Source organism: Schistocerca cancellata, chromosome 2 (genome assembly GCF_023864275.1).
Source record: "Schistocerca cancellata isolate TAMUIC-IGC-003103 chromosome 2, iqSchCanc2.1, whole genome shotgun sequence".
Taxonomy (NCBI): domain Eukaryota; kingdom Metazoa; phylum Arthropoda; class Insecta; order Orthoptera; family Acrididae; genus Schistocerca; species Schistocerca cancellata.
Genome location: NC_064627.1, coordinates 644,143,558 through 645,296,990, shown reverse-complemented (window position 1 = coordinate 645,296,990; position 1,153,433 = coordinate 644,143,558). Strand labels below are relative to the sequence as shown.

Sequence of the window (1,153,433 nt, the reverse complement as noted above, 5' to 3'; positions counted from 1 at the left end):
CGTCGTGTCCCTGGAGTAAGCTGTCCCTAATGTCTTCCATTTTTACGTAATTACTAGCTACGGCAGCTGCGTCATCAGTTTCATAAGTACGTCTTGTGGCTGCCAGTGGTGTGAGTCATCGCCTATTGTCTCTTTGTTGGCGCGCGTCGTTATTGGGATTTGGAGACCTAACTTCTACAAATTCATCGTGACGAGAGTGCTCTGCTCTGTTTAAATCTCGCCAGTTCTGATGCAATTCAGGTCTGTCGTTACGATCATATCGTCTGTCGTCATGTCGGTAGTTTCCATAGTTTCTTTCTTGTCGGTCACATGGTGGAGAATTTCTCCTTGAATCGTAACTACGCGCTGGACCGTTGCGTCTAAAGTTATTCTGTCTCCCTTGATAATAGTTATTTTGGTTCCCATATTGTCTGTTTCTCTGATTGTCTCTGTGATAGTCATTACCGCGGAAAGGTGATCTTTCCCTGTAACTATTACTCTGCCAGTGGTTATCATATGGGTGGTGTCTGTTTTGGTCACGATTTACGTTGTAAGAATAGGTTTGTCGTGGCCATTTATTGTTTCTGTCGTCACGGAATTGAGACGGATGTGACCTGTAGTGATTGTTTTCCTGTTTTCGCATTCCGCGACTGTCTGTGTCAATTTCCAGTTCTTGTAACAGTCCCTGAAAAGCTTCAATGTCATCTTTGCAACGTCCTGCTAAAATAATATGTCTCAAATGTTCAGGCAGTTTGATTAAGCAAATGCGGATGAGTTCTGAGGGGCTGTATGGGTTTGACAGGTATTGATTCTTGTGCAACATGTCTTCAAAATATTTGACAAGACTGGAAAATTCAGATTGTTCAAAGTGTTTCATCATCATGATGCTATGTTTTACGCGGTCTTGTGTGGCTTGAGACCAATATGCTGAGAGGAAGGCATGATAAAAATCTCCTTCACTGTGACAATCGTGAATGACCGATCGCATTCTTACAGCTGGTTCATTCTCCAAATAGCCACACATAAATTCTAATCTGTGTTCTAATGACCAGTTGGGAGGAAAACAATGAGAGAATTGATGGAGCCATGCTTGTGGATGAATGTCGTTGCCAGAATTCTTAAATGTTTTGAATTTACGTGTAGTAATGAACAGCTTATAATCAAAATCATCGTGTCGGCGAGTAGCATATCGGTCATTGTTACGTCGTGTCGGCGGTTCCATCTCAAAATTCGGTGCACCTTGCCAGTTCCTTTCATAATTACCGAAATGCTCTGTGTTATTATTTTGTGGCTTTTCCGTATTTATATGTCCCTCTTCCCTTATTGGGGCGCGAGTGTCCTCTGAAATACGTAATTCTTGTATTACCTGTGTCAGCTGATCTTGTACTTCCCGCATTTCTCTTTTGTATTGCGTATTAATTTGATTCTGATTTTGTTTGAATTTTCTTATTTGTTCATACTCTTCTGTGTCCGTGAAGGCTACGGGTCTTGTGTCATTCAGATCATCATCTACCTTTGTAGATAAGTTAGTGACCTGATCCGAAAGTTCAGCTACTTTCTCCGATAGTGAACACATTTCCTCAGTGTGTTTTTCTGAACCAAGTTTCAGAGTGTCCATTTGTGTTGCAATCGAATCTACTGTGTTCTTTAAGTTGTCCTGAGTTTTTGCCAGTTGCGTAACCGAATCGGTAGATGCAACTGAGTCAATTTTAGCCCACAAGGTCTCATGATTTTCATGAACAATGGTTTGCAGCTCTTTTATGGCTGCTTCGTGATTCTGTAATGCATTTTCATGCCGCGAAAAAATAGGCTGAAAATGCTCACAAATTTGTGTTTTTACGTCATTACAGACTTTTTGACATTTCGATTCAATGTTATGTAATTCAGTAGTTAAATCTTCACGTGTTTGTTCAAGTGTGGTGTCTAACTTCCGAAGATTTTGTTCCATTGTGTCTAACTTTTGCTGTGTTTGTCTCTGGTGTTGTTCCATTGTGTCTAACTTTTGAAGATTTTGTTCCACTGTGTCTAATTTTTTAAGATTTTGTTCCATTGTGTCTAACTTTTGAAGATTTTGTTCCACTGTGTCTAATTTTTTAAGATTTTGTTCCATTGTGTCTAACTTTTGAAGATTTTGTCCCATCTGTCTCTGATTTTGTTCCATTTGTTGCATTAATTGCAATAATAATGTATTAGTGTCTGGAATCTGTTTCTCTATGCTTTTTAGCAGTGCATTTTGACCGGCAACATTCACATTTTGACAAGCAGAAAATGTGTCTTGACTCATTTGAGAAAAAGGTGAGGACCCAAAACCTGAATCTACAGTATTTGCAAAATTGTGTCCTATCATTTCGGATTCCTGAGGCGAGCTGTTGCCGACCGATCGATCGATAATGCTTCCCTGTTCACTACCTGTTTGACTGTCTACGCCATTGTTTGACGCCCGCTCCATTTCCCTATGCACAGTTACCAAATTACTACTTTGAACATTAGTTAACTCATTACACAGTGGCGCTAACACATTGCTTTCGTCTTCACTGTCGTTTCTTAGTTTACTTTGGAGCCGAGTGTTACGTTTTTCACACGCCATTATTGAGACAATATTTCACACGATAACACACGAAAACACAATTTGAAGAGCAAAAATAAGAGAACACATTAACATAGCACTGAAAATAATATGTAGTTAATTACAAGCGCAGCTGCGAAATACTTGTTGCAAATCTACATGCATGCCACAACTGTTTTACATTACAACAATGAAAGACTGCAACTACAAAGGAGATTCTCTCTACAATTACGCGCTAGCAATAAACAAAAGCTACACTAAATACACAAACTACAAGAAAAAATCAGAAGATTCCAGTGAGGTATCCTGGCAGGGTCGCCATATGAAACGTCCCCTTAGAACAATTGTACAAGACTGTGCTTAACCTGGCACACAATAATTTTTAGCGCAACGCAATCTGACTTTCAATAACCCCTACAAAACAATGGCCCTGACTAACTTTAACCTATACCTTTTACAAATCACTTACCTCACAAAAATCTTCGCTGCTCGAACTACTGCAATACAGCGAGTGCCACTACTGCCAGCTAAATAAAAGATTCAAACTACTGGAGGCACTAACTACTGATAGGGATAGTTAGCAAATGAAAGATATTATTAGAGAACAAACAATGTATTTACCTTAATATTCATAATTGACATCCAGTCTTACAGATTATCAAAACTCGGCCATCTCTCTCCCCACGTCCACCACTGCTGGCGGCTCACCTCCAACTGCCCAGCGCTACGCGCTGTTCGCATCCAGCTATAGCAGTTCATGACAACAATGGCAGACAACAATGCAAACTAGCCACATACTGCACACAGCACAGCCAGTGATTTTCATATAGAGCGCTACGTGGCATTACCCATATAAAAATCTAAACAGCCTACTTACAGATGCTACGACGGTAGTAATTGTTTAAATGAACATTTGTTGATTTGTGCTACGGCAAATGTACCTATACATACGTTTTTCTTCGCAGTATTCTTTTCAAAAACAATGCCTGCCTGATAGTGACGTAAAGTAAGTGGAAAAGACTGACATCATACGATGACAAATAAACACACAGTCAGTAGTACGTAGCCAAATAATATTGAACTATACAGTGCCACCGTTAAGAATGAGATGTCTAAAACTAAAGACCACTATAGTATTTGAAGAAACTTCATTACTTTAGAGAACTACTGGTAAAATCAATTCGTCTGAGGAGAGAAAATCCGAAGACGATAAAAAAGAAACAGAAGAGATTTAAAATATCGCAAGATAACCTGGGTAATGCCCGCCTCTGGTCGCTGAGTGGTCAACGCGACTGTTACCTCACAGCCCGGGTTGGATTCCCGTCTGGGTCGGATATGTTCTCCACTAAGGGACTGGGTGTCGTGCTGTCCTTATCATCATCATTTCATCTCCATCGACACATAAGTCGCCGAAGTGGCGTCAACTCGAAAGACTTGCACCAGGGGAACGGTCTACCCGACGGGAGGCCCTAGCCAAAAAGCATTTCCAAACCTGAGCAATTGTTTGTAAGCGAAAAGAATCACAGTTCATTGTTGCCTAGCTATATATGTGAAATTGGAGGAATAGCTTCTTGCCTGGATTCATATAGTATATTAATGGTTGCACCACTTGGAAAATACGCACGGGAAATATCACAGCCCCAGTGAAAGGAGATTATGGCAGTGTTTCTGGCAGAACGACGAACGAGTAAATCCTCTATAAGCCAAAATGCTCAAAGGCTACACGTAAGCTAAAAGCTTCATTGGCAGATATGAAAGAGAAAAACTGACTTTTCTCAAATAAACTAGGAAGTCAGTGAGGTGAGCAATTTAAGAATGCTTCGAAACGCTGAATAAAACTCACAAGTAAACAAAAGTTTACTATAATTGTTTTGCAGTGAACTGCAAACATGGAAATACACATTATAACAGGTAAAGCAAATCTGTGCTCAATCCCGAAAGACCACTAGATACTAAGAAACCGCTGTGTCATTCTATGCCAACTACGTCATTGGACCGTATGGAGGAGTCTGTGGGACCATGTGGTCAGCACATCGCTCTATTAGCGGTTATCAGCTGTCCGAACCTCATTTAACTAGCGTCTCAGTTGAAGTCACGATGCTGAAGGTATCCTGTTCGAGCCCTTCTATCGAGTGAAAACAATATTGTCAGTATCAGAAACTGAACCAATGTCTTCCAACGGCACTCACATAAATGCTTCAACATAATGTTTCGATGCAAAACAAGCACTATTTCTAAAAATAAAGTGGACGTAGCGTCTTAAACACTACTGGCCATTAAAATTGCTACACCAAGAAGAAATGCAGATGATAAACGGGTATTCATTGGACAAATATATTGTACTAGAACTGACAGGTGATTACATTTTCACACAATTTGGGTGCATAGATCCTGAGAAATCAGTACCCAGAACAACCATCTCTGGCCATAATAACGGCCTTGATACGCCTGGGCATTGAGTCAAACAGAGCTTGGATGGCGTGTACAGGTACTGCTGCCCATGCAGCTTCAACGCAATACTACAGTTCATCAAGAGTAGTGACTGGTGTATTGTGACGAGCCAGTTGCTCGGCCACCATTGACCAGACGTTTTCAGTTGGAGAGAGATCTGGAGAATATGCTGGCCAGGCAGCAGTCGAACATTTTCTGTATCCAGAAAGGTCCGTACAGGACCTGCAACATGCGGTCGTGCATTATCCTGATGAAATGTAGGGTTTCGCAGAGATCGAATGAAGGTTAGATCCACGGATCGTAACACATCTGAAATGTAACGTCCACTGTTCAAAGTGCCGTCAATGCGAACAAGAGGTGACCGAGACGTGTAACCAATGGCACCCCATACCATTACGCCAGGTCATACGCCAGTATGGTGATGACGGATATACACTTCCAACGTGCGTTCGCCGCGATGTCGCCAAACACGTACGCGACCATCTAGATGCTGTAAACAGAACCTGGATTCATCCGAAAAAATGACGTTTTGCCATTCGTGCACCCATGTTCGTCGTTGAATACACCATCGCAGGCGCTCCTGTCTGTGATGCAGCGTCAGGGGTAACCGCAGCCATGGTCTCCGAGCTGATGTCCAAGCTGCTCCAAACGTCGTCGAACTGTTCATGCAGATGATTGTTGTCTTGCAAACGTCCCCAACTGTTGACTCAGGGATTGAGACGTGGCTGCACGATCCGTTACAGCCATGCGGATAAGATGCCTGTCACCTCGACTGCTATTGATACGAGGCCGTTGCGACCCAGCACGGGGTTCCGTATTACCCTCCTGAACCGACCAATTCCATATTCTGCTAACAGTCATTGGATCTCGACGAACGCTAGCAGCAATGTCGCGATACGATAAACCGCAATAGCGATAGGCTACAATCCGACCTGTATCACAGTCGGAAACGTGATGCTACGCATTTCTCCTCCTTACACGAGGCATCACAACAACGTTTCACCAGGCAACGCCGGTCAACTGCTATTTGTGTATGAGAAATCGGTTGGAAACCTTCCCCTTGTCAGCACGTTGTAGGTCTGGTCACCGGCGCCAAGCTAATCATTTGTATATCACAGCATCTTCTTCCCGTCGGTCTGTAGCACGTCATCTTCGTGGTGAAGCAATTTTAAGGGCCAGTAGTGTACTTTCATTCGTAGGGGGTCGAGTGTGATGGTTTAGCGGTGGCCACTGTTGGCATCTCTGTATCCCTTTCACCCTCATTTCTGTGTCCATGTTCTCCTTCCGCCTCTCTGCCTGTGTGTCCATCTCTCTCTTTGTCCCTTGTTCTTTCTCCACATTATCATGTTCCCCCAAATAGGAGTTTGCTGGCTCTTGCCCCCACACTATATCTTTACGCTCAGTACGTAATACGTACACCAAGTTACATTGAAATTAGTCCAGGGATTTAAGAGGAAATTTAAATCCGCTGCTTTTCCCTCATAGCCATAAGTAACATATATACTGTAAGACAAAAGAAGAAGAAAAATGCACAACGAAGGAATTACCCAAATTGGATGGAAATTAGTATATGTGATGTACATATACAAACAAAAGAACGACTACAATTTCCGAGAAAAATGGATGATTTATTCAAGTGAGTGAGATCCACATAACGAAATTGTCAATAATGCGTTGGACAACCTCTGACCCTTATTCAAGTAGTTATTCGGCTTGGAATTGATTAGTAGTGTTGTTTGGTGTTCTCCTGACGGATATGCCAAATTATATCCAACTGACGCGTTAGATCGTCAAAATTCCGAGCTGGTTGGAGGGCACTGCCCATAATGGCTCTGAGCTCTATGGCACTTAACTTCTGAGGTCATCAGTCCCCTAGACTTAGAACTACTTATACCTAACCACCTTAGGACATCACACACATCCATGCCCGGAGCAGGATTCGAACGTGCGACCGTAGCAGCAACGTGGTTCCAGACTGAAGCGCCTAGAACCGCACGGCCACCACGGCCGTATAATGCTCTAAACGTTCTCGCTTGGGAAGAGGAACGGCGACCTTTCAGGCTAAAGCAGGATTTGCAAAGCACAAAGACAAGCAGTAGAAACTCTCACCGTGTACGAACAAGCATTATATTGCTGAAATGTAAGCTCACAATGGCACAAGAGAGGGCGTAGAATGTTGTCGACGTAACACTGTGCAAGGGTGCCACGGGCGACAACCAAAGGTGTCCTGCCATGAAAAGAAGTGGCACCTCGGACCATTACTCGTGGTTGTGGGCGTTATGGTGGGCGACAGCCGGGTTGTTATGCCAGTGCTGTCCAGGACATCTCCAGACAAGTCGTCGGCCTGGAGTATCATTTACTGGAGTAGAATTGTATTAAGTAACAAGTAACGCATCGAACTGAGCGCTGGTGACTAGCCAAGACGTGTCTGGAGACGCTCCAGACACTGTTTGGATACCATTCTGACTGTGGCCCGCCATACGGCTCGTCATCCAGGAGTGATGATCAGGGGGCTATTTCTTTTCATAGCAGGACACCTTTAGTTCATGGAAAGTCATCCTGGGTTTATATTACAGCAAGATAATGTCCTGCCGCACATGGTGACAGCTTCTGTTGTTCTTCTGTGTGCTTTCCAAACCCTACTTTGGCGAGCCACGTCGCCAGGTCTCTCCCCAATTAAAAACGTTTGGAGCATAATGGTCAGTGCCCTCCAACCAGCTACGGATTTTGATTATCTGACTATCCAATTGGACAGATTTTGGCATGATATCTCCCAGTAGAGCATCCAACAACTCTGTCAATCAATGCCAAGCCGAATAACTACGTCCATAAGGGCCAGGTGTGAGCCAACGCGTGTTGGCTTGCTGAGTTTGTGAAGTTCTTTCTCTTGAATAAATGACCCAATTTTTCGAAAACTGTAATCATTTGTTTGTCTGTACATGTTCACAACATATACCGATTTCCGTACCATTCGAATAGTTCCTTCTGGTCGCGTCGTAGTTTTTTTTCCGTCGAGTGGATAAAGGAAAACGGCATCTTCGTACTGGGACTACGAGCAGAGTGACTGAGGAAGAAGAAATTGACGAGGAGACGTTTAGACACATATCGTTGGAGACTGGGAACCTAGGACTGTGAACAAATAAACAAAGTCAAGCTGCGAAAAACAGTGAAATTATGTAATGATACATCGAGCCATGAACTGCTCTCTGTCAGTAAGAATCGTCTCATACTTGCATATGGTAAAATTGTAAGGATATGACTCAGATATGTGTCCTCAAACGCATGTCGAAGGGTTACAGAAAGAAGATACTACGCTCGAATGACGAACCTGACCAGCTTTGCAGTCGATCAAAAATCTGATGATAGTTATTCCTCGTGCTGGAAGGAGAGTCATCCACAGACTTTGAAGTAATATCCATCGTGTCCCAAATGAGTGCAATAGAACCGTCGCTGACCGTGTTCCACATTAATGAGTTAGCAGATAATGTATATATCGGTGAGATAACCTCTTCTATAACAGCTTCAGTAAATGTATTAGATCTCGACCAAGTCTCTTAATATTGGTTTGTACAAAGTTCTGCACTACGAAAAACGTAGAGCGTAGTATTCTTGACTACAAAATTAATAACAAGAGTTAGTCACATTATGCAAACATTTGAGAGTAAAAACATGCACAAATATAATGTGGAACGATACCAGTGCTTCAGTTGAAGGTAAAGTCTGAAGAAGGCAACGATGCATTGGTAGAATCTTGGGGATCTGCTGTTTTTCTGTAAATGATAAGACAAATGAAGTACCTGTATGGCCCAATATGTGAATATTTCTGCAGAGTAAAGAGTAATACCAGGCCAGACTAATAGGGGAAGGTTGCTGCGTCGAAACCCATGATTGACAGGCGAAATAGTGAAACAGAAGTGTTGGAAAATGTTAGTTGGTAAACATTCGAGGAGACCACACTGATAAAATTAGGGAAATAGTAGCTTGCAAAGAGACAAACAAACAGCACTTCATAGTGATTCGTCATCTTCTTCTTTCTCTGCCTTCCACAGAATAGGTCAATAGACTTGTCCTGACTCAGTTCCATCTTTTAACAGGCCATCCTACGCCTCTCGTTCCTCTGGGCTTGTACTGCAAGGCCATCTTCGGAATCCTTGTCTCTTCTTTTCATTCCAGATATTCCTACCATTTCTGTTTACGTTCTTTTCAAAATATAATTCAGGCGTCAATTGCACAGATAATTTTATTTTGCAATTGATGACTGAATTTTATTTTGAAATGTATACTAGAGTTACTGAAAAAATAACCAGTATAAATAAAATAATTGCTTATGTCCTTCTAAGCAGCGAACCATGGTTACTGGTAGACGATTACCACTTACACGTTTTGAATCTGCGTATTTTAAAATTTCACGAAAAATATCTTCAAGTGAAAAAGAAAATAACGTATTGGAAGTACATTCACTTTTGTGAAGGCTTGCATAGTAACCAGTTTTCCGTACCTAAGCGGGTACTGTGGCCAGTGCCATAACAAAAGAATGACATTTTTATTTTTCTGATTTAGGCACATTTTCTATGCGTCTTCACATTTTAATATCTGAAGCAATACCATGCGGCTACAGCAAAGCGTTTTCCATCAGATTTTTGTAGTAGACTAAATATAATATGTTACAGACTATTTTTTTAAAAATTTAACTTAATTAACTCAAGATTGTCACAATAGAACGGCGGATGAGAGCTTTGTACATAAAAAGAATTTAGAAGTCAGTTTTATCTTTTGTGTTACACGTGCTTTTAGAAAGTGGTTAACTCTTATTGGGGTGAACACCTTGGCTACTTTTTCCGACAGGTAGTGTGGCAACTTTTCCCGATCGGAAACTTTGGTAGCATTAGTGAACCACAGAAGAAAGTATCAAACTGAAATACATAACAAGGGATTACGTTTGTACACCGAAAGATCTTGTTTTAACATTGGCATTGTAAGATATTAATACTGTCCATACAACTGTGGTAACTAGAGGTACTATAAATGGCTTGCCTCACATCAGACGACTCGAAAACAAGACTTCACTAAAAAATAACGGAATAACCTTCCTGTCAATCACGCTGGCAACAACGGCGATGTGTGTGTGAGCACTTCTCAGCAGGCAGCGGCACTGTTCAGAGGAAAAACTGTGCAAACACCACTTTTCCTGTGCAGACCACTTTATCACGATTCCCCTACTGATCTTATTATTACTTAATAACCTACACAAAGTAGTATGCTATTTTAATTAATAGCAGTAGTTGTAATAAGAGATACAATCACAAATGTTTACTAAATGTTCTCTTCATCTACATCTACATCTACTTCTACATCTACATGGCTACTCTGCAAATCACATTCAAGTGCCTGGCAATGGGTTCATCGAACCACCTTCACAATTCTCTATTATTCCAATCTCGTATAGCGCGCGGGAAGAATTAACATCTATATCTTTCCGTACGAGCACTAATATCCCTTATTTTGTTGTGGTGATACTTCCTCCCTATGTAGGTCGGTGTCAACAAAATATTTTCGCATTCGGAGGAGAAAGTTGGTGATTGGAATTTCGTGAGAAGATTCCGTCGCAACGAAAAACGCCTTTCTGTTAATGATGTCCAACCCAAATCTTGTATCATTTCTGTGACACTCTCTCCCATATTTCGCGATAATACAAAACGTGCTGCCTTTCTTTGAACTTTTTCGATGTACTCCGTCAGTCCTATATGGTAAGGATCCCACACCGCGCAGCAGTATTCTAAAAGAGGATGGACAAGCGTAGTGTAGGCAGTCCTTAGTAGATCTGTTACATTTTCTAAGTCTCCTGGCAATAAAACGCAGAATTTGGTTAGCCTTCCTCACAACATTTTCTATTTGTTCCTTTAAATTTATTTTGTTCGTAACTGTATTTCCTAGATATTTATTTGAATTTACGTCCTTTAGATATGACTGACTTATGGTGTAACTGAAGTTTAACGGATTCCTTTTAGCACTCATGTGGATAACCTATCACTTTTCGTTATTTAGGGTCAACAGCCACTTTTCGCAGCATTCAGATATCTTCTCTAAATCGTTTTACAGTTTGTTTTGATCTTCTGATGACTTTATTAGTCGATAAACGACAGCATCATCTGCAAACAACGGAAGACGGCTGCTCAGATTGTCTCCAAAATCGTTTATATGGATAAGGAAAGCAAAGGGTCTATAACACTACCTTGGGGAACACCAGAAATCAATTCTGTTTTACTCGATGACTTTCCGTCAATTACTACGAACTGTGACCTCTCTGATAGGAAATTCCAAATCCAGTCACATAACAGACAATATTCCATAAGCAAACGATTTCACTATGAGCCGCTTGTGTGGTACCGTGTCGAAAGCCATCCGGAAATCCAGAAATACGGAAGCGATCTGAAATCCCTTGTCAGTAGCACGCAACACTTCATGTGAATAAAGAGCAAGTAGCGTTTCATGGGAACGATGTTTTCTAAACCCATGTCGACTGTGTGTCAATACACCGTTTTCTTCGAGGTAATTCATAATGTTCGAACACAATATACTCGTATGCTCCAGAATCCTGCTGCATATCGACGTTAACGATATGGGCCTCTATTTTAGTGGATTACTTCTACTACCTTTCTTGAATATTGATGTGACCTGTGCAACTTCCCAGTCTTTGGGTAAGGATCTTTCGTCGAGCGAACGGTTGTATATGATTGTTAAGTATGGAGCTAATGCATCAGCATACTCCGAAAGGAACCTAATTGGTATACAGTCTGGACCAGAAGATTTGCTTTCATTAAGTGATTTAAGTTTCTCTGCGACTCCGAGGATATTTACTTCTTCGTTACTCATTTTGGCAGCTGTTATGAGTGTCATTTTTCTTTTGCTGGTCGCATTGTGTTACAACAGCTTTACCAGCTGATCGGTGTTAGTTGCGCACGCTCGTTGAGTTGTCAACACTGGAAGATAGGCAATAAAATTCTCTCCCTTTCGCTTCTAGTGAACTTTCAGTTCCCGTCGTGCATACCATACTGCCCATAATGTGAGCAACAAACTTTACTTGGCTCACGGCTAAAATCACCAACCTATTTAAAATCAAGCACATCGCCATCTGTATATGTGCACATCGCTATCCCATGACTTTTACCACCTCAGTGTAAATTAAAACGTCATCCATGATGCGGCAGTTTTCACGATCTCAGTGCTTATGACGTCATACATGATGAGCTACGTGTCGGACAATAATATAATTTTGCAGGTACGTTCAGCGGCATGTGTGGATACCGTCTGCGAAATATGTTGGTAATGTAACAATAATGTACCTATAATAATTTTTTTCTTTATGTATTTAGATAAATGTTTCTTTCTGAATTTATGTGAAATAATGTAAATATTATTTTAAATTTTTTCTTTTCGTGTCATGTTAAAGAAACTGTACACAACTTTTGAAATGAATGTCATTACTTATGTTAGATTTTAAGCAATTTGATAATCAAAGGAAAATGTATTTAATGTTAAAACTATTGTAAAATGTGTAAATTGTAATTTAAACACTTGGTCCATACGTAGGTAATGCATTAGAATATGTGTAGTAGAAAACCTGTGGTGAATACCCTACCTGTAGGGGTGCGGGAAAAGGTGGATGCAGGCGAGCGCGGGAAAACGCACACTGGCGCGGTTCGGCACAACGGGCTCAGTGAGACAGTCGGAGTTGGGCATCGGTCAGAGGAACATGTACTGTACCGAGGAGGCTATCTAGGAAAAGTGGATTCCATTGAGCCTCGGATGGGCCGATTCCGACGACTACTTGGCATGGCTATTTCCTCAGGCACAAAATTGGAAAGATTACGACGCTAAGAAGAAGGAAAGTGCCGATACTGTTAGAGCTTTAGCCGTGCTTGTATGCGTGCCGTGCTGCCCGCTATCTCGCTGCCGCCACCCACCGCACCGACTTGCACAGGTCAAACATTTATTTCATCTTTAGAAGTGTATCTGTGTGGACCAGTGTTGAAACTGTTTTGACTGTTCAATAATAACGTGACTTTTACCAGAATTGCCTTAGCCATCACTTATCCTTATCATTGACCTAGACAGGGTCCTTACCACATATTGTGCAACCCGAGTATCCCGAACTGAAAGTTTACAGTTAGTACTAAATTGTCTGCAGACCAATTTATGCTATAAAGACGTTCAAGGTTAGGAGTGCAAATATAAATGTTAGTAAAGAACAACAGTGTGGTTAAATTGAAAGATAAATTTTGAATTGGGCTAGCAATGTTATTTAGTTCATTTGAGACTGAAAGAATGTTAGTCAATTACTCCAGAAGCGTGACAAAAGAATAGCAATCCATAGGTTGATAATTTTGAGTGTAAATGTACCTTCAGGAATTACTAGTTTCAGTATAACAACCATAACAGTTTCAGGGCCCCCCCCCTTTTTCTTGCCTATTCTTGCACATTTTGAAGCGTACTGATCAGAATTGAACAGTAAAATTAATTTCTATATTAAACCTAAGTGTATTAGTGTTTTTTCCAATTTTAATAGTGACATTGTATGTGTGTGTTCAAAATTGCTGATTCTAGGGTAATCTATGCCCGATTTCAGTCTGATCAATATACGAAGTGCAGCTTGTAGTAATCATTGCTGTGTGGTGTTGTGTAATTTTAGCTCGTACGAATTAATACAAAAGAAGAAAACCTTAGTTCAGTAGATTCTTTCTGGTTCCAAATTTTGCTATAAAACGCAACATTACTACGTGTTGTTATGCTTGTACATGCACATACTTGTACAGGGAAAAACTCACTCAATGCCTAATTAGGCTGGCGACCGTATTATTAATCATTGGTAGTATCTACTGTGTGTACTTCTTGTCCATGCGAACGCGTAATTATACTTTACATTTGCTTGACGCATCACTGTAGTTACGGACTGAATATGAGTCCGAATTGCTTCCATTAGGTACACGCGGTCAACTTATGTACTAAATCCTTGTTTACAAGGTGAAGCCCGTGAACTTATTACAGTACAGGCTTTATTGAGCTAACGCACGTCCGGCAGGGCGGTAGTGTTACACGTGGCTTCCCGGTGACAGGACATCCAGTTGTTGTCGGTTATAAACTAAAGACCGAACAGTGGATGTTCAGTGGCACGAATAGCAATAAAGTTCAGTAAATTAAACTGCAGTGTGAGTCAAGTAAAATAGTGTGGTGTGATTGGCATTCAATATGGACAGGAACGGGGACAGGATAGATGTGCCAAGCGAAATGGAGAATGCGGCTAGCAGTAGCAGGAGTCTACTCGGCCAGATAACAGATGGCGTTAGCGAAAGACAATTGGCGTACATACGATACCATGAACACGTCAACGAACAGATTGAAATGTCGCGATCGCCTCGAACACAGCAAGGGACAAAACAGGAAGTAGAGGGTGATTTTGTAGATGATAGTGGGTACGTGAACGAATCCACTGACATATTTGATTCACCACAAATAAAGAAAGAACCGAAAGAAACTTATGAAGTAGGACCGGAACGCACGGATTCCGTAGAACAAAACAGTGTAAAAATTTTAAGCATGAATGACTTATTTGAACAATTAACCAAACAAATTGTAGGACAGAATGAGCAACTTCAAAAACAAGTCGGCAATCAGGTTAATCAGCTCAAAACACACGTTGATGAGCAGCTCAAAACACAGAATGAACAACTTCAAAAACAAGTCGGTAATCAGGTTAATCAGCTTAAAACACACGTTGACGAGCAGCTCAAAACCCAAAGTGATCAGATTAAAGCACAGGTTGAAGGACAGGGAATTAAAATTAGTAAACAAATAGAACAAGTAGAACAAAAAATGGGTAATTTAAGTTCTGTGGTAAATACTCGGAAATTTGAAATTGATACTATTAACAAAAATATGGATACTATGCAGGAGGAAATTGGTAACATTAATAGTAGATTCGATGTTGAAATTCTCAACATCCAAGAGAAAGTAGAACCTCTGGTTGTAACTAAGGTAGACGAAAAAGTTTTCGGTCTTAAAACTGAAATCGTAAACGAATGTCAATACGGAATATCTCAGTTGAAAAAGGTAGTTGTAGACACTGAAAAAGAATTAGGTGAAAAAGTAACCGGATGTGTTCAAAATTGTACGAAAATTCAAGGCAAAATTTTCGATCTAGAGAGCAAAATTAAAGATAGGCCTGGTGTGGTCTGTAATGGCGCACCAATTACGAAGCTGTTAGAAGGCGAGGAACGCTTTGATCCAGCCAAGAAACATAACGGGTGGCATCCGTTAGATTTTATCAAAAATTGCGAGAGAGTATTTCCTGAGCACTTGTCTGATCAGGAAAAGATAAATGTAGTAATTAGCGCCTTAACAGGTGACGCTAAGCGCTGGGGAATAAATTTAGATACCGAACGAATGACGTTCGAAGAATTCAGGCAAAGATTTACAGAAGAATATTGGTCTGAACAAAAGCAGGACCATTTATGGCGCGAGTTTATCATGGCCAAACTGCATGATAACAGGGGCAGGAATTCTTTGAAAGATTTCTGCGAATATTGGTACCGAAAATTGACACATTTAAAAGGCCGAAGATCAGATTCAGAAATTATCTGGGAACTGTATAAAAAGCTCCCAGAAGATTCCAAGAGGTATGTAGGAAGCAACCATCGTAGCTTCCAAGCCTTTCTGGAAAGGGTCGAAGACGAAGACCATTGGCGCGCAAGTCGTGCCAATTATCAAAATTTTGGTAACCATAATAACCGACACAATGACGAAAAAAATGACGGCGATGGATTTCGCGTCAATATGATACAGAGAGGAAGAGGCAGAGGAAGAGGCAGAGGAAATTATCAAGGTCGCGGTAGAGGGTATGCCGCGCAAAATAATAACGACGCGGGAAACTAATTTCCGCGAACGTTGCGGGCCAAACGGAAGCGGACAATACATACCGGCCCCGAATTAAGAAAAGATACCGGTCCGACCGTAATGTAATGAGACAGGCTAGAAACAGGCGCGAAGCGACGCAATGTGTAGTGGCGAGACAAGCGTCAGGTGCGAGCCAGCATGAGTCATATAGGCCGCACAGAATACTCCAGATTAACGGGCGAGTGGAGCATCAGAGGGCAACGGCCCAGCCTAGCGGAACATCTGTTCAGAGAGAAGCCGCTAGCAATACGGCAGCAGTAGGTACGAACGTAGCTGTAAGAGATAATGAAAATTTTACGAGTGATAATTCCGTGGCAAAGGAAACAATAGATGAGACTGTGAGTACACAGAGAGGTGCGGTTAGCAGTGTTTGCAATGAGGAAAAGGGCGATAATGAATTAGCAGAAGTTACTGATTGGCGTGTGCAGATCGACGACCTGTACAAGGGCCTAAAGATGATAGAGTGGGAGGATGTTAAGAAGGAATATGAGGCGAAGAAATTAGTTAATAGAAAGGGAAATGATAGGGGCGTCAATATAGTAAAGTGGCCCAAATTTGAAGAAGGGAGAATAAATAGCGCCGCGAAAAGTACGCGTGCTGCCGATAAGGGGAAGGTTAATGATAGGAAGGATTTGGAGGATGAAATCCCCAGCATTGACGAAAAAATAACTTCTGCTTACAATCCGCCAATAGTGCAAGCTGCTACCGAGAGGCACCGTGGAGAAGGGGCAGATGATTACCTGAAAGTAATTAAAGTCCACGAGGATTACACCGAATATGAAGTCACAGTAGAGGTAAATAAAGCTGATGTTGAGGCCGTTTCACCAAAAGAGGAGATCGAATTAAAATCTAAGCCTGACGATAATACCGAGGAGGAACTTAGTGCCTGTCTCAGAAAAGCCTTTATGTTAGAACTTGATAGCGATCCAGAACGGTCGGATTCCGACGATAGTTCAGATGATGAAATATACGTAAATACAGACAAAATTGAATATACTAGCTTTCCCTGTTGTGCAAAAGTAGCGTACTTAAATGAATCTGATGTGGAGGAAGAAAGTAGTGATGACTCTAGTGAAGATGAATTTTTCGGGGTAAAAGAAAGTGAATATACTTTTACCGAAAGAGGGTATGAAAAAATCAGTGAAATCAAAGGGGATGTAGTTAAGTACGATATTGTACCTAACAATGACGAAGTGTCAAAACAGAATCCAGATGTTGTGACTGAACAAAGAAAGAAAGAGCCGCCTGACGACTCAGTGTTTATTTTGCGAAGAGTTCAAGTGAGCAAAGACTTTGAACTCCAGAGGCCTAAGAAGCCACCAGACTTGAGTGACTGTTTTATGAACCATAAAAGACTGCCTTGTTAATAAAGAGACGAGCAGGGGCAGGATATTGTATTTGTATATATTATTATTATTATGCATGACTTTATTATTACTGTAACTCAGTTTTATTTGAAAGTGAATTATTGTTTTGTCGAATTAGAGCCTGGGGCAGATTCATATCGGATTTTGAGAATGTCATGAACACTTTACATCATAAGACTACAGGGTTCCCACCAGAAGAAATTTTGTTAGGTAAAAGTAGTAGAAGTTTAATTGAAGAAAAATTAGAGTTTCCACCTTGTACAAGTTTGGGATTGAATCAAAAGAAAGAATCGGTTATAAAAAGGGCAAAGCAAAAAGCCGAATCTAGATCTAGAAGACACGATAAGAATCTAAAAGTTTCAAAATTTAAAATTGGAGATCATGTTCTTCTGAAAACCCACGAAAAATCTAGTGAACTAAACCATGAAATTTCAAAATTTAAATATATCTATAATGTACCATATATAATACAGAACATTCCACACGAAAATGCTTACTACCTAATCTACCCAAAATCCAAAAGACCTTTAGGTGTAAGAAATATAGTGGATTTGAAACTGTATGTTCCCAGAAACGAGTAATTGTGCTGTATCTTATGCTGAACACAAATTGTTTCAAATGTAACTATTCTTTGTAAATGTCAATATACCATTGAAAGTTTACTAATGTAGTTATGTGAGTTTCAGATTACCAATGGTACTGTAAATATAAAAATGTATGGAGGAAAGGACTGAAAGGAAAGGGTAAATGCTTTCAGACAGATAACAGGTGGAACTGTCAAAAATGAAAATGGGCAGTGTATGAACCAGAATAGGAAGGACTGCCAAATACCAATGAGGGCAGATAAATAGTCGATGGAAAATAGTAAATGTAATCCAGAGGATGTGACAATATGAAGTGAAATGGACTGCCCAAATTCACATAATAGGCAGCAAATATGTGTAGTTAATTTTATGAAAATTTTGTGTGTGTGTTTTGTTTAGTAAATTTAGGAAATGGACTGCTATTCAAAGCAAGCAGCGACAAATTATCCTATAGTGTATACGAAATATGCATTTGTTTTTGTAGTTAAATATTTGCATTCCAGAATTTTAAATTATTTCTTTAAGAAATTTGGGAAAAATTGATTAAATTGCTATTTTAGTAATGTTTAAATGGGAAGTTGGACTGTGCAAAAGGCACTTAAGTAAATAACAAGATATTGGTCTTAATATATTAAAATAGTGTGAACCTATATACAGTGAGTGGAAGGAAATATGTAGTGTAAATCTTCTTGAACTTTTACGTAAAGATTCAGAACCAGTGTATCATTGTTAAATTTAGTGTTCCCATAAAATTTGGACTTAAGAAAATTTTCTGGAAACAGGGGCATGTGTAACAATAATGTACCTATAATAATTTTTTTCTTTATGTATTTAGATAAATGTTTCTTTCTGAATTTATGTGAAATAATGTAAATATTATTTTAAATTTTTTCTTTTCGTGTCATGTTAAAGAAACTGTACACAACTTTTGAAATGAATGTCATTACTTATGTTAGATTTTAAGCAATTTGATAATCAAAGGAAAATGTATTTAATGTTAAAACTATTGTAAAATGTGTAAATTGAAATTTAAACACTTGGTCCATACGTAGGTAATGCATTAGAATATGTGTAGTAGAAAACCTGTGGTGAATACCCTACCTATAGGGGTGCGGGAAAAGGTGGATGCAGGCGAGCGCGGGAAAACGCACACTGGCGCGGTTCGGCACAACGGGCTCAGTGAGACAGTCGGAGTTGGGCATCGGTCAGAGGAACATGTACTGTACCGAGGAGGCTATCTAGGAAAAGTGGATTCCATTGAGCCTCGGATGGGCCGATTCCGACGACTACTTGGCATGGCTATTTCCTCAGGCACAAAATTGGAAAGATTACGACGCTAAGAAGAAGGAAAGTGCCGATACTGTTAGAGCTTTAGCCGTGCTTGTATGCGTGCCGTGCTGCCCGCTATCTCGCTGCCGCCACCCACCGCACCGACTTGCACAGGTCAAACATTTATTTCATCTTTAGAAGTGTATCTGTGTGGACCAGTGTTGAAACTGTTTTGACTGTTCAATAATAACGTGACTTTTACCAGAATTGCCTTAGCCATCACTTATCCTTATCATTGACCTAGACAGGGTCCTTACCACATATTGTGCAACCCGAGTATCCTGAACTGAAAGTTTACAGTTAGTACTAAATTGTCTGCAGACCAATTTATGCTATAAAGACGTTCAAGGTTAGGAGTGCAAATATAAATGTTAGTAAAGAACAACAGTGTGGTTAAATTGAAAGATAAATTTTGAATTGGGCTAGCAATGTTATTTAGTTCATTTGAGACTGAAAGAATGTTAGTCAATTACTCCAGAAGCGTGACAAAAGAATAGCAATCCATAGGTTGATAATTTTGAGTGTAAATGTACCTTCAGGAATTACTAGTTTCAGTATAACAACCATAACAGTTTCAGGGGCCCCCCCCTTTTTCTTGCCTATTCTTGCACATTTTGAAGCGTACTGATCAGAATTGAACAGTAAAATTAATTTCTATATTAAACCTAAGTGTATTAGTGTTTTTTCCAATTTTAATAGTGACATTGTATGTGTGTGTTCAAAATTGCTGATTCTAGGGTAATCTATGCCCGATTTCAGTCTGATCAATATACGAAGTGCAGCTTGTAGTAATCATTGCTGTGTGGTGTTGTGTAATTTTAGCTCGTACGAATTAATACAAAAGAAGAAAACCTTAGTTCAGTAGATTCTTTCTGGTTCTAAATTTTGCTATAAAACGCAACATTACTACGTGTTGTTATGCTTGTACATGCACATACTTGTACAGGGAAAAACTCACTCAATGCCTAATTAGGCTGGCGACCGTATTATTAATCATTGGTAGTATCTACTGTGTGTACTTCTTGTCCATGCGAACGCGTAATTATACTTTACATTTGCTTGACGCATCACTGTAGTTACTGACTGAATATAAGTCCGAATTGCTTCCATTAGGTACACGCGGTCAACTTATGTACTAAATCCTTGTTTACAAGGTGAAGCCCGTGAACTTATTACAGTACAGGCTTTATTGAGCTAACGCACGTCCGGCAGGGCGGTAGTGTTACAGTAATACAGTTATTAACAAAGACGTAATTAATTAAAACGTCATACACGGTACCGCATTTCTTCACACATCTCAGTATTTGACGTTATATCTCATGAACTATATGGCGTAAAACGACATAATTTTTCTGGAATATTCAAAGCTACATGTAAGCACTGTCAGCGAAATGTGTCACGATTATAGCTACTAGTGAAGACGTAATGAAACTTCGTGCTTCAAGCGGCAGTTTTGCTGCTTGACCGACGAAAATGTAGTAAGCGATAAACTTTTTTTCTTTTTGTGGGTATTATCAATGAGAAAAAGTTTCTTAAAGGTTTGAAATTATGTGTAAAATTTGTTGCAAGTCTCTAAGCACTCTCCTTCTCAAATACTGGGTGACGAAAGTACGGATATTCGCGCGTCGTGGGCTACACTGCTTTCTCACCCCACCACCATTCCTTTGATAGGTGGGTGGTCATTAACCACACAGCGATTCTTTCCGGATTATAAGTGATATGTGCTCCAAGTTTGGTGGAAATCGGTCTATTGGTTTAGGAGGAGGTGCGGAACATTCTTGCATACATACATACAAATCGGTCCACTGGTTTAGGAGGAGATGTGGAACATACATACATATACATGCGTGCATAAATACGTACTTCCATTCTTTTTTTATTGTGAATAGGTCAGCCGCGTGGGATTAGCCGAGCGGCCTAAGGCGCTGCAGTCATGGACTGTGCGGCTGGTCCCGGCGGAGGTTCGAGTCCTCCCTCGGGCATGGGTGTGTTGTTTGTCCTTAGGATAATTTACGTTAAGTAGTGTGTAAGCTTAGGGACTGCTGACCTTCGCAGTTAAGTCCCATAAGATTTCACACACATTTGAAATTTTTTTTTGAATAGGCTATCTGAGGACCACGTGGCAATTTCAGTTCTTCGTTCTTTGTTCTTTTCTTTTCTTCCAGTATACTGTCATCTGTTCACCATGATTGTTCTTTCGGTCTTCAAACCATTTTGAATCAGTCTTTTTAGTTACTCCGCCTTCTAATCCTTCCATTTTCAATACTTTGTCCCTAAATGCTTCTCTGCTGTTTCTATCTTCTGTTTTTATATTGTTTCTTTCGAAATCCTTTTTTACTTCGTTGACTCAGCTTGTTCTGGACTTCTTACCCCACAAATATTTGAAAATCTTATTAGTTAATCTAGTGTCTTGCATTAGCAATAAATGTCCAAAAAACATGAATCTTCTATTTCATGTTAAGTTTGAAATATTTTCTATAATTTGGCATATTTCAGCATTACTTAGTAATTTCCAGCTTTCTGCTGGTCCTAAGATTTTCCTTATAATACGCCTTTCTTGTAATTTATCTAAATTATAGTTTAATGCCCGGCATTCTCTTACATCTAGGCATTCTGCTTTCGCTACTGTGCTGTAATACCTTATTTTTCATTTCTGGACAGGCACTTTTTATTGTAGAGCTCCTTGGTGATACCATATGCTCTCCCCATTTTATTTAACCTTTCCTCTATTGCAGATTTTTCCAAAGTATTTTCTTTGATTATCTCCCCTAGATATTTAAATTTTCTTACCCTCTCTATTTGGCCACTATCTGTTTTCAGGAATTTTGGAGCATACTTGACGTTTGTTACAAATTTTGTTTTTTCTGAAGAAATTCTTAAGCCAGTTCTGCTGGCTATTTCTTCCAGGAGTTTTATTTGTGTTATAGCAGCTGCCACATTTCGGAAAGCATAGCAAAATCACCTGCAAATGCAAGACAGTTGATTTCAATCTTTTTGCTTCCTCTTCCTAACCTTACAGGCGAGATGCTGAGTTCAATAAGTGTTTCGTTCCAAATTCTCATTGTTTTCTCTAACACACTATTAAGAAGAATTGGGGATAGGCCGTCACTTTGTCATGCAACAGTTTTTATTTTGAAATGCTGTGAAATTTCTCCCATGAATTGTACTTTACAGACTCTACCCGTAAGTGTTTCTCGGATTAGGTTTGCCAGTTTAGGCTTCACGCCAAATTCTCGAATTATTTTATGTATAGTTTCTCTGTCAACAGAATGAAAAGCCTTTTTGAAATCCACAAATTTAACTACAATGTCCTTTCAATTAAGTAATCTGTGGAGAATTACTAACTTGAGATTAAATATTTGTTCTGAGCATGAGCTTCCTCTCCTACAACCACCTTGATTTTCACCTAAATGACTGCCTAGTGTTATCTCTATTCTGTTTAACAAAATCTTGAAAAATACTTCATACGCTACTGAAAGTAAAGAGCCTTCTTTTTTTGTTTTTTTTTTAGTGGATGTATCAAGGCAACTTTCCATTCCTCTGGGATTTTTTCCATTTTCCAAATTTCTTCAAAGAGTAAATTTGGCTCCTTTGCTGTATTTGGGAAGGACCACTTCAAATGTTCAGCTGAAATCGAATCATCTCTACAAGCTTTACTGTTTTTGATAGTTTGACTTACTTCTTCAATTTCTTCTCTAGTTGGTGGTAAATCTTTCAAATTTTCATTAGCATGTGATAATTCCAGTTTATGACTTGATTCAGGACTGCTCAGAAGCTGAATGAAAATATCTTGCTATCATTTCACAATTTTCAGTATTGCTTAGTGTCAGGTGATAGCTTTGACACAGACTGATTAGCTCATATCATTTGCGGTGGTTCTTCTATGAGATGGGTAGTCTCCCACTACATTTCTACATTTATTTTCTCTGCCTATATGAGTATGAACTCGCATAATCGTAATATGATGTTCATCTTGGGAATTTTAGATATTTCACTTTCTAACAGATCCCGAAATACCTCTGTTTTTGGATTTTTCCTGTTTTATTCATTTATTGGTGCATGGTAATGAATAATTGTGTATATGTTGTTTTTGCATTTAACTGATGGGAAAGATATTCTCTACGAGGTGGATTTAAATTCTGTTACATTTCCTACTATACTTTCATGGACATAGAAAGCTGTACCCAATAATGCCAGCTGGTTCATAATTTTTATTGCAGGTTTGCCTTTGAGGGCTCTGTAGTTACTATTTTTTCATCTGGGAACCTTCTTTCTTGAACTTCTAAAATTAGAATTTTGTTTTTCTTTAAAAATATTTGCAGTTCTTTTTGTTTACCAGTCTTGGTCAGAGAATTTACACTTAAAGTACCTAGGAAGAATTTCATTTTGAATTTTATTTTAGAAGGATTCCAAGGTTGTTCCGATTCAACCTTCTGATTGTCCCTGTTGAGACTCCCCAGAACCCTTGGTGCCAATGCACTGAGTGAGGCAATGGTGGATTCCTCTCTCGAGTTACAACATGGGGTAGTGCATTCATTTTGTGGACTTTCCACACTGCAATTGAAATTGTGTTACATACAAAGTAAGGAATTGAATTCCAAGATAAGATCGGATTCCTAATTCGAAATTAGATTTTTTTTTTTTAGTGGTTCGCTTCACTAGACTCTTCTCTTCTCTCCGCCTTGGCAATTAAATTAAACTGTCTCTTCTGCCTTCGATAGCGTTGGCCGGATTTCACCTGTAACCCTAGGCAGGGCCCCTCACAGGGTGCAACCATCTGGAGCCAAGTAGACCCAGGTTTTCTAACGAGGTTGTTACTCCTCTCTTTTCTCCTTCCCCGATACGTGCTAGATGGGGCCCCCGAATGAGACCGATAATAGCGGAGTTGTTCATCAATTTTAAAATTGTTACGGATATACATACAAATGCCCCAAGAAATGTCCACCACCGTCTGCAAATAGGCTTAGGTCCTCAACTATTTATGAATAAATAAGTCGTACATTCTGCTTGGCTGATATTTTTTTGAATTGCCGCAATTGAAGTCAGTCACTAAGTACTGCTGCGTTCATGAATAAAATGAAAACGAAATCAACTTCACAATTATGTAACGTCAATAGTGCTTAAGAAACGTAAAGAAAGTTTATTAAACTTTTTAGTTGTATTTGGTCCACAGTGAAGAGCTGTATTTCATTTCGAAGATGAATTTGTTAGTTTCTTTGCTGGGAAAATCGATTGTCGTTAGATGAATAATATTCGGAAGAGAATTTTTTATGTGTTATTCAGATAAGGTACTCTTTGTAGAAACTACAACGTTATTAAAGAAGTATTGAAAGGGAATGTAACGAATAGGTCAGAGTAAGGAAGTGAAATGATCAGCGCAACAGAATTAGAACGTGTGTATGAAATGAGAAACACCCTAACGTTTGCCTGTTGTTGGTGCGGGCTTAGCAGACCATCGACGTCACAAGGGGAAAAACAGAGAAAGTGGAAGTAATTATCATTGATAGCTTTGGCGGTCTGATTCTGCAGTGATTTTAGTAATACACTGAAAATCTAAACAAGAATCTGAATAAGGCTTATCTCAATTTTAAATCAGAACATTCAGAAATAGAATATGTAAACTACGGATAATATAATGTACGCAAATTGAATGTGTTAGAAATGACTGTAAAAACCATAGCACATTTGTGTATTAGATCACATCTTCCTGATTCTTCAGATTATTTTACAAATATTTCTGACCATTGAGGTACTAACGCGCTGGGCTGCATTGTCCGAAAGGCGACAGATGTGTGTGAGCGCGCGCGCGCGTGTGTGTGTGTGTGAGAGAGAGAGAGAGAGAGAGAGAGAGAGTGTGTGTGTGTGTGTGAGAGAGAGAGAGAGAGAGAGAGAGAGAGAGAGAGTGTGTGTGTGTGTGTGCGTGTGTGTGTGAGAGAGAGAGACAGAGAGAGAGAGAGAGAGAGCGAGCTAGAGAAAGAGAGACAAAAGCACTGATACGTAGAAGGAGAGAGGATACGTAAGCGATCTCTGGCTATGAGAGTGACCCTTCAGCCGTCAGTTCGCGTTTTTGTTCCGCGACCGAGAAACTGGAGGACAAAGTCAAAGAGAATTTTCCGAGAGTCCAAGTTGATCTGTAGGGGCAGCGGTTTCCACGAAGTGACCAGATGCAATTCCGGAGGGACGCGAAGCCACCGAAAGTAAGGAGTCTCGGAGCGTGGGCCGTATTCACTGGAACGAAGTGCTGGAACTGCTGCACGAGAGGTCTCAGCACAGAGGACGACGGCGCTATACAAAATGAGAGCACGTTTGGTGCTTTCGAGTAAGACTTAGTTTTGCAAAGGGAACAATGCATGTCACGTTTCCAAGAAGATTCCCAATAATAGTAAACAACAGAAAGGCAACTGACCTGGGCCTTCAAGGCATAAAGTACTAATTTAAAAAAGCCATGATGTGAAATAGTGTTATGAATCCAAATAGATCGCATTATTGCTCAACTTTAACTTCGCACTCGGAGCTGCATGTCTTACTTAGTTTATTACATGTTCCATAGATAATCTGAATGATTTTTTTATCTAAATGATAGAGGAGTCCTTTTACAGGGTATATATACTTGACCAATTTCATTTAATGGCTCAGTTCTGACCATTTACAACTTCTTAAATGGCACGTTGGTCTACATTTAGCGTCAGTGAAAGTATTACTTTTTACTCTACTCAGGCAACTTCACTTAAAACCAATTTTTCCGGGCTACCAGTTTTTAAATAAAATTTCGTGGCAGAGGAGTTGTCCAGAAGAAATGATGTTACATTAGATTTAAAACTTTATACAGCCCGTTAGAGATTTTTCGTTGTTGGGCAAAGGATTAAAACTTGTTTTGATGCGTATTGAACTGCTTACCGAGCCACTTACTGCTTTAATAAACAGTAATGAAGGTCACTTTTTCTTCTAGTTTTACAGATATTCATCTCAAAACGTGATTGTTTATTTATGACAAATTTCATTAGCGAATGTATACATATCGTGAGGGTGCAATTAAACTGCCTGTTTCTTTCAAAAGGTACCGATAAGTGTAGCTGAACAACAAATATTATTCTCACTGCTCGGCTTTCTGGAATCAACACATTCTTTTTGACTGATGAGTAGCCCCGTAAAATTACTTGATAAGGCATTACTGATTGGAAATATGCAAAGTATGTTAGGTGTCTGATCCATCTGCTTCCAAAACTAGCAACTACATGAAAAGCACACTGCATAATTATACGATGTCACGAAGAGCATACAACAGTGAGCACCCAGTGCTAAGCTTGTTGTTTCATATGTAAATATAGGACTTCTGGAAGTAATTACCTGAATCGTTACCTGCTCTTTCCGACACACACTACGGATACATTCACGTTTCTCGTACAGCCACGCTGCAGGCACAGTCTTATTGCCTGACTGTGAAGTAGAATCCTAGTAATTATCCTTCGGTTTCCAGTTACTGAAAACGAACAAAAACGATGTTTGTTATTACTCGATGTGTAAATCTTTGCTGTCTCTTGCCGGTGCAATTTATCCATTACCATCGGTCTGCTTTTTTTCGTGTTTAATTTTAGTTTATTAGAGTCCGAAAATCAGTCCTCGCCGTTAACCTTAATCCTCATTTGTGGCCAGGACTAGAGAGTGCCCTAACCTCTTCCTTTGTGGTATCGAGGAATGAGGCGCTACTACCGGCTGTAGTTCGACGACTACTTAAGTTGGTCGCCTGTGGCGTTTCACCCTCGCTTCGATGATGTATACGTCAGGCATGTTACTTCATCGGAAATAACTGCCAGTGGAATTTACGATTCAATGTATTCATTTAGGGGACTATGTGATATGTGAAAATTAGGAACATACGAGTGCATGAATCCAGATGTTTTCCTGGCATTTTGGGTCTCAGATTAGATTCTAGCTTCTTGATGGTCAAAAATACCAGTTTCATATTATGGTGGGTGAACGTGTGGGTTATGGAACATATTAGCGAGCTGCAGTTAATCCATTGTAAATTCTTTTGCAAAAGTTGTTCCTGTTCTGGCACCTATCGCCGTTAATAGAATTACATTTTTCGTTTTAGTTGAGTGTAAACGATACGACTTTTTCTTGCCGCAATATTAGTGTTTTTTTTTTGTCCCCAATGCAGCACGCAAAACGCGTTTGTACAGTATACGATTAACAGTATCTGGACACCTACAGAGACGAGCAAATAAAAGTGTCCCAGAAACATGTCCAGGAGGAGTAATCGTCTGCACGATCGATTGTCTGAAGCCGTTTCCGACTAAGCGCTGCATGACACACTTTGCTGGCACTGTGACACCATTAAACTTATCAGTAGAGGCCAGATTGTATGCATTTGCATGTTGCATATGCATTTGCATATTTGGATCATTTTCACCGGTTATTGCATATTTTAATCAAAAACTATTTATTTAATTTATTTATTTATTTATTGTTCCGTGAAACCAAATTGAGGAGAAGTCTCCATGGTCATGGAAAGAGTCAATACATGAAATTACAACACGACAGTAGAAACAGATAAAATGAAATACAAGAAACATATTCAGGCGACAAGTCGTAAGTTTAAATAAAGAAAATCAACAATGTAACACTGGAATTTGCTTAATTTTTCAGCTCTTCCAGAAGCTCCTCGGCAGAATGGAAGGAATGAGCCATGAGGAAACTCTTCAGTTTAGACTTAAAAGTATTTGGGGTACCGCTAAGATTTTTGAGTTCTTGTGGTAGCTTATTGAAAATGGATCCAGCAGAATACTGCACTCCTTTCTGCACAAGAGACAAGGAAGTGCATTCCAAATGCAGATTTGATTTCTGCCTAGTATTAACTGAGTGAAAGCTGCTAAATCTTGGGAATAAGCTAATATTGCTAACAACAAACGACATTAAAGAAAATATGTACTGTGAGGGCAATGTCAGAATTCCCAGACTATCGAATAGGGGTCGACAAGAGGTTCTCGAGCTTACACCACATATAGCTCGAACAGCCCGTTTTTGAGCCAAAAATACACTTTTTGAATCAGAAGAATTACCCCAAAAAATAATACCATACGACATAAGCGTATGAAAATATGCCAAGTAGACTACTTTTCGCGTTCAACTGTCACTTATTTCAGATACTGTTCTAATGTTAAATAAAGCAACGTTTAGTTTCTGAACAAGATCCTGAACATGGGCTTTCCACAACAGCTTACTATCTATCCGAACTCCTAGGAACTTGAACTGTTCCGTCACGCTTATAATATGCCCATTCTGTCTGATCAAAATATCGGTTCTTGTTGAATTGTGGGTTAGAAACTGTAAAAACTGAGTCTTACTGTGATTTAGCATCAAATTATTTTCAGCATCAGTCGTCGCCGTTGACCTTAAGCCTCATTTGTGGTCAGAACGAAAGAGTTCCCAGACTTCTTCCTTGGTGGTACCGAGGAAGGAGGCGCTACTAACGGCTGTCGTTCGAAGTCTGCTTAAAGTTGGTCGCCTGTGGCGACTAGATGCATATTTTCGCTCTACTTTTGCAATATTTTAAAAATTGAGACGGGCAGTCCCTAGCTCGATCTACTCGTAGTTTTGATGTCTCACAGATCGACCGCGATCAGGAACTGCGTGCAGTCGCTAACCGAGAGGTCACTGTCTAGCAGAGTCATTACGGGAGAGGAACAGCAACAGGCAGACAGTCAATGCTCCCGCGCCCGCGACGCCGGTTAATCCCCTCCGCTGTCATGCCGTATGCGTCGGCAACAATTAAATTAAGCTACGAAAGCCAGGCTTTTAGTCGAACGTCCATTGTTTCAGTTTAGCTTTCTGTTTACTTGTACACAGTTGAACGTGTTTACGACGTATAGTGTAACGTGTTGTGCGGCAAGACCCCTCCCGCCCCCCACCCCCCGAAAAAAGAAACGTATTTTCGTGGATAGCTAACCATCGTGGAACATTTACGTATGACGGAAGTGGTTTATATTGTCGAGTTTGCGAGAAAAACGTTTCGTGCAAAGAAGTTTCAAATAGACCAGCGTGTCAAGCATGTCAAGACAAGTCTTCACATCGCAGGAATGCAGAAGAAAGGACTACGACAACAATTTCTGACAACAGCAAGTTGCAGCAGCAGGAATTTGTTCCAACTTAACCAAAAAGGTCGGTTTAACATGGATCTATGTGATGCAGTCCTTGCAAGTAATATTTCCCTTCACAAACTTACAAACTCTAACTTGAAAAGTTACCTGCGCAAATATTGCTTAAATCAAAATATACCAGATGAATCAACATTGCGTAAGAATTACATACCGACAATTTACGTAAATGTTCTGGAAGAAATACGCAGTGAACTCAAGGACAGCATTATTTGGATTTCAGTTGACGAAACTACAGACTTAATCATGGTGTTGCGCTTCTTCTTCTTACGTCCGTGCTTGCTATGAAAATAGGACGAAAAATTCCGACTCATGCAAGACACCTTTTCAGATTTGTTTTACCCAGACACGTTTCAGCACGTTTTGCGCTATCTTCTGTGGGTTACTTTTTATTTTCTTACTGCAAAATTGTTCTTACATATTAACATTTAGCGAAACTTTTGGTACATAATATCTACAATTGTGAATGAATAATTGTTGTAAAATTTTATACATCATTTGTTCATAGTTCTCAGTGGAGATATGTATTAACGCCCTGATGCATTGTGTGTTGTTTATAATATTATGTCTAAAGTTCTAGTTACATGTGGATGTTGGAATTACATTTCGTGCTGGCATGCTCTCGGATTTCCGCTCATGTGGCAGCGTTGAAATTTCACACCACCTCGACGAGTGTCTTTCGGATAATTCCCACGGCAAAAAAAAAAAAAAAAAAAAAAAAAAAAAAAAAAAAAAAAAAAAAAATTGCACAGCCAAAATATGAAAGTATATGACAATTGTCGAAATGTTGTAGGATTTCAACGTCACCATACGGATGAAAAACCGACAGTTTTTCACCTGTAGCATATGCCACACAAGTCTCCGTTCACACATTCTAATGTATGATCAGTAGAACATTAAGCCCACTGTTATCAAGAAATTGGTTCACATGGAAATGAGCCTTTGTAGGTTACAAACAGAAAACGACAGCTGGCGTAAGGAAGGGAGAGACTGTGTAGCCAGCAAAGGTTGCGGCACCACTGTCAGTCCGAGATGTTCGTTAATCTCAGCTGTTGTATGTGCAGCATAAGATATTGAAGTATAATGATGCAACTTCATTTCTCTTGCGGCAGCTCTGGTCCCACTATACGTAACTTTTACCAGCTGTGCCAGAACGAACAATGTTATTTCATAATAGACGATAGCGGTTGAACAAAGTCTACAAAAAATCTCCCTCCTGTACCCTCCGCCACCCCCCAAACCCTAGAGAAAAATGTTAATTTAGTTTGTTCTATGATTGGGCAGATCTCGGCTTCTTTCGAAGCGAAGATAGTAGTGGCCTCCTCACCATTGGCTGCACTCTGCTCTCACAACTGAAAAGAAACAATTAGTTTTCATCCCATGTGATGACGCCATGAAAGCATTGTAGGTGACTGCATAGAAACTTACATTACACACACTTCACATACTTACACCTTTTATATCGTCTCCCTTGTCAAGAGCCAGGAAATCCATGAAGCACATTTTGTGGTATATACTGTTCGCATGACTATCGTTAATAAAGATGCTTTAGCTGTACCTCTAATATTGCGTGACCTATGCGACTGGCCAATGAAACTTTGTCACCAAGAAGAATATAAAATATAAGGGGCGATCAAGATGTTACTGTCGGAGGGCGCTGCTGTAGCGTACATGCAATACAGCGCGACTCAGATGCGGGTACATAAGCACCGGCGAGAACGCAAGGGTTTAGTGTCACATTCGTGTCTTTCCGTAGTGCGTTCGTTAAAAGCAGAAGCGTGATCTAGGTTGACGTTATTACCAAATTCATCGAAGCAGATCCGAGGTGCTGTTACTCTTTTCTTTGTTGCCAAAGGACAAACACCGGTAGACATCCCTCGGGTAATGAAGAATGTGTCTGGGGCAGCATGTCTCTCCAAAATACACCGTTGCGGAACGGTGCACCGAGTTTCGCGCTGTTCGTTGGGGCCTCATGACAACGCGCGTCCCCGTGTCGCAAATGCTGTAACGCAGAAGTTATGTGGGAGACATTCGAGCACCCACCCTATAGTCCTGATCTCTTCTTGTGCGATTATCACGCCTTCGGTACCTTAAAAAATGGCCTTGAAGGGTTGACGGTGATCTGCAGCAGGCAGTTAAGGACTCCTTCACGCAGCAGGACACGGCGCTTTTCCAAACGGGTATCTTAAACCTGTAGCGTCGGTGGGATGAATGCCTCAACGTTCACGGGGATTTCGCCTGATTGGCGTACCGATCCTCGATCTGCGGCCTTCGAACGGAAACAGTCTCATAGCCTGTCTAGCAAGTGGATCACTTTGGAGACTATTCCGAAAGCGTTGTAAGTGTGGTTTTGAAGAAAATGCCCTCATCAGTTGCACTATCCGTCTTTTTATTTAATTTAAATAATAAGGAAAGTACAAGTGGTGCTGACACTTTCTTCATAAAGTTTCACTTGTGTGTAGGAGAAAGAAAACATGATCAAATTTTTATGTGGTAAAGGTTTTACAGGCTACGAATTTTAGCAAACAGCTGATTTATGAAGAGAGAAAGTCATGTTATCACCAGATACAGTTGGGATGGAAGAACCAAGAGTGTAATTGATTATATTCTAGTAGATAGAGAATGGGGAGAGAAAGTAACAAATGTGAAGGTAATTCCAAGTGTGAGTGCAGATGGAGACCATAGATTACAGGTGGGACAGTGGAAAATGAATCAGTGTCTGAAAAATAGAAAACAGAAGAATGTGATGAGTATACGGGATGGGAAACTGAAGGAGAGTGAAGGTGCTGAGAAGTACAGAGAATTAATCAGACAAAAATTTCCAAAAGAAGTTTTGTGCGATGTAGAAAAAGAATGGAATTTATTCAAAGACACTTTAGTCGAAGTAGCACAAAAATATGTGGTACAACATCTGGAATGGAAAAAGTAAGGCAGACAAGTAGGTGGTATGATACCACAATCCAGGCAGTTAGAAGAAAACATCGAGCATGGAGAAAGTGGTCGAAAACTAAAAATTAGACCAGGGGAAAAGAAGACGTGCAAAGAAATAGTGGAAAAAGCAAAGAAAAAGGCATGGGAAGAGTTTACAAAAAAACTTGAAGATATGAAGAGCAATAAGAAAATGTTCTATAAAATGATGAAAAATAAAAGGAAGGCTTCTGAAGTATCAATAAAGATGGAAACAGAGGATGGTACTGTGATTGAAAATCCACGGAATATAAAAGATCTCTGAAAAAAACATTTTAAGAAACTGTTAAACGCTGAGAAGCAGGTACACGAGTAAACAACAAATAATGGAGAAATTGAAAGAAGTTGGGAAGAAGAATGAGGACAAATTACACGGGAAGAAATGGAAATAGCTGTGAAGAAGATGAATGGGGGAAAAGCCCCAGGACCTGATGAAGTATCATTGGACATGATAAGAGCAGCAGATCCAGTGGGAATGCAGTGGCTGTATAGAGTACTATCAAGTGTGTGAAGAAATAGTACAATATCTGATGATTGGAGAAGAGGAGACATTGTTACCATCTTCAAAAAAGGCATTAAAAGACTTTGTAAAAACTACAGAGGAATAACACTTAGAGTCATACAGCCAAGATTTTTGAAAGGATTTTGCTAAGTCGAATAAGTGAAAAGCTAGAAAAGGAGTTGAGTGAAGAACAGCATGGGTTTAGGAAAGGAAGAAGCACAATCGACCTGATATTTTCTATCCGTCAACTGATGGAAAAAAGTTGGGAGTATAACAAAAGGGTGATAATGGTTTTTATAAATATAAAAAAGCATATGATTCAGTTAACAGGGAAATACTCTGGGAAGAAATGAAGAAAATAGATATGGAAGGTGGATAGATTTACGTAATAAAGACGATGTACAAAGGACACAGTTGTAGACTTAGAACATCTTTGGGGAACTCCGAACACTTAGAAATAAGACAAGGACTTAAACAAGGAAGTAGTCTATCTCCTGCACTTTTTAATGTTGTGATGGAGAGAATGAATAGGGCAGTTAAAGATATAGTAAGAGAAAAAGACAAAAAGATGATTTTTGGAGATGATATGGTAATATGGGGTGATAAAGAGGTAGATGTAGAGTTACAACTTGATGTGAAGAAGGAAATAATGAAAAGATATGGATTAAAAATAAATAAAGATAAGAGTGAAGTAATGGTATTTGGAAGATACAAAGGGATAAACGGAAATATTACTTTGAATGGAGAACCCCTCAAAGTGGTAGACAGTTTCACTTATTTAGGGAGTGAAATATCTAGTGGAAGAATAACTAACGAAAACCCATTAGCGCCGTGCGTTGCCATATGGCTACATTTGTATCACTTTTTCAAAATCGTTGATTCCAAGACATCAACAAAGCTAGAGTGTTGGCAGCACTGGATTCCGTTCCGCAAGACTGTAAAGATCACTACAATGCAACAGTTTTAACAATACATTTAAATTCTGCGGTGTAAGCAGTGTTAGAAGTCGTCGTTTGCTGAATGACGAAGAAAAATTGAGTATAAGTTCAAGTAAGTATGTTCACACAGTAACTTACGATATATAATTTGGTTTTTTAGAATGGTTGTGCTTTAAATACTCAGATATATATTCCTTGGAGGTTACTGCTTGCTGTGAAATAAATTACGTACATTTAGGCCGTTTGAACGTCAGTGTTGCCATATGGCAACGCTAGGCGCTTGTTCTCAGTAAAAGGGTGAATTGTCTCTTTTTTGTTTTAGAAGAGGTTTCTCGCTTGCTGAGGCGCTGGAGATTCTTTATAATGCCAAGAAAGATCGGGAATATTTTGAGACAGCAATAGAGAAGAATGATGGATTAATGTATGTGCGGTGACTGGACACTTCAGTTGTCACAATGATCTCTTCTTCATGTGGTGCACAAGAAGTTGGCCAAGTCATGAGATTCTCGCAACTAAGAAAGGGAAACATAATGATTACCAGACCAAAACTGGTAGCCAAATATAATACATATATGGGAGGTACTGATCAGATGGACCAGAATCTAGCATGCTATCGCATTGCAATAAGAAGCAAGAAATGGTACTGGTGTCTCTTTACATGGATGTTAGATGTCGCCATACAAAACAGTTGGATTTTGTATAATAAAGCAAGAAAACAAACTATTTCTCAGCTTGATTTCAAGAGAGAAATAGCAACAGTGTACACGCTAAGACACCAAGCTTTACCAAAAGGAGCCGGGAGACCATCTGCATCAAGGGCATGTTCCGATTGCCGCATATCAGATACAATTAGGTTTGATAAGCCTGACCACCTCGTCCAGCACACAGAAGGAAAGAAGAAGAAGAAAAGGTGTGCACACAAGGACTGTAAATCTATTGTGAGAACAATGTGTTCAAAGTGTAATGTGGGATTGTGTATTGACTGTTTTAATCCATCTGATGTAAAATAATGCTGAGTTCAAGGTTTGATTTTTGATTATTAATTGTACTGTGTTATAATGTATCAGTTGTATGATGAAGACTGAATAATAAATAAAAAAACAAATAAAAAAAAGAGGTTCAAATGGCTCTGAGCACTACGGGACTCAACTTCTGAGGTCATTAGTCCCCTAGAACTCAGAACTAGTTAAACCTAACTAACCTAGGGACATCACACACATCCATACCCGAGGCAGGATTCGAACCTGCGACCGTAGCGGTCTCGCGGTTCCAGACTGCAGCGCCTAGAACCGCACGGCCACTTCGGCCGGCAATAAATTTGCACAAAACTTGTATATGTAATAAGAAATTTCAATAACCTACTTATTTTAGTTGAAGTTGTAATCCATATAAATTTAGGTAGTGAAAGCGCCTAGCGTTGCCATGTGGCAACATCAAATATCTCGCTAATGGTGGGAATGAATTTCGTCGAAACAACTCTGTTGTGTAATATATGCCTTTTACAGACATAATAATGCAAATTTTTTAAAAAATAATGAAAAAATAAATTCCGGCGCTAATGGGTTTAAGAAGGTTACAGAAGGGAGGCAATTTCTACCAAACAATAAAACACCTAATTTGGAATAAAGAAGTTTCAGAAAAAGCAAAAACCCTAATGTATAAGAGTTATTACTTCCCTATTGTCACCTATGGAGGAGAAACATGGACAAGGACAGAAAGGCACTGGAGTAGACTGCAAGCAGGGGAAATGAAATTTCTCAGAGCAGTTAAGGGAAAAACAAGAACGTAGATATCAGAAAGGACCTTAAACAAGACCGTATGAGCGAAGAAATTGAGAAAAAAAAAACGATGGTACGGGCATGTTAAGAGGATGTGCGGGCAGAGACTGCCCAAAATTATGGAAGAACTAAAGATGGATGGAAAAAGACCTAGAGGGCGCCCAAAAACACGGTGGACAACGGGAGTGAGAATAACTGTGGAAAGGAGAGGTGTGACCTGGCAGCAAGTGGAGGAAGAAACGTGGTGGGAGGACCGAGCCAAATGGAGAGGACTCGTCAGCATCCATACCCAGCAGTAGCTGGAGCGGGATCCGGATATAGAGAGACGTCGTCTCTGGCAGCAACTATGGCTGTAACCTGGTTGGAACTGAGGTGAACCGAGCTTCGATGATAGATGTGGGTATATCAGTGTATGTTGTTACAGCTCTGTACCACAATCAACAATCTCAGGGGCTAGCGAGTTGTAACGTGCCAGTCACTTTATAAGCCACCGCGAGCAGTTTTTAATGACAGAGAAGGAGAGAGCGTTCATCAGTAGAGCGATCTGTAGCTGCTGTGTATCAGTTTTATCGTACTACTAAAAATGCCGGAGAAATTAGCTCGAGATAGAAATGAACATCCCGGAATGCAGGCTTGGGGATGAGAGCAAAGAGGACATTACCGTTATCAACAGAGAGTACAACGAGTGATTGGAAAATATAAATTGTTTTCGTAAACAAGTCAATCAGCATATACCGTAGTTATTTCCACTGATGTGTAGATATTTTCAATGCAGTAGAGATGGAAACTTAAATGGCTGTAAGAGATCCAACGAAATTCAATTACTGTGTAATGAGCCACGAGGGATCACGGGTCCCTTAAGCAAAAGTAATCGTGAAATGATCCTGAACGAACTGCTATTATCGAGCCAAAATTGGATTTCATGCAGGCAAGGGTGAAAAACGGCCAAATCAGTTGCAATAGTGCAATATTTATTGAAAATCCCTTGAACTAGATTTCGACGTATTTAAAAACGCCTTCTTCAGAAGGATCAATGATTCAGACGTTCATGTGATTCTGTGGAGATACGTTAAATATATAGCCATAAGGCACGAATGAAGATCAAATTCGCCTCCTTAATTTGTGGTTTTATTATTAGGAGGTGAGTTTCATACTCTTTTGTGCCTTATGGCTATATATTTAACGTACTTCCCCAAAATCATGTAACCAATGTAATCACTGATCCTTCTGAAGAAGGCGTTTTTAAAGACGTCGAAACTCAGTTGAAAGAGGTTTTAAATAAACCTTGTACTATCGCAACTGATTTCGCTGTTTCTTCACCAACTCCTTCAATTCGCATCCTTGTACAAGATTTCAAAACTGAATCTTTCTTGTGTTATGGTTGAGGTTCTACTAAAACTTCATCATGAAACTTTAGTAATTAATGTAACAATTCACTGCTGAGCCTGCAAGTAGAATCGAATGCAGTGTTTCCGATGCTAAACGGGACGCTGCCGCTTACCTTAGGCTACCCTCGCTAGAGATACAGCGGAGCAATTTAGGTGTACCGCCACGCATGTTCACAGTACGTTGTAAACCAATAAGAATTCGGGTCGCGTTGTAGTACAATAAAGGAACAGTATTGTGTACTCGCAACAGCACAGTGGAGTTCAACGCAGAACAACGAATGCATGCGCTTGCGCTGCTCTGTAGAAATATAGCCAATTCTGTTCCTGTAACGCACCACATCTGGCGAAATGGTACGTGGCAACAGCTATCTCGTAATTCCTGTCGACTCTGAACGAGGTGGGATCAGCCCCTCTGCAGACCTGTTAGCATTCTCGTGAAGCTCCTGCACGCGCTACAGCAGTTATCGGTGAAACGAACCACCATTCCCTGTACGTGATCTGCTTTACTTATCGTCACTGCTAAAAGAGGTCGCGTACTTCGGTTCAAAGCTTCACACAAAGCTTTCCACGAAATTTTCGAGTACATTTACGTGTTTCCAGTCACCCAACTTTATTACTTATTGTTGTAATTTTAATTTTGTAGCCTAGTCCCTCTGCAGTAATTGTTTTAGGCTACAAAATTAAGAAAATGAGCTTGATGTGGAAAAGGCTGTGATACGATATGTACCACAGACCAACAGGTACAAAAGCGCATCTTAGTGGACACTGCACTGGTAAGTGCAGACTACCAGCTTGTGGGTCAGCTTTGGCACCAAGGAAACTAGTTACACGCTATAGTAATTTTAGAAGTATTCTCGTCTAATACAGGTGAGTTAATACGGAGATACATTATCTTGTTCTTGTCGTCTTCCGCATGAAGACTGTTTGGAATCATCCCTTCACTTTAGTCTCTTGTGTGTTACGCCTTTCGACATTGCATAACTACAACCACCTGAACCTGGTTGTTGCAATCAATTCTCAGGCGCCCACTACAATTGTTAAACCTCTTACTTACCTCCATTAACAAAGTAACTGTTCAGTGTCTGGTAACTCGCGTAATGCCGAGCTACACGTTGGAAACAAAGTATGAAAATCGCGGGACTTTTGGCTCCACTATGGGCACCAAAATGCGCTGTAAGTCGCTTAATATCAGACCCACGCTGCACGTAGAACGTGGCAAATGGGAATTTTTAGAGTGGACGTACGGAAAATTAAAGTGGATTCTTGCTTGCTGGGCACCACGCTCGATCACAATTAAGAAACCAAATACCTACATTGGACGTGGACCAAGTATCGTTATTACTGAGAGATGAACACAGGTAGTGATGTTAAAACCGTTTATTAAAACAACAAAAAATACAGTATCTTACAGCACATTGACCGGGCAGACGTAATATAAATGGGATCTCTCAAGAGCTGTCTTGTCAGCTAGAGTTCATCGGAGTCTTGAATGAGTCATCAATAGTGCATGGATGGTTGCCGGGGGGCGTCGATCAGCGACGATATGTGTCCATCTCTGTGAGCAGGCAGTGCGCGGTCGGTGGTTGACAGTCGTCGGTGGCTGAATGGCCCGTTCGCTTTGTGCTGGCTGAGAGGATTAGCGCCGCGGTCCTCTATCGAAGGCTGCACTGCAGGAGGTTCACCATTCCGGTAGTTGCGCTATGAGGGATCGGCTTTCCGAAGTTTTGTATGCGACCGGATTACAGAGGCGACGCTCAAGCAGGATTTGCACCAAATGATGGTCATGGGAATGACTCGTTGGCAAAAAACTCAAGGCTCAGATCAGTTATCAGAACCAGACTGCAAAGACAACATATGTGAGGGAAGGTAATCTACTGCCAGGAAAGAAAACAAACTCTAATTCTTGTGAGAATAAACGCCAGACTGAAATGAGATCCAACGAAGACTGGGATGGGAATCAGAATATATGGAGTAAACTCACGTCATCATTGGATTGGACATGGAGCATGGGCAAGTGCAGAGCAAATACTGACTACAAAGTCTTGAGCTGAAGTCCCGACACGAAGTGCCTCGAATGAATCCTCAAGAAGTCCCATTCATCAGTACTGAAATGGAAGGAGTCCCTCCACAATCTGGCTCTCTGGATTTTGATGCAGGTCTCCCTTCTCCTACCCTTTCAAACCGCTAAAATTTTGCCACGAGACGATTGCTTCTGCGCCTTTTCCGCTTCTCGAGCACTCATTCAAGAATGCTAACTTTCAGCTGAAGTCTGCCGAATATTCCTAAAATATTTCATTTGCAGTCATTGTTTTGTGTTTCTTACACACGCTTATTGTGGCTGGAACCTGGTGTTTCGCAGTACAGAGCGGATCAGGTTGTGGAAAGGGGCCAAGATCAATTATCGTTAGTTATACCAAAATACATAGCTTTATTCCTCGAAACAAATGCACAGTTTTCTCTTTAAAGCAACGAAGATCAATTCACAGCTGAGGGCCCAAGTAACTTCTCCAAATAAGTTTAAATAATTCCTTCTAAAATACCACGATTTAGAGAAACGGATGAAAGCCTTACTTATGTAAAATTGCGATATCTTCTCGGCTGAAGGCCGAAGTAATATTTCAGATCAGCTAAGGAAATTCTTTAAAAGCCAAGCATTCACAAATTTCGGCTAATGGCCATATTAAGGAAAATTGAGATTAATTCTTGGGCTGAAATCCCAACAAATTTTTTGTAACATAATAAAAGAGAGGCTTTAAGGATAAATTTTTACACAGTACAACAGACAAACATCTTAAGAAAACCTAGTATCTTGTCGGCTGACTGCCTAAATAGTTACTCAAAAATAATTGAAGACAACCTTAAGATAAAGATTTACAGAACACGGCTGAAGGCAGTTTCAAGAATTCAAGATAATTAAAGAGAAGGCTTACAGACAAGGATTTACATATTAAAGCCACAGATTCTGAAACAAACGCGGCTGAAAGCCTAAATACAGAGCAACAAGAATTCTAAATAAAGCACGGCTGAAGGCCTAATCTTAAAATAGTTGACATGAAGTTTGGCTGAAGGCCATATACTACACATATAACAGACAATATTAATACATGGCTGAAGGTTTGGCACAGTACGTGCGACCAAATTAAATGACAATTACAAACAACCAACAGTGGTGCTCAGAAATGTTCCAAGCGTCGGCCTGGGGAGGAAACTCTAACAACAGTTTAGGTGAGACAGGCAGCCAAGCGTAACACTAAACAGTCGGGTGGCAACACGACCTAGGTACGGCTGAAGAACCAACCAACAGCCTAATCAATTCCATCAATTCCACCCGACACACTTTCTGCTCCATTTCAACCGACCGACTGACCAGTACGGAGACAGCTTTCATGTGCTCAGTGGAAATCACAGAAGCTACACACGGTTCCACGTCAACGCACTTGCCCAAGAACTCGAACAATCATAAAAGCAATCACTGAGGGACAAGGACGAATGAATTCGACACACAAAGAGTTTCCACAAGCTGTCGGCGACCAAATACACGTCGTCTGATGAGACAACCGATCGAACGACCAACCCCGGTCGTTCCCACTGTAGATACATGTGTCGACAACGGTCGGGCGAGTTTAGGCTATCTGAAGCTGACTGCAGCTCCAACCCGACTCAACTCGATGTCCGTTCGGAATTCGGAAACACGGCGACCCGGGCACACTGGCTCTTGCGCATTGGCCACGACATCTCTGTACAAGGAAGGAACCGACCCACGTCCGGGCGGTAGTATCGAATGGTTCAAATGGCTCTGAGCACTATGGGACTCAACTTCTGCGCTCATTAGTCCCCTAGAACTTAGAACTAGTTAAACCTAACTAACCTAAGGACATCACACACATCCATGCCCGAGGCAGGATTCCAACCTGCGACCGTAGCGGTCTCGCGCTTACAGACTCTAGCGCCTAGAACCGACGGCCACTTCGGCCTGCCGGCAGTATCGTAAAGAGAAGATGACAAACAGTAAAGGGCATGAACACGAGCCGCGCACGGCTCAGTGGCTTACGGAGTACAGACTCCGATGTAACTGTAGAAGTAGAGAAAGTAAGCTATCTATTTTTAATTACTATTAAAAACAGTCTTGATCACGATTTATTTAACAAGGTGACCGGTTTCGACCACTACTGTGGTCATCTTCAGACCATTGAGTAGGAACCCCTTTCTGTTGGAGAATCAACAGAAAGGGGTTCCTACTCAATGGTCTGAAGATGACCACAGTAGTGGTCGACACCGGTCACCTTGTTAAATAAATCGTGATCAAGACTGTTTCTAATAGTAATTATTTACAAGACATTGATCACTGCTGTTCCCGTAATGCATTCAAAAGTAATACTATCTATTTTTGTTGATGCGATCTCCAGAGTCATGCAGATCTTCATAGTAGTCAACACTGTGCAAGCCGCTATGCCTCTACATAACTGTTCGAACCTATATCTGGTTGAAAAAGTATACTGTAATTAACTTTAATCTCCCCTATATTTACCGCCTCCCTCCTCACGAACAATCCCACTCACACTCCCCTCCCTAAGCAAATTGATAGCTGGACCGCACCTACGGTCATCACAGATTTCGTCCAAACTCGCGGTGTATCTAAGGTTTGGCCACAAATGAAAGTAACACAAGTGGCAACTCTAGATAGTCAAGCTTTCACAAAAAAATAGCATTTCTGGCGCTGGTCGGACGAGGCATAAGAAATTTACGTTAGCGTAGTTTCCAAAGAGCGGCTAGAGCAGCGGAAACTATACGGAACGGTAAGTCAGTGGCTGTAATATCGACCCCTTTAATGGGAACTTCTTTCTGTTTTTACGCTGCTTACATTGCAGATCATCCGAGATTATGCTCAGTTGAATTGTATTTGGTTTGATGAAATCCAATGTGCTACAGAAGAAATTTCTTTTGGAGAGGACACGCATATCCACAACTGTACGACGAGATTTTTGAAGACGCAAAATGGCTGGTATCGTGCAGCATTAAAGTGCAACCCTACGATTTATAAACTGGTCGTCATCTAAAGAGTTTGATTAAAAAGCCTAAAAACTCTTAACACGTCAAGAGAGAGAAAAAGAAATCGCCTCCCGAAACGACTGCGTCAAAATTCATTCCATTGTACATTTACAAGCTGTCCTCGCCAGTATCTGGCGAAATGACGCGTTACGCGTGGTCTGCTGCTAAATTTTGCGCTGAGAGGATAACTCTCGCTTGCTGTGACGCAAACCAATGTTATCCTCTGGGAGGATTTTTAATTTTGACCGTGCGTGTGTCTATTGGATGAAAGGATCGGGCAGTAATTCTGAATATATTGTAATTAATAAAAAAACTAAACAGGCTTTAACTTTGGGGTTCCATGAAGGTAGAAAAGTTCATACGAATGAAATAATAATCTGTCGCTAGCTCAATTGGGCATATTAATTCGAAATATTATGTTTAAGAAAATTGAATATTAGTTGTTGAAACGACTTTCATTAAGATTCCCTTTGAATAGCCCACTGGATACATACGATTACAGAGCAATTGAAGTTGTGGGTAGCAGTAGTTACCATTAATGCACAAACCAGTAATCATAGAAAGCAAAATTGTACCCACCTCATAATAATAACAGTTACAATCACGATCATTTCGTGAGTCAGTATTCAAATGTTACTGCAGGAAGCACGGAACTAAAATTGGACATGGAAAGGCTTCTGACTTAACTGATATATAAATACCACAAATGAAGTTAAGTAATACTACAATTTCACTGTTTATACTCCCATTCATAGAATGAATCAGATTTCTTTAGTAGCATTAATATTCTAATATGAGAAGAATATGGTGGGGACCCATAAACTGATACAGTATCACAAGTTAAATTCTGTGACTATTTCAGTAGTAAGATTCAGTTCAACTAAATTTAATTTTTAGCCTCACTTGGAATAGTTTATGTTTCCATCCTCCGAAGCAAATAACCCAACACTGAACTCGATTGACCTGAAAAAATCGTTCATGTAGCAATCAAGGCTAAATTATATTTCAAATAAAAGTAACTTACGTGCCCCTTTCATCACCTGTGAAGCACGTATTTTAGACCGTAATATCTGTCTGGCACTGAATTTATGCACATTTAATACACAGAAATAAAGTACTAGTTTGTTTGAAACAGGATACTCGGTTTCCTGAACACTTAGGAGGGGATCCTGCATAGTTTCATGATTAGGATAAAAGTTATATTGCTAAACATTGGTCTATAGCACTTTGATTATTATTGAAAACACTCACACAATTTAACTGGTCCATGCTTTAATACATATCTGTATGTATGAGGTTGGTAGAGCAGTGGCGAAGTAGTGGTGACAAGCTACGTGGCTCAAAAAATGGTTCAAATGGCTCTGCGCACTATGGGACTTAACATCTATGGTCATCAGCCCCCTAGAACTTACAACTACTTAAACCTAAGTAACCTAAGGACAGTACACAACACCCAGTCATCACGAGGCAGAGAAAATCCCTGACCCCGCCGGTAATCGAACCCGGGAATCCGGGCGCGGGAAGCAAGAACGCTACCGCATGACCATGATCTGCGGACAGCTCCATACCGGCTAACTGTACTCACGGCTCTTGATGTTTGAATGCTCTTTACAGTTTCTTCTTGGAGACGGATTTTTAATGGTTCAAATGGCTCTGAGCACTATGGGACTCAACATCTTAGGCCATAAGTCCCCTAGAACTTAGAACTACTTAAACCTAACTAACCTAAGGACATCACGCACACCCATGCCCGAGGCAGGATTCGAACCTGCGACCGTAGCAGTCCCGCGGTTCCGGACTGCAGCGCCAGAACCGCTAGACCACCGCGGCCGGCGGATTTTTAATGCGTTAGAGCCATTCCTTATTGCCGAGAGTATCATGCAAGAGCCAAATCCACATGCGAGGCCAAATTCCTTGGAAAACTGCTTCCAAATTCCTCCCTTGGCACCCTTGATGTGTACCGTGGAACGGCTAGCCACTGGCTGCATACCGTTCCCATCAAGAAATCGCCCAGTTCGACCGCCAAAACCACCTTTTACATCGCACCTACCCACTTCAGTTGCGGAGGGACTTCCCTGCATCTTTTATGTTATACAATACATGTGTCCTAAGCATGAACCAGCTCCCAATATACAATGTTTTCTTTGCAAACATACATATATTATAAAATTTCATTATTTTAAACATTATTTAGTTTTTTCCATACATACATTACAAACTTTAAATTTTCTGTCACAAATCAACGACTTTCAGTAACAAAGAACAAACACTTCATAATCACAGATACACAGTTCATAGCATAAAACTACTTCTAATCGATATAGGTGGTACAAGAGAGAACCTGTTATGAATGTAAACCACATCTGTTTTTGTACATAAAATTTAAAATAACAATGTAATTGTAAAACCGCGGCGTTTATAACGTGGTCAAGATACCAAGAAAATTACTGTTTCCCCTGTTTTTAATATGAACATTACCACAGCGCGTCTAAATCATCAACTATAAAATAATAGAAGTACGTAACTGTATGTATAAAGTTCCAATGTGGGCTTTACATTCTCTTCCTCGAAATGTACGTACAATCCCAGATTTTTGTCTGCATTTCCTTTTCACGCCTTTTACGAAAATCTTAATAAATGTAATATGTTGAGCATTATTTCGATTGATTTGCAGCATAAGTAACTTAAAAAATGAAAATTAAAAAAAATTTAAAAAAACATTCCCGCAGAGAGACTATATTCCTTCCATCCCACGTTCATCCAATTACAGTTCTTTATTCTCTCCGCTGCGCCGGTCGCTGACTGGATATTGAGTTACTGCCTCGCCCAACCTATGCTAAAATGCTGTCTTTTCTAAACGCGTGGTCAACCCAGCATGTACCATAAATATGGACGAAATCGGCGATGATGAGCAGGCACGGTCCCCTTGTGAATATTTCTCGATGTCCCAGGATGGGTTGAACGCATCAGTCCGATCTTTTAGTAAAGTTGTGCCATGACGCTGTTTGTCCACCAGTCGATTCAGGTACGTAACTAATTTTGTTTCCTTCCAGATACGTGTCTGCAGTCCTGGTATACATTACAATTTCGGCTCCACATTGGTTCGGCACACGCTACAGAAACCAAAACAAAATGGGGCAGCCCATCTATACATCATCAAGAAGAGCAGACATGTGTCTGCCAAGAACAAAAACTTAATTACGTAACTTTTTCGATGTGATGTTATGAAAACTTTATGACTACTCCTCACAGTTTTTTCAACACCGCTTATGACCGGCGTTTCTCTGAAGCCATTGCTATGCCCAGTGAAGGTGTGGAACAATTACAGGAGCTGTTGAATGTAACGAAGATCCTGACACACTTTGGATTGAGAGTAGACCGAAGGAAATTGGTAGTAACGACGAGTAGCACAAATAACATTAGCAATAAACATAACGTCAAAATCGGGGACCACATTGTACTCGAAGTAAAGGAATTTTGCTACCTTGGAAGCAAAACGACGTAAGAAACAAGGATGGCATAAACAAACAGACTATCAGAGGCAAGGAGGTCATTCCTAGCAAATCTCCTGGTATCAAATACTGATCTTAATTTGTGAACAAAGTTTGTGGTATGGTACCTTTAGAACACAGCATTGTATGGAAGTTGGACAGGCCGGAAAGCAGTAGTATCTAAGGGATTGGGATGTGGCGCTCTAGAATGAGACTGAAAATTTGGAAGACTGATAAGAAATAAGTAGGTTCTCTGCGGAATCGGCGAGAGAGGAACGTGCGGAAAGACTGACGAGAAAAAAGAAGACAGAGTGATAGGAAATTTTCTGGTCGACCGCACTTCGAAATTCGCTCTGCGCTAGTCAGCGCCACGTTTGTCGCAACCACCGATGCAGGGACAGCATTTCAATTCTTGGAACATGCAGCTGATCTGGTACGTGCAAACACATGACTAAGGAACTGCCTTCTACGATAGTTCGCTCACGCACGGTTCGAAATATTTTCGGCGTGGCTGTTTTTCATTCCTTCGGATTAGACATTCAGAACAATAAGCATGCCATTTACACGAAATTTTCCACACGGTCTTAGGTGTCTTGCCACTGTTCGCGCGGCCCCCCCCCTCCGCCCCCCTCCCCTCATTGGAGATTCGAGCCCTCGCCCTGGCATGGGTGTGTGTCGTCCTTAGCGTAAGTTAGATAAAGTTAGATAAAATTGTGTGTAAGCCTAGGGACCGATGACCTTAGCAATTTGGTTGCATAGGAACTTACCACCGTGTAGATATACGCAAAATTTTCCCAAGGCGGTAGTCAACAACTGTGTCCCAAATACGAACATCTGTTTGACGGTACTTTAGGGTGTGCCAATGATTTTCAGGCTCACTTGTATATTGTTCTTGTACTTGCTATTCAGTGTTCTCATGTACTTGCTGACAGGGCTTATGGAATTTGTAACCATCATTCACAACATGAAACCTGATTAGATTATTCAGAATTTGTGTATTTGTCTGAACAGGGAATTTGTACAGCAGCTGCTACCAGAAAGATATGTATTCATTCTTTTGTTAATGTTATCAGTACTTAGAATAAAAGATAATTGTTTGTATTTGTGTTAATAGTGCATTGTGTTCCGTGTCCAACCAACTGGTATCACAAATGTGCATAAGACCAGATGTAAGAGGTAATAGGGCGAACTGCAGATAGTACAAACAGTGGGAGAAGAGAGAGAGAGAGACTGAGAATGTAAGGTGCAAGACGAAGAGGTTGCACAGTGCAAGAAATCGTGGCGTGCCACATCAAACGAGAAACTCGGTCCGAACAGGCTTCGAAGGGCCCAACGGAACTGACCAATCCTAATGTCTTTGTCAGCTAATAGCTGCCACTGGATGCGGATATGGAGGGGCATGTGCTCAGCACACTGCTCTTCCCGCCGTTGACAGTTTACGAGACCGAAGTCGCTACTCCTGGGTCGAGTAGCTCCTCAGTTTTTTCTCAAACGGGCTGAGTGCACTCTATTTGTCAACAGCGCTCGGCAGACAGGACGGTCACCCATCCAAGTGCTAGCCAAGCCCGACAGCGCTTAACTTAGGTGATCTGACGGGAAGCGGTCTTATGCTGCTGCAGGACCATTGGCCAGTCAGAAGGTTGATGAGCCAAATAAAAAGACATCGTAACACTTGGACTGATGTTAGACGTTAACACATTTTTCTTTTTCAGAACTGGTTTTCTTGCTTCTGGCCAACCCGAATTTTATATCTTCTGTACTTCGCATATCGCCGTTTACCTTGCTGCTAAGGTAGTAAACCTTTTCTACGTGTTTATTGGCTAGTTTCGTATTTAAATTTCCGCCGCATCGCCTGACTTGACTACATGAAATATAAAATAAATAGGTCGAATTAGTTAATAATGACACATAAAAGTTTTATATTTTTATCGATATTTACGCTGGTATGCATTTTATGCACTCAATTTGAGCCACTAATCATCGCTAAGTGCCCTTTCGACCAGAAAATTCAGCATACATCCACGTTTATGTGTAAATGATTAGTATATTATTAAAATTACCGATGTTTCCCTGGAAGCTCTTTCGCAGTAGCGTGACTGTGAGTTCCTGCGTGGTCTGAGTCTTGAAAGTATCGCGAGCAATCAGGGAGACGTACTTTGGCCGCGCCGCGCCTCGTCACTTTCTCCTGCTGCCGGCGGTGTATTTGCCGCGGCTCGGGTGGTCCGCCCACGGTGTGTCCACAGGCCGGTTCCGGCCCCGGCGTCGCGTGTCCTGCGGCAAACAGGCGAGTAGCGTAGCGAGGCGCGCCGCCCTGCCAGCCGTGCTGATGGATACCGCGGGCCACGGGCCGCGCGCGTGGCAGCCCCGCTGCCGGTCACGTGGAGCGGCTGCGCGCGGCGGGCGGGGGCGCTCGCCAGAGCAGTGACACTCACCACCTCGTTGCTGGGGCACACAGTTTTAATCCATAAAAAGTTTCACATTTTGGTTTTGATTGTGTTGTAAAGTCAATGCTGCTGCACTCAATACATCAAATACCATTGTTGCTTTTTATTCTAGCAACAAAACAACAATAATTAATAATAAGAGGACCTGCTAATGACCGCTTCCGATCATATCTGAAAAAGACAGTACAAAGGGTAGGAGTATCACAGTCTTCAAATAAAGATAAATTTTTGTGAATAATTCGTGAAATACTAGCCGAGTACCCGCCATTGCCCAGGTATGCATTTATTCCAATTATATTAGCCCATCTCCTCCTTCCACATCTCTCTGTTCATCTTCACCGCCATTTCCTCAGTCGATCTCCTTATTCCGCGTCTCTGACCACCTCCTCCACCCCAACTATCCGCCCATCTCATCCTACCCTCCTGCCCATATGCTACTCCCCCCTTCTTTTTGTTCATCTGCTCCTCCCCACTCCCTCTGTCCACCCTCTGTCCATGTTGACCCTGTATCTCCTTTTCCCCCCTCTAAGTTCATCTTCTCCTACTCCTCCACTCGTCCTCAGCACATCTCTTCTTCCTCTCACAGTCCATCTCCTCCTCCCAGCCTTACTGTCATCCCCCCCCCCCCTCTCAGACCACCTCCTTCTCTTTTCTCTCTCTCCCCGTTTATCTGTTCATTTTCCTTCACCATCTCTCTGTCCAACTCCTCCTCCCACATATCTGTTTCCATCTCCTCCTACCACCACTCTAGTTTACATCTCTCCCCCCCTCCCCAGTCTCTCTTCACATTATTACCCCCACCCCAGTAGGAGGCTGCTGATTCTCTTCCCCACAGAATTTCTTTCCAGTTGCTAAGTGACATGTATACCAAGTTATATTCAAAACGAACCAGCGATTTAGGTGGACTTCTTTATTTGTGGCTTTGCCTGCGTGTGCACATGTAACATATATAGTTCATATAAGTTTAACATATATTTGTACACATCACAAAACCATGGTATGAACCTCTGACAATGGTGTGCCTACACCTCAGGCTCTCTATCAAAGTCATTAATGCACAGTATAGAACGTTTACAATCGCGACGCTAAAATGTTTTTTCTCAATGCACGTGTTCGATGAAGTTGATTCAAGCAATACTTCTCCTAACGTATCGACTATTGAAACCTTTCTCCTAAACACGTGGATGCTAGTAGGTATGAGATGGGTCGTACTCTGTTGTCATCTTCTCCTTTAAGTAGTCCATCATGCTGCACATATAATCCCATTCCTACCATGAATACTGCACTCTAGTCCCGCCGTGTTGAAAGTATTCTCTGGTCGTTGTGGCCGAGCGGTTCTAGGTGCCTCAGTCTGGCACCGTGCTGCTGCTACGGTCGCAGGTTCGAATCCTGCCTCGCGCATGGATGTGTGTAACGTCCTGATGTTAGTTTCAGTAGATCTAAGTCTAGGGGACTGATGACCTCAGATGTTAAATCCCACAGTGCTTAGAGCCATAGGAGTATTCTTGTGGCACTTAACTGAGGCATGGCCAGTTGAGGACGTTCCAGTGGCTGTGACTGCGGTGGCGTCAGTAGCAGATCACGTCTACGAAGAAAATCTTGTGATTTGTTTATTGTTATGGTATAAACTAGATTACCGGGAATTGGACACGTTTAAAGTGAAACGATAAATTATTTGCAACTCGCGGGATTCGGGGTATAAAAACTCGCTAGCCTGCACTACTTCCCTTCAAAATTCCAGCCGCTATGATGTTACGTTGAAGAAAAATACCCTTAGGCCTCCATGAGTAAAGTGTCCTGAGGAGCGAGATAACGCATGAAACTCGATCAAAGTTATCTCATCTCTCTCTTTTGGAAGGCGTTCAAAAAGAACGAGTTAAAATGTTCTCGAGCCACTAAAAGTATCACCTCAGGATCTTCATCGGGTACATGAGACCTCAAAATCCACAGTCTCTTAGTCGTTCTCTAAGCATTTTTATTCGTAAGCCAAATGAAATCAATATGTAGTGAGTAGACACTCACGTCACAAAACAGACCCCACAAATTCGTTTATTTTCTGTTGTTGTTGTTGTGGTCTTCAGTCCTGAGAATGGTTTGATACAGCTCTCCATGCTACTCTATCCTGTGCAAACTTCTACATCTCTCAGTACTTACTGCAACCTACATCCTTCTTAATCTGCTTAGTGTATTCATCTCTTGGTCTCCCTCTACGGTTTTTACCCTCCACGCTGCACTCCAATGCTAAATTTGCAATCCCTTGATGCCTCAGAACATGTCCTACCAACCGGTCCCTTCTTCTTGTTAAGTTGTGCCACAAAATCCTCTTCTCTCCAATTCTATTCAATACCTCCTCATTAGTTATGTGATCTACCCATCTAATCTTCAGCATTCTTCTGTAGCACCACATTTCGAAAGCTTCTATTCTCTTCTTGTCCAAACTATTTATCGTCCATGTTTCACATCCATACATAGCTACACTCCATACAAATACTTTCAGAAACGACTTCCTGACACTTAAATCAATACTCGATGTTAACAAATTTCTCTTCTTCAGAAACGCTTTCCTTGCCATTGCCAGTCTACATTTTATATCCTCTCTACTCCGACCATCATCAGTTATTTTGCTCTCTAAATAGCAAAACTCCTTGACTACTTTAAGTGTCTCATTTCCTAATCTAACTCCCGCAGCATCACCCGACCTAATTCGACTACATTCCATTATCCTCGTTTCAATTTTGTTAATGTTCATCTTATATCCTCCTTTCAAGACACTGTCCATTCCGTTCAACTGCTCTTCCAAGTCCTTTGTTGTCTCTGACAGAATTACAACGTCATCGGCGAACCTCAAAGTTTTTATTTCTTCTCCATGGATTTTAATACCTACTCCGAATTTTTCTTTTGTTTCCTTTACTGCTTGCTTAATATACAGATTGAATAACATCGGGGAGAGGCTGCAACCCTGTCTCACATCCTTTCCATCCACTGCTTCCCGTTCATGCCCCTCGACTCTTATAACTGCTATCTGGTTCCTGTACAAATTGTAAATAGCCTTTCGTTCCCTTTATTTTACCCCTGCCACCTTTAGAATTTGAAAGAGAATATTCCAGACAATATTGTCAAAAGCTTTCTCTAAGTCTACAAATGCTAGAAACGTAGGTTTGCCTTTACTTAATATTTCTTCTAAGGAGAGTCGTAGGGTCAGTATTGCTTCACGTGTTCCAATATTTCTACGGAATACAAACTGATATTCCCCGAGGTCGGCTTCTACCAGTTTTTCCATTTGCCTGTAAAGAATTCGCGTTAGTATTTTTCAGCTGTGACTTATTAAACTGATAGTTTGGTAATTTTCACATCTGTCAACGCCTGCTTTCTTTGGGATTGGAAATATTATATTCTTCTTGAAGTCTGAGGGTATTTCGCCTGTTTCATACATCTTGCTCACCAGATGGTAGGCGAGTTTTGTCAGGACTGGCTCTCCCAAAGCCGTCAGTAGTTCTAATGGAATGTTTTCTACTCCCGGGGCCTTGTTTCGACTCAGGATTTCAGTGCTCTGTCAAACTCTTCACGCAGTATCGCATCTCCCATTTCATCTTCATCTACATCCTCTTTCATTTACATAATATTGTCCTCAAGTACATCGCCCTTGTATAGACCCTCTATATACTCTTTCCACCATTCTGCTTTCCCTTCTTTGCTTAGAACTGATTTACCATCTGAGCTCTTGATATTCATACAAGTGGTACTCTTTTCTCCAAAGGTCTCTTTAATTTTCCTGCAGGCAGTATCTATCTTATCCCTCGTGAGATAAGCCTCTACATCTTTACATTTGTCCTCTAGCCATCCCTGCTTAGCCATTTTGCACTTCCTGTCGATCTCATTTTTGAGATGTTTGTATTCCTTTTGGCTGCTTCATTTATTGCATTTTTATATTTTCTCCTTTCATCAATTAAATTCAATATTTCTTCTGTTACCCAAGATTTCTACTAGCCCTCGTCTTTTTACCTACTTGATCCTCTGCTGCCTAGTAAAGGATAAAAATAAAAAGTGCTGAAAGAAACAAAGTAGTCTAGTTAAATTTCTAATATAGAACACGGACCAGTAAATTTGTTTATCCTAGCCAAGTAAATTCACTTTACTTTGTATTCTTAAAGAGAAGATTGCGGCTCTTAATTCTGTAATAGGAGTATTTCTCTAACAGAAGTTAACTTCCGCAATACACCTGTCATCGCCTTAAATAACTGAAACATGTAAGTTTTGTAACGTAACTGACAGTAACCTGCAACACATCTTTCTGAAGAGAGAGTGGCATTCGAACGTGTATTTTATCTCGCCGCTTATGCACGTTGCCCAGTAGTCAACTTTTCTGACTGCTAGAAATAAACGGTCAATAACTTTAAAGCAAATCAAAATTGCATGAATTTATGTAACACAAAAACTAAATCTCATGCAACGATATTGATCTGAAATTGGTCCTGGCAATAAAACAAAAGCCCGCATCTCGTGGTCGTGCGGTAGCGTTCTCGCTTCCCACGCCCGGGTTCCCGGGTTCGATTCCCGGCGGGGTCAGGAATTTTCTCTGCCTCGTGATGGCTGGGTGTTGTGTGCTGTCCTTAGGTTAGTTAGGTTTAAGTAGTTCTAAGTTCTAGGGGACTGATGACCATAGATGTTAAGTCCCATAGTGCTCAGAGCCATTTGAACCAATAAAACAAAACTTGATAAATTTGAAAATAATGGTCCCTGTGCCCAACGAATGCTATCCTTGAGTACTTTGAATTGTATAGCTAGCATACAGCTATTGTGCAAAGCTGTTGCTCAGCAAACATTTTAATTAAATCGAATACGAGTGAGACAATAACTTCTTGAGCAAAATAGTTAATCAAAAACGATATGGATCTGGGAACTCGTGCCGGCCGGAGTGGCCGAGCGGTTCTAGGCGCTCCAGTCTGGAAGCGCGCGACCGCTACGGTCGTAGGTTCGAATCCTGCCTCGGGCATGGATGTGTGTGATGTCGTTAGGTTAAGTTAGGTTAAGTAGTTCTGAGTTCTAGGGGACTGATGACCACAGAAGTTAAGTCCCATGGTGCTCAGAGCATTTGAACCATTTTTTGGGAACTGGAATTGACTTTTGATAAACAACAGTATGGCTACAACTTAAAAACTTCTTTTTTGGCTGTTTGAAAATTAATACTGCTCACAATTTACACACAATAAACTGATTATACATTAACAATTAGCTTTACGAAATCATTGGATGTGAGTGCTATACATTGTCTCAATCATCATGCGCATTGCATTGGTAACAAAACAACTTTCTATACCTTAATTATTTCCAGTGTGCTATCTTGGAAATAAAAATAATTACTGCCCTTAGCGGGTAAGTATATATCCAGCACACATCAGATACAACACTTCTTTACAGTTGACAGTCCTCCATACATCTCTATCTAAAGTTACTCTAACGCATTACCCCTAAAACCTTGAACCAGCGATAGCTGTTGAGCAGCGATGCAACTACACAATGGATACTACATTTTACCATTTGTGGTTCAATATAAAATTTTCTTACAAAATTTTACCCTGTGTGTATACCTTTCATAGTTAACAGCTCCACCTACTGGTTTTTAGGTGTAGTATGCATCTAATGGCGTCATATGTTGGTTATTTAATGTACTAGGCCGTGATAGTTAAAATTCCGTGCTACTGAGATGAGCAGACGATTTTATATAAAACTTTAAATCACGATTTTAATGAAGTAACTCATGTATGTTACATCAAGCTACGCTCAAGTTACCTGCAAAAACTGCATGAAAATTCTTCTAATAGTTTTGGGGATTAGCATATAAAAACAGATAGACACGGCGGTTTTACACTTTTGTTGTTAGTGTAGATGGGCCAGTCTTCAAATAAATAGGAATTTTTCAGGACATTAAAAACCCAGGGCATAGTCTCTTATGAACTCATCCATTAACATAAATAATGCAACACAATTAAAGGATCACTTTTTGGAACGCCGTATTTGTCTCCCATTACAACGCAGAAATTTGAAATTTGGCTAAAAGGTACGTACAGCTTTTCTCTGTTACAGTGTAAAAGCATGGCGGCCTGGGATGTCATCTCGGGGCTCTGCGGCGCTTTAAACAGCAAGGCGTTGACCCAAGCGAAAATAAAAGGCCAGGGTTGAGAAGCACATGTGTCGAGTATGATGGGCTAACGATATCACACTGGCTCCAGATCTCATCACAATTCTCCCCACTGCCACTGTGGTCGTGTCACACGTTGCCAAGGTCGTCACACTCCCTCTTATCCACATTGCATGCTTTCTTTTAACACGTCTGCGATGGACTGCTGTGAATTTAATACACTTGTGAATATTACTTGTTTCGTATCAGTAAATTAGACCGAAGGGCAAAGACTAGGGAAACGCAAGGCAAAGGATGTGACGTTAGTAGCGAGTAGTCGCGCAGCCTGCCCTCGGTACTGTAGTAACACGTCGAGGCGTGGACTCTACGATTTGTCAGAATGGTTCTGGAGAGCTAATGACTGGGCTCACATCAGGCCTGATGTCAGCAAAAATTCCACTAACAGTCAGTAAAATGGTTGTTCGTTAAAGCACAATAGGTTTCGCGGCCTAAAACTCAATCATTAGGCGCAACCTACACGGTAAAAAGCCAAGTACAGCGTCATCACATTTCGTGATGTAATGGTACTTGAATTACGCAAGCACTACGGCACCTCACCTGAACCTCTCGATACCGGTAATATTCAACTGTGTTTCTGCAAAGTAGTTGACATATTTCTGAGACAACATTCAGATTTGATTTCATTTGTGATACATCGATATGTTTATATTGCAATGATGTTATTCTTATGTGTATTCTGTCTTTTGTCGCTATGATCTTTGACGTACTTGTAACTCTGAGTTTTGGGCGCGTAAGCGATTGTTAGTTAGTAGTTGGGTTGTTAGAGAGTCGGACCTTGAGAAAGTCAAGTGTTGGACGTCATGTTGGAAAGACGCATAACGTAGTCAGCTTATAAAATGTGAACTTTAACAGTGACTGTGAGAGAGATGTTTTCAAGTACGTTTAGTATTGTGAAGTGATGTTTTGTGTTTACGTGATATTGCAAGAAAAGCAATTAAAAGGAAGTTAACTTAATTTCGGAGTGCTGATTATTTTTTTACATCACCATTGTCCAGCAAAAGTGTAATCTCCATGAATGGTTTGAGAAGCGCATCTACAAAACTTTTGAATATAGCAGAATAAAACCTAGGCCTCTTTGCATCCGAGCTTGGAATCATAACCACCTAGATTTTCAAGGATTAAGCCATGATTTTACGACGAGATCAGCGAGGGAAACGCGAAAAGATGAGTGCCTGGTTTATTCATTATTACATGAAATGACTTTATTAACTGTGCTCTAACGACACCTGCCACATAATATGACTGTTGTTGCCCGAAAATGCAGTATTTAGCAGCGTGAGCAACACCACAATCGTTATTAAAATTTTGACCTTTGTTGTAGAAGGGTTGTTAGAGTGGATATTAAAATTAATAAAGGAATGTCTAAAATATGCTCATAAAGTTAAAAGATCGTAGGCATACCCATCGCTCCTAGTCCAACTTTGCTATTCAGTGAATATTGTCAATAATATGGCGAGCGAAAGGTAAGGAAGACGTGCTCCAGTCTTTAAAATTTACCTACATCTAAGAATAAAAAAGAAAAATATTTTATAGTGAGCAGACGCTAAAAGTTTTTAAAAAGGAGCCAGATTGGCAATAAGAAATACACACTGCACTATGCAAATTACTATGTGGATGTATCAGGTGGCATTAACAGCACACGCACCGCGGAGAAGGGCACAGCATCACAAGCTTTTCAGAAAAAATATAAGCACAATTCATAAAAAAGAGAAAGCAGAAATGTTCAGATATAAAAACGAAAATGTACAGTTCACATTGAATAACCAATTAGAATCACAGCACCTTAGCTTGCTGCCTAATTTTATTTATATGATTAGGTACTACAACATAATAAATTTCTTATTGTTCTCGCTTGTAAAGGTAGCGACCCTGCGCTCCCCGTCGTGAGTATATGACGTCATACTGTGCACACGGATAGCTTCCGTTCCGCCACCCAGCACGTCTCTCTTTGTCTTTCGCGCGGGCCGCTTTTACTTTATCAAAACTAGACATAGTTGTCTCACTCGCTTTTACTTTGCCTAGCACCGAGCTACCCTGCCGTCACCCCTGATACATCCTACATAGTGGTTTGCATAGTACCGCGACTAATCATGTTAGCAGTGACAATTTTTTATCGCAAGCCACCGATCACTATAAATATCTTTCTTTCTTCTTTTTAGAAGCAGGCAATTTGATAACATTCATTGAATAGCAAATTTGACTAGGAGCGATGGGTATGCCTATGGTCTTTTAACATTGTCAGCACATTTTAGACATTCCTTTATTAATCTTAATATGGACGAAAGTGGTGACACTGTATTGTGTTCGAATCCTGCCTCGGGCATGGGTGTGTGTGATGTCCTTAGGTTAGTTAGGTTTAAGTAGTTCTAAGTTCTAGGGGACTTATGACCTAAGATGTTGAGTCCCATAGTGCTCAGAGCCATTTTTTTTTGTACTGTGTTTTTACCATGTAGGTTGCACCTGACAATGCGGCTTTAGGCCGTGAAATGGTTGTGTTTTAATAAACAACAATTTTACCAGCTGTTAGCAGGATCCATCCTACCAACACGCCTTTCAACAGCTCAGATTCCCAGAATATAAGATAGTTTGTCACAGCAGTCCGTCGGTCGCATCTTGTATCATTTCGTCGAACACTTGTGGTCCGTCCTGTGCGGCGATTTATGAGTGTGGAAGCCTTCTTCCTGCGTTATTCAACGTACATGACCAGACACTTTGACCTTGAAAACATGAACAACGACTTCAGATATGCAGTGACTCGTGAGTCTTGCACAGATTATCGACCTGTGTTCAAAGTCGATTAACTAACGATGTGCCCCAATGTTCAGTACACACCTGCTTGTAGCAGACTGCCCTTATGTCGTGACTACATTAGTGTCGTTCACAACATATGGCCGCATCATTCACTGCTCATCTTCAAACGAGACAATCCTTCCCGCGACTTTTGCCGCCTCAGTTTATTCGCGCAAGCTCTACCTTAAGCAGCTTATACTGCTCTGTCCCTCTTTTCCTGACGATTTTTGTTTCCTTATTTACCGCACAGGTAAAAGTGTACTACTGACAGCTCCAGTAAAAGGAATGAATCAATCATTCTTCCCCAGGTCTGTTCGTAAACGGAATGGGAAGAAACTTTGAATTATCACCCAGTTTACAGTCATTCTGAAGAGTACACGGTGTTTAAGCCCTGATTTCAATATACCATATTTATTGATCAACACCTACTACAAACATGGAATGAATTGCAAAATACTCACAAAATCTTCAAGTTTTAGCTGTGCAGTTACAAATACTCTATGCGTCAACCAGCAACAGCACGAACAACATGCAGACGATACCTAAAATCGTCCTAACTTTTACACAATTTACCGGCTTTTAAAATTTATGGCGGCTGTTATTCTGCTCTTCACTTCTTCTATGACAAAAGGTTAAGGGGAGCTGACACACTTTCCTTCACATATCCCCACAAGAAAAAATCGCATGAGGTCATGTATGGCGATCTTGGAGGCCAAGAATGCAAGGCGGTGTCTCGGGGTCTGGTGAGTCCTATCCATTGTTGAGGTGGGGTGTACGTTTGTAGGGGCCGTACATGTTTTCCACGAAAAACCGCACGAAAAACGTTCACTTTAGGTGAGTCTCTTTGGTGCTCTATAATGTCATGGGGGTTTGAAGTCCCCATTTCCGCACATTACATGGATTCACTTTACCGCTAAGATGAAAATTAACCGTGGTAAAAATGTATCGTCTTCCATGCCCTCTACTCAAATAAACCTGTTCCTCTTATCACCAACCCGAAGAGCTTGCACTAATCGTAAACTGTATGATTTGTAGACCAAACGATACCTTAACGCGTGCCACACAGTTGTATGTAGCATGCCAGGTCTCTCCTTGTGCGGCGAGGAGACATTCGTGGACTCCGCAGAAATGTTAGTCGAATACTTTCCATCAAGTGCTAGGTCGAGCTGGACTCTTTACCTTTGCACAAGCATCCTGTTTCTTCGAATCGGCGATACGAACGACTAATGTTTTTGGGCGCAGGCGGATCAATGCCAAAACGCCGACTAAAAACTCGGTGGACCGCAATCATTGACTTAGTCTTTGTAAACTGCAGCACGTAAAATGACTTATGCGGAGTGGACGCAACATACTTCGACTGACTGCAGACTGACATCTAACGGCGACTTTCTGAAACTCTACGCCCATTCAAATACCCACACATTTCGTTGCCGGCAAGTCCCACGTTTCATAATTATCACCGTCCAAAATCATGCCATTCTTTTTGAGGCGCCCTGTATATCTCGTGGCCTGCGCCATTATTCTTCGTTCATTTATAATGACTGTACGAGGTTTCGCCTCGGCCCGCTCCGCTATGAAAAAGCTTCGGTTGCAATGTTGTCGGTGAGTGGGCCTAGAGGAGGAGCGGCTGAGGGGTGGTGGGTGGGGGGGAGGGAGGGCACTGGAGCAGCTGGCCGCGTCAGGCAGGCAGCTGCACACCAGAACGACTTTACGATCCTAGTCTTAATTAGAGAGCCCCAACATTTCGAGCCGCCACCGTCACCCTGCGCCTCTCCTATAAGGAGCGCCTGGCAGCTGTATTTGAGAGAGCAGACAGGGAGCTTTGCGACGTAATTGCTGCCAACAAACAGCGTAACGGTACCAACTATGGCGGATTGTGTTCATTGAGTATGCGAATAGGTTACTTCACAGTAACGTCTATTAGGCCGCAAAACCCTTCTGGCAATCTTAATAAAAATGCTAGAAACATGCATCTTTTTTAGTTGACTGAGGCACTTACTTCACACGTATTTGGAAATCCGTCGAAGCGTGATACAGAAAAGTGTGCGGTTCCAAGGTGCTACTCCAGGCGGGTGTAAAATGAATGTGCGGAACGGAGAATAATAAACGCTAAAATGAAGATTTGGCGCTGTCTGCCTACCCCCTGAAGCAGCTCTTAGGATCTCTTAATTCTATAAATTACATTCTAAACATAAATGAATAATGAAGACAACTAATCCTACTAAATGATAAACGTGGTTCCAGCTTTCATATTTATTGGAGATTAAAAAAAATCTTTATATTACAAAGTTTACATTTACTGAGTAAAATTACTAATCATTTGCCCAACTCTGCCCCTTATTATGACTGTGCGATCTATTATCAATAACGCGAAATGACTGACATCATCTAAGTACCAAACACTAGATGACACGGTGGTGTGGAACCTCAGTGGAAATAAACTAACATGATCACAGCTGTTTAGCTTTTATAGTCCTAATAAGCGGAAGCAAATTGCGATATCACTGTAATTACTAATCGTATGCCCGACTGTGCCCCTTATTATGACTGCATGATCTATTATCAATAACGCAACATCATCTACGTACCAAACACTAGAAGACACTATTTTCAGAGGTGATCTACGGTGGTGTGGAACCTCAGTGGAAATAAACTAACGTGATCACAGCTGTTTACATTTTATAGCCCTAATAATGATATTGCGTGAAGAGTTTGACAGACCATTGAAAGACCTGAGTCGAAACAAGGCCCCGGGAGTAGACAACATTCCATTAGAACTACTGACAGCCTTGGGAGAGCCAGTCCTGACAAAACTCTACCATCTGGTGAGCAACATGTATGAGACAGGCGAAATACCATCAGACTTCAAGAAGAATGTAATAACTCCAATCCCAAAGAACGCAGGTGAGGACAGATGTGAAAATTACCGAACTATCAGTTTAATAAGTCACGGCTGCAAAATACTATCGCGAATTCTTTACAGACGAATGGAAAAAACTAATAGAAGCCGACCTCGGGGAAGATCAGTTTCGATTCCGTAGAAATATCGGAACACGTGAGGCCGTACTGACCCTACGACTTATTTTAGAAGCTAGATTAAGGAAAGGCACCCTACATTTCTAGCATTTCTAGACTTAGAGAAAGGTGGCAGGGGCAAAATACAGGGACCGAAAGGTTATTTACAATTTGTACAGAAACCAGACGGCAGTCGAGGGACATGAAAGGGAAGCAGTGGTTGGGAAGGGAGTGAGGCTGGGTTGTAGCCTCTCCCCGCTGTTATTCAATATGTATATTGAGCAAGCAGTAAAGGAAACAAAAGAAAAATTCGGAGTAGCTATTAAAATCCATGGAGAAGAAATAAAAACTTTGAGGTTCGCCGATGACAGTGTAATTCTGTCAGAGACAGCAAAGGACTTGGAAGAACAGTTGAATGGAATGCATAGTGTCTTGAAAGGAAGATGTAAGATGAACATCAACAAAAGCAAAACGAGGATAATGGAATGTAGTCGAATTAAGTCGGGTGATTCTGAGGGAATTAGATTAGGAAATGAGACACTTAAAATAGTAAAGGAGTTTTGCTATTTGGGGAGCAAAATAACTAATGATAGTAAAAGTAGAGAGGAAATAAAAGGTAGACTGGCAATGGCAAGGAAAACGTTTCTGAAGAAGAGAGATTTGTTAACATCGAGTATAGATTTTAAGTGCCAGGAAGTCGTTTTTTGAAAGTATTTGTATGGAGTGTAGCCATGTATGGACGTGAAACATGGACGATAAATAGTTTAGACAAGAAGAGAATAGAAGTTTCGAAATGTGGTGCTACAGAAGAATGCTGAAGATTAGATGGGTAGATTGCATAACTAATGAGGAGGTACTGAATAGGATTGGGGAGGAGTTTGTGGCACAACGTGACTGGAAGAAGGGATCGGTTGGTAGAACATGTTCTGATGCATCAAGGGATCACCAATTTAGTATTGGAGAGCAGCGTGGAGGCTAAAAATATTAGGGGGAGACCAAGAGATGAATGCACTAAGCAGATTAAGAAGGATGTAGGTTGCAGTAGGTACTGGGAGATGAAGAAGCTTGCACAGGATAGAGTTGCATGGAGAGCTGCATCAAACCAGTCTCAGGACTGAAGATCACAACAACAACAACAACAGCCCTAATAAGCAATTTGCGGTATCACCGTACGTACTGCGTCCAGTGAGTCGAAGTGATGGCTCTCCTACTCGTCTGCTACGATGTAAGATCTCCAACACAAATAAACTCTTTCAAACACTAGGACGGCAGAAGGCGGTCCTCTGACTATTATACTGTAATACTGTCTTCTCCTCTCTGCGTTCTTCAGACGAGAAACGCGAACTCACAACCACAAGGATGGAGTTCAGACAACAATTCAGTGTAAGTATAGGCAGAGGAAGTGCTCTCATTTACTTATCGCTGCGTACTCAACGACGACTTCCAACCCGGAGGTGAAGTCCAGAATCGTATTGGTTGTGGTTGTAGATCATGGCAAAGTATGCGGATGAGTGCTTGTAAGGTGCGAAATTATAGCAACCTTACACGGTGCAGCACTGATGTCTGTACGTACTCTCAGATAGGACTGAAACGTTTAGGCCTTAACCCGTGTGATGGTTATTTGAAAAAAAGGTGGATCTGGACGACACGTCTCTTTGAAATCAATGTGTTCCATCCATCCATCAATCGCAGAACTTGTTGTGCGAAAACTAGGAACAGCTCTGTTGCGTACATTAAAGTTCGTAAATGATGGCGTTGACACCATCGTAATTAATTGTCAGTATCTCTAATATCAGTCTGACAAACCGTTTCCCTAATCTAGAATTCTCTTGCAGTTTTCGGTCATGCATCTGCACGAAGGTGGCCCTTCATCAACACTTTGCTTACCGTTCCGAAAGTTTGTTTGCCTTTCGTAGATACATTTTCTTCTAACGACTTCTCTGCGTATTACAACCGCCTCCTTCATCGTTTTTTGTCACTTGTGACGCAACTTCATGTTTGTACACCCTTCGATAGAGCTCATGGTAGGTATAAAACATTGTTAGAAACTGTACAAAATGTTTTCTCCGAACAATATTTTGAGCAGTTAGTACAGAAGCCCACTCGAAGTGTAAATGGCTCCGGAAACATTATTGACCTCTTAGCAACAAGTAACCCAGTGTAAATGGGGTGTATGACGAATACAGGGATTAGACACCAAAAGATCGTTATAACGAGACTGACCACCGAAACATCCAAATTCACCAAAAGTAAACACAAAAATATCAATTTAAAAGAGCAGATAAAAATCTGCTTGACGCCTTCCTAAGAGACAATCTCCAATCCTTCCCAACTATGTAAGTGTAGACTAGATGTGGCTTGAATTCAAATAAATAGTAACTCAGGCAGTACGCAAAACAGGTCACAACATTGTTGCAGAAGAAACTGAAAAAAGCATACCAAACGCAAGACGCTTTTAGTAGTTTCTGTAGCGAAACTCTGTCCCGAAATCTGACAGAGAACACAAAGACATTCTGGTCGTGGGTAAAGTACACCAGCGGCTACATACAGTCACGCCATGCCACTGAAGGGGAGCTGTTAAACACAGTTTTCCGAAGTTCCGTCATCAAAGAATAAGAAATAAAGATTCCAGATTCGAATAAAGAACAACTGTCAACGTGATTAACTTAGAAGCAAATATACTTGGTATTCCGAAACAGCTTAAAGCACTTAACAAAGGCAAGTCTTCTGATCTAGATAGGAATTATCTTACTTTCAATTGCTGATGCAATAGCCCCCTACTTAGCAGTCATACACACTGAAGAGCCAAAGAAACTGGTACACCTGCCTAAAGTCGTGTAGCGCCCCTGCGAGCTTGCAGAAGTGCTGCAACACGATCAGGCGTTGACTTGACTAATATCTGAAGTAGTGATGGAGGGAATTGACACCCTGAATCCTGCAGGGCTGTCCATAAATCCGTAGGAGTACGAAGGGTTGGAGATCTCTTCTGAACAGCGCATTGCAAGGCATCCCAGATAATGTTCATGTCTGGGGAGTTTGGTGGTCAGCGGAAGAGTTTAAATTCAGAAGAGATTTCTTGGAGCCACTCTCTAGCAATTCGGGTCGTGTGGGGTGTCGAATTGTCCTACTGGAATTTTCCAAGTCCGTCGGAATGCATAATGGACATGAATAGATGTAGGTGATCAGACAGGATGCTTACTTACGTGTCACTTGAAAGAGTCGTATCTAGACTTATCGGGGGTCCCATATCACTTCAACTGCAGACGCCCCACACCATTAAAGAGCCTCCATCAGCTTGAACAGTCCTCTGCTGACATGCAAGGTCCATGGATTCATGAGTTTGTTCCATACCCATCCGCTCAATACAATTTGAAACGAGGCTCTTCTGACCAGGCAACATGTTTCCAGTCACCAACGGTCTAATGTCAGTGTTGACGGGACAAGACGAGGCGTAAAGCTTTGTGCCGTGCAATCATCAACGGTACAAGAGTGGGCCTTTGGCTCCGAAAGCCCATATCGATGATGTTTCGTTCAATGGTACGCACGCTGACACTTGTTGATGAGACAGAATTGAAATCTGCAGCAATTTGCGGAAGGGTTGCACTTCTGGCACGTTGAACGATTCTCTTCAGTCGTCATTCATCTACATCTACATCTACATGGCTACTCTGCAAATCACATTTAAGTGCCTGGCAGAGGGTTCATCGAACCACCTTCACAATTCTCTATTATTCCAATCTCGTATAACGCACGGAAAGAATGAACACCTATATCCTTCCGTACAAGCTCGGATTTACCTTATTTTATCGTGGTGATCGTTCCCCCCTATGTAGGTCGGTATCAACAAAATATTTTCGCATTCAGAGGAGAAAGCTGGTGATTGGAATTTCGTGAGAAGATTCCGTCGCAACGGAAAACGCCTTTCTTTTAATAATTACCAGCCCAAATCCTGTATCATTTCTGTGACACTCTCTCCCATATTGCGCCATAATACAAAACGTGCCGCCTTTCTTTGAACTTTTTCGATGTACTCCGTCAGTCCCACCTGATAAGGATCCCACACCGCGTAGCAGTATTCTAAAAGAGGACGGACAAGCGTAGTGTAGGCTGTCTCCTTAGTAGCTCTGTTACATTTTCGAAGTGTCCTGCCAATAAATCGCAGCCTTTGGTTAGCCTTCCCCACATTTTCTATGTGTTCTTTCCAATTTAAGTTGTTCGTAATTGTAATACCTAGGTATTTGCTTGAATTTATCACTTTTAGATTAGGCTGATTTATCGTGTAACCGAAGTTTAACGAGTTCCTTTTAGTACTCATGTGCATGACCTCACACTTTTCGTTATTTAGGGTCAACTGCTACGTTTCGCACCATTCAGGTATTTTTTCTAAATCGTTTTGCTGTTTCTTTTGATCTTCTGATGACTTTATTAGTCGATAAACGACAGCGTCATCTGCAAACAACCGAAGAAGGCTGCTGAGATTGTCTCCCAAATCATTTATATAGAAAAGGAACAGCAAAGGGCCTATAACATTACCTTGGGGAAGGCCTGAAATCACTTCTGTTTTACTCGATAACTTTCTGTCAATTACTGCGAACTATGACCTCTCTGACAGGAAATCGGAAATCCAGTTACATAACTGAGACGATATTCCATAAGCACGCAATTTTACCACGAGTCGCTTGTGTGGTACAGTGTCAAAAGCCTTCTGAAAATCCAGGTATATGGAATCGATCTGAAAACCCTTGTCAATAGCACTCAGCGCTTCATGTGAATAAAGAGTTAGTTGTGTTTCACAGGAACGATGTTTTCTAAACACATGTTGACTGTGTGTCAATGGACCGTTTCCTTTGAGGTAATTCATAATGTTCGAACACAATATATGTTCTAAAATCCTGCTGCATGTCGACATTAACGATATGGGCCTGTAATTTAGTGGATTACTCCTACTACCTTTCTTGAATATTGTGTAAGTAGGCTGTTTATATTTTCTTATCGGCAACGTTACGTAGCGCTCTGTACGAAAATCACTGGCTGTGCTGTGTGCAGTCTGTGGCTAGTTTGCATTGTTGTCTGCCATTGTAGTGTTGGGCAGCGGCAGTTGGATGTGAACAGCGCGTAGCGTTGCGCAGTTGGAGGTGAGCCGCCAGCAGTGGTGGATGTGGGGAGAGAGATGGCGGAGTTTGGAAATTTGTCATGAACTGCTATATATATTATGACTATTAAGGTAAATACATTGTTTGTTCTCTATTAAAATCTTTCATTTGCTAACTATGCCTATCAGTAGTTAGTGCCTTCCGTAGTTTGAATCTTTTATTTAGCTGGCAGTAGTGGTGCTAGCTGTATTGCAGTAGTTCGAGTAACGAAGATTTTTGGTGAGGTAAGTGATTTGTGAAAGGTACAGGTTAATGTTATTCAGGGCCATTCCTTTGTAGGGATTTCTGAAAGTCAGATTGCGTTGCGCTAAAAAAATATTGTGTGTCAGTTTAAGCACAGTCGTATATAATTTTTCTAAGGGGACATTTCATATGTCGACCCTTAGCCGAGGATACCTCACTGGAATCTTCTGATTTTTTTCTTGTAGTTTGTGTAATTAGTGTAGCTTTTGTTTATTGCCAGCGCGTAATTATAGAGAGAATTTCCATTGTAGTTGTAGTTTTTCATTGTTGTACAGTAAAACAGTTGTGGCATGCATGTAGATTTGCACCAAGTATTTCGCAGCTGCAATTAACTAGATATTATTTTCAGTGCTACGTTAATGTGTTCTCTTATTTTTGCTCTTCAAATTGTGTTTTTCTGTGTTATCGTGTGAAATATTGTCACAATAATGGCGTGTGAAAAACGTAACACTAGGCTCCAAAGTAAACTGAGAAATAATAGTGACGACGAGCGTAGCTTATCAGCACCACTGTGTAGTGAATTAACAGACATTCCAAGTAGTAATTTGGTAATTGTGCATAGGGAAATGGAGCGGGCGTCAAATAATGGTGTAGACAATGAAACAGGTAGTGAACAGGGAAGCATTATCGATCGATCGGTCGGCAACAGCTCGCTTCAGGAACCCGAAATGACAGGACACAATATTGCAAATACTGTAGACTTAGGTTTTGGGTCCTTACCGTTTTCTCAAATAAGTCAAGACACATTTTCTGCTTGTCAAAATGTGAATGTTGCCGGTGCAAATTCACTGCAGAAAAGCACTGAGGAACATGTTTCAGACACCAGTGCACTGTTATTACAGTTAATGCAACAAATGGGACAAAGGCTTCAAAAGTAAAACACAATGGAACAAAATCTTCAAAAATTAGACAAATTGGAACAAAATCAGAGACAAACACAGCAACAGTTAGACACAATGGAACAAAATCTTCAAAAGTTAGACACAATGGAACAAAATCTTCAAAAGTTAGACACAATGGAACAAAATCTTCAAAAGTTAGACACAATGGAACAAAAGCTTCAAAAGTTAGACTCAGTGGAACATAAGCTTGAACAAACACGTGAAGATTTAACTACTGAGTTACGTAACATTGAATCGAAATGTCAGAAAGTCTGTAACGATGTAAAAACACAAATTTGTGAGCATTTTCAACCTATTTTTTCGCGGCATGAAAATGCATTACAGAATCACGAAGCAGCCATAAAAGAACTCCAAACTATTGTTCATGAAAATCACGACACTTTGCAAGCTAAAATTGACTCAGTTGCATCTGCCGATTCGGTTACGCAACTTGCAAAAACTCAAGAAAACTTAAAGGACACAGTAGATACGATTTCAACACAAATGGACACTCTGAAACTTGGTTCAGAAAAACACACTGAGGAAATAAGTACACTATCGGAGAAAGTAGCCGAACTTTCGGATCAGTTCACTAACTTATCTGGAAAGGTAGATGATGATCTGAATGACACAAGACCTGTAGCCATCACTGACACAGAAGAGTGCGATCAAATTAGGAAATTCAAACAAAATCAGAATCAAATTAATACGCAACACCAAAGAGAAATCCGGGGAGTACAAGATCAGCTGACACAGGTAATACAAGAATTACGTATTTGAGAGGACACTCGCGCTCCAATACGGGAAGAGGGACATAGAAATACGGAACAGCCACAAAATAATAACACAGGGAATTTCGGAAGTTATGAAAGAAATTGGCAATGTGCACCGAATTTTGAGATGGAACCGCCGATACGACGTAACAATGACCGACATGCGACTCGCCGACATGATGATTTTGACTATAAGCTGTTCATTACTACACGTAAATTCAAAACGTTTAAGAATTCTGGCAACGACATTCATCCACAAGCGTGGCTCCATCAATTCTCTCATTGTTTTCCTTCCAACTGGTCATTGGAGCACAGGTTAGAATTTACACTCCTGGAAATGGAAAAAAGAACACATTGACACCGGTGTGTCAGACCCACCATACTTGCTCCGGACACTGCGAGAGGGCTGTACAAGCAATGATCACACGCACGGAACAGCGGACACACCAGGAACCGCGGTGTTGGCCGTCGAATGGCGCTAGCTGCGCAGCATTTGTGCACCGCCGCCGTCAGTGTCAGCCAGTTTGCCGTGGCATACGGAGCTCCATCGCAGTCTTTAACACTGGTAGCATGCCGCGACAGCGTGGACGTGAACCGTATGTGCAGTTGACGGACTTTGAGCGAGGGCGTATAGTGGGCATGCGGGAGGCCGGGTGGACGTACCGCCGAATTGCTCAACACGTGGGGCGTGAGGTCTCCACAGTACATCGATGTTGTCGCCAGTGGTCGGCGGAAGGTGCACGTGCCCGTCGACCTGGGACCGGACCGCAGCGATGCACGGATGCACGCCAAGACCGTAGGATCCTACGCAGTGCCGTAGGGGACCGCACCGCCACTTCCCAGCAAATTAGGGACACTGTTGCTCCTGGGGTATCGGCGAGGACCATTCGCAACCGTCTCCATGAAGCTGGGCTATGGTCCCGCACACCGTTAGGCCGTCTTCCGCTCACGCCCCAACATCGTGCAGCCCTCCTCCAGTGGTGTCGCGACAGGCGTGAATGGAGGGACGAATGGAGACGTGTCGTCTTCAGCGATGAGAGTCGCTTCTGCCTTGGTGCCAGTGATGGTCGTATGCGTGTTTGGCGCCGTGCAGGTGAGCGCCACAATCAGGACTGCATACGACCGAGGCACACAGGGCCAACACCCGGCTTCATGGTGTGGGGAGCGATCTCCTACACTGGCCGTACACCACTGGTGATCATGGAGGGGACACTGAATAGTGCACGGTACATCCAAACCGTCATTGAACCCATTGTTCTACCATTCCAAGACCGGCAAGGGAACTTGCTGTTCCAACAGGACAATGCACGTCCGCATGTATCCCGTGCCACCCAACGTGCTCTAGAAGGTGTAAGTCAACTACCCTGGCCAGCAAGATCTCCGGATCTGTCCCCCATTGAGCATGTTTGGGACTGGATGAAGCGTCGTCTCATGAGGTCTGCACGTCCAGCACGAACGCTGGTCCAACTGAGGCGCCAGATGGAAATGGCATGGCAAGCCATTCCACAGGACTACATCCAGCATCTCTACGATCGTCTCCATGGGAGAATAGCAGCCTGCATTGCTGCGAAAGGTGGATATACACTGTACTAGTGCCTACATTGTGCATGCTCTGTTGCCTGTGTCTATGTGCCTGTGGTTCTGTCAGTGTGATCATGTGATGTATCTGACCCCAGGAATGTGTCAATTAAGTTTCCCCTTCTTGGGACAATGAATTCATGGTGTTCTTATTTCAATTTCCAGGAGTGTATGTGTGGCTACTTGGAGAATGAACCAGCTGTAAGAATGCGATCGGCATATTGGTCTCAAGCTACACAAGACCGAGTAAAACATAGCATCATAATGATGAAACATTTCGAACAATCTGAATTTTCCAGTCTTGTGAAATATTTTGAAGACATGTTGCACAAGAATCAGTACCTGTCAAACCCATACGGCCCCTCAGAGCTCATCCGCATTTGCTTAATCAAATTGCCTGAACATTTACGACATATTATTTTGGCAGGACGTTGCAAAGACGACATTGAAGCTTTTCAGGGACTCTTACAAGAATTAGAAATTGACACTGACAATCGCGGAACGCGAAAACAGGAAGACAACAATTACAGGTCACATCCGTCGCAATTCCACGATGAAAGAAATAATAACTGGACGTGACAAGGCTATTCTCACAACGCAAACAGACACCACCTGTATGACAACCATTGGCAGAGTAGTAATAATTACAGGGAAAGATCACCTCTCCGCGGTAATGACTATCACAGAGACAATCAGAGAAACAGACAATATGGGAACCAAAATAATTATCATCAAGGGAGACAGAATAACTTTAGACGCAACGGTCCAGCGTGCAGTTACGATTCAGGGAGAAATTCTCCACCACGTGACCGACAAGAAAGAAACTATGGAATCTACCGACATGACGACAGACGATATGATCGTAATGACAGACCTGAACTACATCAGAACTGGCAGGATTCTAACAGAGCTGGGCCCTTTCGGCAAGGCGAATTTGTAGAAGTTAGGCCTCCTAATCCCAGCAACGACACGCGCCAGCAAAGAAACAGACAATGACTCACACCGCAGGCAGGCACTTGCGCCCGCTGGCTCAGGGAAAAATAACATTGACGCTAACCTTGAGCAAAATTCCAGTATTCTTTACTGACGTATACCACATGATAATTGCATTAAAATTGAGACTCTGCGTACTAGGAAGAGTAAAGGTTTACACCACATTTCACATGTAAAACCGTTTATTGAGAGATAATCTGCTTTTTAACTTAGTCTTTGCCATAAAACGTTTCACTTCACATTACTAGTACGCTTTAGAAATTGTTACCACGCAACAATGTTTGAAGTTAAATATCCAGTCAAGAACATAGGTAACTTAGACAAGTAATTGTGAATGCATTGTTATTGCGAACAGACGACACAGTGTTGTTATTTATACATTCTTCCTTGTTAGTTGCACGATTACGTAACGACTATAAGGCTCACATACTTAGAACATATACTGGTATGGCTAATGAGATTCTAATGCAACATTTTGGTTTACTTGAAAATACATTCTGGATTTAAAGTACTTTCTGTGAGATACCAGATGACACAGTGGTTAGTTTATGTGACAGCTACACGATTTTATCACGACGCTACTAATGAGTGACAATTTACAATGTTGCTTTTGCAGTGTTTCTGTTTTATATCTGCACAGTTTTTCTAAATTATTCTGGAAAGTAAAACATGTTTTAGTAGTAACTTTTGTGGTATAGCTACAAGGAGACAGCGTTTTCCATAGCACAACAATATGTTACAGCACAGTACGTTCATCATCACAACAATAAGTGTAATAACTAAGATATCTATACGCAAAGCATTTCACTTTTGTTTATCATGAGGTAAGTACATTGACTTCCGCAGAACTTTGCTTTCGGAGGACAATAACTACGACACTTCCACAGAGATTTTCTTACAGCAAGACACACATTTAATGGTACAGGACACGTATTTGAGTGATTAATTTTGTACTTAAATCATTTATTTTTAAAGATATTTGAAGTACAATGATACAAAGGTTTTCCGTAATACATTTCATTCCATTGTTGTAATCTGTAATACCTGAGGGTATAATTACATTAATCCTCAGGGGGGTACACACCTACTTTGTGTACCATGTGTTTGCCAAGCACAAGGATCCCTAGCTAGTATGGTATTTGCTTATACAACTTTACACATCGGTACCATATTCCTCTAACACATAAATTACATAGCTATCTGATCATTGAACTGAGAGATAAACATTTTTTTTACTACATCAGTGACAGATGTTTACGCAATTATGCAGTTGGATAACTTCATACTTATGAAATTGTATTTTGTCTCTACTTAGTGAACTGTTCATATTTTTTCAGAACCATTGTGATACTATGAGAGCTTTGGATGATGTATTTGGTATGAGATCATGATTTTTAAAGTACGTTGGAGGTAGATGACACTGTTGAAATGAGCAGAGGTTTTTTATTTAGGTTTTGACATTATTGCAGAAAGCTACGACATTTTTGAGGTGTTATGATGTTATTATTACGACGACGATGTTTATTATGCTGCTGAGGTATGTTTATGAACAATAAGCTGATGCTATTTGAGGAATTTGATTGTGCTATGTATTTATTATGATGAAATATTGAAGTGTCGTCGCAAGATTGACATGTCGACGAATATATATATGTGTAATAAGGTAAGGAATAATGAGTAGTGGTTAGGGACTCTGGTTTGTGAAAAAGGTTGTTGGAAACCAAGAATCGTACTTTAAGAGTTATGAAATGTATGTAAATGTGTGAATGTATTACAATGCCTACGAAAATTTTTGGACACTGTTATATCAATAGGATTTTGTTTCTACAGCTTTGTAACGCAAGTTCTTCACCTGTGAAATATTTTTATATGAGACTGTCACTGTATTGCAAACTGGTGTCGTAAATATTTCGGTAAGAAAGCCAAGTGACCTTGACGTAATACGTCTTGAGCGGCCAGCTGTGCATCGCCTGGAAAAAAGCCATTAGTGCCTCTCTGAGGCACAGGTAGAAAAGAAAAAAAAAGGGAGGCCATTATCCTCGCTATTGACATTCCTTTGTAGAAAGCACCGCAAATACGACATGCTCATTACTTGGAAAGATACTTACATCTGCACACCTGATAATGACAAGTGTCTTTCTCGAGAATTGAGAGAATTTTTACTGCCTTATGAAATGCCATATGGCTCATGAATGATGTTTCATGCCGTCCTTTGTACATATTTTCTCATTTTCTTTAATATCTAGTTTCTAGCTGCACTGCAGCATTGGCTAAAATAAAAATTTTATGAATGTACTAATATAGATATTTTATGCCTACAGATCCAGTAAACAATAACTTTAAAAAAAACCAAGGAGCACAAAAAGACATTTCCCTTCACAGGACTTGCATACATAATTTTCTTTTCAACTACTTGGTAATATTTTTCGTAGAATAAGTTGTGGTGCACCACTTTAATTACATAGACATTAAGATGTGAATATACATTTCCCTTGTCTGCACTGTTGTCTTTAGTGTATTTTTTTTTTTTTTGCTTGAGCTATGTGATGTTTAGATATAAGTTGCTGGTGCTGTTTGCCAGGCATAGTGCTACTAAATTTCACTTTGTATTACTCTGTTAAGCTAGTTTTAATACTGATTTATTTTTCTTGTTGCTGCACTTTGGCTCATATTAGTTGTAATGTTGCATTTTCTCTGTTAATTTAGATTTACTGCTGCTGCCAAATTGCATTTTTTTGTCATTGCTGTTTGCGTTAATTGTTTTGTGCTGCTGCATTGCTTAGCCCCTTAGTTTAGCATCTGAGCTCAGTAGATTTAAGTCAGCTTAAGAGGGGTAGACTATAAGAGAATGAGTTGCGATTAATTGGAAGAAATGCATTGAGAAATTATACAAAAAAAGTACAGAAAGCAGGTATAGGAAGGATTTTCTTGGAAATAAATGATGAGGTAAGATAATGAAAAATAAATAATGACGTAAGAAAAATGTGAATATATAAATACAGAAAGCATGCTTGGATAGAATTTTTTGGTGGAAACAAATGTTGAAATAAGACGAAAAATCTATGGAATGAAGTTTTGGGTTGGACTGCAGTACCAAATGTTACAGTGAAAACAAACTCTGCCCTTTCCTCTTGTGTTATTCTGCTATGTGTTTGTGTACTCTTGTATATTTGTGTTTTTCCTGTCTTTATGTGTTTAACTGATATGAGTTACGTTGTGGAATTTTTGTAATAATATGTTATTTTCTTTGTAAAGATGTTAGACATTATTAATTCTGTTCTGTTTTAATGTTCATGTGTACAGTTGATGTTTCAAAAGTTATTCTGATCTTTTATGTATGTACTGATGTCATAATTCCTGTAACACTGCTGTATATGTTATTTCGATTCTTTTGTAAAGCTTGTACTACAAATGTTATCTGTATTGTTATGTTCTTTAATGATGTATTTTGTACCTTTGTAATTGTATTCTCATGTTATAAAATCGTAATTGACACCGGTTCATCATATTAGTAACTTGTAAGTTACATTTCACTGCACACATTTCTGTTGGTCATAGTATACGGACAATATGTGAGAAGTAGGGACAGTTAGTGTTTGCACGTGTGTTAATAATTCAGCAAGGGACTGGATAACAGCATTGCTGGTTCTAAGGACAATTCCAAAATTTTTGTGAGTGCACAAGTGGTGGTTTATGGACTTGCTATATTCTCCGCAAGACTCTTCGATGGTGATTGTGCACCTGCACAGTCGCAACAGATGGCTGCTGGCCATCTCTACAAGGACTACAGTGGGTCTGCATCTTTGATGACCCACCAGTACCATTATTTCTACAAGGACTGCAGTGGGTCTGCACCTCTGGTGGCCCACCAATACCGTAATCTCTGCCAGGACTACAGTGGGTCTGCTCTGTGATGACCTAGTTACTATTATTCTTCAAAACGTCGAATGACTCTGCTGTGGGTTTGCTCTGTTGTAGCCCATTACCTGTCAGCATGTCAAGAGCCAGCATTGTCTTTCTGTTGGAAGGACAACACTACTTCTTCAAGACTGCATGGAAATCCACTACTTCTGTGTGCATTTTCTTTTACTGCTCCGACTTTGGGAAAAACACTGCAATTTTACTGTGATGACCAATCTGGACTGTCTTTATGGACTGTGAGAAAATTTTAGCTTTTGACCAACATTTTATCAATAAGTGTGTGCATTGGATATCTTTGTTATTGTAATTATGAAAAATTTTATCAAATTATTATTGGCCACTGCCCAAAACAATTTGTAAAATTTTTTGTGGGGAGCATGGGGGCTATGTAAGTAGGCTGTTTATGTTTTCTTATTGGCAACGTTACGTAGCGCTCTGTACGAAAATCACTGGCTGTGCTGTGTGCAGTCTGTGGCTAGTTTGCATTGTTGTCTGCCATTGTAGTGTTGGGCAGCGGCAGCTGGTGTGAACAGCGCGTAGCGTTGCGCAGTTGGAGGTGAGCCGCCAGCAGTGGTGGATGTGGGGAGAGAGATGGCGGAGTTTGGAAATTTGTCATGTACTGCTATATATATTATGACTATTAAGGTAAATACATTGTTTGTTCTCTATTAAAATCTTTCATTTGCTAACTATGCCTATCAGTAGTTAGTGCCTTCCGTAGTTTGAATCTTTTATGTAGCTGGCAGTAGTGGCGCTAGCTGTATTGCAGTAGTTCGAGTAACGAAGATTTTTGGTGAGGTAAGTGATTTGTGAAAGGTACAGGTTAATGTTATTCAGGGCCATTCCTTTGTAGGGATTTCTGAAAGTCAGATTGCGTTGCGCTAAAAAAATATTGTGTGTCAGTTTAAGCACAGTCGTATATAATTTTTCTAAGGGGACGTTTCAATTGGTGTGACTTGTGCTATTATCCAGTCTTTGGGTACGGATCTTTCTTCTAGCGAACGGTTGTACATGATTGTTAGGTATGGAGCTAATACATCAGCAAACTCCGAAAGGAGTTCTTGTAGGATCTTTTTCCGGCCACAGCGATGTCGGAGATTTGATGTTTTATCGGATTCCTGATATTTAAGATACACTCGTTTTTTGGTCGTACGGGAAAATCCCCACTTCATCGCTACCTAGGATACGCTGTGTCCCATCGCTCGCTTGTCGACTATAATACAACGTTCAATCTCACATAAATCTTAATCACCTGCCGTTGAATCAGCAGTAACCGTTCTAACAACTACGCCAGACGCTTTTTGTCTTAATAGCCGTTGCCGACCGCGGCGTCGTATTCTGTGTATTTACATATCTGTGTATTTGAATACGCGTGCCTATGCCAGTTTCCTCGGCGCTTTGGTGTACAGCAGCTCACTCGATGAAAGATGCATACCAGAAGACTGCAAAGTTCTACAGATCACACCAATATTCAGAAAAGGAAATACGAGTAATCCGCTGAATTGCAGATCCATACCACTGACATAGATCTGCAGAAGGATTTTACAACACATGTTTTGTTCGATTATTATGTATTACGTCGAAGAGTAACGGTCTATGGACACATTGTGAGCACGGAATCAGAAAATATCGATCTTGCAAACACAATTAGTTGTTTATTTCTACGAAGTAATGAGTGCTATCGACAGAGCACATCAGATTGATTCCACATTTCTAGATTCCCAGAAGGTTTTTGACATTATTCCTCATAGGAAACTTCCAATCAAGAAGCGTGCCTATTGCTGCACGACTAGGTGCATGATTTCCTTTCAGAAATGTCAAAGTACAGAGCAATCCAATGAAAAAGATCATGTAAAAATTGATAATCGGCGTTCTCCAAGTAAGTGTTGTGGACGCACGGCTGTACGCAAATTTATATAAACGGTTTAAATGACACTCTGAGCAGCCCTCTTAGATAGTCTGCAGTTGAAGCTGTCATTTACCGTCTACTAAAATCATCAGAGGATGAAAACTAATTGCAAAATGTGTTACACAAAATATCTCTAAGCAAAGGTTTGACGTCATCTACATGAGTACGAAATGGAATCCGTGAAGTGTCGGTTACACGATAAGTCACACAAATTTAATGACTGTCTATGCAAATATATATCTAGAAATTACTATTACGAAATTAAACTGGAGCGATGTCTCAGATAATGTTGTGGGAAAGGCAAACTATGGACTGTGTTTTGTCATCAGAACACTTAGAAGATACACCCAGATCGACTTAAGAGACTTCCTACACTACGCTTGTTCGTCCTCTGGTAGAGTACTGGTCTGTGGCATGGGATCTTTACCAGGTAGGTTTTACGGAGGATATGAAAAGGTTGAAAGAAGGTCAGATCGTTTTGTATTATTGCGAAATAGAGGAGATAGTTTCGTGGACGTGATAAGCGAGTTGGTGTGGCAATCATTAAATCAAAGGCATTTTTTGTTGCGGCGAGATCTCCTCACTAAATTTCAATCATCAGCTTTCTCCTCTCAATGATAAAATGTTTTGCTGTCACCAATATACATAAAGAGATATGATAACTGTGATAAAATAAGGAAAATTAGAGCTCTCACAGGATGATTTGAGAATCGATTTTCCCAGGCGCTATTGCAGTGTGGAACGGTACAGAAATAGTCTGAAGATGGTTCGAAGAACACTCTGCCAGGCACTGAAGTGTGAATTCCAGACTATTGATGTAGTTGTCGATGTGACACTTTGGATTATTCACAACGGTAGGCATGCTTCAGTGTGGTGGTTTCGACGCTACGCTGCAGTTTTCGATATGTCACTCCGTGTGTTTGTGTAGAAGTGCATGTGTCACACTCATTGTCGTTAGATGTCAGTTTTCTAAGCCTACTTGTGGTTCTGCTAATGTCCTTAATGACTCTCGTTGATTATGTCAAATGGCTCTGGACGTGGTCGATCCCGTTCTATGTCGTTGTAGTCGACGGGTTCAAATGGTTCAAATGGCTCTGAGCACTATGGGACTCAACATCTTAGGTCATAAGTCCGCTAGAACTTAGAACTACTTAAACCTAAGTAACCTAAGGACATCACACACACCCATGCCCGAGGCAGGATTCGAACCTGCGACCGTAGCAGTCCCGCGGTTCCGGACTGCAGCGCCAGAACCGCTAGATCACCGCGGCCGGCTCGTAGTCGATGGGTTTTAGGTACCTATCTAATGACTTCATCAAAGCGTAGTTACAAAGTAATCTTGCTCCCTTGCGTAAGTTTCATAACTAATATTTAATATTTACATACCTAGTTTTGGAACTAATACGTTCATAACATCTATGTTTTACCGCTTTCAGCTGGTTTAAAACAGGGTTCAGAATATTGGCTGAGATGCATATCTTCTTTAAGAAAGCAACCACAAAAACCGTACTCTGTGATTTCAGCTTAATTTTTCACGATGTTAAGGTTAACGGTTCTCTTGTGAATATGAAGGATGACTGCAGTAAACTGCAGAAACACCACATGTAATTCAATAAGTTGTAGGTCGGACGCGTTCTGAAAATCGGAATAAATTTCTGTAACTTTATGATAACGAAACTGTGCTGTTCTGACTTTGTATTTACACAGTTTCAGATTTGCAGAAAAATCAGTAGTGGGGTAGAAAATTGAATTCATTAGACTATTCGTAAGTTGCCGTAAGAATTCACTATTCTTCAAGTAGTCTACTAGTAGTTTCTAATAAATTAATTTTAGTTTTATTTAAAAAATTATTTAAGTTCAACCATTATTGAGTTATTTCACGGTATACTTTAAATTTGTAAACTTCGTCAAGCGTAATTTTCATTTTTTGGAATGATTATTTGAACGAATCTTGATACGTTTTTATTTTAAGTGACATACCGTACTGTTTATAGAGTGTTCACTCATAAGGTTAACAATTGACCTGAATGTGAAACAACTGAGGTAAGTCTAGATAAAAAGTGATGTCATAATTTTACTTTGATTTCTGAACGATCTTTTGCTTTTGTCCGGAGTACCAAATGTGTACAAGTGTAAACAGACGCACCAGAATACTGTTGATCACTTTCGTAAATTTTACTGCACGATCCGGTTACGATAACTTGCATCTAGCACCCAATTTACGGAAAACCTATCCAGTATTTATTTTTAATTTCACTCTTAATACGGAAAGCAGCGGTGGTATACTCTGCAGCTGCTGTGCTAATATTAAATCAAGAAATCGTAAGAGAGCGTTGAGCCCTGAAATAGGATGAAGTTCATCACATTTACGATCGGCGTTGGGAGACGGAATTAAATTGTGCGATAAGCATCGGGCGCGAAGCGGCGCAGAAACACTCGGAGGCACGTTGCTCAGCACGTTATCCAAGATGCTGCCATTACAGCCTGGGAAGGGCGGATACAGAGAAACAGAGGATAAGATGCTAACTGTAGACTTAACGTGCACTGAAAAGTGGCGAAATCACATGGCACAGGGTCACCACATTGAAGTTTGTTGTACGTGCCCTGAGACTAGATTGCACGCCTAAATAGGGGATTTGAGTGCTGTCTTACTTTCATTTCATTACATACTGAGGCGACAAAACTCATGGGATGCCTCCTAATACCGTGTCGGACCTCCTTTTGCCCGGCGCAGCGCAGCAGCTCGACGTGGCATAGACTCAACAAGTTTTTGCATGTCACCTGCAGAAATATTGAGCCATCTACCTCTATAGAACCCATAACTGCGGAGGTGTTGCCTGTTCAGGATTATGTCAAGGAACTGACTTGTCGATTATGTCCTACAAATGTAAGATGGGATTCATGTCGGGTGAGCTGGTGGGCCAAATACACTCCTGGAAATGGAAAAAAGAACACATTGACACCGGTGTGTCAGACCCACCATACTTGCTCCGGACACTGCGAGAGGGCTGTACAAGCAATGATCACACGCACGGCACAACGGACACACCAGGAACCGCGGTGTTGGCCGTCGAATGGCGCTAGCTGCGCAGCATTTGCGCACCGCCGCCGTCAGTGTCAGCCAGTTTGCCGTGGCATACGGAGCTCCATCGCAGTCTTTAACACTGGTAGCATGCCGCGACAGCGTGGACGTGAACCGTATGTGCAGTTGACGGACTTTGAGCGAGGGCGTATAGTGGGCATGCGGGAGGCCGGGTGGACGTACCGCCGAATTGCTCAACACGTGGGGCGTGAGGTCTCCACAGTACATCGATGTTGTCGCCAGTGGTCGGCGGAAGGTGCACGTGCCCGTCGACCTGGGACCGGACCGCAGCGACGCACGGATGCACGCCAAGACCGTAGGATCCTACGCAGTGCCGTAAGGGACCGCACCGCCACTTCCCAGCAAATTAGGGACACTGTTGCTCCTGGGGTATCGGCGAGGACCATTCGCAACCGTCTCCATGAAGCTGGGCTACGGTCCCGCACACCGTTAGGCCGTCTTCCGCTCACGCCCCAACATCGTGCAGCCCGCCTCCAGTGGTGTCGCGACAGGCGTGAATGGAGGGACGAATGGAGACGTGTCGTCTTCAGCGATGAGAGTCGCTTCTGCCTTGGTGCCAATGATGGTCGTATGCGTGTTTGGCGCCGTGCAGGTGAGCGCCACAATCAGGACTGCATACGACCGAGGCACACAGGGCCAACACCCGGCATCATGGTGTGGGGAGCGATCTCCTACACTGGCCGTACACCACTGGTGATCGTCGAGGGGACACTGAATAGTGCACGGTACATCCAAACCGTCATCGAACCCATCGTTCTACCATTCCTAGACCGGCAAGGGAACTTGCTGTTCCAACAGGACAATGCACGTCCGCATGTATCCCGTGCCACCCAACGTGCTCTAGAAGGTGTAAGTCAACTACCCTGGCCAGCAAGATCTCCGGATCTGTCCCCCATTGAGCATGTTTGGGACTGGATGAAGCGTCGTTTCACGCGGTCTGCACGTCCAGCACGAACGCTGGTCCAACTGAGTCGCCAGGTGGAAATGGCATGGCAAGCCGTTCCACAGGACTACATCCAGCATCTCTACGATCGTCTCCATGGGAGAATAGCAGCCTGCATTGCTGCGAAAGGTGGATATACACTGTACTAGTGCCGACATTGTGCATGCTCTGTTGCCTGTGTCTATGTGCCTGTGGTTCTGTCAGTGTGATCATGTGATGTATCTGACCCCAGGAATGTGTCAATAAAGTTTCCCCTTCCTGGGACAATGAATTCACGGTGTTCTTATTTCAATTTCCAGGAGTGTAATTCGCTTGAATCGTCCAGAATATTCTTGAAGCCAACTGCGAAGAACTGTGGCGCATTGTCATCCAAAAAAATTACATCGTTGTTTGGGAACATGAAGTCCATGAATGGCTGTAAATGGTCTTCTCCAAGTAGCCGAACTTAACCATTTCCAGTAAATGATCGGTTCAGTTGGACCAGAGGACACAGTCCATTTCATGGAATCACAGCCCGCATGGACGCTTCTCTCGAGGCCACGTTTTCTAGTCGTCTAGGGTCCAAACGATGTGGTAACGAGCCCAGGAGAGGCGCTGTAGGCGTTGTCGTGCTGTTAGCAAAGGCGTTCGCGTCGATCGTCTGGTGCCACAGCCCATTAACGCCAAATTTCGCCACACACTCCTAACGGATACGTTCGTTGTACATCCCATACTGATTTCTACGGTTATTCCGCCCATTGTTGCTTGTCTGTTAGCACTGACAACTCTACTCAAACGCCGCTGCCCTCGATCGTTAAGTGAAGCCCGTCGATCACTGCGTTGTCCGTGCTGAGAGGTAAAGCCTGAAATTTGGTGTTCTCCAGACACTCTTGACACTATGGATCGCGGAATATTGAATTTCCTAACGATTTCCGAAATTGAATTTCCCATGGTACAACACCTATGTGCGTCCATTGTGCCAAATGTGACCTTGGCATGCAATAACTGTTACCCTCTGGGATCAATTTTGACATATTCGACCGTGAGTTAACCTAATGGAGAGAGGGCATTTAACATGAATTTCGTGACTATGACAATTAATAGAAAACTGAAAGAATTTACCTCAGGAAATAATGAAAGTAGTGAAAGTTTTTCGTGAATGAAATAATAAACGGTCGCCAGCCTAATTAGGCATAATAATTTTAAACATTAATCTGAAAGAATTTAAATATAATTTAGCAAAAGGTGGTTTCATCCTTGCTCTCTTGGTAGAGTGCAATGAACACATACAAATACCAGACGAACTGACCAGTGGTAGGCATTAGTCATCATTTGCATAAATTGGCAATCAGAGGAAGATAATTAGCACTTTACTCCTATTGATCATAATCACCACCTCGACCATTAACCAATTCAGCACCAAAAGGTTATCAAAGACCTCAGGACACGAAACGAAGTATGACAAGAGTCCTGGTTTAACTAACACACACACCACAAATGCATGTATATAACACTGTACAAACACTATTTTACCCTCTCTCGTTTATGGAAGTACTTCAGATTTCTTTAGCAAAACAGTGTTTAGTTTAACTTTCTCATAATAGAAAAGAATATAGTGGGGATCCATAAACTGTCACTTCCTTTATAAGCAGACTATGCACACATTTCATAAACAATTTGCATCACACTAATACTGATTTCTAACACCAATTGAAATGATTTATCTTTCAATGCTTTACAGCAATTTACACTAAGAATATTCTTAATTAACTTCAGAAATAAGTTCAAGGTAAAGTTAAGTTTCAAGTAGGTTCAAAATTGTGTGGGTCTTTCATTACTTGCGAAGCAAGTGATTTTAACAACATTTACATGCGTTAACACTGAAACTTAGGCACTTTCCAATAGAAACAAGGTAGTGGTTCTTCATAAACAGGATACTTGGTCTTTAACACGTTTAGGATAGGACCCTGCTTGGCTTCATGAACAGGACAGTTTCAAAGTTCAAACACGAATTTCTATCATTGAAATTACTATCGAAAAACTAAAACTAAGAAAACTCCTACCGAACTGATCATGAAAGCCCAACGGCACCGACCGGCCGCCGTGTCGTCCTCAGTACATAGGCGTCAATGGATGCGGAAATGGAGGGGCATGTGGTCAGCACACCGGTCTCCGGCCTGATGTCAGTTTCCGAGACCGGAGCCGCTACTTCTCAATCAAGTAGCCCCTCAATTTGCCTCTCAAGGGATGAGTGCACCCCGCTTGCCAACAGCGCTCGGCAGACCGGGTGGTTACCCATCCAAGTACTAGCCCAGCCCGACAGCGCTTAACTTCGGTGATCTGATGGGAAACGGTGTTACCACTGCGGCAACACCGTTGGCCATTATTGACAAACACTCACATCAATATACTGGTCCATACTGTGATACATATCTGAACTCCTGTAGTTGGTGGAGCAGTCGCGCAACACTGGTGGCAAGCACTTGGCGGCTAAGTGGTCCCAAGCTCTTGAAGTTGAATACTCTTTACGAATTCTTCTTGCCGACGTCTTTCCTTCATTTCAGAGTCATTCTATGATAACAGGAGCACCATACGACAGCCAAAACTCCGTCCGAGGCAATTTCAACATCAATTGACTTTCAAGTGCCTTACTTGGCACCCGCGTTGTCAACAGTACAACGTCTAGCCACTGACTGCGAGCTGTGCTCTCTCTCTTGCCACCCAGATTGACCACCAATACCACCTTTTCCGGCGCGCCAAGCCACTTCCGTAGCGGAAGGTGTTCCTTACACCTTTTCCTTCCTTGTAACGCAACTTCCCTAAGTATGAACCAGTTTTCTACATACAATTTCTCTTTTATAAACAGGTATATTTTATAAATTTCAATAATTTAAACACACTGTTAATTTTTTTCATTACATATATTGCACATATCAACTTTCCTTTCACAACCCAATGAACTTAATCAGTAATGAACAACCACTTCACAGTCGCATACATAGAATTACACAGTATAAACTACTTGAAATCGATATTGGTGTTACAATGGGTGTGCTTCAACTACCATTACGCGTTCAAAGTCTGTTAACCCGTCGTGCGGCCGTAATCTCACCAGGAACCTTTTCACATGGATCACCTACAAATGGCAACTCCGCCAAGGCACTGTTCTTTTATACCTTGTGTATGCGATACTACTGTACATGTGCACATCGCTGTTCCACCACTTCTTCACCTCAGTGTATTGGCGAACAGAACTTTCTAAGATTACCTTTCTTTGAATTTATATACGCCAAATTTATTTTTCATATATACCGTACAGAAATGAAATGAAATGCTCGTGTGTCGTTGATGGCCAGGTGTCCCCATCTCCGCGCGACCGCTACGATCGCAGGTTCGAACCCTGCCTCGGGCATGTATGTCTGTGATGTCCTTAGGTTAGTTAGGTTTAATTAGTTCTAAGTTCTAGGGGACTGATGATCTCAGCAGTTAAGTCCCCTAGTGCTCAGAGCCATCTGAACCTTTTTTTTGTTCCCATCGGGAGAAGTTCGGCCGCCGAGTTGCAAATCTTTTCAGTTGACGCCACATTGAGTGACTTGCATGTCACATGATGATGAAATGATGATGAGGACGAAACAAAACCCAGTCCTCGAGCGGAGAAAATTGCCAACCCACCCGGGAATCGAACCCGGGTCCGCCGCATGGCCGTCAAACGCCATGACTACTCAGCTAAGCAGGCTAGATTTTAGCCCATAAACCACAGGCTTGTCCCCATAAAAAATGTGGAATAGTCATTAATAAATTATTTAATTACTCAACGGATAACACATATGCCGATCTGGGTTATAAGGAATGGTGAAAGGGGCTTCATAAGCATGGGAGATTTTCTATCGCTCGTTAATACAGGTAAACGGCTTCTCCTAGCATTTGTACTACATATCACATCATAACAAACAGTGGTTTCAAGTTGCTTAGATCGAGTATATGATGAGGAAAGAAGTGACCCGACTTACTTAGCGTCTAAACTGGCTTCATTAATTTGAACTGTTTTATTATTTCAAAGCAAAGTCAAAAGGTGTATGCTACGAGCTTCCGCTGTTGAATTCCAACAGTCAGGCTTAAATACATTTAACCTTACGAACTACTGGTTGGTGGCGAGTAAGAGATGATCATGCGTTCTTTTTCTCAAAAACCCAACGGCAGACGCCCACTAAGTTATTGATCCTTACCACGCACCACATGCTGGGACACAAAAGCTGATGGCGAGATCTGATATGCTTCATCTGCAATCTCCGTACTGAGCATAGAAATGAAAATATAAATTCATACGAATTTTCTAAAACTCCAAAACATCGACTTATGAAGCGATCACCACGTGGCTCGATCATGGGCAAAAATTAGAGTATCGTTCACGAGGAAAATTATTTTAAAAAATTCAGACACCCGGTAATTTACCTATCATTTTATAATCGTTCTACAGTAGTAGGAGGCAGCGTAAGGACCACGTATTTGGGTGGAGGCCACAATACCAAAGCTGTTGATCACAAATAAGATTAGTTAAAATTACGAAAATTCACGCGGAAATTGTATATCGTCATACTTGTCATAAAACACTTTATAATTTTATAATTACTCTGCAGTAGTAGGTGGCAGTGTAACGATCACGACGTTGGCTGGTGGCCACAGCAGCAATAATGTGGATCACAAAGAAAACTACTTAAATTACGATGTTTCACACACATCTATGCACGAAATATACTATAACCTGTTCACTTGTTGAACATCTAACATGACCCCTAACAAAGTCTAGAAAGGAGTTTGAAACTGGAAAAGGCTAATACAGGCAAGGAACTTTGTTTGAAAAATAAAAAAATCGCTTACCAGAGACCACCACACCTTACCTGTCCAGATACCAGGAACTGAATATCCCCAAGCGGCTTTCCTAACGTCCCGGCCCAGGTTTTGGACACGGGAAAACCGGTACCAAATGACCGCTATGGATTCGAAAATGGTGGTTCGATCACACCACCAGGTGATCCTCTTTGGTCCCAGCAATGCCTGCCCAGAAGTTACAGTTGGCAAATACTGCATCAAAACATACCTGACTACCAAACACTCTGACTGTGCTGGAGCGCCTTCGTCTCTCTTCTGATTATTTTCTTATTCATACAGAATTGATGAAAGATAGAACACCAATAAATAAATAAATAGAAACAGGCGCTCATTACTCTTCCAGTGGCTCTTTGTCGGACTGTCAGAGCACCGAATCGCAAAACAGACACACAGCATGCCTCATAAGGCTAAAGTTACTCATAGCATGAATGAGAGACTTTCAGCGTAACTCTTTCAACATGATCTACTTAGTTCCAATGTTTTTCCCTCTCAAGAGATATGTAATATGTATTCCTGCTAGTAATAAGTGACTTTCCTTGAAAATCGCAATATACACTCCTGGAAATGGAAAAAAGAACACATTGACACCGGTGTGTCAGACCCACCATACTTGCTCCGGACACTGCGAGAGGGCTGTACAAGCAATGATCACACGCACGGCACAGCGGACACACCAGGAACCGCGGTGTTGGCCGTCGAATGGCGCTAGCTGCGCAGCATTTGTGCACCGCCGCCGTCAGTGTCAGCCAGTTTGCCGTGGCATACGGAGCTCCATCGCAGTCTTTAACACTGGTAGCATGCCGCGACAGCGTGGACGTGAACCGTATGTGCAGTTGACGGACTTTGATCGAGGGCGTATAGTGGGCATGCGGGAGGCCGGGTGGACGTACCGCCGAATTGCTCAACACGTGGGGCGTGAGGTCTCCACAGTACATCGATGTTGTCGCCAGTGGTCGGCGGAAGGTGCACGTGCCCGTCGACCTGGGACCGGACCGCAGCGACGCACGGATGCACGCCAAGACCGTAGGATCCTACGGAGTGCCGTAGGGGACCGCACCGCCACTTCCCAGCAAATTAGGGACACTGTTGCTCCTGGGGTATCGGCGAGGACCATTCGCAACCGTCTCCATGAAGCTGGGCTACGGTCCCGCACACCGTTAGGCCGTCTTCCGCTCACGCCCCAACATCGTGCAGCCCGCCTCCAGTGGTGTCGCGACAGGCGTGAATGGAGGGACGAATGGAGACGTGTCGTCTTCAGCGATGAGAGTCGCTTCTGGCTTGGTGCCAATGATGGTCGTATGCGTGTTTGGCGCCGTGCAGGTGAGCGCCACAATCAGGCCTGCATACGACCGAGGCACACAGGGCCAACACCCGGCATCATGGTGTGGGGAGCGATCTCCTACACTGGCCGTACACCACTGGTGATCGTCGAGGGGACACTGAATAGTGCACGGTACATCCAAACCGTCATCGAACCCATCGTTCTACCATTCCTAGACCGGCAAGGGAACTTGCTGTTCCAACAGGACAATGCACGTCCGCATGTATCCCGTGCCACCCAACGTGCTGTAGAAGGTGTAAGTCAACTACCCTGGCCAGCAAGATCTCCGGATCTGTCCCCCATTGAGCATGTTTGGGACTGGATGAAGCGTCGTCTCACGCGGTCTGCACGTCCAGCACGAACGCTGGTCCAACTGAGGCGCCAGGTGGAAATGGCATGGCAAGCCGTTCCACAGGACTACATCCAGCATCTCTACGATCGTCTCCATGGCAGAATAGCAGCCTGCATTGCTGCGAAAGGTGGATATACACTGTACTAGTGCCGACATTGTGCATGCTCTGTTGCCTGTGTCTATGTGCCTGTGGTTCTGTCAGTGTGATCATGTGATGTATCTGACCCCAGGAATGTGTCAATAAAGTTTCCCCTTCCTGGGACAATGAATTCACGGTGTTCTTATTTCAATTTCCAGGAGTGTATATATAAGTGGTTCTTCCCTTAAGACTTGAAGAGAAAAAGCAAAGCAAAGGAATACCGGCATAATTTGCCAGACGGTGCAAATCTCACATTGGTAATGCTTTCACCGACGGCAACGCAAATGATAAAGGGTCCTCTCGTGATGAACGCGTACGACGAGACTAGCTCATTAGATACAATGAAGAGCATCACCACTTCGTAGGTAGAACGTAATTAATCCCGTTATTTACGTAAGAGAGAAATAAATTGTGCTGTAAGTAAGATTTGGGGGAGAGCGATTTCAAGGGGTTATTTGCATGTGTTTTGGATGGGTATCTTGTGTGTTTGTTTCCAGTTATAGTTAGCACAAATTTTAGAGTGTGGAGATCATCAGACCTCATTAAAATTGTAATTGCTTGTGGTAGTATAACATGTAATTACATGCAAAGTATGAGGTAAGTTTCTGATAATGTAGTACATCGATTAATTTATGTTGTAACTTATCCTCGAAGGTTTCTGAATAACTATGAGTGAAAAACAACGGGGAAAACTTCGTAATATGTTTGAGAGAATAATTCTAGGGATAAGTGTTTTATTAGCAAATAGGATATTGATGAATTTAGAAAGCAATTTCTGCTGAGGTGAAAGGAAATTTAAATGGACGGAGTGCGCACAGGGTAGCATTAGTTTTAAAAGTTTCTGATTAAACACGGTAAAATTACAGAAAAATGATAAAATATTAGTTGATTTGTGGTGTCAAACAATTATCGTAGCATGGAAGACACGTTTGCTAGTGGGAATGTGTTTCAACTGTCGAGCTAAATCAAATGTGTTTTGTCTATGCGGTACATCAGTTTTTGCTTGCTATTCTGTGTGTGAGTGTATCGATTCCAGTGCGGAGGGCGTGATCTATGTGAATTTGGAAGTTATGAGGTTACTGATAACTCCATCAAAGTCGTATTACATCTATCGTCCTTCACCATTGACGGTGACAGCGGACAGACGCATCTTTTGGCGCAATTCTTGGCCAAGGGGTCTTGAATTTCTGCAGAGGCGGCTGGACAGCGAAAAACCTAAAATTCGAAGCCAGAACACCGATCGTGTGCTGTTTCTGTGAAATTGAAGTGCTGCGATGTTGTCAAAGCACAAAAGCACTGTTGGATGAGCGCAGATGCACTAAAAGAACAGAAAGAATTAACTCAAGCGTTTTTTTAAAATTTAGACGCGTATTTTGGCATTTAATTAATATGCTATAATTTCATAATTTGTATTACATTTAGAAAATTTAAGCTTATAATATGAAATATCCTGGAAGGTACATGCTGTTTCACCCACCACCACAAAAGTAATTATTGTTCTGACATACTAGGAGGGCACTCTATTTATTACTTTATGTATGTGTTTATTATGTTACCCAAGTCAAAGTTGGTGCTACTTAATGTGTCGAGTTAGCAAACTAACGTGCTACATTAAGTAGACGTGTGTAACATTACGCGTATGTAGGCGAACTAATTGTGGCCTAGAATTCCTGTGAGGTAAGACGAATTATTGTACCGCTGAACGCTAGCGGGCTCGGGTCTCAGTTTCGCCTTTTGGCGACGTGGTGAGTATGATCGAGTTCAGGTACAAAGACTAGCAGCTTGGGGATTTGGATGGCAGTTGCTCGCGCAGCAGATGTTCCGACAAATGGCGGAGCGTAAGACAATCTTAAAAATGGCTAATTTACAGCTCTTAGAGATTCTACAATAACTTACAGCAAAGTATTAATGCAGATCTAAATACACTGACGATCATATAAATGAGGCATATCCATGACATAACAATGTTTCAACATCTTTAAAATTACAGAAGTTAATATTTCACAGTGAATAAACTTTTACACAATGAACATCTGAATTAACAACTTTTAATCGTTTCATGAGATTTCAGCAAACGGTTCTTGTATGCTGCATTGCACTATAGCAATGATTACTGGGAACTACATATCTGTATCTATTTTTCTATTGATTTACATCTTTTGTATCCTCTATTTAATGCAAATGTTTGTCTGAACATCGTATTCTTCACATTTACACAGATAATGAATACAGTATGAGTACTCACCTATTTTGTTACTTGTGTAATTATTTAATCAATAGTTTACTATTAGGCAGTAACTTTATTTAAAAGTTGATTGCAAGTGCTATTAAAGAACTGTGCTTGTTTAAAAGTGGTCAGTCGCATATATTAGCGGACACTACAATTGAGAAGAGAACCGAAAGACCCTTCTGTCAAGTGGGCATAAATATCTGTTTAAACAATATTTAACGGGAATCTGTTCTCATTTATCGCGAGCATACTTGTGCAAGAATGCTGGCTTATTTACTTATGAACCAACTGTTACTTATAGTTATTGTAAATGATCTGATTGTATCCTAAAGATTGTGACATTTCTTTATTTAAATATTGTTGCAGTATATTAGTTTGGTCCGGGAAGTGATCAACATGAATCAAATCATGTCTGCAGAGCTTAAGAATAATGTATTTTTGGTGAGGATGGCCGTCGGCCAATGGAAAAGTAGGTAGTAGCGGAACACTGCGGAAGCCACATTGGGATTTTTCAAGTGAAGAGCTAAAGGAAGAGAGTACTTGAAGAAGGCAGACCTGCCTGAGGCAACGTGCGTGATTCGGTCGTGTAGCTGTCTGATTCTGGGTGATGAACGGTCGCTACCATACCTTAAGTTCTGAAGGGATTTATGTTTCGAGAGGTCTGAATGTGCTCCAGAACAGGACTTATTCCGCTTTTGTTAAGGAACTGGAGATAGAGAATGTGGTGTCACCGCCAGACACCACACTTGCTAGGTGGTAGCCTTTAAATCGGCCGCGGTCCGTTAGTATTCGTCGGAACCGCGTGTCGCCACTATCAGTGATTGCAGACCGAGCGCCGCCACACGGCAGGTCTAGAGACACTTCCTAGCACTCGCCCCAGTTGTACAGCCGACTTTGCTAGCGATGGTTCACTGACAAATTACGCTCTCATTTACCGAGACGATAGTTAGTATAGCCTTCAGCTACATCACTTGCTACGACCTAGCAAGGCGCCATTACCAGTCACTATTGATGCTGTAAAACATGTACCGTCAAGAGCGATGTTCACCAATTATGGATTAAAGTTAAGTATTCCAGCAGCTATGTACGTTTTTTGCTAGTATAAATTCCTTGCCCTGTTCCAGACCTCACGCCAGCCTGCGTGAGCTTAAACGCGTGCCTTTCGGCTCCCTCATAGTGGGTTGGCTGTCTTGCCAATCCACAACAAGTGGCGACGAGGCCACACCGCATTCGTAACTATACTGCCCTGATTTCCTTGTGTAATGGCTTCGCCACAATCTCCAGATGTACTGTCCGAATTTTATCGCTTACAGAATCAGCAGATGCAGGCCTTACAGGATGCCCTTGGACAGCTCGTCCAGGGTCAACGTGCAATGCAAAACGATGCGGCAGCCGCCGCTCCACCGCTCACGCAGCCACAAACCGCAGTTGCACCACCTTTTCGTCCTTTTCATGTGGCACTGGAAAGCTGGACGGAGTGGTCACGCCAATTTGGATTCCATCTCGCCGCCTACAGAATTCAAGGTAATGAGTGGCAGCCTTATCTCCTTTCGTCCATCGGCGTCCACACGAACCGTGTGATAGTCAAATTATTTCCCCGACGCGATGTAGCAACACTGTCCTACGAAGAACTTTTGTCTGCATTAGATGCATATTTCAAAGAATCAGTCAATGTAGTCGCGAAAAGGTATAGCTTCTTTCATACAAAATGTACGGCGGTCAGACTAACAGGGAGTGGGTTGCAACCTTGCAAGGCCTTACTAGGGATTGTGCTTTTAAGTGTCAACGTGGATTCCCTTATTCAGATACTATGGTACGTGATGCAATTGCACAGAACGTTTCTGATGTTCGTATACGGGAACAGATTTTGATACTAGTCAATCCCTCCCTTCAACAAGTGATGGACATATTGGATCGGCAGGACACACTTGACTTTGCTCAGGAATCATTTAAAACTTCGCCAACCGTGTGTCATGTTAACCGGCCCACCGGGCGAGCTGCACGGAACAGTAAACAGTCCTCGCGCCCGGCCGCGCCAAAGTCGCCTGGCTCTCAGCCACGTGTCCCGCGCCGGCATGCAAATGCAGTGAAATCATGCCTGCGGTGTGCTACTAGACATTCACGTGAGAATTGCCCATCACGCCAAGCTATTTGCTTTTTCTGTAATAAAAAAGGCCATGTTCAGAGTGTTTGCCATAAAAAGCTCAGATCGGGCATTAACAACCATTCCAGGCCCTTTGCTTCGCGCCAGAATCGAACCAAGGATCCTCAGGCTCACGACACTTCGCCCATGGAAATTCATGTAGTTCATGCCACTCCGCCCAGTGCTACTCTCTCTAACAGTGACTGTGTTCGTCCCACAAATAGTGTGCGTCTACATCGCCGGAAATCCCGTCAAGTCGCAAGTGATTCTGTACCTGTGTCAGTTTACGTTGCACGAGACGGTCGCTCTTGTCGTCAACAGGACAATAAACTTTTTGTAGATTTGGACATTAACGGCAAAGTGTCAGCTCGATACCGGAGCTGCAGTTTCACTAATGAATCACGACACATACAAACAGCTGGGCACATCTCTGTTGCATGCCGCAAATGTTAAGTTAAGTAGTTATTCAGGACAAGCGATCCCTGTGTTAGGACAGTGCAGCCTTCTTGCAACATACAAGGAGTAATTGAACGTGTGCAGGCTTCTCTCTGGGCATAACCTTAGTAATTTTGCAAAAACCTTCCGGAAAATTGAGACTTTGTGTGGACTTCAAGGCAACAGTGAATCCCCAACTAGTGACTGCAACTTTTCCTTTACACCGCCTGGAAGATCTTTTTGACAAACTGTGCCCGGGTAAATATTTTTCGAAGTTGGACCTAGCAGATGCATACTTGCAGATACTGGTGGACGAAGAATCCCAGCGCGTTTTGGTGGTTAACACGCATCTTGGTTTGTACTGATTCAAACGACTGCCATTCGGGTGTGCATCCGCCCCTGCATTGTTTCAGCAATGTCTACAAACTGTTTGTGCGTCGGCCCCTACTGCAGCAAACTATCTGGACGATATTGTGATCTCCGCAAAGGCGGAAGAAGAACATTTGGCCAATCTCGGAACATTATTTCAGGTCTTGCGACAAAATGGTCTTCGCTTGCGGAAGGACAAATGTGTGTTTTTTGCTCGTGACTTACCCTATCTGGGACATGTACTCAATGCCCAAGGCATACATCCCAATCCAGAGCACCTCCGTGCCATACAAGAATTGCCTTCGCCGCAGAATTTGAAGCAGCTACAGAGTGTGGTGGGACAAATCAATTGCTATCATAAATATGTGCCACATGCCTCTTCCATTTCAGCTCCGCTTCATCGCTTACGCCGTAAAGGTGTTCCATTCGTCTGGACGACGGAATGCGAACGCGCCTTTCACCAGTTGAAATCGGCGTTGCTTTCCAATACTTGCCTTACGCCATTCGATCCCCGGAAGCCCCTTTGTTGATGGTGGATGCATCGGATTTCGGTATCGGTGCTGTGCTTGCGCACAAAGATGATTCGCACGATCGCCCTATTGCCTTTGCGTCCAAATTGCTCTCGTCTGCACAAAGAAATTATTCACAGATCGAGAAAGAAGCATTGACTCTCGTATTTGGTGTTACAAAGTTTCATGATTTCTTGTATGGTCGTCACTTTACCATCATCACAGACCACAAACCCTTGACATCACTTTTTCATCCGACCAAGCCTGTACCTCCACGTACAGCGCAGAAATTCATTCGCTGGTCTATTTTCCTCTCGCAGTACCGCTACGATATCTTGCATCGGTCCACTGCTAAGCACGGAAACGCCGATGCGTTGTCCCGTTTGCCTGTTGCTGAGGATAGAGCATTCGATTCCTCCGAACTTGCTTGCATGTTCATTGATTCGGAAACCGATGACGTAGTCGAATCGTTTCCAATTGATTTTCGTCGTGTAACTACAGCCACAGCTGCAGACCCTGTCCTTGCAACCGTTCTGCGTTTTGTTGCTACGCAATGGCCCTTGTAAAAGTCACGGATCGGGGATCCGTTGGTTCGCCAATTTTTTGCTCACAAGGAGAGACTTTTTGTACGACGTGGTGTTTTGCTGTTGCGTTCTGATAATGATCCCACGTTCGTTGCAGTCCTCTGTCTTACAGCTTCTCCACCAAGGACATTGGAGTATAGTGAGAACGAAACAACTTGCTCGTCAGCACTGTACTTGGTTCGGAATCCATGCCGCGATTACGAATATGTGCTCTTCTTGTATGGTGTGTGCCAAACAACAATCAGCACCACCGCGGAAGTTCTTTGCATGGCCAAAAGCCACTTCCCCTTGGCAACGCTTACACATCGATTTTGCTGGTCCCTTCTGGAATGCTCGATGGTTGGTTGTGGTAGATTCATTCAGTAATTTTCCTTTTGTTGTACGGATGTCTTCCATGATGTCTTCTGCCACCATCCAAGCGTTATCCGCTATCTTTTGAATTGAAGGTCTTCCACAGACTATTGTTTCCGACAGTGGCCCACAATTCATGTCCGCAGAATTTCCGTCATTCTGCAAGGCCAATGGTATTCAACATATGACGTCCGCGCCGTTTTCAGTCAAACTGTGCCGCTGAACGATTGGTCCGGACTTTCAAGTCACAGATGTTGAAGTTGAAAGAGTGTCACTCGCGGGAGGACGCGTTATTGCTCTTTTTGTCCTCGTATCGCTCTCAGCCCCGAAATGGTCGCTCGTCGGCTGAGTTGCTCCACGGTCGCCCTCATCGAACCTTGATGTCTTTGCTACATCCGCCGCATCAGGTTCCTGTGCAGCGGCAGACACCTGCTTTTGCTCCAGGCAACATTGTCTACTACCGCAACTATCGAGGTTCGCGGCGTTGGCTCGAAGGGCGCATTCTTCGCTGCCTCGGCCGCGTGATGTATCTGGTTTTGGGGGCCTCTGGTGAGGTGCGTTGGCATCTCAATCAGCTGCGCCTCTGTCGTCGCACGGGATCTGCCGCTCCCCGTCTGCTTTCAGCGACGGTGCCGTCCGGTCAGCGCCCTGGGGACCCATCTACTGGCTCGCCTCAGCCCCAGGTGTTATCGACGATGCCTTCCATTTTGCCCCATGGCGACGCGCCGCTTGTTCTCCCGCCGGCGACGCCCGCAGTGGACGCGTCGCTTATACCGCCGGTGACCTCCCTGGGTCACGCGCCACCGATCGCTTCCCGTGACCAGTTGTCCTCTGCCATGGAACTCTTGCCTGCTCTGGACCATATGTCGTCTTCGCCTGTCGGGTGCCCCGGCCCGATGGAGGTCGACTCTTCGGCCCCTCCTGTCTCTCTACGGGCGCATACAACGCATGTTGGCGTGCACCCTGGAGCTGGTTTTCTGGCGTTTCCTAGCTCCCCTCGGTCCGAATGGCAGGGTGCGAGTGGCACAGCCTCGCCTGTTGTTAGGCTCCCCACCTCGTCGCATACGTCAACATGGGGTCCTCCCCACGGCGGGCGGAAGCCTTATGCCACAACCGTCCGCCGATTTGCGGGGGAGGAATGTGGTGTCACCGCCAGACACCACACTTGCTAGGTGGTAACTTTTAAATCGGCCGCGGTCCGTTAGTATACGACGGACCCGCGTGTCGCAACTATCAGTGATTGCAGACCGAGCGCCGCCACACGGCAGGTCTAGAGACACTTCCTAACACTCGCCCCAGTTGTACAGCCGACTTTGCTAGCGATGGTTCACTGATAAATTACACTCTCATTTGCCGAGACGATAGTTAGCATAGCCTTCAGCTACGTCATTTGCTACGACCTAGCAAGGCGCCATTACCAGTTACTATTGATGCTGTAAAACATGTAACGTCAAGAGCGATGTTCACCAATTATGGATTAAAGTTAAGTATTCCAGCAGCTATGTACGTTTTTTGCTGGTATAAATTCCTTGCCCTGTTCCAGACCTCACGCCAGCCTGCGTGAGCTTAAACGCGTGCCTTTCGGCTTCCTCATAGTGGGTTGGCTGTCTTGCCAATCCACAACAGAGAAAGTATGAGATAATGTTCTGTGTATGACATGTTTCAGTTTGTGAGTTGTCATGTTGCACTATGAACTACACTACTGGCCACTAAAATTGCTACAGCACGCAGATAACGTGCTACAGTCACGAAATTTAACCGACAGGAAGAAGATGCTGTGATATGCAAATGATTAGCTTTTCAGGGCATTCACACAAGGTTGGCGCTGGTGGCGACACCTACAACGTGCTGACATGAGGAAAGTTTCCAACCGATTTCTCATACACAGCAGTTGACCGGCGTTGCCTGGTGAAACGTTGTTGTGATGCCTCTTGTAAGGAGGAGAAATGCGTAGCATTACGTTTCCGATTTTGATAAAGGTCAGATTGTAGCCTATCGCTATTGCGGTTTATCGTATCGCGACATTGCTGCTCGCGTTGGTCGAGATCCAATGACTGTTTGCAGAATATGGAATCAGTGGGTTCAGGAGGGTAATACGGAACGCCGTGCTGGATCCCAACGGCCTCGTATCACTAGTAGTCGAGATGAGAGCCATCTTATCCGCATGGCTGTAACGGATCGTGCAGCCACGTCTCGATCCCGGAGTCAACAGATGGGGACGTTTGCAAGGCAACAACCATCTGCACGAACAGTTCGACGACGTTTGCAGCAGCATGGCTCGGAGGCCATGGCTGCGGTTACCCTTGACGCTGCATCACAGACAGGAGCGCCAGCGGTGCTGTACTCAACGACAAACCTGGGTGTACGAATGGCAAAACGTCATTTTTCGGATGAATCCAGGTTCTGTTTACAGCATCATGATGGTCGCATCCGTGCTTGGCGACATCGCGGTGAACGCACATTGGAAGCGTGTATTCGTCATCGCCATACTGGCGTATCAGTCGGCGTGATGGTCTGGGGTGCCATTGGTTACACGCCCCGGTCACTTCTTGTTCGCATTGACGGCACTTTAAACAGTGGAAGTTAGATTTCAGATTTGTTACGACCCGTGGCTCTGCTCTTCATTCGATCCCAGAGAAACCCTACATTTCAGCATGATAATGCACGACCGCATGTTGCTGGTCCTGTACGGGCCTTTCTGGATAGAGAAAATGTTCGACTGCTGCCCTGGCCAGCACATTCTCCAGATCTCTCACCAATTGAAAACGTCTGGTCAATGGTGGCCGAGCAACTGGCTCGTCACAATACGCCAGTCACTACTCTTGATGAACTGCGGTTCGTGTTGAAGCTGCTTGGGCAGCTGTACCTGTACACACCATCCAAGCGCTGTTTGACTCAATGCTCAGGCGTATCAAGGCCGTTATTACGGCCAGAGGTTGTAGTTCTGGGTACTGATTTCTCAGGATATATGCACCCATATTGCCTGATAATGTAATCACACGTCAGTTCTAGTATAATATATTTGTCCAATGAATACCCGTTTATCATCTGCATTTCTTCTTGGTGTAGCAATTTTAATTGCCAGTAGTGTATTTTGAACTGATGAATATTTCATGTTGGTGATCACGAAATGGACTTAGTTTTTGCGCCTCTGAGGACTTTTTAGTTTGGGGAACTTGCTACCATTCTCGTAACGCTCTCAGCGTAACTTTACTGCATTTGATAAGGATATTTTCTGTCCGTATTGTAACTGAATGTGGTAGGACCGCTTCCCATTTATTTGAGATGTTCTTTCTTGAATAAACATTATTCATCCTAAGTCTCTGTCGTCTTCATCAATTACAGACGTTAGAGTAGAACCCTTTTTATGAAATTATTCGTTGATATTTTACTTTATACTTCTGTATATTTTATTAATTCGCACTTCTAGCCAATGCAGCTCTACTGTATGATTAAATGATGATGGCGTCCTCTTGGGTAAAATATTCCGGAGGTTAAATAGTTCCCCATTCGGATCGCCGGGCGGGGACTACTCAGGAGGACGTCGTTATCAGGAGAAAGAAAACTGGCGTTCTACGGATCGGAGTGTGGAATGTCAGATCCCTTAATCGGGCAGGTAGGTTAGAAAATTTAAAAAGGGAAATGGATAGGTTAAAGTTAGATATAGTGGGAATTAGTGAAGTTCGGTGGCAGGAGGAACAAGACTTTTGGTCAGGTGACTACAGGGTTATAAATACAAAATCAAATAGGGGTAATGCAGGAGTAGGTTTAATAATGAATAAAAAAATAGGAGTGCGGGTTAGCTACTACAAACAGCATAGTGAACGCATTATTGTGGCCAAGATAGACACAAAACCCATGCCTACTACAGTAGTACAAGTTTATATGCCAACTACCTCTGCAGATGTTGAAGAAATAGATGAAATGTATGACAAGATAAAAGAAATTATTCAGGTAGTGAAGGGAGACGAAAATTTAATAGTCATGGGTGACTGGAATTCGTCAGTAGGAAAAGGGAGAGAAGGAAACATAGTAGGGGAATATGGATTGGGGGGAAGGAATGAAAGAGGAAGCCGCCTTGTAGAATTTTGCACAGAGCATAACTTAATCATAGCCAACACTTGGTTCAAGAATCATAAAAGAAGGTTGTATACCTGGAAGAATCCTGGAGATACTAAATGCTATCAGATAGATTATATAATGGTAAGACAGAGATTTAGGAACCAGGTTTTAAATTGTAAGACATTTCCTGGGGCAGATGTGGATTCTGACCACAATCTATTGGTTATGAACTTCAGACTGAAACTGAAGAAACTGCAAAAAGGTGGGAATTTAAGGAGATGGGACCTGGATAAACTGAAAGAACCAGAGGTTGTAGAGAGTTTCAGGGAGAGCATAAGGGAACAATTGACAGGAATGGGGGAAAGAAATACAGTAGAAGAAGAATGGGTAGCTCTGAGGGATGAAGTAGTGAAGGCAGCAGAGGATCAAGTAGGTATAAAGACGAGGGCTAATAGAAACCCTTGGGTAACAGAAGAAATATTGAATTTAATTGATGAAAGGAGAAAATATAAAAATGCAGTAAATGAAGCAGGCAAAAAGGAATACAAACGTCTCAAAAATGATATCGACAGGAAGTGCAAAATGGCTAAGCAGGGATGGCTAGAGGACAAATGTAAGGATGTAGAGGCTTGTCTCACTAGGGGTAAGATAGATACTGCCTACAGGAAAATTAAAGAGACCTTTGGAGATAAGAGAACCACTTGTATGAATATCAAGAGCTCAGATGGCAACCCAGTTCTAAGCAAAGAAGGGAAGGCAGAAAGGTGGAAGGAGTATATAGAGGGTTTATACAAGGGCGATGTACTTGAGGACAATATTATGGAAATGGAAGAGGATGTAGATGAAGACGAAATGGGAGATAAGATACTGCGTGAAGAGTTTGACAGAGCACTGAAAGACCTGAGTCGAAACAAGGCCCCGGGAGTAGACAACATTCCATTTGAACTACTGATGGCCTCGGGAGAGCCAGTCATGACAAAACTCTACCATCTGGTGAGCACGATGTATGAGACAGGCGAAATACCCTCAGACTTCAAGAAGAATATAATAATTCCAATCCCAAAGAAAGCAGGTGTTGACAGATGTGAAAATTACCGAACTATCAGTTTAATAAGTCACAGCCGCAAAATACTAACGCGAATCCTTTACAGACGAATGGAAAAACTGGTAGAAGCCGACCTCGGGGAAGATCAGTTTGGATTCCGTAGAAATGTTGGAACACGTGAGGCAATACTGACCTTACGACTTATCTTAGAAGAAAGATTAAGAAAAGGCAAACCTACGTTTCTAGCATTTGTAGACTTAGAGAAAGCTTTTGACAATGTTAACTGGAATACTCTCTTTCAAATTCTGAAGGTGGCAGGGGTAAAATACAGGGAGCGAAAGGCTATTTACAGTTTGTACAGAAACCAGATGGCAGTTATAAGAGTCGAGGGGCATGAAAGGGAAGCAGTGGTTGGGAAAGGAGTAAGACAGGGTTGTAGCCTCTCCCCGATGTTATTCAGTCTGTATATTGTGCAAGCAGTAAAGGAAACAAAAGAAAAATTCGGAGTAGGTAATAAAATTCATGGAGAAGAAGTAAAAACTTTGAGGTTCGCCGATGACATTGTAATTCTGTCAGAGACAGCAAAAGACTTGGAAGAGCAGTTGAACGGAATGGACAGTGTCTTGAAAGGAGGATATAAGATGAACATCAACAAAAGCAAAACGAGGATAATGGAATGTAGTCAAATTAAGTCGGGTGATGCTGAGGGAATTAGATTAGGAAATGAGACACTTAAAGTAGTAAAGGAGTTTTGCTATTTAGGGAGTAAAATAACCGATGATGGTCGAAGTAGAGAGGATATAAAATGTAGACTGGCAATGGCAAGGAAAGCGTTTCTCAAGAAGAGGAATTTGTTAACATCGAGTATAGATTTAAGTGTCAGGAAGTCGTTTCTGAAAGTATTTGTATGGAGTGTAGCCATGTATGGAAGTGAAACATGGACGATAACTAGTTTGGACAAGAAGAGAATAGAAGCTTTCGAAATGTGGTGCTACAGAAGAATGCTGAAGATAAGGTGGGTAGATCACGTAACTAATGAGGAGGTATTGAATAGGATTGGGGAGAAGAGAAGTTTGTGGCACAACTTGACTAGAAGAAGGGATCGGTTGGTAGGACATGTTTTGAGGCATCAAGGGATCACAAATTTAGCATTGGAGGGCAGTGTGGAGGGTAAAAATCGTAGAGGGAGACCAAGAGATGAATACACTAAGCAGATTCAGAAGGATGTAGGTTGCAGTAGATACTGGGAGATGAAGAAGCTTGCACAGGATAGAGTAGCATGGAGAGCTGCATCAAACCAGTCTCAGGACTGAAGACCTCAACAAAACAAGCCAATGCGTAGCCTCTTTCACGGCAGGATCACATTTTAAGGTTATTATTATTATTTACATCGAATTAGCTGGGGGGCATGAGACAGATGTGCACTGCACCACTCTATGAAACATCGAGCTATTCTTTTTAAACAGAGCCGGGCATAGCCCACGTACCAAAGGTACAAGCGACATCAGGCAAAGTCGCAACTGGTGTGCTTGTATGGGATGTTGTTTAAAACAGCAACTACTCAGAAGTTCTAACCGTTAGGTACTATGGCAACCCGTTGCTTTAGGTAGCCTGGGAGGGTGGGCAGGAGAGAAGAGAAGAGGAGTCAAGGGACACAAGGGGGAAGGGAGGTTACATCTACCAATCATCGCTGAAGGAAGGATAAGGGAAAGAACAGCCAATGGGGGATTTGAAGTAATCGTGGAGAAACCCCTGCTGGACGGTATTGGGTACAGGGGTGGGGGGGGGGGGTGACAGAGAGGAGAGGAGGAAGGTGACACATGGGGAGGATGGGTGGCGGACCACGGTAAAGAGGATGTAAGAAGTAAAGACCAATCAGGAACAATCATTTTGCGTAGCACCTTCCTTCCCTCCTGAGCATTTGAGAGTGGGTTATGAATAAAAACCCTAAACTAATCATCAAGTAATAAAAAGAGCTATTTTGCAACCTTAGCTGTTTTATGTATTGAAATAGTATCACAAGTTGGTGACCCCTCGGCACCCCAGCATGCCCGAAATGTATACGCAAATGTATCTTATGTTCTTCGCGGGTGCTAAAACAGAACTGTAGTAAAGAAACAGTAGGATTCAATAGACCGGTGTCTTATCTCAAAACAACGTGAACAATAACATATCGACATACTGTACAAGTATTATTGTTACCTATAAACACAATTCAGAATTTCTGAAAGATTTCGCACGAAATTCAGACACATGGACGGAGTAACTGTTTGTGGTCTTGCATGGTGGGCGTTTCTTCTGAATGGATAAAGACGAGAATTGCGTAGCTTTTATCCGCCAGTAGACTTCAGCCGACTAATACCAACGATGATTAAGATGAAGATGATAATGATGACATTTCCGTCGTTGATGATAGCCGTACTAAACGAGTTACCGAATTCTACTGCAGGCATACAGATAAACAGCAGTCGGAAACATCTAAATGTCTTCCACAAGTGAATGCAGAGAGACCTGGAGGGGAGATCTGACGACCAGACAGGAGAGCTCTTAGTAGCCGTGTCTCCTGCCTCCCTTTCGCAGAGAGATTCTCATTCGCGGCGTTATTTCATCTTCAGAGCCTGCACATGACGGGCAATCTCCTGTCCAGGAGTTGGAAAGTTTTCTGCTTTTATTTCAGCTGACGGATGCCATTCCTCTTGCCATACCGCCAGTTTCCGCTTCTTTGAAAGTATACACTACGTAGCTGTGAACGGCAGAAGCTCTGCTCGGTGAGAAATCGCCTTTAAAATGGGTACCGGAAACCATCTCAGAAGCCTCATTTATTTTGGGCAGTGTCATAGAACAACGATCATTTGGACGGAAAGAGAAGTCCTTAGGGATATGATGTCCCCTCGACAGCAGGAGAGACAATACCAAAACCAACCTATCACTGGAGTAGTAATAACAATGTCCGAAGGGTTAGTGAGAATGCAAAAAAAGTATTTCGTGTGTAAATACAGTGCAGTTTTGTAATCTTTACAATGTATAAAAACCTTTCACAAAAACATCTTGTTTTAAATGTGAAAAGGGAATAATTTACACTGTGATTTTAGTATTCCCGTGTAAGAGCCATCTAGAGGCTCTAACACAGTGTGTATGGTTTATCTTTGTTACACTGCCACCTAGTTACACCACATACTTCGTCTAAGGTGGATCATCAATGTATGGAACACGTCACACAAACGTACACAGTTGTGCAAATGTGCATTTTACTGTATACTGTTATTTTTAAGGCTTGACAATCATCTGTGAGAACTGCGTATACGAACATGACCATGTGCACAAGGTGCTTTTTAATTGTAGACGTTATGTTTCTGGGGAACCTTTGTATCATGTTCTACGTTCTGTCTACCGTTATGACTGACAACTTGGCTTGAGGTTCTAACTCATTATGAACGCCTTTTGCAATAAAAATTTTTTGAAGGTACGTAATTGTACAGTTTCCATTTCCATTTTCTATAATGTCAAACAACAAATTTTTTCTCAGTAATTAGGTCGTGTATCATGATAGGAGATATACAGGGTGAGCACAAAGTCTTAACCTGATTATAAAAATTTATGACAGAATAAACGTTTGACATAATGTGTTATATTTGATGCCATTAGTAGTAATTTTGAATACCACTTACCTTACTAAACCTCAACGTGTGCTCCCTTGGTAGCTCGGAGAATGTCGAGGCGGTATTCCATTTTTCGCCAGGTGTTTCGTAACATGTGTTCTGTCACAGTAACCATAGCAGCTTGTATTCTAGCCCTCAGTTCGTCGACATCAGCAACTGGTGTGACGAAGACTCTGTCCTTGATATAGCCCCAGAAAAATAAAGTCAAGGGGCGTAATGTCTGGAGAGAGGTATGGCCAGGGTTTTGGACCATTCTTCCCAATCCGCTGATCCGGACATTACTCCCCTCTCCATTTGACTTTTTTTCTGGGGCTATATCAAGGACAGAGTCTTCGTCACACCAGTTGCTGATGTCGACGAACTGAAGGCTAGGATACAAACTGCTGTGGGTACTGTGACAGAACACATGTTACGAAACACCTGGCGGTAACTGGAATACCACCTCGACATTCTCCGAGCTACTAAGGGAGCACAAGTTGCGGTTTAGTAACGTAAGTGGTCTTCAAAAAACTGGTAACACTAACCTACGTAATGGCATCAAATGTAAATTATTATGTCAAACGGTTATTCTGCAATAAATTGTTATAATCAGGGCAAGACTTTGGGCTCACCCTGAATTACATGCACATCCATTAAGATACATATCAGAAGGCGACAATTACATCCGTCGAAACCGGTAGTGAAAAGTAGAGAATAATCTGTGCCATCTTGTCCAGATAAAGTTTTCTACCGTTTGATAAGGATTAGAGAGATTCTCTGAAGAGTCGATGAGGGGAAAAACATGTGGAAAACATTGACAAGAAGAAGGGAAAGGGTGATATATGTCTTACGACATCAAGGAATTGCGTCAGTGGCAGTAAAGGTAGCTGTAGAGGGTCGAAACTGTAGTGGAAGACGAAGACTGGAATTCATCAAACCAGCAATTCATAATGTAGGGTGTTACAGTACTATCCTGAGAAGAAGAGATCGGCACAAGAGAGAAATTCGTGGTAGGACGAATCAAACCACAAAGAAACTGAAGGAAAAAAAAACTGCACAGGAGTATCAGATCCAATAGCAGTGAAAACAGGAGTAAAGCACATGGTTGCCTGCGCTCGCCGATACTATTTAACATAGTACTGAATCTTGTATATAAAAAAAGCAATGGATAAAGTGAGAGGAATAAAGTAGAGCAATGGAACACACATAGAAAACCTAGATGTTGCAGATGACCTCTGCCTTCTATCCCACAGCATTAACGACGTGAAAGAGAAACTAGAAGATCTGACATTTGAAGGCGAAGAAAGTGAGTCTGAATATTAGTGCCCAAAAAATTAGAGATGCGAGAAAACGATAACAACCCCGCAGAGCTGAAGCTGGGAAACCAGGTAATAGAAAGGGTGGGTACATATTGCTACCTTCGAAGCATGATTACACCTTATGGGGGTGCAACAGAGGACGTTAACATCAGTATCAAAAAAGGTAGAGGCGCTTTTACAACTCTCCGCTCTATCTGGAGATCAAAGGAAATAACATTGAGGACCAAGTCAAGAATACTTGAAAGTAATGTAAAATCTGTGTTTCTGTATGGATGTGAAACATGGAAAGTGACGAAGCAGGTAAACCATAAGCTGCAGACCTTCAACAGCAGATGTCTGAGCAACATCCTGCTTTATGGCAGCCAAACGTCACCTCTAACGAAACAATCTGGGAAGGAACCAACCAGGAGCCAACTGCGCTGCAAATAAGAAGCAGGAAATGGCGATGGTTAGTACGTACACTTCGGAGACGAAATGACCGTATCGCGAAGGAAGCGCTTTATTGGATCCCGCAGGGAGGACGGAAACGAGGCAGGCCCAGAATGACGTGGAGACGATCAGTTGAAGCGGAAGGTCAACAGCAAGCAGTGGGATTGTAAGAAGTGAAGATACTACCAGAAGGCAGAATAAGATGGCGACCTGTTGTTGCAGCCCTATAACACATAAGAAGTTAAAAGAATTAATAAATAATAATAATCAGTTTGGTAGCTTTCAGTTAAGGTGTCCTTGGTATGACACGTTCCATTTAGGATAGTTTCCTCTGGCTTCTAATAGGCAAGCGTTCACGCTTCCTGTAATACTTGAAAATGTGATATTAGCAGTTCGCCTAGACATGCGATTCACGGGCGATTGCACCCTGCAGTGTTAAGTTCGGATATGCTCTTGTTTCTGGACAGTCCCTACCTAAGACGATTGATTGGATCTCGACTCACGGTCCGTTTACCTGCCCTGTATCCTAACACGTGCTCACAGAATGAGCTCGATTATCTAGTCTTTCAAAAGCTAAGCTTTATTCTTATCGTATCCCTCCGTGTTGGTATTTATCACGCCCCGGTGCCCAGAATTTCATCTCTCGTATAGGTTTCTGCTTCAGGGTATTTCCTAGATTCATAACAGAATTAGTAAGCGTATTTCCAGAATGACATTTTCACTCTGCAGCGGAGTGTGCGCTGATATGAAACTCCCAGGCAGATTAAAACTGTGTGCCGGACCGAGACTCGAACTCGGGATCTTTGCCTTTCGTGGGCAAGTGCTCTACCATCTGAGCTACCCAAGCACAACTCACGCCCCCTCCTCACAGCTTTACTTCTGACATTCTCGAAACATCCGTCAGGCTGCGGCTAAGCCATGTCTCCGCAATATCCTTTCTTTAAGAGTGCTAGTCCTGCAAGGTTCGTAGGACAGCTTGTGGGAAGTTTGGACGGTACGAGACGAGTTACTGGAAGAAGTAAAGCTGTCAGGAGGGGGCGTGAGTTGTGCTTGGGTAGCTCAGATGGTAGAGCCCTTGCCCGCGAAAAGCGAAGTTCCGGAGTTCGAGTCTCGCTCCGGCACACAGTTTTAATCCGCCAGGAAGTTTCATATCAGCGCACACTCCGCTGCAGAGTGAAAATGTCATTCTGGAAATACGCTTACTAATTCTGTTATGAATCTAGGAAAGACCCTGAAGCAGAAACCTCTACGAGAGATGAAATTCTGGGCACCGGGGCCTGATAAATACCAACACGGAGGGATACGATAAGAATAAAGCTTAGCTTTTGAAAGACTAGATAATCGATCTTTCTGATATAATGCGATGCCAGCGCTCTGTTGCACTTCTCTGCGTGTCAGCTACCAGGAACTGTTTCTGCCTGCCAGCTCCTGTTGCTTCGTAACAGCACCTGTTTCTTCTGGCAGACTGCTGTCGTAGCATTTCTCGTACTCCCTGAGCTACGAAGCGGCCGTTGTGTGCAGCGCCGATGGCCACATGTGTTATGTCTGTGCAGCGGTATTTATTCAGCCTCGCGTATTACTTCCATACAACGGAGGCCGCAGAATAACGCAGTACTTTTCGTCACTGTTCCCCGAAGTTATAAAGTTTTATTTGTCCATGGAGATTCTTAGCATCGCGTTCACATTAAGGTTTTCCAAATAGCTTGAATCGGTTTCAAGCACAGTTTTATCTTCTGCTGCCCTGGAAGCTACTTCCTTGTACTGCAACCCACAACGAACAAACCTATACATGCACAGAATCAAATGTTTAAGAAAAAAATTTAAATATTCTCTGATCATATTAAACTACTTTTATACATATTTTAGAGTTACAGAAGTACATCAGTTCAAGATGTTTCGTTTAAAAGTTTCCAGAATGTTATCGATTCGTATAAATGTATTGGTCGTCCACTTCCAAGAAGCAATAACCATTGGATACGGCGGCGGCACATTGTGCTACAATTGCAGCTGTTTACATTGTTAAGTTGCTGTGTTTTAACAGAGGGGAAGAAATATCAGTGGACGAGCAGGAGGAACAGAAGTTAGGACACAATGGCTACATACAGAGAAGTGGCGTTCAAACTTCTGTCCCGTCAGGTTTGCTTGCTTGAAAGGAATACGGTTATAGATCCATGCGCCGATGTCCTCTTAGGTAGTGTAGTATACAAACCTCCCCTTCCACTATTATTTCAATTTTTGGCAGCAGTAGGACGTGTATATAGTGATCCTCAGAGAAATCATGTTTCGCTGCTAAATCAACCTGACCGAGTTGCCTAATATGTGAAAAGTGTCTCTCTACCTCCCGAATACTAAAATTCCTCAAATTCAAGTGGAAAAAATGTTGCTTTGACATGGTGATACTAAAGACTATTTTGTGTTGGTTATTGACTTTTAGTACATAATACACTTCCTAACAGCACCTCGATCGAAGCATGTTGTTATTAATCAGTTGCTATGGACAGAGGTCATTCTTGGCAACCGGAATAAAATTATAATTGGATCCTTTTACAGACCTCCCAATTCACATCATACAATTGCTGAAAGGTTCAAAGAAAACTCGAGCTTGATTTCAAACACGTACCCAACTCATACGATTATAGCTGGTGATGACTTTAATTTACCTTCGATATGTTGGCGGAAATATATGTTTAATTCGGGAGGTACGCATAAAATCTCATCCGAAATTGTGCTAAACGCATTCTCTGAAAATTATTTCGAGTAGTTAGTCCATGAGCCCACGCGAATAGTAAGCGGTTGTGAAAATACACTTGACCTATTAGCAATAAATAATCCGGAGTTAATAATAGGCATCAAAACCGATACAGGAATTAGTGAACACAGGGTGGTCGTTGCGGGACAGCATATTGTAATCCCCAAATCTTCCAAAAATAAGCGAAAAATAAACCTATTCAAAAAAGCAGATAAATGTTCACTTGACGCCTTCCTGAGAGACAATCTCCACTCATTTCAAATCAGTAATATATGTGTAGACCAGATGCGGTTTAAATTCAAAGAAATAGTATCGGCAGCAATTAGGAGATTTATACTAAATAAATTAACAAACGACGTAGGTGATCCTCCTTGGTACACAAAACTGTTTAGAACACTGTTGCAGAAACAACGAAACAAACATGCTAAATTTAAACAGACGCAAAATACCCAAGATTGGCGATCTTTTACAGAAGCTCGAAATTTAGCACGGACTTCATGTCTAGAAACCTGGCAGAAAATCCAAAGAGATTCTGGTCATATATGAAGTATCTTAGCGGCAAGAAACAATCAATGCCTTCTCTCCGCGATAGCAATCGAGATACTGTCGAAAACACTGCTGCCAAAGCAGAGTTACTAAACACAGCCTTCCGAAATGCCTTCACAAAAGAAGACGAAGTAAGTATTCCAGACTTCGAATAGAGAACAGCTGCCAACATGAGTAACGTAGAAGTAAATATCCTCGTAGTAGTGAAGCAACTTAAATCACTTAATAAAAGTAAGTCTTCTGGTCCAGACTGTATACCAATTAGGTTCCTTTCGGAGTATGCTGATGCATTAGCTCCGTACTTAACAATCATATACAAAACAATCATATACAACCGTTCGCTGGACGAAGGATCCTACCCAGAGACTGGAAAGTTGCACAGTTCACACCAAAATTCAAGAAACGTAGTAGGAGTTATCCACTAAATTACAGGCCCATATCGTTAACGTGGATATTCAGCAGGATTCTGGAACATATATTGTGTTCGAACATTATGAATTATCTCGAAGAAAACCGTCTATTGACACACAGTCGCCGCGCGGGATTAGCCGAGCGGTCTCACGCGCTGCAGTCATGGACTGTGCTGCTGGTCCCGGCGGATGTTCGAGTCCTCACTCGGGCATGGGTGTGTGTGTCTGTCCTCAGGATAATTTAGGTTAAGTAGTGTGTAAGCATAGGGATTGATGACCTTAGCAGTTAAGTCTCAAAAGATTTCACACACATTTGATCATTTGACACACAGTCAACATGCGTTTAGAAAACATCGTTTCTGTGAAACACAACTAGCACTTTATTCACAGGAAGTGTTGAGTGCTATTGACGAAGGATTTCAGATCGATTCCATATTTCTGGATTTACGGAAGGCTTTTGACACTGTACCACACAAGCGGCTTGGAGTGAAACTACGTGCTAATGGAATATCGTCTCAGTTATGTGACTGGATTTGTGATTTCCTGTCAGAGAGGTCACCCTTCGTAGTAACTGACGGAAAGACATAGAGTAAAAGAGAAGTGATTTCTGGCGTTCCCCAAGGTAGTGTTATAGGCCCTTTGCTGCTCCTTATTTATATAAACCATTTGGGAGACAATCTGAGCATCCGTCTTCGGTTGTTTGCAGATGAAACTGTCGTTTATCGACTAATAAAGTCATCACGAATTGCAAAACGATTTAGAAAAATATCTGAATCGTGCGAAAATTGGCAGTTAACCCTAAATAAGTATGAGATCATCCACATGAGTGCTAAAAGGAATTCGTTAAACTTCGGTTACACGATAAATCAGCCTAATCGAAAAGCCGTAAATTTAACTAAATACCTAGGTATTTCAATTGCGAACAACTTAAATTGGAAGGAACACAGAGGAAATGTTGTGTGGAAGGCTAACCAGAGACTGGGTTTTATTGGCATAACACTTCGAAAATGTAACAGATTTACTAAGGAGATTGCCTATACTACGCTTGTCCGTTCTCTTTTAGAATAATGCTGCGCGATGTGGGATCCTTACCAGATAGGACTGACGGAGTACATCGAAGAAGTTTAAAGAAGGGCAGCACTATTCGTATTATTGCGAAATATGGAAGAGAGTCACAGAAATGATACAGGATTTGGGCTGGACATCATTAAAGGAAAGACGTTTTTCGTTGCGACGGAATCTGTGGTGTCACCGCTAGACACCACACTTGCTAGGTGGTAGCCTTTAAATCGGCCGCGGTCCGCTAGTATACGACGGACCCGCGTGTCGCCACTGTCAGTGATTGCAGACCGAGCGCTGCCACACGGCAGGTCTAGAGAGACTTTCTAGCACTCGCCCCAGTTGTACAGCCGACTTTGATAGAGATGGTTCACTGACAAATTACGCTCTCATTTGCCGAGACGATAGTTAGCATAGCCTTCAGCTACGTCATTTGCTACGACCTAGCAAGGCGCCTTTATCATTTGCTATTTATCTTGTGATGCATGTACCGTCAGACCGATGTTCACCAATTATGAATTAAAGTTAAGTATTCCAGCAGGAACGTACCTTATTGGCCACATTAATTACATTGTCCTGTTCCAGACCTCACGCCAGCCTGCGTGAGCTTAAACGCGTGCCCTTCGTCCTCCCGTCCTAGTGGATTGGCTGTCTTGCCAGTCCACAACAGAATCTTGTCACAAAATTCCGATCACCAACTTTCTTCTCCGAATGCGAAAATATTTTGTTGACACTGACATACACAGGGAGAAACGAACGATAAAGTAAGGGATATCAGAGCTCGTACGGAAAGATATAGGTGTTGGTTCTTTCCGGGTGCTATATGAGATTGGAATAATAGAAAATTGTGAAAGTGGTTCGATGAACTCTCTATCAGGCACTTAAATGTGATTTGCAGAGTATCCATGTAGATGTAAATGTAGATGAAATGGTGAACAGACATTGAATAATGTCTGTTCACTATTTGTCCATTGAGTCTCTTCTGACTGTCTGCTCGACTACTCATTGGCTGTTGATTCTCTGACGTCTCGGCTGCTACTGCTTGGCAGTTTCGTTCCTGGTTTTCCTCAATCTGTCCTTCAGGACGCTTTCAGGACGCAATTAAACGGTCAGCGGACATGAGCAGAGAGCGAGCAGGCAAATAGATCAGATGGTCAATGATCGAAGAGTGAACAATGAAATCAATGAACAGTCAGTTATTGAGTTAGCAGTCGGACATGACGTGTGAGACAGTGAGTTTGCCTTTGGAAGCATGCCGTCCTACAGTCGACTCAGCCTTAAGACGTTGAGTCTTATCCCCGCACTGATTCCAGTGTCAATCGTCATTTTGTGATACATGTGTTATTCACTTAGTATTTGGTTATGAATAGATACCATTTGCAGCCATAACCTACGCTCGAATCTTTAGACATCCGACTGCGCTTTTTGCTATGACCTCAGCCTGCAAATATTATGCTAAGGGCCTCCTCCGCGAGGTAATCACCTCAGGTAGTGGTGGGTAGGAGCGCAAGCAGGAAAACACCTCCGGCAGCCCCAAGGTCGCGGTGCACCTGAGGGATTAAGCCAGCCAGCACAAACAACGAGAGGTGATCGATATCTCGTGTCAACATCGGATCCGCTGCACCAGCCATCATCCGAAATTCACTCCGTCGAGTGGTGAGAGGAGACTATCGTTTCTCCCTCTACTTGCCCAATTACTGAATGACGTGTAAGTCCATTCATGTCGTCCTGAGATTTATTTTTGTACTGATGTGATAATAATAAACGTTTCCATGTTTCAATCCTCTAATCAATTTATTATCACTGCAGTCTAATTATAAATTTCTACATCTTGGTGACTAGTATGGGGTGACCTCATTCTTATATCCTTGAGTCAGTTTTCATTTACTACATTTCTGGTGCTCAGCTTGGGGTGACCTTACTTGTGATTTGTAAATTATTTTGAACTGATTAAACTTTTGCCTCCAATATGACTTAATTTGAGGATGAAATATTTCAGAATATATGTTCAGGGTGTAGCACTGTATGACAATAAGTCAGCGACTGTAGGAAAACGGGAACAGAAGAGAATAGAAGCATTTGAGATGTGGTGCTATAGAAGAATTTTGAAAATTAGGTGAACTGATAAGGTAAGGAATGAGGAGGTTTTCCGCAGAATCGTCAAATAAAGGAATATATGGAAAACATTGACAAGAAGAAGAGACAGGATACACGGCATCTGTAACTTGCATAGTACTAGAGGGTGCTGCAGAGGGTAAAAGCAGTAGAGGAAGACAGAGGCTGGGATACATTCAGCAAATCATTGAGGACGTAGATTGCAAGCGCTACTCCGTCAGAAAAATATTGGTACAGCAGAGGAATTCGTGGACGCTTGATCAAACCAGTCAAAGGACTGAGACTGATTTGCATATTAATTTCCATGAGTACATTTTGAGTTCATTACATTTTGGAGCCATAAATGAGGCCTTTTGATTTCATTACATATATATTATCTATCTGAAATATTGCAGTCTAGGACTTCTTCTCTTCCCTTTAATCACTTCTTCCATTATATTAACTAGAAAACTACAGTGTTGTTAGAAATGGTTAATTAATAGATCCCTTAATTCAGTACTGTTGAAAACCTAGATCCCTATCTTTCAGTACTGTGAAAGCAGTTATCTTTATTCGCCTATTGAGCTTTCCTGTCCACGAAATCTTTTCAACGCTCCCTCAGCCCTACGTTTTAAATGCTTCTACGACCCATACAATGCCGTGGTCCAGATAAAGTCTGAATAAATCTGTTTTTCGTCTCTTACAATAAGGTTCCTCCATGTCAGCAACACCTTTTTCTGTCTGAGGTTATTTTACGTTCTAAATAGTTAAAGATATTTAATTGTCTGAGTGGTATATTATCAACTGTAAAGTGTGCTGGTGATATGTTAGAATTTGCATTCTATAATTTCTGTCTTCTTCGTTTTAATTTTCATGGTATACTTTTCTTTCTAACTAATGTTTTCCTCAGTTTATCTGTATATTCCTCAACCGTTTCGGCTTTCACTCCATTAATTTTCATCTCTTCCATATCCTCTTTACATTCCTCGACATCTTTCTCAGTATACAGGTTGAACAATTCTAGTAACAATTTACACCTGTGACATACTCTTTTTCATATTCAAGCTGCTTGTTTTGTCCCCTGATGTAATCCTTGAAACTGGGCTGAGGTATATGGTACAATTAATAATTCTGATTGTGATGGGTGTCAGGCTGAAATCTTATTTGAGCATTTTTGCTGAAATGAAATTTGTAGTTCCAGATGTGGACAGTACATGTGAGAACTATGATTTGAACGGGCATTATAACTTCAAACATCAGATTTTAAAACAAGGAAACATAAGGAAATGCCAACCATCATTTTACATCTCAAAAACAACAAAACGCCAGGAGAAGATAGCGTACTCGCAGAAATGCTCTAGAGCGGCGGTAAATTGATTAACAGACCACAAGCCATTATAGCCAATATATGGGAAAATGACATCAGACCAGCAGATTGGAGAAATGCTTGGATTTATTTGCTGCACAAAAAAGTATAAGTAAGATCCAAACTATTACCTGGGTATTTCACTTCTATTAACTGCCTACCGGAATGGAGCCACATACAGAACATTTGATGGATGAATACCAGCTACCGGGCTACCGACCGGGTCGATCGTGTGCAGAACGGATTTCGAACCTCAAGATTGTACTGAAACATCGAAAGTCAAACCGCACAGTCGCCACTTTCGTAGGCTGCCAAAAAGCTGAAACTCTATCGACCGCATCACCCTGTATAATATACTTCATGAATACGGCGTGGATGACCAAACAACTATGTTAATCGAACAGGCCTTGACAAACACATCCTGTAAAGTAAAATTTGTGGGCGAAATCTTCAAACCTCTTCAAATGAGAAGTGGAGCAAGACAGTGTGATGGACTGCCCTTACTCCTGTTCAGCCTGGTACCCATAAGATCTTCAAAACCTGGGAACAAGAAATACCAGAACAAGTATGCGAACAAAACATGAACGAGGCAACATGAAGTGCCTTGTTTTTGTTGACGATTTAGCAATAATTATCCGGACTCCCGAGGAAGCGAGCCACGCCACCGAAAGGCTTCATGAGACCGCCGTAAGGCCAGACACCAAATCTCTGACGGAAAAAGAAAATACATTGACTCCAAGGTCTCGAACCTCGCGTCACTTGCAACAATATGTGACAACATCACGCAAGTTAAACAGTTCAACTATCTAGGTGAAAATAGCACTAGCAATGAAAGAGTAGCTAAGAAAATACGGCTAGAAATATTACCTAAAGCCTACCTAATTACTTGGAATATGTACAAAAAGAAATCGCTGTTCCTCATATCAAAAGTCCGTTACGACCGCACAGTCGTTCTTACAGAAGCATTCTACGCTATGGAGACGTTATTATTTACTTCCAACGGCAAAGACACTGAGAAAAAATAAAGCCTGATATTGAGAAAAATATTTGGACCCAAAATTCTTGGTGGTATGCGTAAAAGAGGAATTGTATTCGCTGACTTGAGTGGTTCACCTCATTTAACTGGAAAGATATGTGAAATTCTACTGTCGTATAGCACGAACGGACGTCTCTCGCTTGACCGATAAAATCTTCCAAATCACCAACGGAACCCGGTAATCCAAAGTCGTTTTTCGGTAAACACCCAAAGTGAGCCTGCAGAAAACGGTATTGACCCACTGGTGACTACACCGGCTATATATAGGCAGAAAATCGATAAACATAACTGAGCCGTGGCGTTTTGCTGGCGCGCCAGCGTATTTGCAAGTACCTCGCCTTCGCGCACTTATCTTTGCTGGTGGCGCGTACAGAGTTTTGGCTGCCTTATCTTTGCCGGAGAAGTTAACTGGAGGCTCTCGCCAAGGCCGGGAACAGTTGACGTTCGATGTTACTTGAGGCCGGAGTGCGCTTGTAGTGGAGCGGGAACCGACCGCGTTCATGGGGCAGCTTGGCGGAGAGCCTTTCCTGTCGCCTGTGAGGAGACCTGTTGCTGCCTTGGGTTGCCTGCTGCTAGTTCCGGACACGGCTGTCTACGTCCGTCCTCTGCCTTATTGCCGCCTGCCGTAACCGACACAAGCCATATCAGACATCCAGTGAAAAGTTAAGTGAGATTGTACTTAGGGCATGTGTGTGAAGGTGTTTAGGGTTTGTTACCTCACTTCTGGTAACTGTAAGCGCATGGGTGTTACCATGGAAGTAAAGGTGTGCCTATGAAGAGTTCATGGTGTTTAAGGCAGGTGTTAAATATTAATATAATGCACGAGCGTGCCTCTTCCAGCTCGTGGGAAATTGTTGTTTGATGTAATACGTAATCAGCTGCAAGGCCGTAATCTTTTTATCAAATATACTGCATTCGGCTGTTCGGTAGCCTTATCGCAGCGAGCCCCAGTAGAACTTGTAATGAAATTTCCAAAATTGTGGTTGTTACGGTTTTCACTGAACAGTGGGCATAAGAGCTTACGTAATTTAATTGTGACTAAGATTGGAGTGCCCGCTGGCCTTGCTACTAATTGTAAGTTTTTTTTAATATCTTAATAGCAGGCAATTCCCCGTAAGGTTATTGATAAGATTTGCTCTGTTGGTTTTACCTCGCCTGTGTAGTTCATTCGTAGTGGGGCAAAGACAGTGTGCCGTGTTATTAGTGAATAACTTAACCTGTTATTTAATTTCTTTTGGAGGTCGTTACATTGTCCCTGCGGATCTGTTCTGTGCGCTAGTTAAATTTACAGTTGGCTACTGGTGTTTTGGAGTAAGCGCTACCTTTCCACCTATGGGTACCGAGGCTGTGAAATCCTGGGTAGCGGGAGGTGACTCCGGCTCGAAGCTCTAGAAGTGGGTCTTGTACGAACTGCCGCCTTGCGCCTTGGCTTCTCCAAGTTAGGTTTTCGTTCTGCCTTCGAGCGACCTGGCGTCACTCCTCGCTAATTAATTCTGGCGCTAATTACATTTACTTGGGTATTTATTAAACCTTGTCTCAAGAGCAAGATACGACTAATTGTGTCACTGGGCCGTGGAGCCGAAGTTTGATTGGGTGCATTTCTGGCAGGTTGTTATTGTGTGTCTTAATTTAAGCCGTAAGGCGCGTAATTGTCAGTAGGTTTTAACATATTCTTATATATGAGATAGACTTTGTTTCATAAAAGGACATTGGTAGCAGATTCACTTAATTCTTGTGATTTGCTATTCCTATTACCTGAAGTAATCAGGATCAATATATTGTTGTTCTAAAGGAATTTGTTGATATGATTGTTAAATAAAACGAGTGATAACAAAAGAGGTCCAGTCCTTTCTATTGTTTCCCTATTCCCTAGTAGGACACAGTTGCAATAACACCATTCCCAAGAATCCCAACATGAAGGACTTTGAAACCTAAAAACGCATGGACCCAAGAATTAATACAGGCCCAAAGTGAAAGGATGAGGAATTTTTGGAAAGATAAGAACAAGGAAGTCCTGTAGTGGTTCCATGAGCTCCTCGGAGGACGAAACGGAATTATTTAGTCAGACCTTCCCGAGGTCCAAGAAACTTTTACAAATTTGTACCTCAGGGAGGTTTGACTGGACTGACGCAGCACAATCGGTGTTTAGGATGCTATGGGCACCCTTGTGAGCTGGGTTCGCGGTTTAATCTTACTTACGTATCGGTCGAAGCGTGTGCGAAGTGCTGCCGTCACGGCTGCCTGTGCGTAAGTGGTCGCCTTATGGCGGATGATTGGCAACAATTGATAGCTGAAAGCTTCGGTCCGTTTGGCTGAAGGTCCTTATTCGTCGGCTGAGCCTAAGTCGGCAAAGCCTCTTCGCTATTCCCGTAAGAATGGAGTGGAATGATATGGAATTATTCACGGAATCAAATCAGGAATACTCTGGAATGGGAATCAGAACAGCAACGAATAGACTAATATCACGATAGCATCGGATAAGCTCGATGTATAGAGAGCGAAGTATTGGCTAGATGAAGTCCATGCCACAGGTACCTTTTATGCTTCCAGTGTGCGTAACTTCACCATCTCTTCATTGACGGGCGGTACGTCAGTGCCAGCCAATAGACGGTCCCTCCCGGACAGCTCTCCTCACTTCTCGTCCGAATGTGCCAACTTTCTGCTGGACTTTCTCGAAAGCCCCTAATCTTGTCGTCTCTTGGTGCCTCCTGTCCTGGAAACATTGTAACGGTGTGGCATTTTCTAAAGGGCTCTCCTTTGGAGGCAGGCTGACGACTCTCGACATGTCTCTAAAAAGCTCACGTACTTGAAGGGTCTTGAATGGGTGCGGAGTGGTCAAAGAACTGCAGAAAAGTAGTGCATACCTCATGTCTCTGACGCTGTCACAGGTTCACCGAAAGGACGTATTTTCCTAGCACAGACAGCCTTGAGCCCTTCAGAGCTCCTCCGTTCAAGAACCTGAATGGTCAGTGACTACCTATTGAGCCATGCTAAGCTGGTGACGCCTTCCTTGTGTCAAGGAAAGGTCTCTCCAATGAGCAACAGTAAGCTGTCGGCGCATCTACTCTGTCCATCACTCGCTTTTTGGTATGCTTTCCTCACAGTCACACAATGACCATCATTCCTTCGCCTTCACTATAATACTATTCGTTTATCTCTGGAGGCTAGACCAATAATAATAGACAAATCCTTAATTAACGAAATACAGTTTCACTTTATAGAAGGCTTTTGGTGCTTCTACGATTGCAGTAAGTAATGGATTTGTTGTGTCCACCATAAACTGTCTATAATCTGTCGGAACACTAACATGTCTTCTGTTGCGTCTCTGTACTGTCGAAACGTGGTTCTGTTTTATTGTTTATGCAATCATGTGTATGATTCTTGCCAACGTTACGGATGTCTGGGACAAGAGACCCGGGGTATCATGTTTATAACATTTTAGAATTTTGGCTACATTTGTTACTGAGATTACGAGACACTTTTTGAAATCTTCTGGAATTCCGCTGGTTAAATAGATTTCGTTGATCGGTCTAGAAATATGGTCGTGTGTTTCATTATTCAATATCTGTATAATTTTTCCGGTTACTACGTCACGTAACGGTGTTTTACTCGCTTTCAAAGGAGATTGGAACTAATCCTGAATTTTTTGTTGAATTTTTTCAATATTTCTTCGAACAGTGTTTATAGTTTCAGATCCGAGCGATCGTAACTGTGTTTTGGTCAGGATCGTTAAAAATTCTGATGTACTTTCTTGCAGAAAGACTGTGTGACTTCCGTTGGCATTATTTCTGCCGTGAACAGTTTTTCAATGAACCTCGAAATAGCACACTAAAGATGTACAACTAGTTCGTTTACATTCTTACCCCATCTCTTCCACCTGCCGGCTTGTTAGATAACTCTAATTTGGAAAGATGTGTATTATCTACCTCTGAGTATTTTTCAAGACTTACCTTAAACCTACTATGTTTTAATTCTAGTTCTTTTCGCAATATTTCGTTTTTTCTGTTGTATGTAGGTGTGTAACCTCTTTTTCGGGAGGAAGACGGTTCAATCCCACGTCCGGCCATCATGATTTAGGTTTTCCGTGATTTCCCTAAATCACTCCACGCAAATGCCGGGATGGTTCTTCTGAAAGGGCACGGCCGTCCTCCTTCCCCATCCTTCCCTAATCCGATGAGACCGATGACCACGCTGTCTGGTCTCCTCCCCCAAACAACCAACCAACCAACCTAATCTCTTTTTATTCACAGAAATTTTATTTCTGGATTTTTGTTTTCCTTAGTGTTTTATTGTACTTTTCCATCCCTCTCTCCCATGAAGACATGCTGAAACAGCCATCTTTTTATACACTTGTTCATTTTTCCTTATCTAGTCGCGTTTTTTATCTTGATATGGTGGCATTGTACTGTGTAATTGGAAATCTATTCAATTATATATCTAAACCTTTACTATTGTGGTAACTTGATCTTTTCCCAATAAATGTATCGCTTTTGTCTCATTTCTAGTTTTGTTAACACAGTTTGCATCGATGATTCAAGTAGACGAGTGTAGGTTGTAAGTAATCTTCCTTTCTTTTTGTATACAGGTATCCCACATAATGTAATAAAATGAAAATAATTTTAAAAAAATGTATTGACGTTACAGAATCACATAATTGGCCTTGCTGCAGCTTGCGACGATTTTGGAATCCCAGAAAATTAAGAAAATTTGCTGGAGACCACTACAAGGTAGGGATTGTAATATATGCAGAAACAGAGGCTAATGAAATTTTGAATGTTCACTGTTCTCTATTCTTATTAATATTTTAAGCCACTGTACAAATCTGAAAGCAATATGTACAAAAACAAATCACATTTCTGTTACAATCTGCCGTGGACACCCAGTAACAGCTAAATTTTGAATGAATTCATCGTCAGCATTCAAATACGTTCCCATGACAAAAAGTGTTATGTGTGTAACGAGCCTCGCAAAAAAAAAAAAAAAAAAAGTTCAAATGTGTGTGAATTCCTAAGAGTCCAAACTGCTTAGGTCATCGTTCCGTAGACTTACACATTACTTAAACTAACTTATGACAAGAACAACACACACACCCATGCCCGAGGGAGGACTCAAACCTCCGGCGAGAGGGGCCGCGCAGTCTGTGGCATGACGCCTCAAACCGCGCGGCCCTCGCAAACAAAAGATGCTGTATTGCCGAAGCAGAAATATTCTGGAAAGGGATACCTTTTAATCATTATGTAACTTTTTATAATTTATGAAGCTTTGAGACCATTGTCCTCATAAAGCAATCGCGATACAAGTTCATGATCGATTTATGTAAAAAACAAACACATCGGTATAACTATCTAGTTTAAATAATATTTCATTTATAAATAATAAACGAAGTGTAAACTTGAGGAGAAGTTTAGATGTGATTTGCTTGTGCTCGATTTCGTTTGACTTATTTAGAATGCGTCTCTGGAATGATAAACTAGCTCGGTGTCTGTAAAACATAATTGAAGACGAGCGTAGCTATAGATTTTGCGTGTTTCTATAGCAGCAGAATGAACTACTTCGTTGCTAGAGCCTGCTGGTGGAGATCTTCAGTAGGTGGTTTCAACAGCTGAAACTCGACGTAGGTTTCTGTGCCATGGCTCATTCCAAACCCCTGAATCTTACAGAACATATGAAAACGAACTCTGTTATCGAGACTTCTTGCTGAGAATTGTCGACCAAAACATGTTTTGAGATTTGAAATTTCTCGCTCACTGGGAGCCCAGATGCTGCAGTTACCGTTCACCCCATGCAAGCTCTCTCACTTCGAATGCGTGCAATTATGGGGAGAGTTTTGCAAGAAGTGAAAACCCAAGTGTGGTATCACATATCGATACCACTCCATGGGCGTCTTTAAGCTAGCAATGAAAATGCAGGTTTCCGCCCAATGCCGCTAGCGGTCTTGCGGGTTCTGGCGGACCCAGTGATGCATGTCCACTGAACCACACCTCCAGCAGTTCTGTAATTCGAGTGTCCTCTGTCGCTGCCATATACGAGGTGCATTCAAGTTCTAAGGCCTCCGATTTTTTTTCTAATTAACTACTCACCCGAAATAGGTGAAACTGGCGTTACTTGTCGACGTAATCGCCCTGCAGACGTACACATTTTTCACAACGTTGACGCCATGATTACATAGCATCGGCGAAGGCTTCTTTAGGAGTCTGTTTTGACCACTGGAAAATCGCTGAGGCAATAGCAGCACGGCTGGTGAATGTGCGGCCATGGAGAGTGTCTTTCATTGTTGGAAAAAGCCAAAAGTCACTAGGAGCCAGGTCAGGTGAGTAGGGAGCATGAGGAATCACTTCAAAGTTGTTATCACGAAGAAACTGTTGCGTAACGTTAGCTCGATGTGCGGATGCGTTGTCTTGGTGAAACAGCACACGCGCAGCCCTTCCCGGACGTTTTTGTTGTAGTGCAGGAAGAAATTTGTTCTTCAAAACATTTTCGTAGGATGCACCTGTTACCGTAGTGCCCTTTGGAACGCAATGGGTAAGGATTACGCCCTCGCAGTCCCAGAACATGGACACCATCATTTTTTCAGCACTGGCGGTTACCCGAAATTTTTTTGGTGGCAGTGAATCTGTGTGCTTCCATTGAGCTGACTGGCGCTTTGTTTCTGGATTGAAAAATAGCCTCCACGTCTCATCCATTGTCACAACCGACGAAAAGAAAGTCCCATTGATGCTGTCGTTGCACGTCAACATTGCTTGGCAACATGCCACACGGGCAGCCGTGTGGTCGTCCGTCAGCATTCGTGGCACCCACCTGGATGACACTTTTCGCATTTTCAGGTCGTCATACAGGATTGTGTGCACAGAACCCACAGAAATGCCAACTCTGGAGGCGATCTGTTCAACAGTCATTTGGCGATCCCCCAAAACAATTCTCTCCACTTTCTCGATCATGTCATCAGACTGGCTTGTGCGAGCCCGAAGTTGTTTCGGTTTGTTGTCACACGATGTTCTGCCTTCATTAAACTGTCGCACCCACGAATGCACTTTCGGCACATCCATAACTCCATCACCACATGTCTCCTTCAACTGTCGATGAATTTCAATTGGTTTCACACCACGCAAATTCAGAAAACGAATGATTGCACGCAGTTCAAGTAAGGAAAACGTCGCCATTTTAAGTATTTAAAACAGTTCTCATTCTCGCCGCTGGCGGTAAAATTCCATCTGCCGTACGGTGCTGCCATCTCTGGGACGTATTGACAATGAACGCGGCCTCAGTTTAAAACAATGCGCATGTTTCTATCTCTTTCCAGTCCGGAGAAAAAAAATCGGAGGCCTTAGAACTTGAATGCACCTCGTAGGATGGCTCGCGGCAGCCGCTCGGCCACGCTCGCGCTCTGATCCACATCAGTGCGAGACGCTACGCAGACGCTACGTAGTCGCGGCACCAACTTCGTCATTGTTATTATTGAACTTTGTTTCTTGATATGTAATTTGTAAATGCCTTCATGCGCTTGTAGAAATACACAGCAAATGTAACACAGCAACAGTAGTAAGACGAATTTCCTTTCTGGCTAACGCAACCCATCAGCATATAAAAAAAATCTTTGATTAGGTCAGATAAAAGAATCTTTGATTAGGTAGGTCATTTACATATTTACTGCATAAAAATGTAGGATTTGTCACATACGGTACCACATGTGGTGTACAGAATGTAATAATAACTATCTTCGATAAGGATTGAAGCCGATAAGGATAGAAGCTGAAGTAAGGAATTAAAATTTGTGCTAACAGCGGGGTTGGATCGTGTGTTTGCTGTTAGTAGCTAGACGTTCTAATCCCTACACACTGTAGTACTGTCGTTCAGCGAACTGCACGGTCTACACTAGTCGAATGTCCTCCCTAACACAAACTTCACATCACGCCATCAGCTCATTTTCCCCTTCTAAACTAGTCAGTTTTGCCAAGGCTCTATGCTATTCCAGTATCAGAGTGCCTCAGTAACACTGATGATTTAAAAAGGGGAAATGGGTGAAGGCGTGAACTGACGTTTGTGTTCGCAACGGCAGTGGAATACGGTAGTCCATGCAGGTGCGTGACATACGATGCCTCGCTGCTGTAGTGGTTAGCACAGCCACCTTAGCATGAGAAAACAAACCTACAAGTTCCAGACTTGATATAAATTTAAACTTTTCACTTCAGCTTCTGTCCTTATAGAAAATGAAATTTTGTCACTTCACATTGTGAGCGGCGGGGTGCTATAATGTCATTCTGCGTAATGGGTTAATCTTAGATGTACCCTTTACCCTGTGGCTTCTGCAAGATGCCATTTCCACCCCCACAGTACTACAGAAGTCATACAGACGCTCCCAACGTTCTAAAGAGAAATGCCTGAAAAACTTTCAGCAATAAATATCGTCTGGAGTCGTCCGCTGTAAGGAAATGACACAAAAATTCACAAAATTTCTTACGTAACTATGGGATACTTGGGTACCGGACTAGTACTAGTTAGTGTAAGAAAAACATGAAACTAACGAAAAGTATTATTTATGTGGAAAAATTCTGAGAAATCACAATGGCACTTTCAGTTATTTCCTGGTTCTTTTCGGAATGTGAAGTTACCTCTTAAGGATAGGATTTGCTGTGTTACTTGTTCATTAATCATTCCTGCTCCTGTCAGCTGTCCTACGACGACAGTTGCTGCACCACTCTGTAGCCCAGCTCTCCTTACCTGTACACTGCACAACAACTGGCGATGATCTACACTATGTGGTCAAAAGTATCCGGACACACCTAAAAACATTAGTTTTTCATAATAGGTGCACTGTGCTGCCACCTATTGCCAGGTACTCCGTATCAGCGACCTCAGTAGTCATTAGACATCGTGGGAGAGCATAATGGGGCGCTTGGAGGGACTCGCGGACTTCGAAGGTGGTCGGGTAATTGGGTGTCACCTGTGTCATACGTCTGTACGCGACATTTCCACACTTCTAAACATCCTTACGTCCACTGTTCCCGATGTGATAGTGAAGTGGAAACGTGAAGGGACACGCACTGCACAAAAGAGTACGGGCCGACCGCGTCTGCTGACTGACAGAGACCGCTGACAGTTGAAGAGGGTCGTATGGTGTAATAGGCAGACAATTATCCAGTCCATGACACCGGAATTCCAAGCTGCATCAGGATCCACTGCAAATACTATGACAGTTTTGTGGGAGGTGAGAAAATTTGGATTTCATGGTCGAGAGGCTGCTCGTAAGCCACATATCACGCCGGTAAATGGCAAACGACGCCTCGCCTGGTGTAAGGAGAGTAAACATTGAACGATTGAACAGAGGGGAAGCGTTGAGTGGAGTGACGAATCACGGTACACAATGTGGCGATCCAATGGCAGGGTGTGGATATGACGAGTGCGCGGTGAACGCCATCTGCCAGCGTGTGTAGTGCCATCAGTAAAATTCGGAGGCGGTGGTGTTATGGTGTGGTTGTGTTTTTAATGGAGGGGGCTTGCACCCCTTGTTGTTTTGCAGGGAACTATCAAAGCACAGGCCTACACTGATGTTTTAAGCACCTTCTTGCTTCCCACTGCTGACGAGCACCTTTCAGCACGATCAAACACCTGTTCATAATGCACGGCCTGTGGCGGAGTGATTACATGACAATAACATCCATGTAATTGACTGGCCTGCACAGAGTCCCGACCTGAATCCTTTAGAACACTTTTGGGATGTTTTGAAGCGCCGACTTTGTGCCAGGCCTCACCGACCGACATCGATACCTCTCCTCAGTTCAGCACTCTGTGAAGAGTGGGCTGCCATTCCGCACGAAACCTTCTGATTGAACGTATGTTAGGTTAGGTTAGGTTAGGGTCATCAAGGCTAAGAGTGGGCGAAAACCAGATTGAATTCCAGCTTTACAGATGGAGGACGCCACGAGCTACTAAGTCATTTTCAGCCAGGTGCCCGGATACTTTTGATAACATTGTATATTGAACCTATGTATGGCGGTCTTCAAGTTTGCCTTTTCCTGCTCTGTCGTCTTTTTGGTTGGTTTTTGCTGTTCTTGCTTATCGACTGTTATTCTTGCCTGCGCCTTTTCTGTTCTAAGTGTCGCTGTTGCTGCTTTTGCAGCCATTTTGCTATCTCCGTGCTGTTTTTGGTTCTCGCTGTTTGTTCATTGCTTAAATGTTTTGTTATTTTGCGCTTTACTTAGTTACAATAGCTACTGCGCTGCAATCGTCTGCTGTGCTGCCTGCAGTTGATTTAGCTCATTTTATTCAGTTTCGGCGTCAACAAATGGTGTATCTGCTTCAAGCGACGAATCGCTTCGTGACGGCGCAGGGGACTTCCGACAAGACGCCTGGTCCAACGGCAGTGCCACAGCCCCCACTGCCTGCGTACGTGCCGACACTTAGCGAATATGACGAGGCAAAGGGAAACTGAACAGATTACCTCGCACACTTCAATGGGTCCATCAGAGTGCATCACGTTCCAGGCAATGACAACCGTTCTTATATCTTGGCCATGGCGGGAGTGACTACAGACTTTGCACGAAGTTATTTCCCACGTCCCGCCCTGGACTAGGGTCAGTCGAGGAACTATTGCAGCAGGCGTTTACAAAGAATTGTGAGGACAGGATACAAGTGGTGGCTGCCCGTTGTAAGTTCTTTATGTTGCGTAAGCAACAAAGACACACATACCACCAGTGGATGACTGAACTGCAAGGTCTTACTAGACAGTGCAGATTCAAATGTGACTGTGCAAAGATTACAGTGATACAATGGTTCGTGATGCCAACACGCACGGGGTAGCTGATTCTTGAATTCGGGAACAGATTCTGAAATAGCCGGACCTTTCCTTGTAGGAGGTTTTGCAGATTTCAGACGGTCAAGATCCTTGCGAAAGTGCAGCAGACAGTTTTTAGGTGGTGCCTGTTTGTTCTGTAACTATCCGCGACAAACAGGTCTCGCCCGCGGCTCGCAAACAGCGGCCTCGCCGGCCACAGACAAAGCGCTAGCGTGAACACTTGTTGCGTCGGGCTCAAGGTGTGAAGTTATGCCCACGTTGTAATGTGGCACATGTACGCCGATCTTGCCCTCGCTTTAAGCGACTTTTTTTGCGTCAAAAGGGGCTTGTGCACTCTGCGTGCTTACAGAAGCTTGAGGTGTGCTCTCTGCTACTCTTCACGCAGGTCGAAGTCACAAACAGTGCTTAGTGTGTGTTCAAAGCCCCATAGTGTCGTTAGTACAAAACAATTGTGTAATAGCTTTTCAGAAGAGGCTCGCAGCTCTCTTGCAGTGCTAGATGAAGACAACTACCTTTCTGTATCTCTTACTATTGCTGGCCAACAAATCCATTTGCAACTTGACACTGGAGCTTCAATAATTTTGCTCAACTGTAGCACTTACGAATAGCCTGGCAAACCTAAGCTGTGCACATCGCGCCATACTCTAACAGCGTATAATCGGCAAGATATTCCCGTTTTAGGCAGATGAAGCTGTCAGGAACTTTCCGAAATCTGACGAAGACAGTGACGTTCACAGTGCTTTCCTCCCGAGATAGTGCCATTGTTTTTGGTCTAGGCACTTCCGATTAGTCTGAGTTATTTACATTCTGTTTCTTTCTTTGATCCTCAGGACAGTGTTGATAAGTTATTTGCAGAATTTCGGTATTTTTGGGGATTTAGGCGAAGCCAGTTATTTTGTTACCCATTTCAAAATCTACATCTACATCTACATCCATACTCCGCAAGCCATCTGACGGTGTGTGGCGGAGGGTATCTTGAGTACCTCTATCGGTTCTCCCTTCTATTCTAGTTTCGTATTGTTCGTGGAAAGAAAGATTGTCGGTATGCCTCTGTGTGGGCTCTAATCTCTCTGATTCTATCCTCATGGTCTCTTCGCGAGATATACGTAGGAGGGAGCAATATACTTCTTGACTCCTCGGTGAAGGTATGTTCTCGAAACTTTGACAAAAGCCCGTACCGAGCTACTGAGCGTCTCTCCTGCAGAGTCTTCCGCTGGAGTTTATCTATCATCTCCGTAACGCTTTCGCGATTACTAAATGATCCTGTAACGAAACGCGCTGTTCTCCGTTGGATCTTCTCTACCTCTTCTATCAACCCTATATGGTACGGATCCCACACTGGTGAGTAGTATTCAAGCAGTGGGCGAACAAGTGTACTGTAACCTACTTCCTTTGTTTTCGGATTGCATTTCCTTAGGATTCTTCCAATGAACCTCAGTCCGGCAACTGCTTTACCGACGATCAACTTTATATGATCAATCTATTTTAAATCACTCCTAATACCTACTCCCAGATAATTTATGGAATTAACTGCTTCCAGTTGCTGACCTGCTGTATTGTAGCTAAATGATAAAGGATCTTGGTTTCTATGTATTCGCGGCACTTTATACTTGTCTAAATTGAGATTCAATTGCCATTCCGTGCACCATGCGTATGAAGGACAATACACAGGCACGTTTTGTTAGAGGTCATCTTGTCTCTCAGGCTCTTCGAGGTGGCTCAGGAACTTACTGCTTTGCAAGACAGTGGGGTCTTAGGGCCCATTACTACCAGTCAGCTGGTGTCTGCTCTTGTTGTTCTAAATAAACTTCCAGCAGATCCTGGTTGTGTGCCAATTTTATGAAAACTGTGAATCCTCAAACAATCGTTGACAGTTATCCCTTGCTGCGTCCAGAAGAACTGATGGACAAATTGGTTGCCGGTTGTTACATTTACAAAATCGATTTACGACACTTACTTGCAAATGCTTCTGGATAAGCAGTGTCACCAAGTCTTTGCCTTTACCACTCATCAGGGTTTAGATTGAAATTTGGCCGTGTTTCTGCACCTGTCATATTTCAGTGCGTTCTGCAGCAGCTGACTGCAACAGTTCCTTCTTGCTCGAATTATTTAGATTACATAGTAGTCTTTTGTCGCACTCCTGAAGGACACGTTACCAATCTTCACACTCTGTTTCAAGAGTTGTCTGCAGCTGATCTCAAGTGTAACAGAGACTTATGTATGTCTTTTCATACTGATAACTTGAGTGCATAAGACATGTCATTAATAGTCAGGGTATTCACCCACTGTAATCACATCCACTTGGTATCCGTGACCTTCCACCCCGACATAATGTGCAGGAATTGCAATCTGTGATAGGGAAGCTTACGTATTATGTGCGACGTATTCCTAATGCTGCTCGAATCGCTTCTCCCTTGCGTAGCTTGTGCAGGAAGAATATTCCTTTTGTTTGGTCGTAAGAGTCTGCTTTCTAGAAGTTGACAGATGCTTCGCTTAGTGATCGATGCCTTGTTCATTCTGATCCAGCCAAACCTGTGGTCTTGCCTCTAGACGCTTCCTATTACGGCATCGGAGCGGTTTTGTTGCTTAAATTTGGTGCTGTTTGCATTTGTTTCGAAGTTGTTCAAAAAATATCAGTGTAATTATTCGCACATTGAAAAAGAGCTCTCACCATTGTCTGTGGTGTCAATAAGTTACACCAGTATCTTCTATTCAGAATTTTTTTTGTAAGTGACTACAAAACCTCTATAGGCCTTGTTTAGCCATTCTCAGTCAGTCCCAAATCGTACAGCGTGGAATTTGCAACGGTGGGCTCTTGTTTAGTCAAATTACTGATATGAAGTTGTGTGTCAACCCACTTCTAACAAGGGGAGGTCACGGCGTTGGTATGGAGGATTCCTTTAAACTTTGTGCATTGTTAGTATGCGATTAAAACAACATAATGTAGCAAGGTGCGCCACTCTGGAAATTCCGAGAAATCGCAAGACAAGTTTTACGCATCTATTATGTACTCAATGTATCTATGCGAGCTAGTAGATGTTAAGAGTTCATGGTGCCCAAGTAGTTAGCGTTCGAACGATGAACGTGTGTGAAACAACGGTTCGATTCTCACTCAAACTTAATTTTTGATCTATTTTTTATCACTGGTTGTATCATTTAATTAATATGACACATGAGAGCTAAGTTACTTTTAAAAAACGGAGTGTATTTGCATGAACTTTTAGTGCATTACGTGTCCTGTGACTATTTACAATTTTTAATTAAATTTAATTAATACACCAAACATATTTATAACTATAGACAAGTAAATGAAAAAAACCCATAGAGTTTTCCTGAAAATGTATGCCTGTCGTGATTTGCGAAATTTCTTATACATGCAATCTGGTAAGATACCCGGAACTACTTTGCACCTCGACGCTTCGAGTTGCAGACCGCATTTGGCAATTACCTGCGTAGCTTTGGGACGTTGCTAATCTACGTCTACATCTACATCTACATCTATGTGATTACTCCACTATTCACAATAAAGAACCTGGCAGAGGGTTCAATGAACCATCCTCAAGCTGTCTCCCTACCGCTCCACTCTCGAACCGAACGCGGGAAGAAAGAGCACTTAAATTTTTCTGTGCGAGCCCTGATTTCTCTTATTTTATCGTGATGATCATTTCTCTCTATGTAGGTGCACACACCTACACCAACAGAGTGTTTTCGCAATTGGAGGAGAAAACTGGTGATTGAAATTTCACAAGATCCCGTCGCAACGACAAAGGCCATTGTTTTTATGATTACCACTCAACTTCAAGTATCATGTCTGTGGCACTATCTCCCCTATTTCGCGATAATACAAAACAAGCTGTCCTTCTTTGAACTTTTTCGATGTCATCCGTCAGTCCCACCTGATACGGATCCCACACCGCACAGCAATATTCCAGAATAGGACGGACAAGCGAGGTGTAAGCACTCTCTTTAGTAGACCTGTTGCACCTTCTATGTGTTCTGCTATTGAACCGTAGTCTTTGGTTTGCTCTACACACAACATAATCTATGTGATCGTTCCAACTTAGGTTATTTGTAATTGTAATCCCTTAGTATTTAGTTGAATTTACATCCTTGAGATTTGTGTGGCTTATCGCGTAATCGAAATTTAGCGGGTTTCTTTTAGTATTCATGTGAATAACTTCACACTTTTCTTTGTTCAGGGTCAACTGACACTTTTTGCACCATAAGATATCTTATCTAAATAATTTTGCAATTCGTTTTGGTCATTTGATGACTGCACAAGACTGTAAATGACATTATCATCTGAAAACAATCTAAGAAGTTTACTCAGATTGTCTCCTATGTCGTTAATATAGATCAGGAACAACAGAGGGCTTATAACACTTCCTTGGGGAACGCTGCATATTACTTCTGTTTCACTCGATGACTTTCCGTCTATTGCTACAAACGAAAGAAATCACGAGTCCAGTCGTACAGCTGAGGCAATATTCCATAGACACGCTGTTTGGTTAGAAGACGCTTGTGAGAATCTGTGTCGGAAGCCTTCTGGAAATCTAAAAACATTGCACCAATTTGACATCGCCTGTCGATAGCACTCATTACTTCAGAAATATAAAGAGCTAGCTATGTTTCACAAGAACTATATTACAATAGTGAAGGTTTGAGCGGGAGTCTTTTTCCAAAGTTGTTTCACATAGGAAGATTGCACTGTAGTTCCTTCTCTAGATTGTCGCACAAATGACAAAATGGTAGATATCGAAATAGACGACAGAGGGATAGAGAAACAATTAAAATCGCTCAAAAGAGGAAAGGCCTCTGGACCTGATGGGATACCAGTTCAATTTTACACAGAGTACGCGAAGGAACTTGCCCCCCTTCTTGCAGCGGTGTACCGTAGGTCTCTAGAAGAGCGTAGCGTTCCAAAAGATTGGAAAAGGGCACAGGTCATCCCCGTTTTCAAGAAGGGACGTCGAACAGATGTGCAGAACTATAGACCTATATCTCTAACGTCGATCAGTTGTAGAATTTTGGAACACGTATTGTGTTCGAGTATAATGACTTTTCTGGAGACGAGAAATCTACTCTGTAGGAATCAGCATGGGTTTCGAAAAAGACGGTCATGTGAAACCCAGCTCGCGCTATTCGTCCACGAGACTCAGAGGGTCATAGACACGGGTTCACAGGTAGATGCCGTGTTTCTTGACTTCCGCAAGGCGTTCGATACAGTTCCCCACAGTCGTTTAATGAACAATGTAAGAGCATATGGACTATCAGACCAATTGTGTGATTGGATTGAAGAGTTACTAGATAACAGGACGCCGCATGTTATTCTCAATGGAGAGAAGTCTTCCGAAGTAAGAGTGATTTCAGGTGTGCCGCAGGGGAGTGTCATAGGACCGTTGCTATTCACAATATACATAAATGACCTGGTGGATGACATCGGAAATTCACTGAGGCTTTTTGCAGATGATGCTGTGGTGTATCGAGAGGTTGTAACAATGGAAAATTGTACTGAAATGCAGGAGGATCTGCAGCGAATTGACGCATGGTGCAGGGAATGGCAATTGAATCTCAATGTAGACAAGTGTAATGTGCTGCGAATACACAGAAAGATAGATCCTTTATCATTTAGCTACAAAATAGCAGGTCAGCAACTGGAAGCAGTTAATACCATAAATTATCTGGGAGTACGCATTAGGAGTGATTTAAAATGGAATGATCATATAATGTTGATTGTCGGTAAAGCAGATGCCAGACTGAGATTCATTGGAAGAATCCTAAGGAAATGCAATCCGAAAACAAAGGAAGTAGGTTACAGTACGTTTGTTCGCCCACTGCTTGAATACTGCTCAGCAGTGTGGGATCCGTACCAGATAGGGTTGATACAAGACATAGAGAAGATCCAACGGAGAGCAGCGCGCTTCGTTACAGGATCATTTAGTAATCGCGAAAGCGTTACGGAGATGATAGATAAACTCCAGTGGAAGACTCTGCAGGAGAGACGCTCAGTAGCTCGGTACGGGCTTTTGTCAAAGTTTCGAGAACATACCTTCACCGAAGAGTCAAGCAGTATATTGCTCCCTCCTACGTATATCTCGCGAAGAGACCATGAGTGTAAAATCAGAGAGATTAGAGCCCACACAGAGGCATACCGACAATCCTTCTTTCCACGAACAATACGAGACTGGAATAGAAGGGAGAACCGATAGAGGTACTGAAGGTACCCTCCGCCACACACCGTCAGGTGGCTTGCGGAGTATGGATGTAGATGTAGATGTAGATCGCCTCGTAATACGTTAGTCTTACGATGCTCGAACGCTAATTACTTGACCACCATGAACTCTAACATCTACTACATCTACATCTACATTCATACTCTGCAGGCCACCTGAAGGTGTGTGGCGGAGGGTACCTTGAGTACCTCTATCGGTTCTGGGCTCAAATTGCTCTGAGCAGCTAAGGTCATCAGTCCCCTAGAACTTAGAACTACTTAAACCTAACTAACCTAAGGACATCACACACATCCATGCCAGAGGCAGGATTCGAACCTGCGACCGTAGCGGTCACGCGGTTCCAGACTGAAGCGCCTAGAACCGCACGGCCACACCGGCCGGTCCTATCGGTTCTCCCTTCTATTCCAACCTCGTATTGTTCGTGGAAAGAAGGATTGTCGGTATGCCTCTGTATGGGCTCTAATCTCTAATGTCATCCTCATGGTCTCTTCGCGAGATATACGTAGGAGGGAGCAATATACTGCTTGAATCCTCGGTGAAGGTATGTTCTCGAAACTTCAACAAAAGCCCGTACCGAGCTACTGAGCGTCTCTCCTGCAGAGTCTTCCACTTGAGTTTGTCAATCATCTCCGTAACGCTTTCGCGATTACTAAATTATCCTGTAACGAAACGCGCTGTTCTCCGTTGGATCTTCTCTACCTCTTCTATCAACCCTATCTGGTACGGAACCCAAACTGGTGAGCAGTATTCAAGCAGTGGGCGAACAAGTGTACTGTAACCTACTTCCTTTGTTTTCGGATTGCATTTCCTTAGGATTCTTCCAATGAGTCACAGTCTGGCATCTGTTTTACCGACGATCAACTTTATATGATCATTCTATTTTAAATCACTCCTAATGCCTACTCCCAGATAATGTATGGAATTAATTGTTTCCAGTTGCTGATCTGCTATATTGTAGCTAAATGATAAGGGACATTTCTTTCTATGTATTCGCAGCACATTACACTTGTCTACATTGAGATTCAATTGTCATACCCTGCACCATGCGTCAATTCGTTGCAGATCCTCCTGCATTTCAATACAATTTTCCATTGTTACAACCTCACGATATACTACAGCGTCATCCGCAAAAAGCCTCAGTGAACTTCCGATGTTATCCACAAGGTCATTTACATATATATTGTGAATAGCAACGGTCCTAAGACACTCCCCTGCGGCACACCTGAAATCACTCTTACTTCGGAAGACTTCTCTCCATTTGTAAGTAGGCTGTTTATGAAAATCACTGGCTGTGCTGTGTGCAGTCTGTGGCTAGTTTGCATTGTTGTCTGCCATTGTAGTGTTTGGCAGCGGCAGCTGGATGTGAACAGCGCGTAGCGTTGCGCAGTTGGAGGTGAGCCGCCAGCAGTGGTGGATGTGGGGAGAGAGATGGCGGAGTTTCGAAATTTGTTATACTGGATATTATGAACATTTGCTAACTTTCCGTATCAGTAGTTAGTGGCTTCCGTAGTTTAAATCTTTTATTTAGCTGGCAGTAGTGGCGCTCGCTGTACTACAGTAGTTCGAGTAATGAAGATTTTTGTGAGGTAAGTGATTTGTGAAAGGTATAGGTTAATGTTAGTCAGGGCCATTCTTTTGTAGGGATTTTTGAAAGTCAGATTGCGTTGCGCTAAAAATATTGTGTGTCAGTTTAAGCACAGTCTTGTATAATTTTTTCTAAGGGGATGTTTCACATTGAGAATGACATGCTGCGTCCTGTTATCTAGTAACTCTTCAATGCAATCACACAATTGCTCTGATAGTCCATATGTTCTTACTTTGTTCATTAAACGACTGTGGGGAACTGTATCGAACGCCTCGCAGAAGTCAAGAAACACGGCATCTACCTGTGAACCCGTGTCTATGGCCCTCTCAGTCTCGTGGACGGATAGCGCGAGCTGGGTTTCACACGACCGTCTTTTTCGAAACCCATGCTGATTCCTACAGAGTAGATTTCTAGTCTCCAGAAAAGTCATTATACTCGAACATAATACGTGTTCCAAAATTCTACAACTGATTGCCGTTAGAGATATAGGTCTTTTGTTATGCACATCTGTTCGACGTCCCTTCTTGAAAACGGGGATGACCTGTGCCCTTTTCCAGTCCTTTGGAACGCTACGCTCTTCTAGAGATCTATGGTAGACCGCTGCACGAAGAGGGGCAAGTTCCTTCTCGTACTCTGTGTAAAATGGAACTGGTATCCCAACAGGTCCTGCGGCCGTTCCTCTTTTGAGCGATTTTAATTGTTTCTCTATCTCTCTGTCCTCTATTTCGATATCTACCATTTTGTCATCTGTGCGACAATCTAGAGAAGGAACTACACTGCAGTCTTCCTTTGTGAAAGAGTTTAGGGAAAAAAAAGTTTAGTATTTCGGCCTTTAGTCTGTTATCCTCTGTTTCAGTACCATTTTGGTCACAGAATGTCTGGACATTTAGCTTTGATCCACCTACCGCTCTGACATAAGACCAAAATGTCTTAGGATTTTGTGCCAAGTCAGTACATAGAACTTTACTTTCGAATTCATTGAAAGCCCCGCGCATAGCCCTCCTCACATTCTTACCTACTCTTAGATACATCAGGTATATAATAGATGAGTAAAACTTCCCTTGTGGTTTCCTCGGAATTGCCAGAGTAATACATCTTACTACTTGCACATTACGTTGTTTTAATGGCCTACAGAAAGTGTATGAAGTTTGAAGTAAATCCTTGATCCCAACGTCATTGCCTCCCTATGTAAGTATTCCAGTGCAGATGGTCTTTCTCGCCTCTCTGTTGGCCCAGATTCAACAGTCAACAAATTCTTTGCTTCTTGTTGCAACAATCATGCACAAGACACAGATGCTTTGCACAGCTTTCTGCTTAATCACTGGAAAATTGCCGAGGTGAATTCTGATTTGCAGATTCTGTAGCACTATATCTGCACTGGTTGGCCAAGCGCAGCCACACATATTCTTAAGTCTGTGGTTCGGCGATATTTTCCCCGTTTCGAAGTCCTTACCCAAGGTGTTGTTTCGCTACGCAACGATAGTGACCAGTCACATCTTGTTGTTCCCAGGACTGGCCAACTTTACGTGCTTCGTTTGTTACGCCGACGTCAATGGGGCATCATCAGCACCAAGCAGTTGGCGGCATGTCATTGCACTTGGCACGGTCTGGATGCACAAACTTAACAGTTGACTTCTCTGTGCCAAGTCCGTTCTTAACATCTGTCAGCCCCAGCTCAGCAGTTCTACAAATGCCCCAGACCTCAAATACTTTCTTCGCGAGCTCCCACACTCAAGTACTTTGGCAACATATGAACGTGGATTTACGGGTCCTTACTGGAATATACCTTGGCTCATCGTCGTTGACGCTTGCAGCAAAATTCCATTCATCGTTCCTATGCACTCGACTATGGACTGTTCCACAATTCAGGCTCTGTGGTCGATCTTATGCCTCGAGGGATTGCCTGAAGCGATTATGGCTGACAATAGGTCACAACTTGTTGCTAACGAGTCTGAACAGTTTTGCACCACCTCTGGCATCACCAGTTTAACGAATGCACCGCCCCACCCGGAATGCAACAGTGAAGTTGAGAGGTCTTTGTACGAACATTTAAGCAGCATATAGACAAACCTTATGCCTTCCACACGTGGGTCCAAGCTCTGTTGCTCTTCTTGTCTTCCTGCCGCTCCTAGCCACACTGTGGACGGCACAGTTATTACCTGGGTGGCATGGGTGACGCCACCGCACCTCGTTCCAGTTTCTGCATCCACCATGATGGGTGGCACCCGCACTGTCCAGAAAGGCTAAGTATCGTACTAATGATTCGGTATTTTAGAGATTGTCCGGCGGATGGCTGTGCTGGAAGCGGGGCACGTTGTTCATTTCCTTGAAATTCTGTGTTTCTTCTGCAGCGATGGAGAGGATTGCTAAGATGCCACCAGAATCAAATTCGTCCTTGTGAATTGCTTGATCCTGCCAAGGCTTTGTGCTTCCAGATTCCGTGTCCGCCTGAATGCAGTTGTCCTCACTGCATCTGACATCCACAGGCACTGTCGATTCCGGACCTGAGCCTGACAGACGTCGATACCCTTTCATAGCTGTCGCCATCTCGACAGCTACTGTCATCAGGGGATGGTCACTTCTTCCCAGTGTATGTTCCATGTGCGCCCTCTGTCTGGTTTTTTGGTTGGTATTCCCAGGCTGGTTTAGGGCATATGCCAGGGCATGGCTGGGAGCTCACCATCAGCCTTAGTTTCAGCTCCCATCTCCTTATTGCCACTTGCATCCAGTCCTCCTCACCGTCGTCGTTCGCTCATCTACACTACATAACGATGGTGAGGACGTATAGTGGGGAGGGATGTGGTATCTCGTACTGTTGCCTCTACATGGGTGTCATTAAGTTGGCAACAGAACAGCAGGTTTCCGTCCCTCACTGACTGTGCTCGCGTGGGATCTGGTGGACCCAGTGATGCTTGGCCGTTGGACCACACCTTCAGCAGCTCTGTACTTTGAGCGACATCTGCCACTGAAATATAGAATGTGTTCTAGTGTAATCACAAATGCCGGAAGGAAGAATAAGAATGCAAGACCAGAGAAGGCGCTGAAACGACGTCGGCCAATGGTGCGCTGATTAGGACGGCGCCACGACAGGAGTGACATCTGTAAGAAGTGAATATAAGTGCCTCTCCTGCCATCCTCGGCCGGACGTTGGTGGAAAGTATTCATAGAGGATTAACACGACGTAGCAGAGAGTGCTACAAGAACAGTTAGTAGTGATCCACAGACTGTGACAGACTCGCCTGAATATTGCATTTACCACAGGACTTTGAATTATATTGCCTGTCGCCCATCGCTTGCGACACTAGTTCTAAATCAAAAGTTAGGTATTGTCAGCCTCTCTCTCTCTCTCCGTATGAACGGGCCTTGGAAGGCCCAACAGTACTGACCGTACCGACCGGCTGTCGTGTCATCCTCCGCCCACAGGCGTCACTGGATGCGGATATGGAGGGGCATGTGGTCAGCACACCTCTCTCCCACCAGTGTGTCAGTTTCCGAGAGCGGAGCTGCTACTTCTCAATCAAGTGACTCCTCAGTTTGCCCGCGAGGGCTGAGTGCACCCCGCGTGCCAACAGCGCTCGGCAGACCGGATAGTCACCCATTCACGTGCTAGCCCAGTGCGACACCGCTTAACTACGGTGATCTGATGGGAACCAGCGTTACCACTGCGGCATGACTTTGACATTGTCAGTGTGCTTCATAGAAATAAAACTACTAATGTTATTCGCTTCAATTGTTGCATAGCATTACGAGAACACAGCATCCCTTAGGCACCCTATACGAGACGAGTGGGCTAGACCAAACAGAATGGCTGGCAGCAGTGGTTCTATTCACTCGCACTCAGAGACACATCACTACGTGACGCCACATAGATGCTACAGTCGTGGCTCCTAATTCATCATTGTTGGTATTGTACGAGTTTGGACTCTATTTCTTGCTGCTCTGTTTGTAATGTGTTTTAATACGTTTGCAGAAATACAAGAAAATCTTCTGTTTGCTGCTACAATGATGCTTCGTTTTTGCTCCTGAACAGCTTTCCTATGGTGGCAGTTGCTGCAACACTCTTCTTATCATCGTATACAGCATCACGAGAAACACAAAGCAATTAAGAAACAGGAATATAAATCATTTTCAGAAACTGTAATACGTACATTACCTTACGCCTTATTTCATAGTCATTTACTAAATACACTCCTGGAAATTGAAATAAGAACACCGTGAATTCATTGTCCCAGGAAGGGGAAACTTTATTGACACATTCCTGGGGTCAGATACATCACATGATCACACTTACAGAACCACAGGCACATAGACACAGGCAACAGAGCATGCACAATGTCGGCACTAGTATAGTGTATATCCACCTTTCGCAGCAATGCAGGCTGCTATTCTCCCATGGAGACGATCGTAGAGATGCTGGATGTAGTCCTGTGGAACGGCTTGCCATGCCATTTCCACCTGGCGCCTCAGTTGGACCAGCGTTCGTGCTGGACGTGCAGACCGCGTGAGACGACGCTTCATCCAGTCCCAAACATGCTCAATGGGGGACAGATCCGGAGATCTTGCTGGCCAGGGTAGTTGACTTACACCTTCTAGAGCACGTTGGGTGGCACGGGATACATGCGGACGTGCATTGTCCTGTTGGAACAGCAAGTTCCCTTGCCGGTCTAGGAATGGTAGAACGATGGGTTCGATGACGGTTTGGATGTACCGTGCAGTATTCAGTGTCCCCTCGACGATCACCAGTGGTGTACGGCCAGTGTAGGAGATCGCTCCCCACACCATGATGCCGGGTGTTGGCCCTGTGTGCCTCGGTCGTATGCAGTCCTGATTGTGGCGCTCACCTGCACGGCGCCAAACACGCATACGACCATCATTGGCACCAAGGCAGAAGCGACTCTCATCGCTGAAGACGACACGTCTCCATTCGTCCCTCCATTCACGCCTGTCGCGACACCACTGGAGGCGGGCTGCACGATGTTGGGGCGTGAGCGGAAGACGGCCTAACGGTGTGCGGGACCGTAGCCCAGCTTCATGGAGACGGTTGCGAATGGTCCTCGCCAATACCCCAGGAGCAACAGTGTCCCTAATTTGCTGGGAAGTGGCGGTGCGGTCCCCTACGGCACTGCGTAGGGTCCTACGGTCTTGTTGTGCATCCGTGCCTCGCTGCGGTCCGGTCCCAGGTCGACGGGCACGTGCACCTTCCGCCGACCACTGGCGACAACATCGATGTACTGTGGAGACTTCACGCCCCACGTGTTGAGCAATTCGGCGGTACGTCCACCCGGCCTCCCGCATGCCCACTATACGCCCTCGCTCAAAGTCCGTCAACTGCACATACGGTTCACGTCCACGCTGTCGCGGCATGCTACCAGTGTTAAAGACTGCGATGGAGCTCCGTATGCCACGGCAAACTGGCTGACATTGACGGCGGCGGTGCACAAATGCTGCGCAGCTAGCGCCATTCGACGGCCAACACCGCGGTTCCTGGTGTGTCCGCTGTGCCGTGCGTGTGATCATTGCTTGTACAGCCCTCTCGCAGTGTCCGGAGCAAGTATGGTGGGTCTGACACACCGGTGTCAATGTGTTCTTTTTTCCATTTCCAGGAGTGTATTTCCTTCGTATAATTCCTTCAAGTTAATTTCTTTTGTTGTCTTTCTATCTTGTATATTCTTTCCACCTTTCATCCTTCCCTTCCTTACTTGGTACTGGATTTCCGTTTTAACTCTTGATATTCATACAATTGTATTTATTCCTCCAGCGGTTTGTTAAGTTTTCCTATTGGCGGCATCTGTGTTTGCAATAGCTTTGCATTTGTTCTCTAACCATTCTTCGACAACTTGTATTGTCCGCCATTCACATCTATATTCCCTCTTGCCTGTTTAATTTTCTGCATATTCATATTTTTTCTTTTTGTGGGTAAAATTAAATGTCCAGTGTTTAATGCAAGGGTGTCTGCTGGACCTTGTCTATTTGACTATTTGACTCTCTGCTATCTTCACTGTTTTCATCTCTCAAAGCTGTTCATTTTTCTGTAGTATCACTTTCTTCTGTTTCAGATAATAGTTACTTAATGCTCCCGCCTGCAGATCTTTCAAATTACCCAGATCCTATTTCTTTAATTTCATATAGCTTCTGCTATGTGAAGATCTTGGGTTCAGTTCCCAGTATTTTCAGGCACTTTTTCCTGGTAGGAGGGCTGGAATGGGGTTCATTCGATCTCTTGATGCCAAATGAGTAGCTACTTGAATGATAAGTAGCGAGTCAAAGGTCTGGGACTCCAAAAGAGCAGTGTGCCAGCGCCACGCACCCCTATACAGCAGCCTAAATATGCCCTTGGTATAGTATCACGAGACGGCTGCACGGTTCATAATGGTACATCAAGACGAGTACACGGAGCGGTTATCTTCTTAATTCCCTAACTTTCTGCAGTTTCTCAGTTTTAATTAACAGATCATTGAAAGTTAACCCGGCATGGGATGCCACAATTAAAGTTATCCTGACATGGGGCGTAACAATGAAAGTTAACCCATTGTGCAGACTGCATAAAATGATTGAGAATGTACTAAAATTTACTAACAACATTTATTTTTTAAAAGAAAAAAAAAGACATAAATTATAGTTATTGATTGAATACTGTAAGCAACTAACACTTGGGTTAAGAGAACAATGGACAAGGATCCTGGATGGCAGAAGTGAGTCAAGTACTCTGGCCCTAAAAAAGTGGATAACACAGTCTGAATTGATCTGACACTGAGCAGACTTTGAGTGATCAAATCTACTGACGATTACATAGATTACGCTGAGAGCAAGTGGCGATTGAGATCTGTACGCCCTGAAAAGGCCGGAGCAGCAATAAGTTACCCTCTTTGCTTCATGCAGTGATGTAACTTGCAGCTGGCGAGAAATGCGCGGCAGTGGCGAAACGTGGCACCTGTGCATCGACTGCAGCCACGAAAGAAATGCAAAAATCTCGCGGTATAGCGATCAGGCACGCGGATCGCAATTTACTCTCTACCAGAGCTCTGAAGTCACGGAGATTTCAGTGTGTGACACATCCATTCGCTGGTCGTACTCGTACCAAGGACCAATTTGGCTCACCTATACGACAGAGCGCACAAGGATACCAAACGTCAATACTGGTAAACCAAAAACGAATAAGTGTGCCCTCGGCATACGAGTAGTCTGAGACGTTTGAAGTTGACACTGTCGGTAGAGTAAGAACTTCACCACTGGCTCTCCAGTCTAACTACTTGCAAGTGAAGTAAGTCTCAGGACAGGTCCCAAGTACCAACCACACATGCCAGTGCTCCAACCCGAAGATGCTTCCAGACGGAAGTCCAGAACCCGAGTGCCTCGCACCTCTCCCAATAAAAACATTCCGTTTTCCCGCAATGTGCACGAACGACACTGCCTTCACTCCATCTTGAGCCAATCACAGGTATTTAGAGGCGCTAAATCTCCGCTCCTACACGACAGCACAAACTCATGTCGAACGAGCGCAAGAATTAAGAAACCTGCGTCTCTAGGAAAAAAAAACTGCCAATTACAGGCTTTTTTAAGTTTTCGCGGAGGGAGAAGATGTTTTTCTCCGAAATCTAGTCGCTTCCCGGCGCAGCAGGCGAACAGATACAGTCTTAAAGACATGCCTTGGACCATGTTAGTCCTAGGTCTCTAATCCTTTGTCAGATGCCGGAGTTTCTCACACAACCGAGGCGGCCGATGGAAGCGGGTCACAGGCCTATTGGCAGTATCGGCGAACACAAAAACTTGTAAATTTTTATGACATGTGGCTCCGCACACAATGCCTGCCTTAAGACTCCACTGTGTATAAAAGCGTCCCTTCAGTCCGTTGTCCCCAGCCCAGCATTCGGCTGGCACCAATGCAGGTTTAGCGGCATCGTCGTGGTGGAGACTAGGGGCTGCTGTGTCTGCCCTGTACGGCTGTGGGCCTGTCCGGCAAGATTTACTGAGGGGTGGGCTCACCGCCAATTGCTTTCAACTTCTAACTTGCTGTTCCTACAAATTAAGAACCATAAAAATACCTCATACTTTTAGCGTCCTACCAGGCTCCATCAACGTCTGATCAGGCCATTAACTTTCTAGAGTCTCGCTGAAGGTGCGTAAGGTTGTAACTAAATCTTTAATAATTTTCCATATACGAAAAATAGGTGAGAGGGTAACTTGTACTCTCCCATCATCTCTAAAAAATTGCGGTGGGTGTCCCCATCTACCCTTGAAATATGGACCTAAAAATATGGTTCTCAAATCTCTGTCTTATCTTTACATAATCTAGCTGAAACCATCCAGTTCTAGAGATCTCTTCCAGGTATAAAAGCTTCTCTCACGAATCTTTAAACAAGTGTCTGCTTTGACTACATTGTGATCCGTACAAAATTTTACCAGTCACCATCTCCCATCAGACCTTTCCCCCCGTCCAAGCTTACCTGCTGTTTCTCCTTCTTTTTCTTCCTACTATCGAATTGCAGTTCGACGTCGCAATTGAATTTTCGCTTCTGTCAGCTGTCTTATTAATGCATTTTATTTCGTCAGAGATTCTTTCAGTCTCTCCATGTTCTGCGAAGCAAATAGGCACATGAATCTGTACCACTGCGGTGGGAGTTGGCTTTGTATCTATCTTGGCGATGATGTGAGTGGTATGCACCTGAAACCATTTTCGATAGAAGACTAGGACGGAAACTGCGTGTGGTGGGCATTTGGAGGCGGGTGCCTCACAATGAGCAATTTCCTGCAGCAGCACATGTATGTCTTCTCTGGAGTACAACACATAAACTGGAGGTAGTCGCCTGGAGATGTGCATTGTTTACTGTCGCATCGAGGTTTTGCCTCTTGTCAAATGATGGAAGGCATGGAGTGCATCGGTCGCCCGTTCGTGCCTGAAGTACTGTGAATAAAAGTGGGTGTGCTAGATGCTGGATGTGGTTCTGTGATGCTTAGGGCACGTCTTCCATACAATAACTTGAGCCCACATATTCAGTTTACCGTAAGCACGAACCAGGATGTTTATTTCAAGACTCTTGATGATTAGTCTTTGTCCTATATATTCACCATAATTATGCTGCGGACACTGCCATCGTCTAAGATGACAACAGCAATGAACAAAAGACAGAGGAATTAAGTTACATAATATGTAATCTGGAATGAAAATTTAGTCTTCAGAGGAGTGTAAGCTCATTTTAAAGCTAAAAACTTGGAAATTAAAAAAGTAAAATTGAGTGGCGGATCGAGATTCCAAAGTGAAACGTTTGTCTTTAGCGCATAATGCACTGAGAAATGGAGGCGCGGCTCTTGACTCTCAGTCACAGCTTTAACCCTTCCAGTACTTTTCCTACTTTTCCTCTAATCCCGCATGATATGCTCAAGAACTTCTGTCAAAGTATGGAAGGTACGAGTGATATACAGGTGGGATAAAAGCTGTAAGGCTGGTTCGTCAGTCATGCATGGATACTAAATACGAGGACGTGCCTACGAAATTGTTATGTGAACACTCTTGAAGCTTTGAAATAAAACAAATGTTATGGACGTCCTATATCTTCATACTTGATGTCTACATATTTGCAGCTATTGCTAGAGGGCTTCGAGTTGTAGCGTGTAACATGGCGTTGTGTGGCGTAACTATGTCGGTGCATGAGAAACACCCTATTGTAATCGAGTTTAGAATTCGAGGAGTTCGTCCACACATCGAGCACCCTCACCTTCTCATGACAATGCAAGATCAATGTCTTAGGTTTAGTGTCATCGATGATCCTCCATCCGGTCCCGACTTAGCCACATCCGACTTTAATATTTTTCCAAAACTCAAAGAAGACGTTCGTGGACTTCGCTTTGGTAGTGATGAAGAGGCACAAGGAGACGTTAGGTTGTGGCTCTGTTAAAAAGCGAAATGTTCAACAGTGACGGAATCAACAAACTGGTGTCTCATTGGGAATTCGTTGCCAGGGTGACTATATTGAGAAATATATACGCTAGGAGATCAAAAGTATTCGGACACCTACAAAAACATAACGTTTTACATATCAGGTGCATTGAGCTGCCACCTACCGCCAGGTACTCCATATCAGAAGTAATCCGCTGAATTACACGCCCGTATCACTAATGTCGGTTTGCAGTAGGGTTTTGGAACATATTCTGTACTCAAACATTATGAAGTACCTCGAAGAAAACGATTTTCTGACACATAGTCAGTAAGGATTTGAAAAATATCGTTCTTGCGGAACACAGCTTCTTTATACTAATGAAGTAATGAGTGCTAGCGTCAGGGGATATCAGATTTACTCCAAATTTTTAGATTTTCAGAAGGCTTTCGACACCGTTCCTCACAAGCGTCTTCTAACCAGACTGTGTGCCTACGGAATATGGCCTCCGTTGTGCGACTGGATTTATGATTTCCTGTCAGAAAGGTCACAGTTCGTAGTAATAGACGGAAATTCATCGAGTAAAACAGAAGTAATATCCGGCGTTTCCCAAGAAAGTGTTACAGGCCCTGTATTGTTCCTGATCTATATTAACGCCACACGAGACAATCTGATTAGCCTTCTTAGAGTATTTGCAGATAATGCTGTCATTTACCGTCTAGTAAATGAATTGCAAAAGGATTTAGATAAGATATCTGTGTGGGCCAAAAGTGGCAATTGCCCCTGAATAAAAAAAAGTGTGAAGTTATTCACATGAATACTAAAAGAAATACGCTAAATTTCGGTTATGCGGTAAGTCACACAAATCTGAAGGCTGTAAATTCAACTAAATACTTAGGGATTACAACTACATATGACCTACACTGGAACGATCACATAGGTAATGCTGTGGGTGGAGCAAACCAAAGATTGCGATCCATTTGCAGAACACATAGAAGATTCAACAGGTCTACTAAAGAGACTGCTTACACCACGCTTGTCCGCCCTATTCTGGAGTATTACTTCGCATCAGGTGGGACTGACGGATGATACTGAAAAAGTTCAAGGAAGAGCGGCTAGTTTTGTATTATCGTGTATAGTACGACTGACATGATACGTGAATTGGAGTGGCAATCATTAAAACAAAGACGTTTTTCGTTGAAACGGGAACTTCTCATGAAATTTCAATCAGCAGTTTTCTCCTCCGATTGCGAAAACAATCTGTTGGCACCCACCTGCATAAGGAGAAATGATAATCGTGATAAAATAAGAGAAATCAAGGCTCGCACAGAGAAATTAAGTGCTCGTTTTTCCTGCACGGCGTTCTAGAGTGGAACGGTAGACTGACAGCTTGCAGGTGGTTCATTGAACCCTCTGCCAAGCATTGATTGTAAACAGCAGAGTGATCATGTAGATGTAGATGTAGATCAGCGACCTCATTAGTCATTAGACATCGTGAGAGAGCAGAAAGAACGCTCCGCGGAACTCACGGATCGAACATGGTCAGGTGATTGGGTGTCACTTGTGTCATGCGTCTGTACGCGAGATTTCCACACTCCTAAACATCCCTAGGTCCACAGTTTCCGATGTGATAGGGAAGTGGAAACGTGAAGGGACACGCACTGCACAAAAGAGTACGGGCCGACCTCGTCTGCTGACTGACAGCGACCGCTGACAGTTGAAGAGGGTCGTATTGTGTAATAGGCAGACAATTATCCAGCCCATGACACAGGAATTCCACACTGCATAAGGATCCACTGTAAATACTATAACAGTTATGTGGGAGGTGAGAAAACTTGGATTTCATGGTTGAGCGGCTGCTCATAAGCCACACATCACGCCGGTAAATGCCAAACGACGCCTCGCTTGGTGTAAGGAGCGTAAACAAAAGACGATTGAACAGTGGAAAAAACGTTGTGTGGAGTGACGAATCACGGTTCACAATGTGGCGATCCGATGGCAGGGTGTGGGTATGGCGACAGCCCAGTGAACGCCCCCTGCCAGCGTGTGTAGTGCCAACAGTAAAATTCGGAGGCGCTGGTGTTACGATGTGGTCGTCTTTTTCATTTATGGGACTTGCACCCCTTGTTGTTTTGTGGGGTACTACCACAGCACATGCCTACATTAATGTTTTAAGCACCTTCTTGCTTCCCACTGTTGAAGAGCAATTCGAGGATGGCGATTAGATCTTTCAGCACGATCAAACACTTCATAATGCTCGGCCTATGGCGGAGTTGTTACACGACAGTAACATGTAATGGACTGGCCTGCACAGAGTCCTGACCTGAAACATAAAGAACACTTTTGGGATGTTTTGGGACGCCTTCTTCGTGCCAGGCCTGACCGACCGAATCGATGCCTCTCCTCAATGCAGCACTCCATGAAGAATGGGCTGCCATTTCCAATGAATCCTTCCTGCACCTGTTAGAACGTATGCCTGCAAGAGTGGAAGCTGTCATCAAGGCTAAGGGTGGGCCAACATCATACTGAATTCCAGCATTACCTATAGAGGGCGCCACAAACTTGTAAGTCATTTTCAGCCAGCTGTCCAGATACTTCTGATCGCATAATGTATGTATACATGAAGATTGAAGCTGTCGACTGATGAAACATTCCTTTTTATTAATATGCCTTAGGAGTTTTCAGAAAAGTTTCGCTGACATTAGTTTTCAGCATGCCCTCGTAGGTTGCATTGTAGAGTATTTGCCCGCAATAAGCTAAAGGTTTGGGTTCGAGTCTCATTTCGCCATAGAGTTTTAATCTGACAGGATGTTGCAATTCAGTGCACATTCCACTGCAGAATGAGAGCTGATTCTTGACATGCAACTTTATGTAACTGCCTTGCATTGCTACAATGTGGATTGTCAATACTACCTCTGCAGTTATCAACAGCGTCTTGGAAGCGCTTTTTCTTTTTTTTGCATCATCACTCTTGTCTGGTATGAGGCGTTTCATAATGAATTCCACTTCTGTCTCAACTTCTCCAATGGTTCACCCAACGTCCGCAATCATATGTTTGACGTGCCCTACAGTTTTTAGCATCTACAGCTCACTGTGGTACAATGGAAGTTATTCTCTGATTTATGAACAAATGTATCTTTCTGTGCCTTCCTTCTATTAGTGCTCTCCATACGTCGCTCTCCTCGCCTACTCTGCGGAGAACCGTCCCACTTCTTATCTCATCGATGCACCGAATTTTCAGCTTCCTTCCAGCGCACCACACTTCGATAGCTTAGAGTCTCTTGTTTTTACCGTTTTTCCCACAGTATAAGATTCATTTTCGAGCAATACTGAGGTCGAAGCTTACTATTTTAGAAATTAAATTAAGGCCTATATTTAATACTAGCAGACTTCTGTTGGGTATGAATGTTTTCTTTGCCAGTGGTAATTTTCTCTTTATGTCTATCTTTTACTTCCAAGTTAGCAAAATTCCTTGAATTTATATGCTCCGTGATCACAAAGTTTGATGTTAAGTGTATGCCCAATCTCATTTCTGCTACTCTCCAATCCTGATTAGGCAGTTCGTGGCAACCAACAGGTAGTGCAGTTCTTAACTTCACTGAAGATAGCAGCGTCATTAGCAAATCTTATCACTGATAGACATTCATCACGAATTTTAATCTCACACGTGAACCTTTCTTTTACTGCGTCATTATATCTTCGATGTACTGTTCAAAGACCACACTCGTGTCTTACGCTCTTTTTGATCCGAGCACTTCGTTCTTGGTCTTCCCTGCTTGGTCTTCCATTTCGTACATCCCCGTTCTTGCATAACTGTGCTGCTGTACGTTTTACATTACTTCTGAATGGAGGTCAATTATCGAACAGAATCCGCGCGACAGCTATGGAGGCAAGACTGCGCTCCAGGGAGACCACACGTGTGAGTCTCGCGGCTGCTCCGGGGTCGGGCTCAATCTGCGGCAGCACGGCGGCCACTCGGCCGTCCAATCTGTGGCCGTTGTCTGCTTTACGGCGGCGGCTGAGGGCAGCCTAATTACGGACGAGTGCGCCTGACAGGCGACGCTGCAGCCGCCACAGCACACGGCCCTCCGCACCCCAACCCGCACAGCCCTGCTGCAAAGGTCGCCGCTGCACTCCAGCGCCGTGACTTCTGGCAGTTCCGAGGCACACGTGGCATCGAGGTCAGGCACTTATGTAGGCACCGCATGGTAATCGCTCCGCACAGAAAACTAGTCATAGCCCGGAGACTTCACACTAGTAGTGTATAACACAACGCCTTCCATTGCTAACTGGCTCACTTCGGCGAGAAAATGAGCCTATAAATATCCTTAGGTATGCAATAGCCACCTGAGGCCAGTAATTGATGATTAGATCCCGCAGAGATACCAAACTGCTACGATATTCTCGAGGTGACAGTCTGGTTCATCTTGATGGTAACTGGAATGAGTTGGTCCAAGTCATGGTATGGAAAAAATCTCCAAAACATCACCTGACCACTTCCACCCCCTGCTACACCCACCACACACTGTAGGTAAACGCCTCATAGTGCTGTTGGTGCATTAGACATCCTGCAGCACTTGAAGAAAGGCACATTTTGATATATCAGGTCACACTATATGCTTCTGGTCAGTTACTCTCCAGTTTCATTGTTCTTTGTCCTGCTGAAGACACATGTGTTGCTGTGAGGAATGGCCTGTTCCATAAATGTCCAACACATGCAGCTCCTTTCCCAGTGTCCTCTCAGAAACTGTTTGAGATGCAACTTGCAGTGCACCTGGTACACAGTATATATATATATATATATATGTGTGTGTGTAAAGTAGACTTAATGTGTGTACATGCCTATATCCAGCATCTCCTCCCAAACCACTCGATTGATGTCAACCAAATTTGGCAAACTGTTGGGTTTGTAACCTCCTAGTTTCAACAGGAGTGAAGATATGGGCAAATGGGCAAAAACCTGTGTTTTCTAGCCCCTGGTGCATAGGCTGCCCTGAATAACTGGCATGTTGCGTGGGAATAGTAGCAGGCTGCCAAACCAACCTTCTTTGCAGGGCAGCATGCATGTCAGGGGCAAGAACGAATTTTCTGGTCTCAGACACGTAAGCTGCCCTCGATGAGAGGCATAGTTTTTTGGTATAGTATCACCCTCCTTTATTGACCTGCTTTGCATGGCAAACAAAGTCATTGATGTTTAGTGTGTGCCACATGACACTTTGTTATAGAAGTAATATGGGCCTGCTTTACTGAAGTGTATTGCAGGGGCTACATGTGCCGATGAGCATAGCTTAGAGGGAGAGAGGGGATGTACAGAGTGACAGGAGGAGGCAATGGACAGAGAGAGTAGGTGAATAGGCATAGGGCAGGTGGAAAATGGAAAGGGGTAGTTGGCAGTTGGAAAAAGAAGAGGTGGAGGTAGAGTTTGATAGAGGGAGAAGGATAATGTCAGAGGGAGGACGAATAAGATATGGTCAGATAGAGGGAGTGGAGCAAACAGACAATGAGCTGGGAGGTTGGAGGTGAACAGACAGAGATAATGGGGAGAAGGAGACAAATAGAACTGGCAGTATAAGGTGGACAGAATCAGGAAGGAGATCTGGAAACAGGGGGAGGACAAAATGTTTTCAGTATGTGTGTCGAACAAATCTAGAGACAAAGCCTCATGGAAAAGGGCAAGTCTTCAATAAAGCGTGCACTTGCATCTCCTGTGATGTTTCGCTAACGCAATCTATATCTCTCTATTTCTGGTTCTTTATAAGGGTGACTGCTATGTAGAAAATACTGTGCGAAATATTCTCTTATTTGGTTCCAGCTTCTTGCTAATAACACACAGAAATGCTTTCCCAAAGCAGTAATTTGACTCTGTTAAACGACGCACGTTCAATGCATACTGTGTCTTTTCTGTTACATTCCTGTGCCCCTGTTAACTGCGATTACATTAAATAATTCTTCAAATATCTAGTAGAGCTACAAAACTACGTAGGAGAGAATGTTTATGCAAGTCGCCGTTGAAGTACAAAATAGTGAGCGTTTCCTTAAAAAACAGTGAAGAGTCCCCTCAGCAACTGACAATGCACAGATTCTGATTAACTGAACTGCTCCACAATATTTCCATATATCACTGCAGACGGTTCCACTGCCACAAATTCGAAGTTTCACTGTTGAATCTGATATTTGATATACTTCTTAGTTATTCCTAGTCAACATGTTTCAGAACACATTTGAGCACTAAATCAGTTAATGGTAGGCATCCATAGATGTTATGATTTGTTGCAAGCTTAGGGTATGTCTAATGTTCTTAGATCAATTGGCTTGCATATAACTAGTTTCAAATTCTGATTTGAATCACTAACTGAATTATTTTACAGACTTGATCCCCAGCTATTACTTATAAAGAAATTAATTATTACTTTTTAAAATGCCACTAATGTGACTAAAGCAATTTTTTCACTGTAATAACTTATGAGTCATTTTACAAAGATCAGTACACTCAGCAGTATGATCTGAAGTTTTTAATAGTTGCAATATTAATATTTTCTTGCTAATAGCTGTTAAATGTTGAGCACTGTGGGATTTAACATCTGAGGTCATCAGTCCCATAGAACCTAACTAACCTAAGGATAGCACAAACGTCTATGCCCGAGGCAGGATTCGAATCTGCGACCGTAGCAGCAGCGCGGTTCCGGACTGAAGCACCTAGAGCCGCTCGGCCACAACGGCCGGCGTTAAATGTTGATTACATATTCATAATAACTTCTTAAATAAACATACTCCTTTTAAAATCACTGATTGTTAGACTTTTGCCGTATTAGTCAGTTTCTAGCAAACTGAAAAAATATATTTCTTTCCTTGCCGTTTTAGATGTTCTACCCTACTCAAAAGATATGCTCGACAAAAATTAACGAAGGTATACTTTTTGTTTGTACTCAAGCACTTATAGGTGTTACATAAATAATTACATGTGAAAGACTTTTTCATGACTGATATATGGTTGATATATAATTTATAATTTATAACCTTTCTGAACATTTTGTTATTAATAGAGAACATACTACTTTAGAGAACGATCCTCAACTGTTCTCTCCATCGCAATAGTTTGGCGCCCTTCCTTCAGTGACCTGAACTGCCAATCGGTGCATCAGTAGAACATCACTGGATCACCTTGCCAGGAACTTGCTCGTTCGACGTGAAACCGACAAAGAGAAAAATACATTTTAGTGTACACATTACATACAATGTCCGTTAATTATTAGTTAATGCTTTTTACTTGCCTGAGTTCGCTCTAGAGGAAGATATGGAGAGTGATGCTTCTTAAAATCTGGAATACCACAACCCGTATTGACAGACAGCTGAAATGTCCAGTTAGCATCGATTGTCTTCGATAAGATTTGCTCCTGGTCCTCTGTAAGTTAGCAACTATTTACTGCCACTGTTCATAAACCGTGTTATTTTGCTGCGAGTAGAACACCGTTCCTTGCAGACATGTTGTACAGTCTGCCTTGAAACACCAACAAAATAGGCATCTCCATTTGTGGTGTGGTCCAGGTCTCACCCAAGCACGATTAGTGTTTTCAGCCATTCTCACATGTCTGTACGTTGACCCACCTCACTGCGTTGATTCCGCACAGAGGCTAGCACATACACATCACTTTGCTCGAGGGTCATATGACCACTTGCTGCTGCTTCTACACTTTGCACAGCAATTCAAAGCGGCGAGTGTGGTCGTTATAGAGACAGAATAATATTATGTTCTTACCCACCAGGTTAGCCGTACACTTTAAAGTTCTCATTGAAGCACGGGGTGGTGCGTCGGTTCCATTTCGAATCTGCCCAGTAAATCAACGACGACGGCCAGTGCGCCGGTCAGCCTGGATGTAGCTTTTGGACGGTTTTCCACATACCACTAGGTGAATATCAGATTGATGCCCACGTTCCACCTCGGATACACGCTACAGAAACCTGCAGAAAACTTTCTCAGACACGCACTTAGATTTTCCTCTGGACACTGAGAGACTGGATGTACTGAGTAGTGGGGCGGGGGGGGGGGGGGTGAGGATGAAAAGGAGATGTTTAATCTCCTTAAACCCATGATCAGTGACACACCCGCTCTCCAGTAGCGTGCACGTACGAAGGCTGGTGACGGGGCATTATGCAGCAGCAAGGGCCAATCTGTCACATGACACACCACTAAACCTCATCGTTCTTCTCGTTCTTCCGTGCCTATGTTTAGCAGGCGCTTCTGGTTGAGCGTAGAAATATCAGCGTCAAATTTATATTAGCTCATTATGGATGGCATAAACCAGACACGTCTACTATTAAGTTAACAACCTAAAGTCACAGTGTTGCAGGCTTTTAAATTTTTGTAGGGCGAGTCAGAAGCAGAAATCATTGGTCCAACGTGACGCTTACCACAATGTTGCCGGTGTCGGGGTGAGCTCAGACTGGAGTGTATGGTGTGTGTGGCATGGGACAGGGACAAACAGAACACTGGCGATGCTGCTACGTACTGCCCGTCACTGTCGAGCGGGACACAACAGCCGTCATGAACTCGTCTTCTGCACAACAACTAAACAGCTGCTGTTGAATAACTGTACCTGTAGAACCTGAAATTGACTTAGATTGAAATTTGGAATACTAACGAACTTACTGCGTTAATACTCGTATATTTCTATATGAACAACACTCCCGTGTATTAACGTTCAAATTTAAGTCTAAGTTGTTTCACACTATGAAATTTTTACATGCCAGGCAAATTGTTTTGTTTCAAAGTGAGCAGTGGAGAATCAGGGATAGGAGAACAATTATAAATGTATGAGAATTATTGTTTGGCTTTCCTCATAAGTTAGGGTCATCACTGGGAGTTCAATATTCACTAGATCTTCCTGTTTTTCATCATCCATGTCACAGTTGCATCTGGCGCTTTCGTCTTGATGTCTGTAATTTGCGTGTGTCTTCATTTATGTCTGGCAGTCTTCACAGTCACCATTGTTACTAGTACATCCTGTAAGAGGCCGTCTGTTCTCGTTCACTTTCATAGACAAATCCTTTTGCTCCTCTTAATTGTTTCCAATATTTAGGTTTTTTGTTGTTGAACGAAACAAGCTGTTTATTTAGATGAAAATTATTTTCAATTGCGAATATAGGCAACCATCAGCTGTATATGGAATGATGACAGTGAAAATGTGTTCCGGACTGTGACTGGAACACGGATTTCCCGCTTATTACGAACGGTCGCTTACAATTAGACTATCCGCGCACAGCCAGACCCAAATTTCCATATGTCATCGACCATGTGTCTACAACCGGCACTCGTACATCCAGTACGTATATTCACAGACAGGGGAGACATTTTTAACTGAAAGTCTCTTGCCCAGAGTCAGCAGATAAATATCGGGGGTTCAAATGGCTCTGAGCACTATGGGACTTAACATCTGAGGTCATCAGTGCCCTAGAACTTAAAATTACTTAAACCTAACTAACCTAAGGACATCACACACTTCCATGCACGAGGCAGGATTCGAACCTGCGACCGTAGCAGTCGCACGGTTCCGGACTGAAGCGCCTAGAACCGCTCGGCCACCGCCGCCGGCTAATACCGAGTGGTTATAATTGAACTTTCCCTGATTTACACGTTATAACATGCAAACTAATTACTGCACGAGAACCATACTTGGTAACATTAATGTCCAGAGTATGAGGTGCATGATTTCCACGCGTCACAGCGCCACCGTTCAGTTCCAAATATGGCCACCAGGTGCCATGATCAGTCATCATGATTCAGAGTCTCACACTCCTGACCAGTCGCAGTGCACTAGTAGACGCGTTAACATAAGCTTGGACGAAAGTATCAGGGCATTATTGGTGAAACTATGTTTTGAGGGTTGCTAGTCCCCCATCGGGCGCCTCCCCGGGTGGCGGATTGGGGAATGCTCTCCAGATATGGGGGGTACCGGGGAAATAAAATACCCGGGGTGGACCAAAACTAGCACGGGTAGGGAAGACTGGTTAAGCCATGGTGAAGGCAAATCCCTAGGTGTAGAGTACCCCAAAATCAAGACTCCTGGTCCTCCAGGTTGGGGGTTGTGCCACCCCACTCATGTAAAACAATGGCCGGTCAGGAGACTCAAGGTATGCCTCGGAAACAAGACAGAATTTACTGGAACAGAAATTGGCAAAGTTACAAGGATTTCTCTTTTGGTTCGTGGAATGTCAGAAGTCTATACCGCCCAGGAAGCGCACAAATACTAATAAACGAACTAGGAAAATACAAGGTACAACTGGTAGCGCTCCAAGAAATAAGATGGCAGGGAACGGGATCAATGAAAATAGGAGACGGGACAATAATGTATGGAGACTGCGGTTAGCGCCATGAATTTGGAACGGGCTTTTACATTCATAAAACAGCAATTGACACAATAAAGGAATTCAAATCAATTAATAACCGAATATCACACATTACAATTCAGGCTCAGTGGTTTGATATTACATTTATAAATGTTCATGCACCCACAGAAGATAAGGAAGATGACGTGAAAGAAGAATTTTATAGTCAACTGGAACAGACATATAATTCAATAAGTAGACATAATGTAACAATAGTGTTAGGAGACTTTAATGCCAAAGTAGGAAAAGAAGAAATCTACAAACCAACCATTGGGAATTACAGCTTACATGATGAAAGTTCAGAGAAAGGTGTGCGACTCATAAACTTTGCAATGGCAAATGGTCTCACATTAAGCAGCACAAAATTCCAACACAAACGCATTCATTTAGGGACATGGATATCACCAGATGGAAAAGTAGTGAACCAGATTGACCATGTCGCCATCCAAAGACGATTTCAAAACAGTATTAAAGACGTTAGAACTTTTAGGGGAGCAGATTGTGAGACAGATCATATGTTAATCATAGCTCAAATGAAAATAAAGCTAAAAAAGAAACAAAGTACAAATAGGGTTGAAATTAAAAGATACGATGTAGAAAATCTGGCAGAAGAAAAAATAAAAGAAAACTTTAGGAAAGAAATGAAAATTAACCTATCGGAATCTAGACTGACACATAGTGACTAGCAAGACGTGGAAAGTAGATGGAGACACCTCAGAAACAGTATTCAAGATGTAGCTTCCAAAACTATAGGTAAAAGAAAACGAACTAACAAAATCTGGTTTAATATAAAGTGCCAAGAAAGAGTACTGGAGAGGCAAAATGCGAGGAAGGCATGGCTACAAGACATGGACAATATTACACTAAAGGAGAGATACTATAAAATCCGCAAGGAAACACAACGAACTCTAAGACAAGAGAAGAGAAAACACTACAACAACATGGTAAGAGAAGCGGAGGATGATTTTAAGCATCACAGAGCAAGGCAGATGTACCAGAATATACAAAAGTCCTTGGGAAAATTCACTAAAAGGGAACAGTTTATAAAGGACCATAATGGGAAAATACTTACAAACAAGAATGACATACAAGAAACATGGAAGACATACTTTACACTGCTGCTCAACTGCAATGATCCACAATATTACTTTACATTTGAAGAACCAGATACAGTTGATATACAAGTCACCACACCATCAGTAAATGAAATAAGACAATCAATAAAGAAATTAAAGAACAACAAGGCCTGTGGGGAAGACCAGGTATATGCTGAGCTTTTAAAAAATGGAGGACCACAATTGGAAATAGAACTACATTCCTTAATTGAAACAATTTGGGAGACAGAAAACATACCGGCCGATTGGAAAACTGCAATTATATGCCCCATCTTTAAGAAGGATGATCCCCTTGTCTGTGATAACTACAGAGGAATTGCCCTACTCGATCTCACGTATAAAATTTTGTCGGTGTGTATACTACACAGACTGATTCCCATAACCGAAGAACTGATTGGGGACTACCAATGTGGTTTCCGCACTAACAGATCCACTTTGGATCACTTATTCACATTGAGACAAATAACTGAGAAGGCGTGGGAATTTAATGTAGATATCCATATTCTATTTATAGACTTCAAGAAGGCCTATGATAGCATACACCGACAGACACTCTTAAACACCATGAAAGAATTTGAAATACCATTAAAATTAATCAAATTAATTAAAATGTGTTTGGAAGAAACCATATGCAAAGTTAAGACACCTGCAGGAAAGACTGAAAATTTTAAGGTGTACACTGGACTGAGACAAGGGGATGCCATCTCACCTATTCTATTCAATATTATCTTAGAGAAGATTGATAGAGAATTCACCAAAACTAATCCACAAGGGATCCAACTGCAGGGACAGAACATTACTAGACTTGCTTATGCAGATGATGTAGCCTTAATAAGCACTTCAAAAGCTGAATTAATCAGGATGATGCAAAATTATTACAAAATAGCTGAGAAAGCTGGACTTCATTGAATGAAGAAAAGACAGAATATCTAGTCATAAGTAAAAAACTCCAAAAGAATACACCACTGACCGTAAATGGTCTCACTTTCAAGGCAGTTGACCACTTCAAGTACTTAGGGAGTCTTTTTAGCAGAGACAATAGAGCAGAAATAGAAATAGACGCCCGTCTAGCAGCAGCTAATAGAACTTCTTACAGCTGTATCAAAATTTTAAGGATGAGATCACTTAGTACTGAATTCAAAATCCGTTTTTATCAGTCAACTATTGTACCAGTAGCATTATATGGATGTGAAGCTATTACATTCAGGAAAAAAGATGAAGAAAAACTGTTGATATTTGAAAGAAAAATACTAAGAAAAATATTTGGACCAATCTTCGATGAAAATGTCATGGAGTGGAGGATAAGGAAAAATGAAGAACTACGGGAGCTGTACAAACATAGTACCATTGTGGAAATGTTAAAGGAGAGAAGACTGAACTGGGCTGGTCATGTAGCAAGGATGCCGGAGAACAGTCTACCCAAAATAGCATCCACTAAGAAATTAGAAGGAAAGAGAAGAAGAGGAAGACCTCGAATTAGGTGGATGGAGAATATCCGGGAAGATGCAGCTAGGATGGGCATCAACTCTGATTGGACAACAATTTCCCTGGATAGAAATAATTGGAAGAGGCTCGTAGAGCAGGTGTATGGTCGATAAGGCCTTAGCCACGTGTAAAGTAAAGTAAAGTAATGTTTTGAGAACAACAATAATGCTGCAGTTGCACTTCGAGAATATCGGCTGCCGAAAGGATTGCGGAAGCGTCCTCCTTCTCCACCTGCTGTGCGGAATACGATGAAGTAGTTCTAATCAACTGGAGAACCGGGCATCGCTCCGGCAAGAGGCCGAAGACCGGTTCCACCACAGGTGGTTGATGAAATCGCTGTAGCTACGGCAGACAACGCTGCGCGCAATTCCCGATCGCCAGGCAGTACGCGTGCTGTTTGACAACAGTTGAGAATGCCGTGGTCCACTGTATGGAAGATGCTTCGAATCATTCTCATTTGGTACCGTACAAGATCCATATCGTACAGCAGTTGGCACCACAGTACGCACAACAGCGTGTTGACTTCGCTCTCCACTTTCTCGCAGGGACAGAAGTTGTCGAGGGCAGGTCCTGCACCATCCTATGGACAGACGAAGCTTATTTTTCTCTGACGGGTGAGATGAACACACAACTGCCGAGTGTGGGAATCTTCACCTACAGCCACTGCGAATGAAATTTCTCTGTACGGTGAACGAGTCACCGTGTGGTGTGCTTTCACGGCTACGTTAATCATTGACCAATTTTTTTTAACAGGTGAGCGCTCAAGGACCAAAGACGTGCAGTTTGACTGGCCAACGTAACGGCGGTATGCTTCGCCAACAGTCATACCCGTCCTGCTGGAGAGAGACGCATTGAACTCAGCAGTTTTCATGCAAGATGGGGCCCCAACCCATATCGCTCGTGAAGTTCCACTGCTTCTCCGAAACACATTTGGAACCGATCGGACTGAAACTTCCTGGCAGATTAAAACAGTGTGCCGGACCGAGACTCTAACTCGTTCGCGGGAGAGCTTCTGTAACGTTTGGAAGGTAGGAGGCGAGGTAATGGCGGAAGTAAAGATGTGATAGGAAATGGAAATGCCGTGTGGCTAGGGCCTCCCGTCGGGTAAGCTGTGATGACGGGACGTGAGTCGTGCTTGGGTAGCTCAATTGGGAGAGCACTTGCCCTCGAAAGGCAAAGGTCCCGAGTTCGAGTCTCGGTCCGGCACACAGTTTTAATCCGACAGGAAGTTTCATATTAGCGCACACTCCGCTGCAGAATGAAAAATCTCACTCTGGAAACATCCCCCAGCTTGTGGCTAAGCCATGTCTCCGCAATATCCTTTCTTTCAGGAGTGCTAGTTCTGCAAGGTTCGCAGGAGAGCTTCTGTAAAGTTTGGAAGGTAGGAGACGAGGTACTGGCAGAAGTAAAGCTGTGAGTACCGGGCGTGAGTCGTGCTTCGGTAGCTCAGATGGTAGAGCACTTGCCCGCGAAAGGCAAAGGTCCCGAGTTCGAGTCTCGGTCGGGCACACAGTTTTAATCTGCCAGGAAGTTTCATATCAGCGCACACTCCGCTGCAGAGTGAAAATCTCATTCTGGAAACATCCCCCAGGCTGTGGCTAAGCCATGTCTCCGCAATATCCTTTCTTTCAGGAATGCTAGTTCTGCAAGGTTCGCAGGAGAGCTTCTGTAAAGTTTGGAAGGTAGGAGACGAGGTACTGGCAGAAGTAAAGCTGTGAGTACCGGGCGTGAGTCGTGCTTGGGTAGCTCAGTTGGTAGAGCACTTGCCCCGCGAAAGGCAAAGGTCCCGAGTTCGAGTCTCGGTCCGGCACACAGTTTTAATCTGCCAGGAAGTTGCATATCAGCGCACACTCCACTGCAGAGTGAAAATGTCATTCTGGAACGATCGGATTAACAGCCTCTCGTTTCCAAATGCTGGCCGGCACAATCACATGATCTCTCCCTGTGATTTCTGGTTGTGGCTCTATCAGAAGGACAGTGTTTACCAGGGGAACATTCACACAAGTGCTGATATGAAGGGCATCATATCAAGAGAGTTAGCCAGCACACCTACGGACATGCTTCGTTCTGCTGAGCAGAATGCAATCCTGCGCTTTCAGACTCTTCTGGATACTGATGGGCGCCATATGAGCCCCTTTTGTAACAGTAACGGTACTGGTGGTATGTAATGGTATGATGTACTGTAGCAGCACATTAAAAGTGTTTCAATTAAATTGACTAACCACTGTTTATCTTATCCATGCCCTTGACACTAATGCTACCAAGTTCTGTCCTCGTACGGTATTTGGGTTCCGTGTTATAAATTGTTAAATATGGAAAGTTTAATTATAAACACCCAGAGCGACGGTACGATATTGCAGTACTGTGTTGTTCAGAAGTACCATGCCGACACTGGGCAATTGTGACGTGTCGTGTCATGTTTGCATAGTGTATTGCGTTCTGGTTTCAATTATCTTTAAGTCTGCTTCAATTAAAAATGAAAGTTAAAGTTATCATCGTTAATCATTGCACTGAAAACTGATATTACTTCCAGAAAACAGCACCAATACTCAAACATAATTATGACGCCAATAACACTCTGATGCTATATCAATATCTTTAACTATTTATGAGCAAAAGCCCAAAAGCTTAGAGCAATTTGCTTCAACACACATCAGAAGAATAAATTTCAGTAGAGCATGAATTAATAAATTTCTCAGAGATACTGCTCAGAAAGGAATTCATTTATAGGTAGAAGTATGTTACACTTTTGCTGATACATTGCAACCAGCATGTATTTTTCATTAACATTCCGTGATCGGTGTGATGCCGAATATGGTAAGCTGAATGTACTCGGCAGCATATGCACAGCACGACCACTGTTTTTACAAAAAACGAAGAAATTCTGTTACTTTACATTCATCATTAATCTTGGATAAAGACTGAATCAACTTTTTCATAAGCAAGTAGGATTTAAGAGCTGTCACTGACAAAATCAGTTAGGCCAATAGCAAATGCGGCTAACAATGGAGGAGTGAAGCTACCTAAAGCTGACTTAAATATGTCAGGTGAGGGCACTACATTACAAACAACAGAATTATCTATGATTAACAAATATAATACTGTATTCTGAAAGCGCTTAAGTGAATAATTAATATAATTATTGTAACAAGATCTGTATCTTAGTAAGAGCTGTTACAATCACCTCCATCTAAGCAATCGATATTCTTAAGACAGTTAGTCACAGATTTAACAGGTAGCCAAAATGGTATCTCTCAAACTATAAGAACTATGTCAAGATAACAGACATATGACAAAGTGCTAATGAACGATGACAGTGCATACAGAGAAGTCAGCATGCTTGAAGCTCGTAGGGATATTACTGTCTCAACAATGTTGTACCAGTTATTGTACCGTGTGTTAGTTTCTCATTTCTGTCTGCATAGTTATTAAAACAGCACTGATCGCTTTTCTCATTTCCTATAGTAAAGCAATATTTAAGACCAATGAAAATTTTACGAATTAAAATTTCTATTTCCATTAAAAAAATTATTGTTTTAAGAGCCAAAAATTTTAGCAATGTGCTTTGGCTAGCCGACACTTTGGTTTTTCATTCGAATGAAAAACAGCTGTTGCAGCTCAGATCAAACAAATACCGAAAGACACCGGTTATTCGGAACTAAAATACCGGTATCGGTTTTAACCGGTCGGTTCTTCCCGTCCCTACCTGAAGAACTTTATACAGGGTGAGTCACCTAACATTACCGCTGGATATACTTCGTAAACCACATCAAATACTGACGAATCGATTCGACAGACCGAACGTGAGGAGAGGGGCTAGTGTAATTGGTTAATAAAAACCATAAAACAATGCACGGAAGTATGTTTTTTAACACAAACCTACGTTTTTTTAAATGGAACCCCGATAGTTTTGTTAGCACATCTGAACATATAAACAAATACGTAATCAGTGCCGTTTGTTGCATTGTAAAATGTTGATTACATCCGGAGATATTGTAACCTAAAGTTAACGCTTGAGTACCACTCCTCCGCTGTTCGATCGTGTGTATCGGAGAGCACCGAATTACGTAGGGATCCAAAGGGAACGGTGATGGACCTTAGGTGCAGAAGAGACTGGAACAGCACATTACGTCCACATGCTAACACCTTTTTATTGGTCTTTTTCACTGACGCCCATATACATTACCATGAGGGGTGAGGTACAGGTACACACGTGGTTTCCGTTTTCAATTACGGAGTGGAATAGTGTGTGTCCCGACATGTCAGGCCAATAGATGTTCAATGTGGTGGCCATAATTTGCTGCACACAATTGCAATCTCTGGCGTAATGGCCGGCCGCGGTGGTCTCGCGGTTCTAGGCGCTCAGTCCGGAACCGCGCGACTGCTACGGTCGCAGGTTCGAATCCTGCCTCGGGCATGGAAGTGTGTGATGTCCTTCGGTTAGTTAGGTTTAAGTAGTTCTAAGTTCTAGGGGACTGATGACCATAGATGTTAAGTCCCATAGTGCTCAGAGCCATTTGAACCAACCACCGGCTCTCGCAATGTCCCGTGTACTCATGTGTGGGTTCATGGCAACAGCAGCGAACACACCAACTGCACCCGCTTCTCCTGTGACGGGCCTGTTACGGACCCGTTTGCGTGCTACGACCATACCTGTTGCATACAGTTGGCGGTACATGTTTTGCAATGTGCGGCACGTTGGATGCTCTCTGTCCAGGTGCCGTTCTGCATACACCATGCAGGCTTCAGCTGCATTTCGTCGACACTCGCCATAGATGAGTATCATCTCCGCCTTTTCAGAGTTCGAATACACCATGGTCACAGTTCCTACAACACTACACTATCACAGACGTCTGGTAACACGGTGTACTACAGTTGGTCTGCGTGCGGAGACGAATGCAGAATAACAACAGCAGCAAGCGCTACATGCGGACACTGCGACAGCTAGACCAAATCACAACAGCGCACTACAGCCACACTCGTAAACACGGTCGTCATCGTAAACATGTCCCTGCAGATGCTGCTCGCCGACCGTGGCCCGTGTTTGTTACAACAGGCAACTGAACGTCGGAGATTTCAAGCGTCAACTTTAGGTTACAATAACTCATGATGTAATTAACATTTTACAGTGCAACAAACGGCACTGATTACGTATTTGTTTATATATTCAGATGTGCTAGCAAAACTAACGTGGTTCCATTTAAAAAAACGTAGGTTTGTGTTAAAAAACATACTTCCGTGCATTTTTGTATGGTTTGTATTAAACAATTACACTAGCCCCTCTCCTCACGTTCGGTCTGTGGAATCGGTTCGTCAGTTTTTGATGTGGTTTACGAAATATATCCAGCGGTAACGTTAGGTGACTCACCCTGTATATTGTAAGCGCTTCGTTCCAGAAGAAAAATGTGCGCATGTTTGACCCCACAGCATTTTGAACGAAATCGTCACATTTTCCTAAAACACACATTTGAGGTTTTCTTGTTTTTCCTGCTGTTGATAGCTTACACCGTATCGAATCTTTCTTTACATTCACACATTACACTTCTCACAGAAACACCAGTAAACTCAGATGTCATTGCTGCAAGTCCATTTACCGGTGAAGACGGTGTATTTCCGATAACGTCCCAGAAACATTGACAACTATCAGGTTTTAACCACTTTCTAACGATGTTTTTCTTCTATGTTTCACAAAAGAGCGCGACGCAGTTTCAACCGTTTTCACCGTACACAGGAGAAACATGAACGAGTGGGAAGCAAATTATCAGTCAGGCCGTTGGGGCCGCAAATTCAAGCGGCTTTCTAGAGTTGGTGTCGCCAAACGTATTCTTCGTTTGGTTTCCTAAAACCGAACAAGAGAGCGATGCAAAAGTTGGTCGTGGGGCGGTAGCAAGGATCGAACCCGATCCAAAGGCTGTGCAGTCTCGTGCGCTTTCATCTACGCTGGCAGAACAACTGACAGTAATTGTATCTGGCAGGCCGCTTGAATTTGTGTGCGAAATGGTTTGGTTTTCGAAACTGAATGCCAATTAAATGGGAAACCACACATCGTATAGAATTCTTTTATTAACAATTATTTCTCACCACAATCTGCCCTGCAACATACTTATAGTCTTCTCAGACTGTTTCTGAGTACCCTGTACAAGTTGGGAAAAGACGAAATAGGTGTGATTCTTGTGACGATATGGGCAGCAAATGGGTGAGGCTATTGAAATAAGTGACATTGACAAAGTACAATCGGTTATGGCACGGCGTCTGATATCGAACACCTCGGACACGACGAAGTTGAACGGCTGTCTGTGTGCTACCGTCGTATCCAACTATGGAATGTGGTTGAATGACGGATGAACCATGAATAGGCGACGGGCATCGAAGCTTCGTCACAGCATGTGGAGTTTAAAACCCGTTCTGTCTGTAAAGTAGGATCTGTAGCAGATCTGACGACAGAATGCTAGGTTGGTGCTGGAAAAAGTAATTCGAAGCACAATGTTCAACGCACATCGTTGAACATTTGGGCCGGCCGGAGTGGCCGAGCGGTTAAAGGCGCTACAGTCTGGAACAGCACGACGGCTACGGTCGCAGGTTCGAATCCTGCCTAGGGCATGGATGTGTGTGATGTCCTTAGGTTAGTTAGGTTTAAGTAGTTCTAAGTTCCAGGGGACTTATGACTACAGCAGTTGAGTCCCATAGTGCTCAGAGCCATTTGAACCATTTTGAACATTGGGCACCGAAGGAGATAATGTGCTCCCACGTTATTCCAACGACATTATGCGCATGTGAGCATACAGATTGAACCATTGATCAATATAAATGTATCACCTGGTGAGACGAACCGTGTTTATTGTTACACGAAGTCGATGGTCGTGTTCGGATACGCCCACATCCAGGTGAACGGCTACTCGAAACATGCACCGAGCCACGGAAGCAGGCCGGTTGGGCAGTATTCTGCTACGGAGGACATGGTAGTAATGGAGTGTACTGTGACAGCTGAGAACTACGTGATCACTGTTTGAGGACTATCTGTATTCCTTCATGCTGATGTCTTCCCCGACGTCGATGGCTTCTTCCTGCTGGATAGCTGTTAGTGTCACAAGGCCAGAATCGTGTTACAGTAGTGTGAGGAGCATGGTAGTGACCTCACGATGATGTCAGGGGCACTAAATTTTCCTGTTCTGAACCTGATGAAACTCTAGTCTGAAACGTAAACACAGATGTGATGTCTATTTCAGATATTTCAATCTGCCGTACCCACAACGCATCGTAAAAGACGTTTAGTATTAGCTACAAGTATAATTAAAGAGTAGCTTTACTCTCAGGGGAGTGTCCATGCTTGAAACCGTCTTTGTGAGATATTATTTTGTGGAGTTTACAGGTATCTCCTCTTTCCCCCCCCCCCCCTTTTTTTTTTTTTTTTTTTTTTCGCTCGCAGGTTCGAACCCTGCCTAGGGCACGGATGTGTGTGGTGTCCTTGGGTTAGTTAGGTTTAAGTAGTTTTAAGTTCTAGTGGACTGATGACCTCAGATGTTAAGTCCCATAGTGTTCAGAGCCATTTGAATTTTTTTTTTTTAAATATTGTCAGCCGGAGGTATGCCACCTTTATAAATGTTCGTATAATAATTTATAAGGTCACGGTCTGTTCTACATACATAAAATATTCACATTACCGCTTTCGGCAAACAGCTGACATTTTCAGATGTGTAATGGTAAAAAGACGATGTGACGATATGATGTACATTTACTGAGATAATTTGGATGAGATCATGGTGTTTAGAGCACCTAACGGTTCCTGTTATATTTCTGTACTGAAGTTTGTAGTGGATTTTGTTAGAATTTATGTTGGTAGTTGTTTGTCGAAACTAATAATATGATTATTTTATATATATTTAGGCGATCCTTCACTTAATAAATTATTTTGTAATGTCCTGTAGCCTAATTTTCTTGAATGGATAGTCCTTCAATATTCACTGCTTTACTGTGTCACTTGATGGTCCCATATGACAACAGAGATTTTAAGTACGGCAATAAGCGGTAACTGTTTCGTCGTTAGGTTCACCCAGCGGTAACCAATGGAATTTTGCGGCCACTAGATTTTCATTCCATGTAATTTAGTTTGTCATCAGGGTGAAAATGGCTATTACGTACGAAGTTTATTTCGTGTGTTATAATTAACATTGATGAAGGAGTGGCCGATGTGTCTGAATTTGTAGCTGAAGCTAAGGAATACCTGAACGGAGCACCTGCTCGTCAACTTCAGGCGGAGATTGCCGCAATATACCAATCCGACATTGACTGTCGTGATGAGACTTCAGTGTGGAATGCCAGACAATGGTTTCCAGCTCCAGCATCTAACAATTCACACTGTCGATGACGAGAGTAGGATATAGCAATTTCAACTTCAATAGATGACGATGAAGTCACAATAACCAACACAGCAATGTGTCCCTTGATATACTCTGTTTCCACTAAACAAAGATCTTTGCATTCTGAGAGAAGGACGTTGCGCACAGGAGACGGAGGGTCTGTTGCCGGAAACCGGCTTAAGTTGTCCTGCAGCAACGCTCCTTATCTCATTATGGACTAAACGAATTTGGCTAACATAGGCGGAACTCCTTCAGATTGTTTCAAAGCACTCAGCTGCTCTGGGGCAGCGATGGTCTTTGAGTCTGTAAGTCTCGTCGTTAATTACGTTCAGAGGTCGTCCAGCCAGTAAATTAAATTACCCTTTCAGCCATTAACAATACAACATTAGAAAAGAAAGCAAAAGAAAATTTTGCTTATTGTGCTTATATTGTGTATTAGGAAGAAAACGTGACAAAATATGTATGTCCAATCGCTGTTGGTCCATGACGGACGGGGGACATAGGCTGGTTGAGTGACTGTCAATGTCAATAAAATTCACCACCAGCCGTGTAACTTAAGACGTTATTTTATTTTATTTTGAAGGCTACCAGTTTCAGTATTTGATTATACGATCTTCAGGTCCATGCATAATAATAGAGTATACACGTAGTGTATATCAGTGTGCACAAAATAATCTTACAGAAAGTGACTGGTTACAATACTATCGCTTAAAGCTTAAAAATTAAAGTAGTGGCGTGAAACCAAATCTCTGTGTACATCCAGCACAATAGATTAAAACATGTGTACAAATTTTTAGTGACATTAAATCACATCTTTGTGTACATCCAGAACAAAAGACTAAAACATGTGAACATATTTGTTAGTCATAAAACTATTTAACACTACAGATCTACAAGAGAATGTGCAAAAACATTAAAAAGATCAGAACTAGACAGTACACAATCAGGAGCTCCGTTCAGATAAAGCTTATCTTTCTAATATAAAATCCTATAAACGTCTTATAGATGAGGAAACCCCTAGTATATATGGGAACCTATTTTCATTCAAAGTAAAATATCACTCTTTAATCTAAGAAGTACAATAGTATGCATATTTACGACTTATATTCTATCACACCTGGTGATACAATTACTTTTCACTACATCAAAAAAAAAAAAAAAAGAAAAAAAAATCAGCATACAAAGAGCACTCTAAGATTATTCACAAATGTCTTGTGGGCCTAAGTTGTACAGCAAATCGAAATAAAAGGATACAATTTAGTATCCTTTATATCACTTCATAGGTCGGCATGACCACAGTGAAACACCAAAACGGATCTTAAATCCTGCTTAACCGAGGGAAGTCCAAGTTCTCAGCAGAGTATGTCACACTATTTCCCTGGGAGTGTAAGGCAATTCCCTGACGACCTATCTATAGATGACCACCCATCTAAAAATTAAGACACAGCAAGTTATGTCGTGGTAGGCGATGTGGGTATGGAAAAAAGATAAAAGGTAAGTAGGTCTGCAAAGATCATCATATCATCGAAGTTCAAGCCCTCAAAGTGAGTAACATCATCAAACTCCATGTCTAGTAAGAACATTATAACTGTCCCCCAAGCTGAATGGCGAAGTAAGGACAATGCTGACACGCTGATAAACTATCCATGTCATAATCATACTCAAAAGATGCAGTCGTACCGAATTCCCACAAGTGAACTGGGGAATGTATCAGATTGGGTCTAGAAATGACACTGGTTACAAGGCGATTGCTGGCAATACATAACACCAATTCCCACCATAAGGAAGCCACAAAACACTTTATTGTCCTAAGTACAAAAGTCGCGTATAAGATAACAAGAGACCGAAAACACGGTCATTAATTAAAACATGCTGCCTACCAAGAGAGTAGACTGCAATGAAGCGGGATATAAAGAGTTGGAAAAATATGAAATCTACGAGCTCACATGAAGGTGAGGTATTGTATGCCTCAGCCAAACAAATCAGTGCGTTACAGTAAGGCTGAAAAAGTACATTCATACTAAGATTCTTAGGCAATGAAATTATAGGTGAAGAAAATTTATATTGTCAAAAACAATGCTAGACATATCATGGCTTAAATTAGTATAGAGGTGTATAAATAGTGCTGAACCAAAGTAACTCCTATCAGCCAAAGAAATATCCCCAAGGTAAATTATTGAAATAGGTCCCAGAAATGACGCATGACAAGACACTGACGTGCCATATGTCGACTGCCGTTGAATTCTGCTGTAAGTTGTCTTTTTGATACTGTAACAACTAATTAATATCACCAGTTGTGATAGAATCTAGGCTTCAAATGTGCATACTATTGTACTTCATAGACTACAGTGTGATATTTTACTTTAAATGAAGATAGGTTTACATATATACTAGGGGTTTCGTCATCTATAAGAATTTTATAGGCTTTTATATTAAAATGGAAAAAGATAAGCTTTATTTCAACGGAGCTCCTGATTTTATTCTGTCTAGTTCCGGTCTCTTTAATGTTTATGCACATTCTCTTGTAGATGGGTGGTGTTCAATACTTTTATGACTAACAAATATGTGCACAGGTTTTAGTCTTTTGTGATGGATGTACACAAAGATTTGACTTAACGCCACTAAAAAATATGTAGACATGTTTTAGTCTATTGTGATGGATGTACACAGAGATTTGGTTTCACGCCACTACTTTAATTTTCAAGCTTTAAGCGATATTATGATTACCAGTCACTTTCTGTAAGCTAGCTTTGTACAACCTTGTCTACACTACACGTATACTCTTTTATAGTGCAGGGACCTAAATGTGGGATAGTGAAATGCTGAAATTAGTAGCCTTCAAAATAAAATAAAATAACATCTTACGTTACATGGCTGTTGGAGAATTTTGTTGACACTGACAGATATGTATGTGACTTAGGGATGTACAGAGTGCAAAATTTAACACAAAGATCTTCCAATTTTGTCACCAGCAATGACCCTAAAGCGAGTTGGCATCGAGTCGAACTAAACTTAGATATTGGTACGGATACGTCATTCCATGCTGCTTCAATGCTATGACCGAGTGGTTGGGAGAGTGTGGGATTTGTCAGTCTGACGGCACCCCATTGCTGACTGTTAAAACAGTCGAATACCCTCAGTATCAAGGTAAGTCGGTACAGTGTTGTCAACATGCTATCTTCCATAATCTTTACGAAAGATACGTCACGGAGAGCTCGAAGACAGGGTAGATCCACCGACCTTAACACGCAAGAAATGTAAATGCTGCTGTCTAGACTACTGGCTACGCGACTCAGAGGTGATTCTGTTGGGTGCCAATGACACCTCATTCCCTCACGCCTGGTGATGGTCCCGTGTAACGGTGACGAACCCAATCTGGCAATTTTCTTTCATCTAGGAGACTCCACACTCGAATAAGTTCATCGCGATGCTGTACGTAGATCCGCGACTCGTCCGGAAAGACGACTTTGTGCCAGATCTGTGTGAAAATCAATATATCTGTTCTAACAATACCACCACTTGCAAAGTAGGTTAGAAATCAGATTAATAACGTTGCTCACGCAGCATATGTTTGCTTTATCGGGCAACAACAAAGTTTTTGACTGTGGGTTGTATCGTCAGAATGGAAATAATGATGTCACTGTAAAAAAGTCATTAATTTTGCCACTTATCTTTAATGGATTCCCACGTAGATTTCGTCGAATTTGTTACGGCTCATCTTGTTGATTGTAGGGTAATTCCACTTTGACTGCTGGAAGGTCCAGATCTGTATTTTAGCAATATTTGAAGACCTAACAAATGCTTTTTTCAGGAAATTCTTAATGATCAAACAGTCCCAGATCAGAAGAATGGTATGGCAGAAATAATTTTTGACCTGGTGTTCACGATCCACATTTTTATTAAACTTCTTGTAAGTTCACATATACTTCTTCTTAATTGTCACATCATCAAGAAAACAGTTTTATATCAATCTTCATATATTTAATTTCCACTTTAACCAAACACAAGACTTGACTGTTCTTTTACAAAGCGAAATAACAACTTAACTTCTGAAAATTGAAACAAAGACTGCTCTGTGCTCATTCGCGTCAAAACGGTTACAAGTAAGTCAAAGATTATGACAGTCTCACAGAAATGAATACACACAAGAACCATATCACTGTAATATATCGATACATCGGACTACCTACACATTAATAAAACCAAATGTGAATATTGTCACAAAAATATGTCTGTTACTTCGCAGAAAAGTAGTACGGTATTACTGGTATCGAGAGCTGGGCTTGGAGTGCTGGAATGGTCACACAAATAAAGAACCATTACACCGTCCTCTCCTGTGATGGTCCCGCACAGTCTTTGAGTAATTTGATGGCTTTGAATATACCGTTGTTGAACCATTCACTTTTCGGAGAAAAGTGTGACACCCTCAAAGTCATCACACTAGCAAGTCATCTGACGTCACTGTAGGACTATGTGATAACAAAATCATACCAAATGAAAAACGTACCACACTAAAGGTTGCCCAAACAATCGCATCAGTAAAGTGTACCCCCGTCTGACGGCAAAGCAGGTGGGTGCTCCCGTATTCAAACACTCATAAAGGTGTCGAATAGTATCCTACGACAGACTGGCGAAATCATCTTGCAATTTTTGTAACAATTCTGCAACGGTGTTTGTAGGTCTTCGAGAACGAATAAGTTCCTGCTTCGTCATGTCTCATACGTGTACAACTGACGAGAGATCTGGTCATCTTGCTGGACAGGGAGGTTATTGTACACCACGAAGAGCGTCGCAGCAGTCCTATGTGAGCGGTCGTTATCCTTATGAAAAAGCACATCACCTTCCTGTCGCAGAAATGACAGCAGCATTGTGACGGGCACTGCATACTTAACCCTGCAGAAACACCAGATGTGAGCGCGAGTTGTAGTTGATGGCCACCACACTATGAAACCTGGGATGGGACCTGTGTGTCGTGGGTAATGCAGTCAGGGACAGACCCGTTCATCAGGCCTACGCAATATTCGTGTGCATTCATCATTCGTAAACAGACAGACCCTATTTTCACTGCTGTTGTGGAGCTTTGGTGTGAGTGGTAGCCTGACCAGAGGAGCACCTGAGTTTAGTCCTGCTGCAAGCAGACAGTTCACGAAGGTCCCTGGAGACACGGTTTTAACCCCTGAATGCTATTAGATCGGCCTCCACTGCTCGCACAATACATCGATCTTGACTGCGTCTTTCCTTACATACAGAATGTAGGTGGAATCATTCCTACCGACTTCATATGGGTGCACTGATATTGCATATCCAAGCATGTTTAACACTTCATGCCAATTCAACTTGTATGTCTTGATATCTCGATAGCGTTGCAAATTTAATGGCCAGCAGTCTATAAGCGCGGACATTAGAATCCTATTCCTAATAACCACTGGATGTGGTATGATCTACATGAATACTACGAATAAATTCACAGCGACCACCTGTAATTTATTTCTTCGTATCTCAGTCCGACAGGTATATTATAGATTTTAAACCTCGATTGGGTGGCTAAAATTACAAAACCGCCGTCGTTATTCGGTGGCCGGTATCACTTGAATGTGTACCGCAGACCAAATGATGAGTTTTAAAACAGTCCCGCGCAATAATGGGCTTTGTGGTGACGCGTCGGCAGCCGCTCCCGTGTGCCAGCTGGTAGAATGGTGACGGGCCCTTGCGTTGACCTATATTGACTGTGATGACTGATGATAACAGTTCAGGCTCGCATTTGGTGCAGTGTTAGGGACAGGCGCTCTAGTCGAGGCACAGGTCATCCTAGCGTCCATTTCGACTACATCACTGTGTAAGTTTTCACCTTCTCTCTCGCCCTACATTTCTAGGATCTTATCACCCGCATATTTAATTAAAGCAGCCAGAATATACCTGACTGGCCTTTTACAGATAGACAGTGCAAACTTTGACACTGTACTAGTACCTCCCGTGCCCCGTTTCGACTTAAATACAGTTTGAGTCTCATATTAAATCATATCATCAATAGTACGAAATCATTCTGCGTTCCATAATTCAGAAAGAGCGAAGTGTGTAAATAATTAATCCTTATAGTCAATTAGAAAAAATTGTTTGAGTTTCTTTTTTTACTTATTCCTCATCTATGACGACAGTGTTCTGTGTCACTTGGGAACTGTTGAAGGTACATTAACATATTTTTTTAAAAATATTTTATCATTGTATTCTTGTTTTTCTGACATGTTTCACATCCTGGAGGATTTCTTCACTATGAATCTGTTAGAACGAAAAGTCCATATTATCTAATGTAATCTAATCTTAGTGAATGTTTATCTGAAATCTCAAACAGTTCAGTCTGTATTTTTATAGAGGTCAGTTACTGTTCACCTTGATATTTCTATTCCCGCATACATCATACTGAAGCAAGGAAAAGTACGTCTGTTGTTTTCAATAAGTCTTTCGTGTTGAGTATTACGTTCTTGGCATTCTATAGAAGTCGAAGTTAAAGCCAAGAAAAAGTAAGTTCGCAGTCATCTCAGCACTTACTTCAGGATTGGCGCCTACATGAAATATTCATGGCAACGGAAAATTTAAACCCAGTGGAATTTTAAGTAGCTTTACAACTGTAACTTTCGAGAATTCTCAGAGGATCGGGTCGTTTTGGTCTCAGCGGTACACCAGTTGTTATTCTCGTTGTACATAAGGCGCTTAGCACACACTGACATTTCGAAAGAGAACAATGTACATTTTTTAACTGAAGAGGTCAACCACTCAAGCGTAAGTGACCACTTTATGTAGGATCTCATATTTGATTTGACAGCAGTCTCTCTATTTTACAGTTATGCCGCTCTGTGTTAAATGATTCGTGAGATCACACCTGCTACCGCAATATCGTTAATAATTTCTAAACAGTGAAAGACAATAAGTAAATGAACAGTAAACTAAATAAAGAAAATAGTAAAAGTGGTATCCAGAGATTTTAGTAGACTGTATAGAATTTTCAAAAGGAAGTGTCCTATTGTAAGCCTCCAAATTTTTTTATAGCTAAACTGAATACACGAAAATATATGCCATTTCTATACGAAATTTTGATCGAAGAATAATTAAGATGCTGAAGGAGCAATGGAATGATCTAAGCAAACATTTGCAAAGCTAAAGTGCGGATCTCATCAGAGTAAAAGAAATACAAGTGATTTCCTGCATAGTTATGCACTCTGTTATCATGAAGCTTAGGCTTTAAGCCAATGGGTGTATACATTTAGGAAACAAGTGAAACGCCGAACGAATGGAGAAACGCTACTATCTTTAATGAAGCTAGAGATAAAAATTTTCAGACCGTAGTGCAATAGTCTACTGTGTACGTTTTTTAAAATTGTGCAGGGTAATGTTTAATGCATGTTTAAATAGTCACTGTTTTGAAACAATGGATTTACATATTGAGGTAAATTGAGCATATTGACACAGTTGCACCGAACATACATGTAACGTGATAATGCAAAGAAACACTCGCAATAATTTTTTTTCACCAAGACAGGATGGAAGCAATGAAGAAGGTTATTCTTATGTTTTCCGAAGAGAAACTGGAACCACAAAACCTTTTTTGAATGAAAGTCATGGATGCCGTACCAAGGGACAAAGCTGCTAAAGACACTCAAGGAAACAAAATACAGTGGAGAAATATTAGTAAGATCAGAATCAGCAAGGAAAACTCTCTGATAAGGCTGTTCAAATTTAGCGGAGTTTAGGAAGCACAGCATTGGTCGCCCAACAATAGCTCTTCTGCAGCCTTTGCATCAAGACGTGTTTTTTTTTTTTTTTCAAATAAGTCATCAGTCTTATGAAAGGCCCGCCACGAATTCCTCTCCTGTGCCTACATCTTCATCTCAGAGTAGCACTTGCAACCTACGTTCTCAATTATTTGATGGATGTATTCCAATATCAGTGTTCGTCTGCAGTTTTTACCCCTACAGCTCCCTCTAGTATCATAGAAACCATTCGGTGATGTCTTCACAGATGTCTTACCATCCTGTCCTTCCCTCTTGTCCATGTATTTCTTTCCTTGCCGATTCTCCGGAGAACATCCTCATTCCTGACCTTATAAGTCCACCTACTTTCCAAAATTCTTCTGGGCACCACATCTCAAATACATCGATTCTCTTCTTTTCCTGGTTTCCCACAGTCCATGTTTCACTACCATCCAATGCTGCGCTTCAAACTACATCTTCAGAAATTTCTTCCTCAAATTAAGTTCTATGTTTGGTACCAGGAGACTTCTCTTGATCATGACTGCCCTATTTTTCTGTGCTAGTCTGCTTTTTATGTCTTCCTTGCTCCGTCCTTCATGTGTTATTTTTCTGCCTAGGTAGGAGAAGTCCTTAACGTCATTTTTCTCGTGATCACCAGTCCTGATATTAAGTTTCCCGCTGTTCTCATTTCTGTTACTTCTTATTACCTTAGTCTTACTTCGTTTTAATCTCAGACCATATTCTGTACTCATTAGACTGTTAGTTACATTTAGCAGATCCTGTAATTCTTCTTCACTTTCACTGAGGGCAACAATGACGTCAGCGACTCTTAACATTGGTATCCTTTCAACATGAAATTTAATTCTACTCTTGAAACCTCCTTTCATTTCCGCCATGAACAGATGGAACAATAAAGGCGAAAGACTACATCCCTGTTTACATCCTTTGAAATCCGAGCAATTCTCACATGGTCTACCACTCCTATTTTTCCACCTTGGCTATTGTGCCTGTTGTGTTTCACCCGTCTTTACCTATAGCTTATCCCTGCTTTTCTCAGAATTTCGAACACCTTGCACCATTTGCCACTGACGAACACTTTTTCCAGGTCGACAAATCCAATGGACATGCCTTGATTTATCTTTAATCTTGCTTTCAGCAGCAACTGAATCATCAAACTGTCTCTCGTGAGGCAGCTGGTACGTTGCCAGACACTTCTATACACCAACGTGAATAGTCGCATTGTTGCCAGTTACCTGAATGATTTTAGAAATTCTGGCGGAATGTTACCTACCCCTTCTGCCTCATTCAATCTTAAGTCTTCCAAAGCTCTATTAAATTCTGACTCTAAAGCTGGATCTCCTATCCCTTCTATATCGATTCCTTTGTCGTGTTCTATAATGTCATCAGAGGAGTCTTTCCCTCATAGGGGCCTTCAATGTACTCTTTACATCTATCCTTTCTCTCCTCTGCGTTTGACAGTGCAATTCCCATTGGACTCTTGATGTTGCCACCCTTGCTTTTAATTTCAACGAAGGTTATTTTGACTTATATATATATGCTAAGTCAGACGTTTCTACCATCATTTCTTTTCCGATTTCTTCACATTTGTCCTGCTGTCATTTCGCCGTAGGTTCCCTGCACTTCTTATTTATTTCATTCCTAATTCCTGTATTTCCCTGAACATTTTTCTACTTTCTTCTTGCATCGATCAGCTGAAATACTTCCTTTGTTACCCATGGTTTTTTCGCAGTTACCTTTATTATACCTATGATTTTCTTGCCAACCTCTGTGATTGCACGTTTGGACTTGTTCATTCTAGTCCAACTGAAATGAATACTGAGCTATTCCTTATTACTGTATCTATAACACCACAGAACTTCAAACGTATTCCTTCATTGCTTAGCGCTTTCGTATACCACTTCATTGCTGATTCTTCCTGATTTGTCACTTAAACTTCAAGCTACTCTTTCCTACTAAATTGTAATCCAAATCTATACCTGCTCCTGGGTACATCTTGCAATCCAATAAAGGATTTCGGAATCTCTACCTGATCATGATGTAGTCTAACTGATATCTTCCCGTGTCTCCTGGCCGCTTGCAAATATACCTCTTCCCTTTGTGATTGTTGAACAGAGTATTCACTGTTACCATCTGTAATTTATTGCAGAAAGTTAGTCTTCCTTCCCTCCCATTCCTAGTACCAAGCCCGTATTCTCCCCTCCCCTCACCTTCCCCTACGACCCCATTGCAATCCCCCTTCACTATTAGATTTTCGTCTGCCTTTACGTATGAAATAAAATTTTGGATGTGGAAATATCTTAAGGAAATAAATTACTATATCCATCCAATTTGTCAGAGTTCTATAGCGATATATTCCATTCTGAGACAGCAATTACCGTGGATGTAAGAACAAGGAGAGAAGAAACAAGAGGACGTTCTCAGTGAAGGCGACAAGGACGGCTGAAAACTGCACAACTGAGCGGTTCAGCATCACAGGTGTTGCCCCAGGAAAGACATTCTTTAAGAGATACCAGAGAAGGATGTGATTACGATTCTATATTAAGGCACAGACTGTGAGAGGGTTATAGAAAGTGACAATGAATAATCTCTCGTATGAGTTAGAATCATATCAATGTATTTTCATTTTGGTATTTTTACTTTATTGTCTATTTACCAAGTTTTTTAGCTAATTGCATTAATTTTGCATTATTAGGCACATAGGCTTGTTTTATAACGAAAATGTATTATACAGTGGGTATCGCTTGTGTTGTACAAAAAAGTATTCATAAACAAGCACAGCAAAGAAAATGTTTTTCCATATTCGAGTAGGAGATTTTTACATTGTGCAGCGGGAAGAAACGGCGGTGTGAATGAGTATTTTAATAAATCTTTGATCATTATTACTTCTCAAAGTTTCGTATCCTGATTTAATGGCCACGAGGAATGGCTGCGCGGTTAGAGGGGCCATGTCACGAATCGCGCGCCCTCCCGCCGGAGGTTCGAGTCCTCCCTCGGGCATGGGTATGCGTGTTGTCCTCAGCGTAATTTAGTTTTAAGTAGTGTGTAAGTATAGGGACCGATCAGCACAGCAGTCTGGCCCCTTAGGAATTCACACACATTTGAACAGTTAATGAACTTGATCTGCCTTGTAGGTAAACCATGGGTAATGAGGATGTGGATCAGTCTGATAGCCCAACACCTATCAACACAAGAACATGAAGTATTACAATTACATCGAAACCAATCTGGAGAACTGCAAGCAGTCTCGGAATCACAGCAGCATTACTACTTACCTTTCGAGAAGTAAAGGCACATAAGGAACTAAAGTAGTCTTTTCTTGATTCCTGTGTGACATTGTATTGATTTACATATCCGTTGAAAGCATACTTCACAAGATTATTCGTGCTGAAATTAAACACAGAGATTGAATATAACAGGAGGTTCCAAGGTTAGCAAGGATTTCATAAATGAAGAGGGAAATAAAATAAATCGTAGACATCAAATGAATCCCTGGTTATTAAGACTCAATGCAAAAGCGATAAAAAATCAAACTTAACACTGGTCCTGGAATGGACCAAGTGATATACAGGTCCACAATACATGAGAAACTGAACAAAGAAAAACTTTAGAAACTCTGGGAAGTCCTGAAAAAATTTAAATTAGCAGAAATGTGCAATACTCAGTACGCCAACTGTATGGATGAGCGAGTGAAGACTCGATACTCTACCCTGTCATGGACCACGGTCTACGTCTCTAAACATCAGAAATTATAAGTCTGAACACAAGTGATGGCACATTTTAAGACATGAAACGTTTGTAAACAGGATATTAAACCAAGTTGCAAAATGAATGCCGCAACCTCATATTATTCTCTTAGTTTACAACTTGAGCACAGCCATCAGAAATTATACTCGTCCATAAGCAAGGTGCGCCACGAGTTGTCCGTAGCACGTGGAAGCGGCTTGACGAGGCGAGAGGCAGCCAAGAAAAGAACAGAGCAGAATGCTTTGTCCGCGCAAAACGGGACTCACAGTCACGCGACACGGCTGTGATAGGTCGTTACACGCCGTCTCTGAAGTATTGCCAAGCAGATAGGCCTTCACCCGACTAGTCAAACACAATCTCCGCAAGAGACTTGCGTAAGAATGAATCAGCTTAACTGACAGTTTAATGAACGACTTTCACAATAAACATGAAAAGGGAAATTTGTTACCACTGGACACAATCTAATTCGACTTACGGCGAAGTACCACAGGCTTTCAGTGCGAAAAGCAAAAACCTAGCATTGCTCATCGAGTGATGCAGAAGTTAGAAGTTATTAAGATACTAAGGGAGATAGCAAAACAAATGTACGGCTGAAGGACGAGAGTGGCAGACGTTGTTATCAATGTGATCAAAATTAAATGTGCTGGTCGGTTTCACATCCAAAGCCTGATAGTTAAAATGACGAGTAATTGAAAATTGTAAATCAGCACGAAATATCGTCAGAGGCATAACGGCCTCGCGACCGTGAAAAACTGGAACATTTCAGCTGCGCTAATTTTGATTCACCATTGGCAGTCGGACTCTTTTATTAAAATAACGATATGCAGGTTCTAAGCAATTACTACAACTAGTAGTTATCTCGGTGAGGTGGTTGCAATGTCAGCTAAACAGATACCACCCAAACGTTCATACAACACGACTCACCCACATTTTAGCTTGGGTCGTGACTATAACCTATGGTAATAAATAATGAGACATGAGTCGACCCTTGAACGAAAATAGGGAATTATCCTTACAATGATACACACCTCTTAGCAGATCAAGACGAGGAGAAGAAACAGGTAACCAAGGAAGTAATAAAAGGAGAATATTAGACAAATGATAGGGACTACTTCACAAAGACATGGTAATTTCGACTTATTTTTCTAAATTTTAAAACAGTATGGATTCATTTTTTACACGTTACACTCTTTTCTTTATTATCAGTGCAACAGTACACAATCAGCTCATTATATTTAGAAAAAAAATTGTCGCACAGAAAAAATACGCGCACTACCATCCATTAAAATTGCTACATCAAGAACAAATGCAGATGATAAACGGGTATTCATTGGACAAATATATTATAGTAGAACAGACATGTGATTACATTTTCACGCAATCTGGGTGCATCTGTCCTGAGAAATCAGTACCCAGAACAACCACCTTTGGCCGTAATAACGGCCTTGATAAGCCTGGGCATTGAGTCAAACAGAGCTTGGATGGCGTGTACAGGTACAGCTGCCCATGCAGCTTCAACACGATACCACAGTTCATCAAGAATAGTGGCTGACGTATTGCGACGAGCCAGTTGCTCGGCCACCATTGACCAGACGTTTTCAATTGGCGAGAGATCTGGAGAATGTGCTGGTCAAGGCAGCAGTCGAACATTTTATGTATCCAGAAAGACCCGCACACGATCTGAAACATGCGGTCGTGCATTATCCTGCTGAAATGTAGGGTTTCACAGGGATCGAATGAAGGGTAGAGCCACTGGTCATAACACATCTTAAATCTAACGTCCACTGTTCAAAGTGCCGTCAGTGCGAACAAGAGGTGACCGAGACGTGTAACCAATAGCACCCTATACCACCACGCCGGGTGATATGCCAGTATGGCGACGACGAATACACGCTTCCAATGTGCGTTCACAGCGATGTCGCCAAACACGGATGGGACCGTCAGGATGCTGTAAACAGAACCTGGATTCTTCCGAAAAAAAGACGTTTTGCCATTCGTGCACCCAGGTTCGTCGTTGAGTACACCATCGCAGGCGCTCGTGTCTGTGATGCATGCAGCGTCAAGGGTAACCGCAGCCATGGTCTCCGAGCTGATAGTCCATGCTGCTGCAAACGTCGTCGAACTGTTCGTACAGATGGTTGTTCACTTGCAAACGTCCCCATCTGTTGACTCAGGGATCGAGACGTAGTTGCACGATCTGTTACAGCCAAGCGGATAAGATGCATGTCATCTTGACTGCTAGTGATACGAGGCCGTTGGGATCCAGCACTCCGTTCCGTATTACCCTCCTGAACCCACCGACTCAATATTCTGATAACAGTCATTGGATCTTGATCAACGCGAGCAGCAATGTCGCGATACGGGAACCCGCAATCGCGATAGGCTATAATCCGACCTTTATCAAAGTCGGAAAGCCGTGCGGTTCTAGGCGCTTCAGTCTGGAACCGCCTGACCGATACGGTCGCAGGTTCGAATCCTGCCTCGGGAATGGATGTGTGTGATGTCCTTAGGTTCGTTAGGTTTAAGTAGTTCTAAGTTCTAGGGGACTGATGACCACAGATGTGAAGTCCCATAGTGCTCAGAGCCATTTGAACCATTTTGAACCATCAAAGTCGGAAACGTGATAGTAGCCATTTATCCTCCTTACATGTGGCATCACAACAACGTCTCACCAGGCAACGCCGGTCAGCTGCTGTTTGTGTATGAGAAATCAGTTGGAAACGTTCCTCATGTCAGCACGTTGTAGGTGTCACCACCGGCGCCAACCTTGTGTGAATGCTCTGAAAAGCAAATCATTTGCATATCATAGCATCTTCTTTCTGTCGGTTAAATTCCGCGTCTGTAGCACGTCAGCTTCGTGGTGTAGCGATTTTAATGGCCAGTAGTGTAAAATGTTGTTTTATCTGGACATGTAGACACGAGAACTGGAGGATTTTAAATGGGACAATAAGATTCTTTGCTGGATTGGAAGGGTAATAAAAGACTGAAATGACGAATTAATATAGTAGTATAGATGTGTGTGGATGAAGAGTGTAGCACATGGAAGCACATTGTGATGTTGGAAATTGAATCACAAAATACGTGACTGACCTGGCGATTCCAGTGTTCCGAAGCATTGGTATTTGGGACAGCAGACGACCCAATACTGAACTGATTTTGAGATGTATTAAGTGCTGTACACGGCACTGGATAAATTATACATGTAAATTTCAGACATGTGTGGTGACGTTACAACACACTTATTCAGGGGCGCCGACTTATGGAAAATATTTAGGGGTCCCATACTGAGGTGTTTCCCCGGGCAATTTTCTAAATTTTAGATAAAAAATAGTTAGTTTTAAAGTTTTTAAGCATTTGAGAGTCAGCATTAGGACCCCGAAAACTGGACTCTCGATAACGCGACACTCCGGGAAACTCGACAAGTCTGACACATTTTTTTTACTTTGAAAAACAGCAACAATATACAAACACGCACCGTATTTTCGTATAAAGCTATTTTAATTTTCAGTAATAATCATGCTTATAGACTAATACAGAGCAGTGAATATATAGCTCAGAAAAGACTGAAATTATAGTTGAATAAACCCTGAACTGTCATTAAAAGAATAAAATATAAAAAATTGCTGTCGCACAGTAACATCACTTTGATTAAGCTTCCTTCGAATAACGCTCAGGGTTCATTTAAAAAAATCTCAAATTAATGCTTTAATACAGTTAATAAGGTTAATAAGTACACCTAATACCTTCAGTCAAAAAGTATGTAAATAGTGGGTTTTAATTGGGTCTTACACCCTAAAAATATTTAAGTACATGAAAGTAACTAATATAGTACAATAGTAACTAAACTACTACTAATATTTCGAAACTGAAAACTTAACATTATGTACGTATTTAATTCTCTGTTTCATAAAGATTTTTAATATTGCTCTAAATGCCATTATTAGGGACCGAGTGTGTTTAGAAAGGTGCAAATGTTGACTGTCTGACTGGATTGCTGAATATGGTTGATGATTGCTCGGATATCCAATGCATCCAAAACATCTCGGTGGGCATGAAGAACAGCCAAGTTGTTCAATCGCTTCTGTCCCATTGTTCAAAGTAGATATGGCTTCAGACGTCTAAGGGCGCTAAATGACCGTTCTGCTGTTGCTGTCGTGATAGTAACTACTTGGACAAGCTTAATGCACTTCAATACTTCACATAACATTTCTCCAACTGCAGGCTCTTGTGTAATGTACATTCTTACATCAAGAATGTTTTTTTTTAAGATCGGTTGTTTTTTATTAGCGATATCAGCGATCATATTCAAGTGTACGTGCAGTCTCTCAATGTCTAGGTCATTTTTGAAAGACTCAGTTGATTTTTCCAAATTTGTTTCACCTCTGTTTACTAATAGCAAGCACTCTTGTTCAACTGCAATGACCTGTCTGAGTCCAGTTGAAGCAAACCGCTCAGTAATGCAAGATTTCACCCTTTCACAAACTTCAATGTTAATAGCTTTGTAGTGATCCTTTGAGATTTTGAAAGTATGCGGTGAGCTGGCTTCGTTGTTTTCATACTTCTTTGGTATACTTCGATTCCGAGGAAGCGAAGAATCATTAACTTATGATGGTTGTTCTTTTAAACGCAATACCCAAAAGTGTTCAAAACTAACACGCCTCCCATTCAATATATAAATCAAGCCCTCACATATTTTTTCCAGATCAGCAACACTTAGATGAGGTCACTGAATTTTCTTATTGACAGCCTCTGATGGGTTCACTGAATGGCAATAAAGACTTAAAAAGATATAAGTTTTGAATTGTAGCATTGACTCAGGGTAGCCTGCACATTTGTAACCTGACCCTGTTTTGTCCTCTGCAGAAAATGTTTCAAAAACGTCTAGAAATCCCTCAAAGTTTTTCAGTATTCTGAGGATACTAGAAACTCGCATAGTCCATCGAGTTGGGCAAAGGGGTCGTAGACCAGCTTGATCGTTGGGGCTCTCACAGCGTTTGCTTGTGAAAAGTTCCGTCCTTTTGTAGGATTCCCTTACGGTGTTTATTAAATCCTTGGCTAAAGCCATAATATCCCTCATAGATATAAGATGGTGGAGAGTGTCTACTAGTGCCAAGTCTAAACTGTGAACAGTACAGTGCACACAACCTGCTTTTTGTTGTACATCCAAAACTAACTTTTTTTTAGTCCTTTGAACTTACCTCTCATATTCGGGGCACCATCATAGCACTGTCCTCTTAAGTTATCCATTGACAAGACGAGCAAAAAGTCTTTTAAAATACTAAACAGAGTTCGTGATTCAGTGTTGGGGGTCTCGTATAACCCAATAAAGTCATCATTGATGATTAAGGAATCGTTGACAGTATGAATACAAACTGACACTTGTTCGTGAATCGAAGAATCACTTGTGTCATCAACCATAATAGAAAAATGTTCAGTCTTCTTGATTGAAGCAATACTTTTCTCAACACAGACTTTCCTAGTAGATCAATGATCTCGTTTTGAACACTGTGGGACATCCACTTATTTCCTGAATGTCCTAACCAATCTTTAAACTCAGGTATGTCATTCTTTCGGAGTTCCAACAACTGAAAAAAATTTGAGTTTACACTTTCATGCCCTCTAATTGCTAGTCCTTGTTGGCATTGAAATAGCACATTAGTAAAATTTGTCTCAAGAGCTAAATGGCCTTTCCTCGTATCACTATCTAACTGATCATTCGATTGGGAGGCCACACTTCGGTTTGTGATAGAATTTAGCTTCAGAACACCTCCTTTATGCGTAAACATATTTTCATGAAGAAAGAATTTTTCTAAAGCTTTTTTCCAGTTAGAAAACCCTACGGAAGTACATGCATCTTCTTTCTTTGAAGAAAATTGTAGCAGACTATTAGCATCTGCCTCTTTGCAGGTTTTGCAAAAAACTTTTTCGGTACATGCTTCATATTCTAGCCGTGTACATTTGATCAATCAAGACTTCCGAAATGATCTTCCCTGACCAGATTGTGAACGGTTCTCGTCTGAAGACGACGAAGCAATTGACGACACATTAATTGTTGGAGGTCAACTTCCAAGCGCGCCTTTTTGGTAACAAATTTATCCATTGCAAACTTAATTCACAACACACTAAGAGACTAAAGTAAACAAATAAAATATAGTCATATAAAATAGTCCACTAGACACTCAAGCTGGAACGCTTACCACGTCTGCAACATGCACTGAACGAAACTATCCACACTGAATGACTGCGACAGTAGGGTAGGCTTTATATAGCTGTGGCGTCTTAATGTCTCGAAGCGGCAAGGCGACGCGATTGCAGGGTTCCACTTCTTTTGATGTCGCCGCGGCCGCAGCGGTGACCCGCCGGCGCCAGACTTTACCCGAAGGTTCGTGCACTGGGACATATTCAAAGTGTGCCCGCAGCACCGTAACACTATCATGATTCACACCACTCATTTACAGTTAACCTGCTTACTACCATAATAATTATTTGTTTTAACTCATTACTGAATGTATTTTAAAAGGTAACTATCGTCAAACAAGGAAAATAAAAAAAATCCAACATAATTTTGTAATTTTACAAAGCATAGTATAACTAATAATTTTTGAAGGGCTCGGGCCACCTTAGGCCCCATGGAGTAGGCGCCTGTGCAGTTATTATACGGAATATAAAATGTGAAGTAGACACGTTGCAATGGCAGAAACTTTTTATTGGGCAGTTCATAAATAGCCTGAGTGATAGCGTAAAGCAGGATCTTTCAAAACAACGACTGTTTTGTCTTCGAGGTAAGTATTTGTGGAACTAGGAATGACGCTTATCACTGAAACAACCAGTTTTCAGTTATACCGTTTTCTTCACCTCCAGCGTAACATCACTGTTAAAACCACACAAAACAACCGATTTGTGAAATAACCGCCTTTGGTTTTTTTCTGCTTTTATTTCCAGTAACAAACGTAGATATCTAACAAAAGACTGAAAATTCAATGAGTCCTTCAGACTTTTGCGTTGTACGTTTCAGCATATGTGGAATGAAACAATGAAGTAAAATAAGTAAATAAAAAGACTTTGTCTGCCCACCATTTGCTGCTTTTCTCGAAAATCGATGAAGGGTTACTACAAGAAATCACAAGTATTCTCGTATTGAATGTGTTTTTCGAAACTCTGCTCAAAGTCAATGTTGTAATTGGGGCTCATACCTCCATTTGAGATGTTCGAATAGTCAATTCTAAAGGGTGAAAACTGAGTACATTTTCATGTTAAGTTGTCCGAGGGCAAGGGCTACAGGCAGATAAAGACATTGTGTGGCCACAGACAACAAATCAGCTACTTTCTTTTTTTCTTATAACTATGATTGAATTGTTAAGTTTTTATTTATGCCTGATGCTTTTATTTCCTTTGCCTTTTATGATTTCACAGAAATGACAGACAAACAATAAGCTTCCGTGTAAAACTGATAGCGTTCTCTTTCTTTATTTCGAATAAAAACAGTTTTTTCAGTGAAATATATTATTCATTTTTAACAGGAATTTCAATACAACTGTTTTTTCACCGACAAAGCTAAAAACTCTCTCTCAAAAATTCAGTTGGGCACTTTAGATAGCAGACAAAATAGAACTTTTGCCAAGAATAATTAAATGACAATAATTAAATTCTGGAAAATTTGTGGTAAGGTTCTATGGGACCAAACTGCTGAGGTCGTCGGTCCCTACGCTTACACACTACTTAATCTATCTGAAACTAAATTACGCCGAGGACAACGCACACTCCCATGCCCGAGGGAGGATTCGAACCTAACCCGACGTTTCAAAACAATAGAAATTTGACGAATAAGGATTTCTGGGCTTAAAAAATTTTTGATTAAAAACCCAAAATTGTAGCAACGCTATTATGATTAATTAACGTACCAGTTTTTTACCTGGTTGTTTGTAAACAATTAAAAAAACTTTTATAACTGAAACCAAACAAATACCGAAAAGCACCGATTATTCGGAACTAAAAGATCAGTATCAGTTCCAACCGGTCCCTTTTTCCCATCCCTAATGTGGAGATGTGAGAGGGAGCGTGCGCAAGAGTTGGTTCCTCTCGCGCGCTGTAAACAAGAGTGACGAGTTCTTGTGGGTCCGAGATATACTGTAGCAGCAAAGCGCCACGGTATGTCTGCTGTTAATTACGACGTCCAAAGATGACTTGAAGGAAGAGTATTGCCGAGTAGTAGCAATCGGTTGGCTACTGCAACTACGAAAACCGCTAAGAGCGGGAAGTGAGCCATCGTAATGTGGAAGGATAGAACAATGTTGCCGCCGAGCTACTACTTCGCGTCTGTAGTAGAAAAACTGTAAACTATACCAATACAGACGATTACTGTTTATCTTCAGTCCTGTGGACTGTTTTGATGCCGATCTCCACGCTTGTCTATCCTGTGTAACCTTATTTATCTCTATATCACTACCACAACCTCCATCCGTTTCAACATGCTTACTGTTTTGATGTCTTGGTGTCCCTCTAAATTTTAACCTTCTACATTATCAAATTGACAAGTCCTTGATGCTTCAGGATATGTCTTATCAACCGATGCCTTGCTCTCGCAAAGTTTGGCCACAATTTTTTTTTTCTTTTGTCCAGTTGGATTCAGTACCTCCCCATTAATGATTCGTTCTATCCATCTAATTTTCAACATTCTTCTGTATAACTCAGTTCAGTAGCTTCGATTGTCTTCTTGTCTAAAATGCTTATCGTTCAAGTTCCACTTTCGTGCAAGACTAAACTCCTCACAAAATCCTTCCGAAAATACTTCCTGAGACTAAAATTTATATTCAGCGTTAAAGAATTCCACTTTTCATAAACGCTTCTCCTGCTATAGCTATTCTCCATTCTACACCCTCTCTATTTCGATTATTGTCAGTTATTTTGATGCCCAAACACTGAAATACATTAACTACTTCTAGTGATTCAGTTTATGTTATAGCCTCAGCATCATCTGATTTCATTGGATTGCATTCCATAACCCTCGATTGACTTTTGTCCACAGTTCTTTTATAACCCTTTTGAAGACACCGCCCATCCCATTCAGCTCCTCTTCCAAGACCTTTGGCGTCTCTGATAGAATTACGTCATTGGCAAACCTTAAAATGTTTATTTTATCTCCCTGAACTTCAGTTCAATTTTCATGTTTCTCCTTGGCTTTCTTTATTCCTTGCTAAATGTGCCTTTACAATAACCGCGGGGGAGGGGCCACAACATTGTCAGTCTTCTGAACTAGTGTTTCCCTTTCATGCCCTTCGAATTTTGTAATCTTGTACCTGCTGCCTGGTTTCTGTAGAAGTTGTAGATAACGTTTCTCTCCCTGTATTTTACCCCTGCTACGTTCAGAATTTCGAAGAGTGTATTGTAGTCAACATTGTCACAAACTTTCTCTAAGTCTACGTATTTATAAATGTAATTTTGACTTTCTTCAGCCTGTCTTCTAAGATAAGTCGTAGAGTCACTATGACCTCTCGTATTCTTGCATCACTCCGGAAGACAAACTGATCTTCCCCGAGATCGACTTCTACTATTTTTTCCATTAATCTGTATATTTTGCAACGTTGACTTATTGTACTGATGGTTCGGCAACATTCGTACTTGACTTGCATCTGCATTCTTTAGAATAGTAATTATTACACCGTCGTAAAGTTTAATGGTATTTTCCGTGTCTGATAGGTCTTGTATATAGTGTGAAATAGTTCTGTCATGGCTGACTCTCCCAAGAATCTCATTAATTCAGAGGGAATTCTTCTACTCCGGGAGACTTGTTTCAGCTTAGTTCTTTCAAGGTTTGTCAAATTCTTTTCGTAGTGTTATTTTTACCAAGTTATCTTCATGAACTTCCTCTCATTAGCTATAATACTGCCTCCGAGTTCATTTCCCATCTATAGCCCACAGATATACATTATGTGATCAAAAGTATCCGGACACCTGGCTGAGAATGAGTTACAAGTTCGTGGCGCCGTCTATCGGTAATGTTGGAATTCAATATGTTGGCCCTCCCTTAGCTTTGATGACAGCTTCCACTCTCGCGGGCATACGTTCAGTCAGGTGCCGGAAGGTTTCTTGGGGAATGGCAGCACATCCTTCACGGAGTGCTGCACTGAGGAGAGGTATCGATGTCAGTCGGTGAGGCTCGGCACGAAGTCGGTGTTTCAAAACATTCGAAAGGTTTTCTACAGGATTCAGGTCAGGACTCTGTGCAGGCCAGTCCATTACAGGCATGTTATTGTCGTGTAACTACTCCGCTATAGGCCGTGCATTATGAACAGGTGCTCGACCGTGTTGAAAGCTGCAGTCGCCTTCCCCGAATTGATCGTCAACAGTGGGAAGCAAGAAGGTACTTAAAACATCAATGTAGGGCTGTGCTGTGATAATACCACGCAAAACAAGGGGTGCAAGCCCCCTCCATGAAAAACACGACCACACCAAAACGCCACCGCCTCCGAATTTTACTGTTGCCACTATACATACTGGCAGATGACGTTCACTGGGCATTCGCCATACCCACACCCTGCCATCGTATCACCACATTGTGTACCATGATTCGCCACTCCAGACAACGCTTTTCCACTGTTTTATCGTCCAATACTTACACTCCTTACACCAAGCGAGGAGTTGTTTGGCAATTAGCGGCGTGATGTGTGGCTTATGAGCAGCCACTCGACTATGAAATCCAAGTTTTCTCACCTCCCACCTAACTGTCATAGTAAGTGCAGTGGATCCGGATGCAGTCTGGAATTCCTGTGTGATGGTCTGGATAGATGTCTGCCTATTACACGTTACGACACTTCAACAGTCGGCGGTCTCTGTTTGTCAACAGACGAGGTCGGCCTGCGCCCCTTTGTGCTGCACGTGTCCCTTCACGTTCCCACTTCACTATCAGATCGGAAACAGTGGACCAAGGGACGTTTGGGAGTGTGGAAATCTCGCGTACAGACGTATGACACAAGTGACACCCAGTCACCTGACCACGTTCGAAGTTCGTGAGTTCCTCGTAGTGCCCCATTCTGCTCTCTCACGATGTCTAATGACTACTGATGACGCTAATATGGAGTACCTGGCAGCAGGTGGCAGCACAATGCACCTAATATGTAAAACGTATGTTTTGGGTATGTCCGAATACTTTTGATCACATAGTGTTTGTTTCCTCTACATTCGATATTCCCCTCTCTGCCAAGTACTGGCTTCGCATATGAGTTCCCAATATATGAGCTCCTACTGTACAGCTACTTCTCATTTCTCCAACGGTCTTTTTAATTTTCCTATATGCGGCGTCTATTTCTCCTATAGTCATGCAACAGACGTTTAGCAATGTGAAACGATTGCCAGTGTTTTGCATAAAATGGACTGACAATCAAATTTTTGATATGAAATGTAATTGTAGATAGTGGTGATCATTTTCCTAAGACGTTAATACGTGTAATCGGATCCATGTCCTATTATCTCGTATACCTAGCGTTATGCAATGAACTTTAATGCTGACAATTTACTGGATTTATTAACGTGGCCTAAAAGTAAAATTTAAATTTTTTAAAGTTTAAACAGTTTAATAGTTAAGATAATTTCAAAATAATTAACTCGTTACGTCAAATGGGAATAACAAAATAATATTCACAGTTTTGAAGCTAATTTTTGCAAGTACTATTGAAAAAAATATAAACTGGCAAATACTACTGATTTCATTCCTATTTAATTATACTGTGTAATTTTTGTGCATCCTGTCCTTATCTGGGTAGAAGCCTCGGTGGCCACATTCCACCATCGTAGTAGTGTTTCGTTGCTTGTTTGAAGGCGCTAATATTTCAAAGACGGAATGTCAAGAACAACTTTTGGAAATTTATAAGGATTTGTCCATTGGGACCTCCGGCACTAAGAATTACAGTGAGGTCGCGCAGCTTCATTATTATCGCATTGCTAACAGCAGCTAGTGATATGTTTATCATTCTATTAATCATCATATTAAGTAGGCCAAATTCAGGATCCTGAAACGTATAGCTATGGTGTTTTAATCATTGACAAAGGTCTTCTTAGGCACTTGTGGTTTTTATTGTTGTTCTGAAGAAGGTGTAGTTATCTACGCCGAAACGTGGGTTAACACTTAACACTAGGTGCTTTTATTGCAATCAAGGCGGGTTTTTAGTTTTTTAATATGTTAACCAACGGTTGCTGAAGCGGTGCGATGTTGAAGGTTCTTAAATCCTGAAATCTAACTAAAATCGATGTTAAGATCCCTTTCTTTGCTTGCGGGTGAGTAGTGACTGACATCAAGGGAAATATAAATGATTGTTTCGTGAAACCAAGTGTGATCGTCACTAACTGATTCAAAACTAAATTCTCCGCTTTAAAATAGACGACCTACTCTTTTCTGATATTTTTAGTATTCCACTGCAATGTGAAAATTAGCCGACAATATTTAACAGCGAACCAAGCGAAGTTGTACTATACTTACAGTTCCTATAATGAAGGTTTTGCTTAACAACTGTCTAAGCTTAGCTATATTTACTATTCCTTTGATTAAGATTTTTTTAAAACACTACCATAAATTACCATTCTCGTTGTCAAGTTACCACACCATTCGTTGAAAAATTTCAGAATTGATTTCTTATGAATGTAACAGGTATGCTTTTATCACGTTCAGATTAATTAAGCCGAAGGATGAAGTGGGAGTTACAGATTCAAAGACGGAAACATTAAGTAGGACTGTAATCGAATGGAGGTTGAAGTGATTCTCTGAGAAAACACACGGAGAGCTTCAGAATATCAAAAGATCTCGAAACGTAGCAACCAAATATGTTCCTTGAATTTGTACCCATGCGAGTATTTAGAAGGCAGAGATCCTCGACAAAAAAAAATCAAGATTCATGTTTGTGATATCATGGGGATCAATTAATACTACAAGGACGAGACTGCTATCTGTCACAAGTGACTATGACGTGAAATAACAGAAATCGAACGGTTGTGCTTTTCGCAGTTAAATCTACTCGTGCCTACCACAAGTAAGAAAGAGTGTTTTGTTCTTCAACAGCGAGTAGATTACTTAACAGCAGATACAAATAAAGAATTTAGCAAAATCTCGTTCAATAATATTCAACATCTCAGAAAGCGATTGGAACAAGAACGTCTAGAAATGACATTGGATTCATATGTCTTACACATGTCTAACATGTTTGTGCTTGCTCTTCTTAGTTGGTGCATGAAATTTATTTAAATTACTTCGTATTGGGTTCAGTAAAGAAAGTAGTGACTTTGCAACACTTCACTGCAAATAACGACGAAATCCTGAAAATTACGTAATGCATGACGCAGAATACCAACGTGCTCGCTCTCACGCGAAGAGACCTCTAATTTATCAGGCTTAAGAGGGATCTCCGAGTTCTTTTGAAGCGGGAGGACCTCAGAGATCTTTACAGCCACTCGAAGAAGTTGCCTCGCCTCCCAGTCTTCCACTCTCCGCGTTTCCCTCCGGGCGTTGTTTCGCACGGTGGGTATCGACCTGGCACCTGGTCTGAACTCCACAGTGAGGCTCAAGACCGTGATAAAAAGGAACTGGAGAGCGAGAACACCGGAAATCACAAACACTGTCTCCTAAGCAGGAGCCTAACACGTCGAAACGAAACGCGCTCAGCTTAGATATCACAATGGACCGCCTGCTATCAGCAAACGCCCGGCAGTATTGCTATACTGGATCAACCACATAACAGTTGCACCGCAGATATTGCGGAAATGGGAAGTGCTATTGAGATGCGGTTTCCACAGAAAGGATTAGTAGGCAGAGGCTCGTATTATTAGACAATAACCAGATTGTAATAATTCTTAGAAAGTGTATTTTTCTGCAAACATACACTTCTTAAATGGAACAATAGCCATTGACATTAACCAACTAAAAGTAGGTTAAATCAGCATGGCAGTAGGTTTTTTTTGCAGGATTCTAGCGCGAGTCGTTTACGATATATCTTGTTTTCAAAATTTCCCACACAGGCATATATACAACCTGTGGTAGCACACACTAGAGAACAACATACGTGCATACGCTTGTTATGTGAATTTTGACCACTAACGAGGCAACAGCCCATCAAAGGTTCAAAATGACCATCGGCAGCGGCGGTACACTCTTCCAGTCTCGTATGGAACGACTGCCGCATACATGCCAGTATTTCAACGGAGATATCCGAGCAAGCTGTAGGAATACGTCGTTCCTTGTACACAGCATCTTTTAGTTTTCCCTGCAAAAAAATAGTCTACAAGTGTCAAATCCGGGAAATGGGCTGGCCAAGGTACAGATCCGCTGCGTCCTGTCCAATGATTTGGAAACAATTCGTAAGGACGTGCTATAGTACTTCGTGCACTATGGGCTCGACAGCACTCATGTTGGTACCACAGGTTCTTCGTAGGCTGTAGAGGAATGCCTTCTGGCATCCGTGTTAGGAGGTTACAGTGCTTGTTCGCGTTCAGTGTTCCGTCTATGAAACATGGAACTAGGAACTGATCGTTCACTATCCCACACCACACGTTTACACTCCATGCACGCTGACGTTACACCTGACAAAGTCAATGGAGATTGTCAGCAGGCCAATAGTGCATGTTTCGGCGGATTACCTGGTCATGATTGGTAAATGTGGCTTCAGCACTAAACGAAATACAGGACGCATCTTAATACCCCGTCTTAATGCTCATGTACAGAAGCTGAGACGATTCTCATAATAATTTTCAATCAGCTCTTGATGCAGGGAGATGTGATTGGCATGGAACCTATGTCGACGGAGAATGCGCGACTCATGCCACTCCTGGTACCATTGCGCGTGCTTACGTGTCGATCAACTGCAGCAGAAGCAGCAACAAGAGCATTATTTACCCCTCTTCTGTCGTCACGTGTTTCCCTTGTATTGCGTTATGTGGTGTTACACTAATAAAATGGTTCAAATGGCTCTGAGCACTATGGGACTTAAACAGCTGAGGTCATCAGTCCCCTATAACTTAGAACTACTTAAACCCAACCAACCCAAGGACATCACACACATCCATGCCCGAGGCAGGATTCGAACCTGCGACCGTAGCAGTCGCGCAGTTCCAGACTGAAGCGCCTAGAACCGCTCGGCCACTCCGGCCGGCGTTACACTAACAGTTTCACGTAAGTGGCTGAAGAGGATGTTAAATAACTGCCGAGATGGTTGACGTCTTTTGGGAAAGGTTGCCACATATACCATACAAGAACGAACTGCAGTCCTCCTCCACTTCCTATACTCTCCACGCACGCACTGTGAGCATGATGGCCTTTTCTGCATTGGTGAATCCCACCGTCACCTCACGACCCACTGCTTGTACTGTTACTCACTAACTGAATGGAAAGTTGCAATGCACTCAAGGAACACAGAAGCACATTGAAAACAAACATAACAACATCATATCTAGCAACTACGCAGGTTGTATGTCACAAAAAATGTGTTAGGAAACTTTTCAAGTATGATGTTTCGTAAACGTCTCTCTTTATAACACTGCAAAAAACGTGACTGATGCTTTAATTCACCCTAATTTTCGTTTGTAAATGGCAATGTACTTTATTCCATTTAAAATTGTAGGTTTTCAGAAGAAATACACTCTCTGAGTTTATTACAATATGTTAATTGGCTACCAATACAATTCAGTGACTACCAATCCATTCTGCGAAAACCACACATGGATAGCAACTTGACTTATACAGTTCTTTGCTTCTTTACTTGTTGTTGTGTAGTCTTCAGTTCAAGACTGGTATGACGCAGCGCTCCACGCAGTTTGATCCTATGCCAGCCTCTTCATCTCCAACTAGGTCCTATAACCTACATCCGTTTGAACCAGCTTATTTTATTAATCCTGAGAGTACCTCTACAATTTTTACTCCAACAGTTCCTTCAATACGAACCTTTCGATTCATTCATGCTTCAGTATATATCCTATCAACCGAGGCCTATTTTAGCCCGATTGGGCTATAAATTTCTTTTTTCCCAAATTCGATTTAGCACCTTCTCATTAGTTGTACAGCCCATCACCATAGTCAGCATTCTTCTGTATTACCACAGTCCAAAACCTTCTGTACTCTTCGTGTATGAACTCCTAGTCGTCCACGTTTCACTACCGTGCAGGGAAACATTTCAGACAAACACATACAGAAAATACTCCCTAACAGTTAAATTTATGACAGATATTATAAAATTCTAGTCATTCTAGTCGTCATATAACCAGTCTGTCAGTTACATTTTCTCTACTTTGTCTTTCATGAGTTACTTTGCTGCCCCAATAGCACACCTCATATGCAACTTTAACTGTCTCATTTGTTATTCCTATACCTACAGCATCACGTAATTTAATTCGAATCTATTTCATTACCGTTGTTTTAATTTTATTGGTATTCATCTTATAATCTCTTTACAATACATTGTCCATGGCGTTCATTTGCTCTTTCAAGTTCTTCACCATATCTGACAGAACTGCAATATCATCGGCAAACATTAAAATTTTTGCTTTCCACCCTGAACCAGTTCCCTTTCCCAATTTTTGCTTGGTTTCCATTATTGCTGTATAGATTAAATAACATCGGAAATAAGATACAAACGTGTCTCACTCCATTCTTAACCACTTCTTTGTGGTCCTGTGTTCTTCGTCTCTTATAAGTGTAGTCTGATTTCTGTACACTTTATACATAACCTGTATTTAATTTTCCCTACTGTCAAAATTTAAAAGAGTGTAGTGGAGCTAATACTGTCAAAAAGCCGGCCGGTGTGGTCGAGCGGTTCTAGGCGCTACAGTCTGGAACCGCGCGACCGCTACGGTCGCAGGTTCGAATCCTGCCTCGGGCATGGATGAGTGTGATGTCCTTAGGTTAGTGACCTCCGTGTTAAGTCCCATAGTGCTCATAGCCATTTGAACTATGTCAAAACCTTTCCTCAAGTTTGAAGATCGTATAATCACAGTTTTACCTCTATTTAACCTACCTCCTAAGATAAGTAATAGGGTCAGTACTGTCCCGCGTGTTCCTACATTTCTCAGAAATCCAAACTGATCGTCACCGAGGTGAACTACCAGTTTTCACAGTCGTCTATAGATCATTCCTATATTTGGTAAATACTGGCACCTACCAACAGATGACACCTTTCATAGCGGAGTTGCTACATTCTTCTTGAAATCAGAGGATACTTCTCCCGTCTCGCAAGGATATCATTAATTCTGAGCGAATGTTGTCTACCACAGGGGCCTTGTTTCAAATTAGGTCTTTGACTACTCTGCCAAATTCATCTCGCAGTATCATATCATGTCACTCTGCAGTGGAGTGTGCGTTGATTTGAAAATTCCTGCCAGATTAAAACTGTGTGCCGGCAGGGGACTCGTGCCAGGAAAGTTTGCGTTTCGCTGAAAAGTGTTCTGAAAACCGAGCTGTCCAAGCACGACTCACGTCCCGCCCTTGCAATTCTTCTTCCTCCAGTTCCTCGTCCCCGACATTCGAAACTAGATTAAGAGTTGGTCAGTCTTGAATCGTGGTTGAATAGCTCAGTTTGTAGAGCACTTTTCTGCAAACTCAGAGCTCCCTGGCTCAGCACACAGTTTTATTATGCAGAAAATTTCCATGTTCACATAGTTCACAACTGTCATGGTGCCTTCGACTCATACCACAAATTCCATGGATGCCGAAATGAATGTCGGCCACAATACTGTCTGTGGCTCTGTCCGATTTTCGAGTAGCCGTTTGCATGGATGACTACGTGTCCGTACATGACCATGCGTGTTTCATTCGACCAGGCGACACGTTTCCACTGATACAACGACCAAACTCGGTGATGCCGTGTCCACTACAATAGTATTAGACAATGTTGTTGAGTGAACATGGAAACACCTAGTGGTGGTCTGCTGCACATGTCCACGACCTATTATGTGCGTTGAAAGGTGCGCTCCGAAACATTCAAGCCTGCAAAACCTTTGGCCTGTGCTGTAAGATCTTCCATAGTGCCTATTCAGCTTTACAGAGCGAGAAAGTTTCCGACGTCCATACTGTGTGATGATGTGTGGACGCTTAACACCACTTTCGACAAATGTTCACGACTGTAGCTGGCGAAGAACCGACCAATTCCGCCTTTTCCGAGATTCTTGTTCCGATGCGCCGAAAAGTAATAATCAGTCCTTCCTCAGAGACGCTGATACTAGTTTTTTTTTTTGGTCATCAGTCTACTGACAGGTTTGATGCGGCCCGCCACGAATTCCTTTCCTGTGCTAACCTCTTCATCTCAGAGTAGCACTTGCAACCTACGTCCTCAATTATTTGCTTGACGTATTCCAATCTCTGTCTTCCTCTACAGTTTTTGCCCTCTACAGCTCCCTCTAGTACCATGGAAGTCATTTCCTCATGTCTTAGCAGATGACCTATCATCCTGTCCCTTCTCCTTATCAGTGTTTTCCACATATTCTTTTCCTCTCCGATTCTGCGTAGAACCTCCTCATTCCTTACCTTATCAGTCCACCTAATTTTCAACATTCGTTTATAGTACCACATCTCAAATGCTTCTATTCTCTTCTGTTCCGGTTTTCCCACAGTCCATGTTTCACTACCATACAATGCTGTACTCCAGACGTACATTCTCAGAAATTTCTTCCTCAAATTAAGGCCGGTATTTGATATTAGTAGACTTCTCTTGGCCAGAAACGCCTTTTTTGCCATAGCGAGTCTGCTTTTGATGTCCTTCTTGCACCGCCCGTCATTGGTTATTTTACTGCCTAGGTAGCAGAATTCCTTAACCTCATTGACTTCGTGACCATCAATCCTGATGTTAAGTTTCTCGCTGTTCTAATTTCTACTACTTCTCATTACCTTCGTCTTTCTCCGATTTACTCTCAAACCATACTGTGTACACATTAGACTGTTCATTCCGTTCAGCAGATCATTTAATTCTTCTTCACTTTCACTCAGGATAGCAATGTCATCAGCGAATCGTATCATTGATATCCTTTCACTTTGTATTTTAATTCCACTCCTGAACCTTTCTAGCCGGCCGCGGTGGTCTACCGGTTCTAGGCGCTCAGTCCGGAACAGCGCGACTGCTACGATCGCAGGTTCAAATCCTGCCTCGGGCGTGGATGTGTGTGATGTCCTTAGGTTAGTTAGGTTTAAGTAGTTTTAAGTTCTAGGGGACTGATGACCACAGATGTTAAGTCCCATAGTGCTCAGAGCCATTTGGCCATTTGAACCTTTCTTTTATTTCCATCACTGCTTCCTCGATGTACAGGTTGAAGAGTAGGGGCGAAAGGCTACAGCCTTGTCTTACACCGTTCTTAATACGAGCACTTCGTTCTTGATAGTCCACTCTTATAATTCCCTCTTGGTTGTTGTATATATTGTATATGACCCGTCTCTCCCTGTAGCTTACCCCTACTTTTTTCAGAAACTCGAACAGCTTGCACCATTCTGTATTGTCGAACGCTTTTCCCAGGTCGACAAATCCTATGAATGTGTCTTCATTTTTCTGTAGCCTTGCATCCATTATTAGACGTAACGTCAGAATTGCCTCTCTCGTCCCTTTACTTTTCCTAAAGCCAAACTGATCGTCACCTAGCGCATTCTAAATTTTCTTTTCCGTTCTTCTGTATATTATTCTTGTAAGCAGCTTCGTTGCATGAGCTGTTAAGCTGATTGTGCGATAATTCTCGCACTTGTCAGCTCTTGCCGTTTTCGGAATTGTGTGGATGATGCTTTTCCGAAAGTCAGATGGTATACCGCCAGACTCATATATTCTACACACCAACGTGAATAGCCGTTTTGTTGCCACTTCCCCCAATGATTTCAGAAATTCTGATGGAATGTTATCTATCCCTTCTACCTTATTTGACCGTAAATCTTCCAAAGCTCTTTTAAATTCCGATTCTAATACTGTATCTATAGCGTTAGAGAACTTCAAACGTATCTCGTCATTCCTTAGTACTTCCGTATCCCACTTCTTTGCGTATTGATTCTTCCTGGCTAATGTCTTGAACTTCAGCCTACCTTTCATCACTACTATATTGTGATCTGAGCCTATATTTGCTCCTGGGTACGCCTTACAATCCAGTATCTGATTTCGGAATTTCTGTCTGACCATGATGTAATCTAATTGAAATCTTCCCGTATCTCCCGGCCTTTTCCAAGTATACCTCCTCCTCTTGTGATTCTAGAACAGGGTGTTCGCTATTACTAGCTGAAACTTGTTACAGAACTCAATTAGTCTTTCTCCTCTTTCATTCCTTGTCCCAAGTCCATATTCTCCTCTAACCTTTTCTTCTACTCCTTCCCCTACAACTGCATTCCAGTCGCCCATGACTATTAGATTTTCGTCCCCCTTGAAACGTCCCCTTAGGAACAATTATACACGACTGTGCTGATAAACCTCTTACACTATTTGCTTTTCAAACAGCTGAGCAAAACTGAACGTACTCAAACATTCACTAAAGTGACACACAATATTTTTAGCGCAACGCAATCTGACTATCAAAGATCCCTGCAAAAGAATGGCCCTGAGTAACATTAAACTACACCTTTCAGAAATCACTTACCTCACAAAAATCTTCATTACTCGAACTACTGCAATACAGCGAGCACCACTACTGCCAGCTAAATAAAAGATTCAAACTACGGAAGGCACTAACTACTGATAGGGATAGTTAGCAAATGAAAGATATTAATAGAGAACAAACAATGTATTTACCTTAATAGTCATAATATATATAGCAGTTCATGACAAATTTCAAAACTCCGCCATCTCTCTCCCCACATCCACCACTGCTGGCGGCTCACCTCCAACTGCCCAACGCTACGCGCTGTTCACATCCAGCTGCCGCTGCCCAACACTACAATGGCAGACAACAATGCAAACTAGCCACAGACTGCACACAGCACAGCCAGTGATTTTCATACAGAGTACTACGTGGCATTACCAATATAAATATCTAAACAGCCTACTTACATAGCCCCCATGCTCCCCACAAAAAATTTTACAAAATATTTTTGGGCAGTGGCCAATAATGATTTGATACAATTTTTCATAATTGTAATTACAATAACAAAGAAATCAAATGCACACACTTATTGATACAATGTTGGTCAAAAGCTAAAATTTTCTCACAGTCCATAAAGATAGTCCTGATCATTCATCATAATAGTAATTACAGTTTTTTTTCACAAAGTTTCATTAGTAAAAGAAATTGCACACAGAAGTAGTGGATTTCCACGCAGTCTTGAAGAAGTAGTGTTGTCCTTCCAATGGAAAGACAGTGCTGACTCTTGACATGCTGACAGGTAATGGGCCACAACAGAGCAAACCCACAGCAGAGTCATTCGAACTTTTGAAGAATATTAGTAGGTAGGTCATCACAGAGCAGACCCACTGTAGTCCTGGTAGAGATTGTGGTATTGGTGGGCCACCAGAGGTGCAGACCCCCTGCAGTCCTTGTAGAGATAATGGTATTGGTGGGTCATCAAAGGTGTAGACCCACTGTAGTCCTTGTAGAGATGATGGTCACCAGCCATCTGCTGCGACTGTGCAGGTGCACAATCACCATCGAAGAGTCTTGCAGAGAAGATAGCAAGTCCATAAACCACCACTTGTGCACGCACAAAGTTTTTCGAATTGTCCTTAGAAGTCTTGCAGACAATATAGCAAGTCCATAAACCACCACTTGTGCACGCACAAAGTTTTTCTAATTGTCCTTAGAAGTCTTGCAGACAATATAACAATATAGCAATAAGATAAGCAAGGGGACGTTTCACCCTATTACCCTTTCAATATCCTCATACACTTTCTCTATCTGTTCATCTTCAGCTTGCGACGTCGGCATGTATACCTGAACTATCGTTGTCGGTGTTGGTCTGCTGTCGATTCTGATTAGAACAAGTAACACACCCTCTGCCCTTCCTTCCTATTCATAACGAATCCTACGCCTGTTATACCATTTTCTGCTGCTGTTGATATTATCCGATACTCATCTGACCAGAAATCCTTATCTTCCTTCCACTTCACTTCACTGACCCCTACTATATCTATATTGAGCCTTTGCGTTTCCCTTTTCAGATTTTCTAATTTCCCTACGACGTTCAAGCTTCTGACATTCCACGCCCCGACTCGTAGAACGTTATCCTTCCGTTGATTATTCAATCTCTTTCTCATGGTAACTTCCCTTTGGCAGTCCCCTCCCGGAGATCCGAATGGGAGACTATTCCGGAATCTTTCGCCAATGGAGAGATCATCAAGACAATTCTTCAAATACAGGCCACATGTCCTGTGGATATACGTTACGTGTCTTTAATGCAGTGGTTTACATTGCCTTCTGCATCCGCATGTCGTTGATCATTGCTGATTCTTCCGCCTTTAGGGGCAATTTCCCACCCCTAGCACAAGAGAGTGCCCTGAACCTCTATCCGCTCCTCCGCCCTCTTTGACAAGGCCGTTGGAAGAATGAGGCTGACTTCTTATGCCGGAAGTCTTCGGCCGCCAATGCTGATTATTTATCAAAATTTACGCAGTGGCGGGGATCGAACTCGGGACCGAAGACGTTGTGATTATGAAACCAAGACGCTACCCCTATACCCCTGGTACTAGTAGATTTCCCAAGTTGCGAGCAGACCTCTGTGGCTGAGCGGTTCTAGGCGCTTCAGTCCGGAAGGATGAGCGGCTGCTACGGTCGCAGATTCGAATACTGTCTGGGGCATGGTCCTTACGTTAGTTAGGTTTAAGTTGTTCTAAGTCTAGGGGACTGTTGACCTGCAGGCCGTGGTGGCCGAGCGGTTCTAGTCGCTTCAGTCTGGAAACACGGGACTGTTGCGGTCGCAGGTTCGAATCCCGTCTCGTGCATGGATGTGTGTGATATCCGTAGGTTAGTTACGTTTAAGTAGTTCTAAGTCTAGGGGACTGATGACCTCAGATGTTAAGTCCCATAGTGCTTAGAGCCATTTCAACCACTTTTTTGGCCGATGCGCCGTGACCAGTTTTCGTCGAAAGCGCTGGGCGTGTTCATTCATTTGTTCGAAAGGGGAGACCGACAATTGTTTTCCACCTTTCTGCCCGTCAGCGATGACATAATCGAAGGGCACGCCCTACAATATTTCTCAAATGATTTTACAGAAACTATTCGGCGAAAAAAATTCATTTTAGCTTGAGTTATAGTTTTATATGTCAGGCTCATGATGATGTGCGCATCATTTCGTTAATTGGCATAGTTTTGGTGATATTTGTGTGGAAGTAAGAAATTGCACGAAAAATAGACGTCACTATGATTTTTGAATTTGGTGCATATTACGTAATATGTTGTTGCATATTAAATTCAGCTAATGTATTGAAGTTTGCTTTAAACTTGGGTGGAGGTATCTATCTGCCACCAGTCTCGAGAAAATTGATTTGACATAGCATACTCATTTGTAATCGCACCGGGTCAGCAATCCAGCCAGAGTGAAGTATCCACAACATTCCTCGTATTTCATAAACGGTTTGAAATATCGAAAAGACATTTTGGCATATATCGCCATATCGTTAGTATGCAAAAGTTCATTATCTACAATGTTATGCCACTAACTACAGACTTCTGATGAAAGAATGTAATTTTTAAAGGCCACCAATAGCACGTGAAACGAGAAATGCTAAGGGTTTTGGAACATAATTGAAGAAATTACACGTTTTATTGTACCGAGGATGTGTTTCTTCGCAAGCTGCTGTCCTTACTTTTCCTCAGTTCCTCGCTTAATAAACTTAATAAACCACTGTTTTAGGCATTCTCTCTCAATTGTGTCTGCGCAATATCTTAATGAGGTGAGACTGTAAACTCTGCTGCGTTTTGACAAAAAAAGCAAATTTTAACATGGTAGACAGAGAAATGTGTGATTTTCACTCACAATTCGCCACTCATGACGCTTCTCTGAAAGTTACGAATGCTTAACAAGCCAGGCGAAAATAAATTGCAGAAATTTTCCGCCGAATTCGTTTTACATGCTAACGAAAGCTGAGGTGACAGTAGATCTTTTTCAGTAGTCACCATGCAAGTGTGGGCGTTGACGGACCCTACTTAATATTTACAAAAAATGTGAGCGTAAGCTTCAGTCTGGAACGGCACTTCCCCTGCAGCGATTCTCATTTCCCCTACAGCGGTTCTGAGCGATCCCCAACACTGACGGTCTTCCCACGCTTCCCCAAACGACCACGCGTCTAACGGCGACGTCGTTTTGCCCGCAGTATACTCTGTACAAGAAACACCACCGAAATCACAAGGCCTTACAACTCTCTGGCAATAGGCGAGTGACGTCATCAACTTCAGGTATACATGCAGTGGTACCCACTGGTAGCAGCACTACCCAGATCTCTGAAGAAATGCTATGTGGAGCCATGCAAACTACTGTTTCGGAGCTGTAGTGTTAGTGAGTTGAATTCCCTTGTTAAATTGTTTGCTTCTTTGCTCTTTGAAGTGTACACTGGCCGTAGCAGTACATAAGTGATTATCACCATGGTAAATAAGTGTTGTGTTCCTGGTTGTGACGGTAATTACGACGAGAAGAAGAAGGTAGACATTTTTCGTTTTTCCAACCAATGAGAATACGCGAAGGAAACGGTTATATGCGATCAAAAGAGAGAACTTCGTTCCTAGAAAGCATTCTGTGGTGAGTACCTTTCATTTTAAGGCGTACTTATCGACGAAAGTATATGGCAGTTGAAGTGTTAGTATCAGTACAAGATTCAGCGACATGCTTGCAGTACATAATTATTCAATTCGTAGGTCTGCCATTTGCACTTCTAGGAAGATGATATATTATGGAAAACACAAGCAGTAGACTGGAAAACTGGGGCTCCGTTAACCGCACCACTAGGCAAGCCACAATTCCGACAAAACGGAGCACCAAACAGTTTTCGTAACTGTCCTTTGTATATTTCGAAAATGATGCCAAAAAGCAGAGAATCTCCTTCTGAAAAACAGTATAAAAGGGAAGCTACTGCACTGAGAGCATCCATATGGGACAGTATTAAATCTCTAAAATAATATAATAAGAAGTTTCCCTTCAATTCATTTCAAGAACTGATAAAGAAGCTTGACTCTGTTACTTGTAGTGAAAATTGGTTAAAAGCAGTGAAAGTTTCATATATACTGTTTTTTATGTAGACACTGAAAGAACGCCGCATCATATTTTGAACATAATTATTAATAAGAAACCCAGTGTAAGCATTTATGTTAAGGGTTGTGGAAGCACTTCCAAGAAATATCAAAAAATTGTAAGTAATATCCATTATTATTTAAAAAGGGAGATGGATAGGTGAAAGTTAGATATAGTGGGAATTAATGAAGTTCGGTGGTAGGAGGAACAAGACTTCTGGTCACAGGGTTATAAATACAAAATCAAATAGTGGTAATGCAGGAGTAGGTATAATAATGAATAGAAAGTAGGATTGAGGGTAAGCTACTACAAACAGCATAGTGAACGCATTATTGTGGCCAAGATGGACACGAAGCCCACGCCTACCACAGTAGTATAAGTTTATATGCCAACTAGCCCCGCAGATGACGAAGAGATTGATGAAATGTATGATGAGATAAAAGAAATTATTCGGATAATGAAGGGAGACGAAAATTTAATAGTCAAGGGTGACTGGAATTCGACAGTAGGAACAGGAAGAGAAGGAAACGTAGTAGGTAAATATGGATTGGGGGTAATAAATGAAAGAGGAAGCCGCCTGGTAGAATTTTGCACAAAGCATAACTTAATCATAGCTAACACTTGGTTCAATAATCATAAAATAAAAGTTGTATTCATGGAAGAGGCCTGGAGATACTCGAAGGTTTCAGATAGATTATATAACGGTAAGTAAGAGATTTAGGAACCAAGTTTTAAATTTTAGGACATTTCCAGGGGTAGGTGTGGACTCTGACCACAATCTATTGGTTATGAACCGTAGATTAAAACTGAACAAACTGCAAAAAGGTGGGAATTTAAGGAGATGGGATGTGGATAAACTGGCAGAACCAAAGGTTGTAGAGTTTCAGGGAGAACATTAGAGAAGGATTGAGAGGAATGGGGGAAAGAAATACAGTAGAAGAAGAATAGGTAGCTTTGAGGATCAAGTAGGTAAAAAGACGAGGGCTGGTAGAAATCCTTGGGTTACAGAAGATATATTGAATTTCATTGATGAAAGGCGAAAATATAAAAATGCAGTAAATGAATCAGGGAAAAAGGAATACAAACTTTTCAAAAATGAGATCGACAGGAAGTGCAAAATGGCTAAGCAGGGATGGCTAGAGGACAAATGTAAGGAAGTAGATGCATATCTCACTAGGGGTAAGATAGATATTACGTATAGGAAAATTAAAGAGACTTTTGGAGAAAAGAGTACCACTTGTATGAATATCATGAGCTCAGATGGAAACCCAGTTCTCAGCAAAGAAGAGAAAGCAGAAAGGTGGAAGGAGTATATAGAGGGTCATGTACTTGAGGACAACATTATAGAAATGGTAGAGGATGTAGATGAAGTTGAAATGGGAGATATCATACTGCATGAAGAGTTTGACAGAGCACTGACAGACCTAAGGCGAAACAAGGTCCCGGGAGTAGAAAACATTCCATTAGAACTACTGATGCCTTGGAAGAGCCAGCTCTTACAAAACTCTACCATCTGGTGAGCAAGATGTATGAGACAAGCGAAATATCCTCAGACTTCAAGAAGAATATAATAATTCCAATCCCAAAGAAAGCAGGTGTTGACAGATGTGAAAACTACCGAGCTATCAGTTTAATAAGCCACAGCTGCAAAATACTAACACGAATTCTTTACAGACGAATGAAAAAACTGGTAGAAGCCAACCGCGGGGAAGATCACGTGAGGCAATACTGACCCTACGGCTTATCTTAGATCGAGGAAAGGCAAACCTACGTTCTAGCATTTGTAGACTTAGAGAAAGCTTTTGACAATGTTGACTGGAAAACTCTCTTTCAAATTCTGAAGGTGGCAGGGGTAAAATGCAGGGAGCGAAGGGCTATTTATAATTTGTACAGAAACCAGATGGCAGTTATAAGAGTCGAGGGGCATGAATGGGAAGCTGTGGTTGGAAAGAGAGTGAGACAGGGTTGTAGCCTCTCGCCGATGTTATTCAATCTGTATATTGAGCAAGCAGTAAAGGAAACAAAAGAAAATTTGAAGTAGGAATTAAAATCCATGGAGAAGAAATAAAAACTTTGAGGTTCGCCGATGGCATTGTAATTCTGTCAGGGACAGCAAAGTAGCTTGGAGAGCAGCTGAACGGAATGGACCGTGTCTTGAAAGGATGATATAAGATGAACGTTAAGAAAAGCAAAACGAGGATAATGGAATGTAGTCGAATTAAATCGGGTGACGCTGAGGGTTTTATATTAGGAAATGAGACGCTTAAAGTAGTAAATGAGTTTTGCTATTTGGGGAGCAAAATAACTGATGATGATGGTCGAAGTACAGCAGTTATAAAATGTAGACTGGCAATGGCAAGGAAAGCGTTTCTGAAGAAGAGAAATCTGTTAACATCGAGTATTGATTTAAGTGTTAGAAAGTCGTTTCTGAAAGTATTTGTATGGAGTGTAGCCATGTATGGAAGTGAAACATGGACGATAAATAGTTTGGACAAGAAGAGAATAGAAGCTTTCGAAATGTGGTGCTACAGAAGAATGCTGAAAATTAGATGGGTAGATCACATAACTAACGAGGGGGTATTGAATAGAAGTAGGGAGAAGAGAAATTTGACGCACACCTTGACTAGAAGAAAGGATCAGTTGGCAGGACATATTCTGAGGTATCAAGAGATCACCAGTTTAGTATTGGAGGGCAGCGTGGAGGGTAAAAATCGTGGAGGGAGACCAAGAGATGAATACACTAAGCTGATTCAGAAGGATGTGGGTTGCAGTAAGTACTAGGAGATAAAGAAGCTTGCACAGGATAGAGTAGCATGGTGAGCTGCATCAAATCAGTCTCTGGACTGAAAACCACAACAACAACAACATCCATTATCTGGACTATATTAAAATATTTGTTGAAAGTTTAGTGTGCAAATAGGAAGAAAATCATCTTCAAGACATCACTGTTGAGTTCTTAGATAACTTAGAATTTGAGGGGAAAAGTAAACTCGCTATCGAATTCTTAATGAGCCAGTTTCAGTTAAGCTTTTCGCCTCCTGGGTGACATAGTTTTCCTCTCCATGTTTTAGTATTTGCTTCTGTGTTGTTTTTTTATTTCAAGCCATGCTTACAGATTCATATGGAGCACTGGGAATATTATTCTGCCACATCCTAACACTATTAGAAACATCTGTGTAGATATTAATTTTGATCGTAACAGTCCAAACTTTCTAGTTTACGTTAGTGAGAAAGGATTAAACCTGAATCATCGAGACTATTTTGTGACACTGATGTTAGATGAAATACACATTAAGTCAGCCATGGACTACAAAAGAGAAAATTTAGTTTGTATGGCACATGATACCACTACTCTTGCAACAACTGCTCATGTGTTTACGGTGCAAGGTGTAATTTCATCATTTTAAGCTGCTGTCCACATCTTGCCAGTAAATAAAATGACTGCTGAGCAGGTGTTCAATGTAATTAAAAACGAACTGTTTAGGTGTGAAGACTTAGGTTTAAAGGTTATTTGTATTTGTTCTGACAATAATTCAATTAATCTGAAACGCCTATAATAATTTTGCAAATCCACCAGAACTTATAATGGCTTACTCGCACCCTTCAGATCATTCCAAATCCTTGTTTTATGTCATAGACACAGTAAACATTTATAAATGCATCAAAAATAACTGGGTGAATTTGAAAGATGATCTTCTGACGTTTTGCTTTCCCAGGTTTGAAAACACATCTATGAGTATTCAAGCTTTGTTTTCTACAATTAGATGCATAGATGACATTGAAACGAACAAATTATTGAAATTTGGGTATGATTTAAGTGTGAAAGTTCTGTGGTCATCTTCATTAGAAAAATAAAATGTAAAGCTTGTTTGTCAAATTTTCAAAGACAACATCAAGCCTAGTTCACTGGAGTTGGGGCCTACGAATAACATTAAAATTATGAAGAAACTGCTGAATTTATTGAAATAATAAGCACATGGTGGAAATTGTGAATGTTAGTCCCCTTTGAAAGACCTTAGCCTTAGAGAGAAAATGCAAAAGCCTCTAACAAGCCACAAGGATGATGAGAGGTGGAAATTTCTTGAAAATTTTCTAAATTGGTTAGACAACTGGAGCTTCATGAATTTGTCAAGTGGTAAGGTCAAGTGGTAAGGAAACACATTCAGCACTCAAGCATAGAACTGAGAGCGTATTGTCTGTCAGAACTTAAAATGTCATACTCACTGCCTGGAAAATTTCAGATTGATGCCTTTGAAGCCAGGTTTGGGTTGTATCAATGGTTATTTGGATCCCAGTACCATGTGTCAATGAGGCAAATATTTGAGACAGAGAAAAAGCTGGGATTATCAACTTTGTTAGAGCTTTATTTAAAAGGTGACTCAGCTAAGAAAATTGTAATTAGATCTCAACAAAGCTGTGATCAGTCTGAATGTCTTGTTGTTGCCTGTGATCTCAGCATCAAGTATTTGTAAATTAAGTGTTTGTCAGTGTGATTTGGAACTTATTGGTCCACAATAAAGAAGTTAAAGTGTGGTAACTGTCTTAACAGTACATAAGCAGCTGGCATGTGGTGCTGAGCACAAGCTAATTAAAGATCTTTATAGAGGTTGCTTGTAATATCCACAGAAAATGCCATTGCTGGTAGTAATGTATTCTTTTTGTTTCATGCGAAAACTATTATCAGATGAACTTTGCGATTCCTTTTTCATGCTTCCAAACCAACAGCAAACAGCATGTAAATTAATTCTTAACTGTGGCATGGCCAGTGATGACTTTCCAGTAAAAGTCTGTGACAAACATTCAGCAGAGGAATTGTGTAAATCTGTTGTTTAGACAGATGTTAATATTTTGCTTAATAACTATTGCAAAATGGAAAATGAAAAGGTGCATAGGTCACTAAACAAAAGGAAACTGAAAACTGTGGTGGAAGGACAAATTTTAAAGAAAGAAACTAAAAAGAAATGCACATAATTTATTAGTAGTTGACCACTTTTGTTAACATCACTAACCAAGTTTTTGGTACTAACTACAGTACATGTAATCTCTCCCTATGCATTTTTATTTCTTCAGCTCTGATGTTACAAAACTTTCACCATTTTCAATATGGACAGAATATACTTTGTGACTAGTATGTTACTGTAATGAGTATTACTTAGTGGAGTATAGGATGGTGAGTGAGTTGTCAGGTGTTAAGGGGAAGGACTGATAAGTGCATCCAGTAGTAACTGTTAGTCATATTCCTCCAATTACATATTCTCAATGTGTTTTAAAAATATCGCTGGCACTTGTAATTCCCATACCTGTTACTCATGCCTCTGATGTAAGATATTACCATGTTAGATACTATGCAAATGTGAAATACTTAGTGTAGGTTCAGGATGGTGTGAGTGTGCAGTTATGTGGTAAGAGAAGGGGGGGAATAAGTGTCATTAGTCATAATTGCTTCCTTTGTTCCTCCTATCATTTTTAATGTGTTATGTAAATATTTATTTTCTGATATCCAACAGGCCATTTAAGAGTTTTCTAATTTCAATTGTTCTTTGAGTGCTGCTTTCCTTAAGAATAAGGGGTGTAGTATTGCTAACACTTTTTACCCAATTCCTTTGGCTCTTATCCTTGATGTGAGGTGATGTGGTTTTAGATAGTATGCAGATGTCAAATAGTGTGGGTGTGCGATGGTGTGAGTGAGTTGTTAGATGGTAAGAGGAATGGGAGATACGTGCTACTAGTCATAACTGCTTGTCTTGCTCCCTCTATTGTTTTCATTATGGAATATTTAGTTTCTGATGTCCACCAGGTTGTTTACCAGATGTCTATTTTTTATTATTTTTATCTGAGTTTTGCTTTCTGGATAAATGAGGTGTGTGCTTTTGCTGACACTTGTTATTCCCATACCTTTGACTCTTGTCCCTGATGTGAAGTGTTACAGTTTTAGTTACTTAGTTTCATTTTACAAGCATCATTTTGCATGGTAAACGATAATGATTGGGAATGAGTCATTTGAAATTCACATTGCAAATTAATTTGTACATATGGCTACATGCTGAAGATTTTTAAGAGTGTTTTACCAGGCAAATAAATGTGAAATGAGCTGCTCCACACTCGTGACCTGAGATGTTATCTGCTTTTCTATGAAATATCGTGCTGGTTGTATGCACCACTTTTCATTTTGTAATTTGAACTAGCAAATTCCTGGATTCCTAATGTTTAAATATGTACTTTTTCTTAGTTATGGTGCCTTTCGTGTGCTGCATTGTGTGTTTTCCGAATATGTAACTTACTGTGTGTACTCATCCTAATATTTAGATAGGTCTTTTTCTGCTGTATAGCATAACTTATTAATAAAAAAATTAAGCTGTTTCATCCCTCCTACAATCTGCTTGTAGTTTTCTACTGAAAGCAGCAAGCTCTTGTTTCACATTCAAGGTGCAATGATAGCAACTTTACTGTCTCTAAGATGGCTCTCATTCATGTTGCTTATTATCTACACAGCGTTCTTTGCACATTGCCATTTTGTAGGGTTTGGTGATAAGTATTTGCATGTCTATGTGCTATGTTGATCCTGCTTTGAAAGATAATTGTGGTTGGACAAGGGTGTCATGTTTGTATTTCATTTACGTGTCATGAATCTGGATTGTCTTGTTTTTCGTCCTCTATTTGTGTGAAAGTTATTTTTGTATAGAAATATATTAGTGGGATGTGATCTCCCATTTGAAAATTTAAATTTATTATCTTTCCTACAAATTGTGCTGTGCCCATTAGCACACTAATTAAGAACCACACTGTTAATATTTAAGATGTTTTGTAGAAGAAACTTTGCTATCTAAAAATTGAAATGTGAAATAATTTGAGTAATTAGTACCATCTATCCTTACATTAATTATTAAGAGGCTGTGGCATCAGTCATTATGTCGGTGAAACTAACATAGCAAATGGACACAAGGTTACATGCATGAGGACAGCTACTTTGTAGCTCTGTGCAATGTTTCCATAATTGTAATGTAGAATGAATGCTTTCATTGTTACAGTAATACTGGACTGTTTCATGCAATTCATAGATACTTCTGTATGTTTTGGTTGCTCTCATAGGTTTAGTGAGAGTTATCAGTAATCTTTTTTCCACATTTATTGTTTAAAATTTGCTTCAAACCATATATTTTAAATATGTTACGGATGTTTATTATTATTTGTTGAACATCGTTTAGGTGTGTAAGCTGTATATTCTACAATTCTGTTTGTGTCAATGTTACGAGAATAAAACTGTGTCAGCGTGAATAAAAAGTTTGGTACAATTGAAGGAGTCGCTGGAAGAAAATACTAGCCATCAATTAAGGATTAAAGTGATACCTTTATCTGTTGGGAGGTAGTAGTTTCATGTGTATCATCAGAATGAACTGTCTACTCTGTTTATGTCCTTGTCTTTAAAATTAACGAAACATTTAACATACAATAACTCAAAATATGCTATCGTTAATTAGCACTTTCTTCCTCTCTCTGCTTCAGTGTTGTATGTTTTTTACACCTGGCATTCCTTAGAAAGAAAGTACTTTAAGTCTCAGTAATGTCATTTATTACAGCTCGACAGCTATTAGTGCCTGGAATTACCAAAGGTGCGTTAAGCGCAAAAAACATTTCATTATTCTATATCTGACACAGCTGAAAACAGTAAATACTTCCGCTTTTTTCCCAGAGATGACAAATCAACTCTCAGTAATGTCATTTATAGGCAAGTTAGATAGTCTTAGCGTCTTTTACTGTCTTATATTTATCCGTTTCTTAAACCGTGTCAGCGCAACGATTTGGCGAAAGGCAGGGTTGACCCTAAGTGCCTCGACTGGATTGCGTGACGTCATAGTTCAATTGTGAGGCCTTGTCGTTTAGGTGGCGTTGGTACAAGGCGGCACGTGGACAATTTACAAGCTTAGCCGTTTTGGAAATGCTTCCAACCTTGTCCCGAAAGCCACTGATCGTGACCATTTGGACGTCAGCTAGGTCACTCTGTTTACGCATTATGACTACGACTGCACTGTTTTCCGCTACCTGCCCCCCCCCCCCCCCCCAATCCCTCTTGACACGCCTTATATACTCTCCAATGATAGTGTTCACAACCACCGTCTGTGAGTGGCTATTGCAGGCTGACATCTAACAAAGGCTGTGACTACATTAATGTGTCTGGACCGTGTGTTATGTACATTATCTTTAGTACTGCACTATTAGAGGTGAAAGTTACAGAAAATACTGATCTGTATAGAATTTTCAATGTACAGACTGTATCATATGTCCTTCCATAGACCGACAGAAAGCAAGTACAAAAAAGGTAACGCGGCTGGGCTTTAGCACTTTTGCTTCCACAGCCGTCGCCGTAGAGGTCGAAGACGTTTAGCTAATTACGCAGCATCACCTTCATTAATCATCTCGCAAGCGTTTCCTCGTCGACAAGAGATAATTAATCTTTCAGAGGCCTGTTTCTCTTCTGAATTCATTACACCTGAAAATCTGAAGAACTCTTTGAATGGGAATTTTCTAAGCTACCTGTCTCAAGGGTGAATTACGTTACGTTTCGATGCTTCCAGTGAAACTCAGTCTTGTATCCGCCTTCCTACAGTTGTTCTGTATGATCGTTCTACACCGTATCGTTCCAGAGCATAAACCTACATGCTTTAGCTTTAGGATTTTTCCAATAATTTGTAGCCAACCTTATAGTCGAAAATGTATGGTATTTCCACCTACTTTAGTACAAAATTTTACATCTGCTTACGACGGGGATCAACTGCCACTCCAGGCCCGAAAATTTTATATTCTGTAGATTTCCCAGTGATTCGATACAGTTTCGGGGCGTTTAGACTTCACTGCTTACAACAGAAAAATTAAAGGAAAATTACTGTAACAAACAGTATTTTCTCAAAAAACGTAGCATTGCTCTGCATATAAAATTTAAATGCTCCCTGCGTCGTATAGGCATGTAAATTAAAGATTCAGAAAAGCGATATATCAGAATTATAATGTGTTAGTCATTTTGGCATTTTCGACTTGAACAGAGTGCTGTCTCTTCGGTAAGGGTTTAGCGAAATGAGACAAAGAAGAAAATTGCACACTCCTTCGCAGAATACAATCATCAAAGCCCTTGAAAGCTACTATGTACAGGCATAATGTTAACAACATAGAACGTGTCATTTTAAGGCTATGATACAACAGCAGACGAACCTATAACTAATGGCAGAGTATTGGTTTGATAGACCGAGAGAGAAAGAATTTAAGCTGTCATTGATTGCAGCACATACGCGTTGGTAAAGCTTTGACTCAGTTACTGCTGTTCCTAGGACCATAACAAATTGCACAATCTCGAACACTCAAGTCATCTGAAACTTGATGAGATCACACTGAATCTGTGTATTAATGACTGGCATGAAAAAGACTGAGGGTACGGTCTCGCAGCGGTATGAATTAATAAAATCCTCTCACGCATCCAATGGGGCCAGATGGTTAAAATCCCATGAACTTTCGATCGAGCTCTCCTCGGCCATTATTAAGTGGTAAATGACTGCCGTGCCGCCGTGGCATCGCCATTATAAAGCCTGCACTGGTCGCTGTGACGTCACTGGGGCTCTCTTCCTCGCCAAATATGGTAATGCTTTCGACCCGCGTCCATCCCATCCGCTACAACTCGCGATGGCTGGGACCCAGTTTTTGCTGCGCTGAAAAATGCCGTCCTATATGGTGAACGTTCTCACATATTTTTATTCCTAGAACTTCGTTTATAAAGGTATTTCAAGATCAATCCGTTCTCATAATGACAGTGTTTTGTCGAGGAGAATTCGGTGTGGATTTCCTGAAGGGTTTCCTGTCATGGATGACTTTTCAGAATAGCATAGGCGTGAGCACCTCTCGTTTTCCGTTCGACGTTGCTCCATAGTTCGTACTGTTTGGCTGACTCATTAGCAGGATATGCTGACTGCACACCAGCATATCGAAGTATCTGTGATATTACAAGTGCGACTGAACAAGCTATCCGCAATATTTCTAGTGAGAGTGCAGATGAAATTCGTCGTGAAACGCGGCGGAGTATTTAAAAATCGAAACCACTGCCGTTTAACTTGACTAGGACTGAACGCAACAGACTTCACTCGCAACCACCTACTCCATCATCGTGGTTTGGCAAAGCATCCATATTTTTGAATAAAGCTGATTATGACGCTTAAGTTCAGTGGATTTTCGAGCAGGATACCTACTGGCAACTGCCATGGGACACGACGTCAGGAACAATGAGGAAGACACCAGAGCTCCTAAAACAGTCATCATTGGAACGGACCGTTATTAAGAATCTCCTCACTCAGGAGTTGAGATCACCTACGCTTTATAAGCTACCAATGATTCACGAGACGGATTCTCCTCTTCGGCCCATTGTGAACACCATTGGGTCACCAACTAATAGACTAGCAAAACAAATGGGTAGCCTCCTTACACCACACGTGGGTCTCTGTGTGCATCACATCAAGAACACCGACAACTTTATCAGCTGAATCAAATATCAGCTGAATCAGTTTTAATGTGATCTCCCTATTTACACATGTTGCTGTCAAAGAGTGTAAAGAGCTCTTCTCCCATTTGTTTGATAGTATAGTTGTGGGATTCCTTAAGCACACGTTAACATCGTCGTGTTTCCTACATGGTGACCAGTAGTTAGACCACTTGGACTGAGTGGTGATGGTAAGTCGATCCATAAACAACCTTTTTATGGAGAAATTTGAAGACACCAGTATGGACACGATTCCACCTAACCTAACTCACTTTTACCATTACGTTGACTTTACTCTATCATCGGGCCACATTGACATGAAAAACTGGAAGAATTTTTAGAATAACTGAACAGCATTCACGACCATATTAGGTTTACAGTGAGAGCTGAGATAGATGGTGCACTGACTTTCCTTCACATCCTCGTTCCCTAGGAAATAAATGGGCACCTCAGACATCGTGTCTACTGGAAACCTATCTCTACCGATTGGTATTGGCACGCTTTCAGGAGCGACCACACGGCACAAAAACGTGGCGATCTGAATTCCCTCGTCCATCGTACTAAAATCAGACGCTCAAAATCTGTCACTAGAACTAAGTCATCTCCGAAAAGTCTTCCATAAAAACATGCCTACAATCACCATCAGGTACCAGAGGCTATTTCTGGTGAGACGAGCAGAAGTAACACCACTGAGGAAGACAGAAAGAAGTTTGAGTTTCTTCCTTTCCTTGGCACAGTGTCGGAAAACATTAGCCAGATGTGAAGAGCAGTTTTCAGGCCGTCAGGCAAAAATGCGACAGCTCATGATGCCTGCGAAGGACGATTTAGGACCTACAACTTCTGGAGGGTGCAAGGTACCATGACAGTGTTACTACTGTTATGTCGGCCAAACAGAATTGTACAGCTACACCAGACCGAATATGAGAAGTGCTTACACCTGCATTACCGTGAAATGTTAGAGGTGGCCGAACACACTTTAGAAATTCTGTTCGATTAAACATTCTGAGATAGCGTTACGAAGGAAGCTCTAGAAATAAAAATATCTGAAAGCACCCATCAATAAGGACGGCGGTTTTCAGCTCAACACAACCTGGCGCACGGCCATCGCGAGACTGAAGAGGGTGTGACGGATGCGGGTCGAAAAAATTACCTATTTGGTGAGGAAAAGAACGCCTGTGACGTCTAGGCAGCTGCGTGGCAATATAACGGCGAGATCATGGCGACACAGCAGTCGTTTACCATTTGACAATGGCCAAGGAGAGCTCGGTCGAAAGCTTGCGCGATTTTGACCACCTGACCCTGCGGGAAGCCTGAGAAGATTTTAATAATGAAAAAGACTTTTTAGTACCCCGAATTATAATAAGCTTCTATCAGCTAAGTAGTTAAACATTACTTTTGCATCAGGTAAAATACTTAGAAATTTCCAGGGAGTTTATTGCTTTATCTCAGCTGCGCTGCATTACAAGAGTTTGATTTGTCCTTTCTTCTGTTCTGAGTGAGTATGTTTCTTGCAATTAGGGGTTTCATACAAAATTTGGTGATGTGTGGAACAGAGATATAAAAGAAAACATTCGGTGCTTTGAAATAGCTCGTATGGGTACCTTTCTACGTTATACATGTTCAGAAATGTTCTAATGATTTATGCGAATAGTGGAGTCGAATTTTCTGTTTTAAAATTGATGATGTTGTTACCAGTTTTTGTCAATCACCCCAACCAAAATTATTCCAAACACCAACATCTATTTTACGCACACATAGAAGTGGACTTATTCTAGGCATGGGTCATCAGTTGAACAGTACTACATGCAAGAGGTAGACCAAAGTCATTGCATGAGCTCTTATGAAATTCAAGTGCAACCATAGCAGCATGTCTAATTGAGCACATAGTTTCTTATTATTACACTTGGAGCAATCGCACTACAAGTTTCAAGCGCACATCTATGACAGGCTTTGTTTATTGCAGCAAAAGCTCCAATATCCTCTTCAGTCAATACGCTAATCTTATGTTTATCTTTTCGAAGTGACGTTAGTCATTGTGCTGATATAAATTGAACATAATTTTGAATATCACATGTGAGTTGCAATAGAAGAGAAGGCAGCAAATAAATAATTTAATTGTAATTACAGCTGAACATTTCTTTATAACGGTAGCAAAACTTTTTTGAGTAAGTCTATAGTTGAAAGTATAACAAGTGTCCTTGTCCGAGGCTGTTAATCATGACTAGTTACCTACCACGGTGGATTTCACTTTCAGTGTTTCAATGAAATATTGACACAAATATTTTGTAATGGTCGATCATTAGTAATTAAAACCTCACATGTCCAGTGAACACACTCAGTTCAGACCGTTAATGTTATTAACATTTCTAAAACTCGATTCTTCACGCGTTTAGGGACATCTCAGATGCTTTCTTAATTGGAGTATAAAAATTGTGAGTTCCGATACATTGCGTTATGAATTAAAGTTGGTTCATGTCAGATTTTAGTCTCTTTTTAACTATTTGTAGCCACGTGGTATGCTTGGAAACCATATAACCTAGGCCTTGGTAAGCAAATCGTCTAAATTTAGTTTGAGATCTTTTTAGAAAGTCGTGATATGAACCGCACATTCAACAATTTAAAGACGTACATTCTCTTCTGATGAACTGAACAGCCTGATATCGATATTATGTTACTTTTCTGAGCATTGAATATTTTGTTATTGAGGTATTAATGTGTATATTTGGAGTTATGGATATATCTTGTTCACGTAATGACTTACGCGCCTATTCTTACGCTGGTTTCCCCTACTACCTTCATTTACGCAAGAACGTCTATTGAAGATTATACACGTCTTTTTTTTTTGTTCCTTAGTTCTACGCAGAAATTGGACGAGACGAAGTGTTCAGTCTATATTGCATTCTATTACTATCATATGGCTAATGAACCCTGACTGCATTATCAACACAGAATTCTATTTGATGCTTACCGCACGACGTATTAGTTGGTAAATAGGCACAATGATCGACATGAAGTGCTATGGCTGCTGTAGAACTGGTGGCAGGCGCTCATGTGACCCTCCACCACTGACTTATGTCATCGCAGTGAAGTGGCCGTGACCATACTGTGAATGAAGGTGCACAGTTTGTTGAGGCCACGGAGTGGACTGTCCAACGCGTCCACAAAGAATGGTGAACCTCTTTATTGTTCATTTGTCTATTTGTCGTATGGCTTTTGTGGTAGCAGTACATAGAGAAACATAAATACAATAAAGCGATAACAAACAAGAATGCAAATGTGCAACACATATGAGACAATAAAAAGGAGATAATAAATGCCACATAACAAATACACAAGTAAGATATGTGGCATGTGAGACTAGTTGTTGGCTACATATATGTGTTAAGATCTTGTATCCTTTTCACAGCATGAGGTGTGGCTTCTATGGAGTCCTCAGCTCATCCACCGTATTTCCTCATAGGGCCCAGTTTTATGATACGGAGCATAGTCTGTTCAGGAGCTTTACAGTGACAACTTGGTCTGTCCACAAGTCCCCATTTATAAAGCATAGCCTCATATCTTGTCTGGCCACTCCGAATACAATTTAGTTTAGCCCATTCCTTTTCTTACGATGCTGAATAGGGATTATAATTCCATAGATAATGTTGTGGGTAGAGCAAACCAAATACAGCGATTCATTGGTAGAACACTTAGAAGGGGCAACGAGTCTAGTAAAGAGACTGCTTACACCACGCTTGTTCGCCCTGTTCTGGAATATTGCTGTGCGGTGTGGCATCTGCATCAGATGGGACTGACGGACGATATCGAAAAATTCAACGAAGGGCGACTTGTTTTCTACTATAGAGAAATAAGGGAGATAGTGCCACGGGCATGATACGTGAACTGGAGTGAAAATCATTAAAACAAAGGCGTTTATCCTTGCTACGGGATCTTCTCACGAAATTTCAATCACCAGTTTCCTCCACCGATTGCGAAAATAATCTGTTGGCACACACCTACATAGGGAGAAATGATCATCACGATAAAACAAAAGAAATATGGGCTCGCACAGAAAAATTTTAGTGCTCGTTTTTCCCGCGCTCATTTCGGGATTGGAATGATAGAGAGATAGCTTGAAGGTGGTTGCTTGAACCCTCTGCTAGGCGCTTTATTATGATTAGCAAAGTAATCGCGTGGATGTAGATGTAGATGAATGCTTGCTAGGATTTTGAGGGATCAGTTATGAGATTATGATTACTGCGTTCTCTCTGTCCTTTTTCCACATATATGTTAGGTTAAAGATGTTCTGTCATCTTACACAACTACCTTGGATTCCGTGATTTCAAAGTGCGTATTTGGTATATTTATTTCTACGAGTCATATTTTTTCACATTCTTTAACATTTTTATAGTAAGAACAGAGGTGGAGGTGAGAGTTTCGCATTGTCTATGGCAGTCTGTGTCAAACCCGAAGGGTATGGTGGCTGTCAGAAAATATAGGACGACGTCAACCAATTTCTGAACGAATCGTGCGTTAGAAACTGCGTTCAGTGGACGTTTACAATGGGGTTTTCCAACGGCCGTTACTAGCAGCGGTACATGAATGTGCTCATCAACAGAAGGCCAAAAATACAGTGACTAGGCAGAAGCTGACTGGAGGCATTCAGTGTAATCTGACGAGTCGTGATATTGCCTATTTGCAAATGACGCAAGGGGTAGACTTCACAATTAGCCAATGGGACGTTTACCCTGCAGTATGTGAAGGGTGTAATTCAGAACGCAGGTGGCTATTTGGTGTGTTGTGAGTGTTCATTGTAGCCCCATTCATTCTCTTTATCATAAACATGAATTATGATGTAATCCTTTCATGGCCGTCATTATTGAAGGTAAAATCTTTTGGCTTGTTAGGGCGAATCATATTTACTCTGACTGTTGTGTCACTACCTAGTTTTGGTGGAACTGGGTATAATTTGTGAGGACCAGGAGCGTAGCACTGCGTCAAGCTACCACTAGGCAGTGAACGTAAAGTTACGTATGATCATAGCTACAGGCACACAAAAGGATTGCGAGACGGGCTAGTGGCACTCAACGGAAAATTGCACTGTACAGCTGTGATACCTGGAGCGGGCAGGACAGTTTGAACAAACCAGAACAAGACTCTTGTTATGAGCCATGTGAATGTGTGCGGGGATTTAGTGTTACAAGCGTGCTCTGGAGCCATATAAACAGCAGAGAATTTTGAGGCAGAGGCATTCTGAGTCTAGTAGTACCACTATGACGCCAGGTCCACGCCAGGCGATGAGATGACTGGGTATTGCCAGCTGCAGCCAAGGGCTCGAGATCGCGTCGGGCCAGCAACCACCAGCACCGTGTCCTTGTGGGACACGTGCCACAGCGCCGCTGACCTTCTGTCCGCGCCTACTGCCATCCTACTTCTGCCAGGTGGCACGACAGTCTTCCTTCGCCTTCGTAGTGGACGCTATTGGGCTTAGGCCGCCAAGCGCGGACGTCCGCCACCCAGAAAGCCGTCGCAGCACAACATGGAGCGCCACTGACGTCAAGACCATAGTCCTCTGTTAGGCCATCTGCCGTAGCCCTGCGTAAGTCAGCCGGCCCTAGTGACTGAGCGGTTCTAGGCGCTACAGTCTGGAGCCGCGCGACCGCTACGATCAGAAGTTAAGTTCCATAGTGCTCAGAGCCATTTAAACCAGCCTGCCTAAGTCAGCAACGCGGGACGCTGACGCTGTTCCTTCTGTCCAGTTCAGGAGATGCTGGCTGCGAGCCTTCGCCATCCTGGGTCGCTGGAGTGGGGCGTCTTTGCCTCACATTACTAAAGTCATAATGTGTATCCGAAGCAAATAAATGCTGTTTTTCTGTCAGCAGTGTAACTACTGGGCCCAATAGACCCGCCACCACCACCACTCAACCTACTGAGTGCCCCCGGGACTCATCAGACTGATCGACCTTTCGATCCTTCTGCTGGGATCTTCATGGTTAACTAGACACCACAGTATCCTCAAGATGATTGCAGCAGAGAGGTTGAAATGTCGATCATACAGAAGAAATATGAAGCACCCTAGCAAACTAGAAGATTTTTCCTTCATGAAGCAGTATGATTATTTCAGTATTCTCCGTGACCAAGTGATTTCTTCTTCATTAACACGATGAGTATGGTATGGACGCTCCTTTCGTCCAAGACTGAAACAGGTGTACTGTACACATACTGTCTTCGTATGATGATGTTTACACACCCTACCCCACATCCAGTGACCTGTTAAATCGTCCGATATGAATCCCTTAAAAATGTGTGGTATTATTTAGAATAGTGGGTGAAGTGTAGCCATCAACAGAAGCTACGTAGTATGGTAGCTCTACTGAATCGTAAGTGAGCGGCTTCAGCTGGATACTGTGTACCTGAAGCAACATATGGACTCTTTTCCTCGTTGAACTGAAGCCATTACTAAGGCTTGACGTAGTGTTACACTGTGTAAATTAAATAATTTTGGTGAAGATAAATATTGAAACTCGTCTTTAGTCGGGTGCTTTTATATAACCCCTGCTTCAGGAGCTGTAACGTCGTCAAGTTTAAGGCAAACCCAAAAGAAAGTTTCCAGTATATTTCCTGGTCATTTTATACAACTGTGGAGAGATTTCAATCTAAAATATATAGATTAGATGTTTCTACTTATTACAGCATGTGTCAAACGAAGGAAATCGTGTGAAATTATTCTGTTATCCAAGAATTACTTTTAGCAGTTAATCAGACAGCCAACTCGTGAGGGTAATATGTTAGATATGATTACAAACAGGTGCTAACTCATTAAATCAGCATGAGACAGAGATTTGGTGATCTTTAGAAAAACATAGAATCACTAACAACTGATGTTAATAGAAATGTAAAGAAAGTGGGATCATATCTCAGCTTAATACGTACGACAAGAAACGTTGGTCTCAGATTATCTGAGCAGTCAATACCGAACATTTATTTCTGAAACTGAAAATCTTAAATGTAAGTGGACACAGTGGTGGTAAAAGTTTCGAGGGACTGAAAGGAACCGCATGGTTCGACAGCCAGGTTAAAAGCTGGTCCGCAAGCAAAAAGAGGTCCGTTGCAAGTTTAAATGTAATTAAAGACTCGTCGATTAAAAGAAACCGAACGAAACCGCAATAAACCTTAGTAGAGTTATGTGTGAAGCGTTCAAAGAATTCCGTCTACTGATATAAAATAGTAAGAAGTTGCTATCTTACGTTAAGTAAACGGGTCAAAGTCATCTGTCCAGACACTTTATGCCCATTATGGTAGGGAAACGGAGGAAACAGAGAGAATGTTGGATACTAAATTCCTTTTTCTAGAAGTTTTTCACTACAGAAGAGAGTAATTTACATTCTCCTTTTAAATGTTAGCACGAACGTCAGACCTGAAATAATTGACCGCAGGATAGAAAATCAACTGAAACCGTTCAACAGAGGATAGACTAGTGGACCTATTCTGACATCTATACAATTCTGCACAGAGTATGCCAAAGACATTGCAGCTCTTCTAGCAACAGTATATTGTAAATCGCTGGAGGAACTAAGCGTTCGCAGTGATTGGAGTAACGCATAAGTCATACCAGTTTTCCACATGGGTCGCCAAACAGGCGCAAATAAGCATGCTTATGTTGCTAACGTTAGAGTGTTGTAGAATGTATGCACTTGTATGCTGACATTGCTAGACCCGTGGTCTACGGGTAACGTCTTTGATTAGTAATCAAAATGTCATTGGTCCCCGGTTCGAAATCTGGCACTGCTTAAACTTTGATTAATAATCAGAACTGGCAGCCGAAGGCTTCCGGCATAAGATGCCACCCTCATTCTGAAAACAGCCTTGTCAAGGAGGACGGAGGAGCGGACACAGTTCAAGGCACTCTCTTGTCCTTGGGGTGAGAAACTGCCACTAAAGGCGGAAGAATAAACAATGATAAACGGCGTGAGGATGCAGAAGGCAATGGAAACCACTGAATTAAAGAAACGTAACATACATCCGCAGGGCATGTGGCCTGCAACAGTGAAACTGCCATGATGATCTCTCCATAGGCAAAAGATTCCGGAATAGTCCCCAATTCGGATCTCCAGGTGAGGACTGCCAAGGGGGAGGTGACTAAGAGGAAAAGACTAAATAACAAACGAAAGGATAACGTTCTACAAGTCGGGGCGTGGGATGACAGAGGCTTGAACATGATGGGGAAGCTAGAAAATCTGAGAAGGGAAATAAAAAGGCTCAATCTGGATATGGTAAGGTTCAGTGAAGTGAAATGGAAAGAAGACAAAGATTTCCAGTCAGGCGAGTGTACGGCAACATCAACAACAGTAGAAAACGGAGTAACGGGAGTAGGATTCGTTATGAATAGGAAGGTAGGGCGGAGAGTGTGTTCTGGCGAATAGTTCAGTGATAGGGTTGTTCTTATCAGAGTCGACAGCAAACAAACACCGACAACGATAGTTCAGCAATAAATGCCGACGTCGCATGCTGAACATGAAGAGATACAGAAAGAAGATACTGAAAGGGTGGTACAGTGCGTAAAGGGAGATGAAAATCTAATAGCCATGGGGAACTGGAATGCTGTTGTAGAGGAAGGAGCAGAAGAACTGTTTGCAGCTGAATATGGACTTGTGACAAGGAATGAGAGAGGAGAGAGAATAATTGAGTTCTGTAATAAATTTCAGCTAGTAATAGCGAATAATCTGTTGAAGAACCACAAGAGGAGAATGTATACATGGGAAAATGCCGGGTGATATGAAAAGATTTCAGTTAGATTACATACAGATCACACACAGATCCCGAAATCAAGTACCTGATTGTAAGACGTGCCGAGGAGTAGATACAGACTCAGATCACAATCTAGTAGTGATGAAGAGTAGCATGAAGTTAAAGAGCTTAGTCAGGAAGAATCAATAAGCAGAGTAGTGGCATACAGGAGTACTAAAGAAATGATGAGATACGCTTGAAGTTCTCTACGGCTATAGATACAGCAATAAGGAACAGTTCAGTAGGCAGTATAGTTGAAGAGGAATGGACATATCTGAAAAGGAGAAAAGTGTTCAGAGAAATTCAGGAGCACAGAAATACAAATCACTGAGGAATGAAATAAATAGGAGAGTGCAGGGAAGCTAGGATGAACTGGCTGTATGAAAATAGTGAAGAAATCGAAAAAGAAATGACTATCTGAAGGACTGACTCAGCATTTAGGAAAGTCAAAATAACCTTCGGTGAAATTAAAAGCAAGGGCAGTAACATTAAGAGTGCCACCAGAATTCCACTCTTAACACTCTTAAACGCAGAGGAGAGAGCGGATAGGTGGAGAGAGTACACTGAATGCCTCTATGAGGGGGAAGATTTCTCTGATGTGATAGAAGAAGAAACAGTAGTCGATTTAGAAGAGATAGGGGATCCAGTATTAGAATCAGAATTTAAGAGAGCTTTTAAGGACTTAAGATCAAATAAGGCAGATTGTATAGATAATATTCCATCAGAGTTTCTAAAATCATTGGGGAGATGGCAACAAAACGACTATTCACGTTGGTGTATAGAATGTGTGAGACTGGTGACACACCATCTCACATTGGGAAAAATATCATCCACACAATTCTGAAGAATGCAAGAGCTGACAAATGCGAGAATGATCGCATAATCAGCTTAACAGCTCATCCATCCACGTTGCTGTCAAGAATAATATACAAAAAATGGAAAAGAAAATTGAGGTTCTGTTAGACGATGACCATTTTAGAAAATATGAGACGGGTAATACAAAATATGTACAAGAGCAATGACAGAATAATAAGAGTGGACGATCAAGGACGATGTGCTCGAATTAAAAAGTGTGTAAAAAAAAGGATGCTGTCTTTCGCCCCTACTGCTCGACATGTACATCGAAGAAGCAATGATGGAAATAACAGAAAGATTCAAGACCGGAATTAAAATTCAAGGTGAAAGGATGTCAATGATACAATTCGCCGATGATATTGATGTCCTGACTGAAAATGAAGGAGAACTGCATGCCCTGCTGAATGGAATGAACAATGTGATGAGTGCAGAATATGGGTTGAGAGTAAACTGAAGAAAGGCGAAAATAATGAGAAGCAGCAGCAATAAGAACAGCTAGAAACTTAAAGTCAGGAATGATGGTCACGAAGTAGATGAAGTTAAGGAATTCTACTACCTAGGCAGCAAAATAACCAAAGACGGATAGAGCAAGGAGGACATCAAAAGAAGACTAACACTGGCAAAAAAGGCAGTCCTGGTCAAGAGAAGTATACTAGTATCAAACATAGGCTTTAATTTGAGGAAAAATTTCTGAGAATGTACGTTTGGAGCGCAGAAATCTATGGTAGTGAAACACAGACTGAGGGAAAACCGGAGCAGAAGAGATTCGAAGCATTTGAGACGTGGTGCTACAGACCAATGTTGGAAATTGGGTGGTCTGATAAGGTAAGGGACGAGGAGGTTTTGCGCAGAATCGGAGAGGATAGGAATATGTGGTAAACATTGACAATTAGAAGGGATAGTATGATAAAACATCTGTTAAGACATCGGGGAATGACTTCCATGGTACTAAAGGAAGATGTAGAGGGCAAAAACTATAGAGGAAGAGAGGGTTAGGAATAAATCTAGCAACTAATGGAGGACTTAGGTTGCAAGTGCTACTCTGAGATGAAGAGGTTGGCAGAGGAGAGGAATTCGTGGAGGGCCACACCAAACCATCGGACTGATAACTCAAAGAAAGAAAAACGGAAAGATAGAAGATGTTCCACTCGCTCATGCGATCTGTAATTTGAATCTGTTATATAACTCTCATGAGTATCTTGTGTATTTTTGGAACCTGAACTGAACCAAGCAACTGTTTCATGTACGGCCAGAGCTGAAGCTATCCTTATTAAACATTACATAGGATTATGCATTAAGTTTCTTCTTTTTTTTATCTGTGCTGTGGGTCTTTTAAAGAATTTTGTTGTTTGCTTTGTGATGATTTAATCATTTCAAAATTTGTCATACCTTGTTGATTTATGTTGTCATGGTGAATTTAAATTGCTACTTAAATTAAATACTTTTGAAATCTATGAGTTTTTCTTTTAAACTGCAGTGGTTGTTATTCCAACACCTGTATTAAAAGCTCCATGTAATTGTCTTTCGAAACTGTAAGCAAACGACTCTGATTCTGACTGGTGGATTGTCTTTCAAATGGAGATTTTCTTAAATGTTTCTGGTGTTAAAATATCATTCAAAAGAATATTGTTGTCTTATTCGTTGTTAACAATCTCTGGGAAAGTTCTTAATTGTTTGCCAGATTTCAAGAATCACATTCGTTTAAAACTGACAATAAAAAAATAGTAATAATAAGTGTATGGAATGTTGGAGTCTTGTATGTCGGGTACTTTACCACTTCCAGATCCAGTCTCCCTACCATCTCATCTCTTACACTGGATTCTCTGTGTCTTCCAAATCGTCTTCCATTTCTTCTTCTATAACGTCATCATACATTCCTTCTCCCTTAAATGTACTCTCTCCACCAACTCACTATGGATAACAAGATAGCGTGTTGCAGCTAAGTAATGCTGTGGTTCCAGGTAGGCCGTGTAATGCTACGGACAGGTGAGTGCTACACGGGCGGCCTAGCTAGTAGGCGGCTGTCAGCAGCAGTCACCTGGCCTGCTCTGCACAGCGCACCATAGCAGGCCACGGCGCTGCCTCCTACCGCCTCAAACCCCGACCGGCCTCGCAACAGCCTACCTGCTCAGCGTCGACAGCTAGCAGTTTAACAGAACTTGCACGTCTCCTTTCTTAGTTCAAAAAATGGTTCAAATGGCTCTGAGCACTATGGGACTTAACATCTGTGGTCATCAGTCCCCGAGAACTTAGAACTGCTTAAACCTAACTAACCTAAGGACATCACACGCAACCATGCCCGAGGCACGATTCGAACCTGCGGCCGTAGCGGTCACGCGGTTCCAGACTGAAGCGCCTGGAACCGCACGGCCACACCGGCCGGGCCTTTCTTAGTTTTACGTCCTTTGTTGTCTGGGCGTGTTGGCTACCGAGTGATACATGTCCAAAATTCCACTTTCTCAAGAGAGTGTATTTAATGTTTTCAGATCACTGTAGATTCATAATTAAATATTTCACGAGTAAACTCAGGCACAGAAAAAACGCGCAACTGTAAACTTTCCGTCGCAATACATAAATCAAATGCTAAAATTTTTCACTACGTCAAAATTAAGACTTTCAGAATTATGATCTTGAAAAAAATGATCTGAGAAGGGGAATGAACTTAAATAAAAGTTGAAAAGTTGCTCAAAAAACGTAACTGTTATTTCTTGCCAAGAGGTACAAAGAAAAAAAGAAAGCTGAGATACTCTAAATGAAAATTCAGATAATGCCATTATTTTGATGTTGTCATGGTTTCTTCAAATTGTTCACGACTGTTTTAAACGCTGTCACGAGAACATTTTATATCCAGAAAGAAAGTATGCTGTGCAAGGGAGTATAAAGTTCACGCCACATTCTTTTTCTTACCTGCTGTGACAACAGTTGTATCGGGTAAGGTGTTTAAAGTTGATTCCGAGTAACGGCCATTGACAGGCTCCCATCCGTGGTTCCCGAAGCAAGTTGTCTCTCAGAATCAAGTTACTGAAACTCAATTTTTTCGTCTAGGGTGTAACTTTGTATATATGCACTTTATCTTACTTGCTATGACGCCTTTTCAACCAATTACTTTCATCTGAAGCAATTTTAATTGTCAGAAAATGTGATTCCTGGAATTCATAAGACACAAACTTATTAGTTACTAGGCGGTTCTAGCAGACCTGACTACCGTGGGCAACTGGACGAAACCCACTTGATGGTCAAGGCACTCAGCAGTTTCGTTCAGTGTAATAGTATTGAGCGCTCACTCTGACCAAATTGTTGAATTACGACCGACGTCACTTATCGAATACAAAGATCTGCCTGTCTAGTGATGGTAGTTGGTGTCAGTATCTCTTTCAATTTTCATATCTTACCTCAGTTGCTAGCCAACACGCCCATTTGTTTCTCCCATCTTAAGCGTGCTGCAGTTTAAAAGAGTGTTCACCATACGCATTTCGCTTTTATTTGCCAAGTATTATCAGTGGTGTTTCGGTAAATCCAATATATGTAATAAGTTTCTGAATTTTGATACTTACTACTGAAAACAGTTTTCGCTTGTGTACATAGTCAACGCTTTAATTAAGGTGTTTGTTATCCCTTTCCACATGATTTCCCGTTGTAAGCAGTGGTTGTAATCGACAAAATCTAGTTAACACTTCCATGCTTCGTGATTTTACGGCTCATCAGAGTCAGCTTTGTCCTTGCTGCATTTGTGTTGTTGCACAACATTCTGCTAAAACTTTAAACAAGTAGTCTTCGTAGAAATGTTACTGTAGTTTCACGTGTACTGCATTCAGCACTGTGTTTTTGAGTGTTTGGGTACCGTCAACAGCAATACAGTATTCTAACTACACTTGCATATTCAGCTGTACATGTGTGGCTATATATACAGGGTGATCAAAAAGTCAGTATAAATTTCAAAACTTAATAAACAACGGAATAATGTAGATAGAGAGGTAGAAATTGACATACATGTTTGGAATGACATGGGGTTTTATTAGAACCACCCCATATTGCTAGACGCGTGAAAGATCTCTTGCGCACGTCGTCTGGTGATGATCGTGTGCTCAGCCGCCACTTTCGTCATGCTTGGCGTCCCAGGTCCCCAGACCTCAGTCCGTGCGATTATTGGCTTTGGGGTTACCTGAAATAGCAAGTGTATCGTGATCGACCGACATCTCTAGGGATGCTGAAAGACAACATCCGACGCCAATGCCTCACCATAGCTCCGGACATGCTTTACAGTGGTGTTAACAACATTATTCCTCGACTACTCCTATTGTTGAGGAATGATGGTGGGTATATTGAGCATTTCCTGTAAAGAACATCATCTTTGCTTTGTCTTACTTTGTTAAGCTAATTATTGCTATTCTGATCAGATGAAGCGCCATCTGTCGGACATTTTTTTAACCTTTTTTTTTTGGTTCTAATAAAACCCCATATCATTCCAAGCATGTGTGTCAATATGTACCTCTCTATCTACATTATTCCGTTATTCATTCAGTTTTCAAATTTATACTGACTTTTAGATATTCTGACACTTCTCAAATTTTAAAGTACACACACACACACACACACACACACACATATATATATATATATATATATATATATATATATATATATATATATATGTGTGTGTGTGTGTGTGTGTGTGTGCTTTAAAATTTGAGAAGTGTCAGAATATCTAAAAGTCAGTATATATATATATATATATATGTGTGTGTGTGTGTGTGCTTTAAAATTTGTGTCAGAATTTTAGAAGACATGTAAGGTGGTAAGAGAAGTAGGAGAAAGAGTGTTTGGATGAGTTGGGAGAAGTAGTTGTTTTCTTGTAGGTTGGAAAAGTGTTTCATGTTGCTTATTCTTATTAATGACACATCGTAACACGTGTATCTGCCTTATATTTTATTTCTAATTAAATGATAGTTTCAGTCAGAGACCATTTTCCAGCACAAGTTTTTGTTGATAGCATGTATATCAGAAAATATCAAAACATAATATTTATAAATGATATTTTTATGCAAAGATAGATGTATTTAACACACTATGGGCAAGTACAGTTGTGTTTCTAACGAAAAATTGGTCCTAAAATTATGGTCACCTTTCTGTCGCGTCCTGATATGGTGCAAGAAACCATAGGAGTAACGAACGTTGCTATTTAGAACAGGCAGGAGTAATTTTGTAGGATACTGTAGTGCATGTGTTCTTAAGAAGAACGATACAATGTTCCTTCGGACATGCATGCATTGCACTCTTTTTCTTAACAATACGGGCACTGCTGTATCGCGGATATCCGCCGATCCAGGCAATGACTTTCAATTGCAAGGTCCTTTCCTGTACGGGAATCGTATAATGTATATACGAGAACAAGTTATGACGCGGTATCGACGGCACATGAAATTTTGGGTCTGGCTGTGAGTCGTGCGCGGATAGGCAAAGCGGTTAAGGCGACCGCAGGCAGGCATATACCGGGAAATCCGGATTCGAGTCCTGGTCTGGCACAAATTTTCGTTGTCGTCATTACTTTCTACAACTGATGATTGTTCCTGTAGAAGATTAATGTGTCTAGGAATTGTTACCTCTTACTTGTCGTCCAGAACAGATGTATGTTACAGTTAATGTAGCGAAGCGAATAATAGCGCTTTTTATTGTCTGCATGGATAGTGTCTGAGTTTTCTGATGTATGAGGAAGAATGGTGTAGATTTGGTGTGAGAACAGAGTAACCTAACTAGCACTGAGACTGAATCGATGTAATTTTTGTTTTCTAGTACCAAAGTGGAGTATTCCAATCCTAACATTTTTCATTATTTCTCGTAGAGAATCATCAAGGGAAAGGCTGTAGGTAAAGTGCATTACATTTCCACCTTAGGAGCTCGTCTTGCTAAGCCACAAGTGTAAGTGACTTTTTCAATAAATTGCATTTTTAAAGCAAATTTTGTGTTACTACTGTAATTAAAATGCTCACGAATTAATAAAAGGAATGAAAAAAAAATCACAAATTGAGTTAGAATGATGTAATGTATTGGTTAAATCCTCAGTTCAGAACTGAGTGGTAACAACCTACCTGATACTACAGCTAACTACAACGTTAAGACGTTCTAACAGCGATAGTAGTTCTACTAAGCTTAAGGGGGGTAGGACGTGAAACGGGCCGATTTGGAGTAGGAGAGGCACCACAGGACATTTTAATTTACACTGTCTATACTTTTACAAATAAATTCATAAAACGTTGTTAGAATGACCAGGAAGGATTCAGGATTCACACTCATAGCAGAGGAAGTTCAAAAACATAACAAAACAATTTTTTTACGTGAGAAATTTCATCATTTTTTCACTTGGTTTTGGCTGCATTCGTTGCTGTAGGTACACTTTTCTTCGTAAGTAAGAGAGATTCTTCGAAGAAATTTTGCACAGCAGACAAACCATACTTACAGGTGTATGAAACTCCAGAATTTCCCAAATATGTTAAAAACTGTGGTAAAAATTGAGATAATTAACTATAAAATTCGAATTTTCTCTAAACACGAAGTTTAAAACGTAACAGCCCGTTCATTTTTCCATAAATCAAATAAATTCTAGAGTTTCATACACCTGTAAGTATGGTTTGTAAGCTGTGCAAAATTCATCGAAGAATCTCTCTTACTTATGAAGAAAAGTGTACCTATAGAAACAAATGCAGCCAACAGTAGGTGAAAAAAATCATGAAATTTCACATTTAAAAAATATTAATTTTTCGTGTTTTTGAACTTCCACTGCTATGAGTGTGAATCCTGAATCCTTCCTTGTCATGCTGACAAAGTTTTATAAATTTACTTGTAAAAGTATAGACAGTGCAAATTAAAATGTCCTGCGGTGCCTCTACTTCTCGAAGTCGGCCCGTTTGACGTACTAACCCCCTTAATAGAAATTTTCAGTGGTAGTACTATCTCTAAATTCAGCCACAAGCGTTGTATTAAGATTATGATAGGTCTCTGCAAATGTGTTTACATAACCGGGAAGTAGAAGTTTAGAATTGCCGCTTGAACCTTGTGAAACAATAATATTACGAGCAGTAGACCTAATGTTGTTGAGAGGCGACTCATTATATCCATTGCACGCAGTCCAGTAAATATCTGGTTTGTAATGAACATATATTTCACTTTTTACGATGTCCATCGAGAAAAACCACAAGACAAATAAATAATTATCAGCACAGAGATTGCCTGAGTTTATAACTGTTAATATTCATGGTAACTTTGGTTTTTTGTTATAGCTTAACGCTGTTTATTGTAGGAAGCCCCCAAAGCCTCGCCGTGGCGGCATTTTGAGATGTCTCTGTGTAGAAGGTAGATAAAACCCGACAATGGTGGGATCGGTACTTGAATTGCCGTCCCGCGGATTCGACTCCAGATCAGTTAACAGAGTTCTTGAAACTGGAGATTCGTTTGTTTGCTCTTCTGTGCGTTATCAAGGAGTCTGCGAAAACTAAAATTTGTTAAGCAGTGACTACGACAACGCTACTCTTCTCCTTTTTGTCTGAAAATACCTAAACTTGCATATGCTAGATACGTTGGCATCAAAGCAGCTGATTTCTTAAACAACATTCATGTCTGTACTAGTCAATAAACTGCACAGTGTGTGGCGGAGAGTATATCGTATTCAAGAATCATCCTCCTCCACTTTATCCTCTTACAAAGCGGATGGTGAGCCAAACGAAATAAAGAGTGTTCCAAAAAGCTTTGTCCGATTTCACAAGGCTACATCGTCTGTATTCATAAAGATAGATACTTGAGGTGAATTTCAAGTTTTACGTTAGCAGTACAAGGTTTGTACCCTTAAAATATCCACTTTTTCTTTACAAGGGTGTATCTTTTACATACCGGTGTGAGCGCTTTTACGGACCGAGAGCTCAGAAGACGCGCCAGTATTGTGCAATGAAGGGAAAGCTGAAAGGTGCAATAAATATAAAAATAAATAAATAAATAAACTAGGTATTTCATATATCGTGAGGTGGTAGTATGGAACCAAACAATATCTCCGTTAATCATGGACACTAGAATGCATACCTTAAGAGATATCGTCACTGGCTCGTCTTCCCTACTGTCTGCCACGTCTACTGCTCTGTTACTTACGACCTACAGAATCCAGTACACAAATGAGAACGCATTATTCTGTTAATGTGAAACACCAAAACTAACGTAGTCTGCTTGCTGTTACGTACAACCTGCACTTGTGAGCCATCGCTGAAGGAGATGCTCAGTACGGTGTCCATTCATAGTAAGACATGCTTCTGCCCGACGTCTTAGGGATTCACGCACTCTCTGAAAAACTCCAGAGTGCTCTGGCAGGCACTGATGACGCGTTCCAGCGATGTCTGTCTATATCTGGCGGGGCTTGAATACACGAAAGGTTTCTACTGTCCCCGCTATCGAAACACGACAGAGTTGTTTGATAGGAACAGAAGATGCCTTGGTCAAATCAACCTGTTTATTGGTATCTGAAGTCCTGTTAGTCTGTGGAGACACCACGTCGTGGAAAGTCGCTGACAACTGATCTTTCTACACAGTGGACTATCTTTGGTGTTGACTGCATACGAGAAGTTCGCAAGCTCTATGCTTTCGGATCGAGCAGACATACGTTCTTGTTCTGTGACGTTTGAGCAATAAAATATTATTCCGCACTGTGTCGTATTGTATTGCATCCACGCCATAGCCCACTGAACGGACCTACATTGGTGAACCGTGACGACCGCGAATTACGGCTAATACACACCGAACCGGATACAGCCTTTCTGTAGACATTGTGCGTCGCAATCCGCGAATTACTCAAATGAGTGCAGTGCCGGAGCGTACAATGCTTCGCAACCGACTCTCCAACAAAGTGTATCCTTTAAAAGTGGCAGTGACACTTGCCAAGAAGTAAGTCGACAATTGCCGATAATGCCGAACAGTGGCGCCCTACAACTGACTACTACGACGCCACACCTGTTTCGCAAACGGTCCATATCAAACTACTAGTATCCAACAGATCGTACCCTTGATCACCCGACGTGTGCAATGAGTTTTCCGTGGCGCACGAACTAATTTTCGATCCGGTGTGGACGCAGCCGCCAACGCAGACGCACAGTCTGCCCCGGAATATCAACCACGCCGCGTGCGAAAACGGGATATTCGCCTACGTCACCGCTAATACTTTTCCGTGGAAACCGGCGCGGCAATCTGTGGAGGTCACCTTCAACCGATTTAGTGTTCACCCCGATCGCCCGCCGTTTCGTTTTGATCAGCCCTCCATATGGTTCGCCACAGTGGGCAGCATCCTCGTCATTCATTACGTCACCAGCGATGCTGCAAAAACGACCAAGAACGAAGTGGCCAGGTTGAAAAAGGTATGAGACTAGGATGTAGCCTTACTCCTCAAATGTGCAGTCCGCACATGGAAAAAGCAGTGGCGGAAATAAAAGAACTTGCAAGAGTGGGATTGAAATTACGATTGAATGGTTTTCAATGATAAGACTTTCTGATGAGATTGCTGTCCTCAGTGATAGTGAAGAATAATTATAAGACTTGTTGAATGGAATGAAAATGTGTACAGAATGAATTAAGTACAGAGTACAAAACGAGAGTAAACCGTAGAAAGCCGAAGTTAATGAAGAGTGGCAAAAATGAGTTTCCCGATAAACTTAACATAAAGGTTGGGAATACGAAGCACACGAAATTAAGGAATTCTGCTCCCTTTGAAACCAAATTATGTGTGACGGACGAAGCAGAGAGGGATTAAAAAGCAGTTTAGCTCCAGCAAGGAGGTTATTCCTGGCCAAGAGAAGTCTCTTAGTCTGAAACTTAGGATTTAATTTAAGGAGGAGGTTTCTGGGAATGTACCTTTGGAGCAAGGCAGTGTATGGTAGTGAATCATGAACGGTGAGGAGCTGGAAAAGAAGGGATACGAAGAGATTGACATGTAATGCTGTAGGAAGATGTTAAATGGAAAATACCAACCGCAATTTGTGAAGTGGATGCCAAGATAACTCTATAACAGAACGTTCCCTTTCAATGCACAGCTATTATGCAGATGAGTGACAACATTACTAGTTGTGTCGAACAATTTTAAGAAATTGCTGTAAGGTCACTCTAGTACTTTAACCACCATGGGTATGCAAAACAACCAGTCAGGATACGTAAAACTTGGTCCACAGGCTCCCGCTTATAATAGTCCAGCTGCTGCCTGAAGTCGTCAGGTTCGTATTGGAACTTACTGACCACACGTACACAGTAATGGCTATCTGCATTCCCTCGGTACAGGTTCCTGTGTTATTCCTACTGTTTCACCTGTGTTTACTGGTATTAAATTCACTTTCCTTGGTTGCGTACTTGGCCTTGTTTGAGGAGCCAAAAATTTGTCGCTGTTATTTATTCGTCTTGTAATTACTTTAGTCATTCCCCAAATCCAGGATGAATCATCTGAAACTTGCACCGCAGATATTGTGGAAATAGAAAGTGTTATAGATGTGCGGTTTTCACGGAATGCATTGGTAGTCATGGGCTCGTACTTTTAGCCAATAAACAGATTGTAATAATATTTATAAAGTGTATTTTTTGTGCAAACACACACTGTTTTTAAGTAGAACAATGCCTATTGACGTTAACAGACTAAAAGTAGGGTAAATTAGAATGCCGGTGGTATCTGTTGCAGGATTCTAGTTTACATGATATGGTATTTTGAGAAGTTTCTACACTGACACTTGTTTGTAATATTCAACCAGCGTAGTTGCTATGTACGACGTTGTTAAGTTTGCTTACAGTGTGCTTGTGTGTTCCTTGAGTGCGTTGTGACTTGCTAGTCAGTTAGTACGTGAGAGTCCTAGCAATAGTGTGGATGGTGGGATTTACCAGAGCGGAATCAAAAAATGGTTCAAATGGCTCTGAGCACTATGGGACTTAACTGCTGAGGTCATGGGTCCCCTAGAACCTAGAATTACTTAAACCTAACTAACCTAAGGACATCACACACATCCATGCCCGAGGCGCCTAGTACCGCCCGGCCACCATGGCCGGCAGAACGGAAACAGCCGACATGCTCATCGTTATGGAGAGTGTAGGAAAAATGCAGTTCTTTCTTTTTCGGTGTATGCGACAAGATATCTCAATAGACGTTAACCATCTCGGCAACTATTTATCAACCTATTCGGCCAGTTACGTGAAGCAGTAGTGTAATAGAAGAGGGGGAAATTAATGTTCTTGCTGCTGTTGCAGTTGATCCGCAAAATAGCTCCCACGCAGTCACACGAGGAAGTGGCATGAGTCCTGAAAGTGTCCTATGCATTCTCCGTCGACATAGGTTTTATTCCTACCGCATATGTACATCAAGAGCTGAATGGATTATGATAATCATGTTAACTTCTGTTCAGACGTATCGTGTATCCAGTTTACTTATTAAGACACAATTACCAGTCATCGCTAGGTAAACCACCGGAAAATGCGCGATTCATCCTTATTATCTTCATCAGGTAGAACATCAAGGTCTAGGGAGAGTAAACATGTGGTGCGGGATAATGAACTATTATCTCATAGGCTCGTTTTTGCACAAAAGTACTGCGCCCTCCTAACAGACCATTTTTCACGTACGCTAGAACACGTTCCTCCGTAGACTAGGAGGAACATGTGGTACTAACATGATGGCTGTCCAGTCCACAGCGCACGAAATATTACAGCGTGCCTTCACGAATTGTTTCCAAATTGTTGAATCGGATGCAGAGGACCTGTATCTCGGCCGGTTCTTTTCTCAGATTTGACACCTGTAGACTCTTTTCTGGCGGAAAAACTGAAACACGCTGTCTACCACATACCACTACATCCGATGATATGCTGAAACGCTAGTACGTGTGCAGCAGTCGTTTCACATCAGACTGGAAGCGTGTACTGCTCCTGCCTTGCTATTTCCGCAATATTTGCTGTTATAAATGTTATCTGGTGTTCATTACGCAGTTATTAATGAACAAATTACCTACCCTACTGAATTTCCAATACTGATGACCCTGTAAAAACGATGAAGAACAATGAGAACGTTTCAAGAAGTACATTGTCGCAAAACAACGGCCTCGGCGACTCAACCATCTGAAACTGTAATAAAGAAGGTGCAGAACTTGCGTCTAAGCTCAGGATCATCTGCAAAAACACCTGGCACGTTACTGTAATGCCTCGAGTCCTTTATGCATGGAGTCCTCATGTGACAGAGTGGTGTAAGCATTGTGTGATGTAGCTGCCACTGCCTCCTTTTATGGATCTGAGCTGCCAGTACTTCTTGTCGAAACAGTAATCCAGTAATTGTGTTTACATACCGATCTTGGCAAATAAATTTCTTTTCAAAAGAAGACTACAATACGAAATTATAGATTTCTCTGTGCACTGACTGATCATCTCAAGTAACTTCAAAAACAGTTAAATCTCCGAAATACGGAGCAGCAGATGACAACATACAAAATTTGGGTAGGTGTGCTCGAGGCTGAAATGTTAAACTTCCTGATTTCTGGCCAACAGTACCACATCTCTAGTGGACGCAGCCTGGACGTATACGAAAATGTCAGTAGCGCAGACTGTCTAAATTAAGTGTTAGGTTTAATACAGTGCTTCCACATCTAGAATTAAAAGTGAAAGAAGAAACAAAAGAAACTTTGCCACAGTAATGGTTGTCGACACTAAAGGCAGCCCTTGTACAGCATTACACATTGCCACCAGAGCTGCGAATACAAAAACTTTTTGCAGTTGACATCAGGGCTGACAAGTCTCCATCACAAGTCCTCAAATTCTTACGTGCATTAATAGGCCCTCAACGTCTGTCTGAGCAATCTTTACGCGTGTTGTGGCTTTGTAAGCTTCCTGGCAACGTCCGCACCGACAGAGCAGCGCAATCAAACAACTGCAAATCTTACCTCGAAGTCAGGAACCCAGCAACATGCATTGTTAAGTAAGCTTGTATCACTATACCTGGAACGATCATGTGTACTTCCTACTATCACTATGCATTTACTGAACCCACCACGGAGTAGTTGGCAGCAGAAGTGACAAAACTGAAAGTGCAAAATTCTACATACGAGCAGCAGCTATGAAGTTGCAACTGGAGGAAACGACAGGATGGCGCTTCATGGGACTCGAGACACAGAAATAGCATCATAGATATTAGTGAAGACTCGTGATGGGGCGCATAGAGATACGTGTCGGCAGTTCCGCACATACCGTACTAAGTCATTCACCTACTCAAACTTAATAGACGGGCGTTAACGTTGCTGATGTCCGTCAGCTACAACACAAGCACCTGGACTAGCATATGTGCAAAGACGTGCAAACCCATGCTATCTGAAGTCAACCAGACACACCGGCTTACAGGACCATACATCAGGTGAAGAGCTTGTGATTGAGTTGGGTTTAGAAATCATTGTCTATGAAAAATGAGCCAGTGAGACACTGACAACAGCAATGCAACATGTGCTTACTGATAGCCAACAGCTCCATAATCCCATCTGCATTCCAGCTTCCTACCAACATGGAGCCGGCCGGAGTGGCCATGCGGTTCTAGGCGCTGTAGTCTGGAACCGAGCGACCGCTACGGTCGCAGGTTCGAATCCTTCCTCGGGCATGTATGTGTGTGATGTCCTTAGGTTAGTTAGGTTTAAGTAGTTCTAAGTTCTAGGCGACTGATGACCTCAGAAGTTAAGTCGCATAGTGCTCAGAGCCATTGGAACCATTTGAACCAACATGGATGTTTGTGATGGCAAACATGATTGGTCCTATAATAGGTGCTGGCGTTTTTCCCGACTCGGTCACCCGCCGGTAGGCGATAGTACCCACAGAAAACAAATTCCCTACTGTGTCTTTCACGTTGTCTCGAGTGAAATGCGTTGTACCCATGGCTTCCCCCACAAAGATATCAGGTACCTCTACCGCGTCATATTTACTGTGATATTGCATTTCGACTTCGTACTCACATCAATGTGTAATGCACACGTGTGTGTCACGCAAGAAGTACTTTGTGAGATGTAAGGTTTCGTATACTACAGGAAATATCACAGTACTTTGTAAAAATGAACTATTTTTTCGTAACCTACTCCAGGAATTTCCAGCACTAACCAACGCCGCCAGTGTCACCGTCATGCTCACTCACACTACTCAACATCATACCCACATGACCCGATGTCAGCCTGTAACCACTCGTCCGCATCGACTGCTGGGTCCAGAGAAGCTCCTCCTGGCACAAACAAAGTTTGACTGACTTCTGACACCAAGTATTGTGATGAGGTCTGATAGTCCTCAGGCTTCCCCATTCCACAACGTCCAGAAAAAAAATAATTCGTGGATGTTATATGAAAGATTATAGGTAGCTTAATAACCCCTAAATCCAGGCACCGACTCCGTACTCAACATGGCTGATTTTAACGGTACCATTATCAGTGGCTGTTGATATACTTTCCGGGATGTGAGGTCGTGGTCCAAGAGCTTTTCTGCTCCTTACGTTTCGTCCAGGACTGCGCTGGACTTCCTCAGAGGCGCTGCTCCGCTGAGACTCGGCGGAGGACTCAGACTGAGGAAGTCCAGCGCAGTTCTGGACGAAACATAAGGAGCAGAAAAGTTCTTGGACCACGACCTCACATCCCGGCGGCAAGACTCAGCGGAGCAGCGCCTCTGAGGAGCTGCAGCGCAGTCCTGGACGAAACGTAAGGAGCAGAAAAGTTCTTGGACCACGACCTCACATCCCGGAAAGTATATCAACAGCCATGTCACCCGGTCATGAAAGCCTTCATTCTACAACCATTATCAGTGCCAAATATTCAGTGCTACAGATCGTGCCGAGGTATTCTGCCATGTTCCTGTATGACATAAAAAACACCAATATTCAGTTAAATTTCATGCCACACATCCTTAGAAACGTCACCAAAACTTGGCAACGGTTTATGCGCGAGCTGCTACATCAATCTCTGTTCGTATTCTGTTATTTCGACGACATTCTACTATTCTCTATTTCATTAAATCATGACGAAAACCTGCGTCAGTTTTTCAGCCACATACAAGAGTATGGCGTAATAATTAAGATCACAAAGTGTGCACTGGGAAAGCACGAAGTTAAATTCCTGGGATATTTGGTAGACCTGTCACCATCGCCAGAGCGGGCTGAAGCAGTGTAACAGGTGGCTCTTCCCACAACCTGCGATGGCCTCCACAGATTCCTAAGTATATTGAATTTTTATCGAAGCTAATTGCCTAACCTAACTGGAGCCCAGGAACCACTACTCATAGGTAAACATACTAAAGTAAATCGTTAAATACTGCAGACTCAACAGACCGAAGCACCTTTATGACCTGTAGAAACATCTGTTACAGAAAAAGCTGCTGGGACACTCAAATTAGAGCGCACATATGGGACGCAGCAGTGGGTGCAGCCCTTCAACAAAAAGCTCATGGCAAGCGGCAGCCGTTAGCGTTCTTTAGTAAAATATTGATTCGACAACAAAAATCGGGTGCCATTAACCGTGTTTTGATCGCTATCTACTTAGCTATCAAATATTTATCCCATCTGTCTAAGGGAGACACAGTACAGTCTTTATCGACCAGAAGCTGTTAGCAGCTATTCTCAGTGAGATACAGACCTCAGCTCAGAGCGTCAGTGCAGGCAGGTCGAGCACATCACCCAGTTCACAACTTATATGCACCACATGGCATGAAAAAAGAACTTATAAGTGAGTTGCGTCTTTCGGAACTATACCAGTTTAAACTTCATCGATTGGACAAACGTGGGACCTAAGCACCAGAAATATCCTCTCTTACACTGTCTTATACTGGAGCAGTGAACAGTGTTGCTGCTCTGATGTGTGTCAGTTCCTAATGTACTTGTCGGAATTTGGTGTGATATAACAAAGAGAAAGTAGTGGCCACACATACAAAAACAATATTGACATGCGGTTTTCAGTGCACAGCATAACCTAGCCCATCTAAAAAGGAGAGCCGTAGCCATGTTAGTCTGCGAAAAAGTCGAGTAGCCTTCAGTACAAGAAGATCGTGCACGCCTGATATGTCACTGTAACAAAATCACCAGGCATGTCTTCGTATCGATCGCTCATTTGCCAACGCCACCAGCAAGAGTTTCGTATGTACATGAAAACATGTGGGCTCGCTACCGTAGTCTTCGGGAAACGTTGGTTTCGCACGACCATCTATCGTTTTACCAGGAGGCTACTAGTCGCCAGAATCCTTGAAATACCTGACGAGTCAGTTGCAAGAGTGGTTGAGCACTCATGGTTATCCAGGTTCGACGTTCCTCAAAACATAGCTACGGACCACGGGAGCCGACTTGAAAGCCAAGTTTCCCCACGAATTTTAGCACTGTTTGGCTGCGACCATATGTGCACTATCCCACCAGCAAGGGGAGCGGTTGTGCTGCACGCACCACACGTTCATAACTGCACCCGTCATCGGATAAAGCCCTGCCCCTGGTCCTGCTCAGATTCGGACTGACAGTGAAGGAAGATGTACAAGTTGTCCCATACAATTAGTGTACGGCGAGCAGCTGCGGGTTCCAGGAGAGTTAATCACGTCAGCTTCTTTACACCCGGCTTTGCCTGAGCTATGACCACAATTCGCGCAACTACTCAGCCCCAGATTGAGGAACATCTAGCCCGCCAACCAATTCAGACGAGGGGACCGGAGTTGTTTGTGAGCAGAAGTTGTTTGTGCACAAAGACCAGCAGGAAACTTTCGACATGTGGTTCAGAGTGAGGTGGTGCGCCCGCTGCTATTTTCGCTGTTCTCTGCACCCTACAGGATAACCTCGAAAGGAAACCACAATTTTAACACTGACAAGAATGGCAAATGGGAGAAAGTGGCTCCACCCCTCATATACGCAAGAGGGTGCATGAGCCGTGTTACGGCTCGCGTTGGTGTCGTTGGTTGATGGGCATTATGTAATAGGGATAGTGACGCCTCGTTTTCTTCTTGTGTTTACTTGCGCCACTAAGTTTGCTAGTGTTGTCTGTCCACAAGTGGCAGCAGCAGCGGTTATCAATATCTAGTACGGTGGTGCTATCTTTGGAATGACGTCAAGTGTTTTCTGGCTCGTAGTGTGTTAGGGAGTTCCACTGGGACGGAGTAGCAGTGAGGTCCGGCAGCACGGAGACGTGCCGGGACCGCTGTAGTTGCGAGGCCACAGCCTCGTTGTGCACCGGACCCAGGATGTTAGAGTTGAGTGAACATTAACCCAGTAGTGAAACCACCACTATTTTCAGACCACGTCGTTTGTTCGTGCGTTGCTGCTCGCAGGTTGGCTGAGACGAAGAACAACAAGTGGAGTGTTTGGAGATGGCGAAATTAATAAGCCATCCTCCACTTCTTATTATTAATCATTGAATTCCTTGTTTTATTATAGGTGAAGTTTAACCAGCGGTATTTTTCTGCCTGCTGGCCGCTAACGCACCAATTACCTGCCCTGGAGGATAGCCTACTTTCGCGGCAGTGTATCTTTCCTCTCCTTGCCACTGCTGTCCGGTAAGGCGTGTAGTCCGACAGCCTGCTTCATTTTGGTTCGAATATTTTGATTCTTTTGGACTACTTTGGTCTTAGTGATTCCTTCTGCTTCTGGATGTTCTAATCACCGGATTCAGAAGACGCAGTGCTGTTGGCCGGTTCTGCCTTGCCTTGGTTATTCCATCGTTGTATTGGTTATCAGACGTTAGGTAGCTTTTGCAAGAGTGTTGGTCTGCATTTAAACTGTCACTAGTTTGAGTTGACATCCGGTTAAGTGAATACAACTCTTGGATGCCTGTCTCATCGCTTACGAAGTTGAGCGACTTTCCCAGGTCGATCCTTGGAGCACTGTCTGAGGCCCACTTCTCTCGCGATTTAGTGAGATTTTTTTTTAATGTTTTAAATTGGAATTACTACTGTCTGGGACTTCAGTTGACAAAGAGTTTGAATTTATTGGTAAAAAGGCCTTCAGCTATTAGTGTAGCTTGTCTTAAGAAATTTTAACTAGACAAAATGTAATGACACTGAAATTTGATGTTTGAAGTTTCAAATGGCCTTGAGCACTATGGGACTTAACTTCTAAGGTCATCAGGCCCCTAGAACTTAGAACTACTTAAACCTAACTAACCTAAGGACATCACACACACCCATGCCCGAGGCAGGATTCGAACCTGCGACCGTAGTGGTCGCGCGGTTCCAGACTGTAGCGCCTAGAACCGCTCGGCCACTCTGGCCGGCGATGTTTGAAGTTTAACTGCCTCTCAAAACTTGCTATCCCGGTCTTCAGCCATCCTACTGTTTTTTGAGTTATTACTATTGGGGCATTCAGAAGACAAATAATTAGAATTTCAGGTCAATAAAAACTTCAGCAGTGAGTGCAACTTACGTAAGTTTTTTTAATTAGACATTGTGTCTTAACAGACAAATTGAATAATTGTTCCTTATTGTCAGCTTTATTTGCAATTGTTTCCAAATAAAGTGTATGTGATTTGAAAAAAAAAATTGAGCAACCAATGGTAACTGATTATGGCCACGTCCACACCGAATCCTGCCTTTCTCTAAGTGCCAGGTGTCAGTGGTAGCAGAGCTATGTTACGATTGTAATATTGCCATTACAGTTACCATTGGTTCGAATTGTAGCTCTGTCAGTGTTACACGATATTTGTCTTTGCTATTATGCTGTTTCAGGTGACCAATTCTAACGGCGGTCAGGCAGTGCCCCGGGATGGTCTGTTGGGGTATGACCACCTCATTTATGAGCTGGCGATAAGGCGACAGCCTATTGAGGGTACTGTCCCGGACTTAGCAGTCAGTTTGCGTGCTACCATTCTTCAGCCGATTGGCGTCACGCCGGATATTGTGGGTGAGACAGAGGCAGCCATTGAGTTTTTGTTTATGGCTGTGGTTATCTTGAGGACAACATTGGCTTTTTGGAGGGCACTCAACCTAGTGGCAGTCTGTTTGACAAGGTGCAGGCACAATTAATAGATTTAACCAACCGGATAGCGGATTTGAGGACATTAAAGTTAGAGGATTGCTATAAGGAATCAGCTGCTGAATTGGGGTCCTTGATTAATGAATTGCAGTTGATGATTACATGTTTAGAGCTTGATGGGAAGAGGACTGGGGAGCAGGACTTGCTGTCTTCAGGGTGGCGCACGAGCCATTCCGGGAATAATGCACTTACGTCTCGCAAGAGGTTAGATGCAGCGGTTGGTAAATCGCCTAATCCTCTGGTGCGTCTCTTTTGGGACATCACAGAGTTAGTTATAGACCAACTCGAGCAAATTCAGAGGTTATTATGGCTGATGCCTTTGGCGTGTCGCATCAAGTAGTTTTGTCGCTGTTGTATCCATTAGGTAGAGGCTAATTGAGGACCGTTGTATCCAGAGCCATTGCTGAGCGGTTTTCCTTGCAGTGGTCGAGGGAGCTTGTAATTAAAGAATGATTGACCATGGGAGTTTGCAAGAAGGCTCGAGTGTCGCTATATTTGTCAGATGCAGCAAGATATGAAGGAGTTACATCAATATGTGGACAGAGTCAAATTCGGCCTGCTTGGCCTTGTAAGTCGACTTGCTAGAACGTGAGGGGGGTGGGGGATACGAGTGGCGGATAAGTCGCACTTTGTTCTTCCTGGTCGTCTCTTCACCTGGAAAGAACTTCGTGCGGCCGTTGTAGCGATATCTGCGTTACCGCTCGCAGAAGGTCCGTGCCGTGAAGTTAAGGTTGAGCTCGCGGGTGTTATCAAGGAGAACTCCGGATTATCAACATCGGCTGATTCTGCTTAAAGAGATTCGTGGCGTTGTATCAGGTGCGGTCAGACAGGTCATATAGTTCGTTCCTGCGTCGTGCCGCGCTCTTCCAAAGTCAATAAATGACGTCGGGCTGGGCAACAACCTCCCGAGGTCGCTGCTCCATCATCACCTCCTCTGCCTTATATTTGTTCTCGAGTAGGTGGCGAACCTATTTGTGCCCTTTTGGATTCTGGTAGTTCCTTTCGCTGTTGAGCTTGGAATGGTTTCTAGGATTTGCTCACCTTAGAGAATTAGGTCAGTCCCTTCTTTGGTGCAGAGATGTCGGGTTGCCAATGGTCAGGTGTTGCCTCTGCATGGTTGGGTCCGAGGGATTATCTCGCTTGGTGATTTCTCCTGGCCCTTGTCTTTGGCCTTGGTTAAGAAGCTGCCGGTCGATTTGATTTTGGGATGTGATTTTATCAGTAAAACTAGTTTTGTCTTAGATTATTCAGGGTACACCTTCTTCTTTAAGTACGTTTCTGCTCAGAAGTTTGGGTTCTGTGAATGTGCTGAGCATAAGGTGCATCGAAATGCCGTCATGCTGGCTGTTGATGCTAAGGTTAATGAGTGTCATCTCACCCATCTGTCTTCACAGCAGGTCTCTGAACTAGGGAATTTGTTGCAGAGGTTCTCCGAGCTTCTCTGTGGTAGACTGGGGGTTACTAATGTTCTTGACTACCATATTCGTCTGTCTGACCATATTCCAGTCAGGCAGTCGCCATATCGTCTCTCAACGCTTAAGATGAAGATACTAACAGGAAAGATGTCTAAAATGCTCGAGCAAGGAGGTATTCGGCCTTCTACATCTGTTAATGCTTCCCCCACATTCCTTGTTCCCAAGGATCAGGGGCGGGATTTTCGACCTCTTGTTGACTACTGGCACCTGCATACCAAGGTTGCCCTCGAATCAGTTCCTTCACCTGATCTTCATAACTCTTTTACTCGGTTTGTCGGCGCTAATTGGTTTACTGTGGTCGATCTGAATCAAACCTGTTATAAGATTCCCTTAGCTGAAGAATGTAAACACGTTGCAGCATTTTGTACTTGTTGGAATCTGCTTGAGTTTAACAGGGTTCCCTTTGGTTTGGCTACTGACGCAACCGTTCTTACTCGTTTGCTGGATAATATTCTTGGAGAATTGAAATTAGTCTGTGTTCATAATTACTTGAACGACTTGGTGATTTATAGTCGTTCGTTTCAGGAGCTTTTGGAACATATCCAGCAAGTTTTTGCTAGGTTGCAGGGGGCCGGTTTAACTGTTAAACCCAGTAAGGTGACATTAGTCAGGTAGTAGGTATCCTTCTTAGGTCACCTAGTATCAGGCGAGAGCATTCGCATTGGCCAGGAGCGGACTAAGGCATTGAGAGCTTTCCCGCCGCCCGCTGATAAACGAGGTATTGCGAGGTTCATAGGCATGGTGAATTATTTTAGGCGTTTTGTTTCTAATTTCGCTCAGTTGGCGGCTACTTTAAATGAATTGCATCGGAAAGGAGTGCGTTTTGGATGAGGACCTGCCCAAGAGGCCGCGTTTGAGCACATTAAGGCAGGTATAGCTAACCCTCTGGTTCTCGGAGTGCCTGATTTTAATAAAAAAAATTATTGTACAAACCGACGCATCTAATGCGGGAATTTCGGGCGTCCTCTTACATGAGTTCGAGGGTTAAAGGCAGCCATTAGCGTACGCGTCTCGTCAGTTAACCAGTGCCCAACTTAAATATTGCATTTCCGAATGTGAGGCTGGAGAAGTATCGCTTTTATCTCGAGCATAGAGTATTTCTGCTAAAAACCGACAATCAAGCATTAAACTGGGTGCTAGCCAGGCCGCGTAAAACTGGCCGTGTCGCCAGGTGGGCAGTATGCATTTCAGCTTTTCAATTCGAGGCTAAACACATTAAGGGCACTGAGAATGCGCTCGCGGACGTCCTCAGCCATATTTTCACTGAACGTTCATCTAGTGAGCGCTCCCAAGAAACGGAGGAAGGCACTCTTAGTTGTGTCGTGTTAGGCGGTATTCCTCATTTGTTTAGTGACGTTGCCGACCATCAGGATCAGGACCCCACTTGGGGACCGGTTAAGGAACGGCTGTCGGTGAAGGAACTTTTGCATGAATACGTCATCAAGAAAGAATTTTGTGTAAAAGGGCGGGAAGTGCCAAGGAGTTGAAGATCTGTGTACCAGCCACCCTGGTACGCCCTGTTTTCCATATTTTCAAAACTCGTTGGTTGGCGGGCATTCAGGGATCTATAAGACCTTGCAAAAAATTAAGAAGCATTTGACTTGGCCATCTATGGACCGAGACGTTAGAGAGACGGTTTCTCAGTGTCGGTTGTGTCGTGTGGCCAAGCCTAAGAACGCTCTTCAACAGGATTTCATGAGTTCTGAGCGCGAGTCTTGCCCCATGGACATACTCTATATCGATGATGTGGGGCCCTTACATCGCACCAAAACAGACCATCAGTACGTATTGGTTGTTATTGACGCGTTTCCGAGGTTTACCTGGCTTCTTCCGAGTCGTGACGTGATTGCTGCTACTTCTATTACGCATTTAACTAACGTATTTAGTGCTTTTGGACGCCCTGAGGAAATATTTAGTGATAATGCGCCGGCCCGTCTTTCGGCTCCCTTCAGGGCACTCTATTTTCAAGGCGGTGTGAAGCATGTGACTACCACTCCGTATTACCCGCAGGGCTCTTTCGCGGAGAGGGTTAATCGTAATCTCAAATCTCCACTAATTATCATCCATCAGAAGACGCCCAGTAAGTTGGATTCTAGTCTCCCTTGGATTAGTTTTGCCTTCAATTCCGCCAGCCATGAGGCTTTGAAGGCTACGCCGCTTTTCCTTGATCTTTCCTTATCCTGTTAATTCTCCCTTTCGAACTTATTGGAAATTCAAGATCTAATCCCTGCGGATGTTACCCCTGAGATCGTCAAAGAAAACTGGAATCGTGCCAGACGCAATATTCTCAGGGCCCACAACAAAAAAGCTGACCGTTGCAACCGCAATCGACGAGTCTTTAGGGGTACACCAGGAGACCAGGTGTACGTCAGTAATTTTCACGGGAGGGGGGTGCATGTTGGAAACCTTGGTAAGTTCACTCCCCGTTTACTGGGTCCCTGTTCCATTATGCTTATTTTAGGCCCAGTTAATCTTCTGGTTAAGGACAATCGCACCGGTAAGCAATACCGGGTCCATCTTAATCAAAGTGAGTTTGGTTAGGCCACTTGTTGGGTTACCCCGACGTTCATGTTTCAAGGGGCGGAGGAGGAGGATGAGCCGCGTTGCGGCTCACGTTGGTGCCGTTGGTAGGTTGGCATCGTGTAATAGGGATGGTGGCGTCTCTTTTTCTTCTTGTGTTTATTGGCGCCATTACGTTTGCTAGCGTTGTCTGTCCGCGAGTGGCAACAGCAGTGGTTATCGATATCTAGTACAGTGGTACTATCTTTGGAAGGACGTCAATTGTTTTCCGAGTCGGAGTGAGTCGAGAAGTTCGGTTGGGAGCTGCAGTGAGGTTCGGCCGCGCGATTATATACCGGGACAGCTGGGAGCACGCAGGCACTGCCGGATGAAGGGGCTGTAGTTGCGAGGGCTACAGTCTCTTTGTACACCGGATTCAGGACGTTTGAGTTGAGTGAACATTAACACAGTAGTGAAACCTCCACTATTTAGGGACCACGCCGTTTGTTTGCGCGTTGCTGCTCGCATGGTCACTGACACAAAGTGCAACGAGTGGAGTGTTTGGAGATGGCGAAATTAATTAGCCGTCCTCCACTTCTTATTATTAATCATTGAATTCCTTGTGTTATTATTGGTGAAGATCAAGCAACGGTATTTTTCATGCCTAGTGGCCGCTAATGCCCCAGTTACCTGCCCTGGAGGTTAGCTTATTTTCACGGCAGTGTACCTTCCCTCGCCTTGCCGCTGTTGTCTAGTAAGGCGTGTAGTTCGACAGCCTCCTTGATTGTGATTCGGATATTTTGTTTCTTTGGGACTACTTTGGTTGTATTGATTCCTTCTTCTCATGGATGTTCTAATCACCAGATTCAGAAGACGTAATGCTGTCCACCGGTTCCGCCTTGCCTTGGTTATTCCATCGTTGTATTGGTTATCAGGCGTTAGGTAGCTTTTACAAGAGTGTTGGTAGGCGTTTAAACTGTCACTAGTTAGAGTTGCCAATACAACTCCTAGCTGCCTGTCTCATCATTTGCGAAGTTAAGCGACTTTCCCACTGTCTGAGTCCCACTTTTCTCTTGATTTGGTCAGATTGTGATGACTGTTATTTTTATAAAAAATATATTTTAATTTTGAATTACGACGGTTTGGACCTTCATCCGACAGAGTTTGAATTTTTTGTTAAGAAATTTTAAGTGGTTCAAAATGGCTCTGAGCACTATGAGACTCAACTGCAGAGGTCATTAGTCCCCTAGAACTTAGAACTAGTTAAACCTAACTAACCTAAGGACATCACAAACATCCATGCCCGAGGCAGGATTCGAACCTGCGACCGTAGCGGTCTTGCGGTTCCAGACCGCAGCGCCTTTAACCGCACGGCCACTTCGGCCGGCAATTTTAAGTGGACAAAATATCTTAACACAGAAATGTTGATGTGTGAAGTTTAATAGCCTCGCAAAAGTTTGCTATCCCAGCCTTCAGCTGTCCTACCGGTTTTTGAGTTTTTACTATTGGAGCCTTCAGTTGACAAATAATTTGAATTTCTTGTCAATAAGGCCTTCAGCCGTTATAGCTCCAGTGCTATATTACGAAAAGACTTAAAAAACAGTATTTATAAAGAAGAGACATTTAAAACTTGAATGATACAGATTTTTTTTTATAATGTACCCGTAAAATAATAATTTCTCTGTGTAAGTTTTGAGTCCAAAGAAATGTAACAAAATGATCTAAAGAGACGACAAGATACGCTCTTTTGTTAATTTTTAGTCGTCTTCACTTCTTCTCTTGTCTTGGTTGTGTGTAGACGGACATCTTGCGAGTGCTGGAAAATGTAAGCATATTTGTATGAGTTAAGCATATAATATATCCATTTAATATTATTGTGCACTTTTAATTTGTAAGAGGTGATCCCGATTTCATGTCCGCCTTCCTTGAATTAACCTGCATTCAAGTAATTTACAGTTCAACAATCGCAGCGGTCGATGCAGCCAACGGCGCCATTACGTGGCGATATTAACTTATGAAAAATTAGCGGAAGCGAAAAACTCGCCCGCTATTAACATAATATTAATTTTTCTCCACAGCCGCCCGACGTTGCAGAAAATACGTAGCTTTAAGATTCTTATTTTCAGTACCATAGCCGAGAGCCAGAGCCAGGACTCCGACTACAATACAATGGTTAACGGCGGTAAGAAAAAAAAATACTCTCGCGCGTGTGTGGGCCGCAATTGTAATTAATAACTAAAGATCTTTTGCTTTAAAGTGAACTGACTAGCCGAGGAAATTAATATGAAAAGTTTATTCCAATATTCAACTTGTATGCTCATGTTTTAAGAGTCAGCGAGTCTAACATTCATTAACGTAACAAATAATTTAAGATTAATATTGTTAAAAAGGAGAACTTCACAAAAGCATTTAACCGTAAATCAAAATTGAATGAAATATCATTTTATTAAGGCCCACCACGTAAGTCGGTAACAATCAAAATAATAATAATAATAACAATAATAATATATTAAATTACGACGGCCGACGGACGCGAGACCGTGATCGCAATTGGTCTTAAGAATTTTTAATTAGATATTGTCTCTTAATAGTGAAATTCTGGTGACTGTTTTTTTTAAAAAAATTTTTAGTATCTCTTGGAGAAGTTTAACTGGTTCTTAAGAATTTGCTATCCAGGCATTGTTTTTTGAGTTATCACTATAGGGGCCTTCAGCTCAAAAATAATTTTAATTTCTTGTCAATAAAGGCTTCCGCCTTGAGTGAAACTTGCTTAAGTTTTTTTTTTAATTAGACATTGTGTCCTAACAGACAAATTGAATAATTGTTCCTTAGTGTCAACTTTATTCGCAGTTGTTTCCCAATAAAGTGCACGTGATCAAAAAAAAAAACATGATCAACCAATGGTAACTGATTACGGCACCGTCTACACCGAATCCTGCCTTTCTCTAAGAGCCAGGTGTCAGTGCACTCTTCACCCAGCCCGCAACATCGCACACCAAAACGTTGTCTTTCAGATAATTTCGCTCTGCATCCGGCCGTGCTGAGTGCGCCGAAGAGACACCGGAAGAACAGGAGCTTCCAATACCTTCGTTGGCCGTCTCCATGAGACTTGGAAGGTGCAAGTTACCTCATGTAACAGGTTCACCAGGTTTAAAGATAAAAAAAGGGGCGCTAGCGCGTCATCACGGATCAACTTTGATGGTATCGACCACTAGTGAGCCAGCTTATTATTGACTATGAGGATCAGACTTTGCTTCAGTCTGCTTGTGTTACATCGTTTGTTTAACTCTCTCTGTAGGTGTACCTGCTACAACTACGAATAAATGATATCTAATGTCAACTACAAAATTATTTATTTGGGAATTGCCAGGCCTACGGAATTTCCCATAATGTGTTCATGACTTAGGCTCCCTCTACAGTTTTTATCCCCAACACTTCCCTCCATTACCACAACCTAACAATTTTTTGATGCCTCAGGATGTGACCTACCATGTTTACCTTATTTTAATCAAGTTGTCCCACAAATTTCTTTTTTCCGCAACTGGATTCATTACCTCTTCATTAAGTATTCGATCTACCTGTCGACGTTCTGGTGTAATACCGTACTCCAAAAGCTTCTCCTCTCCTCCTGTCTGACTGCTTATCATCCTATAATTCGCGTTTTACTTTCATACGAGGCTGCATGGCATACAATCTCCTTCACAAAAAATTATAATTCGATGTTAAAGAATTTATATTATTCACAAATATTTTCTAGCAATTGCCAATCTGAATTTTACATAGTCTTTACTTCAGTCAGCTTCAGCCCTTTTGCTGTCGAGATAGAAAAATTCATCTCCTGTTTTAGTGTCGTATTTCCTTATTTAATTCTATCAGAATCTCCTAATTCAATTCGACTGCATTCCGTTATCTTTGTTTTCCTTTTGTTAATATTCGTGTCTTTTCGAGACACCATACATTCCATTCAACTGCTCTTCCAAGTCCTTGGCCGTCTCTGATAGACTTACAATGTCATCAGAAAACCTTCTCTGAACTTTCTAACCCCTTTCCAAATCTGTCCTCCGTTGCGTTTACTGTTCAATTACTGCTTCCTCTCCTTACCTTTTGACTCTTACAAACGTAGTCTGTTTTCTTTACAAGATGTGTTCCAATCAGTGTATCTCAAAAGTGATTTTTTTATCTAAGAATGCTGTAATTGTAGATTTGACTTTGTTCTTCTTATTTTATGAGTTAAGTCACAGTTCTTTGAAAGGCAACGGAGATTCTCTATGGGCGGCTTGCTGTGTGTTTTCCCATTCTTCTGTAAATAATTCGTCTCAGTATCTTGCACCCATGATTTATTTCTTGATTACGGATATTGCGCCTGTCTCACGTATCTTACACGATAGGTGGAATAGTTTTGTCATTATGAACCTTCCAAAGATCACAATAAATCTGAGGAAATATCGTGCATTCTAGGGGCGATGTTTCGGTTCAGGACTTTTAGTTCTCTGTCAAATTCTTCCCGTATTGTAAAATTTTCCACTTCATTTTCATCTTCTATAATGCTATCATGAAATACATTTACATTCTGTATATTCCTTCCAACTTTCAGCCTTCTTTGTTTGGTATTGGCGTGCCATCGGAGCCCGTGATATTCCGTCAGCTCCTTAACTTTCCTTCAAATGTCTACTTTTGTCATCGGCTGCATCTGTTTTTCTCATAGTCATCCATGCTTCTATAGTCTTATATTTCTCCTCTAGACGTTTCTACTTAGCCATTCCCCTTTTACTGCCAAGTTTACTTTTTAGATTTTATTCTTTTTTGTCTGCCTTATTTGCTGCATTTTTATGTCTTCTCTGTCGATAGCAAAATTTAATAACTCGTGATTTGCCAAGAACTTTTACTAGGCCTTGACTTTTTGTCTCTTTGCATCTCTATTTCATCACTCACAGCTGCCCATTCGTTTTCCATTGTATTACGTTCCCCTGTTTCAGTTAATCGTTGCCTCCTGCTTCCTATGAAGCTCTAAGCGACTTCAGTTCCTTTAGTTTATTGAGGTCCCACCTCCTTAATATCCTATCTTTTTACAGTTTCTTCAGTTATAGCCTGCTTTCATGTCCCTTAAACCAATGCTCTATGTAAGATTACACCACTCAGCGTTTCCTTTCATTCCTTTCGTCCGCCCATGTTCTCCTACTTTTATTTCTTTTCTTCTCTTCCCTACGATCGAATTCCAATCTCCCATCACAATAAAATTTTCGCGTCGCTTAAGTATCTCAGTCTTTATTCACTTTTGCCTGCTTTATTTGCTGCATTTGTATATTTCCTGTGTCGTCAATAAAATTCAGTGTCTCGTGAGTTATCCAAAGTCCTCGTTACACATTGCTTCATTGTCTTCTTCATTTGCCGAGCTAGTCGGCATATCAACTTGTGCTACTGTGGTCGGTGTTGGCTTCGTGCATATCTTAGCTACTATAAATGATTAACTGTGCTGTTATAGCAGCTTACTAGTATATATATTTTCTTATTCGTTGTGTGACGTAATTTTGCATTACCCAAATTTGACTTTGTATTTACAATCCTGTGTACCCGGATTTCCCTGTATATTATCTAACTTCAATCTATTAATCTCCCTTTAAAGTTCCGTGACGTACCTATGCAATTACACTATGAAAGGTGGCTACACTGAGCCACAGCGCCAAAGATCGCGCCAGAGAGTATTGTTCCGCCGCCTCCACTGGCAGTGATTATTGAAAAGTAGCGGCAGGCAGTTCTCGCCGAGAAGTTGTGGTGGACACTGCTTGTCGTGAAGTCAGAGTGAGATGTGGTAGTGGAGAGTGTTGTTCCATGTTTTATGCAGTGGTTTGATGGGAGAGATAGCAGATGTTGTTCTAATGGAGATATTGTAATGGTCAGAGTGCATTTCGTCAATATATGTGGAGGTAATAAACTCTATTTTTCTTTTATTCTTTCAGTGTCCTGAATAGTGTGTCATGACAGGTTCAGTCAACAAAGCATCTGGCGTGTGTTCTTGTATTAGAGTGTAATTCTGATTTTCTTGCGCAATTATAGTATTTCTAATTTTCTTTTATCACGTCAGTATAATTGGTATTTAAAAATTCTTGTCTTGTTGAAGAAGAACCGTGCCAGATGTGCGTTGAGTCATACTACCACATACAGAACAGCTACACTTGTGTTTGTTGTTTCGTAGGTTTTATAGTTGCTGGGGACTTAATTAATTAATTGTGCTAACAGAAATTTCCTTACATTCTTTGTTGTCATTCTAAGCAGTCAGATTGCGTACTAAAACTAGTCAGGGCCAGCCGTTTACGAGACTTGGGTAATCGGACTTACAGCTACTAAAAATATTTGCATTTTTTTTATTTAACTAAGCCCCCATGCACGTGGCGACCGCTGCCTCGGATCGTCCCTTGGAATCTTCTGATTGTAAAAATAGTAGACAGTAGTATTGTTGTAGTAATTTGTAGTTTAGTAATTGTAGTCTATTTTGCATGTGTAGGTTTGGTAATTGGCATTCTTCTAATGGTATTTTTCAAAATTTAAATTTGTTGTCTTGTCTACGTGTTTGACAATTTAGTGCAATTATTTCAATTGTTCGATTGATCGTGTTTGAGGGAGACATTTCATGTAAATGGTATTGTTGGAGATAAAGAGTCATTGTGTGTAATTTTCGTACAGTGACGAGTTTTGTATATTTTGTAAATGATTACGCGATCGATGAAGAAGGCAAAAATGATGAATAGTGAGAATAACGAAATTGTTGACATGGCGAATTCGCCAACAGAGGAAAACAGTATCATGAATAATGAAGTGGAAAACAATTTAATAAGTCGGGAAAATAGTCCGGAAACAGTTCAAAATTTTACACAATCGAAAAATTCTCAGAATACGAGATTAACGACAGAAGAAATGGAGCAGTTAATGAGTGCAATATTAAATTTGGGATCACGGATAGAAGCAATGACAACACGGTTAAGCTCAAAAATAGGAACAATTGAAACCAAGATGAAAGCAATGACAACACGGTTAGGCTCACAAATAGGAACAAGTAAAACCGATATTGAAACAATGGATACACAGTTAGGCTCACGAACAGGGACATGTTTCAAAAACATAAAAGATGAATCAAAGAAAGAAAGTACAGAAGAAGTACAACCGATTCTGAATGCTCACAATAATAGTTTAATTTCAATAGAAATTAGACAAGAGGAACAGGACAGAGAACAGGAAGAAAGAGATCGCGTGATAGTATAAAAATTTTCAGAATTGAATTTACAACGTGCGCACGATAAGGAAGAAATAATTGAAAGAATCGAGGAATCCGTACCAAATGACAGAATAAATAACTTAACGCAACAGTGTGAACAGTTAACTACTAAATGTGACAGTACCGAAACCCGAGTCGCGACACTTACGGAAGACGTAAATACAAGTCTTAGTTTAAATGGGGACAGAGATTCGGATGATAAAGCGCCATTACCATTTGCAGAAACCGAAGAGCACCAGAACATAAATAAGCATGTTGAAAATCAGGGAAAATTTAATGAACGCGTTAAAAAGGAATTTGAGGCATTAGGAAAGCAAGTCAAACAAATTGAAAGCAAAATCGTAGGAAAGGACGGTAGAAGAAATTTGGAATCACCGATAGCAGCGGGTTTTGAAGAAAGTAATTTATTTCATTTACGAGATGCAATAAGAGAGCGCCAGGCGCGCGAACTTGACAATAATCGACATTCGTACTGGGACAGACGCGGTAGGTCTTTGTCGCCACTGGGAGAAAACTTTGACTATAAACACTTTTTAACTGTTCGGAAATTTAAGATCTTTCGTAATTCTAACAATGACATACATCCATGTTCATGGTTAGATCAATTCACGTACGTAGTTCCGCCAAATTTGCCACTAAGTCACAAACTGAAATTTATGTGCAGCTATTGAAGTCCTCAGGGGATTCACTACTCTTAAGTGAATATGTGCCGTAGCGAGCATAGGGCCCCAAGCTGTAGTGGTGCTATTTCTCTTTTAGTTTTCTGTACCGCTGCCTACTCTTTCACTATTCTTTGCATCTGTCAAAACAACTCTTCGACTATCAATCTATCTAGACAGTAGTAAACAATAACCGGATATGACTATTTTACCTAAAAGTGATTTCGTAAATTACCGTTTGGACTTTACCTTCAGCAGCATTCATTCGTAGCTTAAACGAAATTTTACCTGTTTATCTTCGTGACAATATTGCTTCACATGTTGACAACATTCTTATTGCTAAACATTCTTGGAGTGAGCATAACAAAATTTTGGATTCATTGTTACGTATCTTCGCAAGAGTTGGCATTACTGTGAACTTGGAGAAATCTGAATTTGGTCGTTCTCAGGTGAAATTTCTCGATCACATTATTTCTACAGAAGGTATTCTTCCTGATCCAGAGAAATTAGACGCTATTCGTAATTATGTTGTTCCTACCACAAAACGTGATGTTCACAGTTTCCTTGGTGTCTGTAATTTTCTTAAACGCTTTGTTAGATTGGACAATTTGGCCACACCTCGTTTTTGCGATCTATCTGGAAAGTTCTTTTTAAACGAAAATCGCTCGACAACTCTATTTGGTTAGTTTGTATTCCTGATGAGTGGGTTAATAAGCTGATTTGGTATACGCATTTCAGTTATGCACACTTTGGGCCCAGAAAATGCTTCCATAAATTACAGGAAAATTGCTACTTCAGTAATATGGAAAAACGTATTCGATCTGTTCTGGCCAAATGCAAATTATGTCAAAAGGCTAAGCCGCCAACAATTTCTCACAGAGCACCGTTGTTTCCTGTCATCCCAGCGAAATTAAAGGACATGGCTGCAGTTGTTTTGTTCGGTCCAGTGGTTCGTTCTACTAATGGTTTTGCGTACATTTTCGTAGCAGTGGAGTTGACATCAAAATATGTGTGTTTTACACCGTTATGCAAAGCAACAGCTCGTTCAGTATCTAACGCTTTCATCTAACATTTTCTTAAAGAAGTGGGTCATGTTGATAAGGTTATATCAGATAATGGATCACAGTTTCGTTCTAAAATTTGGCTTCGTACTCTACGGCGTCGTAAAATTAAACCAATTTTCATTTCACTTTTTCACCCCCAATCTAACGCTTCAGAGAGATGGATGAAGGAAATCAATAAATTGTGTCGTCTTTATTGTCATCAGAATCACAGAACGTGGGATCAGTATCTTCATATTTTTCAAAACATTCTGAATGAACTCCCTAATGATTCAACTTCTTTACCGCCTATACTGATATTAAAAAACAAAGCACCGAAAAATCGCATATCTGAAATCGTTCCTTTTCCGCCTTCACGGAAACTGCGGCATTCTGAAGTTGTGAACCTGGCTTTGCAAAATATTGCATCTGCTGCTGCTAGAAGAGAGAAATCAGCTAAACATCCTGGTCGTTTAAAAATCTTGTCAGTTGGTCAAAAAGTGTTAATTAAGTCTCATCGATTGTCTCACAAAGGAAAAGGCTTGTGTCGCAAATTTTTTCTGCTTTATAACGGTCCATATAGAATTCGCAAAATTATTCATGATAACACTGTTGAAGTAGAAACTCTTAAATGTCGACGCTCTAAGGGAATACATGATATATCAAACGTTAAAATTTTTGTGGAATGACATACTTGTGAGAAACTAACAGCTAGATGTAAACATGCGGAGAGTACAAACGATACCGCGCTGTGTTTTGGCGGCGGCATATACTCAAAGCAACAGTCAATTCTGCGCGCCGCACAGGGCAGTCGTTGACCGCAAACAATTGCTTTCTACGTCACGCGCCTACAGCTGATCGAGCGCTCGGTGCGAATGCACTGACAGCCGTAAATAAATACACAGTCTTTCTCCGAATAAAATCAGTATAAAGCTATAGTGACTTGATGAATTCTGTTATTAACATTCAGTATTTTTCAGGATACGGTTCTATAAAATATTTTAGAACTTCAGGTAAATTCTGTGCGTGTCCGACGTTAAGACGACTTGCTATCGAGAAATTTTCAGGAAGAATGTAATTTCCAAGAAGAAACTAATAAACTAAAAAAAAGGTAACTGTTAAATGAGTTCATTTTCAGGTAACATATTTCCACTTAGGTACGTACTTTAGACGTATTTTGCTGCTCGCGATTACGTGATTCATACTTTGTGCTAAATTTCATGTTCTATGAATTTACTTGTGAAGCGACGTGCTTGCGTACATTAACTGATTTTGACAATGATTATTTATGAACTGAGTTGTAACTTGTGTATATTATGCATCGCTTGGCTGCACTGCTTTTTCACTGATGTCATATTTTTAATTATGTGCCTGCTGTGCCTATTTATTTAAATTATAATTGTCACCGGATTAATTGTGCTGATGTGGTTAGGTATGTAAGTTATACTTTGTGATTTATCTGCTTGCGCCTTCATGTTTACTTATTAAGATTACATATGAACATTTATTTGCTTACACTGATACGATGGTAATGACCTGTTTAGTAAGTAAGATATATGTTTACTGCTATGCGTATGGATTGCATATTTACACATTTCTGCTTGTTGTCATAACTATACTTTAATTTGGTATATAGAAATGCTGATATACTGTGTATGAACATAGAGTTTAGGTCACACTATTGTATTAATTACAGATTGTTCGCTTGGCAGAGCCTTGTTGTAAGAATTGTGCTGCATCCACTTGTTGACATTCTGTTCACTACTGGTATATTTACTCGCTATTGCTTGCTTTGCTTACGCTCAGTGCCTTATATTTTTAAGATAAGAAAATGAACTGCTATAATTCGACGAACGACTTTAGTACAAGAAACATCACAGAAGTCACATGAGCTGGAGGTTTTATGGAAGCTGTATAAATTTATGCTAATAGGAAGGAAGCTAACGATATGACATACCAAAACTAGGTTATTACACTGCAGTTATTACACTGCATTTTTCGTGAGCAACTGAAATAGGAAGTGACACTTGACACAAGAAATACTCCACATGTTTGCTTCTGTTTGCCATAATTCTTGAAGTGGTGTCCACACTGTGAAAAATTAGGATCATTCACACTCCGTAATCGTACTTAATTACTGAGAGTTATTCGAACTAAGTCTGTTAGAGGTCATATATGCATTCTTTGTTTATAATTCATAATGAGTAGAAGATTTTGGTCAGATGGATTACACAGAGGTTGTGTGTTGACAGTGTGTCTTCGGATTGTATGGGATGATGAGGTTTGCATTAGGATTTTATCTGTACTTATTCGAGGAGACTGACTAGAGGAAAGAGTTGTTATGGAAGTGAAATGATACTGGCAATAAGGTTTATATGTATCGACGTATTGAAGAGGTATTATTGAGGTATTGAGATTATATGAAGTTGATTGGAGTTTTGGTGTATAAGAGGTAAAGTAAATGAGGTGCATATTTTTTTTTTTGTCTAAATGGAACAAAGAGGATGAAGATAGCAGACTAGAACACTAAAGTGGAAGGAAGATTGTCTACACACACTTTGTTAAATCACTAAGCAGTATGTATTTTTTTGGAGAGAGGAAGTATTTGCATATCTTGACACACTGACAGTTGTTCAGTAACAGTACATTTGATCTGGCTTGGCAAACATTGGTCTTGACATGATGACTATGACGTTGACTTAACTATTATTGACTGTTATACATTGCTGCCACTGTTACTTGATACACATGATGAACATGAAATTTTGACAGAATTGCAATTACACAGTAACACCATTCAATTACACAGTAGTACTTAATGTGGATGAAAGATGAGTGAGTGTGTTTTGTGTGTTTTCCTTTCCTAATCCTACCCACCTATCTCCTAAATATTATTTTATTTGTTTGTAGTGGCTTGCACTGACACCCATAAATATTATAGGTTTACTGATGTTTGTGTATTTGTAATAGTTAATATGACAATTATCTGACATCATTTGTGTGTTTGTTATGATTTGTATGTTTAGTGTAAAAGCATTTGTATGTGTATTCAAACTATTGTTCATGCTTGAACTGTCTGAGTAGTGATGGTGAATATTATGAACTGTTACCTGTACTTTTCAACATGATGTGTGACACTTAGAAATGTTTAATTTCTGCTGATGAACTGTGTGATCAGTGATAGTAAATATTATTGACTGTTACTTGTACTTTTTCTACATGATTGGTGACAATAGGACATGTTCACTTTCTGCTAATAAACGCTGATGAAGAGTGTGATCAGTGATAGTGAATATTATGGACTGCTGTCTGCACCTACTCAACATTGCTGGGTGCCACTGATGGACTGCTTCTACTGAAATGATGTCACCTGATGGAGTCTGCACCTGTTCCACAATGCTGGGTGCCACTGATGAACTGCTTCTACTGAAATGATGTCACCTGATGGTGTCTGCACCTACTCAACATTGCTGGGTGCCACTGATGGACTGCTTCTACTGAAATGATGTCACCTGATGGAGTCTGCACCTGTTCCACAATGCTGGGTGCCACTGATGGACTGCTTCTACTGAAATGATGTCACCTGTTGGAGTCTGCACCTATTCCACAATGCTGGGTGCCACTGATGGACTGCTTCTACTGAAATGATGTCACCTGTTGGAGTCTGCACCTACTCAACATTGCTGGATGCCACTGAGGGACTGCTTCTACTGAAATGATGTCACCTGTTGGAGTCTGCACCTGTTCCACAATGCTGGGTGCCACTGATGGACTGCTTCTACTGAAATGATGTCACCTGTTGGAGTCTGCACCTACTCAACATTGCTGGATGCCACTGAGGGACTGCTTCTACTGAAATGATGTCACCTGTTGGAGTCTGCACCTGTTCCACAATGCTGGGTGCCACTGATGGACTGCTTCTACTGAAATGATGTCACCTGTTGGAGTCTGCTCCTATTCCACAATGCTGGGTGCCACTGATGGACTGCTTCTACTGAAATGATGTCACCTGATGGTGTCTGCACCTACTCAACATTGCTGGGTGCTACTGCTGGAACTGTCAACCACTTGTTGTGAAAACATTTTATGTGAATATTTGTATAAACTGATTTTTTGTGTATTACTGTTTGTGAAAAGTTATGAGACTCTTACCTGTACATATTCGTCATTGCTGACGCTATTGATTGAACTGTTTAACAACATAATACTTGTGTAAACTATTATGTAAAGTCACATGTATGAAAGAATTGGTATTGCTTAGTGTATTTTATATATTAGGCTATTGAAAGGTCAGTGCAAAGCCAAAGTTTTATCTAGTTATATGATATTTACGTATTAATATTATCTTTTATTTTTGTCTGTATTTTTTTGACGAATTTGGTGGTATTTTCACCACCAATGCTGGCAAAAATACCATCAAATTCTAGCCCATGGAGGAAGGGCATATGAAAGGTGGCTACACTGAGCCACAGCGCCAAAGATCGCGCCAGAGAGTATTGTTCCGCCGCCTCCACTGGCAGTGATTATTGAAAAGTAGCGGCAGGCAGTTCTCGCCGAGAAGTTGTGGTGGACACTGCTTGTCGTGAAGTCAGAGTGAGATGTGGTAGTGGAGAGTGTTGTTCCATGTTTTATGCAGTGGTTTGATGGGAGAGATAGCAGATGTTGTTCTAATGGAGATATTGTAATGGTCAGAGTGCATTTCGTCAATATATATGGAGGTAATAAACTCTATTTTTCTTTTATTCTTTCAGTGTCCTGAATAGTGTGTCATGACAGGTTCAGTCAACAAAGCATCTGGCGTGTGTTCTTGTATTAGAGTGTAATTCTGATTTTCTTGCGCAATTATAGTATTTCTAATTTTCTTTTATCACGTCAGTATAATTGGTATTTAAAAATTCTTGTCTTGTTGAAGAAGAACCATGCCAGATGTGCGTTGAGTCATACTACCACATACAGAACAGCTACACTTGTGTTTGTTGTTTCGTAGGTTTTATAGTTGCTGGGGACTTAATTAATTAATTGTGCTAACAGAAATTTCCTTACATTCTTTGTTGTCATTCTAAGCAGTCAGATTGCGTACTAAAACTAGTCAGGCCCAGCCGTTTACGAGACTTGCGTAATCGGACTTACAGCTACTAAAAATATTAGCATTTTTTTTTATTTAACTAAGCCCCCATGCAACTATCCAAAATTTCACACTTCGACCCGTAGACGCCAAAGTTGCTTTTCCTGATGGCAACATCCTCTTGTGTAATCCTGTCTGTAGATCCGAATGTGGAAGTATTTAACCTCTGGAATATTTTGCCCAAGCAGATGCCACCCTGATTAAGACATACAGTAGAGCTTCTTGAACTCAAGGAAACTAGCAGCGGTAGTTTCCTCCTGGTTTCGGCTATCTTAAGCTTCTAGTTATTCCTTCACAACAGTCAAACAATTCTGAAAATGCTGATCTATGGATCACAGATTGAGCTTGAGAGATATCTCAGAAATCAAGATAACCAGATTTTTAACTCTATATATAATTTGACAAATTGTTTATTTCGCAACGACACTACTCGGTAGTGAATCGAATATATTCGGTAGGAATGTAACACAAATCCGAAAGATGTGAGAACTTCTTCAGAAAGAGCAGTTAGTTGTATGCTTCTGAGAAGGATTTCTTTGACGGTGAGTATAGAAAAAATGGAGATTAAGCTATGTTCCTATAAGCATTAATGACTAGGTTGTTCGTATTATCTACTGTCACAGGAGTATTTCAGCCAATGCAGTTTTCTGAAACTTAATGTTATAATTTGCAGGGCAAGAAATTGCAGGTACAGGTTGGAAAAATGAAAGTTTTCTTTATTACGATACATTAATAGTACAGTGCAAGATATACAAACTCTCAACCACAATAGAAACTCTAAATTAGTAAGCTTTGTGTTTCCCCTTTAGATTTCGATTATGACGTAAAAAATTAGTTTTATTTCCAGTGGCAGTTCGTTGTCCAAATTTTGAGTGTACAGAATTGTCTTTGACATTAAAGGAGACGTACTATTTTACACGTTTACCAGACAAGCAGCCTAAGTATACATATTACAGTTTATTTGGAAAATCGGCTACAATATACCTAATAGTGATTGTTACTCTGAGAATGTGGTATCTACTGGTCCTATTTGGTCACATTTATTCTAAAGCTGGATACTCTACGTCGTGCTTTATTTACAGCGACTTTCGAAGCGAGATGCAAAGTATCTTTGAAGCGCTACACTGATAATATGTCCTAAAGTATATCTGAAAGTGTACTAGACATGCTAATGGGTGGTATCAGTTCAGTCAATAGAATGATAATATTTTTTTACATAGGGTCTTCAAATCAATTTCTCTTTCAGCTTTATGGTTCCCAGAGTCACTTTTGTACCTTTGTACCTCTGAAAAAACATTCTAAAATTTCTGAAATTTCCCTTTAGTTAAAAAACAGTACCAATAAAAATATTAAGTTTTTATTAACAGCTCAAACGCCTTCTCCCTCTTTGTTCACACAGCAAAAAGAAGCAAACTGATATTTTTGACTTAGTCATTCCACAATGAATCTTGTATTTTGACAACTGACTTTCACCAGTCAACCAGCCCAAATTTACCCTCTTTTTTATCCAGACAATTATTATCTTGAAACTAGAGGTGTGTGAAGTGCGATCTCAAATTCAACATTTAATGTACATGTCTTAATCCTCGCAGACACACCATCTGAATGTTCATTGCACTTCAACAAGTGTTACATGATCTTCATAGAAAACTGTGATTAAACTGCTTCGTTGCCGTATACCGACAAGGTAGTAGAATTTATTCCCATCTCCTACTATTTTGCAGTAGGCATAGGGTCACATATTTTTGAAGTACGGTATAGACATGTACGAAATATGTGCACAATATAGTAGAGTTACTTTCACGTATTGGCAAAGACTGCATTCATAAACTACGATACTGCATTTGAAAATGTTAGCTTCAATTAATTGCATACAAACAAATATGAGGGACAAGTCTTTCACAAAACATTCTGAAACTTAGTCAGTTGCATTCACTAGATTGATTTACATATTATATCAATGTTCGTGATCATGAAGCCAGAGATCATAAAGGTCTCCATTTTCATGCATCAGAGGAGCAGCAACCTGTTGTTTTTTTATAGTGTTCACGCTATATCGACGGTTCTCTTCAGGAGACTAGTACCAAATATAATGGGTAACTTTTGTGTTCTGTTGCACGAACGAACATTGGCAGGAAGGTTCATTATGCTTTCAGTAGCGTCTAATTTGAGTCTCGAGTACAGCAAAAAGATTTCGGGGACAGTTCTACTGACGTCACCTTTTATATGGAAATGGAAACTGTACAGAAATAGACACAAATTTCATTAGAAATGATTGGTGAAAGCCTGTGACCGTAAAACCAATGAATTTGTTTACAAAATAACTTTTTACTGCTGGTAGTCAAGATTTTCTCTTGATTTATATTTTGAACGGCAGTTTCTGATAATGATTTCCATTTTCAAGTGCATTTTTTCTTGTTCTATGCCAGTTAATGGTGTCGTTTCAGACGTATGAGGTGCTGCGTTGTTGTGTTGTCTTTACTGTAATATGTAAAAACACGTGCAATTTTTAAGTAATTATCGATCTTTATATAGAATTAACGGTGAATTTGAAAAAAAAAAAACTTGTACTTACAGCTTTCTTGTGGTCCACGTGTGCAGAAAGTAAAATATATGAAACATAACGCGCAACTTTATGCTCACAGTACACAATGAAAGTAGCAAACTTACATAAACAAAACAGATACAAAGATGCTGTCATATGGGTCATTATTTTCCTTTACATACCATGTTTTAAAATCTTTGCATCACACATCTAGGGGTGATAGATCACGTCAAGGGACCAACATTTGTCAGAAACAAAATGACAAAATGTTCGCTGGCACTTCCTGGTGACAGTGGGCGTTCTTTTGTACTACTTATGTTTCTGAGAGACAACAGGACATAAGGATTCTGCCGCATCCACATGACTTGTGTATTTAATTTACTCATTTGTTCCGAATAGAAGAAGTTAGACTCAGCAGAATTGAAGTTCCTGACCCGCTTCTAAAATATCGTTGTCCGCTTCGAAACAGTCATGCTTAAGGTATTCTTGTCGAAAATCTATCGGTTCACCGAGGTAGGTAGTATACAGCACACCTGGTTATTAGTCACTGCTAGTTCGGTGAAATCTCGTCGTCCTAGGGTCGGTGAGTACTTAAGTAGAACTAGCGTCGCTGGAGAGTGTATTAGAACATTTCGTCTGGAAAAAAAACTTTTTTCCCATGACTTGATCTATGACCGCTAGACGTTTCATGCAAAGACTTAGAAACACCCTATATATTGAGGAAGGTACTTATTTCTATGTGTCAAGATTTTTACTTAAGCATACTATCGAAGCAGCTGAAGAAATTAACTTTCCAGTGTTCCATTTAATACTTTATCCTAATTTTTTTATGATGTGCGTATGTCTCCAACAGATTCATTTTCTGACCATTATTCACTCGGTGGAGTTTTTTGACAATCTGTTTTCTAGTTCTCCAAATGAGTGTCCTTTGTTGTTTATGTGTGTGGCTATTGCTGATGTATGTCTTCTATGTGTGTAGGCCTTAATGTGCCATGTGTGCATAGTGTGGTAATCTCGGGCTGTTTGTTGTAGGTAAACATGGAGCATTCCTTGCATGTTTTTTTATATTTCTGAATGTGAATGTAGGTCACGACTAGGTATACATATTAGGAAAAATGGTTATGAAAGGCGTATATATCATGAGAAATGTCAGTTTTTTTGATAACTGTGACAGATTATTCGTAATGTTTACCACTTTGAGTATCTTTATATGCTGAACACAAAGTGATACGTAATATATGGCTACCGCAGGTTGTAGTATTAATGAGTAGAGTATTAGTCGGAAACAGTTCCCGGCCAGAAAGCGACAGAGAGGGTTGTGTGATGGCAGAGAGAGCAGCATGGCTGGCAGGTGTGCCGCACAGAGATTTTTATTTGGAATATTCCATGATGCGCAATTGAGGATAGAGAATGATTTGATATAATGGTATAGAGAGAGGTCTCATTTGGAAGAAAAGATAATATGCATTGAAATCATTTTGCTGCAAGCACTAGTTTAGTAATTATTGCAGTGTTTAGATTTGATTGTGTTTAACAATATGTGCATGTTGGTATCCAAGGACAGTTATCAGTGTAACAGGGCATTATTTTCGTCGCGCAAGAATTAGCCATTGCGTGTGACTGTTTCATGAGAAAGCCGTTCTCAGAATTATTGATAAGCATTCTCTACATTCCTTTAGAGATAGTCAGATGCAGTTTGCATTAATTGCTATCACATTATCAAGAGAAATTAGCGCAGTTATGTTCGTGTTTAAAAGTGGCTTAAGGAAATTCTAGATCATATAGATAGTGAAAGGTTTTGGCATAAATACGGTTTCCATTTACTAAAAGTAAAAGTCTATTCTTTTCAACTTTACAGAATGTATTAGTTTACCTTGCAGGTTTTTAGGCGTAGAAAATCAAGTTCTTGCTTTGAAATTTCTCAATATATTTCCAATATGGGATGTTAGATATACAGTTCCTTTTATCTTTATCTTCTGTGATGTGTTCTGTGTCTGGCTCTTTCTTCGCTGTATCTTGTACTGAGTCAACCGTGAAGCAGTAAAGTCATTGGCAACTGCAGTTTGTTTCACTATGTTTATTTCCTCTTTATTTCCTGTTTTCTTCGTTCAAAGATGTTTCAGTTTCCTTGTGCAGCGTTGACCCATAAGTCTCTTGTTTATGAGTGTTTGGTAGCATGGAGTTGGAGGGATTGTGGTAGTGTTCATTGTATTTTTCTTATACATTTTGAATATGAATGTATTGTTGTGTCTTCTGGTATTTAAATTCAGGCAACTGGTGATGTCATCATGTTTTTGTTGCACTGTAAGTGCAATTATCTACTACAGACAACTGAAACAATTTGGAGTGTACTCTATGACTCGGACATCCTCTTTTAATTGTATGAGTGAGTTACCTACATGTCTTCTATAAAATACAGTTTTCCGTAGGCAGGATTGCTGTCTGTTAAACAGATTCTGTTCCGAATGGTTTGTATATGAATCAACTATGCGAAAAGTTATTTATGATCCCATTGCTATGCTATTTGACAGCTTACAAATTTTCTGTCAAAGGTAAAATAATTGGAGCTTTGGGACAGCTAGAGGAGTATCACCAATTTAACATGCTCTGTGTATGCAAGTTTCTTATGTATCATAACGTTCTTTTAGATTTCTGCTGCAGATTCTTTCTGTAGATTTCTGCTGTTTGAGTGAAGGCTGGCAATGTCTTGTGGTATAAAGATCGATCATTAATTAAAAATTGCACGTGCTTTGTATATTACAGTAAAGACAACAGAACACTGCAGCACCTTATACATCATAAACGTCACGAATAAATGGAATATCACAGGAGAATAGTACTTGAAAATGGGTATGATTTATCGAAACATGTGATTTAAAATACAAATGAAAAGAAAATTGTGACTGGTAGCAGGAAAGGTATTTTAAGAATGAGCCGTAATGACCGGACTCATTGTTCGTATGATTAGGAGAGCAAGTATTCTCCTGATATTATGAAAGCTATTCTCTTGAGTGCTTCACATGCCTTAATATGCCTTACATGTTCAGGATGAACAAGTTGGACACCATCGCATCTTTAACGCACAAGAGGAATGTATCCAGAATTAGTTGACAGACGTAGGAAAGAAAATTTAATAAATAGAGAATTATGGAACAAATCTAGGAGCATGCCACAAATTCTGCAGAAACAGCAGTAAACTGCTTAGTACGGGAATCAGGTACGATTTATGACTATTTGCAGGAATAAAATTTCGAAAATCAGGAAAATATTGAAGACATAAATCTCATTGTTGCTACTTCCTCCACCTGCATAAACAGTAAAGAGCGAGGTAGAAGGGAAATGTTGCATAATGAGTGCATAACGCTTCATAATGTTAGCATAATAGATCGTACTCTAGCTAAAAGCTTACAAAAGAACCGAAGTGACATAAATGCTCATGACACACATAAAGTTTCAGTTGTTGGTACACTGTGATGGGTAGAGAGAACACTTTTGTGGAAGGACTAGTGACTAATTGGTGCCCATGCTAGTCGCGCAAACAAGTACGATACCTAATAGTACGCTGAGAACTGAGATATCTCTAGCGTTTCATTTGCTGTGATGCTGTCTACAGCTATGACGCCCGTTTAGTTAGAAAAGAATGCACAGTGATAGCCAGACAAATTCACGTGAAACGTTCTTGCACCTTCTTTTGTGTCGGGGCACTGTCGTGTACGTGAACTGTGATAATCTGTGGTTAGCTCTAGAATGCTGTTCAAAACGTTATCCTTATAAACTGCGTTCTCTACCAACGTTCAGTCGCGAACAGTCACACTGCATGTTACATGTTGTCATTTACAGACGCAGCTGTGGGATACATCGAGATGGAGCAGACACAAAGAAACGGGAAGGAGTCCGACTATAGTGAAGAGGTGTCCCGATGGAGAAGTGGGAACACGTCCAGTCGGCCGTAAGCGCGTGCTGGTCTCTCGTGAGGCGGCGGTTCTGCAGCTGTGGCCTGTTAGACCGCCGTGTGGGCGGCCAAGGGTCACGTTTCCACCACTGTGGTCTTTGTAGACCCGTCCCTCATGGTGATGTTGCTGAAGATGCTCCTCCTGCCAAACGGGAAAAAATTCATCGTCAGATTGAAGTCTGTCAAACAAAATAACACAATCAAACTCTCTACTCACCCTATAATACATTTTAATCCTTCTGCTACCAAGACTATTTTACATCTTCGGGATACTGAGAGGGAGAGAGAGAGTAATACAGCTACACTGGGACAACATTGCAAAAATATTGTCACTGAACGTAACAAAGTTACAAAATAATTCAGAATGGCAATTATTAATGTAAACTAATGGTATGTTGGAGATCTGAAGCAATCATTGAGGGACTACTGTGCAAATATACAGAATTTAGGATACCATGAGTGTAGTTACTTTACTGATAGGATACAAAATCAAAATTGTAAAAACAAACAAATAAATTTAGTCCTTGTAGGTGACATCTCCTAACATTGAGAACATTTAGATATAATTGTGTGTCCTCTCTGGTCTTAGCACCTTGGTTGTTTGCACATTAAGTAGATGAAACTAGTTTCCTGGTCTTAGTTTCAGGGACACAATGAACACCCGATTTCCGTCGGTTATTTGGAAGACTCTTATTTGCTACAGATGTCTTCAGTAGAACATGCCTTCTTTACTTGAATTTCAATAGCTTCAATGGGTCTTACAATTTCTGTATGTAGCCTAGTTGAGCATTGTTAGAGCTTCCATGTGAAGGTTCGATAATTTCAGGATACTTTCCGGAGGAAATTGCCTCCTCCTTCATGCTGAATCCATATTTGAGTCTGGACATTTTTGTAAGCACAGAATGCATGCATTGGGAGCCATTTCCACGAATATTCAATGTGGACAATGTCTTATTGTACGTGCACACCTGTATTGTCTTCTAATCATATCATCCATGTTTCCCTTACTATGCTTACTATAGTCAGCAGTTATGACAGGTACTTTGGATTCTTTTTCCTCTTCAACATAGTCGTCATGGTGTTGGACTGAGAGCAGACTAACTCACTTCCTTTTATATTTAAATATTAGACAATAGTCTTCATATTTGTGAATCCAAATAATAAAGACTTTTCCTCTTTTATTGCATTAAACAAAAACTCTTCTGGTATTTTTCTTATGTTCTCTATTAGATTCCAACTAACCTTGAGATCCAACAGTTATTCAGTTACCGGTATGGATGTAAAAAAAATTGTCTGAAGTGATTCCCCTTCCAGACTGAAAATATGGTTGAACCATATCTAACGTAAGATTCACTTCTCTCTGGCTATCCTTCATGCCTATATATATATATATACTTGTAGATTACTTACATATCAGTTTCCAGCATCTTCAAAAATGGTTCAAATGTCTTTGAGCACTATGGGACATAAAATCTGAGGTCATCAGTCCCCTAGAACTTAGAACCACTGAAACGTAACTAACCTAAGGACATCACACACATCCATGCCCGAGGCAGGATTCGAACCTGCGACCGTAGCGGTCGCGCGGTTCCAGACTGAAGCGCCTAGAACCGCTTGGCCACGCCGGCCGGCCAGCATCTTCACATTGGCACATTTTTTCAACATCATATTTACTCGAAATGGACAGTTGCCACGGAAAGTTGCCAGTTTTCATCAGTAGAGAGATATTCATTAGTGCTGCAATTACTTATGCATGCATTCACAACAATACATAAAACCTCTCCTGCTCCATGGAGCTTGTCATTTGCATATGAAACTCTGATATTGTAACTTCTTGTGTCATGAAATCTCAGAACAACTCATAATACTGGAAATCTACTACGTGGCACAACACGTGTGCAAAATAAATTACGAAAATTTGGGTTGCTCGACTATAGCTAGGAAATTCTAATGGGATTACCACGAGTCTTTCCCGCAGCCATCAGTACGGAAGTAAATGCCAACAGCTCCTGGTTTGTTATGTTGTGCAATTCTTTATGTTGTTCAGGGTGAGTTTCCTTGTATTTGTCAAAGACTTATTGATCTCTTTCATTAATATGTTTACACATAAATAAAGTTAGTTATCATGAAAAAGGAGGGTAAACATATTTACAATTGAATATACCGTTAGACTGAGATTTATTTCTGGGGTTTGTTAAAGAAAAGTTTTAAATGCGCTTCTTTGTCGACGGAAAGGTGCAGACAGCCAGACGACCTCTCAGATGAAATGGTACATGTGAATAGGTTGGATCTTCATTCTTAGTGACCTCTTCTGATACATTTTCTGTCACTGGATTTTTCCGTCATTTGATGGATTTCACTCATTTCTACGGCATAGTCAACTTCTCCATCAACTTCAGCATTATCGTTTTCATCTTAATCATACCACAAATTATACATACCACGATCTTCGTCAGGCAGATCATTTGGATTATCAATAATTGTAATAATTTCAGATTGCTGCAGACTTCAACGCTTGTCCATGTTTACTCTCAGAAGTTCAACCTAAGAATGCAACAGATCAAAAAAATAACAGAGAACTATTATAAATTCATTGTTATCATTGTTTTCCTAGTGCAACAATACTTTCGAGCTGTACCAGAGTCTTTAACAACAATGCCAGTAAATGTGACAAGAGCATGGAGTGCAATCTCCAAATGATGATTGCTGATTAAAACAAATTTATAACGGTCTTCAAAAAGTTTGCAGAAACTAATGGTAAGCTAAGCTGCAAATCTCGCATTAGCCCATAAACGCAAGTTGTCATGAGCAAAATAATACAGAAATAGCGATATTTTTTTGCGAGAATCTAACAGTGACGTTGCTCTTTACCTAGGTTTCGTTTGACGCAGCACATATGTTTTCGTATGGTGAAGGTGGGATACACAGGAATACAACCATTTCGTTTGCATTTGATGAAATTTTTGTTTTCCGTCTGAATGCATTTATATTTGTGCTGTTTGAATTTAATTTTCATCTTATGTCTTCCACAGTCTCATAAACACAGCTCTGTTTTGCCATTTGATCCCAACAACCGGTCGCTTGGTCTTGTTAGTGCTGCTTCAGAGGAGTAAGGTTGAGCACACACCTTCCCTTCCAACAAGTTACGACTAGCCTTACACACCTGAGTGCTTCAACAAGAGAGAACAAGTCGACGACTATACAGCTCCGGATCTGCGATATTTCCGAACTGGGGCAAAAGCTTGATATTGCCCCCCCGCCCCCCCCCCCCCCCCCCACCGCCTCTATCGAGTGCTTTTGATAGGACGTCAAAAATTTAAAAGGAAATCATTTTTCCAAACATATATTCATTTTGTAGCGCACATCTTTCTGAAGAATTTGGTATATAAAGCATATATGTTCGAGGAAATGTGAGACATGTTATTCAGTCTTGAGTGTGCCAAAGTGCATTGTGACACCTCTTCACACAGCATTCTTCTATCGCAAATCACTGTATTTCGCTCTGTGGAATTCAAACGTGTATATTTAGTAATGGAAGCTATCAATCTGGTGCCTCTCCTACTTCCAGTCAGCTTTTTAATATCCTAACCCCCTTAAAGAAACTCACTATTAACACTGGGTAGGGTTATTTGTGACTGGGAGATTCTCTTCCTTTGGGCTTTTGTCCCGCTCCAACGCGGGGTCGGCTGTGTTATTACGGATCGGGCAGTGTTAGTTGAAGAGGGTGGCTGGATGCCCTTCCTGCCACACCCCTAACCCCCCGGCATGTAAGTAGTGTACCCCAGCTGACCGCATCGAGTGTAAGTCATGAAATAGTGCGAACGTTTTCAAATGTATGTGAGTCATGTAACTGAGGCGGAACGTGGGAACCATCCCGATATTCACCTAGCGGGATGTGGAAAACGGCCTGAAAGCCATCCGCCGTGCGGATTCGATCCGGGACCGGCGCGCCTACCCGAGTCCAGGACGCAGCGCATTAGCGCTCTCGTCTCACCTGGTGGGTGATTTGTGACCGGGAGAATAAGCACTCTTTATTGTCTGTTAATTAACAAGTTTCTCTTTTGTGTGACATGAAATTAAATATAGGAAACATAAAACCAGTAAAGTCAAGAGACAAGCAAACAGTCTACATTTCTTCAATCCTTAGATTCCAGCATTTTTTTCTCTTTAATCTTGATGCAGCTTTACATGGCGTGCTTTCTTTACTGTGAAAGAATCTGTTATCTCATCAATGTTCGCCAAACGTTTTGCTACATGAAAAGTCAAAATTTCGTCATCTAATACTGGAAAAGCTTTTAATACAAAGAGTATCCAAGACTGGTGCGATTTAGCTATTTGATTACGTCTATTTTGTCACTGTCTGTTAGAGAACAGAAGTAGGCGTCCCAGTATTGCAGCAATTGCAACACACGCCAAATAAGCGAGACTGTTTCGGCGCAAATGGTCTGTTAGAGAACAGAAGTAGGCGTCCCAGTATTGCAGCAATTGCAACACACGCCAAATAAGCGAGACTGTTTCGGCGCAAATGGTCATTTTGATGTACCTCGTTTACATAAGTAACATAACAGAACATAATTCACAAAGTACCAATGTCAAACGCCTAATAGGCCTACTACAAGCAAAAAGTTTTATGTCATCAAATAGTATCACATTCCATTCGTATTCCCCAGTTTCTCGAGCATGAGGTCGAAAATTAGTAGTAATAAATTCTTACAGAAATTAGGAACCGTCATATACTCCCATATAATTTGTGTGATGTCCTCGTTTTTTCTCCTTCTTCGTTCTAAGAAACGATCGTGTCATCGCTAATTTTAAAACCATTAATGACACTGTCGGAACTTGTTCTCCAATTAACTTCAGTAACCCTGCCAGAATCACTGGTTCAGTTATCTAATGTTTATTCTCCGGTTAGGCGTCACTGGCCGGCCGAAGTGGCCGAGCGGTTAAAGGCGCTACAGTCTGGAACCGCACGATCGCTACGGTCGCAGGTTCGAATCCTGCCTCGGGCATGGATGTGTGTGATGTCCTTAGGTTAGTTAGGTTTAAGTAGTTCTAAGTTCTAGGGGACTTATGACCACAGCAGTTGAGTCCCATAGTGCTCAGAGCCATTTGAACCATTTTAGGCGTCACTGCGTCTGCGCTACCGAGAATAGAACTTGTAACACCATGATCGATAGGGACCAGTTGTTCAGTGTAATTAATGATGTGAATTATAAAGTGTTTTATCTTTACTGCTTAATATCATTGATTTACTGTAAGGAAAAAGTCTTAAGAAATATGTTTTGTAGAATTGTATTTAAATAATGAGACTTCCTAAAATAGGTTTATTTATGTAAAGGAAATAGTAATGTAAAAAAACTGGTTCGTACTTAGGAATTTGCTTTGTATAATGAAAAAGACATAGTACTTTCCTCTACAACGGAAGTGAGTTGGCATGTGCCAAAGGTGGAATTGGCGCTCAATCTTGGTGGCAGGCGAGAGAGCACAGTAAGGAGTCAGTAGCCAGCAGCCGATGAGTGAAAAGTGTGTATAGTTTACTTTTATATAGAGGGGATCGTTTATGGGCCTCCATTCGAATCTCTTATATTAGAAAGAAAGCCAAGTGAATATTGAAAGGCCGGCCGAAGTGGCCGTGCGGTTAAAGGCGCTGCAGTCTGGAACCGCAAGACCGCTACGGTCGCAGGTTCGAATCCTGCCTCGGGCATGGATGTTTGTGATGTCCTTAGGTTAGTTAGGTTTAACTAGTTCTAAGTTATAGGGGACTAATGACCTCAGCAGTTGAGTCCCATAGTGCTCAGAGCCATTTGAACCAATATTGAAAGATAGGACTGGAGATTGTGGTTAACAGGGATAAAGTTTCTGTTCATTTCTGTGATTGCTTATACATGCTACTCATAACTACTGCTGTTCACTGTGTAGTTCGTTTGGTTACTGTAGAGGTTCATTGCACTTCATTGAGAATGGAGTAATGGAAGGTTCTATTCTACAAGTAAAGATAGATTCATTCGAAACAAAGTTTCCACATTATTATGCCTAATCAGGCTAGCAACCGTTTTATTATTTTATTTACAAGAATTCTGTTACTGTAACTTTTATCAAAATTAGCTTTTTCTGTTTTCTACCAATTGCTGACAATACGATATTCGTGTCCGATACAGTCATTCTTCTAGGTAACACACTGTCAAATTAAAAATTCCTCCCAGAGGGTAGCCCTATACTGCCGGTGTAGGTCATATTTGGCATTTTTTAGCCTGTAGATGTTATACGTGGCTCCTTTGTAACTGGTTGGGAGGTACTGTTACAAAAGCTAAGTATAGAACGCTGCGCCAATAGTGTTACGAACGTAAGTGGCTGCTAACCGTGTACTGTGTAGCCTTAGCCTATGTAGCCTGTGTGCCCTTAGTGTGTGGCGATCTGGCAAAACTTTTCTGTCGAAATTTCATTTTCTTGGACGTACCGAGAAGGTCTTGCAATCTTTCTTACGTGTTATTCCTGTTAGTCGTCTATTTTCACTCTGGCAGTCAGAATCTATGGACTTCTCTAGTAATTATAACAACGCTGATCATCGCGCAGCCAATCGACCACATAAAGAAAAGGCGATTGACATTCACCCGTTCGGGTTTATTCGGCTTATCACCGACAGTCCCATCCCCTTTTGTCTGCGGAAAAGTTTTTATTTCTAGATGCAACGTGGATTACCCTGGCAGAGACATACGTGCAGTAAGCATGCATTCAAAAATTAACTTATCATTCGTTCAGGAATCAATTTAAAATGTGATTAAAATGTTAGAAAACCAACTGGGATGCATTTCAAAATCATATGAATAATCAATAAACGAACGTACTCTGGATGCTACAAGGTTTTTTTCATCGAAAATATGAATTCCCCCCCCCCCTGGAATTGCCACCCGGAGCAGATACCATATTCCCCCCCCCCCACCTCACCGGTCCCTCCCTAGATCCGGTCCTGGAAGTATAAAGCGACCGCAGCAAGACGGTTCATACTAGCGGAACTACAGTCGGAATGAATGAAGCCCGTTAAAACTGCTGTATTACATTCTATTGAACTGGGGACCTAGAAACGATGAAGAGATTTCGTCCCCAGCGTAGCCCGCAGTGGTCCACTAACCCCACCGCCGCCCCACGCCGAATCCAGGGTTGTTGCGCGATTCGGCCCCACAGTGGAACCCCCCCCCCCCCTCCCCATGGAACGTCTCGCACCAGACGAATGTAAGCCCAATGTTTGCGTGGTAGAGTAATTATGGTGTACGCTTAGGTGGAGACTGTGTTGGCGCTGCAGTCGCCGACATGGCGTAACTAAGGTAGAATAAGAGGAACCAGGCCGCATTCGCCGAGGCAGATGAAAAACCGCCTTAAAAACCATCCACAGACTGACTGGCACACCGGACCCCGACACTAATCCGCCGGGCGGACTTGTGTCGGGGACCGGTACGCCTTCCAGCCCGGAAAGCACGGAAAGCAGTACGTTGGAACGCACGGCAAAGCGGGCGGGTTACAACTGCTGTAACAGCGCCGCCTTCATTTTTGACGTACGCAACCTGCAATATCATACTCGGTCCGCTTCTGACCTCCGTCTCACGCCACCTGTGCCGGCAGTGAGACAGCTAATCGACACGTACGACTGTGCGACTTCTCTCACCTTTCACTTGCGCTGTGCGCTGTTGTGTATGGAGCATGGAGCGCTGGTGCCAGCTACGCGTATCAATACTGCTATATATAGGATTGACGGTTACATACTAGTGGAATTAGGCAGCAAGAAACAGTAGATTGGAATATGTTTGCCAGTTGGTGGTGCTATATCTGTATTATGTATTAGTGAAGGCTATTCAGTATGTTTGTTACTGCTGTTGGAGCACTGTGGTGGACTGGAACTTTATGCAGTGCCTCATCGTCGTGCTGGAGGTACTGTTCTTGGCTCAAATGGTTCAAATGGCTCTGAGCACTAAGCGACTTAACTGCTGAGGTCATCAGTCGCCTAGAAATTAGAACTACTTAAACCTAACTAACCTAAGGACATCACACACATCCATGCCCGAGGCAGGATTCGAACCTGCGACCGTAGCGGTCACGCGGTTCCAAACTGAAGTACTAGAACCGCAAGGCCACACCGGCCGGCTACTGTTCTTCACGGCGTAATTTTTCGTAGTTGTGACCCTGGCCAGCGTGGTGTTGTTTAGTGGTCAGTTATGAGGCTGCCACCTAGAATAAAATAGTGTATCTTCAAGCTTTACAGTATAGAGTATTTATGATTAGTATAAGTCGAGGGGTTTCTGACTAAATTTAATATGAAACCTCTTTCTCGTGAATTAGCGTTAAGCTTAGTGTTTTTGTATTGGTTACTTCTCTTGCCAGAGTGTGCCTTTTAGGTAGTGCTAAGAGCGTGCGATATCCTGCCGAAGGCGGTGTTTACTTAAAGTCTTTTTAAACATTCTGTACGCTGTTGGCGGCCAATACTATTTTATTAAGGCTATCACATTTACGTGACAAAACTGAAAGTCCACGTTAGCCGAAATGGGCACTTAAATAAATTCAATGGTCACCAGTGAAAATTTGTGAAGGACAGGGAGTCGAACCCAGATTATCCACTTTGTGTGAGCGGTTGCCTGAATAGCTGAGCACACTTCCTGTCCAACCGAAATCACAGAATACGTAGCTTCCGCTGTCCATTACTCTCTTTGCCCGCAGTCTCACGCTGATCCCCAAAGGAGCAAACGAAGAGTGCACCGGCACAGAATGATCACTAATTGTGGCAAAGGTGCTTATGTTTATATGCGTAAAGAACAAATACCGCATGTATTAAAACAATTATCATAATTAATTATTTTTAAATATTTAGTGCACCAAGTTACATAAGGTGATTGAGTAATACACATATATGTAAAAGTTAGCCTGTATTCTTGATTTGTATTTTACCTAAATAAATCCGGATTTTAAGCTCTGGTATTTTGGCCGATTGTAAGTCAGTTTGAAAGGTGGCTACACTGAGCCACAGCGCCAGAAATCGCGCCAGAGAGTATTGTTCCGCCGCCTCCACTGGCAGTGATTATTGAGACGCAGCGACACGCAGTTCTTACCGAGAAGTTGTGGTGGACACTTCTTGTCGTGAAGTCAGAGTGAGATGTGGTAGTGGAGAGTGTTGTTCCATGTTTTATGCAGTGGTTTGATGGGAGAGATAGCAGATGTTGTTCTAATGGAGATATTGTAATGGTCAGAGTGCATTTCGTCAATATATATGGAGGTATTTTCTTTTGCATTTCGTCAATATATATGGAGGTATTTTCTTTTATTCTTTTATTCTTTCAGTGACCTGACTAATGTGTCATTACAGGTTCAGTCAACAAAGCATCTGGCGTGTGTTCTTGTATTAGAGTGTAATTTTGGTTTTATTGCACAATTATAGTATTTGTAATTTTCTTTTATCACGTCAGTATAAGTGGTATTTAAAAATTCTTGTCTTGTTGAAGAAGAACCGTGCCAGATGTGCGTTGAGTCATACTACCACATACAGAACAGCTACACTTGTGCTTTGTTGGTTTCGTAGGTTTTATAGTTGCTGGGGACTTAATTAATTAACTGTAATAACGAAAATTTTCTTACATTCTTTGTTGTCATTCTAAGCAGTCAGATTGCGTACTAATACTAGTCAGGGCCAGCCGTTTACGAGACTTGCGTAATCGGACTTACAGCTACAAAAAAATATTAGCATTCTATATTAATTAAGCCCCCATGCAAGTTCTGGTAGCGAAGTCCGATATTCTTGTTGTTCGCATTGACAGTTTTGATTTGTCATATGTCCACGTTTAAAAGCAACACGTTCCGTCAACCATTCCCAGGCTCCCTACTGTTTCGGTTTTCTGAAGCTTTATCGCTCAGTAACACTTATTTTTTCACAAACAGACCAAACCACATGTTGACTCGCCTGTATTTTATTCCTTCTCGATTCTTGCTTTAACTAGAGGAGGAAGTTTCATTAGAAGTAAACGGAGTTTTAGAATGAAGCCTAAATTACTTGCCTTCTACAAAACAACTTCGTCTAGATCCAAACGTCTTTGCAGCATTACGAACCACTATCGACATCAGTATAGTTAACAGCATTCTAACCCCTTTCAACCAAGTTCTCAGTTGTATAATTGAGGTGAAGATTCATGGACCACTACGGTCGCAGGTTCTAATCCTGCCTCGGGCATGGATGTGTGTGATGTCCTTAGGTTAGTTAGGTTTAAGTAGTTCTAAGTTATAGGGGACTGATGACCTCAGATGTTAAGTCCCATAGTGCTCAGAGCCATTTGAACCAATCTGTACTGATATACAAAACATTGTTGTGCTGCATAAGTCATCTGTAGGATCTCATACGGCAGATATACCCTAGCCTTCAGACTGCCTCTTCCCGTTTTATGCCTTGGTGACACAATAGTAAAATGAGCTTTCATCACCTTTAATAGCCGTGCGGATAGCCACGCAGTCTAAGGCGTCGTGTCGTCCTTAGCGTAAGTTAGATCAAGTATTATGTAAGCTTAGGTACTGATGACCTCAGAACATTGTTCCAAAAGACCTTACCACAAATTTCCAAATTTTTACCTTTAATAACACCAAGCGCATAACTGCAAATCCTGAATTTATCTGGAATTTCATCCCATCATCCAAAAGATATGTCATCTTCTCCTCCGTCAAGGAGAATGTAAGAAAAAAAGTTTTCCATGATCAATATGATCTTGTAGTACGTCACAAACAGCAGATAGCGCAAATTATTTTTCTGTCTCGTGGTTTTAAGTAGTGTTGTTCTTCCGCTAGTTTCCCAATCACAGCTACATTCTCTTAATTTACAAGTAAAGAAGTTACACCCAGGGGGGATGTAATCTGACAGCGACAGATTGTGCGTCAAAATTAATGTTGGACAGTTTTGTGTCGTTACGTAAATAATGTGGTTGTTATCTATTATGACAGCAGCGAAATATCATAAAGCTGGTAAAGGGTGTAAAAAGGCTTTATTACTTGTAACCTAAGTCAGTGCTTGTGTGGTGTCACCGCCAGACACCACACTTGCTAGGTGGTAGCATTTAAATCGGCCGCGGTCCGTTAATATACGTCGGACCCGCGTGTTGCCACTATCAGTGATTACAGACCGAGTGCCGCCACACGGCAGCCCTAGTCTAGAGAGACTCCCTAGCACTCGTCCCAGTTGTACAGCCGACTTTCCTAGCGATGGTTCACTGACTACATACGCTCTCATTTGCAGAGACAACAGTTTAGCATAGCCTTCAGCTACGTCATTTGCTACGACCTAGCAAGGCGCCATATTAAGTTACTATAATCTGAACAGATAATATTGTGAATCATGTATCGTTAAGAGCGACGTTCATCATTAATGGATTAAAGTTAAGTATCAAACTAGCTACGTCTGCTTTCTGAATTCTAATTCCTTGTCATGTTCCAGACCTCACGTCAGTATAGTTCTTCCCTCCTCACGCCAGCCTGCGTGAGCTAAAACGCGTGCATTTCCGGGCGCTGATAACCACGCTGTTGAGCGCCCAACAAACCAAACATCATCATCATCATCATCATCGTGCATTTCGGCCTCCACTAGTAACACGGTGTTGGCTCTTCTGCCAACACAACAGTTTGTATGTATATATTCTAGAAAATCCAGAATTGTAACCAGCTGTACTAGCGTTCAGACAGAAGCGGCAAAGATGATCTATGCGGCGCTGGCTCATAACAGCAACGCGTGCGAGAGATCATCCTGGGCGAGCTGGCCGTTATACAACGAAACGACAGCCACAGGAAATTATATATTGATTGTTAAAGAATAATAATAGCACCCAACGTATATCTAGATTTATCGTTCAGCTATGGTATTGTAAAAAGAAGCAGTTAGACACTATCGAGGAGCGAAAGAATTCGTGAGGCTGAGTCAGTAGATGACTGATGTGTTACTGCATGTGGGTCAAGACACAATTATGTTTGTCGCTGTCGGCACTTTTCTAGGAGCATTCGGTATCGATTATCAAGACAATTGGAAATTTCTGTTGGAAAGGTGTGGGAAGCTTGTAATGAGTGGATTTAGATATATAATGCAAGATCAGATAATGCAGTAACGATACTTGGGTACAATCAGTGGAACTGTTTGATGAATTTTATTTGAAAGTAGTTCCCCGTAATGTTGTTTCGTACTTAAGCTGTGGTCAAGCGATCTTTGAGTGACGGGCTTAGTGTAGAGTTACTGGTACGCTGTGCTAGTTTGAAGACTGGTATTTGTTTTTCGTAGGTACGACCAAAAATGTAAGTTCCATGTCAGCAATCGTTTCTGAAGGTCTCCGGTTTTGTTGCCCGTGATGGTTTGTAGCATGCGCCAAAGAATTTGGGTTGTGTGTATAGTTTGGAGACTTGTGATAAGCGCGCTCTAAGGTAGTTGAGTGTTAGCTATTTGTGCAGATTTCGGGAGGATGGTGTTAATACGAGGTAGTAATTTGTTGTACTCCGTGAAGTATTTAATAATCGAGCGTCATTCTCGAGTTTTTCGTGATAGTATGATCAAGTACAGAAACAAACGGACCGAAACTGAATTGCAATAACCAGTGTATTTAGTCCGTATTCATTGTTAGTAACGCAATTATAGTGATTCCCTTGCCCTAGCTGAACCATGTGAAGACGAAAAATTCACTGCTAACCATGTTCTAATAGTACGTGACGAGTGACATTCAATTGGCTTTGTAACGAGTACGCGAGAAGTCAACACGTTAAGTCGTCAAGCTTTTGAAAACGTGATTTTTAAGTTGAGCTTGAAAGTAGTGGTGGCGCGTAGGTTTCATGTTGTGCTTTCGTTTTTAAATTTATATCTCGTTCAGTGGGAATTAGATTTGTGGTCACTCGCTCATATCAACGTCTGCCTACGTAAAGATCTGATTCATTTCAAAGAGCTAAAATAAACTCTGATTCTTTAAAATTAAAACCAAGTCCCGTATTATCTTTTTACTAAATGCTCTAAATAAAATGAAGGAGAATAATCGAATTTTGAACTTTGAAAAGATAAATAACGTTTCAAAGTTTAGCGATCTGAGTTATAACAAGTAGAGCAAGCACACTCAAGTCAGAGATGTAATATAAATAAATGAACGACAAGTCTTTAAAAAGGAAGCAGAGGAGCATTTTATCAGAGTTTAACGACGCGACGTTTACTGTTTACGCAATTCCTTGAGAGGTAGCACTGGAGGTACAGTTAAAAATATTTTAGTTGACAATATTATAGTAAATCAATATATAAAGATTTTCTTACGAAAGGTTTATGATTTAGTACAAAAGACTATATTTAAATTTTATTAGCTGAAGTATGGCTAGGCAGAGGATGTAAATAACTGTTGTTTATTTGCGTAGTAACAAATACACCTTTGCCGTGAGACGTCAACTGCTTTACGGGAATAATTAAATGCAAAAACCTTTTATACGTTTTAGATTGCGTAAATGCTCTAATTAAGAACTGGATTAATTTAACGAGTTAAGATGTGTCAACATTACGTGATAGACTATGACTGCCAAGTAGTAACTTGTACAGCTCACTCATTTGTGGTGTTTTGATGATCTCTATAATTATTTGTGAGCTTAACTCAAAAAGATCCGTGTAATTATTATGATATTATAGTGTTGGAAAGCTTGATCAGGTACACGAATGCTGATTGTTTTCGGAATTGCTAATAGAGTGTTACAGAGAACCTGTTATCTTCCGAGATGTTAGACTGAGATCTATTCCGCCTCTCCACAGATAATTAGCAATTTATTGCATCTATATTTATTTTTTTCTCGATTTTATCTTGCACTGCGTTGGGGTGACGCCTGTACCTTTTATAAGGTATGGATGAATGGACACTCGTAGGCGGCACTTCTGGCACAGTGCAGGAAGGGGTGGCGACCCTGTGGTCCAGGGTATATCAAATACAAGCATATCATGAGCTAGCAACATTGAACAATTAACTAGCAGATATGATCGAATTATCGAATTGTGTAAACTCGTTATAACGAACGGAGGATGAACTAAGTGTAAGAGAAAGTGTAGAGCAGCAAACAGAGGTTTAGAAAGTGTAGAGCAGCAAACAGAGGTTCAATTGTAAAATTTTATTGGTCTAAGACTAATTGATCAACTCCATAGTTTAAGATTAGTCTTAAGGTTTGACCAGATACGGGCTGACTTCAGTGTCGAGTCACATACCAGACGAGCACAGCTGCGAGTGGTAGGCTGCGGGTGTTAAAGTCTACTGCATCGGCTTCGGCTTCAACTTCAGGTCGGCTGCGACATCTCACACAGCGGACAGAGAATAAGGAGGAGGCAACACAAGGAGAATATTAAGTAAGAAATGACTTTTTACATTCTTATTTCTGTGTTGTTCCTTGTTTAGTGTTGTGTAGTCGTGGTGAGAGATCTTGCGGATTTGGTTGAAATTTTTGTGACAGTGTTTTAATATTGTGGGGAAGGTAATCTGGATGTTGCTGAGAACGATGTAATTGGAAAGGAAGAGATAAGTTGCAGGAAGTGGGAAGTAATTATAACAATTATCGACAGAAAATACTTGTAATATAGATCAAACTAGGGCAATTTTCAGAATGACGGAAAATATTAACGAGTTCCTATCTCAGTTCACCGAAGATATAAAGAGAGAAATGAAGATGGTCAGAAATATTTGGAAGATGGGTTGGAGTACGCACAGAGAGATAGAGAAGGTTTAAGGAAAGTTTTAGACTGGGGAATTATAAAGGCTAAAGAGGAATTAAAAACTGAGGTAGCGGCATTAAATCAATGGTGCGAGGCAATTAATACTAGAATAGTAAAAGAGATAGAAAACGTAAGAGAAGAGGAACATCAAGTAATAGGTTTGTTCGTTTAAGATTTTAACGATCAGATAACCGTATCTCAGGAAAGAGTTACAAGGAATGGAGGCAGTCACGGATGGAAATCTGCTGAACGAAACGAATAATAAGCTAGAAAAGACGCAAAAATGGGCCGTGGGGAATGTAAAAGATGTATATATTAAATTGTCTGAAATTAGTTTTACTCCCAATACTGCTACTGTTATAAATGGATACCACTCAGGAAGTGGAAATCGACTTACATCGATTCCGGGTAGTGAAAGTATACTTAGTTCTCGAGGTAACAGTCAGAGTGAGCCTTCATTGCGTGGATTGTTAAATGACTGTAACTATGAACGTTGCTGCAAGTGTAAAGACAAGATTAGTACAAGAAATCTTGGGGAAGAGTTGAGGGTAAGAGTTATAAGCGGTGGTAAGTACTTTTCACCTTTTAAACCAAGGCGGTCAGTACATACTGTAATATTTCTAAAATCATTTCAAGAGGCTTTAAATACGTCATGGGACGATAATCAAATGGTTCAAATGGCTCTGAGCACTATGGGACTCAACTGCTGTGGTCATAAGTCCCCTAGAACTTAGAACTACTTAAACCTAACTAACCTAAGGACAGCACACAACACCCAGCCATCACGAGGCAGAGAAAATCCCTGACCCCGCCGGGAATCGAACCCGGGAACCCGGGCGGGGGAAGCGAGAACGCTACCGCACGACCACGAGATGCGGGCGGACGATAATCGATGTACGAGTATAAGATACATGATTAGTTATTTGGAAAAAGATGTTTCACAGTGGGCGATATTAAACTTAGATAGCTTTCATATAGTTGATGATTTTACGAGTGAAGTAAAGCTAAGTACTGGTACTCTAATGATAAGAACTTTATGATTTGAATTGTTCAATCCTAAAAGATATAATGAAAGTTGGGGCGGACGTAGGAATTTTGTGGAATATCACCTTAAGCAAGGTCAGTATGTGGATGAAACTGTAAGCGAAATAAATCATTTTGGTTAGGTTCGACCCAATGCAATGCCTCTCCATAACTTATTCGCATTTTCTTGCATCTATATTTTTTTCTCGATTTCCTCTTGTATTGGTTTGAGATGATTCCTGACCGTATTATCTGGACTAGATACGTGGACATTCGCTGGCAGCAAGTCTGACAAAGTGCAATATATCTATGAAATTGTCTCAAGGTCCTTGCCAGGTACATTTATGAGCAGTTCTAAATTCACGCACAAGTACTTAAGTATTTGAAACTTCCTGGCAGATTAAAACTGTGTGCCGGACCGAGACTCGAACTCGGAACCTTTGCCTTTCGCAGTAGGTAGGAGACGAGGTACTGGCAGAAGTAAAGCTGTGAGGACGGGGCGTGAGTCGTGCTTGGGTAGGTCTTTTGGTAGAGCACTTGTCCGCGAAAGGCAAAGGTCCCGAGTTCGAGTCTCGGGCCGGCACACAGTTTTAATCTCCCAGGAAGTTTCATATCAGCGCACACTCCGCTGCAGAGTGAAAATCTCATACTTGAGTATTTGTTTACTTGTTTTCTAGTTTTTCAAGTATCTAAACATCAATATTTGGAGAAAAGAAAACCACTTGTATGAATATCAAGAGCTCAGATGGAAAACCAGTTCTAAGCGAAGGAGAGAAGACAGAAAGGTGTAAGCAGTATATAGAGGGTCTATACAAAGGCGATGTACTTGAGGGCAATATTATGGAAATGGAAGAGGACGTAGATGGAGACGAAATGAAAGATATGATACTACGTGAAGAGTTTGACAGAGCACTGAAATACCTAAGTCGAAACAAAGTCCCAGGAGTAGACAACATTCCATTAGAGCTACTGATAGCCTTAGGGAACCAGCCATGACAAAAGTCTTCCATCTGGCGAGCACGATGTATGAGACAGGCGAAATACCCTCAGACTTCAAGAAGAATATAATAATTTCAATCCCAAAGGAAGCAGGTGTTGACATGTGTGAAAGTTACCGAACTATCAGTTTAGTAAGTCACGGCTGCAAGACACTAACACGAATTTTTTACAGACGAATGGAAAAACTGGTCGAAGTCGACCTCGGGGAAGATCAGTTTGGATTCCGCAGAAATGCTGGAGAATGTGAAGCAATACTGACCCTAAGAAGTATCTTAGAAGATAGATTAAGGAAAGGAAAACCTACGTTTCTAGCATTTGTAGACTTAGAAAAAGTTTTTGACCGTGTTGACTGAGATGGCAGTTATAAGAGTCGAGGGGCATGTAAGGGAAGCAGTGGTTGCGAATGATATTGTAATTCTGTCAAAGACAGCAAAGGACCTGGAAGAGCAGTTGAACGGAATGGAGAGCCTCTTGAAAGGAGTATATAAGATGAACATCAACAAAAGCGAGACGAGGATAATGGAATGCAGTCGAATTAAAACAGGTGATGCTGAAGGCATTATATTAAGAAGTAAGACACTTAAAGTAGTAGATGACTTTAGCTATTTGTGAAGCAAAATAACTGATAATGGTCGAAGTAGGGAGGACATAAAATGTAGACTAGTAGCGGCAAGGAAAGCATTTCTGAAGAAGAGAAATTTGTTAACATCGAGTATAGATTTAAGTGTCAGGAAGTCTTTTCTGAAAGTATTTGTATGGAGTGTAGCCATGTATGGAAGCGAAGCTTTCGAAATGTGGTGCTATAGAAGAATGCTGAAGATTAGATGGGTAGATCACATAACTAATGAGGAGGTACTGAATATTATCGGGAAGAAGAGGAATTTGTGGCACAACTTGACTGAACAAGGGATCGGTCGATAGGACATGTTCTGAGGCATCAAAGGATCACCAATTTAGTATTGTAGGGCAGCGTGGAGAGTAAAAATCGTAGAGGGAGACCAAGAAATGAATACACTAAGCAGATTCAGAAGCGTGTAGGGTGCAGTAGATACCTGGAGATGAAGATGCTTGCACAGGATAGAACAGCATGGAGTGCAGCAGCAAACCAGTCTCTGGACTGAAGACCACAGCAACAACAACAACTACACATACAATAAAATTTGAAGTCCCCGACCGCACTTTTATATCTGTAACTCAAGGCCAATCACATAAATTACTCTAGGGACTTTGAAATGTTTGTCACAAATGCACAGAATGAGTCACGCAGGAAGTTTTTGTATGTAATATATAACCTCTACGCCAAACAAGTAATCCAGTAGTAGAACCTATTTAAAAGAGGGTCCAGCAAGATTTGTATTTAATAACCTGATGTATATAAAATAAAATAAACCAAATATTATATTGAAGAGAAAATTTAATCTTTCACAAAAGTACTCTGTACAATTTACACAGTCTCCGTAATCCACAATGTTGTAGAAGAGTAAATCAGGGAAAAAATCTAACGTTAATTAATTGCATATTCTCTGATTTGTGTTACTCATGTAATTATGTATTTAGGATGGTTAAATAAGACTGACCTATAAGAGTCTACGGAATTTCGTAACAACGGTATCTAAAGAGCAGAGAGATCATTAGAAACAGAGGCAAATACAGTTCGTATGTGCGGGCAGCATTGACAGATGCGTGAATATGAGAGTATTCATGAGGTGTACGGCGTGGGAGAACAGAACCGTACACATTTAGCAGAATTGTGAATAAAAGATACTATGCACTGTATAATACGTTCGCTGTTTTTAACAAGGATATGTCAGTTCACAATTACTTGTTTATTTTGGTATACAGAAAAGTACCTAGCCTCCAAGAGCTTCAGCTTCGATTTTTACCTGTGGTACAAACTGAGTGGGTAGGTATAATCAGAAACCCGTACGTCTGAAAAGCTGCACCAGATTATAAAAGAAGCTTTGCTGTCAATCCTTCCTTTCATCATGGGCTGAACTGGTTTCGATTTTACAAATGTAGTAGCGTTACCTAAAATAGTTAAGCCCAGCAGTAAGAAAATAATATACTTGGGATACATTGTCAAAAAGGAACGCTGAGCAATAGGTGCATTTATTGAGATCTGCCATCGTGTTTAGGAAATAAAAGAAAGTTGTTTCCATGATATGCGGACTGAATTCCCATAATTGAATCTGAAGAAACGGCTGTTACTGGAACTTAAGAATCAAAGATTCTGAATATTTATAGTGAAACTAATATTGTAATACGGTGCAGAATAATAACAGCTACCTGCCACGACTCAAGCTGTTTTTACTTAACACTCGACCGATTTCAGACTGATGCCCATCGTCAGGTAGTTTGCATTTAGGTGTAACTTTGCAAACTTTATATTGGAAATCACTGTTTAGATCAAAAACAAAAGATGTGATGATGACTCACGTGTAAATGCATTGGATGAGAGTGCACGTCTGTCTGAAGTTACCAACATCTAAGATGCGACTACGTTATCAGACTTAATGTGGAAGCACAATAATTAGTATGGTGACTAATATACAGTTAACATAAAAGACGAAGTATTTTTTTACAACAATGTGATAAATGAAACGTGAAAATGATATGGATACACCAGCTTTATGTGTAAGCACAACACATGTCGCTTGGCCACTACAAAATAATTCATTTGTGTCTATTTAGTCATCATCACAGCCTTTTTTTTAAACAGTGATCTCCACTATTAAGAATGTAAACACGTACCTGGAAGTAAGCTACCTGAAGATGGACAGTAGCCCGAAATCGATCGTATGTTAAATAAAATCACCTTCTATTGTGACTGGTAGTGGTTATTATTCTACAACCTACGACAGATGCAGTCTCGTAACTCAACTGTACCAGTTAAATATAAAATACATTTATTGTTATAAGAATTGTAAATGGTCAATAGATTGCAGTGCAATAAAGCAGCTGGGGTGGATGAAATTAAGTCGGAACTCATCAAATACAGTGGAATGTCAGGTCTTAAATGGCTACTCAGGATAATTGAATTGGCCTGGGAGTCGGGAAAGGTCCCATCAGACTGGACAAAAGCAGTAATCACACCAATCTTTAAACATGGAAACAGAAAAGATTGTAACAACTACAGAGGTATCTCTTTAATCAGCGTTGTGGGTAAAATCTTCTCAGGTATTGTTGAAAGGAAAGTACGAGTATTAGTTGAGGACCAATTGGATGAAATTTGTGTGAGTTTAGGCCTCTTAGAGGTTGTCAGGACCAGATCTTTAGCTTACGGCAAATAATGGAGAAGTGTTATGAGTGGAACAGGGAACTGTATCTATGCTTTATAGATCTAGAAAAGGCATATGACCGGGTTCCTAGGAGGAAGTTATTGTCTGTTCTACGAGATTATGGAATAGGAGGCAGACTTTTGTAAGCAATTAAAGGTCTTTACATGGATAGTCAGGCAGCAGTTAGAGTTGACGGTAAATTGAGTTAATGGTTCAGAGTAGTTTCAGGGGTAAGACAAGGCTGCAACCTGTCTCCACTGTTGTTCATATTATTTATGGATCATATGTTGAAAACAATACACTGGCTGGGTGAGATTAAGATATGTGAACACAAAATAAGCAGTCTTGCATATGCGGATGACTTAGTTGTGATGGCAGATTTGACTGAAAGTTTGCAAAGTAATATTTCAGAGCTAGATCAGAAATGTAAGGACTATGGTATGAATATTAGCATCTACTAAACAAAAGTAATGTGAGCGGGAAAGAAATACAAACGGATTGAGTGCCAAATAGGAGGAACAAAGTTAGAAAAGGTGGACGGTTTCAGGTACTTAGGATGCATATTCTCACAGGATGGCAACATAGTGAAAGAACTGGAAGCGGGGTGTAGCAAAGCTAATGCAGTGAGTGTTCAGCTACGATCTACTCTCTTCTGCAAGAAGGAAGTCAGTACCAAGACTAAGTTATCTGTGCACCGTTCAATCTTTCGACCAACTTTGTTGTATGGGAGCAAAAACTTGGTGGATTCAGATTACCTTATCAACAAGGTTGAGGTTACGGATATGAAAGTAGCTAGGATGATTGCAGGTACTAGTAGATGGGAACAATGGCAGGAGGGTGTCCACAATGAGGAAATCAAAGAAAAACTGGGAATGAACTCTATAGATGTAGCAGTCAGGGCGAACAGGCTGAGGTGGTGGGGTCATGTTACACGCATGGGAGAAGCAAGGTTACCCAAGAGACTCATGGATTCAGCACTAGTGGGTAGGAGGAGTCGGGGCAGACCGAGGAGAAGGTACCTAGATTCGGTTAAGAATGATTTTGAAGTAACAGATTTAACTTCAGAAGAGGCACCAATGTTAGCACTGAATAGGGGATCATGGAGGAATTTTATAAGGGGGGCTATGCTCCAGACTGAACGCTGAAAGGCATAACCAGTCTTAAATGATGATGATGATGAGAGTTGTAAATCTGAATGCACATTGTGCCGTTGACACGATGAAACACGAAGAAAATTTGAGGAAAGCATTAAACGCGAGCCGGTGTCCTTCACACCTAGCTTGTGCTGGTCTCTTGTGCTGGTCTGATTAAACAGGGATTAATTAAGATTTTTTGCTTACGGAAGGATATGACTCGATACGAACGTTCTGAGCTTTTTGATTTAACATTCTTTCCATGATCCCAATAAATGCACTTACTAAGTAAGTAACAAATTCGTTCCGACCCCTCCACTGCCACGCTTCTATCTCCATCGTTCGTCTCGGTTTCGTACGTGACACTTCCGACCGACTGTGAGCGTTTGGTTCTCAATTTCCCCTTCCCCCTCCCCCACAGCACCAATTCACGGAGGAGGGTATGGAAGGGGGTGAATTATTATGCTAGTCCAGCCATTGCGCTTGGTAGAGCTGGTGGAAGGTGGGGGGGGGGGGGTTGCAAGTTTACTGACGTCAGATACTGTATGTAGCGGCGGCGCCACTGTGACGGCCTTAACACGCGCTCCCTTTGTCCGCCAGACGTTACGCCGCCTCTCAGCAGAGATTTAAGGACGAAACGGAAGCAGCTGCCCGCCGCTTCTAGCGCGGTCGTAACGACGCGCTTAACGGCCGTGGAGGAAAGGAACGCTGTTTCACCGCCGGTCACAGTGAGGCCGTTTGTTTTCCTTCTCCGAGCCACATAAACACCTAACTGGCGGAGCGCTGATTCTGCGGTACGAGAGCCTTATCGCCTGAACCTGCTGCGGCATTGAAAGCCGACAGCTGACTGTCTCGAGCGATCAACATTCAGTTCTAGAAATGGTTCTCGGAGTGAAAAGTCGGATGTCGTTGTGAAATCTCTTACAATATTTCTTCGGCGCGACTGACAGGCATCTTCAGCTGCGACGAATACACTCAGTCGCAAAACTAGTCGGACAGTGGGAAGTTTCACAATGAGTACTCCAGAAACACTGACTATGAAACCCAAACATATTTATTAGCAATATATATGCGTAACAACATTAATTACATATGAATTATTGTATTTTTCGTTTCCAAAACATAAATAACAGAAAAATTAACAACAAAAATGAATCATCCTGCACACCCTGCTGCTACAAAAGTATTCGGACCCTGTCCAATAAATGTTCATAAGTTTTACGACGAAAATGTCAATACCTTGTGGGTCCACCTTTCATTTCCAATACCTCCTCCAATCTACTAGGCATACATTCCACGAGTTTTTTCGTGAAATCTGGGCCTATATTTTCCCATTCTTGGCCCAGTTTCTCTTTCAAGGTCTCCTTCGTATAGATGTTGTCCGCGCGGAGGGTCCGTTTCAATTTATCCCACAAATGTTCGATTGGGTTAAGGCCTGGTAATTGGGGAGTTGGGTGCAATACTTTCGAGCAATTGAAGAGCAACTAAATTTGTGCAATATGCGCGGTATGCTTGGGATCATTATCCTGATAAAAATGAAAGTTGTTCGCAATACCTCGATGTTGTGCACTCTGCTTAAATGTCCTCGTAGTATATTCAAATACGCTTCCTTGTTCATTGTATCATCAATGAACACTTAATCACCCACACCATTGCCGGACATGCATCTCCACACCATGATGCTCCCACCTCCAAACCTTACTGTTGGTTTGAGGTTCCTGGGATTCAGCTCTACATTGGTCTTTCGCCACACGTTTGCCGTTCCGTCGCTTTGCCATAATGTAAATTTACATTCGTCTTAAAATATCACCCGATTCCACCAAGCCTGATCATATTCGGCGTATTCCCTCGCAAACTTCTGGTACACTGCATTTATGAATGGCTTTCGCCGTGCCACTCGACCATGGTACTGCGATCGTCGTAGTACTCTCCGCACGGTTTCGCGATGAACTTTTATACCAAGGTCTTCCTCCACCTCACTTGCAGTTCATGTGGCAGATATTGTCGGATTCTGCTGTACATTTCGCACAATCAAACGCTCATCTCTCTGTGAAAATTGCCGTGGCCGTCCTGTACTGCAACGGAATTCCAATCGGTCTTCTTTCTCGAACCGTTTAATAATGTCTTGAACTGTACTTTTCTTCATGTTCACTATTGCGTAAATTTCCCTGCAGGTTTTCGCCTTCGCGTGATGATAAACGACAAGTTGCCTGTGCTCGAACGTAGAACACTTCCCTATGCGTCCCATCGTCGACCTGCACTGGCTCGCGATACGTGTTTACTAATCATCGCTATCGTCTCGCGGAAATGTCGGACGCACTGCAGTCGCTTCACCCTCTGTGCGTCTCGGAATGAACTATTCTCTCACGTTGTCCGCCTTTGTCCGTATACTTTTGTTGCACCTACCCATGCCGTTTTCAGGAAATATTACGTAACAGACACATGTCCAACAACAACTCTTCGTATTTGACGCGTGTTTCACGTTGCGACATCGTACCCAGAGTCCCAAGTACATTGCAAAGTGCAATGTCTGTATTTGTTCATGCGGCAAACTGCAAAATTATGCGCCGTTACGTGCTGTCAGAATATCTTTGCGACTGAGTGTACACTGCTGAGGCTGACTCTCCGTCCACAGGAAAGGCGACTGATATGAAGTAAATAACCTAACGTTGAAAGCTCATAATCTCTGCTGGACGCAGAGTCGAACGCCGGTCTCACACTCACTAGGCAGATGCGCTGAGGACTTCAGGACTTGAGGACTGCGCCATTCGGACAAAGTGGCCATTGCAAGTGCACGGACTACTCTAGCATGCCTCCGTCAGATGCGGTCTCGAATCCCGGTCTGATACAAGTTTTCAACTTACCCCTCTGACTTAAATCAATGTCCACTGGCAGTTAATATCATTAATTCCTCTGTGTCTTGACTGATTCCGTTCTACCCTACATGTCCGAAAGAACAGACAAAACATACGTAAAATTCAGGTCAATACGACCGAGTGATCACTTCTGTGCTGATGCAAACCAGCTCGGATTTTCACGGGAATCGCCGAAACGCCGCAAGTAATGAGGATTATGCGCAAGGGACACTACATTAGCAGTGTGTGGATTAGTTGAAATTTCAAATATGTGACCGGAGGCATGCTAGGGTAGTCTGTCGTGTTACAGTGGCCACTGCGGTCGGATGTCCAGTGTGCATGGCACTTCATTATCAATGGGAAGCATGTATGTCGGTCACGCCTTCAAAGGATTCATCTCGCAGACACCCCATTGTGTGTCGCTTATGACGTTTTGGAAACAGACGAGCACCGCCTAATGTGCAGATCGGCAAGAGGTGTCTGGTTCTTGGTGTGACAGAAGTCCCTAATTACCCGCGCGACTCCTCTTTCCGGACGCGGGACATTTGCCGCAAGTGAAGACGAACTCTGCGGAGTGGATTTGTGGACACGCAGCTCACTACTTGTTTGCAGATGGGGAGAAAAGTATCCTTGATATTTAGCAGTTCCTTAATGTACGCCAGTCGGGGTGGCCATGCGGTTCTAGGCGCTACAGTCTGCAACCGCAGGACCGCTCGGTCGCAGGTTAGAATCCTGCCTCGGGCATGGATATGTGTGATGTCCTTAGGTTAGTTAGATTTAAGTACGAGGTGCATTCAAGTTCTAAGGCCTGCATTTTTTTTTCTAATTAACTACTCACCCGAAATCGATGAAACTGGCGTTACTTCTCGACGTAATCGCCCTGCAGACGTACACATTTTTCACAACGCTGACGCCATGATTCCATGGCAGCGGCGAACGCTTCTTTAGGAGTCTGTTTTGACCACTGGAAAATCGCTGAGGCAATAGCAGCACGGCTGGTGAATGTGCGGCCACGGAGAGTGTCTTTCATTGTTGGAAAAAGCCAAAAGTCACTAGGAGCCAGGTCAGGTGAGTAGGGAGCATGAGGAATCACTTCAAAGTTGTTATCACGAAGAAACTGTTGCGTAACGTTAGCTCGATGTGCGGGTGCGTTGTCTTGGTGAAACAGCACACGTGCAGTCCTTCCCGGACGTTTTTGTTGCAGTGCAGGAAGGAATTTGTTCTTCAAAACATTTTCGTAGGATGCACCTGTTACCGAAGTGACCTTTGGAACGCAATGGGTAAAGATTACGCTGTCGCTGTCCCAGAACATGGACACCATAATTTTTTCAGCACTGGCGGTTACCCGAAATTTTTTTGGTGGTGGTGAATCTGTGTGCTTCCATTGAGCTGACTGGCGCTTTGTTTCTGGATTAAAAAATGGCATCCACGTCTCATCCATTGTCACAACCGACGAATAGAAAGTCCCATTCATGCTGTCGTTGCGCGTCAACATTGCTTGGCAACATGCCACACGGGCAGCCGTGTGGTCGTCCGTCAGCATTCGTGGCACCCACCTGGATGACACTTTTTGCATTTTCAGGTCGTCATGCAGGATTGTGTGTACAGAACCCACAGAAATGCCAATTCTGGAGGCGATCTGTTCAACAGTCATTCGGCGATCCCCCAAAACAATTCTCTTCACTTTCTCGATCATATCGTCAGACCGGCTTGTGCGAGCCCGAGGTTGTTTCGGTTTGTTGTCACACGATGTTCTGCCTTCATTAAACTGTCGCACCCACGAACGCACTTTCGACACATCCATAACTCCATCACCACATGTCTCCTTCAACTGTCGATGAATTTCAATTGGTTTCACACCACGCAAATTCAGAAAACGAATGCTTGCACGCTGTTCAAATAAGGAAAACGTCGCCATTTTAAGTATTTAAAACAGTTCTCATTCTCGCCGCTGGCGGTAAAATTCCATCTGCCGTATGGTGCTGCCATCTCTGGGACGTATTGACAATGAACGCGGCCTCATTTTAAAACAATGCGCATGTTTCTATCTCTTTCCAGTCCGGAGAAAAGAAATCGGAGGCCTTAGAACTTGAATGCACCTCGTAGTTCTAAGTTCTAGGGGACTGATGACGTCAGATCTTAAGTCCCATAGTGCTCAGAGCCATTTGAAGCATTTTTTTGAACCTTAATGAACGCCATTGTGCAGTTGTCCGCAGTCCAAAATGCAGATAATTTGTCTCCAATTTCCTATGCCTTGTCTTCCTTAACCCACACCAGAGCTGGGGTGTTCCTGACATGAAGAGTTGATCTCAGCCTCTTCCGCACTTACAACAGATATATTCTCTGGTCATTGAAATGTTGTTTTTTTTCCAAAGTAGACAGTCTGAATGAGTGTGACGTCTTGCTGCGCCCTCCTAACGGCCGCGCGGCAGCCGGCGAGCCGAGAGGACGCTCAGCAGTGCAGCAGCAGCACTTGTCTGATAAACTGTCAATTAATTTAGTCCTTGTTTTTTGTTCACGTGCTTCTGCAAAGAAGTAAACTGTACGTGTGTATTTTACTGTGTAGACTAGTGGTTAGAAAATTAATCGTAGTTTTTGTTACTGCATAATTGTGAATATCTTGTGTAGGGCGGCTTCCTAGTGTAAATTTTCCCGTCGCCAGAAACTCCGCCAAGCCACTAAGTTTTAATTTTGTGCTAGTAGGCAGCACACAGTTTTCATCAGTGCATTCTAATTTGTAGATTTATCTCGTGCAGTAACTTTTCGGCAGACAGGTATCTGTAAATAAACCAACTTCAGTAGAGAAATTTATATCTGTTTAGTAGCTTACTATCTCAGAGTACAGTGAGAAATCTGCACATCAACGTTTAGTGTTACTTTATTCTCCTTTGGTATATTTTCAAACTCAGTAGCGCCATTAGAGGCCTTATATCTATTTTATACACAGTGCGATATGGCTAGGGACTGTGCTCGTTGTGATCGGACACAAGGAGAGTTTGTTGCTGTCCGTAAACAGCTGGAAGCTGCGTTGGCTATCGTCGATAAGCTTCTGGCTAATGCTCAAAGTTCCGGTGACGTCGCGGCGCCAGTGACGATACGTGCGACCACCTTTGGTGCCACTGGAATCCCCTGGTGAACAGGACGTCGCTGCGACTTCCGATACGCAACATCTGACCTGTCCGTCCTCACTCCAGAGTGAGTGACAGACAGTGGTGGGTTCGCGTGTCACTGGGCGGAAAAAGAAAGAGGGAGCAGGTCGTGCGGCTGGCTCCCTACGTCTTAGCAACAGGTACGAGGTGCTTCCCAGTGTTGATGATAACTCTGAGCCAGGACGGGATGCCTCTGCTGTTGGGCCAGCGGTCGATTTTCCTGCCCAGTCCGGAGAAGTACAGAGGGTGGGTATGCTAGTCACTGTGAGTTCCAACGTTAGGCGGGTGATGGAGCCCCTCAGGGAGATATCAGGCAGGGTGGGAAAGAATTCCAGTGTGCATTCGGTTTGTTTGGCGGCAGGTCTCATCCGTGATGTGGAGGAGGCCTTGCCGGCGGCTATCGAGCGCACTGGGTGCAACCGGCTGCATGTAGTGGCACATGTCGGCACGAATCACGCCTGCTGCTTGGGTTCTGAGGCCATCCTCGGCTCCTTTCGGCGGCTGGCTGATTTGGTGAAGGCAACTAGCAACGCATGTGGGGTGCAGACTAAGCTGTCTATTTGTAATATCGTACCCAGTGTTGATCACGGTCCTCTGGTTTGGTGCAGAGTGGAAGGTCTAAACCAGAGGCTCAGACGGCTCTGCGACTGTATCGGATGCGAATTTCTCGTCCTCCGCTATCAGGTGCAGAATTGTAGATTTCCCCTTAATAGGTCAGGCATTCACTACACGGAGGATGCGGCTACTAGGGTTGGGAGTACGTGTGGGGTGCACATTGCGACTTTTTAGGTTAGAGAACCCCTCCCTCGGTATCAAAGACGAGTTGCCAAGTTAAATCAGCCACAGCGATCTCAGAGAATCCTGGTCCTCGCCGATCAGAGATAGAAAAGATTGATATGATATTAGTTAATTGCAGGAGCATCTAACGAAAGGTCACAGAATTAGTGTCGCTTACTGAAGGTTAAATGCACAGATAGTATTGAGAACAGAAAGCTGGTTAAAACCAGACGCCAATGACAATGAAATCCTAAGTTCAGACTGGAATGTTTATCGTAAGGATACCTCAGTCGGCAATGGTGTCGGCATGTTTATTGCAGTAAAAAATTCGATAAAATCTAGAGAGGTTATCACGGATTCCGAATGTAAATTAATCTGGGAGAAATTATCGAAGAATGGTCAAAAATGGTGATCGGATACTTTTATAGACCACCTGGGTCAGGATCTGTAGTTGTAGAGCGCTTCCGGTAGAACTTGCAGAATATCATTAGTAATTTTCCTGATGATACCGTTGTAATAGGGGTGAATTCAACTTGCCAGGTATAGATTGGGAGTGGTATGCAATAAAAATGGTGCCAGAGACAGGGAATCGTGTGGAATTGTTCTGGATGTAGCGTACGAAAATTACCTTGAACAGATAGAGAACCAACTTGTGGGGGAACATCTTAGACCTCCAGGCAACAAACAGAGCAGAGCTTATCGAATGAGTTAACGTAGAGGAAGGTATCAGTGATCATAAGGCTGTGACAGTATCTGTGACGACGGGTCCTACAAGGAGTGTTAAGAAATGTAGGAAGTTGTATTTGCTCAGCAAGAGTGACACGATACAAATTTCAGATTATCTCAGCAGTCAGCATCAAATATTCGGCGATGAGGACGAAGGTCTGGAGAACAAATGGAAAAAAATTCAAAGGCATTGTTCAATATGCCCTAGACAAGTATGTTTCGAGTAAGGTTTTAAGGGATGCGAAAGATCCACCTTGGTTTAATAGACGTGTTAGAAAAGTGCTACGTAAACAAAGAGCACATCATCTCGGACTAAAGAGTAAAAAATGCCTAGCTGACAAACAAAAGCTGAACGAAGCGAGAATAAGGGTAAGGAGACCAATGGGAGAAGCGTTCTACGATTTTGAAAGTAAGACGTCAACTAACCTGAGTAAAATCCCCAAGAGATTTTGGTCGTACGTAAAATCAGTAAGCGGGTCAAATTCATCTATTCATTTTCTCAGCGACCACACCGGTATCGAAACGAAAGATAACAGAGAGAGGGCCGAAATACTGAAATCGGTCTTCCGAATTTGTTTCACCTCGGAAGATCGTAACACTGTCCCTCCTTTCAATCGTCGTACGAACATCGAAATGGCAGATATTGAGATAACCGATCTCTCAGTAGTGGAAAGGCTTCAGGACCAGATGAGATACCTATAAGATTCTGCAAAGATTATGCGAAAGAACTTGATCCCCTTCTAGCAGTAATTTATCGTATATCGCTTGAGCAACGGAAGGTACCTAACGACTGGAAAAAAGCGTAGCTCATTCCCGTTTTCAAGAAAGGCCGTAAGACAGATCCACACAATTATACACTCCTGGAAATTGAAATAAGAACACCGTGAATTCATTGTCCCAGGAAGGGGAAACTTTATTGACACATTCCTGAGGTCAGATACATCACATGATCACACTGACAGAACCACAGGCACATAGACACAGGCAACAGAGCATGCACAATGTCGGCACTAGTACAGCGTATATCCACCTTTCGCAGCAATGCAGGCTGCTATTCTCCCATGGAGACGATCGTAGAGATGCTGGATGTAGTCCTGTGGAACGGCTTGCCATGCCATTTCCACCTGGCGCCTCAGTTGGACCAGCGTTCGTGCTGGACATGCAGACCGCGTGAGACGACGCTTCATCCAGTCCAAAACATGCTCAATGTGGGACAGATCCGGAGATCTTGCTGGCCAGGGTAGTTGACTTACACCTTCTAGAGCACGTTGGGTGGCACGGGATACATGCGGACGTGCATTGTCCTGTTGGAACAGCAAGTTCCCTTGCCGGTCTAGGAATGGTAGAACGATGGGTTCGATGACGGTTTGGATGTACCGTGCACTATTCAGTGTCCCCTCGACGATCACCAGTGGTGTACGGCCAGTGTAGGAGATCGCTCCCCACACCATGATGCCGGGTGTTGGCCCTGTGTGCCTCGGTCGTATGCAGTCCTGATTGTGGCGCTCACCTGCACGGCGCCAAACACGCATACGACCATCATTGGCACCAAGGCAGAAGCGACTCTCATCGCTGAAGACGACACGTCTCCATTCGTCCCTCCATTCACGCCTGTCGCGACACCACTGGAGGCGGGCTGCACGATGTTGGGGCGTGAGCGGAAGACGGCCTAACGGTGTGCGGGACCGTAGCCCAGCTTCAGGGAGACGGTTGCGAATGGTCCTCGCCGATACCCCAGGAGCAACAGTGTCCCTAATTTGCTGGGAAGAGGCGGTGCGGTCCCCTACGGCACGGCGTAGGATCCTACGGTCTTGGCGTGCATCCGTGCGTCGCTGCGGTCCGGTCCCAGGTCGACGGGCACGTGCACCTTCCGCCGACCACTGGCGACAACATCGATGTACTGTGGAGACCTCACGCCCCACGTGTTGAGCAATTCGGCGGTACGTCCACCCGGCCTCCCGCATGCCCACTATACACCCTCGCTCAAAGTCCGTCAACTGCACATACGGTTCACGTCCACGCTGTCGCGGCATGCTACCAGTGTTAAAGACTGCGATGGAGCTCCGTATGCCACGGCAAACTGGCTGACACTGACGGCGGCGGTGCACAAATGCTGCGCAGCTAGCGCCATTCGACGGCCAACACCGCGGTTCCTGGTGTGTCCGCTGTGCCGTGCGTGTGATCATTGCTTGTACAGCCCTCTCGCAGTGTCCGGAGCAAGTATGGTGGGTCTGACACACCGGTGTCAATGTGTTCTTTTTTCCATTTCCAGGAGTGTATATCTCGCGTATTGACCACGAGAAGAAAACTCGAGAAATCAGAGTCAATAAAGAGGCTTGCTGACAATCATTCATCCCATGCACTATTCGCGAATGGAAGAGGGTTGGAGGGATCAGATAGTGATACCGAAAGTACCCTCCACCACACACTATTAGGTGGCTTGCGGAGTATGATGTAGATGTAGTTGTAGTCGCGTTGTCTAAGGCACTTTGCCACGGTTCGCGTGGCTTCCCCTGTCGGAGGTTCGAGTGCTCCCTCGGGCATGGGTGTGTGCGTCGTCCTTAGCGTAAGTTACTTTAAGTTAGATTAAGTAGTGTGTAAGCCTAGGGACCGATGACCACAGCAGTTAGGTCCCATAGGAAGTCACCACCAAATTTTTCCTCCTATTGTTATTCTCCATGGTGTTTAGTTTAAAATAAATAAACAACTAAATGAAAACAAAAAAGAAAGGAAAGGAAAATAAATAAACGATGTTCAATGTCCTTTACTCCACGTATCCTATGCCATTCTTGGTTCCTGGAGGGTGGGAACGGAACATGGTGGCCAGGCTTTGGGTTGCTACTCCTGGCCACTTTGCCCCCCCCCCCCCCCCCCCCTCGCCCTTCCCCTCTTTGGGTGCCGGGAAGGTTCGTTTAAAAAAGGTTCCCGGTCAGAAACAAATTTTCGTCTTTCCCCTTTGATTTCAAGCAATGCGCACTTACAGACAATGTCTGTAATTTCTCTGTGTCTTAATTCATAACGCCTGCTGGATCAAGAATAAGGCAGACGCCACGAATATATAAAATTAAGGTGAAGTAGCCAGTGATCTCTTCAGTGCAGATTCATACCAGTCTCGAACTGTTACAGATAAAGGAGAAATGCTGCAAGTAATGAGGATAATGGGCAAGGGTCAATACATCAGTAGTGTGGATAAGTTGAGAATTTGAATCTGACAGGAGGAGTACTATGGTAGTCCGTCACTTGCGATGACCACTGTGTCCAGATGGGGCATTGGTCAGCGCATCCGCCTAGTAAACAGGAAACTTGGGAGGAAACTGGGGAGGACTGTGTATGATTGAAACTTCCTATTTATATCAGTCCAAGAGGGAAACGTGCAGGCGTGAAGGCTCCAAAGTCGGTGACCAATAGTGAAGTACTCCTAGAAGCACGATGGACAGGTACACCACATGTCGGACGATGCAGGAAGAACTTAGGTGCACGCACAAAGGCTATAGTTCAGGAATTTACAGCCATTAAGCTTACCTTGGCCACACTGGAACACGACGAGTATTTTTGGGCCGTATAATATAGTTAACAATAACAATAACAGCAGAGGAATAAAAAGCATTGGCTAGGTGCAAGCAGCATCCAGGCACTGATGATTGCTTGCAACCGAAATTATGCTCATGGATAGTTCATCCATTCTGGAAATCGAGAATCTCGACCGTTTCTGCCTGTTATCGACACTGATACTGATAAGATATCAGTTCCAGAGATTCAAAGATTTTCAAGAATGTCTTAATTTCAATAACATAAATATGACAAAAGATTAATCTCTCGGTATTTGTTTCACATATAACTTGAAAGCCACATACACATGCAATAATCACTCCTGGATATCTGATGATGGATAAATTCTGAAACGCGTCATCTGAGAAAAAAAAAAGTCATTCCTTGCCTTATGTTTGACTTTCACCATTGCGATTTACTCAGTCTGAATGCAGAGCTGCTGATTATCTTAGTAACAAACCATAAAAGAAATATTTTTTTCGTGAGAAAATTTACGATATTCGTTCCTTACTAAATTTCATAATTATGAGCCAGATTTCGATGAGTGTGTTTGCAGGTATGAAAACCAGTGACCAAAATGGCCACAGATTTTGGGTGCATTGACGTAGGAATTTACGTTTATTACAAAGGCAAGGGACCATAGACCTCAGTAAGTGACATACGTTTCAACTTGGTACATCTACCCGTTCCCTAGAAAATGGGTTTTTAACGTTCAGACAGACAGACGGATAATAAAGCGATCCAGTAAGGGCTCCGGATTGAGGAATGGAACCCTAAAACTAAAAAGTAATGTACAAGCATAACGAAACAAATGGACCATTGAGAACAGCATAGTGTGGTGGCAGTTTGAAATGGAAATATTCAATTTATTACGACTTTAATAACTTTCCACAATTTTTTTTTCTTTTTTTCCCCATCGTGTGACAGATTCTCACTTCATGGTCTGCATTGTTACTTGCTTGAGTGGCCTGTGACCAGCTAGTTGGACTCCCGTGTTATACACTGAAGCGCCAATGAAACTGGTACAGATATGCGTATTCAGACATAGAGATAAGTAAACTGGCTGAATACGGCACTGCGATCGACAACGCATATATAAGACAACAAACTTCTTGGGCAGTTGTTAGATCGGTTACTACTGATGCAGTGGCAGGTTGTTAAGATTTAAGTGTGTTTGAACGTTGTGCTGTAGTCGGCGCACGAGCATTGGGGCACGGCATCTCCGACGTAGTGATGAAGAGGGGATTTTCCCGCACAACCATTTCACGAGTGTATCGTGAATATCAGGAATCCGGTAAAACATCAAATCTCCGACATCGTTGCTGGCGGAAAAAGATCCTGCAAGGACGAGACCACCGGCGACTGAAGAGAATCGTTCAACGTGACAGAAGTGCAACCATTCCGCATATTGCCACATATTTCAATGCTGGACCATTAACAAGTGTCAGCGTGCGAACCATTCAACGAAACATCATCGACATAGGCTTTCGGAGCCAAAGGCCCACTCGTGTAGCCTTGATAACTGCACGAAACGAAACTTTACGCCTAGCCTGGGCTCCTCAACACCGACTTGGGCTGTTGATGACTGGAAACATGTTTCCTGGTCGTTTCAAATTATACCGAGCGGATGGGCGTGTCCGGGTATGCAGACAAGCGTATAAATCCATAGATGCTGCATGTCAGCAGGAGACTTTTCAAGCTGACGGAGCCTCTGTGATGTGTGACGCGTGTACAGTGGGAGCGATATGGGACCCCTGATACGTCTAGATATGATCCTCATAGGTGACACGTACGTAAGCATCCTACCACCTGCATTCATTCATGTCTATTGTGCATTCCGACGGACTTAGAAAATTCCAGAAAGACAATGCGACATCCCCCACGTCCAGAATTGCTACAGGGTGGCTCCAGGAACACTCTTCTGAATTTAAAAACTTCCGCTGGCCACCAAGCTCAGCAGACATGAACATTATTGAGCATATCTGGGATGCCTTGCAACGTGCTGTTCAGAAGAGATCTCTACGCCCTCGTACTCTTTCGGATTTATGGACAGCCCTGCAGGATTCATGGTGTCAGTTCCCTTCAGCACTACTTCTGACATTAGTCGAGTTCATGCCACATCGTGCTGCGGTACTTCTGCGTGCTCGCGGGATCCTTACACGATATTAGGCAGGTGTACTTGTTTCTTTAGCTTTTGAATGTGGTTCCTACAGTACGCAGTTGTCTGCCATCCTGGTGCCCTGTGTTGTGAGCCTCCTGCTGAAATACGACTCCGCAGTGTTGTGTGACCATCCTCGCCATTGTTATCCCAATATTTATGTCGCCACCGAGGTATCATTCATTGGATGATCGGTAGTTTCCTTTTGTGATCGTTGTGAATTTCAAGTTGCCAGTGTAAGATCCTATGCGGTGTTGAGTTGTAAACCCATATTTCTGTTCACAGAAGTTGTCAAGCTCTGCATTTTCCACCGCTTTCTTAATTGCACGGTCTCAGTACGAAGACGTTGACGAGACGATGTTGGACAACAACAGATATCCCTGTTCGGTCCCGACGTGTCTGTCTTCCATGTTCGACACATCAGTCCTCCACCCTGCGAAAAGTCTGACCGATGTATAAACTTTATTTACGCATAGCCTTCTCAGTTACAATTGCAACTTTGTTATGGAGCACACAAGATTATCTAGGAATTTTTTCCCACGTCTGTAGTAATCGGCGAACTGAAACTTCATCGACAAAATTTTGGAGGTCGTTGACGTATTACTTCTTGGGCATTCTCGTATGAGGGAACCGTGGTCTTCGAAGCCACGTTAGAGGGTAATAATTTAACTTTCAAGTATTCTTATTTCAACTCCAATTACCCTTGTTTCTGTGAAAATGCGCCAACAGTTGTGAAAATTCCTGTACATGCGGTCAAAGCATGTACGACACAGAATACGGTTTCTTGTAGGTGCGAGTGTATGGTACTGTGGTGCCGTTTCTGTCGCTGCGGGAACAGCTCAGGAAACAACTGTCATAGCACATAGAAGGTAAAAAGTGTGAGCACTAGTCGAATACACCCGTTTCGCCGCTTGGCGTCGCTAGCTCCGATTTAAGCTCTACTTTCCCATGCAGTCCAATTACGCTTTCGCGTTCGTACCTCGTTTTCACGTGTTATATAGTCACGAGTATCATATATGCTGTGGAAACACACTTAAACTATACTATTTAAGCGCAGATTTAACAATGATAAATGGTTTCTGAATTGTTCCTGCACGAAAACAGGAGAATACGGCAGTACATAAACTGCACGACTTCGCATACAGTAATTAATTTTTGGATTGTCAGTGTATTAAAATAGCTGACCAACTAGATAATGATCGTTAAATCTGCTAAAAAATGTACACACATTAACAACTCTCTTTTAGTAACGCTGCAAATAAACTAGAGCTATGATGGTATAAGCATCATCTGTTGTGAAAAGTTTTCATTTCTGTAATAAGTAGTGCAGAACATTGTCAATATTTAATCTTCTCCCAATGTTGTGTTTTCAGCTATTTCTTTCCAGACTTTCTGTCAGGGTTTCGGTTTTCTTGGCCTGTTATGAATCCAGAATGCATCAGCGCCTATATCTCATAAGGCACAACAAGAGTACTCTTAAAATAAATGCTGCTTGCCCAAAAGTGAAAGAAATATAGTGTGCCTACTGCTAAAAAGAAGAAAATTCTCATAGGACCACCAGCCCATAGGGCAAAACTAGACCATGAATAAAAATTACTACACACTAAAATAAAAGAATTGAAAATATTTTCTACGTATTTTCTCACTTTTAAAATGAAGGACAGCTTGGAGAGTTTCCTTGTTGATTTACTCTTTTTGTCGACTTAAATTCCTTCCTGAGTTCCTTCATTTTGAAACAGAATCGACATTTCATGTAGTAAGAGTTATTTTGGGTACAGTTTCAATTGCATGCTCTGCACTACATGCTAAGCCTGATGTCTTTATTTTTATATTTTCGATGTTTTCCAAACAATCATAGAACAATTTACCCGAGACAGCCGATGGAGAAGAAAGTTTAGTACATAAGGTTTCTTGTGTCTGTTGCAAGAGATTTAGCAGTTCTTCTGAAGGGAAACATAAATAACTTAGTCCTTGCTGGGAACCACATTTCTTCAAGTTAGCGAAAATTGAAAAAGGACGATTTTCTACTGACGAATTCTTTAGTGAATCTAAGCAAGCACAACATTTAGTGATTTTTGAGGCCTGATGTACGATATATATTTTCAAGAAGACTGTTGTAGGGCTCATTGGCTTACCACACATAACGATTTTCAATGGTAGTTAAGACAATCACGTCTTCTAAACTCTCTAGTACAGTTTTTTTATGTCAATGTATTCCTTCTTGGTCTTCTTTGCCAGAATTATTATCTGACATAGGATGTGAGAGTGTGCTCTGTCCATGATTCACAATTCCCACCATTTGAGAAAACATTCTTGACTGGAGCATATGTAAACGCAGAAAGCCTACTGATGAAAGGTGGTCAGCACAGGTCAATGATATAATAATAACAAAGGTCGCTCTGGTTGATCCTAATTGAACTTGGCAATCAATACAACTTTGAACCATTTATTTCACAAGTATTCAGCTTTTTCTATTGTGCTCTGTAATGTTACTCTGAGCGATTACAATATTCTGTTTGAAGCAAAAGTACTGTATGTCACTGTATGTTGGATATGTCAATTTACTGCATGCCTTTACACCAGAAAACTCTTGTGAATTGTGAACTTCATAAACACGTTCATAAAATGCGTACTTACTCATGTCAGTACCAAACAGCGTGGTACGTTTATCATGAAAATGGTGACATATGCATTTCAAAATATGTGCTGCACCTGAAAAAGTTCAAACTTTTCAACAGGATTTTGCATCTAGCATTTAGTATTACCCTTCTTTTCTGATATTTGCTAATGTTTCCAGTCTTGTTTGTTAGATTGGTTGCCATCACATGTATACCCAACAATTCTACAAACTGCCTGCTCTTGTTGTATTATAACCTGAATAAAATATTTGCTAACACTTCTCCAGGAGTTGCATTTTTACTCACATAGACTGAAACTGGTTGTACTCAACTGTGTAGCAGAGGTACGAACATGAAAACAAGGGCATGATCAGCTAAGACTTTACTTTTGTTATCAGGTGTCATACTGCCAAAGACTACAAATCCAGCTATGAATAAAGAGGGCCCATTGAACTGAATATCCTCTTTCAGTTTAACCTCATTAAAGATAATCTGTATTCATCCCTCTCTTCTCTAAAATTCTCTGTAATAGCTGTTTTTCTAATACCATATGTGCATTTCAAACTTTTCAAGACCCTCCTCAAATGCACCTCTGAAGGAAGACGTAACGGATTATGCTTCGAGCAGTGCCTATAACCCTTAGGAGATTTAATATGTAATAAAAAAACTGTTTAGAAGAAATTCACTATTGTATCTGATTCCATTTGTATCCTTTTTCTGTCCCTTCTGTAACATAATATCTACAAGTATTTTTTGCTTACTATACAAGCTTTCATTACATTTACAGGTGTGTTTCTTTAGTCTGCTTACTTCTGCCTGCAGTACGATTACTCTGTCCTTCTATGAGTTGAGTTTATTGTTTGCCCTGGCCAAGCTACTTTTTAAATTTTTTATTTGTAGTTTCAATACAGTCACTTTGTCAAGTGGCCCAATTAATGTAGACCTACCAACAACTCTGCTTAAATCATAAGTGGTATCACTGTCACAAATTCTTAAATATTTGTTTGGTATTTTATTCACAATTTTCAAGCAGCTATCCTTTTTGTGAGAGATTTTCTTTGCTTTTATGAAGTAGACAATTATTTGAGCAAACTGGGGGAATTGTGATGAACTGAATTTAATTTCATGTGCCAATTAATTCTGGGCAGTTCTACTTCTTTTTCATCTATAATGAATTCGTCTGTCTTTAATATTAAATTTTCAGAAATGTGAGCATCACATAAGTATCAGTTTCTTGTGAGCTCCTAGTCTTCTTTTGGAATAACTTTTTTCCACTTGTTAAAATTTTTTACGCCTTTTGGGGCTTTGAAAAAGCGTCTTACCTTCTTGCAACGTCTATAAACTGGCTTGCAACTAGGCAAAAGACAGGGGACTGCAGACCTAGCTATTGAGTGCACGTATGTAATTCAAAATATCCGCATATCAACAGCGAAGCACACTAAATAGTGATAATAAACTGCGTGTATAATGATCACAGCACTTCGCAGTGGGCGATTACCGCCTTAACTCTATTCAGCCCATGTTACTGGAGACAAGAGAGTCGCCTTCTGTTTCTATGCGCTATGCCGTTGTGTTTGCTTTTCTACTGCATTCACTGAAACCATAGATCAGCTGCGTATCGGCCAACTATTCATAGCTAAACCTATACTTACTTCAGTGTACCACTTGTAACGTACAACTGAAAAAATACCCGAAACCAAACCGAGGCATACTGCAAGCAAGCTTGGGGGCAAATCGTAAAATGAGAGAACTGTTATCAGGAGCAAGTACCGTGAGTCAATGGAAAAAGATTATTTCCAACCGTCAAAATTTCCACTTTTGTGTAGATACTTTCGGCACGATACAGATACAAAATAAACGCGTATAATAAATCGAACGAAATTCAATTACTTTGTAACAGGCCATCGGAAAGGATTGCTCTTTGAAAGCAAAATAGAAAATATCCCTTAACAGGTTCCGAAATTTTGCTGGTAATCTTCTGATTCATGCAGAAGGCTTCTCGTGCCTGGAGACACTCCATGCAGCTCAGACACCACGACGTTTTGGACAAATACTTCTTGGTCCCTGTCAAGTAGTTGAGGTTACAGTTGCAGCTAAGCTAACGGGTGTGACGTCACTGATATTGTAGAGTCGTTTTAGAGTCTGTTTTTATATTGCGCCCGCTTAGTCTCAACCTCACTTGCTTGCAAACCATCAAATTTATGGAGAAAGTGTTTTTAATACGTGTGAATTCTGTTATAAAATTGATAAAGCCTTCTTGAAAAAGCCTTCTTAACAGTTTTGAACACGAAGAAAACCGCTTCTGGCAGTAAGTGTCATCGAACAAGTCCTATTATCATTTAAAATTTTCCTTTAGAAATATTTTCTTCCATTGTGCAGATATAGTTCAGTCTACGTGAGTAGTAAGATTGGTGCTCACCAGAGGATGTATGTTCCTCTGAAATACTGACGACTGGTTTCCAACTGATGGCTATATGCATACAGGTCAGAGAACGTCTACATCTACGTCCATATATTCTCCGCAAATCTCCTGACGTTGTGTGGCGAAGGTTACTTCTTTACTACTATCTGACCCCCTCTTCCTTCTTCGTTTCGGGAATGGCGCTTGGGAGAATTCAAGCGGCTCTGAGCACTATGGGACTTAACATCTGAGGTCATCAATCCCCTAGAACTTAGAACTACTTAAGCCTAACTAACCTAAGGACATCACATACATCCATGCCAGAGGCAAGATTCGAATCTGCGACCGTAGCAGTAGCGTGGTTCCAGACTAAAGCGCCTGGAATCGCTCGGCCACAGCGGCCGTCGTGGTAAGATTGATTGTCGGTAAACCTCCGTTAACTCCATTATCTCGGATTTTCTCGGTCATTTCGCAAATCGTACGTGGAAGAAAATAATACACTACTGGCCATTAAAATTGCTACATCACGAAGATGACGTGCTACAGACGCGAAATTTAACCGACAGGCCAGCAATGTAATTTGCACCTGAACAATGAGTATATTGGCATACATGTTATTGATTTCACACGTCGTCACACGTGTCGTTGGCGCTATGATTACATTCTACAAATTGTTTATATGCTGTTTCCTATTTTTTATACTGCAATTAGTAGGATGTCGGAAATGTTAATTCAGATACTCTGCGGGCAGCTTTTCTACTTCATAACCCGCGTACTACCCCCCCCCCCCCCCTAACATTCACAATAGGGCGTAACGGTTCATTTGTTTTGTGTAGCTTTACAGTACTACGTAATTTCGGTGCCGTTGGATGCATTGATAGAGGTCGTTTCTTTTGAATATTATTAGGAAAGATTTATGATTTACTAAAAAACTGCTTTGGGTTCACTACATATTTTGCAGTTAAATCATATCTAATTTTCATTATATTATTCTGCTCAAAAAGAATTTGAAATTTTCTTAAGAATACTACCGCTGACTTACTTTTGTTAACCTATAATATGAGTGCTTGATAATTTACTGTGAACTGACGTTATAACGATACTGTCCGGGTTTTAATTATCTGCTTTTGATTTCCCTCCTTTCCTTGCATAGATATAACGGAAGGCATACCAGGAGAAGGAACAGGTCACGAAACAGTACCTATCGATCTTTGAAAAAGGATCAATTATTGCTGACAACTGCATAATATAGCATGGGATTTACCAATTCGGTTTTGCCAAATGCTTGCCATATACTGCAGTAGGATGACACATAAAAAAAAAGTGCCCAAAGCCCCACCTAAAACCGTGCATAGTACTGAACAGAACGGGAAGAAGCCCTACTAACTGTTACAATGGGAAGTAGGCTATGTCTGCCATGCATTTCACTGTGATTTTCAGAGTACAGATGTTGAAGTGGATATGCGATTGGGTAATATACTGTAGTATTCACAGAAATGGGCAGATTGTAGGAGCTGCTGTGTTTGATAGTATTCAGCCACATGGGTACACTAGTACATTCTGAAGAAGTTCTCAGCAGAGGCGCTGAAACGTCGAGTGAATGAGAAGGCATGGACGAACATTATGACGTGGCCTCACAGCTTAGAAGGTGACAAAGGGGACGAAAGCCTGCAGATTTACATGCTTCATTGGGTTTTCGACAAAAAAATTTCAAGCTAGTTTAAATCACTCGTACCTCTTTCATCATGACCACAGGTTGAGTTGTAAATTGTAATCCGTTTCACGAAAAAAAATTGAGCTCTTAATATTCGTAGTGGAACATAAAGTTTTCCGAACTTACAAAGTCAGCTATATTCGTCTTGAAAGACGATTTAAAAGCATTTAACTTCTTAATGACTGCTTCCACACTCACATGAAATTAAGTATAGACATACGAAACGAAAACAAACACACGGACACATAGAAGGCCTCAGATATGCTGCGAGCTCCAAGAACAAGAAAAAACAGCGATACACGAAGGGGAAACCTTGTTTCTTTTTAGTGTTAAGTATGCTGAAATCTAATGAGTAATTGCAGAAATGTGTAGCATATATTTCTTCAACACTGAAAGCTTTTGAAATAACACAAGAACACGTAACACAGCATCTGACTGTCCATTGTTTTTTTTAACTGTCTTTCTTCGTTCGTTAGGTTCATTGCTTACTGAGATTTCCATTTGTTCCTCAATCTATTGAGAACAGCTGTTGTAGTTAATGTGTTACAGTGCATCAAAGGAAACAGAGACAGTGCGCAGTGAGATAAATAAAGGGACGATTGTAAATACCCGAATACTGGCACGGCCCCTTCACAGAAAAGACAGAGAATTAATTAAATGTAAAACAGGATTAAGGTGAAACGCGTTCTCGAGGCATGAAAAGGCGCTTTTAATCAGCGAAGTAAACAAGGAAATGGGGAAAGTAATGATGAAGAACTATCTTATCCAGTGGATTTGCTTGGACTGATTATCGAATTCGCTCTGAGACGGTAATCGGCGGCAGGTGTAAGAACCTGTAACAAACTGCTAGCCCGACTGAAAAGTCTGTCTTCAGGCGGGGGACAAAGGAGAGGAGGAGAGAAGGGGAAAAATTCGAAGTCATGGTTAACAGCATCTTCTGCGCTTCTGAAGGCAGACGTGGTCAAGTGTAAGGCACGGGGAATCTGCGGAGAGGACAGCGATGACAGACGGTGTACATAACAAAGCACTACGGGATGAGATTGCTGCTCTATGAAGCGGAGAGTGCACTTTTGCGAAAGCTCTTGACAGGTTAAATATGAACGTTGCGCCAGGACTCAAATCTGTTTTAATCTGTCAGAAAGTTTCATGACGCTAGACAGCCGCAAATTGAGAGATTCGTTTCTGAAAAATCCTATGTGCAACCCGGCATCCATTCTCCATTGAATCCCTTTCTCATGACTGTGAGTCCAGTAGATATACCTCAATAGAGGTAGCAAACTAGGTGAGAGGTACTGGCAGCATTCACGCTCTGTGGACGCGTCGTGCTTGGATAACTCAGTCGCTAAATGCATTGTCTTCGAAAGGCTAATATCCTGCTTTCGAATCTCGATTAAGTTCACAGTATCAGAAAAAGCACTGTAGAGGACGTCTTTATAGGTCTGCCCTGCAGGTCGGTTGAGACACCATTCAATTTATATTCTTAATAAAACGGATCTTTATATCAGTGCTGAACAGTGCAGAGTACCTATATGTTTATTTACTTTTCACATTGGCTTAGTTACTCAGCTGCAGCTCAATTAGCGGCGCTGTTGTTGATGTAGGGTGATAATATTAATGTACATTAATAAAACAGAGTACGTATCGCCACCAGAATATCCAGATCCATGTTTTACGCTCTCTCCCTATTTAAGACGAATGCTTCAATGTTTCTTTTGAAAAGCAAATGGACGATTTTGCTCTTCAGCCTAGCCTGATCCGAGCCTACGTTCCAACTTACTGACATGGCCGTCGATGGGTTTCTAAACCCTGGCCTTCTATATTCGTGTCTCGTGTAAGAGCTAGGAAGAATTACTATTCTAGAGAATGCTATTAATCAAGTCGTACAGTTTAACCCTTTCAGACTTGAATTGTTTCTGGAGAAAGGAAAATTTTTCTTTATGTGTTAATGCTCTTAGGTCATCTCTTAATGGTTTTAGATGCAAGATTTGTACAAAAAAAATGTACGCCTTTTCAAAAGATAATTTGTACATTTGCCTTCACTTTATCCACTAAAATAATTAATTACGAAATGTTCTCTACTTTAATAAATAATACAATGATCATTCACTAATTGTTGTTGTTGTTGTTATGGTCTTCAGTCCTGAGACTGGTTTGATGCAGCTCTCCATGCTACTCTATCCTGTGCAAGCTTCTTCATCTCCCAGTACCTACTGCAACCTATATCCTTCTGAATCTGTTTAGTGTATTCATCTCTTGGTCCCCCCGCTACGATTTTTACCCTCCACGCTGCCCTCCAATACTAAATTGGTGATCGCTTGATGCCTCAGAACATGTCCTACCAACCGATCCCTTCTTCTGGTCAAGTTGTGCCACAAACTTCTCTTCTCCCCAATCCTATTCAATACTTCCTCATTAGTTACGCGATCTACCCATCTAATCTTCAGCATTCTTCTGTAGCACCACATTTCGAAAGCTTCTATTCTCTTCTTGTCCAAACTATTTACCGTCCATGTTTCACTTCCATACATGGCTACACTCCATACAAATACTTTCAGAAATGACTTCCTGACACTTAAATCTATACTCGATGTTAACAAATTTCTCTTCTTCAGAAACACTTTCCTTGCCATTGCCAGTCTACATTTTATATCCTCTCTACTTCGACCATCATCAGTTATTTTGCTCCCCAAATAGCAAAACTCCTTTACTACTTTAAGTGTCTCTAATTACCATACGAAATAAAAATAACAATATACAACTTTTTTTTTTTTTGGTCATCAGTCTACTGACTGGTTTGATGCGACCCGCCACGAATTCCTTTCCTGTGCTAGCCTCTTCATCTCAGAGTAGCACTTGCAACCTACGTCCTCAATTATTTGCTTGACGTATTCCAATCTCTGTCTTCCTCTACAGTTTTTGCCCTCTACAGCTCCCTCTAGTACTATGGAAGTCATTCCCTCATGTCTTAGCAGATGTCCTATTATCCTGTCCCTTCTCCTTATCAGTGTTTCCCACATATTCCTTTCCTCTCCGATTCTGGGTAGTACCTCCTCATTCCTTACCTTATCAGTCCACCTAATTTTCAACATTCGTCTATAGCACCACATCTCAAATGCTTCGATTCTCTTCTGTTCCGGTTTTCCCACAGTCCATGTTTCACAACCATGCAATGCTGTAATCCAGACGTACATCCTCAGAAATTTCTTCCTCAAATTAAGGCCGGTATTTGATATTAGTAGACTTCTCTTGGCCAGAAATGCCTTTTTTGCCATAGCGAGTCTGCTTTTGATGTCCTCCTTGCTCCGTCCGTCATTGGTTATTTTACTGCATAGGTAGCAGAATTCTTTAACTTCATTGACTTCATGACCATCAATCCTGATGTTAAGTTTCTCACTGTTCTCATTTCTACTACTTCTCATTACCTTCGTCTTTCTCCGATTTACTCTCAAACCATACTGTGTACTCATTAGACTGTTCATTCCGTTCAGCAGATCATTTAATTCTTCTTCACTTTCACTCAGGATAGCAATGTCATCAGCGAATCGCATCATTGATATCCTTTCACCTTGTATTTTAATTCCACTCCTGAACCTTTCTTTTATTTCCATCATTGCTTCCTCGATGTACAGTTTGAAGAGTAGGGGCGAAAGGCTACAGCCTTGTCTTACACCCTTCTTAATACGAGAACTTCGTTCTTGATCGTCCACTCTTATTATTCCCTCTTGGTTGTTGTACATATTGTATAAGACCCGTCTCTCCCTATAGCTTACCCCTACCTTTTTCGGAATCTCGAACAGCTTGCACCATTTTATATTGTCGAACGATTTTTCCAGGTCTACAAATCCTATGAAAGTGTCTTGATTTTTCCGTTATTAGCCGTAACGTCAGAATTGCGTCTCTCGTCCCTTTACTTTTCCTAAAGCCAAACTGATCGTCACCTAGCGCATTCTCAATTTTCTTTTCCATTCTTCTGTATATTATTCTTGTAAGCAGCTTCGATGCATGAGCTGTTAAGCTGATTGTGCGATAATTCTCGCACTTGTCAGCTCTTGCCGTCTTCGGAATTGTGTGGATGATGCTTTTCCGAAAGTCAGATGGTATATCGCCAGACTCATATATTCTACACACCAACGTGAATAGTCGTTTTGTTGTCACTTCCCCCAATTATTTTAGAAATTCTGATGGAATGTTATCTATCCCATCTGCCTTATTTGACCGTAAGTCCTCCAAAGCTCTTTTAAATTCCGATTCTAATACTGGATCCCCTATCTCTTCTAAATCGACTCCTGTTTCGTCTTCTATCACATCAGACAAATATTCACCCTCATAGAGGCTTTCAATGTATTCTTTCCACCTATCTGCTCTCTCCTCTGCATTTAACGGTGGAATTCCCGTTGCACTCTTAACGTTACCACCGTTGCTTTTAATGTCACCAAAGGTTGTTTTGACTTTCCTGTATGCTGAGTCTGTCCTTCCGACAATCATATCTTTTCCGATGTCTTCACATTTTTCCTGCAGGCTTTTCGTCTTAGCTTCCCTGCACTTCCTATTTATTTAATTCCTCAGCGGTTTGTATTTCTGTATTCCTGATTTTCCCGAAACATGTTTGTACTTCCTCCTTTCATCAATCAACTGAAGTATTTCTTCTGTTACCCATGGTTTCTTCGCAGCTACCTTCTTTGTACCTATGTTTTCCTTCCCAACTTCTGTGATGGCCCATTTTAGAGATGTCCATTCCTCTTCAACTGTACTGCCTACTGCGCTATTCCTTATTGCTGTATCTATAGCGTTAGAGAACTTCAAACGTATCTCGTCATTCCTTACTACTTCCGTATCCCACTTCTTTGCGTATTGATTCTTCCTGACTAATGTCTTGAACTTCAGCCTACTCTTCATCACTACCATATTGTGATCTGAGTCTATATCTGCTCCTGGGTACGCCTTACAATCCAGTATCTGATTTCGGAATCTCTGTCTGACCATGATGTAATCTAATTGAAATCTTCCCGTATCTCCCGGCCTTTTCCCAGTATACCTCCTCCTCTTGTGATTCTTGAACAGGGTATTCGCTATTACTAGCTGAAACTTGTTACAGAACTCAATTAGTCTTTCTCCTCTTTCATTCCTTGTCCCAAGCCCATATTCTCCTGTAACCTTTTCTTCTACTCCTTCCCCTACAACTGCATTCCAGTCGCCCATGACTATTAGATTTTCGTCCCCCTTTACATACTGCATTACCCTTTCAATATCCTCATACACTTTCTCTATCTGTTCATCTTCAGCTTGCGACGTCGGCATGTATACCTGAACTATCGTTGTCGGTGTTGGTCTGCTGTCGATTCTGATTAGAACAACCTGGTCACTGAACTGTTCACAGTAACACACCCTCAGCCCTACCTTCCTATTCATAACGAATCCTACACCTGTTATACGACTTTCTGCTGACCAGAAATCCTTGTCTTCCTTCCACTTCACTTCACTGACCCATACTATATCTAGCTTGAGCCTTTGCATTTCCCTTTTCAGATTTTCTAGTTTCCCTACCACGTTCAAGCTTCTGACATTCCACGCCCCGACTCGTAGAACGTTATCCTTTCGTAGATTATTCAATCTTTTTCTCATGGTAACCTCCCCCTTGGCAGTCCCTTCCCGGAGATCCGAATGGGGGACTATTCCGGAATATTTTGCCAATGGAGAGATCATCATGACACTTCTTCAAATACAGGCCACATGTCCTGTGGATACACATTACGTGTCTTTAATGCAGTGGTTTCCATTGCCTTCTGCATCCTCATGTCGTTGATAATTGCTGATTCTTCCGCCTTTAGGGGCAATTTCCCACCCCTAGGACAAGAGAGTGCCCTGAACCTCTATCCGCTCCTACGCCCTCTTTGACAAGGCCGTTGGAAGAATGGGGCTGACTTCTTATGCCGGAAGTCTTCGGCCGCCAATGCTGATTATTTATCAAAATTTAGGCAGTGGTGGGGATCGAACCAACTACATAGTGAAATATAGCGAACCAACCACATTTGTTTGTTCTGGTTGTTACCTGCTGCTGCTCAGTGCTACACTGACTTGCTGGTGTTTTCATAGTTATGATCAGCAGTTAGCAGCACTTGCGCATGATGTAACACTGACTAATGCGTACCTGTTGCTTCCACTGAGAAAAAATATTTCTTCTCTAGCTAAGACACAGTGAAAGTTGATGTACACAGTGGTAGCCAGAGGGTCTGAAAGGGTCAAGACAATTCCAGAGTTAACGAGTGATATTTTTTTATCTTTCTGAGAAAACATTTTGAGGCATGTGGGGGATTTGATACTATTTTTCTTTATTTGCGATCTATTTTTCTTTTAGTGCCTTAAATGTACTACTTTCCCTTGCTTTCTGATGTACGTTTTCGAGACTTTAAATTCTCAGTTCTCTTTGTTCTCTAAATGAAAGAGATTGTGTCAAAATTCTTTTTGTCCAGCTGGATAACAAGCTACGCTTGGGTCAACTCACAGACAAACTAATCAAGAAGCTCATTTAAACATCTTCTTGACTTTTATGTTGCTCTCATTGTGCTGGCTTGATTAGTGGCCACTGGATTAATTACCAAACTTTGACCTTCTGTAGTTCGGGGGTCCCATTACTAACACAAAGAAAATAATCATTCAACAGTAGCTAACAGTAAAAGTATAATTTATTTAATTTGGATATCGAAATCGAATATCTATCTGACAAGGGGAAAGCCTTATATTTGGCAGGACACATCTGTACAGCCTAAAATGAAAGAAACAAACAACAGTATGAACTAATATTGATTGCTGCTCACTACACCTATACCTGCGTCTACTTCTACGTCTACATCCAAATTCTGCAGACCACCGCAAAGAGCACTGTAGAAGGTATGTCCCATTGTACTAGTTATCAGGGTTTCTTCCTGTTACATTCACTTGCCTATCGCAGGAAGAATGATTGTGTGGATGCCTCTGTGAGCGCCGTAATTATTCTAATCTTGTGCTCATATCTCTTTATTCTAGAGTCTGCCAGTTCAGCTTGTTGAGCATAACTGTAACACACTCCCCCGTGTCAAATAAACCTGTGATTATTTGTACTATTCTTTACTGTATACATTCAGTATCCCATGTTGGTCCTGTTTGGTACGGGTCCTACACACTTGAGTAAAATTATACAATCCTTAGAGTGATCTGTAAGTAATCTCCTATGCAGACGATTGAATTTACCCAGTATTCTACCAATAAACCATAGTATACACCCGATTCACCCACGACTGAGCATGTATGACCATTCCATTTCCTATCCCTTCAGAGTGTTACGTCCAGGTATCATAAGCATTAACAGCACCATCTCAATGTTCTGCCTTTAGCAGTCCAGTCTGAAACCTGTTTGGCCTGATGGGATGTAATCTGGGTAATGAGCGCGCCGCGAATGACGCTGCCTCGAGACCACACACCGCTTCTATCTTTAATACTTGACTTATCGTGTTAAACTTATAATGTAGGATTACACCTCTTAATGAGTAGTTTATGAAAGTATTTTATATTATTAAATTCGATCAATAATTATATGAAATACTGAAAGTCAAATATTTGTTGCCCTAGGAAGCCGTTCTACAGTCGACCTGCAAATGTGGGTGATTGGTTTAGCAGTGTGTGTGTGTGCGTGTGTGTGTGTGTGTGTGTGTGAAAGAGAGAGAGAGAGAGCGAGAGAGAGAATTATTGGTCGTTTAATTACCAGAAATTGATGGTGTTCTATGGGTTCACTTTATTTTGTTTTTAAAATATTATTTTGAAGCTTAGGTAGACTAAGATCATTAATTAGGAATAGCTGAAGAGAGAGAGAGAGAGAGAGAGAGAGAGAGAGAGAGAGAGAGTGAGTGAGAGAGAGAAAGGGGGGGGGGGGGAGAGAGAGAGAGAGAGACAGAGTAAGGCCTTTAAGTTGATTCAGATTATGTGCTCTTTTATGTGATAAGAAACAAATTAAGAATATTGAGTTTCTCCCAACAGGTGTTCCAGCCCTACGTAATTGAAGAGGTACAAGCATGTAAAAATTGTTTTGCTATTCATATGAGAGAGAGAGAGATGTATCTATAGCGTATGTTTAGTACTATCGTTGATTTAATTTGTTATTATTGTGTAGATATAGAAAGAAAAAAATTATTTACTGGGAGCAGGAGCTATATTCCAACTGCGCTACATACTGTTCGTATTACACCTTAATGATGCCGATGTTAGCGCAACTATTACCAACGAGCGCAAGACGTCATTAAATTTATACAGCGTGAGTGTGTCGAGTATTTAGAGAGATCGTAATAACCATAAAAGAGTCCAATAAATATGGGCTCTAAAACGCACATCTTAACAACTATAAGCACTTGTTCATCTTGGATACTGCGAAACACATCTGTTCTACTGCAAGCTCTTTGCTTCCATATTTTGGGAGGAGATAGTATCTATAGCGTATGTTTAGTACTATCGTTGATTTAATTTGTTATTATTGTGTAGATATAGAAAGAAAAAAATTATTTACTGGGAGCAGGAGCTACATTCCAACTGCGCTACATACCTTTCGTATTACACCTTAACGATGACGATGTTAGCGCAACTATTACCAACGAGCGCAAGACGTCATTAAATTTATACAGCGTGAGTGTGTCGAGTATTTAGAGAGATGGTAATAACCATAAAAGAGTCCAATAAATATGGGCTCTAAAACGCACATCTTAACAACTATAAGCACTTGTTCATCTTGGATACTGCGAAACACATCTGTTCTACTGCAAGCTCTTTGCTTCCATATTTTGGGAGGAGATAGTACAGACCAAAACAAGAAACTCCAGTAAAAATGGCCTCTAAAACGCATACCTTAAGTGCTATGAGCACTTGATCAATAGAAGACATGTATTTCCCCGTAGCGGATATGAGTAAGGCTCTTTGCTGTTAAGGTATTCATTTTAGAGCCCATGTTAAGAGATATGACCAGTTGCTCAATACAAGAGATGTGTTTCACAGAAGATGAGCAAATGCTACTTTTGTTATTTTAATTTTTTTTCATCAGTCTTCCGATTGGTTTGATGCGACACGCCACACATTCCTCATCTGAGCTAACCTTTCCATTTCAGGGTAGCACTTGGAACCGACATCCTCAATTATTTACTGGATGTACCCTGATCACTATCTGTCTCCACAGTTTTTACCCTCTACAGCTCCCTCTGTTACCATGGAAGATATTATCTGATGTCTTAACATATGCCCCATTATCTTGTCTGTGTTTTCTATACAGGGCTATTACAAATGATTGAAGCGATTTCATAAATTCACTGTAGCTCCATTCATTGACATATGGTCACGACACACTACAGATACGTAGAAAAACTCATAAAGTTTTGTTCGGCTAAAGCTGCACTTCACGTTTCTGCCGCCAGAGCGCTCGAGAGCGCAGTGAGACAAAATGGCGACAGAAGCCGAGAAAGCGTATGTCGTGCTTGAAATGCACTCACATCAGTCAGTCATAACAGTGCAACGACACTTCAGGACGAAGTTCAACAAAGATCCACCAACTGCTAACTCCATTCGGCGATGATATGCGCAGTTTAAAGCTTCTGGATGCCTCTGTAAGGGGAAATCAACGGGTCGGTTGAACGCGTGCGGGCTAGAGATGGGCAAAACTGTTCTTTTCAGAGATTGGATCAGAACTGTTCACTCCCTGAAATGAATTAGCTCTTTTTCATGACTCACCACTCATTTACAATATAAAATAAATGGAAGGCACATTGCCCTTTAAACTTGGTTTATTCGAGTACTATACCTGTATTTTGATCTTATTTGATCCTATTTTGAAGTAACACAGATAATGAGTAAGAATTTTGTATTGTTTATTGAAATTTCCACGATATGACAAAGTTTTTGATTATTGATTTATTTTGCACTATCGTGGTTTTTTGGGTGATCGGAAAATGTTGTAACTTGAGATTTACATTAACAATATATTTGGCTATAACGTATTAAAATTTCATTAACCTCATACAAATACATCGCAAGCCATATATTTTTAAAGTGAACGTTTCCTTTCGAAGACGCCTAAAATCGCAAAATCCGTACCAGAATAAGAAAAAAAAATATAAATTTGACTGTAAAACGAAAGTGCTGCATATAGCCTTACGCAGAATAAAACAAGGAAAATATTGGTGTATCACATTTTGCGATACGTTTATCGGTTCGCTCGTAATTAAAGCGTAAATTCGAGTGTCTATAATAAAAATCCTATAGTAAGAGGAGTCATCAGGAACCTAATCTAATCAGTTTAAACAAATAAAAATAAAATAAAAACAATTGATGTATACATAACATAATAATGTAATATACATAGCGGCATTACTACGAAGAACAATATCTAGTGGGAACGAACTCCGATGCAGAGGCGCTGAGTCGAGCAGGTCGAGCCGCGAGCTGTATTACTGCGTGAGCTGAGACCGCAGAGACCACAGTGACACCTGAGTCGCTTTGCTCGACGCTCTGGCTAGAGTCGAGACGGTGGGGCGAGCGTTGAGCGGGCGAGTTCCGAGGGAGGGGGTAGCGGTGAACTTAACCCGCTCCGAGACAAATAGTTCGTTCCCTTGCGAGCGGGTTTTTGCAAGTAGTTCCTATGTTATACGCTAGGTGGCTCTCTGTCCTGTTGCTCGCATCAACTGCCCAGAGGGCAGGACGTGCGACAGAGTGCGATGCGAAGTTACGCTGCGCCAGACACTGCGCGGCAGACGACGCACAGAGACGCCACGGCATATGTGAAAAACAAAATCCAATGGGGCACTGCACAATGCAGGCAGCCAAGGTAGAAGCAGGGCAGAGGCCGGCGCTGGCTGTGTTGTGTGGCGTGCACTGTGCTGTGACCAGCAGAGGCGCTGCTGATATGCTCCGTCTCTCTCTCTCTCTCTCTCTCTCTGCCGTGGGAAACGTTTGGAGCTACCGTTCTTTTTTTCTGAATCACTGATTGTTCACTCCTTTGAAAGATTGAACTCTATGAATTAGTTCAAGAGCGGATCCCCCATCTCTAGTGCGGGCAAGTTTCAAGCGCAGCCCGCGGAAGTCGACGAATAAAGCAAGCAGGGAGCTAAACGTACCACAGCCGACGGTTTGGAAAATCTTACGGAAAAGGCTAAAGCAGAAGCTTTACCGTTTTCAATTGCTACAAGCCCTGACACCCGATGACAAAGTGAAACGCTTTGAATTTTCGGCGCTGTTGCAACAGCTCATGGAAGAGGATGCGTTCAGTGCGAAACTTGTTTTCAGTGATGAAGCAACATTTTTTCTTAATGGTGAAGTGAACAGACACAATGTGCGAATCTGGGCGATAGAGAATCCTCACGCATTCGTGCAGCAAATTCGCAATTCACCAAAAGTTAACGTGTTTTGTGCAATCTCACGGTTTAAAGTTTACGGCCCCTTTTTCTTCTGCGAAAAAAACGTTACAGGACACGTGTATCTGGACATGCTGGAAAATTGGCTCATGCCACAACTGGAGACCGACAGCGCCGACTTCAACTTTCAACAGGATGGTGCTCCACCGCACTTCCATCATGATGTTCGGCATTTCTTAAACAGGAGATTGGAAAACCGATGTATCGGTTGTGGTGGAGATCATGATCAGCAATTCATGTCATGGCCTCCAGGCTCTCCTGACTTAACCCCATGCGATATCTTTCTGTGGGGTTTTGTGAAAGATTCAGTGTTTAAACCTCCTCTACCAAGAAACGTGCCAGAACTGCGAGCTCGCATCAACGATGCTTTCGAACTCATTGATGGGGCATGCTGCACCGAGTGTGGGAGGAAGTTGATTATCGGCTTGATGTCTGCCGAATCACTAAAGGGGCACATATCGAACATTTGTGAATGCCTAAAAAAACTTTTTGAGTTTTTGTATGTGTGTGCAAAGCATTGTGAAAATATCTCAAATAATAAAGTTATTGTAGAGCTGTGAAATCGCTTCAATCATTTGTAATAACCCTGTATATTCCTTTTCTCGCTGACACTGAGAACCTCCTCATTTCTTACCTTATCGATCCACCTAATTTAGAAAATTCTTCTGTAGCATCACATCACAAATACTTATATCCTCTGCCATACAATGACGTGCTCATAACGTACATTCTCAGAAATTTATTCCTCATATCAAGACCTATGTATGACACCAGTACACTCGTGGCCAGCAATGCTCTTAGTGTCAGCGCTAGTCCGCTTTTTATGTCCTCCTTCCTTTGTGCGTCATGAGGATAGCAATTTCATCAGCGAAGAAGAGCGGCAAGATTCGTGACTGGTACATTTAGCCATCGCGAGAGCGTTACAGATCTCATAGAAAGTTTGAAGTGGGACACACTTGCAGATAGACGACGCGCTAAACAGAAGGGGCTGCTCACTAAATTCCGAAATCCAGGCTTCACCGAGGATGTAGAGCATATAATATTACCACCACTTGGGGGCTAGCGGAGTATATATGTAGATGTAGAATCTTATCGTTGATATCCTTCCACCTTAAATTTCAATCCCACTGTTGAAACTCTCTTTAAATTGCGTCAGTGCTTTTTCGACGTATAGACTGAACAGGAGGAGCGAAAGACAGTATCACTATCTTATACCCTTTTTAATCAGTGCACTTTGTTTTTGGTCTTCCACTTTTATTGTTCCTCTTGGTTCTTCGTTGGTTGGTTGATTGATTTGGGGAAGGGGACCAAGCAGCGAGGTCATAGGTCCGAGCGGATTAGGGAAGAATGGGGAAGGAAGTCGGCAGTGCCCTTTCAAAGGAACCATCGCGGCATTTGCCCCTCTTGGTTCTTGCACATATTGTGTATTACACGTCTTTCGCTATAGCTTACCCCTATTTCAAACATCTTGCACCATTTAAGGTTGTCATCGCTTTTTATAGGTCGACTAATCCTATGAATGTGTCTTGATTTTTCTTTAGTCTTGCTTCCATTATCAGCAGCAATTTCAGAATGGCCTGTCAGATGTTTTTTACCTTTACTAAAGCGAAACTGATGATCATCTAACAGATACTCTATTTTCTTTCCATCCTTCTGTATACTATTCTCGTCAGCAACTTCAATGCATGAGCTGCTAAGCTGACTGCGATAATTCTCGCACTTGTCAGCTCCTGCAGTCTTCAGAATTGTGTGGATGATGTTTCTACGAAAGTCTGATGGTATATAGGCAGTCTCGAACATTCTAAACACCAACGTAAACAGTCGTTTTTACCCACTTCGGCGAATGATTGTAGCAATTCCAATGGAATGTTATCTACCCCTTCCGCCTTATTTTATTTTAATTCTTCCACAGCTATCGCAAATTCTGATTCTAGTACTTGCTAACCCATCCCTTCCCTATGGACTTTTGTTTCTTTCCTAGGCACATCTTCAGATACGTCCTCCTCAATATAGATACCCTCAGCGTACTACTTCCACCGACTCCCCTGCATTTAATCGTGGAATTCCCATTGCACACTTAATGACACCACCCTTGCTTTTCATTTCACCGAATGTCGTTTCGACTTTTCTAAATGTTGAGTCTGCCCTTCCGACAATTATTCCTTTTTTCAATTTCTTTACATTTTTCATGCAACCATTTCGCCTACATTGCCTATTCATTTCATTCCTAAGTGCGTTGTGTTTCTGTATTCCTGAATTTACGAGAACATTTTTGTACACTGAAGCGCCAAAGAAACTGGTATAGGCATGCGTATTCAAATACAGAGATATATAAATAGGCAGAAAACGGCGCAGCGGTCGGCAACACCCATGTATGACAACAAGTGTCTGGCGCAGTTTTTAGATGGATTACTGCTGCTGCAATGACAGGTTATCAAGATTTAAGGGAGTCTTAACATGATGTTATAGTTGGCGCACAAGCTATAGGACATAGCATCTCCGAGGTAGCGATGTAGTGGGGATTTCCACGTACGACCGTTTCACGAGTGTACCGTGAATATCAGGAATCCGCTAAAAGATCCGATCTTGAAATCCCTGCGTCCGGAAAAGCTCCTGGAAGAATAGGACCAACGAAGGCTGAAGAGAATCATTCAAGTTGACATAAGTGCAACCGTTCCGCAAATTGCTGCAGATTTCAATGCTGGGCCATCAATAAGTATCAGCCTGCGAACCATTCAACGAAACATCATTAATATAGGTTTTCGGAGCCGAAGACCCACACGTATACCCTTGATCACTACACGACACAAGTGTTTACGCCTCGCCGGGCGCATCAACACCGCCTCATTTCAAATTTTATCGAGTGAATGGAGGTGTACGGGTATGGAGAGAACCTCATGAATCCACGGCCACTGCATGTGAGCAGGGGACTGTTCAAGATGGGTGAAGGCTCTGTAATGGCATGGGGCGTGTGCGGTTGTAGTGATATGGGACGCCTGATACTTCTAGATACGACTCTGACAGGTGACACGTACGTAAGCATCCGGTCTGATCACCTGCATCCATTCATGTCGATTGTGTATTCTGACGGACTTGGGAAATTCCAGCAGGACAATGCGACACCACATGCGTCAAGAATTGGTACAGTGTGGCGCCAGAAACACTCTTTTGAGTTTAAACACTCCCACTGGCCACCAAACTCACCAGACATGAACATTATTGAGCTCATCTGGGGTGCCTTGCAACGTGCTGTTCAGAGGAGATCTCGACCCCCTCGTACTCTTACGGATTTATGGACAGCCCTCCAGGATTCATGGTGTCAGTTCCTTCCAGCACTACTTCAGATTTAGTCGAGTCCATGCAACGTCGTTTTGCGGCACTTCCGCGAGCTCACGGGGGTCCTACACGACATAAGACAGGTGTACCAGTGACTTTGGCTCTTCAATGTATTTCGTTTTTTCGTTGATCAGCTGAAGTATTTCCCCTGTTACCCATTGTTTCTTCGCATTTGCGTTTCTTGTACCTACGTTTTCCTCTCCAACGTCTGTAATCGCCCTTTACAGATATCCATTACACTTCAACTGAACAGTCTAGTGAGCTATTCCTTATCGTGTTATCTACAGTCTCAGAGAGCTTCAAGCGTATCTCTCCATTGCTTTTTACTAGCACCCCACTTCTTTGGGCATTGATTCTTCGTGACTGGTATCTGTAACTTCAAGCCTACGCTTCATCGTTAGTAAATTGGTGATTTGAGTCTGTATCAGCCGCTTTGTACGCCTTACAGTTCAGTATTCGGTTTCGGAATCTCTGCGTGACCATGATGTAATCTGAAATCTTCCTGTATCTCCCAGTCTCTTTCAGGTCTAGCTCCTCCTCCTTGAACAGAGTATTCGCTATTACCGCCAGAGATTTATTGCAGAACTCATTCCTAGCATCAACCCCATATTCTCCCATCATCCTTCCTTCTACTCCTTACCCTGCAACCGCATTCCAGTCACCGTGACTAGTAGATTTCCATCTCTTTTTACGTACTTAATTACACGTTCAGTAGCCTCATATACGTTCGGTGTTTCTACATCTTTGGCTTCCGACGTCGTCATGTAAACCTGATCTATCGTTGTCGGTGTTGGTTTGCTGTCGATTCTGATGAGAGCTCCACTATCACTGAACTGTTCACAATAACACATCATCTATGCTATTCATAACGTATCCCACTCCTACTACTGTAATATCTACTGCTATTGATACTACGATTTTTCTCATCTGACCCGAAGTCCTTATGTTCTCTCCATTTCGGTTCACTGAACGCAACTGTATCTAGATGGAGCCTTTGCATTTCCATTTTCAGAACTCCTATCTTCCCCACAACGTTCAAACTTCTCACATTCCACGCCCCGACTCGTTGAACGTTAACCTTTCGTTCGTTTTTCAGTCTTTTTCTCATGGTCACCTCCAAATTGGCAGTCCTCAAACAGAGATCCGAATGTAGGACTAGTCTGTAATCTTTTTCCAAGGGAGAGATCATCATGACGCTTTCCAGTTACAGGCTACATGGCCAGTTGGTACACATTATGTGTCTTTAATGCAGTGGTTTCCATTGCCTTCGGCATCCTCATGCCGTTGATCATTGTTGATTATACAGTGTTTTAGGGGCAGTTCCTTCCTCACCTCAACGACAAGAGAGTGCCGTGAACCTCTGTCCGCTCCTCCGCCGTCTTTGTCAAGGCCGTGGCTTCTTATGCAGGAAGTCTTAGGGCGTCATTGTGGACGATTTTTGACAAATAATGAAAGACGCTAGCCCTAGATATCCCTGTATACGTATGTCACAGGTGGAAGTGAGAAAGGAGGGATGAAGAGCCGGCCGATGTGTCCAAGCGATTCTAGGCACTTCAGTCTGGAAAGGCGTGACCGCTACGGTCGCAGGTTCGAATCCTGCTTCGGGCGTGGATGTGTGTGATGTCCTTAGGTTAGTTAGGTTTAAGTAGTTCTAAGTTCTAGGGGACTGATGACCACAGATGTTAAGTCCCATAGTGCTCAGAGCCATTTGAACCATTTTTTTTGTTAAGTCACATAGTTCTCAGAGCCATTTGAACCATTTTTTTTGTTAAGTCACATAGTTCTCAGAGCCATTTGAACCATTTTTTTGAAGGATGAAGATGCATAAATATTGTTTTCTTGCTCTGTGTCACGTCCAGTTTTTGTTGAATGACTTTGAACGGTTCGTAATGGTTGCACCCTGTATACCAGAGCAAAGACTACGTCAACACTGGAAACGGTTGAGGTAACGTTCAATATGGTTGCAGCACCGTTATGTCCCAAATGAAGGGTTGAATCGTCCGGATGGTGTAAGCGGTATCAATGGTCGTCAAGAACGTAGTCTTGTTGCACACAGCACTGGAAACTGTTGCTTTCGATTCAGAAATGTGTGAAAATGAACTCCCCAAAGGAAGGAATGGTTTCATTCACGCCTGTCGACTCTTCGTGAGGTCTTTTTATGTAGATTCTGAGCAGCGGTCCTTTCGAAATGTTTTCATCGTCCACGGTTAAGGAAACAGAGTGATTTCAACCCTGAGCATCATGGTTTTGATACTCGTCACAGAGGTGTCGAGAGAAGCGGTATGATGTAGGAAAGAAGGAGGTGTGACCACTTGCCAGTGATCTGACACGTCCATGGTGGAGCGTAGAAGAATTGTGCTGGTTTGGTAACCCCGTAACATCATTAACCCACCCTACGTCTCACAGGCAGTTCAGAACTCTGGGCTCTTTTCAACACACGTCGACACCTTGTTCTTTGAATCGTCGCCGACCCCGAGGATGAAGTCGGAGAGCGCCACGCTTTTGCACCATTACAGAGGAAGGGAGCAAGCACGTTCGATCCAAATTTGGAGCTTCTGTGTGGCAATGGGAGAATCCAACGAGATTTCATAGAGTGGCCCTACAATTCTGCTGCACGGTGTTTATTACCAAAGATATTCAAGGTTTACGGTTGCTCTGGAACAACATGGTCTGTCTGGCCTATGCGACGCTGTGTAGGAGGGATAACAAATTAATGTTGTTTTTCCTGAGTGTCTTCCACTTTCTATCACTGAAGAGCTGTTAATTACTGAGTAAAATAAGCCCAGGCACCATTAACCCTTTATTGTCCAGTGGGACATATGTGTCCAGTATACAAATTTATTTCCTTTTGCTCACAGGGGCATGAGAGTCCCACATTCGACTTGTGCTGTCATCTAGAATGTATAAACTGTTTGGAACCAGCTGGTTCACTGTTCGGCGCTTAATGAATTTTTTCAGTCTGCAATTGATAAGCTCAATAAAGCTGTTTATTGTCTTCTTTTACAGTTTTGGTACAAACTGCACATTGAAAATATATGGCCAATCTGAGTAGATAATTTCTGCTTGTGCCTTTTTGTTCATTTTGTCTAAATTTTTATATTTATGTATTTTAGTAAGTAATGCAATCTTATTTTATTTCCTTTCGTTTGATATGAAACGGAAAACTCCACAAACTTATGGTTTGTTTTTAGCGAGGAAAGCTTGCCTTCCCCTTCTGATGTTTCTGAAAATTTCCTAAAAATATTAAGCTGTGAATAAATAAATTGGTTTCACATAATAATAGTAATTACTTTCTCCTTTTTGCGGATCCTAATTCTAGTAAAAAAATGTTTTAAGTTTGACTTAAACTCCCTACTTAATCGTGGAAGTGTATACCAGGGTCACTTTGACCCTGGAGTTTTTTGTTTGTTACTATGCATGCGCCACTGCAAATACACAGACCGCTGCCACCAATATTAATTTGGCATTGAGTGAGACCTAGTGGAGGACGGACTTTCGAAGTGGAGAGGCATTAACTTGATAGAAATATTTTCTGAAGGGTCGCTGTAACCCTAGAGTACACATCGGGTATCTGTTCTGTCACCGAGAGTGACGCACATTTATGTGAAAATGTCAAGAAGGAACCACATTTTACTAAAGGAGAATGAGATACAGAAAGCATTGTTAGAAGAAATCAGTCTTGACATGAGTGATTTTTGAGATGAAAATGATTCTACAGCTCATGCTCCTCCAGCAGTTCCGGTCAATGACAAAACTGATTAGTGTGCCGAATTTCAGACGACGATGAAGAAAATAGAGTTATCCACAGTAAGAATGGTGATTGCTTGAACACAGCTATCCCTAATAGAAGACACCTGCCAGTTGCCTATAACGTTGTAGTCTGTATTCCAAGAGTATAGAAATAATGAACAGATCGAGTTATGAATAACTGAGTACATCTCAAAATGTTTGCGTATTGCAAGGGTTGCCCAGAAAGTAATGCACCGCATTTTTTTCTCAGCCACAAACAATGCTGCGAATGTGAAACGTTACGTACGTATTACTTGAAGTCTCCAGAGTGAGCTCTTCAAGTTTCCGTCACTTCCGACAGATAGCGCAGCTGCAGGACAGTTTCAAAATGGCGTCTGTAGGTAAGGTACGTTACAAGCAACGTGCCGTCATTGAATTTCTCACTGCAGAGAAAGGGACTGTGGGGAATATTCACAAACGCTTGCGCGAAGTCCATGGAGCTTCTGCTGTCGACGAAAGTACAGCTAGTCGTTGGGCACTGCGGCTGAGGTCATCAGAAAGCGGTTCGGCGGAGCTCCGCGATTTGAAGCGGTTGGGTAGACCATCCATGGCTGTCACACCTGACGTGTTGCAGTGAGCCCCCTCGGACTTCCACTTGTTTGGGCCGTTAAAGGATGCCATCTGTGGAAGATATTTTGAGGACTATGAGGAGGTGGTTCACACACTGAAGCATTGGCTCTGCTACCAGTACAAGGATTGGTGTCGACAGGACACACACGCCCTTGTTTCGCGCTGAAGAAAGGTCGTAGAATGGAATGGAGATTACGGGAAAATATAGGGTGTGTAGATAGAACACCATTCTTTCGTTTATGTAATTCTCATTATGTTCAATAGAGAATTGTTGAAGAAAAAATGCGGTGCATTACTTTCTGGGCAACCCTCTTACGTGTAATTTATTAAATAACAAGCATCTTCATCTAATTAAACTGCAAATAAAGTCTTTTGATATGGATCACTTTCAAGTCTCTTTTTTGAGAAGCTTCCATCGAAGTTGTTACCACATCTGTGATTTCTGAAGTGTTAACACACTACTGGCCATTAGAATTGCTAGACCAAGAAGAAATGCAAATGATAAACGTCTATTCATTGGACAAATATATTATACTAAAACTGACATGTGATTACATTTTCACGCAATTTGGGCGCATAGACCCTGAGAAATCAGTACCGAGAAGTACCACCTGTGGCCGTAATAACGGCCTTGATACGCCTGGGCATTGAGTCAAACAGAGCTTTGATGGCGTTTACAGGTACAGATGCCCATGCAGCTTCAACACGATACCACAGTTGATCAAGAGTAGTGACTGATGATACTGTAAACAGAACCTGGATTCATCCGAAAAAAGGACGTTTTGCCATTCGTGCACCCAGGTTCGTCGTTGAGTTCACAATCGCAGGAGCTCCTGTTTGTGATGCAGCGTCAAGGGTAACCGCAGCCATGGTCTCCGAGATGATAGTCCGTGCTGCTGCAAACGTCGTCAAACTGTTCGTGCAGGTGGTTGTTGTCTTCCAAACGTCCCCATCTGTTGACTTAGAGATCGAGAGGTGGCTGCACGATCCGTTACAGCCATGCGGATAAGATGGCTGTCATCTCGACTGCTAGTGATGCGAAGCCGTTGGGATCCGTATTACCCTCCTGAACCCACCGATTCCATATTCTGCCAACAGTCGTTGGATCTCGACCATCGCGAGCAGCAGTGTTGAGATACGATAAACCGCAATCGTGATAGGCTACAATCCGACCTTTATCATATCGAAAACGTGTTGGTACACATTTCTCCTCCTTACACGAGACATCACAACAACGTTTCACCAGGCAACGCCGGTCAACTGCTGTTTGTGTATGAGAAATCGGTTGGAAACCTTCCCCATGTCAGCACGTTGTAGGTCTGGTCACCGGCGCCAACCTTGTGTGAATGCTCTGAAAAGCTAATCATTTGTATATCACAGCATCTTCTTCCCGTCGGTTAAATTTCGCGTCATCTTCGTGGTGTAGAAATTTTAATGGCCAGTAGTGTACTTATATTGATTGAAAAAGTACGTGACAGAGGTGAAGTAAAATGCGTTTGATATAGGCGAGTCCAATTTCATGATAAAATATGCTATAAAATGGTTCAAATGTCTCTGAGCACTATGCGACTTAACTTCTGAGGTCATCTGTCGCCTAGAACTTAGAACTTCTTAAACCTAACTTAATTAAGGACATCACACACATCCATGCCCGAGGCAGGATTCGAACCTGCGACCGTAGCAGTCCCGCGGCTCCGGACTGAGCGCCTAGAACCGCACGGCCATCGCGGCCGGCAAAAATATGCTATATTCAGGCAATTTCTTTAGCAAGGAATTGAGTGTCATTGTGCTTTTGGTGTACAGTTTGTGTGACGACTTTAAAGGTAAGCACTTGTAGGGTTGAAATGTTATAAAACTATAAACAACAATAATAAATTAGAAGCATGATCTGAATTAATATCTATTCCAAAATTAGGAAACCAATTTATAGAGTAAAATGCGAAATTGTAATTAACTTTTTTACATGAAAGGGGTAAGTAGTAATATAAGAAGATCATTCATAGCAAAAAGTCTGAGGCGCTGGAGTGGGGCCGGTGGCTGAGGAAGTGTGCGGCGGTCACCTGGAGCGCGGCTGGAAGGTGGCGAGCGTCTGCGAGGTGGACTGCTTGCGCGAGTCGGTGCGGCTGCCGGCCACCACGGTGTCGGGCCGCGCGCCCCGCCGGCACCAGCACAGCAGGTAGCGGTCGAAGTGCTTGCGGAACGTGCACGACACGCAGTACAGCGCCACCGGGTTGGCGCACGAGTTGGCGAACGACAGGCAGAAGCCCAGGATGCGCAGCGCGTGCCACCAGTCGTTGTACTCCAGCACGCTCGACGACGCCCAGTAGAACCTGCGCACAAACCAGAGGCCTCACGCTAAGTGGAAAGCACACGTCGCTCCACAACTCTCTCTCTCTGGAGGCACCTTTCTGGATGAATCTGTGCTCCAGCTACCAGTATAGTCACAGTTAGCTCAGTTATTAACAACAATACGAGGGCTTGCTGGAACAATGCCTCCGAACATTTTATTCTGTTCTCAGTATCGGTCGAGGTATTAAACGCCATGCGTATTACTCGGTCGACATTCCCGTTTCGCTGACGCAAGCTGAAACCCTCTGCCGCTACAGGACTCCGAACTGTATCGTGTTACGTGGCGGAGCGTAACGTAACTACGTCGGTGCTTGGGAAACGCCGTGCAGTAATCGAGTTTCTAACCGCAGAAAACTTGGCTCCAATTGAAATCCATAGGAGAATGAAAGCCGTATACGGCCATGATCGTATCGACAACATTAATATTAGACATTGGGTTGCTCGTGCTCGTAATGAAAGAATCGGTGGTGCTAATCTCAACGTGTGTGACAGCGCTAGGAGTGGACTACCGAGTACGGCGTACCGCGTACGGCAACTGGGTTGTTGAACACAGCAGAGAAAATTGTGGAATACGAGTAACACAGTCATAGCTCTCAGGTAGTTGTAGTATATCACGGTACAGGGTAGAGACCATCACTGCAGAACTGATGCTTCTTGGGTGCATCGAATGCTCACACCTGACATGAAACAGAGGATAATAGACACCTGTCAACACCGAGCGAGGTGGCGCAGTGGTTAGCACATTGGACTCGCATTCGGGAGGACGACGGTTCGAACCCGCTCCCGGTAATCCTGATTTTGGTTTCCCGTTCTTTCCCTAAATCGCTTCGGCCGTGAGGTTCTAGGCACTTCAGTCTGGAACCGCGTAACCGCTACGGTCGCAGCTTCAAATCGTGCCTCGGGCATGGATGTGTGTGATGTCCTTAGGTTATTTAGGTTTAAGTAGTTCTAAGTTCTAGGGGACTGATGACCACAGATGTTAAGTCCCATAGTGCTCAGAGCCATTTGAACCATTTGAACCTAAATCGCTTCAGGCAAATGCCGAGTTGGTTCCTTTGAAAGCGTCTTCCCCATGCTTCCCTAATTCGATCGGACCGATGACCGCGGAGTGGCTGCGCGGTTTGAAGCGTCATGTCACGGACTGCGCGGCCCCTCCCGCCGGAGGTTCGAGTCCTCCCTCAGGCATGGGTGTGTGTGTGTTGTTCTTAGCATAACTTAGTTTAAGTTAGTTTAAGTAGTAAGTCTAGAATCCTATGACCTAAGTAGTTTGGTCCCTTACTAATTCACACACATTTGAACATTTTGATGACCTCGCTGTTTGGTCCCCTCTCTCAAAATCAATCTCCCAACCAACACCGGTCAATAACTTCTGTTGAATTTTACAAGTGAGGATGATGGGTTCCTGCAACAGTTCGATGCCTTTGGGTCACTGTCGTCGATCATCCTCCACACAGTTCCCACTTGGCCCCGTACAAGTTTCATCTCTTTCCAAAACTTAAAGAACACCTTCGAGGACTCCACTTTGATAGTGATGAAGCGGAACAGGCAGGGGTAAGGTTGTCGCTCAGTCAGCAAACTCAAACATTCTACAATGAAGGTATCAATAAACTGGCCTCTCATTAGCAGAAATGTGTTCGTCACCCTGGAGACTATGATGAGAAGTAAATATGTAGCTATGAAGAACCCAAAAAACTGGTATAGGGAAGCGTATTCAAAATCAGAGATATGTAAACAGGCACAAGACGGCGCTGCGGTCGGCAACGCATATATAAGACAGCAAGTGTATGGCGCAGTTGCTAGATCGGTTACAGTTTCTGCAATGGCAGCTTATCAAGATTTACGTGAGTCTGAACGTTGTATAGACGGTATAGTCGGCGCACGAGCGATGGGTTACAGCATCTCCGGGATGGCGATAAAGTGGGGATTTTCCCGTACGACCATTTCACGAGTTTACCGTGAGTGTCAAGAATCCCATAAAACATCAAATCTCCGACATCGCTGCGGCCGAAAAAAGATCCTGCAAAAACGTGACTAACGACAACTGAAGAGAATCATTCAGCATGACACAGCTGCTACTCTTCCGCAAACTGCAGCCGATTTCAGTGTCGGGTCATCAACAAGTGTCAGCGTGTGAACCATTCAACGAAACATCATCGATATAGGCTTTACGGGCTTCTGAGTTTAAACACTTTCGCTGGCCAACAAACTCCCTAGACGTTAACATTATTGAGCACGTCTGGGATGCCTTTAACGTGCTGTTGAGAAGAAATCTCCACCCCTTCGTCCCTTCCTACTCTTACGGATTTATCGCCAGCCCTGCAGGATTCATGATGTCAAGTCCCTCCAGCACTACTTCAGACATTAGTCGAGTCCATGCCACGTCGTGTTGCAGCACTTCTGCGTGCTCGCGGAGACTCCACAGCATATTAGGCAGATCTACCAGTTTCTTTAGCTCTTCATCGTAGATACGAAGAATAAAGATGTAGAATGTCATCAACATTTTTCTTAAAATGCTTTAAGAGTTTTCCCATAAAATATCGGAGGCTCTATTTTCCAGCATGCCTTCGTAAATTAAGAGCTAACTGTACAGGAAGCAGCAACATCTTTAATTGACCATGGACCTTGCCGTTGGTGGGGAGGCTTGCGTGCCTCAGCGATACAGATGGCCGTACCGTAGGTGCAACCACAACGGAGGGATATCTGTTGAGAGGCCAGACAAACGTGTGGTTCCTGAAGAGGGGCAGCAGCCTTTTCAGTAGGTGCAGGGGCAACAGACTGGATGGTGGACTGATCTGGCCCTGTAACACTAACCAAAACGGCCTTGCTGTGCTGGTACTGCGAACGTTTGAAAGCAAGGGGAAACTACAGCCGTAATTTTTCCCGAGGGCATGCAGCTTTACTGTATGGTTAAATGATGATGGCGTTCTCTTGGGTAAAATATTCCGGAGGTAAAATAGTTCCCCATTCGGATCTCCGGGCGGGGACTACTCAAGAGGCCGTCGTTATCAGGAGAAAGAAAACTGGCGTTCTACGGATCGGAGCGTGGAATGTCAGATCCCTTAATCGGGCACGTAGGTTAGAAAATTTAAAAAGGGAAATGGATAGGTTGAAGTTAGATATAGTGGGAATTAGTGAAGTTCGGTGGCAGGAGGAACAAGACTTTTGGTCAGGTGAATACAGGGTTATAAACACAAAATCAAATAGGGGTAATGCAGGAGTAGGTTTAATAATGAATAAAAAAATAGGAGTGCGGTAAGCTACTACGAACAGCATAGTGAGCGCATTATTGTGGCCAAGATAGACACGAAGATCATGCCTACTACAGTAGTACAAGTTTATATCCAACTAGCTCTGAAGATGTTGAAGAAATTGATGAAATGTATGATGAACTTAATCATAGCTAACACTTGGTTCAAAAATCATAAAAGAAGGTTGTATACATGGAAGAATCCTGGAGATACTAGAAGGTATCAGATAGATTATATAATGGTAAGACAGAGATTTAGGAACCTGGTTTTAAATTGTAAGACATTTCCAGGGGCAGATGTGGACTCTGACCACAATCTATTGGTTATGAACTGTAGATTAAAACTGAAGAAACTGCAAAAAGGTGGGAATTTAAGGAGATGGGACCTGGATAAACTGAAAGAACCAGAGTTTCAGGGAGAGCGTAAGGGACCAATTGACAGGAATGGGGGAAAGAAATACAGTACAAGAAGAATGGGTAGCTCTGAGCGATGAAGTAGTGAAGGCAGCAGAGGATCAGGTAGGTAAAGAAACGAGGGCTAGTAGAAATCCTTGGGTAACAGAAGAAATATTGAACTTAATTGATGAAAGGAGAATATATAAAAATGCAGTAAATGAAGCAGGCAAAACGGAATACAGACATCTCAAAAATGAGATCGACAGGAAGTGAAAAAAGGCTAAGCAGGCATGGCTAGAGGACAAATGTAAGGATGTAGAGGCTTATCTCACTAGGGGTAAGATAGATAAAGCCTACAGGAAAATTAAAGAGACCATCGGAGAAAAGAGAACCACTTGTATGAATATCAAAACCTCTGATGGAAACCCAATTCTAAGTAAAGAGGGGAACGCAGGAAGGTGGAAAGAGTATATAGAGCGTCTATACAGGGGCGAAGTAATTGAGGACAATATTATGGAAATGGAAGAGGATGTAGATGAACATGAAATGGGAGATACGATACTGCGTGAACGGTTTGACAGAGCACTGAAAGACCTGAGTCGAAACAAGGCCCCGTTAGTAGAAAACATTCCATTAGAACTAATGACGGCCTTGGGAGACCCAGTCCTGACAAAACTCTACCATCTGGTGAGCAAGATGTATAAGACAAGCGAAATATCCTCAGACTTCAAGAAGAATATACACTCCTGGAAACGGAAAAAAGAACACATTGACACCGGTGTGTCAGACCCACCATACTTGCTCCGGACACTGCGAGAGGGCTGTACAAGCAATGATCACACGCACGGCACAGCGGACACACCAGGAACCGCGGTGTTGGCCGTCGAATGGCGCTAGCTGCGCAGCATTTGTGCACCGCCGCCGTCAGTGTCAGCCAGTTTGCCGTGGCATACGGAGCTCCATCGCAGTCTTTAACACTGGTAGCATGCCGCGACAGCGTGGACGTGAACCGTATGTGCAGTTGACGGACTTTGAGCGAATGCGTATAGTGGGCATGCGGGAGGCCGGGTGGACGTACCGCCGAATTGCTCAACACGTGGGGCGTGAGGTCTCCACAGTACATCGATGTTGTCGCCAGTGGTCGGCGGAAGGTGCACGTGCCCGTCGACCTGGGACCGGACCGCAGCGACGCACGGATGCACGCCAAGACAGTAGGATCCTACGCAGTGCCGTAGGGGACCGCACCGCCACTTCCCAGCAAATTAGGGACACTGTTGCTCCTGGGGTATCGGCGAGGACCATTCGCAACCGTCTCCATGAAGCTGGGCTACGGTCCCGCACACCGTTAGGCCGTCTTCCGCTCACGCCCCAACATCGTGCAGCCCGCCTCCAGTGGTGTCGCGACAGGCGTGAATGGAGGGACGAATGGAGACGTGTCGTCTTCAGCGATGAGAGTCGCTTCTGCCTTGGTGCTAATGATGGTCGTATGCGTGTTTGGCGCCGTGCAAGTGAGCGCCACAATCAGGGCTGCATACGACCGAGGCACACAGGGCTAACACCCGGCATCATGGTGTGGGGAGCGATCTCCTACACTGGCCGTACACCACTGGTGATCGTCGAGGGGACACTGAATAGTGCACGGTACATCCAAACCGTCATCGAACTCATCGTTCTACCATTCCTAGACCGGCAAGGGAACTTGCTGTTCCCACACGACAATGCACGTCCGCATGTATCCCGTGCCACCCAACGTGCTCTAGAAGGTGTAAGTCAACTACCCTGGCCAGCAAGATCTCCGGATCTGTCCCCCATTGAGCATGTTTGGGACTGGATGAAGCGTCGTCTCACGCGGTCTGCACGTCCAGCACGAACGCTGGTCCAACTGAGGCGCCAGGTGGAAATGGCATGGCAAGCCGTTCCACAGGACTACATCCAGCATCTCTACGATCGTCTCCATGGGAGAATAGCAGCCTGCATTGCTGCGAAAGGTGGATATACACTGTACTAGTGCCGACATTGTGCATGCTCTGTTGCCTGTGTCTATGTGCCTGTGGTTCTGTCAGTGTGATCATGTGATGTATCTGACCCCAGGAATGTGTCAATAAAGTTTCCCCTTCCTGGGACAATGAATTCACGGTGTTCTTATTTCAATTTCCGGGAGTGTAGTAATTCCAATCCCAAAGAAAGCAGGTGTTGACGGATGTGAAATTTACCGAACTATCAATTTAATAAGTCACAGCTGCAAAATACTAACGCGAATTCTGTACAGACGAATGGAAAAATTGGTGGAAGCCGACCTCGGCGAAGATCAGTTTGGATTCCGCAGAAATGTTGGAAAACGTGAGGCAATACTGACCCTACGATGTATCTTAGAAAATAGATTAAGGAAAGGCAAACCTACATTTTTACCATTTGTAGACTTAGAGAAAGCTTTTGACAATGTTGACTGGAATGCTCTCTTTCAAATTCTAAAAGTGGCAGTGGTAAAATACAGGGAGCGAAAGGCTATTTACAATTTGTACATAAACCAGATGGCTGTTATAAGAGTCGAGGGGCATGAAACGGAAGCAGTGGTTGGGAAGGGTGTGAGACAGGGTTGTAGCCTGTCCCCGATGTTATTCAATCTGTATATTGAGCAATCAGTAAAGGAAACAAAAGAAAAATTCGGAGTAGGTATTAAAATCCATGGAGAAGAAATAAAAACGTTGGGGTTCGCCGATGACATTGTAATTCTGTCAGAGACAGCAAAGGACTTGGAAGAGCTGTTGAACGGAATGGACAGTGTCTTGAAAGGAGGATATAAGATGAACAGCAACAAAAGCAAAAGGAGGATAATGGAATGTAGTCGACTTAAGTCGGGTGATGCTGAGGGAATTAGATTAGGAAATGAGACACTTAAAGTAGTAAAGGAGTTTTGCTATTTGGGAAGAAAAATATCTGATAATTGTGGAAGTAGAGAGGATATAAAATGTAGACAGGCTATGACAAAGAAAGCGTTTCTGAAGAAGATAAATTTGTTAACATCGTGTATAGATGTAAGTCTATGGAAGTCTTTTATGAAAGTATATGTATGGAGTGTACCCATGTCTGGAAGTGCAACATGGACGATAAACAGTTCAGACAAGAAGAGAACAGAAGCTTTCGAAATGTGGTGCTACAGAAGAATGCTGAAGATTAGATGGGTAGATCACATAAATAATGAGGAGGTATTGAATAGAATTGGGGGTAAGAGGAGTTTGTGGCACAACTTGACAAAAAGAAGGGACCGGTTGGTAGGACATGTATCAAGGGATCACAAATTTAGCATTGGAGGGCAGCGTGGAGGGTAAAAATCGTAGAAGGAGACCAAGAGATGAATACACTAAGCAGATTCAGAAGGATGTAGGTTGCAGTAAGTACTGGGAGATGAAGAAGCTTTCGCAGGATAGAGCAGCATGGATAGCTGCATCAAACCAGTCTCAGGACTGAAGACAACAACAACAACCACAACAACAACCACAACAACAAGGGTAAATAACATCGAGGAATTTTTCAACAGTTCGTGTTTTGGCCGCCAACATATAATCGGCCATCCATAATCTGGTTCCTCTGCCAGACGGAAGATTATCACTCAGGTTAGACTTACGTGAGGCCTCCAGGTGTTACAGCATCACCAAGCTTCCCCTGACTCCCACCAGACGCTGCACTGACGTATACCATCGGCCAAACTAACGCGAATTCTGTACAGACGAATGGAAAAATTGGTGGAAGCCGACCTCGGCGAAGATCAGTTTGGATTCCGCAGAAATGTTGGAACACGTGAGGCAATACTGACCCTACGACTTATCTTAGAAAATAAATTAAGGAAAGGCAAACCTACATTTTTACCATTTGTAGACTTAGAGAAAGCTTTTGACAATGTTGACTGGAATGCTCTCTTTCAAATTCTAAATGTGGCAGGGGTAAAATACAGGGAGCGAAAGGCTATTTACAATTTGTACATAAACCAGATGGCTGTTATAAGAGTCGAGGGGCATAAAACGGAAGCAGTGGTTGGGAAGGGAGTGAGACAGGGTTGTAGCCTGTCCCCGATGTTATTCAATCTGTATATTGAGCAATCAGTAAAGGAAACAAAAGAAAAATTCGGAGTAGGTATTAAAATCCATGGAGAAGAAATAAAAACGTTGGGGTTCGCCGATGACATTGTAATTCTGTCAGAGACAGCAAAGGACTTGGAAGAGCTGTTGAACGGAATGGACAGTGTCTTGAAAGGAGGATATAAGATGAACAGCAACAAAAGCAAAACGAGTATAATGGAAAGTAGTCGACTTAAGTCGGGTGATGCTGAGGGAATTAGATTAGGAAATGAGACACTTGAAGTAGTAAAGGAGTTTTGCTATTTGGGAAGCAAAATATCTGATAATTGTGGAAGTAGAGAGGATATAAAATGTAGACCGGCTATGACAAAGAAAGCGTTTCTGAAGAAGATAAATTTGTTAACATCGTGTGTAGATGTAGGTCTATGGAAGTCTTTTATGAAAGTATTTGTATGGAGTGTACCCATGTCTGGAAGTGCAACATGGACGATAAACAGTTCAGACAAGAAGAGAATAGAAGCTTTCGCAATGTGGTGCTACAGAAGAATGCTGAAGATTAGATGGGTAGATCACATAACTAATGAGGAGGTATTGAATAAAATTGGGGATAAGAGGAGTTTGTGGCACAACTTGACAAAAAGAAGGGACCGGTTGGTAGGACATGTATCAAGGGATCACAAATTTAGCATTGGAGGGCAGCGTGGAGGGTAAAAATCGTAGAAGGAGACCAAGAGATGAATACACTAAGCAGATTCAGAAGGATGTAGGTTGCAGTAAGTACTGGGAGATGAAGAAGCTTTCGCAGGATAGAGCAGCATGGATAGCTGCATCAAACCAGTCTCAGGACTGAAGACAACAACAACAACCACAACAACAACCACAACAACAAGGGTAAATAACATCGAGGAATTTTTCAACAGTTCGTGTTTTGGCCGCCAACATGTAATCGTCCATCCATAATATGGTTCCTCTGCCAGACGGAAGAATATCACTCAGGTTAGACTTACGTGAGGCCTCCAGGTGTTACAGCATCACCAAGCTTCCCCTGTCTCCCACCAGACGCTCCACTGACGTATACCATCGGCCAAACTCTTTACTCAACGCTGAGGTTAAACAGTAACTAACCTACACATTTTATGCAGCTAACAGGCTCTGAACTATTCCTGTGGTTCTTCTTGGACTACTGTACGGTCTCCAAAGTCGCCACTGTTTTGATGCATTCTAGCTCCGGCGCGCGCCTGTGCCTCTGCCTTTGTTGGGCAGTGCGACTTTGGCGCCTCCTAAACGAATCTGTCTGCCGTCCACTGCGGAATGAGAAAAGCGTGGAAGCTGTACCTATCATCGACGGAGTCCACCCCGCTGGAGTCCTGGACATGTCTATCTTTATAGCTCCGCTTCGTCATCGACGGCGTCTACCGCTAAATGATCCCACGCCCTCTGCTTGGGGTTGTGAACTCTGGTGTACTTCGTTGCATGCGCAGATGTGCTGATTGGTGTTATTTGTCATCAAGAAAGGCTACGGTCGTGACTGAGAAAACTGTTGATATGGGTGATCTATGGCAAGTCGGATGTCTTAAGCTTATGAGCGCAATGGCTCCAGTCCAGTTGGTTTTCTGTATTTAATCGGACCTCAGTTATAGGGACTAGGTATAATAAGTATGACTTTTACTAACTGTGCTGATAAACGTTGATGGTTGCTAGCTATGTAAAAAAAAAAAAAGTCAAAGTTATGAAATTGTGTTTTTTTTATTTAATTGATGACCGGCTTCGGATATCAGAAACCATTCTCAAATCATCCAAATGGGTTCTGATACACGAAACAGGTCATCAATTAAATAATAAGAAATGAATGTCGAAACTTAGGCTGTTTTCTGCATCAGTCTGGTTAACGCACGTTGCTGTCCCATTATTAATCCAGCATGCAGGAAATCGAAAAAAAATATATATATAAATATTTTTTCTTTATTAAGGCTTTATGTTATTCATGCCATTGAGAATTTTTCATGAATGGATAATGGGAGATTTACAATATTTTTATTAATTTCATTTTACTATAGTGCCTTTCGTGAATTATTGAAGTTACATCTTTTGATTGCCGAGGAAGTTGTTGTACACCCATTTTATTGTTTGAAATTATGTTGTCCCAAACTGATTGAATGAGAGTTTTGAATAGTGTTTTCCTTTAATGGGAGTTTCTTTTAGGTAAAAGTGTAATATGCTTTGAAGAAAGATATCACACTCACCTCAACCTGGCCCTTCCACTCTTTTATTACGAATCAACTACTGTTTGGTTAGGTAGTTAGAATGCGTAGTGTTCTGATACACAGGAAAGCCAAGATACACGGGAAACAGAGTTTCACCATAGCATGCGGCCACGGGACAGTCTTTAGAAACAACTGTGTGCACGTCAGGAACGTTCGCTTGTTTCGCTTGTGCGTAGAACGATAATGGACACTTGACAACCAATTCCATACAAGAAACTTAACTTTCCAGGCTGCAAGCAATATAGACAAACTAAACAGGAATGATAAAGAGAGAACGTATCTTGGAAAGTGTGTGGCTCTTAGTATCGAACAAGCTGGGTCTCTTTTGGAAAACCGTAGATAATTAATAAATAATACGATCGATGACTTAAATACTCTGAGCTGGCCAATCAAATGTAAAGGAAATTTTAGAAATCACGTAGGGAGATAGAGGAGACTTAGACACATACCAGGTGTGAGGAAGTTTCTTGCCAGGCGTGATGTGTCACTTATAGATATCCGGAAGGTGGCTCAAAACAGTTTCGTTAGGGGAATAAATACTAGTGCTTCTAGAGGACGTGCTATTATGGATTACATATAGCGCGTTATTTGTTAATATAAGGCCAACCTCTTGTAGAGGACCTGCTTTTATGGATTACATATTGAGTGTTACATGTTACTGTAAGGCCAAGCTATTCATTGCCCAGGAGCAAATGGTGAGCTCAATGTCTCTAAATCTTGGTGACTGAGTTTTCACTGTTGGGAAGCTGTGGATTCATTCAACAGCTGATAAATAGTCATAATCATCATCATCATCATCATCATCATCACCATCATCATCATCACTGTCGTCATAGATTAAAACTTTTGGCCTGCTCTGCCTTATAATTGTTCACGCCAGCTATTTAAGTGACTTCCTACGTTTCTCTTTGCCGTTGGGTTACACTGTATTGCAGCTTCAATTATCCTGTCACCAGACTATGTTGGGTATGGTCTTTCCAGTTCAATCTGTATTTTTTATTTTTATTTGTAATGGATTCAACATTTAGTTCTTGTCTCTTACCGATATTTCACAGTCCATAATGAATACCTCGCTACAAAGTGGATGAGCTTAATCTCTGATGATTCGTTTCGTCGTAGTATCAGAAGTTAGCGACCAACATTCACTACCATACATGACAAAAGGCAACACTGATGCAGAATATAATTAAAATTTTTTCCCGTACGTTACATTTTACTGTACGTTTCGTAGTTCCACAAAATTGTTTAAGCCTGGTCATCTGACGTGGGAAATTTTTAATTGCGATCTAAATATTTAAAGTGTCTTACTTCCAATTAGTTTTCCACCTGTGACAATTTAGGCTCTTACGTGTTCCACAGCTTGAAATACCATCACTTTTATTTGATCTGTATGTATTCTTAATTTAGGTACACCAATTTGTTCTTCAGATTCTACTATTATAATATGATCAATAGCAAATAGCATCGTCATAAAATTAAAATTATCACATCTTAAAGTGTCGCTTAAGAAAGCTCTCGCTTGACACCAGTGAAGTCCCAAATGGCGGTGTTTTGGGTTTAGTGGAATGCACGCTATAGAGCGTCTGGCTCGAAGCTGTCCTTGAAATAACAGATATGTTAGTGTGCGTTGTGTCACTGTGGTGCCAACTGCTGCTCAAATTCCTGCTGCAGATGCAGTGCGATACGACAGAGCCACATGCCGAACACTATGGCCTTCCCTCTCGGTAGTGCTATGTGGCCGGAGCCCAGTCTTCTTGCGACCGTTTGTTCTCGTGACTACCGCGCCAGAAATCATGTACAGTGGTTATATTCCTGACAACAGTTTCTACAGTGTCGCAGAAGCAATATCCAGCTTCTCGTAGCCCTATTACACGATCTTGTTAGAACTCAGTGAGGTGTTGATTATGGTGTGTTTGTAGTCTAGAGGCATTCTTGACTGATATCAACTTCCCCACGTCATGTCTCAAAGGTAACTAAATGTTCACGACCGTTACAGCGTATATTTAATGGAAACTTGATTTCTATCGTCAGAGTGGCGCTTCTAGCCCCACTATTATGCGACTAGCTCGATATTTGAACAGAGGTCATCTTTCAGATGTAGAAACACGTCTACCAACTTCCGTTTATGTCGCACATCTCCTTCTTTGTGTGGCGATTTCATTTTTCCGTCAGTGTATTTTTTTTTCGTTTTTCATTTAAATTCGATAAATCTTGTGTTACGGGAGGATTTCAGCTGGCCGTTGTCTCTTTGCCTAGCTGCATCTCTGCGCCCCTGCACTCCACTACGGATTCTCTTTCAGGTCCGAAAATATTTCACTTTATTCTGGCTCCAGTCTCCTAGGTTTCTTATCTTCCTACAGTTTACTCAGTATTATTCAGCAGTTCTTAACTGATTCCATATGTGCACCAGGAAACATATGGCAGTTGAAATTCTTGTTTGGAAGTCACTGCCTTACTATGAAATAATCACTGAAACCTCTTGGTATCTCTGTAGTCGACGTGTACAAATTTTTCTTGATTATTAAACGATATGTCAGCAGTGATTAAATTGTGCTTTGTTCAAAGTTCTACGATGTAGCTTCCGTCTTCATTCCTATACCCCAGTTCACGTTTTCCCACTGTTTTTCCTTCGATTTCGTTCCATACTATTGAATTCCAGTCCTCAAACTCAATGCAATTTTATTACCGTCTGTTGTTGTTATGGTCTTCAGTCCAGAGAGTGGTTTGATGCATCTCTCCACGCTACTCTATCCTGTGCAAGCTTCTTCATTTCCGAGTAACTGCTGCAAACTACATCCTTCTGAATCTGCTAGGTGTATTCATCACTTGGTCTTCCTCTAAGATTTTTAACCTCCACCCTTCCCTCCAATACTAAATTTGTGGTGTCGTAAGGCCTCAGAACGTGTCCTACCGATCGATCCCTTCTTTTAGTCTGTTTGTGGCAAAAATTCCTCTTTTCCCCAATTCTATTCAGTAGCTCCTCATTGATTAAGTGATCTACCCATCTAATCTTCAGCATTCATCTGTAGCACCACATTTCGAAAGCTTCTATTCTCTTCTTGTCTGAACTGTTTATCGTCCATGTTGCACTTCCAGACATGGGTACACTCCATACAAATACTTTCACAAAAGACTTCCACAGACTTACATCTTTACACGATGTTAACAAATTTATCTTCTTCAGAAACGCTTTCTTTGTCATAGCCTGCCGGCCGCGGTGGTCTAGCGGTTCTGGCGCTGCAGTCCGGAACCGCGGGACTGCTACGGTCGCAGGTTCGAATCCTGCCTCGGGCATGGGTGTGTGTGATGTCCTTAGGTTAGTTAGGTTTAAGTAGTTTTAAGTTCTAGGGGACTTATGACCTAAGATGTTGAGTCCCATAGTGCTCAGAGCCATTTGTCATAGCCTGTCTACATTTTATACCCTCCCTACTTCGACAAATATCAGATATTTTGCTTCCCAAATAGCAAAACTCATCTACTACTTTAAGTGTCTCATTTCCTAATCTAATTCCCTCAGCATTACCCGATTTAAATCGACTACATTCCATTTTCCTCGTTTTCCTTTTGTTGATGTTCATCTTATATCCTCCTTTCAAGACAATGTCCATTAGGTTCAACTGCTGTTCCAGGTCCTTTGCTGTCTCTGACAGAATTACAATGTCATCGGCAAACCTCTAGATTTTTATTTCTTCTCCATGGATTTTAATTCCTACTCCGAATTGTTCTTTTGATTCCCTTACTGCTTGCTCAATATACAGATTGAATAACATCGCGGATAGGCTACAAGCCTGCCTCACTAACTTCTCAACCACTGCTTCCCTTTCATGCCCGTCGGCCGGAGTGGCCGAGCGGTTGTAGGCGCTTCAGTCCTTAACCGCGTGACCGCTACGGTCGCAGTTTCGAATCCTGCCTCGGGCATGGATGTGTGTGATGTCCTTCGGTTAGTTAGGTTTAAGTAGTTCTAAGTTCTAGGGACTGATGAACCCAGAAGTTAAGTCCCATAATGCTCAGAGCCATTTGAACCAGCCTTTCATGCCCCTCGACTCTTATAGCTGCCATCTGGTGTCTGTACAAATTGTAAATAGCCTTTCGCTTCCTGTATTTGACACCTGCCACTTTCAGAATTTGAAAGACAGTATTCCAGTCAACATTGTCAAAAGCGTTCTCTAAGTCTACAAATGTTAGAAACCTAGGTTTGCCTTTCCTTAATCTGTCTTCAACGATAAGTCATAGGGTCAGTATTGTCTAACTTGTTCCAACTTTTGTACAGGAATCCAAACTGATCTTTCCCGAGGTCGGCTTCTAACAGTTTTTTCATTCGTCTGCAAGGAATTCGTCTTAATATTTTGCATCAGTGACTTACTAAACAGATAGTCCGCTAATTTTCATATCTGTCATTACCTGCTTTCTTTGGCACTGGAATTATTATATTCTTCTTGAAGTCTGAGGGTATTTCGTCTGTCTCATGCATGTTTCTCACCAGATGGTAAAGTTTTGTCATGGCTGGCTCTCTCAAAGCTATCAGTAGTTCTAATTGAATGTTTTCTTCTCCTGGGGCTTTGTTTCGACTATGTTCTTTCAGTGCTCTGTCAGATTCTTCAAGCAGTATCGTATCTCCCATTTCATCTTCATTTACATTCTCTTCCATTTCCATAATATTGTCCTCAAGTACATCGCACGTGTATAGACCCTCTATATACTGTTTCAACCTTCCTGTCTTCCCTTCTTTGGTTTTCCATATGTGCTCTTGATTTTCATGCAGGTGGTTCTCTTTTCTCCAAAGGACTCTTAGATTTCCTGTAAGAAGTATCTATCTTACCTCTAGTGACATATGCCTCTACATCCTTTGATTTGTCCTCTAGCTATCCTTGCTTAGCTATTTTGCACTCCCTGCCGATCTCATTTTTGAGACGTTTGTATTCTTTTTCGCCTCCTTCATTAATTGCACTTTTATATTTTCTCCTTTCATCAATTCAATTCAGTATCTCTTCTGTTACCTAATCATCGTCTTTTTACCTACTTAATCCCATGCTACCTTCACTATTCCATCTCTCAAAGCTACTCATTCTTCTTATACTGTATTTATTTTCCCTGCATTTGTCAGTCGTCCCCTAATGCTCTCTCTGAAACTCTCTACAACTTCTGTTCCTTTCAGTTTATCCAGGTCCCATCTCCTTAAAGTTCTACTTTTTGCAGTTTCTTCAGTTTTAATCTACAGTTCATAACCAATAAATTGTAGTCAGAGTCTCCATCTGTCTCTGGAAGGGTCTTACAATTTAAAACCGGGTTCCTAAATATCTGTCTTACCATTTTACAATCTATCTGAAACCTTCCAGTGTCTCCAGGCCTCTTCCACGTATACAACTTTCTTTCACGATTCTTTAACCAAGTGTTACCTATGATTAAATTATGCTCGGCGGAAAATTCTACCAGTGACTTCCTCTTTCTTCCATACCCCCAGTCCATGTTAACCTACTACTTTTCCTTCTCTTCATTTTGCTACTATCAAATTCTAGTCCCCACTACTATTAAATTTTCGTGTCCCTTAACTATTTTAACCATTTCTTTTATCTCATCATACATTTTTTCCTCACCTACGGAGCTAGTTGGCATATAAACTTGTACTATTGTGGTAGGTGTGGGCTTCTTGTCTACCTTGGCAACAATAAAGCTTTCACTATGTTGTTCGTAGTAGCTTATCTGCATTTCTATTTTGTTATTCATTATGAAACCTACTCCTGCATTACCCCTATTTGATTTTGTATTTATAACCCTGACGAGAAGTCCTGTTCCTCCTGCACCGAACTTCACTAATTCCCACTATATCTAACTTTAACCTATCCGCCCGTATCTCGTGGTCGTGCGGTAGCGTTCTAGCTTCCCACGCCCGGGTTCCTGGGTTCGATTCCCGGCGGGGTGTTGTTTGATGTCATAAGGTTAGTTAGGTTTAAGTAGTTCTAAGTTCTAGGGGACTGATGACCATAGATGTTAAGTCCCATAGTGCTCAGAGCCATTTGAACCATTTTTTTTAACCTATCCACTTCCTTTTTTAAATTTTCTAACCTACCAGCCCGATTAAGGGATCTGACATTCCAGACTTCGATCCGTACAATGAGTTTTGTTTCTCCTGATAACGACGTCCTCCTAAGTCAACCCCGAATGGGGGACTATTTTACCCCCGGAATATTTTACCCAAGAGGACGCCATTATCATTTAAGTAAAGCTCCATCTTCCCTAACTATTGGCCGCGAGTGGTAGCCGCGCCGTCTGAGGCGTCTTGTCGCGCTCTGCGCTGCGCCCCCCCCCCCCCCCCCCCCCCAGTCCTAGGTTCCAGTCCTCTCTCGGGCATGGGTGTGTGTATTATCCCTAGCGTAAGTTACTTTAAATTAGATTAAGTAGTGTGTGAGCCTAGGGACCGATGACCTCAGCAATTTGGTCCCATACGAACTTACCACAAATTTCCATTTTTTCCGTAACGATCTGCATAATTTTTTGTATTCCATCGTACATTATTACTATCTCTTCGTCGTTTATGGAGCTATAAGCCGTACGAAATTGTGTCACTGTGACGGGTGGGAATCATGTGATTTGATTATGAATTAATTCTTTGGAGCTAGCAACGGCAATAAATAACAAAATGAGAAGGGGTGTAAAGCGCATTTTACTAAAAATCTTCTGTCACGCACTTCACAGTGGTTTGCATAATATAGGTGTAGATACAGTCTTGCAACCCCCAAAATGCCATCTACTGATAAAAATAACTGCTTATTACATATGTCAATTGCACTACAGTGGTTATTACTGAGTGAATAATTAAGGGTTGATGATTTCGACACTCAAAATGCCATCTATTGATAAAAACAACTGCTTATTACATGTGTCAATTGCACCACAGTGTTGCTATAGTTCAATTCTTTTATCTTGGCGGGTCGCGTATGCCCGCCCAGACGCGGGAGATTGCTGCGTTGCCAGTTGTACGCGTCAAGAGAAGCAGTGCCATAGAATAGTTCGCAAACTTACGTTTAGGGGGGAGCGCGCAGTTTATGAAGTAAAGCCGCCACAGCCGCATTAAGCCTTTCGCTGCTACAGAGACGTGCTCCCCGCATTCCGCGATGAGCGCGATTTTGTCATCATTGCACCGCTCGCCTGTGCAGACACGTGGTATTTCGACTGCTTTGATACACTTTATCACTCGATTTCACAAAAACTGTTTGGCCCAAAAAATTGATTTTTACACATCTTCTTGAGTGATACCTTCCCCCCATAAATGACTTAATTTTGTTTCGATGTTCAACGCAGTTATTGTACAGCATTCGATGTAGTAAACCATTGCACGAAATTTTGAAGAGTTTGCAGAGGTAAAAGTCCATAGCGTATCCTTTCGGTACGGTAGATTTTAGTTGCCACTAGAAATTTCTAAATATTACATTCAAACGAATAAAATTCATGAAGTAAGACACTTCGATATTGTTTTTAAATAACGAAAATATTAAGCACCTATCACGGATTGAACTCAGAACCTTAGATTAGCAGCCATACACTTCAACCATTGCGCTAACGCAGCTCGTCGTTCAATATATCTCCTGGCGGACTTTAAAATATCATGCAAAATACCGACAAACACTGTTGGTATGATTATGAATTACTCACGTTTCGTCAAAGTACAATAGGAAACACACAAAAGTACAATAGGAAATATACGATTACCGTTGTTCTTTATTGCGAAAAAGCTGTTAGTGAGAATGATACAAACACCTTTCCTTGCTATCGCCTGAATTAGGAGGCTTATTGCTTGTTTGGTTTAATTAATTAATAGAATATGAAGCAATTGGTATAAAGAATGCTTTTTCCAAACTTTCGATAAATGAAAGTCTGCTACCAAGACATTGCTTTTGTTCAATTACTTTATTTACGACTGAACGTTTCTAAAACTGAAGACACTCGTCCGTGCTCTGTACTGCAGTCGAGCTCTGGCAACATCGTTCTCTGTTCATTGGCTGACTGTGTTTTGTGATGTCAGATGCGCAGAACGAACCTAAACTCGGCCGCCGTCATAAATGACGCGCACTTTAGTACTGAGTGAATAATTAAGGGTTGATGATCTCGACATCTCAGGCAGAAAAGGTGGTTACTAGCGTCAGAACGGAGCAATAAGTCAATCTGTTGTTTCTTAAGGTATCTAATTATTCTGTTCATGGAGACATAGTGTCGGCGGGTAAGTACAGTGTGGGCTATACTTTACCTATTTTCTGTCTTTTATTTTTAAGTGACGGTTGTTTGGTGCTCCCTTGTTGTTTTTTCATACGTTTGGTCAATTCTCCTAGCAGATTACATACACCGCCAACCAGAATGTCACTGTAACGAAGATAAAGGGAAAATGAGCAGATAGATGAGTGAATCAGAGTAAGCGAACTGAAAATGTAACCTGCAACCGTAAATTCACTCAGTGCCGGTGGCGGGAAGGAGTACTCCCTGTTTCTAGCAATAATGGAATCCAAAGATAACCTAAAGGACTGCATCAGACATAATTTCTCACTTGTATAGTCACATATTGAAGGTTACAATGCAGTATCCCAAGTAAGTCATTTTGAACCAAAAATAGCTTGAAGGACTCCATTAGACGTAATTTCTCTCTTGTATGCTCACTAACTGAAGGTTGCAATGCGATGTCACAAATACGTCGTTATCATCATTTGTGACGAAATTGATATGTTTTTCGTCTGAAGCGTGAAACGTACGAGGTGCATTCAAGAACTAAGGCCTCCGATTTTTTTTCTAATTAACTACTCACCCGAAATCGATGAAACTGCCGTTACTTCTCGACGTAATCGCCCTGCAGACGTACACATTTTTCACAACGCTGACACCATGATTCCATGGCAGCGGCGAAGGCTTCTTTAGGAGTCTGTTTTGACCACTGGCAAATCGCTGAGGCAATAGCAGCACGGCTGGTGAATGTGCGGCCACAGAGAGTGTCTTTCATTGTTGGAAAAAGCCAAAAGTCACTAGGAGCCAGGTCAAGTGAGTAGGGAGCATGAGGAATCACTTCAGAGTTGTTATCACGAAGAAACTGTTGCGTAACGTTAGCTCGATGTGCGGGTGCGTTGTCTTGGTGAAACAGCACACGCGCAGCCCTTCCCGGACGTTTTGTTGCAGTGCAGGAAGGAATTTGTTCTTCAAAACATTTTTGTAGGAGGCACCTGTTACCGTAGTGCCCTTTGGAACGCAATGGGTAAGGATTACGCCCTCACTGTCCCACAACATGGACACCATAATTTTTTCAGCACTGGCGCTTACCCGAAATTCTTTTGGTGGCGGTGAATCTGTGTGCTTCCATTGGGCTGACTGGCGCTTTGTTTCTGGATATAAAAATGGCATCCACGTCTCACCATTTGTCACAACCGACGAAAAGAAAGTCCCATTCATGCTGTCATTGCACGTCAACATTGCTGGGCAACACGCCACATGGGCAGCCATGTGGTCGTCTGTCAGCATTCGTGGCACCCACCTGGATGACACTTTTCGCATTTTCAGGTCGTCAAGCAGGATTGTGTGCACAGAACCCACAGAAATGCCAACTCAGGAGGCGATCTGTTCAACAGGCATTCGGCGATCCCCCTAAACAATTCTCTCCACTTTCTCGATCATGTCGTCAGACCGGCTTGTGTGAGCCCGAGGTTGTTTCGATTTGTTGTCACACGATGTTCTGCCTTCATTAAACTGTTGCACCCACGAACGCACTTTCGACACATCCATAACTCCATCATCACATGTCTCCATCAACTGTCGATGAATTTCAATTGGTTTCACACCACGCAAATTCAGAAAACGAATGATTGCACGCTGTTCAAGTAAGGAAAACGTCGCCATTTTCAGTACTTAAAACATTTCTCATTCTCGCCGCTGGCGGTAAAATTCCATCTGCCGTACGGTGCTGCCATCTCTGGGACGTATTGACAATAAACGCGGCCTCATTTTAAAACAATGCGCATGTTTCTATCTCTTTCCAGTCCGGAGAAAAAAAAATCCGAGGCCTTAGAACTTGAATGCACCTCGTATTATAGATATCTTCCTCTAACGGAAGCATTTACAATTGTGCACTTTGCATCAATTAATTTACGTCTTACACCTCCTACAGTCTCACAAAACACATGTTCCTTGAAGTCCAACTGATCCCGACAATCGGTCATTGCTCCTAGTCAGTGCTTCTTTACAGCAGTAAGGTCGACTGCTCATCTTCTGTAGTATCAACAGGTCACGACTAGCCCCGCACTCCTGCATGCAACGAGACGCTTAGTAGGAAGGGACTGCAGCGGGAATGAAGGTTGGTTTGTGGGATTAAAGGGACCAGACTGCTACGATCATCGGTCCCTAGCGGGAATGAAGGAAGCCCATTGGTACTAATGCAACAGTGCCTTGATCTGTGAAGTATGCAACACGGAACATTAAAATCGTACTCGCTTCTTTATTGACCTCTATTGTTTACAGAAATCTGTGTGTTGTTTCTCCCACTCACGCTACTGTGTAGACCCGCTCACGTGTTACGGAATCAATAAAACCAAGACTGGATCAAGAATGGAGAAATATTATTCTCACATATGATTCCTTCTTCAGTTATTGGAACTCTTGCTGATTCCTCATCTGCATGAATAGACATGCAGTCGTTACAGTCATAGGAAAGCAACGAAAAGAGGCTAGTTTGTGCAGAGGTCACCGTGTGGAAAGGTCTCATGTTCGGCAGGTAAGTGGGGCAACACTTCATCTCTGGCGGTACAGGAATTCCATCAACTCGTGCGACCTTCCAGACCTGCAACTTGACGTTCTCTCTCTTCCTGTCTTTTTTTTTTTGAGTCATTAATCACCTGACTGGTTTGATGGGGCCCGCCTCGAATTCCTCTTCGGTGTCTACCACCAGCTACTCCATCTCAGATTAGCTCTTGCAACATATGTCCTCAACTATTTGTTGAATGTACGCCTATCTGTCTTCCTCTATAGCTTTTACCTTCTACAGCTTCCTATACTCCCATAGATATCATTACCTGGTGACTTAACAGATGCCCTACCATCCCGTCCCTTCCTCTTGTCAGTGTCCTCTATATATTACTTTCCGATTCTGCGTAGAACCACGTCATTCCTTACCTTATCAGTCTACGTAATTTTCAGTATTCTTCTGTAGCATCACATCACAAATTATTTGATTCTCTTCTATTCCGGTTATCCCACAGTCCATGTTTCACTATCATACAATTCTGTGCTCCAAACTTACGTTCTCATAAATGTCTTCCTCAAATTAAGACCTATGTTTGATACTAGTAGACTTCTCTTCGCTAGGAGTACCCTTTATGCCAATGCTAGTCTGCTGTTGCTATCTTTCTTGCTCTATCCGTCATGGGTTATTTTGCTGCCTTGGTACAGAATTCCTTAACTTCGTCCATTTCATAACCACCAATCCTGATGTTAATTTTCTCGCTGTTCTCATTTCTGATACTTTTCATTACATTCTTTGTTCTTCTGTTTACACTCAAGTCATATTCTGTACTCATTAGACTGTTCATTCTATTCATCAGATCCTGTAAATCTTCTTGATTTTCAATGAGGATAGCAATGTCACCAGCAAATCTTATCATGACATCCTTTCACATTGAATTTTAATTTCTATCTTGAACCTTTCTTTTATTTCCGTCAACAGGGGCGAAAGACTACATCTCTCTCTTACACCCTTTTTAATCCGAGCACATCGTTCTTGATCGTCCACATTATTCCCTCTTCGCTCTTGTACATATTGCATATTATCCGTTCTCATCTTTCCTAAAGATTCGTCATCTAACATATGCTTCATTTCCTTTTCTATTCTTCTACATATTATTCTGGTCAGCAAGCTGGACATATGAGTTGTTAACCTAATTGTGCGGTAATGTTCGCACTTGTTAGCTTTTGCAGTCTTCGGAATTGTGTGAATGATATTTTCCCGAAAATCCAATCTATATAGCCAGACTCATACATTGTACACACTATCGTGAATAATAATTTTTTTTGGCACTTCCCCCTTGATTTTAAAAATTCTGACGGAATTTTATGGATCCTTTCTGCCTTATACGATCTTAAGTCTTCCAAAGCTGTTTTAAGTTCTGATTCTAATGCTGGATGAACTATCTCTTCTATATCGAGTCCTGTTTCTTCTTCTATCACATCAGAATAGTCTCCTTCATTGAGGCCTTCACTCTTTCCATTTATCCGCTCTTTCCTCTGCATTTAACAGTGCAATTCCCACTGCACTCTTAGTGTTACCACCGCTGGTTTTAATTTCACCGAAGGTTGTTTTGATTTCTCTATATGCTGAGTCAGTCCTTCTGTCAGTAATTTGTTTTTAGATTCCCTCATATTTTTATGCTGCCATTTCTCCTTAGCTTCTCTGCACTGTATTATCTACTTCATTCCTAAGTGATTTGTATTTCTTTATTGCTGAATCTCTTTGAACATTTTTGTACTTTCTTCTTTCACCGATCAATTGACGTATTTGTTATGTTACCCATGGTTTCTTCACGGTTACATTCTTTGTACCTATGTTTTTCTTTCCAGCTTCTGTGACTGCCCTTTTTAGAGATGTCCATTTCTCTTCAATTGATCTACCTACTAGGCTGTTCCATATCGCAGTATTTGTAGCCTTAGAGAACTTCAAGCGTATTCATTCATTAGTACTTTTGTGTCCCACTTCTCTGCGTATTGATTCTTCCTTACAACCTTCTTAAGCTTCAGGCTATTCTTCATCATTAGTGTATTGTGATGTGAATCTACTTCTGCTTCTGTTTACACCTTACAATCCTATATCTGATTTCAAAATCTCTGCGTGACCATGATGTTATCTAACTGGAACCATCTTGTATCTCACGGCCTTTTTCATTACACCTCTTCCTCTTGTGTTTCTTGAACAGAGTATTCGCTGGTACCACCTGAGATTTACTCCAGATCTGAATTACTCTTTATCCTCTCTTATTCCTAGTACCAAGCCCCTATTCTCCCATAATCCATTATTCTACTGCTTACTCTACTACAGCATTCCGATTAAGTTTTCGTCTTACTGTATATAGTGATTACACGTTCAATATCCCTTTTACTTCTCCTAATTTTTCATCTTCGGATATCAACATCGACATGTATATTTGAACTATTGTAGTCGGTGTTGTTTGGTTGTCAAGTCTGATGAGGACAACCCTATCACTGAACTGCCTATAGTAACTTATTCTCTGCCCTACCTTCCTATCGATGAAGAATCCTACTCCCGTTATACTATTTTCTGCTGGTATTGATAATACCCTACAATCATATAACCAGAAATCCTTGTCATCTATCCATTTCATTTCACTGACCTATACTATATCTAGAATGAGGCTTTGCGTTTACATTTTCAGATTTTGTATCTTCCCCTCAATATTCAAACGTCTGACATTCCACGCCCCGACTTGTAGAACGATAACCTTTCGTTCATTTTTCAGTCCTTTTCTTACGGCCATTTACATCTTGGGAGTCCCTTAACACAGGTCCGAATGGGGGACTAGTCCGGAATCTTTTGCCAATGGAGTGATCACCATGAAACTTTTCAGTTACAGGCTACATGTCTGTCACTACAAATTACGTGTCGTGGTTTCCATTCCCTGCTGCATCCTCATGCTGTTGACCATTGCTGTTTCTTCCGCCTTTGGGGGCAGTCTCCCACCCCAAGAGCAAGAGAGTGCCCTGAACCTCTGTCCGCTCCTCCGCCATTTGGCACAATTTGGGTGACTCCTTATGCTGGAAGTCTTCGGTCGCCAATGCTAATCTTTTTCCTTCAAAATTTGAGCGGTAGTGGGTTTCGAACTCGGTAACCAGGCCGCTTTGATTACTAACCAAAGACGCTTCTCCCTTTTTATTTATTTATTGTTTTTAATTTATTTATTTATTTTTGATGAGGTCGTGGACCTATCTCTTTATCTAAATAAATATAATTCACAAAAATAATGAAACGAAGATCAAATCTATCCCTACGTGGCACCTCCACTGTAACTCTATGAAGAAAAACGAAATGAACTATCCCTCTTCAGGCGCTGCCACTAGCTGTTCCCAAAAATCTATAGATTGTGTACAAATAAAAATACTATAAAAAGATGTCTCAATAAAAATAAGATTAAAAGCATAAACTAAATAAATTTATGTATTGATTGCTCTACTTCAGCTAAAATAATCTTTCTTCATGAAGTGGTGCAACTGGGGTTCTCTTGTCCAGTGCCAAGTTGCATTGCTAATGCCTTCAATGAATGCAGCGTTCCTTCAGTCAGCCAATCGCTTTCCTTTCGCAATGCTTGCGATTCAAGTCTTTCTGTCTTCGTCGTGATGCTCCGGTACGATAGACTGAGCCTGGCTTTCCCCAGCCAGTTGAGAGATTTACGAAAGCACTGCATAAATAATTTGCAAAGAGCGTACTGTACCTTGACGTGCGTTGTTGACCATTGTGAGCGTTTTGCAAGTGCCGCCAGTAATCAAACTTTCTCCCCTTAACCAATGATTTAATCGATCGTCATTCCCTTGAACCATGTAATGGCATCATATTTGATGAGGGGAAAGTAATACTTATCCGGATGCAGAAGAGACCGAAGGTCAATCACGTCGAGTGGGACACGGAGGTAACAAGTTATGAGCTTCTGTGTCAGTCGCTAAACGCCAGACTACAGCACGCACATGAAGTAGTGTTCATTGGTGTCCATGTGGCGATATTCGGGGAAAGTGGGGAGCCCCTTAAGCCAATAGAGTGTGTTCCGTGTCTCGTCACATGTTTTGTTGGCTACTCGATGTGACTTCACGCACACGGTGGTTGGCAGAAAATGATGATGCATCGTTTTCCACAGTCGTGGACAATTGACAGTCAGTTGCTTGCTTTCTACCATGTACATGGAACTGCCTGCAGAAAGGCAGTGTAAAAGCCTTTCGCCTTTGCCGGGCGCGTTGTGGGGAGATATGAGGTCACATATCTGTATTGTAGAATGAATGTCGACACGTGGGAGAGTTGTGTCGCCACGCGCGATAACGACACCAGTGGGACGTAAGAGACTGGCACTAGGACCTCCAGTAGACGAACTTCGAGGGAGGCATGTTGACTGGTCCATTGTTTCCACATATTGCTCATATACCATTAGACCCCCAGGTGCTTTCCTTCTTATGCTCAATAATATCCATCGTCATTAAGCAGTTCTGCTGTATGAATTGCACAAAGATGACTAAAGTGTGTTTACAGGTCTCTATATGTAGAAAATTCTTTGGGACATTTAGACATTAATTGGTGAGAATGAAACAATGGAAGGCATATTTCCCTATTGGAAGTATTCTGAGCTGGATCCAGGCCTTCATTATGTGAACGTGTTCTGCTGTACTAACCTCACAGGGATGGCAAGAAATGTACGACAGGTCAAAAACAGCGAGGATAATCTACCATTTCCTTTCTAAGTGAAAAATCAGGAATGTATTTTTCTCCGACAGAGGGAGCAATATACTTCCTGTTGGGACATGGCCCACAACGCAGCAACTTACTGAAAATGTGCTAACACACCACATATGCTTGTCAGTCTGGAGCTATTGGCACCGTAGACCACATCTTCTGGGAATGCGCCAATAGACTAAATCTTACAGATCAGGACACGAACTTCGCTGGTAACGATCCCGTCTATAGCATAATAGGGAGTGAGCAGCTGAATTTTCTCAAAGCTACATTATCACCTTAGGAACTGCAAGAATACATGGATAGAAGACAACAAAGAAGAAGAGTCGCTCTGTCGGTATTCTCCATATTCAAAGGTACAATTTAATGTTGATTTTTCGCCTAAGACATCGTGTCTGTGAGTCTGCAGGCAGTTATCAGCATGAGCAGGCACTGAAGCAAGTGTGATCACTGTTAATACAGGCATTGTTAATTCGTGCATCGGGGCGCTCTCCTTCGAATATTATTTTTCTGGTGTTGAGAACAAGCAGGCAATTTTCTCATCAGCAGTAAATCTTGCAGTGTACATTTGGGGATTGAAAGACACATACAGCTGGGGACAAAATACTGAGCCCAAGAATTTCTCCCACAGTGTGTGGACAATGAGTTCGGTCGAGAAGGCGAAAAAACGCCTGCCTGCACCTAACTGTTATGCATCTCTTGCCACAGCAGGGGCCAGGGGTGCGAGAGACATCCAGGTCGCCCAGTCAACGCATTATGACGGCGTCTTAAACACCCTTGGTAAACAGGGATGGTGGCCTTAGAAATTCATGAGTTTCACTGTGGACCGGACACTATCGAGGGAGCCATTAGGTGGTGTCGCACCTGGCCTTCAGAGTTTTTTTTTTGAGAAGCTCAGACCATCAAAACAATTTTAGAAGGATCGCAATTTTTATGGCGGCTCTGAAATGGTCTATGTTGGGACACTGTCCGTACAAGTGAGTGAAACTGGTCCATGGCGTGACCTGGGAATGTGAGCGCCACTCGCTGGAATCTGCCGAGATTGCAGGACTCCACTATCCATCTAACAGATCCGTCTAACAGATCGCCAGTAGCGATTTAGCATATTTCGTGCCCACTGTAGGGAAGGCGCCGCACATCGCTACTCTGCAGACGCTTGAACCACGACCATCAGCAGAGACAGGGCTGCACATCGAGAAACGGGGTATTGTAATGTTGCTATGGCTTGTAGGGCAAACAAGATCACAATCTCCCCACTTCTTCTCAGCTGCACCAACTGAACATCACTTCTGTGTAGAATAAATCCATCAAAGTCTATTCAGTATTAGATAATTTTAGATTGCGTTATCCATATTTTGAGCCAGAATAAGTAATTCAATCAGACAAACATTAGTCTTTGGCATACTGTTCGTTGCATATTCGTGCTACCGTCAGATCATGTTTTATTTTTGTCCAATTTTTAATCAATAAACTTGTGCCATAACTTTTATAAAAAGTCACTCCAGTGTTGATATATTAATCATGCATCAACAATAACAAAAATAATGACAGGGCCACCATTTCATTGACACCATTTCAGTATTCAAGTTAATTTAGATTCTGACAACTCCGATAACCTCTATCAGCAACAGGCTATCAACAACAAACACTGTTAAAGGGCAAAATCAATTTAGCAGACGTGTGGGGCATTTAGTCACGTGGAAGGTCTACTAGTTCAGGTGACTGCTGTCAGGCGCTAACTCAGAGTCACCTGTCGTATTCCATAACATATCGCAAGTCCAGTGTAGTCTTGCAATATAACACCACAACGAGGCGCACCGTTGCAGAACGCCCATCTACTACTCTGAGAGTAGAAAGAGTTCCTGAAACCTCGACAGCTATTTCCCAATTTCTACACCTTGATTACAATCATCTGAGTCCTGAAATGTGCTTAAGTCTAACAATCCAAACAAAATGAGGAAATTAAGTTTTGATTATAATCCAAAGTGCAGTAGTGTTCACTTGTGTAAGACTATTTTTGTGTATTGTAAATTACAAATGCTGCGATGTAGCCATTGTAACGCCCCAAATATGGGACGTCTAGTGAAAGCCCTTTGGTAGCAAAAGAAATAGCAAAATTAGTTATCCTGACATTGACGGGAGCTACTGACAACAAAATTAACACTATTGCAGGTTTGAGTAACAGGAATACTATGTAACTAATAACGTTTATTATAAAGAAAGGACTAAATGAAAGACTATCTGATGATACAAACTCTGAAACTTTAAACAAATAATTCAAAATATATTATTTATCAAGGTTAAAGCCCAGACCATAAATAGATCAGAGATAACATTCATCCAAGAAGAGAGTTGTAGCCGTATCGAGCTGTAAGTTCGCTGCGACTACAATGTAAAACTACAGTGGAGATGTTAATTCCGTCTCTCTTGTAGACGTCGCATTAGTAGTAAGCCTATTGAACGCTACTAGATTGCTTCCAACCGATCTGAAAGTTTAAAAGTTTTCCAGTATCGACTTGACGTACTAGTCAAAATTTCGAGCTGAAGTAAAATAACATTTACGATTTAGCCAGACAACGGAGCAGTTATTGTATGTCAAAGGAAAGTGATGGACTTTATAATTCAAAATATCCTATTATCTGCGTTTGAACACTCATTCGCAAACCGGGCATTAGAACTACAGTCATCAAGTTCGCGTAAGCTTATCAGCCTGTCGCGAACACGTGAAGCATATTTGGTTAATTGTTTCAGATCAAGGGAGTTGTTGCGGTACCGAGTGGTAGAGTCGCCGTGGGTTCCAAGTAAAGGAGACCGACAGACTTCGAACACCAGTGCTTCAATTTTGAACAAGGGCTGCTTACACATTCCGGCGTGCTGCTACATCGATACGCTGATATGAGTCTAAGGGAGATAGTGTCTGAAACTAATCAAACAAGCGAGGAGTTTGTTTTTAACAGTTACAGATCGGAGTCGTCGCGATCGACGGACGCTGTTCCATGTCAACCAGACTGGGACAACCGTCACCTTCGAGCTGACACAGTGGAGTACAGTACAGTACAACAGTAGAATACTCCTTGTGGATTTGTGATCAGCACATACACTGATGAAAAACCATCGCAGCACTAAGAATGAGTTGTGCGACACGAACGAAAGTTGGCAGATGTGTTTATACACCTGAAAAATGATGTACATTCAAAATTCGCGCCTGTCGCATAAAAGTGGCGCTAGTAGTGCAAATATGGGGATACAAATCTGTTTTGTTTTAAATACACGCTGTAATGATCATTAGCGTTAGTTACCTTTGAGATTGGACATGGTGACTTGATGGCAGTCAAGAATGCTTTTAAGGGTACAAAAGAGGCCATTATCAACACCTCACTGAGTTTGAACGAGGTGGTATAATAGGGCTACCAGAAAATAGTGTTCCATTGGTATTACTGCAGAAAGACTAGGCAAGAATGTAGCCACTGTACATGATTGCTGATAGAGATTTCGAGAATGTACAGTCGAAAGAAAATAGCACTACCGAGAGGGTAGACCATCCAATCCTGTGTATGGCTCGGGCACATCGTGATGTATGTGTAGCAGCAATCTTAGTAGCAGTTGGCCCCATAGTGTCGCTTCGAACTGTTACAAATCGTTATTCAAGGACACCTCCGAGCCAATAGCCCTATAGCGAGCATTCTATTTAGCCCAAAATACTGCCATTTGCGACATCACTGGTGCCAAGCGGCAGTTCATTGTTTTTTGATGAAAGCTTGTTGTGCCTCGATGGCAGTGATGGTCGTTTGTTGGTTAGAAGGAGGCCAGTAGAGGACGTACAAGCAACCTGTGTGTGTGTTGGGCGCACTTGATCTACTCCTGAAGTCATGCTTGGGATGCTATTTCATATGACAGTAAGGGCACTTTCGTCGTTATCCCAAGCTCCATTACCGCAAAATTGTACGTCAATAAGGTGATTGGCTCAAATGGTTCTGAGCACTATGGGACTCAATATCTGAGGTCATCACTCCCCTAGAACTTAGAACTAACCTAAGGACATCACACACATCCATGCCCGAGGCAGGATTCGAACCTGCGACCGTAGCAGTCACGCGGTTCCGGACTGAAGTGCCTAGAACCGCACGGCCACAGCAGCCGGCAATAAGGTGATTGCACCTGTCGCTCTGCCATTCATGAACAGCATTCTAGGAGGTGCTTTCCAAAAAGATAACGCTCACCCACATGTCGTTGCTGTAACTCAACGCGCTCTACCGAATTCGAAACGTTGCCTCGGTCTGCTCGATCACGAGTTCTGTCTGCAATAAAGCATATATGGGACATCATCGGTCGATAGTCCAGCGCCATCCACAAACGGCATCAGCCGTCCATGTGTTGACCGACCAAGGGCCAATGGGCACGAAAGTCCATCCCACAGGCTGCCATCCGGCACATGTACAACATAATACATGCACGTTTGCAAGCCTGCATTCAACCATCTGGCGGTTACACCGCTTTTAATGTGTCAGAATATCACTTCTGCAATGCCTATCTTGCTTGCTCTTACATTAACCTCCGCTCTTGCAATGTTAATCACTGAAATATGTTACCTTGACAAATATATTCTCGAAATTTTAATATTCTACATAAATTAGTTCTTGGTGTTACGAATGTTTTTCTGTCAGTGTATCTGCGATCAGTAGTACCAACTTTATTTAAAGTATATTAAGAAGAAGATATGCAGTAGTACAAACTTTATTTAAAGTATATTTAGAAGAAGATATGCAAAACCGGAAGAAAAAAAGTGGTGGAGTGGGAATCCTCGTAGAGCAATAAATACTATACACTTCACTCTTCGCCAGTGACCATGTCCTGACAGTGGGAGACAAAGGCGAGTCCACTTAAATGTACAGGAAACTACACAAAGAATACTTAAAATGGGACACAAAAAGATAGAGTACATGGTAGTGGGTTAAATGACCGAGAATTTATGAATGTAGGTTTCTAAAAAATTAAAAACGTCCTTTTGTTAGGCAGGATAACTTTACTTATCACACTCTGTCGAATGGTGTCTCAGATTGCCAGCACCGGTGGTTGTGGCAATGGAACGAGGTTAGGATCGGCCACCAGATGGAAGGTCGTAGGCTGAGATACTCGATCTAAGGGCAACCACGGTGGTCAGAGGTCTCAGTTGGATTTTGGCAGGCAGTGAGCAGCGAGCGTGGTCAGTGTCTTCGAAGCCCGTGATAGGCTTGGGCAGCAGATATGCTTCAAATGCTACTCTCTGCTGTTCCGATGTGCCAGTTTTTGCTGTCTGGACAGTGAATATCGCCCGGTGGGACACTTGTTCCGACGTGGGGGTTGAACCCTGACTTGTGCGTTGAGCTGAAATACCCTGCGTCAGCTGTTGTGCTGGACTTGCTACCTGTCAGTCATTTCCGATCATTGGTCGTGAGGATTAGAGTCTGTTCGCTTCTGAATGACAGCCGAGGTGAAAGCTCCTATTTGTTGACCGTCTGGGTTTTTTGGAGTTGCTGTTGGTTTCCTCGTCGATTCACAGGAATAACAGTGAGCATTTTGTTTAAGGCTGTTATGTGCCGTGGCCGTCTCTATGGTCGCCGTCCTGGTTAGCGACAAACTTGTCAGAAGCGCAGAAGCGTGAGTTGATTAGATATGTCAGGTCGGCTACTAAGTGATATAGTACCGAAAGTGCGTTACTACTTTTACAATAACACTGAAGCCACTAGCTGAAGCCAGGACCTGTTCAAGTGGCAAAGGCGTACGCAATTTATGACACTCCTGTGACGTGGCCGTTAAACCTCTGTTTATTGCGTCTTACTCTACACTGTGTGAATAAACTGTCCCTTCATTCTGTGTTTCGTGTGTCACAGCAAGGGGGCTCTTGTAATTCTGTTTATTCATTTTGTGTGCTCATGGAGCCCTAACACGGGCCCAGCATACTCTAACCTGTAACAATAAATCTGGTGGGCAGTTGTGTTTAATTCATGGGATCATCTTATTAAATTCTGCCACCAGTTGCCTTGTGTAATTTGTAACAATGAATTAGATGGGCAGTTTCTTTTTAATTCATGGGAATATTTTATTTAATGCTGTCATCGGTTGTTTTCTATAATCTGTCGTAGTAAATTTGGTAGAATGTTGCTATTTCACTCATTGGATCTTTTTTTAATCCTACAAGCAGTTGCTTTTCTTACACTGAAACAGTAAGTTATTGGCAGTTGTCAACAACTGTTTTTCTTAAATTGTAGTTGTAAATCTTGCTGGAAGCGTTGCTTAATATTAATGACATTAAATTTCTATGTCGAGGTTTCTTGATAAAGGTACGAGTGTTTCTGATGTATTTTACACTAGTGAAATTTTATGGTTATTTAAACAGACTGATTTGTTTAAATTGGGATAAATTTGTTCTGGTAAATCATCTTACCACATAACACTTAGTTCCCTACTGCTTCAGTCTTTACATTTCAATATTTACGCGTCACTTTTACAACACATGTAAGAAGAACACAAGGTAACACAAATAGAATTGGGCAAGGAAAGAGATTAAGTGGGAAACTTAATTCCTTGTTATGGACCGAGAAAATTACAAACAGATCTAAGGTCTTACTGTGCAAGTCAATTGTATGGAGTAACACCACATAAGGCGTTGAAATACGGCAAATAACCAGAAACGAAAAAATACATTGATTTTCCTTGAGATGGATTTTTGGCGGAGAAGTTCTTGCGTATCTTTACCGTAACATGTCAGAAAGGAGACAATATGAGAAATAATAGAAGAAAAATGCACTATTTTCTACACATTATATAGTATAGCATTAACCTGGTATGACCACCTCCAACTAATGGATGATAACCGACAGCCGAAAAGATTTATGAATGAACACCAGCTCAGCAGGAAAACGTGGAAGACCAACTTATAAGATGGAAGCAAAATGTCAAATGTGCGACGAATCCAAGGGGCTTTCAGGAAGATGAATCAACAGGTACGAAACTATGGAAGTTGAGAAGCGAAAGGCGAATGCCATCGCAAAAAAGACTAAGGGTATTTTATGTAAAAATAAAATGTTATATTCATACACACCAAAATATGTGCAGTGCAGTATTTTTTTCTAGATACGAGACTAAGAGAAAATAGAAAATAAATAAATAACAAACACTAAATAAATAAATAAAGTAGTGATGGAGGTGACTAGTATTTACTCTAGATATGAGACTAAGAGAAAATAGCAAATAAACAAATAAATAATGTAGTGATGCAGGTGTGACGCGGAAATGGTAAGCTGACAACACTCTGACTAAGAAGACAATGGAAATTCTACTGAAGCTTTCATTACATAGATATTCGACCTCCCAGTTATCCTCTTTTAGCAGGAAGGCTGATATAGTCTTGAGTTATGCTTGGATGAAAGGCTTCATTTCGTGCAGCGTATAAGCTGAACGACAAACAAAACTCTTAAAGCTACCCACAAATTGATTACAGTAACTGCAACAAAATTCTGGCAGCAGCGGTGCACCGTCGGGGCTTACCACAACACTGTAATTACTGCCATCGCCAGTTAGGCGGAAAGTTTGTGGGTGCGTCAGCTCTGCTACGACTCATACAGGAAAGCCTTAGAGAGCGCGTAGGTGGCTACAATGCTGTGGCTAACACGAGAATTTGGAACCAAGCCGATTCTTTTCTAGGCATGTCGGGTATTCATTTCGTCATTGGGTATTTGACTACAGAGGCAGTTAAAAATGGCGACAATGAAAATATCTCAAGATGTCCCATGACAGTCGAAACCGGCGATCACCAGTATTACATCGCCACAGTGGCTACAATAATTAATCACAATTCTGCAGGAGTTGTTCTGTCTCTCTATCGAAAATATGTCTGCCCATATATGTATCACTGAAATTACTGCAATATAATTAAGCTAAGGCGTTTGGTGGTGAAAAATTGACGTCAGTACTGGAATTCTACCAACGATACATTTGCTTTTTAATCAAGAGAATATACCCGAAGAACTTGGTCGGTTCTGGAGGATCGTAATTATTTTTAGTTTACTTTTGGTGAAATATGTTCCAAACAAAAAAAATATTAAAGCTGAATGTAACTGTATGTGGAGTGAACTAGCCTAAGCTATAAGGATAAACAGGGGTATATAAGAATCAAGAAGGTACAATAAAAATAGAAAACCAAGAAAGAAATGTTAAGATTAAAAAGGGTGTGCTGTATCCTCCGGAAAGTAGAGCATATAGCCATACACAGAGAGCGCGCCACATAGCAAGATGAGCCTCCGGTGTGGCACAACATACTTAGGGTTATGGTCAGATGACGGTAATATAGCTAGGACAGTTCCGCGATAGCCTGCATTGTTGCCAGATAGCCCCCTCCTGTCCTCCTACAATGTCACTGATGATGTCAGATGACTCTGCTAGGTTTCGCCTCATTTCGTTGGGACGTATGTCGCTGTATAAAATGTCAGGACATTAAAAAACTGAGAGAAATTTCCAAAAATTGGTGAGAAATACCAAATAGCCCAGTTATACTACAGGTTTTCGCACACTCCTATGCCATCACTGTGGAACTAGGGCTGTTGTTCTAAGTGTACAGTGGTGGAAAGTCCAAGATGTTACATTCTTATACCGTTGTGAAATTCAAGGGCAGTCTGTTTGACGTCAGAATTTAGGATTGCGATCGATGATGGTACCTAGGCATACTATGATTTAGTTGCCAGATGATTTAAATCCAATATGTTAGACCTGGGATAGCATGCTTGGCTGTTAGATCTCTAACCATAAGTTTTAAATGGTGGGAAATTAAAAAATCAACGATTTTCCCCATCTCGACGACACTGCAGATCGCTCACCGTATGTTTAAGTCTATTTGCTCTGTACTTAAATAATTCGCAATCACCTCCCCCCCCCCCAATCCCGTTTAAATAATTGTCCTAAAGTTTAAAACTAAATAGCTTACTGATGCAACACATGTGGTTGTCAAACACTTGTCATTATTGTGTATAGCAGGAATACAGTAGCAATGATTATGTCTTGACTCAAACAAACACCTCACCAGGGAGAGCCTCCATTCCCATAGTTCAAAGAAAGTTCACTGCTTTTAAGGCTTCAGGGTCTCACATCACAAGTGCAGCCGACACACCTGTGCCACTTCCACTTCCGGAGTCTCACTTACCAGAGTCTCCATGTCACTACCACCGCTGCAGCTGCCATGGCAACTGGAGTTCTCCACATAGAGGTGTAACACAATGAATACGGCAATCTGACCACATAATACAAAGTGCAGATTAGAACTCCCGATTGCTGTCACTAGTCTGATGTTTATGATGGCACTTAGGTCAATCCCACAATCCCCCTATCACAGGTCACGTGACCCAAATTCAAATGGCGGTGAAATTTGAAAAGCACACACATGATTTAGTCCATGCTGAAAAATGCTGAGAAATTCATGGTTGTCCAAAGTTTAAAATTAACAGTCGTGCACACATACATTCTTCAGGAAATAAAAAAAAAATCGAAGAAGCACGTTCGTCCTTGTGGAAAGAACAGTTGTGCCGTGACTCAGGAGACACACACATAAAAAAAATATTCAGGAACCATACTTGTAAAAGATAGGACGGTAGCTATGCCATTAGCAAACCCCACCGATGCATCATTTTTTTCCATTTTTTATTTCATTTCCCCACAAATGGGGTACGCAGGCAGCAGATAAAACAGCTCTTCGGCTATAGGTTACACTAAAAGGAAAGATGATTTGAAATACATATAAAGAGATGACAGTAAGTGATGGTGTTTAAAAACACAATGGTGGATAACATTTACGATTTATACCGAAAATCAGATGAAAAATTGTAATTTTGAAAACACACTGGTGGACAGTATTGAAGATTTTTGTAAATTTTGTAGATTATTTCATATTTAATTGAATATAAAATCATTGATGATACTGTAAATGATCTTATGGTATACTGCTAGTGCCGCTGATGTATGGAAATGGTATTGGTTATGACGAAGGTGGAATCATGAGAATTACAATGGGGCACTGCGGAACACAAGAAGCAACTGAAAACGAACAAGCTGAAAGAAGTGGAGTCACAAGAAGCACAGAAAATCAGCATGGTGAAGATAGTGGGAGGGGGCAGAAGGGAAGGAAGCTGTGAGGTGGAGTGTGATGACTAGGATTGGAAATAATGTTATATTTGAAGACGGATTTCGTCATTTGGGACTGAGAGTTGGTTGAAATTCCGGCGCAAAAGCATGAATGAGGCATGAAGATGCATGGAACGTGGAATACAGATGTAGTGGTGCAGCAGGTTACCTGGATTAGTGATAAGTGGGTTGAAAATTGGGTGCTCGATTATGTATGAGATGTGAAGGAGCTCTAGTAAGAGAAGAAGTTGTGGGAAGTGGATGAGGCTGAACAGGATGCGAGCTGGGAAAGGTAAGTGGATGCTGAAGGAAAGGCAGTGTGCATGTCTTCCGAAAGTTTCAAGGGACTTGTAGATTTAAGCGAAGCTATAGTTTTGGGCAATGTTATCATAGGTAGAACGGGGAAAATGAGGGATATATAGGCGAGGATAAGGGTAGAAATGTGTAGATCGATAGATGCATTCAAACATGTCATGATTATGTACACCAGAGATTATCAGGCACACTGAGAACAAAGCATATTTATACAAAGTGACAAGTCGATATGAGGCCATCAAAATGAAACAAATAAAAATGTATAAAAGAATGACATTTTTATGAGAGTAGAAATCAGTATCCTAGTTGTATAGGACATTTCTAGGCCCAAAAACCTTTCCTATTACAAGCGTCAGAGTGTATGACAGACAATACTGCAGCATCAGTTCGTGAGCACATGATATGTAGACACATATGTAGATTTGTGAAAGTGACTGCACGGTATTCTCATTCTTCTGCCACTGTTCTTGGCTAACCCCAGATACATATCGTATGGCAATCCAGTAACACAGTTAACATTTCAGAGTTGAACATTGCAGTTATTTGGGTTGAACATTGACATGTTTGGTACCATTAAGATTCTGACAGCACTTCTTGCATGTCATTAAATCGTGGATTGTCAATAATTGCCACTATAGAGAACTCTCAACCTGATGTAACACCTATAAGACTCTGTTTGCTGTCGTTCGCATTCTGTCTGCATGTTGCAGACAATAACAGTACATTCGCAAGTGCTTTATGTAAGGGTAGTAGTACTATGATTGATACTGATGCTGGTGACAGTGGAAACACAAAGCCTGGAAACAATTCTGTATCATGCTCTGATATATCAGGCACTTCATCAGAGAGTATGTCTGCATCCTGACATACTGGAGCAGGTGATGGGTGTAGCGGAAAATCAAAGTCGGTAAATAGTTCTGCATGCTGACTTGATTTCCACTCCAACATATCAGCAGGTGCATCGTGAAGTCTGTCTACTGTTTCTGTTCACAAATGTATCAGGTACTGCATATCTATGTCAGGGAGATGTTTGCATTGAGGGAGAAATAAAAGAAACCCATGAGAACACACACATACATACACATATAACGAGGAATATTAATAAACATTGAGAGAGAGCAGTGGGCTTGTACATCCCACTATACGATTCGGTTTTTTCCTACTTGGATATGCTAGATCAGTAATAACACTTCATGATGATCATCCTTTCACCAGGATGTACTGAAGACATTTGCCGAATTTATATGATGAGTGGATGGTACAGAGGAGTGGTGAGTGTAGCCAGCTGCAGCATCACAGAAATTGGAACAACGATTTTGATCTGTTCTACACTCCTGGAAATTGAAATCAGAACACCGTGAATTCATTGTCCCAGGTAGGGGAAACTTTATTGGCACATTCCTGGGGTCAGATACATCACATGATCACACTGACAGAACCACAGGCACATAGACACAGGCAACAGAGCATGCACAATGTCGGCACTAGTACAGTGTATATCCACCTTTCGCAGCAATGCAGGCTGCTATTCTCCCATGGAGACGATCGTAGAGATGCTGGATGTAGTCCTGTGGAACGGCTTGCCATGCCATTTCCACCTGGCGCCTCAGTTGGACCAGCGTTCGTGCTGGACGTGCAGACCGCGTGAGACGACGTTTCATCCAGTCCCAAACATGCTCAATGGGGGACAGATCCGGAGATCTTGCTGGCCAGGGTAGTTGACTTACACCTTCTTGAGCACGTTGGGTGGCACGGGATACATGCGGACGTGCATTGTCCTGTTGGAACAGCAAGTTCCCTTGCCGGTCTAGGAATGGTAGAACGATGGGTTCGATGACGGTTTGGATGTACCGTGCACTATTCAGTGTCCCCTCGACGATCACCAGTGGTGTACGGCCAGTGTAGGAGATCGCTCCCCACACCATGATGCCGGGTGTTGGCCCTGTGTGCCTCGGTCGTATGCAGTCCTGATTGTGGGGCTCACCTGCACGGCGCCAAACACGCATACGACCATCATTGGCACCAAGGCAGAAGCGACTCTCATCGCTGAAGACGACACGTCTCCATTCGTCCCTCCATTCACGCCTGTCGCGACACCACTGGAGGCGGGCTGCACGATGTTGGGGCGTGAGCGGAAGACGGCCTAACGGTGTGCGGGACCGTAGCCCAGCTTCATGGAGACGATTGCGAATGGTCCTCGCCGATACCCCAGGAGCAACAGTGTCCCTAATTTGCTGGGAAGTGGCGGTGCGGTCCCCTATGGCACTGCGTAGGATCCTACGGTCTTGGCGTGCATCCGTGCGTCGCTGCGGTCCGGTCCCAGGTCGACGGGCACGTGCACCTTCCGCCGACCACTGGCGACAACATAGATGTACTGTGGAGACCTCACGCCCCACATGTTGAGCAATTCGGCGGTACGTCCACCCGGCCTCCCGCATGCCCACTATACGCCCTCGCTCAAAGTCCGTCAACTGCACATACGGTTCACGTCCACGCTGTCGCGGCATGCTACCAGTGCTAAAGACTGCGATGGAACTCCGTATGCCACGGCAAACTGGCTGACACTGACGGCGGCGGTGCACAAATGCTGCGCAGCTAGCGCCATTCGACGGCCAACACCGCGGTTCCTGGTGTGTCCGCTGTGCCGTGCGTGTGATCATTGCTTGTACAGCCCTCTCGCAGTGTCCGGAGCAAGTATGGTGGGTCTGACACACCGGTGTCAATGTGTTCTTTTTTCCATTTCCAGGAGTGTATATTCACGTGTCTGTGTCTTGGATCGCCATCTCAGATTCTGATGTCATTGATGAGATCCCGGCTCGCCATCTTGGATTGTGATTCCATACGTGTTCCATCTTGGATTTTAAACTCAGTGGCCATCTTGGATTCTACACGGTGTTACAAAAAGGTACGGCCAAACTTCAGGAAACATTCCTCACACACAAAGAAAGAAAATATGTTATGTGCACATGTGTCCGGAAACGCTTACTTTCCATGTTAGAGCTCATTTTATTACTTCTCTTCAAATCACATTAATCATGGAATAAAAACACACAGCAACAGAACGTACCAGCGAGACTTCAAACACTTTGTTACAGGAAATGTTCAAAATGTCCTCCGTTAGCGAGGATACATGCATCCACCCTCCGTCGCATGGAATTCCTGATGCACTAGTAAGCACTAGTAAGAGACTTTCATGCTACTTCTGTTAAAACTGTGACCTTAGAAAAGTGACTATGTGGGCTGTGATTGCTTTAGGTTAGATATAAATGGCTCGGAAACCTCTTTCAATTTAAAGTTCCTCGATTTAGATACGAAATGTGAAAAATAAAGTTGCATTCCCTCCTGACTTTAGAGTCCACCAAACGGAGGTGCATGAGGGTAGATGTGAAGAGCGCCCTTTCTTTGTCGTATATGCTACACTTTCAAGCACCTTGGGTATAAATCGAGGCATTCAGTTTTAGATCCTTACCAATCTTAGTCAGTACCTGGGATTAATGTGATTCTGCCAGCATTATCTTTGCATTTCTCTAGCCATTTGCTTGACATTTATTGCGAGAGAGAGACTGACGTCATCTAGTGTTCTGTTCTCGTCTTGAAATGAAATGTGTTTGGATTCTAAGGGACGAAAGTGCTGAGGTCATCGGTCCCTAGCCTTACACACAACTTACACTAACTTATGTTAAGAACAACAGACACACACCCATGCCCAAGGGAGGATTCTAACCTCCGGCGGGAGGGGCCGCGCAGTCACTGACTTCGCGCCTCTAACCGCGCGGCCACTCCGTGCGGCTTTCTCTTCTTGTTTACAATGTTAGTATCATATCAGGAACATGCTATTGAGTTCTGACCTCAAATGCTGATGATCTGAATTATTCTATTTCAGACAAACGACTCCCTTTCATCATATTGACTAGTGAAGTGTATATTGATAATAGTTGTTGTTTTTAAGTACAAGGGATTAAGAACGTGATGAAAAACTGATATCTCACCAAAGGCATCAGTTAAAACCCAAACCATGGCCTTTCTTGAGTCTTCGAGAGATTCAGGGGTTATATGTCCAATGTGATATGCAAACATATTGTAGTTGAGAGATGAACCACCACTAAACATGTGCTGTTTTCATATTATACCAAGCTTCTGCCATGTTTTGTTGCTCTCCCCAGTATGGTGTTGAAATGAAGTCACGAACATTCCAATCCTATTCATACTACAAATGATAGTGACGTACGCCAGTATTCCCAGGCCGTCATCTAGGATTGCATCCAATGGACCCCCTAGCATGGAAAGGTCGCCATCTTGGATCGCCATCCTGGATTCAGAAGTCCTAGAATTCCACACCAACACAACAAAGCATCATTATTTTACTGCCGGTTTACACTTAGAACAACTGCTCACCTTTTATAGTGGGGGGGAAACCTTTAACATTGAAGTAGTTTGACTTTCCTGCCAATTTTTATTTTAATTTTGCCCCTAATGTCGGAAATGTATAGATAAGGAAATCTTGGAATTGGGGGTAATCTGACAACATTATGCGGCATCATCGATGATGAAATAGCGTAGGAGGAGGAGATAATCTGGCAATAATGCAGGCTATCCCAGAACTTTATTAGCTGTGCTAATGATGTGCAGAAGGCCAATTAACATGAGCTACGCAACGCTTATGCGCTATGTCACTCAAGTAGTTAAAAAATGAACATCGACCTTTTTAATGCAGATACGAGTGGGATCGCGGTTCCACTCAAAATAAGCAGCGTCAGTGCTCCGTGTCAATAGCATCAGGACAAAGTCTACTAAGCCGAGCCACTGGTCAGTGTACAAGCATCTGTAATTAACTTTCACTGTGTTCAGGGCTAGACCAGACTTAGAGACAGGTCAATGCAAGTTAATTTCAACTACTGCCACTCACCATAATCATACTAAAGTTAAGTAGTGTTCTGTTACAATACATGAGTTATTGTAAACGGTTGCTAATCTGTGTTGCCATACACGTTTTACGTAGCTGTTCCCTAATCCCGTCTGGCTCTATAAGGAGACTGTAAAGTTGCCCCTTGCAAATAAAACATCTCATAACACAAACTACCAAGTGGTTATAATTAAAGTAAAGCTATTTACAGAGGTCCATTGTGGGCTGTAATTAACGTATGGCAGCGAAACTTCGTAGATATGCTAATGCATTAATGTGGAAATGATTTACGCTGGAAAAAATTAGTTCCAATTTTTGACACCAGGAGACAATCTGGCGTTGTACGACGCTGTCATTTGAGAAGACATAACTTGAGTGTACAGTATGGCTCTCGAGAAGGGAACCGGCGCTCTTAGTGAAACTGTTCTACAGTTACAGTGCTGCATTGACATAGTATCGCCAAAACAAAACCAAAGCAAAACAGAAATGTTATCACTGACTGAAAGACCTGAGGACAGTCCCGATGTCATTAAATGGCTGAAGAAAGATGATAATGAAATTCTAAGACACAGGTCAGCATGGTGTCGCATTCAGAAGGGAAGGCGTCCTAAAGCGGTAGATGTTATTGCCTAGGATGCTGTTGCTGTGACTGACCATGTAGCCCGTTTCCTGGGTGGTGCTACTGCTCGTGAGTGTCATTAAAAGTTGTCCGTCACATGGTCAACTATAGGAAACCTTTTGAGATCAGTTTTACGCTGGTACCCGCACAAGATCCTGGCGTTGCGGCAACTGAAACCTCGTGATCGGTAGCAACGTTCTGAATTCGCTCTTCGGTTTCAGGCCCGTATCTAAGTTTATTACATGCGGCGGAGCAATATTATAAGGAGTGAGGTGGCATATTTTACACTACAGGGTCGGTGAATACACAGAACTGCCGAATTTGGATTACTATTAAACCACTTGTGGTGTGCGAAGAGTCACTGCACTCGCTATGTCTGACTATACTGTGTAGTTTCACCAACACCTTTACTCTCGGTCCGTTCGTCTTTGAAGAGATTACCCCCCAGAGGCCCGGTTAGGTGCATTATAACGTCTGCAAGTTATCGAGACCCCCTCGTACAGCAAGTGATTCTTGATTTGGAAGAACGCAGCTTTGAGGAAAACCACTGTTTCCTCACGTCGTTCGTCCAGTGCCAGATCTGCTTAATGCAACCTGACACGAACGTGTTATTTTCAGAGGTTTCCTAGATGCATAGCCAGAAAGATCATTTGATCTGAATCAACGTGACTTTTGGCTCTGGAGATATCTAAAAGAATGCATTTACAGGGACACTTTCGGTATCTACCTGATCTGAAGGCCAGTGTAGAGAAACACGTCACCCAGATTCCATCAAAACTGCTGCGAGCAATTGTTGATCACATCGTTTTGAATATGCAGCGTCTGGTCGACCTCTCCGGTGCTCATATTGAACAAACTGTGTAAGTGGCCGTCAATAATAAAATCAACATGTCTTTTTCTCTTGTTTTACGTCCTGTTCCTAATCCATTACATATGGAAACATTCTTATACGTCTTTTTTGTATTCACGCAGCAGATTTGCACCTAGTGGCCAAAATTGGAACAAATTATTTTCCAGAGTAAATCGGTTCCGCATTAACACATTCATCTATCAAGTTTCGCTACCATGATATAATTACAGCCTAAACTGGATCTCTCTGAGTAGTTGAACTGTAATTACAGCCAGCCGATATTTTCGGTGGTAGGAGATTCTCTTCCTGCCACATATTAATGTTTGACATCAAGAGCAGTTGATGAATATAGCAGGGTGTAAGACAGGGATGCAGTTTTTCCCCCTAATGTTGAGCTGTACAAAGAAGTTTTTACGAAACTCAAGATAGCTTCAGGCGTGGGATTAAAATTAAGGTGAAAGAATATCAATAATACGATTCGCTGAAAATATGGCAAAGAAGAATTACAGGAAAATAGAATAGAATAAACAGTCTAATGAACACAGAATATGGATTGAATGTAAACTGGAGTAAGACGAAAGTCGTGAGGAGTAGCAGAAATGAGATTAGTGAGAAATAACATGAAACCTGAGGACCACGAAGTAGACAAAGTAAAGGAATTCTGTTACTCTATAAGCAATATAATGTATAACGTACGAAGCAAGATAACATAAAAAACAGACTAGTGCAGGAAAATAGGGCATTCTTGTCCAGAAGTACAAGTATTAGTTGTAGGCCTTAATTTGAGAGAGGAAATTCTGTGAAGGTATGTTTGGAGCATTTCATTGTGTAGTACTGAATCATGAACCGTAGGGAAATTGTAAAAGAAGCGTTTGAGATATGGCACTACAGAATTACGTAAAAAATTAGATGGGCTGATACTAGTTATTAGAAATGAGGAGGTTCTCGGCCGCATTAGCGAGGAAAGCAATATGTAGGAAACACTAACAAGAAAAAGGGAAAGAAAGATAGGACGACTGACCAGTCAGTAATAAGTGTAACGGAAAAGCAGATGTGCAATGTACACACGTTGCTGACGGCCGCAGCCGATGAGGTCAGCGGTTACTGTCGTGATTCTGGGAACACTTTTACTGCAGTACGTATATATGTTGCAATAGGGAAGATAAGAACAATACTCAGTGTACTGTGTCTTATCAGTAAAAGTGAAATCTCCCTTAAACGACTCTCTTGTAACTACATCTGCACGTGCATCCGTATCAGAAAAGTGACTATTCAGTGTGTGGCAAAGTATGTTTCTTTTCATGTTATTTCCTTTTTTAATGCTGCTTCCAGTTACATTCACGGATGGAATGTGGGAAGGAATATTGCTTGATCGCATATTTACCAGCTGGCGTTAGTCTACGAGACTGATAGTTGTAAGGATAGGTGTAATGGTATTTGTCTTTCTTAAATGTATAGTAGAACTTCCTTAGAAAATCCGTAAGCCATAAACCATCTTCCTTCGATTGTCTACGAGTTAAAATGAACTTCTCTGTTATTGTCCCTCCTTTCAGACAAACACGTGACTGCTTGCTGCTTTTTTTTTTTCTAAACAGTGTGTCCCAAGAGAAATGTTCAATATTCAGGGATATGACAGGAACGATCATTCGGAGCAAAAAGTCTAGAAACATGGGCTCTAAAATGCACACATAAAGAGCTATGAGTCACTTCTTCATCTTCCATACTGTGAAACACATATCTTCTGCTGCAAGCCCTTTCCTGTCCATATTTTGGGAGGAGGTAATATGGACCAAAACGAGAAGAAATTTTCTAATAAGCATCGGCTCTAATACGCGTACCTTTGGGGTGTCGGAAAACTCTTTACTGTGTAACATGAACATTGTTGATCCGCCTGCTCCTTTCTTGAGGAGATCAGATGTTACTTCAGCGTCTGCATGTAGCTCTCTATCCAGGATATTGCACTGCGTAATGACTATAAAATTTCTCTAGTCCTTTTTTAAACCCGGTTCCATATCCTATATCAATGTATAGTTTAGAACCATCAAATCTCCCTGTTTACTTACATATACAAATCATAAGTAATGGCGTAAACCCATACAACTGAAAGTACACGATACTAGAAGCAAAAGAGTATCAGTAAACATAGGTCCGTAAACGAACTGCTTACGAGATAACTGCGATTTTGTTGTTACCAACCACTGCTGACCTGATTCTGTGTAAACACCGTATGTTGGTTCGTGGTGTGGTCTTAGTTTACATTTTAGAGATGTGGAGTTGTAAACAGAGTGGCAGCATCGTACAGTACACAGTCAAAGTGTCACTCATGTCAGTTGTTTGCGAAACCTCAGCTGTGTTACACCAATTTTGGTGGTAACATGCAACATTATAGTAACCCCCGCATCAAGGCACTCCAAAAATCGAACGTTTACAAGGGCGTATCAAAGCTTTCCAGGTGCTGCGGGAGCGGGTAGGCTTGCACGAATTACACCTGAGCGTCAAGGTGTGGTGCTGGAATGTCGACAACGAGACTTGCCAGACAAATTCCTGAAATGAGCCACAGTAATGTTTGGAGAGCAACGAATTGCAGTGCAATTCCTCGAACAAGTTGAGTGTCTGAGTGAGGTGTACTTATGGTCCTATGTTAACGTTTTGTCACTGGATGCAACAACAAGCTGTAGGCAACCTTTTGTTCGAAATTAACATCTTATCTCCAGGTGAAGCAGGGTTCACTTGTGGTGGTGTGCTTAGTTATCACAGTTATCACGTTCTGGGTAATCTAGGCTCCAACCACATGTTGTGCGTGAGTCTCCACAATAACGACGTTTGTCATTGAATGTGTGGTTAGGGGTACTAAATGACTGACTGTCTTACTGAGCCGTACATGTTACCAAACGGAATTACCTTCGGTTTCTCTAGCATCATTTTACAGGATTGCTTGAGAATGCTCTCTTAAAACAACAAAAGGGGATGAGGTACATGCATGACGGGGCACTGATACGTCTTGCGTCTATGGTGAGACGACATCTTACACAGAATATGATAAAAGATTGATTGGGCGAGGAGGAGGATTTCTGTGCCATTCTCGGTATTGCTTGCTTAGTGGTAAACGTTATTTACAGAAAAACAATCCTCACGCAAAACTTGTGCCATAGACACAGGCTGTTTCTACTGGATCGGGGAAAACATTTGGCAAAGCCTTCCATTCTCTCTAGGTCAACAAATCCTAAGTGTTTGAGAAAATTTTTCGTGAAATCGGGTACTGAGTGCATGTTAGCAGGATCTCTAATTCTGGTTACTGAAGAAGTGGAGGCTCAGCCAAAAAGAGATGCTTGTGGACGGATGAAAATCTTTGGTGTCAATTTTGTATGCCAATGTCAATCAAACAAAAGGAAGAGGAAAACAAGGAAAAGTTGTAATGTGATGAGCATTGGATTAGAACAACAGTGTGTGGACTTTGTGAATAAACAATAATTCCAAGTTGATCTTTCCATTGCAACATGCACCAAAATCTAGTAGTTAAATAATATTATGTAATTAACTCTGTCACATACCATAAAACGTTGATATATTTTGCATACATTATGACTATAGCTGTTGTCTTATTACTAGATTGTCTAATAAATAATAAAACTATTAGCATCATAATTTTCTTTGGGCCTTTCTCCCACTTCAGCGCAGTGTCGGCCTAGTTCCTATGGATTTGGCGATGTGAGTGTCAGAGGGTGGCCGAATGCCCTTCGTGTTGTCGCACTGTACCCTCCAGGACGGAATTAGTGTACCCTAGCTGTCTGTGTCTAGTGTAAGCCATGAAATAGTGCTACCGTTTATCAAATATCTGCGAGTCGTGTAACTGAGGCGGGACGTGGGAACCAGCACGGTGTTCACCTAGCGGGATGTGGAAAATGCCTAAAAACCACATCCAGCCTGGCTGGCACAACGGCCCTCGCCGTTAATCCTCTGGGCGGATTCGACGTGGGGCCAGCGGGCCTACTAAAGTCCAGGAAGCAGCGTGTTAGCGCCCTCGGCTAACCTGGCGGGCTGTAAAACTATTAACATGTTATATAAAATAAAGTATTTCATTTGTCAACTTCACACCTGTTCTAATGGATGATAATGGTGATGATAATACTTGGTTTGTGGGGCGCTCAACTGAGCAGTTACCAGCGCCCGTACAAATTCTCAATCTTTACACAGTCCAGACTCGCCACTTTCACGAATGATGATGAAATGATGCGGACGACACAAACACACAGTCCCCGAGCGGAGAAAATCCCCGACCCGCACGGGAATCGAACTTGGGACCCAGTGATCCAGAGGCAGCAACACTAGCCACTAGACCACGAACTGCGGACTGTTCTAATGGAGACATGTGGTTACCTGGGTAACCCGAACATAGATTAGAGAGTGCAATATGTTCCTTCCCATTTAAATGCCCTTCTTTGGTTCAAAATGGTTCAAATGGCTCTGAGCACTATGGGACATAACTTCTATGGTCATCAGTCCCCTAGAACTTATAACTACTTAAACCTAACTAAGGACAGCACACAACACACAGTCATCACGAGGCAGAGAAAATCCCTGACCTCGCCGGGAATCGAACCCGGGAAACCGGGCGTGGGAAGCGAGAACGCTACCGCACGACCACGAGCTGCGGACGCCCTTCTTTGAAAGAATTTAAATTTTGCTTTTATTACGACACTTATAGACATCCAAATAAGAGGTAACGTGAGGCTTGTGTACAGCTCAAAGGTTGGCTGTTATAGAGGTTATGTAGTAAGCTAGTGTGGACACGAGGGTTAATGGACCAACATCTCACATTTGCAATCGCTTATCTCACGCTTACATTAACCTGTGATCAGGCATTGTTAATCATTTAATTAGACAATTGTATTCGCGAAACTTCATTACTATTCATTTATTATTTTTCTGTGTTGTGATTCTTTTCCGTCAGTATACACACTACTGGCCATTAAATCTGCTACACCAAGAAGAAATGCAGATGATAAACGGGTATTCATTGGACAAATACATTATACTAGAACTGACATGAGATTACATTTTCACCCAATTTGGGTGCATAGATCCCGAGAAATCAGTACCCAGAACAACCACCTCTGGCAGTAATAACGGCCTTGATACGCCTGGGCATTGTGTCAAACAGAGCTAGGATGGGGTGTACAGGTACAGCTGCCCATGCAGCTACAACACGATACCACAGTTCATCAAGAGTAGCGACTGGCGTATTGTGACGAGCCAGCTGCTCGGCCACCATTGACCAGACATTTTCAATTGGTGAGTGATCTGGACAGCAGTCGAACATTTTCTTGATCTAGAAAGGCCCGTACAAGACCTGCAACATGCGGTCGTGCATTATCCTGTTGAAATGTAGGGTTTCGCAGGGATCGAACGAAGGGTAGAGCTACAGGTCGTAACACAGCTGAAATGTAACGTCCACTGTTGAAAGTGCCGTCAGTGCGAACAAGAGGTGACCGAGACGTGTAACCAATGGCACCCCATACCATCACGCCGGGTGATACGCCAGTATGACGATGACGAATACACGCTTCCAATGTGCGTTCACCGTGATGTCGCAAAACACGGGTGCGACCATCATGATGCTGTAAACAGAACCTGCATTCATCCGAAAAAATGACGATTTGCCATTCGTGCAGCCAGGTTCGTCGTTGAGTACACCATCGCAAGCGCTTCTGTCTGTGATGTAGCGTCAAGGGTAACCGCAGCCATGGTCTTCGAGCTGATAGTCCATGTTGCTGCAAATGTCGTCGAACTGTTCGTGGAGATGGTTGTCGTTTTGCAATCGTCCCCATCTGTTGACTCAGGGATCGAGACGTGGCAGCACGATCCGTCACAGCCATGTGGATAAGATGCCTGTCATCTCGACTGCTCGTGATACGAGGCCGTTGGGATCCAGCACGGCGTTCCGTATTACCCTCCTGAACCCACCGATTCCATATTCTGCTAACAGTCATTGGATCTCGACAAACGCGAGCAGCAATGTTGCGATACGATAAACCGCAATGGCGATAGGTTACAATCCGACCGTTATCAAAGTCGGAAACGTGATGGTACGCATTTCTCCTCCTTACACCAGGCAATGCCGGTCAACTGCTGTTTGTGTATGAGAAATCGATTGGAAACTTTCCTCATGTCAGCACGTTGTACGTGTCGCCACCGGCGCCAACCTTGTGTGGCTCTGAAAAGCTAATCATTTGCATATCACAGAATCTTCTTCCTGTCGGTTAAATTTCGCGTCTGTACTATGTCATCTTCGTGGTGTTGCAATTTTAATGGCCAGTAGTGTATTAATACAGTCCGTAGTATGAGGTAGATGAACTAATGAAAAACATTTAAGACGAATGGTATCTACACTTTTCAGTGACAAAGGGTTATACCGGTCTGCCGGGTAAAGATTCCATGCAAATTCCAAATACTGCTATCGTAAGTATTAGAGATGACATGCAGTTTTCAGGCTGGTTTAAGAGACCGCACAAGGCAAGTGATATAGTAGTGGCACTAACCAGAGCGAGAAGACGTGCTGCGGCAGGAAGCAGATGAAGAAGACGCCGACGAAGGTGAGCAGCGTCCTGGCGACGCGTTGCCGCTGCGAGCGGATGTGCCTCTGGGGCGCCTCGCCAGGCAGCCCGCGCCGCAGCCGCACCGCCATCAGCGAGTAGAAGACGGAGATCAGCACCAGCGGCAGCGCGTAGTGCACCGCGAACCTGGCGCCGGCACAGCAGGAGGTGTCACAAGAGGCGGCAGGCCGAACCACTGGCCGGTTAACTGTACACTGAGGAGACAAAAGTCATGGCATAGCGATAAGCACACGTACAGGTGGAGGTAGTATAGCGAACACAGGGTATAAAGGGACAGTGCATTGGCGGATCTCTCATTTATACTCAATTCATTCATGTGGAAAGGTTTCCGACGTGATTATAACGGCACAACGGGAATTAACAAACTCTGAACGCAGAATGGTAGTTGGGGCTATATGCATGCAACATTCCATTTCGGAAATCTTTACGGAATTCCATATTCCGAGATTCACAGTCCAAGAATGTACCGAAAGTATCAAATTTCGGACATTACTTTTGACCACGGCCGACCGCTGTGGTCGAGCGGTTCTAGGCGCTTCAGTCTGGAACTGCCCTCCTGCTACGGTCACAGGTTCGAATCCTGCCTCGGGCATGAAGGTTTGTGATGCCTTTAGGTTAGTCAGGGTTAAGCAGTTCTGATTCTAGGGAACTGATGACCTCAGATGATAAGTCCCATTGTGCTCGGAGCCATTTGAACCTTTCACCACGGACAAAGTAGTGGCCGACGGACTACACTTAACGATCACCTGCAGCAACTCTTGCGTAGAGTTTTCATTGCTGACAGACAAGCAGAAATACTTTAAATAACCACAGAAATCAATCTGGGACATAGGACGAACATATCCGTTAGGACAGTGCTGCGAACTCTGGCGTCAGTGGGCTACGTCAGCAGAAGACCAAAGTGTCCTTGCTAACAGTGCTCCTCCTCAGCTGGTGACCATAGCGGTAGGACCCTATACGAGTGGAAAACGATGGCCTGATCAGATGAGCCCGATTTAAGTTGGCGAAAGCTGATAGTAGTGGTTCGAGTGTGGCGCGGACCCCACGAAGCGATGGAATCAAGTTCTCAACAAGGCACTGTGCAACCTGGTGGTAGCTCCATAATAGTGTGGTTTCTGTTAACATGGTCCAGCTGAACTGATCGTCGACTGAACGTGGTTATGTTTGGTCACTTGGAGACCATTTGCAGCCATTCATGGGCCTTATGTGCCCAAACAAGGATGTCATGTCACTGGGCTACCGTTGTTCGCGACTGGTCTGAACAACATTCTGGACAGTTAGAGCGAACTTTTCGGCCTTCCAGATCAACCGACATAAATTCCATCGAACATTTGTAGGACATAATCGAGAGATCAGTTCGTGCTCCAAATGCTGCACCGGAGACACTTTCGCAGTAATGGACGGCTATAGAGGCAGCATGGTTCAATATTTCTGCAGGGGACTTCCAAAGACCTGTTGAGTCCATGCTACATCGGGCTGCTACCTTATGCCAGGCAAAAGGAGGTCCAACTCGACATTAGGACGTATACCATGACGTTTGACTCCTCAGTGCATTTTCCCCTGGGCAGCAGGTCGGGTATAAAGTGTGAATGTGTAGACGCAAAGCAGTTTCTTTGTACTAGCAGGCATTGTCCATTTACTGATTCAGTTAACGACTGTGTGTCAAACATGAGGTAGTAAATTATGGCCGGCTGGTGTGGCCGAGCGGTTCTAGGCGCTTCAGTCCATAACCACTCGGCTGCTACGGTCGCAGGTTCGAATCGTGCCTCGGGCATGGAGGTATGTGATATCCTTAGGTTAGTTATGTTCAAATAGTTCTAAGTTCTAGGGGACTGATGACCTTAGATGTTAAGTCCCTTAGTGCTCAGAGCCACTTTAACCATTTTTGTAGTAAATTATGTGATGTGTTTGCGGCAAGACAGTTAGACACAAAGAGAAAACAAAAAAAACTAATACAATGACCTTGGTACATATTAAGATACCAATGATCACAATATTTGCACTTAGACCCGTAACACCCTGTATGCCGTGGCAGTGAACTAAAGGAAAAGGAAACGGTCACTCTAGGCGAAAAAAGTGGATGAGCAGATTTGGGAGGGAGGGGCGGAAGCTCAAGATTTCTTAGAAAATTGTGTCTTTTACAAGACGAATACTCGTTTGGAAATTTCGGCTGACACGTGCTACACGTTGTGCAATAGAAATTAACAGCGCAGGTTACAGTGATGAGAAAAGCAATTACTTTTTTCAGAGAAGTTACCAGTTACTCGACGTTTCCAAGCTACTTGTGAATAAAAGCTATATTTTTGTACTTAAACATCCTCACTAACAGCACCACTTCTCTTTGAGGTTGCAGTTATTTCTTTTCAGTACTGTGAAGGTCTAATTTTTTTATTTCCTTTTTAATTGCCTCCACTGTTGGAGGATCTTTTGAAGTGCAGCAAATTTCCCTTAAGGCTCTATCACGCTTGTTCTTGTAGTGTTAATCTTTACTTCAGATTTAAAAAATGTGCAACTTCACTCAATGCTTCCAGTTGAGATACTCACGTTTCGTTTGCACCATGTTGCCTTATTATATCTTCTTTTTTTCTCAATACTACTTGCACCGCACGCCACAGGAATTGTGATCTGCGTGGCTCACCTCTTCACTTGAAGCCACAATGTCAGCAAACACTTCGGGTACTATCGACAGCTTTTGGAGTAACATCGTTTATGCTTCGGATTTACGGAGCTAACCAAATGACCTTTTAAAAATTTCGGAGATTGTAGAGAATGGTACTTCCAACGTTTTCATATAGGCAACCTACAGGTGTACATGTGAAATGAAGTTCTTACAGAGCCAGGCACTTTCTACGTATTCGACAGACTGAGAAACACCACGATACTGTAGTCAGGAAAACGTTTATGGGCAATAGAGTACGGTCATATACTGTACAAGTAACGTTTGGAGTGAAGACTGAATAAATATTCAACTGCCAAGATCGCTATAATCACTTATTCATGCAGAGTACTGGTTGTAGCAATTCTCTGTTGCCATTCTCATATCTATGTTTACATCATTACACCATCATCATTACACACAGATTCGAAGATGGCGAGAGAGAATTACCGAAACCGGAAATCTACATGAATGTTTGATTTCAACGATCCTGGGAGTTGAATCATTTTTCAGTGCTTATAATAATACAGATCATCCTCATGCTGACGATGTCAGAAGGATATAACGTTTGCAAGCTCATTATGGAGACGTGAAATTTCTATCTGAGGAAAGCAACGTAGACGTTCTTGACAGTTTTAATACAAATCAGGGATGCGAAGAATTCGGCCCTGGCATGAGTGCCATGACGATCAACCTCGCTGCACATTTCCCACACCACCACACCACACTGTCTGAGGGCGAGGAGGGGGAAAAGAGAGAAACTGAACGCACTGCGTTTAAATGGCAGTGCAGTCGCACTTCATATACAGGGTTATTACAAATTATTGAAGCGATTTCACAGCTCTACAATAACTTTATTATTTGAGATATTTTCACAATGCTTTGCACACACATACAAAAACTCAAAAAGTTTTTTTTAGGCATTCACAAATGTTCGATATGTGCCCCTTTAGTGATTTGGCAGACATCAAGCCGATAGTCAAGTTCCTCCCACACTCGGCGCAGCATGTCCCCATCAATGAGTTCGAAAGCATCGTTGATGCGAGCTCGCAGTTCTGGCACATTTCTTGGTAGAGGAGGTTTAAACACTGAATCTTTCACATAACCCCACAGAAAGAAATCGCATGGGGTTAAGTCGGGAGAGCGTGGAGGCCATGACATGAATTGCTGATCATGATCTCCAACACGACCGATCCATCGGTTTTTCAATCTCCTGTTTAAGAAATGCCTTTTCCGTAAGATTTTCCAAACCGTCGGCTGTGGTACGTTTAGCTCCCTGCTTGCTTTATTCGTCGACTTCCGCGGTCTACGCGTGAAACTTGCCCGCACGCGTTCAACCGTTTCTTCACTCACTGCAGGCCGACCCGTTGATTTCCCCTTACAGAGGCACCCAGAAGCTTTAAACTGCGCATACCATCACCGAATGGAGTTAACAGTTGGTGGATCTTTGTTGAACTTCGTCCTGAAGTGTCGCTGCACTGTTATGACTGACTGATGTGAGTGCATTTCAAGCACGGCATACGCTTTCTCGGCTCCTGTCGCCATTTTGTCTCACTGCGCTCTAGAGCGCTCTGGCGGCAGAAATCTGAAGTGCGGCTTCAGCCGAACAAAACTTTATGAGTTTTTCTACGTATCTGTAGTGTGTCGTGACCATATGTCAATGAATGGAGCTACAGTGAATTTATGAAATCGCTTCAATCATTTGTAATAGCCCTGTACTTCGTTTCATGTTTCAGAATTCGCAACAACTTAGATCACAAACGAAACAAATTTTTACTACTATGTAATTATTTTTGGTGCCCTAAAGACACAATGTAATTTTTATCACCACCAGCACGGAGGGGCTGTGGTCGCAATGCTGCTCTTCCTGACATTGTCAGTTTTTGTGACCGGTACCACTACTTCTCAATCTAGTATTTATTCAGTTGGCCTCAAAAAGGCTGAGTGCACCCCACCTGCGAACAGAACTCGGCAGATCCGGCCAGTGACCCTTCCAAGTACCAGCAAATCCCGACAGCGCTTATCTTCGTTTATCAGATGGGAACTGCTGTTACCACTGCGACACTAGTTAGCACTAGTATTACAAATAGGTCTAAATTTTAGGAAGGAATTTCTGAGACCGGTCGTTTGGGCACAGAATTGTGTGGTAGTGAAAAATGGACTGAGGGAAAACCGAGGAAAAAGAGAATCGAAGCATTTGACATTTGGTGCTAAAGAAGAAAGTTGAAAATTAGGTGGACTGATAAGGTAAGGAATGAGGGGGCTCTGTGCAGAATCTGAAAGGAAAGGAATGTATAGAAAACACAGACAAAAAGAAGGGACAGGATGGTAGGACATCTGTTAAGACAACACGTAATAACTTCCGTGGGTGTATAGGGAGCTGTAGAGGATAAAAGCTGTAGAGGAAGACAGAGACTGGAGTACATCGAACAAATAACTACAGACGTAGTTTGCGAGTGGTAATCTGAGATGAAGAGGTTGGTAGAGGATAGGAATTCGAGGGGAGCAGCATGAAACCAGTCATAAAAAAACACGATGTTAACGGTAGATCAAGTTGTTCATTGCATAAGTTCAAGAATTGACCCACTTTTAACTGAGTATTCGTGATTGTGATCAGAAAGCGATCACACCAAGTAGGAAACATTCACTGTAAATACATATGCTACACGTTTATCAAGCACTTTCCAACTTGACTTTATCGGCGATACTCATTTTATCTTCAAAAATTTATCAATTTCAAATATTTTCTCTGTGGGCTGGCATAACATTGAAAGCAATCAACAATTAATTTATATTTTTCATTTGTGTGACCATAGTGTCCGTACTTGCTTTATAAATCATGACGGTATTTTTGATCCGTCGTTGCAACTGCGAAAATGCGTGATTTTTTCACCAGACGCGTTTCGTTTTTTTGAGGTAAAGCTTCGTCAGTGGTCTGTAATTAAGTTATTTACGTTTAGATTTGCTTTTCAGATCGAAAAACAGTTCGTTAAGAAAAAGTTGATTCGTACTTTCGGTGATTTTTCGGGTGATTTCTCGCTTACATCGGGAAATGCCAGCTGCTAGCACATCGTTGTTTTCCTGTGTTACACACTGATAATGTTGATCTAATTTTTAGATGTTCTGCAGCAATGCATTTCTCGCGACTCACTTTTATGCGCACCACTGTATTCTGTAGGTTTTTGTACTTCAAGTATGTGTTGCTGTTTGTGTTTTGTTGTGTTGCCAACATAGCCTTTCGACTACTTTGTCTTTGACCTACAGCATTCTTTTTTTAATTACATTATTGTCTGTGAGTAATTCTATTTAATTTTGTTTCTATATATTTATTTACTGTGTAAGAGTAGATAAGGACTAGCAATCGAGAGATCTATTTTTTATTCTAGGGGGAAACCATGATGAGTGGACATAAGTATATAGCAGTGTCATGGAGTGTGAGTTAGAGGAGAAGGTGAGGAGCGAGAAGTGAAATGAAACTGTGAGTGGGGGGAGGGGGGGGGTTGTTGTGGGAGGGTGGGAGGGGATGAAGGAGGGAAAAGGCTCTTTTCTTTTTTTCTTTCTCATGTAATTTCGTCAATTATTGTATATGGAGTTTGGTTTTCAATATTTATCTGGTCACTGAGCAACTGTTTATTTTGTGTTAATGCTTTTTGTATGTGGAAATTTCCTTGGAAAGGGAGGAGGTGTCTGTCTTTACTGATTTTTGTGATATTCATATCGTTCTCAATATTGCTTGGCCAATGGTGTTCTTCTTTTAGATGATCTGCAAATGTTGGATAATTTGTATGGTATCTGAATGCTCTGATGTGTTCTTTATATTTTGTGTCAAATGTCCTGCCAGTCATTCCACTGTATATCTTCTCACAATCTCAGCACCTGAGCTGATAGATACAACATTGTTGGTATCTGTCTGGTTTTGATTTTAGTTTTGGGATGTGCTTCTGTATGGAATTGTTGGTTTTGTAAGCAATGTTTTTGCCTTGTTTATTTGAATATGTCTCCTATTTTATGAGTGAATTTGTTGTGGTAGGTCACTGTATGCCTTTTTTTTTGTTGTAGTGCAAGTTGTAAGGGTTAGTGTGATTTGCTTAGTTTTTTTTCATTATTTGTCTCTCTATTTTTTGTTTAATTTGTCTACCATAGTTTCTTTGTGTCCATTTTTACCCATTATAAAACAAATAGCACTAAAAAATGGACAAAAAGAAAGAATGCTAGACAAACTAAACAAAAGAAAATAAAGAGAGGGTTAATGAAAATAACTACCCAAACCACAGTAACTCGTAAAATTTGCACTACATGATGCGAATGATCAAATGACTTTTATTTTATGTGGATAACTATTGTAGATATCTGTCGTACTGTTTCTAATGGAAGCTTTATAAGCCGATATCCTTGTCGAATGGACATGATTCTTATATTTTCGTCTTACAACATGTTCATCGATTTTGAAGTTTTTATTTGTGATTAGCATATCGACAAGGGAGCTAATGTGCGTTTTAATAGAGCTAACGTAGGAATTTTATGCCCGTCGGTTTCATAAACAGTGTGACTTTCGAGCCACATATGATCGACAACTGCCGCTGCAGCGCGCTGCGATCACGTATGCCACGATGATGCATACGTGCCGTACGCACAAGTCGCATCGTGTCTGAGCGTTCAGCAGCAAACTGAATTCGGCACCTTCAACATGACTTTCAACAGCACTGTCAGTGTGCCGACATCTTAAGTAACGAGTAAGAACAGCGGCGGAGCAAGGAGCGTGGTAAGGCAGTCAGCACTCGGATCGAGTTTTCGAACGCCAAAATTGAGGGTGCCGAGTTCAATGTGCCGCTGAACGCTCAAGAGCGATGCGACTTATGCGTACGATACGTGTGAGTCGACGCTGTACACACGATCGCAGAGCTCTTCAGCGGCAATTGTCGGTTCCACAGACATTTAAAAAGAATTTCTTCACCCCGGTTCCCAGAACTCCTAATAGACCTTGGTTTTTGTATCACAGACACAGTCCTTTTGACTGTTCAGAGTTGTCACTAACCCTGCTCAAAGATGTAAACAACCATGCATGAACAGCGCCTATTAGACGGAGGGTGTCCGACAGCCAATCAGCTACAATCATTATACCAGGAAGGAGGTAGACGGCTCGTCTTGTCTGTAGTTCAACCATGCTTAGACGGTCAATACCGCGATTCGATCGCGTCCGCATTGTTACTTTGTGCCAGGAAGGGCTCTCAACGAGGGAAGTGTCCAGGCATCTCGGAATAACCCAAAGCGATGTTGTTCGGACATGGAGGAGATACGTGGCATGTTCAGTCCCAATGGGGCACTGTTAAGTAGGGCGTTCCCCAAGGGTCGGTGCTGGGGCCGCTGCTGTTTCTTATTTATATAAATGATATGCCTTCTAGTATTACAGGTAATTCAAAAATATTTCGGTTTGCTGATGACACCATCTTGGTAGTGAAGGATCTTGTGTGTAATATTGAAACATTATCATATAATGTAGTTCATGAAATAAGTTCGTGGCTTGTGGAAAATAATTTGATGCTAAATCACAGTAAGACTCAGTTTTTACAGTTTCTAACTCACAATTCAAGAAGAACTGATATTTTGATCAGACAGAATGGGCATATTATAAGCGAGACGGAACAGTTCAAGTTCCTAGGCGTTCGGATAGATAGTAAGCTGTTGTGGAAAGCCCACGTTCAGGATCTTGTTCAGAAACTAAATGCTGTTTTATTTACCATTAGGACAGTATCTGAAATAAATGACAGTTCAACACGAAAAGTAGTCTACTTCGCATATTTTCATACGCTTATGTCATATGGTATTATTTTTTGGGGTAAATCTTCTGATTCAAAAAGGGTATTTTTGGCTCTAAAACGGGCGGTCGAGCTATATGTGGTGTAAGTTCGAGAACCTCTTGTCGACCCCTATTCAATAGTCTGGGAATTCTGACATTGCCCTCGCAGTATATATTTTCTTTAATTTCGTTTGTTGTTAGCAATATTAGCTTATTCCCAAGAGTTAGCAGCTTTTACTCAGTTAATACTAGGCAGAAATCAAATCTACATGTGGAATGCACTTCTTTGATTCTCGTGCAGAAAGGAGTGCACTATTCTGATGCATCCATTTTCAATAAGCTACCAACAGAACTCAAAAATGTTAGCAGTAGCCCAAAACCCTTTAAGTCTAAATTGAAGAGTTTCCTCATGGCTCATTCCTTCTATTCTGTTGAGGAGCTCCCGGAAGAGCTGAAAAATTAATCAAATTCCAGTGTCACATTGTTGATATTCTTTACTTACGAATTGTCGCCTGAATACGTTTCATGTATTTCATTTAACCTGTTTCTACTATCGTGTTATAATTTCATGTATCGACTCGTTCCATGACCATGGAGACTTCTCCTTAATTTGGTCTCACGGAACAATAAATAAATAAACAAATAAATAAATACAGAGAGACACGAACCGACGATGTCACGCCTCGCTGAGGCGTCCCAAGGGCTACTACTGAAGTGGATGACCGCTACCTACGGTCTATGGCTCGGAGGAACCGTGAGAGCAACGCCACCATGTTGAATAATACTTTTAGTGCAGCCACACGACGTCGTGTTACGACTCAAACCGTGCGCAATAGGCTGTATGATGCGCAACTTCACTCCCGACGTCCATGGCGAGGTCCATCTTTGCAACCACGACACAATGCAGCGCGGTAGAGATGAGCCCAACAATATGCCGAATGGACCGCTCAGGATTGGCATCACGTTCTCTTCATCGATGAGTGTCACATATGCCTTCAATCAGACAATCGTTGGAAAAGTCAGGTTACGTTCCATTCGGAAAGTAGGTGCACTCAGCGACTGTTATGTGACTTGTAGAGTGCAGCAATTAGTCGTCCTTTTTCTTGGATTTTATTACACAAATCCAGATTTCGGTTAGTTCTCTGAACTCTGAACTGTGACGCCCGAACAACAGGGACTTACATTCATTGACATCAGAAAATAGTGCATTGAGATGGGCTAACTACTAGCCGAATCTGGATTTGCGTAATAAAATCCTAAAAATAGATGACTGATTTCTGCACCCTATAATTTATACATTGGAGATGTGTTTGGGGGCAACCCGGTCAGGCTGAATGCCTTAGACACACTTTCCAGGGAGTGCAGAAAGGTGGAGGTTCCCTGCAGTTTTGGGGTGGCATTATGTAGAGCCGATGTACACCTCTGGTCGCCGTAACGGCTGTACGAAATGTGAATGCGATCCTTCTACCGATAGTGCAACCATATCGGCAGCATATTCGCGAGACATTCCTCTTCACGGACGACAATTCGCGTCACCCATCGTGCACACCTTGTGAATGACTTCCTCCAGGATAACGACATCACTCCACTAGAGTGGCCAGCATGTTCTCCAGACATGAACCCTATCGAACCCTGGGATAGACTGAAAATGGCTGATAATGGACGACGTGACCCACCAACCACTCTGAGTGATCTACACTGAATCGCCGTTGAGGATTGTGTCAACAGGGCCTCGATGAACTTGTGGATAGTATGTCACGACGAATACAGCCATGCATCAATGCTACTGGGTATAAGAGGCACCGGTGTGTGCAGCAATCTGGACCAACACCTCTGAAGGTCTCGCTGTTTAGTGGTAAAACAAGCATAGTGCGGTATTCATAAGCAATATAAAGGGCAGAAATGATGTTTACGTTGATATCTATTCCAATTTTCTGTACAACTTCCCGAACTCTCGGAACTGAGGTGTTGCAAAACTTTTTTTGATGTGTGTATTTGGCTCGCGCGTTGCCCTGTTTACGAATTGGACGGGCATAAAATTTCTACGTTAGCTATATTAAAACGCACATTAGCTCCCTTGTTGATATGCTAGTCATGTTGTTCTGTCTGTAGTAAACAAGAAAACAAGTTTCAGTACTAATGAACATGTTGTAAGTTAAAAAGGGAAATGCCATGTCCATTCGACAAGGACATCGGCTTAGAAAAGTTATAAATTGTCCGATACAAATTTACATTAGTTCTCCACATAAGATAAATTTTACTTCGTCATTCGCAATTTTCAGTATAATCCTAAGGTAATTCTTACTTGATCACTGTTCCTATTGCACTTCAGAATCCTTAAAACGTGTCAAATACAAAACTTGCAACAAGAAATTGCAAAATATCGTATTGAAAGTAGTGCAAGTTGCCTTGTAAATTAACAGCATCGGATAAACTCACTCCTCAGTAAGAGTACACTTATACAGCGTGAATCGAAATTCGTGCTCTCGGGCTTCGCAGCGCGACTCCTCACATGCCAGTAATAAAAAATATCTCTCACAAAATTTCTTCCGGCTAGTACATCCGGCAGAAAAAGGACGTTAAAAGGTGGCAATCGGGCAACACTGTAGCCACATGTATGGTAACTACCGTTGTCAGCATCTATTAGTCGTGCTGCGCAGTTGCTGTAGTGGATAGAATTTTGGGTTAGCATGCAGGAGGTCGATGGTTCGACGCTGGGTTGAGTCATATGTTTGGGAGATTGGTCAGCTTTGAAAGTAGCCCTCTCCACGTCGTTGGCGTAAATTTATTCGCACCACTTCATTTACTAGATGCGAAACCTGTTGTCTTTATACCCTCCTCCAATGGTCCCATGGATGAATACCAAATATTACACTTGCCTCGTTCAGGTCCATTACATTTCGTAGGGCCTTACATTACCAGTAGGAGTAGCAACACGGACTGTAAATAATGTCGAAACTCAGTTACTATTTGTTTGTGTTATCACCATGGTCCCACTAATTATGCCTTTGAGCATTGAGTCTGGTAACCGCATGCTGTATAGTACGTATCTCAATGCATTATTATTATTATTATTATTATTTTCCTATCAACGGGACTGTGGAAACATCACGTCTATTACCGTTAGGGAAACAGTTCAGTTCGAAATCGAACATTTCACAATTAGTGGTGACGGAATGAACCATGCAGAACACTATCTGCCAGAGGGGTAATGTTTGTTAGGTGGAACAGCGCGCAGGACTGACGGCGTGTTTGTGCTGTATGTGCTGTCTAACAGACAGGGAATAGTTGCGAGCAGAGTAATGCACCCGTGACAGGCTACACTGTACATGCGTACACGTATCGAATTTTTTCATTGTAAACTTCTAAACCAGTGTGGCAGACGTATGGCACACACAGACAATGAATATGTGGATATGCTTCTGGTCCTTGGTGCATATGATATCCGGGCTTGCGTTGCCGCTCGTGAATACGCTGCTAGATATCCTCGTCGACGCCATCCAGATAAAAATGTGTTTCGTCTTCTGGAGCTGCGCCTTCAGAGGTCAGGTTCTCTCCTTCCACCATCGCAAGACAGAGGTTGTCCACGGACTTGCTGTATTCTAGCTACTGAACAAGCTATTCTGGAGGTCATACACCAAGAAACTCAGCAAAGTTAAGTCCCATAAGATTTCTCACACATTTGAACATTTTTTTTGATGCGCTGGAAGATGTTCAACTACATGTTCGGCAGAGGATGTTGTTCCAACACGATGGTGCACCTCCACACTCTGGAATTAATGTGCCACACTATTTGGACAGAACATTTCCAGGGAAACGGTTCGGACGTGGAGATCCACCGCGTTCACCTGACCTAAATCCCCTGGATTTCTTCCTGTGGGGACACCTGAAGGAGCACGTGTACTCTACTCCGCCGAGAAATGTGGAAGAATTGGTAGCGCGTGTTCATGCTGCTCTTGTTACTGTGTACGCAGCTTTGCTGCGAAGGGTTCTCAGCTGTATGATCCGGCGGGTTGGGCAACGTTAGACGTTCAGGGAGGTCCTTTTGAGCATCTGTTGTTCTGAGGACAACGTATTCAGTTGTGAAGGTCATACGGTTATTAATATTCACATTATTATTATCACTGGTTGCTAATATGCGACATCTGAACGCTCATGTCACAAGTAGTATAAATGACAGGTAGATGTTGTGCTATTGTTTTCACCTTCAGCATCTCGAAACTGATATTGTCTTTGTAGTTATTCCGCCATATGACAGGTCATTCGTTTCAGTTGTCTATTTATTATTTGCCTAATCACGTATTTGTTATGTTCAGCGTTACAAAACGTAAATTTAGGATACATGTGACCTACGAAAAGGTATATATTACAGTATGAAATGTCAGAATTAAATTAGCAAATAAAAATGCACCCAACCGCGGATAGAACCATCGACTTTTTGCGTGCTAACCCAAAACTCTACCCAGTGCTCCAACTATACAGTAAAACTAATATCAGCTGACAGAGATAGTTATCACACATGTGGTTACAGCGTAGCAGATTGAAACTCTTTAACGTCGTTTTTCTGCCGGATGTACTTGCCGGACAAAATTTTGAGAAAGACATTCCCTTATCGCTGGCATGCGAGGAGTCGTGCTGCGAAGCCCGAGTAAGTGAATTTCATATCACCCTGTATATACGTAACGTCGAAAATTATGGACTCTACTTTCATTGAACTACTAAGAAAGTATCACGACCTATTAGCAAACGTGAAGATTAGTAATATTTTTCAAATCTTCGACTCTCTACTCATTGCGCTATACCGTCCATGAGTGCTACACGCCCATACTTTCGGTCTTAAGATCTGAAAGCTTTAATCTTTAATGGTGACAATTATTGAACAATATGAAAAAGAAACGTAAATTAGTTACCAACTACGGTGTGCACACACTTTATTCAACATGTAAACGTCACTTAGGAATTCGGATTTTTGATATGCCTGCCACCATTGGCGATGATGTGACGCAGACGAATAGCGAAATTTTGCATGGCTCGCTGAAGTGTCGGAACATTGATACCGTCGATGACCTCCTGAATGACTGTTTTCATCTCAGCAATGGTTTTTGGGTTATTGCTGTACACCTTGTCCTTAATATAGCCCCACCAACATGAGTCGCATGTGTTCAGAACCCGAGAATATGGCGGTCGATCAAAGCCTTTGCCAGTGGCCTCTAGTCTATAATAATAATGTATACGTCTAACACAATGTATACGTCTAACACAATAGCCGTTGTTGGCAGGAGCTCGTGACGAAACAATAATAATGGTCGAAAACTGTGTAGGGAGCGAGAAAAGGCTTACGTGGAAGTCCGGCAGTATCAGCCATTATTAGTTCTAGCGTTTTTACGGTAGATCGCGCGGATTTAACAATTTCAGCTGATACACGGCTCGTCCATGAGCATACAAACATAGCGGCAATTTCGTGTCGAAACGTGTTCGCCAGCATTATGAATAAGGCCAAGTGCTCAACGATCGATTTTTATCGTACGTAAAAATATTGTACGATTAAATTAGTTTAGAGGAACAAAGGAGAGCATGGAAACTTCTTTTTTCCACTAAAAGAATTTGATCGTACGATATATTTCCGTACGATAAAAATCGTTGGGTGTGCGCTAGGCCTAAATGTCAGCTTGGCGAATGTCGGGTGCTACCTAGTTAAAACTCTCGGTCTAGTTACGTCGATTCAAAGAGGGATATTCGAGTTGTTGCTTTTCGTACGTTTTCTTCAATTAGCTATCTATCGAATAGTGAAAGACTATCACCGGTAGACACTTGGCGGGGATAACTGATCAAGTGATAATTGATCAGTTATCGACCGGGGTTGAAAATTATGAAATTACTAAAATCGCTATTAAAATATAGGAGTTGATGGTAGAAGGGTGAAAATTTAGGGTTGCGTGTATTTTGTAATGCCACATCATATAAAAATAAAAAGTTCTGCCAACAAATAATACAAATTTTTCGGGGTGGACCCCTCTTATCACTTAGGGGTATGAAAAGTAGGTTACGACCGATTCTCAGACCTACCGAAAATACATGTAAAATTTCATCAGAAACCATCGAGCCGTTTCGGAGGAGTACAATAACTAACGAGAGAATTTTACGTATAAGGATAGTTCAGTAACTGTCACTCTCTAGGTAAGTTATTAACTGGCGTTTAATCATAGCAAACTGTACCAAGAAAATTTAATTTGTTATGGATCCACAGCGTGCCGTTGCCTTGAAACGATATGCCTTCATAATACAAAAGCAAGAATAACTTTTTAACCACCAACGTGTGGTGTCCCGTTATTTTATTAACGGTACAATTAACGGCGCGTTTGCGAGAGATACTCTATATTCTGAGGCTTGGAAACAGCATATATATACACTACTGGCCATTGAAATTGCTACACCAAGAAGAAAAGCAGATGATAAACGGGTGTTCATCGGACAAATATATTATACTTCAACTTACATGTGATTACATTTTCACGCAGTTTGGGTGCATAGATCCTGAGGAATCAGTACCCAGAACAACCACCTCTGGCCGTAATAACGGCCTTGATACGCCTGGGCATTGAGTCAAACAGAGATTGGATGGAGTGTACAGGTACAGCTGCCCATGCAGCTTCAACACGATACCACAGTTCATCAAGGTTAGTGACTGGCATATTGTGACGAGCTAGTTGCTCGGCCACTTGCTAGGCCCGTACAGGACCTGCAACATGCGGTCATGCATTATCCTGACGAAATGTAGGGTTTCGCAATGATCGAATGAACAGTAGAGCCACAGGTCGTAACACATCTGAAATGTAACGCTCACTGTTCAAAGTGCCGTCAATGCGAACAAGAGGTGACCGAGACGTGTAACCAATGGTACCCCATACCATCACGCCGGGTGATACGTCAGTACGGCGATGACGAATACACGCTTATAATTCGCGTTCACCGCGATGTCCCCAAACACGGATGCGACCAACATGATGGTATAAACAGAACCTGGATTCATGCGAAAAAATGACATTTTGCCATTCGTGGACCCAGGTTCGTCGTTGAGTACACCATGGCAAGCGCTCCTGTCTGTGATGCAGCGTCAAGGGTAGCAGCAGCCATGGTCTCCGAGCTGATAGCCTATGCTGATGCAAACAGCAACGAACTGTTCATGCAGATGATTGTTGTCTTTCAAACGTCCCCATCTTTTGACTCAGGGATCGAGAGGTGGCTGCACGATCCTTTACATCCATGCGGATAAGATGCCTGTCATCTCGACTGCTAGTGATACGAGGCCGTTGGGAACCCTCCTGAACCCACAGATTCCATATTCTGCTAACAGTCATTGGATCTCGACCAACGCGAGCAGCAACGTCGCGATACGACAAACCGCAATCCCGATGGGCTACAATGCGACCCTTATCAATGTCGGAAACGTGATGGTACGCATTTCTCCTCCTTACACGAGGCGTCACAACAACATTTCACTAGGCAACGCCGGTCAACTGCTGTTTGTGTATGAGAAATCGGTTGGAAACTTTCCTCATGTCAGCAGGTTGTAGGTGTCGCCACCGGCGCCAACCTTGTGTGAATGATCTGAAAAGCTGATCATTTGCATATGACAGCATCTTCATTCTGTCAGTTAAATTTCGCGTCTGTAGCACGTTATCTTCGTGGTGTAGCAATTTTTATAGCCAGTAGTGTATAAGGATAGTTCAATAACTGTCACCCTCTACGTACGTTATTAACTGACATTTAATCATAGGAAACTGTACCAAGAACATTTTATTTGTTATGGATCCACAGTGTGCCGTTGTCTTGAAGCGACATACCTTCATGATACAATAGTTACCATAATTTTTTAACCACCAACGCGGGGTTTCCCGTTATTTTATTAAACGTACAATTAACGGTGGGTTAGCGAGAGATACTGAATTTTCTGAGGCTTCGAAACAGCATATATATATATATATATATATATATATATATATATATATATATATGGACTTCAGCTGAAAGCCAACAGGGCGTCTAGCGACTCTGTGCTTTAGAGAGATGGCGTGCATGTGACGTAGTTGGCGTCCTTCCCTCTATTTGGCATGGTTCAAACGCACGTTCGGAACATCTGTCATGCTCTATACGTTCTGGAAGACGCCCTCTGTGGTTTTCCTACTCTATAACCTCACCAATTCGGCAAGTTTATAGCTTAACGTGGATCCGTGTGTTGATACCTTGAAGCTCTGCGGTGGGTAAGCGGTATACTGACCGTGCGGTGACGACAGGGGCCGCGAGCTCCTTGGGGAAAGGGTAGCAGACTTGTATCCTACGCAGGGCGCCCGCCTCGCACTCGTTGATGGGCTCCTCGGTGACCTGCGTGTAGAGGGCGGTGGGCACGGCGGCGGCGGCCGCCAGCAGCCAGATGGCGGCCAGCAGCAGCGGGCCGACGCGCCGCGAGGCGCCCGCCACGGGGCCCGCGATGGCGCAGTACCGCTCCACGCTGAGCGCCGTCAGCGTGAACACCGACACCGACACCGACACCTCGCGCGCCGTCTCCGCCAGCTTGCAGATCACCATCCCGTACGGCCACGACTCCACCTGCGCACAAGCCCAACCGGCAGCGTTTACCGCACCAGCAATCGCTCCGTTCACTTTCACACTGGAGAGCCGGAACGTTATAACCACCTGCTTAGTTACCTGTCTGTCCGTCTTTGGAACCAAATACGTCACTGGTTCTGCGTATTGCGGATCCGACAGTTTGTAGGTAGATTTGTGGAGGTACGTCGATAGATCTCTACGCACATGTCATCCAGTTCATGCACTGATTTGCGTACGTGGTGGTGGCATTCAATAGTGACCCACATGGGTTCCCCAGGAATTTTACATCAGGCGAATATGGTCACCGAGGCATCAACGTGAGTTCACTATCACGCTCCTCAAACCAATGAAGCACGGTTCAGATCCGAGACACCGACAATTATACTGCTGAAACATAACACCAAGCATTAGGGGATGAAGATGGTTTGCAGCTGTCACTACCACACGTCCCATGCAAGCGAAGGCTCTGTGGAGCGCTGCACGTTTCGTGCCGGGGTTCACCTCGATGACGGCATTTGTGGAGACGACCACTGATTGACCCAATCAATGTGATTCACCCGAAGAGCCGAAACGTTTCGACTGACCGGCGGTCTGCTCCCGATAGCCCTGTGCCCACTGCAATTGCAACTGACGATGTCGTTGGATCAACATGTGAACACGTAAGGCTGCTCTGCTGTGGAGCTCCATGTTCAAGAATATACGATGAACAAAGTGCTCCGAAACACTTATGCGTGCACCTGCGTTGTGCACTTTCGGCAGAAATGCCATTGATCACCATGTATCATACACTCCTGGAAATGGAAAAAAAAACACATTGACACCGGTGTGTCAGACCCACCATACTTGCTCCGGACACTGCGAGAGGGCTGTACAAGCAATGATCACACGCACGGCACAGCGGACACACCAGGAACCGCGGTGTTGGCCGTCGAATGGCGCTAGCTGCGCAGCATTTGTGCACCGCCGCCGTCAGTGTCAGCCAGTTTGCCGTGGCATACGGAGCTCCATCGCAGTCTTTAACACTGGTAGCATGCCACGACAGCGTGGACGTGAACCGTATGTGCAGTTGACGGACTTTGAGCGAGGGCGTATAGTGGGCATGCGGGAGGCCGGGTGGACGTACCGCCGAATTGCTCAACACGTGGGGCGTGAGGTCTCCACAGTACATCGATGTTGTCGCCAGTGGTCGGCGGAAGGTGCACGTGCCCGTCGACCTGGGACCGGACCGCAGCGACGCACGGATGCACGCCAAGACCGTAGGATCCTACGCAGTGCCGTAGGGGACCGCACCGCCACTTCCCAGCAAATTAGGGACACTGTTGCTCCTGGGGTATCGGCGAGGACCATTCGCAACCGTCTCCATGAAGCTGGGCTACGGTCCCGCACACCGTTAGGCCGTCTTCCGCTCACGCCCCAACATCGTGCAGCCCGCCTTCAGTGGTGTCGCGACAGGCGTGAATGGAGGGACGAATGGAGACGTGTCGTCTTCAGCGATGAGAGTCGCTTCTGCCTTGGTGCCAATGATAGTCGTATGCGTGTTTGGCGCCGTGCAGGTGAGCCCCACAATCAGGACTGCATACGACCGAGGCACACAGGGCCAACACCCGGCATCATGGTGTGGGGAGCGATCTCCTACACTGGCCGTACACCACTGGTGATCGTCGAGGGGACACTGAATAGTACACGGTACATCCAAACCGTCATCGAACCCATCGTTCTACCATTCCTAGACCGGCAAGGGAACTTGCTGTTCCAACAGGACAATGCACGTCCGCATGTATCCCGTGCCACCCAACGTGCTCTAGAAGGTGTAAGTCAACTACCCTGGCCAGCAAGATCTCCGGATCTGTCCCCCATTGAGCATGTTTGGGACTGTCGTCTCACGCGGTCTGCACGTCCAGCACGAACGCTGGTCCAACTGAGGCGCCAGGTGGAAATGCCATGGCAAGCCGTTCCACAGGACTCCATCCAGCATCTCTACGATCGTCTCCATGGGAGAATAGCAGCCTGCATTGCTGCGAAAGGTGGATATACACTGTACTAGTGCCGACATTGTGCATGCTCTGTTGCCTGTGTCTATGTGCCTGTGGTTCTGTCAGTGTGATCATGTGATGTATCTGACCCCAGGAATGTGTCAATAAAGTTTCCCCTTCCTGGGACAATGAATTCACGGTGTTCTTATTTCAATTTCCAGGAGTGTATTTTACAGAGCGGACAATTCTTCGAGCCCCACGTTCTGTAAAGAGTCGTGGACGTCCAACCGTTTAGCACCTAGTTGTAGTTTTACTCTCCTTCTAACTGTCCCTGTAGATGCTCGCGACAGCAGGACGTGAACATTCGAACAGGTTCCCCGTTTTCCGCTGTGCCCGAATGTTTCTAGGCGCCTCAGACCGGAACCGCGCTGCTACTACGGTTGCAGGTTCGAATCCTGCCTCGGGCATGAATGTGTTTGTTGTCCTTAGGTTAGTTACGTTTAAGTAGTTCTGAGTCTAGGGGACTGATGACCTCAGATGTTAAGCCCCATAGTGCTTAGAGCCAATTTTAGCCTTTTTCGAGATACTCGTTCAGACGTTCTGCTCGATAATAGTCTGCCCTTTGTCAGATACGCTTATCTCAGTAAATTTCCCCATTTACAGCGCATATCTACGTTAGGGGTGTACCCCGTCCGTGTCTGACCCTCTTACATAATTTTCTTACCGCGCCAAGTGCCAGCAACGCCACCAAGCGGATTCCAGTGACGCGATGGGCAGTGGTCATAATGGATTGGTATATCTGTGTATAACAGCGAGCCTCGCCACGCTGCGATTTACTCGCCTCTTTACCGACATCTGGCAAGGCTTCGGTGCTCGTAAGGTTGCTGCTGCGTCAGTTCCTGCAAGGAACGCAATATTAACTGTACCGGGTCGTTCACAGTTATTTCGAACCATCCTTCTGAAACAAAAAGAAACTTGGATAAATGCAAATTTATAGTCAAATACAGTGAAGGGAAGTAAATTAATGTAGAGATCTCAAATTTCAGCAATACATTTGTGTAGGTAGCTTATTTAAGTGATTAACATTAACATTAACATTAGAAGCTTTTGAAATGTGGTGCTACAGAAGAATGTTGAAGATTAGATGGGTAGATCACATAACTAATGAGGAGGTATTGAATAGAATTGGAGAGAAGAGGAGCTTGTGGTACAACTTGACTAGAAGAAGGGATCGGTTGGTAGGACATGCTCTGAGACATCGAGGGATCACCAATTTAGTATTGGAGGGCAGCGTGGAGGGTAAAAATCGTAGAGGGAGACCAAGAGATGACTACACTAAGCAGATTCAGAAGGATGTAGGCTGCAGTAGGTACGGGGAGATGAAGAAGCTTGCAGAGGATAGAGTAGCATGGAGAGCTACATCAAACCAGTCTCAGGACTGAAGACAACAACAACAACACAACATTGTAGGATCACTATTTAATGTAAGCGCGAGATAATCCATTGTAAATGTGAAATGCCGGTACATTACTAACAGGTGTAACCGCCAAAATGTTGAATCTGAGCGTCAAACGTTGCATGCACTGTGTTGTACAAGTGTCGAATGTCAGTTTGTGGGATGGAGTTCCATGCCTGTTTAACTTGGTCGGTCAATACAGGGGATGCTGTTTGTCGATGACGCTGGAGTTGCCGTCCGATATTGTTGGACATGTGCTCGATTGGAGACAGACTATGGCAACATGTCAACACTCTGCAGCCCATGCTGGGTTGCAAGAGCAGTGTGTGGGCGGGTGTTACGCTATTGGAAAACAATCTCTGGAATGCTGTTCATGAATGTCGGTCAGGGAGCTTGGGATAACCACGAGAGTGCTCCTGGTGTCATATGAAATTGCAACCCAGAGTGTAACTGCAGGTGTAGGTCCAGTATGTTAGTATGCAGACAGGCTGAATGATTGTCCTCAACTGGCCTCCTTCTAACCAACAGACAGCCATCACTGACACCGAGGCAGAACCAGCTTTGATTAGAAAACACGACATACCTCCACCCTGCCTTCCACTGAGCTGTCGCTTCGTAGCAGTGAAGCAGAAAAACTGTGGTGGTTTCGGTTCAGTGGAATGAACGCTACGAGGCTACCGGCTCGGAGCTGACCTTTAGGTAACGATTTGTAACAGTTCATTGTGTCAGTGGGGTGGCTTACGCCGTACGCGATGATCTTCCATTTCGATAGTGCCACGCGACCCTTCTGGAGCCCGGTCTTCTTGCAACTGTACATTCTCGTGATCACCAGCAGTCGTGTGCAGTGGCTACATTCCTGCCAAATATTTCTGCAGCACTGCAGAAGGAACAGTACTCGTAGCCGTATCACACGATCTCGATCAAACTCAGTGAGATGCTGATAACGACGCCTTTGTCACCTTTAAGACAGTCTTTGACATCAAGTCAGCATGTCCATTCTCAGAGCCAGCTAATATTCAAGATCGTTACAGCGTGTGTTTAAAGCAAACCTGATTTCCACTGGCGCCACCGAGCGAGGTGGTGCAGTTATCATCACAATGGACTCCTTACCGAATGAGATGGCGCAGTGGTTAGCACCCTGGGCTCGCATTCTGGAGGACTACGGTTCAAACCAGCGTCCGGCCATCCTGATTTAGGTATCCCGTGATTTCCCTAAATCGCACCCAGCGGGGTGGCGCAGTGGTTAGACACTGGACTCGCATTCGGGAGGACGACGGTTCAATCCCGCGTCCAGCCATCCTGATTTAGGTTTTCCGTGATTTCCCTAAATCACTCCAGGCAAATGCCGGGATGGTTCCTCTGAAAGGGCACGGCCGACTTCCTTCCCAATCCTTCCCTAATCCGATGAGACCGATGACCATGCTGTCTGGTCTCCTTCCCCAAACCAACCAACCAACCCTAAATCGCTCCAGGCGAATGCCTGGATGGTTCCTTTGAAAGGCCACGGCCGACTTCCTTCCCCATCCTTTCCTAATCCGATGGGACCGATGACCTCACTGTTTGGTTTCCAATCCTAAAGCCAACCAAACAACCGCTGGACTCTTATCCTGGAGGATACCGGCGTCCGGCCATCCTGATTTAGGTTTTCCGTCCGCAGCTCGTGGTCGTGCGGTAGCGTTCTCGCTTCCCACGCCCGCGTTCCCGGGTTCGATTCCCGGCGGGGTCAGGGATTTTCTCTGCCTCGTGATGACTGGGTGTTGTGTGTTGTCCTTAGGTTAGTTAGGTTTAAGTAGTTTAAGTAGTTGGTCCCGTTCTTGCACGGTGCTTTTCCGGCCGCCGCAATGTCGGAGATTTAATGTTTTACCGGGTTCCTGATATTCACGGTACACTCGTGAAATGGTCGTTCCTGAAAATCCCCACTTCATCGCTACCTCGGATATGCTGTGTCCCGTCGCTCGTGCGCCGACTATAACGACACGTTCAAACGCAATTGCAGCAGCAGTAAACGAATGCCTGGATGGTTCCTTTGAAAGGCCACGGCCGACTTCCTTTCCCATCCTTTCCTAATCTGCCAGACACTTGTTGTCTTATACAGGCGTTGACCATTGCAGCGCCGTCTAGTTACATATATCTGCATTTGAATGCCCATGCCTAGATCAGTTTCTTCGGGGCTTCAGTGTATTTCCACAGGAACACAGTGAACAGAGAAAAAAGTAGGTAATCCAGTCGACAGGGCTGAATCTGTTGAAGAATGTACGTCAGAGGTTCAGAGTGTGGTAAGAGGGTCACTACCTAGCAGGGCAAGCAGCTGACGTGGGCAGCGAGTTGTTCATAGCACAGCGAAAGTCTAATGTACAAGCAGCATCCTCTCACCATGGCAAAAGTAGTCGTGTATACGTCAGCACGGCCAGGGAAATTGAACGAGGCGTGATTTACCTCACTGAGCCATGACAAATCATGTACAGAGATTGAATAAATGTTTTCTTTATTGTCAGCAGTGTTTCGACTGGGTCCTCCGTCCTGTGACCATCATCAATCAATCCACTGAATGCGACTGCACTGCTCATTTGGTATTCATTCACACTGCATGTTATTCCTCACAGATTCAGTATCTCACTTCCTTCAACACCGATTCTTCCGTACGATTCTCTTGAACTGTCTAACCTTTAGCATTACTAAACTATGATCTGTGTCTAATCTGCTCCTAGGTACACCAACCACTTCACCTCAGGGTGGCACTTGCAATCTACTTTCTCAACTATTTGCTGGATGTATTCCAACCTCTGTCTTCCTCTACAGTTTTTGCCGCTACAGCTCCCTCTAGTGCCATGGAAGTCATTACCAGATGTCTTAACACACGTCCTATCATCTTGTCCCTTCTCCTTGTCACTGTTTTTCATATATTCCTTTCCTCTCCGATAATGCACAGAACCTCATTTCGTACCTTATCAAAACGCCTAATTTTCAACATTCGTCTGTAACACCACATCTCAACTGTTTTCCCACAGTCCATGTTTCACTACCATACACTGCAGTGCTCCATATGTATATTCTCAGACATTTCTTCCTCAAATTAAGACCTATGTCCGATACTGGTGGACTTCTCTTGGCTGGGAATGCTCTTTGTTCCAGTGTTACTCTGCTTTCGATGTCCTCCTTGCTCCGTCTGTACTGGTTATTTTGCTGCCTAGGTAGCAGAATTCCTTAACTTCATCTATTTTGTGACTGTCAATCCTGATGTTAAGTTTCTCGCTATTCTCGTTCCTCCTACTTCTCATTACTTTCTTCTTCTTCGATTGCTCTCAGTCCATATTATGTACTCCTTTGACTGTTCATTCCATTCAGGTGATCATGTAATTCTTCTTTACTTTCAATCAGGATAGCAATGTAATCAGAGAATCGTAATATTGATATTCTTTCAGTTTGAATTTTAATTCTACTCAGAACTTTTGTTTTATTTTCATCATTGTTTCTTCGATGTACAGATTGAACAGTAGGGTTGAAAGATTATATCCCTGTTGTTACACAATTTCCAATCCGGGCACTTTGTTCTTAGAGGTCCACTCTTATCATGCCCTCAAAATTATCTCTCTGGTGCCTTTACCTTTCCTAAAGCCAAACTGATCGTCATCTAAAACATCCTCACTTTTCTTTTCCATTCTTCAGTACGTTATTCTTTTAAGTAACTTTGATGCATGAGCTGCCAAGCATATTATACAGCACAAAAGTAACGCCACAGTGTGCACACATCCGTAACACTCACGTACACTTAATAGACATGCGAGACACCTCTCGTATGTTCACAAGGAATATTCGCAAAGGGAGAATACCCATTCCAGCATGCAACTGAACCCGCCCCGTGATATTTCCCAATCAACAATGCCATACCAAATTTAAATTTATATCAGAGTAGGGTATACATCATTCATTACTCAGAAGTTGTTCAAAACTTACTGTTTCCACTGGGAACATCATGACTCACTCCAGTAGAAATACATAACGATTATTTCATAGATCTAATTTATTTTCGATACCTTCAGTATTTTTACAGTATAGTGAAACATTCTCGAGAGGCAACTACCTTCCACCATCGTGGAACTAAGATCCCTATACATACGCGACAGAAGTGAGGCTCAGCACCTTCAAGCCTTGTTTATCAGTCGTTTTAAATACTCATCATCTTCAAATCTCATTGCGAGAAGGGATTCGTTCTTTACCAAACAGGTGATTATCACACTGTACCAGATCAAAGTTGTAGGGTAAGTGTTTCGATACTGCCCACTCAAACTTTGTGATCTCAATGATGGTTTTCTCACTGACATTTGGTCTTTTTCTACCTTAATTGTTTTGTTATTCTGCACATACTCGTTTCTGCTAGTCTCACTCGAATTCACAGTTCGTTCGACGTTGCGCATCTCTAAACGAAAATCAGACTCTGAATCGGCTGCACATTGTCTGTCAGGAGTCTGTGTAGTGGTCGATTTACCACTGCAGAGGAGGACCCCACTTTCACTAAATTATCTGCTTGGCCAACTATTAAATTCGCTGTGATCAGCAACGCCATCCTCACACGTTTCTCATTCTCCAATGAGCGTTTGTCGCTGTATCTTTTTCACACCACAGGAATTTTGTAGAAGCAAAGTAAATCATCAAGTCCACCAGCCACCTTCAGAGTGTTCTGACAGTGCATCTTGGGGATACAAGTTGAATTAAATTTGAATACAAGAGGGGAGATTATTTCTATGGCCTCAACAGGCAAACATGTAGAACAAATGCTGGAGATTTGAAACAAAATGTAGTAAAATCTGTGGGTATCACGCTCCTAACTTTGCGGCAACATGCATAGTAATTTTCCTACTTAGTGTGTTATAAACACTTCCATTAGGTTTATCATTTCTGAATGGCACACTCACTATTTATTCACCACATGATAATAAAACGTCCAGATAGCTTCGATTATGTACAACAAGTTTTGTTGTCAGCGACGTTAGCCTTTTAAGCCATCCACATTTACAAATTTACAGTGGTGCAAGTACTTAAAACACGCAGCTACAGCAGCTCATAAGGCGTTTTGGGTTGAAATGTTAACTGAGCTGACTATATATTAGGAGTTCATTGGAAACATAATAATCAGCGATTGCTCAACTATGTTAGTATGTGGAAAAATGTACAAAGTTGTCAGTTTTGAGGCACTGAAAATCCGAATCAGTCTTTTTGTAAAGATAAGAGGCAGTGAAAAATGAAATGTGTGTTACGTCACGTACGCAAGAGTACAGCTTATAAATTTTACTTTCCTCAACTGAACTTCATTACCGGGCTAGTGATTCTTCATATTCTGAGAACTATCTTCATTGAACGTTGAGAGTACCGTTTAATCTTCCAAAGCAACAGTGCACCGCCGTATTACCTGGAGTACGCAAGTCCATATGTCCAAGTGAGTGGATACGTCGACCTGAGTCAGTTACTCGACCGCCTATTTCGCCAGATCTGTATCCTGGTGAAACTTCCTGACAACTAACTGTGTGCTGGACTGCCACAGGAATGTGGAAAGTCCGCCTTTCGCGAGAAAATCGTCTAGCGACTGAGCTATCCAGGAGATTCGAGGGCCAAATGCATAGATAACGGTTCCGAGTCCCATTCCGGGACACGTTTTTCATAGGCTAGGAAGTTTAATATCGACGAACACTCCACTGCAGAGTGAAAATTGGTTGCCGTCACTTGTTGATTTGAAAATTCTATTCCATGCGGGCAACCTACTATCAGTTCTCACAATAAATTTTTACTACAGTTGACATAATCGACTTGAGAGTTTCAGCAACTTTATACATGTTTAAGATAATTATCATTTACTGTTCCGACTCAGTTGCACATTTTTAATGAGAATGCGTGTTTTAATCTCCGGATCTAAGTAAGTACTCTGATATGTGGCTATGAGTGGACAAGAGGGGTTGTTGACGCAGCTACTTACGTCTGAAGATGATCCTTAGTGATCGAAACATGTAATCTACTTAAAATGAATGTCGGGCAGATTGAGATGCATACCGTGTAGATGGTGGAGATGAAGGGCACGCAGGTGAGGATGACGAGCAGGTCACCCAGCGCCAGCGACAGGATGTACAGGTTGGGCGAGCTGCGCATGTTGCGGTGCCGTATGAAGATGAGCACCAGAGTGCCGTTGCCTAGCACGCCGGCCGTGAAGATGAGCAGGAAGATCACTGGCACCAGATACGTCTCGATGCGCACGTCGAATGGCAGGTGCTCCATGTCGTGCTCCCCGGTCCAGTTGGAGCCGCCGGCACACTGGTCACTGTCGTTCGCCTGCAACACCGTCGTTCCAGTCTAAAATTTTGTTACAAAAGAATTTTACTATGTGGAACATGATATTCTGTTTCGTAAATTGGAGTACTAATGAATTTGGAGAAAACCTCATCACTGATTCATTTTGTATTCTGGGAGCAAAAAGATGCAGGATGGCGTCCACAGTCAACAATTTGAAAAAACCTACTGTAACTGAAACAAAATTTGGAATGGCTCCACGTTTAGCTGTAGAGCCAGAGCTGTCCTAAATTGTAGGGTAAATTTTTAAAGGTGGTAGAGAATTCTAAACACCTGTGATATCATGTATCGACATCACCCCACGGGCGCCATAGCCAAGTTTCCATCTGACACCTATTGCAGTTACACGGGATCTGGCGGACCCAATGGTGCGCGCTGCGCTCAGCCACTCATCCAGCGGCTCTGTACCATGAGCACGTTCTCACGCCACGATATAGGGTGGCCAGCTGCAGCCTTTATCCAACTTGCGCTTGGAGCCTTATCGCTACGACACAATCGCTTATGTTTAGCACAGAGAGCCTTATTATACGAGGGCTATCCACAAAGTACATTACGTTTTGGAATTAAAAATAAAGAAAGTATTGGAATTTTTTAAATTATATACAGATGAAAGCCACACTTAAATACTACTTTTCTACACAGTTGACATTTAAATGAAGGCACTTATCGTAGCGATGGACGAGCTTGGAAATTCCTTCGTCGTAAAATTTGGCCACCTGCGCCTTCAACCACGTGGTTACCTCTTCTTGAAGCTGTGCGCCGTCATCAAAACGCTGCATAGCCAACCACTTCTTCATTGCTGGGAATAAGTGGAAGTCGCTCGTGCCAGGTCGGGACTGTACGGCGGATGAGGAAACAACTCCCACTTAAAAGATTCGAGAACTTCACGAGTGGCATTTGACGTGTGGGCCCGGGCGTTGTCGCGAATCAGTAAGATCTTTGAGCCCAACTTTCCCCTACGCTTGTTTTGTATTGCCCTTCTGAGGTTGTGCAGAGTTTGGCAATACCTTTGAGAGTTTATTGTAGTGCCTCTTTCCAGGAAATCCACAAAAATCACACCTTTTCTGTCCCAAAAGAGGTAACCACGTGGTTGAAGACGCAGGCGGCCGAATTTTACAACGAAGGAATTTCCGAGCTCGTCCATCGCTATGATAAGTGCCTTAATTTAAATGGCAACTATGTAGAAGTAGTATTTAAGTGTGGCTCTCATCTGTATATAATTAAGAAAATTCCAATACTTTATTTATTTTTAATTCCAAAACGTAATGTACTTTGTGGATAGCCCTCGTAGTTGGCGCTGTGATATCTGTACTCAGTTTCTTGCTTCATTATTTCTAATGATTCTTCATTCACTTGGAGAGCTACAAATTTAGTAAATCTTCTGTTTCTTGTGTTAACTTGTTCCTAATCATTTCTGCTTCCTTCCAGGTTTCCTACGATGAGAGTTGTTGCACCACTCCGTAGTCCACACCTGTCCTGACTACTGTATACAAAGCTGTACACAACAGAACTACTGGTCACAAAGGAATATTAAGGTTTCTCAACAACGACTTACGTTCATTATACATCACTTTTATTTATTGCACACAGCCCAGTCACATTAAAGTGACCACCGCCTGTATTCGTCTTCAACGTGTAACAACCATTCACAGACGACATGTGGTAGCAGTAACAGTGCGGAATATGTAAGGTGTGTCAGGGGGACGTGTGTCGGGGGAACGTCAATAACAATGCAGTGGTTGTCGCGATTTTTCTGGCGTCCAAAAGAGCATGAATAATTTGCTTTCAGGGTAAGAGTGGAAGCATTTCCGAAGCGGATAACATTGTAAATTGTTCGCATGCCAAGACGGTTAAAATGTATCGTACATGGCAAAATGGCACTACTCAAAACTAGCACCGAACCTGCTAAGATGCATCATGGGCCACAGAAAACAAGGGTAACTCCGACTGCCGGTCGGAGTGGCCGAGCGGTTCTAGGCGCTACAGTCTGCAACCGCGCGACCGCTACGACTGCAGGCTCGAATCCTGCCTCGGGCATGGATGTGTGTGATGTCCTTACGTTAGTTAGGTTTAAGTAGTTCTAAGTTCTAGGGGACTGATGACCTTAGAAGTTAAGTCCTATAGTGCTCAGAGCCCATCAACTCCGACTGCGGAGATCTGTACAGGCGAACAGACGTGTAGCTGTTGAACAGAAGACCGCCCAGATGAACGAAAGACCTATGAACTGTCTCCTCAACAACTACTTAGAGAACGTTGGGAGTGAGTAGATAATATTTTGAATTGGAACCCATATTCGTTCTCGAGCCACAACCATCTGAAAACATTTTGGTAACGGGACCACTTTTACCAGTGACTGATTAGGTGAGATTCAGTACGTCACTTTTTTTACATTTCCATACGTTAACAGACAAAGAAATTGTTCGTGCTTTCGTTGGCGGGTTCTCTTCAACATGATGCAGTACAGCCTCTTCCAGTTAAAGTGTGCGGCGTTTCCTTGGAACACTATAGTGTGCAGCGTTTCCTTGGAACACCACAGGCACGCCTAATGTTTGTGAAGGTACCACTTTCTCGAAGCTGTTACGTAATTGTGGCGCAAAGCGTATGCGATGGAGTCGAACGTAGAGGAGAACGATCTTGGTAAAGGCGACGAGCAGTTCTGTCACCGTGAGCTTCGCTATTCAGAATCATCATGTCGGTGTATTCTGCAGATGTGTACACTACCACGTTGCTCTAATACTGTAACGCTGACAGACACGTGAATGAGGTTCGACCCATATATGAGAGGTAGGATGGACATCAAATGACATCTGATGATTCGCCGTAACCACCCGCCACCATGACTAACCTGTTGCATACTTAACTACCAAACATATTTTCAACGGGCCGTAGAACGGAAACGGCACGTTTCCGGAATTAGGCTCCTATCCAAAATATAATGTACTGACTGGCCTCTAGAAGGCCTAGAAGTTAATGGAATTTCCTAACATATTGTATTACTTTTGCTCACTTCGTACTGTACGGTATACACGGTGGTCCATTGATCGTGACTGGGCAAAATATCTCACGAAATAAGCATCAAACGAAAAAACTACAAAGAACGAAATTTGTCTAACATGAAGGGGGAGACCAGATGGCGCTATGGTTTTTTAAAACAGGAACCCCCATTTTTTATTCCATATTCATGTAGTACGTAAATAAATAAGAATGTTTTAGTTGAACCATTTTTTTCACTTTGTGATAGATGACGCTGTAATAGTCACAAACATATGGCTCACAATTTTAGACGAACAGTTGGAACAGGTAGGTTTTTTAAATAAAACTACAGAACGTAGGTACGTTTGAACATTTTATTTCGGTTGTTCCAATGTGATACATGTACCTTTGTGAACTTATCATTTCTGAGAACGCATGCTGTTACAGCGTGATTACCTGTAAATAGCACATTAATGCAATAAATGCTCAAAATTATGTCCGTCAACCTCAATGCATTTGGTAATACGTGTAACGACATTCCTCTCAACAGCGAGTATTTCGCCTTCCGTAATGTTCGTACATGCACTGACAATGCGCGGGGGACGTCAGATCCGGTGAACGTGCGGGCCACGGTATGGTGCTTCGACGACCAATCCACCTGCCATGAAATATGCTAATCAATACCGCTTCAACCGCACACGAGCTATGTGCCGGACATCCGTCATGTTGGAAGTATATCGCCATTCTGTCATGCAGCGAAACATCTTCTAGTAACATCGGTAGAACATTACGTAGGAAATCAGCATACATTGCATCATTTAGATTGCCATCGATAAAATGGGGGCCAATTATCCTTCCTCTCATAATGGCGCACCATACATTAAGGTCGCTGATGTTCCACTTGTCGCAGCAATCGTGAATTTTCCGTAGCCCAATAGTGCATATTATGCCGGGTTACGTTACAGCTGTTAGTGAATGACGTTTCGCTGCAAAATAGAATGCGTGCAAAAAATCTGTCATCGTCCCATAATTTCACTTGCGGCCAGTGGCAGACCTGTACACGACATTCAATGTTGTCGCCATACAATTCCTGGTGCATAGAAATATGGTACGGGCGCAATCGATGTTGATGTAGCATTCTCCACACCGACGTTTTTGAGATCCCCGATTCTCGCGCAATTTGTCCGCTGCTGATGTGCGGATTAGCCGCGACAGCACCTAAAACACCTACTTGGGCATCAACATTTGTTGCAGGTCGTGGGTGACGTTTCACATGTGGCTGAACACTTCCTGTTTCCTTAAATGACGTAACTGTCCGGCGAACGGTCCGGACACTTGGATGATGTCGTCCAGGATACCGAGCAGCATACATAGCAGACGCCCGTTGGGCATTTTGATCACAATAGCCATACATCGACACAATATCGACCTTTTCAGCAATTGGTAAACGGTCCATTTTAACACGGGTAGTGTATCACGAGGCTAGTACCGTCCGCACTGGCAGAATGTTATGTGATACCACGTACTTATACGTTTGTGACTATTACAGCGCCGTCTATCACAAAGCGAAAAAAGTGGTCCAACTAAAACATTCATATTTCTTTACGTACTACACGATTATGTAATAAAAAATGGGGGTTCCTATTTTAAAAAAAGCAGTTGATATCCATTTGACCTATGGCAGCACCATCTAGCGGGCTAGCCACAGCGCCTTCTGGTTTCCCCTTCAAGCTAGACTTGTTTCGTTCTTTATAGTTTTTTCGTTTGATGCTTATTTCTTGAGATATTTGGCCCGGTCACTATCACTGGGCCACCCTGTATACACAATATGAAATGTTTCCTCAGTCGCTATCCCTCTTGCGTTGCAATTTTAATGGCCAGCAGTGCAGATTTATGGCTGACTAACACGCTGCACTGACGAAGAAACCTCTTAAGAGACGTCGACCGTAAATAAATGTAGGAAAAGATAAGACACTCGCTGCAGAGCGGGACAGCCACGAAACTGGAGCACCCTTGAGGTATGCGGAGTCGGGACAGGCGGGGTTTTCGCTGGCTGTAATTACGTTCGGGACGCAGTCGAGTCGACTGCTCCAGACGCTGGAGAGTGTGCCTTGGATTTAATAACTGCTGGAGAAGTCAAAGGCGGGCCGAGGCGCAGGTTTAGCCATTGCGTCCTCAGAGTAGCTTCAAAGGCGAAATCCTGTTTCCATACTCGTCATTTGAGTACAGGAATTGGGAGTAACACACACAACGCTACTGATGCAAGTGCCACTTCTCGTCATGGGGAGCTGATATCATGCGACAATTTTAAGAAATTAGGTATCATACATGTGTCACGGCTACGAGAAAGAAATCTGGGTTCGCATAAGAGCTTTCTCCCCTTATTTTATTACTTTCAAGACCGTGCTGAAAAGTAAAGTGTCTGTAGTTTTTATATGCAAATCTCTTAAATAAAATAAAGTTCATTAACATTCTACAGCTGTATTCTTCACGTCAACATATTTATTCCCGAAAATAGCCACCCTATCGTGGAACGCACTTCTCCCAATGAGAGACCAGTTTATTGATACCGTCATACTAGGAATTTTGAGTCTGTTAAAGGAGCCACAACCTCACATCTGCTTTTCCCGTTTCGTCACTATATAACTGAAGTCCTCGAAATTGTTCTTTAAATTTTGGAAACAGATAAAAATTGGCTGTGGCACATTCGGGAATTTATGGAGGACGATCGTTGACAGTGAATCCGAGGCGCCGGATTGTTACGGCGATCGTACGAGGGCAGTTCAATAAGTAATGCAACACATTTTTTTTCTCGGCCAATTTTGGTTGAAAAAACCGGAAATTTCTTGTGGAATATTTTCAAACATTCCCGCTTCGTCTCGTTTAGTTTCATTGACTTCCGACAGGTGGCAGCGCTGTACGGAGCTGTTAAAATGGCGTCTGTAACGGATGTGCGTTGCAAACAACGGGCAGTGATCGAGTTTCTTTTGGCGGAAAACCAGGGCATCTCAGATATTCATAGGCGCTTGCAGAATGTCTACGGTGATCTGGCAGTGGACAAAAGCACGGTGAGTCGTTGCGCAAAGCGTGTGTCATCATCGCCGCAAGGTCAAGCAAGACTGTCTGATCTCCCGCGTGCGGGCCGGCCGTGCACAGCTGTGACTCCTACAATGGCGGAGCGTGCGAACACACTCGTTCGAGATGATCGATGGTCAAACGATCAACTCTGAAGTGTATTGTGCTACTCTTCAGAAATTGAAGAAACGACTTCAGCGTGTTCGTAGGCACAAAAATCTGAACGAACTTCTCCTTCTTCATGACAACGCAAGGCCTCACACAAGTCTTCGCACCCGAGAGGAGCTCACAAAACTTCAGTGGACTGTTCTTCCTCATGCACCCTACAGCCCCGATCTCGCACCGTCGGATTTCCATATGTTTGGCCCAATGAAGGACGCAATCCGTGGGAGGCACTACGCGGATGATGAAGAAGTTATTGCTGCAGTACGACGTTGGCTCCGACATCGACCAGTGGAATGGTACCGTGCAGGCATACAGGCCCTCATTTCAAAGTGGCGTAAGGCCGTAGCACTGAATGGACATTACGTTGAAAAATAGTGTTGTGTAGCTAAAAGATTGGGGAATAACCTTGTGTATTTCAATGCTGAATAAAACAACCCCTGTTTCAGAAAAAAAATGTGTTGCATTACTTATTGAACTGCCCTCGTATATAGTTTAGTATTGTTTTGCTGAAGGAGAGGGTTCTGTTCCGATTCGTGCTTTCAGTTTTCTGAGAGTCTCGCAGCAACTTCCAGAGTCTATGGTGGTGCATTTGGGTATCAGTGCCAAATGCATCATACCTTGAAGATTCCACAACACGCTGAGCACGACTTTCCCTGCCGATGACGGTCTTGAACATTTTTGGCGTCGGTTATCCTTTCTGGCAGAACTGCATTGGTGCTCTCTCGTTTTCGGTGTCAAAGTGGTGAAACCGTCTCTCATCAGCTGTCATAATGTTGTTCACCAATCATCACCGTACACAGCTTTTATTAGTCTACGTATTCTACTTGTAGGTACGTCTTCTGCGTTTAGAAACTCGTGTACAGCACGTTGTTTACGTTGCGAACCGCCATCTTACACGCTACAATTTGGACTTCTCTAGCGGCAGAGGACTGCAATTTGCTTCAGCGAACCGGGGAAGTCGACCGAGTAATATGCATGACATATAACACATTAGCCGATATTCAGAAAAGAATAAAAAATTCGGAGGCATTGGTTTTCAGTACGCCATTGTGCAATACGTTGGTACATACCCCCTGCCAGTACAAGAGTACGGTAATACGATGATACCCATTTCTTAAAACTGACATATTACGTCTGCTCCCTGAAATACACCAATATTCACAGAAGAGCCAACTAACTCCTCCTAAGGGAAATGATTCATAAATCTCTACGGAACCTACGCAACTTCAGTCGCCATGTTCTTTACCTGCATCTCTTCCTTTCGTACCGTCTCGCTATTGTCGATTGGGTTATAGCGGACAACATCGAATTCCAGGATACCTTGAATCTGTCCGTAAATAGTACATTGACTCGCAAGAAGAAATGCTATTGTCTAGTGGATGGTCTATATTACCAGGGAGGTGCGAAGCAATCATGAGCCACCATCAATCTTTTGTCACAAGAATTCAGCAGCGAAGCAACCGGAGTACTAAGCAGTGGTATGCCTTTCACCACTACTTCCTCCAAGATTCCAGCGGAAGAAATCATATATTCGGTGGAAGCATCGTTAGCGCAACACCACAGTGCGCTCGCCCTCGTATATCAAATACCACACGACAGAATGGAAAACGGTCTTAGAACTACGGAAGAAAGAACTCACAGCTCCTCTTGTCAGGGACAAGGCCACTTGCAATGACAAAATGACAGATACGGTGTACTGGAAGTTAAATGCCTACTGCACACCGAAACAGATCTGTTGAGTGTCAAGAAATTAAAAACTACAATCTGATGTCACAAGCTCATTCCAAAAGCGCCTGTACCATTTAGAATTTATGATTTATACACGAAGTAGAATGTTCAATGCGCGCCAATATAAATGGAATCAGTTGGCTGATTAACCTGCCTGCATTAAATAACGACGCACGGATGGATAGACCGACGCCTTTGTGAGGAATTCTGGGTAAATTCGTTATCTTACAAACATTACTTCGCAACGGGTTTTGCACTTGCTGGAGAAGAATGTATCGCCGTTCAGCCGATTTAAAGAAACATAAATTTCGGTCTAGCTCTTTCAAAATGTGAGGAGATTTTATAAACAGACGGAGTATCTGTAGATTCTCCTTGTCGTCTTTGGCTGCAGATATCTTTATGCAGGTATTCGAAATGAGGGTTCGTACCGGAACGTCTATATAACCGTCACATTGGCTTTCTCACTCTGATAATACTTTCGTCGTCTGACCATATCGAAAGGAGAAGCTGCAGGATTTTCACAAGTATCTCAAAAGTACTCATGGTAAAATCAGTCTTAGTTTGGAAAGATCTCCCGATATTTTCCCTCTAGTACCACGGAAGGTATTCCCCGATGTTTTAACACATGTCGTATCATTCGGTCCCTTCTTGTTGCACTGTTTTTCATGTGTTCCTTTGCTGGCCTATTCTGCTGACAAACTCCTCATTCCTTACCGTTCCACATTATTTCCACTAGTCTTCTACAGCATCGCGCCTCAAACTCTTCGACTCTTTTCTTTTCATGTTGTCCTGCAGTAAATGTTTCACTATCATACAGTGTTTTGTTACCTGTGTACATTCTCATAAATTTATTCCTCAGATCAAGACCAATGTTTGATACTACAGACTTCTCTAGGTAAAGAATAGCATCTTTGCCTGTACGAATCTGCTTTTCATGTTCCCCTTTCTTCATCCAAATGTGTTGTTTTGCTTCAGACGTAGCAGAATTACTTAACTTCGTCTAATTCTTGAACACCATGCTTGATATTATGGCTATTGTTAGTATCATTTCCGCTGCTTCTCATTATTTTCGTATTTCTTCGATTTTCTCAGTCCATATTCATTAGACTGTTCATTCCAATCAGGAGGTCTTATAATTCTTCTTCACTTTCACTGGAGATAGAGTTGTCATCTTTAAATCTTACTGAAATTCTTCCACCTTCAATTTTAATCCCACTCTTGAATCTTTCTTTCTTTTACGAGTATTTCCATCATTGAACGGTAGGGGCGAAAGACTTCATCCCTGTATTACACGCTGTTAATTCCGAGCACTTTTTCTTTTGGTCTTCGTTTCTTATTATTCTTCTTGGTTTGTACCTTTTGTGTGTTATCCCCCTTTCTCCATAGTTTACTCCTGCCTTTTTCAGAACTTCAAAATCATATATCATATGACGTGGTCAAAAGCTTATTCCATGTCCACCAATTCTATGTCTTGTTTCCTTACGAATCGCCATGTCGGAATTGCCTCTCTGTTGCCCTTGTTTTTCAGAAAGCCATACTGATCGTCGTATAACAGGCCCTCAATTTTCTTTTCCATTCTTCTGCATATTACTCTTATTACAGTGTATCCGTTGGAAAATTAGGACACAAAATTTCCAGGAAACCTTCAATTACCACATTATAAAAGTTGGGAGTTTTCAGCACGTCGAGAGCAAGAGTTTATCATATTAGTCGTGAAGACAATTTAAAACAGGAATTACGCCATTTGAGAAAAAAAAACATTCATATCGACTGACTAAGATGCTAAGACAACAGACAAAGCCCTGAACCGTAAAAGAATAGTAGGTAAGAAAGAAGAGGAGGCTGCAATACCAAGTCGACCGTTGCTTCTACCAAACAAAAAGAGCGCGACTAATCATTTCGGGAAGATCTAGCAGTGTAAATGTTTAATCCAGTCTTTTCAAGCATCCATAACATCAAAGATGTGTTAGGAGCAACGGGAGACGAATCACATCCGCTACTTGCTGCTGGAGAATTGGAGAATTAGTTGCAAATGTCACAAAATATACATACGAAGACTTCGTGGAATTAATGAATGGCTAGAAGAACGCGAACGACCTGTTCACTCATAGCAGCTCAGCAAGTCAGGCATAGCTCAACAGAGAGAGACCTGCAGTCAAGATATACGTATACGAGGGGTGTTCAATAAGCAATGAAACGCATGTTGCTTTTATTCCGGATTCGAATACACACAATATCCCACACTCTTTTGGCTACAAAACCCTATTTGTCAACACAATCTCCGTTCAGTGCGACGGCCTTAATCCACCTTACTGGGAAAGTTTGTATTCTCGCATGGTACCACTCTGCTGGTCGATGTCGGAGCCAACGTCTTGAGGCATTAGCAACCTCCCCGTCATCCACGTACTGCTCCCCGCGGATTGCATCCTTCATTGGGCCAAACTGATGTAAAGTCGGAAGGTGCGAGAGCCGCGTAGCAGGAAGGATGAGGAAGAACAGTCCAGTGAAGTTTTGTAAACTCTCGGGTGTGCAAACTTGTGTGAGGGCTCGAGCTGTCATGGAGCAGAAGTTCGTCTGTATTTTTGTGGCAACGAAAACGACGAAGTGGTTCCTTCAGTTTCCTGAGGGTAGAACAGTACACTTCAGAGCTGATCGTAGCACCATGAGGGAGGACGCCAAACAGAATAATACCTTCAGAGTCCCAGAAGACCTTCGGCATGACTTTACATGCTAAGGATGCTGCTTTGAACTATTCTTCGGAGGAGAGGTGGTGTGACGCCACTCCATGAATTGCTCTTTTGTTTCCGGTTCGAAGTGATGATCCCATATTTCATCACCTGTGATCATGTTCGACAAAAATTATCACGATCAGTCCGCCTGCTTAGCTGGGTGGTAAAGTGCTCGCCTCCCATGCAAGTGGGCCCAGGTTTGATTCCCGGCCGGGTTGGAGATTTTCTCCTTTCGGGGACTGGGTGTTGTGTTGTCCTAATAATCATTTCATCCTCATAACCGGCGCGCAAATCGCCCAGTGTGGCTTCGAATGAAAGAAGACTTGCACTTGGCGGCCGAACTTCCCGAATAGGGGCCTCCCGGAAAACGATGCCATAAGGCCATTTTCCATTTCCTTTTATCACGATCAGCCTGGTAACGCGCAAGGAATTCTTCACAGATGGTCCTTCGTTGCTCTTTATGGTCTTTTGTTAGGCGGAGAGGAACCCAGCGGACACACAGCTTCGAGTAACCCAAGTGGTGGATGGGTGTGTCAGCACCACCAACAGAGATGTCCAGTTGAGCAGCAAGATGTTTGGTTGTGATCCGTCGATCACCTCGCATGCGAGTGTCTGCACTCTCCGACATAGCAGAAGTCACAGCTGTGTGCCGCCGGTCGGCACGCGGGAAATCGAACGGATTTGCGACAATTACAGACTTCCCTTCCAACGACTCACCGTACTATTTGTTCACTACCAGGTGTCCCTAGACATTCTGCAAGCGCTTATGAATTTCTGCGATGCTCTGGTTTTCCGCCAAACGAAACTCAATTACTCTGCTTGGAATGCTCGTCCGTTACAGAAGGCTACGTATAGCGTCGCCATTTATGGGAACTTCATGATACTGTAGGGGCTGAATCGGGAATATTCCACGACGTCCCACAACAAATTCCCTATTTTTTTAAACCGAAACTTGAAGAATTTCATACTTGTTACTGCCTACTTTTTCCGCTTCTGTCAATAACTGAATTGACTTAAGTGTGGCACTGAATGATTTTTGACTGAATTTCGTTATGAATCTTCACGCATTGCTAAATTGGCACACTTTCATGGTAGGTCAGCAACGGTAATCCAGTATGACTGGTCTGAACGTTGACACAGACCTTTTCGCCCCCGAATGCGCATAATATTTTGCTAAATCGTAACGATCTGGGATACTTCGTCTTACTAAAACAGTTATGTTATCTCGATAAGCTGAAATTCATTTTTATTAGTACAGTTCGTACTAATTAGCGTTTCTTATTTCATTTATATCTTATATTTAGGTGTTGTGGTTAAGACACTAATCAGCACTGATATAGTCTTACACATGATTGAAAACAGTCTGACAAATTTCGGATAGTTTTTCAATTTCACGCCTTTGCATAGTATGTTGATAGCACTTGGTCGCCTTGCCTTTTATGCTGTGTAGCAGACTTTAAAGCTGTGCAGATCAGCATAACGAAAAGGCAAGTGGTCTCGCTCGTTTTGTCCACGACTGTGTATGTCTGTAAGAATTAATGTGAAATCAAATTAAGACATACAATACACTGCAATGAGCAAAAGAAAAACGACATTTCCGTAAATCTGTGATGGTATTTCAAATTGAAATTACTGTTATTAAATAATATAACATACTAATTTATGTAGGTTGCCAATTAATAGGAAGATTCGTGGGGAAAAGGTGTTAAAGTGGCTAGGACGGAAAAAACTGGTCATTGTATATATTTTGCCCCGAGCAGTGCTGCTACCTGCCGAGAATTGGTCAGACTGGTTATAACATACGTCGTTACTACTTTCAGAGAGACTGGCAGAGGAAACGTGATTCGATCTGTTTTTAGCAATAAATTTGTTTTTGAATCGTCTGATGTGAGGTAAGTCACTCTTAGAGAGAAATAATTTTTTTACGATATCGATATGTAAACTACGTCTTTTGGCCTACAAATGCAGATCCTGGTTATTTATTTCAGTCTGATAGTTTCTTCTGTGGATCATTAATGCTAACATGGCGTCCGATCGAGAAATGTGGCCTCACTACTCGTCGGCAAAAGTGGCCAAATAAGAGTTAGTTACTTCCAAAAAACGAGCATAATACAGCAAATAAAACTTACTTCTAAAACCTTTGATATACAAAGATATGATCCGGAATTCTATCCCTTCGTGAAAATCTTGAATTAATTAAGTTTTATTAATTAAAACCGTATCTATTCTGTTGTATTTAGCCTAATACAGAAGTCCGATTGAAAGCGGGCTGCTACAGCGGCTTGGCATTCTTTCAGAGAGAAGGGCGTGAAGATGCCCAGAAAATTGGCCGGAAATTGAACAAACATGGAGTCACGCTGCAATGGCACTGGTGACACTACCCATTTAAGTACGGAAAATTGGTCACAACGTAAGCCTTCAGAAAATTTCATGTATTTCTATAATATTATTATTCTATGATAGCTTATGATATGTAGATTCAAAATATACTAGTGACAAGTTTTTGTCAATAGCCATGGTCCGGTGAAAACTAAAGCTCTCTTTCAGTAGCCTTTTTAATCCCCTCGCCTCTCCCCCCAACCTTTCCCATCTTCCTATGCATCCCGAGGTGTCGCGCTACGGTGTCAATATTTCCTGCTGAGCATAAAAGTTTGCCGACCACTAAGTTAGAACGTCGACTGCGCTTCAGACCCCAGCGTCCAATACTGTATCACCACCTTCTCTAGTTTGGGCTCTTGGGGAAAAACGGGCTGCCATTCCTCCGCAGACATTCAGACACGTCACTGAAAGTATTTGCAGCAGAGTTCAAGCCGTCATAAATGCTAAGGGCGGACACATCCCATATTAGGTCCACTAACAGCTGTCCGGATACTTTTGATCAGATATTGTACGTTGATTTATTGGTGACAAATGTATAATTTTATTTTCGCGAGTCTGAGCTTGTAACAGAGTCTGAACAGGTGCCGATGTCTTCAGTCTTTCTGTATTTATGTTCTGGGTCACATTTCATGGCTACTATTGGTAATCTGTACCTAGGCACTGTTTTCGGCAGTTTCACACCATCTAGTACTCAATGTTTTTATTCCAGGAGCAAGTGGGTCAGTTTTAAGTACTAATGTTCTAACTCCCTCTAGAGCTAACTGTGTCTAAAAAAGCTCAAACGTTTCATTACAGTCACTCAAATTTTGGTCTTATATTTCTTCATTTTGTACCTACATTCACCTGAGTCAGCAAGAACTGGAACAACAGCTACATGTTTTTCTTCTGTATCATTATACGGATGCCTACGAAAATCAGCGTATCCAACACACATTATTTTCCAAATATAAAAAAAAAAATCTTTGTTACATGGCCACCAATTTGAAAATCATATTCTCCTGCTGTCTTATTCACACTGCATATTGTAGCTGTCATTTACTTACCCGTATAATAAATGGGTCATTAACATTGAGAATTTAATTTATTACTCGTGTAATTTCATGCTTCAGCGATCAGTAACACTTGAATTTGAATCGTTGGTCGCTGATTCGACGTTATTCGGTTCACAGTCATGCTAATTTACACTTCAATTACATGAAATGTGCACCTCGTCTGCCCATGGCACGTTTAACAGCCAATTCCATCGGTTTCCATTTGCGCCGGTTAACAAATTAGGCCAATAACGACATCCAGCAACTCCGCCAGTATCACAGTGGCACCTGCCGCCAAAATCGAAAGTACTTTTCATCCTTTAAAAGAAGATTAGTAGATGTTGCTGTATATTTCCGCGATAATTTCATCAATATGGTGGGTGTAATTCCCAAATTCTAAGTTTTAATTTTTTGTGTTACCTTGCGAATCGACTCCAGGAGGAGTAATCAGACGGAAACCACAAATTAAGCTGGAGAAACGCATGAGAAGCAAAAGGTGAAGTTAAGGCACAGCTTGTGGCTGCCCTGTTACCTTTGCTTCATTCCTTATCAGTAGTATCATGGGCTGACAGTGTCGGGGACAAGTAGTTAACAAAATCAACTCCTGGCTATTTATGTAAGCAGGAGACCAAACTAAAGGAAAACGATGTAAATACAATCACAGTTTTACTAATTAAATACCCATATAATCCTAAAGAATCACAAAACTTTGTGAAATTGCAGATACAGTGAGGAATAAAAAAAAAAGGCCAAGTGTGTGCAATGATTAGCTTCAGAAGAAAGAACTACGGAATTATTCTTGCAAATATAAATTTTTCATGAAGGACAATAGGATGGATTGATTAATTTGGCAAGAACAGATTTGGGATTCATTATTTATAATTATTTATCAGTATAGTCTTTTCAGCGACGAAATGTGTGACCTGTGTGGTTCCATTTCATTCATTCGACCAGAGAAACAGCTCTTGCAGATGATGTTATGGGCATTCTCATATTCTCGTTTTATGAAAACGTATACAAACTTCATGGTGTCGCATGTAGATACCACCCCAGCGTCATATCACAGTTGACAATGGAATTGCAAGTTTCCGTAAAATGTCGACAGCGGTCGTGCGGGATCCACTGGACCCAATGGAGCACGTCCACTGAGCCACACCTCTGGAAGCTCTGGACTACGAGCGTCCTCTGTGGCCGCGATATAGAATGGTTGTCGGCAGCGGTTCACCCCATTTGGCGCTTAGAGCCACTATGCTTCGACACCTACGTTCGTGCTTCATCCTTGTTGACATTAAGATAGCTGGACTTGCTGCATTATTTTTAACGAGTCTTCATACACTTGGAGAAATGGAAGTTAAGTAAACCTTCCTTCCTTGTGTTAATTTGTTCGCTAATCGTTTTTACTCCTGCTCAGCGTTCCTACGACAGCTGCCGCTCATCACTGTAGCCACCGTCTTCTTGCCACTGTGTGCGAAGACATACACAACAAACTCACATGTCAATTGGGGATCAATCAAGATAATTAGTTTAGTAACGAATCTTTTCTATTACGTCCGCTGCCATGGTGGTTGAAGAGTTATCTTATTGAAAGAGCATTTAAGGGTAAGCCAGCCTTACTCGCAGCTTAGGCAAATCCTCTTCAAAACGATGCAAGTAGAATCATTTTTTATTTTCGTTTCGGCTTCTTTCCAACAATCTATCAGTATTACATATGGGTTTTGACTGTTACTCCACGTCTTTAGTGAGACGATGGATTCAGTTTCATATACGGTCACTAATACGCAGATAAACCTGCAGATGGTTCCAACGTTCTATGCTGAAATGGATTTTCGTATAAATTTTTGGTGAAACATCAGCAACTTAGACTTCCAGGGAGAACACCTTTGGCGTAAGGAACATAGTGCTTTCATACAGTTGAGATACTAATAATATCGGTTGACTCAGGCATAATCCGTATTGCATTACATCATAATGACTTGCACAGTTTCAAAGCTGTATGTTTTATTGCGGTCAGCTTTCTAAATGGACATTAGGTTCTGTGTTCGCGTCAAAACAAGAATACAGAAAAATATAGCCTTTGAAAGAGGACAGTATGTCCCGCTTTTTTTTTAAGATGTGGGCATTTTGTGCCACAAACAACTTGTTACTACCATTTTTTCCTATTTGTTTTCTTCTCGAGAAAAACAAACAGCCACTGGTAAGGAAGAATGCATGTGTGTATATTTATTTCATTTTTTTGTGGAGTTCCTCTCCACTTCTTTCCTATCTATGTGTGGGTGGGGCTGTGTAACTGAGAGGACACGAACGTTTTAAAACTTGCTGCTCAGCAGTCAGAGAGCATCATAGTAGTTGGGTCCAGGAAATGTCGTGGTGAGTCTCTGCTTTCGACGGTATATGTCTGGCGGTTAGTCTGATGTCCTTAGCTGCGCCGTGTGCCGAATGCACTGCTCTATTCCACTAATAACTTCCAAATACCTAGGCCACCAAAATCAAATATTAGCCAGGAGGAACAACGTGGCTTACGCTTCGAGAGCGAGGACTTAGTCATCTTGTGATCCGGAAAAGGAATTACCACCGTGGTTCTGAACACTAAAGAGTGCAACCGGAAGGTACTAAATTTATTAGAAAATGAGGCGTACCGAAAGATTAGTTGCGATCCATAGTCTGGAAGACAGGAAAGTTATTAAAGGAATCTGATTTACCACATGAAGTGCTGAAGAAATTAATGCCTCGCGCCACCAGACATCCTAGGCTTTATGGACTACCGAAGATACATAAAGAACATGGTCCTCTTAGGCTCATTGTTAGTGCAGTCAGCTCGCCCACCAACAGACTGGCAATACATCTTGCAGGATTATTAGCTCCAAAAGTGGGTCAATGTGAACATCATACTGTTAACTCGCTGAGATTTGTCGAAACGCTGAAGAAAGTGAAAATAGGTTGAAACGACGCAATGGTTGGTCTGGACATTCATGTGATCCACGAACTGCTGCACCGTAAGGCCATATTAGGAAGGTGTCATCGACGTACCTAAGGAAGCAAGGCGGACGCAACACCGCAGAGTTCAGAGCCTGCTTCTCAAAGTGCTCCATGAAAAAATTCGCGACTGCAGGGGACACTGGCGAGCCCATTGTTGTGCCGTCTGTCGTTCCATAATATTCGTCGCGGTACAAGAAGTACGTTGTCGTGAGAACATCACGGAACAACTTGACGATTACAGGTGGAAACTGTTGGGCCAAAATATCCAGCGTGTCTTGTACAAGACAAGACAGAGTCTGTAGATAGAATATAGCTGGTGTCTAAGAATTTCCCCAATGACTTTCGAGGTTTAAGGAACCTTCTTAAGAAGGGTTTTGAAAGACAAAATGAGACCGACTTGGATGAGATTTACGCACAGTCAATATTAGCCAATGGGCGCATAGCGCTCTATTGGAAGAAGACGTAGCCTGACTTGAACGTCCACACTTACTTTCCATAATTTGGACGCAAGTGTAGGGCAACTAAACACACATAATAATAAACTAGTAACGCAAGAGCTGCATAAAATGGTGGAGGAGAGGAGAATGGATGTGCTCTATCTGCAGGAGCCATACTCCCTTGCTGGACAGATCGCTTTTATGGCCACCACATGGCAGATTATAAGCTTTGGTGATAAGCTAAAAGCCGCGCTAGTTGTTACCAACAAAGCTCTGAAAACTACGATTATTTCACAATTGTCAAATAGCCACTGCAATGTCGTCGAGCTTCAGTGTTCACTAGGAACCCTCTACATAGTCAGTACGTACTTCCATTATGGTGGCGACATTGAGGAGTATCTAGACCACCTCACTACCATGATTACGACGTTGCGGTGGCAGAAGGTCATTTGGTGGTGGACATTAATGCGAAGTACCTCCACTGCTTCAGTGGCTTTCGGGATGCCAATGGAGGCAGGGCAAAGGAAGCAATCACGGCCTAGCAATTTGTGGTGGGTAGCAGTTCAGGTAATCCCGCCAACCTACAATGGCAGAGGAGGTGAAGGCAGTGACATTGACATCACTTTGGCGTCACCTGGTGTTGCAGACAACGTTAAGAACTGGTCATCTACCACAAGTGATCACAACCTAAAAACATTTACATTAATTGATAGAGAGTGCCACTGGGACCTGGGGTGGGCAGTTCAGCTCAGTTATAATCGAGCTGACTGGGAGTGTCTGTCAAGGGTGAGTGATATTCCGACGTTGCCAGAGGGTGACGACAATGTGGAGGAGTACACCAAAGAACTAGTTAAAACGCTTACCATAGCAGTGAAAGCGGCCGTGCCGACCAGGAGGAGAGCTGTGGCGGCCTCCCTATCACTGTAGTCTGTCGAGCTGGAGTACATGCATCAGTCTGTCAGAATGATAAGGAGGTACTATCAGAGAAGTGTCGTCTGGTCGGGGAAGACAAGCAATATTGGTTTCAGCAATACAGGTAGGTCCTTCAGAAGGAGCTAAGAGCTCTTAGACTCAGCTGCTGGGAGCGGTATGTGTTGGACCAGCTGGCAATTGACCCCTGAGGCGTTCCTTATAAATTAATAAGAGAAAAAGTTAAATCGCCCATAGTGTTGCCCACCGTCAGGGATGCGGACCTGATGACTTAGTCTTGGCGGGAAACTGCGGAGGTTCTGCTCCGGTCCTTGTTGCCTGACGACGATGCGAAGGCAGATACGGATGAGCAACGTTGCATTACAGAAGAAGAGCAAACAGAATACGTTAATAACAGCGTGGTATACCCGTTTTCGGAAGAGGGAGTGGCCGCACAAATCAAGTACTTAAAGACAGTAAAGCCCCAGGGCCAGACAGCATCAGAGCGGAGGTGGTGCAGTTCCTCAACCCACAGCTTGTTACGCCTCTAACAAGGCTGTACAATGTATGCCTGAGGTTACACAAATTGCCGACCATCTGGAAGAAGGTAAATTTAGTAATTATAAAGAAAGGTGCTTACAAGGACCCAACGCTGCCAAAATCACACAGGTCTATTTGCCTGATAGATGTTTTTGGAAAACTCTTTGAAAAGCTGTTAGCTGACAGAGTGGCAGCACACAGAGTGCTGTGCGGGATGAGAGACAGACAGTTCGGCTTTCGGCCAGGGCGATTAGCGTCTGACGCTATTGCCCTAGCAGCGGAGGTCTATGCCGCGTCTGTGCGTCTCGGCATCATGTTGGATTTCACTGGCGTCTTTGACCATTTGTGGTGGCAGACGCTCTTCTCCTGCTTGTAAGGAGATATTGCCAAGGAAGGGAGGTTTGCCTATCGTCCCGTAGTAGACATGTTAGTAAAAGAATAACAATAGCTTGTCCTGAAGCGACTCTTTTAGGACACAGTGACGATGTGCTAGAGGCGATAGCCTACGCAGACGACCTCCTCCTGGTGGACACAAAAGATTTCATCTTCAAAAAATGGCTCTGATAACTGTGGGATTTAACATCTATACTCATCATTCCCGATTTCATCTTCCAGCCAATCGAATCCGTCTATATCACAACATTATCCTTACCTCGATCGTTGGTTACGGCTCCGTGCTTTGGGTGCGCAGAATCACGAGGGTCGTGCCTGCCATGGCTGTGCAGAGAGTGCAGCGGAATTTGCTGATGCAGTCAGTTGGGACATACAGAACAAGTCCAGATGGGGCCCTGATAGTTATAATGAGCCTCTGCCCACTTGATATTAAAATACAGAAGCAGGCCACCGGGTACTGTCTAAACAGGGAGAAAATTAAAAAGACAGTAGAGATTTTTGGTGTTCACATAGGGGACAAAATTTCGATCAGATGATGAGAGGGGGGAATTATGACGAGACTGTTGCAGAACGTATCAATTTTTAACAAGTTTTTCGGAACGACTGAAGCTTACGTATTTTCAACTCGGCAGAGGTCTGCTGCACTTTCTCACAGAACAAGAGCCGTATCCGGCATAACCACGTCGGTTTGGAAAGAAGGTAGTGCCATAGTGTGACTGTGGAGCCACGTGGTCTATGCGTTCCCCATAAATAATGATGTGGTAGCTAACTTGAGGCGACAACTACCGGATCTCGACGCACCACATACTAAGATATCAGAACGCCTTCGAGATACTCAACAGCTTGAGTATCGAGATTTCCACCAAAGCATTAAGGGAATATCTGAGGGATAATCTTTGAAGATAGGGAATTGCTAAAAGAAGTAACGACGCACTTGCCCTATACCGCCGTGCCGTGGAGTGGCCGACTGCCGTTACGGTCGGAATCCGCCACGTCACGGACTAGGGGAGCTGTGCGTCTCACTCCGATGTAGAACACCGCACTAGGTTATTAAGATATATAGTAATAGATGTAGTTTAGTAGAAATAAATTTCTTGAAACCAATACTTTGGGATCCTGCAGCGATAGTACAGTTATTAGGGCCAGACCAGGGCCAGGGGCATGCACACTGTGTTGGGTTGTTTGGGGAAGGAGACCAGACAGCGAGGTCATCGGTGTCATCGGATTAGGGAAGGATAGCGAAGGAAGTCGGCCGTGCCCTTTCAGAGGAACCATCCCGGCATTTGCTTGGAGTGATTTTAGGGAAATCACGGAGAACCCAAATCAGGATGGCCGGACGTGGGATTGAACCGTCGTCCTCCCGAATGCGAGTCCAGTGTCTAACCACTGCACCACCTCGCTCGGTCGCATGCACACTGGGATAAGCTCCATGGGCACAGCCACTAAAGTAGGTCTATAGTTGTGCTGGCACACTTATAACGCTGCAGTAGTGTAGTGCAGTAGAATAGCAGCACAGCTCTTATTCCCAATAGAGTAAATAAAGTAGTTAGCTTGCCCATTGAAATTAATCAAAAATTACCGTACATTTAGTTGCATGTGGCATTGCAGTTAATTGTAACACATAATACCTAGTTACGTAATGGGTTATTGATGTATGATGAACAACACACAGTGTCTGCGATACGCACATTAATGTATTAGTAAATGCTCACGTCATCAACCAGCTAAAGCGATAAAATAGGATTCTGCCGAAGCTGCAGTCAAGTTACGTCATTTGAGTTTTTCAATTTTTTTCCTTTATCTTGTTCTAAATACTGGACTGCTATATAATTCATAACATCATAACACGCAATGAACTAATAAGTACAGAAAGCAAATTATGTAGGCTAAAGAAGAAGTCACCTGTGAAAAGCAGTACGTTTCCTATTCGCTCTTTAAGCAATGTTATGAATTCGAAAGAGCTGCAGATAATGTATAAATCACTCGTGAGACAAACAGAAAGAGGGACCCTACTCGTTTTGAGGAGCTGTGTGCTGACACCAGGTGACAGAGATATAGCCTCCTAGATGGAAGTGCCAGTGAGTCGAAAGTTGGGGAACTTGAAAGCTCACATTCAGACGTAAGAGCTAGGGATGACGGGAGTCAGAGAACTTCAAGAGTCCGTGCACAATTAACCAAGTAGCGGAGGTGCAGGGAAGGGGGCCATGGCAATCTCTGCTCAGCGACAAAGGCGAAAGTTTGCAATTAACCAAGTACCGACCCGCTCTGGCCTCCGTTATTCTACATCATGTTTTACCTATTATACAATGAAAACTGCAACAATAAGAAAAATAGTAAAATTTGCTCGTGAAATTATAAATTTAGAAACGAGGTAACAAGTTATGAAAGTATACGTATCAATTTCTTGTTTCATTTTATTGGAAACAGAGGTGACATTCTGGATGTATACAATTAATGTACTAGAATAATATTGGCACAAGCCTTAAAGGCGAAGAACGCACTGTAGATTGAGGCAGTAGTACGTCCTCGTTCTGCAAGAGATAAGAACAAACAGGGCTGTATGAGGAAACACTACACATGTAAGAACCAATAAAAATTTACAAGTGAGGGTATTTATTGTTTTGTTTAAAAATGAGTGATGATTCCAACCGAATGGATAAATATTTCTCAATAATCTGACCTGCCTTCATTTGATTACTGTTTCTGAATTGCATAAACTTTTTAGTAAATATCTAAGTAAAATATCTAAGTAAAAGTGAAACTGTTTTAACTCCTATCATAACGAACGCCATAAAAAGTAACAGTATTTCATGAAGTTAAAATTGCATGAGCTAAAAGATTCTTAGGTAGTATTACTTGCACTATAATGGATTCAGTAAATATATAAATTATTGTTAATAATATTTATGTGATAGCTTAGAAGTGTATAATGACTTTTATATAGACCGCTCGCAGACTGAAATGGTGTTACATAATGCGTTTCTTTTTCTTTTTATTTGTAAACTTTGACATTAGTGCATGATGGAGTCTTAGTTGTAGATATGTGTGAACTCTCTGCAGTTTAACCAATGCGCTCTTTCACCCACTTTGAGTATCATAGGAGTTATTTCAAAAATGAACATGGAAGTGCACATTTGCGCTTACAAATTTCTAATGAGTTGTGTGTAATTAATGCTGGTATTTACACACAATGTGAGAACAAGGTACGTTCTAAAGGGAATCAAATTATGTTCACTTTCACAGCCGTTTTAGACAATTAGAGTTACGTATCGTTGAAGAATTATAAATTGGCAGTCTACAAAGGGTGTAAGGAAAGTGGAGTAAACATAAAGTGTCACGTAACGATCTTTCAGGCATATGAGTGCATCTCAGATGTCGGTAGATGCTATTGGTTGTTAATAAAGTGTACAGAACTTCGCTTCAATGTGTTATTGTAATTTTCTGTTTGCAAATATTGATCCAATTTTATAACATCAGACCAAGCAGTGAATTAATCTGACACCTCAATCTGAGTTTCTCAAGTCATGATTACTTCTGAAGTACTTGAGCCATCGACAGTGTTTGAAACGTATCACTTAATTTTCCAAGAATGTTGCATTATTTTCAGATTTTACTTTGATTCCAATTAATTGGTGTTTTGAAAAATCTAGGCTGTGTATAGGGGACACAAATAGCATTTTGACGAAGCTTGTGCCAACTATTTTACAAGAACAGAGTGCATGAACATGTGCCACAGTTTAACAAAAAGGAAACAAGAACATGATCTTTGTAAATCACACCTTAGTGCATCAAGAGGAAATATATGGCGTTTCAGTGTACCTCGTTATCTATAGTTGATAGTTACAAGGTATAAACAAATGTGCCAATAACAATAATGAACTCTTTGTCATGTGTACAGGGGTCCAGTATATTCGGATGAACTGTTAACGTAAATGAATGTCGATATCGCGATTAATCACTTGAACAGCTGTTGCACATAATTAAACGAAAATCGCATTAGAATGACGACGCTTCGATGGATTGTTTATCTGTAACTGTTATACCATATGTAGTCAGTTGTCCACCTGTTTACAGAGTTTTAGTGAGCACAAACCAACAGATTTTTTTAAGATAAGGAACCATGAGCATAGACATAAAAATGAGTTAGAAAGTTATAATATTGGTTGCTTTATTAGCCGCCAGATACAGAACAGTTTTTATACGGAAACATTTCATGGATTTCAACTACTCGATTGTTCCACAAAGAGATGATACGTGCGTTTTTTACTAAATTCGCATGTCAGTTTCAATATTTGATGAGATTCTAATGAGGGAGATGATGGCAGCGAATTTTATGGGTGTTTCATTAGTGGTACTGACACCAGCGACAGAATTAACATTTTTCGTCTAATGACTCTGTCATTCAAAGTAATTTCCGCTACATATGTGAAAAGGACAAATATCTGTTATAATTTATTTAAATAACTTATAACGAAAAAGCTTGCACAAAGCTTTTTTCAGTATCCATTTTATCATGTGTTTAGTTACATTAATTAATTTCAAAAAAATCAAATTGAAAAAAATTTCATCATCACTTTGTGTAGTTATGAAACGAATATAACTCCAGAACTTCTGTCATTGGTTTTGTTTTTCGAAGTGATATTTATGCCTCTACGTTATTAGCAAGTTGTATCATTATGAGGGTTTCTTGGAAGTAATTCCAGGAATTTCTCGAAGATATGTTTCGTTTTTTCCCAATGCAGGTGCTATAGACACGAGTATTACCAATTGTGATTTGTTTCTAAGTTGTCAGTCTGAAAAATTGCACCCACTCCAAACGGCACGTTGTTCCAGTTTACTGAATGTTCTGCAAGACAATAAAGCATCAACACAGCTTTTAATTGCTTCATATCCTTTCTCGCCATCTCACCATCTAGCCAGCCACATGTAGTGTTGAAGCTAATGTCCTTATTATCGTTTAATATCATGTAATAGCTTGTTCGCTGGTGCTTATATGACACAGAAACTGATATACTTAATACATTACTTCATCATTGACGCATTCATAATTAAAATTCAACTTTTGACTGACACTTCTCTACACTTCTTGTGTGTTATTCCATGCTCTTATTTAATAGGCATACAAAAAGGTTTATGTAGATTTATACATTTCTTGTTGTCGTGATAATCGATTTGTATTGATGGTAGATAATTCAACACCAGACGCTACATCATTGTCAAAGGCAATAAGGAATAATAGAAACCGGAATAAGACCTTTTGAAGCGTGCTAAACTCAAAGGAAAATTAGTGGAATATCTATTTGCTCTATGAATTTAGCAATTTATATCAATTCAGGTACGACGAGAAAGAATTTGAAATACTTCATTCTGTCCAGCCGTTTACTTATATGGAAGCTGGGGAACCAACTCTTCGTGGGGTACATAAATATACACGCTGAATAATTACAGAAAAGTTTACAATGAAATAACCATGATCATACATGGCGTCTGCAACCGTTTTTAAGAGCTATAGAACTTCAAAGACACTATTGATTAAATAGTCTCAGATATTTTAGCGTTGATATATTCATTTATAAAATTTATTTCCCACTAACAGTCATACATTCGAAAAGGAAAGAACTATTTTGGAGTTGCTAAAGTGCACAATCAGATCTCTTATCAGATGCCATAAAATCACAAATTTCTGAAGTATTTGCTCAGAAGCACGATCATACAGACTTTCCGGTATACTATGTAAGCAGATACTCTCAACAAAACGTAAGAAGTTCTTTTCTCGAGCAGTGGATGAGGTTTCTTATTCCATACAAAGAATGTCTGCTGAAGCGATGGAAGGGACTCAGTGGTCATCCAGACACGCAAGGACACCTGAGAAGGACTCCGCTCTAGAATGCTACATGCTTAAAAAATAAAAACTTTGATATTGTACGATACTGGAGAAAAGCATGGGGAAATAATCTAGCTGCGGATCTCAAGAAATTCCGACTTATCTCTCATTTCCCAAGAAAATTCTAGATAGTTATTTAGTTGATTGTTCCATAGATCAAATTCACAATAAATGTTACGATGTGGAATGTAACAACGGAACGCACATATAACACTTATATACAAATCAAAAAGACTAAGGACTTATGCTCGCCATGTAAAGGTTTTCACGTTTATATATTAACTAATTATTTTTATCCCAGAATTCCTCTGTAGCAGAGAAGGAGTTGTCAAGAAGAAACATCTTTAATCTGCATTTAAAAACACTTCTGCTGTCTGTGAGAAATTTGATTTCCATGGGTAGATTGTCCAAGAGTTTTATAGCTGCCTACTTCAGCCCTTTCTATGCCTAAATTATATTCACTAAAGGGTAATGCAGATCATCTTTCCCTCTAATATAGCAAGTGTGAATTTCTGATTTACTCTCAAACTTAGATGAGTTGTTGATGACAAATTTCATAAGTGAATTAACGTACTGGTAAATGTTCCCATTTGATTAAAGGAATATGTACAAGATGTACGTGTGTGAACTCCATGCATAGTTCTCATTACTTTCTTCTGCACAACGTGTACTTTTTACTTATGTGAAAAGTTACGCCAGACTGTCACCCCATAAGACATCAATGAATGAAACTGTGCAAAATACGCTACGATACTGACTTCTGGACACCCAGAGTTGGCGATTATTCTTATGCCATATTTAACCAAACCTAAACGTATTGGCAGATCTGCTATAACGTTTTTCCACTTTAAGCTTTCATCAAGGTGCATACCTGAATTCTCTACCCTGTTTATTATTTCTTGTTGATGGAATGTTTCTGACAGCACGAAAACGGATCAATTGTGTGTGTGTGTGTGTGTGTGTGTGTGTGTGTGTGTGTGTGTGTGTGTGTGTGTTTCAAAGTTTAAAGCTTACCCATTTGTACAAAACTATTCAACGACTTTTAAGGAAACTTCATTTACTATTTCCTACGCTCCCTGAATTCACAACATGCTTTGTCAACTGCCTAAAGTACTTATTCTGCCTCCTAAGTAAAATGGCAGATAATTATCATAATTCAAGAATAGTAGTGAGAAAATGATCAAAACGTATGCTACTTCCATTGCAATTTCTTCAATTTCAGATGATGTGATGTCCCTCTTTGTATCACTAGAACAGCCTAGAGTAAGCTTTCTGTTTCTTAAATAAAAACTAATCTGGGCATTTACCGAATTACTTATTCCATAACAAACAGACTTATCTAATAGAATATTATGATCCCACCTGGTGATGTTTTATCATTTAAAGGTTTTATTATGCGCTCAGTAAATTACTAAATAGCCGATTCAGTAGAAAGGCCCTCTTGAAACACAATCTGTGTGTGACTAAGTATTCCATTGCTACACAGGTGGGGTAGAAAAACTTTAGAAAATGATGTAAAAAGTGACACCGGGCGGTAGTCATGGATATCAGTGGAGTCAGCCTCTTTATAGAGGCATATTTCAGCTTTTCTGGGAAAACACCCTCCATTAAGGATGGATTACATAGGTAACTTAAAACATCAAGTATTATAGGCTCACATCATTTTAGTGTCACTTTGGGGACCCATCTTCTTTATAGAGAGATGATGATCTCCTTTATTTCTGATGAGGCTGTGCGTTTAGTTTTTATTTCACTGAAAATCCTATGTATTGCTCCTTCTGTGTACTGTTTTTCAGTCTCTTCCGAACTATATGCATAAATTTCCTCACATCTTTTTTGAAAATTGATTATTAAAGATATCTGTAGCACATCTACTGTCTATTACAATGTTCCTGCTCTCTTTGACAGAAGTAATATTATCTTCTATGGCTTCTCTCCCAATCTCTGTTATAGTAGTCAATGTTAAAAGGAACGCAGGCAGTGGGGGGCAGTACTATTCTACTGGCCCGTTCTCCAGGGCTACCAGGCGGTCTACCTCTACATTATTTCGGGGCATCTGCAGCCATTCATGTATGATGTCTTTCTCGATGGCGATAGCGTCTTCCAGCGGGATGACATCCCATCTCACAATGCTACAGTCATGCTACACGGTTTGAGATGCATTGTATTGATCTCACACTGATCACCTGGCCACCAAATTCGTCTCATCTGAACCAGATTGGAAGCGTATGGGATGCTACTAGCAACAGATCCACGTCTAAAAACACCGAAAGGCAATTTACGAGAAATGCGTGAGCTGCACAATACACATCTGGGCCATATACCTCTGGATATCTACCAAGGAATTGTCGAATCCAAGCAATGCGGAATCACTGATGCATTGCATTCCAAAGTTGCATCAACAAGTTATGAAGCAGGTGGTCATAACGCATTGCCTGTTACGTAATACGTACACTGCTGACCAAAACGTAAGGGCGAGAGTACCTTTCGCATCATGTTTCACTGTTAATTAGGGTAGCTCGATCAACCTTGGACCATACATAGAAATAACTGCTTCAGTATAGTATGGTATAGAAGGTGATTGAACGAAGTACGCAATAAGATACACAGAAATGACACTATAATTATACTGAAGTCACTGGGCTTTATGATGATGCGTTACACCTTACGAAACGTGAGACAAGGTTCTTAATAGTGTGTGTGATAAACACAGACTGTAATGCTTGCTATGGAACGTGATCGAATGTTGCCCATAAGACTGATAAGCTTGCGACAGGAGGTTCCATTCATCGAGCGGCGCGGTTGACAACTGCTGGATGGTCGTTCGTCCATGGTGCATGCTGAAGTGCGTCTCCACAATGCATCCCACACGAGTTAGTGTTGTTTGTTGTGGTCTTCAGTCCAGAGACTAGTTTGACGCAGCTCTCCATGCAACACTATCCTGTGCAAGCCTCTTGATCTCCCAGTACCTACTGCAGCCTACATCCTTCTGAATCTGCTTAGTGTATTCATGTCTTGTCTCCCTCTGCGTTTTTTACCCTCCATGCTGCCCTCCAGTACTAAATTGGTGAGCCTTTGATGCCTCAGAACATGTCCTATCAACCGATCCCTTCTTCTAGTCAAGATGTGCCACAAATTTCTCTTCTCCCGAATTCTATTCAGTATTCAGTATCTCCTCATACCTCTACCCATCTAATCTTCAGCATTCTTCTATAGTACCACATTTCGAAATCTTATATTCTCTTCTTGTCTACACTATTTATCGTCCGTGTTTGACTTCCATGTATGGCTACATGGGATCAATGAGGTAGACGAAGTATTGTGCTACCATGCAAGCAAAATAATATGAGACGGATGAAGCAAGGAGCACATGAAAAGCAAACTACGACTGGTAAAGAGGGCATTACTGGCCAAAAGAAGTCTTCTAGTATCAAACACCAGCTTTAATTTGGGGAAGAAATGTAAGAGAATAAACATTTGAAGAGTAGCCTTGTTCACACGGGCTTTCGGATATCCAGATAAGAAGGGAATCGAAGCGTTTGCGACGTTAGTTGATTAGTTTCATAGAAGGAAGCTCCAAAGTAAGTCTACTGATGAGGTAAGAAGTTAGGAAATTGTAGAGGGAACTGTAGAGATTAAAAACTGTAGAACAAGTCAGAGAGACTGGAATACACCCACTAAATAATTCAGAACATTTGGTGCAAGTGCTAATTTGCGATGAAGAGGCTGGCTCAGGACAGGAATTCGTGACCGGCAGCATCGAACCAGCCAGAAAACTCACAAAAATAAGTGGAATGTCCTGCCATACGATGGATAAACAAATATTCCCTGGACATTTAAAATGTCTAAGGAGGAGTTCTGACTCTGGCCATCACACAGTAAGTCTACAGCGTATTTGTAAATGGGACAATGGAAAGTGATTGGCCGTTGGCAAAATGAAGACAGATTGTTAATTTCATTTACTTTACTTTCAATTTTATTGTTTACCATTTAGAAAGATTCTCCCTCGGGATATTAAGTGAGACTGTTTACTTTACAAAAGCGTGGTTCTCAGAACGGGGGGACCACGACTAGATTGTACGCCATTTGAACTAGGTACAGCCTCACGTAAACTTTAGCCCGAGAACCAGACTCACCCCAGCGCTGCTCTCTCAAAGATCTCCGTCCGCTGACGTTCTGAATCAGCGACAACGGGGTCACAACAGCAGAAAGTTCTCCGTCGGCGGGCTCCGAAAACCGTAAACCTCGAGGTCGCTTGGCGCACTGTTTGGGTATTGCTGGAAAGTTCTCGAGGGGGCCTCCTCACAGATGAGGCGCCATCGCTATGGGCACAGAGGAATTGACTACTGTCCAAAGAAACACCAAAACTGACAAAACGAGCCGACATGAAGTGAAAAGACACCCAGGAAGTATATGTCATCGATGTTCAAATTTGACCGAGGTCACGGCCAAAAATGCTCGTCGCGAAGATACGCTCATGCAGTCTGCGGGCGACGATGCTTAGTACCGCTACTGTTTGTTCCCATGCCTTGCCGAGTCGAAATCCCGTGTCTCGCTACTTTACGGCTGATTAGTAACTGATAGCAAACTGGCGACACTTTTCTATGTACTTTTTGTTATATTTTCAGCATGTTTATTTGTTTTGTCCATACTATTTGTTAACGAGAAAGAATAAACAATAATTTCCTAATATTAACAATGTGCTGTTTGAGACTTTCTCAGCGTAGTAAGTGCTTCATTGGTGCACGGACGTCGCGTGGGATAATAAGGTAGAATCTGCTCAGTATTTCAACGAAACAGCTGCTCTTCATCTTCAGGTTCTTACTGACGCGTTGCTACAATGGCTCGCCAATATACAGGGTGTTACAAAAAGTTACGGCCAAACTTTCAGGAAACATTCCTCACACTCAAATAAATAAAAGATGTCATGTGGACATGTGTCCGCAAACGCTTAATTTCCATGTTAGAGCTTATTTTAGTTTCGTCAGTATGTACTGTACTTCCTCGATTCACCGCCTCATGTGTGGGCTGACGAGAATCCGCACGCAATTGTGCAATCACGTCATCAACACAGATTTTCTGTGAACGTTTGGGCAGGCAATGTTGGTGATGCCTTGATTGGGCACCATGTTCTTCCACCTACGCTTAATGGAGCACGTTATCATGATTTCATACGGGATACTCTACCTGTACTGCTAGAACATGTGCCTTTACAAGTACGACACAACATGTGGTTCATGCACGATGGAGCTCCTGCACATTTCAGTCGAAGTGTTCGTATGCTTCTCAACAACAGATTCGGTGACCGATGGATTGGTAGAGGCGGACCAATTCCATGGCCTCCACGCTCTCCTGACCTCAACCCTCTTGACCTTCATTTATGGGAGCATTTGAAAGCTCTTGTCTACGCAACCCCGCTAACAAATGTAGAGACTCTTCGTGCTCGTATTGTGGACGGCTGTGATACAATACTCCATTCTCCAGGGCTGCATCAGCACATGAGGGATTCCATGCGACGGAGGGTGGATGCATGTATCCTCGCTAACGGAGGACATTTTGAACATTTCCTGTAACAAAGTGTTTGAAGTCACGCTGGTACGTTCTGTTGCTGTGTGTTCCCATTCCTTGATTAATGTGATTTGAAGAGAAGGAATAAAATGAGCTATAACATGGAAAGTAAGCGTTTCCTGACACATGTCCACATAACATATTTTCCTTCTTTGTGTGTGAGGAATGTTTCGTGAAAGTTTTGCCGTACTTTTTGTAACACCCTGTATACAGTGACTCGCTAGAAAAGCGGAGGCACCGAGGGGTAGGGCTATAACATCATCGTAGACGAATCATAGAGGACGGCGACGTCCAATGCCCCCTGCCGGAGAAACGGGCCACGGCCTTCACGTTCGCAAGCCGGGAAAGCGCGGCCGAAAATAGCGGACTTTAATTCTCTGTCTGTGTTGACTCAGATTCGTTCGTCTGCGGACGACGATGGTTAGTACCGCTAGTGCTTGTTCCCATGCCTTGCCGAGTCGAAATCCCGTGTCTCCATTGATCAGGTCGTTACTTGTAAGAATTTCGACTGCTTCTTTAATGACAGAATCCCAGTACGTGGAAGCGAACGAAAGGATTTCTGTCTCTCCGTAATTAATGCGGTATCTCGTGTCAAGACAGTGTTCAGCCACAGCACACTTTTCTGGCTGACCCAGTCTGGTGTGACGTCTATGTTGAGCGCATCTATCCCTAACAGTGCGACACGTCTGGCGAATATGTGATTTCCAAGACTGGCACGGGATATAATACCTCCCTGGTCTCCTTAGACATAGGTTGTCATTAACTGAACCCAGCATAGTTTGCACTCTCGCTAGAGAGTGGAAGACAAATTGTATCTGATGTTTTTTGAACAGCCTGCCAGTCTTAAAAGACACACCACCAGTAGACGGTAGGAAAACCATTTTCGTGAAGTTCTCTGTTTCGTCTCGCTGTTCTTGAGCTTTAGTGTTTGCAGGTTTAAATATATTACGGATCTGTTTATAAGAGTACCCGTTTCGTACGAACAGAGCGCAAGGGTGCCTAAGCTCTACTGATAAGTTCCCTACATCTGATGTAATTGTTGCTCTATGAGTGAGTGTCTGCAACACGCCACTGCGTTAAGTGATGGCAGCTAGTAGCTCGTAGATATAAGTCGATGTGAGTCGTTTTACGAAACACACTGTGACCAAGGAGCCATTTTCTATTCTGCGGATCAAGACATTTAGGAACGAGAAGTCTCCATTTTTCTCCACTTCCTTGGTGAAACAAATGTTGGGATGGAAGGAGTTAAGGTGTTTCAGAAATGCAGGAAACTTTGCTGCTCCGTGTGGCCAAACTACAAGAACGTCTTCCACGTATCTCCAGGATCGTTTCGGTTTCAGCACTGCTGACTGAAGTTCTTTTTCCTCGAAGTCTTCCATAAAAAGGTTAGCTACAATGGGAGACAAAGAGAAATCTATTGCAACACCGTCAGCCTGCTTAAAATATTGGTTATTAAATAAAAAGTAAGTCGAGATAAGCACATGTTTGAACAGATGTAAGATGTCTTCCTCCAATTCAGTTCCTATACATTGTAATGAATTTACCAAAGGTACTCGTGTGAATAAAGGGATCAAATAAAAACTCACTAATACGTCAGCTGGTTCGAGACGCAAAGTCCTCAGTCTTTGTATAAAATCCTCTGAGTTTCGAATGTGATGTTCACATTTTCCTACAAGTGGGCTTAGAAGAGCAGTCAGATGTTTTGCCAGGTAATATGTTGGGGCTCCTATATTTCTCACGATGGGCCCAAGACTGTCAGGCTGTTCAGAAAACATCAAATAAAATATGTCTTCCACCCTCCAGTGATACTGCTAACTATACTGGGTTCTGTTAAAGACAACCTAAGTCTAAGGAGACCAGGGATATATAAAATACAGCACCAGCGTCGGAAATCATACATTAGCACGTGTCGCACTGTTAAGGATAGATGCGCTCAACATAGACGTCACACCAGACTGAGTCAGCCAGAAAAGTGTGCTGTGGCTGGACACTGTCTTGACTCGAGACACCGCATAATTACGGAGAGACAGAAATCCTTTCGTTCGCTTCCACGTACTGGGATTCTGTCATTACAGAAGCAGTCGAAATTCTTACAAGTAACGACCTGATCAATGGAGACACGGGATTTCGACTCGGCAAGGCGTGGGAACAAGCAGTAGCGATACTAAGCATCGTCGACCGCATACGAACGAATCTGAGTCAACAGAGACAGAGAATTGAAGTCCGCTATTTTCGGCCGCGCTTTCCCGGCTTGCGAGTGTGAAGACCGTGGCCCGTTTCTCCGGCAGGGGGCATTGGACGTCGCCGTGCTCTACGATTCGTCTACGAAGACATTATAGCCCTACCTCCTTGGCGCCTGCGCTTTTCTAGCGAGTCGGCGTATGTTTTGGCGAGCAACTGCAGCAAAGCGAGCAGCTGTCTCGTTGAAATATTGTGCAACTTCCGTAACACTTTACGGCGCGACGCCGGCGAACTAATGAAGCAATATTCATAATAATAAAATATTTTTCTTCCTACAGTGTTCAAGAAAGGTTTCACAAATTTATACGCTAAGGAGCAGATTGAGCGTTAAAACGGGATTGTATTCCAACATCAGCACTAAGATTGATTCTGAAAAAATTATTCTGTGGATACAGATCCATTCTCGACAGAGATAAGCTGTTCGATGTAGCTATACACAGTTTTTGAAACAGGATAATATTTAGTTTTTTAAAAAGGATAATTCTGAATGGTAAAGAGACATTTATTTACTTGTAAAATCTAAACTTGTATCATTGAAATGCTGGGTCCTGATGAAACATAGCGCTGTCGTTGAGATCAACTGTCATAGACTAAACGTAAATGTATTTTGTGTGCCATTACTTAACAGTATGTACTTGATCCATGTTTATTCCATATCGCTATTCATAACTTTGGCCGAAGTCTCACAACGTGACAGAGCAGCAAAAATGTGGGTGTGTCTCCCAACAAGAATGGATCCTACAACATTCGCATACCATCGTCAGCATGTACTCCGACAGATAACATCTAGGTTAGGTCTGTCACTTGGTAAAAGGAAACACCTTCTGCATATGGACGATCCATCTACTGGCGTGGCATTGTTACTGAGATATTTCTTCACGGACAGAGTTTACACCGCCCCACTTCTCGCGACGTCGCGAGAACTGCACAGATTCACTGTCTTAGTATGGAAAACAGCACAAGTCTTTGATGGAACGTGTGTAGAATTATAATGTTGTAATATACGTGAGTCTCCCATGGAATTAGTCTGCACTCGAATGACGAGTCTAGTGAATATCATGAGCAACAAATGCTGCGTGGCCCTAAAAGCATTTCTCAGTACTCCGTGTAGAAACAAGCTCCTTGTGCAGAATGTTGATATCGAAGTCCCGATAGCTGTAGATGAGAATTACAAAAAAGGCAAGCTTCTGTGGGTATTGCCTTTCTGCTGTCTTCGCTACACTGTCCACTCACATTAATACGATCACCTGTTAGATGTCTGAATAACCACTTCCGACAGCGCGCACCGCTGTGAGGCGTGCAAGAAGAGAATCAATGAGGTTCTGAAAGGTACCGGCAGGGATTCTAAGGCCGTGGCCAGCTGCACTAGATTTCTCGGTTGAGGATCCATGGGACGAACAGTCTCGATTCGGTTTAAATCCACGAAGTTTGGTGGACAGTGGAGTACAGTAAACTTATCTCGCTGCTCTTCTAATCACCCACGTACAGTGCGAGCTTTTTGACACTTTGCATTGTCGTGCTGGTAGGTGACATCGTACCGAGGGGTAGACATGGTCTGCAAGAGTAGATACATATTTTGTTGATTCGTTGTGCCTTCCAGAATGAAGAGATCACGCAGGGAATGCCATGAAAACATTCCCCTGACCATAACGCTCCCTTCTCCAACCTGGACCCTTCAGACGAGTGTTGCGTGGTCGTAGACAACAACGGCCATGGAGCTTGAAACGTGATTCATACGAAAAGGCCACCTGTCGCCACTCAGTGGACGTCCATTTTCGATATTGGAATGTAAATCACAGCCGTCGTCGCCGATGAACGGCAGTCTCCCTGAGTGCATGAACGAGGCGTCTACTGTGGAGGCTGATATGCAGCGACATTCGCTGAACGGTCTTTCAAATGGTTCAAATGGCTCTGAGCGCTATGGAACTAAACATCTGAGGTCATCAGTCCCCTAGAACGTAGAACTACTTAAACCTAACTAACCTAAGAACATCACACACATCCATGCCCAATGCAGTATTCGAACCTGCGACCGTAGCGGTCGCGCGGTTCCAGACTGAAGCGCCTAGAACCGCTCGGCAACAGAGACCGGCAACAGTCTTTCAGGAAGGAAGGAAGGAAGAGTGGGTTTACTGTCCTGTCGATATCGAGGTCACTAGAGACGAATGGTCTTTCAGGAGACTTTGTTGATAGGCCTCTGGTTTCTGTGTGTGGTCAGTTGCTCAATAGTTGCACGTCTATTTGACTGTACGTATCTCTGCAGCCACTGTTCACTCTTGTCATCGACTACCCGTGGTGCACTACCGTTGCTTCTGCGTCGGTTTGGGATGTACGCTATACATTAACCACGGCGGCACGTGAACAGTTTATAAACTTACCCGTTTCTGATATTCTTCCATCCTTGACCAGAAAGCCAATGACCATGTTCTTCTGGACGTCAGATAAATTGCTCCGTTTCCACAATGCGACAAAAATACACTGCTTTCTGTGTATCTCCGACACGCTTTATATACCCTCGACTGCTAGTGCTGCCACCTGCCGCCTGTGAGTGGTTACTGCACGTTGACGTCGACATAGATGGTGGTCACATTAACATAATTGGACCGTCTGTCTATTGGGACTGGACTAACGATTGCAAGGCAGTTACTGAAACACGAACATCAAGCATCGCTAGAGGCTTGCTTCTTCTGTAGAGGTGAGTGGTAGTAGTAATGGGCACAGTGGCCATTGCACAGGTATACTGAAGAAGTAAAGCATTACGCCCACAGCCCTCCGTGAGATTCAGCGCCGCCTGGTGGCGTTGTGACAATGTAGGACGATGAGGAAGGTACATAAGCGGTGAAGAGACGAATGATGACATTCAAGTGACGACGCACCCCGCAAAAACGGATATCATTTTACGTACGCCATCTTTGACGAAGGAAAAATTGTTGAGGCTCAGTTCCTGGAATGATCATCACTTAAAAAGCTAGTAGGCCGTTCGCTTACTTCTGTTGTGATTATCTGCAGACAACAGTTGAAAGACAGTGAGACCACGAGTAGACGCCAAAGTATTGGGCAGCCACGTCTCACCACAGAACGTGAAGGTCGAACAATTTTCCACAGGTTACGTGTCGATCACTGACGAAGCTGACAACACAGTGTAAGGTGGGCATGTCATTTTGAATTTTGTAAGTTATCATTGTGTACATCAGAGAGAGAGAGCAAGTTATGTTGCTATTCAACAATCTTTGGTGTTCTGGCACAGCCTTTGCATCTGCATAGGCTGATACATTCTCAGTTGAAGAGTGGTAGGCGTAGACGTATTTAGTATTGCTGGGTTGACATGTGGTTGTATTTATTAGACGAAGAAAGATTTATTGCAAAGGATAGCAATGATGAATATGATGTATATAATGAAAAGTGAAAAGAACATAAATATTGAATAATGTTACTTTCTTGAAGAGAAGAAGTTCGAGGGAAGACTTCAGCATTGAAGAGCTAATTTGTCAGAATGATTATTGTCAGATAGTTAGCTTTGTTCACTTGCTCAGAGCTCAGAGAAACACCAGTCCATGTCCCTGGGTCATGCATTAACATATGAACTGATTAAGCTGCTTGGTTTTTATAGAAATTCTCTGTCAACAATGTATCCTTTTTAAATCATTGTTCATTTTATTAAGGTAATGTGGTTCAGACCCATGTTGTGCATGAAAACGATCTGAAGTTTTGCTCTGTATTTTTGAACACATACTTCATTTTAATTCATTGTATTGGAATATCATTTTGTAGGAATAGTTACTCTCCCCATCTGACTGTCTAAAGAAGGTTTATCGTTACATATTACCACATTTCATCATGTTGTACACAGCAGTTTTAATATATTTAGAAGTTTTATTTAAAAAATAGAAATGCCGCTTAGCCCTTGCCTGCTTGCTGTTTGCTGTTGTGCTTCTGAGAAATCTGCATCAATGTTGTCAACGTGTTAGGTAAGTGGAAATTTTGATTAGGGCTAGGTAGCTCTTTTTCTTCAGTTGTCCGTTTAATATAAGGACGGTTGTATTCAGGCCAGTTCTAGTTCAGTTCAAATTTGATTCTGTTTAGTCAAAGATTAGCATACGAATTTATGCTGGATAATAATTTATGGGAACACAGTTTTTTTGATAATATGTAGAGTTCTTGTGGAGTGGGACATGAATTCAGGCTAGATTTCGAACAGAAACACATAATGGGGAACTTAAATATGGCGACCCTTACCGTATAGTTTGGTGGCTCTTTTGCTAATATGTAGTAAGATAGTGTTGGATTTCTCAAAAACAAAAATATTCCACTGCACTAATTTTGCTAATGTTGTATTTCTTTCTCAGGCAATTCATTTCTAATTTTGTGTTCAATTTGAGAAATTTTGCATCGTGTGAACAAACAGCACAACAGTAAAAGAAATTAATGAACAACTAGCAACATTGGCATTAAATTCTGAAGAACAATCAAGCGCAATTAAAGAAAAAGTTGACAACCTGACAAGGAAAATGTAAATTTATCAAACAATGAAATAGAAATCCCAATAACACACTACCCCACAGTTGTCAGACAAGGCAAAATATCAGTCACTAAAAATCTTTAAAGACAATCAGAAAGTTATTAATTGGGAAAATATGCATTATACGAATACTATGAACGAGAAACTCAAGTGTATTGAAAGAAAGCTCAACTGCAAAGACAAAAAGGACGAATTTGACCATTTATATTGAGATAACTCTGGCGACCACATGAATTTATGGCGTTTAGATGGCTTACCACGAGAACAGTACCACACATCCAGATACGACAGTAATTTCCAGTAAACTGAACATTGACAGTATTTTTTTAAAACAGTTCTGAGAGTATACACAGATTATCAGCAATGTGTTGTTCACTTGAGACATATTTTTTGGCTATACACAGTAATGATATTACAGAAACATATAGCAGTTTCTACCACATTTGTAGACATACAGACCGTTAGGATGGTAATGGTGCTGTCTGGAAAGAAAAGTAATAAGTACTTTTATGTAACGAGTTTTTCAGGATCTATTGTGAGGTCGTGAAGTTGCGCTTACTCATGTGAAATATTTTCAGTTATAGCTGTGAGGTGTTGTTAAGTGGAAAAATGTGGACGAAAACCGAGCAGGGAATTGTTATTTGAGGTGTATATTGAGACAAAGACAGCAAATAGAGTTAACATTGTAATAGGACAATGACATTTATGTTGATTAGGCACACAAGATGATCATTAAGAGATGTATGATTCATTCTGTAACAGAATATGGCAATTATTATGATGATTAATATAGAGAATGAGTAAGTTACTAATTATTGGGGAATAGAGACCCTGTTTCTTGTTATAGTCAATTTTTATGCTATGTGGATGCATTTCGTGTTTATAAATGTAAAACGTAAGTTTTTGAAAAGATGTGGATAGATGACAATAGTAAATGAAGGTAATGTGACTTGAGACAACGCAGTTATTTCTTTGATGTAGAATCTATGATTATCTGAAGAAAATTATTCAGCCTTTTATTAAACAAATAGAGTAATTTTTTCATTGGAGCAACACAACATATAGCAGTTATACAAATTTTACAGTATTTCGAGAAGATTGCGTTTTTGTTTTCATTCGTTCACGAAAACATTCAGCAAAGATATGGCTGAGCACTGATTGCTACTCTGTAATGTGACACGCCCTTTCAGTATCTGGTTTCTCACTGAACTTTTTGTGCGTCGACTCTGTGGTAGAGTTTATTTTCTTTTTAATACTGGTAATGACTTTTTTTCTGATTTGTATATAGTGATATGCAGGCAAAATTTAACTGCTACTGAATTCTGCAGATTTAATCTGCCTTTTCTTTGTCTACCAGATGAATTTTACATATGTATGAAACTATGTTATTGTCCATCAGACTAAGTGTAGGTGTTTGGGAAGTTTTAGGAGTGAAAATGAAATTCATGACCTGTGAGGTGTGACTTGGATAGACAATACACACAGAAAAGCAAAAAGTGTCTGGGATACTAAATATGATTTTTTTGTAATTTTTCAATTTTATCCCTTTTGCCATAGGATGGGATGAAATTATTTTACTTATATTCTTCTAATAATACGTATGACATTGCAGGAAAACTGTCTTCTGTTATTTACATATGATGTAACATAATAACATGCATTGCTTTAACTTAAGGATTTTTCAGGTTGAATTTGCCTCTTACACTTACGTAATTTATCGAGTCTATAACACATATTCTCTGTATAAATTGTTACAATAGGATATGGCACCGTTAGTAAAAATAATTATGTTAATTGTAACGCTGAAGTGAGCTCTCATGAGTCATGAAAGATATGTAACGAGAAATCAAACAGAAAACGGTAAGAAAGGATTGTTGTGCAATGTATACATGACTAAAGAAATCGTTACGAAGATGAATTTGGGATGAAACGATTAGGCATGGTAAATATCAGATGAAATACGATTAGGTAGAGGAAATGTGAGAAATGGTTAAGTTGGAAAAGATGAAAAATTGTTATATAGGTCAATGGAGCTAAATGATATGAAGTTATAAGAAAATATTGAATATGTGACAGAAAGAAGAAAAGTTTGATGAAATTATGGGTAAAATGATTAAGTAGAGCACAAAGTAAAGGATAAAATATAACTAGATTGCATGCTCATTGTTGACCATATTAGCTGTAATAATAGACTGACGTTTGACTGACTGCACAAAGAATTCTTTAATGTAAACATTAGTTTTTCCCAAATCAATGTTTTCTGTACTTATATATTTGTGTTCTCCTTATCATTGTGTTTAACCACTATCATCATGTGTTCATTTTTTGTGTGTGATCGCTATCCTTATGTACCTCTCTCTGCCTTCTTTTGTGTGTTTTACTGATGAAAATGCATACGTTTTTATTTGAACAGATATAGAATTTTCTGTGGGTCGTACCGCAGACATATAATAATTTTTTCTTATTATGCTTATCACTGTACATTGTTTCACATGATGTCCTTGTCTGATTATTCTGGAGTACATTATTGTAAAATCATGAGGCAATGGTTTTTACTTTTTTTATAAACAATAGAAGTTTGTTGTTACCATTAAACTACATTTACAATCAATATGTACAACTATGTTAAATCTTATTATTTAATATAGGTAACTGTGTGTGTCACAAATCTAACAAATTATAACTAACTGACCATTCACCAGAAATGATTCAGACTTGTCAGGGAGAAAAAACATGTCACCTGATTATATACTTAAATATCCTTTGCAAATTGGTATACTTCAGCGATACAAGCCGCAACTAATTTTAATAAGAAACTCTTCGATACTACATTACAGCTTTGGAGTTATCAATGGACGTACAGTTCCTTCAAGCAGGTACTACTCATATTTTAGTGTTTGTGTGTGGAGGGTGAAGAGTTATCAGCTGAGAAATAAGCTTAGTCTCGCTGAGTCTGCTTCCACACAACTTCCCGCAACACGGACATAATTGCAACAAGTTGAGGAAAGTCTGGTCTTTTGTAACACGGAAACTCTTTTACCTACTTTCATTGAGCAAATTACAGATGACCTTTCTGACTGTGTTTCAGAAACGTAGGCCATTTAGGAGATGGACACTTTCCAACTTTCTTCTTGTGTGGTACAGAAACGGTGTAGATCACCAATACTATTTACTACAGTGTAAAATACATAAACTTTCAAAATAACCCCTTAAAGAATGTTCTTATAGACATCATGAAATATGATAACGTGCCTGTGATGAATTCTATTGATTACTTCATTCAAATGTTCTTGAATTTTGTAATTGTATTTGTTTACTTATTGTTCTTTAACTCACATTCTTGTAAAGCTATCTTTTCCATTGTGTTTGTAACTTGTATTGTATGTTCCTACTAACAGTGTTTGTAATTTTCTCCTCACCCCTTTCCTATCTGAAATGACCCTTGTACAAAGTTCTACTCAGGGAAGATGGAGGATACGTATGATGGGCATGTCCTTTCCAAAAATGTTCAAATATGTGTGAAATCTTATGGGACTTAACTGCTAAGGTCATCAGTCCCTAAGCTTACACACTATTTAACCTAAATTATCCTAAGGACAATGACACACACCCATGTCCGAGGGAGGACTCGAACCTCCGCCGGGACCTGTCCTTTTCATTTTTGTAAGTTATTAATGTGTGCTTCAGAGAGAGAGAGAGAGATAGAGAGCAAGTTATATTACTGTTAAACAATCTTTGGTCTCGTTGTGGCACAGTCTTTGCCTCTGCTCAGTCTAATACATTCTTAGTTGAAGTGTGGTAGTTGATGGACGCATTTGGTAGTGTTATGTTGACATATGATTGTATCTGTTAGATGAAGAAAGATTTATTGTAAAGGACAGCAAGGATGAATTTGATGTACGTATTGAAAGCCGGAAATAATATAAATTTTGAATAATGTTACATTTCTGAAGAGAAGACGGTTGAGATAAGTCTGCAGCACTGCGGATCTGGTTTGTCTGAATGAGTATTATCAGATAGTTAGCTTTCTTCACTTGCTCAGAGCTGAGAGAAACACCACGCCACGTCCCCAAGTCATACATTGACATATGAACTGATTAAGCTCTATGGTTTTCATAGAAATTCTCTTTTAACATTGTACCCTTATTAAACTATTGTTTATCTTGTTAGGCACAGTACTGTACAGACCTATGTTATGTGTGAAGACGATGCGAAGTTTTACTCTGTCTTTCAGAATACATAATCCATTGTAAAATCGTTGTCTTCGATTATCATTTCGTAGGAATAGTTACTCTCCCCATCCCATTACTTAAAGACGGTTTATCATTACACAAATCTAGCTTGGCCCTTGCCTGCTCGCTGTTTGCTTTTGTGCTTTCGAGAAATCCGCAAAAATGTTGTCACGGTGCGAGGTAAGTAGAAATTTTGATTGGGGCCAGATAACAGTTTTACTACAGTTGCGCATTTAATATAATTTCAGGCTAGTTACAGTTTAAATTGGGTTCTGTTTGGCCAAAGCTTAACATGCAATTTTAAGATGGATAGCAATTTGTGGGTAGATAGTTTTCATAACACGTAGAGTACTTGTAGAGTGGGAGGCGAACTTGGGCTAGGTTTAATACAGAAACAATGCTGGGGCAGACACTTGTCGGACCAAATCATTCGGCGCACATTTTTAAACGTGGGACACCGTAACAGAACGACCCCTACATCTCTGCAAAGTGAAATCGTGGATGTTGGATGGAAAAACGTAGGTACAAGGAAGGTAGAGACGAAAAACGAAAGAAAAAATTCAATTTATCGACGAAAGAAGGAAGTGCAAAAGTGTTCATGGAAAGAAAACCGACGACATCGTCAATGGCGATTGAAGTGCGCACGGGATCATCATTGATGTCTTTGACAAAATTCACAGCACCCACAACCCTCCAGACTATAATTTACGGGATTTTCGTGACGTTTGCGTAGACATCTGATGCTATATACCTCCGGAAAAAGCCAAGGACTTGCCGAATTCATACCACTCAAAAATATTGTGCATTGCGTCCCAAAGGTGGTTCACCACGCTGTGAAGCACGTGATCACGAATTCCTGGTGCTACAGTGTATTCTGGAGGAATGGAACTTAAATCCTACTTTGTACATCCATATTGAGGTTTTGGATAATTTTCCTAAATCACTTGAGGTGAATTCTGAAATTCTCCGTCTCCTTTGCTGAATGGTTAGCTGACTGCCATGCTGAGGACCCGCGTTCAATTCCCGTTACTGCTAGGGATTTTTCCTTGGTAGGAGGGCTGCAACGGGATGCAATCCACCTCGTGATGCCAATTGAGGAGTTACTTGATCGACTGGCAGCGGCTACAAGTCACCGAAACTGACAGCTATCAGGAGAGCGGTATGCTGACACCACGACCCTCCACATAATATTCAACGACGCCACTGGCAGAGGAAGACAAGGTGACATGTCGGTATGGACGGGAAGCCAGAGCCTGTGGTCGCAGAACGTTTACAAATTCTGATATTATTTTTAAGAAGAGGCAACACGTGGCTCCTTGATTCATGCCTATCTGGTCGGAACCTGAAAGCGAAAGAATACAGCGAAAGAATACAGAAGTACCGAGAAACGATGAGACTCGTTTTAATTTCGCTGTAGATGTGGATTATGCGTTGAGGAATACCAAAGAATACAGTTCAGCTGAAAAGGCATGGACATCTCTGAAAAGTGAAATCAGATGTCAGATATAAAAACTTAGGTACAAGGAAGGTAAGGGCGAAGAACAGAAGAAATAAATCAACCGATGGACGAACATCTACATCTACATGGGTACTCTGCAAATCACATTTAAATGCTTGGCAGACGGTTCATCGAACCACCTTCAGAATTCTCTATAATTCCAACTCTTACAGCGCGCGGAAAGAACGAGCACCTATGTCTTTCCGTACGAGGTCTGATTTCCCTTCTTTTATCGTGGTGATGGTTTCTCCCTATGTATGTCGGTGTCAACAAAATATTTTCGCATTCGGAGGAGAAAGTTGGTGATTGGAATTTCGGGAGGCGATTCCTTCGCAACGAAAAACGCGTTTCTTTTAATAATGTCCAGCCCAAAACCTGTTTCATTTCAGTGACACTCTCTCCCATATTTCGCGATAATACCAAACGTGCTGCCCTTCTTTGTACTTTTTCGATGTACTCCGTCAGTCCTATCTGGCAAGGATCCCACACCGCGCAGCAGTAGTCTAAAAAAGGACGGCCAAGCGTAGTGTATACTGTCTCCTTAGCACATCTGTTACAATTTCTAAGTGTCCTGCCATTAAAACGCAGTCTTTGGTTATCCTTCCCCACAAAATTTTCTATGCGTTCCTTCCAATTTAAGTTTTTCGTAATTGTAGCTAGGTAATTAGTTGAATTTACGGCATTTAGATTATACTGATTTATCGTGGAACCGAAGCTTAACGAATTCATTTAAGCACTCATGTGGATGACCTCACACCTTTCGTTATTTAGGGTCAACTGCGAATTTTCGCCCCATTCAGATATCTTTTCTAAATCGTTTTGCAATTTGTTCTGATCTTCTGATGACTTTATTAGTCGATAAACGACAGCGTCATCTGCAAACAACCTAAGACGGCTGCCCATATTGGTTCCCAAACAGTTTATACAGATAAGGAACAGCAAAGGGCCTATAACACTACCTTGGGGAAAGCCAGAAATCACTTCTGTTTTATTGGATGACTTTCCGTCAGTTACTACGAAATTTGACCACAGATCCAGTCACCTAACTGAGACGATATTCCATAAGTATGCTATTTCACTACAAGCCGCTTGTGTGGTACAGTGTCAAAAGCTTCTCGGAAATTCAGAAATACAGAATCGATCTGAAATCCCTTGACAACAGCACTCAATACTTCATGCGAATAAAGAGCTAGTACTGTTTCACGAGAACGCTGTTTTACAAACTCGCGTTGATTGTGTGTCAATAGGCCTTTTCTTCGAGGTATTTCATACTGTACGAACACAATATATGTTCTAGAATCCCGCAACATACCGAAGTTAATGATATGGGCCTGTAATTTAGTGGATTATTGCTACTACCTTTCTTGAATGTTGGTGTGACATGTGCAACTTTATAGTCTTTGGGTATGGATCTTTCGTCGAGCGAACGGTTGTATATGATTGTTAAGTACGGAGCTAATGCATCAGCATACTCTGAAAGGAACATAATTGGTTTACAGTCTGGACCAGAAGACTTCCTTTTATTAAGTTATTACTTATACTTTACTCATGTTGGCAGCTGTTCTTGATTAGAATTCTGGAATATTTACTTCGTCTTCTTTTTTCAATGCATTTCGGAAGGCTGTGTTTAGTAACTTCACTTACGACCAGAATCTCTTTATATTTTCTGCCAAGTTTCTAGACAAAGTTTCGTTGTGGAAACTGTTGTAAGCATCACTCATTAAAGTCCACGCTATATTTCGAGCTTTTGCAAAAGATCGCCAATCTTGGGGATTTTGCGTCTGTTTAAATTTGATATGTTTGTTTCGTTGTTTCTGCAACAGTGTTCTGACCCGTTTTGTGTACCAAAGAGGATCAGCTCCTTCGTTTGTTAATTTATTCAGTATAAATCACTCAATTGCTGCCGATACTATTTCTTTGAATTCAAGCCACGTCTTGTCTACACTTATATTATTAATTCGGAGTGAATGGAGATTGTCTCTCAGGAAGACGTCAAGTGAATTTTTACCTGTCTTTCTTTTTTTAATAGGTATATTTTTCGCTTATTTTTGGAGGATATGGGGATTACAATATTCAGTCTCGCTACGACAACCCTGTGTTCACTAATCCCTGTATCGGTTTTGATGCTCGTTATTAACTCGGGCTTATTTGTTGCGAAGAGGTCAAGTGTGTTTTCACAACCGTTTGCTATTCGCGTGGGCTCATGAATTAACTGCTCAAAATAATTTTCAGGGAATGCGTTAGCACAATTTCGGATGATGCAATTAAGCTTGTATTTTCGCCAACAAATCGAGGGTAAATTAAAGTCACCACCAACTATAATCGTATGAGTCGGGTACGTGTTTGAAGTCAAATCCAAGTTTTCTTGAACCTTTCAGCAACTGTATCATCTGAATTGGGAGACCGGTAAAAGGATCCAATTATTATTTTACTCTGGTGGCCAACGATGACCTCTGCCCATACTAACTCACAGGAACCATCTACTTCAATTTTGCGGCCAGATAAATTACTTCGAACAGCATTAAGCACGCCACAGCCAACAGAGTTTAGCCTGTCCTTTCGGAACACCGTTAGCTTCTTCGCAAAAATGTCGGCTGAGCTTATCTCCGGCTTTATCCAGCTTTCAGTGCCTATAACGATTTGAGCATCAGTGCTTTCTATTAGCGCTTGGAGCTCTGGTACTTTCCCAACACAGCTATGACAATTTACAATTGTTATCCCGATTGTTCCTGTATCTACGTTCTTCCTGTGTTCGGCCTGCACTCTTTGTTACTGAAGCCCTTATTGTGTTTCCCGAGATCCTCTAACCTAAAAAACCGCCCAGCGCACGCCACGCAGCCTCTGCTAGCCGTGTAGCCGCCTCCTGCGTATAGTGGACATGTGACCTATTCAACGGTACCCGAAACCAAACCACCCTTTGCGCAAGTCAAGGAATCTGCAGCCTACACGGTCGCCGAACCGCCTGAGCCTCTGATTCAGACACTCCACTCGGCTTTGTTCCAGAGGTCCGCAGTCGGTCCTGTAGACTACGGCGCAAATGGACAGCTCTGCTTTCATCTTGCAAGCAAGACTGGCAGCCTTTACCACTTCTGTTAGCCGCTCGAAACCAGAAAGAATCTCTTCTGATCCAAAGTGACACACAGCATTGGTACCGACCTGCAGGTGGCTGCACCCTGTGCTCTTCATGGAATCCGGGTGGACCCCTTCCACATCCAGAATGGCTCCACCCCGTAAGCACACGGAGTGCACGTTAGTTTTCTTCCCCTTATTGGCAGCCATGCCCCTGAGGGGCCCCATAACGCACCTAACGTTGGAGAACTATCAATAATCCCACCCTCTGTGATTATTCGGATCTTGCAGTCTGAGAGGTTTCCTCTGAAACAGGACGGGCGACAACAGCTGGCTCAGCGACAGTGTCAGCCACAGACAGGACCAGAACATGTTTGTCAGACAAACCGAGGAGACCTTAGGTGCAGCCGCCTGGGAAGACTTTCGGCCCTGCTACGCCCAAGGGCGACCTCCCACTCGACCACAGGTGCGAGCAGTAATTGGGCTGGCCACTGGTGAGGACCGACCGGAGGGTACGGATGGATCCCGATCCCGACGGTCGGTCCACAACAGTGGCGCCCATCCACTGAATCCTCAGGCGGGGTAAGCGAAGCCATCACAGCCTGAAGCTGAGAGCGAACTGTCACCAACTCGGCTCGAATCAGCAGTCTCTGTCCATATTAAAGACCGTGGACAACTGAACTCTGCAGATAAACGGGCTATCAGTACGTGTTGCGCAACTCTACTCTAGACCCTGACGAAAACTGTGTCTAATAAATTAGATTAATACGCAAAGATTCAAAAACCTAACTAACGAAACACTCAGTCGAAACTAAATAATTCGTCCCCTGTTAGGAACTTGTAATATGTCTCAAAATCGGTTTGCTTTCCGACGCAAACGAAAACACGAGAACTGTGGCTATGAGACGTTAAACTTACACGCATAAAAATCAAGAAACTAAACTATTAAATCACACAGATGATATTATAAAATTCGCTCCTGGTTAGGAACTCGTAAGAGTCACATTATTGTTTACTTACTTGTTGCTGCTTGTGTCTCGGCCGGCTACTGCTGGAAGTACAAAAGTATTCGGGGAAAGGAAGGAATACAGGTATATAAATTACTTAATAATGACATAAATTGGAAGTGCAGGGAAGCCAAAGCAAAACAGCCACGGGAAAAATGTAAAGAAACTGAAAAAGAAATGATTGTCCGAAGGGAGTGTTTCAGCACATAGAAAAGTCAGAAAGAACAGTTGGTGAAACTGAAAGCAAATGTGGTAAAATTAAGAGCGCTATGGGAATTCCACTGTTAAAAGCAGTAATAAAACGGATAGGTGGAAAGAGTACGTTGAAGGACTCTATTAAGGGGAAATTGCCAGATATTATAGAAGAAGAAACTGAATTTAATATGGAAGAGAAAAAGGATCTAATATTAGTCAGAGTTTAAAAGAGCTTTGGAAGATCTGAGATGAAATTAGAAGAATGGATAGATAACTTTATATCGGAATCTCTGAAATCATTGGTGGAAAACAAGTATTGAAGTTGGTGTGTAAAATCCGTGAGACTAGAGACATACCGTCAGAATTTCAGAAAAATACACCCACACAGTCCCGAAGACAGCAAGACCAGATAAGTACGACAATTATCGCACAATCAGCTTAACACTTCATATATCCAAGTTTCTGGCAAGACTAATATCCAGAAGAATGAACAAGAAAATTGAGGATGTGATAGGTGACGATCAGCTCTGCTTTAGGAAAGGTAAAGGCAACAGAGATGCTGTTGATAATGACAGTAAGACTGGAAAAAACAAAAATCGAGACACGTTCGTAGGATTTGTCGATTTGGAAAAGGTGTTTGACAAGGTAAAATGGTGAAAGATGTTCAAAATTCCGAGAAAAACAGGAAGACGGCATAGGTAAAAGACAACTGTTGTACAATATGTAGAAGAACTGAGAGAGAACAATGAGATTGGAAGACCAAGAACGATGCTCTAGCCGGCCGCGGTGGCCAAGCGGTTAAAGGCGCTACAGTCTGGAACCGCGAGACCGCTACGGTCGCAGGTTCGAATCCTGCCTCGGGCATGGATATGTGTGATGTCCTTAGGTTAGTTAGGTTTAAGTAGTTCTAAGTTCTAGGTGACTGATGACTTTAGAAGTTAAGTCCCATTGTGCTCAGAGCCATTTGAACCATTTTGAACGATGCTCTAATATTAAGATCGGGGTAAGAGTATGATGCAGCATTTGGCATCTTGTTTTCAATATATACGTGGTGGAAGCAAAGGCGGAATTTAAATAAAAGTTCAAGAAGAGGACTACAATTCAGGTTGAAAGGATATCTGTAATAAGATTCACTGATGACATCGCTTTTCTCAGTGGAAGCGAAGAAGCATTACGGGATAGGCCGAACGAAATGAATGGTCTAATGAGGGCAGAGTATGGAGTGAGAGTAAAGTGAAGAAAAACAAAAGTAATGAGAAATAGCAGAAATAAGTATATCGAGAAGTTTAAGTAGACGAAGTTATTCTGCTACCTAGGCAACAGAAATATGTCGTGATGGACGGAGCAAGCACAAACAAAGAGGCCATTCCCGGTTAAGAGAAGCCTTCAGATATCAATCATAGGCCTTAATTTGAGAAAGAAATTTGTAAGAATGTATGTTTCGGGCACAGCAATGTGCATTAGTCAATCACAGACTGTGTAAGAACCGAAACAGAAGAGAATGGAAGCATTTGAGATGCGGTGCTAGAGAAGAAAGATGAAAAATAGGTGCACTGATAAAGTAAGGAATGATGAACTTCTCTGCAGAAATGGTGAAGAAACGGTCGCATGGTAATCACTGACAAGAGGAAGGGAGAAGATAATAGGACGGTGTTAAGACATCAGGGATTAACCTCCATGGTCCTATAGGGAGCTATAGAAGGTAAGCAGTGTAGTGGAAGTCAGCGATCGGAATAAATCCAGTAAATAATTGACAACATAGCATGCAATTGCTGCTCTGAGAAGAAGAGGTTGGCTCACAAGAGGGAATCATGACATGCTGCATCAAACTAGTCAGAAGGCTGATGAATCAGAACAATCAAGTAAACGCGAAACAATGAATTGTGACCTTCCTTTGGTGAACCAGGTCAAAGCGAATCTTTGGTGTAGCTGATAGCGGAGTACAGTACGGGGACCAGACTTTTGGAAAATACGCCTCCACAGATAATTATCCGTTAGTGTGTCTTTGTCAACACATGAGATGTCAGCAATGACGGCAATAACAACGGAAATAGTCTCCTTCGAGAAAAAAATCATTGACTTGCCTCCAGTTCCCTACAGACAAATTATTGTGATATATGTACTTCTACTATCACTTCTTCGTTTAGAATGGGCGTCATCGGCTATCACCAAAATGAGACACAATACAAGCTCAACATCACCAGCACTTCTTTCTCATGTGCTACGTGAGGATCGAGGAAAGTCTGCCACTTGCGTCGAAGCACTGTGGTGGTGACGCGACAAATTATTCGCTACACCTTTGTACTTCCATTCAGCTAACTGGAAATGTTTATTATTTTTTCTGTTGCATTTAATACTTACAAGTATCTCGATGTCTTAGTCATAATATATTTTGAACAAGATCTTTGTTGTTTCTGACCTACGTAGTCATAGTTTTGTTAAGTTGGAATAGTAATACAGTGGCTCGCCAAGTGTATTAATTCCATTTCACATCCTGTTTTTGTTTTCTATTACTTTCTTCATTCATCTGTATTGTTTTAGTTAAACAATTCTTTTTATCGCTAACTTCATTATGCTAGTGTGTTTTCCACCGTTAAGTATTTCATCAGTTAGTCGTTACCATCAATTTCTGCTCTTAGTAACCCGAAAAACAAAACCGAATCGAAACGCTGTCCGCATGACATCATTTCCTAGGTGGTCTCTAGGAGAATACAAGAACAGGCAGCATTAATTGCTATTTTTATTATTTACTGAGATGTGTATAATGAAAGTTTGTATAGAACTAACATACCTATTTGAATACGATAAGTATGGTGCTTGCAGATTTACATGAAACAACGCAACTTGTAAGTAGGCTGTTTAGGTTCTTATATTGGTAACGCCACCGCCACGTAGCGCGCTGTATGAAAATCACTGGCTGTGCTGCGTGCAGTCTGTGGCTGGGTGACATTGTTGGAATTTGCTATTGTAGTGTTGGGCAGTTGGCTGTTACCAGCGCGTAGCGTTGTGCAGTTGGAGGTGAGCCGCCAGCAGTGGTGGATGGGGGAAGAGTGATGGCGGAATTTTGAGGGCGGACGATCTGGACGTGTGTCCATCAGAGACATTACATTTGTATAACTGGATGTCACGAACTGCTATATATATATATATATATATATATATATATATATATATATATATATATATATATATATATATATATATATATATAATGACCTTTGGAACACTATTAAGGGCCGGCAGTAGTGGCCGTGCGGTTTAGACGCTTCAGTCTGGAACCGCGTGACCGCTACGGTCGCAGGTTCGAATCCTGCCTCGGGCATGGATGTGTGTGATGTCCTTAGGTTAGTTAGGTTTAATTAGTTCTAAGTTCTAGGTGACTGATGACCTCAGAAGTTAAGTCGCATAGTGCTCAGAACCATTTGAACCAACACTATTAAGGTAAATACATTGTTTGTTCTCTATCAAAATCTTTCATTTGCTAACTATGTCTATCAGTAGTTTGAATCTTTTATTTAGCTGGCAGTAGTGTCGCTCGCTATATTGCAGTAGTTCGAGTAACGAAGATTTTTGTGAGGTAAGTGGTTTGTGAAAGGTATAGGTTATTGTTAGTCAGGGCCATTCTTTTGTAGGGATTTTTCAAAGTCAGATTGCGTTGCGCTAAAAATATTGTGTGTCAGTTTAGTGTTGATCAGAATAAGTAAACAGCGAAATGTCTGAGAACGTTCAGTTTTGCTCAGCTGTTTGAAAAGCAAATAACGTAAGAGGTTTATCAGCACAGTAATTCATTAATTTTTCTAAGGGGACGTCTCATAAACTTCCCTGGATTATTATTTACTGACTGCTTTGTATGTATCGTATTTTACGGACCATAAGACGAATTTTTTTCCTAGAAAAATTGCCTACAAAATTCAGGTGCGTTTTACACTCGAAATTAATATAAAATGTCCAATTTTTTGTTTAAAATTCCCGCCAGTATTAAAAATGGCCATATGTTCAATGCTGCGCGTAATCCATCTTTATCTGGCCAAAAATGTTCAAATGTGTGTGAAATCTTATGGCACTTAACAGCTAAGGTCATCAGTCCCTAAGCTTACACACTACTTAATCTACATTATCCTAAGGAAAAACACACACACACACACATCCATGCCCGAGGGAGGACTCGAACCTCCGCCGGGATCAGCCGCACAGTCCATGACTGCAGCGCCCAAGTCCGCACGGCTAATCCCGCGCGGCTTTATCTAGTAACATTGGGGTCAAATGCCAGCAGCAGCGCACCGATGCGACGAACATGAGTTGCAGGGATTAGCAAGCTTGCTCACACTATCTCCCTCCTGCCCCACCACAACAAACCCATAATGTTGTAGAGCTTTGATGCGTCCTTGAAGTCTACGGTGCCAGTGGACTTGAAACAGTGCAATGTCGGTAACAGTGCAGTATCGATAGCAGTGCAATTTTTTGTTAGTAGCTATTTTCCCAAGGGAAAAAATAAAAGGTATTTATATGATGCGGGCTATAAAGTGAAAGTAACTTCATTTGAAGAAGAACATGGAAACAGATGACTGAGAGGTAATTGTGTACATGAAGGACGAAGATGTAGATTGTTCATAACTTTTGTTTCATTAAAAAGAGCTAGCTTCAGTTTTTAAGCCCGATTGTAATGTAATGAATTATCCGTGGTTAGCAGTAGGGCAGAGAAGCTGGAAAAACTGACTTCTTACTCCAGGATAAATTTTCAGTGTGTAGCGAAGCAAGCGATTATTTGCAGCTTCCTGGCAGATCAAAACTATATGCCGCACTTGAACCTGGGACTGACGCCTGTGCAAGTGCTCTGCTGACTGCGCTGTCCTACCATGACTCACGACTCGCCCCTCACAGCTCAGCTTCGGCCATTACCTCATCTCCCAAGTTACTGAAGTTAGGAACTGGCGTGACTTCTCTCTGAATAACAAATAGCTGACACGCTTGACGCCGCTCTGTTCCCGAGGGTCCAATAAGCAAAGACGCAACGCAGCTGACACCTACAAGGAGCGTGCAACGAAATATGAGGGCAGCCACCAGACATACGAGCCGCCTGCGCTCTGTGGACGTGCGGACACAGTAGCTGTCAGTGAGACCTCATTTCGTAAGGAATAATGTCTTACGTAGTGACTTCAGAACGTAAGCTACACGTTTCGCCGTTAGCTAAGACCACTGCGCAGCAAGAACCGCGCATTGCCAGAATAGAGTATGTGTTACCAATTTCCTGTGGCCAGTTCTGCTGCGATGCGGGTAATGTAGCATCACAGGTTGGGAGTAAAAGGGCGCGGTAGCTGAAACGTACTCCGGAGTTGAAGTACGCACAAAGGTACGGTTCTTCTGGACAAAACGTCTGAACTGCACACACATTCACCATGAAATCTTGGCGAAGTGAGCACCAAATACAATGTCACGTCGAGTCATAGCGCAATGGTGCCAACATCTTTATAAAAGCAGAACAGGCGTCGCTGACAGGGAAGCTCAGATTTTGCATGATGTGATTTACACCTTTTCGGCAAGCTGAAAGAACATCAGGTGGGTAAGATATTTTGCAACGATGAGGTCGTTGCCGGCCGGAGTGACCAAGCGGTTCTAGGCGCTACAGTCTGGAACTGCGCGACCGCTACGGTCACAGGTTCGAATCCTGCCTCGGGCATGGATGTGTGTGATGTCCTTAGGTTAGTTAGGTTTAAGTAGTTCTAAGTTCTAGAGGACTGATGACCTCAGAAGTTAAGTCCTATAGTGCTCAGAACCATTTGAACCATTTTTGATGAGGTCGTTGACACAACGGTTCTCGAATGGTTTCGTGACCAATGAGCATATTTCTATAGTCGAAGAATTAAAAGAATACTAGACAGTTCTGACCACTCTTTACATATACTTGGTGACTATGTTGGAAAATAGTGTTATGTATCTGTATTACTCTGACGTAGTTCAGCGTTCATTAAAAGTTACTTGGCTTGCCGGAATAACGTGTAACGTACTTTTTGATGTCTACCCGCAGAAACAGCACTAAAGAGACGTCCGTTTCGCTTCGTAGAACGTCTAAATAGAAATCGTAACAATTAAACAATTGGAAAAGTTATTGCCGAAATGATTGCAAACAGAGACGCTCGTAAATAGTAGTTATGTCCTCAGTCATCTCGATCATGATCTGTTGAGAGTTTGTAGAGTTTAGAGAGGTTTTTACATCTCATTGAGCTGTGGTGCGCCTTTTCTTGCACACCAGCTCTTTGGCAGTACTATCGATTACCCGGCTGTACTAAGACCTTTGCCCCTGTTGTGATCTGGCGGCGGGTATTTGCGGTAGGGGGGTTGGTCGTCGGACACACTACGAGGCGCTAGGACGTCCTTCGGGGGACGAAGGAGCAAAAACACACGGGCTAGGCCAGCAGCGGCGCGGCCCGTCTACCTTGCAGGACGGTCGCGAGTTAGTGGTGAACCTGCCTGATCTCAACTCCGGGCGCAGCTCGTCGCCTTGCCTCGGTACCTGTTTTCTCCAACAGACCATTTCCTCGAGACCATCTCGAACAACGCTCTCCATCGGCGGTGTAAATGGTTTTGCTGCCTTCGTTTCGTGGAACCATTTGCGTTGTAGCGATTGTCATTTATGGGTTGGTCGGTTGGTCTTGTGTATGTGTTGATGAAGTAAGAGGAACCGGCAAGAGGTGTGATCGGAAGGAGACCAGCAGTCAATACGTCCTTCAGGAAATCAGCGTCCCCGAAAGATGTAGTGACTGTAAGCTATTGAAGATATTAGGTCATAGTCTAGTTGTAATTTGCTGCATACCAAACTTAAACAATTCAGTTGCATTGCAGACCTATGAAAGGAAATTAAGGTGCACAAAACCTAGTTTGTGCTGAAGTTGTGCATTTGAATAACGCAGAATTTTCTTGAAATTTCTCCATTTCATCTTGTACACATTGTCGGTCTTTATCATATGTGGAAATATTGTTTGGAAAACTATCAGACTGTAAAGGTCTGATACTATACTTTCAGCATTGGATTTGTGTCCATTTCTTAGTTTAAATGTATTACAGCCTTGATATTGCTTCTATTAATAGCACTTATTTGCTTTTTAATTTATGTGATTGATCTCTTAACTTATATTAATTGATGTTTGTTTGGTGTTTGCCGTGTTTGCTGCGTTCTGTTTGTGTCCCAGTTTTCTGCGTGTTAGGGTGTGTGGGAGCGGCGCCACGTTCCGCTTCGGTGCACAGAAGCTGTGACGTGCCGTCTAATGGGAAGTGACTCCTGGTTGGGCCCCGACGTTTAGGTGTTGTTTTGGACGGCTGGTCTGCTGATTCCGGCATTTTACGTTAAGTCACCTTTTGCACAGGTCAGCCTGGCGTCACTGCCCGTTTGATAAACTCGCATGTATAATTTAAAGAAACAATTAAATTTGCTTGCCAATGAATTATATTAACTGTTATGTCTCACTTGGTGCCACATTCCACATTTCTTCAAATTACTTCTGATGTAATTTGCTGTTCGTTAAGTAATTGTAATTTGCTGCTTGCTTAAGAAGGAAGCTGCCATTTTTCGATATTATCTTAATGATGGCCACATGTTGGTGGTATGTTAGCTATTTGATTAATATGGTCTAAAATAAATTGTTAATTTATTTCTTGACTTCCTAATTGTTGTGTTGGAGGAGTGACATTGTAGAGGCCTTGACCTTCCAACCTTCCATTCTAAGTGTACCCTTCATTCCCCACTTGCTAAGTCACATTCATATCCTAAGAATATCTGTTCGATTAAGCAATTTTGCTGAGTGCGTGTTAAGTGTACCGTTGGTTCTGTTTTACTGACTACGGTGACACCGTAGAGAGAGACCGTAAAATTCTGTACCGGATTACATGAAGTCTACGCAACACGTACAGCACGAAGCTGTTCTCAAAACACACCGCACCTATTGAACAGCTTTGCATTTTGTATCAAATAATAAAAGTAGGCACTGTGAACTACCTACAAACAGCAGCCTCTGTCATGAGACAGGTGGATTGGATAGACTTTTTAGTACGTGGCCGAGCTGAAAAGTAATGCCTCGGAATTTTTTATGTGAAAACCATTATAGCATTTCAAATAAAAGAAACGTTATTAACATTCTACTTCTTTGTTCTTCACGTCTGGATATTCATTTCTCGGCATAGTCGCCCTGATGACGAATACGTTTATCCTAACGAGAGACCAATTCGTTAATACCATCACTACAGAATGTTTGACTTCGTTGACGGAACCATAATCACATCTCCGCCTCCATCATTTCATCACTATCAAAGTGGAGTCCCCGAAGGAATTCCTTAAGATTTGGAAATACTCGTAGATGAAAATCGGATAGGGCCTAGTTGGGACTATATTTAGGGTAATCGATGACAATGAATCCATGGCGTCGGATTGTTGCACATGTTGCAACGCTCGTGTGGGGTCTACTGTCGGTTCTCCATGTGTTGATGGACTCTACGAATTTGAGACTCGATTACGGCACGCTGTTTCTCACGCACCTGCATAGCTACACAACTCCGTCTTACACTCTACGATTCGGAGTACTCTAGCGGCAGAGGGATTCAAATGTGTAGACATAAGAATAAAGATGTAGAATGCTAATGACGTTGGTTTTATTTGAAAAGTATGAAGAGTTTTCAAATAAGAAATTCGGGGACATTACTATTCAGCACGCCCTTGTAGCCTTCAATTTTAAGACTAGTTTGATACAGCTCTCCAAACTACTCCATCTTGTCCAAGCCTCTCCATCAGCGAATAGCTGCTGCAACCTACAGACGTTTCAACCTGGTAGTTGTACTCATCCCTTGTCTTTCCTCTACAACTTTCACCCCACACACTTCCGTCCATTACCAAATGGACAGCTTCTTCATGCTTCAGCGTGTGTCCTATCAAAGTATCCCTTGTTATATTGAAATTGTGTAACAGAATTTCTTTTTCCCCTAATTCGATTTAGTACCTTCTCATTAGTTACTTCATCTAACCATGTATTCTTTAGTATTCATCTGTAACACTACATTTCAACAGCTTATATACTTTTCTTGTCTGAACTGCTTATCGTCTACGTTTCCCTACCTTACGAGGTTACACTTCTTCACAAAAGATTTTCCAGAAATAAGATTTTTTGTAGAAACTCCCATTTTTCACAAAAGTATTCCTTGTTATACCCAGTATTAATTTTGTATCCTCTCTGTTGTGGCCTTCATCAATGAGTTTGCTACCCAAACGGTCTCTTTAATCTTCCAGTCGGCGTTATCTAGTTTTCCTACAGTCATTCTTACTTCTACGGTCTTGAGTTTGTCCTCTAGCCACTAATGCTTAGCCATCTTACTGTCTACTAATCTCATTTTTAACTCCTCTATTGCTTTCTGACAATCTCATTATTTAGACGTCCATATTCCTTTTCACCTGTTTAGTTTGCTACATTTTTTATAATTTATACTTCAGTCAACAAAACTGAATATCAAATTTGCTATCGAATAATTTCTAGGAGCGCCTTGTCTTTTTACCTATTTCATTTTCTGCTACATTCACTACTTAACCTTACCAAGCTACACATTCGTCTGTATTTCCTTCGATATTTTAGTCAAACTCTGTAGCTCTCAATAATTTGAATAATTTCTTGTTCGTCCAACTTACATAGGTCGAATCTAAATATTTTTTTTTGTAGTTTTTTAAGTTTCAACTTACGGCTCATAACCAATAAATTGTGATCAGAGCCCACATCCATCCTTGGAATTGTCTCATATTTTAAAATATTACTATTAAAACCATCAGTCTGAAACTCTAATGTTTCCCCAGGCCTCTTCCACGTGTACAACATTCTTTCATGGTTCACCAATCAAACGTTAGCATTGATTAAACAGGTACGCATATCGGTCTCTATGTGTCGGAAACGGGTAAAGATCTCAAGGAGATTTTTCAGGCTGTCCGAGACGGGGATCTTATGAATAAATCGTACAAAGTTCAGCTATTTGCTGTGCATAGCTGTCTTGGAATCCGTGGCTCAGTTTTGGTACCCAAAAACCACGTTTTTCGGGTGTTTCTAGAAAACGGATAAAGATTTTTAAAAACGGAAAAGGGACGCCTCCAGATAAATGCCTGGAAAATATAGTATCAAAATTTGAGCAATTCTCTGTCTTTCTGTATTATTTAGATTTCGCCTCATACCGGATTTTGCGTCCGTATTCTACTTGTACTATTACGGTAACTTTGAACCTCTGTATCTAGAAGACGGATAAGGCTACCAAGGTCACCAGTATCGTAATATCAGTAATATATCGTAATAATATCAGCTATTTACTGCGCGTTAAACCGTCTGGATATCCGCGGCACGGTTTTGATATCCAAAATCGCATTTATCTTAGTTTTTCAGGAACCCTCCATGAACTAAATAGTCTCTTCATGAACCCCTTAAGGCGCACCGTAGAACACATCTAATGAGAAACGAAACAGGAACCAACCGATTTGGTCCATTTATTTAAGCTGGAGGAAGGAAGTATTAGTCAAATTTTGACTCTGTACTGTAGGATAGTTACTGTAAGACGATCCTTCCGCTCGGTATAGAAATGGTTCCTAGCCCAAGGGCTATCAAAACACTTTAACCAATCTCTCTATCACCAGTACAACCAAAGCTATGAAACCTTGAAAAATTCCGTGCATTATCGCATGCATGCCGATGATAACATTTTTAAATCTATCGAGACAATCTCTCTGGTGGTTAAGCAAAATACTTGGAAATCTTACAAAGTGTAAAAGTAAAATATCTAATGACCAATACGCAGCGATCAAATATTTTTCAGCAAACAAATTCCATTAAAATTCTTCTCTTTCTCGTTAATTCTCAGACAAAATCAAGTTCATTAAAAACGCCTGAGAAACGTATGCGTTTGTTAATATACTTTATTCCTTTCGACATTAACATTAAGCGAAATCATACAAACACGCCAGTTTCCTATCGTTGATTCTCATCCACGCCAACTATCTCATTCCACCACATCGTGACGTTTATCAGAAATACGAGTATGTGCTGTTCTCTGGTCCAATCTATCTTCATATGTGAACGAATGTTAAGTTTGACATGGAACTCAGAACCAACAAGTCAGAAAAGTAGCGCAACACCATTCGGCGGATCACGAACCTCCTTGCCAGAATGTCGTTAGGCACTATGGTGCCAAGTTTTTAAACTCACGCTATTAGCGTACTTTCCTAAAGACAACCTTACCGAAGTCGGCTGATGACTCACATAATTGATGTTTGTGTCTGCTGCTGTCTATAAGTTCTTTTTGAGTTGAATTGCACTGTCATCTAGCAGGCTACGTCCAGAGAGTAACGCTCATCGCTACCAGTAGTTGTTAGTGGGTTCACTTGCAATAATAATTAGTTTTTTCTTCAGTAGGTTCAGGATATGTGTACCGTTGTGACGTAACTCGTACACTGCGGAACGCAGAAACTGTATCACTTACTTCACACTGTGGCTATCGCCCAATGGATAATAAAAATCAAAATATTTCAAAATAGCGAAACTGGGTTATGGTAATATCTTCTGGCTCACGTCATTTCGAGAACTTGAAGTTCAAATGCAATCTGTCTGTTCGAAATTCGAATTTTAGAACGGCAGAGCACGTGAATCTGACGCCACAATTTAGAACAACCTGCGGAAGAGCGGGTAGGCCGTTTAGTGGAATAATTCTTCCGGACATTATTGCGCCACGCGATTAAAAAGTGTCGGTCGATACAGCGCGATGGCGTCGGATGCTGTTGTGTGCGCCGTCCCCTTCTGGCAGCGCCTGCGCGTGATACGACATAAGTTGTATTTGGTCTTTGGAGATATTGCTTTCCGGTTTTGGTCAGTGAAATGTTTACCACTTTCCGTGCGTGACGTCTGGCATCCGTAAATTTTATATCGACCGCTGGAAGGGGACAAATCACCCGAGAAGCTGAGAAGCAGAGCAAACTTCGTATACGGCAGTCGTACTTTTCTGCGTTTGCCACTGTCTTTATCTGCGACGTATTTTCCTTATTCTCATTGCCTGATGTAGTTGTGTTATTACCCCTTCACTGGATCTTCCAAGGGCGTGATTTTGAGGATCATTTGAATTAACATGTCTTAAATGATAGAAACGAATCTATCCTCCCACTGAAGTTTTTATTCTATTCAACTGACATGTGTTTCGTCGTCCTTCCAGTGGATCTTCCTATTTGCGTAAGTACGTAATAGTAAATATGTAATGAAAGTTCATATCAAAATGTCGTTTAAATTTAAGCAATGTGAGGTGAAACAGCATATCACAGTAAGGACATGAAACAATTTGCCATATCAAGATAAACAAATGATTGAAGCTGGGTACCCTCATGCAAAGTTAAAAGTAAATTAAATGAAGCAAGAAAAAGGCAATACAGACATCCAAAGAACGAAACTCTCAGAAAGTACAGAAGAGAAATGGAAATGTGCACAATCTTGCTTGAGTATGGGAAATGTAGATACCGTAAGTGGGAAAATTAAAGAAATTTATGCAGGAAAGAGAAGCATTACTAAGCAAGGAAAGGTAAGCTAAGAGGTCGGAAGGATTACGTGGATGGGCTATATATACGGAATAAATTTGAAGACATTTTTACGGAGAGTGAAACGGAAGTGAGTAAAATGAGATGAAAGTAGTGACAAGAGACAATATGTCTCAGCTTACTATCGTAGGCGTGCCATCGTGCGGTTTATAATGACGGAGCCCACCTTAGGAACCCCACGTGACTGTGTTTACACCACACTAGACGATTGCTGCAACATTTTTCTGGGATTTTTTCCGGGAAATTTAACGCCAACATTAAAAGGAGTTATTTTACTGTACTCGTCCATGCAAGAGCTTTAGAATAACGCGAAAAAGGAATACACTCAATTTTGAGAGACAAGAGTTGAGGGTACTAACCGTGGAAAAAGGCTACGTGCCGCTGTGCTTACTATATGACGGGCAAAATTAAACTGGCACCGAAAAAACCTCAAGCGCCTTAAGAGAGGCAACTTAACTTACGTCATCCGCTCTAGAAATGGCAGACATAAGTTTTGTTGCCTGTCTTAAAGTGCTTGTAGTTTCTACGGGCCGCTTTTGTTTTCCTCACTTTGTATTATTTGTCTAAAAGCTCGTTTCAGTATCTCAAACTGTTCATATTGTTAAGGAAACGTTATTTCTTCTGTGACACCCCGTCTATATAAAAGAAGAGAAAGGCACTAATATTTTCTCAGTGTCGAGCTGCAAGACTGTAACAGCGCTTCCTGGCGGTCTCTGAGTGAGACCGATTGATTGCTCATGTCTCACGGATTATATCAAACAGTTGTGGCTGTATAGCGTGATCTAATCAAGTCTGATACACGTTTCGCATCCTACGATACTGATGGGTATCGATAACTCCATTTACAAGTAGAAGAGTCCGTATAAAATTAGATTCTTTAAAATTAATTATATCATGCATAACTGCTAAGGCTTCACGTAATTACGTTTGAAACGCCCGCTAAATCGCACAGGGCTAACAGGTAATTAGGCTTGTGGAAAGGGCCAAGGGAGTTGCGGTCGGATTAATTTCACAATTGTAATTTATTATCATTTAGTTCACAAATACACTTTTGAAAGAATTTAATTGGCTTCTCTGCTGAACTCCTCCCAACAGATGCTTTAGAATAAGTTCAATTTTGAGAAGACATGACATACAGTTAAATTTACGAATAAGATAAACCGTATACATATGTGAGATCAGCATGCGGAGCGGCTGAAGGCCGCCGGATTAAATCTTCAAAATTCCAAATATACTACGATGACTACTGAAAGCAGAAGGCGACAATGTTTTGAGATGCTAAAAGCGCTGATGGCCCGCAATGTGCACGGAAAGAGAGAACAAACGCAGTAAGATGGCTGAAGGCCACAAAGTTAAATTCTGAAAATTAAGTATATATATATATATATATATATATATATAGAGCAACAATCGGTAAAACAATACATTAAGCTTACAAATTTCCTTTTGCAACACCAACGGCGGAAGGCCGACAATAACTTATAAAATCTTTCAGAGGAAATTACAATTACCTTTCAATAGCAGAAGGCAATGTTTGGCCTTGAAGGAAACTCTGAGAACATGTTTCCAGGGCTGAAGGCCCTCAATTAACTTTGCCCAATTAAAAATATAAAATATAGTAAAGCCCCAAAAAACATTATAAAATAAATTACAAAAACATTAACACTGCCAAAGTATTATTAAGGGAACAGCACTCAGGAGCCTCCAGGGGATCGGTCTGCCCTCCTTCACTTAGGCGAGACAGGCGGTGAGCCCAACTACACTCAATTCGTCCGAACCCAACCAAGGAACAGTCACAGACCGACCGACCGACCGCTTGCTTGCCACGACGGAGTACACGAGACTTCAAGGCCCCAAAATGTTACAAGTATCACTATCCCCAAACAAACGCGTATGTGAACTGAACTGCCAAAACTACACACCATGTTGGGCAGCAACAACCGGTGAGGAAAAGACACTGCCTAAAAATTACGTTAGCGGCCAGGGCAGGTAACCAGAACAGTAAGGGCCACAAAGCAGAAAATTCCGCTGGTGCACTTTAACTATGGATAAATTACTTTAATCAATTCCACCTGACGGCGGCTATCTCGAACACATCACTCATTGTTGCTCAGAGAAAAACCTCCACAATGGCAACGCCGGAACCACCACGTCCTGGGTCGGCGAGCGACGATGCTCGTACCGATCGGACAGCTCCAGACAGACCCCGACACTGCGGAGAGACCGCCAGAGCCCCAGTCGACTACGCCGCACGAAGATGTCCTCGGATCAACCGACCGAACAACAATCCACCAAAGGTCAGGCCCGGCTTAAGTGATGCGTAGCGGCAACGGTCGGGCGAGCGATGTCCGCGCAGGGCTCATTGCTGCTGCAAGCCGGCGACTGGCTGGCCCGGGCTGCGCACCAGACGCCTTGCAACTCCCTGCCAGGGCCCAACTCGTGACCCGAACTGCCGCCACGAACTCTCCTCCTCGCGCGTTCCCACTCACTCCACGACAGATGACAGCCGAGCAAAGATCCTATCAGAGGGGATATATCATGGAGGTAAGAATAGAGGGAAACGCCGTGACGTCACAGCTCTGAAGCTATGTGAAGCCGAGGGTAGCCATCTCAATCCGACCAATACATTGCTGCTGTAAGCTTGTGCGCATAGGCTTGTCGCTCGCTTTTGGAAGGATTTTGCGCTATTATGGTGACTTGTGTGGTGTTCGGATGTACGAATCGTTCTGATTGTGATGCGAAATCGAAGGGAATAACATTTCATGTGTAAGTTGTGTCGTTAAGTGTGATTTTACAACTTCATTGTAAATGAACGTGTGCTACATCGGTACTTGTACTATGGCGTGTTTTTCTCCTGTATGATTTTAGATTTCCTAAAAATGAAAGTCGGAAAGCTCTGTGGGAGAATGCCGTGAGGAGGAAGAATTGGCGTGAGTCTAAATGGAGCACTATATGTTCTCAGCATTTCCGAGAAGAGGACATGGACCGAAATTCCCTTTCAACAGTAAGGCTCCGAGAAAATGCTGTACCGTCTGTTTTCCCTACACACCCAAAACATTTGCAAAAGGTATGTTAATGCAAAGAATTAAATTCTTAGTTTTCAAGTTCACTTTTCAGTATAATACGTACGTATCGTCGATAATCGAAGTGTTGAGTAACTCACTTTGTCTTCATCATGTACCAAATTAAAAGCTAACACTACATTAACTGGCGTAAAGTATAGGCCTAAACAGGACACTGTGTAGATTTGCCATTCTATGTACCGTATTTCAGTAAATATTGGAGGTAATGAACAGTGTTTCCCAGTAGTGTAACGTAACTGAAATGTCCCGGTATGTATTACAAACAAAATGTATTTATGAGGCTTTGGAGGGAGGGTATAGCTAACTTAGTTTTCAGTTTCTATTATTTAGTTTGTGATACACGTTTATTACTGAATTAACAAAATTGTATCGTTTACATTGAAGGCTAGCCATTCGTAATATTACATTTAAAACTATTTTTAATCAGAAGATACGCCGAATTTCGCCTTCACGAGATTTTATTTTAAACAAAAACTTTGAAACAACCAATCTGATGACGTTACATGCGTATATGGTGCAATTAGCGACAGTAATACACGCAGCGCTATAGCACACTGCAATGTTTTGGTCAGAGTGTCATGGCAGCGAGCCACGCCCCCATGGGTTCAAAACGTAGTACGGCTGGGATACGTAGCGCTAGCTCCCCTTATTCTTACCTCCATGGGATATATGATACACGCTACTAGCGCCGATGACGGTATGGCAACACAGCAACTCAGTACCGCCAGTAATTTAAATCATGGTGATGTGATGTAAATACGTTAAAACAGGATGTAAAATACCAAATGGTGGGACGACGAGCCATGTACGGCTCAACTTTAATTTTGAAACTTTAAGATGAAACTTTGTAAATTTATTTTTACAAAGTTTTTCTGAATTACGAGTCAGTGGAGCGAAATGATGATTTGACACTCTAAATCACTTGATTCCGGTCACCCTGCGTCCAGTGGCGCAGCTTTTTACACCACCTCAAGCGTCGTCTAGCACTTACTACCGAAATGTGTGACTTACGAGGAGCTACTCGACCATTATACCCCTTTTTTTAATGCCCTAAGCACAGTCATTGTGCCTGTGGGACAGTTGGGAGCTCTTTAGAACTGACGAGCCATTTCTTCCGCTGATTTTTGTTTTCTTTACAATGTCCCTCCGCCTTTCACGACGGCACCTTTCCATAAGTGCGTGAGGTCTGTCAGGTCTGCGTTAAGCGGTGCTTTTACCTCCGTCTTTCGACTTTACGATCATATCAAGAACTGGGAAGCTTTAGAAGGGTTGAAATGTACCAGAGGGATTTATTACCTCGGGTAACGGTGTCTTTTAGACGTTCGAAGTCAGTGAGCTCTACTGACTGATCCACCCAGATGTTACTACTTCTCTATTGGCAACTAGAGTGGCGCTCTACCCAAAATTATGGTTCAGTAGCTTTGGTACAGTACACAAATTACGTACTAAATGATAGAATTACAGATGGTACTGATTAAATTGGTAGCCGAAGTAACATAAATGTGAGAGAGAAACTAGGAGCCAACAACTTCTCTCTGCCTTTCACTCTCACTCTCTCTCTCTCTCTCTCTCTCTCTCTTTTTTTTTTTTTTTTTTTGCACCGTACATCAATGTTGGTCCATTGTGTATTTTCGTGTATTTTAAACCGTTAGGATATATAAATTACATTTTATAAGTAATATAGTATGGCTGATTGGCTGATCCTATTGATCACATAATATCAGCCCTTTTATACAACCAAAGGAATTTGTGATGCAAGTATAGTCTAGAGGTACAAACATAAAAAGCAGTATACTTACTGTTGTTATTTTGTACACAGTGGGACGTTCTTCACCAAGATCAAAGGCAAGAGTTTCCTGTTATTATTAATAACTGCCAATGTTGTTTATGATGAATAGAAATATGTTTTATATAAAGTCAACTAATTACTGAAGCGATGCTTGATCGTTTTGTTTTGCTTCTTTTCAAATTTTACCCTTTTTTATTGAGGAAATCGCATTCCCTAGCGCTATATGATAAATCTATATTGTTTTTCTACTTTTACTACAATATCCTTCTGTTTCACGTTACAAATCAACGAATTTCGAATAAAACCTAAATTAAACCTTGACAATTTCAATATTTATTTAAATAATGTTTATTTTAAGAAAAGGAGAAGAGGGGAACTATGTAGGACAAAAGTGTTCCGTAGGTTACGCGACCCTTTATACAGGGTGAGCCAATAACTGTTGCGACCAAGAATAACTGCGGAAGTATGATAGTAGGTGAAAAGTTTGTGGGACAAATGTTGCATTGGACAACGGGTGCCATAATATGACGTTGGTTGTTTGTTGCTAGGTGGGGTCACTTCAGAGATAAGAAGGTCAGCTTCATTTTTCTATGTGGAATGCTATAGTTTGGCACTTATTTTCTGATAGCGGCTATCGAGAGGAATCCAATGATATGTAACAGTAAGGTCTTTGAAAGTCAACGAAGGTCACAAAGCTGGCATGAACGTCCATTTACAGAAGGTGTTCGAAGTGATGACCATGGGTATCAGTGCAATGCTGCAATCTTCTGATCGTAGATTGAGTGGTATTTCCTATCACATTGGCACTTATCGAAGAACATACTCTGAAAATTCTGTCTCTCTTATCTTCACGTGTAGTTGGAATGTGTTTATAAACAATGTCTTTTACGAATCCCTACAAGAAAAAATCCAGAGGCGTCAAGTCTGGCGAACGAGCCGGCAACAACACATCTCCTCCGCGTCCAGTCCAACGATTTGGGAATTGTCTGTGCAACTCATTTTTAGCCATCAGCGAAAAATGTGCCGGACACCCACCGTGTTGATACTACATTTTGTTCCTTGTTCCTAAAGGTATTTCTTCCAGTAGCAGACCTAATATTTCTTTCAGGAATGTGGTGTACTTCCTGCCATTAAGATTACCTTCTACGAAATGGGGGTCTATAACTCTGTCGTACACAATTCCACACCATACATTCCCCGACAACGGTTTTTGGGGTGCAACTAGCCGCAGCCAACATGGATTTTCAATTGCCCAATAATGAATGTTATGCAAATTAACATTTCCATGGTTCTTGAATGTAGGCTCATCAATAAATAAATTAACAAATGTGTCATCCGTCTGAATCTGAAGTTGAGCTCATCAAAATGGTTCAAATGGCTCTGAGCACTATGGGACTTAACATCTGTGGTCATCAGTCCCCTAGAACTTACAACTACTTAAACCTAACTAACCTAACTAACCTAAGGAGATCACACACATCCATGCCCGAGGCAGGACTCGAACCTGCGACCGTAGCAGTCGCGCGGTTCCGGACTGAGCGTTGAGCTCATCGGCAGAATTCAATGCGACGAATACAATTCGTACCAGTTATTTGTTCGCGGAGACTGATGTAGTAAGGATGATATTTATGGCAATGCAGAACACGAACAACGCTACTCTGGCTTATGCCAGATTCCCTTGCGATTTGACGCGAACTAACACAAGGATCTCGAACCACAGTGGCAAGAGTAGCAATTTCCGTTTCCATTCCCTTGCCGGATATGTTTACGATGCATTAAAGATCCAGTTGTTCTCGATTTATCATACACATGTTTAAATGTACGACGTGTGGGGTGAGTACGCTGAGGATAACTTTCAGTGTATAAGTCTCTTGCTCTCACTGAATTTCGTTGGTATTCTTCGTAAGTGAGAAGCATATCGACTTGTTCTTTGAAGGAATACATCATTCACATATGCTCGAGTCGACGATACTAGTCTTGCCGTTCCTATTAGTATTGTATTACGAAACCGTCGAATGGTGTTTACATGTCAATGGCACGTTAGATGGATACGCTGTATTCAGTGAATATTTACTATTTGCATTATATACGAGGTACAATTCTCAGAGCATGTACTTCAATAAGTGCCGATGTGATAAGGAATACCATTCAGTCCATGATAAGAACATTGCAGCACTGCACTGATACCAATGGTCATCACTTCGAACACCTTTTGTAAATGGACACCCATGCCACCTTTGTGACCTTCGTTGACCTTTGAAACGCGTACGTTCCATATGTATTCTGTAACAGCGATGGCGAGGCATGACAGAATCTCTGACCAGAGAGTTATTTATCGTTGCTAGTCTGCGCTTGACCGCGCGAGTGGGCAGTTGCTTGTTGCACTCAGTCAGTGCTAGTTGCAGGTAGCGAGTCCGCAGGAACAGTTGCTAGTTGCACTCTGTCGGTAGTAGTTGTTGCGAGTGGACGGTTGTACTGAGCGGGCGTCGACATGGGTCGGCGGCGTGCTCTCCCTCCATCTCTGGTCACGGTTCTGTTGTCGAAGGTAATGAAGCAGCATTGCGCTCAGCTAATAACATATGTTAATTGTAATTAATTTGTTCAAGAATTCCCCCAATAATAAGTTTTTATAAAGTAAATGTTTTAAACAAAAGTAATCATTTCAATGTAAAGAATTTTTCCTATGCATTTCCTCCAAGAATCAGAATTAAATATACACCAGCATTGCACGAAGCTGTGCCAAAAATAAGATAGTGATACAGTTTTACTGAGGTAACAATTTCGGTTTCTCTATTCATGTTTAATCATTGCACAGGGCCGAGGGTCAGCGCAGCTGCCCTTATAAAATGTACCAGGTTCATTTTAGCGTTAATTTTGTGGGGACTTAACATTTTTGCACATTTTTATCATCATTGACTTTTATTACTGTGGGGAGTTTACATTTGGGCCATTATTATTCATTAATTTTGCAAGCAGGTTACGCTTAGCTCATTTATTATTATGCAGTTTTGTGGGAAGATAACATTTCTCGTAACATTGACTTTCATATTCTTGCTTGGAGGTTATTGACATTCAATAATTTTGCGGGGAGGTTATACTTGGCGACATCCGAACCAGGATCGTATTTCTTTGTGAATCTTCTGAAAAGTAGTCAGATATCTGCTCTTATTTACTTAAATATATTTAGGATTTGCGCAACGCATTTACTAATTTTCTCATTTTCTTCCACAGATCATATGCAATTCGTTGCTCTTTGTTGTATTTGTATTTGTTGGATTTAGCATTGTGTTTGTTTCATTTGTGAATAATTTTGAATTTTTGATTTGAGAAAAATGCCGCGAAAAACTGTTAACAGTACATCGCGAGGTATAGTGAGTGATATAACCGAGTTAAACAACTTGACTGATAGTACTTGCGACATGCAGTATAATGATAATTCCCCATTTGCGGACAATCAGTGTGTACCGACTACTAATGTTGATTCTGATCTCATTGATGAACAGATAAATTCAATTGTGTCGTCTGCTAATCTAACGATAATTGATGACGCGGGGCGTTCTGTTGCAATGAGCGCTGCCCAGCTTAACACACCCGGTTTGCAGGATTTACGTGTCGAACAGATAAATTTTTCTAATGAAAATGAACAGAGTAATCAGAGTACGACGGACTTATTTAATTCCGGTGTAGTGACTAACAGTGCATAACCGATTGACGAACATTTTCGAGAATCACAAAATGACCAAATGGTCACACAAAACGTGACAATTGCAGGTACGCCATCAAACAACACAGAGAGTATAAATGCTAATTTTGGCTCGGATCAAATGATGGCGTTGTTGCTACAAGTTCTTAAAAAACAAGACAACCTTAAAGAAGATTTCAAACAACAACTTAATGAAAATTCCAAGCAACAGAATGAAAAACTAGACAACAATTCGAAACAACTTAATGAACTGAACAAACAAAATAATGAAAATCACAAACAACTTAGTGAACAGATCAAACAACTTAATGAAAATAATGAAAATCTCAAACAACAGCTTAATGAAAAATTAGACAACAATTCCGGACAGCTTAGTGAACAGATTAGAGCCGTTGCCGCGCAGTGTCATGATACTAAGGAACAATTACGCGAGGAAATTGAGGCTTGTGCTAGGAAAAGTAGCGAAGAAATTAGATCTGTTGCTCAGGAATTAAGGGATATGCAAACAGCTACAACAGAAACACTTAGAGACGAAATAAGTGCAGTCGCTAAACAATGATCCGAAAAAGCAACACAATTACGCGACGAGTTTAAAGTAATGACAGCAGAACTTTCGCGGACACTGGATGCAAAAGTAGACGAGAAATTCGAACAACAGAACAGTCAAATTGATTAACGTTTTAATCAACACCTACAAAACAGTGATACGCGTTTCCGTAAATTTATACAGGATCAAAATAAAGTAAAACGACAAGTCATGGAAACAATCACCGCACAGAGACAGGAAGACAAACGTAAATTGTTTGCGAAGGCAAAAACATACGTAGATAACAATATTGCTACAGTGTCAGACGAAATTAACACAATCAAGCAGTTGAACACAGAATTACGCGACGAAATTTCCGATATTAAATCAAAAACAGATACATACACGGTAGATTTTCAAACAGTGACAGACAGACTCGAACAATTAGAACTAACACAGGATTCCGATGTCGTCAAAGCTGACGTTAAAAAATTGAACGAAACCACACGTAAATTACAAAAAGAGATTAATGCTTCTGACACTAAGAACGATGATCAGGTAAAAATACTGACTTCAAAATGTGATGAATTGGCCAGTCGTATTGATATTATTGAAAGTAATAATGACAGCAAATCGAACGATACTGCACCGATTTTGTTTAACCAAACACATGAATTCCAAAATTTACAGCAGTCAATGAGATCGATTCGTCTAATAACACATTGCGTAGAAAATTGTCAAGTTTACAGCAAGAGGTAACAGAGATAAAAAATATTTCAGTTAACAACACATCACAGCAGACGCCACTTTGCGAACATTTGACAGAATCACGCAGCGCGTATAATTTAGGTAATCTACAGAGAGTACGTGAGCTAGACTCAGAACAGTCACAGTCACAGATTCCCATACAACCCTGAACCTGTTCCGTCATACAGAGATGATAATTTTGATTACAAACATTTTCTGTCAGTGAGAAAATTTAAAGTGTTTAAAAATGACAGAATGTTTGAAAATGACAGAACACAGATTCACCCACTGGACTGGATACAACAATTTAGCTTTGCTTTTCCACCGTAACGCATAAACTTGAATTTATTTGCAGTTTCTTGGAAGGGGAACCGCCAACTCGTATGAGACCGATCGTGAGGCAATGTTATTCGGTAGAAGAGTTTCAGAATGCTTTTCTGTCAGCGTATTGGTCGAAGACGACACAGCGTGGAATTAAAGATCAACTAATTAGTTTACCAAATTATGAGAACACAAATTTTCCCAGTGTCACGCAATTTTTTGAGCATATGGTACAACAAAACCAGTACTTAAGTGAACCATATAGTGAATCTGCACTCATTCAATTATGTATTTCTAAATTGTCACGATCATTAAGAGTGTCACTTTTAACGGGTCAGCAAAAAAAAAATATTTCGGCATTCAGGGATCTGTTGCAGCTTTTAGAAGTGCAGCAATCAGATTATTCTTTCGTGTACAAAAATTTTTCATGTAACAACCAAGGCCAACAAACTTACAGTAATTACGATCAACCACGCAATTTCAATAGCAAAGCTAATAGACGCTTTAGGAACGACAACCACCAGAACTTTAATAGCAGACAAAATTTTCATTATCAGTATCGACAAAATTATCAGCAGTAACAGGAACCACATTTTAGTAACAATAGAGGTTTTTTACAACAAAAGCAACAAAACCAGCCGGTTAGCATACCTAACCAACAATATAATGCACAAGGTCAACCTAACTTTAATGTTTTGCCGCGTGGACGTATAGTCCCTGGTACAACAAATAGTAACGCACGGCAGAAAAGGAACAACTACGTACAGAAAACACAGTATTTCAATTCCTATCGCAATGCATCGTATAGGAATGATTATTACGACAGACGTAAAAATAATGAGGACAATTTTCAGCGTACGTTTAATAACAGTCGGTCTTACCAGCAGCAAAATGATCAGTAACAACATATTCTCATGAATGAACCCGACGGTAGGTATCATCCAGAGCGTAATACGTCTGGAAGAAATAACAGAACAGTTCAAATAGTGGAAATGCCACAGAATCCTCCTGATAATAATAACACGTCAGATAGAATCTGACTAGATACTGTACAGGTCGCATCTTCCAGTAACACAAGCACTACTTTAGACACGCAGAATGTTGTTCACGAAAATGTAATTACTTTTGACGACATTAGAGACACTCTTTTGCAGGAAAGACCAATTGTTCAGAAAACCATTTCACATCCGGTCATCGAAATTAAAATTGGTTCATCGAAATTCTCAGCAGTAATCGATTCTGGATCACCTACGTCAGTAATAAATGAAGAAACTTTTAACGAGTGTAACAAAGAGAATACCTATCCTACATTACCATTAGGCAAAACGAAAGTGAAAGGAGCAGTGTCGAATAAAGGAGTAGATGTTAAATTACAGACACATTTATCATTTTGTATTGCAGGTCACACATTTCACTCAAATTTTTGGATTGTTCCTTTATTGACAACAGACGTTATTCTAGGTACGAATTATCTGATACAACACGACGCAATTATTGACTTTCAAAATTCCTATTTAATGCTAAAGGATGAAAATGTAGAATTGGCTTTAGAATTTCAGCACTCATTATCTGCAGAAGAACAAACAATTAATCGCACACAGGTCATTTCCGTATCACATAGCATAGACTGTAATTCCACATTGTTCACAGATACGTACGTACACAACTATAATACTCCAGACGAAGCTGACTACGACGTAATGCAGATGATTTCTGATAAAGTTAAACAAAGCAGTGCAAATACAGACGACGAACGTACGCAACTATACAAAATTCTTTTACAGCAAGCTCCAGTTTTCGACAACATTCCTGGTACTATGTCCGGTTTTATGTATGAATTTCAAGTCAAACAGCACGACACATTTAAAGCCAAGCATTATCCCATTCCATATATATCCATAGAGAACAGGTTAAGAAAGAATTGCAAAATTTGCTTGACCAAGGAATTATTGAACCAGCATTTAGTCCGTACATAAACCCACTCCATATTGTTAAGAAAAAGGATGGCTCACTTCGCCTCGTGCCTGACTCCCGTCACATCAATGACATAATTATTAAAGACACAAATCGACCTCAGACATTAGAAGAACTACTACAGAAATTTCATGGTACTGCTATTTATTCTACATTAGATCTGAAATCGGGATTTTGGCAAATTCAGCTCCATCCGAACTGCAGAAAGTACACAGCATTTCTCTGTTTTGGTGACTGTTATCAATTTTGTAAATTACCATTCGGTTTAACAATTTCTTCAGCAGCTTTTATTCGCGTTTTGAATACAATACTACCGACAGAACTTAAAGACAGAATCACAACGTACGTAGACGACATTCTTATTGCAGAAGCTAACTGGTCTGAACAAAATCTAATTCTTGAAAGACTGTTGGAAACTTTTCGTGCACAAGGACTCACAGTTAATCTCAGTAAATCGCACTTTGGCAAAACTTCTATAAAATTTCTTGGACACGTAATTTCAGCAGAAGGCATTGCGCCTGACCCGGAAAAACTTCAAGCTCTACGTGATATTACTGTTCTTACGACGAAGAAACAACTACGCAGTTTTTTGGGCTTAATTAACTTTTTTCGTAAATTTATTCATTACGCTGCTTTAGACACCCCTAGATTATGTCAATTGACAGATAAAACACTATTTGGTCTTGGGATAAACAAGTACATTCTGAATTTGTGAACCTGAAAGAAGCCTTGTTGAATGCTCCACTTTTATCGCACCCAGATCTTACCAGAAATTTTTCCATTGCTACCGACAGTTCTAACACCGCTTTAGGCGTACATATTTTTCAGGAGTTTGAAGAAGATGGCTCAACAGTAATTAAAAACATCGCATTTGCAAGCCGCATTTTGTCACCTGCTGAACGAAATTATTCCGTTACAGAATTGGAAACATTATGTGTTGTATGGGCTTTTACGAGATTTCGGCACTTTCTTTATGGCAGACATACAACCGTGTACACAGACCACAGAGCGATACAATTTTTACTTTCGGCCAAATTCACGCACGACAGATTAAGCAGATGGAAACTTTATTTACAGGAATTTAATTTTACGATTGTTCATATTCCCGGCACACAAAATGTTGTAGCAGACGCACTATCTCGTTCCCTCGGCAACAATCAGCAAGACGTCGCAACCAGCTTCTGCAAAGCAAATTTCAGCGTTATGTATATTCAACAAGTTGCATTTGAAAATTTTATTTCGTCGTCAATACAGGACATAGCACAAGAGCAGAGTAAAGACAACGTGTGGAAAGAAATTAAACACCTTTGGCAAGATAGGAATAATGTTACGATTAGGAACCATTACACTGTACGCAATGACATTCTGTTTCGCCACTCTCACCCTGACAGCAACAATTGGTTATTATGCATTCCTGACGAACTTGTTAACAAATTAATCTGGTACACTCATTTAAGTTACGCACATTACGGAGCTAGAAAATGTTTTCTTATACTGAGACAGAACTGTTATTTTACCAACATGGAGAAACGTATTCGACGAGTTTTAGCTTCATGTAAAATCTGCCAGAAAGCTAAGTCAGACACAACTTCACATATTCCTCCATTATATCCCATTGTACCTGTTAAATTAAGACATATGGCCACTGTAGACATTTTTGGTCCGATTCCCAGAACTAATAGAGGTTTTTGCTACATTTTTGTCGCTGTTGAACTCACTTCAAAATTTGTTACCTTCACTCCGTTACGCAAAGCTACTGCTAAAACTGTTTCGAAAGCATTTGTAAAACATTTTTTATTTCATGTAGGGCATGTATTGAAAGTAATTTCCGACAATGGATCACAATTTCGATCTGCTATATGGACACGAATGTTACGAGCTAGAAACATTTCTCCGATATATATATCCAGGTACCATGCTTCTTCGAAACCTTCTGAACGATTAATGAAAGAAATTGGTAAACTGTGTAGAATATACTGCCATAAAAGACATATTGATTGGGACACACACATACACTCATTCCAAGATGTAATTAATTCCATACCAAATGAATCCACAATGCTATCTCCGTCTGTTATACTGAAAAATGTTGAACCACCTAACAAAATTAAAGAATTAGTAAACTTTCCTACATCTCGTCGACTACGACACCATGAAATAATTGACATTGCGCTGAACAACATCAAACGTGCCGCAGAGCGCCGGAGAAGACAACAAAAACAGGTTTGTACACGCCGTGACTTTCACGTTGGATAGACGTACACACTATTTATCCAACAAAATAAAAGGTAGGTGCAGTAAATTTGAACTTCTATACGCAGGTCCATATCGGATTCGCAGCATTCCTCACCCTAATGTTGTACACGTTGAAACTTTGAGAACCAGAAAATCGAAAGGAAACCACCACTGGTCAAACATTAAACCCTTTATTGAATGAAGATACTTTATGATTTGACTTGCTGTAATGCCGTTTGCTAATTTTATGATCACTTATGCAATTATATTCACATGACTACTTACTGATGATTATCGTATTTTTTCATGGCAAGTGCCCGGCAAGGTAAGGTCAGCAGGTCGCTCTTCTTGTCGTTACACATCAGACCGTGCATATTTTTCCAGACGAACTTACACATTTTTATGACCACTTATGCAATTATATTTATGTGACTACTTACTGATGATTTTCGTATTTTTTTTGGGCAAGTGCTCGGCAAGGTAAGGTTAGCAGGTCGCTTTTCTTGTCGTTATACGCTTTAGACCGTGCATATTTTCCATTTTTTTTATGTACAGGGTTATTACAAATGATTGAAGCGATTTCACAGCTCTACAATAACTTTATTATTTGAGATATTTTCACAATGCTTTGCACACACATACAAAAACTCAGTTTTTTTTAGGCATTCACAAATGTTCGATATGTGCCCCTTTAGTGATTCGGCAGACATCAAGCCGATAATCAAGTTCCTCCCACACTCGGCGCAGCATGTCCCCATCAATGAGTTCGAAAGCATCTTTGATGCGAGCTCGCAGTTCTGGCACATTTCTTGGTAGAGGAGGTTTAAACACTGAATCTTTCACATAACCCCACAGAAAGAAATCGCATGGGGTTAAGTCGGGAGAGCGTGGAGGCCATGACATGATTTGCTGATCGTGATCTCCACCACGACCGATCCATCGGTTTTCCAATCTCCTGTTTAAGAAATGCTGATCATCATGATGGAAGTGCGGTGGAGCACCATCCTGTTGAAAGATGAAGTCGGCGCTGTGGGTCTCCAGTTGTGGCATGAGCCAATTTTCCAGCATGTCCAGATACACGTGTCCTGTAACGTTTTTTTCGCAGAAGAAAAAGGGGCCGTAAACTTTGAACCGTGAGATTGCACAAAACACGTCTACTTTCGGTAAATTGCGAATTTGCTGCACGAATGCGTGAGGATTCTCTACCGCCCAGATTCGCACATTGTATCTGTTCACTTCACCATTAAGAAAAAATGTTGCTTCATCACTGAAAACAAGTTTCGCACTGAACACATCCTCTTCCATGAGCTGTTGCAACCGCGCCGAATATTCAAAGCGTTTGACTTTGTCATCGGGTGTCAGGGCTTGTAGCAATTGTAAACGGTAAAGCTTCTGCCTTAGCCTTTTCCGTAAGATTTTCCAAACCGTCGGCCGTGGTACGTTTAGCACCCTGCTTGCTTCATTCGTCGACTTCCGCGGGCTACGCGTGAAACTTGCCCGCACGCGTTCAACCGTTTCTTCGCTCACTGCAGGCCGACCCGTTGATTTCCCCTTACAGAGGCATCCAGAAGCTTTAAACTGCTCATACCATCGCCGAATGGAGTTAGCAGTTGGTGGATCTTTGTTGAACTTCGTCCTGAAGTGTCGTTGCACTGTTATGACTGACTGATGTTAGTGCATTTCAAGCACGACATACGCTTTCTCGGCTCCTGTCGCCATTTTGTCTCACTACGCTCTCGAGCGCTCTAGCGGCAGAAACCTGAAGTGCGGCTTCAGCCGAACAAAACTTTGAGTTTTTCTACGTATCTGTAGTGTCGTGACCATATGTCAATGAATGGAGCTACAGTGAATGTATGAAATCGCTTCAATCATTTGTAATAGCCCTGTATATATGACTATTTTCTTGTTTTGTTTGTATGCATTATGAAATAGTTAAGATATAGCAAACACCAGTTGACTTTGACATTTTTGCCTTAAGATATCTCAACATCATAACTATTTTTACATATTTTGCTGCTGCATTGTGATATTCTGTATACATTTTTTGCCTCTGAACACTATGTATGTTTTTGACATATTACGTTTTCTGTCAAGTTATGCTGTATGCTTAATTATGTTACCATAAACCAGTCATTATTTAGTGAGTGTATGATGTAAATGCAAGACATTAATCTTTGTTCATCATTTACAGAAAGAAATAACGTGTAAAGGAAATAAATTAAACAGAAATGGGAATTTCACTTACGGAATAGACGAAAGAAGATGCAAAAACCTTATGAGGAAGAGTAAATGGATCAGAATTAACAAGTATTAACAAGAATATACTATATACATTGTAGAATAGCAGTATTAACAAATTTTTTATTTCAGAATAGGAGGCGATTGATGCAGGCTGTCAGACAGAACTACACATCTTAGTCTTAGTGATGAAATATAATAGAAATAAGGAATAGCTGTATAATGAGTAATGAAGTGATTTTTTTTGCAGATGATAATGAATGCTGATGAATAATGATGAAGATTATGCTACTATGGATAATGAAGTTTTTCTTTACAGGTGATGATTATAATGGAGTTATGATAATATGGATAATGAAGTGATGGATAATGAAGTTTTTTTTTCTTTACAGATGAGGATAATGTTGAAGTTTGTGTATTTATGCTATGTAGTAATTTAAGTATTTGTTGGAGTTCGTTTTTGACAGTAGGTATTTTGTTGCATAGTAGGATGAATGAAGGTTTTGGAAGGGACAGCTATGGAACACATTTTTATACACATTTCACTGCATGTTAATTCGAGGTCACTACTTTTCAGCATAAAATGCGTTTCTTCCTTCAGATTAATAATCCATTTTTTGTTTATTTTTTTGAAGGAGAAATTATTTATGAAATTAATGTGCTATAAGCAGTTGTTCATTAACTCTATGTCATTTATGAATATGATTACATATACTCTACTTGTTTCATAACCTTGCTATAGCTGACTCATGACGAATGACGTTACACATCTTCGTTTGCAGCAACAGCCCAAAAGCAATTTTTTTTTCTCTTTCCCCTGTAATTACCCAATGCAATGCATTGCTAACAAAAAAGGAAAGTTTTACCAGTCCCAAATAATGCTACCAATTTAAAAGCGTTATGAGTAATACTGAATTATGTTCTCCAACCACAAACTTTGAGTAATAGTTATAGTATAATAATAATGCTTTGTAACTGGGAAATGAATGCTACTGATTACTGTGTTGAGATGACCAATGATTAATTATGAACATTATTCTGTAATACTATGTAACAGGAAATGAATGCTACTGATTACTGTATTCAGATGACCAACCAAAGATTAATTATGAACATTATTCTGTAATACTATGTAATGGGAAATGAATGCTACTGATTACTGTATTGAGATGACCAACCAAAGATTAATTATGAACATTATTCTGTAATACTATGTAATGGGAAATGAATGCTACTGATTACTGTATTGAGATGACCAACCAAAGATTAATTATGAACATTATTCTGTAATACTATGTAATGGGAAATGAATGCTACTGATTACTGTATTGAGATGACCAACCAAAGATTAATTATGAACATTATTCTGTAATACTATGTAACAGGAAATGAATGCTACTGATTACTATATTGAGATGACCAACCAATGATTAATTATGAACATTATTCTGTAATACTATGTAACTGGAAGTGAATGCTACTGATTACTGTATTAAGATGACCAACGATTAATTATGAACATTATGTTATTGACTACCTCCTGTTTTATGTAAATGACTTCTGATGATTTGTAAATATGCAATGAATGCCAATGTTCTCTGTAAATGACTTGTGATGATTTGTAATTATGCAATGAATGCCAATGTTCTCTGTAAATGACTTCTGATGATTTGTAATTATGCAATGAATGCTAATGTTCTCTGTAAATGACTTCTGATTTGTAATTAGAAAACGAGTACCAATGTTCTGTGTAAAGTACCACATGAATATATTGACTTCGGATGATTTGTAATTAGGAAATGAGTACCAATGTTCTCTGTAAAATACCATATGAATATTATGACTTCTGATTATCTGTAATTAGGAAATGAGTACCAATGTTCTCTGTAAAATACCATATGAATATTATGACTTCTGATTATTTGTAATTAGGAAATGAGTACCAGTGTTCTCTGTAAAACACCACATGGATATTATGACTTCTTTCTCTGTAAAGTATCTCATGGATATAATGACTTCTGATGATTTGCAATTAGGGAATGAGTGCCAATGTTGTCAGTAATACGCCACATGAATATTATTATGTAATATAATTAGTCAATGAGTGCCAATGTTCTCTGTAAAGCAATTTATGAACATTATTCTGTATTACTACATACATGGTACAGAAATGTTCAATAACTGGGCAATGAATGCCGCAAACCACTAATGTAATTCTCAGTGAAGACTAGTATGTAACTGAGTGTCATTCACCTTCTGGCCTAACTACCCTGAATTACTGCAATATCCGTTTATCCTGTATATCCTCTTGATCATGGAGCACTATATTTGGTTTTTGCACTAATTCTATGTTGGTGTACCCTAAAAGAACGTGGTGTTGACACGACATGCTGTCCACCACCTTGAGCGATGGAGATGTTATAATGGTCCCACTGTTTGGTGTACCTAATGTACTGCTAAAATGATAACATGGAATATTACTACGACATTTCAGTGTCTTGGCTACGCTGATAAATACTTCTGGGAAAAGAACTGCAGATTGTTTCACTTGGTGTTGTGCGACAGTAGAAAGATATGGACTTTCAGTGCATCTGCGTGCTACAACCATGATGCAATCCTTCCCTTTCCTATCCTAATTCTTGTAACATAGTAAAGGAAAGTATATACAGTACATGTACATTTGTGTCACTTGTTAGTATGATTTGTATTCATTGCCTTTACATTTTGTGATTTCCTGATATGTTCACTACTTCAGTGCGTGTGCACCTTTGTCATTTTTCTAACATGATTTCTACTCATTGTATGTACATTTTTTTTTATTTGCTGATATGTTCTAAACTACAGTGCATTTGCACTTGTGTCATCTGCCAATATGATTTGTACTCATTAGGTTTATTTGTTGTAAAGATATTAGAGAGTTTTACAGTGCGTGTGCACTTTCGTCATTTGTTAATATGATTTGTACTCATTCTGTATACATTTTGTGATTTCCTGATATGTTCAATACTTCAGTGCGTAGGCACTTATGTCATTTGTTACTCATTGTGTATACATTTGTCTTTGCCTAATATGTTTTGTACTTGGTGCATGTGCACCATATTTACTTCATGTTCTACATCTGTATATTCTTTAATTGTAAAGTTAATTAATTATGGAAAAATTTGTTGCTCATGGCAAGTCCAAATGACTCACCATCGCTGCCAAATTTTTGCCCCCCCCCCCCCCCCCCCAGTGGAGGATTATGAAACGCGTACGTTCCATATGTATTCTGTAACAGCGATGGCGAGGCATGACAGAATCTCTGACCAGAGAGTTATTTATCGTTGCTAGTCTGCGCTTGACCGCGCGAGTGGGCAGTTGCTTGTTGCACTCAGTCAGTGCTAGTAGCGTGTTGCGAGTCGGCAAGAGCAGTTGCTAGTGGCACTCTGTCGGCAGTAGTTGTTGCGAGTGGACGGTTGTACTGAGCGGGCGTCGACATGGGTCGGCGGCGTGCTCTCCCTCCATCTCTGGTCACGGTTCTGGACGAGGTATATTGTTGTCGAAGGTAATGAAGCAGCATTGCGCTCAGCTAATAACATATGTTAATTGTAATTAATTTGTTCAAGAATTCCCCCAATAATAAGTTTTTATAAAGTAAATCTTTTAAACAAAAGTAATCATTTCAATGTAAAGAATTTTTCCTATGCATTTCCTCCAAGAATCAGAATTAAATATACGCCAGCATTGCACGAAGCTGTGCCAAAAATAAGATAGTGATACAGTTTTACTGAGGTAACAATTTCGGTTTCTCTATTCAGGTTTAATCATTGCACAGGGCCGAGGGTCAGCGCAGCTGCCCTTATAAAATGTACCAGGTTCATTTTAGCGTTAATTTTGTGGGGACTTAACATTTTTGCACATTTTTATTATCATTGACTTTTATTACTGTGGGGAGTTTACATTTGGGCCATTATTATTCATTAATTTTGCAAGCAGGTTACGCTTAGCTCATTTATTATTATGCAGTATTGTGGGAATATAACATTTCTCGTAACATTGACTTTCATATTCTTGCTGGGAGGTAATTGACATTCAATATTTTTGCGGGGAGATTACACCTTCAAAGACCTTGCTGTTACACATCATTGGATTCATCTACTAGAAAATAAGTACCAAGCTATAGCATCCCATTTAAAGAAACAAAGGTGACCTTCCTATATCTGAAGCGACCCCACATAGCAACAAAAGTTGTCCCATGCAACATTTGTTCCACAAACTTTTTAGCTACTATCATACTTTTGGAGTTATTCTAGATAGCTTTAGTTAGTGACTCACCTTGTATATCCTCAGTTTTTAGAGGGTTCAACGATTCCGATTCCTAGGTGAATTTAGTGACACACTGATACAGGTACGATAAGCAAAGAAATCGATCGAAATGAGTTGACGTCCGACAGGGATGCAACACAGCTAACCTACATGTAACGCGGCTACTATCATTAGTGACAATGACTAGTAAGAAAACTGCCGTATTATGCCCTTGTTTACAATGCTCTACGGTAGCCTCTGTAGTCTTACGCCGGCCGCGGTGGTCTAGCGGTTCTAGGCGCTCAGTCCGGAACCGCGCGGCTGCTGCGGTCGCAGGTTCGAATCGTGCCTCGGACATGGATGTGTGTGATGTCCTTAGGTTAGTTAGGTTTAAGTAGTTCTAAGTTCTAGGGGACTGATGACCACAGATGTTAAGTCCCATAGTGTTCAGAGCCATTTGTAGTCTTCCATGTTTCCTTTTATTTTTGCCTGGGCCGCTTCTCGTGACATCTAGTGGTCATTTTCGTATCACGAACGGCTATCCGGAAACTTTTAATCAGACAGCGTATATGCGACGAAACCAGATAATGCAGAACGACCACCGGGGGGACGTCCCTGTAAGACGCAAGCCGGTGCGTGTTGCGCTGAGAGCGGCAGTCGGTTGAGGTGGGCGCGGAAAACCTGCAGCGACGCGAAGCCACCTCTGTCTGGATGGACGCAAATTACGGCCCGGGGGCTTGCGGCGCGCCACGAGAGGACAGCCGCGGAGGGCTGGCCGCGCTTCGTTAGCAGGCGCTGGGGCGACCACTGATGGCGGCGCGGCGACAGCTGCAGACCTGCGGGCTCCGGCCGCCTCGTGTCACATGTCCCGAGAGATGACGCTGGCGGGACACCACCTCTGCACGTGCCCCAGCACCGTGAAGCAAACGTGGCGAAGCTCGCAAGAGGAGTAGCTAAACCAATCGCAAGTGCCCTGTTCGCATAGACACGCCTGCGGTTGCCGGTTTACTATCCTTACTGAAACGACAGGTGAACCGTTCTTGAGAGGTACACCGTGTGCGTAATTTCATGTGTGGTGCCTTACAACGAAAAGGTGAGAACATACACCAACTCGTGGGGGCGAGAACGGCACTCAACCACAGTTTACTAAAAATAACTCACCCTTGCGTTCCTTCACAGTACAGTCGCTCAAACTAAAACTCCGACTCCGAAGGCCCAGTGGTACCAATCGACCAGCATATCATCCTCAGCCGACAGGTGTTACTGGATGTGGATACGGAGAGGCCCGTGGTCCACACACCACTTTCACGGCCGTTTGTCAGCTTCCGTGACCGGAGCCGCTACCTTTCAAGCTACTTAAGTAGCTCTTCAGTGGGACTCACAAGGGCTGAGTGCACCCTGCTTGCCAATAATGTTCGGCCGACGGTGGCGGTCACCCATCCACGTCCTAGCCAAGACCGGAAGTAATTAACTTCGGTGATTTGATGGGAGCCGGCGTTATCACTGTGTGGCACGGCTGCTGGAACAGTGCAGCCACAGTAACGTCAATTACATCTCACAATTTAAGTCCGTGATAAACAATGTTCCACAAGCTACGAATATACTTCAGTGTATTCTAAAAGTATTTCTTCCAGAGTACTCAGTTATATAGTTCACAGTTCTATAAACACTGATTTACTACTGCAAAATAATTTAGAAAAGATATCCTTAGGTTGCGATAAGTGGCAGTTAACTCTCTCTTTTGATAATTGTGACTCCCTACACATTTAATACCAAAAGGAAAACGTTACATTTCGCTTACCCGATTTACACGATAAACCACATAAATGTGAAGTCCGTGAATTCAGCTAAATACCTAGTTATTACAATTACGAACAACTTAAAATTGGATGATCATATAGATAATGCTGTCGGCAAGGCGAACGAAAGACTGAGTTTAATTGGCAGAACACTTACAAGATGCAACAGGACTGCTAAAGAGACTGCCTATATATTTGTATCCGTCTTCTGCTGGAATACTGCTCTGCAATATGGGGTGCTTTCCAAATCGGATTGACGGAGGACATCGAGAAAGATCGGAGGAGGGGAGCTCGTTGTGTATCATCGCGAAATGAGAGAGAGGCTCTCAAGGATATGATGCACAAGTTTGGGTAGCAATCATTAAAACAAAGGCGATTCTCGTTTCGGCGTTATGTTTTCTCGAAATTTCGATCTCCAACGTTCTCCTCCAATTGCGGAATTATTTTGTTGACACTAGCCAACAAACGGAGATATGATCACTATAGTAAAATTAGCGGAATCAGAGCTCACATAGAAAGCTTTAAGTGTTAATTTTTCCGCACGCTCTTAGAGTGTGTAATGGTAGAGAAACGATGTGAATGTGGTCCGATGACTTCATGCCAGGCACTTAAGTGTCAATTGTAGAGAAGTCATGTAGAAGCAGCCTATGGCAAATTATTGGCAGACCTTTATCGTACATATAAACCTTTTACCCATATGTACAAATCTGTATCTGTAGATACAAACGACGTACCAGTCTTCGAGATTATGAAGGTAGCAGGAGTAAAATACAGGGAGCGTAAGGTTAAATATAACTTGTTCAGAAATCAGATGGCAGTTATAAGAATTGAGGGGGCTTTAAAAAGGAGCAGTGGTTGAGAGCGAAGTCTATCCTCGGTGTTATTCAGTCTGTACATTGAGCTAGAAGTAAAGGAAAGAAAAGAAACATCTCGAGAAGGAATTAAAATTCAGGGAGAAAAAATAAAAACCTTGAGGTTTGACAATGACATTGCAAATCTGTTAGAGACAGCAAAAGAGTTGGAAGATCACTTGAACGGAATGGACAGTGTCTTGAGAGGAGGATATAAGATAAACAGCAACAAAAGCAAAACAAAGGTAATGGAATGTGGTCCTGTAAAATCAGGTGAGGGTGAGGGAAGTAGGTTAGGAAATAAGACATTGAAAGTAATAGATGGGTTCTGCTATTTGGGCAGGAAAGTAACTGCTGATGGCCGAAGTAGAAATGATATAAAATATAGATCTGCAATGACAAGGAAAACGTTTCTGAAGAAGAGAAATCTGTTAATGTCTAATATAGCTTTAAGTGTTAGCTAGACTTTCTTTAAGGTATTTTTATGGGGAGTGGCTTTGTATGGAAGTGAAACGTTGACTATAAACAGTATAGACCAGAAGAAAATGAAGCTCCTGAAATGTCGCGCTGCAGGAGAATCCTGAACATTAAACGGGTAGATCACATAACCAACACGGAGGTGCTGTATAGAACTGGGAAGAAATGGAATTTGTGGTATCACCTGACTAGAAGGAGGGATCGGTTAATAGAACACATTCTCTGACGTCACGGAATCGCCAGTTTGCTACTGTGGGGAAGTGTGAGGCGTAAAAATTGCAAGGGGAGGCCAAGATATGATTGCAGTAAGTAGGTTTAAACGGATGTAGACTGCAGTAGTTATTTGGAGATGAAGAAGCTTTTACATGACAGAGAACCATGGAGAGCTGCATGAAACCAGCATTCGAATTGAGGACCACAACAGCAACAAAAATGACAACAACAACAACCCCGACACACTGTGTTAACTCAAAGTTTGCTGATTCCCACAGTGGCAGGTAACAGTCCCCTTATGGACGGAGGAGGAATGGGGAGGGGGAGGGAGTTACCAGTCTCCTGTACTGCACGCACCTTAACCTGTACTTCATTTTTAGCAAAAGTAGGAGTCATGCATGCGGGTAAAGATCGTCTGAAAATTGTTTGTAATCGACACTACAATCGTCTTATGTATTAATACATTTAATAAAGATCCTTGTTCCAATAACTGCACACAATTCTCACAAGGGAAGATGAGAACAGGTAAATACAGAACAGTAACACATCAGACAACAATGGCTGCTCCACAGCGTAAAATCAGTTAAGTAATGTTGGCTACAACGAAAATGAATGACTAGCAGCCGAAGCTTTCCGACGTCTACCGACTTCATCTTACAGTTAACAAGCTGTACGTTCTGTCGCAATTAATGTGGTTCTATTTTTATTTTAAAAATTTTACCCACTGTAGTTAAGTTCCGACATGGTTTAATACACTCTTTTGGACGTCTGATGGTATCATGAAAATACACAGACAGAAAAGAAATTCCAAAATAAAGAAATAATTAATGTATAGTACTGAAATTTCTCGAATACGTTTATTTAGGTAATATATTATAGTGATTAATGTTTCAAGACCATAGTTTAATGTAAGCAGGAGAAAAGCGATTCCAAATGTGAAATGCTGATACGTTGATAACCGGTGTACATGCTAGAATGCTGAAAGCAAATATGAGCAGTCTGTTGCTGAACTGATTTTAAGAGCCCTATCCTTTTAAGGAGTGATGATGGGTGATTCAGAAAAAAGTGAATGGTAGCTCACCTGATTTCAAAAAGTGATGGCTGTAATGATACGAATGAGAATTCTCTGGTGGGCTCCTGCAACAGCGACCCATGCCACATCCTTAATAAAATGTTTCCCAAGCTACAAAAAATGTATTAGAGACTACGTGCACATGTAGATTTGCTTATCTCGTTAGTATGTGATGCTTTTCTCATCGATGAAAACAACAGAAAATACAGAAAGCTACACCTTTTTCTAAATTTGTCGGCTATCAGACTGTACCCATTCAGCCATCTTAATGTAATGCCAATAATGGTAGTATGAATGTAAGCAGAACACAACACCAGTCCCTAAGTAGAAAAAAGTAAATTCGAACTCACTGAGAATCGAACCAAGGACCTTTCAGATAGTAATACAGTATGTTGACCGCACAGCTACCAAGGCTAAAAAGAAATTTGTTTTTTAGAATGGTACATTAACGCAGAAAACACTTGCAGCCTCATGTTTCTGCATACCATTTGAAAAGATAACATCAATTTTCAGAAGCTCAATAAGCGTTTACATACTTTTGAGTGATGGTTACTGCTTATCTTTTCACTTATTATCACACTCGGAATGTTTTTTTAGCGATCATATAAGCTGCGATCTTCAGCCACTGCGCAGTAGGCAGTAGGAGTGTATTGCAAGGCGACCAAGACAGCACTCGCCTCCCAATAGCTCGGCGCTCCCCAACACACTCACCGGTCAGACTGTAAGCCATCCACTAGCTCATTCCTCCCTACCACCCTCAGGGCTCACATCCCAAAGTAGCACTGCTCCATCTGATTGCAAAGTAGCTCGCTGCTCCCTACCCCTTTCACAGATGAGGTCGCACAGAGCAGACCACATGGCAACGTGAGTTATCACTTTGTTCTCTGCGCTCTTGGCACACTCGCTTTCCTGGTTGAACTCCTCTCTATCCGAGTTCAGCCTTTTATAAAAATAAAGTTATGTGTAACACACAATTATATTAACATATACAGCAGTCGATGTACACAGGTTCCCAAAGGAGGAATAGTCAATATTCAAAGATATGACAGGAACGATAATTTGAGGCAAAAAACTAAAAATCGACATATGCTCTACACCAAAGTGTTTCTGAGATGGAACACATTTAAAGTTTTTTTTGTACGTTTTTCCTGAATAACTCGAAATCCGCGGTCTTAACGAGATTGCAGTACAGAATTAAACTACATGAAATTTCCTATGAAAAGGTCCTAATAATTTTTTCTCTATGGCATATAGTATGCGTGAAGAGAACTAGAAAATATTGAAAATCTCACGTGACGTACATGCACTGAGATGTAGGTAGGTCTGTAAGCCAGTCTGAGGCAGCACAGCATATGAATTCGGAATTGCGAATAAGGACTACCATCAGCTGTTGAATAGAACGGCGGCACTGAAAATTTGTGCCGGATCAGGATTCGAACTTGGATCTCTCGCTTATCGCGAGCAGTCACTTTACAATTTTTTCCATTTTGTTCGTTACTGTTCGTTGTATTTGGTCGTAGGAGACCACATGACATCCGTTGAAGTTCGTTTGTTGATCCATTCACTCAGGTTTTTTATTACAGAGACCAGCCAGCTCTCTGACCGAACACGCTGAGCTACCGTGGCGGCGCCATTTGGGTATCCGTGCACGACTCACAACCAGGCCCAAACTTCCAAATGTTGTCAACCATGCGTCTACGACGACCTGTACTCATACATCCATTATGTACATTCCCGTACAGGTCAGACCTTGTTCTTGAAAGTCGCTTGCTAAGTATCGGCAGGTAAATACAGTATTGATGTGCATGTGTTATTCTGATTACAATGTATTCTTTGGATACGCATGCATCTCCAAAGGAACTTTGCGTCGTAATCAATATAACACAGGCACTGCAATGCTGTATCGAATTTGAGGTAGTTTCCAGAGTTGATAGCCCAATTGCCCTATATGAAATTAGTCGTCTCAACCTCGTCTACACTAGTGTGGTTGTTGTAAACAATGGAAATGGGCTGAGTAATGAAGAAAATATACAACAAAGTACATTAAATATGTTCTATCTCAGAAACCATTCAGAATAGAGTATATGTCCTCATGAAGCTTCTTGCTTCAAATCATCGTTCCTGTAATCCCTGAATATTGACCATTTGTCCAGAGAAAATCTGTACGTTACGTTTAACTTTATAATTATTCATTTAACCTTGACAGATTAATACCTTAGGGACCCCTCTTACCTCGGACCAGAGTATTATACGTAATTACAGAACTTATTAAATTCATAGTTACTTAAAAAATGATAATATTTTAAATAATATATCTCTTCTTCTTATCTCTGCATGTAATAGGTATTTGGCTGCTACGCATGACTACAGAATGTGCTGCTTGTATGTTTGTTTTCACTTTAAGCTTTTACAGTTTAAGTTATCTGTGTTAAAAGTAATTTTTTTTTAAATTTTACAGCGTACTTATCAGTGCTGCACTACAAGAAGTCAATCACATTGCTTTTGACTTGAAGAATTACGAGTGATATACGATACTGTCAGCAGATAATTCCCCTTGTCTTTTGGCTCATTCACAAACCTGAAGGGACATGTAAAATCGAAGCATCCTACTGTACCTCTGGAATGATGAGGGCCAGGAAGCCGGTCAAGATCGCCGTCAATCGATGCGGAAATTCGAGACATTATTTCTCCTAAAAGGTCCTCACTAACGTCTGCTCCCAACTCGGGTTAAGGTATGCTCTCACAAAGGCAAAGATTGAGTCTCAAGCTGTATCCAGCCCATCATCAGTGCCTTGAGGACCTGGACCAAGTCCCGACTTACTTCGTTTTGTTATGTCCTCACCCCCAACACTGCTTTCCATTTATAATAACCAATAAGTAAATGTTTTAATAATATAAAGCCCCTCACATTAAATAAAAATATGGCATTAGATGTACAGCTTTAAAAATGATTTGCAGAGAATACCTTCCTCTCTTTCTCCCTCTCTCTCTCTCTCTCTCTCTCTCTCTCTCTATATATATATATATATATATATATATATATATATACAAGGTGTTTCAAAAATGACCGGTATATTTGAAACGGCAATAAAAACTAAACGAGCAGCGATAGAAATACACCGTTTGTTGCAATATGCTTGGGACAACAGTACATTTTCAGGCAGACAAACTTTCGAAATTACAGTAGTTACAATTTTCAACAACAGATGGCGCTGCGGTCTGGGAAACTCTATAGTACGATATTTTCCACATATCCACCATGCGTAGCAATAATATGGCGTAGTCTCTGAATGAAATTACCCGAAACCTTTGACAACGTGTCTGGCGGAATGGCTTCACATGCAGATGAGATGTACTGCTTCAGCTGTTCAATTGTTTCTGGATTCTGGCGGTACACCTGGTCTTTCAAGTGTCCCCACAGAAAGAAGTCACAGGGGTTCATGTCTGGCGAATAGGGAGGCCAATCCACGCCGCCTCCTGTATGTTTCGGATAGCCCAAAGCAATCACACGATCATCGAAATATTCATTCAGGAAATTAAAGACGTCGGCCGTGCGATATGGCCGGGCACCATCTTGCATAAACCACGAGGTGTTCGCAGTGTCGTCTAAGGCAGTTTGTACCGCCACAAATTCACGAAGAATGTCCAGATAGCGTGATGCAGTAATCGTTTCGGATCTGAAAAATGGGCCAATGATTCCTTTGGAAGAAATGGCGGCCCAGACCAGTACTTTTTGAGGATGCAGGGACGATGGGACTGCAACATGGGGCTTTTCGGTTCCCCATATGCGCCAGTTCTGTTTATTGACGAAGCCGTCCAGGTAAAAATAAGCTTCGTCAGTAAACCAAATGCTGCCCACATGCATATCGCCGTCATCAATCCTGTGCACTATATCGTTAGCGAATGTCTCTCGTGCAGCAATGGTAGCGGCGCTGAGGGGTTGCCGCGTTTGAATTTTGTATGGATATAGGTGTAAACTTTGGCGCATGAGACGATACGTGGACGTTGGCGTCATTTGGACCGCAGCTGCAACACGGCGAACGGAAACCCGAGGCCGCTGTTGGATCATCTGCTGCACTAGCTGCGCGTTGCCCTCTGTGGTTGCCGTACGCGGTCGCCCTACCTTTCCAGCACGTTCATCTGTCACGTTCCCAGTCCGTTGAAATTTTTCAAACAGATCCTTTATTGTATCGCTTTTCGGTCCTTTGGTTATATTAAACCTCCGTTGAAAACTTCGTCTTGTTGCAAGAACACTGTGTTCTAGGCGGTGGAATTCCAACACCAGAAAAATCCTCTGTTCTAAGGAATAAACCATGTTGTCTGCAGCACACTTGCACGTTGTGAACAGCACACGCTTACAGCAGAAAGACGACGTACAGAATGGCGCACCCACAGACTGCGTTGTCTTCTATATCTTTCACAACACTTGCATCGCCATCTGTTGTTGAAAATTGTAACTACTGTAATTTCGAAAGTTTGTCCGCCTGAAAATGTACTGTTGTCCGAAGCATATGGCAACAAACGGTGTATTTCTATCGCTGCTCGTTTAATTTTTATTGCCGTTTCAATATATATATATATATATATATATATATATATATATATATATATATATATATGTGTGTGTGTGTGTGTGTGTGTGTGTGTGTGTGTGTGTGTGTGTAGGGTGTTTCACTAAATGTGTTTGGTGTTTGCCTCTGTAAGTTACAAAGTAATAGGCGACGGAAATATTTATTGCTGTAGGACACCATGAGAAACGTTACACTGTCTGCGGAGCTATGAACATAGTTTATTGTGTTATTATCCAAAGAGTTACAGCAAAAAAATACAATTTTTAAATGGAACAATAGTTGTTTCTATCATGCACTGGAATCAGTAACACCAACTGTGTATACATCAATTTAAATTACATTCCTATCACTTTTAGTTTGTGAGCTACAACCCTTCAGAGTTTCAGGGGCAGATACCACACGCTGTATATAATACATGGCTGTGCAATGGGTGATGGATGTTCTGGCTGTGGGAAGTTGATTTAAATGAGATGTTCAAATGTGTGTCCACGCTCCTGAATGCACAATGAATTCGCCTTCTGAAGGATCTGCAGACGAGATGTAACATCGGCGCTGTCACGGAGCAATGCGTCCCCGATCAGCCGTTTTAGATCATCTGGGGATGTGGGCTCATTGACTAAAAACGATCCCTTAGATATCTCCACAAAAAAAATCTAATGGTATTAAATCGGGCAACCTTGCGGGCCATGAATGAGGTCCATGGCGCCCCAACAACCTTCCTGCAAACCTGTTGTTTGATTCTTCCACATCAGCAAGCGCAGAATGGACTGCGTGACCATTGTCCTGCATCCACATATGGAATCTCGTGCGTAGACACACATGTTCACGGAGACCGCCCAAACTGTCGACTATAAAAGGGCGATATTACTCACCTGTTAGTGTACCTAGGAAGTAGTGTGGACCGATGATATCATCCCCAAGAATTCCACACCATACATTAATAGACCACCTACATTGACGGTCGACAGGTCGTACCCAGCGAGGATTGTCTGCGGCCCAGTAGTGGACGTAACCAAAGAGGTGTCCTCAGAGAAAACAGTCTCACATTCAAAAACAAAAATGAAATTCCTGCCAAGATTAATGCAACGGCAACTTAAATTTTTTAAAGACAATAAAAAAAGAATGTCTTCAGGAAATATAGTCATACCTCTAACAGTGGCCACAGCTGGTAGGCAGATGCACTGCAGAAAACATCTCCAACTGGGTAAAGTCTGTTATTGCCAAATACAATATCGATTTTAAATTCACATACATAACAACAGACAACGCGTCAAATATGAAGTTAACTGCCATACTTCTCAAACTCCCACATATCCTATGCTTTGCACATTCTTTAAACCTCACTTACACCACACGATTCAGAAATCCATACAGAAACCGTCGACGTGGTCGAAAGGGTTCTGTTTTATAAGGGGAGACCATTTGCTGTAAGAAACCTTGCTGAAATGCAAGAATAATTAAAAAATTACCGATTGAAACATGTCCCAACCAGATGGAACTCTACTTACGAAATGTTGCAAAAAGATTTATTTTAAACAAAGATCTCATAGTTTCTTGCCTCGCTATTTTAGGTGGATAATCGATCATTTTAGACCGGGAGACAATGCCACAGGCTTTACACATTTTTAAGGCTTTCGATGAGGTAAACAAAGTGATACCCTCAGAGGAAACAGTGTCACATTCAAAAATGAAAATGTTGTCCACATTAATGGAACGGCAACGGAAATTTTTTGGAAACTATAACAAAGAATGTCCTCAAGAAACAGAGTAATTGGTTTATAATTTCCTTAAAGGGTTAGAAGAGCGGCTTGGGGTTATCTCCAGGAAAGAATTGATTGGTCAGGCTAGGATTTTCACCAGACAAACATTTCAGGATTGCTACGTGAAGGTTATTGCAGAAATGAAAGCGTTGGTTGTTCAAGGAGAAAAAACTCAGCTCGTTTCTCAACCACTTACCACCACTTGAGACTTCTTCAAACTGGAAGGTGTTGGATGAAACTGTTGGTCAGCTTTAAGCAAGTCACGATCCAAAAATTCCGGCAATTGTCGACTTGGACAAATATTTAATGGAGGGATTTGTGCCTAGAAACAGCGATTCATTAAACTTGTGGGAAACAAGAAAATTCCTGTGGTCATCGCTGGATAAATGGGTTCTTATCACAGTAACATCAGCGGCCTGTCAACGAATATTCTCAAAAGCAGGACAAATATGCAGTGAGAAGAGAAATAGACTCACATCGACTAAAATGGGTCATATTTGATTTACAAATGAGAATGTTGATTAATATTTCCTATGTAGGTACATATATGGTAATACTGACTATAAATGACAACTGCATATACACTTTAATTACAGTTATGTTATATTCTTATATTGTATTTTTTCCAATAAAAGTAACTAGAATCTGTCTTCATAGTTACAATTTTTTCGAGTGACAAAAAATATTTAGGATTTTGTTGCAATATTTATAATTTTTATAGCAGACGATATTTAAAAAGTGTTATATCTCAAAATTACTAGAGAGATTACACTAAATTATTACTCCTCTTTATATGCTCTTTCAAAATAGAAGCAAATCAGGTAAAAGTACAGGTTTATTGACCTGAATTAAAAAGGCAAAATACCTTCCCTTAACTTACTTTATGAGTGAGTGGTCAGTCATGAAAAAGAACTAGATCGTTCCTGTGAGTGGTCAGTTCTGACTCAATCTCTGAAAAGAACAGTTGTCTACATCAGCTGCTCGAACAGCTGCTGCAGCCGCAGTACGATGCACCGCAGACAAAGGCTGAACACGATGGTTTGCCCTTTCAGTAGCGCCAGGTGGCCGTCCACAGTACCCTCCAGTGGTCACCACCGCCAGCCGTCGTGTACAGCGGGTACATTCAAGTCTTCCTGCAATACTGCGAAAGGAACACCCAGCTTGGCGTAGCCCTACTACACGACCACGTTCAAACTCAGTGATCGCTTGATAATGCCGTCTTCGTCGTCGCATTTTTGACTCACATCAGCTCACTACGTTCAATCTCAAAGGTAACTAATGCTCACGACCGTTACAGTGCATATTTAAAGTAAACTTGATTTGCGTCCTCGTAGAGGCGGTACTAGCGACGGTCGGGAGATCTGAAGAGACGCCACTTCTCGGATTTAGAAACACGTCTACTAACTTTCGTTTATCTCGCACAACTCCTTCTTGGTGTTGAAATTCTTTTCCGTCAGTGCATTTCAGTAGCAGAGGTATTGCAGGCTTGGCAATACCTCGAGCTTTCGTACCGACTACTCCTATAATCTGCCACGCTTTGTTAACCAAGTATTAACAAAGTGCTCTTTCTTAAAATGAGTCTCACATGCTTACATAATAAGAACCACCTTAAAACCATATTTCCATGTAATAGCAACGCTACGGTGCTTGTACTCTGCGGCCTTTCATCCGCGCCATATACACGCAAACTTATTGTGGCCCGAAGGTGCGTAATCGGCAACACAGCTAAAAAAGCGGCGACTTTGCCCAGCCTCACTCAACAGTGTGACGGTGTAATAAAAATGTTCGAAAGGAAGGTCATACTGAATGAGACTATGATTACGCTGTGACTAAAAAAAATTGAGTTTCACACAAGTTCGCTAACGGGAGTGTAGTTTGTGTCGTGTGAGGCAACTTCTACGATTACTCCTTTTAGAAATGTCCATTTGTCTTAAACTGAACTGCCTACCCGTGGTGGCTATTATCACAGTATCTGCAGCCTTAGGGAAAGTCATACGCTCATCATTCCTTCCTACTTCTTAATGAGTTAATGTTTAAATGAAGGTTCAACCACCTATTCATAGTGTAAAAACCACTCGAAGGTGAAGCCCTTATCTTCAGAATTGCTGTACAAGAACCCTCTAAAAACTATCAATATAAAACCTGTTAATAATAAACTAAGGTGCATACTTCCAATGCAGTCGTGTCTTATTAAGATGTAAACCCATATATCTGTCAACCGATGAAAAAGATTAAAATTTAATGACATATTTTATCCATGGGTATTGGCAGCGTCACAGCAATAGCCCTATGCTTGCACAGTTCGTATTATCTTCCTGAAAACCACATCCAGCGGATAAACACAGGAGTAACGAGACTGGACCCTTCATCAATGTAAAAGTGAACGCAGAGAGATACCAAAGAAGCAAAGGTCATGTGTAATCATGGATATTCAAATTCCGTCTTGAACAGAAAGATAACGGTATACCGTAAAGTCGCTAAATAATTGCAGATATTAAGAAAGATCGGCAGTGTTTCTGAAAAAGTTATTTGTGTTACCTGTCACCTGGCATTTAATGTGCTATGATTTCCCACGCTATATATGGTAATCCCTAATTGTTCTGGTAGATCCAGTTTGTTGCATTACCTTGTAGAGGCCCAAAATTGCGAGATCCTCAACAATTCCCAACATGGTGTGGTCAGTTTCGCATGGCTACATCCGGCTTTTCAAAATTGTTACCTCATAAAGCGTCCCTATTTATTTGTTCCATAACCTATCAGTTTCACCTATGTAGTTCCCATTGCAGATGTTACACTGAATTTTGAAGACACCATTTGCCTCGTATAAGTCTAAATTACATCGCATGTTGTTCCTTAGCTTAAATCACAGCGTATTTTTTATCCCAAAGACGGCATCCACCGTGAAAGATTTGCATTATTAGCCACTTTTTAAGACAGATTACCGAAACATAGGACTGCGACTCTCTTAGTAACACAGGCGGCATTGTCGTTTATATTTGTAAGCGGTATTTTGGGTGTTAATTTATTCACAGTGTTTTCATGATAACCGTCAGCTTTCGCTAGCTGTTTTGTGATGTTTAGCTTAGTCATAATTACATAAAAATTCAAAGTAACACTTCTTTTCACGTCGATTCTTATACTTCAATCTATTCCTCATCGTTCTTAAATTGTAATCAGCCTCTATATCCACTCCTACATACGGCTTTAAAATTAGGATTTGACTTCAGAATCTCCCTCTCTAGATGTAATCGAGCTTCCTGTGTCTCTGGGCTATTTCAAAGTATACCTACTCCTCTTGTGGTATTTAAACAGTGTATTCGCTGTTACTAGCTGTCTTTTACTGTAGAATTCGATTAGTCTTTCTTCCCCATCATTCATAGCGCCGATCCCATTCTATTTCTTCCTCTGCTTCAACGTTCCAGTGACCTATGATTATTAGACTTTCATTTCTCTTTACATATTGATTTAAACATTCAGTATCCTCATACACTTTCTCTATTTCCTTGTCATCTGCTTGCAATGTCGGCATGTAAACATGAACTAATGCTCTTGGCGTTGGTTTCTTGTCGATTCTGATGACCAATTCTGACTATTCAAATGGATTAATGCCTATTTTGATAAAATTCTAGAAGTCTTGACAGAAAGAGGGTGGTATTTAAGGCAGCTTATTTTCGTAGTGAAATTTAATAGACGTACCAAGTATTAAGACAAAAATCAGGATTGCTAGGTTGTGTGTATTTTCATTCTTTGTTACGAAAAGACTAGGTACTCAGCTCGTAGTAGTTTCACTGCCAGTTTTAGTAGGAATTTTCAGCAAACATTGAGATATACTGTACCAACAGACAGTTAGTTATCGATTACATAGGCTAACGATGGAAATTTTTTTTTGCTGAAAATAACTTTTCTTATATTTCATATGATATTTAAAATACTGTATCACCCACCACTGCTTCACATTTTACAGTAAATTTATTAAATTAAACGATTTTTTAAAGAATTTAACAGCTTTTATTCGTTAAAATAATTTAAAAAGGAGGTGTAATGAATATAGATGACGTTGGTAGCACTGCTAAAAAACATATTCTGGCGTAAAAGAGTCGACACTATTTTTGCGTTAACAGATGGTGTTTTGTTTACTGTCAACCTAACCTCATTTCTCCGTTTCCTATACATGTGTTCAGTAAAATTTCTAATCGTGGTTGTGAAAACTCTGCTGACAGCTTCTGTTATATTTGTGGTGAATTTGTGATAAAAAAACACGAAAGAAACATTACAGACTTGGTGAAAAAGGTTTATCTGCCATACTTTGGATCTTACCTTGTTGATCAAGATAATCTTGAGCGCCAAATAAGGTATTTTATGTGTGTTGAAGATCTGAGAAAATGGTCCAAGAAGGAGAAAAAAGCCTTTAGATTTGCTGTTCCTATTACATGGAGGAAGCAAAGAAATCAGTCTGATGATTGCTACTTTTGCAGTGTTGATATTACTGGTCATAATTCGAAAAACAAGAAGGTAATAAGCTACCCTAATCTTCCGTCCGCCATCCGACAAATAGGGCATGGTGTAGATTTGACGGTTCCTGAACCACCAGAAGATTTAAATTCTATTCTAACAGAAGTATTTTCTGCTGTACTAGCTGACTTAGATGAACTAGATGATGATAAATTCCACTGTATTAGAGAATGTCTAGAGCCCAAATTGTTTACTGAGACTGAGCTTAACGATTTGGTTAGGGATCTGGGTTTAACGAAAGATAAAACTGAATTGCTTGGCTCTAGATTAAAAAAAAAGAACTTATTGGTAGTTGGAACCAGCATATACGTGTATAGAAAGAGAGAGCAGTAATTTTTCAAGCTTTTTTCAACAAGAAGGTGATTCAGTGTACTGCTCAGACATTCCCAGTCTGATGAATGAGTTTGGTATTGAATACAAAAATTAGTTTAAAGGCAAAACTAGTTTAAAGGCTGTTTTAGTACACAATGGTATCATGTATGCATCTATAAAGTGTTGGACATTCTGTACATGTGAAAGAAAGCTATGGAAACTTAGAAACAGAGCTAAATAAATTAGGCTATTCTGCTCACGGTTGGATGCTATGTGGCGATGTAAAAGTAACATGCATGCTCCTTGGTCAGCAAGGTGGCTTTACGAAATTTGCGTGTTTCTTGTGTGAATGGGACAATAGGGCTAGGGATGAACACTGTTGCAGAAAGAACTGGCCTGTGAGGGAGTGGTGAGAAGTACATTCTACGCAAAAACCTTATAGATCCCCAAAACGTACTCCTACCACCTCTACATTTAAGGCTAGGCCTAATGAAAGTGTTTGTAAATACTCTGCCTAAAGATGGACCATATTTTAAGTATCTCTGCCAGACGTTTCCACACCTTTCAGAAGCTAAACTAAAAGTAAGCGTCTTTGTCGGACCTGACGTTACAAAATTGATGTATGGCGTTAACATTGAATCCACAATGATCTTAAATGAGAAAGAAGCATGGGTATCATTCAAGCAAGTTGCTACAAAGTTCTTAGGACATGAAAAAGACCCATAATATGTTTCTATTACAGCTGCAATGTTAAAGAAGTTTAAAACTTTAGATGTTTAATGAGCCTGAAAGTTCGCTTTTTGAACAGTCACCTTGATTACTTCCCATACAATATGGGAGATCTTAGTGAGGAGCAAGTAGAGCGTTTTCACCAGGACTTAAAGCGATGGAAAACCGTACCAAGGCCGCTGGAACACCAACATGATGGGGCACTACTGTTCGTCATTTCACCGAGAAGTTCAGAAAGCGACTTATCGTAGAAAATTCTACACAAGAAGCTTCAAATAAAGAAGAGAAAGAAAATACAAACCACTTCCAGCTGACAAGTGAAACCTTTATTAACACATATCATTGTTTTAAGTAGCTTATTGTAAATACAAACCATGCTTATGTTGTAAAAAAGCGTTTCATTAAGTTCCCCGTTTACCGTATAGCATAGGGTTTTTATACTATATAATCAAAAAACATATTGCTCGAAAATTATGGGCGATATAAAAAAACTAAGGCTAGATTTGGATTCAGCTCATCAAAATCTATAAAGATCAGCTATCAAAGTAACAAAGTTTTTCAAAAACAATTTTTCATTGGCCTTTGTTACCGTTAAAAAGGTGCCTAGTTCCCGTAGTACAGAGTTTCTTTATAATACCATTATAAAGTTTAATATACCACTAAAAATAATTATTTCGGTACATTGTCAAATAAAACAGTCACCAATAGCACCAGTTTAGGAAAATTCTGGCCAGTATATGTAAAGTTATACGTTACAATTGTGATAACCTTACTGAATGCTAGTGGCAGCTCTTCTTTAAATCTCTGACAGTGGTTGCTAAATATTTTATAAATGGCATCCGTATTACGTAAGGCACACTGTAAATGAAATCGGGATTTCTCACTTAATTCAGTTTTATTATATTTAATTTTTTCGCTCGCGTGCTACAGAAGTGACTGGAATACTCTCTTTCAAATTCTGAAGGTGGCAGGGGTAAAATACAGGGAGCGAAAGGCAATTTACAATTTGTACAGAAACCAGATGGCAGTTCATAAGAGTCGAGGGACATGAAAGGGAAGCAGTGGTTGGGAAAGGTGTGAGACAGGGTTGTAGCCTCTCCCCGATGCTATTCAATCTGTATATTAAGCAAGCAGTAAAGGAAACAAAAGAAAAGTTCGGAGTAGGTATTAAAATCCATGAAGAAGAAATAAAAACTTTGAGGTTCGCCAATGACATTGTAATTCTGTCAGAAACAGCAGAGGACCCGGAAGAGCAGTTGAACGGAATGGACAGTGTCTTGAAAGGAGGGTATAAGATGAACATCAACAAAAGCAAAACATGGATAATGGAATGTAGTCGAATTAAGTCGTGTGATGCTGAGGGAATTAGTTTAGGAAATGAGACACTTAAAGGAGTTTTGCTATTTGGGGAGCAAAGTAACTGATGATGGTCGAAGTAGAGAGGATATAAAATGTAGACTGGCAATGCCAAGGAAAGCGTTTCTGAAGAAGAGAAATTTGTTAACATCGAGTATTGATTTAAGTGTTAGGAAGTCGTTACTGAAAGTATTTGTATGCAGTGTAGCCATGTATGGAAGTGAAACGTGGACGATAAATAGTTTAGACAAAAAAAGAATACAAGCTTTCGAAATGTGGTGCTACAGAAGAATGCTGAAGATTAGATGGGTAGATCACATAACTAATGAGAAGGTATTGAATAGAATTAGGGAGAAGAGAAATTTGTGACACAACTTGACTAGAAGAAGGGATCGGTTGGTAGGACATGTTCTGAGGCATCAAGGAATCACCAATTTGTTACTGGAGGGCATCGTGGAGGGTAAAAATCGTAGAGGAAGACCAAGAGATGAATACACAAAGCTGATTCGGAAGGATGTAGGCTGCAGTAGGTACTGGGAGATGAACAAGCTTGCACGGGATAGAGTAGCATGGAGAGCTGTATCAAACCAGTCTCATGACTGAAGACCACAACAACAACAACAACAACAACAACAACAGCTACAGAAGTGAGTATTGTGAGGCTAGAATTTGCACCAACAGAAACTTCATTCGAAGCTGTATGTCAGTTTTTCAGTACCAAACACTGTGTCGCGAAACCTTTTCCTAATTTTCCAACGCACTTCTCATTGATTTAATCGTGCTTGAGTACCTTTTCTCTCTGAAACACCCTTGCATACGGTATTATTTATATCCGTAACAGCAGTGGAGATCAACTGGGGAAACAGTGACGCGCCGGATTCCACCGCTTCCATCGCACTAAATTATTCTCACACAGATACGTTGGATAAAAAAAAAGTAGCACTCCAGAAACCTAACAGATAGCGTAGACAAAATTGTAGGCATCGTCTCTTTCCTAGGAGCGTAATTAATCTTGCTTAATAAAGGGTTGATTGCCAGGGAATGTATAATTAACGCGGCGTCGCCTGTCAGCCTCTTGCCTTCAGTCAATCATCTCTTCCGTCACGGAGACCGAGTAACTATCGACAAAAATAGTTGGCGTCAGCTAGATCTCTACCGTTATCGCATCGCGATTCTGGTTAACTGAAAGTGGTCCCGAAACACTATTTATGAAAATACACCAGCGAATATACCTACTTGATTACTCAATGGGAAGTACATTGTGTGCGAGGGTGAACATGATCGATTTCACATATAGACACATCAGTTACATCGGTGAGTAATAGGTGAGGGATTAGTGCATGCAAAACCGTTGAGGCTTAATGCTACTGTTCACTTTAGTATGGTTAATTCATGCAATCCTGAGACACGAAATGTCACTGAGATGTAGAAGTATATAAGCTAAAGTGTGATCTAACAACCTTTATAACACATGTATCGGCAATAAAAAACCTACAGGAGTGGTGCGGAGAAACAAACTTTAAACTTCACTGTCCAATTATAATTATATTTAAAATAATATGATACAGTATAATACACAAATAGCACATTCGAGATAACTGGCATTTGTGAATAAAGATCTTATTAAGTGGCAAAGGACGTGCAGAACAAAGCTAAAAATTATAAATATCTTTCAAGAAACAGTATTAGCGACCACTCTATTTAATGAATGTTACAGAATGAATGAATGCTCCAAGTACTAATTCTGACGGAAACGGTGAAATAAGTGGCCCTGAAGCAACGTGAAGTAGCCCACTTCTTCATCCGCCATCAGACTGACGCACTGCGAGTTCTGTTTCAAGTTTTTCCCAAAGATCTAGGAATTAAATGGCAAAAAATATTCTTTGGGACTCGGGTACGCGGCCTATTCGAAACCAAAACCACTTTTTTTTATATTTATCACAGAAATGTTTGCAAGAATGTAGCACCCTCTATCAATTTATTACATAGCCACAGAAGACCTCGTTTTCAACAACAGTCGTTCGAATGTTAGTGAAAGTAAACAACAGTACCTACAGAAATGATTACTACCACCTGTAAAATCGGATGAATCTTTTTGAAACGGCTGCCTATGCATAGCATATTTACATTTAAAACATAGTGTAAATGGATGTTAGATCCAAGGACATCACTGACGACCTGGTGGATCTTGGACGATACTGCAACGGCACCATCTAGGAAGGCCAAGGAAGCCTTCACGAGGCGCTCAGCCACACGTTAGTATACTGCCATCACGGCTAGACGAGATAATTTACAGATGGATAGAAGGCATCTGAGGCTGGCGACCACTGAATGAAACGATTATTCCACATTTTACATTACGTTGGTGCAAATGATCACAGAAATGTGGTTTCTAAGACGTTACAGCGACTCGCGGAATCGCTTGTTATTGTGAAAACGCTGCTGACGTGCTGCTCTATGACGTACTGACCTATGCTCAAGGAGTCCGTCATAGATGGCTGTGCTCTGAAGCAGGATGAGGGCAGACCCAGCTGCGGAAACACCCGTCTAAAATTTAGATACATTCTAATGAATAATGACAGGAAAGAATCTGTAGCACAAACAGTAATATTAGTAGCTGTTTAACTGTTGAAGGAGTTCTGTTGTAGTTTTGTAGTGGTGGGAAGTAGTTGTAGTATTAGCATTTTGGTAGTACTAGCAATTTTAATAAGTACTAGAACTAGATAATCAGCATATACATTTACCAGTATCCACGGAAATGTGAACTGTGTGGGCTGTTTTACCTTTTCAACCAACAGGTTGCAATTTTGAAGGATATAAATAAAATATAGACTACTGGCCATTAAAACTGCTACCCACGAAGATGACGTGCTACAGACGCGAAATTTAACCGACAGGAAGAAGATGCTGTGATATGCAAATGATAAGCTTTTCAGAGCATTCACACAAGGTTGGCGCCGGTGGCGACATCTACAACGTCCTAACGTGAGGAAAGTTTCCAACCGATTTCTCAAACATAAACAGCAGTTGGCCGGCGTTGCCTGGTGAAACGTTGTTGTGATGCCTCTTGTAAGGAGGAGAAATGCCTGCCATCAGTTTCCGACTTTGATAAAGGTCGGACTGTAGCCTATCGCAATTGCGGTTTATCGTATCGCGACATTGCTGCTCGCGTTGGTCGAGATCCAATGACTGTTAGCAGAATATGGAATCAGTGGGTTCAGGAGGGTAAGACGGAACGCCGTGCTGGATGCCAACGTCCTCGTATCACTAGCAGTCGAGATGACAGGCATATTATCCGCATGGCTGTAACGGATCGTGTAGCCACGTCTCGATCACTGACTCAGCAGATCGGGACGTTTGCACGACAACAACCATTGCACGAACAGTTCGAGAACGTTTGCAGAAGCATGGACTATCAGCTCGGAGACCATGGTTGCGGTTACCCTTGACGCTGTATCACGGACAGAAGGAACTGCGATGGTGTACGAATGGCAAAACGTCATTTTTTCGGATGAATCCAGGGTCTGTTTACAGCATCAACATGGTCAAATCCGTGTTTGGCGACATCGCGATGAACGCACATTGGAAGCGTGTATTCGTCATCGCCATACTGGCGAATCACCCGGCGTGATGGCATGGGGTGCCATTGGTTACACGTCTCGGTCACCTCTTGTTCGCACTGACGGGACTTTGAACAGTGGACGTTACAGTTCAGATGTGTTACGACCCGTGGCTCTACCCTTCAATCGATCCCTGCGAAACCCTTCATTTCAGCAGGATAATGCACGACCGCATGTTGCAGGTCCTGTACGGGCCTCACTGGATACAGAAAATGTTCGACTGCTGCCCAGGCCAGCATATTCTCCAGATCTCTCACCAATTGAAAACGTCTGGTCAAAGGTGGCCCAGCAACTGTCTCGTCACATTACGCCAGTCACTACTCTTGATGAACTGTAGTATCGGGTTGAAGCTGCATGGGCAACTGTACCTGTACCTGTACACGCTGTCCAAGCTCTGTTTGACGCTATACCCGGGCGTATCAAGGCCGTTATTACGGCCGGAGGTGGTTGTTATGGGTACTGATTTCTCGGGGTCTATGCACCCAAATTGCGTGAAAACGTAATCACATGTCATTTCTAGTATAATATATTTGTCCAATGAATACTCGTTTACCATCTGCATTTCTTCTTCGTGTAGCAATTTTAATGGCCAGTGGTGTAAATTATAGGCATATATGTTTCCATGATAAGTAATCAAACTTCAGAATAGCCAACAAAATCGATCGCAATTCAAAATAATCTCAGAAACGATGCTATCCAGTGTTGGCAAGGACGAAGTCCACACTTACACATCCTGTATGAGAATTTAATGTGAGGAAAGCATTTGTATTTTCGAAAAAGGGTTTCACTTGTTAAACTTATAATTATATGAAGATTATTGGCAGCATTTTTAAAATTGTGTCAGCCAAAATGTGGTGAAATACAAACAATCGTTGTTTTCAAGCACTCAGAGCTTGTTTTCGTAGCGAGAAGAGGGAACGATCGATCTTATGGTGCTTCTAACTTGCTAATTAATGCGGAACGTAATAAGAAGTGCCGACACTACTCAGTGGGAAAGACGTGTGGCTTCTCTTTGGTGCCTACGTCGCTTTGATACCGGTGTTTCACGACTCCGGAGGTCGAGAAAATAATAGGCTTTTTACGTCTTCCGTTGAGCGTGACGCGACGAGACGGCGGCAGTGCAAAGCAGATAAGGAATGGTCCCTCACTTCCGGCAAGCTTCTCGTTTTATGCCACGTACAGCGGATGTTTTAGTGCGCTGGAAACATAAAGAAGGATTTGTGAAACTGTGACGGCCTATCTTCGCATAACTGAATCGTGCTCAGCGGTGCTGAAAAATCCTCCTACAGCTACGAGTGTGCGCTTAGGTTCACGACTGTCAAGTCTGTTACAAAAGTAAAATTTCTCGAGAGATACTGTTGCCAGTGACAGATGGATGAGCTTATTTTCTAAAGTAACACTGATATTCATAGCACATTTTCGGCGGCGAAGGAATATTAATGTGATTGTCTGCACACTGCGAAAGACACTGAAGTACAACTTCTTAGTGATAGTAATTTTTTAGAACATTTATTTCGGAGAACAGCTGTTTTCCTATTACTTAAAAATGAACGTGAACAGTCGCAACCGCAAAAAATATCTTTTTTTACGAGGTTACCGGTTTCGGTCTATTTTAGATCTTCTTCAGACCTCACATCACTCTGGTAGACGGTGACAGTGAACGGAGCGGGCGCTACACCAGGTCTGAAGATGGTCTAAAGCAGACAGAAACCGGTAACCTCATGAAAAAGTATTTTATTGTGGTTGTGACTGTTCGTGTTCATTCTTAGTGATATCCATCTTGATGGAAATGAGAAAAGAACATAGATACGTTTTGTTCTGGTGGATGCGGTTTACATTTACTTTACTGTTCTCAAAATGAGTAAACCACCTCATTGTTAACTGCTTCGTTTTCTTCTACATTCCGCCATTTTATAGACACCTCCCTAGAAGCAACAACTGAAATGCTTTAAAAATTATAATATTCGTATCATTTGCATTAGAGAATATTTAAGAAAAAATGCTAAGGGTTTGAGTAGTCAGTGGTATACAGATGACTGAGGTGAGTAGTTACGTAGGGATAAAAAGATAATCACGACGCAGAGATACGTGGATGACAGCACCAAATCAGCCGAAATAGTTATCGGTAGAAATCAAAGAGGTTACAAACGAGCACGCGTCCAGATAGTACATGTGTTGCTATGCATATAATATCACAAAAGTAACAAAAGGTACACAAATAGGATTTTGAATCACAATAATGAACACGTTCATTTGCAACTTCCTTGCAGATTAAAACTGTTTGCTGAAACAGGACTCGAACCTGGGACCTCCGCAATTCGCAGACAAGTGCACATTGACTAAGCTACACAAGCACCTCTCACACTTAGCCCAAGTTTCAGCACAGTACATCAATTTGAAAGAAAGAAAATAAATTTCTGGAATCAGTCTGTGAAAATCATGACCCACTGTGGATAATACTGTTAGACAGATTTCTCTAGTATAGTTTTTCATAACTATTTAAAAATCCTAGAAAACAGTAAGCTGGAACAACCCTTGAACATTGCGCATTAAAATATAACAAGGATAGCCCAAATCTCCACAATTCCAGCAAGAAGTTAATCCTTCAGAAAAAGATGTCTCACATACAAGTGGCCAGTCCTGCTTGAGAGCGACATCAGAAGGACAATGGTAACCTTTAAACATCTTCCCAGTTCACTTTTGGCCATCTAGATTCTCCTCTGCTTCTCTATGCTTCACAGCACCTTGCCGTTCTGTGCGGGAATATCTTTGTCATATGTTGTTACACTTAATACGTTTGTTCATCAGTAATGAAAAGTAACATCGCAAAAAAAAAATAGGTGCTTATTACAAGACATGAAAGAGACCTCACGTGTCGAAGCCCCGTAGACGAAGCACTTACTTACTAGGACAATGATGGTGTAGCAAATTGGCTTTGTCCTTTTAAAAAGAACCTTCATACATATAGGATGGAAAAACTGAAACTTAACTTCGTTCCTCTCGCAAGTAAGTGCTGTACTTCTGTGGGCTGAGTAACGTTTACAGCTGATGATATGTTGTAGGTTTTCTAGCCGAGATGACAGTTCCAACCAAAACTGTACCAGTGATTAATTCCTTTGCGGAACCTTGAAATACATCCCCTATGCAATGCTCATCTACAACTGCGTCTTATCACGTGGTATACGATCACTTAAATGTGTTTCTGGAGGGTTTTCGTATACATGTGTCATCACTTTTGCATAAAATATGTGTCTCGATTGTCAGTGGCGGATAACTCATGGCACATTTGCGGTATCGAAGATAACGTGCTTGACAACGACACGTAGTAGAAAACAACTAATCGCACGATTAAATAAAAATAGCATTATTGCCTGCTGCGGACCATGTTTACGTTTATTAATACACATTTTTCTTCACAAATAGTGTGTTTGGGGCTATTCAAGTTCGGTAAAATATCATCACCACCTTTCCGAAGGTAGGAAATGCCGATAACTGCTAGATATGTCGCACAAGCAGCTTTACATCTCATTCATTCAAGCTGCTGAAACGAATAATATACAGGAGAATGAAAAAGAAACTTTAGTCTGTACTGGACGACAGTCACTTTGGCTTTAGGAAAGATAAATACAACAGAAAGGCAGTTCTTACGTTACGTTTCCTAACAGAAGCAAGGCTAAAGAAAAGCAAGACAACACGGCCATAGGATCCGTCTACCTGGAAAAAGCGCCCGACTTTGCAAAGTGGTGCAAGACGTTCGATATCCTGAGAAAAATAAGAGTAAGCTATAGGGAAATGTACACTATGTGCAAGAACCAAGATGGAAAAATAAGGCTTTATGAGCTAGAACGAATGCTAGAATTAAAAAGGATGCAAGACATGGATGTAGTATTTCGCCCTACTGTTCAATCTATACATCAATGACGGAAGTAAAAGAAAACTAAAAGGTGGTAATTAAAATTAAAAATGAGAGGATACGAATGATAAGATTCGGTGATGACGTTGCTATTGTCAGTGAAAGTAACGGATAAAAGCAGGATCTGTTGAATCGAATGAACAGTCTAATGAGTACAGAATGTGGATTTAAAGTAAACTGTAAAAAGACCAAGGTAATGAGAAGTAACAGAAATGAGAGTAGCGAGAAACTTAACGTCAAAATTGTTGATCACGACGTAGACAAAATAAATGAATTCTGCAACCTAGGAAGCATAGTAACCCGTGACAGACGAAGCAAGGGCGACATAAAAGCAGACTAGCACAACCAAAGAGGGCATTCCCAGCCAGAGAAGTCTACTAGTGTCAAACACAGGCCTTAATTTGAGGACGATATTTCTAAGAACGTACGTTTGGAGCACAGATTTGTATGGTAGTCAATCATCGACAGTGGGAAAACTGGAACAAAAGATAATCGAATTGTCTATGATGTAGTGGTTCAGAAGAATGTTGAACATCAAGTGGATTCACAAGATAAGTGATGAGGCTGCTCTCCGCGGAGTCGGTGAAGAACGGAACATATGGAAAACACCGACAAGAAGAAGGGACAGGATGACAGGACATTCTGTTAAGACACCAGGTAATAACCTCCACGGTGTGTATGGCCTTAGGTTAGTTAGGTTTAAGTAGTCCTAAGTCTAGGGGACTGATGCACTCAGATGGTAAGTCCCATATATCTCAGAGGGCAATAACTGTAGGGGAAGATAGAGGCCCGCATCTCGTGGTCGTGCGGTAGCGTTCTCGCTTCCCACGCCCGGGTTCCCGGGTTCGATTCCCGGCGGGTCAGGGATTTTCTCCGCCTCGTGATGGATGGGTGTTGTGTGCTGTCCTTAGGTTAGTTAGGTTTAAGTAGTTCTAAGTTCTCGGGGACTGATGACCATAGATGTTAAGTCCCATACTGCTCAGAGCCATTTGAACCATTTTTTGGAACATAGAGATTGGAATACATCCAGCAAATATTCAGGGCGTAGTGTGCGAGTGCTAATTTGAGATGAAGAGACTGAAGTGGAGAGAAATTTGTGGTGGGCGACATCAATCCAGTCAGAGGAGCAAGGACTCAAAAAAATTATCAATATAGTTATCACGAATAAAGTAGGAAGTTCTATAAAGCTGTTCGTGGATGACGCTATTCAACTTTCGTGTGATACTACTTTCCTGTGGAGTACAGCATCATCGGCAAACAGTCTAATGCCGTTCTCAATACCACCAACCGGATCGTTTACGTAAATCGTAAAAAGCAGGGGGCCTATTACTCTGCCCTGGGGCACCCCTGAAGCTACGCTTGTTTCTGTTAAAGTCACCCCATTCAGGACGACATACTGCTCTCTGTCTGTTATAAAACTTTCTGTCCAACCGCATATGTCATCGGATAGACAGTAAGCGCGCACTTTTTGGAGCAAGCGACAATGCGGAAGTCGAACGCCTTTCGGAAGTCTAGAAATATGGCCTCAACCTGCGAGCCGGTATCTAGAGCCCGTTGTATATCATGCACAAAGAGGACCAGCTGTGTCTCGCATGACCGCTGTTTCCTAAAACGGTGCTGGTTTCTGCAGATGAGCTTCTCAGAGTCTAGAAAGGTCTTTATGTTTGAACAAAAAATATGTTCCATGATTCTAAAAGAAATCAATGTCAGTGAAACTGGCCGGTAATTATGTGCATCCGATTTTCTCCCCTTTTTATAGATTGCTATGACCTGGGCCTTGTTCCAGTCCTGTGGAACTTCCCGCTTTTCCAATCATCTCTGATAGATGATGGATAAGAATGGTGCTACTACATTTGTAGCATACTCAAATGGCTCTAAGCACTATGGGACTTAACATCTGAGGGCATCAGTACCCTAGACTTAGAACTACTTAAACCTCGTTAAGGATCTTAACTGTTTTACAATCCCAGATACACTAAACACTAGTCAGCCAACCTTGCGTTTATTCGATAAATGAAAGGGGGAATGGTGCTGCAGTCCTCTACCGTAAACGAGTTTTTCAAAGCTAGATTTAGAATTTCAGCCTTCTGTTTATCATCATCCGTTACATTACCCGTAACGTCAGCAAGAGAAGGTATTGAATTATTTGTAGCGCTCATATATTTTACGTACGACCAAAATTCTTTGGGATTATTTTTAGAATCTACAGATAAAATATTGCTTTCAAATTCGTTAAAAGAATCTCCCATTGACCTTTTGACAGCTGCTTTCATTTCCCATATTTCTGTTTGTCAGCCGGGCAGTGACTACGTTTAAAACGACTGAGCAAAATTCTCTGCTTTCTCAGCAACTTCCTAATATGTTTGTTGCACCAAGGTGGATTTTAGCTAGGCACATACTTCTCTAGCACGTGGTGGACTATGCCTTTAAATTCCGACCAAAGATATTGAATATCTTTGTGTCCCGCGATGAATGCTTGGAGCTGACTATGAAGATATTCATTAATTACACTTTTATTTGCTTTCCCAAACAAGAAAACTCTACCCTGTTTCTTTGGTTTTTTGCAACTTACACTGACATAGAAGCCACAACGACATTATGGTCGCTAATACCTGCTTCTAGATTAACTTCCTCAAAATGATCAGGTCTGTTTGTCGCCAAGATATCTAATACATTCCCATCTCGAGTTGGTTTTCTAACCAACTGCTCCAGATTGTATGTTGGGTGCGCTCCTAGAATAACTTCACAGGCGTCTTTGTTTCGGCCCCCTGTGATAAACGTCTAATTTTCCCAATCAATGGATTCCAGTTTAAAGTCTCCACCTATAACTAATGGATAATTTGGATATTTATTTCCTATGTACTCAAGACTTTCCACAGAAACGTTCTGCGACGTTTGTTGCAGATGCTGGTGGTCTATAAAAACATCCTAACACAATGGTCAATCCTTGTCTGATTGACAGTTTTATCCAGACTATTTCACAGTCCGACCCAGCCTCGATCTCAACTGCGTTTAAACAGCTTTTCACTGCAATGAACACACCACCTCCCATAGCATCAGTCCTATCCTTCCTAGACATTGTCCAATCAGAGTTCAAAATTTATGTCTGGTTTCAACCAGCTTTCGGTATCTAATACAATATTGGCATTGCTACTGTTTATTTCGGAAAGTAACTCGGGGTCTTGGTGCAGACACCTCGACAGTTTATTAACATGAGATAACATGAGATGTAGCATATTTACATCCTTTGGAATGACCTGTTTAGGCGGACTAACAATTTTTACAGTTGGCACACCTACATCAGTGTCATGAACTGGTAATTTTTCAGGCCAACGGTTTGTCTCCCGTGGCGAGGAACCTAATCCAAAAAAACCTCATGTGCAAGGCACAAGTACTGTGCCACCCATGTAGCTGCTTTCTGTGTGTAGTGCATCCCTGCTCTGTCGAGGGGCGTCCTACAACCTTTCATCCCATAGCGTAGGTCGAAGAATACATAACCATTTTCGTCAGAGAGTCGATGTAGCCTCTGCTTTAGATTCTCCACTCAACTCCAAAGGAAGCCGAAGTGTTTGTTGTTTCAAGAGGCACCGTATCGAAAATTGGTTATACCGCAAGCAACGAAAGCAGAAAATCTTCAGGCACTAAGTCACAACGCGGACAAAACTTGAATGATAGCGACGGACAGTCACTGAAGATGATTGTAACGAAAATTAAGAGGATTGTAACGAAAAGTAAGAAGACAAAGTCTGAAAAACTCACTGCAGCACTGAATGTCGCGCTAGCTAACCCAGTCAGCACCAAATCAACACGAAGGGAGCTCCATAAGCGGTAAAATGCAAAACCACTCATCAGTGATAAAAATGCCCGTAACATGAAAACGTGATGCCGTGAACATAAAACCTGGAGTATGGGACAATGGAAGCATGGCGCGTGGGGGCTCATGTTTGGGCAGCAGTATCATGGTACCGCAGGGCCTCCAGGGGTACCTGTAAAATTGCATTGCTGCCAAGGATTATGTGAACATTTTGGCTGATTAGATTCATCCCATGGTATAATATTAGTTCCTCAACGACCACAGTCGCCCTATTTCAATATTATTCAGCCTTTGTGGTCTACTTTGAAGAGACGGGTGCGTTGTCGCTGTTCACCTTTATCATCGTTACCTGAATTTGCATCATTTTGCAAGTACAATGGTATTAGATTCGTTTGAAAACCATACGGGATCCATATTTATCGATTCTGAGAGGAATGGAAACTGTTTTGAATGGAAACAACTTTGCTACACCGCATAAGCCATGATAATGTTTTGTGTTTTTGATGTTTTCACATTCTTTACACCCTGTGCTCATCCTTTATTTCAGTACAAAATTTTCAGTCTGCCTGAAAGTATCTTATGTAGTTGTGTAGCTGACTATGCCCTTCCAGCTCAACCAGAGTCTTTTTCCTGACCCTCAGTCCACTTTAAGACAAGTAAGCCGATGTCCTCGCGCACAGTTGCTTGCACTACAAGCTTCCCAGGCTTCTCGAATGATGTTAACGTCTACATCTACATCTACATCCATACTCCGCAAGCCACCTGACGGTGTGTGGCGGAGGGTACCTTGAGTACCTCTATCGGTTCTCCCTTCTATTCCAGTCTCGTATTGTTCGTGGAAAGAAGGATTGTCGGTATGCCTCTGTGTGGGCTCTAATCTCTCTGATTTTATCCTCATGGTCTCTTCGCGAGATATACGTAGGAGGGAGCAATGTACTGCTTGACTCTTCGGTGAAGATATGTTCTAGAAACTTTGACAAAAGCCCGTACCGAGCTACTGTGCGTCTCTCCTGCAGAGTCTTCCACTGGAGTTTATCCATCATCTCCGTAACGCTTTCGCGATTACTGAATGATCCTGTAACGAAGCGCGCTGCTCTCCGTTGGATCTTCTCTATATCTTCTATCAATCCTATCTGGTACGGATCCCACACTACTGAGCAGTATTCAAGCAGTGGGCGAACAAGCGTACTGTAACCTACTTCCTTTGTTTTCGGATTGCATTTCCTTAGGATTCTTCCAATGAATCTCAGTCTGGCATCTGCTTTACCGACGCTCAACATTATATGATCATTCCATTTTAAATCACTCCTAATGCGTACTCCCAGATAATTTATCGAATTAACTGCTTCCAGTTGCTGACCTGCTATTTTGTAGCTAAATGATAAAGGATCTATCTTTCTGTGTATTCGCAGCACATTACACTTGTCTACATTGAGATTCAATTGCCATTCCCTGCACCATGCGTCAATTCGCTGCAGATCCTCCTGCATTTCAGTACAATTTTCCATTGTTACAACCTCTCGATACACCACAGCATCATCTGCAAAAAGCCTCAGTGAACTTCCGATGTCATCCACCAGGTCGTTGCTGTCGTTGAGGGTGGAGCTTAAAGAGGATTTTTGTTCTACTGAGACGCCTCGATACTGCCTAGTCTAGTTTCCAGAAATATGATACTTTGGTTTAGTATTGATATTGCCATGTAAAGGTTATCATTTTTACCTCGTCAGCGTCTACGTTTATTTCTATAAGATCGTTGTGGTGACGCTATGGTCGGGAAATAACGGAGTTCCAGAAGTTCGGAGGTGGCTTTGATTATTACAAAACATGACACATTAGCTCTGTCGGTTTTACTACTTTAACATGAAACAGATTTCCTTCAAGGACAGGTTTCATACAAACCACCATTGTAAACTACGGAAAGGTAACAGACGGCCGGCTTGAATCGTCCGTTCTCGAGATAACCTCAGAGGCGGCATAAGCAAGTACCATCTGCTACAGTCAGGCAGACCGAAGTTTACTTTCGTTATATACTAGTATGAACTTAATTTCTTCCCCATAGGAACTGGTTTGTAAAGTTTTAGGAGGACCATAAATTCCGATTCTGTTGTTATGCACGTCCCTCTCAGTAGTCTGGACATCGTAAATGGGTGGAGTCACTGCAGTTTCCCCTTTTCATCTTGATTTTTGTGACTCTTAAATGACGATTCTTTGCTTGAGTACAGCTTCTGCTGCTTCGACAGCCATACCCCTCGCCCCCTTTTCTGCTGTGTCCGTTATTGCGAAATCTGCAGCCGTCTTCTCCCGGATGTAAACAACCGTAAGCGCAGTCCTCTCTAACTCAGACGGACGCGGGGGCCGGACTCTGAGGTATTATTGGTTATGCGCCTCTGTTTGTACTCCAGTTCAGGTCCTGGCGACAGCCACCGACATTGTGTTGCACGGCGCAACGCAGCGAAATAAATCTGCTCACTTGACATTTACTAAAGGATCTTATGTGTTTGTCTGCATTTAACAAAATACGCGAGGAGACTTTAATCGAAATAGGGGTATTTGCAATCAGATGCCAGCCGGGGTGGCCGAGCGGTTGTAGGCGCTACACTGTGGAACCGCGCGACCGCTACGGTCGCAGGTTCGAATCCTGCCTCGGGCATGGATGTGTGTATGATGTCCTTAGGTTAGTTAGGTTTGAGTAGTTCTAAGTTCTAGGTGACTGATGACCTTAGAAGTTAAGTCCCATAGTGCTCAGAGCCATTTGAACCATTTTTTTGAAATCAGATCTCATAATTAGCTGAAATTTTTCATTGTATCTTTCTGCTATTAATTAAGTTAATGAGTAGTTTCACGATACTTAACTTGGCCATATAGTCGGAATAGCTATGGAATGTGCATTCAGCTGTGCTGAACAAACCGTTTGTCTCCGACATCGGCACCAAGAGTCACGTGACTATGGCACGACATAATGTTTAAACGTATGCATCTTTCAGATTTTTAATGCAAGTACATTAGCTAATACAGACAGATCCCACTCAAAAGTATCACCCATTTTGTATACGAGTTTCATACGCATCATATTACATAACACTTCTTTGGCACATGCCTCGTACGAGCGGTTCTAGGCGCTACAGTCTGGAACCGCGCGACCACTACGGTTACAGGTTCGAATCCTGCCTCGGGAATGGATGTGTGTGATGTCCTTAGGTTAGTTAGGTTTAAGTAGTTCTACGTTCTAGGAGACTGATGACCTCAGAAGTTAAGTCCCATTTGCACCATTTTGAACTTGCCTCGTAAGTATGTAGCCATACAATCACTATACTACACGTATGAATTTATGCGTACATTACACATAAACTCGTCTTACTAATACGGTAACTAAGTCTAGGATTTTTATCAAAAGCCGTATCTTTCTGGGTAACGACGACGTTCTTTAAATACGAGGGTCCTTCAAACGTAATAGAAAACTTTTATTTTAACAATATCAGAACTGTGAATCCACGTTGATGCAAACACTTTTTGTTATTTATTTTTTCCCCAATCTAATGGGCGTAATGTTTTGAATTATCAATGAAGTCCGAAAGTTACGTTTTTCTGTGTATAAAAGTATCTGCAAGCCGTCCAACAAACATGCAGATGTATGCCGAGAAAAACTGCAATAGAAAAAAAAATTACAGAAAATTTGCTACAAACGACGACAGCAATCTTAAAACGATGCCGTAACGTACAATAAACAAGAATGAAACAACCCATTGACGATGGCGATATTTACCGCAGAAACTATACTCATGCTCATAAATTAAGTAACTGCAGAATGTGGTGCCACACAACGTAGCACTACACAAATCTGGCTTTAATAGCAAAGGCACATAGGGAACACACACGGGACAGATCTGTAAGTGAACGGTATTGGCGGCAAGTTGAGAGAACCGTCCCGAAACACATGTGCTACAAAACGCCACTGTCTCCTGCGCATGTACCCCGACATCAGTATGGGATATGATCACCATGCACACGTACACAGGCCGCACAACGGGTTGGCATACTCTGGATCAGGTGGTCGAGCAGCTGCTGGGGTATAGCCTCCCATTCTTGCACCAGTGCCTGTCGGAGCTCCTGAAGTGTCCTAGGAGTTTGACGACGTGCAGCGATACGTCAACCGAGAGCATCCCAGACGTTTCCGATGTGATTTAGGTCTGGTGAACAGGCAGGCTACTCCATTCGCCTGATATCCTCTGTTTCAAGGTACTCCTCCAGGATGGCAGCTCGGTGTGGCCGTGCATTATCATCCATCAGGAGGAAGGTGGGACCCACTGCACCCCTGAAAAGGCGGACAGAATGATGTCCCGATACACCTGACGTGTTACAGTTCCTCTGTCAAAGACATGCAGGGGTGTACGCACACCAGTCATAAACCCACCCCACACCATCAAACCACGACCTCCATGAAGGTACATAAGGGGTTGGTATCTAGTTCCTGGTTCACGCCAGATGAGACCCGGTGAGAATCACTGTTCAGACTATACCTGGACTCGTCCGTGAATATAACGTGGGACCACTGTTCCAATGACCATGTACTGTGTTGTTGGCACCAGGCTTTATTCGCTGAATACTCGGAAACACATGTAACTTTTCGACTGACAACAATAAGCTAAATACTGAAAATAGCTGAAAATGCAAATATACATCAGGAACATGACATCACCAACAAGACAAAAAACTGAAAATCGGATGTCTGAAGCCCGCCAAATCAAAAAAATACTTTTTGATCACGCGTCGTATAGCGCCTCCATTTATCGGATCTTCATGAAATAGAGAATGAAGAGAGAATATCACATGATATCCCACAGTAAATACCGCATATTTTCAACAGATAATGGTAAAAAAATGTGTTGCATTACTTACTGAACGCCGCTCGTAAATATAAATGTTTGTTAATGAAAAAAAACCTCTATGAATTACTGTCATTTTTTGTCATATATACGCACATATGGCAGATTCTCTCTGATAGACCATACTCTATTAAGTAACTGCTCGTTATATTTTCACTGTTTAGAAGTTTTGTGTTACATTTCACAGAACTGCGAATCTCATTTTGTTTCCTGCAAAATAGCAAATATCTATCTGCCTGCCTTGTTTCGTCTGAAGTCACAAAACGTACTTCATCCTTACGCAAAAATGAGTTTGTGTAGCTTATAGTGACTCTATGGGCAGGTAGTTACTTACGCCCCACTGGACCCAGGACTGGAGACAAGTTTCTCAATTAGTTATTCAATTTCGTTGGAGTCGGAAGCGTCTGGAGTATAGACGAGAAAAAAATGCCTGAGATGAAGCAAAGTATTCAAGTAAAATTGCAACAGTTAGTGTCTCAATATGTTGAGAAATTATTTTCGACTAGTGGTAAAGTACTCTATCGTATACTGTGAGACGAAAGAGTAACTGCGGAGAAGTTATTAAGTTATTTAACATAAGAGGATCTACGTAGAAGGCATTTAACGTTCAGCATCATGTTGCAACAGAAACACACAAATACGGAGTACAACGGACTGAAAATAGAGGAACATTACAGCAAATGGACGTAGGAGAAACCCCCAATATTTTTCATTATTGCATGAAGAACTTCGCACAGCTTTCCTTGGGGCTGACTTCCCATTAAGTACATGGATCCATCTAAAATTTTAAAATTCTTAGAAAAATACGCAAACAAATTTCTTCCAGATTCCTCCACATTAAAAAAGGATTACGTCAATCAAAGCTACGAAAAAACAAAGCAACAAATCACACAACAGGTTGAAAATAAAAAAATGAGAATCAACTGATGAAACCACAAACTCTAGGGAAAGATATATTCAAAATGTTACTGTGGGAACTCTGGAAGAAGATAATGTGGGCGGAAAGTTTCTAATAAACTATACACATTTAGAAAAGTAAATTTTTTCACTATTAGTAGATATTTTATTGTTCTACGGACGTATGAGTGTCACAAAGGCCGAAGTCCTGTAGCTTGCCAATGTACTACTCTTCGTAATGCCTCCTGTGCCTTATATGCTGACAGCTGTCGATTCACTAAACGGATTATACAGTAACATGCTGCATGCGAACTGCTTAGCTCACACCTTATATAGATTTGGAGAAGAGGTTCGTAGAAAATTCAGTGATGATGAAACAGATTTATGTGTGTCAAAAAGGTATTCTTGAAAATCCCTTCACGGGTTGTAGCATTTAAGTTTTTAGACATTTGCTGACCACCATCTCCATTTTGACAAGATCGGAGTCCTGGATTGATACCTGCAACTATTACTGCCAGAATATCAACGTTGTGGAAAGCGTCATTGATTCGTTCGATAACGGTGAAGTCACTTCAATTGCACTAACCCAACAATTAGCGTCTAACGCTGAAATTACAAGGAGACTTTCGAACACAGAATCAAATTTTGGATTTATTCCTGCAGCCATACCTGCTTAGGAGGAACCAGAAGTGTAGCTAGTGAAGCAGACACAAGAAGTTAAAATAATTGTCACTAATTTAGAAGTTATTTGTGGTAAAGCGAGAAAAGAAGTACAACGAAAATGGAAAAGCCGTTAGAAAAAAAACAAGGGTATCATACAACGTGACTAATTTCGATGATTCTGTTGGTTGAGAAGCTCTCTCGTAATCACTTAGATTCCAGTGATATTGTACATTTTAAATATGCGCCTCTTTTGTCAGGTGAATTAGAAAGAAGTTTTCCGATATACAATGCTTTGTTGGATGATAGAAATTGTATTTTATTGCAAATTTCTACGAGGTATTCATCGAATATTACAGCTCAGAGCTCAAAAACTGAAGTGAAGAAAAAAAAGGATTAACTATGTTCCGTTAATGTAAATAACAAGCATATTAGAACATCAAATTACATAGTTTAATTTTCTTCTCATGTGTGTTTTCTCTTAAATAAATAGTTCATTATTATATACGGAGTTCTATATCACTTTAAAAACCATTGGTGTTACTAACAAAAAAATGTGTGAAAACAAAGGAGATGCGTAACATATTAAAGTTTATTTCTTACCCCATAATGTGTTCAAATGTGTCATTCAATCATCACGAGACTATTTCAGTTTGATGTTGGCTACTTGGGCGCTACACTATGCTCGCTCCATAGATATTGCTGCACTATGAGTTTGGTACATATCGAATTGTTATACAACTGCGATCATGATCGTAGGTTGCTTGGCAACATGACGACAGAAACTGATGTTAATACGTAAGTGGTCTACTATCAGTAAACTGGTAAGAGATGATAGTTTTTCAGTTGTTGTATTTATTTTGCATAGAATTATGAATAACTTTTTTGTGAATAATATGTACGTGTTACATCCTCTGTTTTTTAACAACAGGAATGGCGGAGCTTGAGGTTTTACAGTGTAATAACTTAATAAGAGTGGGAGGTGTAATAAATAGGCGACTAAACTTCTGTTTTAGTCCGGACGTTGGCAAAGCTGTACAAATGCTGTGGTAGCGCCTCTTTTGAATAATCTACGAACTCGCAGATATAGCACGTCTTGCGGGAAATACATTAACTAAATGAGATACACTGAGTTAAAAAACGCAGTAGCTTTGATGTGTAGTGGGATGTTATTACGCGGTGTGTGACACAAGATCGCTTTTTATTTCGGAATATATAACTATTTCCTTGGTGGTCGTTACGTTGGTACCTAGTAGCACAGCTTAAATTACCTCTTGTGAAATAAGCAGCACAAACTTTTAGTCACCACTGTCACACAAGTTTGTCGTTTCTTGCAGAATATGTCGCAATTTCTGAGGTCTTAATTGGGTTGAGACTTACAAGTAGAGCAAAAATCACTGTGAGTGGAACGAGGAGCGTTGATAATGGTAATCTTGAATGGCACACATGTTTGGCGTTTCTTTAGGAGTATGGCACGAATTGAGAGACGGTGGTTATGTTGTGAGCTAAGAGCGCTGCTCTAATTTATTGGCAGATTACAGTGTACATCAAATCGCTTATATTTATATTCCACTGTGTCACCGTGTTTCTATCATCGTTGTGGAATGTGTCAGTTGAAAGAAATATTGCAGACACTATCAGAATATAGTACTTTTTAAGTAATAGTACAGAATCTAACACAGATAAAAAGAGACGCTTCTCTCGCCGATGTGGCTACATGCTTAAAGGCTTCTAAGTGACTAATTATTTCTATCGAGAAATTCATTTATGGTACAGACACAGCTGTTAAGGAGAAATAACTTTAATCTACATTTAACATTTTACTGCAATGGGCAGTGTTTTTAATAGCTGAGCATTTCACTCATTTCTGCGTCAAAGCTAGGTTCATTAGAGAGAAATGCAAATAATTTATTCTTTTAGTAATGTGCTGGTGACTATCATTATTCCTCTCAAACTGCAGTAGATTTTTGATAGCGAGTTTTATATACATAAAATAACTGTTCAGCGAGATTGTGACAACATTTCCTTATGTGTAACCAAATGCCTATAAAATGTACGATTGCGCATGTCATTATAAACACATTTTTTTGTACAATGAACCTATTTTGTAAGTGAAGAATACTATCCCCTCCGACATCAGTGAATGAATACATGCTGTATGCATGATGTGGGCGAATGTACTGAATGGTGACGTTACGTGCGAATAGCAAATTATTTGGTGAAGCCTTATAGAGCTCACCTGACAGAACGCTTCAGAAGAAGTCATTGCTACAAATTTGGAAAATGTTATGCACCCACAAGACTGTGACATTTCAACACGGTAAACCACTTAAGCATGTACAAACATGCTACTTCTGATCTACTTTCTCTCTACCATTACTCTGCTGTTACTAACGTTCATGGACCTATCTAAACCAGACTATCCCTTCTGCAAGAAAGGTAAAAGGTCCCAGGTTTGAATCCCTGTCCAGCAGACGGTTTTAATCTGGCAGTAGGTATAAAATCCGACCACACTCAACTGAAATTTAACATAAGATGTGCTGAATGACATTTAGCCTTCAAAACCAGCACACACTTGTAAACAAAATAACCAAATAACAATCTGCTACTGGCATTCCTTACTCTCTCTCTCTCTCTCTCTCTCTCTCTCTCTCCCTCTCCCTCTCCTCCTCTCCACCGGACGAGGTGGCGCAGTGGTTAGACACTGGACTCGCATTCGGGAGGACGACGGTTCAATCCCGCGTCCGGCCATCCTGATTTAGGTTTTCCGTGATTTCCCTAAATCGCTCCAGGCAAATGCCGGGATGGTTCCTTTCAAAGGGCACGGCCGACTTCCTTCCCCGTCCTTCCCTAATCCGATGAGACCAATGACCTCGCTGTCTGGTCTCCTTCCCCGACACAACTAACCAACCAACCATCTCTTCCTCTCTCCTTCTCTATGTCTCTACGTGACACACACACACACACACACACACACACACACACATACACATACACATACACATACACATACACATTTAGGCAGGGTGTAGTTCAAACAACTCCAGTCCTCCAATTATGACGAAGGTTTTGGGGTGGTCAACTGCTCTCAGTACCGATCCTCCCCTGTGTAACACTCCAAGTCTAGCCTACTGAAATATTTGGCTTAGAAGAACAAAGACTTGCATCAGACTGCCCAGCTCTCAAGAGTGTGGAATGTTTTTGTTGTTGTGGTCTTCAGTCCAGAGATTGGTTTGATGCACCTCTCCATGCTACTCTATCCTGTGGAAGCTCCTTCATCTTCCAGTACCTACTGCAACCTACATCCTTCTGAATTCGTTTAGTGTATTCATCTCTTGGTCACCCTCTACGATTTTTTATCTCCACGCTGCCCTCCAATCCTAAATTGGTGATCCCTTGATGCCTCAGAACATGTGCTACCAACCGATCCCTTCTTCTAGTCAAGTTGTGCCACAAATTTCTCTTCTCCCCAATTCTATTCAATACCTTCTCATTAGTTATGTGATTTACCCATCTAATCTACAGCAATCTTCTGTAGCACTACGTTTCGAAAGCTTATACTCTCTTGTTGTCTAAACTATTTATCGTCCACTTTCACTTCCATACATGGCCACACTCCATAGAAATACTTTCAGAATCGACTTCCTGACACTAAAGTCGATACTCGATGTTAACAAATTTCTCTTCTTCACAAATACTTTTCTTGCCAGTCTACATTTTATATCCTCTCTACTTCGACCATCATTGGTTACTTTCCTTTCCAAACAGCAAAACGCATTTACTACTCTAAGTGTCTCATTATCTAATCTAATTCCCTCAGAATCACCCGATTTCATTCTACTACATTCCATTGTCCTGATTTTGCTTTTGTTGATGTTCATCTTATATCCTCCTTTTAAGACACTGTCCATTCCGTTCAACTGCTCTTACAGGTTCTTTGCTGTCTCTGACAGAATTACAATATCTTTGACGAATCTCAAAGTTTTTATTTCTTCTCCATGGATTTAAATCCCACTCCGAAAACCACATAGAAAAAGTAACAATTACAAAAAAATCGGCAGGGATATAGTCACATTGCACATACGGAACAAGATACTGGCTTTACTCTCTATGCACCTGAAAAAATACACTTTGACATACACAACACTTTCAGTTTCTTGTGTGCCACATATCTCCCCAGAATAAAGTTAAAAACAGCCTCATCCCGTTGTCCTGTATTGCAATCTGAGAACATTACTTTAACGATAATTAAGATTTAAGTCTTTAGATGACAATGGAAAATATGTATAGAAACGTAATCAATTTACAGAAGTATATTTCTACCTAAGCGTATATATATTGGTCACGTACTGAAACACATATTCTGTCAAAATTATGTATATGGAGAAACAGGGAAAAAGATATCCTACCTGCGTGAGGATGGCTATTGAAAGACAAGACACGTTCTGTTGCACACTATTAGTTGTGACCCGTCACTGTTGCGTGACGAATACGCAAGAGATTGAGACACAGTGCTTCAATGAGGTCTTATGTTAGCCTTGCACTTCTGACAGAGTCATTAAATGATGCGGCTCTGTTAGAGTCGTGTGCAGACACGAAGGGGGAGGTGTGGGGTCACGCAGAAGCAAGAGGGATTGTTGACTGTTGTGTTAGTACATAACTGATAATGGCAATTTCGGCGTTTTGGTATTAGCTGTGAGTGACAAGAAATGAACACAAGGTATGAGAGCGATTGGTTGTAGTTAGTATGTTTTTTGGAGATCGTGTCAGAAGCAGAAACAGTCTCTGCATCTGCAGTATATCACGTCATTGCCAGTTGCCAGAAGAAAGAATACCTGGATAATGTGATGAAGCTGGGAGATGGAAGACAAACGAGCAGCGTCACACAATACCATCTTTCTCTGTTCTGCGCAGAACACATCCTGAACCTGCCTCAGGACGTGTACACCAATATAAGCTAAAGTATCAATGTAACATTTTCTCTGTTATAGACCTCACAAACAGCTTCCTCTTAACGTTTAATAACTAGCTACTCTTGGAGAGAGTTTACAGTCACTAGAATGATGTAGTTTTGCCTTTTTATTTAGTAATGAATGTAAAGCAAACTTCGACATAATGTCGTGTACAGAACGTAGGTCACAGTCATACACAGAATATGGGCCACAGATGTCAAGCTGTGGTAGGTTCATTGTGTGTGTCAGCCCACACGAAACCAGGGAAAATGATCCTGGAACTGACCATGGAGTGCTCAGAATCGAGGCCATAAGCAACCAAACAAGTTTATTGTTGTCCGAGTGAGGCTAAGACCTGAAATTTTTTTCCAGTGTGCAAAAACAGCTCTAATAGTCATGTTGTGAATTGTAAGTGTCAGACTGCATCGTTATGTAAGGGAAAATGTAACCGATGCTCTGCCACTGTGCTCATCATCGTGACTCCCTGTGACCTGTCGAAACAGCGCTAATTGCACTATGTGAACCCTTTCGTTCTGGTTTCATGTGGAAGAAGAACTTTGAAGCCCACCTATTTATTGAGCGTCAATGTGATAGGGGATGGATTTACATTAATGCATCCACCTCCATTTCTTACCAACTACTAACCAGCTGAAAGCAGCTGTCGTGGTTTACGCTGTTTACGCATTTTCCAGTAGCGCCGTGTCAGTGTCTCCTGGTCCCACCGCACAAATCACGTATTTGCGACGACGTAGCCAGATGTTCCGAAGAAATCTCCTTATTACGTTCCTGGGGAAATCAGTTACGGTAAAGCAGGTAACAGTAATTTGATTTTACAGTCGTTTAAAGATGCAACTAATTTGAAAGGGTATATTGGACAAATACAACTGACAGTCTTGGGTGATGCAAATATGATACTCCATAGATGATACACATAAAAAAAGAACAGGTGCCCTGACGGAATACCAACGTTCGCTTTATGAGATTTTTGGTTATTAATTTTGTATCAACTGACTGCACCTATGTTGTCAGGGCAACTGCTATTGAACTGAACCTCATTTAATATTAAGTGCTCATTCCGCTAATCAATGTGACCAATCCCTCAGATATTTATACTACCGCTTTCGAAGCAATTTAGAAAGCGGACTACTAGGAATTCGGCAGATCTACAAAAGTTTCGGTTCATAGCACCCAAAGTACTATTTCCGTAAATTATATTTCCAGAAATTTATATCTAGAGATCGAACAGTAATTACCTCCTTATGTATGTCACGTGTTAAGGGGGTTTTGTGACTAGGTAAAGTAGACAGTGATATATTGCCGAATACAAGAGATAAGAGAAAAGTATTAATTACACCACTCTGAGAGCGAAATAATTAAGGTGCTGCTTCTGACACGCAAACGTCGGAATGACAAGGAAAGTAATTGTAGCCGGTCCAGAGGAGCAGATTAAACGTCTGAGGCCTTGCAGTCACAGCAGTGAGAAGAGGAAGTGAGTGTGATGGTGCTGTAAGTAAACGTATTACCACTGACTCTACACTCTGACGAGCTATTTATGACGAGTAGCGACAGTATACCAACCCTTAAGCTGGACAGAAAAACGACAAGTTTATGCTCGTTAGAGCAATCGAAGAGTGTGCACTGATTACAGTTTAAACTTGGGTGAGCCTTAAGCAATTGTTGTATGAATAATTTAATAGATGGAGCCGCCTGAGCTCTGGAAGGTATAGTAGTTCTGGAAAAGAAAACATTCCTCCCGCGGTAAACGAACATTTTAATCTGCTGGAGCAGGCTGGTGAAACAGTTAAAACAACACACCATCATGTGTAATACATCTGACACTCAAGAAATATGAAACCGCATAACGGCGTCTATTAGTGTGTTGAGTGGTACTTAAGATAAGTTAATAAATTAGTGAAATCAAAGTGAAGTAGAAATTAGAAAATAAATGAAAAACTTGGTTTATTTTAGAAGAATTACACACTGGCAAACAGTGGGCAGAGCAGCAGTGCAGAAGAGACGATGGCCGTGAAGTCAGCAAGTTCAGAAGCCATCGGCCTCCCCGCATAAGCGGACGCTGTCGATTCAGCCGTCAGGGCATCGCCCGACCGTCTCACGTGTTTCTCGGTTGTCACATGTGAACAAAGGCCCTCGCCTGCATTCCAAGAGCCATTGACCGATGTTAAGAAGATTCTTCGAGAAGCTTTTCAACGTGACAGACGAGGCAATAACCGTGAAGTCGTTCACCTCCAGTGGACTGAAGTGAATAAATACGCGAGACGCAGTGGGCCCGACAGAGGAAGAAGAGTAGCAGTAGTTTTCAGTCAGTTTCGGTGCTGAAGACCGTCATACAAGAAGGGACTACATCTTACACAGACGCACCAAGTCCGCCGCTGTAATGGAATAGCGAGCAGCAGCCTCGGGGCCAGAAGACAGAAGTTAAAAGGTATTTGAAGTCTGATTTTTACGTATCCGGGTGACTCGTGAGGACGAGAAGGAGACGGCCTCACATCAGCAGTCACCTGTGAGCTGGGATGAAGATCTGACAGCCGAAGACTGGCAAGCGGGAGTCCGTTGTTCGAGTCCGGGACACTGGCCTTCACCCGCCGCACCGCTCCGCTGGCCGACGCACAACGCACGCGGCCGCTTAGAGAAGAGAAACACTGGGACGCCACATCCAAGGTATCACCATCCGATGCACGACTTCGCTCTCAATAATTAAACGGGACACCGCACGAGGCGCGTCTCCAGTCAACTGGGCGAGACGCGACACGAGTACACACCGCCAGGCGTAATCAGACGCCGCCGCTGCCGCAGCAGAAGGCTTCGCAAACGACACAGCTGCCGCTCTCCGAGCCAGAACATCCAGTAAGAAATAGTAGTACAAAACTTTCAATAAATGTTATGTAAAGATGGTGTTTCATTCTACCTCAGACCCGAGCCAAGGAAGAACCAACCTTGCCCACATGTTGTTAAGAGAGAAAAATTAATTTATTTAGGATTTTCACCCTGACGTAATGCTTTAGAATTAAATGCTCATTGCAGTAATGCTCATCCTGACAACTGACTAGCATCAAAAGAGAAAACTCAGTTACATTTAGTGACAGAAGTTTTACAAGTGATTTACGTCACAGTGATTTGTCCAGCTGAATTTTTCATGGATGTCGATACTGTTCTGAGCCGTTTTTGCAGTAGGCTGTGTCGAATGTTTGCATCCGTGATTGTATTACCATGGGACAGTGATGGGGAAGAAGGATACATTAGTTGTCAATCTTTTTTCTCCCTTTTTATGGTTCTATAGATATGCTGTCAGCAAGAACGTCCATACTCTTCAGCCTCATTCATATTTATAAATTTTCAGTTCAAATGAATTTATCACGCAACCTCATTGCGGACGCCTTCAGTAAACAGAGTCTATCGCCCAATGCAAAATTAAGACATTACCAGACAGCGATCAGAACTGAAACTTTAGCGGCATGAAGTCAGCACCTTGTAAGAACTGGATTACTTGGGTTTCTAAAACTCTTGGAATAATGTATTCTCAGGAGAATAATGGGAGCTCGAAGTTCAGGTGACAGCCAAAATAGAAGATGAGTGAATAAGAGCTATATACTCAGAGACGCTCTCGGTCACCGTTAGGAAAAGAATGACTTTCTTGTTACTACAGATTTTTAGAATGGACCAAGGGTGGTTGGTTCATCAAATTTTGAAACATCTTTTCAACAGAAGAGCCAGTGTACGCTACATTCAGACAGTAAAAAGAGACTTGCAACAAATGAAAATATAGGAAACGGAGATTAAAGTGGGGTGACTTTCAAGTAAAAAACTGATGCTGCCATAGTTGTCCAGGACTGACTTACACCAAGGAATGCAGCATCATTCGCAGAGGAGCCGCGAAAGTAGTACAGTTTGACAGTGAAAGAATACCGGAGAAGGAAAAACCAAAAGAACAAAAGCTGATCGGAATTAACTTGGTTCCCTGAAGGCCAAAACGGCAAAAAGCAGAAGAAGGAAGGCGTTTAAAATGCAATAAAAATTACTATATAACACAGGTTATGATAACATTGATAGGGCTGACTTTGCAGTGCAGTTTCCGTAGCTGCTTCTGCTGACCAGTCAACAACTGTGGCTTTACTTGACGGTCACCTACAATTCCGGGTGGAAATGAACGATAAGGGACTGCGAAAAGGCATAAATTGATCACTGTATCTAGGGGGAGGTTTACTGAGTGCTGGTAAATGTGCGAGCTTCAGATGGGAACAGGAAATAGGTGACGTCCATATCCACAAAAATAAATAAATAAAAAAATAAAAAAATCGGGGGTTACTGAGGGATATTCTTTGAATATTTTGGTACAAATAATCTGTGGTCTCTAGTAGCTCGTTACAGAGCAATACCATTTCCTTTTAATTATTATACCAGCAGTAGACTTGTCTCTGCTCCTGTGAAATAGTGTAAAATGCTACTAACACTGCTGAAGTAACAGACCCGAGGCGGAACCGTGCAGCTGTGAGTGCAAGCTTAAGGCCGAGGTGTAAATTGTGCCATTACTGTCGTCAACAGCAAATACCGTGAAGGAATGCAACAATTTCTTTACCGGATGAGACACACCGTCGACATTCGCGTAGTTGTGCAGATATTTTCAGTGTAATAAAGATGTGGAGGTAAGTGGGATACGAAATCAAACGAAATACACTTACTATGTAACAAGCCACCGGAAACAGTGGCTCCTTGTACCAAAACACTCACAAAATGTCCTTTAACAACCGTGTAAGTTTTGTCGATGGAGTTTTGGTTCGATCTGTGTAGCATGGAGCCTCGACTTCGGGAACTAGAAGTGTGATGGAATATTAAATCCTTGAGTCAGGAAATAGATACAGAGGCTAGGACTGTAACTGTCAGCAATGACTAAGTAATCGTAAAGCCCTTAGTAAAATATTACACCTCTAGAACTGCTATGTAGAATCTTACTTGTAATTTAATGTAAGTCATATTTTCTGATAAGACAGAAAATTTATCAATAACGGATTTACTGTCTACCACCTATAACTTCGGCCATCTTACCGCAAAAATAATTACGGTCAACAAAGAATTGAAAAAGTCTATACTTTATACTTTCTGTTTGGAGCATTAGCTGGAAGGTAGTAAAATCAGTAAGAATACTTATTCGTGCTGAATTAGGACAACCCGGATTTCTAATTGCTGATGGTCAAATTAATATCGCTGGATCAGCTGTCACCAGGGTGTCGGTATGCCCTGGATGTCATTCACAGAGTCAGATCATCGCAGAATCTGATACTGTTTCTGTTGTACTCTTCAAATAATGGTGGCAGCAGCTTTTCCAAATACATTCATTGACAGCTAATGCGATAATCTTATTCCTTAAAAATTCCGGGTAAAATACGTAATTCCACATCTCTCTCACCAAAATCCGGCAGAAACACTAGTCACTGCTCAAATTTCTCCCCAATAATTATAATAATAATTATAATAATATATAATATATATAATAATATATAATAATATATATATATATAATATATAATAATATATATAGTAATATATATAATATATAATAATAATTATAATTTTGATGTCTTGTGGTGAGGCCCCTATTCTCCATGATTTCACTCCACTGAAAACAACATGTACATCGGTTAAACAGTTCTAAATATGTTTTATAACTGTCAGGTAATAAAACTTCTTACTTTCCACCATCTCTCAGTCAGATTTGTGAGGCCACGTATTCTTAGCTAAAGACATCCACTCCTAAACGGTCTGGTCTGTGTTTCATCGAACCATAGTGATCAACACACAAATGGGCACTGTATTACCAGAATGTGTGTTCGTGGTTGTTATAGTCGAATCTTGAGCATACTCATTCGTGTGCAGAGTTAGACAGATTCTATTTACGTCACGGACCAGTAGCGCGAACTGGTCCACATGCATCTAGGAATCTCACACATACTGCATGATGACGACACACTTCCTGGTCGCCTACATGCAGGGGCAAGACTGCAATGTGCACAGAGCTTCGTTAACACGTCTACACAACCACGAATACACCCAATCACAACCTTGTATATTATATCTCTGACATTTCTCCAGCATCTTTGTTCTCGTAGTTAATTTCACATACCCCATTTGGCGCTTGGCGTCAGAATTCTGTAATTTCGGACTGTTACGACAGGTCCGCCACCTCTGTTATCATTGTTCAATGTATACGGTCAGAATCACTACTTTACTCTTGCAGTTGCATCTCTGACACTCCAAAGACATTACAATGGTAGTTCGAACTCACCTCTTGCTCCACCATCTTTATTCTTGTAGTTGTCCTTGTTTCCCAGAGTCGCTACCGTCCTCTTCTAGTTTAACGTATGCCCCCAATGCATTTACGCTCTAGGAATTGGAAAGCAGTTGTCTTCTAGTTTTCGAGACTCACTCAGGCATACATAACGTCAAGCATTTATCGACTTTTTCCAGTAATTTAAATACTTATTTAGTGGAAACTCTTTGTAGCTTAGATAGCATTAGCCACTGAACAGGTGATTTAGTAAGATAATTTAATATGTAGTTTAAAGTGCTAAATAGCGCAATAATTTTCTCAGACTTCCTTTCAAGCATGCTCCAAAACTTTCACATTGCTTGCCAGATGATCAGGGCACAGCCTATGTGGCAATCCGAGACTGCTTCAATGCTAAATTTTCTGTTCTCAATGTAGCTCTTACAGGGAGTTAGCATATAAACATATTTCGGCTCACCTTAGAGATGTCACAAACAGTAGGTAATTTTATTTCATACATTAATGTTTTATGAGAAAAAAGATTTCAAGTTTCAATTACTTTCACAGCTAGACAAAAAATCCATTTGTTTTATAATATTTGAAAGTATTGTTGAAAAAGGGGTAAAACGGTTTGTTTACTTACTACAGACCAGAGTTTGGCATTTTTGTCACTATATGCCAAGTAAAACGCACTAAATTTTTATGATAATTTGTCTCATATTATTGCAAATTACGTTCAAGAAAAGCTGAGCGCAATAAACGAACTGTCATCACCAAACGTTTTCTTGGATGAAGCACATTTTAAGATTGCAATTAATTGTTGAAATCGGTAATGTGTATCTTTTTCTATATATTTAAGCTGTTGTTGACGTAATAAACTAATAAACAAAGTTTCTTAGAAGTGTTTCAGTAATGATTCACCTCAGCAAACACCGTTTTAAGAGGAAAGGAGATAATCCATCGTGTTACACACTAGAACAATATAGCTGGCGATATTGACTGGCTAATACAGATTTTTGTTATTTTGAATGTTAGGCATACTTGAGGCTATGTTCCTCTGACGGTTCTGTAAAAGAATTAGTATCACCTGGCATTCTTGGAACGTTTTACTGATATCTTCAGCTCAATAGGTTTACATTTGCTATACTTCGTGAAATTTCAGAAGTATCAATTACTACACAACGCCAAGAGCTTACACCAAGTTCTATGGCATGTTAGCCACTGAGCCCACATTTCCTGACACTTAAGCACAAAAAATCATGCTAAATATGACGTGGTTTGGAGAGATCTTTAACGCAATGTATCACTTAAAGTGTATATTGTAATTGGCAAGGATGACTACAGAAAGTACGAATTGTAGCTTCGTAAACACAAGAACAGTGTGGTTGCTAGGTATGCTTCTGCCAAGTCAGTCGCAGAACATCTCAAAACCTCACTTTTTTGTTTCATTAACTCATAAATGCGGCGGATCCTTCCACCACAATCCAGCGGAATTTCCGTAAAGTTCTCCAAGTTTATTAATGTAATAAATGAATGGCCTTGAAAGTAGTTTTTCCATGTGTTTTAATCTCAGCTGAGACTATTACAATGTCGAGTCCACTACAACTGGATACCATGTCACCATCCTTTTAAAGCAGATCGGAATGGTATTGCAGGTGTATAACCAGATTTTTCACGTATCTCCTAATGTAATAAACATAATTTGATCCACCATTCTCTGCTAGGACTGTATTATATGGCCACTTTTTCATTGATATTTACAGTAAATGAAAATCTATCGTATCCAGATTAACCCATACACTCTGTTTAAAGTAATTTGTAATCCTCGTTTACTCTTCTACTGTGGCTAACTTTATCCCATAGCAGTGTATCCTCTTCCTCAATACCAATTTTTTTCGACGAATACTATAGCCAGCAATATCTAAATTTGATGGTATTCTGCAGGACAATGTCCTTGGTTTAGGAAAATAGGTTTTTCAAGCTTTAATATAATATATATGCTGTCCTTATTGGCGCCAGTGTTAACAACTGCCACATCGCTTACACGTAAATAATTAAAATTATAGGCTAACAGAACATAGTTTCTGATCTTTTCTTGGTCTTTATTATCTGGAATGTTTGCTTATGTACCAGTCAACTTCTGTGTATTCTTAAGGTCACATTACATACATTGTAGAACCTTATTAAACACAACAAAACAAAATTTCTGTAAGCTATCTGTTAGTGTACTCCACATAGAAGCAATTGGTCTCCAGTACAGACGACCACATTGTAAATATTGTAAATACTCTTTGTTGGCTTTTAATGTACTCAGACAGTCAGCCATAGTGTTAAACATAACATTTGTTCGGTAGTTATAAATCGTAGCTTCAAATCTGGTACTATCATATTTGTTGGTCAAGGAAAATGTGAAAGTTTCTCATAGAAGTATACTGGAGTACTTTATTGAATTGATAAAATGGTTACCAATTACTTTGTTCACTTCTTACCTTGTAAACTGACATTCTAAAGTAGAAGCTCATCCATGCTAAACTGTGTTATCGTTGTTCACTATCCTCTTGCTAGTCTTTTTGTACACAGAAGTAGGGCCATGATATTAGTAATTGCACATCTCCATTCGGTTAATATACCGGCAACATCTTGCATTACGAGTATATCCAGGTCCATAAGATAACAGTTACCCACCGGAGGCTCATGCAGTATCCTAAGCAGATCGCAATTATTATTGCCATTTCAACATTAGTCAGTTCCACTTTATATTGGATAGCCACAGGAGTTTTACATTTCCTTGAAATGGTTCCAATGTTTCACCGCCAATTTTCTACCGCATTCCTCTTGCTGTCGCAGTACGGTTTCCATGTAGCAGAAATGGTGACTTCGCTTTGGTGTCTTTTCTCGCAAAGACAAACTTGGAGGACTTACCGGGTTCACAGGTGTTAAATGCAACACTTATTTATTTTTCTAACATGACAGACCTTTATCCTCTTTAACTGTTCTTGGCAGTTGACTTGATCACCGATTTTAACCATCATAACAGTTCTGTAGTCAGTGTAGGCACATTTAAATTTTTCTTACTAAGTAGATTGCCATTTTTGGCGTAATTCATGTTACCAACTTTAGTAAAATGACTGTCCAGGTTATGCAATAAAATCCTCAATTTAGAAGATTGCTGTGACCCTCAGGTGCAGTCCGTTGTTCTGTACAGCACAATCAAAGGATTGGGGTGGGGGAGGGGGGTGGAGAAAGAGGAGGGGGCACTGCATTGCCTAATCCATTTACATCGTTGTACTAACCCATACATACACTAGCATGCGGATAGCACTGCCAAGATCTGAAGTGGGCACGTACGAGTATATTGCCCCTGTGCAAGCATTCGTTGGAGACATAGGCCACAGAGCCAATGTTTTGAGGGGGTGGTTGCAGTAGACAGAACGTGGGAGCAATATGCCACTTAGTGAACTCATTCAGGTGGTTGTCCATTGTAGCAACGGAAACAAGTTTTGGATGCGGGTTAATATGTAGTGGCCAGGAACGCTAGCTCCTTTTGCTGCACTGAACATAACTACTGCTGTGCAAGATGTACGTTTCAGTGCACCCTAAAACCAATCCAGGTTGTGGTCATCTTTCTTTGAAGGCAATCTACAGTAATCGGCTACCATTAAGTCATCTTTTGAGTATTATAAAGCTTCACACAAGCAACACGGTCGGTATGTGGAATAGTGAACCATTGTTTTTATTTTTGTGTTACTGTCGTGGGTATCTAGTTAAAGTGGTTGAAGAACGGTTAAAAACGCGAGTAAGCAAAAAAGAATTGGACTTGCACTCCTCACTAAAGGTGGAGGCCTACCAGCCTTTCAGAGCCGGATAGGTGGCGATCTTTGGCTAATCTGACGAAAGAGCACAATACTGTTGCAGGCACAACTTTCAGGAAACATTTAGAACATGGGCCCTTGCCGCAGCGGCCCCTCAGTCTCCCCATGTTGGTCCAACTACTTCATCAAGTACTATCACAGTGGGAACCGGATCATCGAGATTTGACCATGGATCGAGGGAAACGGTGTCACCTAGTCGGATGAATCGCTTTCCTTATTACACCACGTCGACAGTCATATCCTAATACGCCGTGATCCAAGCCAAGAGTTCCTCGAAACATGTACTGCATCATGGATACACGCGAGTGGGGGGCAGTATTATGCTATAGGGAACATTCCCCTGGACTTTTATCGCTCCTGCGGTAGTAATTGACGGCAGTATGCACTATGACAGCTGTGGACTACGTGACCATTTTGCACCATGGCGGACCACTTGTTTCATTCCACGGTTGATGTTTTCACTGAAGGCGACGATTCTCCTGCCACAGTAGTTTGATTTCTTCGTGTCGCGGTCACCTAATTCGACTAATCCGAACTCGATGGAACACATCTGGGACGCTACCGGCTGGCAGATCTGTGGCAGAAACTACCGGCCCGTAATTTACGGGAATTTCCTGAACTGTGCGTGGATATCCGGTGCCGCCTACCTGCAGAAATATCGGAAGAACACGTCGCACCCCTGCCACACAGAATCGCTGGTGTACTCTGTTCCGAAAGTGGACCAACGTGGTGGTAAGTGGGTGGTCGTAATGTTTTCGCTCAGTAGTGCATGTCAAGGGATAATGTGAGACGTCGCAAGTCAAGTGCAATAAATTTATTATTCTTAGCCTTGTATTCTGCTGCTCTCTTTTCGCTACAGGTTTTGTAAATAAATATAGTCCATAAATACTCTGTCACAAGTTTTACTTTTCCTCAGTGCGCAGACGACTAGTTTACATACAGACATCACAGCTGACAACTCACCACAGATCGCCACTGCATTAAATTACTGCAACAGTCTATTATACTGTTACATTTTTTAATTTTTAGCCAGAGAAGTGAGTAACTACAGATTTGATATATAGTGAAATGTATACAGCACAGACATTAGAAATTACATAATTCCAGGTAAACTTCATGGTACACTTCGTACGTTCACACACTCAATACAGTCCATATAACCCATCTTATCATGCTGGATCTTTTCTGTCTTACTTATAACTGGATATACGCTTCTTTCAGAATCCGGGCAATACTGACATAATCCGTTGAGGACAGCTGTCGAAAGAACCGTCACAGATGAAGGTTGTCGAATGCTTGTGTCTAACATATACTGTCGCGACAGTCACTGCTGTGAAAGTCGTTCCCGTCTGACAGAGGAAAAGACGCTAGCGCCTCCAGCGGCAAGATAATAGCTCTGTGATTAATGTTTATTTTTAATTAATTCTCTATTTAATCAACGAAGTAATTATTATATTTTGCGTATCAGGCATTAATAAATTACCAAGAGACATAAATTATCGTGAAATAAATGTGAAAACAGCCGAATCTCACTGATACAGGGAGATGAAGGGCACCTTATTCATCATGAAATACTTTAGATAGCTTACTCCGCTGATAGCAAGAGAACGTAAACACAAACTTTATCCATAAGAAGCATATATTTCTGTTCTTGTATTTTCTCATTATAATAGGTTTTATGACAGGCATAAAGAAACCATATTTTGTGTAGGCTCTAATGATTCCCACATTTTCACCCTTTCTCGATCTTTCAGTACACCAATATTTTTGTAAAAGTAATTACATTTTCTTGAAAAACGAATGTGTTGAAGATTCTTGCCGTCAGTAGCTCAGATGTAGCAAGTTTCCTTCTGTTTCGGGAAGTAGTTTTATTGCTTCTAAGGTTTTAGTAGCACGTATACGCAGTTTACCTTCAGTTACAAAATTGGTTCAAATGGCTCTGCGCACTATGGGACATTAAATCTGAGGTCATCATTCCCCTACTTAAAAGGTACTTTAAGTACTTAACTACTTAAAGCTAACTAACCTAAGGACATCACACGCATCCATGCCCGAGGCAGGATTCGAACCTGCGACCGTAGCAGTCACGCAGTTCCGGACTGAAGCGCCTAGAACCCCTCGGTCACCGCGGCTGGCCCTTCAGTTTCAGTTTATTTGCTGCGTTAACTAACTTAGGTATCTGAATCAATACAACTTTCCTATTTCTCGCATTCACTAGTTTGACTGGAAAAGTAGTGAAGGGAACTCTACGTTCTCCAACAGATAGACGACGTCTTTCTGCAAAAATCAGGCCGTCTGCTGTTTATTAGCCATTTTTTGCTTCTTAAAAGAAAACGACATTCTTCTGTAAATATCTATAGAGAATCCTATGCAAACTGTTCCGTGATATACACTTTCTACCACACAGAGTCAATGGGAAAGCCAAAAGGAAACTAGTGTGGTGTCTTTTTTCTTGTTGCTGCAAATTTTTGCGCTACAGCCGCTCCTGTTTGTAATAACCATTCTACAGATCAATATAAGCATTTATGATTCGCTTTCGCTTTAACAAAATACCGATAAACTCGAAAGTACAGCTTGCTGGCCGCTTGGAGCGCTGCTGTCGCAGTGGATAACAAAAAAGTGACGGCGTGTCGTGACTGTGTTACTGCTAACATAAAAAAGTCAGTCATATGCTTGACTGTCTCTGGTTAGCAACGACAATAGCAACAGGTAAATAAGCGCTCCGAAGAATTAATTTTAAAGCAAATACATAACGTTTAACGGTATTTCCTAGTGTGACACGATTTAATAGAAAATTCGATTGGACATTTACACTTTCTGAGGTTTTATATCGTGTTTGTTAGTTTACACTGTTCGTGCGTTAGACGATCGTGGCGTTTCTGTTAACAAATTAATGTATTTCAAAACGTAAAGAACCGACAGGCTTAGCGTCCAGTTGGTTCATCGACCAGCTACACGGCGACTCTACGGTCACTGTCTCGTAACCTCGAAGCATCAATGGAGCGACCCGATACGTGGGCAGGTGCACTTTCACGGCTAGGCGGTCGCATCAGGCATCGACTACTACAACACGTCACCAATCATCTGTCGTCCCTGACAACATTATCCCTCCGCACAAAGAAGTCTTCATCGAGAGTATACCTGACACCGTCAGTGATAACTATTTATGGGTGGTAAGTGATACACTATCTCGTATAGTTATTACGTACTGTTCTCGTATAGTTGACGACAAGATTCGTATTTTCGCTAGACAAGTTGACCATGTTGATCACTTTCTGCAAGAAGTCATCATAACAATTAAGGGGACCTTTACGCATCTCAGGCGTTTCAAAAGTTGAAGCACTCGTGTTGTTTACTCAACGTGTTTTCTTTCATACCTAGAAACTCAATTATTAGCAAAGTGTCTAAGTATGGCCGCTTCTTTGAACATATGCTCAAAATACCTCAGCACCCAAGGTACTGTCCTGTGCTCAAATAGTCTTTTCGATTTACCGCCCAATTTATCCTTGAAGATTTCAGTAAAGTGGTGTCTAAACTGCAGATTCAGTTCGAAGGAAGTATCTTCACAGTCTGTGTGCCAATGGACGGTACAATTGGCCGTAACTGTAAAGCTTCAGGCCACATAAAAAGTACAGCCCAAATTGTGTCATTTATACAAGTATCGTCAGTGACTCCTCTGTACTTAAACCCACAAAATCTATAAGTCAATCAGTATCACAAGCGCTTACAACGAGACAAATATCGTGCAGCATGGAACAAGATGTTGATATCTCTCCTCCGACAGTGCTGAACTTGTTTCCTGAACATGCTAAGCTCATCTACCGACACAGAACCACCAGAACAATTTGACGAATTCAGGAGCCTTCAGTAACCCCAGGCTTCAATTATAGATTGGCAAGATCCCACACAGGATAATCAGTTTCCGACATTACAATGAACATAAAAATTGGGTGCCATAGCTACAATTAGAAGAGGCGCTGTTCCAGGAAACTTTTAGCCTTTGTTTTAAAATTTTGTAAAAAGAAACACACAAGTCCAAAATGAATATTTATTCAGAAGCCTGATGAAACCTTAAAAGTATAAAATCAAAAATTGTTGCTTACCTTAAACTATATTACATTGAAGATATGGTCTATTCATTTAAAAATGAAATCCTTGTTTTAATTTACTCGAAAACAATTATTATTTGCTTCTTGATCTCTATATGACAACTCAATTTAGCAGTACTAAGTCCTTCGTGCAAGGATATTTGTCCATTATGCCAATACGTACACTGTCATATATTTCCTTAACTTCTGCCATGATTATCTGTCACAGGTTTTCACAGTATTTTGAGTTTCTTAATTCTATAATAACAATTTTGAAATTTCTTATACGTACATTAATTTTTCAAGACTACATTAGGTTGTAAATTACTTCAACATCAGGCATAATCTGATAAAAAAGCTTCAACAAAAATGTATATTATCATTAATGAATTCTTGTACGGCCTGCAATGCTTTTATTTGCATTTGATGTTGGCTGAGTTTCACTAACGCCGTAGTTCAAAGTTTACGTAATTTCATGAATTCTGTTTACGGTCTGTATGTTGACGTTCGACCTTGAACAGGCTAGTCGTGGAATACTGACGCCCATACACTTCTTGAGAATGGACACATGTTGCACTGATACTGAGAAGAATGCTGGAATAACCAGAATGTTAGAGAAAAATATTTTGCTTTTCGTATAATACTTGTTGCATATCTGTTTATTAAATGAAACTGTTGTGCAGAACACTGAATGGAATGTGCACTACTGTCAGCTGCTTTTATTTTGACGGAACCCCAGATTTTTTGCTTTCAAAAAAGTTGCACCATTAAACGTTTGAGACATCAGTTTTTGTCAGCTTCCTTGAAGAATTATGTCGAATTGTTCTGAAATACGTTTTGACACTCTATCCGCAGTTTGATTTTCTGAAATAAAGTATCGCCAAAGGCTCCAACATTATTTTCTCCATTCGATACGTCCCATAGAACAAGGACTATTTGAGTATGTTCCTAAACACGTAGACGGGAAGCTTTTCAAAATTCCGTCCTTATCTTCTAATGGTGTATTGCAGGCAGTAAAATATCTCTTTCTGAATTGTCTTAGAAATGCAGTTGAAGATTGTACTGGTTTCTATGTAATTCTTAAAATATGACTTCTTTAAATGCAAAGTTACTTATTCTCTAAACATTCCAGGTATTCCTGAGTCGCCTTTTCCCTCATACCTATGTAAGGGATTTTCAAAGTCCACACAAAATATGCAAACTTTTATTTTGGACAAAATTTCATGGTTCTTTTTAACCTTTCTGTTATAGTCATGGACTAAAAGTCTGTACGCTTCACTAAGTTTCCTCTTAACACTTGTTGTTGTTGTTGTTCTGGTATTCAGTCCAGAGACTGGTTTCATGCAGTTCTCAATGCTACTCTATTCTGCGCAGCCCTCTTCATCTCTGAGTAATTACTGCATCCTACATCCTTCTGAATCTGCTTAGTGTATTCATCTCTTGCTCTATCTCAACGATTTTTACTCTATATGGTTCCCTCAAACCCTAAATCGGGGATCCCTTGATGTCTCAAAACGTGGCCTACTAACGGATCTCTTCTTCTAGTCAAGTTGTGCCACGAATTTCTCTTCTCGCCAACTCTGGTTAGTATGTTCTCATTAGTTACGTGATCTACACATCTAATCTTGAGTATTCTTTGGTAGCACCACATTTCGAAAGTTTCTACTCTCTTCTTGTCTAAGCTATTTAACGTCCATAATTCACTTCCGTATATGGCTACACTCCATACGAATACTTTCAGAAAGGACTTCCTGACACTTAAATCTATACTCTATGTCAACAAATTTCTCTTCTTCACAGACGCTTTCCTTGCCATAGTCGGTCTACATCTTATACCCTCCGTACTTCGACCATCATCAGTTATTTTCCTTCCCAAATAGCAAAACTTATCTACTACATTAAATGTCTCATTTCGTAATGTAATTCCTTCAGACCCACCTGTTTCAATTCGACTACATTCCATACTCGACTTGTTTTCGTTGATGTTCATCTTATATCCTCTTTACAAGACACTATCCATTCCGTTCAACTGTTCTTCCAGATCCTTTTCCGTCTCTGATAGAATTACAATGTCGTCAGCAAACCACAACCTTTTTATCTCTTCTCCGTGGATTTCAATTCGTACTGTAAATGTTTCTATGGGTTCCTCTACTGCTTCTTCAATATACTCATCGAATAAAACACGGGAAGGGCTACGATCGTGTCTCATATCCTTCTCAATCACTGCTTCCCTTAATACTTACTGCTGCTAAAAGTGACAATGAAACTACAACATCAACCTGCTTCGACTTCTCACGCAATTCTGTTTTTCCTTTCGTTATTGTTTATATACATAAAACCATATCTATCCACATAATATCACTTACAAACAGCAAACAAGGAAAGTGAAAGAATGCTGTTCTTACTTCACAGCCGCAAAGCTAATATTTTCATTCAGAATTAAATCTACGAGTGTATTTATTGTTATCGTTTATAGGCATAATATCGTTTATAGGCATATTAGAATATAAGGTGTTGAACGACCTCTTTTGTAACTCCAACTTTCCCATGCAGAGGCAGCTTTGAAAAGGTAAACTGCTGAAGTTCACTTACACTCACAGAGCTTAATTTTTGGGGATGCAAGGCTACAGTGGAAATTTTATGTAAAATGAAATAACAAAGAAGAAAGAAGCAAATAAAATAGTTGGAAGCAGGATAATAATATAATTCTACGTGTTATTACATTCAAGAATATGGTACAAGTTTTTTTAAAAAATACAAGAAGAACACACACACACACACACACACACACACACACACACACACACACACAGAGAGAGAGAGAGAGAGAGAGAGAGAGAGAAGAACTATCGTCCACCACGAGGGTCGGCACTGAGGGAACAACAGTTCTGTCGCTTCCTCGCTGCTTTCTATTAGCGCCTGCGTACAACAGCCAAACACCATGCCGCGCGCAGTTCGACACAACGATTTTAGTATCTTCATAACGTCGGAGTGGCTGCCGGAATTAAGCTTAAGGACAGCTATCGCTAAAGAATTGAGGAAAAATGGTTCATCAATTGTTACATATAATATCAAGTGGAAATAAGGGATGATACTCTTCCACAGTGCTTATCATCGTATGCTACGAGGAAGGAGAACTTCAATCGGCTGAGGAATTTACTAGATTCTTAGAAGCGATTAGGCGTTCTGCAGCGGTCGTGCCTACAGATATCAGCGCTCTAAAACCGGAGATAGAAAAGAGAATCTTCCAAAACGGAAGTTGTAGCAACTGTCTCTTGCCCTGGACATCAAACGCATTTAGATAAGCCTGTAGCGGCCTCACACTGCAACAAGCAATCTTGCAATTGAATCGTTTATTACTAAAGAGTGACAACTCCTCAAAAGTTGGAAACTGCAATTTTATTGGCTTCGATTTACTGAAACACAGAAGCATCGATTAGAATTAAAATAGGATATCCTCATTTTCTTGCCCCTTATAGGGTGCGGATTGAAGTCTGCATTTGTTTCTAGTAGGAGTCAACTCCAGGAATTGTCATGTTTGAGAAATAAATGTGCGGCAGGCCTGGAACCATGCTGAACCAGTCGGTGATTTTCGTTGTGAAAGTGTATTAATATTCCACAGACAACTTTGGGTTAAACAGCTTACAGTTTGAAGTTTCAAATAATTCTGAAAAAATAAGAAGCCGAAAAAAGGTAAGCTTGATGACTTTAGCAAGCTGCACTGTTACATTTTCCTATATTTTCTGTAACACAAACGCTTTCAATCACCTGCAAGAAGGGATTTTCATTCTTACAAGAAGGGCTTGTAATTTTGATACTACATCAAAAAAGTGGCAAAGAGTATGATGACTGTTTGGCTCTGTCGTTTGATTATTTTATGCAGGATTTCCCCCCCCCCCACCCCTACCACCATTTGGCAATATAAGAGTATTTTATCTCAAGCAGTTGCGGGTTTTTCATTTTGAGGTACAGGACAGGATTTATTTATTTTCATCATCAGAATCAAGGTAAGAATGTCCCTAATGAAATGTGCTCATTTCTATAGCATTACACCGACAACTTTGTCTCTAATGACGTCACAGAACTCCACTTGTTTAGGGATGTAACCGAAGACTAAAATCGTAATCATGCGGTTATAAGAATGTTCTTCTTCTTTTCAGACAGCGACAGATGTGACAAAATCTGTCACTATGTCACTACTTCCCCATTAGAGGGCTCTCTTATCTGCCATTTGACGGCGACTTTGGCGTAGTGAAAAGGAAGTTGTGAATGTAAGACGGAATGTTTATTCCAGATGAGTATATATCATTTGCCATATACTCCAGCCTCCTTGGTCGCTTGGAATTTTATGCAGCAAAAACAAGTGAAATAGTGTATTATGAAATGTGGTGGGCCCCTTTATGCGAAAACCTCATCGTATGGCCCGAACAATGAGGAAATGCACTAGAGAATGGCACAAAGTAGTATTATATTACTTGCCAGCAGTTTCTGTACTATGAGTACAGTACAGAAAAGAAAGGGCAAGTTGTTCTTCAGCCCTGTTTCGCAGGACTCGAAGTCCATGCCTGTACGTTAGTGAAAGCCAGGACACATTTTCCCAACAAGAAGACTGGGCTTTCTCAAATAGGAGCATATGATGGAATAGTTAACATCAACAAGAAAAGGAAAGATGGTATTGAGAGACTACTGAAATGTATTACAGAGCCAAGTTCTTTTATAATCAGCTAAATACGTGGTCTACCACAGTAGTGGGTGAAGTTCACTGAAAAGTGATTGGAACCAATCATCATTTGTAACATGTTTCGTATTCATTTTTGTATGAACTTAGGAAAGTTTTCTAAACACGCAAGAGCAAAAGTTATATTAAGCATATTAAATGGTTTAGGCTCAAAAGCATTCAGAAACAATAAGTTAATTGGTTATCATTAAATGCACTTTATAACGTGATTATGTTTATGGCAATAACGCATTTCTGTATAATAAGGCTCTCAGAACATACATATTAACTTATATTACCTTTATTGCTCTGAAATACTGTCATTAATTAAATAAAAGCTTTCAGTTTAATGTACCTTATGATCTATTTGCTTCGTCATTTGTTGCCATAAGGGGAGAACTCCATGTGATAAAAATCACCAAAGTACCTACAAATGTTTCTCAAACAGTGAAATATTCCTCATAGAGTCCAGAAAATGACTTGTTTCACACGGCATAAGGAAATTCACCGTTGAATTGTTAAACAGACGGTGTGGAGTGTTCTTCCTTTCTCCTGAATAATTTATCAAACGTTGTCTGTCCCCTGAAAGAGATAAGCAACGCAGTTTATACAAGAAAATATATAGATTTAGTATTTGCCCAGGAATCATACAGTACACAAAATAAAATCTCGGGAGTAACTCGGACGTATAGGAAACGAAAGGGAATGTGCCCCAGTAATAATCTTAAAGAAGGGAATATACGCAATATTGTTGAAACGGTATTCAGACGAGGACACAGTGGTGGTAGAAAACTATGGTATACATAAGATTTTATGCAAATGGCATTGTTTCGATATAGCAAGAGGCATACAATCTGATTTAAGAAAAATTAAGAAAATATTATCTCTTACGAGTAGGGATGATATTTTAACTGCCAAAGACAGCAACATTTGGCCGAGCAAGTAGCACAATTCCGTGAACAATAACACAGTAATTATATGGAAGAAGAATTGAACATGAAAGTTAACCCTATGGGGACTATTTATGTGATTGAGAATGAAGCAAAATTACTAGAGTTCTAACAAAAATTATTTTTCAAACGAAAGAAACAGCATAAATTATGCTAAACAAGTTATTGATTGAATACTGCAAACAACTAACAGGTGGTTTAAGACCACAATGGACAAGGATCCTGGGTGACAGAAGTGAGTCAAGCACTCTGTCTCTAAAAATGTGGAAAGCGATCTGAACTGATCTGACGCTGATAATACTTTGAGTGTTCAAATATACTGAAGTATCTCTATATAGCTGCAGCTGAGAGCAAGTGGTCATTGAGATCTGTACGCCCTGACAAGTCCGGAACAGCAGTACGTTGCCCTGTTTGCTTCGCGCAGCGATGTAACTTGCAGCTGGCGATAAGTGTGCGGCAGAGGTGAGACGTGAGGCGGCACCTATGAATCGACCGCAGCCACGAAAGATATGCATAAATCTCACGGTCTCGCGATCAGGCAGACGGATCGCAATTTACTCTCTACCAGAGCCCTGAAATCACGGAGATTTCAGTGTGTGACACACCCGTTCGCTGGTGGTACCACCGACAAATTTGGCTTGACCAAACGTCAAGAATAAGTGCGCCTTCGGCAAACGAGTAATCGAAGACAATTGAAGTCACACTGTCGGTACAGTAAGAACTTCACCACAGGCTCCCCAGTCTAACTACGCACAAGTGAAGTCAGGACAGGTCCCAAGCACCAACTACACATGCCACAGCTGCGACGAGAAGTGCTCTTAGCAGACCAAAGACCAGCACCTGAGTGCTTTGCACCTCTCCAGAAAAAAAGTCCGTTTTTCCACAAAGTACATGAACGACACTGCCTTCACCCCATCTTAAGCCAACCACAGGGCTCTAGACCCTCTAAATCTCCCACCCCACTCGACATCACAAACTCATGTCGAACCAGGGCAAGTATTCAGGAACCTGCGTTTCTGGGAAAAAAAGAAACCACCAATTAATGTTTTGTCGAAATTTTAGCAGAAGGGGGGGGGGGGGGAATTGATATTCTTTGAAGTATCGTATCCTATGCCAGCAAGGGAACAGATACAGTCTTAAAGATCTTTATCTAAATCGCCTGTACCTCACAGCTTGTTAGTCCTAGCGATGAGGTGAAATTAAGATTCTATCTGTAAACGTTTCTCAGACCTCAGAGTTTCTAATACAACTGAGGCAGCCAATGGAAGTGGTTGACAGGCCTATATGCAGTATCAGCGAACACTAAAACTTGTGAACTTTTATTACGCTTGGCTCTACACACAATCCCAGTTTATGACTCCACTGTGCAGATGCATTCCATCAGTCCATTACCCTCCAGCTTAGGCTGAGGCTGGCGCCAATGGAGGTATCGCGGCATTATTCTGCTGGAGACCTGTCTCAACGAGGGGCTGCTCTTTATCCCTGTGTGGCTGTCGGCCTGCCTGACCAGATTTAATGAGGGATGGGTTTGCCTCCAATTGCTTGCAACTCCCAACATGCCATTTCTATGAGCTAAGAACCATAAAAATATCTCATGCTTTCAGTGCCCTACCAGGTTCCATCAATGTCTGCTCAGGCCATTAACTTACTACAGTCTCGCTCAAGGTGCGTCAGGTTGTAACAAAATCTTCAATAATTTCACTATATGTGGAAAATAGGTGAGAGAGTAACTTGTCCTCTCTCAAACATCAGAGAGTAATTCACTATGTGCAAGCCAGTGGCACAACAGTTTTCAAAAGTAGCAGAGCGAAGAGTAATACTGACATCACAATAGGAAACACTGATGTTATCTATAATACATCAATGGAAATACAGCAAAGACGAAAGCTATTCAGACCACAATATCATATGCTTCAGAATAGGAAAACATATGGGTAGGCGTAATGAAACCTTCGTTCAAACATATTCCTCACCAAAGAAGAGAAATTCAGTGATTTTGATGAGTACGTTTTTGGCGAGCTTGCCCACAAATATTTTCAAACCACAATAAATACCAGGGAAATAGATCAAAATGTGAGGCAACTAGCTGAAAAAGAAACAGAAGTCGAAAGAAGTGTAGATGAATACGAAAAAGTTGTAGAAAACGCTTGCAATAAAACTTTTGAACCATATTCTAATTTTCAGCGATACATGCAGAAGAAATCAGTTCTATAGAAGATACATGAATTAAGGGAAAAGAGGAAACATCCAAATTCACTGAGACGAATACATCAAAATAAAAAAATGATGAGGAACTTAGGGCGCACAGAAATGGCAATACCTCACCGAAAAGAAGGAGTACATTAAGGTTACACAAAACGCAAAATGACAGTCATTGAAGGAGTATTGTACTCTAACGTCTAAATTTAACCTTTGGAACCTAGTACACTGTCTATCAACTGGAAAAATGAGAAGCGCAATAATGACGACAACTTGGAAGACATCAGATAATACCCACACCTCTAATTTAGAAGACACAATCACTCACATGCTTAACGATTTTGCACCAGTAGACGAAGAAACAGCAGATAATAAGCAGCATAAACAATTACGACAGGCATAGAAACTTTATAAAGGACTGAAAACAGAAAATTTACGAAATAAGACATTCTTGAAATAGTAAAAATTATAGTCAAAACAAATTTCTCCTTCGAATGTTTAGAATTCTTCCACAATAAGCCATAGCACTGTAATACCACTGTTTTCGGAAGAAATGGACGAAAGTCTAACTAATATGCAAGAAGAACTGAACAGAAGGTGCCATATATATCACCTAATCATCCTCCTGTATACACAGAAGAAAGTGATGGAAGAACTGCTAATAAATAATAAATAGAATCATGCACTTTATTTCTGCAAAGCTTATTAAAAGACAACCAATAAGGGTTTACTTCGGAGAAATGCAATGTACACAGTTCAGAAGCGGGAAAGAAAGTTGTTCAAGGTAGTTCGATGTATGGCCAATCCGTGTTAACGGTAAGCCTGATCGTGCAAGGAGCCTTCAATGACACTTGGTTGCCTAGTATTCACCGTGCTCTACTGGAATTCGAGTACCGTAAAAACTTATACAACTTAGGTAAAAGTTATTTTGACATTTATATCTGTCAACTGCCTCAAGGTTGCTAGGAAAATAACCGAAAGATGACTTCACGGTTTCTGTCGTGGGCCAGCATTCTGGCTTATTGCTCGGCACAAACACAGACGATCGCCATTGCGGACGACTTGGTAATACCGATGAAAGGGAGGAGCGCCTTCGTAGCTCATAGTGTTTTTCACATTAAACAATGGGCTCAAAATAACAAAATTCGTTTCAATGAAAAAAAATCGAAAGCCCTACTAATACCAGTAAAAAGAGAAAGGGGAAAACAGAAGTCAGCATGTTTTTGGAGAAAGAATATAGTAAAGTTGACCGATTAAAATATATTGGATAATATTCACTGACCGGGCTAAAACTGAACAAGAGGTACGATTAGACACAGCAGTTATCATTATAATACCGGCAACATATACACTCCTGGAAATGGAAAAAAGAACACATTGACACCGGTGTGTCAGACCCACCATACTTGCTCCGGACACTGCGAGAGGGCTGTACAAGCAATGATCACACGCACGGCACAGCGGACACACCAGGAACCGCGGTGTTGGCCGTCGAATGGCGCTAACTGCGCAGCTTTTGTGCACCGCCGCCGTCAGTGTCAGCCAGTTTGCCGTGGCATACAGAGCTCCATCGCAGTCTTTAACACTGGTAGCATGCCGCGACAGCGTGGACGTGAACCGTATGTGCAGTTGACGGACTTTGAGCGAGGGCGTATAGTGGGCATGCGGGAGGCCGGGTGGACGTAGCGCCGAATTGCTCAACACGTGGGGCGTGAGGTCTCCACAGTACATCGATGTTGTCGCCAGTGGTCGGCGGAAGGTGCACGTGCCCGTCGACCTGGGACCAGACCGCAGCGACGCACGGATGCACGCCAAGACCGTAGGATCCTACGCAGTGCCGTAGGGGACCGCACCGCCACATCCCAGCAAATTAGGGACACTGTTGCTCCTGGGGTATCGGCGAGGACCATTCGCAACCGTCTCCATGAAGCTGGGCTACGGTCCCGCACACCGTTAGGCCGTCTTCCGCTCACGCCCCAACATCGTGCAGCCCGCCTCCAGTGGTGTCGCGACAGGCGTGAATGGAGGGACGAATGGAGACGTGTCGTCTTCAGCGATGAGAGTCGCTTCTGCCTTGGTGCCAATGATGGTCGTATGCGTGTTTGGCGCCGTGCAGGTGAGCGCCACAATCAGGACTGCATACGACCGAGGCACACAGGGCCAACACCCGGCATCATGGTGTGGGGAGCGATCTCCTACACTGGCCGTACACCACTGGTGATCGTCGAGGGGACACTGAATAGTGCACGGTACATCCAAACCGTCATCGAACCCATCGTTCTACCATTCCTAGACCGGCAAGGGAACTTGCTGTTCCAACAGGACAATGCACGTCCGCATGTATCCCGTGCCACCCAACGTGCTCTAGAAGGTGTAAGTCAACTACCCTGGCCAGCAAGATCTCCGGATCTGTCCCCCATTGAGCATGTTTGGGACTGGATGAAGCGTCGTCTCACGCGGTCTGCACGTCCAGCACGAACGCTGGTCCAACTGAGGCGCCAGGTGGAAATGGCATGGCAAGCCGTTCCACAGGACTACATCCGGCATCTCTACGATCGTCTCCATGGGAGAATAGCAGCCTGCATTGCTGCGAAAGGTGGATATACACTGTACTAGTGCCGACATTGTGCATGCTCTGTTGCCTGTGTCTATGTGCCTGTGGTTCTGTCAGTGTGATCATGTGATGTATCTGACCCCAGGAATGTGTCAATAAAGTTTCCCCTTCCTGGGACAATGAATTCACGGTGTTCTTATTTCAATTTCCAGGAGTGTATTATGAAATATGAACCATTAAGTGAGTACGTAATCAGGTGGAGTACATTACCATTTCAAAGGCGCTTAAAGTGTTAAGCACATTAGATGGCTTACAAAGAATTGCAGTACTACAGACCGACTCTAAACATCACTTCTTTGAGGAATCAAATGGTTAAAATGGCTGTGAGCAGTATGGGACATAACATCTGAGGTCATCAGTCTCCTAGAACTTAGAACTACTTAAACCTTACTAACCTAAGGACATCACACACATCCATGCCCGAGGCAGGATTCGAACCTGCGACCGTAGCGGTCGCACGGTTCCAGAGTGAAGTGCCTTGAACCGCTAGGCCACAGCGGCCGGCTTTAAGGAACCCAAACCATCATAACAGCCTGAAAAAACAAGAAATACGATAAGAACGTTGCAAAACAACAACTGAGTTTTGAACTTTGCATGAGTTAAGGTCACACAGGCATAAATGGAAATGAATTCGTAGACAAGAAGGCGGAAGAGGCATCCAGATCGCAGGAACAAGTTAGCTACATCAAACTTCCCATAACGCTCGTGTAGGGAAAGTCGCAGGAAGAATTCTGGATGAATGGGAGAAAGAGTGGCAATTGAATACAACAGGATTCATTGCAAAAGAAAGTTTTCCAACGGTGCACCAAAGACTGATGTTCAGGTTACCCATCTTTTTCAGTTTCACAGCGATGTTAACAGGACACGGAAAACTGAACCGTTCCTACCATGGATTTAGAATAACGATTGTCGCCATGCGTCCATATACTGGAGATAACCAATGTGTGGATCACAATTTAAGACAGTAACCACTGTAAGAGAAAGTGTGCAAAATTTAAAATATCTTTTTTGTTGTAATTAGGTAAAGCAACACATGTAGTGTTACTCAGTGCAACAGAGTGTGTTAATAATAATAATAATAACAATAATAATAATAACAGTAATAACGAAAACATGTTCTTGCTGGTGACCAACTGATTGTCTCTCTACTCTCCTGATCAAATACTTCAGCTGGACCCAAATAAGTCAACTAAAGCGAAATACAATGATATAAATGCTAAAAAGTTTTTTACCATCCTCATTCTTCGTTACCGTAATTGATCGAAACACCGTTCTTATTACTCTTTTGGAAAGGGGAAGTCACTATGCACAGCCACAGGTAAAATTGAGGAAAATGTAATCCTGTGTTATCAGTGCAGTCTGTCTTCAATCATAAACGGGACGATGCAGCGTGTGTACGCTGCTCAGTGCAAACTCCCCTCGATGTACTAAACCGATAAGTGAAGTGCAGTACAACTGGAAATGCCTTCCCAACCGAGATTGCTTTAGTTAAGTTGACCGTTTCGTAGATTATCTTAAACAATCGGTAAGTGGAATTTCGTCCTACCTATGTTATGTGAGTCTCTCGTAGATGTTGTCCCTTGAAGCAGCTCTCGTAGCGGATTGGATTCTTCAGAAGATGCATGTAGGGTACCTGTGATTACAAGTGGACGAGCGGATAGCTAATTTACTAAAAAAATCCCAGGATGCCATTACGATGCGTTTATTATCGCTCATCGTAAGACAGTAACAATTTAATATTGGAAACGATTCGTTTCAAAAAGTAAATAAAATTCAAGAGCACGGAAAGACCGACTATCACGTAAGAAAATGCTCATAGTACATCCTGTTGCCTACTGTCAAGACTTGCACGCGGTTGAAATTTCTTCCTTACGTCGTAAAACTTCGTAGCTCTTTGTACATCTTTGGTAATTTAACAGTACTCATTTGTCTACTGAATTGCCTGGTTTACTGCTCAGCGATATGACGGTATTAAGTCCCTGATGACACGTAGGCTCCTCCTAGTATTTGCCATGTCAAATGTGGACTTTACAACTAATATTTAATAAAGACAATTCAGAGTTTCGCGCTAGAAACCTTGTGGTTTCTCTACGTGTTGACTATCTAGCAAGATTCCCTTTTAAGGCTCGAGTACTTCTTCTCGCATGTTTCACTGCCACGCAATATGGACCTCTCTAGCCACAGTATTTTCATGGCCGCCAGCTGCCTACTCGCTGCCATCATATTCTGCAGTACTACCTAAGACAGCGAATTACTTCTGCTATCTGCTGAGTCCTACTAAACTTAAAATTTCGAAAACAAAATACATTCCAAAACAGGACGAATCCCAGTCTTATAATACGTATCATCGAGTCACTTCACGCTTGCCATGTGTGCACTGTTACGACAGGAGGGGTTGTAAGCACGGAAAATTCCTAGTCGAATTGGTGTACTTCACAGTTGTGTCAGCCGAACAGTCAGTTTCTATCGTGAGATATGAATCACGAAGATGTGACTTGTTGTGGTCGCCCGCCGTCATCAAAACCAGCTGGTGACCGCGACCCACAAGTATGGATCGTAGCTATTCCGACGAGAATGCTATTGTGTTTTGTATTTGAGGGAAGTCATTTTCCTGCGATAGGCATTTCTATTTTTGAACAGTTTTTGAATAGCTATATTTCACATTTTATGTTAGCTAATTTCGCCCCATTGGACGTTGTCAAGCTACCTCCGTTACTTGCATCACAGTGAGAAACTGCATCATTTAACAAATTATATTCCACACAACTGTATGAAGGGAGCAAAATCTGATGACATCCTTAATCAAGATTTCTTAAGATCATGGTGGTTACGGAAACAACAACTTCAGACGTGATTTGCATATATAAAAATAGCAAAATATGACCGTTTTAAGTTGCTGACCATGCCATATGTGTTTCCTTCTGAAATCTTAAACTACCGTATTTTAATTTGTTGTTGTCTAGTTCTGCGGCAACCCGCATAAGGTTCGTGTTTTTCTCATTTTACTTGCGGACCTCACGAAAGATGTGCCCGTAACCACCATCGCAAGAAACCTTTATCAAGAACGCCATCTTGCTCCACACAGATATGTGGAATATAATACGCTAATTGATTACAGTTTTTCACTGCAGCGCACCTAGCAGAGGTACCTTATAAATGACCAAAGGGGCGAAAGTAGCTAAGAGCGAAAGGGTGAAAATGGAGTAATTATTTCAAAAATGTAAACGGCGTACGCAGCAAAATTACTCCTCTTCAGAGAATTCAGTGGAACTGAGGGCTGTATTTTTTTACGCAACTGATCACACAGGACGTAGCTGGTTCCACTCAACCTGTCTGATCCTCGAAGCGTCCATTAAGCCCAACAGTTAAAAAACCTCGACACAGAGGTGCTCAAAGTAAGTCATCCGGCATGAATCCCGGATACAGAATTGGGGTCTGCCTAATTCCTGCTGAGTGTGAAAATGTGTGGAGGCGGCCAGGCACCGAATCACGTGTCGGGTATGCACCCTCCACGGGTGCAGTAAGGATCAGTCATATTTTGGGGGAATATCAGGTGCGGCATTCAGGAACCTCTCACCGTCATCGAAGATGTTTGAGGAATATGCTGTAGCTATTGTCCAAACCTACTACTTGGTAACATCACTCCGCTATGTTCGTCATTCGTGCCCATAATGTACGAGAACACCACCCCACGTTGTGAAGTCTACCTCCACGTGGCAGAAATCAACAGAAGGTTATGCCGTGCGTTATCTGCTGATGTGAACCTGACTGATTATGCTTGCGACGGATTGAGACATTCAGTACGTCGGTCGCTTGATTCCCCTCATACACAGGAAGACCTCAGATGACGTGCCAAGGGGTATCCACGTCGGGCACAGAGCAACTACGTATTAAATGTAACCTAGAAGCCAAATTTGTGTGAAAATATGTTCTATCGAACGGACTTTATTCTGGTTATTGTTCTGCTTTTATTTCACAGTGGAGTAACTTTTTAGTTTCGTAAATTTATTTTTTCATCGACTGCTCCGCTTGATTCTAAGCCCACTCAAGACCACAGATATGCGGGGTGTTCAGAAGTTCTCATAAGCAGTTTAATTATAAATTATAAATTAATCTAATTACAATCCCCCCATGAACCATGGACCTTGCCGTTGGTGGGGAGGCTTGCGTGCCTCAGCGATACAGATAGCCGTACCGTAGGTACAACTACAACGGATGGGTATCTGCTGAGAGGCCAGACAAACGTGTGGTTCCTGAAGAGGGGCAGCAGCCTTTTCAGTAGTTGCAAGGGCAACAGTCTGGATGATTGACTAGTCTGGCCTTGTGACAATAACCAAAACGGCCTTGCTGTGCTGGTACTGCGAACGGCTGAAAGCAAGGGGAAACTAGGGCCGTAATTTTTCCCGAGGGCATGCAGCTTTACTGTATGATTAAATGATGATGGCGTCCTCTTGGGTAAAATATTCCGGAGGTAAAATAGTTCCCCATTCGGATCTCCGGGCGGGGACTACTCAAGAGGATGTCCTTATCAGGAGAAAGAAAACTGGCGTTCTACGGATCGGAGCGTGGAATGTCAGATCCCTTAATCGGGCGGGTAGGTTAGAAAATTTAAAAAGGGAAATGGATAGGTTAAAGTTAGATATAGTGGGAATTAGTGAAGTTCGGTGGCAGGAGGAACAAGACTTTTGGTCAGGCGAATACAGGGTTATAAATACAAAATCAAATAGGGGTAATGCAGGAGTAGGTTTAATAATGAATAGGAAAATAGGAATGCGGGTAAGCTACTACAAACAGCATAGTGAACGCATTATTGTGGCCAAGATAGATACGAAGCCCACACCTACTACAGTAGTACAAGTTTATATGCCAACTAGCTCTGCAGATGACGAAGAAATTGAAGAAATGTATGATGAAATAAAAGAAATTATTCAGATAGTGAAGGGAGACGAAAATTTAATAGTCATGGGTGACTGGAATTCGAGTGTAGGAAAAGGGAGAGAAGGAAGCGTAGTAGGTGAATATGGATTGGGGCTAAGAAATGAAAGAGGAAGCCGCCTGTTAGAATTTTGCACAGAGCACAACTTAATCATAGCTAACACTTGGTTTAAGAATCATGATAGAAGGTTGTATACATGGAAGAACCCTGGAGAAACTAAAAGGTATCAGATACATTATAAACTCCTGGAAATTGAAATAAGAACACCGTGAATTCATTGTCCCAGGAAGGGGAAACTTTATTGACACATTCCTGGGGTCAGATACATCACATGATCACACTGACAGAACCACAGGCACATAGACACAGGCAACAGAGCATGCACAATGTCGGCACTAGTACAGTGTATATCCACCTTTCGCAGCAATGCAGGCTGCTATTCTCCCATGGAGACGATCGTAGAGATGCTGGATGTAGTCCTGTGGAACGGCTTGCCATGCCATTTCCACCTGGCGCCTCAGTTGGACCAGCGTTCGTGCTGGACGTGCAGACCGCGTGAGACGACGCTTCATCCAGTCCCAAACATGCTCAATGGGGGACAGATCCGGAGATCTTGCTGGCCAGGGTAGTTGACTTACACCTTCTAGAGCACGTTGGGTGGCACGGGATACATGCGGACGTGCATTGTCCTGTTGGAACAGCAAGTTCCCTTGCCGGTCTAGGAATGGTAGAACGATGGGTTCGATGACGGTTTGGATGTACCGTGCACTATTCAGTGTCCCCTCGACGATCACCAGTGGTGTACGGCCAGTGTAGGAGATCGCTCCCCACACCATGATGCCGGGTGTTGGCTCCGTGTGCCTCGGTCGTATGCAGTCCTGATTGTGGCGCTCACCTGCACGGCGCCAAACACGCATACGACCATCATTGGCACCTAGGCAGAAGCGACTCTCATCGCTGAAGACGACACGTCTCCATTCGTCCCTCCATTCACGCCTGTCGCGACACCACTGGAGGCGGGCTGCACGATGTTGGGGCGTGAGCGGAAGACGGCCTAACGGTGTGCGGGACCGTAGCCCAGCTTCATGGAGACGGTTGCGAATGGTCCTCGCCGATACCCCAGGAGCAACAGTGTCCCTAATTTGTTGGGAAATGGCTGTGCGGTCCCCTACGGCACTGCGTAGGATCCTACGGTCTTGGCGTGCATCCGTGCGTCGCTGCGGTCCGGTCCCAGGTCGACGGGCACGTGCACCTTCCGCCGACCACTGGCGACAACATCGATGTACTATGGAGACCTCACGCCCCACGTGTTGAGCAATTCGGCGGTACGTCCACCCGGCCTCCCGCATGTCCACTATACGCCCTCGCTCAAAGTCCGTCAACTGCACATACGGTTCACGTCCACGCTGTCGCGGCATGCTACCAGTGTTAAAGACTGCGATGGAGCTCCGTATGCCACGGCAAACTGGCTGACACTGACGGCGGCGGTGCACAAATGCTGCGCAGCTAGCGCCATTCGACGGCCAACACCGCGGTTCCTGGCACAAATTTTTCAACCTTCGCCACTGGTTCATTTCAGTGCATTAGGCGGCTGAAGTTCTGATTTCTCATAATGCAGATGATTCATATTGAAACAATATCGCAAAGATAGAGATACACTACTGGCCATTAAAATTGCTACACCACGAAGATAATGTGCTACAGACGCGAAATTTAACCGACAGGATATGCTGTGATTTGCAAATGATACGCTTTTCAGAGCATTCACACAAGGTTGGCTCCGGTGGCGACACCGATAACGTGCTGACATGATGAAAGTTTCCAACCGATTTCTTAAACACAAACAGCAGTTGACCGGCGTTGCCTGGTGATACGTTGTTGTGATGCCTCGTGTAAGGAGGAGAAATGCGTACCATCACGTTTCCGACTTTGATAAAGGTCGGATCGTAGCCTGTCGCGATTGCGATTTATCATATTGCAACATTGTTGCTCGCGTTGGTAGAGATCCAATGACTGTTAGCAGAATATGGAATCTGTGGGTTCAGGAGGGTAATACGGAATTCCGTGCTGGATCCCAACGGTCTCGTATCATTAGCAGTCGAGATGACAGGTATCTTATCCGCATGGCTGCAAAGGATCGTGCAGCCACATCTCGATCCCTGAGTCAACAGATGGGGACGTTTACAAGACAACAACCATCTGCACGAACAATTCGACAACGTTTGCAGCAGCATAGACTATCAGCTCGGAACCCTGGCTGCGGTTACCCTTTACGCTGCATCATAGACAGGAGCCCCTGCGATGGTGTACTCAACGACGAACCTGGGTGCACGAATGGCGAAACGTCATTTTTTCGGATGAATCCAGGTTCTGTTTACAGCATCATGATGGTCGCATCCGTGTTTGGCGACATCGCGGTGAACGCACATTGGAAGCGTGTATTCGTCATTGCCATACTGGCGTATCACCTGGCCTGATGGTATGGGGTGCCATTGGTTACACGTCTCGGTCACCTCTTGTTTGCATTGACGGCAGTTTGAACAGTGGACGTTACATTTCAGATGTGGTACGACCCGTAGCTCTACCCTTCATTCGATCCCTGCGAAACCCTACATTTCAGCAGGATAAAGCACGACCGCATGTTGCAGGTCCTGTACGGGCATTTCTAGATACAGAAAATGTTCGACTGCTGCCCTGGCCAGCACATTCTCCAGATCTCTCACCAATTGAAAACGTCTGGTCAATGGTGGCCGAGCAACTGGCTCGTCACAATACGCCAGTCACTACTCTTGATGAACTGTGGTATCGTGTTGAAGCTGCATGGGCAGCTGTACCTGTACACGCCATCCAAGCTCTGTTTGACTCAATGCCCAGGCGTATCAAGGCCGTTATTACGGCCAGAGGTGGTTGTTCTGGGTACTGATTTCTCAGGATCTATGCACTCAATTTGCGTGAAAATGTAATCACATGCCAGTTCTAGTATAATATATTTGTCCATTGAATACCCGTTTATCATCTGCATTTCTTCTTGGTGTAGCAATTTTAATGGCCAGTAGTGTATTTCTCTGAGATATTTGTCAGATGTAATGTAATTTCTGTGATGAATATGCAATAAGTTTCACAGTTAGCACGAAAAGGCCTGTGCTCTGTTTCATATAATGACGTTTAGACTCCTTGTGGTGTTATATCTACAGCATTAATTCGTCAGGAAATTATACTACTCCAGGAGTATTTTATTATTTTCATAAGGCATTATTTTCAGTAGGACGGCGATCAAACAGTATGTCACCGGCAGAAGAGCAAACACGTCGATTTTGTGTTAACATAACCGAACTACCAAGTTCCGTTAAAAGCGTTATCTGAAATCAGAAATTATATCAAAGATGAAGATGTGTATCGTATGCTATAAAATACTGATCAGTTTCAGTAACCTCACCTACGAAAGCCCGATAGCCTCAGCGATCTCTGTTGCGCCGAGAGAAACTTAAACAGCCTACACCCCGGTAGTCTGAGTGACTGGTGTGGTAGGGTACGTGCTTCATCCTTCATAACGTACGGGGTTGACGTTGAGGATGATTGCAGTCCTTCAGTAGAGGCGGATGACTTTGGACACGAAGCGAATGAGCCGGAAACGACGGCATGGGATGGCGTCCGGTGAGAAGTCACACCAGCGTGACGCGCCGGCGCGCTAATGACCACGGCGGATGCGGAGGCGGCTGCGGCCTAGTTAGGCCCGTCACCCGTGACGCCGAGCAGGGTGGCGCCAGCGAGGGACGTGACTGGCAAGCCGCCGCCACTGGCGCCAGCGGGACAGCCGCCGTCCGTCCCCAGCAGGGTTGCACCCCTCACATCTATCCTGCCTGCGTATGACTGAAACGCTCGTAATACTCTTAATTCGAGAACCATTTAAATACCACTGAACTTTGTATCGATAACCTGACACACGGAAGCCTGGATTAAGAGCTTCAGTCCTGAAGCCTTAACTTAGGCATAGCAGAAAATTTGTAAGGATAAAGAGAGAGGTCATTTCAATTCCCACTCTCACAGCTTGGCGGTTTCGCTATTTGGAAGTGCAGTTTAGCAAGCTGTCCTTAACGCAAGCAACACATTGTGGTTGACGGATTCGTTTCTGACAGTGTCTCTTTGCTATTCAGATTAAGTCGTGACGAAATGCTGAAAATATTTTCCGTGCCATCTGAATGTATGTCACCGTGTACACAGGATATCTGATGCCCTTGGGGTCAAAATTTTACAACTGGAGGAGCTCCCTAACGCTTTCGGGTGGGTTACCTATGTATATTTATATATATATTTCCTGCGGTTGAATGTCTTTAATGATCCATGCTTATGAATCATAAGTTTATAATTTTTTACAATTCATGACTAACAACTGGATGTCGTAGCCATATTTGTGAAGCTACCTTGAAAAGAGATACAAAATCGGTTATTATATGTTCAAGGTATAGTTTACAGTTCATGAGTACCCGTCGGAGATCGTACACTATTACATCTGCATCTACATCTGCATCTACATGATTACTCTGCAATTCACATTCAAGTGCTTGGCAGAGGGTTCATCGAACCACAATCATACTATCTCTCTACCGTTCCACCCCCGAACAGCGCGCGGGAAAAACAAACACCTAAACCTTTCTGTTCGAGCTCTGATATCTCTTATTTTATTTTGATGATCATTCCTACCTATGTAGGTTGGGCTCAACAAAATATTTTCGCATTCGGAAGAGAAAGTTGGTGACTGAAATTTCGTAAATAGATCTCGCCGCGACGAAAAACGTCTTTGCTTTAATGACTTCCATTCCAACTCGCGTATCATATCTGCCACACTCTCTCCCCTATTACGTGATAATACAAAACGAGCTGCCCTTTTTGCACCCTTTCGATGTCCTCCGTCAATCCCACCTGGTAAGGATCCCACACCGCGCAGCAATATTCTAACAGAGGACGAACGAGTGTAGTTTAAGCTGTCTCTTTAGTGAACTTGTTGCATCTTCTAAGTGTCCTGCCAATGAAACGCAACCTTTGGCTCGCATTCCCCACAATATTATCTATGTGGTCTTTCCAACAGAAGTTGTTCGTAATTTAAACACCCAGGTACTTAGTTGAATTGACCGCCTTGAGAATTGTACTATTTATCGAGTAATCGAATTCCAACGGATTTCTTTTGGAACTCACACTATTCGTTATTTAGCGTCAACTGTCACCTGCCACACCATACAGCAATCTTTTCGGAATCGCTTTGCAACTGATACTGGTCTTCGGATGACCTTACTAGACGGTAAATTACAGCATCATCTGCGAACAACCTAAGAGAACTGCTCAGATTGTAACCTAGGTCATTTATATAGATCAGGAACAGCAGAGGTCCCAGGACACTTCCCTGGGGAACACCTGATATCACTTCAGTTTTACTCGACGATTTGCCATCTATTATTACTAACTGCGACCTTCCTCACAGGAAATTACGAATCCAGTCGCACAACTGAGACAATGCCCCATAGGCCCGCAGCTTGGTTAGAAGTCGCTTGTGAGGAACGGTGTCAAAAGCTTTCCGGAAATCTAGTAATACGGAATCAACTTGATATCCCCTGTCGATGGCAGCCATTTCTTCGTGCGAATAAAGAGCTAGCTGCGTTGCACAAGAACGATGTTTTCTGAAACCATGCTGATTACGTATCAATAGCTCGTTCCCTTCGAGCTGATTCATAATGTTTAAATACAATATATGCTCCAAAACCCTACTGCAAACCGACGTCAATGATATGGGTCTGTAGTTCGATGGATTTCTCCTACTACCCTTCTTAAACACTGGTGCGAACTGCGCAATTTTCCAATCTGTAGGTACAGATCTATCGGTGAGCGAGCGGTTGTATATGATTGCTAAGTAGGGAGCTATTGTATCAGCGTAATCTGAGAGGAACCTAATCGGTATACAATCTGGACCTGAAGACTTGCCCGTATCAAGCGATTTAAGTTGCTTCGCAACCCCTAAGGTATCTGTTTTGTGTAGCATGGGAGATCAGTTCCATCTCTTACCAATTTATGAGGTATGAATCTCTCAATAGCTGTTGGTACTATTTCTTTGAATTTGAGCCACATCTCGTCTACATTTGCATAGTCAGTTCGGAAGGAATGGAGATTGTCTCTTAGGAAGGCTTCTAGTGACACTTTATCCACTTTTTTAAATAAAATTATTTTGTGTTTGTTTCTGGTGGATTTGGAAGAAACGGTGTTGAGCCTAGCTACAACGACCTTGTGATCACTAATCCCTGTATCAGTCATGATGCTCTCTATTAGCTCTGGATTGTTTGTGGCTAAGAGGTCAAGTGTATTTTCGCAACCATTTTGCAATTCGCGTGGGTTCGTGGACTAACTGCTCGAAATAATTTTCGCAGAAAGCATTTAGGACAATCTCGGAAGGTGTTTTCTGCCTACCACCGGTTTTGAACAAGTGTTTTTGCCAACATATCGAGGGAAGTTTGAAGTACCCACCAACTATAACCGTATGAGTGGGGTATTTATTTGTTACGAGACTCAAATTTTCTCTGAACTGTTCAGCAACTATATCATCGGAGTCTGGGGGTCGGTAGAAGGAGCCAATTATTAACTTAGTTCGGCTGTTAAGTATAACCTCCACCCATACTAATTCGCACTAAGTATCTACTTCGACTTCACTACAAGATAAACCACTACTGAAAGACACAAACACTCCACCACCAATTCTGCCTAATCTATCTTTCCTGAACACCGTCACAGAGCAGAGCGTACCTATAACCTGTTTGTGAGACGCACCGGTGAGGCTTTCTGATCAGCCTCCGGGGACGTCTATCGCTGCCTGCCACGCCTTGGAACGAACTCCCAATCAACCACAGGCGAGGGCTCAGCCCCACTGCAGGCAGCAACTGGGGCAACCACAGCGGCAGACCGATCTGGGGACAGACGGGACGGGGTTGACATCCCCGTGATACCCAAGTCCGGCTCCCCACAGTGGTGCCAATTGGCAACAGCCTCAAGCTGCACGACCGAAGTCAGCGCCGCCTGCAGCTGTGAGTGAAGCGATGCCAACTCAGCCCTCATCCGAACACAGCAGTCACAGTCCCTGTCCATTGTAATCAATGTTGAAGAACAGTTACTGAAACACGAGTCTGTGCCTAGATAACGCAAGGGAAACACGCAAAGAATGTATGAACTAACCTGTACAAATGTCTAATGACTGCACTGCAATCTACCTGAATTTACGATTACAGTAGCTAAAACTCGAAATTACATCTCCTATACGAAACTCACACGCAATTTAAGTACGAATCTACGAAGTAAACACAGAAAAGAAGCTATATACGTATCTTTCTGCGTTGTCGATGTGCACTAACTGGGAGCTCAGGCCACAATTTCATCAACAAAAAGAATTATGTTGCATTCTGGCATATTCTTTATTGCGTAAATTCAGCAATATCGTCAGTTTTATACACCCACCCTAAAATGTTCTTTCATTTTTTGGACGATAGTTACAGGTCTATTCTGCAGAGCGATATATCAGTCACACTGTAAAGCTAACATGCGAAAGTGACATTTGTTAGGAGGATATACACGTATTTTAATATACTCCTGTCTGCTTTTAATAACATTGTATTTCATATTATATAATTAAGTACCTAAACACTGTTTCGGTATCCTAGATAATAGATGTTTTTTACCGAATGCACAGGTCAAAATAGGGTCACGTTTCAGTGACTTAATCTTTCATTGCACTGGGTGATCATGAGAACAAACCTTTCCAAAACATCTAATTTATTTTACATATTCATTGAGCTGGATTTCTGATAAATCCGTATTAGAATGAACCAAATTTTAGGAAGAGCGAGAAAACGATTAATTAAAATGAATTCATAAACAGCCAATTTAACATTTAGCTTCAACTTCAGGAGGAAAACAGTTATTGAACGCTAGCTAAGTATCCAGCCTCACTCGGATGTATATTTATTCCAATCTTCATTAGTCCATCTCGTCCTTCCCCTCTCTATCTTCATCTTGTCCTCTTCATTCTCCCTGACCATTCCCTCCAAATTCCGTTATCTGTCCACCAGCCTCTCTCCCTGCTCATCTCTTCCTCCCACTCTATCACTATATCTGCCCCCTCCCCTCTGTCTGCTTCTTCCTTCCCACCCTGTCCATATCATCTGACCTCTCAAAGTCGATCTCCTCCTCCCCACTTTATTTCATTCCTTAGCCTCTCTAAGTCCAATTCCTCCCCCCTTTTCTACCAATCTTCCCCCTCTCCCTTTTCATCTCATCCTTCATCTCTCTGTAGATCTCATGCCTCTCCATCCCCTTCTGCCCCTTCCCTCTGACCACTACCTTTTACCTCTACACTTTTTCCATCTCCCCATCCCCCTGTCTCCATCCATCTGTCATTCCTCCCCTCTCCCTGTCCTCCTACTCCTCCATCTCTCTCTTACTGCTTATCTCTTTCCCCCCTCTCCCTCTACATCTCCTCCTCACCCCCTTTCTGTCCATCTGTACCTCTCCACCTCTATTTGTCTAGCTCCTCCTCCCCTCCTCTGCCTGTCCATCTCCTTCCCTGTCCTTTCTCCATCCATCACCTCTTCCTCCCAGTCCATCTCCTCCCCTTCCCTTTCTCTGTCCACTTCCCTCCTTTTTCCATCTCCACTTCCCCTCTCTCTCTGCCTATCTCCCCCACTCACCCTTTCTCTCAGTCCATCTGTTCCACTTTCTCTGTTCATCTCCTCATCCCCCTCCCTATTTACATCTGCTAGTGTTCTCTTTCTGTGGCCATTTGACCTTCCCCCACCTCCTTCTCCTTCCCCCTCCCCCCATATGTGTCCACCACATCATTCCACTTCTTTGTCAGTCCATCTCCTCCTCCTCTTCTCTCCAGTTTATCGCATCCACCCCAATGAGAGGTTTCTAGCCCTTAACCCCCCCCCCCCAGTATTTCTTTCTATATAATAATAAAGGTACAAAGTTTGTTTGAAATCTTTGCAGTGGATTAGAAAGAGCTTCTTATCCACAGCTTTGGCCACATTTCCACTTGTCGGATATATTTCTCCTATATTTGAAGCATTCTGCACGTATGTTTACACGTGTTCGCCTACATCGTCAGCGAGTTTCGCCTTGCAGCCACACAGCTTGATGTTTATGATGCCATACCCCCTGTAATACGTGTAGTACAATCAAGTGTCTTTAGCAGGTACATTCAGTGGTATACGTGAATATATCCCGTGTTCATATATACTGTCTACAAAATGCGTTGCTAATAGGCTTAGTAATAAAGCAGTTAAATTAAAACGTCGTACCTGATGCGGCAGTTTTGCTACATGAACAGCGAAAATGTACATTGCGCGACACAATGAAAGGATCACTTTCTCGAAACCACGTAATTGTATACCATTGCGACTCATATGTTTGAAATTTGACTCAAACGTGCCAGCAACGTTCCTCCATAACGGAAAAAAGCGTGGCTCTCAGTAACCTCTCACTCGGCCTCGGCGACACTTTCAGCAGCAAGGTGTCGACGCATGCGAAAGAAAGGCCAGAGTTCAGAAGTTATTATGATGACACATCGGCCAAAAATTTTACCACAATTCCACCCAACGCCATCATGGACGAGTCACACGATGGGAAGGTCGTCACATTCCCTATTATCCATATTTCACCCCTTCTTTTCACGCCTCTGCGATGGAGGTCTCAACCGCGACGCCCAGTGTATCACCCGGTTAGCTTACGGGTGACCATGGAAAACATTGCTGTCACACCGCCGCTCGGAATCGAATCGGAAAGGCCTCAGAAGCCGGCATGAAGGGTGTCAGTCAAACCACTCCTTCTCTTGTGGCGTTGACTGCCACCCATTTCGCAGTGATGAGCAACAGGACGATGTTCTTAACAATGTACGACACTGTTGACACCGTCCATATGGTTCTGCCCTTCTGTAAGTGCACTTGTGGTTGCAACCCCGTTGAACGTCACGTGACCTCTTTAGAGGGTAGCGCATTTCGCATTTATGCTCTGGTGTACAGGGTGGAACCACTAGGGACTGCTCAAAACCATTCGACGAAATTCGATCGTAATCCGAAGCAGCAAAGGATGTTTATCGTTTTTCAACTCCCTTGCTTCGCGACCTTCTGTGAAGGAGAAGAAGAGTAGGGGGCTCCAAAACTGACATATGCGTGAATAAAACAGCAAATACTTCCTTTAAGTGTGCTAGTTCTGAACACCCTCGTGGCAACCTGCGCACCTTCGTTGACCACAATCAAAAATGTACCTATACAGAGACTTCGACGGCCATTCAGTTAAGTGTGATACTGCAGTGCCTGTGTTGTGAAGAAAAATGCAGTGTTATTTAGGACTCGCATGCATGTCAGAAGGAACATTGTGTCCTTCTCCTTAACAACATAGGCACAGCAATATCATATTTATCCTTCGGACCAGGCAGCGACTTTCAATTAAAATGTTCTCCTCTGCACGGGAATCACATAATGCATGTACGAGTACAGGTAGTGACGCATGAACGACGACATGTGGAAGTCTCGCCCTTTCCGTTAGTCGTGCGCGGATAGCCAAAGTAGTTAAGGCCCGGCACAAATTTTCATTGCCGTCATTCCCTAGTACACTCAATGCTTGTTCGTATTCGCAACTGCGGATACATTTCTTCACGTATGACGCTCACCGCTGCTGCTCTAGCGTCTGAGATTCTTCAGCAGAAATGTTTAACGTACTTATTCTGTCATATTTAGGAATATACTTGCAACTTATGAATTGTCAATCAGAACATAGTCATACAGTTTAAATGTGGTATTATTTTGTGCACTAGTTTCACTACAGTTTTATTGTTTTAGGTGTGTTTTTAGTTTTATTAATTCCTAATCTAACGTGCACCCTTCTGGACCACTTAATAACCTTCTTAAGGTATTGCAGTAGAAGTGTTGAGTGCAAGTAATAGAAGGGTTTAATCGGTCCAAGAATTATGTGAATATCTCTTTGCCTTAGACATAATATTGCAATTGTACACTGTCCCTCATACCTCTCCTCGGCGTGAACGCTCTTCTCTGAACAACATACCAGTAACATCCGTTCCCATCAGAGCAGTATCATCACTTTTCAACCACTTTCTCGTAGTCTTTCTGATTAGCAGGAGCTTGTCTATAGAATAAACTTCCGTGTTATATTAGAGAACTGAGTAACGTCTTCAGCGTCGGAAAACAGTTAATGACATATCTGCTAAAGCAAAAATAATAATTACCACGGTATCTGTTAGTACTTGTTACCCCTGTACATCCTTCTTTCCTCATTTCTCAGTTTTCTTAGCTGGCGCAGTGTCCCTCAATTTCTTTTCGGTAGATGTCGCTATATCAGAAAACATCTATTTTGTACACTTGTAAATCTATAATTCTGTCACCATCATTACTGTTATAAATGTCATCCTCATTATTATTATTATTATTATTATTATTATTATTATCATCATTAGTGGCAGCAGCAGAAGCAGTGGAGGTACTGCCAGTATCAACTTCATTAGTTCATAGTGAGTATTATTTAGTCATATTTTCAGTCAGATCATTTTAATACTATTTGTAATATTAAAATTGTTATTTCTTAGGCAACTCTGTTGTAAAAGAATGTCCCTATGTAAGAAACTCTGGTCGGATGTAGGAGAGGACCTGATGACCATAATAAGATCAGGTTAAATAAATAAATACATTAGTAAACTTCATTTAACACAATAAATAATCCCATTATTTATCCATGATATATTTGTTTCATTGGAATTTGTGATTAATGTTTCAGGAAAGCTTCTCTGAAATGATGACGAAACTTTAATATGAAATATATTGAATTTTACATTAGCATCTCTTTCCATTTATAACTCACTGCAATGCATCCCCTTCACACTACCTTATTCTAACCTGTGATAAATTCTACCTCATCACATTCTATCTCTTCTGTATCATCACATTTTTAACTTAAGATCGCTTCGTCATGAAGCGCTCGATACGGAAATGAAGAGAATGGAGCACCATAAACGCGGAGAAAGTATCTCACGTTTCCTTCTCCACGATCACGAAGAAAATCTCGAAGCTGAGATCCTGTTTACGCGATAATCATGAAAAATCCACCACCTTCTAACTCGTGATAAAGAGAACTGGAATTTAATCCACAACTGTGGCACGAACTCTGTGTCCTTCCTAGAACCGGAACGAGTGACCTCAAGATCGAGCGTCACTACGTCAGAGCAATTCAGAGACCTCGACTGGTGGGAGGACCACGTGATTGATTAAAGTGGCTCAAAAGTCGACTCTGGGGGGGGGGGGGGGGGGGAGGGGCGGGGTGCCGTGACAGCGCGGGGAAGTCGGCGGTAAACCACGGACGTCAGTTGCTAGACAGGCTTGTCGCAAGAGCGATACCGGAGGCAAAGCAGCCGCAGAGCAGTCGAAATGAGAAAAGACGAAGCCACAGCATGAAAAATGTGATGTTGAAAATATTTCTAACCCAGTAACGTCACCAAAGCGACGTATTTGTCCCATTTTCAGTTCTCCGCTTCTCCCTGATGGTTCACACTGAGGGCTTGATTATGAAATGGTGTATATAACATTTCTTGCGCAGTTTCACTTTTCTCTAGCTGCAGAAAGCTTTCCTGTTCCACAGTAATAAAGGAAATACAATTTCATAAAATTAAGCAGATGATGACCATTTTATTCTGAATACTTTGATACACTGGCTGACGGTCAGAGATGTCATTCCAGCGCTAAAAGATTTCGAATGACTGACCGCTTTGTAAATTTAGATTAGCTTTTATAACAAAAACTGTTTGTTGTATCGAAGCTGATGCTAATAGTATTTTAAACAATACGCAGACGTTAGTATGGAGTGTTGAGGTTTACCACCATTTAAAATTCAAGGCAGTCCGCTGAAGGTGGAGCATTATTCGTCACAGTAGCTTCTGGACATAGGTATACTGAATGTTGTGGCAAGACACAAACATTGTCATTGTGTTCAAAATGTTACTTTTAAAATATTCTGTATATTTTTAATTAGCCTTTAAAATACGATACAGATATTTCAAAGTGTTTCCCAATATAAATATTACGTGAACTGCTGTTTCTGTTTCATTGTGCGAAAATCGTCATAACGATATTTGGTACATCGTGCTTTACTATCGATGTTCCTCCTAGTTCCATAATTTGAACATATGTAGGGAAACTTCTCTTTTATGATGGACTTTCAGATCTCAAATGTAATATTTATAAAGCAAATACGAACTATAGTTTTGTTTTGTGAACAGTTGTTCGAAATACAAGAAAAGGACAGTAACGGCTTGTAGGACGTAATGGCCGGCCGGCCGCGGTGGCCTAGCGGTTCTGGGCGCTTCAGTCCGGAACCGCGCGACTGCTACGGTCGCAGGTTCGAATCTTGCCTCGGGCAAGGATGTATGTGCTGTTCTTAGGTTAGTTAGGTTTAAGTAGTTCTAAGTTCTAGGGGACTGATGACCTCAGATGTTAAGTCCCATAGTGCTCAGAGCCATTTGAACCATTTTAGGACGTAATGAACACACCTCTGATTTTTGGATGCAACTTGCAAAGTTGATAGAAACTGTTCATGATGTTTGAAATAATGAATGCAACCTAAATATGTTGTGCAATTAATGTCTCTTTCATGCTGTAGGTGTAAGTCGGCAGACGCGAATCAAAGAAACTAATAATTTTAAATTGTTTAAAGTAGTGACTCGCGCTACAGCTCGCTGGTCAAGATGCGCTATATGAACGATATTGACAAAGGGCGGGTTGCTAAGGCCTACAAACGAGCATATCTGAAACGACGTACCTGGTCGGCTGTTCGCGTGCTGCCGTTGTGAGTGTCTATGGATAGAGATGAAGAATGGCGAAGCCGCGAGTGGGTGACAAGGAGATGTAACGGAACCTTATAGTTAAACTGATTGTGTTCCGAGTGCTGCATGCGGGCTCTATACATCGCGGAACGCTGAAACATCTTAAGTATGTTCATTTACCGATCTGCTAACGGAGTACACTGAAAAAAGTAATGCATTTTCTCTAAGCAGGTGAAAATATGGCGCTATAATCAGCCTTAATATGTAAGGTTTCCTGTTTTGATGTCAGTATGATATTTTGAGAAGTTATTGTTAATGTAAATGGTAAAGAAGGTTGAAGTTGTCCATTTTAAGCGCAATGGGGATTGAAAGGAAAGACCTTCCCTTGTTCCTAAAGTTGTTTTGTCAGAACGGCAGCAATAGCAGCCTTGAGTTATCAGAAAATCGTCCACAAAAAGAGCTACGAAGTGTCCCCATGTCAATAAATGGGCTAAAGAATATGAGCAAGAAATCTGAAGAAACAGGTGAAGTAGGTTGTGCAGCAGGGAGGGGGAGGCGGCCTATTCCCATGGCAGCTGTTTATGAAGTTGCTGTACATACAGCCGAAATCGCAACACATACCTCAGACTCTGAGCCAGTGTTGAAGATGTCTGTCTCACGTGGATTGTCCCTGCCCTGGTCAACAGTAGAAATGATTCTGCGCGCATTTTACATTGACACCCCTTGAAGATTCAGATTGTGCGCCAAATTAGTCCAAAGATAGGCTACAATGCCGAGTCTTTGCCCTTCGTTTTTTGGCATGCATGAAAATGGATGAAATATGTCTGGGGACGGATAAGGCACGTTTTACTATGCACGGTGCCGTGAATGCATATAACTGTCACATATGAGGTACTACATCGCCGCATTTTGTGCTGGTACATCCACTGCACTCAGATGACGTGATTGTGTGCTGGGGTTTCAAAATTTTTTTCATTCTCGATCCGCTTTTCTTCGAGGAGATAGTACCTCATGAGCTTGTTAAGAGCACAGTGTTATCTGCAGATTATGAGAACCTCCTTCTGGAGTACACTACTTACAGCGACGTATTTTCACCTGGGGGAAGAAAGGGGAACTATTTTTTTTTCAGCATACTCCGCGATCACATCGATTAATGAACACAGCCATGGTGTGACGTATGCAGGCCACTCTTCAGCGGTCAGAACACCATTATTTAGTTTATAACCATATGGTGCGTCCACATCTCATGAAATAACGTGGAGGTTGGAGCCTTGCCCACTCGGTAATGCAGGAGGACAGGCTATCATCCTGGTGCAGGCGTAAGTGAATCAGAGTACATTGATCAGCGTACATTGCCGAACATGTACGCCTGTATCAGACGAGCCCTGCTTGTTCCTATGTTGACCCAACATCATCATTTGCCATCACAGTGGGCACAGCAGCGTCCAGGTTGGACTGTTAATGAATTCAAACATGTGCTTGCTCAGATGAATCGTATTCCTTGCTACACCACATCGATTGTCGTGGCGGAATAGAGATCACAAATGGATTGTGTACAGGTTTAACGTAGCGGGTTCCATGCTTATAAATCAAGAAGCCACAGTTACGTCAGTTCTAAAGGGATTTGTTCGTCCCTGCTGTAGTTCCTGGACTATTACGAGTCTGAGAACCGTGGCATGGTGCTTCATACTCGTCGGCTAATTCTCTCTTACTGTAGCATACCAAAGCATAGGGCTAGTTGTGGCTTATTGTTAATATGGAACAGAATTACACGTTATTACTACTACAAAATAGCACTGACAAGAGGAACCGAGCGATTTTGTGGATGAAATAGGCTTTAACGAATCTGTATTTAGTGAGGCTGCGGATTGTGTAAGACGAAAATTAATTTATGGAAAGTAAAAAACTGAAAATGTGTTTCATTAGAGAAGGAGTGATGTCTAGAATAAGTTTCGTGCTTGAGATGAAAAACGTACAAATATCGTCCAACGCAAACAAAATTGCTGTATTACGGTTTAATCCACCTCCGGCATGAGAAAACGTACATGCTGCATCAAACGAATATCTTGCACAGTGCAACATCACCGTTATTTTGCTGTGACCAAAAAGCGTGCTGTTTCCGCATTCCTTTCACCATAGAAACTTGTGTTTATTGTTAACAGTGAGTTATGTAGCCTATCACTCACTTCTGTAACTTTGTTGAAAACTGTTATAAATTTATTTTAATAGTTAATCACTCTTTAGAGGCTGGTCATCATCCTCATGTCATGTTTCCTGATATTGTCGTTGCAGACGGTAACACCTCAAAAGTGTGTATATGACAACGTAACTGTTAGATATTCTCTGAAAAGATATCAAATGTTCAAATAAAATAACAGTAGCCTTAGAAAAACTTTCATGTATGAAGTTGTATGTACGTACATTTACACTAATATATATATATATATATATATATATATATATATATATATATATATATATATATATATATATATATATATATATATATATACACACATTGATATCTATATACATTCATATAAACATGTGTATCTACACACACACACACGCGCGCGCACGCACACATTATGTAATATAAACAAAACAATATTCACCGCTAACAGAACAGTCATTATATTGATATACAGGGTATTACAAAAACGTACGGCCAAACTTTCAGGAAACATTCCTCACACACAAAGAAAGAAAATATGTTATGTGGACATATGTCCGGAGACGCTTACTTTCCATGTTAGAGCTCATTTTATTACTTCTCTTCAAATCACGTTAATCATGGAATGGAAACACACAGCAACAGAACGTACCAGCGTGACTTCAAACACTTTGTTATAGGAAATGTTCAAAATGTCCTCCTTTAGCGAGGATACATGCATCCACTCTCCGTCGCATGGAATCCCTGATGCGCTGATGCAGCCCTGGAGAATGGCGTATTGTATCAGAGCCGTCCACAATATGAGCACGAAGAGTCTCTACGTTTGGTACCGGGGTTGCGTAGGCAAGAGCTTTTAAAAGCCTCCATAAATGAAAGTCAAGAGGGTTGAGGTCAGGAGAGCGTGGAGGCCATGGAATTGGTCCGCCTCTACCAATCCATGGGTCACCGAATCTGTTGTTGAGAAGCGTACGAACACTTCAACTGAAATGTGCAGGAGCTCCATCGTGCATGAACCACATGTTGTGTCGTACTTGTAAAGGCACATGTTCTAGCAGCACAGGTAGAGTATCCCGTAAGAAATCATGATAACGTTCTCCATTGAGCGTAGGTGGAAGAACATGGGGCCCAATCAAGACATCACCAACAATGCCTGCTCAAACGTTCACAGAAAATCTGCGTTGATGACGTGATTGCACAATTGCGTGCGGATTCTCGTCAGCCCACACATGTTGATTGTGAAAATTTACAATTTGATCACGTTGGAATGAAGCCTCATCCGTAAAGAGAGCATTTGCACTGAAATGAGGATTGACACATTGCTGGATGAACCTTCCGCAGAAGTGTACCCGTGGAGGCCAATCAGCTGCTGGTAGTGCATGCACACGCTGTACATGGTACGGAAACAACTGGTTCTTCCGTAGCCCTCTCTATACAGTGACGTGGTCAACGTTACCTTGTAGAGCAGCAACTTCTCTGACGCTGACATTAGGGTTATCGTCAACTGCACGAAGAATTGCCTCGTCCATTGCAGGTGTCCTCGTCGGTCTAGGTCTTCCCCAGTCGCGAGTCATAGGCTGGAATGTTCCGTGGTCCCTAAGACGCCGATCAATTTGCTTCGAACGTCTTCCTGTCGGGACACCTTCGTTCTGGAAATCTGTCTCGATACAAACGTACCGCGCCACGGCTATTGCCCCGTGCTAATCCATACATCAAATTGGCATCTGCCAACTCCGCATTTGTAAACATTGCACTGACTGCAAAACCACGTTCGTGATGAACACTAACCTGTTGATATTACGTACTGATGTGCTTGATGCTAGTACTGTAGAGCAATGAGTCGCATGTCAACACAAGCACCGAAGTCAACATTACCTTCCTTCAATTGGGCCAACTGGCGGCGAATCGAGGAAGTACAGTACATACTGACGAAACTAAAATCAGCTCTAACATGGAAATTAAGCGTTTCCGGACACATATCCACATAACATCTTTTCTTTATTTGTGTGTGAGGCATGTTTCCTGAAAGCTTAGCCGTACCTTTTTGTAACACCCTGTATACTGCAATAATCATCTTGCCCAGTCGTTGCTTATGCCATTTAGACAGGACGGACTTTTTCTGATATCTCAGCTTCCACTGGAAAGAGGCTATAAACCTCCAGCCTGTAATGTAGGGGAACCGCATGATGTACCTCTAGACGTGTCCTGCCACATAACTGGGGAAACCCACCTAGGACTTGTCGAACGCATTACTGCTATAGTGTGTTCTAAATGTAGACCAACACGCTATTAAGCAGATGGTAGTGATTATATCAACAGTTTTTCAGACAAACGATAACTACAAAGAAATTTAAAATTTCTGTAAAATGTGTGCTACCCTGTGGGAGAGTTGGCTAGAAACACAGTTTTGTGGCAGCATCTCAACACCATTGCACAGTCATTCCTAATAACGGCTGCTCAGCATTATAACTGCAACTGGTTAATATTACAATGTCGACCACTGGTAGCGGAACTTGATTATTCCAAGACTGACATGATACTGCAACTAGTACTTTGTTTTTTACTTTAGCTGCTAGTGCTACCATAGATGTTACGAACTTTAAGATTCTCTGTTCGGGTAAGACTCACGAAATTCTCGAAAAACTCCGAGAGAAGCTAATTAATCTCTGTTTACACACACTGATAACGTGGAAAAAGGTATGTTAAAGACAATGACCCAAATTCATGGCTGTAAGCTCTAGCGCAAAAACTTCATTTGGTAACTACATAATCTGTCTAAACGTATTTGCAACGTATTTCTTGTCACTATTCAACATTTCAATGGTTCATGTGACATACGATACCTGTATAATTCACCCCCTTACTGCTTCGCGATTATATTGAGTGGAAGTGGGTACCAACGTCTTAAGAGCATGACCAGTTCAGGTAAAGAATGACTGATAAAGCGTTCTGAAATAATTCATCAATGTTTTCATGACGTGGTGAACCGCATTTACGGTAACCTGATGTAGCACTTGCTCATGTGCACAATATGTTGCCTCTTGCAGTTTCCCAATCCCTACAGCTCTCTAGATGCCATGCTGCTACAAATTCTGTTATAATCGCATACGGGGATAAATACACTGCTGCAATCATCAACAAAACTGTCCTCATTATCGACCTAGATGACACTTGGGTGAAGCTTAGTGTAGTGGGCGCCCAACTGACAGTTACGCTTGCATACGAACACTGATGTAAAGTGAACTGAAGGTTAATCATAAAAGTCTAACAATTGTTAACGTACATGTAAGGAGAATTGTGACATGGGTCACGTAGTTTATAGCCAATAAGGAGATACACACTCACCGAGATGATTGAGACCGTGAGGGACGTCAGATGTATTTATGAAGTTCACTATACGAGCAGTTTGTGCTTACATTTTAAAATGGAGTAAAGATAAATATTTTTGTTGGAATTTCTTTGGTTGTTGATTATGGTGTTCAGAAGATTTTCATTATTATTATTATTATTATTATTATTATTATTATTATTATTATTATCACTAATGTATCATCACTAACGAGTAGTTCATTTTTTTAGAACCATCTGTTTACTTCCATTGTTTGGTGAAACAGTTCGGTGGTTCAGACAAAGTGGAAAAATTAAGTACATAAAGTTTATGTGATTGAAATATTAATGGTACGAGTTTCTTGATCGATGTTGATATTTCTGAGAATCGAAATACTTTAAGATAATGTCTTTCAATTACTCTCACTTGGGGATTTGCAGCCTTTAAAACTGCAATGTCTAGAAGGAAAGTAAATACCGAAAGTTCATTTATTGCTCGTATACTAAATGGTATGAAGAACAGATAATTAAATTAATATGTGATTTCGGGAAGTGCACTGTGCTAAATTTAGTACAGCAAAAGCACGGAATATGGCATAAGAACATTAACTCTCCAGGGCTGAACTCGCATTCTCGCAACCGCTGAATCCACACGCGAGGATTGTCGCCACGAATACAGCTGACCATACAGAATAAAAGTGGGATCTTTCTGCCGGCTGGGTGTCATGCCGTCAGCAGTCGCAGCTCGAGGCCCACGAGAAAGACAGGACGCAGCGCGTACGTCACACTACCTGACACTGCAAGTCTTACCAGTCTCCTGCGGGGTGTGAGTAGCTATTTTAGACGAGTTTAACAAATCTTCATTGCGCGTTTAAATGCGAGCAAACTCTCGATAGTACACTTAAAAGTGATAACATTTAGTAGACACCATTTTATTAAGATACTCATTTCCCGTGGGGCATGCACGCAGCCGAGCATTCACGAAGTATGGCGGACAAAGCGACTAGTGCGACGTCATGAGCTCGTCTCAGGGCCCGTCTTTCCCGTGGACCCAGTACAACCTCGTCCATGTCACGTTCGCGTCGGTAGGCCGCTAGAGAATGTATCCTGTTATGGCTAAGTACAGATCACCAGCTTAATCGGATGACCTCACCCCCAACACCGATCACCCTAGATCACATCCCTTATAATGCACTAAGCTGTCATCTCTGCCAGCGACAAAGAATCTAACTCAGCTGAACGTCGAATCTATCTGCACAAGAGTGACATTAAAGTGTAGGTCATCGATGCTGCATCGCTGCTGTGCCATAGTTTATTAGTCGTAGCGGCGGTGTGGCAGTCTCTCTGCAACCAGTCGCCAGATGGTTTCATTGGGTAAGAGACCTGGAGAACGTGAAGCCGAGTGCTACAGTCGAGTAGTCTGGGTGTCGAGGCAAATCAGGTCAGGACGGGCAAAATGCAGTTTTGTGTTATGTTGTTAAAAACTAATACCGTGGGGACTTTGAAAGAGAGGGTGCAGCCAAAAGCCTTAACAGGTTAGAAATGTAACCACTGCAGCTGAGATGAGGAACAAAGGTGATTGTGTTATGTACCCAAAGGCCCTCCTAAGGATCAGACTCGCAGTGCGGCAGTGCTTCTTATCACCGGGCCTGTACACGCTGATGTGTCCATTGTGAAAAGGCCTGATTCTTCTGCTGTGTCCAGTGGTGCTGCTGGGTGGACCATTGTCGGCGCGACGTATTCTGCTGCCGCATCGAAGAAGGACGCAAGAATGGTCACTGTGGCCACATTCTCTGGTTCTCTAGGCGTCGTGACATTGTCTGTGTGGATAATTCTCTTGCTGGAAAGAAACACGTTTCTTGGCTCAAGGTACGAACGTGACTTTACAATCCTAATTGGCCGAGTCAACAATACGCCTGTTCTGACAGGTGTTAGACACGCCGTAGAGATCGTGCATGACGTTGAGTATGGTCTTACTGAACCCATCGATTCAATATTCTCACGGGAGCCGTTGCATTACGGACGACACGTGGAGAAATATCGCTGAACGATAAACCACACTGCCATGTGCCATTATCTTGTCGCTGTCGAATTCTAACCTGTGCTGGTAGACGTTTCTTTTTCTTACACTCCATGTGACAAGATATTCTCAGAAGCAACCAACATTCAAATGACGTTTCTAAATGAGGCACTCACTGCGTAATCTTTTCTTACATACAGAATTAACGCACATCAAAAAACGTTTCGCATCACCTCGGTTCCGAGAGTTCCGGAACCTGCACAGAAAATTGGAATACAGATCAACATAAACATCATTTCCGCCTATTTATTGCTCGTGAAAACCACATGTTGTATGTTGTACCACCATACAGGGAGATCTTCAGAGGTGGTGGTCCAGATTGCTGTACACACCGGTACATCTAATACCCAGCAGCACGTCCTCTTGCATTGATGGATGTCTATTCCTCATGGCACCCGATCCACAAGTTCATCAACGCTCTGTTGGTCCAGATTGTCCCACACCTCAATGGAGGTTCGGCGTAAATTCCTCAGAGTGGCTGGTGTGTCACGTCGTCCATAAACAGCCCTTTTCAGTCTATCCCAGGCATGTTCTATAAGGTTCATGTCGGGAGAACATTCTGGCCACTGTAATCGAGCGATGTCATTCACAAGACATGCACGATGGGTGCGCGAATTGTCGTCCTTGAAGACGAATGCCTAGCCAATATGCTGCCGATATGGTTGCACTATCGGTCGGAGGATGCTTTCACGTATCGTACAGAAGTTACGGCACCCTCCATGACCACCAGCGGCGTACGGCGGCCCCACATAATGCCACCCCAAAACAGCAGGGAACCTCCACCTTGCTGCACGCGCTGGGCAGTGTGTCTAACGCGATCAGCCTAACCAGGTCGCCTCCAAAGAAGTCTCCGACAATTATCTGGTTGAAGGAATATGCGACACTCAGCGGTGAAGAGAACGTGATGCCAATCCTGAGCGGTCCATTCGGCATGTTGTTGTGCTCATCTGTACCGCGCTGCATGGTGTCGGGAGTGAAGCTGCGCATCATGCAACCTATTGCGCACAGTTTGAGTCCCAACACGACGTCCTGTGGCTGCACGAAAAGCATTATTCAACACGGTGGCGTTGCTGTCAGGGTTCCTCCGAGCTATTATCCTTAGGTAGCGGTCATCCACTGGAATATTAGCCCTTGGGCGGCCTGAGCGTGGCATGTCATCGACAGTTCCTGTCTCTCTGTAACTCCTCCATGTGCGAACAAAATCGCTTTGGTTCACTCCCAGACGCCCGGACACTTCCCTTGTTGAGAGCCCTTCCTGGTACAAAGTAACAACGCGGAAGCTATCGAAACGCGGTGTTGACCGTGTTGGCATGGTTGAACTACAGACAACACGGGCCGTGTACCTTCTTTCTGGCGGAATGACTGGAACTGATCAGCTGTCGGACCGCCTCCGTCTAATAGGCGCTGGTCATGCATGGTTGTTTACATCTTTGGGCGGGTTTAGTGACATCTTGGTTCAAATAGTTCAAATGGCTCTGAGCACTATGGGATTTAACATCTGAGGTCATCAGTCCCCTAGAACTTAGAACTAATTAAACCTAACTAACCTAAGGACATCACACACATCCATGCCCGAGGCAGGATTCGAACCTGCGACCGTAGCAGCTGCGCGGTCCCTGACTGAGCGCCTAGAACCGCTCGGCCACCTCGGCCGGCTTGCGATGTGTGTAGATGTCACTGTTCACACTTAGTTTGTGCTGCTGAGCCGAAATGATAATCATTTGCAATATCAACATCGGGCACAGTTCACAGCAGTTTGATGTTAGTAACATGGCGCCGTCAAGGTGTTGTAATTTTACTGGCCAGTGTGATAGGTTAGGGGAGAACTGCGTAAAGGAAGCTGGTACTAGTGTTACACAGTACGTGTGGCATATATTTAAGAGTTAGTTGGGTTACAGGAACCCATCCATAGAACCAGTGATAAGCTATCCGTCGTGATGCGCGAACGATCAGCCTGCGTTATTCACAGAGGCCTTCGTCCGTGCATGAAGGAAAGACGAAATATTTATGTCATATTACTAAACCGCACCAGATTTCATGGTAAGATTCAAGGGTTACATCTGTGTTGTAAAATTAATTATCCCTGCCCAGTATTAGAAGTATAGAACTACTTGAAACCCGAAACGAGAGCTATGAGATCCTAAGTTCAACTTGGCATATATCGTAAGGGTAGTCTTGGCACAGATGGTGGTGACACATATATTTCTATACAATACTCTATAATATCTGTTGGTTTATTTATAGTTTTCGAATCTGATACTATTTCGGTTAAGGCAAGTGTCTCGCACTTGCACTCGCACTTTCCTTTCAACAACACCTGAGAAGATTTTAATCAGCGTTGTGGGTAAAATCTTCTCAGGTATTGTTGAAAGGAAAGTGCGAGTATTAGTTGAGGACCAATTGGATGAAAATCAGTGTGGATTTAGGCCTCTTAGAGGTTGTCAGGACCAGATCTTTAGCTTACGGCAAATAATGGGGAAGTGTTATGAGTGGAACAGGGAATTGTATCTATGCTTTATAGATCTAGAAAAGGCATATGACCGGGTTCCTAGGAGCAAGTTATTGTCTGTTCAACGAGATTATGGAATAGGAGGCAAACTTTCGCAAGCAATTAAAGGTCTTTACATGGATAGTAAGGCAGCAGTTAGAGGTGACGGTAAACTGAGTTCATGGTTCAGAGTATTTTCAAGGGTAAGACAAGGCTGCAACCTGTCTCCACTGTTGTTCATATTATTTATGGATCATATGTTGAAAACAATAGACTGGATGGGTGCGATTAAGATATGTGAACACAAAATAAGCAGTCTTGCATATGCGATGACTTAGTTGTGATGGTAGATTCGATTGAAAGCTTGCAAAGTAATATTTCAGAGCTAGATCAGAAATGTAAGGACTATGGTATGAATACTAGCATATACAAAACAAAAGTAATGTCAGTGGGAAAGAAATATAAACGGATTGAGTGCCAAATAGGAGGAACAAAGTTAGAACAGGTGGACGGTTTCAAGTACTTAGGATGCATATTCTCACAGGATGGCAACATAGTGAAAGAACTGGAAGCGAGGTGTAGCAAAGCTAATGCAGTGAGCGCTCAGCTACGATCTACTCTCTTCTGCAAGAAGGAAGTCAGTACCAAGACTAAGTTATCTGTGCACCATTCAATCTTTCGACCAACTTTGTTGTAAGGGAGCGAAAGCTGGGTGGATTCAGGTTACCTTATCAACAAGGTTGAGGTTACGGATATGAAAGTAGCTAGGATGATTGCAGGTACTAGTAAATCGGAACAATGGCAGGAGGGTGTCCACAATGCGGAAATCAAAGAAAAACTGGGAATGAACTCTATAGATGTAGCAGTCAGGGCGAACAGGCTTAGATGGTGGGGTCATGTTACACGCATGGGGGAAGCAAGGTTACCCAAGAGACTTATGGATTCAGCAGTAGAGGGTAGGAGAAGTCGGGGCAGACCGAGGAGAAGGTACCTGGATTCGGTTAAGAATGATTTTGAAGTAATAGGTTTAACATCAGAAGAGGCATCAATGTTATCACTGAATAGGGGATCATGGAGGAACTGTATAAGGGGGGCTATGCTCCAGACTGAACGCTGAAAGGCATAATCAGTCTTAAATGATGATGATGATGATGATGAGGCAAGTGTCACAGATGAGCCGAAAATGGCAACCAAATACATTTGTAGTTAGCCTGTCTCGCGTTCTCTAGTGCCAGAGCACTCCATTGCAAAAGTGACGAATACTGACACTAAGTTTTCTCCTCGTATGTTTCTAACAGAGGATGATTTCAATTCGTCCAGTATAGAACAAAACAGCCATGGCATTACAACTGGTGTTGTACGTGACGTCGCACTGAACGCTTTTTATGAAAGATATTTCGAGTAATTAAATAATCAGTTAGTGAGGGCAACCTCCTAGTAACAGATCCAAACTTGCCCTCTCAGTTAATGTAGACGATAAGACCGTTATATATCACTGACTAAAGGTGTTACAAGGGTGTTAAGGAAAGTTGGCAAATATTTTTACCTAGCAGGAGCTACAGCAAAAAATTTTGTAGTGTATCTGAGCAGCCAGCATCATCCAGATATATTTAGCTCTTGGGGACAAAATTGTACAGCGCTGTACAATTTACCTCAAACCCTGATGGACCCTTCTCGGTTGTAAGAGACCTCCTCCGTGATTTAACAGCCATTTTAGGAAGCTGCTACAAAAGCATTGGGAGCTTCATCAGAGATAAAGCGGAAACAAAGCCGTGTTCACAAACCACAGCTTTCGCAGAGATAAAGTAAAGTGAAAGCATTGTTGGCAAATGAAACCAGATATATATACATGCTAAACTGAGCGTTAGAAGAACAATGTAAAAAGCATCAGATGAATTCGCAATTGCGAATAATGACTGCCACCAGCTGCAGAAGGGAATGACGACACTGAAAATTTGTGCAGGACCGGGACTCCAACGCGGATTTTCAGTGTATTGCGAGCGGTCACCGTACCATTTCGCTATCCGTGCACGACTGACGGCCACACCCAAACTTCAATACGCCATCAATCGAATCCCCGCCCGGCATAAATTTTCATTGTCGTCATTCCATTCTACAGTTGACGGTAGTTATTATTCGCAATTGCGAATTCATCCGATGTATTTAGTAACGGCTGTGGTCGCCGCAGTGCATCGTCATAAGAATAACAGCGGCACTGCAGTATCGTATCAATGTAAGAAGCGTTCATTGAATTAGAAACGAAAAGTTTACTAACATCTTGACAAAAAATCCTACGAAGCTTTCGTAACACACTGAGTCTCTCGCGCGGTGTCCAAATCGACATGAAAATGGAAGTTCATACAAAGCGGGAACACAGAGTCTATTTTCCCGAAAGTGTTTTGCTAGGGAAGATCGTAATGCGGTTTCTCCTTTCTATCATTTCATGGACGCCGAAGTGGCAGATCTAGAGGTAAGCGAACGTGAAAATTTCAATTAAAGTCGGTTCGAAGTGAACAGGCATTTGGACCTGATGATGTAACTGTGAGACGCTGCAGAAACTTTCCCAAAGAACATGTTCCGCTTCTAGCAGGAACGTATTGCACGCAAAATGGAGAATAATTTCGCTCTTGCTCGTCACAGTATTGACAATAAATGACTGGAAACACGAACAGCCATAAATTACTTGTGAGTTACCTGGCATGAGGGTATAACATAATTTTATCAAAAGGTAAGTCTAGTTTGAGATTTATTATAAGAAACACAATGAGATGTAACTAATCCATAACAGAAGTCGGTTACAAAACAATTATGCCATCACTTCTTGAGAACTATTCTTCAGTTTTATGACGCTGGATTAATAGGATAAATAGAGAAGAAACAACGAAGAGTGCCCCATTTAGTTACGACTTCGTTGAGAAAGCGTTAGCGTGCAACTATGCTCAACATTTCCTAGTATCAGAAGCTGCATGATGGGATTTTACCAACAAAAATGACAGACAATACGTTCCGAGAAGAAACGGTCTATATATACCTCTCCCCAGACACTTTTTTGTGAAATTGTTTCGATAGGAACAATCTGAGAAATTAGAGGTCGTAAATATGGTTACTGGCAGTCTTTCTTACCATAAGAAATGGGAAAGATGATAGTGGTACTAGAAGTACCATCTACCACGCACTGCCTGCTGTATGGTAGAGTGTAAATGTAGACTGTTGTGGAAGACAACATATTTGAAACAATGTGTGGTAAAGAGATGAGGAGATTTAATTCAAATTTGAGAAGATATGGTATGGAGTCAGAGAATGGAGCTGTCTTGTCACTTGTTGTCTAGCGAGCAGTTAGGTATATCTTTTGTTGTATTCAGGTTGGTGGACTTATTAGGAAATGGGTATAACGGAACTGAGTATGGGCGCTGGAAAGGTATGGAAGCCTGTTTGGGTAGAGGGAGGGAAAGGGGAACTGGAAGAGGACAGGGAGACGGGCAGGGATGAGATGGGAAGGGTAAGGGACACGAATGGAAAATAAACATAAGGGGAATGAGAAATTGATGGGAAAAGGGAAAGAAGAAGGGGAAGAGAAGGAGAGGGGGAAGGACAGGCAGAGAGAGGAAGAGGAAGGAGGAAGGTGGAAGAGAAGGGATGGTTAATTGATAAAGGGTAAGAGAAAGGGGCAAGAGGGAATCCAGAAAGATGAGAAGACGCAATGTCAAGGAAGGAAATGTGAAGGAAAGAGAGGGAGAAAGGGAAAAAGAGGAGAGAGGACGCGTGGAAGAGATTTGGTGATAAGTGAGGAGGGGGAAAGGGGTGAAGGAGTGAAGAGAAAGAGGAGATTGGAGATGGGGTGAAGGGAGTGGGAAATGCAGAAGGGGAACTGTGGGAAGGGGGGAAGGAATGGAATGGTTATAGCAGAATTGGTAGAAAAGTCTAAGTGAGACCAAGTTTGTATGCTATTTGTAAGAATTGAATGCGAGATTATACGAGATATCTATAAATCTAATGGCTAAATATAATATATTGACAGAGGATTGGGAGATTGCGGAGTTGGTGCTAATAGGGCCAAAATGGAATTTTGCGTACTAGATTTGACGAAGCAGAGAGTATTCTAAGGTAGCTGGCAGAGGCAGAGGATGTGCGTTGTGGAAATAAAAGTAAATAAGATACTGTGCAGGCCAAGTATGAGGAGGATTGCTAACTGCTTCATTGTAGCCAACAGTTAACAATGATCACAGAATATTCTATTTTTTTCATAACCAACGATCACAATTGAAGAGCTCACCTATAAACAGTGGTAAGGGGCAGTCGATGAAAAATAGAGTTATTGCATACAAAACACGGTAGCTGGTATGCCTTGTACACGTTAGTTAATGATTCCAAGATAAAACAAGAAATGCACTGTCTCTAAGTTCAGATTCTCAGTAATGGCATCTTTGTCAGGATGCGTGCATGTAAACAGTGGCAAGTGCCAGAAACAAAGCTGTCTGTAGTAGCAACGCTTACCGTTTTCGTGTTAGGAAAATATATTTCAGGGGCAATTTTTACGAAACTGAGTCTTATGTCGAGAACTACGACTGAAAGATTCCGAACACGTTCTCGAACACACATACACTTCAAAAGTTGTTGCTAATCAGGTAACTGTGAATATTTATTTGAGCAAGTAAACAGTGTGGTATCTTTTGCTATGGTTGTGTGTCTTACTACAGTTGCACCCACTTGGGAAGTAAACATTATTACGTAGCCAACGGATAATTTAAAAAAATAAAATGTTGGGTACCATTTTAAAAATAGGTCGTATGGAACATTTCCAGAATTCAGAACGCTCCACTTATATAACATTTTTTGGCATACAGCTGAAACACCAGAAGAATAGAGGTGCGCTAAAATTATTTCACTGTTTAAAAACGTGACAGAAGTAACGCAACTAACTAGGTAGGAATCAATCTTCCGAATATTTCTTATAAAATATAGAGCAAAATAATTAATGAATGGCATCTAAATGTCTCTGATTCAGTTTTACTAAAACAGCAAGTAGGTTTCCGTAAAGGAAGTTTTCACTCTGAAACAAATTATACAAAAAAGACGAGAATTCAATTTGGAGACTTTGCGAAGGAGTTTAACTGCAGCCATAGAAAAAGTTCCGGTCAACAATGAAGAAAAGACGTTTACCCCAAGCACTTAATAAACGTAAGTCAAGGTTTACACAAAAATACCAAAATGAGAATAGACATTAGTAAATAGTTGCACTACAAATAGCTATAAGCTAGGGAGTTAGGCAAGGCTGTATGTAGTATGTCATCAACACTGTTTAACGTCCACATCAACGACCTGGTCAGGGAATGGATGATGGACAGAATACCTCAAGGTACAAGAATGGGGCCAGATAGATTTCTAAATACAGTGCTTTTTGTCGACGACCAGGTAATTGTATAGGACAGTGGAGGCAAATTAGAAATAGCGGTACAGAAATTAAATAATATGAGAACAACAATCTGAAGATATCAACTGCAAAAACAAAAACAATTGCCTTCATAGGAAAGTGCTCTGTAAGGGCTAAGATAATCATTAATAACATAACAGAACAGGTGTCCCATTTCCAGAATCTAGGACGTGACATCATTGTTGAAGAAAAGAAAGAAGTAAGTAAGAAAACTGACACTTATCAACGTTTATGTGACACGATAAGAAGAAAACGGAAGGGTAAGACTCGAAGAGAAACGGAATGAAAGTTTATAATGTCATGGCAATACCCACAATACTACATGGATCGGAAGTTGAACATTAAGATTAAAAAAAAAAATGGTTCATATGGCTCTGAGTACTATGTGACTTAACTTCTGAGGTCATCAGTCCCTAGAACTTAGAACTACTTAAACCTAACTGACCTAAGGACATCACACACACCCATGCCCGAGGCAGGCTTCGAACCTGCGACCGTAGCGGTCGCGCGGTTCCAGACTGTAGCGCCTAGAACCACTCGGCTACCGCGGCTGGCCTTTTGATCAAAAGTCTAAGACCACTTGAAATGTCATAAATGAAGTTCCTTAGATCAGTGAAAGGCTCCACAAAAGAAGATAGAATAAGAAATGAAGAAATAAGGAGAAAACTGGGAGTAAGGCAATTAACCGAAAAAGTAATCCAACAAAGCTTCTTTGGAGATGTGTAACAACATGTAGAAGGCACAAACAAGTAAAAAACTACAAAGTACAACGATATTACTTTGCAAGACTTTATTTAGAGTTTGGAGTATGTACTATGGTTATACACCTGTGGTAAAGTGTCTGCTTCTTTGTGCCTTCTGTATGATTATATGATGATGATAAAAGCTGATGATGTTCACCGCAGAAAGAAATTACCCATAAAGGCTTTTCCAAAACTTGTCGTCAAAGGCTGTGAATGAAACAGTTTGATTATGGAAAATGCGTATAGTGTGAGGAGCATGGACATTTTCTGTTGCCGAACTAAGAAGAAGGGAATCGAACAAGTGAAAAGTCCTCGATGGTGGAAGGAAATAAACGCAAAAGCTATGTGTGTTGCACAAATAGTAACATAACCATAAAGCTATATAAGTACAATCTACAGATTTGTGCTTATACCTGCAACTGCCGCTGCTACATATTAGCATTTGAGATGTAAGTATCTGCCGACGGAAACGACACGTTGTTTGACCAGAGATGTCCAGATGGGTAGGCAGTTGCTCGGGTTTTCCGACAGCGACGGCGCGGGCATTCGCTCCGAATGTTTGCCGTTCTCCTTCCGCCGAGCTGCAGCAGGACTAACAATGTTTGCGCTCCGTTGCCCGCGGCGCCATCTGTGCACACCGGGCGGCTGTAGGCTGCGCTCGCGTGGGACGGATGGCACACTTGGAGGGCTGCGAGGACCCGAAGAGAGGTCGACGCCACGGGCTCGCAGGAGGAATGCTAATTCTGCTTCAGACTACAATAACGGAAGCACAAGGACTAAGCCTTTGACGTGGTCCAGGTCACGCTAATACGAAGCCGCTGAAACCCGAAGCGTCTGTAGTGCAGTCAGAGGATCCGAACGACGATCCATTCAGTATTCGGTCTCTACTTAAACGCATTCTTGCGAACTCGACAGTCGGATTAAACTGGCGGCAGTGGGTCCGGGTTCACTAGCTGGCTTCCTACGAACTTAAAATTTAGTTAACGCAAACGACCACAACTACTTAATAGCCTAATTCGTGTCGTACAAACTGTATTCAGTAGTTGTCTGACATTTAAACTTCAACGCGAAAAAAAAAAAAAATCTGAAATGAAACAGTAAGCAACCACTTTTAATGATCTGTGAGTTTTCCCAACAAACTGCAAGTAATATCTACAGCTACTACTACGCAAGACAGTAGGGGAGGCCAGGACACGGTTATGCACGGTGTACGTTTACGTAGATCACTTTTTTCGGGTAACATTCTAGCTAGAGCGGCAGCTGCAAGGGAACATTAGTATTGCCAGATACTGAGGGTCCTCAAAAACTTAGTGGCACCAGTTGAGAGAGCATATTTACGTTTTCGTACAAGATGAGTATATTTTGTTGCTGAAACATCTAAGCTCCTGCGGAGGTTTTAGAACTGAGAAGGAGTTAATATATGTTCGTTTACAAGATATTATTCTACTTTACAAGGTACACTTTTATAATTTGAAAGCCTGAAAGTTACTACTGTAGTTTCGAAATTAATTCAGACGTGGTGGTGGTGGACTTCAACGCATTTCTGATACTTACGCACTATATTACACTGCCATCCTGATATCCCTGTCAAGGAAACTTTAAGAAAAACAACAGCAGTTGGAAACGCAATCAAAATAAATAAATAAATAAAAGAAAGAAAATAGTGAAGGCATAGGTAGAAATTTCTACAAGGCTGAATCAAATGAAAACCATAAAGGTGCCGTAACATTTTTAATTGTAGCTGTGAACAAAGAACTTGCGTAAAATTTTTCGGCGTGGTCTCCGTGACGTTGAATGCACGTATTCCACCGCTTCGGAAGTGCATAGATAGCGCGATGAAAGAATTCTTTTCTCCGTGTGTGTAGCCAATGGTGAACCGCGGTTTACAAATTTTCGTTACTACTGAAATGCCTGGCTACCATTGCTTCTTTGAGTGCACGGAACAGAAAAAAGTCACTAGGAGTGAGGTGTGATGAATGAGGAGGATATGGCAGACAAAATTTGGTTTCCTGAATAGTTTCAACTGCCTTTACTGGATTGTTTCCGGTCGGACGTTTTCAAGCTGCACCAATATTCCTGAGGTCACAAGTCCTCATTGTTTACTCCTGATTGAAGGGTGCAGTTGACTTTTCAGCATATTTGAAAAATAAGTACAAGCTATAGTCACTCCCATATAATCCTCCAAAATTAATCCATATGCATCCCAGAAGAGAATGAGGATGACTTTTTCAGCAGACGGCTGAATATGGAATATTTCTGGTTTCAACGATGAGCTGTAACACCGTTCCTTACTTGACCTTTTCGTTTATGGTTGGTGATAGTGTTCTTAAGTCTCATCGCCTGTAACAGTTTTTTCCATAAATAAATAACCATCGTCGTGGAAACGATCCAAAGTTTCTTCACAGGCAACGACGCGATGGTCTTTCAATTAAGCAGTCTACTGGCGTGGTACCCACCTTACAGGCAATTTACTGATGTGCATTATGAACATGATGTACATTGTGAACAATATTATGCGCTGAACCAATACTAATGTACAAAACAGGTCGATTTTTAATTCAGAGTTACACTCCTTCTGTCATTTACAAGCTCCTCCATTAACGCAATGTTTTCGTCCGTCACTGTGCGTTGAGCCTGTCCCGGCCTTGGGGCATTCCCCACAGAAGTTACATTGCTACATACTTCCTACACCACTCGTACACTTGATGCAACGACAAACACAAATCACCGTACTACGCCGTCACTCTGACGTCTTCACTACACAAATAACGCATTACAGATCGCTGCTCAATCACATTGCATGTTGGCAATGCGGTGGCCATCTTGTTGTCGACGCCGCTGCCTACTCCTGCATTGTGGCATCACTCTACCATCTGCTGGTCGCTTTCTGAGCCACAAGCAACGCTGCTGCCACGTACCAACTCCCCTGCACAACTTCTCGAATTTTGTGGAACTCTTAAGGCTTATATTTGAATCATCCTCGTAGAAAAGCTATTTGAACTTAATGAATCCTTAGCAGGAGGAACTAATTCTATGAGAGCAATGGTTGATATGGGCAATAAATTGCTAAAAGCAACAACAAGGAAAAATGTGGATAGGCCGACTTCTGATGCCATCATTAGTGTTCTGTTCCAGTGCAGGTTTCCACATGTTAACTTTCCATGCTCTCCTTCCTTGTATCATCTTTTTCAGGTCCATATAATTCCCACTTCCCTTTATGTCGTCTATTGTATTGTATATCCTTCTTCCTCTCAATCTCCTCTCACAAACTACTCTGTCAGCACGCACTCATGTATCAACGAATGTTCCATCCTTTTTATTATAACCTGGAGCGATCTTATGAAGAGAATGAAAATTGCCTTTTTATGTAGTGCTTGGGACGATACAAGTAAAAATCAAGAGTAGGACCAGTTCCTTGGATGAAAAAGGTGGGGTCTCGATGATTGTGTCACAGGAAAATGTTATTTTCGTGTGCATAAATTGCAACTCGGACTTTGGTGACGAATAGATCTTACATAAGCCATACTATAGTAACAGGTGGAAGTTCAACAAAAAATTTGTTTACTGTCAGTATAGCTGTTATGTATTGGATATTAATTGGTGTAAACAAGTCTGTAATTTTGTTTACACGCAACAAAACATTTTTAAAAGTCTGGTAGTACGTTTAATTGCCTCGTTATTCTATTATATGCGCAAACGCGCAGTATACGGGTAGATTGAATGTTGGTAAGCGTCTGAGTGAACTCAAATGTGACTCATTTACCTCTAATAGACACATCGAGAGACGTAGGTACGCAAAGCATGGTCTCTAAAGTATACTAGTAACCCCAGAGTGATATGCAAAACTCTCACACTATTACTAACCGAATCTATGACGAAACGCACAGCCTATCGTTTGACGTTCTCTGTTTCTTAACGGCTTGTTCTACAACCAAGAGTGAGACTCGTGGTGCAGAATTTGGGCCATAATCAATAACCACGAGTCTGCATCGCAGTTCCACATGTAAGCAAAAGAAGCCATACTCGGGATATAAGTAGACAACAATAAATATCATTGCACTCGGGGGTTACGAAGCTTCGGTCGGCATATCGTGACTCAGAGAGCAGTCGGGGTTGGTGGTATATGCACAACTGACCCGAAAGCATTGCAGTGCGATACGTTTTCCATAGTGACCACCGCACTTGTTTACTGCTACGTTACCGCAAGTCTCCGATTACGGCCAAGTGCAATAATATCGTGGATGAGTAGTACGTCATGCGGGACAAACGACAAGAAACACGACCGGATGCGTGGTTCAACGGTTCTCGACTTTCTCTTACTTCAGCTGTGTATGCTACTTCTTTGTTTTCAGACTTTATAGATCCACAAAGAATTAGACGTCCCGTATACCTATCATGTCAGCAAAAAGAACATCTCACATGGATGATATAGCAGTGATAAGTGTGTTATCATTCTGTATCTACATAGATACTCCACAAATCACTGTACGGTTCGTATTTGTCATTTCCCCTCCAGTTCTACTCGCAAATACAGCGACGGAAAAACGACTGTCTGTACGCATCCGTATGAGCCCTAATTGCTCGTATCGGAGGTTCGATGGATCTTGCTCATAATGACAGTACTGGTAGCGGAATTGTTTTTACTGTACGGAAACACCACGAAGATTCATCATTGAAAATAACGAGCCTGTATCGCAGTTCCACACGTAATCAAAAGGAACCATACTCGGGATATAAGTAGACAACAATATCATTGCACTCGGGGGTTACGAAGCTTCGGTCGGCATATCGTGACTCAGACGGCAGTTGGAGTTGGTGGTATATGCACAACTGACCCGAAAGCATTGCAGTGCGATACGTTTTCCTTAGTGACCACCGTACTTGTTTACTGCAACGTTACCGCAAGTCCCCGATTACGGCCAAGTGCAATAATATCGTGGATGAGTAGTACGTCATGCGGGACAAACGACAAGAAACACGAACGGGTGCGTGGTTCAACAGTTCTCCACTTTCTCTTACTTCAGCTGTGTATACTACTTCTTTGTTTTCAGACGTTATAGATCCCTAAAAGAATTAGATGTCCAAAAATGGTTCAAATGCCTCTGAGCACTATGGGACTTAAGTTCTGTGGTCATCAGTCCCCTAGAAATGTTAATTTGCATAACATGCAGTATTGGGCAACTGAAAGCCCATGTTGGCTGCGGCAAGTTGCACACCAAAAACCGCGGTCGCTGAATGTACGGTGTTGGGTTCTGGAGGACAGACTTATAGCCCCTATTTCAACGAAGGAAATTTTAATAGTAGGAAGTACATCACATTCCTGCAAGAAACATTAGGTCTGTTATTGGAAGAAATACCTTTAGGAAGAAGGAACAGAATGTGGTATCAACACGATGGGTGTCCAGCACATTTTTCGCTGATGGCTAGAAATAGTTTCAGAGACAATTCCGAAATCGTTGGACTGGACGCGGAGAAGATGTGTCGTAGCCGGCTCGTTCGCCAGACTTGACGCCTCTGGGTTTCTTTTTGTGGGAATTCGTAAAAGACGTTGCTTATAAAGACGTCCCAACTACACCTGAAGATGCATGTACTTCGATAAGTGCCGATGTGATAAGGAATACCACTCAATCCATGATAAGAAGATTGCAGCACAGCAATGATGGCAAAAGTCATCATTTCGAACATCATCTGTAGATGGACGTTCATGCCACCTTTTTGGGCTTCGTTGACCTCCAAAGACCTTAGTGTTACAAGTCATTGGATTCGTCTCGATAGCCGCTATCAGAAACCAAGTAATAAACTATAGCATCCCATTTAAAAAAACAAAGTTGACCTTCATACGTCTGAAGCGACCCCACCTAGCAACAAATAACCAGCGTGATATTATGGCCCCCGTTGTCCCATGCAACTTTTATTCCACAAACTTTTCAGCTCCAATCATACTTTCGGAGTTATTCTTGGGGTCAATAGTTAGAGACCTACTCTGTATAAAAATGGCGGGGCTATTCTAACCAAACTACCTGGTCATGCGAAGTGCCGCCGCAAGATAGCGTACGTTCGTAAGACCAAGAACTCCTGTACGTGGTGGGCCAATAAGTGTGCCACAGTTTAGTTTGAAGATGGTTCCATCCGTTAGAAAATATCTGAATGTAGCTTGAATACAACGTCCTATCGTAATCGTCAGTTGTAGAACCTGCGCGATATGAACCATTCTGGATTCCACATAGGCATTCAGGTAGGCAAGGCGCTGCAGAGGATCGATGCGCCGTAGGGAGTTGTGAGTGATCATCTTACGAGTAATTCTCAAAACTGGACGGAAGTTGACCACCGCTGCACGGAACATTGACGGCGTAAAGGTGATCCCAAGATAGCAGACGTGTTGGACACAGGGCAGGGGCGCCAGGTCTTCCGGAGGTAACCCGATTCCAGCAGACAGTGTCGTGGATATGCGCACATTGACCACACCTTCACCCGCTTTCCCATGAGCCGTAATGGTGTCGACGACTGTGTGACCTCCTCTCGGGAACGAACTAGGTGTAGAAAGTCGCATACGTATGGGCGGCATCGTATGGCGTAATCGCGCAAGGAGAATCCAGACAACTGTGCCTATGAGCAGCTCCAGTGCCAGTGCATGAAAATACACTGATAGGGGGCAGCCCTGGCGGACCGACTGTTGGATTGGTATGGGACGCTGGACATCAACTGCGCCGCCTGGCGTAGTTTGCTCGGTTGAGAGGATACGTGATAGACGAGTCTGCAGCGCACCGCCAATAACCGAGCGACAATCATTCAATCAGTGCCTAAGAAAGTAATAGGGCGGTAATGGGCCTTCGCAGTTCCAAGTGTCTGTTTATGAACTTGAACAATAATGTCCTCGACAAGAGCTTGCGGTATCACAGCTGCAGACCTGATTATACATCTCCGCCCATCGCGTAGACGTGAGACCACAAACTGTACGATAAAAATCATTACGGAGTCTGTCGATGCCTAGCGATTTGCGCAGCGTGCCTCTGAAGATAACGGTTGTAAACTCCTCGGAGATGAAAGGTTCCATTAACATAACTCCCTCCTAAAGCGTGAAGGCTCGTGGAACGTTAACGGCGATGGGATCGAAGTCCAGGACTGACCCATCATTGGCACTTTAGATTAGGCGATAATGTTCGAAAAAGCTAGCGATTATATCCACTTGGCAAGTGACGAATTGTGCACGGTGATCTACGAGTACGGTAAAGAAGTTTTGTCTGCTGTTTGCGATGGTGGACAATATGATGCTTGGAGGGATTCCCCCGCCACGCCACATGAGGTTTGCGGCACGCACCGCACCCATCTGTAGTTTCCGGCGAGTAGTCACTAATAGGTCCTGACTTCAAGGCGAAGCTGCTAGCTACGTTTAGTTTACAGTTCTGGGGAAATTGGCTTGCCATCAAGGTCGCTGTGTGCACTGAACTATAAGTCTGTAGTGTGGCTGTGCCAAACGGTAACCTTCCAGTTGCGAGTGATGAATGTACGACGGAACATTGGTTCGGCACATTACAGCCACCAGTCCACCACTGATGAATATAATCGGAGACGCCGTTCGCACCTTGTCCACGTCGCAATGATACGTCCGAAACCTACAGTTGCTGAGTCTTGAGTTTCCTCCGTGCCGGACTGTACCAAATCTCCTGGCGGGGAAGGAGCAGTGTACGCATGTACGCGCATTGGTCAGGGAACACCAAAGGCCATCAACCAGGCTACGGGGGACACAAATGCGATCTAACCAACTTGCCGAATGGCTCGTGTGAAACATGAATCCTGGATCGTCTGCGAGGTCTACCTCCCGGGTTTCCCGCAGTGCTAGATTGTGAACAATGAGACGCAGCTCCAGGCACGTTGTAAAATTCGGGTATTGACCTTTCCGACCGAGAACGTAGTTAAAGTCGCCTCCAAGGATCAGATTGCCGTGGGGCAATCTCCCCGCATAAAATCGTGCTCTTTTACGCCGTTGCCCGTTATCAGACGGCGCGTAGGCAAAAATCGCACGGGTGGAGTGAATCGTAAACCCCTGGCAGACGGGAGATACATTACGTCGTCAATCAGGATGCCCTCGCTACATAAAGCGCCAGTTTACGGCCAAGGCGATAGCCATGACAGGCATAGGAGTCATATCCTGCTATTCTCCTGTAACGGTGCAATGTCTAGTTCCGAAGCTATTATAATTTCTTTCAGGAGATAGGTCTTGACGGGTGCGCGGACGCCGTTGACGTTCAGTTTCACGACACGGTATGGGTGGACCTGCGCCGCACAGCTGTGATGGTCTGCAGGTTGCTGCTGTCGAAATGAGAGGGCACCCGGCGCCCAGCCCACGGCGCAGTAGTTGATATCAGCAGGTCGCCTCTCCTAACGGCGGAGACACCTGCACAGGATCTTATGTTTATTCAAAATGCTCGATCCACGCTATCTCTGACACCGTCGCTGTGGTGTCCATATGTTCAACGCCTGCCGACATCGCCAGATCGGCTAGTATCGTTTCTTCTTCGGTACTGACTTCAGAGGCAGGAACATGCCGTATCGTCAATGTGGGGGCCACTGAAGGCCACCGTTCCCCAGGCGCATTGGCGACGTTGTCGTCCACGATCTCAAACGCTGGTTTGCTCAACTGGTAGACACGGAGAAAGGTCCAGTTCCGAGGTCGTACGGTGCCTCGTCTTGCGTCTTTTAGGTGAGCGTTCTTTATGGAATTGTCTTTCCGTGACCGAGGACGGGAGGAAGTTGTGGCATCCAGGCAGAAAGGCCGCTGTCGGGACAATCAAAGAATGGACCGAAGAGTCACGTTCAACATCAGCGTCGGCCACAGGCGCAGCTGGAGCAACCACCGGAAGTGAGGGCATGGCTGAAGTCATATCGTCAATCAACTCGTCCACAACCGGCTTAGGAAGGGTGGGAACACCCAATCAGCTGTTCAGGTGATCCCGGGAGGCGTCGGTCGGCCGGCAGCCGTCGCTTATGTAATCGGAAGTATCGTAGACAACGAGAGGAGTACCACTCCTCCAGTCTGTAGTTATGTTATCGTTCGATGCAGACATTCAGGTGCGACACGGCCCTCTTTTCTACACCCAGAACAAGTACGCGGATGTCCGTCGTACATGATTACGGCCCATCTGCTGATAGTCAGATAAGACGTTACGTGGCTGCACAGATTAGTTTTGGTCTGACGCATGCCGTTAACGACAAGGTATTGGCGGAAGTGGGCCCAGATTTCTGCCTTACGATCACATACAGAGCCGTACTGCCAAAAAGGTTCTATGACGTCCTCTGCAGATACCTCGAGTGGCAGTTGGGAAACGGGAATAATTCTGATGCCTATGTTCGACTCTGACCAAGCCGACGTTACCGTCAGCGTGACGGAAAGGGAAACCCTGTTCGGTTGCGTTTAAAACGCGCACGCAAGCAGCGTCATGGATCATTTTAACGTAAACAGTGTTACTGAGAATAGAGAAGTGAATTCTCAAAACTTCCGAAGGCGCGATCTTCACCTCCTCATGGAGGAAACATTTCACATCTATGACTTTCGGCCGTGCATATCCGGGACGAAATTTGGAACATAGTGTCGAATTTTCTGAACCCATCAACCATGACCTCAGCGCGCGAGGCCCGCGAGTAGGCTAACAAGGGAACCTCCCCATCGCACCCCCCCTCAGATTTAGTTATAAGTTGGCACAGTGGATAGGCCTTGAAAAACTGAACACAGATCGATCGAGAAAACAGGAAGAAGTTGTGTAGAACTACGAAAAAATAAGCTAAATATACAAAGTGACAGTGAGTAGTCCATGGGCAAGATAGGTAACATCAAGGACAGTGAAGGGATAGGAGCGCCGTGGTCCCGCGGTTAGCGTGAGCAGCTGTGGAACGAGAGGTCCTTGGTTCTAGTCTTCGCTCGAGTGAAAAGTTAAATATTTTATTTTCAGACAATTATTGTCTGTCCGTCCGTCCGTCCGATGCGAGGTAACTGCGCCGTAGTATGGGGACGCTACACCTAAACAAACGTCAAGACACACGACGGCAGTCGACTACAGCTCACGGAAGAGAGAGTATTCCTGCTTACGAGGCTCCCTGGCTGGCAGTTGACTGTTCGCTACTTTTGACGAGAGTGCATTAAATACGTGAGATGTATTCCGTGGGCAATATGAATCCAGCAAATATAGCTCGCGACTTGAATAACAAGGTCACTGAATATTTTCCGAATTTAGCGGTGCGGTCGCAATAAACAGACACTAAACTTATTATAGTGAACAAAGACGTCAATGAACGAACGGACAGATCATGACTTTGCGAAATTAAAGAACGTAGACTTTTCACTCGAGGGAGGATTTGAACCAAGGACCTCTCGTTGCGCAGCTGCTCACGCTAACCACGGGACCACGGCGCTCCTGAATGCAGATCGTCCTTGATGTTGCTTATCTTGCACATCGACTACTCAGTTTGTATATTTTGCTTATTTTTTCATAGTTCCACACAACTTCTTCCTGTTTTATCGATTGATCTGTGTTCAGCTTTTCAAGGCCAGTCCACTGTGTCAACTTATAACTAAATCTGAGGGGGGTGCAATGGGGAGGTTCCCTTTTAAGTACCAACGTAAACAAACACGGGCTCACGCGCCCCGCAGACTGAAGTACGGCATACTGAACTGTCTGTCTGTAGTGTTATCACACAGGGAAGTGTGCCAACATTTTCTATATGTTTGCGAATAGTGTAATTGAGGCGGGACGAGGACGTCAGCACGGTATTCACATAAATCACATCCAGGGTGGAAGGCACACCGGCCCTCATCGTTAATCCGCCGGACGTATCCGATCCGGTGCACGTCCCCAGATCCCGTCAGCAGCGTGTTAACGCATTCGGCTATCCAGGAGGTTACATATTTAGTGGATGAATTACAGCTTTGAATCGGACAAATTGCGGTCGTCTTTGGCGACTCCAGACGTAAATTTTGTCTATCTTTGTTGACATTTTTATGTCCCTGCCCCGATATCATCTGTAAAACGTCCGACTAATGCCCAGTACATTTCTGTGTACATTTTGCGCCATGTCACTTACAAATCTAAAATCAATGGCGCTTGTGGTTTTGCATCTTGTTTACTCAATACAATCTGTAAAATATGGTTGGTGAGTAGGACTTACAAATAAAAATAGGATGGAGTCACAAAGGAATGACAAACTTCGACTGCGAGAATGAGGAAGGTTAAAAATCTGTGCCGGACCGGTAATCGAACCCATGTCACCTGCTTACTTGACAGATGCACTGACCGCTTTTTTCTTACCTTTTATTCTAATTTTGTTCGTTATGGAATGTTGCATTTGTTCAGGGCGGACGTCCCATGACATCCATTCAGGTTAATCGTTGATCCGCTCACTCAGCTTTTTATTACAAAGGGCAACAACCCCTTGCACAAACACCCTTTTTTTGTTGATCTCATTCTGTTCGTTACTGTTCGTTCTATTTATTCGGGACGGACGTCCCATGATACTTGTTCCAGTTGATGGTTGATCCATTAACTCAGAATTTTTTTTATTACAGAGAGAAGATAACCCTCTGCCGAACACGCTGAGCTACCGTGCCGGCGACCACTGACTCATCCGTACTGTGTGGTCACTGTAACTGCAAAGAATACTCTACACGCCTCCCGTCAGACCCGACTTCTCATGTCCTCCACACACTGCTAATGTAGTGCCCCTTGCCCGTTATCCTCACTACTCGCTGCAGTTTGCCGATTCCCGCAAGAGTTCGAGCCTCGTGTGCATCCGCAATGCAAAGATCATTGGCCGTCTTGCCATAATTATATATACGTGCGGTGTCTGTTATCTCAGATTCGTCCGAAATAACGGACATCACATACACATAAATACAGGATGAATGGCCTTATCCTATAGTTGTCGTTAAATAAGATGACTACACTGTGCGCATAAAAGTACTCAACGTACACGGATTTGTTTATTACGTTAAAAGCCAACAACGCTTTTGCCTTCTGCTCCTGCTCCCACACACTACTCTCTCTGCTAAAAATATCACCTCAAAAGTGTTACTACTGTGAGCCCGGGACTCACTGTGTGTGTGTAAAGTATGAACTAGAGATACTTACAGATTCGACAGAATTCTTGCAGTCAACATCGGCTTGCCCTCTGCGTTCCCAGAAAATGGCTTCAAGAGGAGATTCTGGTTGACAACAATGAAAAAATGGATTTTTTTGCGTGATTTGCATCCCAGAGGTATAGACATTAAGCCTGCAACACAATTTTTTGTTTGTGAAACTATTTTAAAAGTTACAGTGTGTTAAATGGAACCGTGCTCCAACCGAAGTATAGGCTGATGTACGCGCTCGATGTGTTAGTCCACGGAAAGATTCGTCACCATACGAATTTCTATCCACTGAAGAGTCGCTTGACAGATGCGTCGATGTTAGTGCGCAAAAGACAAAGAGAGCTTCAAAAAAACGTGTGTGAAATCTTATGGGACTTAACTGCTAGGGTCATCAGTCTCTAAGCTTACACACTACTTAACCTAAATTATCTTAAGGACAAACACACACACCCATGCCCGAGGGAGGACTCGAACTTCCCCCGGGACCAGCCGCGCAGTCCATGACTACAGCGCCCAAGACCGCTCCGCTAATCCCGCGCGGAAAAGAGAGCTTCATTTCGTGTATTTGAAAACTGTAACCGAGACAGTTTCATTTTGGGCCAAAACTGTTGAAATAGCAGCATAAATAGCTGCACGCTTATTTAGCGAACGTTATTCCTCTATTCTGAAGACAATGAAGTTATAAAGAATCGTCATGGCGACGAACAGCAAAAAATCGCGGAGTTATCTGACAGGAAGCGCGTGGCCGCCGTGGAGCAAGAAATATCGCAGTTTGTTAAAAGAGCTCGGGTTGGAAATAAAACATACAGCACAAGATTAAGAGCCGACTGGTGTAGCCGACCGGTTCTAGACGCTTCAGTATGGAACCACTCGACCGCTACGGTCGCAGGTTCGAATCCTGCCTCGGGCATAGATGTGTCTGATGTCCTTAGGTTAGTTAGGTTTACGTAGTTCTAAGTTCTAGGGGACTGATGACCTCAGATGTCCCATAGTGCTCAGAGCCATTTGAACTAGATTAAGAAACAAAGTATGTTTGAACAAGACGAAGGCTGCCTCTATACTCCTGCGATCGCAGATTAATCGTACGTTTTGAAACAACTTTTACTTCCTTACTCCAGTCTTTAAACGGGTTTTTCTCCAATCTACCTTTGGCAGCTCGTGAAGCGCTCTAGACCCTCGAAAAATTAACCGATTCATTTCATATTTTTAAAATAAGGGATAAATTTAGGAGGCCTCAGCAAGAGCTTCTTTTATTATTTTAAATTTTTTCTGAACATTTGAACGTAAAAATATATATCAAGGAATTGAAAGTTTCTCAAGTAGGTGCCATTTTGCTGTTTCCTTTTTCGAGGTATTTTTTCAAAAGCCTATCGTGATGGGTCTCCACCATCATTCTATTTTAAGAATGTTCTATTTTTATGGGTTTCCGAAATAGCAAGCGTCTGTACAACGCTTCGTGCAAACCAGGACGCGCGATGCGGATGGTCATACTTTTTAATTTTTTATGAGATAAAAGATGTTTTCATACATGAATGTGTGTAGATTAAAGTGTTTCCACCCCAATTTTAACTAGACAATCTTTTTATGAAGAAAATAAAATTCGAAACTTAACCCATTTTTCCTTCCTATGCACCGGAACCTCCCCTTAAGTGTTCTCTCCGGGCTAAACGATTACATTTTTTTCTATGATTTTCACTCTTTCCAGTGACTGATTGCAACAGTGCAATTAAACAGACAATCAAAATTATGTTTTACTTATAAAGCTACAAGCAGAGGAGACGGACATAATGTGAAGGCAAACTAATCTTTGACCTAAAAGGTAAAGTGCAGAAGAAGTTTGAGAGTGTATGAAAACCAGCCTGTTAAGGGCCACTCGAAGAACAGATTGCGAGAACCCTTCTGCTTTATGTCGTCTCTTGGCGACTGAGTGTAGGTGACTGCCGGCTCCCACGGAGAGACAGACCGATCTCGGAACCAATAGCTGGTGGCGTGTGCCGCCCTCCCACGGAGGGAACGGCGAGTTGCGGAGTTCCCCCTGCCAGCGCGCTGCTGTGCCCCCTCACAGCTGCCGCCAAACTGCTGACTTGGGTCCCAAGCAGCTCCCCACATGCTCAGACATGCACGTCAAAGACTCGCTGCTGAGACTGCTGCGCGAGTAAACAGGACGGTGTCACCACCTGTGAGTTTGCCCCCGTGTAGCTTTTGATTTCGTTCCGAAAAATCTTACTGGATTTAGGAAAAGCACTGCTTATTTTGGTAGTCATTCTCACGTGAACTAAAGAATGTTTATTGATGATAATTCACGAAAAAAATGCAGTCAGTAGTTCCTGAAATGTCCGGAAATTACTTATTAGTCGTAGCTTTGTAACGTTTACTTGTGATGTTGAAAGGTAGCAATCCGAGTCAACGTTGCTGTTTCCGAGAACAGTTAGAAATGGAGTAATTAATATAGTTCATAGCGGAAATGAAGAACAAATATATTGACATGATACACAGACTAACTGCTACATTCCAGGAGATTGACAGTTTGGAGGTAGCCTTTCTCGTATTAGGAATCAACAATTTCTTGGGTCTCCAGTTGCAAGCCCTACAAGAAAGAAATAGATTGATAAGTTGTTGAAATGTGGTAACACACTATTTAATGAAATCTACTTGCATTTACAAATAATATTCTACAGAACTGACAATACTCACTTATCGGAAAGATTCATTTATATTGTCTTACTAATATCTATGTTATAATTACCGAAGTATTATTATTTTAAAGGAAGCCATAAAATACTTGTCAAAATATAGAAGAAGAGGACAAAATAAATTGCAGAAGATAACTCGGGTAAGCAGTAAATGAATTTGAAGAAGGAGATGATGTATGAATTGCATCTTCACCCTCCTACAAATTACTTTAAAACAATGTAAAGAAAATCTGAAGCACACATCGGGTGTAAACATCGGTATGAGACAGTCGATAGAAACGGAGGTATTGCCTGTGAAACATGCTACGTTATGTGTCTTATTCATGTTAACTGATAGTTTCTCGATAAACATGGAAATGGCAGCTGTACCTCTAACTTCAGGTTCAGGCCAATGAAAACTTCGTCAGGATGTGTGCATGTAAACAGTGGCACCAGCCTAAAACAAGGCACCTAGCTGTAGTAACGAGTACAGTGTTGCTGCCAGGGAAATGCTTTTCATGGTCGATTTGTACAAAATAAAGGGCGATGTGAGTAACTACAGCTCACATAACTTGCTGAACACAAATGTTCTTCAGAAGTTGTTGCTAACCATGTAAATATGAATTTTTATTTAATAAAGTAAAGAGTATTAGGCAGTGCCTATTACTATAGTTTACGTGACAGTGTGATGGCAGAAATATTAAAGGCCATCATGTGGGTTGTTCACCTTTGGCACGGTAACAGCGGCTACGCTTCGTGGTATGGAAGCAATGAGGCCTTTGTAGGTCGCTGGAGGGAGTTGGGACAACATCTTCATACACAAGTCACCTAATTCACGTAAATTCCGGCGTGGGGGGCGATGTGCTCTGCGCCACGTTCAATCACATCCCAGGTGTATTCGGTAACTTTCAGATCCGGCCCGCGCGGGGTAGCCGTGCGATCTAGTGCGTCTCTTCACTGTTCTCGCGGCTCCCCCCGTCGGAGGTTCGATTCCTCCCTCGGGCATGGGTGTGTGTGTTTTCCTTCGTGTAAGTTAGCTTAAGTTAGATTAAGTAGTGCGTAAGCCTAGGGACCGATGACCTCAGCAGATTGGTCCCGTAGTCCTTACCACAAATTTGCAATTTCTCAGATCCGGCGACTTCGGGGACCAATAGAGCAATTGGCACTCGCCACTGTGTTCCTCGAACCACTCCATCACACTCCTGGCCTTGTGACATGGATAATTGTCTTGTTGAAAAACGCCATGAAGGGGTGTACGTGGGCTGAAACCAGTGTACGATTCTCCCTGGCCGTGATGGTGCCTTGCACGAGCTCCACTGAACCCGTGGATCCCACGCGAATGATCGCCAGCGCATGATGGAGCCGCCGCCAACCTGTCTCCGTCCCGTATTACATCTGTCAACTGCTCCCCTGGAAGACGACAGATTCGCTCCCTCCCATCGGCATGATGAAGAGATATCGGGACTCCTCAGACCATGCAGCGCTCTACCATTGCGCCAACACCAGTTAGGACTGTCCGGTCCAGTGTGCTTTCAGACACACTCCTTCTCTGCCCAACACTAAAGTCTCATGTTAGTTCTGACACAGCTGCCCTGTTTTACCAATCTGCCTAGCCTACGACGTCCGATATCCATAATGAGGGATGTCCGTCCAATTCAAATACGTCTGGACGTGATTTGACCTTGGTTACGCCATGTGTTGAAGACGCTCACCATAGGACGCATTGAACACTCGACAAGCCTTGTAGTTTCCGAAATGTTCGTGTCGAGCCTCCGGGCCATCGCAATCTGTCCTCCGTCAAACTCAGACAGAATACTTGCCTTCCCCATGCTACACAAGCTCACTGATACTACATGCACCATGCGTTTGTGTCTGACTTGCCATATGACACTGCTGCGTTTATGTCGACATTAGGACGGTGGTCATAATGTTCTGGCAGGTCAATGTATGTGAGGTAAACGGCCGTAATTGTTAATTGCATTTACTTAGAAGCTTCAGTTTTTACCATCTGAGATACGAAAGCCTAAAACGATCATTTTTATGTTTACAATGTTTGTTTGAATTGATATGTCAGGAAAAAAAAATTGTTTTCTTATTTGACGTGCCTAAAAAAGCCCAGATACTAACTCAGGACACGTGTGGTAACTGTGCGATCCAGCATAACCAAGCGAACAATTCGCCCGTCCTTTGGACGCCAATAGCGCGGGGCTGTTGAGAATCTGGTTTGAAGTGGGTTCGGCCTTCCTGAACTCATCGATTCGATACTCGTGTAACAGTCGTGCGGTTTTGAACAGCCCGAGCAGCAATCTCGCGACGCGATAAGCTCCAGTGTCTGCAGACCACTATAGTGCAGCCGCCGAGTGCCGACACGTGCTGGTACACGTTCAGCTTATTACACAAGGTGGTGTAACATTATCGTCTCACAAACAACATAGATGCAAATGCGAATTTTCAACAAGAAATCCGCTTCGTAAATCTCAATTCTCGAAACTTATAGGACACTTCCCGTTGACCTACAATTACAAAATTTGCCCTGAAGCAAGGTTTCACCGTACAAGTAAAGTAAAAAATCGGAAGATTGTTTACTTCGAAATATACCATACAAAAAAATTTCTTTTGTCATTCGTTATCCGACTTCAGTTTTGCAATTAAAACATTCTCGACAGTCGTGGAATTCCCGAGATCTATATATAGCCAGTGTTGGTAACAAGCAAAAATTGTCGAGATTCTTGATTTCCGGTGTGGGTGAACTGTCTACATACATAATTAAGTATGTATGGAACCCTCAGGAAGCGAGACCTTCTCGCAGCTGGCCACTTTTATTTCTTCCCCACTTTCCTGTTATCCGTCAGTTTTATGGGATACAGGAAAGTTGAATTTATACACTCCTGGAAATTGAAATAAGAACACCGTGAATTCATTGTCCCAGGAAGGGGAAACTTTATTGACACATTCCTGGGGTCAGATACATCACATGATCACACTGACAGAACCACAGGCACATAGACACAGGCAACAGAGCATGCACAATGTCGGCACAAGTACGGTGTATATCCACCTTTCGCAGCAATGCAGGCTGCTATTCTCCCATGGAGACGATCGTAGAGATGCTGGATGTAGTCCTGTGGAACGGCTTGCCATGCAATTTCCACCTGGCGCCTCAGTTGGACCAGCGTTCGTGCTGGACGTGCAGACCGCGTGAGACGACGCTTCATCCAGTCCAAACATGCTCAATGGGGGACAGATCCGGAGATCTTGCTGGCCAGGGTAGTTGACTTACACCTTCTAGAGCACTTTGGGTGGCACGGGATACATGCGGACGTGCATTGTCCTGTTGGAACAGCAAGTTCCCTTGCCGGTCTAGGAATGGTAGAACGATGGGTTCGATGACGGTTTGGATGTACCGTGCACTATTCAGTGTCCCCTCGACGATCACCAGTGGTGTACGGCCAGTGTAGGAGATCGCTCCCCACACCATCATGCCGGGTGTTGGCCGTGTGTGCCTCGGTCGTATGCAGTCCTGATTGTGGCGCTCACCTGCACGGCGCCAAACACGCATACGACCATCATTGGCACCAAGGCAGAAGCGACTCTCATCGCTGAAGACGACACGTCTCCATTCGTCCCTCCATTCACGCCTGTCGCGACACCACTGGAGGCGGGCTGCACGATGTTGGGGCGTGAGCGGAAGACGGCCTAACGGTGTGCGGGACCGTAGCCCAGCTTCATGGATGTTGGGGTTTATGGGCGCTCAACATCGAGGTCATCAGCGCCAGCTTCATGGAGGCGGTTGCGAATGGTCCTCGCCGATACCCCAGGAGCAACAGTGTCCCTAATTTGCTGGGAAGTGGCGGTGCGGTCCCCTACGGCACTGCGTAGGATCCTACGGTCTTGGCGTGCATCCGTGCGTCGCTGCGGTCCGGTCCCAGGTCGACGGGCACGTGCACCTTCCGCCGACCACTGGCGACAACATCGATGTACTGTGGAGACCTCACGCCCCACGTGTTGAGCAATTCGGCGGTACGTCCACCCGGCCTCCCGCATGCCCACTATACGCCCTCGCTCAAAGTCCGTCAACTGCACATACGGTTCACGTCCACGCTGTCGCGGCATGCTACCAGTGTTAAAGACTGCGATGGAGCTCCGTATGCCACGGCAAACTGGCTGACACTGACGGTGGCGGTGCACAAATGCTGCGCAGCTAGCGCCATTCGACGGCCAACACCGCGGTTCCTGGTGTGTCCGCTGTGCCGTGCGTGTGATCACTGCTTGTACAGCCCTCACGCAGTGTCCGGAGCAAGTATGGTGGGTCTGACACACCGGTGTCAATGTGTTCTTTTTTCCATTTCCAGGAGTGTAGCTTAGCGTATTTTGATTAGAGTACTACCACCTGAATCGCACGAAATTTTCCCCATTCATACAGTAAAACAGTGTGAAATACAGTCATTGAAGCTACTGTCCGACACAATCAGAAGCTGAAGTAACTCTCATACTCCTTATACCAATAATCCAAGTGATTTACCGATTCATTTTAAGTAACTTCATTTTCCAGTCGAGGTTTTGCTTGCAGTAACGATAAACAAGGTGCAAGGTCGGAGAGGGAGGCGGGAAGAGAGTGAGTGAGAGTGGGGGGGGGGGGGGGAAGGAAATGGAGATGGAGAGGGGGCAGGAGGAGATGTACAGGGAGAGGGTGCTGGTCTGATGCACAGAAAGAGGAAGGAGAAGGAGATGGTCTAAGACATGAACAGAGTGAGGGAGAAGGAAGTCGAAAGTGTTCATGATGTACATGTAATTGCCATACAGCTTTACAGTACCAGTTGAGGATGATACGGCGGTCGGATGGTTCCGATGGGCCACTTGTAGCCTGAAGACGGAGTGTTTTTGCTTTTTACAGTACCAGTTGCATAGTACTGCCACTGTGGCTACTCATAAATATCAGCAGAGTTTACAGACAAAGGCAAGTACTGCAAATAACAACCTGAGTCACATTTTCGTGCTGATCTCTGAGCCATGATTTATTCAGAGAAACAAGAGATTAACGGACCTCTGTTAATTTTCAGACGTGTTGTCGACGCACTTTGCATGCACTAGATTTTGGATGTGTGGAATTTCATTATCTGCCGACTCGTCTTTCGAGCAACACGGCCTTACTGAACATCTCCGTAGAGGTTTCCGTCTTTTTTTTCTTTTGTCCCAACCTTTGAAAGCACAGCCTCAGCTACTATGAAAGAAACAAGAAAATATTCGTCGTTCCAGGTCGTAGCAGTATCGGGACCATTATTACCCTGCAGGTAGTAGAACGAATGGCTGCGACGCCATACAGTGTGCGCAGCTGAATGCAGAGTGCGGTAGACCGTGCTGAACTACGTGGTTTTGGAGATGTGCCTGGTGTGTAGGATCATCTTACTAAAACTTTGATACGCATCGACGAAGCACGTGCCGGTCATCTCCAAGCAATGACGTTTTGCAGTTACTATTGTCACAGATCGCCCGAATATCGATATGCGCATGCCAGTCTAGAGTAAATAGTGTTGGCGAGTTCTGAGAATATGTAAAACTGCATTTCGAACCTCAAAAAAGGGTTGTTTAGCATCGCGTTTTGTAGTAGTCAGTCGGCAGAGTTGTTGGCGTGCTGTCGTAGCACAGTAAATGTGTCTACTGCTTGGGCGCGAAACTTTGTGGTCTGTGAATGATAAAACTGTTTTTATGACATAGTAGATTGTTCCACAAAATTATACAAAGTTGGTGACCTGGGATTGAAGAGGAGAAGGTTGTTGGCAACAATAAATGGTTATTATCAGTCGGTGTCCTCGTGCAAGACAGATTCCGTTTCCCTATCCGTACAACGTCTCCCTTTAGGACAAGGTGGAAAGAAGAGATCGATACGGCGAAAAACGAGTCTATACTCACGGACAGGTTGTACGTCGAATGCTGGCCAATGCTACCGTGAAGATGCCAAACTTCATGACCATACGTAAGTACATCACCCCGTCCTCAGTGTTATACTTCGAATCTTTAACATTTTTCTGTGCATCAGAGGAATAGGAGAATTTAATGTGTTCATGGGTCGACCTAAGACGTCTTCATTCTTCCTTCCTTGCTAAAGCAATGTCCTACGTGTATCGTAAGGGCCTGTTAAGTTTGATGCCATCTATGAGGAAATTACGGTGGCGCAAAGTAAATGTACCTTGTACTAACCTCAAGAGAGTCGACTAACAAAATCATAGACTATTAGAAACAATTACCTTAACATTTGCTGTAAATTTAGGTATAAATAACGAATGGAACGTACTTACAGTATTTGAAAATTTTTAGAGTGTGCGTAAGGAAATGTACGAATGAATGAGTCTATAGCTGCATGTGGTAGGTTTTACAAATGTTCGCGTCTTGAATAATTTTCATAGTTCATCAGATAAACTAAGCTGTTAGTGGTGGTGATACTGGGAAGTGGCGTGGCTATAAGGCACTGAAATCACATTGATCAGGACAGAGGACATAATTCCCGTCCGCCGGCGGCTCCCCCAGTCGGAGGTTCGAGTGTTCCCTCGGATATGGGTGTGTGGTGTGTGTGTTGTCCTTAGCGTTAGTTTAAGATAGATTAAGTAGTGTGTAAGCTTAGGGACCGATGACCTCAGCAGTTTTCGTCCCATTAGACCTTACCACAAATACCCAAATCCCGTCCGCCAATTTGATTTGCGTCTCATGGTTCCCCCTAGGACACTTCGTTTTCAAGTTGCGATTGTTCCCTTAACAAGGTTTTACCAGGTTTCTCCCCAATCTTCTGTTCATCTGGAACGGCAATCGGTCCCTCAAAGATCTGCATATTAATGGGGTTTCACAAAGTTTGACATTTCTCCCTTCGCTGAGTAGCTAACTCACTTATTACCTGATTCCTGCTTAGTAAATACACATTTCAACACTTTCATATTATATGAGTGATCAGTAGGTCTATCGCTCTGACACTGATGAATAGCTTCAACTGAAATCTGATCCATCATTACAAATCATGATGCTAATACGCCTCTTCAATGTCACCCTTGCATAAGAAACTCTCTGTTGTTGCTAGTTGCATTTCACTTGCCAGTCAATTAGCGACATACGGTACACAGTATACAAATTCCGTACAATACTTTATGACGCAGCACAATAGAAACGTATGAGATATTAATTTTCGGCACTGAGAAACATTTGCGATCAATTTTCTAGTCCAGACAGAGTCAGTAGGAAAAATAAAAAACTGATGCAACCACGGTTCCCAGTAGGACCCGTAAGACTATTACGACCTGAATTACCGGTATAGAGTGCTGAAGAAGTGACATGATTCAGTCGAAATTATTACAAGGGAGTAGCTAAGGCTTCCTAAAAAGCAGAAAGCGGACGCTTTGCAACTACGATTTTATTGATTTTGTTCTCAATAACCGCCACTTGAGCTTTACATTATTTTATTTTGGAGCACACTGGCTATTTTAGCACTAATTTTCCACTCTGCTGTGTTTGTTGCTAAATTTATTTGTAATCACTTTCTAAGCGTTTTATGGCTTCGTCTTCAGGCACTTGCGCGTAGTTATCGAATGATGTACACCAGCAAGTATACTTAGTTGCACTATATACCACGGTATCCTCTAATCTAGTAAATATATAGTCTCTGATCTATTGCATTACAACATGCTGCAACACATTACTTCTCTTCCACATGGTCTCTCATCTCAGAACTTGAGAACACGAATCTAACAAATAGAAAGATTCAGTTACAGAAGTAGGGATATCCCTGGAACTCAGTTTTATATGGAAACAAAACTTGCCACTGCCATCCTAGTGTTGCTCTGTAGGTAAATACAGCACGTGCTGGACACGGCATTTGGAAATTTTGTGGTAAGTTCCTGTGGGACCAAACCGCTGTCATCGGTCCTTAGGCTTACACACTACTTAATCTAACTTAAACTTAAGCTAAGGACAATATACACACCCATGCCAGAGGGAGGACTCGAACCTCTGACGGGGGAAGCCTCGCGAACCTTGGCAAGGCGCCACGTAAAGCGCAACTACGCCACGCAGCTGGACACGTTATGAACAACGGAGTACGATTCACTCATACGTAACACTCTGTCTCTGGTCGTATAGCGAAGGATGCAATTGGCCGTTTGCGTGTGTGTTCTTGATCAAGGCGGCAATCATTACCGGGCTATGAAAGGCAACGTCTCAAAATTCCATGTATTCATTGTGGTGTGGAGACACAGCCTACGATTACCAAAATCTCTGGTGTTTGTTGGATGAGCATCGAACAGAGTGGAACGCAACCGCTAGTGTCATCTGCCCACTGTGTTATCTGTAGCGAAAGGGTCATCGAGGACTCATTCTCTCTCGACAATAACAGCTCCTACTTTCGTCGTTGTAGCAGCGCTAGTTCTATCCTTCCGCGCGAGCTCAGAGCCATCTTCTTAAGAGAGATGCTTCGCTCTCCGCTGCAATTTTTCAAAATTTTTGGGTGGACATTAGTTTTCTGACTGGTTTTATTCGACCCATCACGAATCCTCTCCCATACCAGCCTCTTCATGTCAGAGTAACACTAGCATCCAATGTCTTTATTTTTTGGACGTATTAGGGTCCCTGTTTACAGATTTTAGTCTCTGAAGCCCACTCAAGCATCACGGAGTTGGTTCAAATTGCTCTGAGCACTATGTGACTTAACTTCTAAGGTCATCAGTCCCCTAGAACTTAGAACTACATAAACCTAACTAACCTAAGGACATCACACACATCCATGCCCGAGGCAGGATTCGAACCTGCGACCGTAGCGGTCGCGCGGTTCCAGACTGTAGCGCCTTTAACCGCTTGGCCACCCCGGCCGGCCATCACGGAGTATTTGCCCGATGTCTTAACACATGCCCTACCATCATTTCCCTTCTTCTTGTCAGTGTTTTCAACATGTTCCTTTGCTCACCGATTCTGCGCAGAACCTCCTCATCTCTCATCTTTACTTCTCCGAATTTTCGATGTTATTCCGTAGTACCACATCGCGAAGAGTTCGGTCCTTTCTTTTCCGGAGTTCCCACACTCCATTGTTCTCTGAAACATGCGACGCTGTTGTGAAGCAACAGGGCCAAGACGCAGATGAGCTTCCTGCGATGCATACATAACAGGGCATCAATATCTGCGATGCATCTGTCGCATCGCTTCCCGACTGCAAAGCTGTGCTAAGTCTGTTACGCTGAGTGGTATTAAGACAGATTATAGGTCCATAGCTTCTATTAGAGGACGCATCGGTCACAAAAGCCAAATTTATGGTCTGGAGTAACAGCTGCCAAAGTTGGGTATCAACAGATTTGATGTGCTTGGAGCTACTGAAAAGGGTAAGATAGGTAATATTAGGAATTGTACATATTACATTAATCGTGTTAACAAGGCCTCACAAATTATCACAGAAGATGTTGGCCTCAATTTGATATTTATTAGCAATATGTGTAATGAAGTTATTTGCATTCAAAAAAGTTGTTCACATTAGTAGTCTATGCACACCGGTTTCAGCCTAATAGGGGACATTGTTCTCTTAAGTAAGCAAACCAGCCATCTGCGCTAGCCTAAATTTATGGCCCTTATATAAACTAACAGTTCACTTGGGTGCATGTTTTGCTCATTCTTAGGATAATTACCACAATTTATGGACAAGATGGCGGCCTTGGCTTCACGTTTACCCAGGGGTTCAGTGCTTTCAGCATAAGGTGATAAGTGTCATATTTAATAATGGTAATTAATGACCCAAAAAAATGACGCCCCCACTGTGCTGCAGTTTGTCGTTCCCCCACCATCACCATCACCACCACCACCACCATCACCACCACCGCAACCACCACCCCTATTTCTATTTAGCGTCGTATCAAGATTGTCATTCTTGATGTGGTCCTAATTTAACCAGCACCAGCAGCAACAGTAGCAGTCAATTCAGGTGACGGTGCAAATTTCCAGCACTGCATAGCATCCAGCGGTTATGACCAAGTTTTCTGAATGTTTTCTGTGAAATATGATGTTAGTTATCATTTCGTGGCTTATTTTTAATAACATACATAAGTCATTGCTATTCTACTGATTTCTCCCACTTTTAAAGAAGACGCCTGTAAATATGAGTTTCGTTGCTATTTTCCTATACTTTTCAGAAAGATAGTTGTAAATACTCGTTTCATGACTGACTTCACCGATTTTTTAAAACGAGACCCTTAAATATGGATTTCGCTGCTGTTTTATCAATTTTCAGCAAAAACACACGTCAAACATATAGCTCTAAATGTTTAATAACTGACATTAACAAAATATCAAACTATTTACAGTTGTTACGGAAATTTTTTCGATTTGCACCCGTATTCCCAAAAGTACCTTAAATTTCGCGGATTTTTTAAGATGATGCACATCAATATCGACTTTTTCCTTAAAATTTTTTCTATTTTCTCCGTAAAATAGCAACTTTTTATACTTCAGGAAGACACAAGTACCAATATCGCGGTAATCTAACAAATTACGCAGATATTCAGCACTGGACAATTCAACAAAATACACACCACGGCTACGTTTCAATTAAATCAAATTTATCTTCTACACTTTTAGTGTGTATCGTAACTGTCAGATAACCTAACACTGAATGGTTATGCAGCACTTTCTATGAAAGTAACGGCTGAAACGTTTCTACAGACACGTTTCGCTGACATGCTCGACACATGCGCCGCCGCCAGGGTAACAATAGGCGGGCTATGCAGTGCACTAAAAATCATAACTTTCCGTACTTCACTCAGTTTCCCGTCACACAGCAACGCTCGCATGAAACAGCCTGTCTTGATATAACAAAGGCTATAGAAAGAGGGCTGCCAGGCTACCATTACTTCTTTATTTACAACAGGAGACCAAAGGCGACAGGATCCATGACGATCGGATCGGTGTCCACAAGCTGCCCATCCGTTAGCCGCCGACTGCAGCACCGCCACTGTGGGGCTTGTCGCTTGTCGATTACAGAGCTCGACTTCTCTTGGCTAGCAGCCCTGCCTCCCACCCCACCCCTCCCGATCCAGCTCCCCCCCCCCCCCTCCCACCGCCATCCAGCTCTCAGCGAAAGCGACCGTGCTGTTCTGCAGCCAGCTTCTATACAGCATTTGCGTATCCAGATTAAAAAGTCTGTAATGTACCTACTTCCCACTAGCCCTACGTATTGGAGCACACAGCATAAGCGAATGTAACTAGTCACTTTTACACGTTTCCAAAAGTATATGACTCCATATGTTTTACGAAATTCACTTTCAGTTGCGGTTTGTGTTTTCCAGTACTTATTTCCCCTCATTCTGACTGAATGTGTTTCACATTACGCTCCAGTTACACCAGATGGATCGCCCTTCGTTTCAGTTCCACTATCGTAGCGATCATATTTAGACTGTGTCACTCCTAGGAGTCGTCAGCCATGTTTGTCATTCGTATGCAACTAGAACATACTCATGAATTTCGCACCGGTAGGATGTCTGTCTGTTGATTAAAATGTTCGTGTTGCAGAGTAATTCTGTAACTCTACTGCTAAAATTGCACACCATATTCAAAAAGAGAAGAAAAACTGTGGCAGAAAAGTCTCAGACGTGTGCGCGGGATATGCGATGTGCTCCTTCTTTTTTTCGACGCACTGTAGCGTAATACACATATTATGTTCGAGTATAATGACTTTTCTGGAGGCTAGAAATCTACTCTGTAGGAATCAGCATGGGTTTAGAAAAAGACGATCACGTGAAACCCAGCTCGCGCTATTCGTCCACGAGACTGAGAGGCTCATTGACACGGGTTCCCAGGTAGATGCCGTGTTTCTTGACTTCCGCAAGGCGTTTGATACAGTTCGCCACAGTCGTTTGATGAACAAAGCAACAGCACATGGACTATCAGACCAATTGTGTGATTGGATTGAAGATTTCCTAGGTAACAGAACGCAGCAAGTCTTTCTCAATGGAGAGAAGTCTTCCGAAGTAAGAGTGATTTCAGGTGTGCCGCAGGGGAGTGTCGTAGGACCGTTGCTATTCATAATATATATGAATGACCTTGTGGATAACATTGGAAGGTCACTGAGGCTTTTTGCGGATGATGCTGTGGTATATCAAGAGGTTGTAACGATGGAAAATTGTACTGAAATGCAGGAGGATCTGCAACGAATTGACGCATGGTACAGGGAATGGCAATTGAATCTCAATGTAGACAAGTGTAATGTACTGCGAATACATAGAACGGAAGATACTTTATCATATAGCCATGATATAACAGGTCAGCAACTGGAAGCAGTTAATTCCATAAATTATCTGGGAGTAGGCATTAGGAGTGATTTAAAATGGAGTGAGCACATAAAATTAATCGTCGGTAAAGCAGATGCCAGACTATGATTCATTGGAAGAATTTTAAGGAAATGCAATCTGAAAACAAAGGAAGTAATTTACAGTACACTTGTTGCCTACTGCTTGAATACTGCTCACCGGTGTGGGATCCGTAGCAGATAGGGTTCATAGAAGAAATAGAGAAGATCCAACGGAGGGCAGCGCGCTCCGTTACAGGATCATTTAGTAATCGCGAAAGCGTTGTTACGGAGATGGCAGATAAACTCCAGTGGAAGATTCTGCAAGAGAGAGGCTCAGTAGGTCGGTACGGGTTTTTTTTGAAGTTTCGAGAACATACCTACACTGAGGAGTCAAGGAGTATATTGCTCCATTCTACGTATACCTCGCGAAGAGACCATGAGAGAAAAATCACAGATTAGAGCCCACACAGAGACGTAATCACAACCTTTCTTTCCACGAACAATACGAGATAGGAATAGAAGGGAGAACCGATAGAGGTACTCAAAGTATCCTCCGCCACACACCGTCAGCTGGCTTGTGGAGTATGGACGTAGATGTAGACGTAAATGTACAATACTATATGTATATAAATCAACAGGAATATTTTTACACTACTTAACGTGTGCCTTCCTCCAAACACATAGGAACGGAGACGAAATAATGCGATTGAAGTATGTAGAAGGGTGGGGCGAAGACTGTTTTATTCCCATAACATTCGGAAGATACAGCAAACCCATACGAAAATGGTTGCCAGACACCACATTTTTTCACCACTTTTCTCGACTATTTCTGCAAGGTGCAGAATCATTACCAGATAGGATTGTTGGAAGACATCTAAAAAAATGTTCTTTAAAAAACGGTGGATCAATTTTGCATTTTCCGAGAATAGATGAGAAAGTCCCAGGGGCGCCGATATTTCCCCATGTAGGTCTGCACACGATTGAGGGAACGATTTGCTTGATTGAACTGATTCGTTTTTACGAATAAAAAAATACGAGCTTCGGGTCATATTTGTAAATGGCTTTAGCAACTTCTGATTAGATGGGACTCCACTATGTCGACGCCGCCGAAGCTTGCACCCGTAACACCATGCTATCACCTGACCTCGTATTAGTGAGTATTAATATGGGTTACAACATGTACATTCCTAACTTATGTCATCCTGATTTTGAAATGTATATATAGAAAGCTTCACTTTTTCGAATCATCAGCAACCTTCAGTGAAATCGAATTTCTCTGTCACTATAAAAAGTTATTCACACAACTAGGTTACATGCCCGATACTTGCTTATATGTAAATGTAATTTGACCTACATTATTGGAATCATATTGCCACAGAGACCCCAATTTCCTTTTCCTCTTTCCTGTATGCTAATCCAGTCATCACTTTGGATGCAAGAGATGTTGACCTGATTGTGCGATAGTTTTCGCACATGTCTGCCCTTGTTACCTTCCGAATTGTGTGGACGATATTTTTCCGGAAGTCTGACGGTACACCTCCAGTCCCTACACACCAACATGAATAGTCGTTTGATTGCATTCTCCCGCATCGTTTCAGAAATTCCCGTGGAATGTTACCTATCCCTTCTGCTTTATTTCGATCTCAAGTCGTTCAGAGCTCTTTTAAATTTTGACTCTAATACTAGACCCCTGACGTCGTCCTTATCGACCCAGTTTCTTCTTCTATCACATCATCAGACAAATCCTCCCCCTCATAGTGGCCTTCGCTGTACTCTTTCCACCTATCTGCAGTTTCCTCAGCGTTTAACAGTGGGATTCCGTTGCACTGTAGATGTTACCACCGCTGCTTTTTAATTTCATCTAAGGATACTTTGGCTTTTCTACAAGCTGAGTCATCCATTCCGACGATCATTTATTTTTACATTTCTCCGCATTTTTCCTGCAGCCATATCGCCTTGGCTGCCATAAACTTCCTATTCATTTCGTTCCTAAGATAACTATATAGCCGTATTCCTGCCTTTCCCTGAATATTTTTGTGCCTCCTCGATCAGTTGAGACATAGCCGCTAATTTTATCATTGCAGTCATATCGCGAGACGTTTGTGGGAGGGAGTTACATGTTCGCTCGCAGCACTTAGAAAACGGGGTAAAGAGATTATCTGTCAGCCTTCCCTTTGTTAAAGTTGACAAATAAGGTTGGTTGTATATGACCCACAACCAAGTCATAGAGCCCCACTAATTCTCTAGAAATCTCATCACGCTGCGTCAGCACTGTTCCACTAGTTGGAATGTTGTCTACCCTCTACTTGCCACTGGCTACATAGAGAGATACCACAACGACGAAGATATTCACTACCATGAGGATGGTTACGTCCAGATATTTTACTACTGGTATTGTGTCTAATGTTTTGTGGACAACGACGTAACAAAACAGCACCAGGTTTCTTCGGCTGTTTTAGATTCAATAGTTACATTTACCTATAGACATTTCCAACATTAACCAATCCTGAATCCTCTACAAATGGTGGAGGTTACACTGAGTTCGGTAGCCACGTGGTCTGAGGCGTCTTCCACGGTTCGCGCGGCTCCCCCCCGTCGGAGGTTCGAGTCCTCCCTCTCGCATGGGTGTGTGTGTGTGTTGCCCTTAGCAAAAGATAATTTAGGTTAGAGTAAGTAGTGTGTAAGCCTGGGGACCGATGACCTCAGCAGTTTGGTTCCATAGGAACTTACAAGTCTCCAAATAAGAAGAAAGGCTACATTGCACCAGTATTATCGATTATCCCCCCATCCCGAACTCACGCGTTTGTGGAGTAAAAAATTATATATATGTACTTCCACACGTATCCTAATCCACCCTTTTGTTTACTGGAGACATACGACGTCTACTCCAGCGTTACATATTCAAATGATGCATGCCAACCAATAGACGCAGAAGCAGCAAAGACAACTTTTGAACAAACGTTGTCTATGTCATCAATTTTTGTAGAACACGTTAAGCAGCATCGAAATGTTGTGGATATATACACTCCTAGAAATGGAAAAAAGAACACATTGACACCGGTGTGTTAGACCCACCATACTTGCTCCGGACACTGCGAGAGGGCTGTACAAGCAATGATCACACGCACGGCACAGCGGACACACCAGGAACCGCGGTGTTGACCGTCGAATGGCGCTAGCTGCGCAACATTTGTGCACCGCCGCCGTCAGTGTCAGCCAGTTTGCCGTGGCATACGGAGCTCCATCGCAGTCTTTAACACTGGTAGCATGCCGCGACAGCGTGGACGTGAACCGTATGTGCAGTTGACGGACTTTGAGCGAAGGCGTATAGTGGGCATGCGGGAGGCCAGGTGGACGTACCGCCGAATTGCTCAACACGTGGGGCATGAGGTCTCCACAGTACATCGATGTTGTCGCCAGTGGTCGGCGGAAGGTGCACGTGCCCGTCGACCTGGGACCGGACCGCAGCGACGCACGGATGCACGCCAAGACCGTAGGATCCTACGCAGTGCCGTAGGGGACCGCACCGCCACTTCCCAGCAAATTAGGGACACTGTTGCTCCTGGGGTATCGGCGAGGACCATTCGCAACCGTCTCCATGAAGCTGGGCTACGGTCCCGCACACCGTTAGGCCGTCTTCCGCTCACGCCCCAACATCGTGCAGCCCGCCTCCAGTGGTGTCGCGACAGGCGTGAATGGAGGGACGAATGGAGACGTGTCGTCTTCAGCGATGAGAGTCGCTTCTGCCTTGGTGCCAATGATGGTCGTATGCGTGTTTGGCGCCGTGCAGGTGAGCGCCACAATCAGGACTGCATACGACCGAGGCACACAGGGCCAACACCCGGCATCATGGTGTGGGGTGCGATCTCCTACACTGGCCGTACACCACTGGTGATCGTCGAGGGGACACTGAATAGTGCACGGTACATCCAAACCGTCATCGAACCCATCGTTCTACCATTCCTAGACCGGCAAGGGAACTTGCTGTTCCAACAGGACAATGCACGTCCGCATGTATCCCGTGCCACTCAACGTGCTCTAGAAGGTGTAAGTCAACTACCCTGTCAGCAAGATCTCCGGATCTGTCCCCCATTGAGCATGTTTGGGACTGGATGAACGTCGTCTCACGCGGTCTGCACGTCCAGCACGAACGCTGGTCCAACTGAGGCGCCAGGTGGAAATGGCATGGCAAGCCGTTCCACAGGACTACATCCAGCATCTCTACGATCGTCTCCTTGGGAGAATAGCAGCCTGCATTGCTGCGAAAGGTGGATATACACTGTACTAGTGCCGACATTGTGCATGCTCTGTTGCCTGTATCTATGTGCCTGTGGTTCTGTCAGTGTGATCATGTGATGTATCTGACCCCAGGAATGTGTCAATAAAGTTTCCCCTTCCTGGGACAATGAATTCACGGTGTTCTTATTTCAATTTCCAGGAGTGTATATACAGGGTTATCTATTGATCGTGACCGGGCCAAACATCTCACGAAATAAGCGTCAAGCGAAAAACCTACAAAGAACGAAACTTCTCTAGCTTGAAGGGGGAAACCAGTCGGCGCTATGGTTGGCCCGCTAGAAGGTGCTGCTATAGGTTAAACGGATATCAACTGCGTTTTTTTTAAAATAGAAACCCCCATTTTTTATTACATTTCCGTGTAGTACATAAAGAAATACGAATGTTTTAGTTGGACCACTCTTTTCGCTTTGTGATAGATGGCGTTGTAATAGTCACAAACATATGACTCACAGTTGGTAACAAGTAGGTTTTTTAAATTAAAATACAGAACGTAGGTACGTTTGAATATTTTATTTCGGTTGTTCCAATGTGATACATTTACGTTTGTGAACTTATCATTTCTGAGAATGCATGATGTTACAGCGTGATTACCTACAAATACCACATTAAGGCAATAAATGCTCAAAATGATGTCCGTCAACCTCAATGTATCTGGCAATATGTGTAACGACATTCCTCTCAGCAACGAGTAGGTCGCCTTCCGTAATGTTCGCACATGCATTGACAATGCGCTGATGCATGTTGTCAGGCGTTATCGGTGGATCATGATGGCAAATATGCTTCAACTTTCCCCACAGAAAGAAATCCTGGGACGTCAGACCCGGTGAACGTGCTTCGACGACCAATCCACCAGTCATGACAAATGCTATTCAATACCGCTTCAACCGCACGCGAGCTATGTGCCGGACTTCCATCATGTTGGACGTACATCGTCATTCTGTCATGCAGTGAAACATCTTGTAGTAACATCGGTAGAACACGACGTAGGAAATGAGCATACATTGCACTCTTTAGATCACCATCGATAAAATGGCCTCCAATTATCCTTCCTCCCATAATGCCGCACCATGCATTAATCCGCCTAAGTCGCTGATGTTCCACTTGTCGCAGCCATCGTGGATTTTCTGCTGCCCAATAGTGCATATTATGCCGGTTTACGTGACCGCTGTTGGTGAATGACGCTTCGTCGCTAAATAGAACGCGTGCAAAAAATCTGTCATCCGTAATTTCTCTTGTGTCCAGTGGCAGACCTGTACACGACGTTCAAAGTCGTCGCCATGCTATTCCTGGTGCATAGAAATATGGTACGGGTGCAATCGATGTTGATGTAGCATTCTCAACACCGACGTTTGAGATTCCCGATTCTCGCGCAATTTGTCTGCTACTGATGTGCGGATTAGCCGCGACAGCAGCTAAAACACCTACTTGGGCATCATCATTTGTTGCAGGTCGTGGTTGAAGTTTCACATGTGGCTGAACACTTCCTGTTTCCTTAAATAACGTAACTATCCGGCGAACGGTCCGGACACTTGGATGATGTCGTCCAGGATACCGAGCAGCATACATAGCACACGCCGGTTGGGCATTTTAATCACAGCAGCCATACATCAACCCGATATCGACGTTTTCTGCAATTGGTAAACCGTCCATTTTGACACGGGAAGTTTATCATGAAGCAAATATCGTCCGCAGTGGGGGAATGTTACGCGATACCACGTACTTATACGTTTGTGACTATTACAGCGCCATCTATCAAAAAGCGAAAAAAGTGGTCCAACTAAAACATTCATATTTCTTTGCGTACTATACGAACATGTAATAAAAAATGGGGGTTCCTAGTTAAAAGGAAAAAAAACACAGTTGTTATCTGTTTGACCCATAGCAGCGCCATCTAGCTGGCCAACAATAGTGCGATCTGGTATCCCCTTTCAAGCTAGACAAGTTTCGTTCTTTGTAGTTTTTTCGTTTGACGCTTATTTCGTGAAATATTTGGCCCGGTCACTATCAATGGACCACCCAGTATATACACTCCTGGAAATGGAAAAAAGAACACATTGACACCGGTGTGTCAGACCCACCATACTTGCTCCGGACACTGCGAGAGGGCTGTACAAGCAATGATCACACGCACGACACAGCGGACACACCAGGAACCGCGGTGATGGCCGTCGAACGGCGCTAGCTGCGCAGCATTTGTGCACCGCCGCCGTCAGTGTCAGCCAGTTTGCCGTGGCATACGGAGCTCCATCGCAGTCTTTAACACTGGTAGCATGCCGCGACAGCGTGGACGTGAACCGTATGTGCAGTTGACGGACTTTGAGCGAGGGCGTATAGTTGGCATGCGGGAGGCCGGGTGGACGTACCGCCGAATTGCTCAACACGTGGGGCGTGAGGTCTCCACAGTACATCGAAGTTGTCGCCAGTGGTCAGCGGAAGGTGCACGTGCCCGTCGACCTGGGACCGGACCGCAGCGACGCACGGATGCACGCCAAGACCGTAGGATCCTACGCAGTGCCGTAGGGGACCGCACCGCCACTTCCCAGCAAATTAGGGACACTGTTGCTCCTGGGGTATCGGCGAGGACCATTCGCAACCGTCTCCATGAAGCTGGGCTACGGTCCCGCACACCGTTAGGCCGTCTTCCGCTCACGCCCCAACATCGTGCAGCCCGCCTCCAGTGGTGTCGCGACAGGCGTGAATGGAGGGACGAATGGAGACGTGTCGTCTTCAGCGATGAGAGTCGCTTCTGCCTTAGTGCCAATGATGGTCGTATGCGTGTTTGGCGCCGTGCAGGTGAGCGCCACAATCAGGACTGCATACGACCGAGGCACACAGGGCCTACACCCGGCATCATGGTGTGGGGAGCGATCTCCTACACTGGCCCTACACCACTGGTGATCGTCGAGGGGACACTGAATAGTGCACGGTACATCCAAACCGTCATCGAACCCATCGTTCTACCATTCCTAGACCGGCAAGGGAACTTGCTGTTCCAACAGGACAATGCACGTCCGCATGTATCCCGTGCCACCCAACGTGCTCTAGAAGGTGTAAGTCAACTACCCTGGCTAGCAAGATCTCCGGATCTGTCCCCCATTGAGCATGTTTGGGACTGGATGAAGCGTCGTCTCACGCGGTCTGCACGTCCAGCACGAACGCTGGTCCAACTGAGGCGCCAGGTGGAAATGGCATGGCAAGCCGTTCCACAGGACTACATCCAGCATCTCTACGATCGTCTCCATGGGAGAATAGCGGCCTGCATTGCTGCGAAAGGTGGATATACACTGTACTAGTGCCGACATTGTGCATGCTCTGTTGGCTGTGTCTATGTGCCTGTGGTTCTGTCAGTGTGATCATGTGATGTATCTGACCCCAGGAATGTGTCAATAAAGTTTCCCCTTCCTGGGACAATGAATTCACGGTGTTCTTATTTCAATTTCCAGGAGTGTATATCGAAAAAAAGAATCACTTGCAGTACAAATTTCGCACACACGCCTGATACATGTCTTCCACGATATTTTGCTCTTTTTGAATACAATGTGCAATTTTACCAGCAAAGTTATGGAATTACACTGCAGGACGAAAATTCTGACTGACAGACAGACACTCTTTCCGTGTGCAATTTACGAATGGTTCTGCTTGCAAACGAATAGCGAACACGGTTGACGACTCCTAGGTGTGACATAGTGCACATCTGAACGCTACGATAGTGGAAGTGAAATGAAGAGAGTGCCATCTGGTGTAATTGGAGTCTAATGGGAAACACATTCTGTCAGAATGAGGGAAAATAAACTCTGGAATAGACAAACCGCTACTGAACCGTTATTTCGTATAACTTATGCTGTTATATACCTCTGGAAACGTGTACAAGCTAGTAGGAGAGGTGCAACTTCACCTGTGTGTGGTCATCTCGCATATGTAGGGCTGTTGGGAAGGAGATACATTACTAACTTCTTAATCGAGGTAGGCTCATCGTTCATAGAGCCTGGCTGCTACGCGGGACGGGAGCTCTGCTCTGTCTCTTCTCCTGGGCTCTGGGTAGGTCAGCGTTAAGGGAAGGGCTGGGTTGGGAGGCACAGCCGCTTGCTGACCAAGGCAAGTGGAGCTCTGCAATCGTAATGTTCTGTTTATCCACGTGCGGGGGACGACCCACCTTCGCCTCACGCTGCAGTGGTGGGGTTCCAGTCGACGGCTAAGGGCCGGACAGCGTACGGACACAGAACAGATCGCAAGATATTCTGTAGTTTTCTCTTTCCGGTTTCATACAAAAAAAAAATTGTGATAACCCTGTTTCCACAGCGTTTGTGCTATCAAGACATGCACTTAGGACTGTGCGGTGCGGTGTGATAAGAAACACTGTGTGAAGTACAGAAAGTTATGCCTTTCTAATGCAGTGCATAGCATAGTTCGCTTAGTCTTATCCTGGCGGTAGAGGCGTATGTGTAGAGCATATTAAGACGTTTTATACTTTCTCTGGATAACCGTTCCATTATAAAGTCCTGTGTAATCATATAGTGTTAGGGTACTTGGTAGTTACTTTTCACACTAAATGTGTAGGTGACAAGTCTGTTTTAATTCAAACGTAGAGATGTTACAGATTGTGTTGTTGAAGAAAAACGGTTTAACGTTGAATATGTGTGTAATTTGTCAGATTAACGCGATATTTTTAAGCATATCTTCATGAAGAATAAAAAGTTGTTTTTTGTGGAGAAAATTATTAAAATTTTAACGACAAACCGATACTTTGGTGTGTCATCTTAAAAAATCGGTAAAACTGTAGGTATTTGCAGAATATGGAGCGAAATAGATAAAATTTCGCTAAAAACTGTAAATAATGTTGTAAGTTAAACATTTAAAGCAATGTATTGTTAGTGTGTTTCCTGAAAATCCATAAAATAGTAGCGAAATCCGTATTTAGGAGTCTCGCCTTAAAAACAAAATTGGTGAAATTAGTCTCGAAACAAGTATTTACTTGTATCTTCTTAAGAAGTATAGGGGGAAACAAAAACGAAACCCATATTTACACGTACATTCTTAAAAAGTGGGGATAAAGCACTGAAATAGCTAAGAAATTTACTTCTTCTTAAAAATTAGCTACGAAACCGTAAATAGCGTCTTATAATGCAGAAAATAGTGTTAGTGCAGTATATTCGTACCAGCTAGGGCCAAAGCAACTGGATACTGTGCAGTGCTGGAAATTGTCGACATCACGTGAACTTATTGCTGCTTCTGTTACTTGACTCAGACCCACGTTAAGAATAACAATTTTGGGATGAAGCTAAGGAGCAGGGAGAGGGGAGGGGCGGTGGTGTTGAGGGAACGACCAATATCAGCACAGCGAAGCCGTCACTTTTTGATTCATAAGCTACCAACAGTAAAACGACAGTCATCACCTCACGCCACAACCAATCAAGCCTGAACATAAGGCCAAAGCCAACATTTTGTCCATAAATTATAATAATTATCATGACAGTTATTGGCCATTAATTATGAACTAATTAAAGAAACATAAACGCTTGTGAATAGTTTGTGTATATAAGGGCCATTACATTATTGTAGCTCAAGTTCATGGATTATTTAGTTAAGAGAGAGAAGTATGACCCGCATCGGGGTGAAATTGGACCATGTAAACTACACACACTGATATTTCTTAAAGATAGTCGAGAGATATAAAACATTCACCAAACATTAAATGTAAGTAAATTATTGGAAACACACAGCGGTATTAAGACTGTGACTTTTGCATCTTCCCTGTACATGTTATGTCCCATTCAGATAGAAATACGCATGTGATTAAAGACAAAAACTTCACTACAGAAGTCACTGCATCACTGCGTTCCTGGTAAAGTATAATGAACTGTTAGGTGAAATACAGTCGGCACTTTCATTTTCTTCGGGTAGTCGCAAGTGATAATAGAGCAATACTCTCACCAGTCCTGTGAGTTAATGCACATCCTTCCGCTGTATCCATAAAAGAAGCAGGAAAGGTATAAATTACGGCCATGAAATTCGCATCATAGCCGATCCATTACTCATGAAGTATACGGTTTAGAACGTTGTCAGCTGTCGTCGCATGCTCGCATGCTGCAGTGTTTCCTGTCGTTGTACGAGGGCGTTCAATAAGTAACGCAACACCTTTTTTCTGAAAGAGGACTGGTTTTATTCTGAATTCTAACACATAGTATTATTTAGTACTCTTTTGGCTACAAAACCATATTTTTCAACATAATCTCCGTACAATGCGACGGCCTTACGCCATCTTACTACGAGGGCCTGTATGCCGGCATACCACTCTAATGGGTAGACGTCGGAGGCAACGTCTTCTTGCATCAGTATCCTTCCCATCATCCTCTTACTGCTTCCTATGCAGTGCATCCTTCGTTTGGTCATACAGATGGAAATCGGAACGTGAGAGATCCGGGCTGTAGGGTGAATGAGGAAGAACAGTCCAATGAAGTTTTGTGAGCTATTCTGAGGAACATGCCCTTGTGTGAGGCTTTGCGTGGTCGTGGAGAAGGAGAAGTTCGTTTGGATTTTTATGGCGACGAACACACTGGAGTTGTTTCCCTTATTTCCTGAGGCCATGTGCACCCGATCGGCATGCAGGAAATTGTACAATTTGTGCGACCTTGCTGCGATGATGACAGACGCCTCGCTCTACGAGTCACCGTGCTTTTGTTCATTGCCAAGTCTCCATGGACATTCTGTAAACGCCTGTGAATACTTGCGGTGCTCTGGTTTTCCTCCAAAAGAAACTCAATGACAGCTCTCTACTTGCAACGCACCTCCGTTACATACGCCATTTTGAAAGTTTCGTACAACGCCGCCATCTATCGGAACTTCATGAGCTATAGCGGCTGAAGCGGGAATATTCCACGACGTCACACAACAAATTCTGCATTTTTTTTCAATCGAAACTGAGTGAGACAAAAAGTGTTGCATTGCTTATTGAATACTCCTCGTATATTCGTACAACAGATTGTGAATAACAGTTCTTCGAATAGTTTTGCTTTTCGTAGTGGCAAGGAAGCTAGATCTTGAGGTTAAAGCTCTTTTCTCCGTGTTTGCTTTAACAGTACATATATATTTGGATGGGGTCTGATTTCAGCAAAATATAGTTTTGTTTTTTATTCCAAACATGATTCACTGCCGTTGCAGCATCATTAGTGGACTTTTATTTTATGGTTGTTAAACACAAGGAACGTTCTTTACTATTTATATACATGTAAGTATTAGTTTTTAAATTCATAACTGCAGATTTTTGAAGAACACATAAATTATGTATTGATACGTTTTTACCACATGGTGTGGTTTCCTGATGTATTATGTTTTTATAGTGCCCTTTTTTTTACAGTTTGTCATCTGCAACCACATACTACTTGATGTAGAGAATTTGTTTAGGCAAAAACTCCAGTTTTGAAACTGTTGTGGCTATGCCTGAAATTAATTAATTCTATGTGGAAGGTTGTGTGGTGTATATGTGTGTGTGTGTGTGTGTGTGTGTGGGTCTATTTACATTATGTTTCACTTATATTTTCTTTTTTTCTCATCTTCTTCACTGTGAAGTTCTGTAAATTGAGCTATCATTGTAACCATTTCACTATTTACCAACTGTAAAAACAAGATGGTGGTCAGTGGAACAGTTGAAGCCGTAAAAATAAGATGGCGGACAGTGGAACAGTTGAAGTGGTTCCTGGCGGTTGTATAGAATCTTTCAGAGCTGTACGTGCCTTTTGTGTGTGTGTGTGTGTGTGTGTGTGTGTGTGTGTGTGTGTAAAAGAGGGAGAGACAGACAGAGCGAGAATAGGTTTGCGGATTTTTCAATATTATTACTTTTAGTTTTGTGTGTGTGTGTATTAATGTGTGTGTGTGTGGGGGGGGGGGGGGGAGGGGCGCGAGGAGGGGGCTTAAGGGTTGGTGTTAGCTATTAATTCTTTGACGGTAGAGAACAGAGTTCCATTGCTGTATATTCATTTATTACTTGTTTTTCTTCAACTATGGCTTTTTGTATCTGATAGTTTTCTTCAATTGTTAGTTTTTGTGGGGGGCTTTTGCTGCATTTGGGAATTTTCAAGTCGGTACTGACGTCCATTGGGCTATGTTTCTTGTCCATAAAGTGTTCAGCAAATGTGGAATGACAGCTGTTATGTTTTAATTCTCTTCTGTGTTCTGTGTATCTGGTATTAAAGTTTCTGCTTGCCTGTCCTATATAAACTGATTTGCAGTCCTGACATTTTAGTTTTGTTTGTCTGTTCTTGTGTTGGTTGTCCTTAGTTTTCTTTCAGTTGAGTTGACTGTCCTGTAGGCTATTTTTAGCCCTTGCTTTTGAGTATGTTGCCTATTCTGTGGGCTGCTTTGTTGCTGTTGTGGGTGTTTCTTGCATATGTGCTTATATATGTGTTCAATATGTTTGTAAGTTGGTGAGAAGGGTTTTGTTTTTGAGTGTTGGGTGTCCTTTTGAATTTTGTTTTAATTTTGTTGTTCAGTTTATCTATAGTGTTTGTACAGGGTGTTTCAAAAATGACCGGTATATTTGAAACAGCAATAAAAACTAAACGAGCAGCGATAGAAATACACCGTTTGTTGCAATATGCTTGGGACAACAGTACATTTTCAGGCAGACAAACTTTCGAAATTACAGTAGTTACAATTTTCAACAACAGATGGCGCTGCAAGTGATGTGAAAGATATAGAAGACAACGCAGTCTGTGGGTGCGCCATTCTGTACGTCGTCTTTCTGCTGTAAGCGTGTGCTGTTCACAACGTGCAAGTGTGCTGTGGACAACATGGTTTATTCCTTAGAACAGAGGATTTTTCTGGTGTTGGAATTCCACTGCCTAGAACACAGTGTTGTTGCAACAAGACGAAGTTTTCAACGGAGGTTTAATGTAACCAAAGGACCGAAAAGCGATACAATAAAGGATCTGTTTGAAAAACGCTACCATTGCTGCACGAGAGACATTCGCTAACGATATAGTGCACAGGATTGATGACGGCGATATGCATGTGGGCAGCATTTGGTTTACTGACGATGCTTATTTTTACCTGGATGGCTTCGTCAATAAACAGAACTGGTGCATATGGGGAACCGAAAAGCCCCATGTTGCAGTCCCATCGTCCCTGCATCCTCAAAAAGTACTGGTCTGGGCCGCCATTTCTTCCAAAGCAATCATTGGCCCATTTTTCAGATCCGAAACGATTACTGCATCTCGCTATCTGGACATTCTTTGTGAATTTGTGGCGGTACAAACTGCCTTAGACGACACTGCGAACACCTCGTGGTTTATGCAAGATGGTGCCCGGCCACATCGCACGGCCGACGTCTTTAATTTCCTGAATGAATATTTCGATGATCGTGTGATTGCTTTGGGCTATCCGAAACATACAGGAGGCGGCGTGGATTGGCCTCCCTATTCGCCAGACATGAACCCCTGTGACTTCTTTCTGTGGGGACACGTGAAAGACCAGGTGTACCGCCAGAATCCAGAAACAATTGAACAGCTGAAGCAGTACATCTCATCTGCATGTGAAGCCATTCCGCCAGACACGTTGTCAAAGGTTTCGGGTAATTTCATTCAGAGACTACGCCAGATTATTGCTACACATGGTGGATATGTGGAAAATATCGTACTATAGAGGTTCCCAGACCGCAGCGCCATCTGTTGTTGACAATTGTAACTACTGTAATTTCGAAAGTTTGTCTGCCTGAAAATGTGCTGTTGTCCCAAGCATATTGCAACAAACGGTGTATTTCTATCGCTGCTCGTTTAGTTTGTATTGCCGTTTCAAATATACCGGTCATTTTTGAAACACCCTGTATCATATCCATTCTCTACAGCTATTTGCCTGATAGTATGTAATTCATTGTTATAATTGCTTTCAGTGAGTGAAGTGTTGTTCAGTCTGTAGCATATACTGGAAACCGGCTACTTTGTGCGCAATTGGATGATTAGAATGTTTGTGAATGGCTGTGCTGGTGGTGGTCACTTTTCTGAATATGGAAAATTCGTGTTGGTTGTTGTCTCTATGTATTGTGAGGTCAAGGAAATTTAACATTTTTTCGTTTTCTGTTTCTATGGCGAATTTTATTTTTGGGTGGTCTTCGTTTATATCACTGTGGAGACTTTGTATGCGAATGGGTGTTTCGTCTACAAGGCATAAGCTGTCATCTACATAACGACACCAATATATTATCCAGTATTGTTTGGGTCTGAATATTGTTTAAAATATTTTATTTGCAGTGTGACCGAGAAAAATGTTGGCTAGGAGTCCACTGACTGGTGATCCCACTAAGAGCCTGTGTTCTTGTGAGTGGAATTGATTGTCAAATTATTAGTTTTAGAATGCTAGCTTTTCTTTTACGTGGGGTTTGAGAATTTCTGCCTGTTATTCTAATTGTTGTTTGATGATGTTCGTGGTTTCCATGGTGGGGATATTGGTGTACATGGGTGTGATGTCAAATGATGTGAGTATAGATAATGTGGGTATGTTGATGTCTGATTTTTTTGTATCACCTCTTCGGTTTTGTCTGTGCTTCTGTTATTTGTGTATATGTAATGTTTCTGTAAGCATGTTTGCATTTCTCTGGTTAAGTGATATGTGGGTGCATTTCTAAAATTGACAACGGGACATATCAGAATGCCCTCCTTGTGGAGCTTTAGTAGGCTGTTCAGTGTGGGTGCTTGGGGATTCTTTTGTTTCAGCCATTTTGCTTTCTGTTTTGTGCATATGTGTGAGTTTTTTTTTATAAGTGTTTGTATGTTTTTATGATATCTTTGAGTTGGGTCGCTGGATAGCTTTGTTATGTTTTTGTCTTCCAGAAATTTTAAGCTTTTTATCGTTGTTATTATCCTGTTTTATATTATCATGATGGTACCGTTGTCTGATCTCGTAATGAGTGCCTCGTTGTTTTTAACTTTATTCTTTATTCTTCTGGAGGTTTTTTCTTCTTCAGTTTTTGTTCCTGTCAATATGTTGCTTTTGTTTTCCTTTATTATGCATCTTATTTCTTCTGCACCTAATTCTCTCGTGAGACATGCATTGAAGTTTGGATTACCGTCCCTTTCTTGCTGTTTTATGATGTATTCACTTTCTATGATAAGGTTTTCCACTGTCTTATGTGTAATGTGTGTCTTGAAATTATCGTGTTGTATGTTGTTGGAGATAACAAACTGTGAATGTATAAGGTATGAATACATAATTTATGTGTTCTTAAAAACCTGTAATTATGAATTTAAAAACTAGTATTTACAAGTATATAAACAGTAAAGAACATTCTTTATGTTTAACAGCCATAAAACAAAAGTCCACTGATGCTGCTACTGCAGTGAAACATGTTTGAGATAGAAACAAAATCGTGTTTTGCTAAAGCAGACCCCATCCAAAAACATATGTATTACGAACATCGTTAATACGAATCCAACAAACATCTCGTCGATTAAGCCGCACAACAGGTGGATGAAGGATTTGATCTGGAAGTTCAGTTACACACCATCATACAGATTCTCGTAACGCGCTAATTGTTATTTTTTGTATTTCATTATTTTAAACATAGCTGCGTAACAGCAACGGTTCCACGTAATTAGATTAAAAACAGCCGACCAGTTGCAAAGGATAAAGTAATCTTTACCTAGGTTTCGATAGATTTAAATCTATCTTTTTCAGAAGGCGGCATTATTACATTAACATGGAGTGATATGTCATTGCCATTTTTACAAACATCTCCATAGCTTCATTAGTCCAAATAAAATATAGCCCTAAGAGTAGGGTTTGTCAGATAAATAAAATTAAGTACATGGAAGTTGGAGAGCGCATAAGCACCTGGGTGTACCAATTGCAAAACGTCATCATGATGGTCGCATCCGTGTTCGAACACATCGCAGTGAACGCACATTGGAAGCGTGTATTCGTCATCGCCATACTGGCGTATCACTCGGCGTGATGGTACGGGGTGCCATTGATTACACGTCACGGTCACCTCTTGTTCGCATTGATGGCACTTTGATCAGTGGACGTTACGTTTAGATGTGTTACGACCCGTGACTCTACCCTTCATTCGATTCCAGTAGGATAATGCACGACCGCATGTTGCAGGTCCTGTACGGGCCTTTCTTAGATACAGAAAATGTTCGACTGCTGCTCAGGCCAGCACATTCTCCAGATCTCTCACGAATTGAAAACGTCTGGTCAATGGTGGCCGAGCAACTGGCTCGTCACAATACGCCAGTCACTACTCTTGATGAACCGTGGTATCGTGTTGAAGCTGCATGTATAGCTGTACCTGTACACGCCATCCTAGCACAGTTTGACTCAACGCCGAGGCGTACCAAGGCCCTTATTACGGCCAGAGGTGGTTGTTCTGGGTACTGATTTCTCAGGATCTATGCACCCAAACTGCGTGAAAATGTAATGACCTGTCAGTTCTAGTATAATATATATTTGTCCAATGAATACCCGTTTATCATCTGCATTTTTTCTTGGTGTAGCAATTTTAATGACCAATAGTGTATAATGAACAATGAAATGGAGAATGTTAGTAATGTTAACTTTATTTAAAAGCCGCCCGGGATTAGCCGAGCGGTCTAGGGCGCTACACTCATGGACTGTGCGGCTGGTCTCTCGGGCATGGGTGTGTGTCTTTGTCCTTAGGATAATTTAGGTTAAGTAGCGTGTAAGCTTAGGGACTGATGACCTTAGGAGTTAAGTCCCATAAGATTTCACACACATTTGAACATTTTTTAAATTTAAAAAGCTTTAAAAGTTTTCATACAAAAATTTGGAGGTACGACTTTTCAGCATATACTTTATTCAAATCAGATACGATTACATCTACACACAAAAATCGTCCCATTATAATCTGTCGTTGTCCTGTATACCATATTGTTATTGAATCTTGACTTGCTCGTAAAGGTATATCACCCATAATAGATTGGTAGAGCCACTTACTCGTAACCATAACATATTATGTTGTACTAGTGAATAATTTAGCCGAGACGTCTTTTTGTAAACTTACCCGTTTCTGTTTATTTCATTAGTATCATATTACCCGCAACTATAAATACGACCGAGAAAGAAGTGATACATTTCGATTTTTATCATTTGCCTCGTCGGAGAAAAGCAGCGATAACAATTTCTCTGGATAAAGATTAAGCATATACCCATGCTAACTTTCAATGATTACCAAGTAACTTCTACTAAGTCGATAATAATAATGACGGTAATATCTAATTGATTCCTACCGATGAAGGAGAAGGTGTGCGGGATATTACAGCTAGAAACCGAGTAGGGTATGGAAAGTGTAAAACACTTGATTGAATATCGAAAGCAACCTGAATTTCGCACTTGCCAGACGCTTCTGGAGACAGTTGGAGGGACCCATACACAGCAGCTCAGACGTCAGCAGTGACGTGCGATATGCGCCGGCGTGCAGAGCAGTTTAGAGGCAATGCTCGGCTCTGCTGTTTGTGGACTCTGGAAGAGCGCGAGGCGCCTCGGCGAGGTGGGAAGCGGGCGGCGCCTTTGATGTGGCTGTCTGCCTGCAGCGCCGCCGCTCGAGGGCGCGCCAGAGAGCATCCTGGTCGCTGGAGGTGAAAATTCACCCGGCGGCGCGCCACGCAGGATCTTTAAATCCCCTTGCAGTTGCTGGCGGCTGCGGTCTCGTTTAACGCCGATTCGACTCACCGTGTCTCACGGACATACACTGAGTAGGAAGTATGTCGTCTGGCGCGATGCAAGTTATCATCGATTATATGTGTCTGTGTACTAATTCCAATGCCAAAGAAAACAGGTGTTGACAAATGTGAAAATTACCGAACTATCAGTTTAATAAGTCACGGCTGCAAAATACTAACACGAATTCTTTACAGACGATTGGAGAAACTGGTAGAAGCCGACATCGGGGAAGATCAGTTGCGATTCCGTAGAAATGTTGGAACACGTGAGGCAATACTGACCCTACGACTTATCTTAGAAAATAGGTTAAGGAAAGGAAAACCTACGTTTCTAGCATTTGTAGACTTAGAGAAACCTTTCGACAATGTTGACTGCAATACTCTGCTTCAAATTCTGAAGGTATCAGGGGTAAAATGCAGGGAGCGAAAGGCTATTGCCAATTTGTACAGAAACCAGATGGCAGTTATAAGAGTTGAGGGGCATAAAAGGGAAGCAGTCGTTGGGAAGGGAGTGAGACAGGGCTGTAGCCTATCCCCGATGTTATTCAATCTGTATATTGAGAAAGCGGTAAAGGAAACAAAATAAAAATTTGGAGTAGGGATTAAAATCCGTGGAGTAGAAATTAAACTTTGATGTTCGCCGATGACATTGTAATTCTGTCAGAGACAGCAAAGGACCTGGAACAGCAGCTGAACGGAATGGACAGTGTCTTGATAGGGTGATATAAGATGAAAACCAACAAAAGCAAAACGAGGATAATGGAATGTAGTCGAATTAAGTCGGGTGATGCTGAGGGAATTAGATTAGGAAATGAGACACTTCAAGTAGTAAAGGAGTTTTGCTATTTGGGGAGCAAAATAACTGATGATGGTCGAAGTAGAGACGATGTAAAATGTAGACTGGCAGTGGCAAGGAAAGCGTTTCTGAAGAAGAGAAATTTGTTAACATCGAGTATAGATTTAAGTGTCAGGAAGTCGTTTCTGAAAGTATTTGTATGGAGTGTAGCCATGTATGGAAGTGAAACGTGGACGATAAATAGTTTAGACAAGAAGAAAATAGAAGCTTTCGAAATGTGGTGCTACAGAAGAATGCTGAAGATTAGATGGGTAGATCACATAACTAATGAGAAGGTATTGAATAGAATTAGGGATAAGAGGAGTTTGTGGCACAACTTGACTAGAAGAAGGGATAAGTTGGTAGGACATGTTCTGAGGCATCAAGGAATCACCAATTTAGTATTGGAGGGCAGCGCAGAGGGTAAAAATCTTAGAAGGAGATCAAGAGATGAATACACTAAACAGATTCAGAAGGATGTAGGTTGCAGTAGGTACTGGGAGATGAAGAAGCTTGCTCAGGATAAAGTAGCATGGAGAGCTGCATCAAACCAGACTCTGGACTCAAGACCACAACAAGAACATGTGTAGCAGGAGAGCATAAATTTAGGAGAAACTCTAATAAGGATCTCTGAGTTTTTCTCGGCGTGATCGATTAATGGGAGCTTCCGGGTGTTCAGACAGGATGTTTCCATGGAATTTTTTTTTTGATGACCGAACGTGTCATCTACTTCAGTTGCGAAGTGTCTTTTTATGTGTACCTGTTGCCTGGGCTCCAACCAATCAGCGAACTATTGTTGGTTTTGCGTCTCTACAGCTGAGATCGACTCGCAGCACCCACAATGGACTTCGACGCTCTTTTGTTTTTCAGAGACTGCTTTGATTTTCCGTGATCGCACTATCTCTCAGCTTTTCTCAGATCTGGCGTAAGAGATAGCAGGCGATATCTTAATACATTGTCCAGTCATATTAATGTGACCACCTGTCAGAAGCCTGACTAGCCATCTTTACCAGCGCAGACCTATGAGAGACTGGCAGCAAGAGGTTCTGGAAGGTACCGACAGGAATGTGGAGCCATGGCGACCAGTGCCGTGCTCTAAAAACTTTGCGTGCACACTGCGAGCTATGCAACTGAGAAGAAGCAAAGCAAGTTACAAGTAGAGGTGGACATGGTCCCCAAGGCTACTCGTAGATGCATACTTACACTTATCCACTGTGCCTTCAAGAATGACGAGATCACCTATGGAATGCCTGCGGTCTAGACATTTCTGATGGTTGTTGCAGCATGTTTGCTTTCAGACGTATCACGCCGTACATGCAATTGCCATCTGTCTGACGTAACATAGAATGCGATTCATCTGAAATGGCCGCATTTCCCCACTCAGTGTCCGTTCAATTGCGGTATTAGCATACGCATTCCAGCTTTCGTCGCCAATGAACAGCAGTCAGGATCTACATTTTCATCTACGTGATTATTCTGCTATTCACAATGAAGTGCCAGGCAGAGGGTTCAATGAACCACCTTCAAGTTGGGTCTCTACCGTTCCACTCTCGAACGGCACGCGGGAGAAACGAGCACTTAAATTTTTCTGTGCGAGCCCTGATTTCTTTTATTTTATCGTGATGATCATTTCTCTCTATGTAGGTGAGTGCCAACAGAATTTTTTCGCAATCGGAGGAAAAAACTGGTGATTGAAATTTCATGAGAAGATCCCGTCGCGACGAAAAACACCTTTGTTTTAATGACTGCCACTCCAATTCACGTATCGTGTCTATGACACTATCTCCCCTATTTCTCGTTAATACAAAACGAGCTGCCCTTCTTTGTACTTTTTCGATGTCATCCGTCAGTCCCACCTGATGCGGATCCTACACCGCACAGCAATACTCCAGAATAGGGTGGACAAGCGTGGTGTAAGCAGTCTCTTTAGTAGACCTGTAGCACCTAAGTGTTCTGCCAATGAATCGCAGTCATTGGTTTGCTCTACCCACAACATTATCTGTATAATCGTTCCACTTTAGGTTATTTGTAATTGTAATCCTTAAGTATTTAGTTTAATTTACAGCCTTCAGATTTGTGTGAGTTATCGCGTAATCGTAATTTAGTTGATTTCTTTTGGTACTCATGTGAATGACTTCACACTTTTCCCTATTCAGCGTCAATTGCCACTTTTCGCACCATACAGATATCTTATCTAAGTCATTTTGCAAGTAGTTTTGATAATCTGATGACTTTACAAGACGGTAAATGACAGCATCATCTGCAAACAATCTAAGACGGCTACTGAGATTGTCTCCTATGTCGTTAATATAGATCAGGAAAAAAAGGGGGCCTATAACACTTCCTTGGGGGACACCGGATATTACTTCTCTATGACTTTCCGTCTGTTACTACAGGGTGTTTCAAAAATGAGCGGTATATTTGAAACGGCAATAAAAACTAAACGAGCAGCGATAGAAATACACCGTTTGTTGCTATATGTTTGGGACAACAGTACATTTTCAGGCGGACAAACTTTCGAAATTACAGTAGTTACAATTTTCAACAACAGATGGCGCTGCAAGTGATGTGAAAGATATAGAAGACAACGCAGTCTGTGGGTGCGCCATTCTGTACGTCGTCTTTCTGCTGTAAGCGTGTGCTGTTCACAACGTGCAAGTGTGCTGTAGACAACATGGACTATTCCTTAGAACAGAGGATTTTTCTGGTGTTGGAATTCCACCGCCTAGAACACAGTGTTGTTGCAACAAGACGAAGTTTTCAACGGAGGTTTAATGTAACCAAAGAATCGAAAAGCGATACAATAAAGGATCTGTTTGAAAAATTTCAACGGACTGGGAACGTGACGGATGAACGTGCTGGAAAGGTAGGGCGACTGCGTACGGCTACCACAGAGGGCAACGCGCAGCTAGTGCAGCAGGTGATCCAACAGCGGCCTCGGGTTTCCGTTCGCCGTGTTGCAGCTGCGGTCCAAATGACGCCAACGTCCACGTATCGTCTCATGCGCCAGAGTTTACACCTCTATCCATACAAAATTCAAACGCGGCAACCCCTCATCGCCGCTACCATTGCTGCACGAGAGACATTCGCTAACGATATAGTGCACAGGATTGATGACGGCGATATGCATGTGGGCAGCATTTGGTTTACTGACGAAGCTTATTTTTACCTGGACGGCTTCGTCAATAAACAGAACTGGCGCATAAGGGGAACCGAAAAGCCCCATGTTGCAGTCCCATCGTCCCTGCATCCTCAAAAAGTACTGGTCTGGGCCGCCATTTCTTCCAAAGGAATCGTTGGCCCATTTTTCAGATCCGAAACGATTACTGCATCACGCTATCTGGACATTCTTCGTGAATTTGTGGCGGTACAAACTGCCTTAGACGACACTGCGAACACCTCGTGGTTTATGCAAGATGGTGCCCGGCCACATCGCACGGCCGACGTCTTTAATTTCCTGAATGAATATTTCGATGATCGTGTGATTGCTTTGGGCTATCCGAAACATACAGGAGGCGGCGTGGATTGGCCTCCCTATTCGCCAGACATGAACCCCTGTGACTTCTTTCTGTGGGGACACTTGAAAGACCAGGTGTACCGCCAGAATCCAGAAACAATTGAACAGCTGAAGCAGTTCATCTCATCTGCATGTGAAGCCATTCCGCCAGACACGTTGTCAAAGGTTTCGGGTAATTTCATTCAGAGACTACGCCATATTACTGCTACGCATGGTGGATATGTGGAAAATATCGTACTATAGAGTTTCCCAGACCGCAGCGCCATCTGTTGTTGAAAATTGTAACTACTGTAATTTCGAAAGTTTGTCTGCCTGAAAATGTACTGTTGTCCCAAGCATATTGCAACAAACGGTGTATTTCTATCGCTGCTCGTTTAGTTTTTATTGCCGTTTCAAATATACCGGTCATTTTTGAAACACCCTGTATGAACTGTGCATTAACCAGGCGCCTGATGCGGAGGGCCTTATGCAGCAGTGTTCGCTGACGAGACGCCTTTGGTGGGGCCTTGGTTCATCTGGGCGGTCAGCTGGTCGACAGCTGCGCGTCCCTTCGCCCGTACACGTCTCAACATCCGCCGTCTTGTTATCTATGGTCCGTGGTGCACCGAGTTCTCTCGAAAATGAGTTTGGGTATAGCCATTTTGCCATGAACGGTGTACGTTATCCGCGGCGGCATAATAACAGGTTACAAACTTACCCGTTTAGAAAATGCTTCCACCCTTATCCTGAAAGCCAACGATCATGTCGTTTTGGACGTCAGATAAATCCATCTGTTTCCGCATTACGACAAGTGTACAAAGTTTTCCACGATCCCCTGACACGCCTCCACCGCTAGTGCTGTCACCTGCTCTCTGTAAGTGGCTATTGTACATTGACATCGAACGTAGGCGGTAGTCAATTAATGTGACTGTATTGTGTAAACTGAATGCCTCACCACAAACCTTTTTAAATGAAACGCGCTTCCCTGTTTATCAGATCCTCCGAACTCTTTATTTCGAGAGACACCTTAATTACGTTGTCCAAGAAACTTGACGTTTGCACCTCGATAACGATCTCACTGCATTTAGTTTCGTGACTATAATCAAGGCAGTACCCGACGACATCATATTTTCTTGGTTGTTTTAGGCGGGTGTGTCGTTGATGTTTCTTGCTTCTCTTCACTACTGTTATAGCGGTGTGCCCTATTTAAGCCATACCACAGTTGGCTATGCGGTACACAGAAAGCTTTCGTAGACCTAGTTCGTCTTTAACGTTACAAAGAAGATATCTCACCATAACTGAAGGAAAGGAAGTATATTGGTGGCTGTGTCACCACAGGACCCTTCCGATCTTTCCGGATATTCGATCAGCATAAGGTAGATAAGTAGTTCGTGGCTTCTCTGTATCCGTCTCAGTTTCGATCTCTTTCTCAGTTGTTCTTGATTTTGGCTGCAGGGTCCACTCAATTTGACGATGTAAGTACATTCCTTCAGAATACTATTCATTGGAGTTGAAATTCTTCGGTGAGACTATCCTTGTGTGAAAATGTTCAGTCTCTATGAACTCGAGTCTTTAACTTCATATTTCTTTATAATGGATGATTATGACTAGAGGTGCGGGTGCCGATGAAAGTATGTGTGGGTTTTCTGTATACAGTGTGACCCAGGGGAACCTCCGTTCTTCTCTTAAATAAAATTTCGACAACAATTCCTTTGTGAATTTCGCATTGGGATGAATAGAGTTTAAATGTTTCAGAAATTCTGCGAACTATTTAGTTCCGTGTGTATACACCACAAATCTGTCAGCCACGTATCGATAGAAAGATAGTGGTTTGATCTTGACACATCCTGCTGCATTCGGTTCACTGTATCCATGTGTGATTTGATACGACAGTCAATAACGGAGTACCAATCACCACAGAGTCGGTTTCCTTATAACAGTTTCCGTTGAATAGGAAATAAAGTGATGCCAGGACGTGCCTACAAAGTTCAGAGATACATTTGCGGAACGTTTCAGCTATTAGTTCCTAGCAGAAAGTAGAATTCTCGTAAAGAAAAAGGGGGACGACATGGAAGCTGACCATAATACCCGAATGCCGGACCTGTAATTGGCTGAGACTGAGCGGATTGAGAATGTAGTGCTCATACTTCTCCACATACAGGATATCCCAGGAGTGTTGTTACAATCTCCGAGGAGCTATAGAGGGTATCTTGGGGAATAAATTGAGGATAGGAACCGTGTTCAGAAGCTTCATGTAAAGACGCCACTGAGCGTCGAATTTGTAGATGGTGGTGCCTGACCCTTCAAAACCAAGCGTGACTTTGTGTCATGAAGGACAATAGGTGAAACGTTTTGCATTTTTCGCCCTTACTTAGTGAACGCATTTTACGTGCAGCTTGGTATTTCGCGAAGATTTTCAGCATCTCTTCTATGTTTCCTTCCAAAAATCGCGGGTGATTAAGTTTTTTGTGTTTGCTTGTTATAACATAGTTCTTCAGCGCAGTAAGTCACCTTCTGCACAAACGTTAGTAATCGAGCATCTAAGTGAAGCTGCCTTTTAAGGTAACATTTTTTTCTTAAATATCATTCATGTTATTGGGATTCTATAGCCTTCTTGTCCATTTGATAGCCTTCAGCGTGACCGGTCACTGTTTTTTTTTTTTTTTTACATTTGTGTAAGTATTTAATATTTTTCTAATTTTAGTTCTTTTTGATTAAGCTGTCTGTAAGTGGTTTAAAACAATTATCAATAAAATTTTGCGCTGTATTCCTGGAAAATAAATTTATCGCTGGCAGTTTACAATTCAGTCCAATTCCATTTCTACTCCCTCTCCCATTATTACATAAGTGCTGTTTCACCACGGTACGAGATTTTAACTGTAGATCGTAAAGATAAAGAAAACAAGTAGGGAAAGTGCGGTTATATTGATAAGGAGAGATGCGATGATATCGTAGTTATTAGTTATTGTCCTTCTCAATAAGATAATACTTGAATCTAAAGAGAATTGGGAGTTTCAATGTCAGTATTGGTCATGTAAAAGGGATTTCTAAAAAATAGTATTGGACTTTGTAAAGCAAATTTGAAGTGAAGGCAGGTTCTTGAGATGATCTTGAGATCTTGTGATATGCAACTAAAGCTTCTACAATGGGCGCTGGTAATTGGCTTCACCGTATTAAGACGACTGACTTGATTCAAGCTCTCCGCTAAATAGCTGAAAAACCACTTACAAAACACATTAGAACAAGGAACGTTTAAAAACAATAATTAACTGCAATAATCATCTCACTAAGTTTGCAATTATCAAAAAATATACAGCCAAAAAATATACAGCCAAAAAATTTGACCATCCTTTGCGTAACGCGCAGTCATTGGGAGCGACAGATGAAGAAAGACAGTAGTTGTTGCTGGGGCACCAGCGTTTGTTCTTTAAACAAGATACAGCCAATTGCCATGTTCACGAATGGAGAAGGTGGATCTAACTGCTGCATAGACAGGTGTTGTCTACTATGAATGCAATGTTCTGTTGCCTTCGAGGACGACGGTTTCAGGCACAGGATTCCATCACCTGTTTATTTTTCTCCTGTATACCGAAAAACATTGGAGACTTTAGAGAGTTCCAGGAGAAAAATAAACAACGAATGGAAACCCGTGTCCAAAAGCATGATCCACTCAGGCTTCATAGCATCAGATTCGCTGGAGATAAGGCCTTTCCATGCAGCAGCTAGGTGTATCTTCTCAATTGACGATCGTGGTAATCAATCACGACCACTGAATTACGAGGGTTAGTCCAGAAAGTAAGTTCCGATCGGTCCCGAAATGGAAACCACAGTGAACACCAGAAACGTTTTATTTGCCACAGTTATGTACACCTTCCACCTACCTCTCTACATAGTCGCCGCTCCAACTTTTGTCGTAGTGTTTTGTCAACTTTCCACTACCCTCGTCATGGAAAGCAGCCGCCTGTGCTTTCGGCCAGTTATCTGCACTGGTCTGCAGCGCGTTGTCTGAGGAAAAATTTTGTCTTCAAAGCCAGCGGTTCTTGTGAGCAGAGATGAGACTCAGGGGAGCCAATTACGGACTGATCAAACACTTCTATTCGGAAGAGCTGTAGGAGAGTCTTCATTGCCCCTGCAGTGTGCGGTCGAGATCTGGCATGCAGAAGGAACTGCTCGACAGTTGTGTTATGTGGGCTCCATGACACGAGCGAAATCTCTAACCAGGCCCTCATAATTGGCGGTAGACGCTATTCGCTACGCATCTTTACGTGCTTACTGTTCACTCAAAACTGGAAAGAGCGGCGCGACACGATCGACCGGCATACTAGAGAAACTGCCCAAAACATCTGTGCAAAGCTTTACCGGATTTTCCCAGTGGCTTCCATTTCGCAACTGCTCTGAACTTACTTATTGGACAACCCTCGTAAAAACACAATTTGCGAAACGTTCCGCCTACTGTCCGTCAGCATACGAAGTCAAGTTTGCTGCTGAACGGGTGGCCTAGTGGCAGGCGCCAGCACTCTCTAGCGTCGTCGGATGACGTTCCTGTACACGGGTTCCCATCTTCTACTTACTCCTCGAGACACCCTCTACAACTACTCGAAGGTTGGAGCAAAATTTGGGAGGCATACTGTATTGTCTGAGAAAATGTATTACACGTATTTTGCCAACTAGTGTATAGGTGTGCGAATATTAGGAAAATGCCTTCCTTGTGTACCATAGGGAAGTCCATATAATCGTTGTGGCAGAGTTTCATTGCCTCAAATATATCATGAAATGAAATACGATGAGTCCAGTATCTTGGTGGAAACTCCAATTTTTGTGGCTGCCTAATTAAAAATGCTATGCTAATTAAGACCTAATAAAGAGGACTGAGGTATCAATTTAAACAAGGCTTGCGGTCTGGCATTTATTTTATTAGGATCTCGTCAGTCACCATATCCGTTACTGGCACACGCTGAAAGAATGTGAGTTTCACAGAATATCACTGCAGGCCCCGGAAAACAAATAGTATCATATTATGCAGTGTGTGTGGGAAATCTAACTCGTCTATAAATAGCCAACAATAGTCTATAGTTTCGTTGGAAACGAGGAAGCGCGCACATAACAGCACATGTCACAGCATCTGAAAAGTAAGGCTGGATCCGTCACTGAAATATTGTGCATAAAATGGTAAGAGGTAGACTGAAAACTCGGAAGCAGATACACTAGACATGTAAAACGTTTCAACAAATCTTGATGGACTTACGGGAATACATTACATGTGAGCGCTGGACAGTAGTTCTTATATGATTTTCAGATGTGCGAATCGAGTAACGGCGTCAGCGTTGAAGTCTTGTTAATGGTACTAGCGTCATTATCTGACTAATTCCTCCCATTTTGAAAGGAGCTGTGAGGGGTACAGAAGTCATAATAGCACAGTTAAGATTTCAACTACATACAGTCGCCTTTCCAGCTACTCACCTTTTCTCATTACGTACTTTGACAGTCAAGAACAACAGCCTACATGTTCCCCGAATCAGCAATGTCTTCTGTCTTTGACATCACTATCTGAGGCCGGGAAATGTTGCAAAGTTTCTCATGTATCGTAGGACGAAAGGATGGAGTCTGACGGTCATAAAGCAGGAATGTTTGGCTGGACAATCCAGCCAAATTGAGTTAGAATGCCCAAAACTATTGTAGGGTCTGACGTTATCGTTCTGTAAACAGAAATTTGTCATCTTCTCTGCCCTGAGTCTAGAAATTTGCGCTTTCATTCCAGTTTCTGCCATCCTATAGCGTTTTGAACTGACAGTAGCCCTGGGCTCCGAGACATTCAAATGAACCACTTGTGCAGAATTTGTGTGTTACCATGCCATGGATTATCTTTTGAATTTCAGCTCATTGTCTCATATTCTGCGATAATGGTGTTAAGAAAACTGTGCCCTTCAGCCGGATGTTGTTCCAGGGTGTCCAGACAAATTTCCATTTGATGACTTTTTTGGTCTTATGTATGCACCCCGCGGGACTCATCTCTTATACTGCTATTACCCAGGTTCAGGCGACATTCAGCTGAGCGCACCATTCGTTGGTTGTAAGCTGCCCATTGTTATTAATGACCTTATCGAAAATCTATTCATTACGATGGATGGCAGCTGAGCGGTGTCCATCAGTGTCTGGCTTGTCGTGCACGTCCTTATCGCTGCTGAAATGCAGTAACTTTTTATTATGTGTACTGTATTGCCTCAGTACACCTTTATCAAGCGCCAATGGATTGCAGCTGGCGCAAATTGTTCAACAATGAGGAATACAACTACACATCTCTGTTTTACTCTCATCTCGACCTCAGACGATGTATGTTTTCCTGATGCGCTGTATTTCCGAGGACAACGATAAGGAAGACGTTAGCGGTATGTTTCAGCAACTAGTACTACACACCAATTCTGTCTTACTCGGACACTGAAATACAACACGAAAAATTGTAGTATAAGAATGACCCTGGTAGGTCGCGGGTTCCATTTCCAGCTAGAGAATGAGTGTCGGTTTTGAATATGGCGTAAGTTTGTGTCCTATATACCTACAACATGTGAAACGAAATCATGGCAGTCTACAACAATACTCTGTTTACCAATATTAGTTATATAATGTCACCAACAGAATATTGTTTACATCCCGCTTTAGTCCAGATGTCAGCGGCCACTCGTCATCGAACGGGCCGCATGAGACACTGATATCTTTGGGGACCATTCCGATAAATTAACACTCCACCACAGTCCATCACGCTGAACCATAGAGTCTTCAAAGGAGAACGAACCTTGCTCTGTTCTTTCCTAGACTTGAATAGCATTAAGCTCAACTGATTCGGAGGGTGGCGAGGAACCACTCTAGGATGCCGATTTCCACGGCGTGTGCTCAAATATTCCGGCGTGATTCAGTAGTTATAGGGTAGTGCATTTTCTTACTGAAGGTGCAGGTCGTATGCAGCAGAGCTAATCAAACGGATAGCTAATCAAACGGATATGCCTGTCTGAGCAATTAGATTCTGTAGCATCTGCCGGTGACAGATGATGGTGGATTTAAAAGTTCATTCTACTTCTTTCACTTCATTTTACGTAAGCATCCGTCCCACGTAGCAGTAGGAGAGATTCTACTCCGAGGCAGCAAAGCGTGGGTTTTTGCAATTATGGTAAGAGACGTCATTAGTAATCAGAATGATTGTTCCTGTGTAAAATACCAGTCAAGCTGTAGTCATAGCATTTGAAACATCCCCTTAGAAAAATTATAAATTACTGTGCTGGTAAATCTCTTACGTTATTTGATTTTCAAACAGCTGAGCAGAACTGAACGTACTCAGACATTTCTCTCTTTACTTGTTCTGATCATCACTGAACTGACAAACAATATTTTTTTTTTAGCGCAACGCAATCTGACTTTCAATAATCCCTACAAAAGAATGCCCCTGACTAACAATAACCTATACCTTTCATGAATCACTTACTTCATCAAAATCTTCGTTACTCAGACAACTGCAATACAGCGAGCGCCAATACTGCCAGCTAAATAAAAGGATCGAACTACTGAAGGCACTAACTACTGATAGGCATAGTTAGCAAATGAAAGATTTTGATGGAGAACAAACAATGCATTTACCTTAATAGTGTTCAAAAGCCTTTCAATTTCTTTTTTTTTGACTACCACACGTCCAGATCATCCGCTCTCAAAACTCTGCCATCTCTCTCCCCACATCCACCACTGCTGGCGGCTCACCTCCAACTGCGCAACGCTACGCGCTGTTCACATCCAACTGCCCAACACTACACAAGCGAATATTCCAATAATTCCAACCAGACACAAACTGCACACAGCACAGTCAGTGATTTTCAAACAGAGCGCTACGTGGCGTTACCAACATGAAAACCTAAACACCCTACTACACACTGAATGGTTAAAACGTTGAAACATTAAATTATTACTGCAGTTGCATGAAGCTCTAGAAGGGTAAAATTTTTAACGAGCCACCGTCTAGCAAAGAAACCAGAATCTGGCAACCCGACATGGAGGGATGGTGTTTATTTGCAGAGTTTCGAGACATTTTAATTGTGATCAATAACGTTAAATTAGAATTGAGTTACATTTTATGGGTACAGAGTCATTTTCGTCAATTTAAGTTGAAAATTGTTTAGGACAAATAATGTTACTCGTGGAGATGAAAATAATCGTGCTCTTATTGTGGAAAGTATTTGACTCAGCGTGATTGTTTGGATTTTTTTTTTTTTTTTTTTGACATTTACGAGTTTTGAGACTTCTATGTGTAAGATTACGATGGGGTTACCAGTAAATTGTTTTAAACTTAAGTAAAACTTATGGCCGATGTATTATTTTCTATTTTGTGTCTGGATCAAGATTCTCATTGTATACTGCTGTAGGGCTTTAGGCCAATGTTAGTGCTGTAAGACATGTAATTATTTCCTTCAGTTCCGTGGGTCTAAGTAAGGGAGGTCTCTTTTTCAAAAGTATCTCACAATCTTTAGTTTTACTGCATGTTGACTCGGTCTAAGAATTATGAAAATGCACTGTGATACTGCATATCTTTCACCGCGGTTGAAGTAGCCGTATGCTAGGCATCCTGGGATAATGGGTCACAGTTCTTCATCTATGCAAGACACTGCCAAGAGAATGTGTGTGTTTCATATTCATGAAAACTGCTTGAATATTTGTCAGACTGCGTTCAATCCAGCTGACTGCTAATTGCAAAAGAATTGGAAACGGTTTCTACTGGCTACGAAAGTTTAGTGATTAACGTATTTTAATCAAATTTGTACAATGAAATGATCGACAAAATACGTGACAATATCGGAAAATACTATACAGACAATATCTTTAAGCAGGTCTCAAAGTGAAATCAAGGAATTACGTCCTGACTGCTACGTTACACTTCCAGAGAAATAGTTTTGAGCCAGGTGGTGTGTTAAGATAATGGACTCACATTCGGTGTTCATATTCCTATCCGTATATCCAGATTTAAGTTTTCTGCGGTTTCCCTGAATCGCTCATGAGAGATACCGGGATGGTTCCTTTAAAAAGGACTTGACGTAGTGCCCTTTTCATCAACCCACAATCTGGGTTTCTGGGTTTTCGTTCCTTCTCTACTGTCTTCGTCGTCGAAGGAATGTTAAACCTTAATACTTACTCCTTTCTCCTTGATAGAGATGGTGCAAATTAAATCAGTTTCGTTATAATTCCTGCGGGAGAATATAAGCAGCTAGTTCTATGTCATTCTACGTCAGAACAGAATAAAAGGAGCGCTTAATAAGTGCCAAGCGTCACGGCACTTGCAAACTCAGGTGTATGCGTCTCTGGGGAAGAAAGAAGGCGGAGTAGCGCGGGGACCCAGGTGAATGATTTAGGAGCCCCCTAATTGAGAATCGTGCTTCTGCTGCTCGCAAATAGTCCTACGGCAGTTCTGAAGGTCCAGCCACCTACATCATTTATTACACCCCGTGGAGTCTTTTACGGCCTGCCGTTCTTGTGTTTGCCGTGGAAAAGGGGGACAATGCCGCGCATATGGATTAGTAAAGCGCCTGGGAAAGAAACAACATACATTTGGAGTCCACATGGAGCGAACGCTTAAGCTCAGAACTGGAGAAAAAGGTTTTGAGTTTATATACGTCATCTACTAGATTGATGTTTAAGTTCGCAGTGTTTCGCTTTGTCATTGCAGCACAATATCATCAGTTCACACTTTCTGTCTGTACTTCATTATTTGGAGTGTTCAGCTAGAAATACGCGACAATTTTAGCGTAGTTAAGGAAAATTTGTTCTGTTTGACACATAAAGATGAAGTGTGAAATCAAAGAGATTGCGAACTTACTGTCGATACTCATTTCGTGCTTTAATGAGACAATAAAGGCGGCAAAAACACTTCGAAATATTTCTGCAACATACCGAACGAATATCTTCAACTAAAGTGTGTCAAACGAATAATTCTGATGTTTTAAAAATGGCAATTCCAACTTGTGTGATAGGCGCAGTCAAAAGTTTGAATGGAAAACGTTCGAACCCTTCAAGTAATGTCAGTCAGGTTGAGGTTAACAGAATGGAATGGTACCCGAGTCTCACTATTTTATATGTAGGGCAATCACAGCCTAAATATTCCATGATCTGAATAAACAAGACCACTGCGAGTGTTAGAGTTGTTTATAGGAGATCCACAACTTCAGACATAATAATTCACAGTTCTTCGAACCACCCATGGCAACATAGGGTGGTAGCATTTCGCTCCATGCTGCATCGGTTCCATAGTGTCCCACTGTCCAGCATAGCTTTTGAGGCTGAGTTACGCATAGCTAACTCCAATTGCTATGAAGCAGACGTCGTCCATAAAATTGATAGAAGTATAATAAAAAACAAAAAAGAGTTTCCTTCAAACGTATCACAGAGATTACATGGTGACTTTACTACCATGATTCCCCTCGTGATAGTGTCGTTAGAGATATGAATTACGACATGTTTTCCTACTATGGAATCACATCCATGGAAACAGGTAAACAGCTGCCTGCGAAGAGTGTAACACAAGCCTATCTTGTCTCCAGAAGTATAGGTCGAAAATTTATACATAGAGAGGAATCCAAATGAAAGTATTTCTTATAACAGCTGCCCTTCAAAATATAGCGACACGGGGAGAAGTTTTAATGTAAGATGTAAGGAGTATACTACTAATTCCAGTACAAATTCAGCTTTGAGTGCTCACTTGCAGGAGATGGGACACATAGTCTTTGACGTTGCCACCAATCTTCAGATAATTCTCGGGGAGAAAAGCGGTAATTTTCTAAGTATTTTAGAATAATTCCAGATTTTTTGAGCATTGAAAAAAGCGCCAGGAAATACCCTCAACTTCGAGACAGATTTGCGTCACAGGAACGTCCTAGCCAAATTTGATTATTCACGTGAATGGGTTTTCCGGCCCTATCATTGTTTTCTGTTAGTGTAAAAAGGCTTTTAATTTGTGAAAACAATTTTATTAATTTTAAAACACTGCATTGGTGCTTGCCTATAGGACCCTACATAGCATCATGAAGCCTTTCGAGATTGGTTGTAACAGTAATTTTAATTTACGTGACTCATAAACAGAGTGTATTGTTTCAGTTATTGTAGTCTGGTAATTTAAGATGTGCAGTCCTGCCCCAACATTTCAATGTATAAAGCTGGTTCCTTAGGTTATTTAAAGTTTGCGACACTGCGCACTCGCGGCTCTCCGCTTAGGCCTCGTTAGAGATAGCAGTTTGCTGGCGCCGGCAGCAGCAACGCTTTCTCCACAGGCTGTCTACAATGGAGTACAGAGTGACACTGTTAACCATTCTTTCTTATTAATGTTACAAATGCGGAGTTTTTGCTAATTATTTTAATTGTTTCTTATTGTAAATTATTTTAATAGTTACTAAGTTCTTACTTTGACAGTTTTACGCGGTTCTTTTTTAGGTTGTCCGCCACGATAGCTGAGTGGTTAGCTCGGTGGTCTGTCACGCTCAGGGACACAGGGTGTTGTATTGTCGTCATTAACATTTCATCATCACCAGTGGAGGGCAACGGGAAACCACCACTGGAATCACTTCCGTAGACGCTCATGCATTGGATCTCTTTGACGAGGCTTCCCCCATGACAAGACCTGCCGTAAGGCGGAACACAAAGTTTAAGTTTTTATGTTGGGGATGGCCTTAGCACACAGTATATTTTATCGAAGACGCTCGCACATTCGTGAGTCAGAAGTTTTATATACCTGGATATAGATGTTGGGAATAGCTTTATCCAGTTTAAATAGAATTTTGAATTTTTTGAATGTAAGTAGATTCAGACCTTATCGCTTTTATTTGTCCATTTCTTGGCATGGCTATCTGATAAGATCTTTCACCCCTTTGTATACAGTGATGCATATGAAGATGCAAATTTAATTTACGAACCGACTGCGTTCTCCAATCGCAGCAGTCTTGTTTATTCAAATCACGATATATGAGTCTATTACCATGTCACGTAGACATTTTTTGGTAAAAGGTTAGGAACCTGATCATCGCAGAAATAAATCGTAGAAACCAGTGAACGGTCTTTCGTCTATCCTTCCTTGTTCTTCATAAGTTCGTTTATGAACAACGTTGATCTTTCCTACATGTGATCGCTATCGAAGACGAAAAATGTTTGCTTTGTGCAAAAAAAAAAAAAAAGAAAAGAAAAGATGAGATGAGGCACAAAAAATAGTGAGACCATGTGTAAACGTTGTGGCTAATTCGTTGAAAAAGATTTGTGAGTATGATACTGTAACACGAATTGGTTGCTATAAATCAAGTGATATTTATTTGTAGCTTCTTTTCGAGCTACGCTGTCTATTTATAATATAGACCGTGTTCTTTATCATTTTAAAGGCTGTCACACGTTGTAATTGCTTAGAAAATAGTTCTGAGAATGATAATAATAACGATTGAGTAATGGTAAAACAATATTGTGTGTCGGTAACTATATTATTTGAGAAAATGTATGCAAATATAATGGTTAAAATATGTTTAAAAAAAGATTGACTACTAGGCAAACATTTGATAGTAAACGTTATTTTACACTTGGTTGTAAATAAGAGGGCTACGGGCAGAGAGGAACTGTTAGAATGAATGCTATAACCTTACAGAAATGAATATACAGGAGGTCATGCTGTAAAGTAATGCCTCCAAATGTTTTACGCAAAAACTCATAAATCTTTTTAAATAAAACACACTTTGTCGACATCCGACATTCCAGTTCTTCTTGTTTACTTTTTTTTCCTCAATATACTGATCCTGCCAACGAAAGCATTTCTCCCAGCAAGAGACCAGTTTGTTGACACCGTGACTGTAGAATCTATAACTTTGCTGACAGAGCCACAACCTCACCTCAGTTTCCACCGCTTCACCACTACCAAAGTGAAGTCGGTGAAGGTGCTCTTTAAGTTCTGGAAACAGATCAAGTTGGGACTGGATGGAGGATGTTCGAAGGCAGTGAACCAAGGTGTCAGATTGTTGCAGATGTCGCTGCGCTCGTTTATGCTCTGGCATTGTCAAGGCGAAGGAGAAGGTGCTCAATCTGTGAAGGAACTCTTCGAGTTCGAAACTCGATTCTAGCAGGCTGTTTCTCACGCAGCGACGTGGCTATGTTACACACTATTATGTTACACGCTACGAACTGCTGAAGCGTTGGGTGTTTGTGTTGTCCTCATCATTTCATCATCATCCAGGAAAGTGGCGAAATTGGACTGAGCAAAGATTGGATAATTGTACAGGCGCTGATGACCACGCAGTTGAGCGCCCCACAAACCAAACATCATCATCATCATCATCCTGCTGAAGCGTCTTAACAAATCTCTGTTTGCAATGCGAATTTTGTCAGACATAGGGGATACAAAAATGAAAAAGCTGGCATACTATGCTTACTTTCATTCCATAATGTCATATGGGATTATTTTTTGGGGTAATTCATCAAGCCAAGCTAAAATTTTCCGGGCACAAAAACGTGCAGTAAGAATTATATGTGGTGTGAACTCAAGAACATCCTGCAGAAGCCTGTTTAGGGAACTAGGGATACTAACTACAGCTTCCCAATATATTTATTCCTTAATGAAATTTATCATTAAAATATATCACTTTTACAAACCAACAGCTCAATTCATGGAATCAATACTAGAAATAAGAATAATCTTCACAAGGATTTAAAGTCACTTAGTCTTGTACAAAAGGGTGTGCATTATTCAGGAACACACATTTTCAATAACTTGCCAGCAGCCATAAAAAGCTTAACAACCAATGAAATTCAGTTTAAGAGAAGCCTAAAGGATTTATTGGTGGCCAACTCCTTCTACTCCATTGATGAATTTCTTAGTAAAACCAACTGATTTGTATATAAATACAACATAACTTCTGCACAATTTCAGTGCAGTAATGTGTTCACTGAAAATTTGTGTGTGTGTGTGTGTGTGTGTGTGTGTGTGTGTGTGGATGTGTGTAAGTATAATCTAACTTCTGCACCATTTCAGTGCAGTAATGTGTTTATTGTAAATAAGTATTACAGTAGTTGTATTACATGTTTATTACCTTATAAATAAATAAAAAACTTTTTTATTTTAAATTCAGTGCATTAGTATTTGTAAAATGACTCTTAATGTTCATTAAAAAATGACGATCATTCCACTTGGGACCTGTGGAATGGTACATTAGCTTATTTGTTTTAGTTGTAAATATTTGTCATGTATTGTTGTTTTTCTGACATGTTCCACATCCTGGAGGACCTCCTCACTATGGATCAATTGGAATGAAAGTAAATCTAATCTAATCTAATCTAATTCGGGGCCCCATCGCGGCAGAGGACTGCGAATACGTAGCCATTTACCACAAAGATGTTGTATATTAATAAAGTTTGTTTTATTTAGTAATATTTAAGAGCTTTTTACAAAAAAATTCGAAACCATTACTTTTCAGCAAGCTCTCGTATAACTCTTTGGAGAGCAAGTTACCAATCTGCTTGTACCATAACAGTAACTTTCTGTGTGTTTGAAAGCAGTCTCGGGGAAGCATCGGGAATGTTGGCAGCAGTGTATTACACTTCATGTATTATGCACCACGTTCCGACGCCCTGCATGTCGCTACCGTCGCTCGAGGTGGGACTGGAGCAGTACTGCGGCTCTGCCCCATATGGCGTAGTGATGCTGGTTGCATACCCACGTTCTGTAACACTACATTCACATTCACGTCTTACGCAACACTAGGTACACCTGGTGGCACTTCGTTATCCACATTCATGTTGCTATGTGGGATCCGAGATTTGGTTACCGTCGGAGCCAGGCGAGTTTTTCATTCCCATGCCAGCGACGTTGTTTATTTTAGCTCACCGATATTAATTTTTTACTAGTTCCTATAGTGGCTGATTAGTCTCTATGGATTCCCTAATTACATTAGAGGACTTACAGTTAAAGGTAATGTTGTTGGAAGTTCCCCTACGACCACAATGACAGATGTAGTTCGGGAGGACGACGGTTTAAACCCGCATCCGGACAGCCAGATTTAGGTTTTCCGTGATTTCCCTAAATCACTAGAGGCAAATGTCGGTGTGGTTCCTTTGAAATGGCACGGCCCATTTCCCTCCCCATCCTTCCCTAACCCGAGCTTGTGCTCTGTCTCTAACGATCTCGATGTCGACGGGAAGTTAAACACTATTCTCCTCCTCCTATTCCTCCTCCTCCTCTTCCACAGATGTCGTTGCCTTTTTTCTTGAATTTGTATAGCTAAACTGGACGTGGGCCATGTTCCGTTAGGTCCAGTATGGGCTGTAATTATCGTATGGCGTCGAAACTTGGTGGATGTTCTAATGCGTTAATGCGGAACTGGTTTAAGGTGGACAGAAATTAATTACAGTTACGGCCACCAGTGCAAATCTGGCGCTGTGATTGCAAGAAGGACCTGTAGAAATGATGTCGTATGTAATGGATTAGGAAAAGGGCGTGGGCAGAAATAGTCAAACAAGTGAGAAAGGCATAATGGTGGCTTTATTATTAATTTCTACTGACACTGTTTGTTCAATATGAGCATCGGAGACGTCGACGAGATGCTGTGATCAGCACTAGCTCGCAACTATTCCGTTGGTATCTGAGCAAAGTGTTCCTGTATACTGGGCTTCAGATAGGCAGAGGGCGAACGTGTCCGTTTTAAACGAATTTTTTTAGGTATGTCCACAGCCATGAGTTTCATGGATTCAGACCAGGCGATCTTGCAGGCCATGCTCTAGGAAAACCTCTGGAGATAACGCTTTCGCGGAAGTTTGCATTACGCTGATCTTTCACTGGTCGAGTGACATGAGTTGTTGCCTCATTTTCCATTATAGCATTGGTTTCCACATAGTTGCATGCTGTACAAGGAGGTTTCGATAACATGCAGACATAAAGTGCACCCGACAGGCCCTCTGGGTGCATTTTCTTCAAAGAAGAGGGATCCACAATAAATGTGCTTGTGAATCCATACCACACAGTCACATAAAGCGAGGTCAGTGGCACGTCGTGCACAACATCCGCTTTAATGGCACCCCAAATTCGGAAGTCCCGTGTATTCACTGCACCCAGTAGTGTAAAATGTGCGTCATCACACACCACAGAATATTGCCTGACCACACTTCATCAACTTCGACTCGTGCCAGAAACCGAAGGGCAAATTCAGAATGTCATTGCAGATCACGAGGTCTCAGTTGCTACACTATCTGGATCTTGTGCGGTACTAGTGTAAAGCAGACCACAAAACTTCTCGTTACACACTATGAACACTGGCACTACGAGTGACACGTGCTGCATGGTCAATTATAGTCGCAGCAGCCTTGGCAATAACTTCCACTGCGATAGGACGCCTTCCTCCTCCAGGTGCCACACTAAGCTCACCCATGTTATCGAATTTCATTGTCTTCATCATTTAATGAGATCAGGCCTCTACTCAGACCTTTCAGCCGGCGATACTCTCTCGATAGAGCACTGTAATTGCTGTCGTTCAAATAAAACAGTTTCACTAACACCGCACGGTTTCTCTTCTCGATAGACATACTGCTCAGCTATGGCTTGTCAAGTGACAGCGTGGATGTCATACCGTTACACAAACAGTGAACAATACCATATTTGCACCAGGTAGCCAGAGTTGCAACTCATCTGTTTTCCAATGTAAATCGGTTGCGCATTAACGCATTTTTTTAAGCATATCTACCAAGTTTCACTGCCATGATAACCATTGCCCACCCTGGAACCTCTCGGGTAGCTGCACTTTAGTTATAACTACCTAGTACCATGCCTAGCGTGGGTTTTACACACGCGACCATCGACTCGGCGTTCGTGAATCCACAGGAAAAGTTCATGGACACTTTGGCAAATTTCGCTGTTGTTCCAGTTGTTCTGCCACGTACTCACTTTCCAGTTCAGGAGTTGGGACCTAGCTGTTATCCTTTATTCTAATATTTGTTGCAATTTCGTCAAACCCCCTTTACGTAACCATATGGCTACTGGGCGGCATTTTACCGTAATATCTACTGGGTATATCCCAATGATCACCAATAAAGCATCAGTTTACGTGGTAGCAACGGTCTCTAGGCACGCCTCGGGATTTGGCTGTTCTAAGCGCAATAAAATTTATGCGCCACAACCCTTGTTTCAAAGGCTACTATGGACGTGAAAACAACACAGCATTCACCGCATGCCGTGGTAGCTTTCAGTTACCTGGTTAGGAGCTGACACTTTTGTGTTTAACGTGGCTTGCTTTGTGTTTGATTGTCCGAATGTGTTGTGCTAAGTTACGCTCTCTCCAAGGCATCATGTGACTGTTTTTCTGGTGATAAGTATGATTTCTAGTTTAGGATTTCTATGCAATGAAATCTGATCTTTTAGGAATGTGTGTATAGTTTTCTTGTGGGCTATGGTTAATTTGTTATCTATGCACGATCGCTGAATCGACGAGAGGAGGCCGTTTGTCATCCCCTCGAGCTCAGCTCTTCATTTCCCTGGCATTACAACCAAGTCTGCATACACTGCTACAGTATCCATTTGGTCCTCTTTCTTCCAGTCCCCACAAGAGTGATTTGATTACCAGAGCCAAAAATACTGGCCCGAAATCGACCATGGTGTGCACTGTTTAGTAGTTCTTTTTCACTACATTTTGTGTGGGTTAGCCATGCCACAAGTTTGTTCCTCCAATAGTCGATACATCTGCAATACTGACAGGATACCTGCAGTTCGCACATCTAGGCACAAAAATAAATTATCAAATGCTCCCGCTTTGTCTATCAACATTACAATGGCGTATTTTTTGTTACATATGTCTATCACTCGATTGTCTTGTTTGATACATCTTCAACAGATTTCTCTTTCCTAAATCGAAAGTGACATTAATTGATTCCGCGAAGCTCCCTGTGCTTGTCAATTCTTCCACACAGAAGTCGTTCCTAATGTTTGGAAGTGTTATAATCAGACAGAATGGTCTATAGCTTTTATGATTAGCCGGATCCTTATCCTCCGACTATTTACAGTTACAGCATTTACTGATTTACAAGTGGAAAATATTCTACCAAAAGTTAGGAAATCTTTCAGTGGTTTGGCTAGGACTAGAACAATTTGAACTTTTATTACGTTGAGAACTTTAGCATGAATGTAGTCCTGACCAGAAGCCTTTTCGTTTTTCAGTTTTGGTATGGTCAAGACAATTTCTTCTTCATCGAACGGTGTAGTTATCAAGCTATTGGTGTATTCAATCTGCAGCGCATATCTAAATTGCGTGTGAAGTTACCTATCATCTTGATCGTCGATTGGGAGAGGTTTGTCAATCAGGTATATTATTGACTGTCTCCATCCACGGGTCATCGATCATTCTTCAGTTTCCACTTGGACCAGAGCATCTAGAGTTTTGATTTTATTCTGTTTTGTGCAGGTTACCCCACACATCTGTCATTAGCTGGTTTCTCAGGCAAATCTCAGACAGGGCCAGTTTGTGCTGATCAAGCGGTTGTCGGTATTGAAGCATAAGATTCCTGTATTATGCCTGCAGGGGTACTTTCTTGTAGGTCGCCTTGTACGTCTCTTAAGGTCCGTCAGCTTAGGGGACCACGGCATCTTCATTAATTATATGAGGACAGTTTTGGAGGTACATTCGAGTTATGTGTTTTGTATTGTATCTTGTTGTACGTGAGTCCTTAGATCTGTCGCCTACGGCCTGACAATCTGTCAACACAGGATACCATTCACGTAGCTTTTTCCCAGTTTACTTTCTTAGCTAAATCATTCCGCAGTAATTAAGGCTCCATCACCATTGTTTTTATGGTTAACTTCGTACATAATTACTTTGTGATTACTGCTGGTCAGTGCAGAGAGGATTATACATTTGGAAATTTTATTTACCTCTCTTGTATTTGTTAGTGTGATGACTACGTTAGTAGCTGCTCCGGCTCTGTTCTCGTACGTCTCGGGTTGCCCCAGACGATTAGCCACTAACGAGTCAAGTTCTTTAATCAGGTCTTTGAGGTTCTGGTCACTAACATGTGAGTGTATTCTAAACCAGAGAGCTCACTTCCAGCAGTTATTTCTGATATTATATCCAATTTTTTGCCGCGGACGTAATCGTTGCTTTCCTTGATTTTTTTCCAGTATATGGTTCTACATGGTCAGGGATTCATTCACTATTTTGGTATCGAAATGCAATAGAAACAAAATGTTCCCTACATATTTTCATATTTTTGTTGATCGGTATACCTCTGTTTATACCCATAATATTTGATTTCGCCTTTGCTAATTCGAAGACTCTAATGAAGCTGGTGGAAGGGGAGGGGAGGTTGTTTTGTGAGTTTCCTATTTTTTAGGAAAGGCTCTGTAATACTCTATTCCCACATGTTTTTGCTGGCAAAAATTTCTAACCTCTCTCACCCTCTGTCTCTCGACCTAGAAGCAAAGAAGCTGTTCTGCGTTAAATTATGAAGAAATAACCGCTTCAAATCAGTTTTTAAAACATCAATATTTATTTGTAATATCGCGGAGATTACCAGAAGGTTGAAGCTTACTCAAAATTTCAAAGACAGATCTACAGAGATTTCCCACCCAGAAATGTCTTGTGAATCAGAGCCTGGATTCTTGTAAAAAGTCTGGAGGGGGATTCCCCGAAATTTATTGTGAATCAGAGTTAGCACATTGGCATCCGTTAAAAAATCGTAACAACCCAACAATATTTATTTTTGCAAACCAAATGAAATCCGGAGGACATAATGACTCCACCGTGAAAAATAGCGTATTTGAAAAATATTATAGCCCATGAGTGCGTCCCAGTGTAAGCTATTTTGTTAGATGTTGTCTGGATATCGAGTGAATAACAGTGCTACCATAGATCGCAGTTAATTGCTTCATACTGCTGATTACACAACATCAAATTAAGGTCGTTCTTGTGTCACAGCGTTGTTTATTAAGGGTTTTAAACACATCGGATAACAAGTCACCCTGAAAACTGACCATCATTGATAACTGATCATTATTGATCACTCATCTTCACTGATAACTGACCGACAGTTCTCACTGATCGTAACAGACCGCCAGCCGTCATTGTCCACTGCCAGTTTTTGGCCCAGTTATGTCACTTTTATGTATGAAATTGGTCTAAAATGCACTGCAAAAAATTTCAAAAGACGAAACAAGCTATTTATGCCGCTTTATCGATTAAAAAGGAGTTACAACTTTTATCAGACTGTAAACCACTGTATACAGAATGGAGTGCAGAGATCGACACATTTCTGCAGTCAGCGCTTAACAGCGTTAGAGTGTTGTAAAGATCAACACCGCTGGACCGTGGATGACTGATTTCGAGAGGCGTACCCTACCTGTCACCAGCGAAGTATGGACGTGATTGTGTTACGCTATGAGGCTATTTTCCGTGGATAGAGCTTGGTCCCATTATTCCACTAAAGAAGATGCCAAATGCAGAGAGATTCGAGACATTTTACGATATTCTGTACTATATACAGTAGAGGAGTAGTCAGAGGCAATAAATATTTTTATCAACATGTTAATGCACCCTACCATGACGCAGTATCTGTGAAACAGTGGTTTGTGGACCACAAAATTCCTGCCTCGACTGGTGACCTAAATTCGATTGAAGACCTCTGGGACGAGTTAGAACGCTGACTATGCTCCAGGCCTGAGCATCCAGCATCACTGGTTTTGGCCATCGTGTACGACTGGCTTACCATTTATTCGCAGAAATTCTAATAAGAGTCTTCTCAGCAGAACCCAAGCAGTCACAAGGTAAAGCATAGATAAATCTCACATAAATTTTTACAATTTTGCAGTTTTTTTACTAAGACAGTTTGTTGTAATATGAACCAATCGAAAGCGAAAGACAATAATATGTATTAAAGAGTTGAGCTTCGATTATTGCCTAAAATTTTACGACGGCCGTTGAAAATACTAGAGCGAAAGACGGGACGCCGCGGCTAAGAAACACCCGTAAAAAGTTCATTCTGGAAGAGCCATGTATTTATTGTATTATACATGTGGATCGAACAGAACACATAACGCAGAAGAATTTAAAAAATTGACCAAATAATACAACTGTTTAAGGGGGTATAGTGTATAGCACAAGATGGGCGAGCAGAAACTGGTAACAGACTGCAAGAGATAATACCTTAACTTACTTCTCACAAAGCTGCAGCGAGTGCTGGGAGGGTTCTCAGTACCATCGCTCCTAAGACAAGTGCACTTAACAAAGAGGCAAAAGATGTAAGTACAACATACACAGCCTCTAAAAAGAATCTATACATTTTTCTCATTAGTTATTTGCTGAAACCCATGGAAGCGGGACTTCCACGTTATAAAATCTGATGAATTTGGGGACTGTCGCCATTGAAGAAAAGGTGGCACCATTCGATATTCAGTGCAAAAAGAGCGTCACCACCAAATCTTGAACAACGGTAATGGTTCATCTGAAGGAGTTCAGTATATGTCTACCGTCAAGATCCTTGAGCATCAATCTCACTAAAATGGACTTTGTCAGAAGCGGTAATACGTGCAGAATATGTCATGTAAGAGTGAATAACACGGGCGTAGTCAATTTTGAAAACATCGATACGTATTTATTCGTGTGCATAAAAATGTCAGTTTCTTTTCACGAAGTACCATGTTATGGAAGAATAAGAAGTTAATATTAGATTTCTAAGAGAAACTGTTGTGACTCCTTCTTTATTTCGCAAGGGTGTTCAGATGCCTCACGTAAAGTTATCGGTGACGTGAAAGTTTTGTAGAAATGAACGACAGAATAAAACATTCGCTTCAGAGGTAGTGCTTTACCAATGCTGAACACTACGCCTATGTTGATTTTGAACTGTGTGATGTGTATGAATGACGAAAATGTTTCTGTTCCAGTGGTGGTCAATTTCCGTGTTAAAAATATATTATTCGGAAGGTACACTGGTAGCCCGGACAGTGATATTCAGTGCCATTTCGATTTCATTAAGACAGATTTAGCAGTGAAAACTTGGTTGTCTAATATGGAGTTGTTTCAAACATCTACTCAAATTGCAAGACACAGCTATTTACAAGGCTGTGAAAAGATGCAGAAGACGATGTAAAATGTGCATTAAATTCATATATTTGTATAATATAAATTTTGAGAGTATACTGTGGAAATTTTTATATACTAGTAATAAAATTATTTTCTTTTTAAATATTTTATTTGGTTTTCTTTTATTCCCTCAGTAAGATAATGTAGTATAGTTTTGGGTGTGTGTCTGAAACAAGAAATGACTACTAGCGTTCACATGTTTCTAAGGAATACAGAATGTGTCGTATTAAATACAGAGACATGTTTGCATATGCATACAAAGCATACCTTTGACCATGTTTTAATTATTACACCAGAGATATGTGTATTTAGGTAAATAATGAATAGCTTTGACACTGATATTAAATTAATATTACGTCAGAGATATATGTGTGTGTGTGTCCTGTGTGTGTACCTAAGTAATACAACATAAAAGCATTTTTATATTGGAAATAATGGATAAATTTTTTACTTTCAAATGGAGTATACGTCATTTTTAATACATATCGGGCTTATCATTTAAATATTGAAGCTTTATTTGTTAGAAAGACAAGAGGAAGGATGTATAAAACACTATTGGTCTGTTTCCATCATCTTTAATTTTTTGATTGGCTGGAGATAAGGCGAGGGAGAGGGGGGAAGGGTCATAACATGATGTGTAAATCAGAAAAATGTAAACTGACACTGTTTTTGCAGATCATTTAAATGCTGTACTTCGACTGGTTGGAGATAGAGAGGAGTTGCATAGCGCATGGAGGACAGTTGGTTTGATTTCATCATCTTGGACTTCTAATACTGTGTTATGACTGCTGAGATTGTGGGAGGGAAGTGAAGAGGACACGGATTTAGATTTTGTATTATCAGAATTGGGATATATCCGCCATCTTGGGTTTTGATACTACACTCTGATCGGTTGGAGGTACGGTGTATTGCACTGTGATTGACTGGATATAAAGAGGAGGAGTAAGCATGGTTTTTAATTTTCTTCTAGCACAACTTGTCTACTTCTGCCAGCTTGGATTTTCATTACTACACTGTGACTGGCTAGATATAAGGGGACAGAGCCCGTGGTCTGGGAGTAGCGTCTTTGATTAGTAATCAAAATGTCCTCAGTTTCATGTTCTAACCCCGTCTACGCTTAAATTTTGAATAAAAATCATCAGATTTGGAGGCCTGAGACTTCCGGCGAAAGGAGTCGACCCTAATTCTACCAAAGGCCTTGTGAAAGAGGGTGGTGGAGGAGCAGACAAGGGTCAGGGCACTCTCTTGCTCTTGGGGTGGGAAACAGTCCCTGAAGCTGGAAGAGTCAGCGTTGAACAACGGCATAAGGATACAGTGAGTATTGGAAACCATTGCATTAAAGACAAGTAACGTGCATCCACAGGACATGTGACCTGTTATTGAAAACCATTGGCTGAAGATCCCAGACTAGTCCAACATTCGGATCTCCGGGAGGGGACTGCCATGGGATAGGTGACCAAGAGAAAAAGACCGAATATCCAAGGCAAGAATAACGTTCTACGAATCGGAGCGTGGAATGTCAGACGCTTGAATATAGAAGCTATAAAATCTGGAAACGGAAATGCAAAGGCTCCATCTACGTATAGTAGGGAACAGCGAAATGAAATGGAAAGAAGACAAGGATTTCTGGTCGTATGAGTATAGGGTAATATTAACAGCAGTAGGAAATAACATAATGGGAGTGCGATTCGTAATGAATAGGAAGTTAGCGCAGAGAATGTGTTCCCGTGGACAGTTCAGTGGTAGGGTTATTCTCATCAGAATAGATGGCAAATCGACACCAGCAACGATAGTTCAGGTATACATGATGACGTCGCAAAGCTGAAGATGAAGAGACAGAACAAATATACGACGATACTGAACAGGTAATTCAATACGAAAAGGGAAAAGAAAATCTAATAGCCATGGGGGATTGGAATTCGGTTGTAGGGGAAGGAGTAGATGAAAGCGCTATGGGAGAATAGGGGCCTGGTGTTAGGAATGAGAGAGGAGAAAGACTGACTGAGTTCTACAACAAATATCAGCTACTAGCAGCGAATACTCTGTTCATGACATACAAAAGGAAGATACTTGGAAAAGGCCGGGAGATACGGGAATGTTTCAGTTAGATTACATAATGATCGCGCAGAGATTCCGAACTCAGATACTGGCCTACCCAGGATTGGATATAGACTCAGATCACAAAGTAGTAGTGATTAAGAATAAGCTGAAGTTTAAGAAACTATTCAGGAAGAATGGATACTCCAAGAAGTGGTATACGGAGGTACTGAGGCATGAAGAAGTATGCTCGAAGTTCTCTGAGGCTATAGACCCAGTAGGCCCTTTAATTGAAGAAGAATGGACATCTGTAAAAAGTGCAGTTACGGAAGTTGGAAGAAGAATTCAGGAACGAAGAAGATAACTGGGATGAAATCATGGGTAACAGAAGAAGCACTTCAGATGATCGATGAAATAAGAAAGTACAATAATGTTCAGGGAAATTCAGGAAGTCACTTAGGAATTAAATAAATGGGAAGTGCAGGGAAGCTAAGGAAAAATGGCTGCAGGAAAAACGTGAAGAAATCGAAAAAGAAATGATTGTCGGAAGGACTCCCTCACCATATAGAAAAATCAAGACAGCCTCTGTGCATTAAAAGCAATGGTATAACATTAAGAGTGCAACGGGAATTCCGTTGTTAAACACAGAGGTATGATCGAATTGCTGGAAGGAGTACATTGAAGGTCTTTATGTGGAGGAAATGTGTCTTATGTGACTGAAGAAGAAACTGTGGTCTAAAGGGAAGAGATAGCGGATCCAGTATTCAAATCAGACTTCAAATGAGCATTGGACGACTTCAGATGAAACAAGACAGATGGGGTAGATAACATTCCATCAGAATTTTTTAAAATCACTGGGGAAATGGCAACAAAACGACTATTCACGTTGGTGTGTAGAATGTATGAGTCTGGCGATGTACCATCTACTTTCGGAAAAGTATCATCCACACAGCTACGAACACTGCAAGAGCCGACAACTGCGAGAATCATCGAACAATCAGCTTAAAAGCTCATGCGTCCAATTACTGACAAGGATAACACACAGAAGAACGGAAAAGAAAATTGAGGATCTGCTGGATGACAATCAGTTTGGCTTTAGGAAAGGTAAAGGCACCAGAGGGGCAGGTCTCACGTTTTGGTTGGTAACGGAAGCAAGACTAAAGAAAAATTAAGAAGCGTTAATAGGATTTGTCGACCTGGGAAAAGCGTTCGACAATGTCAAAAGGTGCAAGATGTTTCAAATTCCGAGGAGAATAAGGGAAAGGTATAGGAAGAGACGGGTCATGTACAACATATACAAGAGCCAAGACGGAACAATAAGAATGGAAAATCAAGAACGAAGTGCTCGGATTAAAAAGGGTGTAAGACGGGGATGTACTCTTTCGACCCTAGTGTTCAATATATATATCGAAGAAGGAATGATGATTGCATAAGACATGTTCAACTGTGGAATTAAAATTAGAGGTGAAAGGATATTAACGATACGATTCGCTGTAGGCATTATTATACTCAGTGAAAGGGAAGAAGATTTACAAGATTTGCTGAATGGAATAAACAGTCTACTGACTACAGAGTACTGACTAACAGTAAATCTAAGAACTAAAAATCTGATGAAAAGTAGCAGTAATGAGAACAGCGAGAAATTTAACATTGGGTTTGATGGCCACTAAGTAGTTAAGTTAAGGAATTCTGCCACCTAGGCCATAAAATAAACTATGATGGCAGAGCAAGGAGGACATGAAAAGCAGACTACCACTGGCAAAATGGCAGTCTTGAGCAAGAGAGGTCTACTGGTATCAAACATAGGCCTTAATTTGAGGAAGAAATTTGTAAGAATATAGGTTTGGAGAACAGCAGCGTGGAACATGGGTCAACCGGAACACAAGAAAATCGAAGCATTTGAAATATGGAATTACAGACGAATGTTGAAAATTAGGTGGAATGATAAGGTAAGAAATGAGGATGTTCTGCGCAAAACCGGAGAGGAAAGCAGTATATTTAAAACACTAACAAGAAGAAGGGACAGAATGGTAGGATATCAGTTAAGACATCATGGAATAACCTTCATGGTACTAGAGGAAGCTGTAGAGGGAAAAACTATAGAGGAAGACAGAGATGGGAATATATTCAGTAAATACTGAGGACGTTTGTTCATACCGCTTCTAAGGCATGATGAGGCTGGCAAAGGAGAGGAATTCGTGGCGCGACGCCTCAAAGATCAACCAAGTCAGAAGACTGATGACTCAGAAAGAAGACAGGGCTTCGTGGCTTACTAGTAATAATAACAATGACGTCATGAGTTCAGGGTCATCATCAGTGGCATCATGCATGACCTTCATGATCACCTGATGACCTGGAATGTCAATGAGCATATTCAAGATCAAAGTGTGCCAGAATGGCCAGGGGTTGTGGGACTGTACCGATTCTATGTGGGTGGATGGCACACATCCATACCAATAACATAATATATACGAACTAGGAAACCAGTTTCTGAAGATTACTCCCATGATGAAGCTAAGCCTAGGATGAAAATCAACTACACAGCTTCACTTTCTGAAACTACTAATATAGATTAGTGAACGTCGAGATGTAGGAGCTTACTTTCGAAACATTGTTTCTTTGGTGCAAATGTTCTACGTAAAGAAAAGGTTTAATTAGACACATCAGAAATTTTGATGACAATTACTATTCATTTGAATCGTTTTGGGGGAAAAATAGCTAGATAAAGTGAAAAAGAATAACAAACGTAATGTTGACCATTGATAAAATCATAGCATAATCGGTTTTGTTGCCTCGGTGACGGCTGCTCCATCGTATATGATAATGTTTTAGGAAACAGAGCAAAAATTTGCCTTTTAGATCACTCGTTCAGTTCGTCGAAAGATGGCGGTGTCGTTCTGTTGCACGGGTTTTACTTGGCCAACAGTAATCTCATCTACAGTACAGAGAGAGGTAACAATTTGTCATCGACACGCTACTGTGTGTGGGGAGCTGTGTAAACTCAAAAGCGTGTGAGTTAAAAGCTCGTGTCTGTTGAATGGATGTAATTTTAGGACCCGTCAGTCAAAGCAGGTGGCGAAAATTGCAGTTAATGAAATCTGTTCATCAGGAGTAAAGGGCGTATTGTACCGTAACATTGGCGTTAAATATCATTTATCGCCATACCATATAGTGATCCCCAGCCAAATTAGATAAGCTGATGTATGGAGAGATAATTACCTGTTTTGAACACAAAGCAAACAGAAAAGGCTCGCAATTTTAACGAAACGATAAAATTTTCGAATTCCTTGTTGGCTGATATAAGGATAATGGTGAAGGCAAATTGTTTTAAACTGGTCACTCTTTTCCCCCCAGCAACAAGTAATATATGAACATTTCAGATAATTAAAAACAATTAATAGTCGTGGGATTCTATTGGGATACTTGCGTTTCTTTCTTAATCAGTTGGCAGTACTGGTATTTGAGTGCTTAATCATTGTTTAAGGCGTACTATAATAGTTAAGATGTTATAATGTAGCACAAAGGGTAAAATTTTGTGTATAAGCTCCAATCAGATAAATCGTTTAATCTGCCATCGTGTGACTGAGGTCAAAACTATCAAGAGGACAGAAATTTGTTCTGGATTTAACAAGTGCATTCCTATGGTACCGAATAGTTTGTGCTCTGGAACATACCTACAAAGGTGCTTCGAAAAAATTTGGAAGTGTGAGGTTCATATCATTGTCTGACTGCCGTTGTAAAGGTTATTGTGGTGTGCGTACTGTAAGACCTTCGGTACACACACCATCAGATTATTTGAGTTGTCGCTCTAACGAAGTAGGCGAATGTCAGCAATATGTCTCGTGGTCTTATCGTGGCGTGTTTATCTTCTGCCGTTAGGTCAGGCGATAGAAATGCCACTTGCACGCTTAGAGTAGCAGATTGACGGTGACCAACTTTAAACAGAACTTGATTAATTTTCACACACATTTATTAAAAAAATAAAAAGCATAGAAATAACTTAACTTAGTTCTGGATGCTATTTACAATTGACAATCTGAAGTTCCTTTGGTCTTGGTACGTTAATCTTATTCTCACATATCTCTCATACTGGACAAAGTGTCTATTCATTTCTCTTCACGGCTGTATACAGGAATATCATAATCTTATTAGGTGCAGACTGAAACTTGACTATAGACTGGTACAGACAAATGCACACTGACTAATCGGAGGTCTGTACACTCGTTATAATACCTCGCGCGTTCAGGTAACACTGCACGAGTGTGATCCGCGAGGAGAAAAGGTTCTACGTTAGCAGCAATCTCATTGGCTGCGTTACATATTAATACGCGGATCGGCGGAAGCAGAATTTGGTCCGTCTTTATGGCAGCGCCATCTCGTAGAGCGGAGACGGACGAGCGCTGCACCTGCGCTGTTATGCTTAGCGGGGCGCGATCTAGTGGGAAAGTTGTGTACGCGCTGACTACGCGGAACTATGTACACAACAGTTATTGCTTGGTTTTTCTAAACGAATGCGTACAAATTACGATATAGTTCTAGATTCTTTCGCACATTTTTCTCCAACTGTCTCTAATAATCTATATATCGACAAGACGTTAAATCTAATTCCCTAAAATATAGAGTACAGTTTAGTTTCTTCGGTTCCCTAAGAGCACTACCGATATTGCCGTTATTTAGTGACCGTCTGTTTTTCTTTTGTGACCTCAAGTCTGTAGTTTTAGTTTTTCGAACAACTTTTCAACCTCGAACAACTGAGAAAGCATTCACTGCCACATGCGGACACCAAAACCAAACTGTTGTAAAATTAGAAATAAGACGCCTCTGCATGGTTATTTTCTAGTAAATAATAACAATATTAATAATAATAATTATTATTGTTATTATTATTATTGTATTAATTCTTCACTACATTATGAAAGGCTGCTTTTCAGTCTATTACAGTGCATCCACAGTTTCTGCATATGTGACGTGTGGTACAGTTAGTGACTTTTCTCGGAATCATTGTTAATGTACAGAAGACCACGCATATAACGACTCCAAAGAGTGCGTGCGTAATCTCTAGAATGCAGCTGGAACTTCCTGTCATCTTACGTGGGTTTCAAAGTAGGAGGAGTAGGTATCGTTTCAGAATGACGTCAAAATAAGTACGAAAATCGGACAGGAAGCTCATCTTCGCTGAAGAGATGCACAATGAGGCGAGACAACGAATCAAAAGTGGAGAAAGCTGGCGAAAGGTTGCCACTGCTCTTGTCACGAAGGAGTCTACTGTAGGGAAATCACTGATAGCTTTGAGCCGAGAACATATATTTCTTTTGTTTCTTCTTCAGGGACCTTGATCCTAAGTTTTCCCACACCAGAAGGAAACAGCATATGCAACTGTTGTATGAATAGCCAGAGGCTAAAACGATGGATCACCAGTTCAGTAAGAATACAAAAGCAACTGGACAGTGCTGGGTTCAAGATGACTTCAAAAAGCGCCTTTTTACGTTTTAGACTCCACAGAAATGCAGCTTAGATAGGAGTATCGGATTCAGTAAGCCCCAAACTGATAGGCACTTTCTATTAATTTAAAGGAGGTACTAGACAAGAAGAAGTTTCTTGCTCAGTGCATCGATAACACGGGTGAGACAGGAATACCTTCTGTTCCCAACAAGACCGCAGAGGTCGTATGTCCAAAGGAAAAACGTTTCGATGGGAAGGTAAGCAGAAAGAGGCCAAACAGTCACAGTCGTCTCGCGAATACGAATTCTGTCGCTTTCTTCATACCACCAGCCATAATCTTTCCATGAAAGAGAATGATGCTCCCAAAGTAACTTACCCCATGATCTCAGAGAAAGGTTTCATAAACTCTGATCTCTACTACACGCCAGTCATAAACTTCAGCCTCTACAGCATGGATTCATTTGACCAATGAAAATTTTATACGTCGCTGAAGCTAACAAATGGATGCATAACCACTCATACATTGCAATTACGCAGAGTGACATATGCCTGGTATTTCCCTAACGCTTACGAACCAGTTACCTCTTTGCAGAAGACGAAACACTCCTACTGTGCAACAGGCATATATCCATTCCAATCCCGACGTGCTCTCGCAGGAGGGGTTTCTTTGTTCTAAAGTAACTTATACACTCCAGTAAGATCTAACACAGGAATTCCGGGGAAACAGAATAATTTCTATTCCAAGAGGCAGAATTTAACTGCACCTATAATGATGACCCAGGTAAGAACCCCCCATTTATGGAAAGTGAGAACACAGCAGAAACAGCAGTGTCTCCAGTATAAATCTTGTCTTCACTGAAAGCTAAACGAATATTACGAAGAAGCGACAAGCCAGAGGATCAGAAGCCATGGCATCCTCTCCACAAATTATTTTTGGAGCGAAATACTGACAAGAAGCAAGTACTTACCAGGACCAAGATAAAATCGTCCTATAGGCTCAATACTGGACAGGCACACTGTTCCATAAATAACATTGCTTCTGAGGAGATATCCTGTTCCAGAAGAAACAGACGTACCTGAAGAGACAGCAGACAGGTCGGCTAATTTCTGTGCAGGATGTGACGAGCAGTACAAGGAGGCAACTGTTGACTGGACCCTGTGTATTAATGCGGTGGAACGAACAATGCTCTACGTTTGAGTTTGGTATGGCGCTCATTTGTGGCATTTGCTAAATGTGTACTCTTTGGGCATATTTTACGTAGTCTTAAGCTCAGGTGAGCGAAAGACTATGCATTTCTCGTTTATTTTGTATTTTTGAATGTTTCATTGAAGTTATTACCTTTCTGCCACTGTTGCTTTCTGAAAATGAAGATATTCAGTTAAATATAGACCAAAAATGATTTTGTTTTCTCTTTGGTAGTAAAACAGATATTGAACTACACTTGGTTTGCTTCCCCTAACATAAATTTTAACACGCTGCAAGTAAATACTCTTTCCAGCAAAGATAAATCAGATTCATAATAATGAGTTACAGAGAAAAGTAAACAAAGAAGAAACTGAAAATCAGTGGAAAGAAACGGAAGGTGTTTAGTAAAAATTTTAGTAATTTACGAGAGTCTCAAATAAAGATAAGAAACTATAGAAAAAGATTGTAGACCGCCACAGTCAATTATCGGAAGGCAAAGCCTCGGAATTGAATCGAGCAATCGAAGTTTTGTACAAGGTGTACAACTTTGATTCCGCCGTTTTCCCCCGACATTTGAGGCTTTAGTGAAACAAATCGGTTACACATGTATCATTCAAAGTATTTTCCATTGGTGGCCACTACTTTCTCCCATCTTTCCGGCAGTGTACGAATCCCGCGTCGAATAATTGTTTATCTTTTGAAGCGATCCACGAATCGATCCTATTTGTGACTTCTTCATGAGATCGGAATTGTTGGTCAGCCAGGCCATGCGCCATTGGTTTAAACAGGTGACAGTCAGAAGGATCAGTGTCTGGAGAATAGGGCGGGTGCGGTAGGACTTCCTTTTAACGTTTCAAAAACGTTATGACCTCTTTTGCAACGTGGGGTCGGGCGTTGTCCTGCTGCAAAATCACTGTATTGTGCCTCTAACTGTATTGCGGCCCTTTGTCTTTTAACTTTTAATGTTCTGCTCAAACGCATTAATTGGGTTCGATAACGAACACCTGTGATTGTTTCACTTGGTTTTAACACCTCATAGTATACGACGTCGAGCTGGTCTAATCAAATGCAGAGCATGATCTAGGAGCCGTGAATATTCGGCTTGGCCGTCGACGTGGCCGGGTTATCCTCATGAATTCTTGCGTTTAGGTTTATCGTAATGAAGCCACTTCTCGTTCCCGGTCATAAATCGATGCTGAAATCCCTTCCGTTTTTACCTCTGAAGCAACTGTTCACAAAAGCACACAAACGCCGTTCAGCGTCTCTTGGTTTCAGCTCACACGGGACCCAAATTCCTTCTTTCTGAATCATGCCCACAGCCTTGAGACGTTTTGAAATGGCTTGCTGTGTCAGTCCCACTAATCGTGCCAATTCTTTTTGAGTCTGACGCGAATCTTCACTCAGCAATGTTTACAATTCTGGATCTTCGAAAACATTCTCTCTTCCACCACTATGCCGGTCTACGACGTTAAAAATCACCGTTCTTGAAGCGTTGAAATCACTCACGACACGTTCTTTTACTAATAGAGTCCTTGCCATACGTAATTGAGAGCATTTGATGAGACTCCGCCGCTATTTTCTTCATATAGAAACAAAACATTAACATCTCCCGCAAATGACGAGATTTAGGCTCGTAAACTAACATTTTAAATCAAGAACAACTTTATGATTCAGACATAAATCGACTAATGTTTGAATGAAGTTATGTTGACCGAGGTCCAAGCTAAGTGTCTGACGTCTGTGATCTGTTTCTTTCGACCGCTACTTACCGTTTTTGCCACCTATCGGCAAACGGCGGAAGCAAAGATGTACACCAAGATAAGAAACTGTAGAATAATATTGTAGCCCTCCCTAGTCAGTTATCGGAAGAGAGAGCCTCGGAATTGCATCGAACTATCCAAGTTTTGTGGTATATAATTTGACTATGTATTAAGTCTTAATTCCCTAATTACATTTAAGTGACCCTTGGGCAAAATAACCGGTCGCTCTTTATAGACTACTACGAACTACAACTCCAAGATAATTTTTATTGCTGTTATTACTGTCAGGACTTAATGGTGCTTGTTAGAAAGGCAGATATCAGGCTAGGGTTACGTAGTTACGAATATTGGACTTTTGGATTGTATGGAGCTTTTCGTTGCGTCTTTGACGCATTCTTAGTGGGTATCACTTACGCAACACCGAATGAATACTATGGGGCTGGTTACTATCTATGTATACAATACTGATTTCCCCAACAATGTCTATTCAAAATTTTGGCAAGCTGTTACGAAAGGGCAGTTTGTAAGGAAATCGGAAAACTTCAAGGAAATATATATTCATTTACCTACATTCTTAATAAAAGAAGAATCAAAATGCTGCAATACTTTGTATTGTATGCTGGTAAAAATTTGGCACAAGGTCAGGATAAAATATTTGATTGGATGATGGTGTTCTGCCAGATTCACCAAGACCCATCAGCTCTCTTGTGGCTCGGTACAGCAGTCATCACCTGAGTCCATTGTCCATAACTGAACATATGATGACGGATAGCTGCCTATTTGTAGCGAATGAAGTCGTACCAGGTCATAACAAAAATACTGCCTACCAGCAAAATTTGGTAAAAATTCATTGACGTAATTAGTTTCCTTACATTTCATGCTTGTGTTCGTTTGTTTTACTCTTGAATAGCTATTGACAAGACAGTTTAATTCGAAGCATTCTAACACATTTATATTTGGGTAAGATAACAGTAATAACGATACTCAAGCAATTTGGAAGATTTGCATGCATGAGATAAAATCTTATTGAGTTTTTTGGAAATACGCCCTTCGCTGAAACATATGGAGAATATTGTTCTGAAGAAATTTTAAATATATTCTAGAATATCTTGTCACTTGTAACTGCTGAAAACCTTCAAGGTCTTAGCCTGTAGGTTAAACCAACATCAAGGGCAGTTGTAATTAATAAGCCACTAATATGAAAAGCGAGATACGAGAAAAACATGCTAGCTATATTAGAATGTGTTCAGGTATGTTTATCCATTGGTTTTCGACTTATTCTATTTTGCCGGAGTAAAAATTGGACTCACCAAGAAAGAAATGATCTAGTTTATGTGCACAAGGGAGATACCAAGCACATTCATAAGAAGGAGACATATTTTGAGGAACCGGACCGCGCTTTTCCCATCTACCAATGTTAGATATAACTAGTCGCAGTTTTCAAATAAAACTGCAGTATTTCGACCACTGCCGCCCCCCCCCCCCCCCATACCAAATTATGAAAGTAATGAAGCGTAGCTACAAGAGTATGGAATATAAACAGACATATTGGTTCCATGGCACAAATGAAAGTCGACATACACATATATATATATACCGTAAATGTAAAACTTTTGTGATGAACATCAGGTAGCGCGAGTAACTGTAACAATACGCCAGGATATTACAGAGCCCACTCTGTTAGCGCCAATTTGATCATGTCAAATTGTAAAATTCATTTTGTTATGTTCCAATGTGCAATGCGCAGCACGTATAAATTCAGCTGAATGTTTATGGCTAACAATGAAATTCCTGTATTAAAGTAAACAAACCTACTTGCTGATTTACATAGTACAGCACACTATTTCAAGCAGTTGTAGAAATCTGGCAGTATTTGCTTTACATTAGACTCCATTGTGATTATGCTGAGAAGAGGAATTATACTCACACAGAGAACCTGGGATATACAGAAAACATTTTAAATATTATGTAAAAATCTAAATCACAAAGCAGGCACGTAATGTTGATATTTTTGGTCTATAAAACTTTACAAGGATGTTAAAAATCAGCTGAACAAGTGAAGCACATAATGAGACGAAACAGCCGCGTAAATAACGAATAGATTAGTGAAACATTTGATAAGTGGCTTGTGAATACTTGAAGTATCACTAGAAACAGAATGAGAGGATATCAACTGATGGGAATCATGGAGATTTGAATATTGAAACCACGTTATTATGGTTGCTAGGCGCATTAAGATAAACAGAGTTTCGAACATGATAAAGGATTACATAACTGACTGGTTTATTATAATAAATGCTTAGCATTCCGCTTCAAAAATCGTACTTGAAGGAAAAACTTCATTTTTAATCATGAAAAGATTCAACATTAGAAGAGAGGGGTTAGAACTCAATGTATATATCAGAAGCATTCGCTTTGGGATGATTGGAATGAAATGGCTCTGAGCACTATGGGACTTAACATCTCAGGTCATCAGTCCCCTAGAACGTAGAACTACTTAAACCTAACTAACCTAAGGACATCACACACATCCATGCCCGAGGCAGGATTCGAATCTGTGACCGTAGCAGTCGCGCGGTTCCAGACTGAAGGGCCTAGAACCTCTCGGCCACCAGCGGCCGGCCGGGATGATTGGGAACAGCTGTCTAACTCAAGGGGAAAGTTATTACAGGGGCTGAATTTTTTAAGTAAAAAGGACCACAGAATTATGTGGACATGTAGAAAAAAGACTGTGTTTCAGTTATGGAATTATCGAAAGCAAGAGCCTTAGAAGATTCAAAATAGATATTATAATATATTGTCCGAAATTCAAAGATAACTGGTAGCTGAAGATACAGGGAGATGTGGCGAGAATTGTTGAAAATAAGCAGACATTCAAGAGCAAACGAAATGTAGAAGCAGTAACGAAACTGGAAAGTTTTCAAAATAAGAGAATTACAAGAGTAAGGCAAAAACCAGACAGCAGAAGAAACAAGGCAGTGGAAGATAGGAGTATGGAGGCAACGTAAAGCTGATGAACAACAAAATTTTATTAACAAAAAAATTGGCTCTAGGCACTATGGGACTTAACATCTGAGGTCATCAGTCCCCTGGACTTAGAACTACTTAAACCTAAATAACCTAAGGACATCACGCATATTTACGCCCGAGGGAGGATTCGAATCAGCGAGGTTCCAGAGTGAAGTGCCTATAACCGCTCGGCCGGTTTTATTAACGATCAGAGACCCTGTTCATTGGATAGTTGAAGACGAATTTCATCAAAAACGACTTTCTACGACTGTATAGGGTGAAACGTCGCTCATTCACACGTTGGAGAAACGATCATCTACTGCCGGGTTTCTTGGAAGTCACGAAGAATCGAATGATGCTAGCGGACTAACAACGCGGGATATAGGCTACCTGCGTGGCTGGACCGCACCGTAGCTGACCCAGCAACACTGTGCTGAACAGAACCAGGCACAATGATATTTGCTACCAGCTACACATCTTGAAGACTGTAACCTCTTCTCGCCTTTGCACATCAGCGTGCTTGCAAGCCACTGAGAACCACCTGCCAGTTACCTGCATGACTACCAGCAACTGAAAGCGGATTATCAGGCTATCGTCCGCGAGGTCTCTTCGCTGTTGGTCGCCTCTGGAGGACCAGTATGAGAAACGTGCCTGGCGTTCACGTTCGGCAATCGTCGCCGTTCCAGTTCCTATAACCACGTGTGCTGAATGCCGGCTAGAGCGATAGCGCGCCGTTACCTGCATGTTGTCGCCGCCGCTGCCGCCGCCGCCGCCGCCGTCCGCCGGAGACTGGCGCTGCAGAGCGTCTGGCGGCGCCAGCGGCAGCGGCGGCGCCCTCCAACGCCACGGCAGCGGCAGCGCGGCCACCCTCCGCCCTCCGCCCTCCACCCTCACCCTCTGCACCCCTTCTCATCCCTACCCATCCCTGCCGCGCCCTGCCACCGCAACGAGGCCGACCGGAGGGCCGCTGGACAACAGGTGGAAGCGACGCCGCTACACGAGATCTGCGCAAATATCCTCGCCCTTCGGATTTGTTTTCAGCACGGGCTGCCTAGCTGGTTCGCTGGCGACTGCGGCGCTAATGTAAACAGCCACACGGGAGCCCCCGCGGGGCGGCTGTTTACAAGTCGCTCGTACATCAGTGCCACGAGCATAATGATACGGCAGATGCTGAAATCGAGGGCAATTACTGTAGGTATCTTCCTGAAGGTGCTAGTTATGGCATTATTAGTAATGCCAATGTACATTGTAATTTCCTTCGGAAATCGAAGCCAATGTAGACAGCATAAAGTAAACAAAGCAGGGGTTAAAAATGTTGTGTCTTTGCTGTGACAAAAAATTATATGAGTTCAAATGGTTCAAATGGCTTTGAGCACTATGGGACCCAACATCTGAGGTCATCAGTCCCCTAGAACTTATAACTACTTAAACCTAATTAATCTAAGGACATCACACACATCCATGTCCGAGGCAGGATTCGAACCTGCGATAGTAGCAGTCGCGCGGTTCCAGACTGAAGCGCCTAGAACCGCTCGGCCACATGGGCCGGCAATTATATGAGTAATAGAGAGGAATGTCTTATAGAAATGAGGGGCAACCGTAAATGATTCATTCGTTATCGAAGTTCTAACAAAACGTTCGAAAATTCCAGTTACAAACTTTTAGGATTCGTAGGGGAGAGTGAGTACATAACATTTAGAATGGGAACCCATTTCCGCAAACGTGTCGCTTGCATACTACGACCATTTGAAATCATGGTGGTAATTTTTAAAAGTTATTTATCAGGAGTGATCCAGTACATCACTTGTTTTACAGTCCCACTCATTATTAACCAAAGAATTTGCTAGTGTACTCGTTGATGGGTTCTCTTCATCGCGATGAAGTACGCCCTCTTCCATTTCGGGTGTTCGGCGTCTCCTTGGAGCACCACAGTCATGCCTGCTGGAGTTGAAGGTAGCCTTTCTAGAAACCGTTCCATACATCTACATCTACATCTGCATCTCCATTTATACTCCGCAAGCCACCCAACGGTGTGTGGCGGAGGGCACTTTACGTGCCACTGTCATTACCTCCATTTGCTGATCCAGTCGCGTATGGTTCGCGGGAAGAACGACTGCCGGAAAGCCTCCGTGCGCGCTCGAATCTCTCTAATTTTACACTCGTGATCTCCTCGGGAGGTATAAACAGGGGGAAGCAATATATTCGATACCTCATCCAGAAACGCACCCTCTCGAAACCTGGACAGTAAGCTACACCGCTATGCAGAGCGCCTCTCTTGCAGAATCTATAACTTGCGTATGCTAAACATCTCCGTAACGCTATCATGCTTACCAAATAACCATGTGACGAAACAGCGCGGCTCTTCTTTGCATTTCTCTATCTCCTCTGTCAACCCGACCTGGTACGGATCCCACACTGATGAGCAAGTTTAGGTCGAACGACTGTTTTGTAAGCCACCTCCTATGTTGATGGACTACATTTTCTAAGGACTCTCCCAATGAATCTTAACCTGGCACCCGCCTTACCAACAATTAATTTTATGTGATCATTCCACCTCAAATCGTTCCGTACGCATACTCCCAGATATTTTACAGAAGTAACTGCTACCAGTGTTTGTTCCGCTATCATATAATCTCAATAAAGGATCCTTCTTTCTATGTATTCGCAATACATTACATTTGTCTATGTTAAGTGCCAGTTGCCACTCCCTGCACCAAGTGCAATTCTGGCAAAAATGATATGCGGTGAAGTCATATGTTATAGATAACGATATTGATAAGGGCGACGAGTAGCTATCCCGTCAGTTAAAGGTTCGCTTTACAGAAGGATCATGTCGGTGTATGCTGCAAATTTGTACTCAACCTTGTTGTTCTAACACTCATAGACGCTTCATTGAGGCTCGAGCCAGGTCAGAGAGGTAGGATAGACGTCAAATGACATCAGCCAACCCGACGTAAGCACCCCGCACCATGACTACCCTGTATCATACATATCTAGCAAACTTGTTCTCAAACAGCTGTAGCATGAAGTGGTACGTTTGCGGACATGGGTGTCAGTTAAAAATACTCTCTACTCAGTTCTCTCCCCAAGTCCTAGAACCTTTTAACTGGAATTTCCGAACATCCTGTGTATTTTCAAAACTATTACATGCACAAATACGAGATGTGAGAAGAAGGTAAGGAGACTGATTTGTTATCTACCTAAGTTTCTGGGTTTTGGTACAACAGTATAATGTCCTTCGAAATTGTTCTCTGCAGCAGCTATACGCCAACAGGGTCGTTGCTCCCACTCTTGGTAGCAGTACTGAAAGGCTTCAACTGACAGGGCCTTCGACCAGTCGGTCACAGTCCTAGAATGATGTGCTTTTAAGACAGTTTTCAGTTTCGCGATATATAAAAGTCACAAGGACTGAGATCAGGTTAAGAGGGTGCTGTGGAACTACAGGAATGCCTTTTGAGGTAAAAAATTCCTCGATGCAGGTTGACGTTTGACAAGGGGCGTTGTCATGATGCAGCAACCACTTGTGTGCACTGTCCGGTCTCGCTCGATTCAAGCACGTGTTTGTAAAACACTTGGTTGACAGTTTGTGCTGGAGGAACAAATTCGGTCCGATCTCACAAGAGCACTCACACGTTCGAATTTTTCGTCGATTTTTAAAGCTGAATGTCTTCCTTAGTGAGGTTCATCTTCAACGTGTGTGCGGACTTCAAAAAATGATTTTTGTCAGCGAAAAACTTGTGCTGGTATTGAGGAATGTTCCCCGAAGTCCTGTTTCAACTTTACATGGATCATATTCACGGATTCCAAAAGGTTAACGCTAAACTTGATAGTGTAATTTTGCTCTAAATCCAGCTGACGGGGCTCTCAAAAGTAACGTAATGAATGAACGCAGTTGAAACTCGGGGTGAGCTTCAGGAGGGGTGGAGCACACTCTTTTACACAAGCAGAGCAACACAGCGTCGCCAGATAGCTCACAGTGTTGTCAGTCCCATTTTCTCACACACCTCGAATGAGTGATGCATGCACAGAACCGTAAACTCATCAAGTTTGCATTGCGAGCACAAGTTGACGTTACAAGTGCAGTGCCTTGAAAAATGACGACAAGGGAAGAAAAGAGCATTTGTGTGTTGGAATAAGTCACTTGTTTATTTGTTACAACGGTTCACCTTGCATCAGAAGGAATTATGGAAGAGGACCCCCACGTGAACAGAGCACTGTGAGTTGGTATCGACAGTTTAGGGACACTGTTAGTCTATGTAAACAGAACAAACTGTGCCAGATGCAACGGTGGATAGGACGAGGTCAATGTACACAACCCAGAAAAATCAACAGTTCGCGCATGGTAAGTGGTACAATCTCAATGAAGCATCGATGTTCGTCGCTGCCTGAACGATGAACTTCACCATCGCTGGATTGGACGTAGTGGTGAAAATGATGTGGCTCTGTTCCCTTGGTCCTTCCCAGGTCACCTGACCTGACGCTTTGTGACTTCTTCTTCAGGGGTAGATGAAGGACCATGCTTACGTACCTCAACTGCCAAGGATACTGAAACAGCTCAGAGAATACATCAGTGCTGCTCTGATGATGATTGACAAGCTGTCACTACATAAGGTACGGAACGAGCTTGACTACCGCTTGGAAGTGTGTCGTTTGAGCAGATGGGCCCTCATACAATACATGTGGGACTAAAAATGCAAGCATGGTGAGTATAAGGTTTATTTACGCATGAATCGTACTTGTACATGTAATACATTGGAAACTACATAGCACTGAAGACGAATGAACACTTATAGTAGCGTGTATTACATTATGAAAGTTCCAGTTTTTGTTGATCGTGCAACTATTAGGGAATTCGGTACCTGTCAGAAATATACGAGCCAAATTATTATTTTTTTTACCTTTAGTCTAAAGATTGCTTTGAAGCAACTCCTAACATTAGGTTATCCTATGCACGCCATATTGTAAGAAGCAAGGAAAGAAGATTCTTGTTAAGCGGACTATCGATAGCGTCATTAGAGACGGACCAAAAGCTCGGATTAAGGAAGGATGGGGAAGGAAATCAGCCGTACCCTTCCAAAGGAACCATCCTAGCATTTGCCTAAATCTCGAAGTCCGGATAGGAATTTGATCCGATGTCTTGCCGAATGCGAATCCAGTGTTATAACCACTGCGCCACTAGCTTACAATAGTGCCATCTCCATCTACAATATTTACAACTCCGTCACCCCCTCCCAGCCCCCTCCTATTCCCTCCATTACCAAATTGTTCCTTAAAACAATATACTGCTTCTCGCCATGTTTTTCCATAATTTTATTTGATCTCTAAAACTATCAAGCACCTCCTCATTGGTTACCTGATACACCCATCTAATCTTCAGGATTCTACTGTGGCACCACATCTAAATAGACTCTATTTCCTACTTCTGTGCACTGTTTATTGTCCATCTCTTACTTTCGTACAAGACTACATCCAGAGAAATACCTTCATAAAAGACTTCCTAACGAATTTTATTCGATAATAACAAATATATCTTTTTCAGAAAAGTTCCTCTTATTGTTGCCAGTCTGAATTATACCCCCTTTCTGCTTCAGCCCTCATCAATTACTTTACGACGCATGTACTAAAACTCTATTTCTTATAGCGTCTCATTTTTTAACATTCTCTCAGCATCATCTGATGTAACTTAACCACATTCAGTTACTCTTGCTTGCTTTGGTTGGGACAGTATTGCAATAAAATTGGCAAGTATTAAAGTTTATTTCTTCCCAGTTGATAAATCTTCGCATCTGGAAGAATCTGCAGTACGGTGTTACGGGACAGCTAACAACAAAGTTAGCTATTTTGAATAGAGACCATACTGGAATAAGTTCTGCTGAAATATGTAGTGAAATGAAAGTAATTTGTAAGCAACGAGTACCTCAGTATTATTATTATTGTGGAAATGCTATAATTGGGGACAGTTATAATAAGCTAGCATTATTGAAAAGTCGAAAGATCTGTGTAAATACCTAGCAATGCATCATTTGTTGGAAATAAAGTTCATTTACAGTTTAGTAGCAGTCTGCGTAAATCATAGTTTACTGCCGCAGTCATAAACAGTTGGGAGAGCTCCACTAACTGAGTTTATGCTTGTTTGAAAGTTTCTGCTAGGATGTAGTTGTTCATTCGTATATAGATGTTAATTGCAATTAGAAAATTATAGACATTCTTCTCCATTATTTGTGGTAATCCTTAAACTACATTCCACGGGTGAATATATGAGAGGATTTTGTGCTGAGGAATGTGTGACACCTACACTTATTTCATAGACTGTTTTGCAGAGAACGAAGGGGCTAGATGTTTCAGCTGGAAAGAAAGGGGAATTTGGGGACATGGATTCGTCTTCCACGGAAAATCACGGGTAGCTGTTTCCGAAACGTTATCGGCGTCTGGACGTTCCGTATCGTTCCTGAACGGCACTCCTCGGTCAGCTCTCATCTGCAAACTCTTAGGTTCTACGTTGCTTATAATAATTGCCAAGAGCTATGATGCGTCGAAGGGGAGCACGTTCCCCACAAAGTTCATAATCTCGTTTCACAATTCGTTTCAAAATTGTTGATATTCAAACAAACACGTCAGTGACAGAGAGATGCTCAGGAATAGTTAATTGAAGTCAGCAACAATGGAGACCTATTGAAATGTATAATAACAGGTGATGAAACATGGTGTTATGGCTATGACGTCGAAGCTAAGGCGTTGTCGTCTCAGTGGAAGCATTCTCAATCACCAAGACTGGAACGAAGCGACAAATGTGCTCAAACGTGACGGACACGCTTCCCGTGTTCTTAGAATTAAAGACACAGTAATCCATGTGCACTGCTTACAAGTTCCAAGCTGTTTGCGCGAACCATTTCGAAAAGAAACTTCCCGGATTAGTGTCGAAAGATTTCACGGCTTTTCAATTACGGTAATGCACCTACTAACACTTCGTGCAAATTTTGGCTAGAAACAATACTGCAATGATGCCCCATATTCCATATTCATCTGATGTAGCCCCCATGTGACTATTTTGGGTTCTCAAAAATAAAGAAACCGGCATAGAGTTGGTTTACAAGCATACATGACACTCAAAAACATATTGGTGAGAAAGCTAGAACCTAACTCTAATAGCGAACTCCAGGTGTGTTTGGAGGCTTGAAAAAAGTGCTGACGTAAGTGTGTAATATCTAATGGGGCTAATGGGGTCTATTTTTAAGTGGATAACTTTGATGCAGATGAATAGATAAAATTCTTTGAACTCTCCTGTTATTCACCCTTTTCCTTCATTGCCGTTTAAATAGGAGCTCTATTTTACGTCATAATTAGTCATCTTGAACAGGAATTCTTGCTGTTCCTCACGAGCTAATTAATAACGATCAAACATATACAGGTCCCCCCCTCCCCCCGGAAAAAAAATGCCGACAACTATTAGTGTGCTGTGCGAGAAGACACACTGAGCGTTCGACATTACGCCAATAAATCCAATATGAGCAGCACATCGCTCTGTCTACATAATAAAAGAGCATCAAACTCTGTACCTCCTACGTCCATGCAAAGCCCGCATCGGCGGTGCTGAGCCTCAAGTACATGAGCCAATACGCGCGGTAGTCTTCGAAGTATTTCAATCGCTTCATAGACTCGAGCAGTAATGTCCTCTGCTGAAGTTACAAGTATGTCATACTCCATACGCTTCATACCACCCCACAGAAAATAGTCGAGAGGTGCCAGATGCGGCGGCCGTGATGACCATGTAACTGGTCAACCTCTACCAGTCGATTGGGATTCGAGACGTTGAGGTGATACCGCACATCGATACCAGAGTGTGCTGGAGCTCACTCATGTTGAAGCCATATGCCCATCCGAACACCTACTGGCACTACAGTCAACAGAGTAGGCAAAACATACCTAATTGATCGTCTTAGTCTCTTTGACAGTAGATACAGTGCAATGATATGGTCAGGAATTATCCCGGCTCAAATGCTAATATCGACGCTGTGTTGGTAATTTTCAATCACCTGCGCACAAGAATTTTCGTTCGTCCATGGAGTATGCATTGTTGTAAATACCACGTCGCAAACAGTAATCCTCGTGGGTGGTCCTCCTCGCGTAATGCTTGAACTTTTCTGCAGATAGTATGGATGGAGCCGGTGTTCATGGCCAACACACGCACAGGGTACTTTTACCCGTTTACACCGCCTGTAACACCTGCCAAGTGCTGGTGGCTGGGTCCTCTTAGAACATTGTCAGCATGTCCATCCACAACTGTAGTGTCCGAGCCGATCGTGGACGATCAGCATTAAGTTTCGGTAGCTGCCAGAGGGAAAACAGTGGACTACGGACAATATTCTTCACTGAGGCACCTCTCTATGGCAGCGAACGAGGAATGATGAGAGATTGTTAGGAAAAAGTTCCGAATATGATCTTGCGACAGCTCTCCCACTGCAGTTCGCTTTGCCGCCTACAAGGACCATGTCGGTCATTTCCACAACTGCGTGCTGGTACACGTCGCAGTTCAGTCAACAACGTTACTGCGCTAGGAGTCTGCAGTTGGATGCACACAAGGGCTGTGTGGAGGGATGTAGGGCATGCCCAGGAATGTTATTAGCTCATGTCGTCCATCCGCAGTACACAGATGGCTAGAGGGTGGCCTACCTTCCATATTCAGACACCAAAACGAATCGGCACAAACCGTCACAACCGTTTGGGGCATCAAATGAATAAAGATTTGCTCGAATAATATTTATGTTTTTATTGGATACCCTGCTGAGGTGTGGGCTGCGTTGTTAACCATTCAAAAGTGATAAGGTTCCCCGTCCAACCAGAATAACTGCAAAGTGTACTTCTTCCTCTTCTTCCATATATCTACCCCAAAAAAAGAAAAAAAAATGAAAGAGAATACCATTACTGCACATAATGTTTGCAATTTGTTGCATTCATACCGGATGTTTAGTGCATATGCAGAGCTTTGACAGCTGTTGTTGAATAGTATTCCGTACTATTAACCTAGCAGAAGGTATAAATGTTTGTCACCATAGTTAGGTGGTCATAAAGCTAGATTTCATAAAAATAAGTAAGCATAAAGCCGTAATATAAGGTAGTAAAGTCAATACACCTGCTTACAATAAGCTAAGTAACATTGGAACACACACTATATCCACGATAGTCCATGTGTTGTAGTGTATCTAACGTTGGTTCTGACAGGAACTACTGTGAGCAGTTAAAGGTGTTTATTTCAGAGTAGACATTTGGAAAAAGAGGAAGTCGTTCACTTTGTAGATACTCAGGTTGGATCGGGAATCTGTACCACAGTCGGATGGTAAGGAAAACAACCCACACATGAGCATGGTATTCAGTAAGAACACAAATATTCTTGCACAAAATTCAGAATAATTTCCATATACATTTATACATAGAATATGGGAAAGATCTGAATACCAAAATGGAATACAAGATACATTTACTTTATACAATTACGCAAAGTGGTCACATGTTGCTCTTTCAGAAAATGATGGATTCGAGGGTGTTTACTGAATTAACTAATACACGAAATATATCTATGTGTAATGTCCTGCTCCCAGTTGGATCATCCTAAAAATGGTGGATGTATTGAATGAACATGAGGTGTACTTGCCAATATTGTGCACCTAGCAGCTGAAAACCAATTTGAGAAGTTTAAAACTGATGGAAGAAGTAAGTTTCGTGTAACTGACATCGTTATTATAAAATACCTCAAAAATCGCTAGCTCCTTAGCAAGAAGAGCTACAGAATATTGGATAACATCTATGATCAGGTGGACCGTCAGTAGAAATTAAAGAAGGAACTGTCTGCAATTTTGAAGGAGATGTTTGGGTCCTTTAGCAGCTAGCTAGGTAGCATATTCCCCAAATTCATCTCAGTGAGCCATGATGTCAAGACAAAACATCATTTCTCCTACAAGCGAGTGACAACGTGACCGGATGAGAAATATTGGAAAAAATCGTCAAGGAAGCACTGGAAGTGGAAGTGCCTGTCACGAAAATAGACCTTCTGATCGATCAACAGCCTAGAATATTACAACAGCTCCTTATAGATGAATATTATGGATCTGGATATAACACAAAATTTTGCTGAGTTTTTTAACAAAATGCCAATGTGTGATTACCTAATTTCAACCCAGGATTTCTGGACGGAAACTACCAAAGAAATAATAATGTGATTGTGAAGAATTATACGACATTGGGAATAGACTGTGTAACTTGGAGAACCTCCAGTCGTAGAATGAAGATGTGTAATAAATTTACATGTCAAATCACCAGCACTGGAGTCAATCAAGATATTCGTAACCATCTTATACATTTCATAAAGTGCTCAGATACGCATCTACAAGAAACATTTAAGCCTTTGTTAGCTAAGGAACATGGCGCTATCTGACTGGAAGCTACAGTTTATAACTACAGAATGGACGGTTTGATTTACTTCATGGAAAATTGTATAAATGTATTAAACACCAACAAATTTTATTTACGGTGTGCTCCTCTATACTCTGTACCGATCGCTACTATGTGGTGAACACGAATGAACAGCTTACAAAACGGTTGCTATGTGGTGTTTAACAGAGTTCTGCAGATTGCTGCTGGGCTAATAAGAATACCTGAAGGTTGACTGACGTACAAGTAGAGCTCCCAGACACGCAAAAAACTGAGAAATGATTGTAAACTCTGTTCTGTCTACCTATAGTTTTAATTATTTGCTTGTAAATTATGTGAAGATTTTAACACAGACTCCAATGAAGACGACGTATTATGCAGAAGAGTCATTTTAAATTTGGAGAGGCGCATTTCGCTCAATATCGAATATTATTCTCCACAATATCATCTCATACAGATAATAATGAATCAGGACAGGCTCCACCAAATAACGTTATGCCACCTATCTTAAGAAAAAGAGTAGCTGTACCACATGTACTTAAACCATTTCCTGTTAAAAATATTTCTCCTTTTGAGTGCAGTTCATGAGTTATGCACACACAAAAGAATACCAAACATGCTCTTGGACAAAGTCAAATAATGAAACGTGGAATATATAACGAAAACATATGCCATTTGCTACTATTAAAAGGAGAAACCATTGCAGAAGTGCAAGCAAGGCTCACAAATTACTTCAAACACAGTGTATGGAAAAAATCTTGGTACAAGTGGAGGATCTAAAATGTTAGCATTTACCATAAATAGAAACGTTACGTGGTCATATGTTCGAGCAGTGGTCATGGAAAGTTATGGTTTGGAGTACATTTACTATGTAAAACGTAGCAAAAAAGTCTGTTTATAAAGGGTGCTAACATTGTATCTAAATGTGGTGTAGTGAATAATGTGCACCAAATAGGAGTTTTAACACTGTAACTTTCGACAATATCCAACATGGCCAAGAAGAGGAAGTAGGGCAATAATACAAGTCTAACCATGGAGATATAACTTGGGAGATTATTCATGACATCACAAACTTCAAACCACCGTCCACGACGTTAGCTGCCCAAAATATTAGCTTCTGGTGGAAGTGATCTACCAAAATGCCAGATTTCGTAATTTACGTCTGTACTAATCGTCCTAATTATAGTCTAAAGTGTTATTCAATCACATTTGATTAGTAACTGATCTTCTTCGCGTGGTATTTTCCTTCATAGAAACGAATTTTGGCTGTACTGTTTACATTTAGTATACAGTGCTAATTATGTCATTTGATTTGATGTTTCCTAACAGCCCTACTCCAGAAGTTCTCTGTGTGAACACTGTGAAAAGGAATGACTGAAAGCCGACCAAAAATCGTAAGTATGTTCCCAGCGTTTTCAGAAAGAGCACGTAGACGGAACATAAGTTTCTTCAATTCCTATTAAGGAAAATGCTGAATTACGAAAGCAGCCTCTTCAAACATCGCATACCTCTCTTCTTGGTTGTCCGAAACGTATAACAAAAAGAAAGTCACATTAATGTGACCAAGTCCACCATATTAATGAAGAAAAATGCATGGAATACAAGAACAACGACACTTTTATTCACGAAAGTCCTGTAACATTGCATTAAAAAGCTGTACAAACGTTGTACATAGTGGACTTGATAACTGAGTTCCAGCACTCTCAATTGAGGGCTATAATCCGTTTTAGGCTTATTCGTAACTCTGTGTTCGGTAAGAGCAAATATTTCTAGATTTCAGCACTGTATTCCATGTTGATGTTCGGCACAACACGAGGAAACACTTCGAATTGATTTTCAAATAAATACTGCCACATTCACATGGAATAACATAAGCGGCTTGGACTCTGTCCCATGACTTTATTTCACAGGGCACAACATATATGATTTTCTTTAGAAGGCCGAGAAACGCATTTATACCCATGGCAAAATGATGTAAGAATGATGTTTGTGTTTTCTCAATGTATGAACCACTTAGTCTTGTAGAGATTTAAGCAGGTACAAGTTATTAATTTTTATTATTCTTCCAGAATTTCCCAATACAACGTTTTTGGAAGTTGCGGGGAAACTGCTGAAAATCAAACTCATAATGTAGGATGAATCAGACTCACTAAGGAGATTACTTCTCAGTAGCAAATTACCTAGCTTACTCAAGAGTCTAAGCATCTCTCGTGGAGAAGCATAGCTTTGACTTGAAGTTTTTGCTGCTGCATTCTTTTCCAAACTACACTCCTGGAAATTGAAATAAGAACACCGTGAATTCATTGTCCCAGGAAGGGGAAACTTTATTGACACATTCCTGGGGTCAGATACATCACATGATCACACTGACAGAACCACAGGCACATAGACACAGGCAACAGAGCATGCACAATGTCGGCACTAGTACAGTGTATATCCACCTTTCGCAGCAATGCAGGCTGCTATTCTCCCATGGAGACGATCGTAGAGATGCTGGATGTAGTCCTGTGGAACGGCTTGCCATGCCATTTCCACCTGGCGCCTCAGTTGGACCAGCGTTCGTGCTGGACGTGCAGACCGCGTGAGACGACGCTTCATCCAGTCCCAAACATGCTCAATGGGGGACAGATCCGGAGATCTTGCTGGCCAGGGTAGTTGACTTACACCTTCTAGAGCACGTTGGGTGGCACGGGATACATGCGGACGTGCATTGTCCTGTTGGAACAGCAAGTTCCCTTGCCGGTCTAGGAATGGTAGAACGATGGGTTCGATGACGGTTTCGATGTACCGTGCACTATTCAGTGTCCCCTCGACGATCACCAGTGGTGTACGGCCAGTGTAGGAGATCGCTCCCCACACCATGATGCCGGGTGTTGGCCCTGTGTGCCTCGGTCGTATGCAGTCCTGATTGTGGCGCTCACCTGCACGGCGCCAAACACGCATACGACCATCATTGGCACCAAGGCAGAAGCGACTCTCATCGCTGAAGACGACACGTCTCCATTCGTCCCTCCATTCACGCCTGTCGCGACACCACTGGAGGCGGGCTGCACGATGTTGGGGCGTGAGCGGAAGACGGCCTAACGGTGTGCGGGACCGTAGCCCAGCTTCATGGAGACGGTTGCGAATGGTCCTCGCCGATACCCCAGGAGCAACAGTGTCCCTAATTTGCTGGGAAGTGGCGGTGCGGTCCCCTACGGCACTGCATAGGATCCTACGGTCTTGGCGTGCATCCGTGCGTCGCTGCGGTCCGGTCCCAGGTCGACGGGCACGTGCACCTTCCGCCGACCACTGGCGACAACATCGATGTACTGTGGAGACCTGACGCCCCACGTGTTGAGCAATTCGGCGGTACGTCCACCCGGCCTCCCGCATGCGCACTATACGCCCTCGCTCAAAGTCCGTCAACTGCACATACGGTTCACGTCCACGCTGTCGCGGCATGCTACCAGTGTTAAAGACTGCGATGGAGCTCCGTATGCCACGGCAAACTGGCTGACACTGACGGCGGCGGTGCACAAATGCTGCGCAGCTAGCGCCATTCGATGGCCAACACCGCCGTTCCTGGTGTGTCCGCTGTGCCGTGCGTGTGATCATTGCTTGTACAGCCCTCTCGCAGTGTCCGGAGCAAGTATGGTGGGTCTGACACACCGGTGTCAATGTGTTCTTTTTTCCATTTCCAGGAGTGTATAATCGATACTCCTTTCACTATTACGAAATTAAAATTTTAGATTTAATTTATTTGTATGTTTACAGTGATGGATAATTTGCAGACTATAGAGATACAAATGAGAAAACATCAATGGTTGGAACTTCAGAGATTTTGAAAGCTCATCATACATACGTATGCTAATTCTACAGCTTGAACATTACTATCAGAGATATTCACCTAATGTCTTTAAAGGAATATGGTGTGGAAAGTTCGACAGCGGATATTGCTTTTATACAGACTACCACTCAGTGCCATCAAAAAATTACATATGTCAAAGATCAAACTTCAGAGACATTTTAAAAGTTCATCAGAAATATACATACTATAGTTAGAACTTTGCTATCAGTGACGTTCACCTAATATCTTTCAAGAAACACGCTGTGGGACTTTCAAAAGCAACAATTACTTTTACACAGACAACCTGTCAACATCATTAAAATATAACTAGTGTGTACAACATGAACTTCGAAAGCAAAATCCCTCTATTATAATTTCAGTGGAATGGATTCGTATAGCAATGCAGCACTTGACGATGATAGGAAATTTTGTGTTAGAAGCAGGTAAGCAGCATTATAAGAACATAGGTATTTCAATCCAGCAATAATGAGTTGTTGGCACATGGCTTACTAATTGTCATTTCTATGTGTTACATGAGTTTCTGTTGTTTTAATAACGATAAGTGTGAGCTAAAGCCGGCTTTCGTGTCAAATGGAAAAAATCTTGTGAATCGTAGAGGAACGATGAGAAAATTTAATAGCACAAATAGCAAGAAATAAAAGTTGAGAAGTTTTAAAGAGAGCTAGTTGGATGTGATCGTTTCACCACAACCTGGGAATATCGAGATACGATGATGATGTTTAGAACCCTTCATACTCACGCCTATCAATTCGACAGTTACCAGGTATGAGCTTTGATCTCTCATACGATGCTGACATTCCTGAGGACAAATGTAAAAAATTCCTCAAGCATTAAGTGGAAACCATCAGGATACTCCAGGACAAAGTTTCACTATACAGCGGGGAGCAGTGTATGCGATGATTTGAAACTTCCTGGCATATTAAAATTGTCTGCCGGACTGGGACTCGAGCTTGGGATCTCTGGCTTTTGCGTGCAAATGCTCTACCGTGCAAGATATACAAGCACGACACACGACCCATCCGGACAGCACTACTTCCTACCTTCCTAACTTCACAGAAGTTCTCCGTAAGCCTACAGGACTACTGTAGAGGGATGACTTAGCCACAGGTTTGGGGAATGTTTCGAGAAAGCTCTGAAAATCCCTGGTAGTTTGAAACTGTGTGCTAGACTTGGATGGAGGTAAGGTCCTAGCTTCCGTTCCGCGCCCGGCAAATTGAAATCTCGTATAGTGGTACTGGAGTTACAAGACAAGCGCACGGATATACACACATCAAAAAAAGTTTTGCGTCACCTCTGTTCCGAGAGTTCCGAAACCTGTATAGAAAATTGGAATAGAGATCAACATAAATATCATTTCCGCCCTTTTTATTGCTCATGAAAACCACACATTGCATGTTGTACCATCATACAGTGAGATCTTTGGAGGTGGTGGTCCAGATTGCTGTACACACCGGTACCGCTAATACCCAGTAGCACGTCCTCTTTCGATGATGCATGCTTGTATTCGTCGTGGCATACTATCCGCAAGTTCGTCAAGGCACTGTTGGTCCAAATTGTCCCACTCCTCAACAGCGATTCGGCGTAGATCCTTCAGAGTGGTTTGTGAGTCACGTCGTCCATAAACAGCCCTTTTCAATCTACCCCAGGCATGTTCGATAGGGTTCATGTTCGAGGAACATGCTGGTCACTCTAGACGAGCGATGTCGCTATCCTGAAGGAAGTCATTCACAAGATTAGCCCGATGGGGGCGCGAATTATCGTCCATGAAGACGAATGCTTCGGCAATGTGCTGCCGATGTGGTAGCACAATAGGTCGGAGGAAGGCATTCACGTATCGTACAGCCATTACGAAAATGGATATATTGTTTCCATTTTAACCGGATGATACTTAGGACGACTATATGAAACATTTCGTCACCAAGAGCTGGCTCTCACACTGATCTTGGACGCCCAAGGAGAAAACCGAGAGCGAAATAATGCCAATCCCGTGAGATACAGCCCAGGAGACTTAGTAAGGGGTTTGACGCCAGTGCGAAATTTGGTACCACGGGCAAAGTTAGTATAGCGCTACTCTGGGCCATATTGTAGCCTTCGTTGCTTGATGGGCCTCATACAGGAAGTTGAGGATCGTGACGAGTCATCAAGAACGCAAAACGCAGAAACGTCATTCATGTCCTCTGTATAAAGCTCTGCTACAGTCCAGATATGTATATGGAAGTTGGGAGGTTCAAGGAAATTGAAGACCCACTCGACAATCGCGAATGTTCTATGGGAGAACCTACTGTCCATGATCGTCATAATGAAGAATATGTAAGAATTCGATGTGAACGCGAGAATCTGCCAGCGTTGCCGACAGAGCCAATTGACAAATATAGATCCAGCACCAATGAAGCTTCTGAGACAGGTACAATGCCGCGAGCTACGGTGCATGAAGTGTGATGCAGGGGTTTGCTTCACTGGTACAAACCGAACCATCAGCAATAATTTGTTATATAGTACCTATCATTTCTGGAAATATCATGAAATACCTTATGTAAGTAATGTTTTTATATCCTGGAACATTAAATTTTTCTATAAATACCAACATTTCGGAATATCCTATGGTTGTATAAATAACTGCATTCTCCATGCAAGAGGTCAGTTCTGTTATAGTTGTGCATTTGAGTCAATACTAAGTGTAGAACCTTCTTGAAGACCCTCCCTTCGGACTTGGACTTGATTGTGTTTTAGAAATGACACAAAACGTGGCTGGTACAAATCTTCTATGGCTCAGTAGAGTGATTTTATTCTGTCCCTTACAATTTGCATGCCTTCTAATTTCACGAAGGATCTGACAACAGATGCAAGTACTTCAGAGACTGAGAACACATATCTGCTGTCTGTTTTTGACTTGTTGCAGACTGCCTTCGATTAACCAGTTGCTCTTCTTGTTCCCACACACCGCATTCCCTATAAAAACTCCGCTACTCCCTCTTAATTTGGTGGGTACACGCACTCGTTCACGTTTCAGATAAGGACCTCTTTTCCCAAAATTTTAATCACATTTGTCAAATCTATTCTCTTTTCGTCTTCTCTGTAAAGGACAATTAAGCAGATCTGGATGAACGATCAAAATTTAGTTCAGACAGTCTTATCTCCAGGTATTATTAGGACGTCCATCAACCTCTCCCTTTTGGAAATCATTTTTCCCACTTTGTACAGTGCTCACTACTATCGGGCAGCTGACTTAAGCCAACATAAATGTTGATGGTTATTAGGTTAAAAATGAATAATATATTTGTTTTATAAAGATACGTTGTGTGTGTGTGTGTGTGTGTGTGTGTGTGTGTGTGTGTGTGTGTGTGTGTGTATGTGTTTTCGCTGTGTATGGAAAATGAAGCAACTTACGGGCTATGCTGAAAGGAATCAAAAGGATACAGTATTTGTCGCGCAAACCAAAATTTGTGGAGTTGTTGCTCCACTTGTACAGCTCAAATGACAAGTAACAAGAAAATAAATCCAATTCATAGGTAAGCTGATCACGTTATAACGGTTTAAATGAGTTTCTTCGTCTAAAATAGGGCTTGTATGTCGTGAAATGCACGAAAAATTTCAGTAGTTACTCAAGCGAAATTGGCCATCAATATGGGAACATTGTTTCTCCCTCGGCTTGGCCGACACGATTACTTGGCGAGTGTTATCGATCGAATTTAGTACTCTTTTCCCTGCACGTATCCGCCAGCCACTGACAATATGAAGTACATCTGTACCATGCGGCTACTTGTTCCGACGCCTGTGCGCGGTTGCCATGTTTGGTAGTATTCGGTTTCCAAAGTTCGTTCCTCTATACAAAAAAATGAGGCGTTAATTGTTGACTGAACAGTATCTAAATCAAAAATAAATGGATGAGGTTGGTTGATTGGTTGGCTGATTTTGGCGAGGGAACCAAACAGCGAGTTTATCGGGCCCATCGCATGTGGGAAGGATGGGGAAGGAAGTCGGTCATACCCTTTCAAAAGAACCATCTCGGCATTTGCATGAAGAGTTTTATGGAAACCACAATGGATATGAATCAGCTATACTTACTGCAGGTAATATTTACGTGCGCACTGAAGAGTCACTCTCCATATACACGTACCATTGTATACGTTTCTGCAGTTTTTGTTCAGTTTGAGCTCTGTCTGTTCCACTAGTCTCACAGACTACCTGTTACAAATGACTCTGAGCACTATGGGACTTAACTACTGAGGTCATCAGTCCTCTAGAACTTAGAACTACTTAAACCTAACTAACCTAATGACATCACACACATCCATGCCCCAAGCAGGATTCGAACCAGCGACCGTAGCGATCGCGTGGTTCAGGCTGTAGCGCCTAGAACCGCTCGGCCCATTCTGCCGGCCACTACCAGTTACACTTATACACCGACTAGCAAGAGAAAAGTGAAACACGCAGAAGACATTGTCGGATGTCAATACAACTTGGTACACGTACCCACCATCGGCGGGTAGGCAAACGATTAGAGTTACAACTCTGCCTTTGACAGGTAGATCGACTACCACAGCGCATTAGTGCTTTTTGCTTTTGTACTGTTGCCAGGACTGCTAACATATGTAAAGGGCGTGAAAAGCGTCAGATGTTGACTGATCAGTGTGAAGGACAGGAAGAGGTCGTGTACTCGTAAGAGACGGCTTTGTCTCGACCTGACAGAGTTGGATAGGGGTCTCATTATGAGTCTCCATTTGGCTGGCTGGTCGAACAGTCCAATGTCCAAATCAGTCTCGAGCCCAGGTGAGGTGCTGCAGGCGAATCGCGCTGATAGGAAAAGGCTCTGTCCTAAAGGATTCGTTCGTCGTCCGCCTCACAGTAATTCTGCGATTATATCACGCAGTGTTGCTTGCCTGTTAGCCCTGACAACTCAGGGCAACCGTCGCTGCTCTTGGTCATTAAGTGACGGTCATCGGGTACTGTGTTGCCCTTGGTGAGAGGTAATGACTGAAATGTGGTATTCTCGGCACACTCTTGACGTTGTATATCTCGGTATAATGAATTCTCTAACGATTTCCGAAATGGAAGGTCTCATGCGTCTAGCTCCATAACCATTCCGCGTTCGAAGTCTGTTAATTCCCGTCGTACGGCCGTAATCACGTCGGAAAGCTTTTCAAATGAATCACCCGAGTAGAAATGATAGCTCCGTCAATGCACTGCCCTGTGACACCTTGTGTTCGCGATACTACCGGCATCTTCATATGTGCATATCGCTATGCCATGATTCTGTCACCTCATTGTATCGATAATCAGAGTGATCTGAAAAAGAAATTTCTCGTGAGTTAATGTGAACTCCGGGAGGCAGATTAGGACTTTTCGAAACATGGCTCATTCTGATGTGGATCGAGCCCGTGTTTTTCCAACAAAGGGTTAATCGACATGAGATATTTTGTTCGTGGTTGGGATAGGGACACAGGATGCGTGCTGCGAAAACAGAGACTCCATAATGAAGCAAGACCGCACTGCACAGATAAACTTCGAAAGAAGGCTTCGACAAAAGAGCAACAATCCAAAACGGAATTTACCCAATGAAGAGCAACAGCGACGCGATATTACGAAACAATGAGAACTGAAATGTGCCCAGGAAGCAGCAAAAATTCAGAAGGGGAGACGAGACGGCAACAACGACGAGAACAATGTAAGGACCCACAGGCTGAAATAATCGCCCACACAGCCCGAAATCTATTCTTGATCACTGGAGTCGCTGAAGGAGTAACTATGAATTCTAAAACGTAAGGAAATATAATTTCACTAGACGTCGTTCAAGTGATGGCAAGCGACAGCGGCCGTCTTGGTCATTTAGGATACCGCAGATCTTCACACACTCACCGGCACTTAAACTCCGTACACAAAAAAGCGGTACTTAACATGTTAGGATACAGGGCAAAGACTACTTCTGACAACGACCAACTAGAGTCTAAATTTCAACGTTTGAAACGCGTTTTCGGAGAAAATGGTTACAGCAAAGGAGAAACTGCTAAGGCTTTAAGTGCCACAAGCGAAAGTCGCCTCGTGATTCGGCGGAAGAAACCAAGAGAGCTGTGTTCCCTCCATACTGTGGAGCTACTGCTAGCAAGATGCTGAAGAGACATGGACTGTGACCAGAGTTCTGGCCGGCCTCCAAGATAAGAGATATGTTACGCCCAGTTAAAGGCAACATAGTTTTCCAGTTCATAGGGTGTACGGTGTCCCCTGTGAATGTGATACTACTTTCGTTAGAACTGATGACAAGTTTTGTGCAGAACATTCACGACATATCAAACAAAGGGAACTTGAGAAGTTGGCCACGGCTGGACATTGCCTAGAAAAGGACATAAAATATAATTTGAAAAATAAAAGAAAGCTTGGATTTAGGCCCGGAGTACACGCTTAGTAGGCTACTAGGGTATGGGAGCCGGATTTGAACACTGAGCGAAGGTAAAGACGTGCGCTTGACGTTGTTAGGGGCAGGGGAGAGGTAATTTCAATTGTGGCTCGTGTGTTTTATTGGAAATGACGCTTCTTGTAAACCAAGAAGACCCTGAGGTCGAATACAAAACTTCATTTTGTGAGGAAGAAAATCTTGTTACTGTACGCAACGATCAAATGCATAGGCTACCATGACAGAGATTCCTGATAACGTAAAAGAAACAAGATAAGGTAAAAGAAACAAGAACTCTAATTAACTACAAGAGCCAACGACAAAAATAAAAAGCTTAGCTGCGAGCCATGCGCAACTAAGATAGACAATCAAGCAATAACCGATTCGTAACGAGCCATTTACAGCACAGATGAGACAAAAAAGTCTTTTGTATCCAAAGAACATTTCAAGAAGGCAAACTAGTTTCGGGGGTCCGGGTGGGCGCAATTTTTTAAATGTTGTTTTCTCTCTGTCAGGATGACCTACTTGGGATGAAAGTTGGTGAAGAAACGTCTGTAAAATACTCCTTTGACCTATCCTGCTTTCTCCAGCTTGACATAAAGAAGACTCTTCTAGCAGACTACTACGAAAGGCCTGAAAAATTCTTGAAAGAATTATTTTTTATTAAATGTCAGTTGTGAGTAAGTGTGCACGTTACTCAGTTAACATACACCAATCTCATTACAGTATCTAATTCACAGTTTCTAAAAGAGCCAACAGGTCGTGAAAAATGGGACTGTTAGCGCAGTAGCACCAAGCATCGTTGCGCAACGTTAAGGTACTTTACTTGCTCTGGTCCGGGAGAGTGGCGATCCAGACCCCTCTGTAGCCATCCAGATTTACAGTAGGTTTCCCGCAGTTTCCCTACACTGTCGGGATCTACGAGTACATCATACTCTGAAAGCCACCTAACAGTGTGGGGGGGAGGGTACTTCTGGTACCATTAACTCATCCCTCCACTTGCGAATGGCGAGTGGGAAGAATAATTGTCGGTAAACCTCTGTATTAGCTTCAATTTTTCGAATTTTCTTGGTCGTTTCGTGAGATGTATGTGGGTGGATTTAATATGTTGTTGGGCTCTTCCCGGAGAGGGATTTCCCGAAACTTCAGTAGTAAACATCTCCGTGACGCACAACGTCGCTCTTGTAACGTCTGCCACTCTAGATCGTTGTGTACCTATATAACGCTCTCGCACCGACAAAACGAATCCGTGATAAAATGCACCACTTTTAGTTGGATCTTCTCTATCTCATCTATCAGTGCTACCTGGTAAGAGTCCCAGATTAATGGGCAGTACTGAGTTATCGGTCGAGCAAGCGCCTTTTAAGCCATTTCCTTCATGGATGTGTTCCATATCCTTAAGATTTTTCGTATGAATTTCAGTCCCTGCTTTTCCTACTATTCGTTTTATAAGCCCATTCCACTTAAGGTCGCTGTGGATAGTTAGTTACTCCTAGACATTTTACGGTGGTTACTGTTTCCAGCAGTTTGTCATCAACGGTGTAATTGTACACTCCTGGAAATGGAAAAAAGAACACATTGACACCGGTGTGTCAGACCCACCATACTTGCTCCGGACACTGCGAGAGGGCTGTACAAGCAATGATCACACGCACAGCACAGCGGACACACCAGGAACCGCGGTGTTGGCCGTCGAATGGCGCTAGCTGCGCAGCATTTGTGCACCGCCGCCGTCAGTGTCAGCCAGTTTGCCGTGGCATACGGAGCTCCATCGCAGTCTTTAACACTGGTAGCATGCCGCGACAGCGTGGACGTGAACCGTATGTGCAGTTGACGGACTTTGAGCGAGGACGTATAGTGGGCATGCGGGAGGCCGGGTGGACGTACCGCCGAATTGCTCAACACGTGGGGCGTGAGGTCTCCACAGTACATCGATGTTGTCGCCAGTGGTCGGCGGAAGGTGCACGTGCCCGTCGACCTGGGACCGGACCGCAGCGACGCACGGATGCACGCCAAGACCGTAGGATCCTACGCAGTGCCGTAGGGGACCGCACCGCCACTTCCCAGCAAATTAGGGACACTGTTGCTCCTGGGGTATCGGCGAGGACCATTCGCAACCGTCTCCATGAAGCTGGGCTACGGTCCCGCACACCGTTAGGCCGTCTTCCGCTCACGCCCCAACATCGTGCAGCCCGCCTCCAGTGGTGTCGCGACAGGCGTGAATGGAGGGACGAATGGAGACGTGTCGTCTTCAGCGATGAGAGTCGCTTCTGCCTTGGTGCCAATGATGGTCGTATGCGTGTTTGGCACCGTGCAGGTGAGCGCCACAATCAGGACTGCATACGACCGAGGCACACAGGGCCAACACCCGGCATCATGATGTGGGGAGCGATCTCCTACACTGGCCGTACACCACTGGTGATCGTCGAGGGGACACTGAATAGTGCACGGTACATCGAAACCGTCATCGAACCCATCGTTCTACCATTCCTAGACCGGCAAGGGAACTTGCTGTTCCAACAGGACAATGCACGTCCGCATGTATCCCGTGCCACCCAACGTGCTCTAGAAGGTGTAAGTCAACTACCCTGGCCAGCAAGATCTCCGGATCTGTCCCCCATTGAGCATGTTTGGGACTGGATGAAGCGTCGTCTCACGCGGTCTGCACGTCCAGCACGAACGCTGGTCCAACTGAGGCGCCAGGTGGAAATGGCATGGCAAGCCGTTCCACAGGACTACATCCAGCATCTCTACGATCGTGTCCATGGGAGAATAGCAGCCTGCATTGCTGCGAAAGGTGGATATACACTGTACTAGTGCCGACATTGTGCATGCTCTGTTGCCTGTGTCTATGTGCCTGTGGTTCTGTTAGTGTGATCATGTGATGTATCTGACCCCAGGAATGTGCCTATAAAGTTTCCCCTTCCTGGGACAATGAATTCACGGTGTTCTTATTTCAATTTCCAGGAGTGTATTTCTTTTCCAGTGTATGCGCAATATGTTACATTTATTCACGTTCAGGAAAAGCTGACAAAGCCTGCACCATTCATCAATCCTCTGCACGTTATTCTGCAAATTTGTACGGACTTCTGGAGTCGCCACTTTCTTACAGACAACCGCATCATCTGCAAGCAGTCTTGAGGAGCTACCGATGCTTTCTACTGGATCATTTATATACGGTCCTTTTACACTTCCTTGGTGGGGTGCTCTGGAAATTACCTTTGTATTTGACGATTTTCTTTCGTTAAGAGCGACATCTTGAGTTCTACCTGTAAGTCCGAGTAAGTCTTTAATCCAGTCGTAAATCTGGATGGATACTCGATAAGCTCGAGAGTCTATAAGCTCAACGACTACTCAGTCAACGTTGCTGCGTATGGGCCTCTGCAGCAGGCGTCTGGATCACGAATTCATGTTGACTGCAGTTCCTCGGCAACGAAGGCTCTAATTTGCACGCCAGTGCTTCAGCTGGACGTCCACCGAATGGTAACAGGTGGCCTTTTGAGATGATTCATATGTTTTAATCCATCGGCGTGAATCTTCTGAAACCGGACGCCTTCGAACAATTTTCGCAAGGGTCCAAGGCGAAGAAGAGAACTATGTGGTCTGGGAAATGTTTTCGTAGCATTCCCTTGGTGATGTCGTCATTTGGATAGGCATAATGGATCAACGCATGTATGTAGGCTATCTATTCTTAGGGACCATGTCTACCCCTATAAGTAGTTTATTTTCTTTCCTCGGCACGACGACATCTACCAGCTGGACAATGCAACATGTCACACCTGGAATCGACACGCCACCACGTCCCTGTCGGTACCTTCCAGAATCTCACTGACTTCCAGCACGATTCGCAGTGGTCCGCGCTCCAATAGGTGGTTATACAAACTTTTGATAGGTTTGACACTTAAAAGTGACTGTAAAGTGTGCAAGGGGCAATCAGAATGTTTCAGTTGTCGGGCTATACTGCAGACTGTAAGCAACCCAAGCGTGACTCCGATGCAGGTATGTAGGCAAGGGATTAGTACCTTCCTTGCATCATTTAAATTTTCTAGATTGAAAAATATCATCATCTTTTTGAAGCAACAAACAGCTGTCTTTTGAACTACTTTAATTAGGGTACTTCTGGTTTCGTAGCTTGTAGCTACGTCATCAGGTGCTTATAAACATTACAACATGGTAAACAACATGGCGAAGAACACAGAAGGCTGAACATTCATAGTTAAATCTATAGTGCCCTTCGGCCGGATAGTCAATGAATAAAAGGTTAGGCGACAGATGTTTATATGTAGATGTTTTCCCTCCCTTAACTTATTATTCATTGCCTATCCGCAACGAAAATTATGGTTTTAACTAAGACGGTTGGGTCTTCTATATTCCTCGCCAAGTTGTTTACCACGTTTTAACCATTATATGCATCTGATGATGTGGCTACAAGCAGAGCCTTTATAAAATTATTTCAAAATACAGCTGTTTTCATTGTTCGTGCTACAAGGCGTACTATTAGAGATGTTAATGTCCGGGCCACAGAGCCGTTCGTATCACTTGATTTCACGAAAAATTCTATTCCGTATCGTAGCTCTACGGCACGTGGCAAAAACAATCGCAGTCTATCGCTCTCATGTTGTTCTCCGAGGCAAGTCTCGGAGCGACACAGATTCTGACAGAGGGAGACGCAATTTCTTACGGTGCCGCCTGCGTCAGCTTTTTTATGGCTTACCTAAAACCGAAAGCTGCTGGGGATCGCCTTATAAACGACGAACCATTTCCGCTCGGTTCGAGATCGGCCAATCAGCTCTCCCGTACTGAAATTCAATCGCTTCCGAAATTCGGGGCGACTTAATACGAGTAACACAGCACTCCACATGCAGCAACCCAGCTGGAGTATTTGAAAAAGTATCATACTATTTTCCGGTATTAATGACTTAGGTGAATAACATCGATGAAATAAAGACTGCAGTACACACAAAATTTATGTTGTCCGAATCGCTCCAAACACTAGAAATGCTTTTGCTAAACGTATGAAGTTCGACCTTACAGTTTTGGATGCTGCAGGCGCAAATTAGTATCTCGGCTACACTAGTTTTCCGTAATTCCGAGTTATACGAGAGTTGGAACTTTAATAGTGGCAACTATTTATTTACAGCTCGTACAAAATAGATACCTGTTTCAATCTTTACTGACCTTCGAAGTACTCACCAGCATTGTGTATAAGACGTTGCCAGCAATGTGGAAGTCGTAGGAAACTCTTAGCAGTGCCAGTTATCTTGACAGTTCGAGCTGCGCGGTATATTGCCCGACGAATTTACAGCAGTTCTGAAGCGAATGCCGTGAAGTGTTTCCTTCAGTTTAGAAATCGAGTTGAACTGACGAGGGCTTTAGTAAGGGCAGTGCAGTAGGTGGTATAGCACTTAAGCAGCCCCAACAGTCAAACAAATCAGTAACAGCTTGCACTGTACGTGCTTGAGTATTGTCTTGCAAAATGATGGTCAGGTCCTGCAGAAAGTGTCATCACTTCTGTCTCTATGCTGTTCATTTTTGGAACACAACCTAAGACCAGCTTAGAGGCAGAAATTATGACACTTTCTGCAGGAGTTGTACAAAACGGTTTTGAGATATAGAAATAACAAATCTTTTCTCTTTTATGTTTGCTAAAAGCGACATCTGATTTTTCTCAGGGCGCTATCACCAACAATAGTATACATATCCCAATGTAAAGACAACAGTCCTACTTACGATGGATTAAGATTCCTTTTTTAATATTACGCGGTAATACATTGAAACAATTTTTAATTAATTTTCTCTGCGGGCTCGATGCTCTAGGATAGCTGCCTATGTGCAATGGCAGCATAAGCACTCATTGATATTGTTATCAATAAAAACTGAACCTCTGGCCTAATATTAATTGAAAAGGATTGCAGAACGCCGTTTTCAAATTATTAAAATTATTCCTTCTATACTTTTCCTGTTGGAAGAACTTTTACAATTTTTCTCATTAATGGCGTCGCTTCAATAATGAGCCTACATAGAAATGGCCAGGCCAACATTTAATTATTACATACTGAATCATTTACAGGATAGGTACTCGCTACTGACAAAAACACGCAGTACAATTATTAATCTCAAATATATTCAGAAAATTACATTTCTACTACAAATAATTGTGTCAGTTACAGACTGTGAACATTTAACGTCCGTCAGCGAGAACAATAGAATCGATAAGACAATGAAACAAAACACACTCATTCTTCCTCTACAAAAGGACACATATAATAATGTTTATAATTTTGATATGTTATGTTGGTAATCTGGCTCCATGGTTCTTTTGTTTGTATACGTTGAGTATGGCGAGTAGTCTGTCTTTGCGATGTTCACTCTCGTAAGTGAGCAACAAAAAAAAAAAAAAAAAAAAAAAGGTTCAAATGGCTCTGAATACTATGAGACTTAACAGCTGAGGTCATCAGTCCTCTAGAACTTAGAACTACTTAAACGTAACTAACCTAAGGACATCATACACATCCATGCCCGAGGCAGGATTCGAACCTACGACCGTAGCGGTTGCGCGGTTCCTGACTGAAGCGCCTTGAACCGCTCGGCCACACCGGCCTGCAGTGAGCTACATGTAATGTGTTGTTATCAGAATATAAGTATTATGAACAATCTGTTACATATCTTTTTCAATGTCTAACCTTGCTCTGATAACAGGTTATGGGCCAAGAACAGTAAATCTGTGCAGAGAACTATGTTTATTGTGTGGGTAGGAAGATAAATAACTGAAGAAGAGTATTAGGTTATGTGACCGCGTTGTGTGTGATACTTATTTTGATTTGTGTTTTGTCAACCACATCAGCATGTAAACTCTCATTTTTCAGAAGAAATCAGGCACTTATTCTAGGGCTTGGAATTCGAGTGTCTGAAAATGGCTTCAAATGTAAGTTTGAGAAAAACCACTACTCCATTGGTAGACAAACTGAGAAACAAGGATGATTATAACACGTGGAAGTTCGGAATGAAACTCAATCTAATGTGTGGGAAATTATAGGATTATACTATAGGTGCAAGTACTGCTACAAATGCAGAGAAGGATGTAGATGAGTGAACGCTTATCCTTTTGCATGTGGATAAATCTTTGTATGCACACGTGGAACACACAACAAAAGCAAAGGAAGCTTGGGATACTTTGGAAAACCTGCTTGTTGGTAAGAATAAAACCAGATGGATGAATCTGTGGGATGTTCTGCTGGATACTACATTTTCCAAATGCGAAGGAAATATTCAGAATTACCTTACTCAAATTTTGGATGTAGCCAACAAATCGCAGAGCATGGGCAAACCACTTGATGGTGGGCTAATTGCACTGATTATGCTTATAGGTTTACCAAAAGTTTGTTTACCGTATTGGATGGGTATAGACTCCAGTACAACGGACGAAAATTTTACATCAGAAAATATCAAAAGAAAGTTCCCGAATTGTAGTGTGGAAGAATACCTCAAGTTGGACAAAGATGGCGGTGATAGTGCCTTATTTACAAAGAATTATAAGAAAGCACAACAGAGTTTCTCAAAAAACAAGCAAGAAAAGAAGAAAGTGAAATGTTTCAGTTGCTGGATGTATGGTCACTTCAAGTCCGAATGTCCTCAGAAGCAAGAATCGTCAAAGAAAGAAAAAAAGAGAACAGAAAAGACATTGTTTTGTGCACTTGGTATGTCAGATTTCAACCAGAATGAATGGATCATTGATTCCAGAGCATCGTCACACATGACATCCAAAAAGGAAAGGCCTAAAGATTTGAAAACAGAAAATTGCAAACAAAAAATTGTGAAGTGTGCTGATAATGTTGCATTACTGAGCGAAGTTGTCAGTTTACCAGATATATCCTCAATAAAAAATGTTATTCTTACCCCTGCCTTAGCGACTAATTTATTGTCATTTTCTAATTTATTCAAGAAAGGCATCAATGTTGTTTTAAACAAAGATGGATGTAAGATGGTCAAAAATGGTGAGATACTCTGTTCTGGATTAGAGTCAAATGGCATTTATAAACTAAAAAATGTTGAAACTGTGTTGCCAGATGAGCATGCTCACACTGTTCAAAATTTTAGTAATCTGGAGGACTTATGGCAGCGTAGACTTGGTCATGTTAGAGTTGACACTGGACTTAAGCTATGTTTACAGAGTGGTGGCATAAAGTTGAAGTGTTGTGACTCTGAAACTCTTGACAAGTGCAAATCCTGTGTACTAGGTAAGATGTCGAAATTCCCATTCCCTAAGACTGGAGGGCAACGTGCATCTGAGTTGCGCGGCTTTTGCATATGGATGTATGTGGCCCCATGGAGCAAACGTCACGTGGTATGGCTGTGTACATGTATGTACTAATGGATGATTATTCCAGAAGGACATTCTGTTACTTTCTCAAGAGTATAGATCAAACATTTGGATGTTTTTGTGAGTTTAAAATTTGGATAGAAAATAGAATTGGTGCAAAGATAAAATCACTTAGATCTGCAAATAGCAGTGAATTTGAGAACTCAAATTTTGATTTGAGAAGAGAGAATAGAACAGAGCATTAGATTAGTGTGCCCTATAGCCCAGAACAGAATGGGGTTGTGGAGAGGACCAACAGATCAATTTGTGAGATGGGATGGTGCATGCTATTTTAATCTGGTCTGCCTAAGCAGTTTGCGTAGAGGCATGCATTACAGCTGTTTACATAAAGAACCGTGTTCCACACAAAGCACTTAATGGTAAGGCTCCACAGGAATTATGGACAAGGAAAGTATCTCGTTTGAACCATTTAATGGTGTTTGGTTGTCGAGCTCTTCTCCATATACCAGATCAAAACAGAAGAAAGTGGGATGCCAGAGCTAAAGAACCTGTTTTTGTAGGTTACAATGAAATGACCAAAGGTTACAGACTAATTGATCCACAGAACCCCACGAAAATAATGAAGGGTAGGAGTGTTGTTTTTCTGGAGAATGTGTGCATGACTGACAGTACCAGGACACCAGCAGTTAATAATGAAGATTACTGTATGTTCTGGTCAAATAAACAGTATACTGAATGCAGAGAGCCAGAAGAAGAAGAAGTCAGAAATGCTGGAAGTGACAGAGATCAAGACCCACACTACATTCCAGATGCTCAGTCTGTGGCAGACACAGAAGAGACTGAAGTGCAGCCGATGGACTCTGCTGCTTCAGAAGATGGCCAACCAGTCAGAAGGTCAGCCAGTGTGCCCAAACCAAAGAAGTACCCGTATGACATCTACTTGTAAGTGATTTTTCTAGTTCGAGAGGAGATCCTGTGAACTTGGAGGATGCAATGTCGAAGAGTGACAAAGAAGACTGGATAAAGACCATGAAAGAGGAAATTAGTGTTTACAGAACAATGGTGTTTGGGAACTTGTGGATCCACGAAAGACTAATAAAAGTATTGTAGGTAACAAGTAGATATTTAAGCTGAAAAGGAATGTGGATGGTACAGCACTTCACCGTGCTAGACTTGTTGCAAAGGAGTTTACACAAAAATTTGGTATTGATTATTGTGAGACTTTTCCACCTGTTGTGAGACGTAGTACTCTTAGAGCTTTCATTAGTTTAGCTGTAAATCTTGACCTTAAGATTTATCATTTTGATATTAAGACTGATTTTCAGTATGGGGACTTGGAGGAAATTATTCTCATGAAGCAACAAGATGGTTTTGTTTTAAAAGGGAGTGAAGGTAAAGTCTATAATCTAACTAAGGCCATTCATGGCTTGAAACAATCGGCCAGACAGTGGAATGAAAAGAACTGCGTGTTGTTGCAAATACCGATGAGGATTGTGTGTTCATTAAAAGGTCAGGTAAAAATGTTGCAATAATTGGTTTGTATGTAGACGATTTTTATGTCTTGTGTAATAACAGTGTGATGAAAGACAAGTTGTATCAGGGAGTGTCTGAGAATTTTGAAGCTAAAGACCTAGGAGAAGCAAAGTCCTGTCTGGGTATGTGTATAACCAGAAACTGGGAGGAAGGTAGTTTAAAATTTGGCCTGAAAGGTTATATTGCAGATGTGCAGAAACGCTTTGATATGGTCGATTGTGCTCCTGTTAAAACACCAATGGAAGCTGGATTTAAGCTTTGGGATATGCAGGGTGATAAAATTCAAGTGGCATATCAAGAACTTATTGGTTGTTTGCTGTATATCAGCGCAAATACAAGACCTGACATATCGTATGCAGCAAGTGTTTTAAGCTAGTATAATTGTAAGTTTACTAGTGTTCACTGGAAAGCTGCAAAAAGGGTGCTTCGTTATCTCAAGAGTACTATAGATTATGGCATTGTGTTTGACAAAGGAGATTTCAAGGATCTGAATATAAGTGGTTTCGTTGATTCGAATTTTGTAGATAATTTAACTACAGGGATGTCACAATATGTAAGTGTTTTTCTTTTGGGGAAAAACATAATTTCATGGGAGAGCAAGAAACTGATGGATGCAGCAACCTCAGCTACCCAAGATGAATATGCAGCTTTGAATTCTGCAGCCAAAGATTGGCTTTATTTGAGACAGCTAATAAATGAACTGTTAAATAACAAGCACCAAAATCTTGTAATCATATTCCACGACAACCAGAGTTCTATTAGACTGTTACAAAATCCTGTGTTGCATTCCAGATTAAAACATGTTTGTGCTAAAGGACATTTTATTAGACAATATGTTAAAGGAAATGAGATTGTTGTTAAGTTATTTGCAGTCAATGGAAATGCCTGCTGATGTATTAACTAAACCACTTCCAAGAGAGCAATACATGTATCTCAATTGGAATTGTCGCCAGATTAAGTGGTAGTGTTGTGTTGGTAATCTGTCTCTTTGTTTCTTTTGTTTGTATACGTCAAGTATGACGAGAAGACTATCTTTGCTCTGGATGTTCACTCTCGTAAGAGTGCTATATGTAATGTGTTGTTATCAGAATATAAGTACTATGAACAATCTGTTACTTATCTTTTTCATTGCCTAACCTTGCTCTGCTAACATGATAGCGCAGATAACGCTTCTGCATTGTTAATTATTTGCAATGTATTCCTCCCATTTTTTAGCGGAGGCAGTGCTATAAAAGCCCCCTGGAATGCCATTTGCATAGTTACATAGCCTTGTAAATGGCATTCAACGATAGCATATATCCAAACAGGTGACGATAGACGTATTTGATTTAGTCACTGTATTAATATGTTTCAAGTTTTCCTGCGTCCAAACGGGCGATTACAGATTGTTTTTTTTTTTCTTATATTAGTATGGTTTTAAGTATGCCTGCGTCCAAACAGGTGACGACAGACACATGTGATTTTAATAGCTATGATAATACATGTGCTTTCTTGCAATTCTTGCACATGGATGCTTTTACTCTAAAGTTGAGTGCAGCCTTTTTTACTATTTTTCCTCGGAATGATTTGTTTTATGCTCCCCCAATTGGGTAAAAGCCACTGGGAAACAGAGCGAAAACCAGGGCAGAGCTATAAAGACTGTACACTTTTTAACCATTTAAATATATAAATACAGACGTAGTAAACTTCAATTTAGTTTGTTGTTAAGGTTTTTAAATAAAATAGAATGCTCATCGTTTACTTTCTTTCGTGGTAAGTCGGTGAAGTGGTGAGGAAGTGGGCACCGGATAGCGCCTCCGTCAGCGCGTACTGCAGATTGTGACGTCACCAAGGCGAGGGAGCTATCAGCTGACGCGCGACAGCGACGAGCCGCACACAACCGCATACCGGACGTGCGATGTCTCTTCCCTCCTTGCAATTGTTCTCCACCACCGCTCCACAGCAGAATATCATGATATGCAAGAACAAGAGCAGCATTAGTTTATTATAGATACATAGCTGCTTATTCCTTCGTCCACTCGTTAATACACGCGAAGCTCACTGTGTGACACTGTTTAAGTACAGTTCGTCACACTTGTTGAAGTTTGTATTTCAATTTCTTATTCCTGCATGACACTGCTCAAATCACAGTTTGTCTCACATTAACGTTTCCTTTTCTATAGCTTCATACAGTTGCTGTGCCCCAGATTACGCTATTTACATGTCTGGCTACTTCCGTTACGCACCCCTGTCTATCACGTAAGTAATAGGTATTTCCAGACACGCTTGCACGATCAGCTGTTTGTTCAATGGCGCGGGCAGATTCCCATAGTTGACTTACTCCACTCCGATCACTGGCGAGATATTGATTTTATGACGTCCCTTTAGACCAGCTGTGCTTAGACTGCGTTAAGTAACGTCCTCGTCCTAAACACACTTATCAGTTTACCATGGTCTGTAATCTATCTACTACGTTTAACCTTAATACACTATAATAAAACCAACGACTCTGGCGTTGTACTGTTTATAATGTTTCATGAATACTATTTATTACCCTATAGTTACCGTAAATGACGCTACTTTTGGTCACGCTGAATACAGTTTATTGACACAATGTTCATTCGGGTCTATGCACACACGGTCACAGTTCCTCACAGTCTCTTGTGCCATATTAAATAGTTCATGAAAATTTTAATATTTTACTTTCCTGACGAAGTATACAATGTATTCGTATGCACATTACAACTCATTACAATTCATATTAGGTATTGGTAGTGTTGGTACCTCCCTGTTAGATATGTTTGGTCAATTATACCACTTTTTCGACTTTTCGACACTGGTCTGGTTTATACAATAACTCATTTGGTCACATGTTAAGACACTTTTAAATATATACTCAGTGAATAGAGGGCTCATGAATATGTCTCTGCTTCCGTGATCCTTTTAAAAGCAATGTACTTGACAGTCCGGTTCACAAAAACGTTAACGTATCTTAATGGCATTCTGTCTTTCTAAATTAGGTAGATAAAACTACCTAGTTTCTACCTATTGGTCTTTTTTCCAGTTGATTCTTGGCTTGTACCATTACGTGTACTTCGCTCATGATCATGTAATAAATACTTTAGTCCCTTTTTAGAATTCTAGTTACACCGTTGCATTTTTCATTACATATTTCTTGCAAATTCTATTATGACGTTAATTGCATGAAACTTTAGCTTCATACTAGGATTAAACTTGCATCTCGACTACAAATAAATTCAGAATTCATTAACGAAAAAAAATATTACCAAGCCTAAACTTACATGTATTATATACATACATATTATTTATAAAATTTCTTTAAATCCTTATATGGGTATAAACCCACTGGTTTCTTATTCTCAGGATTAGTTAGAAAATAACTACACGCATACGGCATCTTTTCAGTCACATATGGTCCAGTATACAATAATTGCCATCTCTTATTTCCTTTATTTGCAAGAGATGTCTTCGGGTGGTTCTTTAGGAGTACCGTCTCTCCTTCTTCATACTCTTGTCCTTTCCTTAACTGTTGGTCATACTTCCGTTCCATACTTTCAGCACAATTTTTAAGAGAGATCGACGCCTTGCTGATCTTCTATTCTCTAGTCGGCTACCGACAGTTTAATTGTGGCAATGAAGTTACCCACTCGTCACGTTCATCTTCAGACATCGCTTGTGTTGGCGTGTATTTGGCGGCAGAAAGTTGTAGATGGCTAAATATGATCTCAAACAGGTTTACATATTCAGTCCATTTTGTATGCTTATTCGGCGCTATGGCCGCATGAATCTGTTAAATTCTTTGAATATGCGTTCCACTGGACTGGCTTCCAGATGGAAACCAGCTATCAGTATCTATTTTATACTATGGTTCCTCAGAAAAATTTTCCACTTGGAACCAGTAAAATACGAAGCATTATCTTAAATGATAACTTCCGGTTTACCAGTTATGGGTATATAATCCTTTTCTGTCCTGTTCACAATGACTGTACTTGTAGAGGATTTGAGCGGATACATCCTCAAATATTTGGAAAATACAGCGTAAACAGCCAATATATACTTGCACGCGCCTCATGCTGTTGGCAGTAGTCCAGTTAAATCCTAAGAAACTGGTTGTAATAGGTGCGTCGGTACGGTGGCATGTAATTCGTTTCTTGCTGAACGGTTGCTCGGTTTTGTTTTCTGACATATGAGACATATTCGGTGAACATACCTGCCTAAATTTGGGTAATAGCAAAACCGTTAGATCTTAGCAATAGTTTTACTTATGCCAAAATGCCCGCAGGTTTTATGTGCATACCAGATAAAGTCTCAAAAGCAACATTCCAGAATGCACATACACCACCGTTCATCCTCTTTTTTAGGTTTATAATACAAGATGCCATCTGTTATTTTGAATTGCTTGGCAAATTCTGAATTTGGATTCCCAGTGAGCATTTGCACAATGTTTTTCCACTTACAGTCAGCAGTTTGCAATTCGGACACACGTTTACACACATCAAAAAAAATTACGTCGGTATATTTGATCTTTAACCAACAGTACCTTGTACTCTGATGCCTGATCGATAGGGTCTGCATTTTCCTACATGCCCTGTGGCAACCTGGACAAGGCCACAGCAATGATGTCATCTTTCACATTAATACATACAATTTGACAGCAATACTTATGCAACGCTAAGGCCCATCTCGCTAAGCGTGCATGTAACAATTTACATGTTAATAATAAACTTAAAGATTGGTGATCACAGAACACCTTTACCTTCTTGCCGTAAACGTAAAAATGAAACTTCTTGAATGCCCAAACCACAGCTAAGGCTTCAAGTTCCGTTACTGAGTATGATCGTTCACATACTGTTAGTACAAGATTCGCAAAACTATTCACTTTAATCTGGTGTTTGCCGTCTGTTTCATCCATTGGGCGCATTCGGGAGGACGGCGGTTCAATCCCGTGTCCGGCCATCCTGATTTCGGTTTTCCGTGATTTCCCTAAATCGCCCCAGGCAAATGCTGGGATGGTTCCTTTGAAAGGACACGGCCGACTTCCTTCGCCGTCCTTCACTAATCCGATGAGACTGGTGACCTTGCTGTCTGGTGTCTTCCCCCAAACAACCCAACCCTAACCCAAATTATCCATTTGGAACAGACAAGCTCCTAGTCCTGTAAAAGTTGCATCAGCAGCAATGTAGAAATCTTTCTCCATATTGGGGTGACACAGAATACTTGCGTTGAGCAACGCTTGCTTGATTCTATTGAACTCTATTTCACAGGCGGAATTCCACTGCCAAACTACATTTTTCCTGAAAGACGCTTTGAATAGGATAGTATCCCCAGAAATGCACTCATTTGGCTGTTGTTGTCGGTGTTGCATAATTCTTTAAGTCTTATAGTTCGATCTCATCTCGTACAGACAGTTAGGATGAAGTGACAAGACTCAGAAATTTAATCTATTCTCTGCCAAATTTTGACTTACCTTGGTTGGCAGTGACTCCCGCCTGTTCGAATTTGCACAATATTCTATTCATTAACTCCATATGCTCTTCCCAAGTGGGAGTCGCAATCAAAATGTCATGCACATACACGATGACTCTATCAAGCAACTCTGGGCCTAGCACCGAATCATGAGCTGCTATGAATATCCCATCACTCGTTTTAATCCGAATGGGTGCTCTTTAAACTGGTAACTGCGACCAGTGAAAATGGAAGCTATATACTTTCTCGACTTTTCCGTCAAAGGGATCTGCCATTAGGAAAATCTCAAATCGATGGATGAAAGATACTTTACTCTAAAGATTTTTTGAAGCTGTTCCTCCAAATTCTCTGGTCTAGTCCTTACTGGCACAATAATTTTATTAATATCGCGAGCATCTAACACCAGACGTATTTTTCCTCTATCCTTTGTAGCTGACAGTAACGGGCTGCTATAAGGTGACATTGACGGCTTATTTATTTCCCATTCTAGTATCTTACGTACCTCTAGTTTCACTGCCTTCTGTTTGTACCATTTAACGAATTAAGTAGCTTTACAAAATGTCTTGTGTAGTATCACAACAATATTATACATATAACCTCTGATGATCCATGGTCTCTCAGAGAATACCTCTGTATGTTCCTTCAATAGCTGAGATAACTGTAATTTTTTCTCTGGTGTCACGCATGTGGATTCCTCTACTTTATTGTTTATTTATTGACAAGACTCTGTGGTACTAACATTCTCTCCAACGCGATGGCCATAATCTCGCCCATCAAAATACTGCTGCATATGTCGTATTTTTGGCAGGTTACACTTCACTTTAACATTCTGACAATAATTGCCACGTACAGCTTTAGTGCAGAGCAATTCCAGTTTCACTCTAACTTCCCTATTCTCCAAACTACAAATGCCTTGAGAGAGGTCCATATGGGCATTCCTATGCCAACCCAGAATACAGGCGGCTCTCAATTCCTTTACAACCAGGATAATGCAAATGAATGCTCCATTTCCCATAAATATGTCTGCCTGTACCTGGCCCTTTATTACCTCTGCTCTGGTACTAATGGAACCCGGCACTTCGCAATTCCGAACTGGCAACACTGGCACTTTATACAATTGTCACAATTTCCTATAGAAATCATAACTCATCCTATTAACCGTAGTTGCGGTATCAATCATGAGATTGACCAGTTTACTAAGAACTTTAGCCTGAACCATAGCCTGTATCAACTCACTATCTACTTGGTTATATCTATTATTCTCCGATAAAAATTCCTCCCTCATTCCAACATCATTATTATATCTTCACATAGTCACCACACCGTGTTTCTTCTTACTCTCTTGTGAGCTCTCCCTCCGTCCCACGGCCGATAACGGAGAGCTAATTGCGGCCGTCTTAATTTGTCGAATCGGTCGATACAGATCGACTGTCATTCGTCACATGAACTATGCTCACACTTCTGATTCTGCCAAACCGGGTTGTATGAAGTACCTGCTTGACCATGTTCGTTCTTATTGTTGCTATTGTTCGGGGGGGGGGGGGCTTTTGGGCGCTCAACATCGAGGTCATCAGCGGCTATTGTTCGGGTATCTTTCTGTGTTATTCTGACTATCCTGTCTCGGATAGCATAGCATTGCAAATCTATTTTTTCCCTGTGGTCCTGCGTCTCGCATCGGCTGTTGATTGTCATCTCCTGGGCCAAACCTTTCCTCATAACCTCGTTTCGGTTTGTATTGTGGTGAACTATTTCCCCAAGCCTGTCTATTGTTATTACCTTTGTCATCATTCGTATGACTGTTAAACGACTGGTTTCCGTTCACAGGTTTACCCTTGTGGTTTCGACCATTGGAACAATTCCCACAATTATTCCACCCATTTCCTATATTATTGTTCTTCTTATTATAATCGTAACTACACTCCTGGAAATTGAAATAAGAACACCGTGAATTCATTGTCCCAGGAAGGGGAAACTTTATTGACACATTCCTGGGGTCAGATACATCACATGATCACACTGACAGAACCACAGGCACATAGACACAGGCAACAGAGCATGCACAATGTCGGCACTAGTACAGTGTATATCCACCTTTCGCAGCAATGCAGGCTGCTATTCTCCCATGGAGACGATCGTAGAGATGCTGGATGTAGTCCTGTGGAACGGCTTGCCATGCCATTTCCACCTGGCGCCTCAGTTGGACCAGCGTTCGTGCTGGACGTGCAGACCGCGTGAGACGACGCTTCATCCAGTCCCAAACATGCTCAATGGGGGACAGATCCGGAGATCTTGCTGGCCAGGGTAGTTGACTTACACCTTCTAGAGCACGTTGGGTGGCACGGGATACATGCGGACGTGCATTGTCCTGTTGGAACAGCAAGTTCCCTTGCCGGTCTAGGAATGGTAGAACGATGGGTTCGATGACGGTTTGGATGTACCGTGCACTATTCAGTGTCCCCTCGACGATCACCAGTGGTGTACAGCCAGTGTAGGAGATCGCTCCCCACACCATGATGCCGGGTGTTGGCCCTGTGTGCCTCGGTCGTATGCAGTCCTGATTGTGGCGCTCACCTGCACGGCGCCAAACACGCATACGACCATCATTGGCACCAAGGCAGAAGCGACTCTCATCGCTGAAGACGACACGTCTCCATTCGTCCCTCCATTCACGCCTGTCGCGACACCACTGGAGGCGGGCTGCACGATGTTGGGGCGTGAGCGGAAGACGGCCTAACAGTGTGCGGGACCGTAGCCCAGCTTCATGGAGACGGTTGCGAATGGTCCTCGCCGATACCCCAGGAGCAACAGTGTCCCTAATTTGCTGGGAAGTGGCGGTGCGGTCCCCTACGGCACTGCGTAGGATCCTACGGTCTTGGCGTGCATCCGTGCGTCGCTGCGGTCCGGTCCCAGGTCGACGGGCACGTGCACCTTCCGCCGACCACTGGCGACAACATCGATGTACTGTGGAGACCTCACGCCCCACGTGTTGAGCAATTCGGCGGTACGTCCACCCGGCCTCCCGCATGCCCACTATACGCCCTCGCTCAAAGTCCGTCAACTGCACATACGGTTCACGTCCACGCTGTCGCGGCATGCTACCAGTGTTAAAGACTGCTATGGAGCTCCGTATGCCACGGCAAACTGGCTGACTATGACGGCGGCGGTGCACAAATGCTGCGCAGCTAGCGCCATTCGACGGCCAACACCGCGGTTCCTGGTGTGTCCGCTGTGCCGTGCGTGTGATCATTGCTTGTACAGCCCTCTCGCAGTGTCCGGAGCAAGTATGGTGGGTCTGACACACCGGTGTCAATGTGTTCTTTTTTCCATTTCCAGGAGTGTATTTCCATTGCTACCTTGCAACTTGAAGTCTACCTGAATTAAATCTTTTGAATCCAAGACAGACAAGAAGTTATCCAAATCATTGTCGGGAACATGGATTAGTTTCTCTCTAATATTTGAAGGAAGTCTGGCCTTTAACAGCCTAATCACATCACGGTTTGAAATCGGTTCGTCCCAATATCGCGTTTTGTTGCTGTACGTTTCAAAATACTTTCTTCGGCTTTCTTGTTTAGGACCAGATGCCTCTGGACTATATACTTCTTTTCTAAGCCTTTCCTGAATACAAGGCGACCAGTATTTATTTAGAAATGCCTTCTCAAATTGTTCACGGGTGCAGCTGATTTGAGCTTCATCTGTCGCCCATAGAGCAGCATCTCCTACTATGCTCGAAACAATAAACTGTATCTATTGTTTCTCGGTCCATACTCTGGGCAGTATGTTTCGAAAACTCTTTGTAAATACAACCGGGTGAATATTTCTCTTGTCGGTTGAGAAGGTCTGTAACTGACGGTGTTTAATTAAACTCTCTTCCCTTACTATTGAAGATACAGTTGGCACAGCCCCCGCACCATTCAACGGTTCACTGTTAGGACTATACGTTCCTGCCTGTACCCTAAAAATTGTATTATAAGTGGCAGAGATCGGCGGATTTTCGTGTGAAACATGCGAAGCAGCTACATAATTGTCCTCCATTCTCATCTTATTTACTCTTTCCTGTTCTGCCCGATCGATCTGACTAGTCGAGTGAACTTCGCAAACTGCGCATGTCACTTGTGTCTGTATTATATCGTCTATCTCTTTCTCTTTGTTATTTATCCATTCTTCTACTTTTTTATCGACTTTATTAGTATGTTCCAAGAGGCAATTCTGTATTCTTTCCTCATTTCCTATCTCTATATTTTCTACCCTCTCTGTTACGTTATGAATATCTTGCTTCATACTATTCTGCTCTATTTGCACATTTTGTACGTCTGTTGTAAAACTAGCTACCAAATTTGGCAATTCCTGGTAGGCTTGTTTCAAACGGGCTATGTCTGCTTTCAAGACCTTTTAAGCTGTTTATATATTCTGTTTGCCCTTTCTTTTTCTCTTTCTCCCCTCTCCCTTTCTCTCTCCTCCTGCTGTATCTCCCTTTCTTACTGCATTCTTTCCCTCTCTCTATCTCTCTCGCCGGCCGGAGTGGCCGTGTGGTTCTAGGCGCTGCAGTGTGGAACCGAGCGACCTCTACGGTCGCAGGTTCAAATCCTGTCTCGGCCATGGATGTGTGTGATGTCCTTAGGTTAGTTATGTTTACTTAGTTCTAAGTTCTAGGCGACTGATGACTTCAGAAGTTAAGTCGCATAGTGCTCAGAGCCGTTTGAATCTATCTCTCTCCTCCTGTGGTTTTTGGAATTGATCTAACTTCATTAGAATTTCAGTTACGACGTCGTAACAAGGCGCGGACCACGTAATTCTTTGTTTAGTTGCGGGTGCGGTCGTTTCACCCGCAACAGTAGGCATTGCGCTGCTATCAACGCTACGTTCAGCTTCTGCACGCTGATGTGCAGTCTCTACATCATAACCGCTAATATTTTCCTGTATATTTCTATTGGATGTAGATCCCATGGGGATTTACTCCAATTCGTTATCATTATCCTCTCGTGGATCTCCTTCCATATCAACTTCTCTCCTAGTCTTACCTCGTTATGTCATTTACTCTGTACGAGACATTGTTCTATCACAATTACTTTCACACGACAATCGCCACAAAAATAATAATAATAACAAATAAAATTTCTATTCCTTCACAAATTTACAGAAAATATAAACTTTACTGCATACTTGAGTTACTGTTTACAAGATACTACCACGCGGTACTAACCATGAACATTGGCAAACAACACGACACACGAAAGCAAGAGACATTTTCAGAAGCCCTTACCCTCGTTTTTTATTGTCGGCTTTATTCTTATTCAAATCTGTTGTAGGTTATAGGTCTTCAGTTTCTCATAACACCGAAAATGATAATCCTCGTCCACATGAAAAAGATTACATATTGAAGCATAATATATTCTTTCCACATACATAAATTTTCCCGTACATCAGCCCCACGGATGGTGCCAGTTATCGCGTAGTAATTAATTGAATGATTATAATTTATAACTTCACACAGCGATAACTGTGCCGTTATTGTATGAAACGATTTTCAAATAAGGAAATAATAAATGTTTTTTATGTTTGTTAAAAGCCACGGATGATTTTTCTCAGGCCACTATCACGAACAATAGCATACATATCCCAACGTGAAGACATAAGTCCTACTCACGATGGATTAAAAATCCTTTTTTACTATTACGCGATAATACATTTAAACAATTTTTAATTAAATTTCTCTGTGTGGCTGAATGCTCCAGGAGAGCTGCCTATGCGCAATGGCAACGTAAGCATTCATTGATATAGTTATTAATAAAAACTGTACCTCTGGCCTAAAATGAACTGTAGAAGATTGCAGGACGCCGTTTTCTAATTATTAAAATTATTCATTCTATACTTTTACAATTAAATGATTGCTGGCAGAACTTATACAATTTCTGTCATTAATGGCTTCGCTATAATAGTGAGCCTACACAGAAACGGCCGGGGCAACATTTAATGATTACATAGTGAATCATATACAGGACAGGTACTCGCTACTGACAAAAACACGCAGTATAATTATTAAGCTCTTATATAGTCAGCAAATTATATTTCTACTACAAATAATTGTATCAGTTACAGACTGTGAACAATTAACGTGCGTCAGCGAGAACAGCAGAATCGATAAGACAATGAAACAAAAAACACTCATTCTTCCTCTACAAAAAAACACAGATAATAATGTTTGTAGTTTTGATGGCGCAGATAACGCTTCTCCATTGTTAAATCTTCGCAATGTATTCCTCCTTTTTTTTTTTTATCGGAAGCAATGTTATAACCATGCAATCAGTTTCGGTGACTCTATAAAACAATGTTCTCGTCTTGCCATTGTGACTACTGTATAGATTTTCCAAAACTGTTTTCCGTCACTTCAAATAATATTTCAGTTTTAGGAACTGCATTTCTCACATTAGTTTGCAATATTTACGTAACAGTGAAACTCATCATACATAATAAAGAATGAAATTAAATATTTCAATCGTAATACTGTGTCCCATACGGCGTTTTAGAGTCACAGCCCGTTGAGAAATCATTTTCCTGCTAATCCCTCTTTTGAACTGTAATAAACATTGATGTATTAGTAAACGCTGCCAAGAACTCAAAACACAGAAATGATATTACAGAGGAAAATAGGGCTCTATTATAACAAGAGTGTCATTAGTGTTTAACGGAGAGAGATCGACGAACTTTTAGTAACATAATGTCCCTCCTTAACGTAAATAGCCGTATACCTAAAAGGCTCATGTTCAAACATTTTATATTTCATCACAGTGAAATCTTTCTAAAGGTCAATGATCATCAAAACCAAAAATCAACCCGTCAAGCTATCAAATATTAGTACAAATAGACAGGATTAAACACTAAGAACAGAACGAAAAGCTACAATGCTCAGTGCACAAGAGACGTTAGTCCTGCTACCACAAGTACAAATAAGAGAACTAAATATGAAACATGTGTAGGTACAGTGGTAACAAATGTTGTTGTGTTGTTGTGGTCTTCAGTCCTGAGACTGGTTTGATGCAGCTCTCCATGCTACTCTATCCTGTGCAAGCTTCTTCATCGCCCAGTACCTACTGCAACATACATCCTTTTGAATCTGCTTAGTGTATTCATCTCTTGGTTTCCCTCTACAATTCTTACCCTCCACGCTGCTCTCCAATACTAAATTGGTGATCCCTCGATGTCTCAGAACATGTCCTACCAACCGATCCCTTCTTCTAGTCAAGTTGTGCCACAAGCTCCTCTTCTCCCTAATTTTATTCAATACCTCCTCATTAGTTATGTGATCTACCAATCTAATCTTCAGCATTCTTCTGTAGCACCACATTAGAAAGCTTATATCCTCTCCTCTAAACAATTTATCGTCCACGTTTCACTTCCATACATGGCTACACTCCATACAAATACTTTCAGAAACGACTTCCTTACATTTAAATCTATACTCGATGTTAACAAATTTTTCTTCTTCAAAAACGCTTTCCTTGCCATTGCCAGTCTACATTTTATATCCTCTGTACTTCGACCATCATCAGTTATTTTGCTCCCCAAATAGCAAAACTCCTTTACTACTTTAAGCGTCTCATTTCCTAATCTAATTCCCTCAGCATCACCCGACTTAATTCGACTACATTCCATTATCCTCGTTTTGCTTTTGTTGATGTTCATCTCATACCCTCCTTTCAAGACACTATCCATTCCGTTCAACTGCTCTTCCAAGTCCTTTGCTGTCTCTGACAAAATTACAATGTCATCGGCGAACCTCTAAGTTTTTATTTCTTCTCCATGTATTTTAATACCTACTCCGAACTTTTCCTTTGTTTCCTTTATTGCTTGTTCAATATACAGATTGAATAACATCGGGGATAGGCTACAACCCTATCTCACTCCCTTCCCAAACACTGCTTCCCTTTCATACCCCTCGACTCTTTATAACTGCCCTCTGCTTTCTGTGCAAATGTGCTAACAAATACAGGAAAAATAACATTTATCGTTTTTGAACAGTTATAAATAGCAACACACAAACAATAGGTTGTGATAGGTCTCCCTTTATGTCTTCATTTGCAATATTATTTGTATACTGGACGTGTTAGTTCTCGGTTTTAATCGGTTTCTGTACAGGACACAGGGGATATATGGGCGGATCTTTGCTGGTCAATCAGCAGTTGGCGACGGATATGGTAGCAGTAAACAGCGGCTACGGAAACAGTCTCCCCAAGTGCTAAGAGTAAATTGTATGGTAGGCTCTTTGCTACGGTTGTTTCATAATAAATAACGTTACTACATCTACATCTACATCTACATCTATACTCCGCGAGCCACCTTACGGTGTGTGGCGGAGGGTACTTATTGTACCACTATCTGATCCCCCCTTCCCTGTTCCATTCACGAATTGTGCGTGGGAAGAACGACTGCTTGTAAGTCTCCGTATTTGCTCTAATTTCTCGGATCTTTTCGTTGTGATCATTACGCGAGATATATGTGGGCGGTAGTAATATGTTGCCCATCTCTTCCCGGAATGTGCTCTCTCGTAATTTCGATAATAAACCTCTCCGTATTGCGTAACGCCTTTCTTGAAGTGTCCGCCACTGGAGCTTGTTCAGCATCTCCGTAACGCTCTCGCTCTGACTAAATGTCCCCATGACGAATCGCGCTGCTTTTCGCTGGATCATGTCTATCTCTTCTATTAATCCAACCTGGTAAGGGTCCCATACTGATGAGCAATACTCAAGAATCGGACGAACAAGCGTTTTGTAAGCTACTTCTTTCGTCGATGAGTCACATTTTCTTAGAATTCTTCCTATGAATCTCAACCTGGCGCCTGCTTTTCCCACTATTTGTTTTATGTGATCATTCCACTTCAGATCGCTCCGGATAGTAACTCCTAAGTATTTTACGGTCGTTACCGCTTCCAATGGCATAATCGTACTGGAATGGATTTCTGCCCCTATGTATGCGCATTATATTACATTTATCTACGTTTAGGGAAAGCTGCCAGCTGTCGCACCATGCATTAATCCTCTGCAGGTCTTCCTGGAGTACGTACGAGTCTTCTGATGTTGCTACTTTCTTGTAGACAACCGTGTCATCTGCAAATAGCCTCACGGAGCTACCGATGTTGTCAACTAAGTCATTTATGTATATTGTAAACAATAAAGGTCCTATCACGCTTCCTTGCGGTACTCCCGAAATTACCTCTACATCTGCAGATTTTGAACCGTTAAGAATGACATGTTGTGTTCTTTCTTCTAGGAAATCCTGAATCCAATCACAAACCTGGTCCGATATTCCGTAAGCTCGTATTTTTTTCACTAAACGTAAGTGCGGAACCGTATCAAATGCCTTCCTGAAGTCCAGGAATACGGCATCAATCTGCTCGCCAGTGTCTACGGCACTGTGAATTTCTTGGGCAAATAGGGCGAGCTGAGTTTCACATGATCTCTGTTTGCGGAATCCATGTTGGTTATGATGAAGGAGATTTGTATTATCTAAGAACGTCATAATACGAGAACACAAAACATGTTCCATTATTCTACAACAGATTGACGTAAGCGAAATAGGCCTATAATTATTCGCATCTGATTTATGACCCTTCTTGAAAATGGGAACGACCTGCGCTTTCTTCCAGTCGCTAGGTACTTTACGTTCTTCCAGCGATCTACGATAAATTGCTGATAGAAAGGGGGCAAGTTCTTTAGCATAATCACTGTAGAATCTTAAGGGTATCTCGTCTGGTCCGGATGCTTTTCCGCTACTAAGTGATAGCAGTTGTTTTTCAATTCCGATATCGTTTATTTCAATATTTTCCATTTTGGCGTCCGTGCGACGGCTGAAGTCAGGGACCGTGTTACGATTTTCCGCAGTGAAACAGTTTCGGAACACTGAATTCAGTATTTCTGCCTTTCTTCGGTCGTCCTCTGTTTCGGTGCCATCGTGGTCAACGAGTGACTGAATAGGGGATTTAGATCCGCTTACCGATTTTACATATGACCAAAACTTTTTAGGGTTCTTGTTTAGATTGTTTGCCAATGTTTTATGTTCGAATTCGTTGAATGCTTCTCTCATTGCTCTCTTTACGCTCTTTTTCGCTTCGTTCAGCTTTTCCTTATCAGCTATGATTCGACTACTCTTAAACCTATGATGAAGCTTTCTTTGTTTCCGTAGTACCTTTCGTACATGATTGTTATACCACGGTGGATCTTTCCCCTCGCTTTGGACCTTAGTCGGTACGAACTTATCTAAGGCGTACTGGACGATGTTTCTGAATTTTTTCCATTTTTGTTCCACATCCTCTTCCTCAGAAATGAACGTTTGATGGTGGTCACTCAGATATTCTGCGATTTGTGCCCTATCACTCTTGTTAAGCAAATATATTTTCCTTCCTTTCTTGGCATTTCTTATTACACTTGTAGTCATTGATGCAACCACTGACTTATGATCACTGATACCCTCTTCTACATTCACGGAGTCGAAAAGTTCCGGTCTATTTGTTGCTATGAGGTCTAAAACGTTAGCTTCACGAGTTGGTTCTCTAACTATCTGCTCGAAGTAATTCTCGGACAAGGCAGTCAGGATAATGTCACAAGAGTCTCTGTCCCTGGCTCCAGTTCTGATTGTGTGACTATCCCATTCTATACCTGGTAGATTGAAGTCTCCCCCTATTACAATAGTATGATCACGAAACTTCTTCACGACGTTCTGCAGGTTCTCTCTGAGGCGCTCAACTACTACGGTTGCTGATGCAGGTGGTCTATAGAAGCATCCGACTATCATATCTGACCCACCTTTGATACTTAGCTTAACTCAGATTATTTCACATTCGCATTCGCTAATAACTTCACTGGATATTATTGAATTCTTTACTGCTATAAATACTCCTCCACCATTGGCGTTTATCCTATCCTTGCGGTATATATTCCATTCTGTGTCTAGGATTTCGTTACTGTTCACTTCCGGTTTTAACCAACTTTCCGTTCCTAATACTATATGCGCACTATTTCCTTCAATAAGAGATACTAATTCAGGAACCTTGCCCTGGATACTCCTGCAGTTTACCAATATTACGTTAACTTTTCCTGTTTTTGGTCTCTGAGGACGGACGTTCTTTATCAACGATGATAATGTCCTCTCTGGTAAGCCGTCAGGTATTTTATCGTTTCGCCCAAGGGGGGGGGTCCCTCTAACCTAAAAAACCCCCGTGTGCACGCCACACGTACTCTGCTACCCTAGTAGCTGCTTCCGGTGTGTAGTGCACGCCTGACCTGTCTAGGGGGGCCCTACAGTTCTCCACCCAATAACGGAGGTCGATGAATTTGCAACCATTATAGTCGCAGAGTCGTCTGAGCCTCTGGTTTAGACCCTCCACACGGCTCCAAACCAGAGGACCGCGATCGACTCTGGGCACTATGCTGCAGATATTAAGCTCAGCTTGCACTCCGCGTGCGATGCTGGTTGTCTTCACCAAATCAGCCAGCCGCCGGAAGGAACCAAGGATGGCCTCAGAACCCAAGCGGCAGGCGTCATTCGTTCCGACATGTGCTACTATCTGCAGCCGGTCACACCCAGTGCGTTCAATAGCTGCCGGAAGGGCCTCCTCCACATTACGGACGAGACCCCCCGGCAAGCACACCGAGTGCACACTGGCATTCTTCCCCGACCTACCCGCTATTTTCCTGAGGGGCTCCATAACCCGCCTAACGTTGGAGCCCCTATAACTAATTCGCCCGCCCTCTGTGACTGTCGGGACCTTGCCGGAGAATCGGCCACTGGCCCAACAGGCGAGGCATCCTGTGGTGGCTCGGAAACGATGTCATCACCACTAGGAAGCACCCCGTACTTGTTGGAAAGGGGTAAGGCAGCTGCCACGCGGCCAGATCCCACCTTCGCCTTTCGGCCAGGCACGCGCGAGCCCACCACTGTCCGCCATTCACCCTGGAGTGATGGCTGACCGGTAAGATGCTCACTGCCGGAAGACGCAGCGACATCAGGGGTTCCATGTGAATCCAAGGCCACCGAAGTAGGCATAGGTCTCACCACAGTTGCCCCAACGCCACTACGAGCCGACGCCTGCGCCTCGAGCTCGATGAGCCTAACAGACAAAGCCTCCACCTGCCCCCGAAGAGTGGCCAATTCTCCTTGCGTCCGCTCACAACAACCACAGTCCCTACACATGACTATGTTTACCCTACCCTATACGGTGACAAATTCCCAAGATAATCTTCTGATGAGCTACTCTGATAATCAAGAAACACTCACTGAAATACTAATATATATTAACCCACACCATGGTCCATTTTGTACTAAAGTATTTGCAGAATTTAGGATACTGTGACGGACACCAGCCACCACAAGATGAAAGAGAATGACTCGACGTATTGACTGGTACTTTTTATCCTGAGATCAAATTGCATTTATTGATACATTCCTAACTCTTCGGAAATACTTTGTCACACCCACAAACAAAAAATATCGTAAACTACGAAACGTACTCTGTATAGAGACCCCCTGTTTGATTAAATTAAATTACTTTCAAAAATTTCCAGTAAATTTGTATGCTAAATATGGCTGCTATCATAAACGTAACAGCTGACGTTGAGCTCACGACATTCAATGCTGTCACGTCGGAGCATCGTACAGTGCGACAATACCGAGGCAAAAAGAAGACGACCGATTGTGATCAGTAGAAATGTTGTCACAGACCATAAGTCCACATTCTTGTTGAATTTAAATGAAAACTTAGAAAAGTTAGTGAACATTCAGGTAAAAATGCGAGAAGCTACAAATGGGACGCTACTACTACTACTACTACTACTACAGCTAAGCTACCATATCAGCATGATTAACTTATCCCTCTCTTATAGAGCTGAAAAATCAGATAATTTGTTTGAGAAAAGTATGTGAAATTTTCAGACTTTCTCACGGTTATACTGAAATTCAGCGCCTATAAAGAGTTGTTCGAATTGAACTTATGCGTTTTAAAGGAAGCAGTGGACGATAGAAATAAATCAAGCACGCAATTACTGTACAGAGCAATCATAGCAAATAAGAATTGAGTTGTTATGTATTCAGAAAATTGGGTGTATTTACAACTACAGCTCAAAACAGCTGTAGCTTGCGTTGTCAATCTCAATGCGAACTATTAGATATTACTATTGTATATTATTTTTATTCCTGTACGTAACATAAACAACTAAAAGTAATAAATGATAAATTATTAAATAAATTATTTCTTTACATTATACATCCTACAGGAAAATTAAGAGGCTTTTTGAGAAAAGAGAAGCAGACGTATGAATACCAAGAGCTCAGATTGGAGAACCAGTCCTTAGCAAAGAAGACAAAGCTAAAAGGTGGAAGGAGTATACAGAGGGTCTATACAAGATAGATTAACTTGAAGGCAATGTTATAGAAACTGAAGAGGACGTAAAGGAAGATGAGGCGAGGGATAAGATACTGAATTTGAAAGAGCACTGAAAGACCTAAATCGTAACAAGGTCCCGGGAGTAGATGACATTCCGTCAAAACTGCTAATACCCTTCGGAGAACTAGTCGTGACAAAACTCTTCCATGTGGTGGGTAAGATATATAAAACAGGCAAAATAGCCTTTGACTTCAAGAAGAATGTAATAAATCCAGTTCAAAAGAAAGCAGTTGCTTATAGGCGCACTATCAGCTTATTAAGTCATTGTTGTAAAATACTAACATGAATTACAGTATCTACAGAAGAATGGAAAAACTGGTAGACGCCGATCTCAGGAAAGATCAGTTTGGATCCCGGAGAAATATGGCAACACATGAGGCGGTCCGGAACCTACGAGTTACCTTGGAAGATACGTTAAGGAAAGGTAAACCTGCGTTCACAACATTTGTAGACTTAGAGAAAGCTTTTGGATATGTTGACTGAAATATTCTCTATGAAATTCTGAAAGTAGGAGAAGTAAATTACAGGGAACGACAGGCTATTTACCACTTGTACAGAAAGCAGACAGCATGATTGGGAAGAGAGATGGTTGTATCCTGTCCCCTACGTTATTCGATCTGTACATTGAGCAAGCAGAAACGGAATTCAAAGATAAATTTGGAGTACAAATCAAAGTTCAGGAAGTAGAAATAAGAATTCAGAGATTTTCCGATGGCACTGCAATTCTGTGAGAGATAGAAACGACTTGCAAAAGCAGTCGAACAGAATGGACAGTATTTAGAAAGGAGGATTTAAGGTGAACGTTAACAAAAGCAAAACGAGGGTAATGGAATGTAGCCGATTGAAATCAGATGAAGCTGAGGAAATTAAATTAGGAAATGAGATACTTAAAGTAGTAGATGAGTTTTGCTATTTGGACAGGAAATCAACTGACGATGGTCGATGTAGGGAGGATATAAAATGTAGACTGGCAACGACAAGAAAAACTTTTCCGAAGAAGGGAAATTTGTTAACATCGAGTATAGATTTAATTGCAAGAAGTCTTTTCTGCAGGTATTTATATGGACTGTAGCCATGTATGGAAGTGAAACATTGAAGATAATTAATTTAGGCAAGAAGAGAATAGAAGTATTAGAAATGTGGTGCTACAGAAGAATGCTGAAGATCAGATGGGTTGATCGTGTAACTAATGAGGAAGTACTGAATAGATCTGGGGAGACAAGAGATTAGTTGAACAACATGGCTAAAAGAAGGGATCGGTTGCCTTGGCATAGTGTGAGACGTTAAGGGATCACCAGTTTAGTTTTGGACGGAAGCGTAGCGGGTAAAAATTGTTTATGGAGACCAAGAATACAGTAAGCAGATACAGAAAGATGAAGGTTGAAGTAGTTACCTGGAGATTAGGCTTGCACAGGATAGAATACCATGGAGAGCTGTATCAAACCAATCTCCGGTCTGAAGACCACAACAACATCACCAACAACAATAAAAGCAACATAAGATATTACGATCTGTACCCAAGTGGTCTCGCCAGTTACATGTCCCTGCCACTTGAGGGTTAGATCAACGGAAAGAAATCCACAGACAATACAGAGCCACTACCCAACACACAGCATAGTCCTGGATTCTCTCAATAACCAATCAGGTGGAATGGGAAGGAGGCCATGCGACTGACTCCCGAGTCTGCCTGCAGAGAGACCCTTGTGAACTTCCCTCTCTTGTAATTTGCTTCTCCTAAAGGGCAGACGGCTTAGGCCGCCAGCCTCAGACTCTTTTGTACTTTAGCTCTACTCCATGGCAGGTGGCTTAGACTGTACTCTGCTGGTCTCTCTTGTGTTTTATCTCGGCTACAGGGGAGACGAACTTAGGCCGTGGGCCTTTACTCCCTCTATTGTAACGCATTTGCCCTAATGATATTACTGTTCTCTGGGAAAATCTTTAATTGATCCCATATTGTCCTTTAGAGTAGCGATTTGTATATCTTCATCTGCACTGGAGATTACTGATGTAAACAGTACCATTGCACTTAATGCAGAACTGTTTTCATTCTGTTTCTGTCTCTCAATCGTCACTGACTGAATCACTTACTCCATCTTGCCTGCTAATAGAAAAAGTTTGTAGGAGACACTGCACACATAAAGCTGTTTCACCATTCAAGATTATGAATAGTGTCAAGAGCAGAAAAGGCCAGAACGCTTCCGATTTGGACAGCACCCTTAAAGACACCTTAAATTTTTTTTCCAGGAAGCCATTGTTAACAACCATCTTTACAAAGCCTATAGAGTGCAGCCTCTTTCTACAGCAAAGCAAGAATAGAAACGTTGAACAAACTTTCCTTTCGTTTCTCTCTACTGTGCATCAACTAGTTCATCTGGACACAGACCCGTTCCGAATTTGTGCTTAGATATTGTCTAAGTTATTTGAGATAATCGAAAACTAAATTAACTTTATATTAAATTTTTGTTAGGTAATAGCCATTAATGTTGAAATGAGGGATAGGAACAAAGAATACAGGAAGAAAGAGTATCTTCCTCTCCTTACAAAAAATGGTTCATATGGCTCTGAACACTATGGGACTTAACATCTAAGGTCATCAGTCCCCTAGAACTTAGAACTACTTAAACATAACTAACCTAAGGACATCACACACATCCATACCCGAGGCTGGATTCGAACCTCCGACCGTAGCGGTCGCGCGGTTCCAGACTGAATCGCCTAGATCTGCTCGGCCACACTGGCCGGCCCCTCTCCTTACAAGTCGACTATAAGAGAACTACTATTGTCGAAGTCGCCTGCACGCAGATCAACAATTTTAAAATGTTAGGTACTTCAGATGACAGGCAAAACAAGCGAGTATAAAAGAAAGAAGGGAAAAGTTAGCATTGACAATAGTGTGACCAGCGCCCAGTAACTGTGATACAGAAAGTTTGTTGAAGTATACATCTGTAAGTAAAGAATAACTCCATCCGTGGATGAATGCACGGTGCATAAATTACAGTGAGTTGATCGATTCATTGCTAAGCGTTGGCAACAATTGAGAGAGGAGCAACGATGACATCGTGCAGCTGCGATTCCGTATACAGTACGAACCCTGCCTTGGAACGAGACAGATGAGTGTGCCACTAAATCCATCGCGTCGCAGGCTGACGTCACACCGAGGCTGGTTGTTTGACCATAATTTACGGCTGTGACACGGCGTCGGGAGGGCAGATGTGGTGCTATGCGACCAATTACAGCCCCGTAAATCAGATCAGGTGGCTACTGCGGCCTACACATTGCAGTCACGGAGAAGACGCTAGGAAGCACGCCGTGCGGTAATGGCACCACTGGACTGGCTTTGTAACCCCTTTTGGCGAGCAAAAAAACCGTTAACATATATGACAGATATAAACTCAATACTTCATTTGTTATGTAGAACTCTGCGGTTATTACATGAACTGGATGCCATCGGTGTGATTACACATGATCCGCCACTCCACACAGGCGTTTTCTGTTGAGGGAACAGGAAACATGTCACAGTTCATAAACAATAGAAATGTTGTGTTGTGCAAGATATGTTTCTTTACAATACGGACCACCAACACTGAAAGCTCAAAAACCAGATAGAATGAAGAGAAATGTAAATAATCTCCCACATAGACAAAAGTAATTTATTGCTACCTCATACACTGCTAGCAGTATGCAATCATTTTAATACTCTCTACAGAATCATATCAATCATCTTATGAATATATGGGTACTGCAAGAGTATCAAATTCTCTGGATGCAGAAATACACTCTATAGCGGGAGAGTTTCCGAACTGATTTGCAGGAGTGAATAAATCTTGAAAACGCCATCATGGGTGATTAACTTTCCTCTTGTGCTGAACAAAAACTCATTAACGAGAAATAATTTTATTCGTGCTCTGCGTTTTGCTTCTACAACTGTTAATATCTTAACATGTATGCATGCTACCTCAGCTGTTGTAATAAATGAAAACATAAACTTAACGTCAGCTGAGGTGACGTTTTACATATCTCTTATGAAAGTCACACCTCGGCATACACCGGTGGCGCTGGTGCTGTACTTCCAAATTTTGAAAATCTAACATTACTCATTTTTATTTCTTGATATTCTCAACCCTACCCTGTCAGTAAGGACGAAACGTCATTATGGCTGTCGTCCATCAACCAGTCAGCTAGGTCCCCAGAAAGCCGTACGGAACGATACTAATATCGTATTTTTTACGATCTCATCCTCTCACCTCCACTCCAGCACCTGCCCATAAGGGTCAGTTTTCATGACTGTAACTCAGCTTGTGTTACCCACCCCTAACGCTTTTAGTACGATATTAACTTTCGTCCCTTTTGACCAAACCGCTGGTACAGTAATCTCTTTCTTACTGCCAAAAATCAACCTAGTGAAACACCGAAAATCGTAGATTCTACACTAGTATTACTCGTTTTCGATTATTTTAACATGTAACCTCCTGCCTTCATCATCACGCTTAGTAGTTCTAGGAGCACGTATTCCTAATAGAGTAGTAAGTGTTTACTTTCCTCCATAAATAATTATGGTATTCTCCATCTTCTTTGCTTATTGGCACACTGCATCATTGATACTTCGACGTAGGCCACTAATGACGTTTATCACTGCTAATATACTTTTTAGTGGTCTTTCAATATATATATATATATATATATATATATATATATATATATATATATATATATATATATATATATATACAGGGTTATTGCAAATGATTGAAGCGATTTCACAGCTCTACAATAACTTTATTATTTGAGATATTTTCAAAATGCTTTGCACACACATACAAAAACTCAAAAAATTTTTTTAGGCATTCACAAATGTTCGATATGTGCCCCTTTAGTGATTCGGCAGACATGAAGCCGATAATCGAGTTCCTCCCACACTCGGCGCAGCATGTCCCCATCAATGAGTTCGAAAGCATCGTCGATGCGAGCTCGCAGTTCTGGCACGTTTCTTGGTAGAGGAGGTTTAAACACTGAATCTTTCACATAACCCCACAGAAAGAAATGGCATGGGGTTAAGTCGGGAGAGCGTGGAGGCCATGACATGAATTGATGATCATGATCTCCACCACGACCGATCCATCGGTTTTCCAATCTCCTGTTTAAGAAATGCCGAAAATCATGATGGAAGTGCGGTGGAGCACCATCCTGTTGAAAGATGAAGTTGGCGCTGTCGGTCTCCAGTTGTGGCATGAGCCAATTTTCCGCGGGCTACGCGTGAAACTTGCCCGCACGCGTTCAACCGTTTCTTCGCTCACTGCAGGCCGACCCGTTGATTTCCCCTTACATAGGCATCCAGAAGCTTTAAACTGCGCATACCATCGCCGAATGGAGTTAGCAGTTGGTGGATCTTTGTTGAACTTCGTCCTGAACTGTCGTTGCACTGTTATGACTGATGTGAGTGCATTTCAAGCACGACATACGCTTTCTCGGCTCCTGTCGCCATTTTGTCTCACTGCGCTCTCGAGCGCTCTGACGGCAGAAACCTGAAGTGCGGCTTCAGCCGAACAAAACTTTATGAGTTTTTCTACGTATCTGTAGTGTGTCGTGACCATATGTCAATGAATGGAGCTAGAGTGAATTATGAAATCGCTTCAATCATTTGTAATAGCCCTGTATATATATTAATTTAATTTTCTACTAACATGGAGTGGTTTTTATACAAATATGAAGAAAGTTAATTATAAATCTTGTACCATTGACCGATGTATTTATGGATGCCACACCGTTCATCTACATAGGAATGGTAGGTTTCTGTCCGCCAATGCTCACCTTTGAGCAATGTGTTTATATTTGTTGCTATCAGTAATCCTTTTTCCTGTTCTGTCTTTAGACCTATATTTAACTTCGCTTAGTTTGGCTAGGACACATTGGGTTCCGACCACAATGACCACCGGCAGTGTTGACAGTGACGTCTCTGAATGCCGCCTTCGGCGCATTCTTTGCAAAAGCTACTTGCTTATTCCTTTTTTCACGTAGTGTGGTCTCAGTCCAGAGCCCATATGCGTGATTTCTGGCGATTGCGATTTTTTAAAAAATTATGTTCGATTTCGTAGTGAATATAAGTGCTCGTTTGTGTGGGTGAGAGAGAGATAGAGAGAGAGAGAGAGAGAGAGAGAGAGAGAGAGAGAGAGAGGAGAGAGATATGTGCCTATATCTGTAGCTTGCCTGGCACTAGTCTCTCGGAAGGAAGTGTGTTGTTTACATGGATGTGTCTTTTCTTATTTTATTATGTTGCAAATAAGTAGGCACCTGATTACCCTCAAATCATTGTTCCATCACTTAGTCTGTGATGCGTGGCAGAAAGGAGTGAATGAGATGTTCTGCGAGAGTAGCCAGTAGCTCTCTGCTAATGGAGTTTCGTCTGATCATCCAGTTTTGCGAACAGCTTTAGGGGAAGTAGAAAGGCCCCTAAAATAGTACAGAAAAAATTCGCTTGACGATGAATTTAATTAACAGAGATAGTGATCTCAATCTTGATAAATCATGTAATCCGGCACTTGCTGTAATAAACTCACAAAGACGTCGTCACAGTGCAGCTCACAATGATATATCAATATGCCAACACAGATCGACTGCGGAGTCATAGATACAACTCGCGCATTATGCACGTCTCTGCCGCCGACCAACGTCTCTGGCGCATTTGCATCTGTGGCCGCATGCGCAGTCGCGCGGTACACGAGTACAAAGGGACGAAGCGAGCACTGGAGCGGCTTCGGCTGAAGAGCGGCGCATATGCTGCTGCCAGCACACCCCGATGGGGAATTGAAAAAAAAAAAAAAAAAAAACTGGAGAGGCAGTGGCGTCACCCTCGACCGTCGCCTCTCCTGGACTCCCCATCTCCGGACAATCCAAGCCAAGGCACACTCCCGACTCCATCTCCTCAAGCTCCTGTCCGGCCGTACTTGGTGTCTGGACCCCTCCACCATCCTCCACACCTATAAATCCCTCATCCGCCCTATCCTTTGTTACGCCCATCCGGCCTGGATCTTCGCCCCCCCCCCCCTACCTTTTATAAATCCCTCCAGATCCTTGAACGCCATGCTCTCCGCCTCGCCTATCGCATTCGTCTCCCCTCCCCCACGCGGATCCCCGTTCCCCCACCTCCTCCTTTTTCTTGAAAGGATACGGATCCTATACACCTCCCGCAAACTCGATCCTCCTCATCCGCTTATCTCACCCATCCTCTCCCACCCCCGCCCACTGCCGCGCCTGTATTCCTACATCCCACCCGGTCTCCATCTCTCCACCCTCCTTACCCTCTCCCAAGGTGGCTTCCACCAGCTCCCCCTCCCTGATGATGTTCTCCTCCCCTCCATCTACCCCTCCTATCAACTTTGATCCTCCCCCCACTTCCTGTGCCTTTCCTTAAGGCACCCTCCCTCTCTTCTCTTCTCTTTCCTTTTCCCCTGTCGCCTCTTTCCACCCCTCTTCGCCCGGGCTTCCCCTCCCCGTTCCTCGCTTCCCCCTATCTCCCCTGACCGTGGCATCTGCTCTCCCTTCTCCCTCTCCCACCCCCCCTCCTCCTCTCTTGGCAGGTCCCCGGACTCGTACACGGTTAGTGAACATTCGCGTGCCGGAGATCAACGCCTCGTGTTCTGTGTGTGCTGTCGTTTTGTGCTTAAGTGGTTCAGTGTTATTCGTTTTGTGCACCTACGTTCACGTGTGACAATTTTCGTCTATGTATGTGTCGAAGTGTCTGAACAAATTTTATCTTGGACTCTACGCCCGTGAACGGCTCCATGTATTTTAAGTAGTGTTTGTCTCCGTTTATATGTCCACCGTATTTTTTTCTCTCAATGTCTTCATTTGTATCTTTTGTGTTTCTCTGAGGCCCAAGAGCGGCGTAGTATGCTGCTGCTGACCTGCCTGTACACAGGTTTCAAAATAACAATAAAGAAACAAAAAAAAAAACTGGAGCGGCAGTCTTGCAACTCACTCTGAAGATGGCTGGACGGTATACAGCCGAAATATTAGAAGAAGAAGGAGATTTCTTGCGGCTGCACACCCGAAACTTAATGGAACAGAAAAAAGTTAGTTCGACGGGTAAGACATCTCCATCTTTGGTGCCACCCCGCCACAGGAATAATAGAAGTCGTTGACTGGAGGCTGAAAAGGTTACTGTTGTGCTGGAGCCTGTCGAGTGCGAACTGATATCTGGGCAGCCGACGGATGGAGATATTTGAGTTATTTAGTGTGGGAATTTCAGTCACTTTATTTCAGTTCCTTCGCAGGAATCGTTTCATGTGAAGATTTAATATCAGTCTTCAGTTTTTCAGGAACAGTATTTTGTGTACAAGTGAGCTAGGCTCGATACGTAGGGCAGAATAAAAAGACATTGGGTTCCCAGGGTAGTAGTGTAGCGAATTCATTCTCAGTGTATAGGGCAAATTTATTAAAACAAAATTACGAGCGGCGCGAGAATGAATTTTAGATCCTTCATGAGGTTTTGGAAGTTGAATGTCGGTGGCTTTGTGCAGCCACACGGCCACGTGATCGATGGCAGACTCTAAGCCCATTCATTGTTAAAATGCATTAAATGTGTGCACTTTCAGCCCGTTAAAATAGAATGAAATGCGTTCCCAATTTCTACTGAATTTTTTTGTTGCAAATTGATGCTTTTCACTGTAGAAGTTTGGGTTTCTCGACCACGTGTGAGCAAAGTAAAGAGTGCTGTATCTTTGCAATTAATTAGTAGTTGGTTTTCAGTCTGTAGCATAGATTATGTATTTGTTTAGCCAAGTTATTTTATGATTCAAACGTTGGCAACTTCAGAGTAATTTCACTGTTTGTGGAAGTTGATCACATTTAGTTCGTTCTTTTCTTACTTTTCCAATAACTGCTCACGCCTTCAGCACTCGTGGATCGTTTGTATGCGTTACAACATTTCTATAAATTATGTCAGAGCTATTATCAGGGCTTTCCTTTGTATGGATTGTGCCGTATGCGACCACGTGTTTATGAGCCCACTTTCCGCCTCACATTTCTAGCCAAGGTACTCTCTGCTAAGTAGTCATTGTGTTTGGTGATAGTTTTTAGTAATAACGCGGTGTTTATTTCGATGTGTTGGTGCGCTGTGGTATGAGCTAGTGAACGAGCGCTAGATTCGTTTTCCTAATTCCTGTTCCCTTTGTTTATTCTTCTATTAGGCGCCCTGATGTATTTCATTGAAAATGTGTAAAATAGAGGGACCACACAAACTTTTTACTTGTTTTGCTTGAACTTGGTCCACGTTAAGTCAAATCGTTTAATAAATCTTTCGGTCCACATGTCGAAAAGTAATTCACGGTTTCTATATTGCCATCCCATCGCCTTTTTTTTGGTCTGTTTGTGGAAGAATGAATTGAAAACCTCGTTAATGAATTAGATGTTCAGCTCTGTCCCCTTGGTTAACATGTCATATGTATAGATAGTTACCGTTGCGTTTTCTTTTTTAAATGATTATCAGATGCAAGCAGCGAGTGAGCCTACAGTCAAATCATATAGGAAAAGAACTACCTCCAAATGGAAAAAAAAATTTTGATCTATCTTCTATTTGCATATTTTAATAGTAACATATATATTTCAATAGGATAAAATTGTATGTTAGATTTTTAGTTTCGGAAATCTTTTTCCACGAAAAATTTGGCGGAGCATTATGTCGCACACCAACGCAGATCGCAACATTGTTGCTTATAATCTCACACTCAGACCAGAGGTGACACAGGATTTGAGGTCAACTGCTTCCTCGCACACGAGCGGCTGTGTGCAGGGGTGCGACGCGCCGAACCTGGTATTCTTCAGGTCTCTGCAGTTGGAGGCTGTACAGTAAGACTTCGATGTTGGACTAAGGACGTGGATATGGAGATGATAGGAAAATGAGACTTTCGGCCGGCTTACTGGTCCGCTTGTTACCGCCTCTCCAGATGTTGCAATGAACATGCAGAAGAGCATAGGCACTAGTTTGTAGCTTCAGTAAAGGTAAAACACAGATGAGACTTACGAGATATTCCAATCAATCACCAGAACAATTGGCTAGCACAGAATATAACTTTGTTAAGGTTTTGGGGATACACATCAATGTAAACTACAGACCATGAACCATGGAAGAGCCAGATTCTGTTGCCCTAATCGAACCGTTAAGTTCAAGTGCTCGTCACCATGTAACTGGCATGCAGACATAGGAGCAGGTAGGTAAATGTACGATGGAAACCAATAGCCCTGGTCCTGAGGTACGTACATACAAACTTCGCAAGGCCTTCTGAGTGTACCAGTTTAACTGAAACAGTGCTCACTCACGTAGTATCTGCTGCACGCTGTTAGTCATCCGATCCTTTTGCCTGCAACTCTGCCATACCTGACGTTTGAGGGCTTCTATATACGGCATTTGAGGGTTGTTTGCTTACAAATGGTAGCGATTGCGTCGGTTTTTACGTCCAATTTGCGATCAGCGAGCACAAAATCGGAGCTTTCTCAATGCGCGTGACTCTTAATGGACTGATGAAGGCGGTCTCAGCTGTACGTGTTAGAAGGCTTACTGCTAATATTCTTATTTAGATTACTTTTTTCCGGCAGCCATTCTCGGTTCGGTCATTACAAGTACGTTCAGCGAAGCTCACTGACGATGTGCATCCCGTGGCTGTTGAAAATGTTCGTCGTGTGTCCTTTCTCCACGTGGGAAGACTGGTTCGGAACTGTAAGTGATAGTCTCTGCTCTAAATCGCCAGTGAATTTTTTCTCAGATGTTGCACATAGTGTTAGTGGCGACAGGTAAGATATTTCTCAGCCTATTAACATTACTGTGACTGTATCAGCGAGGAACAAGAGCAAGATAATTGCACAAGCAAGCGCCTATTCCGTAGCACAAAGTGTTGCTGTAATCTCAACAAGGCTCTTTCAATTTTAAAAGTCTGTAGATAACTCTTTTCTCCAAGAAATTGTTTTTATCAATTTAACAACACTTTCTGAATTAAACTTACCCCCAGAACACGAAAATAATTTTAATTTTGTCCAAATAACATTTATTTTTTTAATATTTACGATATCCCTGTTTGTAAAAGATCCACAATTTAAAAAAGAATGCTGTTCAGTCACTGACTTTGCCTGATGACACCCAGTGTCATGTTTTCTTTAGCTCTATCTCCATTTTATTTGTTAATACCATGGGTTTCATCTAGATACAAAGCAACTACAAAATCATTATTAATTTACAACTTCCAAGATAATTGCTGTGTTTTCTTTACAAACAACTTAAAAAATTGCAAGCAGAAGAAGGCGTAATTATGAGATAACTCTTAACGTCATGCCTTTGGGTATTATGTTATGCCGAAAGTAGTTACACATAACTTAGTATTATTGTGCTATGCGTACATTGAAGTGGACTAAGCCATGCGATACCTCCTCCTAATGTCGTGATGGACCTTCTGCTGCCCGGCATAGGGCAGCAATCGACATGGCTTGGGCTCAACAGGTCACTGGAAGTTTTATGCAGAAATACTGAGCCATTTTGCCTCTAAGGCCTAGCCGCCCACAACTGCGAAAGTGTTACGGGTACAGGGCTTTGTGCGAGAATTGATCTCTCGATTATGTTCGACACATGTCGGATAGGAATCATGTTGGGCGATCTGCGTGACCAGACCATTCGTTCGAATTGTCCAGAACGTCCCCAAAACCAATCGCGAACAACTGTAGCCCGGTAACAAGGCGCATGCCGAGAGGTATTGTTTGAAATCTTATATTCTCGGCACAGTTTGACAATGCGGATGTCACAATAGCGGATTCCCTAACGATCTCTGAAATGAAATGTCCCATTCTCGTAGCTCCTACTACCATTCCCTTTCGAAGTCTGTTAATTCCGTTGTACGGCCATAATCATGTCGGAAACATTTTCACATGAATCACCTGCATAAAAATGACATCTGTGCCAACGCTCCGCCCTTTTATACCTTGGCCGACTGCTGTGGCCGAGCTTTTCCAGGCGCTTCACTATGGAACCGCGCGAACGCTACGGTCGCAGGTTCGAGTCCTGCCTCTGGCATGGATGTGTGTGATGTCCTTAGGTTGGTTAGGTTTAAGTGGTTCTAAGTTCTAGGGGACTGATGACCTCAGATGTTAAGTCTCATAGTGCTCAAAGCCATCTGAACCATTTTATACCTTGTGTCCATGATACTGCCACAGTCTTTATATGTGCATATCGCTGTCCCACGACTTTGGTCACCTCATTGTATAAAGCTTTCTTCGGAATGACGGTTAGAGATCTGGATGTTCCTTGAGCTCCTCGTACGTCATGTGGTAGCTGTAGGCCTACATTAGAAGAGTGTCTTCGTGGGCAAGAGAAAATGTTTTCACAATTGCAAATATGGGCAGACATCAGCCATATAATGGAATGACGACAGTGAAAATTTATGTTGGACCGGGACTCAAATCCGGATTTCCCGCATATCACGAGCGGTCGCCTTATCATTGGGCCATCCGTTCACGACTCACGACCACAGCCAAACTTCCACATGTACTCGTACATCCATTAGGTATATTCCCGTGCAGGTAGGACATTTTACTGAAAGTCGCTTGTTCGGTGTCGGCGGATAAATACGATATTGCAGTGCCCCTGTTGTTCCGAATTACGATTCAAAATTCCTTTGGACGCTGACGCTGGTTAGTTGTATCACTTCCTCTGAGCACGATAGTAGATCCGTATCAAATTCTTGTTTATTTTCTGGATACACAAGACCTATGTATACGGTGTTGCCTACGTCTGAATCATGACCGAAAACTCTTGTTTAGATATTAGACCCATTCTCCTGCTAACGTCTACAGTTAGTGTTAAGCGATGATGACACAACGGTTCACTGAGTTTCCTACTAATTCCCCTTCAGGCAAAGCGCGTAGAAATACTTTTTAAGCCATACGGTATTCCATAGTTTGAACACGAGTGGGTAGTTGTAGGAGATAATTAAAATATGAAAAATAAGAGTTTAAAGTGGTTTCAGTGTGTGAGAAGCATGTGAACTTTTTAATTCCGTCTGTCTAAATCACTGAAATTCATCATGTCTGTTACAGATAAAAACTTTCAAGGTTAGCAAATAGTAGCATTACTATTGATCAATATTCAGCTGAAGTACGTGGGCGCTGTTTATGCTGTTTTCACCGTGACGATAAGTTGACTGCACATTTATACTTCACATTCATACTTCAACAATGTCCCAAAGCAGAGAAACAGTCGATAAAATTTGGACAAGTATAGCAAGCAATGAAGCTACTATTTGTCATACGTGACTTACTGAATATGTGTTACAACCGAGTGCTACGAGCTAAATTCATGTACATAAACCGTACAGTATTGCCTTGCACACGACCTAGCCACATTAATGTGACCACCACGTATGTTGGACGTCAGCGAACAATAACCAATCACAGACGGCAGATGCCAGTACTAGAGGTGGAAGGTACACTACTAGCCATAAAACTGCTACACCAACAAGAAATGCAGATGATAAACAGGTATTCATTGGACAAAAATATTATACCAGAACTGACACATGATTACATTTTCATGCAATTTGGGTGCATAGGTCCTGAGAAATCAGTACCCAGAACAACCACCTCTGGCCGTAATAACGGCCTTTATCCGAATGGGCATTGAGTCAAACTGAGCTTGGATGGCATGTACAGGTACAGCTGCCCATGCAGCTTCAACACGATGCCACAGTTCATCAAGAGTAGTGACTGGCGTATTGTGACGAGCCAGTTGCTCGGCCACCATTGACCAGACCTTTCCAGTTGGTGGGAGATCTGGAGAATGTGCTGGCCAGGGCAGCAGTCGAACATTTTCTGTATCTGTACGAGGTGCATTCAAGTTCTAAGGCCTCCGATTTTTTTTCTCTGAACTGGAAAGAGATAGAAACATGCACATTGTTTTAAAATGAGGTCGCGTTCATTGTCAATACGTCCCAGAGATGGCAGCACCGTACGGCAGATGGAATTTTACCGCCAGCGGCGAGAATGAGAACTGTTTTAAGTACTTAAAATGGCGACGTTTTCCTTACTTGAACAGTGTGCAATCATTCGTTTTCTGAATTTGCGTGGTGTGAAACCAATTGAAATTCATCGACAGTTGAAGGAGACATATGGTCATGCAGTTATGGATGTGTCGAAAGTGCGATTGTGGGTGCGACAGAAGGCAGAACATCGTGTGACAACAAACCGAAACAACCTCGGGCTCGCACAAGCCGGTCTGACGACATGATCGAAAAAGTGGAGAGAATTGTTTTGGGGGATCGCCGAATGACTGTTGAACAGATCGCCTCCAGAGTTGGCATTTCTGTGGGTTCTGTGCACACAATACTGCATGACGACCTGAAAATGCGAAAAGTGTCATCCAGGTGGGTGCCACGAATGCTGACAGACGACCACACGGCTGCCCGTGTGGCATGTTGCCAAGGAATGTCGACGCGCAACGACAGCATGAATGGGACTTGCCATTTGTCAATCCAGAAACAAAGCGCCAGTCAGCTCAATGGAAGCACATAGATTCACCGCCACCAAAAAAATTTCGGGTAACCGCCAGTTTGAAAAAATGATGGTGTCCATGTTCTGGGACAGCGTGGGCGTAATCCTTACCCATTGCGTTCCAAAGTGCACTACGGTAACAGGTGCATCCTACGAAAATGTTTTGAACAACAAATTCCTTCCTGCAGTGCAACAAAAACGTCCGGGAAGGACTGCGCGTGTGCTGTTTCACCAAGACAATGCACCCGCACATCGAGCTAACGTTACGCAACAGTTTCTTCGTGATAACAACTTTGAAGTGATTCATCATGCTCCCTACTCACCTGACCTGGCTCCTAGTGACTTTTGGCTTTTTCCAACAATGAAAGACACTCTCCGTGGCCGCACATTCACCAGCCGTGCTGCTATTGCCTCAGCGATTTTCCAGTGGTCAAAACAGACTCCTAAAGAAGCCTTCGCCGCTGCCATGGATTCATGGCGTCAGCGTTGTGAAAAATGTGTACGTCTGCAGGGCGATTACGTCGAGAAGTAACGCCAGTTTCATCGATTTCGAGTGAGTAGTTAACTAGAAAAAAATTGGAGGCCTTAGAATTTGAATGCACCTCGTACAGGATCTGCAACATGTGCTCGTGGATTATCCTGCTGAAACGTAGGGTTTCGCAGGGATCGAATGAGGGGTAGAGCCACGGATCGTAAACACATCTGAAATGTAACGCCCAGTGTTCAAAGTGCCGTCAATGCGAACAAGAGGTGACCGAGACATGTAATCAGTGGCACCCCATACCATCACGCCCAGTGATACGCCAGTATGGCGATGACGAATACACGCTCTCAATGTGCGTTCACCGCGATGTCGCCAAACACGGATGCGACCATCATGATGCTGCAAACAGAACATGGATTCATCCGAAAAAATGACGTTTTGCCTCTCGCGCACCAAGGTTCGTCGTTGAGAACACCATCGCAAGCGCTCCTGTCTGTTCGTGCAGATGGTTGTTGTCTTGCAAACGTTCCCATCTGTTGACTCAGGAATCGAGACGTGGCTGCACGATCCGTTACAGCCATGCGGATACGATGCTTGTCATCTCGACTGCTAGTGATACGAGGCCGTTGGGATACAGCACGGCGTTCCGTATTACCGTCCTGAACCCACCGATTCCATATTCTGCTAACGGTCATTGGATCTCGACCAAGGCAAGCAGCAATGTCGCGATTCGATAATCCGCAATCGCGATAGGCTACAATCCGACCTCTATCAAAGTCGGAAACGTGATGGTACGCATTTCTCCTCTTTACACGAGGCATCACAACAACGTTTCACCAGGCAAAGCTGGTAAACTGCTGTTTGTGTATGAGAAATCGGTTGGAAACTTTCCTGATGTCAGCACGTTGTAGGTGTCGCCACCGGCACCAGCCTTGTGTGAATGCTCTGAAAAGCTAATCATTTGCATATCAGAGCATCTTCTTCCTGTCGGTTAAATTTCGCCTCTGCTGCATGTCATCTTCGTGGTGTAGCAATTTTAATGGCCAGTAGTGTATATAAAGCGGAAAACAGTGAAGTCGTTGTCGTAATGCAGAAAGGGAGCGATTGATCTGACGTGCAAAAGGCACGATCTTTGGCTTTCGTACCGAGGGTGGAAGCGTTTTTGCAACGTCTAAGTCTATAAGCTTTCCACGTGCCTCCGTGGTTGAAGCATACCATGCTTAGCAAAACGGCGTTACCCAAAACGAGCACCGAGGCAGCTGTGCTACACCACAGGCTATAGATGATTGGGGTGAACGACGGCATGGCCGCGCGGTTCTGGCGCTGCAGTCTGGAACCGCGAGACCGCTGCGGTCGCAGGTTCGAATCCTGCCTGAGGCATGGATGTGTGTGATGCCCTTAGGTTAGTTAGGTTTAACTAGTTCTAAGTTCTAGGGGATTAATGACCTCAGCAGTTGAGTCCCATAGTGCTCAGAGCCATTTGAACCATTTGAACGACGGCAGCGGAGATGTGTATGAGTGAACAAATGTGCAACTGTAGAGCAAAAGAAAGCCCAGACGAAACAAGGGCCTACTAACAGAGTTCCCTCAACTACTGTTCAACGAATGCTGCTGCGTGTGAGCCTGGTTCATGTGCCTATGCTGACTGGCGTTCATGGACCCTGAAGGGTGGATTTTGCACGCCAAAACTGTAACTGGACTTCCAGTCTGGAAGGCACAGTGGATCAACACATCTATGTTTAGAGACCTTGCACACCCTTTCATGAAGTTTGTTTTTCCTTGGCGCGATGGTGTTTACCAGCAGGACAATGCAAAGTGTCATACAGCTCGCAATGTATGCGCTTAGTTTGAAGAGCACCAGGATGACTCCCAAATGAGATTTTCGCTCTGCAGCGGTGTGTGTGCTGATATGAAACTTCGTGACAGATTAAAAATCTGAGCCGGACCGAGACTCGAACTCGGGACATTTGCCTTTCACGGGCAAGTGCTCTACCATATGAGCTGCCCAAGCACAACTCACAACTTTACTTCTGCCAGTACCTTGTCCAATACCTTCAAAACTCCACAGAAGCTCTCCTGTGAACCTTGCTGAACTACCACTCCTGGAAGAACGGATATTGCGGAGACATGGCTTAGCCACAGCTTGGGGGATGTTTCCAGGATGAGATTTTCACTCTGCAGCGGAGTGTTCGATGATATGAAACTTCCTGGCAAGGGGACAAGATACTGGCAGAAGGAAAACTGTGGAGCGTGAGTCGTGCTTGGGTAGCTTGGATGATAGAGCACTGGCCTTCGAAAGGCAAACGTCCCGAATTTGAGTCTCGGTCCGGCACACAGTTTTAATCTGCCAAGAAGTTTCAGCACCAGGATGAGTTTACCGTACAACCACGGCCACCAAACTCCCCGAATTTTGACCCAAACAAGGAGACGTGGGACCACTTCGAACAGACTGTTCGCACCGTGGACCCTCAACCGACAAATCTAACGTATCTGGCCACGGCACTGGAGTGGGCATGACTCCACATCCCTATCCGTACCTTCCAAAACATCTGCGAGACACTTAAATGTGATCTGCAGAGTATCCACTTAGTTGTAGGTGTAGATCATTTACACTGTTGGTGCTCGAGGTCTAGTTTAAAAGAGGGAGACAACTGTGTTCTGCACCGCAGAACACTCCAGCGTCCTCACGCGTGACCTATATCCCACGCACCGTTTTGGCTAAACCCAATGGCGTGAATTCACTAGCAGTTTCAGCAGAGGTCTCAGTGTGCCTCTTGTCAGCAGCTTTTACTGGACAGAACTGCCACGGTTTTGCGAGACAGGCAACTTGTGTCACGTAGGCACAGCGTAAGTTACTCTGGGAGAGACCTTGTAAAGATTTGACTGGGCCTTTCAAATAAATTTTTTAAACCAATTTCCTAAAATATTCCTTGACTGGATGCCACCAAGTACAATAAGTAAGAAATTTCTCCTTCGTGTTGATACTTTCGAGCCATTAGGTGTAAAGCCAAATAACAAATATTTTAGTTGTTGATGTATTACGAACCCAGTGTCAAACTCGTGTTAGATCGACTGCAGCTGTACAATACACTAATGTGTAAAAGTTAGGGAGGAAAGTAATGTGAGCATAATGTGTCACTGCCAAATAACACAGCTCGGTGAAACTTAGGTTGTAGTGGAAAGAACTTCTGTAGCTCAGTACAAGAGGTAAATGAAAGAAATACACAATGTGACCAATAGAAATGACACTTTCCTTCTATGACAGTTATTGCACAAAAGTCACCACTATTCATTACGGTTTCTTGGATATTACAAAATGCAGGATATGCTCTTTAATAGGGTGCGTGATCACCACGGACGGCAATTAATTCTCTGCAACGCGCTCCAACGCTGACATCAATTTTGGTAGTCAGTTCTTGTGGTAGGGCGTTCCATTCTTCCACCAGTGGCTGACAACTGCTGGATAGTCCTTGGTGTATATGGACGTGCTGGGAACGTCTCCTCAAAGTATCCCACACTTCCTCGGTGGGACTGAAGCCGGGGTAACGGGCAGGCCAGTCCATTCGGCGAATGTCTTCTCTTTCCAAGAGCCTCCGCACCAGTGCAGTTCGATGCCGTTGCGAATTGTCATCAGTAAAAATGAGATCAGGACTGTATACACCACAGAAAAGGCGCGCATGGGCAAGGAGTACAGTGACACAATAACGCTGACCGATGAGTGTACCTTGTTCAAAGATTTGCAGGTCAGTATAGTCACCCTACATTAGGCCTCCCCGCACCATAATACACAGCCCACCATAACGATCATATTCGACGATGCTAGACATATCGTAATATGGCGATAGGTGGGAACACGCACCCAGGATCGTTGTCGAAAATGATACCTCTAACAAAAACTGGCTCTGAACACTATGGGACTTAACTTCTAATGTCATCAGTCCCCTAGAACTTAGAACTACTTAGACCTAACTAACCTAAGGACAGCACACACATCCATGCCCGAGGCAGGATTCGAACCTGCGACGGTAGCAGCAGCGCGGTTCCGGACTTAAGCGCCTAGAACCGCTCGGCCACCGCGCATCTTACGAGGTGCCGTATCAGACTGGACCACGACTTCCCAAAAAATTAGGAACACTGTTGATCTGAGGGTACCAGGGAGTACCATTCAAACCGTATCCGTAATACAGGGCTACGTTCCTGCCTGGTGTTGTGGCGTCTTTCACTTAGGCCTCAACATCGGGCAGCCCGCCTCCAGGGGTGTCGCGATAGGGGCTCATTAAAGGTTGAATGGAGGCTTCTGCCAAGATGCCAATGATCGCTGCGCGCAGGACAACTGAACTGTATACTACAGAAGCACGCAGGATCAACATCCAGCACCAATGATGTGGTGAGCGATATCTTACAATGGTTCTTCTCTGGCGACAACGGAATGGACGTTGAGCAATGCACGGTACTTTCAAAACATTATTCAGCCCGTCGTGCTAGCGTTCGTGCATTACAAGGCGAAGTGCCTTACCCATAAGACAGTGTACGTCCACATGTATGGCGTGCCACCCATCGTGCTCTTTAATGTGACGTCAAATACCTGACCAGCAGGATACCCACATCGGTCCCTCATGTCACATGTTTGGGACTGGATGATACGTCATTTTGTGTGGTGTGATAATCCAACAGAAATCTAGCCCATTTGAGGCACCAAGTATAAACTGCATGACAGGCCATTCCGCAAGACTACCTTCATCATCTCTACGAACGTCGCCAGGAGAGAATTGCAGCCTGCATTGCTGCAAAAGGAGGATATATCAGTTGCTAACGCTGACATTTCGAACACCCTGTCGACTGTGCTTAGATGTATATGCCTCTGTCAGTGAGACCATTTGTTGTATGCTTCGTAAAGAGTGTGACAATAAAATTTCCCTCTGCTCAATCTACGAATTCTTAGTGTTCTTTTTCCCTTTTTCAGTAGTATCAATCATTATGTCGATAAACTGCGATGCAAATTCATGTCATCAGCACACAGCATACTATGACTATTTACACTCCTACGGATTAATTTCTCATCTCAGGTTTGATGTACAGATACTGTATATATATCAGCATTAAGTAACCCTGATTACATCGTTTGTGTATGTAATCAATATTACTGTATTTTGTATTTCTGTCTTGCTGTTGTGCTGTTTGGTAGAAATGTATGAGGACGTATAATAGTTATATTAATAAGGGAAGACGCAAGATAAAACGGTGAAATTCTTCACCAGTGCGACTCATTATTAATTAAAAAAGACAAAACGAGAAGTGACAGCAGCGCTTTATGTATGTGTCAGAGTATTAGAAATTAACAGTTTTTGCTCGATATAGTAATACGTTGCAAAGATTTAGTACAGACTCGCCAGCAGTCTGATTTTCTACTTCTTTGGATAAGAAGGTAACAAGTGTAAAAACGGTCAGTAGACATATAAGTTGTTGTACAGCTTAGGCAGAAGATCAAGAGGCGTTACATAAACTATTAAGAACTGTTTTGTTCCATGGATGCCTGTAGACAATTTCAATGTAAACAGGACACCAGAGGATTCAGATATAGGCTACGTTTGGGAATTTGGGAAGTAGATCTTAGGAGTTCAGAAAATGTCGGTGAATTTTACTCGGATTAACTATTGCACCCAGGGAAAATGATATGACTAACAAGTGTAAAAAATCCAGGTGTTCGAAAGAAGCAGATTTCCACATTATACGATAGAAACATTGACTTATTACTGAAATTTAAAGCAATGTCTCAACAATAATCTTTTTGTAAGAAAAATTCACGTGATTACACTATTTTGTCAAGCTAGTCAGCAGCTTTACTCGCAATGGTAACTGATTCAAATCTGGTTTAATGCTAAAATACTGATGGTGTATGTGAATGAAATTGTAACATACTGGTTGTGAACATTGTGTACTCAAATTGTAACCTACATCTTGTAGAAAAAGGAACATGTGAACAGAAATCGTAGCCTACATCTGATGAAACTGTACTGATATATATATATATATATATATATATATATATATATATATATATATATATATATATATATATATATATATATATATATATATATATACACTATTACGAAACTATAAACTATTTCGCAGACTTTGTAAAAGAGAGGCATCGTAAATTATCATGTCTGTGTGTTTTGCAAATGTAGAAAAGAGGTAATGGTAGTAGTAATGGAATAGCAACTTAGATGCTCTAGACATGTAATGACAATATGAAAATGAAAACGTAATGGTAACATACTAGTTACAGACTTAGATGATATGTAATTAGTGTGTTATGAAAGGTTATTGAAAACTTTCGTAATTTATTGTCTTACTTATCTAAGTGTTTTTCTTGTATACGTTTGAATCTGTAGATCAGACAGAATATTCCAGCCTCTTCATACCTGTATATATTTCTGTAGATTATTTCATGTGAGAGATTTCATGAAATGGCTTGCTTTATAAGAGAGTGCATGTAAAAGGGCTTGGTTATGTGTCAATGGGTGGGGATATATGCCTGTTCCAATCTGCAAGGCGGACAATTCCTGGAACAAAAACAAAAACAAAAGCAGACCTTCCGCCATCACCAACGACAATGAATGAGAATGATGTTATGTCCCACCCATTCCTGCTGTAGGAACCTCTCGGACTAGCTGTTTGTTATGGCAATAAAATACTCAGCTCTGTTGAGAGGTCTAAGTAGGTATAGCGCAGTTGGTTTAGCAGTTCTCTGATTGGCCTACTTCCAGGAAAGGATTGTGGCTTAGAAAGGAGTTGACGAATATGTTCGGCTCTTTCACTTATATGGCACTAAACTAATGACCTGTTGTTGGCAGAATATGTGTGTCGGGTTGGAAATTTTCTGAATGATGTATTTGCAAAAAAGGGTAATAGATTACAAATTGGAAAGGGGAGGATGATAGTGGTAAGTTTAGAATGGGAAATATTGGGAGAGAGTAGGGAATGGAGACAGACGAGGGTGAAGGGAGCAGAGGTTTTGAGGTTGTGGGTTGGGGATGCAGGGGATGGGAAAAGGTGGTCATTTTTACCCAGAATCTGCATTGCATTCCTACTAAAGAACTCCTGTTTTATGTGATACTGATCATTTTCTCACACTAAAAATCGATACTGGAACCCAACATCAGATCAAATCTTTGAACTTCTTTACTTATATCACTCTGCAGGCGATCTGTACTTCCAGCAAGATAATTCATCGCCCCATAGATCCCAAACCACGCCAGGATTGGTTCCGGAGTAGTCTAAAGACATATGGGGCTACTCTCCCATCTGCCCCACCCCATTCATATGATGGTAACTGAGCATACTTTATAAGCTAAGACTAGGGAAGAAAGCATTTATTGGATTTTATTATTTGTGCAACACTGATACACAATATGTCGCAATATGTTAAAGCATAAGGTGTATTATAATCCCATAGATTATCTTACAAGACAATTTACTGAGTTATGATCCTCCTTCACCCCGTCTCTGTCCATATCTTCCAACCCACCCCACGTCCTCCACACCCATTCCTCATTCTCTGTCCATTTTCTCCTGCCCCTCTGTCTGTCTCCTAATCCTCCCCCTCTGCCTATCACCTTCTTTCCCCTCTGTCCATCTCCTCCTCACCCCTTCAGTTCCATCTCATCATCCTCCCTCTCTTTATCCATCTTCTCCTCCTCCCCTCTCTCTGCTCATTTCCTCCCCTTTCTCTGTCCTTTCCTTCTTCCCCTTCCGTCTATCTGTCCGTCCCCCTGTCTCTGTCGGCGTATTCCTCTTTCCTTTCTCTGTTGATCTCTTCCTCTCCCCTTTCTCTGCCCATACGCTCCTCCCTCTAGTGCCCATACCCTCCTTCCCCCTCCCTGCCCGTCCATCTCCTCCTCTGTCCTTCTCTCTCTATATTATAACGCTATCCCCAATAGGAGGATTCTTACGCCAATTTATTTCTGACAGATACTGAGTCAGCATCTTTGGCCAGAAACCACAGTGACTGTCTGCTATAATACACCAGCCAAAATCTCCCTCAGCCAGGTCGAATAAACGAGATCAGGAAAACAGCGAATGCCAGCAAAAAGTAAAGACGTAAATTTTAGTGAACACAATCTGATCATGAACTGTCTCAGAACATCTACAGAAACCAATTCCGTGGAAACTTTTCTACGCAGACGACATAGATCTAATAGCAGAGTCATCATCATCATCATCATCATCATCATCATCATTTAAGACTGATTAGGCCTTTCAGCGTTCAGTCTGAAGCATAGTCCCCCTCATAGAATTCCTCCATGATCCCCTATCCAGTGCTAACATTGGTGCCTCTTCTGATATTAAGCCTATTACTTCAAAATCATTCTTAACCGAATCCAGGTACCTTCTCCTAAGTCTGCCCCAACTCCTCCTACCCTCTACTGCTGAACCCATGGGTCTCTTGGCTAACCTTGCTTCTCCAGTGCGTGTAACATGACCCCACCATCTAAGCCTGTTCGCCCTGACTGCTACATCTATAGAGTTCATTCCCAGTTTTTCTTTGATTTGCTCATTGTGGACACCCTCCTGCTATTGTTCCCATCTATTAGTACCTGCAATCATCCTAGCCACTTTCATATCCGTAAGCTCAACCTTACTGATAAGGTAACCTGAATCCACCCTGCTTTAGCTCCCATACAACAAAGTTGGTCGAAAGATTGAACGGTGGACAGATAACTTAGTCTTGGTTCTGACTTCGTTTTTGCAGAAGAGAGTAGATCGTAGCTGAGCGCTCACTGCATTAGCTTTGCTACACCTCGCTTCCAGTTCTTTCACTATGTTGCCATGCTGTGAGAATATGCATCCTAAGTACTTGAAACAGTCCACCTGTTGTAACTGTGTTCCTCCTATTTGGCACTCAATCCGTTTATATCTCTTTCCCACTGACATTACTTTCGTTTTGGAGATGCTAATCTTCATACCATACTCCTTACATTTTTGATCTAGCTTTGAAACATTGGTTCAAGTACTATGCGACTTAACTTCTGAAGTCATCAGTCGCCTAGAACTAATTAAACCTAACTAACCTAAGGACATCACACACATCCATGCCCGAGGCAGGATTCGAACCTGTGACCGTAGCGGTCGCTCGGCTCCAGACTGTAGCGCCTAGAACCGCACGGCCACTCCGGCCGGCTCTGAAATATTACTTTGCAAACTTTCAATCGAATCTGCCATCACAACTAAGTCATCCGCATATGCGAGACTGCTTATTTTGTGTTCACGTATCTTAATCTCACCCAGACAGTCTATTGTTTTCAACATATGATCCATAAAATAATATGAACAACAGTGGAGACAGGTTGCAGCCTTGTCTTAACCCTGAAACTACTCTGAACCATGAACTCAATTTACCGTCAACTCTAACTGCTGCCTGACTATCTATGTAAAGATCTTTAATTGCTTGCAAACGTTTGCCTCCTATTCCATAATATCGTAGAATAGACAATAACTTCCTCCTAGGAACCCGGTCACATGCCTTTTCTAGATCTATAAAGCATAGATACAATTCCCTGTTCCACTCGTAACACTTCTCCATTATATGCCGTAAGTTAAAGATCCGGTCCTGACAACCTCTAAGAGTCGTAAACCCACAATGATTTTCATCCAGTTTGTCCTCAACTAATACTCGCACTTTCCTTTCAACAATACCTGAGAAGATTTTACCCACAACGCTGATTAAAGAGATACCTCTGAGGTTGTTACAATCTTTTCTGTTTCCATATTTAAAGATTGGTGTGATTACTGCTTTTGTCCAGTCTGATGGAACCTGTCCCGACTCCCACGCCATTTTAGCTATCCTGTGTAGCCATTTGAGACCTGACGTTCCACTATATTTGATGAGTTCCGACTTAATTTCATCCACCCCAGCCGCTTTATTGGACAGCAATCTATTGACCATTTTCTCCACTTCCTCAAATGTGATCCTATTTCCGTCAGCATTCCTATCCCATTGTACATCGAAATCTGAAACATTACTGATCGTATTTTCACCCACATTGAGCAACTCTTCAAAATATTTCCTCCATCTGTCCAAGGCATCAACAGGATTCACAAGCAGTTTTCCTGACCTGTCCAAAATACTTGACATTTCCTTCTTACCTCCCTTTCGAAGACTGCTAATTGCACTCCAGAATGGTTTTCCAGCAGCTTCACCCAAAGTCTCCAACCTGTTTCCAAAGTCTTCCCAAGATTTCTTCTGGGATACTGCAATTATCTGTTTGGCTTTGTTTCTTTTTTCAACGTAACTTTCTCTGTCTACCTGAGTTCTAGTATGTAGCCATTTTTGATACACCTTCTTTTTCCTTTTATAGGCTGCCTTGACTCTGTCATTCCACCAAGCTGTTTGCTTCATCCTACCTTTTCACACTACTGTTCCAAGACATTCTTTAGCCACTTCTAGTACTGTGTCCCTGTGCCTTGTCCGTTCCTTTTCCAATGACTGTAATGGACTACATTCAACTAACTGGTACCTTTCTGAGATAAATGTTATGTACTTGTGCCTGATTTCCTTATCCTGAAGTTTCTCCACTCTTATCCTCCTACATATGGACCTGACCTCCTGCACTTTCGGCCTCACAATACCAATTTCACTGCAGATTAAATCAGTGTCATCAAAGAACCCCCTGAATACAAGTGTGTCCCTCACAGCCTTCCTGAATTTCTGATCTGTTATTATATAGTCAATGACAGATCTGGTTCCCCTGCCTTCCCAAGTATACCGGTGAATGTTCTTATGTTTAAAATAGGAGTTTGTGATTATTAAGCCCATACTGACACAATAACAGCAAAATAAAATTTTTCGACCTCAATGCAGGGTCATGACAGTTAAACTTTCGCTACTTCATCGGCTGGCGTTAAAAAATAGTGATAGAAGGACAATATAACTTTGTGGATACATTTGTAAGGAAATGGCGAAGAGAAATAACGAATAGAACAATGAAAGAAACACAAGAGAGGGTAACATTTCTTAACTGTGTACCATGCTTATGTTCTCGGTTACAGACACTGCTTAATCATTCCACGACAACGTGGAAGTTTGTACGGATGCCATTTCACAGTTGTTGGCAGCACTTTCGAACGCTGGACCATGAAATGTTCATCTGTCGTAGCCATGGCAACAGCAACTTCTCCAACAATCAATTCGTGCAACAGGTGGCCGTCGTCTTTTCTGTCTGAAACTTTAATCCACGCCGATGCTTGTGTTTCAACCCTTCCTCACCTTACCGGTAAGACGCTAACACTAGTAACAAAGCAAATCCTGCAACAGACGAACTGAAAATCATTCCTATAAAGTTTGGTACCCATTTGTTTAATAGTTCTTCGCCTACAACTGGGTTCAATAGCGAAAGTTTAATTATAACCACGCCGTACAACAGCAGCCAAAGTATTCTCGCAATCGTTGAAAACTGTGTTGTATTTGTAATGCAGCACTGACAACCTCGTCTGCACTACGAGACTGCACTGTAAATAACTGGTACAATTTAACTATCACAGCCTAAAACACACCATAACTAACAACACTAGACTGCTGGCCACGCTGTGTTCCCAGAATTTCTCAAGCTGACCGCCGTCTGATCGTAGCAAATGACGTAGCAGAAGGCTATGCTAAACTATCGTCTCGGCAAATGAGAGCGTATTTTGCCAGTGAACCATCGCTAGCAAAGTCGGCTGTACAACTGGGGCGAGTGCTAGGAAGTCTCTCTAGACCTGCCGTGTGGCGGCGCTCGGTCTGCAATCACTGATAGTGGCGACACGCGGGTCCGACGTATACTACCAGACCGCGGCCGATTTAAAGGCTACCACCTAGCAAGTGTGGTGTCTGGCGGTGACACCACACCTTTAATCTCCACAGTACATTAGATCGCAGTCTTGTAAGACAGTTGTTGTTGTTGTGGTCTTCGGTCCTGAGACTGGTTTGATGCAGCTCTCCATGCTCTAAGACAGTATCCTCTCATAAACTATTCTCTATACACCCACATGAAAATCAGGAAAATATTGACATTGAAGCATTTTCTTTGTACGAGGTCGTAGTCTCCTCACGACAACATTCAGTACAATCATTTCATGTTTGCAGCCTCAACGGTGCTGTCAAACTCCTTCCTATCAATAAATTCACTATGGCCAGGAAGTAAATAATCTAAACAACTTGATAGATGAAACTTTTGGCGTGTATGGAGGCCATATACGGTGTAAGTGAAAAGTGCACGGTCACCTTCCAGCTACTCAATACGCCTTAACGAGACATAACGGAAAAGCATAAAATTTGGGTACTTGTATTAGAAGTTAAAAATGAATAATTACTTATACTCCAAGGTGAGCAGCGGTGCCACGAGCGTCAGTACATAACATCGCTGGTAGCATACAATGCCCGTGAAGTCACGTAATATGAAAGGCAATCACAAAGTACATTTCATAAAACACGTCACAGTAACAAACACAAAAGTGATTTGCTTCTGACGAAGACGATGACGGAGGATGTGGGAGGCTCGAGATTCTACTCAAAGTTAGCGATGCAAAAACATGAAATACATTCACTAAAACAGTCCGCCACTCATCTCCTGCAGAGTTGCATTGAAAGTACGAATAAAGTCTATTTTGCAGCCATTCTTGTGCCATTAACCGTCAGTTGAGGAAATGAACAGGGCCCATGGTACAGAGGAAACTGGGCCTGCCACATAGTACGCTCCTACACAAATCCTTGATTCACACTGATAAAAGACGAGTCTTTCACTGATGATTCACATCCCATTACAGAACCAAAACAATGGGAAATAGTACATCATTGATCAATTGCTTACTAATGTCATGTAGTATAAATCACTGTCACGGTCTCACCTAGCAGCCGCAGAAAAGTGAAAAATGTTGTTTCGTACATGTTTGATCCTATACTACGGAAACGGTACATTTTTGAACACGTGTTCCACTTACTTCATTACCTGTTGTGTGCCTTTTACCCTTTGTAATACCTTAAACGGAAAATCTAGCACATATCTTGCACTTTCCATCACCTCACAACGGTGAAAAAAGTTTGTTATGTGCCTCTGGTCCGACGCCAACGCTGCGACGATCACCATGTGATTCGGAAACGCTATCAGGAATCCCTACCCGGAAGTTCTCTCTACTATGAATTCGTAACTGAACTCCAACGACCCAGAGATCACGACCCAGCCGCCCAGTGTGGTCGAGCGGTTCTAGGCGCTTCAGTCTGGAACCTCGCGACCCTACGTTCGAATCCTGCCTCGGGCATGGATGTGTGTGATGTCCTTAGGTTTGTTAGGTTTAAGTAGTTCTAAGTTCTAGGGGACTGATGCCCTCAGATATTAAGTCCCATAGTGCTCAGAGCCATTTGAACCATTTGAATCACGACCCACACAAATATGTGTTCATGATTGAGGTATACCAGGAATACTTTAGAATGGGATTATAAGGCTTTTATACTGACACTCAATAACCAAAACAATACTTCCGTCTACTTAACAGCGTAGTAGTCAACATCCGGAACACAACACAGCAGTGACTCTGCTTGGCATGACTGCGACAGTCCTCTGCATGTATCCGTCTGGTTCTGGCAGCAGGTATCTATGCAATTCCTGCGAATTACGGATTGGTGATTATTGGGCTTCCGATGACTTCAGATCAGGCAAATTCAATGGCCAAGAAACCAAAGCGAATTTACTGTCATGCTCCTCAAACGGCTGTGTGCACGATTTTAGCCTTGTGACACCGACTGTTATCCTGCTGGAAAATGCCATTGCTACTGGGGCAGATCACAAAATATGAAGCGAGGCAGATGGTCCCAAGTACTGTTCCCGTTCTTTACAACCGTCATCGCGCATTCCATTACTACTGCATGTCACATGGGAGCCCAGGTGAATGTTTTCCTTAGCATAATACAGACCCCACCGGTCTGCTTCCGCGTCGAGGTGCGTGTTTTTAGCTGCCGTTTGCATGAATGGTGGCGTATCCGGACACCACCATCGATGCAATGTAATAAAAAAATTGATTCATCCTAGCACGGGGCTTATTTTCGCTTATCCATAGTGCACTGTCGATGATGCCTCGCCCGCCGTAATCATAACTGAAGAGGTCGTTGGATCATCATGGTAACACGTACAGGTCGTCTGCGGTGGTACCCCATGTTCTCCATTGTGTGCTGTATATGCTACGTCGTCAGATCAGCCATAGATCGCCGACTACCAGCCGTAAAAGAACGGGCAGGCCTCCACCATCCATGTCTCCTCGCCGTTTTTTTCACCTTAAGCAACGAGAGACGGACGCAAATAGCCGAGCAGCATTGACATATCGAGATCATCGTTACTAGACGCCGAGCCATATCAATCTGCCCTTTATCAAAGTCTGTTTATAAAAGTCGCAACAGTGGTTCCCCATTCGTCTCTGCTCCGCTTAACTTATTTCTCTCTCACCGTCACGTGCCAGCAACGCTACCGGCGACAGTCAGTCTCACGTTGGGCTGTGGCCATGCTGTTTGGGTTATCAGTGAATAAAAATTCAGGTAATGTGTTCAGCGTACAAATTCTAACATTTGATGTGCGGTGTTTTCGCCTGCTAATGAAATGATGTATTGCTCTTCGGAAATGCAGCTGGATAGTCACACCTATATTTATCAGTACTTCAATTGAAAACTAATCAGCCAGCCGAATCGATCCAACTCACTGTCGGTTGTGAAAAATTTTGCCTCTAAATGAGCTGGTGATGGATGATCCACAGCGAGACTCAGAGGTTTCAAAACCCACACAATAGTTCATTACAATGTTCTCATACAGAGAGCACTTCGAAAAGTAATTATTTTGTCATGAGCGTTTCTTTCTCCTTCATAGCAGTGTCTGCTTAAATGGGCTATCTTAAAGAAGAAAAGGTAACCCAGTTTTGTACTCTCAAGAACGTAATAATGTATATAAATGTGGTATACCATCGATAGATAGTAAGAAGGAAGGAAAACTGTACCCACATAGTAGATCCAGAAAGTCATTTACATCTATTCGTAGTTGCGTTTATCGTACAATAAAGCTCATGTTTAGGGGTCATAGAATCCGGTAGATTGACATATTTTCCAATAGTCATTAATTAACGTAACATGAAGTAACATTCTGAGGAATATCCCAGCGAAGACATCTGTCACAGTATTTGAAAAATAAGTTTTTTGATATACGAGGGCAGTTCAATAAGTAATGCAACACATTTTTTTCTGAAACAGGGGTTGTTTTATTCAGCATTGAAATACACCAGGTTATTCCCCAATCTTTTAGCTACACAACACTATTTTTCAAAGTAATCTCCATTCAATGCTACGGCCTTACGCCACCTTGAAATGAGGGTCTGTATGCCTGCACGGTACCATTCCACTGGTCGATGTCGGAGCCAACGTCGTATTGCATCAATAACTTCTTCATCATCCGCGTAGTGCCTCCCACGGATTGCGTCCTTCATTGGGCCAAAGATACGGAAATCCGACGGTGCGAGATCGGGGCTGTAGGATGCATGAGGAAGAACAGTCCACTGAAGTTTTGTGAGCTCCTCTCGGGTGCGAAGACTTGTGTGAGGTCTTGCGTTGTCATGAAGAGCCCGCATCTCGTGGTTGTGCGGTAGCGTTCTCGCTTCCCACGCCCGGGTTCCCGGGTTCGATTCCCGGCGGGGTCAGGGATTTTCTCTGCCTCGTGATGGCTGGGTGTTGTGTGATGTCCTTAGGTTACTTAGGTTTAAGTAGTTCTAAGTTCTAGGGGACTGATGACCATAGATGTTAAGTCCCATAATGCTCAGAGCCATTTTTTTGTCATGAAGAAGGAGAAGTTCGTTCAGATTTTTGTGCCTACGAACACGCTGAAGTCGTTTCTTCAATTTCTGGAGAGTAGCACAATACACTTCAGAGTTGATCGTTTGACCATGGGGAAGGACATCGAACAGAATAACCCCTTCAGCGTCCCAGAAGACTGTAACCATGACTTTACCGGCTGAGGGTATGGCTTTAAACTTTTTCTTGGTAGGGGAGTGGGTGTGGCGCCACTCCATTGATTGCCGTTTTGTTTCAGGTTCGAAGTGATGAACCTATGTTTCATCGCCTGTAACAATCTTTGACAAGAAATTGTCACCCTCAGCCACATGATGAGCAATCAATTCCGCACAGATGGTTCTCCTTTGCTCTTTATGGTGTTCGGTTAGACAACGAGAGACCCAGCGGGAACAAACCTTTGAATATCCCAACTGGTGAACAATTGTGACAGCACTACCAACAGAGATGTCAAGTTGAGCACTGAGTTGTTTGATGGTGATCCGTCGATCATCTCGAACGAGTGTGTTCGCACGCTCCGCCATTGCAGGAGTCACAGCTGTGCACGGCCGGCCCGCACGCGGGAGATCAGACAGTCTTGCTTGACCTTGCGGCGATGATGACACACGCTTTGCCCAACGACTCACCGTGCTTTTGTCCACTGCCAGATCACCGTAGACATTCTGCAAGCGCCTATGAATATCTGAGATGCCCTGGTTTTCCACCAAAAGAAACTCGATCACTGCCCGTTGTTTGCAACGCACATCCGTTACAGACGCCATTTTAACAGCTCCGTACAGCGCTGCCACATGTCGGAAGTCAATGAAACTACACGAGACGAAGCGGGAATGTTTGAAAATATTCCACAAGAAATTTCCGGTTTTTTCAACCAAAATTGGCCGAGAAAAAAAATGTATTGCATTACTTATTGAACTGCTCTCGTAATACTGGAAAGAAGATTATATGTATTGCTCTGCTGCAGCTAATTTTAGCACAGAGAAAACTGTTTGACAATATAAATGCGGTAATAAAATCGGTCACATTTAGCTACAGATTATTTTCTTTCGCTTGAGCACTCATTCGACAACATAGGCGATTTCCTTAAGAGGCATAAATGCTGCAGAAGATACAGTGTCTAGTCATTTAATGCGACCACTTGTAAAAATCCTGGATAACTACTTTTTCCTGCACTGGCTGCAGCGAGACGTCAGTGAGGTACTGGAAAGTATTGACAGGGATGTGAAGCTACGCCAACACCACATCCGTGGCAACTGTGCTATGTTGTTCGGTTGGGAATCCAGCCCGATCGAAGTCGTCCCACAGAACCTCCAGCGGATTGAAATGCAGGAGTACTGTAAACTTATCCTAATGTTCTTCGAACGCCTCCCGTACCCTGCGGGCTGTGTGACACGTTCCACTGTTCAGCTGGTAGATGCCATCGCGCCCAGGAAAAACAAATTGCGTGTAGGGGTGGACATGGTCTCTGAGAATAGGTAAATACTTGTGTTGATCCATTGTGCCTTTCAGAGAGACACCACAACCCATAGGCTGCTTCAAAAACATTATCCAGACATGACGCTCCGTGTTCTGCACTGGACTCTTCCGACTACTATTGCTGGGTGTTTGCTTTCAGACATGTAATGCCCTATACGCCAACGGCCATCTATCCGAAGGAGCATAAAACATGAGTCGTCTGAAAAGGCCACCTGCCACCACTCAGTGGAGTCTAATTGCGGTTTTGGGTGGCTAATTTCAGCCTTCTTCGCCGATGAAAAGCGTCAGCATTGGTGCCAGAACCAGTCGCCTGCTGCGGCACAGTTGCCTCTGCGCGGTTTTGTACAGGGCCATTTTGCCACGCAAGGTGCACTTTAACCACGACGGCACGAGAATAGCTTCATTTTTTTTTTTTTTTTTTTTGAGTGGTCAGTCTTCCGACTGCTTTGATGCGGTCCAGCACCAATTCCTCTTGATCTCTATGTCCTCAATTATTTGCTGGATGTACTCCAATCTCCATCTTTCTCTACAGTTCTTGCCCTCAACAGCACCCTATGGTACTAAGGAAGTCATTTCCAGATGTTTTAATATACTTCCGATCATCCTGTTCCTTCTCGTTGTCGGTGTTTTCCACATATTCCTTTCCTCACCGATTCTGCGCAGAACCTCCTTATTCCTTACCTTGTTAGTCCACCTAATTTTCGATATTCCTCTTTAGCCTCACATCTCAAATGCTTAGATTCTCTTCTTTTCCGATTTCCCGACAGACCATGTTTCACTACCATACAGGGCTGTGCTCCAAACGTACATTTTCAGAAATTTCTTCCCCAAATTAAGGCCTATGTTTGATATTAGTAGAATTCTCTTGGTTACGAATGCCCTTTCTGCCAGTGCTAGTCTGCTTTTGATTCCCCCTTTGCTTCGTTCATCATTGGTTATATTGCTGCCTGGGTAGTAGAATTCCTTAATTTCAACTACTTCGTGACCATTAACCCTGATGTTAAGCCTTTCGCTGTTCTCATTTCTACTACTTCCCGTTACTTTCGTCTTTCTTCGATTTACTTTCAATCTACAGTCTGTAATCATTAAACTGTTCATTCCATACAGCAGATCCTGTAATTCTTCTTCACGTTTCACTCAGGATAACAAAGTCATCAGCAAATCATATCATTGGCATCCTTCCACCTTCAATTTTAATTCCACTTCTGAACCTTTCTTTTATTTCCATCCTTGCTTCTTCGATGCACAGATTGAACAGTCTTACGACCTTTTTAATCCGAGCACTTCGTTTCTAGTCTTCCACTCTTATTTCGTCTTGTCGCTTGTACATATTGTATATTAATCGTCTCTCCCTATAGCTTACCCCTATTTTTTTCAGACTTTCGGATGTCTTACACCATTTGACATTATCGAAAGCTTTATCTAGGTCGACAAATTCTATGAACGTGTCTTGATTTTACTTCATCTTGCTCCCATTTCAATCGCGTCATCAGAATTGCCTCTCTGGTGCCTCTAAGTTAGTCTTTCAGAAATACTTCCATCCTTGCTCGACTGATCAGGCGCTTTTGAGTGTAGATAAATAGCTCCGTATCCACGTTAATAAATACAGTTCTTGTATCAACCCTAGACAATTTCAACATACTTCGAGTTCAAACACACAAGTTTTTGTCAGTAAAGGTATTGTCAGATATATCACTACCAGTCATAATTTGAGATTGGGTAATCATAAAAGTCCTATAGACAAGCACGTCACTTAGTTGAAAGCTGTCCAATCTTGTAGCATTTCGTAACCGAATCAGCACGAACAATACCACTAGTGAACCATACATGTGCAGGAACAAACTGAAAACCGGTCAAATCAAAGTCAAAACGTCCACCACGAAAAACTTACTGACCATGCAAAACATCAATAAGCTTAGCAGCATCAACGTTGATATTAAACACACACATCGACAAAAAGTTTTCCATCATCCCGGTTCCCTAGAACTCTTGAAGACAGACGTTGACTGTGAATATTGTACCACAGACACAGTCCCTTTGACTATTCAGAGATGTCGCTAAACCCGCCCAAAGATGTAAACAACCATGCATGAGCAACGCCTGTTAGTCGGAGAGAATCCGACAGCAAGTCATTCTACCAGGACTGAGGTACACAGCTCGTGTTGTCTGTAGTTCAACCATGCCTAGACGGTTAAAACTGCGGAACGATGGCGTCCGCGTTGTTACTTTGAGCCAGGAATGGCTCTCAACAGGGGAAGCGTCCAGGGGCCTCGGAGTGAAACAAAGCGATGTTGTTCGGGCATGGAGGAGATACAGAGAGACAGGAACTGTCAATGAAATGCCTCGCTCAGGCCGCCCAAGGGCTACTACTGCAGCGGATGTCAGCTGCCTAGGATTATGGCTCGGAGGAACACTGACAGCAACGCCACCATGTTGAATAATGCTTTCCTTGCAGCCACAGGACGTCGTGTTGCGACTCAAACTGTGCGCAATAGGCTGCATGGTGCGCAACTTCACTCCCAACGTCCATAGCGAGGTCCATCTTTGCAACCACGACACCATTTTGCGTGGTACAGCTGGGCACAACAAGATGCCGAATGGAGCGCTCAGGATTGGCATCACGTTCTCTTCACTGCTGAGTGTCGCATATGCCTTCAACCAGATAATTGTCGGAGACGTGTTTGGAGGCAACTCGGTCAGGCTGAACGCCTTAGACACACTGACCAGCGACTGGAGCAAGATGGAGGTTCCCTGATGTTTTGAGGTAGCATTATGTGGGGCTGACGTACGCCGCTGGTGGTCATGGAAGGCGCCGTAATGGCTGTACGGTACGTGAGTGCCATCATCCGACTGATATTGCAACCATATCGGCAGCATATTAGCGAGGCATTCGTCTTCATGCACGACAATTCGCGCCCTCATCGTGCATATCTTGTGAATGACATCTTCCAGGATAACGACATCGCTCGACTAGAGTGGCAAGCATATTCTCCAGACACGAACCCTATCGTACATGCCTGGGGCAGATTGGAAAGGGCTCTTTATGGACGACGTGACCCACCAACCAGTCTGAGGGATCTACGCCGAATCGGCGTTAAGGATCAAGAGCGCCTTGATGAACTTGTGGATAGTATACTACGACGAATACCGGCATTCATCAACGCAAGGGGACGTGCTACTGTGTGTTAGAGGTACCGGTGTGTTCAGTAATCTGGACCACCATCTCTGAAGGTCTCGCTGTATCGTGATACAACACTTAAAGTGTGGTTTTTATGAGCAACAAACGGGCGGAAATGACATTTATGTTGATCTCTATTCCAATTTCCTTACAGGTCCCGGAACTTTCGGAACCGAGGTGATCGAAAACACTTTTGATTTGTGTGTTCGTCTCAAGATATAAAATAGTCTTTTAAGTAGTAGGACGCCTGTTGTAGACGCTATGTATACGTCGGCGGGGCTTGTCAACGACTGTGTTCAGTATTATCACGATCATTACTTATACAGGGTGTTACAAAAAGGTACGACCAAACTTTCAGGAAACATTCCTCACACACAAACAACGAAAAGATGTTATGTGGACATGTGTCCGGAAACGCTTAATTTCCATGTTAGAGCTCATTTTAGTTCGTTCTTCCACCTACGCTCAATGGAGCACATTATCATGATTTCATACGGGATACTCTACCTGTGCTGCTAGAATATGTGCCTTTACAAGTACGACACAACATGTGGTTCATGCACGATGGAGCTCCTGCACATTTCAGTCGAAGTGTTCGTACGTTTCTCAACAACAGATTCGGTGACCGATAGATTGGTAGAGGTGGACCAATTCCATGGCCTCCACACTCTCCTGACCTCAACCCTCTTGACTTTCATTTATGGGGGCATTTGAAAGCTCTTGTTTACGCAATCCCGGTACCAAATGTAGAGACTCTTTGTGCTCGTATTGCGGACGGCTGTGATACAATACGCCATTCTCCAGGGCTGCATCAGCACATCAGAGATTCCATACGACGGAGCGTGGATGCATGTATCCTCGCTAACGGAGGACATTTTGAACATTTCCTGTAAGAAAGTGTTTGAAGTCACGCTGGTACGTTCTGTTGCTGTGTGTTTGCATGCCATGATTAATGTGATTTGAAGAGAAGTAATAAAATGAGCTCTAACATGGAAAGTAAGCGTTTCCGGACACATGTCCACATAACATATTTTATTTCTTTGTGTGTGAGGAATGTTTCCTCTAAGTTTGGCCGTACCTTTTTGTAACACCCTGTATAGCAATGCGCAAATTAACTTACGCAGTCTATTGAGAACTTAGTGCACAGGATACTGAGACAAGGGCTAGGGCTACAAACAAAAAGAAGAAATCTCTTCTCGACTATTGACAAGGACTATGTGTAGTTTATTTATCCAAACGTTGCATGTTTCCTATACACGTTAACGATGGACGGGAACTAATGCGGTCTGTGACCTTGACCACTGACTGATAAAGACTTAGCCGACCGTCTGCCTGACGTGCCCCTAGAACACCCTAGCAACGCTAAATTTATCGGTCTCAGAAAATTTTCGCGTCTGCGCATCATTTACATCATTCAGTTTGCACCTTGCTGTATAAGTAATGAATCTGTCACGACGGTACTCAGTCGTAGACATGCCGCGCCGACGTATACATCACGTATTCAGATGGTGTCCTACTATTGACAGTGATGAGCCAAAACACTGTCAGCATCTGCTTAATAGCTTGTTTGTCCACCTTTGAAACTAAACGTGTGACTGATTCTGCGTATCAGGGATCTGACAGTTTGGTGGTAGATTTATAGGGGTATGTGGCATTACATATCTACGCAAAGGTCATGTAATTCGCGTAAATATCGGACTGCTGGTCTGCGTACCCGGTGATAACGCCCAATAGTAACCCAAACGGGTACCACAGGATTTGCATCAGGCGAATTTGGTCGCCGCCGAGACTTCAACGTGAGTTCACTAAAACGCTTTTCAAACCATAGCATCACAGTGCTGGCTCCAAGACACGGACAATTATACTGCTGCAAGATGACGTCACCATCGGGGAAGACATCAAATATGAGAGGATGGTGGTGGTTCATAGCTGTCAGCGGGTTTTCGATTATTACCATAGGTCCCATGCAAGCGCAGGAAGTCTCCCACAGCATAATAGTGCTCCCACCAGCCTTCGTCCGTTGCACGGTGCACGATTTGAACCGCCGTTCACCTCAGTGTCGGCGTTTGTGGAGGCGACCATCGATCTAGTGTAGCAAAAAAAAGATTCACCCGAAGAACGGGAACATTTCCTTTGATCAACGATCGAATTCCGATCGTCCTGTGCCCACTGCAATCGTAATTGAGGATGTCGTAGGGTCAACATGCGAACACGTATGGATGGTCCGCTGCGGAGCTCCATGTTCAACAATGTACGATTAATGACGTGCATTGCGCTCTTTCGGCAGAGAGCCACAGATCTCCACCCATCCTAATTTACAGAGCAGACAGGCCTCCGAACCGCCCGTTCTGTGAAGAGTCGTGGACGTCCAACCATTTAGGGCCTAGTGATAGTTTCACTGTCATTCTGTCCCTTTCCGTAGAAGATCATGTTCTCTGCGTAATAATGATCTAGCCTTTGTCAAAGTCTCTGGTCTAAATAGATTTCTTTATTTGCAGCCCATATGTTCTCTACGGTTTTCCCCGTCAGTGCCTGCTCCGCTTTCAACTTTCGTTACCGCGTTACGTGCCCGCAACGCCACCTGATGGCATCTAACCTCGCGGTGTGCAGTGTTTTGGCTGATCCGTGTTCAAGACTGTTTCAAATCTTGATACGGAGTGTAATAACAATGTTGATGCTTTTAAGCTTATTGGTGTCGTTCATGATCAGACAGTTTTTTCGCGTACCCCCCCCCCCCACCCCCCCCCCCCCCCCGCCCCTACCACTTGCCGTCTCTAACGCCCAGAGGCGACAATACGTAGCAGAATATGTGTGAAGTTCGAAAAATAGAAGAAGTCTATTACGGGTGGATTAAATCCTTCTTCGTGAAGATATAATGCAAGGATCTGGATGTAAGTCCTGGCCCAGCACTCATCTTGTACTTGTCAGGAAGGTCTCTTAGCCTTACATCATCTGCATGACGGAAGTTTCACACCAAAGCTTCTGTATCACTTATAACTTATCGCGATATTCTCAACAAATGAAAGAAACATCATTATCAGGTAACTAGTGTATGAAATGCACTATGTCACCAATATATCTGACACACCCATGAAATTAATATTGAGTGATATAACCTTTAAAAGTTCTAAGTTTTCTGATTATGAAAGTATGAAACAACGGGAATCATTTTTTTAACCAGATGAGGTAGGAAGCCCTGTGTTGTAAACGACTTTCATATCATGTTTTTTTAGGCGAGTTATTAAGCACTTGTGTTATTCAGACCTTACAGTAAGAATTTTTGTCTGCTAGAATAGCTTTGTCTTTAGTTTGGAATAGCACAGCATGTCACTATGCAGTGCTTTTAATGCTGAGTCCAGCAGACCTATTATATTGACTGTCACAGTAACTAGAGTTCGATAGGACAGCGTTGTCTGCCAGACACTGGAACAGTAAGCCGGCCCCTGTGGCCCAGCGGTTCTAGGGACATCAGCCGGGAGCCGTGCTGCTGCTACGGTCGCAGGTTCGACTCCTGCCGCGAGCATGGATGCGTGTGACGTCCTTAGGTTAGTTAGGTTTAAGTAGTCGTAATTCTAGGGAATTGATGACCTCAGATATTAAGTCCCATAGTGCTTAGAGCCATTTGAACCATTTGAACTGGAACTATAAACGTCTTCTGCCTGCTACCGACTTCTCTAGTACAGATATTTGTCTTGTGACATTAAGATGGGCATAGTAAAGCAACATTATCCGGGTTTATGAGTGAGATAGTTCCTTACTTGCACTGCACTGGTGGAGTCACATGTTACTATCTGAGTACCCAGTGCTGACTGTGTATGTATTTATTCCAATCTTCTATTCGTCCACGTCTTCCTGCTCCATTTCTCTGTCCATATGCAATTCTGCGATTCTCTATCCATTTCCTGCCCCCTCCTTCTGTCCATCTCTTCCTCTTGCCTTCCATCCGTCCATCTGCTCCTCCCCCTCTCTACATCTCTTCGTCTCCCTCTGAATAAATCTCCTCTTCGTCCTCTACCTTCTCCTCACTGTTCCCTCTGTGCATCTCGTCCTTCCCTCAGCCCATCTTGTCTTGCCCCTCTCACTGTCCATCTCCACATTCCTTGTCTATCTATCCATCTCCTCTCCCCCTGTCCATATCCTTCTCAAACCTCTCTCTGGCCATATCTTCTTTTTTTATTTCTCTGTCCATATTCTCCTCTTCCATCTCCATGTCAATCTCGTCCACGTACCTATATCTGTCCACCTCGTTCTCCCCCTTTCTCTCCCCATCACCTCCTCTGCCATTTCCATCCAGTTCGCCGTCCCTTTTCTCACCATCTTCTCCTTCTCTGTTTCTCTGTCTGTCTGATCCTGCTCCCCTTCTCTCATATCTTATCACCCCTACTGCTGGAGTTGATTGTTCTTACCCCCATAGTATTTCGTTCCAGATAGTATATAGTGTTTGTACCAAGTTTGATTGAAATCGATCCAGAGGTTTAGGAGAAGATTTTCAGCCATTGCTTTGCCTACGTTATCAGATGTCACATACATATATAACGTATTTCACACATCTTTCTACACATTGTTCACTTATACCTTTAGCGAATTTCGCCCTGCAATTCATTTTCTCTGTGTTTATAACTTCACGACTCTTGAACTACGTGTCGTGTAGTGACACAATTTTATATGTACAGTCAGCGGCATATGTGGATACTGTCTGCAAAATGTATTTCAAACAGATTTAGTAGCAAAGAAGTAATAAATTTCAACGTCATGTCTGATTTGGCTGTTTTACAGCCTGAACAGTGAAAATGTAGTAAGCGATAAACTTTTTCCTTACGTCATTTTGTGCAGGTGGTCAGCGATAAAATTTTCGTAAGGGTTTGGAATTTGTCTAATGGTTGCTTCAAGTCACTAAGTGCTCTCTTTCTCAAATATTGGATGAATCAAGTATGGATATCCGTGCGTCGTGTGCTACACTGCTTTTCCACCACAACTCCACAACTTTGATAGGTAGGTGATGCTTACCTCCATAGCGATTCTTTTCCGTCTGTCTATGATATGTGTGTCAAGTTCGGTTGAAATCGGTGCATTGATTTAGGAGGATATGTGTTACACACTACATACAGTACATACATTTTTATAATTTGTACTGATTTGTTCTTTCGGGTTCACTTACGAACATGCATCATATGAGCTCTTCGTCTGGTTCACGTCTTTGTTAGAACACTTGGTGATAACATATACTTTTCACTGGGTCATCCGAGCGTCCCTGTGGCGTATCACTTTAGTTGCCCATTAGATAAATATTGATAAATATTATTTGTATCTTTTGTAAATACGTGGTTACATGAAAACTCGTGGTCCGTAGGAGGACATTTGCATGAATATTGCATGAGACTTTATATGCACGTTTTGAATGACAGAACGTTTGAGATTCAACTCTGTCAGGAATTATTTTTCTGATGAAGATGTATTTCGAACCTATGACCTTCAATGCTCATCCATACAAGGACTCACGTAAGCCTTTGTTCATTAAAGCAATATGTTCTCCTGGAGTCTTTGAAATATTTCTTGATCTTATTTTTAGTGCGTCTGAAGTAATAGTGATGACTCTCTTGCAGCTGTAATAAATTTATGAAGTTGATTCGCAATTGCTCAATCTTTCTGACGTTACCTGCATTACGTATTAAGATATTACCTATTCGCAGTTGCGAATGAATTTCATAAATTTAGTACAGCTGCAAGATCGCCACCAGTGTCTTTTCGTCCAGACGTTGTTAAAAATAAGAATTGTATGTCTCGATGGGAAAAATTACGATCGTAATACTAAAGTTGAACACGTTTGCCTGCTTGAAACCCAGTGCCGCGATATATATATATATGTTAAGCTGCGAGCCATGGTGTCGTAGACAGTATGATAAGTGGAAGTTTGGATTAGTCTTGAAAGCGTCCTCGGATACCCGAAGTGGTTAAGGCAACAGCTCGCAACAAGTGAGAAGTCCGGATTCGACTCCCCGTCCGGCACAAATTTTCATGTCGTACGAGTGGGTAATATCTTGATACCTACAGCAGATAACGTCAAAAAGATTTCGCAATTGCGAGTAAATTTCATAAATTTGTTGATTGTCTTTAATAACTATAATGTTTACTGAACCGCCTTTCTGAAAGTATTTGTATGGAGTGTAGCCATGTATGGAAGTTAAACATGGTCGATAAATAGTTTAGACAAGAAGAGAATAGAAGCTTTCGAAATGTGGTGCTACAGCAGAATGCTGAAGATTAGATGGGTAGATCACATAATTAATGAGGAGGTATTGAATACAATTGAAGAGAAGAGAAATTTGTGGCACAACTTGACTAGAAGAAGGGATCGGTTGGCAAGGCATATTCTGAGGCATCAAGGGATCACCAATTTAGTATTGGAGGGCAGCGCGGAGGGTAAGAATTGCAGAGACCAAGAGATAAATACACTAAATAGATTTAGAAGCATGTAGGTTGCAGTAAGTACTGGGAGATGAAGAACCTTGCACAGGGTAGAGTAGCATGGAGAGCTGCATCAAACAGTCTCTGGCCTGAAGACCAAGACAACAACATGCTGCTTTCAGTTAAATAAGATGAGTGTGGCCCATGGCGAATCTTCGAGACTCGTAGTGCAGTGTTGAAGACTCCGAGACGGTGGTTTCAAATGAACCTTCTAAATTCATTAGGTGTTAGAAAATATAAGTTAGAAGAACATGAGTGTTGAAAGTATGATTTCTACGAGGAGTGATATATGAACAGTGTTAATTTAGGAGGAAGTTTGAAGATTTTTTTATTGCAATTTATCTTTATTCAACTTACGTTAAAAGCTCGTTCATTATTTAGTTTGAAAGTTGGTTCACTAAAGCTTGTTTCATTAAAACCAGTCATATCGCGTTATTGTTCATTTATAGGTCAAATATCGTACAGAGGCATTAAAACTGCGGTCATAAAATGCAATATAGTGACTGGCTACATTTTTAATGTAGTAACCGCTTTCGAGCTGTAGCAAAGAAGTTTCTCGTAATTATTTTTATTTTAGTATTGAGATTTAACTACAGCCTATCGTGACAAGAAAAGAAAGTATTGCGCAAATTAATAGCAGTTCAGACTTATTTCTGTGCCAGCTTTAAACTACATAGACAGAAATCTCTCTCATTTTCTTTAACAAAAGCCCGTGAATCCATGTTATAATGAAGCCGGCTGCTTCTGGCGTGAGATAAAGGAGCTGAAGCGTAAAGAGTACGGCCACTTTAGAGACAGCCCTCAAATCCAGCAAACAAATTGGATCTTTTCTTCGGCGTCATTAAAGAGGACGTTTCGCGCTGGCTCTCTCTCCATTTGAAAGGCGCCCAGAATTTGTCAACACAAAGTAGCACTCGCGTCCGCACGAGACTTGGAATCGAAGGGCGGAAAAAGAAGTAGAAGAGTGTCTGTAGAGGTTCGGTCCGCCGGCCAGGAAAGTTTGCCGCCAGTGGGAGAGTCGCAAACAAGTGCGGGACGCCAGCTGAATGTTCCCGGTGTCCCACTGCCACGCAGACGCTCCTCAGACCGTCTCAAGATTCCTCAGCGCAAAATTCGTAGTCGCGACGAATGGGTGGATAAGTGGCTTCGTGCTCGCTCTAGACGGCATGTCAAGGGTAGAAATTGAATTGTTTTCCAAGTCCCTACTCACAGGAGGCAAACAGCGAGAGTCTGGCTCGAGTAGTTTGTCGCCTGTCTTCTCGGCTACCTCACAGAAGGAGCAGGCGAGTCACACTGGCTTCTCGGCCTTTATTCAAATTGAAACGGCAACTCCGCCCCCATCCACTCCACGCCGAGACATTCATACCGGGCTCCTGTGCTTTTTATAGCGAGCTCCGGGGAGCAATGTACCGAGGCCGGCTTCTTGTGTGTGTTGTGAAGAAGCAGGAACGCCTCTGGCCACGGTTCTTTTGTTTACTTTCGTGAATCGTAGGAGCGTTGGCAACGGCACAGTACGACACCTGGCGAGAAAACATACGTGATATTGCAGCTTCATCAAAGAACTGGTTCAGTTCTAAAAATCACCTCTTAAAGAACAATATAATAATTGTGGTATTATCTATGCAAGTTAGGGCTGACTACCCGTCTGTTTTCTAAATTGAAGTCTCTAAAGCTATAATTAACATTTTTCTAAAATTCGTTCAACTCTTTTATTGTTTGCGCTTTTGAATTGGGACACAGTTCTGACGAAATTTTTATCTGTTTTTATTGTTCCTCAGCCAAATATCCGAGAGTAGGCTGAGAACGGAGCAGAAGGTTTCCCAGTTGCTCATATTTGGGAGGAGGCGATTTCTGGCATTGTCCTGATGGCGAAGGAAAACCTCCCAAAACCTTTATCGGTGCCTGGGTATCGGAACTATTTTAGTTTGACACTGAGAATTAAAAATTTTGTGTCTATATTCATGTATTTATGTACGCATATGTGTAAATGTGTGTCGATTTTGTGCTTTTTTCTTCTTCGTTACCTAGGTAGTACGGGAGTTTTGAGTAATGACTGATGCAGAGCCATAGGTTATGCTACCAAATTCCAGCCTGTTTTTTGTGAAAGTATTTCTGCTTACATCAATACTGCGTAAAGTCCATATATTTGTTAATGTGTATAGAGCGTAAGGTCGGAGACATGCTCGTTATTCTATTTTATTGCGCTTATTTCATTCGCTGCTCCTCAGAGGATGGAAGTGATTAGCGAGCTTATACCCTTTTGAGCCGTACGTTTGACAGCCTCCATAACAGAATGATTAGCGTCACTTCATTCATTGCGGAAGGCCTCGAGTTAGATTCCCAGTACCTCCTCAGATTTTACGGGTCGTGAAGGACTGGAATGGGGTCAGTTCAGTTTCGTGAGACCAAATGAGGAGCTGCTTGAATAAAGAAACCTAGCGGGGTAGCACGGTGGTTAGCACATCATTGACTCTCATTCTGGAGAACGATGGTTCAAACCCGCGTCCGACCATCCTGACTAAGGTTTCCCGTGATTTCCCTAAATCGCTTGAAGCAAATGCCGGAACGGTTCCCTCGGATGGACATGTCCGCTTTGTTTCTTCATCTTTCTCTAATCCGAGCTTGTGCTCCGTCTCTAATGACCTCGTTTTCACAAATCTTCTCCTTCTCTTCTTTAAATAAAAAAGTAGCGGTACAGCCACGATTCATCTACTACAGAAATTGGTGATATGTTGATCAATGTCCCACGACCTTATGTGACATCTCTTAATGTGTTGTAGGCAGTCGAAATATGCCCAAGGCATATGGTCATTACGCTTAATCTCTTTTTCTAACTTTTACTTTTACTCCCAACTCGCGACAACAGAGCGGGCCGCTCTTGAGCTTCATTCATTACAGTCAACTATCCCAGCATACCCGACAGACATCCCGAAATCCTTCGGCGGACTGGGAGCTAAGAACTACTAGTTTATTTCTGGGACAATGTTATGTACTGTTCCAGAGAAAAATCAAATTCTGGGTTTGTGTTTTTGAATTTATGTATATTTGTTTATATTTTTTCTGCAGTGTGTCCATATGAGTCTCGTTAATAGATCTTTGTATCAGGAAACAACTGCAGGAATAAATTGTAACTACAATCCACGGAAACGTAGCTCCAGCTAAGTTTAATAGAATTAAACTCAAATTATGTGTCCACAGCTATCAGTTTGTTTTGATACCCACTTCCGTGGGACGAGAAATTGGAACTCAAATTGATTTATGTTTTTGATGGCGATTGATGAAAGAAGGTTCTGTGTACCACATTGCTAGAGTGATTGTTCTTACGGCATTTCCATCTCCGCGATAAACAATGAAGTATGAGAAGGCACTGCAATCATCTCCACCTTCGTTAAGCGGTGAGTAAATTCTTCACCGGTCATTCGTAAACCTGGTATTCAGTCTCAACTTCTGCTTCTATCTCGGCGCTGGTAGTATATTACTTTTGCTCTTTGATGATGAATTCATTTACAAAATATATTCACGAGCTGTTACCTGCACTTCAACAGCAACCAATTGTTTTGATCAACTTCTGACCCAGTAATGGATACAAATAAGCTCAATTTAACATGGGCGTAGGTTTGTCAACCTAGCTCTCTTCGGAGTAAAAAGCTATTTTTTTTTTCAATTTCAGTTATTCTTCCAAGCTCTTTCTTCATTTTAACAATCACGTAATGAACAAACTACTTTGTATGAAATACTGTCCTATTTGGTGTAATAAAATTTTTAACCCACCAGTGTTTAATTAGGAAGGGGTTATCGATAGGATAACGTGGACATTCACGCTTAAATCGTGATACTTGCCAAACATGATGCAGGCTTCTTTCTGTGTCTTGGGTGTTTTTATATTGTTACAAACCGTCAGTGATCTGAAACTTACTTTATTTTTGATCCTCGAGAAAACAATATTGTAAAGGCGTCCTGCGTCTAATTTTCAGACCACTAACGACGTTTTAACTGACTAAAACGAAACGCATACGACGATGAGTGGATTTTTCCAGATTGCTTATATTACAGAGACATCGTCTGCACAAATGACGTATTTGTTAACCTGTTCTCTTAATTCTTCCTCTTTAATAACAGAGAAAACATGATTGTTTTTGTATATTTGTGTTAAACTTTGCACGACGCATTTCTGGACGTTATTCCACATCTAAAGTGATTGTCTCACTTTTATTGAACTTGATGTCTTAATTGCGATGTGTGACTTACATGAACTGCTGTATCGTTTTATTAGCTTTAGTTATTTTTACGCTTGGTTCCGCAGATGTATGTTTCTTGAAGGTAGTCAGTTTCCTGCAGGAGTTCTTATATTTCTGAAGTAAACATTTCGTTTAGTAATTTCTACCTTTTGCATAATTACGTGATATTTCTGTTACACTTAATTCGACTGATTCTTCCTACCGAAATAATTTCTTTGTGGCGGGAGAGTAATTTGCCAAGTATACGGTGACAATGTTCTATTGCTCTGGATTTTTTATCTGAATTTCATTGTCAGTGGCTTTATCTACACTGATAGAAAGAAAGACAACACCAAGGAATAATTTATGTAGAGCAATGAAATTTCGAGAATACAGTTTTCTAGGCATGATATTTACACTTAAATATTAACATTTCAAGATCACATGTTAGTGTAAGCCCCGGATAAAGCATTGCAAATGTAAATGTTGCTACGTTAATAGCCGGTGTTACCGCCACAGTGTTGAATACAAGCATGCAAACGTGCGTGCATTGTATTTCACAACTGTCGGATGTCAGTTTGTGGGAGTTCCAAGCCTGTTGCATTTCATCGGTCTATGGGAGGACGGGTAATGCTGTTTGTCGATGACCCTGGACTCCGATGATGTGTCATATGTGCTCGATTGGAGACAGATGTGGTGATCGAGGAGGCCAAGGCAACATGTAGACACTCTGTAGAGCATGTTATGTTACAAGAGCAGTATGTGGGCGAGTGTTGCCCTGTTGGAAAATACCTCCTGGAATGCTGTGTATGAATGGCAGCACAACAGATCGAATCACAAGACCGACATAAAAATTTGCAATCAGGGAGCGAGGGACAACCAAGTAAGTGCTCTTGCTGTCGTACGGAATCGGAATCCAGACTATAACTCCATGTCTAGGTCCAGTGTGTCTAGCACACACACACAGGTTGGTTGTAGGAGCTCAACTGGCCTCGTTCTGTCTAACACACGGCGAACACTGACGCGGAGGCACAAGCGGCTTTCATCAGAAAAAACAACAGATCTCCACCCTGCGTTCCAATGACCTCTCGCTTGAAACCATTGTAGTCGCAAATGGCGGTAGTTTCGGGTCAGTGGATTTCACGCTACAGGGCAGTTTGATCGGGGCTGGAGTTGAAGTAACCTATTTGTAACAGTTTGTATAACTATGGGCCCAACTATTGCTCAAATGTTCTCGTGACCACCAGTGCCAGCATTCATGTATAGTTGCTACATTCCTGTCAAACCTTTCTGTAATATCGCAGCATGAGTAACCAGTTTCTCGTATCGCTACTACATGAACTCGTTCAAACTCAGTGACCTGTTGATAATGAAGTTCTTGCTTGTTACCTTAAAGGCGTTCTTGACTAACATCAGTTCACCACGTCCAAACTCAAAGATAACTAACACTCACGATCGTTACAGCGTGTATTTAAAGCAAACCAATTTGATTCCTCATAGTGCCGCTTCTAGCGCTATTTTTATGCGATTGGCGTGAAATATGAATAAGCATCATCTTTCTTATGTGGGAACACGCCTACATTGTAGGAGTTGCAATTTTTTTCCCTGAGTGTATAAAAGTATGATGAGCCAATGAGACCTAATCCACTATCACCACAGGAAGAAAGCACAGACGCCTTTCATACTCTGGAGTATTCATCGTCGTAATCAGTAGATGTACACGAAGATCTATCCGACAGTGAGATCATTTGTTAACAGAATTAAAGTGCATGCGTCAGGGTAATTTATATCTGTGGAATTTAATTTTGAAACAATTCATCGTTACAACGCAAGGTAGAAAAATTTGGCGATTTGCAGTTTGGCAAGGGACAGTTAGTCTCTCACATCCTGAATTCAGGCTGTATTAAATGTGTAGTTACCTTCGCCTTTGTTATCCGGAGGTAAATATCTGCCTTAACTGCCACATATTGACGGGCATAAAAGTAATACGAAGCTACGATGCATCAGAAGGCACAAGACAAAAATTTGTTTTCGTAACTGTTAAGGATGTCCTGGATCTTACAGTTATGTCTCCAACGGTTCAATCAATATCAGAACGTCACAGCAGTCGACACCACTGAACTTGTCTTCTTGGATAAAATTATGTAGCCGCTGCATAGCTTAAACAGTGTCTTTGACTTCCCAAGTCTACGGGCTTAGATTCTTCATAGCGACGGTGATCTATACTGCGTTCTATTTTGAGATACGGGACACTGGGCACCGCTTGAGGTTTCTACTTCTGTCGTGCTCTCCAGGCGTTTTATTAGAGCACGCGCCTGTCCGCCCACCTACTCAATGCTACGAGAGCAGGCAGCAGATTTACAACAGCACTTCTGAACTTCTCTACTGGATGTCTGGTTGAAGCATTTAAGACTTTGTGACTAAAGTATGTATCTCTGACTCTGCAGAGGAGTGTGTTTTCAAACGCCATGACAGATTAAAACTATCCTAAAGCAACGTAGCTGATGTAGCGGCGGGAGGATATTTTGTAGTACAGCGTGTAGAGTCACCCTTCCCTAGATATCTCATATACATTTTGTAAAGTTTATAAAAATCAACTTTTTAAGATTACTTTGATCGAATGTATGATCTGTGGAATGAGTACTGAACTCGAATTGTAGATTTGCGTATTGTAACTGTAACTGGTGTGCTTACTCTGTGTTATTGTTAGCAAAACTTTACATGAATTGACTGGGCAATGAAATTCCCAATACCAATAAAGAAATACAGTCATTGCAAAATACATTCAGCCCCTTAGGCACTGAATCATCTGGCCCTGTTCAAAACAGATGACATTATTTTTTGTTAGTAGCAAAGTTATTACAAGTTAAGTTTTACCGCAATCAGTATCGCCTCCCTTTCCAGGTCATATATTTTTTTAAAGAAATTGGATTTTCTTAAATTTTGTCGTTTATCAGCCATAAGAGTTTCATGTTCATTTCAAAGCATTGCACGCCGCTGAGCCCTTAGCTAACATATTTATATTCTTGTGAGAGACCAGAATATATCGCGTTCCACCGTTGCTGCTCTAGAGATAAGATATGTTAATTTATCTGTTATGTGCACAGGGACCAAAGTTATCAGTTTTGAACAGGGATAGATGATTCAGTGAGTAAGGGCTGAATGTATTTTGCAGTTACTGTATTTCTTTTTTGGTACTGGTAGTTGCATTACCCAATCAATTCGTATAACGTTTTGCTAACAATAGCACAGAGCAAGCACACCAGTTACACTTACAACACGCAAAACAACAATTCTAGCTCAGTACCCATTCCACAGATCTGACATTCAATCAACGTAATCTTAAAAAGTTTATTTTTATAAAAGAGCGTCATAATTTTCCAAGACAATTAGCCATACTTCATCTGCAAACAAGGTTCCGTTCTGCTTCTGTGAATGTTATGTAACACTTTTATGTAATTGTCGTTTACGTAATGGCTGATTCTCATAGCAACACTTGCTTCTTGCTCAGAAAAACTGGCAAAGAAACCACTAAGATGTCAGAAACCATCTACAAGGATGACACAATGGGCAAAACTAGTGTGTTTGAGTGATTTACCGTTTCAAAGGTGATATGTCAGTTGGTGAGAAACCTCGATCCTTTCGTCCTTCCGCGGCGCTAACCTATTAAAATATTTTTAAAAGTTGCGAATTCATGTTGTAAATTCGACAAACAACCATTGAAGAAGTTTAGGAGCTGTCTGTTGTGATTTGGAGTTCAGTTCATGGAATTTTAATACGAAATTTGTTGGTGAAAAGCTTGGCTCCCAAATTCGAGCCTCTACTGCTGACTGCTGAAGCAACACAAGGTCGGGTAGAGCATTAGTAGGTTTCGAAACAAAGGTTCCGAAATGATCCATACTTCCTTTCCGAGGTCACCACAGTTGACGATTCATAGTCTACAGGTTACGACGTGAAAAGGAGCTACCTACAAGTCAGTCGAAGATTTTATGTTCCCCACGCCCCAATAAACTCACTAGCGAAATCAAACACCAAAACACTGTTTATGGCTTGTTTTCGACGTGAAAGGAGAATTTTGCTTTCCAAAGACTGTGCGGCAACTTGCTGCCGATGAGACCAGATGTGTGGCAATCGGGCGGCTGTTATTTTTTTTTTTTCCACATAGATAACGCCCCGGTCAAATAGCTCCGTCCGGATGCCAATTCTTGACTAAAGGCGCGATACATGCGCTACATCCACCATGTTGACACACTCTTCCCCCTCGAGACATTGTTTTATTTCCCGAATGAAGAGAGACGTGAATGAAAAGAGTTTTGCAGACTTTTTGAGGTGAAAAAAAAAAGATGAAGCATCTGTGGGGCATCAGAGGAGATGAATTACAAAATACATTTCGAAGAATGGAATAAAACATTGGACACATGTGCTCGTGCCAGTGGAAACTATTGATAGTGATGCAGGTTCATTTCTCACGAATTAAAAAAGACATACTGTTTCAGTGACTCTCCTCACAGTCTTCAGAAGCTGAGGCCAAGCGGACAAGTGAGCTGCTTATGGAAACCTGCAGCCAGGGTTGGAATATTGCTTGGCGTGGTACAAGGCCTCAGCCTGACCAGTGGTGAGTCGAATCACCTCATATCATGTCCCAATATGGCACTGCCTCGGTTATGTGACCAGAGGCAGGACTCAGTCGAAACAAAGATGGGCGAATCAGCTGTAAATACTCGCCATTCGGACCAAAAAGTACTCTTTTCCTCGATTGCTACCGACACTTCAATCCGGATCCTCGCTGCTGCTACGGTCACAGGTTCGAATCCAACCTTTGGCATGGATGTGTGTGATGTCTTTAGGTTAGGTTTAAGTAGTTCTATGTCTATGGGAGTGGTGACCTCAGATATTAAGTACCATAGTGCTTAGAGGCATTTGAACCATTTGAGCCACCGACACTGACACGTACTGTAGATCTCTCGACGGTCCCTAGGGGGCAATCAACTTAATCGCGTGTATCCGGTTCATCCACAAGCTGCACCACATGTCAAACGCTTCGATTCTCTTTGTCATTATTGTCTCACTGTCCGTGATTCACTTCCACACAATGCCCTGCTCCATATGTACGTTCTCCGAAATTTCTTCCTTAAATTAAGGCTTACGTTTGCACTGACTAAGAAGCTTAAAGGTTTCACACCGTCAGGGGTACACAGACATTAATATGAGAGATAAATTTCGACCTGATGCCTTTACCAGTTCCAGAGAAAAAGTGGTCATAACAGTGGGACACACACACACACACACACACACACACACACACACACACACATACAGAGAGAGACAGGGAGAGAAAAGAGAGAAGGAGAGAGAGAAAGAGGGGGGAGGGAGGAAGGAGGGAGGGAGGAAGGGAGGGATGGAGGGTCAACAAAATGATACGTTGAAGGTTACCGTTTTTACCTGCTGGAGTACGAAAACCTAAAAACCAACGGCCCTAACCTTCCGTAGCTAACATCCATTCCGAATGTAGTGGAGTATGTTTAAGATTTGCGCACTGTGGGACTTGACATGTCTACATTCAAATGTCTAAAAGCGTAGAAAAATTAGGGGAGGTTATTTGAGTTGCCAGGTTATTTTCCTGGCTACAGTAATGCTACATTGTGCACTCGACTTCATAAGTTACGAATATATATTGTATTAATGTAACGACAGAACAGTGGAAGTAACCACTCAGGTTTTATGGGACCTACGTTCTTTTTGTTCTTGTTCCTAAAGGAGATTTAGGCTTGCAGGCTTTGCAGGGTAAGCACGTGTTAGATTCCTTCGCCGTAACACTGCAACATTACATCTCCTAGATTTACATTCTGTCATGCAGCTATACTAACTTTCGTATGCACACATTAGAAAGTAGTAGTCAAATAATTACTGCTTTGTTGACCATTAGTGCGTTCAGGACGATGTGGCATGTTCCTGACGATGTTAATGGGAAACTGATTTACTAACAAACACAGACGTGACGCAATATTGCTGTAAAGTACAAGTCCATTACTGAACTCTGACTCTTCCTCCAATTCTGTCACCGTCATCTCTTGTAACACAACTATGTCAACTGCAACAAAACATTATACCCACTGAGATCTTGAAATATGGAGATCTTTGTACATTTGTCAATACACAAACGTAAGAAAGGACACAAAAACGTAACACGATGATTTCTTATGTACTGAAGAACCTTGAGAGTAACAAAAATGTATATGTGCAGTTCCATGCGTACAGTTTTCATCATGTCTCAGATTGATGAGCGTGAAACTGATTTATATTAATTGTTTCATTACTGACTAAATATAATCCTGAGCGCAGAACGGTAGACAAACTGGGTGGCAGAAATATTTAATGCCAGAATTATACAAGCAAGAGGCGAAACTTAATTAAGTATTTTGAAACAAGGAAGCAATGAGAGCAAATGAATATCGCTAGCGGTAGCAGGTCCTGCGTGAGTAACCAGCTTGTGGACTCTGACAGCGAATGTGTAATGAAAATAATACTCTTGGCGTAGTTGTTACACTCGTAAATAAATCACAGACAGGTCTGGTAATTGATTAATACATTTTTGAGGCCGAGTGTCCTACAATTACGTAACTGTACGTTCCTTTCAACAACTGCACAAAGTTCCAGATTCTGAAATCAAAATTCACAGTGCTCTCGCGAACGTAACCTCGGGCCAAAACGACCAATATACAGAGAAAATTATTTGCAGCAGAATAGTTTAAGAAGTGCTGGAACTTTCTTAACAACCACAACATAACAGAATTCTCTCCCCATATCAGCCAAATGGTCATCAGTGGCCGTAAATTAACAACAATGTGGCAGTATACATTGGAACAGTAAATACAACCAACTTACGTACATAAACTGTAGTAATGGCATTGCGAGTGGCATACGCTGTGTGCATTGTCCGACATCACTTAGTCTGAGAATTTTTCACCAATTAAATGTCACTTCCCACGCTACTTGACTTGCAGATACATTATTTATTTAATGTGAGCAAAGATAAACCTTATTTTACCTCAACTGAAGAGCTGCCTCTCGCAACATGTCCGTTCACTTCCGGCCCCAGCTGTGGTGCATCCTCCCCACTGCTGCCCCACTGGGGCGTATGTGACGTCACACCACACCTTCAAGAATTGTTCATGTTTATGCTGTACGAATACCCTCTGACGATAACTCCAATCTCTGTGCAGAGTAATGTCTACCAGATTTTGCTTCTCTCCTGACTTCACTGTTGCAACTTTATGCTGCCCTCCTTTGACTCTGATTTCTTACGTCGTTTTTAAATCTTCCACTCACTCAAAAAGAACGGATGCGCGCTGTTGTAAATTACTCAATACTTGTACTTAAGAGACAGTTCATATCCATCCGCCCGCCTTCGAACTTTATAGACTCAGTGGCTGTACCCATGTCTCAGCCACCACCGCCCCACCCTCTGACAGTGCCGGAGCCCACTCGCTACTGACACTTGTGAATTTACTCGCAGAACTACCAGTTGAATAAAATTTGAATGTCTTGTTGTTTACTACTAAGATAACCTTGTGGTTTTCATCACAGTTATTGTAATATAGTTGTCTATAGAGCTATATGAGGTTATACTTGCCCAGTTCTTCCTTTCATTATATTAATTTATTCTCTTATGCACGAGAAGTACAATGAACGTGGACAGTGGATAGACATACATCTTGGAGTGTTACCGAATTTCCCTTTTTCATTTGAAATTTCATTCATACTAGTTGCAGTCGTGCAACAGCTGAAGGAGGAAGGCTACAAGCTGCGATCAGAATTCTGTCAGCGATTTCTGTGGAACATGGACTCTTGAGCAAGCTATAGATATGAAATGAGGCTCATTTTCATCTCACAGGTCACGTGGATAAGCAGAACTACCGTTACTGCGCAGACAGTAACCCTAATGAAGATCAGAAACGCCGTTAACAAGTCATCAAGGTGACAGTATGACGTGCAGTTTCATTACACCTGCTTGTAGGATCTTACGTTCTCTAAATTGAAGAACGAATCGCAGTGACCATCGCACCGAGTCAGTATGTTGGTAAGTTGCACCTGCATTAATTAGTATTCCACATCTTCACGAAATATGATTTCCGCAGAATGGTGCGATGTCGCAGACCGTGCGGTAATCAGTGGCAACTGTGAGAGATTTGTTCTGTAGCCACGTCATCTCAAGATTCGCTTACATTCCCTAGTTCCCAAGCTCACCGGATTTTACCGTGTGTGATTTTATCTGATGGGGTAACCTTAAGAGTCGGGTCAACACGACTCGGTCAAGGGCACTGGATGAACTGGGACAGAGAATTCAAGACGAAATTCGTGGTATCCCTGTTGAGATGTTGCAGCACTCAATGAGGAAAATCAAGAGAAGATTGAAAGAATGCATAGATACATGAGGATGCCATCTGCATGACAAAGTTTTCAAGCATTGATAATTTGGATTACTGTCTATAAAACGGCAATTTTTAGTGGTTCAATTGCTATTAACAAAAGTTTTGCATGCAATGTTTCTATTTTTATTGGGTCTTGCCAAAGTTTTTGTTTGTCTGTTTCACCCTGTAACAGTCTTTATAGCCGATGAATAACGGTCGTAGACGGAACATCACTCGTGACAGCAAAGTGTAGAGATCCTAAAGCACGTTTTGACATTTTTCCATCTCGACTGTTTTTCACAGCGGAAAACAATCGAGGTGGAACATGGCAAAACGTTCTTTGAGAAATACACGGCTGTGGTATCTCGTATGAATAAAATGTATAAAGATACATTTAATCTTCGGTGCAGTAGGACGTAGAACATAGAGAGACAAACAAGTCTACACAGAAAATTTTCGAGATAGGTCGCATTCAGACTGTATGCTGTTCATTACAGTGGATAGAAACTTACAAGAAAATAGAAACTTAAGAGAAACTGGTCCGTTCTGGAGACTTGCAATAGGCTCGACAAATAATTGCATGAATCCAGGAGATCATGTTCGGTTATCAACTTTGTGGGTTTCACTTTGAGCTTAGGTGCCAAAGCCAGTAAAAGAGTTAAATACTAATTTCCGAGCATTACTTGCTCCTCTCGAAAGTACACATTATAGGCTTCTTTATTCTTTACTATATGAATGATTTTGACCATAAACGTTTGAGACACACAGTACAATGTGAAAAAGTATCGACCTCTTGCAAATCCCTATTCTGTTTTAGGTAAATTGTGGTTATATCTTACCTCTTACGTGTATAAAAATAAAAGTTCCTCATGTCAACAACCCACTTTCATGCCACAAACACCCCTCTTTGCTGATATTCTGTAGCTGAATGCTGTCTCTCTTCCTTCTTTTGCTTTGAAATTTCTCCTCTCAGATCTTGACGAAAGAATGCATTTGTTTACAATCCTCACGTATTCTAGCTTTGGCAAAATCAATTCTTACCTACAGATAGAAATCATGATATGTTTAAATATTTTGAACAGTTTCTGTCCTAAGAAAGTACATTTTCTACTTTTTTCACCCATACATTTTACAATGATGTCTGTCTATCATTAATCGGTTCAATCTCTTTTTTGTAACAGCACGCACGCTGTTACATGAGAATATATATATAGTTTTGGAATTATTTAACAAAAATGCGTAACTTAATAGCACGTGCTATTGTTCCTGTTGTTGCTTGTTATCTACAGCACATCTGATATTTCAGTACGATTTGTGCCTGACAGATAATAAGAATTTCCCCAAGGTGTTATGTTCTGCACTGAAAACAAAATTGTTAGACCTGAAATGGAACTCATGGTATTCAGACACAAAATTATTCTATCATATATGCGAAAAATATGTATTCGTTAAAATGTCAAACTGTATCGTAGGTGTTATTAAGTTATATATTTTTGTTCAAACAGTTTTAATTAAATGATCACACTTTCAAAACAATATGTATTCTTTCGTAAGAGGTTATTTATTATTTCACAGAAAAATTAAAGGTACCCCATACACACCGCTTATATATGGCTGAGAAAAGAACAAAACGTGTGTTTTGATGAAGTTAGAAATGTTTCAAATCATTTTTATTGTTAGAGACACGAACACAGGAAGTTCGGTTCCGCGAAGAAAAATCACATCTTGATATGCTTCATCGGCTTGAGAGGGACCCTTGTATCAACAGCACCCTTTAGACATTGTGACGCACGCTTTAGAGCAAACGGATTACGAAAATCTCTCCTAAGATGTGTTAACATTGGCTGTAACCAAGAATCTTGTGAGGTCGGCAAGATAAACGGAAAATGGGGAGGAGAAGCAACTGCAGCCTGTTCAATCTGCTAATTACCTTGAGTCTAGTACCGTCGAAGACAAACTCCTTGAATACGCAGTTAGCAGTGCCCTCGGGGGCGGAACAAGCGAGGTGATGCAGTGATCTAAGCTTCGTATGCGGGCGGCGGGGGGGGGGGGGGGGGGGAGGGAGTTATCAAAGCTTCGTATGGGGAAGGGGGGTGAGATTCAAATCTCACTCTCACCATCTAGAATACTGATATGACAGATCATCCGAACGCTGAGATGGTTCCCTCAAATCCTTGTGCTACTACCTTGCCGCGCGGGATTAGCCGAGCGGTCTTAGGCGCTTCAGTCATCGACTGCGCCGCCGGTCCCGTCGGAGGTTCGAGTCCTTCCTCGGGCATGGGTGTGTGTGTGTGTCCTTAGGATAATTTAAGTTAAGTAGTGTGTAAGCTTAGGGACTGATGACCTTAGAAGTTAAGTCCCATAAGATTTCACACACATTTAAACATTTTCTGCTACTACCTTGTGATAGTATCTCGTGTCCCCTATTCGAAAACAAGTGAGAAACTTAAACATTATGATTTTTTTCTTGGTGTGCAAGCCGTCACAAACACTGATGACATTTAGTTTCATCATTTTTGGGTATCGAGCCTATCATTCTACGCGATGGATATCTTCAACAATGCCAAGTTTGTCCAGCGGAGCAGCACGATGCCGACGCGCACTATCACCCAAAACGGTAAAATATTGGCGACCAGCTTTTGCAGGTATGTGTCTCTTAACGTTAAGAGTTCTTCGAGCCACATCAAAGTTGATGTAAGGCTATGTGCTGACATCTAAACGATACTCCTCAAACGAAGGCTGCTTCACCACCATACTGAAGTAATGAAATTGTCACTAACACCTCCTGTCTAACAGCAGCGACACATTGATTTGAGACGAAGCATAACAAGAAAAGGGGTAAACTGTCATGTATCGAATCTACAGCCAGGTTTAACATTCCTTCAGATTTCTACATTATGTCAACACTATCCTTTAATTCTTAGGTATAATCGTAATTTTATTATCTACCTTTAATATCGAGTGTTTTTAATATTTTTTAAGACGGTGAAACGTATTTGTAAAACTGATGAACGAATCTGGATCCTTGGAATGAACCAGTGGACTTCTCCAGGGTGGCAGAAGACCTGGACAAATGGGCGTGTGACGCACTGATGCAGAAAACAGCGTTGGCAACTTACGGATTCACTGAACTGAATCTTCTTAGTTTCTCCGTTGCATCGCCAAACACAAACCTGCGCAAGGCGTCCCCCGCTAAGCCGAGTAACCGAGTGGAAGGACTGGTAATCAACCCCAGCGGCAAGCTATGTCCATGAGCACATTGTGCTGGAGGGCTAAAAAATTAACCTCAGCTGTGACTTATGGGTTAAGGATGAGATAACTACTAAAACACCCGGATGTGCGTGTAGGACTGAATTATCCCTGGATCAGGAATTTCGACGATTTTAGCTCTTGTCGACATCGATACTGACAAATATAGCCGTATCTTTGATTGCACTGACGTAGAATCCTAAACATTTTACATGCAAAGGGAAGAGGACTTTAATATGTGACATAAATTTCAATATGGTACGTCTTCCCATTCCTGAGAAAAATAGAGTCTTAACAGACGGACAGACAGAAAGCCTAATAACATGACAAAAAACACGTTTTCGTGTGATATAATTACAAATTAACAATTTTCAAATTTATTCCGTGTTTCTTGCCAAATTTCATGAATCTGGTTCAACGGGAAAGTACCCCATAAGATTTGACGAATGAGTTTGCAGTATGAAAATAGGTAATACAAATGGCCGTATGTTCTTCTTTTACACACCGCGAAGGGATCATAGAGCTCAGCATTTGACATACATTCCAACTTAATACTTCCACTGTTTCTTGAGAAAATGCCATACTAAGACATTTGGTCACTTGGCGGCGTAAAAACTTTAAGATTTCAAGTTAAAGCAAACTTACTCGTCAAAACCTATAGTGTACTTCCCGTGGACAAAGAATCGTGAAATTTGTCAAGAAGCAATGATTCACTCTACAAATAAGAGAAAAATCCGGAAATTGGTAACTGGTAGTTTGTGGTTATATCGCACGACTAAAAACATTCTTTTGTCAATTGTTATCCGACTGACTTTCCGTCAGTTAAGCTCCCTTTTTTTTCAAGAAATGGTGTTTGTATTAAGCTTAAATGCATGTCACATGCTAAGGTCCATGGTTCCATCGCGATGTAAAAGCTTTAAGGTTGTAAGTCAATACAACCACGAAGTAACGTTTGATTTCCAGTCTTCAACCACAGCTGACTCAGATGAACAGCACCCACCCCAAACCCTCCCACTCCATTCCACCCCCTCCCCAGCCACATTTACTGAGATTGCAAATCAAATGAAATTGGAATAATAAGAGTCCAAGTGAAGACGGAATACAGGTTGAGATGATCCAGTTAGTAAGTGAGAAACTTGCAGAATTGCTTCACTGGCTGTAACAAATAATCTGGACCAAAGATGAACTGCCAGTGGAGTGGAAAATGCCATTTATCTGCCCAATCCATAACAAGGGAGCCAAACTGAAATACGGCAAATGTGGCGGAATCGCCCTACTTAATATGTATTACGAGAACCGGTCCTACTGCCTCATTCATAGTGTTTATCCCTTGTCAGAATCAATAACTGGGGAATACCAAGGAGGTTTTCAGCCTGTGTGGTCAACGATAGATCACATTTTCGCACACTCCAACTTACTGAAAAATCGAGAGAACACGGTAAAGAACTGCACTTTTTTGTTGATTCCAAAAAGGCCTGTCATTACATACACCAAAAGATCCTGTTCCGTTGTCTAAGAGAGTTCTGGATGCCACAGAAAGTCATCAACCTGGTACATGTCGTCCTGTGTGAAATACGTGGTAAAGTGAAAATGGGAAACTGAGTAACAGATGACACTGAAATTGTGAGGGTTCTTAGGCAAGGAGATGGTTTATTTCCTATGTTGCTCAAATTTGATTTGAGAAGATCGTACATGAGACTTTTAAAGAGAACTTGTAAGCGATCCAAGCCTAAGGGAAGATTCTGGCATATATAGCCTACTCTGATAATATCTGCTTATTCAGCAGCTCTGAAAAAGAATGGAACCAAATGACTATAGCTGTGGAAGACGGTCGCCACATAATTTAGGGTATTCAAAAGTCAAACAGAATACCTCGTTATGATTCGTTGACAACGTCAAGGTACTGGACAAATACAGTCACTGTGGAATGGAGACCAGTCCTACAAGCGAGTCCGCGAAATTAAATACCTCGAAGCACTTTGGACGGACAACTCGTCATGCGAAGAAACCAACGTCATGATGCAGGTACGAAACCAATCCTTCTACAGATCAGATTATATCAACAGTTTCAGTCTGGATGTCTCTCAAGGCGGTTCAAGATTAGGTTTTAAACCTCTGATCCAACCTGTGGTATTATATGGCTGGGAGTACGTCTGGTTAACTGAGTGGTTACGTGCTTGTCTCCCATGCAGCTGGCCTGGGTTCGATTCCCGGCCGGATTGGAGATATTCTTCGCTCGCGGACTGGGTGTTGTGTTATCCTCATCATTACATCCTCATTACCGGCACGCGAGTCGCCCAATGTGGCGTCCACTGAAATAAGACTCGCACTCGACGGACGAACTTCCACAGATGGGGCATCCCGGCCAGCAATGCCATACGAACATTTCATTTCACATGGCTGGGAGATGTGGAGTGTCCGAAAGCAAGAATAACTTGAACTACACGGGTGAATATAGGATCAGACACAAAACTGAGCGCTCATCATTTCGAGCAGCTTGGTTCTGACTCAGGTATAGGGAAATGAGGTGAACTGTCGAAAAGACAGCCATAACTTGCCTAACTTTGTTTGGCCTGAGTTGTACTACTGATAATTGGATAAAATTGGATGGAGACGGTGTACGAAAAGCGTAGAAGCATTTTGTGAGCAGAAACGTGAATGATAGTGTCCGTCCCACTAAAAATAACCTTCAAACGTTATGGAAACATGAAGGTAAGTGGCAGGATACTCGTCGGTCTCAAAAGACACAATATCAGCATGTGCTTGACCGTGAGGCTGACGGCTGGGTTGTAGAGAAATTCCTGAATTTATTCTCCTCTTGTGTGCACTTTGGAATTAAATTAATAGTAAAGCCAATATTTGACATAACGTTAACATTGGAAAAACAGTGTTTGCAATTTTGTTCACCATAGCAATCTCAAGAGAGCAATTAATTTCATTTTTCTGTTCTAAGATTGCCAGACATTTTTACTCTTACAAATCGCTTCAATGCCATGAATAAAATTGTTATCAAGTTGTCTTCAGCCTGTAAACATGTGTCAGATACGGGTTTCTATGGCTGTGTACATGAAGAACATGTCTCGTCATCACAAATCAAGTATTTCGTGTCGCGAATCCATTTCTCTCCACTTACGTTTCCCCGTACGAAAAACTAAGATAATATTAAGAAATATCAAATTAAATCAAATTTTAATAACAGTTCCAAATTTCATCCCTGGAACGAAAATAGAAACAGAAAGGGGGATGAAATTACGAACCTCCTTAAATTCATTGCAACGACTGCTACATCAGAATGAGCCAAACCCTTGACTATAGCGATAACACGTTAGGCACTAGCAGACACGGCTGTAACACAGCCCAAACCTTGAACAAAAAGTTCACACTAGGAACAGCAGTCTATCAATTTGATTGCTGCGTTAATTGAGCTCAGCGTAAAAAGATGAACTAAAAATGGTTGACTTGGCTCTGACCACTATGGGACTTAACATCTGAGGTCATCAGTCCCCTAGAACTAAGAACTACTTAAACCTAACTAACCTAAGGACATCACACACATCCATGTCCGAGGCAGGATTCGAATCTGCGACCGTAGCAGTCGCGCGGTTCCGGACCGAAGCGCCTAGAAACGTTGGGTAACAGCGGCCGGCAGATGGACTCCCTAGTACACTGAAGCTCAACGTGGTGCACACAAAACAGACTCTCTCAACGAAACTATGGACTGAGTTCACGCATACATGCGCAGCTAAACATTTGTTATATGAAACGTCCCCTTAGGAACAGTTATACAAGACTGTGCTTAAACTGACACACAATATTTTTTTGCGCAACGCAATCTGACTTTCAGAAATCCCTACAAAGGAATGGCCCTGACTAACATTAATTTGTACCTTTCACAAATCACTTACCTCACAAAAATCTTCATTACTCAAGCTACTGCAATACAGCGAGCGCCACTACTGCCAGCTAAATAAAAGATTCAAACTACAGAAGGCACTAACTACTGATAGGGATAGTTAGCAAATGAAAGATTTTAATAGAGAACAAACAATGTATTTACCTTAATATCATCAAAAGTCATAATATATGCAATTTCAAAACTCCGCCATTTCCTTCCACACATCCACCACTGCTGGCGGCTCACCTCTAACTGCGCAACGCTACGCGCTGTTCACATCCAGCTGCAGCTGCCCAACACTACAATGGCAGACAACAATGCAAAACTAGCCACAGACTGCACACAGCACAGCCAGAGATTTTCATATAGAGGGCTACGTAACGTTGCCAATAAGAAAACATAAACAGCCTACTACAGTTACTATATGCAGAAACAGGAAATCCCTAGGGGAACGAAATTAGGGCCAGGGGCGGTATTAGGGCACCTTACATTTTTACGAGAGGCGTTCAGTAAGTATTGTAATATTTTTTTCTCAGCCAATTTTAGTTAACAAAATGCGGAATTTGCTATTGAATGTTCCCACGTCAGCCCCTATAGTTTGATGAATTTCCTATAGGCGGCGGCGCTATAAGTAGCGTTAAAAATGGCGTCTGTAACGGTTTGTTCCAATCAGAGAGCTGTCATTGAATTCCTTTTGACGAAAAACCAAACCATCTCGAATTTTTATAGTCGTTCGCAGAACGTCTACGCAGACCAGGCAGTGAACAAAAGCACGGTGAGTCGTTGGGTGAGATGTCTGTCGTCATCACAACAAGGTCGCGCAAACCTGCCCTATCTCGGCATCCCGCACACAGCTGTGACCCCTGCAATGTTTGAACATGTGGACACTCTTATTCGAGGTGACAGACAAATCACAATCAAACATCTCGTTGCTCGACAGGATGTCGTTGCTGGTAATGCTGACACACTCGTTCACGACTTGGGTTACACAGAGGTGTGTGCCTTCTGGGTTTCTCATCGACCCTACAGCCCGAACTTCATACCTTCCGTCTACCGTCTATTTGGTCCATTGAAGAATGCACTCGGCAGGAAGCAGTACGTGGATAATGGGGAGGTTACTGATGCAGGAAGACGTTGGCTTCGACGTCGAGCAGTACAGTGGTACCATGCATGCATACAAGTCCTCTCAGTAAGGTCGCGTAGAGCCATTGCACTCTACGGAGACTGTGTTGAAAAACAGAGTTTTGCAGCCAGAAGAGGATAGAATAATGTGATATGTTGGAGTCCCAGATGAAATAAATCACCTTTCAGAAAAGAAAACGTTGGATTAGTTACTGAGCGGCCCCTCGTAATTTCTGATGTTGAGTAAATACCGTAATTCTAAAAGTGGGAATTATTGCTATACGTTGCAGCAACGGATAAATGTAAATGATTATAATAAATTTTTCACGACCTCCTTGGCCCAGCCATGTGAGCGTATCTCGATTTCTTCATCCATGGTGTTGTAGTTTTAACAAACAGAGGTGCATATTAATGTGGGACAGGCTGCAGTTTCCCGGTGCTAATCTTTTCCGTTCACCGCTTGCTCCGACCCGGGTGTGCCGCTGTGCAGTGGCTAGCGCCAGCAGTTGGGAACACGCGGCGCCGCCGATGTAGGCTGCACGCCGCAGTAACACGCGGCCGTGTCTGCGTACCGCTGCGTGGCGCTGCTGAGCACGTCGGCGGAAGCTGCAGCCGAACCGGACCGGACCGCAGCGCAGGGACCGCTGCAGCTAATCCGCTTGGCCAATATCCGGCGGCGCCGCACAGCGTCAGTGGAACGGCAACGGCAACAGCAGCGGCGGCGGCGGCGGCTGCGCCCCCTGCTTATCGCACGCCGACAGCCTGCGGAAGTCGGGCCTCCGCGCCTTCTGCCCGGATGTTTCGGAAGAAATTTCTTCACTGCCCCGAATTAAAAATGCTCGCCGGAATCGCCAAACATCGGTTACTTTTTTGTGAGATCGGAAGCGCATGATTCAGAATAATTATTAATTAACGGTAGGAAATACGGAACTAACGTGCAGAAGTTATTGGCTACCGAACCGATACGTCACGCTATTTACAACTAACAGACTAAGTTTTGAAATGATAATTCATAGATTTTTAAAGTTCTGTATCTCAACCGGTAAAAACGGAACCCCCTACAAGAAAACTTTGTTGTTGGTCCGTCCGTCTGCTGTCGGTCCGTCAAACTTTAAAGAGGGATCATTTATGTAACAGACCGAAAATGTCAGTTTTCCATTTATTTTTTGCGTTGGTACAAAGCATGCTCAATACGTTTCCAAAGCTTCAATGATGAAATCGCATCCGATGAGCCTGAAAAATAATTAAATTTGTGACGCGAGCTTCCTCTCACTCCCCAATTTGAAGCAACACTTCAAATCGCGTTGAACCACGATTCCATAGATTACTTTCAAGCAAAATTGTACGGCATAAGTTTAGAAGGCTGCAATATACACTACTGTCCATTAAAATTGCTACACCATGAAGAAATGCAGATGATAAACGGGTATTCATTGGACCAATATATTGTACTAGAACTGACATGTCATTACATTTTCACGCTAGTTGAGTGCTGTGAAATCAGTACCCAGAACCACCACCTCTGGCCGTAATAACGGCCTTCATACGCCCAGGCATAGAGTCAAACAGAGCTTGGATGGCGTGTACAGGTACAGCTTCCCATGCAGCTTCAACACGATACCACAGTTCATCATGAGGAGTGACTTGCATATTGTGACGAGCCAGTTGCTCGGCCACCATTGACCAGACGTTTTCAGTTGGTGAGAGATCTCGAGAATGTGCTGGCCGGGGCAGAAGTCGAACATTTTCTGTATCTGTACAGGACCTGCAACATGCGCTCGTGGATTATCCTGCTGAAACGTAGGGTTTCGCAGGGATCGAATGAAGGGTAGAGCCACGAGTTGTAACACATCTGAAATGTAACGTCCACTGTTCTACGTCCCGTCAATGTGAGGTGACCGACACGTGTAACCAATGGCACCCCATACCATCACGCCGGGTGATACGCCAGTATGGCGATGACGAATACACGCTTCCAATGTCCGTTCACCACGATGTCGCCAAACACAGATGCGACCATCATGATGCTGTAAACAGAATCTGGATTCATCCAGAAAAATGACGTTTTGCCATTCGTGCACCCAGGTTCGTCATTGAGTAGACCATCGCAGGCGTTCCTGTCTGTGATGCAGCGACGAGGGTAACCGCAGCCATAGTCACCGAGCTGATAGACCATGCTGCTGCAAACGTCATCGAACTGTTCGTGCAGATGGTTGTTGTCTTGCAAAGGTCCCCATCTGTTGACTCAGGGATCGAGATGTGGCTGCACGATCCGTTATAGCCATGCGGGTAAGATGCCTGTCATCTCGACTGCTAGTGATACCAGACCATTGGGATCCAGCACGGCGTTCCGTATTTCCATCCTGAACCCAACGATTCCATATTGTGCTAACAGTCATTGGATCTCGACCTACGCGAGCAGCAATGTCGCGATAGGATAAACCGCAATCGTAATAGGCTACCATCAAACCTTTATCAAAGTCGGAAACGTGATGGTACGCGTTTCTCTCTCTTACACGAGGCATCACAACAATGATCGAATGAAGGGTAGAGCCACGGGTTGATGATGATGTTTGGTTTGTGGGGCGCTCAACTGCGTGGTTATCAGCGCCCGTACAATTACCCAATCTTTGCTCAGTCCAATTTCGCCACTTTCCTGGATGATGATGAAATGATGAAGACAACACAAACACCCAGTCATCTCGAGGCAGTGAAAATCCCTGACCCCGCCGGGAATCGAACCCGGGACCCCGTGCTCGGGAAGCGAGAACGCTACCGCGAGACCACGAGCGGCGGACAGAGCCACGGGTTGTAACACATCTGAAATGTAACGTCCACTATTCTACGTCCCGTCAATGTGAGCAAGAGGTGACCGACACGTGTAACCAATGGCACCCCATACCATCACGCCGGGTGATACGCCAGTATGGCGATGACGAATACACGCTTCCAATGTCCGTTCACCGCGATGTCGCCAAACACAGATGCGACCATCATGATGCTGTAAACAGAATCTGGATTCATCCAGAAAAATGACGTTTTGCCATTCGTGCACCCAGGTTCGTCATTGAGTAGACCATCGCAGGCGTTCCTGTCTGTGATGCAGCGACGAGGGTAACCGCAGCCATAGTCACCGAGCTGATAGACCATGCTGCTGCAAACGTCATCGAACTGTTCGTGCAGATGGTTGTTGTCTTGCAAAGGTCCCCATCTGTTGACTCAGGGATCGAGATGTGGCTGCACGATCCGTTATAGCCATGTGGGTAAGATGCCTGTCATCTCGACTGCTAGTGATACCAGACCATTGGGATCCAGCACGGCGTTCCGTATTTCCATCCTGAACCCAACGATTCCATATTGTGCTAACAGTCATTGGATCTCGACCTACGCGAGCAGCAATGTCGCGATAGGATAAACCGCAATCGTAATAGGCTACCATCAAACCTTTATCAAAGTCGGAAAAGTGATGGTACGCGTTTCTCTCTCTTACACGAGGCATCACAACAACGTTTAGCAGGCAATGCTGGTCAACAGCTCTTTGTGTATGACAAATTGTAAGTAGGCTGTAAATGTTTTCTTATTGGCAACGTTACGTAGCGCTCTGTATGAAAATCACTGGCTGTGCTGTGTGCAGTCTGTGGCTAGTTTGCATTGTTGTCTGCCATTGTAGTGTTGGGCAGCTGGATGTGAACAGCGCGTAGCGTTGCACAGTTGGAGGTGAGCCGCCAGCAGTGGTGGATGTGGGGAGAGAAATGGCGGAGCTTTGAAATTTGTAAAAATGGATGTCATGAACTGCTGTATATATTATGACTTTTGATGACTATTGAGGTAAATACATTGTTTGTTCTCTATTAAAATCTTTCATTTGCTAACTATGCCTACTAGTAGTTAGTGCCTTCCATAGTTTGAATCTGTTATTTAGCTGGCAGTAGTGGTGCTCGCTGTATTGCTGTAGCTTGAGTAACAAAGATTTTTGTGAGGTAAGTGATCTGTGAAAGGTATAGATTAATGTTAGTCAGGGCCATTCTTTTGTAGGGATTTATGAAAGTCAGATTGCGTTGCGCTAAAAATATTGTGTGTCAGTTTAAGCACAGTCACGTATAATTTTACAAAGGGGGCGTTTCATATGGCGACCCTGCCAGGATTTCCCTCTGGAATCTTCTGATTTTTTCTTGTAGTTTCTGTAATTAGTGTAGCTTTTGTTTATTGCTAGCGCGTAATTGTAGAGAGAATCTCCTTTGTAGTTGCAGTCTTTCATTGTTGTTGTAGGATGCATGTACATTTGCACCAAGTATTTCGCAGCTACGCTTGCAATTAACTAGATATTATTTTCAGTGCTATGTTAATGTGTTCTCTTATTTTTCTTCTTCAAATTGTGCTTTTCTGTGTTATCGTGTGAAATATTGTGACAATAATGGCGTGTGAAAAACGTAATACTAGGCTCCAAAGTAAACAGAGAAATGACAGTGAAGACGAAAGCAGTGTGTTAGCGCCACTGTGTAATGAATTAACTAATGTTCAGAGTAGTAATTTGGTAAATGTACATAGGGAAATGGAGTGGGCTGCAAATAATGGTGTAGGCAGTGAAACAATTAGTGAACAGGGAAGCATTATCGATCGATCGGTCGGCAACACCTCGCCTCAGGAATCGGGAATGACAGAACACAATACTGCAAATACTGTAGACTCAGGTTTTGGGTTCTCACCGTTTTCTCAAATGAGTCAAGACATATTTTCCGCTTGTCAAAATGTGAATGTTGCCGGTGCAAATTCATTGCCGAAAAGCACTGAGGAACATGTTTCAGACACCAGTGCACTACTATTACAGTTAATGCAACAAATGGGACAAAGGCTACAAAAGTTAGACACAACGCTTGAACAAAATCAGAAACAAATGGGACCAAATCTTCAAAAGTTAGACACAATGGAACAAAATCTTCAAAAGTTAGACACAATGGAACAAAATCTTCAAAAGTTAGACACAGTGGAACAACACCAGAGACAAACACAGCAACAGTTAGACACAATGGAACAAAATCAGAGACAAACACAGCAAAAGCTTCAAAAGTTAGACTCATTGGAACAAACTCTCGAACAAACACGTGAAGATTTAACTGCTGAGTTACTCAACATTGAATCGAAATGTCAAAAAGTCTGTAATGACGTAAAAACACAAATTTGTGAGCATTTCCAACCTATTTTTTCGCGTCATGAAAATGCATTACAGAATCACGAAGCAGCCATAAAAGAACTGCAAACTATTGTTCATGAAAATCATGACACATTGCAAGCTAAAATTGACTCAGTTCCATCTACCGATTCGGTTACACAACTTGCAAAAACTCAGGACAACTTAAAGGACACAGTAGATACGATTTCAACACATATGGACACTGTGAAACTTCGTGCAGAAAAACACACAGCGGAAATAATTTCACTATCGGATAAAGTAGCGGAACTTTCAGATCAGTTCACTAACTTATCTACAAAGGTAGATGATGATCTAAATGACACAAGACCTGTAGCCTTCACTGACACTGAAGAGTATGAACAAATTAGAAAATTCAAACAAAATCAAAATCAAATCAATACACAGTGCAAAAGAGAAATCCGGGAAGTACAAGATCAGTTGGCACAAGTAATACAAGAATTACATATTTCAGAGGACACTCGCGCTCCAGTGTGGGAAGAGGGACATAGAAATACGGAGCAACCACAAAATAATAACACAGGACACTTCGGAAATTATGAAAGAAATTGGCAAGGTGCACCGAATTTTGAAATGGAACCGCCGAAACGACGTAACAGCGACCGACATGCGACTCGCCGACACGATGATTTTGACTGTAAGCTGTTCATTACTACACGCAAATTCAAAACATTTAAGAATTCTGGCAACTACATTCATCCACGAGCATGGCTTCATCAATTCTCTCATTGTTTTCCTCCCAACTGGTCATTGCAGCACAGACTGGAATTTATGTGTGGCTACTTAGAGAGAATGAGCCAGCTGTAAGAATGCGATCGGTCATTCACGATTGTCACAGTGAAGGAGAATTTTATCACGCCTTCCTCTCAGCATATTGGTCACAAGCTACACAAGACCAAGTAAAACATAGCATCATAATGATGAAATATTTCGAACAATCTGAATTCTCCAGTCTTGTGAAATATTTTGAAGACTTGTTGCACAAGAATCAGTACCTGTCAAACCCATACAGCCCCTCAGAACTCATCCGCATTTGCTTAATCAAATTACCTGAACATTTACCACATATTATTTTGGCATTACGTTGCAAAGACGACATTGAAGCTTTTCAGGGACTCTTACAAGAATTAGAAATTGACACTGACAATCGCGGAACGCGAAAACAGGAATACAACAATTACAGGTCACATCCGTTACAATTCCACGATGACATAATAACTGGACACAACAAGGCTATTCTCACAACAGAAATCGTGACCAAAACAGACACCACCCTTACGACAACCGTTGGCAGAATAATAGGTACAGAGAGAGATCGCATTTCCGTAGTAATGAATATGACAGAGATAATTATAGAAACAGACAATGTGGGTACCAAAACAGTTATTATCAAGGGAGACAGAATAACTTCAGACGCAACAGTTCAGCACGCAGTTATGATTCAGGGAGAAATTCTCCACCACGTGACCAACATAAAAGAAATTATGGAATCTACCGAGATGACGACAGACGATATAATCATAACGACAGACCTGTATTTCATCAGAACTGGTGGGATTCAAACAGGGCTGGGCCGTCTCGACAAGGTGAATTTGTAGAAGTTAGATCTCCAAATCACAATAACGACATGCACCAACAAAGAGACAATAGGCAATGACTCGCACTGCAGGCAGTCACGTGTGCCAGCTGGCTCAGAGAAAAATAACATAGGTGCTAAACTTGAGAAAAATTTGAGCATTCTGCACCGATGTACCATATACCATATGATAATTCCGTTGAAGCTGGAGCTCTGCATAGTAGGAAGAGTAAAAGAGTGCACCACATTTCACGTGTAAAACCGTTTATTGAAAGATAATCTGCTTTTTAACTTAGCCTTTGCTATAAGACTTTTCACTTCACGTTACTAGTATGCTTTGTCAGACTTAGAAACTGTTAACATGCAACAATGTTTTGAAGTTCACTATCCAGTCTAGAACCTAGGATACATATTTAGACAGTATTTACGAGTGCACTGTTATAGTGAACAGACGATACAGTAATATTATGTGTGTACATTCTTGCTTGTTAGTTGCACGATTATGTAACGACTATAAGGCTGACGTACTGAGAACATGTACCAGTACTGCTAATGAGATTTTAATGCAACATTTTGGTTTACTTGAAAATACATTCTAGATTTAAAGTACTTTCTGAGAGATACCAGATGACACAGTGGTTAGTTTATTTGACAGCTACACGATTATATCACGACGCTACTAATATGTGACACAATTTTCACTGTTGCTTTTGCGGTGCATCTGTTTTATATCTGCACAGTTTTTCTGTATTATTCTGGAAAGTAAAACATGTTTTAGTAGTAACTTTTGTGGCATAGCTACAATGAGATAGCCTATTTTGTAGCACAACAATACATTCCATTATAGTACTTTCTTGATCATGGTAAGGTACGTAATAACTATGATATCTACATGCAAAGCATTTCACTTTCGTTTATGATGAGGTAAGTACATTGACTTCAGCAGAACTTTGCTTACATAAGACGATAACTATGACACTTCCACAGAATTATCTGACAACAAGATGCACATTTTGCGCTACAGGACACGCATTTGAGTGATTAATTTTGTACTTAAGATTTCTCAATTAGAAAGAAAGTTTTCCGTGATACATTTCATTCCATTGCTGTAATCTGTAACACCTGAAGGTATAATTACATTAATCCTCAGGGGGGTACACACTTACTTTGTGTACCATGTGTTTGGCAAGCACAAGGAGCCCTAGCTAATATGGTATTTGCTTACACAACTTTACACATCGGTACCATGTTTCTCTAACACAGAATTACACAGGTATCTGATCATTTAACTGATAGATAAACATTTTTACTACATTAGTGACACATGTTTACGCAATTACACAGTTGGATAACTTCACATTTATGAAATTGTATTTTGTCTGTACTGTGTGAACCCTTCATATTTTTCGGAACCATTGTGATACTATGAGAGCTTTGAATGATGTATTTGGTATGGGATCATGATTTTTAAAGTATGTTTGAGGTAGATGACACTATTGAAATGAGCAGAGAATTTTTTTTTAGGTTTTGAAATTATTGGAGGAAGCTATGACGATTTTGAGAATTGACTGAGATGTTATGATATTATTATGATGACGATGTGTATTATGCTGTTGAGATATGTTTATGTTCAATAAGATGATGCTACCGTATATGAGTTATTTGATTATGCTACATATCTGTTATGATGAAATATTGAAGAGGTGTCGACAAATACGTATATATGTAATAAGGTAAGGAATAATGAGTAGTGGTTAGGGACTCTGGTTTGTGAATAAGGTTGTTGGAAACCAAGAATCATACTTTAAGAGTTATGAAATGTAGGTAAATGCATGAATGTATTACAATGCCGACAAAAATTTTTTGGACACTGTTATATCAATAGGATTTTGTTTCTACAGATTTGTAACGCAAATTCTTGACCTGTGAAATAATTTTATATGAGACTGTCACTGTAGCAGAAACTGCTGTCGTAAATATTTCCGTAAGAAAGTTAAGTGACCACCTGCACGTAATGTGTCGTGGGCACCCAGCTGTGTCAGACGGCTGGAGAAAAATCCATTAGTGTGTGCCTTTTCAGAGGCACAGGTAGAAAAAAAAAGGGAGGCCATATCATCGCTATTGACATTCCTTTGTAGAAAGCATCGTAAATACAACACACTCAAACTTGAAAACATGATAACACTGTGGAGCTCTTAATTTATGATATTTACTGAAATGCCTAATGAAATGATGAGAAACATTTTACATTTATTGTCTTTCTAGTTGAGAGATTCTTTTGCCTTTGGAGACGACATTTGCCCAGTGAATGACGTTTCACGTCTTGCTTTGCCTATTTTGTTTAATATCTAGTTCCTAGCTGCACTGCATCATTGGTTAAAATAAAATTTTATAGATGTCCTAATATAAATATTTTATGCCTACAGATCCAGTAAAAAATAACTGTATGATGTACTTAAAAAAAAAACGAAGGAGCACAAAAACATTTCACAGGAATTGCATACAGAATTTTCTTTTCAAGTACTTGGTAATTTCTTTTGTACAATAATTTTTGGTGCACCACTTTAATTACATAGACATTAAGATGTGAATATACATTTCCCTTGTCTGCATTGTTGTCTTTAATGTAATATTTTTTCTGCTTGAGCTATGTCATGTTTAGATATAAGTTATTTCATTTGCTGCTGCTGTTTGCCAGGCATAGTGTTACTGAATTTGACTGTGTTACTCTGCTAAGCCAGTTTACTACTGATTTATTTTTCTTGTTTGCTGCACAGTGCCTTATATTAGTTGTAATATTGCAATTGCTTTGCTAATTTGAATTTTTTGTCATTGATGTTTGTGTTAATTGTTTTGTGCTGCTGCATTGCCTCGTCCCTTAGTTTAGCATCTGAGCTCAGTAGATTTAAGTTAGCTTAAGAGGGGGTAGACTATATAAGAAACTAACTATGATGGATTGGAAGAAATGCACTGAGAGGCTATATGAGAAAATTACAGAAAGCAGGTATAGATAGGACTTTTGGAAATAATGAAGAACGAAGGGAGATCTCCGAGAAGTAAAGAAAGTTTTGTTTGCAAAATACTGCAGTAAAACAAACCCTGTCCTTTCCTTTTGTCTTATCCCTCTATGTGTTTGTGTGCCCTTGTGTATTTGTGTTTTTCCTGTCTTTATGTGTTTAGCTGATGTTGTTATGTTGTAGAATTTTTCTAATACTATGTTATTTACTTTGTGAAGATGTTTAGACATTATTAATTCTGTTTTGTTTTAATGCTCATGTGTGAAGTTGATGTTTCGAAAGTTATTCTGATCTTTTATGTATGTACTCATGTCATAATTCCTGTAACACTGATGTATATGTTATTTCTATTCTTTTGTAAAGCCTGTATTACTACAAATGTTATCTGTATTGTTATGTTTTTAATGATGTATTTTGTACCTTTGTTATTGTATTATTATGTTATAAAATTGTAATTGACAGCAGTTCATCAAATTAAGTAACTTGTAAGTTCCATTTCACTGCACACGTTTCTGTTGGTCATCCTATATGGACAATATGTGAGAAGTAGGGACTGTTAGTGTTTGCACGTGTGTTAATAATTCAGCAAGGGACTGGATAACAGCATTGCTGATTTTTAAGGACAATTCCAAAAACTTTGTGAGTGCACAAGTCGTGGTTATGGACTTGCTATATTATCTGCAAGACCCTTCAATGGTGATTGTGCACCTGCACAGTCACAACAGATGGCTGCTGGCCATCTCTACAAGGACTACAGTGGGTCTACACCTTTGATGACTCACCAATACCATACTCTCTACCAGGACTACAGTGGGTGTACTCTGTGATGACCTACCTACCAATCTTCTTCAAAACGTCGAATGACTCTGCTGTGGGTTTGTTCTGTTGTGGCCCATTACCTGTCTGCATGTCAAGAGTCAACACTGTCTTTCCGTTGGAAGGACAACACTACTTGTTCAAGACTGCATGGAAATCCACTACTTCTGTGTGCATTTTCTTTTACTGCTCAGACTTTGAAAAAAAAAAAACACTGAAATTTTACTGTAATGAACAATCTGGACTGTCTTTATGGACTGTGAGAAAATTTTAGCATTTGACCAACATTGTAAAAATAAGTGTGTTCATTTGATATCTTTGTTATTGTAATTATGAAAAATTTTATCAAATCATGATTGGCCACTGCCCAAAACAATTTGTAAAATTTTTTGTAGGGAGCATGGGGGCTATGTAAGTAGGCTGTTTATGTTTTCTTATTGGCAACGTTACGTAGCGCTCTGTATGAAAATCACTGGCTGTGCTGTGTGCAGTCTGTGGCTAGTTAGCATTGTTGTCTGCCATTGTAGTGTTGGGCAGCTGGATGTGAACAGCGCGTAGCGTTGCGCAGTTGGAGGTGAGCCGCCAGCAGTGGTGGATGTGGGGAGAGAAATGGCGGAGCTTTGAAATTTGTAAAAATGGATGTCATGAACTGCTGTATATATTATGACTTTTGATGACTATTAAGGTAAATACATTGTATGTTCTCTATTAAAATCTTTCATTTGCTAACTATGCCTACTAGTAGTTAGTGCCTTCCGTAGTTTGAATCTGTTATTTAGCTGGAAGTAGTGGCGCTCGCTGTATTGCTGTAGCTTGAGTAACGAAGATTTTTGTGAGGTAAGTGATTTGTGAAAGGTATAGGTTAATGTTAGTCAGGGCCATTCTTTTGTAGGGATTTTTGAAAGTCATATTGCGTTGCGCTAAAAATATTGTGTGTCAGTTTAAGCACAGTCAGGTATAATTTTTCAAAGGGGACGTTTCAAAATCGGTTGGAAACTTTCCTCATGTCAGCACGTTGTAGGTGTCGCCACCGGCGCCAACCTTGTGTGAATGCTCTGAAAAGCGTATCATTTGCATATCACAGCATCTTCTTCCGGTGGTTAAATTTCGCGTCTGTAGCACGTCTTCTTCGTGGTGTAGCAATTTTAATGGCCAGTAGTGTATATATTATTTGGTTTTATAGATCACCTGTGACTCTGTTCCGTAACTTAAAACAAAACACAAAATCCACATGAGACTCTGTATCACTCATATGTAAACGAATCCCAAGACTACATTTTAATCTGTTACAGTTGTCAGAATTACAACTTATGCTGCAGTTCTTGTATTAAGCGATGGAAAGTTAGGACAGGTGAAGCTGTTAAAGACAACAGACTTCTAAATAGCAACTTTCACTCAAAACGTCTTGAGAAAAGTAGATTTACAGCGCATCTCTCCTGCTGAAACGTCAGTTGAAGACCTGGTAAAGATTGGAAAGCAGAAAACAGAAACCAAAAGAGAAGCCTTGAAGCGGAAGAGAACGTCCTGTAGAAACCCAGGTCTTCTGCAGAGGTCACATAAGAAAAACCTTGTAATTACCTTTAAATTGCATTTCCATATACACTCCTAGAAATTGAAATAAGAACACCGTGAATTCATTGTCCCAGGAAGGGGAAACTTTATTGACACATTCCTGGGGTCAGATACATCACATGATCACACTGACAGAACCACAGGCACATAGACACAGGCAACACAGCATGCACAATGTCGGCACTAGTACAGTGTATATCCACCTTTCGCAGCAATGCAGGCTGCTATTCTCCCATGGAGACGATCGTAAAGATGCTGGATGTAGTCCTGTGGAACGGCTTGCCATGCCATTTCCACCTGGCGCCTCAGTTGGACCAGCGTTCGTGCTGGACGTGCAGACCGCGTGAGACGACGCTTCATCCAGTCCCAAACATGCTCAATGGGGGACAGATCCGGAGATCTTGCTGGCCAGGGTAGTTGACTTACACCTTCTAGAGCACGTTGGATGGCACGGGATACATGCGGACGTGCATTGTCCTGTTGGAACCGCAAGTTCCCTTGCCGGTCTAGGAATGGTAGAACGATGGGTTCGATGACGGTTTGGATGTACCGTGCACTATTCAGTGTCCCCTCGACGATCACCAGTGGTGTACGGCCAGTGTAGGAGATCGCTCCCCACACCATGATGCCGGGTGTTGGCCCTGTGTGCCTCGGTCGTATGCAGTCCTGATTGTGGCGCTCACCTGCACGGCGCCAAACACGCATACGACCATCATTGGCACCAAGGCAGAAGCGACTCTCATCGCTGAAAACGACACGTCTCCATTCGTCCCTCCATTCACGCCTGTCGCGACACCACTGGAGGCGGGCTGCACGATGTTGGGGCGTGAGCGGAAGACGGCCTAACGGTGTGCGGGACCGTAGCCCAGCTTCATGGAGACGGTTGCGAATGGTCCTCGCCGATACCCCAGGAGCAACAGTGTCCCTAATTTGCTGGGAAGTGGCGGTGCGGTCCCCTACGGCACTGCGTAGGATCCTACGGTCTTGGCGTGCATCCGTGCGTCGCTGCGGTCCGGTCCCAGGTCGACGGGCACGTGCACCTTCCGCCGACCACTGGCGACAACATCGATGTACTGTGGAGACCTCACGCCCCACGTGTTGAGCAATTCGGCGGTACGTCCACCCGGCCTCCCGCATGCCCACTATACGCCATCACTCAAAGTCCGTCAACTGCACATACGGTTCACGTCCACGCTGTCGCGGCAAGGTACCAGTGTTAAAGACTGCGATGGAGCTCCGTATGCCACGGCAAACTGGCTGACACTGACGGCGGCGGTGCACGAATGCTGCGCAGCTAGCGCCATTCGACGGCCAACACCGCGGTTCCTGGTGTGTCCGCTGTGCCGTGCGTGTGATCATTGCTTGTACAGCCCTCTCGCAGTGTCCGGAGCAAGTATGGTGGGTCTGACACACCGGTGTCAATGTGTTCTTTTTTCCATTTCCAGGAGTGTACCTTTATCTCAGAATCCACGAGTCCAACATTTATGAAATTTTGTGCACGTATTCTTATAAATCCAATAAATATTATCTCAAGAGCAAATTTTGAAATTCTGACTGTAAGCTGGTCCGTAGGGTAAAGTGCTTGGAAATTTTCATGATTTTTATCATACTTACAAACATCAAAAATTATTATAATTCTGCTATTTGAGATATATAGAAAAACCTCAAGAGAGAAGCAGACTATATGCAAAGATATTTAACAGAGAAAATGTTTTAGAAAAATCCTGAACAGTCTCTGACAAAAAGGTACATGCATTATTTTATGAAAACAAAATTTTTAAATTCCTTAAAAATATTTATATATAATCCAAGGAAATTAACAGTAATGTGTTAATTTTATGTAAAGCATGACACAAAACTTCATTGCCGTATCAGAGAAACTGTGGATTTGGTGCGTCTTTTGTACAATGGGTGTTTCTGACGAACGTGCATCCTTAAGACCTCCTGTTTTCAGGAGTAAGTGGACATATAAAGTTGAAATTTATGTTATATACTAAGCCCTATAGTCGCTTGGTGGCGTAAACTTTAAGCTTTTAAGTCAATGGAATCAAAAGGTACAGTCACTTATCTTACATACTTTGATGCCCATAAACACACTCATCAAAACGTATTCGCTACCCTAGGGCCCGTTAACCTAGATCACGAAATATGACAAGAAGTAACGCTTTACAATATATGTAAAGTAAACAATCCGAAAATTGTTAATTTAAAATTACAGCACAGAAAAAATAACTTTTTGTTATCCGTCTGTCTGTCTATCCATTTACTAAAACCCCTTTTTACTACGAACGAGCAGACGTATAAAGCTGAAATTTATATCACATACTAAGAGGCATGGTCCCTTGGCAGCGTAAAAAAATTAAGAGTCTGAGTCAATGCAGTCAACAGATACGAACAATTATGTTACATAATTTCATACCTGCCAAAGCGTTCAAAACCTATAGAGCACTTCCCGTTGAGCTAGAATCATTAGTTCGGCAAGAAGAAAGATTTCACAGTACAAGTAAAGAAAAACTGGAGAACTGTTGATTTGTTATTATGTAACATGAAAAAAAATTATTTGTCATTTGTTTTTTGGTTGTCTGTCTATCCATGTGTTAGGAGACCTTTTTTTCAGGAACGGATATGTTGAAATTTATGTCACATTTTAACGTCTACTGTCCCTTCTCGAAACATCACCACAGATCCTATAATTCTTTCCTCTATCCCGCACTGTTTGTAAAAAGCTGTTTCTGTCCTTGCGACACTTTTAAATTTGATGGTTGTAATGAGGTGTGCAGAGTTTACCTTACGACAGCGTCTAACGCACGTACAGGCCGGATATTTATTGCGCCTGTAAGTCACAATCTATGAGATGCTGTGACAGATGGATCATGTAAAAGGTATTGTTTGAATAACACGAGCCCTGCAAACGGCCATTGTGAGTGTGTACAATTTGAAATGTTTGAGGTACGGTTCATTACTGTTTATAGTCGCCACAATGTCTAATCAATGTTGCTATAGAAGGCGTAGACGCCGCGAATGGTAGCAGCGACAACGATTATATTTATCGTCTGAATTTTATAGGAGATTTCAACATACACTTTAAAATCAAACCTCAAAATGCAGTTTCACTGTATTTTTTTCTCCCAAGGGATATTACAAAACTAAACGAGATACACGATAATCGACAACGTTTTTTGCAAACTCCGATATACACCGCGGTACTATTTGTTCTCTTTTCGGCTATTGCTTGTGGATTTGGTTCAAACTGAACGCTTACATGATCATTTTAATTATTTTTCAATTTTCATGCGAAATATCAAATACGTGTCTGACCGCAGACTGTCCTGATTATGTGGGCAGATAACAACGATGACGCTCTGGTCTTGTAAATACCTAATCATTGCCGCCTTAAAAGTAGCAATGTTGTAGTTATATGTTTTGGGACTGTTTTTTGGGAAATATTTATTAGTAAAATATTGATTTCTAGTATTGACGGGAATTTAAGTCTCAGGACTAAATATCGGAATGCGATATTTTTTAAAATTAAGTATTAGATTTCAGTATGTGTTAGTCAGTATCTATCATAATTACATTATTTGAATTTCTATCATTTGAAATAAGTTTTTATTTTATTAAAAACTATACCTGATTAGAAAAACATTACTCTCACTAACCTTTAAAATTTGATTTGGTTGACTCAGACATTATACAACAACATATTTTTAAAAAAAGTTTAAGTAACTAGCTAATTAGCGTAGCGTTTTGATACAGCTCCATAATTAATAATGCAAATAAAGAATTGAAACAGCAAATGCAAAATTACACCAAAAATATAAATTTAAAACATAAAATTAATACGGCCTCCAAGGTTTTGTAATTCTAGCACTGATACCTTCCCAGTGTCGATATCGACAAAATGCAAAAAACGACGTCAACGCCAACGCACAACTCGTTCCATGTTTTATTGCCCTGGAAATTCAATGGAAATATTTTGTGTGTAGATGGCCCAAGATGTTTGTAATAACTTTTATGAAGATCTGAAGATGGTTTTACCGAAACCGGTTATCTACAATAACATTTTTCTGTTGTGATATCCGCTAAGAAATTCTTCATCTCCTAAGGAGACCTAATCACCACAGATCACCACTAAGAACTCATCATGAGTAAAATACTAGACGGCTTTCAAAGTGCCATACAACTATTGTGCAAACTCATGAGTCTCTAATTATAGGTTTCTGTTCCTTTAGTTCTACCTGTTTCCCGGTTGGATACGGTGGCAGGAAAGGGGTTTGGTGTGTTTGGCTGTGGCGGACGGGGAGGGGGGGGGGTGAGCAGGAGAAGAGGAAGGATGTTGGGGTATTACTTATGCAACACGTGGATTTTTCGGAAAATAATCTCTGCACATCATCTACAGATGCGAAGCCTTACGTTGTTGAAATGTGAGAAATGCAAATCCTACAGTTGTCGCTTCCCAAATCACTCCACAACTGTAGGACCCAGTGCCAATATTAACGGCGTTGCTTATGCAAGATTAGTAAAGTTCCCACTCTCGACAGCACAGACAGGTGGCGGGAAAGGCTAACGTCACGGTCTGGAGTCACTATCCCCTTATTTTATAGAGGGCTTCGTGGTACTACCATAGCTGTAAACACTGGAAGATTCAAATCCAAGGCAACAGTTCAACGAGGAGGGAATAGGTGCTACTCTGCTGTCCACGGTTACATAGGTCTGGTAGTATTTGATTTCAATTCTGAAATATTTCTTCACTTGGCTCCTCTGCTCTCATACTAATATTGCAGACCTACAGGGTGTCCCAGAAATTTTGCGACAAACTTCTATGAGCACTGAGGCCCATCATAAGAACTGAGAGTTGCATAGCAATCCATGGCCGTAATCGTTAGGGTTAAGTGTTACCAGAGGACGAGGATCGGAAAGGAAAATAGAGTGATTCATTTGAAACAGCCGGTGTGGCCGAGTGGTTCTAGGCGCTTCAGTCTGGAACCACGCGACCACTACGGTCGCAGGTTCGAATCCTGCCTCGGGCATGGATGTGTGTGATGTCCTTAGATTAGTTAGGTTTAAGTAGTTCTAAGTTCTCGGGGACTGATGATCTCAGATATTAAGTACCATAGTGCTCAGAGCCATTTGAACCATATGAAACATTTATTGGACGCACACACGCATGGTGTACGATATGAATACAGCTCCAGCGGGTCAATAGGTGCACGAAATGTGCGCCATTAGACTCCACGCATCCCTGACGTCGACGGAGCATTGACACAGGGTCGAACACACCGTGAGTTTCTTTGATTTTAGCAGCTTCACAGATGATTCTTGCAGCGAGATCCATTTCAGACTCCGCAGATCGCGATGTATGAGAGATTTTATGGCCCCGCACAGAAAGAAATTAAGGCTCAATAAATTCGTGTTGCATGGGTCCCAGGGAACCGATCCACGACGCTTAATCCATTGCTGCAGGAATGACCTTTTCAGATGCCTACAAGCAGCCAATCCAAAATGGACAGGCGCCCCATCATGTTGGAGCGACAAGCTGCGCCTCTAATTTGCTGGAACATCTTCAAGCAGGTCTCAAGCGGGATGATAAAAGGTACGGCCCGACTAAGCAGTCGCCAACCAAACATGCCCACATACTAACTGTGGATTTTACCACGTGGTGCCGCACACCATAAGGGTTTTCTGCTGCCCGCAAATGCTCATTGTAGTGACCGAAGACGCCGTCCCTGGCGAAAGTGACCTTCGCAGTAACCATCACATAAGATGGGAACTGCACATCTTGGACACTGTTGCAGAAATCACTGCGCGAAATGCACGCATGCAGGATGAACACTGCTACGTTCTTAAGTCCGAGGCAATGACACGTATGTGCCGGTGTTTGGATTAATCGCCACGAAATCCAGCACACTTTCTTCTCTAACGAACGAACGCGTGGATCGTGGCCTGCCGTCAGTAGCCCAGCCCCATCTTAATGACAAATACCCGCACAAAAATCAGTGCAATGGTGCAAACAAACTGTGATGCGCTTGACGTCTATCTCGGAAGCGTTCACGATAAATGCGTCCATCGGTTTGCTGCATTGCACTCAGCTGTTCTATACATTAAGCACCAGCAAATCGTTGGAATGCCGGAATCCTCAGGTTCCTCTCTACTAGTCTCATGTGCAGCAGCACCAAACAGTTTGCGACGAGGTTTCGTTTGCGGCCTTAGGTTGCTACACAATTCAGAATTCATAGGACGTGCCTCAGCTCCCCTAGAAGTCTGTCGCAACATTTCTGGGACACCCTCTATAAACATCAGACTGTAGCTCACAGAAATATCACTCATGTCTACCGACTGAGTATTCGTGACCATAACGATAGCGTGACATCGACGTTTTACTCGGCGGCATCCTTGCATAAAATCTTATCGACATTCCAGGCGTGTCAAGTCGGATTTAAAGACTCGAGTTTTCGAAGTCTAACAGCATATTTTTCGTCAGGAGCTGTGTGTCTGCAAAGAATTAAGTTTGCTTCCTATACAGAGGCGTTCAAGTTTTTAGTTGGTCGGTTGAACTTTAGAGTACATATTGTCTATAATCTATCATGTGAATGTGGTGAAAAATTGCTGCACTGTACACAGACGGCACAAGTATAGGAGTCCTGATAAATCAACGATAACGGGACACAGCCGTACAGAAGAACACAAGATCACCTTCAAGAAAACGTTGGTACTCTTTCACATATCGGCCTACTGGGGTTCCGTAATAAAAGGCGCGATAGAAATTCGAATTTTCAGTAACAATTGCAACAGAGACGGTGGTTATAATCTGAGTGATGCCTCGGGACGAGAAGTTCAAAAAATTTTCAAATGCCTGTGAAATCCTATGGGACTTAACTGCTACGGTCATCAGTCCCTAAGCTTACACACTACTTAGCCTAAATTACCGTAAGGACAAACACACACAGCCAAGCCCGAGGGAGGACTCGAACCTCTGCTGAGAAGTTGAGACGGAGCGTTTTCAAAGAAATACAACCAAACGTCGTAAGTCTTAAAAGGACAGGTTATGCTGAGAGAGGTCTTACAGTTGAGCTCCTCAACCACATCTCGGTGGGAAATACCTATTTCTTGCATGTGTGTATGCGAATCCTGCCCTCGAGACAACGTTACCTCCAATAGAGTTTAGAATTCCACGCAACGTCGGTTGCCCACTGCCAAGTTTGAACGCTACTATGAACGAAGCAGACTTCGCTAGCGGCAGAAGGCAATTTCCTGACGAAGAAGATGCTGTTAATCTCGGGAAACTTGAGTTTTCACTCCGATATGACGCGGTTTGAAGGGCAAGAAAAATTTTTATATAAGGGTATTTAGTCCGTTCAACTCCAAGTATAACAACAATAATGTCCGCCCCTGGTAGATGAGTGGTCTGCGCGACGGAATGTGATACCTAACGGCCCGGGTTAGATTCCTGGCTGGGTCGGAGATTTTCTCCGCTCAGGGACTGAGTGTCGTGTTTTCCTTATCATCATCATTTCATCCCCATCGACGCGCAAGCCACCGAAGTGGCACGAACTCGAAAGACTTTCTCCAGGCGACAGGTCTACCCGAAGGGAGGCCCTAGCCACACGGCATTTCCATTTTACAACAATAATTTCGTGATCAGCAACATCGCGCAAGACAATAACCCACGGAACAATCCTTGCGGTTCAATTCGTAGTTCGATGCAAGCCTGAATGACCACCTTTAGCAGAGCGGACAGCGGCGAGACGTGCAGGAAGTGATTCAGTGCGGTTCTGGAAGGTACCGACAGGAATGAAGAACCGTGCCGACTCCAGTGCCGTACCCAGCTGCGCTATGTTTCTCGGATGAGGATCCATGACGTGAATAGAGCTGTCGAGGTGGTCCCACGGGTTCTCGGTTGGTTGTAATCCGGGGACTTTGGTGGCCATGGGAGTACGGTAAACTCATCCTGGTACACTCTGAACCACGCACGAGTACTGCGAGCTGCGTGACACATTGCATTGTCTTGCTGGTAGATGCCATCATGCCGAGGAAAAAAACTGTGTGCCTGGCTGCACATGGTCCTCAAGGATAGATGCATACTTGTTGTAATCGCTCTTGAGAATGCTTATACAGAAACGAGAATTAGATTAAATTCTGTAATACGAAATGACCTAAGAATCCAAAAACGGTAGTATTGTTTCGAATTAATGGTTAGTCAAAATTTTACAAAGAGTAGATACTGGAAATAAAGTAACGCAAGGTAGTACAAAGGTAATCCTAGGAAAACATAACAGAGCTGTGTTTTGTTTTCAATGTAATATATAAACCAATGCCCAGAATTGTTAGGTCTCCTGAGTTTTTGTTTTCAGCGGTGGTGACTGTGTTCCCAGTTCTTCCGTGGTAGTCGGAATTTTGGGATTATAAGTCTAATTAAGTTGCATTCTTAGAACACTGGAGTGGAGGAGAATAGATTATTTTGGGAAAAATTCAGAGACGGAGTCAATTAGAGGTGACTGGGTGTACGAACATTGATATTCAAGTGAATGGTGATTGTACGTGTTAAACGAAGAGCTACGATGGTATACTTAGGGTTGTGAAGAGATTTACTGACAATACGGGAACTTTTGTGTTGAATTTGGACTTTATTCGCTGTATGCGAATTTTTAAAGTGTATTTGGACCGAAAATAGTTTTGACCTTATCACGCTAGTATCTTTGCCGTTCATTGTCAAGGTAATTCCGCTAATAAACGAGAAGTGAAAGATAGAGCCCGTTAAAAGACTAAACTTGTGCTGAACAGATATTGAAAGGATTCGAACCTATAATTAATATCGTGTCATGAGAATTGAGAAGCTTACGACATTGCAATGCCCAGAAACATTTTGATTATCTATCGGGCATTAATGGCAATGGACAGTTTCAAGGGAAAGCATACCTTTGGTGATAGGTACACGAAGGAATGTACTACTGACTGACTGTTATCATACCGAAACAATACACTGTAGGATCAACTCTCCTTTCATTGATCCCCCCGTGCCATCTCTCATTAATTTAAGAACTTAATTGTGTCAGTAAAACAGAAATATACGAGACATTCCCAGTATTTACTAAATTCCATAATCAGCTAGTACATAGACAATATAGAATAACGAACGCATACGGACTGCTTAAGTAACTAAATCAAATTACTCAGGGAAACAAATTAGTAAAAATAGACTGAAACTCAATTGATAACTTACTCCAGAGTAATAAAAAAAACTGTCTTTACATCCGTCGTGGTTGAAAGTGTATGAAATCTCTGTGGAAAAACGCGATAAATTTTGAAGTGCTAGTTCACACGACTAGATTCACAGCGTGATTCAGATCCTCACGGCAGGGAATGGTTCTTAACTAGCCAGTACAATATATACACAAACTTTTGAGATCAGCTCCACTGGGTTGGGGGGGGGGGGGGGGTGATGGCGAAGCGATATCGGTGCAGTCGCGACGACGGCACCCAACGTGGGGCCACGATACGCAGCATTACTGTAATTCTTTACATGTAGTGTACCATAACGAAATATTAATATTTATGTTATTTCCTTTTCAAGTATGATCCCGACACGGTTGACATTAACGTATGTATGTGTATGTCAACTGAAATATTGCGAGAAACATATAAAAACAATTGAGCTATGCTATCCATCGGCGGCTAAAAACAGGTAGGAACAGAAGTTCGTGTTCCAAGCTATGCCTCGGTTGCTTCAGTGATGTTAAGGACAGATGCATACTTGTGTTGACCCTCTGTGCCTTTCCAGAATGACGAGATCTCCCAGGGAATACCACGAAAACATTCTCCAGGCCACAACGTTCCAATAAATGTTGGGGATAGTTTGCCTTCCGAATTTTCACACTATACGCGCCATTTTCCACCCGTCCGTTGGAGCATAAAATGTGGCTAATCTCAAAACACAACCTGTTGCCACTCAGTGGACTTTCATTTGTCGTAAAGAAGTGCAAATTCCAGACTTCGTCGCCGATGAATAGCAGTCACCACTGGTAAAGGAACTAGGTGCTTGCTGTAGAGGCCCATAAAAGCAACGGTTGCTGAACAGCCTTTGAGGAATTCATCTGGACGGTCACGTACTCAACAGTGGCACGACTCATCTCCCGTACACAAATCCGCAGTCATCTTCATCCCGTAGGCTACGGCGTGTGGTGCACCGCAGCTGTCTTGACGCCGGGTTTGGATAGAGCCGCTTTTCGATGCACGGCGTTATTCAACCAAGGCAGCACACGAACAGTTTACAAACTTACCCGTTTTGGAAACGTTTCCACCCTTGGCCCGAAAGCCAAGGAGCGTGCCGTTTTAGACGGAAGATAAATCGCTTTGTTTCAGCATTACAAGAAAGTCTGTAACGTTTCCCACATTTCCCCCACACGATTTATATACTCTCCACTGAACCATGAACCATGGACCTTGCCGTTGGTGGGGAGGCTTGCGTGCCTCAGCGATACAGCGTAGGTACAACTACAACGGAGGGGTATCTGTTGAGAGGCCAGACAAACGTGTGGATCCTGAAGAGGGGCAGCAGCCTTTTCAGTAGCTGCAAGGGCAACAATCTGGGTGATTGACTGATCTGGCCTTGTAACAATAACCAAAACGGCCTTGCTGTGCTGGTACTGGGAACGGCTGAAAGCAAGGGGAAACTACAGCCGTAATTTTTCCCGAGGGCATGCAGCTTTACTGTATCATTAAATAATGATGGCGTCCTCTTGGGTAAAATATTCCGGAGGTAAAATAGTCACCCATTCGGATCTCCGGGCGGGGACTACTCAAGAGGATGTCGTTATCAGGAGAAAGAAAACTGGCGTTCTACGGATCGGAGCGTGGAATGTCAGATCCCTTAATCGGGCAGGTAGGTTAGAAAATTTAAAAAGGGAAATGGATAGGTTAAAGTTAGATATAGTGGGAATTAGTGAAGTTCGGTGGCAGGAGGAACAAGACTTCTGGTCGGGTGACTACAGGGTTATAAACACAAAATCAAATTGGGGTAATGCAGGAGTAGGTTTAATACTGAATAGGAAAATAGGAATGCGGGTAAGTTAGTACAAACAGCATAGTGAACGCATTATTGTGGCCAAGATAGATACGAAGCCCACACCTACTACAGTAGTACAAGTTTATATGCCAACTAGCTCTGCAGATGACGAAGAAATTGAAGAAATGTATGATGAAATAAAAGAAATTATTCAGATAGTGAAGGGAGACGAAAATTTAATAGTCATGGGTGACTGGAATTCGAGTGTAGGAAAAGGGAGAGAAGAAAACGTAGTAGGTGAATATGGATTGGGGCTAAGAAATGAAAGAAGAAGCCACCTCGTAGAATTTTGCACAGTGCACAACTTAATCATAGCTAACACTTGGTTTAAGAATCATGAAAGAAGGTTGTATACATGGAAGAACCCTGGAGATACTAAAAGGTATCAGATATATTATATAATGGTAAGATAGAGATTTAGGAACATGGTTTTAAACTGTAAGACATTTCCAGGGGCAGATGTGGACTCTGACCACAATCTGTTGGTTATGACCTGTAGATTAAAACTGAAGAAACTGTAAAAAGGTGGGAATTTAAGGAGATGGGACCTGGATAAACTGAAAGAACCATAGGTTGTACAGAGTTTCAGGGAGAGCATAAGGGAACAATTGACAGGAATGGGGGAAATAAATACAGTAGAAGAAGAATGGGTAGCTTTGAGGGATGAAGTAGTGAAGGCAGCAGAGGATCAAGTAGGTAAAAAGACGAGGGCTAGTAGAAATCCTTGGGTAACAGAAGAAATATTGAATTCAATTGATGAAAGGAGAAAATACGAAAATGCAGTAAATGAATCAGGCAAAAAGGAATCTAAACGTCTCAATAATGAGATCGACAGGAAGTGCAAAATGGCTAAGCAGGGATGGCTAGAGCACAAATGTAAGGATGTAGAGGCTTATCTCACTAGGGGTAAGATAGATACTGCCTACAGGAAAATTAAAGAGGCCTTTGGAGACAAGAGAACCTCTTGTATGAATATCAAGAGCTCAGATGGAAACCCAGTTCTAAGCAAAGAGGGGAAAGCAGAGAGGTGGAAGGAGTATATAGAGGGTCTACACAAGGCCGATGTACTTGAGGACAACATTATGGAAATGGAAGAGGATGTAGATAAAGATGAAATGGGAGATACGATACTGCGTGAAGAGTTTGACAGAGCACTGAAAGACCTGAGTCGAAACAAGGCCCCCGGAATAGACAACATTCCATTGGAACTACTGACGGCCTTGGGAGAGCCAGTCCTGCCTAAACTCTACCATCTGGTGAGCAAGATGTATCAAACAGGCGAAATACCCTCAGACTTCAAGAAGAATATAATAATTCCAATCCCAAAGAAAGCAGGTGTTGACAGATGTGAAAATTACCGAACAATCAGTTTAATAAGCCACAGCTGCAAAATACTAACGCGAATTCTTTACAGACGAATGGAAAAACTAGTAGAAGCCGACCTCGTGGAAGATTAGTTTGGATTCCGTAGAAATACTGGAACAATACTGACCTTACGACTTACCTTAGAAGAAAGATGAAGGAAAGGCAAATGTACGTTTCTAGCATTTGTAGACTTAGAGAAAACTTTTGACAATGTTGAGTGGAATACTCTCTTTCAAATTCTAAAGGTGGCAGGGGTAAAATACAGGGAGCGAAAGGCTATTTACAATTTGTACAGAAACCAGATGGCAGTTATAAGAGTCGAGGGATATGAAAGAGAAGCAGTGGTTGGGAAGGGAGTAAGACAGGGTTGTAGCCTCTCCCCGATGTTATTCAATCTGTATATTGAGCAAGCAGTAAAGGTAACAAAAGAAAAATTCGGAGTAGGTATTAAAATCCATGGAGAAGAAATAAAAACTTTGAGGTTCGCCGATGACATTGTAATTCTGTCAGAGACAGCAAAGGACTTGGAAGAGCAGTTGAATGGAACGGACAGTGTCTTGAAAGGAGGATATAAGATGAACATCAACAAATGCAAAACGAGGATAATGGAATGTAGTCGAATTAAGTCGGGTGACGCTGAGGGAATTAGATTAGGAAATGAGACACTTAAAGTAGTAAAGGAGTTTTGCTATTTGGGGAGCAAAATAACTGATGATGGTCGAAGTAGAGAGGATATAAAATGTATACTGCCAATGGCGAGGAAAGCGTTTCTGAAGAAGAGAAATTTGTTAACATCGAGTATAGATTTAAGTGTCAGGAAGTCGTTTCTGAAAGTATTTGTATGGAGTATAGCCATGTATGGAAGTGAAACATGGACGATAAATAGTTTGGACAAGAAGAGAATAGAAGCTTTCGAAATGTGGTGCTACAGAAGAATGCTGAATATTAGATGGGTAGATCACGTAACTAATGAGGAAGTATTGAATAGGATTGGGGAGAAGTTTGTGGCACAACTTAACCAGAAGAAGGGATCGGTTGGTAGGACATGTTCTGAGGCATCAAGGGATCACCAATTTAGTATCGGAGGGCAGCGTGGAGGGTAAAAATCGTAGAGGGAGACCAAGAGATGAATACACTAAGCAGATTCAGAAGGATGTAGGTTGCAGTAGGTACTGGGAGAGGAAGCAGCTTGCACAGGATAGAGTAGCATGGAGAGCTGCATTAAACCAGTCTCAGGACTGAAGACCACAACAACAACAACAACACACTGCTATTACTGCCACATCCCGTCTGTGAGTGTTTATTGCTCGTTGACGCCGAACATAGGCGGTGGTCACTTTCCGCAAGAATTGTTTGAAAGCAAACGTGGATTTGCGTCGCTTGTCTGTTACCGTGGCACACTCGTGAACGCATCGTCAATCATTTCCTCAGGACACCCATAATACCTTTGGCGTAACAGTACTCGTCAGTGCTTCGTTGTCGGCGAACTGTCAACAGCAGCGTACTACTACATATGTCTTACACAGTGGCTGAGAATGGTGGTCATTGTAATCTCCTTCCTCCTTTTTAGCTGCAGCTATAGTCCACAGTAAACGAAGTCATTTCAGAAGATTTTACAGGCATAAGATTACAATTAACTTTTTGGTTTGCTTACCTTTTCTTGTAGAGGTGGTACCAGTTCTTATCTTAGGGTCAGGATTCTTGAAGCTGAATTTCTTACATTTTCGTCATCATGGTGGAATTGATCTAAATAATTATGAACATTGTTTTGCAGAATTTTTTTTACGTTAATTTATTTTGTTTCATTTTAGTATATTACACAGTCTTTTGTAATCTTACTTCAACAAAGCAGAAATTACATTGTTCGCCAAAAATACAAAAACACGTCCGATCACATCCGATGCATGCTTACTGCTACATCACTCAGCGGAAATAACAGTATTCCAAAGGATTTAGAATATTCTTGGCGTATGAATTTCTTCTAGTTTTGATTATTATTTCGTAAATGAATTCAGAAATACACATAATAAACAGTGCTAGATTGCGTAATTAATAACAGAAATTTTAAGTGTGCCAAATAATTCGTATTTTCATATGTTTCTAAAAAAAATAATTTCAATTGCACATTCAATAACATCGAACATAAAGTAATTCCTTTTCATAAATTTTAGCTTGAAATATAACGTAAGCAGCTGAGATAATACTGACGCGTCCAAAATTCGAAAAATAATAGTGGTACGGACAACCACTGCTGAGGAAAAGTAATGCTAGAGGAGGATGTCCCGTTACACCACGATACAGAATATTATAAAAATTCACGATGAACACGTATCCAACGAACTTAACTGAATATGTGAACATGTCTTCGGAAAAGACATTATGGCGAATTTTCTCTCAAACTTCTGCATTACATATGCTCGTCTCAGCTATTGCTTACTCTTAGCAAGGTATTGGAGTGTATTTTTCTTGCAGATAATATTTCTTTCTCTACTATACTGCAGGCCTCCTCTTTTGTATCATACACACTTTCAGCAGCTAATGGTATCAGTCCTTCATATTACTAGGATTGCCAGAGGTTTTATGTCTACGCCTCCAAGGTTCGCACTTATATTCATTTACAGCCACAAAACTGCAGTATTTTGCTGTGGTTTCATATTTGAATCTTCTTAGCTACGTGTATTATTTAATTTATTCTCATTTCTATCTCAGATATTCGGCTAGAAAACATTATAGGACTGTTGGTGAAAACTTCCTTTTTGATGAAGTGCTAGACTAATCTACTACTCATTTCATTAAGGTAATTATCCACGTCAAGGTAAACACATAAGCACTCACATTTACACTACTGGCCATTAAAATTGCTACACCACGAAGATGACATGCTACAGACGCGAATTTTAACCGACAGGAAGAAGATGCTGTGATATGCAAATAATTAGCTTTTCAGAGCATTCACACAAGATTGGCACCGGTGGCGAAACCTACAACGTGCTGACATGAGGGAAGTTTCCAACCGATTTCTCATACACAAACAGCAGTTGACCGGCGTTGCCTGGTGAAACGTTGTAGTGATGCCTCGTGTAAGGAGGAGAAATGCGGACCATCACGTTTCCGACTTTGATAAAGGTCGGATTGTAGCTTATCTCGATTGCAGTTTATGGTATCGCGACATTGCTGCTCGCTTTGGTCGAGATCCAGTGACTGTTAGCAGAATATAGAATCGGTGGGTTCTGGAGGGTAATACGGAACGCCGTGCTAGATCCCAACGGCCTCGTATCACTAGCAGTCGAGATGACAGGCATCTTATCCGCATGGCTGGTGTATCACTTTGCGTGATGGTATAGGGTGCCATTGGTTACACGTCTCGGTCACCTCTCGTTCGCATTGACGGCATTTTGAACAGTGGAGGTTACATTTCAGATGTGTTACGACCCGTGGCTCTACCCTTCATTCAATCCCTGCGAAACCCTACATTTCAGCAGGATAATGCACGACCGTATGTTGCAGGTCCTGTACGGTCGTTTTCTGGATACAGAAAATGTTCGGCTGCTGCCCTGGCCAGCACATTCTCCATATCTCTCACCAATTGAAAACGTCTGGGCAATGGTGGCCGAGCAACTGGCTCGTCACAATACGCCGGTCACTACTCTTGATGAACTGTGGTATCGTGTTGACGCTGCACGGGCAACTGTACCTGTACACGCCATCCAAGCTCTGTTTGACTCAATGCCCAGACGTATCAAGGCCGTTATTACGGCCAGAGGTGGTTGTTCTCGGTACTGATTTCTCAGGATCGATGCACCCAAATTGTGTGAAAATGTAATTACATGTCAGTTCTAGTATAATAGATTTGTCCAATGAATACCCGTTTATCATCCTGTTGAAGAATAGCACCACGATATTTTCCCACGAGAGGAAACAAATGAGGACACAGGATGTCCGTCACGTACCGTTGTGACGTCAGAGTTCGCTAGATCACTGCCAGCCGTGATGTGAAGTCACACCCAATGCCTGCCCCCATCATGATGCCAAGAGTAACGTCGTAGTGTCTCTCCAGAAAACTGGAAGAATGGGGCCTCTCCCCGCATCACCGCCATATTCACTGGCGACGGTCATCCGGTGTAGCGTTGAACCAGCGATCCATCACTAAGGACAATGCGACACCATTCATCAGCAGTTGACACTTTCCGGCCGCGGCACCAGTCTAATAGCAGCTGTTGCGTTGTTGACGGTATCCTACACAAGACACTGTTTAATTTCGTCGTCCAGATGCTGCTTTTCTCCAGTAAATGGTGAGGGATGACATAGAATATTGCAAGGAATCCATTGCTTGTTCTCTGACGGCGCACACAGATTTGAAGGGGGGTTACTATGTGCTTGATGCACTGATGCGGCGATCCTCCGTCGTGTTGGTCAGACTTGGTCGACAGGAAACCCAGCGACGTGTGTGCCTGTGCCTACCCTTACGTTCCAATGCAATCCAACGTAGAGCAAATGTCACATTCAAATGCCTCACAGACGTGGACTGTTCCACCAGCCGACCAAATGGAGACCAACTATGATGCCACTTTCAAACTCTGCCAGGTGCTGATAATGCTCTCTCACACGAGTAGGTAACATGTCAGTGATCTTTACACATTTTTAAGATGCTGTTCACGCCCCTAATGTACCCTACTATGCCTGGTAATCACACTATGCTCTGTGTTGTTGGATCTACCTGTAGCAGAGAATTGGAAATCTACTCCTCGATAAGGACAGAAGCTGAAGTAATGGACTGAAATTTGTGCCAAGGCCGGGACTTAGAATGCAAAGATGCAAACAACTGCAGCACCTCAGTACTGCGGCAACCGCAGCAGCACTCAATTCCCCAGCTCAGTGCCCTCCCTAAAGCAAACTTCATTTAACGCCTTCAGCTCGTTTTCCCCATCTTAAATCGGCTGTATTCCTGTGGCTATCCGATATTGGAACAGCACCTCCGTTTTGTATGTAATAGGGAAATCCTGCCTGTACCTCAGGTGTAACTGGGATACGTTCCAGTATCGGAGAGCTTCGGCAATACTGACGATTTAAGAAAGGGAAAATGGGCCGAATGCGTGAACTGAAGCTTTTGTTAAGGAATTTATGTAGGGACTTTTTGCAGCTTTCATAGTCAGAACGCGATGGTGGTGTAGTGGTTACTACCTCTGCCTATATAAGCAGGAGGCCTAAGTTGAATTCCCAGTTGTAGTACAAATTTTACTTCAGTACTTCAACTTGTATCCTTATCTGAGTTAAAGTCGAGACTCATTTTCTCCAGGAAAATATAATTCCATCAGATCAATGGAATCCAATTGTTTTAATACCCGCAGATGGTGTATACCTGCGAGGTTACATTGACACCCAACAATGCCTTCCGTGAGCTTCTCTTCTTACGAGGCAGTGCATTTTACAACTTGACAGTAATGATCTACTATGGATTTTAATGTTATTTGATGTCACAGATTTAATTCTGCCACGTAAACTGTCACGAATGGCTTTAAGATACGTGATGGTGACCTGAAGAAACAAATCAGTTCTGAGGAAATGAGTTTTTACCAGCGCCTCTTTGCAGATTAAACAATGGATTTTTTAACCATAGAATACGTCCAGAACGTCAATTCCATTTTCTCGTAAGGCCTTTGACACAGACACGTGGATTTACACCATGGCAGTACTGGGGCACATATTTCTAGCTCCATCCATTGGACTTCCCAGTAAGTAATCAATAAAGTGACATTGAACATAAAGAAAACTAATGCCATGAATTTCAATTTGGAGAAGAAAAATGACAATGTTAAATTAAATATAGATGGCACCTCTACAGTCTTTGTAACAAACGCAAAATTTCTAAGAATGAATATTGATTCTCAGTTAAAGTGGTATGAAGACACAAAGGTACTTACAAACAGAATGTCATCAGCATGTTATGCCCTTAGAATACTATCATCAGTGTGTAGCATGCAGTGTCATTTAGCTACATACTATTCCTATGTACTCTCAGTCCTCCCAGTTCTTAGCTATGGCATTCTGTGTTTGGGAACAAATGCACGAAATAGGAACACAATTTTCAAACTCCAGAAAAGAGCCACTAGAATAACAACCAAAAATAGTAGTCGAGCTCATTGTAATAATATGTTCAAAGCACTGCGGATTTTAACTGCACCATGTGAATACATTTACCAGTCAGTTGTACACATCAAAAATAACATTGGTAATTACTGCACCAGCGGCTCTGTCCATGACCATGGAACAAGATCTAGACTCAACCTACGTTTACCAAGACAAAATAAACATAAAACTCAAAACAGCATTTTCTACCAAGGAATAAAACTTTACAATAAGTTACCAAAAGAGAGTAAAGAAATTGCAAAAATACACTTATTTAAAAAGGCAGCTAAAAAGTACCTGTTATGGAATACGTTTTATACACTGAAGGATTACTCAGATGAAACAGAGTAGGGGTTTGGTAAGAAAAAGTTATACAAATAAATAATAATAATGATTATAAAACATCCAACATTCCACACGACACCTACACACTGTTTTTCCCTTCCTTTTTTCCCTTCCTTTTTTCCAGCCGGCCGCGGTGGTCTAGCGGTTCTGGCGCTGCAGTCCGGAACCGCGGGACTGCTACGGTCGCAGGTTCGAATCCTGCCTCGGGCATGGGTGTGTGTGATGTACTTAGGTTAGTTAGGTTTAAGTAGTTCTACGTTCTAGGGGACTTATGACCTCAGCTGTTGAGTCCCATAGTGCTCAGAGCCATTTGAACCATTTTTGAACCTTTTTTCCTTTTCTAGTTTTTCAGGCTAGAAAATGGGAAGTTGTTGTACGGAAAATGGCCCAGAGATCACCGGCGTGTGTGTGTGTGTGTGTGTGTGTGTGTGTGTGTGTGAGAGAGAGAGAGTGTGTGTGTGAGTGTGTTTATGTGTATAGTGAGTGAGGTGTTAGGAAACAATGTGTGTATAAAGAAAGTGTGTGCAGTGACTGATAGTGAAATATGAGTGAACAATGTGGCATTACATTATTTAATAACTTATATGTAAAAAGATATTGTATACCAGGCTTAAATGTAATTATAGTCTCTAACTAGAAGTCTGTAGATATATATGTATACGAATTAGTTTATTTTAAATTGCTCTAAACCTGTAAATACTTTGCCATGTCCTATACCCTTGTAAAAAGGGATCTACAGATGAATAAAGCTACTACTACTACTACCACTACTACTACTACTACTACTAAGTTCATCTGGTTGGGCCGACGTGGTCATCATACCTCTCCTCCAGTGAGAACGACGCTATGTTTTTTCCTACCCGTGCTGTCAGCTTGACTAAATACTTTGTGGTGGAGTTGTCTTTGACCGTCTCTACAAAGATGTGTGACCGTATGATGATGATCATATTACTGAATACTTCTCACTCAGTAAGTTTGTAAAAATTCATTCATCTGGAATAATGTTTTCATTATACTTAGTTTTCGATGTGCACTAGTCAATACCGTATTAAGGCCTGAGCTAGCAGCCTGCAAGTAGGAATAGGGGTCGATCATTCGCAGGCAGGCGGCGACCCCTGCAAAGATGCTCATTACTGGTGACGTGCGCACGCCGTGCCCGCCGTTCGGTTTAATTACCGACTCACTAGCTATGCCGCGGGCAGCTCTTTGCCATCGATCTCCCGGTTTATAATTAGAAGACACAAGAGCGCCTCGATACCGACAATGAGCGTCTATATGGCGCGCTTTTGAAGAGCCGCATAAACTGATATCGGATCAGCTGATGCCTCCTCATTTAACACCACAGTGAAGCGGAACTTTATTCATTAGGAAGATACGAACAGCAGTAAGTCTTTTCTAACCAGCTGCGTATATTTTTATGTAGCAACCTACTTCCTCTCCTTAGACTTGTTCAAAAGCACATCTCAGTGAACTATTCACATAAACATGAAATTATTAAAAACGCAGTAGAAAACTCACTGAGTCTTCTGTACTGGCACACAGTGCATGTATCGACGGTGAAGTAACTCGTCCACTTCCTGAAGATCTACATCTACATCTACATCCATACTCCGCAAGCCACCTGACGGTGTGGGTACTTTGAGTACCTCTAACGGTTCTCCCTTCTATTCCAGTCTCGTATTGTTCGTGGAAAGAAAGATTGTCGGTATGCCTCTATGTGGGCTCTAATCTCTCTGATTTTATCCTCATGGTCTTTTCGTGAGATATATGTAGGAGGGAGCAATATACTGCTTGAATCCTCGGTGAAGGAATGTTCTCGAAACTTCAACAAAAGCCCGTACCGAGCTACTGAGTGTCTCTTCTGCAAAGTCTTCCACTGGAGTTTATCTGTCATCTCCGTAACGCTTTCGCCATTACTAAATGATCCTGTAACGAAGCCCGCTGCTCTCCGTTAGATCTTCTCTATCTATTTTATCAACCCTATCTGGTACGGATCCCACACTGGTGAGCAATATTCAAGCAGTTGGTGAACAAGTGTACTATAACCTACTTCCTCTGTTTTCGGATTCCATTTCCTTAGGATTCTTCCAAAGAATCTCAGTCTGGCATCTGCTTTACCGACGATCAACTTCATATGATCATTCCATTTTAAATCAGTCCTAATACCTACTCCCAGATACTTTATGGAATTAACTGCTTCCAGTTGCTGACCTGCTATACTGTAGCTAAATGACAAAGGATCTTTACTTCTATGTAATCGCAGCACATTACACTTGTCTACATTGAGATTCAATAGACATTTCCTGCACCATGCGTCAATTCGTTGCAGATCTTCCTGCATTTCAGTACAATTTTCCAGTGTTACAACCTGTTGATACAGTACAGAATCATCCGCAAAGAGCCTCAGTGAACTTTCGATTTTATCCACAAGGTCTTTTATATATACTGTTATAGCAACGGTCCTGCGACACTCCCCTGCGGCATACCTGAAATCACACTAATTTCGGGACACTTCACTTCTCTCCATTGAGAATGACATGCTGCGTTCTGTTATCTGGGAACTCTTCAATCCAATCACACAATTGCCGTGATAGTCCATATGCTCTTACTTTCTTCATTACACGACTGTGGGGAAGTGTATCAAACGCCTTGCGGAAGTCAAGAAACACGGCATCTATCTGGGAACCCATGTCTATGGGCCTCTGAGTCTCGTGGACGAATTGCACGAGCTGGGTTTCACACGATCGTCATTTTCGAAACCCATGCTATTCCTACAGAGTAGATTTCTAGTCTCCAGAAACGTCATTATACTCGAACATAATACGTGTTCCGAAATTCTACAACTGATCGACGTTAGATATATAGGTCTATAGTTCTGCACATCTGTTCGATGTCCCTTCTTGAAAACGGGGATGACCTGTGCCCTTTTCCAATTCTTTGGAACGCTACGTTCTTCTAGAGACCTACGGTACACCGCTGCAAGAATGGGAGCAAGTTCCTTCCCGTACGCTGTGTAAAATCGATGACAGTAAGCAAGTGGCGACACAAGTAAAGCACGCACGGAGTTCTGTGTCAACCGTCATCGGTTGATGATTTGTGTGAGGAAATTGAATGCCAACTAAGAGAGAGTAGAAATGCTCTTCATCTGTGAGAACGTGCAGTGGACAACATGAAGATGGTATACAGGGTAAACATTAATAAAAGCGACGAACTGCGGGGACTTATTCCTGACTGGAAATGGAGGAAAAAAGTTCTGTGAACATGTGTTTGGAAATGGACGTGTGCGAGCAACGACAACAAATCGTCCCGGAACAGAATACAGAGCTGCATCGCTTCCACGTCGCTTAGATGTTCGAAGAGGCCATAATGGGATGCAGTGACATGCAACATACACAAAAACGTACTTTGGCTTAAGCCAGTTTCTTGGAGCTTGTGCTAGGGTACGCCTCAGTGCCTTGCAGAACCCGTTCCACCAAATATGGCGTATGCACAGTGCGTCACCTCCTTGTATGTTCGTCCATCTGAAAGGACCCATGATCACACAAACGCCCAAAAAGGGCTTTAGAGGTTGTGTGATGTGGTTGTCGTCTGTGAGGGTACTTGTTTTGGTAAAGCCGTGCCACCTATCGACCGGTTCTATGTGCCTGGACGTACACAATCACCATCTTGGCTTGCTCCCAACATGAATAGCGGACCATTCTGCTGCTTATAGTACGCTGCGTCAATCACGCAGCATGCAACACGCAAAGAACACACGGCATGTGATGTGATTAAATATAATTCGCCAGCACCATCTACCGTGGCAAACATGCATTTCCGGATACATGTTCGTAGGACCTTTATTTCCTCCATTTCCACTCAGGAATCCGTTCTTTCAGTTTGTCTCTATAACTACGTAGGCTCCCGCGATGGGTGCCATGAAGATTAAAATTCTTCTGGATGTTGTACTGCGTCATTATAAAAAATATTTCAATTATTAACTTAGAGCCATTTTAATATGGTTGAGACGTTAGCTTCAAGTTTGTAAACAAAATATTTTATACCGTGAATTGGTACAACACTCAGCAGAAATTTAATCATCGAGATAGTACATCTTCATCTTTCTTCTTTTGTCATTGCACTTTCGACTCGTTCGATGTTGGCTCCCATCTACACCTATCTAGTGATAATCGTTTCATCTCTACGTACCTGCTACGCCAAGTATCATCTGTAATCGGTGTACATATTGTGGTCTTTGTTTCTGCCCTTCTGTTTTTTTTCCCTGTCCACTGTAGTTTGCAGAAGCAAGTCAACAATTCCTGAATGGCGTAGCGGACGTTCACTTGTTCACTAAGCTGTCCCATCCTCTGGTAAAAGCCTTCCATTGTTATTTTCTCATGTATTCTTATTAGAGTTCTCTGCGTCGAATTTTATTTATCGAATTGATTTTTAACAAACTTCGATTGTTTTTCGATTGCACCTATTTTAAATGGCTCTGAGCGCTATGGGACTCAACTGCTGAGGTCATTAGTCCCCTAGAACTTAGAACTAGTTAAACCTAACTAACCTAAGGAAATCACAAATATCCATGCCCGAGGCAGGATTCGAACTTGCGACCGTAGCGGTCTTGCGGTTCCAGACTGCAGCGCCTTTAACCGCACGGCCACTTCGGCCGGCACCTATTTTAAATGGTTTATGATTTTTGTTCTATATATTTTTCATGATCTACGCACCATTTCCACGCAGTGCTGTAATCCAAATGTTCACTTCAAGGTTCTTTATTTCAATATCAATGTCTATAAAGCTCTTGCACTAAATATAGATTTCCGCCTGTGCCAATCGAATTCTGAAAAACTTATGTGCCATCCTGCTTCCAACATAAGATGATTCTTTCACTTCATCCCCTACGTAATACTCATTTCCAGTTTTGGTGTTAAGTAGACGGTATTTCCCAATCTACTACTCTACATCATTTCTTCTTTGCTTTGGTTGTCCTGGATCAATATTCTGTGCTTTGTACGCAGCAAGTTTTAATTATCATGAGATTACCAAAAGCATTTATTTTTCATCGTAAAGAAGCTCACTGTAAGTGATCTATGGTGCACAGATGAATACTGATCTTCTTAATTTTATGATTTCTTACTCCCATCGTTCTCTGTTCTTGGCCAAGGGTCCGAAAAGTTTCAAATGGTTCAAATGGCTCTGAGTACCATGGGACTCAACATCTGAGGTCATCAGTCCCCTAGAACTTAGAACTACTTAAACCTAACTAACCTAAGGATATCACACACACCCATGGCCGAGGCAGGAGTCGAACCTGCGACCGTAGCGGTCGCGCGGTTCCAGAATGAAGCACCTACAACCGCTCGGCCACACTGGACGGCTCCGAACAGGTATCGCTGTTAGTCAAGAGATCGGACTGAAAGAGAAGATGATGTTTTTATGGCAGTAACAGAACTACCAGTAAATAAGTTACTCACTATGGAAAAGAAAAGTTCTTCAGTAGTAACCGTATATGGCTTTTGAAAGATGAACATTGTTGGTAAGAGAGAATAGGGTGTTAGACACTTTGTGGATATGTCTATTAAGGAAGACAATTTTTTAACAGGACAGAACAGGTTGGAATCTCGCAGTACGGAGTGGATAACAGGCGTAACTGAACTTTACTTTACATAATCGGTAGGAAAGAGATGATGTTTTTCAAGAACAGTGGAAGGAAAGTGGTAAATACTCATTGTGAATGAGTAACAGACAATATCAGTAGAGTAGCATGTGAATGTTGTGTCGAATGCGACAGTTTTTTTAGTTTATGACCACTATGTCACGGACGGGCGAGAGCGTTCTAAATCTGAGACACACTTGACGTATTGGTGGTAGCGATGTACTGTAACCAAAAAACATAAGCATTAGCTGAATTACAATCACAAGCTGCCAAATCGAGATTCTTCGAGGAGGAGCTTTGCTGTACTACTGTGAAACACTGGGAAGGATGTATTTCAGGCAACATCACTTCAACTAACTCAAGTCCTTTTCGAATATTATGGATCGAGTGAATTCTGAAACGATTTTTTTCATACTTAAGTCATTAACACTCCTGTTATAAGCACCAGGAAGGGTCTTCTGACGAAGGTACACCGTTAAGAAGATGCGGGGTCTATTATCTCCTTACTTTTGCAGCAGATTACTTATGTGTTCAAGTGGAGCTTGATAGAAAATAATAGTAATTCAGCCTACCGTTGTTCGACTCTTGAAGAACATAAATTTTCGTAGGAAAACCAACAATAGCGAGAATTTACAGTGAGAAATGTAGTTCAACTATAGGATGGCTGACTACTTGGCAAGCTCAATTAATTATTTATTCCACCTCTAGTCTTCCAAACAACTAAAGTATTGCTTGTGCGGTTAGTTCTTTCTAGAAGATTCAACAAAATTCCGTTTGTTTCTCAATACTTACAAGTGGTTCCACTTATAAACAGTTGGCCATGAAAGTTTCATTGGCGGAAAGGACACAAAAAAATTGAAATTTTGATTACTGTGTATATAGAGAATAATATAGCAGACCTCTCACGGGATGTTAAAACCCACGTGAACGCTGAGGCGGTGACCTCTCAGCGTGGAATTCCACGCTCCACTACATTGCCAAATTATGAGATGAAGAATCTCGCATATTAGATATTTGGTTCATAGAGAGGAACGTGGTCAATGACATGCGACATCGTTTTTTCACTTCACAAGCAGAACCGAGCAGCTACCATATTGCGTTTAGTTGAACTACATGTTCGGCTAGTTTTCTTTATCATAGAGAACGTGGTATAAATATAAGCTGTATCAAACCATCCACAAATTCGTGATCTCTCGAAGACGCGTCATTTTAACAACGATTTGCTGTAACAAAGAGAAATATAACGACGTATCGGTAGATAAACGCTTCCTATATTTTATATTTTAGTGTTACTAGTTTGTCTCCTATGAATGCATACCGTTTTAATGCTACGATCCAATTACAACCTGTCAAATGCGCGTCGTTTTCATACAAATTGTCATAGTAAATACCATACGACAGCTTTAGATAAAACTTTTGGGAATCTATACCATATACAAAGCTACAGCTGAATTGTTGAAGCTGTAGAATAGTTTATGACATCACGAGCTGTGAAGTGAAAGACAAAAAGTTTACGTTCATTCTCCTCAAAACTTTTTTCTCTTTATTATTAATTTCTTAGCAATTTAATGGGCGTATCACCTGCAGTAGTCAATGTTACTTATTTCAAATAATGTGTTTGCTGCAATTCTTGTTGCAAAGGCAACGACCCGAATGTTTCCCCAGTGGCCAGAAATCTTAACGTAACTTCTAGTCCGTGTCTGAAGGTAAACACATGATTGACACTGGAAATTTTAGCTATTATGAAATAATATATAATATGTATACACCTGTATCTTGCTTTTATAGACTACCCCATGTTTGTATCTTGTCGGTATATATCTTTTTCGATTATGGGGAGCAGCTTAGGAAAGATCTCCTATTCCATCCAAATCAAATTACGAAACGTATCTCCATCTTCAAATTTGTGTGATGAAGTACATTACTTCAGAATGATGGTAGTCAAAATAACATTGAATGCGCGCACTCCCATTAGATGCTATATTTTAACTATATTCAATTTAAACCGAAAATGGAACGAAAATTTCGTTGAGTTGAGGAATAACTTCTACGAGTATATGTGTCAGATCGTTGTACAGCATTATTCGCTGTTCAAGCCATCGATGTGACCAGAATGTTCTTCGCGATTGCCTCCGATATTCTCCGATAATCGCTGACAGAGTTAACGCAGCTATTCAACACGCGACCGATTTCATAAAGAAACTGCGTTATTTACGCGCCAGATGCTGCAGACTGCCGCTGGAGAGCGCTGAGGTCGCAAATCATGACGAGGAACACGTTCCGTGAAATTAGACTACATGGAGTTACACAGGGTGCAAAATGAAGCACACAGAACTGTCACCTCTGACACCAACAATGCATCAAACCCTGCTGCGCATCGAATCGAACCTTGTGTATGACAGATAGTGGTACCTCATTCAACCCTTCATCAACTCAGCGCCATCAATCGCAGAGGCTGGCGAATGCTGGTGCACTAGTCTCTTGGCTGCTCATCGCCTGGTGGGTGCAGTCGATGTGAGCTCTGGAGAGCTTCCTGACCAGGACACTCTGCATCGAGGCAGTCCAGGAGACCGCAGAAAACCGGCAGTCTTGCGTTGTCTTGGAGAAAGATAACATCACAGAGACCTTGAATTCTGCGTACAGCCTAAGCAGTTCATAAATGTAACTGTTGCTGTATTGAATACTGACCATACAAACGAGAGATTGTTGTTTCGCGTACAGGACCATATACCCTCATACCAGGTGCTGGACTAGTATCGCGATGAATACAGTCAGGCAATATCCTTTCGCCGGCCGGAGTGGCCGTGCGGTTCTAGGCGCTACAGTCTGGAACCGAGCGACCGCTTAGGTTAGCTAGGTTCTAGGCGACTGATGACCTCAGCACTTAAGTCGCATAGTGCTCAGAGCTATTTGAACCACTAACCGTTCTCGTCAGGATCTCCACAAAGATCTTCAGCAATTCTTGCCGTGCTAACAGTAGTGCCATACAAGCCGTCGCTCTGTCCGTGTTAACACTTATCTTACTGCGAACAAACACGTTTTCTGACGTTAGGTACGTGGCAATGTTGTACAGCCGGGTGCAAGATATGTCTGTCCCCTCGAATATACATGGTTCGACTGACATCCACCATGGCGCTGGGTATGGGCCCCCTGAATCCACTGACTCCATGTTTCCCTGGCAATTATGGGATCCTGAGTAACACGAGCATCAATATAGGAGAACGGCATACCACTGTCTCCATAGGCCACAATGCAGCAACTGTCGAATTTCGATTTCTTCACTGATATCTAGACATCGATGGCTTATTATGGACTTCAAAACATCACATTTTTATAGCGTTATTTAAGGATGAATCCATAGAATGGCGTAGAAAGCCACATGCAGTTTCATCTAATCCGTACATATTAAAAAAGTATATGTGTATACATTTATACATACGTATGTTCTACATCTCCTCCTAAACCACTGGACCGAGTACAGGCAACTTGGCACACGTATCACTCACTGTACGGAAAGAATCACTGTGGGGGTATGAACCACCAACCTGTCAGAGCGGTGGGACGGAGGTTGAAAATGCAGTGTAGCCCAATACGAGCGAATACCCATACTTTACTCATCCAGTGTTCGAGAATGAGAGCACTCAATAACTTGCAACAAATATCACACATAATTTCATACCTTGACGAAACTTTTCCTCGCTGACGACTGCGCAAACTGGTGAAAGGAAATCGTTTATTACGTCTTCGCTATTAATGCAGTAAAACTGCTTCTAGAAGCGTGAAGTTTTATTTTAGTACTTGTTTACTACAAACTGTATTCCTAACATGTTTTTCAGCCAATATTCACTTACAGCACTAAATGTACCAGCAAAATTACATCATTGTACAAAACATAGTTCAGGAATATGACGTCAAAACACTGAGATGGCTGAGAAAGTTCACGACAAATTTCGTACAGTGTCATTGGGTGTACCTAAAAAGTTACATCATTGTACGACACATAGTTAAAGAGATACGACGTCAACAAATTATACTCTTTGAAAATGAAATTACATGGCCAAATTCTCCTGAGATTCAGGTGAAATATGTTAAACATATGTGAAATATATTTGACACGTGTGAACTAGGGAAAAGCCACGGGTAAAAGAATCATCCTAAGCCCCTATAATGTTTTCCACCAAATTTCGTACACATATTAATTATGACTTGGAAAGAAATATTGTGGGGATAAGAATCACCAGTCTCCTATTGCGGTGGGGGTGATAACCTGGAGAGTGGAGGAGTGAGGAGGATATGGACACAAACAGAGAGGGGAAAGGGGGGTTTTGGAGAGAGATAGGGGAAGAGGAGGAGACGGACAAAGAGAGGGGGGAGAAATGGACGGAAAGTGGGAGGAGGAGGAGATGGAAAAAGTGGGGACATGAGTAGATGGAGAGAAAAAGGGGAAATGGACAGAAAAACGAAAGAGGGTGGAGATCAACATCCAGAGGAGGGAGGCGGAGATGGTCAGCGAGAGGGCAGAGGAGGGAATGGACGGGGGAGAGGAAGCAGGAGATGGACTGAGAGAGTGGGAAGACAAGATGGACAGAGACTCCTACACAATGAAGTCGGCATGTTGTACCAGGCGGCAGAGAAGAATGGCCGAAGACGATCCATGGTGGGGTTCAACTTGGCACTCGCAGTGTGTCCAAGAGAATAATGGATATGGACTTCTAGGGTTTCCGGCGTCGGTGGATGTTGGAGGTGTAACTCGACGACGATAGCTGCCGGTGGGACGACGATATTTCCGGAACATCGAGCGCCGGCGGCTGTCGGGGGTAATGGCTAGATAGCACAGTTACCGGCAGTGGGACGGCAGTGCTCCCGAGACACCGGGCGATGGCGGATGTCGGAGGCGATGGCGCGACAACGGTAGTCGCTGATGGGACGACGTGTGCCGAGGAGTAGAGGTGTGGAGCGGCAAACGGCGGCCCTGTGTAGCTTGGGCGACAAGTGCTCACAGCAAGGTCAATGACTGCGAGCGGTGGGGCTCTAGTGCGGCCCGCGTGAAGCCCGGACTGGTACTGCTTGCAGTGGAGGAATATCAGCGTGGCGCTGAATGGTAACGTGACGTGGGTAAAGTGGTGCCCGGACTACAGCGCTTTCTACCACGTTAGAGGCGCTGCCTATCGAGGCGCTTGCACAATGTCTGCGGAGACCTGGAAGTAGGACCGTTGATAAAGTATCGATATATCGATATTTTTTGTTTTATATCATGGTTTTCGTAATTTTATATTAATATTTGAATTCTTCTTTTGAAGTTGTAGTAGAACTTACTTTTACTCTCACTGTGTGAAGGAGTCTTACTACTTTTTGAGCTTCCATCACACCCAGTCTTTCTCTTTGGTCTTGTGAAGCAAGTATAGATGGCACAAAGAAGAAGTGTCCGATTGGGCTGGATTGGGGGGGGGGGGGGCAGTGGCGGAGTGGCGGCGGTATGAGTAAAATAACAAGATATTCGATGTGAAGAAATACCACAACAGATGCGTTAATAACAATTTTTAATGGAACTAGTGTGCTATTTCTTCATATCGGCATACTTCGAAAACAATTGCGGAAAATGATGAACAAAAATCTAAGTGACAAGATTGGTCTTCGCGGTGGGCGGGGATGTATAAGGGGAAATGCTGATGTAATCGGCGCTACCAACAGAAACTGGAACGTGTAACTTCGCCACGCAATTTTGACACTACAAGTGCTAGGTTGCTGCATTTGCAGAAATGAAAAAAAAAAGCAGGGAAGTCGATCTGAAGTGTTCCAGAAAAATCCGATATGTCACGAAACCGAATGGACATATTTTATTGTGCCACTATTTTATTGTGCCAGTTACATACAGTTACCATTGTCAGAAAAGTGGCTATCGTCAAACGTGGAAGTTCATTGTTTTCCTTCTTGCTCTGAGAGGGGTAAGAAAGCTGCTAGTTTGGCGATGTACTGAATATCTAATAATGATAATAGTAATCAATACTTAAATATACAGATCTAAAACATTCAGTATTTTTACAATGTGCGAGCGATATTCTTTTCGGCTAGTGCGTCGATATTTTTGCCGTCGACATATCAATATTTTTCGATATATCGAGAGCCAATAATGATATTTTTTGAAAGTCGATATTACGGATACTCGACATTTCTTACAAAAATCGATAGTCCTGTCTGGGAGTGAACAAAAGCATGGTGACTCGTTGGAGAGGCGTCGGTCATCATCGCAACAAGGTCATGCAAACCTACCCAATGCCGCGCGTGCTAGCCCGTCGTATACAGCTGTAACTCCTGCAAATGATGGAACTTGTGGACACCCTCAGTTGAGATGACCGGCGGATCATAATCAAACACCTTGCTGTTCAATTGGACATCTCTCTTGGTAGTTCTGACACACTCATCGACTATTTAGGGTACTCAGAGGCGTGTACCCACTGGGTTCTTCGTCATCTAACATAAGACGATAAAGAACAGCGAAGGATTATCTGTGCTGATCTGACAATTTTTGCGGTATATCTTCACAGCCGATGAAACATGGATTCATCACTTCGAACCATGAAGTGGCCTCAACCATATCTTCACAGCCGATGAAACATAGATCCATCACTTCGAACCATGGAGTGGCCTCAACCGGTAAAGTTATGGCGATGCTCTTGTAGGATTCTAATGAGTTATTCTGTTTGATGTCCTCCCTCATGGTCACCGATTATCTCTATAGTATATTGTGCTACTTCAGCCTGTTCGTCACCAAAACATGCAAACAAACTTTTCCTCCTCCATGACAACGCAAGGCTTCACGTATGTCTTTGCATCGGAGAGGAGCTCATAGAACTTCATTGGACAGTTCTTCGTCATCCACCCTACAGCCCGAATTTCCCACCTTCGGATTTCATTTGTTTGACCCAATGAAGGATGCACTCCGCGGGAAGCTGTACGTCGTTGACGGGATGGTTATTGATGCAGCAAGACTTGGGTACTGACGTCGATCAGTGAGTGATACGGTGCAGGTGTACAGTAAGGTGGCATAAGGCGTTAGCACTGAACGGGGAATAGGGTTTTGAAGCTAAAAGAGTGAGGAATAATATGGTGTATTGAAATCCGGACAAAAAACCAACCTGCTTTCGGGAAAAGGATGTGTTGTTTTACTTATTGAACACCCCTCGTAATACAACTTGAAAGTAAATATTCTTTAATATATGGTGGAGCAACGTTCATACGGCTAATAAGTTAACATGTTCTGCTGATATTAAGATCTTTGTCATATTTGTTACGATGTTACTCCACACAACTCTACAATAATCTATATTATCTGAGACGTGTGTGACAGGTACTGATCTACCTTCCTACGACAGCTGCACAACGAATTTGGTGTCGGACCTACGGCCTGTAAGGTGGGAAGACACCATCTCACACATGCAGAGTTCAGAAGAGTGCAGCAGTATGGACAGTGATCTAATCAGGTAATGATCTCCATGTCAGTTCCACTACACTCCCTGTAAGAAAACGTGATCTTTAACTGAAATTAGTGTACGGGTTCAGGCATAACTATATGTCAGCAAAAAATAAATATCTTGTATTTTCGTCATTGAGGTTAATTTTTACTCTAAGTATGACTTCATGCTATAGTGACGTTAACAAAATTACGTACATCATGGTAAAATATTGATACTGGTTGTTCACAACTGTGAAGCGAAATTCCTAACTATTATTTAAAGGTAGGATGGTTGATGACCATGTCTGAGGGATGATAAAACACAAAAATTGAATACACTAGGGGCCAGAGATATTAATTATGCTAAAATGCACAGTAAAAATACCCAAAATTGAAGGGGGTCAGTAAAGAGCAATCAAAAAAAGTACACAATTGAAATAGTTAATCATTCTACAGTGGCTGATCAATCCTCTTCGTCAGATCGGACATTTCGCATTTCTGCTTCAATTAGGCCCGAAAGTCGTGAATATGTTTACCTATAGGTAATGGCTGAATGTAAAAAAAAAAAAAAAGAAAGGAAAGGAAGAGATTGCTGGCGTGGCGCGGGCACGCCCGTGTTTGCCGTGTGTCGGGGTTGGCAGTGGCGGCTGTCGTCCCAAGCTGTGAACCTGAAAACTATTCTAAATCTCTCTCGACTGTTAAACACCAGTGTGATACATTTCCTACCTCTTCGGCGAAGCCGAGAGTCCTAGTTATTACCTAGCTAGTTAATTAGCATGGTACACGTTATTTGGCTGGAATAGCGCATACGTCGTTAGCCTCAAATCGCTCGCAAGCGTGAACTGTCAAAGCTCGGTGCGATTCCCCGTACTAGGAGACTTCGCAGTTTAACTCCTTTGGAGCTAAGGTGAGCATGTGAACAAGTGTTCGCACAATGACTCTCGCAATCGTCTCAGCGTGGCCCGAATCGCATTGCTCAAACACTCGACGATTTCTGCAAGAGAAGAGCCAATTACTCTGTCCTCAATTTGCCTGTATCAAAGCTGGTGGCCACGCGTTTTCTTTCTGGCCAATCAGAGCGTTCGTACTTTGTTATAACTCCACCCACTAGAGTTTTTGTAGTCTGCCTCAGGCGTCGTTTCTTTTGTAGTTCGTAGTTTAACTTCTGCTACGTAATACTAAGATAAACAGCTTTTTCTTTCATGTGAGTTTTAACGAAGGTGGCTACAATGAGTCACCTAAGTTTTGTGTTGGATTTCTCCGGATATTTTATATCCGGACGTTCTATCTGGCACCTCCCGCCATGTTCCTGTAGAAACGCCTTACAAACGGCCGTCGTTGAAAGCAGAGACAATGAGCGGCTTTTGCTGACGGCGTACTGTGAGGTAACGGGCGAGTTACGGCGCCCTGAAAATATTCTAAGTTCAGAGTTGGCGGCCACCGCTGGGCCGTGCGGCAGGGCCGAGCTCGTTAGCAACCACGTGATGCCTCACAACGGCCGGAGCACGTGGTCCATCGAGCACGTGGCTGGGAATTCCTTGGTGACGCTTGAGGCGTAGCGCCGTATACCGATCCTGCCTTGGAGGCGGTTAGGTGGTAGAAGTGTCTCGGAGCTGAATAGTGACAGGTGGTGACGCGAGACTGGACGCGCACGTAGTTTATGTATCAGCCGATAGAGGAAAATATTGGATAGGGGGACTGTCATTTTAGTTTCGATTGTGCGCACTAGAGTGCACTAAAGTAATAGAATGTTTTTCATAAAGTGTTCTAGTATTTTCATAAAGTGTTATTATGTCTTTTTGTGTATGTAAAATGTTATAAATGTGTTTTATCAGTATGCATAATGTGTGAGTGTGGTTTAAGGTTAATATGAAGATAATTGTTTAACGAGTTTTGTAGTAGGATTTAGTGTGGGAACACTGCGGAGTAGTATGGATATGGACAAAAGGGATTATTGTAGAATAGATGTGTAAAGTAAGTTTATGGTAAAGGGAAAGTTAATTCAAGTATAAATAACAATAGTTAATAACTTTATGCATAAACAAAACTTCAGCATATTATATAATTACGTCGGTAAACAGTGCAGTCACTAGGTTTAATATTTTGCAACTGGTTATTGATGAAAAGCGCGGACTGACGTGGGAGAATGTTGGTTTGCTATTGGCTGTTGAGTGAACTGACCAATGGTAGAGCAATATTCTTCGCGCGCCTTTCTCTGCTGGTAGAGAAGACTTAGAGTATTCTAGACAAGAGTGTGAGCCTAGCCGTGAAACAGTTCGGACGTGTGTAGTAGTAGTTCCAATGGAAACGATAAGTTGCCCGATCTAGCACTGTTTCATACATCAAAATTGTTGTAAAGTGACAGCATAATTATTCCGATGTGTGTGTAGAAATTTCGGAATTTTTAAGTGAATTTTGGGATGAGAAAAGACATATATTCCGCGTGGTGTATTGAGCAGGTCGGTTGTGACTGTATTTGGTACCGACAGACTTAATATTTGGGGAGCATTATCAATTAAAAACAATCAGTATTTTAGTAGGTATTACGTTTTCGGGAAATGCAACACCATAAACTTGCTAACGTGAGTGAAAGGGATTATGAGTGACTTTGTTAAGACTAGCACGGGCTTGGCAGTGATACTTGTTCACCTAAGTTTCAGAGTATATTAATTGAGGACAAAATTTCCAACCTTTCATTTGCGTGAAAACTTTCTCACGAAACGTAGATTAGTGACTTAAATTGCAGCCTGGTTCACGTCGAAGTACAGTGGGTTTCACTTGGCTTTCCTACTGATGATCTGCTGAGACAATGTTCAGAGGTAGGTGCAGGACCGTCGTAAAGGGACGGAATGAACCGCGCCGCCGCACGCTGTGCGCCGGGAGGGCCTAAGATGGCGGGCTTTGTGTAACCTTAATGGCAGACATTTCACAATTCGTATGGAAATTAATAGTAGGCAGATGAATCATGATACCTCAAAAAGAAACATGTACATTACTTTTATTTGCACGACGATTCTGATGGCGTAATGAGATTTTCAATATATTTATTTGTTTAAAGTTTAGTAACTGGCGGTAAATTATACAAGAACCACCCAGCAACGAATTTCCAAAATTCTTCATAAGATTTCGTCGATCGACGTGTATTTATAAAGCTATTAGTGTAAACCTAAATTGGTATAAATTACAGGCATGCAACTTGAATAGTACTTGAGTTATTGGAGGTCAAAGTGGCCGATTACTATCGATCGCATCAGGCCATAAGTACTCCACAGTTACATGAAAAAACGGTAGCAGTCTTTGTTTATATCCGATATACGCTGTTCATACAGAAATTGGTTAAATATTTACTGGGTCTTAGGAAGCACAGAGACATTAGGCTACTGGCCTAACTTTTGTTGCAATTCTTTTGATATTTGTATATTTAATTTTTTTCGTATTTACTTATGTGTGTTAGAGCGTTTTTATGTTCCAGCTGTAGGAATATTTATTTAATTTCAAGTTATTTGAATGTAAATCCAGTATTTCGAAAGTGTTACAATATGTTTGTGAGTGTACGTTGGCTTGGAGACATGGAGGGAGCGCTCTAGCCAATCACAGCGCTCGTTACTAAGAGAGAGACGTATGCAGGTTGGGGAGGAGCATCGTTTCCGGAGAGGCCACGACGGAGTTCTGGACTGTGCGACGGGGGAGTACGGGACAGGACATGGGAAGGGCTGGACGCGACGGCGCGGCGGATGCACTGTCGCGAGAGAGACTTGGAGTGTGGAGCGGTTTGCGCGTGGTCGTGGCAGATAGAAAAACTTCGGAGTGGCAACTTGTGCACGTGTGTGATTTCCGTGGCTTCTACAGTGAAGACGGAGCGTGCGATTGGAAGTGAATATCTCGCGAGCTATGTTGTTGTTCGTGACTAATTACGTGCGGTACGAATCTATTGTTTCCCTGTTATTCAATTTATATTTTATTTAATTTTTGTACCATCGACACCAATGAGTGTTTTGTAGAAATATACCACGTTCTCAAAAGTACTTCTACTATCGTACTCAATTTAAAGACGTTAAGATAGTACCTGCAGATTTTATATCTTTCATTTGTAAATTTATATTTTACACTCATAATTCCTAATTGCCGAGTGATAGAAACCTTCGACCACTCGATTCATGCGTGTATTCTTATTGTATACTGTAGACTCAGCAGTATTTGGCCAGTAATGCGGCAGCTACATATCCCAGCCCCTAGACAACGAACCAGCCAAGACTTTTAATATTTCAATGTTGAGTCAGAGGGTGCATAGTTGAGGGCCACCAACATCACCTCACTTCATTGCATTATTGTTAGAAAGCCCACACTACGTAGAGACGGCGGGCGTCTCATTGTGTCTGCAAGATGTCCCGTGGCGAACTGTGTCGGCCTACATTGTCGTCGTAAAAATCTCTTTCCCTCCGAACTGCACCTCGTCGGGGAAATTACTTGCGTGTAGCTGATAGCGTGAAGTGTTAGTGGCGTATATTCACGAAATGCTAGCTTAAGTATTACACCATAATTTTCATAACATTCGTTCAATTTCACCTAAATATTTCGTGTGACATATCTAGATAACCGGAATTGTTTAAGGAATTCAATGTAAGACGTGTTATTTTTTTGACACCTTACAATTGGTTGCATTCCAGATATTCTGAATCGTATGTTCTATATCCGAATTATCTGGATTATTTCTCTGTTTGAAAGGTACATTTGTACGCAAAATTTTAATTGCACCCTATTCTTTAGGCCGCAGAATGTCACAACCATCTGGCAGATCAACAGTATCTGCAGATGGTGCACTAGCGGGGTATGTTATTGATCAGTGTTACATTCCTTTTAGTGACTAATTATTTAATTATACTGATGTCTGATTATTTTCTTAGTTCATCGCTTCTTAGTATGCTTTGTTTATTTCATATAACGTTTTTTTAAGAGCTATGATCAGCTATGGTAGTTTGTAAGATTTTTCAGCAGATTTTTTGCTACGAATTTGTACATCACACGATGAATTTCCTCTGATGCCATTTGTGTTTGTTTGTTTAATATTTGCTGCGGCATCCGTCAAAATTTTATGTGTGTTGCTGCTGGCTGTTTATCCCCGTTCGTAACAAGTCCGTAATATCATGCTCGAAAGTAGTCATCTGTTGTAATCTGGACACCAGAACACTACTACACACGTGCGGTGTACGTCAAAATATCCGTCGTCAGCTTTAAACTGTCCTCGTTTTGGATTTTACTTCTGAAGTATTTCTGAGAAACTTCAGCGTCTTCTCGAATGTAAGTTTCGAAGGCACTTTGCACAAAGTCGCAGTGTGTGACAGGAATTTTTAAAATCCTTCATTTAAAAAAAATTGGAAAGTCTGTTCACCTATACAAATTATGTACAAAATTGTGATTATTCAACTTCTCTTGGCGTAATTTGTGACGGAATAATTCACAGGTGAACGACTGCGATCGTTGTTCAATGGACATAGTATCCCAGCAAGCGACCAAGACGCTATTAAGAGTTACGCTGAGAATATGATCATTTAGGAGCTGCTCCAGGGCTTACATCTCCTCCTCCTCGCACTCCCTCCGATCTGCCACTGTGTTCCTAGACCGCGCCCAGGCGGAAACCCGTATCTAACGTTTCCTCCAACCCCCGCGCCCCCTCCACTACCTCCCATCCCACCGACACCGCACTCCATGCGGGTTCGTGACCACGGTAGCATGCCGGTTGTGTCTCCGCCATTGTTGTTGCCTGCTCCTGAAGACAGTTTGTTGTCGTATCTCCTCTTCCTCTTCTTAAGCAGACCAAGTGCGGGTTCCCAGGTCTTACTGATGGTGTAGCCACTAAGACGACTGATCAGCGTTTACATTACTCGAAGCTCGATATGTTCTTCGCTGACGCAGACCCAGAAGTTGGACATCTCTGTCAGAATCGTTAGTATGGTCGTAATCCACTCCACACAATTACGACGGACCATTATTCGCAGGTGCCGACATGTTAGGCTGCGGCAGGTCTGGTGTGCCGTAGGTGTTCTCTGCAACCATTTGTCACAGTATGCGCCATCTGATCTGCGGGCGTCATGCCACATTGGCTGATTGACCCCCGACTTCTGTAGACCGAGGTCGTCTTTGATATCAACAAGAAGTGCTCGTGTTTTAGCTGGTGAATGAACAGACAGTCCTCGCTTCTTTTTCTGAAGAATTCGTTCTATAATTCGCCATAAAATACAATAAGTGCAATAGCTGCACCCTCTTGACGTTTCTCTTCTGCTTTCGTGGGTTGTACAGTCAGTGCACAACGCAGGGATCTTCTAAATTGCCACTTTGTAGCTATTATTCAGGAACATCGACCTCAGATGTTTGTTGGTTGAGTCTCTCATTGTCGGAGAGGGTGCAATCCATATGCAGCAACCTTTTGAGTGCCCTGTTCCTCTTCGCCGGGTGGTGGCAGCTGTCAGTGTGTAAGTATGAAAAGTATAAGTAGTGTGCGTCACCCTACGGCACACATTGTGCCCCAAAGAGACATCCCCTCTGCTCTTTACCAGGACATTTAAAGAGAGGAGTACTCCAACCACTTCTACTACCATGGTAAAACTTAATGTATGGAATTTATGTGTTGTTGTTGTTGTGTTGTGGTCTTCAGTCCTGAGACTGGTTTGATGCAGCTCTCCATGCTACTCTAACCTGTGCAAGCTTCTTCCTTTCCCAGTACCTACTGCAGCCTACATCCTTCTGAATCTGCTTAGTGTATTCATCTCTTGGTCTTCCTCTACGTTTTTTACCCTCCACGCTGCCCTCCAATACTAAATTGGTGATCCCTCGATGTCTCAGAACATGTCCTACCGACCGATCCCTTCTTCTAGTCAAGTTGTGCCACAAGCTCCTCTTCTCCCCAATTCTATTCAATACCTCCTCATTAGTTATGTGATCTACCCATCTAATCTTCAGCATTCTTCTGTAGCACCACAATTCGAAAGCTTCTATTATCTTCTTGTCTAAACTATTTATCGTCCACGTTTCACTTCCATACATGGCTACACACAATACAAATACTTTCAGAAACGACTTCCTGACGTTTAAATCTATACTCGATGTTAACAAATTTTTCTTCTTCAGAAACGCTTTCCTTGCCATTGCCAGTGTACATTTTATATCCTCTGTACTTCGACCATCGTCAGTTATTTTGCTCCCCAAATAGCAAAACTCCTTTACTACTTTAAGTGTCTCATTTCCTAATCTAATTGCCTCAGCATCACCCGACTGAATTCGACTACATTCCATTATCCTCGTTTTGCTTTTGTTGATGTTCATCTTATACCCTCCTTTCAAGACACTGTCCATTCCGTTCAACTGCTCTTCCAAGTCCTTTGCTGTCTCCGACAGAATTACAATGTCATCGGCGAACCTCAAAGTTTTTATTTTTTCTCCGTGGACTTTAATACCTACTCCGAACTTTTCTTTTATTTGCTTTATTGCTTGCTCAATATACAGATTGAATAACATCGGGGACAGGCTACAACCCTGTCTCACTCCCTTCCCAACCGCTGCTTCCCTTTCATGCCCCTCGACTCTTATAACTGCCATCTGCTTTCTGTACAAATTGTAAATAGCCTTTCGCTCCCTGTATTTTACCCCTGCCACCTTCAGAATTTGAAAGAGAGTATTCCAATCAACATTGTCAAAAGCTTTCTCTAAGTCTATAAATGCTAGAAACGTAGGTTTGCCTTTCCTTAATCTTTCTTCTAAGATACGTCGTAGGGTCAGTATTGCCTCACGTGTTCCAACATTTCTACGGAATCCAAACTGATCTTCCCCGAGGTCGGCTTCTATCAGTTTTTCCATTCGTCTGTAAAGAATTCGCGTTAGTATTTTGCAGCTGTGACTCATTAAACTGATAGTTCGGTAATTTTCACATCTGCCAACACCTGCTTTCTTTGGGATTGGAATCGTTATATTCTTCTTGAAGTGTGAGGGTATTTCACCTGTCTCATACATTTTGCTCACCAGATGTGTATGAGGAAATAATTCTGCTTGACTGCTTGATGTGGCCGTATGACGAAAACGTCGTCGACATACTGGAATGTACCGCAACAAGACGTCACTCAGCCACGGCTCTTTACAATCCGCGCCACTATTACGGTATGGATCATCTTGTAACTCTGTGGCGGCGCTGCGCCACGTCCATCGCGACATCATTCTGAAGAAGAGGAAGCAGAATCTGGAGACAGCCAGTTTTCCTGTGTAGATATGTTGTAAGACTGAGCTGTTCCCTGCTGGTTGGGTGTGAGCAAATGACGTTAATTACTGGTATCCGCTGCTGTATGTGCTGTGTATAATACAGCCTGATAGGTACATATTATGTTACCAGTAGTCACTGTGTGACGGGTTCGCCTCTCTGAATTCCTTATATATGTAGTTAATTTTGTCAGATTTCTGTTTTGGTCGCCACATTTAGTTTGACGTCATATGATCTTGATTTATGTTTCTGTAACCAATACACTCCCTATTTGGTGTGTAATTCCTTTTAAGGTTCGACGTAATATTTGCTCCTTTGCATAATGGCTTTAGTATCTGATAAAAAATTTTCTCAATGAATTCTTGGGGGAAATAAATTGATTCTTTACAGTGCACTTAGTTTTAACTGATTTTAATTGCGAAGCATTACTGGGTCTCATGTACGGTATTTTCCAATGGAATTGGGCATCTTGTTGTTTCGACAATTTTTTTTCTATCACCTACTACAGAGCTGACTTGGTTATTACGTGTTGTACCAGTTCTCCTCCTCGAGTTCCAGTCCACGGTGACAACAGGGCAGGCGACAATAAGTTGACGGCTACAACACGTACGGCAAACACTCTCTTAAACAGTGAAAGGGTAAAACAAAACTAAAGCTTCTGGCCCAACTCTGCACTCAGAACGAGTATAAACATAGCAGTAACCAAAAATAAAATGGTTATTTATATTTTAAATGTAAAATAAGTGTTTGAACACTATATAAAATATTCCACTTACACTGAGAGGAGATGTACTGCTGGCTGCAAGAACCAAATTAATGATATCGATTAAAATGAATAGCCTGTCTTAAGTTCAATTCAGTGGTAAGATTAAACCTACAAGGACTTAAAATCAAAATCGCAAGAAAAACAATCGTTTAAACTTACACTTAAAATAGGACACCCGACCTTTTTTTTACGCGGAGAGAGGGAGGGAGGGAGAGAGAGAGAGAGAGAGAGAGAGAGAGAGAGAGAGAGAGAGAGAGAGAGAGAACATTAAACAGGTAAGCTTCTTTCCATACGAGAGGCAGCTGGGCACATTCCAGAGATTCCTTCAAATAACCACCAAGCAAATGCAAAATGCGGGAAAGCAGCATTACTGAGCTTCAAAACCAAGTGGAAGTTAAGCGCCAAGCTACTTCATACAAACTCCAAGCAACGTAGACAAATATCTGGCTATCATTAGAATTGATGCTCACCCATAGACAAAAGGACGCAGGACGTGACTCTGTCGTCGACCGCGAAACCCAAGAAGGCATTGACCCACTGTCTGGAAAAATCCAAGGATGAAGGCATTCCGTGCGAAAACGGGAGCCCTGGGTACGATCATTAGGCTTCGCCAAATCGCGGTAACTTCTGCAGGAGGGACGCCGAAGCAACGTGAACTAGCGTAGCCAGGTCAGGGTTAGCCTTGCCCAGCACGCCACATGAAGGACAGCACCGTCCTGTACCGCAAACAGACGCCACTACCAACAACCATCAACCCTGACCGCCTCCATCTAACCCTTTCCACTACTTCCTTCCGACGGCCGATACTACAGATACACAAACAGGGAAAGAAAGGGCCCAAATCGCTGGGTGCTAGCTATTGACCTCGCAACACGGCTCAAACTTGTTTGAATAAAAATAATATTAGCAAGGGGCACCAACCACTCGCAGCTCAACCCAGTCCTACCCCTCCTTCTAGCGGTGTATACATGTTGTTGACTACTGGTGAAAGTGGACTCACGATGGCTACACTTCCATCTTCTCGTAGTAACCACCGCCGAAAAAAAGTCGTGTTGACATCAAGACATGCCCTAAAAACTTTAGTCGTCTCTACGCCAAATTTCAGGCGATTAAGGTTCTACGATTCTTGTAAAGCCACTGTGCTCAGAATCCTCTAGCTTATAGTTTTTAGGCACCCAACAAAATCCACTGCGTTGTGACTATGATGTGGATATATCCAGATGTAACGGCCTAGCATATACTTCAGGTATTTAGCGAGTGAGTACTTCGGAGCACCAATCTGGCTATCAGTGGGGCGTGTAGATGGTTCAAATGGCTCTGAGCACTATGGGAGTTAACATCTATGGTCATCAGTCCCCTAGAACTTAGAACTACTTAAACCTAACTAACCTAAGGACATCACACAACACCCAGTCATCACGAGGCAGAGAAAATCCCTGACCCCGCCGGGAATCGAACCCGGGAACCCGGGTGTGGGAAGCGAGAACGCTACCGCACGACCACGAGCTGCGGACTGGGGCGTGTAGACAACTCATCTTTGTGAACCTTTGCAAGTCCACAAAGTCTCCGTGGAATCGGTGCTCTCTGTAGTAGCTTATTTTATCCCTTAACAATTTCGTCTTGCACGCCGGATATGTTGTGGTCTCCTCCTCCATTCTCTTGTTAGGATCAGTGTCGATCATTTGATATGTACTGTCTTCTAGGCCACACACATTTTCAGTGTAATCTTAGTGAGAAGAACCACAGCTGCGTCGGACTTTTTGGTTCGTAAGACCACGAAACCACGAGGTTGTCTCAGTTGACTTACGGCCATCCTCTTCCTTCAAGGATGTACGACTTCATGCGGTAAGTCCGCGTGAGAGCACGACAGGTTTGGCGTTGTATTTCTTCAGCCGCATCAGGTGTAAGTCGTGCAGCTTCCTGTTCACTGAACTGATGGAGTCCGCGAAAGGTGCGGATTTATCAGTAGTCACAAAACAGAATCCTTTCTTCATCCTTGAGAAGTGAAACCGCGACCTCATCCAATAGCTTGGTCGTAATACTGATGATAGTCTTCCAGGGCTTGTCTCGGCTCTAATTTCAATATCTGACGTCACATGGATTTTTTTTTGTGCATGATTAGCCGAGGCTCACGTGACGGCATCAGTCAATTTCCACGTCCAGGTTCTGAAGTGGTTGGCCAGACTTAGATGTAATTTGAATAGTTTTTAGTCGAGTCCAAGGACAAGCAAGTGTAGCGTATTCTCTTCCGTACCTTGCTTAGGCTGGTATGTCATTTTTTTATTCTGGCTGCCGCCGAATCGATTTGATGCGTTATCTCGCCGAAACGGCTCAACACGTTCTTCGCAATATCTCATAATGAATGCAAAAGCACTCAGCAAACGATTACATAGCCGGTGTACCTTGTTAAGTCTTTTCCTGCTAAGAGACATCTCCTCGTAGAGATAAATGATCTCATTCTTCAACCTCTCCGTACCTAATTTACGGCGAAATAGTTCACAGGTGAACGGCCGAATGTCGGCCGAATATGAAATACAACTTTCACCTGATTGGCCGTCGCTAAAATTATTGGTGCCCCCTCCTGCGTTTCCCCTCTACCCGACCGCTTTTGGCAAGTCGCATATATGTTTCACTGGTGTCATTATGAGGCACATTCAGAAAAAGATTCGTTGACGAAAAATTTATTGACAGTGGCAAGAATCTGCCTTTATTGTCTACATCGTAAGTCGATATTTTGTCTTTGGCACCGATGTTACGTACAAGGACTACAACATCGATACTGATCCCACAACATCGATATTGTTAGCATCCCATGATCATCGAACAACTTCCATTCCAATGCTGTTTCTGAATAAGAAGCCACGGCGTAATCCTTCCATGCAAACACAAGACAGATTGCGTTATTGCTGCCTGCGCTGAAATACTGATTATTCGTATATCCAAGTACATAGTACACTTCATGCCACCTTCACTGCGTTTCAGTTTTCATGCCAACTATCGTATACAACTAAACAAGAACTTAGATGTATTCAGGACTGTTATCAACCAGTGTAGGTACGTCAAGAACTGTGAATTGTCGCTAATACCAATCGTGGTCACATGGTACCGCATTCCCACCAACATCCCTACCCACAGTCCTGAGGATGCTAAGTGCACACTAGCCCTAAAGTATTTTTTGTTGTCGATTGTAATCGGTGGATGTAGAGATAGTAGTTATATAATCATTGTATGCGTTCCAGTGTTATGCTTTCATTTACATAACACCACCTATCCGCCACACCCTTAATGCTAACTGTGCTACGGCTGTTTCACGACCAAGGAATTTTTGTTCACACAGTAAGTGAACTGATTACAGTTACATCACGTTTCACATCTTCATCTCTACTTTACGCCTTGCTGTATGCAGTGAAGGGTGCTTCGGGTAGCACTCTCCAAATTTTTATTCCAATCACGAACGGTATTAGCGTGAATAATGACGTGCGGTACGCCGCTACAGGTATATGACCTCCAGTTTCTCTTAATTTTCTGTCAGGTATGAGCCAACCCCATATGAACCGGGTCCAAGCACTTTGGCAAGCAGACATTTGGTGGGCACTGTGGTGCTGACAATGAGAGGTAAACGAATCAAGCTGGCGTACGTTTTCATATGGTCAGACGGACTACAGAGTCTAGCGAGGCACTCAAAATTTTCAGGAACGGAGTTACATTGAATATTACTGAATATAAGTCGGCGGCCTTACGTACACGATAGTCAAGCATTGCACTGCGATCAAAGGAAGAATATTAATTTCTAAATAGTGGAATTAATGGTAATAAGGTATATGTGTTGTCTGTTCTTCGGACATGTTCCGAAACAACGGACACGTCTTCTTGGTCCCACAGGAGTTATGAATCAAGGCACAAAGGAATGAATGATATCAGCAGCTAGTGACCATTGTCTTAAATCAGTGAGGAAACCTGTAAATTTGTGGCGGACGGGGGTTCGAAACAAGGTCTCCCACTTATTAGGCAGATGCTCTGACCACTGTGCCATATGGACACAGTGGTCATTGCCAACTGCACGGACAACCCTATCACACCTCCCATCAGACCAAATGATTACTAGCAGCTAAAGTCATTTATTACTTTGTGTCTTGATTCATAATGGCTGTGGGACAGAAAATCTGTTCTTTCGGATTTGGCTGAAGCAACAGGCACCAGTTATTTAATGAAGGTGAAAATGACCAATTGATAACTTCACTGCAGATGCACACCACGTTTGGGGTCTTACGGAAAACGGCGAAACCCCGCTAGTAATGTGGATAATGGGCATGGGACACTACATTAGTAGCGTGAGGGTAAATTGAGAATTTTGGACTGCTGGGAGCGAGCGATGACCACTGTGCCCAGCTGGCTTAGTGGTCAGCGATCGGCCTGCTAAGAATGTGAATCCCGGTATCACAAACTTTCTACTGTCCTCTTTTATTTAAATCAATACCCACCAGCAGAAAATGTAAGTCACTCCTTTGTGTGCTGCTAATATGGTGTCGTTAAGGAAGTAGCGTTCGAGATAAAGTGACTCAAGTCATAAGGTTTACAGTCGCGTGGGAATGATAAGAAATTGTAATTACTCTGCGCGATGTTTTAGATGCATGCAGAATGGCACAAACTAATTTAAAAGTAGAGGTGACTAAGGTACAAACTGTAGCTATTAGAGTTAGAATGCTTGATTACCAATCCCAGTTAAAGTGTGGGCAGCAAGGTAAGGTGAAGCTTAGAATGGCCATTTTGAGAGGTGTTTGTAGTACATTTTCCGACACTGTTTCGAACGTACTCTCGCGCAGTCTTAAGAGTAATGATGCAGCTATCTGTTGCGGTGTCTGCTTCTGAAGTTTGCTCTGCACAACTGATATTCTTCCGTGCTTTCTAAACGAACTCATGACTAAAGGTGCTGCTTTTCTTAGGATCTTTATCTTCCCCTTTAGTTTCTCTGAGTGAAGTGAAGTAGTGGCAAAACTCTAGACTCGTATTCTGGAGGACATTGGTTCAACATTCAATCCATCGATACAGGTTTAGGCTTCTGAACTTTGATCTGCACAACTATTACTTTTTCGTGCTTCCTAGACAAACCCGTGACTAAGACTGAAGTAAGGGAAACAAAAGGTTTATGATAATAGATTTTTTTCACATTTCTCTAATTGAACATGGGGTGTGTTGTGGGTTGGCAAGAGAGCCAACCCGGTACTACTAGAGGAAGCCGAAAGGCACGCGTTTTAGCTCACGCAGGCTGGCGTGAGGTCTGGAACAGGACAAGGAAATTATATTTTAGCAAAAAACGTACGTTGCTGCTGGAATACTTAACTTTAATCCATAAATGGTGAACATCGCTCTTGATGGTACATTATTCATGATCTCAATAGTAACTGGCAATGGCGCCTTGCTAGGTCGTAGCAAATGACGTAGCTGAAGGCTATGTCTCGGCAAATGAGAGCGTAATTTGTCAGTGAACCATCGCTAGCAAAGTCGGTTGTACCAGTGGGGCGAGTGCTAGCTGCTAACTTGGACAAATAGCTGGCTCTTTTATGATGGGTGCCTGCGTAATCAGGCTAGTCGACGTGTTTGGTGTTTAAAGAGACACCATGTGGAGGACTTATACTGTATGCAGAGAAAGAAACGGGCTACAAGTTGACCCTGGGTGCTAGTGTGCTGTCTGACTTCAAGTAATAGTTTGTGAATGAGCATGCTACACTCATTAGACAGAACCATACGACCATCTACCTAACAGCCGGTATGTCCACCTTTGCTACGGATAACAGCGGCGATGCATCTTTACATGGAAGCAGTGATGTCTTGGTAGGTGGCTGGAGGGAGTTAGCACTACATCTGCTGGCGCAAGTCACCTAATTCCAGTAAATTCCGAGGAGGGTGTCGAGCTCTAAGGTCATATTTAATCAAGTCCCAGATTTGTTCGATCGGGTTCAAATCAAGCGAGTTTTGGGGCCAGCACATCAATTGGAACTCACCACCCTGTTCTTCGAACCACTCCATCGCAATCCTGGCAGTGTGATAGGGCGCGAAATCATGTTGAAAAATGCCACTGCCGTCGGGAAATATGATCGTCATGAAGGGGTGTACGTGGTCTGCAACCAGTGCACGATACCCATTGCACGTCATGCTGCCTTGCACGAGCTCCACTGGACCCACTGCATGCCCACGTGAATGTCCCTCAGAGCAGAAAGGAGCAGCTGCCAGCTTGTCTCCGTCGCACATTACGGGTGTCAAGAAGCTGTTCTCTCGGACGACGACGGATTCGCGAACTCCCATCCGCTTGATGAAGAAAGTATCGCGATTCATCAGACCATGAAATGCTCTGCAACTTCCAGTGACAGTAGTTACGTGCCCATATGAGTCGTAGTTGATGGCGTCATGGTGCCAACTTTGGCACATGCACGGGCCGTCGGCTCCGGAGACCCATCGTTAGGCGTGTTTAGAGCACTGTGTGTTGAGAAATAATTGTACTCTGCATAGCATTAAAGTCCGACGTTAGTCCGCCACAGTTCGCCGCCTGTCCTGTTTTACCGATCTGCCCAGCCTAGGGCATTGGACATTCGTAACGAGCGGTGGCTGTCCAACCCCACAACGTCTGGACGTGTTTTCACCTTGGTTTCGCCACGTGTTGAGGACACTCACCGCAGTACTCCTCGAACACCCGACGAGTCGTGTAGTTTCCGAAAGGCTCGTGCGGAACTTCCGGTTTATCACAATCAGCTCTCGGACAAACTCAGACAGATCGCGTGCCTTAGCCATTCTGCACACGGGAAGCACCTCACTGATACTACATGCACCGTGCTTGTGTCTGACTAGCAGTCATTCCTTGCCAGGTGACGCTGCTGTTGCCTGGACATGTTTATATCGACAGTAGGTCAGTGGCCATATTGTTGTGGCTGATCATTGTATGTGTCAGTATGAACAATAATTATTGATTTATATGATGCTCTTCCTCATAGTTTGTGATGCGTCCATCAAAGAGGTGATTCAGAACACACAGCAAAGAAGATGCACCAGGGACCTCCTCAAGCGGCACAGATTTTTCGGTTTTTCTGAAAGGTATAAGGAACACTTTACATGCAACTCGGGAATGCTTTCAAAGGGAATGTTATTTTGTATGAGCGTTTCCTTTACTCTGGGAAAAGAGGCGTAACTCAAGCATCAAGCACAATAGAGATGCAACCGAATTATTCAAATGGTGAGTCTCAAATTTCAAGATGGCAAACGAAAAGTAACGACAAACTTGGGATAGATTTTTCCCTGCGCCACGGGAGAGAAGCGCCGTTGACGAAGGCCGACTGTGGGACACATTCTAAAACACTGGATGTGAACCATTTTAAAGTATGCTGGAAGGTCACTCAGGACTTTGATCTTCACTTAAAAATGATGACAATCAGTGGGAGTCATTGTTGAAAGATATATGGTTCAGACTGGCTCGGTGGCAGTCTCATGCGCAACAGTCATCACATTCATACGCCGCTTTTTCTAGGAGATGGCTGACCCCTCAATAATTGATGGTTACCTGGCATTGATATGCTTGCCAATAATAGTAAGCTTTCCAATGGAATGTTTGTTACAAAGTCACTAATAAACAGCACTCGGGAAAGCAGCCTTCAGATTATAAATAACGGAAAGTGCTTATAATTATTTTTAAATCATATTGTGCGGTAGAACGACGTTATTGTTTTGGATTTCTATAGCGCAATAGCGCAGACTAAGGTATTAAATAATTCTGTTAAGTGAAACTAAAATCAGTTTAACATAGTTCTAATATGAATAACGTACTGTATGTGGAAGTAAATATAAATATGATGCAAATAATGTACTTTCTTAGCAGCTTACTCTAGTGAACCTACCTGATTGCTGCTAGATTTACGTAAAAAATGTAATTTGTATAATTTAACTCCAAAAGTTGAATAACAGAATAAACTGCATATATGGGTTGCCCAAAAGAGCAGTAAGCATACTATAGTATAGGCTTTTCTCCGGGAGGGATTGGCTCCGATCGTTAAGAAAAGTTAATCCCATCGAGATGGAGCTGCCACCCTACTACGACTGCATTTCCCGATTGGTAGACCCATAAATATGATAAAAATATTCTGTTGAGGATAGCTTCTGAGCGCACAAGGCAAGTATGCTAGAAGCTCAACGTAAAGTACGGTCAAGTCATTCGGTTACCTCAATCCGCCAACTGTGTGTTTTTACGACTACTTTAACCACGCTTCTGAAGCGCGAATCGACGGTTCTTGAATTGGAGTTAACGCATTTCGGCACAGAAGGCAGCATCTCTGACTCGCGTGCTTTGTTCTCCCTGGTTGCCACTGTGTTAGCAATTCAGCAGCCACAGAAGTTTGCCAGTTTTGCCGAGCACCCGCTGTGGCGTCACGTGTCATCTGCGAGTCAATGAGGCGCAGACACGGTAGGCGTCGTGGTTGCTTCCTCTCTCTGTGAGCTCAGCCTCATCGTCTCTGGCTCGCTGTCGATCGTCTTAGTCGACTGTACCCCTTCACAAAGAGAGAAGTTAATCGCTGTTTGGCAGTTTTTCACATGATCTACCCGAACTCGGTATTCGTAAGTTCAGTGGTAAGTATGATTCAACCCTAGAAAATGTGTTTCACCATAACCGGGAATTAAACCAGATTTATAGTTTCTAACAATCTTTCCATTAATTGCTGTCATTGCCAAAAATATTTGTTTGCACTCTTCTTTCTCAATTCATACAATTACAATTTTTCGTTCCCTACGATCTTATTTTGTTGTATGTTTTTCCATTGTGTCTATAAAAACATCCATTGTGTCTGACTTTGAAATTTTATCAAACTGTGTCCTGCAATCAATACAGAAAATATGTATCAACTATACATGTACGACGTAAACTGTCGCAAACAATAGAAAAGGTTTTTTAAACTAAACGATTTTTGCTACATAGGAAGCGACCAGAAGTTCAGTTTTTGAACTGCAGGTATTAGCAACGAACATTACTTCGTTACAATGCAGTACCTAAACACTTCTTCACAAAACTTTCACTTAAAAATTACATTACGTTTTAAAATTGCAGTAAGAGATTTGCTCTAATGTAAATACGTGCGATTCGTAATGGCATTTCATACATATTTTGTGCTGGTGTGTGCATCGAGACTAATTCGTGCAGCTGCATAGATGAAATTGAATGATCGTGCACCATTGATGGCTGGGAGGCCACTTTCAGGGAAGTTGGGCGGCCGGGTTGTAAGTCTTATTTCAGGTGAGGCAACATTTGGAGACTTTCTCGTCATTGATGAGATGATAATGAGGGCAACATAACACCTACTCCATAAGCGCAGAAAATCTCCAGCACGGCCGAGAATCGAATCCGGACTCGTTGCATAGTAGGAAAACACTTTAACCCTCTGTTAAGCAGGCGGACACTGTAAAGATGAAGAGGATTTTTTATTATTTTTTTTGTTTTCCGGCTGATTTGATTATTCTTTCATTATTGATTAATATTGCAGCACTGAGGTGCGGTACACGTGTGTAGAATAAACTTCATGGTTGTGTATGTCATTGTGGCTTGGACTGGTATTTCAGAGAACTACTGGAGGAGTATTATAACCAATTATTGGCAATGGGACAAACGCAGATAAGAATTGTAGGAAACGGTGATCACAGAGGTGGCTCCAGAAGCATATGGGGGGACGATGTTTTCTAAACCCATGTGTGAATAGACAATTTTCTTCTAGGTAATTGCCGGTCGGAGTGGCCGTGCGGTTCTAGGCGCTACAGTCTGGAACCGAGCGACCGCTACGGTCGCAGGTTCCATGCCTCGGGCATGGATGTGTGTGATGTCTTTAGAATAGTTAGGTTTAATTAATTCTAAGTTCTAGGCGACTGATGACCTCTAAAGTTAAGTCGCATAGTGCTCAGAGCCATTTGAACCAATCTAGGTAATTCACAATGTTCTAAAATCCTGATGAATATCGATGTTAAACATATGGGCCTGTAATTTAGTGGATTACTCCTACTACCTTTCTTGAATATTGCTATGACCTATGCAACTTTCCTGTCTTTAGGTACAGATCTTTCATTGAGCGAACGGTTGTATATGATTGTATGGAGCTAATGCATCACCATACTCCGAACTGGTATACAGTCTGGACCAGAAGACTTGATTTTATTAAGTGATTTAAGTTGCTTCACTACTCCGAAGATATTTACTTCTACGTTACTCTTGTTGGAAGCTGTTTTCGATTCGAATACTCGAATATTTACTTCGTCTTATTTTGTGAAGGCATTTCGGAAGGCATTGTTTAGTAACTCTTCTTTGGCAGCACTGTCTTCGATAGTATCGCCATTGCTATCGCACGGAGAAGGCATTGATTGTTTCTTGCGGCTAACATACTTCACATACGACGAGAAGCTCTTTGGACTTTCTGCCAGGTTTAGAGACAAAGTTTAACTGTGGAAACTGTTATAAGTATCTCGCATTGAAATTTCGAGCTTATGTGAAAGATCACCAATCTTGGGGATTTTGCATCTGTTTAAATTTGGCACGTTTGTTTCGTTGTTTCTGCAACAGTGTTCTAACCCGTTTTGTGTACCAAGGAGGATCCGCTCCGTCGTTTGTTAATTTGTTTGGTATAAATCTCTCAATTGCTGGCGATACTATTTCTTTGAATTCAAGCCACATCTGGTCTACGCTTATATTATTAATTTGGAATGAGTGGAGATTGTCTCTCAGGAAGGCGTCAAGTAAATTTTTATCTGCTTTTTTGAGTAGGTGCATTTTTCGCTTATTTTTGGAGGATTTGTGGGTTACAATATTCAATCTCGCTATGACAACCCTGTGTTCATTAATCCCTGTTTCGGTTTTGATGCTCGTTATTAACTCAGGATTATTTGTTGCTAAGAGGTCAAATGTGTTTTCATAACCTTTTACTAATCGCGTGGGCTCATGGACTTAAATACTAGAAATAATTTTCGGGGAATGCGTTTAGCACAATTTCGGATGATATTTTATGAGTACGTCCGGAATTAAACATGTATTTTCGCCAACATATCGAGGCTAATTTAAGTCACCACCAACTGTTATCGTGTGAGTCTGGAACGTGTTTGAAATAAAACTCAAGTTTTCTCTGAACCTTTCAGCAAGTGTATCATCTGAATTGGGAGGTAGGTAAGAGGATCCTATTGTTATTTTATTCCAGTTGCCAAAAATGACCTCTGCCCATACTAACTCACAGGAAGTATCTACTTAAATTTCGCGGCAAGTAAAACTACTTCTAACAGCAACAAACACACCACCCCCAACCGTGTTTAGCCTATCCTTTCGGAACACCGTTAGGTTCTTCGCAAAAATTTCGGCTGAACTTATATCCGGATTTAGTCAGCTTTCAGTGCCTATAACGATTTGAGCGTCAGTGCTTTCTATTAGCGTTTGAAGCTCTGGTACTTTCCCAACACACCTACGACAATTTACTTCTATTACACCAACAATACCTGTATCTACGTTCTTCCTGTGTTCACCCTGCACCCTTTGTGACTGAAGCCCTTCTTGTGTTTTCCCGAGACCCTCAAACCTTAAAACACCACCCAGTCCACGCCACACAGCCCATGGTACCAGTGTAACCACCTCCTGCGTGTAGTGGACATCTGACCTATTCAGCGGAACCCGAAACCCAACCACCCCTTGGCGCAAGTCGAGGAATCTGCAGCCTATATATACGTTGGCAGATTGGTCTGAGCCTCTGATTCAGACCCTCCACTCGGCTCTGTACCAGAGGTCCGCAATCGGTCCTGTCGACTATGCTGCAAATGGTCAGCTCTGCTTTCATCTTGCAAGCAAGACTGGCAGCCTTTACCACTTCTGTTAGCTGCTCGAAACCGGAGAGAATTTCTTCTGATCCAAAGTGACACACATCATTGGTACCGTTTTGGCATTTCACTACCATCAAAAGGCCAGAACACAGTTGCTACAAGTATCACATCAAACTTGTAAGTCGTCCCTCATTTTGGTAAAGAAAATAAGCTATTTGTTTATGGAAGTTCTATGGTAGGCATCCGACTTGTAAATCTAATAGCGTAGGAGGGCAGGCTTACGCCCAATGTTACGCATGCCGGTTTATTAAAGCCCCTAACCGTCCACCTACCGACACTCTCTTATCGCAACTTCCACTATTCTTTTCTTAAGTTCACAAGAAAATCGTAAAATATGATGAATAGTATAGAAAAATGGCTCTGAGCACTATGGGACCTAACATCTGAGATCATCAGTCCATTATAACTTGGAACTACTTAAACCTAACTAACCTAAGGACATCACAGTCATCTATGCCCGAGGCAGGATTCGAACCTGTGACTGCAGCAGTAGCGCGGTTCCGGAGTGAAGCTCCTAGAACCACTCGGCCACCGCGGCCTGCTAATAGTTTAGAATTATGTTAATATGTCCCTACAATCACAATCATTCACTTAGTACACTTCTATTTCAATTTACCATTGCTGTTCGGTATTTTTCAGTAGCCTTTACTCTAAATATCACTTCTCCATCACTAAATGAAATGTATTCTTCAAATTATTCACTTTTGTGAACGATCCCCTGAACCACCTCACTCACGACCCCTACGGCATATCTGCTCACGCCTGACAAACGTACGCGCCAAATCTATCTCCGGACGCCAAACTATGCTTTACTCGTAGTATGTGGCATCCCCTCTGTTTGTAGTACATGGCGTCTCCTCGTCAGCGATGCTACTCCACTAGATCAGACATGAACAAGGGGAGATTCGATCTGTCAGGTAGAAAATCGATTTCTGTGCCCTTACAAGCTTCCTCTTTACTAAAATCTGATACTTTGATGCTTGGTAGGAGTTTGGTTTTTTAAATTTTTTTCCCTTTTGGCCTGAACGCCATGCAGCCACCTCTCAGTGTTTCGGAATTTTACAGCATTTAAGTTTCCATTTACTTAAAAATTTCATAATTAGTTTTAAAATTAATATATTATCTTGATGATCCACTGTCAACGTGGGTTGAGATAGAAACCACTATGGAGGCCATTAAAAACAGTAAGGCTCCAGGCGGCCGTGGCATCAGTGAGGAGATGTTCCACACCAGGGGTTAATAGGTCTGAAACAGTTTATGGCAGGAATATGGTCAGCCAAGGAGACAGGATGTAAGGTTTACACAACCTGATACTAAGTCTACTAAAGCCATTGCTCAGAACGATTATAAGCTCATGCCAGAGTGAATTTATCCTGGGACCCTCAACCACCGACTATATCCTCACACTGAGAGAAATGATGGAGAAGTTTTATGAATTCGATAAAGACCTACACCTTACATTCATTGAGTTCCGGCAGCCATATGAAATCAATAGATCAGTCCTCTGCAAGGCAATGCAAGAGTTTAGCGTACGAGTGAAGTAAGTTAGGCTCACAATGGAGCAAACTGCTGAGTATCCTTTGCAGATCAGTTGTCAGCACTCTTCACAGTTAAGATTAGGTTGAAACAGGATGATCTTCTGTCACAAGATCTCTTCAACAAGGCGCTGGAAAAGGTGAGATGCGCAGTTGGTCGTTATAGGGTGATGGAGATGGTTTTAAGTGATGCGGCGCCTACATTAGCAGATGATGTAGTGAGTGTAGGCAAAACTCTGAATGAGACGATGATAGCAGACACTTCTCGATTTATGATAGAAGCGAGCAAACTAGGGTTGCTGGTCAAGGATGAGAAAACAAAGTACATGGTAGTCTCATCTCGACAATAAAATATGGACGCCATCAGTATAGATGCTCACAATTTTGAAAGAGTCCGAACATTCAAGTAGCTGGGGCCAATATTGTCTAATATGTCTTGTGAGCGTGGAGTTGATCTGAGATTCTGTTATTCTGCGCAACGGATTAATCTGAGATGTACCCTTTACCCTGTGGCAATTTCCACCCCCACACTGCTACAGAAGTCAGACAGACGCTCCTAACGCTCTAAAGAGAAATGCCTGAAAAACTTTCAGCAATAAATATCTTCTGGAGTCGTACGCTTAAGAAAATGACACAAGAATTCACAAAATTTCTTACGTAACTAGTGGGATACTTGGGTACTGGAGTAGTGCTAGTTAGTGTAAGAAAAACATGAAACTAACAAAAGTTATTATTTATTTTCCAAAAATTCTGAGAAGTCACAATGGCACTTTTAGTTATGAATTGAACAAGTTATATCCTGGTTCCTTTCGGAATGTGAAGTTACCTCTCAAGGATAAGATTCGCTAATGAAATTTCTATACAAAGTTTAAGATGGTTGTTGACTTGGCAGAATGGCTGAGGGGCGCGCCTACTCAACTTGAATAATTATCCTTTAGAATGTTGCTAGGTACGGTCGAGGCTGTCGCATGTGAAATGCAGTGAAGTGTACTCTTGTGGAGGAAATATGGGGCTCGGAATAGCTGTAGCGCACAATACCGTAAGACGCGATGACTGCTGTCTGCACTACTCGCTGCTGACAAGATAAATCTCTTTCTATCTGGATTGACCTTCGCCAATCAAACTCTCCCTATGCCTTGATGAAGTCAAGGATTCCTATTCGCCCCTAGCCTAACTATTGGCGTGGTACACCGATCAGACAACCCAGTCCACCGCGATGCCACTCAAAAATTCGCTCACAGGCGTTTAACTATAACTCTGTCCGTTCACATCGCACAATAAGTGTGGCGGCCAACACAGTGAACAACGGTTAATCGCAAGGACTCAATATAGAGTCGCACTTCGATTCGCTGTCGTCAGAGGTGCTCTCCCAGTGAAGTACTGAGTAGAGACTTGTTCCTCACTCTTTCGAGTACACGTACGAACGCGCATGCTCTCGTGTTCTCACTCCAAGAGCGACAACGGAATGGCGCCTCTCCACGCCAGACGTGAAGGGGTGTATCTTTCGGTCTCTTCCATTACTCCTTCAGCTCAAGGCGTCAGATATATCGTCTGCCAATCAGCATTGCTCTTCTGAAACGGGAGAGTGACGTTTCGTTTAAGGTGACCAATCCGGAAATGTGTAGTATGGGCGTTTGGCGTTTGCTGTCTCCCTGTGAAAATCTCAGAAACTGCGTGCTATGTGTAAAGAATGCGTAGGCTGGCCGCTCCCACACAGTGTAGCGGAATTTGCTTTTAAGCCGAACACGGGGTCGTTCCTCCTTTCCCTCGGGCGAACGCTGCCCGCTCCACGGGCGGCCACCGGCCGACGTTGATGGGTTGGGACTGGCCTCCTGGCGTGCTGTTGCCTCTCTCGAACTAAAAGCTCCTGTGACCGTCATGTCTGGAATGTATGTGTGTACGCCAGCCTCGTGCATTTCAACCACGGTGTGCACTTGCGATTTATTAGTTATTTGCATATCGTTTACATGAATTCATACAACATTGATTTTATTTTATCGAGTTTTGGTTCGAATGAAGCGTCTTGATGTGCGGAATATGATTGTGAGAGCGGAATATGTAAGCAATGACGGTCAGGAGACCACGACGTTTTACAGTCTGATATAGAGAAGTAAATTCGACAAGGAATCATAAATGCGAATCGGGTGTACTGTAATGTAAACCGCCTGTACGTATCACGTATTGTATCCCTAGGAAGCAGGTTGCAGTTTAATATGTGATAGTGCGATCGGTTATGGTGTAATGGTTGTCACACATGAGCAAGTACACAGGCAATGGCAGAGGGAATCCGTGCATTTGAGCGAGGAAGATTTTAAGCTAAGTCTATGATCCGGTATAAAACACAGAAACTTGAAAATGAGAAGAAATTCACAATGAAATCTGTAACGGCTGTTCAAGAAAGCTGATTTTGGGTGCGTAATTGCAAGGGATTTTGGTGTTACTACGTCTACACATTACTGTGTGCAAGTTTACTAAAATCCTAGTGCTTGTAATACTGTTTTCGGATTATTAAGCAGAGTAATCAGAGTATATTACTAACAGTGAAATGTCTGTGTCGCTATCTCCTTTGCTATTACGTACTTTTTATTCACACGTCATTACACAATGCTGATACCACTGCTACGACCAGTTGCTTATGAAGTGAGGTTTGTCAAGTTGGGCAGATGACCTTTTCGTTTTTAAACTACACTCCTGGAAATTGAAATAAGAACACCGTGAATTCATTGTCCCAGGAAGGGGAAACTTTATTGACACATTCCTGGGGTCAGATACATCACGTGATCACACTGACAGAACCACAGGCACATAGACACAGGCAACAGAGCATGCACAATGTCGGCACTAGTACAGTGTATATCCACCTTTCGCAGCAATGCAGGCTGCTATTCTCCCATGGAGACGATCGTAGAGATGCTGGATGTAGTTCTGTGGAACGGCTTTCCATGCCATTTCCACCTGGCGCCTCAGTTGGACCAGCGTTCGTGGTGGACGTGCAGATCGCATGAGACGACGCTTCATCCAGTCCCAAACGTGCTCAATGGGGGACAGATCCGGAGATCTTGCTGGCCTGGGTAGTTGACTTACACCTTCTAGAGCACGTTGGGTGGCACGGGATACATGCGGACGTGCATTGTCCTGTTGGAACAGCAAGTTCCCTTGCCGGTCTAGGAATGGTAGAACGATTGGTTCGATGACGGTTTGGTTGTACCGTGTACCATTCAGTGTCCCCTCGACGATCACCAGCGGTGTACGGCCAGTGTAGGAGATCGCTCCCCACACCATGATGTCGGGTGTTGGCCCTGTGTGCCTCGGTCGTATGCAGTCCTGATTGTGGCGCTCACCTGCACGGCGCCAAACACGCATACGACCATCATTGGCACCAAGGCAGAAGCGACTCTCATCGCTGAAGACGACACATCTCCATTCGTCCCTCCATTCACGCCTGTCGCGACACCACTGGAGGCGGGCTGCACGATGTTGGGGCGTGAGCGGAAGACGGCCTAACGGTGTGCGGGACCGTAGCCCAGCTTCATGCAGACGGTTGCGAATGGTCCTCGCCGATACCCCAGGAGCAACAGTGTCCCTAATTTGCTGGGAAGTGGCGGTGTGGTCCCCTACGGCACTGCGTAGGATCCTACGGTCTTGGCGTGCATCCGTGCGTCGCTGCGGTCCGGTCCTAGGTCGACGGGCACGTGCACCTTCCACCGACCACTGGCGACAACATCGATGTACTGTGGAGACCTCACGCCCCACGTGTTGAGCAATTCGGCGGTACGTCCACCCGGCCTCCCGCATGCCCACTATACGCCCTCGCTCAGAGTCCGTCAACTGCACATACGGTTCACGTCCACGCTGTCGCGGCATGCTACCAGTGTTAAAGACTGCGATGGAGCTCCGTATGCCACGGCAAACTGGCTGACACTGACGGCGGCGGTGCACAAATGCTGCGCAGCTAGCGCCATTCGACGGCCAACACCGCGGTTCCTGGTGTATCCGCTGTACCGTGCGTGTGATCATTGCTTGTACAGCCCTCTCGCAGTGTCCGGAGCAAGTATGGTGGGTCTGACACACCGGTGTCGATGTGTTCTTTTTTCCATTTCCAGGACTGTATTTAAACTATTTCCAGTAAACTACTTTTTTCATAAGTTCTTTGGCTTGTTTCAGCTCCGATTGTGAATAGCACCACAATTAACAAACAACTTCATTAATAAAAATGTCAACTCAAAATTATCGTAGTAGTGCGTACTGTATTCAGAATCGATCCCCTGTTCTTATGATATCACAATCGTAAGGTCAAGCCGTTAGCCTACTAGTGGGTGGGATTGCTGTACCGTATTGCTTCATCTTTTGATAATTCACATCATTTTTAGCTTTCACATCAATGCCATCACATTAATACCGCGACTGGGTAGAGTTCATAAGCGATGTGTATCATCGTACTAACCGTCACCGTTATAGAAATTTTTCGTCTACTACAATATATTGGCCTCTTTCGCGTTTCTACCTGTATTGTGTCCTCCTCCATAGCTGAGTGGTTAGTGTTCATACCTGCGCGTCGATGAGTGGATGCCGGCCGCAGTGGCCGTGTGGTTAAAGGCGCTGCAGTCTGGAACCGCAAGACAGCTACGGTCGCAGGTTCGAATCCTGCCTCGGACATGGATGTTTGTGATGTCCTTAGGTTAGTTAGGTTTAACTAGTTCTAAGTTCTAGGGGACTAATGACCTCAGCAGTTGAGTCCCATAGTGCTCAGAGCCATTTGATGAGTGGATTGTCCTTACTTCCGCCTATACAGCAGCGCTGCGTGTGTCTAACTTGTGTGTACATCTACATCAGCATCTACATCAATATGGTTACTCTGCAATTCACACTTAAGTGCCTGGCAGAGGGTTCATCGAACCATTTTCATACTCCTTCTCTACCATTCCACTCTCGAATGAAGCGTGTGAAAAAGGAACACCCAAATCTTACCGTTCGAGCTCTGATTTCCCTTATTTTATTACGATGATCATTTCTCCTTATTTACGTGGGTGACAACAAAATATTTCCGCATTCGGAAGAGAAAGTTGGTGATTGAAATTTCGTAAATAGATGTCGCCGCAAAGAAAATCGCCTTTGTTTCAGTGGCTGCCACCCCAACTTGTGTATCATATCAGTGACACTCTCACCCCTATTGCACGATAACACGAAACGAGCTGCCCATCTTTGCACTTCTTTGCAACAGTCTTGGGTGTGTTCCGGCCGGTGTCGTATCGTTGTTGCGTAGCAGAGTTTGTTGTTGGTTTGTTGTTTCGCGGTGGCGTTCGCTGCCAGCGCTGCAATGTCTCTCGAGCCTCTCAAGAACATTCCTCGTCGGGGTACCGTTTGCTTCGACTGGTCACCTTAGAAATTCACGATTGGTTGGTTGATACGATTCGAGTTACTTCTGATCAGGTGGATACTTCTTATTTTGTTTCTGATTTGCATGTATTTTTTGGGAAGTATCAATATCCATTGCAAGTAGACCGGGTTCTCTCTCGGGTTGCTTCTCAGGTGATGTTTACACATCGTAATGGCTCCGTTAGTTCAGTCCTTCTCGGAAATTCGGCGGCCAAGTTTATTTCCTTTGGAGTTTACAATTTTCTCCCGAAGTGGACAATTTCTTAAAGCGGCGTTGCTTCTTTATGGAGTCGTTTAGCATATCCAGCGGGAACGCTGGTCTGCTCAACATCGCTTGCAGTGTTACAGCAGTAACCGAACCTCGGAAATGCGTGTTCAAAAGAATATCGTTTCACACCTGAATGTTTGTGGTTACCGGATTCATGGTTGGTTAGTTGGTTTGAGGAAGGAGACCAGACAGCGTGGTCATCGGTCTCATCGGATTAGGGAAGGATTGGGAAGGAAGTCGGCCGTGCCCTTTCAGAGGAACCATCCCGGCATTTGCCTGGAGTGATTTAGGGAAATCACGGAAAACCTAAATCAGGATGGCCGGACGCGGGATTGAACCGTCGTCCTCCCGAATGCGAGTCCAGTGTCTAACCACTGCGCCACCCCGCTCGGTGCCCGGATTCATGGATTCATGTTACGTGCGCAGGGCATGAAGTAACCTTCTTCCTTTGCGATGCTTCCTTTGCGATGCTCTCAGTTCCAATTGAGTTAATCGCGTCGTATTACAGTTTTAAGGTCGTCCTATGTAAAACGTCGTCCGTTAAGGCTGACTGACTTAGTGTCTTCTCAATCTGCTGTCAGTACTTTTCCAGCTTTAGAGGACGTTGGGAGACGTTGCCCCCCCCCCCCCCCCCCCCCCCACTGCATGCGACTTTCCGCCTTAACAACACAGTCAGTTGCGATCTCTGCTGCCGTCAATGTACCGGCACCGGTAGCACAACGTAAACGGAAACATATATCCCAAGGATACACAGAGCATCGAGGATATCGTAGAATTATACATTGGGAGCGGTCTATTTGAATATATTAGCAACGGAACCAACAAGTACTACAGTCAAAATTGCAAAATGCCAAATTCGTTGACGTCACGGGACCCTAACTTAGAAAATTGTTTGGGCTTGCTAGCCTTATGGGAATTGTAAAAAAAAGTAAGGATCGATGATTATTGGTTAACGAATCTGTTGATAGACACACCAATATTTCGCAAAACGACGTCCCACAACAGAGTCAGACAAATATTATCATTTTTACATTCTTCCGACAGCAACAATAAATCGGATAATGACTTTAACATTTTTTAAATGTTCGGTTAATAATTTTCTATCTCTTTATCTAAGAATAGATTATGAATGCAGCTAGCCGCTATCTCTGTGTAATGTCTTGTCTGTATAGACGTGTATCTATTGCCTTTAAGATACCTTCACCTTCACACATAAATCTATACAGTAAAGTAAGGCCTCTTGGCTGATCTGTGATAAGACACGCGAAAAATTAGACTAATGGAGGATTATTAGTATTATCTCTATTTTCATTCGCTCTCTCTCTCTCTCTTTCTCTCCTTTATGTATGTACAGTTTTTAATATAATATTTAATTACGTGAAATCAGCCAAATAGGATCTTTGGTGGTGTCCTTCGTCTTGGTAATCAGCGGCTGGCTTGCTGTAAGAGATCTTTACATTTATTATTACTGTTAAACACTGCAGTCAGTCGGGAGAATCAATCGTTTGGACAATTTGTTCCTTTTACGAAAGATTGCGAATTCCAGATGTGTGCGAAGCCTTTTCGGACGATTTAACACAGACTCAGTGATTGCAGGCTCTCTTCGAAACAGCTGAAACTTCCCCACTAATTACAGGGCCAACGTGATCATCAAATGATTCAGAAAAAACTCATTCGTTCATTCACTCCAGAACAAAAAAGTGACAAACCTTATTTATGGAGGATATTGTGTATTAAATCCATCTGCATTACATGTCCAGATCTCCGGTGATTCCACGCCTTAATTATTTTCCTTTTACAGTTTCTTTCTCCTCGAACAAATCGCTAGCGGCACAAATGTTAATTGGTTCGCTTTAGCGAGAAGAAAAGCAGAATATGTATCTCTGATAAACACGTCAATCCCTCAGCAGATACTCCAGAAGCTGTCCTAGTTACCACTCTAACAACCATGGAGAATGCATATATGCATCTCTGTTATTTCAAAGAATAAACGCACTAGAAAATACTTTGACGTCGTCGAGCTGTCGCCTTATATATTACGAGAAAATCAGATCAGATGACTTTTCCAAAGTGAATGAATGTGGATGGTTTGATTGAAAATGATTAATTGGTGCGTGGTAGAGGGTATTTTCTGTGGGGACATTACAATGCCCCTCGCAGCGATCGAAGTTTGTGAGCCTAATTTTGATTTACCGAACACATTTCGCGAGATATCTATTAGTGTGGGTAACCCGGAAGTGATGAGTGTCAGTCCTCCGACTGAAAAAAATAATTATGTTTAAGGCAGACGAAGAAAAGAAACATTGTAAACAGAAGAAATGAATAGACAGGTGCCGCGGCTGTATTGCTTTTGCGTGCAACAAGGTTTTATGTCTGGTGTGCACAACCAAGGAAGATGATCTTTCATGAAACTGTTATCAGGGTCTACCCATTTGGGAACTTTCTTAAGCAGGGAAACCTTGGAAAGGAAACCTTGGAAAACCTCTTAAGCCTAGACCCCCAGCCTACGGTCATAGAAGATAGGAAAGCCTACAGAAGAGAAAAGATAATTTTGAAATTGATCTCTAAAGGAAAGATAGGGATCTATTTGGAGAAGAGTGAATTGTGCCTCTAGCAAAAAAAAAAAAAAAAAAAAATTACAATCAATAACTCGAGGTTTTTTTTTTTTTTTTACAACAATCTTGTTCCCAGGACAATATCTTGCGGTGCTGAAACTCCCCCGGATCTTGCATGTCCCCGACGTCCACATTTGTAGTCGGTCTTCTACGCGGCCCACAATAGGAATAGTAGAAGGGACAGGGATACAAGATTTTACATGCAACATTCATTCCAAAAGAATTAGGAATGACCGAAAGGGAAACTTTTCCTTTAAAGAACTGGTTAGGTTTCACCGGCTAAGATTCTCCTTTTTGAAAACAAAATCCCTATGGCTTCATGCATCCTTTTTCTTACGATGTACTGCAAGGAATTTAGCCATTGACTTAAGGTTTCCATTTATGAATTGACTAATGCTGTTGCCGAAAACATCATAATATTTACTCTAGTTTGAATTTTCTTTTGGACCTCGCATCACCACTTGTGCTTATAAGTCCAAAAATTCTGACACATTTTCGGTCGATGATTTATTCTTCGTAATTTAAAGGATTCATGCAACTTGCAGTAGCTTTTGGATTCAAATCATCGAATAAAGGAAAGTGTGGTTCATTTTATACAAGGACTTATCCATCATTTCCTTGAAAAGTCATATCATTTATCTATGCTCATAAAAATTTTATCATAAGTACATATATTTCTCCGCTTGATTGCTGTAATGTAAAAGTTATTAGTAGTGAGGAATGTGGATTCACTTCTTTCATTTATTCTCTGATTCGTCCGGCATTCATACATGCACATATATGGAAATGGATTTTCAAGCAAAATTCCAAAGTGAACAACACCCATTAAATACTTACTAATTCTATGAATATTAACTTCTTTTGACATTCAACAATAAATCAAAAACACTTAACCTCTAATTATGGCACTTTTTTTTAAGTTGAACATCAATCTGTTTCCCCTCACGTTTGATGCGAGTCTCTTACAAAGCATATCTGTGTCGTCTATATCGATTCTAACTCTCGCGCCGACGTCAGTTGTTTTGCGCGGGAAATTATCTTTGCGGCGTTACCCGTCACTCATCATTCACTACTTAACCGCAAAACTTCACTTCACACGTTTACACATCTAAGCGTGCACTTGAAATTATACACTCCTGGAAATGGAAGAAAGAACACATTGACACCGGTGTGTCAGACCCACCATACTTGCTCCGGACACTGCGAGAGGGCTGTACAAGCAATGATCACACGCACGGCACAGCGGACAGACCAGGAACCGCGGTGTTGGCCGTCGAATGGCGCTAGCTGCGCAGCATTTGTGCACCGCCGCCGTCAGTGTCAGCCAGTTTGCCGTGGCATACGGAGCTCCATCGCAGTCTTTAACACTGGTAGCATGCCGCGACAGCGTGGACGTGAACCGTATGTGCAGTTGACGGACTTTGAGCGAGGGCGTATAGTGGGCATGCGGAAGGCCGGGTGGACGTACCGCCGAATTGCTCAACACGTGGGGCGTGAGGTCTCCATAGTACATCGATGTTGTCGCCAGTGGTCGGCGGAAGGTGCACGTGCCCGTCGACCTGGGACCGGACCGCAGCGACGCACGGATGCACGCCAAGACCGTAGGATCCTACGCAGTGCCGTAGGGGACCGCACCGCCACTTCCCAGCAAATTAGGGACACTGTTGCTCCTGGGGTATCGGCGAGGACCATTCGCAACCGTCTCCATGAAGCTGGGCTACGGTCCCGCACACCGTTAGGCCGTCTTCCGCTCACGCCCCAACATCGGGCAGCCCGCCTCCAGTGGTGTCGCGACAGGCGTGAATGGAGGGACGATTGGAGACGTGTCGTCTTCAGCGATTAGAGTCGCTTCTGCCTTGGTGCCAATGATGGTCGTATGCGTGTTTGGCGCCGTGCAGGTGAGCGCCACAATCAGGACTGCATACGACCGAGGCACACAGGGCCAACACCCGGCATCATGGTGTGGGGAGCGATCTCCTACACTGGCCGTACACCACTGGTGATCGTCGAGGGGACACTGAATAGTGCACGGTACATCCAAACCGTCATCGAACCCATCGTTCTACCATTTCTAGACCGGCAAGGGAACTTGCTGTTCCAACAGGACAATGCACGTCCGCATGTATCCCGTGCCACCCAACGTGCTCTAGAAGGTGTAAGTCAACTACCCAGGCCAGCAAGATCTCCGGATCTGTCCCCCATTGAGCATGTTTTCGACTGGATGAAGCGTCGTCTCACGCGGTCTGCACGTCCAGCACGAACGCTGGTCCAACTGAGGCGCCAGGTGGAAAAGGCATGGCAAGCCGGTCCACAGGACTACATCCAGCATCTCTACGATCGTCTCCATGGGAGAATAGCAGCCTGCATTGCTGCGAAAGGTGGATATACACTGTACTAGTGCCGACATTGTGCATGCTCTGTTGCCTGTGTCTATGTGCCTGTGGTTCTGTCAGTGTGATCATGTGATGTATCTGACCCCAGGAATGTGTCAATAAAGTTTCCCCTTCCTGGGACAATGAATTCACGGTGTTCTTATTTCAGTTTCCAGGAGTGTATATAAACATTCACTGGGAACCTCTTTTGATTATGCAGCGTCATTTTCGGAAAATATTTCTTTCTTCTTGAAGGTCATTCAGATTCTTTATAATTCTTGATGACATTAGCAATGCTAAAGTTCTATGTTTACCCAAACACAGGTGAAGCCTATCTCCACTATCTTCTTTGCAGCACTCGATAGTAATAATTAGTCACTATCTCTACAATCTGTGTCACTGATTAATTATTTCAGTTTAAAGTTTTCTAACACTAAACACACACAGTTTATTGTTATAGCTTTACCAGCGTTCATTTCTGTCACTCGCAACACCATTCCTCCCTACCTTCTAATCTTCATTAAATTTTTTGAAGTAATTATGGGAAAATAACCCTTTAATTTTGTTAGATCCCGGGTATGCTAACAGATAAGCCCCAGGGTTCGGAATTCGTAGAATGATGTATGGGCCAGTATATAATAACTCCCATTTCTTTATACTCTTCTTTATTAAGGATGATTTGGTATGCCTTTTGACTAGTACCTTCTCTCCGACGTGGTACGCCTGTACCCTCTTGATTAATTTATCATATTGTTGTTTTCTCTGAACAGCCTTTTGCGTCATATTTATGATGGCTTGTCTTATTTTTTCTTCCCAAGGCATCTCAGTTTCCTGAGTTTTGGGCATATGTTCAGTCCAGAAGTTTTCTTCTTTTGCCTCGAACATCAATTCATGAGGTGTATATCCAGTGGAGGAGTGGGGCATGTTGTTGTATATCTGCTCAAATTCTTCCACATAATTTGCCCACGCAGTCTGCTTATTAGGGCAATAGGTCCTCATAAATCGATTGAACTCTCTAAAAATTCTCTCAACCAAATTGCCTTGTGGGTGGTAAAATGATTTTAGTATGTGTTTCACACCGACTTGAGACACAGCCTGTTTCCATCGGAGTCCCGTGAATATCTTAGCATTGTCTGTTATTATCGCCTTAGGTATACCAACATGTGGAAGATAATCCCTTGTCAATCTTAACACAATTACTTTAGCTGCAGCTGCCTTTATCGGGTATAGCTTTACGTATTTCGTACACACATCGAGAAATGCCAACACATATCTAACACCTCCTCTTGAAGTAGGTAACGATCCACACAGATCGCACTAAAATAATTCTTTTGGTTTTCAGACTAATATAGAGCATAATGGGTGCTTACTCCCTTTTGAATCCGGCTTTGCTTTTTGACAGATTATGCTTTTCTTCAATACCTCATGCACTCTGCGCTTTATGTTGGGAAAATAACAGTACACACTTATCTTGTCTGCACATTTTGTCGCACCGAAATGTCCCCAGGTTAAATGGGTGAACCATACGAGTTTCTCTATTCGCGCCTCAGGTATACAAACACACCGACAGACTTTGTTTGGCCTTCCACATCGGAAAAATAATACGCCATTTACCAACTTGTAATAATTTGCCATCTGATCCGAAGGTTGCTGTTGTAATCTTTGAATGACACTTCCCTACTGAGCATCTCTTTTCTGAAACTGTGCCATATGCGCACCCAAATTGACGTAGTACATCTTATATGGATTTTCCTGCAGCAGCAATACAGGGAATTCTGAATTATTATTTGCTTCAATCTCTTTGGTCAAACCCTCTTGTGACCTTGATAGAGCGTCAGCAGTAATGTTTTGCTGTCCTGAGACATGCATGATCTTAAATTGGTATTGTTGCAGAGCGAGAGTCCGTCTAGCCAGTCTGGGGTGTAACAGTTTACACGTTTGTAAAAACGTTAATGATTGATGATCGCAATATACGATAGTCTTTGACCCATATAGATAATAATGAAATTTTTTAAATCCCCAGATGACCGCAAGAGCCTCTAAATCTGTCGTCGTGTAAGTTCGTTCACAGTTGGACAAAACACGACTAGCAAACGCAATAGGACAGAAGGTGATTTGTCCATTTATCTTGCGTACTTGGAAAAGGCACGCTCCAATACCCACATTCGAAGAATCTGTTGACAAGTAAAATTCTTCTTGCAGGTCCGGATGGTACAAAAGCGGTGCATTTACTAATTGCTTATTTATCTCTTCGAATGCTTCTTGACACTCTAATGTCCAGACCCAGGGCACATCCTTCTTCAACAGACTATTTTGAGCTGCTGCGTTCATCGCCTGATTTGTTATGAATCTTCTAAAAAATGAGGCAAGGCACATAGACCCTTTTAATTGCCTTCTATTCCTGGATGTTGGAAACTTACTAATCGCAATTAGCTTCTCCTTGGTTGGTAAAATTCCCTTTGCGTCAATTATATGCCCCAGGTACTTGATTCTGTTTACTGTCAAATTTGATTTCTGTAGGTTAGCAGTTATTCCCATGGTTTTGAACACGTCCAATACTCGGTTCAGTAAGGTAATATGCTCCTCCCAAGTTTTCGATGCAATAAGCAAATCATCAACACACACTGTTATCCTGCTTCTGAGTTCTGGGCCTATTGCATAATCTAGAGCTGCTATAAAGATTCCAGCACTAATGTTGAGTCCGAAAGGAACTACGGTAAATTGGTAACTTCTCCCGGAATACATGAAAGCCGTATACTTCCTTGATGACTCATCCAGCTTGACTTGCCAATAAGAGCTCCGCAAATCAATGCTCGTCAAATATTGGACATCCTGGAACCGTTGTATAAGTTCGTCTATGTTTTCCGGATGTGTTCCCACTGGAATTATGATTTTATTTATTTCTCAGGCGTCGAGTACCAGTCTAACAATCCCATTTGCTTTTGGCACGACTAACAATGGGGAGCAGTATGGGCTTGTAGAGGGTTCGGTCAAACCCCATTTCAACATGCGATCTATTTCCTTTTGAACTTGAGCCTTTAACCTCCAGGGAACAGGATAGAAAGTTCTACAATACGTTTCGTGCGGCTTAACGTAGAGATGGCATATGTATCTCTTAATAACTCCTGGCCTTTCATCAAAAACGTTTTCATACGTTAATAATAATTCATTGAGCTGCTTCTTCTGATGTTCGATAATGCAGTCGGATTCATTTAACTTTTCAAACACTAATTGACCGAAATCTTCTTTGACTTGGAACTAATTAACTACGTGCTCTTTAGAATTTTGGGCCGTCCTGGTTACTGGCACACTGATCCCACAATTATATTTTCTCATAAGGCTTTTTTTTTTCAACAACTCCAACTCAATTTCTTATTTATTAACATTCAACCAAATTTTTCCTGTTTTAAAATCTATTCTGCATCCGCATTGACGTAGGCTGTCGACTCCGATAATGCAATCTACCACCAAATTTTTCACAGCAAGGAATGTGCTTAATATTGCTACATTTCCGAATTCCACACCAAGTAGTGATTGCACCTTTACATTAGCCGATCGAGCCCCAACGGCGCCTATTATTCTGCAATTTTGAACTGGAAAAATTGGTACTCGTCTTATATTTCTGATCCTGTTAAATAGTGCCTCCGAAATAACATTTGTGGTTGCAGCTGTATCTAAAACCGCCACTATAGGTACGGTCTCCATAATGACTTCCACTTCGGCTACTGCCACCTGTTCCTTATCCTCATCTTGTGGTTCTAAGTCCTCGGTCAGTTCATCTGCCAGTAATCGTCCATCATTATACGTTAGCATGGGTACACATATCCTGTTGCCCCTCAACCAATTGTTGACCGCTCCTCCGGGGCACGAGTGGGTCCTTACAAGTTCGTTGGATTTTGATTTGTCGGCTGGTTGATATCATCCGTCACTTCGGTAATTACCGGTTGATTCGCAGATGTCCGTCCCCACTCCCGGTTGATTCCACTTTCTATTATTGTTATTATTCCAGGCTTGGGGTCTGAAATTTCTTTCGTTTCCCCACACGGGATTGTATCTTTTCCCGTTCCTGTTGTTCTTTGAATAGCCCCTCGCAAGACCATTGCCGGGATTACTATTGAGATTTTGAGGGGTTCCTTTATTTAACGTTCTCTGTTCATTCCTTCTAAGTGTCGATTGATCGCCATTGGTATAACCCATACTTCCACCTAGCCTACCGTTTGGCGGACGTTCTATCGCCCTATATTGGAATCTGTTATACGGGCTTTCTGGTTGTTCTCTTCGATAATATCTATATGGTCTAACGTCGTGAGGAACGACTCCAAGTCTTTGTCGTTGCCGTAAATCAATTGATTCCGGATGCTAGTTGGTAGTCTTGCCTTAAGTATGTTTATTATGTCTGGCAAGAGCATAGGTCTGTCCCAGTATCTCGTTTTGTTTATATATTTTTCGAAATACCTTCTAAGGTTTCCTTTCGAAAAGGTGAAAGGCTCTGGGTAGAACACCTCCTGCCTTAGTCGTTCCTGTACCCCTTCTGACCAGAACTTTGCTGAAAACGCCTTCTCAAAATCGTCATATGTCGGGCAAACAGAAGTCATGTCCGAGGCCAAGATCGCCCCCGAACCTTGTATATATCCTGTAACAAAACTGATCTTCTGCCACTCCGACCAATTTCTGGGTAGCACTCCTCTGAAACTTCGAATAAAAACAATTGGATGGACCCCCTTTTGTCAGGGTTAAAAATTTGGAATTGCCGATGCTTTATCATTTTTTCTTCGGCATGGCAAAGGTTTTCGTAATCTCCGTTAGATAAGAATTCACGCGAACAACCAGCTTGTGGCAATTTAATGTTTGAATTACTTGCACAAGTCGGTATTGTGTGCGAATGGGCAGTAACTGGCTCTGTAATCGCTGCCAACTTCTGCTGCTGCCCTGTATTCATTTGTTCTGAGCTTTGTTGTGCATCGCGCATCGACTCTTCTATCGTTTGTTTCCAATGCTCCAAATCAGCAACCAACTGCTGTCGCACATCCTCAAGTCCTTTCGCAAACAAATTCTCTTCCTGTTTGCCAGATAAACTCTGGAATGCTCCCTTAACATTTTGCTCAACGTTTTCACACATTAGCCATTTGTTTTCTAATGTGATTTCGGATAATTTATCCGTTAATACGTTAATTTGGTGGTCTATAACGTCTTGACACTCTGTCAGATGTTCAACGCTTTCCTTTAGGTTAGTCTGTGTACGTGCCAATTCAGGAAGTTGCGCAATTGCACATGACATGACGTCTTGATTTTGTACTAATTGCGGAACCATTTCCACTTGTTCCCGTACAGTATCTATCTTAATAGCCAAATACTCCTTCATTTCGACAAGTACGCGGTGAGTAGATTCCTCACATTGGGCTTTCAGCAATTCTATTTGTGCAGTTAATTTTCGTTCCGTCTCTTCGGCCTGATCTTTGAGTTCCTTGGTCTTCGCCTCTATCCGCTGCTCTAATTCGGAAAAACTGTTTTGTAACTGCTGCTTAAACTCAGTCTGGACTAATTTCATCTCATCTTGAGTTTGAGTGACTGTCACTAATTGTGCTTTAATAGCGGTTTTCAGATTTTCCTGCCCTTCAGTAACTGAGGCTAATTTCGTATTCAAATCATTTTGCCCTGCAATAACTGAGGTCAATTTCGTATTCAAATCATTTTGCCCTTCAGTAACTGAGGCCAATTTCGTATTCAAATCATTTTGCCCTTCAGTAACTGAAGCAAATTTCGCGTTAATGTCGGTTTTCAAAGTATTCATGCTCTCGGTTATCATCTGCATCTGTCTCATAATAATTACCAATGGATCTAATCCCTGCTGCGTACTTGCTGTTACACCTCCAGCCGTGTCTACAGGGCGTTCTATTGCGCTATCTGTAGCCATCGGTCCTACAACACTTCTTACTGCTTCATTATTATCAGTGCTAACAGCTGAAGGCTGATGCGTGCTGCTTTGCTCTGCTTGACTCATCCTAAACATTGCCCTAGTTAAAACCATATAAATGTTCTACTGTCACTACATGTAACTCCGTTCACACAAGAGTACTTCTGTGTCTACTTTCTTAATGTACATATTCAGATAAATGCAACTGAGACAGGTCAATCAAAACACTTCCTATATCTAACATGAACACAATTAATGAATGTTCAAATATTAAATAACACTAAACAGAAAAGCGTATACTTCAACTGTACTAGCAAGCTTTAATAATAAAACTACAGATTTAGGCCTTTTCTCTGCGCCCAGCGTGCTGTCTTTCGGCTTTATTTGTAGATCCAATTATATCACCTACGAGTCTTTCCTCTCTTTTCCAAGCGTCAGTTAGGTTCGCTCGTCGTAGTTGACATGAAACAGAGACCACAATTATTTTAGCAACGTCCAAGAACGTGTCCTGTCACGGATTGGCCATTTTAACATTTTTTAAATGTTCGGATAATAAGTTGCCGTCTCTTTATATAAGAATAGGTGATGAATGCAGCTAGCCGCTATCTCTGTGTAATGTCTTGTCTGTATAGACGTGTATCTGTTGCCTTTAAGATACCTTCACCTTCACACATAAATCGATACAGTAAAGTAAGGCCTCTTGGCTGATCTGTGATAAGACAAGCGAAAAATTAGACTAATGGAGGATTATTAGAATAATAATAGAATAGGTGATGAATGCAGCTAGCCGCTATCTCTGTGTAATGTCTTGTCTGTATAGACGTGTATCTGTTGCCTTTAAGATACCTTCACCTTCACACATAAATCGATACAGTAAAGTAAAGCCTCTTGGCTGATCTGTGATAAGACAAGCGAAAAATTAGACTAATGGAGGATTATTAGTATTATCTCTATTTTCATTCGCTCTCTCTCTCTCTCTTTCTCTCCTTTATGTATGTACAGTTTTTAATATAATATTTAATTACGTGAAATCAGCCAAATAGGATCTTTGGTGGTGTCCTTCGTCTTGGTAATCAGCGGCTGGCTTGCTGTAAGAGATCTTTACATTTATTATTACTGTTAAACACTGCAGTCAGTCGGGAGAATCAATCGTTTGGACAATTTGTTCCTTTTACGAAAGATTGCGAATTCCAGATGTGTGCGAAGCCTTTTCGGACGATTTAACACAGACTCAGTGATTGCAGGCTCTCTTCGAAACAGCTGAAACTTCCCCACTAATTACAGGGCCAACGTGATCATCAAATGATTCAGAAAAAACTCATTCGTTCATTCACTCCAGAACAAAAAAGTGACAAACCTTATTTATGGAGGATATTGTGTATTAAATCCATCTGCATTACATGTCCAGATCTCCGGTGATTCCACGCCTTAATTATTTTCCTTTTACAGTTTCTTTCTCCTCGAACAAATCGCTAGCGGCACAAATGTTAATTGGTTCGCTTTAGCGAGAAGAAAAGCAGAATATGTATCTCTGATAAACACGTCAATCCCTCAGCAGATACTCCAGAAGCTGTCCTAGTTACCACTCTAACAACCATGGAGAATGCATATATGCATCTCTGTTATTTCAAAGAATAAACGCACTAGAAAATACTTTGACGTCGTCGAGCTGTCGCCTTATATATTACGAGAAAATCAGATCAGATGACTTTTCCAATGTGGATGGTTTGATTGAAAATGATTAATTCGTGCGTGGTAGAGGGTATTTTCTGTGGGGACATTACATGCCGACAGGCTTGTCAAAGTGCAATTCGTAATCGATCATTTTTTCCAAAAGTTTAAGAAACGGTTAATCTAAGTCAAACATCTCAACTGATGAATGACGGTTAAATTTTAAAGTTTACAATCTTCCGAAAATTTCGAAATACGGCATATTCATTCGGATGCTGTGTGATTCGAGTACAGAATAAATTTCCGACGCTGGTCAGCCTTTGGCAGAAACAGTGATGGAACTACTGACACCTTCTGATGGAAAGTGGCATCATCTCTGCAAGGATAATTATTTTAACAGTGTAGAACTTGCAGAGAAGTTACTTGAAAAGAAAATTCTAGTTTGTAGAACGACATGGCAAAATAGAGAATTTCCGGGAAACTAAAGCGTGCAGAAGTCAATGTGTTTGAAGCTTGTCATCAACGGAAAGGTGAAAAGCGGCCGGCGACAAGCGGAGTAATCCAAACTAGCGCTGCCGGCGCCTAGCGAATAAATCTGTACGAGACGTGCGGACGGTGAAGTGTTAAGGTATTAGGGAATAACTTCCATGGCGTTAGAGGAAGTTACAGGGTGTAAAAAGTTTAAAAGAAAACAGAGATTGGGATACAGAATGTTAAGGGACGGTGAGTGCAAGTACTACTTCGACATGAAGAGTTTGGCACAGGTGAGGCATTCGTGGAGAGCCGCATCTGACCATTCAATCTTGATGATCCAAAAAGTGGAAGCCTGTATACAGTAAATTTTCTCTCGCTTCATTTCAGAACGGAACAGGAAAGAGAATGATTGGCAGTGATACAAAGATGCATGCAATGACGTGCACCGTATGGTGACTTGTGGAGTACGTATATACCTGTCGATGCAGATATTCCTAGTTTTCTGTCATTTTACTCTGACTTCGTTTGTATATAAAAATAATCAGTGCTTCACAGCAGCTACACAAGTAGCGTCCTTGGATATTTCGCTTGTTTAGTTCAGTTGACCGGTTATGGATATCGATCTTTCCATCTTTGAAACTTCGAGAACATATTTGCAGGCAGCAGATCTAAATGTACCTTCCTCTTCAACTTTAATGGAAGTGATTTGTTAGCCATCTTTTTGTCGAGGTCTTACTTGTTAAGAAGAGATGTGGGACACGGCGATGATGGGGTGTGCGTACAGCGTCGCGGTCGGAGGCGCTCATCCAGCAACGATCTGGAGAGACACCCCAATCCTGTTTTGCCTCCCTGAGGCCTCCGTGACAGGTTTTCGCTTCGAAGAAGCAGACATTGCAATCACATCTGGAAAATGAAAACAGCTGGAATCCTGTCTCAAGTTTTCGTCTCAGTTTCTTGTTCCTGTTCAATCTTGTGACTGTTAAAGAAGAAATTGTATTATTTGAAGTGTTGCCTCGAAAGTTTGTTTCGTCTTAACATATTTGTGCAGTGGTCGGATTTCAAATAAGTTGTACTGTGGTTTGATGTTCTTATTATATATTGGTTATATGTGTCCCTTCGAACCATATATTCTAATGTAACAATGATGGATGATGCGTGGCCGATATTCAGATTTGAGTGGCAAAGTTGGTATTTCCCGTGCGCATGCAGCATGAACGCTTTGAGCGATGAAGACCACTTTGATAGAAGCAGGCCATAAGAAGAAGAACCGATGGCCATTTAAAGATTAAGTTTATGGTTAAAAGTAATGATATCGCTCTATATTTGCTTGGTAAATGGTTTTTAAATTTTTCACACGGATGATGTCAGTCGTGATTGAAATATTCTTGTGGTAGAGCCAACGTAGCAGAGCCTGACTGAACTGGGTATTCTTGGCACAGATGATGTATGAATAGTTATTGCTAGCTACAGTATATTGGTGCTAACCGCAGCGGAATGTTAGCACTTGCAGTTCGGAGTGAATTAGGTTTTTTTTTTTTTTTTTTTTTTTTTTTTTTTTTTTTTTTTTTGCTGCGAATGTCTGACTAGAATTGGTCGAATGCTGCAAGTTTCCACTTGCTAATTCCTAGTAAATTGTTAACGTGCTGGATAATTAAGCAGCTAGTGAGATCTGCTAATTTGGTAGTGACGAATGCGTAAAACATATTAGTGGAAACGGGGATTCTATAGTACAGACGTTACGGGGACCAGACTGTGATTAACGAGTCGTGAAAGTAAATAGGGATCACATACTGATTTGAATGGTTCTCTAAATTCGTATTGGTGTTCCAGTCTTCGCAAACTCATCTACTGCTGAGAATTTCAATAATTGTTTGGGGGTAGGAATTTGGTACACCCTGATAAAATCGAGAGCTCGACGTGAAGAGTTGTAGAATTATGCAGTCTTTCAGTGCGGTGCGTTATTATTGTTAAAAGATGATTTATTTTCTCTTTGAATGTTAGCAATTCAGTTAGCGACGACTGGTATCGTAATTAATTAGGCGTACAGTGTAAATTTCGCTCATTCATTGCGAAGATCTTACTTCAAATTCCGATCAATAATTAATTGGAACAATATACTTATGCACGTCAAGGCTTTACCTTTAGGCCTACTAGATTTTTTGTGTAGCGAGTGACATTTAAAGCGGAGGAGATACTGAGTCGCGATCAGCCAACACCTGAAGAGGCTTAATTTTTCTCCAGTTGTTTAAATACATTAAGCATAAAGTGGAGGTGGCACGCTTCTGTACACGAAATGCAAATAAAGCAACGGTGTGTTAAACTGAAATAAAGAACTTTCAACTTTTCATTTCAAGCAAGAATTGAAATTACTCCCATAACAGAAAATAACCGTAAAAGATCTTTCCTCCCTGAAGAAAGCAAGGGATATTATTTGAACTCAAATAATACAATTAATTAAGGAAAATAGCGCTAGATATTACCAGACAGAGATGTTCTTTGATGTTAATATTTAATTATGGAAAATAACTAAAGTTCAAAAATTTATCAGTTTAATCATAAAGCCTGAAGTAATATTACTATAAAATAAAGTTAACTAATGTCACTATATTTCCATTGCTGTTCATTTATCTTAAAGACTGAGCAACCAGTTATATTTCTGAATCTTAATTTGTCGACAGATTTAAGATAATTAGGTTTCTTTAATAAAACTATATCGTACATAATTAGTTATTTGCGATTTACCTGATAATATCGAAGCATCGTAGGTAGAAGGTGACTACTAGTTTTGTAAACAGTTATAAATGTATGCTGATTGTACGTCACTTTAATGCAGGCAGTGATGTTGCAGATGAATCATCGGCACACGTAGACGCACTTCGTGACTGCCGTTATTTAAGAAAGTTTGTTTACTAAGAATTTAACTTATGATAAGGAGATTTACTGAGATTTTTAAATATATTAGATGATTACAAATATCTATTGCGAGACTGGCGTCATGTTAATTCCAAAAGTGTAGTGCCCTTAGCCTTACGTACTGTATGCAAAGAATTCGGTATAATGAGTGGTTATTATAAGGGCATTTGTTACGTGTTTAACGTCGTAATATTAGCGTCTACAGTGATGTGCTAGCTTTTAACTGTAACATTAGGATTCATTACAAACTTGCGATTTTACACGCACAACCTAAGTGTGCACCGATTCAGTTGCATGTGCGTGAATAATTGTTTGCACGGCTTTAATAACTTAGCAAGTAAAATAATCTTGAGCCAGAACAGTGTAATCTTGGACGAATAATCAGGGGATTTGCACACATTTATAATTTCGTCGTGTGCAGTAACGCTTAGTACACAGTGTCACACAATACACCATCACACTGTGCTTAAATTGTAGGTGACATCCGTTGTAAGAAGCATATACCGGTGACAGGCGTAGGTAATCAACCGCTGTTTAAAGTTAACTGTTGCCCGAATTCCACTCAATGTAACAGAGCATAGGAAGTGACTTCTTGACTAGTATGTCCTCCCTGGCTGTACATGAAGTATTTAGACGCTAACAGTATAAGCAGAGCCCAAGGAGTGACGTCGTCTTTTTAAGATAGTCACTTCTGCATGTCAACAATAAGTAGCGATAGGTTACTACACAAAACATAAGAATTGTTCCGTCACAGTGCAATCCTTTACATTAAATTATATACAAAGATAACTTAGCCAACAGTTCCAAAGTAGGCTGGAGAGGTTCTCTGTATTGTAGTGACTATAGTGGATACTGTGTAAAATAGCAACAAACTGCTTATCGTCAGTTTTAAATTACCTTACCTGTTATTTTTAAGTAAAACATAAGAGATGGAAACTACGTGTGTTAGAAAGCTCCAGGTAACTGATATGTATGAAAAGACTGAGAAATAAAAACAGTTCTTTCTGGGCCTTAGAGAAATTCTGACGTACGAGCACAGAAACGGCTTATCATTAATTCGATTTTGGTTTCCAATAACGGCACGAATGTGATATGTCATCACTAGAGACCGGGTTATATGCATTTGCATGTTGCGTAGGCATTTGCATATTTGGCTCCTTTTCTCCGGTTATTGCATATTTTAACAAAAAACTAGCTCGATCTAGTTTTGATGTCTCACAGATTGACCGTGACCTACAAGTGCGTGCAATCGCTCACCGAGAGGTCACTGCCAAGCGAAATCATTATAGAAGAGGAACAGGAAAGGGCAGAGTCCATGACCCTGCGCCCGCGCCCCCTGTTAATCCCTTCCGCTGTTATACCGTACGCGGCGGTAACAATTAAATCAAACTACTCAAGCTTTTAGTCTCAAGTTCATTGTTTCTGTTTAGTTTTCTATTTACTTGTACACAGTTGAACGTGCTTACGACGTGAAGTATGTAACGTATTGTGCGCCATACAGCTCGAAAAAAGATTAGCTGACAATCCTGGAACATTTACATATGACGTAATCGTTTTATATTGTCAAGTTTGCGAGCAAAACGTTTCGTGCAAGTTAAGTTTAAAATAGACCAGCATGACAAGACAAGTCTTCATATCGCAGGAATGCAGAAGAAAAGACCACGACAAGAACTTCTGACAACAGCGAGTTGCAGTAGCAGGGATTTGTCCAAAGGTAACCAAAAGATTCAGTTTAACATGGATCTACACTCCTGGAAATGGAAAAAAGAACACATTGACACCGGTGTGTCAGACCCACCATACTTGCTCCGGACACTGCGAGAGGGCTGTACAAGCAATGATCACACGCACGGCACAGCGGACACACCAGGAACCGCGGTGTTGGCCGTCGAATGGCGCTAGCTGCGCAGCATTTGTGCACCGCCACCGTCAGTATCAGCCAGTTTGCCGTGGCATACGGAGCTCCATCGCAGTCTTTAACACTGGTAGAATGCCGCTACAGCCTGGACGTGAACCGTATGTGCAGTTGACGGACTTTGAGCGAGGGCGTATAGTGGGCATGCGGGAGGCCGGGTGGACGTACCGCCGAATTGCTCAACACGTGGGGCGTGAGGTCTCCACAGTACATCGATGTTGTCGCCAGTGGTCGGCGGAAGGTGCACGTGCCCGTCGACCTGGGACCGGACCGCAGCGACTCACGGATGCACGCCAAGACCGTAGGATCCTACGCAGTGCCGTAGGGGACCGCACTGCCACTTCCCAGCAAATTAGGGACACTGTTGCTCCTGGGGTATCGGCGAGGACCATTCGCAACCGTCTCCATGAAGCTGGGCTACGGTCCCGCACACCGTTAGGCCGTCTTCCGCTCACGCCCCAACATCGTGCAGCCCGCCTCCAGTGGTGTCGCGACAGGCGTGAATGGAGGGACGAATGGAGACGTGTCGTCTTCAGCGATGAGAGTCGCTTCTGCCTTGGTGCCAATGATGGTCGTATGCGTGTTTGGCGCCGTGCAGGTGAGCGCCACAATCAGGACTGCATACGACCGTGGCACACAGGGCCAACACCCGGCATCATGGTGTGGGGAGCGATCTCCTACACTGGCCGTACACCACTGGTGATCGTCGAGGGGACACTGAATAGTGCACGGTACATCCAAACCGTCATCGAACCCATCGTTCTACCATTCCTAGACCGGCAAGGGAACTTGCTGTTCCAATAGGACAATGCACGTCCGCATGTATCCCGTGCCACCCAACGTGCTCTAGAAGGTGTAAGTCAACTACCCTGGCCAGCAAGATCTCCGGATCTGTCCCCCATTGAGCATGTTTGGGACTGGATGAAGCGTCGTCTCACGCGGTCTGCACGTCCAGCACGAACGCTGGGCTGAGGCGCCAGGTGGAAATGGCATGGCAAGCCGTTCCACAGGACTACATCCAGCATCTCTACGATCGTCTCCATGGGAGAATAACAGCCTGCATTGCTGCGAAAGGTGGATATACACTGTACTAGTGCCGACATTGTGCATGCTCTGTTGCCTGTGTCTATGTGCCTGTGGTTCTGTCAGTGTGATCATGTGATGTATCTGACCCCAGGAATGTGTCAATAAAGTTTCCCCTTCCTGGGACAATGAATTCACGGTGTTCTTATTTCAATTTCCAGGAGTGTATGTGAAGCATTCATTGCAAGCAATATTGATCTTCACGAAATTACAAACCCTATCCGCAAAGGCTTCCTGTGCAAATATTGCTTAAATCAAAATATAACTACCAAATGAATCAACTTTGCGTAAAAATTGCATATCGAAAATTTACGTTAATGTTCTGGAAGAATTCAAGGACAGCATTATCCGGATTTCAGTTGACGAAACTACAGACGCTTATGGCCATTACATTGCAAATTTAATTGTTGGTGTTTTAAATGAAGAGCCTTCTTCTTCCTTTTTAGCAGCCTGCAAAGAACTTGAAAATCGTTCTACGATCGCCGGTTTTGTACATGAGGGTATTAGAAAAATATTTCCAGAATCTTCTGCAGATGAAAGGCTGTTTGTGTTTATTTTAGATGTTGCTTCCCTTATGATCAAAGCAGGAGAAACCCTCCGAGTATTTTATCCCAATTTGATTCGTGTGACGTGCTTTGCTCTTGCAGTACATCGCCTTGCTGAACAAGTGCGCTCCACGTTAGCGAATGAAAATTAACCTATTTCATCCGGAAAGGAAGTGTTTCTAAAGGTTCCTGCTCGCATCAAGACCTGGGAAGAGAAACTACCAAATGTGCCTTTACCTCCTGTACCAGTGGTAGTAACCCGTTGGGTGTGTGGGTCGAAGTTGTGTTGTTTTACAATGAACATTTCGAGGCCATTAGAGGGGTAGTAAACGACTTCGACAGAGGAGAGGCTTCGACACTTTCCCAGTGCAAGAAAGCTTTAAATGATTCCGGTATTAAAAAGACATTGCTCTGATTAGTATTCATTTTTCCCATAGACCTGCAAGTATTAAAACTTTGAAACTCAAAGTTTGGGGTCGAATGGATCTTAGTGAAGTCCTCATTGCCGGAGGTATTCCCAAGAAAAATCAAGAAATGTTTGAAAACATTTTAAGCAATGACCAGGCTTTGAACCCTTGTGCCAAATTGATAGTTTTATTGATGGGATGGGTGAAGTTTTACCAGAAACAATAAGTGCCAACATAGCACCCAAATTCAAATATTGCCCAGTTACTTCAGTTGAAGCAGAACGGTCCTTTTCTGCTTATAAAAAAAGTTTTGAGTGATCGAAGACACAATCTTACTACCGAACGCTTGGAACAGCACTCAGTCGTTTATGTTCACAATAGTAGAAAAATGTAAAATAGATTGTAAATGATTTTTTGGTCCTATAGTATTAAGTAAAAGTTAATTCTGTTCAAAAATATACATAATTTATGCTATTTTTTAAATAAAATATTACGGAGTTTTTGAGTGTGTGCGATATATCTAGACGTTGGTCCTATACATACCGATTGTTTCGCTGCGACTCACTTGCATCGTATCCGCTTGTTACCCGACAACAATAGCAAAGAAGAACAATTCTTGAAAGACGGTATGTGTCCCCTTTTAGCAAATTTTTAGAAAGTAGCCCCAGAAATGCCCCTTCCTAACTTCTACCACAGAGTAATCAGAAAATGATATCAGTGTTTTAAATGTACCGATTTTTCGCGAAGCCGGCACTCTTCCTCGTAATTGACATGCACATGGTCGACTTTGAGATATAATGCGCGCAGTAACATATCATGTATTTTTATTACTTGATCTTGCATATCCCGACAATTTTGAAGCATGTTTAACAACTTTTCATGCACATTTGCACGCATATTTTGAGGTTTGTGTGATGCATATAATCCGGCCTCTAGTCATCACGAGATATATGAAAACGTTTTCGATAAATATCGGTGCAAAACGTGTTGGTATCACACTATTGGCAAGTTAGTAGGTAATATAAAACAGTGTCTTCCTCCGTGGCTGAGTGGTCAGTGCGGCTAACTGCCATTCCGAAGACTTGGTTCGTTTCCTGGACTTCCGGGTACATTTCCTTGATGGGACGACTGGAGGCACAGAACCTGCCAACGGCGGGTAGAGCGGCGTGAGTACACCACCGTATTCCACACCGCATTCAATGACGCCACTGGCGTATGATTACACGGCAGTCCGTCGGTATCAATGAGTTCGCTAGGGCCTGTGGACTGAGTTTACGTCTTAACGTATAAAACAGCAGGCTATGGCACACACGCACACAAGTGTTGTTGAACCACAGTCGCAATCTGTTCAATGAAATATGTGATTCATACTATCCGACATAGCAACGTCGTTTGTAAAAGCGAGCGTATCGTAACATTTATGCCATTGTAGGATTACTTTCAAGGGACGACTGCAGTCTGAATCATCTATCAACTTCACAGAGATCAGATGTTACACACAGCATTGGCTAATCTCATTCCTATCTTCAATAGAATTTAAGTCTTCTTTTTCTTTGTCTTTATTTAGTATGTAAATGAAATGTTTATACATTCGCATACAATATTAGTCACAGACGTTTCAAAACATTATTATCTGTGTCTTGTAACATGCCCTTTAACTAGTTGTCTGGAAATATTTTCTTCTGGATTTTAAGAAAGTGTGAAGCTTCTCTTTGTAGTTCTGCTTTTTCCTGCTTCATCTTTCCTCCTCTTGTCTCCCGTGTGTACACGCTATAATAATATAGCCTACTATTAAATAAAATGATAACTGCTGTATTTCGATAACGTCCAGTATTTCTTTTAACCTCATCTGTGTTCTTGTATACCTTCCCGTCCATCCATTCTGTACTAACTCGCCTTTTTCGTCCAATACTGCACTATGCTCTTGTATGACATAAATCTGGTTTTCCTATATCACATTAAGATACATAATTCTTACATTATGACTGGATAAAGTGAGTTTTTCGTCTTTCACCTACTAACATTACTTTTTATTTATAAATTAAAATAATTCATGAGTAACTTTTGACTGTTTTTACATATTTTTTAAATTGTTCTATCTTCTACCACTGAGTTTGTTGATGGCCAACAAAACTATTCAACTTTAGACTGGTTTCATTTAAGTTCCAGAGAACAGTGTTCATCATGCACTGCCTAGAATTTCATATTGCTGAAGAATAGTAACTATTTTGCAGTTTCACGTATTTATTTACATGCATATTTATTGTTTATATCCTACTCGCAATGCCACTTACATTTTTATACACTGGCGTTATAATCCTGGAAATCTCTGCACCAATTTCTTCGTGTCACCATATTGACAAGTTACAGATTTTTTGCACTGTTTAGTTGAGGTGAATTTTAATTTATTTATTGTTGCATCTACTACAACTGACCATGTTGATTATAAGTTTAACATCACGTCTTCACTGGATATGTTCGCCTAATTTCTGGCCATTTTTTAAATTTTTTATTGTTTTTTGCGGGTTCTGTTTCCATTCTATTCACTCCTGATTCTAGGAACATCTGATTATTTGTATAAATGCATTTGTGGAATATTTAAGTCGAAAGAATTTTTTATATAACTATACTGAGTTTAGTATATATTAGTGACTACGATAGCCCATAGCTTAGCTCATAAGCTATAGCTATAGCTCATTCTCTTATGGCTCAGACTTTGTAGCTGCACCTGTTTGAAAACTGCAGCTACTACTCAATTCAGGTGTTCTTTCATCTCCTTCTGCACTCTGTACGGCAATATATCGTTTTTACATATCGAACAGTCAAATTTCCTTCTGTGGTAAAAGCACAGTTAATATTTCATCCTTCTCATAAGTTATATAAATAAACTAGTTTCTTTGCACTTGTTTTCGTTACAGGTACTGTTTGCACGACATATCATATTTCAGATTTTAGTAGCTTTCAATTTTGAAATAATGAAAGATATATGCTAGCATTTCAGTTTCCCTTTGAGAACTCCCACCTCTCTATGTATCTAGAGATCAACAGTGTGATGGCTGTGCATGTGATTACCACATCTTGCAGGTGCTCACGCGACTCTCCAGCTAGCTTTTGAAGCTTGAGACGACGAGACGTCAGTGACGCTTAATAAGGAGCATATTGACGGTTGAGATGGAGAGCATCTAACATCATGTTTCGAAATACGCAAGCATACCACGATTGTACAGTAAGAATTCACCTTAAAGCTACTGAAAAAACTAGACATATGACGTAGTTATCTTTCGCCTTGAGGTAATGAGTGGCAGGCTACGACCGGCGAATGTTATGTAAAAAAAGAAAAGCACTAAATCTGGAGAAGGGCACTGCCAGAGATAGGGCTGTGAGCGCGGGTTTGAATTGTGCCTGTGTTGTTCTGGGTTCGAATGCTGCTACTCTGCCACACTGTTTTAATCATCCATGATGTTTCACCGCTCACTCCACTACCGAATACGGTACTCATTTTTCATTCTGGAAACATTCTCAGCAGTATCCTTCTTTAAGCGGCACTTACTTACTCCACAAGCTCTGCAGAAGAGCATCTGCGAGGTTTGTAAATACAGGTAGTAGAAGTGCTGGTACAACTGAGTGCAGGAGGTGGGACGTACCGGGAAGTTCAACTGGTAAGACCACTGTAAGAAATAAGCGAAGTTGGGGCACCAAGTTTCGATCTGTCAGTAAGTTCCAAAACGGCGCTAAATTACTGCAGAGTGAATGATTCAGTCTGCAAAAGTATTGAAACAAAAAACTGTGTCATTTGGGGCTGCGACCCAACAAATCTAAAGCAAAGCTGCGCAACGATGTGCTCATTTCATTTGCAGAAGTGAACAGATTGGGAAAAGTCATAAGAAACCTACAAAAACTCAATATTATTGTCATGTTAATTAACACTAAAAGTCACAAAAACAGGAAGCGATATGTGCAAGCTTGTAGAAGCCGCTGAGGAATGCATGCAACACGTTATATCATCAGGATGATTAGTTATAAGTAGTTGATTTGTTAATTAAACATACGTAACATGTCAATTTAATGCAAAGAAGCACAACAAAAATAAAAATGGAGCATGTTATTTCGAACAAAATAACTGTCTGGAATCATATGTTATTTACAGTAACGATCAAATGTCACTTCATTTTGTTAGTTGGTTGAAATCTTGTAGACACGCTCTTATTGTTTTTTGAATTATATATTACACTGCCTAACAGAAAAAGAAAGCACCCAGAAAGGAAGTAGAAAACAAAATGAAACTTCATGTGTTGAGAGGGAATGTGATGCTATTTCGGCGAGTAAAATGGTGAGTCAAATTTACAAAGAACTTGCCAGTATGAGCACACTTACCACTAAGACGTTGCACTCCCTCTGTACTTGGAGCCATGCACCGATTCAGTTGGCAAAGGTATTAAAGAGCGTCCTGAGAAAAGCTGACACACAACTGTGGGAGCTTCTCCTTCGTATCCTGGGTACTGGACGGAATTAACGTCCGATCTGTCACATACGTGCAGCATTCGGGATAGATCTGAGGATACTCTGGCCATGGGAGTATCTCAACATCACATACAAAGTTTCAGAGATGCATGTTCATTTGTCAATCCAGGACGACCCTAAGTGGAATGACCATGGAAGACAAATAGTAAGAAAAGCAGACGCCCGACTGAGATTAATAGGTAGAATCTTCGCGAAGGAAGTAGCTTAGAAGGTACGTGCCTCTAAATAAAAATGTCATTTCTGTTCGTCTGAGTGCGTTATTTTTTTCAGTTCCCTTCTGTACTATAGTGTTGTAGCTATTTCTATGTATGTTACAAGTTTCACCGAGCAATGCGACCTGGCAGCGACACTGAATGCCAAATTTACTTTCGTTCTAAAGTTTTGCACACCAGTATGTATAATAAAAATACAGTTTGCTAAGGGAGTTAAAACACAATCTAAAGATGCAGTTTCACTAGCAGACATTATTTCATTATTTTTGTAGTACTGCAAACAATGAAAACTTTTGCAAACGAAGAATCTCATTCGCATTGATTGACATCTTAAAGACTTTCAGTTTTGAGTAATTGAACAGTTGTGGATCATTTTAGGGAATGTGGGACATTCACAAGATCTAACAATTTCTTTAAGTCTGTATAAAATCAGAGCAAGATTTTGAGATATAAAGGCCACCTTGGCAGCCTGCTTTGTAAAGTAACATTTCATTTATTGTATTTAGTATCTGGATATACAGGGTAATTCAACAATGGATAACCAAATTTAATGTTGGATACGTATAATTGCAGTGCTAAATTGTTTTACATTCAGATGATACCACAACGTTGTGATACAAGAAGACAGCATAAGAAATAAGTAACTTGAACTACAAGTAAGCATAATTCAAAAGGTAAACGATAAGAAAAGGGAAGAAATAGTTTTGGAATGGGATGAGTAAGAACCTATTGCTGGAAATTACAGTTGTGATATCACTTACGAATACGATAATAACAATGAAATTATGGGAGAGTTTAGTAATGTTTTTGGAACATGAAACAGTTAATTAAGAAACGAAACACAAGAGCAAGAAAGTAAAAATTAAAGAAAAAAACATAAAGAAAGCTCTGTTTCAGTAATAATTTCTGGAACTAAATTAGATCTAAGTTACAATTTCCAAGCAAATGATAGCATGGGCACTTTCAAGTTTAGAACATAAGTTTTGGAGAAAAGGGAAAGGACTTCAGACAGTACAAGAAGCTGTGATAATTGAACACCTACAGTTATGTATACAATTGTCATGTTTCAGATATAAATAAGGATACAACATTTGTTATCCACAGTATAAATCCCAGTAGGAAAGGGCTCTAAAGCCGAAAACTGGTTTGGCGATTGACCATTTTAAATGCAGCTTATCGTGTTTACAAGATGTCCCATAACGACGTTTTATGAGGAACATTGAAGGTAAAGTAAACAGTAGGAATGATCATATTACACAAAAGAGCATAACAGGAAATCTACGAATATAAATAACCTATAAATGAAGTTGGCATACCAAAAAGAGACATATAGTATAATACTCGCATAGCTGTATCCTAAAAATCTAGAGGAAGATGATAATACTGTTAGAGACACAAAGTGATATAAAAGAAAAATAATTAGTGTCGAGACTTGCAAAATAAATACTTTTATTATTACAGAAATAGAGTCCTAAACAGAAATTTTCTGTCTTAGTATATATTTTCGTTTCCTTCCACAATTATCAGGTTAGAGTGTTAGTTGGTTCCTTAGTTTCTACGTTCAAATACTCTAGCATATTGTCCATATGTTGTTGGTTCTGTACTCAGTTCATAAAGATCTTGCGTTATTAACTATTCTTTAAATAAATTTATTGATTAATTTTTAAATGAGTTTCTCTGTATTGTTTATGATTATTTGTTTCCAGAATAAATTGAATTTCTGTCATCCAGACCTGCGAACAATTTGCTTCACAAGAATTGTAGATTATATGTGTCAATCGCTGTTTTAGTATCTCCAAAAACAGAATATCATTCTCCTTGTAAGTACCGCAGTTATGATCCTATCTTATTTACATTTCCCTGCCATAATTGACTTGTATTGAAGACCTAAATATCTTGCACATCTTGCCTCTAGACTATCCAGCTGACAATTCATTAATCAAGTTCCAACTATATATATCGTCTTTTTCAGTAGTGATTTGGAATTACCACTTGTAGCCAGCTGCCATGTCGTCTGTCTCATACCTTGCTACAGAGTCAAAGTGAACGAGGTCGTCATAGCTTAATTTCGGAGACGTACAGTGTTATATTAGTACTTGGAAGTCAAGTACTGAAGCAAATGTTCGAGAACAAGCTACAATAGCCGTAGCACACTCAGATGAGACCTCTTTGAGGAGTGACGGCACTTCATTTTAAATATCCATTTCGAATTTCAAAATTATGTCATCATTCAGTCCACTGCTTCCATCCATGGAAAGAAAGAATTGAATAAATGCACTCATAATGGGTCCCTTGATCGAGGTACTGAGCTAGAAACAACTCTCAAGAAAATGCTGACTACGCCTCTCGTATTTCTTCCGCTTCAGCAACCCAGTATAATGAGGGCAAATAATATGTATTCCGTACTTTTATTTAATATTAAAAAGAAAAACACTTCCTAATGTTCTGCAAAATTATATTTATTTAGCCACGAACCAGTCTCCGCCTTCTCAGGTCATCTTCAGGTGACAAACTGAATGTCGCAAACAGAGACAAACATGAAGTGGTACTTACACAGATACTATATGTACAGAGAATACAAAAATGAGAAAGTTTTTTCATAGAAAAACATTAGAATATGTATACAGGGAATACAAAAATGACAAAGTCTTTGTATACTAAAGTATTACAATAATGACATTAACTACAAAAGTGAGTAAACAAAGTTTTCATGTGGAGGTACCTTTAAGAAATGGAGGGGAGTAGGGTGACTTTAAGAGTGTGAATGTAGTACGTCTAACGAAAACTGAACGAAGGGAAAAATGGAAATTGAACTTGATCACTTGATACTAGGATGGCATTCTCTGTCATGAGTTTGTTGAGTTCCAGTATTTCCAGTAGGGTCACCTATCTGCTTTTCTTGACAGATTGTAAATCTTCGCGTTCTATATTATATGAAAGGCTTTCTGCTAATGATGATCAGCAAAGATCGAATATTTCTTCCTTAATCGCCAGCTTCTCTCATGTTCACGAGGCCTAATTGCCGCAGCTCTGCCTGACTGACCAATATATAGTTTTTCACACTGTTTGCCAGTGATTTTGTATACACCACTATGTGCCAAGTGTTGCAATGTATCTTTACTGGTGAATAAAAATTTTTGATATGTTATTGGTATTATAAAAAGCAGGTCTGTAGCTGCGAGACTTTAATGTTCTTGTAAGACTGTCTGAAATGTAGCTGACATATGAAGTCTTACACCACGCTTTACAACTACTGAGTGACTGCTGTTGGGCAACGTACAAAAGTGTTTTGATTTTGTTAATTTTCTTTCTTCGTAGAATATTATCAATCAGGGCAGTTAATTTTTTTTTATAAATATTAGATCAGACTCTAAATTCATCTTCTTTCTCATCTTTTGTTAAACGTATCACCATACAGAAACATTGTCTACCCCACTTTACGGTTAATATTATTACTATTATGTTTTCTAATGTAAAAAGTTTGTCATTTTTGTATTTGCTGTGCAAATAATATCACTGTAGGACACAGTTCATGTTTGTTTGTGTTTGCGACATTTACGTGTCACCGAAAGATGGCCTGAGAAGCCGGAGGCCGGTTTGTGACCAAATAAATATAATTTTGCAGAACATTAGAAAATGTTTTCCTTTTTTTTATATTATTATCATATCCTGTCAAGCACGGACGGAAAATTCAGTTAATATTGTTATTTATTTGAATCAGGTGTTGAACGATTTCCACTCCGTCTCGTGAGGCCAAATGGTGAGCTGCTTGAATAATCAAGCAGCAGCACCGTTATCATCTGCTGGCGGTAACAGCTGGATGGATTGGCGACTTCATGACCACATGTCCCGCAATCATACATCGCTCCTCATACAGCCATGTAGGCAGCAGCCGGAATAGGCCTATGGAGTAATCCGTGAGAGGTTTCAACCTTTACGTTTATTGACTCTGTGTAATGTAAGACCTAGGTGTTTTTATTTTCGTCCACCAGACGGCACTGCGGGCGAGCGAAATCTACCTTGCGAAGGTCAAAGACGACCCGCAGTTGAGCTGACAGTTACTGACAGTTATGAGATCTTGCTTTGAGAGACTGCGATCCCACGAGGACTGATTTCGGGCAATTGCACAGTCTTTGGCCAGTATTTAACTGTTAAAAATGAAGCGAATCATTAATATTCATATTCAGTTGCCTTCAGTTTACTTTGAGCTTCTGTTTATTCAGCTGTTACAGTACACTGATTTTGCAAATACAGTTGAATCTTTATTCTGCAGAGGTTATCCAGAACACCAATTAATTGTCAGTGGTGTTTGTGGTTACTGTCTGAGTATTCTGGTATAAAGGACACGCGATCTCCGACGCCTCATTACAAAGTGATGGCACATGAAATCTGGTTTCGCAGGAAAGAGCGGATCAGGTTGTGGAAAGGGGCCGAGGTCAGTTACTAGTTGTTATACAAAAACACGCACAACTTTATTCCTCAAACCAGTACACAGTTTTCTCCGTAACACAACAAAGACCAATTCACGGCCTAGGGCCCAAGTAACTACTCCAGAATAAGTTTAAATGATTGCTTTTAACACACCAGTTTCTAGAGTGACGGCTGTAGGCCTCACTTAAGTAAAATTACAATGTCTTCTCGGCTAAAGGTAGAAATAATTTTTCAGATCAGCTAAGGAAATTTTTTATAAGCCAAGCATTTATAAAATCCGGCTAAAGGCCATATTAAGAAAAATTCAAGTTAATTATTCGGCTGAAAACCCAATTAAAGAATTTCTTTACATAATATAAGAGAGGCTTTAAAGATAAGCTGTTACACAGTACAACAGAAAAACATCTTAAGAAAACTTGAAGTATCTTGCCGGCTGAAGGCCCAAACAATTACTCAAGAATAATTAAAATCAACCTTAAAATAAACATTTACAGAACACGGCTGAAGGCCGTTTCAAGAATTCAAGTTAATTAAAGAGGAACCTTACGGACAAGGATTTACATATTAAAGCCACAGATTCAGAAACAAATGCTGCTGAAGGCCTAAATACAGAGCAACAAGAATTTTAAATGAGACACGGCTGAAGGCCTAATCATAAAATAGATGTCATGACATGATGAAGGCCATGTACTAAACATAAAACAGACAATATTAACACACGGCTGAAGGCCTGGCACAGTACCTGCGGCCATATAAAATGACAATCACAAACAACCAACTCAGAAGAATTCCAAGGGTCAGCCTGGGGAGGAAACTCTAACCACAGTTTAGGTGAGACAGGCAGCCAAGCGTAACACTAAACAACCGGGTTGCAGCATGACGTAGGGACGGCTGAAGAACCAACCAACAACCTAATTAATTACCTCTATCGCAACCAACCAACTACCTCCTCCAGTGCGCAGACAGCATTCATCTGCTCAGTGGAAATCGTAGAAGCAACCCACAGTTCCACGTAAACACACTTGCACAAGAACTCGAACAATCGTAAAAGCAATGACTGTGGAACCCCGAGGACGAATCAATTCGACCCACTGAGAGTTTCCACAAACGGTCGGCGACTAAATACGCGTCGTCCGATGAGACGACCGACCGAACGACCAACCCAGGTCGTTCCCACTCAAGTTACGTGTGTCGGCAACGGTCGGGCGAGACTTGGCTGTCCGTAGCTGACTGCAGCTCCTAGCCGACTCAACTCCATGTCCGTTCGGAATTCGGAGACACGGCGAACCGGGCACAGTAGCTCGGACCCAACCATGCAGAGGTAAGTCTTGCCCATTGGTCACGATATCTCTGCAGAAGCAAGGAACCGACCCACGTCCGACAAGATGACCAACTGACAAGGCCCAGAAACGGTCAAAAGACCAGATATACGTCGCCCGATGACACGACCAACCGAACGACCAATCAACGGTCGTCCCGCTCCAATGTCCTTCCGTCGGACTGGCGCTCCTTTCACGAAATCACTGCTGCTGCGTCCCGACTGAACTGCAGTTCCGGGCGCGACTGCTGCGTCCCGACTCAACTCCAGACACAAGACGACCCGGAAATACTATCGGTCGCTCCAGAGATGGTACGACAGCGCACTTATCGATAAGTGCTGCTGCTGCCACTCACGGGCAAGCAAACCTCCAACTTAGTGACGCCAAAAAATTTCAATAAGAAAGAGGCGACAGAACCATAAGAACAAGATGACGAGCGATAAACGGCCTGACCCCGAGCCGCGCACGGCTCAGGACAACTATGAGTCATTCGGTTTTTTGCCGCAATCACCCATGTTTCTATCACAATGTCTTCACAACAGTGAAGAACCCCGTAGTACGTAATAAGCAAAAAGCACCACGCGCAACACAGAGAAATGTAACCACCCTCTGACGAAACATCTACACTTGTCTTACCATATGTCCAGTCTGCTCTGTCAGAGCACAGTACAGCAAGTAACAAATGCAGAACTATTCCCTTACAGTTATTGTTCACAATTTCGACCATCTTGACCGCAGTGAAACGGTGACGATGCGAGTAATAGTTGCAGTGTTGCATAACTTCTGTTGCTTTTACACGTCATATGTCCCCATTTCATATATTACTCTTAGCTTAGAAAACAGAATACATACCATGAAATACGTTATAATTAACTACCTTTGATCGTCGAACGTCATATTGCCTCGTAGAGAACCAAAAACCGCTGCCGTGCTCGATGCAAACTCAGGGTGTTCGTGCTCCTGTGGCAGCTCCCTGGCGGACAGCGAGGTCTGTGCTAATTCGAGCAGGGAAGAGTCCAGGACTGTTCGTAGCACCAGGTGGCAGGCTCGCCAGTGACGTCACAACGTGTTACAGTCGGCGTTCAAACTTGCTCACGAGAAACAATTCCAGAGGCCCCATTACATAGCACCACTCTAGGGACGACACTTCTCCGAACTATCTCTTGTCCCACAAAGTTAATTTGTTATTCAACACGCAAGGCTATGCCATTCTGCCACCCAAAACAGTAACAATATCGATATTTCAACATCATTCATAATAATTTTGTTTCATACACACATTTGTTTGACTGTAGAACTTCGTAGGAAATGTTTTCTCATCAGCGTAACCGTATTTTATACTTTTGTGAATCGCAAACAAAGCTAACATTTAAATCTAGCGTTTTGATATTTGGGAAAGTGCCGGTCGAAGTAGCCGTGCGGTTCTAGGCGCTGCAGTCTGGAACCGCGAGACCACTACGGTCGCAGGTTGGAATCCTGCCTCGGGCATGGATGTGTGTGATGTCCTTAGGTTAGTTAGGTTTAGCTAGTTCTAAGTTCTAGGGGACGAATGACCTCAGAAGTTGAGTCTCATAGTGCTCAGAGCCATTTGAACCATTTGAACCATTTGGGAAAGTGGCTAGAATATGTAAGTTTACTGGTATTGCTGCAGCCGTAATATTTATCCTTATCAGGTTTATGAACTATTATTTCTAAGAATCTTTTGTATAGATGTGATGTTTCAAAGTAACAGTATTCTGGTTTGAAACCGCAATTTTCTCTGCGTTGTTGTTTCTGAAACGTTCTGAACAGTATTAACTCGTTCTTTACAACCTAGAAAGTGGTAGAGTGTGAAGATGAGTAGCGAAAATAATTTACTGACTTTTCCCACCTTTCTGATGAGCAGAAGCTTGCTGTGAAGAGATGAAGACAACCGTCATCAGTTTCAAATAGTGTCCAGAATATTAAAACTGGAAATCGATATTGTAAGATAGCATTAAAAATGGAAATTTATGAAAAAGTAATTAGTTTTGTGGTTGTTGAGTCCAAAATGCATTACTCTGCTTCCCATGGCTGTTGTTTGGTGAGAAGCCCTTGTGGACGAAAATGGAATTTACAGCCATAAATCATTTGAGTACCAAATGGGAGAAACATGTATCTTCAGCGGTTCACATACAAAATAGTTTTAAGACTGGCACTTTTTGGACTGTCAACCTAGTTGAACAATCGCGAATTATAACAAAGTAATTCCTCCCTTGTATGAGGCCCATACAAAAATGCAACACTGAAACTTCGTCACAGCACCCAGCTTCAGATACAATCATCAGCCACTGCGACAAGGTGTACAGCGACGCCCCATCGACTGTCCTACACGCCCAAGAATCCCAGGAGTTTGATGTATTATTTCCGCAACTGCTATGATCCTAGCAACTACGTCCGTGCGGGTATCGACCAGAGTTGCGTAAGCTAGGATCTTCACATTTCCCCAGAAGAGGACACCCAACGGTGCCACGTCTAGTGACCCTGGCCATGGAATAGGACTCCTGCGACGAATCCATTGCCGTCCGAACGAAATGCATTAACTCTCTCGCTCACGTTATTGGCCGAGAGACCCGTCCCAAGCTGATCGGCAGCCTGGTGCTAGTCTGTTTACTTGATGCCACTTCGGAGACTTTCGCGTCTATTAAGATGGGCTGAAATTATCAGGACTCAAACATTCAGTCCCTGAGCCGGGAATCGAACGCGGGATCTCGCGATATAGAGCAGTGGTGAACTCTTTGAAACAAGAGGATGGTTTAATCAAAACAGTGGCAGTCAGCGGTGCACACTGACATCAGTCAAGAAATTGAAACTTCCTGGCGGATTAAAACTGTGTGCCCGACCGAGACTCGAACTCAGGACCTTTGCCTTTCGCGGGGAAGTGCTCTACCATCCGAGCTACCGAAGCACGACTCACGCCCGGTCCTCACAGCTTTACTTCTGCCAGTATCTCGTCTCCTACCTTCCAAACTTTACAGAAGCTCTCCCGCGAACCTTGCAGAACTAGCACTCCTGAAGGAAAGGATACTACGGAGACATGGCTTAGCCACAGCCTGGGGGATGTTTCCAGAATGAGATTTTCACTCTGCAGCGGAATGTGCGCTGATATGAAACTTCCTGGCAGATTAAAACTGTGTGCCGACCCAGACTCGAACTCGGGACCTTTGCCTTTCGCGGGCAAGTGCTCTACCATCTGAGCTACCGAAGCACGACTCACGCCCGGTCCTCACAGCTCCTTTCTTTCAGGAGTGCTAATTGTGCAAGGTTCGCAGGAGAGCTTCTGTAAAGTTTGGAAGGTAGAAGACGAGATATTGGCAGAAGCAAAGCTGTGAGGACCGGGCGTGAGTCGTGTTTCGGTAGCTCAGATGGTAGAGCACTTGCCCGCGAAAGGCAAAGGTCCCGAGTTCGAGTCTAGGTCGGGCACACAGTTTTAATCTGCCAGGAAGTTTCATATCAGTGCATACTCCGCTGCAGAGTGAAAATCTCATTCTGGAAACATCCCCCAGGCTGTGGCTAAGCCATGTCTCCGCAGTATCCTTTCTTTCAGGAGTGCTAGTTCTGCAAGTTTCGCAGGAGAGCTTCTGTAAAGTTTGGAAGGTAGGAGATGAGATACTGGCAGAAGTAAAGCTGTGAGGACCGGGCGTGAGTCGTGCTTCGGTAGCTCAGATGGTAGAGCACTTGCCAGCGAAAGGCAAAGGTCCCGAGTTCGAGTCTCGGTCGTGCACACAGTTTTAATCTGCCAGGAAGTTTCATATCAGCGCACACTCCGCTGCAGACTGAAAATCTCATTCTGGAGTCAAGAAATTCTTCGTTCCTATGTGGACCCTGTTGGAATTTAAAATATTTTTCATTAAAACATATTTCCCTTGCTCATTAGTGGCTTACATAACAAAAGTACTCAATTCAAGACTGGATAGTTTATTTAGTTCAAGTCGGTATAATATGAGACAGCAGGTCTTTATTTAGTCTATTAGAGTTTAACAAGTACAGTTACTGTTCGTCATTTGATGTGGCGTGCACAACAAAAACAGTTGCTCCGGAAGTATTCGTATTTTGTTAACATGAATCTGTGACATTCACGTAAATGTTTGATTAGCTGTGGGAGATGTTGTAATTCACTGCGTTTCGTTTTCGAGAACCTAATTTGCTACTGTAGAGTGTAGTCCGTATCACGAATCCGACTTTGGAACAATCGTCCTCAAAAAATTAGAAGAATTAAATTCCTTTCAAGCTTCAAAAGAAAGCTTATGGTGTACCCTCTGTCCCAAAAGGTATCTTTCGCACATACTTGTCTCCAGCTTACTTTCGTCATCCCCTCCACTCACCACCCCACCTCTTTGTCTACAGGATCTCCATTGAAAGACTGTTGTTTCTTTAACAGCCGTTGCCACTGTCATTTCAGTCTGTCTCCCTCAGTATCCGTTCCGTTTTCGATAACACTAAACACGGATTCAAATGTGCTAATCAATATTGTTGTTATTATTAATGCTCTGTATTATTGTTATTAATTACAATCACTATTACTATTCACCGTATTGTTTGTCTTGTTAAATAATAATTGTCATAATAATTTATCAGATATGCGTAATAACTGAACAGGAAGCACGAATAGAAATTCAAAACGTGTAGTAATATTTTTTGGTGAGTGTTGCTCTTTGTCCATCTAAGACAGGGCCTAACGTTCCTACTACAGTCACGCTAAATAAACAATAAATAAATAAGTAAATAAATTGAGTGTGATAAGCATGCCAATAAATAGAACTGTATATTTACAGATATGGCTTCAACAGGTTCCAGCTACCCTAACATACACTAACGGAAAAAAAGTCGCATCATCAAGAAGGAGTTGCCAACATAAATGAAACTTAGTAGTCGTGTTTCTACATCTAATAGATGTTAATTCAAATTTCACGCCAGACGGATAAGTGTGGCGCTAGTAGTGACACTATGAGGATGCAAATCAGGTATGCTTTAAATACACATTTTAATGGACATGAGCATTAGTTATCTTTGAGATTAGATGTGGTGAGTTACTGTTACTTAAGAATCCCTTAAACCCGGCGAGTAAAAGGGTACATCAAGAATGTGGAGGGTCATATTGACCATGTTTTTCATTTACATTTTTAAAGTATTTATTGGCACTTTTTAATAAAAGATAGGAATTAAATTTATGAATTATTTATCAATTAAATTTTCATGGAAATATACACCATTAAGAGTACAAATGCTTTGTTACTTAATTTTTACATAAAGTCTACAAAATAATCATTTTAATAGATCGTAACGCTACATACGGTCTCATCAGTAATTCGGATCTTTGGCGGAGTATTTACGAGATAAATCCACTTCGAACACAAAATGAACAATACACTTTTGACATAAGCCGTTAATCGTCTCTTGCCATAGTATATTGTTGGCAGAATGGAACAATGTGTTCTTGACAAATACACTTATGACAACTTTCACAAACATGGGGTATCTTACGATGTCTAGCGTATGGACACTCTTGACATCACTTTCGTACACTTTGGACTCCGACAGTCGATTCTTGTGAAGATTCTCCACTAAATTCTCTGATTCTCTTACGCAAAGTGCTTGACGCTCAAGTGTTCAATGACGAGCATATGACCTATTGTTTTTTATGAAACTACGACACTTTTGGTTTTTCTTGTTATTTGATCGCTGCACAATGGCAGCATTTATGCTGGCCACATTCAGTGATGCATAGAAGACAGTCTGAGACCATTTTTTTTTTGAGTTGCGGCTTGTATCATAAGTCGCTGACAGCTCATCTGCAACGTCAACTCCACCTTTCGGAGAATTATAAAACATGTGTATCTCTGGTTTCTTTTTATCTCCTACCGATTCATCAATTTCAGCATTGTTTCGAAGACTATAGATGTGCAAAACAAATTTGTTTTTCTTTGGTATATGAGAAACAAGTGTAATATCCTTTTGGTTACTGCACTTAGATGAGTAGATTTCTCTACCACAAGTTTTGTAAAATTCGGGAGGGATTTCCCTCTTGTTCTTGAGCACATTTTCCACAAAAGTTAACTTGTGTCCTTTCAGCAGATGTGACACTAGTTCGTAGCTCGTAAATCAATTATCAGAAGTCACATTATGGCTTGTTTTTGGAATGGGTTACACCAGACGATTCACCACATGATGTGGTTCATTACTCAGTGACAACGGTCCCTCAGGGTGCTTCCCAGCATATGTCTCGAGGTCGAAGATATATATTTTTATGCCATATTTGGCCAGTTTTGATGGAATGTATTGCCTAAATTAGCATTTGCTTCTTAATGCAAGCAGCATTTCATCTATGGCTGTACATTGTCCTAGTACACAGGCTTTCATGGAGTTTTCTAAGAATATTTAAAATCTCTGTTGTATTGGTTCTTAGTTATCCAGCTGTTTTCTTCCTTCACGTGTGGATTTATCCTCGAAATGAAGGCAGCTCTGAATAAAATGAAAACTTTGCCATGTCACTGTCAGCCGAAATATTTCAACACCTGTTCCGTCTGAAGTCCAAAGCTCAACGGCGTTTTGCCTCTCAGATCGGTAAAATCGAGTTATGTACAACAAGCCTATATAAGCCTTCGGTTCGCTCGTGGACATTTCCTTCATAAAACAGTGATTTGCCACTACATCATAAGCAGCTTTCCTTTTTGCAATTTGCAAGTTTCTGTATTTCGAGGTAATACAAAGCATATTTTCATTGCAAAATAGACCTCATTATTCAACCTCTGTATTTGCTGATCTTGCCACTTAACTCACGCCAGGTACCTGTATGGTGATTTTTTCAGAACGGGTCCGAACTTGGTTGTTGAGGTGGATTTTTGCACCACTTGGATCCACCTTTACCAAAATAAAATGAACTGTGTACCAGATTTTCCGATCGCTCGATTAATCCTGGTATTGCAGCATTGTGGGCAGTATTTTGTGGCTCATTTAATGGTATGTTACCTTCTTTGTCACCGTCTTCACTTGCATCTTCCTCAGTACCACTACTGCCACTGCCCTCCCTTACACAATCTTTATCTTCACTGCCATCTATCGTAAAGTCGTTTTCACTCTCTGATAATTCCGCCAGCCAACGACGCATACGCTCAGCCTTCCTTTCTTCGTTGTCAGTTTTGAATAAAAACACCTAAAAATACGAAACATTAATGAAAAAAGATAAATTGAAAAATGGTATAAAAATACTACTTCGCAGTTGTGAAAGAGTCAAAAATACCCTCTTACCGTTTACACTCGTTTATCTCCTTTCACGGACGGCTGTCGACTGAGTGAGTGCAAGCATCAGGAAGTGGAGTTAAATAATTACAATCACCGAGAACTTGTATAATGTGCAACTGCGCAAGAAAGAACTGCCAACAAAACAAAATGAGCAGATTGACCGTACCACATCCTCGACCGAGTTCAGTCGACAAAGACGCCGTTATCAACACGGCACTCAGTTTGAACGTGGTCGTTAACAAGACTCAGGAAGCTAGACGTTCCTTCTGCGATTTTGCAGAAAGACTTGGCAGGAAAGTAGCCACTGTATATGATTGCTGGCAGCGGTATTCGCGGGAATGTACAGTTGGAGTGAGACAATTGGCCACGTGGCACTACCGAGAGGGAAGACCACTGCGTTCGTCGTCTAGCCGTGTCGCATCGTACTGCGTCTGCAGCAGAAACTTAAGCAGCAGCTGGCATCAGAGTAACACAAAGAAATGTTACGAATCGGTTACTTCAAGGGCAGCTCCGAACCAGACGCTCTGTAGCATGCAAACCACTGACCCCAAACCACCGCCATTTGCGACTTCAATGGTGTCAAGCAAGAGCTCATTGGAGGGTAGGGTGGAGATCTGTTGTGTTTTCTGATGAAAGGTGGATCTGTTCTGGTGCCTGCGATGGCGGTGTTGTGGTTAGAAGGACGCCAGTTGAGTGTCTGCAACCAACCTGTCTGCGTGCAAGACACACTGAACCTACAGCTGGAGTTACGGTCAGGGGTGTGATTTCGTATAACAGCAGGAGCAGGATGAAGCTGAAGATGTTAGTCAGATGTGCGAAGAAATGGGATACATAAGTACTAAAGGAATGAAGATACACACTTGAAGTTCTCTATGGATATAGATACTGCGATAAGGAATACTTCAGTGGACACTTCAGTTGAAGAGGAATGAACATCTCTAAAAAGGGCAATCACAGACTTTGGAAGGAAATACATAGATACAAACAAAGAAATTGCGTAGAAACCGAGTGTAGCAGAAGACATACTTCAGTTGATCGATAAAAGAACGAAGTAAAAAACTGTTCAGGGAAATTCAGGAATACAGAAATGCAAGTTGCTGAGGAATGAAATAGGCAGAAATTGTAGGGAAGCTAAGACGAAATAGGTGCACCAAAAATGTGAAGAAATCGAAAATGGAATGGTCGCTGGAAAGACTGATTCAGCATACGCAATTGTCGAAACTATCTTCAGTGCAATTAAAAGCAAGGGTGGTAACATTAAGAATGCAATGGGGATTCCTTTGTTAAATGCGCAGGAGAACAGATAGGTGGAAGGAGTACACTGGAGGCCTCCATGAGGGGGAATATATGTCTGAAGTGACGCAAGAGGAAAAAGGAAACAATTTAGATGAGGTAGGGGATCCAGTATTAGAATCAGAATTTAAAAGAGCTTTGGAAGACTTAAGATCAAATAAGGCAGAAGAGATGAATAACATTCCATCAGAATTTCTAAAACCGTTGGGGGAAAGTGGCAACAAAACGACTGTTCACGTTGGTGTGAAGAATGTATGAGTGTGGCAATATACCATCTGACTTTACGGAGAGCATCATTCACCCAATTCTGAAGACTGCAAGTGCGGACCAGTGCGAGAATTACCGCACAATCAGCTTAACAGCTCATGCATCGAAGTTGCTGATAAGAATAACACGCAGAACAATGGAGAAGAAAACTGAGGATGTGTTAGACGACTATCAGATTGGCTTTAGGAAAGGTAGAGGTAGCACAGAGGCAATTGTGACGTTGCAGTTTGAAACTATGTAATTTTTTATTTGTAATTATTATTGTTCTGGTGAAAGACATATGCAATCGTGTAAATCTCTGATGAAAAACGTATGGAAATGTGTAAAGCTCTATCTCTGACAATATTAGAATTCCGATTGAGAACAAAAACAACAGAAATATTTTACTCTTCCCATAAATCATGAAAAAATCAAAGTCTGTTGTATTTGACTACTGTTATAAAAATATTCTCTAACATATCCTAACATTTAATACGATAATGCTCCTACACGCAACAGACAACTTACCTCGCATTGCCGCTGCAGTTGCGTGAATGTTTTGCATCCAGCAACATGCCAAAATAATAACAAAAAATACTGCGATTCATGCAGAGTGCAATGCATGGTCACAGTTACTGATACAACTTCTGCTCCTTTTTTTTTACAAAGAAACTGAGTGATCAGAGTGATCAAGAGGGATTTGGTCAACAAGTCTTAAGCGGCGTAAAAAGATGAAAGATACCAATAAAAACTTAAAATTTAAAATTTTCAATTTACTATATTCAGAAAATTGACGATTTAAACACTGGGAGACTTTACATGGGCCTATCCTATACTTAGGCTGCATGATTAACAGCAACTTTAATTATACCACGATGTCTACAATCAATAATCTAGTATCTGGTTACAACGAAGATATGAATATTAATCTCAATGTAAGCATACACAAACCTGATCCAATTTCTCCATTCCACAAATAAGCAACAACTACGTGGAACAAAAAGGCAAATTAAGCAAAATCCTCAATTAATAGCAGAGTCTCCTTCGGCGCTACTAGCACCATCACGGGCGGGCTGCGACCTCATCTGTCACGCGGCTTCTCTCCACCGCAGGCTGCTGCGTCCGACTACTCTCGACCACTGTACGCTTGTCACCGCGCGCGATAATAATACCTCTGACTCAGAGAGTGTGCGTATGCAAACCACAGCAGAATGAGTGGTCAAAATTCCAAAAAACTAATAAGGTCTAACGTTCATAACCCCCTCATTTTTAAGAATCGTGTGGGGTGATTCGTGTCTAGCATGTATACAAGAAGCTAATGTGAAGTTCTTACGTAACAAAACTGAGAAAAATAGGGTGAGGGGTTTTATAAAAATGGTCAAGCACATAGATATAAATATAGCATTAAACATAGATATAAATATAGCATTGCATAAGTTATTTACATAATTGGAAATTGATAAGCTATACAATGTTGTCAAGGATAACAATATACACGTATCATCTCGTGCATGTAAGCACTCATATCAACATACCCATCCCTTTGTTGTGCAGCATAATAACCAGTATAGATTTATTCAATCTTTTCATAAGCAGTACTGGTCAGATAGGATGAAAACCGTTAATTTGAAAACTTATGATTTCCGTATTCTTGGTTGGGAAGGACAAGTTATTAATTGGTGGAACAATGGTGTGATTAATGGTGTCAAAAAATTTCTCTATGGCCTACCAGGTGTTAGTAAAAGCATAGGATAGAATTCCGTCTGCACCATCCAAAAGTTTTGGGCTCTTAGTATCCGTTCATAGCTTTTACTGTACTTCTGATTCTGAATATGTAAGCTTTATTACAGAAACTGTAGTTAATATGCATTGGATGTAACAGTGTATTTATTTCTGACTGTGTATAATTGATTGTAATTATAATGTAAATATTGTAAATTGGTAGGTAAAGCCAATGGAGTTTTATATTAATGTATCGATAGCTATGACGAAATGGCAGTAGCTGTGCCGTTGTTTAACTTTGCTAATTGAGAGTCTCTGTCGCGCTGCGAGCAGAGAGGAAGCAGGGCAACCTGACTGATGAAAGAGGGCGGATGTGTTTGTTGGGCGCTCCCTCAGACGTGCTGTGCAGCTGTGATCGCGCCAGTGTATGCGCACCAAATTCGTTACGCCGCGATTATTGAGAGCACAGTAGAAGTGGACACGCGGAGGAAGCTTCAACTCCAACTACTGCCTGTCCCATAATTATCCGTGGCTCTCGAGACGACTCGGCGTTTTCAACCAGCAGCACTGACAAAACTAATAACTAAAGATAGGGCACAAATTAAGAGTGAGCATTTTCATTTATTCTTTATTTAGCTTACTGAGTGATTTCCACTGGCTTGGTATGTAATTTATTGTTGTTGTGTTCAAAGTAAAATCAGTTGCTCATTTACTTAAAGTAACGCCAATTCAGTCTGTCAACAACCAAAAGCATATTGCATGCCTTTTTCTGCATTTTGCATTACATTACACTGACGTTACTGAAAGCTATTTTTTACATAATAAAGCTTAAGTTCAGGCAGTCATTTATTTAACCAGTCACTTTATTTAACTTTAATTTCAAAATTTAGAATTTCAGAATAAGTAACTGCAAACTCAGTACTTTCTGACTCATTAATTTCCTAGTGAACTGTTGTGCTGTGGAAAAGTGTGGCAAACTTCAGTTGCCGGAGCAGTGATTATTTGCTTAAATTTCTTTGCTTTTAGCTGTCTCAAGAATACAGGGCACTTTTTCGGCTCAATATTATATAAAAATCAGCACCTGTTTCTTTCAGCCAGGTAATGCAGCACTCTTTCTAAACAAATTAGAAGTATTTTGAATATTTTTGAAACTGCTTAGGGTTATTAAGAAAAGTTACTAAGAAATTGATGCAATTTTTTTCCAAAATGCTTCCTCAAATTGAGATACCATTTAATCCAATGTTATAAATTTGAAGGAGACCAAATTTTTACCAGATATGCAGGATATGGTCGCGGACGTACTAGACCTATTTACATCCACCTACAATGTATGTTACAAGGATAAAAGGTTTTACATCTTACATTTTAATTTGTATAATTTTTTACCTAATAAAATGTTATTTTTCCTATAATTTAGGTGATAAAGCTTAGGTCTATTGTATAAGTATGGACTGTTGCAAGTGACAGAAGAAAATAGAACAATGTTTTGTAAACTTTGGAAATATTAGTATCTGAATTCTCAAAATTCAACTTGTGGGAAATTGTGAATGAAGATATGAGTCCAATTAAACTGTGCCTGATAACATTCCTGAAGCACAGTCTTCATCCTGTGGCATTTCTTCATCTTTAAGCTTCTTCTTGGCTTTCCTTTTAGCACTTCTTGCTTTGGTAACTTGAAGAGCAGATCTTTCATCTTCATGCGTCTGTTGTCTGTCATATGGAAGCAATTGACCTTCCATATTAGAGCTACATTTTATGCCTAAATTTCTCAGTACTTCCAACCTTCCTACCTATTCATCACTGAAACATATCACTGCATCTAGTACACCAACATTTAATGTATTTAGGCCTACAAAAACATTCTTGGGTAATCTTTCCCATATGCAAAAGTTGAAAATTGCATTCATATTCTGAGTGCTCCCATGAAGACATTTACTGAGCAAAACAGGGTCACTCAGTTCTCTAAATTTGGTTCTATTCCATTCATAGGCTCAGGAAGAGAATGCTTATGATGGTATATTTGACCACTTTCTTTTGCTTTTTGGTAAACGTACCAGGAATCTGCTCCTTTTGGGCAAAGTCCATGAACAGGGTGGTCATCTGTGGACAACGTATGAAAGTAGGTGGCCCATACAGCTTTTCTCATTGCTGTAAGATCATTCAGAAGTGCAGTTCGTCTAATGGCCAGTCCATAATAACTCTGAAGAAGGTATATTTTAGTTTCTGTCACTCTTCGTCGGCCAGACAGAGATTTTCATCAGATAGCAACTTTCCTTATATTTTTCTTCATAGCTTCCTCAATCTAGCACCCATCCTCTTTTGCAAATGCTCACAACCCTCTGGATTTGTTACCAAGGTACTACCATAAACATTGAACTCATTAATTTTATTGAACGCCATAGAGTCCCCATCGCTTAGGTACTTCATATATCTAATATTATAAATGGGTACTGACCTCTAAAATACTTTTAGAGCTTCATCACACTCCATACTTCCAATGTAACCATCATAATTCTTAGAACAATGATGTTCAATATGTCCTTCAGTGTTACCATGGCAGATGTAGCAGTACTTACATAAGCGCTCAACATCAACAACTTTCTCATTCTCCAGAGAAGTAGCACTTACAACACCATTCAGGGAATGGTGTCCTCGACGTAGCCGTCCCATTAAGTGCAACTGCAATGTCCCTGGCTCCACTAATATTTACAGTTCCTTCAACTGCACGTTTCATAGATGCTTTAGACACAACCGTCAAGGCACCTAAAAGTATTTTCATGTACTTCCTCCCTACTGGGAGGAGGAGGAAGGCCCATCAAAACACAAAACGTTTCAGTGCCTTTTTCCTTTTCCTACTGCGTGCATTGCACACACTTGTAAGTAGGCTGTTTAGGTTTTTATGTTGGTAACGCTACGTAGTGCTCTGCATGAAAATCACTGACTGCGCTGTGTGCTTATAAGGCACTGGTTTGCATTGGTCGAATATTCGCTATTGTAGTGTTGGGCAGCTGGATGTGAACAGCGCGTAGCGTTGCGCAGTTGGAGGTGAGTTGCCAGCCGTGGTGGATGTGGGCAGAGAGGTGGGAGAATTTTGAGAGCGGACGATCCGGACGTGTGTCCATCAGAACGAAACGAGTAAATTTGTAATACTGGATATAATGAACTGATATATATATATATATGATGACTTTTGAACATTATTAAGGTAAATACATTGTATGTTCTCTATCAAAATCTTTCATTTGCTAACTATGCTTATCAGTTGTTAGTGCCTTCAGTAGTTAGAATCTTTTAATTAGCTGGCAGTATTAGCGCTCGCTGTATTGCAGTAGTTCGAGTAACGAAAATTTTTGTGAGGTAAGTGATTCATGAAAGGTATAGGTTATTGTTAGTCAGGGTCATTCTATTGTAGGGATTATTGAAAGTCCGATTGCGTTACGCTAAAAATATTGTGTGTTAGTTTAGTGTTGTTCAGAATAAGTAAAGAGCGAAATGTCTGAGTACGTTCAGTTCTGCTCAGCTGTTTGAAAATCAAATAATATAAGGGGTTTATCAGCACAGTCATTCATAAATTTTTCTAAGGGCATGTTTCACCCTAACTTCAAATTCACATCATATGAATTACGCACAGTGTTGGAAGTCATTTTCGAGGATCTACACAGAACAACTAATTTTGACGATAACCCGCCCTGATACTTTGTTGTTCAGTTATTTCCAGACAGCCTACACCATCGCATTGTTTACATTTCGCCACTTCCTTTATTAAAGAAGATAAGATGCCCACATCAACAGCAACAAATCCACTACAAACAGCGTCATTTTTAACACAACGTAGGCTACTTTCAAGAGTGTGGCTTGCTTTGTTTGTGAACTGGTTACCCCAGAACCTCCTTTTATTGAATTTATTGATGCGTGGCTTAATTTATATTTATTGCTCACTGAAGGATATGTACTTCCGCAAATGAATCTAACACTTCGGCAACAAACATTCAGTAACACGTGAACAAATTGCTTCAGTGAAACAAAAGTAAATACTAGCAAAGATAATTATTTACAGACACTATAAACCTGTACTGCTACCACCACATACAATAATCGCTGGAAACACAAAATTCACAGTTCTTTTCGAAATAATACTGGTTTATGTAACGGTGTAACGGAAATAAAGGATGTGTCGTGGCATAGATGACCATAACTTTCAAATTTGATATGTATAGGTCTTTTTTAATTTGAAACCCTAAAATGTTTATATCATTGTAATCAGGAAAGACTATAGAATTAAATATAGTCATAAAAAATATTCGATTTTTTTCACCATTTATAAGTACTGTTTATCCTTAAGAATCTAGAGATTCATCTCCCTAGTGGTCTTTCGACCGTTTTATTACCCCCTTGTTAGCTAATGAGTGTTTCCTATTATCAGTAATTTTTATGTTAAATATTATTCAGTACCCTTTCCCTCCTGTGTGATTCGTGAGCGATTGTGCTATATTCCAACTATTTCAAATTATCATCAGAGTTTAGGTTCAGTTTAGAATACGTTCTTCCTTCAGAAGGGTCTGTTGCACACTTTCCTCCTAGTAACCGGCACTGTTTTCCTTCGGTAGCGGTAGCCTTACTCACTGCAAAATTTCGTTAAGCATATGTAATTACGGTCAATTATATCATAATCAAATGGTTCAAATGGTTATGAGCACTATGGGACTTAACATCTGTCTTCATCAGTCCCCTAGAACTTAGAACTACTTAAACCTAACGACATCACACACATCCAAGCCCGAGGCAGGATTCGAACCTGCGACCGTAGCAGTCGCGCGGTTCCGGACTGAGTGCCTGAACCGCTAGACCACCGCGGCCGGCTATCATAATCCAGTAGGGTGATTACAAAGGGGAAGCTTACAGTACTTCGTCCAAAAGGATAACAAAACATTATTTATACCTCTCCAAGACTGAAAAAAAGCCTTTCAGCTGTGTAGATACGTATGTTCCCTAGAATTGCAAATAGTGCGAAGAGAGAGAAAATAAATATACAAGTATTTTTGTGAAGGTAAGCACTCACCTGTGCATTCCACTGGCGGTCTTCAAGAGACTAAAAATTATCTGCAGTAGAAAACCAGGTAAAGAAACGTAAGTTGTAGGTGCAGAAGACTCAAGGACAACTCACACTATGACCACTGACAACCACACTGAAATGTTAAAATATTCATTTGAGACCACACGAGTTTGAGGCTTAAACATACTCACAGACTAATTATACACATTATGTCCATTGTGTCAGTCCTTTTCATATTCAGCTAAAGAGACTGTACAGACTCCACACTCATTGTATAAGGCCCCAGGAAGTATAGCTTGTAGAGTAGCAAAAAATTCTTGAGAAGATCATAAAAGCATTAGAGTTGTAACCATTTGAGAGAAGAGGTTCTCGAAACTGACAAGAGGATCAAAAACCTCAGATATGACATAATAACATAAACGAATTATAGTGAATTAATGAGTAATAGTAAGTTATATGCACTTAAATTTATAATCTGCTTCGTGTGAATATGCACATATAGTCAGTGTTCAATTAAAGACTCAAAATACTATTGTTCCATACAAATACGTTTTCTGATGGTACATTATGCAGCGTACCAGCATACCACGAAGTACACATGTCGATCCAGAACATGCAAAATGTGTGACATAATGCACACAGAATGACTTACAGATTCCTCTAAAGACATTAATGGTGACATATTTTTAAAAACTGTTACAGTTAATCGTAGTTCCCAGAGTTGATGTATACATAGTAATTACATGTGATTTAAATTATCATACAATAGAAAAGTAGCATTGTTCGCAGTTGCATTCACATACACAGTAAAATTACAAGTAAACGATCAAAAAATGAAGTTCGTAAATCAATTTTCAGTGGTAGATATTTAAGAATGTCATTTTTATTACTGTGTAGTTAGTTTGGATTTCATAACTTATTACACATTCAGCTGTTGAGTACTGAACCAGTAATTTTTACTAAAGAACAAATATTTCATTTCTCATAAAATCATACTAATGTTTAAATGATGATCATCAAACAGAAAGTAGCAAGTAGCATCACAAGGTTCATATCCTCAGATGTCAAATGTCAATTTGTCTGTGTCTGGAATCAGAGTTGTATGGTAGTAAGCAGCTAATCACAGCAGAAAAATAAATACAACATTCAAAAGACATATCCAATAAAGCAACTAATAATGATATAAAAGATGAAACATAGAAAAGATTTATCCTCGAACTGTTAAGTAGTAGCTGAAATAAATGGTTTATTAACCGAAAATGAGACAAGTAACTTCTCTTGAGCTTCATTATTGCGTAATGACAAGTCAGGAACATCATCGTCTTACAACCATTAACTTAGCGAACTAGAATCGGCACTGCATTACTGCTGTAGTAAAACCTACATCTTCATTCATTACTATAAGAGAAATTATGAAATAAGATTTTCTCTGTAGTAAAACACTTAAGTACTGAAGTAACTTATTTTACACAATTATTATCAACTACATAAAAATGTAGCAGATCATCTTGCATCGAGGCTTAAAAATACTATAAGGTGAAGAGAAAAAGTCGTCACTGTCAATAATGTATTTATATACAAGTCAAGGATCAACGTTTCTAACATGACCAGTACTTCTGGAATGTTTGGTTGTCTGTAACAGACCACTGCAACATTTGCATTGCTGGAATGTAACTAGCTTGCTACATATGTTAATTATGATATGAAATACTTTTTAGTTCATACAGAAGCATACAATTCTGTGTTATTTTATTACTCGAATAGAGAAAAGTTCAGTTATGATCACGCCATATAAAAATAATAAAGTACAATAAGTGTAATAAACAGAGAAGCAAATTTTTCATTAGACAGTTTCGTTCCACAAGTTCGTAAAGCTACAAAATTCATCTTAAACTTACATCTGTAATTCATCAGTACAGAAAAAAAATTGTAAAACCATTCATGATCATTACTCGACAAATACTTCCATATATCTGTTCTCATCTCCAGATAGGTGGAAAGAAAATGTGTCATCTGCAAGCGCTGATGTTTCATACAAGTAAAAGTTCTGTGTTTTCTGGAGTTTGCAATGTAAACAGCAGGTATGACTGGTGTCTCAAACGGTAATTCATGTTATTTCCCTTATCGACAGTTTTCAACGTTGTAACATTTCTCGTCAGCAGCAACAAAACTTCAGTAGTAGTGTCCTCTCAGAAATACTTTTACAACAAAATAAATATCTCTTGAAAATATCACTGTGACTCTACTTTCGAACGAAGTGTGCACAAACAAAACCTCCATGTATGTAGTACAGCTGTGGGTAGCTTCGTTTAAAGAGTGTACATTCCTAACTTGTTTTGTTCCTTAAATAGCTACAAATATGCTTCTTTACTAAATTACATATAATTCCTCGAGTGTCTCCCTCTGAACAACATATTTCATTAACCTTTAGCATAATGTCCTATGAATCAGAATCCAATTCACATAATATACCATAACTGCACCACAATGTAGCATAGTTGCGCCATAAAAAGCCATAATAACATCATAAGCCGCACAATATTCAAGCATAATCCCTCATCATATCTATATCGCATTGTATACCCTAGATTCCTCATGTATATGCATACAGCTCTCAAATTATCATTCTTCAAGATACTTCCTAAATAGCAGAACAAGCATCAGTCAGAAATGTTCCTCGTTAAACTACTGCCCATCAGAAACACCTTGCTCGATTCAGAACCACTCATACACAATGTCTTATCCAAAATAAAGTCAGCACTTATCTATAACTCTAAAATTCAAGACCTACTTCACAAAGTATGTACCTACAAAAAATGTCATCTCACGCACTTTCCTCAAAAATAACACGGTGTTGTGTCTGGTGCAGGTAAGGCAAAATGCGCATCACAAGCCACCACAATTCACAAGAAACTTACGTGCAAATTATCGTCGTGAAGAAAAAATAATTATCTTAGAACCTCAAAACCAAGTGTACTCTGCTGTACCAAGATCTCGAAAGAAAGGTTTCAAACTCATGAAATAAGATAGCAGTATTACATTTCAGATACTTCACCAATAAACTCAGAATAATGCCAGTTGAATAAAAATTCTTCACAGATGCCTTACCATTCCATATTGTTATAGTTCAAATGCAGATACAAATATCAAATTGTCTACTTCCACTGTATCATCACCTTGTCAGACTATGCTTAACAAATTCAAAATACTTTTCTTCAGACAACAAAAATCATAGATCATCACTATTCATTAAAATTCCCTGTTAAGTAGATTGACAGTAAAAGAAACATTAACATACATAAAGATAAGCTGAAGACTGTGAAAAAGTGCTGAAGGCTAAAGTAAGAAAATGCACTGCAACAGCTGGGGCACCTATGCTCGCCACTGCATATGTTTACCAAAGAACAGTACACCCCCTTGGTTATTATTTTGTGTATACTTTGATGTTCGATATATGATGAAGACCTCGTTATTTATGTGTAAGTATGGTTTCAAGTTCCACAATATTTGCATGTGCAATTCTCCGTATGCGAAAAGGACCTTCACAAAAAAAAAAAAAAAAATAGAATTAAGAAGAAACAAAGTTGAACTAGCCTTTCAGCTTACTAAAAATACTTATAATAAAAAGTCCCTCTCATGGAATTCAAAAATAAAACATTACAACACTGTCATTAAACCAGAAGCACTATATGCAGCTGAGACATTATCTATCACTAACCATGGCCCAATTGAAAGGCTAGAGATCAAATAAAGAAAAATATTGAGAAAAATTTTAGGCCCCAAATTTCATAACGACAAACTAATTCATACCAAAAATGAAACACTCTACAAAACCACAGAAAAACTTTCGGATACAATGAGGAAAAGAAGAATTGAGTTTTATGGGCACATTCTCAGAATGAACCCAAATAGACTTACAAAAAGAATGTTTGACTACTTCAGGAATAAAAAATCCAAACCAAATTGGTTTATCCAAACAGAGAAAGACTTAAGAGAACTACACATCACAGAAAATATGCTCACAGACAGGACCGCAAAAATGATAAGCAAAGACAGAAAAGAGGGATTCCAGCTCCAAAATAGAAAGAAAAGAACGATTGTCATCTCTGATGAGGAAAGAAAAGCAAGATCAGAAAGAATGAAACAGTACTGGGCGAAAAGAAAGGCACAGAACACACAGAAGTGATTGATTCAACGTACCCCAAAGTTGGGTGAAACGAAGAAGAAGAAGAAGAAGAAGAAAATGCTCCTTAAAGACTTTAATTTATGAGATAAACAATGTGAGTTAAGCAGCACTTTCTGACTTTCCTGTGAGTTCTTGATGTTCACATGTGGGTTCTGTACGTTCTTCTTCTTCTCTGCGGCTGTTTGATGTTTTCCAATGCTAAATTAGTTACTTCACGCTATATTAAACGTCGTTGTGTAGGGAAGTCTATTAATTGTTTTATACGATATAGTGGTGGTTTATTCTTTAATAAGAGGAATAGAGGAAAAGTTGTAGAATCATCTGGTGGTTCGTTAATGATATTTTGAAAATCTGACAAGTGTTAATCCCAGTTTGTGTGTTGAAGATAGCAATACAATCTGTGAAGTTCATCTACTTTTTTCGTAATGCTTTCCGAAGGGTTACAAGATGGTGTAAAAGTGATATAACTATTGGTTTAATTTCTCTGCGTTAGCCATGCGTTAGAAGGAAATTGCGGACCATTATCTGAAATTAGTCAACAAGCCCTCCGTCTTTCAGAAAATTCCTTATGAATGCTATAGTTGCAAGTTTCGCAGCTGCTTTCCGTAAAGGTGTGAATGACACAAATTTAGAGGTAAGCTAAACAGAAAAAAATGGTTCCTAAGGCTCTGAGCACTATGGGACTTATCATCTGAGGTCATCAGTCCCCTAGAACTTAGAACTACTTAGTACTAACTAACGTAAGAGCCTGCCCGAGGCAGGATTCGAACCTTCGAACGTAGTGGTCGCACGGTTCCAGACTGAAGCGCCTAGAACCGCTCGGCCACTCCGGCCGGCAGCTGAAAAGCTACAAAATCAAACGAGTGACCATGGACAGAAAATGTCAACAGCAGCTAATTCCCTTAGTTACACGGGAATGGTAGGAAATAGTGCTGTTCTGTGGGTAGCGGTACGTGGTTTCACCTTTTGGCACAATTTCCATTTTGCCAAGGCAGTACGAATTCGGTTTTCGATGTTATTGAAGTAACATTATCCCATAATTTCTGGAAACGTTTCTTAACACCAAAGCGTGCGCGACTGAGATATGTGTACCAAATGAGTGAATTGACGAATTTGTATGTCGAGATGTGATCAGCATTTCCCAAATTAGCGCATTCATTGTGATTTTCAACAGGATAATTACTGAACTTACTGGTATCTTTATCGTATCCGACCTTTCTTCGATTTGGCAAAGTGTTCCTGCATCTCTCTCACGTCAAGTTTCTATTGCTGATTTATCGTCATCTGCCCTTCTTTGAAATATTGCAGGGACTGAAAATCGTCGGTATCAGCGAACAAAACCGGCTGAGTAGCGTTTAACCTTTTATCTGAATGACTGGTCGTTTGCGTCAGTCTCGCGGATTATTCTTCGATTCGTTTTGCAACAGTTATCAACAGATTTTGCGTCTTTGAGACTTCATCGTTAGTCTGTAACTGTAATGACTCGAACTTTTGTGCTAATTCCTCTATTTGCAATTCTTCATGTGACAGCTGTGGTCACAGGCTGTACTTGGCAACCTAGACTCAAGATTATTAATATCAGACTAGAGTTCTACACGTACCTGAGTTTTCAACCGTTCTCACATTTCCTCGAATTTATGATTTCAGTTGTCATTAATCTCATACCTAGCGTCTTTGATATCTCCACGAAGTTCATCATTAGATTTTTTTAATCTCGTTATTAAATTCTCTGATTTAATTATTCGATGTTCCAATCTCATATAGCTGAGCTACTATTTTAATTGTGTAACACTATTACTGAAAGAGGGGAAGATAAAATTATTTTGCTCTGTAGAAGTAGAAGCCACACCCGTATCTCTCATAACAAAATCGGACAGTGTTATGATATTTTGATCGCCTGAATTGCGTATAGTTCCCTGCAGCTCGTCACAAATTATTGACAAATAATAGCCTACACTCTGATTACATACAGTATTGTTCGGAAAGTTCCCTAACGTTACCACCCTGAGAAGAATTTTCTACACTATGCATAAAATTTTCCGAAACTTTGTTTGGAGCTACTTCTTGCCGATTCCTGCCTGTGCTCTAGTTTTTATTGGCGTTTTAGCGATAAACAAAATATCACAAAAATACAGGACAAATATCTTAACACAAAACTGTTAACCTAGTCGTTACAGAGTAAATAAACAAATTATGGTTCAAATGGCTCTGAGCACCATGGGATTTAACATCTATGGTCATCAGTCCCCTAGAACTTAGAACTACTTAAACCTAACTAACCTAAGGACATCACACAACACCCAGTCATCACGAGGCAGAGAAAATCCCTGACCCCGCCGGGAATCGAATCCGGGAACCCGGGCGTGGGAAGCGAGGACGCTACCGCACGACCACGAGCTGCGGACAACAAATTATGAACCAGAAAATTGCTGAAATAAAAAACTGAATTAGTACGAAGCCCGTAATCAACAAAAATGCTGTGCAGCAACTACTGAACAAGCACTATTGCATAAAATTTGGTAAATCCAGTAGCAAGGTGAAGCATTTCTAACTGCGGAATTATCCAACGAAACGAAATCCTGACAGAAACGTCGACAGGTGAAACTCTTTTACTTCCACTTTTTATAATCATAATTGTTTTGGTGAAACACGAACGGAAATGAATCAAGCTCTATCTCTGACAATATTAGTATTCTAGTTGCGAACAAAAAAACAGCAATTTGCTACTCTTCGTATAAATCATGAAAAAGTCAAATTCTCTTATATCTGACTGCAATTATGAAAATAGTCTCTAACATCTCTTAAGATTTGTTACAATAGCGGTCATTGCACGCAACATTCAATCTACCTCATCTTGCCGCTGCAGCTGCGTGAATATTCTACATCCTGCAACATACTAAAATAACTGAGAAGAAATATTGCGATTCATGCAGAGAGCAATGCATGGTCACAACTACTGCTAAAGCTACTGGCCTTCTTTTTATATAGAAACTATACGATCAGGATAGGTTTGGTCAAAAAGCGTTAAGTGGCGTAAGAATGAAAGAAACCATTAAAACTTTTAATTTACTATATTCAGAAAAATGACGATTGAAATACTGACATACTTTACAAGGATCTGTCCTTTTCTTCGACTGTATGATTAGCAACAAGTTTAACCATTGGATAATATCTATAATCAATAATCACATATCTGGTCACAAGAAAGATACGAATATTACTCTCAATGTATATTTGCACAAATCTGACAAAATCCCTCCAGTGCGCAAGCAAGTAACAACTACTTGCAGCAAAAAGGCAAATTCCGAAATTCCTCAGTTAATACCAAAGTCTCCCCCTGCGCTACTAGCAGAGTTTGTGTATGCACACCATAGCAGAATCAGTGGCCAACTTTCCAAAGAAATATTCGCGTCCAACTTTCACTTTGATAATGGAAGCAAGATTAAAGAAAAATGAAAACAAATTGTTAGTAACTGTCGACCTGGAAAAAGCGTTCTACAATATCAAATGGTGCAAGATGTTCGAAATTCTGATGAAAAGAGGGGTAAGCTCTAGGGGGAGACGGGCAATATACAACAACAGAGAACAATAAAGGTGGAAGACGGAGAACGAAATGCTCAGATTAAAAAGGATGTAAGACAAGGATATAGTCCTTCGCCCCTACTGTTCAATCTATACATCGAAGAAGCAATGACGGAAGTAAAAGAAAGGCGCAGGTGTGGAATTAAAAGTCAAGGTGAAAGGGTATCAATGACACGATTTGCTTATGCCCTTGCTATCCTTAGTGAGAGTGAAGAAGAACTACTTGATCTACCGAATGAAATGAAAAATCTAATGAGTACAGTATATGGATAGAGAGTAAATCGAAGATAGAAAAAAAGCAGTGAGAAGTAGCAGAAATGAGAATAGCGAGTAACTTAACATCAGGATTCTTGGTCGTGAAGTAGCTGAGTTAAGGAATTCAATTACCAAGGCCGCAACGTGACCAATGACGGATGGAGCAAGGAGGACATCAGAGGCAGACTAGCACTGACCACAAGGGCTTTCTTGGCCAATATAAATCTACTAGTATGAAACAAAGGCATTAATTTGAAGAAGAAATTTCTGAGAACGTACGTTCGGAGCAGAACATTCTATGGTAGTGAAACATGGACTGTGGGAAAACCGTAACAGAAGCCTTTGAGATGTGCTGTTACAGACGAATGTTGAAAATAGGTGGACTCATAAGGTAAGGAAAAAGGAGGTTCTACGTAGCATCAGACAGGAAAGGAATATGTGGAAAAAACTGACAAGAAAGAGGGACGGGATGACAGAACATAGGTTAACGCATAGAGCAATAACTTCCGTGGTATTAGAGGGAGCTGTAGACGGTAAAAACTGTACAGGAAGACAGAAACTGGAGCATATCAGCAAAAAAATTTAGGATGCAAATGGCAGGTGCTGCTCAGGGATGAAGGGTTGGCACAGAAGGAGAATTCGTGGCGGGCCGCATCAAACCATTTAGAAGACTGATGACTCAAAAACAAAATTTGCCTTATTACTATGTCACTTACTGCTCAGTTCCATTACCTTTATCTGTTTCTTGTAACATTATTTGAACTAAAACTCCAAAGAGTTTTCAATGTAGTAGGAACAGACAAGGACGTTTCCCTAACTTTAATGGGAAGTTAGTTGCGGCTTGTGTAACTCAGTTTCACGCCGCGGAACGGAACTTTAAAAGCCGCAGTGGCATGGCAAACGACAGCAGAAACAGCAGTAGTATAACGCGCGATATACCTGACACACCAAGCGACAGAGAGTACGTACAGCGAAAAGAAATCCAGTCAATGGTAAAGAACAAGGTATGTAGATAAAAACACTTTATGGTACGCACATTAAAACTTGACAGTCAGATACTGGAAACATTCATTTCACAGTTCATGTGGAGGAGACAATCATAGCTTTGTGTTGTTATGAGATGAAAAACTTATCTTTATGACCTACGACGCCAGAGGACGTAAGGTGTGTAAAAACTGCAAGGCAGTGAAACACGCATTACTGAGGCGAATGACGTATTCTCATACACTTATAAATTCTGGGTACGTTACTGACTTCTAGCAAACTTTTCTGAAAGAGATCCAATTCCCAAGTATAAATCCCACGAAAGTTTCTATTCATTCACTCAATAAAGACTTTACGCCTAGATGTTTGTTATTAGAACCTTGAAAAAATGTTCGTGGTATTGCTACGCAATAAAATACCTTTGTATTGATGGCGTATAATGTTTTCAGCAATATGAGCACAAAAAAACATTCATATTTTAATCACAATGGTTTCGAAACGTTTGACTACTGTATTGATCTCCCGCCATTTTATGCCCCGGGAAATCTATGTTTAGCGTTCTGTTCAGTGATTGACTATGAAGCTGCAATGTACTTCAAATCGCGGCTGGATCAGGTAGTTCATACCAGTCACCGCCTGAAGCAGCACACTCAGCCTGCGGAGAACAACTCTGCCACTCGCTGCCAGGTGTCGCATGTAACTGCAGAGCTGCAGAATCGCGTCTGGATCAGATAGTTCATACCAGGCACCGCCTGAGGCAGCACACACAGCCTGCGGAGAACAACTCTGCAACTCGCTGCCAGGTGTCGCATGTAGCTGCAGAATCGCGTCTGGATCAGATAGTTCATACCAGTCACCGCCTGAGGCAGCACATACAGCCTGCGGAGAACAACTCTGCCAGTCGCTGCCAGGTGTCGCATGTAGCTGCAGAGCTGCAACAGCAAGTGGGAGTCAGCGACAGATGGCAGGAGCTGCCTCTCTTCAACTTCTCGGAGGAAAAGCGGAAGCAGTTCCGTTTGAATTGAACAAATGTATCGTAGACAGCTTTATCAGACAGTGATTTATTATGTGTGTTAGTTATAGGACACCGGAGTAGCTACTCATTAAAAAAAAAAAGAAATGGAAATTCTGAATATCTTTCCGTATGCATATGGATACCCTTTTTATCTTTGTGAAATATATTTCTTACCAAAGTTTAATATACGGAAGCACAGAAGACAGTTTTGCTTGCAATTTCAGAATGTTGTTGTGCTTCGCTACAGGTGTTAGCGTAACAGCGATATATAAATAGGAACACAAATGTTTAACTGCTAATGAAACGCAGGATACAGTTACCCCTCAATTTCATACTGTTTATTGTTTACCCTTCTCTGCTGATATTACAGTAAACCTACGGGACACCATGATCTACAGAGGAAGCTATTTACTCAATTTATAATTTGTAACTGGAAACGCATTCTGAGGTCCTGAAGTATTTATTCCCAAATCTTGCTTTTTATCTTTGGTAATTATTTGCTGAAGGTACGTTGACTAAGTGTTAAAGCTTTCAAGAAAAATTGTTTTCTGGTGTTGAAAGATAACGACAAGAAGAATAACTGAGTGATACAACTTCCCGGCTTCCTTGTGTAGTTGTAATGAAAGTAATCCCAGTGTAACTGTTAGGTTTTCATCCACACCTTAAAGGAAATAGCAAGCATGTCTTTTTAAAAGATTTATTGTTAAAGTGAAACAGCGTTACACTTAGAGGAAGTGCTGCAGATAAGCAGAATAATAAATATTGATAATTAAACCGTTAATGATTTGGTCCTCTTTAACAAATATTCATCCACTCGATTTATTTTTCGTTACATAAAATTTATTTGTAGTTATTTTTATTATGTTTCAGCAGTATATTTTGTATTCCTACTACATTCTTCTTGTTACACGTTGTTAACTTCTTTGATTCTTTTTCCTTTTATGTTTTCAGTGCCTGTCACGTTAACAGTTCGTACATCACAATAATCTCAGCAATAATATTATCTCTTAAAGATTTTACGTTTGGATCAGCGTTACACACTACATAAAAATTAATTCTATTATTGCTCGTTTTGTTTAAGTACCGCCTTCCATCCTCCTTACCAGTATGCCCAGAACTTCTGATGTTTCTGTATCAGCTACAACTGTCATTTTATGTATATGCAGTGCCACAAAGGACATGTTCTATAATTCTTGGAAAGAACCTGTTTCATTTCCACGAATTTCCTCTGGAAGTAAGCACCATGGTTCTCTATGCTACGAGGGCTATTCAGAAAGCCGAGTCTCATGAGTGGCGAAATGGAAACCACAATGAAACTCAAAAATGTTTTTATTTTCAACAGTTTGCTATATCTTCCAGTTACTTCTCCACATAGTTGCCGCCCCGGGTTAGACATTTGTCGTAACGTTGTACCAACTTTACAATAGCCTCATCATGGAAGGCAGTTGGCTGTTCTTTCCGCAATTTCTCTACGCTGGTCCGGAGTTGATTATCTGTGGCAAAATGTTGTCTTCATAGGCAGCGATTCATTTGAAGATGAAAGAGTGAGCCAAGTCCGGGCTGTATGGTATGATCAAACAGTCCCCATCGAAAGCGCTGCAGGGGCATCATCATTGCTCCTGCAGTGTGCGGCTGAGTATTGTCAACAAGAAGGATATTTCTGACATCTACATTATGTGTAGTTGCATGATATCAGGTGAAATCTCGCAGCGGGCACCCATACTTGACGGGAAACGCTATTGTTCTGAATTGCGCTGAGCATCTTTACGTGCTTACTGTGTGCTCATAACTGAAAAGAGCGACTTGATACGATCGTCAGGCATGCTGGGGACACTGCCAAACACATCTGTGTAAAGCTTCATCAGATTTTCACTGTCCATTTCGTGTCCTGCCGGACCCTACTTTTCGAATAGCCTCGCATAATACGTGCATCATTTGTGTACTGCAATCGTTGGTGTTATGATGAAGTAAACCACTCTCCATACACGTCTGGAACAACGCGCATTTTTCATTTGGGGGCATTGTCGTGCTGTTAACGTCAACAATACCCAAGTGCCACTCTTGCCGCGTATTTACACGGAGGTGATAACAGGAAGCGTGATACCTCATAATATTCTGTTGGGTCTCCTTTTGCCCTGTTTAGTGCAGCAACTGGGCTTGACATCGACGCCAAAAGACGTTGAAAGTCCCCTGCAAAAATTATGAACGATGCTGCTCCTATAGACGTTCATAATTGCGAGAGTGTTTCCAGCGTAGGATTTTGTGCACGAACTGACCTGACGATTACGTTCCCAGTCGAGCCATCTGGGTGGCCAAATCATTCGTTCGAATAGTGCAGAATATTCTTCAAATCAATCTCAAACAGTTGTGGTCTAGTGACATCGCGCACTGCCATACATAAAAATTCCATCGTTATTTTGGAACACGAAGTTCATGAATGGCTGTAAACGGTCTCCAAGCAGAAGAACATAACGTTTTCCAGTCAATGATCGGTTGAGTTGGACCAGAGAACCCAGTCCATTCCATGTAAACGGAGCCTACATCACTGTGGAACCACTACCAGTTTGCATAGTGCCTAGTTGACTACTTTGAGCCATGGTTTTATGAGGTCTGCGCCACAATCGAACCCTACCATAGGCTCTTGCCAACTGAAATCCAGACTCACCTGACCAGCCCATGGCTTTCCATTCCATTCGTCTAGGTCCAACTACTATAGTCCTGAGCCCAGGAGATTTGCTACAGGCGATGTTGACAACGGCACTCACGTTGGCTGTCTGCTGCCATAGCCCATTAACGACAGATTTTGATGCACTGTCCTAAAGGATACTCTCGTCGTACGTCCCTCACTGGTTTCTGAAGTTTTTGCACGCAGTGTTGCTTGTCTGCTGGCCTGACAACTCTAGACAAACGCTGCCGCCTACGGTCATCAATTGAAGGCGGTCTGCCATTGAATTGTCCGTGGTGAGAGGTAATGCATAAAATTCTCAGCACCCTCTTGACACTGTGCACGTCGAAAAATTGAATTTCCTAATGATTTACGAAACAGAACGTCTGATGCGTGTAGGTCTGAGGCGAAACAAGTGGTGTATCATTGTAACAAGTACAGAGCCGAACAAATGTGCAAGGGCTTACTCCGGTTCACTACTTCTAGTGACACGCTATCATAACGCGCCTGTGGTAGCATACAAAGGATTGCATCATAATCTATGAGTGTAATAAAAAATTAAAATAACTTTCCAAACTTTGTCAGTCTAGGCTACAGTATATTAATCTTAACGTTGTGAAGTAACAGAATGATCATATGAATATGTTGTCAGTGTATACTGCAGTACATTAATGTTAACTTTGTGAAGTCTCAGAATGATCAAATGAATGTTTCGCTAAATTTATTATTTTAAGGAAGAAATAAGTGGCGCTTAATAATGAAGCTAAAAAGCTTAAAACTGTTCAGAATGTGAAAATGTATGTCCCGATTAAAAGTGACAAGTCCCAACTTGATGAGAGCAAAATCGGCGTTCTTAGGAAAAATTGAAGGCGCTAGATATTGGACTGGGAAAGATGAAGATTACTATGTAGTCTCAGTTCGATTGGACTATCAGACCAATTGTGTCATTGGATTGGAGAGTTCCTAGATAACAGATCACAGCATGTCATTCTCAATGGAGAGAAGTCTTCCGAAGTAAGAGTGATTTCAAGTGCGCCGCAGGGGAGCGCCGTAGGACCATTGCTATTCACAATATACATAAATGGGCTTTTTGCGGATGATGTGGTGGTATATCGAGAGGTTGTAACAAAGGAAAATTGTACTGAAATGCAGGAGGATCTGCAGCGAATTTACGCATGGTGCAGGGAATGGCAATTGAATCTCAATGTAGACAAGTATAATGTGCTGCGAATACACAGAAAGAAAGATCCCTTATCATTTAGCTACAAAATAGCAGGTCAGCAACTGGAAGCAGTTAATTCAATAAATTATCTGGGAGTACGCATTAGGAGTGATTTAAAATGGAATGATCATATGAAGTTGATCGTCGGTAAAGCAGATGCCACACTGAGATTCATTGGAAGAATCCTAAGGAAATGCAATCCGAAAACAAGAGAAGTAGGTTACAGTACACTTGTTCGCCCACTGCTTGAATACTGCTCAGCAGTGTGGGATCTGTACCAGATAGGGCTGATAGAAGAGATAGAGAAGATCCAACGGAGAGCAGCGCGCTTCGTTACAGGATCATTTAGTAATCGCGAAAGCGTCACGGAGATGATAGATAAACTCCAGTGGAAGACTCTGCAGGAGAGACGCTCAATAGCTCGGGACGGGCTTTCGTTGAAGTTTCGAGAAAAGACCTTCACCGAGGAGTCAAGCAGTATATTGCTCCCGCCTACGTATATCTCGCGAAGAGACCATGAGGATAAAATCAGAGAGATTAGAGACCACACAGAGGCATACCGACAATCCTTTTTTCCACGGAGGAGACTGGAATAGAAGGGAGAACCGATAGAGGTATTCCAGGTACCCTCCGCCACACACCGTCAGGTGGCTTGCGGAGTATGGATGTATATGTAGATGTAGATGTAAAGGCCTTAATGCTTCTTTACTGAATGTGGAAAAAAACGTCCTCATTCATAAGAGATTATTATTTGAATTTGTAATAGAAAGTCATAATCATAACATTTGATTACATTCAGTAAATAATACAGCTATAAGGAAGTTTCAATATTTCATTGTAAATAACAATCAATCAAAACAAAATCAGTTACAACTCTGCTTGGAACGCAGTTCCGTTACGGGTGGCATTTTGAGGGTTAAGTATAGTACTGCCACCTTTCGGAACTTCATGAAAGTATAGGGACTGAAGCGGGAATATTCCACAATGTCCCACAACAATTTCTGCATTTTTTCAAATAAAATTAAGTTAGAAAATATAGATCATTACTTATTGAATGCCCCTCGTATTAGAGTGGTGCTTCATAAGTCTTTCTCCTTCCATCAGTGTATGTTATATTGCTATCTTCCCGTTCTGTTTCGTCATTACTCGTAGGGTCCTATTTTTGCTGCACATCGATACAGGAAACGTGCAACACTGTCATTTGTCTGGTTATAATGGAAGAAAAATACAGCTGAAGCTAATGACCGCTGCACCAGATTAGTGTTACAATTTCTGGAAGAATACCAGCACGACTTGTCCTTCTTCTACATCATTCTTCGCGTTCAGTTCGTTCCTATCCTTTCTTCTCCTCTCCGCTCCTCTCCTCTCCGCTCCTTTCCTCTGCTCTCCTTTCCTCTCTCGTTCCTCTCCTCCTTATTCCTCCTGTCTTTGCTTCCAAGTCAGCGACTGCTTTTTATTATCATGAGTCATGGATCTTGTCTTTGGGGGGAGGGGGAGGCTTGCGTACCTCAGCGATGCAGATAGCCGTACCGTAGGTGCAACCGCAACGGAGCGGTATCTTTTCAGAGGCCAGACAAACGTGTGGTTCCTCAAGAGGAGCTGAAGCCTTTTCAATAGTTGCAGTGGCTACAGCCTGGATGATTGACTGATCTGGCCTTGTAACATCAACGTAAACGGCCTTGCTGTGCTGGTACTGCGAACTGCTGAAAGCAAGGGGAAACAAAACCGTAATTTTCCCTGAGGACCTGCAGCTCTATTGTACAGTTAAATGATGATGGAAGCCACTTGGGGAAAATACGAATCTACGAACGTGGATTACCGAAGCGGACGTCATGATAAGAAGAAACAAAACTGACGTTCTTCGGATCGGAGTGTGGAATATCAGATTCCTAATCTGGCAGGTAGATTAGAAAATTTAAAAAGAGAAATGGATACGTTAAAAGTAAGATGTAATGGGACTTAGTGAAGTTTGGTGGCAGAACGGACAGGACTTCTAGTCAGGTGAATACAGGACTATAAATACAATATCAAGTAGGGGTAATGCAGTAGTACGTTTAATAACGAATAAAAAAATAGGAACGCGGATAAGCTGCTGTGAACAACATAGTGAACGTATTACTGTAGCCAAGATAGACACGAAGCCCACACCCACCACAGTAGTACACATGGGGAGCAGATTGAGTAACTGTATCATGTGATAAAAGAAATTATTCAGATAGTCAAGGGAGACGAAAATTTAATAATCATGGCGGACTGGAATTCGATAGCGGGAACAGGAAGAGGAGGAAAACTGTAGGTGAGTATGGAATGGGGGAACGGAGTGAAAGAGGAAGCCACCTGGTAGAATATTGCACAGAGCATAATTTAATCGTAGCTAATACGAGGTTTCAGAATAATGAAAGAAGGTTGTATACATGGAAGAGGCCTGGAGACAGCAGAAGGTTTCAGATTTTTTTATAATGGTAAGACAGTGATTTCGACACATGGTTTTTAATTGTAAAACATTTCCAGGGGCAAATGTGGACTCTGACCGCAACTTATTGGTTATGAACCGCAGATTAAAACTGAAGAGACTGCAAAAAAACAGGAATTTAAGGAGACGACACCTGAATGAACTGAAAGAACCAAAGGTTGTAGTGTGTTTCAGAAGGAATATTAGGGAACCATTGACATGAACAGGGAAAAGGAATACAGTAGAAGAATAATGGGTAGCTGTGAGAGATGAAGTAGTACAGAGAGCCGAGGATGAAGTAGCTAAAACGACAAAGGCTCGTAGAAACCACTATGCAACACAAGAGATTTTGAGTTTAAGCAACGAAAGGAGAAAAAATAAAAATGCAATAAATGAAAAAGGCGAAAGGGAATACAAACGTCCTAAAAATGAGATCGACAGGAAGTGCAAAATGGCTAGGCAGGAAGGACAAGAGGACAAATGCAAGGAAGAAGAAGCGAAAATCACTAGGGGTAAGATAGATGCTGCTTACACGAAAATTAAGGAGATCTTTGGAGAAAAGAGAACCACGTGTATGAATATCATGAGCTCACATGGAAAACCGGCATTTGTAGACTTAGAGAAAGCTGATGGCAATGTTGAATGGAGCACTCTCTTTCAAATTCTAAAGGTGGCGTAAAATATAGGAAGAGAAAGGCTATTTATAATTTATAGAGAAAAGATGGCATTTATAAGAGTCGAGGGGCACGAAAGGGAGGCAGTGGTTGAGAATGGAGTGAGACAGGGTTGTAGGCCAATCTCTGACGTTTATAAATCTGTATATTGAGCAAGCAGTAAAGGAAACAAAAGAAAAATTTGGAGCAGGAATTATGTCCAGGGAGGAGAAACCAAAACTTTGAGGTCTGTCGATGACACAGTAATTCTGTCAGAGACAGTAAAGAACTTAAAAGAGCAGTTGATCGGAGTGTATAGCGTCTTGAACGAAGTATATAAGTTGAACATCAACAAAAGCAAAACGGGTATAATGGAATGTAGCCATATTAAATAAGGTGATGCTGAAGGAATTAGATTAGGAGATGAGATACTTAAAGTTTTAGATGAGTTTTGCTATTTGTGAAGCAAAAGAACTGATGATGGTCGAAGTATGAATGATATAAAATTTAGATTGACAATGGCAAGAAAAGCGTTTCTGAAGAACACATAGTACAGATTTAAGTCTCGGGAAGTCCTTTCTGAAAGTATTTGTATGGAGTGTAGCTATGTAGGGAAGTGAAACATGGTCGATAAACTGTTTAGACAAGGAGAAAATATAAGCTTTTGCAATGTGGTGCTACAGAAGAATTCTGAAGATTAGATGGGTAGGTCACGTATTTAACGAGGAGGTACTGAACAGAATTGGGGAGAAGAGAAATTTGGTGGTGCAACTTGACTAGATGAAGGGTTCGGTTGGTAGGACACATTATGAGACTTCGAGGGATCACCAATTTAGTACTGGAGGGAAGCGTGGGAGGTAAAAATCGTAGAAGGAGATCAAGAGACGAATACGGTAAGCAGATTCAGAAGGATGTAGATTGCATTAAGTACTCGAAGATGAGGCTTGTACAGGATAGAGTAGCGTGGAGAGCTGCATCAAACCTATCTTTAGACTCAAGAATGAGACGTTATCGTCTGTGGTGGCAGTACAAAACCTGGCAGGGAAAAGATAGGAAGAGGCAAAGCGAAGAACTCAAAAATTAAGTTAACGAAAGCTTTTATCCAATCTTTGGAACGCTACCAGACCTTTATAGCACCCAAGCAGCGTCAATTGAGGCCTACTCAATTTCACAAGTTCCTAACGAGTCTAGAGTGCTCCTTCGAACCATTAATTGGCTTTAGGCCAATTATATGGACGTAACTTGTTTCGAAAAATTGAAAGAAACTCGTGGCATTACATAACAGATAAATATCCTGAGTTTCGCAAGAGAGCTTTTTCAATAACATCAGCCAAGTGTCATACGAAAAAGCACTCACATACCCTGTTGAAAACTAACGAGCTGGCTTTTTGTTGTTGTAGTCTTCAGTCCTTAGACTGGTTTGATGCAGCTCTCCATGCTACTCTATGCTGTGCAAGCTTCTTCATATCCATGTACTTACTGCAACCTACATCCTTCTGAATCTGCTTAGTGTATTCATCTCTTGGTCTCCCTCTACGATTTTTACTCTCCACGCTGCCCTCCAATACTAAATTTGTGATCCCTTGATGCCTCAGAACATATCCTACCAACCGGTCCCTTCTTCTTGTCAAGTGATGCCCCAAACTCCTCTTCTCCCCAGTTATATTCAATACCTCCTCATTAGTTATGTGACCTACCAATATAATCTTCAGCATTCTTCTGTAGCACCACATTTCGAAAGCTTCCATTCTCTTCTTGTCTAAACTATTTATCGTCCATGTTTCACTTCCATACATGGCTACACTCCATACAAATACTTTCAGAAACGACTTCCTGACACTTAAATCTATACTCGATGTTAACAAATTCCTCTTCTTCCGAAACGCTTTCCTTGCCATTGCCAGTCTACATTTTATATCCTTTCTACTTCGTCCATCATCAATTATTTTGCTCCCCAAATAGCAAAACTCCTTTACTTTAAGTGTCTCATTTCCTAATCTAATTCCCTCAGCATCACCCGACTTAATCCGACTACATTCCATTATCCTTGTTTTGCGTTTGTTGATGTTCATCTTATATCCTCCTTTCAAGACACTGTCCATTCCGTTGAACTGCTCTTCCAAGTCCTTTGCTGTCTCTGACAGAATTACAATGTCATCAGCGAACCTCAAACTTTTCATTTCTTCTCCATTTATTTTAATACCTACTCCGAAATTTTCTTTTGTTTCCTTTACTGCTTGCTCAATATACAGATTGAATAACATCGGGGAGAGGCTACAACCCTGTCTTACTCCCTTCCCAATCACTAGTCCCCTTTCATGTGCCTCGACTCTTATAACTGCCATCTGGTTTCTGTACAAACTGTAAATAGCCTTTCGCTCCCTATATTTTACCCCTGCCACCTTTAGAATTTGTATGGGAGTATTCCAGTCAACATTGTCAAAAGCTTTCCCTAAGTCTACAAATGCTAGAAACGTAGGTTTGCCTTTCCTTAACCTTTCTTCTAAGATAAGTCGTAAGGTCAGTGTTGCGTTATTATATAATCGCGTTATTATATAATCTGATACCTAATAGTATTTCCAGTATTCTTCCATGTGTACAACCTTCTTTTATGATTCTTGAACCAAGTGTTCCAATATTTCTGCGGAGTCCTAACTGATCTTCCCCAAGGTCGGCCTCTACTAGTCTTTCCATTCGCCTGTAGAGAATTCGCGTTAGTATTTTGCAGCTGTGGCTTGTTAGACTGATTGTTCTGTAATTTTCACATCTGTCAACACCGCTTTCTTTGGGATTGGAATTATTATATTCTTCTTGAGGTCTGAGGGTATTTCGCCTGTCTCATACATCTTGCTCACCCGATGGTAGACTTTCGCCAGCAGTGGCTCTCCCAAGGCCGCCAGTAGTTCTAATGGTATGTTGTCTACTCCCGGGGCCTTGTTCCAACTCAGGTCTTTCAGTGCTCTGTCAAACTCTCCACGCAGTTTTGCATCTCCCATTTCGTCCTCATCTGCATTCTCTTCCATTTCCAGAATATTGTCCTCAAGTACGTCGCCCTTTTAACGACCCTCTATATACTCCTTTCACCTTTCTGCTATCCCTTCTTTGCTTAGAACTGGGTTTCCATCTGAGCTCTTGATATTCATACAAGTGGTTCTCTTCTCTGCAAAGGTCTCTTTAATTTTCCTGTAGGCAGTATCTATCTTACCCCTAGTGAGATAAGGTTCTACATCCTTACATTTGTCCTCTAGCCATCCCTGCTTAGCCATTTCCTGTCGATCTCATCTTTGAGACGTTTGTATTCCTTTTTGCCTGCTTCATTTACTGAATTTTTATATTTTCTCCTTTCATCAATTAAATTCAATATTTCTTCTGTTACCCAAGCATTTCTACTTGCCCTCGTCTTTTTACCCACTTGATCCTCTGCTGCCTTCGCTGCTTCATCCCTCAGAGCTACCCATTCTTCTTCTACTGTATTTCTTTCCCCCATTTGTGACAATTGTTCCTTTATGTTGTCCCTGAAACTCTGTACAACCTCTGATTTAATCAGTTTGTCCAGGTTCCATCTCCTTAAATTCCCACCTTTTTGCAGTTTCTTCAGTTTTAATCTACAGTTCATAACCAGTAGATTGTGGTCAGAGTCCACATCTGCCCCTGGAAATGTCTTACAATTTAATACCTGGTTCCTAAATCTCTGTCTTACTATTATATAATCTATCTGATACCTTCTAGTATTTCCAGGATTCTTCCATGTGTACAACCTCCTTTTATGATTCTTGAACCAAGTGTTAGCTATGATTAAGTTATGCTCTGTGCAAAATTCTACCAGCCAGCTTCCTCTTTCATTTCTTTCCAACAAACCATACTCACCTACTATGTTTCCTTTTCTCCCTTTTCCTACTCTCGGATTCCAGTCACCCATGTCTATTAAATTTTCGTCTCCTTTCACTATCTGAATAATTTCTTTTATCTCATCATACATTTCATCAATTTCTTCATCATCTGCAGAGCTAGTTGGCATATAAACTTGTACTACTATAGTAGGTGTGGGCTTCGTGTCTATCTTGGCCACAATAATGCGTTCACTATGCTGTTTCTAGTAGCTTACCCGCAGTCCTATATTTTTATTCATTATTAAACCTACTCCTGCATTACCCCTATTTGATTTTGTATTTATAACCCTGTATTCACCTGACCGAAATTCTTGTTCCTCCTGCCACCGAACTTGACTAATTCCCACTATATCTAACTTTAACCTATCCATGTCCCTTTTTAAATTTTCTAACCTATCTGCCCGATTAAGGGATCTGACATTCCACGCTCCGATCCGCAGAACGCCAATTTTCTTTCTCCTGATAACGACATCCTCTTGAGTAGTCCCCGCCCGGAGATCCGAATGGGGGACTTATTTACCTCCGGAATATTTTACCCAAGAGGACGCCATCATCATTTAACCATACAGTAAAGCTGCATGCCCTCGGGAAAAATTACGGCTGTAGTTTCCCCTTGCTTTCAGCCGTTCGCAGTACCAGCACAGCAAGGCCGTTTTGGTTAGTGTTACAAGGCCAGATCAGTCAATCATCCAGACTGTTGCCCCTGCAACTACTGAAAAGGCTGCTGCCCCTCTTCAGGAACCACACATTTGTCTGGCCTCTCAACAGATACCCCTCCATTTTGCTTACCATGCGTGAAACCATATACTACCTCCTAGAAGCTTGCATAATTTCACTCCTTTTATCCTTTTCAGGCCCTAATGTTCTACATCTACTATTTGTTTTCTTCTCTTAAAACATCCACTCAACATTAATTTCAACCACTCACACACACACACACACACACACACACACACACACACAGCAACATCAGATGCTCACACCAGTAACAAAGGAAACAAAAGACGAAGACCTCTCGCAATAGAGAAACAAATATGTGTTACAATTACCACCTATATCTGGAAGAACGGGAAGAATGACATAAACAACAAAAAACCGTGTAACTATTAATACTGTTTATAGTAGTTAGTTAAAGGACGCGAACTTCCAATTATCTTAGAAAAAAAAATTGTATGTGTGTAATACCATATTATTGCAGTGTCCACAGAAGGTGCTTTAGAATAACGCGAAATGTGTTTGATCTTAATAAGAATTTGGTTACTGTAGCGAATGACGGTATTTAACTTAAACAACTCGTATTAATTTGAATTTCATAGCATTCTAATAACGCTCGGTTTTTTTCTTTGTTTTCTAGTAAAACACCAAGTTAGTCACCTCGTTAACATTTAAATGACAAAACCATAGTCTCCACTAACTGGATGCTTAGATTAACATATTTTCATACTTTATGTTATTTATTAATACGGTTACAGACCTCTTCCTTATTGAAAATCTTTTCGGGTTTGCTGCCGGATCCTAAAATCAACTTGACTCGGTATTTCGGCGATCCAACTGTTCGCCATCTTCAGGAATGCTGCTTCTGCTGATGAGTCCCGCTGAGAACTGACGCAAGATTGCAATTCAACGTCCTATATAGGCCACCGTTCAGTACACGGCGCATGCGCCGCCCATCACGGTTTCTACCTTTCAAAACAGGGAGGTGGCGCCGCCCTTGGTGAAACACTGCTGGCAGCGATATATCGCAATCCATGCCGAACCGAAGAACGTTCAGTTTTGATGCGAGATAATACGGGATTCCACGTTTTGCTAAGAGGAAACCCATTGTCTCTGTTGATTAAATTATCAGCTAACCTAATTTCAATCGCCTCTTTATAGACACTATCCCAAAATCCGGAAATGTTGGCAATCACAACAGTTTCCTCAAATTTCATTTTGTGTCCCTCATTTAGGCAGTGTTCTGCTACGGCCGATTTTTCCGGCTGTTGTAGCCTCGTGTGACGGCGATGTTCCACACACCTGTCATGCACTGTGCGAATAGAACGGCCAACGTAAGCTTTCCCACATTGACACGGGATTTTATACACTCCGCGTTTCCTAAGTCCCAAATCATCCTTCACAGAGCCGAGAAGAGCCCTAATCTTAGAAGGTGGACGAAACACACTCTTAATGTTAAAATTCCTTAAAATTCGTCCAATCTTAAACGATAAGCCTCCAGCATAAGGAAGAAAGGCCACAGACCTATGTTCCTCTTCGTACGCCTCCGGAGATGGTCCAAATTCCATAGCCCGACGAATCTGTTTCTCTGTATATCCATTGATTTTAGGATCCGGCAGCAAACCCGAAAAGATTTTCAAGACTTATTACGCCGGGAAAGCTTACGTAATCACTCTTCCTTATTACTCATCTCCATATGAGTAACGGCGTTCGTAGAGGCTGTGGCTCAAATCTCCGTCCAATTGGCCATATTTATGTTTTCCGTAGTTCGTTTCAATCGCTTAAGACTAATGCAGGACTGGTCTCTTTGAAAAGGACGCGGCTGCCATTTTCCCCCAGATTTAGCTTCGCTAACGACCTCATTGTAAACGTGCCATTAAATCCCAACCGTATTTTTTCTTCTTTCGTGTGGGGGCTGCAGAGATGGGATCATAAAGTAAAGAGAAAAGAGTGAGGAAGTCAGGAGACTATTCCACAAAAGAAATGCAACACCCCATCTGTGGTCGAAGTATAAAACAAAATTAGCCTGGCACCTACTGCCGTTGTTGTTATGCGTTAATTTAAAGCCCGTTCTCTTAAATTTATTTTGTTCCTTTGCCTTTTGTCAGTATTCCATCTTGTCGATAAATAATGTCAGACCCAAGTACCATGTGCTAATAATGATGTACCAGGGCTACTTCTTGTTTCGACTTCCGATAGCACTCAAAATGAAAACGACAGTGAAAATCGAAAGTATTTTATCTGTAACATTTAGTCACACCTCGAGCTACTTCTGTACTAGTCGCCGCTCTTACTTAGACATCTGTCGTAGCGTGGTATCAGCTTTAGAATAGCATCATCAAAAAAGGCGTCCGTCTGTAATTTCAGTCAATTTCATACGTTGATCTGTAGTTCCGTGTCTGTGCCAAAATTCTGTCATAGCCTACGGTTCATGTGGGTGAAAAGATGAAAATCAGAGAGAGCCAAGTCAGGGCTCTATGGTGGATAACCAGACACCTCCCATCGAAAACGCTGCAAGAGTGTCTTCGTTTGCACGTGCAGTATACGGCCTATAATTGTCACGAAGAAGGAAATGCATGTCAGTTACGATATGTGGGTTGCTGAAATGACGGAAAAACCTCTCACTAGGACTTCAAGCACCGTGGGAGACACTATTTTCGAGGCATCTTTGCTTACTCACTGTTCGCTCAGAACTGAAAAGTAGGACATGACGCGATAGATGGGCATACTAGAGACAGTGCACAACACATGTGAGCAAAGATTCACCGTGATTTTACTGTCGCCACCGATTAATGAAAAATTGCACTTACATGATTCTATTGAAAACAGACATTTCGCTGTAGGTAATTTAAATAACAGTAACTTGACTTGAATATTAACTCCAGAAAACTTTATGGGTGCCGCAGTGGCTGACATATATCTAAGAAAGGTGATTGTTTGACTGTAGGATTATGTGGTACGAATTATGATGACCAGACTAAAAAAATGTTCCTATCACAGTATAAAAATTGCGAATTTGGCGCAGGGGAGGGTTAGAGATGTAAAAGAAGGGTACTAGCTCTTTGCCTTATCTGGCAACTTCAAAGACATTTAAATTAAAACATCTTGACATATTAATGCTTTTTCTCTCGTTAGTATTAGTATCCAAGTCATGTACCATAATGCATGGTGTCAAGTACAGTAAGTCATGTTGTATAACATGGCACATGCCATCACGTCATCTAACATGGAATGTGCCATGTCGTACAATTAAGTGTCATCTCATTAAAGTTTAGGATGCATCCATCCCCCACCCTGGGATATTTCCTACTGCAGATGTACCACCGCTCTAGGATACTTCCCACTGTAGGTACATCCCACTCTCTAGAATCACATAAATTTGTGTCTGTTTGTTCTTACACCGCTCACCATACACGTAACTGAAGGTGGGTTTGGGGGAGACGTATTCCCCTTGGAAAAAAATGATCCCCCAGCCGTTTATCCGAAAATCAAAAAACTGTTTTAGCGTACCCCCAGGAACAGATCAATCCCAGTAATTTTATCCCGCCAGGAAAACGTTTCTCGTATTTTTGTTATTTAGTATTCTGTTTTATATTTATTAATGTTTTAAATTTTAATTTTTTATTACTTTTCTAATTTTTATATTTTGTTCGTCCATTCATTCATTTTTGTGTCTACCCATATATGGGTGAGACGGTATATGCGAACAACGATAAATACTTAATACAGTGCAAAAAATAACAGCAAACATAAATGCGATACCGAACTAAATATTAAATAATTAGAGAAGTTTATGATAATAATGAATGTAAATTGTTTCTGTTACGTAGATAAACTTGCATACGACCATATTACATAAAAAACTTACTTAAAGGCTATTGTGTAGCAAGCTGCAAGATCCATGCAACAAATAATAACTATTGAAAGGCGTAACTCTTGTCCTTATCTCTTATCTTAAAATCTTGTCATTAGTTATTTAAAGTATGCAACAGTAAAACTAAAAATTAAGAAACCGCCGCTAGAATAACTCACGTGAATAATTTTGGTGCGAAGTTCTGCAACAACCAATCCGAATTAAGTATGAGTGTGATTGCCTTACGTGAACAAAAGAAATGCGAAACAATGTATGAACGACAAAACACTATCAACTTTACAGTCCTGAACGAAAAATGACGAACTTAAGCTTGGTTTGCCCGAAAACAGATTTTCTTCATGATAGCATAGCAGTGTTTGAAGAAAAAACGCAGTAAAGTACATTCTGTTTATTAGAAATAAGGTGCCCTTCATTCTGACAGTTATTTTGATAGAAATTTTCTCGTTCGTTCAGTTTTCTGCATGGGTGTCGATAAAGCTTTAACTGCTCGGTCAAACAATACATCATGTTCTACAAGGCTGGGCATATTTGTAGTTTGGTACATGCAATGTTTTGCACGTCCAGGGAGTTTCTGATGATTTTAAGCCACTGAGAACAAAACCTGTAACTTATAAACAACGAAATGATAATCAACTATAAGAAGTAACTTTTTTAAGAAAATAAGGTAGGCCCGTATACACGGTTTCGTCATCCTCATTGCCACATATACGCAATTTCATGTCCAGCGCTGTTACTTGTTAACAGTACGCGAAGCAGTAATACGTTAGCTCAACTCGCGCCTTCTGTTGATTTGTTCAGATATTTGTCTTCAGTTCAGTTAAGTAGAGCTGTGAAGTTGCACTTGAGAGAGTCTGTATTTAAAATATCTGGTAAAAGGAAAGAAAGTGTGGCGGTCGAGGGAAAGGAGAGTGTATGAAGATCGCATTCGTTAAAACAGAGATAGTAGTTTTGGATCGCTATTTGTAAGGTGAGGGCGATGTTCACATTAAGCTGCTTTGGGACTCAGTGAATCCACTGAGAGAACTACGATGCGGAAACAACGCGGAAAACTGCTCATCTTCAACTAACTTATGTGTGACTAGCGGGTCCAAATCTCGCTTTGAGGCAGTGGAGAGAATGGAAAAATTGCTGCGCCATTGGTTTGAGCACCATGACTAATAGCGCATGGTGCTATTCAAGCTAAAGTGAAGAGCTTGTTGCAGATTTAATGAAAGAAGAGGACGATACAGCACCTGTCTAGGACAAATCAAATTGGTTTGATAACTTCAGGTTTTTTTGTTTTTTGTTTTTTTTTTAAATTTATTTCATAACATTGAAATGACAGGAGTGGTAGCTCTGGCAGATTAAACTGGAGCCGAGGAATTTAAAAAGGGGTTCAAACGAACTGTGACAGACAAGGATTATACAGCGAAACAGGTTTTCAGCCTTGATGAAACCTATCTATTTTCGATGCGAATGCCTAGCGGCTTTACTGAAGAAAAAACAGCATCAGAATCTAAGACTGCCGCGAGCCGATGCACCCTTCTCTTCGGAGGAAATGTTACAGGGGATTGCAAATTAAAACCTCTTATGATCTACCACTCTCAAAATCCTAGGGCACTGAAGCGTTCTGAAAAGAGCAACCAGGAGTTCATTGGAGGTCGAATAAAAATGACTACATGACTTCTGTTGTTTTCAGTCACTATTTTTAACTACAGAAGTGAAGGCATACTATGAGTAAGAAAGAAAACCCTTCCGAAATTCTTCTACTCCATGATAATGCTACCAAATACTCAATTAAGTACTGATTCAAATAAAACCACGGAAGATCTGTTTCAGAACACTACATCTATCCTGCAACCCACGACCCAGGGAACTGTTTCTAAGATGAAGAATTTCTATCTGCATAGAATTTTCTCCAGTCTCATAGCAGACTGTGATTCGAGTGACAAACTTACCATCAAGATTTCCTGACGACAGTTTAAATTAAGGTGGCGACTGATGTTATTAGAAAGGCGTAGACTGACTTCACTCCAAAACGTGTGAATGGTGCATGGAGGAAACTGCGCCAGTGTTAGAAGATTAATCGTTCATTGATATCACAGTTGCAATGGGGAAATTTGCAGACATGCATGTCAGACTAGATTCACTGATTTCGATGAAGAGTATGTGTGTGCCCTCCTAATTCCTCTTTCCGAGATCTGAGGAACAAAGATTCGGTAATTTTCAGTGCGACTAGTATCAAAAGAAGACTCAGGGGTCGAAGAAGTTCAGCCTGTGAGAAAGCTGACAACGAAGAAAGTGGCCAATGCATTCCGAATGATAGGCGTCACAATCAATTTGCCAGCAACATGATCCTGATGGAATAAGGAGTGCACTAGTAAACAGAGAAGTTGAACATTCTCTTACATCTTACAAAGAGTTGTATAATCAAGTGGCAAGGAAGATTACACAGCTGACAATTAAATATTTCTTTGGAAAACAGTATGGCAGTTCATATGGATGTCATATGTCTACCGAGAACACTTCACTTACAAAGGATTTGCATGTCAGAAAACCAGTCACGGAAACTGAGCTGATTGTAGCACCACTAAATTCTTTCGATGTGGATGATCAAGAGGCTATTTGGGATGTAGAATTAATGAAAATGGTTTTAGTGTATTATTGCATGTTTCAGTGATAAATATTTAGGTTTACAAATTTTGAATTAAAATTTGTTTCACAAATATAATAACAGTTATTTTCCGTAAAAATTCTAAGAACACTGTAAACACCTCTGTTTTAAACTTGTTATGTGAGTAAACAAGAATCTAACCTAATTTTTTCGCATAAAATTACCGTCGATTTACGCGAAGTCGGTATGCGCCGGCGATTCTGCGAAAAGTGAAGTATAGCGTATAACGAGATTTACCATATCCAAACGCAGCGCTCAAAATGCAATGCTCTTCTAAGAAACACTGTTTCATGTGCAAACCCGTGATTTTTCGCACGAAACGCCCAAATGATTTTGCAAACGCTACTTATAATTACCGTACGAACATATTTTTTACTATCCTGTGTATCATCTTAGCCGTCTCAGCATGTGCGATTCGCGTAAAACCGGTTTTTACGTGCATTTTGTGTGCGGTTTTAGACCGCTATATAGTGACAACGATAACGCTTTTAGATAACAAAAGGATGACAATTAATTACACGTATTTGTCTACCTTCTTACAAAGTTTGAACTGATTCCCCGGCGTCTGAGCCACAGAAGTGGCGCAGGTAAAAGGAAAACAAAACTAGACTTTTGAAAAGCAGTTTTCAAATTTATTATAAGAATGATTTTTTAAAATTTATTTGATTCACTTCAAACCGGTTCTGCGCATACAGTTCCAATAAAAACGAAATTTACGTCCTACAATTAGCGAGACATTAAACTATTACTCCTCGACAAATGATAAAGATTACTGGATAAAAAAAATTCGTTTTAGCTTGATCCATTTATTTTCCTTCGGGCGACCTCTGAACCAATCAGTACAAATTTAAAGTACAGAAGTGGCACGTTTCAAGGACCTCCCACAAAATTGATTTTTGCGTGTAAAATCCAAACGAAGCAAGACTTTTTCAAACTGTTAAAACTTTTCTTAGAACAAGATCAAATACACCGCTGGACCAATATGAACCATCACTCCTGTTCCACTATGGAGTTACTAAAGGGTGACCGTTTTATCACGCTCACACAAGTAGTGCTCATACGAATGTTGTAGTTATGTGAACTTTAATTTCAACCAAATTAAAAATTTCTGAAAAACGAATTAAAATTAATCGATTATCATAATTTTCTTGGGCGTCAGTTCCAATCCGTTCAAACACTTCTTAATATTTTGTAACATATATACAGTAAAACAGATCTTCGAATGCTGCACAAAAGACCGCTCTTCAGTGCTAGACCGCCGGCCGTTGTGGCCGAGTGGTTCTAGGCGCTTCAGTTCGGAACCGCGCTGCTGCTACGGTCACAGGTTCGAATCCTGCCTAGGGCATGAATGGTGTGTGGTGTCCTTAGGTTAGTTTGGTTTAAGTAGTTCTGGGTCTAGGGGACTGATGACCTGAGATGTTTAAGTCCCATAGTGCTCAGATCTTCTGACATTCCACGCCCCGACTCGTAGAACGTTATCCTTTCGTTGATTATTCAATCTTTTTCTCATGGTAACCTCCATTTGGCAGTCCCCTCCCGGAGATCCGAATGGGGGACTATTCCTGAATCTTTTGCCAATGGAGAGATCATCATGACACTTCTTCAAATACAGGCCACATGTCCTGTGGATACACGTTACGTGTCTTTAATGCAGTGGTTTCCATTGCCGTCTGCATCCTCATGTCGTTGATCATTGCTGATTCTTCCGCCTTTACGGGCAATTTCCCATCCCTAGGACAAGCGATTGCCCTGAAACTCTATCCGCTCCTCCGCCCTCTTTGACAAGGCCGTTGGCAGAATGAGGCTGATTTCTTATGCCGGAAGTCTTCGGCCGCCAATGCTGATTATTTATCAAAATTTAGGCAGTGGCGGGGATCGAACCCGGGACCGAAGACGTTTTGATTATGAATCAAAGACGCTACCCCCTTTTTTTTTTTTTTTTACTAAAACATACATTTCAAGTATTCAACAGTACAATTAATGATTAAACCATTTGCAACATTAAAAAAAGAACCAGTTTTAAACTATTTATATGCTAAATATGTCTAATACAGTAATAATGGTAAAAAAAACTTTAAAAGTGGTTACAGTATAACTTTGCTCAAGATAACTGAGATTATTCTAGGTGCAAACTATTGTCACCCAATCAGTGGGTTTGTCTTCAAAGTTGAATTCACTGTTTAATTTGTAAACTGTCCATTGAATAAAAAATAATAGCATATTTAATACCAGTTTTCTTGACTATGAACCAGTTTAAATACAATCCAATTAAACACATACGATAACACAAAAAAAACAAAAAAAATACAAAAAAAAAGAAAAAGTTCCGGAAGCAAGGTTAAAGTAAATAATAATAAGGAACCAAGTGACTTATTTTTCTTCTGTTCGTTCTCGTTCAAGGTGTTGTAATGGTTTCACATATTTAACCAACACCCATTCTTTCAAAAATGATCTTCAGCATGTTGCCATAGTGCTTCTTGTGGTTGCGATACGTGCTGATTTTTGCATATTCACACTTCATGTAAACGCGGAATTCTATCTCGTTGTCCGACCCAAGTGTGTGGATGACATAACTAACATATTTTCCCATTAACCAGCTAATGGCGTTGGTTTTTAATTTCGGAAAGTATGTCATGTCCGGTCTCAGGAGGAGCGACGGCGTTATATATTGCGTAGAGGATCTGGTGAGAAAGGCGATTTGTTGCCTGATCCAATTCCAGTTATGCACATTGCCACCACAGGTGAATCTGTGGCTGAGTGTATCCACCAGATTGCATTTTCCACAAAGGTGTGTCTGGTTTAAACCGATCCCATATAGTCTCTCGTTGGTGCTGATGACATTATTAACTGTTTTGTACCATGCGGAAATAGCGTCTGTAGATAGCCCGGCATAGTTGATGTTCCGCCATACAGCTTTCCAGTCACAATTTGGGAATTTCGTTTCAATTTTGTTTCTACCCTCATTTAACTTCCTTTCAAGTATGATGTCGCGCGCTGTGATACGTGTGTTGCTTCTGATTTCGTCACTAAGATAACTTGCTTCGAGGAAAAAGTTCCTCACATACTGCAGACGGGCATTAATCCTTCGCACATCAATCGGTGCTTGCAGGCTATGGGGTGTCACAGCCTCAAAGAGCTTCGCGGTTATACATTGTGGAAGTTCTCTGAGTATATGGAAAGTCCGTTTGAGGAACAGAGCAGACGCTTTATTGCGAATATCCACCAAACCGAGGCCCCCGTTTCTGACATCCAGTATAACCGTAGTCGCACCAACCCTGAATATGTCTCCTCTCCATAAATAATTGGTAACAGTGGACATGATCCCTTTCGCTACTAGTTTAGGGATTGGAAATACCTGCGCAGTGAAATACGCTTTAGACAAAACGCAGGAGTTGATGAATCTGACTTTTTGCACCAGGTCCATAGTTCGATGGATGTTCTCCATTACAGCACCATGAACTTTCCTCCTAGTTTCCGTCCAGTTAAAAGCAGCCATCCGCATCGGACATGCCATTAAGGTGATTCCCAAAGTTTTATGTTTGTTGTCTTGTTTTGCCCATGCCAGTCGAAGGTGATCTAGGCCCCGTAGATTCAATATTTGACTTTTGTTTTCATTTGCTGTCGCTCCCGACGCTAGACAATATCTTTGGATTTCTCTTTCCAGTGTAACTGTCTCCTCCTTATTCCTTATTACAACGCCCACGTCATCAGCATAAGCTCGTATGACAGTTTTCTCACCACTCAATGTTATGCCTGTTAATCTTGCGTGGACAGTGCGGAGGAAGGGCTCTAAAGATACTGAAAATAAAAACATTGATAAGGGACTGCCCTGTGGAACCCCTCGCCTTATCTGAATGGGTTTAGATGTTTGGCCATTGATTGCTATTTTCGCATTTACACCTGTTGCAATATACCTTAGCATGTTCACAATCTGGGGGTGGAAATCCATTCTTGACAGCGTCGCAAAGAGGTATCTATGACTAACGCGGTCAAAAGCTTTGTTGAAATCTATAAAGATTAAAGCACATTTTATACTTGTCACTGAGGTAATTGCAATGACGTCTCTGTATGCAGATAGACTTTCGAATATCGTTCTGGTCGGAGAGCAAGATTGGTGATGACTCAATATTTTGTTGGAAAAGGCAGAGAGTCTTTTGTTGATAATACGCGAAATTATTTTGTAATCAGAATTTAGTAGCGAAAGAGGCCGAAAATTGTTTAAGTTGGTTTTGCCTTTACTCTTAGGAATCAGTACTATTTTACTTTCCTTAAACTCTGCAGGGACCGTTTTTCCGTTCAGGACCTCATTTGCCATGGAAGTGATCTTATCCCCAATTATAGACCAGTAGCGGGCATAAAACTCCACAGGGAGGCCATCAAGTCCCGGAGATTTTTTGAGAGGTGAGTTACGCACTGCCTCATGCACTTCATCTTTAGTAATAGGTGACAGGATGTCAGCGTTGTCTGTTCCCGACAATTGTGGACCTAAAATAGTGAGAAAATCCGCGAGAGCTGCATCTTCCACTGTGGTAGGGGCATATAAGGTTTCATAGTACCTGTGGACTTCGTCCAGTATTTCTTTCTGGCATGTGAGCTTTGTACCAGTATGCGTCTGGACTTCATCAATAAAAGTTTGACGTCTATTTTTAGCATGTCGCACCAAGTGATACAGAGAAGCTGTTTCATCTGCTATGACTGATGTGGCTTTCGATTTAATTTTTAGTCCCTCCATCTGTTGCCGTTTAATGCTTAATAACTTGGCTTTTATTTTTTTGATATCATTCAGACGAATTACGTCATCATGTGCCTGTTTATATAAATCTCTTAAAACCTTATAATAAAACTCCATTGTATTCCTCAACTCCCTGTGCCTCGCTGCACTATACTGCATGACAACTTTCCGCAGCCTTGGTTTAGCCCTCCTTGTCCACCAGTCAATGACTGTTGGGTGCTTGTCTACTGTGCGGAGGCACATAGTCCACGCAAACCTTACTTCCTGTTCCAGTTCTTCGTCAGTTAAAACAGAGATATTTAAGTTCCATTGGCCTCTGAATCGACGGGTTGGCTGTACACTTAGATTAAAGCAAGTTAAAAGTGTACTGTGATCGCTAAAATACACTGGAATAGTCTCAACGTTTAATAAATAATTTTGCAAATTTGATGACACGTAAATTCTATCTAGTCTGCTGCGAGAGTGGCTGGTTATATACGTGAACCCGACTGACGTCGGGTGCTGAAGTTCCCACACATCCTTAAGGTGTAGATCACTTACTAACTTTTTTAACTGTGGCGAGTAGTTGAAGTTGGGTTGTTGATCTTTCTGGTTTAAAACACAGTTAAAATCTCCACCTAGTATAAGAGAACACGGATTTTTCCTCAATAAATAAATCAGTTCATCTTGAAAAAACTTCGCACGATCCAATTTGTGGGAAGTTCCTGATGGGGCGTAAAGGTTAATCACTGTCACATCGAAAATTTTTATGCCTATTGCTCTTCCTGATTCTAGTCGTTCGATTTCAGTCACCGGAATGCCTTCCCTTATAAGAATGGCTGTACCGATATTGGCTTCCGTAGAAACATTAACAATTTCAAAAAAGCCTGCGATCCGAAATTCCGCTATCGCAACTTCTTGTAGCAACGCGATATCTGTTCCGGACTGGTACAAGAATTCTTTTAGTGCTGCCAATTTCAAGGGTGACTGTATTTTATTAATGTTAATAGTAGTAATGCTATAAGCTTGCAGCACAGACATACCGGAAGAAGCTATTTGAGATGAGGTTAGGTATGATTATAGCAGCAAACGTGCTTCCCTACAAGACACGATCTTTACAAGCTGTGTGCCCATTACATGTACTAACTGCCTACAAAAATTTGCATTGCTTTTAAACAAATAGCTTGAGAAGAAAAGTATCCTGAAATCCTGACAACGCATTGCTATAAGTCACTGTGGCCATTCTCTTTCTCCTCGTCAGTGTTGGCCCTGATGACTTCATATTTAATATTCTTTTTCTTTATGTCTTTCTTCTCTGGTGTGACTTTCGCTTGATGACGCGTGACAGCAAGACCCGGTGTCTGTCGCAGCCGCCGGCGGTGGCTAAATGGGGCAACGGCCGTGCCTTGCGAGTCGTCAATGTTTGGCTCCGGCGTGGTGTCTGTTGTGTTGTTTTGCTGGCAAGGCGGTGATGCTTGTGTATTTCCTCCTTCGGCGCGGCGTTGCGCTTCGGAGTCAGCAGGTTCTTTACCTGGTACTTCCTCGTACGGTTTGCACTGTATGGGTTGTGCACTTGATGCGGTTATTTCAGCCGTGACCTCAGGCTCAGGGTCACATTTCCGTGAAAAATCACTATCCGCTGCGTCACTATCTGTTCGTGGCGGTGTAAGTCCTTGTGCGGAAGTGGGAGCCACATCGACCGTCATTCCATCTCCTTTTTCCACTTCTAACAGATCTTCAGGACTGGGCTTCGGCCTCCTGGCAACGGGTGTTTCACAGGAAGAGTCCCCATCAACATTTCTTTCAGTGCCCTCTAGAGGACGCTTTTTTGTGGGAATCTCGCTGTCACGGGACGGAATTTCAGCAGTTAATGCAGGTTTTAAAGACGGAAAGTCATTAACATTAAGTGCAACATTTTCAGAGGTAGTAACAGGATCCACGACCGCCGCCGGCTCTGTTGTATTACTGGCTGGCAACAAATCGTTGAGTGTCAATTTCCGGCGTTGCGTAAGGTTATTTGTTAGCACAAATACACGGCGAGGGCAGTCCTGACGGAGGTGACCAGACTCGTTACATACATGACATGTAGGGGTTTGCCCTGAGTACATAACATGCGCCTTGTGCCCGTCAACAAAGATGTGGGAGGGAATGTTTGCTTTCACTTCCATCTCCACGGAGCGAATGCCGTTAAAGCACTGCAGCTTGAAATGCGAAGCCCACCTTTCGTTGACTATTTGCCTGACAACCCCATACTTTGATAGGACATCTTTAATTTTCGAATTGTCTACTTCTATGGGAATATTCAAAACCCTAACATTCCTAATTACAGACTCGGAATTCCGGAGTTTGACAGTACTTTTAGTACCATCACGGTGTATAAATTCCGTTTCATAACCAAATTTTGCCAGAAAGCGGTCTACACTCGCGGAATCGTTAAACTTTACAAAAATGCAGTATTCATCAGAGTCCAGCTGCATGGTATGAACAGATTCAGAATGAAGGCCAATTACCTCGGTAATCCAGTCGTGTATTTCAAGTGCAGAGGGCTGTACTCGACGGGTGTACTTGTCGAAGGTGAAAATCACGGTGTTTTTTCTCACGGAGTTTGCCATGGTGTTCTGCAGCGAAGAAATCTCGGACAACGCCGAAATCCCAACGGCACTTCGTAGAAAGATGACACGAAAGAAGACCAAATGCGCAATTGATAACGCTTAATTCACGTGCAAAACGTCACAAAACACGAAAACACTGGCGTAAACACTGTACGTTCACGGGGCAAACTTGAGGAGCGTGCGACCGCTGCGGCAGCTAACGCCAGACTAGACCACGGGTTGTAGTGGAAGGAATAGAAGAAAAGGTTACAGGAGAATATGGGCTTGGGACAAGGAATGAAAGAGGAGAAAGACTAATTGAGTTCTGTAACAAGTTTCAGCTAGTAATAGCGAATACCCTGTTCAAAGAATCACAAGAGGAGGAGGTATACTTGGAAAAGGCCGGGAGATAAGGGAAGATTCCAATTTGATTACATCATGGTCAGACAGAGATTCCGAAATCAGATACTGGATTGTAAGGCGTACACAGGAGCAGATATAGACTCAGATCACAATATAGTAGTGATGAAGAGTAGGCTGAAGTTCAAGACATTAGTCAGGAAGAATCAATACGCAAAGAAGTGGGATACAGACGTACTAAGGAATGACGAGACACGTTTGAAGTTCTCTAACGCTATAGATACAGCAATAAGGCGCAGTAGGCAGTACAGTTGAAGAGGAATGGACGTCTCTAAAAAGGGCCATCACAAAAGTTGGGAAGGAAAACATAGGTACAAAGAAGGTAGCTGCAAAGAAACCATGGATAACAGAAGAAATACTTCAGTTGATTGATGACAGTAGGAAGTACAAACATGTTTCGGGAAAATCAGGAATACAGAAATACAAGTCGCTGAAGAATGAAATAAATAGGAAGTGCAGGGAAGCTAAGACGGAATGGCTGCAGCAAAATGTGAAGACATCGAAAAAGATATGATTGTCGGAAGGACAGACTCAGCATACAGGAATGTCAAAACAACCTTTGGTGACATTAAAAGCAACGGTGGTAACATTAAGAGTGCAACGGGAATTCCACTGTTAAATGCAGAGGAGAGAGCAGACAGGTGGAAAGAATACATTGAAAGCCTCTATGAGGGTGAAGATTTGTCTGATGTGATGGAAGAAGAAACAGGAGTCGAATTACAAGAGATAGGGGATCCAGTATTAGAATCGGAATTTAAAAGAGCTTTGGAGGACTTACGGTCAAATAAGGCAGAAGGGATAGATAACATTCCATCAGAATTTCTAAAATCGTTGGGGGAAGTGGCAACAAAACGACTATTCACATTGGTGTGTAGAATATATGAGTCTGGCGATATACCATCTGACTTTCGGAAAAGCATCATCCACACAATTCCGAAGACGGCAAGAGCTGACAAGTGCGAGAATTATCGCACAATCAGCTTAACAGCTCATGCATCCAAGCTGCTTACAAGAATAATATATAGAAGAATGGGAAAGAAAATTGAGAATGCGCTAGGTGACGATCAGTTTGGCTTTAGGAAAAGTAAAGGGACGAGAGAGGCAATTCTGACGTTACGGCTAATAATGGAAGCAAGGCTAAAGAAAAATCAAGACACTTTCATGGGATTTGTCGACCTGGAAAAAGCGTTCGACAATATAAAATGGTGCAATCTGTTCGACATTCTGAAAAAAGTAGGGGTAAGGTATAGGGAGAGACGGGTCATATACAATATGTACAACAACCAAGAGGGAATAATAAGAGTGGACGATCAAGAACGAAGTGCTCGTATTAAGAAGGGTGTAAGACAAGGCTGTAGCCTTTCGCCCCTACTCTTCAATCTGTACATCGAGGAAGCAATGATGGAAATAAAAGAAAGGTTCAAGAGTGGAATTAAAATACAAGGTGAAAGGATATCAATGATACGATTCGTTGATGACATTGCTATCCTGAGTGAAAGTGAAGAAGAATTAAATGATCTGCTGAACGGAATGAACAGTCTAGTGAGTACACGGTATGGTTTGAGAGTAAATCTGAGAAAGACGAAGGTAATGAGAAGTAGTAGAAATGAGAACAGTGAGAAACTTTACATCAGGATTGATGGTCACGAAGTCAATGAAGTTAAGGAATTCTGCTACCTAGGCAGTAAAATAACCAATGACGGTCGGAGCAAGGAGGACATCAAAAGCAGACTCGCTATTGCAAAAAAGGCATTTCTGGCCAAGAGAAGTCTACTAATATCAAATACCGGCCTTAATTTCAGGAAGAAATTTCTGAGGATGTACGTCTGGAGTACAGCATTGTATGGTAGTGAAACATGGACTGTGGGAAAACCGGAACAGAAGAGAATCGAAGCATTTGAGATGTGGTGCTATAGACGAATGTTGAAAATTAGGTGGACTGATAAGGTAAGGAATGAGGAGGTTCTACGCAGAATCGGAGAGGAAAGGAATATGTGGAAAACACTGATAAGGAGAAGGGACAGGATGATAGGACATCTGCTAAGACATGAGGGAATGACTTCCATGGTACTAGAGGGAGCTGTAGAGGGCAAAAACTGTAGAGGAAGACAGAGATTGGAATACGTCAAGCAAATAATTGAGGACGTAGGTTGCAAGTGCTACTCTGAGATGAAGAGAAAAAAAAGTGCTCAGAGAGATCTGAACCATTCAGGGCTAGACCAAAATCTTTTTACCATATTATCCTACCTCTAATAGGAACCGATCATCAAGACGCACCCTCCCACCACCCCCTCCGACCAAATCGCGAGTGCTGTGGTGGCCTTTTCATATAAATTTCTTACAGCGCTTTGACGATATCGGAAAATTTCGTCAAGAAATGCAAGTTGGCTTCCAACCACACTCAAGACTCTCGAAATGGTAACATTTATAAGAAAATGTCTGTTTTCTTGCAACCTAATGTCATTTCTATAAAGGACGTTAATGTACAACTGCTTTTAAGATCCTCAGTAATTACCTAACAATGACACTTACCACTTACTGAGATGAGAAGATACATTTCAGACTCTGAACAGTTTGGCAAACGAGGTATCACGCAAAGTGCTGACAGAATATCTGAGGGACATTAATTAATTATCAATCCGTGATTAATAACGAACACCAAATGTGTCCAGTACCATAAACCTACACCGCCTGTGCGTGGACAGGCCGATTAACATCGTAGTTAGAATCCGCCACGAGCAGGACTAGGGTGATTGGGTGCAATAACACCAAATCAGGAGATGCACCGAGCATGACATAGAACAGAACTTCAGTTAGTAGAACTTAGAAATAGGAAATTAAAATAGATACCTGCAGCGATAGACGTCCTTGGCCTGTCTATTGTCAGGGGCGCCCTCATCGGGTTTAGCTCGGTGAGCAAGGCTGCATAGTAGGTTTGTATGCTTGCTGACACGCCCGTGACGCTGCAGGCAGTAGATTATGTAAGGTGGTGGGCTGCGTATGTATAATTAGAAAGATTTCTGAATAAAGACTTTTTTTAAATAAACCTTCAACACGGCACTGTACAAGCACTCGTCACAGTCATCCATATGACATAGATACACACTTGACACTTCATAACAAACCAGGTCCACTGTGTCCTTACCATAAGCGGCAGTGCAGGATTCCTGCATCTGCTCCCCTATGCTGACAATACAATGCTGTATTGGTAAGGCTTGCAGTCTCCTATGAAGGACAATATTTTCTGTTATCTTAATCGACTATTCTATTTTTACTAATGGTTCTCTAGCAAGAAACTTTCGGAACAATGGTTATTAATTACTACTTCTCGTACAAGCTCTTCCATTAATTGCTGTACTGATTGCACGCCGAGTAAAAACATTTCTGGAGGACTGGCTCAGGTGATTTATGTAGAAGTGATAATTTGATCAGTCTGTAGCTTCAAATTTATAACAAGTTGGCGGCGATGACGAAGAAAAGACTAATAAAACGTCAGTTGTCTGCAGGGGAATTAACTGGAACTGAGAAACAAATTTCTATATAACTTTCAATCGTTTTACAAAGACTGCACCAATTTTGTGTGCCGGTATGTTGCTGAGAGAGGGGCGTTGGTCCACCAACTCACTGCAGAAGAGAAAAGAAAGGTTATGAAATATCAAATCAGCGGTTAGAAGTCACAGGCCCTGAACGTAAATGTAGGAACACTGAATTCATCTTCTGGTAAAAATATTGCTGCTGTTTTCTCGGGCGTAACAGAAATCTTTCTTATTTACTTTGAATGGGTAAAATAGTAGCTGCGCAGCGATTTCTTTGGCAGTTACATTAGAAGACGCATCGACTGCCACATATATCGCCCATCTTTATCAGGACTGTGCTGTGGCAACATGAAGTGATGACTTGAAACTTTCTGTTCAGCGAAAAGGTTGTTTCAAGCGTTGACGGGTAGTCTCCAGTGTACACGCATGGAACGTCTGTGTGTATGTGTATGCCTGTGTTTGTGTTTCTGTGTGTGTGTGTGTGTGTGTGTGTGTGTGTGTGTGTGTGTGTGTGTGTGTGTGAGTGAGTTTTCAGTGCAATACGAGAGCAGTGCATAATGCGTTTCAGTGTAATTTGAGCATTGACTAATGATGCTAGAAGAATCCATATGTAAAAGATAATGTTGTTGTTCACATGAATTAGTAATTTAAAAAAAAAAATTCCTTTTTCGATTAAGGTAATATGTCTGACATTATTTTGTGATATGAGGCTGAATAAACAAGTAAGTAACTGCCTTCAAGAATAACACACAAAGTATTGAGCCGTTCACTGGAAAACGATCTTTTCAGTTCATTGACCGAAAACAGCACTATTTCCGAAAAAGAAATGTACTTCTTTGCCTTGTCTAGGGTGAGATTAAAAACCATTCTGCAAATGCTGTTTGCAGGACAAACAGCTCTGAAGAGGGCACTGTATATAAATTGGTGGCTATTATAATATTTTTTTCTCTACGGATGTTCACATATGGTACAGACCCATTTATAAATGATGCCTCTTAGTCTCAACACAAACATTAATTAAAAATGACAAAAAACAGAGACACAGATGTGACGAGGCGCATAATCACTATGCTCTTGCATAACATACTATTGTGTTACCTACAGACTCACCATTCATGAAGTAAGAGAAAGAAAGCCATTCACCTGTAGCGTGCTGATGCGTGGAGCATACAGCAGAAACGCGTAACGGCAAACAGAGTTCACACTATCTTTCGATCTCTCGCCCTTCATCTAGTAAAAGTACACTCATCCACACACGCAATAACACAGACATTCAAACGTAAACTCCCGTAGTAGCTAGCCTCTCCGTGGCCAGTGGAGTTTGCGTTTGAGTGTCTGTGGTTGCGTGTGTGAAAGTATGTTGTTTTACTAGATAAAGGACGAGAGATCGAAAGCGAGCGTGAACACTGTTTCTACCCTCCTCACATCAGTCCTCTGCCCGTGAGTGGTTGCCTTTCCCCTACTTTTCATATTATTTTATCCATGAATTTCCATTTTTTTAGAGTGACCATCCAGGTTTACGAATCTATTTCCTTTCCCTGCAAGCAGAAACTCTGTGTAAAATAAGACTAATTCATCTCATTAGTTAAGAAAAAAAAGATTTACGCATGCCTTCATAGTCACCGTAAAAGTTTCAAAGCTAAAAACAATTTTGCCACATATCTCTGTTTCCGCTTTAAGAATTAATGTTCCTTATTTCTTCATTCGTTTGTTCACTGCCGCTTATTTTGAGAAGTGTCTATTAAACAATTCTTCAAACTGATGGGGTTTTATGTTTTGAATCACTTGTTACTGATCAGAAATCAGGCGCTACTGCACCGAATTAATGAAACATTCATTTTATGAAGTGTACGCATCCAAAGATTACAAAATGGTTTTAATGCTAAAAAATGACGTGACAGTCGATCCACATGAAATGTCAAGAAAAAGTGTCAGGTACTCCTGTAACTGGAAGTGGGACGGACTACCCACTAACACATACAAATGATACTACCTTCTGGTACTGCGTAGAAGGCGATTTGGACTTGAATAAAATTCCAGCAACGAAACTGTGCAACAATATGAAACAGCAGCTTGCCGGCCGGAGTGGCCGAAAGGTTCTAGGCGCTACAGTCTGGAACCGCGCCACCGCTACGATCGCAGGTTCGAATCCTGCCTCGGGCATGGAAGTGTGTCATGTCCTTAGTTAGGTTTAAGTAGTTCTAAGTTCTAGGGGACTGATGACCTCAGATGTTAAGTCCCATAGTGCTCAGAGCCATTTGAACCATTTTTTGAATCAGAAGCTTGATGCAAGAAACAGTTGTCAGTATTAAAAAGCGTGGAAAACTCCGTGAGTGATGTGAGATTCTTATATACAAATAAGTCAAAATCGGCTTTGCTTTGCGTCTGTCTACAGGCGCCAGGTGCGTTTGGCGCGATGATTGATGTCGGACGTGGAGAACTGCCGTGGAGATTTATTGCTGCGTCGCTCCCTGGTATTTTAGTCCGGTGGTGCTCACCGCTTAAAATACGTAATTAGCGAGGCTGATTGATTACGTCGCTCCTGGCATGTCTGATTATCAACTGTTCGTGACTGACCAGGGTAGTCCAGCGTCCAGCACTTTATTGCCAAAGACCGTGAATGCTTTCGAGTTATCATAGCTCTTTATATTAACGCATAGGTTTAAAATAAATGTTCTCTTCTCGATGCTGTATGTGATACGTAATGTGACTTAAAGGGAAATTCTGTAGCTTCATTTGGTGCTAGACGACGAGGAGACTTCAAAGGTTTACACATCATAATGGCAGGTGAAGTAATTGATCTTGAATGCTGCACGACACTACACACAGTTTTCCAATAAAGCCACCAAGTCTCTGTAAACAACGGACGGAACGTTATACCATCATTCAGTTCCTCGACGATAGAGATCCGCTCCTTGATCAAGGACCCATTCGAGGAGCATTGTGTGAACGTCCTCATTGCCGGTAAGTCTGTTTTCCGACAGATGTTCCCTCAGCGTGCCGAAAATATGGAAATCGCTTGGTCCAAGGTATGAACTGCCGGATCAGCGTCACCCAAGTCTGTGCGGCTTTGATAAAACTGTTGGCAAATTTACTACGGCTGGGCAAGACACTGCATTTAGTGTATATACAGCCAAAATTTCACTGTGAATCTGATTATAAATTAGACGTTTTGCCCACAAGAATCGTACTGTCCCGCGTACTTCCACTTTGGAGTACGTTTCCAGTTACGGCGTCATCTCGCTCGCATACTGTGATTCACCTGTTATTGAGGATTGAGTCGGCAGGAAACTCTGAACAGGTACTCTCTTCTGACAATGCGACGCCCTTGCTGTGCAGTGGTATTAGCGTGTAACGACGTGTGAAGCTTACTTTTGGTGTCCCTACGTACGTAAATCAATTTCATACAAGTGTCACAGGCTATACTGTGACGAACAGACTGATCAGAAACTACACTGGAGAGCCAAAGGATCTGGTACACCTGTCCAATATCATATATGACCACCGCGATCACGCAGAAGTGCCGCAACATGACGTGGCATTGACTTCAGACAGTAGTCCTGGATGGAACTGACACCATGAATCTTGCAGGGCTGTCCATAACTCCGTAAGAGTATGGAGGGGTGAAGATGTCTTCTGAGCAGCACGTGGCAAGACATCCCGGAAATGCTCAGTAATGTTCATCTTGGGGAGTTTGATGGCTAGCTGAAGTGTTTAAGTTCAGAAGTGCGTTCCAGCAGCTACTATGTAGCAATTCTCAAAGTGTGGGGTGTCGCATTGTGCCGCTGGAATTGCCCAAGTCCATCGGAATGCGCAGTGGACATGAATAGATTCAGGTGATCAGACAGGATGTTTACGGACGTGTCACATGTCTGAGTCCTATCTAGACGTATCAAGTGCCCCATATCACTACAGCTGCACACGCCCCACACCATTACAGAGCCTTCACCAGCTTGAACAGCCCCCTGCTGACATGCAGGGTCCTTTGGTTCATGAGGTTGTCTCCATACCAGTGCACGTCCATCCGCTCGATACAATTTGAAACGAGACTCATGCTACCAGGCGACATTTTTTCCAGTCATCTACAGTCCAATGTCCGTGTTGACGGGCCCAGGCGAGGCGTGAAGCTTTGTGTTGTGCATTCATCAAGGGTACACAAGCGGGCCTTTTGCTCCGGAAGCCCATATCGGTGATGTTTCGTTGAATGGTTCGCACTTGTTAATTGGCGAGCATTGAAATACGCAGCATTTTGCGGAAGGGTTGCCCTTCTATCACGTTGAACGATTGTCTTCAGTCGTCGCTGGTCCCGTTCTGGCAGGATGTTTTTCCGGCCGCAGCGATGTCGGAGATTTGATGTTTTACCGGATTCCTGAAATTCACGGTACACTCGTGAAATGGTCGTAGGGGAAAATCCCCACTTCATCGCAGCCGCGGAGATGCTGTGACCCATCACTCTTGCTCCGACTATAGCACCACGTTCAAACTCACTTAAATCTTGATAACCTGCCATTGTAGCAGCAGTACCCGATCTAACAACTGCGCCAGACGCTTGCTGTCTTCTGTAGGGGTTGCCTACCTCAACGCCGTATTCTACCTGTTTACGTATCTCCGTATTTGAATACGCATGCCTATACCAGTTTCTTTGGCGCTTCAGTGTATATGAAAAGCTTTTAAGGGGCTCCGGAAAGGCTCAAAATCATGAAAAGTTCAATTTTTACTTTTTTGCGTTTTCTGAATCTGCAGACTATTACCTTTTAATAGATATATAATTTATTCAATTCCGAAGACTACAACTATTTTTAAATTTTTTTTGAAATGTGTTCTACATGGGCGTGACCCACTGTGGCGCTGTTAAACTGCTATCAAATGGTGTTATTATTAACGTCCGTGTTCATCAGGTACATTTTAGTGATGTGAGATAAAGAATGTGTTGTGGCTAACCTGTGATGGTTCAATATATATCGCTGGTGTGATTGTCGATTGTTTCATGTTTATTTACTCTGTCGTTATCTCGAAAATATTCGTAATTAAATATTCGTAATTAATTCTGTTTCTTGAGTCTCTGTTTTGTTGAAGTATAATAATGAGTAAAATGATGGCAACATTGTAAGGTGCAAGGTATTTTGAAATATGGGAATGAAGATAGGTTCTAACATGGTACGAGCGATGCTTGCTTTAGACAAGGAACGCCTTCGGGCTGCAGACGGGGCTGTAAGAGTCTAGAAATACAAGCAAGAGTAAACAGGAGGAGGAACAAGAGGAAGCTGGACGAGGAGTTTGCAGAGGATGAAGATAATCCATCCTATGGATCTGGAATGCATTAAAAAGTTAATCCAATCTTTGTCGCTCGATTCCCAAAACTTTTATTTTCTCATACTAATTACATGTTTTCTAAGGATCTTCCAAACATATTTGTTTCAAACTTTCAGTAAATGTTACACAGTACCTTCTGCATAATTTAACACAGCCTTTTTCCAAAAAACTGTATATTTTTGAATATATAAATAAAAAATTGCAAAAAAATGTTGTGAATTTTCATTACAATTGAAAAAAAATCATCTTTAATAACTGAACTAAAATTTTGTAAAATCCCTGTGTTAAGTTGTAGCCCATATTCCAATAAATAATCTGTAAAAAGTTCAACTTCCTACCTCAAATACTTTGTGAGGAAAGATGTAATTTATAAGCGTTATTTTAACATTGCAAGTACAGGGCGTTCCGGAGCCCCTTAAGGGTATTGCTGGGAAGTTTTCGGTACATTGTGGCGTTTCCCAGTTACTTAGCTTTGAATCATGCCGTTACGCACGAAAATTCAAGCGACCCACCAGATACAATTAATGTCAGTTGTTCTCATAGCATAGAAGATTGTGAACGAGACTGCTCAGCACTTGGCTCGGGTTCGATCCCATGTCCAGCTTTTGCATCACTCCTTTATTCGGTTTTAGAAAACTAAATGAAGAAAACTTTGACGATACCATTTGTGGTGGGCGCTTGAGTTTGCGCCAGATAGACTAACTTTAATAGTAAATAAAGCAGGAACGGCTCAATGTATCGAATTCCTTTCTTAAGAATTATCTCTCAGTAGTACCTACCCTACAACACCCATACAAGCTTTTCAGACTGTTTATGACTACCGTATTTATTAATTATTACTCTAGTTCTACTCAAGGACGGGGTGTGACCAAAATTATTCCTTGCAGATATGTGTCCGAACGAGCAATTAATAATCCTATTTTATCACTCATTGTCAAACCGAAGCGGTATGTGAGCCCTTAAGAATATGCTGACGTTCAGAGGCGAAATCCACATACTCCTGTTTTGTAATTTGTTTCAAATCCTATTCATTAAGACGTGTGTCACATTAGGTTTCTCAACTCGTATGTTACACGATCCCGTCAGCCAAAAAACCCTATGAAATGCGTTATTCCACGTACAGGTGTAGCTGTGCACGAAACTATGCTGATAACTGGCAACTATTCACTTCGAGAAATTTTTGTTTTTATTGGAACATTAGGAGAAAATTTATGTATAAAAAGAGTAAATGTTTTCTACTTCTGACGTTGTGGATCGATGCTATGTCCCAAGTTTATCTTCACTAAAGAGATTACGTAAGGTTCTTCTCTGGACGTTTATTTCGGCGGAGGTATCCGCAGTGAAAAATGAACAACGAAATGCAGGGGCACACGGTACACTCTGCGAAAGATTTTGATGCCTGTCAGGTGCAACTTTCTTCCTTATTACCACAGCTACATACTGTTTACCCAGATATGTTCTAGGATTTTACCCATGAATATATGACAAACAGATGCTAAGAACAATTTCAGACCTGGACAGAAAAGAATAAAACGGTATGAAACTATCCTGCTAATCTGCGATGTAAATATAACTGAACATTTCATAAGATAGGCCTACATAAACAATGGAGGCTTACATTTCATTGTTTTTCGAACATTGTACATGATATGTCCCACATCGAGCTACACCTATGCTATGTGATTAAAAGTATCCGGACACCTGGCTGAAAATGATTTACAATTCGCAGCACCCTCCATCGGTAATGCTGGAATTCAATATGGTGTTGGCCCACCCTTAGCCTTGATGACAGCTTCCACTCTCGCAGGCGTACGTTCAATCAGGTGCTGGTGGAAGGTTGCTTGGGAATGGCAGCCCATTCTTCACGTAGTGCTGCACTGACGAGAGGTATCGATGTCGGTCGGTGAGGCCTGGCACGGAGTCGGCGTTCCAAAACATCCCAAAGGCTTTCTATAGGATGCAGATCAGGACTCTGTGCAGGCCAGTCCTTTACAGAAATGTTATTGTCATGTAACCACTCACATACAGGCCGTGCATTATGATCAGGTGCTCGATCGTGTTGAAAGGTGTAATCGCCATCCCCGAATTGCTCTTCAACAGAGGAAAGCAAGAAGGAGCTTAATACATCAATGTAGGCGTGTGCTGTTACAGTGCCACGCAAAACAAGGGGTGCAAGCTCCTTCCATGAAAAACCGTAACACCACTGCCTCCGAATTTTACTATTGGCACTACACACGCTGTCAGATAACGTTCACCGGGCATTCGCCACACCCTGGCATTGGATTGCCACATTGTGTACCTTGATTCGTCACTCCACACAACGTTTTTCCACTGTTCAATCGTCCAATGTTTATGCTCCTTACATCAAGTGAGGCGTCGTTTGGCATTTACCGGCGTAATGTGTGGTTTATGAGCAGCCGATCGACCATGAAATCGAAGTTTCCTCACCTCCTGCCTAACTGTATTAGTATTAGCAGTGGACCTTGATACAGTTGGGAATTTCTATGTCATGGTCTGGATAGATGTCTCCTATTATACATTACGAACCTCGTCAACTGTCGGCAGCCTCTGTCGGTCAACAGACGAGACTGTACGTGTCCCTTCTCGTTTCCAGTTCACTATCAATCAGAAACAATGGGCCTAGGGATGTTTAGTAGTGTGGAAATCTGGCGTACAGACACCCAGTCACCTGACCTCCTTCGAAGTCCGTGAGTTCCACAGAGCGGCCCATTCTGCTCTCTCATGTTGTCTAATGACTAGTGAGGGCGCTGTTAAGGAGTACCTAGCAGCAGGTGGCACCACAATGCACCTAATATGAAAAAGTTATGTTTTTGGGGGTGTCCATATACTTTTGATCACATACTGTATCTGGTCTCCATGTCGGTTGAGGAAATAAATGTCTTGCATATTACCCGCTCGACTTCCCGCTTCGCTGACGCAAGTTGCGAGGCTCCGAATTGTAGCGTGTAACATTATGATGTGTAACGTAACTATATCGGTGAGTGAGAAATTGTATGCTGTAATTGAATTTAGAATTCGAAGACTTCGTCCACGCATGGAGCGCACTATCCTTCAGCATGACAATGCCAGACGACACACGAACGCTGCGGCATCTGCGACAATCCGACGCTTTGGGTTGACTGTTATCGATCTTCTTCCATACATATTTGGCAAAATCCGATTTTCATCCGCTTCCAAAATTTAAAAAAAACGCCTTCGAAGCCTTCACTTTGATAGTGATGAAGCAATACAAGCAGAAGTGAGGTTGTGGCTCTATTAACAAAGTCATACATTCTACGGTGATGAACAACGACCTGGTCTCTCGTTGGGGGGAAATGTGTTCGTCGCCAAGGAGACTGTGCTGAGAAATTAATTTGTGGACGTGAAGAACAACGATGTAGAATACTAATAACATAAACATCGATGAACCAAAACATTGTTGGCACTATCCTCTACGACTATGGATGGCGCTTGGTGGCGTTGCGGGGGCGCGATGCCGTAACACATGTATGTAAGCGTAGCAGACACGGAAGGGGACCACCCTAGCGAAGATATAGGCTGCAAATGGGGAAATCTATTAAGATAAGTGACTTAACAAAGGGAAGATCACTATTTCGCAGAGCCTGTGAACGTGTATTTCGAAAACGGTGAAGCTGGACGAACGTTCACGTCCTAATGTTGCGAGCATCTACGGGAAGAGATAGGAGGACAGTGAAACTGCCACTAGGTACTAAATGGTTGGAGATCCACAACTCTTCACAGAAAGCGGGGTTTGGAAGCTTGTCTTCCCTATAAAGTAAGATAGATGGTGGTCTGTGGCATCTCAGCCAAAAGAGCGCAATGCTGTTGCACGCCTAAGTCTTTCGCAGCACACTTTCATTGTACTTTCAGCAGTGTAATTGTCCATGTTTCGGAGACAGAACTGTGTTATAGTGGTTTGAGAAGCATTATAGTGAACTCGCATTGATTTCTCGGCCACCAAATCCTATGGAACCCGTCTTGGTCGCTGTCGGGCACCATCATAGCGTACGCAAATCAGCGGTCAGTTATTTACGCGAATTGTGCGTAAAACATCTAATGCCACATATCTCCACAAAGCTAGTAACAAACTGTCGGATCCCTGATACGCAGCATAATTGACGTATTTCGTTGCAAAGATGGAAAAACAAGCTGTTACGCAGGTGGTCTTAATGTGTCGGCTTATCAGCGTAATTTATTTAAAAATCTTTAATAGTTTTCACATAAATAATTCGGAGGCATTACTTTTGAACACGCCCTCATAACACATGGTTTTCTGAAATTCCCGAAACACGGAGAGTGGGTACATGATATTTTAAATAGGAAGTCACGTTCGGAAATGTACCTTTTCCGTGCTGCAGCCGTCTGAAAACATGTTTCCTAAGTAGGTATGCAGCAGGGTTGTCATGTTGGGGGTAGTAATGCGGCATCTCATTTGACGTCTATCCTACCTCTCCGACCTGGTTCGTGCCTCACTCACGTGTCTGTAAGTGTTAGAGCAACATGGTTGAGTACACGTTTGCAGAATATATCGACTTGAAGCTCACGGTAACGGAAAAGCTGCTTGTTGCCATGATCAAGACCGTTCTCCACAATATCTGACTCCACTGGATGCCCTTTACGCAATAGCTTCGAGAAAGTTTGTCTTACCGCCAGCAGGCGCGCACACCCGAACTGGAAGAGGCCGTACTGCAACAGGTTGAAGAGAACCTGTTAATAAGTGCGTGAACTATCTCTTTCGGTATTAATGAGTGAAACAGCAAGACAAGTAATGTACTGGCTTACGCCTCATCAGTTACTTGTGAAAGTAGTCGCATATGTTCAAAATGTTATCTACTCACTCCCGTCTAAAAATTCATAGAAGTTTGCAACGGGAATTTCAGAACACCCTGTGAACTCGTATGACACTGTGACTTGGAAGTGCATATGCTACTATTGTTGACTCTATCAGAGCCTTCTAGCTCTTCAACAGTGAACCATTCATAGATGATGTCTTAGAAAGTTAGTGTAAACCTACTCTGTTTTTGTCTGAGACTATAATCTTTAACGATATAAATATATTAACATTTTAATAGATTTTAAAGTACGTCTTACGTTGAAATTTCCTGTATAAAATTGTTGTACAGCAATGAACCAAGCCCGAAAAGTCTACAGGTAAATAATAATTAATGTGCGGCATTTATAAGAAAGAGTTTAATGAGGCATTATAGCGAATAATTGTGCTTTTGTGTGTGCCGACTATAGTAGCGCTGTAGGTACTACTCTTGTCCGGAATCAGATGAGTATTGAAAGCCGGCGATTCAGTACATTCTGTGTACGTAGCATGTAAACACCCCATAGGATAGATATCTGCAACATTGTTTGGGGAATCGCGGTTTGACGGAGGGTAAATGGCTTCTCACATATGTACTTGCTGATTAGTGCGAAATGACTTAGCAGCAAACTTTTTGAAGACACACTGGTCCCAGAAGTAAAATAAATGTGCACTATATTAAGAAACAACCGGCATCCCTTCATGTTAGTGTCTTCCAGCATGAAACGGTCAGTGTCATCTAGCTGTAATCTGGCTATAGTAGTTTGAGGAACATTGACAGCGAACTCACACTGGTGTCTTGACCACCAAATGAGCCTGACCCCTCCCCCAAGGTAGACGTATATTGGGATATCGGGTTCCAGATCCGCGCCAATAAACCACTTTCCCGTATATATAGCGAACTGCGTGGTACCATGAGCTTCCAGAAACCTACCAAGGAAATGTCGAATTCATGCATCGCAGAATCGTTGCAGTATTGCGATCGAACTGTGGACCAACACGCAAGGGCTATAAATTTTTCCTCGTCAGTATATACTGGCGTAATAGAAACATTAAGAATCTGGAAATAATGACACAGGTACATCAAACTCGGTTGAAGTGTAGAACTGTGTTTGAGAAATCTTTGATAGAGACTGCAGGGGGTTAGCGAACATCTACGTTTAGCCTCATTCTCGTTAGTCTGACTGGATTGGTCGATGTTACGTCAAACCTAATTAGTGAAAATTCAACAAAACAAGTGGTAAAGCAAAACCAAATCATATAATGTTTTGGCAATGTCGGGGGGGGGGGGGGACATATTGCGAGAACGTGGGTGATTTGTAATGGAGTAGAATGATCGATATTTGAAACTGTGTGCGTCATGCCGCGATGTATCGGCCGATTAAAAGCATGCGCCGCATCAGTGATGCGTAGAAACAGGGGATAACAAAAATTTATACTCAGCACAGTATGGAATTGCTGCCATCTTGCTTTCAGTGCGGAAACGTACCGTATAACTCTAAGTTGTGCGCACCTGTCTGTGTTGACTGTTCGACTAAGCCTGCAGCATGATGGACCAGTGACATGCGTGCCATTACGTCGGTTTAACTTATCTAAACACAGAAACGCCACATTTGTATGCTAAGTGGCAGATACCGTGAATCTGCCGAGTACTACTCGGATGACAGAATAAGAACAATGTGACTTGGCAAAAGGTGTCATAACCATCACTTTTTGACGTTGTTTATTTTTATTTATTTAGATATTTATTCGTTTTTATCAACTTTCCTGATGACAATTATAACCAGATCGAAAAAGACAAATTACATTTACATGAATCACCTATGGCTCTTGTAAAAGAGGATTTTAAACATGCTTTTTTTCATTGTTGTCACCGCTGAAATTGATTTTAGCCCACGTGAGTTATCCCATGGAGTTCAGCAACGATTTTAGCCCAAGCATACAGATGTGATAAATTATTTTGCTAACCTTACTGGGATTTTATAGTGTTTTCGTTTTTTTTACATACAACTCTTCTCAGCGACGAAAGATGCTAATTGACATACTGCATCACATTTCTAACAACAGATGGAAAACTACACTACTGATTATTAAAATTGCTACACCAAGAAGAAATGCAGATGATAAACGGGTATTCATTGGACAAATATATTATACTAGAACTGACATGATTACATTTTCATGCAATTTGGGTGCATAGATCCTGAGAAATCAGTACCCAGAACAACCACCTCTGGCCGTAAGAACCGCCATGATACGCCTGAGCATTGAGTCAAACAGAGCTTGGATGGCGTGTACAGGTACAGCAGCCCATGCAGCTTCAACACGATACCACATAATAGTGACTGGCGTATTGTGACGAGCCAGCTGCTCGGCCACCATTGACCAGACGTTTTCAGTTGGTGAGAGATCTGGAGAATGTGCTGGCCAGGGCAGCAGTCGAACATTTTCTGTATTCAGAAAGGCCCGAACAGGACCTTCAACATGCGGTCGTGCATTATCCTGCTGAATTGTAGGGTTTCGCTGGGATCGAATGAAGGGTATAGCCACGGGTCGAAACTAATTTGAAATGTAACGTCCACTGTTTAAAGTGCCGTCAATACGAAAAAGAGGTGACCGAAACGTGTAACCAGTGGCACTTCATACCATCACGCCGGGTGATATGCCGGTATGGCGATGACGAATACACGTTTCCAATGTGCGTTCACCGCGATGTCGCCAAACAAGGATGTGACTATTAAGATGCTGTAAACAGAACCTGGATTCTTTCGAAAAAAATTACGTTTTGCACCCAGGTTCGTCGTTGAGTACGCCATCGCAGGCGCTCCTGTCTGTGATGCAGCGTCAACGGTAGCCGCAGGCATGGTCTCCGAGCTTATAGTCCATGCTGCTGCAAACGTCGTCGAACTGTTCGTGCAGGTGGTTGTTGTCTTGCAAAAGTCCCCATCTGTTGACACAGGGAGCGAGACGTGGCTGCACGATCCACTACAACCGTGCGGATAAGATGCCTGTCATCTCGACTGCTAGTGATACGAGGCCTTTGGGATCCAACACGGCGTTCCGTATTACCCTCCTGAACCCACAGATTCCATATTCTGCTAACAGTCATTGGATCTCGACCAACGCGAGCAGCAATGTCACGATACGATAAACCGCAATCGCGATAGGCTACAATCCGACCATTATCAAAGTCGGAAACGTGATGGTTCGCATTTCTCCTCCTTTTACGAGGCATCACAACAACGTTTCACCAAGCAACTCCGGTCAACTGCTGTTTGTGAGAAATCGGTTGGAAACTTTCTTCATGTCAGCACGTTGTAGGTGTCGCCATCGGTGCCAGCCTTGTGTGAATGCTCTGAAAAGCTAATCATTTGCATATCACAGCATCTTCTTCCTGTCGGTTAAATTTCGCGTCTGTAGCACGTCATCTTCGTGGTGTAGCAATTTTAATGGCCAGTAGTGCAAATGAAAACAATCAAGTTGTATAAGAAAACAGTCATTTATGGAATGTCTCGAGCATTCTGCCGCGATACTTCGGCCCAGAGACGTCCGGCCATCATCAGGTAAGTACGCAACTACTGAAGAGCCCAGGTGCAGTCGCGGTATTTATGCCGAAACTCGCGCATGCGAAATGTACTGGCATCCTACAGCGCATGCGTCAGGTGTTGACACGCGCGGCATAGCCGAGTAGTACGTGTTGCCCTCGGTGATGAAAGTAAAAGATTATCTAGTCTGAGTATCGAATGACGCCGTCGATTCCGCTGTGGTTGTATAACTTTAATAATCTTTTTATGGAGGATTCTGAGGAGAATGCACTTGAGTCTGCTGTTTTAAAGCCTACGATCCTCTGGCGGTACGTAGATGATACTTTTGTTGTATGGTCTCATGGCAAACAGGAACTGGAGACATTTCTTCATAACTTAAACTCATTACATGAGAACATCAAATTCACGATGGAGATTGATGAAGATGGCACTCTACCATTTCTAGACGTGCTAGCACGCTGTAAAAATGATGGGTCTTTAGGACATTCTGTGTACAGAAAACCCGACTCACACAGATCTGTATCTCCAGGCGTCAAGCTGCCATCACCCAGCACAAACAGTCGGTGTTCTCAGCAACTTAATACATCGAGCGCACTTAATATCGGATGATGAAAACCTCCACGCAGAATTAGAACACTTGGAGAAGGTTTTTAAAGAGAATGGCTACACTTCACGCCAAATAAGGAAGGCCATGCGCTACTGTCATAACAAGAAGCAACGCACTGAGGACGCTCATGACCACTATAAATCAACTGCGTTCCTTCCATACGCCGGGAATGTGTCGTCGAAAACAGGCAGATTACTGAAGAAAAATAAAATCAAGGTTATCTTCCGTCCACCAGCAAAGTCCCGGGTTGGATCCATTAAAGAGACGATTTACAACTGAAGAAAGCAGGCAGGCGCCTACAAAATTCCCTGTGAATTTGGCTCTGCATATATTGGCCAGACAACAAGAACTGCCCATGAACGATGTACAGAACATGAAAGATACACCCGTCTGCGGCAACCGTCAAAATCGGCAGTAGCAGAGCACTGTATTTCTTTGGGACATTCAATGGAATACAAGGGAACAAAAATTCTAGCTCCGGTTTCCGGATTTTGGGGTTCTGTAATCAAAGAATCAGTGGAAACACGTCTTGCCGATAATCTTATAAATCGTGACAACGGCTTTCAGATGGATAAAAATTTGAATCCTGTTATTAAAATTCTACAATAACAGCGGAATCGACGGCGTCATTCGATACTCGATGACTAGTTGATCTTTTACTTTCATCACCGAGGGCAGCACGTACAAGTCTGCTATGCTGCGCATGTCGACACCTGACGCATGCGCTGTAGGATGCCAGTACATTTTGCATGCGCGAGTTTCGGCATAAATACCACGACTGCACGTGGGCTCTTCAGTAGTTGCGTACTCACCTGATGATGGCCGGACGTCTCTGGGCCGAAATATCGTGGTAGAATGTCGACGGGATCCGGCTGCATACCCGGAAATTATTAGAAGAAGAAATACGCCTGGAAAATTTCAGAAGTAACATGAATGTTATTGACATACCGAAGAAAACTACACTTTGAGCACGCACAGCACTGCATATGTGGCCCACAACTAGCTCTTCTGCACATACTGGCAAGAGCGATTTGAGTACGGCCGAAGCTGCGGATATTTACCCTGTGATGTTCTCTGCAATGTCAAAACAGCAGCAGGGGGCCCCCTTATGGTGTCAAGATGTGGGTCAGCGTCTTGCTTCTGTTGTTGTGACTGCCCCACGCGTTCGCATACCTGCAAAATTAATGTCTGGGCAACTGGAGGAAATGCAAAACTTTGCTGTCACGCCATCGCACGGATCGGAGCAAAAGCGATTGCTTCTATTCGAAGCCAAAATACGAGTGACTAATTTCAGTAGCTCTCAGACTTGGCGCTCCGTGCCAGGCCCGGTACAGTACTAACAAGGTTCTTATGAATTATCCAATCTCCACCACTACTGCTCGCTGTCTGGACGCCCAGCGGTTGTCCAATCGGCGTTGACTTTGGGAGGCGACCATTGTCTGAGATCACTGGCCTGACCGCCACACCGGCACCGTTTTCAGAATTCGCGGAATGTCCATCTGCCGCCCGGCGACGGCGCCGCCATTGTCTGGCACGGGCGTCCAGTCTAGGGTAAGATCAAAGGGACGCTTCTGCACAGGATGCCGACATCGGCGGCCCTCTCTGTGCGTGTTATAAAATCCCCCCTACTGCCAGCACCGAGCACACTTGCAGCGGTTTCCAGCAGAGACCTTTGCCACGGAAAAGTTCTTCATAATGCGTGATTTTTAGTGCAATGCTGTTTGTATTCATCGTACGTTTTACATACCTGCGATAGCTATAAATATGCATGTGTAACCCTCAACTTCATCTCCACACTTTGCTGGTAGCCATGGCAACCATAAATTCAGTGATAAAAATCGAAATGTGGGCATTGCATTTGCAGCGCATGGCCCAGATAGGAAGCAACCTTGCACCATATTTTTTGAAACAACATTAATCGTCGCTGTGTGTATGCGGATCACTGAGAAATTTTATACATAGCTGTGCTCCCATGGGCGTACGTATGCTTTAGGGCGAATTTTAACACTTTAAGAGAGTCAATCTGAGGAATTCATGAGAGGTTGGCAAAAGAAAGGACTGTCGTCATAGGATTGTGGCCGCCGCATTTGCCTGACTTACCACTTGTGACTTTTAGCTGTGGGTCAGTCTACAGGAAAAGTGTACCCATGTATCCCAACAACACTGGAAGACTTGAAGGGCTTCGTAACGAAATTTTGAAAGCTGTTGCGAAGTGTATATTAACATGTCAGGGCGTGTACAAAAATGCATTGAAGCACAAGGTCACTTTCAGCAAATAATATAATGTAATGTAAAAGACGAGATCAATTCAATAAATATAAATCTTAGGATTAGCTTATTTGTTATTTATTTGTTACCTAATTACTACCTCTTTACCTATTTGTTGTTGTATCTTTTCGTGGCAGGCAACATTTGGTGCACAATTGACGACCAGTCTGTACTCGGGGCCTAATTTTCATGCACCACTCTTCATCATTATTGATCAGATTATGACAATGTTCTCCTAGATCTGCATGTGTGGCTGTTTTGTGTATTTTGAGTTGTTTCATTTTTTTTCAATTTTCTGGTGTCCAGGTCTGGGTGTACGGCTACATCATTGGTCAGTACTGTGCGGTGGGGGTGATGTTTGGGTAGGTGTTGCATGTGTGGTGGGCTCTCATACGCCCTGGGATGATATATTTGTATTTTGGGCGTCTTTTTAATCTTAGTTTGGTAATGATTAACTTTTTTATTTCAGGTGGGTTGTGTAATATGTGTATGTAACAGTTTTGTGCGTATTGCCTATTGCGTTTCTATGCATGTTATGTGGTATGCGTCGTCGTCAGTAATCGTGGAAGCTTTGTCGTGCTGAGAAAAGCTGTCTTGCTCTTCCGTCATTACACCTGTAAAGTCGCCCGTATATTTGGATGATTAACTTCTTTATTTTGTTTAGTACGTACATCGTTTTTATCACAAATTTGTTTGTGTAGATTCACGTCAAGGTATCTAGAAGTATTGCCGAGTTTTAGAATGTCAGTCGTACGTATGTCTATGGCGTTTTGTTAGCGTTTCCTGGTTAGGTTCCAGTATGTAAAAAGTATTGTCTGTGTTTTATTGGGATTTGGCATGATCCTCCACGTGCATCTCCAGGCTTGTAGTCTGTGTTGGTACGTTGCTTTTGTTCCGAGTCCGATGCAACAGCAAGAAGTACCGTCTTTGTAAAGCGCATCCGTCGCTCCTGGACTCGTCATTGTTGATATGTCTGCGTCATACAGCAGAGGTGAACACTTCCAATGCGGAATTCACAGATCCTCTCTGTTAGGTACTTTCATTAGTATCATTTTTGCTTGAAAGTCCTAGTTGGATTAATTTAAATACTGTAGTCGTACACAGTGCTACATTTTGTCAAATACGAGGTCTATGTACAGAAATATGTGCGTAGAATTACCATTCTTGAAACTCTGAGTGGCTCCGTTGATTACTTTGACCCATCTTTCCCATCGGGAGTAGTCCTTTGCCTGCTACATGACTCGTCGGGCGGTTAGTTATTATCCGATTGAAGGTTATCTCTCTCGTTTCTTTCAGGAAGATAAGAATGAATGAGTGAGGGTCGGTTGACAGTGTCAAATGGTGCAAGGTGTTCGAAATTCTGAAAAAAATAGGACTAACGCCCATACCTTCAGATGTCAGACACTCAGTGCTGTATCAAACGTTGTATGTTGATAATCAACCAAAATTCCGATTTAGTTCGTGCTATGTGCTGTCGTCCAGCAGAACGGGCGTAAACGATAATTAAAAGTAACACCGGAACTACAGAGCACAGGAAAAGCTTAACTGTGAGTAACTAATATGCATAAATTCCGTGCGGAAGTTTGTAAAGCATTATATAGTCGTATCAAGGATCGTAGGTTCATATCCCAATGATGATCATTTTTTGCACTATATCGTGCGTGAAAGTGTCACATGGGAATATTAATAATTCAGTGTGGTTGATGTCATTGTTTCTTTATTCTACTGTGCCGATTCATTATTATGTGAAACTACATATCCACTATCTGCTTCATCACCAGTGATGTTTGTTCTGTCGCACATGTCTGACAGAACATCACAAGTCTTTACAGTTGTACTCTATAAGTTTACTACTTTCAGCTAACGAAGCGAAGGAAGACTGCCAAAAAAACATTGCTAAAAATCTCCCAAAATCCTTTTTCACCTCAGGAAAATGTTCTCCCATATAACAGTTTCATGCTCATTCGAAAGGAACCTTCCTGGCGCCCAAAGGGAGTACTGGGGCAAAGTACGTAGGGGTCCCAACCTGAGGCCTGGCCACATGGTCTCGTTCCCACTCTCCAGGAACCCAGGAAAGCGTAGGAACGTGGAGTAGAAGTACAATGAACATCGTTTATTTATTTTTCTTTCGTTCTTTCTTTATTTTTATTTTTTTATTTTTGTCATGAATACCACCGATAATATCACGAAACCGGCGGCACGCGAGGAGGAAGGCTTAGCAAGACGTCACACTAATTGAGACTATCTACGCATAGTATTACCGAGAAGAACGTTCCGATTATCAGTGAATATGTCGGTTCTAAGTGTGGAAGAGGTGGGAATCAACTCTTCATGACATGAACACCCCAGCTCTGGGGTGGGTTAAGAGAGACATTGCAGAGGAAATTGGAGAAAAGCTGTATGTTTTTTAGATTGCAGAAAACTGCCCAATCGCGTTCATTAAGAAACTGCTAAAAGTTGGGATAGTCTTCTCGCCATCAGCAAACAAGCAGTGTGCTGCGTGTCTACAAATCCACCTCACAGCGCTCGTCTTTGCTTACGGGATGTATCCCGCGTTCGGAAAGAGGAGCATTTGTGTAGGTATACTATAAGAAGTCGTACGGATAACTAGGGACAACGTCTGTCGCACCAAGAACCAGACACTTTGAAAGCGGAACCTTTAGAACGACGACCTCACTCTCTAACAACTCACCAAAGTGAAATCTACGAAACTATCCTTCATAGATACGCCTTTCCTGTACACCACAGCTCTGGTGTTATCTTTAATTACCGTTTACGCATGTTCCACTGGACGACGACAACACGTAGCACGAACTAAATTGGTGTTTTTGTTAATACTCTATCTACATACAACTTTTGGTACCGTCCTGAGCGTCTGACATCTGGAGGTTTGGGTGTAAGCTACGGTGAAAGATGAGGGATATACAAGATGTGCAAGAACCAAGATGGAAGAGTAGGACTGATACAACAAGAATGGAGTGCTCGGATTAAAAAGAGTGTAAGACGCAGTCTTCCGCCACCACGTTCAATCTGCATGTAGAAAAAGCAATGACTGAAGTAAAGTAAATGTTGAAGAATGGAATTAAATTTTAGGCGGAAAGGATGCCAACGATAAGATTCGCTAATGACTCTGCTGTCCTCAGTTAAAAATGAAGAAGAGTCACAAATTTGATGAATAGAGTGAAAATTTCACTGAGCACTGAATAAGGATGAGAGTAAGTAGGAATACGTCAAAAGCAATAAGAAGAAGCTGAAATGAGAACAGCAGGAAACTGAACATCAAAATTCATGATTACGGAATAGACGAAGTTAACGAATTCTGCTACCTCGGAAGCAAAATAACCCGTGACGGAAGACACAAGAAGGACATAACAAACAAACTAACATAGCCAAGGAGGGGATTCCCGGTCAAGAGTAGTCTACTGGTACCAAACGTAGTCCTTAACTGCAGGAAGACTTTTCTGAGAATGTACGTTTCGAGCACATAATTTTGTGGTAGGGAATCATGGACAGTACAAAAACCAGAAAAGAAGAAAATAGAAGCGTTTGAGACGTGGTGCTGCAGAAAAATGTTGAAAATCAGATGGACTGATAAGATATACAATGCGGAGGTTCTCCGCAGAACCGGTGAGGAAAGGATCATATTATGAGGAGGTTCCTGGCAGAATCGGCGAGGAAAGGAACGTATGAAAGACCTGACAAAAAAGGAACAGGATGATTGACCATCTGTTAAAACATGGTACTAGACGGAACTGTAGACACTAAAAGCTGTAGGGGAAGACACACGTTGGAATACACCAAGCCAGATAAGGAAAAAATTCACTCTTTTCTAGAAGATTGGCACTGTCTTAACAGTTAAACACTTAAGATTAGTGACATTGGGAGCTATGATATGAAGTGGGGCTTTCTGTAGCTGGGTACCTCTGATCCCGTTTTGTCTACGTCAAAGTTTCGTCCCGAACAGATTGCGTCCTTAATTTAGTTGCTTTCTTATGTATTTAGTTGACTCTTCTGTCTGCTTTTACGGCTGTCAAAATTTGGGACAGATAGATTTCATATTTCGTCTGAACTAGCTGTCGGATCTGTTGTCTTAGAAAAGTAGACTTTTGCATATTCCATTTAAATATATCTATTGATTGCGTTTTTCGGTTATCGGTTGTTTTCTATTTGGGTAATGTTAGTGTCGTGACGTTAAACTGTAAATTATTTGAATATTTTCGAGAATCTACCATTTTCAGTCTAGCTGACTACAAGTATTACCCCTTTGTCTTTGGAGAAATGCTGATGCTTTTTATGCGTCGCGAGTCAGTTCTTTAGTCGTCTTCGGTCTAGCTTTGTATATGTATACGTAGATTCCTTCCTCCTGTCGGTTTTGGTCGAGTACTTCGTTTGCTATAGATGGTTTCTTGTTTTTGGTGATATTTACTCTGTGACTGTCTGTTTTGTGTCTTATGGAAGTTTCTACTTTTTGTCTGCATTTCGAGGTTTTTTCTGTCAGTTACGCCCACTGCGACAGATATCTTGGTAATTTTTGTCTGCGTAATGCCTTGTTCCTTGTGTGAGGATCTGTATGTTTTGTGTTGTCAGTTAAGAGCGTGGTAGGCAGTTGGTAACTTGTTACAGTCTACGGTGCTGGGCTCTGATATTTAGCCAGTTTTGCTCTGTAGAGTATGTTGTTGTTGGGCACAGAGTCGAGTCTGTATTCTATTAAGATTGACTAATTGGTACTTAACTTCGTTACAGGTTATGTCAGCAGTAAGTAATAGAGTGCTCTTCTGTTTTCATTTTGTGCCGCCTTATCGTCCAGCATGTGCTATCTTGTATTTAGGTATCGCATTATTATCTAGCGGTGAAATGTAACGTTCGAATCAGTCGGGTTTGGAACGGATGTCCTGCTGGATTGAACGATGGGGGCTCCAATGAAAACCTTAAAAGTAGACTTTTCGCGCCATTGTTCTCCAAGATGGCAGTACTGTTACTAACTATGTAAGGAATGCGCTATGGGCAGCAGCATACTACAGACAAGTGAAACGCGGCCATATTATCGGTTCAAAATGGCTGCCTCGCTTGCGGCACACACCAAGGAAGAAAATAGTGTGTGTCATGCTTTCCTAAGCACTGAGGGCGCGAAACCTATTGAAATCTATTGGAGAATGAAGGTCCCGTATGGTGACACAAATCTATTGCTGCAGCAAGCCATGTAGAAAGTTCGGAAACGGCGTGACTTCTGTGACAGCCGCTCAGCCCCCGGGTCAGGCACACTTGTGACACCACAGCCTACTGCTGCAGTTGAAGCCAGTGTGATGGAAAATCGCCATGTGACGAGGCATTAAATAGCCGCAGATCCGGACATTAGTCATGGCTCAGTTCATCATATCATTCATGGAGTGCTTAAGTTTCGCAAAGTGTCTGCAAGATGGTTGCCAACGTAACTCACTCCAGAACTGAAGGAGCTACGCTTTGAACACTGAAGAACTTTTGTGGCTCTTTGAAACATAAGGTGACGGCTTCTCCGTGTGAATCGTTAAAACAAACGAAACTTGGGCGCACTACCACCAACGCGAAACAAAGAGAGCAAGGAAGGAGTGGCGCCATTCATCATCAGGGAAACTATACAAGTTCCGGATGCACTCTTCTGCAGGAAATGTTTTGGTGAACTGTTTGGGGAAGAACGAGGCGTTGGTTGGGAACACTACAGGACTAGGGGAAACACCATCACCAGAGCATCGTATTCCAGTACGTTAAAATAATAAGTCTCGTCGTGCAGTAAGTTCAATGCGACGTGGATTTCTGACCAAGTGTGTCATTTTGGAACCTGATAATGCTCGGCCTCTCTGCTCCTGTATATCCTGTAGTGATAATATGTGCCGAAGCACCCCTTTTGCATTTGCAAAGAGGTTTAGTTAGTTGTTTCGCCTTTGTGTATTAGCCATCGAAATGGCCGCTGGGAGGGCTTAGTTTGTCTGTTCGCCTGTCTTTTGTGTTTTTGTAATGTTTAGTCCTCTTTCAGAATACCACGTTCCCATGGTTGTGACGCGTAGTTTGCTACTCGTTTCTGTAGATTTTTGTTGATAATCTTCGTCTCCATTGGCGATACTGTGGTGGACCCTTATTTCTATATACTCCTTCGTTATATTTCCTCTAAATGTCGTAGTACCTCGACACTGCAAGTCAGATGAAAATCCAAGAGATATTCATTAGATAAGTACACCTGAAAGTCTGGATTTACATATCATTTATTGGTATTTGAGACGCATTTCATAATTGCTTGCGATCTCGGCCTCTACGCGATAACGGCAGGTTGAACAGTGCGTAAAGTACGTCTTAGAGACTGAGATATTCCCCTTCAGTCTGACAACTCCTCAAGTATTATGCCACGCCGCATGCGCAACCCTTCTTCGAAGAATGGCGCGTACAGTAGATCCCTTTAACCCGCATTTTTGTTAGAGATTCCACCGAGCGAACATATTTCGGGCCAGCCCAAAAACGTTCCTGTTGGAGTAGAAAAAAGGCTCTGATAGAAAAGAAGGAAATCTGATGTCTGAGTCCTTATTCCGCATTCCTCGCAAAAAATTTTGACATTCTAAATCCTTTTAGCCAGTCTCTCTTTGTTGTTAAACCTTCATATTCAGCGTCTGTCCCTCACTACCATTGTCAATGTATGTCTCTCTCACGCTGTCTCCTTTTTCTCCCCTTGAGTTACAGCATCTGCTGTCACTGTCTCCTCATTTACTTACACTTTCCTTTGTCTTTCGTTCTCAATGCCACTGTCTCCACCATACCCCGTGTAATTTCTTCCCCTAAACACACATGTTAAAAATTTTAGTCCAAAATGCGTCCTCCCCTATACCTATGAGGTAAAGTTTATACCTACGTGATAAAGTTCACCGGCGTTGGAAGGTTCAGACAGCCCAACCATATGTATGGTCTCCACTGATCGGTATTTTTCTATTCCACCTTCTTCTCTCTCTTTTGCTCCCATTGTTTCTATCTCCATGCATCTCAAGTTCTCTTTTAGTACCAATGTCTCTCAATGACCATCAATAATCCTTTCTCTTTGGCTCCCATTGCTGTTGTCTTCACCCATCTTTCTTTCTCTTTCACTGTCAGTTTCTTTCTCGCACCGTCGTTGTCTTCTCTCTCTTTCTCTCCCGCTGGCACTGCCATCTCTTTCTTCGATCTTCACTGTCTCTCTGCTACCCTCTTTGAGCACAAAAGGGCAATAATGTATTCGCATGCCTAAATTTTTGCTGAGCAGGACCGAACAGAATTAGCTGGTTCCGCACATTTCTGTCAGTCTTTTAAAAACTAACATATTCGCCCTTTTGGGCTCCGACAGAAGCATTTTTCTGCTGGTTCCTTTTTCATCACTGCTGCAAGCAGGATGTATTTGCTCATACGAAAGAAACTCTATACATCAGTAAAGTTTCGACGATTCATTTGTCTGCTTCAAAACATTTATATACATTGGCACACATAATCAACAAATAAGCACGCATAACCTAAGGTTAACACCAAATCGTTTGCTTTACAGTTTTTCTCAATATTTTGCCTATCGATTGCCATAGCCTATTTTCCTACATTAAAAATATGTTTCGGATTGTTGTTAATCTGATTGATAACAACATTTAAATAGCATTTAGGTCAATATTCACACAAAATATCTGTTGGTTTTATGTTATTAAAGCTTAAAAGTCATTAAATATAAAGATATGTTCACGTGATCGAAAACGCTCTGGCATTGGCTGATGGCTCTGGTGGCGTCACAGACTAGGAATGAGACGAAGCTGTACGTGTGTGCTATAGGAGCGTAAGTCGAAGTTACGAGGTTTTTACGTACTATCCTGCAAACAGTTCAGCTATTTAGTGGTGGAAAACGCAGTTTTAAATAACAACAGAAAGGAATTTTGTGAACGCTCAAAGTGGAAGCCTTGGAAAGTTGATGCATTTATGCCCCTCGCTTTTAGAGCAGCGATATGTGCAACGACGGACATTTCTTACCTTGCTGCCTGCATCATTAAACTCGCTCAAAACCAAATAATTGTCGAACTTTTACAAATGGGTCTGTGTACTATTACTAGATTGTCGACTATCAGTCATGAGCTACGATCCAAAGCACAACAGAATTATTCTTGGCAGAAGTTAGTGCTGATTTTCTCTCTACGAGATACTCTGCAGATATATTATATGGAGCAGGTATTTGGTGGCACAACAGATAGCGTATTGGACTGAAAATAAAGACCTCACATGTTCGAATACTAGAAGGATCAGTATTTCTAAATGTCTTACACCAAATACGAGAATAGCGTTAGCAAAAATTGATTGTAGCAGTTGTTTCGATTGTTGGATGTCTTATATATAACTTAACATTAGTCTCAGTCTGAGAAATGGTTAACAGAGCATAAATGCTTTTACTTTGCTAACAAATAATTCATTTTTCAGAAAAGAGTGCTAGTAGTGAAGCTACCATCATATTCACAGTACAACGATGTGCAGGACGATAAGATTATACGGTGAGATATAAAGCGTGTAGAATATGCAAGTGACACAAACGTAAGAGCTGTGACGTTTGTGAGTGTATACTAATGCTAGCGCCTGGAGCAGACTTACTTCATCATTGTGTAATATGATGAAATTGTAAAAGTTTAAACAATGAAGATCCTAGCTGGACAATGCGAACATAAAAACATTGTTCCTAATAAAGTAAAGAAGTGAGTGGTTACATTGACTAGAAAATATCTGTTTGGAAGTGGCGTGTGTGAACGGCGATTGCAGATGTAAGCGCATGTTAACAGGAAGGAGAATCCAGTAATATTCTGTTTCTGAGTAGTGTGGTGAAGTTTCGTAATTGTGATTCGGTTTTCATTTGAGAGGACTGTCAAGTCGTTTTACAAATAAGTTAAAATGTTCTTTCGGGTTAGATTCAAATCAGCGATCTGTGGAAATCAGCTTATAAAACTGATTGTCTACCAAATAATTGAGGTGTAGTTGGTAAAACGACAATTTTCACCAGGAGTTTAATTTTTCTGAATGACGCTATCCTTTGTTGTAACAGTGGGAGGGCATATCTACGAGATAAATTAATAATAACTTCACAGTACAACACGTTTCTCATTATGTTATCGAAGCTGTGCGTCGAGGTGGTGGCAATTTGCCGGTACTATGCAACCACATTTTACGCAACATTTCATTCTCTGGAACACTCAAATAGAACTTTTCAGGGGTTTTTGTAGACGTATTTGTACGGTATGGTGCTACACACGACTTGTAACCCATATTTCGAAACATAAATTCCAAAACAATACATCAAGGAGAATTAGCGATATGTCAGTAAGAGCAGCGAGATAGCGAATGACGTCAAAGGCATCACGCGACTCCAATGGAGCATTTTAGTGGGATTTCAAATTATTTGAATTTAATTTCCTTTTTTATAAAGGAATACTGAAATTCTAGACAAGCATGTTAAGAGTATAAAATGACACAGTCACGTAAGACAATTTACAGAACACAGACAAATGACCCAGTCATCGAAAACTCCCAGCTTGTGATTTGTAACGTAAAAAAGCAAAAAAGTTGTTAGAAATATTTTACTGATTTTGCTGTCTTTACAGTTTTACATAAATTTTGACAGTCATGTAAGTGCTTTTCAGGTATGTTAAGACCCATTTTAGCCTATTTTTTGCTCACTGCAATATCACTATTAGCATATTTGTGTAGCGTGAAGTGCCAGTTATACAGAGGTAGCCCATCATGAAGATCTATTGGTGAACATATCCTAACTAAAACATAGTTTGGTGACCTTAGACCCCTTTCGAAGACCCTAGAACCGTTACCATGAGTTCACAACGTCAGTTAAAACTACATTTACGCATCAGACCGATCAATAAGTGCATACGTAAGGTAACTTTGAACGTCTGTGTCTCGGTAACGAGTAACAATATCGAAAAATTACTCAGCGTTCCCCGAGGACATCTTGTAAGAACATATGATAAAAATTTCGACCGTTTGCCATGAACGCAAAATATAGAAATGGGCAACAAATCGTGGTTGTTCGAGTGTATCTTGATAACGGATAAATATTTTCGAAAAAGGCATTTCCAATTGAATGTCTAATGAAAGATCAGTTAAAATTCCAGCCATTACTGATAGTTATTTTTATAATTGCAGGCAAATACGGCTAAAAGCAAACTTTTTCGATTTTCTGTCTGACTACGGTAACTTTGAACATATGGAGTTAAGTAATGAATAATGATATCGAAGAGTGTTTAGAAGTTCCTCAAGAAATCATCTTAAGAATATGCAGTAAACATTTCGATGAGCTGCCGTGAACAGAAGTAACAGAATTGGCCATCCCCATAATTGGTACTTTTCGTACCAAAGAATCATGATTTTTCGGTGTTTTCTCAGGAGCCACTCATGAGCAAAGGGTGTTCTTATAAGCTGCCTAAGGTCACGCATAATGCGAAAGAATCAACCGATATGCTCGATTTTCCTGGGCTGGAAGAAGTTTGTAATATTTAAATTTTCACCCTGTAGTGTACGATAGCTACAGGATACCCTTTCTTCCGATAGGTATAAAAAAGGTCACTAGACCAAGGGCAATCCTGATCCCTTATCACTGTGACCTACTAAGCCCAATATGACTCCCTGCAAAGCTGCATTTCGCGCGGGAACATATTGGTACCGAGCACTGTCGTACGCCGGCCGATATAACTGGTTTGCAACTTAGTTGTCACGACCCTTCAGGAGGCGTTGTTGCAGCTCTGTGCCCTCAATGGAAAAGGAGTGAACGGAGAGTCGAGGACCACACCGAGGGTCTCTCTTTCCACCTTATGACGTACAGAATCTCCGATTGCAGCTTTTGTGGTCCTCCCGTCATAAAAACTTCTTTAAAAACAAGTGGGGATATTCGTTTGTGGATTCCTTATATTTTGTTGTTGCCAAGTACTGGTTCAAATGGCTCTGAGCACTATGGGACTTAACATCTGAGGTCATCAGTCCCCTAGAACTTAGAACTACTTAAACCTAACTAACCTAAGAACATCACACACATCCATGCCCGAGACAGGATTCGAACCTGCGACCGTAGCGGTCGCGCGGTTCCAGACTGAGGCGCCTAGAATCGCTCGGCCACACCGGCCGGCGCTAGGGCATCAAGTAAGTTGTCTGAATTGAAAATACACTAAAACACCAGAATTTTCCCAAGTCCCAGTCACTTGGTAACGTAATTGTACAGCTGATAATTCTACCAAGGTTGCAATATGAAAAGAAAATTCCACCATAAATGTAAATAATGTTACCACCAAACAGATTTTAACAGCTCAGTATATTAACCGGTTGTACTCAAAACACCAACCAGTAATGAGCATAATCGTATATTGAGAAAATTCTGCTTACTTCATCTGGCAGCCACAGCAACATGAAACATTACTGTCATCAACCTAAATTATCAGAAACGATTCTTTCACTTTTGCAATGTTCGTTCAATTTCCAGGTGATGTTCGTTTAATGCAAATACTCGTCTGATCGAAGTCCTCCACACAGTGTGTAATACATCTCATAGCACATCTGAGACAGTGCTGTATTAAACAAAGCACTACAATATTTCACTAACGTATGCACCCAGAACAAACTTATCATACACCATCACGATCAAGCAGTACCGGCAATGGCTATCACTGAATAAACAGGAAAAATACATGAATGCCACAGTAACGAAGGAGAGCCTAATGGCGCCTGCACGAATAGTAGTTAACAGTGTACATGAACTTGACTACTCTGATTAGCAACACACAATGGAAGCGGATATGACTAGAGCAGAAGTAAGAGAACGCATCTGAAGTCCTGGTGCACAGAAAAGCCTTTAGTTGGGCACCAAACTTAGCAGTTGCTTAACTATCTTACTAACAGTTACAGTACTGAAACAAACAGCCGTGACTTGATCACTACACAGTAGCTGAAAACACTGAGTCTCCAACACCATTAAGGTAGACAATTTCTACACGGTCAACAAAATTTTTCTGAGTTTGTGACCACATTGTCAATATGTAAATAAAAGCACCCTGGAATAGGTCACTTGCAACAGTGACCGAAACGGCGGTAGTTTTACATATTGAAAATGCAGTCACAAGCCCAGAAAATATTTTTAACTGTGACAATGGCCGTGGTAGACCACGTTTTTATTTGGTTTCTAAACGTTCTAACAACCCTACCACAACGAAGGTGAAAAATTAATTATGATTGTAGTGTTGCTCACGCTACTAAATATTGCATTTTCGGGCAACAAAAAAGTTATATTATGTGGCAGATGTCATTAGAGCACAGTTAATGAAGTCATCTCTTGAAATAATGGATAAATTAGGCACTCATCTTTTCGTGTTTCCCACGCTGGTTTCGTTGTGAACTCATGGCTCAATAGTCGAAAATCTAGGTAGTGATGATTCCAAGCTCGGATGCAAAGAGGCCTTGGTGTTATTCTGCGATATTCAAAAGTTTCTTTTCTTGATGATTAAACTTTTGCAAGTTAGGACAATGGTGATGTAAAAAAGTAATCACCACTCCGAATTTAAGTTACAATTCTTTTTTATTACTTTTGTTGCCATATCACGTAACTCGTTCCAAAACATCACTTTACAATATAAAACATACTTGAAAATATCTTCCTCACTGACTACAATTTGCATCTTTTTAACATGACGACCAGAGCTTAACTCTCTAATAACCGCTTACGCGCCCAAAATTCAGAGTTAGAAGTCTGTCAATGATCATAGTGACAAAAGAAAGAATACACATAAGAATAATTTCATTGCATATATATACATAGCGATGTATCGAAGTACCTCTACATTAATGAAATCATATCTGAATGTTGTCACAGAAATATGTTAACTATTTTACAGAAACACAGTAGAATATTGCTGGTATCGAGAGGTTGAGGTGAGGTGTCGTAATGCTTACGTAATTCAGGTACCATTACAACGTCTTATTCGTTCACAAACTTCAGCGCTCAGTTCTCTTGTGACCAATATACACAATGACGACACCGAGTAAGATAGAGAGCGGCGCTTTCCGTCTAGAGCCAAGTAAACAAGTTGTCAGCACTTACCGTGCATACGTCGAGAGTCGCACTTGTTGCTTACACGATGTCACTGGCCCGACTCATTGCTGTTCTTCTGCCGCAACTCTGGCGCAGATAAAACCTCACCCCAGCCAGAGAGGTCACCTCAGTATCGATAGAGTATAGCCAACACAACGTTTTACCAGTATTATATGCGAGAATCTCTTTTACGTTGGGAGCGTAAGCTCTTTATGAAAATTGACAAAACATTTGCAGCCTCGCCGGAATCAAGCATTTTTGACAATTTCATAGCGAACGTGGTACCTAGCGTAACGAATCAGAATCATTTTGCTCGTTTTAGCAAACTTTCTGCTGTAATGCTGAGTTTGATTAGGGCCGTGTGAAACCGCAGCCATTAGCGCTTTTAGGTCAACGAAATTTGATGTGCACTGATAAACACAAAAGATAGGTTCGTGACAAAAGAGCTGAGCGCGTTAAAATGCAAACACACACACACACACACACACACACACACACGTACACACATGCATAGAAAGAAGTGAAAGTAACGGTAGGAATTCTCACGGGACCGAACTGCTGGGCCAACAACACACAGTACAGCAATGTACTCGCGATAATCTGAATTTGTGCCGTGGTCCGCGGCTGCCTTTTGTATTCCCTTTGTCCCTGGTGTAATACTCCATTTGAATGGTGGCGCTGTTCTGCTACAGCAGAAGCCCTCTTTATCTCTCTTCGCTTGCAATTACAGTGATTTTTCAAAAAGCCAACACTGAGGACATACCCGTGGAAACGTTAGTATGTCATGCAAGTGAGATACGGGGTGATAAACCCTCAGGACAACGGCAAGAGTAGCGAAAGGTAGGAATGCTTGGTAAAAGTGACACGCATCGTAGAACCTAATATAATGACGTTTGCGTAGCGTGCGGAGATTAGAGGGCTTATTTCTTACCTAGTACTGCACTCTAAGAATGATACACAAATGTGTGCCAAGTTACAACCGCTAATGAAAAACAAATAAGAAAAAAAGGGATTTAGTAAGTCGGGACTTCACTAGAGAAAAAGAGGTATTCAGTAAGTCGGGACATCACTCGTTGGCAGCATCATGCTTACGCACAAATATGGTCACAAGCGCCTGCGTTGATGCTGCCCCACTAGCAACCTGTTGGTTACTTACATGTTCCGTAGCCACTTAGCACAACTTGTACCAAAATGTTTTAGAATGTGTCATTTCACAGGCTACCTACACATGGTTTCTTTGAGACTGTGACTACATTTTGGATACTTAAAGTTTATTAAATAGCCTTAAATTTGAACATATTACTCTCTGGTAGCATTTATATAACTGGTGGCATAGTTAAATATGCCACTTGTTTTCAATGAAAAATTCGTGCTTGTACAGAAAGAGAAATGATCTTAACCCAGATTTATAATTACCGTTGTTACCTGCTGGAGATTTTATGTTACTGGGAAAATGACCTAAGATTTTTATAGCTGCGTGTTGAACTCATTTCTGAGTAAGTGACATGGGTAGTAATTAGCGATAATAGTCATATTTTCTTCTATCGGTGTAAATACGAACTTAATTTTCATATCAAATTGTGATAGCTTATCTGTGTTGAATTTGAACAGTGAGTATGAATACTGGGGAACAGCGGTTAAAACGCTTAAGTCGTTGAACACACGTCAAAACAATGATTATAGACTTACAAAATATTATTGTCGTGAGCACTTTTGTGAACCATTACTTTCTTTCTAAGTCATGACTTACTGTAGGAGTGATACCATTAGAGTGGAAATGTAGAAGAAAATCGAGTTATGGCTTTCATTGTCTCCAAAACTAGCAACAGAGCTGTCAATCGGTCTCCTCGAGGAGAATATGTGAAACCTACTGAAATTAACCAACAGAACTCCAATAGGTGTGTAGTCCGTGACCGATACACCGCCTTCTGGTCTCCCACATCGCCTTCCGACTCTAGAAAATACCGAAACCTTTGAAACCATCATGGTGGAAAGCCACGGCATCTATGCACGTTAAACATATTTTATAAATGTTAGTCAAGGTTCAGCATTCCACACAGTGAATCATTAGCTGCGATTTCACAGTCTTCATGTTGTGTACTCTGAAATCAGTCTCCAGAAATGGTAATGATTGGTATTGGCACGTGTGACAACTTCTACAGTGCACAGATTGAGGTGATGCCTTCTCTGCAAGAATAGTATCTGGATAACAAATCTGGTCCAGTGTTACCAATCAGAAACGAAGAAAGCAAACAAGAAACGACTTTGTTCACAATATTAATTTCTGTGTAAGTTGTGTTATTCAGCATGCATCGGAAAAACATCACAATCAGAAACGAAGAAAGCAAACAAGAAATGACTTTGTTCATAATATTAATTCCTGTGTAAGTTGTGTTATTCAGTATGCACCGGAAAAATCATCACAAATACCGAGGATGACTGTGTTAAAATGTGAAACAACTTTGTTTGACGTGTATGTAGTATATCTCAGAAAAATTAACGGTTTTTTTGAATATCAAGCATTCATCACCACGGATCACGGCTAAGATCCAAGAAACAAAAATCAGAGCCCATAAAACAAAAATCTTCAAGAACGCAAATGCCGTTTCAAGATGCTACTCCAGGCGGGTGTAAAATGAATGAGCGCAACGGAGAGTAATAAACGCTAAAATGAAGATTTGGCCCTGTCTGACTACCCCCTGAAGCAGATCTTAGCATCTCTTAATTCTATAAATTACAATCTAAACATAAATGAATGATGAAAGCAACTAATCCTAATAAATGATAAACGTTGTTCCTGCTTATATATTTATTGTAGATTAAAAAAAATTATGTTACACAAAGTTAACATTTCCTAAGTAAAATTACTAATCATTTGCCCAACTCTGCCCTCATTATGACTGCCCGATCTATTATAAATAACGCGAAATGAGTGACATCATCTACGTACCAAACACTAGAAGACACGACTTTCAAGGGTGATCTACGGTGGTGTGGAACCTCGGTGGAAATAAACTACCGTGATCACAGCTGTTTCGCTTTTATAGCCCTAATAAGCCGAAGCACTTTGCGACATCACCGTATGTACTGCGTTAGGTGCATCGAAGTGACGGTTCTTTTACACGTCTGCGACGATGGGAGAACTCCTGCCACAAATTAACTCTTTCAAACAGTAGGACGGCAGAAGGTGGTCCTCTGACTAATATACTCTAATACTGTCTCTTCCTCTCTGTGTTCTACAGACGAGAAACGCGAACTCGCAACCACAAGAACGGAGTTCAGATAACGTCTCAACGTAAGTATAGGCAGAGGAAGTGCTGTCAATTACTGAACGCTGCGTGCTCAACTACGACTTCCAAACCGGAGGTGAAGTTCAGAATAGTAAAGGTTCGCAACAGTACAGTGACTAACTGTTCTAACTATAAACTGTCCTGCGAACGAAGACAGCAAGTCCGTCTGTACCAACAAAGCTGGTATCTGGCGACCGTCACACATGGACGCTCACAACGGAAGACCTCTTCTCACCACCGCTGGACTCCCAGCAAGGCTCGGCTCCCCACCATCGTAATTCCGAAAACGAATCATATTCCAGAAACCACGTAATATTCTCCTTCTCCCTCTTTCGAAAGCTGACCAACCATATTTTAGTCTTTTGTCGTCCAGCGCGGAAAGTTTGCGAGGAAAAACCAATACTCGTACAATGCTACGCTTCTGAGTAAAACTCCGTGGAAATAACCCAGCCTGCTTGGTTTCCGAGGCGCTGCTTCTTCGTTCCTCTCACTTAGGTCCTAGAGTTTCATAGTTGCCGAAGTATAGTCATTCCGGTTCGGTTACAATACCGGCCGGTCGTGACTCTAGTGTGCTCCAGCGCTTAAGTGCTACGACGTCCGTCTTCATGTTTCCCGTGTTTAAGCAGGACCAACACACCTGTGTGGGCCTTCCACCCAGGGCTTGAGTTCCACCTGCCGTTTCTTTTCCACTGTCATTCCAAACGCTACTAGTATGACAATAAAGACACGCCATCACCTTTCATGCAATAAGTGTTAACAATTATTTACAAGGCGTATGTGACAATGTCGGTCTCCTTTAAATATTCATATATATGATGTACTACCTATCAAATATTACCTAATGTGGTTGTAGATCATGGCAAAGTATGTGGATTAGTGCTTTTAAGGTGCGAAATTACAGCCACCTTACACCGTGAAAGCCTGTATTGCGTGATGACCATGTTCTTAACTGCAGACAACAAGATCAGTGATTATGTTACTTCCTAACGAATTTGAACTGTCTTCAACAGCGAGACTCGTAGGCACAAAGCTAAGGTTTAGATTCAATTTATCTTCCGTGGTAATACTCAGAAGAGCCAAAGAAACTGGTACACCTGCCTAATATCGTGTAGGGCCCCCGCGAGCACGCAGAAGTGCCGCAATACGATGTGGCATGGTCTCATCTAATGTCTGAAGTAGTGCTGGAGGGAACTGACACCATGAATGCTGCAGGGCTGTCCATAATTCCGTAAGAGTACGATGCGGGGGAGATCTCATCTGAGCAGCACGTATAAGGCATCCCAGGTATGCTCAATAATGTTCATGTCTTCGGTATTTGGTGGCCAGCGGAAGCGTTTAAACTCAGAAGAGTGTTCATGGAGCCACTCTGTAGCAATTCTGGACGTATAGAGTGTCTCACTGTCCTGTTGGAATCGCCCAAGTCCTTCGGAATGCATAATGAACAAGAATGGATGCAGGTGATCACACAGGATGCTTAGGTATGTGTCACCTTCCAGAGTCGTATCTAGATATATCACGGGTCCCATATCACTGAAATTGCACACGACCCACACCATTACAGAGCCACCACCAACTTGAATAGACCCCTGCTGATAATGCAAGTTCCATGGATTCATGAGGTTCTCTCCATACCCGTACACGTCCATCCGCTGGATACAATTTTAAATGAGGCTCATCCGATGAGGGAACATGTTTGCAGTGATCAACAGTCGAGAATCGGTGTTGACGGGCACAGGCGAGGCGTAAAAGTTTGTGTTGTGCAGTCATCAAGGGTACACGTGTGGCTCTCCTGCTCCGAAAGCCCATATCGATTGTGTTTCGTTCAGTGGTTCTTACGCTGACACTTGTTGATGGCCCAGCATTGAAATATGCAGGAATTGGCGGAGGGATGGCACTTCTGTCACGTTGAATGATTCTCTTCAGTCTTCGTTGGTCCCGTTCTTGCAGGATCTTCTTCTGGTCGCAGCGGTGTCGCAGACTTTATGTTTTACCGGATTCCTGATAGTAACGGTACACTCGTGAAATGGTAGTACGGGAAAATCCCCACTTCATCGCTACCTCGGAGATGCTGTGTCCCATCGCTCGTGCGCCGACTATAACATCAAGTTCAAAGTCACTTAAATCTTGATAAGCTGCCACTGTAGCAGTAGTAACCGATCTGACAACTGCGTCGCATACTTGTTTTCTTATATAGACGTTGCCTTCGCAAAGCCGTATTCAGCCTGTTAACTAAACTCTTTATTTGAATACGCATGCCCGCACCAGTTTCTTTGGCGCCTCACTATATAATGGACAATGAAAAAGTTTCCGGTTGAGGGTGTGCTGCAACGTATATGCGACATAGCGTTGTAACGTCCCCCTCATTGTCGACCTTAATGACAGTGAAAAATTAAACCGCGTGTACCTAATGGAAATTTGGGAAAAGCAATCGTCACGGAAGTTAATTTGTCGGTGAAGAGGGACGAAAGGGTTACATCTAAATGAAAGGAAAAATGCAAATGAAACTGGTGGAAATCAATTTTGAAAAGGGGTAAAGTTAATAAAGAAATTAAATGTGCGGTCGTCACGTTAACAATTAATTGGCGTTAATTAGATATTTGAGATTTGGGGAAAATTACGGTCGCCAGTCCTATGGACAACTACTACAATAACTGAAAAGGAAAGGTTATTGCACATATAATTAGCACTAGAAGCGTGGCAACTGAAGGTTCACACGTGTAGTGTGAAAACTGAAAGTTTGTCAGAAGTAATAAATTTCGCTACACTCTGACTTAATTTAGCAAAAGAATTAATAAAACCGGAAAATCGAAAGTTAATTTAGTGACTGAAGTTAATAGTGAGCTTTCTTTCTGAAGCACATCGAAATTCAGTAAAATACGGTTAGTCTTGGACTACCTCAACAATCATTTCAAAAGCTACTTGAATCTACGCAATTTATAAATAAGAGATTTAACTTTGAACTTGAATTAAATGATTCTGAACAATTAACAGTAGTAAAATTTAGTACGCACCAAGCTGAGCTGCAGTCACAGGTAAGCTAAAATACGGTAACAAAACTCGCACTCTTAATTTGTGCTTGTGTGATCTAAATATTGTAGCCAGCTACGAATGCCTTAACTGAACTTTGAAATTAAAGCAGTGAAATCGAATGATGCTGGCGTTTGAATTTCAACGACACTCGGGTTCATTCCGGAAAAGGAAGGGACCCCGCTTGGTAATGCAATTGGGACAATGAGCAACAAAGGTTCATGGTACGTTGCTGTAATTTATTTTTGAAAATGGAACAGTTTGAAAAGCTGAGGTCTGCCATACAGTTCTAAAACTTTACGTGCTTCCAGTCTTCCTTGTTGGTTGATTGAAGGTTTGAAGCCGTCGATCGAGGAGGTGGCGACAGTCACTCATTGTCGGCCGTCGCTCTTGCAGAAGCTGTATGTTAGCGCGCCTTCTTCTCGACACGGTCACCAGGCGAAACGGGCTCTTGATGTGCGCCAGCTAATGCTTCCCGTCCTCTACACCGTGTCAGAAACTATCATAGCATGTCGAGCGCAATTACATGCTGCCCAACCCCGAAAGCGCGGCAACTCGCGGGAGCTTCACACAACACACCTGCTCCACAGCACCACCCCAGCCAGGCTCTCTCTGCCCGCGCTCCACGCGCCCGATCCTAAACACTTTGGTTCTCCACACGGCGTATCGATGTAATGGTTCGAAAGCATAATTATCCCTAGGCCAGACACAGCGTATAAATACAAATAATATTCACAAAACAAACCAATTATAAATGGACATAAATGCATATATATACAAATAGTAAAACAATTACAATATATAAAGACACAGAAATGTTATATCTTCAGGTAACAAAATAAGGAAAAAATTTGCAGTACAATATATGGAAATAGGAGGATATGCATTTCCGGCGTTACAGCGTGATACTGTTGGGAGTGTATCACCTCCGACGTTTTGGCAAGGAATCAGCTTGGCTTCTGTCTCTTTCCGACGTGAGTGCGGTAAATGCGGAATCGTGAATTATGGTGACGGTACTACCAAATGCAGGCAAACAGAGCCAATATGCTGTTATCCATTTTTTAGCTGACAAAGGCAAACACTGGTAGACATCCACTTGAGAATGAATAATGTGTATGGGGCAGCATATCTGTCGAAAACGACCGTTGTGGAATGGTGTTCCAAGTTCCATACTTTTCGCAATGCTACACAAGACGCCTGTCGATCTGGCAGTCCAACTCCATTCACTCCTGTTTGTCTGCGACAACTGATGCATTTCAATGTTGAAGGCAACACGTTCCTTGAGCGCACTGTTGCAGGCGACGAAGATGATGCGACAATGGGTGCTCCTTTTCCATGACATTGCATTTTCCCATATTACAAACGTTGTAACGAAGAAGTGACGCCAACTCAAGTGGGAGGAAGTCGAACAACCGCCAGTAGTCCTGATCGCTCCCCTTATCACGCCTTCGGTCCCTTACAAACGACCTTGATGGGTGCACGTTTCGTGTCGGACGAGGATGTGCAGCAGGCAGTTTCGGACTTCTTCACACAGCACGACATGGCGTTTTACCAAAGGAGTATCTTCAACCTGGTACGTCGGTGGGAGGGTTGCCTCAATAGTCAGTGCAGTTTTACCTGATTAGCAAAACGACTCTGAACTGTATGGACTTCGAACGGAAACTTTTTGATCGCCTCTTATATAATGTATACAAACACCTCATCAATCAATCGAAACATGCAGAAAGAGTCCTGTTGATCGTAATTTAGTTCCCGTCTAGTGATATTGAAGTCATTCACAGCAAACTCTTAACCATTTTTCAGTCCTCAAGCAATATGCTGTTTCAGTTTTCACAGATTTTTGAACACACTGCTCACATCACACTAAAAAAATTAATCATTTCAAGAATCTCAACAATAAAGGGACGATAGAAGTAATAAAACACGTACATCTGATAGCTGTCAATGTAAAATGGCTGCCAACTAACCATAATCGGAAATCTGTCACATCTACATCTTACCTGATTTTTTTTATTTTTTGTCGTCAGTCATCTGACTGAAACTGGTTTAGTACGTCCCTCCAAAAATTTTTCTCGTGTAACAAACGCTTCATTTCAGAGTAGCATTTGGACCCGACGCCCTCAATTATTTTTTGGATATATTCAAAGTTCTGTCTTCCCCTACGGTTTTTATCCTCCACGGCTTCCTCTAGCACTCTGACTCTGATGTCGTAACACGTGCCCTGCCATCCGTCTCTTCTTCCTGTCACTGTTTCCTATATGTTCCTTACTTCGCCGATTCTGCGGAGATTCTCCTCACCCCGCGTCTTATCAGTCCACCTAATTCTGAACATTCTTCTGTAGCACCACATGTCAACCATTTCGGTTTTCATCCGTTCTGGTTTCCCCAGAGTCCTTTCTTCATCATCACACAACCCCGTGCTCCACACGTGCATTCTCACCAATTTCTTCCTCACATTAAGGTCTATAATAATACAAGGAGACTTCTTTTGATCAGGAATGGTCTCTTTGCCTGTGTTTACACTGTTCTTATGTCCAACTTGCTTCGTTCCTAATGCGTTATTTTGCTTCGAAGTTAGCAGAACTCCATATAATCGTCTACTTTGTGATGACCAATTTCGGTATTGAGCCTCTCGCTATTGTCATTTCTGCTATTTTGCCTTTTTTCGGTTGACGTTCAATGTATAATCTCTACTCATCACATTGTTTCCTATTCGACAGATTGTGTATTTCTCCTCCACCTTCACCAAGGACAGAAATGTCATTGCCGAATCTTAACAATATTTTTCACCCTGGATTTAATTGCCCCTTTGAGTCTTTCTGTTAGTTTCGTAATTACTTCTTCGATGTATAGATTGAAGTGTAGGGGTGAAAGACTGAATTTCTTACATTGTTCTCAATCCTAGGACTTCATTCCTGGTCTTCCAGTCTCATTGTTCCCTCTTAGTTCTTGTACGTATTGTATATTACCCGTCTTTCCCCACAGGTTATTTCTATTTTCTCAGTATTATGAACATCCGGTACCACTTTGCACTGTCGTACGCTTTTTACAGGTCGACAAATCCTGTGAACGAGTCGTGATTTTCCATCAAGCTTGAATCTATTGCCGGCCGATGTGGCTAAGCGGTTCTAGGCGCTTCAGTCGGGAACCGCGCGACCGCTACGCTCGCAGGTTCGAATCCTGCCGCGGGCATGGTTGTGTGTGATGTCCTTAGGTTAGTTAGGTTTAAGTAGTTCTAAGTTCTAGGGGACTGATGACCTCAGCAGTTGAGTCCCATAGTGCTCAGAGCCATTTGAACCATTTTTTTGAATCTATTATCACGTGTGAACGTCAGCACTGAATGTTTGGTGCCTTTATTTTTCCTAAAGGCAAACTGATCTAACAGATTCTCGATTTTCTTTTGCGTTCTTCTTCATATTATTCTTGTCAGCAACTTGACTGCATGAGCTATTAAGCTGATTGTGCGATAATTCCCAAACTTGTCACTCTTGCTGTCTTCAAAGTTGTGCAGATGATGTTTCCCCGAAAGTCACGTTATATCACTAATCTCATACATTCTACACACCAAAGTGAATAGTAGCATTATTGCCACTTCCCCAACGGTTTTAAAAATTCTAATGGAATACACAGTCTGACCTTTAGTCTTGCGACTCTCTTTTAAATTCCAGTGTTGGATCCCATGTGTCTTTCCTGTCCTGTTTCTTCTTCTATCACGTCATCAGACCTCACCCATGGCCACCAGTGTACGCTCGTCTACATTCAATAGCCATTGTCCAACGCATTCTTAATGCTGCAGTACTCTGACTTCACTGAACGTTTTTCGCCTTTTCTATATGCTGAGTCAGTCCTTCGTTTCTTTGTCGATTACTTCACATATTTCCTGAACCATATCATCTTAGCTTCCTCAAACTTCATACCATATTAATTTCTATGTGACTTATGTTGCTGAATTCCTGTCTCTCCCTAAACGCTTTTGTACGTCTTACTTTCATCAATGAACTGAAGTATTTCTTCTGTTACCCAAGTCTTCTATCCTGTTACCTGTCCAACATCTGTGACTACTCTTTTTAGAGGTGTTCACTCATCTTTAAGTGAAATGTCTAGTGTGGAATTCCTCATCGCAGTATCCACATCTTTAGCGAACTTCAAAAGCGTCTCATCACTCTTCAGTACTTCAGTATCCGACTTCCTTCCGCACTGATTCATCCGGACGGTTCTCTTAAACTTCACTACACTCCTTATCATTACTGTCCTTTGATCTCAGTCTGATCTGGTTCTGGGCGCGCCTTACAATGCAGTATCTGATTTCGGAGCAATGATGTAACCCAGCTGGAATCTTCCCATATCCCCAGGCCTTTTCGAAGTATACCTACTCCTCTTCGATTTTGGAACAGCGTATTCGCTCTTACTAGCTGAGATTTACCAATGCCACTTTCTTCCATAACTCATCTTTCTACTCAATTCCCTGCAAACGCATTCCAATCCCTACGATTATTAGATTTTTATCTCCTCTTACACACTGAATTATCCGTTAAGCGTCCACATATATCTTCGCCATCTCTTCACCTTCTGGTTGCGGCGTTAGTATGTATACTTGAACTGATTTTACTTTTCAGAAATAAACATTGCATACTGCCCATACGTCCTCGCGTCGCACACGCCGGAAATATGTCACTAGGCTTACTGAGCAGTACAGGGTGCGCTGCGCATGGGTTACAGATCGCATATGAAAGTATTTGGGTGTCATCTGGATGTCATATGCCTCGTAGAACCTCAAAGTTTCACGGCCAGCTCCCATGAACGGCAAAAATTTAGCTGACGTGCTCTCAAATCTATTGGTCAAATCTGGTGTAGGCCCATGCACTTATCTGTGAGAATTCCACTAATGTAGCATGACTATGGACGCTTTAATAAAATCCTAAGCTACTACTAACATGTAAAAAATTCAGCGTAATCATTTAAAGTGATTTACTCTTTGTAAGTATTAAATCTTAGTGAAGGAAGTAGAAATTTTCGTCGATTTCATTAAAGAAACGACACCAATTTACAATTAAATTCTTAATTCGTAGCAGACTACATCACAAAGACTCTGATGTGAAAAACGTTTGCCGCACGCAGTAGTAGTTTCCATCTGGAACTGGAACCGTTAGGCAATGTATCTATCCGTTACGCAGCATTGTGAATACATTTGTATTAATGCAGCTTGAACTGTGGAGAATTTTCCTCGTTGAGCGCCAATAGGATAATTGTATTTATTAAAAACAATTGAAACATCACTTAATGCTACAGTAATGAATTTTAAAATGTCAGAATGTGTGAATTTTGTAAAAATTGTTGTTATTTTAGTGGGGACTACCTTGTGTTGTGAACGTAGCGCAGCCGGGACAGGTTGTGATGTGTGCTGGTGCATACTGCTTGCCGTCTTTCCGTCAGAGCAGTGCCGGTGTGTTGTCATTGTCATGAATGGAACAGAGAGAAGTGTGTCTCAAACAGAGGTTTTTCTCGCTCCAACCAGTCGCATACATTTTAATAAATGCCTTGAGCAGCCGCTGGTGAAGTATCAATGCAGCAGTAGTGCAGCAGCAGTGCAGTAGCGAGTCGAATATTTAGCTTTCATATTTGTTTTGTAGTTTGATTCTTAATTTCTTTCCGAGCGTTGTGCGCTTGCATATTTAATTACATAAAATCCTTACGTATTCTCGTATTTGAGAGGAGTAATATTGCTTATTGATAGCTGTAGAGTATAAATTCGCGGAGTGGTTAGTTGTTTGTTTTGGACAGCCATTGCTTTCTGTTTATTTCGTAGAGTTAGTTAGCAGCAGACAGAGGCCAGTGCAGTTTCATCTGTGCTTGCAGCGTGACGTGTGCGAACAGCAGTAGCACAAACTAGTCGTATATTCAGTTTTTCGTATTAGTTACGCAAGTTTAATTCACTTTACTTTGTGTGTTTGTGTACTTGCGTGATGAAATTTTTCGGATCTTTGCGTATTTTCGATTTAGAAAGGGGTAGTATCAAATTTTAATGACGGTAGAGTATAACATCGCGTAGGCGGTTGTCATTTGTACTAAGACAGGGGTAGGATCGCATTGTAATATATGTATAGTGGCGTAGTCGTGGTCATTTGATTGCTTAGTTTGTAAGTAATTGTTCATATATCGAAGCTCAGTCTGGCGCTGGTGACGCAACTGTGCAGTCGCATATTGCTGTTTTATTTGCCGCAACTCTACACGTCAAGATATTGGCAGTGGGATGGATAGGGTGTGTGCGTGCTGTGTGTGGGCGCAGGAGAAACTGATCGCGGTTCGCGAGCAGTTGAGCGTGCTGTTGGCCACGGTCAGCCGCCTTCAGGCTGCTGCCTCGAGGTGCAGCGACGGGGTAGGGTCTGGCGCGTCGCTTGAGATGCCCCAGGCGTGGCTTGCTGCGTCCGCTGACTCAGCCGCCGAGGCACCATTTAGTGTACCCGGCGCGTTGGGGCCGCCCTCACCTCAGGGTGAGTGGCGGACTGCAACGCGTTCGCGTCGCTCGAGGCGGAGGTTCAATGTGGAGGCTGACGGCTGGCCTCGCTCGTTCATCCTGTCAGTGGGCAGGTGGCCGCTCCTTCAGCAGGGCACGAGCAGGCACACGGCGGCAAAGGCTTGCTGGTTATTGGGAGTTCCAACATTAGGCGGGTGATGGAGCCCCTTAGGGAAATAGCGTACAGGGCTGGAAAGAATTCCAACGTGCACTCGGTTTGTCTGCCGGGGGGCCTCATCCAAGATGTGGAGGCGGCCTTGCCTGCGGCTATCGAGCGTACGGGGTGCAGTCGTCTGCAAGTAGTTGCTCACGTCGGCACCAATGATGCCTGTCGCTTGGGTTCTGAGGCGATCCTCAGTTCGTACAGGAGGCTGGCGGAAGTTCCTTGGGTTTTCAAGATCTTTTGCTAAGGTATGATGGTGGTAGTGGTTGTATGCTTCGCGCTTCGCTCTTTTTACAGCAGCACGAATCTCTTCTAACTTTTGCCTGTCCTCGTTCTCCCGATCTTTCTTGTACCGCGAGTGTAACTGTCTTTGCTTACTGAGGGTTCTCCGAATTGCGCTGTTAAACCACGGTGGGTCCTTTCAGTCCGTAACCCACATTTTCGGCACATACTTCTCCAATGCGTGATTTACGATGTCTTTAAATTTGCCCCTAATTCTTCCACGTCCATCGTACCGGAAGAAAATGAAGTCGATTCATTTACTAAGTGGGATGCTAACAACTGCTTATCTGCTCTTTCTAGTAAGAATATTCTCATAGCCTTCTTGACCGACTTATTAACTTTCGTAACCATAGTCGTAATGACAACATCATGATCACTAATCCCTGTCTCAACACTGACACCGTCGATGAGGTCTGGTCTGTTCGTGGCTACCAGATCTAAAATATTTCCTTTACGCGTTGGCTGTCGATTTAGCTGCTCAAGACAGTTTTCGGATAATGTGTTCAAAAGTAATTCACACGACGGCTTGTCTGTACCACCTGTAATGAATCCATAGACATCCCAGTCTATACTAGGTAGGTTGAAGTCACCTCCGACTAATATAGCATGATCCGGGTACTTCTGCGATACAGAGTGTAGACTCCCTTTGAATGATTCTAGAACTATCACGGTGGAACCTGGTGGCCGGTAATAACACCCAACAATTAACTTTATTTCTCCTAGCCCTGTTAAACGTGTCCAGATAACTTCACAATCACGCCCTACTTCGACCTCAGTAGACACAATATTTTTGTCAGCTGCAATGAAGACACCACATCCTACGGAGTCTAATCTGTCTTTCCGATACACGTTCCCACCCTCACTAAATATTTCAAAACTTCCTACCTCAGGGTTCAGCCAGGTCTCAGTCCCGAGAATAATTTGCACGCCACACGCTTCCTGGAGGGCAGTAAATTCAGGAACTTTATTCGGAACACTGAAAATTTACTGCTAATATCTTGATAGCTGCAGTGTGTTTACACTGAGCGCTCCTGATTTCCCTGCCTGCACTTCGACAGGTGATTCTTCATCAGGAGACCTCGCACTATTGCCTAGCCTAAAAAACCCCCATGTACACGCCACAAGTACTCTGCTACCCGAGTAGCCGCTTCCTTTATGTAGTGCACCTCTGACCTATCTAGGGGCGTCCTACAATTCCCCACCCAATAGCGCAAGTCTAGAAATCTGCAGCCAAGACCGTCACAGAGTCGACGAAGCCTCTGGTGGAGACCCTCCACTCGGCTCCAATCCAAAGGACCCTCATCCACTCTGGAGATCGATGGCTTCCATCCAGTCACTCACTGATCAGTCTGGCTTGGAAACGGAAGGCAGCAAAACGAAAGCTGAAAATTTAAATTTAGCGTTGAGAAATCTTTCACACAGGAGGATCGTACACACATACCGCCGTTTGAGTCTCGTACAGATTCCCGTATGGAGAACATAGTGATAGACATCCGTGGGGTTGTGAAGCAGCTGAATGAGTTGAAAATAAATAAATCGCCAGGTCCTGATGGGATTCCAATTCGGTTTTACAGAGAGTACTCTACTGAATTGGCTCCTTACGTAGCTTGCATTTATCGCGAATCTCTTGCCCATCGTAAAGTCCCAAGTGACTGGAAAAAAGCGCCTGTATATAAGAAGGGTAGGAGGACGGATCCTCAAAATTACAGACCAATATCGGTAACATCGGTTTGTTGCAGGATTCTCGAACATATTCTCAGTTCGAATATAATGAATTTCCTGGAGACAGAAATGATTCAAATGGCTCTCAGCACTATGGGACTTAACATCTGTGATCATCAGTCCCCTAGAACTTAGAACTACTTAAACCTAACTAGCCTATGGACATCACACACATCCATACCCGAAGCAGGATTCGAACCTGCGACCGTAGCGGTCACGCGGTTCCAGACTGTAGCGCCTAGAACCGCACGGCCACATCGGCCGGCCTGGAGACAGAGAAGTTGCTGTCCATGCATCAGCGCGGCTGTAGAAAGCATCGCTCCTGTGAAATGCAGCTCGCCCTTTTTTCACATGATATCTTGCGAACCATGGATGAAGGATATCAGACGGATGCCATGTTCCTTGACTTCGGGAAAGCGTTTCACTCGGTGCCCCACTGCAGACGCCTAACTAACGTACGAGCATATGGGATTGGTTCCCAAATAAGTGAGTGGCTCGGAGACTTTTTAAGTAATAGAACCCAGTACGTTGTACTCGATGGTGAGTGTTCATCGGAATGATAATCTTTTGGATAGGGTGGATAGCAATGTGCGGCTGTTTGCTGATGATGCTGTAATGTACGAGAAGGCGTCGTCGTTGAGTGACTGTAGGAGGATACAACATGACTTGGACAAGATTTGTGATTGGTGCAAAGAATGGCTGCTGACTCTGAATATAGATAAATGTAAATAAATGCAGATGAATAGGAAAAAGAATCTCGTAATGTTTGAATAATCCATTAGTAGTGTAGTAGTGTAGAGATTAAATATTTGGGCGTAACATTGCAGAGCGGTATGAAATGGGACAAGCATGTAATGGCAGTTGTTGGGAAGGCGGAGAGTCGTCTTCGGTTCATTGGTAGAATTTTGGGAAGATGTGGTTCATCTGTAAAGGAGACCGCTTATAAAACACTAATACGAACTATTCTTGAGTACTGCTCGAGCGTTTGGGATCCCTATCAGGTCGGATTGAGGGTGGACATAGAAGCAAATCAGAGGCGGGCTGCTAGATTTGTTACTGAAAGGTTTGATCATCACGCGAGTGTTACGGAAATGCTTCAGGAACTCGGGTGAGAGTCTGTGGAGGAAAGGAGGCGTTCTTTTCGTGAATCGCTACGGATGAAATTTAGAGAATCAGCATTTGAGGCTGATTGCAGTACAATTTTACTGCCGCCAACTTATATTTCGCGGAAAGACCACAAAGATAACATAAGAGAGATTAGGGCTCGTACAGAGGAATATAGGAAATTTTTCACTCGTTCTGTTTGGGAGTGGAACAGGGAAAGAAGATGCTAGTTGCGGTACGAGGTACCCTCCGCCACGCACCGTATGGTGGATTGCGGAGTATGTATGTAGATGTAGATGTAGAATAAATGATAACGCTACCCTCTCCTTCTCCATTTGCCTGTGGTAGGCTAGACAGGTTTCATGTCATAAGTACTTGCAACAACACTCACTGAATGTTACGGTATGATCCGCCTCACTTAATCCTCAGAAACAGAGAAGTAAGAAAAATGAAACTAAAAGTTAAGTGGGACACCACCGATTTAAAACGCTGCATTGCGCCTAAATACCGTGGAGTCCCGTTAGACAGGTCCTTAACACGCCGAAAACATTGTCTCGGCACCAAGTTAAGAGTGTCAGCCAAAATAACATCACTCAGAAACCCACTGGCAGTAACTGAGGAGTCAAACCTCAAGCTGTCAGATCTTCGTCATGACGCTTTCTTGCACTGCATATGCCTGTACGGCTAGTACGGTTTACTCTGTTCATGCACAGCAAGTGGACGTGCACTGAACGCAACTGCACGGCAGACACTGAATGTCTGATACCGACACCTGCAGACAAGCATTCAGTGCTTGGCAGGTATTGTACCATCTGATGTACATCGTAAAGTAGCTGCAGACGTCGGAAGGAAGCAGATTCACCTAAATCATTTACACCCTCTTCTCATCCATCAACTACCAAGATGTAGGTTCCATAGTTCAGTGTCCGCTCTAAGTATGCCTCCACGTGCTGTCAGAGGACAACTATGCGCAGCGAGAAGTGACCGACTTCAAACGTGGGTGAGAGCTGCTGACAGTCTACACTTTGGAGCTACTTTAGATTGGTCAACGTGGAGATCACTGAACAGGGTAACGTCAGGCATTGTTAAATCCAGGGACATACGATTAAATTGGAGGAGAACAGAGAATGTATTACCGGTTCCACTGTCTATTCCGCTCTGAGGGATGCAATGTGAAGCAATGTGATGGCTGAGAGCGATGCAGCTGCTGTTACCGAATTCTGGCCTAATATCATTTAGTTCATTGCGGAAACCATGTGAATTGTAAATTATTTGAATTGTTGTTTTGGTGATATCGTTTACTACTGTACATTCATGATTTGTTACGGCTTCTAACTCGTGCAAATGAAAGAGAATTTTAACAAGGATTCGTACATTGTCTTATTTTTCACTAGAGCCCCAAGTATAGGGGTCATGTAACGAGCAAACACAGAAAATCTGGTAGTCCTAGTTTTGGAACTACACACACATGCATCCACGGTCTCTAAACCGAAATAGGACTAATATCGTAGTACAATACATAAAATCCTTTTCTGGGGGCTGATTTCGGAAGTGACCTAACACCTCCCCTTGTACTCAACCACACATCGAAAAATATAGAATTACAAAGAAAATAATGAAATTTGATATTTTGTATTTCACATGACGATGAATGTTGTAGTAAAAGTGCATTCTATTGACACGTCGTCTTTACTTCTTGTGTCCCTATACCTCCTTTGTTGTCCTCTGTATTTCGCTTCTTGCTACTGAAGTCGACGTACGGTGCAAGGAGTAAGCCTCGTACTGTTAACGACCTTGTGAAAACATGACGGAGAACTGCACAATCTCACGTCCTTGATGTGGGACATTACACCTAAAACACTGAATAAATAGCAATGGTAAACGGTGTGAGAATGCTGAAGGCGATGGAAGCCACAGCATACAAAATGGTTCAAATGGCTCTGAGCACTATGGGACTTAACTTCTGAGGTCATCAGTACCCTAGAACTTAGAACTACTTAAACCTAACTAACCTAAGGACAGCACAAACATCCATGCCCGAGGCAGGATTCGAACCTGAGACCGTAGCGGTCGCGCGATTCCAGACCGTAGCGCCCAGAACCGCTCGGCCACCAAGGCCGGCCACTGTATACATATTTCGGAAAGAAAATCTCATGATTGCTCCTTCCTTCACAATGAGTTCCAGAGGTAATTTAATTCCCATTCGGATGCGAACTTCCCACGGGTAGTTCTCAGGAGGACTGAAGCTAATGTTTTAGAAGCTGTAGTGTTGCACGTTACAAGCCCAGATGTCGCTGGCAAACTGAAGAATCGGAAAAGAAAATTGCACGAGATAAAATTAGCATTGGGAGAATTTAGTGAACTGCATTGCAAAGAGGTTAGACGCTTCTGAGATGACTAGGCCAATAACGACGGCATCACTGAATGGTGTAAGATGAGTTTGCATAGTTACGAACAGAAACCAAGCCAACAGCAACGACTGCTTCATAGTTTTACATGAGTGCATCACAAACTAATGTCGAGGAAAAGACGAAAACTGAAATGATCAAGTAAGTGAAAAAATTGATAGTTCTACGTGTTTGTAACACTACTGTAGGGGAGTTAATTGATATTTAATTGGAGAAAAGCGAGTACAGGAAAGGTTCGAGAGGGGAGAGAGGCTTCCAGTTATTCCATAGGTTTTAATTTCTTATAGTGAATCCTCCTGGAGTGTCCTAAGAGGAAAAGCTGTACTTGATAAAGACCGTGAAACACCGAAAGAGCTACACCTAGATGTCTAACAATAGTACGTCAAGGTTAGACAAGATTTAGAATTCAAATCCTGGGCCGTAAGATATATATGTGGGTTGACTTTGATGAGCAGTAGACAAAACCAAGAAAATGAGCAAAAATGAATATCTGCCTCCGTACTGAAATTAGAAGAACGAGGCACTTTATGAGGTCTTGTGCAGTGGTGTGGTTAAAAATTCGAGAGTTGTTCGATAGAAGACTAGTGGAATATAACAAAGAAAGAAGAAATTAGAGTAGTACAGGGCACCCCAAGTACAGTAGAAGAAGAGGCGAAAAAGCCACGCATGACTTAGGAAATACTCGAACTTGTAGATGAATGAAGAAAACATAAGTATCTTACGAATGAATTAGCAACGAAGCAATCTATGTTTCTCAGAAATAAAACTGACATTAAGTGCTAACAGGTTAAATAGAACTTGATGAGAGAAAACTGAAAATGTATTGAGAAAGATATAATTTCGGAAAATTCGACATGCCACGCAGGAAGAAGGAGAATAACAAAGTGCCGAACATGAAAATTAGGAACGACAAATCGATCAAAGAGGTGAAAGAATTGTGCTAACTAGGAAACAAGTTTACACAATATGTCTGGTTTTATTAACACGGATGTATGAATTGAAATTTGTGGTAAGGTTCTGTGGGAACAAACTGCTGAGGTCATCGGTCCCTAGGCTTACACACTAATTAATGTAACTTTAACTAACTTACGCTAAGAAAAACACACACACACACACAGTGAAAGACGCCCCTGACGGCGCGGCTACCCTGCGCGGAAAGGGATTTTGATATGTAGCTTAAAAATAAAATTAGAGAAGTCTACGGAGGTGGAACAAGTGGAAAGATAAACTACGAGATGGAGAAATAGTGAAACCTACCAGAAGGAGAGATAGGTTAGCGGGACATGCGCAAAGGCATTTATAGGGTACTTAGAAACAATCTGAAAAACTTGGAAGGGTGCTGCGGGAAGTGCTGCGCTGAGAAATATTAGTAAGAAAAAATATTCGGTATTATGCGCCGTTGCCGAGTTAATTAGTATTGACGTTAGCCAGTCAGAGAGTTGAGCGCAAATACAAGAGGCCCGCGAAAAACGGTGTCGCCGAACGTGTCCTTCGTTTTGTTTCCTAAAACCGAACTAAACAGCGATACGAAATAAGAAGTGGGACTGTAGTACGGATTGAATCCGCTTCAAAGGCTGAAGAATTTCGTGAGCTATCACCTACGCTAAGAGAACAATTGGCACTTATTTCTATATGACGGCCCGATTGAATAGCACCCAAAACGGCCTTAATGGCTAACTTGAATGCGAATTGCTTTCTCAGCAACTATTTATCAGCGCAATCTTCCTAGCAACACTCTTACAAGTTTGTCAGACTGTTTCTGACCATCCTGTATAAGGGACAATCAAATGATGGAAAAAGTAAGTAAATTGTTAATTATTTCTCGTGCAATCGCCATAACTGTTAATAGGTTCAACCCAGTGTGAAGCAAGACCATTTGTACCTTCATGGGAAAATGTTCGCCTTTGATGACGGAAACATGAGTCGTGTAACTCTTCGTTGGATGAATAGTCCAAGGCCACAAAAGTGTTTCTTCAGGGCTCCAGCAATACGGAAACCTCCTGAAGAGAGATCAAGGGTGCATGTAAGATCTACACATCTACATCTACATCTACATTTATACTTCGCAAGACACCCAACAGTGTGTGGCGGAGGGCAGTTTACGTGCCACAGTCGTTACCTCCCTTTTCTGTTCCAGTCTCGTATGGTTCGCGGGAAGAACGACTGTCTGAAAGCCTCCGTGCGCGCTTGAATCTCTCTAATTTTACATTCGTGATCTCCTCGGGAGGTATAAGTAGGGGGAAGCAATATATTTGATACCTCATCCAGAAACGCACCTTCTCGAAACCTGGCGAGCAAGCTACACCGCGATGCAGAGCACCTCTCTTGCAGAGTCTGCCACTTGAGTTTGCTAAACATCTCCGTAACGCTATCGCTGTTACCAAATAACCCTGTGACGAAACGCGCTGCTTTTCTTTGGATCTTCTCTATCTCCTCCGTCAACCCGATCTGGTATGGATCCCACACTGATGAGCAATACTCAAGTATAGGTCGAACGAACGTTTTGTAAGCCACCTCCTTTGTTGATGGACTACATTTTCTAAGGACTCTCCCAATGAATCTCAACTTGGTACCCGCCTTACCAACAATTAATTTTATGTGATGATTCCACTTCAAATCGTTCCGCACGCATACTCCCAGATATTTTACAGAAGTAATTGCTACCAGTGTTTGTTCCGCTATCAGATAATCATACAATAAAGGATCCTTCTTTCTATGTATTCGCAATACATTAACTTTATCTATGTTAAGGGTCAGTTGCCACTCCCTGCACCAAGTGCCTATCCGCTGCAGATCTTCCTGTATTTCGCTACAATTTTCTAATGCTGCAACTTCTCTGTGTACTACAGCAACATCCGCGAAAAGCCGCATGGAACTTCCGACACTATCTACTAGGTCATTTATATATATTGTGAAAAGCAATGATCCCACAACACTCCCCTGTGGCACGCCAGAGGTTACCTTAACGTCTGTAGACATCTCTCCATTGATAACAACATGCTGTGTTCTTTTTGCTAAAAACTCTTCAATCCAGCCACACTGCTGGTCTGATATTCCGTAGGCTCTTACTTTTTTTATCAGGCGACAGTGCGGAACTGTATCGAATGCCTTCCGGAAGTCAAGGAAAATAGCATCTACCTGTGAGCCTGTATCTAATATTTTCTGGGTCTGATGAACAAGTAAAGCGAGTTGGATCTCACACGATCGCTGTTCCCGGAATCCATGTTGATTCCTACAGAGTAGATACTGGGTTTCCAAAAACGGCATGATACGCAAGCAAAAAACGTGTTCTAATATTCTACAACAAATCGACGTCAGAGATATAGGTCTATAGTTTTGCGCATCTGCTCGACGACCCTTCTTGAAGACTGGGACTACCTTTGCTCTTTTCCAATCATTTGGAACCTTACGTTCCTCTAGAGACTTGCGGTACACGGCTGTTAGAAGGAGGGCAAGTTCTTTCGCGTACTCTGTGTAGAATCGAATTGGTATCCCGTCAGGTCCAGTGGACTTTCCCCTGTTGAGTGATTTCAGTTGCTTTTCTATTCCTTGGACACTTATTTCGATGTCAGCCATTTTTTCGTTTGTGCGAGGATTTAGCGAAGGAACTGCAGTGCGGTCTTCCTCTGTGAAGCAGCTTTGGAAAAGGGTGTTTCGTATTTCAGCTTTACGCGTGTCATCCTCTGTTTCCATGCCATCATCATCCCGGAGTGTCTGGATATGCTGTTTCGAGCCAGTTACTGATTTAACGTAAGAACAGAACTTCCTAGGATTTTCTGTCAAGTCGGTACATAGAATTTTACTTTCGCATTCACTGAACGCTTCACGCTTAGCCCTCCTTACGCTAACATTAAGAAGTGTAAGGGCTCATGGAAACTTCTGCAGCATAGCAGAAAGAACATTGGCAACAGATGGGCCGACCCACAGTGACTGTTTTGTCTCACAGTACGATTACTTTTCAAATTAGTAAAGGTTTACTCTATTTTTTATGGTTCCGTACATCAGTCGGTAAAAATGAAACCCTTACACGATCGCTCTGTTGTCCGTCCGTCCGTCTGTCAGTCTGGCTGTCTGTCCGGCTGTTGAGAACCTTTTTCTCAGGACTGAGGAGACGCATCAAGTTGAAATTTATGTCCCATACTGAGGTCCCTCGGCAGTGTAAGACAATGAAGCTTCTTAATAAAAACAGTCAAACGATACAGTCATTTATGTAATATATTTTAACATTCGTAAACTAATTCATCAAACTCCGTTGACACAAAATCATGAAATTGGGCAAAAAGGAAGATTTCACACAATAACCAAAGGACAAAAAATGTGAAAACTGTACTTTTGTGATTATGTCACACGAAAGAATTATTTTTGTTGTCATATCTTATCTGATTCACGGTCTGCATGTCCATCTGTTAAGACCTCGTTTCCTTAGCAAGTGTATAGACGTATCAAGTTGAAATCTGTGTCACACATTAAGGTCTACTGGCCCTTCGTGAAGTATAAAAGTGAAGATTCTAAGTCAGTGCAATCTGAAGTTACGGCCATGTATGTCACATATTTTGATGGGGTATATCCCGTTAGCGTAGAACAGCGGTCTCCAAACATTTTAGCCTAAGGGCCATACTGGCTTTTCCAGTAAGTCCGAAGAGCCGATACCCAGCTGTAGTCTAAGTTTTATTGAGGTCTGATACCCTAGTACTGCTCAGAACTCCTCGGTACAATTCAGGAGTTTTCGTGACGCTTACCTCTGCTGCCATCTTGACGAGCTCACACTGAACGACGCTGCATTAGTCATTAAACAGTGAAATGCTTATTGTTCGACCTTATGCTGTGGCTTTAATTTCGGTGAACTGCTTGTTGTTTGACCTTGAGCTGTGGCTTTAATTTCATTTCATATACATTGCTGGAAATAAATAGCACTGGTGAAGATCGCTGTAATGCGCTTTCTCAAAACCTTGTTACTTCCGTGCGTCATGAACATCACAGCAAGAACGTAGTGCGAGTTGTATATGGTATCAGCACTGCGGGCTATCTTTCCACCGCAACAGTCCTCGACACATGGGCCAATAGTGCTTATCTCTTCGTTCCCTGCGGTCATCGCTGGCACGGCTGGAAAATAGTTGGACAGACCGTAGTTCATCGTACCAACATCCCGCAGTGTTGAATTAGTTACAAATTTGGGTTTCAGTACTACACAGTGATTGAGTAGTGGCAGCATGATTGGTAGTGGCAGCATGTACGATCTGAAAAGTAAAATAGAGTGGCACTGGTGTGTTTTGTGACAAGTTTATTAGTGAATATACAGGGTGTACATAAATTTCGGGAACACTTTCAATTATTTATTGCACAGGAACTGAACGTTGTACAGATCTCATATATACTGCATTTTGAAGAAAAACTTGGAATTTTTTATTTTTTGTATAAAAATTCAATATGCAAACCATGAGTGACTCGGCAGACATCAATACGGTAATCGAATTCTTGCCATACCCGTCCCAGCATGGCATCGTCGACTGTGGCAGTCGCTTCCCGTATTCTCTCGCAGAGCTGTGCTACATCACGTGGTAGAGGCGGTACATACACCAAATCTTTAATGTGTCCCGACAGAAAAAGTCACATGGAGTGAGATCTGCTGATCGAGGAGGCCATTTCATGAATCGGCTGTCCCCTTCTGTAGCACGGCCATGTTTGCGATTAGCACTGACTCTCTGCAAATTACCGAACTACGCTGTGCTGTTATACATGAAAAAACTTTCAGAGTGTCTCTTCAAAATGACATAAGTATGGTATCTGCACAACGTTTGGTTCTTGTGTAATAAATAATTGAAAGTGTTTCCGGACTTTATGTACACCTTGTACAGTGTATCACAACTTATGGCAACAAAACATACCTGGAGAAAAATAAAAGTGTCGTTACCCACGTTTCAAAGGCGGTAGAAAGTGGTGATGGATCAAAACCGACAATCGATCATTGCATCATTCATCAACAGTCTTTGAGCGGGAAATACATGGATACGTGACAAGTTTTAAGCTATTAATTACATAATATCATATACACTCAGTCATTGTTACTTCAGCGAGTTTAGTGAGAAGACTGAAAAAATTACTTTCCACGTTAGACAGCAGTACTGTGGCATAGCTGTGGATAAGCTATGATGCGATTTTTTGAGTTCTGAACAACAATAGAAATTTTACCGAGTGGAATAAATCGTCCTCTGGCTGAGTTACAAAACACCATGGGGCTACGGAAGTTATCATTATGTACAGATTTAACTAACATACGAACGACCTTAATTTAAAATTACAAGGAGAATAACTGCTGTTACCTGGTTTGCACTAAATTCTTTCTAGACAAGATTTTTTTTTTTTTTTTTTTTTGGACCCAATGGAACAAAAATTGTTTCACGCATTTGAATACATACCATACATCTAATCACAATCAGAGACTCCATTTCCGTTAGATCTCACAATCGAAACTTTGAGTGCTTGAAAAACTAAATTTTTAGTATCGCTTGTCATATTTTGATGCAATTACAAACGATATCAAGGTTTTTTAAAATTCTTTTGTCGTCGACATTAGAAACTCTTGCCCCAGAATTTCATATGAAATTGTTGATTGGCACTGTAAATATTTTTATAGAGACAAATATTTAAATTCATGATTGCTGGAATTTTATGAGTATTCCACTTACACCGTTTGATCTGCACCCTAAATTTTCTCGCGTTTTCTCCGCTTTTGGCACAAATTATCACGGTGAAAACAATGCTCTCCACAATGAAACATACAAAAATTATTCTCAGATCTAATCCAACTCACGAGCATTTAAAGTCAATGCCGGTAATTTACACTAGCAAAATTGATCCACTACTACAAACATTTGGAAGTGGGAATTTGTAGCTACATAAATCTCATGAATCACACTTCATAATTATAATGCTTCATTTCGTTATGTCAATAGCCAATGTACGAGCAAGTCACCTAGATATGATAAATTTTCCGGGACATCTCATGTACAACTACAGTTAAAACGTTAATTACATCGTGTCAGTTAATGCGTATCTTAATTGGTCACAAAATGGAAACAATTGGTATTGTATGGAAATTGTATGATTTATTTGCATTGTAAATTTTACTCTGCGTAGTGTTAGCTTAATAAGCATAATTCGTTCTGAATATTACTCGTTATTAACACTCGTTAAGTGAAACACTTTTTCTGTAAGAAACCATGGAGAAATGGTCAATGCATTCCATTCCAAAGAGTAGGTACTCAAACAGATTTATAATACAGTATTATAATTTTTTATTTATGGTGCAGTACATACTAATCTACGAGACAGTTGTTTAAAGAAAAAGGTTTTTGAGCAATACGTCAGACAGATAGAAAGAAAGACGGACAACAAAAATTAAGTATTTCCTGAGCCATCACAGGCTCCTCACACATATCGCCTCCGAACTCAGCGTGAAAAAAATGAAAACGGCAATTAATACTTCGATTTGTGAGAGCAGTGCTGTGGAGCAGTTTAGTTTACCCTTTTTCTACCGGTCTAAGGTGCAATGATTACGTTTCTTTTTCATCGTTGTGTTCTAAGAAGGAAGAATTTTGGAGAGGAACAGGCAGGAGGGAAACACCACAGAGAGTACAGAAAGTCTTAACGACTCGCAATACACGTTTGCAACAAACGCGATTTCACTTTGACAACCAACTGAAGGTCTCAATAGGCAAAACTGTTTTAGAATGTACTCACGCAATTACTATTAGAAGTAAAGCGTGTTGCTCGTTTTATATAGACCACACACATTATATATATATATATATATATATATATATATATATATATATATAGCTTTGCCGCACGAGATAATTTCGATTGTAAAACAAACAGCACACGTCTTTGAACTTCATAACTGATATATAGTGCTTTCATTCATGTTGTTTGCACTCACTCCTGCTCGCCATTCGAACTCAGTACGTATGTATGTTTATCGAGTGTTAAATGAATCGTCCACGTTGATTTGAAACATTATATGCGTAGCTTTCATTGTAGCAAACATATCCGCTAGTGGTGACCCAGTGAAAAAGATGACTGAACACCGAGCACAGTCTTAAATATGAGGTAACAATGCCAAAAACAAGGGACAATGTTCTACTGAGAAAATTAAATGGTGATTTGGTCAGTACAGTTATTGACCTCCGAAACCGTGCCGTGTTTAATGAACTACTGTATTTCGTGGTTCCTACGAACATTTCGCTCGCCGCTAGTATCATTTCAACCGCTCCGCGTTACAAACATTGCTGCAGCGACCTGATGTATGGTTTAGAATGTTGAGACTCATTTACAGCGTACGGGAGGTGCAGTGACGATATTCAGTCCATACTTAACCGTCAGTCCTATGGATATCCGTACATCAATTTTGTTGTCGCTTGTTATTCATATCATATTTCAACAACATAAATACTAATGTCCTAAAGGTAATGTTTTGAAGGGAATGTGTAAATCTCAAAATCAAAGTATTCAAAAAGGTCTGTACCATGAGGTGATCGGTGGTGCAGCGACTTCCGTTTTCTTTACTTTACAGTTATTTCCAACCCCTCAGGGGCGGGCTAGCAGCAGCATAAGCGCTGCTCTTCAGCCGAGAGCCAAAAATAGACAGGAAGACATTTAAAACAATATACAGAAGAAAACACGACGGAATATAGAAAGCAAGAAAGGTGGAATGGAAAAAAAGAAAGCATTCAAAGTGGTAACTGTAAATCGAAGATCAAAATCTAGACAAGGTAATTCACACAAAAAACACACACTTGATTAAAGGGCACCAGTCGAAGTACGGGAGCAGTCATGGACGATAAACAGGTCAAGCACACAATTAAAACAACAGCACTAAACACAACACTGCCGTAGCACACTGAAGACGAACACAGGAAGGAAGGGGGGGAAGGCACTTGCGGTTTCTGGCGCCATTTATGCACTCTCGTTGTTGAAGCTGAAATTGCAGATACGACTTCGCGCAGTGTTTAGCTTAGCCATCCGCCGCTACTAGTAAAAGCTGCTGTGGTTTTCAATGATAAATGTGAGAGGCATGGTCAACTGGAAACTGCCGACGAAATTTACCGAATACTTCAAAATGAGAGTGTGTTTTGTGTGACACAGTCATTAAATGCCATCACAACGGGGACAACCACTGCTGTCACATGATGGCAGCACCCGCTTTCCGATTGATCACAGACTCCGCAACACGCCAAGAGAGGGCAGCACCTGTCGCTTTCCGAGACTAGTGGCTGAAAAGAGGGCGCTACAGCGGCTTTCGGCTGGCGCTTGGGTTACGTGATACCTCTCGCCCACTTGAACAATACGTGTCAATCAGATACCACAACTTTTATTGGCGTTCACATTTGTTGGCATTGCTGACCCTCAAACAGGTTATCGCATTTCAACCTTACCTAGCTATCGGGATACACACCAGATAAGTCTGTCACCACAACCAAATCAACTGATTTCAGCCAATCGTCAGCTGTATATCCTCATAAACCTGTTTTTGGAAGAGGTTGTCTTGATCAAAAAACAATTTTTTCTTTCTGTTTCCTAGATACATTTCGCCGAAGTTTCAGCTTCATCGGAGAGACTTTGTTTTTATCCTCTTAAACAACAGGAAAAATTCTCTTTGCTGTTCGATACTTTAACAAGATATTTATAAATTTGAAAACAGACAACGTTTTGCGTATATACCTTGCAACCATAAAGAACTTAGTGTAGAAAAGTTATTTACCTTTAAATTTTACGACTAACAACCCTGAGTCTAGGTTTCGGGACACAGGCCAATATGTGCATCGCATCTTGTGCTCACCTGAAAGGTCGAAGGAAATTAGAAAGGCACCTGTCTGCAAAAAGACAACGTGTGGCGACGAAGAGACAATTTCAAAGAAACTAAGCTAGGACGTTCAGCCAACAAATTCTTACATTATATGAATGAGGTTAGATAATGAGATGGACGGAAGTTGCTTTATTTGGAAACAAAACTAATGGGGAAAACTGATTAACTGAACATCTGTGTGGACTGAAACACTCAGCTCATAACGTTTGTTATCACCTGGAGGAGACACTGCTGGCAATAATTTTCATTTGTAAGAAATTACCCACAGTCGGTGCCGAAGATCAAGCTGTAGTGTTCTCTCGAGCAACGTAAGCCTACCTAAAAATTTGGGAATCCTTCAAGTAAAACTTCAAGGACAGAGAAATTCTACGTTATAGCACATATTAATGACTCCTTTATGTAATGATACGGTCCTCTTTTCTTCACCTGTTCCCAAGATACAGTGGGTTCAAAGTTATTTGGTTATGGCCGTTTGTTAGGAAACCCTAAAAAAGTTTTTCTAGAATTTTTTCGTACCAAAAACGAGCCGTTGGTTCTAAGACAGCGATGCTCAGCAAATGGCTGAAATTCTTACGATATATTACTAAGATCCCGACCTAGAACAATATTGAAAACTTTTTTGATGTCTTCATCCGTTTCCGAGATACAGAGCTTTAAAGTTACCTTACACCCAAGAGTGAAAACATGTACGTAATGCAAAATATAAATAACAAATAATAGTAGAAAATTGCTACATATTCTCTAGGTACTTATCTAGAATTGCCAGTTTTCAAAAAATCTTCACCTGTTATCGAGAAATACCACAAAAACCCGATTTTTGTTACCAAAACCGAGCCACAGATATCAAGACGACTGTGAGAGGTGTAAATTTACTATATATTCCTAAGATCGCGAACTGAAGAACCTTGAAAATTATCTTGATACCTTTATTCGTAACACAGAGGTTTAAAGTTACTATAAAAATGTTCAAATGTTTGTGAATTTCTAAGAGACCAACCTGCAGAGATCATTGGTCCCTAGACTTCCACACTACTTAAACTAACTTATGCTAAAAACAAAACACATGCCTCCGGCGGGAAGGGCCACGCAATCCGTGACATGGCGCCGGAGACCGCGCCGTCACTCGGCGCGGCAAAGTTACTATACTTCTACACGTAAAATACGCACGTAATATCCCGTGTGAGGCCAAACCGTAGTTCATAAAGTGACGTAGTACGGAGAAATGATGTGGAAGTGTCTCCGTTATCATGAGGAAGGTTCTGGAAAGCCCATTTGGAGTACAAAATTTTTATGTGTAAAAATTCCTGTGTGAAGTGTAAAATTAGTTCAGCGTTATTTCAGTTCCACTAAAGTAAACTATCAAAATATTACAGATCTAGAAAGTTCTTTTGCTTTTGAGTGATATGTCCTGCTGTAACAGGGAAAAACAGAAATCAGCAGAAAAAATGCTGCCATCGCAGCACGAAATGGTAAATATTCTGCTGTTTAAAAGACTCTGTCTGCAAAGAGGGGTACCAGCTGCATTACTGAAACCTCCTCAGCACCTTTAAAAATTTCCCCAAAAATTGATTTGTGAACATATTTATGTTGAGACAAGAGACAGTGGAAACAGGAAAGAGATGGAAAAGTAATAAATACTGGAAGATAGTGGTATGGTGCAGAAAGAGCCAAGAGGACAACAGAAGTATGTGAAAAATATAGGGACAGTAGAACATAGTTGACAGTGGTAGAAAAGAATGAGTGGCACAGTGCCAGTGACAGAGGAATAAAGAGAAGGAGAAAGTAGAAGTGCATGAGAACCAGTGACAACGAGGAAGACAGAGAGGTGACTGTGAGAAGAGACAGCAACAGTGGGAAGGAATGAACGAGATAGTAACAACAAGAGAGAACAAAAGGGAGACAACGACAATGGCAGCAGTGCAGAACGGATGAGACTGTGGCTGTGAGACAGTAGACAGTGGCAGTGACAGAGACGCAAAGAGATAATGACAAAGAGTATAGCATAATAGGTGAGTCGGAGTGGATGGGTATGAGCGACTTACAGTGATACACTAGTGGGTGTGAGATAGTTACAGTTGGGGGAACTTGAGGAAATGGAAGGTAAACTTCATGTTAAACGGAGCGAATATGTTCTCACAATAAAATTTTTGGGAAAATTTTTAAAGGTGAGCACGAAGGTAGAACGAGGCAGCTGGCACCTCACGTTTTAGTCTGAATCTTTTAAACAGGGCATATTCTACTTTTTGGGTTCCAATAGTAGCATTTTTCCTCTGGTGCTGTTATGCTGCAAGTCTGTTCCCGAGGTCTCTCTTTCAAATTACATGCAGTATTGGCCTAAATATAAGTCGAACTTTTATCCAAAATTCGATCACAAAAAAATTAAGATGGGATGTATTTGCTTGACCCCCCAAATATCCGTATATTTTCTAATCATACAGGCTTCAAGTATAGAGCTCGTTCCTAAGCTTGAAAAGGAGTAAGAGTATCACTACTGCAGCTTCTTGGCATATTAAAACTGTGTGAGATGGGAAGAGGAACCAAGAAACTTTGCTCTACCGACTGAGTTATCCAAGCACGACTTGCACTCACAGCTTTATCTCGACCAATACCTGGCGTCTTGTATGTAAGGTAACAATGTGGCTCTCTTAAATTGGTAGTTTCGTTTATCTAGTGACAATTATAGTCCTTACACTTCGGCTAATTTACACGACAGGGTAGGCACAGATTACCCCTTACTAAAGAGTGAAAGTAGTCTTTTTGCCCTTACTAAAGAGTGAAAGTTGTCTTTTTGCTGTCAGTTGTATACTATTAGTGTGTGTAACTAAATTTCGCAATGTCTGTCTGAAAACTGTCTGACTTCAAAATTCCGATTACAGATTTAGATCTAGAATCGGTGTAACTCCCCTGATTTTGAGCATTAAATTGTTTATGAAAATTAATTTTTGGGAATGATTGATCTGACATACATCTGACTGTTCATTAGATTGCATAAAAGAATGGTTCAACAGAACACTGAGAATGACTAAACGTTACCACTCAGAATGACTAAATGTTACGTAATTTAATTGTGCCCTAGTATATAAACCCATGTGTTGAATTTGCATGAAATTTCACTAACTGAAAACTCTTCCTAACATTTCGTCAAAAATGTTCCTTTAGGCCCTACAACAAGTCTTTAGGTGGCAACAGGTAACGTGAGTCTGCTCTCGCTGCACTGCAAGACTGATGAGCTGAAATAAATCACTGTGTAGCAGTTTGTCTTCTTAGTCTTACTTCATTTAAACATCTGTTTTGGTAAATTAAGTCTCTTTCAAAATTATTAATCACTGTTCACGAAATATTAAAGGCTTAACCATGCAAATTATACCAAACATATTTCTATTTCAACAGTGAAAGCTGTCTTTTCAACGGGGTTCTACGCTCTGTGAAATATTTTTAAATAACAAAAGGAAGTAATTTGAAATTATATTGAATCCTTTTAATGACACAAAGCAGACTCAAATTAATATGAATAATCAGCAGTGTCTTTCTCCATAACGTCATGCACCATAATTTCTGCATCTACAAAGAATTTGTATTACACATTTTTTTTCCTTGTTTTCCTAATGAAATAGTCTTTAAGTAATATAAATGGGAGAAGGCTAATCAATATTCTGAACAAATGATTGATAGTTCTCCCAAATTTTCAATATGTAGACATTTTTGGACACAACAAAATCTTTGCACAGCAGCAATTACTGAATTGTTACCTGCAACTAACAATCTAAAAATAAGTCAGGTTTTTATGGAGTGCTGTCGGTTATACCGGTTACTGTCAGATCACCGAAGTTAAGCGCTGTCGGGCGTGGCCGGTACTTGGATGGGTGACCATCTGGCTGCCATGCGCTGATGCCATTTTCCGGGGTGCACTCAGCCTCGTGATGCCAATTGAAGAGCTAATAGATCGAAAAGTAGCGGCTCCGATCAAAGAAAACTATCATAACGACGGGGAGAGCGCTGTGATGACCACACGTCCCTTCTATCTGCATCCTCAGCTGAGGATGACACGGCGGTCAGATGGTCCAGATGGGCCATTTGTGGCCTGAAGACGGAGTGCTTTTTGCCTTTTGTCTCTTTACACAATCATCTTAAAAATCTTCCTTCATCCTTAGGTTATGGAACATTTCAAACAAAAATTTTTCTGCGGAATGTTCGCTATCCAAGCTGCACATTCCACCATGATACAACACTACCACCCCCTCTCTCCACGACTCAACTATTACTGCCGCAGGGTGTGACTTGACTTGACTGTTACCCACTTGTGCGCCCGCGCTCTACTCAACAACGTAACCTCTGCAAACCATGGCATCACTCACGTGTTAGTCATGCAAAGATGTTTATAGTGACAAAATTCAGAATAAACTGATAATACCCATTGTATTTGCATTCAAAAGTGCACCAAATGGTAGCAAACCGTTCGTTTAGTAAGCCAGTCAGTCAGGCTTCAGCTCTCTGCTGATATACGAGTACAACTGCAGAGCAGCAACTTAAATGTTTATATTCTTCTGTGTTTTTTTTCACACTATATTTGTTAAATTTCATATGTGTTTTTCTTGTTTACGACGTTTAATCTCGCGTTTTTGTAAGAGTAAATTCGTTCAGTTTGTTGGGCAGAATTTGTTCACTGAACAGCCAGCTATATATCTCACTAACGCATCAGTCCATTGGTGACAAATCTGGAGAGGAAGTTGCATATCTAGGACTCTGTCTGCTTTTATAGTTTAGTACTTCAGTTAGTTTTACTAGGATGTTTAGGATGTGTGCATGCTCTGTGCGGACGCAGGAGGCGCTGGCTGCAGTCCGCGAACAGCGGGATGCGATTTTGGTGCCTCGGGGTGTAGCGGTGGTGGAGAATCTTGGCGTCACATGGGACACCTCAGGTGCTGCTTGCTTTATCCACGGGCTCCGCTTCCTAGTCACCTGCTAGTGCACCAGACGCTGTGGATCCGTCCTCACAGCAGGTTGGTAACGTGTAGCCTCGCTCGAGGCGGAGGGCTAATATGGAGGCTGGCCGCCTGACCTCGACCATTCACCCTGTGAGTAGATGCGGCGGCTCCTTCAGCAGTGCCTGAGTAGGTACACGATGGAAGGGTTTGCTAGTTACTGGGAGCTGCAATGTTAAGCACTTTAAGGAGCCCGTTAGGTAGATAACGTTATCGTCTGGGGATTTGTAGGACTCCCCTTGACTACGAGAAGTCAAAGGGCGTTCAGAACAAAGGCACTTCGACTGTCATAATTTTATCAGTAAACTGTCATATTATTGGTAATAAAGTTCCCGAATTTACTGCCTTTCATGAAAGTACTCCACCTCAATTTGCTCTTGGGGGACCGAGAGCTGGCTGAGACCCGAAGTGGCAAGCTCTGGGATATTTTTCGATACATGAAACGTATATTGGGAAGACAGATTAGAGGCCATAGAAGGGGTAATTTTCATTGCAGTTAACACAAATATCGTCTGTAGTGAGGTCGAAGTTGAGTGTGACAGTGAAGTTATCTGTTCTCGTATAACAGGTGTAGGTGAAACCAAGTTAATTGTTGGATGTTTTTACCAGCCACCCGATTCTGCTGTGACAGTTCTAGAGTCATTCAACTGGAGTCTACCGTCAATAGCTCTTAAATACCCAGATCATGCAATACTATTTCGAGGTGACCCACCCCCTACCTATCGATTCAATACGGGGGGGGGGGGGTTACAGGCATGGGAAATACTTTTGAACACCATTTTGAGCAACTAGCTCGGCAGCCAACACGCAATGGGAATAACCTAAAATTGTAGCTATTGACAATGTCAGTATAGAAATGGAAATTAGCGATCATGATGTCACTACAGCAACTACGATTACGAAAGTTAATAAAGGAAGTGTTTTTACTAGATAGAGTAGATAAGCATCTGTTAGCATCTGACTTAGACAGTGAATTGACATCACTTAGTTCCAGTAAGATGGATGTAACAGAATTATGGGCAAATGGTTAAAATCGCTCTGAGCACTATGGGACTTAACATCTGAGGTCATCAGTCCCCTAGACTTGAAACTACTTCAACCTAACTAACCTAAGGACATCACACACATCCATGCCTGAGGCAGGATTCGAACCTGCGACCGCAGCAGCAGCACGGTTCCAGACTGAAGTGCCTAGAACCGCTCGGCCACAGCTGCTAGCTAATTATTGGCAAAGCAGACTGTAAATCGTGGTCTGGAGGGCTATGTGCCTAGTAAATGGATAAAGGATAGAAAAGACCCACCATGATTTAACAACGAAATTCGGATGACGCTAAGAGGCTCTTGGAATCTCGGCTTAAAAGGGAACGCACATATAATGGCAACCGAAGGTTAGTAGAGATTTTTGCGTCTGTGAAAATATCTATGCGAAAAGCGTACAATTACAACCGTCACACCTTAGGAAAGGATCTGTCAGAGAGCCCGAGGAAATTCCTATCTTACGTAAAATCGCTAAGGGGGGCTAATGCTTCCATTCAGTCCCTTTTTGACCAGTCTGGTGCGGAAATTGAATACAGCAAAATTAAAGCCGAAGTTTTAAATTTCACGTCCAAGAAATCGTTCACACTCGAGAATCGTACAAACAAACAGTCTTTCGACCATCGGACAGACTCCCCTCGCATCACTGGCCTAGAGAAACAACTGAAAGATTTGAAAGCAAATAAATCACCAGGTCCCTGTACGATTTTAGAAGTACTCTATGGCGTTGGCCCCTTACATAGCTTGCATTTATCGCGAATCTCTCGTCCAGCACAAAGTCCCAAGTGACTGGAGAAATGTGCAGATGCCACAAGAATATAAGGAGAATAAAAGAACGGATCCGCAAAATTACGGATCAATATCCTTAAATTCAGTTTGCTACAGAATTCTTGAACATATTCTCAGTTAGAATATAATAAACTTTCTTGAGACAGAGAAGCTTATTTCCACGAATCAGCATGGTTTTAGAAGGCATCGCTCGTACTAAACTCAGTTGCCCTATTCTCACGTGATATACTGCGGGCTATGGATGAAGGACAACGGGCAGACTCCATGTTTCTAGAAATTTCTGGAAAGCATTGCAGGCTGTTAACGAAGGTATAAGCATATGGAATAAGTTCATAGATACGTGAGTGCCTCGAAGACCTCTTAAGTAATAGAACCCAGTATGCTGTCCACGACACTGAGAGTTTATCAGAGACGAGGGTATCGTCTGGAGTGCCCCAGGCAAGTGATATAGGACCTCTGTTGTTCTCTATATACATGAATGTTTTGGCCGCCAGGGTGGACAGTAATCTGTGGTTGTTTGCTGATGATGCCATGGTATACGGTAAGGTGTCGAAGCTGAGTGACTGTAGGAAGACACAAGACTACTTAGACAAAATTTTCAGTTGGTGTGATGAATTACAGCTAGCCCTAAATGTGGAAAAATGTAAGCTGATGCTGGTGAGTAGGAAGAACAAACCCGTAATGTTCGTATACAGTATTACTAGAATCCTGCATGACACAGTCATTTAAATATCTGGGTGTAACGTCGCAAAGCGATATGAGATGAAACGAGCATGTGAGAACTGTGGTAGGGAAGGCGAATAGTCGACTTCGGATTATTTGTGGAATTTTAAGAAAGAGTGCCTCATCTGTAAAGGAGATATCATATATGACGCTGGTTTAGCCTATTCTTGAGTACTGCTCGAGTGTTAGGTATCGGTATCAGGTCGGACTGAAGGAAGACATCGATGCAGTTCAGAGGCGGGCAGCTAGTTTGCTACCGGTAGGTTCGAACAACATGTAAGTGTTACGGATGTGCTTCGGGAACTCTAATGGAAATCTCTGGAGGGTAGGCGACATTCTTTTCGAGACACAGTACTGAGAAAATTTACAGAACTGGCATTTGAAGATGACTGCCGAACGATTCTATGCCGCCAACACACACTGCGAGTAAGAACCACGAAGATAAGATACGAGAAATTAGGGCTCATACGGAGGCATATAGATAGTCGCTTTTATTTGCGGGTGGAACAGAAAAGTAGATGACTAGTAATGGTATAGTATATCCTCGACCACGCACCGTTCGGTGGCCATCGGAGTATTTATGTAGATGTAGACGTAGATATAGATAGTAACAAACTGTGATTTATTACATTTTCGCTTAATGCATAAACCTTTCGAAACTACAGTTTAGTGTTCACCAATAAGCGGTAACGTCGAAAGAAGTCATTAACTAATATCGTAAGTTGGAGGAGTTATGTAACAGACTTCAAAATTGCATTTTTTCCTTATGTGAATACCACATCGAAGAGAGAAACTTTCAAATGGTTGAAATGGCTCTGAGCGCTATGGGACTTAACTGCTAAGGTCATCAGTACCCTAGAACTTAGAACTACTTAAACCTAACTAACCTAAGGACATCACACACATCCATGCCCGAGGCAGGATTCGAACCTGCGACCGCAGCGGTCACGCGGTTCCCGACTGTAGCGCCTAGAACCGCTCGGCCACTCCAGCCGGCAGACAAACTTTCAAAAAGTATGGAAAGTATATTTCAAGAAGTGGTGCGGATGCAATGCCCTGAATGGTAGTTACGATAACGTATTATGGGAGCAGAGGAACTATAATACTGAAATGACACGAATACTGGTATTCAACAGAGACATCAGTGATCACTGCGAAAAGTAGGCTGGTATATACATTATAAGACAAAACATTTACACAATGTCAGCATATCACGAACAGTTTTTTGTGTATGAGCAATTGGCCAATTTTTTTCTCCACTTTATTTGAATCAGTACAGGTCTACAAGATCTAGCAAACTGAACGCTGGTCCCATGTGCTATATAATACGAGGTCCCTTACTTACTGAGTAAATTGTCTGACTGTCACACCTCGGTCACTTATCTTCTTATACTGTCCGCTAACTTCGATGGTTCTTTGGAGTAGGAGAAGACGATTCATAACAACGATTAAGCGCATGCCCTTAAATAGTGGCAATTCCCAACACAACTCTTCCTAACAGGCTTCAAGGAATCTCCATTATGTGATATATGTAATAATGAAGGAGACACGGACCATCTACTATCGTCGTTTGCCAGGTACACGACAAAACGAATATCCTTTATCAGTGCACTAGCTAACGCAAAGATTCCTCATCCAACATCGGCTACTGTATAGTTTTCAACGCAAAACAGTGCACTAATATTAAATGTGGCGTTCAGTTACTCAAGTATGTGTGACCTACGTATCTAGAGGCACTCAGTACACGATATGTGGATTTTTGTATGATGCTATGTTTTCTTTATTATTATTATTATTATTACTATTATTATTATGTAATCATATTACGAGTAATTCATAGTGGTGAGAAGTGCCAAACATTTATTCGTACCATATTTTTTAAATGGTCAGCTCCAGCTTCCAAGTTGACATTTCATTGAAGGCTTTAAGCTGCTACATTTGGCCATGTAGCCAGCTTCCGCGTGATGTTTGTGAAATCTGGTGTTTCGTAGAATAGGGCGGATCAGGTTATGGTTGTGGAGGGGGCCGTAATCAGTTACTGTTAGTTGCACAATACACCCAAACTTTATTTTCCTGAGAACCACTTGCTTACACATTGCCTTAAAAGGATCAAATTAAAACAATATGGCTGAAGGCCTAGTTAAGAAAACTTGCAGTACCTCCTGGGCTGAAGGACCAAAACCACACCAAAAACAAGAACGGCTGAAGGCCTGAACACAAGTTATAAAAATTACTTAAACAATACACGTTGCTGAAGGCCTTACTGAAAAAAATATATGTATATTTCACGTAAATACTCGGCTGGTAGCCACACACAAGACAATGAACAACTCAGGGTTTAGGGCCTGCATAAGAAGAATTTCAGAGAAAATAAAAAAAAATTAATTTTAAAGATATCAATTTTAAAATTTTTAAATTAAGACGGCTAAAGGCACTATCTTAAAAAATATTTCACGTAAAAGCTCGGCTGAAGGATATACACTGGACATTGAACAACTCAGGGCTTAAGACATGAATAACAAAAACTTTCAAAATTTAGTTTTCAAACGAATCAGTCTTCAAATTTTAAGTCGGCGGAAGGCCTTACCTTAAAATTAAAACAAACTACATTAATAGACGACTGAAGGTCTCGCGCAGTACATCAGACTAAAATGAAAATCACAATGTAAAAGCAACAGAACAGTGGCGCTCAGAAGTGTTCCAAGAGTCGACCTGAGGAGGCAGCTCTAACGTAAGGTGGGGTGAGACAGGCAGCCCAGAGTAAGGTTAAATAATCGGATGGCAACCCGACCCAGGGACAGATGAAGAACTGACCAACAGCCTAATTAATTATCTTCCGCAGGACCAATAGGATGTTAACGGAAAATATCAGGCGAGAACGAAGATACCAGCCGCACTACGACTTTAAAATTGGCATCTAAAAGCAGCCAAGGCACAATAACCACTCTTAAGAAAAAAAATATGAACAAACAACTAAAAGGCTATCGAACTAACGCTGGACATCATCAACACGGCGAGGGAAACAGATTGCCAGAAAACTACGCTAATGACTAGGGCAGGTAACTGGGGCGTTAACGGCCAAAAGGTAGAAAATACCGCTGATGCACTTCACTGATAAGTAACAACCAATTTAATAGTTAAAGACCGTACAGGAAGACGGCTGTAAATTTTCACCGACTCCAACACACCTAATTGCTGGTAGCTGGAACTGGGCCGTTCAATCATCTAAAAGCAGCCAAGGCACAATAACCACTCTTAAGAACGAAGAGATGTCACAGCAGTTGAGGTTTCATAACAGGTTAACTCATCACTCAACTTCAGTGTCCAGGTTCGGTGGGCAACGAACTTCTTAGTTCTCGCAACTAGCGCCTCAGAATCCGAGCGTGCATGCACGCCGCCAGCATTCCCGGTCTGACCTGGCTGCTCTGTCCCAAGTGACCGACTGCCACACACACCACCACACGGAAATATAGCGGTCACGCTAAAGATGGTACAGCAGTACTTGTATCGATAAACACTGCTGCTGCCACTGACGGAGGCAAGTCAGCAACCCGTTGTGGTAGTAACTCAGGGAGAAATAACACGCCACTCGATTGTGACAAATTGCCAAGGAGCAAATGGCATGAACGCAAGCCGGCCACAGCTCAGTTTGTTTTCCTCAGAAATCTGTTCCCATTTATGAAGCCTACTTTCAATTTTATAATTTCGTATTGCATACTTTGTCACGCACAGCCACTTTCTCTGATTTAATATTCATACTTTATGTAACCCATTGGTCACATCCCCAACCCCCCCCCCCCGTTTTATCCTCCACTAACCTTTTAATCTGCTAATATCTTTGTCACGTACCCTGTTCTTCCAGGGTATGTATGTAATGCCTCGGGTGCTTTTACGCAATTTTGTTTTATTCATTATTGAAACATTTTACTATGTATTTTGTCTAGTTTTCCTCAGAATGCTACTTCCATCCGATTTTAATTTGTTTTCCTAGTACGATATTTCTTGAGTTATAATTACCCCGCCCCATCCGTTCCCGCCTTTGTGTTTCTATTTTCATTTATTACATTGCTTCTTCTAAGTATCTATTTCTTTCATCTTAATTACGTGCCGATTAATACGGCTGTATGTATTGATGATTTTTAAGTTGTTATACGCGGTGTAATGGCTGCATATACTGTTTCTTGGCAATTTACCACATTTATTGACTAGTTCTTCTCGAGCCGCTTTATGCACATCTATGCAGACAGTTAGCATTGTTTACCTGAGTCTGCTTGCTCTTTATATGCCGTACGACTTTAGCCCCTCCCTCCCCCCCCCCCCCCTGGCCCCTCTTTTCCCTATTTTCATTAGTCTTATTATGCTTCAGTTTTAACTGGAAACCATTTTACTTGCTGAAATAGGTTTCGGATGCTCAGTGCGGTTATGCGCACTCTCGTTCAAGCAGTACGCGCCACCTACCACAGCTTACCTACCACCACTGCCTGCACATCTAAAGTCAGTCGGCTCATGTCACTAGTCTCGTATGTGCATCCTACTGGACAGAATGTCACATGTGTTTTATTTTAAATTTTTTCGACAAAGCCGTACAGTATTGGGCTATTACCTTCAATTCCGCATTTTAAATGTTGATATTGGTGGGTGACATACACATTATATTAGACAAGAGCGTTACGGCTCCAACACCCGTTTTAGTCAATATGCAATTCTACGACTGAGTGTTCTCCTCCAAAAATGTTGTAATTAATGTTGACATTTGTAACTATTTTTCAGTAACAATTTCAGTAGCTCCATTTTCCTTATAAAGAAGACCAATTTATAATTAAAACTTTGTGGCTTATTAGGCGGCGTCATATTTCCTTTAAAATAATCGACGTTTCGATCTCTCTGCTGGGATCATCTTCAACATGTTTCAGTGTCCATTACTGTTAGAACACTGACAGAGACCAGTGCCGCGTTCTCTTATAAAGGCGAGTTTTCCCCTCGACATCCTGGAGAATTGAGAATATTGGATAAAATTCTTGTGGCTAGAATTGATGGGTCATCGTCATAGGCCAATATTGCCGCGCTGATGCAGAAGTAGGAGCGTTACTGGTTAAACTCTTGTGGATACTATAGGTGTCCCATCGTCATTGGATAGAAAAGCACTGTTCCACTTTTACGCTGAAGGAGGGCTATTGGTTGAAATTCCTCCTACTGCCATTAGTTGGCAATCATCATTGACTAGAAGCGAAACTGACAGAGCAAGAGAGGGGGAATGATTATCCTAAATATCATTGTCCGCCGAGGTGACTTGCAGCGCGTTGTTAGTATTGCTCGCACTCTGCGCCGCATATTTACTTCCTCGATAGCGAGGATCCACGATGACGGAAGCCAATAGCCATCCTTTCTATTGAAATTAAATGCATTCTAGGAAATTTCAACCGCTTCTCGGACGATTCTTCTATAAATGTTGTTTTCTTAGCCAGCACACGTGCGTTATTGAAATGGATGTGAGAGTAGTTCAGAAGGAAATATGACGCAGCCTAGCAACCCAGAAGATTTTAACTTTAGTGACAACGGCCAACATAGCCTGCGGACTTGCTTAAAACGCTTTTATGGGCAAGAGGTTTATACCACCATCAGAAGAATAGAGACCCTTGCCAGGAGAAGAGGTAAGTAACTAAGAGATCTGGTCTTTTTCTCCCTGTGTCGTAATATGATGTTATTCCCAAATTCGCCAGAATTAGTCACCATGTGCGACAGTGAAAGCCAGGAGGATCTACAAAAGGGCGAGCCAAACACTTCTTCATGAAAAAATCCAGCAAATACGCAGAGACTTGAATTATATTAACTCCGTTTTAATTGATCTGCATTTTTCACTGGCGGCAGCTCCCTCACACCAGGAGTGGGATGAAGTGGACAGAATAACGTTTGATCTTTCCACAAGGTTTTCGGATTTCAGTGCTATGAAACAAAAAGAGAAGTTCGAGAAGCTAGCGCATAAAGTGCACAAGGAAGACGCCACTGTGGATCCGAAACGAGTAGTGGTGAACCTCTCGTCAGAAGTACTCGATGAAGCAGCTGTTTCAGCTCTGGGCAAAGTGTGAATTTCGCAACTACACCGAAGAGAATACCTGTTGAAGAAATCGAGAGTGGCAACAAAAGATCATTCTTTCGTCTTCCGAAGGTGCAGGCTGAAGAAGTAAGACAAGATGTGTCGAGAGTTCTACGGAAATCGAAACATCCCAAACGCAACATATAGGCGAGGAAAGGAAATCTTTTAATGAGTTCATAAGGAACGAAAGCATAGTTGTAACGAGATCGGATAAGGAGAACGGTACCGTTGTTATGGACACTGTTCAAATTTGTCATCAGTCCTTAAGCTTACACACTACTTAACCTAAAGTATCCTAAGAACAAACACACACACCCATGCCCGAGGGAGGACTCGAACCGCCGCCGGGACTAGCCGCACAGTGAATGACTGCCGTGCCCCAGACCGCTCGGCTAATACCGCGCGGCACATTGCCCCTCCGTTTCGTATCTAGCTTATAATGATTGCCAGCCAAGAGCAGTAGGAAGAATTTCAATCAATGAGCCTTCTTCAGCGTAAGTGTGGAATAGTGCTTTTCTGTCCAATGACGATAGTCCACCAGTAGTATCCACAAGAATTAAACCAATAACGCCCCTTCTGCATCAGCGGGAGAATATTAGCCTATGACGATGGCTCGCCAATGATAGCCACAAGTATTTTATGCAATACACCCACTACTCCAGCACGACGCGGGGATGACTCGCGACAATGGTCTCTGACAGTGTTGTAGCAATAGTGAACGCCGAAACATCCTGAAGAAGACCCCAGCAGAGGGGTCGAAACGCGTTTTTTTCAGAAGGAAATATGATGCAGCCTAACAACCCTGAAGATTTTAACTTTAGTGACAACGGCCACGAAGCCTGCAGACTTACATAAATTTATATTTGTCGAAACTAAGATAAAAGTTTAGTAAACATTTCTTTCTGGAACTGGTTGGCAGATATTTTCCAGTTCTACCAAATTCCTTCTTTTTCTTCTATTTGTAAACAGATATTGATTAGGTACGTGGTAGAAAAATGATTAAGAGAGAGATAGCTGCTTCGTAAAGGTGAAAACATGATGAATGACTGAATGGTGACGACAAGAAGAAAAAAATTGAAAGCTTGGTGCCTGCATCGCACTGCAGATACATATGAAGTAGGTTTTATGCCCACATGTGCGGCAGTCGGAAATCATGTCGTTCCTATGTCGAGATTGTGTGGGGAATGGAGTTGCAACGAGACACAGTAAATAACTGATAACGGGAAACCTATAGCTGTTATGAAGAATGGTGCAATGTTTATTCGGTTCAAAGCTTGGGCGCAGTCCAGGCAGTGAGCTACTATTAGAAAATACAGTAGAAAATACAGTCTTCTTAACTAAAGTTGATATTTCGATGTTAGAGATAAGATTACGCCTCCGAAAACCAACTGATATGTGAAAGTCATTTGTGATCTTATTTTGTTAAACTAATACAACTGCTTCGAGCTTCGGTCATTATAAGGTTGTATCGTTTCTGTACTTTTCATTCTGCGTGAACTAACAAAGCTATTTAAGTTACTCCTTCTTATGTTTTGATAGCACAGTACGAAATCAAGGGTTCCTGTGATAATGAAGATTTTGAAAATATTTTTTGGCCGTTTAAAGTAGTTGGAAGTATTGAGTTCGGTGGCACGACGTTCGAGCGCCATAAGCCTGTTACCACTTTCCCATTTGAAAATATGTGAGCCGAACCTGCTGCGTATGTTTCAGACGGAGTCCGAATGTCATTATTATTATTATTATTATTTAAAACTAACGCTTTCCATTAAATGGTTCAAATGGCTCTGAACACTATGGGACTTAACTGCTGTGGTCATCGGTCCCCTAGAAATTAGAACTACTTAAACCTAACTAACCGAAGGACATCACACACATCCATGCCCGAGGCACGATTCGAACCTGCGACCGTAGCTTCCATTAAATATTAACGGTTTCTCGTTATCAAGCACGCTGCTTTCCAGCGACGACTGCTTGGTTTGATGTTAATTCTTTCGTGGGTCATTCACTCAGTGATCATACTGGCACCGAAACGGAAGATGACAGAGAGAAAGCCGAAGTACTGAAATGTTTTACGGCGGAAGATCGTAACACAGTCCCTCCTTTCAATCGTGGTACAATCGTCATAATGGCACATATTGAGATAACCGATGGCGTAATAGAAAAACAACTAATATCGCTTAGTATTAGAGTGGCGTCAGGAGCAGATGAGAACCTATAAGATTCTACAAAGATTATTAGCAAGAACGTACTCCCCTTCTAGCTAGATTTTATCGTAGATCGCTTGACCTACGAAGGGTACCAAACGACAGGAAAAAAGCGCATGTGATTCCCTTATTAAAGAGGGTAGTAGGACAGATGCACACTGTTATAGACCTATACCGTTGGCGTCAATGCGTTTTACAATTATAGAACATAGTTTATGCTCAATAATTATAATGTTTTTCAAGAACAAAAATCTTCTCTATAAAATTCCTGCTCAGCTCGCTCTGTTCCTCTACGAGATCCACAGTGCCGTGACATAACGCTCAGCTTGATGTCATGTTCCTTGACTTCAGAAAGGCATTTCGCAACGTTTATTAAATAAAAAGGAAAAAAATACGTGCTTATCGAGTATCTGAGCAGATTTGCGACTGGTTTGAAGACTTCTTTGCAGACGGAACTCAATACGTCGCTCTTAATGGAACAAAATCGACACATGTAAAAATAATTTCCTGTGTACCCCAAGGAAGTGTGATAGAATCATTACTGTTTACAATACATACAAATTATCTAACAGAAAGCGTCGGATGGTCTCTAAGGCTGCTCGCAGATGATTTGTTGTCTATAACAAAGTAGCCAGGCCAGAAAATTGTAACGATTTGTAGAATGACCTCCAGAGAATCGATGAAAGGTGCAGGCACTGCCAGTTGACTCTGAACGAAAAAATAAACGTCACAAATTCCGCATACATAAAAATGAAACAAATCCACTACTGTATAACTACACAACTAATGACAAACCGATGGAATCAGTATCTGCAGCAAAATATCTAGGAGTGACTATCCGGAGTGATCCTGAGAGGAATGACCATATAAAACAAATAGTTGGGAAAAGCAGATTCCACATTCAGAGTCGTAGGAGAGATCATAAGGATATGTAACTCCTCCACGATAGAAGTGGTTTATAAGGCGCTTGTTCGACCCTTTCTTGAAAATTGTTCATCTATCTCGGATCTCTAAAATATAGGACCGATAAAAGATGTAGAGAAGATCCAACGAAGAGCGGCACTTTTCGCCACGAGATCGTTTAGTCGAGCGAGATTGTTACTGAGACGCTCAGTAAACTCCATTGGCAGGCGTTGCAAGAGAGGCGTTGTGCATCACGGAGAGATTTACTATTGACATTTCGAAAGAGCACTTTCTGGGAAGAGTCGGGCAACATATTACATACGTGTCGCGTAATGACCATGAGGAGAAAATTCGATAAATTAGAGCCAATACAGGAGCCTACCGACAGTCACACTTCCCCCGAGCTATTCGCGAGTGGAACAGGGATAGAGGGTTCAGTTACTGACACAAAAAGTAGCCTCCACCACAACCCGTTTGATGGCTGAAGGAGTATGATGTAGATGTTGATGAAACAGCTCCGTTGTTGTATATGGTTGTGTCAGAGACTTGACATTACACTATGTGATCAAATGTATCCGGACACCTGGCTGAAAATGACTTACAAGTTCGTTGCGCCCTCCATCGGTAATGCTGGAGTTCAATATGGTGTTGGCCCACCCTTATCCTTGATGACACCTTCCACTCTTGTAGGCATACGTTCAATCACGTGCTGGAAGGTTTCTTGGGGAACGGAGTGCTGTACCATGGAGAGGTATCAATGTCGGTCGGTGAGGCCTGGCAAGAAGTCGGCGTTCCAAAACATCCTAAACGTGTTCTATATATAATATATTATTGTCGTGTAACCACTCCGCCACAGACCGTGCGTTAGGAACAGGTGTTGGAAGATGCAATCGCCATTCCCGAATTGCAGTTCAACAGTGGGAGGCAAGAAGGTGCTTAAAACATCGATGAAGCCTGTGCCTGATAGTGCCACGCAAAACAACAAGGGGTGCAAGCCCCCTCCTTGGAAAACACGACCACACCATAACACCACCGCCACCGAATTTGTTGGCACTACACACGCTGACAGAAGACGTTCACCGAGCACTCGCAATAGCCACACCCTGCCAACAGATCGCCACGTTGTGCACCGTGATTCGTCACTCCACACAACGTTTTTCCACTGTTCAATCGTCCAATGTTTGTGCTCCTTACACCAAGTGAGAGGTCATTTGAGATTTACCGGCGTAATGTGTGGCTTATCGACTGTGAAATCCAAGTTTTCTTACCTCCCACCTAACTGTCATAGTACTAGCAATGGATCCTGATGCAGTTAGGAATTCCTGTCTGACAGTCTGCATAGATATCTGCCTATTACGCATTGCGACCCTCTTCGACAGTCGGTGGTCTCTGTCAGTCAATAGAAGAGGTCAGCCTGTAATCTTTTGTGCTGTACGTGTCCCTCCACGTTTCCACTGCACTATCACATCGGAAACAGCGGATCTGGGGATGTTTAGGAGCGTAGAAATCTCGCTTACAGACGTACAACACAAGTGGCACCAAATCACATGACCACGTTCTAAGTCCGTGAGTTACGCGGAGCGCCCCACTCTGCTCTCTCACGATGTCTAATGACTACTGAGGTCGCTGATATGGAGTACCTGGTGGTAGGTGGCAGCACAATGCACCTAATATGAAGAAGGTATGTTTTTGGGGGTAACGGGATACTTTTGATCACATATCTTTAGCGCCAAATCATTTACATATCGCCGAATGTTGTTATGCTAATGGTACAAACCGCAACTGACCTAGGAGCATCGTAGTCTCTGTAGTGACTGTGGTCACATTTGACCTGCGATGAGTATTTTCGGCTCTCAGCGGTGGTGCCACCTGTAGGCCGTTCTGGAAGCGGAGCCAGGACAGTAATGTAAGAAGACAGTATGTCATCAGCCGGGAAGCGGCACGGTTCGGAAAGCACTTTTTACGTGGGTCTTGTTTAGCCGGGCTGCTGCAATAAGTGCATTACGATTATGCTCGGCCGTGAATACAGTGGCGGGACTTGCTAGTTGAGCAACAGTGATAGCAGAGTCGATATGACCGGTCAGTATTGACAAAAGTCTAATTAACTAAGATACCGGGGTGGATTACACTTCCGGAATGGTCGTTGTTTCCTTATTGAGCATGCAGTACAGGGATCATGAAATATACCGGTACATTTCCTTTGAAGCTTATAGCGATTGACTTAGCTAAAATGTACTTGAGCTGTGTCTCCACTCTGCATTTCAACCTAGTTGATGAAATTTATTGTTCGGTTAAACAAATTACTAATACAGACACTGCGGCTTGTAGTTGCGAACATTTCGTGAAGGTGTGTAGTTGGCATTAAAGTGCAAATCGCCAGGTCTAATCAGAAATTAACCTACATAAGTTTAACTGTCATCTTTAGTGCAGTCATTGAGGATTTTATTTCAAAAGGTATTGTGTTACTGTTACTGTCTAAATTTTGTGATATCCTTTTAACAGATTGTGATACCACAGTTAAACACAAATTTTTAATTTTTCTAGAAACTTTGCTATACTTGTATTAGAATATTGAGTTATTGATATATTGTATTGAAGGTTATTGTAAGTGGAATCTGAATGAGAAAGTAGTCCGTTTTTGGAATACGTTCTTTGAATATAGAAGTAAAAATTACTGTGAAGTGTTTAATTAAAGGAACTAAAAATACAGGGTTATTACAAATGATTGAAGCGATTTCACAGCTCTATAATAACTTTATTATTTGAGATATTTTCACAATGCTTTGCACACACATACAAAAACTCAAAAAGTTTTTTTAGGCATTCACAAATGTTCGATATGTGCCCCTTTAGTGATTCGGCAGACATCAAGCCGATAATCAAGTTCCTCCCACACTCGGTGCAGCATGTCCCCATCAATGAGTTCGAAAGCATCGTTGATGCGAGCTCGCAGTTTTGGCACGTTTCTTGGTAGAGGAGGTGTAAACACTGAATCTTTCACATAACCCCACAGAAAGAAATCGCATGGAGTTAAGTCGCACGCGTTCAACCGTTTCTTCGCTCACTGCAGGCCGACCCGTTGATATCCCCTTACAGAGGCATCCAGAAGCTTTAAACTGCGCATACCATCGCCGAATGGAGTTAGAAGTTGGTGCGTCTTTGTTGAACTTCGTCCTGAAGTGTCGTTGCACTGTTATGACTGACTGATGTGAGTGCATTTCAAGCACGACATACGCTTTCTCGGCTCCTGTCGCCATTTTGTCTCACTGCGCTCTCGAGCGCTCTGGCGGCAGAAACCTGATGTGCGGCTTCAGCCGAACAAAACTTTATGAGTTTTTCTACGCATCTGTAGTGTGTCGTGACCATATGTCAATGAATGGAGCTACAGTGAATTTATGAAATCGCTTCAATCATTTGTAATAGCCCTGTATTATGGTAATACGATGTAATAGTTGTACTGACTGTTACAACCTCAGGGTCATTTAAATTGTAAACTATTTAAACAAACTTCAAGTAAATAAATAGGGAACCCACCAAGGATTTTACATGCCCAGAGGTGTGGATGACCTTGGCGAGAGTTGCCCAAATGGAGAAAAGATAATATAAAAACCAGTTTAGTTGCGGTGGAGACTTTTCAGTGTGTACGTCGTGCTGTGTCATGTCAGATGATTTATGCGTCAGACAGTGCCAATAATGTGCAAAAAGTGTAACTAATATACGTGCGGCACCGGCATTTATGTCGTAACGTCAGCTGCAGAATTTTACGTTTGGAGAGCAAGAGTGTCCGACTGTTTTATATGACGGAATCCATCCAATGCATCGTATACATCGACATCTACATCTACATTTATACTCCGCAAGACACCGAACGGTGTGTGGCGGAGGGCACTTTACGTGCGATTGTCATTACCTCCCTTTCCTGTTCCAGTCGCGTATAGTTCCCGGGAAGAACAACTGATGGAAAGCTCCGTGCGCCCTCGAATCTCTCTAATTTTACATTCGTGATCTCCTCGGGAGATATAAGTAGATGGAAGCAATATATTCGATACCTAATCCAGAAACGCATCCTCTCCAAATCTGCACAACAAGCTACACCGCGATGCAGAGTGCCTCGCTTGCAGAGTCTGCCACTTGAGTTTGCTAAACATCTCCGCAACGATACCACGCTTATTAAATAACCCTGTGACGAAACGCGCCGCTCTTCTTTGAATCTTCTCTATCTCCTCTGTCAACCCGACCTGGTTCGGATCCCACACTGATGAGCAATAGTCAAGTATAGGTCGAACGAACGTTTTGTAAGCCACCTCCTTTGTTGATGGACTACATTTTCTAAGGACTCTCCCAATGAATCTCAACCTGGCACCCAACTTTCCAACAATTAAATTGTATATAATCATTCCACTTCAAATCGTTCCGTACGCATACTCCCAGATATTTTACAGAAGTAACTGCTACCAGTGCTTGTTCCGCTATCGTATAATCATACAATAAAGGATCCTTCTTTCTATGTATTCGGAATACATTACATGTGTCTATGTTTGCATCAAGTAAAGATGGCTACCTCAGGTTGCGTGTCTATCATGTGTAAAGTCCATCACTGGAGACGTGAAGAATGAATCGAAATAATGCTGCAAGAAGCACAGTTGAACCTCCGAAAAGCTGAAGAAGGCAAGAAACATTTAATTAACATTTCCATCTCAGAGTGTGTACGGGGTGTTTCAGTCCTCACAGTTTCGGCCTGAGACGGAATAGATTGTTGAACGCATTTCAGAAAATCTTAACTCCCCCGTCATCACCATTTCCAGGTTTCCTTTTCATTTTTGTATAAAAGTCACTCGTGTGTTAAGGTAAATCTGTTTGTTTCAAAACATGTGCAAAACGCACAATAACTGAATCATTCCATGTTATGACTGCTTCACAGTTCATAGGAAATAGTTTTTCCAAAGTGTAGATTAATTAGAGTGTAACTAATCTATGGTCGCAATGTTAAAGCCCCTTTAAGTCAAATTTGATGAAGTTTCGATGTTTCAAATCTAAATCTGCTTTACTTAAAAAGTGTGCACTTTTCGTAAAAAGATGGATGCCACCAGTTGGCCAAAGACGTTCTCAGTTTACTACCATATTGTTTCAGAGTACCTACACTTTAATTAAAAGTAGTTAAAACCATGTTAGGTACTGTCAAAATATGTATTAAGTGAAAGAACGATTTAAAATTGCTCCTTCGGAGCTGGGAACCAAAAACAATTTTTTAGAAGTTGTTTTTTGCCAGTGGCTCTCAACCAAGGTAAGGTTTCGTGTCTAAAGTGGTGTGATACGACAGTGTGGATGGATCTGATGCCAGATAGATCATAGTGAGTGTGAAATTTGTGTGTCCCACCAATAATTGACAATCGAGCCCCTTCTTCACACTGCGCTTTGGAAATAAACCCGAAGTAATGGATCGCCTTGCACTCAAAATTCCGTTAGGTAACACCGACCAAAAGTTTACTTACTGTGGTTTAATTTCAATAACAACATTAATAGTAAAGGACAGTATAAAATCCATATTCGACTGAGTAAGTTAGTGACAGTATTTTGTGCTTGAGAAGCGAACAGCAGCGAGGCCATGGAGGTAACATGTTTTTTACTTTTTATTTTTTTATTTTTTTTGTGCCATTCCCGCGCGGCTACGGCCTTAGGCTGACCGCTCCAACCCCAAAATAAATTTCGCTTTCGTTGGCACTGCGTCAGCCATAACTTTCGCCTCTCAGAAATTACGAGCCTTATTCTGGACACTGCAAATTCATGTATTTAAACAAATTCAGTTGTATTAAGGTTATAGGGGAAGCGTACGTAGTTAAAAAGCATTTTGCTTCCCAACTACGTTACGAAAAACAGTACGGTTCCGCACGGTTTGTACGCACATAATTACTATTACGAATCGGTCACAAGTGGAATTGGAGGGTTCGGTTACAGGGTACCGAATCTTGTTGGAAGATGAATGCAATGCCATTCGGCATTAGCCTCATGGTGTATGATTTTGAATTCTTTTGCTTTCCGGTTGCTGGCGTGAACTGGTTCAAATGGTTCAAATGGCTCTGGGCACTATGGGACTTAATAGCTGTGGTCATCAGTCCCCTAGAACTTAGAACCACTTAAACCTAACTAACCTAAGGACATCACACACATCCATGCCCGAGGCAGGATTCGAACCTGCGACCGTAGTGGTCACGCGGTTCCAGACTGAAGTGCCTAGAACCGCACGGCCACACCGGCAAGCCGTGAACTGGTACACACTTCCTTGTACATAATAATATCATTGAAGAACATCTTAAAATTTTCTTGTTGTAATTTTGAATCGCACCCCTTTATTATACCTAGTGGCATAATCCGACAGAACAATAGGCACTTGTCCAGACTTGAGCAGTACTGAATATAACAGTTGTTTGATGGTTGATAATATTGTTTGTTTTTCGGATGACCGAAGGTGTTGTCTTACGTAATCTGTTATGATGACTATGCGGAAATTACGCTTTCAATCTGGTGTGACTGATGACCTCCGAAGTTAAGTGCCATAGTGCTCAGAGCCATTTGAACCAATCTGGTGTCCTGTAGACGCACTACAACTAGTTCCCAGAGCCATTCGTTGTAGCACGATATTGTACAGCGTTCTTGGACGTGGTCAACTTGTGAATCTCTTTCTTTTGAACAAATCATCCTACGTTTCTGAAATTGTAATCACATGTTTGTCTGTGTATGTACGTCACACCTACCGGTTTCCATCCCGCGCAGATAATTCCTTTGCGATGAGTATTTCTTTTCCTTTTTTTATCTCAGAGGATATTTTACTAAAATGCTATCCCGGAACCATGTACCAGTGGCAGGTTGTCTATCTAATGGTTTCCAGTGGGCCGGCCTGTATGGACGAGCTGTTCTAGACGCTACAGTCTGGAACCGTGCGACCGCTGCAGTCGCAGGTTCGAATCCTGCCTCGGGCATGGATGTGTGCGATGTCCTTAGGTTAGTTAGGTTTAAGTAGTTCTAAGATCTAGGGGACTGATGACCTCAGATGTTAAGTCGCATAGTGCTCAGAGCCATTTGAATCATTTGTTTCCAGTGGCAACAAAAGTTTTGTTATCAATATGGCATATAATTACTGAGCGAATTAGGAAACTACTATGCTCTAATAATCTGTTCTTTGAGAAATAATGTTATGTTATGGATTAACACAATAATTCAAGTATTGAAGGTAGAAACTGTGTGTTTGTGTGGAGGCCGCGTATGTGACGGCGCGGAAATATTCGAACTATATTCATGTAGTATTTGAGAGTGACAGCACTTCGTGACTTCCAACGGATTTTACACGTAAACTTTCTCGCTTTCGCAGTGAGCAAAATGATGAAAAGGGAAATGTTTATCGCTCACTTCATTTTTGCTGTTCTTGCAGTCCAACATTTCATCACCCATGAAGTTTTAATTCATTTCTTCTTTTTCTTCTGTCTACTCAGTTCACCACTCAGTTTTCAGACAGTATTCACATATGCAAGTGAATACCTGCAAAATTATATCATTGTACGACACATAAATCAGTAGATATGACGTGATCATCTTCGAGATGTGTGAAAAAACTAGCTTTCTCTTAAAATGGAGCGCAAATTACCCAGACTACATTCACCCACTGTTTCGTAGTAAGAACATTTAGCGACCTCCAACCAACGTTAAGCACAATTTCAACCTCTCCGATAGTTTTTCTCGCTTACATGCTTAAAGTCGCATATTTAAAAGATGAAACTGTTTGTAATCAGACGTCTGAAGCTGTCTTACACATAGGAGCTCGATTCTTTAAGGAAGCTGCGGTTTACTGGCATTATTATAAAAGGCTTACATGATGCGTAGTGACCATTATTAGACACTACGCTGCGGCGAAGCGACCCGTTCTCTTTAGAAGACGTTTCACTCACCTTTAGTGACCTTCTCCAGCACACGCCTGTACTGTAGCTACGAGGAGTATTTCTCGGCCTACTGTGCGCAGGGAAGTGTAAAAAAATCCACTCCCAATTAACTACCAACCGGGACACAGTCATACAATAAAAAGACTTTTTAACAACGCATTTAACCATCAAGTCAGTTCTATAAACAGTTGGTAAGACAAATTTCACACGTGTCACATAGTAATTCTTAGTAGGTCTTCTTCTTCCCACAATACACCGTTACCGGTAAGACATGGGGATTTTCTATGGCTAGATTCCTCTATCAGTAGTTTGCAAAGTTCAGTTACCTCCAAGTTACGATTGCACAGTACGCTACGCTTTAACTGAAATGATGTCCCAGTTCACACATAAAATATACGGATTTGACACAACCGTCATTTACGTACGTTATGAAACATTTTCTGATATTTCGCAATCTTTTGACTCTCACGGTTGCTCAATATTAATATGTTTCTTCAGAGTTCACTGCAGGCAAGTTCGACCGTCACCACAGACGGGTAAAGAGTACATTCGCCTTTGCTGTACTAAGGGAGCGCAAAATTGCTGTCTTCCTATTGCGATGCTTTCAAGTATGATCTACACCATGTCTCAGTTTCCTTTCCGAACCCGTCACTTTATCAAAGCACTTTAACCAATTTATTAGTTATTCCCTTTCAAGTAAGCAAAATATAAGGAAATTCATCCCCTCTTTTAATATTCAAATTACTGTAATACGTTTCTTGTTTTACAACACCTCAAACTGGTGTGCTACTAGTCATAAATTTCCCCACCGTTTGTCCATCACACATTGCTGTGTGGTCACACTTTCAGTTACTCACAACCACAAATATTCGCATGCTACATAGAAACCACAGTGGCCACTCAAGTAGTCGGTATTAAGACAAAAAGTGTGAATTGTCTTTTCTTTGAGTGATATACTTGATTTGGAGAACTTTTCCTTTCCCCTTGTCTTTGTGTACTGTCTTTCTTAACGTGTACGCTTTCGATGTGTTACGTACCTGTTATCATTAAGTCAACGAAGTGTTTTGTGTTACCGCAGTTCTTATTTAATTGTGCATCTCCATTCCCACAGATAGTGACGATGAAGCACACGATGACAGATGGCAAAAACATCAAAAATGAGGTTACCTCGCCGGTTTCTGTGGACATAACGGAACAGATAACAATACTACTGTTCCACATCCGGTATATTCGGGCAAATGCTAGGCACTTCGCTAGATACGCAGCACGCGGACAATTCGCTAACAAGCTGCAAGGGTTTTCCCGCGCTTCGTGGAAAATTCGTAGCCCCTACATCAACGACCCGATGTATGGTTGTTTGTTTCTAAGCTTACAATGCCTCGGAAGACAATCTGCAATTTATGATGGCAGTCGGAGCACTGGACTCTCAAACCTCGTCATTATTGTCATATAGCCGGCCGGAGTGGCCGAGCGGTTAAATGCGCTACAGTCTGGAACCGCACGACCGCTACGGTCGCAGGTTCGAATCCTGCCTCGGGCATGGATGTGTGTGATGTCCTTAGGTTAGTTAGGTTTAAGTAGTTCTAAGTTCTAGGGGACTTATGACCACAGCAGTTGAGTCCCATAGTGCTCAGAGCCTTTTGAACCATTATTGTCATACGTTGTGCACAACATGACACAAGTGAAAATACTCACACTTTAAGGATAAGTTATCAGCGACAGATCTCCTTCTCTCTTCTGGCGGAATCACCACTCTCTAATTTCTCAAGGTGAACTGTCGGGACCTAACCTGAAGCAAGCTTAGATTCATCAGTTATCATTAGTAGTTAAGAGTTCTGCAGAATTAGGCACGACCTACCTCTCTAAAGTGCAGTGCCTGCACATCACGACATGCTGTTCACAATCATATGGTCCGATGACCGCAGTGAACACTACACCGCGAAACAACAGACCTCGTCCCTGTATCTGAACTAGACTGCCCTTGACATGCTTGGCAGACACTCTGCTGTACACAGCTTTCCTACAACACACAGCCTATATATTCAGGGTAGCTGCAATGCACGAAAGTATTTGTGTCATCGCTAGACAGCGTTGTCCACGACAAGTTCAAAAGCTCCACGAGCTGAGCCGTTACGGCGCTAGTCCTACGTTTCGACTGCACTGACTGCGGGCGCAGCACAACACCAGAGTCCTCCGGAACCAAGGAGAGTGACCGCGATGAGTTTCAAGGCTGCACATGGAAGAAGAGGGAACTTTATAGAGAACCTGGAGGCACTACCGAACGAACAGTCTGGATGGATTTGACCGCATGTGTGGACAGTCCTGGTTGATCGGCAGCCGATTTTTATAATATGGCACGGCCGGTGTGGTTTGATCCAGACCTTTCTGTCCAGGTTGGTCTGGCAGAGACGAAAGAACGTTGTCCAATGTTATGAAATGAAAGGGAACCAGGCAGCACCATCGAGCAGGATAGATTTGACAGAAAGCTTGGTTATTGGTTACTTTGAGTTCGTTATACACTTCAAGACTTTGTATTTCTTGTACTTGTTTTTGTGGGTGACCTTCTTAATTATATTATTCTACACTTACCCAAAAAGTTGAGCATACCTCCGACTTACCCATCAATCGTCACTATGTTAGTTCCTTTGGTGTTTATGTAGGAACATGGTTGTGTACATAATGCCAAATCGTTCGTCGTAGCCACTCTGTCTCATCAGACGCCGTGCAACCACGGCGTGTAAATAAACGCAGTGCTCCAGAGCTGAATTCTTGTGAATGCACAGTTGTCCGTGTGCCTCGTAGTGCGAATATTTTCCTGCGAACATGGTTCACATTAATGAAAGCGGTGTCTCCAGACTGTGGAAAAAATTTCAGGAAACGAATTCAACAGCGAATCGACATCCCGAAGGCCGTCCGCGCAAATCTACCGTAGCTCAGGACCGGTATGTGACGATATCTGCACGGAGACACCCTAAAAAGACAGCGACTACTCTGCACCACAAGCTTCGAGAAGCCACAGGGATTACCGTAAATACCCAACATGTGAGCAACAGACTTCATGATCGTGAGGGGGGGGGGGCAGGGGGAGGAGTGGTTGTACGAGTGTAACCGAAGACCTCTCACACTCCACCACTCGGTCCATACCACAGGGATGCTCGTGTAAGGTGGGTTACAGCACATCGAGATTGTGGGCCAAAACGCTGTTCACAAACGAAGTGCAAATAAGCTTGAACCCTGACGACAACTCTGTTCGTATATGGAGGCGAGCATGGGAACTCAATCATCCCTCAATGAATGTGGAACATCATCAATAATCCGCTGGCTCACTCGTATTCTCAACAGGTATCACGTACGACCGCCGCTTACCACTCGTTATACTCGAAGGCAACATGACTGCTGCACTGCATGAAAACAACACTCACCGACCAATAGTCAGTGGTTTGTAAAAATTGTGCGGGAAGGGTTCACTCTACACGATGACAGCGTCCGACCTCATCGTGCTCACTGTGTGTCGGTACCTGACAGGACGTGGGATCCGAAGAAAGGATTGGCCAGCATGTTCACCGGATATGAACTGCATAGAGCACGCATGGATATTGCTCAAAAGAGCGATTCCTACTCGTCAACAACCTCCATTAACGATTCGAGCCCTCTTAAGACGGCTGCAATGAGTTAGTGCTGCGTATGCCCCGTCGCATTCAAGAATGCCTGAGGTTTCGCGGAAGACCTACACGTTATTGAACAGTGCACTGAACACACCACAGCCGGCCGAAGTGGCCGCGCGGTTCTGGCGCTGCAGTCTGGAACCGCGAGACCGCTACGGTCGCAGGTTCGAATCCTGCCTCTGGCATGGATGTGTGTGATGTCCTTAGATTAGTTAGGTTTAACTAGTTCTCAGTTCTAGGGGACTAATGACCTCAGCAGTTGAGTCCCATAGTGCTCAGAGCCATTTGAACCATTTTGAACACACCACACTATGTTTTCTGATGTGGGACATTACAACTTTTTTGGTTTTTCAAGTGAAGTTCGTTTTTCATTTCATAATCGGTTCAAAGAGAACATGTAGCGATGTTTTCCTTTGGGTAATATTCTGTACTATCAAAAATACAGTATAAGACGTATCTCATTTCAAGATTCGAGAACCAATTAGATGCCTAAAGTTTTTGATGTGATTATTTTAACATTATGTGGCGATAGTTGGTTCTTGTTACCTGTTTTCGAGTTTTGTAAGTTTATTGTAGCACTCTGAAATTTCAAAATGATTTGGAGAGACTACCAGTCGTTTAATCCTCTTGAAAGTCGCAATTTTAAAATCGGTGCCATTTTTAAAATTTGGGAAGTTCATTGAAAAATTGTTTTGATATTTCATCAAATGAAAATTTAGAAGAGCATGGATCTCTCGCAGCTCAATCCAGTCCTACCAATTCCTTTATGATACAGTATTTAATTGACGCAGGATCTCAAGTTGCTGTCCTACCGTCAACGTTTGAAGACTGCTCTTCAGCTGTTTCACTGCTAGCTATCGAGTACCCACTTCTGGACAAGCAGTAAGGTAGTGTGAGTTGTGTGTCACGCAAAAGTTCTGGTGCACCTCCTGATTGTTGATATTGCCGTGGCTATTCTTGATGCCGACTTAGTATCTCATTTGTGGAGTGTCGTGTTCGGCTCAGAATAAAATATAAGACTGTTTACGGAAATTCTGGATGTTCACTCAGTTCGCATAAATGGACATATTGCTCCTGCGTAGACCACCGGCCGCGGTGGCTGAGCGGTTCTTGGCACTTCAGTCCGGATCCGCGCGACTGCTATGGTCGCAGGTTCGACTCCTGCCTCGGACATGGATGTGCGTGATGTCCTTAGGTTAGTTAGGTTTTAGTCCTAAGTCTAGGGGACTGATGACCTCAGATGTTAAGTCCCATAGTGCTTAGAGCCATTTCAACCTGCGTAGTCCTCGTCGCTGCACTCAAGACAGCCAAGTTTCACATAAATATGTACCTGAATGACGTCACTTCTGTAACGACCTTGGACGTAAGAAGACAGAAGCCCACGTCACCGCCCAGAATATGTAACACTTCCCATCACATCACTATTACGCCCGGATCGCTAATTATTTCCATGGCTCGCCTGTTGGCAGCTGTAAGATACGATGCAGCGAAGAAGAAATTTGAACAGTTACTGGTTGAGGTATTATTCGACCTTTAGATAGCCGAAGGGCGTCTCCCTTTCATTTAGTAATGAAGAATGACGGCTCCTGGAATTCTACTCTGGATGCATAAATGCACGGTCTAGGCCTGGCTGTTACCTCTTTCTTCATCTACAGAATTTGACGGTGATGTTACCAGCCACTCAGCTGTTCAGTTTTCAAAACGCATATCATCACCTTCCGGTACCGCTGGAGGACCTACAAAAGAGATCAGTACTCACGGCCTTCAGCCTCGAATATGCCAGAATACCGTTTCGCCCAAGGAATGCAGCTCAAACATGAAAGCGATTTGTTGATGAAGTTCCTCATGGACTGCCCTTAAGCTTCGCGTATCTTGATGAAGTGTTGGTTTTCTCCGCCTCTGCCACTGAACATGAGAGGCGTTCTTATCACGACCTACAGAGCAACAACAACAAAAACTGGTTCTGATGGCTCTGAGCACTATGGGACTTAACATCTTAGGTCGTCAGTCCCCTAGAATTTAGAACTACTTAAACCTAACTAACCTAAGGACATCACACAAATCTATGCCCGAGGCAGGATTCGAACCTGCGACCGTAGCGGTCGCGCGTTTCCAGACTGTAGCGCCTAGAACAGCTCGATCACACCGGCCGACCACAGATCAAGAAAGACAAATGTTTGCTTGAACAACAAGGGTGGAATTTTTGGGACAGCGGGTTGCGCCATCTGGCATTCAGCCTTTATAAAATGAGGGTGTAAAGGCGGAGGTGCCATCCAAAAGTTCTAGCGGTGGCGACGCTCTTGAGAACTTCTAGCAGTTACGTCTTTCTTTGGGCAAGGCGGACTGCTACAGGCGCCACGAAGTGGCCATACAGGCACCACTCATCACCTTACTCACCGATCCGACTTTACAGGGAAAACACTCCGTAACACTGAGGTCAGCAATGTAGCGTTGTCTGAACTGGACGAGGTCAAAGCCAGATTAAGAGGCCCCGTATTCATAGCACACCCTCTCACTTCTGTAAAACTACATGTTGTTGTTGATGCTGGCCAGACTGCGACAGGAGCAGGGCTTCAACAGCAAGTGAACGGTGCGTAACAGCCACAACAGATCTTTTCTTGTAAATTGACAGAGATATAGACAAAATGAGGTGCCCATGAGAGGGACCTTCTGGTGGGCTACGATGCCATTAGGCAGTTTAAACAAGATGTAGGGGCACGCCATTTCGCAGTTTTTACCGAACAGAAACCAGTTCCCTTGGCTTTCAACAGCCACCACGTTCATTTCTCACTACGGCAATATCTTAAACAGGCAGTTCACTACGAACGTGGTAGGAGCTGTAGGAAGTGCGAAGATGCCGGGCTAACATTAATCCAGACATGTTTGCAAAACAAATTTATTAACAAGAAATTCCTACTGAACATATACACAAAACACATGTGGCCCAACCCCCACTTTTAAAAAGGTAACTATTACAATCGCCTTGATTAATTATTAACTTTGATCTAATATTGATGACAAATAGCGGTGATATGACGATGTCAAATTAAGCTGAATACAGTTAAAACGACATCATTTCAAAGTTTCAGCTGAAACTAGGTAACAAGTTCACATTAAATTTACATCATCGGTCCTATCTTTAAAACGAATATAGTAAGCCCTTAACCAAAATCAATGACGATGAATTGAAATCAATTCAAATTTCAAACCAATCTTCAGATAACATCAATTTTGCAACAGAACTTGAAATACATAATAACAATTACAACTGGACCACTACACACAAGTTTTACACACATCAATTTTGCACTATAAGGTTTATTCAAGTACTTTCCGGAAGTACCAATTTCAAAACCCTTCAGATGAACTGCAAATAAAGAGATGCAAACCTTTCGATTACGAAAGGTGATTAATTAACTCAAACAGTGATCTGCAGCTTTAGAATTCATCTACGCCTCTCGCAGTGGTATTACAGTGCCGTAAGCTTGCAATCATATTTTATTGCACACTTCAGTCCTGCGTACATTTCTCGGCGATGTATTATACACGTCATTAAATTGGCATGATAAAACTTACACACAAATCGTCTAGCACCGGTCCCACACATACACACAACACAAACTGCACCCGCAAGGGCAGACTCAGTGAAAACCTTTACAACAAGGACAGAAACAATAAACAGATCACCAACAGCTAAGTAGTACAACTCATCAGCTTCGTATGGAGTGAGCAAGTGCTCGTCCATAAATGCAAATAGAACGACAGTGTACTGGAAGCTGTACAGACCTTCCACCTTTGCTCTGGATGACAATCTCTGCCGGACAATGGATAGGGGATCCGAAAGTGTACACCCCATTCACTGTACATACTTCTACGAATTCCAGTACAGTGCGACCAAGGAACACTTGAATTTTTCAAACGGCCCTCAGTCCCATCGGTGCCGAGCTATTACAGGTCCTGAAAAGGAGTTTTACGACACAAACACGGGTCTCTTCCCAGCACCAGCCCGGCTCGCCACGTCCCTCGAGCGGCTGTTAACCGGAAGCCTCTTCGCTGACCCGCATGTGCCGCCTAGCCGACCACTTTCACAGGACAGCTTACTCTCTAGCAAATAGAATCTGTACCACCACCGGCTCTACCAAAGAGGCACAAAGTGGAGAATACAAAAAATAACATTCGGGAGGGTTCTGCACATGGCACAATCCTGGCGCGTCAACTTAAAACAACTGCTTATGCACCAAGAACCAGATATTTATCGCCGTGACTCACACCAGGTTGGGAATGTGAATCCCGTGAAGACATAACCAACATACTTGCTTCCCTTTGATCGTAAGGCACCATTCAGACTGAACATCAGTGGCGAAATAAGGAGCGCAGACAGCACGCCAGTCGACGTAGGGATGCTTCCCCTCAGCCACATTCAGTGACCTGTTCTGCTGTAGGAAGTCATCGATCGTCTTCTTGAACATCAGGCGCGTTGGCAAAATCACAGTACGGACATAGCTGAATTCGAGGAAAAATTTGACGGAAGTAGAAGAAGGGCAGTGAGGCGTCTGAAAGCAGGATCGGGTTGAGAGAGAGCGTTGGTGTAAGGGTCTCCAGCAATAGGCTGGTAAGGCACGTGGGACAACTGCGCCAGAGTGCCATTTCAGAGCTGACAAAAGGTTCAGGGACACTGTACAACAACCCATACACTCCCGGAGGGTGGTGGTCTCGTAGTGTATCTTGAACACCAAACCGTGGCAGATATACGAACCTAATGCTGGTAAGACGTGGCCGGTTATGGGCGGTTGAATTGGGAATATCTGTGCCACATGGGGGATACGTTGACGCCAAATATACATGTGCATATTGCGTCCGTTGCAGAAAATCAAGTGCTCGTAAATGACGACCTAGGATCCCAGCTCGTAGTTAGGACAGCAGCCGCCGGCAGTTGAGGGCCATTGCTCACTGCAGATCACTTCCAATATCGAGTACTAAGCTTTAGATAGTAGCACCTATATGCAACTGAGTAGTGCTGTCTGCCGGAAGTCCCACGCCTATAGGCACGCGCTCAATGTGTGGAACTTAATTCTGCTAGTAGAAGCTTCTCCGTAGGTAGTAACCCATGCCAGTAGCTCCTTGACCCCAGCATACGTGGTCACAGAGAGACATCCCAGAGAGGCTTTGGAGGAGACCACAGAGCAAAGGTTTCATGGCGAAAGCATGCAACAGTGCAAAGAGCAGGCAGTCTTGACACATCAACAGTGAACCAAGATGGGAGGACACCCACTGTAGAATACACAGGACGCCATTCCACGAAAAAGGCGACTTACGATGTCGACGGTAGTAACAGGGAACCCCATGTTGCAGAGCAGCGCTTCCAGGTAGTCTTGATCAATCCAATTGAAAGCTTTTCTGAAGTCAAGTAGCCTGATGGCCACTTGACTTCAGAAAAGCCTTCAATTGGCACAGGATGATAGTGAGGGAGAGCGACAGTGGGCAGTGCAGATGTTTGATCAGAGGAAACCACATACTAGGCCACCTGTTTAAGCAGTGCAGCCAGCAGCTGGGTAATGATCTTGGTGTCGCTGTTGTGCAGCTTCAATGGGTACTAATCGCATCCGTCATGTATTCCAAGTCTCGTGGATGGGTATGAGGTGACCACTGAGGAAATGGTCTGGGATGTGCATTATAGGTGACACAAGATCTCGCCAAATTTCCATCCACACCTTCGCCTGTAGAGGACGAAATGTCCGATAAACATGTAGCGGGAAGCTTTACGTAGAACCCACATGGACTTTGTCCTCCATGACGTCGGCAAGCAGATCCATCGTTGCAACCCCAGCCAAAAGGATGTTGGGAGACTGCCACGATGCGGGCGATATGGTGACGTTGAGCAGAGCACAGCTTAACATGATGTGCATGAGGCGCAGACCCTGTTATCCATCATGAGTCTTAAGAACGTTAGTCAAAGTCCTCAGCCGGCCGGTGTGGCCGTGCGGTTAAAGGCGCTTCAGTCTGGAACCGTGTGACTGCTACGGTCGCAGGTTCGAATCCTGCCTCGGGCATGGATGTGTGTGATGTCCTTAGGTTAGTTGGGTTTAATTAGTTCTAAGTTCTAGGCGACTGATGACCTCAGAAGTCAAGTCGCATAGTGCTCCGAGCCATTTGAACCATTTGAACCATCAAAGTCCTCCGACAGTGCCGCTGGTACACAGACAGATGCTCCTGCACTTACCCCTACATGCTTTAGCACCCTGACCATAGGTCCTTCAAGGTGACATCAAGAAAGGGGAGTGAGGTGCGCTTTGGCGAATACAGCATCATACTACATTCCCAGATAGTGGCGAAGTCCAAATCCAGGATTGGTCGCCGCTACGCGACAACCTTCCTTCTGAGCTAATTAAGACTTTGCAGTGGAAAGGCACTGTGGCGAGGAACCACCATTGCAGGGCAGACCGACGGTCACTGCGGCGTCTACGACAAGCTGTCCATTTGGTCTCGAAGAGCTGCCTGCACTTGTGCGATATAAGATGGCTTGTCTTCTGTTTCCGTGGTTCCTGGCAGCGCTACACCATTAGGGGGTCGAGACTGACAACATAGAAATATGCCTCATGGTCAGAGAATGCAATGGGCCAGACTTCAGCAACCTGCACCTCACTAACAATATCGCAGGAGATATACAAACGATCAAGTAGGTAGAAAGAATGGCTACTGAAATTTCTAAACGCCGGACGATCACCATGAACATGTTCCGTAGAGTCCACAAGGTTGAGGTGCAGGACAGTTGCCTCTGGCGCTGCGCATGGAGAGTGATGTGGCTGGCAGTTGGTCTTAGGGCCACTGTGTGAACTCCCATCGAATGATTAAGACATTCTGCCGATCCAGGAAGAGTGGCGTGAGCACCTCAGAGAAGAAAGAAGAAAGTTTGTGGCGGCGACCTGAAGCAGAAGGTGCATAGATACTAATGATCCTGATGTCACTAAACGTGAGAACCGTACCCCTGACATCAGGGAGTTGGGCAACTGTATCAGCTACGATACAGTCACGTAAAGAGATCTCTACCCCACTACCAGTAGGGGAAGCACGGAAGACCGGTGTCGTAAGTCCATGGGGAGCACAAAACGTTACAACAATTACATACTGAAGGTGGGAAACGTCGACGTCCGCAGCATACAGAGTTGCATGGAGTAATGCTAGTTTATGGTGCCCGAAAGATACTGACATTGACTGTGGCTGTACAATACGTTTGAAAAGCTCCCATCGCCAGCAGGGTGCGAAACGCAAACTCGGAGGAAGCTCGGGGTGCACCCCATTAGGCCCCCATGAAATGACACATCACTGTGACGGGGAGGGATCTAGCTCCACTGTACACCTCAGCATCGACGTAGTCCGCCCAGAAGACAGACGACAGTTCAGTGAAACACTGTCATAGGTGTATCCACAGGTTTCGTCATACACACAAAGGGGGGGAGGGCAACCGCGTCAGACTCTGGCGGGGGAGGTTGGTGTCCATATATGTCTGCTGACTGGAGACGGTAGCGGGGAGAGCCATCGCGTCATACGGTGACAAGTGTCGGAGAACAGCGCGCCGTCATTATTAGGATAATCATCTTGTGCACATGCGATTTCCTTTTCGTTTCCTCGGCGACCGTTGCTTCCTAATACGCTTCTTGTCGGATTGCGGACGGCTGTCGTCCGTCAGGTGGCCACACGGAAGGGAAGTGGAGGTCGGTACCCCTTCATGATGCACAACCATGGGGTTGGGGCAGACTCATTGCGTCTGTTGAGGGCCATCGTCCGTTGGTACTGCCTTCGGCGGCAGTGTAGCAGACGTCTACGATCGGCGTCTGTACCAGTCTAGTCGGAGACATTCAGAAGGGACATGGCCTTCCTGCCTACAACTTGATCAAGTGCGCGGCTAGCTAATGTACATGACGAAAGCTCTGCAGCCGACAATAACCAAGTAACAAGGCACGTGCTTCCGCAGTTCGGTTTTTATCTGACGGACACCATTGAGCAGACGGTACGTTTCGAATGTCCTCCACGTTTCGGCACAAAGACAGGCGATATTGCCGTAATGTGTAAAGGTGGCCACCACAACGTCCGACGGCACATCAAACGGTAGTTCGAAAACCGTCAATGTTTGGAGACCAGAACCAGAGTGATTAACCACGACAGCCTCTATATAGCGATCAGGGAATCGGAATTTGAGATAGGTATCATGGAGCTGGAAAAAAAAAAAAAAAAGGTTGGCGCACAGTTCTTCATTCGCCAATCGTATGTACACTGTGATACCAAGGACCGAAAACGAATTTCTAAAACATCTTGCGGCGGGAGATACATTTCCTCCCGTATGGAACTTTCAACTTCACCCTTTTGGTCTTTCATAAGCCAATAGGAAAACACCATAATGGTCGATGAATACGGACACGAAGAGGGGCAGCTACGTGGAAGTAAGCAAACTCGTGCTGAGTCGCAAGCAGCACAACAGGCGAGACGAAAACAACGCAAGCTTGCCTCACTGCTGCAGAAGGCAGACTGCTAACTGTGGAAGTGTAAATTGGGTATAATTTCATGCTTTCACTTAAAAAGAATATGTGGCACGAGGACGATTTGAGCTTCCGTAAACCTGAATATCTGTTCCCTCCGGCCAAGCCTCATCTCGCTGGGCTAATGGGATGGTTCCGCCAGAGGGCAGAGTTCATGATACATGGTCTGGTCAACGCTGCACGAAGTTACAGAGTTGCCAGAGCCGTGTTTTTTATATTAAAAGTATTGGCGAGACTGGGTGTTTTTCTTGAACTGGGACGGGGAATCTCATGCCGACCACCAAGTGCGGCCCTATTCCTTCACCCTGAGTAAAGTCGACAGTGCCCTAGCAATACTGCTCATAGGCCAAGTTACCGTACGCGGAGAGTCGTTACTGGGCTTCAGCAAGGTCTTTTCTGGAAAGCATAATTGTGGGTGGAAAGTGTTACGTCTCTTCGCAGGAGAAAAGTGAGTCATTTAGTTATTTCACCGAAAGGCGCATGGGATTAGTTGTGAGACTGATGGTTGGAGCACTATCTTGTTTGTTAATTTCGTAGAGAGACACACTGAAAGCAGAACGTAAATAAGGAGGAATTGTCTGCACCTATTAAATTATATGGAAGAAGCACATTTGGTAATAAATGTCCACTACTATAATTGTGCCAAATCACAGCGTGTTTATAAGGCCTGTGTTAATATACTGTTATTACAGTTGTATATTTTCTGCATTTGTATGGCTCTTATATGACTGAAATGTATGACTGATTCATTGATGTAGAATGTTGTTCCTCTTGAAGATGATTATAAAAATCGAAACTGGTACAGAATAAACATAAAATTCTACAGATCATGGTACAAATACGATTTTTTGAAATAAATCAGAGGGCTTTTCGATCATTGGTTACCTGTTTAGTTAATGTAGAAAGGAACGTAGCAATGGTATCTTCAATATGAAGGTGAAACGAGCTTAATTGTGAACAGGAGCCTGGATGAGTTCAGGCGCTGTTAGGTGTCAAAGGGAGAATAAAATAAAACAATTTTGCTGATAATGTTATTATTTCAAATTAATATGATCCATTTTTCGACTTAACATGTTGACAGTTTGAAAGGTAAAAGAGACACGTGTATCAGGTTTATTTCGTAACAAAGCATGTTCTCTAAGTAAAGATCCCATACTTGAGTCCAAAAGCCACAAGAAATCTTTGATTCACACAGCCACAAAAATACGTTAACAAACTATAAAACACAAGGAGAGGCATATCACATTTGTCTCGAAAATATGTCAGATTTTATATTTTATCATCAACCGCATTACATTGGGCATACTGTGATTTAAGTAAAGAACGGCGAAGTGGTATGGAATAACAATACTGAACAGAATGATAAGTTCGCATGTGGAGACAGTAGCAAAAGTGCGTCATCGCCGACAGAATATCTGAAACTTAAATCTACGGCATCTTGGGAAGCAGTGGTTCAAGATGAGAAAAGGGATTCTACGGCATCTTGGATGTTTCTGGTTAGGGACGACCACTTGTTCAACACAAACGACAAAATTTGCATTATCACACCACGGCATACCAATCATCAGTAGCAGTAATAAATGTGTTACTATAATGCCAACTGGGTTTTGTGTGAAATTGTAGGGAAACCTGTAGAACGATTTGGCGTCTGAGGAATTTCATATTGAGCAATTTAGCTAGGCTTGTGTTTTGCACTTTTTCCCTTCAAGTGTAAAAATGTCCTCAGGAAAGAAGAAAATATCAGCTGGGAGCATAGCTCGATGTAGAGGGAGAGTACGATAGCGCAGGGTTAAAAAATTCCGGCTTTGAAGATGTGACTAAGGGAGTATCAGAAACATGGAACTAATGATAGAATTAAACGCTAGCAAAACTTGGATGTCTGAGATACAACACAGGGAAGAACTAAAGTGGACCCCATTTAGCAGTAAAACCAAACACTAGTTGACTTTTAGTCAGCTTGATGTAATAGTGATAGTCAATGTTATAAAGGAAGGCGAAAATAAAGGGTAACGGACGCAAAAGAATGAAGAGAAAGTCACTAGAGAACTGCCATATATGACAAGAAAAACCGAGAGAAAACGTAAATAATTTGACAATCAAGAGAAAACTGTGCGGGACTCTAAGGAGGAACTCAGACAATGAAGGGAAAGCCAAGAGCAAATAAAAAAAAAGAACCAAGACAAAACCACTGAAGAATTTAGGGAAAGCCAAGAGAAAACCACACAGGAGTCCGTGAAGGAAATAAAAAGTAAAAGGTCAAAAGATAGTTGTGAAGGTAATTAAAGAAGTCAAGAGGAATTTGTGAAACAAAATTAAATTCGGGCTGCCGAAGAGTAGAAAGAAAGCTGCTAAGTTATTTGAGGAGAGCAGACACGAGAAACATGTAGGTTTATATAAAGACATTGTAAGTAGACTGTTCAGGTTTTTATATTGGTAAATTGGTATTGTACCCGTGGTCTAGGCAGTCTGCCTTCGGCAGGGCAACAGAGCGGACGCGTACGTGTTGACTTCGTGCGGCGCGCGAGCTCGCCTTGTTTACTTTCTGACGGCCGTTGCTTAAGTGCCGGCTTACCTTGTACGATCCATGGCGAACCGTTACCGTAAATCAACACTCCGATTTACTCTCTGCAACGATTATGCCCGACCCAAATCACTCGAGGTGGAGCGTTTTCTGCGAGAGGAAGTGAAGATCCCGGCGACCGATGATATCGGCATACATTTGTCCATCGTGAGCATCACGGTCTATGTGAAAATCATTAACGACGCGGCGTGCGAACGCATACTACGTGAGACCAAACAGGGGCTCCTCTTCTGTCACGCTGATGGCAATGTGGGGGAGGTAACCGTCGACCACGCAGGCTTAGGTATGCGAACGATACGCATTTTCGAATTGCCATTCGAACTTCCAGCTGAGGAAGTCGTCGCAGCAGTACGCCCATACGGCACAGTCCACGGCCACACTGAGGAGAAGTGGACACAGTTTCGGACGTATCCTGTCCTAAACGGGGTCCGACAGGTCACCATAGATCTCCGAAGCCACGTCCCGTCCTACTTACAGATCGGCGGATGGGCGGATGCCGTGCCATAATTATATACGACGGCCAGCCTCGGACCTGTTCCGGGTGCGGCAAAGAAGGCCACCTTAGATCCGAATGCCTACAACGGCGTATTACGCAACTTCCAGCTGCCGAAGAACCACCCACGTCGCAACCTACAGTGCTACCGGTGACCTATGCCGCTGCTCTGGCTTCTCCTACCACTTTGCAACGTCGCCCGGTCACCACAAACGACGCCACCAACGAGCCCGACCAGACACCGACGGAGAGCGCCTCGGACGACCCGCCGCCTTGGCCGGCCATTGACGCCGCTCCGAAGATGCCGGCGCAACCAGACGCTGACCCTGATCTCGGAAACACGATGGAGATCGACTCGCTCATCGTTCCTACAGCGGCCTTTCTGCCAGAAAGACGCGACTCCCTTCCGTCGTCGGACACGGAGGGTCGCACAAGGAAACAACGTTCCCTTAAACGTTGCTAGCGAAGACGTCGCACCGTTTCCGGCCAAGAGGAGACGTTACAAGTCGAGGAGGACGTAACCGTCGACCAACACGAGGCCTCAGAACCCGCTACTGCTGACGAAGACGTAATGAGCGCGGAGACATCTATCGGTGTGCCTGCGCCCCGTGCTGACGCTGAACTAAATCGTGAACGTATCACAGGCGACACTACACCACGCACAATTACAACATCTTTCGCAGACCAAATGGACGATACACCAGTTTCCGCCTCCAGGGTGTGGCACGAGGAGGAGGTCACGGAGCAGGAGCCGTTACGGGACCCTGCGCCGTCACGGCCGCACCACTGATCATCCTCTCCCCAGACTCCCCTGCGGGCCAGCGGGATAACGTTCCGCTGCGACGCCCACACCCTTGCGCGGACGGCGGAGTGTACCAGCCTCCAGCAATCCGACACCAGGCCTACCGGATAGCAACCATTAACACCAACAACATCCTTTCCAGGGTGAAAATTCGCCTTATGCAGGAGATGTTCTGGGCTTCGGATATTGATTTCACCCTTCTGCAGGAAGTTCACTTGGCTAGTCTCGCGGATATCAATGGCTATACCGCCCACGCCTCCGCGAGTGATCCTATGGGCTGCGGGGTGGTCATCTACGTCCGCCACGGGATTTCTGTGACCGATGTCGCGTTCCTTCCATCAGCTCGGGGCATGGCACTCACTGCCATGGGGACACGCATCATTAATGTCTACGCTCCCTCAGGCACCGACCAACGGCATGAAAGAGCCCAGTTTTATTCCGAGGAAATCGCTCCCCTGGTTTTAGGGCGTTATGACCATTGCCTACTAGGAGGTGATTTTAACTGCGCTCTGCATCCTAGATTCCCCACTATACTACATGCCAGGAGCTACGTATAGTGGTGCGAGACCTCCTGCTTCACGATACCTGGGAAGTACAACAGGGCGACCGTTCTGGCCATACCTTTCTTACAAGTCATTCCGCAAGCCGACTAGACAGGATATGTGTCTCAGAAACTCTTAGATCTGCGATACGGCGCACCGAACGCTGGCCGCTGGCCTTTTCCGACCATTGTGCTTACATCTGTACGGTCCTCCTTCCGCCGCAATCAGTATGGCGCAGCCGTGCGCCATGGAAACTCAATACCTCACACTTGCATCACCTGGCGTGTCGCCAACAAGTCACTGAAACGTGGACAGCCTGCGAACGACGCCTTCCTCGCTACCACTCGACATTGACATGGTGGTTGGACTGCGCCAAGCCGGCGATCCGGAGGACACTGATGAGATACGGGAAGGACACGGCCGACTGGAATCGCACCACTGTTGACTTCTATTACGCGATTCTCCGAGATCTGGATGCTCAACCGCCAACCCCGGACAACCAGTTGGAACGGCAAAGAACTAAGGCGAAGATAATTGCCCTGGCACCCCGGAAACTGCAAGGGGTCGTGATACGGACGCGGCGCCACGATCACGCGGATTTAGAACTTCCATCCATGCATGATATAGTGTCCGACAAACGAAGGCGTCCTCGGCAGATCATCAGCACTCTGACCACGCCTCATGAAACGCAGGTGACCACTCAGAATAACATCGTCCGCGCATTCGTCGAGCACTACCGTCGTACTTATAGTGATGACGACGCTGAAACTGCAGCAGACGACTCCATTTTGCATGACGTCACGCGCACCCTCCCCCACACGGAGGCGGATGCTTTGACAGTGGCGGTCACGCTAGACGAAGTCAACAACGCAATCGCCAAGGGTGCAGTCAACAGAACACCCGGCATTGACGGCTTACCGATTGAGTTTTACCGTACCTTTCGGGACCTCATGGCCCCACGGTGGATGTCTATGTATCAAGAACTGATAACATCTGACCAAGCAATCCCACCCGCCTTTGCTGAGGGCATCATTATACCAGTCCACAAACCAGCCGGAGGTTCGATGGTCACGAGTTACAGACCGCTCACCCTCCTCAATGCCGATTACAGGATTTTCGCGAGCTTAATGGCAATGCGGCTCCGAACTACACTCCCTCATATCCTCTCGCCAGAGCAAACGACGCCTGGCGAACAGGTTAACATATAGATTGCCGCAGGGGAATGCCGCGACTTAATTGCGATAGCGGCGGCCTGCAGGCTCCGGGCAGCTGTCGTCGCTATAGACTTCGACAGCGCCTTCGATAAAGTGCGTCATCGTTTCCTGTTTTCGGTGGCAGCCCGAATGGGCATCCCCCGTTTCTCGACGTCATCCGTCGTCTTTACGACAGTGCCAGTTCTCGTGTCCAAGTCAATGGACGTTTAGCAGGGCCGGTACCTATCTACCGTTCGATACGGCAGGGGTGCCCCCTCTCTACCCTCCTGTATGCCATTGCCCTTGAGCCCCTTATTGGGGGCTTGACGACCAAGCTCTCTGGCCTCACCCTACGCCAACACTCTTTTCGCTGTCGGGCATATGCTGATGACCTCCTCCTCCTCATTCGCTCCGGCTCTGAGATTCGGGATGTCCTCGAATTGATTACCCGTTATGGGGCTGCCGCTGGCAGTGCCATGAATGTCGCCAAATCTTCTGCAACGCACATTGGACGAGGCCTCCAGGAGGGTGAAGTGGCACCCCTGCTTTCCGGTACCTGGGCATTACCTTTACCCCCACGGTCACACGCATGGCGGCAACGAATTTCCGTCGCCTGTTACTCGTCATCCGCAACGACGTCCGCTAGAACCTCTTGCGCCGCCAGGACACACTTCAACGGGTTGAGTTTATTAATCTTTATGTGGCATCAAAATTAGTTCACATCGCGCAAGTTCTCCCTCTGCCAACTGCAATTGGGCGCAACCTTCAGGCGGCTTTTGGCTATTATCTCACGGCTGGTTCAATGTTTAAAGTCCGTTATGAGACACTTACGCTGCCCTCACGGTATGGTGGCGTCGGGCTCGTCATTGTCCGTATGCGAGCTGCAGCCTTGTACAGGAGTACCATGAGAAAACAGTGGATGGGCCAGGGTACATCTCTAACACGCAGCTTGCTTGAGGTCCTCCTACCTGCTTCCACCTCACCACCGGTGTCTGTCGGCCATATCGTGCCTTATATGTCCCATATTTCGACCTTTTTCGTCGACTACAGTTACATACATACCAGTCTCCCAGATACACGCCTACCTAGGACTAAGGATTTTTACAGCCTGTTGCTGCGCTGTGTTCCCCGGAATGTGATGGAGACCAAACACCCCTCCATCCAGTGGCCCATAGTGTGGACTACCGTCCACCAGCCCTTCCTCCTTACGAACGTCCGGGCACTGTGGTATCACATAGTCAACAGGATATTTGCCACGAAGCAGCTCCTGCACAACATTGGCTTGTCAGAATCCCCTCTTTGTCTCCTTTGCCAGCAACTGGACACTGATGAACACCGTCTGACATGCGCCTCATCGCAAGACGTATGGCGCTTCGTGCAGCAAATCATTGCCTGCTATCTCCGGGTGCCACCAGACACAATCGAACCTCGAATGTTTCTATACCCGGAGGACCGACATTTTCACGCCGCCAAATGTCATGCTATTACGTGGGTCAAAGGGTGGGCGGTCGCTTATCTCTTTCATGAGCGACCTAAATCCCGCCTCGACTTCTGGACCTATTTTACGAAGAGCCCATGCAGCTCTCGAAAACACGCTACGTTACCGAACTTTATTTGCTAACTATCTTCGAGCGGTCTTTGTTAGACCTCTACTGAGTTGGGGGGTGCCTGGCTCAGAGGGCACCCACCCCTCCTCCCCCGGCGGTGTCTGAGTTTCAACCGCCTACGATCTATTCTACTTCTGACCTCCGCGGATGGGAGAGCGCGTGGCAGATTGCGCGGATTTTATTTCTTTTTGCTTTTCCTTTTTCCTTTCTTTTTCTTTAACCAGAATTTATATTTCTTTTCTCTCTCGCATATGTGAAAAAAAACAAGGAAAAAACAGGGTACCGTCTTTGATTCATAATCAAAACGTTTTTGGTCCCGGGTTCGATCCCCACCACTGCCTAAATTTTGGTAAATAATCAGCATTGGCGGCCGAAGACTTCCGGCATAAGAAGTCAGCCCCATTCTGCCAACGGGCTTGTCAAAGAGGGCGTAGGAGCGGATAGAGGTTCAGGGCACTCTCTTGTCCTAGGGGTGGGAAATTGCCCCTAAAGGCGAAGAATCAGCAATGATCAACGACATGAGGATGCAGAAGGCAATGGAAACCACTGCATTAAAGACACGTAACGTGTATCCACAGGACATGCGGCCTGTAGTTGAAGAAGTGTCATGATGATCTCTCCATAGGCAAAAGATTCCGGAATAGTCCCCCATTCGGATCTCCGGGAGGGGACTGCCAAGGGGGAGGTTACCATGAGAAAAAGATTGAATAATCAACGAAAGGATAACGTTCTACGAGTCGGGGCGTGGAATGTCAGAAGCTTGAACGTCGTAGGGAAACTAGAAAATCTGAAAAGGGAAATGCAAAGGCTCAATCTAGATATAGTAGGGGTCAGTTAAGTGAAATGGAAGGAAGACAAGGATTTCTGGTCAGATGAGTATCGGGTAATATCAACAGCAGCAGAAAATGGTATAACAGGTGTAGGATTCGTTATGAAGCTGAAGATGAACAGATTGAGAAAGTGTATGAGGATATTGAAAGGGTAATGCAGTATGTAAAGGGGGACGAAAATCTAATAGTCATGGGCGACTGGAATGCAGTTGTAGGGGAAGGAGTAGAAGAAAAGGTTACTGGAGAATATGGGCTTGGGACAAGGAATGAAAGAGGAGAAAGACTAATTGAGTTCTGTAACAAGTTTCAGCTAGTAATAGCGAATACCCTGTTCAAGAATAACAAGAGGAAGAGGTATACTTGGAAAAGGCCGGGAGATACGGGAAGATTTCAATTAGATTACACCATGGTCAGACAGAGATTCCGAAATCAGATACTGGATTGTAAGGCGTACCCAGGAGCAGATGTAGACTCAGATCGCAATATAGTATTGATGAAGAGTAGGCTGAAGTTCAAGACATTAGTCAGGAAGAATCAATACGCAAAGAAGTGGGATACGGAAGTAGTAAAGAATGACGAGATACGTTTGAAGTTCTCTAACGCTGTAGACACAGAAATAAGGTATAGCGCAGTAGGCAGTACAGTTGAAGAGGAATGGACATATCTAAAAAGGGCCATCACAGAAGTTGGGAAAGAAAACATAGGTACAAAGAAGGTAGCTGCGAAGAAACCATGGGTAACAGAAGAAATACTTCAGTTGATTGATGAAAGGAGGAAGTACAAACATGTTCCGGGAAAATCAGGAATACAGAAATACAAGTCGCTGAGGAATGAAGTAAATAGGAAGTGCAGGAAAGCTAAGACGAAATGGCTGCAGGAATAATGTGAAGACATCGAAAAAGATATGATTGTCGGAAGGACAGACTCAGCATACAGGAAAGTCAAAACAACCTTTGGTGACATTAAAAGCGAAGGTGGTAACATTAAGAGTGCAACGGGAATACCACTGTTAAATGCAGAGGAGAGAGCAGATAGGTGGAAAGAATACATTGAAAGCCTCTATGAGGGTGAAGATTGGTCTGATGTGATAGAAGAAGAAACAGGAGTCGCTTTAGAAGAGATAGGGGATCCAGTATTAGAATCGGAATATAAAAAAAGAGCTTTGGAGGACTTACGGTCAAATAAGGCAGAAGGGATAGATAACATTCCATCAGAATTTCTAAAGTCATTGGGGGAAGTGGCAACAAAACGACTATTCACGTTGGTGTGTAGAATATATGAGTCTGGCGAGATACCATCTGACTTTCGGAAAAGCATCATCCACACAATTCCGAAGACGGCAAAAGCTGACAAGCGCGAGAATTATCGCAGAATCAGCTTAACAGCTCATGCATCGAAGCTGGTTACAAGAATAATACACAGAAGAATGGAAAAGAAAATTGAGAATGCGCTAGGTGACGATCAGTTTGGCTTTAGGAAAAGTAAAGGGACGAGAGAGGCAATTCTGACGTTACGGCTAATAATGGAAGCAAGGCTAAAGAAAAATCAGGACACTTTCAAAGGATTTGTCGACTTGGAAAAAGCGTTCGACAATATAAAATGGTGCAAGCTGTTCGAGATTCTGAAAAAAGTAGGGGTAAGCTATAGGGAGAGACGGGTCATATACAATATGTACAACAACCAAGATCAAGAACGAAGTGCTCGTATTAAGAAGGGTGTATGACAAGGGTGTAGCCTTTCGCCCCTACTCTTCAATCTGTACAACGAGGAAGCAATGATGGAAATAAAAGAAAGGTTCAGGAGTGGAATTAAAATACAAGGTGAAAGGATATCAATGATACGATTCGCTGATGACATTGCTATCCTGAGTGAAAGTGAAGAAGAATTAAATGATCTGCTGAACGGAATAAACAGTCTAATGAGTACACAGTATGGTTTGAGAGTAAATCGGAGAAAGACGAAGGTAATGAGAAGCACTAGAAATGAGAACAGCGAGAAACTTAACTTCAGGATTGATGGTCACGAAGTCAATGAAGTTATGGTATTCTGCTACCTAGGCAGTAAAATAACCAATGACGGACGGAGCAAGGAGGACATCAAAAGCAGACTCGCTGTGGCAAAAAAAGCATTTCTGGCCAAGAGAAGTCTATTAATATCAAATAGCAGCCTTAATTTGAGGAAGAAATTTCTGAGGATGTACGTCTGGAGTTCAGCATTGTATGGTTGCGAAACATGGACTGTGGGAAAACCGGAACAGAAGGGAATCGAAGAATTTGAGATGAGGTGCTTTAGACGAATTTTGAAAATTAGGTGGACTGATAAGGTAAGGAATGAGGAGGTTCTACGCAGAATCGGAGAGGAAAGGAATATGTGGAAAACACTGATAAGGAGAAGGGGCAGGATGATAGGACATCTGCTAAGACATAGGGAATGACTTCCATGGTACTAGAGGGAGCTGTAGAGGGCAAAAACTGCAGAGGAAGACAGAGATTGGAATACATCAAGCAAATAATTGAGGACGTATGTTGCAAGTGCTACTCTGAGACGAAGAGGTTAGCACAGGAAAGGAATTCGTGGCGGGCCGCATCAAACCAGTCAGTAGACTGATGACAAAAAAAAAAAAAAAAATTGGTGTCGTCACGTAGCGCTCTGTATGAAAATCACTGGCTGTGCTGTGTGCAGTCTGTGGCTGGTTGGAACTGTCATATTCGCTATTGTAGTGTTGGGCAGTTGGATGTGAACAGCGCGTAGCATTGCGCAGTTGGAGGTGAGCCGCCAGCAGTGGCGGATGTGGGGAGAGAGATGATGATCTGGACGTGTGTCCATCAGAGACAGTAAATTTGTAAGACTGGATGTCATGAACCGATATATACATATGGGTTCATGACATCCAGTCTTACGAATATATATATATATATATATATATATATATATATATATATATGACCAGTGTAGGACTGAGCTTCGTCATCCCACGTGAAATTTCGTTCAGGATTCTCTCTGTTTGGACACCAGCTGAGGTATTACCTGCAAGAGAAGAAGCTCTTGCTAATAATTTTAATAATTTCTGCGTGCTAGCAATTTAATAAAACATTGGAACGGTACAAAAAGTTCCGTTTCATCATATATATATATATATATATATAAGTTCCGTTTCATCATATATATATATATATATATGATGAAACGGAACTTTTTGTACCGTTGTTTTATTAAATTGCTAGCACGCAGAAATTATTAGCAAGAGCTTCTTCTCTTGCTGGTAATACCTCAGCTGGTGTCCAAACGAAGATAATCCTTAACGAAATTTCACGTGGGATGACGAAGCTCAGTCCTACACTGGTCCTGGAGAATCAGGCACTTCCCAACGGAATTAGGGTACTGATAGATTGGCCACCAGAAAGGCGACAACAACACAGGGTAGCAGTAGAGTTAGCAAGTGCAAACATCAGGAAGGAGGTGTTAAGTAAAAGAAGGCGACAAAAGGGACGCGTTAGACAATTAGTACTGGAAATTGGCGATAAGGTTCTCGAGAGGACTCATAGATTATCCAAAAGACACCGGCATATTAGCAGTACGTTTTTCAACGTGTATTTAGGACCCTTTAGGGTGAGACGTGTCGCACATCAGAACGCCATCGAAATCGAAACTGTCAGGTCTTGTAAGCCAAGAGGATTTCACCACATATCCAACATCAAAAAATGGATAGACTAAGAACAAGGGATAGGAGGGTCGTCCCTTACAGGCAACCATTTAGTTTAGTATAATAATAGTACTCCACAACATCTTAAGGCAATGGATTTGGTACTCTTCTTGCTGTTCTTGCCTAGTCATAAGCTAGAAGCTAAGTGGATAAAACGAGTGTCGAAGGAAGATATTCGTACGCTATGGTGGTGATTTGCTCTGGAGAAGCGAGGATCACTCGTAAGGGGAACGAGAAGTAGTTACGCTGGGAAACGTAAACATTTGCAAAGTGTATTAATGGGGAAACGCGCCACAGATGCGCTTATGTGTCATTCTTAACGGTTCAAAATCTGCAGATGTAGAGGTAATTTCGGGAGTACCGCAAGGAAGCGTGATAGGACCTTTATTGTTTACAATATACATAAATGACTTAGTTGACAACATCGGTAGCTCCGTGAGGCTATTTGCAGATGACACGGTTGTCTACAAGAAAGTAGCAACATCAGAAGACTCGTACGTACTCCAGGAAGACCTGCAGAGGATTAATGCATGGTGCGACAGCTGGCAGCTTTCCCTAAACGTAGATAAATGTAATATAATGCGCATACATAGGGGCAGAAATCCATTCCAGTACGATTATGCCATAGGTGGTAAATCATTGGAAGCGGTAACGACCGTAAAATACTTAGGAGTTACTATCCGGAGCGATCTGAAGTGGAATGATCACATAAAACAAATAGTGGGAAAAGCAGGCGCCAGGTTGAGATTCATAGGAAGAATTCTAAGAAAATGTGACTCATCGACGAAAGAAGTAGCTTACAAAACGCTTGTTCGTCCGATTCTTGAGTATTGCTCATCAGTATGGGACCCTTACCAGGTTGGATTAATAGAAGAGATAGACATGATCCAGCGAAAAGCAGCGCGATTCGTCATGGGGACATTTAGTCAGCGCGAGAGCGTTACGGAGATGCTGAACAAGCTCCAGTGGCGGACACTTCAAGAAAGGCGTTACGCAATACGGAGAGGTTTATTATCGAAATTACGAGAGAGCACATTCCGGGAAGAGATGAGCAACATATTACTACCGCCCACATATATCTCGCGTAATGATCACAACGAAAAGATCCGAGAAATTAGAGCAAATACGGAGACTTACAAGCAGTCGTTCTTCCCACGCACAATTCGTGAATAGATCAGGGAAGGGGGGATCAGATAGTGGTACAATAAGTACCCTCCGCCACACACCGTAAGGTGGCTCGCGGAGTATAGATGTAGATGTAGATGTAGATGTGGTAGTAATGGCTCGCGCCGAGGTAGCGACGGGACCAGTTGTCGGTTGCAAAAGGCTCCGAATTTTTTGTGTGGTTGTGGTATATGTGTTTTAGTGTTGTGCAGAGACGCAGTGCTATGAAGTGTTACAGACTTATGCGGTGATAACTTTGAGAGACCCAGAGCGAGCTGAACTTGGTAAGTAGTATGTGACAGACCATAGCAAGGATAATCAGACGGAGGCAAATTAAGGTTCCTGGAGGTAAACCATCCAGAGGAATTAAGGCAGGACTGAATGAAGAGGAAGCCGCAGAGAGGTAACAGGAGGGAGTACCGGTTGCAGTCATGAATGACATCTCCTTGACGTAAGATGATGACACTCTAGATATAAGATGTAAAGTGTGCCCTTAGATTTATAACTATTAGTATGTTGTATGCGGTTTCTGTGCTTGAATGTTTGTTCCCAGGGAATAAACGGCACTAAAAAGGACGAGATGCTGATAAGAATGACCTCAGATGAAATTGCGAGTAAAGAGGACCGATGTGATGAAACAAAGTTGTTGGCGTAATGTTCTCATGTCTTTTCCAAGTAAAAGAAACCACCGTAACTTGTTCTTGGTGGACTGATCTTGACAAAACGGAGAGGAAACATCTGAGTCGGGTAAAGTATGAAACTGTAACGAGAGGTAATAACTCCAGGTGGAATCGTTCCAATGAATTTTTATTCTGTGTTTTTTCTTGTGATGTGTAACTAGCTACTCAGTGTTTGATGGTGTGCTGCACTGGTCATACCTAATGGATGAGCAGTTACGTCACCTGTGTTGGCTTTTCTGTGTGTTAAAGGAACAAAAAAAAATTGGGATAATTCTTCTACCTATCTGTCAGTACTGCTAACGATCTCTCATTGTAGTAGATTAGAAAATTTTGATTGTGAAAGGAATATCTAAAACGTTGTGATGACATATTAATGTCTGCAGTAATACTCGAGTAGTTTGGAAATGCGAGCATGCAAGAAGGAAGGAAGATAGAGATGTAGATCGTGGTGGTGGTGTGCTGGTGGCGTGGTGGTTTACATAACAATCCCCAAAACCCACGATACCGGCCCTACCCCACAATTGAAACAGAAGGGTTGCTCCTTTATGGGCACTCAAATACGAAGAGTATCTAAGGAAGTAACCATAAGAATTTAACAGTTGTCAGAGAGAAGTAAATCACATGTAACCAAAAAATAGGCTAGCAATTTTTATAAAATGTCTCCCCCACAGTAACGCCTTTTGGAGACGCATTTTTTCCTTTGTTGTAATTATTATTCAGGAGTCAAGAAACTTGTATTAGAACTCAGTTACTGTAAATTGCCAAACAGATTAGCGTAAGATTTCAGAGAGGCCTGTGTATAAACAAAATGTAATATGTAGAGGTTAAGAATTATTTTGTATTAGTAACTATTTGCCATCTATTGTAAAGCCATGGTGAAACCGGCAAATAATTAAGTTTTGCGTACTGTAGGTTAATTGAGAAATGTACTTGGTGTAATCAAGTGAGGAGATGATGACCACTAAAATTTAAGAGAATGACAACTGTTCTGTCTGAATGTTGCAAGGCGGTGGCGAGAAAAGGGCGGCTTACCGAGTCCAGGTGGCAAGGACACGGGAGAACCTGTCCCGGTGCTACAGCTGAGCGCAGAAAGGCGCGCACGCACTGGCCAGGTGGTGTGAATGGAACCTTGCACCCCTCCCCCACCCCATGCGGCAGAGCCGGGGCGTGGCTCGTCGTCCACGGCGGCCCGCGCCCGCGGTGCACCACTCTCAGCTGCTGGCACGCGCCGACGGCCTTGGGCGGCTACCTGTGGGGATTCACGGCCAGGCGGAGCGGCTAAGCCTTTAACTACAAAAGAGGCCCTGATGTTATCGCTCCGGCGCATCTTGTCAGGCGGCGACTAGCATGCCGTTACGACGGGACGCAAGAGGCGGCGGTCGTAACGACTTTAGCAGAAGCCATTGGCGTTACCGAACTTGTCAGGTAGAGAAGTAGGTTGCTGTTTGGTTTGTTTCCAGAGCTAAGAGATGATGGGGTACAGACTGAAGGCGCCTAGTCTCATAGGTAACCCCTGTAGTAACTGTGGACCCGGAAATGAGGGAGAACCCGTGAAAGACTGGCAATATAAAGACAGCGGATTCCGGACTTAGAGATAGGGCATAAACTCGCCGATATTTAAATAGATCATGATGGACGACACTAGCAGTTTTACTGATGCGTGATAGGTTTCGGACTCAAAGAGGACATAACCTCGCCGATATTTAACTAAGTAGATGGTATCACGATGAACTTCACTAGCACTTTTAGTGATCCATGATAGGTTTTGACGTAAAGAGGACATGGACCCACCGATATTTAATTAAGAAAAGTGTGTCATGATGAACTTCACTTGCATTTTCAGTGATCCATGACGTTGAGGTGTAGACACCGCCAGCAGTGCCTGGTGAGAGAGCTACGAACTGTTCGCCACGGAAAGTTAAGACAATAAACGCTAGTAAACCTGCCACGCAATAATTTAGCGGTTGAATGAGGACACTAGGAAAATTTCAAGCCATAAAGGGACACAAACGTTCAGAACGATTGTATGACAGGTGATTTAAGTTGGCTTACGGGAACTGCTATACCTTTAGTCCAGCCCATTCCACTAGTCATGGTGCTTGCAGGATAAAAAAGGCAATCGCTTTAACGGTGTGTTCACTGCCAACGGACGACTAGCTTGCCGCCAGAATTTTGCAGAAGACAATTGCGCTGGGCGCAATAAAACTTAAGGAGACAGAGCGTGTGAGGAATGAGAGTGGCAGAGTGTAATAGGCTACCCACCAAGTTACTTTGGAAGAAAGCCCTCTCCGACGATAACCCTAGATTGTGTGCGTGTGACTTAACCGTGGCATGTGACTACTTAAGTGTAGGAAGTGCCAGTGATAACCGACCTAACCAGAGAGCTAGCCCCTTCTTTCAACTGTTTCTTTATCATGCCACTCTAAACTCAAGAGGGAATCACGTATATTATTCATGTGAATATGTTGAGTAAGATGTATAAAATGTTACTTGTCCTACGTTAGTTGTGTCATTAGTGTATCCTTCTTTGATGACTCCGGAGCGGATTTTGAGCAGAGAGGAAAAGGAGAGGACCATTGGCTTTAACATAAAGTGTTATATCTAATGTTAGAAGTATAGTCGTTAGTCTGTCATCTACCAGCCTGAAACTGGGGATGTAAGATGGGGTAAATTTTCTGACCCAAAGCAAGATGTACGTCTAATGAGTTAATCAGAACCTAGGTCGACAATGTTTCTCTCAATCCCGTCTGGCCAGAATTAAGTGTGTGTCATGACAAGGCGGCCATAAGCCTCGGTGCAGCAGAGATAAGATACTTGATTTTAAATGGACCCAAGACATGTGTAGAGGGATATTGTTTTGTGAGCTAATTGTGCCTATATAATTGATCATAACATTGCTTTCATGGCATACGTAGCTTTATTGCAATCAGTAATGAGAATACTTTATTAAGAGTTTAGTTATAGGTGAGCAGAATCAATAACTAATGAAACGGAAATTAGAGGTTCTGATTAGACGAATAATAGAAAATGTTTTGTAGCCCCTGAAGGCGATATATTTTTATCAAGTGATTGTTTATTCATTTTTGATGTGTTGCTAAACAGAAACTGCCACCCTTGCTATAGATGTTTCATCTCACAGTGTCTTGACCTAACTAAGAGTGTTCCCATTATGTGTATTTATTTGTATTTGTAATGGCGTGAATATTTACTCATTTTAATATTTGGAACAGAACTTCTGTGGTGCCTATTGAGAACCACTAACTGCCCCCCCTGTTATGAGTGTTCCAATTCGCAGTGTGTTAAAACAATTAAGTGTATTTCCATAATGTGTACCCATCTGTATTGCACAATTGTGATTAACTACTTAAAGTGATATCGTTTCTAGAACTTTCAAGGATGCTCTGAATATTTGTTGCAATAATTAATTGCGTTTGCATAATGTGTACCCATCTGTATTTTATAACTGAGATTAATTACCTGAGATGCTGAAAATATTTGTTGCAATTGTCACTGTGTCAATGATATTATTCTGTGCGGTCTTGGCAGACTAACTGTCAGAAGTTGTACTTTGAACAGTGCCTAGCATAGCATGTTATATATATATATATATATATATATATATATATATATATATATATATATATATATATATATATATAACGGATTGGTGCAGCGTGGAGATTAGGGTCTCCTCCCCGTGCCATCAATTGAAAAATGTTCTGGACTGTCGTTCCAGTTCTTTGAAGATACCCGAGTGTGATACAACTGAACTTGTTGTACGGTTACAATGTTCTATTAAATTGCTGGCACGCAAAAATTAGTAGCAAGAGCTTCTTCTCTTGCAGGTAATATCTCAGATGGTGTCCAAAAGGAGAGAATGGACTAAACAGTATTATTTATTGAATTTTTTCTGTTGTGTACCACGTTCCCCATTTTCCTTTCCTTTGGGCGGACTGGACGGTATAAATGAGTGAGTGTGTGAACTAGCAGAAAGCTTTAGGCACAGATTATAACACTGCATGAATGGTCGTTCTGGGGTAGGGTAGTACCAACCCCCCAAGCGTGAACAAGTTTAGCAGAGACAAAGTTTGCAGGTCAAGGCAAAGATGATACGAAGGGGCTCTGTCAGGTTGGCGCGCCACCCACAACAAGTTTGTAAGCGGAACGGCTAGGCGAATTCGGTTAGAGGAGCGCTTGTTCCCGGGTCGTGGAGCTGGACAGACATGGAGACGCAGCTCTCGTTTTGGTAATGTTAAACTAGGTATTAGATTGTCTGAAATCTGCTCTGTAATGAAGTCCAGATGTTGAAATCAGGTGCGAAATTACCACTGAACCCCATAAGGGAACTGATTTTCTTAATTTACTCGAATTTCAGTAGACCTTGCGTTAGTGCATTGTTCAGGCAACGCATCATGTGCCTTAAGCTCACGGTCACGTTATTGCTCTTTGCCTAACGGAAATTCACTCATTCAATGTATTTTAATCTGCTCTTCCATTTACAGTAATATTTTGGGGTCTTTTATTTATTTTCCATATGTTTTCTTTGTGAACTTGCTTTTGCGCCACGTGGTCGGTTGGAGCAACCGCCGCATTGATAAATTGTAGTTACGGTCTGAAAATATATTGTACACGATGAATAATCATACGATAGTGAGCGAGTGTAAAATAGGGAAGGAATAATCGTGTGTGTCCATATTTTTCTGGGTTTCTGTTGCCTACTGAAACTTGGCCTCGTGGGTTGAACAGCATTGAAGTGATGTTTCTTGTGCACCCCCAGAGCGAGTTGATTTGTTGGCGATGTTGTGCGTTAAGTAAAATACTCGTGCCACTAGGAAAAGTATCGGATATTAATGCCCACTGATTTGATAAAGATTTGCGAAATACTCTTCCACCCTGACCTAGTTTTGCTTGTATTGTCTTTGCTGAACTTGTTCTGAGTAATCTATAGTAACTGAATGTAATAACCGAGGGTTTAGGTGTCATTGTGTGGTTGTATAGAATTACACAGAAGCCAGGTCTGCGCTCCTCTGTCCCATTCCATAATTACGTGGCGAAGCTGCGCCATGTTAACTAGAGACCGGTTTTGATGATGTACATTGCAAGAGAGACACGACTAGTTGTTGAAATACCATCGGTACTGAATAAATATCAATTAATCTCTACCCTCGACTGATTATTTACTCCTTCCATCATAAAGAATAGGTTGCAGTCAGTACCACAGTCGAATTCTGGGTCATGAAAGCAAATAAAAGCTATGTAATGCCTATTAAGCCTTGTATAGGTGCCTTCTGTAGTGGTTCAAAAAAATGCATTATCCGTTGCGTCCAAATTTCTACCGTTCGTTAAAACCTTCCACTAGAAATTATTAATACCCAGCAATAACTCGCAGGGCCCAGTAATTTCGTGGACTACACGAATTTAAGAAACCATTTACTACAGACGGTAGCTTGCAGGAGCGGTAGGACATGTCAAAGCGGCGGTAATCTACCTACTTAGGTGGACTTATACCACCACCTACTACTGGAAGGTTACGTTGCAATATATATATATATATATATATATATATATATATATATCTTTCATTTGCTGACTGTGCCTATCAGTAGTAAGTGACTTCAGTAGTTACTATCTTTTATTTAGGTGGCAGTATTGGCGCTCGCTGTATTGCAGTAGTTCGAGCAACAAAGACTTTTGTGAGGTAAGTGATTCATTGTTAGTCAGGGTCATGCTTTTGTAGGGATTATTGAAAGTCAGATTGCGTTGTGCTAAAAATATTGTGTGTCATTATCACCTACATGGAATGATACTGTGTGTCAGTTTATTGATGATCTGAATAAGTAAAGAGAGAAATGTGTGTGCACGTTCAGTTTTGCTCAGCTGTTTCTAAATCAAATAACGTAAGGGGTTTATCAGCACAACCATTCATAAATTTTTCTAAGGGGAGGTTTCAACATGTAAAATGCACCAAATATTCTTACAGAATTTTCGATACCTATGGAGTCACAATTAGAGGGAAAATCAGACGTGGACTTACTAAATGAAATATCGGATTCTGGTGGCATGTCAAGCAAAATGCCTGCTACTTCAATCATAGGTGACGAATCGACTAATATACGCACAGATTGTGATAGTGGTCAAAGGGGCGCCAGCGTATTTATTACAAAAGCAGAGGTGTTGTCAGTCGATAAAGAACATGCTTCAGAGTAAATGGTTGAAGCAGAGGATGATAAAATTGTTAAAACTGTGTGCCCGATAGAGACTCGAACTCAGGACCTTTCGCGGGCAAGTGCTCTACCATCTGAGCTACCAAAGCACGACTCACGCCCGGTCCTCACAGCTTTACTTCTGCCAGTATCTCGTCTCCTACCTTCCAAACTTTACAGAAGCTCTCCTGCCAACCTTGCAGAACTAGCACTCCTGAAAGAAGGGATACTGCGGAGACATGGCTTAGCCACAGCCTGGGGGATGTTTCCAGAATGAGATTTCCACTCTGCAGCGGAGTGTGCGCTGATAGTTCTGCAAGGTTCGCAGGAGACCTCCTGTTAAGTTTGGAAGGTAGGAGACGAGATACTGGCAGAAGTAAAGCTGTGAGGACCGGGCGTGAGTCGTGGTTCGGTAGCTCAGATGGTAGAGCACTTGCCCGCGAAAGGCAAAGGTCCCGAGTTCGAGTCTCGATCGGGCACACAGTTTTAATGTACATATACATCTACATGATTACTCTACAATTCACATTTAAGTGCTTGGCAGAGGGTTCATTGAATCACAATCATACTATATCCCTACCATTCCACTCCCGAACAGCGCGCTGGAAAAACGAACACTGCCAGGAAGTTTCATATCAGCGCACGCTCCGCTGCAGAGTGAAAATCTCATTCTGGATGAGAAGATTATTGTTACAGGGAAGAGGGAGCAGGCTGTTACGAAACAAACACATGATTTATAAGAGAAATATCAGGAGTTGCTAGATTGTGAGAAGAAGTTGGAAGATATGTTGTATGTGAAGCAAGAGGAACACAACCTGTCACAGGATGAGGGAAGTGGAAGTTCCTGGTAAAATTTTAGTCTGAGGGCACAAAAGATGAGTGTTTAAATTTGATACCATTCATCCATAATAAAATATGACGAAATATAGTCAGAATTTTTCAAAAGGAAGAAATCAGTATTTTGGAATGCAGTATGAAGAAAACCGCGTGGTGTACTGGGCAACGTAATATCAACTGCACGAAATTTGGTCATCTAGCTGGTACTGCAACTGAGTCTGTGGAGTTGGCACGAAACAGAGAAGAAACAACGGTAGTCAAGGGGAAACGCAAGCAGAAGAAAGAAGACGCCATCATCACCACAGATACGCGCTGCATAACTGCGGCTCACCTACTTACGGACACAGAGAAAGAGGTGGAATGATACAAGAGCGATTGGTCAAGGTCAGCTGTATGTTCGGCCGTTGACGGGAAGTATAGCAGAGAGAGATGAAGCTGCGTAAAGTCGTTCGAATTTTTACAATGATGTAATCACTGATTGCATCATTCTACAAATTCGAACGACTTTACGCCGCTTCATCTCTCTCTGCTATGATGTAATCACTGAACCCTCAGGGAGTCACACATAGTGATACGTGGCTGGCGACCACGGGGCCCCGAGCTGAGTCCTGGCATTGCTTCCACTTACTTATGCCAGGGGACACTTTTATCTTTCCTATCTGGCCACCCTCGGCCAGCTCTTGTTCTTTTCCGACCCTGACGCTATTAGATTTTGAGGGCTAGGGGTCTTTCATTTTCCAACCTATACTTCTCATGCAGCGTCTGACCCGGAGCGGGCGGCTGCAAAAGGCGTCTGTATCCCATGTTAGGGGCGGCCTACCGAACTGCGAAAGGCAACGGAATACCACCGCAGATTATCTTCCCTGCATAATGCAGTCTCCATTTTATGCACAAAAAATGGCTTCCTCTCATGTTAAATCAGTGTCCGGAGGTAAAATAGTCCCCCATTCGGATCTCCGGGGGGGACAACTTGATAGGAGGCAAAAAATCAAAACGAGAATTGGTACCTGGAATGTCAGAACTCTGCTACAAGCAGGAAAACTAGAAAACCTTAAAAGAGAGATGGAAAAGAATCATATGGACCTCGTAGGAGTTGCTGAGGTAAGATGGAATGGACATGGAGAGTTGCAGTAAGATGAATATGTATTCTACTACTCAGGAGGAGAAGTAAAAGGAATTAATGGAGTAGGAATGATTATGACAATGGAATTGGCTAAATGTGTGGAATATTTAGACTATGCAAATGACCGGGTTATTGGTGTAAGGCTGAAAGGAGCTCAAAAAGATTTACTGATTGTCCAGATGTATATGCCAACTTCAGAACATGATGACAAAATTGTAGAGGAAACGTACAATGTAATAGAGAGAATAATGGACGAAAATAAAAAATGCTGCAAAATAGTATGGGAGACTGGAACGCCATTGTGGGAGAAGGGAAAGAGGGAAACATAGTAGGCAGTCATGGTCTTGGAAAGAGAAATGACAGAGGTGAATGGTTAATGGACTTCTGCAGGTAAAGGCAGCTGATAGCGGCAAACACATGGTTCAAGAACCATAAGAGGAGGCTCTACACTTGGAAATCACCAGGGGATAAATAGAGAAACCAAATCGATTTTATACTGCTAGCAGAAAGATACAGGAATGGAGTCAAGAAGGTGCACACATTACCAGGTGCAGATATTAATAGTGACCACAACTTACTTATGGCAGAAATAGAAATAAGAATGAAAAAACTGAAAAAGGCGACAATGGTGAAGAAATGGGATTTAGAGAAGATAAGGTCCAACAAAGAACAAATTACAGAAATGCTGTCTCGGGACTTTCTAAACACATTACGAGACAAAGAAGCACCTGATAATGCCAACGAGTACTGGAATATGCTGAAAGAAGGAATCATTAAAGGAGGACAGCAAAATGTAGGTTATGTAAAAGGGAAAGGTCAAAAAAACCATGGGTCACACAAGAAATGATTTCCAAGATGGAGGAGAGAAGAAAATTGAAAAACAAGAACACTGAAGATGCAAGAAAGATATACCGAAGGTTAAATAACGAACTGCGAAGAGAAACAGAGCAGGCTAAGAAAAAATGGCTAAAAGAGGAATGTGATGAAATTGAAGAACTGGACAGGAAGGGAAGATACGACTTACTATACAACAGAGGAAAGACTATGACATGGGAACAAAACAGAGCAGGATATGCTACTATGGAAATTTTGAGTAAAGACGAACAGGTAGTGTATAAAGATCGTGACGATGTCCTCCAGAGATGGGAAGAATATATAAAAGAGCTATATGACACAAATAGCAATTCAGAAACTCTGGAACTTGAATCACACAACAGTGTAAGTGATGAAGAGGAAGGACCAACCATCATAATGGAAGAAGTAAAGGCTGCCATTGCTGCAATGAAAAATGGCAAAGCAGTAGGTACAGATACAATACCGGGAGAAATACTAAAATGCTTGAACCACAATGGAATAAGAGAAATATTGAGGTTATGTAATAAAATATATGACAGTGGTGAACAGTAATGATTCCATTACCGAAAAAACAAGGAACCAAGAAATGCAGCGAGCACAGGACAATCTGCCTCATTTCACATGCAGCCAAAGTGATGTTAAGAATAATTAATAAAAGACATGAAAAAGTAATAGAGGAGAATCTCGGCGAGGAGCAGTTTGGCTTTAGACGGAATACGGGCACCAGAGATGCAATAGGGCTCCTACGAATCTTGGGAGAAAGGTTTATTGAAAAAGGAAGACCTATATATGTGCTTCATCGATTTAGAAAAGGCATTTGACAATGTGGTTTGGGACAAGCTGGCGACTATTATGAGGGAAAAGAGAATGGACTGGAAAACCAGAAGACTTATAAACTCATTATACCTTAATCAAAAAGTTTCAGTTAAAGTGAGAGGAGAAAGTACAAACTGGATCAGACTAGGGAAAGGAGTAAGACAAGGATGCTGTTTATCACCTACTCTTTTCAAGCTGTACTTGGAAAATATGATTGACCAATGCTCATTAGATGACAAAGGAGTAGAAATTGGAGGAAGAAGAGTAGGGTGCTTGAGATTTGCTGATGACATGGTCCTTCTAGCCACAGGGGAAAAATAATTACAGGATTTAGTGGACACCATTGCAACTAACGGAGAAAAATATGGAATGAAAATTAACACAAATAAACAAAAGTATTGGCAATAGGAGGAAATAAGGAAATAAAAATTGTGCTGAATGGAGAAACACTAGAACAGTTGCAAAATTTTAAGTATCTTGGAAGCAGGATAGACACCGACTGGAAGTGCACCACAGAAATTAAAACAAGGATAGCAATGGCAAAAGAGGCGTTTTATAAGAAAAGGAGAATCTTCTGCAGCGGTCTGGACAGAACTCAGAAAGAGACTCATAAAATGTCTTGTATGGAGTGTTCTTCTATATGGCGCTGAAACATGGACTATGAGGAAAAAAGACAGAGAAAGGTTGGACGCTTTTGAGATCTGGACATGGCGGAAGATGTAAAGAATAAGTTGGATGGACAGAGTAAAAAGTGAAGAGGTACTGAGAAGAGTGGGAGAGAAAAGACAGTTACTATATGTAATAAAGAGAAGAAAAAGAAATAGGATTGGGCATATATTAAGAAAGAATGACGGACTGATAAAAACAGTTTTAGAAGGTTATGTAGAAGGGAAAAGGAAGCGAGGAAGGAAGAGATTCCAGATACTGGATGACATGATGGACGGTACAACATACAGCAGCCTTAAGAAGGAAGCAATGGATCGCAAAAAAAGGAGAGGCAAAGGACCTGCTAATGTAGCAGATAACTGCTGCTGATGTTGTAATCACTGAACAGTGGGAGAGGAGACGCAAAAGGAGACAGTGGGGCGAACGACAACGATGCGTTTGGGTGTGCTGTATAGCCGCAGGAAGTCTGAGTGGTAATCATGAATAACAGAGGTGTTAAATGTTAATAACAGTGATTTATTTAATTTTTGGTATTATTGGTGTTAACGTACTGTATGTTACGCTAGCACCAATGTAGACTGCCGTATAAGGAACGGTGGCATTTTGTTTCTACTGACATTTTGTAATTGCACAGGTATAAGTCCACGTAAAGAAGAGTGAGAGTGTTATACACGACACATGCTTTGAATTTTTGTGAGGCATACAGACGCTGAGCCTCTTTGTTATTTACATGTTAGAGTAGCTGCTGAGACGACAGTGGGAGTCGAGCTATGCAGTTCTCCCTTCTACCAGGCCACACTCGCTGTAACCTGAGGGCCCCGATGCGCGGAGTGGCTGGGACAGTCCGGAGCTCCGCCGCGGGGTCGCGTGCCCAGAAGGGCTGCGCACAGGTCGCTGACCTTCACCCAGACCGCTGGCTGCTATGTAACAATCAACGCACGACGGACTTGCCTGGGGTCCTCAGTGGGAGCAGAAACGTCAGAATCAGCTGTCAGTGTGTGACATTTGCCTAGAGTCACGTGTGGAAAAATAAAACGTCAATTACGAGAGTGTTTGCAAATGTTCTGTTTCAGTTGATTAATGATAAACTTCTATTCCTTTGTGCTAAAACGGTTTTTGCAAGTTCAGTTACCAGATTCTGTGGCTGTCTTCCATTCTCCTAACAAAAATAAAGTCTTAACAAATGCTTTAAGCCGTAACAATTAACATACTTGAACTTTTAGGACATGTTTTTCAAAACAGTTTGATTGTCATATGAGTAACGATACTGTCTGCTGTAGTGTTATAGGATGCTGTGCCACATATTAAGGCAACCAGTTGGTAACTACTTACCTCCCATTTTAATAAATATTTACATTTTCTTGATGTATGCTCTCCCTGCAATTATATGTGTAATAATATTGTTTTTGAGGGCTGACCAATAATTGTATATAAAGGGTAGTTGAGGTATCATAAACATTTAATTATAGCAAATTCGTTTGCTGACTGCGAATTCTGTGGCATCAGCTTATAAAGTACAGGTGTACTACCTATTAGTGATATACGAACGCTTGTGCCAAACCAGGACTCGAATCCAGATTTTCTACGTATCTTGAGTGGACTATGGCATAAGGATGTAGACCAGGCCCGGCAAAGCATGCCTCACGACACATTTCCCTCCACCGAGTGCTTCCAACTCCACTCGTGTGGTGACGTCACGGCCCCGATACAGCCGTGCCGGACGACTCTCCCCCACAGGGAACCCAGAGTTATTGCGCGGTTCGGCCCCCAGTGGACCCCACCCGGGAACGTCTCACACCAGACGAGTGTAACCACAATGTCTGCGTGGTGGAGTAATTATGGTGTACGTGTAAGTGGAAAAGTGTTAGCGCAGCAATCGCCGACATAGTGTAATTGAGGCGGAATAAGGGGAACCTGCCCGCATTGGCGACGAGGGAGATGGAAAACCGCCTTAAAAACCATCCACAGACTGGCGGGCGCATCGGACCTCGACACTAATCCAACGGGCGGATCCGTGCTGGGGACCGGCACGCCTACCCGCCCGGAAAGCAGTGCATTAGACCGCACGGCTAACCGGGCGGGCCTGTTCTTGTCTTAATGAGATATTAAAATATTTATGTTAGTTATATTTAACATGGCGTATAAGTTATGCAATTCGACTTCAGTTTGCGCTGTGGCGAAGCGGCTTTCAAGTTCCAGCCACTCATTCAGCACAGCGTTGCTTCGAGCAAATTTAATGTACTACTTTGAAAAAATGTACTTTCACAAATGTATGATGACTCGAAGAAAGATTTTATGTTAAGAGCGAAGTTTCTGATTTTTTGGTTACCAGTCGGCGGTATAATTAAAAATTTCGGCATCTGTTTCTGTTATGAACAGAATGGGTGGACCATTTTGTAAACTGCTAACTTCTTGAGGATGTTTCCAACACCTGCAAGATGAATTCTGATCGGATTGTTAAACAAAAGCATATCCGGCTTGGTACCTCTAAAATCTTTGAAACACATTGGAGACTTCACCAATAATCTTGCAATTTTAACTTTCGGGTATTTTTGTTTTAGTTCGCAGAAACTTGGAAAATAGCACAAATTTTCCTTGCTTAGTTGCAGTTTAACCAGAATAACTTTACCTCAGAATCCATTAATATACTATAACTTATAATAAATAGTGCGTTCCTTTGCTTGAAAACGTAAACTCAAATTACAGTATTTTAATGACTCGTAAAATACACATATCAAAAAAAGGTTTGCATCACCCCGGTTCCCAGTGCTCCTGAAGACAGACGTTGACTGTGGATATTGTATCACAAACACAGTCCCTTTGACTATTCACAGAGCCGGCCGGAGTGGCCGTGCGGTTCTAGGCGCTACAGTCTGGAACTGCGTGACCGCTACGGTCGCAGGTTCAAATCCTGTCTCGGGCATGGATGTGTGTGATGTCCTTAGGTTAGGTAGGTTTAAGTAGGTCTAAGTTCTAGGGGACTGATGCCCACAGCAGTTAAGTCCCATACTGCTCTGAACCATTTGAACCATTTGAACTATTCACAGATGTCACTACGACCGCCCAGAGGTGTACACAACCATGCATGAGCAGCGCCTATTAGTCGGAGGGGGTCCAACAGCCGGTCAGATCAAGTCATTCCACCAGGAAGGAGGTACACGACTCGTGTTGTCTGTAGTTCAACATTGCATCGACGGTCAATACCGCGGTTCGATCGTGTCCGCATTGTTACTTGGCGCCAGGAAGGGCTCTCAACATGGGAAGTGAACCAAAGAGATGTTGTTCGGCCGGAGGAGGTACAGAGAGACACGAACTGTCGATGACATGCCTCGCTCAGGCCGCCCTAGGGCTAATACTGCAGTGGATGACCGCTACCTACGGACTATGGCTCGGAGGAACACTGACAGCAACGCCACCATGTTAATAATGCTTTGAGGTGCAGCCACAAGACGTTGTGTTACGACTCAGACAGTGCGCGACTGGCTGCAAGATGCGCAACATCATTCCCGACGTTCATGGCGAGGTCCATCTTTGCCGCCACCACACCATGCAGTGCGGTACAGATGGGCCCAACAACATGCCGAATGGACCGCTCAGGGTTGGCATCACGTTCTCTTCACCGATGAGTGTCGCATATGTCTGCAACCAGACAGTCGTCGGAGACGTGTTTGCAGGCAACCCGGTCAGGCTGAAAGCCTTAGACACACTGTCCAGCGAGTGCAGCTAGATGGAGGTTCCCTGGTGTTTTGGGGTGGCATTATGTAGGACTGACGTACACCGCTGGTGGTCATGGAGGGCACCGTAACGGCTGTACGATACATGAAAAGCCTTCCTCCGGCCGATAGTGCAACATATCGGCACCATATTGGCGAAGCATTCATCTTTATGGACGACAATTCGCGCCCCATCATGCACGTTTTGTGAATGATTTCTTCCAGGATAACGACATCACTCGACTAGAGTGGCCAGCATGTTCTCCAGACATAAACCCTATCGAACACGCCTGGGTTGGGTATGAAAGGGTTGTTTATGGATGAGTGACCCACCAACCACTCTGAGGGATATATCCCGAATCGCTGTTGAGGAGTGGGACATTCTGTACCAACAGTGCCGTGAGGACGAATACAGGCATGCATCAATGAAGGAGGACGTGCTACTCTGTATTAGGGGTACCGGTGTGTACAGCAATGTGGACCACCACCTCTGAAGGGCTCGCTGTATGGTGGTACAACACGCAATGTGTGGTTTTCATGAGCAATAAAAAGGGCGGAAATGATGTTTATGTTGATCTCTATTCCAATTATCTGTACAGGTTCCGGAACTATCGTAATCGAGGTGATGCAACACTCTTTTTCATGTGTGTGTTAGAAATACTGATTCTGATTTAAAAAAGTGATTTTTCAGCTTATCTTCAAATTACATGTTACCCGATCTTACTTCTCTATTCTAAAAGTTGAAAAGAAGTGCAAAGAAACACGTAAATTTTTTCTTGCACCCAAGTAATGAATTTAGGAATGAAGAAGCATGTTTCCATATTCCTCATCAACTTCTTGCAAAATCTGTTTCCCAGAGACAGTGGTCGATTTCCTCAGCGCATTGCATTAGTAATTTTCGTTATAATTTTCACTGCTGACAGTAATCTCACTTTTCCCAAGTGGTGCTTTCTAATGAATAATGCAATGAAAAATTAAACTACTCCCTCTTTTCTTAACTCACGAACAAAACGCTTCTCGCTACCGACCAGATCTTGCGCATCACTGGTACAAGTAGCAGAGATTTTTTCGAAACCACCAATTTATCAACACGTTTTTGAAGTGCATTAAAAGTATCCAAACCTGTTGTTCTGAGCATCGAAACTAAAGCGACTAAGTCTTCATAAATGAGAAAGTCGTTCTTTATTAGGCGAAAAAACTTAAGTAGTTGATAAGATCTGTTCGATCAGTACTCTCGTCGTCAAACACGTTAATACTAACAGTTTGCCATTAAATAGTTGTTTACTGATCTTATCTCCAATATCATGAATTCACAGTGTTATGTGATAAAGCAGGTGTTCTATAATGTACGGTGGCATAAACGAAACGAAACGCTTTTGCAATTTCTGCTGTAGATTACTTCATATGTTTGCCGCCCCTGAAGCATTTTCTAGCTTTTGCTAATTTGAAGAATACGACGTACGATGCAGTTAAACCATTTCCTTTAAGATTTGATGGTTCAGGCAACTCTTGTCCTTCCTTTTCTAAGTTATCGACCAAAGGAATATCGTTCGTCATGAAAGTAACTCCTGTGTTTTGCTTCATGTAGCGAAGAGAATGGTCTCAAGTAAGATTAATACCTTTGTTAGATTTAAGCATTTTTGACGTATTAAAGATAAATGTTTTTCGTCGGAAGTGCGTACAAAAAAGTACTTACCTTCCACTCTTCATAAAAAAACACGCTTTTAAATAGTCTGCATTTTCGATATTCTTAAAAGAAAATTAGTCAGAGGTATAATCAGAATCAAAACTGGAATCATAGCCACAGTAATAAGCCCATGTCAACTTGAACAACAGCTCAATATTAGGGAGAGTAAATCTCACAAGGCACCAAGAGTAATCGAAATAGCGATGCCTCTTCGAAGAGGAGATGCTCCACTTGACTGATGATAAACAGACAAACCGAAAACTGCGGGCCGGCCGGGGTGGCGTCACAGTCTGGAACCGCGCGACCGCTACGGTCGCATGTTCGAATCCTGCCTTGGGCATGGATGTGTGTGATGTCCTTAGGTTAGTTAGGTTTAAGTAGTTCTAAATTCTAGGGGACTGATGACCTCAGAAGTTAAGCCCCATAGTGCTCTGAGCCATTTGAACCATTTTTTGGAAACTGCGGCCAGGCTGTGACAACAACGTAAGGATACAGTTGGAAGGGAAAGGGCTCACTGGAGGAGAATATCTCGCGATCGCGAGCCACGCTTTGCCAGCGCTGATGTAGACAATGTGACATGGATGTTTTGGTCTGTTCGGGGAGCTAAAGTCATTAAGGGACTGTTCACGATAAGTGGGAAATGCGGGTTCGAGTCCTGGTCCGGCACATATTTCCGTATGTTACTAATGGATGCTACATCTACGTCTAGGTCAGCTGATGTCGAGAAATTCGCAGTCAGTGAATAAATTTCGCATTATTTCCTACAGCGTGGATTATCAAACAAGATTTGTTCTTTCGGGCATGCAAGTGAGTGTGATTGCTGAGCTTATGGAGGAATGCCTGAAAGAGGTAAAAGTGGTTTATTACTACTGTAATAATGAGCTAGAGGAAAATAAAAACATACAATGTTTTGATTTGCTCGAGAACTGATGATATCGTAAGAGCACTGTTCTTCGCACAAACAGTGCTCATAATGTCTACAGATCTTCGTGACTATGCCTCATCACAGGAATATGTGAACATGTTTATTGAGCAAAGTTAGTGATTAGGATTACTTGTATGCTATAGACACTTAATTGATGAGCAAAGGAATTCCGATATTTTTAATTGTTATATAATCTAGTTCCTTGAACAATTTCATTTCTAGTTGTGTTGAGTGCCTACTTCTTATATATTTTACCCAAGATATAAACTACTGTAAATTTTCGATGTAGCTGCAATAGAATGTGAAGCGTGCATGCTATTTTAACCGTATTACAGTATAATAACCAGGAGGGAGACATTGCTGCATTGCTCGTAATGTTTGGTTATTTCTTTCTGTGGCGATCTTGTTGCTGGGTCAAAATTTATGTAGGATTTCTATTTCCTTTTTTGGGGTTTTTAAAAACTTTTTTCTCGCGTCGTTTGAGAAGATTGAAGGAGCCGGGGGATAGACGTTAGAATGAAATCTGTTTTTGCTGTTAAAAGGTAGTGATATGGTTCTGACTTATCGGTAGCTTCCAGTTTTATAAGTTGAGCGCGTATCTCTCTGGCCAGAGCATTCTCTTACTATATAAAGTCAACAACGCCCCTGCACTATTCGTCGTGCGAGGAGTTAGTGTGGGCTTCAACACGGATCCATTACGTGCAGCCGCATCGGGAAAAATGTATGAATAATTTGCTAGGAAGTATCCTTAATTAAGAGTTGAAAGTGTTACATCCGTTCATGGGAGACGGGTGTTTGAGTGATTTAGTTATTTCGAGGAAAGGCGTCAGGGATTAGTTATGAAATTTCTGTTTGAAGTAAAATCGGTGTTGTTGATCAGTAACTTCCCTGGAGAAAGACTTAGGAAAGCTGCCGTGATCAATGATTACCTGTTTAATTAATGTGGATATGCAACGTAGCAATGGCTGCTTCAATATGAATGTGATGGATTCAGGTATTGTCAGCGATGTGTGTTATGTGACGAACATAGTCATTTGACTCACAGTGTTATTACTTCAAAGTTACATTTTCCACTTTTCAACAGGACAACTTCGATGATTGAAATATATGAGACACATGGGTTCGTATTAGGCACACGGAAAGGTTATTTCGTAACGAAGTGTGTACTCCATGTAAAGCTCATATACTCGAGTAAAATAGCAGCAAAAGATATGTTAACAAACCATAGAATACAGGGAAAGACATATTAGACATGTCTCCCTGAAAGAACACATTTTACATTTTATCACTGTAGCAATATAGCCGATTACTAGCCGACATTTAATGTATAATAATGTACTATTTCTTTGCCTGTGAATAACATCTGTACTGTGAAGTTGTTACTAATGACATGGATACAGCTGCTAGTTGTCGCCAGATTTCTATAGGGCGATGTACGACACTACGCCACATTTCGTGCTCGAAAAATTGGTTCAAATGGATCTGAGCACTATGGGACTCCACTTCTGAGGTCATTAGTCCCCTAGAACTTAGAATTAGTTAAATCTAACTAACCTAAGGACATCACACACATCCATGCCCGAGTCAGGATTCGAACCTGCGACCGTAGCGGTCTCGCGGTTCCAGACTGCAGCGCCTAGAACCGCACTGCCACTTCGGCCCGCTTTCGTGCTCGCTCCATGTTTAGACTAGTGGCTGTATTTTTTTCAGTTTGCACTTCTACGGCCGGCCGGAGTGGCCGTGCGGTTAAAGGCGCTTCAGTCTGGAACCGCGTGACCGCTACGCTCGCAGGTTCGAATCCTGCCTCGGGCATGGATGGGTGTGATGTCCTTAGGTTAGTTAGGTTTAATTAGTTCTAAGTTATAGGCGACTGATGACCTCAGAAGTTAAGTCGCATAGTGCTCAGAGCCATTTTTTTGCACTTTTACGTTTGAAACCGCTGCCTCAAGATGAGAAGTACTAGAAATTGCAATACACGAAATAAAAATCAAATTTACGTAAGAGATACAATCATGTTTAATAGTGTATTATGGCTGGGCCCTTTTCCCTATCAAATTAGTGAAACAACTAATGTTCCTATTTCTTTTTATTCTAGTGTTAAATCACAAGATGGTCAAAACAGTTAATTAAACGTTATATGGAATATCTTGTTCTGTAAATTACCGAACTTTTTTAAGTGTCACCAATTCACCGACGTCTACGGTATACAAACTGATGCCTTTTCAGAGCTTGAGCAAGTTTTATTTCTGTCTTTCCTCTTTATAGGGATATGGTCGCAGAGCTTTAGCAGAATCTAAGAGTCAGTCGATAAATTTAAACGGATTAGCTGACAGAACTGCACGTCGTTGTTCCGGATAACCGCGCTCCCCTGTGCGTCGAGGGGCAGCCCGAGGCTCCCGGCGACTGCAAATGGTCCCCTGCTAAGCGGCTTGCAGAGGCTCCTCTGTGCAGGGGCGGGCAGCACACGGCCGCTGCATCAGGAGTTACGGCAGCGCAGAGACCGCAGCCAAAGCCGTCACGTAGCCGCCGCTCTCAAGGCTGGAGTACAGCCGGCTGCAACGGCTCCACTGGTGCTCTCTCGCGTGCAGAGTCTTATACGTTTTGGCCCTTATTGCTATGTGACGTGTCTTTCCAGTGCCCTTACACATATAGGGAACCGTACCTCACGTGCCTACACTGATCAGCCAAAATATCATGACCACTACCGCCGGCCGGAGTGGCCGAGCGGTTCTAGGTGCTACAGTCTGGAACCGCGTGACCGCTACGGTCGCAGGTTCGAATCCTGCCTCGGGCATGGATGTGTGTGATGTCCGTAGGTTAGTTAGGTTTAAGTAGTTCTAAGTTCTAGGGGACTGATGACTACAGCAGTTAAGTCCCATAGTGCTCAGAGCCATTTGAACCATTTTTTCTACCACTACCCACCGCGACGTTGGATGCCGCTTGGTGACGTCGTGGGCACGTGATATGGTAACAAATGTATTTAAGCGGAGCAGACACGGACGGGGTATCACCCTAGCGAAAATACAGGCTGCAAATGGGGAAATCGCTTGAGATAAGCGACTGAGACCAAGAGCAGATTATTGTTACGCAGAGCTCGTGAACGAGTACCCCGAAAACGACGAATCTGGTCGGGTGTTCACGTGATGTCCTTGAGTATCAGTGGAAAGAGGGGAGGACAGTGAAATCCCCACTAGGCGCTAAATGGTTGGATATCAACGAGCCTTCTCAGAACGTGTGGTTCGGAGGCTTTTCGGCTCTGTAAAGTACGAGAGATTATGATCTGTGGCAACTCTGCCGAAAGGTCACAATGCTGGTACACGCCCAAGCTAATCGGATCACACCGCTCACTGTACTTTGTTAAACATGTAGTTCCGCAGCATACCAGTCCTTACTGTTTACGTGTTGACCCAATGACATTGTCAATTAGGGTTACAGTGGGCACCGGACCATAGGGATTCAGCCGTCGATCAGAGGAAGCTAATCGGTTCTTGGAGTGAATTATACTTTCACTACACTAGTTCGCTGATCGTCTTCACAAACACCGTCATCGTGGTAAACGGCGGCTCGAAGCTTGTAGCACGCTACGGAAGCAGGCTGGTGGGAGCAGTGTTATGCTGTGGCAGACAAGCTCCTGCGCTCGAATGGGACCTGTGTTAGTAATCGAACACACTCTGACAGCTGAGAACCACTTGCGTCTCTTATGATGTCTTCCCCGACGGCGATGTCATCTTTCATCGGCATAACTGTCCGTGTCTCGGAGCCAGAACTGTGCTACATCGGTTTGAGCAGCATTACAGTGAACTTTGATGTGCCGGTGACCAAATTCGCCTGATGTAAATCCTGTGGAACCCATCTGGGTCACTATCAGGTCAGTTATCTCTGCGGGGATTACATGACCTGTGCGTAGACATTTACTGCCACATGCTTCTACAAACTTGTCGAGATATTGTCGGATCCCTGATACGTAGAATCATTGATATAGTTCTTTCCACAGACTGCCAAACAAGTTATTATGCAGGTGGTCATAATGTTTTGGCTTATCAGTATATTCTTCTTTACGAGTATCGTTCTCTCTTATTGTTCCCGTATACGTACAGGTTCCAATTTTGCAGTCACTTTCACCATTCATGACATAACAGCACAGCAGATTGTTTATTTACGATCTCTATTTTATTTGTACGATTAGTTAATTTCGACATTGCGTCGTTTTCAAGTACATGTGACATCAACTTATGAACGTCCCATTAAAGTCACACATGTGCTTCAAAATGATGCAATGCTTATTTTATTAAAATGACTGGCTTCGGCCTACTCTTAGGCCATCTTAGCACTGCACTTTCAGCAGAAGCTGACGATGCGGGAACACTCAGTTGACCCCAGTCACTGCAACTGACGTCAACTGACTGTTCCACGCATCGTCAACTGCAGGTGATAGTGCTGTATGAAGATGACCTAAGCCTAGGTCGAAATCGATCATTTTAATGAATAACCATGGAGATCAAGACTGTTTTTCACTGATTCTGAATCGATTAACTGTCAGCAGATTTTCCGACGATGAGGACGTCCACATAGCAGTTCTAGAATGGCTCCGTGTCCAAAGAGCAGGTTTCTGTCGTCGAGAAACTGAAGGACTGGTAGAACATTTTGACCGGGGTTTAAAGACAATTGCCGACTATGTTAGAAATAGTTGCTTATATGTGTATCACTCTGAAGTGAAGTGCAGCAGTCAAAAAATTTACTTGACTTGCCACAAAATTGAATAGCTTAATTATTGAAGGCCCTCATCCAGAGCTGAGTGGTTAGCGCGGCTCATTGCGACGAGGATAACACAGATTCGATTCCCAGTACTGCCAGGGAGTTTGCCTTGGTGGAAGGACTGGAACGAGATGGTCTCAGCTTTGTGATTCCAATTGAGGAGCTACTTGAACGAGTAACAGAGGACCCAGATGACGAAAATGGCCAGGGAAGCGGTATGTTGACTTCGTGCCCCTCCACACCGCATTCAATGACGCCGTCTGCAGAGGATGACAAGGCAGTCGGTCGGTACCGTCATTGCTTGTGGACGGCGTTTACGAGATGTTTACTCACCGAATCCCCCTTGTAACTCCTGACAATGACGACGGAGCAAGCAGTCGAATCGTTCAGATGGCATACAAATCTGACGCGGCATGAAATCCGTGAAGCATTTGTGTAGATATTCAGTCTCATAGATTTCTGGATTGCCACAAGTTCTCAAAATGAAATCCGTGATAATCCCCTGATTTCCAGAGACAGTTTTTGTATTTTATGCTGAAAAATTCGGAGATATCAGTGGTAAATAAGCAGGCGTTGAAAATATATGTAGGGACGTGTTTGTTTCTGAACGTATTATTAACTATAATTTTGACTGAACAGCAAGTTATTGTCTCCGTTACAGTATTTATGATCTCGAGGGAAAGTAAGTAGATTTGTGTAAATAGAAGACAGTTTTAGTTAAAGGATTTCAGATTTTGTTAACGAGTTAGCTCAAACTTTGAAGTAACAGCAGGTTTTTGGTCCTTCATCCATACCGGACTTGTGATCGATCCAAGTAAGATAATGTGTCAGATTGGACAAGAAACATAAAGAAATATGTTGCACAACGTTACATTAAAGTTTCAGAAATAAGAAATAAGTACGACTGCACTACGATAGTGTAGTGACATTTTCACTGCCGAATAACACTCAGTGTTTTGTCAAACAATAAAAAGTTCAATAAACAATTAAAACAAATCAAACCATTCAAAAATTATTTGTGTGAGTTGATCTCTTCGTCGTTTCTACTCGGTTCAGTGACCCTCTCGGCATGTATCCAAAGACTCTTTGGCCTTCAATTCATTAACATGCTGTACGAAGGAGTTCTTCCATGTAGCTCCCTTGATTTCTTCATCTTCTTCACATTGCTTCTGCTTTAAAGCGTCGCCATTGCTTCTTCTTCGTCGCCATACCGATCTTCAGCATTGCGGTAGTTTAGATTCGTTATCAGAAAACGTCAGTCTTGAAGACACTGCAAGTCGATTTCATGCCGTTGTACACTCCACGTATGGTTACCAGTGACTTGGTTGACTAGCACACATTCTTCATAATGGCAAAACCATGACCATGGCGCAGAATGAGAACCTTTTGAAGGAAACTATATAAATGCTGAAATGTGGTATCACATCCAATTGGTCTCTCCAAAAGTGATTGATTTTCGTCCCACTTCTATTGTAGCTTGCTCAGAGCTCCAAAGTTCTTGCTTGCCTAGAATTTGCGCGACTTCTTTCTGAACTTTATCATAGCCGTTAACACACATCCAGTTCTGCGAAGAGAATTTCTGCAAGGCATTTGATATTCTAATCTTGCTAGTTCTTGGGCTTCTATTTACAAGGGGCATTCAAAAAGAAACGAGTCAGAGGCATAATTACAGAAACCAGAACCTGTATGTTAGAAGTATTGATCCTGGCTGTTGAGACAATTGTCTTACTGTGACACAAGGCGGTGAATGGCTGTCTCATAAATTCCCAGGCCTGTGATGTTGCGATGTTAAGCAGTTCCGCACGCAGAGCTGGACGTCGTCGCCCGAGGTGAATCGTTTGCCCCTCAGAGCCTTCTTACGGGGAGCAGAAATGGCGTAATCACAGGGAGAGCGGTCCGGACTTTATAGAGGGTGGCCGAGAACCTCCCCCCCCCCATTTGATTTTCTGCAGGTGTGCCGCGACTGTGTTGGCCATATGAGGTTTGCATTGTCGTGGAACACGATGACCCCATGGGTGAGTTTGCCTGGTCCATTTATTCGATCGCTTGGCGAAGGGTGGTCAAAGTTTGCGAGTAACGCTGCATGTTCACTGTTGCCCCCTGCAAGAGGAAGTGAATCAGGAGGGGACCATCTTGGTCAAAGAAGAACGTCAGCATAGGGGCAAACGATTCACCTCGGACGACGACGTCCAGCTGTATGTGATGAACTGGTTAACATCGCAGCACCGAGAATTTTAAGAGACAGCCAGTCACCACCTTGTGTCACAGTGGGACAAGTGTCTCAACAGCCAGAGTCAGTACTTCTAACGTATTGGTACTGGTTTCTGTAATTATGCCTCCGGCTCTTTTCTTTTTGAACACCCCTTATACCACAACTGGTTCACAAAAACTCATGTATCTACAAGTGCTGTTCTTCAAAGATGATGGTAGAAGTATGTTTGAGCACATTTTGGTCACAAAGTCCCTGCATTCAGTCCTGAAAGTTAAAATATATTTGGCAGGCACTTTTATCTTTCTCGTCTGAGACTGTACAGCTTGACCTAAGTTAACTTCCTTGAACGCGATAAGACTAGCTTCATCTATAGTTTTGTATCGCATGCCGATTTCACAGCATAAAATTCATCAGGCTTAACTACCATACTCATCAGATCAGCAAGAATAAAAAAAATGAAGCATTTTACGGGGAAGATGCCATGGGCGGCCACACTTTGACATTCCCTCAAAAAGGGCGTGACCGGCTCCGGAACAGAGCCATGAAAAAGACATTTTATCCGGCACCAGATGTATTTTGGAGGTACTCAGCATCATTCGCCAGCTGTGAATATGTATTTTAATCCCGTCTTCTCTTACGTTGTCAGCATAAGCTTTCAGAAAGGGGAAGATTTTTACACCCCGATTGGCGATATCCGCTTTTTCCAGCGAGCGCATGTAGCAAAACGTTTTAGGGGACGGTGGAATTCTGGCCCTTATTACAACTTTTATAATCATCTCTTCTTGCAGATACATTTTTAACACATTATAAATCGATTTCAGTATTAGTATTTAAGGCTGCATTCTTGAAACTCTGGTGAACTGTATGGAGACCACAACAGCCCACATCAATAAGTGTTCATGCACTGTTATCATGAATACTCTTCAGGTCAAGGTGCAAGTTCTTCAATAACGCTTAGTTCACATTTGGCCGATCTACTGATACTTGAAGCATGTTGGTAAGGTTAGAAGTTTCTTTCCTAAAACATTCCAACATATCGGCAGCAGTGGTATGACCTAAAACTGCAGGTGAAAAGTAGTACACTCCAAACTGTTTATTTACTTTGTGCCAGTATCTAAGAGCAATATCGATTCGTTGCAACTCACTCACTTTCTTAAGGCCCCTCTCATCAAATGAGATTACAAGCGGTTTATCCCCTTTAAGATCTGCGAGAAGATTTTTGCTGAAGTGTGGAGTTAAGCAATAAACGATAACATAGGGTGTCTTGGCTAACCCAAAGTGCATGTTACTAGCTACATAATAGCTTGTGAATATTACATAACTTATCATATGTAACCTCAATAACTTTTATAACGAACTATTTTTAGGTGTGGAAAGCAAGCCAGATTGTAAATACGAGGGGCGCTTAGTACGTAATTCAATATATTTTTTCCAAAAGTGGGTTGATTGCATTACGATTCCAATACACTACATTATTCTCCACCAATTTGGCTACGAATCCTGTTTTTCGATTTAATCTCCGTTCATGTGACGGCCTTATAGCACCTTATTGGGAGGACCAGTATAATACTTGTCGACGTCTCAGCCTGCGTTTTGCTGCATCAGTAACATCCCCATCATCCACTTACCACTTCCCGCGGAGTTCATCATTCCTTGGGTCAAATAGAAGGCGGAAGATGCGACATCCGGGCTATCGGCTGGATGAGGAAGAACAGTCGAATGAAGTTTTGTAACCTCCTGCCGGATCCGCAGACTTGCGTGAGGCCCTGCATTGTCATGGAGAAGTAGTAGCTCTTTTGTACTCTCGTCCGCCCCAATGGGTGAATGATCAGCGTGACGAACTGCCGACCTAAGGGGTCGCGTTATATTCCCGGCCCGGTCGGGGATTTTTCTCAGCTCAGGGACTGGGTGTTGTGTTGTCTTCATCATCATTTCATCCCCATCCGGCGCGCAGGTCGCCCAATGTGGAGTCGAATGTAACGAGACCTGCACCAAGGTGGCCTTACCTGTCCTGTAAGGGGCCTCCCGGCCAATGATGCCAAATGCTCATTTTTTTGTACTTTTTTGGCGACTAACACGCTGATATCGTTTCTCACTTTCCTGGAGGTAACGTAATAGAATTCATAGTTGATCGTTGCACCATGCGGAATAACGACTCACCATTATATTGTTCAGTGCCATGTCTCCGCAGAATTTGTGCAAGAGCCTATAAATATCTGTGATGTTCTGGTTTTCCGTCAAAAGAAACTCAATGCTGGTCTCTAGTTGGAACGCACCTCCATTACAGGCGGCACTTTGTAGTCTACGTATAGCTCCGACACATGCCGGAACATAATGAAACAATGGGGGCCTGAAGCGGAAATATTGCGCGATGTCCCAAAACAAATTCCCTATTCTTTCTATCGAAATTGTCGCAGAAAGAAAATTGTAGCATTATTTATTGAACACTGCTAGTATGTTTCATTATGGGCCAGTAATGTACTGTATTTCAATATAATGAAACGCATTTGGGGACAAAATACATATTTTCTTGTAATTGCAAAGACGGATTTAAAATACCTTCAATAATTTTAGAAATAAACTTGGAAAAATGTAAGCCTCTTAAAGGAAGTTTAAAATAGGAGGGTTGAGTTGTATATACCAAGATTATATTGCTTGCACTACATTCATTATCGTAGCTAAGTACCCACTGTGCTATGTCCATTATTGTACAGTTGTGCAGTTTTTCTTTCGAGTCATTATTGGTTCATAGAGTACAAACCACTGACGACTGCCACAATTTTCTTCCCAGCATCGTCCATACGTTCTCTCTAATTTATAAACTACTTTCGAAGTGCGAAATGTACTACGATACACAAAACTCCTTTAACATCCCACGCTGTACAACATATTTACGATGAGACATAGTCGCAAGTTCTGAAGACCGTCGTTCGTGGGCTCTGATCTGTCGAGCAGGTACCGCAGTCCTGGGTCCCAGGATAAATCTAGAAAGCCCGCCGATTTGCCCCCACACACTAGCTGAGCCGGCCTACGGGCAGATTGAAGAGTATAGATCCGACGGGCGGGAACTGCACGTCAGTGAAAAAACGACGGCCCTCAAATAGGCGGACCCGATACGTAGCAACGATTCGTAGCGGCTCTGTAAACAAACCATGTCATCCCTTGTACCCAAAATGCGAGTTCCCATTCTTTCTTTCGTTTTCGAGTTTTCCTTACATTTACCTATTTTCCCTGATATGTTTGAAATTCCTCGATGTTCCATTATTTCCAGAACATGTGACAACCCTGTATTTAAATTGCAAACACAAACAATCGCTTGATGGTTACTTACTCCGACGATTTTGTAAATTAAGCAGGTGTGTTACCATTGAACTCCAACAACAATGTTGGATTCCTATGTTCTCCTATGTTCTTGCTCAAACCCGTTAGTAGGCAGTGCCTCCCAATCACATCGGCAATCAAAGTTAACTTCCTATTATAATATTCTACGCTTACAACAGTGTAGATGCTTTTGGACTCATAGAGTTGACGCTGTCAACTTTAAGATTTCTATAAGTCGGTTTGAATTTCTCAGGTGCTGCATCTTCTTTCCGACGACCATTTCAAATTTGTTTTGCAGCCATTTCGCTAGGACTCTCTTCCTGTTCATTTCATTGCTAAGTTAATCGCGTTAATATGTACTTTTATTTCCCTAAACATTTTTTTGCTGTCTTCAGCCGTAGTGTATTCGAAGTAATTTTTGTATTATTGACAGTTTCTACACAGTTGCCTTTGATATACTGTTATGTATCTGTCCATCTTCTGTAATTACACTTCTACGTATGTTTATTACATCTCAAATGAATCATGTACAGTAATATTTATTACTGATTTGTCTTTAGCGAAAGAGACCATCATCATTCCTCAGTAATTTAGTATCCCATTTCATTAGCTATTGAGTAATTCTAACGATGCTATTAAACTTAAGCCTAATCTTCATTAAGAAACAGTAATATGACTCTATATCTGCTCCTGGGAGGTCTTAAGTCCAGTATCTGATTTCGGAATGTCTATCTCACCATGCTGCTAGCTTCGACGTCGTTTATTTATATGTTTTCCTCAATGTATTTCGATAGTAGTAGACTGCTGTAACTACTACTTTTCTCTGTGTCGTCATTTATTTAGGAACTGCTAACAGAGAGTACTCTGTTGTACTTCGTAAGACATCAGATGTAGAAATAGAGAGACTGAAATACCTTTATCAGCCAACATGATTTATGTGTTCTTCATATAAATCATGAGATTTACAGTTCATTTATACCTTTTTTATTTATATTTTTATTTCATTTCTAGTCTTTATTTTCTCATATCTGCTTGTCTACTACAGTTAAAATTTTGCATATTATAATTTTAGTAGGCTACTCCCTTCAACTTCTTCTTACACTGCTGGTGACAACCAACAACTTCTGGCTCTCTGTACGAAAGTGTCTAGGTAACACATGTGGCATTTAGTTCCTCACTCTCTGCAGTGATCCTTCATTTCACACATTGTTATCTTTGCCAGTTTTGCAATTGTCTTCCAAACTTAACCATTCAGAAACTACTGTTTATTTCCACTTTCATTATTCATTGAAGTTTTCCTCATTTTGGAAAGTCGAATAATATTACCCTCTATACCCTTTCGGTTTTAATTAAGTGACTCTTGCCTGATATCCCGTTTAAGTGTAACAGATAAAACATTTATTAGTACACGCAATATTTGAGACAATTACTAAAATTAAGTTCTTATTTACAGTTTGCAAACAGGTCAAAATATTACATATAAGGATACGTAGAACCTGTGTTCTATGAGATAAAAGCTATTAAACACCAGTTGAGTGTCTCGAAACATTATAGTTCCACTAAATTTCACGTTTTGGCTTGTATCCCGAGCTAAACAATTCACAAAAATGGTTCAAGTAGCTCTGAGCACTATGGGACTTAACATCTATGGCCATCAGTCCCCTAGAACTTAGAACTACTTAAACCTAACTAACCTAAGGACAACACACACCACCCAGTCATCACGAGGCAGAGAAAATGTCTAACCCCGCCGGGAAACGAACCCGGGAACCCGGGCGCGGGAAGCGAGAACGCTACCGAAACAATTCACACAATGCATTATTTAACAACAAAAATGCTCTTGCTACGTGTCAAGGCTACATTATCCTTACATTAGCAGTGAGGGACGTCACTATAAATCTGCCTCCAAAAGACTCTAACTATGGGAAAATCCTAGTATGTACGCTCACAACACAACGCTAAATTCACACTGTTAGCAATTACCGCCACCATCGGTAAAAAAAACCCTAGGCTTACACATAACTTAATCTAACTTAAAATAACTTACGCTAAGGACAATACACACCCATGCCCGATGGAGGACTCGAACCTCCGCTGCGGGGAGATGCGCGAAGCGTGGCAAGGCGCCTCGACCGCACGGCTACCCTGCGCGGCGGTGTTTAAAAATATGATGTCGTGCCATGTTATAACAGTATCGTAACTGTAGGACTGACCGTATCAACTCATCAACTCGCAAATAACGACTGCAGATTCGGCAGTAAGTACCCACACTCACAACGTGTTACTAAACTGAAACTGTAAAACTATAACGACCTCCCCCACCATTAGTGTTGGGTGCGAAACGTATAGACAAACAGTTTATTTAACACAAAATAAAAATAGTGATGGGAGGTCTACGCAAATTGCATATTAATACAGCATTCTACGGTGGACACGTGGGAAGTGTTAGTGTGACCGAATTCTTTGCGAAGAACTGTTCTTATCTTGCTCAGCCAACGATCGTACAAGCACCGTCCAGCCCAGTGAAGTACCGTCACGTCTATATGTGCAACTGAAGGGGTTCAAATTACGGACAGCAATTGTACATAGGCTGCCTGTAACTGCGTACGCATAGATGCGTCGCTCGTAGTTACAGTGATGTATTCGTCACATCGGCTCAGAAGCCAGACCTGCTTCCTCCAGATACATACACTCCTGGAAACAGAAAAAAGAACACATTGACACCGGTGTGTCAGACCCACCATACTTGCTCCGGACACTGCGAGAGGGCTGTACAAGCAATGATCACACGCACGGCACAGCGGACACACCAGGAACCGCGGTGTTGGCCGTCGAATGGCGCTAGCTGCGCAGCATTTGTGCACCGCCGCCGTCAGTGTCAGCCAGTTTGCCGTGGCATACGGAGCTCCATCGCAGTCTTTAACACTGGTAGCATGCCGCGACAGCGTGGACGTGAACCGTATGTGCAGTTGACGGACTTTGAGCGAGGGCGTATAGTGGGCATGCGGGAGGGCGGGTGGACGTACCGCCGAATTGCTCAACACGTGGGGCGCGAGGTCACTACAGTACATCAATGTTGTCGCCAGTGGTCGGCGGAAGGTGCACGTGCCCGTCGACCTGGGACCGGACCGCAGCGACGCACGGATGCACGCCAAGACCGTAGGATCCTACGCAGTGCCGTAGGGGACCGCACCGCCACTTCCCAGCAAATTAGGGACACTGTTGCTCCTGGGGTATCGGCGAGGACCATTCGCAACCGTCTCCATGAAGCTGGGCTACGGTCCCGCACACCGTTAGGCCGTCTTCCGCTCACGCCCCAACATCGTGCAGCCCGCCTCCAGTGGTGTCGCGACAGGCGTGAATGGAGGGACGAATGGAGACGTGTCGTCTTCAGCGATGAGAGTCGCTTCTGCCTTGGTGCCAATGATGGTCGTATGCGTGTTTGGCGCCGTGCAGGTAAGCGCCACAATCAGGACTGCATACGACCGAGGCACACAGGGCCAACACCCGGCATCATGGTGTGGGGAGCGATCTCCTACACTGGCCGTACACCACTGGTGATCGTCGAGGGGACACTGAATAGTGCACGGTACATCCAAACCGTCATCGAACCCATCGTTCTACCATTCCTAGACCGGCAAGGGAACTTGCTGTTCCAACAGGACAATGCACGTCCGCATGTATCCCGTGCCACCCAACGTGCTCTAGAAGGTGTAAGTCAACTACCCTGGCCAGCAAGATCTCCGGATCTGTCCCCCATTGAGCATGTTTGGGACTGGATGAAGCGTCGTCTCACGCGGTCTGCACGTCCAGCACGAACGCTGGTCCAACTGAGGCGCCAGGTGGAAATGGCATGGCAAGCCGTTCCACAGGACTACATCCAACATCTCTACGATCGTCTCCATGGGAGAATAGCAGCCTGCATTGCTGCGAAAGGTGGATATACACTGTACTAGTGCCGACATTGTGCATGCTCTGTTGCCTGTGTCTATGTGCCTGTGGTTCTGTCAGTGTGATCATGTGATGTATCGGACCCCTGGAATGTGTCAATAAAGTTTCCCCTTCCTGGGACAATGAATTCACGGTGTTCTTATTTCAATTTCCAGGAGTGTATATACATTCATACTTGTTCCATAGATCGCGAATACGACATTTTGTAATGATGTGGAACGTGTCACGTTAACATAAGTTTTCTTTACACAAAATAATAATTTTTAATTTTTTTACAGTTACTACTTCATATCTAAAAATTCATCTATTGAGTAGAAGAAAATATGGGACGCTTCACGTTTTACGTGTCACTCTTGCGCAGGGGCAATGCTGATCATCTATGTATCGTTCCAATTTTAGTATGTGTACCTCCGAAGCGAGACTATATCAGTCTCACTTTTTCGGAAAGACGCCTGTCTGTCAGCAGAAACTATATAAGTGAGATCAGAACAGTATGCGTTCTATCAGAAGCAGCCAATGGACCCAATATGCAGACTGTCTTGAAATAGGTCTAAGAATTTTATACTGCGTATCTAAATAGATATTGAGAGTACTTCCAGTATTTCCTCGTTAATAAAATCACTATATCACAAGTAAGCAGTCATCAGTCACCGTAATATTCCTTGATTATTGAAATACGTTTCCTGCATTTAGTGAAGAACTGCTATAGATTCTTATCTCCCGTTGTATACCAATACATAAACCTTATAAGAGATCTTACCTTGGAGACTAAAACCAATTTAACACCTATATACATTAAATTATAGTTGCTTTAATTCGTTAACATTCATTGAATAAAAGCGAATTCATCTCCTCCGACATATGATTTGTGGTAACCTCCTGTGTGGTGTACTGGTGTGTCAGACACACTGCAGTGGTGGTAGCATGGATGACACGCCAGTTTTTATTTTATGATGAAGTGAGACTGTTGGGATTAAATCGTGTATGCCACTGTGCACATCTGTGAGCTGGTGGATTTCCCCATACTGTCTTCCAGTGAAAGTTGTTGTGTTTAATAAGGCTGGGAATTTTGTTCTGAATGTTTATAATTATTTCCTTTGATATCTTTCATTAGGAATCTTCTCTAATACATACAATGCTGTTTGTAAGGCTCAAGATGTAGGTGCAGGCATCGATCTGTAACCTATGATTCTAGAATGATACTCCCTTGCAGTCCTTACCAACCTCAGCGAATGTGATTGTGGATTGGTAGAAACGCTCTGACGTCCATGTAAATTAAAATCTTGGTGTTTATTTCTCTAGCCAACTAGCAAGTGCCCCCGTCCAAAGTCATACAAGTAGAGCATCGTAAATAGGAGACTTCTTATATTTCTTTGCAGGCTAGTTCAAAATGTTCAAATGTGTGTGAAATCTTATGGGACTTAACTGCTAAGATCATCAGTCCTTAAGCTTACACACTACTTAACCTAAATTATCCTAAGGACAAACACACACACCTATGTCCGAGGGAGGACTCGAACCTCCGCTGGGACCAGCCGCACAGTCCATGACTGCAGCGCCTTAGACCACTCGGCTAATCCCGTGCGGCTGCAGGCTAGTGAGTAAGGAAAACAAATATCCTCGTACAAAGTTTTTATTAGTTTGAGGATATACACAGACATACAGAAAACAGCTCTTTCTTTATGTTTGTCTGCTGTATTTTTAATAAAATCCAACTTGATTTTTAACAGCACATCACGTATTTACCCAAATTTATGTCACAGTTGCCCACAATTGTAGATAGGTCAGACAAAAAGGAGTTTCACTACTAGATACCAGGCACACATGGATGCCTTCCACTTAAGTAAGTTTGATGAACCCTCTTTTGCAACGCGTCTGACACAGCCATTAAGGAAAACCTGTACACCACACTGACTGCAAAGGAAAGAAAATTCATCTTCTTGAAGAGCTGGAAATTCACATCCATAGTTCCACCACACCTAATTTACAGTTAATTAGTAGACTTTGCAAACAAGTCATTTCTACAACCCTTAAAGGAAAACCGTAACTGATGGCCCCCTCACAGCTAGCAATTTTTCAAAAAATAAAGGAAAAACAGACAATGCCTATTTAATTTTACATAATTTTCCAGCAACCGGTGTATATATTATAAATGACAGTGTGGTTCCACAATCTTGTAACTGTTTCATTCTCATAATTTATAATATCTTTTATATATCATAATGTGTATCATCTCTATACTTCTTAGAGCTAAGCTCTTAGACCACAACCTCTCTTCTCCAATGTAGACACGGTGGATGTTGTTAGTGAATGTACTTCTGACGCTATTAACATATAATGTAGCTTACTGAAATGATCCCAGTGTCTATATATGGCAACTCTAGTGAGAAATGAGATGCATGTCACACACATATCGCCTTACAGTTTCTGGCAGGAAGAACACTAAAGTCCGTCCTCCTTCATTCGTGTTGAAAGGACCATTGTTGGTAATAAAAATCCATATTTGCACAAATAAGAAATATCCTGACCGCAGTGTACTCCCTCTCATTTTTCAGAAGAAGACATCCCCGTTATACACAAGGCCTTTAATGAAGCAGTCACCAGTTATGAATGGAAGTTGGAAGTATTTAAATGACTCAAAATTGTTAAGGCTTTCGTGGCCACTTGTTGACAAACTGCCTAGTGGCTTCTGATCGGGTTCTTCGGCCGACGTTCATCTGATGATTTTACTGACGTTTCGCCAGCACGAGTGGCTGGCATTGTCAAAGCTTCACCCTCCATTGCCGGTGGTCAACTGGAGCCGAGCTCGCACGCCAGGTACAAACAGTCTGCGGCCGCCAGCTCATCTCCTGTTCACCACCGGCAGTGGAGGGTGAAGATTTGACAATGCCAGCCACTCGTGCTGGCGAAACGTCAGTAAAATCATTAGAGGAACGTCGGCCGAAGAACCCGAGACAGAAGCCAATAGGCAGTTTATATAAATGACACTCATATCGCAGCTTGACAGTGTACAGGCAAGCGGAAAACATACTGTAAGGCATACGAATCTAAACGTAGCATTTCTAATGATTGTGATCCCTCGCGGGAGCTGTTCAGTAACTAGCAAAGTGTTCCTCTAACTTCCTGGAAAAGCATACTTCTACATAATCCACGATTGCTTCGTACACCTTCCTATGTGTGAAATGCATTTACCATAGCTACAGTATCAGAATTCCTACCACCAGCAATGGTTTGGGTGGTAAATCATCCAAAAAAGACGACTTATATCCTAGATGCCTCATATAATACACTTATGGTATACTGCAGCGAAACTATCGTTGTCAAAATCTCTAAGGAAGTCTTGAATTATATCCATGAAGGTGATACAACAGCCCAGAATGTTGATCTGTTGGAATATTCGTTTCAACGTTGGTCAACACTGCATTATATGACGCAGTCATATGTCCATATTTCCTCAAAATAACTTTGAGTGCTTCCCTGCTAAAATTTTCTACCCCTACAACTTCTACTGTAAATTGCGATAACTTTCTCTTTATAATATTCTTTTCTCTAAGTGTATGTATGGTGTCATCCATCTCCTACGTATGTAGTGCTAAAGTTACAAATTTCGATTACTTCCTTCCTACAAATATAGAGATCCAGCACTTCCACTGTATATCAGAATCTATTCCTTATTTTTCACGGTTTCCGTATTTTTTACACATTACTTATGTTTTCCAATTTTTCCGTCGTGTGTGTATAAATATGCAAGAATATTTGTGCTCGCATCTTTTTCTTATTTTTCCATATTTTCCGTAATTTTTTACTCATTATCTACATTTTACACTTTTCCTATAGTGTGTGTATGAACATGCAAGAATAACTGTGCTCTTATTGCTAACCTTCAGAAGCTTCCGTAGCATCCAACACGTTCTGTCATCCAATTTCTGTAGATATTGTGGTTGTATCACTATAATTTCGGGCACTCCTTCTGTATAAATACAGATGTACGGTATTCCCATGTTTGTATACCACATAAAATTTTCCCCATATCTTCATGTTTTTCCATATTTTCCATATTTTCCAATTTTCCATAATAATCCATATTTTTATCCATATTCTGTGTGTAAATTTACAAGAATATTTATGCTCTTATTGGTTACCCTACCAAGTTTCTCTAGCCAACAATAGTGATTTGGACCCCTCCACAAAGCAGAGATTCTATAAAATGTTTGCAAGACCTATCAACCCAGAGGGAAAGACTGGCAACACCCAGTACTTGTTGCCAAATCTAATTCATACATACAGGAAAACACGCACGGTTTGCTGACTTTAGATGAATGCAGCTATATGCCTACTGACCTCTCAAAAACAATTACCTCAGTTTGTACTACCCCATATGTTAGTAATACAGAATATATTCCAACTATGGCTGTGATTGTTTTGGATAATTACTCTAAAGCTACAAGATTTCTGTAAGAAATGGAAGTAATAATAATGTTCAAGCAACTGACTTTATGGTATTGTAACAAAAGTAGCTCAGCTACCATATTCTGTGTGTCGGTTTTTGTTGCAGCCTCCACTGTCTAGGATAGATTCAGGATGGGGTTTAAAAGTAAATCCACCCACTATGAGTGCATGGTAGCGTCCAAGTTGAACCCACCAGCGATATGATTGTGGTCCTGTTTGGAACGTACCACTAATATTATGCCTGAGACATTGTTCAGGGTGAATGCACCAGTCTTATGTCCAGGGTAGAATCTGGAAGTGAATCCACCCATGGTAGATCCAGAAACAGACACACAAAACACCGTAACTGAACTATGTTTCTTTAAAATATGAGAAAGTTGGTTCCTCGAATGTTATTAGTATTTCCATGTGTTACACCAATCTTGTAGCTTTAGCGTATAAATAGGAAGCTTTTTTTAGGAACTTGAACGGCTTTCGAGACACTACAGCTTTAGGAGACGATCCAGCAGGGAACTTGCATTATCAGTTTGGAGGGTTGGGATATATTTTGCTCCAGAATGTCAAATCAAACACCTTTCAGCCGTCTAATTTCGAAACTGTTATTTCATTGGGATACCAGTATCGGAGATTTATTACTCCATCTTCAGGCCCCTGACTGACGTGTTGGAACATTCCGACCCCAGTTCCTGTCAAAATAGGAACGAGCATTAAAAGACTGGTATATATAAATTTCTTCTTGATACAGCGATCACTTCAAACATCATGTGCTGTATCAAGCACAAATCTACAGATACCAATCTTTGAAGGAGGGTCCTATTTTCAGCGGAACCGAGGTCTGAATCTTCCTGAAGATAGCGTAATAAATCACCGAAACTGGTAGTCCAATAAAATAACAGTTTGGGACTTAGACGACTGAAAGTTCTTTGATTTGACACTCTGTACTGAACAGCCGAGTCTCGTAATCCTCTCTGAAACTGTGGATGTACAGACACATATTCTACTCCAATTTGAATCTGTTAAATCGTCGATAGAGTACTAAAAACAGTTAATTTAAAGTAACGGTTTCATTGCTCAATGCTCTGTAGAACTATAAATATATGTCTGCATATGTTATCGCCTCGGGAAACTGTTTTCAACGAAATAATAAGCAAATTTCGTCGTCCTGATTTCTGAAAAATGCATTGGCCTTGTTGCCACCAGCTGTTCTATTTCCGTGATTGATACATCACAGTTCTGCTAGTCGTTCCGCAAAGCAGAGGGTACTTGGTACAGATATTCTATTCATATCAGTTCGTTAATAAGCTTAAATTTTAAATGTATCCCACTCTTGTCAGTTCGTGATTATCTTTTAAATATGGTTCGTGTATTAACCGAAATGCATTCACAGTATTAATGTCTATTAGTAAGTACACTACTGGCCATTAAAATTGCTACACCAAGAAGAAATGCAGATGATAAATGGGTATTCATTGGACAAATATATTATACTAGAACTGACATGCGATTACATTTTCACGCAATTTGGGTGCATAGATCCTGAGTAATAAGTACCCAGGACAACCACCTCTGGCCGTAATATCAGCCTTGATACGCCTGGGCATTGAGTCAAACACAGTTTGGATGGTGTGTACAGGTACAGCTGCCCATGCAGCTTCAACACGATACCACAGTTCATCAAGAGTATTGACTGGCGTATTGTGACGAGCCAGTTGCTCGGCCACCATTGACCAGACGTTTTCCGTTGGTAAGAGATGTGGAGAATGTGCTGGCCAGGGCAGCAGTCGAACGTTTACTGTATCCAGAAAGGCCCGTACAGGACCTGCAACATGCGGTCGTGCATTATCCTGCTGAAATGTAGGATTTCACAGGGATTGAATGAAGGGTAGAGCCACGGGTCGTAACACATCTGAAATGTAACGTCCACTGTTCAAAGTGCCGTCAATGCGAACAAGAGGTGACCGCGACGTGTAACCAATGGCATCCCATACCATCACGCCGGGTGATACGCCAGTATGGCGATGACGAATACACGCTTCCAATGTGCATTCACCGCGATATCGCCAAACACGGATGAGACCATCATGATGCTGTAAACAGACCCCGGATTCACCCGAAAAAGTGACATTTTGCCATTCGTGCACCCAGGTTCGTCGTTGAGTACACCATCGCAGGCGCTCCTGTCTGTGATGCAGCGTCAAGGGTAACCGCAGCCATGGTTTCCGAGCTGATAGTCCATGCTGCTGAAAACGTCGTCGAATTGTTCGTGCAGATGGTTGTTGTCTTGCAAACGTCCCCATCTGTTGAATCAGGGATCGAGACGTGGCTGCACGATCCGTTACAGCCATGCGGATAAGATCCCTGTCATCTCGACTACAAGTAATACGAGGCCGTTGGGATCCAGCACGGCGTTCCGTATTACCCTCCTGAACCCACCGAATTCATATTCTGCTAACAGTCATTGGATCTCGACCAACGCGAGCAGCAATGTCGCAATACGATAAACCGCAATCACGATAGCCTACAATCCGATCTTTATCAAAGTCGGAAACGTGATGGTACGCATTTGTCCTCCTTACACGAGGCATCACAACAACGTTTCACCAGGCAATGCCGGTCACTGCTGTTTGTGTATGAGAAATCGGTTGGAAAATTTCCTCATGTCAGCACGTTGTAGGTGTCGCCACCGGCGCCAACCTTGTGTGAATGCTCTGGAAAGCTAATCATTTACATATCACAGCGTCTTCTTCCTGTCGGTTAAATTTCGCGTCTGTAGCACGTCACCTTCGTGGTGTAGCAATTTCAATGGCCAGTAGTGTATCTAAGTACTAACATGGAGCATTGTCAGGTATTATACTAAGATCATAATACTAAGGTCATAATTGAGGAATACGTGTTTGTTCGCGGGTACTGTGTGAAAGGATCAAATTGGGAAGCATACATAAACGGCGGCTGCTGCTGCATTAGAGGTGTTCTGTATGACAGAGAGGTTTTCTGCTGGAAAAATCGGAGGGGTACGTTGCGGGCAGTTTACTACTGCGTCACACCAATACCTCACACGAAAGGCACTGTAATATTGTAACTCTTTTTTTGGTATGCTGATGTGTAATATTGTTACTTTAATTTTGGTATACTGAAATCGGTGCTAATTGACAATGAAAGTGGGTTAAAAGCCGTGATCTGTCTGGGGACGTTAACCGTGGATTACTGGGCGACTGTTTCATCAGATATTTAGTCTAGGTTTACCAAGCAGACTAACATTAATGATAATCTTTTAATAGTCATACAAAACCGGTAATATATATATATATGTATATAAAGGAGAATTTAAATAAAAAGAAAGAAATCAGTTTATATTTGGAAATTTATTTTAAGGTTGTTCATTGAAATTTCAGCATATTATACGTGAGTTATAACTGAGCTGGTGCCTTATTTACGATTGAAAAAATGTGAGATTGTAATCTTACGGAACACATAAAATATGGAGCCAAGATTGGGAGACTGCATACCACACTGCATTCATAAAATAACACACGAAGAACATTGAAACATAAGCAAGAAGAAATTAACCACAACCAACTGATTCAGTTTTTTTACCCAAAGAAATTACGTTCATACCACAATCCTGTCCGTCATGTAATTACCACACACTGGTATACTAAATTCATATTAACTCTTTGTGAAATCTTCGCAAAAAGAATAGCTGAGGGCTACTTTGATGATTACACCACATGCTTCACGTGGTCAACTTGGTTTACACAAAGCGTACAACTCCACAATAATTTTGATAATTAAAATAAATTAGATCGAAAAGCAATTGACAAAAGAAAAACCTTGAACTGGTTACTAACGTCTTACTATTAACCTGATGGGTCAAACAGTTATATAAGCACGTGGTAGTGGTCTCGCAAAGTACACCCCACGTGGGCTGAACATAAAGAAAAGTTGCTATATTGAAAATATAGTCAAGACGAGACGTTATAATCACACAAGCATTCGCATTTAAGATTGATCTTAGTTAGAGTTACTGATCAACACGTAGTTCCACTTTACTCACAAAGTAGTAACAAAGCAACTACCGAAAAATAATCTGAACTTCACACGAGAATTATACTGCGCTGCAATTTAAGATAACATCGGATATTTTAGACCAAAACCCGAAATAAAGGTGATTAAATTTTCAGTTAGGCTGAACTTAAGAAATCCATTGTCCTACGGACTTAACAGACACACGCTTAGCCGGAGATCTTACCACTTCAGACGCTCACCACGGCCACACTGCAACTGCCCTACTGCCCAGCGTGCTTCCTGATGGTGGCTCACAAAGACCAACGGAAGTGGCCAGAGGGGCAGCTTCCTATACCAACATGACAACGGACGGACAGGACCATACTAAGGATAGAAACCTCTTTGCTTTTAGGAAGCGTAGCTACCTGTTCCGACGTTGGTCCTACTGTTCTCTAGCAGACAGCCTTGTCTGCTACCCTCAAGCATGCAACTAGAAATACATATGCTTATTCATCCTCTCACACAAAAGGGAAGGGGGATGACAGTATCTTATCATATACAGTATATAAAAGAAAGCGGATGTAGGTTCCGTATGAGACTGTGTGACATGAATTACATATAAGAATTACATATAAACTGTGCTTTAAAGTGTAGTAGTGTGACAGATCGTTCTTGTTTATGTGTAAAAGTAACGCGTTCCACTGCTCAGTCTCCTCCCAGATAGTCAGAAACGCCACAGTACATTTAGAAGAGGAATTTATTCCATAAATGGCAACAGATTTAAGAAATTAAACATGAAAGGAATCCAACAGAGACCTTTCAGCACCAAGAAGAAATATAGACGTCTGATGTCAACCGTTCTTTCAATGCGAATGAATGTAGATAGGTTCTAATGTACCTACCGACACATACTGGCAGCTGGTATGTTGGTGTTACGAATCTTACTTCTATGTAGAGTCCCCGCATATAGACACTGGGTTAGTCTCAGAAAGCTGTTTTATTTGTAATGACATTTAAATTCGTCAAAAATCTTATTTAGATCACACATGGGGATGAATTCGTGCAGCTTCACGCAGGAGGTTAGGATATATTCTACCGTAGTCAGAATCTGATATAATGCGCATATTATACTAAGTAATAAAGGGGGGGGGGAGGATTTATCTCCTTGAGATAAATTTATTTGCCAGAAATATCGCATAAGATTTTATTGATAAATGTTTAACACTTAGTTACAAACATTTTAAATCAAAGAACAACCAACAATTTTTTTAAAAATTACTGAAGAAAATTTAAAAATTGTAACACGGAAAGCAGAAAGCGATTTAACTCACGCTTAAAAAAATGGTCAAAAGATAACCTTTTGAAAACCACTGAAGAAATTCCAAACCTGTATAAATGAATTGGCAGAAGGTGATCGTGAATCAGAAGGCAGTGCAATTTACATACTTGCAACCACCCTTTGACAAGTTTGCGCAGAAGGCGGCTTCTTGTATTTACAGAATAATATCAAATTTTAGTCAAATATGTATCCATAATAACAGACGATTTCAAAAGCACAGAAGCAGATTAAAAAAAAAACACAAAAGCTGATCAGCAGATTGTTCTCAATTAAATGGGAGACACTGTTATTTAGTTTCAGTTGTGCAAGAATTAAAATTTTTATAGAAATAATAATGTGAGGCATTTTTGTCGATTACTTGCACTGCCCAGAAGGCAATTTACAGTGTTAAGAAATTATGTTATGAACATAAGGAATAAAAGAGGAATATAAAAGCTGGCAAAACGCCGGATTTGAGCGAAACGAACGTTAAATGCATTTCATGAACAACAGCAAATATTAAAATTTTCTGCAACTGCATGTTACCAGAGATTTCTTTCACTTATATGTGACAATCCAAAATTTAGCATGATCAAACTGATTTCCAGCCAATAGTTTCACAAGGTTATGGACTCTAGGAACATCGGGATAACTACAGCTGAGCAGGCGAACAGATAAACTCCCAAACAACTGTAATTACGGGCTAGACCAGAGTGACCAGTACTAAACATATAAAACAGCTAAACACAGGCATAAAATATAAGACAGTAAAGTTGTGGTGTAACCGCCAGATACCACACTTTTAGGTGGTAGCTTTAAATCGGCCGCGGTCCATTAGTACATGTCGGACCCGCGTGTCGCCACTGTCAGTAATCACAGACCGAGCGCCACCACACGGCAGGTCTTGACAGACTTACTAGCACTCGCCCCAGTTGTACGACGACTTTGCTAGCGACTATACTGACGAAGCCTTTCTCTCAATTGCCGAGAGACAGTTAGAATAGCCTTCAGCTAAGTCCATGGCTACGACCTAGCAAGGCGCCATTAGCCTTACAGTGCTTGTATTTAAAGAGTCTCATTTGTATCGTCAAGAGCGATGTACCACAATGATGGATTAAAGTTAAGTATTACAGCAGCTACGTACTTTTCTTTATAGCATTCATTACGTATCCTGTTTCAGACCTCACGCCAGCCGGCGTGTGTAACGCGTGCATTTCGGCTACTTCCGAGTGGCGTGGCTGTCTTGTTACGCCACAACAAAAGTCTATAGAATTAAGAGGGAAATCCGGGGAAGCACATAAGGCTTCCGTCCAGTCCGCTGTTGACCAGTCTGGTGTGACAGTTGGAGGTAGCAAACCGAAAGTCGAAGTTTTAAATTTCAGTCAAGAATTCGTTCACACATGAAAATCGTACAAACATACCGTCATTTGACCATCGGACAGACTCCCGTATGGACGACGTCGTAATAAGCATCACTGGCGTGGAGAGAAAACTGGAAGATTTGAAAGCAAATAAATCAGCAGGTTTTGGATGGAATACCAGTTCCGTTTTACAAAGAGTGCTTTACGGCTTTAGCCTCTTACCTGGCCTAGCGAATCTCTCGCCCACCAGAAAGGCCCAAGCGACTATAAAAAAGACAGTTGACTGCGGAAGGGCAAAAGAACGGATCCGTAAAATTACAGACCAATATCCCTAACTTAGATTTGCTGCTGAATCCTTGAACATATTCTCAGTTCGAGTATAATAAACTTTCTTAAAACGGAGTAGCTCACGTCCACGAATCAACGTGGTTTTTGAAAGCATCGCTGGTGCTAAACTCGGCTTTTCTCACATGATACACTGGAACTGTGGAATAAGGGCAACAAACAGACTCCACATTTATACACTTCTGGAAGGCGTCTGACACGATGCCCCACTGCAAGCTGTTAACAAAAGTACGATCATATGTAATAAATTCACAGATATGTGAGTGGGTCGAAGACTTGTTAAGTAATAGAACCCAGTATGTTGTTCTCGACGGCGAGTATTCGTCAGAGACAAGGGTATCATCAGCAGTGCCCCAGGAAAGTGCAATAGGACCGCTGTTGTTCTCTGTATACAGTGTCTTGGCGGACAGGGTCGGCATCAATCTGCAGTTGTTTTCTAATGATACTGTGGTGTAAGGTAAGGTTTCGAAGTTGAGTAACTGTAGGCAGATACGACGTAGACAAAATTTATAGCGGGTGTGATGAATAACAGGTAGCTCTAAATGTGCTAAAATGAAAGTTAAGCTCGACTTTCGCTTATTGGGTGATTTTTTGTGAAAGAGTGGTTCAACTGTAAAGGACACCGCATGTAGTATATTAGTGTGACCAATTCCTCAGTAGTGGCAGAGTGTTTGGAATCCGGTTGAAGGAAGACAACGATGCAATTCACAGGCGGACTGCCAGATTTGTTATCAGTAGGTTTGAAAACACATAAATGTTACGGAAATTTTTTGGGAACTCAACCTGGTGAGAAGGAGACTTTCGAGAAACATTATCCGAGATTTGAAGCTGACTGCCGAACGATCTGTTGCCGCTAACAAACGTTGGGCGTAACGACCACGAAAATAATTTAATGATTCCATCGTAGTGGTCAGGCTATCTCCATATCACAACTAATGTGGGCAGGGAGTGCTGGCAGCGTACACAGTATTGTTAAGCAGGCAATAAGTGGTAAAATTAAGATCACTAAATGGTCTCGGTTAGAAGAATTGGAGGAAGGAAGCTTAATGTTATTAAAACAACAAAAACGTATAGAAAGGGTTGTTTTCTATGTGTAAATTCATATAGGCCTACAGAAAATGATAAAGATTTTGTATGAGAATATGTATTTTTCTCATTACCTAGCCTCTTAAATATCCACAATAACTTACTGTTTATGATGATCTAAGCCTATGTCTTTTGTATTGGTGGGTTGGTGGTGACTGGGTATTTGAGTAACCAAATAAACACCATGATGTTCATGTAAATGGACGCCGAAATATTTCCTGTGTTTCCCATGCATACTCGCCGAGATTACTATGGCTTTCATGGGACTTAGGTTACAGACGGATGCCTGCAATTATGAAATCTTAGAGGCCCTAACTCAATGATTGCGCGGCCCCTCCCGCCGGAGGCTCGAGTCCTGCGTGAGCGTGTGTGTGGTTCTTAGCATAAGTTACACCCCTGGAAATGGAAAAAAGAACACATTGACACCGGTGTGTCAGACCCACCATACTTGCTCCGGACACTGCGAGAGGGCTGTACAAGCAATGATCACACGCACGGCACAGCGGACACACCAGGAACCGCGGTGTTGGCCGTCGAATGGCGCTAGCTGCACAGCATTTGTGCACCGCCGCCGTCAGTGTCAGCCAGTTTGCCGTGGCATACGGAGCTCCATCGCAGTCTTTAACACTGGTAGCACGCCGCGACAGCGTGGACGTGAACCGTATGTGCAGTTGACGGACTTTGAGCGAGGGCGTATAGTGGGCATGCGGGAGGCCGGGTGGATGTACCGCCGAATTGCTCAACACGTGGGACGTGAGGTCTCCACAGTACATCGATGTTGTCGCCAGTGGTCGGCGGAAGGTGCACGTGCCCGTCGACCTGGGACCGGACCGCAGCGACGCACGGATGCACGCCAAGACCGTAGGATCCTACGCAGTGCCGTAGGGGACCGCACAGCCACTTCCCAGCAAATTAGGGACACTGTTGCTCCTGGGGTATCGGCGAGGACCATTCGCAACCGTCTCCATGAAGCTGGGCTACGGTCCCGCACACCGTTAGGCCGTCTTCCGCTCACGCCCCAACATCGTGCAGCCCGCCTCCAGTGGTGTCGCGACAGGCGTGAATGGAGGGACGAATGGAGACGTGTCGTCTTCAGCGATGAGAGTCGCTTCTGCCTTGGTGCCAATGATGGTCGTATGCGTGTTTGGCGCCGTGCAGGTGAGCGCCACAATCAGGACTGCATACGACCGAGGCACACAGGGCCAACACCCGGCATCATGGTGTGGGGAGCGATCTCCTACACTGGCCGTACACCACTGGTGATCGTCGAGGGGACACTGAATAGTGCACGGTACATCCAAACCGTCATCGAACCCATCGTTCTACCATTCCTAGACCGGCAAGGGAACTTGCTGTTCCAACAGGACAATGCACGTCCGCATGTATCCCGTGCCACCCAACGTGCTCTAGAAGGTGTAAGTCAACTACCCTGGCCAGCAAGATCTCCGGATCTGTCCCCCATTGAGCATGTTTGGGACTGGATGAAGCGTCGTCTCACGCGGTCTGCACGTCCAGCACGAACGCTGGTCCAACTGAGGCGCCAGGTGGAAATGGCATGGCAAGCCGTTCCACAGGACTACATCCAGCATCTCTACGATCGTCTCCATGGGAGAATAGCAGCCTGCATTGCTGCGAAAGGTGGATACACTAGTACAGTGCCGACATTGTGCATGCTCTGTTGCCTGTGTCTATGTGCCTGTGGTTCTGTCAGTGTGATCATGTGATGTATCTGACCCCAGGAATGTGTCAATAAAGTTTCCCCTTCCTGGGACAATGAATTCACGGTGTTCTTATTTCAATTTCCAGGAGTGTAGCTTAAGTAGTGTGTAAGTCTAGGGACCGATGACATAAGCAATTTGGTCCCATAGGTATTCGCACACATTTGAACATTATTTTGTCAAGCCTTACAAATCGCAATGTATGTATTAGAGAAGATTCATAATGAAGGACGATAAAGACAATAACTGGAAATATTCCGAAGGTAATTCCATGCCAAGTTTAACACTATGACTTAAACTGGAAGACAGTATAGGCATATCAATTAGCTCGCAGATGAGCCCAACATAACGTCTGATTTGACCCACAACAGCATAACGTCTTCACAAAATAAAACCGGGAAAGCCATCCATACTGCTAGCACTGCGGTATGGCTGATACACCATACACTGAACAGTAGGTTACGCAAAATTACATGTGCGTGGAAATGGACGTCGTTTAAATCAGTATGTGCTAACAAAATAAAGCAACTAGAAATTAGTGTATTGTAGACGGTAATGCGTTTCCAGCCACATATCGGGTGATTCAAGAAGAAATAATAGATTTCAGTCGTTTATTGCTAAGTCACTATGAAAGATAGAAACGCACTGCGCATGACACTGGATAGAGGAAATTTAAAGTTTTGGCACATCTGCGCTGTTCTTTGTTTGTTGCATCATGGTGACTACACCACAACAGAAATCATTTTGTGTGTTGGAATTTGCGCGAAATCAGTCGATTGTTCAAGTGCAACTTGCATTCCGCCGTCGATTCAACAAGAATCCACCTCCGTGCAAGAAAAATTACGAGTGGCATACAGAATTCTTGCATGTTGGTTTAATGTGCAGAGTGAAGAGCTATCATGGGCCAAGCAAGTTGATGAAAATGTCGAGCGTATCCGAGATGTTTTCACACGGAGCCCTTAGAAGTCCACAGGACAGAAAATCCAGGAACTGCAACTTCCTCAAACAAAATTGTGGCTTTTTCTGAAACTACCCCTGCATATGAAGCGTTACAAGTTTCAGTTACTGCAGCAGGTCCGACCCGGTTACCGTAACAGAATGTATGAATTTTGTATTTAAGTTCTCCAGGTAGAAGACATTTTTTTCCGAGCGAGTCATCTTTTCGGACGAATCGAAGTTTCTTCTGTCGGATACAGTAAACCGCAAAAATGTAAGAATTTGGGGGTCAAAAAATTCTGGTGTTGTCTTCGTCGAACATGGAACACTCATCGAAACTGAATGTCTTTTGTGCCATTTCTGTTCCTAAAGTTTACGGACCATTCTTTTTTGAGGAGGAAATTGTGACAAAAGTTTCACACCCGGAAAAGCAGCAAAAATTAGTTGTTTCATCAGCTTCATAAGGATTCCAGTGATTTCGTTTTTGTGCATGACGAAGTCCCGCCTCACCTTCGCCTTGAGGTGCGGCGTTATCGTAACAACGTCATCCCACAACCTTGCATTGGAAGAGGTGGTCAACAAGAACTTGTTGATTGCCTTTGGTCTACCAGGGCACTAGATCTTATCCCTTGTAATTTCTATTTCTGTGAGGATAAATAACGTCTTTGTCCCACCTACGCCAGCTACCCTCCAACAGCTCATAAACCAAACTGTTGAAGCTATCGATTCAATAAAATGCGAGTTCTTGATTTGAGTGTGGAATGAAATGTATTACCGTTTCGATAGTTCTTGAGCTATGCAGAATTCTTATGTTGAGTGTATGGTATAGTGTCTGTGTGAACTTTAAATCTTCCTCTATCACTGGCATGTGCTATGTGTTTCTATCTTTCATAGTTTATCTGTAATAAACAACTGAAATCTGTACTTTGTTTTTGAATGATCGTCTATATGTGTGTTGACCCAAGCATAAGTACATATCGTAGCTCTTCAGTGCATGCGAAATCATAAGATAGTAAGAAGGGAATAGTACAGTGATTGAAGGTTGCTCATTTGTGACGTAATGTAATTAATAACGACTCATTACGTGAAATATTCTTGACACGTAAGGAAACATGTATTAAAAAGTTTTAGAATGTTTTTAAGACAGACAGCATACTGCTTCCGCTGGCCGCTTCTGATAGTATGCACGCTGGTCTAATCTCACTTGCACAAGTGCTTCTGGTATGTGGGTGACTTTAAGAAGTGATGCAACTGATATATGGAGGGGCTGGTGTGCATTTCATGCTGGTGTGAGGAATGCTTGACCATTGCTGGTAGTGACACAGGGCAGGGAATTCTCCTTTTATCAGGAATGTGTAAGACGTTTTCCAGTAGACACTATCAGCAAACGCCCATGTGTTGTGTGCGTGGGGAAGCCCGTTGTTTACAGACACAGATGTGATGGTGTCATTCTAGATGGTACATATACACGAGGTATAGAGGCGTTGGCTGTCTCACATAGATGGGAGCCTGTCTGTGAAGAGTGTTCGGTGGTACTAGCAAATCGCCTGTGCCCATTGCACAGTGCCACAGTATGGTGAGATTCGTGCAGACTGCAGAGGCGATTAAATGCAGGATTTCACACCGCATTTATACAGTTGGTTTTAAGTGAAGTGCTTATCTATCCTATTCCTGTGAAATGCTAGTGGTGGTGGTGGGTTTCGTTTGCAGAATATATTTAACGATCTGTTGTGGATGTGTGTATATACTTAGGTTTTTCAGTTGTTATTTACAAGTATGCCTTGGCCAGTCTTACAGCGAAGTTACTGTTTTAATATACTACTCCATCATTTCTGTAATACCAATGCTTGTAGCCTACATTTAGCAATGTGTTGTTCGCCTACATACTTTGATTTTTCCGTAGTTATTTACAAGTCTACCAGCGGCAATTTTATAATGGCATCACTCACTATTAATGCAGCGGTAAAGTACGCTTGGTATTTAACACGAGTGTCTATGTTGTTAAATAATGCGTTGCATAAATAGGTTACCTCGGAGTACATGAAAACATATGAATTGTATGCAACTGTACTGTTTTGAGAAACTAAACAGCTATTTTTAATGTTTGATCTTACGTAATACCGATTTTCTGCTTCCTTATATACAACAGTCCTTAGACTAAATTGATCAAGGTTGTAAATTGTGGTGAGATATGTACTGCTAATGCGATTGTTTTTAAGAAACCGTGGTATCACACGTTAATAATCTACAGATGTGTTCCTCTCAGTATTAACGTATTTTTTGTATTGTTGTAATTGTTCATATTCGTACTTAGAGTGGCTATTCGTGCAAAATAATACTGAATTTGTAAATATCTCTTAGAAGTGGAATGCTTGCTGAAAATGCCCAACACCTTGCTGCTACTTATATTAACTGAGATACAAAAGTTAAAGGTGACCGTTTCTGAATTATGCTAATACTGGCTACCATTTTAAGTACGATAACCCCCTGTTACATAATTTGCCTAGACGCGTGAATAGAGTATCATGTTTCGCTATTTTTGTAGAATATGCCATGATGCCATTAAATTAATAGTAATTCAACCACACTATAATGTGAAAGTATCTTACCTCGTAAATTATGTTCGCGTTAGATGCCGTGTTTTAGGCATGGTGACTTGCTGCCTATGATTCTCTCACTACTGAGACACTGGTCTTCTGATTGGTTTCATGTAGCCCAGCACTTATCCCTCTCCCCTCCCCTGCAATAGCCTCTTCATTTCAGAGTAGCACTTACAGCCTGCATTCTTAATTGTTTGCTGAATGTGATTCAATATCCGTCTTCTCTTACAGTTTTATAGTTTTTACCCTCTACAGTTCCCTCTGGTATCATGGAGGTTATTCCCTAATGTCTTAACACATGTGACATCAACCTGTTTCGTCCTCTTGTCAGTGTTTCCCATGTGTTCCTTTCTTCATCTCCTCCTTCCGTATCAGTACACCTGATTTTCACCATTCTGCTATAGCATCACATCCCAAGCGCTTTCATTACTTTCTCACTCCCCACGATTCAGTACCAGTCAGTAGCTGACTTGTACAGTACCAAACACAAGTGTCCCACAGGCGTGGGCAACCACACATCCTGTATCAGGTTACTTTCTGGCCTTGAAGATAACATTCTTCGTTGCCTGAAGCGTAACATTACGCAGGAAGTGACCTTCACATGCTATCCTTACCTGTCCTCGTACCGGCACTGCAACATCAATGACATTTTCTTCGTACATACACATATTACCAACTGAAGCCGGCCGCGGTGGTCTAGCGGTTCTGGCGCTGCAGTCCGGAACCGCGGGACTGCTACGGTCGCAGGTTCGAATCTTGCCTCGGGCATGGGTGTGTGTGATGTCCTTAGGTTAGATAGGTTTAAGTAGTTCTAGGGGACTGATGACCTCAGATGTTGAGTCCCATAGTGCTCAGAGCCATTTTTTCCCTACCACGTACAAGCTTCTGACATTCCACACCTCGACTCCTAGAGCGTTATGCTTTCCTTGATTACTGAATCTTTTCTCGTGGTCACCTCCCCCTTGGCAATCCCCTCCCAGAGAACCGAATGAAGGACTATTCCGGAATTTGCCAGTGGAGAGATCATCGTGACACTGTTTCTATTACAGGCTCCATGTTTTGTGGATACACGTTATGTGTCTTTAATGAAGTGTATGACATTGCCTTCGGCATTCTCGTGCCGTTGATCATTGTCGAATCTTCCGCCTTTATGGGTATACCTTAGACCCCAAGAACAAGAGAGTGCTCTGAACCTCTGTCCGCTGCACCGCCCTCTATTCAAAGAATTCTGTTGTTTGTTTTACATTTGACTATCTTACGCAATACCTAAGTGCCAATACATGTCGGTAGTATTCATTCATTTGCTTCCTCTTTTCATAATACTGCGTCAGAGATGATTGATAAGCTTGACTTATGGACCTGTAATACAAGTCAAATTCTGTATTTAATCTCGTTTTCTTTATGAAATCATTTTCTATTCTTTGTTTTCAACAGCTCAGAATAGTAAGTACTGTGTATTAAATCATGTACGAGCTCCTACATTTAGACAGTTCCGTTTATACGACACGACTGCAAATTTTAAACGCAGGAGTGAGTATCATGCTGTTAATGCAGCTGATATGTAATAAAATTTTGCTCACTACTTTTTTAAAGGAATATAGAATCCTATTCTTAGAAATTCTCCTAAGTTTACGTAGAGTTTGTTTACATTCTGTTTTCGTACACTGCGTAACAGTGATAGTCCCGATTCACTAATCATGGACATCTACAAATGTCTGACATTGTATCGACCTCCAATAATGGAAGAAGCCTCTTGATTCTGTAGCACCGCTGCTGCTATGATGATCGCTGACACTCGAGAAAATGGCGATAGCTATCTCGACAGCCGGAAAAATTAATCAAAAAATCGAATAAAGCTTCTGGATGTGCTGGGGCTCGTAACTCTACCGTAGAATACATACTGTAAAGCTTTAACCCAACTCCGAATGTGGCGCGAGACTAGAACATATCGGATTAGTAACTTTTACATGTGCAGGTTCAACAATTACGAGTGTGGGACTACGTTTTTAGTACATTGCTGCTTCATCTGCAACAATCCGACGCCTTGGCTTCACTGTCATCGAAAATCCTCCATACATAAGAGATGGTGTTGTGAGTCTGTCAACAAAGCCCAACTTCCTACAGTGACGATATCAACAAACAGGTTTCCCGTTCGGAAAATTGTTCGTCGCTGAGGTGAGCATGCTGAGATATAAACAAGTAGAAATGAAGATTAAAGGTGTAGAATGTTAACCAAGATTGTTTCTTTTAAAAAGCCTTAAGAGTTTTCACGTTAAAATTCGGAGGCATTACTTTTCAGCAATAGCTCTTAATTGTTCCTTTCTACAAGGCACTTCTGCTCTTGCAGAACCCTCTTCTGTGTCGACTTACAGAATAAATCTCATTCTCGAAGTATTGTACGCCTTTACAACAATAGTGAAGCAATTGCTCTCCTGAATGTTCTGAGCTCTTCTCGTCTCTCCGCGTAAATTGCTGCGTTGTCTGTCCCAGTGCACTGAACCTGAAGTCTTCGAAGCATCTTCACTTCCCATTACCACTAAAAACTGTTTTTCCTTTCACCAAATAATTGAATTTTCATTCATTATCAGCCAATGCAGTGCTGTCTATCTTGAAACACTTGACTCCAGACGTAGACGGCTGCTCATCAACTGTTACATCCATACTGACAATTTTTTATTTAAATAGGTCAAATGTTTCCTACCGGACCTTAACTGCCAAAGATACATATATTCCCCATTCAATTACGTTTAAATAACAACGTAAGTTATAAATCGTTTCTCTTACATGTTCATATACATGAAGCCCGGAAACAAATAAAATTAATAAAGAAAAGAAGCATTTACAACTTCACCATACATTCCTGCAAGAAATTAAGTTGGTGTGAAGATGTTAAATAATCACAGACTGAAAATATGCCCATACAGCACTGACATTAGCAGAAACCGCATGTCCATCTGTGCAAGCGATGTGAAAAATTTAGTGTGTCATTGTTACATTGCCCAATGTACGTCGCGTTCTATAAGTAAGAAAACAAACATTATTACATTTAACATGTCAGATAGTTTTAGTGGAAGACGGTTTTTGTATATCCAAGGCTGCTGATGACTTGTACGTATATGCGAATCGCCGACAGGCTCTAGGGCTGTGTCTGTAAGTAGTGGGTATGAAATTGCGCAGGTTACATCACAGCTCGCTGTCTCTGCTTGCGGGAGCCCATGTGTCAGTTTCCACTGAAGTCTGCCATTTCATACCAAATACAATTACGGGAAAAAAATCGAAACATCAAAAAGGAGGTGTTCGACATCATCGAAAGTAGACCAGTGCGTTTCAGCATCTGAAACACGATGTCTATTACAATTTCGTGCTAGTTCCTTGAGTGTAGCGGAGGTTCTGGCATATGATACTGCATTTGCAGCAGCAAATGTAGCAGTAGTTGGCACCGCACTGACACAACGAGCCGTTAGAAATCGATTACTTCAAGGACAGCTCCGATCCCGGCTCCCTGTAGCGTGTATTCCACTGACTTCAAACCACCGCCATTTGCGACTTCAGTGGTATAAAGCGAGAACTTATTGGAGGGAAAGTGGAGGTCTTTTGTGTTTTCTGATAAAAGCTTGTTCTGGCTCAGTGCGTGATTGACATGTATTGGTTAGAAGGAGGCCCGTCGAGAGCCTGTTACCAGTCTGAGTACTAGACACATTGGACCTACAGCTGAAGTTGTGGTCCGGGGTGCGATGTCTTATGACAGCAGGAGCACTCTGGTGTTTATCACGCGCACCCTGACTGCAAACCTGTCTGTCAGTCTGATTATTCGAAGTGTCGGTCTGCCATTCACGAAACACATTCGAGGTGGCGTTTTCCAACAGGACAACGCTCGCCCACAAACCGGTTTTAGATCAACATGCTATACAGCGTGTCGACATGTCACTGTGGAATGCTAAATCACCAGATCTTTGTCTGGTCGAGGACATTTGGGACATCATTTTACGACAACTCCAGCGTCTTCCACAACCAGCATTAACAGACCGTGAATTGACCGACCAAGTGCAAGAAGCATGGAGCTCCATCCCACAAACTAACATACGGCACCAGTACAGCACAATTCATGCACGTTTGCATGCCTACATTCAACATTCTGGCGGTTGCACCGGTTATTAATACATCGGAATTTCACTTTAATGACTTATCTCATGCTTACATTAACTGGTGATCTAGCAATGTTAGCAACTTACATATTTTGCCTATACATATGTACTCCCAAAATTTCATTACTATACATTATTTATTTTTTTTCGTCGGTGTGTACAGCTTCTCTTACACTTTGCCTGCATAACTAACGAAGCTTGCGTTCTAATATATGTCGCGCCACTTCATATCACACTCGTTCGCAGACAGTGTACCCTGCTGACTGTACAAATCCACCACAACAGTGAAAAATACAAACTGCGGTCCCAACATAGAGGCGATGTGACCAGGTGAGAACTACTTATTAGTAGACACCTTGTCTTGATGTTCACTTGTATAACGTAATTGACGATTCATGCATTTAATTGAACGCTATAAGAGCTATCATTTGCTATGCTGTTAATAGCCAGTAAGTCGGAGATATATGGTCGTACTAATTTTAGGAGAAGAGTAGGGTAGCTGACGAGTATTTGAAGTGGAGCAAAGCTTTTTATTTGGTAGTTAAGAAGTATAATGTAGCCATACAGGAAACATCTTATTTCTCACTGTTTTACGTACTGAAATGAGAAAAATGGAGGAAAATGTATTTGCAGAAACAAAAAAAGGAAAGGGTTCAATGCTTTACACGCTTATGTAGATTTGTTCTGTGCCGAACTTGTTCTTGACAGATAAAATTTTAATGTCATTAACTGGGGAAGAAAATATTTTCGTGTCATATGAAGTGTTCTGCTGCTGTAATGTGAAATAAACCACTGATAACTGTAATTAATTCATTTTTACAACATTACTGAGTGCACTGGATTAAAAACAGTCAGTCTGGAATTCTTAATATACTATGTAGAGGTTCATTCAAATTACAATTAGACACTGAATAAGTGTAGCAAAGATTTACTTGTTTGGCATCATAGTGATACCCATTGACGTTTGACCTTACTTGGAGGTTGAATCCTATATACCTAAACAAACAGCGATGTTCCAGAAACACGTGGCTCTGGAAAACACACGAAATACAACATACGTGCCTAACCAAGCGAATAACACATTTGCCGTAAAATACTCACATCACCTAAAGGGTCATAACCTCATAACATATAAATCAAAAAGTAAGTGGAACTGTCAGGCAATCGCATAATTGCAGTTTGCATCGCACGAAGAGTCCAAACGTTCTAGAAGACTTAAGCTAACTACATTACATTGATTTTAAAGATTACAAAACCAAAGTTCAATACCAGTCACATAACACTAATAACGTGCGTACGGATTCATATATTACAAAACAAATTGATTATCATTTATAAAAGCTGTGTCCAGAAAATATTACCTGAAAAATACAAGCATCTTCTGAATTATGTTCATATTAGTAATGTTAGCAGCTAAGAACGTATGTGAGCACATTACTTTCTACTGTGAATTTCATTTCAAACAATTCTTATAATACTGTTTAACTAGTTTGCAAGAATTGACTGTAACTGAGTTTTATAGCCTTCCAAAGTAATTTTCTCAAAATGTCACTCAACTAATGTCACGTATTACCAAGTAAGGTCGTCAGAGCTTGACAATGGTTATCACTGACGGAGAGAATATTTCATAGTTGTACATGGCGAAACAGTACTTAAACAACATATGGTTTCAAATTACGGGACCATGGACATATTTCGGTTTTTGGACTGTAATTTTAGTAGCCGAGTGGAGTAACATATTCACTAACATAACCAATATGGCTGTACTTCATTAGTAAATTAATCAGAAGAGCATTTCAGAATAAACCTATGTAGCCAATTGTGGTTCCGAGATTACTTGATGAAACAAGGTTTGACAACAAATGGTCCAATGTAGCTCTCCAACTCGACAGCGACTTTGATGTAGTTGTTGAAGAACAAAACGTTCAGAGTGTTGAGACCTGAGGGCTGCATTTGTGTGCGAAATGGGTCTGTTTGTGCAGCATTAAGAAGTACATAGACGAGATGATAATGACAGAGTACAACCCATCTCATTCACCTATCAATATCCATATGTTTGGAAAGAAAGTTTCAAAAGACAATATATTTGCAGTGGCTGTTCTTGAATTAATTTCAGAGGACTTTCATATTTGTCCAAAGCAGCGAGTGTTGTGAATTTCAGTGATCTATGTTGTGCATTAGTGTCTGCAACAAACACACAGTTCTGTAGGCATCCATATGGCAGATGTACGTGCTACGACTTTGTAGAGCATCTGCGTGAGAATAGTCTAAATATCAAGCAATTACAACAGTGAATAAATGCTTGCTTTCTGCGAGCGCCAAACTCTACAAATGTAGAAACCATAAATGTAAAGTTGAGGTAGCAGAATACATGAACAGTATGTCTGTGCATGTTGTTGCACTGCTATACAGGCTGAAATCAACACACGCACATACACCCACCCACCCACCCACACACAAGCACACACACACACACACACACACGCACACACACAAGTAAAGCAACAGAAAAGAAGATATTTCCTACAATATTTCAATATTTGTCTTACTCCCATCCTATCATTCAAAGGCTTCATAACTTGCTTTTTAGAAATTTCAGCAGTCGGTTCACTAGTTCTCTGCCTTTGTCGACATTAAACTGAGTGATCTAATGGAATATTGTAAAAGCTTTGAGTACATGATTCACGTATTATCCATAAATTCCATATTCTTATTATTATAAACACTGAAGAAATATTTTAGGCTCTGTCTACATCAAAATGGCACATAAACTAATTACTCCATAAGACGAAGTTTCATTTGACAGATTGGAATCTACTGCTGTCTGTCTATAGTTGTAATTATTTATCATGGAAATCTAGACACATTAGCAGTATGGGGATAGACAGAAAGCAGCTACTTACTGCAAGAAACAAGCTGTAGGAGCTGTGTAGATGTGCTGCTTACACTATGGTAAGAGATGACAAATGAAAGTGACTATCTCTACTGGATGTGGATCTTCTCAAAATCGTTAACAAGCTACCTCGTATTTGTGCATCACGCAGAAAACCGCAGAACTGTCTCAGTAGTCGTGTAGGTCAGTGATTGATAATAATCAACTTAACAGTTATGGTGAAATTATGTTTAGAGAATAAAATTCCCTACAAACTGTCAGCTTTTTTATTTATTTTCTTTTTGGCTGTCTGTGTCTGTGACCTATGACTTCAGGTTACAAAACAATCTAGACACCATGAGATAAAATGTAATAAAGTAGTTTGTTGTTTTTTAAATGTTACTGAGAATACTAATGATGATCTGGCACCAGATTTTCACTGTTAGCTTCTAGTGGTAAAATACAGTTTTAAGACTCAGTAGCCGACAGCAAATGTCACATCATGTCAAATACACTGTCTGATCAAACCAGCCCATTGGTGCACGTTAATGGGAGATGTGTCCACGCTTATTTGTAGAGTTAGCTACACTGCTGCATAGTTTGCATCAGTATCACTCATACATACTGATTAATAGGATGAATCCTGTAAACATCGCTTGATGGTGCAGCTCTACCATCCAATACAGTCCAGCCATGCATCAAAAGGTGTTATATGGGTACCACTCACACGTATGACAGATAAGTTTGAATGGTATAAAATAATCATGAAACTACACTAGGACCTATATCTCAGCAGTTAATGGTAATGCTCGAAGAAAAACGTATAGCTCATATGAAGTACAACACGTGTCTGCCTACAGCAAAACGAAGCACATTTAATGAGCTGTTCCTGGCAGTGTTGACACTATGGATAATAATCGCATTTTGTGATTGTTTGGTTCATGATGCTTCCGATGTGTATGTTTGCTGCTGGTTGCCTACTGCTCTAGCGCTACGAACAGATAACAGAGCATGTGGAAATGTGTTACAGTTCCACCGCGCTACGTTACTGTGAATATGCTGTCGACAATGTAACTACGATGACCCCTCCTGATCGATATCATATATCATTATTTATATTGCATAACACATTTCGGTGAATGGGCCTTATTTTCAAGTGCATTTTAGTTGTCTTTTACATAAGAACACATCACGTTACGTTAATTGCTTGTCAGCCTGAGCCCCTTATCAGGTTGAATTTGTAGATATGGGTTACAATCGTAGTGCCAACTACCGCAAAGGTATATTGTCTAAGAAATTACCCAGTACAGTTTCGTAAGAACTATGTTGCCGTTTTCGTTAGGAGTTAATCGGTACTTGGTCTTAATATAATATTCTAACAATGGATGCCCATAAATATGGAAACTGTTGGGATAGACTGAAAAAACCGACGGGAAATTGGTAGGATAGACAGTTAAATTTGTAGGCAACTGATAGGATAAGCAATAAAATTGGTAAATTATTAAGACAGCCCCCAACACTTATCAGGGTAGCTGATGTAATAGTCAAGGAATTTGTCCACTAGAGCATCGATATTAACTTCGTCCAACTGAGTTTTATATGAAGTAATCTCAGGTTTTTCATACTCCTCTAAATGGTTTTCGGTACTTCCCTTAAAAAATTTTCTAGATTTTTCCGCTTTACCTCCTGCTGATGCAATATTAAATGAGTACAATTTTACGGTAGGCAGACACACAGTCTGTCATGTGAGCTGTAGTTGATGTGTGTTGTCATCTAGCATGACACTGAACTGCTGAGATGTAAGTCTTAGTGTGATCCCGTGATTATTTTATAGCATTCAAACCTGTCAGTCATACGTATGAGTGATACATAATACCATACACTGCATGATTGGGATGTAGTTCATCTTTTGAGGTGCAGCACCAAGTGATCGTTGATAGCATTGTGTCCAGTAGCCAATACGGAATGTTGACAATGAGGGCTACAAGAATCCCTTACATCACATGACAAAACTGTAGTTGAATCGTTGAGGTGCATCTTTAAGTGGTGTGCATAGCATTACACCTGTTTGTCAGTATGTATGAATAATACTGATGCAAAATGTGCAGCAGTATAGCCGATACTACAACTAGGGGTGGACCTATCTAGTATTAGTGCACACCAATGAGCATTTTAGATTGTATAGTGTATCTGAGATGACATGACAATAGCTGTCAGCTACTGGAACATAAAACTGTATTGTATCACCACAAGTTGATATTGTGAATCAGATGCCAGCCGGCCGCGGTTCTAGGAGCTTCAGTTCGGAACGGCGCTGCTGCTACGGTCGCAGGTTCGAATCCTGCTTCGGGTATGAATTTGTGTGATGCCCTTCGGTTAGTTAGGTTTAAGTAGTTATAAATTATAGGGGACTGATGACCTCAGATGTTATTGTCCCATAGTGCTCAGAGCCATCTGAACCATTTGAACCAAACACCTGCCAGATCACGAATAGCATTCCAAGATACAGATGAGCAACAAACTAAATTGTAGCTAATTACGTCATGGCGTTTAGATTCAATTTTGCAACCTGAGAGTCATAATTTACAGGAGTTGAAGGAAAAGACAAATAAATAGTTTATAGGGAATTTTTATTCTCTGCACACCATTTCATCATTACTCTTACACTGCCCATAGTCAGACATCGATCGTCAGGAATAATGGAACAGTTTTTCTGTTTTGTGAATGATGGACAATCACGAAACTGCGTGAGAACTATTTTGACACGTTCGACACCTAGTAGAGATGATAACCATTTTACATTACAATCACCTATTACGAATGTAAGCCGTGTACCTACACGGCTGCTACAGGTTGTTCCTGCAGAAAGTATTTGTACTCCATACATCACCCACAGCTTATGTGTCTAGATTTCCTTGTTAAATAATTTCCGCAAGATTACCGAACCATCGTAACATTTACGATTGCAGTAGTGTATAAAACAAGACATCTTGTACTTATTTTGACATGTAACATACCATTGAAGATCTATAAGGACTTTAGTGTTCGTAAGACAGGACAAATATTGAAACTTCCGGGCAGATTAAAACCGTGTGCCGGACACGGGCAACTGCTCTACCAACTGAGCTACCCAAGCACGACTCACGCCCCCTCCCCACAGCTTTACTTCTGCCAGTACCTCGTCTCCTACCTTTTAATCTGCCAGCAAGTTTCCGCTGCAGAGTGAAAATCTAGTTCTGGAAACATCACCCAGGCTGTGGCTAAGCCATTTCTCCGCAATATCCTTTCTTTCAGCTGTGCTAGTTCGGCAAGTATCGCAGGAGAGCTACTGTAAAGTTTGGAAGGTAGGAGACGAGGTACTGGCAGAAGTAAAGGTGTGAGGACGGGGCGTGAGTCGTGCTTGGGTAGCTCAGTTGGTAGAGCACTTGCCCGCGAAAGGCAAAGGTCCCGAGTTCGTGTCTTGGTCCGGCACACAGTTCTAATCTCCCAGAAAGTTTCATATCAGCGCACACTCCGCTGCGGAGTGAAAATCTCATTCTGAGGACAAACATTAGTTTGCATTAGAGTAACACGTGTTAAATGCAACATAGCCAGATAGAGAAGCTGCTTTTTCAATCATAATGTGGCGCATACAGAGCCTAAAACGTATCTTCAGCTTTTTAATAATAATAATAATCAGGTAATTGTGAGTAATACAAGTATCGTCTGCTTGAAGCTATTATAATATTCCTTTAGAATACTCATTTCAACGTCGATCACTTCCACTTTATGGCCAGAGAGTATTTGTTTACTTAAAAATATAATACTGCATCGCAGTAAATGACAAACTTTAAGCCATAAGATACTGGTTGCAACTTTCTGGCTGCCACATAGAAAGCATTTTTTGGCAAAGGAATACCTGACGTGCTACACATCGATAGAGTATAAATGATACTCATAGCTGCAAATGTCTGCAGTGAAGTGCACACGTGTATCTCTATGCATAGTTACTGGTTAAATTACTGGTTAAATAACACATTATGGAAATTATTTTAAGCAGAATATCAGTGTATTTTTTAAGTAGTGGGTTGTGGTAATTGTTACACATGGTATTTAAATACTTGTATGTGTTGGAATGGAAACAGAGGACGATTCCATGAAAGAATAACTGCAAATTACACTTAAAGAATTTATCGGTACACAGATTACAGCAACGGCATATATGATTTAACCCCAATATCATCACACTGCTACAATAAGAAACACACTGCCAGCACTGTGGTGTGGCTGAAAGTCATCGATACATTGAGAGCACCTAAAAATTAATTTGTATATACGTTAAAGCATGAGTATTTTCTAATCCAACTGACTTAAACAAAATGTTCGCAGCACAGGAGACATTTGGTAGTATGTTGATTCTTAATAACATATCATTACTGGAAATTTTCTCTCTATTTAGAGACACATGGTAGTTGGGTACGTCGGAAATAAGCTGTTTGATACCGTTTTTTCATATCACTTCGCTCTGATTGGTTAGAGCTTCAGAATTCCCAGTAATTCATTTGGGCTGTTCCCCAAGTCTTCGACTTTTGCACTATGATTAAGTGGAGGTAGAGGGAGGGGAGCGGGAGAAGATTTGTTACTTTCGATTAACACTAATGGGCTATTTCCTAATACCACGGTCTCACATGTTGTAATCGAACAGGGAGAGGGTATTGATAAATCCACATCGACTCTGCTCCGACAACTATCGCTGCCACAGGTAGGTAGCACGTGGCGTGCGGAGCGTGCGCGCCCTCTGACTTGAGTAGTGTTCAAATAGCGCCGCGTGACGTGGCAATGCGATCCCCCACCTCCTCCTTTTCCTTGAAGGGATACGGATCCTGTACACCTCCCGTAAACTCGATCCTCCTCACCCGCTCGTCTCCCCGATCCTCTCCCACCCCCGCCCGCTGCCGCGCCTGTATTCCCACGTCCCACCCGGTCTCTCCATCTCTCCATCCTCCTTACCCTCTCCCAAGGTGGCTTCAGCCATCTCCCGCTCCCTGATGATGTCCTCCTCCCCTCCATCTACCCCTCCTATCAACTTTGATCCTCTCTCCCTCTTCCTGTATCTGTTCCTTTGGGCACCCTCCATCCCTCCTCCCCTTCTCCCCACTCCTCCCCCGGGCCTATCCTGCCCTGTCCTTCTCCTCCTCCTCCCATCTCCTCAGCCATTGGCATCTATGTTCACCCCTCTCCACCCTCTCAACCCGCCCTCACCCTTCTTCCCCTCTTGGCAGGTCCCCGGACTCGCACACACTACGTGGACTTCGCGCGCCGGAGATCATCGCCATCAGTGTCTCGTGTGTGTGACGTCGTTTTGTGTTTTTAGTGTCCGCCGTCACGCTTCTACGTTCACGTGTGCCGTCGGATTCATCAGTGTTATGTGCGCCGTGTCAACGTGTTTTCAGTGTCGTTATCGTCGAGTGTGAACGGCTCCGTGTTTTTTGTGTATCTGTGACCACTATTTTTGCCCGTCACTCTGTTCATTTTAATTCTTCGTTCTTGTACTGTTATTGTCACCACTATGGCTGAAGAGCGGCGTAGCATGCCGCTGCCAGCCTACCTGATTGTTCAGGTGTTAAAATAACAATAAAGAAGAAAAGTGGCAATGCGACAGTCGTGTCTGAGTATTCGCGCGGAAGGGCCGATAGTGTGTGGTACGAGTGGTGCATCCTGGCGGGGTTGTGCAGTGGTGCTGTGGGGCCGTGCTGTGGAAGTCTCCGTGGTGCGACACGTACGGACCCTGGGCTGCGCGATTGGGGACTTCGCCTGCCTGGTGCATTGGAACTGTGCAGCCACACAGTGTGCTACGTTGGCCGCACTTCCTACTGACAAACTTGTTTGAGCTCGATTTAATGTTAATGGCGACGAGCGGTTCAGTTACTTCTGCTTGTTGTTCTAGCGTCGAGTACGGCACTAATAGTGCCATACTTGAGATCAGAGCTGTGTTTACTGACAGACGCTTGCGACCTAAAGAACCGTCGAGGCACGTTCCCCAGCAATATTTTGAAGCTTGTAAAACTTAATGGTTTAATGGGTTTTGAGACCACTAACCCAGGGTTCGTGCTGCTAAGCAATTTGCTAAATTATATTGCCTGTGTTAATACCAAGTGTTTTTTTTCGGTTTTGGAACCTTGTCATCTGTTATTTAATCTGGTGTGCCTGCGTATGCCTAAGGCGTCGCCATTTGTAGTACGTGGCAGTGACTACCGTCCCTTCTGTCGGACAAGAACAGGTGCCCAGGACAGATATGTAAGTAGGTATTCTGTTAATAGTGTTTTCGTGCTTAAATTCACGTACTGCGATGTTCTGAAGTGGAAATTGTGAAATTCTGATTGCTCTGTATGTGGATACCGGTAATTTATACCCTGTAGTGAAAAATTCAAATTATCTGTCCTTCCTGGCCGGCTGCAGTGGCCGTGCGGTTCTGGCGCTGCAGTCCGGAACCGCGGGACTGCAACGGTCGCAGGTTCGATTCCCGCCTCGGGCATGGGTGTGTGTGATGTCCTTAGATGGCTTTAACCTTAAAAACTTGTTTGTTGACCAGTCAACTGCTGTTAGATGACATACACTGCTGGCTATTAAAATTGCTACACCACGAAGATGACATTCTACAGACGTGAAATTTAACTGACAGGAAGAAGATGCTGTGATATGCTAATGATTACCTTTTCAGAGGATTCACACAAGGTTGGCGCCGGTGGCGACACCTACAACGTGCTGACATGAGGAAAGTTTACAACCGATTTCTCATACACAAACAGCAGTTGACCGGCGTTGCCTGGTGAAACGTTGTTGTGATGCCACGTATAAGGAGGAGAAATGCGTAACATCACGTTCCCCAGTTTGATAAAGGTCGGATTGTAGCCTATCGCGATTGCGGTTTATCGTATCGTGACTTTGCTGCTCGCGTTGGTGGAGATCCAATGACTGTTAGCAGAATATGGAATCGGTGGGTTCTGGAGGGTAATACGAAACGCCGTGCTGGATCCCAACGGCCTCGTATCACTAGCAGTCGAGATGACAGGCGTCTTATCCGCGTGGCTGTAACGGATCGTGCAGCCACGTCTCGATCCCTGATTCAACAGATGGGGACGTTTGCAAGACAACAACCATCTGCACGAACAGTTCGACGACGTTAGCAGCAGCATGGACCATTAGCTCGGAGACCATGGCTGCGGTTACCCTTGACGCTGCATCACAGACAGGAGCGCCTGCTATGGTGTACTCAACGACGAACCTGGGTACACGAATGGCAAAGCGTAATTTTTTTCGGATGAATCCAGGTTCCGTTTACAGCATCATGATGGTCGTATCCGTGTTTGGCGACATCGCGGTGAACGCACATTGGAAGCGTGTATTCGTCGTCGCCATACTGGCTTATCACCCGGGGTGATGGTATGGGGTGCCATTGGTTACACGTCTCGGTCACCTCTTGTTCGCATTGACGGCACTTTGAAAAGTGGGCGTTAGATTTCAGACGTGTTACGACCCGTGGCTCTACCCTTCATTCGATCCCTGTGAAACTCTACATTTCAGCATTATAATGCACGACCAAATGTTGCAGATCCTGTACGGGCCTGTCTGAATACAGAAAATGTTCGACTGCTGCCCTGGCCAGCACATTCTCCAGATCTCTCACCAATTGAAAACGTCTGGTCAATGATGGCCGAGCAACTGGCTCGTCACAATACGCCAGTCACTACTCTTGATGAACTGTGGTATCGTGTTGAAGCTGCATGGGCAGCTACACCTGTACACGCCATCCAAGATCTGTTTGACTCAATGCGCAGGCGTATCAAGGCCTTTATTACGGCCAGAGGCGATTGTTCTGGGTACTGATTTCTCAGGATCTATGCACCCAAATTGCGTGAAAATGTAATCACATGTCAGTTCTAGTATAATATATTTGTCCAATGAATATCCGTTTATCATCTGCATTTCTTCTTGGTGTAGCAATTTTAATGGCCAGTAGTGTATAAAAATGTGTTTAGAATATTTAATGCAGCTTCTTACCTGTGTCAACATCTACATCTACACTCCACAAGCCACCTGACGGTGTCTGGCGGAGGTTATCTTAAGTACCTCTATCGGTTCTCCGTTCTATTCCAGTCTCGTATTGTTCGTGGAAAGAAAGATTGTCGGTATGCCTCTGTGTGGGCTCTAATCTCTCTGATTTTATCCTCATGGTCTCTTCTCGAGATATACGTAGGAGGGAGCAATATATTGCTTGACCTGAAGGTACGATCTCGAAACTTCAACAAAAGCCCATACCGAGCTACTGAGCGTCTCTTTTGCAGAGTCATCCACTGGAGTTTATCTATCATCTCCGTAACGCTTTCGCGATTGCTAAATGATCCTGCATCGAAGCGTGCTGTTCTCCGTTGGATCTTCTCTATCTCTTCTATCAACCCTATCTGGTACAGATCCCATACCGGTGAGCAATATTCAAGCAGTGGGCGAACAAGTGTACAGTAACCTACTTCCTTTGTTTTCGGACTGCATTTCCTTAGGATTCTTCCTATGAATATCCTAGCGTCGATAGCTGACCTTTGTGAAAATTGCCTTCTTCAAATCGTAGCTCAACAGGAAAGACAACCGAGAGAGATGGCGCAGTGATTAGCACCCTGGAATCGCATTCGGGAGGCCGACGGTTCGAACTCGCGTCCGGCCATACAGATTTCCTAAATCGCTCCAGGCAAATGCTAGAATGACTCCTTCGAAAAGGGCACAACCGATTTTTGTCCCGATCCTTAACGATATCCGAGATTTTGCTCAGTCTTTAACGTTCTTGGTGTCGACGGTACGTTAAGCCCAATTTCCTTTCTTCTCCTTCTAGAATTGGCACTGAAAAATTGCATTGTTAAAATATTTGCTGTTTGGTCAAGTGTAATAAGTTACCACTTTTCGAAATTCTGTTAACTTCAAATTTCTAGTGTAGTTCTGAATATAAACAGCTCTGGTTATTGCTGCTGTTTAAAAATAATAAAAAATCTTATTTAAAATTTTTATTGCTTATGTAGCAGCGTTATTTAAATGTTGGGAATACAGGAGGACGGCGTATGTCATCTTCGATCAGAAACAATCCCAACAATTAAATACACTCCTGGAAATTGAAATAAGAACACCGTGAATTCATTGTCCCAGGAAGGGGAAACTCTATTGACACATTCCTGGGGTCAGATACATCACATGATCACACTGACAGAACCACAGGCACATAGACACAGGCAACAGAGCATGCACAATGTCGGCACTAGTACAGTGTATATCCACCTTTCGCAGCAATGCAGGCTGCTATTCTCCCATGGAGACGATCGTAGAGATGCTGGATGTAGTCCTGTGGAACGGCTTGCCATGCCATTTCCACCTGGCGCCTCAGTTGGACCAGCGTTCGTGCTGGACGTGCAGACCGCGTGAGACGACGCTTCATCCAGTCCCAAACATGCTCAATGGGGGACAGATCCGGAGATCTTGCTGGCCAGGGTAGTTGACTTACACCTTCTAGAGCACGTTGGGTGGCACGGGATACATGCGGACGTGCATTGTCCAGTTGGGACAGCAAGTTCCCTTGCCGGTCTAGGAATGGTTGAACGATGGGTTCGATGACGGTTTGGATGTACCGTGCACTATTCAGTGTCCCCTCGACGATCACCAGTGGTGTACGGCCAGTGTAGGAGATGACTCCCCACACCATGATGCCAGGTGTTTGCCCTGTGTGCCTCGGTCGTATGCAGTCCTGATTGTGGCGCTCACCTGCACGGGGCCAAACACGCATACGACCATCATTGGCACCAAGGCAGAAGCGACTCTCATCGCTGAAGACGACACGTCTCCATTCGTCCCTCCATTCACGCCTGTCGCGACACCACTGGAGGCGGGCTGCACGATGTTGGGGCGTGAGCGGAAGACGGCCTAACGGTGTGCGGGACCGTAGCCCAGCTTCATGGAGACGGTTACGAATGGTCCTCGCCGATACCCCAGGAGCAACAGTGTCCCTAATTTGCTGGGAAGTGGCTGTGCGGTCCCCTACGGCACTGCGTAGGATCCTACGGTCTTGGCGTGCATCCGTGCGTCGCTGCGGTCCGGTCCCAGGTCGACGGGCACGTGCACCTTCCGCCGACCACTGGCGACAACATCGATGTACTGTGGAGACCTCACGCCCCACGTGTTGAGCAATTCGGCGGTACGTCCACCCGGCCTCCCGCATGCCCACTATACGCCCTCGCTCAAAGTCCGTCAACTGCACATACGGTTCACGTCCACGCTGTCGCGGCATGCTACCAGTGTTAAAGACTGCGATGGAGCTCCGTATGCCACGGCAAAGTAGCTGACACTGACGGCGGCGGTGCACAAATGCTGCGCAGCTAGCGCCATTCGACGGCCAACACCGCGGTTCCTGGTGTGTCCGCTGTGCCGTGCGTGTGATCATTGCTTGTACAGCCCTCTCGCAGTGTCCGGAGCAAGTATGGTGGGTCTGACACACCGGTGTCAATGTGTTAATTTTTTTCCATTTCCAGGAGTGTAGTATAATAATGTAATATTTATTAAATACGAAGAAATACCCAAATGATACTTCTTCTTATGTAATGTCCAGTACAATTGGATGTTTGAAATTACTGCAAGTTCTCTAAAGTCCTTCCACTATTGCTCTGAGCCCAGTTCTGGCCTACGATGCCTACGGAGTTTAAGACTCGGAGACGACGGACGAACAGTGGAGCTTTTAGACTCGGCGGTCACTGTCGACTGTACACGATTTGGGGGGCCGCGCGCGCAACCGGCCGCCGCACCCGAGAGCATAAAGGACCCCCACCCCGGTGGCGCTGGCACTCCGCTGCACAGGCCAACCACGCGTTGGCCTGATCTGCTGCGGGAGTAACTTCTTCCGCAGCCCCTATGACGCTTTCGACGCAGCGTCCGCCCTCACGCGGCCGCTCACATAGGCCAAACCAACAGTGAGGCCATACATTAGTTCCTGAGGTCCACACAGGAACAGCAGCTTCGCTGCTTAGCCTGTCCCCCTCCTGGTAGATGAAACCAGAGATTTGCAGTGCAGTGCAGTGCAGTACACGATTTGGTGCACTGAAGAGACATGTCCGCTGTTAATGTGTTACGTAAATACACTTGCCCCTGATGTTAATTGAGTGACAACTTCTTTCTACATATCGACTACTGAGATATTCCTCCCAAACATACGGATGTAAATATATGATTAGATGAGTCATACTCTGTTAATACCTTCTTCCCTATATACTTAATTATGCTGCACAGAAAGTACCATCAAAGTCACTGTCGGGTAGTAGACATAGATTGACATGTTTAGACCTACTAGTGGTCAAATTATGTATAACAGCGAACTGTAGTACACTGGGCCATGTAACTGAGGCTCGACACGTGGCGGAGGTGGCGCAGGAAACGGGTGTGCGTCGTGATCTGAAATACGTTGTAGCCCATCGGCATACTGCTGTGGTTATGATGGCGCTGAGTAGTCGTACGGCAGGTCTGGTAAATCTGGAAGATTGCCTGTGGACTGCTGCTGTTGTGATGGCCCAGACAATAGTATGTTGAACACGTGAATGTCCTGGTCAAATAGTTCTCACAGTACCAGATCATATGTAAATTGTACTACTGGAAAATAATATTAAAACTTAAGTATGAACAAATATAGTAATACACGAGTAATACTTTTATTATTATAATTAATAGTAAGTACATAATGTAAGTCAGGAGTCAGTCTGATAGCTGAACTGGTGTGACCTTTCTTTCGGCTGGTGTGTGAAAACCCTGATTCATTATAATTAGGTACTAAATAGCAGTAACAGGCCCCCAAATGATCTCTATTGCCTGAGAGCAGTCGAGCCCTAGGGCGAGCAAAGTGGGTGAGGGGTGCAGAGGGGGGGGGGGGGGGGGAGGAGGGGGGCAGGTATGACATTGGAGATGACAAGTACAGCTACATCAGCCCTAATCTGATACCGGAAGTGACATTTCTGACCATGCACTTTTTGAATCAGATACGACAGTGCTATCCTAGCTACGTCTTGTTAGTTCTTTCTTCGTACTACGCGATTTCGAGAGTTATAGATTTCCGATAGACACTAAATGACATGCATTTGTTCTCATAATAGGTATGATGAAAATGCAAGATATAATAATCTAATAATATTAACGAGAGTCTATTACGGCGTAGGTGTCACATTATTAATTTCGTGTGCATTCTTTCTCTTGTGACTGAAAAGAATCATTTCAAGCGTTGTGTTAGTTCATTGCTGAACAATAATAAACCAAATAAACCACTGAGAGCGGTAAGAGTAGTAAACACACACACACACACACACACACACACACACACACACACACACATACACACATACACACAGAGAGAGAGAGAGAGAGAGAGAGAGAGAGAGAGAGATATCAGTTGATCACTAAATGTACGATTACTATGTTTTCTGCGCTCACTCGCAACATTTACAATCGGCCAAGGGATAAATAGTCGGAATTGTTCCACAACACCGCAGATCTGTGGGCCTGCTGAACACTTCACAAAGAGAGTAATATGTTATAACTGTGCACTGTAGAAAACTGAGGAATTTCCTTTATAAGGGAGCCGACATACCTTCTCCTCCACTAGCTAGCTGATGATTCGAAAGTCCAGAAAGTAATTCCCAGAGGACACCTCCAATATCTGGAGTGCCTGGATTTATAGAGTTCCCTAAGAGTCAGGACGCTAGCGGAGTAGCTTGTTCTTTAAATGAGCAACGAAGTTGGAATGAACGCCACTGAAAGCGTTTCATATGTAAAGGGCTCCATATGCAGTTTATTTATTTGCTTGAAACAACATGACAGCAGGGACTGACATTAAATCTCTAGGTCTATAATACAGACGCTACGTAGTACTCGCGTTTAACTAGCCTCACTTTTTCAAATCACTTTAAAATAATCTACCAACTTACCAACATCAGTTCATCAGTTTAAAAGACTCTGTCAGTTCATCAACATGGTTGATGAACTCTAATAAACCTGTAAGCGAATGAGGAATTTTTCATTGAAACAGACCGTAGTTGACTTTCTGCTCAGTTGTTGTCCGGCTGCATTAGTGCCCTGTTTCTAATAAATCCTGAGAGGTTTATGTTTTTCCGCTCAAGATGGTCATTATAGCTACATTATAATTCCTAACATTAAGTCTTCATTTCAAATGATATCCGTCCATGTGTAGGGCTTTTCTAAAGTGGGAAATGATTTGCAATAATCCTGCTTTACGGTATACGAGGCAACATTTTTTTCTCTGATCCCTATACGAGCGCTACATATACGTCTGAAAAAATCTGATAATTTAATTTCTGATCTTGCCATCTTTTAGACAGAAAGTACAGTATCCGACCGACAGAGGTATTTATTCAGCTGCAGTAAGCAAAACGGAAAATAAGTCTTAGAAGACGCGAACCATGAGATCCTCACCATATATAAACGCTTCTGCCGTCAGAGATAATTATTTACGCCTTTTCTTATACCAAGAAACCTAAACCGGATAAATACTCATGTTAGTAATTTGAATGACAAACAACTGCGTTCCCCTAATGCAATTGTCACTTGGGTGCTGTAGCGCCGAAGGCTGAACCTGCGGGAGCTTTTGTCCAGCGCTCATCTACTTGAGTGATACGGGGTTGGAATCTCAGACAGTTTGATGAGAATCCCCCGGACCCCTTCTACCTTAGATGAGATGGAGCAGGCGTTCTCTTCCTCTCAGATTGTTCCAGATACTTGCACACGATGAGGTGCTACTGAGAAAGCGCAGTAATTTATCAATGACACCTCGAGGCGGCTGTTGCAGGCGATGATAAATACAATGACGTAAACCACTATGTCTTTTCTGAAAAATGTTAACAAACATGAATGTAACGTTTTCCTTCCTTTGTTATGTTACGCTCACAAAAAATATGTATTTTGCAATTAATCTTGAATGTAAACGTGACAGCAACAACAGTCCCAACTTGTCCGTAAACGTTATTCTCAGAGAAGATACTGTAGAGCTGAGAGGTTAAATGCTTGTTCAGCTATGTGCATGATGTCATGTGCTTCTACAATATACAACTTTACACAGTGTTTCATCTCTTACTAAGTCGCAGTGAGAATATTTCTCGAGACAATTCAATATTGGACAGAGGTACACAGCTCAAGGTGAACAAATAATCGTCTTTATTATATATACGTGTGAGCACATAGACTAGGTTTTCAGTTTTTTTAACATACTATTGGGGTATTAAATTATAAGACGAACAAATTATCGACTTTATTCCACATATTTGTGAGCACATAGACCAGACTTCCAATTCTTTTTTTGAACATTTTGTCGCAGTATTAAATTAAAAGTAGTTCCCATCCTCTGATTCTAAGATTTTTGGTTTGTAAAGCAGATTTCGAAGCCGGAACCCCTTCGAAATACCACCGATTATGGTTCCCTGTGCTCGACTACGAGCCTTGTATTTGCATGAACAGTCCAACAAAACATGAGTCATTACACGAACAGTTTTCTCTATTTACATGAAAAGTAAACATAAAAAAAAGAAAAAGAAGAAACAGCGTTTTTTCAGTCATCACTCTTCTGACTACTTTCATGCAGCCCGCCACGAATTCCTTTCATGTCCCAACCTCTTCGGCCCAGAATAGCACTTGTAACTTGCGTCCTCAATTATATGCTGGATGTTTTCGAATCTCTATCTCCCAAATCAGTTTTTACCTTCTAAAGCTCCCTCGAGTATCATGGAAGCTACTCCGTGATATCTTAACCCACATGAGACTGTGGAACACCGTCGCCCACGTGGGGGTCTGCCCGACCTCATTCGCATTTTTGGCTCCGGGGCCGCGTAATTGCACTTGACCAGCGTCAAAACATCATACAATAAATTCAGAGGTGCCTACGAGTATACCCTTCAAATTCCAGCCTCAGGAAACAAACCTGCTATTTCTAATACTGAAAATACGCTGGTGTGCGGAACTAAAGCAACAGAAGGAAATTTTGCGAGGTTGCGTTTACTTTTCCACAAGAAAGTATGAAGCAATGTAAAGAATACGGAACGAAAACGACTGCAACATGTATAACGGTAGACAAAAAGGATCTTACCCGACTTAACGGATTTGCACACACACTATGACAACTGGTTAATGTGCTCAGAATGGGTTGAACCACCTTTGGCAGCAATACAAGCCTGACAACGACAGAGCGTTTTGTGAATGATGTTTTCAATCTCATGTGGAGGCAAAGACACCCATTCTTCGTGCAGAGCTGCTCGCAGTCTTGTAGAGCCTTTGGTGGATGCTGACATAATGTAACCCGTCTTCCTACTGCACCCAGGACATGCTCTGTGGCTTTCAGATCGGAGCAGCGAGCAGGCAATGCCATGTGTGCAGTGTCTTCCGCCTCCAAGAAAACGTCAACAACCTATGAGATCGAGTCTTATCGTCGATCAGTACGAAGCCTGGGCCCACAGCACCTCACAACAACCACACACGAAGTCCCAAAATCTTGTCACGATACCTGGTAGCAGTTAAACTTTGTAACTTCTCCCGTACAATTTCATGAAGAGGTGTGCGGATGGTCGACATAATCTCTGCCCACAGCATTAGGGATCTTCCTCGATATCGGTCTCTTTCCGCATTGTCTGGGTCCAGAAATTGTGTTCCACGTATCGAGAATCATTCTCCAAACCAAATCGGGACTCACTTATGAAAACAACATTGGCCCACTGTTTGACTGTTCAGGTGGCACGTTGAAGACTCCACTCTAGACGTGTCCTTCTGTGAAGGCGTGTTAGATGTAAACATACAACAGGTCTCCGACAACAAAGGCTACTCTGCCGAAGCCTTCTGTACACCGTTTGTCTCGATACAACACGTCGAGTGGATGCTGCGTGGTCAGATGCTAGTTGCCATGCAGTACTGAGGCGGTACCGACGTGCCCTACACGCTAGTAACGGACCTCTTTTTCTGATGTCACGCGTGGCGGCTCTGTCCTGGTCTTCGGAAATACAGCTTCGGCGTGCACACACTGTTGCCACATGAGAGAACCAACAGGACGATTCACTTAAAGCCATAGGGCCACATCAGTTTGCAACTGTCCTGCTTCCATTCTTCCTTCAATGCTACATAAGTCTTGTAAGTGAAACTGATCTTTAGAAAAAGACAAACATGAATCTTTGTTAGAACCATATTTACGAATTATTTAGGAGCAAAGGAGATGACTCGCTGAAGACAAAAGTGCCGTGTCATCAATAGATATGCAAAAAAAGGGACAGAGTTTTCCTAGTTTTCGGAATGAACTTCCTATTTCAAGCTTGTAGGAAAGACATGCACACAATCAATCAGACACTGACTCACATGCACACAACTGTCTCCCTACGCTGTGCTCAGTCAACTGCCAGCTTTTTCCTGGCCCACAGTGAGTTTACTGGGGTGAGGTGGGGGTGCTGGGTAGGGTGGGTTGAGTGATGGAGACAGGTGGGAGGCAGGAAGGGGGGTTGGGGGAAGGTGTGTAGTTGCTTGTGGGAGAGTGGGGAGCTATGTCTGGGCTAGATAGCAGGAGCACGTGGCAGACGGCTGGGCACGTGATTTCACAGACTATGGTATAATAGCACACACGTAGTTAACACGAATTGGGTGAGTGTATCAGGACAGGGGAAGCTGTAACAACACACACACAAAAGCACACACTATTTTGTTGGGGGTGGGGAGACAGCGATTTACCTTAGGTTTAGGCCAGGAAGGGTATGGGAGTGAAGAATGTGCTGTGGATAGCTCCCATCTGCACAGCTTAGGCAGGACCCAGATGGCACAAGTTGTGAAGCTGCCTTTGAAATCTGGCAGTGGCCATACATTCTAGTTGACAACTGGATGGTAGTCATACCGATGTAAAACGCTGTGGAGTGGTTGCAGCAAAAATGTGGCTGTTTTCACAGGTTGTCTGGCCTCTGATGGGGTAGGATAAGCCTGTCATGGGACTGGAGTAGGTGGTGCTGGGTGGGTGATTTTGGCTGGGCTGGTATCTGGGTCCTCCAGACTGGTCTAATCTGTGTGGGTGGGGGCTGGGGGTGTGAGTGGCATATGGATGGACTAGGATGTTGTAGAGGTTGAGTGAGTGGCAGAAAACCATTTTGGGAGGTGATGGAAGTATCTTGGGTAGGATTTCCCTCGTTTCAGGTCACGACAATAGATAAGTGATTATCTATCATCATGCCCTGACAATGGATGTGGTTGAGTCGTTACTGCCCCAGGTGGTATTGGATGGCAAGGGGGGCGTTTCTTTGTGGTTGCTCCTTGGGGTAGATGTGAGGATCAGTGCTGTGTTGGGATACAGCACAGGAGATCTGTTTGTATATTAGGTCTGAAGCGTATTGCCTGCTTGTGAAGGCCTTTGTGAGTCCTTCAGCATACTGGGAGAGAGAAATCTCATCACTGCAGATGTGTCTGCCATTGGTGGCCAAAGTGTATAAGAGAGATTTTCTGGAGTGAAAGGGGTGATAGCTGTCAAAGTGCGGGTTATGATTGTGATTGTGAGTCTGATGTGAAACAAGGTGTAGATGGACCCACCTGAGAGAAGGAGATTGACATCTAGAAATGTGACACGATGTGTAGAGGACGATCAGATGAAGTGAATGGGAGAGAAGGTGTTCAGATTGTGGAGGAATCACTGTCTGCTCAGCCTCACCCAAGAGTGTGAGATTGTGTGCACAAGCGCGCGCGCGCGTTTGTGTGTGTGTGTGTGTGTGTGTGTGTGTGTGTGTGTGTCTGTGTGTTATATGCGGACTGCTATATCATGCCACAGTCTGTGATACCACATCCTCAGCCATCTGCCAACTGTGCCCACTATCTGCACCCCTAGCTAGCCCACAGAAGGCTCCCCACTCTCTCAGGAGCTGCTCGTCTCCGGCCATCCTGATTTAGGTTTTCCGTGATTTCCCTAAATCGTTTCAGGCAAATGCCGGGATGGTTCCTTTGAAAGGGCACGGCCGATTTCCTTCCCAATCCTTCCCTAACCCGAGCTTGCGCTCCGTCTCTAATGACCTCGTTGTCGACGGGACGTTAAACACTAACCACCACCACCACCAGGAGCTGCTAGACGCTTCCGCCAACCCCTCCTTACCTGCTGCCTCTCTCTCTCCCTCACCCAACCCTTCCCTGCACCCTCACTTCACCTGAATACATTCACCATGGGCTATAGAAGAAGTGGCTGTCGACTGTGCGCAATGTAGAGAGACAGGATTCTGCATGTGAGTGAGTGTGTGTGTATGTGTGTTTGTATGCATGTTTTTCCTACTAGCTTGAAAAGGGAAAGTTCATTCCGAAAGCTACCCAAACTCTGTTCTTTTGGGTCTGTGTATCTATTGACGACGCATCTTTTGTCCCTTTTGGTGAGCCATCTCCGTTATTCCTAAAGAATTCGTAATTCTCAAGCAGAACTTTCTGTCCATTATTAGAACCATATTTCTTCGATAATGGTCAATGGCACATCTTCCAAAAGCACCTGTGCTTCTTGCAAGAGAATCAAAAACCTTGCAGCTGAACAATAAGGCAGGGTACTCTGACTGTTTGAAACTACTTAACCTTTGCAGCCGAATCGAAACAATAGTCAGTGTTCAATACAAAACTGATGGGTCGGTAACGGTGGAGGCCAATAAGCACAATCAGATTGCTACAGAAAGATAATAGATTAATAATTATGTTTACACAAGTGACACTTAATAACTGAGATAATCTCGGTAGTTATAATTAAACTTTCACTACTTAAGAGGGCCTCCATGAAAAACGATTGACCCTAGAACAATGAAACTTTCTGGAAACATTTGTAAGAATATGCGGAAGAGAAATAATGAATAAACCGTTGATACAAAGACATTTTAATTTCAACATGAGAGGCTTACATTTGTCAATTGCATACCATGTTCATGTTCCAGGTAACAAACGTTGCTCAATCCGACGACCATCTGCATGTACAACAGCATGGAGAAGCAGTAGCGATTCCATTTCAACACTGTTCGCAGCACTTTTCGGACGGTGGACCTTGGAATGTTCAGCTCTCGTGACACACCTCGAGCACTGCCTGCAGGTGCCCACAGAAACGTCTTCAACAGTTTGTGGCGCAATTGGCCTTCCGCATCTCGCAGGAGCAATTTCCAAATCGCCATGTAATTTTAACAACGTGGTGTTCCCCAAAGCTGGTGTGGAAGGAGAACGTCTCCGTATTTCTTAAGTGCGTCGATACTCGCTAAGAGTAGCAGCACTATTTCTGTTGTTGGGATGGAACAGCTTTACGAGTTAAGCCCTTTCACCTGTTCCAGACCTTTGTTGGCTACTTGCAACTATAATGGATACTGATACTTCTGTTTCATCCTTAACGTCATCGCACCAATACCAACGTGTAACAGAAAGTCTTGACATTTACACCAGTAACAACACAAATGCTGTGGCGCATAACCTGAACGTCATTCTCGTAAAGTTGGGTGCCCCTTACGGTAAACAGTTTCCCATCCACATTGACTGAAGTAGCGAGAGTTTAATTACGTGGTTTGAATAAAAACGAGTGGAAACAGTCAAGTTCATACCAGAATGGACTGACAAACGTTCGCCGTTTAACATGCCCTCAATATAATCCCCCAGAATCTCGCTCACCTAACTCCACTCCGATGGATGGCTTTGCACATCGTCATCGCGTTCATTTCTGTCGATGGCTCTCACGATGGCACGGATAATGTCTTCCCTTGTGTTGTAACCCGCACCACGAAGATGTGCCTTCATTTTGGCTAACAAGCTGTAATCGCACAGATTCATTTTGGTTGAATACGATGGATTTTGCAGTTTTCGCCACCCTTCTGTCCGCAGGGGATCCTGCACAGGGTTCAAGGTGTGGCATTGTACATTGTCATGAACGATGATGGGATGCAGTGCCAGAAAGGTCCGTTACTTTCTTCTCAGTGCACTACAATGGTGATGTCACAAGAAATTGGAGAAGTAGGCTGCAGCGACCATCAGCCTCTGCAGTATCCCCCGTCTGAGGTTCGGGTCATCCCTCGGGCATGGGTCATCCTTAGTGTAAGTTAGTTTGATTAAGTAGTGTGCAAGCTTAGGGACCGATGACCTCAGCAGTTCGGTCCCATAAGACCTTACCACAAATTCTTATTCCTCTGTAGTACATGACAACGCTCGATGCTACACAGCGAAAGACATGCAGGTGCTTCTGCGGACGGAAGGGTCTGAAACACTGCAATATCTATCGTATTCACCTGACGTGAGTCTGTATGTTTACGATCCGCTCGCCAAAGCGAACGAACCTCATCTTAGTGCGCTGTGCTACACAAGAGAAGACATCATCCAAGCCATAGGATGGTCCTCGCGAGACGTAGAAAGAGATGGGCGTTCTGACGATGTACAATGCATTCCATCTATGTGGGGGGAAGGTGATCAAGGTGAGGTGCAATAATGAAGAGGGCAATTACGAGGTGCATTCAAGTTCTAAGGCCTCCAATTTTTTTAATAATTAACTACTCACCCGAAATCGATGAAACTGGCGTTACTTCTCGACGTAATCGCCCTGCAGACGTACACATTTTTCACAACGCTGACGCCACGATTCCATGGTAGCGGCGAAGGCTTCTTTAGGAGTCTGTTTTGACCACTGGAAAATCGCTGAGGCAATAGCAGCACGGCTGGTGAATGTGCGGCCACGTAGAGTGTCTTTCGTTGTTGGAAAAAGCCAAAAGTCACTAGGAGCCAGGTCAGGTGAATAGGGAGCATGAGGACTCACTTCAAAGTTGTTATCACGAAGAAACTGTTGCGTAACGTTAGCTCGATGTGCGGGTGCGTTGTCTTGGTGAAACAGCACACACGGAGCCCTTCCCGGACGTTTTTGTTGCAGTGCAGGAAGGAATTTGTTCTTCAAAACATTTTCGTAGGATGCACCTGTTACCGTAGTGCCCTTTGGAACGCAATGGGTAAGGATTACGCCCTCGCTGTCCCAGAACACGGACACCACCATTTTTTCAGCACTGACGGTTACCCCAAATTTTTTTGGTGGCGGTGTATCTGTGTGATTCCATTGAGTTGAGTGGCGCTTTGTTTCTGGATTTAAAAATGGCATCCACGTCTCATCCATTGTCACAACCGACGAAAAGAAAGCCCCATTCATGCTGTCGTTGCGCGTCAACATTGCTCGGCAACATGCCACACGGGCAGCCATGTGGTGGTCCGTCAGCATTCGTGGCACCCACTTGGATGACACTTTTCGCATTTTCAGGTCGTCATGCAGGATTGTGTCCACAGAACACACAGAAGTGCCAACTCTGGAGGCGATCTGTTCAACAGTCATTTGGCGATCCTCCAAAACAATTCTCTCCACTTTCTCGATCACGTCGTCAGACCGGCTTGTGCGAGCCCGAGGTTGTTTTGGTTTGTTGTCACACAACGTTCTGCCTTCATGAAACTGTCGCACCCACGAACGCACTTTCGACACATCCATAACTCCATCACCACATGTCTCCTTCAACTGTCGATGAATTTCAATTGGTTTCACACCACACAAATTTAGAAAACGAATGATTCCACACTGTTCAAGTAAGGAAAACGTCGCCATTTTAAGTATTTAAAACAGTTCTCATTCTCGCTGCTGGCGGTAAAATTCCATCTGCCGTACGGTGCTGCCACCTCTGGGACGTATTGAGAATGAATGCGGCCTCATTTTAAAACAATGCGCATGTTTCTATCTCTTTCCAGTCTGGAGAAAAAAAATCGGAGGCCTTAGAACTTGAATGCACCTCGTACAACAGTGAACATCTGCCAGTCCAGTCTAGTATGAATTGCAACAGTGTTGCCACTACTTTTCATGCAACCCATGTGTAAACATCCTGAACGTAAGTTTGTACAGCTGTAATTTCTTCTGCGGTACTGAGCTACCGTAAAAAGGATAAATTTGACAGTTCGTCGGGCTGCTTTAACAGAACACCGACGACAGTTTAAATGTGTGGCGAGATGGGAGTGCGGGGAGAGGGCTGCATTGCAATCAAGTGACTTACCAACTAATCCGAGCGTGTTCATCATTGGTATCTGCAGTGTAGTACGTAAATACTGCTTCATACTGTTTGGATGCATAGTTTTAGGTAATATTTTAGTGCTGTTTACAACAACATGAATAGATTTGGGTAGATTAAAGTATATGAATGGCATCTGTGAGTTAATCGGTGGCATTTATTATAGGTTACCCTTGTGGTTATTGGCATTACAAACACTCAAAGTGGTCAGAACTCACAAAAGAAAACTCGGTGACCGAAAATACAAAAATTATAGTGATTAGGATCTTGCAGAAGCCGTGTTGAAGTGAGGGCGGGGACACTTACCCAGGCAGGCGCTGACAAGAAATACAAAATTAATAGCATCACTGATCTTAAAAGGATCCTTCAGAAACGCTAAGGAAAGCCAGGGCATTCTACTGGTTTGACACCTCAGAGTGAAAAATTAATAGCAAAAAAATGGCTCTAAGCACTATGGGAATTAACATCTGAGGTCATCAGCCCTTAGACATAGAACTACTGAAACCTAACTAACCTAAGGACATCACACACGTCTATGCCCGAGGCAGGATTCGAACCTGCGACAGTAGCAGCAGCGCGGTTCCAGACTCAAGCGCCGAGAACCGCTGGGCCACTACGGCCGGCTTAGTTAATAGCAAATACCCTGTGTGTACTAGCAGACGGCGATTTTCCTTTCACAAAGGCAGACATCTGAACCATCTTTCAAATGATTATAAGCAACGAAGGTAGAGCTGTAAAGCTATTGAAAGACAACTTCCCACGTTATGATTTTATGAACTAATTTTCAGCTCGTAACGACCCCACGCAGAGAATCATCATAAACACTGAAACTTCAAGGGCATCAGTGATGCTAACGAGATCAATGTGCCTTTGCAGAATTTGAGACCAGCTTTAGAGGAGGCACATCCTGCTCTGATTTAAAATTATGACGAGACAAATATTATAGACGACCCAGGGGCGTTGAAAGTCCTAGTACAATAATGGTACAAACGTGTCGAAAGAGTCCAGAAACATTCGAAATCATCTATCAGCGTCATGTTATGCGTCACGGCTTGTGGACTCATTGATTCCTCATGTGATTGCATACAAATCAAAGCACCCTTATGACAGCTGGGCACAGGGTGGGCCACCTGGAACTACACTCCTGGAAATGGAAAAAAGAACACATTGACACCGGTGTGTCAGACCCACCATACTTGCTCCGGACACTGCGAGAGGGCTGTACAAGCAATGATCACACGCACGGCACAGCGGACACACCAGGAACCGCGGTGTTGGCCGTCGAATGGCGCTAGCTGCGCAGCATTTGTGCACCGCCGCAGTCAGTGTCAGCCAGTTTGCCGTGGCATACGGAGCTCCATCGCAGTCTTTAACACTGGTAGCATGCCGCGACAGCGTGAACGAGATCCGTATGTGCAGTTGACGGACTTTGAGCGAGGGCGTATAGTGGGCATGCGGGAGGCCGGGTGGACGTACCGCCGAATTGCTCAACACGTGGGGCGTGAGGTCTCCACAGTACATCGATGTTGTCGCCAGTGGTCGGCGGATGGTGCACGTGCCCGTCGACCTGGGACCGGACCGCAGCGACGCACGGATGCACGCCAAGACCGTAGGATCCTACGCAGTGCCGTAGGGGACCGCACCGCCACTTCCCAGCAAGTTAGGGACACTGTTGCTCCTGGGGTATCGGCGAGGACCATTCGCAACCGTCTCCATGAAGCTGGGCTACGGTCCCGCACACCGTTAGGCCGTCTTCCGCTCACGCCCCAACATGGTGCAGCCCGCCTCCAGTGGTGTCGCGACAGGCGTGAATGGAGGGACGAATGGAAACGTGTCGTCTTCAGCGATGAGAGTCGCTTCTGCCTTGGTGCCAATGATGGTCGTATGCGTGTTTGGCGCCATGCAGGTGAGCGTCACAATCAGGACTGCATACGACCGAGGCACACAGGGCCAACACCCGGCATCATGGTGTGGGGAGCGATCTCCTACACTGGCCGTACACCACTGGTGATCGTCGAGGGGACACTGAATAGTGCACGGTACATCCAAACCGTCATCGAACCAATCGTTCTACCATTCCTAGACCGGCAAGGGAACTTGCTGTTCCAACAGGACAATGCACGTCCGCATGTATCCTGTGCCACCCAACGTGCTCTAGAAGGTGTAAGTCAACTACCCTGGCCAGCAAGATCTCCGGATCTGTCCCCCATTGAGCATGTTTGGGACTGGATGAAGCGTCGTCTCACGCGGTCTGCACGTCCAGCACGAACGCTGGTCCAACTGAGACGCCAGGTGGAAATGGCATGGCAAGCCGTTCCACAAGACTACATCCAGCATCTCTACGATCGTCTCCATGGGAGAATAGCAGCCTGCATTGCTGCGAAAGGTGGATATACACTGTACTAGTGCCGACATTGTGCATGCTCTGTTGCCTGTGTCTATGTGCCTGTGGTTCTGTCAGTGTGATCATGTGATGTATCTGACCCCAGGAATGTGTCAATAAAGTTTCCCCTTCCTGGGACAATGAATTCACGGTGTTCTTATTTCAATTTCCAGGAGTGTATTTACAGGAACGGTGACAGAGGCTGGTTTGATGTAAACCTCTTCGAGGTATGGTAAGAATGCTAACGAACATCTAGGAACACAGAAGGAAATGAAAAAGCCGTTGTCATTGCTTATTTTTTGGTTTCTCATTTTTCACCTGAAATCATAAAAACCGCACTAGGAAACAACAATTATTTTGCAACTCTTGACACCAAACTCGACACACATGATGCAACCAGAGGACGTGGGTATTTATGGGCCTTTAAAGACAAAATGGCGAAAGGTTCTGGATAACAGGAGACAAGAATCAAGAACCCGGGGCACCATTCCAAAACCACAGTTTCTAATGCTACTGAAGTGATTGATGAATGCATTGGCTCCTAATGTAAGGAAGAATCTATAGATCTCCTTCAAAACTACAGGTTTTTGGCCTTTTGATCCACAAGTTGTTTTGAGAAAGCTTCCAGGAGATGGCTCAGAAGAGATTAGACGTGTCCTTGACAGCAGTCTGCACGAGTTTTTAACAGAGGATAGAGGCTACAACTCTGAAAGAATTAAACACAGAACAGGCAAGAAAGTCGTTCTAAAAGCAGCTATACGAATATTTATAACAAGCCAAGATGTCCCAACAATCGATGCATGGACTGTGCGGCTGGTCCTGGCGGCGGTTCGAGTCCTCCCTTGGGCATGAGTGTGTGTGTTCGTCCTTGGATAATTTAGGTTAAGTAGTGTGTAAGCTTAGGGACTGATGACCTTAGCAGTTAAGTCCCATAAGATTTCACACACATTTGAACATTTTTGAACAATCGATGATGTCCAGAAATAGAAACCAATGTCACAGTTTTTGAAACTGTCTCAGCTATGGAGGATACTCTGACTTCGGATCGATCTCCTCAACTTCTTCCGCGCTGCTGGTGACAAACCAGACTTCTCTGTACCAGATGTTCCTCTAAGAAATTTGTGTCGGAAGAAGGGATTAAAGAGCAAGAAGAAGGGCAAGAAGAAAGGAAAGAAGAGGGATAACAACCACTGTTACATTTGTAAATGTGCCTTTCGCTTTTATCACAATGCTGCTGACTAAATTTGCTGCATCACTCGTAAAAATTGTATTTCAGGCATGTTTAAGAAAGGCTCAACTGATCCTGCCTACGAATGTATGGTGTGCGAGAATACGGAATTATAATTATTGTTGCTTTTCCTATCGTGGTTTTGGTTTGTTAAGTTTATTGCTCAAGTTAATTGTAATGATGCTTAACTTAATTACGATTCCAAAGATAGTTATAAGACTGACTACCTTGCTGTATTGGACCCTAAATGTCTATTATAATTACGTTAAATATTTCTTTAATAAAAAGACTATTTGACTGTGAAAACTCTTTGTTTTAAATTTGATTTTCTGTATAATGTACCAGATAATAATATTTTTGTATCAAAGGGTCTCAAAATGACTTTTATTCTATAGATCTTTGACATAAGTTGCATTTCAATGCCTTGTCAAAGAAATCCCAAATGTGGAGTGACTTCGGCACATTTTTAAAAATATGAAATAATGGGGTTGATATTAATATGCATTTTATATCTAAAGGATACATTGTTCTGTTGGAGCAGGAAATGAATTGATTTCGGCTGTCAAAAGGAAAACCTACCGAAATGCTTGCAAAGGAGCCTCGTTTTACGGTACATACTGTAAGAGTATTATTCTTGATAGTAACGAACAGTTTTGAATCCTGATAAAACTTCGGCCGTTTCTGAATATTAGTAATGTTTAGTAACGTCATGATATTTCAGATGTATTGTCCTGCCGGCCGGAGTGGCCGTGCGGTTCTAGGCGCTACAGTCTGGAGCCGAGCGACCGCTACGGTCGCAGGTTCGAATCCTGCCTCGGGCATGGATGTGTGTGATGTCCTTAGGTTAGTCATGTTTAATTAGTTCTAAGTTCTAGGCGACTGATGACCTCAGAAGTTAAGTCGCATAGTGCTCAGAGCCTTTTGTATTGTCCTCATTGCGGTCTTCCTTGTTGTTTGGCCGACCACAGACGTGCGGCTTTATTCACCGTGAGCACTGGCATTTACGAGGAACCTGGTTCCAAATGTTCCTCGCAAGAAGTTGCCTTTACTACACCAGCTCGGACACTTGTTAAAATGGACCTGCATTCACAGCAGCATATCCTGTTTGGCATCCAGTTGTCGTTGTCAAGGAGTGAACTCCTACCTGGTACCTGTTGATTAGGGTCTTTATACTACGTGTCACTAATGTAAGAGATGGATACCAATCCACCTAGATACGTTAGATAGTCCACGACGGCGCACCAAGAAATCGGGAAACTTCACTTACGATATGGTTATGATGAGCACGTCCGACAACGATAGCTCTTTTCTCCTTTTGTCACGTCTACATGTCGAGCCATCTTATTGGTATAATAACGTACAACCGGCGGGCACGTACACACCACTTCACTGCCATGACTTACGTCGCCATTGGAGGGTGGTCGCTGGTACATGGTGGTACCTGTTACGGAGTGTACCTGGTTTCAGTTCCGCACCACCTACAGTGCTCCAAAGCGACAAGTGTGCACTTTTAAGAGGGTGAGCAATATTTTGTATTGTCATATTACCTCAGTATTAGCCTGAAAAACAAAAACTGAACTATATTTTAATTTTCATTGCAACAAGAAACGGGACTTTTTCCTATGTAAAAGTTTCTCTGAACAGCCGTTACAAGTGTGTTATAGGAATTTTACATCATTCTGCAACTTTTATTATCAAGCAGACAGTTTCAGCACGATCGCACATAGAATGTGATTCCGAGATGATGTTATAAACTTTCAGGGGGGATGAAGATAGGCAAATGGATCAGTTTGTTGACACAATACTACATTGCCTACGTTATTTCGAATGACGATGAGAAGTTCCTTCGGACATACATACTTGCATGTATGTATGTATGAGTACAGTGTGTGCAGATATGGTTGACGAGATATGGAAGTTTGGTAGCAGTGAGTCATCCTCGGACAGCCAAATGGTAAGGCAACCGCTCGCAATAAGTGGGAAATTCGGATTCGAGTCCCGGACTGGCACAAATTTTCATTGACGTCTTTCCTTTATGCAGTTGATGGTAGTTCTTATTCGTTATTGCGAATACATTTCGTGCAGCAGTTTGAGGTAAAGGATCCTTGTCCGAAATTGATCGAATCGAAAGATATAAGAGAAAACCATTAAAACCTCTGACAAATAGCAAGTTCTTTGTTTCCAGTATTTTGGGAGAAAATACACTCCTGGAAATTGAAATAAGAACACCGTGAATTCATTGTCCCAGGAAGGGGAAACTTTATTGACACATTCCTGGGGTCAGATACACCACATGATCACACTGACAGAACCACAGGCACATAGACACAGGCAACAGAGCATGCACAATGTCGGCACTAGTACAGTGTATATCCACCTTTCGCAGCAATGCAGGCTGCTATTCTCCCATGGAGACGATCGTAGAGATGCTGGATGTAGTCCTGTGGAACGGCTTGCCATGCCATTTCCACCTGGCGCCTCAGTTGGACCAGCGTTCGTGCTGGACGTGCAGACCGCGTGAGACGACGCTTCATCCAGTCCCAAACATGCTCAATGGGGGACAGATCCGGAGATCTTGCTGGCCAGGGTAGTTGACTTACACCTTCTAGAGCACGTTGGGTGGCACTGGATACATGCGGACGTGCATTGTCCTGTTGGAACAGCAAGTTCCCTTGCCGGTCTAGGAATGGTAGAACGATGGGTTCGATGACGGTTTGGATGTACCGTGCACTATTCAGTGTCCCCTCGACGATCACCAGTGGTGTACGGCCAGTGTAGGAGATCGCTCCCCACACCATGATGCCGGGTGTTGGCCCTGTGTGCCTCGGTCGTATGCAGTCCTGATGGTGGCGCTCACCTGCACGGCGCCAAACACGCATACGACCATCGTTGGCACCAAGGCGGAAGCGACTCTCATCGCTGAAGACGACACGTCTCCATTCGTCCCTCCATTCACGCCTGTCACGACACCACTGGAGGCGGGCTGCACGATGCTGGGGCGTGAGCGGAAGACGGCCTAACGGTGTGCGGGACCGTAGCCCAGGTTCATGGAGACGGTTGCGAATGGTCCTCGCCGATACCCCAGGAGCAAGAGTGTCCCTAATTTGCTGGGAAGTGGCGGTGCGGTCCCCTACGGCACTGCGTAGGATCCTACGGTCTTGGCGTGCATCCGTGCGTCGCTGCGGTCCGGTCCCAGGTCGACGGGCACGTGCACCTTCCGCCGACCACTGGCGACAACATCGATGTACTGTGGAGACCTCACGCCCCACGTGTTGAGCAATTCGGCGGTACGTCCACCCGGCCTCCCGCATGCCCACTACACGCCCTCGCTCAAAGTCCGTCAACTGCACATACGGTTCACGTCCACGCTGTCGCGGCATGCTACCAGTGTTAAAGACTGCGATGGAGCTCCGTATGCCACGGCAAACTGGCTGACACTGACGGCGGCGGTGCACAAATGCTGCGCAGCTAGCGCCATTCGACGGCCAACACCGCGGTTCCTGGTGTGTCCGCAGTGCCGTGCGTGTGATCATTGCTTGTACAGCCCTCTCGCAGTGTCCGGAGCAAGTATGGTGGGTCTGACACACCGGTGTCAATGTGTTCTTTTTTCCATTTCCAGGAGTGTAGTACGGACCGAAACAATACAAAAATGTTTAGTAAACATGGCTCTGAAGTGCATACCTTAGGAACTACGAGCAGTTGGTAAGTAGAGGAGAGTGTTTCACACTAGCAAAGAGAAACAAGTGCTCACAGCTCTTAAGGGATGCATTTTAGAGACCTGTTTATTAGACATTTTTGTCTTTTTCCCCACTATTTTCTCCCAAAATATGGACAACAAAGAGCTTGCAGGAGAAGATGTCCACTGTCAGAGGTATCAGAATGACTTTCGCTTGTAACTTTCGACTCGGTAGTTTCCGGACCATTTCCTTTTTTCAAATTGTTATATTTACTCTTATCCATCAATCTTAAAAGTTTGTAAAATCATCATAGGACTACCACACATACTTTGATAACCATGAGGAGTACTTTCTTCCATGAGATCGTTGCTAAGTCCATTTACTCAAAGCAGTCGTTTCCTTACACGATAGTATGCTGTAAGGAATGACTATACCGAGGATGTTTCACCAGCAGATCTGCGATAAATAGCTGACATCGCATAACGATAAGCTAAATGTAACTTAATACCGGAATAGCTGTCCGAAGACGAAACTTCGGCTCGATACCTATAATGGCGCTGTTAGTTTTTACTAAATAGCATTGTTAACAATGAATGGTTCCTTTTTCGTACAGTTTAATATGGTATTTTTTACATGTTCCGACCACGTAATTGTCAACAAAATGCATTTTCTTTGTGGATGCACCAGGTGGTGAGAGGAATATGTTAAGTGTGTTACGTGTTGCGCTAGAAAGCGATGTTATCAGTATATTAACAGAGTTAAACAACAGCCGCAGAGAGAGAGAGAGAGAGAGAGAGAGAGAGAGAGAGAGTTAGGCGTGATGTTATCCTGAGGTTTAGATTCTAAGGTGTATTCACCTCTGTAGCGCGTTACGTCGGCGCTCATTCTACACGGAAGCCGAGCTCTTTAAAAGGAGGAGCTATACTGCATTTTCGTTGCTGGTAAACGCCTTGCGGCTTGCTTAATGCTGTACGTGGTACTCATGCATTAAGTTTGTCGAGAGCTTTTGCACCGACGTAATCAGAACGAAACAGCCGCAGCAGTGAATTTTCCTGCATTAAAATCTCGTCTGGTAATGAGGGCGACAAGGATGCCTTTTTTTCGTAGTCTGGAGGGCATGCGATGTACACGAGATGGAAAACACTAGTTGCGTCCCAGTCGAGGCTGCTGGGCGGATTTTAGAGCCATGTTGTAACACTCTGGCTGCTTTGTGTAACGCTGTCGTTTCACTGCTCGTAATTGTCATCATAAAGCTGTGAGACCTTTCTACTAAAGTACAGCATTAACAAGTGCTATGAAAAGGAATTCGCAGCAGTCTGGTTCTACCTTTGTAATGTTTAATAGGCCACGTTACTGTTTTATCACACCTTCTGTTCTTTAAAGAGTGTGGTGTAACTGAGGATAAAATGGAAATGAATTCAGCTAATGTTTTACACGAGGTAACACGTATATTAGTCGTTTCCTGGTACAGAATAACACAGCCTTGCAGAAACATGTTGATACAACACTTCAGGACTGGTGTCCTGTAAAGATCTTGTCTACTCACAGAGATGTGTTTGACCATTCCACTTATTTACTATCGGTGGCTTTCGAGGCTCATCGTTTGTTTGTTCTTAGGTTCTATGACAGTCATCTTCTGTCTTTACTGTTTTCGTATTGCTTATTTTTGTGATGCTTTTTCTTCTGTGGCAGTGGGGACTTTTGAATGCCACGCACCCACGTAGTTCGTTTTACTTTCGGAGCATTGCACGTATGTCATTATTATTTGCTCCCTTCTGCCCACCTTCCCTGCCCTCTAAGGCTCTCCATCCTACCTGACCTCCTCTATTTAAGGGGTGAACCCATTGCGCGCAAGAAAGTTTACTGCTTGCTCAACTGCGCGCGAGCAATTTTAGCGTTACCTCAGCGACCAGGGCGACTGCACGCGATGAGATGTGTCATAAACAGGACAAATTCACAACAGCGTTTTAATTGCTACTTGCAAATTTTTGCACTGAACTGCTGGTAGCACTGTTAGCGTGTCACTCTCTCCGAGTGATGTGCTGTGATGTGCTGTGACTGACAGTTCCCAGCCCTCGCAGGCCTGGTGGAGGAAACTTCAGGCTCTAACAATACCACCACTTGAAAAGTAGGTTAGAAGTCAGATTATAATATTGCTCACGCAGCATATGTTCGCTTTATCGGGCAACAACAAAGTTATTGGCTGTGGATGGTATCGTCAGAATGGAAATAATGAAGTTACTGTAAAAGAAGTCATTAATATTGGCACTTATTTTCAATGGATTCCCAAGTAGATTCCGTCGACGTTGTTATGGCTCATCTTGTTGATTCTACGGTGATGCTGCTAGAAGGTCCAGATCTGTCTTTTAGCAATATTTGAAGACCTAACAAATACGTTTTTCAGGAAATTTTTAAAGATCCAAAAATCCAAGATCATAAAATGGTATGGCAGAAATAATTTTTGACTTGGTGTTCTCGATCCACATTTTTATTAAACGTCTTGTAAATTCGCATATACCTCTTCTTAATTGTCACATCGTCAAGAAAACAGTTTTGTATTAATCTTCATATATTTAATTTCCACTTTAACCAAACACAAGACCTGACTGTTCTTTTACAAAGCGAAATAACAAATTAACTTCTGCAAAGTGAAACAAAGACTGCTCTGTGTGCATTCGCGCCAAAACGGTTACAAGTAAGTCAAAGATTATGACAGTCTCACAGAAATGAATACACACAAGAACCATATCACTTTAATATATCGATACATCGGAGTACCTATATATTAATAAAACCAAGTGTGAGTATTGTCACAAATATGTCTGTTACTTCGCATAAAAGTAGTACGATATTACTGGTGTCGAGAACTGGCGTTGGAGTGCCGTAATGGTCAAGTAAATAAAGAAGCATTACAAGTCGTCAGCGCAATTTTCCTAACTTAAGCAAAAATCCGTACCAGATCGGGTTGACGGAGGAGATAGAGAAGATCCAAAGAAGAGCGGCGCGTTCCGTCACAGGGTTATTTGGTAACCCTGATAGCGTTACGGAGATGTTTAACAAACTCAAGTGGCAGACTCTGCAAGAGAGGCGCTCTGCATCGCGGTGTAGCTTGCTCGCCAGGTTTTGAGAGGGTGCGTTTCTGGATGAGGTATCGAATATATTGCTTCCCCCTACTTATACCTCCCGAGCAGATCACGAATGTAAAATTAGATAGATTAGAGCGCGCACAGAGGCTTTCAGACAGTCGTTCTTCCCGCGAACCATACGCGACTGGAACAGGAAAGGGAGGTAATGACAGTGGCACGTAAAGTGCCCTCCGCCACACACCATTGGGTGGCTTGCGGAGTATAAATGTAGATGTAGATGATATAGGTACAAGGCTACGCTCGCCGTTTGGTTCGACTTTTCTCAAAAAAATAAATAAATATATAAATCATGGTTCAAATAGCTCTAAGCACTATGGGACTTAAAATTTGAGGTCAGAAGTCCCCCAGACTTAGAACTACTTAAACCTAACTAACCTAAGGACATCACACACATCCATGCCCGAGGCAGGATTCGAACCTGCAACCGTAGCGGTCGCTCGGTTCCAGACTGTAGCGCCTAGATCCGCTCGGCCACCCCGGCCGGCCCTGATGTAGTTGGTGGTGGGGAAGGGGGGAGTGGGGTTGTGGGGGTGGGGTGCTGTTCTGCAGATTTAATGAGAATTAAACCAGATAGTGAGAACATGAGATGTTTTGCAAGCTGTTTCACATCGAACTTCATACAATGCGGGTTTCCACACCAAATTTGGGCTTCTAATACTGTAAGTTATGGAAAAACGACCATTGTTTCTGAGATATTTCACAGGGTTTTCTGTCTTAAATTTTCTTATTATTATCACAAAAAATTAAAATACACTGGCGAAACAAATCGCAACACCAAGAAGGAGTTGTGCGACATACATGTTACTTGGTAGGTGTGTTTCTATATCGTAGGTGTGTTTCTACATCTGAAAAGTGATGCCTATTCCAATTTCGGGCCAGTTGCATAAGACTGGGCCTGGTAGCACCACTATGAAGATGCCAATCAACTTTGCTTTAAATACACGCTGTAAAGTCGTGAGCGTTTGAGATTGGACGTGGTAAATTAATGTTGATAAGAATGTCCTTAATGTGACAAAGATGCCCTAATCAACACTTTACTGAGTGAACGAGAAGCTGGATGTTCCTTCTGTGATACTGCAGAAACGCTTTTCGGGAATGTAGCGACGGTACATGATTGCAGGCAGCGGTTGCCGCAAGAAGATCGTGCTCCGGACAGGCACGTGGCATTACTGAGAGTAGTGGGGGATGGGGGGGGGAGGGAGGTGTGTTCAATTGGTGCTAAATCATCATAAAGCTTACTACACCACATTTTTTATCTGCATCAGATTCTTCCTCTTTCACGAAGAATTCGACGACAGCACTCTGTCGAAAAGAAACACTGATATCGGCCATTTCATGAAAACAACCTATGGCCACGTAACAGTAGTTAATCATACAACAACGAGTCAAGAAATAATATAAAGTATAGACTACAGTAATACTGTCCTTCGCATTACATTGTTGGAATGGTAGTACGTAGTAGAACGTCGCCGCTTGTAATGTTCAGTATGACCCTCGCAGATTAGGAGTGAAACAACTTCAGTTTACCAGATACTGATCTATAGTACTAGTTTCTTTTTCAGCCTGTGGAACATTATGGTTCAGGTTGCACAACTGTAGCAATCACTTGGAATGCATCAACAGCAACAGCTGCAGTTTTACTTCCTATAACCCCGGCTCATTTCTGCCACCACGGCTATTTTCAAAGCGTTATCTAAACAATATCGAGAAACAAGACACGCTGGAGTAAGTCAATACAAGCATATCACTATAAATAATATTCGACTACAGCTCGTCCACAAATATTACCACAATAACAAGATAAAATAATAATGATTTCATCGTGCATACGGTGAAGCGTGCTGGGGTACCAGCACTGTTAGGAAATAAGTGAAAAACTTCGAACATAGGAACATAAGCCTCCTCTATAAGCCTTCTAGTGGTCGGCACGGAACACCATTCATGAACGCCACAAGGAAGTAGATAACAAGCTGGTTAGAGAACACTGACGTGCGACTGTAAATCGGATCGTAAGAAAATTGCCTTCATGACATAGGACAGTGCAAGAAATGATTTCACGCTTGACTAATAGAAAATTTGGTTTATCATGGGTTCACATATGTTGACTGAAGACTACAAAGTTCAGAAGGACCATTTTTGTGTGAAAAATATGGCTTCTGATAGCTTGTTTTATCACAAGCTTGAAAACAAGACGCCAAAATATGGAACGACAGCAGTAGGATTCGCCAACAGAAAAGAAAGAAACGGAAGAGCTATCTGCTGGGAAAGGTATGAGCATCGCATTGTGTGTTGGGGAGAGTCAGGTTTTGCTTAATGCTCTAGAACGTGGAGAGACTATATAAATAGTGCCGACTGCATCCAAACAATTTTGAAGGTATGTCGGGCACTGTGCAATAAACACTATCAGAAAAGGTTATCCTTACACTGATCGTATTACTGGGGAGGAGAAAACCAGCGATAGTCTTCCGCAACCAACGATTACCACATTCTCGGTTATTTGAAGGAGCAGCTGCGAGGCCAACGGTACGAGAGTCCGGGGGACATCCCGAAAGCGGTGTTAGGTGCCGCAAGAGAGTTTTCAAACACTTTGGAAAAATATGTACAAGGCAATACAGACTGGACGGAAAGTAGCAAAAAAAATCCGTACATTAAGATTAAATGCAAGTTTATATGAAAAGTAAATAATTAATATGCATAACGCTTGTAGCATTCAGTGTGACCCTAATACATCGCGCTATCCGTGCATTCTTTAACAGTTGCTCACATGAATCAGCAGTAAGTTGCTCTTCAGAATCAGGACCAGGAGTATTCGTTGGACAGGTAGCATCAGCACAGATACGAGACTCAGACCGCGGGTCCAACATGTTCGGCAACTCGTTCGAATGTGTTCGACGATTCTGTAGAATGAATATCATAATATACAGAAAGAACGAACTCGGTGACATTTATTTAATCCAAGGTATTATTACCCGACGAAACACACTTGATCAGGATGGCAGCACTACCGTGGTTACGCACAAGGAAATGGGGGCGTGGGTGGGAGGGGAAGCAGTAACAGGGCACACTCCAGGGGTGTGTATTCCGGCTTCCCGAGCGGAACTCGGACAGCCAGGGTTGCCTGCTGTGACGTCACTGGGGTGAGAGGACGGTAGGCCAGAATTTGTCGATGGATGCAATCTTAGTCTTAATAATAACGGTTTAGTGTCGTGCGTCATTGTCACTTTTTTGTGATGAAAACTGAGTTATCGGTGAAATAAAGGCGGAATCATGCTGCCACTTCTCGCAACAACACGACTCTTGAACCACAGGATATTATGTTTCGTCGTTTGCCGGAAATACTGCAGTATTCCGGATTCAGCCATATAAATAAGAGAAAAATAAATGAGTACCTCAGGGAACAACTACAAAATAATTAAATAAATGGCGCCGAACTCGTTCTTTCAGTATATTATTATATTCATTCTAAAGAATTGTCGAACACATTGGAACGAGTTGTCGAACACGTTGGACATGCGGTCCGAGTCTCGTATCAGTGCTGATGCTACCTGTCCAACTATAAAATAAAGCTAAGGGCAACGACCGTGTAAAATCTTACGGAAGTGCAAAATTAATCATAAGACTGGTGGTAATGATGTTCAGGTTATTTTGTCACAGCGATTCACACCAGGGTAGGTTCTATGAAAGACGAAGTGTGACGAGTGTGGCCTAGGAGTTTGGTGTTAGTCACAAAATTGTTTCACGTACGTGGGGAGCGTTCCGAACCACAGGCATTGCTTTCCGAAGGAGGGGAGATGGTCGACCACGGTCAACTACAGCAACAGACCACCGCTGCCTTGTGCAACGGACAAGGAAGGACCTACGCCAAATAGCGGGTGCAATTGCAGCTACAGTTAACGGGACTGCACGACACCCATTCTCACACTCCACAGCGGCACAGCGACTGGTACGGCGTAGTCTCTTTGCACGACGACCAGTAGGTGCATGTCGGCGATAGAGTTCGCGGTGGTACCGAGTGATTAGTGATTCCGGACGTACCCTCATACGGTGAGAGGTGGGAACACGTAGTTCACCCAGGAACATTATGGAACATGTTCGCTTTGGTTGTCCAGGTGTCACTGTGTGGGAAGGCATAATATCGCAGGGGTGTACTGAACAGCAAGACGTTGGAAACCACACACTCACCGGTCAACATTATTGTGACTGTACTCTTTCCCAGTGTGCGTCTTGCCAGGGGTTCGTTCTACACTGAATTCATTTTTATGGATGACAGTGAGCGACCACATCGAACAGAGCAGAAAACGAAAGAATATTCGGCGATTGGATTGGCCTGTCCGTTCCCTTGATTTAAATCCTATCGAGCACATGTGGAATGCATTGGGAACACATATTGCTGAATGCCCCAATGGCCCCAAAGTAATTATCAACGTACTGCGCCATGCCGCAACGACTCTCCAACATTTCTCAACAGCGCTGGTGGAGGCATGGAACGCCTTATCAGAAGCATTTAACATCCTTGTGCCCAGGGCGGAGGCAAGTTTCATTGCATCAGTGGTGATCATACACTCACGTTTAGCAATCTCCAGGTACCATAGTAAACAGCTGTGACTTCAGCGTAATTATTGATTTCGAATAAATGTGTAATTTTTTTCGACTCGTTGCGTATTTCCTTCAGCTACAGTATTGTAATGTGGCAATTCTTTCTATGTATAGCACAAGTTCCATCTAGCTGCGTTACAAGGCAATGATACGTCACGCGTTCTTAAGCTTTGCACACCAGTGTACGCTACCCTCACATGTCAATGAGGAGACAGCAGTGCCGCGGTCTTCAGCGCTTCGGTGCGCTAAGCATTGACCATGATGTCGTTTCTCTGTGTGTTACTCGAACTGATCGTAAACCATTATGACTTTTAGCTCCGGTATATTTATTTAAATAAAGCTACTGTTCTAATTAGTCAAGCTGGAAACACTGTATAATAATAGGGTTACAGACAGAATGAAACTGCACAAATTAGCAAAACGATGAACAGACAGGCTTACTGGTACCAGTTCACGCGACAGATGTTACACAAAAAGGTAACGGTGACGTAACCGTAAACGGTGTTGGCTCGGAGTCTATCAATTTACTCAGCCACTTACGACACTGATAGACGAGACCTCTCTTAAAAATCACAGTAATTCAGCCATGAATTTAGATTTCTTTTTCAGCATTCTCACAACGTTTTGTTTGAGCGTTCAATGAACCGCCAATGTTCTTACATTTGAAGGTAACGTATTCTGCCAGATGCTGCAAAGTAGTAAGTGTCATACCTTGACTGGGCCATGATAAAGAGCTGAACACTACATTTAGAAGCCAGCTGTCTTCGTGTCTAATTTGGGCATTATGACTAAATGAAATACCGGTTAAATTGGATGCCAGTTTGAGGCGTAACTGACTGGAAAGACAGTTTTCGTTACCTGTGTTGGTTTTCCCAAGGCATACGTTTAGTTGCGGACACGGATGTTTCTTTTGCTGTGTCCTTCAACGCTCCAAACATGAACGAAGCACCTTAATTAGAGCTAGAGGAGAACTCTTTAAAACCGTTCAAGTGGTGTGCGTACAATATTAATCGTCGAATAAGGTAAATTTGTTGAAGTGATACATCGGTTGATTGTGACTCACAGCTCATTTTCGGCACGAAATCAGCCAGTAAAGCACGACTTTTAAGTCATAATAACTAATAAGCTCCTAGAAAGAATAATAATAAAACTCGAACTGCACAGTGTAACTGTTAATTGCGAAAAGTGAGCAAAAATTTGTAAGTATGGAAGCAGCCTGGACCATACGCATATAAAGCGTATTTCTGCTGAGTTCAACTAAGACAGACTAGGGTATTATTTTTGCAGGGTTTGCCGTTTTCGTGCATTCTACAACTTTCAAAGTAAAAAAGAGGATGCTCTTTACAACATTCGTCAAAATGGAACTCTGTTCCTTTTTCTGATGGTGCAATAGTAGGTGAGGACAGAACTCAGCCATCTGCCTCTACTTCCATTGACGTTTTCTTGCTCCTGATAATATTGTTTCTTTTTCTTAAAGATTCTTAAGCGTGTGAACTGATACAGATGTTCTCTCTAGCCTTTTAAGTGGGCATGACGGATATATCCGTCCATGCTCTGCTATTGCACAGTGCGTTCGACGGATATATCCGTCCACTGCGTTCTGTGGCTAGTAGCTAGTCGGAATGACGATTTATCGGCCTGCCGGTGACACTGTGGTATTAGTTGAGCTTCGTCCACTAGATGGCAGCTCTTGTCACGCAGCACAGCGTGTTCTAGGCTAGTTATAACATTGTCCACCCGAGCGCGCGTCGAGAAAATGCGTCCTGTGAAGCAGCCGCAAAAGCGCGCCGTTTTCGTCTGTGTTTACCGCAGCGTGAGTGATCTTTTGCAATGGCGAAAAGAAGTCGTTTATCAGATTCGGAGATTGAGAAGCTGCTTTTAGAAAGTGACGATAATTTCAGTGACAGTTCTGAAAGTTTTCAAGATAGAGATGTTGAGGCTAGTGAAAGTGACTTCGATTCAGAAACATCTGACGACGAGACACTACTGCAGCAGACGGTACCTAGTGAATTTGTGCGTGCTAGTTCAGTTCGAATTTAATATTTCTTCAGTGGTAATAGTGGTACAGTTGTGCCTCTAAAACAAAACGATGCGATGAATTGTTTTATGTGTTTTGTGGGTGATGCTTTGTGCACAATGATAGCTGAACAGACGAACTTATATGCAGAACAGTTCATAGCTTCTCACCCCAATTTAGCAGCACGCTCCAGGGTTCACAGTTGGCAGAATACTACACGCGACGAGGTAAAAACACTTATTGGAATGCTTGTACTTCAAGGAATTCTTCACAAACCAGACCACAACATGTACTTTTCAAAGAGGGAATCAGTTGACACACCTTTCTTCAGGAAACTGATGAGTGATTAGCGGTTTCATCTTCTACTGAAATTCCTCCACTTTGCTGACAATACCTCATAAGATCCACTAGGCACTATCAGCAGAAAACTATTCAAAATTCACCCCACTATGTAGCATCTGCGGCGTAAATTCAGATCAGTGTACATGCCAGAAAGGAACATCACCGTTGACGAATCGTTGTTGCTATTGAAAGGACGGCTTGGATGGAAGCAATATATTCCATCAAAGAGTAGCAGATTTGGCATCAAATTGTACGAACTCTGCGAAAGCAGTTCCGGGTATGTATGTGACTTTATTGTTTACACTGGAAAGGACACTAATTATGGTAGCCAATATCCAGACGAAAAAATAACCTCTCGATTTGTTTTGGAGCTTGCACACGATCTAGTCGGGAAAGGCTACTGTATTTACCTTGACAACTGGTACACCAGTACAGATTTGGTGGACAAACTAACCAGCCATAACACCGATGTTGTCGGCACAATGCGGCAACACAGGAAGGGGTTCCCTGACTTCGTAGAAAAGGAAAAACTGAAGAAAGGGGAGTACATAACAGGGTACAAAGGCAAGCAGATGGTAATGAAATGGAAAGACAAAAGAGACGTAGTTATGGTCAAAACCTTCCATGGCGATACATTTGTAAATGTAAACTCGAAGAAGGGAACCGTTCATAAGCCACAAGTTGTCGTTGACTACAACAAGAATATGGGGGGCGTGGATAGGTGCGATTCTCAGTTACAAAGCTACCAGATGGCCAGAAGCAGGCTGAAAAAATACTATCAGAAGCTTTTTCACCACTTGTTGGACAATGCATGCTACAATGCATACATTCTGTACAAGAAGCATGGTGTCGAACAAAGTGGAATGAGCTTCTTCATTAGTCTTGGTGAACAGTTGACCATATCTTCACCACACACATCAAGGGACATCAACAGGACACCACCTCGAACACCAAAAGCTACACACCTTACAGCCAGGCATTTTCCAGACCTTCTGCCACCCACAACGAAGAAAAGACCAACAAGGAGGTGTGTGGTATCTACGAAAAAAAAGCCTTCGCAAAGAGACTTCATACTGGTGCGCAGAATGCGAAGTTTCCTTGTGTGCAGCACCTTGTTTTAAAATGTTTCACACTGAAAACGATATGTAATATTGTGAAAATACAGTTTTGTTAACTTCTGCAATATATTTCATTCATTTCCACCCAGTATCAATTTAAATTCATGTGGTATGCATACTGTAAGACCTTCGGTACAAACACCATCAGATTATTTGACTTGTCGCTCTAGCGAAGTAGGCGAGTGTCAGCAATACGTCTCGTGGTCTTATCGTGGCGTGTTTATCTTCTGCCACTAGGTCAGACGATAGAAATGCTACTTGCACGCTTAGAGTAGCAGATTGACGGTGACCAACTTTAAACAGAACTTGATTAATTTTCACACACATTTATTAAAATAATAACAAGCATAAAAATAACTTAACTTGGTTCTGGATGCTATTTACAATTGACAATCTGAAGTTCCTTTGGTCTTGGTACGTTAATCTTATTCTCACGTATCTCTGATACTTGACAAAGTGTCTAGTCATTTATCTTCTTGGCTATGTACAGGAATATGGTAATCTTATTAGGCGCAGACTGAAACTTGACTACAGACTAATGTAGACTAATGCAGACTGGTACAGAGTGGTGCAGACAAATGCACACTAAATAATCGGAGGTCTGTAAACTCGTCATAATACCTCGCGCATTCAGGTATCACTGCGCGAGTGTGATCCGCGAGGAGAAAAGGTTCTACGTTAGCAGCAATCTCACTGACTGCGTTACATATTAATACGCGGATCGGAAGCAGAATTTGGTCCGTCTCTAAGACAGCGCCATCTCGTAGTGTGGAGACGGAGGAGCGCTGCGCCTGCGCTGTTGTGCTTAGTGGGGCGCGCTCTAGTGGGAAAGTTGTGTACGCGCTGACTATGTGGAACTATGTACACAACAATTCAACAATGAAAACGCAAAGGAAAACGTGAGAACAGTGCGCAGCACCACCGCGAACGGGCGCTCTGGCGTATATTACCCACTGTGGAAGAGGCCCGCGCACGCAAACTACCCACATAACAGGCTAGGCAGTGTTGTAATGAACAACGCCACCACAGTGCGCCATAAATGTTCGCTGACTGACACACACTTGACTGTCTTTTTCCGTTTCTTCAGTTGCCTCGCACTGTAGTCTAGCTGACCTCACTCATGTAACATTCAACTTTCTGAGCACTACTCGGAGATCCCTGCCAACATACTCCCGAAATTTCATTCGCTTCCACTTATTAGTTAATATGCTGCGTTACTTTACCTATCTTTTCCTTAAACCTTACAGAGCAGTGCATTAGCTGTGAGTGACCTATCTGTTTAAATTCTACCTGCCTCGAGTCAGTCGGGTATTCTTACAAGTGGAACGGGTGCACACTATACGTCCATAGTCTAATGACCTCCAAAGTGCAGATTAAACAAAAGCTGCTATTTTTTCTCGCACGCTACCAATGTAATAACATTTATTCACATAGTGAAGCAGAGGAATCCATTTATTGTCTTAATAAACCACTGAGATCTTCAAGTCTGACGCTTCATTTCTTTCGTAAAAATACCTGTGCTGAAACTATGTAATGATCGTTCGCACTTGACGACACGTTTATTCTGGCAACTTTTCATTCGAAATTTTATAAACAAAAGAACGTCTCTGAGAGTTTCCTTCCTAGCCTTGAAGCCAGTTATGTGCGAGAAAACTGCGAAGTCTTCACATACTTGCTATTTCTTTTAATGTTCGTAATACCGCTGAATTTGCTGCCTAATAAGACAGTTACTGTTATTGTCAGTTGCATATCTATGGTTTACACTTTGCTTCCACTTCTTCTGGGAAAATACTTGAATCCCATTCTGCTCAACACTGCATCCCTCCTTGTATAATTTAAATGCCAATTTTTGTTTGCATACTCCTTCGTCTTTTCTGTTAGCGTTGTCACTGCTTTCTGCTTCCCGTCTCCAATAAATTTAATGAAGGTATAATCTTTTAGTTTGTTAGACCACGTCGTGTTACTCTTCAGATTCTTCTACATCATAGACGTTTCGACACCGCTGCTGGGTTGTTCTTCAGAAACTTCCGGTGTCCACGATTAGAACCGTCTGAACGTCAATCGTAGAAGAAACTGAAAAGGAACATAATGCGGCCGAACAACGTAAAATATTATATCTTGCTTTTACCTCTAGTGCCAATGGTTACGAAGAATGCAGACTTGCCTAACTTAAACAATGATGCCATTTTCCATTATCACTGCGAGGTAATAACACCCAACACAATGAACTTTATTTAGGAGTCTGACCGAATTAACTTCCTCTAGGTCTGGGTATACAGTTAACTTTTCCGAGTTTTTACGTCCACGTCACATGCGATAGCGTAAACCGCCAACAGAGCAAAAATAGTAGTAAGCTGTGCACTGAAAGTATAGCCTACCAGTAGCCAAACCTAGATGGTCCAGAAATAAAGCGATGTCTTGTAGTCGTAGTATAGCAATACAATGACAGTCCCAGGCGGCGGTGGTCGTTCCGTGGTGCCCCATGTCCGAGTCGCTATACATACAAGCTATACGCATTAATAATAAATGAGTAACATCCTCCTCGCTGCCCTTCTGATATATGTGTAATGTTGACTCACCTACGAACGATGTTGTTGGTTTGGTACAGTTCTACATTTCTGTTGCTCGCTGGCTATTCTCCTTTTGTGGACCGAATGACAGAAAATCGCATGGAACAGAGTTAGAGCTCACAGTGAGTTGACAATCACACTCATTCTCCAGGTGTACGCAACTTATCGAGATAACTCACCATTTTCTCACATATTGAGAGTCATTATCTCAATGCAGCAAGAATCCACGATCGTTAGGTGTGAATGTTTGATGATCTCTACACATGATTGCCTCTACTGATCGCAACTGAATTTCCGAAAAGTAACTCCTCTCAGAGGTGAGCACCACACTCTTCTCTAGGCCACATTATAACACTAGACAGAAATTTGTTAATGGAAAATTGCTTTGCGGCCTCACTTAGCATTCGCTGCTTTCCGATATCAAACTGTTTGACCTTTCAGTTATGTGAGGTTCCACAGCCAGACGTTTCATGTTGGAAGGTTATATCCTCACTATATATACTATTCCTATTTATTTGAGAAACTGGCATTTTTTACACCTGTATCTGAGATAAGAAATATTTCATGAAGTATGGATTTAGGATTAACGAAAGTAGTATAAAATGCTGATAACCCGTTCGTCCTCTTTTGGCGATACTGGCCATATATAGCCTACCATGAGCCACATACGTGTTCCCTATCCATTAACTCAAGAGGTGCGATCTCACAGACCGCGCAAGAAATTTCGAACACGCTCAGATAGGGCGGAACGCTTTTATATCCTCGAAACCCTCTTTAAATAGCCAACCTCACAGTGTTCTACTATCGGCTGCATCACCACCTTCTATGTTTGTTGTTGACATGCGTTGTTGACAAGCATTGTGGTTTCCCATACAGCGCCTCGTTAACTCCGTAACTGGTCACTTCAGTACAGTACAAAATGCGCGGACAAGAACGCGTCAGTTTTTGACGACGGTAAGTTTGATGAAACTTTTAGTAGGTACATGGAGGAAAATGTCACTGACAAAAACCAAGAAATAGACGGAAGAGACGATTATTTTACAACAAATAGTAGTCTCCTGTACAGAAAAGTCACCTGTTAAGAGCTATTTGTTAAAAAAGATAATAATTTAACATCCTTGATCCAGAGAACATTATTACGTATGCATATAGCTAAATGATTACAAAATGCATAGAATTAAACAAGACTTATCAACAGAATGACGTCCAGAAAAAATATTTTCTCTTCAGCCAATCACGTTACGGCAAACCGAAGCAAGCGTCAACTGTAATTATGGATGCAAATGTATGAAATAATATGGGAAAGACACTACTGTGATAGGTTTGGAACATGACGCACGAGATTCAAGTATTTTGAAACGTCCCCTTTGAACATTTATACAAGACTGTGCTTAAACTGGCACACAATATTTTTAGCGCAACGCAATCTGACTTTCAAAAATCCCTACAAAAGAATGGCCCTGACTAACATTAACCTATACCTTTCACAAATCACTTACCTCACCAAAAATCTTCGTTACTCGAACTTCTGCAATACAGCGAGCGCCACTACTGCCAGCTAAATAAAAGATTCAAACTACTGAAGGCACTAACTACTGATAGGCATAGTTAGCAAATGAAAGATTTTAATAGAGAACAAACAATGTATTTACCTTAATAATCATAATATATATGCCATCCAGTCTTACAAATTTCAAATCTCCGCCATTTCTCTCCCCACATCCACCACTGCTGGCGGCTAACCTCCAACTGCGCAACGCTACGCGCTGTTAACATCCAGCTGCCCAAGACTACAATGGCAGACAACAATGCAAACTAGCCACAGACTGCACACAGCAAAGCCAGTGATTTTCATGCAGAGCGCTACGTGGCGTTACCAATAAGAAAACCTAAACAGGCTACTTACAATTTTTGATTCAGAAATGTAGCCGAGCGGTGCTAGGCGCTACAGTCTGGAACCGCGCGACTGCTACGATCGCATGTTCGAATCTTGTCTCGGGCATGGATGTGTGTGATGTCCTTAGGTTAGTTAGGTTTAAGTAGTGCTAAGTTCTAGGGGTCTCATGACCTCAGAAGTTAAGTCCCAGAGTGCTCAGAGCCATTTGAACCATTTTTCAGAAATGTATTTAGTAATTTCACGGACTTACAACGATAAATTTTTGTTTCATTTATTGTAGGCGACGATCTATTTAGCAAGAGACTATATATACCACACGCCAGAAAACTGTTCTAATTATCTTTATTAAGCATATAAAATCGAGGAGATTTCATTTACTTCGTATTGCCTCAGTTCTGGTTTGTTTTTTGTGTTGTTCACAGCAGTGAAAGCTGTGTAAGATAATGCCTGAATAGGCAACAGTTTTTTCCATTATTTCCATGATGTAAGAAAATTTCAGAGCAATAGATTTCTTTTATATCATTAGTATATTTAATTTTTGGTGTATGTTGTTAAGTGCTGAAAACTGGAGACATGAGAGCTAACATCGAACATTTTTGTTATTTTGCCTGGAACATTCACTTGTTTGACAATATTGGCACGGTGAGAATTTTGCGTTGTCAAAGTTTCGTGGCTGCCACGTGCTAAATGATATTTCTTCGGTTTCTGTGGGTGCATTTCCTAACCTGTCTCCACACATAATGTATCACCCTGTAATCACAAAGAAATTTTTGAATTATCTAGTTTCCTGGCTATAGCTTTCTACAAATTAGAAACATTATCAAACACATTTCCCGCTGCTGCTTCTCGCTTCTGAAGCAAGCTATCCTGCACGTTACGCAGAATCCAGTAGCACGTCTTAGTTGAATACAAATTCTGAGAGACATCATAGTGAAAATCTTGAAATTTCTCACCAAACAGTAAACGTTATGACCATTTCGATTGGTGAAGCAAATGCGAAATTTCTCTTTCTCTTATTCTCTCTCTCTCTCTCTCTCTCTCTCTCTCTCTCTCCCACCTTCCCTCCGTCAGTTCATCCATCCCTCCATACCTCCCCCTTACTCTCTCCCTCCCTCCGTCCCTCCCTCCCTCCCTCCCTCCCTCCCTCTCTCTGTCTCTCTGTTTTCTTTCCTTTTCTTTTTACAGTCGCTCTTCAATCCCCTCCAAATCTATTCCGTCTTCCTATAACCATAACGGCTCATATGTGTACTTCATCAACTATATACACTTTCAGTTGGTTTCTTTTGTTCTCTTCTTAACCCCTTCATGGAATTTTTAAATGCAAAGCTTAATGTAACACGCGTGTAGAATAAATGTAACGATAAAATAAGACGAAAACCATCTAACAGGAGACAGATACGGAGGAGCTCTTACGCCCGTAATCTTTCCAGAACAAATAAGCGAACGAGTCCATAAATAAATAAAATGACATTCACGAAACAATGCACAATTCTTTGGCTTGTGAAGTGCTTAATTAATGTAAAGTATCCCAAGTTGAATAAGCTCTTGCACAAGAATTTCAACAAAGATTTTATTCCACATCTCTTCAAAATTGATGATCTATCAACACTGCGTGTATGCTACGTTAAATAACTATTATATCTGTGCTGCATATTTCAATTTTTCTCTATAATTTGAAACTCTTCACCTGCTTCTGTTGTAAAATAGGATAATTCTACAGATAATTCTGTACAATACCATTCTACATGATTGGTTCATCTTTCAAGGCATATAACAATGATGTCAATCGACTTAACGCTTCCAGAAAAAAAAGCAAATGAAGCGTTAGATTTTCTTTTCTACGCAATCAAAAGACACACGTTAACTTGATTTTGGACTTTCTACAGAATGTTTTTGATGAAGGTTTTGAGAATTAGCGGTTGATTTGTGGCAATACACTATTACACTTTGCACTGGTACTGTGAAGTAGATGAAAAGACAGTAGTTAATATATGCATTATTTTTGTGCAGGCTAAGGAATGGTCCAGCAACTTGCGATACCTCTGTAAAGACCAACTTATATTCGAGAGAGACATAATAGGAGATATTCCACAATTGACCGTTGCTGTTTCTGTCTATATATGAACACATCTTTATTCAAATACGGGCAGTATTTGTACGAGTAAGAAACTGCTACTTCATTTCAATGAACTGCCCCTTCCCCTGCAAGTGAGCCTGGAATAACGCAAGAAATAGGCGCTACAGTAAAGTAATATGGTATGAAATTCATTCAGTAATGACAGCGTAATAGTTACAATGACATATCAGTATCGATTTTAATCTGTAGATGTAAGTACGTTGAGCAGTTCTGTTGGAGAGAACTTGTACGTAGCAAAATTGGAATTTCATTCGGTGTCAGTCTATCCAAGATCCAGTCAGGCATCATAAGTTTGCAACGAAAGTCACTGCCCCGGATTTACGAATTGGCTTGTGTTTGCATTTTATGGAGTGGCCAATTCGATGAGAAGACCACGTAATCCACCAGAAACGCCTTACCCTATCTCTCGATATTGTGCCGTGAGGCACAAGAGACTAATGATTGGGCTCGCCTTCCTATTGTAGTAATGTAGGACTTCCAAAAACGGGAAAATGGTTATTTTAGTAACGGCAACTGGCTACGCATTCCACATGATTGTGTTGCCGAGCCAGAGCCAGAATTCAATTGTCTCAAATTATCTCATTCTCAATGAATCGTCAAAGAAAAGTAAAGAAGAGCAATCGTCACTTACAGCTACGATGACCAATTTGTAGATACTGACAAATGTAATAAGATGCACGTAAAACATTTGGAGCCATACTGAAGCGCAAAAGAAACTGGTATAGGCACGCGCAATTAAATACAGAGGTATGTAAACAGGCAGAATATTGCGCTGTCCAATGAAGTGAGGATTTCTCCGTAAGACCATTTCACGAGTGTACAATGAAAATCAGGAATCCGGTGAAACATCAAATCTCTGACATCGCTGTGGCCGGAAAAAAAGATCCTGCAAGAACGGGACTAACGAGGACTGAAGAGAATCGTTCAACGTGACAGAAGTGCAATCCTCCCTCCAGTTGCTGCAAATTTCAGTGCTGGGATATCAGCAAGTGTCAGTGTGCTATCCCTTCAACGAAACATCACCGATATGTGTTTTCGGAGGCGAAGGCCCTCTCATGTACCCTTGGTAACTGCACGACATAAAGCTTTACGCCTCGCCTGGACCCGTCAGCACTGGCATTGGCCAGTTGATGACTGGAAACAGGTTACCTGGTCGGACGAGTCTCGTTTCAAACTGTGTGGACATGTACGGGTATGGAGACCAACTCATGAATCCATGGGCCGTTCATGTCAGCTGTTGGAGGCTCTGTAATGGTGTGGGCCGGCCAGAGTTGCCGAGCGGTTCTAGGTGCTACAGTCTGGAACCGCGCGACCGCTACGGTCGTAGGTTCGACTCCTGCCTTGGGTATGGATGTGTGCGATGTCCTTAGGTTAGTTAGGTTTAAATAGTTCTAAGTTCTAGGGGACTGATGACCTCAGAAGTTAAGTCATATAGTGCTCAGAGCCATTTGAACCTATTCTTTTTTGAAATTGTGTGGGCGTGTGAAGGTGGAGCGTAGGGCACCCCTGATATTTCTAGAAACGACTCTGAAAGTTGACACGTACGTAAGCATTCTGTCTGATCACCTGCATCCATTCATGTCCACTGTGCAGTACGACTGACTTGGGCAATTCTAGCGGGACAATGCGACACCCCACTCTTCCAGAATTTCTGCATTGTAGCTCCTGAAACAGTCTTCCCAGTTGAAACACTTTTGCTGGCCACCAAATTCCCCAGATATGCAAATTACTGAGCACATCTGGGATGCCTTGCAAAGTCCTGTTCAGAAGATGTCTCCACCCCCTCGTACTCTTACGGATTTATGGACACCCCTGCAGGATTCACTGTGTCAGTATCCTCAGCGCCACTTCGGACATTAGTCGAGTCCATGCCACGTCGTGTTGCGGCAATTCTGAGTGCTCGTGGGGGCCCTGCACAACATTAGGCAGGTGTACCAGTTTCTTTGGCTCTTCAGTGTATTTGAACGTAGTATTAGTAACAGTCTTTTAAAATCCCTCACAGGTATTTAACGTCACACTGCGATTCTGACATCGTCGTTCACAAATTGGAGTCTGATTTAATTAAATAGGAAGGCAAATCTGGTGGGTCATGACTGTTTGAGTGATCGGCAGTCTCGTTAAATTCTGTGACGAGAGGTTTTTTTAAAATCGAACCGGAAAAGGGCTAGTATTATAAAGTTTATACACGGCATAACTGATGAATGAAACAAAATAAACATGTAAATATAATAACTGAAACAACTTACGGTAAGTTTTAAAGATAGAGAAAATTAAACATGAAGTAGAGGTAGTCGAGGTACTCCACTTCATGATGGTGAAATGAATGCATGGGTTCTCGTTACTCTGCCTATCAGCGATTGGAAGATAACAAACTAAGAGTGGAGGACTGCCTTCACCTTAGACAGAGTAGTTTTTCCTTTTTTTTTTTTTTTCAATACCCGAATATACTGCGCTGCCTGCAGGGAGATTTCCCATTTGTTCCGAAAATCATATCTACCCGTGAAATTTAGCAACCTGTCTTTGATGGGAAGTCAGACCTTACAAAATAGATCCATTATCATTATCTGTTAGGCAAAGTACTGGAAAATTTGCCTTTTATGTATTTGAGCATCTAAAAAATGAAGTTACTACAGGAGCAGCTAGGGATGAAAATGGTTTTCAATTCTTAATTAATTTTTGATCCAGCAACGTAAGTGTTCAGCTCCCTTTCTTATTATCCACTTGTATGATGAGTTGCAGATTATTGGATGAATCTCACTGGGAGAAAATGGGGGGATATTTAAGCAGATAGCAACTATTTACACGTGTCTTTACGAAAAAAATTTAATTTCCAAGGGACTGTAAAGACTATGTTCCGAGCGTGGAGAAAATACCGATGATTGTATGTGATGAAGTGCGACACCAGACGTCGCAGCTGTCGGTGGTGCTGTGTTGTGCCAGTCTCTGTAAAGAAGTACGTGACGTTGATGCCCGGCGGCTTTTGGACGGTTTCTAGACAGGGCCAGGCCTGATCTGCCTGTTATAACATACGGTGCATCTCATGCTTATGATTCTTCTGCACTACTGAACGTATGTATTCTTACTAAGTGTGTGATTACAAAAATGAAGTAGGAATAGCAGTAAAAGACTGGTCAAGCAAACTCCGTAGGAAAACGGAGATAACACGGCTTTCTTCTGTCTTCATTGGCTTTTAGTGGGGAAGTTTAATTATTTCATTGTAGAAATAAAACTGCGCCCATGGAAACTGGACGTAGTGTCGTCCCTTCTCTACATATTCGTCCTCTCAGAGCTTATTGGACAGTTGAGTCAAGGTCGTAGAAAGTGGTCGAGATTGTCCCATTGTCCTGTACGAAAGTTGCTGGCGACGCTGTTCGGTCTTCAGTAAACGACACACAGCTCTCATCTCTCTGCGAGGCTACGGTCACTTTGAAGACCAAGATCCTGTCTTGGAGCATGGTAATTGCTTGAAGAGTGTAACAAGTGCTTCCACTTCACTTCTTGTCGTTCAGGTACCCTGTTTCAGCAGGTTTCACCAAAAAGTTGGCTCTAGACGTATGTGGACAGAGGCGACGATTTTGCTCGCCAATTACTGCGTTATCGGAGCATCTGGCTGATATAGATGTAGAGAAAGAAGTATGACGAACAAATCTTTCCTTGTGAAGTGCATTCATCAGCAACGTTGAATTCTGTCTGCTGACTTTCGGGAGTCATTAAAAAAGCTAATAAATATACTGTAAAATATTATTACATCTCCCGAGCGCAGTCAGAATGACCTAGAGGTACGGTTAGGGAAGAGGAATGACTCACACCGAAGCTGCCAGCTTCAACGTGCCGGTTGGCCATTGACATCCATCACCAAAAGACGGTCGTGGTTTTCCTGCAACTTAAGCAATTGTCATTCTCTCCTGTTCTAGACGCGAACAAAATGGCGACACGACTGCCTGCTCTGAGCCTCTAGACTCGCTTATTGATACATCTTTTTCCTGCGCCTCTGACGTAGTTCCTCTTGAGGGGACAAGTGGAGTGCTCTTTGATAATTACAAGATCAGCTGTCCTCAGCCCAGTTCGGCTTCTATACACAGCTCACTAGGCGCTGTTGTAGCTGCAATGTACGGGTTCTTCACAGCACATCAGTGCCCTGTGCTGTCCTGATCATTTCGCATTTGTATACACTGCGCACCCGGCCGTGCCTTCTAGGCCGCGAGCGGTGTGGTAAGCCTGCCTCGCATAAACGTTTGCAAAATAGCAAAATCGCCCGCACCTGCCATCCGACGTGCCAGTCCGTCACTTAACTGCCGCCTTGCAGCCACAGCTGCATATGATTTGCAAGAATTCCAAAAGTTCAAGCCTGTAGTTTTTTTTAATCGATAAGAATTAAGGATAAGGAAGGGAAGTTTATTTAATTTCTTTAATAATGAGTCAGATCACCAACGAGTGCGATCTTTTAGGAGTAGGCGTTCGCGTCCTACAGTTTTTAAAGCAATAGACAACATTTCTATTACTACCAAGGATTTCGTAGACTCCTAAGTCATCTTGCATGGGCCATCGGTGTTTTGCGGTGGAGTTTTGAACCTCACTCTCGCTAACAAGGACACGAATGAACACGGTAATGCCTAGGTCACCGTTGCTCTTCTACGTGGGCCAAAAGTCGATAAAATAAAAGGCCTAGATAATTTCAGTTCACGTGATGTCATAGCTTATCGGACATTTCAGATTTGTGAAGTTTACAACAGAGATAAGGGTTTATCGTATTACATGTCGACTAAGCATTTGGTTCTCAGGACCAGGAATCGTCGTAAAATAAATGAATCGGCATCTGTGTCAGTGTGTGGTAAAGGTATTGACAACT

At 42.3% G+C, this 1,153,433-nt stretch overlaps 1 protein-coding gene, 2 non-coding genes and 1 pseudogene across 4 annotated transcripts; 1 reads left to right on the top strand and 3 right to left on the bottom strand.

Annotated features, from left to right (window-relative positions):
• Positions 1 to 81,683: 81,683 nt before the first annotated feature.
• On the bottom strand, positions 81,684 to 81,801 carry LOC126163382 (5S ribosomal RNA; annotated as a pseudogene).
• A 73,292-nt stretch (positions 81,802 to 155,093) lies between these two features.
• On the top strand, positions 155,094 to 155,168 carry Trnas-cga (transfer RNA serine (anticodon CGA)). The gene has a single exon. It is a non-coding gene; the product is annotated as a tRNA-Ser (tRNA).
• A 105,497-nt stretch (positions 155,169 to 260,665) lies between these two features.
• Positions 260,666 to 966,724, bottom strand: LOC126162313 (neuropeptide CCHamide-1 receptor-like). 2 transcript variants are annotated; one of them, XM_049918738.1, is made up of 8 exons: positions 966,657 to 966,699; positions 952,345 to 952,456; positions 897,591 to 897,717; positions 400,671 to 400,946; positions 390,871 to 391,199; positions 374,065 to 374,265; positions 324,952 to 325,221; positions 260,666 to 262,816 (listed from the first exon to the last, which is right to left on the bottom strand). In XM_049918738.1, the coding sequence occupies exons 4-8, from the start codon at positions 400,890 to 400,892 to the stop codon at positions 262,750 to 262,752; spliced, it is 1,089 nt and encodes a 362-aa protein (XP_049774695.1). In that variant the 5' UTR covers positions 400,893 to 400,946; positions 897,591 to 897,717; positions 952,345 to 952,456; positions 966,657 to 966,699; the 3' UTR covers positions 260,666 to 262,749. The 2 variants fall into 2 exon arrangements, with proteins under 2 accessions (XP_049774695.1, XP_049774694.1); XM_049918737.1 differs by lacking the exons at positions 897,591 to 897,717; positions 952,345 to 952,456 and having other exon boundaries at positions 966,657 to 966,724.
• A 110,134-nt stretch (positions 966,725 to 1,076,858) lies between these two features.
• Positions 1,076,859 to 1,076,963, bottom strand: LOC126163345 (U6 spliceosomal RNA). Its single transcript, XR_007535234.1, has one exon. It is a non-coding gene; the product is annotated as a U6 spliceosomal RNA (small nuclear RNA).
• Positions 1,076,964 to 1,153,433: the final 76,470 nt, after the last annotated feature.

Excerpts from the sequence above, each read along its gene's own strand:
- LOC126162313 (XM_049918737.1), bottom strand. The coding sequence starts at position 400,892 with ATGGAGCACCTGCCATTCGACGTGCGCATCGAGACGTATCTGGTGCCA. Across the intron at positions 374,266-390,870 it reads GCCCCTGTCGTCACCGCACG|GTTCGCGGTGCACTACGCGC; the intron begins GTCAGTATACCG and ends TGCCGGCGCCAG. Across the intron at positions 325,222-374,064 it reads CAGCACGTCTTCTCGCTCTG|GTTCTACTGGGCGTCGTCGA; the intron begins GTTAGTGCCACT and ends GTTTGTGCGCAG.